We start from the raw sequence: 1,124,718 nt of genomic DNA, 5'->3' as shown, positions 1-1,124,718 counted from the left end.
TGGCCTTTTTCTCTATTGCATTTGTTACCGATGCTCTTTTTAATCTATTTCTTTTCTTTTTTATTTTGTACGTCTTTTTTCAGCTTTATGTACTATACATATATTCAAGCGTTTTTTAAATAAAATTTTAAATGGTAAAACTTCTCATTCTTTTCTTTTTTGTCGAACTACATTTATTTACAAACATCGAGCCGATGATACCTGCCTTAATGCTTGAACTTGACTTGACAATACTTTTATTGGATATTTAGTTATTGTTAATTGATTAATGAAATTCATTTAAGTTTTTTAGTCTATGTAAAGGTAGCTGCTTTGCTGTTGTGTGGTTATCATGCTGAACCTCATTGTGAAGATTTAGATTTAAACCCTGTTGGTAACATGGTCAGCTGGTGTTGGTTTTCTGTAGTTTTCCTACTTCTCAAAGCCCGAAGGTGGGTCGGTCTTCCATTTGAAGTCTCTCTACAGAGAGCAGACAGACCTTCAACATGATACATGCATGACATGAGAAATTCAGTCATTTACCATCTTCCCTTCAAAATACGGAAGACAGATCACAGCATCAGCAAGAACACAAAACAATCACAACTCTGACAACATAAATATGTCGGTACACTCATAACACTCATTCCAGCATGTACCGATTTGAAAGAAATTCTACAGAGTAATATGTATGAGGTGCATGTATGGTTAAGTAGTAGTAGTCTCTGTAAAGGTGTTTTAACCCCACTACATATATATATATATATATACACGTTTTTGTTTCTTACTAGGCAGTGCAGGCTGGTCTGGTGCTCTGGCAAGAATTCACTTTTTTCCATTTGAAATTACCATGGGGAGGGGCATGCCAAAATGGACACTGGCCCCAGGTGACAATAAAATTTCATTTCTATTGAAACGAAAAGAATGAGATTTCTTACAATGAAATTAGCAACACTATAAGCAACACCAGTGTTAGATGGCTTCTCTCCAGCGTGGCTCAATCCCTAGAGGTAATGTGCTTATATCCCCCATGGGACACAGCCTGGGCCATGTCTGGCACTACAGTGCTAGATAGTGAAAGAAACCACATCACAAGATACACTAGGAGGGAAAAACTAGCGAATTAATTTTGAAGTAATTTTTTGAGCAACGTATAAGAAAATGTTGTAGCAGTTGGCGAAACCTCTTCATGAAATATGTACTCCCTTTCCTACCGAGCACAACTCCAGTCTACCTACTACCTAATGAGTTGTGCCAGAAGTGAAGTGTATGTGTACTTATTGTTGCATCTGATTTTTCAGTGTTGCCATCTATATTCCAGAAGTGAAGTGTAATGATTGAACATTTTATACCATTGTAGGCCTGTTGGTCTCTGTGGCGAGACTTTTTAATGGGATATAGGCTCGCATCTTCACCTCAAAGTTGGGAACCACAAAAAACCAATTTCAGCCGACCATCACTGTCTGTGGGGGTTGAACTCTGGTCCTTGCAATGCGAGTCTGTCACTATAACCACTTGACCACCTCAGCAGAATAAAATCTGTACTCAGATGTTAAAATGCTATAGGTCACTTTTTCAAATTTTACGATGTAACAAAAATAACAATTTGCCATTTGAGCACAATGAATGAATGAACGCCAGGGGCTCCGCCACTGGACTTATCCCATTGCAGAGATCTTTTCCAGCCCAGCTTTTGTGGCAGAGTCTGAAACAAAGTGAGTGCACCTAACAGTCTGAATGTGCAGCTAGTGTTGTATCTGATATTTCAGTGCTGCCATCTATACTTCAAATTGTGAGTGAAGTGTAATGATTGAAGAATATTTGTAACGTTGTAGGACTATTGCTCTCTGTGGCGAGACTTTTTAACGGGGAGATCGGCTCGCATTCACGCCTTGAAGTTGGGAACCACAGAATACCAACTTCAGCCGACCACCACTGTGGTGCCGGTGGAGTTCGAACCCGGATCCTCGCGATGCAAGTCCGTCACTATGACCACCACAGCGGCCATTTGAGCACAGAAATGTTATAGGAAGATTTATTGCAGTAAATTGTATCGAGAGGAGTTTAATAGTGAATTCAAAATAATTTGAAAAATATCATTGAAGAGATAATTATCATTTTATAGGATGTATCGTTATAGTGAGGTTTTTCTGTATGTTTTTTATGAGAGGAGAGGAATCAAACGGGAATAACTATTTATTCTTCAGTCACTTTTTGCTGTGATTCATGAAATGTGCAATTTGACGATCAAACATTTTGTCTAAATTTTATTTTGTTCAACTATTTTTTAGAGAAATAACAGAAGCTGTTCTTTCAAAGAGTAGAAAAAGTTTTTAAAAGATGAAAAAATATGAAATTAAATTAAATTTCTATCCTGAGGGGCTGTAACCATCACCACCTCATGATTATTAATATAATGTTTGTCTCGAAACATATCCTAGTAGCACAACGATATCATTAGGATATTGTACCAGTCGGAATGTCGGATCAATATCGAATGTCTGAAAGAGGTCAGAAATTTTTACGTGTCCAGTATCAAATGATGTAGTAAAAATGTATTCACTTATAATAAACATCAAAATATCTTCTATTTTTCCCTAAATTAGTTTTATTCCCATATTCACAGCATTTTGTTTCGAAGGAGAATATCATGTACAATAATTAGTGTCTATTGGAAATATTCCAAATTTCTCTATGTTGAACTACTTCGACAATAGTATGCCATTTCTATGGTGAATGATATTGAAATCTCTACGTAGTTCTATATCTGTGTGCTATTGGGGTAGGGAATCAAGATTGAATAACTCTTTGTACATAATTAATACATATTTATTGCAAGCTCCAAAATAAAAGGTTGTATACAGCACTTTTGATTACACGAATAGTATCAACCCAACAATATAAAGGGTGTTTTGAAATATGCTGATGGCTTTTGAAAAGCAATATCAAGAAAATGCTTTATAAGTAACAGAATATAAACTTTTGATAACTACGATTATAAACTGAATAATTCATCTCGTCTATTTCTTATACTGAACTTTTTTACAGTGAAATGCATTTTATTTCACTGTAATTTGCAATAGCCCTTTATTTGCTGCAATTTTTAATTTTTTAAAGTGACTTTTGCGATGATTGCCATTTTTTTTTGCAACAAAAAATATGTCCATTTTCACATTAGGATAACGATTTTCTTGCAGCAAGTCATTCCACATATACAGTAGAAGTCTGTTATAATCGCATCTCGCAATCACAGGAAAATTGTCATAACAGACTTCTTGTTATCAGCGAATGTTTTTTGTAACATTTGGCTCTTTGACAATCACCTGCAAGTCACTAGTTATATTGAGATTCTCATTATAAACAGTACTTGTTATAGCAAACTTTTACAGTATATTAGATCACCTGCAAACATCTTTAATGATGGGAGGTTCCATGGCCTGCCCAAAATTTACGCCCATGCCAAAAAAGACAAATAATGGAAACACATAATTAGAAGGCATGATAAATAAATTAAAGGCGCAGGAATTTATCGAGAAATTGGAAATCTGTTATATAGAGGTTAAGATTGATTCTAATTAATTTTGAGGAATTGTCTGACAAATGTGTGTAGGCCTTTAAGCTTATGAAAATATTTCTTGTGCAGAGAAAGCATATGAAACACCCCCCCTTCCCCATCCACTGTAAGGATTGGTGTTGGTTCACTGTTGAATGTATGCTGTTTTTAATTTGAGGTCACTAAATTATGGCCCTACACTACATACACAAATTTCTTATCCCCTAAGTTCTTGAATATTAATTTAATGTCTATACATTGGGATTTTTAGTGTCATCTATCTAGGGCAAAGCTGCATTAAGAGTCTGCATCTTTCAAGCAGCTTTGATCTAGGGTTACCAGATCGGAAGACTAAGAAAGGATTACGTCTGCACACGCACCCTTGGTGACTTCACTTGTTCCAATTTTCCCAATAGATGGCTCCACTACACCGACCAATAAAACTGTCCACAACAATAATTTTTCCCAACTACAAAACAGAACCGCTAAAAAAAGCAGAAACAGAAAAAAATTGTGGGAAATTCAAAGGTTATTTAGTGAATGCGTGGGGAAAAAAACCACAAAAAAATATACCCATATCAATGAAGAAATGTTTCAAAGTGGAGAAAAAAAATTCTGTAAACATGAAAATGAGGATTAAAAAAAAAGGTGAATTTTCTGGAACGTAGGAGGACTCGCGCTTTAAATGACACGGAAAAAGGAGGACATGTCCTCCTGAAAAAGACGACGAAATGAATGAATGAACGCCAGGGTCTCTGCCACCGGACTTATCCCGTTGCCGAGATCTCTTCCATCCCAGCTTCGTGGCAGAGTCTGGAACAAAGTGAGTGTGTGTGTACACCTAGCAGTCTGAGTGTGTAGCTAGTGTTTTGTATGATATTTCAGTACTGCCATTTATACTTCAAATTGTGAGTGAAGTGTAATGATTGAATATTTGTAACGTTGTAGGCCTGTTGCTCTCTGTGGCGAGACTTTTTAACGGGGAGATCGGCTCGCATTTGCGCCTTGAAGTTGGGAACCACAGAAAACCAACTTCAGCCGACCACCACTGTGGGGATCCTCGCATCGCGAGTCCGTCACTATAATCACTCGAAAAAAAAAAAAAAGACGACGGTTGGTACCCTATCCACAGACTGGACATTATTGAAAGGAAACCAGTTGTGTGTGGAACAACTGCTGCCATCTAATTGATAGAAAAAAATAAAACTCTTACCCAGTATCTTTCTTGAAACTAGATGGCAGTAAACCTTTCGTCAGAGAAAATAATATAAAATTTTATTGGTCAAAGCCGTAAAGCTTCACAAAGAAACTACAGTAAGTCAAGACCGACAATATTTACACAAATAATAACGTAAATGACGATAATAGTGATAGATTACTTTGCACTTGTCGGTTATTAGGACAATCATATGAGTGGTTTTTTTTCCAACTGGTGCTTTTTTGGGAGAGTTTGTTACATCGATAGCATCTTTTATCGCCAATATTGTCAGGAATATTCGAACAGGGCCTGGCCACAAACAGAATGTGCGGGTCGCCATATTTATTGACATACAGAAATTGAAACGGCTTTGACATGAGGCAGAAAAAAAAAGTATCTCACACTATGAATTTGCTGCCATCTAGTTACAGAAATATTAATAGTTTATTGCTCTTTTTTTGTTTACTTTCTTAATAATAGATGACAGCATGCGTCCTATTTTTTTTCCTGTTCCTTAATGAAGTTCTCAAATTGTTGGTTAGATGGCAGCAAAAGCTGCATTATTTTAACATGGACTGCAAATTTTGCAAATTGGCCAAAAATAACTACAAACTGTGTATTATCATTGAAACGACGGAATGATGTCTCTGCAAGAATTTCGTGAATAACATCATACCATTAAAACAACTTAGTTTTATATCGTAACAGTTCACGTTGTTTCTGGGTAAAATGTGAAGGAACAACTACAAGCCCCTAGAATAGAGATGACCCTTGTAAAGAGATATTACTATGAAACTGCGAGTTTTTACCTTACGGAAGCACAAAATATACGAGGATGTTCATAGTATGGTGTAGTTTCTAACATCAGTTTAAAATTGTAAATACTTTACTAGAGGCCATTGCTGGGGCTGGTCCAATGTAAACAAGAAGTATGGTGAAGTCTTGCGCAGCTTTAAGATGTAAAGTTAGGTACAAGCGAAACAGCAACATATCTTTCCACTCGTAAGTTTAAATCTTCGTTTCCAATATTATCATTGATAATTATTATTAATTACGATTTTTACTTTTTCCATTTCACAACAAGTTATTCCAACTCTTAGAAAATAACACGTTTATATGAGTTCATTATTTCAAAGTGTTGAAAAATGCATAAAAAAAATACTTGTAAAGAAAATTTGTACAAAACATTGTCATTCAAACTGATACAAAATCTAAAGCAGTGTTTCTCAACCGGTTGCCCGCGGACACTTCTAGGATTTCCCCCAGGCACCTGTAGGTGTTTTTGCGAGGAAAGGAAATGAGTAGAGAGAGCAGTGGCGTAATGTGCAGCGATGTTATGTTCTGAGAGAACATTCCCCATGACCTGGGCATGTTTCTTGTAGGGGCAGACGCGACAGAGAGCCCCTGAAATCGGTTGCTTTTTGTACTAGGTATTGGGGGGGGGGGTCTTCTCTAGCCTCTATTATAAAGAACATTATGAAGAGTGTGAAACCTCTATTTTTCATAGACATTGGTGGAACAAAAAAATATTCGTCCATAAAAAGGGGGGGGGGAGTGACTGTTAATTGGGTGTGAAATGCATGCTTTTATTATGTAAGGGGGGGGGGAATTATTATCTTGCCATAAAAGAGGCAAGTGACTTCATCTGATAGTAGGGATAACTCCTCACTAACGTTGTCCATTAAGAGAGGTTTTACTGTATTGGGGGGGGGGGGCCCAAAAATCCATATTTGTTCTAAGTTATGAGAAACATTCTCTCTCTCTGCCCGCCTCAAAATCTTTCAGGCATGAATTTATGGGTGATGAAAAAATGGAGTCCCTTTTTTTTCCCCTTAAGGTGGCTTGAAGCCGCAAGCTTGAAAAAAATACATGTTCTATATTTTTGTAGAAGCATGCACAATTTCTTCTTCGCCATTACATTGTGCAAGTGTGCTTTTAGAAAAACCAGGGGTAAATTCCAAATACATTGTATACTACTACTACCATGTGTCTGACTCTGCTTCATTTGCAGTTGGAAATGTCTACCTTTGCTCCATTCAAATCTGAAGATGCCTGCCTTGGCTTCATTCACAACTGAAGATGCATGCCTCCTCTCCATTTATTGCTGGAAATGTCTGTCTTTCACTCAGTCGTGGATCCAGAAGAAGGAGGGGTGATGGGAATGACCTTCCTTCTCTCAAAAATGAATAATATAGAAAAATTTGTCTGTTCCATTAAATACAGGGCAGTCAAACGAACTTACACAATTTGCCTCTTCCATTTCTGCTTCTAGACTGATATGGATATGTGCATGGTATACACCTTCACCATGCATAATCAGAATTAATTCACTCTTTAGCTGCTTGTGCGATTAAAATGCTTGTGTAAAATTCTCATATAGATGCTCAAGCATGCATGTCAAACTTGCAGTCATGTGTGTAGGCCCCCTTTAGATGCAGCAGTCCCAATGAAACAGAGTATCACCACCAATTCAAAATTAAGATATATTTTTTTAGTTAGATGGGGGGAAGGACATGTAGAGACATAGTTTTGCACATGCGACAATAGCCAGGGGTCTGTCCAGCTAAAATTCTGGTTCATTTTTTGAACCCTTCACAAAATACAAATTAATGAAACCATAAACTTGGGCATTTTATTTCTTTTGTGATAAATTAACTAGATTATTTTGCTTCCCCCAGAAAAATTATTTTTGTGGCCAGTTTTTTACTGGTCAGAATAGTAGCGGCATCTGTTGTGAAAATTAGAAAAAGTGACCTAACTAAGGGTGTGCACATAGGCATCCTCCTTTCTTAGTTTTCAAATCTGGTAACCTTACGTGGAATACTTTACAAAAAAAATTGATTACATTTTCCAAAGTCCTGATTACTATAAACAAATTTTTTCCCATTCTATGCTATTGACATCCTTTCCATTCTTTGGAAAATTGTTACTAATAATATGCATTAAGACTGCACCGGTAGGTATTCCCAGAATGCTGGCGGCTAATGTGAGGGGGGGGGGGGATGTAGTAGCGTATTCCGTTTTATACATTGCATGTAATTGAGGTGTGTTATTTTTGAAGAGAATTTTTATATTGAAATGTATGGTATTCCAGCTTTTTTTCACGTGATGCTCATGGCAGCTAAAAACCTGTCAATCCTACCATAGTGTACTGCACTATAGTTGTATTTTCCCCTCAGGTTTCCTCGAAGGAATAAGGCTCTCTTGCTAAAATGGTTGTTGAATATAAGACGTGCCAATTTTTTTCCGACCAAACACCATGTTCTTTGCTCAACACATTTCACCAAAGACTGCTTTCTAAAAAACTATCGGATAGCAAAATTGAAAGATGATGCTGTTCCTACGATATTTGATTTACCAGCTATCCCAAGAACACTGAAGGTGAGTTATTTTTTTTTCATAGAGTGATATAAATTTCGCTGCAGATCATTTTGCTTGAGGTTGTAAAGATTATATTCAGGCTATACTATTGATTATATTCAATCAGCAAATAAATATTTCTTTTTAAATGAATGATTTTCAAAAACCTTTTTTTTTCCAGTCCTCATACCAAAAACGTTCTTCAACAGCGATTGAAAAACTAGATGTTTTCAGAGAGAGGCTCGCAGTTGATGTTGCGCGTCGTCTCGGTTATGGGAAAAGCTTACAGAAACAAGTTGTTGGTGAGAGTGATCATCCGCAACAAATGTGGTGTTCACCGACAGGTGTCGATGTGGAACATTCTTATTGTTACACTGGAACTCTTCCCGAATACGAAGGTGTCATCATCGAAGGGAAAGGTGTTCAGCTTAGGCTGAAGAAGAACCCGGCGCCAATCATTGTCCATATCGAACCTGAGCAGGTGATAGGGAACCTGTGAGATTGTGTTATGAACGAAACTTATCAACATGTCTGTGATGTATTTTCTGAGTTGACAGAGAGCGAAATTCGTCCTTGAAACTCAGAGGAAGAATGAATTTATTGATATTCAATACATTCTAATTAATGTTTCAATTGCTTAAAATTTATTCTGAAAAGAAATACGGTTTTGTTATTCTATGTGTTTATATGTAGTGGCTTCCCCAAGCAAGTCTTTTTTCTCTCCATTAAAAATGGTTATTTTAAAGAATGGTGATGCAAAACTTTATTTTTGTTTGAGGCGCTGCTTCATTCATGCAAGGCGGCAGCTATTTATCTCTCCCTCTCAGTCAGTTCTCATTTTATTCTAGTGCTTTTTTTGATTGATATTTTATAATATCTTCAATATGCTTCAGCATGTAGGCTGTGATAAACTTCAAAAATTGGGATGGGTGGCCACGATGATGATGTCTGTTCATATAGTGTGTCTAAACAAATATAAATTTCAAGAGAACAAGCGATTTTTATCATAGAAAGTATGGTCACATGTGCAATGGTTAGCTTTGACCTTTGAAGACCGGACACACCCCACTTCCCATCTCATAGAGAGCAATGGTTAGCTGCTAGATGGCGGGGACTTGCGAAAATTTAGGCAAAAAAACACCATATATTAAATATTGAAGGACCAGACACACCTCGCTCCACATCTTGGAGAGATATAAAATTGTTTCTGAAGAATGGGTGCATTTGGAAATTTATTTAATAGCAAAAGAGAAAGGTAGATGTATAAAATTGTTTAAAAAAGAAAATAATCATAATCAACTTCGCTATTAATAATAATAAATCATCTGGTCAATCTAGAAATCATGTGCTACATAGCATCCAAAGTATGTGATTGATGTACAAAAATCATAATTGTTGTCTTGATCATTGCAAACAAATTGACTTGATGTCATTGCCTACGAAATGGGCCATGTCTGGTTAGCTTGCATTTGATGTGATTTCAGACCTCCGCTGCTCTGGCATCTTGTAATGGTATGAACCCGCGGCAAGTGGAGAGGGACCACCTCATATAAAATAAGTGCTTTAAAATAATTTCGTTAATTGTTTCTCACCCAAATATCGCTATTTAGGTCATTGGTGCCGGTTCAAGGTCATCATCGATCCAGAGCAATCGGTAAACATCGCTCCCGAGACTCTCAACTGGCTGTAATGAAATTACGTCATTCCTACTGCCACTGCATCGCGATTCCGCTGATGGGGAAAATCCGGAATGTATACAAATCAGCAATGTGGTCGATGGTGATTGGTTGCCGCTTCAGTATAAAAGGCAGTGATAGTGTCGTCTCTATACACTTATAATCTTACTTCACTCATATCCACTTGTTAGTTAACTCCATCTGGGAAGTCTGTGCCATAGCTTGGAATGCCTCTGTAAATCCTCCATGTTCTTGAACTCTTATTAGGCCACTTCTCATCATGTAAGGCCTGTCGAGATAAAAGAACGGATGAGTTGACTTCTATATCCAGCTACGAGATGGACTTACTCCCAGTGATTGGAGGTGTGGACCGATGACTTGGTGATATTCACTTTTTTCAAAAATTGTAAAATATTCTGAATCAAATCCTTAAACATTCTATCTGAATTAACTTTAAATTGTTGAAGTTCTAATTCTCGACTTTAGTTGTGTTTACTTGTGATGTTCATTATTCTTGATCCGGTTGTGACAAAACAAATGTCACAGTCTGACCTCTATTACTCCAGCCTAATGATCACAAGTAGTAGGTCTTTCTTGATACAGTCTGATAATCTCTCGCCAGCTTATACTCTTCATCTGAAATGTGTCAATGCTTCCTGGAGCTGTTTCTCTTATCACGCAGCAGGTGTAGGTTGAATTGAAGAAACGTTATAAGCCTTTTAAGGCATAAGAAGTTCAATGGGCTATCTAGTATTCATTTTTTCCAGGCAGCCATCTGATTTTCTGTGACAGGTTAACAAAGTGATATATTGTCATTTGAGGGCATTGAGTTACATAGTGCCACAAAGAGAACCTACTACTAACCTGTATATACAGACATCATGAGAAGATAGTCTGAAGCATTCGAGATAAGTTGGGAAGGGATTTTGTTCAAGTTGCTGCAATTATCTTCTCTCTTAGCCACACTGTCAAAAGAGACTTGTCGTTGGATAGTGTAAGCGTCTTTGTGCACATTAGTATTCCAAATCGATTGCCATTGAACTAGCTTTTCTTTCAAAATATGGTGAGTGTTGCAGTGGTGAGTCCTGTCTTGTTAAGTTAATCGCTTCCTTTGCAAGCTTATCTGCCCCTCTCATTACTCCTGAATGCCTGTATGTGCTTTGACCCATTTCAGTCTGATATTTGCATTGGCACATAGAATCTGGCAAAAACATAGTCTGAAGTTTGAACTGAGGAGAGGCACGGAACATGGAAGAAAAACATCAATAACTGCTTGACACAACAAATATAATGATACATAAATTTAAGATTAATATAAAGAACAAAAAGTAGGAAAAAAGTGTACAAACATTTCACTATGTATAAAAGGCAAACACTTGCAAAAGCTGCTGGAAATTTTGACTGTTAGTGGTGATGCAGAGGCCTCACATCATCAACGTAGGACTTGTATGCTCTGGAAAATGCCTGGTATTTTCCAGAATTTTAAATTTATGCAAAAATTTTATTGCATTATTTTCTCATGTCAAGTTATTGATATGTCTTCATTATTGAATTTTTTCCATGTTTCATGCTTCCCCGTGCTGAACCCTGCTGGCGGCACAGTGGTGGTCGGCCGAAGTTGCAGTTTTCCCAACTTTATGGCGTGAAATGCCAGCTGGTCTTCCATTTAAAAAAGTCTCTTTGTATAGGGCAGGCAGATCTACAACCAGTGTTATCTGAAAATATGAATTGAAGAGTAATTTCTCTTCCCTCAAACTTGATGAGGTATTTCTTTTATCAGTGAGAATTATAAAAACCTAAAATTTGAGGCAGTACTTTCACCCCTCAATGAAATTTGGAGTAAAATTGAATTTTGATGTGTGAACGAAATGTGTGTTTTTTTTGTGCCACACATCTAGATGCGTACTGGCAAACATTATCTACAACAATACTTACATAATATGAAAATTTAAGCATTTTCACCAACTCTGACAACAGTGGATACACAGAAGAGCCAAAAAAACTGGTACACCTGCCTAATATCGTGTAGGGCCCCCGCAGAAGTGCCGCAACACGACGTGGCATGGACTCGACTAATGTCTGAAGTAGTGCTGGAGGTAATTGACACCATGAATCCTGCAGGGCTGTCCATAAATCCGTAGGAGTAAGAGGGGGGTGGAGATCTCTTCTGAACAGCACGTTGCAAGGCATCCCAGCAATGATTCTCGTCGTTGGTCCCGTTCTTGCATGATCTTTTTCCGGCCGCAGCGATGTCGTAGATTTAATTTTTTACCGGATTCTCGATATTCACGGTACACTCGTGAAATGGTCGTACGTGAAAATCCAAATTTCATCGCTACCTCAGAGATCCCATCTCTCGTGCGCCGACTATAACATCACGTTCAAACTCACTTAAATCTTGATAACCTGCCATTTTGTAGCAGCAATAACCGATCTAACAACTATGCCAGACACTTGTGTTATACAGGCGTTGCCGACCGCAGCGCCGTACTCTGATTGGTTCCATATCTCTTTATTTGCATACGCATGCCTGTACCAGTTTTTTTGGCTCTTCAGTTTATATGAGTTAAATAGACAAGAAACATGACACGTTTAATACAAACTGTTTTAAGAAAAGCAAACCTTACATACCTTAAATTTTCAGTTTCTCTCCCACTGAATATATGATAGAAATTGCAAGAAATATTAACACAACACCTTCGACAGAATTAAAGAACAATAATGGTAATGCTTCACATTATTTTATTCACGAATAAAGGCTAAAACATTTTGCATAAATTCATACCGTGCACAGGAAGAAAAGACAAAATAGACAAGATAATAACATACAAATACATGAATGATCCGATCAAAATATAAATATACACCCACACGCTATCATTTATATGAACACATTAAAATATATTGAGGAAAAAAAAAATCAAGCTTCTCCACAAAATTCCAAATGTTATAAACAAAACAAGAAAGGGTTTTCCCATTCCGATAAGTCTGATGGCTATGTGTAGATCCTGCATACAATTTCCTCTGATTATAAGCCAATATTTATATAACATCAATATAACGTTTCAATAGCTAATACATAACAAAATATTGTATATATTAACTTCATCAACATCAATAATTTTTAATTTGCACATTTGTTTTTCTCGTTTCAGATGCATTTAGAGCTATACAAAATAGGTGCTCTTTTCTCCTTGTGTGTACAGCATCACAACTAAACATTAAATGTAAAAATAATCGTTGTGAATAATATTCATATATAGAATAGAAAAAATTCATAGTTTCATTGATTTCTATAATATTCATATACTTATTAACAAATCAATAAAATTAATCACATTTTCAATAACACATTTCTTCCAATGGACTAAATGAAACTTTGAAATTGAACCGAGCGATATCTAGATCAAGCTATAGGTTTCGTGACACGATAGACATCTCACAGTTATAGTTTGTGCATAAGATGAATATGACTATTATGATATATATGATTTAGAACAGAACCTTATTCCTCGAAACATTCCTTCTGAGGTCAAGTTACAAGATTTTTCACTCACAAGACACCGTCACCCATTGCTATAATTGTATATCCCTGATACAAAAATGGGACATCCAGTCAAGCAAATGACCACTGCCACGTAACAAGTGGTTAAGTTACTTAATAAAAGTTGCTGATTCAGGAACAAAAATGGGACATCTTGCCAGTCTGAGTATGACAAAATGTCATAGCTTCTAATTACTTCTTATTGTTTTGCTTTGTATCATACAATGTTATAACTCTCATAATTTTTTTCTTTTTTTTGACATTTAAAACTGGCGTGCATGTGACATTCTAAAAAAAAATAGGCATTTCACTTACAAAAAGTACACAGTGATGCCCGAACTTATATCGTCAATCACTAACGTAAGTCAGGGTAAACTTCTCTAGTGGTAATACTCCTCTTTGTTCCAGAGGAGATGGTTAAGAGGAAAATGATTAAGAAAAATCTACAAATTTATCTTTTTAGATGCAACTCTATGGGGCAGTCAAAAGCATTTCCACAAATTATGTCTGAAACAATGATTTTAAGACGAGATGATGTAAATCTACGTCGAGGGGACTAAAATTTGGGGTGTATTAATGCAGAACAGATAAAGGTAGAGGATCTTGTTACCCTGCTCAAGGATAAGGTATTTTATAAAGTAATTCTTGGTACAGGCCTGCGATAAAATTTATGCGGCATGTCATCGATGTAGCCATAAATTTTTTAGGGAATAGGGTTAGTAAAATTCAATCAATGCAACTTTACCTGAAGCAGTCTCTTAGAAAATTTCAGGGAAGAACCAGTCCTTAAAATCACCCCTTCTCATCATTGCTACAACCCAGTGACATGCCACCAATGTCTGTTTTGTTTCAGAGTTCTGACAAGTGCACACATACAAAAACTTCATTCTGTCCAGCACAATATTGTTGCTGTCCTTTGTTTTATGTGTATGTTTGTAGAGGAGGTCTACAACACAAATTAAGGTAGACTCATTCTACATAACCACAAAGGAAAGTTTTTTATCATGCATGATAAATAGAAATTCAATGTTCTCAAAATTATAACAGCAACATCTATTCAGCATCCAATTTCATCATCTTTTTAAGCAAAGCAAGAATTGCACAGGAACATCATATTTTGCTTTAAGATATACATAATATATTATGTGGGATAGCCACATTTCGTTCTAGTAATGTTAGACCCCACACGCAGAGGGAAAAAAGAACTTCCTTTTCCCAACTTATAAAAAAAGTCAAAGACTACTGAAAAATGTAGGATCTGACTATTCTGGACTTGAACTGATAATGACTTCTTGAGCACATGGCGGTGACATGAAAAATTCGCTCGAATCCGCAGCTGACTGCAAAGGTGGAGAACTTCCAACCACATATTTCTTTTCGGAAATTGAAAAATCTCTTGAAAATGAAGGCGTTTCATCTGACATTGGATAATAAGATTTCTCGATTTGCTGGCCGGCAGCAAAACTCCATTCTGAGTGCTTTGGAGAAGAGCCAAGTTGAGGAGACTCGTAGAGATTCGAGACGTTTTCTTCTTTGTAGAATCCTTCGGTATGAATTTTTCCTGGAGTTTCTGAACGATCTGCCCATGATAGTGTTCGAGAAGGACCTGGAAATTATACATGAATGAGTATCTTACAATGAATACATATATCAGTGCTCACATCAAAATTTCTATAAATATATGTATATCACAGCGGGTGTTTATAGTAGGGAGAAGAGGGGAAAACACCCCCTCCCTTTGTATCATCAATAAAGGTAACTGATAACAACATGTTAACACATCATTAAAAAGCAGAGCTTGTCGACACAAAGTACCCGGGTAGCTCAGGGCTGACAAATCCTGAGCAAAGGTTGCCATGGCGACTAGAGAATTTGGTATCGATGCCTAAGTATGACTGATCACTGTGGGGGGGGGGGGAAGAGAAACTAAATTATATGATTTCATGACAGTGAATCTTTTAACATAGGAAGGAGTTATGTATCCAGTTAAAGTCTAAATACATCCTTGGCTCCATAGAAGTTTGGCCAGTGCCTAAATATTTTTTGACTTGTCAATCTCTGCACTAGGTGGAGTTTCAATATGAAGACAAAGGAATCATACAATATTAGCTCTTGTGACTACATATATCTTCATAGCCGAGATTTCAATGTGGACATCATTTTTGTGGAAAAACAAATACATTAGGGCCACACACACAACTCACAACACGTTCCAGCATGTACAGATTCATTAGAAATTCCGCAGAGAAATGTGTATGAGGTGCATGTATGGTTTAATAATAAATATGGTTAGTAGTTTAGCAGTTTGGGTTTGAACTCCACTGGCGTCACAGTGGTGGTCAGCTGTTGGGTTTCTGTGGTTCCCAACAGCTCTCCGAGACCGTCCATTTCTTTGGGAAAGAGCGCAAACCATCCCAAGATGGTCTCTCTAGGCGGTCAGCGGTCATGTCTGTCTATGGTTCCCAACATTGAGGCATGAATGCAAGCGATCTCCCCGTTAAAAAAGTCACCCAAAAGAGTAACAGGCCTACAAACGGTATAAATATTTAATCATAACACTTCATTCAATCCAAGAGGTGAAGAGAGGAAGTTGTCTTGCACAACAGCTCTGGGCATGAGCGGTCAACAATCAATCACTTCTGAAATATAGATGGCAGCACTGAAAAAATCAGACAGCACTTGATACACACTCAGACTGTTAGGTACTTACACTTCCGGCACAACTAACTAGGTAGTGAATTGCTCATGGCAATAGATCTGAGTTGTGCTTGATTGAAAAGAAAGGTTTGGTAGTAGTAGTGGTGGTCATCTTATCGCTGTCAGGAAAGATTCTGACAAGGTATGAATTGGATATTGAACTTGTGACACCTTTGATCATCTTTTGGTATGGTAGGCAAGTATCTTATTATTGACTTAGGCTACTATGCTCTCCAATATGAAGAGAAGAAACAAAAATTCTGTTTGAAACTGTAAATCTACTTTTTAGTTTTGGGTTCATACTCTTAGATTCAATTCTCACCCCACTCAATAATTCTCGAAATTAAAGATGGGTAACTAAAGAGACATGCTGAATAAAGCTCTTCACAATAAACATCATTGTACTTTGTCTGCAAGGTCAATCAACATATTAAAATCATAAATATGAAGTCGTCACGCATAACCAAGAAAACTTGTATTATGCAGTTTCCGATGTTCACAAAGTGATGCCACCTAGCATGCTACCATTTGTTTGTTAGCTAACAAACTAGTCTCAGAATTTTTCAATACACCAATGTTCAAATACATAAGCATCAAACAATAAATATGATTTTCTTTTTACCTCTTACAGATGTAAACTTCTGCTCACTTTTCTCACCATCAAAAAGATCCTTTGATTCCAAACCATTTGGTATAAGGTTTGGCAAGAGCAGCAACACAAACGAACACAATAACACCTGAAAATAAACATTATAAGAAAAACTTTTATAAAATATTTTATATACCTTGCAGAAAATGGTAATAGTCAAATTGGGATTTCTTAATGTTGACTAACTCGTGTCATAAAAACTAACTTAAAACACTTGTCCTGAACAAGTTATTGAGGGGTTTGTTTTAGCTGAATCAAGGTAAACTGTTTCAGCACAATTGAATCATTATCTGCATTCAGATTTTGCCCGTCTAGCATCTCAACAACATGATTCTTAGCCTTAATAACTTTTTACATTAGAAAATTAAGTAACTGCTAGATATAGATGTTAAATACATAGGAAAAAAATCTTTGCAAATTAAAAATTACAACATACCATGAGACAAGTACTTGACTGTACAGGTTTATTAGATGTATTCGCTAGAAGCTTCTGTAAACGACTCAGCTCTGTAACCAGCGTCCTAAAACAAGGAAAAATATCCTTAGATCAGACCAATTTTCCCACAATGAAGTCACAGCTACACTGATCTATTGAAATACAATAGCACTTGCTAATTCGACTACCTTGGCAACTCAACATTTATTATTCCCTTGGTTGGCTAACACAATACAAAATCCAATAGAAAAAAATCTCTGTACCTCGAAGCTAGATGGCTAAACCCCACTTACGTTGACTATGATGACTCTGTTATCACAAATAATTTTTCTGAATTGCTCATGTGTTGAGCAGTAATATATTTTCATGACATTTGTTCTTGATGGCATATTTTCAACAACATGTTACTTCATGACGAATATTTAAAAAAAATTTCAGTTTCAATTTTGTTTTTGGTTTGTCAAAGATTCTCCTTCACACTTTAGGATAACGTCACTTCCACTGCTATTTATTTTTTTTGTTAATTTATAGATGATGGGAATAGAATGTGACTTTTATGTGTGAAATTTTCATATTATTACTTATATACAGTAGAACCTTAATAATTTGACACCCCTGAAAGTATTGACGAACATGTCGACTTAAACAGATGGCAAGTTAGTGAGGTTTCATTTGATCTCTCCTTCACAACTTTTAAATATCATTTATGAATGTAAGTGCACTTATACCGGGTGAACATGACACATTCTGCCAAATGAAATGGTGTGATAGACGAGCCAAAGTGAAAAATGAAACACCCTACCAACCCTGTCCTATCTGAAACCGTTTGTGAGTTATAATGGATAATCGATTATAGAAAAAAATATGTGTCAAGTCTGAAAAACCCAAATTTGTAAAAAACTACACGCAAACTAACTACATATTTGGAAAGAACAGACACAATCAATTAACGTGACGACAATTCATCAAAGTATCTAGATTCAGTGGCGATCTACAAGCACTGAAAGATTAGCAAAGTTCTAAAACAAATTGTCACCAAAATTTTTAATTGCCAATTCCACAAACACCCTTGTAGCTACAATCAGTCAAATTTACTAAGAACTTGTCCATTGCAACTGCTTTTGAGAGAAACTAGCATATCGAAAAAGAATAAACCATGCCACTGATTTAGTGTAGGAGAAATATAGTCTTTCGTGTGCAATACATCACTAAAATCTGTACTTGTCGAAGTAATTTGAGTAGGTTTTGGCGACTACTTGATTTTTCAATTCACCAATTTCCCAGCACTTCAAGCTTGTCATTGATTACAGATAGTCTGTAGATAGAGGTAATGTCACCTAATACAAATTTTTTTTTGCAAAATCAAATTATAACTAAAATTTGGATCTACCAATTCTGAATTTCTGTCAAATATCTACTAAGACGAACACTCATTTCAGTAATGTATTACAAAGAAAAGGTTAAATTTTCTCTTCAACCAGAACACTGATATGGTTTATTGTAGGCTCTTTTGAAAGCTGGTGTGATGGACAAGTTTTTGGTAAATTTGAGTGATTGTTGCTACAAGGGTGTTTGTGGAATTGGCAACAATTCGGTTTTGAAATTTGCCAATCTTCTGGTACTTGTAGCTTGCCATTGGATCCAGATATTTCAATGAAATTAGTGTCACCTTATAGGATTTTTTCTGTCCTTTCTAAATATGTGCTTAGTTTGTGTGTAGGTCTTTCCAAAATCACACAATTTTTTTTTCAGAAGTGGCACATTTTTTCTCCCATAATTGATTATCCGCCATAACTCGAAAATGGTTTTGGGATAGGACAGGGTTGATAGGGTGTTTCATGTTCTACTTGAGCTTGTCTATCACCCCCGTTTCATTTGGCAGAATGTGTCATATTCACCCGGTATAAGTGTGCACTTACATTCATAAATGACATTTAAAAGTTGTGAGGGGAAGAACAAATTAAACCTCGTTAATTTGCCATTCGCTTAAGTCAATATGTTCATCAATGCTTTTGGGGATGTCAAGTTATCAAGGTTCTACAGTGTGTGTGTGTGTGTATGTATATATATATATGCAAATTTTTACTATGATAACAACCATTGAGTAAATTATTTAACTTTTATTTGCTCAAACAACTATAATGAGTAAGTAGAAAAGCTGAACTATTAATTAGTGAACACACTTGAAAGTATTATTGACAGAAGAAAAATCATACTTATTTTTTTCTTGCATTTGACGTACTGTTTGCTTCAGTGAATTATTTTCTAATGTACAACGTTTCACTCTAGAAAAAATGAATCAGGTATTGAGTAAAAAATATTCATCTATTAATACAAATAAAATGCCACAACAGGCTAGATGCCCAACGAGGTGGCTGATTGCATTAAACAAACAAACAATGCAAACAAATTGCTATAAACTGCCTCATTAAGGCGGCTTGTTTCAAGATTTCATTGATTATGATTTAATATAAGGATTCAATACACACTGGAGTGTAGATCCATGTTTCTCAACTTTTTTTTTGCCCTTGGGAAAAAAAATTTGGATGGGTTCACCATCCTGGTTCCCATCAATAAAAAGAGTTCTCTAGAAACCAGAACTAACATTGTCTGCAAATGAAGTGGATGATTATTTTTTAAATAGTGCAATATTAGAGATAAATTGATTGAATTTAATGATATAAGACACACGTGCTTCAGTTTTAGTTGGTTTTCACTTGCAGCCACAATGGTTGTCTTACAGACTGTAGGATAGCATCAAACAGCATGAAAGCGTTTGTTTTTAATTTTCTGTGAACAGACTGTTACAGAACAATTGTATCTGCACATGAAAAATTGGTTCAGGCTGCAGTAGGATACAAAGTGAGCACTTTATTTGTCAACAGGATGGTGTCCAGTTGAGAAACCCTGCTCTGAACACACATTAATTTACAAGAAAAATTTTCAGATATAAAATGAAAATTTAATCATCATCCATTGATAATGAAACTGATTTTTATATGCCAATACTTAGGACAGCAACTGGTTACTAGATGCTTGGTCAGTCAGGGCAAGCTCTCATTTCTGCACACCCTTGTAATGTTAAAGGGGTGAAATTTGTATCCCCCTCTGGTACTATGCCAGGACACCAGACTTGCTTGCTCCCCCTCCCCCAGTTGTGGTCCTCAAAATACTATACAAAACTTAGCGACATTTGGTGGAGAAAAAAATAAGGCCTCTACTTGATTTGTATTTACTTGAAGAAAATGCAGTACTTGAACATGCTTGAACCCATAGTGAATAATTATAAACCTTCACATATTTTTCTTTACCTCCAGGAACCATCACAGATTATTTTAAATGTGGTGATCATCTGATCAAACAAAATGGCTATTGGCATGAGCAAATTATTCTGCTCTTGGTGAAAAAGGGCAATAAAAATTGGTGGAATATTCCAATTGCATATGCAAATGGGTTAATATAATAAAATGTGTTTTTGGCTTATTGTTAATGTCAACAAGGATTTTTTGTTTTGTTTCATGTATGAAGAAAAAGCCAATTTGCAAATCATATAAATACCTCCTTTCTAAGCCATCAATGTATTCCTTTTTACGTTTCCTACTATTCTGGGCAGATGCCTGCAAACAATATTAACAAAGAACTAAGTTGAATTTAGAATCATCACCAGTTTTAATAAAAGATGCTATTAAAAGAAAATTTATATTTTTTAACATGCAATGCAATCAGAAAAATACAAATGAATTAAAATTATGTGCAAAAAAATATGTGGTAAATTTTATATATTTTGTTTGATATTTTTACAACATAAAAAAGACCTATGAAAAACTTAATAACTTAAGATTTATAACACACAAACAAGAGAATTCTGAAAAAATATTTTTGAGATTGAGATGTAACTTCAGAGACAAAAATGATTTCCATTGATCCATTTATAAACAGAAATTGATCCTTTGCTCCCATTGTCAGTGAGCAATTGACTGCATTGAGTATAACATCATATGCATTACATACTCTTTCATGATAATTCCCCTTAAATAATTGTTAAACTATTTATTTTTCTTTGAATTGAAAAAAATAAAAGCTATAAAAATATAAAACTTTTGATTTTGTGCTTGTACGAATTTCCGTTTCCAATTGTGCACCTAAACAAAACCCCTGACAAGTCAATGACAAAAATGTAACTCCTAGCAAGAACTAAAGCACATTTTTTAATCAAAGAAACAAATATTAAAAATATTTTTAAATGCATATTTATAGATATTTTATGTATAACAGCTATATATACAGTCAAATACCCTGTTATAATTAAGTTCAGGGGGGGGGGATGAAAATCAGCTTACTATATTAGATCAAATAAGAGAATTTCATATAGGATGGGATTGTACTGATTTTGTTTGTTATATTTAGAAGTCCCTTATAAGCAAGTATTTTCACTATAGTGGAGTCCTACTCCAGATATAGGATGCATAAATGTTTCTGAGTGAGAAATTCAAAAACCCAAAACTTAAATCATTAAAATACCGAAAATATAACTGGTATACAGTCAAACCTTTGTTTTACAGACGCTCTGAATTCAGGACACCTCTATTTAAGGGATGGAAAAACCTGTGATCTGTATCCCTTTGACTAAGAACTGCTCAACTGTACATGCACCTCATAAGCATTCCTCTGCAGAATTTCTAACAAATTCATTAATACAGAGATTTGTGTTCCGACTGATATGTGGCTTTAACATATTTATGATGTCAGAGTTGCACTTGTTTTGTGTTCTGCTGGTTTCTTGAATAAGAACTAATTTATCTCTAATAAAGGACAAAAAGTTTGGTTCCATGGGTGTCCCTTATAGAGGGGTTGCACTGTACATAAGTATACAAAAGGAAAGGGAGAAAAATATTTATACCTTGTTTCTTATCTTCCGACGAATCCGTTTAAGCTCCCTTTCTTCAGCCTGTGAAATAAATTACTCGGTATAAACGTTTCTATCACTGTGATAAGGAGGAAAAAAAAAGCATGAACATAAATACATTTTGCAATGTTATTCAAAAGATGGAATTCTGACATTTTAAAAGAGTTTGAGTACAAAGAAAGAAATAAAAAGGAGAGAAATCAGCAATCTTTTTTACAATATGCATGACATGAAAGTAAAAGAAATTATCAGTTCTTTTAGGATTGAAATTTTTTAACAACTTCAAAAAAACCCTACTGTGTTGAAGTATTCAAAATTCGAATTATAGAATCCTCGACAATTGCATTTATAAAACCTCTTGAATTCCTTTTTTTCCAACTATTGAAATCTAAGATGATCCCAACAACAAGCTATCATAGGAAATACCCCCCCCCCCTTTAAATTTGCAAAATGGATTTGCAATTAATAAGGAAGATCATGTTAATTTCTTTCAAGAGAAAAATATCCATGTTATTTAAAATACTATTTTTTATATATATTATTGCACTGATCATATTTTAAAGCAACAGAAAAATACTTATCTAATGAACTGATAATGTTTTACATATTTAGTGTGAAATATAACTATTTTAAGGCTTTTCTTCCTCCATTTTCATCCATATATTATACAAACAAAATTATTAATCATTACTCCTATCCAAAAATTTCATACAGTCGAATTCCATTATAACGAACTCCAAGAGACCAGAGAAATCACTTCGTTATAACGAAATTTTGTTATAAAGGAATTCCAGGTTTTAGCATTGTTCCTATGCAAACGTATCTAAAGGGGATCAGAAAATTGTTTGCTAAAACGAGATTTTCGCAATAACGGTATTTGTTGAAACAGGATTCGACTGTATTAATTATGAATGAAAGCAGGTTTTGAGATTGGATGTCCCTAGTTGTGTCTTATTTTTCACCTTCCCAGTTACAGGTTAAATTATCAGATTAAAAAAATTCAACTAAATGCATAAAATATGGAAAAACCACTGTGTGTATGATTGAAAGTGATTGTAATAAAATATAAAGGTGAATGTTCAGAAGTGCTTATATACCTTGGTCAGAGGAAGATACTTCGGGAGCACAACACCTTCTTTATCCATTAATCTTTTTTCCTCTTCAGATAGAACAAGAGGCTCCAAACCATTTTTCTAAAAATGACAAAAAAAAATCATCTACAAAAGTATACATAGTAATCATGCAAGAAAATAATATACTAGAATCTTCATAGTCCAAATTAAAACCCATTTCCAATGTGCACAGATATCTCTGTAAAACTGTGAAGAATTTTAAACATGAGAACTTTGAAACTAATAAGGAGGGGGGGAGGGTGAAATTCCTTGTTTTAATTCATTAATTTTACACAAATTTACCAAAATTAGATTGCAAATTATTTCTGCTACTTGTCTGTTTTATTGACCAAACCAAACCTTGGTAAACATACATCTCAGACCATAACTACTTATGAAAATGCACATTTAAAATATTATTTTGGTTGTTATGGACAGGAGGTTTGAATGTTGAAGGCTTCAGTGCATGTGAACTGATACATAAATTGATAAATACAATTAAAGGAACAGCATTTAGCCAAATGTCAAATAGAAACAAAAATAATGAACATCTTATATAGTTTCTGTGTAATAAAGAACCAACATTATGTACACACTAAAATTTGGTTCAAGATCGACTACAAAATCCAAAATGATAAAAAGAATGCAGTATGTTGCGTGAAGCTATGAATTTTTTCTTCTAATCATTAGGCTTTTGTCTTTCTTTGATGTCTCCTTCCATTTAATTTGATGACACGTTTAAAAGAATTTAAATGCCAGACGCATGACAATTGACACGTTTAAAAAGAAATACAATAAACATGTTAGGGTAAATCGCAAAGCTATCCATACTTAGAAGACAACCATAATATTCTTTATGGGCATTGTATAATATTTTATCATATGTATATAGGGTTTATCATTTTTGTGATTGTGTTTTTAATTGGGTTGCTGTATTTTTGAAATATATGACACCAATATTTGTTATGGCATCTTTTTTTCAGCCACCTCGTTGGGCATTTTGCCTGTTGCGGCGTTGTATTTGTATTAATTTTTACATCATCATCTGTGAAGTTATAGGAAATATTGAAAGAGCATAATAATAAGTTTGCAAATATGTAATCTGTACAAGTTATCAAAAAAGTAAAAAACAAAACTTCCAGAAGAGTTTGGAAAAGCATCATCTTAGAAGGACCATGAGCAACCAGCCTAATTTCTTAGAACATTTTCACTTGTATAAGAAATTGAGGGTAATATGTATAGTACAAGACAGTGTTTCTTAAAGAATGTTTCGCAACTTAACTCATTCATTTGCGTGCCTATTTATGCTTTGAAGTGGTTCTCTTATTTCTACTAACCTATTCTGGGGAGCGCTGATGAAACATGAATGGGCAAGGAAGCCACGAGTGATAAAAATTTGAGAACTACTGATATAAGAGAATGCATAGTATCATAATGTGCTATTAACGTAAATTAATATTTTATACTTTCAAAAAACAGTAGAAGAAAGTTACCTCAACGTCAATGCTGAATACCGGATCATTATCAATGCTGAATACAGGATCATTATCAGAATCTCCAGTTTCCTCCTCCTCCTCCTCTTCCTCTGCATACACCTCCGCTGAGGTAACAACAATGACATCTGCTCCTGGAATCAGTAGAAAGTAGTAAGAATCATAAAAAATTACATATCAAGACAAGTAGGAAAATCTTATATAGATAAATACAATATGCATATTCTGAAAATATTTTTCATTATATCTAGTCATAGCAAACCGAACAGTGAAATTTTAAAAAGCTTTTTCACAGCGTTGTTCGAGACAAAGCTTCTGTTCTAGACATGTAACATGAAATTCAAATTGGAGACAAAATTAAGAACATACTATTTAAAAATTAATAGCATATAAAGGATATGCTACTTAGATACATACCAATATCAATAGTGCTAACTGAAGAATCATAATTTGACAGAGTCGGAGATGAACTTTCATCCGACCTGTTCAACAGCTGCACAGAATTTTCATCCATTGAGATTGGACTGCTATCAGCTAGAGACAAGCTCATCTTGTCTGTTGAGATGTAATCTGGTGCAGATGTAACAGAAATTTCTGATGGATGAGAGGGAGAACTGCCGCTGTGATCACTCCCAGTGCTGCTGCTAGCATAGTTTTCTTTAAGTGCATAGCTATCATGTGACCACAGCATGGAATCATAGTTCGGCGGACTGTAAGCATTTGCTTTCTTCATTTCATCTTCTTTCAGGAAAGTTTTCCAGAACTGAGGGTCATTCATGAAATGATCAACCTAAGATCAAAAAAGAAAAATGATGTGCATAGATAAAAAACCAATTCATGCTTATATCAGGTTTCTGCTGACTCCTTATTAATTATAGCAATCCATCTAATCAGGCCAAAAACAAATTGCACCCAAAAGATGAGGAAGCGTAAACCAAATTGGTATGCTGTTTGGTGATATTAATGAATCGAAAAATTGAATTAAAAACTGCATATTACATGAATATAAAAGTAGTCTGAACTGTGATGACCAGGAGCCTGGATGTTGATGACATTTGCACTTTTTTTGCATATTTCTGTTTTTTCTAAACATTTTTTGCATATTTCTGTTTTTTCTAAACATTTTTTGGCATTTTCAAGATATTTTTTCACTTTTTAAATTTTTTTAACAATGGGAAAAGATTGAAAAAATTATATGAATACTGATTGCATTGCACATTTATGAAAAAATTTGCTTGAAATTTCTTGGAAAATATAAAAAAAGCCTTTTGGCTTCCTAACCATTGGAATACACAGTATTTTCTTTGAGAGGAAAGGGTTCATTTTTCGTTTTTTTTTGCAGCCCCCCCCCCACCCCAGTAGATTCCCAAATCTAGCAAATAGGGCCCAATATGCCATAATTTTTATGGCATTTTTTAAAGTCATTTTTAAAAATTTTTCAAGGCAACAACATCTGGATCTTGGTGATGACATTTTCTGGAGAACTTATGATTATAAGTTGAACAGAACCATTGATTTTTATGAATTTATGCTGCGTCCAGGGGCGGTCTTAGGGCGGCAAATGAGAAGGGGCGCCGAAACGCGTTAAATATACATTGCTAGAAAAATATCTTTAAGATACGTATTTATAAAAAATAACTATAAAATATACATGAAAAATGACAGAGATGAGAATTTTTTTTCAAAAAAAAAAAAAAAAAAGGTTTGAGTGTAACTAATATTATGGTTATTTTTCGAAAAGAAAGTAATTGATGGGCAGTGCACCTATATACATACAGTACATAGCCATTTTGGTCAGATAAAAATACACACTCTCTCTCTTGAGCTCTTTTCGTTTACCCCTGCAGGAGATTTTGGGGAAGAAAACGAAATTTCTTTCTTTTTTGTTGTGCTGTAAAAAATAAAAGTAATGGAGTAATCACCCTCGGCCACCCAATTTTTCTACTAATGAGAGCAAATGTGTACCTGTGTTGTAGGGAATTGTACAGGAATTGAAGGTGTCTTCTAATGTGGAAAAGACTTTGAGCCAGAGGCCTTTCATGCCCTTTTTTCCCCGACTTGTATTACTTTTATTAAAAACGTAGAATCGAATGGCCAACACAGTACAGTATTTTGAAAAAAACAAAAAAAATTGAATAAATAAAAACTATGATTATAGCTGACCATTTTAAATAGAGAACCTGCACTTGGGCCTCGTTCCTACTTGTCACATGAGAAGAAACAAAAATGTTCTCACACGAAAAAACCCATACACTTTAGCGCTCCCGATCACTGGCCAGTCTCCCGAATCGCCAGACTTTCCTATTAGTTCAACCAGTGGCAGCTCGGTGTGCTCTAGAAGGGCGTCAAATCTCTAGGACCACCTGGGGACCTACGACGCCTACTATAACATTGCTCGGGTGCCTAATACTACACCTCGCAATTCATGTACGCCTGGAAATGGGCACACAAGCAAAGCGTTGGTGCTTCACTCTGAACAACCCCTACGCACAGGACTACCGGGAGGGGGCTGGCTTGACGATTGCGAGAGTTTCATGTGCCAGGTTGTGCAAGGTGAGTCCGGTACCTTTTATTATCAAGGATATGCTATCTTCAATAGAAAAAAAAAGACTAAGCCAGCTTAAGACTATGCACACTGGGTGTCACCGGGAAGTGATGCGTGGAACGCATCAGACAACGTTTCTTACTGCTCCAAGGAAGAAACTAGCGTATCATCAGTTTACACACTGGGTGTTCCTGAAAAGTATAACACTATGATCGAAATACAGCAGTATTTAGTCCGGGTACACTCTCAAAGATATCTACGATACATTCTTTAGTGTAAGTGCTAGATTTCATACTTTCTTTCAAAGATATGCTATGCTATATGAAACCCCCCAGAGACTTCCAGACCACCTGTCTGGTATTCTGGGGACGCCCTGGTTCTGGGAAATCAGCACTCAACTATCCTGACGCCTATCACGAGATGAGCGATGACTGGAAAAACTACTTGGCCCAGGGGGGGGGGGGGGAAGGCATGATGCTCTTAAGACGGCCCTGCCCCTTCCCCAGGGCCGTAGCGTGCTTACTCGAGGGCAGTCTTTTCTTGGAGTCTCCTTGAAATGGTTATGCTCAGAAAAAGGAGTTACAAGCTCCTCCCCCCCATTCCGCTCGTTGCACCGCCCAAGTTGCCTCAGATTAGTTACGAGCCTGTCCAAGTTGCAGGGCCGTGTGCTTTAGCTGGTGTTTGCCTGCCCTATCTGTTTCTTAGTACAGGGTACGAAAGGGATAATTTCAAATGAAGTTCATGAGTTTTATAGATATGAAAGAAATCATACAGAAATATCACTTTAATTTAACCACTTTTATTATCATCTTAGCCCGTATGTGATGCGTGCTGCACTACACGAAATTCACCATGAAACTCAAAATAAGCATGAAGAAGATAGATCCTTTGTGATGAGTATCCTGCATAAGTGTGTGACGTTTTCCTTTTTTAAAGGAATCCCATTCTAGAAGTTTTCCGAATTCTTCGTTCCTTAATATCCATCCAAGAGGTGTGGGGGGATGGGGCGATCACCACACCAAGAGAGTCTAATAATATGGTAGAATGAATCTGAATTACGGAACAGTAATGACTAGCAAAAAATGCTTCCTCTGACACATCACTCTGGATTCGCGCCTGGGGGGGGGGCTGACTAATGTTTTTGCACCAGGCGCCACCAGGTCTAAGACCGGTCCTGGCTGCGTCTATTAGATATCAAAAGTTGTCATGATTTCATCAATGGTAGTGATGATGGTACTTATTTCCATGTAATCAAGTTTCATACCAATGGAGAGCGAGGGAGGAAGTAATGCCATTTCTCAATCAAACCAGAAGCAGAATAAACCAATAATGATGAGTTTCTCTTGCCACCAGGCTAAGAAAGAAAAGCCCATTTGATAGTGAAATGATAATGTCACTGGCAAAATAATCCAGACTGCAGAGAGGCTAAATATTGGTTATTTATCTGAACTTCATGGTCCAGTTCAATGCAATCAACACCAATAATTATTTGGCTCTGTCAGATTTTAATCTGTTTCTTTCTCTCAGCAGAACAAAATGAATTAAAAAATAAACAAAAGCATAAATTTGTAGGACTTTTAAACTTGGCTAAAAAAATTTCTAATACAGTACCAGAGATGAATCGCCAGGAACTTTTGACTCCTCGTCTTGGTTAATATCGAGATCTTGAATATCCTCTTTCTTCAAGAAATCCATCATTTCGTCAAACGGAAAGTCCTCCATTTTTCCCCTTCCAATTTTTTGGTTGTTGTGATTCGCTGTTGGGAAAGCTCACACACTCAACACAGAATGATGTCTCAAGTGAAACCTATATTAAAAAAATTAATGATAAAACTCACAAATGAGTTTTTTCTTTTTCAGTAAAGCTATGCGTACTTAAGAGAAGCTGTGAAAATGTAATGTGAATAAAGAAAATGGGTTGAGAGACTAGGGTCGGTACAGCATCTGTTAGCTATACATACTATTAGGTTAAAAAGTTCAGAGACATTTTATTATGGAAGAATGAATGCAGATAGAACCTGTTTATTTGGTGTTTCCTTCAAATTACCCAAGCAATTATGCATTTTTGTCATTGTTCATACAAAGATGTAAATGTGGATTGCACGACTTTTTTTATCACATACTCTCCAGTGTATGCCTTTGTTGCTGCTTTTCTTTGGAACCTTAGAATCATTGCCTCTTAAGCAAATTCTTTATCAGAGGGAAAAGAGAAAAGTCACATGGGACAAGATCAAGGGAATAAGCTGGTTGTGAAAGCATCAGAATGTGTTCTGATGATGATGATGACAGGTAATCTGACACCAGAAGGGACCTTAAACATCTGCATGATTCGGTGATATGCAAGCGACCAGATCGTTGGAAGGCTAAGTCACTAAAGCTCACAGTTTTAAATTCTGCGGTCTACTGACATGTACTGATTTTTTTTCCTTCACTCTACAGAACTTTTTTTTTCAACAGTTTCAAACATTGATACAATTGTTATTATAAAAGCTCTATTTTATTGTAATGAAATGAGATATTGTCTAATCAGGACTGACACCACGTTATCAGGATAGGAAATTTTTATTCGTGAGAACGGCATCAAAAATGATGACAGGGAAAAAATAATGACAATCTGCATGTTTACCATATCCCTCCTCTACAGGGATGGACATTATCAATGAAGAAATTGACCTCCACTTGAATCTTTTTTTCAACTTATGCCATTGACATTGGAATAAATTCTGATGTTAATCGGGGGTATTACTGTATTAGCTGTTTCAAGATGTTAAGAGTATCAATAATATCCTGCAGCAGTGTGCATCTGTCTATCCGTGAATGTTTACATAAATCAAAGTAAAAGCTTCATACTTCAACCACATGAACACAATAATTGGAAACATGGCACCACAAATGGTTTCTTCACTCATGTGAAACATAAGCTAAGATAGACTTGAAAGGCTTAGAGGTGGGGGGGGGGGGTGTTTATTTTGATACCTCACCTTTATATCTCTGCCCATGATGGTAAATAATCTTCCATAATTTCAAACAAGCAGTTCATAGCTTACCCAGGCCGGCACCCCATAATGAAGTGGTTCTCAACCTTTTCTAACATGCAGAGCTCTTTTCAGTGTATAATTTCTATGGGGGAGAATTGTTTGACTCGAGGAGCCCTTTTTAGTATATAATTAATGTGGCAGAACCCTTAAGGCAATTTTATTTTTATTTATCAAATTTACTGATTGATTTTATTTTCCTCAAATGGCTGTGGAACACCTGGGAAGTGCACAGAGCCCCGTAGAGCACTGCTACTCTAATGCATCTATGGCCTGCGGACCAGATGTAACCTGCAATGTCAAACCTAATTTTGTAAAAATGAACTAATTGGCACATTTTCAGTGACCCAGCAGTGCAGCTATATATCATTTGAGGGGCACATTTCCCAGATCACTCGAGTAACTAGCAGCTCATTTACAGGTCACTCAAGCAGCTTGCAGCATATTTCCACATCACTTAAGTAGCCTTTGGCATATTTACAGATCACTGGAGTGACCAAGTTAGGTACATTACTGGGTACCACAGTACATTCTCAGAGCCACTGTGGTGGTCAAGTGGTCATACAGTTCACTCACAGTTAGAAAAAACTGGTGGCAGATGGCAGCACTACACTTAACAAGCATTACACAGAAACAAACTTCACGTCAGGTTTCACTACACATACACGCACATTCCAACATGTATCAATTCGTTAGAGGTTACGTGCATAGGAATATGGATAAGGTACATGTACGGTTTAGTAGTAGTACATTCTCAGATCACTCGAGTGGCCCGTGACCTATTTTACAGATCATGTGAGTGACTTGGGGCACAGTTCCAGAACACATAAGTGGGTTGCAGCACATTTTCAGATCACTTAAGTGGTAAACAGCATAGTTACAGTACACTTATATAGACCCGAAGAATATTCTCAGGTATCCCAATCGACCCACGGCATATTTGCAAATCACTTATATGAACCGGACACCAGATGCGTAATTACAGGGGTCACTTGGACTGCAAATTTGTGGAATGAGTGGTAAAGAAAACTATTAGAATGGGAGGAAGCACAATAAAAAGTTTTATGGCCCACAAGCAGTAAAACTATGAGACAGATCAGAAAACTGCCTGCGTGAGCAGATATCAATGGTTCAGAAAAGGAAAAATCATCTCTGCCCTCACGGGAACTCGATCCCCGGTCTATCATTTGCGGGACGAGTGCTCTGACCGCTAAGCTATGAAGACAGACAATTTCCCCTCCTTGGAGTGTATGTATATGTTGAATGGCTCCGTCTAATGGACGGTGGTAACATTCTGGTAACAGCTCGCAAATGACATCAGGGTCACAGATGGCGGTTTATGATGAAAGACGTCACTCAGTCTTGTTAATATGACAGATACGGAAAACTGGCCGAGTGAAGAGATATCAGATGTTTCTGGAAAGGAAAATTCATCTCTGCCCTCACAGGGACTCAAACCCTAGTCTCTCGAAATGACGTCTTCCATCATATACCACCATCTGGTGGCCCTGATGTCATTTGTGAGCTATTAGTAGAATGTTGCCATCGTCAATTGCACAGAGCCATCAACATATACATACGCTCCAAGGAGGGGAAAGTCTATCTGCCTTCATAACTTAGTTGGTAGAGCACTCGTCTGGCAAACGAGAAATTGGGGTTCGAGTCAACGTGAGGGCAGAGATGAATTTTTCTTTCTTGAAACATCGATATCTCCTCACTCAGCCAGTTTTCTATATCTGTTGTATTAACAAAGGAGAGTGACATCTTTTGTCAAGTAAAACTATAGTCTGCCTCTGTCTAGAGAGCAAGGCAATAGGTCAGTGAGTGACTTACAGGGTTTGCAAACATGTAAGTGAACAAGAGTTTGTAAGCATGTGAGCAGAGGCAGATTTAACGGTGTGCGCTCTGGGCCCAGAGTTCTAAAGGGCCCGTAAAACACAAACTTCAAGTTATTTTTTTAATTTAAGGGGCCCAATATTTTGTTTTGCGCTCAGGGCCTCGACCGACTTTCATCCACCACTGCATGTGAGGGATCAAGAGAATGATCAAGATTACAAAGAGCCTGTCAGAGAGTGACCTAACGAGTGAAGGACGAGGTGAATGATTGAGTATGAGAGTGACCTTATAATTAAAGAGCCAAGGCAGTGAGTCACCAAAAGTGACATAGAGTGTGTCTACATGTGAGAGTGATCTAGCAATTGAAGGAACAAGTCAGTGATTGACCAAAACAGTGTGTAAGCATATGAATGACCAGAAGAGTGACCTAGAGAGCGGGGGGGGGGGGGGGACTTGGCCCAGGTCAATAAGTGACAAAGATATTAAGTGACCAGGTCAGTGAGTGATCAAAAGACTGACCTAGAATGTGCAAGCATGTATATAAATGACTTAAATAATGTGAGAGCATGTGAGTGACCTAGAGACAGATGTGTATTTACAGAAGCGGAGGCCAAGAGAGGGGTATGGCACAGTGCTGCAAATTTGGCTCAATTAGACGAATGAGAAGAGGGCCACAAAATTTGCACAGCCCATAGGTGGCAAAACCGTATTATTATACGCTTCCGTCCATGGCACATTTCTAGATCATTCAAGCCGCTCACTGCAATTCCCAGATCACTTAAATGTTCCGCAGCACATTGCTGTCCTGCCCAGATCAACGGAACAGGACACATTTCCAGATCACTTGAGTGACCCGCGGCACATTTACAGATCACTTAATTAAGTAGCCAGCGACATGTTTTCGAACCAACGACGTGGCCCACACTCTCCTAAAGGTTGAGCACCCTAATGTATAGCGATTGCACTGTCTCACAGAGATAATCAGAGATTTCCGCTGGTTGATTCAATCCCGGTGATCCGTTGTGCACAGCAACTATGAAATGACAGCGATGTATAGAAATATTAAAGTATGAATTACATTGTAGAGCACTAGAGATAATGGGAGAGGTATTTGGGAAATATTGGCAATTAATTACGGATTTAGTTGGTATCACCATGAACACGCGTGTTGTTAAAAGAGTTATTAATCATTTTTACCGATCTGGATTTCACAGCGGATTATGAACTCAGGGAGAAAACATATGTGAATATTTCGTAAACATATAAACAAACACGATATGACTCATGGCACATGCACATAGGAAATGACTGATTTACCGGTGACGAGATTACACGAGCTCCAACGTTACAAATATTACGTCATAGTATAAATACGTTCGTCGACTTCATTGGCTAGTCGGACATCCTGGTTTGGGATATCTTCTACGGATATCATTCGGTACTGTGTTGCCCAACTCGGTGAAATTTATGGGGACCCCCCCCCCCCCATGGAGAAAACTGACGGGGTTCTCACTCGGGCAGCAGTGCATTAACTCCCAGTGCCGTCTTAATGCATGGGCGTACCAGGCACGGCCAAGGGCATAAACAGAAAAGGGGGGCTTACAGAAATGAGAGCTGGTTGAAATTTTCGAGAATTTTCCGGGGAGGGGCTTCAGAAAAATCACTTGACCCGTGGGGTGGGGGGGAACCACTGTGCTCTTTAGACGGCCCTGCTCGGAGGCCTGGGAGGAATCTCATATATTTTTTTATTTTTCCTTTACACTATAAATTCACTAGAAAGGTTTCCGTTGAAAAGAAAACTCGTCTGAAGACATCCCAAAATATCTTAACCTAAGAATAGTCTTTGGCCGACTCAGCTCTCATTGACTCAAGTTGTCGCCTGACGTCTCAAGAGAGGAATTCTTGTAAGCTTCGGACCGCTCGAACCCACCTTAATCCCGCACCCGCATGTAACTCCCCAAAGGGGGAAAAGAAGGATAGAATGCCCAGCCAGCCACATTGGAAAAGAGGCAGATTGCCCCACCTGCATCCCATGTAAATTGTCCCCATTTGGTGCTGTGACACTGACTTTTGAATTTATATGTCTTCCATCGGCGCACGATTTTGGATTGTTTGTTCCGTCTGCACATGTTCATTGTATCTGCATTATATTTTAATGTGGCACACTTCTCTGCACATGAGTCTTGGCAAATTGCAACTATGACTGTCGCACCCGTATGTAACTCTCCAAGTGAAAAGAAGGACAAGAGACCAGACAGTTCGGAGGCGCAGGAAATAACAAGGAGAGAACGACAGATGTCGAAGAATCAAATAACTTCATAGATTTTCAAGAATAACGCGCCGATTGAGGCCCTTGTCGCAAGGCCTCCCATGTTTTCCTTGATGAAGAGCGATACTCCCGTCTTGTGCACAATAAAAGGTCTTGGGGGCGGGAATGACTGGGGTGGTCGTGGGAGGGCCTCCATTCGCGGGGAGCGGCTGGTTCCTTGGGCGCCGTGGGGCGACGGTGGCGGAGTCTTGTCACGGATGTCGAGACGGAAAAGGAGTTGCACTCGAAATACCACCCTGACTTTGTCGAGCGGTGATGTGCCCGGGGGTTGGGGATTTGGGTATGTGGTTGTGCTGCTTGGGGGTTGGCCCGACCCGGGTGTGCTTTCCCGGCCGGTTTACCGGTTCGAGTTCTCTCCGGTACTCCCACGATCAATGAGCTTATATCGCAAAAGCGACAGAGCCTGGGCGTGCTCGGTTCTAACCTGTCGTCTGACGGCAGTAAAAACTCTTTTGGAAGTCATAATATGTCCCGAAAAAAACGTGATAAAATTGTTATTATTTCCGTTTTGAAAATGTCAAAAACGACGTCAGAAAAATGACCATATGCAAACAGTTCAGTTTTTGAAAGATAGATGACACCATTTTACGAGAAAAATCAAAAACAGAAGCACTCCGCAGATGTGAACCGAGAGTGAATCAAAATGATCACTGAATCAAAACGCATTTCATGAACATTTATTTAGTCCTTTGTCGTAATGTAATGTGTAAAATAAAACTATTTCTAACAATTTCAAATTAAAGCCAGCTTCGTCGAAAACGCGAAACATTTCTATGTAAAAATTTAACCGTGGAAAATAAAAGTACGAAAATATCACGTGAAATATGGATCATAAGATCGCCCTAAGACTGTATAATCAGGGCCGCAACAAGGGCTCCCCCTTGTTGCGGGGCATGGCTCCCCCCCCCCCCGCAACAACTCCCCCAGGGCACGGCCCCCACATCCTGGAGCAGGGCCCTTAGGCTGGAATCTTTTGCGGGCCCGCGACCAGACTTTCACGCGTCCCCTTTATGATGAATTTACAGCATGTAAAAGCAAAAAATTGTGAAAATTGTTCCGGGCCCCAGGGCTGGGGCCATGGGGGAAGGGAGCAGTCGGCTCTACGCCCAGGTGCTGGACCAGAAAGGGAGAAAGTTTCACACTTTTACCTCTCTTCCTAAATTACAAGGGGTCGCCAAAATGCATGCTTGCACCTGCTGACCAAGCTTCTAGTTGTGGCTCTGCGTATATTGCTTTATTCTAGACGCTATAGATCACCATATTTAAGGGGTAACCAAACTCCAGAACAATATGGTCACCACATAGTTATCAATTATTATTTTACAAGACCATGATGGCAACACTTGAAATAATTTTCCTGACAATTTGAAACTTTCAAGGAAGAGAAAGTTGGGAACATAAACAAAAACCGAGCCGGCCGTGATGGTAGCGATTGACCTTTACTATGCTCCGCACTGCGCGGAATGCAGGGCCGTCATGATGACAGCTAGGCATATAGGTTTGGAGGTGAACCTCAAGTTGGTGGACCTCACGGAAGAAGAGCACTTGCTGATAGACTTCATGAAGAAGAACCCGCAGCACTGCGTTCCCATGATCGACGACCACGGGTTCTTGCTGTGGGAGAGTCGAGCCATCATGGCGTACTTCATGAACAAGTACGCCCCGGATAACCCGCTCTATCCCAAAGACCCGAGGGAACGGGCCGTCGTCGATCGCGTCATGTACTTCGACATCGGGATCTTGGGCAAGTCCGTCGAGGAATACCTGCATCCGCATCTACTCTACGGCAAGCCCTTGGAACCCGAGAAGGAAGAGAGCTTCAAGAAGGCCCTGGAGATGCTGGAAGAGTTCATCGAGCATTCGGCGGGATACGTGGCCGGGCACCACCTCACGATCGCCGATCTTTCCATCGTAGCCACCCTGAGCTTCATAGTTTTCCTCGACGACTACGACATCAGCGCTTATCCGGGCATCAACGCGTGGATGAAGAAGCTCGAAAACGAGCTGCCTTACTACAAGGAGATCAACGAAGATCCCGTCAGAGCCATCGTCAAGAAAAAGAAATGATGACAAGTTGGTTTTCTTTTTATTTTACGAGAGCTTATCATAAAAAAAGAAAAACTTTATTTCTCTGAATGTTCTTCAGTTTCGTTTTTATTCTTTTTCAATCCGGTAACTGTTTAGCACGTAGGCCTAAAATCTACTGAAAAAACAAAAGCCTTGTACAATAAATAAAAAACATTGAATATGATATTCCATTGGAAAATATTTTCATTCATGATGCACATGATTTGCACATTTCATTCATGATGCGGTGGGCGCCCCCCCCCCCCCCAGCGTCACAGGTGGAGTCGACTGGTGTAATATGTATTGACATCATCATCGTGCCCCCCCCCCAGACTTCCAAGTCTATCTCCGCCGGTTTCATTCATGATGCGGTGGGCGCTCCCCCCCCCCCCAGCGTCAAAGGTGGAGTCGACTGGTCTAATATGTATTGACATCATCATCGTGCCCCCCCCCCAGACTTCCAAGTCTATCTCCGCCTATTTCATTCATGATGCGGTGGGCGCCCCCCCCCCAGCGTCAAAGGTGGAGTCGACTGGTCTAATATGTATTGACATCATCATCGTGCCCCCCCCAGACTTCCAAGTCTATCTCCGCCTATTTCATTCATAATGCGGTGGGCGCCCCCCCCCCCAGCGTCAAAGGTGGAGTCGACTGGTCTAATATGTATTGACATCATCATCGTGCCCCCCCCCCAGACTTCCAAGTCTATCTCCGCCTATGTCGTGGACCCCCCCCCCCCCCGGGCCAAGTGATTCTTCTGAGACCTTAGATGGCAACTTTCGAAAATTTCAAGCCAGATCTAATTTTTGTCAGGCCCCTTCCTTTGAGGGGAGTCCTCCGGGCCGTGACCGTGTGGGCCCATGTGTTAAAACGGTACTTGACTGACCTGTAAATGTTCCGGCAGGTCACTCGGGTGATCAGAAGTGACCTTTTTTTTAAATATGCCGCGGGTTATTTTAAGTGATCTGGGAATTTGCGGGTCACTTAAGCAGGGCCGTCTTAAAAGAATCATGGAGGGGGGGGGTGGCCCGGGCGCCAAGTGATTTTTCCAAGGCCCTGCCACGCAAATTGTCGAAAATTTCACCTGATTCTCATTTTTGTGAGGCCCCTCTTCTGAAGGCTATCCGGGTGGGCCAATGCATTTAGGCGACACTGCGATTAAAGTGAAATAGGAATGTGCCGCGGGTCATTGAGTGGTCTAAAAATATGCCGCCGGCCTCTTAAATACTTGAATGATGACTAGTTCATCTTTACAAAATTAGGTTTGAGGTCGCGCTAAACGTGAGGTGCCTCGGAGGGCCACATTTGGCTCGAAGCATGGGCTGAGTATGTTTCATCTAAAAAAAAGCATGTTCAACCCATAAGCCACAGGTGGCCATAGAAGTCATCTGATGTCACCCGCGACCTCAACCCTAATTTTGAAAACATGAACTAAACAGCACATTTCTATATCACTTAAGTGGCCCGTGGTATATTTACAGATCACTCGAGTGACTCACGGCATGTTCCCAGATCACTTAAGTCTGGGGTTATACTTTTTTCGGTCGCGACCTAAAATGAACAGCAAGACCAGACCAGTTTTGCGACCCACGGGACTTTTTTTTGTTTTCGAAATTAGTGATACCAGTGATGCAATAAGTGCATTTATAACAGGACTGACCGTGGATTTGTCGCAAGCACCCCCCCCCCCCACCTCCGAGAATCAAGTTTGGGTCGTGACCCACAGGTCAAGAAACCCCGACCTTTTTTTTTTAAGTGGTTCACGGAATATTTACAGATCATTTGAGCGAACCGCGGCACTTTTGCAGATCACTTAAAAACCCGTGTCAGAGTTCCAGATTGCTCAAGTGGCCAGCGACACATTTGCAGATCACTGTCGCGACCCACAGTGGTTTCACTTCACTTAAGTGGGGCGCGGCGCATTCCTAGATCGCTTGAGTAACCTGCGGCAATAGATCACTGAATTGCCGGATCGGTGGAGTGGCCCCGCTTTCTTTTGAATGTTGAACACATTTTATCTAATCCAAATATGCTCAACCCATGGCCCGCAGGTCAAATGTGGGCCCTCGGGGTCATCTGATGTGCCCCTCGCGATCCCAAATCTAATTTTACTAAAACGAACTGAGCGGGCGCATTTACAGATCAGTTAAATGACCCGCGACACGTTCCCAGATCACTTCAGTGATCCGTGTCACAGTTATAGAGTAAGCTGCCCGTGAAACATTTGCAGATCTCTTAAGTGGCCCACGGTACATTTCCATTATCCACAAGTGGCCCGCATCCGAAGATCACTTAAGTGACGTGTGGTACAGTTCCAGGTTACTCAAGCCGCCCTCGAGACATTTTCAAACCAGTGAAGTGTGTGTTCCGCATTCTCCTAAGGGTTGAGGACCCTTGATGTAAACTTGGTCCTTAAATTGTCACAAATTCAATAATGAACATTTGAATTCCTTGCGAATAACGGTCTGAAGCAGGTGGGCTGCATCCCGTGCCCCCTCCCCCTCCGCGGCACAGCTGGGGCTGATAGGGGTTGCAGTCCAGGTCCCCGGGACAACTGTCGTCATTTTTTTCCCATGCTATATATTATACAGTCGATGCCCGATATAACGATCCCCCTTCGTCCCGTCGAAAACGGATGTTATATTGGGAGGGTCATTCTATGAAAACAATTGTGACTTATCCTACCGGTCGTGGTCATTAAATGGTGGCTGTAATGTGGGGTCGTTATAACGATCCTCGACTGTATTCACTATAGAAGGACCTGTGAAAAGCACCATAGGCCCCCCCAGGCCAAACGATGTTTTTGCGGCAAATTTAAATGCTTCTGGAAATTTCAACTATATCGCATTTTCCGAAGCCCCCCCCCCCCCCTTCTCTTGAGGCCCGTTGGGCCATGCTTGTAAAGACGGTACCGGTTTCAGATCCCAAATTTCCGTGTTTAAACTTCTAACCTGATCATGGCCCGCCGCTGAGATTTTTGTGGGTGGTCAAAGACCTGGGCTGTGCTGGAAGTTGTGCGTGTATGTGTTGTGAAGCTAACCTGAAGTTTGTTTCTGTGTAATGCTTGTTATGTGCAGTGCTGCCACCTGCCATCAATTGTGGCACCCATATGTACCATTGTAGTTATTCTCTGTGGCGGTATTTTTAACTGGGAGATAGGCTGGCATTCCCGCCTCGAAGTTGGAGACCACAGAAAACCAACTGCAGCTGACCACCTCTGCGTCGACGTTGGGGGGTTTGAATTCACTCGACTACCACAGCAGCAGTCATTCAGTGGTGGTCGGTGATTGCCTAGATAACCGAGAAGAACGAAATAGTCAAAAACACGTAATTTATATGCACTGCTGATGTAAATATGGCGGGTCTTGACTCACTGTAGTTTCTCCTATAAGCTGTGCGCAAAACTACTTGAAATGTGCAGCTTAAAAGCACCCACCAATCTTAATGCAACTTTGGCTGTACGGCTTTGATCTATATAATTTAATAGTGTGAAAAATATTTCCGCGATGAATTTACTGCCATCTAGTTTTCAAGAACAAAACAAGATGTGAGATTTTTATTTCCTTATCTTATAAATATCGGATGGCAGCAGTTGCTCCATGATACATGATACGAAATGCAAGGAGGTTATAAATGAGGCACGAACAAAGCTGTATTAAAGATCTTAAGCCGCTTTGGGCACGAATGAGACATAATGATGCTCCCTCCTCACGTCCTCCATCATCACCATCGCGTCCGCCATCACAAAAATCTATTTCCATCACTATCCGCCCTCTATCAGGACTTTGATCTGCTAAATCGAGCAGATGAGTGAACCGTAACCGCGACTAATATACAAAATAAACAGAAAAGAAAACCACCCAGCAGAAGAACAGCAGGCATCCCGTTGAAGTTGCTTATTAAACACTTGATAATAAGCAATCAGTCGAAGCATGGATGTGGATAATGTCGGGACGATGGTGGGATCCTTACCGCCTATCGTATCGGCCGTGTTGAAGCATGTGCCAGCGAGACAATTGAACAGCTGCTCTCAAGTCAATCGCCTCTGGTATCGGACTGCGCAAACCATCAAGAAACACCGAAAATCCTTGAGTTGGTTTTTCTTCGTGAGTCTCTTTTCCTTAATCCCTGAAAGAAATAATAATTAGATGTTTTCCTTGAAACTAGATTAAACAAAAAAAACGCTCGATCAATTGGCGTGTAAATGGCTCGCGTGCATCAGGGGGGGGGGGGGGGGGTTCTCGAATTTCCAATAGCCTCGGCTTCCGCATCAGAATAACAGTAGAAGGGCCGTAACTGGGCAGGTGCACCCACACAGGGCCCACTTGGGAAGGCCCCCCCCCCTCCCCCAGAAGGGTCCTGAATTCAAATTCTTGCACAGGAATGGCTAGCTACGGCCATGAACAGCTGTATTAATACTCACAACCATACATCTATATCCGAAGATGATGCCACTCTCCGCTATTACTATGAAGGTTTCGACAGCTGGCTGATGCTGAGATAAATCCAGGAAAGAAAATTCAACTTGCCTTGTGACGGCGAATTGAACCAGCTCCCTCTTACTTGCTGGGAGAACCTCTCTAGATCACTAGACTGCAAAGCCAATGAATTCTCTCAAGGGCAGTTGAATTTTCTTTTGTGGATTTATCTTTTCGTATGTTGGCTGTTGAAACTTTCGTAGTAAAAGTGGGGAGGGACATCATCTTCGGGTAAGTCACTCTCTGGTGGCAATTGAGAGAAGGCGGTGAAAAGCAATAAAGCACCCTTCTTGGCACCGTTGGCGCAAAGAAGTGCTGAGTCTAATGTAACCCCTCGAAAGTGAAATAAAAAGGCCTTTTTCACCGCTCACCTTTTTTTTTTCCCATCCTCTACCGCACAGCAATAATCCTATAGAAATCTGAATAATCCTCAAGGCACACACACGTAAAATAATCCTTACGGTGCACGCACGTCAAATAATCCAGAATGCACTTAATAAATTGAAATAATCCATGCATAATTGAATGCGCATTAAACTCGTACTACAGAATTTAAAAAAAATGACAATAAAAAATTAAAATCACTAGAAAAATAAATTCGGAAGAGCTTGAAGTTACTAGGCCTTGGCCCAACGGAAGCTATTTAACACCACCAAGAATTAAAAAAATCGGTGCTGAAACGCAACTGTGAGCAGAATATCCTGCAACAACTCGTGATGGAAGTGAAATGACACGTAGTGCAACAATGCATTAGCGTAGAAAACATTTCGTCCATTCGCTAACATAGGTGCATGCGAATATGCAAATCAGTAGCTATACATGTAGGCTGAACCTTGTTTGGCCCTCCTGCAAATGGCTTTGCCCCTGGCCGAATGTCGGGCTCTGCTGCTTCGCTACTCTTGGACGTCGCTTTGCTTCTCCGGCCGTTAAAGGGGGCACTGCCCCCGTACTGAAATTATCAACTGTGTTTTCATCACAACCAGAAACATGACAATATTATTTCATTAAGCAGGATTAAAGCCCTATCAGACCAAGAAGACAGTATAATCCAGTTGAAGCAGGCAAGCACAGGCAAAATAAACAAACGTTTCCGAGGTGCCACAGTTGGTGACTTTCTGAAGGGGGTCGAAAATGCATCCCACCCAGTAGCAGCTTTCTTCTTCAAAGGCTGCTGGTTCTGGAAACTTTTTTCAGTTCCATGGAATTGTTTAGCTAAACTATCGGGGTGATGCTCAGGCAACGAGAAACAACGGCAATACCACTGAACAAAAGAATAAAAATTATCAAGAGGTCACATGAGCGCGCCGTTGAAATCCGAGGCAATCGATGAAAAACGAGACAAAATTTTTGTATGGAAAAAATGGATGAAAACGGAGGTATTACTGTATTTAAATTGAAGGAGTAGGTTTTTTGCATCGGGTGCTATGTGAATTGACCAGCGCAACACGTAGTAATATGTCTTTTCCCCTACAGAGCTACTACTTAACTACACATGCACCTTGTCCACATTCCTCTGCAAAATTGGTACATGTTAGAATGTGCATGTTTTAAATCTAACGTGAAGTTTGTTTCTGTGCACTTATGTTTAGTGCTACCATCAATTTTTCGAACTATGGGTGAAGTGCAATGATTAAATTATTGTGCCGTTGTAGGCCTGTTGCTGTCTGTGGCAGAACTTTTTAATGGGGGAAGATCAGCTCACATTCGCGCCTCAAAGTTGGGAACCACAGAAAACCAACTTCAGCTGACCACCCACTGTTTCCTACAAAGTGCAATATGCCTCACATCCGTGCTTTATGTTAGGTGGTGATTGGTTGACTGTTTCTGTAGGAGGGAAATGCGGCGTGCGTTTTGCTGATTTTCTCTTCAGTCTTGTTGGAGGTTGCAAGCAACACAACAGCTGATGTGCCATGCTGAAAAAACAAAAATGCATAGCATGATAAAATTACACGTTTCTACCAACGGGAAAGGTTCTATTCGGTCCATGTGATGCAGAAAAACCTGCTTCTAGGAAAACTGGACTTAAATAAATGAATGGTTATTTTTTCTGCAAGGGTTTGCGACTCTGATAACTGCCTAGTGGGCCCTCCAAGTCTGCCCTTGCCAAGGATACTTGGCACACCCTGAGACCTACCGAGCACATGATAATTCAGTTGACTCGCAAATCCGCATAGTGCAGGTGGGAGCAGGACTGGACTTCAGCCCAGACATCAAGAGTGGCCCCTGTGTTTGAGACCAACGTGACTCTGATATACTATTTCCGTTAAATTAATGGAAGATTATTTTTCTGCAAGGGATGCTGACTGTTAACCCATTCAATATTTTCTATGTAATATTATGTTAGAAGTTCTATGGTAAAAATACAAAACACCATTCTTTCGCTTGCCAAGTGTGTGTGCCAGGGCTGGACAAATCACAAAAAATCTTGTGAAGAAAGTAACCCTAGGAATTTTTTGTGTGAGTAGACAAACATTATTTTCACTCAAAGTCCTTTAGTTTCCACTCATCTTCGCCTGAGCGGTTGTATATTAGAATAAGTATATTAATAATGTAGAACGAGATAATTTGAAACTGACCAGTGTGTTATCAGATTAGAAATTTTACAAAGTATGATATGCAAATGCGTGAAGTTATTGGAAATATTGGGGGGGGGGGCAACGGGAAAATCCAATATTTTTTAGTTATTATTGAGATGGGGTAAATATTGAGCGAGCATGACTCGAATATAAGTTTATGCCTATGGTAATTAGACATCACATAGTTCGGTAGCAGTTTATTAGGCATTATATAGTTATCTGTCCATTGTGTTATACCCAATAGTTCTTTTTTGTGATAAGGTTTTGTGACTTTTGTGACTTGAGAAAATTGATCCTCAATTTAATAATTTTTATTGGATACCTGTGTGTGTGTGTTTCATTCCACGTCGCTGATTTATGCATCGTACTAGAACCTAGATGCTCAATTTAAGTGAAGGGAATTAAATACAGGGCATTGGAAATGTTTTAATTTGGCCGTGCTCAGCTTGAGCTTCATGTAAAAATTCTGATTTTTAAATCCAAAAATTCCAAAGTTTGGTGTGCTCGGACGCATGCCAAAAAGTACCGGGGCTGCTAGAGCACCTATGTATCTGATGCAACAGTTTTACTTACAAAGTTATTTAAACAATTCCTAATGTTGGAAGTTTCAAAATTTCTCGTTTAAAGAAAAAAAATGAAACTAACAAGGTTTGTTTTAAAACAAGAAACAAATGACAAGAAATACTTGTTCTTTGGTTGAAAATCGGTACCTACTGTAATGACAAATATTTACTCCCCAAGATGTCTCTTAATCTACATATACCACATCGTCTATTGTTATTGAATCGCGAAAACCTGTTTGTGCAAGTAATCCTGTACTTTTGGTCATATAAAAAAATCTCACGAGAATGATCTATTTTCCTCCCCCCCCTTTTTGCTCCAAAACCTCAATTTTCCACTTTTGGTGCAAGTAACATTTCATTGAAAGGGGGGGGGGCAAGAAAAAGAAAAACATTGAATAGGTTAACTGCCTGGGGGGGGGGCATAGGCGGATACAGTATTTTCCAAAAAGTTTGTATTATTAGCATAGAGAAGGGAGGGATGGAGGTGGAAATCCTGATTCGGTTTCCTCCCTAAAGATGTGCCCTATACCATCCTACAGTCCTAGAGCTGCCCCAAACTTGTCTAAGATGAACACTTTATGGGCTGAAACCTGACCTGAACGGCATCAAAAGATAGTGCTGTTGATTATTAGTGCTTAGATGTGTATCTTTATGAAACAGAAACCTATTTAAAACAGGAAAATAATGTTGATCCTTTGACCTTATTCATGCAGGTTTCAAAGCATATATCATTATTTTCTTTGCAAATTCAGGTGAAAGAAAATGGAAATTGCGAAGCTCTCTTCCTCGAGTATATAGCGAATATGAGCAGTGAGCCGAAATTTGTCTTGATGTTTTGTACCAAGTCGATGGTGCTTCAGTCTGAGAGATTTTTTTCGTGGAGGTCCTTAAAAAGGAAGCAAAATGACACACAATCAGCAACTTATAACTTGTGTCGACCATCATTCAAGAACCCTGGTAAATATCACCCATTATAATTCACTTTTTTTGAAACATAGATAATCACAAGACATGAAAAGTTTTTAGCCTAATATTTATACCTTTTTATGCGTAAAAAAAAATGGTTGTGCTGGAATATAAAAAAAAAAGGGAAATCATCGACGTTTCAAATGAACAACTTCTGCTTCAAATTTCTGACTTTGCATCTGTGGTGTATAAGTATCTTTATGGAAAAAGTATCTTATGGTTTGAGCTAAAACCTAAAAAAACAAACAAACAAGGATTAGGCGGGGATTACACTATAAAGGTTTGATAAAAGATATTTTATAAACTTTTAAAAATTCAACCTATAAGAGCATCGGTTGCATTCGAGCAAAAGCAACCATGATCTTATTGGTTGAATTTTTCAATTTTTTTCAAAGAGCTTTTACAAAACTTATACAGTGTAATCCCAGCTTAAGTCACATCAGAATGTTCAGTTTCGGGCTGAAGTGGTTTGATGTCTGTTTCATTAGGACCATTTTTGAAATATTTTTCTTTCAATTTTTTTCTTTTATTTACAATTGCGATGACATTACCCCAGGCTTGACAAATCCTGTGCCAGATCGCCAAGGCAACCCAGAAATTGGTATTGGTGCCTAAAATTTTCTATATGTAGTTAATAAATTGCAATCTAAAGACACAAAATTTTTAGAATTTATATCTATATATCTATTGTTATATGTACTTATTTTAAATACTTTTATGTTTTCAATTAATTTACATTTATTAATTTGAGAATTCAGGTTTAGGAGGGAACCTATGAACCAAAAAAAAACAAACTTGCATGATGTCACGATGACTGCTTAGAACTGTAGTGACCTTTACTCAGCCCAGATTAAAGATAGCTATCGCTAGCTGATTCACTTCCAACTTTGGGTGAACACCTTAATATCGAATGCTGTGCGAATAGTATGATATTTCACTCGAACAAGGCTAGCATAGTCATAGCTGCACCTTACGAATTGGGAACACTAATTTTTATCTACACATCCACTTGAATAATTAATTAAAGGAACAAACTGTGAACAGAAAGAGATTAAATAAACAAATTTTCTGTTATTAACTGGCTCCCGAAGGAGCTACCTTTGCCATGACTACGTTTCACATGCTCACAAGTCCACGAGAGTTAGACAAAAAAAGGATGCTGCAGTTGTCAAATTGAGGGAGAAAAAAAGAGACTTCGTGCTGATTGGATAGAAAAGAGTACATATATCTGTATAGAAAAGTACACTGCCTAAAACGTGCTAAGGTTTGAAGTACAAGTCATACTGAGGAACACAGAGAAAGGCACCATAAGATGGCATTTATTATTGTTATACACGTCAGAAACAGTATTTTGAACATTACAGAAAATATTCTATTAATAGTGTACAAAGACGACATATATGCCATGATGAAGAAAATTAAAAGAGGAGAAAGAGAAAGCACATCATGACTTCTTACATGCGGGCTAGGTAGAAAAACCCATGCCGAAAATCTCGATTTTATATGCTAGAATACCATAACACATTAGAATAATAAAAAAAATTCAATTTTTCATTATGTCAATACTGAAGGCGGCCAACATGTCCTGGGAAAGTAAAAAAGAAACATTTTTCATCCATTTTTGTTGGAGAAAAAAATTGTTCTGGTGTTTAGATTGTTTTGGCATTTGTCAAGCCATAGTATTGGCAGTGTATTAAAAAATTTGTTTTGAACATTTGCTTTCTCGACAGCTTGGCAAGGTCAACAACAAAGTGTACCTGACACTAGTAATTCATGCCATTCACCAGAGCTTGACAAATTGAAAAGTTTTTGAGGCACCACCCAAGTTTTTAGCAGTGAAGCGTGGCATTTTGTTCAAGAAAAACGGTTCTAAATAATTTTTTGTTTTACTTTTCCCATGTTATAAGACTTAGCCTAATGAAATAAAAGAAATTTGTAACACCCTTAGACTCTGATTTAGAGATTTACTCTCCCATTTAGGAACAACGGTTTAAAAATTTTAGGTGCAAGCACCGATTTTCTAGTTGCCATGGCAACCTGGTGCCTGGGTTTTGTCCAGCCCTGCCATTCACCATCTCAAAAAGATATTTATTAGCAATCTCTGATTAGTGGAATTTTGGTGATTTTCCACCCTTTTAAAATTTCGGCCTTTGCCATGAGTTGTGGAACAAATTATTGATGAACAACAAGGAACTCCTGTAGATTAATTGGCATGTTTATTGAAGTTGCTATTGTGATTTCGCTCAAAGGGACATTTAACATTCCTGTAACAATGTCTAGAAACGGGTTTATTGTATTTTTATGAGTTTCAGAATTTCTTGTTTTCTGTCTTTTCAGTGATTGGACACATGATCCATAGTTTTCCATTTGATTGTGATGTTGGATTTTGCACCTCCAGTGGCGTGACTGGCACTTTCACTGACAATTCTCAAACTCTGGAATTTGAAAAAAGCCCAGCCTTGGGAATCATTTGTTTCCCTAAAATACCTGGTGTAGACATATACAGATTTCAGATGAGTGGAATTGAGTATTCCACTAACTTCGATGTGGATCAGCATACCGGCATTCCCCCAGATAAGCCTGTGAAATGCCTCCTTGTTTTCGTACATGACAGAATATACAGTCATCGTGGTATCTGCTCGAATACTATCATTCACCATTTCGTGCAGAAGCAGAGGCTGCAGATTGCCATCGGGGGAGCTTATGTCAACCATATGTACTTTCCGAAACACAAACCGAGACGTCGCAACCAGAGCTATGCTGTGGCATTCACCGGGGAAAATGTGGAGGCTGCATCGATTGTCATCGGTCCCCAGATAGAGACCAGGGAAAAAATTGAGAAAGAGCTTCAAGTATTCAGTAAGATGGATCTAATGAAAAACAGGTGCATAGCCTTCATGTTCACATGTGTTGCTCGTGGGACATCACTGTTTGGGGTGAGGAACATGGAAAGTAGCGTGTTTCGTCAGCTGTATCCAAGTGTTCCGCTTTTTGGCGTCTTTGGGAATGGTGAGATTGGCATCGATTACTGGCCCGGTCGTGTAAACAAACAGAAAGATCAAACTTCGTGGTATCACAGTTACTGCACAGTATTTGTCATGTTGTCCATCAAAGAGTGAATCTCTAAAACTACTACTTTTTTGTTGTTGTTGTTATAACAATGAATTCGGCTGAAATAATTTGGGAGAGGATTAAATTTCGCATGAGATTGTTGCTGAAAAAACCAGGAAATGAGCATTGAAGTGTTTTTGAATGCATCCTTTATTTACAATGTGTGAAAAAATTTTCTATAGTTCCATCTCAAATGAGTAAAATTTATTTTATGTGAATGAATTAGGAATGCATTTAAGGAGTGCTTATTTTCAAAAACGACTATTTCCACTATCACTAAACTTACATAAAAGTAAAAAACTTTTTTTTCTCAGAATGGACTGCTTTACAAAAGTAGAAAAAATAGCTCAACAGGTATCATAAGTGAGTGGTATAAGATTATAAGAATATTATGTTTCTTGATCAACATTAGGGAGTTCTTTACATTAAAATTTCTGAAATGTACCGTTTTGAAAGAAAATTACCAGAAAAGTGTTATCTTTTGATCAGAATTAGAGCTGGTTTAAGTCTGAAAAATTGTAAACCCATCACCCATTGATTTGAAAAGGTTTCACATAGCCAAGTTATTTGTAACTAAATACTCTAAAAACCCTAACACTCTCTTGCAAGTAAAATAAGAAACAATAATTCTGCATTGAAACCTCCCATAATGGATACTCCCATTAGCAGATACCTCCACCAACAAACACTTTTTAAATTACGTCAACAGGACTCAATATATTTTACTATCCATTAATGAACACTCCTCATTAGCGGACAAAATTTTCTGTCCCATGGGTGCCCATTATTGAGAAGTTTTACTGTAGAATGTGACGAAGTGCTTCTGAAAAATTTTCGGATTCGAAAAAATCCCATTTACACTAACAGAACAACCACTGCTTTGTAATGTTCCTTTTTAAATGAAAAAGTTAGATATGTTCCTTTTGATAGAAATGACCCACTTTGTGCATTATAATGTTTCTATTTGAATAAACCCCGTTTGGATAATCAAGCTCATCCCTGAGATTTATATACCATTAGAAAGTGCATTTCAAACAAATGGAAATGCTCCCTTTTGAAAATAAGCTCATTTATGGTTATACCATGTAGTAAAATTCTCGAATGAAATTTTCGAAATGATAAAACATTGACATGGTATAGTTAACTAATATCAATCAATAGTTGACCAATATGTAAAAAAATTATTTTACTATGTTTTTTCATCAGAATTCTGTTCAAGTTTTTTTTCTAGTCACTGTACGACTGACAATGGCACAAAAATAAAAAATTAGAGTTTAGTAGCTCTTGTTAGTTCGTTCATTGAAAATTCCAAAAAACATGTGCCAAATACGTTTTTTCGGAAAGAGTGGATGAATCAAAACTGTCAAGGCTGATTTCATTTGTGATTTCATAATTTTTTCCTTGCTAAAGCTTTTTTTTTATGGTCTGTATAGTATATGTAAAACATTTTATCGCTCATTGAATATGGGTAATACTTCAAAAAGAACCGGGAAACTAAAGATAATGTTTCTGAAAAAAAATCTTTGTGAATCTCTAGGTCTACATTATCCTAGTTTGTGTAAAAAAAGAGATTAATTATAGGTTTTTATTTCTGCAACAACTTATGGAACTAAATTGAGATGTGAAATGTGTCAAAAAAAAAATCTTGTGTGGCTGATTGGAATGAGAAAAATAGAGAGGAACATGTGCATGAATGCACTTGCTGTACAATGTATATCTCTCTTTTATTTTCTCTTCATTCTTTTCTTCCTTATCTTTGAAATTGACTTCTTTTATAATTTAATGATTTTATTTTTGTTGGGCTGTTGCCACTAAACTTTTTAATAGAATTTATTAATTTTTTTCTTTTTTTCATATCTGTACTTGCATAAAATTCTGGATGGTTCAAGAGTCCTGACCTGTTTTGGAAAAAAATTTAAAAAAGCAGTTGAAAATGAAGACAAACAGCATTTGAGAGAGAAGTTTTTTACTTCCATTGCTTGTAACACCCCATGATACAAATAGCATGGTAAGGAAAGCTATATAGACTTTTGACATCTTCTGTGTCACTAAAGGTGCATGTATAGAAATTTTTTAGTAAGTATAAAGAAAACAACCTTTTGAAATCTCTTTAAAATTCTTTAAGCGGTTTGTCTCCATCTTTAAGAGTTTTTTTTCCCCAAGTATTTTTTCAACACATGCCAAAATTTCTGGCACCCTGAACATTTCATGAATACAGCCAGATCTCATTAACACAACGAGGAACTTCACACAGAAATTAATCACCATGCGGTTCTAAATAAATAAAATGAGGCCACATTCATGGTGGTACAGAACTTTGACAACTGAACCCAACCTCAACATATCACTAAAGCGTGATTTCTGTCGTACTGGTTGGATATGGATTCTATTTACTAAAAATATTACCATGTAGAAAATACAAATATACATGCTCAAAAAATTGTTAAAATATGACACATTTGCTACATTATATCAGTATGTGAAATCCTAATTGAAAAAAATTCATTCTACCTAATTAAATTCAAAATATCCTTCATTTTGACAAGATAAATCCCATGTTTCCCAGTTGAGCAGTATTTCATATTATAGGATTTCAACAAAACTAGACATCCTAATATTGAATTAGATGATTCCATATGTTCAACACATTTTTAATAATGTCCATAGTGGGAAATTATTCAAATCAAATTTAATTCAAACTCACTTTATTCTTATCAGTTTGTTTTCCAATGCACATATCTATCTCATTCTCATTTGCATGATAAAGCCGAGTTATGCTTCTCTGACATTATCCATCAAACAAAACATCACATGCCATTGTTTCATATTTGGATGAAGTCTGGCTGTGGAAGAGATCTCGGCAACAGAATAAGTTCGGTGATAAATTTCTAGCACTTTTTCATTCATTCATGTTTGATATTTGGGAAGGCTTTTAAATTTTGAAATAAGTTTCATTTTAAACATTGAAATAAGTAGTAATTGTAACCTGTAAAAAAATAATTTCGTCTTGCTTGCTTTCGTCTATTCTGTAACATTCCCGATGAAAAGAGGAATAGTATTTTTGAAAACATGTTTTGGTTTTCCCATTGATGAATGAAATGTACAGCTAAGCAAATTAGAGCGGAAAAGTTTTTTTAGTGACATTTCAAAAATTTTTCTCAAAAGAGAATGAATGGGTTGTAGTTTCCTTATATTATACAGACTGTATATATTTTTGGATTTGAATTGTCGTGGATTATTAAAATTGAGTGCTTTTTCCTTTCCCTGCTATGCATTCCTTGTAATAAACAATTTCATCATTGTTTTTTTTTCTGTGATAAATATAAAATTAATATTCATATATAAGCTCTGAATGAGCTTGCAATTATTTGCATATTTACCTCGTGTTCTTCACTGGACGTTTCCATTGTATGTATATTTTGTTTTATTCATGTTAAAAAGTGTATGCTGGAAATAAAAATTTGCTGGTGTATTCTTGAACTTACTGCATAATATTTTTTTTTCTTGTACTTATTTCTTCTAACCAATAATATTATTTGGTGGAATTAACATACAGTAATTTACATAATTTCATGCATAACCTTCCTTTTTTTATAATTTATGGGATTAATAAGATGATTTTGACCATAATAATTTTGATGATTTTAAGATGATTTGACCCACTCTTTTTTTAATGTATGTGAATGGCGCTCTGATATAATTGTCTACATATAATTCTTGATATTCAAATTTAATTTCCACATTTTGTAGCAGTGTTGCGATTTTCAACACGATACTTACATAATGTGAAAATTTAGGCAGTTGCCCATTTTTATTTCAAAATATAAAAAACAGATGCCAGCACCTTTGCAACACAAAATACTCAGTACTCTGATAACAAACTGTAGGTCGGATGCAGACTAAAGCGGATACAGATTTCTCGAACGGGGGGATTTTCCAACTCCACCCTCCCGCCTATGCTAATTATTCAATTTTTTCGGGGAACATGGATGGCCCTCCACCCTTCTTGTATCTGCCTGTGAGTACGGCAAGGGCTAAACAGATTGCCTCCAGCATGAGCTAATTCGTAAGAAATTCCCCAGAGGAATTTTCGAGAGGTCGACGGACTCCTTGGGGGTTCTTGAAGAGGTTTGATGAAAGCGAGTAGACCAAAAGTTACAAGACTTTAAAAATTGAATAAATTGTCGTTGAGTATGTAGTTTGCATCGAAATACGTGTCAAGAATTCGGTTTGCTATTTCGAATACGTGTCAAGAATTCGGATTTTACTATTTCGAAAAACGTGTCGAGAATTCGAATTTTACTACAGTCAAACTTGGTTAATTCAAAGTCCAAAGTCACTAGGAAAACAATTCGAATTATCAAATTGATCTATCCTGGATAAGTAAAATGGCTACAAATTGCAACTTAATCATCAACATTAACGTAGGATAATAATGAACAATTATTAAACTTTTGTCATCAGTTACGAAATTTTTTTCCAAATTTTAATAATTTATAATAATTGATCTTAGCTGCTAAATTATTCAATTGTTCTGGAATCACATCACTGTAGGATTTCTTGACCATCTTCGAAGCCTGATTTACGAAACTATTTCCCAAAAATTTTGCTTATCATTCTCATGCTCTATCCAGGAAATATACTTTCATTAAGGTATTACGATCTGAACTTTCCGACGCTTTTCATACTCTTTAACGACGAAAAAAAGATTCAGATTAAGTAATACACATTCTCGATGACTCCAGATCAACAATGTTAAAACGGGCGTGAAATTGTCAAAGAAAGAGTAGAGAAAAACAGAATTTTCACACTTTGTTTTTGAAACCTTTTTGTTCAACAACTTGATTGAGAAAATCAAAACCTGACTTATAGAAATTTTGTAAACTAAATTTACTCATAAAAAAAAATCATGATTTTCCTCCAACTTCAAATTATCTAAAAAATTCGAATTAAACAAATAAATTTAGCATCAAATTAAATAGAAAATTCAAAATGGAGTTCGTAAAAGTTCAAATTATCCTAAATTCAAATTCTACTATATTTTGAAATTCATGTCAAGAATTCGAATTTCGCAATTTTTTTCCCGCCCAACAAGGAGCGCATTTCCGTAAGAGATCTTGAGAAATTATGCAGATGAAACTCGTTTTATGCCTGATCTAGTTCACGTTTTACACATTTTTAAGTTTGATTAATAAAACATTTGCTGGTTAAACAAAAGTCTACCTCTGTTAAATAGATGAAACGAGGGAAAGCACCTGCTTCAACTTTACGACTGTTTCTTACACGGGTCGAGATTAAAATGATATTCGGAGTATGGGATGACAGACAGTCAGGCCAGATATTGTCGAAATTTAGAAATAATTTTTTTGTTGTCAAATGAAATCCAGATTATTGCCATGAATCTCGGTCCAAACATCATAAACCAACAACAATCGGTTCGAATATTATGAATTTTTGATTAGTGCATTAACTTTCGGTTCACCCCCCAACAGGTAAATCGGAAATTTTTGATTAAATAATCGAATTTCAATCGAATATTTTTAATTGTTAATCACACATTCATAAAAAACGTAGAAATGTTAACTATATAATATTAACGGATGCCATTGCAATATATTTATTAATTTCATGCATCTATTCTTTAGCTGTAAATGAAAATAGAATTAGATTTATAAACTGTCCTTCCACTTGAAGCAATTTAGTATGGGGAAAATATTTATCAAATTCTGGAATTTTTTCATTTAGACCGTCATTTCTAGAATTTTAGTAACACGTTTGTCAACATCAAGTTGTTTGTATCTATCTTTAATAGCTTTATTATTTTTTTAAGTATTTTTTTTGAAAGGGATCAGGACTTCTGGACCACCCTGTACTTTCTTTCATACTATTTTTTGCTTTCCTTAGGCCGGGTTCACACTGCACCGATACGATAAGTGATACGACAACGACATTGGCACGGATTGGTTAAAAAACCTGAAAAATTCAGGTTTGTGACAATCCGTGTCGATGTCACTACCGTATCTCTCTTGTCGTATTGCTCCAGTGTGCCTTAGAATCTGTAGGAAATGTCTGAGTGGGTTTCGTTCTGAAATGATACTTCCCAAATACGAAAACTGCTGTTCCCCTTACAATACAAGGAGACAATAAATTTTAGCCTTGTCTCATAAGAATCCCATTGAGCCGAATTCGCAACTGAAATCATCACGTCTTCATTGAATGGACGTGCATTTCCTCCATGCCGAAAAATTTGATCAAAATATTGATCCAAGTACCGTTGTATTCTAAAATATGATCGCTTACCTAAAATGCTATATAAAGGAACATAAGCAGTGTTATCTGCAAAAAATAATTTTGAAGCGCAATTTCATTCCTCTCCAAAATTTTAAGAGATAGTTTCTTAGAAACGGGTATTTCATTTTATGAAAAACAAAGAAATGTATATATATATAGGTCTTTTAAAAAAATACTTAAAACTTGAAGAGTGTTTTCACTCCTCGACGAAATTTGGGGGAATAAAATTGAATTTTTATGCGTGAATCACGCATCTAGATGAGTATTGGCGAACACTGAACATAAGTTAAAACATCTAATCAATATTTCTTCGAATAAATCAAATTAATTCCCAACCTTTTAATTAAAATTTAATTGGATTGACACACACAATACTCGACTAAAATTTTTAACTGATGTTTTAAGTTGATCGAATAATTGGACCCATCCTTCGAAAAAACATCTACTTCGTACATATAAATATGACAGCTCCCAGAAAACAAACGGTGGGAAAATTAGTAGGAAAATCTAATATGAACCTAGAAAGAGAAAAGAAAAAACCTAGCATATGGACGTCGTTACATGTGTGATCAAGTAGTCAATTCTCTCTCACACAGCCCGTGGAAAAATAAGAAATAGGTAATTCGTCAGAAAAATGAAAGTATGGTATCGATATGCAGTTTTTAATAACTAATAGACTCATTAGTTACATGAAAAAACCATAAAATAAATCATGATGAATATCCATGAAATGATATCCATCGATAACTACTGCAATTGGAAGGAAAAAAAAAAATCAAAATCCATTTCACCATGGATATAAAAAAAAAAATTGAATCAAATGATTAAGAGAAGAGGAAAAGAAGAGATGTATCATGTGTTATCTCATCAAAACCCACTTTTCATTCACGAATCCATTCCTCATTCCTAAGAGAATCATTGCTTTTAAAAAAAGAATTAATTCTTTGATTTAATTTTATTACTTTTTCAAAGGGGAAAAAAAAATCGAGACCGAGTGCTTTTCAAGGAATTGAACTCCGACTTGTCAAATTAAGAAAAAAAAGTTTTTATAGAGGAAAAAAAATGGCGTCATTTTCGATTTTAGCCGTCATTAAATTTGAACTGGGCAAAACTAATGGCAGAAATTTCTTAGATTGTCATATTGAGATTTTTTTCCCTCCACTTTTTTTTCTTCTTTCATTATTATTACCAGCAGTTAATTTAATAAAAGCGTTGGAAAGAAAAAGAAAAAAATCCGAACGACTGTGGAATTTTCGAGAATTTCTCCTAATAAAAATCTTTAATTCGAAAATTGCTTTTCCTCTCATATAATACATTTCACCAGTTTCAAATACAGTCCAAAGTATTTTCTTGGTATCTAATACTATAATGAAATTCTGTTTAAGTGATCCAATTATTTAATTGAAGTACAGTGAAATCGTTGATATTTATTATACAGGGTGTCCTGAAGTTTTAATTCGGTCTTTATCTCATCAATCGTTCATCGTAGAGAGGTATGGTTTTGATTTAAAAAATGCTCAAAATGTGTTCAAAAATTACTCTGCACCAGTTTTGAGAATGAAAATACAGTGCTTCTCAAAATAAAATAATCTACAGTTTTATTCGGTCCTCCTGTCCCCTAACTTCCAATGTCGCCTGTTTCTTCTGAGGAGAAAGAAAAAAAAAAATCCATGTGTCTAAGTGCAACACTCGTTGAGGCATTTGAATTCAAAAATCCGAGAAAAGTGAGGAGAGAACAACATAAACTTACGGACAACGCTTCTTTTCTCTCATTTATGTGGTTCTGAAAATCTTTCAATTCAAATGTCTAGTCTATTTTGCACTTGAAAACATGGGATTTTTTGTTGGCTTCAGGAAAAGCAGGATAAAAATGTTCGAATTGGAAGTTAGAGAACCGGGATATGGGGGCATATAAAAATCTAAAAAACTTTTTATTTTGAGATACACTTTTTTTTTTTTTTTCAAACCGAGCAAAACTCAGGTCTATCACCATCAATAAATAATGGGCGAATAATAAACCATCTATGGACGATTTACTACCTTAGTGAGTTGTGCCGGAAGTGTAACTGTGTGTGTGTACCTAACCGTCTGAGTGCGTATGTAGTGTTGTTTGATTTTTCAGTGCCGCCATTTATATTTCAGAAGTGAAGTGAGTGATGTGTTATGATTGAATTACGTACATTTGTGCTGTTGCTCTTTGTGGCGAGACTTTTTAAAGGGGAGATCGCCTCGCATTCGCGCATTGAAATTGGGAACCACAGAAAATCAACTTCAGCCGACCACCACTGTGGTGACGGTGGGATTCGAACCCGGGATCTCGCAACACCGTCACTATGACCACTCGACCATCACAGCGGCTTTGTGATATACTATATTTTCACTCTCAAAACTGGTATGGGGTGATTTCCGAACACATTTTGAGCATTTTTTAAATTGCAATCATACCTCTACGACGAACGGTTCATGGCATAATTAGGAAGCGGACATCGGATAAAGTCCGAATTAAGACTTACAGTACACTTTGTATTGGTGTACTGTATATTGAATGCGCGTAATTAAAGTGATATGAAGTTATAGTATTCATTGAAGGGTTCATATATTATAATGAAAAGTTAATCATAAAAAATTAATTCTTATTTTTTACTTATAGTAAATATCGATCAACAATATAATTTTATATTAATAGTGTGTTTCCAGTTTGAATCAAATACTGTATATTTTATTCCACATAATTAATTCTTTGTGATTATCGCTTACGTAAATTTTCAACATCTTATTTATTCTCTTGAAAAAATAATTGAGATGAGCCGTGTCATCGACCTGGTGCAAGAATGGACATCAATACATTTATTTTGTCCCGTTAATATACGCACTGTTCATTATATTAATTCCTGTACAGTGAAGTTCTACTAGGTGGTTTCCTCTGCCCCATCCTTGGCGATCCTGGAAGCATACTTTCAATTAGAAAAATTATCAAAATAACGTGTAGAGCTCAGATACGTCATTCGCGTTGCAAGGGGTTGTATTGTTATTAAAAGAAAAGAAAAACTTTTTATAGAGACACCTTATGCTCAAAATTCCAATTAAAAAGTTCTTGCCTTGTCTCCCCTGCGGATAAAAAAAGACCACAACATGTTTTTAAGCGCAACACTGGCTGAGTGAATTCAAATTTGAATTCAAAAATCAGGGAAAAGTGGAGAAAAACAGCATAAACTTATGGACAACGCTTCTTTCCCAACTTATCTCCGATCATTGAACTCAGATATTTCAGTGAATATTGCACTTAGAAACGGAATTTTTTTTGGCCCGAAGAGAGGCAGGGCAAAAATTTTCAAATTGGGTTTTTGAGTACAGGGTGTCTATATCAAGTTAATTTTTAATAAATATATATTTTAATAACTATACAAACACAAATGCCACAACAGACAAAATGAGGTGGCTGAAAAAAAGACGCCCATAAAAAAACATGGATGTTGAATATATATCTAAACGATATTAAAAATACAGCAACCCAATAAGAGTAATAAAAAAAGCCAATAGTTATCATAAAATAAAAAATTACGCGGTTTTCTCATCTAAGTAAACCCCTTGAAATATGAATGACTTTGTCTGAGGTTCACACGTTATTTGGATACTTTCTCTAACTTATGCCTCTAGGTGATCAACGTTTTGCCAGTAAAATGCGGAAAGGTAAATTATGGAATCACCCTGTATGAAACGCCGAAAGATACGTATCCCCCCTAAGAGTACTTTCTTTGCAATAAGAGAAGCAATGCAAAACATTCTCTTCTGAGAATTTACAGGGGTACATCGTTTTTACAGATTTGATGTTTGTTTTCAGTGGGTTTGATAGTGAGTGCAACAGTGCCGTCTTAACTCATGGGCCCACTCTGGCACGGCCCGGGTGACCGAAGAGCTGGGTGAGAGGGGGGGGGGGGTCTCATAAAAATGAGATCTGGTTAAAACTTTCGAGGGCCAGCATGTAGATCGGGGGAAAAATGTATTTCTAGACCTCAGGAAAAATCACTTTACTCGGAGTCCCATGATGCTCTTAAGACGGCCCTGACGTGGTTATGTCAACAATTTATAACGAAAACTAGTAAGTACATAGAGTATTTACAAAATATGAAGCTGAGCTCATAATTGATAAAATTTTTGCGCGCTAACCGAGGAGTTTAATTGGTATAAATACTATGCATGTTGAAGTGGAATTTCCTTTACAATAAGTTTTTCGGATAAGTATTCTTCTCAACACTTTCGAGAAACAACAAAAAATAAATACATATCTAAAAAAATTCCGATATTTACTTCTAGAACTATTTCTTTCCCGAAACACATTTCTTATCTGTTGAATTTCTTAAACTCTTCTTTTTTTTTATGATATTTTCACCAAACTTGATTGAAGTTTTGAGAAAAAAGAAACCTCAAATTGTTGTAATAAAAATGTTTCAATAACCATTGAAGCGTAAAAAAACTTTTAAATTTATCCTCGAACAAGTTTAAAATAACTCTAGTTACATTTAACGGTAATAGAAGGCGCCACAAGTGGATGCTCCTCAGAAAAAAAAAAAGAAAAAAAAAGAAGAAAAACTTCATTTTCAGGAAGATTTTTCCTCAGGCGTTTTAAAGTTTATAAGAATTTTATTTTTTTGTCATCCTTCGGATAATGTCATTTGAAATTCTCATATTCTGTCTGATCAGTAGGGTTGTAGATTCCATGAAGACAGAAAACGTTTCACGCCAAATGAAGTAAACTTAGGAACGTCGGTAACGTCAAGAGAGCAAGGAGAAATAAAACTTGTTGAATTTTTTAAAAGAAAATCGTTAAATTTAGCCAACTCCTATTGCTGTAAATAATAGTTTTAATACGAAAAAGTTTCCGTTTTAAATGTAAAAAAAAATATTATGCTCTATGATTATGATAGTATTTAAGTATAATCGTTCAATGGGGATATAAACAAGAAATTTTATTAAATCATTCAACAATTATATAAAAAATAACGTAAAAATAGAATTGTAATAAAATTTAAACTGATTTTAATTTAAGTTGAAAGAATGTGCATGTATATAATTAAACTATTTCATATTCAACGAATGCTTCTTCGCTATAACATATAAAACAAACATTAATTCACAGTCCTGTATCTAGGACAGGGGTTCTCAACCTTTTCTGTTACCCCTTTGTGCAATAAGACGGCCAGGTACACCATTTCTCAGTAAGATGAAGGCAACGGACCCCCTTCAGAGAATAATATTCAGCACCTAATTAAATAAAAACAATAAATTGATTGTTGTCTTATCCAAGTACTCAGATCCTCTGAAAAAGGAAGGAGACCACGAACCCATGGACTCCCCAGGGCCGTCTTAAGAGCATCATGGGGCCCCCGAGCCAAATGGTTTTTCTGAGACCCTGCATGGTAAATTCTATGAAATTTCAACCAGATCTCATTGAGAGGCTCCTCTTCTCTTGAGGCCCCCGGGCTGTGCCCGGGTGAGCCCATGCGTTAAGACGGCACTGGGATCCTCAAGAGAGCCGTGGATTCCTGGTAAAAAAAACACTTATCTAAGGGAAACGTTTAAAGATTTTGTCTTTCTCTGAACGGGATTTTATGATTTATTTATAATGTAATTTTTTTTTCGAAAAAAAAAAAAGAAAAAAGAATGATTTTTTAGACCCTGGGCTGGTAAGAGATTTATGAACTTGTGGGAGTGATGTATTTATCTTCATTGCTATACGCTTCAAATGCACAACATATTGATTTGATTTTCCAATGGAGTAAATAAAACTTAAAAAAAATAGAGAGAGAAAAAAAACTAGATGGCAGAGAGAAAATTTTTTCATGAACATATGCACTCACTTAAGAATATTAGATACCTTTTAATTTAAGAATGGGGGGTTCTCAACATTTCAAACATTGCGGGCCTAATTCAAATTCCCATAAAGCCCGCGGGGCACCACACCGAATCATCCTGCAGTACTTGGAATTGTATGATGGAGTCTAGATTCTCTATTTATTCTGAAATTGTTTCTTTTATCAATTCTAAAATTACTTTTTGATTCTTTCTTTTATTAGTTCCGAAATTCCTTTAAATGATTCTGATATAGGCCTATATTATTTATCTCAGTAATTCTGTAATTCTTCCAATATTTCTCTATATTATCTTTTCAGTTATACTGGAAGTATTTTATCAGTTAAACTGAAATTATTCTTTCAGTTATACTGGAATTATTTCTTTCACTATTCTAAAATTATTATAAAATTATTTATATTAATTATAAAATTATTTCTTTCACCAATTCTAAAATTATTTCTTTCACCAATTCTAAAATTATTTCTTCCACCAATTCTAAAATTATTTCTTTCACCAATTCTAAAATTATTTCTTTCACCAATTCTAAAATTATTTCTTTCACTAATTCTAAAATTATACACTAATTCTGAAATTATTATTTTATTCATGGGGTTTCAAGCAATTATGTATGAGAACTTTCTGAGCCTGAGATAATGAAATTAAGGTCCCCAAAAGATGTCCAGCCCCCCCCCCCCTCCTCCCTCCACCAATTTGCTAAGACCATCCTAGTAATATATCAGATGCACAGCGTTATAATGGTAGTGGAATATGGTTTTTAATGATTTTTAAAAGATGGTCTAAAAATGGTTGGCGAGCCACAGCGGACAGCTCCGAAGGTCACATTTGGCTTATGGGTCATTTGTTGAAGATCACTGGCGTATACTGTACATATTTATTGCATCTATATTGCCCTTTTCAAAAAAACACTAGCCATCTCATAATCACTTTTTAAGTTCTTTAAGCCACTTAATCACTTTTAAGCCTTCATAAAGTCAGGCACACGCTTTCTGAAACTACTTTTTAAACACGTGCTTTCATTCAGACAAACAACAAAATTCTTTTCAAACAACTACTCAAAACAGCGAATACAGTAGCTGTCGTTTATAAGAATCACGTTTGGTTCTGCCATTTTGATTCTTTACATCCGGCGATTTTTTTTATACTTTTCTCTCACATAGTTGCCACTGGAGTACGCGGGGGGGGGGGGGTCTTAATCCGAGATTACGTTGTTTTTGGAATAAAAACGAAAAAAAAAACAAAACAGTGATTTCTTATTAAATATAAAATTTTGATTCTTTAAATTTTAAATTGGTTTGAATAACCATGGCACATCGTTACTCTTAGACATCATTCGTGGTCAATGAAGACTGACTAAAAATGTTACACAGTAACGGTGTTACTACTGTACCATTTTCCGAGTGCATAATTGAGTTTGAAAAATTGAATATGGGAGAAGGGGGCGATGTGGGAAAAAACTGGTTTCTGACCAGTTTTGTTTTTTTACTATAAACCTCTTATGAAGGTTTTAAACCTTTTACGAAGGTCCTCGCATAAACCTCTAGCTCATAGTTTCCAAAACTTTTTGTTCCATTGCCCCCTTCTTCAGACTTTTCTCTCATCGCCCCCCAACTCGAGCGAACCCATAGGATCCTATGTTATACCCGTAGCTTTTATCGCCCCTCCTGAAACACTCCATCTCCCACCAGGGGACGATATTGCCTACTTTGAGAAACACTGCTCTAGCTGATAAGTTATTATTCACGGAAGCTCACTTTACTACAAAGCTGTTTGAGCGGGGAGGCAATAGTCAGTATGGGATATGGGTAAGGTTATTAAAAAAGGTAAAAAAAAAACTGACAATAAGTGGTTCTCCAAATAACCTTCTGAATAACAAAAATGCTGTATTTAAGCTGTTTAAGTTTCTACCACTGAGATGAATGGTGGCCTTTTTTTTTTTGATTCTTATAAGCGGAAATCTAATTCTTATAACCGATGATTTTCCTACGTTAAAACAGCATTTGGTTTCCATTTTGCCGATTTGATTCCTATAAGTTGATTCTTATAACCAGCGATTCTTATAAGAGGTGGATGCTATATTTATTTTCACCATTTAAAAAATAAACCATGCACCGATCAAGTACACACGCATTAGGCAGCTTTTCACAAATTTGGCGAAACTCTTCTTAATGAAACGTTGCCAAGTAATAATTCCGACACTCTCCGTTCAATTTTCATTTTCCAACGGAAAGTCATCGAATAAAGAAGAAGAAAAAGAAGGAAAGAAGAGGAAAAAAAATCAATTTAAAGAAAAAAATTCCATTTTTTTTTTCACGAAGAAATTTTCTTACGTCATTTCGTATCTAAATCGGAAAGTAATTCTTTTTGCTCCGGGGTCAGATTCTCCTGTCCTTGGGTTGGGTTGGTAAAGAAATATACGAAATATAAAGAAAAAAAATTCCCAAGAAAATTACCAATCATTTCCGGATATGTGAAATTTAAAATGGTTTTGACAAGCGGGTAGTACTTTGCCAAAAATGTAAGATTTTTATTATTATTTTTCTTATGTTATGTATGTATCCCGTGTTATTATTATTATTATTATTTTACATAGTTCGTTTTCAAGGAGATTCAACAGTTTGATTGGTTACATATGTAGCGTTGATTTGATAATAAATGTCATATTCGGTGAGTTTGGGAGAGAAATGAATATTTTTTGCTTCCGACGAATCTTATTTCGGATGTCATACTAATGCGGAAAATTTTCTATCAATTTCGCATCGCAAAATGCGTGGAATTCTTCTCCTGATTTCTATTTTATATGTATGCGTCCTTAAAAAAAATAATATAAATAAATAAATATATATATATATATATATATATATATATACATATTTGTATATTAATATATGTATTTTTTCAACTTGAATTTAGATTCCGAAATTAAATGCATTTATTTGTAATGATAAATTTAAGACGAAATTTATTTTTATCTTATTGTCCGTACAGAGTAATTATAATTAATGTTCTCGTACTCTGAGTAGTTTTTCTCAAAAACTGCTAATCCGAATACAGCCAATTTTTTTAGGATATCTTTAGGATATGAGACCCTGGGAGAGAGATATACATTATATGAAATTTAAAAAAAAAGTTAATTTTTCGACCACCAGGTAAAAAAGTGGAGATCTCTGATTGCATTTTATATTTTACTATGGTCGGAATGGCGTATATATATATATATACCAAGTTTCAATGGAATACATATACCAAAACTAGCGCTTATATAGGTCTGAGTAGTTTTAATATACTGACACTGCTCAGACCAATGTAGCACCCGTCAGTATACTGATACCTGATACTACTCCGACCTACGTAGCGCCCGTTCTGAGGACGTATTCCATTGAAACTTGGTATATACATTATATGCTATATGGTCCATAGGAAAAGGAAAATTAATAAAAAAGCGCCACTTTTTCGCCTGTTGGTCGAAAATTGAACTTTTATTTATTTATTTCATGAATCTCTGGGAACTATGAACTCATAGAGCATGGTCTCATTAAGATATCCTAAAAATTTGGTTGTATTTGGGTAAGCAGTTTTTGAGAAAAACTACTCGGAGTACACGGGAACTTTGATTATAATACAAATACAAATACAACGCCACAACAGGCAAATTGCCCAACGAGGTGGCTGACTTAAGAACATCATGGATCCCCGAGCTCTACCTAATACTGCTACACCACACATGCACCACCAAAACTGGAAGATTACTATTGTGTGTGGCCACAAAAGAAGTCGGCTGTTTTAAATGTGTTTAAAAGGAATTAAAATTATGCTGTTGTTTATGAAACTAATGTAAAATTCATGGAAAACTGCAAGAATCGTAAGGAAATTAAACTGTTATAATGTATCTTCCTTACAGTGAAACGAAAATCGGGAGAATTTAAAAAAAAATTTTCTACTATATCTACTCTATAATATAAAATCACAAACTCGAAAAGGGCCCGTTTCTAAGCAACGAAAATTAGTAACGATTTTATGTAACGGAAGTCGGTGATGTTTTTGTGTAACGAAAATCTGTTACGTTTTTGTGTAACGAAAATCTGTTACGTTTTTGTGTATACTTGGGGATTACGAAGTTTTCATTTAACTCTTGCATATATCGGGACCCAGTTATGTTCATGTACCGAGAAGCTCCCACATCCTACAGCAGGGCCCCCAGGCTGGAATAGATGTCAAGCCCCCAAACCAGCTTTTTCACGGGCCCCTCTGTGGTTAATTTATAGTGTCAAAAAAATATCAAAGAGTGATAAGAAACGTTCCGGCCCCTGTCAGCCCCACCATTGGGGGGGGGGGTCATGCCGAGAGGTATGTATACGTATAATATGCATATATCACCAGTGCTCCCAACGCATAGGGTCGGGTACCCGGGGGGATTGCACATATACCTTCATAGGGAAGTTAAAAGGTTTCATTTCCAGGGGCCCTTGATGGATCTCATTGTTTTCTTGCTGTTTCAACATTAAAAAATTTGCGATAGCGGATGCCCAAGATATATCCGGTCTTCTTATCCGTCAAGATATATCCTTCTTTTTTAGGTGACAAAAAAGTAAAAATTTTTTAAATACCGATATCTTGATAAATTTTCATTAAAATACTATAGGGGAAATTTATTTTTATATAATGGAGAAGCGCTCAAATTTTATTTTGATATTTCTTCATTTGAAAGAGGGTGGTATAAAATTTTAGTTTTTCGATTTTCCCCAATTACAGTATTATTTTACGGAGGTTATCACATCTAAATTCTTCTATTTTCGTTGACAATTTTCAGAATTTTATTTTTATTTTAGAACCAACCGAAGAATTTATATTCCTTCCGGATAATTTTCGTAAAATACCCTCACCCTGTATATCATAATTTCGACTCGGTCCTTACCCCCCTTGCTCGTCTACCACCGTGAAGGTTGCCTTCAGATCCCAGGCGTGCACCAAGGGTGCTTTACCTTTTGGAGAGTGAGGGCCACTTCATTGTTTGAAAATGCGTCCCGGGCCTTTAATTTAGTGATTTGGAACAGCGACGCAGCTCATGTACCTGATCTGAAAATGTGCGGCGGATCACTTAAATGATCAGCGAATATGTCGCGGATCCATTAAGTGATCTGTAAATGTGCTGCGGGGGACTTGATTACCACGGGTCACTTAAGTGCTTTTTAAATGTGCCACTTGCCGCTCGAGTGTTTCGGAACTGTGTCGCGGACGACTTAAATGATGTGCAACTGCACCACAGGTCACTTACTTGAATCACAATGCATAAGTGATTATAAGAGTGACTAGACTCCCTTTAAATAGCCGCTGCTCACTTAAGTGATCGGGAAATGTGCCGCGGACCACTTGAGTGATGTGCAACTGCACCGCAAGCCACTTTGGTGAAACTGTGCCGCAGGTAACTTCAGTGATGTATAAATATGCCGTGGATCCCTTAAGTGATCCGAGAATGCGTCGCGCTTAGTTCATTTTTACAAATTTAGGTTTGAGGTCACGGGCCACATCAGACGACTCCGAAGGCCACATTTGACCCACGGGCCATGGGTTGAGCATGCATGCTGTATACGAAACGCTACATATCTCTCTAAGCAGATTCTCCTATTTCTTTCCGTTAATGATTAGAAACTCCTCAAAGGAAATAAGTCACAGTCGTGTTGAATTATTACAAAGTAATATAAATTCATTTTCTAACAAAAAACAAAATTCTTATGTTCAACCATTTTTTATTCAAACTACGCGAGTAAACTAAAATTTAAATAAAATCTTATCATTACCAAACCATTTATTTGTTTTTTTAACTGAATCAGATTTGTTTTGGGAAACGAAATTTTCCGACTCATTTCGATGCCACGAAGACTTTTAAGTCCTTAGAGTAATAATTTCACAACTTTTATCGTTAAAAAAAAAGTCGGATTCAACCACATTTAGTGATAAGAACCACCTTAACAAATGGCGATCATGTAGTCGGTATGGGAAATAATAATATTAATGGTAATCTATACATAAGAGAATTACCTTGATGACCAAAGAGATTTCTCATCTTTTTTAAACTGCAACTGGTTTTAAAAATTGAAAATCCCTTGGGAAAATCTAAATCTCACTATACAAAGATTATTCAAAAACAAATTTTTTTTATTATAAAAATAATATTTATTATCCAGAGAAGATAACAAAGAAAGGGGTGGAAGAAAATAAGAAAAAAAGAAAGATCTCAAACAAGACTTTTGTTTTGTAATCCTTCTAACATTATTTACTGATGTTTTGTAACCGTATGATCCCCATTCTTTTACAAAAATATGAATAAACACATTATTAAAAAAAAAAAAATAAACAAACAATAATAATATATATATTTTTAATTTCACACAAAATAAATAAATTCAAATCTACTCATAAATATCAAAATTGAAAAAAAAAAGGGACTTAAATAATATTTTTTTTCTTTCAAAAGCTAAAAGATTTAAAAGACAGAAAATTTTAATGACAAATATATTTGAATTGCAAACAGACGGGATTACAAATTCGATTTTTATCTAGAGTTTGGCTGTCAAATTATTCGCAAAAATGGGGAGGAAGAAAAAGAGAAAAATCGTAAAATAAAATAAAGTAAATTAAAATTCAAAAAAAAAAAAAAACCGTAATACGAGTAAAGTCTTTGGAAATATATGTGATTTTTTGAAGACATAATCACCATCGTTGCGTTAATTCTGAAGTTCTTATGATTTTTCCATCTTAATTGCGGATCCGTTAAATGATTTCTTCCCGTTTCCGACGGAAAAGGAATCATTTCCCCCCCCCCCCTCCATTCTACTTTTTTTATACATATATTCCTTGTTTCTTATCCTCCCTGCCTTATTTTAAACCTCTTTCTAACCTCCCTTTTCTCCATACATAGCCTCTTTTTTTTTCCCCTCCTTCTATCTATCTCAGAGAATGGCGGCCTTCATTAAAGAGAATTTAAAACCCGTTAAAGATTACTGTCTGAGATAGAAGAATGAAAAGGAGAAAACACACAGACAAGAGGAGGGAAGATGAGCTTTTGTTTTTTTAAGCTCCTCAGGTTTTCAGACTTTCACGTGGGTAAATGAAAAGACGGTGGAGGTTGACAAGAGGATATCGTTTTGTGTGTGTGTGTGTTTTATATATGTATAGAAGGTGGATGTGTGTGTTGTATCAGTGCGGATGTACATCACGCCAATAGGGATTTTCTATGGAAAATGGATGCGAGATTATTTTTGCTTGGTAAATGATTCCTTTAATGAGGTAACGCTTCTAGTTTTTAAGAGTCTCGGACGTATAAAATACTTTTAGCAAAAGGTGTTAAGGAATAATAAAGCACTGGTGCCAATGCGATGGAGGATTTTAAACCGGGAGGGGGGGGGGGGTTTGTCGAGGGTGTGGATTGAGGGCAGAAAAGGAGAACTTGAAGAAAAAGACGGTTTTCCGGAATTCTTTCGCAATAAATCGTCCCGGAGGGATTGGCTTTTGTGATGTTCGTGACTTAATCCTCAAAACTTACTCTTTTGTTTGGTTTGAGATCATTTGCAAAAAGCGAATTAAACTTTATTAATGAATCTTAAGAGAAAGAGAAAGGTTTTTCGGTTTCCACCTGATTGTGTGGTAAAGACAATAAGAGGCATTAAATGCCGTTCAAACCTAGTAGCAATCTGGATTTAAAATTGTAACGGAATTATATTGGTTGGATGGGCACGGTCTTGAATGACGTGATATCAATACAAGTTGGACATGAATAATCAGTTGTATATCATATTTTAGTTCCTGAGAAAAAAAATGTTGTTATGAACTAATCAGGTTTGTGTGTCAAGTCTTTAGGCAGTTTTTGGAAAAGCTTAATGATGATAAGATTAAGTTAAAATAATAGTATTGTTTATAACATTGATTGTAGTAAATTAAGGGCAAAAACACCAATGACCCAATGCATTTGACTTCAGATACATATCGATAAATTTAAGAACAACGTTGTTCATTTGCAAAGTACCATATTTACCAGATAAAATATACTCTTTACATCACAAGTAGCTCATATATTCGTACTTCCATGAGTTTCTGGTGCGCCTACAGAAGTTCGATTTGCACCTAAACAACTGCTATTACTTAATCGTGCATACAGCTCATAAAAATTCCTCCGAGGAATTTCTAACGAATTCGCGCGTGCCGAAATGTGCTTTGTTTTGTGTTGTGTATACAACGTGATTTGTTTATTTATTTATATAGATCTGGTTGCACTTATTCGTTTCCGAGAAATGCCTGTTATGTGTACAAGAAGAGCTGTCATCTGTCTTCAGAATTCGGAAGCACCGACTCGGCAGGTAATTTTGCCTGATTGTATTATTGTGTGTGAATTTTAAATGTTTGCTGGCCTGATTGCTCTCTGCGGGGCAGAAATTTTAACCTTTAAACTGCTTTTATATCACTTTTGGATGATGGCTTTAGTAGTTTGCTCAATCGTTCTCTGATGTTTTGAATTGCTTTTTTAGATGAAATTCTTAAAATGACGTATAGATGGCATACGAACATAGGTCTATTTTTTTTCCCTTCATTATATTTTTCGATTATATTGAATCTATGTAACGTCTGAGTTTGATTGCCATCTATCTTTCACAAAAGGAAATTGAAAAGGAGGGAATTTTTTTCTCGCTTCGGTAGAGAGAGAAGCATGTCTCTAACTATTTGCACAGATAAAGAGTTAAAAATAACCTAAAAGGCTCTCTGATAAAGGATAAATTGTAATGACCCGCGATTCTGAAATGTCCATCTCGGAAACGGTGAGCCTGATGCGTTGGTCATATACCGTAGATGTGATGACCTATCAGAGGTGAAATATTTATTGCAGATGTAGAACCAACAAATTTTTTGATGCCATTAAACGTCCGCAACGCAGTTGATGTCAGACAGTGGTGGGAAGCATTGATAGTCAGTAATTAGTGGTGCCCAACGTCCACCCCCCACCATCCCAGTGCTTTAAATCACCAGCAGCTAACACAGTGGCAATATGAACAGCATAGGCATTGGAACTTTGGGGTCCTCAGGTTTTGAGCTCGCCTACCCAATGAATCTCGTGAGGGTGATTTCATGAAAAAAATACCTTTACCTCCTGTGTATGAACATTAATCCCGTATTTACGGACGATGCCAACTTTATTTTGGAAACTTTTGTTTCCCTCCCCCGCCAATGCTTTCTTTCTTCATGACAGCGCCTCTGCTGAACAATGTATCGCAGCACACTGTGCAATTTTGCTTATTGGTTTAAATTCTAGATGCAGATCAGCGTGTTAGACGGGAAATGACAATGTAATTGCTTTTAGGTATACATTTAAGCAATAGTCTTGAACGGAAAATCTTCTCATCCACTCGATATTTTTTTTTGTCATTGTGAAATAATTGATATAGTTCTTAATTTCAAAGAAATCAAAATCTCAACAAAATATTGATAGTCATTTGAAAAGTTAAGCATTGCCTATAAAGCACTGAGATAGACAAAGGTACCGGATGAATAACAACAACACTTTTTTGATGACATTATCGAAAGTTCAAGCAGTAATATGTACTTGATGAGACCCTTCTCGCGATACATCGAAGAAGCACGACCCGTTCTCATCGATCCCTAAGTCCTAAATACTTTATGATACCTCTTAATCAAATTTAACATCCGATACGGTAAAAGCAGCTTCCAACGCAAGATCCAATTACGTTTAAAAATCACAATTGCTCTGAAAGGTTTCAGCAATTAAAGACGCCATATCGTAAACCCTAATGCGTTACTTATCCTATGTTTTTTTCATTCCGGTAGTAAACCTTGTATATGAGTAGAGGGCAGTCCACAAAATATACCCTTCAGTAACAGCTAATAATAATTATTAAGCTGTTTGTTTGTTTGGGCATCCTACACACATTTCTGCAGCATTATCACCTACGATCGAGAGAAAAACAAAATAACCGAAATCATAATTTCATTATCACTACATAAATCAACTAAGTGATAACGGGGGAAAATTCCTGGAAATAGAATTATTATTATCCCTAAAAAAACAAAAAAAAACTTGAAATGGGAGGAAAAATAAAAAATAATAATTAGAATTTTCAGATCAAAAACTCATTCCGTATTATACATTTACCCTTTCTTAATTCCTTAATTGCTAGTAGCTAAAGTGGTAGTTTTCTTTTCGCTAATTCTAATAATTAAAGAATAATTTCTTTATTAGTTCCAAAGGTCTCTTAATGTATTCAATTAAGGGGAATATGGAGGTTAGGGCTTATTTAGACGATGTAGGGGGGGGGGAAATAGGGATTTTTATTCAGTTCCCGCAGGAATTGGAAGTTTCCGCCGTGTACAAAATACACACAACAAAACATATCAGTGTTGCCACTGGAAATTAAACAAAAACATTTTCGATGTGTGTTTGTTCATTTTTCCTCCCCCACTTCAACTTTCCCTCCGATACTTACTTAGTTACTTCCATGATGAAGTTAGAAAGTTCAAACAAAAAAATAGTGTTATAAACTCATTAAATAGGATTATTTTCCAGCTTTAATTTGGAAAACTCGATGCGAAAATTTATGCAGACAGGAAAATGTTGATTACAACGAACTTGTTTGTTGTTGTTGTTGTGTTAACGTCAAGGGAAATGGCTAGAGAAGTTCACACACACATATACACAGAGAAAAGAATTAATAATAATGATTATAATAATAAAAAAAGACTTTAAATGACTTGTTGCTGTTTCCGTAGCCATGTTTGTTTCTCCAACGAATCGTCTACCCACCCCCCCTCCTCCTTAAGAGAGAGAGAGAGAGAGATAGAGAGTAAAACAATAAAAAAAGAAATATTTTTCCTCGCTCTTAATCTCTTCGTCATCTCCTAATTTTTAAAGTTGTTGATGAATTTTCTTAATTGAAGAAAATCATTTGGAAATTGAACTTTGATCCGCTGGTAGCCTTTTGTTGATTCGATTAGCCCTTGCTGCTTTGCTGCAAAATCAGCGAAAAGTGAATACGCGATTGAGAAAAGAGTAAGGTGGGAGTGTGTGTGAAGGAAGATGATCCTTTGAATTTTACACGAGTTTTATTGGAACGAAAGGGTTGAAAAGTAATTTAAGTTCACAACATGGAGAGCAAAAAAATAAAACAAAAGAAGAATAAAAACAGTTTTGAGAGGAAATTGGGTTTACGACAAAACTTTGTACTTCTCTCAGTTAAAACTACAAAGAGTTTCTCTCACACATATATATCCATACGGAGGAATATATGTCTGAAAAGAGACGAATTACGTCGTATCTGTAATCGAATTAATCGAGCAACTTTCTCGCTCTCCTATTCACGAAAACATCGAGACAAGAGGAGAGTTTTCAAGTTTAAACATTGAATATTGAGAGAGGTGTCGGGGTTAGAGAGGAGTGTATGGAACGGCGTTGTTAACTATTTTATTTCTCAAGGAAAATAATTTTTCTGCTGTAATTAGAAGTAATTGAAATGTTTGCCTTATGTCGGCACGCTATAAGGCTGACTCGCTCGCTCGTTCTCGCCTCGCGTGCATTTAATATTCTTTCTGCGAATATGAGCGATGTTGCAACAGGAAATGCTATAAAGTAAGGTGGGAATGGAGAAGATATAGATTGGTTCCCTTGGAGAAGTTGTAGGAACCGAAGAGGGACCCCCTTCCCTCCTTTTTCCTGTTACTTACTTGATTCGAGCTTTTCCATCAGGTATATAGATTAGAAAATAAATTATACACAAGAATTAACATTGTTATAAACTCAAAACTATTTGAAAAGTCTTCGCGATGAAGTTAAAGTTTTGCCTTTTGTGGCACGACGGGCGTATTTTTCCCGAAGAATTTCTCACTCTCGATAGATGCATGCATGTTTACTTCTCTTCGATGGAAGCTTAATAAATTAAAGTCATGAAATATGTATATATATAAATATGAGGAATAGTAATAGGGATTTTTAATTCCCTTGGATTATTTATTGTGCTGTGAAATGTTTGCTAGAAATTATGATATTTTTATGAAATAATCAAAGGAGAAGATACTAATCAGTTTGTTCTTGGTTTATATTTATCGAAAGCTTCTTTCTAACATGCTTGATATGTCTAGGGTAATATAAACTAGCGGATGGGAAATGATCGCTGCGCTCTGTACTATTAAAAGGATATTGTAACATAATACGCATAACACATTTTATTACAAATAACAAAGGCAAAAAAGCTCAACGAGGTGGCTGAAAAAGATGCTTATAAAAAATGTGGTTGTAAAATATATATGTATATATTACTAATGTTATTCAACTATATTATATTTGTACAGGGTGATTCTAAATTAATGGAACAAACTTGAAGAGGTGATATGAGACACTTAAATAAGCATTTTTTATCATAGAATGTGCGGTCTTATTTCACATCTTAAAATTTTCCCCATAAACTTAGAATCACCCTGCATACAAGGTGCAAAGCTTACTCTCCTTGCCGCATTTTACTGGCGAACCGTCGATCCTAGAGGAATACTTCCAATTAGAAAAAATATCCAAATAACGTAAATTTAAGTCGTCTTTCATATCACAAGGGGTTGTATAGTTATCAAAAAAAAAATTTACACTGCTACCCTGTGCCCGAAAACCCCAATTAAAAAGTTGTTACCCTTTTTCTCTTCAGACCAACGAAAAAAGTTCCACATTTCTACGTACAATATTCACTGAGATATTTCAATTCATAATGAAAATAAGAAAAGAACAGCATGTATGAGGAGAAGGAGTGTTTGTTCATTATTTTATGCTATTCTTTTCCAACTTTTCACTGATTTTTTCCCGATTCAAATATCTCAGCGAATATTGCATTTAGAAACGAGGATTTTTTTTCACACGAGAGACAGGGCAAAAATTTTCTTATTTGGTTGTTGGGGACATGATGTCCATATAAAAAGTTAAGTTTTTATTTTAATAATTATACAATCCCTTGCAATATGAATGATGTGTCTTAAATTTGCACGTTATTTGGATGCACATTATTTCTAATTGGAAGTATCAATCTGGAATTCCCTAGCCTTGGATTTTTACAGATCCATACTTTTAATTAAAAAAAAAACCAATTCCCTTTACCTCTGAACTCGTCAAAAACATCCAATAGGCACAATTTTATTTACTCGATGCCCTTTATTTCATAAAACTATTCTTAAAAAACATTTTAGCTTTCTCATTCCTAAATTTTTTGATAGCCTTCCAATTGATCTCATACAGTCCCCCTCATTTTCAATTTAAAAAAAAAATCTCAAACAACACTTGCTACAAATTGTCAATATTGAAAATTACTTTTGATTTCATCCTCAGATTCCCGATCTTTCCTTGCTACTGTCTTTCCACCTCCCCCGGTCGAACTCTTAATTAAAATGCCCTTGCTGTCAATTCTGCTCTGCCAGTCTAAATCATACGTAATCGTGTGTTGATTTATAGATTTTTTTTATAATCTCCAAAGAACCCCCCTGTGACCGTTGCATTATTATATTATATGTATATTATATATATATATTTTATGTATTGTATGTGTTTGTGTAATTTCATTCCCTCCCCCTTCCTATTTTGATTTTTTTTCATAATTTTTTTGTTTTCACTCTCAAAAATTACTACATAGTGCATTTTTATTTTACATTGTATGGCAACTGAAATACTGACTGAAGTTGGTTTTCTGTGGTTCCCAGCTTCGAGACACAAATGTGAGCCGATCTTCTTGTTAGAAAGTCTCGCCGCAGAGCGCAACAAGCCTACAACGATATACTATTCAATCATTACACTTCATGCATGGTCAGAAAAATTGGTGGCAGGTGGCAGCACTACACATAACAAACGTTACACCGAAACAAACTTCACGGAAGGTTCACAACACGGGCACGCACATTCCAACATGTACCAATTCGTTAGAAGTTCCACAGAGGAATATGGACGAGGTGCATGTCTTGGTTTAGTAGTGGTAAGTGAAATGCTATTGAATTAACTGCATTGTAACAACCAGTATGGGACCTTGGTGTCTTGAATCACTTCAGAACTGCATATGGAACATAATATGGAAACAAATATTAAAGCATGGGGCCCATCCGGACATTACCCGAGGGCCTCATGTCCACAGGGGGAAGTGGGTGCTACATGATGAGATCTGAAACTGATTTTCGAGAGTAAGTTTGTAAATATCTAAGTTGTTACTTCCAGCTAAATAAGGGGCTACCCCAGAACATTATTTGACCCGGTGCCACGATGATGAGATGACTCTGTGAAGCTCATATAAAAGAGAAGCCGAATGAATTATGCCCCAAGGGTCCGGGATCGACGTTATTTATAAAATTTTCGTTTACTCTAAATTCACTAAAAAAATCAACGAGTAGAAAAGATCTTGCTTCTGGGTGAGGGTGGAGATCCGAGTAGAAAGGAAAAGGAAGGAGGGCATGGGCTAAAAAAGGTTAAGAAACACTGTGATAGAGCAATGATTCCCAAACATGGTGCCATGAAATCGGCTGGAGACGTCGAAGCAGAATGCAGACCGATAAAATATGATATCAAGTTACACTATGTCTAAAAATCTTTGTTCTGCCACCCCTTCTCGAAATTTTTTTGTTCTCCTTCTCTCTCATCGCCCCTCCCAACTTGAGCTAACCCAAAAGATCCTATGTTATACTAATAACTTTCTCATTCCCCCCTCCCTCAACCATTCTATTGAGGCAATATTGCCACTTGGGAAACAATGCGCTATTCCAAGGTTACTCGAGCTTTTGGAGATAGCGGGCCACAAAAGTACTCCGGGAATGTACCACAAGCACCCGGAAAGTTTGACGCATTCTACTTAAGTGATCAAGAAATGTGTCACGGGTAACTCAAATGATCTGTAAATATTCTACGGACAGCTTAGGCGATCTAAACGTGTGCCACGGGGAACATTAATAATCTAGAAATGTGTCGCTGGCAGCTTAGGTAATTTTTGAAATGTGCCATGGGCTATTTAAGTGACCAGGAAATGTATACCACGAGCCACTTTAGCGATGTGAAAGTGTTCCACAGTCACACAGCTTAAGTGATCTGGAAATATACTATGATCCACATATGGGTCTGGATATATACTACGGTTCACTTATGTTGTTTGGAAATGTGCCGAGGACTGCTAAAGTGATTCTGTTATCTTTCTTGGGCCACTTGAGTGGTTTGGTAATTGTTCTGTGGTGGCGGTCGGATAAAATGTTTAAATTTCTTATAAATTTTTATGCTGCGGTACGGACGCATATTGTTTTTTCTTCACAACTTATCTTTAGTACCAATTTAATCACAGGCCCGTGGGTATCCACAGCGAAAGGGCACCACGTGAGCTAACAACTGAAATAGCAACCAAGAAATAACTCACATTAACGATGCTTTAGTTCATTAAAAGAAATTAGGTTTCAGGTCGTGGGCAACACCAGATGACTCCAAGGGCCCCATTTGCCCCACGTGCCATGTGTTGAGCATGTATGCGCTATACCAGCGATGACCAACCAGCGGAATGCGTGTCACAAGTGGCACGCCAGGGTATGAGGAGTGGCACGTAAACACTTTTCAAAAATCGAAGAAATTCTTTTCTATTCTTCAATCACAGAAATTCTCTCCAACTTTTAAACAATCACTTTCTTATGAATGATGGCCTTGTAGACTGTGATAACTGTGCGGTGACTCAATTTGATGCTTTTCTGTTCGGTTTTTCATCTTTGGGCACAGTTGCTGGACGTCCCATGTGATTGAGGATCATTCGCATCGGGGACATGCATTGTATAATACACAACAATAGCATTACACAATATGATTATTATATTATGTATCCATAAATTCTTCGCGGGAGGGACTAAGCTCGCTTACAAAGTTTTTGAGAAGGAGGGGGGGGGGGTTGCAAACACCCTGAGTCCTCAGGTTTCACCGTCTATGTCCAATATGGTATAGGTAAGATGAACTTCTACTGATATACATACATACATACAAAATCTGCATTGCTTTAATCGTATTTATCACAAAAAAAACTTGAAAACATTTAAAAACGCGACAAACTTAACATTTTTACGAAAATAAGGGTACAGCTGAACAACACTTTGCAGGAACGTAAAGAATGCTCGTATATCCTAAAACGGGAAGTATGGTCTGCATGTTAAAATTCTTTAAAGTGGCACGCGCATCAAAAGTAATTAATCTTGATTGTGACATGGGTTGGAAAAAGGTTGGCCATCCTTGCGCTTTTCGGACACACAAGACGATTTTCAATCAATCCAGTGAAGGGAAATACGCAAAATCGTATTTTATGAAATCAAGTAGAAATTAAAGTTTTAAAACTGTTCTCTTATTATTTATTTTATATTACTTCACTTTTTAGGGCTCTTGTTACTCACACACACACACATATATGTATTTTACTGTCGTATTTTCTCCTTCTTTCGGGAACTTATAACTTCTCCCCCCGTTTTCCTATAAACTCGGACTTTTATACTGTACGACAAAATGTGTCTTAGTAAGGACCTTTAGTCTTAGATAATTACCAAAGAGTTTTAAAGCCGTTATACACAAGTCAGTCGAAAGACTAGGGTTGGGAAGGTGGCCGTGGTGGCAACACGGCGAATACTGGCAAATGAGGGGTGGCAAAGGGTGGAAGTACTAAGTGTGTGAAGCGAGAAAACGAGGGTGCAATGAGAGTGTAGGGTGAGTGGTGTGTGTCATTAATTAATGTTATTACCACCCTACCCTCGCCAGAACTGTATGACGTCACGCCGTCAAACAAGCCGTGCCAGATACCATCTTGTTAGGAGAAGGTAAAGGATACGAGTGCGACACACACACACACACAATGCCTGGCATTATTTTCCAGGTCAGCCATAAAGCTGCTAACGGTGCTATCGAAAGCAACTGTGACCGCGCAGTAAAACGCTTGGATGTTAAGATGTTCTGAGGGGTGGCGTTGAGAGTAGAGAGAGAGAGAGGGAGTGTGTTCCAGGCTTTGGCACGGGCCAACCTGGCGGGACATAAAAACCATCCGCGGACAAGGAGCCATTGTTTAGTCCTGGATAACGGTCCTAAAACCTTCGCGGCTTGTGTGTATGTGTGGAGTATGGTGGTGGGTAAGGATGCAGTGGTTCCTGGAAAAGTTGTCCTTCCATTCTGCTCCTCCTTGAAATTCCTCATAGCACAATTTTTTTTTTAAATCTTTCCTTTGAACAGTAGCTTTTGGATGGTTCCCATTCTTTTTTCAAATTTCAGTAATAATCATATCAACTATGATAGCAGCAGAGTGGATTTATGGCATGGGGTTTTTTTTCCTGTTGCGACAATAGCAGAATTGATTCAGTTTTTGGACGAGAAAATAGCTTTCCAAGAGAATTAGTTTTCATCCTTAAATCTCTTCAGTTTTTATCACTCTTCGTAAAATTTTGACGACGGCCGGAAACTTTGGATCATTTAAGAGACCTTATATATGCATATATATACAGGGTGTATAGGTAATAGGAAGCATGGTATTTTACTGACGAACCATTGATCTTAGAGCAATACTTCCAATTAGAAAAAGTGCTCGAATAACGTGTAGTGCTCAGATATGTCATTTATGTTGCAAGGGAGTGTGTAGTTATCAAAATAAAATATTACATTTTTATACGGACACCCTGTGCTCAAGAACCCAATTAAAAAGTTCTAACCCTGTCTCTACACCGATGCCAACCAAAAAATTATTCACTGAGATATTTGAATTCGAAAAATGGAAAAAAGTTTAGGAAAAAACAGCGAGTAAAACGTGTTATCCTTATTTAACGCTGTTTTCTCCCACTTTTCCTCCGTTTTCGAATTCAACTATCTCAGTGAATATTGAATACAGAAAAGACTTGAATTTTTTTTTGTTGGCGTAGGGAAAGACAGGGAAAGAAAAAAACTTTGTATCTGGGTTCTTGAGCAGAGGGTGTCCGTATAAAGAGTTAACATTTTTATTTTGATAACTACACAATTCCTTGCAACATGAATGATTCATCTGAGTTCTACACGTCGTTTGGATACTTTTTCTAATTAGTATTCTTCTAAGATCAATAGTTCACCAGTAAAATATCATATGCTGCTACCTATGCACCTTGTATATATGTATGTATACGTATGGTCGTGTCATTTTGAGCCTGGTTTCATTTTTGCCAAGTTTTAATGGATATGTGGATATGATGTCTATATTTGGAACAAAACTGACCTTCTGCTGATAATTTCTAAAGCGAATGGATATTTTTTTATATATTTCAAAGATATATAATATATAATAAAGATATATTTTGAAAAAAACCTTCCAATTATAGAATTACCTTCTTTGGGTATTATTTATTAAAAATAATATTGCGATAAGTTTAATTTTTTAGCTTTTTGTTAGTTTATATGTACAGCTTGTTATAACGACCACCAGGGGTGTACGACAGGTGCACCTGGCCCCGTGCTTTTGGGAACTTGTATTTAACGTAATAATATTTTTTTTTCGTAAATTTCAAATTCTCATCAATCCTGGAAAAATTTGTTCATAAATTTAAAATTTTCACCCATTTTGAAATTCTGAATTTTCATGAATTTCGGAAATTTGCATTTTCATCTAGAAAGAAATAATAATGCAATTTTCCATTATCGTCTAGAAAGAAATAATTCTAGAATTATGCATCATCGTCTGGAAAGAAATACTTCTTGAATTCTTCATCATCGTCTAGAAAGAAATACTTTTTGAATTCTGCATCATCGTCTAGAAAGAAATACTTCTAGAACTATGCATCATCGTCTAGAAAGAAATACTTCTTGAATTCTGAATAATCGTATAGAAAGAAATAATTTTTAAATTCTGCATCATCGTCTAGAAAGAAATACTTGTGGAATTATGCATCATCGTCTAGAAAGAAATACTTGCGGAATTATGCATCATCGTCTAGAAAGAAATGCTTCTTGAATTCTGCATCATCGAGTACAAAAGAAGAATTCTGGAATTATGCATCATCGTCTAGAAAGAAATAACTTTGGTATTCTGCATCATCCTCTAGAAATAAATACTTCTTGAATTCTGCATCATCGTCTAGAAAGAAATAACTCTGAAATTCGGCATCATCGTGTAGAAAAGAAGAATTCTGGAATTATGCATCATCGTCTAGAAAGAAATAATTCCGGAAATCTGCATGATCGTCTAGAAGAAAATAATTCCTGAACTATGCATGATCGTCTAGAAATAAATACTTCCGGAAGTTTGAGTCATCGTTTGGAAAGAAATAATTCTGGTATTTTGCGTCATCGTCTAGAAATCCTTCTTGAATTTTGAGTCATAGTCTAGAAAGAAATACTTCTTGAATTCTGAATCATCGTCTAGAAAGAATACTTCTAGAATTCTGCATCTCCGCCTAGAAAGAAATACTTTTTGAATTCTGCATCATCGTCTAGAAAAAAATACTTCTTGAATTCTGCATCATCGTCTAGAAAGAAATACTTCTTGAATTTTGAATCATCGTCTACAAAGAAATAATTTTGGGGCAATTGGCCCTAAACAATAAATATTATTATTATTACAAAGAAATAATTTTGGTGTTCTGCATCATCGTCTAGAAAGAAATAACTCTAGAATTCTGCATCATCGTGTAGAAAAGAAGAATTTTGGAATTATGCATCATCGTCTAGAAAGAAATAATTCCGGAAACCTGCATCATCGTTTGGAAAGAAATAATTCTGGTATTCTGCATCACGTCTAGAAATCCTTCTTGAATTCTGAGTCATAGTCTAAAAAGAAATACTTATTGAATTCTGAGTCATAGTCGAGAAAGAAATACTTATTGAATTCTGAGTCATCGTGTAGAAAAGTAGAATTCTGGAATTATCCATCATCGTCTAGAAAAAATACTTCTTGAATTCAGCATCTTCGCCTAGAAAGAAATAATTCTGGAAATTTGCATCATCGTACAAAAATAAATAATTCTTGAATTCTGCATCATCGTCTTGAAATAAATAACTCTCGGATTCAGCGTCTTCGTGTAGAAAAGAAGAATTCTGGAATTCTGCATCATCGTCTAGAAGAAAATAATTCTTGAATTATGCTTCATCGTCTAGAAAGAAATACAAATTGAATTCCGCATCATCATCTTGAAAGAAATAACTCTTGATTTCTGCATCATCGTCTAGAAAGAAATTATTCCGGAAATCTGCGTCATCGTCTAGGAAGAAATAATTCTGGAATTCTGCATCATCGTTTAGAAAGAAATACTTCTTGTATTCTCTATCTTCTTCTGGAAAGAAATAATTCCGGAATTCTGCATCATCATCCTGAGGCCAACAGAAAAAATTCCAGTTTTTTAAATGCAATATTCTTTAAGATCTTTGAATTAAATAAACAGGTTATAGTTATGAAAGAACAGCAAAAACTAATTGACAACGCCCCATTCCCTCATTTATGCTGTCCTTCCCAACTTTTCTCTAATTTTTGAATTTGAATATGTCAGCGAATATCGCACTTAGAAACTTGGAATTGCTTTGTTGGCCTCAGGAAAGATAGGGCAAAAATTTTCTGATTGGAAGCTAGAGGTCGAACGAGACCGTATAAAAATATAGATTTTTTTATTCCGCTACACACTGTATTTTCACTCTCGAAACTGGTAGAGAGAATTCCTTTTGTGTATGTTTTAGATTAAAACTCTACCTCTACTTCGGACGGTTGATGAGATAAAAGCCGCATTAGCACTTACAGGACACCCTGTAGAATGGAATACTCATATCTGTGAATATGTTTTCACTGCATATGTTTCTACTTTGCAACGAAACCAACACAAATGAGATTGTTTCAAAAATCGATTAACCTCATTTTATGCCCACATTTAGTTAGTCATTTGTCCATATGCACTAACATTCTCATTTGCTTTCCCTCTTTTTTTCTTGCTCATTTTTCTTTTCTTTTAATTTTAAGCAATTTATTTGTACTGTAATTGTATTCCAGTAGTACGGTTCAGTTAGAATTACTTGATATATCTTGTCCTTATAGTTCCGTATTTATCACGCTTATCAACTTCACTCGGGAACTATGAATAAATTCCGACGAATGTGATAAATGTAGGAAAATCTATCAAACTTACCGAGATGATTGTGATGGTTATGCATAATCATCAATTATGTTATACTACTAACATATAGGGTGACTGTTATTAAAGTTCCCGTACTCTGAGCATTTTTCTCAAAAACTGCTTATCCGAATACAGCCAAATTTTTAGATTATTTTAATGAGACCATGAGGGAGAGTTTTATGAAATAAAAAAGTTGAGTTTTCTACCACCTGGTGAAAAGTGGCATTTTTTATTGCATTTTACATTTTTCCATGGTCCACATAGAGTATACACCAAGTTTCAATAGAATACGTCTACCAGAATGGGCGCTACATAAATCTCAGTACTTTCAGTCATTGACATTGCTCAGACCAATGTAGCACCCGTCAGTATACTGACACTACTCCGACTCATGTAGCGCCCGTTCTGAAAAACGTATTCCATTGAAACTTGGTATATATGATTTGGTATATTCAAAATATCGCAGTGAATATTGCATTTAGAAACGTGAAATATTTTTGTTGGCACCAGGAGAGACAGGGCAACAACTTTCTAATCGGTATGGTATATTCAAAATATCGCAGTGAATATTGCACTTAGAAACGTGAAATATTTTTGTTGGCACCAGGAGAGACAGGGCAACAACTTTCTAATCGGATCTTTGGGCACAGGGTGTCCATATAAAAAGTTACTTTTTTTAATTTTAATAACTATACAATCCCTTGCAACATGAAAAATATATCTGGGTTCTACACGTTATCTAGATACTTTTTCTAATTGGAAGCATGCCTCTAGGATCAATGGTTCGCCAGTAGTTTACGGTTCGAGAAGTTAGCTATGCACTCTGTATGGAAAAAATACCGAAAATTGAATATTGGTATTGCATTTGAAATCACTGTTTATACCAAAATTTTCTTTGATAATATTTCTCCGAAGATTCACAAAAAAAAGGAATAAATCAATGCCAAAATCGATTAAGAAAAATCTTGTTTCTCCTTTCTTCTGGTATCTTTTTTTTTAAAGAATTCGAGACGAGATTGTGTGGGAAGGAAGTGGAGGAGGAGGTCGTAGCAGTTTGTGCCACTCTCTTCTAATTATCTTGGTCGACGAGCTTCATTGACGCTTCCGCCACTTGAGGTAGTAGTCCCGTCCACATTTTACGAGATTATTCGCCCTCGCCCCTTCTTCCATTTTCCTCAGCTCTTTTCCCTTTACCGACTACCCTCAAACACCAAGAGACCCTTGACGTACACAAGACGCCATTCTGGACCAGCTGTTGCTATTTTACGTTCATGTTTATATGGACGGGAAGAGAAGGTGATTTTTAATGGGCGAAATATTTTCCTCTTCACTTCCATCGTAATATCTACTTTATAATAGGGGGCACTACCATCGAGTTTTTTTTTTCTTTCAACTTGTAACATGTATTCCGTTACGAGTATTTCTTTCAAGTCATATCTGAGATACGCATACTTCAATCATACTTCAAATACTTGAAACTAAATCAATTCAGATTCTTTTTTGACTAAAGTCAACATTACACTATTCTCATGTTATTATACCTGTAACATCGATATTATAACATTAATTTATGGAATATATTTTTGTGAACTGTAGGAACGTGTATAGAGTCTGGATATAAGCAGTCCATGCCACTTAATGTGATCATATTAGGGCTTAGGGTTTTTGATAACAATAACCAAATGATAATTATATTCAAAAACTCCCGTTTGCAAGTGCGGTTATCCCGTTTGGTTAAACGAGACACTTGATCAACTGTTATTGATAAAACGGGACAGTTCTGATTTTCTTTCCCACATAATTGGTTGCAAAAACGTTCAATCGTTCCCTTTTTTTAAAATTCAATTGTAAAACGGGACTTTTTTTCCATTTGAGCAAAATCTAGCATTTTTCTTATTCAGCAATTGTGAGGCGTTAGAATGGAACTTTCCAATGTATATCACTAATTACGGTATTTTTTAATGTTCAATATACTATATCTTTCATAGATCCTTTGAGAGAGTCATCGGAAAAAGAAATTTGAATCTGGTCAGCTGAAAAATACTGACTACGAACTGAAAGGCTTGATTACGACATTTTAGTGCGGAAATGTTGGTGAGATGACACGTTGTAGCCTAACGATAACATCCGGTAAGAAAATAAGTTTGGTTAAACTTTAGCATCAGAATGCGCAAAAAAAACACTTTCATCGGGGAAAAAAAAATTGATAAAAGTTGAAAAAAATCAACAAAAAATTGATCAACGGAAAAATATATAATGTTATCCGAAGTCCCGATAACTGTAAACGATTTTTCCCATGTTATAATATTGGCCGGTTCCGTTCTGTGCAAAAGCGACAATACCCGAATGATAACATTATTCAATAAGCGGCGTCGACTGTGGTATGTAATGCGTTTATTACAATTATAATAAAGAGGAGTTGTTTTTCCGAACACAAGGGGTGCTCAATATTTAGAGTATGGACAAACTGAAATTTTTTGTAGTCTGTACTGTTAAGGCTTTTGTCCAAACCTTTTCAACGTGGGCCAAATTAAAGCTTACCATGAAGCCCGCGGGCCACACAGTGATAAAATAGTATTTATAACTGCAAGATGGTATTCAGACCACACGGGCTTGATGAAATATAGTGAAATGATACAGTTGTACAGTTGCGCCTTAACAGATTGGCCAACTGACCTGAGTTAAGCAGGAGCCTCTTATTCAGGAGCCTTCAACCTTTTAGACATTGTGAGCCTAAAACATATTTCCATGAAGCCAGAGGGCCAAAAACGCATACTGCGGCATCTAGTGGTGTCTTAACGGGTGAGTCCAACGGGGACCCAGGGCTTCGAGTCAAACAGGGGTCCTATATTATTTTTTAATTTTATTTATTGTGAGATTTTCTTCATTTGATATGAATTTTCGTTTTTTATTCTGATTTATTTTTTCATTATATATACAAATACAAATACAATGCCACAACTGGCACAATACCCAACGAGGTGGCTGAGAATAAGATGCCCATAACAAATATGGATGTTTTATTTCTAAAATACAACCCAATTAAAAATGCAATTACAAAAATTAGAAACAATATATATACACATATACCATATATATCATACATATATCATATATATATATATATATATATCATATCATACATATATCATATCATACATATATCATATCATACATATATCATATTATACATATATCATATCATATATGAATTTCTTTCAATTCTGAAATTTTTTATAAAATGTGAATTTTAATGAATTTTGAAATTATTTTTCATTCGCTACGAATTTTCTTTGATCCTGAAATAATTTAAAAAAAATCAAATTTTCCTCATTTTATAAAATATTTCTTTAAATATTTTTCATTAATTATGAATTTTCAAGAATTGCGAAACTCTAGTGAAATTATTTCTCATTAATTCTTCAATTATCGTTTCTTTGTTTTTGAAATGTTTTCTCAAAGTGATTTTGAAATCGCCTCTTTCACCGATTCGGGAATAAATTTTTTCATCTATATTTTTTTTTGGTGGGCCACTGCAAGAAGTTTCGTGGGCCACACACGACCCGCGGGACATACGTTGAAGACCGCTGGTGTAAGGTAACGGTATGGTAGTAGAAATCAAATAAAACGTTTCATAATCCAACTTTTCAGCAGTTCAAAAAAACTTCAAGGATTAAGTTTTTTAAAATGGAAATCCTGTTTTCACTCGAGATTGATCGAATCTATTAGGATTTCAAAGCAGTTTTCACAGGGATCCGAAAATTTCACCCCCGGAAATTTCTCCTAGGGCATTTTGCTCCGGATATTTCACCCGGACACATTTCACCTGCCCTGACCACATGAGTGACCGAATAAGTAACCAAGTAAGTGACTGACTGTGTGAGTGATCAAATGATTGAGTGAGTGACCGTATATGCGTGACCATATAAATGGGTGAGTGATCGTATAAATGAGTAAGTGACCGTATGAGTGAGTGTGACCGTATAAGCGACCATGTAAGTGAGTGCCGTATGAGTAAGTTTGTGAGTGCCGTATGAGTAAGTTTGTGAGTGCCGTATGAGTAAGTTTGTGAGTGACTGTATGAATGAGTGAATGACCATATGAATGATCAAGTGATTGATCGTATGAATAACCAAGTGATTGATCGTATGAATAACCAAGTGATTGATCGTATGAATAACCAAGTGATTGACCGTTTTCCTGATCAAGTTAGAGACTGTATGAGTGATGAAGTTAGCGACCGTACGAGTGATCAAGATAGTGATAGTTGAGTGATCAAGTTAGTTACCGTATGAGTAACCACACTCATTTTGTCTCTCATACGGTCACTCACCCCTTCAATTGTTCATTCATGTGGTCGCTCACCCTTCAATTGGTTACTTATGTGGACACTCACCCACTCAAGGGGTCAGTCTTACGGTCATTCACTCACTCACTTCGTCACTCACACGGTCATCCAGCCCACCCAGCCCAATCTGGGTGACCGTGTGAATGAGTGACCGTATGAGTGAATCACTGTAAGACTGACCCCGTCCGTGAGTGAGTGACAAGGCAGGGCGCAATTTCCGGGGGCGAAATGTACCGGTAACGAAACGCGCCGGAACGAAATCTGTACGCTACTATTTGGTAAAAGTGATTAATTTAGGGAAATTTATGAAACTAACCAAAATGCTTGGTAAATATGCATAATAACCAGTTATTATAGTTATTATATATATAATAACCACATTCATCCCATTTTTTGTAACACATGCATAACCTGGCAGAAAAATAAGGATATTCAATTGCAATTTTTGGATTATCTCAGAAAGTTCTCTTGCAATTAGTCTTTATTTTTTCGTCCGAAATAACTGAGAAGTCATTTGGATCATTAGGAATTTCGTTCGATAATATGGAAATTGACGATTCGGTCACCTGTGCTAATTTTTCGCATATAAGCTTAATGTACTCCCCATTATGATCATAAAAGAAGTACGAAACGCTCTCGCATACCCTTGCTTCACAATATACTCGTCGTTAGCCATTGAACTCGCGTCGCTTTTTAACATAATTCCCAAAAATTTTCTCCTCATAACTACAAGGAGGAAAACTCATAGTTCAATCGTTTCCACGATAATCTCTCACTTTTACGAAGAGTTGAAAATTTCCTTTCGAGTGTGTGTGTGTGTATAGGAGAAGGGGGGGGGGGGTAAGAATATGATGATCGATTCTTAGTGGCCATATCCATTGGTAAGTGTTGACACAATACCCCATGCCTACTATTTGCATATCAAAGCTCGCGATTTACGCTAAAAGAGAGAGACATGGCCACCCTTTTCAGGAAAGTTACCACGAAACCCTCCGTAGTATTAGTGGTTGTTGTAACTCCTTCATTCCGATGACTAACATTCTTCTCTTTCGAATGTTCAAAACTACCTAAGGCTCGTATAAGCATTCAAAACGGTGAAGCAACTTTTCGGTAGTGGTCAGCACACAATTTACATATTTGTATGCAAATCAGCCTTTGATTCGAAGGGAAGATGGAAGGTCCGCAAGGGGGGTAGGAGAGTGAGCCACATACACAGAGAGAAAGGGGCTTAGTTACCCGCTTAAAATTGACTAATGATCTTAAGCGTTAGGGGCTACTACGATACAAGCATCGGGCACATGAAAGGAAGAGTTTTAAACGTTCCATGTCCACTTTGTGGTCAGAGAGAGGGAGAGAGAGAAAGAGGGGGGGGGGAACTCTTATTTGAGAAATTGTAATAACCCCGTTCGCCTGCAGTTTCGGTGTATTTGTTCCAACTTTTCGGAATAATTGGCACTGCACGTGTTCTGTTTAAACGATCCATTTCAAAGAATACAGAATGTTCGAGGTTGTTCCCTCTAATGCCCGCCGACACATCTCCTTGCCCACTTTTCCTTTTCGGCCATAGTTAGAGCGGAAAGTATGTCGGTCAGTTTAAGCATCAAAGGGAGGCCAGAGTTTCGATCTCTCTCACTCGCTCTCTTTTCTGACCAGTAGAAACTAATGGTCTGAAGTAGTGTTCCAACTATTCGCCAGCTTACATTACACACAAATGCCATCGGCAGAAATTCGCATTGAAATTCTGACCAAAATCGTTCTCTTCTCATCTGATCCTTCTTTGTCCGAGGGAAAAGTTACCTACTATGTCTGCTAAATGCAAATGAGTTGACGAAAATTAGTAAATGTGAGCTATATAGTTCATGCTGGGGAATTCTCTCTAGCATTCGACCAATTCGATACTTGGTTACGAAAAACTAGGCTTGGTTATTCACGGTGAGTGTTCGAGAGAAATACAAATTCCATACAGTAGTTAATTCTAAAATTAAAGAAAATAAGAAAAATTTTCAGAGTTGTGATGGTATCATTTCCGTAAAATAGTAATTGTAAAAGTAAAAAAACATTTTACACGATCCTCAATCAAATATATTTCAATTAAGGAAATTTTTGCTTTTCTCTCCATTACATCAAAATTCATTCTGTAAGCTTGAACAAATACTTCCCGAGATATTGATAGTTGAAATTCTCGATGTTCGCAATTAATTACGTGCTGATCCAGCTAAATAAGTTCAACAATTTCACTTATCGATATCTTTATGAATTTTTACTTTGAAAATTTGATTAAAAAATTTATGATAGAAAATTTGAGATGGATTTATTTTGGAATAATAGAGAGAGACAAAAATTTTACTGATTTAAATACAAAAAAAAAATTTAATTTTTTTTATCAGATGACGGAATTGAAACATCACACACAGTTCAAATTGATTTCTTTCTTTATACAAAACTCCTAAAACTATTTTTAAAATTTTTGATTTTCAGACATCCTTTCTTCCACAAAAATGAAATATTTTCATGAAAAAAAATTATTCTTTCTTCAATTTTTTTATTGTAAGCGTATAGTGCTGGCAGAACTTTCAAATACCAGGTTGATTAATTCGTTGTGTACTAAATAATTTTTTGAAATTTTTTTTTGTCTTTAGGCCTTAATTACAAATAAAATGACCTACCAAAAACATAACATGATAATTACTTCATTTTTTCATAATGTGGTATTGAAAGGATTAAAAGAAGGGAAAGATATTTTTCATGTTTTTGTATTGACTATTAACACACACATCAATCTAAAAATCTTTGAAAAATCATTTATTTTTTTACAAATTAAAGTCTGAAATAATAATTTTTATATGAATATCTCAGAAAAAAAGGTTTGAGAGAGATAATATGCAGCAGAATATTATCCGCAGTAAGAAATTACGATGATTTAATCATATAATCCGTGGATTATACACAGAAAAAAAATACGGTAGTTTCCTTCTTTTTACAGAAATCTTAAATATTTTTTTGTTTAAATAAATGCCTTAAAGTACATTTGCCACGATATTCCGCAGTTTTCAAATGAAAATAACTAATTTCAATAATTACTAAAAACATCTTTTATTTCAATATTTATCAATAACTTGAATGCAAAACACGGTTTAAATTTTATAAAAAATATTCCAATAATTCATGGAAAAACCCCCATATATTATTCCATCACTAATTTATACTTTATGGAATATATATATGTGTAAAACTAGTCAGCTTCGAAACAAGTTTTTCAAGGTAACAGCTCTATGGCAATCAATGCTGTATTTACGTTCCATTAAAATCATTCCACCGTAAATTCGGGCTAAAAGCAAATAATCCAGAGCCATCCAACTAAATCCTACCACGTGACCGTAAAATTTCAAGCAACATCGACTCTTTCTCTTAGAGTATGTTTGATGCACTTCTAAACTTTTAACAGTTTGATATTTTGTAGGTGCTGTGTGTATGCGAATAAGTCTTAGAGAGAGAGAGGAGGGGGTATAGAGAGAGAGAGAAAGAGATAGAGATAGAGAGCACTTTTGAAATTATCTCTGAAGGTGGGAGTGTGATAGTACACTATAGAAGGGAACCCCCGGTATCCATGCCATGGCAGAGTGTCATACAGAGTTTATCGCTGGTCGAGGCGCCGCACTATTTTATGTGTTCCCGAAGCTGCGCTTTATAAACTTTCCACTACAAGAGGGGACTTTGGGAAGATTAATTCTTAATTGCGAGCCCAGCAAAATCGGGTGGCTTTTCTCGTAATAGACGCCAGTTAATTTTACCACCTTCGGGTTTTCATGGATGGTGTAGCTGCTGCTGGCTTGTGTGATTTGAATATTAATGTCCGACTCCTTTTCTATATATCTCGGAACGCATTCGATCGCTCTTTCTCTTTCGTTCCGCTGCTTATGCACTCGGTCGTCACGGTGAGGAATAGTCCAAAACAACTATACATCGGTTTATGATTCGGAACTTGTTTCTTGTAGGTTTTCGAACCCCACCCCCCCATTTTGATCACAAATACACTGTGTACGTTTCGAGGCTAACGAGAACGGAACACCGAACTCATGAAATGTAGAATTTTCTAATAAATATGGGACTGCTCTCGAAATTTTGTTTTATTATTTGTTTCTTAATGTAATTGATAGTGATATGATTTTGTTGGGATATATCACTTTACCCTTTTAATTTACTGATTGAAATAATGTCCAGAGTAAGAGCGAGTGGAGAACATGAATTTCACCAACTGTCTAGCGTTTTATGAAATGACGTATCTTCTATGCACAGTCAATGAGAAAAATGAAACCTAGATTTTTTTAATTTCTGTAGCATAACTCCCCTCTATAAATAGAGTTTCTTAACCAAGGGTCCAGGACCCTTCGGAAGTCATTGGAAAGATTTCAGGGTATCCGTGAGCTTTTGAATCAGTAAAAAATCTCATTGTTTTTGCATTTCTTTATACTATTATAAAATATTATTTTCTAAGGGGGTCCACGTCTTCATTTTATAGGCACGTTGGGGGGGGGGGGATTCTACAGATTTCATGTTATTGTCACAAAGGGTCCATGGAACATATCAGGTTAAGGACCTCTGCTCCTATGATTATATAGTGTAGTACAGGCTCTTTATTATTGAAAAATTTCCAAATGACAACTTTGAAACTAATCTATCCGTGAAATAAGGAAGGTAGGGTCATGTCTCTCTAGTAGTGTAGATGGTGACATGCTCTCCCGGTTCGCCTGTATTCGATTACTTTTCGTTCCGAGTTCTCACACCACGGCATAAAAATAAGAAAATATCTATTTCCTTAAAATAAATGTTTCTTTTTTCTTCATAACTATAAATTACATAGGATCACAAATAGTGAAACACTACCACTCAATTCTACATGCACCTAGTACACACTCGAATTTCTAATGGATCGGTATTGTAATGGATCGTATATATATATATGCGTGGCGCTCGTTAGCATATTTATGTTTTCAGAATTGTGCTTGTTTTATATTCTTGTTGGTGCCGCCACCTTTTTCCCATAATTTGATGTAAGGATGACAAATACTTGAATTTTCATGTTCATCAATGTAAGTATTGTGTTGAAGATCTGCATAATAGTGGAACAGCAAAAATTGATAACGAAAAAATCGGTAATATGCTGTATATCAATTCTGAATAATTATTTCGAGCAATTTGTTTCATGAAAATTACCAAAAAAAAAGGCAAAACTGTTTATGACGTGTTTGGAAAATATTGAAATTTGTGTGTGACAAAACGTTTTTTTTTGTAAGACAATTTCAACTAACGGATTTAAGAGGGCGATATCTTTTTCTTTTCGTTTCAGATAAAGAGCCTTTAGAACCCAGTAGTATTAAGGACCATTAGCAAGTCGGATAATTCCAACAAGTTGGATCTCCAGTGGCACTCGGTCGATTGCCCTCTAGATCGAAGGGTTGAATTTTAAACGTGTTCCCGCAACAAGCCGATTGTCTTATTTTCTTAATTGTAGGTGATGGAATGGGGGGGGGGGAGGGTGGGATTTTTGAAAATTCTCAAACATGTTATTTTTTTACATGTTATACTCGTAATTATATGTAGAAGTAATGTGCAATTGATTAAGAAATCGAAAGAGGGATAAAAAAAAATGTGTTGATTCGCCTGCTAGAAAAAAAATATTTTTACTAGCGTCCTCTGCTGTTGACTTAAAACATTAAGTTCGGAATTAATAAATATTATAGAATGTTTATATATATCTCTTGTTTTAGAGCAATTCATGTTTTAAATTATCATTTTGATAAAATTTATGACAATTGAATTGAGTTGCAAAAAAATTTGATGCAGTAAAATATCAGTTAATGTAATTTTTATTTTTTTATTTAATCAGTGAACAAGTTTTGTTTCATTTAAGTTTCGGTTTTGTTCGCGTTTAAATAATTTTTTTTTTTTTAGAGACTTTGAATATTACTTTATAATTTCAAATTTTGGTCGCATTTTTTCATATTCCACCATTTTTTTTTATCTGAGAAATCAATTTCTCAGTAATTCACAGAATAATTGATTATTTTTGTCAGTTGTGCCCACTTATAAAATAATCAGATGCATCGAAATATCGGTTAATACGCTGTTTCTTCTGCTTTCATGAGCCTGAACCATTCAAATAACGTTGAAAAATTTGGTGTCTATTGCAATGTATTTCTAGTGTTTATTATGTTTTGAATGTGAAAAACAGGCTCTACAAATCGCCCGACATGCTCAGGGCATGCAAGACTTTTGACCGGCATATATTTGTTTTGGTCGCTTCGTTCGATGCATACATTTTCCATATACAACTGTATATTGTTTACAGTTGGATCACGCTTTATAACGTTCCCACTACGTTTTTCCGTTCAGTACGACTTATTTTCGTGGTCCCAAATTTCACTTATACTCATCGAAATTTCCCGTTTAGAATGTTTTCCCGCTCAAGTTTTTCATGGTTCTTGAAAAATGTTATAAGTCGAATCGACTGTATTATTTATCTCGAGATTATCTTCCAGCTCGTGCTAATGAACTAATTCCAAATTGTAAATTTCTTGTACCATTTTCATCGACGTGGAATTTCTATTTGTACTATTTTTCCATATATATTGCTATTTCAATACCATTTTTGTATTTCCAGGCCAATTAATATAATTCATTATTATATGAAACAGTAGATTCGGTGAGAGTGTAGACAGTTTTCAGCTAGTTTCGGATCCTTCGTATCGTAGCTTTTAGTTATTCATCCTTTTCTCCATTACTTATAAATGCCTTTTTTAAATGCCCATTTTATTCATTTTTAGTGCCTTTTTATCTGCCTATTTTGAACATTTTTAGTGCCTTTTTATCTGCCTATTTTGAACATTTTTAGTGCCTTTTTATCTGCCTATTTTGAACATTTTTAGTGGCTAAACTTCCGGGCTCTAGTTATCATGTATGAAGGGCCCCTATTATAATATCATAGCAATTAATATCATTTGTGACAGCCTTGCAGAAGGTCCACTGCATTTCTGTGCCCGAAAACCGATGATGCTATTGAGATGGCTCTGATTATATTTAAAATCGAACAAGAAAATAAAATTTAAAAGACAATGACGTCATACAAGTAATTAAAGAGAGTTTGTAGTATGATCACACTCACATACACACACACACACACACGCCATTTTCTCAGAATGTTTGAAAAAAAAATTTGTCAAATGTTCAAAAATTAAAAAAAAAATGAAATTATGTGTCCTATCATCAATTTCACTCTATAAAATTATTTAAGAGATTTATTGAAATTTCATATAGCATGTTCGAAGATACTTTACAAACGTGTAATATGTTATTATATCAGTATAGTAATATAATACTGCATATAAAAATTTTATAACATATTGAATTCAAAGGTTATACATTTTTTTAAGAAATTCGTACGAAAAACGAACGACGCTTTAAAGAATTTTTAAGATTCTATATCATAATAGGTAAAAAAAAAAAAGAATTAAAAGTAAAAAAAAATATCGGCCATACATGTATAATTTTTCTTCGGTTGCTAAATAAGGGGTTGTTGTAGCCAAAATGAAAATTTTCGGTGGTTTTTGGCCAGTATGAAAACATAAGAAAAAGAAAAATTGCCGTATCTCTTGCGTCTAGATACCCTTAAACTCGGATAACTGTAATTAATGCTAATTATACACCGAAGACGGTTTTCGAAGGGTGGTGATCATAGACTTTTACTTCATTTTTTTGTCTCCTCCTCTTTCTCCTCTATCCACCATATTCAGTTCTTCTTACAAGTCTCAATTAGTCAAAAACTATAATTTTTAAATTTTTGGTAACAAAAGAGTAAAAATTTCAAGACAAGAGGAATTAAAAAAAAATGTTTTCTTGTTATAATTGCTTTCAGTTTTCTCCATTGATAAATGCTTACTTTAACCGCTAATTATTAGAATCAAGACATCCATTAAATTTATCTTTTTTCCTCTTTTTTTTCCCCCCTTGTCTTTTGCGAATATAGAACGTTTTTCTCGCTGTTATTTATTTCATAAATTTCAGATGATGCGTGAAAATTCTTAACAAATTCTTCGTTGAGTAAAATACACAAAAATTTATGAAAGGCTCTTTTTAATACTTTTGTAATTAATTTTGTAGAAACTAAATAAAAAAAAAGAGATTCTTAAAGTCTCAATTTACCTCAAAGTTTTGCAAAAAGGATGTCATGTCACGTGTGAAAATTGCTTAAAATATTTCTGAAATATGTGAAATACATCATACATGTATTTCAAGACAAAACTCAAAACTTTTTTATTATTAAAGTTAAACTTTTTTCATCAATTAAAAAGCAAAAGTTTATAGTTTAGTACACGCTTTTCCGAGTTCTCATACATACTTTTCAATATATTTTAGTTGTATGTGGAGCTTTAATACAAATACAAATACCACGCCACAACAGGCAAATTGCCCAACGAGGTGGCTGACTTAAGAACATCATGGATCCCCGAGCCATTTTTTGGAGGCCCTACATACTACTGCTACACCACACATGTACCCCGCCCACACACACTGTCTAAAACTGTGCCACGTGTCGCTTAAGGGATCTCTGGATCTCTAAGTGTGCCGCGGACCACTTAACAGTTCTGGAACTGTGTCGCGGGTCACTCAAGTGATCTGTGAATGTGTCACGGGTAACTTAAGTGATTTGTAAATGTTCCGCTTAGTTCATTTTTACAAAATTAGGTTTGAGGTGGCCCCATCAGATAACTCCGAGGACCACATTTGGCGCGCGGGCTATGAATTTAGCATATATGGTTAGACCTCAGAGGGTTTGCCACAATGAATTTCTTAAAGAGAAATTTTGAGTTCATAGCCTTCAGATAGCATTGGAATTAACAGAAATTTATCATAACAATATATACAGGTATCTTCTTCCAAAATTTTAATTAAAAAAAAATTTTTTTTTTGCATGGAAAAATAAATTCTTTATTGTCTGGGGCCTGGGGAAGGGGGGGGGGGTGGTGCGTGCACGGCCCCTCGAATACATCTCTGATTCTAATATGCATCAGGAGGTGGGGGGGGGACAGAGCTGACAAAATTATCCTGACAAGGGGAGCAGAGGGTTAAAAATGGCTAAAAATTTGCTAACGTACTACTTGAACATCCCCTTATCGTTACATGATTGAATAAAAGCCAGAAGTTCACCACCGGACTTATCCCGTTGCCGAGATATCTTCTAGCCCAGATTCGTGGCAAAGTATGGAACAAAATATGTGTACATAACAGTCTGATTGCGTATCTAGTGTTGGGTCTGATTTTTCAGCTTTGCCATCCCGATTATCGTTGAGCGACAGGCAACATTATCAACACGAGTCATCAAATTTATGCTGTCATTGGTATCTTCTCTAAATCGGCATTGTTAGTGCCATCAAAAAATGCGCCTTTAAGCATTTATTTGCCGCAAAAAATTTCAACTGATTATTTGTAAACAAAATTTTGTCAGATGTATTGCCTCTGTAAAGTTATTTATCGCTATACATTTTTATGTATCACACAAAAAAGTAGTAATAACGAAAACTTCATCAACACTTTCGGTGATCAGGTAAAACAAAATACTAGAGCATTATTAGACGTCCTCGGAAGAACTAAAATATGTGATAAGTAAGTTAAAAATATACTATTAATCTTACAGTATAAGATTAAAAATATATAGAAGGATATTTTTCGAGTGAAATATAAAACAAGATATATGTGTAAAAAAAAACGGCTTCAAAATCTCTTCAAACAATATTGTTATGGGGAGGCGGGGGGGGGGTCATCGTTGGATACCATGTGTCGAAAGGAGTTCAACATTTTGGAAAATAGATAATTCCCAACAAGATTTGGAAAAATGGCGTTGTTGCGGGATATGTCGTTACATCGAGTACCGTTATTGCGAGGTTTTCACTTTATGTTTCTAAAAATTCACAGAAAAACAATTGACTCTTCAAAAAGAAATTAAACTTTTTTTTGTAATACTTATTATCTTTTTTGTTCCTATAATTATCATGTAAATTCGAACAATTTCCAGAGGTTCCATATCATCACCAAGTTGATATATCATTGTTTAAAGTGATATACAGTCGACGCTAGGAAAAACGACCACGCGCTTTAGCGAGCGTCATATTACACCGTTCTGCACGATCAATCCTGAATCTTTTCCTATTCATTCCATGTTGTTTTTTATTCAATATAACGATCTGAAAAAATCATTCAACCCACTAACGTCTCCATCACGATTATGTTCTTCCCCACCACTTTTCTTGGAGAAATAAACAAACTATTGGAAATATTCAATTGGAAAATTCTGTTTTTGAGGAAATCTCAATTTCACAGAAATGAACACGATTTATGATTATTTTACTGCAAGCATAGGTTAAAATAGGTAAAAATTATACTGGGGATACAGGATTATATGCGTTTTTCTTTATACTTGGATAAATAACTTGACTACAGGCTGCTATTATTTGTCCATGGTGAGATTACTAGACATCCCGATAGTCATTGTTGAAGCCAAGAAACCATTCTTGTCAGACTGGTTTTTCTATTATTTCCGAAGTGTGATTTTGTTTTGTACAAATGTAGAATCTGCAAGAGATTGGTGAAAAATTGTATACATGCCCATATTTTCATTGAAAACATACAGAAAGACTAATGTACGAAATGTGCAAAAACGTACGAAAATCAATTTAAATCAAAATAAGGTATATAGATCTTGTACAAAATTAGAATTTTATACAAAATATCAATTACTAGCGGTGAATGATCCACTTGTGAAAATTTCTTTCGTCAATAATGAAACATCATATGGAAGGAAAAGAGTAGTTGCTTGTCACGTTTTTGAAGAAAACAATAATTTTAATCTTTCTTTTTACATCCATATACGCCATCTATATATCCTTTATTAAATTTTTTTAAAGTAATTTTTTATGCATTTATTTATATTTTAACCTCATAAAATAAGAATCCTTAATAAAAAAAAGCTGCAGAAATAAGAAGCAGCACTATATAATCCTATTAAATCTAAATAAATTCCGATTTTTTTAAATGTATAATAAACGGATTATACGCAGAGGGAAAAAAGTTTTCAACTTATATTAATATTAATTTTCATCTTGAATAGAAGATATGAAAACAAAGTTTGACCTATACCCATTTCTTCAACTACCATTTAAGTACCTAATTTTACCGCAAAAATTTGTACTTAGTCTGAGTGAAATTAAATTTTAAATACCAAAACAATAAAATTAAGTTTCAAATATCAAAATAATAGTTAACTTAAAAAACTAGCAATAAATATCTAGATATTTCATTTTCGAAAAATTTCGCAAATTTCTCTAATAATTACTATTCAGTGTCATTCAATGGCCATTCCATGTTTCATTAAACATGACTAAAAATAAAAAAATTGTATTTCACATGTTATTAGATTAATAAGATATCGTGAATGATAAATAACAGATCATATATTCATTTTTTCCCCCTTTAAAAATCTCTTGAGTTGTATATTATCATCGCATCCGAATTTCAAACAAGACTATAATTAAATGATATAAATTTCCGAGAATGATGAATAAGAAAAAAAAAATCGGATTCTGCTCCAAATAATAATAAATAAATAAATAATCGTAAACTATATTCATCTTTCTTCCGATGAATTTTTCAAAAACTCAAAGCATACAAAAATGAAAATGTGTATTTTCTTGGATCAGGAAAAGGAGGGGGATAAAAAAAAAAACTGCACTAATAATAGGGAGATAGAAGAAAGACGAAATACAAGGGAAAAAATTCCAGGAAAATTTTCCCCCTACGCTTTCATTAGCTGTTGTAATTAATGATAATGGCGGTAATTAACTTCTCAGCCCCGGTTTTCGAAGGAAGTGGTGAGACAGAATAATTAGAAGCAATTGTTTAAGGGCCCCCTCTATAATTACGTAGGTTAATTGGGATCTCACGGAGTTCGGTTTTAGGTACTACATGCAGTTCCTTTGCCCCCCTGAGTCTCTGATTAAGATGATGTTATAGGAAGTGAAAATCCTTTAAAAATAAATGAGTAATGTTTTTGATCCGTGTTTCCGTATTTCCATCTCTTCCTCTCCCTTGAATATCCTCTTCCGCTTGAGTCACGTGTGTTTGGAAAATATTTTGATTTTTTTTTTCCCTTCGATTCTCTTTTTTTGGAAGGAGTTATTTATTATTCAGTCTGTGGAAGATTTTTTTTTTTAATTTACTAATACTTTTTCTTTGAATGAAATAAAAAAAAAATTATCAAGTTTGTAATTTACTGTGTAATTGGAGGGTTTTGTTCGTCTGCTAGAATGAACAATTTGAAAGTTTATTATAAATATGTTTTTTCCTCATTATTTAGGATTTTTAATTATTACCGGAAAGTTGGGAATTATCTTTAATTTCAGGGTGTTTTTTTGGAAGTTTGGAAGAAAAGTAAATGATCAATATCGTTCGTTTTGTTTTTGTGCTTTTAATAAATGATTTGCGGAAAAATATGAGACTATTTTCGTAGTTTTTTAACATGTTTATCATCTATGCCAGAGCTTTTCAAATTTATTTTCTCCTATCCTCTTGAATTTGTTTTTTTTATTCCCGTCCCCATCTTATACCAATGTGCGGTACAATGTTCTACTGTAATATCTCGTGACACTCTTAACTGCTGATGTTGTTAACCGTATGGGGGGTGTCACCATCATCTACCATCTGAAATATGAATTTATTTATAACTTGAATAAAATTTACCCTTAAAATATCTCAGTAAACAATTAATCGTTTAACATTGTGTCTTCCTTCTTGGCTAGTTGGGATCTCATGGAGTTTGTGGTTTTGTGTAATGCATGCAGTTCCTTTGCCCCCCCCCCCCGAGTCTCTGATTAAGATGATGTTATAGAGGAAGGTGAAAATCTTTAAAAACAAATGAGTACTGTTCTTGATCGGTATTTCCCTATCTTCCTCTCTCGCTTGAATATAACCTTCCGCTTGTGTGACGTACGTTTGGAAAATATTTTGAAAGTTTATTATACGTATCTTTTCCTCATTATTTAGGATTTTTAATTATTACCGGGAAGTTGGGAATTATTTTTAATTTCACGTTTTTTTTTTGGAAGTTTTGAAAAAAAGTAAATTATCAATATCACCCTTTTTCTCTTTGTCCTTTTCATAAATGATTCGCAGCAAAATGTGAGACTATTATTTTTTAGTTTTAGCATGTTTACTATCTAGATGCCAGAGCTATCCAAAGTATTTTTCTCAGCCTTAAATTTTTTATTGGTTCCGCCCCCATCTCAAACCAATGCGTAAAGTTCTACCCGAATATCTCGTGGCACCCTCAACTGCTGTAGTTCACTGGATGGGAATCAACATCATCTACCACCTGAGATATTATATATTATTTTTAATTTTAATAAAATTTACTCCCAAAATATCTCAGTGAACAAATGATTGTTTAATATTGTGTCCTCCTCAAGAAGGTACCTTTGTGTTCCACGGGTCCTTTGAGCCAATGAAACGAAAGGACATGGAAACACCCCCCCCCCCCCACTTTGTCAATAAAATGAAATAAGCTGATTCTTTTAGCAGAATGATATTTAGCACATAATAATGTAAAAACTAAAAGAGTTAATTGTTTTTTTATTCAAGTTCATGGACCCCTGGTTAAGAACCACGGTTTCGAGGCCATATCCTCAACACTGAAAAACTAGTTTTTGGTGTCAAATAACCTACAAATTGAATGATGGAATGCAATTTCGATATTTTGATTGGCCTGATAAAATTTGTTTTGATTAAATTTTTATTTGATCATAACCATAAAATTAAAATATCATAAAAACAATTTTTTGTGACACTCAAATAATTAAAAAATTTTTGTTTCCTTCAATTGTAATCGTATATTGAAAGGCTTTTTTGCCGCAATCAATAAAGATTTAATTTGATTTATACTCATATATTTCAAACTTAATCATTATTGTGAATTTTTGGATTTATTAATAATGAAATTTTCAAACTTTATAATTTTATTGAACTTAATCATTCATTAAACTTAATTTTTTTAAAATTAAAATTGTTTCATCTGTACGTGATTTTCGGTTAGATAATGGTTGATTACGTTCATGATATTTTTTTAAAATCGAATTTGACTTTTCCACTATTCTACTATTTTTGATGCTAAAGAATGGTATAAAAACTTCATAAAAAACAGCTGCATTTCCATTTAATTAAAGTTTATTATTTTTTAATATTTACTGAAACATGATGATGAATATGCAAAATATTTAGAACACACATTAATTAGTTAAAATGAGCCCTAGGCCGGGATCACACTATAAAAGTTTTATTGAAGTTCTTTTATAAAACTTGAAAATTGAAACCAATAAGCGTATCGTTATATCCGAGCAAATGTTACCAATAGGCTTATCGGTTGTTTTTTTTTTCAAGTTTTATAAAAGAACTTTAATAAAAGTTTTATAGTGCAATTCCGGCTTTATAAATTTATATTGATTGCTTTGAAAAGATTTTTATTAAGCAAATGAGAGTCCCTGAAACCCAATCGATTAATCCTATATTCTGAAAAAAATTTAATATTTTTTCGGGTCTTTATGTTGAATGTCCTGATAATTTTTTAATTAGAAGTTAGAGGACAGAGTGGGGGACCTTTTAAATATTTACAGTTTTTATTTTGTTACAGCTGTATTTTCACTCTTAAAACTGGTACAGGGAAATTTTTGAACGTCTTTTCAGCATTTTTTTAAATTGAAACTATACCTCAGTGGTTCTCAACCGGTGCTCCGCAGAGCCCTTGGCGCTTCGTGTGCACTCCACGGGGGTTCCGCGGCCACTCGAGGAAAATAGAATAAAAAACAGTGAATTTGAAAAAAAATATATATTTTTAAATAATAAAAATAAATCAATAAATTTTATAAATAAATAAAAATGTACATTCGCCATAGAAATTACATACCAAAAGGGGCTTCGCGAGTCAAAAAATGTTGAGAACTTTTTTGACTCGCGACTGCTATACCTCTGCTATGGACGGTTGGTGAGATAAAGGCCGCATTAGCATTTACGAGGCACCTCGTATAATACACTGCCCATAAAAAAAGATCATGATTGTCTTATCTTAATTATGGATAACTTTTCGATTTATCCCACTATGTCTATCGTACTTCTTTTTTAACGTGTCAATTGTGTTACAATACATGACCCCCCCCCCGGAGGGTAAGCTGTTCCATTTATTAACAACCCTATTAGTGAAAAACTCCAGGTGACACCACAACCCTGGAATTGTCCTTTACTAAACGATACTGGTGTCTTTTTGTTGAATCAACTGGTGTATCAACATTGTATATTGAATCAACATGTGTAACTAACCTTCTTTGCTTCTATGATCTCGTGACTAAGGCTTTGGGTAAGAGCAAAAATGTAGACGTTGTTTACCTTGATTTCCAGAAGGCATTCGATCGGGTCCAACATGGCAAACTCTTGCAGCGTTTACACGAGATTGGAATTGGGGGCAACTTGCTGAATTGGATAGAATCGTGGTTAAGAGATAGGTCGCAACGAGTTATGGTGAACAGGGAATTCTCTGGTTGGACAGACGTCACAAGTGGAGTTCCTCGAGGAAGTGTCCTTGGCCCCATACTTTTTTCACTTTTTACCGATAAACTCGATCAGGGTATCGATGGGATTACTAGCAAATTCGCAGATGATGTGAAGCTAATGGGGGTAATCGGGAATGAAAGCGATAGGGAGTTGCTCCAGACCAACTTAAACAGGATTGCAGCATGGGCAAATGAATGGAGCATGACGTTAGCGTTGATAAGTGCATGGTCGCTCATTTTGGTTCGAACAACCCACGGTTCTCTTACGAGTTGAGTGGTGTCACTATCCCGGATGCAACTAGGGTCACCGATTTGGGAATTCTCATTGACGAGTGACTTAGGTTTTCTGAACATTGTTCAGCGGTGGTCAAAAAAGCGAATAGAATGCTTGGTCTCATTTTCAAAAAGGTCTCTTCGCGTTCTCCTAAAGTCATTCTTCCGCTTTTTCGAGGAATAGTTCGTCCTGGACTGGAGTATGCTGTAAGGTTTTGGAGACCATACCTACAGAGGAACATAGAATTGGTTGAAGGGGTGCAGAGAAGAGCTACGCGTGTCCTTGATGGCACACAGGGCTTGAGTTATGAAGAGAGACTTCATTTTTTGAATATGTTTACATTGGATGAACGTAGGTGTCGAGGTGATATGATCGAAGTGTTCAAAATTTTCAATGGGATGGATAGGATGGACCATGAACTTTTAGTACACCGCCAATCGACTGCTTTTACAAGGGGACACCAGTATCGATTGGTGAGGGACAATGCAAGGTTATGGTGTCGCAGGGAATTTTTCTCTAATAGGGTTGTTAACAAATGGAATAGCTTACCCCCGGAGGTAGTAAATTGTAACACAATTGACACGTTTAAAAAGAAATACGATAAACATATTTGGGTAAATCGAGAAGCTATCCATTCTTAGAATAAGACAACCATAGGTATTCTTTATGGGCATTGTATAATATTTTATCATGTGTATATATTGTTTATAATTTGTGTTAATTGCATTTTTAATTGGGTTGCTTTTTTTTTTTTAAATATATGACATCCATATTTTTATGGGCATCTTTTATCAGCCACCTCGTTGGGCATTTTGCCTGTTGTGGCGTTGTATTTGTATTTGTGTCTTTTGTTTGACGGTGTATTAATAACTTATGGTCTATTCTATCTATCCTTTTGAAAATTTTAAACATTTTGATCATATATACCCCCCCCCCTACTCCTACGTTCCTCCAATGTAAACATATCCAAGAAATCAAGTCTTTCTTTATAGCTCAAGCTTTGTGTGCAAGAAGAGCAAGCGCAGCTCTTCTCTGCACCTTCCTGAACGAAGTATATGTCCCTCTGTAGGTATGGTCTCCAAAATCTTATGGCATACTCCAGTGCAGGACGAACTAAGCCTCGGAAAAGCGTAAGAATGATTTTAGAAGAACGTGAAGAGATCTTTTTCAAAAATGAAACCGTGCATTCTATTCGTTTTCTTTACCACCGTTGAACAATGTTCAGAAAACGTAAGCCACTCGTCAATTAGAATTCTTCCAATTTTCTACTACTTTCATTGCTAAAGAACGATGTAAAAGCTCAATTTTTACTTGTAATTGAAGTTTGATACTTTTAAATGTTACCTGAAATATGATGATTGAATATGTAAATATTCAGATTACATATTTATTAACTAAAATGAGCCCTACAAATTTATTAATAGATTTGAAAGATTTTTACTAGGCAAATGAAGTTTCTGAAACCCAATCGATTGATTTATATTACTTCTGAAAAAGATTTAATATTTTTGACGGTTCTTTATGTCGAACATCCTGATTTTTCCTTAACTCTTTTAGGTACATTATTGAAACCAGAATGACTTCTGTGAGTGAATATTTCCTCTTATACGAACAAATAAAAGTTCTCTCGACTGAAACCCCTTCACATTAATGTCATTCGAGCCACTACTTTATGAACACACTTTCCACGATTTATTGCGTTGGAATAAATTCCGGAAACAGGACAGTACACATACGCAAGATAATATTTGAAATTCCGTAATCAATTCATTTGCATGTAGCTAGGAATACTTCTGATACATGTGCTTGTAACTGTACTAATTTCCTTTCCCCCCATAACATTGTCCATGGCATGCATATATAGAGATACATGTTACTTCCCACGGGGATCATCGTGGTCAAAGTCATTGCAGGTTTGTTGAAAATGCGCGAGATGGGGGAAAAGACAGAGCATGAAGGGAAAATGGGCGACGAAAGCTTCATTGCGTAATGGAAATTTCTCGAACTCGCCAATTGTTAAAATAACAGTCGGCGGTGCTTGGAAAAATCTCTCTCTGTCTTTTTTTAAATACGGAAGGGTCGTGGTTAGGCAAAAGCGCTCTTCGTCCTAATTAGCAGCAACGTTTCCGTTGTCGGTTTCGTGCGTGAAGACGACGACATCGGTGGCATAACATCCTTCTCACACACGTACTCCGTTCTTAGACCACCCTAATCATCGCCAACATTATCTCTCCCTGTCCTCAATGCTCTTGGAGAACGACATCAATGGCAGTGGAGTAGTGCGGATAATTATTCCCAAGTGCGTAATGACCTGTTTGCGATGCCACTGGTTCAGCAACGAATGACCTCTTCGACAGCCGACACTGCCTCTCTCCCACCATTTCTCTACGCTTCGCAAAACACATTAAGAGTACAAAACCTTTAGTTTTAAGAGTTAAGAGGAGGCTCTTAGTCCAAACACTTCGAGTCACTCCTAATTTCATTTACTTTTTGAGTTATTGCTATTTTAAGGCCCCACTGATGGCTGGAAAGAAGGAATAATAGGCTAGCAGTGGTGGGTTCGCATTGCTGGCGACTTAGCTCGGTTCTGTTTCTTTTGGCAGGGGTCCTTTCTTTTTTAATTATAGCCCATTGACGAGAAAATACCCTAACAATATAAAAGCACTAGTAGCACCTCAAAATTTTTCTCCAAGTTTTCACGGGTGTTATTGGACAGAAATGTTTGCCTTTTTTTTCAAGTAACAAGTACAGAAAACAATTTCTTATAAACTTGACGTGTCAGTGAAATTAGAAGATGTTTCTTTCTGTTAATAATTTCTTTGATGACGTGAGGAAAAAAAGTGAAAAATTTATTTTATACAATAGAAATTGCATCGTTATTTTTAATTTGAAAAATATTGAAATTATCATGATGAGTTAAAATTGAGATCATAAACAAATACAATTTTGATATTTATTATGATGTCCAAAACTTCTCGGGGACTTTTTAGCAAGTTAGTAAACCAGAGAAATAAGCTTCAAATTTTATCTCTATCCCCTACGATGTATTCTCCATTTTTTTTCCAGAACTTTTAGCTATTTTTTATCAAGGCTAAAAAAAGCTATCAAAATTCTGTCCTTGCGAAATTTAATCTTTTGGAGGGGAAAAAGTCATTTATGTGGCATTTGCCAGATGCCACAGATAATCTTTCCGAATTGGAAAATTTTGAAAGAAGTGAGAGATTACAGTGAAAATGACAAAGTAGTGACTATAATGAATGTGGTGAAACATACGTGCTCAACTCGTGGCCAACGGACCGAACGTGGCAGAGGAAATTTAACACATTGACTATTTCAGATTCTCTGAAATTTTACTACAGTCAAATTGCACAACAACGGACAACAGACATTTTATATTCTAAGAACACCGTTGTAGATTAAAGATTGAATAACGTCCCGTCTTCCTCCACTGTGGATGCCACAAGGTCTCTATTGAAAGCTGCCTAAAACATCGAAGTCTAACGCAGGTAAATTACATAGGAAATTATGATCTAAATTGTTGTTCGAAAATTTCATTATGATATTCGATTATCATCTCTGAATCTTTTAGTTTCATTGTTAATTGTATGTGGCTAGCTAAGTGGTCCATGACCAATTAGAAAACTAAATGAATAATCTGCGCTCACAGAGACATTGAGTACCCCGTTGTAGAACATCTCAGCCTATCTCAAGCCATTTGTGATCGAAGAAATATTTGGTTTTGAAAAAAAGTTTCATGTTACACTGAATATTGATCCACGCTGTTTTTCTCCGATTAATTTCATAAAATGTTTTTCGATTATATACATTTGAAACAATTTTAGAATACCGAGGTTTCATGCTGTGTCAATGTTGTGTTTTTCTTAGATTTTCGCCTTTAAGACATCGACCTCTGCTTCGATCTTCATGTTCCTCAATAAAATGTCTTAATTTAAAATTTCACAAAAACATTCAACAGTTAAACATCTTATATAGACCATCGTCTTCTTAAAAAAATTATTTTAATTAAAAAAGTACGTCAACGGGTATTATATTCGTGTTTAATGGAAGTCAGTTGTATAATACTGAGAACGTGTAATTTTATTGCCTTGAACATAAAAATTGAAATAAATTTGAAAGCCAGACTGTACATTTAAGTACCAAATTCCAACTCTGGTTGGTCAATTTAATATAATTATTTAATAATAAATACACCACGCCTGTAGCAGAATCATACAAAATCCTAAAAATAGTTCTTCAAAAATACTTTTTGGGCAATCTAATCATTCCAAAGAACTGATGCGCCATACTTGTGGAACTCAATTTTTTCATCGTTGACATTGTTAGTGCCGCTGAATGCACCAATAAATTCAATCGTCTACACAAATTAATCTGACACTAATTCATAATATGACAAAATTATATCTATCATAATCACCCATAAATTACTAATGATCATATGATTCAATTTTTTTTAAACAAAAAAAAAAAAACACACACGTAAGTTTTTCCAAATACAAAAATTTTTTTGACACAGAAAAAAATACATGAAAAAACATATCGTATCTCAAAGCGTTAGAAGAACTTTTTCAGGTTGCGCTAATATGTTATTTATATCATTAAACATGCAATCTGTTGCTAAATATCAAAGATCTCATAACTTTCTTAATGCTGATGAACGTTCGCGTTTAAAAAAAAAAATCTCGAAAAAATTAAAACGTGTTAAAAAGTAAAAAAAAAAAAATTGTTTTTTTATTTTTTTTAAACAAAAACACTAATTACAAGAGTTTGTTTTCTTTAACAAAAAAAAAAAAAAACAAGAAAATAACATATACAAATAAATACATAAAAAATTCCCCATCATTTCTAAAAAAAACTACGAATTCAATGAAACCGCTGATGATGGGGAAACCGAAACCAAAAAGTTTTATTATTGAAAATACTTAGTACAGTCCTTAGTCTTCAATTTCTTATACCCATATTTTAATAGCTTTTCTTAACAGTTTTTTATACAAGTTTTTTTCCCCCCTTCTCTTTCTTGTTCTTAGAAACATTGTTCTTAGAAGATTTTTGTTTATCGTCTCTTTTTTTTCTTTCCTCCTACCTCCCTTTCAAAGGAATTTTTTCAATTGTGTGTTTTTTTAGTTTTTTTTTCAAACTTATTTTCCCTACCAGTGAAAATGCGACAGGTGTTCGATATTTGCAGCAGCAATTAGCTTATACCCAAAACCGATGTTGAGAATATCCTAAACGCTAATGTTATGTTATTATTGTTTTTTCTGCGGATGTTTTTTTTTCATTTTTATTTGGGGGCAATAAAAATCTTTTCTTGCTCTCTTAACGTCGTTGCAGCCGTTGCCACTCTTACAGAAACAATTCATGGAATTTTTTCTATTAGAAAAAATAAATCTATTTTTTTTATTAGGTTAGTTTGTTTTTTTTTGTATTTTTTGCTTGTACCGGAACGACTTTTAATTGTGGTTTTGCAACGTTATTGTATTCCCTGATAAGTTAAAGGGTATTTTTCCCTCCGTTCTGATAGTAGTTTTTTTTTCTACCCTGGAGCATTAGATTGTTTTTGATCACCCCTCGGTCCTATTTCTAATTTTTTTTTTCATATGTTCCTTAAGGAGGAGGAAACTAAGAAAAACAACAAAAGATCTAAAGAAAACACTGAATACTTTTATTTGTACTTTTTTTTTTTTGTACCCGGAACGTTTAATGCTTTCAATCGCCTCCACCATCAAGTTTTTCCCCCTCTAACAATTATGAGAAAAGCATAGAAATAGCGAATATGGCGTAGTTAATGGTATGGGAGGACTTGGAGATTTATGTGTTTGTTTTATTTGAAAGCCCAAATGAAATTAAAGACAATACTTCTTTATTTAATTACGTTATAAACCAAAAAAAAAGTAATAATAGATTTTTTTTTTGTTTTTTTACGTAAATATATGGTTTTTTTTTGGTCAAGAGATTATTCTTGTTTCATTTGCGTTTTAACTTATTCGGTTTTTTTTTCTTCTGCAACGGTGTAATTTTTTTATGATTTTTTTTGTGGATAAAAAATGAGCGGTGATTCAATTATGGGTCATAATATGTATGTTACGGAAAATTGTGATAAATCGGTTACTATACGTAATAACCGGTTATTATGCATACTTAACAATCGTCTTGGTAACTTTTTATGAATTCATCACTTTTTTACCGGAGATTATGCATAATACACAAGCGTTGTAGATAAATTTGATAAATACTTGAAATTTATCGCCTTTATTTGTGATTATGTATAACACCCTAGTGTAATAGGTGAATTTGATAAATATGAAAAAAAATATCCAAGTGATTCTAGTGTGTACGTGAGGACCCCCGATATAATGATAAAAATTTTACAATCGTACACTGATATAATGATACAATACATGTATAAATTATCATGTATAGTAAACCATTTAGTACGATTTATTCTGTTTACCAATGACGCGAAGCTCGGGGTATTATGTATAATCACCGGTAAAAGTGATAATTTTTTAGTGTACTTATTAAATTTACCAACGATGCTTGGGCACTATGCATAATAGACGGTAAAAGTGATTAATTTAGGAAAATTCACCAATCTTACCAAAATGATTGGTTAGTATGTTAATAACCGGTTTACCATGTATAATAGCCGCATTTTATCTCATTTACCGTCATATATTTTTAGGAGATATTAAAATGCATTATGAGTCATATATGAGTATTCATTATGTTTGCATTTGATCACTGTGGATTTTTTTTTATCGGAGGTTTTGATTTACTCGATTTTCGGCGTTACGTGCATGTGATTATTTTATTTCATCAAACAAAACTTGTTTCAAGTATACCACTGCTTTATCATTATTGTGCGTGAGGGACCGTTAGAGTATTACGTAAGCAAACTTTTAGCCATTTTTGACCCTCCCCCCCTTGTCAGAAAAATTTCGTCATCAGCTCTGCCCCTCTGAATCCTAACTCATATTTTCATAAAGGGGGGTTGATGACGTAAGCATTATCCAAACCCCCCTCCCCCCCTTGTCGTCAAAAGTCAACAAATCGGAACCCCCCCCTCCCCATCTATGATGACGTAATACTTGAACGGCCCCTAACTTTCGAGTGAGAAATACGATAATACTGATGGAAGTTTTTTTTCCCTCCACAATTATTGAAAAATATGCGTGTCATTCATGATACTTATAGCTATATAAAATTTGGAATAAATTTAATTCCTTCAAAACGTAAAAAAAAAAAAAAAAATAGAAATTTAGAATTGCTGAATCCTGCTATAAAAAAATTAACAATTTTTTTCAGAAACAATTTTTTGGACATCAATTTTTTCAGAAATTATAGTTGTGATTGCATTTTTTTCCTTTCTTGATCACTACAATAAAAGAAAACACTTTGTTTTAGTAATGCTGAAAAAATAATGAAAATTAAGAAACAAAATCTCTCTCTCTCTCTTTACAGGTAATTTAATAATAATAATTATATTACTCTGTTACCTCTATTTCAATAACTTTTTTATATATACGGTACATAAAATTTATTAAGTATACAAAATTTTTCAAAAATTAAGCATTTAAAATTTCCTCAACTAATTCCATAAAATTTCTCAATCACTATGCATTTAAAATTTCTATTAATTAAGTACTATATAAAATTTTCCAACAATTACGCATTAGAAATTTCTATCAACATTTCTCAAAATTGCACATTTAAAATTCCCATCAATTAAGTATATAAAAGTTTTGCAACAACCAGGTATAGAAAATTTCCATCGATTAAGTACATAATTTTTCTTTTAAAAATTAAAAATTAATCAACAATTACTAACATTTTTTCTGATAACATGAAACAATCCGTCTTTTAAAGAGACTAATTTTTAATTTTTATAGAAAGAAATATTGCGTATATAAGTATACAAAATTTGAAATTGATTCTACAAACTGATATATTTAAACCATGTTCAATAAATCTTATTTTTCAAAAGATATGTAGTGAAGAGAAAAGAAGACGGGCAATTACACTTTTATAGACTGATACGTAAAAGAAATAATATGCATATATAATGCAAAAGTTTTTTATGCTTGGATTTAATGTCATAAGGGGAACATTTCATCGTCAGCCATAAATGTTTGTCTTTCTAATTTCTTGTTTGATTAACAATCACCACTCTCCGGAAAACTTCTCGAAAACATGGTCATGAGCAAAACTCTTTAACTTTTCAACCGGGAAAATTTTTTTTGTGTGACATCTCTAGTGTGAAAATGTATCTGTGGTGGATAAGCCAAAAGCGCTAATAAGCTGATAAGCCTCTCGATCTTTCCACCGTTTTATATGTTTAACTTATGCATTCGTGATTTACTTCACCTCTACGAGCTTTGATGATAAGTGGAGATTTTTTGATAACTTTTGTTAATATCTTCCGCTTTTTGATTTTTAGTGCGTGCTTGTGTAACTTGCAAGGAAGTCATTTACACTAACCAAAGGACTATGGTGGCTGGGGGTTCGAGCTAGACAAATATCATATACTTGCTACTATATGTGCTTTAGTCGACCGTAATAAGTTTTCACGCAATCTTTGAGTTTGTTATCCTGAGATTTTTAAGATTTTCTACTTTTATTCTCTTTCTTCGCTTCAGTTAATGTTGAACTTTCTAATGATTTTAGTAACTCTTTTGTTTCATGCGTAACTAACCCATTACCACATTTCAATAACAGGATACAAGTTTTTCCCTTCATAAAAATTAAATATTTCAATTATTTCAGTGGATGTTAATTGAAATAGTTCGAGCTATGTGAATACATGTGTGTGTGCGTGTGAGAGAGAGAGAGAGATAGAGCTTAATTAATTAATTTTTCGTTCATGGGAATAGAAAATTAGAAGAGTGAAAATTTTATTAGTTATTATAAAATAATATTTTATGACAAGATCAAGCCTTCGCTGACATTATAGTTGATTTTGCTGTACCAGGGAATTATGGGAAAGCATGGAGAGTAAAAAGAAAAAGACGGATATTCGTTCTATATGATCATTTAAAAAGCGCTCAGAAGTTTTTCAACAAAAAAAAAATATTTGAGACTACCTTTGATGTTCAAATTGTTTTCATTTTTCTTTCCACAACTTTAAGAAATTTTACAGCTACTTTTCAAAGTTCGTAATTATAGAATTTAGCTTTTTAGAAGGTGATATAAATCCATCCATGCAGCTTTCGACAGTGCCCACATCAGGAAATGATTTCCTACATTTTTAGGATAGAAGGGAAAATCAAATGACGAATTTTTTGCGCAATGTCTTGTGAGTATAGTGAATGTGGTTGAATATATTCGAGCGTGCGTCTTTTTATGGAATTCGTTCTGGGTAATCAAAATAATAATAAGCAAATAATATAAGGCATTATCGGTGTTTTTTCAGAAGCATGCTTCACACTATATCGATCCATATAAAGTTGTCCTCAAACTGTTTTTATTTTTTTAAATTATTTGCGAAATATATACTTTTAGGAGTATTTTGAGGATCATTGAGATGAATTTTGAGGTTTCAACTTTAACTTTTCTTATGTTTCCACTTTTTCGTCTTCTGTTGTTACACGTCATCAACTTCGATCACCATCTTCTAAACTTGAATTCCTTGATTTAAAAATTCATGATGCATTTGAGTCAATGTTAATAGTCTGACTCCGATTTAACGAACTCGTATTCAATGAATTCCTTGATTTAACGAATTTCTTCTTAACTTCTGGTAAAAATAGAGGTAAAATCACTATTTAACGAATAAAAATCTCGATATAACGAAACTTTATCTAATTAACTACACTATATCTTAAAACTATACAATTTTTTTTATTTCTCGTCCCCCAAAAACACAATCCGAAGATTCGATTTATCAGGATTTGTGACCTTTAGCTCTTCTAGAGACCAACAAAAAAGTGGGAAACAGGAATTTGTTCCTTTTTCAGTAAAGGAGACAGTAAAGTCTGTTCCCAGAATGTACGTGGGAAAGTTTCACTGCCCAATTGGTGTTACACCAAAAAACGTAAAAAATTATGCTGATTTCAGTAAAATGACAATTTCCTTGATAAGTAAAGAACGGTGGGTCATCTGAAGCGAAAAAGTTTTTCGATTAGCGAAAAATGACATTTTCGGCAGAATTTGAAAAAAAATATATATTGGACAAACTTCGATGAATCAATTTTTTCATGTATCCTGACTTTGTTCATGCATGTATTTTTTTAAAATTGCTATCAGAAACAAGTTGTAACAGCAATCTCCGAACCTAGTAGCTTTTAAAATTTGCCTTTTCGAGTGTGTTTGTGCTCCTGATCAATGTGATCTCGATTTAATGAATAAAATTGTCGATTTCATCCAATTCTTTAAATGGGGGGGGGGTTCAACTGTAGCTTTTAATAGCGATGGCAATGTTTCTCAAGCTTTTATACTGTTCGTAAATATTAATGAAGTCAACGAGAATTTTATACTTAACATGAATCAACCCAGTTGCTCAAACAATTCAGCAATACAATTGAATAATCGGCGTCAGATTTACCCAAAATTCCAAAAAGAACGAGCAATACCCAAAATCCTACTTTTAGTCATCCTAACTCTATAAAAATATTCAAAATGTACAGATATGATGAAAAAAAAAAAAACCAGACACCTCACTAGACTTTCAATTATCTCGTTTTCACGAAATGTTTATTTCGGTATTTAAAAACACACAGCAACAGATGAAACACGCACCTATAAAAATACACCCAGAATTTTCTTGCATGACTTCAATATTTTGTTATATAACACCATGCTCTGCTTGTGATAGAGTTTGACACGGACATTAATACCTTATGTCGGATTTCTCACACCCCTAGAAAACGCCACTTGGTAAACCATACATTGAGAGAAAGGGATGAGTAGAGAAACATAACAGTGCCTCAACAACTTTACTCGCATTCGTCTCTCTCCCCCTACAGCCAACCAATATTCCTCTAGTATAAGTTCAACTACTCAAACAGTCAGATCGTGCAGGAAATCGCTTGATTCGGCCAGGATGTTGGCGAGAGGTATAAGAGTTGGATGGGGGATCGATCTCACACTGGGAAATTTGCATGAGCGATTAAGACGTATTCCGAATGTATGTGTATACGTGTGTGTGTGTGTTAGATCGCGCGTTCATTCATCAGGGGCTGATGAGCTTGGTAGCAATTAGTTGCAATTATCACATCGGAATGGCACTGCGGAACCGACCCCATGTGCGAAGGTTTTGGACTGTTGGGGAGCAGCGGGAGGGGGAATGAATGAGTGGGAAACGATCTTGGGATCACGTTCCTCATAGAAACTAACCTCTTTGTAGTTGGGAAGGAGGAAGGAATCGCGGGGCAGAGTAACGTTATAGGAAAGGATGACGAGAGGCAGTTGTTAGGGCCAAGAATTGAGATTTCGAAGGTAACTGCTAGTTTGACGTATGTTTGTGCACGATCGCCGTGAATGTGTTTGTAAATGAATCCATGCATGTGTGTGTGTGTGTGTGAGTGTGCACGCATGAATTTGCATGCACCGGACCAATTTTGAGAAAGGATATGTATATCTTTATCCATATACATATACGTATAGATTGTGGGTGATTCTAAGGAATGCCTTGTTTGGGGGTCACCAAGAACTCTGGAGATGTTTGCATAGCTGTTGTCCTTCATAGCTGAATGAATTTCTCTGTGTTTTATCGATAAGGGCGATAAATCTTAATTTGACGTCTCAATACTTTATAGTGATTAGTAGGGCTAGGATTTGTATGACCGAAAAAATAATAGCAAACGCTCTATGTAAAAAAATAAGTTTATGCTCTTAAACAGTTAAAAATATGCCTAAAAAACTAAAAAAAAACCCAGGTCCTATAGAGAAAAAACCCACCAAATACTTTTAAGATGATAATGTGCGAATGAATTGTGTTGATGCAATTGGCTACTATTTAAAAAAAAACTAGTTGTTGCATGCATCCAAATTATTCAGTTTACTAATTACCACACACGAACATCACAGAACCAGAATATAACAAAGTCGATGTTAATGGGGGAAGTGGGGGAAACGTGGGAAGGGACACTCTTCTACCGACTATGGCTTTGTTCGAAAACGCAAATAATGTTAAAATATTTGAGGCCTTGTTTATTATGCAACCAGGACGGAATCGATTGTATGATGAATCAATTTATAGCCATATTATTATTTAGAGGGTGAAAGGACAGTGAGAGGGAACCTTGAGCGACCACCAAGGCAATCTTGAAGACAAAACTGGTAACACACACACACACATCTACTCCGGAACCTACATTACTAGTAGCTTGAAGAAAAGGGAAAGGAAGAAAAGAATCGATGATGTATATAAGGATGTCCTGAACACTAAGATTCAACCTTTTTTTAATCTCAATTTTTATGACTTCCAATGATAGTTAGGAAAATAATATTTTTCGTGGTAGATGTTGAAATGTGCAAAATAATGCTCGAAAAATATGAAAAAATGCTCTATCACCAAAAAATAGTGAAATATGAAAAATCATGAAAAAAATAGAATTTTTTTTTTTCGAATCACGAAAAACCCAGCCTTAGTGATACAGGGTGATTACTTAATTTCACTTGCCACATTTTACAGGCGGATCGTTGTTCCTAGAGGCATACTTCCATTTAGAAGAATTATCCAAATAACGTGTAATACTCAGCTAATTCATTCATGATGCAAGAATTTTATTGTTATTGATAGACAAAAAATAATTTTTTATATGGACACCCCTGCCCTCATAAACTTACTTAGAAAGTTGTTGCTCTGTCTTTTTTTCCTGGAGGCCAACAGAAACACTCCCACGTTTTTAAGTGCAATATTCACTGAAATATTTGATTTCAAAAACAGAGGAAAGTTGGGAAAAGAGCAGGGAAAACTAACGGACATCGATTCTTTCTTTTATTTATACAGTTCTTTTCAATTTTTGAATTCAAATATCTCAGTGAATATTTCACTTACAAGGAAAGAGTCGGAAGGTGTCACCCTCAAAAAATTAAAAAGTGCATTCATTTCATCCACAAAACACAAAAACAAAAAAATTAGCGGGGGGGGGGGGGGAGTTAAATTATTAAATCCGCAAAAAATTATTAAAAACTACAACAGTTGGCTACTTATCGCCTCTCGAGCTTCTTGGCGTTATTTATTCCCCCCCCCTCCCCGTAGAAACTTTCTCCAGTAACAGTGGAACTGCGTTTATACGACGTTCAAGAGGCCGAGCCAAAACGTCCTATAAATGTGTCTTTTAAACTGAGACGTTTTAAAGAAAATGACTTCGCCCCCCCCCCCAACTCACACACAGGCTTTTATACAAAATATTATAAAATTCAAACTTTGGAATACGAAAAATTCTGAAAGGAAGTCAAAACAATTGCAACTCGTTTCGTTTGGACTCACCGCGTCTGCGTATTCTCTAAACGTGAAAGTGTCGTATAACCGTATAACGAGAGACGTATAAATGAGGTTACACCGTATTTCTTTTTTTTTCTTTATCTGTGCTGTTCCTAATCATATGTTGTTTGAATGACGTCACTCTGAGACTCTAGGGTTGTGCCATTTCGGGATTTCTAATTTTATTCTTGGCCTGTATCGACGTTCGAAGTATTAATATTTACAATTTTTTTTGAGTGACCCATAATATTTCCGCCGGATATTTTTATATTTTTATGCATATTTCAATGAGTAGAATTAGTGGTAATTTTTTCGAGGCTTTTTGAGGATGACACCTTCCAACCCTTTCCTTGTTAGAAACGTATAAGGTTTTTTTTTGTTGGCATCAGGAAGAACAGGGCAAAACTTTCTAATTGGATTTTTTTTAAAAACCGGACAACCAAATAAAAAGTTAATTTTTTTATTTTAATAATTATACAACCACTTGAAACATGAATGACACATGTGAGTACTCACGTTATTTGGATGCTTTTCTAATTGTATGCCTCTAGGATCAACAATTCACTAGTAAAATGCCATACGCCCTGTTACCTATGCATCCTGTAGGTTTCCAAGGACCCTAGGCTAGAGCTCGGAGCTTTTTCCCTCTTTTCCTGGTTCTATTCGATACTATGTCAGTATCATTGGGCCAAGGGTAATCTGATTTTCTGAGAAACTGTACTTGGTTAGAAGTAAGATCTTCAATATTTAAATACTTACTCTCAAAAATCATAGCACCAGATCTCATGATTCAAGCCCTCTATGAACATCTGGTTTACAGGAAATTCCCGAACGGGCACGAGCGTTAAACTGGCTCTACATCTCTTGACAGTTTTCTGAAAATCGTTCAGGCTTCCCTTCCTTGATTTTCACCCATTAGACCAGAAACTTCAACCTTTCAGGCACTGCTGGCCAAATGGCCAAAATTTCAGGCATTGCGGGCAAGTGTTTGGGGCCCCGAGCCCCCTGAAATTTGTTGAGACATCAATCTTACTGTATAAAAAGCATCTACCTCACAGTTGAAATATCACAGAACAGCTTTCAGAGGTCAACGGTATTTAATGAAATTATATTTTTAATTTAATCCTCCCGTAAAGTAGCTATTTTTTCTCAAAAATGGTCGGCGAACCATGGCGAATAGCTTCGAGAGTCACATTTGGCTCACGGTTCATGCGTTGAAGACCCCTGCATTAGACTATCTCAGAATTACGCGGTGACCATATATGGCTTCAGGTTGAGAACCACTACTCTAAGACAGTGTTTCTCAACCGCCGGGCCTTGCCATGAGTCGAACACGGCTCCGAGTGACTCAGTTTCATTTCTCCTCATTTATTTTCTATTAGTCGTGAGTATGACTGCGCCTTCCACTTCATTTCAGAAAAGAAATCAACCGGGTCGCAGTCTTCCTAAAGTTGCGAACCACTGCTCTAAGACACTCACTCAGCTAGGAAAAAGATGCTAGATTTTCCCTTTCAATGACTCAGGGCTTGTTTGGTCACTGTGGGTGAAATAGGATACTAGTATATCATACATAATTCTACATATCGAACTCCTGTAAAAATATTTTAGTGGAGCCGTCCTGATAACTTTGGACGAAGCTCCTGATTGATTCACGGATAAAATTCGATGAATCTGATCCATTTTCATCCTAAATAACCATTCTAACAAAATAGTAAATATTTATATGTTTTCGATCACAGGATAAAATGTTTCCCAAAGAATAATTTCGTGAGTGAGTATTACGAACTTTGCCCACAGCCCGAACCATTTTCCTCCCCACACTTTAATTACGCCATCTCTCCTGCCCTCCACAATGGCCGCTCTTACGCTTCCTAATATCATCAATAATGGCTTGTACACAATGAAATACTGATCTCGAACCCAGGAAGATGCCTTGAATTTGATTGATGGTTCGCTTGCTAATGTCTTTGTGTGTGGGGTATGGCAGGGACGATGGAATTGAAGGAGAGTGCCAAAGACAGTATAGCGTGTACTAATAGTAGTGGCAGTACACGGACGGAATAAAGAGGGTGGGGAGCGGCAAATGGGAGTGGAAGCTGATTTCTCCCAGATAATGCAATTATAAACCAGAATCTCTCCGAAAGACGAATTTAGATGAATTAGTGAGTTTCTTCCCAAAGTGATGGCATATTTCTCTTGTCTCATATGTACTATATGTAGATTCATATATCGAATTTTCTCTTGTTGTAACATTCTTTTTTTTCCTTGATGTAAATGATTCTGATAACGGTACTATTCCCCTAATCTTTAATAGATGTTTTGAGTGGGTGTGTATCGGTCACTTGCCGCATCAATCAACGCTTTTCAAAGGAGGAGGAGCTGATTCTTTATCAAAGAAAACCAAACCAATGAGTTTCTGTCTTCAGTGGGAGAAGATAACTAAACTTGTAGGTAGGGTTGAAAAATGTATCTTTTTTTGTCCGAAGTTTTGCGAATTCGTAACTTTTCCCGCTAAAACAAAATAAAACTATTTATAGTATTATCACTACGAAACTGTTAACTAAAGTGGTTTCCTTTGTGCCTTGATAGTCATACGTTTTCGAGTTGCAGTTCCTTTAACCTTTTCTGGTTCTATGTCGAGGTGCACTCGGCATATAACAGCATCAGGAAATAACGGTACTTCATTGTTATAACGGCCCGTTACGATAATAGGAAATATAATGCATACCGGTTTTAAACCAAAAACAGAATTTTAATTCTAGAATTACAATATATAGTTTTTTTACCTTGATAGGCAGTAGCACGAGTCCTCTCTGTTTCTCGAATTTATAATAACAGAATGTAAATATGAAGTATTCAGAAAACTGGATTGGGATGAGAAAGGAATTAAAATAAATGGAGAATTTTTCAACCATTTGCGTTTTGCAGACGACATTGTTGTTATCAGCAGTAATCCAGACGAACTAGAAGAAATGATACAAGAACTGGCGAAGGCAAGTATTCAGGTGGGTTTGAAAATGAATTTTCAAAAGATTAAACTTATGTTCAACTCCTTTGCTTTGCAGAAGAAAATCTTGCTGAACTACACAGAAATAGAAGTAAGAAAGTCATGTATACCTGGGACAAGAAATTACCATAGACGACAGAATCATCGATGAAATAAACAGAAGAATCAGGATCGGATGGAGCACTTTTGGCAAAAAACTGTGAAATTCTGACGATCCACATGCCATTGTGCTTAAAAAGAAAAGTTTTTAACCAATGTGTGATACCAGCACTGACTTACGGAGCTGAAACATGAACACTCACAAGCAAGACGGTACAAAGGCTACAGAAAACACAAAAGAGGATGGAAAAATGTATATTAGGCATCACAATGAGAAACAGAAAACGAATCACTTGGATAAGGAACCACACAAAGGTATATGATATCATGGAAAGAATTAAACGTCTAAAATGAAAATGGGCTGGACATATTGTAAGAAGACAGGGCAACAGATGGACCACAAGTATTCTAGATTGGTACCTCCGGTGGTGTTAAACGTACGTCCTCGAAGAAGATGGATTGACGAGATCCGAAAAGTGGCGGGAGTCAACTGCATGGCAAAAGCACCTGGCAGAGTGAAATGGAAAAATTAGAGGAGACTTCCATCGAGCAGTGGATTGAAAATGGTCGATGATAATGATGATGAAATAAGGAGTATATTAAATCAGTGCATTGAAAAATTTCCCCCCTATTGTTAGTTTTATTAATTTTTTTTCCAAATCATTTCTCATATTAATGACGGTTCGCGAAATCGTTCACCTAATTCTACCATTCCACAAAGATTTTTCTGTGGTTCCCAATTTCAAGGCGCAAATGCGAACCTATCTACCCGTTAAAAAGTCTTGCCGCAGAGAGCAACGGGTCTATAGCAGTACAATTATTCAATCATTATACTCCACTCATAGTTAGAAAAACTGATGGCAGATGGCAGCACTACACATAACAAACACTAACGGAAACAAACTTTGCCTTAGATTCACAACATGTACATGGTTAGTACAAGTATATAGTACACGCACATTTCGGCATGTGCCAGTTCGTTAAAAATTCCGTAGAGGAATGTGTACGAGGTTCATGTACGGTTAAGTAGTATTAAAAGGTTGAAGAACATTGATCTAAGTTGTTAAATAACCGATCGCTGTCCAACAACAATAAGGATCAATAATTTCTCTGGGATCACGCACTTCACTGGATGACCCTGGAATGTCCCAAGAAGGATAGCATTTATAGTCAAAAATGTGAAGGAAAAAAAGTTGTTGATTTTGTATATGTTACGGTAAATGCGATAAATCGGGTATATATAATAACCGGTTATTATGCATACTTATCAATCGTCTTGGTAAGTTTGATAAATTTATCGCTTTTACTGGCGAATGTGGTTGTAAAATTTGTAGTATTATCTGCTGGTAAATTTGATGTGATGTAAACATAACTTTACCGTCGATTGTGCATAATAACCAAGTGACGTTGGTGAAGTTGACAGATATGAAAAAAATTCCAAATGAGTCTACAGTGTGTGATGAATATAGTCGGACCCCGATATAATGATAACAAATTTAATGATTGTACCCGGATATAATGATACAATACATGTATGAATTATCATATATATACAGTACGATTTATTGTGTTTACCAATGACGCGATGCTTGGGTATTATACATAATAACCGGTAAAAGTGATAAATTTTTAGTGTACTTATTAAATTTATCAACGACGCTTGTGTGTGGGTACCATGAATAATCGCCGGTAAAAGTGATTAATTTTGGGAAATTCATCAAACATATATCAAAATGCTTGGTAAATATGCATATTTACTGGTTAATATGTATAATAACCGCATTTATCACACATTTACCGTAACATATACATACCTTCCTGCCCCCCTCATTGAGTGCAGCCTTTAAGCTAGGACTTTATTACGGGGCCCTTTATACTGGTTTTTTTACTAAATTTAGTGCTGAAAGAATTGGAAATATATCCCCTTGAAATTCTTGAATTTAGTTTTACTAATCCCCTTTCCCCTGTACATATAATCGGTTCGAATTTCAATTTACGCGCATGATTGCGATAAAAATGAGAAAATCATAAACTAAAATGCAAACTATCAATGTTCATGCTTTGTTTTAAATTCGATAATGTTTAAAAATCCTGTAATAATTTGAGGAATATAAAATAACGAATTTGTAAGAAAAAAATTAATGATTGGTCAAAATAAATAAAATAATAATTTCAAAGGAAGTTTTCAAATAACTTTTGTATGTATAAATTTTGTGTGATACATAAATTCATTTTACCTTAACATGAAAATGTAAATTATTTTTTTAGATTACATTTTACGATATAAATTTAAAGGAATTTTTCAATCATTTTTGAATCAAATAAATTTCGAGAAATTTTTCATTCATTGGATTGGATTAGATTTTGGTTTTTTTTTTTGGCGCAAAGACCAATTAGGTGAAACTGCGCCAAAATATATGACCATATAAAAATAGGATAAAATTTTCTATCGTTTTTAAAAGAATAAAGGATTTTTTCAAAGGAAATTCAAAAGAATTTTTTCAATCACTTTTGAAAAAAAATAAATTTAAAACAATTGTCTCAACCGTTTTTGAAAGAAATAAATTTGAAAAAATTTTTCAATCTTTTTTGAAGAAATTAAATTTAATAGTTTTGAAAAAAATAAATTTCACAGAAATTGTTTAATCGTTTCTGAAAACAAACATTTCAAAGAATTTTCTCAATCGCTTATGAAAGAAATAAATTTCAAAGAATTTTCTCAATCGCTTATGAAAGAAATAAATTTCAAAGAATTTTTTCGTCGTTTTTGAACAATTTTTTTCAGTCGTCTTTGAAAGAAATAAATTTCGAAGAAATTTTTACATAATGTTCGCATGTACAAATAAAAAAAAAAAGATAATTTTTGTGATATAAATTGCTAGTAAGATGCCCAGATAATTTTTTATGTGATATAAATTTCAAAAATTTATTTGAAAATATTTCAGTTTTATAAATCACAGATAAGGGTTCCAAATTGATGTAATATTTATATGCTTTTGTAAATATTGAATAGCTTTTAGAAGATTCTAAATAGGACTGACCGAAATGAGTTGTTCTTCAGAATAAAATGCAATATCAGTATATCGAACTTCAAATTGGAATAAACCTTCCGAAATGATTAATTAGCTAATTAATAAACAGAACAATTTTTTTCGAAAGAGGTGGTACTGCTGGTCATCTAAAACAAACTCCGGACAGCATCTGTTCTCAAGTAACTCACACAAGTTGTTCAATCAAAATTTTCCCATCAAACAAAAAATAAGATAAAGCAGCAGCAGCAGAGAAGTAGGAGTAGAATGGCGGGATAGAAAATTAATGAACCGGGTAACCACAATAGCCAGTAGCAATCATGATAGCCGAGATGAGTTTACATTTTATAATGCCCATCGCTGATATATAAAAGACCACCCCTCCTTTTCCCAAACAAATGTAAAGTACACGCACATACACACACACACACACCCGTAACCTAACATAGGCAAAAGTTTATAATAACCTATCCATTCAATCTCGATCCATCTCATCACTGCTGATTACATCTTCAGCATCCCACAAGAATAAAAAAAAAAAAAATGAATAATAATGTATTGTAACAAAACTCATCGTGGACATAAATGGAGAAATTTAATGCACACACCAGATTCTCTCCCTTCACCTGGAAAGGACGGAAATCGTACTTGAAACGGATTCTGTTATTACGAATCTTTGCAACTAATCAGTTTATTAATGTCTCGATCGTCAATCAAGTTTCGTAAATTAAACATCCCTCCCCCTCCTCCTATCTTTCTATATACGTGAATTATATTTACCGAAATACCATCACTTCTTCTCATCTCCACGTTATCATCCCCATGGTCATCATCAGTATGTTTCTGCTGCTGTTGCTTCTTATGCTCTTGGGCATCTTCTATGAGAGGTTCGTTAAAGAACTCACTCTTCTCTGTGTTTTTTTTTTGTGATATTTTATTTTAAGAGTTGGGAGATCTAATTTATCTTGGACAATCTCTCTGAGAAATGTGCAGGTGAAAAACATTCTCATCTAATTTTCTTCTCTTATTATTTTCCATTGGTTTTCTTCTTGTGAGAGGAGAAAAAAGAATATGTATCAGGTTAAAATTTCCATCAAAAGACTTAAATGATATATGACATCGATGAATTATAAAATCCTCCAATGAAATAAGAAATTTCAGTTTCTTTCGTGAAAAAAAAATTCTAAAAAAAAGTGATTTGAAAGAGAAGTAAATTAGCTGGATAAATAGATTTTTTTTCTTTTCCTCTTGTACGTTTAATAGATATGTAATCAGGTGTATTGATACTGCCGGGTAAATTACATGTGCTCGATATTGAAGGTATTGTATTGCACGGTACTGTATTGTGTAAGTGAATGATAATGCGTAACATAACATATATGTTTTTCAACGAAAAATATGAGTTTTCTAAATTGATATAAAAAATTTAGAGGCATTCTTCTAAATAATTTTTAATGATACAAATTTCGAATAAACTTTTTAGATAACTTGTGAATGATATAAATTTGAGTAAATTTTCCAGGAAATTTTTGAATGATACGAATTTAGAATAAATTTTTTAGATAACTTTTTTTGTTTAATACATCAGTTTTGAAATAAAAGTTTTGTGGATCATTTGATATTGTTAGATCGCTGAATAATTTATTTCTGTATTATATCAATTAAAAAAATATTAGACAATTTTATATGATATAAATTATAAAAAAATTTGACCACTTTGGTTGATATAAATTTTATACAAATAATGTTTGGATCATTTTTGTATGAAATAAATTTCAAAAATGAAGTTCTTATACAATTTTTCCCTCATATAAATTAAAAAAATTAAATAGTTTTTATGATTTATAATTTTCTGTCAACAAATTTCAAATACCCAATTTTCAAAATATTTTTGTGATAGAAATAAAAAAAATTGCATGCCATTTGTATATGATGTAAATTTCAAACTAAGTTTTTAGATAATTAAAAAAAAAAATTAAAATTAAATTTATATATTATTATTTTCTTCAAATAATGTTTTTAGATTGTTTTTGAAAATTGTTAAGAGTATTTTTAGAAATATCAAATGAAATATTTCCATCGTTATTGTATTATATAAATTTAATAACGTTATTTAAAGTTATTTTAAAGGTTATTAAAAAATATTTTTACCATTATCGACCGAAAATAGTCTAAAAATAAACGGATAACATTTCACATTAGATTACCAGAAAAGATGAATAAATTAAAAATAATCAACTATTATCTAATTACACGATGGAAATAATATTATCACGATAATTAAGTTCACGCGTATCGTAACCTTTGACAGCAAAAATCGTAAATGATTAAGAGAAAATTCGGATGAAAGACAATAAGGAAAACAAAGGTGTATCCTTAGGGACGAAAGTGGATAAATATAAAATAAAAATACAATGGTAAAAATGGATGGAAAATATGAGATAAGTGACGCCAAAGCACGCCATAAGCCTGGCGACAATCTTGTTATTTTTCCTTTCGAAGAGGTGGGGGAAAAAGATTTTGACTTTTCTCTTCTCCGACATTGTTTTTGGCGAGAAGTAGAAAAGGTAGATTTACCCCGTGTTTAACGTTTATTAGCTTTTCCAGAATCGGAGCTGATGGTTTTCACCGCCTTAATTAATCTAATTAATTGTTTGGCTGCTTAGTTTCATTAATTAGCTCACTACCTCTCTCTTTCACTTCCTTAAGTAACTTTTACTTTTCGGCTACTTAATGCACGGCTAATTATTATTTACGTTTAGCTCTATCAGGACTAAATAAAGATGGTTAATTCCTCTCTTTCTTCCCTCACCTACTAATTTTTTATCCCTTCAGAGAGGAAAAAAATTGTTTTTTTCCCTCTTTTTCGAGGAAAAAAAGGGAAAATAAAGGGGAATATAATTTCCCTTCTTATTATTTTTTTTCTTTCCTCTTTTATATTTGCTTTCTTTTTATAAGAAAGGAGGAATTAGATGGAAAAAGAGGTCCATTTTTCCTACTTACGTTTCATCGGGCTTACTGACGAGTGGCCATCTTTTATTAGGTCCCTGGTGAGACGTATCTACTGTGTGTGGAGGGGTGAGAAAAAAATTATATAGTAAATGATGGAAGAATACCCCAGAAATGTTGGGTGTTGTAATGAGTATTAGTTTCAGTCATACAGAGATCTATAAAATAGTTCACATCTTATCTGATTGTTTTCAGTCTTTTTTTTTTCTTTGCTAGAAGTGTCTAAAAAAAATGTAAATTATGTAGAACGAGAAATTCAGGTCAATACATACGAGTATAATACTGAAGACCGCATTTTTCAAATATGGACTAGTGAATAACTGTTGTAAAATCTCACTTCTCTATGAATGAAAATGTGCAATTCTATTATAGCGTTAGTTGCTGTCTTTTCAATATACAGGGTGTCTCAAAATCGAATGACGGTTTCCGAAATTTGATAGCAAGAAAACGGTGACAGATATTGGAGTCGTTCTTGTGAAATATAAATGTGCTATGTCAGGAATTTCTTTTGGTCCGATTTCTTTAGGTTGGTATAAAATTCCACTGACAGATGGAACTTTGCTTACAGTCATTATTGTCAATTATTGGAGTACTCATGGAAATCACATCACGATGTTCTCGAAATGTCCACTGTCACCTGCAGCCACGTGTCTCAATCGAAGTACAAAATTAGCGGCGACATTCTCCAAAGTCTTTATGGGATCGGTTTCACATTTGTCACGGACGATCTACACCAGGTTTACAATCGTGGTAGGGTTTCGTCGGTACATTGCATCCATCCAGTGGCCCTACAGGAAGCAATCGCATGGATCGCGATCCGGCGAATACGGTGGCCAATCCATACCCTTGCCCATTTTTGTTGGGGTAGTTTTGATGGGCAAAATTTTTCTTGGAGTGGGGCCAGAAAAACTAAAAGAAAGAATTTTGGTACTATATTTTGGTACTTGTAGAAGACATACTCGGACATTGATTCATAATGGTTATTTTTATGTTCAGAAGGGAAATGCCGTAAATTTTGCGATGGGCCGGATAGAACCTAGAAGCGGACCGCATATAGTCCGTTGGCTCGCACTATCCCTCATGAATCGAATCAAGTGGTTTCGTGTGATTCGTTCAAGGCATTAAGGATGGACACAAATTTGTGCAAGATATTTCGATGCCATGACACGTATTCACTGTTTCTTGCTGCAGCGTCATCTGGCGATGAAAAATGTACCACTCAAAAGAAAGCGAACTAAAAAAAATTCCTGACTTCGCACATAGTATATTACGCAAGAATTACTTTAATATCCGTCATCATTTTCTTGTTATCCTATTTTGAAAGTTTTCAGTCGATTTTGGGACACTTTCATATAATTGGTTGAACACACAGTTTCTTAATCTTTTTTCGACCAATCAAACCCTTTGGAAATGATGTTTTCTTATGAGCTCCCTCATCTCAAATAAAGCCCACCCCCCGACGAAGGTTTGAAACAGGTGGCTTGTGCGGAGATATATTCAGGAACGAGAAAAAATTCAACTGCCCTCGTGGGGAATCGAACTCACGTCCTCTAGTGAGAGTACGTCTCTTCTTTTTTCGCAGGATTATGTGTTCCTCCGTAATCATCAGCTAGGGCTCCTATTTTACTTGAGCTTTAACCCCCTGCCTCCTTAGGATAACCCAGGGCCACAAAGGGGGCTGTGGTTGAGAACTAGTGAACTAGATATTTTGGGCCAAACTGAAAGCATTAATAAAAAATTGCTAAGCAATAATTAAGATTTCTAACAGTTTATGATAGTATAAAGTGTTAAGAAAATTCTTGGGAATCTAGAAATGTTAAACCCGTTACCAAAGGCAGCATGAATATAAAAAGTTTAGAAATCCATGGCATATAAACAAATTAATTATTTTCGCTTATTATTATCTTACGATAGACATGAAACTCCTAAAACAAGTAAATCACTGTAAAACTTTTTGATAAGTTACTTTTGTGAAATATCCATTTATTTTCCAAAAGGGTCATTCTCTTTCCTCTGGTCCGGAATATTATCCTGCACACTAACTTACCTCTATTATGAAACCATCTCCACATCTTTTCCTGATGAACGAAAGATGGACCCCCTCCTTCTACTGAGAAGTATTTATTATATAATTGCATGCAAATTTATCAGTCAAACTGTAAAGCTTTATCATGTAGTTTTCTATCTTGAACTCTCCCAACAACCAGCAAGAACATCGTCCATTGAAATATTTCCTACCTTTCAAAAAAAAAAACCAAAAAAAAACCAAAACAAGAAGATAATAATTCAGTCTCACCATGTATTAGATTATCACAAAAAAACATAGAAATGAACACGAAAGAACCTAAGAGGTGTAAAAACCACGACTTAAAACACCTCGACAAAAATTATTCCTTTTTTTTGTTACTTTCACAGTTCCATCTCATAAAATTATCAAATTCTCGAGGTACTTTAGCATGTCATAAAATGCTCTTACAGTTAATGACCCATTGAAGTTAGAACACAAAAAAATAAGTATAAATAAAATAATAATGTACAAAAAAAAACCCAGAAAAGGACCAGGTACGTATGAAATCCGAAAATTACTGTTGGATTCCGTGCCACAAAAACATCGAGCTAGACATGCTCGTGTACTGGCACGCGATAATAGCACAGAGGGACCAAAAAAAAAATTAGGGGGAAAAACTGTTGAAAAAAAAATCATATAAATATAAGAACATCATATAAGTTTTTTGTAAGAATTAAATGTTGTTATAAAAAAAAAAACATGGCCGCACACGGAAAGTTCCGAGTCCCTGTTCTTCTTAGAATTAAACTTAATACGTTATGTCGTTAATCCTTTTGACCAAGTGATCACTAAGAACATCATTCGTTGTTGTTGTTTTTTGTTTTACAAGGAATGTTTTTCTCACGGAATTATTATTATTATTATTTTTTTTTTTTTACAGACTTTTTTGTTTAGTTTTCCCCACCAAAAAGTGTTTAGCAAAGAATTGTTTTTGTTAATGAAACCTCGCGTGATGTTGACCATCCGTACGGTAAAACATGTGGTGGTCTTATTCTGTTTGTTTTTTTATTAAAAAAAGTTTCTTTTGGTTTTTTTTTTTTTGAGATATACGGAGTTTTTTTCTTCCTTCTTCTGTCTTAAACATCATGTCGGTCATTTTCAGTTTTTTTTTATGTGTAATGTTGAAAAAAAAGGGAAATCTTCAAGACAAATTAAGGTAAGAAATATTAAGAAAAGCGAAAAAAATATATATAAGGTACAGCAATTTTCCGGTCATTAAAAGTACTTTTTCCCTTGAGATAATTTTGTCTGTGGTAGTTATAAGTCCTTATTTTTGGTCATGCAACAAATATAAAGGTTTAAAGTAATTTCTTAATAGCACACGAATGTTGTGGGTTGAATTAAAGAAAACGAATTTTTTTCTACAATATTTTGGGTTTCTCGATGATTAGATATTTTATAGCAATGAAGAGTAATTAGATTATCGTACGTAGAAGAAGAAATCGTAGTTCTTTTATTATTAATTGTCTAAAAGAAGGAGCAAACGGGGCCTGGCTCAGTGCCTACAAGAAAATATGACCTCATAAATTATTGAGTGGCATCATTATTCATTTAAAATATTTATATGTATTTCTATAATTACTTTAAATTATATTTGTAGATGTATTTGAAGATTATTTCGAATATTGTTTTATGTCTTTCTAGAATTTTTTAAAATTTTACTATTAAAATTATTTTTAAATTATATTTCTCTGTACGTATTTTAAATTATATTTTTATGTGTATTTTCAATTATACAGGGTAGTCGAGAAGTCCTAGACACTGAAAATTAATAACAAATCAACCAATCGACATTAAAAGGTGCGGTTTGCTCTAAGATATTTATCATGGCCTAGAGTTTTTTCTGATGAATTAAAAAAAAAAGAAGTTCAAATTTCACTCACAGGTGACGCTGGAAAACCAAAATCTCGACATTACACAAAATGCAACACAAACAGTGCATAATTAACTTTTTGACAATTTGCATCTCATAAAACTAACATATTTCAACATGAGCGCTTTTTCACCCGTGTAGCCCGAACTACATAGGGCATTCAAATTGAAACATTACAGTTTTATGTAACGCAAAATGTCATAAGCATTAAATATGCACTGTTTTTTTTTATTGTGTTTTATGTGTTATGTCGTGTTTTCCGCTTTACAGCACTACCTGTGAGTGAAATTTGACCTTTTTTTTTTAATTTATCAAAAAAAAAAGTCTAGGTCATGGTAATGTATTTTAGTGCTAATCGCACCTTTTTTATGTTAATAAGCTGATTTGTTATTAATTTTTTAAATGCGTCCAGAACTTTTCATTCACGCAGTATTTTTATACGTATTTTTAATAACCTTTTTATGCACAGCATATTACGAATTTTTTTTTTATCAAATCCTTGAGTATTATAACTTTTTTATTTCGAATTCTATATACGTAAATATATTTCCAAAATTCTTTTTAAATCATCTTTTTATAAATATTTCTAAAATTGTTTTAAATCATATTTTTATAAATATTTCTAAAATTGTTTTAAATCACATTTTTATATTCATTTAAAAAATTAATTTAAATTACATTTTTATTCTGTTCCTGAATTTTTTTTAATTATATTTTTATATGTATTTCTAATTTTTTTAAAATTAAATTTTTATGTGTATTTCAGTCACACTTTTATAAATATTTTACGGCGTTTTTTACTTGTGTATTTCTTCTGTATTTTAACCGCTTTATGATCAAGAACGTAATATTGCGTACAAACGCTAGTGGAATAAATTCAAACAAGTCTATCTATTTTCTTTCCTCTCTCTATTCATCACCACAAAACTTTGTTGCAACCCTGTAAAAAAACCGAGTTCTTTTCATCTCCGTGACGAGGAGGAAAAACTTCTCAGGTGAAACAGATTGTACTATATACATATACATAAGAGGGGAAGGAAAACAGGTAAGTGGGAGTGAAAAGCGAAATATACTTCATATCTATACTATCTCTTATCTGTAAGTATAACAAACGAGCGATATTATAGTAATATACTGTTATTCTTTCACTTGTTTTTTTCTTCTTACTTTTCTATTCCAACCCCCCTCCCCCCTCCACCTTTTTCTAACACGCCATTACGTTAGAACAAGGTTATCAAAATTTGTATCGTATTTATCGCTGATTCGTCAAGCAGAGATCATCCGAATTTCTTGCTAATCGCTTGTGAGCGAAGCAGTAAAGTAGAGCCTAAAAAAAATTGGAGCGCCCGTTTCCCCCCTTTATCCGAACTCACCAGTATATATATATGACCCTGATTATCACCATTATTTTCAATTTATAAGCAAATTTCGATGAATGAAAATTATTTATTTAAATTGACTATTAGTATTTCCGGTATACTTGTTATTATTGTTAATGATTTAAATTTAATTTTGAATTCATTCGATTCGCATGTAAAATATTGAATAATTATCTCACAATTCATTATTATTGCTCTTTTAAATCTATATCGTAACTTATTTTCAAGAATTTGTATTCCTAAATTAATCTTATTTTGTTCTTCTTCTAAATTAATTGAATTAATAAAAATCCAATAAACATATTTGTATTCATTAAGTCCCTGAAATAGGAGCTTACAACAACAAAATGCACATCAGAAATTTTGTAATTGGATTTTATCAAGACGACTTTAAGTAGTTAATTATTTTGTTTGTTGTAATTGTAACAATGCGTGGGATAATCCGCTTGAAATGCATCTTAATATAGGTTCGAGAGTATGGCTATAGGGTAGTGCTGTTGTTTGCCACGTGTTTGGAAGTCGAAATCGAAAACATGTCAAATCTTTCACTTGAAAAGGCTAGAGAAGAGAAAACGAAATCCACTTATAAAGAGCGTAGTGATTAAAAAAAACAACTATTAATTAAACATTCCCCGAAAGATGGCGCTACCGGGTCATAAATCGGACTAATTCTCGTTTCTTTATTTCACGTTTTATTTCCGTCATCTAACTTTCTGAATGGATTTACTTTTGGAGAGAGAGAAAGGTGTCTTTATATACAGAAATTTTACGTTCTAAATTTTGAAGAAAATGCAGTAGATACGTTTCTATATAACGTCGCAGTAGGGCAAATGCATTTTCCAAAAAATTTCCACGTGCATTATTTCACTTTTATTAAAGGGGCAACCTCTCCGAAGGGGGCAGTTTTTTTTAAGAGGAACGGACAATGTATGTGGGCCGATTTTTACAGATATGTACTGTACATATAAACTTGAAGTTCTTTTACACGGAATTCCTTAAAATTTACAAAAAAAAAAGGATATTTGTTATAACGTGTTGCTGCCGATGACCGAAGTTGGCCACTTCGCGAATTGTCCAGCCCAGTTGACTCGACCAATGTCCAAAATTCGGGATTTCACCGGCCCCTATATATATATATCGATCGCTATATATCCCTATAATTCGGGGTTATCACCGCGTTGGTGTATTTTTTTTTTTGTGATAATTATGGCCGTTTATAATTATAACCATAATAATTATGGTTAACTATAACAACCTGAACGGTCAAGGGAATCTGAATATTGATATCTTAGAGTGATCCATATATATAGGGATGCATAGGGACAGACATATAGGACCGGCCAAAGCTTGGCCCGGCGAAAGCGTGAATTTAGGACATTGGCCGTATCAACTGGGCCGGCCAGTTCACGAAGTAGCCACCTTCGTGCTTTGACAGCAACATATATTATGTGAAATTTCTCCACATTTATTCCTCCCTATTAAGGGGTTAACATCTGATAATACTAATTTTTTCCGTTTCCAAAATGCTTCCTTAAGAATTAGTTCATCTTTATTTATGATCCAACTTAGCGAAAGACTAATTTTCAAAGCGTGGTCCTCATAAAGTACTTTGTATTCATTTCATCACGTAAGAATTGTGGGACACCTTGTAGGAACTTTTATCCGTCCAAATTATAGAAATTAGCAAATCTCATTCAACTTTTTAAGGTGATCCCAAGCTATACTATCTCAAGAATAGTAGCCAGTGCTGTGATTTTTATCGGTAATTCGGTAACAAATTCTGCACCCATGAAAACAAATGTACACTGTGCACACACACACATGCTGTGTTTATATCTGTTGGGCGTAATTATAAGTGTAGAGGAAGATGTCTTCTCTTCACTTGTTATTATAAGATGTTTTAAAAGCTGGCTGTTATGTAGAAATGCTGATTTTTAGAAAGAAATATTTTATCTGCTTCTTTAGCGTAGTGGTAGAGCACTTGTCTGGAATGTGAGAGGCTTTGGGTTCGATTCACCGTAGAGGCAGAGGTGAATTACTCTTTCCAAAAATCAACATCTCTACATAGCACAAACAGCCAGTTTTCTGTATATGTTTTAATTATAAGTATAACTGAACGCGAGAACTTGACTCCTTCATTCATTAATTTTAATAAGTTTAAATTTACTAAATTAAATTTGCAACCTCTTTGAATATATTATTGTCAGTTTTGTTACCACAATACCTGCAAACCTACGCATTTCGAAATTCTAAAGAATATCAAAACTGACACAGCTTCTATCAAATCGTTTCTTCAATGGTGCAATAAACTTGTCTATTAGCTCTGACATAAAATTGACATGACTATTCAACAAGGAGTCGTCGGTGGTAATCAATGCTGTTTGACTTGCAGATCACACTCACACAAACAAGGATTTCTCAAACAATTTTCAGCACATTCCACACTCTGTTCAAGACGGTAAGAGAAGAAGGTAAGTGTGTGTGGGAGTACTGGAAGAGAATTCATCAATTCCCATACCTTCTGGCAACAAGACGGTGAAATACAGTCTTTAACCCTTTTCTCTACTACCAACATTGAAACTAACTCTGCTGAACAAATTTTCGTTCCCTTGCTCCAGAGAGAAAACGAATATAACCAGGCATTGGAAACCCTCCCCCTCTTGCCGAAACCCTAGCTACCAAAACGTATTAATCGTTCGACTAGCAAGCCTTCAAAATCTTCGCCATAGCTAGAGACAGAGAGTGAGAGAGTCCAAACATAGCTTCTCCACCCACACACCTTCTCTCTGGAAACTTCCATCTAGTTGATGCACCACCATCATCTCTCACTCCTTCTCTGTCCGTGCAACCCACCGTTAAGTTAGCTCGGGTGGAAGCTCAATTATTCTGACTGCCACTAATTACAATTAACTGCGCAAATTAACGGCTGAAACCGAAAGAGCTCTAATTAGTCTAGTAGCCTCCGGCTGGAAACTCGAAGCCCTTGCTTTGGCGAAACTGGAAACCCTTCTCTTCCCTTCGTGCACCACAACACGATCCTCCAAACGTCCTTTTGCCTTCTCCTCCTCCTCCTCTGCCGAGCGAAGTCGGATTCATCGGAGTTTATTAAATTCCGTCTCAGATATTTGAATAAGGGATTCATCTCACCCGTCTATTTCCCATTCACTTTCAGCCTTCGTACGTATGCAACACCACCACGACCCGTTTATCCGTTGGCTGTCCACGGATACCCTCTCCCCCTTCGCAATTGCCACCACTACCAGATCCGACAATCTCTCGGTGTTTGAACTGTGAAAGTGCCAAATGCATACATCAAAGCAAGAGGGGGGAAAAGCTTCGAAAAGCCATACAAACATCACAATAAAAATGACAAATGTGCTTTCGCATAGAGAAGAGAAGACATGTAAATATGTTGGTTTGAGGAATAGTTTTGCCCTCTCTCTCAATCTCTCTCCCAGATAACTCTCGAGTTTACCAGAGTTCCTCTTATACCTTTAAACATTTGATTGGGAGCATCACCTCATCAATATATCTATTTATCCGTACTACCCGAAAATTCACCCGGCAAATTAGACCAACATCATGAGAAAGTCAGGAAGCCCTGTTTGATTAAAATAGGATGGAGATATGCAGTTGATAACCTCAATGGTGAAAGCATCATACAGTGCGAGACATAATTATAAGATTCCACGAATATTCACGAAAAAAAAACGGAAAGAATATTTCCACAATAATGGGAACCTAATTACATATATTGGTTATTTTGGTCACAATGGGGAGTGAAATCACAAAGACGTCCGGGAAACAGTTTTTGACATTTTAATATTTTTGTGAATTTCAGTAAGAAATCAGGACAGAAAAGTAAGACATTTTCATTTGCACTATTTTACATTGCATTAATACAACACTGGACAGCAATTCTGCAGAAAAACAACGCATAAATTAGTGAACAATTTGTAGATTTTTTTGTCACTAACTCGTTAGAAGTTACGCAGATGAAACAGGGATTTTTTTTTTGCTTAGGGTTCATGTTTGAACCCCGTTGGCTGCATTGTGGGTGGTCAGTTGAAGTTAGTTTTCTGCAGTTTTCTAACTTAAAAAAGGGAGCAGTGCGAGTCGCTCCACAGAGAGCAGGCAGACCATCAACACGATACTTACATAACGTGAAAAATTCAAGCATTTACCGTATTCACTTCAGAACACGGAAGGTAGATGGCAGCACCAGCGAGAATACGAAACAATCGCAACTCTAACAATATAAATGGGTCATTCTCACGAAATTGGACAAAAAATGAAACAAAAATCATCAAAAATAAATGTCGACCAAAAAATCAAAAAAAATTCTTAGGGACACTTCTTTTTACCTGCTGATAAATAAAATATAATCAGCAGCGAGGTTTATTCGAAATTAATGGTGAAAAAAAAATCAATTCAACTCTGACCATGTTAAGAGATGGGCAAATTCGTCGTGGCAGTTTGCCTATTTCGGCACTTAACTTGATGTTCATGCTTGACACTCGTAACATGTTCCATATATTTTGGTTGTTTATTTTCAACCCGAACCAGCACTGATATAAGTAATTTTTTTTTTGTCACTCGTTCTTTATCTGTGGTTTCTCGCTCTTTTCTTCGTCAATGCTATGGAGTTTCGGAAACTGGAATATAAATAGAAAGTGATGGGGGAAAAAAAAGCCAGTAGTAAAGTAGTTCTAGTAGTAAATTTTTTGTCAAAAAAAAATAATATTTCAAAAAAAATTCTATAGTTGTTGTATCTTTACTTTCCAAACACCCTCGTATTTAGAATTCACTGGAAAAAAAATTGCTGTTTAAAAATTTTTTTAAAAATAAAATATTCGGTTTTTAGTTGAAGACTCTTCATTTTATTGTAAAATTCTATACAATAATGAAGTTATAACTAAAAACTTGCTCTCAGTTATCATACAAGAGAAAAACATTTATGATAAATAACTTACTATAATATACATATCATTTTGGTAAATTTGAAGGAAGAAAAAATATAAAGGATATTTTTGTATTATATTGCATATATGAGATCATTTCTTTTATATATATATATATATATATATTTTTTTTTTTTTTTGGTCGTATACATACTGTAGTCCCTTCTGTGTGTCAGTTATTACCGCATTGCGTGATTCCGAACATCAAGAGCAAACGGATGATGATATTGACTACTCTGAAGCAAAAATAAAGGAAAATTACGTTTTCCTCTTGTTAAATGACCCATCCCGTGATTTGTCTTTTTTATTCCAACTTCATGGATTCCGTTTTTTTTTCTCCTGCTATTAAATTTTCCTATTGGCCCTTGCTCTTTCTTGTATTATCATCGGTTCTGTAACTTATTATTTCTTTGGCTACTGGTTTGAGTCGTGGTCGAAATTGACTTTTCTTATTAGGACCATTCGTGATATTCTCACCATAAATATTGGGGAGTTTTGTGCTAACAAGAAAATATTCCTCCCGTATATATCGGGTTGGGCTAACCTTTTGGGGGTGTGCACAGCTTTTTTAGTCCGCGGGCTAGATGTGCGGTCTACAACCTGCGAGCCAATAAATTTGTATGCATATGACCATATTACCCGTGCTTTACGGGATATTCCCGTAATTTTTGTTGTCCCAACATTTTATAAAATGCGAAACTTATTTCCAGAATGATTTAGTTGAATTTTTGAAATCAAGAATTAAGATTATTTTCATGACTTATAAATTATATTATGTAATCATGACTCTATCATACTTTGTTATTATTGCCACATAAAAATATTTATCTCGTATGTGAAACGTCTACGTTTTTTCTTTTATGAATTATATTTTTATTCATTGCGACTTGCAGTAACCCCTCTATTTCCCGTCATTAGCGATTTTTCAGCTATTTTAGCGATAGTTTGCAACTTTATTTGCCTTTGGCAATTCTTTACAGCTGTCATTGGCAACTTTACTTGTCTTTGTCTTTTTTTTTTTGAGTGCCATTGGCAACGTTACTTGCCTTTGGCTTTTTTTTGGCTGCCATTGACAACGTTAACTTGCCTTTGACAAAATTTTTTTGAAATGTAGTTGGCAACTTTATTTGCAATTGACATTTTTTGGTGTAAATTGTCGAGGTCCTGTATGGATCTCAATTTCCCGTATTTTTATGAAGGAAATACGGTCATTCTAGGCATTTATGGTGTTGAATGTGTATTGATATTTTTCTATATATACTATTTATATATATACTAGGGGTACAAAACCTCCGGCTCACGAAAGGTGTTGTGTGTGATATCACTAGTGTATTGATATTTTAGAAAAATATCAATACACTCAGCACCTTTCGTGGGCCGGAAGTTTTGTACCCCCTAGTATATATTAAATAATTATTTCGTATACATCGGGGGGTAATTATAATTAGTTATTTGTCTACGGCAGTATTTCTCGAAGAAGAAATCGAAATTTCCTACGAGGTGTAAACCACTTCCGTCACGACGCTGTGTAATTCATTTTTTTGATTAAAGTTGACTAAGTTATATTTGCCCATTGCTACGTTTAAAAATTTATTTTATTTATTTGTAATTTTCATAAATTTTTTAGGAAATAATCATTTTTAAAAATTAAATGTCTAATGAATAACTTGGTGTATATATTTTTTAAAATTAACTTACAAAAAATTTAATTTTTTATAGTTTTCCGAAAATTAAATTTTCAGAACTTTTTCATCTTGATTTTCGACAGAAATTTTCATTTTTTTGTCCTGACCGGAAATACAGGGTTTCCCATAAATTTATGAATAGTTTAAAAATTTAGAAAAATTGGAGAAGTTGGGACATTTGCGCAAAAGTTATCCTTATGGAGGGGGATTTTTTATAGTAAAGAAAAAAAAATCAGATTTTTGTCACTAGAGGGCGCATTGCAAAAGTAAATCATTAGAAATATGTAAACTAATGAGTCCAATAAAATGCGGATTGTACGATTAACAGCTCATATCTGAATTTTCTTGTTACTGGCGCTTACGTAAGGTTTTCATTGGATGTTGACATTGGTGGGTAAACCACTATTGGTGAAGTTGTTTTACCTCAGCCACGAATCCCCGGCCAACTTTTCGGACATAGAAGAGATTGAAGAAAGGTTCAGGTACAGAGTTCTGTGATTTGCTTTCATACAGCACCCTTTATCGACGAAAATTCAACCTGAATTTTTTTTATGTACAAAAAATAAAAATAAATAATAAATAAATTGACAGAACAAATACGTAAGACACTACAAGAACTACCTTTCTTAGCACTTTTCTATAAAATGGTACTGAACTTTAACACCATTTCACCATTTTTGATAGAAAGTATCTCAAAATGGTGAAAACAATAATACATTTTGAATTACCTACCGGTAGTCGGATGCCTCAAATACTTAAATCATATCTCCACGACACTTACGTTGTTCCAAAGAAAACATATTACAATGGAACAAATCTCTATCAAGAATGACAAGAATTCATAACATTATATTATTCAACAAAAATAAAAAATATTTCTAACCACAAAACGAATTATTAACATATACTATGCATTAAAAAGAAAAAGAAAAGAACTAACCACAATAATAATTTTAGCGCATAAAGAAAAAGTTCAAAGACGCAGTTGAAGCCATCAGTTATCGGTTTTTAACAACGTTTTGTATTTGTCAAATCGATTTCATATAATTTATATATATATATACACTTTTTTTTAATGCTATTATCATTTTCACTTTTTCCCAGAGCTTATAATAAAATTAAAGAGAAAAAAAATAGAAGGAAAAAAAGAATTAGAGACAGAGCCAGGCGTTTGAAAAATTAGTCGAGGGCCTCAGAATGGCAATTAGAAACCATCCGTAATACTTTTCTCTGGAAGAAAACCCGATTCGAATACTACCCCTAGTATTTTGGAATACTTAATTACTACCTTTGAGGAGCGGTCACGACCATGTCGGTAGATTCTTTTCCACTCTCTCTCTTTTTTATGTATGTGATTTTTTTTATTACTTTTAATTCAACTTGGGGGCCCCTTCTACTTTTCCACATCTCTATCCCTTCACACATCGTTTTTAAGTCTGAACCGCAATAAATTATTAACCTTCTCTTACGATCGTTTTATGCTTTCGCTTTGCTTTTTTTTTTTGGTATATATACCCTCCCTGTTTTCTTTTTTTACCTTTCAAACTATCGACTCATCATGGACCGTACCCGTTGCCAAACAAAGAAACAGAAATATAGATTGGTATGAAAATAGAAAAGAAAAGAAAAAAAATATATATATATACAATATATATCTACGTATTTTACTCGGGGTGAGAAAATAGGCGTGTGCTTTTAGTAGGATAGTTAAGTATATATGGAAAAAAAAAATGATGAAATAAAATAATAATAAGTAACAGTACTGCTTGGTTATTGCTCACGCTGTTGGCTCGACTTAATTATGGGTTTTGGTGCTCGTTTGGTTCTCAAGGCTATCGGTTTAGACTTTCTTGTGTTCTTATTATCTGTTTTTTGTTTTTTTAAATAATATTTTTGCAAATAGTCTTGCCTTGACTGTTTGATTGTTGAAGGGGGAGAGTTTTGCGATTCCTAAATATTAAATATGTGTTTTTTTTTTATATTATATATTAGTTCCTGAACTTTGTCGGTTTTCGGAAACTTTTTAGAAATTTTTGTAATTTATTTTGGTGTGTGTGTGTGTGTAATTAATTTTACTGTTGTTGTTTTTGGATTTGGAGGAAAAATGTAGAAGTTGTAGATTAATTATTATCATTATTTTTTTGGGAAAGTAAAAACTGATAGTTTTGAAAGTTGAGGAAATGTTTTCGGTTTTTCGGATTGGGACTATATAGTTGTTGTGTAATTAATTGGTGTTTTATCCAAAAATGTGCGGAGTATAATTTTCTATCTTGTATTATGTATCTTGATTTTTATATTTCATTCGCTTAAAAATATATGTACTCGAAATAAGAAGAAAAAAGAAGTCTAGCAAAAATTTCATCTAAACACTCCAACAAAAATAATCGTCTCTCTAGGAGCTGCACTGCGGGTCTAGGAACCGTGGTGAATGTACTTTCATCAATGGTAATTTGCTCTTCTATTGAATGCCACTTTCGGTACAAAATTGGACCTGATTACCACTCTGTGATATTCTACCGTGTAAGTGAGTGGTTCTCAGACAGTGCGTCATGGCTCCTAAGGACGTCGGAAGTCGAGGTGAATCCTCTCTCTTCGTCCCAGAACGGAGTTTCCTATGCCAGAATCATTGGTTGGCTTGATTTTATCTTTCTTAAATTCGGCCTTAAAAGTTTTTCATGTTAATTCATAATTTCGGTGGAATTTAGTTCATTGTTTGTTATTACTGTTAGTTTTTTACTGATAACCATTGTCTCTGTGGATTAGTTCATAGATGATAGTAAAGTATTACAGAAAAAAAATTATATTATATTAGTGTAATCGTTATGGAGTGAAAGGCATTGATCCGGAAATTTAGGTACAAAAAGTGTTTTGAAACCCCATCCATAAATTTTGAGGATGAGGGGAAAAATATTAAAATCAACCATATGCACACGAGGAGGGAAGTGTGATAGAAATAACCCCTAAAGGTGGAGTTACAAGCCTGTGTTTTCAGTGGGCAAGTGCGGATTCCCTTCGGAGATCTTTGGAAGCAGTTGTGAGCAATTAGCTCTCTGATACATGTTTTGTGTTCATATTCTTAAATAAACTCCTCAAAATTCAATCGTTATCACCACTGCTAGTATCCAAGAAACTTCAAATATTTCCATCATTGTGCCACCGGTACATGATATACATCACTTTTGATATTGGCGATTTTTGCCACTTGGTACGGTCAAAGACCATTTTGCACAACAGGATCATTTAGGTCCTCCATACTAAAAAGAAATGGAACGAAATACTGTATTATAACTGGAGAAAGTTACTGAATCATATTTATCAAAAATAAAATAAATACCAATTGATGTGCGGCCTGCTTGCTATGAATAAAAGTTGTATTTAGGTATATACTCAGATGATTACATCATCAGAAATGATTATTTATCTATACTTAGATCATAGTTTCCCAAACTTTTCGTTCCATCGCCCCCTTCTTCAGAAATTTTTTTTCTCTCATCGCCCCCCCCAACTCAACCGAACCCATAGGATCCTATGTTAAATCCGTAACTTCTATCGCCCCCCTGGATCATTCCATCGCCCACCAGGGGGCGATATTGCCCACTTTGGGAAACACTGACTTAGATGAAAACAAAAATAATTTCTTATGTACAGGTTCAAATTAAAAAAAAAACTAAAAAATTTATCGAATTGAAATTAAATTTACAAAAATTATTTTTAAAAAAATTCATTGTTAAATTTCCAAGAGAAATAATTTCTTTAAAATTTCTTTGAAAAAAATATATATATAAGGAACCTCTCTTTCAAATTAAACCAATCTTTTTTACAATTTTAAATATTTGAATCCTCCCCAACGTAAAAAAACGATTCCTGTCACATTCCATCACCTCCTACCCTTCTTCATTTATTTATTTATTATTTTTTTTCACGGATTCAAAAAGTAATGTATAACAATTATACCAGGAGGGTCATCAGAGATAAAGCTGAGAGCAAAAAGAATATGGCGGTTATAACTATTCTTTCTTTTTTTAATAGTATTATTATTATTATTATTGGTATGGGGGGGGGGGGGTTCATTCATTAATTACTTTTTGTTCTTTTTTTCCCCATCGTTCTTCTAATTCTTTTTTTTTCCTTATATTTTAAGAGATAACATCCCTGTAAATAAATGAAAAAGAAGAAAAGAAATAAGACAAGGAGAAAGAGAGGTTAAGGACTGATTGCTAGCTGCGAGATCCGGTCCGGTATTGTAATAAGATACTTCAATTTCCCCTACTTTTTTGGCTGATAATTGTTAGTTTTGCAGGTTCTAGGGAACCTCCTACTTGTAGCCTTAGGCAGTCACACACATATAAGTAAAAGAAAAAAAAAAAAGAAGAATATATAAGATTCTTTCCTTTTGAGTAGTATTTTCATGCTGTCTAATTTCATAGTGTGATCACGATTATAAAGGCGTGCACCATTTTCTAGTTCTAACCTGAAACTTCGGCCCCTCTCTCTCTCACTCACTCACTCTCTTTCGTCTAATCACGTGATTATATTTCTTCTGTTATATTAAGATTATCGTTACCATTCTCTATCCCCCCCCCCCTCCTATGAAGAACGTCTAATTTGTAAGTGATGTGGGAAGGTGAAATCATTGCACTTTTTATTTTATTGTTATTATTATTATTTTTTTTAAACGTGATTTCGTTGTCGTCTAGATTCATCAAGTTCTTGGATATTATATGGCGGAGGTGCCTCGCCTTTATACGGATTCGTGATGTAGAGGTGGTATTATTTTATTTTTCTGGTGTGATCAGGAGATGGAATGGTTTTTTTGTTGTTGTTTTATTTTGTTGATAATTGTTGATATTAGACAGAGTACGTGATGCAATATGGCCGATGTCAAATGGAAATTATTTTACTTCGAACACTAGCAGGTGAGAATAATCATTTGAAATGAAATTCTCTAGAATTTAGCAGAACTGATTAGAATTTTAGGGTCGGTATGGCTTTTTACAGGGTTTTAATTGCCGAAGTACAGTCGGTCCCGCTAAGTCGGGTGACAACGGTTCCAGCTCAAAATATCCAATCAAGCAGGGTGTCACCTCAAGCGGTGAACAATTCAACGTCCGTTTAACAACGTTAGTATAGTTTGTATATTGAAAACTGGTGAAAAGAGGATCAATATTAATGACTTCCCAAATAAATCGAACATCAAAAATGAAATTAAAAATTATATTTAATTACAGTGATCACACAATACATAAGATTTTTATTTTCATTAGGAAAGTCAGTGCCCTCTAGTGGCACAACAGAGAACAAACATAAAATGACTAAACTTACGTATTGAAGATAACTTGAATACTTGGAGGCCAATATCTACTCCCAAAAATGTGCTTACCTTAATTTGGTAACATATTTCCTATCAATTCCAAATGTTTCATTCAATAAAAACATTATTTGTATAATTTATTTGTTAATGTGTGTATTAACAGTTGACGTGGGAAGCATAACATTCGATTAAGCGGGGACAAGTCGTTGAAATTATCATATTAAGCGGGGAACTTTAGCATTGTTTCTACGGGAGAAATGTTGGTGTCGGAGGATTTTATCCGTTTAAGCGGGGTATTCATTTATCCGATTAAGTGGGGACGACAGTATTTATGCAGTAATTAACTGTATACAGTGCACGCTGCTTAATGTGATCACATCGCAACTTGGAGTTTTGATAACAATAATCCATAATCGGTTTTGATAATAGATACAATAACCGATGCAATTGATAACAATAAGCGATGGATAAATAAATCGAAAAAATATCGCGGTTGTAAATACGATTACCATAAGTCATAGTATGCCTTATTTCTACCATCCCCCTCCCCCACCATTCTTACCAACCCGTGATTTTGTTTCATAAAATGAACTTAAAAAAAAAGTGATGTGGGAAGGTGAAAGAGAGCGTTGGACATTTTTATTTTATTTTAAACGTGATTTCGTTGTTGTTCAGATTCATCAAGTTCTTTGATATTATATGGCGGAGATGCCTCACCTCTAAATGGATTCGTGATGAAGAGGTCGTGTTATTTTATTTTTTGTCTGGTGGGAACAGGTAAGAATAATCTACTGAAATAAATTCTCTAGAATTTATCACCACTGATTAGAATTTTAGGTTCGATATGTCCTTTTAAAGAATTTTAATTGTCGAAATATCTATTTGAAGTCGACCAAATGAAAAAAGTTGGCAAGGACTGAAGGAAAAACACATCATTTCATTTTACTATAGCCAAATGTGCTATTTTGCACCGTACAACGTGGATGGTGGTACTTGCGTGATGACTGGACGTCCGGTTCATGGTCAAAGTTTCAGCTTGGGTATCTTCTTTTGATCACAAAAGAGCTGAATCTGCTGACGGTGGACAGTTAAAAAATATTGTGATGAAATCTTCATTTACACTGTCTTCCAAAAGGTAAGCGTGCAACGCCTTATATAACACAACGAGACCACTTGCCCTTCTAGATTGCACGGTTAGTGGGACACAAACACGTGGTACTCGGGCAATCCCTATTCGTGGAGCCTTTTACACACACAGTACTGGCAACACCTTCTATAGCAGAAAGCTTCCGCGCGAAGTTCGTGACGTCACTGAAGTTGTCCAATAGTCATTGAATATACAGGAAAAAAGGGAAAGATTTCGCATACGTCGGACTGCTATGTCCAGTGGTTACAGGTGAAATGGACGACTTCAGTGACGTCAAAGCTTAGCGCGGAGGCTTTCTGCTGTAGGTGTTGGTACTGCTGGCAGATCTTGTGAAACTGCAACCATGGATATAAGAGTTGTGGAGGTCGTTCGTCGATTCCGCTTGGCTACTATAGCAATTTATTGATCATCAGAAGTAGTGATCCTTGGTCGACCGGACACAATGGACAACTGTTTGGAATTGTTTTTATAATCGATATATTGCTATGGTAGCCAAGTGCAATCGACGAGCAACCTACACAACTGTTACATTAATGGTTGCAGGATTTGAGCATTATAATTGGCAAGACAAGATTTGCCAGTAGAGTGTCAAAGACTCCACGAGTAGGGACTGTACGCCCGAGTGCCACGTGTTTGTGTTCCACTAACCGGCCAATCCAGAGGAGCAAGGCAAGATGGGTGTCGCAAAAAGTAGTGTCGTTATGTTATATATGCCGTCACGTGTTTAAGTTTTGGAAGACGGTGTATTTTAAATTGTAATTGTTGGTGTTACAATGCTCTCTGTCGGTTATATTTCATTCTAACGATATATAAATTCATTCTAAAATTAATTTTCACGCGAAGCGTTTCCCTGATACATCACAGGGCTCCCAAGGGTCATTTAATAAGCCACATGATGGCCAGTCCAGGAAACGCAAAGACTCATATCCTGGTGCAGTTCTCTCTCATATATTTCTCTTAAGAAATTTCAATCCAGTTCAGGAAAGCTATATATATACTCGTGTATAAATTGAACCACACCTCTCCATCCCACTTGAGGACCACCAAAACAACAACGCAGATTAAGGTTTCTCGCCGCCAAAACTTACTGGTAGAAAACCGATCCGTTGATCCTCCAATTTTTGATTAAAAAAAACTCGACTTATACACGAAGTATATACCATTTATTATATTTAATAAATGTCAAAAAAATCATCAGTAATGATATCTGAGCAATTGGTAAGTTGATAATTTTAGGTACTGCGGATGTTCGCGCGTTACCCATCTCTTCGTGAAACTTAAGCCGCTTAAAGCGAGCTCCAGTTATAGGACCAAATATTTCTGAACTAGTATGTATGTTTCAAAATTTATGAGTACTGAAATTTCTCTAAGTAAAGCGATTTACAGTAAATCTCTGACAAATCTATGCCTTAACTAGGGACACAGCTGCCGTGTTCGAGAGTCCACTAGAAACTCGCCAGGAGGCGAGGAAAACAAGGGCAGAGAAGGCAAAAAGGATGGAGGGTAAGGGGGCGAGCCCTTAAATGAATTAAATTTTCGCAACACCACCCTCTCCTGTCCACCTCCCCTTCCTTCCTCCTCCCTCCCTTCATCGTAATTAAATCGCGAAAGCGCGTAATTATTAATTACTAACCCAGAGTAATAAGCGAATCGTAAATAATGCCTCCTGCACTCGAAATTAACGGCAAATTCGATTACGTGAAAGAGGGGCGACACACACATATACAGAATGGGTAAAGGATTGGGGGGAGGGAGGGGGTGGTGAGAGGCTTCGCTTTGCTCCAAAACTGATCCAATGTACGTATTGGAGAGGTACTACAGTACTATACGTGCAAACAAACGCAATGCTTGCATGCATGCATACACGTCATTTTCGAACCATTTGCTCTCTCTCTCTCGCTCTCTCTCTCTCTCTCTGGAGCTGGTGTCCGTTTGCTATTCAACACTCATCATAATTTGGCGATAATATTAATTATCGCAGTTTGTTAACGATTTTCGGAAAAGCCAGTGATTACTTTGTTTTCGCTGAAGAGATTTTTCCGGCGTCAAATGGACGCTTTTCGGGAATGTCATTCAACTGTGATTTTCTCCGGAGAGAGAGTATGTGTGTGGGGTTCTCCGTACTCATATAGATGAAATCTACATGAAAAGAAAGTCCATTATAGAATATAAAGCTATTAAATGCCCATCAATGATTATTGAATTGCAATTCACAATTGTGTGGTCAGTTTAGAGTGCAGAGTTTCCTCAAACTTTTTGCGTTCGTGTGAAATTCCGGCAATAACATTCACATTCAAGGACGGGTGTCTTCAGCCTTTCAGAGACGGCGGCCCACATTAAAACTTCCAACGAAGCTCGCGGGCCACCAATTCATGTAATTTATAGAAAATCTTAACAGAAGGAGGTCAATGGGGTCCCGAGTTAAATTAGGACAAAAATAATTGAAGACTTTTATTTATTCTGGAATAATTTCTTTTATTAATCATCCGTTTTGATTAGTTCTGAAACAATTTTTTCACTAATTCTGAAATTTTTTTTGATTATATAGTGATTAAATTATCAAATTCTGAGATTAATTTTAATTTTAAACCACTTTAAATTAATTATTTATTTCCGTAGTTCTGAAAAATTATTTGCCTTCTCAATATATCTTAAATATCTTAAATAATTTCTTTCAATAATTACGCAATATCTCTTTTATTGATTGTGAAATAATTTCTATTAGAAATTATGAAATTATTTCTCTCATTGATTTATGTTATTTTTTTCAATATATAATTCTGAAATTATTATTTTTTCAAAAATTCTGGAATAATTTCTATTATTTCCGCGTTTTCATCAATTTGTTCCGGAATTTCTTTCATTATTTCCGCGTTTTCATCAATTTGTTTCAAAATTTCTTTCATTTATTCTAGAACTATTTCTTTCACAACAATTCCGAAATTATTTCATCCATTAATTCTAGAATAATTAATTTTTCAATGTTTCCAACTATTTTCCGAAAGTGATCGGTGAGCCACAACAAAAAGCTCCGAGGGCCATGCGATGAAGACCCCTGTTCTGGGACAAGTGTCCAATGTTTCAGTTCGTGTGGTATGCCTGGCGGTTACGAGACAGCTCCACGCATGACTCAAACAAAGATGACTAATTGTATCTGCAACATTTTCATTACTCCCCATTGAAGAATTTCACATCTTTCGGCACTGGAACCTCGGGACTCGACGCAACACCGGTCGGGGACTTGTGTTCGTTTGAGTCAAGGGTACTCAACATTTAGGAGAGTGCGGCCACTTCATTAGTTCAAAAATGTGTTGCGGCCCATTTGAGTGATCCGGAACAGCACCGCACGACACTTACGTGATCTGACAATATGCCGCGTATCATTTAAATGATTTGGAAATGTCCCACGTGTTGCTTAAGTGATATGGAGCTGTGCTATGGATAACATAAGTGATGTGAATTGCACGTAAGGCCGCTTAAATGCGCTGAAACTGTGCCGCAGGTTGCCTAAGTAATCTGTAAATACGTCGCAGGTCACTCAAGTGATCGGAAATTAAGTGCTATGAGGTCATTTAAGTGATCTGTAAATTTTCGCCAGCTGCTTGAGTGATCTGGTACTTGAATGATGTGGAGCTGTACTACGGGCCGTTCATGTGCTCTGTTACCGGGCCACTTAATTAATTCGGGAATTTTCTGCGGGCCACTTGAGTGATGTGAAACTGAGCCGCGAGTTTCTTAAGTGAGCTGTAAGTAAATGTGTCACGGGCCGCTTCAGGGATCTAGAACTGTGCCGAGGGTCACTTAAGTGATGTAGAAATGAGCTGCGGGAACTTGAGCGATTTGGAACTGAACCGCGGGTCACTCAAGTGGTCTGTAAATGTCCAGCTTAGTCCATTTTTACAAAATAAGGTTTGGAATTGCGGGCCACATTTGGCCTGCTGGTCGCGGGTTGATCATGTATGCTTTAAGTTATATTCGTGTTATACGGTAGCGCTTCCCAACCTTTTTGATGCCTGTATTGGTCAATGCACCGCGGAAACCACGCAGGTAGGTAAATGCTCCACGCACCCGCTGTTGCGAAGGTCAATTTCGAACTGCCCCCCCCCGCATAAAATTCAAAATGTATTATTCATATTCATTAATATATTGCATATCATGAAAAATTGCAGTAGTAAAGTATACCATTTTTCACTTTATTAAATGTGTCATTCAAGCAATAGTAGTAAATGAAAATTATTCCGTGGATCCCCTTACAAAGTACTCATGGACCCCTAGGGGCCTCGGACTACAGGATTAAAAACCTCGTTCTCTAAGAGACATTGTTTTTCGAACTATCACTTCTCCGAGAGCCCCTTGGTCAATCTGCCCCTGGGCAATGCCATATCCTTTTGCTAATTTTATTTCCACTCTCACATTTCTGCTTTGTTCTGAAACACATCCCGCCGTGTTCTTGGCAACATCTTTCGGACCATATTTTGGGAACCCTTCAAGTAATAGTCATATTCTAGGACAGCGTATTTCAAACTGTGGTCCGCAGACCTCTGGGGTGAGTACCCCTGCGTGAGTATTTTATAAGGCAAGGGTCTTCAATCTTTCAGACCCCGCGGGCCAGATTGAATTTTTCCAAGAAGCCCGCGGGCCACCAACTCATACTGAGGTAATTATAATTATAAGGAGTATCCAGATTTTTAGAAGTGCTTACTCATGTGATTTACAGTGAAATCTTAATAGAAGGGGGCAATGGAGCCCAGAGTTGTATTGGGGCAAAGAATTTTTATTAATTATAAATTTTAATTGATTCTGAAATAATTTTTTTTACAAATTCTGGAAAGTTTTTTGATTAATTACTGATTAATTAAATTCATAAAATAATATTGGGAAATGTATAAATTTGTATCCCGTATATGCAGTTTTAGGCTTTTTCATGCTTCTGAAAAAAATTGGTACTTCAAATTTTTATTATTCGTATCAGATATGAAGAAAAATAAAGTTTACACTCTGTACGCGCATGCGTAACATCCTCATAAACAAATGCAGTAACCGTCACTCGTCTCAGATTCTCATCCTGCGCTGTTGCTATGTACTTTATTGTACATATGCTTGCCTAGGCGCTTACTTCCACTGGGCCAGCCCACAGAATCGTTTAAAGTGGATTTTAAAATATGAAATCCTTTGGGTGGGGAAGGAAAAATGCATTTTGTGTGGTAGTGCTGTGAATAAATGTTTTTTATAACAAAAAACACAGATGTCCGCAGTGGAAATTCCTCTTGTCCGCTCTCTCGGAAAGCGTATTTCGATTTTTAATCGTATACGTAGAACCGAAACTACCGCTTTATAAGAGAAAGGAATCATTTAAAAGAGAAGGAAATTCTCTTTTCTTTTTTGAAATTCACACCAAAAAGTACACGAGGCAGGTGCCAAAATCGGCGCTTGTGCATGGTTTTGGCTACTAGTTTCGACTACGATTGTTACTACGCAGTTATTAAGTAATAACTCTGAGACTAGATTGCTTGTATTCTTTCTACAATATCAAGGATTACATCATCCAAAACACTGAATAAAAAAATTAGATTGAAATTGAATGCCTTAATTTTTTAATTAATTGTAGGCTGTATGGGCTTAATCAGCCTGAGTTATGGTAAATTTTCTTTCAACGAATATGTACAGATAACCTAAGGTCAAGTCCGAAGTCTGCACGTCGACCTAGTTGATAGCTACTTCACGAAGTATCTAGACTTTCAACATTCACAGTAACGCTTACACAGGGTGTCCCATAAATCTATAAATAGTTTAGAAATTCATAAAAGTTGAAGGATTGATATATTTGAATGTGGTTTGCGAAAAAGTTTTTGAAGAGAGATTTTTTTTCTTTTGTATATAAAAAAAATTTAGTTGAAATTTTTGTCGATAGACGGCAAAAGCTTATCTTTGGAAATAGTATACAAATCAGAGTCCTATAAAATGCGTGTGCGATTAACACAGCTGATTTCTAAATTTTCCTGTTGCTGCTACTTCCTTAGGTTTTCATTGTGATGTTGACATTGGCTGACACTGAACTATTGGTGAAGTTCTTTTACGTCAGCCACGAACCATCGTACGAAGCTTTACGAATATTTCGGAAACAGAAGAGATTGAAGAAAGGTTCGGGCAATATCACTCTTGCCGAACTAGCGTGCACTGCCCTCTATCGAGAAAAATTTGAACTGAATTTTTCTTGTACCAAAAAAAATCTTTTTTCGTGAGGATACCTTTTTTCGGAAAAACCCATTCAAAAAATATACCGATCCTTCAATTTTTATGAATTTCTAAACTATTTACAGATTTATGGGATTCTTAAACCTTGCACTAATGAAATAACCAGTTAAGCATTAATCAGAGAGGTTTCAATAAGTGGCTTATATTTATTTCGAAGTAATTTTTAAATGAACCTCTCAAGAGTTGAAAGACTCACAAAAATCTTTTACAAAGTACCGTAATTTCTGAACGAAATGCCGCATTAATGTAAGCTCCGCACCTGCGAAAAATTGCCTGATAAAATCTGAAACTGGTCAGAAGATTTGTTCATGTAAAATATACCCATCAGGATGGAATCTGGAGAAAAGTCTGAGAAATAGTAGTGACTATTGCGGAAGTGATTTTTGTGATATTTTAGTATGTTGGACTGTAGAGAGAACATCTCCAAACAGCACTCACATAGAATATTGTTTCTTAACCTATGGCTCGCGGACCAGAGGGATCCGTGAAGATGGGATAGGTCTGCAAGCAGACTTGAAATCTAATTCTAACACAAAAGTTTTTAAAATTGTATGCCATGAATATTATATTCACACACGCATAAGCGGATTAAAGCTCCTCGAGCGGGAGTACGTGAAGGGGGGATCCGTTTATGCACATAGGTCTAAATAAAAACACACACATGGTAAATTGGTGGTCAGTTGAATCGTTTCAGATATGGCGTTCCGTTACTGGTCCATTGGTTCATAAAGGTTGAGAAACGCTGTCATAGAACATTTCAAGAAAAAAAAAACACTCGTAAACATCGCTTAAAATTAGAACTTCTAAGCTGAACACTGCAGTGGTTTTCTTAAAAATTACTACAATTAGAATACAACTCCCTAATTAGTAAAAATTTCTTCAAATCACTAAAGAAAGAATATTTTGTTTCCGGGGAAAACACGTAAATGAGACAAACTTTCTTAAATGAATTTGTTCGCTCGTCCCACCGCCAAATTTGGCGGTATTTATGAGATGAACAACCCCGACTTTCTCGGAGAAGAGTGAGAGTTTTGGAAGAGATTTTACCAAGTACAAAAAATATGCCTAGTGAATAGTCAATGGCTCCCTCGCGGATTGGACAGTCACAGTAAAGCAGCTTGCTTAAGAGGTAAAAGAAAATGCGGTTTCGTGAATTATGGATTTAAACTGTTTTAAAGTTTAAAAAACCACCAATCCACCAACATTTCTCTCCTTTTGTGTATGTGTGTGTGTTTGGAGAAGAAAAAAAAAAACATCCTAACAAACTCAAGCTGCGAGAAGGACGGAACTGTTTTACTTGAGGAAATAAAATATATTTTCATAAAATAAATAAAATTTATCAAAAAATATATATATTGAAGGAAATTTTGCGATATGTGCATCAGAATACAACCCATTTACTCTGAATTTTTTTTTCCTTTTTTATGTATAAAAAGGCATTTTGTTCACGACTGGACTTTCGTTTACTGTGTTTAGCGCGAGCGCGTGTTTTGAGGAGAAGGAAACGACACACAGAAGAAAAAAAACAAAAATTATGTGAAATACCGAGGTTTCAAAAAGAGATTTAAATTCGTTTCCCGACTCTATCTCTCGAGAAAACATGATGCGAGTGATTTGAAAAACACGTTTCGATTCCCGCGAGTTGTGAGCTTTTCGTAAAAGAGTTGTGTGTGTGTGTGTATATATGCGCTTTATTTGTTTTGGCTAAAAAAATTATTTTGTTTTTACTTTTTTTTTTGTGGTGTTCATAAACAGATGGTATTTGTATTTTTTTTTGGGGGGCTATAATTTACATTATTCATAAATGGAACATGCGTCTCGAATGAATGCCCAGCCTGTAGATCGTATATAAAAATTCAACAAGTTTAGAATGGATAAATATGAAATATAAATACATAAAAGGGAAATTTGTAATTCGTAAGTTTCGGTTTTCCGCAAAACGCATATCATATACGTTTTCTTTTATATATATTCTTGTACGTAATATATATATTTTAAAATAAATATATTTTATAACATTTTAACTTTTTTTTTACTCCATTTTTTTAAATATTTGTCTCCTTGACAGCAGTATAACACTATTGCAATATCTGTATGAGAGTGTGATATTCATTTTTTTTTGCATGATATGTATAATAATGTCTTGGAAAACTACGGGAATTAAATTTTGACTTTTCGGCTATTTCCGCACGTTCAACGAATGTACAGTATAACTATACAGGGTGCATAGAAAAATACCTTTATCCTGGATAAGCTCGCAAACCGTTGATCCTAGAAGCATCTTTCTAACTGGAAAAAAGTATCCAAATAAACGTGTAGACATCAGATACGCCGCCATTCATGTTGCAAAGAATTGAGGATTGGAAAATTATTGAAATAAAAAAAATTAACTACCCACTTGGTCTCCTTGTCCTAAAAAACCCATATAGAGAAATTTGTCGCTCTGTCTCACCTGAACCCCCTCAAAAAACCCTTTTTTTTTCAAAGTTCAATATTCGCTTAGATATCTGAATTTTAAAATCGTTCAAAATGAAGGAAAGAGTCGCATAAACTAACGGACAATTTTATTATACGGTTTTTCCCCTTCATTTTTAGCCATTTTCGAATTCAAATATCTAAGCGAATATCGCACTTAAAATTATGGGATGTGTTTTTGCTGGTCTCAGGAAAGACAGCGCAACATCTTTTCGGACAGGGGGTAACCAAATATACAATCCCTCCCAATATGACTGACGTATCTGAAGTTTATGTACACGCTATTTGAATCCTTTTTCCAATTGGAAGTATGCTTCTACGATCAACGGCTTGTGAGTTATTCCAGATTGAAGGGACCTTCCTATGCATTCTATGTACAAGCTTCCTACTCTTTTAGCTTGGAGCGAACAGGGTACACATTTGTTACGGTTTTAAATGGTTTTTAAAAATTGTTTTTTCCCTCAAATTAAGACCTTAGGTACACATGTGTACAAAACTCAAGTGGTCATAATAAAGATATCAACCCAAATTAATTAATTAATTGGATAGTTAATCAAATAAAAGAACATTCTGACATACAATAAATACAAATCAATGAAAAAATTTTTTTTTAGTACTAGTCATTTTGGCTCAAGTGTGAAGAGGTTATAAAGGATGTTTGTATGACAGTGGTTTTTCCCGTAAGCTTTCGCTTACAGGGACAGGATAGTATAAGATTAATATAGGATCATGCATTTTTTAATGCAGTAAACTTCTCTGGTCATTGATCACTTTTATTGCACCACGGCCATTTTCTGCACCCGAGGGTTAATTAGACCGGGATCTACAATTTATGGACGATTCTGAACGGCAGCCTTGTTTTATACTCACCGGGAGGTGCGGTAAACCCTCGTTGTGGGATTCCCTGCGGTAGCAATATTTTTCTGTGGTCATGCCAAACTTCTCTGAAAACCCAATTAACTACAAGAGCCAATTTTGTTATCCTATAGTAGTAGTTTCTCAAAGTGTGCACCGCGGCTCCTAGGAGCGTCGCCAACTTTTGTCAGAGGCGTCTTGGTGAGCTGGATATATTGATGTATGTACCTATTTATGCTTTAAAGTGGTTCTTTTGTGAATGCACAATATCTAATAAACTATTCAGGGAAGCCGCAGATGAACCATGACTAGGGCAAGGGAGCCGTGGGGGATAAAAGTTTGAGAACCACTGTCCTATAGGGTCAATATTTACAGATCTTAAACTCTTCCTGTATACTACCTACACTTCATCTGGTTTGAGGGGCCAACTCCAACGGGAAAAAACCTGTTCCCTCTCTTATTGAGCTGCAATTTAATCCTCGTATTCGTTTCTTAAAACGAATATCTTTTCTTAAAAAAAATATCTGGATTATTTTCCATAGTTTCTTTAACTATTATATTTTCTTAATGAGTTACAAGCCGCGGAGGGCGAGGAGATCTTGAAGACGGTTCACATTCCCCCACATATACATATCAGAAAACTTTTTGCATTTTAAAATTTTCCCACGGCTCTTTTGCCCTATTCCTCCAGTTTTCAAACAACATTGATTTTTGAATTTATCAAAATATTATATATTTAACTAATTTATTACAATCTTCAAAATAGTAGAATTTCAGTCGATTTTATTTTTACAAACTGAATTTTGGCAGAAAATTCAACTAATGTTAACATTAAAACTTTATGCACATTCAAATTCTTCTTTATAAGAAGTATAAAGATAAATTAATCAACACACAAAACACAATAAACGCACAGATGAAATTGCAAAAATTATCTTCACAATACCCTGAAATCTAAATCTAAATTTTGTATATAATTTTTTTTTGCTTGTTGTTTATCACTTACTATACAGAGCCCTGGTCGGATAAGGGGCGGGGGTGAAAGGAGGCAATCACATCTCCTCCCCATTCAGTTAAAAAGTTGTATTATTGGCATAGGTGGAAGGAGGACGTAGATCATAGACTAAGGATATAAATAAATAGTATTATTACTCTGTGACGTAGACATTCACCCGCGTTCACTATACACATCTTAGGTATTTCGTCGCTCCCCTCCCCAGTTCAAGGGAGCCTGCATTCACTTATGTGGACAGAGTAAGATTTATCATACTTATTCATCTCATCGCTCTCCTTCCCAAAACAAATTATTTAGCAAATCCCCTTTTTCAATTGCTACGCCAACCCATAGGATCCCATATTGTGTTCTGCAACCCTCTCCCCCGTGTTGGTTCCAGTGGCCTCTAAGTGGCAATATTGTCCACTTCGGGAAACACTAGTACAGAAAATGAAACGTGTATTTCTTTAGCTAATTTGAGAGTTACACCACTCAAATCCATCAAACACGTACAAAAAAATGGTAAACGCTAATAAAATTTACATAAATTCACAAAAAACCAATTCCAAAAGAATAATCATAAATAAATGAATACATACGTACAAAAAAATAATGAAAAAAAAATAAGTGATTAAATCATTAAATCTCCCCTTCCCAATCACACAAATGAGATATTTCCATTTTACAAAACAGCAAATTAGTTCAAAATATTGAAATTAATGAATACACATACGCAACATAATCTAAATAAGGGATGGAAAAAAACCACTATACATATCCAAAAAAGGGGAGCATTTCTATTTTTTTAAAATCTAATAATACTCTGAAAAATCTCCATTTTGTTTTTTCATCACTAAATTACCCATCAAAAAATATATGTATTTTTTCCCTGTCAAAATCTAATCACCAACGTATTCTAAACGAGCTCTCCAATTAATTTTCATTAAGAATTTCGATATGCGGACACTAAGAAAAAAAAATTACACATTAAAAGCATAAAAAAAATTAAAATTTTTAATAAGATTACTAAAAAAAATAATTTTTTTTTTTACTTAAAAAAATTTTTTTTTCCTAATTTTAAAAAATTCCCTTAATTTTGATTTGTCGACTTTTCAAATATATAATATTATTATTATTTTTTCTATTCTAGCCGGTGTAAAGGCTATAAATGACCTTGCAAAGCTAATTTGCCAATCCATTAGTCATGCGTATTTATTAATTTTCATAATTCAGTATAAAAAAAAAGAAATTAAAAAAAAATTAGGGGGGAAGGGAAGAACCTCTTTCTAATTCTTGTTTTGCTATATTAATCAGTATTTGCTTTTCCCTTCCTTCTCTAGTATTCCTGATTAAATAGTGTTAAAAAAAATATATATATATATATATATATATATATATATATATATATATATATATATATATATATATATAGGAGCTTTATCCATGAAATTTCAGCAATTAGTCCAGTAAATGGATTAATAAGAAAGATGAAAGAAAGAAAGAAAATGGAGGGGGAAAAAAATAAGGGAAGAGAAAAGAAAATTTCCTCTCAGCGGTTCTCCTTTTAATAGTGATAAAGTATCTATGTGTGTGCTGTTTTAATCTTATTTCTGAATATTAATTACAAGCCGAAGAGAGATTTTAGGTTAGCGTAGGGAGGTTAGTGTTATGTCAATTAAGGACAAGCAGCCATGGTAACGGGTTCAATTAATCCACCAATAAGTATTAGCGACAACCGATTTGGTCGATTTATTTTTATGGCCGCTAAAAAGACCGTCGTGATGTGTATGTTTAATGAATTCATCAAGGAAGGCACTCTAGTTTTTTTTTAATTATTATTTCTATAGAGAGACCCAGTTAAGACATTCTTGATGAAGAGGGGAAAAAATAATTTGTGGTCAGAAATTTTTTTTTTTTTGCGACGAGAATAGTTTCAGAATGGACGAATTTAAGAAGAAAAAGAAGAGATTAAATTTTGTTTTATTTTTTTCTGAATATAAGCGGTTTTTTTCTCCATCTCTATTTTGAAATTGGTATAAGAATGCTTGAAATTTTTTCAAGAAACTGAAAATACGTGGCACTTGTTGAAGATTCATTTTCGAGATTTTCTTTCGACCAACTCGAATCTCGTAACTGGCTGGATATCTTGTGAAAGCTTATTCGTAACTTATTGGCCATTTTAATTAAGTACCCTTCAATTAGTACTTATCCAAGAACCCCTTTGGTCGAATATAGAGATATCGAAGGTGCCCCATACCTATGCTGCGCCGTAGTGACCGGATATTTCTTGTATTGAAGTGATTTAAGTAGGAAGCATACGAGTAAGACTTACATATAATTTATGAATTTTGTATCATTCATTGCATTGTTTCGCTCATGGGCTCCCTTTAACCTCTTCATGTACAGGCTTTTGGTTAAGAATTTGGATGATGTTTCTTTAAAGTATATAAAGGCGATGTAATTGGTTTCCTTGTTCACATGCTAAAAATAGAAAGGGGAAAAAGATAAGTGTGTACACACAGTGGATTTCATTCTCGCATTATTTTTTTATCACCCTCCTCTATTTCTTTCCCTCTCTTATAAATATATAATATAAAGATACGTTGATACATTATATAAGGGGGATCACTAAACAGGAATATAGAATGAACGGGGAGAAAAAAAAACAACTTCCGTTCATAGGGTCATAATGAAGCTTCGTCATGATGAGAACAGAGGTAAAATGAATGAGGAAATGCTGGACTGAATTTTTCCATTTGCGTATGGACGGTACATCTCCTCGTCCATGATCGTTAGCGAGGTTATTATCATTTTTCTGGACCCCTGGGTACGAATTTAGTGAAATTCATTCTATATATACTGTATATAGAATGAATTTATATATATATAAATAAATTCATTCAAATTCAAATGAATCTCTCTCTCTCTTTCTTTCTCTCTCTCTCTATATATATATATGAAGTACTCATGAGCTTGAAGTACCCATATCATAGCTTGCACATGATAACATATTTTAGAAAACCATAGCACCAGATCTCATCATGGGGACACGAGGTTTACGGGCTATGCCCGGATGGGCCCATGCGTTAAGATAGAACGGGTTTTATAAATAGTGTTACGGTAACCTCTCCGAAAATACTAATCACAATTTTCCCACCATAGTCAGCTCTATTTCTCCACATCTCAATTAATTTCGAAGCTCTCCCCTTAACCACCTACCATTACTTTTCCCTTCCATTTGATTTCCAATCGTGGCCCCTGTGAGGAGTAAAAGGCCACTAGAGGCTTGTTTCCGCGAAAGGGGGGGGGCGACTATATAGCCCAAGGTGGAGAATCAAATCACTGGTTTACTGTACTGTACATAAATTTTGTATCATTCTGATTTCGGTTTTCTTCAGAAACATACTTTATCTTAGCTACCCCTTGCGGACCCCCAGGGTTTCACTAATCACCTTATGGGAATACTAGGAAAATTTCAATTTCTTTTGTAATGAATATTTTGGTCTTGGAAATGCTGTCTGAAAAATAATTATGAAGTCTAATTTAAAAATAGAATGGAAGTCACTATTCATCTTCAGTAATTGAGAAATTGATGCAAAATCTATTATATATGAAATTGATTTTCCGTATGTTTCTCTGTGTGTGTGTTCTCTGAGACCTTCCATCCCTTTGGGAAAGAGCGCAAGCCATCTCTCAAGATGGTCTCTCTAGGTGGTCAGCAGTCATGTATATTTGTCTGTGTGTGCGTATGTATGTTCTCTATTCAAATCTACAACTTTATACCGATTGTTGCCAAATTATTTACGTACGTGAAACTAGGTCTGACTTGAACGAAAGGTTATTTTAAAAGTTTATTCAGAACTCGGAAACTGCCCGAAATGGGAGAGAAACTGTCGGGCAGCAATGGTTTTTGGGCCCCAACAATGACGTTTGGAATGTTTACTTTGGTTAGCGTGGTTCCTACACAATGCGTTTCAGACATGCGTATTCCTTTTTAATGGTTTGTAAGTCTTTCAATGCATCCAGCATACAGAGAATATTCGGGCAGCTCCGGGTATTATACATAGCTAGTGAATAGAGAATATAGAGAAATGATGCTCAAACAGTATGGCACGGAACTTTTGAGCTCCACGAGAACAGCTAGAGTAAAAATTTTTTACTTTTTGTGTTCCATGGACACTTTGTAACAATGAGACCGAGGCAAGTGACCTCTTTTGCCAATAAGATAAAGGCCATGGGTCCCTTTACAGCACATAGTAATGTAGAAACAATACGTCTCAAAAGTTTTCCCATCAAAGCTTGTGGAACCGCTGAAACATCTCTAAGGACCCCTGGTTAAGAACAACCGAATTTTAGAGGTTCGTTTACATAGTATCATATCAGATGCATTTATTAGGACCGTGATTCATAAACGGTACCTCACGGTATCTTATGGTGCCTTAAAACAGATTGAGTCGAGGTGGCACGAGATGGTTGAAATTCATATCTCTCATTCTCAGGAGGTGCCGTAAACGTGAAAAGCCTTGAAAATCTCTGGCATAAGGACTATGCTTTGTGTAAATTCTCTATTGAATTATTCATTTCATTTATCATTTCAAAAAGGTTATCAGAATAACCCAGGCATCTTTCGAATTTTTTCTTGGCATGTTAGTTTCAATTACCTAATATTCACATTAAGATAAACGTTAGAAATATTTTGTCTATCAAAAAAAAAAAAATCTTAAATCCATAACAAATGATTATATCATACGAGAAAAGCGTATTAATGAAAAGTGTCATAATAAATGAATAATGACCTTGAAAATATGATTGACAATACGCATAAAATGATTAATCGGCGTTGTGAGGCCGTTAAGACATTTTTTTTTATATATATTTTCATCTTAGATAAAACATTTAAACCATAACGATCACAGTTGGTAACCAATCGTCATGTAAAGGTCATAGAACTGTTTTTTTTCCCTTCTTCTTTAGAACTCGAAGAATTCCATAACCTACAAGACCCGAACGTGGGTAGGTTATAGGATGGAGGACTGCAACCCGGACCTCCCTTGACGTAAGTCCGGTCCAAGTCGTAAAAAATGTGCAAAAAAAAAAAGACTCTAATACGGTTGGGCCCAATGCGCATACACACGCATTTAAAACCATCCACTTGTCTCCTGAAGAAGAGAATTATAATTCGTCACTTCGCCGTTCCCTTTACTTCTTCCATGAAGAAAATAGCTGCTCTTAGAACTTGATCTTTATCTCGTGGAAAAATGAAAATGGCTATTAATCAGAAGAAATCTGGTTTTTCTACTTCATTTCTTTTCTTCTTCTTCAATATATTTTTCTTCTATTGCATTGTAAATAATACGAAAAAAAAAAAGACGAGTTCTCTTCTTAAGCGCGTGAAAATTGTCCACTTCTACCAAAACTCCCACTGCTTCGAAATCCTTAATCTTGTCATGTTGGCCTTTGAAATGGCTGCTACCATAAACTAAATAGGATGAAGTAGGTATCGAGGCGTGGCATCACGAGGAAGGGAGAAGACGTTGTTCGGTTGATTCACATTTGATGTCTAATGAACATATTTTTCATTCGAGGGGTCCCTACATGTCCCTGCTTTGAACTGGTATCTGATGTATCTAGTTCCATTTTGTTTTTCTGGCTTTTCTTGATCTCACCGAAACAGATGATTCAGGACAGTCATGTCACAGGAAAAGACATGTCTACTCATTTAATTTTGATGACCCTCAAAATTATGGATATTTGACTTATAGATATCCTGCTGTTCACGCATTAATATAAAAATTATCATGGGCTAATGAAAAAATCTGATATTACGTGTTATCAAATGAGAGGAGGGCTACAGAAAAATAATATATACTCCGCATATCCTGCAGAAGCCAAATATTATGGTGTTTTGGACAGTACAATATGAAAAATTATACGTGAGCATAACATCAGCATGTCTTTACGCGTTAGGAGAAAGGAGTCCTTGTTAAGATGAAGTGAGAGTAGGTTGGTAGTCCAGTTAAGTCTCAAAGCTCCAACTTGGTCATATTCAATCAGCAGCTTGGTCATCTTCAATGAATGTTCGACGATGGCTCAATGCTAGAAACTCAATTAGCAGCTGCCTTATGGTCAGCTCAATAGTCAGCTTCAACAATTGTTGACGGTGGCTTCATGTTCAAGGATCTGAATCACCCGCAGTCCTTGATCATGTGCGACGGTTGACTGTGCGTGTGTGTGGCTCCGTTTTCAAAAACTCTATCAGCAGCCGTCCTTGGCCATCAATGACTGTTGACGGTGACTTCATGTCCAAGGAACTGAATCAACAGCAGTCCTTGATCACCCGTGACGGTTGACTGTGGCTCCGTGTTGAAAGAACTTGATCAGCAGTCATCCTTGGTCATCTGCAATGACTGCTGACAGTGGCTCTGTATTCGAGGAACTTTAACTGCAGTCTTTGATCATCTGCTACAGTTGACGGCGTCTCCGTGTTCAAAGAGCTCGATCAGCAGGTTCATCTTAACAGGTCATCATAGGCCCCCCGAGCAAAAGTGATTTTTCTGTGACCATATCTAGCTCGAAATACTTGCCTACAACTTTACGTACTTACTATCAAAAAATAACCAGATCTCAGGTACCTTTTGCACTTGAGCCGCCCCCCCCCGTCCTTAAAAACGTGAATTGTTTTTGTCAGCATCAGGGAAGAAAGGGCAACAACTTTCTAATCGGGTTTTTGGGTACACGCGGATTGAATAAAAAGTAAATTTGTAACTTTTTTTTATTTTGATACACCCTCTTGCAAAATGAACGACATATCTTATTACTATGCGTTATTTGGAAACTTTTTCTACTTGGAAGTTATGCCTCTAGAATCAACGGTTCACCATTAAAATACCATACGCCCCGTTACCTATGCAGCCTGTATACAAGGTGGTAACAATCAACCGCCCAATAATTATACACGTGGTTCCTTGTGAAAAACTAATATGGAAAAGTGTTTTGAGTTTTTTTTTTTGATCTGACCCATAATTAATGAGTAATAACGCTTTAAAAATTGATGACGTCACTTCAAAATCCTGCCAAATTCACCAATCGTACACCAAACGTATAAAAAAACTTGACGTTCTTGGAAATGCTAAAAATATACTAATCTCCCACACAGAAATCCAGAAAAAACGAAAGAAAAACGATTTTTTTTCCCTCACACTTTTCAGGAAAGAAAAACTTTTTTTGCAAGTCAATCAGAACATGTGTGTGTGTGTTCTTTGCATGTCACAACGCCAACTTTACAGAAATTATAGATAAGGTTGTTATTTTGTTTCGTTCTCCAGAAAGTATATATACCGAGTCTATTTTATTTCTCTTTTTAGTTATAATTTCTAACTTGATGGCATTCAGTATACAAGAATATTGTATGATGAACTACCCCTTAAAAATTTTTGAGAGGGATGATGGTTACTCTTCAAAATTATTTTTTCGAATAATACACTGGCTCTAATAACTACCATAAAACTAAACGTTTGTGAATAGGTTAAAATAGCCAAATTTTAGGCCAGGAAAAAAGGGGAAAAAAATTTTCATGTTCCCGAAGGAAATTTTAATGATTTTAGGGTATATTGGTGCTGCTGATTTCAAAACTGGTGTTGGTTTTGCCGAATCGGCTTTAGTTTGTCAGATGATGCATAATATCAAATACTTCAATATAGTCAGCAGCCAGTAATTTTTGCGTGGAAATTTTTCTTTCAATTTTTTATTTTTAGTTTTCTATTTTATTCAACACTTCATTACCAAACATCACTGATCCTTATGTATTGATATTAAGTTTATTAATGATTTACATTTCGCACACTTTCAATGTGATTTGTATGCTGCTTATAGAATAGGCGGATCTAGAGCTCGCTGTTGGAAGGCGTGATTTTATAAGGGCGACCATACATCCTTCATTTTGTTCCGTATCGTTCGGAATAGTCTCGATTTTCAATGTTTTTTTCTCCGTCCCAAATTTTATAAAAAAATGTACTGGTACTGGTATTTTTTAGTCGAAGCTTTCTTGAATTTCTTATTTAATCAAAAACGTATATACAGGTAATTTTCGACGGATTGATTGAATGCAATAATATTATATAAAAGGTCCGAAAATTTCATGAATTATTGCGCTTTGCTTGGGGGGGAGGGGAGGAAGTGACACACCGATCAAACCTCCCCCCTCCCCCAGATCCGCTCCTGGGGCTTATGGCATTACCATTGAAATTCAACTTTCACTTCATCCCAAAAACTGATAAAACCAATGTCAGATTCGGAATCACTGCCCCAGAAGCACCCTAAAATAACTGAAATTTTTTTAGAACAAAATCAACACTGAGCAGTGTAATCAGTAGAAAAAATCCGAAACCAAAAAATTCTTTGCATAAGTCAATTCGTAACATAACAAGTTTGATTAAAAGTTTCCGATTGAATTGTTGTTATTATTTTACTGTTTCCATTAATCACACATTCGTCAAGCTATAATTTTTACATCCTTCATTGAAGCCTTTTACACGTAACCGTTTCGATGAAAATCCAAAGAAATATTGCCGTTTTATTGATCAACATGTAATCTGATCAAAACGGCAACGTAAAATAACGATCGCGCAGTAAACACGTACGCACTGTATGCACCTTCCCTCAAAAAAGTTGACTTGATATTGAAGATAAACAAATTTCCACATTTTGGCAAAAAAGTGTTGATTTGGCTAAAAAAAATTTCAAACATCTCATTTAACTAGGATTTTACAAATCTGGTGATAAGTTTGCCAACATAGGGGACGAAGCTAATACGTAAGTTATACGTAATAACAAGGTTATAATATCACACTGCATGGAGAGAGAAAACGCCAATCGTGAAGGAAGAGGACAGAAAAAACGTGGCTTCTCTCTCTATATATAAATGAGATTGAATATTTCAGTTAATTTTCATGAAGTGACAACCCGCTGCTGGCAGAGAAATGTACTTTCGTTCGGAGTTTGGCACATAACTGACCATTAGAAAAATGACACGTCACAAAATTTCAAAACCTTATAACTCACTTAATATTCGGCCGATCCAAAAACGGAAAACACTTTTCCATATTAGTTTTTCACAAGGAATCACGTGTGAAATTATTGGGCGGTCGATAGTTACCGCCCTGTATATTACCAATATTCTTTCCAAATTTAATCAGAAATTACTGGAACTTTTGTCCTACTGTCCGGATCTGTCATCCCATTAGTTTTTCTTTTGTTAGCTCATTTCATGCCCTTCTCCTCCCCGACAGGATGGTGCTGACTGGGCTTCAGCCCGGGGTCCCGAGATGATTCTTATCATTTTCTTTGTTTCTTCATACCGCAAATTCACTATAATGGTGGGCCCGATAAAAATTTTAACCTGGGGTCCCACCAAAGATCTCAACCTGGAGACTGCTGTAGGATGCGGGGGCCATGAACCTTTCCTTTCATAATAAGCGCCTCTTTTAAGGTAACGGAAATAAGGTGCTTTGCATCAGTCCGGGGTTGTGAGCGGTTCTATCTATCTATCTTTCATAATAAGCATCTGAATGGACGGAGGGTAGTAAGTACAGACCTCGCTCGTTCTTGAGGAAGTTGAAGAACATTGATGATGATTACAGTTTTAGCTCTCATAACCCATAGGACATTCTTCAAGGAGGGCATACAGGGGCAGGCAAAACCCCAAAACATAGGCGGGAGGGCCAAGATAGATATTCACCCCACCCTCGTTCACTAATCATACTTTCGGGATTCACCCCCCCCCCCCCATCCCACAGGGAGCGTGTATCCGCTTATGCACCACGATCTCTTCTACCTTTCGGTTCAAGTGACTAACTACTAGTTCGTATACATGATCGTCAGAGACCCTTGTCAAATTTCCATTTGATCAACCCTAATACTTTCGTATTTACCGAAATTTTCTATTTCAATCTGAAAAAAAAATGCTGAAAATGTTATTTCAATCTAAGATACAACTGTAATGATGCATTATTACTTTATTATTGCTATTAACAAAAGAAGCTCAGATCACGATTTTTTTTCTCTCATTTCCGTTTATGTATTAATATATGCGGAGATCCCTGAACAATAGTCAAGCAAATCAATACGAGATGTCTCATTTTTCCTGCCATTAACACAGTATAGAACGAGTATGATTATGTCATCTCGCTGGGCATAACACACAAAAATATAAAAAAAGGAAAAGAAATAATAATCGTCATGGACACACACAATCTGTGTTATTATCTTCGATGACAATAGGTGCTCACGATACACCCTCTACTGGTCGAACTTGCCACCAGCGATAATAAAATAAAGAGTCGAACTCATTCCTATTGAAAAGCAGCAGCGGCACAACATCCTATGTCTATTGTGTCGAAGTCAATGAAATGATCCACACACTTCGAAACAAAGCTCCCGAAACACATAATACACGGAAACCGAACACTCATTATACACGTCGTACAAAAGACATCAAGAGAGAGAGGATATAATGTATAGCTTTTTCTCTCTCTCTCTCCTTTCTAGTGGCTCGAGAGGCGTGAGAAATAGCGGCATATTACTACTCCCAATAGAGGCTCAAATAACAACCGGACTGGGAAGTACTAAATACCAATTACAGCTATTACCGAATGCCTGCGTTATTATATGACCTTACCAAGGCGTACGGTCGAGATGACGGACGGCACACGTATGTGGTACAAGGAGTACTGGAATCATCCATTCAGACAGCAAGCATGTTCAAGTACAAGCTTAGCCAAGCGGGAACTGAACATTCCCTGGTTCATCTAATGCTCTGTTCATCTAATTTAACAACTAACAGCGAGAAATTAATAAACTTAATTAGCAAAAAAAATTACATATCTCTTCAGATCATTGGATTAAAAGCCAATATTAGCCAACTTTACTTGAGTCATATTAAATCAATTTGAATTTTTTTTCATAAAATTAAATATTTTCAATTTATTTGATAAAATGCAAGGTATTCCATAAATTTGTAAATATGAAGGGATTTGTATATTTGAATGCGGTTTGCGGAAAAATTATTCTCACGAAAGTGGACTTTTTGGCACAGAGAAAAAAGTTCGAATTTTCGTCGATAGAGGGAGCTGCATGCCAAATAGGCAAGAGTGATTGCACCTGAACCTTTATTCGATCTCTTCTGTGTCCCACACGTTTGTAAAGCTTCAGCCGGTGATTCGTGGCTGATGTAAGACTACTTCACCAATAGTGCTTTTCCACCAATGTCAACACCACAATGAAAACCTTATGTAAGCACCAGTAACTAAAAAAAATCAATCCGTTAATCGTACATAGATATAATAAAGTATAACCATATATCGAGCACGCAGGGTTGCTTTTTGTTTCCTGCACCTAAACACGTGACGAGTGGGTATTTTCACGAGTGGTGAGAAGAAATCCCTTGTTATTCCAAAATGGCCACTCCATGGGTGGACACCGTGAGCGTTTAAGAAATCGCTCGATATGCCGAAATCCTGCTGTGCTTTTGGTTGCAATGTATCATTTATTAAAGATGACAAGAATACCTTTCACAGGCGATTTACTTTTCCTTTTTGTATTAATATTTATTAATTGGATATTTTGTTCCGTGGTGTCCCACCGATAGAGGATTGGCGTATAATTTCATTTCCGATTAAGCTTTTTTTTTGTTCTGTTACGCATTAAAGTACATTATTTAGATAAATAAGAATGTTTATTGTCGTTGTATATTAATTTAAAATGAATATATATTATGATTAACATTTTTTAATATTGATAATTTTGTCTTCGAATGTTGGCGCTCAAAGTTGGCGAGATTTGATCATTAATCTATTTTTGTCGCACCACGGTCATTTTCTGCATACGAGGGCTAATTAAACCGGGACCTACAATTTACTGCCGATTCCGAACGGTAGGCTTGTTTTTTTACACACGTTGAGAGGTTGGTACGCTAACCCCTCGATGGGGGACTTCCTGCGGTAGTAAGTTTTTCTGGGGTCATGTCGCCGTTTTTTTTTTTTTTTTTTGTACCCCTGCGTCAGGAAAGTTTTCTGACAAGGACGAACCGGGTATAGAACTCGCAACATCTCTAAACATCCTCTGGTACTTTAGGCGAGTATCTTATCGACCTGGGCTACCACGCCCCTTGGCGAGATTTCGACGGTTTGTCAGATGTGTATGTTCTGTGTATGAAATGCCCATTAAAATTAAAATTTCAGTTAATTAGAATTTTTACCTTAGTTCAGCTAACTGCCGCTAGTGCTTTTAGTGAAGAAAAAGAAAATTTTGGACTCATTTTCCTAAACTGTAGGGAGGTACTTTAATGGCTATTCAAACTAGGCTAGTGAGTTCTCTGTTATTTGTAAGACGTGTGATACAAATTATGTACAGTTTTGTGTTTAATATCGCTGTTTGCTCCCATGGTTACCACATATTGCTCCTATGAGTCTGATACTACTTTTTTTCGTAAATACAAATACAAATACAAATACAAATACAACACCACAACAGGCAAAATGCCCAACGAGGTGGCTGATAAAAAGATGCCCATAAAAATATGGTTGTCATATGTTTCAAAAATACAGCAACCCAATTAAAAATGCAATTAACACAAATTACAAACAATATATACACATGATAAAATATTATACAATGCCCATAAAGAATACTTAAATCCGAAAAATCCGAAAAATCAGTTATCCGAACCCCCCCAATCACCAATTGTTTTGGATAATCGATGCTCTACTGTATATCTAAAGGTGACTACGGCTATGTGACTCGTGTGGCCTCATAAAGTGCCATTATAGACAGAGTGACAAATTTGGGGTAAAGAGGCGAAAAAAGTGCAGAAAAATTCAGAATGATGTGACCTACATGGTGAAACAATGATTTTCACGAGTAACAATGAATATCATTGATAAATATTCAAGAGTAGGTACCACACAGGGCCGTAACTAGAGGGGGGGGGGGCAACTGCCCCGGGCGGCGAAATTTAGGGGGCGGCGGTTTTAGATGGGAACAAAGAACACCATTACAAAATTATCGAATTTTAAAGTTGTGAGGGCGGCAAAAATCCTAGTTACGGCCCTGGTACTTCTAGCTAAGTACGGGGCTTCCAGAATTCATTATGTCTTGTGATACTGAGATGGCCCCGGATGGAACTAGGTGAAGAGGGACGTTCACTGATCTTTAGGTGTCCGGCGATTGACCTTATTTATGAAACTTTTTGTTCACTGAAAATATTCTGATAAATTATTATTCAAAAAGTAGAAAAGGAAAATTTCAATTGGCTGATGCGAAGATTAATTCAGGATAGAAAATTCAACTGTGCCTCCGCGGGAAAACGAATCCACGTCCTCTCACTTACCGGATAAGCGCACCGGTCAACTACGATACAAAGACAACTAACCTCTCTTTAAAGACCGTGTGCGGTTAATGGGACTGTACGTGGACAGTCAGTCCCAACTCAGGCCACAGCTCACAATTGCTGACACTCTTACCGGATGGCGACTTGAATGGGCAGTTGAATTTTCTTTCCTGAATTCATCTTCGCATCAGCCAGTTTGTTGAAACTTTCGTATGATCGAATATGACAGGGTGACATTATCTTCAGATAAGTAGAAAGGTTCTTGTTTCTGGATGGGGGAGGGGGGGGGCACATGGGATTAAAATATTCTCCGGGAAGGGCAGTGTTCAAAAAAGTTTAATAAAGACTAGAACAATGGGCCGGGGAGCTGTTGAAATTGGACGTTTTTCCAGGGGACTCGCGGAAGCTCTAAGACAGGCATCTTCAATCCGTTGCTCGCAAGTACCACGGTGTTCCCTAAAGCATCCAGAATGTTCGATGCTCGTGTCTTATTTCATGCTCGCGAGCACTTCAACAACGTCCCAAGTAAATGCCTTGTACGAATGGCATTGAATGATTGAAATCATCCTGATTTCATGCACTTGTATGTCAAACTTGCCGTAAGGAGTGCTCTTTTTGATTAAAGGCACAGACAGTGCTCACACATACGACTAGAAGAAGGTTGAAGATCTCTGCTCTAGGAAAAGAAAATAAATCGGTAAATTTAGTAAATGAAAGAATAAAACAAGAAGCCTAAAGGCTTCAACCCACCATAGAAATTGAGATTAAAAGCAAGCCAAAATGGTTGGGAGCCACTCCTCTTGAGCAAGGGTTCTTAAAACTATATAGACGGACCAGTTCGAAGTCTTCGAAAAAAACAACAAAAAAACCAAGGTACCCATGAGCTAGACAGAAAAATAACTTTCTTTCAAACCGAGCACAACTCAGGTCTATCACCATCTATGGGTGATTTACTACCTAGTGTGAGTTGTGCCGGAAGTGTAAGTAACACACAGTCTGAGCGGTTATGTAGCGTTGCGCTTGATTTTTCAGTGCTGCCATCTTTATTTCAGAAGTGAAGTGAGTGATGCGTATGATTGAATTATATTTATAGGACTGTTGCTCTGTGGCGAGACTTTTTTAAAGGGAGATCGGCTCGCAATCGCTCCTTGAAGTTGGGAACCACTGTGGGGTTCGAACCCGGGACCTCGCGACGTGAGTCCGTCACTGTGACCACTCGACCACCACAGCGGCAGAAAAACTAGATATTAGAAATATTTATTCATTTTTGACATTATTTTACTGATTTTCACAGGTGTTTGAAATGAAATTTTTGGCGGCCCACATTTTGAACAGTAAAAATATTCAAAATTCATTCATCTCCATAGATGCTCGAATTACTAGTGTTGCCACAAAATGTTTATTTTCAAATAGAAAAAAAAAGACAATTGTAAGACTCGTACCGTTTGGACTCGAGACAATCGGCAGTATCATTACGATTCGGCTTGCAAGCGTCGGTGAGCTGCTTCTGCGTAATTATTTATGAGGGCTTCGTCATGTACTCTGTGCGCTTATAACAGGACCACATTGCTGCCTCAAAAAGTGGCCGACTGTGACGGTTGTTACGACATAATCTTCCGATGTAATTGTCTTCGAAGTACTTTAAACTTGTATCAAATATAATAATTGTGTCACGAAAATTGAAGAAATCAATTAATAAAATAACGGATATCATAGATCTCCGTTATAAATATTTTATTGTAAACGTCTTCGGTGTAGCATCTTTTGATTTCAGTAACATTGACTTCAATTAATTCGTAGATGGATTATGGTAATTATCGGCAACAGGACCCCCATCACCAGGGCTGGGCTTAGGCAGGTGCGAAGGATGCAGGCACACAAGACCATCAAATACTTGGGGCGCGAAATTGGGATGAAAATACACACAATCTATATAGTACTGTATTTAATTTTTACTTCGACTACAAATCATAAAATCCTATGAATTTATAGATATGTAATATGAAAAATATAATTCGAAAAGCTTTCGTGAGAACACAAACGGCCCTCTCTTTAGGGCAGGTTTTTCACCAGTCCTCCGGGCAGAACTTTTAGTGAGTCCTCCTGAAAACAAAAGTTAAATAAAATTTAACCCTTTTATATATCCGACATTGTGAAAAATAGAATAAGAAGAAAATTACAATAAATTAACATAAAACTATAAATGTAATGATAATAATAAATAGTTATCATGTAAATTATTTGGTAAGTCATTTTAGTTCTAATTAAAAAAACAATGTCTTTGAAACAATTAAATCAAAACAAGTTATCTAACCTGGTACTCTAACGTACCGCCAGGATATAAAATGCTTAGTCGCGGGCCTCTAGGCTAGCGCTCTGTTATCTTCTCTCTTTTGTGGGGTGGGGGGGAGGGAGGCAGAGAGGTTAGAGAGCAAGGGTGCTCAACCTTCTGAAGAGTGCGGGCCACTTAGGCCGTTCGAAAACGTGTCGTGGGACAAACAAGCGATCTGGGAATGTGACGCGGGCCACTTATTCGACCCAAAGCAGTGCCTCCAGATCATACTTACTTGGCGCTGGAGATGCCGTGATCAAGAAAGAAAGTGCTCCAGGTCAATTAAGTTATCTTTAAATGTGCCGCGGGTAACTTGAGTGGCGTGGGAATGTACCTTCGTAAATTAAGTGATCTGTAAATGTACCGCCGGTTACTTAAAGAATCTGGTTATGTGCTCAATTTTACAAAATGAAGTTTGAGGTTGCGGGCCGCATTAGATGACTACGAAGGCCACATTTAGCCCGCTGGCTTTGGGTTGAGCATGTATGTTATAGAGGGTAGCAAAATGGTTTTTGTACTCTGGGCCGCGAAATGTCTAGTCATGGATTTTCTATTCATGCTTGTAAACCTGTGTACATGCCCAAATAAACAATATGCGTTTACATATAAATATATTGCAGATTGAGCCCGCAAACTTATTTTCACACCAGGAAGAAAACCTTATTACACCGAATTATTCGCGGATACAGGGGGTAGGTGAAGGGTGTGATAGCCCCCCCCCCATTCAGTGGAAAAAACAATGTAAATTGCCATAGGCGGGAGGGTGGACCCGCTATAGATAAATTAAAAAAAAAGATAATTCTGAAAAATGTAAGGTCTATACAGGGCGTCCTGTAAGTTCTTATGCGGCCTATGTCTATCTCATCAACCGTTCGGCGCAGAGGTATGTTTTCAATTTGAAAAAATGATCAGAATTTGTTCAAAAATTACCCTGTACCTGCTTTGAGAGTGGAAATACAGTGTGTCACAATATGAAAAAATCAAAATTTTTATATGATCCCTCTGTCCTCTAACTTCCAATTGGAGAATGTTTTTCCTCTGTCTCTTCTGAGACTTGGGAAAAATCCCTTGTTTTTAACTGCAACATTCGCTGAGGCATTTTAATTCAAAAATTGGGGAAAAGTTGAGAAAGACCAGCATAAAAGAGGGGGAAGGAGCGTTGTCCGTTAGTTTGTGCTGTTCTTCGCGAACTTTTCTCCGATTTTTTAATTCGAATATCTCAACGGATATTGTACTTAGGGGCGTGGAATTTTCTTTGTTGGTCTCAGAAGAGATAGGGCAACAACTTTCGAATGGGAAGTTAGAGGACAGGAGGGAAACAGTATGAAAATTTATATTTTTATTATTTTGTGATACACTGTATTTCCATTCTCAAAAGTGGTGCAGGGTAATTTTTGAACGAATTTTGAGCATTTTCTAAATCGGAATTCTAAATCGGAATCATACCTTTACGGTGAACGGTTGATGCGATAAAGGCCGCATTAACACTTGCAGGGCACCCTGTATATAAAAACTACACAGTTGGTATTGTATTTAGAACCGTCTTAAACAAGGAGAGTAATCTTGATTGATCTTGTGGCACACAAGGAATCTCTACGTAAAAACAGGGGTTCTTAACTGAGGGTCCACGAATATCTTTGAATCCTTGGAGAGATTTCAGAGGGTCAGTGAGCTTGTATAAGAAAACAATTGACTAATTTTTATGTAATTCTATACTGGTGATCACACTGTTAAGGGGTGTGGGAGCCTTATTTTATTGGAAGAGGGAGTGCCATGGCCCCATCATCTTATAGTCATAAAAGGTCCATCAACACCAAAGGTTAAGAACCCTGTTCTCGCGGAATTTTGAGGGAATAAACTTCAAAAACATTTTGAATTAACAGGAATTGTAAAAGATAGCATATAAAGGTGTTTGATTTTGACTCCAAAATATTTTTAAGTTTTGGTCGTCTTGAGCAGGGTAGGGGAAATGGGTCCCTATGAGTCCATGCGTACGTCTTTGTTCTTGACGAGTTTCGTTAAAAACAGACTGGGCTCAACTGGTAGCCCAGTTCGATAAGATACTCGCCTAAAGTAACAAAGGATGTTTAGAGGTGCCGCGAGTTCGATAGCCGGTTTGTCCTTGTCAGAAAACTTTCCTGACACAGGGGTACAACAGAAACGGTGACAGGACCACAGAGAAAGATGATTACCGCAGGGAGTCCCACATCGAGATGTTAGCGCACTAACCTCTCGGTAGCCCTCGTGTGCAGGAAATGACCGTGGTGCGACAAAAATTATCAAAACGGGTTTACAGAGCCCTCGTCATCCTAACAAAATCATGGCCCACCGCTTTGTCTCAATGAAGTTTTGAGAGCCTGGGCCGGAGCATTTTTTTTTCTTGGTCTTCTGAACTGAATTTACGGATCAAATTTTGGAGGTCGTGAAAATTTTAATAATTTGGGGTCCAATATATAGACTCCCTCCCCAATCAATGAAATAAATCCGGTCATTGGGTATAATAACCGGTTTTTGTGCATAATTACCGACCATTTTGGTAAATGTGATAAATTTATTTAAATTCATCAATATTACCGGCAATTACGCATAATACCCAAACGCCGTTGTTAAACATGAAAAATCATACTAAATTCATTACATTTGCCGGTTATAAAGCATAATCACCATTTCGTATTGGTAAGTAGGGTAAATAAGTCTCATTGCCTTGATGAGCTTTATTATTTTTATTATCGTGCTTGTGAGCAAGGGATATATTGAACTCTGATTTGAAAAATTTCTCCGAACATCCCCGAAATAGTTTGTATTTGAAAATTCTGAAATCAGACCTCGATATAACGAACTCATATATAACAAATTTTACGATTGTCCGCCGATATAACGTATCATTATATCAAATCGTACGCCATTGCGTATAATTTTTTTAGTATTTATCAAATTTACCACAACGACGTTTGGGCATTACGCATAATCACCTTTAGAAGTGATATTTTTTAGTATTTACCAAATTTACCAACGATCCTTGGGCATTATGTATAATCACCGGTAGAAGTGATTAATTATTTTTTTAGTATTTATCACATACGATCCTTGGGTATTATGCATAATCGCGGGTAGAAGTGATAATTTTTTTAGTATTTATCAAATTTACCAACGATGCTTGAGTATTATGGATAATTGACGGTAAAAAGAATAAATATACCAAACTTACCGAGACGGTTGGTAAATAAACGGTTAATTGGCAACAATTGGTTATTATGCATAATAACCTATTTTTAACATTTACCGTCACATATTACATAACATTAGAAATAACGATGCTCGAAACGAACTTTTACACCGTTATCAGAAGTTATTTTTCCCTTCAAACTCTGCGGGGATTTCAGTCTTCCCTCTGTTGGGAAAAAAAGGAATCTATTACGGATTTTCGATGTGCATTATGGGAATCAGTTTAGTTTGTGTTTCAGCAGTAGCCTAAAAGATGGCGCTCTTATCATCCTTCAATCAAATGCTAATTAGGAGAAGAGCGTGCGTGTGGAGAGATTTTTCATGGATGAGGGGGGAAAATGTCTTTAGTGTTTACAAACGAAGCCAGTTGTTAAAAGGACGTGCTCTCGATGAGTGTCGTGCAAGATTTCATCCTGGTTTTTTTCGTGGGAAATGCATTTGTTTTCGACATGACTTTTGCACATTAAAATCTAGAAAAAACTGTAAAAAGACTTTTTCCCCCTCCCTCTTTAATTAAACTAATTTCATGACAAAGAAGAAGAACATTTTTGAAAATTATTAATAGAAACTTTGAAGTGAAAATAAACGTTGACAGTTATATATCAAATAATTCGTATACGACGATATCAAAAAAACCATAGTGTTGTACTGTTTGTGATGTGCGTGTGTTATCAAAACTGACTTATAAGAAGAATATGTGACATTACATAAACAGGACTTACTCGAAACGACGGTATACAGCCAAGATACAGTCATCAGCTGATTATCCCGAGTGAAATGTTTTTGGAGGTAGGATTATTATTATATATGAAATTTACATACGCATATTTAAAAAGACCTGGTTTTGATTATTTGTTTGCTACTTCAATGGCATCAAATAATCGTATAAAAAATTTTCTTTCAGTGGTGTAAAGCAAGTTTAACACACCGGTGACGATTCCCGAGTGATCTCGTGGTTCTACCGCGAGCGGCTGCTGACGGATCCCGAGAAATCTCTGTTTATTCACGACGTAATTTTCGATGTTCCTATAGGGCAGGGGTTCTTAACCTATGGGTCGCGACCCAAATTTGTGTCACAAGGGGCTTCCGAGTTGGTTCGTTCAAATCCACTCACAGCCAGGTATTCTTGAGGCATGGGACACAACCCATTCTTAATTTTCAGGGGGCTTCCCAGATGAGTTGTACAAATCCACTCACAGTCTTTTCTTGAATGCACTTATTGCTTCACTGGTTTCGCTAATTTCGATGGTCCCGTGGGTTGCGAAGCTGATCTTGTTGTTGATTTTGGGTCGCGGCTGAAGAAGGTTAAGAAACCCCTGCTGTAGGGGTCTCTAGACCACGTATTGAACTACGGACTGGCACAATAACTAGAATATTTGTAGGTTTACATTAGCTATTAAAAGTGTCTTTCGAACAATATTTGGTCCGCAGGAGATATGACATGTTCAGACACTCGGTCAACAACGTGTTACAATATTTCCCGTTCACTCGTTGTTTCTGAAACGTAAATTTCTATGGCAATTTTTTAAATTTTAAATATTTTTAAATATTTGCGATAGCTTGATAACTGTATTGAGAATAAGAATTTTTACAGTATATAGTGTAGTGTTTCTCTCAATTTTTTATTTTCAGCCCATAGCCTTCCTTTGGACAATATTTTCTTCTCGTGACTCCCTTGCTTTATCCAGGTCCTCCTATCCGCATCCAAGATTGAGTCCCTTTCTATTTATCGCATTGAATTTTATCTGAATTTAATTTGATAATAGACAAAATTTTTATAAATGAGATCGAACTTTGAACCTTGGGCCAGGCACGGATCCAGAGAAAGTGGGTGATCATCCCTTTTAAGAGCTGAATTAAACAGGGAAAAACCGTCTGGCGTAAAATATGAGACGATCTGCAATGAACCTGCGATCGACTCTCCCGACAAATCACCCTGGGTACGCGCCTACCCTGGTCAAGAGAGCTCTCTCTCCCTCTCAGTGAGCTTTCTTCTAGTATGAATTTTATGCATGGCCGTCTCAACAGCATGGGTCTCCGGGCAAAGTGATGTTCTGGAGGCCATATTTAGATGGAAGTAATAGCTTACATGCTTACATTCGAAAATCATACTACCAGATTTCATCATCATTCTCTCATTAATTCTGATTTTTCATCAACTCTAGGATTTTGTAATTAACTGTAATTAATTCTGGATTTTCATCAATTTTGGGATTTTTCCTTTCATTAATTCTGGGACTTTTCCTTTGAATTTTCATTGGTGAGTAGATATTTTTCACCATTTCAGTATATTCTGTGGTAATGCATGAATCTTTGGATGCTCGATTCCCCTCCCCTCACGAAATATATAAAATCGGGGCTAAGTAACCCCGAAATTATTTCGCACCGGGCCATTCGTAGAATAAGGGCTGCTCTGCTTTATATATATAATACCCGAGAGTTTTTGTTACTTTTTCCTTTTTTTCCCCATTAATAATAAATGCCTTTTTTAATGCCTATTTTAGGCATTTTTATATAGTGCCTTTTTGCCTGCCCATTTTTATAATTTTTAGTGTCTAAACTTCCTGTCTCTAGTTATCAGTCACTGCTAAGGTTTTAATAAAAATAAATAAAAAAAGTAATCACTTCATAATACAATGAGTAATACATAATGAAGATAATTTTGACTAGAATAGAGATGATGATGGAAACATGGCGTAACTTACATGACATCTGGCCCATGTTTTAATCGAATAGCGTGTTTATGTTTTTGTGTTACCGAAAACAAAAAGAGAAGCGTTGAAATTTTGCATTAAGAATGTATTGGAAAATACATTATAATTTATGAACGTATTCATAGCTGTTTTAGGAACTTAATTTTTTGATACATGACAAATAACTTTTCTATGAAGTTTTTAATTAACATACTGCACCAATATTACCTGGCAGAAGGGCCAGTCAACGACTAAGATCTAGTTGGAGATGGACGCTTTTTACAAATTATCATAACGGCAAATTAAAGATCTAATGTGATGATCATATTAAGATTCTGTAGCGGCAATACAGATTCACAACTTGATTTCAAGAAAATTAACTTATTTTTATTGTGTTCAATCTTTATCACTAAAAACAGATCTTGAGATTACAGATTGAAGATTGCCGGTTTTTCTTTTATGTTTCTGTCACCGTATTGCTTTTGTTATTTATATAACGTAATAAATAATAAGTTTCCGGATACACCATAATTCGGGAACGCTTTGAAATCTCTGTCTGAGATGTGAAGCGGGATGTTTCCGGTCTTCCAATGCTCAATGTTAAAATAATACGTGAAATATGTATTTTTAAGATGTAAAAAATGTTCTCAAGAATTTCATAAAAAATTTAAATAAAAAAAAATAACAAAAGGTTCTCTTACAGTGCAGTTAAAAATTATTTAGCAGTCGCCAATAACCACTTCCCTTTATGCATAATGAAAGTTTGATCATTTAATTGAAGGAAATTATAAATTGTTTTCATCATTATCATTTGTTTAAACAAATAAATTAATTGACACTGTGATACTTTTTATATATGAAGGTGAGAAATTCTCTCTCTGATAGCGTTGAATGCACGTTGAAAACATTATTAGACTGAAATAGTTTATTTATTGATATATATATTATATACACAGAATACTTATAAAAAATATATCTATTTAAAATAATTTGTTTGGAAAAAATAGTGAGGAATTTTCGCATCTTTTATCTGATACGTAGGACGATTTGGTTCTTCGCAGAAATATCTTTCGACGTTGCATCTCTTGCGTTAATTATCCAGCCAGGTCAGGTCGACCATCAATCCTCAACAATAATCTGGCTCATTGCAGGATATTATTTTACCCATTGATTTATGAACTTCTGAGAATTAATTAAACAATTTACGCATTCGAAGAATATGAAGCGCTTGAAGCCAGACTGACATAAATACGGCCACTTCAGCGCGCTCAAGAGTCCGGAGCCAAATCATTTCTTGGATCTCTTGATTACAATTTATGTTTTAAAAACTTTAAATGCTGTAAAGCTACGAAAGATTTTTAAAGCTTCAAAAGTTAATTTTTGGCTCATGCGACGAATTTAATTCCCCATCCTATTGAAAATATATTCGTATTTTTTTTCAGACCTTATGATTTCGTGGGATTCCAGTGAATTTTCATCAACATTTTTTGATGTGCTTCCATTCGAGAGGTTTTGCACGATATTGGCTTTTTATGGAAAAAAGTCACCTGCTTTTAAGGAATCTTTCAAAATTTTCCATTCACTTTTGGTATTCAATTTTTGTTTTTAAATTCTGTATATATAAATATATATATTGCAGACCATTTTTTTTATTTCAACTTCAACGACAGGCACATTTTTCAAAAATGACTGAAATTTATTATAAAATTGCTCTCGTTAAAGCGTGTAACATCTCAGAGCGCCAAGAGACATTAAAAGTTTCGACATATAAATGAGTTGTTTGAAAAAATGCTGCTCATGGTACAAAAGCATAGTTTTTAGAAAAGAACATTTTAACGGAAAATGGCAGTGAACAATACTTGCCAGTAGGTTATAATAAAAAATACTTCTATATCCCAGTAGAACTAAAATTAGAACTCAGTAAGACTCAGAAAAGTTTACAGCATTTAAAAATTATTTTATTTGGCTAATTTAAATGCAGTTGGGAAATTTAGTTTTATTTAGATAATATCTAATATCTGTGTATGTTTATTCGTAAGTAGATACAGTATTCTCAAGTACAAATAAAATCCTTAGTATAGTATTCTTAAAGATAATCTATATAAAATTGATTTTCTGTATGTACGTTCTCTATAAAAATCTACAATTTTAGACCAACCTTCGTAAAGTCTTGCATATATACAAAACGGGACCCGACTTCAACGACAGGCTACTTTAAAAGTACATCAGAGCTTTGTAAATGCCTGAAACGGGCAAAAATCTGTCGGGCAACAATGGTTTCTGAGCTCGACAATGACATTTAAAATGTTTACTTTTGGTTACCGTGGTTCCCTAGCAATGCGTTTCAGACATACATATGTGTTTACAATGGTTTGTCAATCACTTGTTTAATGCTCCCAGTACTGTGTATAATAGTTCATTCCTTTACAATGGTTTGTCACTTTTTCAATCCTCCTAATAATTGAAGAAATCCCGGGCAGCGCTGGATATTATAGCTAGTTACTAATGAAATTAATAATTTAAATATGCGAACTATATGGAAGTTAGTTTAAATTTTATATTATTTCTTTCTTTTTTTTTCAGTTCTTTCAAAGAAAACTATTTTTTTTGCTCATTCTTGTAAGTGTGATCTTGAATATTTTAGGGTGTTATTAACCTGAAATTACAGTATAATCGTTATCATTTCGGGGGCCTTTATACAAGGGCCAGTAAGTATTTTTTTAGCCGATCGGTGAGTTACAATTAAAAAAATTTGAAATTTCTTATTTAATTAAATTTATAAACTATATTAACCTAACAGTAAAACTAAAAAAAACTTGAACAAAATTTTCAATCACACTAATATTTTTAATGTTTATTTAAAAAGAGGGAGAAAATAAAGAAATGCAGTATATATATAATTTACGTAAAAAATTTGTTTCTCAAGATTACAGCTATAGTTTCTTTTATATATACTAGATGGCGCTCTAAATCGTTGATCATGAAGATAAGAGATTTCTTATCTACTTTTCAAAAATCGTAGTGTGTGACGCTCTATCCATCTTCAATTTTTTTTATCGTCTAGGGCGGTATTAGACTGTGATTATACACCATAAAAGTATGATAAAAGATCTTTTACGGAACTTGGAAAAAAAAAACCAATAAGTCGCGAATGTAACCGATACGCTTACTGGTTGCATGTTTCAAGTCTTACAAAAGAGCTTTTTTCAAAACATAGGCCGCAATTACACTATAGAAATTCGATAAAAGATCTTATTTTGGGGCCCTGAATAATCATGGGCCCTGGGCATGTGCCGTGGGGAAACAGGCCTTGCAAAAATGAAAAATTCTTATAATGTCTAATAAAACAGAATCATATATAGGATGAAAGGTTCTTCAAAATAAGAAGGAAAAAAAAAGAAACCAATCTTGCTTGCTGTTTGAACAGCGTAATTTTCAATTCCATGATTCACTAAAAGTAAATTTCCTTCATTAAAAAAACCATCACCAACTTACAAGGGTTCATCCAACATATTTCATAAGAGACCATTATGGATTGAGTGCTTCGGCGCTAAGACTAACTTTGTTATGATTAAAACTCATGTTTACAGAATTTATGAGATCTGATCGAGAAGGAAGGAATATGGACCTAGCCTATAAATGAGGAGTCAGAGGGGCGTAAGTTGAGTTTTCAACAATACTCAAGTCCATAAATGGAATCTAGAAGTGCTAAACCAGTAGTTCTCAACTTTTTTCCACCCCGCACCCCCAGTGCGACCCTCTCCCTCTCTCTCGTGATTTACCTTCCCACATTTCCATGAATAATATGTTGTCTATTCATTGAAAATTTAACTTTTTGCAACATATTAGTGTTAAATTAATTTTCCACTAATTTATTTTTATAAAAGTTCTAAGCTTGAAAGATATTGGAAAATTAATTTATTTAATAAAAAATTGCGCACATGTGCGTGTGAACGGCACAAAATTAAAATTACTGTACGTGCCAGTTTTTAGTGGTTAATTTATCATTGTTTTTTTTTGTTTTTTTTCCGTAATAATATTTTAAAATAGCGATTCTTTCTTTGAAAAGAGGGTGGCTAACCACATACTGTCACTTACATTCAAGTGATTTGTGGTTTTTGTTTTCATCGGCGAAAGTGATAAAAACCTTATTTCGCAAAAGTAAGTGGCATCGAATGAAAGAAGTGTTTGCAAAGCTGCCTGCGCTATTTTTGGAAATGGTTCCAGCTGGGAACACACATAAAAATTGTTCTAAATTACAATTTTGAAATTCAGTTTGAATGCATACGCTCGTCCGCATTTCAATCATTTTTTACTAAATTACAATCATTCGAACGATTATGATCGAAAAGAGATGACTCTAGTATCGGTAACAGAAAAAAAAAATCTCCAAGAGCATCTGAAAATTGCATTAAGAATGTGTCCTCTAAATTCCTTCGAGCTGGGAACATTCAAATTTGCGCAACACATATCTGATAGAAAAAAAAAATGAATTTTCAAAAAACGTATGATTTTTTTAAATTGAAGAATTCGATTTTTCGCATCATTTAAATTTTCCCTGAATAATCAGTCAGCATGCTAATTTTTTTTTTTCATCTCGCACCCCCAAAAATGCTTTCCCAATTTTTGTCTCCCCTCCAGACGAAAAAAAATTTTTTTAATGTAAAAACATTTAAAAAAAATTAAAATTTTGTGTGAAAGAAAATACTTTTATATGTGTGAGTGTGTTATTATAATGAATTTCTGTTGATTTCAATGTTATTTGAAGGCTATGAACTCAAAATTTATCTTTGATAAATTCATTGTGACCCCCCCTTTAAACCATATAATGATAGATCGCATAAAGGCCCGCGAACCAAATATGGCCCTAGGGGGGTTATCTGATGCGGCCTGCCCTCCTCAAACCTAACTTTGTAAAAATGAATTAAGCGGCACATTTGCAGATCGCTTAAGTATCCCGTGGTACAATTCCAAAGCATTAAAGTGACCCGTGGCACATTTTCAGATCACTTAAACGACTTGGGATACAGTTCCAGAACACTTAAACGACTCGGGATACAGTTCCAGAACACTTAAGCGACCCGTGACACATTTAGAGATCCATTGAGTGACATGTGACGTAGTTTTAGAGCACTTAAGTGGCCCCCAGTGCGGTTCTACATCACTCAAGTTACTCGCGGCGCATTCTCATATTATTTAAGTGATCCGCGGCATATAATTATTGATCACTTGAGTGATGCAGTTCCAGAGCACTTAAGCGGCCCGGTCACATTTCCAGATCACTTGGATCCGCGAAACATTTAGAGATCACTAAAGGGGCTCTGTAGGGCAGTTATCAATAGGGGGGAATGTTACTTCAAGTGCCCACAAACTATCGAAAGGTTTTTCTCGTTTTCTCTCGTCGGAGCACCGAGGAAGATGCCATTACGAATATTTCATATTTTCATAAAAGATGGATGATGACGTAAGCATTATTTAAACCCCCCCTCCCTCCTTGTCATCAAAAGTCAGCGAATCAGAACCCCCCCCCCCATCGATGCCGACGTAATACTTGAATAGCCCCAAATGGATCCGAGAAAAATATTCTCAGTGGAATTAGCAAAATGCAAAATTTCATAAGTTATAAGCAAATTTGCTTGTAAATCCTCATAAGCAAATGCAAAATTTCTTAATCGAAATTTTTAAATAGTTCCCGGAAATTTTTAAATCGAGAAGATTATTGAAATAATATGAATAATGATTATGACTTAAATAAATAATAACTTAATTACAAAAATTATTAATTTCATTAATGATTATGAAAATAACTCAGTGGTATGGGCAGTGCAGTGATCGCAAACGATCGTAATTGACAGGGTAGCAAAGCGATAACACTCGGTTCTGTTTAAACAATGACGTCAGCTGGTCATGACTCCGGGTCCGATTCCGGCGAGTCATGAAACAGCCCTTATCATATAGCCCTGATTTCAGTCTGTCAGAGCCTTTTTAGCCGTTAATAATAGTCTGAGACTCGCGCTCGGCGTTAAAATTTTTGTATTCGGTACGTACTCAGTATTCACATTAGAAACAAAAAATTCGTTGATTTCCCGAACTGTGAGGCGTACTCTGCGGGAGACCCGCTGAAGTTTTTCTGTGGATGGACGCCACTTCTAAACATAGACATCTCGTGTTCCACGATATTATGGCAGAATAAAGTTGAAACACTCCAATTAAGAACAATGTCGAACAAGGCCGCCTTTACGAGAGACGGAGCCCGGTGCAAAAGTAATCGCGGGACTCTTTATAGTACGAATAATTTTATTTGCCTTATAAGGAGTGAAATATTGTAACTTGATGCTCCAGGGGACTCGTAACAGTATCCGCTAACGGGGAATGTCCGTCATGGAAAGTTCCACTTTTTATTCGTCAGGGCTTGAAAAATTGGGAAAAAATAGTTATGTTTTTCCCGCAATTTTTCAAGCCCTTTTTGTCAGGCCAAAAAAAGCCCATTTTTCAAGTCAAGAAAAATATATCAAGAAAAAGTGCCCATTCGGACACGGTCCAGGGGCACCACCATCTATAGCAGAAGGCCTACGCGCGAAGCTCGTGACGTCACTGAAAAAGTTACTTCAGCTGCTATAGCCATTGGGTATAGCAGGCCCACGCATACGATATCTTTTTTTTGCAGAGCATCCAATGACTATAGGTGAAATAACTTCTTCAGTGACGACACGAGCTTCGCGCGGAAGGCTTCTGCTATAGATGATGTTGCCAGGGGGCTCACACACACACACACACACACACACATAGATACTTATATCTGGCTAGAATTTGCCTGAGTAAGTATGAAAATCACTTTGCTTGAGGCCTGTGATTATTTTAAGACTACTTCTTCTAAACTATACGTGCACCTTGTACATATTCCTCTACGGGAATTTCTAACGGATTGTTACATGCCGAAATACTTCACCTAACGTGAAGTTTTTTTTCTCTGTAATGCTTGTTACGTGTAGTGCTGCCATCTGCCATCAATTTCTCTAACTATGAGTGAAGTGTAATGATTCAATAACTGTGCCGTTGTAGGCCTGATGCTTTCTTTGGCGATACTTTTAACGGGGAGATATCGGCTCGCATTTTCACCGATTTTTAAGGTAGAGAGATAGAACCACTCAAAACCCCTGACGGATGCAATTTTTTGCCGAATTTTAAGACTGCCCTGGATTTTTTGACCCCTTTCCCCTTTTGCGTGTTAGTAGCCATAAACTCTGAAAACTTTTCTAGTCCTTGGACCGTAATTTACTGACTGCACATGAAAAATTTTAGATATTTTAAGATTTTGTTTTTGGCTGACGCTATCTCGTATACGGACAAAATTTTCAGTGTTGTGGGTATATCTGATAGAGGGAGATCTTACGTAGGCCTGTATTGGTTTTTTGTGATCATTGTCATTGTTGGATATAATCCAGAACTATCAACTATTCAGAATCCACTTTGTTTTGTTTTTCACAAAAAATTAAGTTTTCATTCCTATTCTGAGAGTGCGGGGTCCGGTGTGGCCGCAACTGTGATTGCGTTCTCCTCCAAGGGCGGCTCTGATGCTGGGATTAAACATTTTGGAGATGAGTAAAATAATATTTTGCGACCGTCTGCATCTCAGTGTTTGCCAAATTTTTTTGTCCTGTAGTCCACTTCTGCAGAAATTTTTTTCTCCCATCGCAATCTAACCCAAAGGATTCTGTGTTATATCCGTAACTTCTATCGCCCCCCAGGTGGCGTTAACACCCACGTTGCGAATCCCTGCTCTACATTATTTTTTCCTTCAACCAAGGTTATAAAAATCGGCCTCACGAAAAGAAAACCTTACTAACCGTTTGATATTAGATGAGTATTATAATTTAGATTTCGTTGACTTTTCAATAACCGAGTTTTTGCAGAGCACCAGATCATTTAAGTAGGACCTACGTCTCCTTGATCTCCTACATCCTCCTGGTCTTAAACCAGTGATTCCTAGCGTGGGCGTTAACGCCCCCTGGGGAGGGGGGCGGTAGAAGCTACGGGTATAACATAGGAACCTATAGGTTAGATTGAGTTGGGGGCGATGGGAGAAAAAAATTTCTGCAGAAGTGGATGATAGGAAAAAAAAAGTTGGGAAACTGTATTAAATGAATGATCCACGGAACGCATGTGGTCCTCGGAGCTATTTGTCACGTGGCCTCCCAGGACCGTAACTAGGATTTTTGCCTCCCGGGCATACATAATTTCACCGCCCCCCCCCTCCCATAACCTTAAAATTCGATAGTTTTCCAGCGGTATTCTTTGTTCCCACCTAGACTGCTCCCCCTAAATTCTTGCGCCCTAGGCATTTTCAGGGTCGGAACTAGAGGGGGGGAAAGGGGGGGGGGCAACCGCCCATGGAGGAAAAATTTTGGGAGGTGGCAGTTTTAGGTAAGAACGAAGAACACCATTACAAAATTACCAAATTTTAAATTTGTGGGGGCGGCAAAATAATGTTTGCCCAGGGTGACACAAATCCTTGTTATGGCCCTACTATTTTACCAATACACGTTTACCATACATCCCATTCAACCAAACGGTATGTGTGGCCACTAAACTTGCAAACGGGACTTTCTCGCGCGCGGATATAGTTATCATTCAGTTATTGTTATCAGAAACCCCCGAGTCCCGATGTGATTGCATTAGGTGGCATGGACTACATAATAAATCAGAATGGCCGTAGGAAATTTTCCTCAATTGGTTTTCCCACAAGTTCGGAAATTATTTTCCCCCGTTTATGCCGGTCCGGGGCAATCAACCCCTAAAATTAAATTTCCACTTAATTTCAGGGGTCAACAATGAGAAAAAGGTTGACTGAACTAATTTGTGCAAGACCAGTGATATGAAGGCCTTTCCAGCACTGTCAAAAAGACTACGTCGGCTTTTTGGTTATGATCACGTGGCAGACAAGGTTCGAAGGTAGGCCTCGAGTAATCGAGGTCTCATATAGACTAGTGCTAATCTAGGAGTGTTTGTTATGTACCCTTCCTATTGCGTGGAATATCTCGTTTATCAAGTCAAAATCGGTTTGAAAATAAATTCTGAAATTTTTGCTGGTCTTGGAAACACTCGCGATTCGAATTATTGCTGTCTGTTTTTTGAATTTGTTAGTTATGCCACATGCTGACCATGCATCGAATCTTGACCTTAAGTGGCATGAGATTGGGTAAAAGTGTTACGAGGCATGTTAAATAATAATCGCATTCCCAAGAGTGCCACGGATGAAAAAAATTTGATATTTCTTACACAGTCTACCACGTACGAATCTGGGGAAGGGGGTGATTGGGGCGAACGATAATCCCCAGATCCAAATAACATGGGGAAAATTTTTCTGTCCGTAAAATACGGGACAATCCGATGCACTTACACAAAAAAGCACATACTGGGTACATACTGGACCGAATCTATTCGCAGCTAAAGATATCCGCCTCGGCTCATTCGCAGCTGAAGATATCCGCCTCGGCTCATTAGCAGCTGAAGATATCCGCCTCGGCTCATTCGCAGCTGAAGATATCCGCCTCGGCTCATTCGCAGCTGAAGATATCCGCCTCGGCTCATTCGCAGCGGAAAATATCTTAGTAAGCTTCATTCACAGATAAAGATGCAGTATATGCCTTCGCTCCATTCGCAGCTGAAGATATCTGCCCCTACTCACTCGCAGCTGTGAAGATGCCTGCCTCCACTCCATTCGCAGCTGAAGATATATGCCTCCACTCCATTAGGCCTTCAATCAGGTGCGTGAACGAATCAGCCCCTTTCCAAGAGCTAAATAAAATGGGAAAATTTGTCTGAACTTACACAATACGTCCCTCCCGTTACATCGTCCGTATATTGGGATATACGATATATATATATATATATATATGGATCAATATCAACCTGAAAATATCATGTTGAGACAAGTTAATCTCATACTCTAACCATGTCGTAAGAAGTCTTCAACGTTTTCCAATTCATGCGCACCGTATGCACCCAAAATCAGAAGTAGGGCCCGTGACGATTTACATTCATATGCTCACACATCAAATCCGCATAATGCTAATCCTCGAACGCAACAACTTTAGTGAGGGTGTTCAATACTTCGCAAACACAAAATCGGATCTTTTTCTTCTTGAGGATATTAAAGTTTTAAAACTTTATACACTCCTATATACAATAATTTAGTTTTTTTTTTAAAACGTGAAAATTTCTATCATTAAAGACTTCCGTTGTATCGTCCATTGAGACTTTTTACAGTTACAAATAGTAGCCATGATTTCTATTCAAACATTCCATTCAATTAGTGTGTTCCGTTTATGACAGCGGTTCTTAACCAGGGGTCCGGGAAAGCATTTTTGAGGATGAGAGATGAAGAAAACAGAAAATTGTAACATGCTGATTGATTAATCGGAGAAATTGAAATGATGTGGATAAACTTAATTTCCAAATTCAAAAATGCGAATCCTACCTGCATTATGACACCTCATTTTCAGCTTTTGCTTGCAGAAGTGTGTTGCGTGATACTATGAATGTTTCCGGCTTAGAGGGATGTAAAGTGCACTCTCATATATGCAATTTTCACATGCTTTTTCCTGTTGTGTGACACTGGATTCATTTTTTTCAACCTTAATTCTATGAATGATAGTAATTTAGTGCACGATGGTTTCATTGAAATGTGAGCCAGAGCCATGTATTCAAATGCACATTCAAAATTCTTATTTCGAACAATTTTTGTGTGCTCAGTTGAAACCATTTCTAAAACTAGGGAAGACCGCTTCCCAAACACTTTTACCACTACCACCTACCTCTGCAGAATGGGGGTTTGAATAACGTTTGCGAATGAAAACAAAAACCATGAACCGCTGGAATGTAAGTGATTATATGCGGGTAGGTATCCCCTCAAAGGAGAAAAAAAAACACTTAAATTTCAATATTATTAGGAAAAACCGCAACAATTATGTCACTAAAAATCTACATTTAGTGTATTTTAGTTTTCTTGCGTTGATACCTGTGTGTGCTCTTTTTCTTCAACACATTAGTTATGCAATTATCTTATATGCTTAGAATTTTCAAACTATTATTTAGTGGATAATTAATGTAGTTAATTGAGATACCTAATTTTTAACAAATAGTCAGCACATTATTCGAGGGGGTGCGGGAAGGTAATTTGAACTGCACTGAGGGTGCAGGGTGAAAAAAAAGGTTAAGAACCACCAGTTTACAATATTCGTGCCTTTCTGAGCAATTATTACCATCATTCCCGGTAAATAAGTTATTAGGATGTATTTTAGTCGCTAAGAAAACTAGCAAACGAAAAAAAAATTCCTGTGTAGAGGAAAAACGCCGGGTTTTTACACACAGAAATTTCATATGAACTGCAAGTAATTCAAAAGCTAAAGGGGGAAAAAAAGAAAACACTGATATATTGAGGTAAAATGAAATTTTTCGCATTTAAAACTTAACTTTGATTTCTTCTTTGAGAATTTTTACAATATGAAATGACATTAGACATTATTCTGGAGTAAGTACTTGGTTTTTGACTGGATTAAAAAGAAATATATTTAAAATATTGATCATTGGAATAAATTAAAATCTCTCGAAATGACAACATCAGATAAAAAAGTTATTGGATAAGCAACGGGTTTTAATTAGCATGAGCTAAAAATTAACGTTTAAAGCTATACAGTAGAGCAACGGTTCTCAACCGGTGCTCCTCGGAGCCCTTGGGGCTCCTTGTGCCGCTCGAGGAAAAAAACCAGTAAAATTTAAAAAAATAACTATAAATATTTTTAAATAGTAAAAATAAATCAGTAGCTTTGATGAATAATTAAAAACATTGGCCTACAGGGCTCCGCCATAGAATTTTTTTTACTAAAAAGGGCTCCGCGAGTCAAAAAAGGTTGAGAACCGCTGCAGTAGAGCATCGATAATCCGAGGTAAACGGGACTAAGGCCACCTCGGATTATCCGGAAAAAAACAATGGAAATCGAGTTTCACTGGGAGAGGAGCTTAGACCTACTTATTCGTACTTACTGTTTTACCTTTATTATTCTTAATTCATTCCAAACTATTAAGGTTAGGGGCTGCCAAAACTGATGGCCTCTTCATAACTAAGGATCACAGGGGCTCCCATATTCCTGGAGCTCCGAAATGAATTTTATCATTTTTTCACACTATAAATTTACTATAGCCTGTGAAAAATTTTAGCGAGGGGGTCCACCGAAGACCCTAGCCTAGGAATCAAGACACCCTTAAAACCGAAATTATTCGCATTTCGTTGGAAGAATCAAACAAAATAAAATAACGCGCTGTCTTGGCGAAAAACAGAAAGAAAGAGGTTTGAGAAGTAAACAAATTGAAAAATTCCAGCACCTAGGATTACACGGGACATCGAATTTTCGGGAATCTACTGTCTACAGTAAGTCAGTGGTTCTGAAAATTTTGTCACCCGCTGCCCCCTTGACCATTTCATGGTACATCTGCACTGCGTAGACTAGTTCAAAAGATATTTTCACTTATGAACGAACCACTTCAAAGCATAGATAGGCACACAAATCTTCAGCTCGTCGCTTCGCCCCTGACAAAGGTTGGCGACGTCCCTAGGAGCCGCGACGCATACTTTGAGATACACTGTTGAAAGCCACAGCTTTGCCACGAGAAATTGCTGTAATGATTTTTTTGTTTTTTTTCACAGGCAGTAATATGTGAAAAAAGATTTTCTTAACTGAATATTATTATCAAATACAAATACAATTCCACAACAGGCAAAATGTCCAACAAGGTGGCTGACAAAAAGATGCCAATAACAAATATGGATGCCATATATTTATAAAATACAACAACCCAATTAAAAATTCAATTATAAAAACTAAAAATTATGTATACATGATAAAATATTATAAAATACCCATACAAATATTTATGGGTGTCTCATTCTGAGTATGGGTAGCTTCTCGATTTACCCCAACATGTTTATCGTATTTCTTTTTAAACGTGTCAATTGTGTTTGAATTTACTACCTCTGGGGATAAGCTATTCCACTTATTCACAAGCTTATTAGAGAAAAATTCCCTGCGACTCAACAACCTAGAATTGTCCCTTATCAATCGATACTGGTGTCCCCTTGTCAAAAGCAGTTGAGTGACAGCGTATTAATAATTCATGGTTCATCCTATCCATCCCGTTAAAAATTTTGAACACTTCGATCATATTCCCCGACACCTGCGTTCATCCAATGTTTTTCTTCAGCCCCGTTATTTTTTTATACATATTATTTTTTTATTACTTGTTTTTTTCTTTCTATCATTTATTTATTTCTCTTATTTTATAATTATTATTTTATTCTTTTTTTTTATTATGATTTCTCTCTTTTTTCTTCTTTTTTTTTCTCTTACCCGGCCGGACTGCCAGCTAGAGTCTTCCCGGCACGACAGAGCCTGGTCGTGCTCGGTTCGTTTAGTTTAGTTTAGCCCCGTTTGCCAACAAGAACACGCGTAGCTCTTCTCTGCATACCTTCAAAGAAGTCTACGTCCCTCTGTAGGTATTGGTGTCTAAAACATCACAGTAAACTCCAGTCCAGGACGAACAAAGCCTCGGAAAAGCGGAAGAATGACTTTAGGAAAACGCGAAGAGACCTTTTTGAAAATGAAACGAAGTTTTCTAGTCGCTTTTTTGACCACCGCTGAACAATGATCAGAAAACCTAAGCCGATCGTCAATGAGAATTCCCAAAGCGGTGACCCTGGTTGCATCCGGAAAAAGCTGTAGCTTTCCTGTGGGTGGGTTTGAACCCAGGTCCCTGAAAACTTACCAACCCACCACTACATCAAACAACACGATATTTAGTACATGAAATGAAACCGATTGTTTACTGGCTATTATCTTCTATAACATTAAATAAAATTAGAAGCATTCAATAGGTATACTCTTACTTTGTTACATCAGTCAAGGGTCATTAAAAATTTTCAGCCGTAAGCTACTACCAAATCAACAACATCATCAACTTCACGACCTATGGTCCTATTTTGATTTTAAAAATATCTTTATTTAATATTTTTTTATTAGCAGAATGTTGTTTTTTGAAATTAGTGAAACCAGTGGCACTAAAAATTTATTTATAGAGCTAATTATAAAACTATTTACTATACTTTTAATTGGCTTTTCACGACTCATTTCGAAAGCCCCTGCGACCCAAGTTTGGGTGTTGGGTTATGTTAAGCAGATGAATCATTAAGACGAAACTTTTGCAATTCTGAGAGATCAAATTTTTGAATAGAAAATAAAGTCAGTGGAGTTGATGGCCGCTTATTACACCAAGCTGTTGAATATCTTAGCTTTCTTGTTAAAAAAAGAAAGAGTTAAAATATCTTAATTGCTGTAATTATTTTATTCGTGAATTGAAAAAAAAAAATATTCCTACGAGGAAAAAAATGTATATTTATATTTTTTTTATTGGAAATTAAAATTAAAAAAAATATTTTCAGTAATGATCATGATTTAAAAGAAAAAATAATAATTGCTTTTAATTGAGAATTTTAACTAAATCAAGAGGATAATTTATTTCTAAATTTAATTAAAAACAGTTGAAAACTTTCAGTATACATTTTGAAAGGAACTGCTCCTGTACGTTTCATCGCAGAATGTATACTACAAATGCATTTATACTACTAATTTTCAGTAATACGTCCTCTGGTAGCGATATTTGAACTATTTCTTTTTTCAACTATCCGCATCCCTTTATTAAGTCATCCACAAAATTTCACAATTTTATCATGACTGGTTTCACCTGTAAGCAGCTTTGTGAAATAGGTTTCTTTAATTATGAACACCCTGTATATGATATGTCGGAAAATTCAAATTCTATTGGAACCCTAGCTATTTACCTCGGAACCATCTTTTCATCATGACACTGGCCGTTAAAACGCATATTCGTCTAGCACAGTGTTTGTTAACCTTTTTCAGCTCATGGCCCCCCATGGATCACATTTTTTTCTCGTGGCCCCCCTGTCCTATCCAGGCCCCCCTCTACCCTCATTCAAGAGTGAGATACTTTCTATTTTTTCTTATGAATAGAATTTTAATAAATCAGATCAATCTCTGGAATCCTGGCTAGGCATGGATTCAAAAATGGTAGATTATCATCCCTCCCAGGAGTCAAATTATATGGTGAAAAATGGTCTGTGTAAAATACGGGACGATCCAACGAACCTGCACGATAAATCGACCCTCCCAGCACATCAAATGTTGTTCTGGTGGCCCTCCATACTTAGCTGGAAATAACAGCTTGCATATGAAAATCATAGTACCAAATCCCATATAGTGCAGTCCCCTCCCATTATAGACATGAAGACACGGATCATGCCCACATAGACCCAAGGGTTAAGAAAGAACCCCTGGTTCTATGGACGGATCTCATGAATTCTGAAAGTAGCAATATTTTCAACCATGTTTCACTTTTAAACCTTTTCTCATCCCAGTTCTCTATAACTCTCTTCACCACCTGTCATGGATCACCTTTCTTCTGATTTTCTCCCGTGGCCCCCCTAGAATATCCCAGGACCGCAAGGGGGCCATATGGCCCCAGGTTGAGAACCACTGGTCTAGCACGTTTCTTTCTGGCTTATTTATCAGGGTTCAGTTTCACGCACCCGAGAGAAAAAAGAAAACATGAAAAAATCAACATAGCAGCACAGTGAGTTACGACAATAATACAAAAATAAACTATTTCGGCGTGGGACATTTTAATGTGCACACTATACAAGCCTAAGAAAGTGTTGTGATTTAGTCCTTTCCGTTGTAAATTGAGGTAATTACAACAGCTATTTTAAAATGAAAGATTGATCCTAATTATCAAAGAATGATCAGAATTTACTTTTTTTTGGTCTTAATATAGTCTTGGTTTAATGTTGAAAACGTTGTGAGCCGAGAAGCATGCATAAACCATAGAAGAATCTGAAAATTATGCTATTAATTAGAATATTGTTAATTTCATCAATAAGTTTGGTTTTAACGGGGAAATAAAATTATATATAAAATTTCTACTACCAAGGAAATTCAAATTAAGTTAGATAACTAATATGCATGTTAACATAAGAAATTTTTTTTCTTATGTTAACATGCATTTTCTTTAGTTAAACAAAAATATTTCAAATATCGCCACCAGAGGATGTATTACTGAAAATTTGTAGTATACGTGTAATTTTTTTCGGCATCACGCAGCAGCTGTTATAAAACCTAGGAACATTCGCGGAGACTTTGCTTTCAATGTGCTTGCTATTCACAATGCCCTGAAGTTTACGAGATCGCACCTTCCGTTTCCAATCACATACTTCGCCCAACTGTGGAACATGCCATCTTGCGATCTCAGATGGTAGCTGAAAGTGATGGCTATCATGTGGAACAGGTTTTGCTGTAATGAAAACTGTACAAGTAAAAAGTGTGGCTAAACGTGTAATTTATTTATAAGACGCCCTCTAGTGACAATATTTGGAGCTATTTTTTTTTCTACTGAAAGAAATCCCCATAAAGACATCCACAAAATTTCATTATTTTCCTTTGAAATAGGGCCCTTTAATTATGGATACTTAGTACATCTGCGAGAGGACGTCTTTGGTGTAATGTCCAGAGACGACTCGTTGACTGTTAATCTGGTGGACATATCAATCACCTCTGAATAACTAAGACCACAATTACTCAGCTACTAATATCACTGAAAGATAACCCTTTGAGATTCAGACGAAAAGTCTAGAATGGGCTATGGCTTCTTAGCCCGGAACTACTTTTCCAGCTCGGTTATCGAAACTTCTTGGTGACGAGACAAATCCAATGGACCTGTCATCCCATCGCGAACGATTTCTAGGGTATCTCAAGGAGAAATTCTTTTGTTGAGGAAAAAGTATCAGATTCAATTCAATACATCCACCTAACTCTTACGATACCTTCAATACCCTCCTATTAAAAAATTTCAGAATTATACATGTAACGGACTTTTTTCTTTATACATTGTACTGTAGATTTGCACAGCTGCAAGGTCTTCTCGTATTTTTAAAAAATTCCAAATAACAGAAGCGTTACCCCAAAAAATCCTTCTGATATCTGGCAGTTACCGTCAACAACAAAACGTTTTTTTTTTGGAGGTGCGTTTATATGACAGAGAAAGAGGGAAGCGTGGGTTCGAACCCAGGTGGGACTCGTTCGCTTTTTTACTTCCGTAGGAGGCACGAGCCGTGCGCGAGCGACCTTGCACGTGAGACAGCGAATAATACATATATTTTTTTTCGGGATACCAAAAAAAAAATTTTTTTTTATATATCCACGTACCCCGTGCGTGCTTTTTTTCCCTTCCGCACTCCGCCCTTTATTCCGTGAAACGCGGAATAAAAAAATAGAATAAAACAACTGAAAAAAAAAAAAATTGTTATGTAGGTCGCACCAATGACGGAGACTTGCTTCACTTTCTCGTATAACGTGCGCGCGATATGAAATCGTAAACACAACATATACAGACACACGCGACGACGAGCGTCAAGACGACTCTCTACACGCGCCTTTTAAAAAAATGTTGGAGCTGAAACAGCAACGGCAAGAATCCGGCATCAACATGGATACTCCAACCGGTAATTGTACCCAGTATTTTTTTTCTTTTTAATAATTTATTTCTTTTCAGCTCCTTGTTTTTAAATATATGCGCGTGTATTTTATTTTTATTTTTTTATCCATCCCACCTCATTGTCTTTTTTTCTTTTAAATATCCTCTCCTCGAGCACATTATGCTAAATAATTCTCCCAGGCTGACGAAGGAGGTGGTGTTTTTGGGGTAATAATGCTAATTTGGCGCCTTTTGTCTTCATCCTCCTCTTCGGCATCCCTCTTTTTTCATCTTTCTTTTTTTTTTTACTCTCTCATGTTACTACCCTCCTGTGCATTCTTTACCATTAGATCTCACCGTCGCTCGTTAATAAGAGCGCAGGCGCTGAAACGTCAATTTTATCTATTTTTCTTGTTGTTTTTTTTTTTTTTGGCTCTCCTTGCAGATTTTAGCATTTTTCTCGTTTTTTTCCCCCTCCCATTAAAATATGAAAATCTTGGGAAAATTTTTGGAATGCATATTTTCTGTATATTGATAACCTTTTTTTTTTGTATTAGAATTTTATGAATATGTTTTGACTTGATTGACCTGCGTTGAGGTCATCACCTTTGAGGTGATCATCTTTAACCTCTACGTTCGATTATTGCATTAATTTAATATTTGTATTGATTTTGAAATGGAAGACTGATACGTAATTATCAAGAAATGATCATAATTTCAATTTTTATTTTCTCTTAACGTAGTCTTGATTTAATGTTGAAAAAACTATGATCTACATATGAGAGGGGAGATTTATGTATTAACCATGATGGGGAATCTAGAAATTATTCGATTGAATTTAATTTTGATTTTTGATTTAATCTTGTTATAAGGGGAGTCACGACCTGTGAAGTCGATTTTTCAACAATGATCTCAAAAAATATTTCATTTAATTGCAAATAAAAAGAAAAAATTTCGTGTCAATCGTTTAATTTGTTCTTTCAAAATAAAAGAAAGAAATAATGAATTATAATGTAAATGTAAATATGAAAAACACTTTAAACGCGATTTTCTCAGATTGCAGTTTTTGAGTTTGAAAAAAAAATTACTGCCCAAAAATTCAGAAATTTTGCCGAAACGTTATTCTACATGTGTTAGTAAAATGAACCTCTGATTTAGCAATTGACCAATGGGAAGTATTTTTTTTTTAAATGTTGAACTTCGATTTTTGAAATTTATATATATTTTTCAAATTTTAAAAACACACGTCGAATAAACATTTCTGCAAAATTTCTGAATTGTTGAGGCAGTGTATTTTTTTACTACACTATAATTCAGTGAGAAAGAACAAATCAACCGATTGGCACGAAATTTTCCGCATTTGATTTGCAATTGGTTGAAATGTTTTTTTAATACATTTTTGAAAAATTGACTTCAGGAGTGGTGAAATCCCCCTTAATTTCAACGATAATTTCCATTTTGATGGGAAAATAAACTGATTGGAAATTAATGGAGACCAATTTCTACCAGAAGAAAATTTAAATTTTGTAAGGTAATTAATATACATGTTTATAGCATTAATGTAATCTATATTAATCATTATTAACTTACTGAAAATATTTAATGAATATATACATCAAATTTTAAATATTTTTACATAGATCTAATCGAATTTCAGCAGTTAAATTTTTCAATGATCCATTTATTCTGGTGACGGAATTTTCCGTTAATGGTGAAAATGTATTTCATGTATTTTTAATAAAATATTATGCGTTTTTTAATTCATTAATTTTGATTTCATAAATTTGTTAATACGTACTGAAATTGTAAATTAAAATTATTTATTTTGAAATTAAAATTCCATTGTTTACCTAAATTTCAATCTTTTAGCTAAAAAAATTTCAATTTCAGTTTTTCTTTATTTAAATTAAAATTGCATTTTTTATTCGAATATTAATAAAAATTTCAATTTTTTAATTCAAATTTCAACTCCGATTTTTTATTCGAATTAGATTATCTTAATACGAATTAATTGAGTTGCAATTTTCAATCTGATATTTAAATTTAAAGTTTTTGTTCATATTCAATGTTAACTCTTCGTTTTTCTAATTAATGGCAATTACATGATACTACTTTTTATTCTTCAAAATACGCTGATAACACGGTACTATTTAAGAGAACTGGAAATATTATGATATTAATAGAGTTTGATATTTAAGATAAATAATAATTAACTTAAAGAATTTTCTAGCAATAAAACAAGGCCTTGGTGAAATAAATACAGAGTAAATTACTAATGACGTGATTTAAAAAAATAGTAGGGCTACTAATTGTCAATTACTTGTAAAAATAATAAATTAGTTTATCTCACATGAAAATCCATAATGAAGGATCAAAAGTCTGAGGCACAAAATATCTAACTTTCAGTTAATGATTGTAAAAAATTAGTTAATCGAATGAATTTTCTGAAAAAATTTTACTTTTGAATTTTTGATACTATCATATTGAAAACTGTTATTACGTTTGGCAATATCACTGAACTTTGATAACAATTCTTTTTGGAAAATTGGTGAGCAAACAAATTGAGCTGTTTGATGAGATTAAATTTAAAATGGTTTAGAACAAATAATTTTGCAACTAAATCTGATTAAGCACCTCAATGTGTTTACAAAAACAAATTACCAATCAAATATTAATATCATAGTTGAAAAGAAAGTAAAAAACTTTAGCCATCAACTACCTTTTCTTCAAATTGGAATTGAAAAAAAAAGTTCTTTTAAGCTGCAAACTTAGAAAAAAATACTACAAAATAATTGTTCTGCAACTACGTAAAGTCTATAATTACTTATAATTACTCTCATAACCCTCATAACGGATTAATGTTTGTGGAAAATTTTCATAAACACAATCAGTTGAGATTAAAAAAAAAATCAGGCAAACAACTGAATTAAATTATTTCTTATAAATTTAAATAATTAATTTTTTAAAAAAGTAGTTATTGCTGTTTTGGAAATTTATTTTAATTACATTTGTAGTTCTTAGAAAAGTTCTGTGTTTTTCTTAAAAGGTATTAATCAAACTTTGCAATATATTATCGCAAAACTCCTGATAATAACATGAAAGGATAAAAATGGAAGCATCAATAGGATGATATTAGAAGAGGGAGATGATTATTATTTGCTCTAAAGATGGAAAAATTTGAACTGGAGCAGATTTTCATTATTACCTCATGGCTGTTCATTCGACCTGGCTGGTAAAATTTTCCATGCTTATCGAAACATGCCAAAAAGAAATGAACATCAAGTACAAACTCAAAAATTTTAAAATAACCATTAGTTCCATAATGAAAATTTTTTTAATGTGATTACGTAAAAATTTTAATTTAAATAAAGTCAAAATCAACTCATTAATTCAAATTTAGCTTGCATATTAATTGGTAAATGAACAGTTTCCCATTGTCTTAATGAATATTTAAGGTGAATTTTTTTAATCTCCTACAAGAATAATAAAATCGAAAGAATTTATTCCTTTTGAATGAAGCTATAGAATAGAGATTTGCCATGATTATTACTTGAAATCTCTACTGGGGATTTAATATTTTTAATATTAAATACGATTATTAGACAGCGAATGTTTATATTTAGTGTACTGGCACATTTAACACTTACTAAAGAATATCACCTGAAGAAGTTACGTTTATGATTATAGTATTTCATGGTCAATTTTATAGTTACACAAAATTGTGGAACTCAATTGAATTTAATCGTTCGAAAAATCGACGGATATTTCTAACGTTTAAATGAGAAAATTGAATAACAGGTGAAGAGAGTTTTGAATAAATTTTTTGCTATTTGATTTTCACAGAAAATTTCAGTGAAATAAAAATTGTAATCAACAAGCTCAAAGTATTATCGACCAATAACGAAGTGGCATCTAAGCCTTTGTATATGATCAACTAGTGAAAATACAAATATTTAAAAAATCATATTCCATTTTATACGATTTAAAGATTTCAACGATGTAGAGTTTTTTTTTAGAAATCATCCACCTGTTTTATTGTATTTTGAAGACACACGTGCTGATATACGTAGTCAAAGTCAAATTATCTAGTAAATATTTACTCAAACTAAGTCATGTTTATTTTTGGGTGATTGGAATTCATTGAATGATTATGATTATTAAGAAAATGTAAAATAATTAATGGTACTTTGCGCAATGAATTCATTCAATATTTTAAGTAAAGAAATTAAGCTCAAACATAATCCATATAAGAAAATGTTTCATTGCAGATGAATAAATAAAAAAAAATTGTCGTTTTTAGAAGAATTATTGAGTTATGAATAACTGACTATTATATATTAATAGTAATTAACGATAATTAGTACCATTATTGTAGAAAAAATCAAGCAAGGTGGGATTTGTACCGCAAAAATAACTACAGTTCATTATATCGGAATTTCTCGTTAATAGCGTTGATAAAATTGTTAATATCTGAAGGAATTTAAAAATAAATCCGAAACATTTTTTCTGCACCGATTAGCTGATTTTAAAACATTTTCTTTTCTTAAATTATAAAATTACTTACTTTAAAACTTATTTCAAAACTTAATATTCTTTCTATTTCATATTCGAACTTTTAAAATAAAAACGCGTGAAATTTTTAGCGTTTGAACTTACAATGTTTCAAAATTGAATCAACTCAAGCTATTGATGGCGTAAACGTGAAATGTTATTCGTGGTGAATAAAATAGAAGAATGATCCCTAAAAGCAACGTAATAAGAATCATTAAAAAAAATAGTTTTCTTTCAATTCAAAATAAAATAATTGATTAAGATGTAAACCAATATTTGTTTTGTAATAAGAATGAGGTTCATAGACCTCATATTTGTTATATGAATTGTAAATTTCGAACTAATTCACAGTTGAGCAGATAAAATGGATCTCCAGTCAAAGAAAAAAATTAATCTATGTTAAATTGAAATATTTATATATTTTTTGAATTGTATTAATTATTCTTAAAAATATATAACACTTTGAAAAATGATATTAATAATTTAAGTAATGTTTTTTATACCAATATACAAAAATTACCGGTAATAAGTGTGTTTGTAGTTAAAATGTTCTTTAGTTACCTTAGATACTGAAATGTACGAAAACATTGAATATTTTTTCAATCAACATTCGATTGGCTGAATTCTGGAGTAAAAAAAATCATATATAATATCCATTTTTTTAAACCACATTAAAAAAAAAATGAAAATGAGCTCTAAGGCTATTAATTGATAGAACTAAAAATTAGATTGAACCATCTAAATAGCGGTTGCTTCACGATATTTATTGTACTGACAGATATAAACTTCAATTCTTCCAATCCATTTTAAATGCGTTTAATAAAAAAACCAAAACCTCTTTTTCTGATTAAAAATGAAAACAGCAAGACTAAGACATAACTAGCATTCTGAGAATAAGGGAAACATAATTGTTATGCATGCAAATTGTTAATTCACTTAACTGAAACAAAAGGTCAATGTTACTTAGAAAATATAGGATAAAATCAAATGGTTGGTTGTTATTGAAACAATACGGAAACGACATGGGAAAAATTCCATTACAAAAATGTTAATTAACATAACAACAATTCTTAATTTTTTATTAATAAAACAAATAAACATTAATATTCAAGAGTTATTCCTCGATTGAATATTGTAAAAGAATAAATCATCAAACTATTATTCTCATAGGTGTAAATGTAAAATATATTAATATATGTAAGCTAAAATGTACCAAAACGTTGTAATTGCAAAATTGATATCAACCTCATTAAAACACAAATTACAATAAATATTAACTACAATGTATATAAAATATATCAGTAATACATGAATATGAACGCGAATACATCAGCGATGATACTATTTCGTAGCAATGTCAAGTATTTTTGCAAATATACGTATATAATTTCATACAGTGTCATTTCAAATGAGATTTTTGATTTCCGGATTGAAACTCCTTTTCCGAAATGGTTTGCATTTGTGTTGAGCTAATAACAGTGGTGTCAAGTGTCATAGAAATAGCAATATGTGCATAAAAATCTACTAAATAAATATATGATACAAACTAAAGGAAAAAAATTGTAATATTTAATTTAAAAAATACATACATTCTGAGAATCAAGTTTAGTGATGAGTTTTTGGTTTCCCCAACAAGATGTTAATGCACACATTATTTTGAGGTTAATGAGTAAATTCTATTTGGAAAGTTTTATATAATTTTTTATGTAAAAAGTACTCGCGAAAAATGTTAAATTGAAATCAGTTCACTATCATTTCCAAATTAGATTGAAACAAAAGAACTCCAAACAAAAATTATATTCTTTAATTTTTTTTTTCTAAGCGTATTCTCATATGACATTAACGTATTTGCATCATCATCATTCACAAATATAATTTAAATTTAAATTTCAAATACAACTAATAATTCAACATTTTTAATGTTCACCTATTGAAAAAAATAATTTTATTAATTTTCCATAATATCGAAAGATTATTTTACAATTCTTAAAAAGAAAATAGTTCTTAATTTTTTTTTGGATAAAAATACTTGCTTTGAATTATTCAAAAATTTTTTAACGTAAATTTTTAAATGATTTAAAAAGAAATTCAATATTTAATGTAAATATTATTATTATTTTTTTTTATGAAAACGATGCAAACGAGAATATATGTACGATGCAAACGATACAAACGAGAACATATGTACGTGAAATTAAAATTGATATACTATAAACTGATTCTAATCATATTTGAATATTAAGGAGAATAATATAGAGTATATAAACGTACCTTCTTTAAAATGTCTCGTACTATTATAATCCCATTATTGTAGTAATCGGTAGTATTTTATATCCAATTATGGTCAATATTTACGCGGTGTAATGCTGAGAAACGGTCAGAGAGCTCTAATGACCTTTGCCGGTCAGTTGATACCGGTGATCTCTCTCTCTCTCTCTCTCTCTAACTGTCTCTTTGTCTCTCTTCCCATATCTCATAGAGTAGCGTTTGGCGTCCACTGCCGCTACTGACCATTGAAAGTGGCAAAGATTCACTTCCTCCCTTTGAAAAATTTGATCTCGTCCTTCTATTGGTTGAAGCACCTTACTCATCGTTTGGGGTGATAACTGTGTACAGCAAAAAAAATTAGGAAAAAAAAATTGGGGCAGGGGGGTATAGATAGAATTAGGTCAAGGCGGCTCGTGTACTGAGGGGAGTAAAGCAAGAGGGGGGGGCCCCTCTATCACTAATACCCAACATAGTACCTAGGGGGGCCCCACATTTTTTTTCTTTCCTGAACAATGCATTTTTTTCCTGTTTGGCCTTCGCCTGTTTTTTTTTAACATATTCGTTCCCAAATTTTCCCTCTATGCCACGAGGCTTCATTTTCCGCTTCCTGGTACAGTTCCCCAATTCCAAAAAAATCATGTCTCCCTGCCCCAGTATTTTTTGAGTGGGGGGAGGGCTACATTTTTTTTTTGTTGGTTTTGTTCGTGTTATATTATAATCTATATAACGTTTTTCCTCAAACATGACATCATGAAGGTCAAAAAGGTTATTTCATGAAATAGTGAATTTTGTTCCTGAAACGAATTTCACTCGTTCCATAAATTTTGATTTCAAAACTTTGAATGTTTTTCTTTTGCTCTTTCTCAATCTATAGCCGTAGACCAGAGCTAGGCTACGAAGATAAGACAGATGGCCACAGACAGGCTGGAAAATTTAACTATAATTAAATGAAAATTATATTCAATATAATTTAATAAATATTAATATTCAAATAGGTTGAAATTACAAAGGTTTTTTAACAGCTGTTAAAAAAAACTCTGTATGGATAGCGGAGAGTGGTATCATCTTCAGGTTGAAATTATACGATTAGACCCTCATACTGTAAGTTAGCGGTCTGAATTGTTTCAGATATTCCACTGGTCTTTGGGTTCAGAGAGAATGAAGAACACTGTCGTATAACATTCAAATATAAATTAATAAATATAAGAAAATAAAATATGGATTCAAATATAATCTAATTTAATGTAAACCAATCAGAATGGTTGATGTGCATTTGGCTACCATTTTTCTAAGAAAGTACTTGATTTTAAAATGCAAGAAGACAGTGGTTATATGAAAATTAGATTTTATCCAAAAAAGGTGTGGATGTTACTCATACATAGCCCTTACATTTTAACGAATTTTTTTAGTTTTTTTTCATTCACTTAAGAGATAAAATAAGATACGTATTTTTTTGTCTTTAGATCACATATTAATCTCATTTGGGTAAAAAAAACATTTAAAAATAATGTTACTATTAAATAAATTTGTCACCTGGCAGTCGAGTGGTTAGGGAGCTAGCTTCTGACTGTGCAAGTCTGGGTTCGGGAACGGATGTTTACTAACACTAACAAATTCCCTAGACAGATCGTAAAGATCTCTTGGAAATATGTGATGATCACATTATTAGAAAAAAAATACTTCATTTTGATGTGTTTTCGGATCATATAAAAATTTATATTAAAAATCTTGAATCGTTTCACAACATTTTTTATCGAAAAAATGACTAATTTTTCTTACAATAAATGTAAAATAATCTGTAAATGTTATAGAAAATTAATGAAACTATTTTGTCAATATGTGAATGCTAAATTTTTGAATTGTTAGTTCTGTTTAGGAATTTGAATTCAAATATAAAATTAGTGAATAATTATGCGCGCGCGCACACACAAGTTTTACGATAACTAATAAAAACAAGGGAATTTAATTTTTTTTGTGTTAAACAATGTGGCTGATGATTCATATTATAATCTTAATTATGATTCATAAGTCCTGATCCTGAACACCTGATTCAACAATGATTACATTCAACATTATTAGAACTGTACGTTTTGTTAACGGTGGATGTTCCGGAAATAACATCATAACTTGTGACAAGACCACAAGTATGATATATATATATATATATATATGTATATATATAATTAATATTCTTAAAAACAAAATATTTTTTTTATAAGTTTTTCAAAAAATATTCTGGTTTAAAAACTACAAAAGAAAATTAAAAAACTGGAAGAATTTCTACGCAAAACTTTCAATTTATTTGGTTTTTTGATATGATAATTTCAATTTTTCGTGATAATCTTAATTCATGAATTTCAAAAACAATTTTATGTGTCTAATTAATGCTATTAATAAATAAAATTAATTAATGTTGTAATTCGTTTGATTTTGATCATGTCTGGATATAAACTTGAAATTCAAGGTGAATTGACGGCGAAATATTTATCTCTGATTCACGTTTAAGATGCCTCCATTAAATTAGTCAAGTAATATTATAATTTTTTTTCTACCCATTGAATGAAAATTTCTGACAATTCAGTCATATCGGAAGTAAATTGATTTATTCAATTCAAGGAAAAGCTCAAAGTACCTTATACAGCATTTAGTATTTCCTTTGAAGCCACGAGTAGAGTGTATCAGATAAAAGAGCATTTATATTACTATCGCAAGACTTGTAATAATAGTTTGTAGTTTTCTCAAATGTAGGTATAAACATCGTCATGAGAACAGTTTCCACGGGAAGTGCATTAAAAAAAAACTTAATCAGAAAAACGTCTGAGTTCAGTGATGTGAAATGGTTGTTTTGGCAATACACTTTCTTCTGCAAAGAAACCAACATCAGTTATTGGGTACTGATACGTACCGTATTTTCGCTGTGAGTAAATCCTGTTACCTCAGTTAAGATCAGTAGGTCTATAGATGCAATATTTCATTAAATTGATTAGAAAAGGCGCTTATTTTTTTTTTGAATGATCACCATGTGACGTACCGAAATAAGTTCGATTTTCTATTTAACGAAGTAATTTCCTCTACATCCCATCAAAAAATTTATTGCATAAAAAATTCGTAATATAAAAGAACTAATTTTCCATGCGCATGAGTATATTAACAAAAATGTAGTCATTTTAGTAAAAATTTCGTTATTTTGAAATTCGTTAAGAGGCTTTACTCATTTCTCCGACAAGAGCGGAGCTGACAGGGCTTCAGCCCTGGGTCTGGGACGATTCCGTAATTTTTTTTCTTCCGCACTAAAATTTACTATAGAGGTGGCCGCGAAAGATGCTACAGTAGGTGGGTGGGGGCCCATGGTTTTACTGTTCGTATAAGGTTATCAAACAGTATTGCACGAGCTTGAATACCTATTAGAATGTGGTAGTGTATTAAAAATCTGTCAATTTTTCTGTCATCTCAGCAATATATAAATAAAGCCAAGAGATCTAAACATTTTGAGGATTTTTTTTAAAATCGGATCTTTTTTCTTTCTTTTTTTTGGGATAGATTGTTTTCTTGGAAACTCAAACTTTTTCTTCATCCTTTTCTGTCCAGCATTCCTATAAAAACTCATTTATCCTAAATACGTGCAACTCAGCACAATCTTTGGGGAGACTTCAGTTATGAAGTATTAAATATATATCATAATGGGTAATATACTCGAAAATATGAAATTACCAAATTCCCAAAGATAGGGTGTGTGTCAATCAAATTCAAACATCGTATTTCTGATACGATGCTATTGCATTTATTATGCATATGAAATCAAAGAAACTCATTCGAGTGGATTCAGACATCCGTTAAGACGGACAAAAAAGTATGTCTAGTGTTGCGACGGAATTTTAACGAAGCAATCTGCCAGGACACCAGAATATCTTTGTATTCCTTATATACAGAAGTCACTGTAGGCATAAGCTAATTATGGGGCACAGAGAACTGTGAGAAAAAATTCAGTTGTGAAGAAATAAAGCATCTAATTGGAATATGATGGAGAAAAAGTGTGAATACTTTCTAATCCAACAGAACTGCTTATGGAACCAGGGTCATTTTAACGCATGGGGCCCATTTGGGTGGTGCCTAAGGGATTACACAACGGGATCTGATACTATGACTTTTTGACAGTGAGTATGCAAATATGTAAGTTGCTACTTTCAGTTATAGTATGAGTCCGCCCAGGGCATCATTTTGATGGGGGAGGGGGGGGGGGAGGATCCATCGTGTTGAGATGGCTCTGAATAACCAGAAACAGAAAGAATTTCACAGCTCTAGCCCAGAGGTCCGCAATCGACTTTGCTAATAAAATATTTCCTCATCATGAATTTGCTAACCAAATCAAGTCAGCAAGTAAGGGTCTCGCTCCTGGACGAAGGAAGGTGGGGTCCTTGATAAGACGGGGGGTAGGGGGGTGAGAAGAAAATATGGCCCAAAGGAGGTCGCGTGAGAAAAAACTTGAGAATACCCTGATGAATTTAAGTCACACAGTGAAGGAAATCGGGGCTCTAGTATGATCAGTGAGAAAATTCAGTAGGTTATGTGTAAAATGTTCGCAATGTTTACAATAAGTATTTTTGTGCACCGAAATGCCAAATATGTCATTATACTAGTTCTCTACGGACGATATTTATCTCCTAAATGTCGTCTTGAATGCTTGTCTGAAAGCCTATATTGACTTTTTCTAATCACCATAAGAACATTCTGGCTTCCTCTTACAGCTAACTTTATATACTTTATTATGCCATCAGATAGAACTTTCTTTCTTAATTAATCCACTCGAACACCTTTCACTTGATTAACCAGTTCCTTGGGGTATAAAAACTCTAACACCCAGTATTTCTCAAACTTTTTGTCACCCGTGGCTCCCTTATCTAATTCAAGGTTTATGCGGCTCCCCAGAATAGTTTAGTGCTGTGATTCTCAACCTAGGCCACGTGGCCCCTTTGTCGTACCGAGATATTCACGAGAAGAAAATACTCGCCAAAGAGGGGCGGGCATGGGCTGAAAAAGGTTGAGGAAACATTGGTTTGGTAGATATATATTTTCACTTATAAAATAACCCCCTTCAAAGCATAGATAGGCACACGAATCAGTATCTCCAGCTCACTGCGACGCACACTTTGAGAAACACTGTTCTGGCCTATAGCTTTTCTCACAATGAGGCTTTGGGTATCTAAAACAGCTTTTCGTATCGGATGTTAACTCACCAACTTCGATTTCTCGTTGTCAATGACCTGAAAAGAAATAAAACACAAAAATGTCACACATCAGGGAGAAATATTTTGGAATTATCTAACGCATATATGCTCAACCTATGGTCCACGGGCCAAATGTGGCCCTTCGAGTCACCTGATGTGGCCCACGACCTATAACCTAATGTTGGAAAAAATGATTTTAGAGACATATTTGCAGATCAATTAATTGAGCCGCGGAACAATTCAAATGCACTTGAGCGGCCCGTGGATCACTTACGTGACCCACGGCCCATTTTCAGATAATTAGTGATTTGCGGCATATTTTCAGATAATTTAAGTGACCCGGGACAGTTACAGATCTCTCAAGTGGCTCGCGGCACATTTCCAGATCATTTAACTAACCCAAGTAACATTTACAGATCACTCAAGTGACTCACAATATATTTACAAACCAATGAATAACCCGCGATACAGTTCCAGGACAATAAAGGGGACCCAAGACACAATTCCAGAGCACTTAAGTGACCTGTGGGACAGTTCCACATCAATCAAGTGTCTCGCGCACATTTACAGATCATTGAGTGACCCACGGCACTGTTCCAGAACACTTGAGTGGCCCGTGGCACATTTACAGATCGCTTAAGTGGCTCTTGGCACATTTATAGATCACTCAAGTGTTCCGCGACAGATCACTCAAGTGGCCCGCGACTCGTTTTAAAACCAATGAAGTGGCCCGCACTCTCTTAAAGGTCGAGCACCCTTGATGCAACGGATCCGCGACGTCGGCCAACGTGGCGGGCGGATTTTTGTTTACCGATAACGGTTCGGATCTCGTGCCGCCTCGCCGTCTAGCCGTGGCAGTCAAACCCCATCCATATCTCGCTGTACAGTTTTCCTTTTTGTGGATTTGAGTGGATAGCAGCGCCGCTTTCTAGTCAAATTCTATCTTTCCCCCCCCCCCACCCTTTTTATTTCTGAATAACATGCGCGCGCGGGGGCGGCAATCACTGTGGATGCATACATATAATGCTTTAAAAAAAAAATCTGGTTTTTTTTTTTTTGGTGCCCAGAGAGGGAGGTTGGATAGAGAGCAGCACCCAAGATTAAAAAAAGGCGGAACTGACACCTACGCATTCCATGCTAATCAGAGACAACGGCCAATGGAGGGGCGCTAACGCCGAGAGCATTTCCATTTGACGCAGAAGCTCATTTGAATATGTTAATGAGGTCGTGCGTCACCGGCCGCGACTGCCAATCGGACCTGAGGGGGGAGAGGGGGAAGTAACGGTGGCCGTGGGTCCCGGGCATCCCTGGGATGGACTGGGAGGGGGGAAGGATGGCGGGCAGGATGGAATGTTAGGTGGGCAGAATTTTACGTGGTGGTAGCCTACAATATTTTTTCTCTATCTCTCTCTCTCTCTTCCCCTCCTCTTGTTGTTACTAGTATATTCCTTCCTTTTTTGGTATTGTACTCTGGAATCTGGATTGTTTTTTCGGGTGTGCGTGCGGTGGTTGTTTTGAAAAACTTCCGGAGTGTAAAATAGAATTTTACGGGATTTTTTAGAAAAAATTAATCTGAAATTTAATATTTAAAAAAAAAAAATCGTTTTCTTTCCTTTCTATCGAATATGGTTTACCTGTGCAGTGATGTTAAAACTATATAAAAGGCTTGGACTTGGGATGCCATTGGTCGGAAGAACAGGACAGGTAAGAGGACATATCGATTTTCTTCACTGGGGGAATAAAATTCGACCAAGATCTCACCCCTTTCAAAAATGCATCTATAAAATATATTCAAAGGCCTTTGTAACGTTTTCGAATGCTCTATAATATTAGGTGAATAAAATTTTTCAATGAATTAAAATTGTGCTCAAAGGGTTAACGGTCTCATTCTAGGTAGATCCGAATGCTATGACAGGAATCACGAATCTACAGGAAATAAAAAGTGAATATAAATCTCAATTTCTGAAACAAAATATACATCAATACTGAACTTAAATAATACTACTTTTAAAATATTCGGTATTAATATAATTTTTAACCCTTTATGGTTCACCCCTGTAAAAAAAATATCTTTTTTAACAAAAATGGATGTAAATTGGTTGTGTCATATTATTTTTAAATTATACATTTATATCGTTATACCAATTTAATTAAAGTGGATTTTTTAATTATCTGAAATGGTTAGTTAAGGATAAACTATACAATTTGCCTACATATTACTGTCATCTTCATTAGCAGATAAAATCTTGCTTAGCAAATTTGAATAGTAGTTGTTATCTTGAATTTTATTTCCGATTCCCCCTCCCCCCCAATTTAGTGGGATGGTTTTCTAAATCTCTGAACACGGAAAATTTCAGAAGCTCTCAAAAAAATGACACCGACAAGGAATCAACTTTTTCTAGATTAAAAAAGTATTGCACTAATTTAGCCGTATTTTGATTTGAAATAACACTAAATGATGAATGAACTTCGTGAAATACCAAAAAAATTGAGAAAGGAAATTTGCGTAACGGATTTTTTTTGGGCTATGTATTTACCGTGTATAATATTAAATTCTTGAAATGATATTTCTTGCTCTAGAAGAATTTTATTTTCTATATAAACACTAATATTATACGTACTTTCTGCATGGAAAAACTTATTGGGAAGATTCTTAAATGATTCGCCACCCTTTGAATACGCGGAAAATTTTTTATTGAGATGTTATTAGTAAAGGACGAAATTTGACGAATTACGGATATAATGCAAAATTTTTGTAATGAAGTTAATAACTTTTTATAATTTTTATACAAAATTTAATAGAAACATTCGTAGATAGGTATTTTATGGGTATTAACACTACGAACGATTTATGAGCATGCTGTGCTTGTAAAACTCAATGAGACAGAACGTTCCGGGGAAACTGCTATTTCAATGATTTTTTTTCACTGAAAATTAAAAAATTTTCAACATTCAATTTTATCTTCATTTTCAAGTAAAGCATTTAATTCGAAATTTTCAACCATAAGAACAGCAATTTTTGGAGATAGTTCTTTTCCCTATCTTTGTTTGCTTGAATTCATACATTAAATCTATTAAATTTTGAATGCTATACAAATACAAATAGAAACGCAAAGGCCACAACTGGCAAATTGCCCGGCAAGGGGCCTGAAAAAAGATGCCCATATAAAGTGTGGGTGCCAAATATAACCAAAATACAGCAATCAAATCTAACGGAATATATCACGAAAGAAAAGAAAAAAACTATAATACACAGCCCATAAAAAAAATTATGGTTGTCTTAACATATTGATGCTGCGAATCCTACAAGAAAGAAAAGAAAAAATTAAGAACGACTGAAAATAGAATCAGATAACATATAATCTTTAATATTAATAAAGAAAGAAAACAATTTACACAACGCAAAATTGATTTACGTTGTTGTGAGCATGAGCTTGGCATAACTCTGAAATTACCGAAACAATTTTCGGCAACAATGAATTGGTTTCATTAGTGATTTTTGGATTGTTTACTTTACCTATGGTTTCCCATTCACTGCATTTTTCGAAAATTTGAAAACATTCACTATATCTTTAAAATGGTTTGTTACTGCTCGAGAGAGAGAACCCTCTTTATTACCTCTTAATGCTACAAATATAGAGAAAATCAGAGTAGCATCGGACATTTCTTCTAGTATGTAAAATAATTTACTGTAATAGAACATAACTGCAGGTTCTATACGTTGCCATGGGAAGAGCTGAAATACGTTACTAGTAAAATATTCCTCAACAAATTACACTCGATCTATAACAAAGTGAAAGTACTATTTCAACAATTATTAATCTGCTCAGAACACAAAAGATCAAGGTATTTTTGAGGAACTGAATTTATCACATTACGTTCATTAATTTTAAAATTCCTCTTTTCCATTAATTTTTTCAATTTCGAGTTTGCTTATAAACCATATTATTATGTAAAAGAAATCAAACAAAAATAATCTGAAGGGTTAGTGTTGAAGGCTCATACTACTTCACCAAACACCAACTCTGGCCATATCGCTATATTGCAATTTGCTGCCATTAGTGAGATGGGTTGGAAGTGAAGGCGCTGTCTATCGGTGGTCGCCACGAGTTCGTTAGCTAAAATATCTTATCCATATCCTCCCTTGGGTTCGAACCCGGGACCCTGACAATAACCTTCACGATGGTAGACGAACATCTTACCACCATGCCATTCGGGCACTACAGTACTTGGGCACGTTAGTAATAATAATGGTAACTAATTACAAATTAGGAAAAAAAAAGGAAAAAAGGGCAAATTTATTTAATGCCGTGGATAACACTTTCCGTACAATCCTGAAGAATACTAATTTCATAAAATAAGAATTATGTACAAAGCAGAGATAACGTAAATGAGCAGCGGCACGAGTGAAACAGCGGCGTTACTATAAAACCCATATCCTTCCTGATAACTAAAAACTTTTATAATAGTAAAATATTTCCCGTGAAAAATTTCTTTTAAAAATTTATTTGTTCATTGAATCAATACTATTTATTGGAAAATAAAAATAATTTGATCATAAGGAACAATTCAGTTTGTCTTTGCCGAATCGAACATCCAAGAACACTTAGCCTTCTCTTAAAGAATGAAGAGTAATCTAAATTTACCTTTTTATTTATAAATGCAATCCATAAATAGATCCATTTACAGAGTGCAATAAAAGAGAAAACGTCTCGCGTAAGTGAGGAAACATAATTATGACGAGAAAAGTCATCGTTAAGTGAGAAAGGTCTCTCACGTTAAAAATGTCAATTCAATCTAAAGAGATATTAGCTTGTAATTTCGATAGATTACAAAAAAAAGTGCATGGATGAAAACGAATTATGAAATTTCACTAAAGCTATTTATAAAATACGGTTACTCGGGGGAAAAAAATTGCTTCAAAATTGTACTTTGCAAAAAGCTTTCTTCATGTTATAATTAATTCTATCATTAAGTATCTGTATATTTAGGGAAAGAAAATGAAAAAAATTTTAACTTTTCACTTTTTGAAACTAATTTAGGAATGTCATGTATGAAAATTGTTAGTTATTCAACGTTAGTTTTTTGATTATTCGAAAGAAATTATCGCTTCATATCCATTAAGATGCATCTACAGAAATTGAATTAATAGTGAATAAACATGTTTGTAGGATAAAAAATTCGTATTCGAAGCGGTTTTGAGACATTATATATATATTTACGTCAGTGTTTCTCAAAGTGTATGTCGAGGCTCTGAGGGACGTCACGGCGAGCTGGAGACATGGATTTGTGTGCCCATTCACGCTTTGAAGTGGTTCTTTTATAAGTGAAGATATCTACTAAACTATAACTGAGGAGCCGTAGATGAGCCATAAATTGGGCAAGGGAGACAAAAAGTTTGAAAACCACTGATTTACGGGTATATTTACGAAATGGAGATTTCTGGATTGGCATTGTAAACTAACATTTTCAAGTTAAGAGAGCATCGAAGAAATTTTTTTTTTATAGAGCTGGTGTCATATCGTGTTTCATATAAATATAGTTTTAAGAATAATAATTTTTATTTTTTGTACACACATTATAAGTATAATTATATTGAAATAGTTATTAATATTTTCCAAAAATGTTGGTAAAACTAATATTGACTTATTCGTTATAAGATAAGGATTAAAAAAAAAGTATCACTTATGAACACTCAGTGGAATTTATAGTGGCAATTACTGAAAAATTAAATTAAACTCGTTTTGTGTTCATACTTTTATATTCTGAGAAATATAAAGGGGGCAGAAATTATTTTTTTGGGGAAGAAATAAAGTATAAATTTTGGTTTTGTGCAGGTATAGTCAGTCGCACTAGTTCGTTAGACAGGCCTACTCATCAGAGGAATCTTTACAAGGTGCATATGTTACGGTAAATGTGATAAATCCGGATATTATACATAATCGCAGAGCATTTTGATAAGTTTGATAGATTTCCCTAACTTTATCACTTTTACCGGCGTTTATGCATAGTACCCAAGCGCCGCGTCGTTGGTAAACATGATAAATGGTACTATGTACATGATAATTCATACATGTATTGTATCATTATATCGGGGGGGGGGAGTCCAACTTTATTCATCACGATACTAGACTCATTTGGATTTTTTTTTCATATTTATCAAAATCACCAATTATACGAGGGCATTATTATTAATGCATAATCAGAGAAAAATGCCATAAATTTCAAGAATTTATCAAACTTACCATGACGACTGGTAAGTACATTTATGTATGTATGCACAATAACCGATTTATCAGATTTACCGTAATATATATACGATTAAGTAGGTATAACTCTCCTTATACTGGAGAATGGGAATAGAATCATTGGTTGAACGGATCAGTTGTTGACAGTGGCGTCGGAGTTAGGGCTGCAGTGAGTGCTAGAGCAACCACAGTATTTTATAGCACCGGTTTGAGTAACCTCCAGAATTATTTCAGAAACCAAAATCTCCGATATAATGATCAAGTCGAGCACCCACAGGTCTAAAACACTTCCTCTGGTTGTTGAAAACTAAGGTACTGGAGAGTTGTCATCTCAATCTACATTCTACGTGTATTCACGGCTGTGAATAGTCTTTATTTTACACTGTTTTTTAAGTTTTCCATGAAAACATTTTTGTTTTTTTTTTATTTATGTACTCTTGAAGAGCAGCTTTATGAATATGCAAAGGAAAATAAAAAAGACCTGCTTCTAATACTTTTATGATCACCTGCTGCTCTTGACTTTCACCTTTTCGTGGTAGGCGAGAGACGATTCACGGAATATTCACATGCTCGATGAATTGTCAACGTAACGTTATCTCACATCCGAATTTACACCTTTTGCTGAACTGTAAGTCTGTTGTAAAAGTACGAACTATATGGTATGTGCAGTATAGTATCAGAACATGAACTACGATCGGTCAATTTCTTAGGCCTGAGGTACGTGATATGTTTATCATGCTATTTCTATTAAAAAGCTATTTTCCCTCGATAAATTCTTTAAAAATAAAAATTCATATTTGACAGCAGCCTCAGAAAGTATCGACGTACAAACTGTGTTGAAGAAATTTACAATTTTATATAGAATTCCCTTCGTAATGACAGTGGTCATTGTAGAAGCATACGGTTTGATGAACTTCGGTTCGAATCTCGGTGAGCGTCATGACAACATGGCTATTTGAAATCGGCTATTATCTATCAGTACTGGTCTGGTGCCTTCGTGTATGCATGATACGACAAAATGGTAAAACCACAATCTGAAATTGTTGTCTTTCTACAATTAATATTTCTATGACATAAAGAACTCGAATTCCTGAATCACCATAATAAGTATTTGGAAATAATTACGAGATGAAGGAAAATGCAGTCTAACTTGGTTATAACTTTAATAAATTGTGGAGAATAATGTTACTTAATGAAACCGGGCTGTCAACGACAAAAATTAACATCGGATATAAAGTCACATTTTTTTCAGTACTTTTGCTGCGTGTACCAATTCGTGAGAAATTACTTTAAAAATGTGCACGAGGTGTGTGTGTGCGGATAAACTAGTAACAGCACTTTTGCTTCCGTTCTTGTTGTGTTTTTCCGACGCTTTCTCAAAATTTGAGATCCACACATTGATGAAAAATGTTTGCTTAATTCTTTTATCAATGACCGTGACAATAAAACGGGTTTCGTCGATCACTGACAAGTTTATATCCGTTGTACATAGAAACACTAGCAGAATTGTCAAAAGTTGTGGATCCTTCTGGCTTCTGGCTTATTGTCGTTTCTTTTATTTTTAATATCCATAGATTTGTGAGGGATTCAGGTCCGTAACTTTGTTTAAATCCATGTACTCGTTATCTCTTTAAAGAGTTGTCTTTTAGCTTGAGGGGACTTCTGGGAGGAAATACGTCTATTTGCCAGTCGTTTTTAACATCAATTCAGTTTCAAATGCGCATTTTGCATCACTGTGTATGAAAACTTCAATCACGGTGTTGTGCAAGTTTTTCTTATTCCTGTATTATTTATATTAGACAGAAATAACAATTTTCTTCATACACCACACACACACATTGATAGCTACTTATTAATTTTTAATACCTACTGCCAAAAACCTCATCCAGAGTTTAAACAACAGATTTCCCCACTGTCCCTTTAATATATTTTTATAACAGTATTCAACTGTATAATGATATACACAGGCAATAGAGCTACCCTGGGGAGGGGGGGGGGGTTGAGACAAATGCGTCTACACCGGACTCTGTGTTTGACGGAACTCGCACTCACCTTAAAAAAAAGTGGAAAGATCTGTAAACCAATTCAAAAACCTTTTTTAGTAAGTGAAGCAAGGGGTGTCTGAGCTTCAACTAAGAAAATAAATAATTTATATTTCCGAAACTTACACGTTTTTTGTGAAGGGGACTAAGCCTCCCAGGGTGAATTACTGCGTTTTTGTTTCTCTGGGACTAAGGGACCCAGAGCCGCAAATCAAACGGGGGGTTAAAAATATTTAATGCTCTCATCGATAATTCTTGAGTTATTTATTTCATTAAGTACGAATTTTTCGGCATTTTCATTAATTCTGGAATTTTCATTAATTATTTCTTGCATTAATTCTGGAATTTTGATTAATTATTTCTTGCATTAATTCTGGAATTATTTCTTTCATTAATTCTGAATTTCCATCGATTCTGAAATTATTTCTCTCATTAATTTGGAATTTTCGTTCATAAATTCTGAATTTTAATAGGTGCTATATATATATTTTTTGAAATTATTTTTTCTTTTAATCCCCATCAATTTTCTCAATTTTCATTAGTTGTCATATTATTTATTTCATTAGCTTCTTTCATTTGTTTTGAAATTACTTCTTTAATCCGTTTAAAATTTGCTTTCACTCCAAAATTTCATTCATTCAATTTTTGTGTTACTTTAAATTTAAGTTGTAGGTTCATATACCGGGTGTGTATATATATATATATATATATATATATATTGTACTTTGTACGAATATTTTTCAGCTTTCCTGTATATTCTGTAATAACGTATGAATTTTTGGATGAAACCCCTCCGTAAAATGTTTTGACGTCCCTGGCCCCGCGACTCGTAAGGGCAGCCCCGATAGGTAAGAGCAGAATAGAATTAATTTCAATGGAATCAGGAAATCCGTTCCCAACATACGAGTTATAATTGGTTAAATTTAATAAAAACCACGTAGAAGTTCTGTTATATTTAGTCGGCTATAGAATTAGAATTGAAAATTCCAGGTGAAAATAAGAAATACTTCTGAAATATTTCTTAAGTCATAATTTTACTTCAGCCTTCATTATGTATTATTAAATTCAGTGAAGAAAACTCAATAATACTTTCCCCCTTTGAACAGCAACTGATGAATAGGAATAGAAAAAAATTACTAAATAAATTGATTACTAGAACTAACCAGAAGTTGAATGAATATATTTCTTAGATATTGATTTATTTTTCAAAAATTTCGGAAAATATTCATAAAATTAAATTAATAATTTTTCGTGTATGAAAATTTTGATAATGGAATTCCGGACATAAAATTATTCAAATTTTCCCCCCGCGTCGTTTCCGTCCTAGAATTTGAAATATAATTTCACCAAAATAATTCGTGTTCATCAACACCGATCCGTTGATGATCCCTGATGGATTGTTTTTCCTCATTCTCATGTAATATTATATTATAATTGAATAAATTTTTCAAAAATAGAATTATTTTCCGCTTGAAAAGTTTTAAAATTTTGGGAGATTAAATTAAGAAATTACAGTCCTTTTCTGTAATGTGTGCGTATAATGCTCTAATTTCAGGAAGGAATTTCCAAGCGAAATTTAAAATTTTGAATAATATTGAATTGTAAAAGAAATTGATTTAATTTCTATGGGTTCATTTCTGTTCTAATATAAGAAGTGAAATGCAAATAGAAAAAAATTGCAATGTGTGGTGTCATTAAAAAGTATACAAAATGGTCATTGAATCGGAAAAAAAAGGAGAGAAGAGTAAATAAATGCTACTTCCTGGTCACCCTGTTTTACTTGGACCGTGACTTTATCATTAAATGCATTTAACACTCATTCGAACTTCATTAAACCGCAGCAAAACTGTTCTCACACTTTTTTTTTGTCATCGATGCTTCAATAAACTCATCATTTGTACAATGTCTATGTGAAAATCACTTACCATGCAAAGTTTTACGTGTGGTAAATACGAATTTGAGGCTTAATCATTTAAATTTTTTGCTTGATTAAAATGCTTCACATGAAGCCATCAAATTTTAGTTGTGTTACCTATCTGTGAATGTCTGCTGCTCGATATTCACCAGATTTCGCATTAATGCTATATCTGACTTGCCTTGAATCATAGGCACTTGTGAAGCTCAAGTAATAAATTAATGAATAAATAAATAATAAATATTTATATATATTATATATATTAAATAATAAATATTTGTTTATTTATTTTTATTTATTTTATATATATATATATATATATATATATATATATATATATATATATATATATATATATATATATATATATATATGTATAAAACAACAATTTATTGTTTTACTCTAACAATGAGTTTTAGAATATTTTTATGCATTTGTTTTCCCTAAAGAATATAGAAACTTCCCATTGCCTTCTAGAAAGGATTGTCAATTTACAAATATTAAAACCCATTTTACTTTAAATTAAAAGAAAAAAAATAATAGAAAGGAAACCGTAAAAAGTCTGGCAAAAAATTATTATATGGTAAAACGAAGAGTTGTGTTTCTGTTACTGGGTTTTACACAAAAATTTAATTTTGTACTGTGGAAATAATATACATAATAATAAGCTATGAAATGAAGGCTATATTTGCTCATGCTCATTTCGAAGAAAAATACTCATAGTCAATAATCAAATAAGTTGGAGAAATCATGGTTTCTAAATTTCAAAGAATAAAATAACCGATATCATTAATTTATATGGAAAAAATTATCATGCTGCATTATTAATTTAAAAATAAAGTAAAGCATCAAATGAAATATTCCAAACAGATGCGTAATGTTCTTGACATCTCAAGCGTAGTCTACGATTTCAAAAAAATCTAAAACCTCAAAAAACTATTGAAAAATATTTGCATACAGCAACATAAACCGCAAGTAAAATAAATTTAACTTTGATTAGAGAGAGAGAGAGAGAGAACGAAAAAAAAAAGGCCTGCAAATTAGATATGAAGTTCAGCGGAACACACAGACTGTTATTTGAGAATGTTGGTGATAGATGGAAAAATATTGCCATAATTGACTGACCGCGGATTCATTTAAATATTTATGTAGTTGATTAGGTTTTGAAAGCCGTGGTATGTTTGGTTAGTCGTCAACATTTCCTCAACAATAGTGATTGTCATCATCAGGAGAATTACTAAAAAACTGGAGAAACAACAGTCATAGACATTTTTGTCCATCCAAAATAGACCGTTTTTGTCCGTCCAAAATAGACAGTTTTTGTCCATCCAAAATAGACAGTTTTCTTCCAGTTTTAATAATTGGGCTGATGATGCCAACCAATGGAGTTGAGGAAACGTTGAGGACTAACTGAAATATGCGACGTCCTTCAAGCCCGAAAATTCACCTCTCATTACATGATTATTATTATTGAAAGAAATATCGATCTACTCCTAAGTTAAGAGAACCAAAAGATATAACATTTTTGTTCAAATTATGCAAAGAAGCATTCAGTAAAGGATTGCAGGTCATTTCATTCGCATCTCTCATAATGGATAATTAAAACTGAAAAAAATTGAAGAAGACAATGCATGCAAAAATCAGCTGTACATACTATTATCGAAGTAACATTATGATAAAAAAAAACAACAACTTATAAATGACTATTGATATTTAATTAAAGAAAATATTCCAAAACTTTAACCCCAATGTTCGTATCTATTGTGCCTTTGGAATTTTGAAACAAGCTCTTTTAACATTCCGAAATGCACTGTGGGAAAATTGTGCAGGAGGAATGAAAGGAAATTCCGTTTATGATTTTACAAAAAGTCCCAACACCAAAATAAAAAACAAATACAAATGAAGGCTGTCCCAAAAATTTATAGAACAATCACAAATACATTATAAGTTCTGATAAACACGTGCTAATTAACAACTGATAATTTTTCCATTATTTTGAACGGCATCAAACAAGCGATCATCTATTGAAAGAACTAAACTTTGTAGGGATTGTGGATCCAAAATATGCCATTCAGTTTTCATGGCATGTTTCAAGACATTCACCGAGTTGAGCTGCCACCCATTGGAGTATACGAGACATTATGCTCCACACACTTTCTGTCTGACTGAGGTCAAGACTCATTCGTGGCCAGTCCGGTAGAGTCACATTTTTTATTTTGCAATAGGTTTTCGCAACGCTTGACATATGCATGGGAACATTATCATGCTACTAGAACACTAGTTCTGTCCCCTTAAAATTTAACCAAAAAGAATAAAATGATTTTCTACTGTCTATGCATTTTTGTGCCTCCTGTCTTCTATTTAGAATTGCTAAAGATGCGTGTCCATCGAATGTTGAGGCCACCCATACCATCACATAACCTCCACCCTGATAACTGCTGAAGTATGAGGGTAGTTTTTACCTCAAATGCTGACAATGCCTTGTATATGTAACGGTGCCATCTAAGTTACCCTTCTTTTCGTCACTGAAAATAACACTGATATATTTGTCGTCATAAGGTACGTGGTTTCGAGTCCCCATTTAACCTCTCGCAATGTGTTGTATTGTGTGTCCGAATGTGGTGCTTTGAGAGGGCTGGTTGAAAGTAATGTTTCATATGAACCATAAAACCAGTTTTTTTAATTCTTCTCAAAGCCGTATCTGGCGATATATCCAAACCGAGGCAAGAACAATTACACAAAACAAACACCACTGAGTAAGCACCATTCTTTTTTATTAACCTATCATCGTGTGAGGACGTATATCGAGGTCTTCTAGAACGTGATTTTAGATGATAAGGCGTCTTACTGACTAAAACGTGATAAATTATTCTTTTGCGGTCATTTAAAGCTTTTGAAAAATATTCAATAGGCTTACTTTACAACTTCAGTCTCAAAATTTTGTTAATCTTGTCCACAGAAAGCTATGTTGCTTTTGTCTTGACAACAAAACAGAGGGCGAGATTCTCTCGAACTTTATTCCGTCTTACTGCATTTATAGATTTCAAGCCTTGCGTCAACACCTTTACGCGTTTCAAATTTGCCTATATTTAATAGCTTCTATAAACATTTGGGACACGTAATTTTAAAAAAGTCACGATTATATAAACACAGTTTTGGTTGTTTTATGGAAAATGCTCTTTATATTATCGAAAAAATAAATGCTTTTCCTCTTCTGTGAAAAAATTCAATTTTATTGCACCATGTGCTACAAAAGTTATACAGAAAAAAGAAGCGTCTGTAAACTTTTGGGACATGGTCTAATTTCATCTCTTTAAATAATGTGAAAACATTATTCAGATTTAGTTATATTCCGAATGGTTAGATTTGTTACAGTGAAAAAGAACATTAAAGATACTCGTACAGAAAAAATTTATATTAGAGTTTAGGAAAACGTAACTCTGTAAAGTGTTATGTTTTGAACTGAAATCTATAAGTGTTAATACAATATCAGCAATTTTTGACCTTTTTTGTCTTATGGCAAACCTTAACTATTGCTAAAATATTCGCTACACCTAGAAATATAAAATTTTACAGGCGCAAACGTGTTTTGCAGCATCGGTTGTTTCATTTCGCTTTTCAATTTTATACACTTCTTCAACCTATACCGAACACTTTTTGAAAATCATTGTATACGCAAGCTCAACTTGCAAGATTGGAGTCGGAAGCTTCTGTAGATTTTCATCCATTTCTAAACCATCCATTTCAACCTTACAATTAAAGACAGGAAGTTTAGGTAATAAAAATGGTAAAAATGGGCAAGCAAAAAGGTATCAAAAGTACTGGAAATAGGTACTAAAAAAGCATCTATAAAAAGGAATAATAGCTAAACCTTAAAGATATTATGGGTCTAAAAAACTCGTTAAGATATTGGCCGCACTTATGTTGTCTCTACTGTTTCACTACCATTTTATAATTACTGCATAACTAGTCAAGCTAAGTTGAGATTATCGTCCCAAAAAAAGTGTGGCCCTCAAGGTAAGGTGGTTAGAGGTGGTCTAATCTAAGACTAAGTATTAGTTAATACAAAATGATGCTAGAAAAAAAGTACTTATTTTAAAACTTTATATAGCTTTCCTATGAATTTGTTTCATATTTAACATATTTTCAAAATAACGACATATTTGTCAGAGTTTTCAAATGATAAGCTTTATATTCCGTCTGTCTGTATTCCTTTGGAAGAAGATCTCTTCAATTTATCTGAGTAAATTTTTTGCATAACGAAAAATTAATGAAATGGCATGGTTTTTTCAAGTGCCTTTATGATGTGAAAAAAAAGAAGCAAAATCAAAATAACGTGGATCACTAGACTAGAGCAGTATCACTTTCTTTACCCTGTGGGAGTCATGACGTTATCTGATGGACAGTGGGAAAACCCTTGGGACAGTCACTGATCAGCTATCCATTTGCAATCGTACGCAATGTGTGAGCAATGCATTTGTTTGAAACAAAAACCTTTATGTCCAACATCCGGCTAAAGAAAAGTTAGTGAATAATTGCATTTTTAAATCTGTGCTTTGATTAGAACGTCAATCTCGATGTGAGTGTGAAGGTATGTTGATTGCTGTTTGCAAACTGTGTATAGCAGAGATATCTCTCGGAGGCTGAATGAATGAACGCCAGAACTTTGCCACTGGACTTATCCCGTTGCTGACATCTCTTCAGTCTCAACATCCCATCAGTTTCGTGGCAGAGTCCAGAACTCTTTATTTTGAGTCAAAAAGTAGAAAAAATATAACAGACACAAAAGTTTTACAATATATTTTCCCCGGACAATTGGGTGATATCGCGATTAACAGATTTTGTGGTGGTAACAGACGAGATGGGGTTGGAAGTTGGACAAAAGTTCCGGGGTTTCGTTAAGAAGAATGAATGTACATATTGGAATGAAGGTATATCTTATAAGGAATTGGAGGGGATCCACATCATCTTATCTGTTATCTTACACTTGTTATATTACATACATAGAATACAACGAACAAAACGAAAAGACTCTCTCGGAGGCTGGGATGGGCATTTCTGATAAGAATTAATACTAAGAATGGTTTTAAAAAAAAAAAAAACAATTCTTTTGAAAATTTCAATGCTTGAAATATCTGAATTCTCGAGACGAATACAGAGGCGAATATTTGACCTCTAAAATTCCGGACAAATATTAAAAAATGTCCAAACAGGCATATACGACAGGAATTTAAAGAAAAAAAGAGGAGAAAACATTTATTTCATTTTACCTGAACTTCCGCACTCTAATTATGATATATTTTTCATAATACTCACATAATGCTGCAGTACTTTCTTTACCTCACACTATAGCAACGAAAATAGCATTAAAAAGCGTCAAAACAGTTCTTAAATCATTCTCATAATTTTCAAAAGCATACATGACAAAGCTGGGTTTCACAAAATGTATAGCTTTTAATGATAATAATATCTACAAAAATAATGTTTTTTCTACCGTAAACACAACTCTTTTTGAATCTTTTCCATGGAAATACGATCTAATTCTAAACATGCATCTTCAATATCTGAAATAATTTTATAATAAAAAAATTCGTGATTAAATATATGAGTATATAAAGAACTAAATATGTATTTTTTGTTCACCGCTACATATTAATTAGGAAAAATTCCCGCTAGAGGTGCTATAAAAACTATTAAAACATGAAGGCTTTATTTTCAATGAAAAAGTTAATTGATATTAAAAAAAATATTGAAGATATTTTAACTACTCGTGATATGACTATATGATGCAGTATGTTTCATTAGAAACAATTTAACAGCCAATGCTCCTGGTTGAGAACATCGGTTTTATTAATTAGAAAAAAAAAATTTTTTTTGTTCATGAAAGCACTTGATCTTTTTCCCTGAAATATGAAATTTCAAAGTTAATTTAAGAAACAAAAAATTCATTCATTTAAGCACTTATGTCATAAATTTAATTTTTTTATACAGTCTAATCTTGAGGAATAATGAAATTTAATTTTTCTGTTTTTTTAATTTTAATGTTGTTTCTATGGACATGGACAAGTTTAGAAATAATAAGGAAAACCTTTTTCCATGTTTTTCGATTGATATCTCTAAATTAAAGTATCCGAAGAGAAAATAAAAGTGAAAAAATTATTTAAAACAAATTAAAATTAATTTATTTATTTAATTATTAAAATCAATTCAAATCTATTTGAATTCAGCCTGTATAAGGTTAAAAGTATGATGAAAAATACGAAATATTTGATTTGTCGTTCAAAAACTGGACAAAAACGTACGTGGATATAACAGCAATGCCATTCTGTAATTCTAGAGATGAATTTTAAAGTTCGAGCGTTGCTAAATACATGTAATAAAAAATATATGAATTGCATTTTCGACGTTACAGCATCACCATTTTGAAGTAGAATATTACAAAATCGCTGTATAAATCCCGAATAAAAATTCTGTTAAAACATCACTGTATGAATTTCTGAATAAAAATTCAAAGGTACCACATCGCTGTATAAATCGCAGGATAAAAATTCTGTTACAACATCGTTTATATAATTTTTATTATATGATTTATGAGCAATATCACGTCGTATAAATCGCAAAACAAAAATCCTATGTTAACATCACTGTATAAATTGCTGACGACCAAAAATTAGCTGTTACAATATCACGTGTAAAAATCGTTTTAGGGATAAAATTATTATAAAATATTATAAAATTATTTAACGTATTTAGGGATAAAAGTTTGGCCTAGATCTCTCTCTCAAGTTTGATTTGCTCCAACACAAGCAGCACCTTCGGGAAAATGCTAAAAGCCCTTTATGGCAATGCAGCCTGACCTGTGGCTGGTCTTAACTATATATTTAAAAAAATTAAGTGTTTTGATGCACCTGAATGCTCTAAGAATATATAAATAGCCGAGAAAAATGAATTTACGTGTTTAGTTAATTACAAATTTAAAGTTTCACAATCAAAAATTTCTAGTATAACTATCTCGAAACCTCAAGACATAATTTCAGATAAAAATGAGATTTTTTTCAGGGACTTGTCAAGAAGTATCTTTATGAATTTGTCTTACTGCCTAATTTCTCTACAAATCATTTTATTTATAAAACCAATATATTCTATATTTACGTTTCATTGTACAAAAATATAAACTCATCTTTTTTTTACATTTCTCATTGTTTTCCTTAAATATATATTTTAGTTGGAAAGAACGTTGGATAAAAAAACAACTCCCTACATAAGCATACCCATCACCCCCGCTTTATCGTAATAGTCGCACCTAATGTCGTCTAGCCTATGCAGCTTCACGGTCAGGGTCAAATTTAGCCCAAGGAGACCTTCTCCCCTCACTTGTCTGAGTTTTGGTGCCCTAGTCAGCCTATTCCTCCCCTGCTACACCCGCACTCAGGAAGAGGAGCCTACGATTTTTTTTTTCACATTTACAAGGACCTATATGCTACCGTATTATCCCATTTCTCTCTCTCTCTCTCTCTCTATATTTTTTTTGGTGAGGACCTCTCTTCCCTTCCTTCTAGGGTTTAGTTACGTGGGGGGCCTATAGGCTTTATAATATTGTGAGCCAAATGACGTCACCTTTTTTTTTTTGCTTCATCCCAGGGGCCAGCTGTGAGGAGCAAAAAAAAAAACCACTCATTCATGTGTGCCCCAGATTTCAGATTATACATATCTGTGCCTATATTTGGCTATTTATTGCTGTTATTGATTATTTTTTGGAGTTGATTCATATGCTAATTAGTTTGTGTCAGTGGGAGGATTTTCATTTAGATAATTTGGAATGAATAAATATTAAAAATTAATATTTTTTAAAAACTGAAAATTCAAAATCAAATAATTTTTTTTTATTACAAGATATGTCGTGGAGTATTTTCTGAAATTTCGAAAGCTGAATAATTGCTTCCAAGACCGAATGAGTTTAATAAGCTTTTCAATTCCAGAAAAAAATGTTTAAAAGAAATATATTTTTTTAATATATTAACTTACATCAGAGAAATGGATGTAAAAACGGATGTTTTTTAAAACATGTATGCACATACTCTGGCCTATTATAGATTTTTATCCGGCGTACGAAATGATTGCAAACAAGTTCACATGTTATTAATCCTATATATGGATATGGAAGTAATCATTTTGCTCTTTCAGGCCCTATAAGGAGTTATTCATCTTTTATACGAATCAAGAAAAAGTGATTCGGTTTTTTATAAAGACAGTAAAAATGTATTTTAGCTCGTAGAAAAAAATAGCTTGTCTTTTTTTTAGGCCCTGGAAGATATTATTAAGCTTTAAAACAGTACTAAAAACGTCATAAAGTTTTTACAGAGTCCTCAAAAGAGTTATTCAGCTATTACATAACCCTTTACAAAAAATTATTTTATTTTTTTAGAAGACATTTTGCTTTTATTCAGCCCAGGCAGAAATTATTCAGTTTTCATATGGTTCTGGAAAATTTTCCAAACTTCCATAATGTATTCGAAACAGTGATTCAGCTTCAATATGTCCTGGTAAAAATTATCCACTTTTCAAGCGGACCTAGAAAAAACTATCTAGCTTCCATGAAGCCCCCCGAAAGAATAATTCATCTTTCATACGTTCCTGAAAAAAAAAAATATCAAGTTTTCATACGGTTCTCTGAAAGAAATTATACAGCTTTCATTCGGTCTTGGAAGAAATCATTCGGTCCTAAAAGAAATTATTATCTTTCATTCGGCCCTGGAAGAAATCGTTCGGATCTAAAAGAAATCATTCGGTCGTAAAAAAAATCATTCAGTTCTCATTCGGTCATGGTGAAAACTCAGCTTTAAATTGGTCATGGAAGAAATTATTCAGCTTTAATTCGACCATGTGAGAAATTATTCAGCTTTAATTCGGCCATGTGAGCAATTATTGAGCTTTCATACAGCTCTCAAAACAGCAATTCAGTCTTCATACGTCACTGAAAGAAATAATTTAGTTTTCATTCGGTCCAGGAAGAAATCATTCAACTTCAATTTGGTCTTGGAAAAATATTCCAGCTTCCATATAGAACTGAAACAATGAATCAGCATATATGATCCTAGAAAAATTATCCAGCTTTCATACGCCCCCCCCCCCGAAATAAAAATTCAGCTTTTATACGCCCGCAAAAGAAATAATTCAGCTCTCTTTCGGTCCTTGAAGAAATCCATGGGCAATAACAATTTAATTTTTTATTACATTATTAGTTTCTAATAATTATTGTATAATACTTTGAAAATCTAGAAAGTACAAAAATATTATCTCAATCACAGGTTTATTCAGTACTGACGGATACCTCAGCGTAATTCTTGATATATTTTGTTCTTAGTTAATATTAGATTAAAATTGCGATTTTTGTATCATAAGGAAACTAAAAATAGAAAATCAATATATTTTGGCGAAATATGGGTGCCACTAATAAAAAAAAAACCAGCCAAGCTCCACTTTATACGGAAGAGGGAATATAATAGAGCAAAAAAAAAAAAAAAAAAAAAAATGTAATAGGAGGGTAAAAAATAGGGAACTATCACAAAAAACACCCTCCACCCACTGAAAACGAGGACGCCCGTTTCAAGGTCACATCGTTCCTCCTAAAAATAGGGCCCCTACCCCACATAAGCGTCATCGGGTACCACTGTACAATATACAGTACAAGTAATAGGTACTACTACTACTACCACCACCACCTCCTCTGATCTTCCTGGTTCGATATCGAAAATCACACGTGGTCGGAATATCCCAATCCTATAATATATCACGAACATTATGGAGAGATTTAGCTAGAAAAAAAAAGTTTATACAGAATTTTCCTCGGGAACAAAAAAATAAATCATTAAGTATTTATTCGTAATCTAACTCAGTAGGCTACAGTACGCACCCAGAGAGACACACAAATGAACTTCTTTTAATGAAAAAAAAAAAAAATTAATGTAGGAGTTTTCTCATTGAAATCGATTTAGATTTCGTTATTTCGCCAAATCGTAAAATTAATTTTCCTTCATGGACAAAAATGGATAATGGCTTTTTTTTATATTTATTTATTAATTTTCTTTTATGTCTTGCTGCACACCACCTAGTACTTGGTACGGATTCCAGAGAGAGAGAGAGAGAAAAACCGAAATGGTGGTGGTGATGATGATGGTACGGGTACAGTTCGAGAGTAAAGAAAGTACAGGCACAACCACAAGGCACACACACACAAAATGTTCTTTTATAGTGGATTGGCTGCAGTTAGCAACGAGGCATATTGGCCGTCGACTACTAATTGCGTGAGGAGATGGGCTTGGGTTAGCTCGAATTCAATTAGCGTTTTCGGTCTCTACTCTCTCTCTCTCTCTGATGTACTATATCTTCTTGCTGGTTTCGTCTTCTTGTTCCTCTAAAAGCTGTTCGGGGCAATTATCCTTAATTAATGTCGCCCGAGCGTGGGAGGTGAAGACAACAACAAACCAGAGAAATCGGAAAAATCTGTGGAAAGAGCGCTGAGAGAGAGAGAGAAGAGTAAAAAATAAAAGAGTGTTCTCTCGACTTTGTGCATGGTCGTTGACTGTGCCGTTTTAGCTTGTAACGCGTCGTTACATTTTATCGACTGGTTGTTCGGTTGGTAAGAGAAGAGAATCATGTCGGAGACTCTCTCTCTCCATTCTTATGTCTCCTCTCCCTGTTCATCATGTTCTTGACGTATGTATGCATGCATCACGATGAACGAACGCCACTTGTTGGTAGCGTTCTAAAAAATTCTATAACAAGAAAAAAAACCAGTCTGCCCCGCTTAATCGGATATCAACGGTTCCAGCACGCAATATCCGATTAAGCGGATGTATCCGATTATGCGGGGAACAATGCATTTGTCATCTTATAACGCTAGTATAGTTTGTATATTGAAAACGGATGAAGGAATCAATATTATTAAAACTTCTTGAATAAATCAAACGTCAAAAATGAAATGAAAATTATATTTAATCACAATGATCACAATACCCAAGATTTTTATTTTTCATTGGAAAAGTTAGTGTCCTCTATTGGTACAACAGAAAACAAAAATAAAGTAATTAAATGTACGTATTCAAGACAACTTGAATACTTGGGGAGGCCAGTACTACTCGCAATTTTATTTATCTTGACTTAGTAACATATTTTTCATTAATTCAAAATGTTTCAATCAATAAAGGCATTAATTGTATAGTGGTTGATGTGTATTAACAGTTGGCGCGTGAAGCGTGATATTCGGTTAAACGACGAAAAGTGGAAATTATTGTATTAAGCGAGAACTTTTACATCTGTCTCTATAGGATAAATTTTGGTGCTGAAAGATTTTATCCGTTTAAGGGCTTATCTGTTTATCCGATATCCGATTGATCGGAGCTGATTTTTATAATAATTTTTCAAAAATAAAGTAATTATTTTCGGGGTTATAAGTAATTATCATTAAGGTTTATTCATATTTTTTTTAATGAAAATTTTAAAAATCGAAAAATGATTACATAATTATTTTATTTTACTCAAAGTATTTTATTTTTAAATATTTCGTATCAATTTCATATTGTAATCAAATGTTCAATTCAATTACTTTTATTAATATTTTTCATCAACACTTTAAACGTGTTTTTAAAAATATTACAAATTATTTCGTTATACTTTTATGGATGGAAATTTTGATTGTTTTGAAATATGTATAATTTGATACATATTTAAAAACTGAGAGAGAGAGAGAGAACTATGCATTAAATAATAAAGTATCTTAAGTGAACTCTGGACTTCTATTAGAATTATTACAAAAATATTCATTATTATTATTTTTATTTATTATTGATATTATTATACATTATATTACGTTTTGATAAATGTGAAATTTACGAATTCTAATTCAAGATTTCTATATAAGTTGATTTTTAATATTTTTTTACGTATTGCTAAGAATGTGTATATTTTCTTGTAAATTCCGTTTTTTCGACACAGTGACGTTTTAGTCTATAAACGCGTATCTCATTTCATAGACTGGTTTGGGAAAGGATTCATGTCAACTCTCTCCATTAAGGGTAAGTAGGTGAGTGGGGTGGGGGGGAGATGCTACCTAGTGAGTGAGCGTCATGGTGAGTGATCCAGTGGTAGACTGAGTGAGCGACCTAGTCAGCAAATGAATGACCTGGTGATTGAGTGCATCTGACACAATAAGCGACCTAGTCAGGGAGCAACATAGTGAACGATCTAGTTAGTGAGTAAGTGAGTGAGTGACTTAATTAATTAGTGAGTGGGTGAAAGATGGAGTGACTGGGTGAAAGATGGAGTTACTGGGTGAAAGATGGAGTGACTGGGTGATTGAGTGTATGACATAGTGAGCAGCCTAGTGAGTTGATGATAAAATGAGTGACCTAGTGAGTGAATGACAAAGTGCGTGACCTAGTGAGTAAGTGAGTGACCTAGAAAGTAAGTGGGTAACCTAGGGAGTGAAGTGAGCTATCTAGGAAGTAAGTGAATAACTAGTGAGTGAGTGACAGAGAGAGAGGGAGCAACCCAGTGAGTGAGTGTTAGAATGAGCTCCTTATTGATTGAATGAGTGAGCGAGAGAGAGCTAGCTCTATATAATGATATGCCGGTTTCGCTCATTTATTCACTCACTCATTCACTTGCTCACCCGATCATTCATTCACTCATGTCGAACGAACTGATGTCAGTGAATTGTTTGTCGGTGAATTTTCCCAGCGGTGAATTAATTGATGGTCGGTGAATTTTTCTGGCGGCGAATTGTTGTCGGTGAATTTTCTGGGCACGGTACATAACGATGAATGAATGCCCTTACTAGTAGCACATTCTAGAAAATTCTCTAGTACTAAAGAAAGCTAATAAATATTCTTCTGTATAATATTTCGCGAAATACAATTCGGTCACCCGGGAATAGATAAAAATAATTCTAAATCTATTAGATGCGTATTTATTTTAACAAATGATAGATGTGTATTTATTTTAACATACCGATTGTGAGGGATTTATTAAATGAAATTTTTTAAAATTCGGTAAATCATTATATAGTTCATTTATTTTTTGCACTCTATATTTTATTTTTAAATGTGTGTATATGTATGTGTATATATATATATCGTATCAAAAATTCATTACTTAAATTTAATTTTTAAATTTTGTTGCCCTTTTAATAGCAAGGAAATATATTTCTTCGATGAATAATTGATAAAAAATATTTAACTGTGCATCAAATCATCTTAAGTATAACGAAATGATGATCCTCTCCGCTAAATACGAAGTACAATTGCCTGAAGATGGATTTTGGAAAGAAAACTCACATTCCTCTCTGCGGAGAATCAAAGCCATCGACCTCTCACTGTCCAGTCGAGTGCTCTACCATTAAGCTATAGAGGACAGGCATTTTCTAACCTCAGAGCCATGTGTTCGCGCGGACAGCGAGAGGTTGCTGGTTCAATTTCACACACAGGAATGTGACACTTTCCTTTCCGAAATTCATTTTCGACTGGAATTCAGTCAGTTTATACTTTGAGTGAATACGTGGAGGGGACTATCTATTAAAATTTTTACGAAAATATGTTCATAATTTTTCAAATTTTATTTTCATTCATCTGTAACATTGACAAATGTTAAATTCACGAGTTATATTTCAAATTTTTTACAAGTTGATTTTAAATATTTTTGAACACACCAAAATTTTGTATATTTACTTAAAAAATTCATATTTTTACTGTAATCTGTGAAGCGTATTTCATTCTACCAACTAGTTGGAGAAGAGAATCATACCGGAGACTCTCACCCGATTCTTTGTGTCCTTCCTGATAATCATATTCTTGATGTACATGACAAGCAAGTACATGTACAAAGCACTTGCTGGTAGTAAAAATAATACGTAACACTACTACGAAACAAAATAATTCAAAATCAATTTAATCTATACTGAATTTTGTTCTAATATGACTTATTTAAAAAAACATCATTGAAAACGTTATAGGTGGAGAAACGATTTAAACAGGATAATTTTATGAGTATTAGTAAAAGTTGGGACCAATTGGGAAAGTCATACTAAATGGGCAAACGTTCTAAATGGGAACGTTATAAACAGGATGCACTCTATATTGTATTTTGATATACTGTTGTACGGATTTAATGAAATTATTCTTATTTTTTGTTAAATTTTTTTTTAAATTAAAAAAAAGACACATTGACATCAAGTATTAGTGTTTCTTCATTTTTTTTGCTTGAAATGTCGCATTTTGAGATGTCTCCGATCAGTTTCATTATTATTATTACTATTGTTATTGCTAAAAATGAATAAACAATTTATTTATCAAATTACTTTTGCTTATAATTTTTTTTCTACTTCAAAACTGTTTTTTTAAATCGCATTATAACTTATTACTTGATAATTTGATATTTTGAATATATTCGTTATTTTAATTATATTTTGTATTAAACTTTCAAAAAAAAAAAATCGAGTATGACACCCGATGATATTCTGGAATAAAATGTATGAGCAATGAGTGAATTTTCCATTAAAGTTATTGCAAAATTATTCATTACCTTTTTTTTTAATAGAGCGATAACATTAATGTATGTGAAATTCACAAAAAATCCAATTTAAAGTTGACTTCAGAAAATGTTTCTTTTAATAGTTTATTACTCAAAAAATTTCAAATTTTCAAGAAAACTTTGATTTTTAAAAAAATGAAATAAAATTTCACCATAAATTTGTTATTCAATGCTCCGTTGATCTCGGGTGATATTTCATGTCCAGATTCATAGCAAGAACGGGTAAATAGATTTCCTGCGATTTTAATATTAAATAAATTTACGAGATTAAAGATTATACGATTTTCATTCGGAGTCTAATTCCCACTCGCTATAAGACGATATGGCTACAACTGTATACATCCCACACTGATTAAATTATTCGATAAATGTTATAGTACATGCAATTTTAAAATGTCTGCCTTTGATGTTCACGCGTTATAAAAATTAGGAATCTGAATATTTAAATGAAATGGAAGCATCGGGAAGAATTTATTCTCTGATAAAATTATTTATAAGTTATAATGTGATTACTCGAAATATTTTTAAGATGATTTCGATGCAAATAAGGATATTTTATTCTTTAAATTAAATGAAAAAGAATGTATACAGGATGTGAATTAGTCATTCAGTTAGCCTCCCTTTTCCGTCTTAAAAAAAAAAGAGATCATGTGATAGGACTGAACCACATATGGAGGCGCCAGAATCTCATTCGGTTAATTCTGGAAATGCTATAAGGCTGTTCGCACTCGATGACAAACTTGCTGGAAATAAACGTGTTCCGGTTGATCCCTGTCTGGAAAAAAGAAACCAGTGAAAGAAATCGCGAAGAAAGTGGAGAATAGCGTGAGTGTACATGTTAGGATTGCGGATTGACATGAGAATTTTAGCGTTTGTTTACGTGAGAGGCAAGATTTACGAACCCCTATGGCGTCAGAATGAGCTGTAGAGCTTCGATAAACATTTTTACAATGATCTTGTATAGTTGGTTTTAGTGTTCTGTATTTCAATTATTCGTATGACCACACTCTAAAGCAGTGTTCCCCAAAGTGGGCAATATCGCCCTCTGGTAGGCGATGGAATGGTCCAGGGGAGCGATACGATTATAACATAGGATTCTATGGGCTTGTTTGAGTTGGGGGGCGATGAGAGGGACAAATTTCTGAAGAAGGGGGGGGGGGGCGATGGATCAATAAGTTTGAAAAACTATGCTCTAAAAAAAAAGCAAGGATCGCGAATATTTTTCGCATGAAGCTTTGCATCAAAAGAAGAGAACACATATTGTAATTCACAGTGATTAGGTAGGTTTAATTGAGGCTATCTATCAAGAGAATTAGAGCATATAATGGGGCACGTTCATAAGTGATAACGGGATAACATCCTCAGTGTTATCCCGAAGTCGCGAAATTTTGTAGGACCGACAATAATCACGTCGAATTGATATAAATAAGGGTGCAATTTTGCATGAAAATACGCTAAATATTGGTTAAATTGGACTAATATTTCCAAAAATGAGTATTTTCGAAAATAATTGGAATAAAAATGCAGATTTTCCTTTATCTATAATAGGAAAAACTATCATTAAAAATTTTAAATTACTCTAAAAAATTTATACAGTACAAAGAAATGTCATTCGTAGTGCGATATTTGATAACGCTTGGCCCATCGAAAAAAAAAAAAATTTCTTGTAAAGCGTGGGCAATTTTGTTATTACCCGCAGTTTTTGTTTCTTAGAAGTTTGTTTACTTATTCAAAGAATGTCAAAATTCAAGAGACAGGTGTGAGTAACCGGTAGCACTGTCAATAGGTATTAACCCCTTAAGCGGCAATTAGAAATCACTAAATCCCTATAAAATGTCATATCTTTTTTAATCAAGCAGTCTTTCTCCCAATTTCTGACAGGTGCAAAATTAAGGGGTGTAGGGAAAAGTTCTTTTTATTGAGAAACCAACTTTACAAAATATCTTAGCTTATCAATACTAAAATAAGAGGCTTTTATGAAGGCGAGATATCTCGTCACTGCCGCTTAAAGGGTTATACAGAATCAAGAAAATCTTAAGAAATTCTTCAAGACCGGCAATAAAGTTAGACTTCCTTAAAGTTTTAAATAGGGATCAAAGCATTCTTTCAAAATGGAAGCTTTGATTCCAAATGGTTTTAAAGCTTAAATTGATTTGCAAAATCTCTGGCAAAGTTTACATTTTCAATTTCTTCTGTGGTTCCTACTTTTAGCACCTTAAAAATCAACTCAGCTTGGTGCTCTGATTGAGGACAATATATTCTTGATAATCACATCATAATTAAAATATCTTTTCCATCTCAGTTCTAATCCCATAAAAGAAACGAATTACGCTGGATTCAAGAACCAGACATTTTTCTCACAAAATCGTGTAAGTCTGGATATGACTGTACTCCACTGATCATCACGGTGCATTTGAGCACCCGGGTGAAGATGCCTGTTCTGGAGTAGTGTTTCCGAAAATGGATAATATCGCCCCTTGGAAAAGAAACAGGAGGGGTAGAAGCCACAGATACAGCATAGGACCCTACGGGTTGTATTAGTAAGGGGGCAATGGGAAAAAAAATTCTGAGAAGGGGTTGCGATGAGATAAATAAGTTTGGAAGATTCTGGTTTAGATTATTGCAATCTCACATATGCGGTTGATGGTTTCAGTACTCCTTTCAACTGGAAAGGCCTATCATGAAATATTAATTATTTATTATTTCTGGAAAAAGAGAGGTAAATACTTCCGTAGGAGGACTAAAATGAAGGTTTTAAAGGTGATAAAGGACAAAAAATTGTACAATTTGTTATTTATAAAATTTTACATCAATTAAAAAAAAATTAGCTAAGCAATAATTTTTTTTTGTCATTCTCTGACCTGATATATACTATCCTCGAATATACGAATATGAAAAATTATTTTGGTCATCCAGGGTATATGGAAGCTACCAGTTTTGTTCCTTCTAGTGTGTTTAATAGCATATAAGTATTTTTCACTATCTACCCTCTCCAAAAGTGTTAATGAAGTTGCCATGAAGCTACTTTCGGTATAGTACACAAAAGTGTAATGTGTTAACTAACTACCATAATTTCATACAACTAGGGTCAGTAGATGACTAACTATCATTCACTAGATATGTGGATGTAATTAGTCACTGGATGACTAACATCCAGTGAACTACTTAATTACTAAATCAAAGAGCATAGATAGTATAATATGGAGATGTGGTTTGGAAGACGTTTTCTCTCCGATGCTTTTCCGCGATTCAGCTGTTGGTTGGGGGGTTATGTTTTTCACGCTATCTTGTTTAGCTACAAGCTTTCTCTTCTAAAAGTTACTACAGCAAGCTGTTCTGCACTATTGATGTTCTGTATTACAGGTAATTTAGTATTTACATATGTATAATAAACATTTTTACTGTTGCGTGCGTATGAAAATAATTACAGGAAAAATAATAGAAAATTCTACTTTGCTCTCAACTGTGGTCCAATCATTTTTATGGACCACAAGCTGTTACCCGCAGCAGCATCACTCGCGTGGATTTGGTAATTAGAAAATTCTACTTTGCTCTCAACTGTGGTCCAATCATTTTTATGGACCACAAGCTGTTACCCGCAGCAGCATCACTCGCGTGGATTTGGTAATCTGAAAATTATTCGTCGATGATTTCCCCCATGTAACATTTGACCCCCCTTGGGGGGATGAATTTTCGGAAATCTTGTCTTCATGCGTATTTACATTATAAAATACAATATTGACTAAATTTCATATTTAGTAGCTTAAGGTATCCGACTACGTTGAAAACGTCATTGTGGAAGAAAATATGGATTTTCATTTTTTTATTTTTTATAAAAGCCCTATTTGTTGTGATTCCAAAACGGGCCTTGTTTTGTTTATATAATGCTTAGAATCAAAGTTACGTTCACTTTAGTGTTGCGTTTTTACATACTAGTAATACGCGAATAAAGATTTTAAACGTGTTTTATGAAAAATGCTATTTTTTTGACATTTAACTTGACTTTGTGACATGATTTGTAAAAATTGATTCATTGCATCCTTACAAAATTTTAATGTGATATTTTTCTATATATTGTTGAGGTTATGAACCAAAATCTAAGGTTTATTACATATATTTTTTGAATTACAGTGTTTTATAGACAAAATGTAGGATGAAATTTCAAAAAATTCACATGAACTTAAACATATTTAGGTGTAACTTATGAACATATCATGCAATCCTTTAAATTTTAGTTTATTACCTGCAACATTACTAGCTAAATGCACTGTGAAAATCACAAAGCATTTCATTAATAAAATTTTTTGCAATCGTGTTTCGAATATCACATGAATTTTGCCTAAAATTTGACATAAAAACGACTTTTTCAGAACAATATAACAGATAGATCAAAATTTGTCACTGTTTTCACCATTTCGAGACACTTTCTATCAAAAAATGTATTTAAATTTCACCCCAGAACCATTTTAAAGAAAAGTGACAAGAAAGGTAGTTGGATACCTTAAGGATTTCGGCTCAGTGATGATTATGATGATTGCTCCATATAACCTTTGAAGCCCCCCCCCCCCCCAAGGGGGCTGAATTTTGGAAAATCCCTTCTCAGTGAATCTCTACATTACAATACAAAAAAATACTGACCAAATTAATACCACCTCCTCTCCCCAGTGGTCGAATTTCGAAAAACTCTCTCATAAACGAAACTTCTAACCAAATTTCATGATGAGCTTCAGCGGTTTTATCTTGGCGTGTTTTCTCTATGAACATCCCCTTTTTTGACTCCCTTAGGGGTCGAATTTAGAAAATCCCCTTCTTTATCTTGTTCTGGCGAAGAAGATAAAGGTGGGTATAGTGTTGAAGTAGATTCTCTCAACTATGGTTCGTAAGCGATTTATAACACGAAATATATGATGGGACTTCATAACACAACTATGGTCCAAAATGTAATTTTTAAAAAGTCCATATCTGAGAAACATAAGGAATAAAACAAATGTTTAATATTAATGCTTGATCTTTCTACAGGCAACATCAATAAAAAAATTTTTTTGAATAGCTTGAATACAGAAGTTATGATTAATCTAGAAAATTGTGTTACTTTGAACCATAGTTGTGTGAAATTATTGTACTTTAGAAAATTGAACAACTAACAGAATTTTATTGGTTAAATAATTAATTAGAATTTCATACTGCAAATAAATAATTTTTATACATTTTATGGCGGTCTTAACAATACCAATTCATAGTAGATGCCAACATGTAGATGTAACAAAAACATTTGAAATTCTATAGGTCAATTTTTTCTCGATTGCTTTGAAAACTTATTTTGAAATCGAATTTAAATTTTGATTTATATGATTTTTGAAACATACTTGAAATTTTGAATAGACATGATATTTGTGAAAATATCGATTGCTTTTTTACTCGAATACGTCACATGGAAAAGGCGTTTCCGGATTGATTATAGATTTATTTATCACACACATTTTGTTTTCGGAATTGAATTAAGTGGTAAAAACACACCAACACCCTTTGTTTTGTTTTTCCTTTAACCGTAAGAAATTGGGTGACTTCAAAGTTAACCTTCCCTTTGTTAACATATATTATATTCAATGTCGTATAATTCCACGGGTCAAAGACTAAGGTCATTCCATGGACGAACTCATCACCATCTCAGCCTTCCTTTTTTTTACACAAGATCGCCTTCCAGTGAATTCCGAGATCATAAGGATACTTTATGACCACTAATCTTCGCACCTTGTTAGTTGAAGATCATAATACAACAGGAACTTATTAGCTACTCGAACCTACCTTAAGCCAATGCATCCCCTGAGTATTTTTTTTATATTCTGCACATTGCTTCTTTCTGCTTTTTTTTATTAGCACGATTCGCACACCTACCTGACGCATTTATTTGAAGAGATTAAGAGTTATGTTTGCCAAACATGCGAGCCCACAACCGAGGATAGGCTGGGCCAAGTTTTAATCCCCCCTCAACACACGAAATGAAGCACGTACATCTGTAAGATGCTTGTAGAAATCAACCAATATCACTAGAGGTGCTATTCCAATTATAGTTTTATTTCTTGTATCCTTGTAGCCTCCTTCAGCTGAAGGTGCGTTCAAAGTCGTTAAAAACTGGAAGGGAGGAGTGCGAAATAGGTAAAACACCCAAAATACCCATCTACATTTTTTTTTCTGACGTGAAATCCTCACAACGGAATATTTGAGGCATTAACTTACTCGCGTCTATGACTTTTCACATACAGAATATAAATCACTGCCTTTTTAAGGGAAGAAAAAAAAAGCGTTTGCATTAACTTGACTTGGATTCCTTTCGCCTTTTTCTTCTATTATTTCTTTTAAGAAGCCGAAATTTTGAAATTTTACGTGTTAAACTCATCAGACAAACACGTCTAATTCTTACTTGAATGTCGGATAATTTAAAACAATCAATGAAAACGTTCGTCTTTTTTTTTTAAATTCATTTTCGATAGAAAATATTCATATCTATCGAATTTCAATTTTTTTTGTTGAAAAAATGAAATATAAGTATAATCAAATACTATTGATCCTTGACATCATTCTTAGATGATTTCCAAAAAGAGTAATTCGTCTCTTGTGCCTTCGGTTCGGTTTCTAGATCATAAATTGATTTCAGTATTTAATGATGCGCAAAAACTTATTAGTCAAGCTGAGGTGAATTATGCAGCAATATCCGTTTACGACTGTGGAATGGTTAAGATCATGGACGGTTCAGAATTGCGTTGGGCTTTTCTTTATCCAAAACCACTGGTGATTAGAAACAACACATTTTTTTTTTGTCTTAGAATGACGTAAAAAAAGTTATATAATTTGAATTGTTATTAAATTAATTTTTGAAATGCAAGGGCACCTTCAGCTGCCTAAAACTTTATTCATGAGAATAACCTCACCGTTTAATAATATAATCAGTTTTTTCCCCTTTTAACATATTTTCAATATCTATTTTTCGTGAATTTTCAAATATCGACAAAAAATGTATGGTTCAATATTACATTAATACTTTGCACGCATGATAAAACTGCATAACAGCAATATAACTGAATATGATTAAACATAATGATAATAATAACATTTTTCAGTTCATCAAGTGAGGCAAAATATTTGAGATTCATGAAAAAAAAAATTCAAATTTTTAATTTGAAGTAAGATTTAGTCAATGAAATTTCAGTCTTTGGCCTCATTTGATGAACTGGACAGTTTTCTTTACTCTGAATCAATTTTTATTTAGTAACATTCATGTCATGCAATTTTATCATGCTCGTAAGTTGTTGATGCAATACTGAATGATATATTTTTTTGTTGTTGAAAAATGAAAACGTTTTAGAATTCGAAAAAGTAAAAAAAAAAAAAAAAAAAAATAGAAAATATGTGTAAAACTGTTAGAATAACATTTACAATTGGAAATACGTGTAAAAAATTTGAAACAAATCAGCGAGTAAATGGTTATAAGAGTGATATTTTTAATGGTATTTCTGTACTTGGAGCATAATTTTTAGGGATTTATTCACCATGTTGAAGAGTATGAGACCTCTAAAAAAACTATTTTTTCGCATATCTATATATCTTTATAATTAGCCGTACCTATTCTCTGAACAAATCAGAAGACCTCTCAGCTGTAATGGATATATACATTTTTTGAATGATTACTGAGATTCATATCCAACCTAAAAAATAAACACAAGCCCATCAGAATCCAGAACTTACCCTCCTTGGGCATCAAATCAAAGCCCCTCTGGTTATCAGAGTTCTTTGCGCAACAATGTCAATTTCAACAGGACCAGACTTGATTTCCACATGGATAAGTATGGAATACGTCCAGAACCCCTTCTCCAAATTTAATACGTGAAACTACTCGTGGGGGCGTGAGGAACCTAATGTCTGGTAAGCTCTAAAGCTCTTTCACGACAAAGTCCAATCATATCTTTTAAGAAGGTTTTCTTAAAAACTTTTTTTATCAATTTAATGAGTAGTATTTTCCTAATTAACGTAATCATCAGTGCATGAAACAACCTCAGTACAGTTTTTCTGAAAAAGAGAGAGAAATGGTCCAAAAAATAGTATTTCAACCATAAACTTTAGTTTTAAAAAATGAATGATATATTAATGAGATGTCTGTCTTCTGATATTTTCCCCCCTAAAGTTCTCTTTAATAATAATAATATTTTTTGGATGTAAATTCCCAATTAAACCAGGTTTCTTCAGGTTGTCATTACGTATGTCAAGGCTTTTACATTTTTAAAAAAAAATAATAATAATAACAGAAAAGATAAATGCTGCTGCATTTTATTGCTCTCATCCTTATTTATTAAAACTTCAAACGTAAAGCTTTCTTACTCCAATTTTTTATTTTTTATTTTGGGGGAGGGGGGACCGAAAAACTGAACAAAAACCCGAGAAAGTTGGATAAAATATAAAAATAATCAGACGGACTTGAAGAAAAAAGCGGTTTATAAAACCGAGAATTTTTAATGTGAAGGAGAAGAGAGGCAGAAATTAAAGTTTTTTTTTTCTTTCATTTCGTTTTTAAGAAACGGTATCCTCTTCTCTCTCTCTAAAAAAGTCATAAAAAGGACGCAGACTCCAACAGCAAATTGTCTCTTCTTCTCAATTCTAAATGTATGAAGATTGTTCTGAGATAAATATATATATAAAATTGTGTGGAGTCTCTTTCCAGAATGATTTTTATAATTGAGAAATACGGTGTTCGACTTAAAGGGGGTGATGAAGTTCCACCATGTTTCTTAGACATTTTTTTTTTTTTAAATTTTCCTTATATATATATATATATATATATATATATCTTATCCTTAACGTTCCGTATATGCTACTGATGTGTCTAATTTCTTTGTGAAGAAAAGGGAGATTGTAGAGACACCGCTACTTTTTTTTTTTTAAAGCGAAAAAAAGGAGCAGTGGCGCTGTTAATCGTCATTTGCCACTTGCTAATTTTCACGCATCGTTGTATACGCCGCTTACTTCTTTTCTCTTACTTTGCCGTCATCTTTTTTCCAAAAAAAAAGCTGTTGGGAAAAACTTGAAGGATGAGGTGGTATTAAATCAGCTAAACTTAGAAAAAAAAAAAAGAGAAGAAAAAGCAGGTTCTTTTCTTCTTTGTAGCATTTCTTAAAACGTTCTTCTTCTCTTCTTTCATCATTCTTAAGGATACTATTTGGCCACGCTTGACGCCCCCGAGGATGGAACCAGTTCTTTGGCCGGTGTTTTTATATTATTGCTATGCTTATTATTATCATTTTTTTTTATTCGATTTTATTTGACCCCCACAATAAAAGTACATTAGTTTATTCACCATTGGTCGAAAAACTACCTTTCATATTCGCGTTTACTTTGAGTTTTTTTTGTACGATTTCTATCACAACGAAAGTCTTCGCTTCATAAGTCTCATAGGATAGAGATCTTCGATTAAATGTTAATTAGAAATGCAATTTTAAAGACAATTATATTGGTGTTATTAGACCAATGTTTCAGAATATTCAATTTAATCTGACAAGTATGGATATTAAATAATATACAGGGTGGAAGAGAAATTTTGTACACATTTTAAAAATTAATATCAAACCAACTACTTTATAACTTTCAGACCCTGGTGCCCACAAATGTGTGCACCAGGTTTTTTCTCACTGCAGAAGTTTTTCTTTTGACCTCGGGGCGTTAAGCTCTGACTTAAAGGATTGTGCAAGTTTGAGAAATGTGGTGAATATGAACTTTGGGGACTTTCATTAGAGGGCAGCATTTAAAGTTGAAATTAGGGGGAGGGTTTAAGATGGCTTCCAGGAGAAAGTGTGATTTACTGCATAAAATTTAGTAATAAAACTCTGGAATAAATTGTATGTGAAGATGAATACACCCTGTATTAACTTGATTGAAAAAATTTGAACAAAGTGGATTATTTCTTCATAAATAAATAAATAAATAAAAATAAATTGAAAATTTGAAAAAATAAAGATCAAAAAAACTAAAAATTTTTTTGAAAATTGTAAAAAAGGAATACTTGGGTCTGAAAGAGATAAAAAAGTTCATTTTTCACTAAAATGTTTTTCATGGCCTAGAGTTTTGTGATGAAAAAAATAAAAATAAAAATGCAAATTTCACTCACAGGTAGTGCTGTAAAACGACAAAAACCTGGCAAAACACATAAAATGAAGCACAAACTGTGCATAATATTAATGTTTATGACAACTTGCAATAAATACAAAAAACTACTATATATCAACACATGAGCATCCCTTTCATCTGTTTAGATGTAGTCCGAGCTAAAAAGGGCAAAAGGACACTGATATTAAAATGTAATAGTTTTATGTAACGCAAATTGCCATAAACATTAATATTATGCACACAGTTTGCGTTTCATTTTATGTGTTATGTCGAGTTTTTCGTTTTACAGTGGAGTGAATTTTGAGGTGTAATTTAGGTGTAAAATAAATTACTAGTTTCAAATTTACATTATGATAGTGTGTCTCAGCTGAAGTTTCTGCCTAGACCTTCATACGTAGGTTATTAACATAACTTCAGCATCAAAAGACGATTTAATTGGCAAAAAGAAGTTTCGCACAAAGAAGGCAAAAAGTAGTTTTTCCCGCATTATAAATTATGCAGCGTATTCTTCTGTGTGTGCAATATAGAGAAATAACATTTATGTATTTTATTATACATCTTTCACGAAGAAAGAACTGCGGGTATTGCGAAACTTTTTTTTTTTCATACAGTAATATATTTCTATGAAAATTTCGATGGAAAATGGGTGAATTAATTTTTTTAATATAAATGCATTCCATTAAGCCTTTGTAGATTTATCTAGTTACATTTGAAATATTTTACCAGAATTTTACATTTCAATTTTCAAATTAACTGTATTGGTAACTTCCAATGTTCAAATATCACCGACAATGTTTTTTTTGTAGTTGGATATTAATGTATGGGGCTTCATAAGGGTGAGTAACTCAATTAATGATTTATAGACTAGACTTATTCAAAATTTCTCAATTCCCAGCCTAAAACAAATAAATTAAAAAAAAAAAATTCAAGCATAAGTCATCAAGAGAGTATACTTGTTAATTCAAACTTAAGACATGAAATTTTAATTTAGACTCTCTGAAATATTATTTAGTGGCTACAAACTGAACGGATCAATAGGAGAAATGTCGTTTTAAAGTAATGGCAAAACGAATAACCACGATTATAACGTCGATGGAAATAAAGCAAATACTGTGTTTCATTTTTATGGGATATTGATAAAATTTTACTTCGTATTGCTTTTGTGGCTTAGTACATATTTCAAGACAAAATGCTTGTTTGATCGAATTTTTTCTAACGTCTCCTATTACGGGGTTGAAATTCCTTGATCACTTTCACATAGGCATTTGAAATTAAAAACTTGTTATAAGCAGAATGTGCATCTCAAATAAAATTAGCGATTGCTTTTGCACTAGAGCTTCCCATGTCCGAACATGTAAAATCATTTTTCACATTTGTATATCCAGAACTACGTGCGGGCTGGGCTGAGCGGATACAGTTACGCAAGTTCCCTTCCAGGTGCGTTATGTAAATCGAGATAGTACTTAGTGTAGTACTCTGTGACAGACACACTCGCATGAGAAATATTAACCCTTAAATGCGTAGCTTTGCATATGCGCAAATGGTTCTTTAAACGTTCATTACTGTAGCCAGTTTGAAGATAAAAATTCAGAATTGCTTTGCATATAAGGTGAGGTCATTTTCTTTCTATTTTATATTTTTAATTTGCTGGTAGATGCCCCAATTAACCACAATAACGTTTTGTCTGTTGCAAAGCTTGTGTGGCTGTGAAATGATTCGCTAATTTGTTAAAAAATGCTTTGTTTGCATTTCTTTCTTTTTTTTACCACGAAGTGCGTACATCCTATTTTTTTTCTTACTATAATATATCTATATCAATGAAACACAAAGGAAATAGTTATATATTTGAAAAGTAATATTACACTGCTGGCCACCGTAAATGCAACACCCTGAAGGAAGCATGCAAATAATATGAAATTTACAACATGCATTAGCGGAGGTGAGATATGCAAATGATTAGAATTTCAGCGCAGACGCACATCACGCGCGCCTGTGGCGCCACTCCAAAGCGCTATTTAAGGCTTGGAGATTTCGACGATTTGAAGTACGGCAATTGTGTTTTTCTTGTGGTTTTTTCAAAAAAACGATCAATTATGCCTCGTAGAAAACAGCGATCATCTTTTGATCAAGTATCCGAGTTCGACAGAGGAAGGATAGTGGCCTACCGAGATTGTGGATTATCTTTCAGGGAAATCGGTAGTCGTGTTGGACGAAACCAAACAACTGTAATGCGGATATGTGATCGTTGGATGCAGGAGGGTACGACGGACCGACGTGTTCGATCGCATCCACCTCAGTGCACCACTTCACGTGATGACAGGCGTATTGTGCGTATGGCAGTGACGGATCGCTCAGCCACATCACGAACCATAGCACAGCACATTCAGTCTGTACCGCATCATCCAGTGTCTGCGCGTACCGTTCGACGCCGTTTACAGCAGAGTGGTCTGTCCGCAAGACGTCCATTGCTTCGTCTACCCTTGACGCAGAACCACAGACGTCTCCGCCGCCAATGGTGCGATGAAAGAAGGATGTGGACGGCACAATGGAATGAAAATGTCTTTACTGACGAGTCACGCTTCTGTCTGCAACACCACGATGGTCGGATTCGAGTCTGGAGTCACCGTGGAGAGAGGATGCTTAACAGCTGCGTTATGCACCGCCACACTGGTCCTGCACCGGGTATTATGGTATGGGGCGGTATTGGATATCACTCTCGCACTCCTGTAGTACGCATTGCCGGTGCTTTAAAAAGCCAGCGCTACATCTCCGAGGTGTTGGAGCCAGTTGTCCTTCCTTACCTTCAGGGCTTGCCCACAGCCATATTTCAACAGGATAATGCGCGACCACACGTGGCACGCATTGTCCAAAGGTTCTTCGTCAATCGCCAGATTGAATTGCTTCCCTGGCCAGCTCGCTCTCCGGATCTTTCGCCGATAGAAAACATGTGCTCAACGATTGACCCCGATTACATCCCCAGCTGCCACACCAGATCAACTTTGGCAACGCGTGGAAGCTGCTTGGTCTGCTGTACCCCAAGAACACATCCAAAGTCTCTTTGAATCAATGCCGAGGCGTGTGGCAGCGGTGATCTATAACAATGGCGGCTACTCTGGCTACTGATTTTGGCAGGAACCACACTTCACAGAAGTCTATAAATTTAATCATTTGATGCTTGGTCAACATGTTATCTACAAAATAAATATTGTTGCGATATCTCTTGTCTTTCTTGGTGTTGCAATTTGGGTGGCCAGCAGTGTACTTCAATTCATTTATTTCGTGTGCGCTTTTTGAGGCTTTGCACGTCTTCAATACAATAAGGCCCAGTACAAGCAATACAATTCCAAATACAGTCGAATTTTTTAAACGATTTTTCGTGCCTTTCAATACATGACATTAACAATGAAAAAAAATTATCCGTTAAAAAAATTTAACATTAAGGAATTTTTCCGCTATAAATGCTAGCTGTGGAATTGATTTCAAAATTATAAAAAAAATATTTCAAGGTAAAAAAGCAATTTCATTAGGTGATCATGTACCAGCGCTTCCTAGGAGACATAATATAATGACAATAATTGTGTGAATTTTTTCCTATCCGTATAATTATCAGTTTGGCAAAATCATGAGTGTCAAGGAATTCATCAGCTTAAAAATATCTTATTTCAGTCTTTTTAAGGCTCAACGGACATATTTATTTACATCAGAAATTTTCTTATCCAAAATGGGTTCGGTACTCCTTTGTATTGAATATGAGAGGTTCTACAATACCATAAACATCAACACTGTGTTTCTCAGATGCAATATTTGAATACCAACTAGATCATACAACTTAGCGTTGAGCTGTAGGATCTCGGTCTCTAGTGAGCATATAATAAATACAATGTTATCCAAATCCGAAATTTCTGAATAATTCAAACTATACATAAAATATCGCAATATCACACGGAAAATTTCCAATATTCATAATGTGTTACCTGTAATGCATGAAAAGGAAAAATTCTAAGCTGTAAAAAAAATTAATTAAACAAGCATGGAATTATTCATGCAGCTTTCACCTTCTCTTTAAAAACTGCCTCATGATTACATGGCTATTTGCCGCCTTAATACAGTAGTAATAGTACGTATACTTGAGAAAAATAAATAAAAACAGGATAAGTACTAGTAATAAGCGATTCTAAATCAGTGCATTCAATTTTTTTTTTTTCCACCATCACCTAGAGAAGAAAAATTCGTCTCTAAGCACTCGCTCATATATAAAAAGCAAATAGAGAGAGAGAGAGAAGAAGAATCTGATCCAGACATCGTCTCTGGTTCAAGCAAGGCTTCCCAACAACGTTATAATAATAATAATAATGCGAAAAAAAAAACGCAAATTTTTGCTCTCCTCTCTCCGTATAACAGAGAGAAACGCGCTCCGGAAAAATCAATTCACACCCCGAAAAAAATGGCATAATGATTTTTTTTTCTTTTCTCCCGTTTTTTTTATTGCCAAAAAAAAAATCTCGCCATCATGCTGCTTTATACACATACAACAGTTTGCCATGATGTCGCCAAAATCGAATGTTTGTTGCCGGATCATGCTAAAAAAAAATCACTCTTTTGGCGGTAAACGGGTGGGGGAAAAAAAAAACAAAACATTAATGAAATCGTTCGGCGACTTTTCTAGGAAATCTCGCCTCTTTTCTCTTATGTAATTTTAAGGTAAAAAATAATAATAAATAAATAAAACAGAGTGAGATTTTTTTTTTTTTGTTTGTTTATGTGTTTTGGGAGGGTTGCCTTTTATATTCCCACGAAAGGAGAACCCTGATATTTAATTGTAAGTTCTAGCGTCAATGGCGTATCAAAAATTACAGGTTTTTGATGTTATACTATTGGCGCAACGGTCCAACAGTTTTTACTGTACACAGCAGTAGTGGTTAAGAAAATAAAAATAAGAAGTCATCGTCATCATCACCAACAGCAAGAAACAAACTCCTTTAGATTGTGTCATTTTTATAATTCCTTGTTTCTATATATACAGTATCTTTCTTTTCTCTTGTATTTTTTGTGTATTTTTGTCTGAAACAGTGGGAACGAAAAAATACACGCAGAAGCAAAAAAGCCTCAACGCTTTAAGACGTTCCAATGATATCACAGGGTAATAATTACCCACAAAAATACACTCTGAGACGTTTGAAAAGCGAGATTGTCCAGCCGAGGAGACTGTATATGTGTGTCTTTTACCAACTCCCACTTCTTAACGCTTCCTCTGACTGCTATTATTTGTTATGTCCATTTATTTTGTACCTGATACGTGTCTAGTACGTTGGTTGTTTAATCGTTGTCTTGGTGTTTTGCATATTTTTTTTTTTTCTCGCGAAGGAATTTCCGAATGTTTATTTTACTTCGGTTGATTGAACCGCCACCGTTTGTTCAAGCCGTGTTCTATTTAATAAGGCAGTTTATTCCCACGAGCAGCTGGTGTTATGAATGTCTCACTCTCTGATCACAGGCATTGTGACGGATGACACAAACATCGGCTGATCCCCTTCGAAGTCAGTCGTATCTTATTCATGGTTTCTCGTGGGAATGTTAATGGGCTGTTGCACCTGTAGAGAAATAACTCGTGTGTGTTAATGGAATTTTTCAATGAGATATTATTATAAAAAAATTAATCATCATCTTTCACGTGATTTTCTACTCTAACATGAAAAATTTTAACAATGTCATTTATTTTTCTGCTAAAAATAGCAGAATACACAGTGTATTGACATCTGAAGATGAATCTTCAATAATATTTCTTATGTGATAAAACTTTTTTACATTAATGATTCGATACCAACATTAATTGTGTTGTAGTTGAAAAAAACACAAAATTCCCACTAAAATTGCAGTTGAAAAGAATTGTTTTGTTCTAAAAATCTCAAATAGATGGAAAATCTATCAATAAAGTCCATAAAAAATACTAATTTTGAAATTAAAATAAAATGATATTGAATGAAACAACAAGCAAGCAAAGAAATAAAAATATAAAGAAAAATAACGTAAAACTAGTTTCATGGCTCATTGTCGCATTTCAAACCTAATATCATAGATATTGATGACTGTACTTAGCAATAATATTTAATATACAGTAATAATTGTTCATAAATCGAGTAATTAGGTATGGTATTTAATTTTTTGTCTGTTTCGACCGCACCTATGGGTTATCAGCGTGGGCAAATTTAGTCAATGTATGAACCTTGATTAATATTGTAGGAATAATTACCTAGAGCAGTGATGTTCAACCGACCTCTTCCGAGTTCGCACTAAGGCCACAAATACATTTCAGTTGCCACACTCTAACATGAAAAACTTTGGTCGGGTCACTTATTTTTCTTAATTTTTCTCATTTAGTGTTGCCAGACGTCCTGTATATACAGAAATGTCACATAGTTTAAATAAATCTTCCATTGCATCGAAAAATCTCAAATAATCAAAAAAATGGAACTATTTTATTTTCTCTTCGAAATTTTTTTTCCCTGTTCTAATATTTTGAAACTTTCAAAATCTCTCTACCCATTTTAAAGGCTTAATCTTTGAGAATCCGGAGTAATAGAAGAATACACAGTGCATTGACATCTTAAGATAAGTCTTCAGTTTTTTCTTACAGAGTTGCATGGGTTCACGAAAATTTCAAAAATTCAAATCTTCAAAAAATTTTCAAATTATGGGAAATTTTTGTGAAAACTTTCATATGTCGCACTTGGCAACCATTATGCACCACGGGTGACACGCGTGCCGCATGATTAGTTCTCATGCATATTTTAAAGTTTTGAAATATGCCTTTCAATTGCTGAAATTAGTGAAATTAATGACAAGTATGAAATTCCAGAATGTACGGAATTTGTGCAGAGGAAGGTCGTGAATAAATACATATACAGGGTGATTCTAAATTCGTGGGACAAACTTTAAGAGGTTGATATAAAACACCTAAACAAACATTTTTGTTCATAGAATGCACGGTCGAATTGCAATAGTAAAGCCGGTAGAGGGTGTTTTTAGAGTGTGCACAACAGCACTTCAACAAAGCAGAAGTGGTGTGTCATAATTTCCCGACGGATTTGCTGTGATATGTGCTATCAACCACTCAAGGGTACATATTCACCTTCGGATTGGATTGGAGTTCCTTTTCCATTGTTGCAAAAGGACCCAGGGCAGTAACTGGGATTTTTTCCAAATGGGGCAAACATTATTTTGCCGTCCCCACAACTTTTGTTCTCAAGTAAAACTGCCGTCCTGGACAGTTGCTTCACCGCCCCCCTGTCCCCCCTCTAGTTCCGGCCCTTCAAAGACTATCAAGATTGCACTGTGCCAAACAATGATCAAGCTGTATAATGACTTGTGGTAGAATTTGCGGTTGCACCAGGAGAAGGCCTAGCACAGTACAATACCCCGCATCTTCGAATTGTTAATTGCACTTATTGCGGTAAATACGTCAGAAAAACGTGATATTTACTTTTGGGGCAGTACTATTGTGCACTCTCGAAAAACACCCTCTACCGCCTTTGATATTGCGATTCGACCGCACATTCTACGACCAAAAACGCTTGTTTAGGAATCTCATATCACCTCTTGTCCCATGAATTTAGAATCACATTGTAGTATTGTCGATCGATATAATACATTTCACTGATATCATTATTTTTTTGTTCATTAAGTCTGCTGATGATTAAAGAGACTTCTTAATGAGCTCCGGGGGGGGGGGGGGTCTTTGAGCTCCGATTTTAACACATAAAAAAAGTTTCCACTAATTTTGGCTTGTTGACTTGAGACCCTGGGCCTAAGACCGACGACTCTATCCAAAAATGATTCTGTGCATGAATTTTCATATATTTTCCCCATAAACATGTTATCAAAATTGTTGTTTACTACTATTCTAGTCGCGCCATTCTATAAATACTCTGTCATAAAAAAATGTTTTCAAGTGCACACCAACGTAAACATTAGGATATAATCACGAAAATGTTCTCTTTTGTCATTAGCTCATGAAAAGCCTGCACATTATCCGGGTAAAATGACTCCTTTTAAAGGGGAATATATATATTTTTCCTTCCACAAAAAAGATCTTATTGTCCTCTATACAAAATATAAAATTATATCCAACAATATAATGTAAGTACAGAGGAAGGTTATTTGAACACGCCAGTCAGTCAGTTACAGCTGCTAAGTCCAGTAGATCCCACGCTCACCGCTAGAGGGAGAACAATAAAATGAAATAAAAACCTTCATTTACCAACACAGATGTCTATGACCAGAGGTCAGTTTCTTTCCCAGCGAGTGACCGCTCCAAATTAGATTCCGTTTAGTCCGATAGGGGCTGGTGGTATTCATTTCAAGTGACCTCCCGCAAATATTAAATAAACAATTGATGATTTTCCCTCGTCATAAAGAGTCTATTAAGTTTTCTTTTATGCGTATGTCATGTACATCCAACCGACCGACCCGTTCAGATTTTCGTTATTATCTGACTCGTACGTCCTACAGATCCGTATGTCTATATCGTCGCTCTCATTCATTTTTCTGATATTATGGGGGAAAAAGTACGTTTCTGTAAGAGGGAACTGGAGGAAACATTAGTTTGGTAGACAGGGTGGACGAGAAGTCTTCCCCACATTTTAAAAATTAATAACAAATCAACCAATTGATATAAAATGGTTTGCACTAAAATGCTTATGATGAACTTGAGGATTTTGTTTTTTGATAAATAACAAAAAGTTCAAATTTCACTCACAGGTGGCGCTGTAAAACGAAAAACTCACTCGACATACGCATGAAATGCTACACAAACAGTGGGCAATTAATGTTTTTGACAATTTGCATTACATAAAACTATTACATTTCAACATGACTAGTGAAGATATAGCTCGAGGTAAGAAAAAACAGCGCTCATATTGAAACGTGATAGATTTATGCAATTGTCATGGACATTAATTACGCATTGTTTGCATTTTATGTGTTATGTGAAGTTTTTCGTTTTACAGTGCCACCTCTGAGCGAAATTTGAACTTTTTTTTTTTTTTTTAATTTATCGAAAAAACTCTAGACCATAAAACGTAAGACCAATAATAATCGTCTCAGCGCAAACCGAATTTGCCAGATGGTTGATTTGCTATTAAATTTCAAAAATGTGTGTCCAGAACTTCTCGTCGACCCCTTTATATCTTCGATGCAGACATGCTCGAGGGGCTCAAGTTTGGATTGATTTTATGAAAAAATCAAGACGGTATCACGTGCAGTGTTTTTAAAAACCTGATGTTTCTAGAGAACGTTAGAAATTAATGTATATAAATAATACTAAAAATACATAAATAATACTAAAAATACATAAATAATACTAAAAATACATAAATAATACTAAAAATACATAAATAATACTAAAAATACATAAATAATACTAAAAATACATAAATAATACTAAAAATACATAAATAATACTAAAAATACATAAATAATACTAAAAATACATAAATAATACTGAATGAACGCCAGGGTCTCTGCCACCGGACTTATCCCGTTGCCGAGATCTCTTCCAGCCCAGCTTCGTGGCAGAGTCTGGAGCAAAGTGAGTGCACCTAACAGTCTGAGTGTGTAGCTAGTGTTGTGTCTGATATTTCAGTGCTGCCATCTATACTTCAAATTGTGAGTGAAGTGTAATGATTAAATATTTGTAACGTTGTAGGCCTGTTGCTCTCTGTGGCGAGACATTTTAACGGGGAGATCGGCTCGTATTCGCGCCTTGAAGTTGGGAACCACAGAAAACCAACTTTAGCCGACCACCACTGTGGCGCCGGTGGGGTTCGAACTCGGATCCTCGCCTGTCACTATGACCACTCGGTCACCACAGCGGCACATAAATAATGCTAAAAATACATAAATAATGCTAGATTTAAAGAGAATAATAATCGCCACTGGGTACTGCACCTCAGTACTATGCACAATATTGCATGTAAAAGTAATAAAAGTTTAGGAAATTCATTTTACCCTACAAAAATTATATAAATCATTAAATATATGCGTACATACCGTTACACCGGGGTTTTCAACGGATGATTATACAGTGAAAATTCTGCATAACGATTCCTTCTACAACGATATCACTCTCTGCTCCGAATGCAACTTTTATCGTGCTAATATATTCCATCTATAACGATGTAATAAGTTCTTTATAGCAAGACGTTTCTTCAGTCGACGCTCTCTGGAGTATCGTTATATAGGCGTTTTATTGTATTTAAAATCTTGTACACATGCTTTTCCAATTCAATGTCTTATACTAATGTTTAACAAAATGTTTTCCACGCATGATAAAATGTTATGACATCAGATATTCAGAATAAAATATTTGCCCCTATGCCCAGCCTCTAAGGGCTGATGGTAGGATTACAGACATTAATGTTTAAAAATTTGTATTAAAATAAGTATTAGATATATGTAAATAAATTGTGTTGACATAGTATATACAATTAAAAGTATGTGTATTAAATGTGAAATGTATCAATAATTAAATAATATTGTTTTAATGATATTTCTACTAGATCAAATAGTTTTTGAGGCTTTTCGTTCTTGCTAGAAGGTATGACACACCCTTCCCCTTATGTGTTACTTCGAAATACACATTTGTCTACGCAGTAGCTATAGATTAAAAACAGCTTCCGGGTACAGATTGAATGTAATCATGTGCTTAATTGCAGTTTCCAATGCCATGACTTTTGGTGAAAATTTCGAGTTCAACGAGGATTTGTCCCAAAAGAAAAAGTTAATTTTATTTGAAATTTCGATATTATGATCAAAAAAGTCAAATTTCACATTTTTTTATTTATTGTGGTCTGGGCCGTAAGTAGGAGGGAGGGGGGGGGGCAAAAAGGGCAACTGCTCCGTGCGACAAACTTTAAGAGGGTAGAACATTTTTGGAAAGAACAAAATTACACCGTTATAAAATCATCGAATTTTACAATGGTGCTAACATGATTTTGCCGATGAATGCGGAAAACCCACGTTAGCACTCCGTCACAAACATCCCAGTTACGAGGATTGATTGTGGTCTGCCCTGTCGCATTTTATGCACTGATTTACACTAGTGTGTTTGCAGAATCTTTTGAAGAATGCGCACCACAATCTGCCCTGATTGTGATGCGCATTCTTCAAAAGATTCTGCAAACACACTAGTCTAAATCAATGCCTAAAATGCGATCACCAAAACAGATTCCTTGAATTATATAGCCGATGTTCAAGCAAAGATCACTATATCCTCAAAAAACTTTTAACGGACTTACCGCAATTGATTAGAATTTTTAATTAATTATTTCATGACATGATCAGTTATGAACCGTGAATCAGTTGTCTAAACATCAGTAAAAGCTACCATAGGAGTTATAAAATATCTTGATATTGTTATATCTTGATATTTTTCATAATGAATCAAAAGTTTGAATTCACGAAATCTTTAAACTGGACTGGAACGCCGGACGATATGCAAGTTGTTTTTAAAGATTTAAAAAAAGGGAATGGATAAAGCATATTTTTGTCGGAATTTTTACGATTTTTCCCCCTCTCGAAGAATGTGTTCTTGAAGATGTTATTCAGTTTGGGTGACATGTTGTTTGTTTTTACACGCTTTCTCTCAGCTTATAATAAAATAGGTGAAGGCCCTCAATTTTGGGGCACGGCACTTATCCGAAGATAGCGTCCCTTCATCCGGAAGTCGAGTCAATGGGGGAAGTCGTTTTATCATTACCAGGCGTCGTCGTACGAATAGACAGCCATTTCTTATCAGGTCTAGGCTATAGGATCCATACTAGATAGATATGCTGTCTGGCTTGAAGGTTCGAGTACTGTTGACGCCCTATGCTGAGGGAGAAATATATCGTGTATACTCTTTATCCTACTTTCGCGATAAATCTCGCCATCTAAACACCAATTTCGATTGTTTTTAAATCGTAAACATTGGGATTAAATCTTACTACAATATTTTATTTTTAATGGTTTTCAAAAGTACAAATATTTTGTATTTAATTGAATTATTATTATTTTTTTTTGCTCTTATTGTAAGGATATTGATGTTCAATATCCTTATATAAAGACATACACGGTTTCCCATAAATTCGTAAATAGTTAAGAAATTCATAAAAATTGGAAGAATTGGTATATTTGTGTGCGGTTTTTGAGAAAAAGTAATTCTCCCGAAAGAGATTTTTTTTTTTGGTACAGGAAAAATTAGCACAAATTTTTATCGATAGAGGCAATGCACAAAAACAAATCAGTGGAAATATGTAGATCAGAGTCTTATAAGACGCAGGTTGTATGATTAGCAGCTTATTTCTGAATTTTTCTTGTTGCTTATATCAGGTTTTCATTGTGATGTTGAAATTGATGGACAAAGTACTATTGGTGAAGTTGTTTTACTTCAGCCACGAATCTTTACGAACCTTTCGGAAACAGAAGAGATTGCAAAAGGTTCAGGTACAATCACAATTACTCTTGGTTCTCGACAAAAATTTTAACCACATTTTTTTAATACCAAAAACAAACATCCCCGTCCCCCCACCTTCGGGAGAATACTTTTTCGCAAACCGCATATACCAATTCCTTTAATTTTTATGAATTTTTAAACTATTCACGAATTTATTAGAAATTAAATTCGATTTCGGATATTTTTGGACCATGTGCGATCATTTTAAAGATATTCATTAAATATACAATCGATTGTTCAAAAGTTAAAATATGACGATTTATTTTACTACTTTGGTTTCAAAACTAATTATTTCAAAAAACTTATCACCATTATATTATTTAGATCGAAATCATAATAATAAGCCTTTAGACATTTAACTCATTAAAAAGTCATTGATTGTTCATCATTCCCATCGACTCGTAACATTATAAACAATTGTTTTTTTTAAACAATATTTTGAAAATGTTGATGATTAATATTTTGAACAATATTTTAAGAAAATATTTATTGATATTTTGGCACTATAAGGAATTAATATTGGATTAACAGTACTTTCAAATATATATTTTTAGGAAAGACTTATGACTTGAATTTTGAGACAAAAATATTTTCGCAACAGTTAAGACAAAGTATTTTTCAACAATACTTTCAACACAGATCGGAGGCAGCAATAGCTTTAACCAAAGTTTGAGACAGCAACACTAAGATATTTGAAGGCACAATATTGTTGAAATTTTTGGATTTGAAACGAAAATATTTTACCTCGATGCTTCAACAGAAATTTGAGGCAACAATATTTTAGAAAAACCTGAGGTGACAATATTTTAGGAAAACTTGAGGCAAAAATATTGGGCTAAAATGTTTCAATAAAGACTTGAGGCAACAATTTTTGACTGCAATGTTTTCTACAAAGACTTGAGACAATAACATTTCCAACAAAGACTTGAGACAATAGCATTTTCAACAAAGACTTGAGGCAACAATACTCTACTAAAATGTTTTCAACAAAGATTTGAGGCAACAGTATTCGACTACAGTGCTTACAAGAAAGATTTAAGCCAACAATATTTTTATGAAATACTTGAGGCAACAATATTCGACTTCAATATTTTCAAGAAAGATTTGAGGAATCAATATTATTAACAATGTTTTAATAATATGGCAAAGAACATTGAAAAAATTTGCAAAAATCAGAGACAACATTTTCAACAAGATTTATGATACAACTGCGAATTTTCTTAGTATTTTAATCATATATGTAAATTTCAATGATTTCTGAATAAGTTTGCGAAATTACTTTTGCATGAAGACGTAACAATTCTGATTCAAAGCAATAAATAATAATAAATTAACAAAAAAAATTGTTTCAACAAATTTCAATCATGAAGTTCACGTATTTATGACAATATATACTAGTATCACATCATCTCTTTTATACAAATCTCCCCTATTCCCATAATTTATTTTAATCAACATCACTTACTATTCTCATTACCATCTAAGACAACAATCGATTATAAATTTTAATTCATCCGTATCCTCTCTTGGCTGTCATAGTTTACATCCCACGTGTCTTGCACATACATTGTTCAAAAAACCAATTACATATTTTAATTTAATTAATTTCCCCCCAAAAAAAATAATTAAATTATCTCAACACAGAAAACGAATTACGCCTCAATCAAAATAATAATTTCTTCCAGAACAAAAATATATTCCGATACCTGATTAATAAATTTCTTTTATCTTTATAATATTTTTCCTCAAAAAATAATGAATTTTCTTTTCTAATTTAAATCTCAATTAATTTAATTTTTTTTCCAAAATTTTTTTTCAATATAGTAATGTTTTTTTCTTTCTCATCCTATGTCACGGCATTAATAGTAACAACGCAATTATATCAATATGGATTAGGAATAAGAAAAAAAAATTAATTTTAATCAAAATGCGAAAATAAATTAAAATTATGACTATCAAAAAGGGATTCGACTTGATAAATGAATATAATATAGCTTTTGACTAAATAAATTAAAATTCAGAGATAAACACATTAAAAAAAAAATTACTATATTTTAGAAATCGCCTTAAGGTTAATGGCATCATAAAATATCTTTTAAGAAAAAATTTTAATGCTAAATGATGGACATTTTTATAATTTGAAAATTTTATTCTACATCATTATATTCAAATTTATATATATTTTTTTCTGGCCGGTAATGAACCTGGTTAACATTTGAGAAGGGTTTTTTTTTTATTATCTAAAGAGGAAAATTTAAATACGTAATTTGATTTGCATCCATTTCTCGTGACGTTTTTAGATAATAAAAAAAATATATAATTAATTTTTTTTTTAATTTTATTTAACGGTGAAACATTCCTTAATTATTCTCGCTCATCGTGTTCATCAAATTATAATTCAACGTGATCTTGTGTTGTGTGGCACTTAATTTTGAACGAAAGAGAGTAAAAAACTCTCTTTAATTTTTTTTTTAAACATTCTTCTTTTTAATTTTAAATCTTATTTTCTCAGGAAAAGAAATTCGTAAATTTTATGTATAATAGGGGGGGCTAAGGTTTTTTTTTCTTTTGCTCCTCTCTATCTCTTTCTTATCCAAAATGTCGGTTTGTGATTAAAAACTCATTTCGATCCTTAAGAATGAAGAGAGAGGAGACAAAGAGAGAGAGAAGGGGGGGGGGGGTATAAGCATGGCAACATTATGTAGACCTGATCCCTGTTTCTTATTTTCTTATTCACTTCACCTTTAGGCGATGGTTCGAGAATTGCCGTCGTGTGTCGCTCTTGTCGGTCTGTCCTGTCGTCGCTATTAATTTCTTAGAATTAAATTTTTGCTCGGTGTGTGCCTTGTCCTACTTCCCACCGTCTCCCCCTCTCTCTCTCTCTCTCAACGCTACTTTCCGCTTTCTAAATTAAACAATTTCAAGACGTTCCTAAGGAATTATAGCATAGCGATCGTAAATTACTTTTTTTTTTGCTATTCGCAGGTAGTAATAGCACGAAAGAGTGAGAGAAACCGTTTTTAACTGGTGATATGTGGCTGATGTGTGAGATGAATTTTTTTTTTACTGAAAAAAAGTGGTTTTTAGGAAAAAAACGAAGGATTTGGATTTTTTTTTTCTTTTTTTATGGACATCGCGTGGTTTAATAATATTTCTTCGGCCGGAAATTTTGTCCTCAAGGTGTATCAGATACGAATTAAATATGGCAATTAAGGCGAATGAATGATTTTTTTGCGGGCTATGATACGTCGATTTATGTTTTCGAAGTATTGAAGAGGAGAAATATCGAGTTTGCATCGTTCTTGTTACACTTGCGGCGGTTATAACTTATTACTAACTAACTTAAAAAAGTTATGATAAGTTTGATGACCGACTGAAATTTTTGGAAAATTTTGCCTTGAAAATTACATTATTGAATTTTTTCTTGGAAAAAGATAAATTTTGTTGTGATAAATAAACAAGAAAAATAATAATAAATAGTACGGAAATCGCGTAATTGATAAAAAAAAAAAGAAGTAAAATTCGTGAAATGTTACTCTCAAAATATTATGTTGTACTCAAAATAACGAAATGCTATTTTGAGTTTGAAACTTTCCCCATATGAATTTATATTAAATTTCGTAATTTTATTAATCTTTAATCCTGAATATTTGAGTCTTTACATGAAAAAATTGCACGATTAAATGTATTTATGGGAAATAAAATAAATGTGAAGAGTACTGATCTCGATATATATTAAAAGAATTAAAAAAAATTCCATTAATTATACATACACGTATCTCATGCATGGATACTACAGGAAGAAACGTCCAAACTCATACCAGTTATGGTTGCACGATGATAAAAGCTTTCTTTATAATTCAAATTTTAAACTGCGCTATAAATTTTGCGTGTTCACTGAAACTGAAAGAAACAAAAGGTATAAACAAATTACCCGTTTTATATATATTTATTGGTGGGAAATTTATTCAGCAGTATTTATTTATTTATTTTTAAGTATCGAGTCATATACATTTAACAAAAAAAATATTCACTTTGCTTCTATTATTTCTATTAATTTGTTGAAACATCTATTGAAAATATTTTTCTAAGTATAAAATCGATTTGAATCTTATTTTATTGATCAATTATCAATGATCTTATTGATTATTTCCAAATAAATTATATATATATATTTCAGCCCTTTATATATTTCATTTCAGCCCTTTACATATTTCATTTTAGCCCTTTTTTATACATACATTATACTGATTTCAACGTTAATTAAGATTTTTTTGAACGATACATGAATTAGTTACATTATTACAAGAATCGTATCAAACCATAATCGTATAATTCTATCAAATACTCGATTCTACCAAATATAAAAAAAATTGGAAATCCAGTGTGATTTTATAGATGTTTTTATACGTGGTCTAAACATTTTTCAATTTTCATACATGAATTTTTCTCTAATTTATTCAAGTAAATTGGTACACGACACAATGCTGACTTTGTTAAAATTTTTGGCGTTTACATTAGATTTTGGAACCAATTTCCCATCTCCAGATAAAGACTGAATAAAAACATAATAATGCCTTCATAATTAATAAATAACTACCATAGAGTAAACAAATAAATAATTATTATGAGGATAAAATTTTTGGCTTGTGTGTATGAGAGGATTTTAATAGTATGTGAATTATTTTTTTTATATTGATTTTGTTTATATTGATATTGATTTATAATTCTTTTGATTATTTGTTAAAAGAAAAAATATATTTGACTTAAAATGTTGAATTAAAATTTTTTTAATTCCATTGATGAAAATCGGGGCTCTTTTAAAACTGATTTTCTTCAAGCCGTACATTTGTATTTGATCAAAAATTATTATCAATGTGCATTGAAAGCATAATACCGATTTCGACCATAGACAATATTTAATATTTCCGTACACAGTATCCAAAGGCCAAACAGGAGAACCTTAAAAATTTCGCCTTTTTCTGTAAAATTTTTAATGAAAATTTGATTATCTAAGTAGATCACTTGAAAGTGATTTGCGGTGATCACTTGATCTTTTTTTATACCACTATCATTTTTATCCGCAAAAGAAGTAATTGGTTTACAGCCGATTCCGAAAACTATTCCCATCGCTTCTGGTAAGATTGGAACCTGTCGAATGCTAACTGCTCAGCTGACAAGCAGCTGATTTATAAAGGTACAAAAAATAGTCCAATAGGCTTTACTGATTGTATGAGATCTCGATTGAATAAACTTCAACACTATTGTGAAATGAGGAATAAATGTACAAGTTTACTTATTGGAGGTTTATACGAGTATTATATTAGATGCTTTGAGTAGATATAGGCTAGGAACTGTAATTTAGGTGATGAATGGAAAAAAATTACTAACATTAGATATTACACAAGAATTCTAGTTCTATATAGGATCAAACTCAGTTATAACGACATTTAAGGTTGGAATGTTTTTCGCTACATTGTCGTTTTAAAGACCTTTCATGTGTGAAAATGTGATCAGATAAATACAATCAAATACTACACACGAAATTATTTCATTATAACTGGTTTGACCATATTTTAGCCTAAAAAAATCAGGAAATTTGGTTTATAAATTAGAGACGTTGCCAATTCTCGCCCAAAAACGTTATCAAACGTTATCAAAACGTCAGCATTTTGCTCACACACCCCAACGCTGTGGTAATCTTCACGTCAACTGATGACATCTAGGGAGAACACACTAGAAATTGAAAACCTTGAATTTAGAGGGCAATAGACTGAACACCCTTGTTGTCACACCCACCGGTCAGCTATCTATCTATAATGCGGTGTAATGTGTGAGCTAGACGTTACGTGAATCATATGGAGAAACAGAACTCTCAATCTATTTTTTATAAGAATCAGTACCAAGAAATAACGGTTTTAAAAATCGAAAAGATATTCACGAAAACACTAATTCAACCGTCTAAATCTTTTAAAGGCTGCGAGCATTAAAAACGGACAAACGGATTCCTCCAAAAGATCTCAAAACCGTACAAGTGACTCCTTATCAACCTCAACTCTTCAGGTAATTTTTTTTAGTATATATATATATATCTTCTCTCCAAACCTAAAAAAGTACTTGGAAGATGGTGTTGTTTGTATAATTTTTTTTCCCTTAGCCCCTACTCAAAAATACAGTCAAAAAATTCCTTTGGAAGTCTCAATACACTTTTCAAAGTTGTCTTTTTTTGGTGTTCTTAAGGGGTGCTCTGGATTTCGTCAGTTGTTCAGGGCCACCCCTTGTGGGTCTAGGATCTGAACTAGTCTCTAATTGGTTCTTCTCCCTGCTTTTTCCTGAAGTATTTTTTTTAATGGTACCGTTTACCCCCCCCCCCCCCCCGTCTGTCGCTTATCTTTTTTTCGGTTTTACAAGTAATCTGTCCCTTTCCGTCCTCTTTAGAAGCGCGTATACATAGTAAAATGCAGCGTCATTCACGAGTGAGTCTCAAGTGCTGTGTATGAGTTCCGTGTTTGTTTGATGCATTGCAGAGACCCTTAGATGCCATTATCCTAAAATGGGAGGTATTGATTTCCCTGTGTGCGAGGCAGTTTTTTTTTCACTTATCTCAGTGTAATTTGAAGCAAACATATGAAAAAAGTGGATACTGTAAATTTTTAGCGTCTTTGTAGGTGCAGCGGTCCTCAGCCTTTCAGGACCAAAAGGAAATTTCTATGAAGCCCTGAAGGCCTACAAGTGATACTGCTGTATTTAGATGCACAATGTGACTTCTTAACGGGTCGGTCTAATGGGGCCCAGGGTTCAGTGAAACAGAGAAAGCAGTTCCTAATATCAATGGATAATTTTATTCACACACACACACACACACACACACACACACACACACACACACACACACACACACACACACACACACACACACACACACTAGTTTGAGGTTATTTTTCCATCAAGTATTAATTTCCATTAATTCTAAAACTATTTTTCACTAAATATAAATTTTCATTATTCTGAAATAATTTGTTCATTAAATATGAATTTTAATAAATTCTGATTTTCCATCAAATAGTGATTTCCATTAATTCTGAAAAATTTTCTCATTAAATATGAATGTTCATTAATTCTAAAAATATTTTTTTTCATAAAAAAATATTCACCAATATTCTGAAATTATTTTTTTAAATAAATATGAACCTTCATCAGTTCTGAAAATATTTGAAAATATTTTTCATTTATCCTAATATCATTAAATCGTTAAATTTTTATTTTTATTAATCATGTAATCTTTTCATTAAATATGAATTTTCTTAAATTCTGAAATTATTTTTTCATTTGTGATGAATCTTCATTAATTATGAAAATATTTCTCCCAAAAATTCTGGAAATATTTATTTCAATAATTTTAAATTTTTAAATTATTTCTTTCAATAATTCCAAAATTAATTCTCCCATTAATTATGAAATTGTCTCTCTCATTAATTATGAAATTGTCTCTCTCATTAATTATGAAATTGTCTCTCTCATTAATTATGAAATTGTCTCTCTCATTAGTTTTGAAATGTTTTCTAAAAGTGATAGTAAAAATTTACTTCTCTCTCTCTCTCTCTCTCTTTCCCCGATTCCGGAATATATTTTTTCATTGAGATTTTTTCCAGAATTTCTATAAATTCTATGAGTATTTTTGTGAGACACTGCAAAAAACCTTCGAGGGCTACACATGTTTTTGAAGACCATACTGCAGTATTATTTGTTCGTAACCAGAGCGGTCTCAAGGTTCCTTCAGCACGTTTTATCTGTTCCTCAAATATATTCAAAACAGCCAGAGCCGCGAATATTCTGCTCCATTTCAAACTCTTCAATTCAAGGGAAGTGCTTGAGAATAATTGTATTTGAGTGTTGAAAAAAATTACGTGTCGTTGCTGGGCGTGGCAATTCAGTCTAAAAAGAGAAGAGAGAGGAGCTTCCCCTTCATCACCAGAGGTTTCTTCTCATCAACTACTGCTGTCTTTTCCAAAATCTCTGATTGCTGTGATCTGGTTCGTTATTATTGAGGAAATGGTGAGGTCCCGGGCTGTAAGAAAAGAATAAAGGAGACACTTCTGTGAACCCCGTGCATTGCGGATCATCACCTCTTCTCCTTCTTCTTAGTCGCTAATCGTCTTCAATCCCGTCCCCTCCTTGTTTCCCAAAGTCTTGTCGTCGTCCCCCCGTACTACACCATGTCCTACAAAATCACGTGATTTTTCATCTTTCGCAGCTGCGTATAGGATAATGGTGTGTGTGTGTGTGTGTAGTGGGTGAATGCGTTTGTTAAAGGTTTTTTTTTTTTGCCCTTTTATTATAAGTTTAAGCACAAGCCTTGACTATAGATGCTTCAGTGATGAGGAGGGACCATGGAAGAAACAGCCATGGGTGTGGGTGATGGTAAGTAATGGGAGCAATCTCGGCGACATTCCACTACCACCACCACCACCATCTCGGTCCCCTCTAATTCCACCCAATGCCTTTCCCTGGTAGATTCCTTTTAAAGCTTGTATGTCTTAATCATTGATTAGCCAATTATGCCCTATTTTTCGCACTTCCTTTTGTCAGTTATGTCGATGGTGATGATGATGATGATGCTTCTTGGCGTAGAATCAGTTTATCAAAGAGATTATATTATGTCCTTGTGTTTAACTGTTTGACGTACTTTAGTGCATTTCTTCGCTTAAGCATCCCACCACTCCCTCTTTATATGTTTTTTTTTTCGTGTGTGCTTCTGTAACTTCAATGGCTACTAATCTTTTTTGCTCTTTTTTTTTTTTTGTGCAAGAGAGCCCTTGTTTTTCCCAATCATCATCATCGAGAAAAGAAATTACTCCTCTTTGGCTACCATATTGAGTTTGACAAAAGAGCAATTATGTGATATCTTCATCCGTCTTTGGTGGAAGTGACTTTTTTCGAACATCTTTCTTCGTTAGACCGTTTATCATCTTGTATAGCTTTTTTGAGAATTTTACTTTCCAGGCATTTTACTATTTTGATGGGTCTACGTCTGATTTTTGTTAGGATAAGCATTTTCGACTCATCTATCAAGAAACAATTCGATGAAAGAATTTTCACTTTGAGAAATGGGCCATGCCTCAAAAAAATTCCATAACTCCGGAGAGCTAAGAATTGTTTCAGTATTTAGGTAGCACTTGAAATTTTGAAATTATGATTGTCACTGAAAAAATGGTTATGCGTGCTTTTCATTATTTTTTAAAAAAGGAGAAAGTCTCTCTGCAGAGAGCCTACAGACCTACAACACAATACTTGCATAGCATGAAAATTCAAGCATTTATCATCTCCAATTTAAAATATTGAAGTAGATGGCAGCACATGTCAGAACATGGAACAAGAACACCTTCGACAACACAAATACGTTAAAACATGAAAATCGGACACACCTCCACGCTAAACATAAAAGAACACACATTTCGGCGTATATCGATTGGTCAGAAATTCCGCAGATGAATGTGTACTGAAGGTAGGATGGATGTAGGGTTAAGTAGCAGAGGGCTTTTAAAAAATGATGTTTAGCCAGGCCATTTTATAAGAAATTCCTACTGATGGGCTATGATGAAAAAAAGGGAGCATTCGAGGAGAAACTGGCTTTGAGGCAAGGATACTTTTTCAGTGGGTAAAGATCAAGGCTTAAGAGCACTGAAAGTAAAATATTTGTTAAAAATCTGACACAACACTAAATCCGCACTCAGACTGTTAGGTGAAAAGGTAAAAGAGGGGCGTTATATAAACTGAAGAGCCAAAAGAAGTGGTACAGGCATGCGTATGCAAATAAAGAGATATGGAACCAATCAGAGTACGGCGCTGCAGTCGGCAACGCCTATATAACACAACAAGTGTCTGGCGTAGTTGTTAGATCGGTTACTGCTGCTACAATGGCAGGTTATCAAGATTTAAGTGAGTTTGAACGTGGTGTTATAGTCGGCGCACGAGAGATGGGACATAGCACCTCCGAGGTAGCGATGAAATTTGGATTTTCACGTACGACCATTTCACGAGTGTACCGTGAATATCGGGAATCCGGTAAAAAATTAAATCTACGACATCGCTGCGGCCGGAAAAAGATCATGCAAGAACGGGACCAACGACGACTGACGAGAATCATTAAACGTGACAGACGTGCAACCCTTCCGCAAATTGCTGCAGATTTCAATGCTGGGCCATCAACATGCGAACCATTCAACGAAACATCATCGATATGGGCTTTCGGAGCCGAAGGCCCACTCGTGTACCCTTGATGACTGCACGACACAAAGCTTTACGCCTCGCCTGGGCCAGACATGGGCCCGACATTGGACTGATGAGGACTGGAAACACGTTGCCTGGTCTGACGAGTCTCGGTTCCAATTGCTTCGAGCTGATGGACGTGTACGGGTATGGAGACAACCTCATGAATCCATGGACCCTACATGTCAACAGGGGACTGTTCAAGCTGGTGGAGGCTCTGTGATGGTATGGGGCGTGTGCAGTTGGCGAGATTTGGGACCCCTGATACGTCTAGATACGACTCTGACAGGTGACAGGTACGTAAGCATCCTGTCTGATCACCTGCACCCATTCATGTCCATTGTGCATTCCGATGGACTTGGACAATTTCAGCAGGACAATGCAACACCCCACACGTCCAGAATTGCTACAAAGTGGGCGGCTCCAGGAACACTCTTCTGACTTTAGACACTTCCGCTGGCCACCAAAATCCCCAGACATGAACATTATTGAACATATCTGGGATGCCTTGCAACGTGCTGTTCAGAAGAAATCTCCACCCCCCTCTTACTCCTACGGATTTATGGACAGCCCTGCAGGATTTATGGTGTCAATTACCTCCAGCACTACTTCAGACATTAGTCGAGTCCATGCCACGTCGTGTTGCGGCACTTCTGCGGGTTCGCGGGGGCCCTACACGATATTAGGCAGGTGAACCAGTTTTTTTGGCTCTTCAGTGTATATACTAATGTCAGAGTGTAGAATGATGGCGAAAACATTGATGAATGAGTTCGAATTCTATTAGCTTTCCTGTTCCGATATTTTTGTATAGAAGACGCATAAATATTTATTGCTTGAAATATCGATTCTTTGCACTGGGACCTGTTGCCACCAATTAGATGAGAATTCTCCAAGAAAATAATTAACTGTTGGTTTTATACTGCTTGCAGCTTGAAAATGAATAGTACATGGTTGATATCAGATATTTCTTATTTTCATGGTGCACACCGATGTAAAATCTTGTGCACCATATTACCGGTTACTATGTTCTTATGTTTGCCTCAAAATTACTTTGTGGTTAATATAAAATCATAATAACCGGTATTATAGCGCATAAAATTTACACTAATATGAGGCATTCAGATTACAAGTGGTGCAAGTCCAAAAATTAAAAAAATCGTAAATATAGTTTTAGAATATTTTACAGTATGAGGTTCATTAAGAGCACTAGTGAAATAAGCCCACAGTTTAACTGTCTGAAAATAAAACTTAACTGAGTTTGAAAAATACGTACTGACTTAGTTAACTACATATTTTACTTTAACGCTAAATGTGTTATAAACAGTTTTTATGGACTTGCACCGCTTGCATTCTGAACGCCTCATATGTAGCATGAAAATAAAAAGTATATGGTAGCATACCATGCATACCTATTTATTTTCACGCTCCTCATATTTTGAACAGGGGTGGCCAACTTTTTTCCAAGCCGGGCCGGAATCAAGATTATTTCAATACGCGAGCCACTCAATGAACTTTAACACGCAGACCATGCGTCTCGTTTTTTTACGGGACACTAGCATTCTCTCCGTTCCAGAAAAGTATTCTTCGACTGTTCGCTTATTTTCGCAAAAATGTTCAGTTTGTCACTCATTTGAGCTCTAATTTTTTTTTCTGTTGTGAGCACGATACGATTTCGCCTTTTGTTTCCCTTGGATCATTTTTGTTTATTTTTTAATTTATTTTATTAAATAACAGATACATACTCAAAAATAACATTACCGAAGAGGCAAATGGCTGCCAATATACTGGGGTTATAATCATAAGAAAACTAAAAACTGATACAAACTTTTGATGGGGAAAAATATATAAATTCAAATCACACAAATAATCACAATACAAGATCTAGTTAATTAGTAGAACAAAGAGAGTATCATGAAATAAACTAGTAAAATGTGCCTAATTATGTTGAAGTAAAAAAATGGGGGGGGGGGAAGAAGGAAATGTATTTGCATATACACAGGGCCGTAACTAGGGGGAGAGCAACTGCCCCGGGCGGAAAAATTTAGAGGGAAACAGTTTTAGTTGGAAACAAAGAAAACCGTTACAAAATTTCAAGTTTTGGGGGCGGGAAAATAATACTTGTCCCCCCCCCCCCGGGCGCTGAATCATGTTTGCACAGGGCGGCAAAAATCATGGCGGCAGTTATGGCCCTGCATATACATGTACATATTACGGCTGGCTTTCGGAGTGTTCAGTTCAATTAGACATTAAAAGGTAGATTAATAAGTTTTGCAGTTACGGTATGTATACTATGTGAAAAAAAAATCAATACCATTTATTGTGTGAAGATATTCTTTAAGCTTTTGAAATGAAGTAGATTAGTAATTATTTGTATATCATATGCTATCGAATTGAAAAACCTTGGTGCTACAAAAATATTGTTATTAAAATTATTTTTATTTTTGGAGTCATAAATGTGATTATCGCAATACGGATTGTGTATGAAGCCTTCGTGTATCTGTAGAAGTTCATCTTACCTACACGAATTCATGGATATACAATGTAATTATACACGTCCCCCTGATGACAATCCTGAATCTTCTACAAATGGGATGTCCTGCCCAAAAATAAAAACCGAGAAGAAACACATTGAACAGAGAAATTCATCACACACTTATTATTTTAAGAGTGCCCACCATATTTAATACAGGTTTGTCAGCCTACGAGACCATCATCCATAAGAAAATGATAGTGGGTTGTGAATAAAAATATGGAATAGCTTACCTCCTGGGGTCGTGAATTTTAACACAATTGACACGGTTTTTTTGTACGATATACATACGGGGATAAAATAACCATAATCTTTTTTTATGGGCAGTGTATTAGTATGTAGTATTAATTATATTAGTTTTTCTTTCGTGATACACGCTTCTATTTAACAGCACACGCGTGATACATGCTGTATTTTGGTTACGTTAATTAATATCCATATTTGTTTTATGGGCATCGTTTTTCAGCCACCTCGTTCGACAATTAGTCTGTTGTGTCTTTGTGTTTGGTCTTTGTCGGGTTTAAAACTGGTGTTCCGGAACCCTTGGGTTCCGTAATAGTTTTTTGGGTTTTCGCATTATCAAACGCCACACAACCCGTAGAGCTTTCGAAGATGAAGCCACCATTTTCTTGTTGTTGATATTCGCAAAGCTGCTCTTTGTTTTGAATTTTAACGAGATAGTGTCGTTTAAAAAAAAAAATCCAGACCACTTGAAGGACTATCCTAGAGAATATGGAACCATGTGAGTGACCAAAAGAATGGCCTGATGAGCAAGGAACGAAAACTTTGACCTAAAGGGTGTGAAAGCATGTGAACGACCAAATGACAGTGACACAAGACATTTACGGTGGGGGGGGGGGGGGGGAATTAGCAGACTATATAGTCCAGGGTGGCTAATTTGTTGGAAAGAATAGTCAAGAAAACTAGACTAATATGGGTGAATGGCGGCAATATTTGTTTTTTTTAATCGCGCCCCACAGGCCAAAACATCATAGCACCTGATCCACAGCGGGTAAAAATAAAACATTTTATATGTCTTTCAGAAAACACACATTACAGGATGCATTATATTGAGGAACATCATTAAACTAAAATCCCTTCTGCCACCTATATCAAATAAAAATACAACCGTTAATGATTATTTCACAAATCTATGACTGGTTTTCAATTAAGGCACGCGTGAAAAACATCAATGTAGTATTATGTTAATAAATATTTTGTAACTAACATTATCAATTAGATTATTAAATTTTCTTAGAATTTTAACAGTTGATATTTACGTACATTAGCCTCTTTATGTGATTAAAATAAAAAATTATTAACCAAACAACAACAGTTTGATTCTTATTATATATACTTACTGATATTACAATCGCAAGAAGCAAATAAAAACGCCGTTTAAATAATAACGCCATCAATTAATATTATTGCTCAAAAAATATTTAGTAATATCGTGCTATATTGATTTCTTTTTATGCGGCGAATTAATCAAAAACTGGTCAGCAATTAATTGAATAATCATTAACGGTTGCGTTTTTTATTTGATAGATGGCAGAAGAGGTTTAATTATGTTCTGTATAGTTGTTTTCTGAAAGCCATATTTTGGCTGATAGAATTGTATTTTTTCCCGTTTCGTGGACCAAAGTAACTAAGAAAGGCACCATTTTTTCATGGTTAATAGGTTTACAAAATGTGGACGTTTAGAGTCTGTGGTCTGACTAAGAATGATAATGCTTCCGTATACATAGAGTTTTTTGCCGAGCAGAGAAAAATTCCCTATATTGTATAAGTAGCATGCTATTTTCGCATTCTGCACAGATATCGAAACTCTATGAGCAGAGAAATAGGTCAGTTGCAGGGGAAATAAAAGACATGCCTTCCCCCCCCCCCATCTGGAAGAAAACAAAGTTAGAGGGCACACATTTTATGTAGGAATAATATTTTTCCTAACCCCGCAAGCATCTCGGTGCTGATCATGCCCATCCTGAAGCCAGGGCCTCCAGACTGAGATCTTTAGTGGGGCCTTCTCTATAGTAAATTTATAGCGTAAAAATACGATAACTCTCTCAGATAAACACCCTGTGCTTCAATGATTAGCATCATTATATTTCAAGCATTTTCATGATTATTTAAAGCACTTGCCAGAGTTCTTGTACGGAGGCTCTGGGGATGGTTATAATCAAAAACTATTGATTCGGGAATATGCCTCCCAATAGGATGACTGGGTGCCAATCTCTTGAATCCTAACAAAGAATTCAATCAAGCACGGCATGGTGCCATACCCCCCCCCCTCACATCCTGCAGTTGGGCCCTCTAAGCTGAGATCGTTGGTGGGCTCCCAGGTCAGACTCTTCACGTATTATGAACTTATAGTGTGAAAACAAAAATGGTGAGAATTATCTCTGGCCCCGGGCTGGAGCCCTGCCAACCCCTTGAAGGAACCATGCAGAGGCCTGTGTGTGTATATTAAGAACAAAGACCTACGCATTTGACGGGGGGGGGGGAGGGAATAGGTGAACCGTGCCTCAAAAGCTGACCAAAAATTAAGAAAAAGCTAAATATTTCGGTTTAATAAAATTAAAATATTGGAAGAAAATATTTTATATGCTATTTTAACCAATTTCGGTAAATTTTAATGTTTTTTGGAGGGTGGTAACTTAAAATTCCTCGGGAAGACAATTTTTGTACTCCCAAGCCTTTTGTGCTCCGTTCAAAGATCGGCCCTTCGTATGTCCCTGATTGAGAGGTGGTGCGTAAGCCTTCTAGCCCTCTTTCCTTTTACCCTGGGGCTATGATGCTGTTGTAAACCCAGTTGTTAGGTAACCCAGCAGTGGGAACACACTTTCCATGGAACAGCCGCATTATCATCAACTGTTCCGCTGAACAGAATTATAACCATCAAGGGTTGGACTCTACGTTGGAAACCCCTGCTCCAAGGTACCTTTCACCATTTGGGATTCACTGTTCTACGGGTAGTAGTTTTTATTTATGGCACTCATTAAAGAACCCTCTTAAAACTTTTGGAATTTTCTGCACTGTGCCATAGCTACTTGCAATACAATATATTTCATTCTAATTTACGCTTTATTAAGGAACGCTTCCTTCGGACCCCGTAGGAACCTCTGCAGTGCTCCATCTCTGCAGTTGTTCCTTCCCAACCGACATTGATGTCCTCTTAATCGAAGGTGAATCACAAGATGCAGTGAAAACTGATTGTTTATATGGAGATACTGATTTTTGGAAAAATATCATATCTGTCTCTACCTGGACTCGAAACCGGGTCCCTCATTTGCCGAAAAGTTCTCTACCAACTAAGTTACAGAAACAGATAGAACACTGATGACGATATACATCAGTTTTTCCCAAAGTGGGCAATATCGCTGCCCAGGGGGGCGATGGAATGGTCCAAGAGGGCGATAGAAGCTAGATATAACATAGAATCTTATGAGTTCGCTCGAATTTGGGGGCGGTGAGAGGAAAAAAAATTCTGAAGCAGGGGGTGATGGAACAAAAAGTTTGGGAAACTATGATATACGTGTAGAAAAAAAGAAAAGAAAAATATACTCTCCACTTGTTACTACAAGATATGTAGTGAAAACTGGATTCTCCAATGGACGTACTCTCTTCATAGCTCAAAGCACTGAATCCGCCCCCCCCCCACAAGTACATTTTCTCTGCATCTTTTCAACCTATAGTACATGAACTTTCAGCTGGTATTCCGCGGAACCCTGGGGTTTCCTAGAATACTTTTTTTCGGGTTCCGCGTAAGCTAACGCCATGAATCCTTAAAATATCAGAACCCGGAGAGCGTTCAAAGAAGAAAACTTTCTTTTTAACTGATACTTCCAAAGCTGTTCTTTATTTTGAATTTTAAGAGATAGTGTCGATTATAAAAAAAAACACGTTACTATTTACAACTTAGAAACAGTAACACTACATTTTTCCACATCGTATGTTAACCAGAGGTTCATGAATGCCGTTTTCCATTTCATCAGAAAATTACAAGTTGTAAAAACGATGGAAAATTCTTAAATAAAATCTTTGGCAATTTTTTATCCGCTAGAAGTGAGGATCCTTGAATTTACGCGGGCTTAAGGGACGCGCAGGGCAATCTTAACACAAGTCCCACCAGAGCATGGCACGTAGATCTCAAAAAACCATTTGCACAGAGCTTCCAAGATAAGATTTGGCACAATGATTTAGGGCAGTGTTTCCCAAAGTGGGCGGTAGAAGCTTGGGGGTTTAGTACAGTATCCTATGGGTTGATTTGAGTTGGGGGCAATGAGAAGACAAACATTTTGAAGAAGGAAACGATGGAACGGAAAGTTTCGGAAACTATGATTTAGGGCAATAAATATGTAAATTAAGAGGTGGTGTCTAAGCCGTCTTTCATTTTGCCTTGGGGCTATGATACTCATGATACTCTTGAGGCTTCAGTAGGGGCACGCTTTTTCTGATAAATATTAAAAAAAAATTGAATTCTGTATAACAGCCTCATTATCATCAAGGGTTCCGCGGAATAGTCTTAGTTATAACTATCAAAGGTTCTCTGCTGTGCTAGCACTATTTCTACAGGGATGACCTAAAAAAAAAAAATCTCGTTTTGTACACCCATTATCATGAGATTTAATATTTAAAATTCAGGGAATTAGTAGTGATTGTTGTGAGGATATAAAAATTTTTTACCGTAACTAAAGTTAGTCAAAAAAATCTCAATTATATAATGTTAAAATATTATAAAATACGTTCAGATGCAGTAGGTTAATACTAGAAGCGAATAAATCTAGTATTTGCTCTCGTATATATATACAAATACAAATACAAATACAACGCCACAACAGGCAAAATGCCCAACGAGGTGGCTGATAAAAAGATGCCCATAAAAATATCATGATTATATATAATATCATTGATATTATAATAACGTGAAAAGTTTTTTGACAAAAGATAGCTCCAAATTTTGAAGGATTTTAGTTATACATTATATCATGCGCACAATCAAAATTTATTTTTATTAACGTAAGAAAAAAATACCTCTAAGCTTTTTAGCCTGAAATAACTGAAAATACTATCCAAAAAAATTGATTTTTACACTCCTAAATTTTACATGCAAACTTATTCATTTTCAATTTTTACAGAGGAAAAGAAATTAAGCATCAGGTATAAATTTTTATATTTTATTTTTTTTAAATTGAAATTTATTCACAAACATTTTGTAACACCTACAACACGCATAAAAACATAATTCACACAAAACACAAACACAAAATACAATCACACAATATCAATCACATAATTGCCCAATTGATTATTACAATCCGTCCTGGCCATATTAAAATTTATACATATTGATATATATTTATTCAAATTTTTCAAATTTATTTGAAATTTTAAATTTTAAAAAATTGAAATAATTTTCATGATCTATATGATTCAAAAAAAAAAGTATTGGATACAGTATCTAAATTTTTCATTTGATTCAAATTGGGGCTAGGAATCGATTAAAATTTTTAACTGGTTAATCAAAAAAACATTAATCAATAAATCGACCACAAAAATATTCGATTAATAATCGAATATTTTTGTGACCAAATAACATTAATAGATGCTATAAAAATATATTTTATTCATTTCACTCATCTATTCGGTAGGAATAGGTGAAAAAATTAAGGCTGCCCGCTTCAAGCAATTTTATATGCTGAACATAATTGCCTAAACCTGTAAGGTACTTACGAGAAGATGAGCTGTGATGCTCCCAAGAATACGGAAAAACTGTTCATAGTGGAGACAATAAATTTTGGTCGTCTTTTAAAACTCCTTTGATATAGAACTTTCACAGCGGCATCTACATTCCTATCAAACTCACTTTTAAATTAAAATCATCAGTTTTTATTGAATCTAAATTGATCAAAATATTGATTCAAATATTCTTAAATATGGTCAATTATCTGAAATGTTCTGTATATAGAACATGATTTTTATGGTATCTAATCAGTTTTTCAAAAAAAAAAAAAAAAATCCGAGTTAATTCCCAAACATTTATTAAAAATTTTAATCGAATTGATTAAGTCGATTAACTCAACTAAAATTTTTAACTGTGATTACCAATTGATCGATTAATCAGACCAGCCCTAATTGAAACGTTTAGATTCTTTTGATATCCTCCCGTAACTATTAGTTTAAATGAATCTCGAAAGATACTGGTCGATGTGTTTAATTATATTTGTCAAATATTTTTATACAATTCTAATGAATGGCCCTGTATATAATATTCTTGATTAATTACTTTAATTAATTACTGACCTTGTTGAAATATTCACTCATGGCCACTCATTTCTTCTACAAATTGAAAAAAAAATATTTCCACGTGCATTCGAAGGACGATAAAGAACTTTTCGGACATCCCGAACTTTCTTAAGATATCAAGAACTTACATTAAAAAAATAACAATGAGATGAGTTCATGTAAAGGGAAGAAAATCTGGTGAAAAATAGCTTATTTAGTCTTATTTTGTAACCGGACCCTTCAGCCATAGTAAATAAAGGGTTAAGTTGGATCTAGAGTTCGGGCTCATAACTTGTAGATTTGTTTTGGCCGAAAGTTTCGTAAAGAAAAAGAATCAGATTTTTTGGTAGAGAATGCGTACTAGTAGCACGTTGGAATGAATAAGAAAAGGAAAAAGTGACGAAAGAAATAGGAGTGTTAAAGAGAGGGAGGCCGAAACACACGCTCTGTAACAGCAATAAACCATCTGGGAGGTTCAAAGGCCATAGCAGTCATGTCCGCCCTAAAACTAAAATATAAAACAAAAAAATTATAAAAATAAAAAGCATCTCTGATGTTCCATTTCGTGTGTATGTGTGTGTCTTGAAGGCCTGAACTTCCCATCCCTTCTACAGATCTTATAATAAGATTAATTACACAATTCTGGGGTTTACTGGGCGTGGCAAGGGTCGGCAAACTAGGCACATACATACATCAGTCTTTTTCTAGCCGCTGCTGCTGTTGCTGGCGATTGTCTTTAATTCTTTTGTCCCTATTATAAGCGTTGGGCCCTTAAATGCCCAATGATTCTTTCTCTAATTCTTTTTCTTTTTTTTTTTTTGTGTTGTTACGCTTTATTCCTTTTTCTTTCGGCGAAGATTTCTTTGCTTCGAGAAGGCGAAAAGGCCAAAGCTCAGTCTTTGTCCCAAGCGTCCGCTCCTCCCCTTTGTTTGCTCAGCTGCCATTGCAGCGGTGATATTACATTCAATTGTACATAAGACTAGTCACAAGTCATATTTGCACGTGTCTCGGACGTGGTGCCTTTAATTGCCACTAATTCGTTTCCTCGACAATCTCGAAGAGCTGGTTCTGTTCTTTCATCTCTATGGAAGTTTTCTTTTATTTTCCGCGTTGATAATTTGTCAATGAGAGGCGCTTGGACTCCTTTATTATCGTTATTATTATTATTGCATTTTTTTATTTAGCTTATTTCTTTTCTAGTCATTTTGATGGATAGAGGAACCACTAGAAAGAAATATTATCCTAATTATTAATTAGTACTTCATTCATTCTAGGACGAGGTTTTCTCCTCGTTTTCCCTCCTATTGGTCTGAGTACAGCGGGTCAATTGAGCTCTCGAATTCAAACCTGTATATTGTGATTTTCTCCTCTTTTCTTCAGTCTCTAATATCGACGTGCTTCTATAGATGATGGAAAGGTTGCTTTTTTTTTTGGCAAACGACCTACTCAAATCTTCTATATCTAGTTAATTAATTTTTATATGTTGGTAACAACCTATTCGCATAAAACCAACTAGAACGCTTATAAGGGGAGCATAACTACCTCCTTTCGCCGCAAATTACTGGTGAACCGTTGGCCCTAAAGACATACTTCCAATTAAAAAAGGCATCTAAATAACGGTTAGACTTCAGATACGTCATTCATATTGCAAGGGGTTATTAAAATCAAGAAAGTAACTTTTTATGCAGACACCCTGTCCTCAAAACCCCCAATTAAAAAGAGATTGCACTTCTCTTCTGCACCAACAGACAGACAGACATGGCCGCCCAGACAGACCATCTTCGGATGGTTTGCGCTCTTTCCCAATGGAATGGCCGGTCTCTGAGAGCAAACCTGAGGCCAACAAAAAAGAAAATTCCATGTTTCTAAGTGCAATATTCGCAGAGATATTTGAATTGAAAAACTAGATAAAAGTTGGGAGAAAACAGCATAAACGAGGCTGAAGTTGGTTTTCTGTGGTTCCCAACATTGTGGCACGAATGCGAGCCGATCTTCTCGTTAAAAAGTCTTGCCACAGAGAGCAACAGGCCTGCAAGGGTAAAATTTTCAATAATTACACTTCATTAATACTTCGAAAAGTAGATGGCAGCACTAGAACAAGCATTACACAGTGACAAACTTCACGTTAGATTCACAACACGGTCACGCACATTCCAACATGTACCGATTCGTTAGAAGTTCCAGAGTAATGTCGACGAGTGCATGTGGGGTTTAGTAGCAGTAGTAGTAATATAAACGAGAGAAAGAAGCGTTGTCCATTACTACACGTCTACCACTATATACATAATGTTCTTATTGAATCAAAAATTTGGGGTAAATAAGAAATACGTTAGTAAGTTAAGATAATAATAAAAAAAATTGAGAGTAGGTACTCGCCTCCAAGTATTCAAGTTGCCTTCAATACGCACATTTAATTATTTTAATTTTGTTCCCTGTTGAGGGAACAGTAGAGGGCGCTAAATAAGCTAAAGAAAGGTAAAAATCATAGGTATTTTGTGTGATCATTGTAATTAAATACTATAATTTCCATTCCATTTTTTATGTCTGATTTATTCGAGAAGCTTCATTCTTTTTTTAATCAGTTTTCAAATATACAAACTATGCTAACGTTGTAAAATGGAATTATTATCTGCATAATCGGATACCCCGTTTAATCAGATATTGTGCGCTGCAATCGTTGATATCCGATTAAGCGGGGACGACTGTATTTCACATATTTCAGTCATTACTTATTAAGGATGAAATCAAGTTATTTCACTAGTTTTCACCATTCTTATAAGTTTGGTATGATGAAAGTGAAAACGGAAAGCATCAACATTCGAAAGCATAAGCATTTGAAAACATGCATATTACTGTATTCCAAAAATAAATTAGATTAAAAATAGACAGTAATTAAAGAGGAAGGTACAACCTGCAAAAACAATCAGGGAACGTCTTCTTAAAATTATATTTTCAAAAATCATTATAAAATGACTTGATAAGCGGTTTGGAATTGAAATATGATGCTAAACATGATACATTTTAATCGACAAATCCTATTGGTGGCAGGTATTTAAATTCTGAGGTTATATAAACAAAATAACATTAAATATAGAAGTTATGCTGAGGTCTGACTGTAGAACATTGTGAATGGATGATGATGAGGAGGAAAAGTTTCTAGAGAATAATCCCGGAAAAACATTTTTCTGCATTTTACAAAATACACAATGGGAAACTCATAATTGAGCATTGTTTTGTTAAAGATTCGCCATGTACATCCGAAATCATGTGAAACATTTGGTTTGAATTCCTTCTTGTAATCGAGGTTAGGTCCTCGTAATTTTCTTTTCGAAGATAAGATCAGTTGGTGTTTTTTAATTCCGATATTGGGATTTCAATGCGTGGTATACGGCTTAGATTTCATAACTATTTTTTGTGCAGTAATTTTTCGTAGTGTGGCTATAACGTCTTTTCTTTTAGAAATAATAGATATTTCGTATTCAATTAAGTTAGCACTTATTACAATTGTCATGTGTAATTGAAATACCACTGACATATATAACATATTTTCAGCGCTTACTTAATTTATACCGTAACTTATCTGTACTGATGGAAACCAGATTCTTTCACTAGTTTTCATCATTATCACCATTATCATAAGTTTGTACGAAGTACAGATGACTGGGTACAAAGCGAAGATAATTGGAGGAAATAGTCGCATACCTCTGTGGGGAATCGAACCACCAATTCGGTACCGTATTCAGTCATCTGTACTTCGTATAATTAGCGGAGAGGTTCATCGTTTCGTTCTATATCACCTTCTGGCGGCTAATTTCATCTCGAGCTGTTTCAGAGTTCAGGCAGTCTGTTGCGCATTCCCGTTCGCGGCAAAGAAACACAGTGTCCTTAGGAAAGAAAATGTCTGCCCTCTGTAGCTCAATTGTAGAGCACGCGCACAGAAAATGCAAGGTTGGTGGTTTGATTCCCCACAGAGGAATTTTCTTTCCAAATATCTTTGCTTGGTATCAAGTCATCTGTACTTCGTATAATTAGCGGAGAGGCTTATCGTTTTGTATAATAAAGTTATGAAAATGGAAAGAAACAAATAAGAACTTTACTCTATTTCAAAATTAAACTGATTTAGAAACATATACGTTGTAATTTTATATAAAAAAATAATTATAAAATAAATATTTTTATACATTGTAACATTCAAGGGTAGTCTGAGATTAATTTCAGTTCATAATAAATGTGTAAATGTCTTTAACCCTTTAATTGGCAAGCATTGAAATATCCAGAGGAGAAAAAATTTTGAGGGGTTATATTAAGTAAATGAGGTATCCTGAATACTAATTACATGAGAAAAAAAAATCATATTCACTAAAAAAAAACCCAGAAGAAGAGATATGCGACATTGCACTTCAGGGAACACTATATTTATATCATTCAAGTTGATTTGAATAGTTGAAAAATGCCATTCATTGATTGCCAACTTCTCCATCATTGTTGAAAAATTCACAGCATTTCCCACATACGACATTTTCCTTTAAAATGGAAGGGTTAAAAATCGTTCTTGCTTGGCTTGTCATGAAATAGGAGACGTGTACCTTTTAGCCATTTTCTCGCTCTGATGACAGTTTATAGAAACTTCATTAACAGCTCAATGCAAAAACGAGCTCAAAATATGAAATGTTTTCACTTGAAAAATCTACAAAAAGAAAACCATGTTGTGCTTGAGAGCAACATTGCAAATAAAGGGTTAAGATCAAATTTGTGCCCAGAAAGGGCCATTCTCAGTTCTTCAGCCTGTACTGCTACTCATAAATATGTAACGACCAATGTCGGGAGTCTAATTAGTTGGTGTTGTTAAAATGCACAGCCATTTTAGGTACTGACCCAATGTTCGAAGAAAATTATAAGCCAAATTATTTTTGAATTTCCCTCAATTCATTCACGAACTTCTGACGTTGGCCAATGCATATACGCCAAAAATTAATAATTATTTTTCACAATTTTTTTTCTTATTTTATCTAGAACCTGGAAAATTTTGATTATAGAAGTAAATAGAAAAATAGATTCATATTTTTTTTAATTTTATCAAAAAAAAAAAAAAATTCTCCAACTTGAAATTTTCATTACAAGAATTTTACATACTTCAATATTTTAATGAACAATAAATTAAAAAAGAAAAATTCCATGAAATTTACGGAGCAGAAATCCGGTAATAAATTAATCCTGGAAAGAAATTATTATGAAGTGTATTAAATATCTGAAAAAATTTGTCTCACGAAAAATAATATTTTTTAATGCTAAAAAAATAGAGAAAACTTTGGTGATTCTTTTTTAAATTACGAAGAGAGATAGAGAGAAGCTCAGACAGACCCCTTATAACTTACTTACCTATAAAATTTAAAATGGAATTTTATTTATTTTTTAAACTTATATATACAGAGACAAGGACGCTATTACGCATCACCACCACCACCAAAACCTTGAAATTTCTTCATTTAAAATCTGGTTAACGTTGAAAGCTAGAAGATAGAAGGGGGAAAAAAAATATTATTTTCATTTTCACACATAATGAAGCCACAAAGGCAAAAAAAAAAGTAATTTAAGTAATAGTAGGTAGCAAAAAAAAAAAAAAAAAAATTTTTTTTTCTTTTTTATAACGAACTCTCTGTTCTCTTTATACGAAAATTGGAAACCGGCGCCTCGTATTTTCTTGTTAGGAAAAATATTTAATTTTCGCTTGCAATACATGAGTAAGAAAAGAGTGAAGCTAAGTTTTTGAAATTGTTCATCCGTTGTTGATGGCGGGGCTCAAAGTGGATGCCGTCCCTGCTGTGGCCACCTTTCACACAAAACCCTACAATTTTTTTCTTTATGAAGTATAAAAACAAAAAAAAAACTCTGAATACTTTCTTTATTTTAATTTTATGCTTGTTTGGTATTTGTACCCCTTTAGTAACAAAAAAAAAAAAAAATCCGACATTTTCATAAACTCTTGCGTGTTACGATGATTCCGCGCATGCCAAAGGCACCTTTTGCGCGTTTTTATGCAAATGAATATTCAAAGAAAGGGTAATTTACTGTCGTTGTTTCCACCTCTCTCGTGGCTTCCTTCAACGAAAGCTGATTGGTCCGTTCCCTTGTTCTTTATGTAGAAATTTTTATTCATTTATTTATTATTTTTTTTTTCTTATCAAGCTTTTGTTCTTGATGCTATTCGGAAAAATTCCGCGTCTAATTTGTTCTTTCGCCGATTAATGTTTTTAAGGGGGGAAAAGTAAAAAAAAAAATAAATTCCACCATATTTTTTTGTGTGCCCCTTATCCAGGATTATAATCGGAGAGGAAAGGCCGCTCTCATTTGTGAGAGAGAAAAAAAAACTGAAATGATTAGCTGCATGAATTTTTTTTTCCTATCTCTCTCTCTCTCTCTCTTTGTTTAATCAGAAATTGGTTACATGATAATATCATGTACAACGGTATCCAAGCCACGTGACTTGTTTAATTTTCCATCTTCCTCTTTCCTATTTCCCCCAGTCCTGAAATTACTACCGTATATACGGTACAGTGAGGTACTGTACTACCACTACTTCTACATAAATCATTGAATCCCAATTTAGGAGAAGCAGAAGCAATTTGATTGTCTTTTTTTTTTTTTTTTCCTTATTATTACTTTCCCTTCTTGGAGCAGAATGATAATGATATTAATTCAGTTTTATTAATCTTCTTTGTTCTTTTCTTTTTTTGGGTTATCAACATGTCGCTAATCTTGTCCATTTTTCCTTTAATGACAATACGTACTAACATGTTCTTTGATACCGTTAGTTTTTACCTACAAATATGATCTAGTATTATGCAGATTTTTCTCGATATGTGCATAACATACGTGACATTCATCCATGAGGCTGATGGAATTTCTGTAAATATTTACGAAATATGCATTAATAGCGATTGGATCGAGAATTTTTTTACATGTTTATGGAGAATAATTTCATTTTAACCCGGGGAAATTAATTCTGAGAAAATTGAACTTTTTCTGAACAAAATGAATATAATTAAGGAAAAAGCCTCTGAATTTATATTCTTAAAATTTTAGATACATTTTCAAACATTTTATGGGATTTTTCTTGTAATTTGATTATCATTTTATGATTTTTGTTTTTAAATTCGAATTTTGTACTTTGATGAAGAATGGTAATTTAGATAATTGTGATTCGTTGATTTTTATGAATGATTTGTAGCATTTTACAAATTAGTAATTGATAATGTGAATGTGAATTACAATGAAAAGCGAAATATTAATATACATTTTATGCAAAAAATAATGTTTTTTCATGTATTTACGGATAGTTTCGCAATTACATTCTTTGAAATAACGCAAATTAAAAAAAAAAAAAACCTCCATAACTTTTCTTAAAAATATTAAAATTTTCGGAATTTTTTAAAATTAATATTTTACAAAAATTGCATGATATTGTATTGAATCTTCTTCATTCTTTTTTTTTTTTTTTTGGGGGGGTTATCAACATGTCGCTGATCTTGTCCATTTTTCCTTAATAGGTACTCATATGTTATTCGATACCCATGACTTTTTACCTTCACTATGAATCTAGTATCATGTAGATTTTTCTCGATATGTGCATGACATACATGACAGTCATACATGAGGCTGATGAAAGTCCTGTAAATAAGCATTAATAGTGATTGGATCAAGAAATTTTTTATACGCTGTGTTTATCGTGAATAATTTCATTTCATCTCGGGGAAATTAATTCTCAGATAATTTTTTTTCAAAGTTGAATTTTCTCTGAACAAAATGAATAAAGTGAATATAATTTGGGAAAAAGCCTCTAAATTTGTATCTGCAATTTTAAGAATTTTAGATAAGTTTTGAAACATTTCCTGGATTTTTTTTGTAACGTGTTTCGTTATTATTTTATGATTTTTTTTAATTGGAATTTTGTTTCTTTTGTATTTTGACGAAGAATGGTAATTTAGATAATTGTGATTCGTTGATTTTTATGAATGATTTGTAGCATTTCAACAAATTAATAACTGATAATGTGAATTCAAATTGCAATGAAACGAAAAATATTAATATACATTTTATGAAAAAATAAGATTTTTTTCATAAAAATTATGATTTTTTTACATTCACCGACATTTTTTGCAAATTACATATATTTTTTTTTAAATAATATAAATTTAAAAATTCTCCATAACTTTACTTAAAAATATGAAAATATTCTGGATTTTTTTTACTTTATTCTTTATTTTTAAATGTATGCAATACTTGAAAAACATCTAACAGAGCTAAATTTTTGGATTTTTAAACATTAATTAGAATTACTATTTGGATTTTAAGTTATTATTGTTAAAACTGCCTAAAACGGTAGTAGTTTCCTCCACGACAATGGTGCATCAAAAACCATTCAAGATCTAATTAATTACTGTGAATAGATAAACATGATTATATCATTTGAAAGACACATTTTTTTGAAAACCATGGTTATACTCGTAAAAGTAAATATTCCGAAAGTGATTATTGAAATCATTTTTTCGAATCGGCATCAGTATTTTTTTTTTGTGATTAAGGACATTTGTTAAGTTTTATACTAGCTTATCGTTCAAGTCCTGTCTTAAGCCTGGTTCTCCTAGAAGGTTTCTACAGCGCGTGCAGCGTGAAAACTCTGATTGGTCAAAAAAACCTGAATTTCAAGTTTTTAACCAATCAGCGTTTTCACGCTGCACACGGCGCAGAAGTTCTACTTCCAGGAAAACCCGGCTTTATCGGTGTTATGTTACGGGCAATGTCTGAAGTCTGACTATAGATGGTGAATCGATCAGCCAAATCTTACATAATAGAACATAGTTTCCCGTATACTTCGGACTTGGTTAAATGAATTGTCCAATAGACAGACTTCTGACATTGGCAGACTAATTTTAAAAAATTCGGCAGAGATTGGTCAATGATTGCCGATTTATGTGGGGAATATTCGTAGAATCTCGATTTAAGAAATAAAACTATCGGTCTCATCAAATTTGTCACTAGACGTTATTCAGTCAAGTTCCTATATAATGTTTCTTTGCATGAAAACATTCGTTACACAGAAAATTCGTAATTAGATAATTTTCAATGTAAATCAGCGAAAATTTTAGCATTTCGTAATACACTTGTATTTAGAAATTCGTTAAAGGGACTACTATGTATATAAACACACTAATAAATATAGAGGCTATAAAACCAATATGTATTAGTAAGATGGATATTAGTTGCCGTTTGGAAGTACTGTAGTCATAAATTGCCTACACCGTACAATCGTAAAAATTCTATGCAAATTGTAAAACTACCGTATTTTTCTTATAAAATTCTCGTTTAATTTTCGGATTATACGTCAAAAAAAAAAACATTGGAATTTCCCCCATTAACATATACACATTCATGTGGATTAATTATAAACCGATGCGTCTTATCTGCAGATTTTTATCTGAGAGGTTGGAATGGAAATAAATAATTTCAAAATTAATTTGTAAAAATAATTTTTTGAAAGTTTATAGATGGCATATTGACATGTGTGTAGTAGTAATTCATATTTTAAACAATAATGTGACAAAAAGTACCTCCCATGCCGTAAGATTTTACTATTGATGAAGGAAATTTACAGACATTGATTATACGCAGAGAATTACAGTAGTAGAAATTTAAGAAAATATTTGTATATATTCTCAAAAATAAATAATGCTATATATTTTTAAATAAATACAGTTATTAGCAAAAATCAGGTATCGTACTGTAATATCACACGCAAGTAAAATTCATGATTGCGTATTTAAAAAATGTGCTAATATTATAAATTATTATTATAATGCAAGCCTGTCAACAATTGTGTGTGTGTGTTTTCTTATTTAAAATTACATTTTCCGTAATTGAAGATAAATTATTCACAATTAACTTATGCCTACTTCAATCTATGCTAACCTAAACTGACTTATTAACAATATGAAAAATAAATCTTCTAATTTTTAAATTGTTGATTAATAATTAGTGTATGTGCACAAGGCTAAGCATTCAAATTATTTTGTAGCGGTCTCAACATTTACATATTCCATTCATATTCTGTGCACTCCGTTTAATGTGATAACACCGGGACTTGGGGATTTCAATAGTAATAACCGATTGATAACTATACCAGAAAGAAATCGAAAAGCGATTACTATGACCATATGTCTTGTTTGATCAAACGGGATGCAGGTGAAAACGGGATAATTTAGTGTCTGCTTTTCCTCATAAGTGGTTGCGAAATGTTCAACCGTGCCGTTTCCTTTTTTTTTCAAATGTTCTAAAACAGGACATTTTTGCTTTTAGCTAAAATATTGCGTTATTATTATTTTTCAGCCATTAATATAAATTTAAGAGTTTGACACTGTTTTTAATATGTTTTACCAGTTACTATATTTTTTTATATAGAGCCTACGGTACATTCCGTAATTATTAATCAATAATTTAAAAATTTCAAGATTTATTTTTCATACTGTTAATAAGCCAGTTTAGGTTAGCATAGATTGAAGTACGCATAAGTTAGTTGTGAATATTTTACCTTCAATTACGAAAAATATAATTTTAAGTGAGAAAACAATTGCAGTGAATGTTAATTTCATAGCAGGCTTGCATTATAATAATAATTTATAATAGAGGGTTATCAGCGAATAAGCCCTTATTTCAAAATTAAATATCTCTACAACAAAGATCAATAGAATTATGCAGTAAACGGTACATTTATTAGCAAAACTGTAAGAATGTTGTACAGAAATATCGAAAATTTAGTTTTTTTAAAATTTTTTGAAATTTAAAAAAAAAACTGGAGATTTTGGGGTTCCGAAAATCCTCATTTGTGTGAAGAGAAACCACTGCATTCGCCTAAAGTTACCGCATGGGCTGCGGTATGCGCCATGTGTGCTGACAAATTGTTCCAAAATTGTAACGTAACGTTCAGTAGTAATCATTTCTCGCACGAAGAAGGGGCCGATAATGCCTCTGGCGCATACCGCAGCCCATGCAGTAACTTTAGGCGAATGCAGTGGTTTCTCTTCACACAAATGAGGATTTTCGGAACCCTAAAATCTCCGGTTTTGTTTTTTTTTTTAAATTTTAAAAAATTAAAAAAAAAAACTAAATTTTCGAAATTTCTGTACAACATTCTTACAGTTTTGCTAATAAACGTACCATTTACCGCATAATTCTATTGATCTTTGTTGTAGAGATATTTAATTTTGAAATAAGAGCTTATTCGCTGATCACCCTGTATTAGCACATTTTAAATACACAATTATGGATTTTACTTGCGTTTCATATTACAGTACGATACCTGATTTTTGCGAATAACTATATTTATTTAAAAAGTCATAGCATTATTTATTTTTGAGAACATATAGATAAATTTTCTTAAATTTCTACTACTGTAATTCAGGTCCGTCATTTCGGGGGGGGGGGGCCGTTGCTCCCCCTGGCTTTCGATATACATACGTTGAGTACATGTGCTTTGCCCCCTCCGCCCCCTGCAAAAAGTTGAAATGATGGCCCGGCGCTGTAATTCCCTGCTTATAATCAATATGTGGAAATTTCGTTCATCAATAATAAAATTTCAAGGCATGGGAGGGCTTTTATTTTGTCATGTTATTGTTTAAAATATGAATTACTACTACTACACACACACAAACATCTATGCGTCATCTATAAGTTTTCACAAAATTATTTTTACAAATTAATTTTGAAATTATTTATGGTCCATTTCTAGTCATGGTCCGTCATTGGTCATTCATAGTCATAAGTCCATTTTGTACATCCCGTTGAAAATTCCAAACACTTCAATTATATCCCCCCGACATCTGCGATCTTCCAATGTACACATGTTCAAAAAATCGTCTCCATGTGTGTCTTGTCTCCGCAGCCTATCCATTAAGTCAATGTCTCTCTGTAAGTATGGTCCCCAAAACCTGACGGCATGCTCCAATCCAGGACGAACTAAGCCCTGGAAAAGTGTAAGGATTACTTTAGAAGAACGTGAAGAGACCTTTTTTTGAGAATGAAACCGATCAATCTATTCGATTTTTTGACCGAATGGAATGAATGTTTATTAACAACCTATTGGGAAAAAAATTGATCTAATTGAATCTTAGCTTCAAAATGAGAAAAAAAAAATGGACTACGAAAAAATTGATAACTTAAACCGATAACTATTCCGATGCCGTCACGATAACTATTTTTGCTTCCCTGTCCGTATCACTCTGCGGTAGTGATAACAATACCCGAATGATAACGTTATGCATGATTCAAATAAGCGACGTCTATTGCATCATTAATTCTCTTGCTTGGTGTTGGTGGGGGGACTACTCCAATGTCCATCCCTATGATTCATTTTAACCGTAATGCTGATTGCATTGGTATTTTGATTAAATTCTTTGATAGAGTATGAGTCATACATAAAATTTTGTGCTATTATTCTATTATGCACCGCATATTTCAGTCACATACCGGAAAAATGATTTACACAGGAAGGTTTCAGTTTTCAAAAACAACACACACACACACACACGCCGGATGATTCCATGAAGAATATAAAAGCCGAACGGGGTCGGTCATTTTGAAAAACTCTTATCAATGAACAAACGAAATCACGTGATTCACAAAGAACGATATTCGTGATTTTATATCCGTTCATTTTATTAGACACTGCCCAGGATATATCATATACTCCATACTACATACACACACACACGACAAACGCGGAATGCCTTTAATAACCCAATTAACAGTGGGTCTAATATCGCGAGCATAACCATGAATTATTGCCCATCCGGGTATTTGATCACGTAAACAATAATGGCAGTAATAATAAAGAGATGGATTATTTATTCGTCCATCCGTGCTGTCACGTGACATTTTTTTCCATATTTTATTGTTCCCGTTGTCCAACTATATTTCTGTTTTATTTCTGTGAGTATATCGTGTTTCTGCTCCCTTGCTACAATCTCGTACGTGTTACATTTGTTTCACCAGTTCAAAAAAAAAGAGTAATAATGTGTGTGTGTGTATTGTAGGGGGTCAGCGTTGGGTGTGTCGCCTCTGTCCAGTGTTCTTATTTCTCTGCCATTCATTCCAATTTTTTTTTTATATATATATCCATCCCTTTGATTTTATTTTTTTTGTCTGTGCGAATATTTCTCTCTTTTGTGTTATTACAAACAATCAGAACGCGGACTTGATCGTGTTTTTACTCCCACAAATGAGAGGCAATATTTGTAATTGTACATTGCGTGTCCAATAACATCCGTGGACTTTGTGTATTATAACGCATCATGGTAGATGATTTTTTTTTTTATATTTCCCTTGTAATATACGCTGTTCCGATATAATCACAGAAGGAATGAATCTCTTTTTTTTTTTTTGACGGGAATATCTATTTTACGGATTGGTTGAATCTCTCCTTCTTAGATATTTTATTTGGAAAGGTTTCGTGGAAATAATAAAGTTCGATGCAAGATCCTTTCCCTTTGTGGTTATTCGAACCGGTACGGTACATTATTTGGATTCACTTGAAATGAGTTTGAGTTCTTGTAAAAGTTTTGCCCGCAATAGACTTTTTTTTTGTTATTTGATATCACGATACTTTCTTCGATGCCGTCATTTTTTCATCCATTTACTTTGAATGATCAATCCCCGTTTGAAACATATTTTGCGTCTGGTTATATTAAACATAAAGTGCAATTATATGAATGTCTCGACTTGTGAGAAATGCAAGTTACGTGCGAGCAAAAATACGAATTCGCGAAAAATTCTTCACTTGGGATGAAATCGATTTGTATAAGAAAAGCCGCCTGGCAGTTGAATGGTTAGGGAACTAGCTTCTCACTGTGCAGGTCTGGGTTCGAATCCCGGTTTCGGCATGGATGTTTACTAACAAATTCCCTGGACGGATCATGCTGATCCCTTGAGAATACAAGAGGATCATATTATGAAAAAAAAAAGTTTGTTTGATGCACGGAAGATGGGGGGTGCTTTGAATAAGTCGAAGCCGACAATGTTTCTCTTACTGTAAACAGAGACGTATTTACAGCAGGAAAAGGTGGTCATAAGAATTTGAACGGAACGAGAGAAAGGTAGCAAATTTGTACAGCCCACAGACACTGAGCCGATTTAGGGTCGAGCTACAAGGGTGCAACAATTAATGCAACTTAATTAAAACAATTTTTTTTATTAAACAATGTGGTTCCTGTTCATCTACATTCCCGCTCAAAAGTTAAGCAACACACCAAATTAAACAACAAACAACAGAAATTGCTATTGGTGCCCGCATTGACCTGAACGTTCGGAGACGGTTGTACACTATCGAGATGACATCCCAGCACCATATGCTCACGCCATTTCTTTCTGTCACGGGATCTGATGCCATGTTTATGGACGATAATGCAAAAGTTAATACAGTTTGTGTTGTCCAGCATTAAAGTTCAATCTGGAACGCGGTCTCGTATGAAATAGCCACTCATTTCTTTTGACTTGCATCCAATAGAGAATATATTTGACATCTATAGAAAACAATCAACTGCTCTCCATGACCCTTTCTAAAGCCTCGGTGAGCTGCGAACAAGTCTTTCGCTTAAATGGACCCTGATACCTCAAAACGCCATTAATAATTTTATTATTGATATGGATTGGCGTTGTCGAGCCTGTGTATTCAGCATAGGTGCAGTAGCGGATTAAAGTCGGTTTAGAGCCGGGCGCAAAAGAAAATAATGGGTCCCTTAAATTGGAAAAAAAGCGTGAAGTTTGGGTTTTTCGGGGCCCTTTAGAAGTCGGGGGCCCGATGCGCCCGCCGTTAGATCCGCCTCTGCATAGATAGTAATAATCCCTTTGGTAATATTGGCCGACCTTTTTCATTGAACCTTTTGTGGCTCAATGTATTATTGTTCTTTCCTACGACATTTATTCGATTTTGGATGTTCTATTTTCTTTGTTATTTCATGTGACAGTGTCCTTTCCTTCATCTTATGATTTGTGTAAACTCAACTAAAAAGAATTTAAACATTATTAAGCATTCAGCCTTTATAAGCATTTTTGATTTTGTTGCTTAACTATTGAGTAACTAAAAATTCCCACGAAAAATGTCTGTAAGCTAGTATGTAGTGAAATGTTGTACAGTAATGCCTTAAATCCACGGGACTAAGAAAAATGTTCGTTAAAAAGAGGTGGTATCCACTGACGGGACACACATGTTCATTTTGGCAAATTCTCTAATAAAGGACTTACACAGAGCTATTTGTAACGTGAAGGAACAAAGCGGTTATTTTCGCACTGGTCTCCGCTTTTGGTAAGATCGGCCCTGCACAGACGGCAAAACCAAAAACTCTCCTCTGATTGTAAATATAAGTACTGTAATATAAAATACGTTTCATTTTCTTGAAAGAAAGCAGTATTGAAACGACAATAATTTGCCGCTCGATAATTGTCTCAAAATTGCTATGGGGCTTATGTTATTCTAATTTTGTCACTTTTACGTTCATGGCATCTGTGAAAATATTAGGATTTCAAATATTTTCCAACACTTTGGTGAAGCCCAAAATGGCAGGACACACAATGGCTGGGTATTACTGTCCAAGATTTAATCTCGAATAGACAGTGTCTCGACTTCCGAGTAATTCAAGTTCAGATATAAAAACTATTCCCCTAAAAATACCTCAACTTACGAACAATTATTCGACTTACGAACTCGGAATGCGGGAGCAAAATTATCATTCAAAAGTCTTCTCGGTTGCTTTGAACAAGTTCCAGACACCAGTGATTGTCATATTGTGTAGAATATTTGTATTGCAAGGCAAATATTTAATTAACAAAACAACAATTATACCACACTATTCTACCATGGTTTATGTACGATTGGGATGTGTATCCATTGTTATGGGCGTCTTTTTCTCAGCCACCTCGTTGGGCATTTTGCCTGTTGTGGCGTTATGTTTGTAACGAATGGATGTCCATTATTTTAATCTTCCAGTGCACGTGTTGTGTCTGTGAGACCCATGCACACGTGTTCTTGTCATTTACCAACAGGTGGAAGGAGAAATATTCTTGAGGTTCTTGCAAATTTCCTAATTTGAACTCGTTTATCTATTGTGCCAGCTTTGGTTGTGGTTGCTATTTTTTTTCGGAATTGCAAAAAAAAAGAAAAAATTTCTGTAGCTGGGTCTGTGTGAGACACAACCCGTGCAGACAAGCAACATTTTTTTAAAATGTTAATTGATATGGTTATTTTAAAATGAGTGTAAAAATGAGATATGGATGTTTATATTTTAATTATACAAGGTTCATTTCACATGCATGAAAAAAATCATTTCATTACATCCATCCTTGAGTTTCTGCTTTAGCATGATGTTATGAGTAATATAGAACTGTTAATTTGAAATTTACAATAAAATATTACAGAAATGGATAGTTACATTCATTTTATGTTCATATTGTAGCTAAACTGATGGAAAATGAGTATGAAAATGCACTAAGAAAACAAAGTGTATAAATATTTTATGTAATATACAGGGTGATTCTAAATTCATGGGTCGAGCCTTAAGAGATGATATGACTACTAAACAAACATTTTTGCTCATAGAATATCCGGTCGAATCACAATAGCAAAGGCGGTAGAGGATGTTTTTAGAGTGCTCAACAGCACCAAAATCAATTATAATATTTTTTCCGATGGATTTGTTGGGATATGGGCTGTCAGCCATTCGAGGATACATATGAAACCTTCGGATTGGATTGGAGTTTGTTTTTTATTGTTTCAACGTCCATCAAGGTTATGCTGCGCCAAACAATGACCAAGCGAAGAATGACTTGTGGTAGAATTTGCGTTACCCAGGTTGCATCATGAGAAGACTTAACACATTACAATACCCTGTACCCTAGAATGGTTGATTGCACTTATTGCAGTCGTATAAATATGATATTTAATTTTCGTGAAGTGCCGTTGGTATACGCTCTAAAAACATCCCCTACCACTTTGCTTCTTTCTAAGTAAAGTTGGTTGTTGGTTTCAAACCGATATGCACCATAAAAACGAACAAAGTGTGTTATGGCACTACACACTATACAATATGATTTGTTTTTATGCTGCATACCGGTGCCGGTTTAAGTTTCACGAGCCTTTGCTATTGCGATTCGACTGGACATTCTGTGATCAAAAATGCTTGTGTGTTTAGGAGTCATATCATCTCTCAAAGTTTGTCCCATGAGTTTTGAATCACCCTGTATAACTCAGTATGGGTCTGTGAGACCCAACCCGCGCACTCACGGAACATTTTCTCACCTATGCACTGGAGGGTTAAATTGGAAAGTTTATTTCGAAATACGAGTTTTCCATGATGCGAGTAACTGTCATATTATCAGAAGTTATCACCATTCACATATATAAAAAAATTTAAAAATTAACCTGCACCACTGCTCTAGAATATGATTTGTGTATTCAGGGGTTCAGAACACGTGTTCGAAATCTGAATTGATGGCAATAATAAGAGTTTTAGGCCCCTGACGTTGAAGCGGGATTTGAAGCAGATTCTTTCAGTGAAGGCCCTTCAAACAAACAACAGACAAATGTTAAAAACATAACAAATGCATGGATTAAATAGAGCTAATCATCCCGATTTCTGGAGCAATAGTTGTAGTTTTTGCTGCACATATATAAGTAGATGATATTTAAAAAATTGTCAGCCCTGTCATTAGAACATCTCTGTGTATGGGAACTGCGCCAGTGTTCACATGTGCAATGCCTAGAACCTGAACAATGATGGACAATCATGCGAAGCATCCGGTTTTTATTGTCATAATTATGAATAGAAAAGCCAGACAAACATTGTTACCGATGGGCTAAGCTTAAACTCACAATTTCTTAGAAAAACAGCACAAACTTGAAAAGACAAGTTTTAAAAATGCATCATTGAGTCCGGAGTCGTTGCATTTTCTTGACGTTAAAAGCAAGGCTCATTAACACTATTCTTTATAGCAGTGCTTTCTCCATCATCGTGTACTATTACTACTAAACCACACATGTACCTCGTCCGCATTCCTCAGCGGAATTTCTAACGAATTGGTACATGTCGGAATGTGTGTGTACGTGTTGTGAACCTGTGCATGAGATTTGTTACTGTGTAATGCTTGTAATGTGTAGTGCTGCCACCACACACAGCCATCAATTTTTCTTAACTATGAGTGAAGTACAATGATTGAATATTTGTACCGCTGTAGGCCTGTTGCTCTCTGTGACGAAAATCATCGTCTACTTGAAGTCCCTTTGGTCAAAAGCTGAGGGCATCGAGAATCAACTAAGCTATGCCGTAACAGAAATTAGAGTACGAATATATCGTGTGGCTATTTCCTGAAATACATTCCAAGCAGCAAGGATTCATAACGTATGGGACGTTATTCATACTTGGGTCGTAGGGCTTTGGAAACGGGTTGTTCGTCAAGGCTGTACAAAGCTATTGCTTGACATACCCCGGGCATGTAAAAATTTTGACCGAGCTTGTATTTTTTTCCACCACATACCAGATGTACACACATAATTAAATAAATAAATATATATATATTTGAACTTTTTTTTTTCTTTCTTTTTCTCATCGACGGTGATGCAAGTGTTCCTACGCACATGCGTTAAATTTTTCACAGAAATGCTTTCTTTGGCAGCCGTGATACAAATGTCAACGTATTTTGATTCATTTACACGATCCTAACATTTAACAGCCCGGTGCGGTCATTGGCTCTCATATATTGCAACCGGGCTCCAAATTGAATCATATATCACAATTGGGCAGTTCTGAAAAACGAAAAACCTCACTTCCAGTGAAATAGTATGTCCTGATGGATAACGGAATGAAGAAGAAAGGAAATGTCTTATTAGTTTGCAAAAGTATATAAATAATTACAATAAATGTAAAAAAATATTTTTTCAAAAACAATTATATTTTTTGTGACCCAGTTATACAATGTCCCCCCCCTCCCCAAGGGAGATAAAAATTCTAAGGTTGATTCTAAAATTGTAGAAAATGTTTATACTGTATATGTGTATATATTTTCTTTTCTCTACACAAAAATATCCATCACAATAGGCTGACCATATTTTTTCGAGAAAAATACGGCAATTGAGCTTTTAAATACGGGCAAATACGGGATATAGCCAATTACAGCCAAAAATGAGACAAAAAGTAAGCGAAGTCGCTAGCTCATTCTAAAATAACAGAAAAGTCACTAGTCACGGGAAATGAAGCGCCACTTCGGTCCATAAAATTTACAACGGCATGCAGAATAAAGAAAATTGTAGTTTCATACTACACGTTGCTCATTTTCATTCTGCACATCTGTTAAAGATAAACAAGCACTTCATTTTGAGAATTATAACAGATAGTTTTTTTTTTTTTAATCTTATATTCAATAGGTAACAGCAAGCTTTCTAGCTTGGACCGTTTTCTTGTATTTATAAGTACGCAAAGTATAAAAGTACGAAATATAATAAGTCGCTAGTTTATAGGAAATTTCCCTTATTTTTGCTTTCACCGGTTCGCAAATTTCCTCCAATTGTGCAGGTCCACGGAAATTTTCACTTAATTTCAGCGGCCTACGACGAGAAAGCCTCTGAACTAAACCGTCAGGCCCAGGCTTTTAGTGCCAACCGGTAATCTTATCAATTGCCTTAGAATTCGACACTGTAATGCCTTCTGAAAATATTTTTTCAAGCTGCCCGGCTTTTATTAGTGAATTCGGGTTTGTGTTCCAGTTTTTACCAGGTTTTCCAAAATCAGTCGCATGATCTGAATACCCTATCCTAGTCCCACGACTATTAAATTGCTGTATATGGACTTGAATTAAATTTCTGTATGGCGATATGACCGTAGTTGGTGTACTATGACTAAGTATTATTCAATAAGCATTTTTTCAATTTGACGATAGACCCATGGGGTATCGGGTAGCAAAGTTGATCGTGTTGCTGATTTTGAGTCGTGGCTAGAAAAGGTTAAGAACACCACCGGATTCGCGTGAGTTCGCGGAGAACATATTGAGAAAACCACTATTATAATTACATAAAACTATCACAATTCAATATAAGCACCTTTTCCAGCTCGGACTACATCTAAACGGGTGAGAGGGTGCTCATATTAAAATATGGTAGTTTCATGTAGCGCAAATTGTCATAAACAATTAATTATACATTGTTTGCGAATCGTTTTACATTTTGTCGAGTTTTTCCGTTTTCCAGTGCCATCTGTGAGGAAAATTTCAATTTTTTTTTCAATTTATCAAAACACCTTGGGCTATTATATATTTCTAGTGCAAATCAATTCTTTATATTTCTAGTGCAAACCTTTCAATAAAAATTTATGATTTATTATTAACTATTGAAATATGTCCAGGATCGTCAATCATGTATATCGAATTTTTAAAAAATACAGTATTATAATACAAAAATAAAATACGTGGAGGGAATAATACTTCCTACTGTAACTTCAATGTCACTTAATTGTAGAACCATAGCTTGCGTCTCAGGGGTGCTGCGACGAGCTATAGGTAATAATTTGTACGCGAATTTAGGGTTTGAAGTGTTTATCTTTTTTGACTCACAGAGCCCTTTTCAGTATATAATTTCTATGGCAGAGCCTTGTTTGACTCGAGGAAAATAAAATCACTAAATCTGATAAAAGAGACCTACATGGTTCCGACATAAAAATTTTACACAAAAAGAGGCTTCTCGAGTCAAACAGGGCTCCGCCATAGAAATTATATACTGAAAAGGGTTCCATGAGAGTCCAAAAAAGGTTGATCGCTGGTTTAGGACATGGGCGTAAAAAAAAAAAAAGTTTCCCAAATTTTCTGTTCTATCGCTCCCCTAAGTCGACGGACATACCATCCCCCCCCCCCCGGGAGTGATATTGCCCACTTTGGGAAACACTGGTTTAGGACGTGGGAAAATATTTACCAAACTACACGGGGAGGGCCGCTGGTGTGTCATGAATTGGGTAAGGGAGCCATGGGTGACAAAGTTTGAGAACCACTGGTCTAAGGTGTTATAAAAAGTCTGTTTCGTTGATTGACGAGATATCTTGCTTGTGCGAGTATGATTGAATGTTATTGTAATTCTGTTATTTCTGTTACAGGTGAGTTCTTCATGAAATATGTTGCTAGAACACGTAAGTAATAACGTATATAATTTATATGTAATTCATATATGTTGGCATGTACGTATCTATGTAGTTGCACGTATTTTTCTCGTGTAAAATTTATATACTGATTATCATGGCCAAACGAAATTCAAAAATTGCTCGGCTGTAAAATACTTGAACATACGGTACTTTCTTGCAAAGTGCTAAAGAACACTGTGGAAGTTGCTCTAGCACCTATACCTATCCCTGACTCCAACGCCACTACTCTGAAAAGTTTAAACTTTGCATGTGGTATTTTTCAATCAGCGCTCATCTAGAGACACTCCCTGGCTCCGATCAAACACCATAGACACTCACACGCTGCATTTTAACTTCTGCTTCGTTCTGAAATACATCTCACAGACCCCTTTGAAATCGTTTGCTAGACGTCGGAGCCCACTTTTTAAAATCATTCTTCTAACAGCAAATCTCTTCGGGGTTGATTATCTAATTTAGGCTGGGTTTAACTATAAAAGTTAAAAAAGTTCTTTTATAAAACTTTTATAGAGTGACTATAAAAGTTTTATAAAAACTCTTTCACAAAAATTAAAAAAAAAACAAAAAGCGACTCGGTTGGCTACGTTTGTTTTATTGTGTATTATACAAGGCTCTGGGACTGGAAGAGGTTGCTTGTTACGTTTTTGTGGAAGAAATGCTGATTTTTCTACTCACATCCAATTTTTAAAAAAAAATTATTCATTGCAAATTAATTTTTAGAATATTTATTTCTTTTCCAACCTCTCAGAAAAAAAGCTGCAGATAAGGCAGCAGCATTATATCAAGCACTAACACTTTCGAAAATTCAAATGTTCATTTACAAATTTACAATTCGCGGATTAAACACAGGAAAATATTTTCCCAATACCATATTTCCGAACAATTTTGTACACATTTCCAGGATTGGCTCGTTTTGTTGATAAAGAATTCATCCTTTCTCACTCGGGGTACATACATACACAAAGTCGGGAACAAATGCTGTCTTTTCGCTTATGAATAACTTATGAATCGCTTTCGTGAATCGTTTATGAATCGCTCTTATAATTTTTGACATTACTAAGCTATTGAAACGAACAGGGTGCCTCCGTGAAGAGGGAGAATGTGACAGATCTAAACAATACTTTTATGAAGTCCTAAGAGTCATAGAGTCTAAAACGACTCTATACAGGGTGCATGGCAAAAAAGGGGTAAGGCCTGACGACCGTTGATCCTAGAGGCATACTTTCAATTAGAAAAAGTTTTCAAATAACGCGTAGTTTCCAGGTATGCCATTCATATTTCAAGCGATTGCATAGTTATTAAAACAAAAAAAAAAAACTTTTTATACGGTTCCTCTTGTCCTCTAACTTAGAAAGTTGAACACTTAGAAAGAACAATTAGAAAAATGTTGCCAAAATAAAAACAAAATCCGTGTTCCTAAGTGCAATATTTACTGAGATATTATATAGAATTCGAAAAACGGAGGGAATTTTTGGGGAAAAACATCGTTAAATGTTAAAAAAAAAATAATTGGGTTTTGGGACACACGGGGAATGGATAAAAAGTAGAATTTTATATTTTAATAACTATACAACCCTCTTGAAACATGAATGACATATCTGAGTACTGCAGATTATTTGGGAACTTTTTCTAATTGGAAGTATACCCCTAGGATCGCCAGTAAAATGTTATAACCCCCCATCCCCTCTTCTTTGCTATGCACCTTGTAAAATCCGTCCCGTCCAGTAATCTGGCGTTTTTAGGCAGACTTTATGCGAGTTTATAATAAGAAAACATGTCTATGCGGGGAAGTTTATACTGCATATTTAGATGGGCTTTTTTCAATTACCTTCCAGTAACCGTGCAATTCCGGTAATTCGGCGCACCCTGGTCCGACATCGTCCCCCCTCATGATGGAAGCATAAATGTCCACTGTCTTAGCGGGGGGTGAAGGGAAACGTGGAAAATGGCGTTTGTTTTGTAACATACGTTTATATTCGTGTTTCAGGTAAACTTACATAGCAACATAAGATATACAACCAGCTGATGAAAAAAAGGAGTGAAAATTTGCATATTCATGCTTCTAGCATGAAGGGGGGGGGGGGACGATATGTGACGATTAGCCTACTGAAGGCCTAATGATCAATGTTGACCCCCCCCCCCTCTTTTTCTTTGTTTAAAACTGTGTTTCGATAATTTATGTCCGAACTTATGTGATTTGTCGGGGAGAAAAATCCATGTTCAGGATTTTGTGTGTGTCGTAAAATAACACCATTGAGCAAATAAAATGGATGTCTATGCTGAACATGGTGTAGGTAAGATGAACTTCTACCAATATTCTGTACATAAACAAACTGCATTACGATCATATTGGATTTATGACTCAAAAATAAAAACTATTCAGAACTTAAAAGAGTGACAAAATGAACATTTGTACGAAAATAAGAGGACAGTGCCAAACGTTATTTTACAGAAGCGGAGAGAATGCAATTGCCCCATAAAAACGGGACGCATGGTCTGCGTGTTGAATTTCGTAAAGTGGCACGCACATCGAAAATAATCTTGATTGTGGCACGACTTGGAAAAAGGCTAGCCACCTCCTGATCTAGTTGAACGTTCATTCCATTCATTATAATTAATTCTTTCCCCTAAAGTTTACTGTTACACAATCCGACATTCCCTTAATTTTTTTTTCTGACTTAAAACAGTAAGTTTGCCTTCAAAATAGTTTCATCTGCTATCAAGTATATCATCTATTCCATCTACTATCTATTTCAAGTTTTGCTCAAAAACATTATTTCTTTCTACCAACTTTGGGGCCACTAGAAAACCAAGCCTTGCTATAGAAATAGCCCTTGCTACAAAATCAAGAATCGGGTACCTATACCTGGAGATTCCAACGTAAAACGTCTCGCGTAACCCTAAGCCGTCAGCTTATGAAGCTCATAAGGCTTGTTCCCACGGAACCCTTGATGATAACGAGGCTGTTCTACGCAACTGAATCAAATTTGTTAATTTTTATCCGAAAAAAATACCCTACTGCCGTCTCAACAGCATCGTGGTTCCAGGGCAAAAAAGGCCTTAGGTACCATCTCCTGATTCACATATTTGTTGTCATAAATAATTGAGAGAAATCTTATCGTGAAAGCTCCTATGCAAATAAGATCTCCGTGCCCCGGGTGGGACGTGCTCCGTGTGTTTAGACGGCCCTGGGTGTCCCGTAAATTACACGTGAATTCTCACACTTCCTAGTAGACGAAATATTTCCAAATAAACATTGTTTATACAACTTAAAGTTTCCTGATGAAACGAAAAATTACATTCATGAGCTTCTGGCTCGGAAGTTTGATGTGTAAAAAATTTGATGTTACTGTTTCCTAAGCTGTTTTAGACACCTAAGTCAGGGCCATAATTGGGTGGGGGGGGGGGGAAACTGCCTCGTACGGCAAAATTTAGGGGGTGACGGTTTTAGGTGACCATTACAAAGGCATTGAATTTGAAAGTTGTGGGAGGTGGCAAAATAATGTTTGCTCCGGGCGGCTGAATCATTCTTACCCCGGGCGGCAAAAATCATAGTTACGGCCCTGTCCAAGTGGTCTGATGTTTCCTTAAACAACACTCATTAAAATTCAAAATAAGAAAAAAAAACAGTTTGTAGAGTAAACAATTTGCGAGTATTACTAACAAGAAATTTTTCCTGTTTGAAAGCTCTCCAGGTTTCGTGGCGTTTGATAGCATGCGGGACCCGAGAAAAGCTGTCACGGAACACCAGTTGGAAACCCATGGTCTACATAGCTGTGAGCGCGCATATACATCTCCATTGTGTACACACACGCGCATAAAAGACTCCTGAGAGTCGAGTCACCTTTCCATCAGGATGTCACAAACGAAAATGAAAGCGATCTCTTTCCGGCATTTTTCCACCGATCACAATTTTCACCGCTCTCCTGCTACAATAACCCAGAAGGTGGCGCTCGCCGACGATCTCGAGGGCCCGTTTCAGTTGTGACCCGAGTCGTACAGATGGCGCTGCGATGCCACTCTCCCATCTCGATCGCTCGTGTTTCTTTCCTCTGTCACCTTCCTCGCCCGCCGCAACACTTGGCATAGTACTGTCGATGCGTGCGTTTGTGTGTGATTTTCACAGCATAAAGCGCCTGTTGTGTGCGTGTGTGGGGAGGGAAGAGCGTGGAGATTGGAACCCCACACCTCGACGGTAACACCCCCATCACCCGTTCAGTGGAATGCATCAGATGAGCTTCGGCTTTCGTAGAAGACACAACGCCAGTGTTTTATGTGTGTGCTCGCGCCGTTGTTATTTTTATTTTTTCCTTTCTTTCTCGCTGTATTGTTGTTTCCTCTCCAACAATGAGAATTACTCGATGTAAACTGAATTCCGGCGATATGCAAATTGCGAGTGGAGATCGGCCGTAATATTAGTGATTGTGTGACACATCTTTGATTTTGAGCTTTTCTACTCTTGTCTCTATCTGGGAAAAAGAATAACAAAGAATTGTTTTGCACCGAAAATTTTTTTTCCCCCTTCCGGTACTGTTGGTTTATTGTATACATAACACGACGACACATAACTCTATTTATGGACGAGATTTTCGATGGAATATGCTCCTGGTATTGCTGCGGACTTGTACCAAACAAGGTTTGATTATTTCCTTATGCTAATTACTGTTATTAATTTCCTTTTCCCACGTATAGCTGTAGATGTTTTGAGGAAGTGATCGGCTTGTCGAGGGGGGAATTTTTCACGTTGCCGTGTTCGGACGGTGTCGTCGCGGCGTGCGTCTCGTCGGTGTGGCCGCCTTTGCCAGACGCGGGAGGCACTCTTTTCGGGACTTATGATCTTCGCTAATCCTTTATAAAATATTCTACAATTATACATGGTTTATGAATTGCAGGATTTCTCTTCCATAACTGCCAAAAAAAAAGCAGTCATGTCTATCACCGTGAATACGGGCTTGGATCCCGTGGACGAATCTCTCCTACGTGGTTCATTGTTGGAACTGAAACCGAGTAATTGTCGGAAAATTCTGTATTGTTTATTTTAACAATGAACTTTGGCAGCCACTTTGAAGTTTTGAGAGATATTTTTTTTTCTTAGATATTCATACAGATTACATGTTGTTGGACATGGATACGAAATAGTGACGTGACATTCTGTGATATGTGCTACAACAGACAAGTCAACATAGCATTTTTTTTTCTGTTAGGCGGATGTGTGTGTGTGTGTGTGATGTATTAGGCTCTGGTGTATTGTTGGAGCTGATGAAACTCCGTGCACGCAATTGTTGGAAACATTGCTTTGTTGAAGACGAACATCGATTTGAATTTTTGAGAGATCAGTTATTTTAGGTGGATTTTTTTCCCTTGAATAATCATTAGCTATTGTTTTTGATAATGTATCCAAAATATGAGACAATGGTGACATGGCATCATTTGACTATTTTTTCAAGAGTCACCATATTCTATAAAGTTTCATTTCCCATCATCATACTATACAGGCTATGATCCCATTGACGAATCTCTTATAGGATTGATTCATTGTGGGAACTGAAACCGAGTAATTTGCAAAAAATTCCGTATTGTTTATTGTGACAATGACCTATGGCAGCCATTATGAATTTTTGAGATATTTTTACCTGTTCTGAAATGGTGGTCCAAATTATGTATTGCTTTACATGGATGCAAAGTTAATGGTAACGCGACATGGTGTGACATGTGATGTACCAGACAAAATCAACATTGTATTTTTTCTGTTGATCCTGTTAACCGGAATTGTGTAGTGTGTTAGGGTCTGGTTTGTTGTTAGAGCTGGAACCGTGCATTGTTGGAAACATTTGTTAGCTTCAATGTTGACATCCATCAATCGCTGTGAATTTTCGAAAAATCATGTATTTTAGATGAGGTGAATTTTTCTTCTTTGAGTGGGGTCGTATACTCATTGGCTATTGTTTGATAATAAATCCATAGTATGAGGCAATAGTGACATGTCATCATTTTGGAAATATTCTTCAAGAGTCGCTATGTTCTGCTAAATTTTTATTTCCATCATTGTGAATACGAGCTCTGATCCACGTCGACGTATCTTTCCTATGTGGTTCATTGTTGGAACCGAAACCGAGCCATTATCGGAGAATTTAACTAGGAAATGAATTATACCTATTGCTTGACATGGGTACGAAATAAATGATGACGTGACGTATGTGATGTGCCAGACAAGTCAACATTCAATTTTTTCTTGTCGACCCTGTTAGCCTTGTGTGTGGTGCATATTAGACTCTGGTTCATTGCTGCAATTGAAACTAGTGCCGTCTTAACGCATTGGCGGACACGGCACGGGGGGGGGGGGCCTCAAAAGAAGAGGGGGCTCACAAAAATGAGATATAAATGCACATTCAAGGATTATGTATGTAAATTGTTTTAATTGAAACAGAGCCATTGACGGAAAATTCCGAATTGTTTACTTTTACAATGACTTATTTCACTGTGGATTCTTGAGATGGAAGTCCAAATTAGCTATTATTGGATGTGGATACGCAGTAAATGATGACGTGATATGTGATGTACCAGACAAGTCAACACATCATTTTTTATTTTTTGTCGATCTTGTTAGTTGGAGGTGTGGTGTATTAGGCCCTTGTTTATTGGTGGAACTAAAACTACTGTATGTTGTGTGTGTTTTTTCCTCCGGATGGCCATATCGTTATTCATCGACCATTGTTGAATATGGATTCCAACTGAAAGCAATAGTGACATGACATCATAAAATACTATTATTTAGTCGACATTGCATTTTGCTTTTTCCTATATATCCAGTGATTTAGTGAATAGTCTAGTACAGGGTTCTCGAAATTTTTCCACTAGTGGCGCCCCTTACCCTAATCAACGCTTATCTGGGGCATCCCAGAGCAGTTTAACAGATCTCTTCGAAAAACAATTGTCGGCCCGCCTCACAAAGGGTGCTGCGGCGTACAGTTTGAGAACCCCTGGTCTATTGAGTGTTTCTTGAATTTGTAATCCCACTACTGCGGCTATGGATAATCCGGTTTCAGTACACACCTTGACTTAACGGATGTAATTTACTTCGATCTTTTTCTAAAACAGTCAATTGGATGTATTCAAAATAAACAAATAATCCATGGAGACCCGTCATTCGCATCAAGTGTGATGTAATACAGGGCTTGACGAATCAAAAAAAAAAAAAAAAAAAATTAGGTGCCATCCAAATTTCTTAGGAACTCTAAGAATGATTTTAATCTAGAAAAACGGTCCTAAATAATGTTTTTTCGACTTTTCCAGAATTTTATATTATTTTCCTATGTTAAAAGACGCATGAAATCTGAAAATTTTGTGTCATTCATAGACTCCAATTTAGCAATCGTACACAAAGTTTTAGGCGCCAATACCGATTTTATATTCGCTGTGGCGACTGGGCATCTGGGATTCGTCCAGCCCTGATATAATAATACATTCAGTAAAACCTCGATAAGTCGTCACCTCATGTTATCGAAAAATTATGACTGCTTAAGCGGAGTGCCATCAGTTTCAATGTTGGGAAAATCGTATAAATTTAAAGTAATATGGCAGTTATTAAAGTATAAATAAAAATTACAATATTAATAAAATTTATGGATTGCAAAAGAAAAATGAATAGCACTTTTTTTACCTTTTTTTTTTTTATCTCTTAGTACTTAACTTATTGTGGTAAAATGTACTGGTACACTTTGATTTATACTAGTAATTTTTAATTTAGACTAACAGAACAACTGTTAAAATTGGTAGCTTTTCTTCATAACAGAGCTCTATATTGCTCATTAATGTTACATATATATCAAATTTAATTTTAGTGTTTTAATTCTTCATCAGTAGTTCATGATACAACTACAGGGTAATCTCTAACACTTTTGACGTGGGGGGGGGGGGGGAGTAAACAGAAGACCTGTGAAAGAATGCTTGATTTTTTTCAACAAAGATATTTTGTTTAAATTTGAAGCCCTAAATTAGTAAGGCCCATGCAGAGGAATGAGATATAGCTCGAACAGTCCCTAACGTTTCAAAAACCTTAGTCAGCAAATGAACTTCCCCAGAGTAACTTTCGTTTCCTAAACTGTTCCATTTGTATACATATAGGGGACTTTTAAGCATATGGTTAACAATGCTGTTAATAAACTCTTTTTATGGGAGCCATAAAAATAGTCTGTTCCTCTTTCTCAAACTTTTTCATAGTGACGAGTTAACCGAAATTATCGACCAGAAACGAAGGTTTAATAACATTATTGCCTATGTAAGCTGGAAGGGCCTGAAGACAAATGACGACTTATTAGGGTGACGACTTAACGGGGTTTTTTACTGTATATAAGTTCGTGTTTAAAGGAAAAGTGTCAAAAGGGCATTGTTACAACAGACACGGCTGGGCCGTCTTGACGTCTTCGGGGACGCAAACTTTGTCTAGTCCATCCCCCCACCCCCAATCCCTAGCGCTTAAAATTATTTATTCTTCGTAATACGATTCGTATTGCACATCATAACGACAGTCAAACTCGGTTATGGCGACATCTCTGCTGTAACGTCAATAGCATTCCCAGCCGAATTCTGCTGATTTTTTTTTCAGTTCTTCGCTTCAGCTGTTGTTTTTTTCCTTAAGAAATTTCTATATTTCGGTATTCACACAAAGTCTGCATTTTCTACCGATAACTATGACAATAAGACAGCCATATTTCCAGAATTGTAGAGCATTGCAATCATTGGAGTTCCTACAAGCCACGTATCTCTATGGGCAGGCCCCCCCCTCCTTTTCAGTTTTCAAAGAAAATTACTGCACAAGTATCGTTCCATGATTTCGAATCTATCCGTGTATTCTTCGTTGTTTTAAGCTTTATGGAATTGCTAGCTATAGTTCTCGGCGCTGACTGCGGTTTCTCTAGATACCGGGAGCATAAGCGAAATGACAAACCATTGTAAAGAAGTAAACATGCCTGAAACGCATTGTTTGGGAACCGCGATAGCTAAAATAAACATTCCAAAAGTCATTGTTGGTGTTTGCAAAGCATTGTTGCCCAATAATTTTTCGCCCGTTTCGGCCTTTAGACCAGCTTTGACAACTTTTAAATTAGTAGCCTATCGTTCAAGCCGGGTTGTGTTTAGTATGTATGCAAAATTTAGGAAAGATCGGTACAAAATTGTAGATGTGTATAGAGAACACGCATAGAAAATGAATTCTTTTTATATATCGTCGGCGTTAAAGCAAAAAGTCACCAAGTCCACAAAATTTTTTTCACGGACTACTGTAGTTGATTATAATTTCCAATGAATTATTTCATGATATGAACAGTTATGAACCACGAACCAGTTATCTAATTATCTTTATTTAAACATTAGTAAATCTACTGTAGGAGTTAGAAACCTTTAAAATAATTTTTACTATTTCTCATAACGACTTAAAAGTTTAAATTGACAAAACTGGACTCAGTGACTTCGGCTTGAAGGCCGACGATTCTCAACTGACTTCAAGGAAGCGTCACACACGAAGACCGTGGGCGAAATAACCACACTCCACGATAGTGCCATTGGAAAATATATTTCGCAGCACGAATTCTGAAAACACCAACCTTGGTTCAAACGACACCACAGTTATAATTTATTATCAAAAGCTTTCCGGTCCCTTGGATGTCGTAAAAGCTAATTTTCATTGCATAAGAAAATGGTATTGAACTCTAGTTCCTTCAAAAAAACATGAAACCTCGTGTAATGTCGCCATCTAGAGACACATACAGTGGGTCCCTCCTATAACGTTTCCACTATGAACATTTTCCCGCTTATAGTACGACTTATTTTTGTGGTCCCAACTTTTACTAATACTCGAGATTCCCCGTTTAAAACATTTTTCCGCTTACAACGCTTTTTCCCGACGGTTTGGAAAGAAAAAGTTACTAGCGGGATCCTCTGCACTTGGAACTTCTCTTATATGACTTGCAGAAGAAATTCAATGAAAAAATCCATCTGAAGATCGACTTTTTTTGGCCTATTGACATTTATAATTACTGGCACAAGACCAGAACATATGCTTTGTAGCATGGACAATAGCTCAAGATCAAAACAGTGGCGAAGATCTAATGCAAACAATCACCTTAACTACACACAACGTTAACCATAAAAACCGTGATCTCTCGAGGGACCTATGATAATAAGATATTAAGATTATTTACAACACTGTGATACGGTTTACACTTTTAATCATGGGTGCATTTGCTGCCCACGGAATAATTCACTCCATTTCGGAATTTTATTCCTCAAGTAAAGAAATATATATTTTATTAAAATATTAGATTAAATGCAGCATGTATAATCATTGAAAGAAGTATTAAAATTATTTTATTGATTCATATTTAGTTCCCAAACTTGAACCATACTGCCCAAAAAAATATCAATTTTGTTAAAAAATATGGCCCGAAAGCCACGAAAGATTGTGAACCTATGGGTTTTTTTAAACCTATTCTTAACATACGTGGGTCGTCCTCACGAAATTGGACAAGAAATACTAATAATTATCGAAAATAAATGCCACCCAAAAAATCCAAAAAAATTCTTAGGGACACTTTTTCACCTGTTGATAAATAAAATATAGTCAGCAGCGAAGTTTGTTCAAAATTAATGGTGAAATAAAAATTCAACTTTGACCATGTTAAGAGATGGGCAAATCCTACGTGGCATTTTCTATATTTCATCACTTGATATTTATGCTTGACACTCGCAACATGTTCCATATATTTTGGCAGTTTATTTTTTTCCACTTGGACAAGCACTCATGCTCTGAATAATTTTTTCTGTTAATTCAGTTTTATTCTTTTTTTATTTGCGTTTCTCGTCAGTTTTATAAGAACAGATTTCCAATTTGTCAGTTTTGCTGGACCACGAAATGCACTCTCAAAGCAAAGTCTTTACATGAAACATTGTTGAAGTATTGTTTCAGCCAAAAAAAATTTGGATTTTTTTACTGCTCCTGCTCCCTGTAACTTATTATATGAAACCTTTCTTCTGGTTACCTTATGCCTGGAGAAAGACATTTTTACATGTGTTGCAACTCTAATCAAAACCTAAGCATGTTGGAGAAACGTGCTTTTCAAAAATAAAATAAGTCTCAGCTGAAACATGAGGTTAAATTGAAAATAATTTGCATTTTATATTTTTCACAAAAAAAAATAGCCAGGAAAGGGACATTTAATAGACACTAGCCTCTTTTTTTCTTGAATAAATCTCATTTGTGAACTAATTTAAAATTGTAATTGACTTAAAAGGAGGTTCAAGTGATGGCTAGATTCTTTAACCTTCTCTCAACAGAAAATTTGATACGCCTGTGTGGTAACTGGTGGTGTAGGACTCAAACTAATGTTTTCCAACTGCCACGAATAGAAAAAAAAGCTGTAAAAAATTTTCATGTGGCTAGAAAAAGTTCTATTCATAAAAAATATTTAAAATGATAAAAGATGAAATTATAGTGTTCGTAAACATATATATTATTGATAATAAAAATGTATTTTTATTTTTGGATAGAAAGTTATTGTAAAATTGGAAAAATGGGCTGGGGAGGACAGAGCCAGGAGGACTTTTCCTTAACAACTGAAAATTTGTTCCAGAAAACCAATTGATGAAAAAATAAAAAGCACGAGTGGTGACTTCTCAGAAAATAGAATATAAATAGAAAGTGACGGAAAAAAAATTCTGTGCCATATATATTGAACGTAAACTGCTGGACACACAATTTAGGCCAATTTCTTGAGAATCACCCGTATACGAAATAAAATTGTTTTTCAAGAATATCGATTGACGTTTATAAAAACCTCTGCTGTAATTAAAAGAACTATTCAAATTATTTTATTAGGTCATACTTAGTTCCCAAATTAATGCCATACGGCCCGGACAATATCAATTCCGTTTAAAAATATGGCCCTAAAGCCACGCAAGTTTGTGAACCTATGAGTTTTAAAATCTATTCTTAATGTATATGCACGGTTGGCCCCTCATCCTCCAAGCCGGCATTCTGATAACTTTCCGGACATGTACATACACGATATGTAGCTGTTCAAGATATATTTTTCCTCACCAGTGAAAAAAAAAATTAATCGGGATGAAAATTCTACTAAAATGGAAAGTATCAGAATATGAAAAGTTAGTTTTATATTTTCGACTTTCTGTGTCCCATAATGACTCGCTTAAACCTAAGAATCTAACCCATCAATGTGCATGAGTCTATAATTCATTTTTTTAAACCATATTAATAATTTAAAACTATGCACCGTTATCTATAAAGGCCAGAACATAAAGTAATTGAAATTTCTTTCAGATATGAATTAAGCAGAATAATGGATTATTGATTGATTATAACTTATCAGCTGCATTATGCGTTGAAGAGCTGATTCAAAATATTTTTTGGCATAAGTTAAAATACGTATAATGTTTTTAACTTATGGTAATAATAATATAATTATTTAATATCACTTTTTAAAGATGGAAAGTTACATTTTGACCCAGAGTGAAAGACGCGAAATTTGAAATGCGATTTTCAACAGTGGATTTGCGACGTTTTTTTTAAAGATAATTATCGTTAATAACAATTTTAAACTTCAGCTTTAACTCTGGTTGGTTTATCAAATAGAAAAAATGTGATTACTTATTCGCGGAATTAATCTTAAAATAACAATAAATTACTTTTTAAATCGGGCTTAATTTACAAAAATAAAGTCTGTTGATGTTGGCATATTACAACTTGATTCCTAGTTGTAATTATGATTATAGTAAAGATTGCGGATTGCATGGAAAAAAAAGGACCGCTATTATGAATTTTTATTACAGTATTTCCCAGTTTCCGTAGTTTTTTGCTATGAAAATGTTTCGTATCGAGTTAATTTGATACCCTTTGAATATTTCTGCATTGAAATCGGGAATGTTGGCGAGATATTTGATTTTGAAGCAGTTGGAATAAAAAGACTTCAGTATTGCAAATTATAAGTATGCTATGGCTAAGAAATGACAATAAGATACTGATGTCTACCATATTCAATCCAAAATTTCTGCTTGTTTATTCATGCTTATCTCAACAAATAATTGCAGAAATGAAGACAGATACAAACAAAATACACAAACTTAATACGTACAAACAAAATAATCGACGTTCCAATGCAGTCGAGTCGGGCTCGCTTATAAGGAAGTCAGAAAAAACTGCGAAACTCTTCGTTATACGCGAACTTTATTACATCTGTACTGGTTTGAAAATGATGTATTTAAGAAAAATAAAACTTTTACATGCACGATACGCATTTTTCAATAGTCTTAGTGTTTTTAAAATGTGAATAAATTTAAATAATATATTTTAACAAAGATTAAAAATTGGAAATTTAGTCTTTTTACCTTGATATTTCGTGATAACGTTTTGCGTTTAAATCACTTTTGCGAAATAAGAATGCAAAATGGCTTTTTTAGTATAAGATCATTTTGACTTTCAACCAACTGTATAGCTACAGTTTTTGAAGCAAGTAGCGTTTTGCACTTGGGCATTTTCAAAATTAATTTGCACACGATGAAACCACCACAGCCAACGTTCAAATCTAGCTTGAAAATGGAAAATAAACTACAAAGGTGGTTTGGAGGGTAGATTCTTGGGCATAAATACCTCAATCCTTTCTTTCTAATTAGGTTTTCTGCGAACAAAGAATTTGACAGAGAAACGTATAAAAAAAAAGAACGAAAATAAGATTTTACAGAACTCAAAACAGCCCTACAAGAATGTCTCCCAAGGAAAGAAAGGAGATATTATCAATTTCAGAAAGGTAAATTTACACATAAAAAGATTTAGATAAGAGTCGAAACAAAAGTCCTAACAATTCCATCTTTGAAAATCGGCCGAAAATTCGTTATAGACGTTTGCTGAAATAGGTGTTCGTTATATAAGCAATCAAAATAGCATTGATAAGCCATACGAAATTCACGGGACATGGAAATATACGTGTTCGTTATAAGCGAGTCCGACTGTATATCCAAAAGTATAAATAAATTCAAGTTTTATGATTTTTCAAAAATGTAGGGCAAGCAAACTACTTTCGATAATTAAATAATTACGTTTATCATGTGCATTTTCTGCCTTTTTTTTTTTTTTTCAAAGGAAACAGCCAAAATCAAATTTAAATGTAAATCTGTAAGCATGAGATTTATCAAATGTTATTCTTGTTTAAAGATCCAAGTTTCAAGCAATATTTTAACGTATAGCGTATTTTATTCAGCTTTGAAGATTCATTTCCGTCGTACGATGGATACCGATAAATATTCGATCGGAAAAACTGGTAAATTATTCCTTAATTTCACGGGAAATTTTGTTTATCCATTTGGTTTACAATGTAATCATCCATTGTAAAATAAATTGGATATTAAGAAGACATACATTAATAATACATAAGATGTAACATGCAAAAACCAAAACCAAGCGAGAAATCACTCTTTTGATATAGTTTATATATATATGGGACATCCATCTTTTTATGGGCATCTTTTTTCAGCCACCTCGTTGGGCATTTTGTCTGTTGTGGCCTTTGTATTTTTGTACATGGCAATTTATATTAGAAATTTTCGAAACGTTGTTACCGTTCTTCGAATAAAGCTATCGCGGACAGTTGGCGTTCAAAATTACATAGGAAATTCACAGTATTTACGATTTTCGTCATCGTCCTCTGTGTGACACGAAATATCTGTAAGAAATTTTATTTGAGTGAGACATTCTTAGCGAAGAATAGGAATGGAGAAACTTATCAACTGAGAACACCCGATTTTTCTTGTCCATAATACAATCAATTTCTTTCCAAAATAATTCAATTTTCAATAAAATATCCCAAATCGTATCAGTAAAAATCTTATTGTGCAAGAAATGTACAGGAAAAATGCAGTTATCGGGGCGAGAAAAAGAAAATTTGCATTTTAAATGTAGGGAAAGAGACGCCGATGTTAAGGTGGAAGTGGGATGTTCTAGACACGGACAGGTGTATAAAGAAATCGGGGAGAAAAATCAAGGATAGGCATCTGTATGTAAAGAGCCGACGCTTCGTCAATATCCGATTCGTTTTTAAGGAAGTATCTCAAAGAAAAATACCTTTTTGACATACTTTTTTTTTTAAATAAAATAAGTAGTGTATGTTCTGATCGCGTTTTCCTGTTTGAGGCCGAGCCAAGGATATAGAGAAGACATATCAAAAAAGAACTAACGAATTCGATTGTGTGAGTCAGCTGAAAATTAACAGCAATTTATTTATCATTAACTGCGCATATAAAATACGAAATTGCGATGGTAATGCAATAATTAATTACAGTATACAAGTCTAACTAAAAGAAAAGAGGATCCACACTCTTTTGCTGGATTCTTCCTTGTGACATGTACTCTTATTCACTGAAAATTTTCTTGGTAATATTTTGCTGGAATTAGAAAGAAATATAAGAAAAAACAATTGAGAAAATGCGTGGGTTTTTTTTTTTTGTTAGAAACTTTTTACATAAATGTTTTCGAGTTTGTTTTGGAATTTTCAGCACTGAAAGTGTTCTGAGCAAAATCGAATGGAAATCGGTTAAAAAAAAAAGGTTTGAAGGGTAAAAAGTTTCATTTCGAAAGAATAACAAGTTATACTTTGAATTGGATCATTGAATTATAATTAATGTCTATATAAGTATGTAATTTTCAAGAAAAAAAAATTATCGCACAATAATACAGTATGTGCAAAATCTTATTATATAACTTTTTTAATTCACAAAAAAAGGGCTTGCAAGAAATATTTTCAATTTTAGCTCTTGATGGAAAATTATGGTGCGACTTGTTTTTCGAAATATACGAATAGGCTTAATTTTTTTGAAGCGCAAATCTTTCGTACATTTATGAATTCGATCTAGCCCAGAAATTTCCAATTTTTACATTCACGACACCCTGGCATCTTACGGAAAGAAGTTAGGATTTCAAATATCACACAGCACTTCTAAGACTGGGATTACACTAAAAGTTCGATAAAAGTTCTGCAAAAATGAAAAGTTCTTGAAAAATGCACCCAATAAGCGCGTCAGTTACATTGCAGCGAATGTAACCAACCATAGGCATATTGGTTGCTTTTTCAAGTTTTGCAATATATATATATATATTACCAAGCTTCTATAGCGTAATCTCGGCTTCACGATATTGAATCTGGTAATCTCAGTCCATAGATGGGATTACACTATAAATGTTTGATAAAAGTTATTTTATAGAACTCGAAAAAAAAAAAAAAAATAGAACCAATAAGCGCGTCGAGTACATTCGAGTGAATACAACGAATAGACTTATTGGTTGCTTTGAGCCCTGATTTGACACGTTCGGACCTGGTGGTTGAGAGAAAAACTAATTTAAATCACTATTTTTTGATATATTTCGCGGCACCCCTATCTGATCACAACCACAGCATTTAGGAATCACTGATCCAACGTGACGGCCGTAGAAAAAAAAAGTTCTTCCAAAACATTTAAAAAATTTTTTCTGTTGTTTTTATATAATATTTCCATAGTTTTTTGCTTGTGTTAATTTTCATTAGTTTTTTTTCTCTATTTTTATACTCTATTCCATAGAATTATTATTAATATTAACTCGACTTGTTAATAGAAATACAAGAGAGAAATTACGACCAAATCCTTCTAGATTATTACATATATAATCGGAAAAACGGCAGTTTTTTCTTTTCGTCGGCAATAGTTAATAAATTGAGGGAATCAGAATGTCTCTCTCTCTCTCGGTTACGTGGACCTTTATTATCATAGTTAATAATTATCCATAATAGCAAATAACTAGTTGTGTAAGTTTCAACCAAAATGTGTGCAGGCAGACATTTTAGTTGCCTTTTTGCAGAAAATTAATTTTTTTTTAATTACTGATTATTCTGTGGATTCTATAGTTAAAGTCAAATAAACAAGCGACTCAAATAATATATGAATTAAAATAAACCCAATGAAAACGTCGATGGGAAATCTGCTTTAAAAATATCCGAGACGACAACTTTTTATATAAAAATGTCTCGCACTATTTACTAAATATTTAACTGTGGGGATAAATCATTCGTCGTCTACTTTCGTGAAGGGTTTCTGAAATTGTTTTGATTTCCGTGTCAGGTATGCATTAGCTCCACTATACGTATTTAATACGAAACGCTTCCAATTGCATCCTTCTATTTCCACGATTCTTTAAAAGCGTGCCGCCAGATGTTTTGTGGACAACATCAGTCTCGTCGCAGAGAGCAACATGCTTACCAAAGTACAAATATTCAATCATTACACTTCACTCATAGTTCGAAAAATAAATGGCAGCACTAGACTATAACACGCATTATACAGAAACAAACTTCATGTAGGTTCAGAACACATACACCTAACATTTATCAATTCATTAGAGGTTCCAAAGGGGTAATATAGACTAGGTGCATGTGCGATTCAGTAGTAGGACGAAATTACAGTTGGATTTATATAATAACAAACTTTCTATATTACGACTTATTTTTTACCGTTAATTTACTCTGCAATGAAAATTATTTTTCTGTGAAGAATTAGTTATCAAACAAGCAATCGTTGTACTATAAACACATCTGACCAAATCGCTGTCTGTGGCGATTTTGATAATTTTCCAATCGAAATAGAAGTTTTTCTCAAATGATTCATGTGTTAATTTTTTTCTCGTTGTTTTGAACGAAACACTACATGCCAGTTTCGTCTTAAGGCATTGGCCCACACGGGCACGGCCCAGGGTCTCAAGAGAAAAGGGGGCCTCACAAAAATCGATCTGGTTGAGATTTTCAAAAATTCGACTGGTAGGGCCTCAGAAAAGTCATCTGGCCCGGGGGCCCATGATGCATTTAAGACGGCCCTGCTACACGCAGCTGAGTGGTTAGTGCACAAAACTTCAATTTTATGACCATCCAACGAACAAAATTTCGATCTTTTATATAGTGGATTTATCCAGATTGAAAATATATTTTCCTGTTCGTGGTAACAGTCCGGTAGGAGCTGCATAGGCTGATATCACTGCTCGGAAGGTCTGTTTTCCAATATGAGCATAATCGTTTGGAATCAATTCTAATTACTCCTCTTTTGTATAAATATTTCGAAATGTAACACATGAGTATAAAAGCAACGTGAGAAAACTATTCTGCAAACTCTATCTTTCACAGTGAAATGTTTTCTGGTGTTTACGCGCACTTTAGTGCTTCGATACATTCGACGGGTTTCGTGTTATGAAGTATCAAGTGTTTGATGTGCAAAATGAAATACAATTGAGATTGTCATTGAAAAAAGTTGGCTTCGAAAACGCACTTTTTTTTTTCTCCTTGAATTTCTATGAAGCACTTTCATTTCCTTTGTCCTTCCATTTGTTTAATGTCAGCTGCACAATTTCTTACGCGCTTGCTTCATTTAGGTATGTGGTGCACGAGGTGACAACAGTTTAGGAGGGGGGTAGAAGTTTTCCATTAACTGGGGTTTGTTCGGCAGGAAGTTGCCCGAGAGACCCCTAAATTTTGGGCTGACATGGCTCTAGCCTGGTAGTATTTTTATTTTGTGTTTTTACAAACATATAAATTCACTATACTTGGGCCCCCGTGGAAAATCTGACCAGGGGATCATCCTGGCAGGCCCATCAAGATCCTTGCCTATAAGGATTATTTGATACGAGCTATATGAATCTTGTGACTTGAAAAATGATGCGAAACCCGTTTAGTGAGGTAAGGTCTTGTACGCGATGTTGTTCAATTAGTTTTTTTTCTGCATTGTTTTGTGTTCGTATATGAGCTTGTTTCGCGATGGGTGTCTGAAAGGGGTAAATTTTCTACGGTTGATTCCAAAATTAAATAGAAAAATATATGGCCAAATAAAAACCAGCAAAAAAGAAAAAAAAAAAGAATTTAGCTGTGATGGCATATCCGTGAAATAGTAACCAGAGGAAATATCAAAATTGAATTTTTTTACGGCCTCAAATAAGAAAAAAAGTCAATTCGTCGTGATGTCGCAATTCTTTGTTTTTGCTGCTTTTTGAGTCTCAAAAGATTTTCGCTCACCGCTATCTTGGAGAAGTTTTATCTAATTGTTACAAGATGATTTTTATTTTCGATTTCAAAAAGTGAGCACATTTTACGTATTAATTTTCATTAAGCAATCGCAAGAAATTTAGTCGGTTTTTTCCCTTGTTGGTTAAAATTATCGCATCATAATTTCTTTCTCTCATGCTGATATTTTTCATATTTTTCCATATTCTACTTCAATTATATTAAAAATTTTATAAAAAAATATTTTATAAAACTGGAAAAAATGCAACCGATAATTTTATCGGTTACATTCGAGCAAATGCAACTGATCAGCTTATTGGTCGCATTTGTCATGTTTTACAAAAGAATTTTTATAAAACTTTTATAGTGTAATCCCGGCCTTACAGTACTTTCGGACTCTCTTCGTGAAATACACTGTACTTCAGGAATGCCGCGTGAAATCTCCAAGGTTTCGCAGAAAGGATCTTGTTACATTCTTGCAAAATTATTATACAGATTCTTTACAGGATGATGTAAGAATATTAGATTGTGGATGAGATTTTCCAAAACTCCTCTCGCAATCAAGTATTCTGTCCTAGTTCCATCGGCTGTTTCTGAGAGTGTAATAGTCAGCCACGTGGTTTCTTCGTGGCCTTTTCAGAAACACACTTTTCTTGACAACATGACGGATTCCCAGAGGAAAAATCTTCGGAAAAGAAAAAGGAAAGACCTTGTACATATATACGAAACCAAAAAAAAAAAAGATCGAGAGCAGCGCCCTGTGGCGAGACGGAGACGCTGATAATATAAAAGGGATGTGTATGCGGTTCTCTCTCTCTCCTCCCACACCCTCGAGGAAAACCCCCGTGGCAACGTTCTCTCTCTCCGCCGACGATGATGGGAAACTCGTTTATCTCGCTCGGACCTGCCGACAGATGGCGACAGTGACGTCGCTCTCGGCCAAGAGAGGAGAGCGAGAGAAAAAGAGCTGGTCCGGTCATTGTCTCTCACGCTCTCTATCCCCCTCTCTCCTCCCGATTTTTTTCCCTCTCCTCTTCTCCATTCATATACATACACACCGTGCGCCTCCGCCCACGCTCTCCCGCGGACACCCTTTCCCATGCATCTCCAATCAAGGTGGGGAGGCGCTCTCCTCTCTCTCTCTCTTTACGCCATCTCTTTTTATTATTATTTTTTTTTTTATCATCACACTCTCCCCCACCCGGTCGTCGCAAAAGAGAAGAAAATAATTGTAACCAATAAAAGGCGAGCCCCTGTTTGCGCGGCTCGCTCATTGGACGGACGCTGCCAATTCCGCTCGTGGAATTAATTATAGCCGAAGCTCATGGAGGAAATGGAAGAAATGGAAGGAGAGTGGGGAGAGGGAGGCGAACGATAAGGTGGGGGGGGGGTGATCGTTGGCCCGCTCTCTCTCCCTCTCCTCTCGGCGCTCGCCTTCGCGCAGCGACGGACTCGCTGGGCATGCAGATATCCTCGGGCTTTCTTCAGGTGACGATCTCTCTCATCTCATCTCGAGGCGCGAGTCCGGCCCCGGCGATTTTTTAACAGTTAATGAAAACAAAAGCCGTTTCCGCGGGATCGAAGTTTTCTGGACGGACGTTCGGAAGTGGATTTTTTTTTTTTGAGTGACGGATGTCAGGACTGGGCAATGATGCTTCTTCTTCGTCGCCTCCTCCTCAGCGTGACAACCTGGTAATAACTCTAGGAAGTGTGAAATGTTACAGGATTTGGTGTTTATTACAGGTCAGTTTTTTTTTGGTGTTATTTTAAATTTTTCTATGGGGTTTAACGTGGGGTATTCTTTTTCCTACATGGGGTGGATGTGTTTTAATGTGCCCATGTGCACCTGGGTTGTGTGTGTCATGTTGACGGCGAGGATGTGAGTGATCCCAACAACCCGCGTGTTTATGTTTGGTTTTGGGGTGTTCGAGGTTGGCTCTTCTTGCGCGTGTGCTGCCCTCTCCCATACACACGCTTGCTTGCTTTCTTTCTCCTTGTCGATTCTCTCACATGTTTCCCTGTTTTTCCTTGAGGCACACAATGCTGTGTGTGTGTATGTACTGTATAGTAGGTCGCCTGTGTGACAGTTCCTTCCACCTGGAGGAGGTTGGTGGGGGGGGGGGAGAAGATGGCACTGTAGAGTGTTGTTATTCGTCTCCCCCCCCCCTTCCCAGGTGGCTTTCTTGGAACTCGGAAAATAGGGGAAACTAAAGAAAAAAAAGAGACGGATGTTTTGGCTTGGAAACTGCCTCATGTTGAGAAACGAAATATTTTAGATTTCTATCATAAAAGGCGTATGGGAACTCGGTGTTTCATGACAAATGTGACACCGATTACGCGTGTTAATTAGGGATTCATTATTGATCAAAGAATTAGTAAATCCCAATGGCTTGTATCAATTGATAAATTGCCTGCGTTTAAGTCATAATGTGTATCAAACCGCTTCGACCCACAAATAATAAGCTACATTTGAAAATATAGTGTCAACAAAACACTTCGTAACTGTTGACCCCCCCCCCCACCCCCCCTCATGGCTTGTTTCTCACAAGTTCGGGCCCTGAGTTTTCCGGGGCTCCATTTGTGTAGCCTTTGAGGGAGAGATGTAAACGGGGGGAAGGGGCATGTGCATAACATGCGAAAGGCAGCAAATTTTGGGGCCTTGGGCACGTGTCCCAGTCGAGAATTCGCTCCTGTATTTTTGGTCAATCAAAAAGAAAGAAAAGAAATGCTTTTTTATGGGATCGAAAGTCATTAGAAAACGTGATAGTGTAAAATATAATGTACATACATATTTTGTTTTACATATAATTTTTGACACTATTTATACTAGAAATTTCCACTTCGAAGTAATTTGCCAAAAGTTAATTTGTGTTACGCCTGAATTACTATCAAGATGAGAAAATGCACTTTTGTTTTGCTGGTCGTTAAAAAGAGATATACGCATTGTTACAAAACTGATCAAAACTCATTGTTTAGGAGTCAAAAATCATTACAATTAACAAAAAATAACAATGTGTCATTGTTATTCGTTCTCGTATTGTTGCCTTTTATGTGATTTTTTTCTGAAAAAGGGGGTTGGGTGACTTTAGGGGGAATATTTGCAATTATTTTTTATATATTTCTAATGCATGTATTCTAGTATTTCACTAAAGAAACTTAATGAGAAACTAAGTGGAAATCGGTTCAAGCGTGTACGAAATTTCCTATTGTGGTTTCAAAGCTAAACACTCATATTACAAAGTTGAAACTAAGTTTTAATGAAGGTCTAATTTTCAAACACCGTATATTTGAGCAAAAATTAAACAGATGATGTTGAGAAACAGGATATATGAAAAAAATCATGTTGTTTTTTTTTGGTTGAAATGAACTGATTGCTCATTTATAAAAACAAATTTTGTTAATAAGAATGCATATTTTCATATCGCCAGTTTTTTTCACAATCAATACTTTAATTTAGCATTAATGAATAAACTACAAACGAACTACAAGCAAAAAAATATGAACACCAAATATCTCTGTGTAACGTGAAAGATAATTGAGCCCAAATTAATTTTATGGATTAACATTTTTCATGTAGAGAAAAGTGCTTTTATTCATGAGGAGACTCACCTTCTTCTCCCCCCCCCCCCATTAAAGTGAATGCCTGATTGCAACTCAGTGTCACACATGGTGCTGGTTTCTCGATTCACTCGATGTGCAACCATAGGACCATTTAGCATCAACTAAATTAAAGAAATTCTATTGACAAGATTTTTTTCTTGCACAAAATTGGTGGATGTGTTTCTGTCTTGCATGATGTTGTTTAATAGTTGACACATTTTTATTCTTTCACAGATTTAATGAGTTCAAAATTTTAATATCGAAAGCGCAATGATATTTATGTTAGTACAACATCTAGCAATTAGAGTATAGAATTCAAGGCTTTATACAAGAAATAATTCCTTTCACATTGTAATGCATTGAAAATACTTAGTGCAGTTTAGCTAAGAGTGCTAAGTTCAACTCCCTATATTTTTCTGCAATTTTTTCCATGCACGAGATCTAGAAATAGAGCAGCCTTCTTTGTGCACTGTATCTAGGGATTGAGTTCAACTCTATATTTACCACAAAGATCTTCTATACGTCTTTTAATCACGAAGTTGACCACATATCAATAACAAGCCTACCATGCCAGGTCATTTTTACTTCAATATCATTAAAGTTACGTAAAGAAAACACAATCTAAATTTCGTGATTTAAATCAGTCATTTAAAAAAATGATCAAGCTAATTTAAATCTTCTTACTCTGTGTTGAAGCATTGCTAAACAACTGTTGTCTCGAGGGCCAACAACTGAGAATTCTTTATTAAGATGTTCACTCCAGAAAGCGTTATTTTATTAATTAATTTTTTTTTTTTCCCCATATCAAGAATACATTGCTGGTCTGATTGCCTTTAAGTGCAGAGCACCCACTCAAATACTGGGCCCGAAAGGAAAGCATAGTACATTCGTTGACAAACCAAACATCTTCGAACCCCTAATAACTGCTTCGCTTGCCATCTCACAGGGCTAGCACATCCAAATCATGGGTCCAAAATCATGTGATTTACAGGTCTTAACTGACCTCTGGATTTCAATGTCGGTCCTGAATACATTGGAGAGATGTGTTTAGGATGTATCAAGCCAGTGCTCTAAAAGTCACATTGTCATCAATTCTGACTTAAGTACAGAAATGCAATCTACAGGTTCTGAACTGTTGAAAGAAAAAATGAACAGTCTCAGCTTCAATATTTCATTTCTAGATTGTGAAATCACAAAATTTTCAACATGGGCAACCTCATGGGCAACAACAATTCTAATAAAACCTTTTTCTTAAAATGAGGATTATACAACTTACACAACAAATTTGACTTTTAATCCCTCATTTTTTGATTACATTATCGAATGCACTGAACAATCAAATATTTTCATAACTGTGTGCCTATCACAGAGAATCTAAAGTGATTTGGATATTTGCTGTAATCGAGATCTTTATTTAGAATTATTCTTCAAACTGAATTAAAGATCATCTGACTTGAATTAAAGTCTATAATTCAGTTCTTAATGCGTGACTAAGGGCATCGAGTACCGATGAGCTATACCCAGAATCAATTCACGTCAATTGTTTCTGTACACTGCTTTCAACATACATGGCGCCTTCATTGCTGATGAATCATTGTTGTGTGTGTTCGAGAAACAATTGAAAAGTTTATTGATAAACACACAATATCTTAAAAGATATTTTTGAACCTGAAAACCCCGTATTTTTCCTTCAATGTTTATAATTTCGAATCTGTTTGCTATTTTCATTGTCTGCAGGGCCTGATTTCTGTATGGGTTCCAAAATTTCAAATTGGGTAAAATCTCTTTGAAAATCTAAGCGATTTTTATCCACTAAGAAACCATACATCTTTGGCCATGGCCCCTAGGCAGGAATCTATAATTAATTTATAGTGACAAAAACAAGTTGGAATTGCCCAGGGCTAAAGCCCTGTCAGCCCAACTCTTGTGGGGGAGTATGTCTGGCCAATGTTGACGGGCTCTCCTAAGCTATATTTTCCACCCCCCCCCCAATCAAGTCATATCTGGGCCCTCAAGCAGATACCGCCTCCTCTAACATGGTTTGGGGGGGGGGGCAATGCCTCTGTCGACGCATTCTTTCCACTGAACGGGGGAGGCACGCCTCTTTGTACCAGCCTATGGATGCACCCCCCCCTCCCCTCGATATATGTACAGTATGTGCTATTATTTCTGTGCTCATATGGAAAGATGTCAGAAGTCACTTTACCCAAAAAATTGATTTCGTATTCCGGAGTTTCGTTCGTGAAAATTTTGGAATGCGACAAAATTTCGTCTGTCAGTTTATGAGGAAACAACGGAGGTAAATTTGTCACATCGAAATCCAGGTGCTGAGAGCTCTTTGGTGGGGAAGGGGGGGGGGTTCCTTGACATCAAAAGCTGTAAAATTTTTCATTTGTTGAGCACGAAAATGGGAAATATTCGTGTTTTTGGTTTCTGCGCTAACTGCGAAAATCTTGGGAACTTCTGAAGATTGCAGGAACTACAGTTAGCATGAAGGAGATTCTTGGTAGTCGAGAAATTCTGATGAATGTGATGGACCCTCCCTGATGACCTTCTGGCCGCACATAATGTCACCGAGTTTCCGCCCCCCCCCCATGTCATTTTGTTTTCTCTTAAGAAGTGGGTTGAAAAGATCCCCCCCCCCCCCCCAAGAACCAGTTCTTTTTATGTCCCTTGGAGAAATACTGCATAGGGGACGACATTCCAATTAGTTCTTGTAGGAGTGTCTTTAAAATAATAAAAAAAGAGAAAGAATAGCATTCTATTCTTTTTCACTGATAAAGATGCTAGTCCCCTCTTTTTTCCCCTTAACCAGAAAGGAAAGGCACCTACGGGGGGTCCTGAGTGACTGATGGTTGTCCCGTTCAATGGTTTTTAGAGAAGACAATATAAATCTGTTGTCCAGTACCTGTCTTTATTGGGCACTTCACTTTGATTAAAGATAGTCCCCCCCCCCCGTCTTCCTATTCAACAAGAAAATAAGCTCTTGAATAGGGCCTATCCCTATGGGCACATGTAAAAAACCGTTAATTTCACTATAGTGTTTAGTTGGATTATGGCTCTATATTCCCCCCTCCCCCTATTCTTTTGAAAATGGTTTTTCTTTTCTTGAGGATTTTCTCGTTTTTTTTGTGCGGGAAATGCTTATTTCCATTCATTGTAGGCACCATGGAAGTTTGTCTTTGAGGCGTGTTGCAGAAGCTTGTCAATGGGTTTTCGCAATTACTAGGCTCTGGGAGGTGAAAATGGCTAAGTTGTGTTGCTTTTGCTCAAAGTAGGTTTTGCAGGTGTTCCTAAGAAGAAATGTTTTCCAGCTAATTAATCAAGTTATTCAACCATTGTGCCCTGCGTTGACAAGCAGTGATGCCAGTGATAGGCTCCGGGGCCCCGAATCAGTGAAAGATTAGAAATTATCTTTCTTACCTGAATATATTATTCGCTTTTTATCATTGCTGATTTGATTCGGTATTTAACCTGTAAAAGTCTCAAAAATATTCTGGTCCCATTCTCAGGGGTGGTTCGAGCTTACTTGCCTCCCGAAAAAGCAGACATATCTGCCACCCCTTTTTCGTAAGGTTTATAGGGCCTTGGGAGCTCTTGGTTAAACCTGGCTTTTTTAAAACAAAGCCGCACTTATTATTTTTTTTATACCAAGCAAAATGTTCGTCACCATACGTCCCGCTTTTAAAGAAACTGCTTTTCAATTCGTAATTATTTGATCGTTTTTAATTATGCCAGAACAACTTGGTTCACAAACCAGCACTCGTTGATGAGTCATCATTACTTACACTTATCCTGTGAAGATGATTTATAACAAGGTTAATTCTTATTAAAACATTTATTTGGGAAGCGTTTCTGATGTCCCAAGGACCAGAAAAGTGAATAGCCGAATTCTTCGTATGCCTTTATTTGACCGTTCCAGAAAGGTTACTGGGTGAGGGGCACCAAAATTGACTCTTGCCTCTTGTGGTAGAGTGCATTATTGTTTCGGATCCTATATACATAAGCGGATACAGGCTGTTTGAACGGGAATGGAGGGAACGGATTTTTTAGTGAACAAGGGGAGGAATTTTTCAACTCCACTTATACTAATAATAAAAATTTGTGTAGCGTGTGGTCGCACCCTCCGCCCTCTCCCTGCATCCGCCTATAGGGTAAGGTCTGTTCCCTCAGGTTTTCTAAAGGTCTTCGACACCAAGGAGATGGCTCAAAAGTGTCATGTGAATTTATACTCATCGAATTATAATACTTTTTTCTCTTTTAAAAATTTGGTGTCTAACTAAAGAATAAGCTGCCGCCGCCCGTGTGTACCTCACCCTTTACACCGTCACGTGAGCCTGCCCAGGCTAACGAAACTCATGAAGATAACTGTTGAATTTTCCTATTTTAAAAATATCCAGCGCTCTCAAAACATTCATTTTGAAGCTTCGACCGAACTTGTTCAGTGCCCTACATCCTGCAGCAGGGCGCCACGGGCAGCGAATTTTGGCGGGCCCGTAAAGGCAGATTTCCCATGGGGGAAATTATTTTTTATAGGGATTATTTTGACGGGGGCCATGAAAAGAAAATATGGTCGAATGCGGGGGCGATGTGCTGAAAAAGTTTGAGAAACACAGTAAACAACTATGGTTTTTGGAATTGTCGTCGTCTCCAAAATGTTATATTTTGTGAATTCTCTCTCATTTTTCCCAAGTAAAAGACGGCTTTTGATTTTAATGACTTGAATCACACACACATTGCCATTTGGAAAAATTTAACTTACGCATTTCAAACTTAGATGTTTTCTTTCAAGAGCGAAAAATAATTTCCCAGCAAGGATGGTCTGAATCGAAATGTGACCGTTTCCCGATTATAACATTGAGGTCATAAACGGTGGTAGCTTTTTCGAAGGAATGTATTTTCAGCGTTTGGCGTGTTTCTATCGCTTTCAGAATTTCGAAATGTAGTGGAAGCAAAATTTTTCTTGGGATGAAAATCGCTGTTTAGCGATTTTTAAAATTATGAACTGACAGTCGCTCCTACTTTCGACATTGTGGAGCTTCGTCAAGGTCGTAACGCAGCCATCAATGGGGAGAAAAAAAACGGTGCACATATACAGTAGTACTATATTCAGAAGAGAAATTCCGAGGACGTGAGGAAGCGTACGTACAGCGGTTTTTTTTCCCTAACTATTTCTCCTTGCTATTCCCTCTGCTTAAAGCTGCTAAACGGATGCCGGAAGTCGAACCTCAGACCCCATTTCACTCCCTCGCGGAACCTAATGCGGAACCCCATTCGGGAAATATGGGCCAGTTAAAATGAAAAAAAATATATGCACGTTACGAGGGCCTCCTTCTATGAAGGAGAAAAAGAGTACATACGCGAAAATATGTATATTCAAGGGCACGCGTCCAAACACCACAAGAAACGGGAGCACTTCTCTCTCTCGGTTATGATGATTCTGGGGGTCCTTGGAAAGGGGCCCAAACCTAAAAGAGAGTAGGGGAAAAAGGTCTCCCTCCCTTCTCTCTTTTGCTTGAAATGTTTGAATGACTGATAGGGTGGTGGGTGTACGTATTCATTTCTTTGTCGAATATTTTTCAAGGTTTTTTGCCCATTTTCGGCAGATGTTCCTTCAGGCATTTTTTTTCTTTTGGATCCTAGGTTCCGCTTATTTCGGATCACAATAGCGAAAAATCCGGAAATCATAAGACTTGGGTATTTTTTTTTTTTTTTGGGACAGATCGGCTTGCATTTCCTGTTCCTGTTTCTCCAAGATCTGTGCCAACTGCATTAAATGGAGAATATTTTAGCGTTTCCGAATTATTCCAGAAAAATAGTATCATTATAATGAAAACACTTCTACAGTGGCCATCGTTCGGTTATACGTGGCTAATGCTTGTAGCTATACATGCAAAAATACCTAGTTGAACGTTTTCTCTTTGGAGAGGTGAACTTTTTTTCAATTATCATGTACCTGAGACCTTTGGTTAAATATCAAGGGAGCAAGGAAACTTCTGTTTTTCCATATTCGCTCGCTCAAGAAAAGAAATAGACCTACTGATTTTCCTATGAAATTCGATTTTGTCTGTAGGCGAAAATATTCTTGGAGAATGAGAATATTCTCCTGCATGTTAAAAATCGGATAATATTCTTTTTCTATAAATTCTTTTAAATAATCACAAAAAATAACTCATTTTATTTATATTAGGAAATATAAGTCCCTTTTTATTTCCTGGAACATTTAAAACAAAACAATTTTGGCAATAACCACCTCATAATGACAACTTTTAGTTCGAGAGTATTCTCTCAGTTTTGGGTGGTTTCAGTTTGTTCCTGAAAGTTTTTGTTATGAAGAAACCTTTTGGAGATAACAATTCTTTTGTGGTAAATTTTTAGAAATTAATTCAAAGCAAGAAAATGAAATCAAAGATGGTTGTAAAATCACCTTTGAGGGAAGCCATTCTTTTGATCACATTCATTCTAAGGAGGAGGATACAGAAAACTGTTATTTTTTTTAATGAACATAACTCATATTCTGTATCACTCATATCGCTTTGCAAGCCATTCTATTCAAAGTTTTTGTGTTGATTTTATTTTCTTACTTTGAAGAATTGATATTGCGGGCTAAAACCGTTGTAATTTTCCTCTTCTCTTCAGTAGTGTACCAAAACTTCTAACTGTTGTAGTAATTTTAGAAGGTAACTTTTGTTAAACTCATCTCAATGCATGCTCCTTTCCAACTCAGCATTAGTTTTCTGCAGACTACAACATGGCTTTCCAAAAAAGTCCTTTTTTTCCTCGATATTCAGAAAGTTCTGATAGAATTTTTTCCTGTAATGTCATACCTTCCATGGTTTCAAAGTGGTGAATGAATTCTGAGACACTTTCGTCTTTGCTTAAATTCACACTTTAAAAAATTTAGAACCCGAATCATCTAAAGCAGCGGTTCTCAACCGGTGCTCCGCGGAGCCCTTGGGGCTCCTTGTGCACTCTCCAAGGGCTCCGCGGCCGCTTGAGGAAAAATAAAAAACAGTAAAATTAAAAAAATAATTATAAATATTTTCAAATAGTAAAAATAAATCAGTAACTTCGATGAATAATTAAGAAATTTGCCCTTCGGGGCTCCGCGATTCAAAAAAAAAAATTGAGAACCGCTGATCTAAAGCATGGTTTTAGTGTCATAGCTTTTCTTTCTTTCACACAGCTTCTTCAAGTATGATTTACTTTTCATTTTTCAGGAGTGAAGTTAATGGACGATTTTGCACGCTTTTGTTGATTTCAGAAAAAGAATGGATTGTCAGATTTTAATACGTTTCAGAATAAGACTCAACGAGTCAAATTTTTTAGATATGCAGTATTAAAATCAGAGTGCCCATTAAGAACAGTGCTGTCTATGCTTCATGAGAATGGCGATGTTCAACTTGAATGTTTTGTACAGTCACTTTTGCTTGCAGAAATGTCAAACAAAATATAGCATTTTTAACTAATGTAATCAGTTCACTATTAATTGCTGTTTTTTAAATTTATCCCTAAACATGTTGCATTTTGTAAAATTTTTTTAGATATTTTATCAAGTTGAAGTTGAGGTGAAGTTATTTATTATTTTAGAATTTAGCCCTTTTCGAAAATATTTTCCGAAATATTATCATTACCGAGAAGAAATACTGTATTATTAACATCTATTCGAAGATATAAAGATCTAAAATAGCATTACATCTCTAGTCTATAGCATGTGCGTGCTGATTGTTGAGTTTAAAGTGTGATTCTAATTTATTTTTTTTAAAGTAAATTATGAAATGTTCTGGGTGCAAACTCTTACTCTTCCCGGCAGATATCGATGTGATTATCCAGCTCTCATTAATCACTGGATCTGGCCTTTTTTAAACCTGTTAATTTGTGAGTTGGTAGACTTTCCATTTTGCTCACCCCCAAAGAGAAAAAAATTAATTTGTGATCTCGACACTACACAGATTTTTGTAAGTCACTGTTGAATAATGTGAATATTATATCGTCAACAAAAACATGACGATACGTATCTTCAATCCAAGAATCCCCCTTTTCTGAATTTCTGACTCATTTTTTCCTGTTCCTCCGTTTGTGAAGAAAAAGAGGTCTTTTATCTTGTGCATTGCAGATAATTTGTTTCGATTAATTCCGCATTTTATTGATTAATTTTTTTCAAAAGCTCTTGAGTTCAGAATAAATAACAAAAAACAACTAGGGTTTTATCTTCAAAACTTGAATTTTGGTTGGTTATTCACAATATTACGAATACTGTATAGTGGAGTTAATTTCGTCGCCATCTAGTTTAAATTTCCCATGAAATGGCCCGTTGTCCAGCGTATTATTATCAACATACAATCGTTGTTGCGGTTATCCTGTGTTTAAGCACTGTTTAACTCGGGTATATTCAACCAGTTGCTCGCGAGCACCATGGTCCTTCCTGAAGTACCCAGAGTGCTCGATGCTGGTGTCCGATTTCTTGCTCGTCGTTCATCAACGTTCCAATTCAACACTTTATAGAAATTGCGTGCAAGGATTGAAATTATCCTAATTTTATGCAACCATATGTAAAACTTGCCGTAAGGGGTGCTCTTCTTTTAACGATGAGTGTAAGCAGTGCTCGCGACTGGAGAAAGATTGAAGACCTCTGGTTTTTTACTGATAAGATTAAGACAAAACTCGGTAATCGATATAGGCTCGGAATTTAAAAGTCACGGCGGAAGTGTTCGGACTTCTTGGTGGCTAACTTGCCAAAGCCACATCTATTTCTGTTGAGTGGTCCAAGTCAGGGTCTTGAGTAGGATTTTTGTGGCCGGGGCAAAACATGATTTTGCCGCCCGACAACTTTAAAATTCGAAAATTTTATAACGGTTTTCGTCGAAGATGGTCCTTGTCACTGACGTTGAGGAATACGTGAATAATTGAATGAAAATCTTCCTCGGCATTGAATGACCAGACCCGGAACTGGGGAGGGGAAGAACAGGAGTGGGCGGCAGTTTTAGGTGGGAAACTGGTTATTTAAAAAGTTATTATTATTTATTAAAGTTAGGTTATAGGTTATTTATTAAAGTTATTCACTGCCAAGTATTTAAGTATTACTGAATGTCATTGACAAGGAGTCGCCATCTTCGACGAAAATGAAGTCGGCAGTGCCTTCGAAAATTTGTGTAGTGTCTATTTCTTTCACTAAAACACAGGATCAACATCAGCTGTGTACTGATTAATGGAAGGTAATATTCAGAGGGGTTTTTTAAAGCAAAAACTGGATTATTGCATTGATATGTACGGGATTTGCAACTCGATAATTTACAATTTCTTGTGTGAAATCTTGGACACATTACAATTAATTTGTATGTATCTGTAGTCAAAGCCTTAACTAGGATTTTTGCCGCACTGGGCAAACATGATTCAGCCGCCCCCACAACTTTAAAATCGATGATTTTGTAACGGTGCTCTTTGTTCCCACGTAAATTTCGCCTCCCGTGGCAGTTGCCCCCACCCTCTAGTTCCAGCCCTGTCTGTGATACCTGCTGTATTTTCCTGTGTATAATTTTCCTGTGTACAAATTTCTCCACTTTCAGCAAAAAAATCGTATACTCCAGGGGTTTCTCAACCTTTTTATGTTCCACTGATCCCCCTGTGGCAACAAGATGAAGTCCACGGAAATTCTTTACAAAATAATATTCAGTGTAAATATAGTAATGTAAAAACAATGAAATAATTGTTTTATAACAAAGCTCGGGGGATAGTTAAGAAACCCCGATGTAGCGAGTCCTAAACGTCGTATAATACGTAAATATGAATATCATCAGTAATGAAATCTTAAAAGTTTGTCACCTTTTTCTGTTGCAAAAAATGCAGACTATTTCACTTTCATCTATGCATCTTTAAAGCGGGGATGGACAAATCCCAGGCGTCAGGTCGCCATGGCGACTGAAAAATGGCACCTAATATATATACATACATACACATTTTCTGTGATGTCTGAAGGCAGCACAAAATTATCGAATTTACGTCTGTTAGCATGGGAAAAGTCAAGGAATACTGTTTTGGATTAATTATGAAAAGAAGAAATTGTTAGCACCTGTGAAATTTTTGCTGGCGAAATTCAATTTTCCGATTTGTCAAACCCTACTTTAAATTGTTATTTTTTGCAAATTGTTCAAAGAGAAATTGCGCAAATTAATTTATTCCTGATTAGGGACCGTTCAAGTATTACGTCAGCAAATTTTTAGCCATTTTTGACCCCCCCCCCCCTTGTCAGAAAAATTTCGTCAGCACTGCCCCCTGCCCCCACCTCCTAACGCAGTAGTCGGAAACGTACGCGGGAGGAGGGGCATAGGGGCTCGTGCGCCGCCCCCCCCCCCAGACGTAAATTTTTTTTTTTAATGTAAAAAAACATTTAATAAAAATCAATTTCGAAAGAAAATACCTTTTATATGTTGTTATAATTCGATTTATGTTAATTTCAATGTGTTCATATGTCAAATATTTACGCACTTGGCCGCTATGTAGAGTTCTTTAATCCGTATAAAAAAGTACCCACTTCAACATTTCCGCTTTACTTACCGGAACACACATCTCGTATCGTAAAATACGTGTTTAAAGTGTTTATTGAGAAATATCTGTATGGGAAACGCACGTCCAGTAAAACGTGTATAATTGTTCTTGGGCGGGTTCGGCCTTATAATTTTTCTCCAAATAATGCCCGTTTCCAGAAAAAAACAACAAAAAAATGTGCATTAAATTACATTAACGCCTTGTCTAATTGCTTCCCTTGTTATAATTTTTTTTTTTTTCCTCTATCTCCAAAATATTAGGTTAGGGCTTTTTTTTTATAGGGGAAAAAATTGGATAGGGAATAGTATATTATATCTGTATCATGATGGCTGCCATAGCAACTTACCAAACACAAGTTTTTTTTTTTTTAAATGTTTTTTTTTTCTTCTCTTTCCCTCTTTCACAGAAAATTTTTTTTCTCTTCTATATATTTCTTATTTCATCTGCAATATATATATATATATTTATTTTTTTTTTTCCCTCTTCCCCCATATATTTTATTCTCTATATAATATCTGATTTCTTCCATACGACCTTGACCAGATAATAATTATTAGTTAGCTTTTGTGGACTACATGTAACTCGAATCGGCCTGCTGCATACTGCGATCATGGTATACTTGTACGTCTCTCGGATATTTATTCTCGTGAAAAGACGACGTCATTCAAGACGTTGGTTAAGAATACTCTTTTCCTTCATATGAAGCCTATATACATATATATATATTGAAAAAAAAAAATTACTTTGTAAATACTAGAGGGAATCTCGTAATTATGTTCTTCTACATTGTAAATAGGCAATGAATATTCATATTATGCAATATTTGGACCTGTGTATGGGGAAATATAGATGGAGAAGACTTTTTGAACGACATCAAAATGAAGCTCATTTCTTATTTTCTTATTGATGGGTGCTCTTTGAGGATATGATTCTTTTTGAGTTCTTGAGTAAACTTGAAATCGGTGATATTATTTCCCTAGATTTGCTGATACTGATTTTTATTGTAGATTGGTCGTTTGTATGAGCTTTGTCAGTTCAGCAACTGATTTTTTTTATAAATATTTCCAGGGCTTAGGCAAGTGTGAGAAGTGCAGCCAGCAAAATATTCAGGGTCATAAAACCGGATTATATCACATTGACTGCTTCTACATTTCATTCTGGTGCTTTGTCAATTCTTCAGCGCTAAGTCTTTGCTTAAAACTTCATCTTACTGACAATATAGATTGGGATAAATCGAGGAGCTATCCATATGTTGATGGACTATACCTACTACTGTAATTTCTTATGAGCAGTGTATTAGATTTTACTTGAATTTTTCAGTTTTTTCATGAAAATTGCTCTGCATTTTCAGTTGCTGAATTTAATGCATTTGACATCCATATTTTTTGTAGGCATTTTTTTTATCCTCCTCATTGGGCACTACCTCATTGCCTATTTTGGCCTTTGCTTTTTTTTGTGTAGGCTGTTCATTTTTCATTAAACCTATTCTTTATCAGAACACACATAGGTAGAACATTTGCGTGCACCAACCCCCTTGAGCAGATTTTGCTTGGAATCCTAGAAAATTATTTATTCTCAGTAACAGTATCATCGAGTATCCGCGCAATGACTTTTTTCTTTTTTGGTTGGAGAGCACTTCCAATGGATTTTAGTACGTCGGTGGCCGAGAACTGTTAAGCAATGAAAGCGTTACATTATCTCGTGTTAATGATTCTTTTGTCGGTCGAGAGGTTTCAGCGAAGGTTCTCAGAAGATTTGTGACCCGCCAGGGATTTTCCCAAAATCTCCAGCAACCGTTTCGAAGTCATCCGGAGCGTTAACCTCTTCGGAAATCCTTAATTATTAGCATTATTATTACCATTACGCTTATTATTGTAGAAACACGCTGCAACAGCCCACGGTTCCCGCAAGACCACGGATTTCGGAAGTGGTGGGTAAGAAGAAGAGGAGGAGGCGTTATATATGTTTCATTGTGGTTTCAAGCGACTGTAATATATACTACACCAGCCTAGCTGGCCATTGGTAGATTCAGGACATTCCATGCAAGTAAGCAAGCTAGCTCTAGACCCAAATTATCACTCCGGCTCCTGATGACGGTGGTCAATAGTTTGCTCTGGCGCCTGCTCAGCTAATTGTTAGGTTAGGCTAAGAATAATCGAGGGGCTCAATGTCTCGTGTTTACACCAGCAGCAGCAGTTCCTTGTGTGTGTGTGTGTGTTTGCGCGCGTGTGTGGTGGTGGTGGTAGTAGTAGTAGCGGGGGTTTTGAGTAGTAATTCCGTTATAGCACTGGGGCTTTTAGAGTTTCTTCGAGGAAAATTAAAGAGAAGATTTGCGTGCGTGTCTTGCCGAGTGCATCTTCTCCACTTCCTGACCGACCAAAACAGAAGATTTAACACACACACACGTATACAGATAGACAGACCTTATGGCGCTTGTTGGTGGTGATGGTGAAGAGTCTCTCTGTTCGGCAGGAAAAGGTGGTGGTAGTGCTGGTTGGGAAATAGAAGTAAATGGTGTGGGGGGGGGGGGTGGTGATAGAGAGACATACACAGAGAATAGCGTCCACCACGTTTCGTTGGTGGTTGGTTGGTCGGTCGATGATTATATGGAATGAGTCATTCTCCCGGAGCCCCGAGTAATTAGCAGAGCCGTTGTTAATGAAGGTGCGGTCGCCCATGCTAATTGCAGGGCAAGAACGGAATACTACGTGGCGGTGGTGGTTTTCGGAAGAAGGGGTGGGGGGTTGCTCTAAAGAGAATGAAGGAGTATGAGACGTGAAGAGGTGGAGGGGAAATTGAGGAGGGCTCTTGCGATGCTTTTCCCTTTGCTTTTGGCCGGTTCCTCTGTGTTGTTGTTAAGCTGGACGGTGTCCGGGAATCGGTTGTGTTTGAAATGACTAGGTTTGTTGGAGGAAAGGGATATTATGTTGGATGGGTTAAGGTTGGTAGCGGTCTTTGGTGGGGTGGGAGGTGGACTGGCTTTACTACTGCGTGTAATAATTGCTGGCGGTCGCCAACGGTTGATTTTGGAGGGATTTGCAATTGTTGGGTATAAATTTTCTAAGATTAGAAGGATGCCTATTTTTAGAAGACCTCCTCGATTGCTCGTTCTGCTTTGTATTTCGAGTTATGAGTTATCGTGGACGCGTCATCCTGTATTTGGGCCGAATCGTGGTTTGGGTTTATCTTGTTTTTTGGTAGAATCACATCTAGTGCGCGTGTATGACTTCTATGTGGTTTTGGATCTTTTTAATTATTTGTTCGCGCGGTAAACAAATGATGCAACAGCAGCTGCCTGACTCATTTGTTTGTCCATTAGTATTTTTTTTTATCTTATCGTGAACCAAGTTTCTAGGAAGCTTTCTCCATGTCACATTTATCTGAGTTCATTGTACTGTACTTCGATTAAGAAACATTGCTCGAACACACTTGCCAATTCTAGAAAATTTATAAAATTGATTCTATAGTAATCAATGTTGTTTGACTCAAAGATTTAAATGGATTTACGTCAAAGATTGTTACAAAATGATTTGTTTGTCTTCGGCAAAGGATGGAACTTCAGATTTCATAAATAAGTACATAAACTATGTACAAACTTCAATGTTCATCAACGTGGCGCCACCTAGTAGCGACTAGTAAGATGTACACTGGTGGGTTTTTCATCGCAGATGAGCTAGCTGCCTTCTGTAGGTTTTTTATTTATTTATTATTATTCTCCCCGTATCTTACGGAGGTGGAATAAGGTGAGTTTTGGGAGGGCTTCAGTGTGACAGATGTGCGATTTTGTGGTGTGAGCAGTGCAGCATATAGGAGGGGCTGACTGCTGCTGTCTCAGCAGTACTAGCAGTAAGGCTCCACATAAACCTGTGATGGCTTCCCGTAAGTTCCCGCAGAAACTCCCTTTTCCTCATTTTTTTTCTTGTTCTCTTCCCATTCTCTCACAATCTTCTTCGTTCACAACTTGTGCTGACAGATTCCATCCCTCCTATCCTAACCGTAAGAACCTTCAACGATGGTGATGTGGCCGCGGGGGGGGGGGGAGGGGGGGGAAGACACTTGGGAAAAAGACAAAGAAAAATGTCGTTGTAATGAGCACAGTGACGTCTCAACAAGATATAAACTGATGAAAATAGAAAATCGTAAGTATTCGATAACGATCATAAATTCAACATTGGTATATCGATAACAAGAAAGAAATATCCCACACACCCTGTTGCAGTGATGGAGTGGACATGCACGCCCGTTATCATAACATGGCCAAATAAGTTTCTGTTCGAGTGTGAAATCTGATGCTAGTCTAGCTAACATTGGCCTCAATGCCTGTCGTATCATATCTAAATAAAAAAGAAAACTGGCCACCATTGATTGAGTTAATGCCTCATCTAACGTCTTGAAATTCCTCCTGGAAAGAGCTATCGGTGTTCGTGGAACAGTCCGTGTGGGCCCCGAGTTCAGTGAAATCCATTTCCTTTACTTTTATGTTTTAACCCATTAAATTCAATGTTTCCCATGGAGTATGAGATATGAACGACTTTTTTTTCTCCAGAAGACATTTTTTTTTTGATTGCTGATTTGAAAATCGCTGTCGATATTTTGACCTTTTTTTTCCCCGTATGTGTCACCCGTGAATTCACACAAGCTGCTTGGCATTTTATTGATGACATCACTTGTCAAACCCCTCCATCAGAAAATAAATAAAAAAAATTTTGAACTACCCATTTACTGGTTTGGTAAGAACATTGGATAAATATCGCATTACGTTGCTGTAATTTCTTTTATGCCTAGTTGGCTTAACTTATTGCTCATAATCATCGTCATATATATTTTTATTTTGAATTTATTCTTTCATAGGAAAATAGATTTCTTGATAAATATAATGCAATTCTTTTTTTTTTATGTGTGTGTTCGTAATGCTGGGTAGTAAACGGATCACCCATAGTGGTGATTTCGTGGAACAGAACTGCATTTTTTGTGTCTATTTTTCTCCGTTCAGGGTATGTTGAGACTTCTACGTACCATTCATATGGATAAAATGAAGCGATTTTTTTTCTATTAAATAAGTGAATGATGACTTCCGATTCGAATGAGGTCCCCCCCCCCCCTCTCTAGTTTTAGACCCCGTCAATTTTTTTTAAAATATGAATGATGACATGCATTTCTTATGATATATGGCTGATACAATTTAACACAGAATGATCACAAACTATTATAGTCTAAAAAGGGGAAATGGTCCATTTAAGTATTAAGATGAGTTGATTATATTGATATCTGGAGATTTCTTGACAAGGTTGTAATGAAACTAATTAGTTATTATTTATGCTCTGGGTTTAGGCCGTGTGTGTAGTTATTGTATAGTTTATTTTCTCTGGAATGTAGTCACTGAAAGCCAGTTCTTGTTTTCTACCATTTTTCTTTTTTTTTAGTCTTTGAAGTTTAATCGAACTTTGAGTATTTCCCCCCCCCCCTTTTTTTTTGCAAGGAGGGAAAAAACTTTTACTGGAAACATGAACATCGGTATATTTGCATATGTTATTATTATTATTATTCATACATCATATGCATTTCGGAAAACAAAATCACCAAGGGATCATACGATCCATACTGGTGATCATAGATAAAAATGTATGATTCATTTCGTCTAATATTATCACAAGTATATACATACAATTCACCGTGTATGAATGAAACGGTTTCTAATAATATTGTTATAATTCATTAGATTTATGATGACAATTTTTGAAGAAAAAAACATAAATAAATTAATATAGTATAGAATGTTAGTATCACATTATGTGGCAAACAGGAGTGTCAGTTTTAATAAAATATATCAGTCGTTATAGTGTAATCTCAGAATTAGAGTGAAAAAATAGATGACAAATAGGCACAAGACGTCAGATACGATATTTCAAAAATATTGTTCAATATCAGTAATGGAAAGTACGAATTTTTTTAAGCAATTTTTGTGTTGAAAACCACAAATATTCGATTAAAAAAAATCAAAATAACTGACGCGATTGCACCAATACGTTTCTGATGAATGCACAAATTCTTATTGGAGTATATGATGTTTGTACCCCCCAAGGGTATATGAAGAGATTAAACATGAACTATGTCTCTCTCTCTCTCTCTCTGTTGTACGCAAATGTTGTCAGGTCTCCATATAACGGAGTCGCTTCTATCTATAAAAAAAAAATAGGTGTAGAGAAATAATATTCAGTGCAGTGTGAATTAACAAAAATGTAAGAGTCCCAAAAGGTTCGTTTTACTGTACAGACCAGTGATTCTCAACCAGGGATCCCTGGAGATTTCAAAGGTTTTGTGAGACTGAAAGAAAAAACAACGTTGGCCTGTGCTTTTTTATTATCGCGGCGAGCTGGAGACAGTGCCGTAGCTACGCAGGTGCAGCAAGTGCATCCGCACAGGGCCCACTTGGAAGGGGGGGGGCGCCGAAAGGGGGCCTAAATGCAAATTCTTACACAAGAATGGCTAGCTACGGCACTGGCTGGAGATATTGATTTGTGTGCCTATTTATGCTTTGAAGTGTGAAAATATCTGGAAAGATAATTGAAATATAGTTAACCATGGATTTTACAAGGGACCGCGGATGACAAATGTTTGAGAACCATTGTGCTATGTAGGCTTACTGAGTATTGCTTTGTTAAGGGTTTCGTGGCCTTCATTTTGTTGGCACAGAAAAGACAGTGGACTACTTCTAATTTGCATAAAGGATTCGTGGAAGATAAACTATCTGGTGTCTTCAATCTACCAGTACCAGTTTGAAATCATAAAACTCCGACTTAAATAATTCCATCGTTATCGCCAATGTTTTACTTTTACGCGATAGATATTCAGGCTTACTGTCATTCATTCCAGTGTCAAATCCGATGGCCATTCATGTCCCATGAAATGGCCATCGTCGCTTAATGTCAGTCACTTGGCGATGGCCATTCCCATCCAACCTAGCAAGCAACCTCAAGCAAAAGTGACCACAATTTTTTTTATGCTTAATGCTCACAGGGTTTCTCAATAAGAGGACAAAAAACATTGCTCACCCCCGTACGAAAAACTGAATAAATTACGATATTCTCTCATGTATAAGTGATTATTTATCATTTATTTAACCAACAAGTTACCAGGGGCATCAACCATAGCAAAAAAATAAAAGAATTATACTCTCTCAACTCAACACCCCCTTTACGCTTTTAGTATTTTGTCAATTTCACTCACCTTTCTGTACGTACCCTAGTTGGTTTATTTTATTTTTACGTCTTCAAACGAATCGAGCCTAATATTAATTTGACGAGTGTCTTCAACCTACTAATTCCAATATGAAGTCATGAAACCCTGATTTAAATAATCCCATCATTCACACATATTTTCTACTTTTGACTCTTGTCGAGTATTTCATTCCAGTGTCAAATCCGATGTCAATTCATCGCAAAGTAACCTAGCGGTGGTAATTCCCATCCAACCCTGCAAGCAACACGTAAATGGTGAATGTAACCATAGTTTTTTTATGCTTAATGCTTATACGGTTTCCCTATGAGGGGGGAAAATGCGATTGCCCCCCCCCTTTTGTACAAAAAAAAATATATGACATTTTCTCGTGTATAAGTGGTTTATTATTATTATTATTTATTTAACCAATAAATTACCAGACGCATCAACCATAGGAAAAAAGAAAAAAAAAACTTATACTCTCGCTCTCTCTCACTCATCCCTTTACGTTTTTAGTATTTTGTCAATTTCACTCATCCTTGAGAATTTTTCTGTACATACCGTACTTGGTTTATTTTATATTATTTTTATTTATTTCTATGGACCGTTGGCATCAGTGGGTAGAAACACAGAAACATCTCACGCTATCGTATAATTTTTTTTTTGTGTCCTTTTTTCTCCCCTGAATATATATATATTTTTTTTTTCTACAACAACAATTGTTTGGGCCACAATAAGATCTATTCGAAAAACTCTCCTTTTTTTTTTTGTATATTATTTATTTTATTTTTCCCTTATTGCAAAAGTTCAACATTCTCTATCCGAGAAGACATCGCGTGAGCAAATAGCGACGATGACCTCCACCCTCACTTTTTCGTATGGCCTGTCCATGCCATGGGCTGGGCATTTGTTTTTTCTTTCCTGCCATTTTTATATGGAAGGATTTTTTTCTTTTTACTATTATTTTTTTTTTCCATCATTGCTAAAGCATATTATTTGACGCCTTTCAGAAAACGGAATTGTGAGGATACAAAAAAAAAAAAAAGACAGCAATGCCTATGTATAGTTAGGATTTATTGGATTTTTTCCCCCCTTTTTCATATTAGTACTATACAATTTTTTTTGACATTTTTTTCTCTCTCTCTCTGCCTGTGACATGTTGATTAAGTATTTATGTTCGTGCCGTTTCGCGTATGGATATATATCGGGTCGATGATTCTCAGGTGTGATTTTATTTTATATTTTTTTATTATGTATGTCTGGGTTTCGGATTTGCGAGTCGTGGGTTCGAATCCCGATGATCCGTGAATCGATATCTATCAATTTCCAATGGATATCAAATCGTGCAATTTTCCCTACATGTAAAATTGCCCTTGATTGTCCGAGATAATTCGAATCGTGTATATGTGTGTTTCGTGTGTCTCTCCCCCTCCTGCTCCTTCTCCCTGTTAAAATATTGAACTTTCTCGGAAAGTTTTTATATAGGCCTATAATGTTTGTGTGTGTGTGCGTCTTTTATCTCCATAATGACGTTATTTATAGTCTCATGCATCTTCATGCATCACCATTACCCCGTAGTAAATGATACGCGGGAGTTCCATCAAGCATAAAAGTTTTTGGTACGCGAGAAGAGACGCATGTGAATTGCAACAAAGTTATTTCGTAAGAAATGATAAAAAAATATATATATGTATAGTATATTAGTAGTCTTTTAAACGTTTTTTTTTTTAGTCTAGTGATTCAATGAAACCTGTAAAACCTGTGTTTCTCACCAATGATTGAAGAGTGGTGGATTTTTTGTCTGTTGTGTCTTAGATCCACTTATATACATGGTGAGAACGTTCACACTAAACGCTGATTGTTTTTCCCCCTCCTATATATTTTTGAAGAGATATCACTATTTTTCGTTACTGTTATCGTGATGTGTGTTTGTTTGACTAAATTTTGAGACATGATTGACGACATGCATGTGTGTTTCTTTGGAACTCATTTAAGCATTTACTGAAGTGTATCGATTCCTCGTATTTTTTTCTTATTTTCCTCTCGCGTTTGCATGTTACTGAGGGGCCTTAATTTTTTACTGGACTTGGCCATATTATTCTATTGTTGATATTGTGTGTTATCGATGGAGTCGGGAGTGTAACAGTATAAGTTTCGCGAATGATACAAAAAAAGGTAGTACAGTGGATCCCGCTTATAACGTCCACACGTAAAACATTCCCCGCTTATAAATGACTTATTTTCGTAGCCCCAATTCTTACTAATACTCATTTTAATTGATGTAATTCACACTTGAACTTCCTGTTGAAGCGTTTTCACGCTTACAACGGTTTTTTTTTCCAGGACGATTGTCTGAAAAACGTCCAACGCAGTAGGAGTATTTGTGATTGCTGTAATGGCCAAAAGAAATCAATTGCTGCGGTAATCAGACCTGCTTCTGTAATATAAATACTTTGGTGGGTAGTCACGCTAAAGTCTTCGTAGCTGAATCACCATCGCTGCATAGCACCACCAAAGGTGTTTTCGCGTGGATGAACAGCAGAGGATACTCAGTGATAATGTTATTGGACGTTGGAATAGAGTGGCGGTTCCCGCTTATAACTAACGTTTTCCCAAAAAAAACCGTTGTTAAAAACTTTGTAAGCCGAAAAACACTTTAAACGGGAAATATCGATAAGTGTTAGTAAAAGTTGAGCGTTGAGACCACGAATATAAGTTGTACTAAACGGGAACGTTATAAGCTTGATCCAATGTACACGAACTTAAGTATCAATCTAATTGGTGAAAACTGCAGAGTACTCTGAGGCGAACTTAATTTGTGCTCACCCTGTACAGGTAGTGCTATGATCGATGGAGTCGGTATAACAGCGTAGGTGTCGTTAATATCCGTAATAGTCATTTAAGATGCGAGTTTTCAATAATAGTCCTACAGAAATCAATTACCGTGATAATCCGACTTGTGTTTCTTTTTGTAAATCCTTTTTCGTCTCTCAATCCTTCGTAACTGGATTCTTTTTTTTCTCGGATTCCGTCGCCAAGATGTTTTGACGTGGATGAGCACCAGAGGATAGCCAAGTCGATGCTTACTTGTTAGCTGTTGACTCCCACACAAACGCGCAGACATTTGGCCGTATCGACTTCTCTCTCTCTCTCTGGCTTCTCCTTGTATATCTTCCTCATGGTCGGTGTTTACAAATCCGAATCCCAGCGCCAGGTTAACCGCAGCAAACGTGCGGCCTTAAATTAATTATTTGGAGCACGCTCTGAGGAAATGATCAGGAGGGATTCGGGAGCCATACATATATGTACGAGTATATACACACACTCACATACAATGGATTCTGGTCTGCGATACGGCTTTTCTAGCATTTTCTTGTCCTTACGTGGAAGCCGTCGTCTCCGATTTTCGGTCGCGTGATAATGAATTTGTTCTCCGCTTGTGCGTATTTTATAATTGTGTTGACTTTATTAGGGTTTGGCTTTTTTTTTATACGGACACGGCTGTATATAGGGTCTTTTGTGATCCTGTGCGGTCAAATATTTTGTAGCCCCACTCAACCTTGGAAAATAAATCATATTCATAAGTTGCCACCCTAAAATTTGCCGAACCATATGTCTGAAATGCCCCTGCGACCCATAGGTTAATAATCTCTAGTGTACTTTGATACCCGCTTAAGACGTTTTAGGTTTTCGTGTACTCAAAAAATGTCTTCAGTGGGTTTCCAGTATGAAATCGATTAAGGTTCCTCTATGTTTCATGTAAACGATGCGACGCATTTTTTCTTAGACGCAGAATGTGGGGCCTCATCTATGCAGTCAAAAACTTTTCGCTTGCCATGCCTGACTCAACCTGGAAAATAAGTCATATACATAAGTTTCCACCCTAACATTTGCCGAACCACCTTCCCGGGATTCTGTATGGGTTCCATCATAGTTCCTCATAAAAAGTACCCCATTCCTATATGGCTTATAAACTTCATTGACAGCCTATTAATTTAAGTTGAATTGAAGGCTTAGTTCAGGACCGTAACTTGTTTTCTATCAAGCTTTAGGCACTTGCGGCTCCCTGGCCATCTTTGGCCCCGCTCCGTTCCCCAATTTTCGTTCATTTGCTTGAGATTTAAAAGTCGAGATGCCACCACTTTTAAACTATCATCTTGTGGTACAAATAAAATATCGTCAATATGTTCAAAGGGGTCATTCAAGTATTACGTCAGCAGATTTTTTAGCCATTTTTGACCCCCCCCCCCTTGTCAGCAAAATTTCTTCAGAAACTTAGAATATCTCATATCTTCAAAAAAGGGTGGTTGATGACATTAAGCAACCTTCAACCCTCCCCCCCCCAGATGCTGACGTACTACTTGAATGACCCCCCCATGCGATCCCTTTCGCATATTTTTGAGAGAAGACCACTGATATATATATATAATAATAATAATGCGAGGGGTCTGTCAAAATCCACCATCACCGTTAGAAGATATTTTTGAACATTCTTCACTATCTTGGGATTGCTGTATTGGTGAGATCGCGAAACGTGTCGTTAACGAAAACTTAAAGAAGGATTTAAAACTTTTTGTTGTATTTTTCAAATATACCGATTGTTATTCAAAAGGAATTACACATTTTAGAATTCAAGGCAAGTCCTTGTGGGAAGAAAAAAAACCATTAAACCATTATTGCAGCTCATCAAATGAGAAAAAAAGTCTCCATCCGATATTCATGAGAGCGTTATTGAGCATTGTTTGTTGGAAAACAATTGTTTTTTGGTTTAATTTCATGAGAGAATATTTTTAATGAATTATTGTTTTGTACAGTGTTTCTCCCGCCCATGGTCACCTTTCTAAAATAATTACTTCCTGTGGTGGCATCCAGGATCGGAACCTCTTTTTACTCATTCGGTTGATTTCTTAGCAAAGAATGTGTTGAGTCCCCGAGGGCTAAAGCATTTTGTCAACTCTTTGTCTTGTTACTTAAATAATTCATACACTATAAAATAGTGGAAAATATTGCATGTGTTTTGAGTATTTTTCAATCCGTGATGTGCGGTCTATAGTGAAGGACAGGGCAAGACAAATCAAAGCCTCCATGTCGACTGAAATATTGGTATGGCACCTAAAATTTTCTTCGTGTAGTTAGTGAATTACAGGCTGATAGACACAAAATGTTTGGAATTCACAGCAGCGTATCTGCTAACATGAAAGAGGGTCACTATACCCCTTAAAAAAGTTGAAAAAAGTATTATTTTGGACCTTTTATTTCGGGTAAAGGCCCCCTCACACACGGATCGGGTGCGGACGCGGGCCCGCATCCGCGTGCCTTTTCACACGAGCACATATTTGCGGGCGTTTCACCAGCATCTTAAGACTAATTTTGTTTTCACCCAGTGAACGCTGTATGTGAAAAGCGTGTTGTTTTTTATAGTATTTGATTTTTTTTTTCAAGTTTTATTTTATTATTTAAGAATAAAATTGTGAAGTATGGACAAAAAGAAGGTTCTACCTGTACTAAAATATTCTTAAAATATTTCAATATAAATTGCTGGCAGGCAATAAAAAATGTAATGTTTTTCATCAAAATCCTTTTTTCTCAAACCAAGTTTTTTGTTACATAAAAAACATTTTTTTCAAACATCAGTCATTCAGATGCCTTGAGACCCTGTGTCTCTCTCAACAATGGTGTTACATACCGTAAACTGGGGTGACTTTGTGCAAAGTTCCGACTATTCACGAATTTTAGGACGCAAGCTCCTCCTGGGAACGTGTGGATGAACAATCGGTTCCAAAATTTTTCATGCCGATTCAGGAGCTGTAGGTGACTCACGGACAGCATTTATTGCATCATCTGCTGTCAGCTGTTGTCTAGAGCATTTTTTAGGTTATATTGTGATTTACACGAAATTTTTCAAGTTCGTGTCAATCTCTCCTGGTGAAGACAGTGTGTGTTTCTTGGACATTAGGTAATTTAATATCTCTGTAGAAGTTACGATAAGAAATACCCATTTGAATTGTAAAAATACTGCATTTTTTAGCAGAAATATGTCGCATTAGGAAAAAAATGGGGGATTCAGTTGGTGAGCTTGTACCACCTGTTTCTTCAGGGTTTTTGCCCTTTTTTTACTAGTTTATTATTGTCCCAGCAATGGTTCGCAAGTATGTGTGGAACCTACCGCAATTACTCAAATGAAACACTTGAAGAGGTTCAGATGCTCACTATTTTTGATCATATTGGGGAGGCGTGTGTAATGGCCATGAAGAAAGTTGGCAAATTTTACTAATAACCTGACTCAGCTGACGAACTTTGGTGTCCGAAGTGCCGAATCATAATGAAAATCAAGAAACCTTGACCATTAGCAGGGGCAACAACTTCGTAGTGGATTCGAAGATATCAATGTTATATTTATAGTGTTATTTCTCAAGAAAACCCTTATATTTTATGTGAGGCTACCTTTAGTAAAATCCCCAGCAGCCTACGCACAGCATAAGGGAAGATATCAAGGAAAGCCTCAAAAAGCGGCAAAAAGTCATCCCGGTATACGGTACTTTAACACGAGGTTTTAGGATTTTAATTGATGGTTATTTTTGATTCAATCTTAACTTTAACATTATGCAACTTTTTCAAAAATCACCAAAATTTACCCATATTTTGCGCCATGAAAATTTTTAAAACAATTTTAATACAAAATCATCGTGTTAAAGTATGTACCACACGTAGGCAGTTTATTTCAGAAGGAAACGGATGGATAGACGTATGTGGGTACATCCTTTTGATGAACAGACCTTCATATGGCGTTTTTAAGGGTATTTATGGTGTATAATTAACAAAATTTCATGCAAGATCGTCTTTAAAAGTAGCCAAAGATGCGGGCGAGTTCGACCCGGGCCCGAGTCGTGTGAATAGCTTCATATAACTTAATGTACAAAACCTGTATGTGCGGATGCGGAGCTCGCAATAGGTTTTGACATATGAGGATACGCACGAACACTTCCAAGTTGCGGGTGCATTCCGCATCGTCTGAAAGGCTCCGTATGTACCAATAGTTAAAACTTCTTCCGGATCCGCTCCGTGTGAAAGGGCCCTAAACGCTTTTTCTTTGGCGCCTAGGTTTCTTTGCGATTAATCCAGCTGAAGGCTAACTGAAGAGCAGCTTCCCTCATTTCCCGGTGGAGCTTTTCTTAGTTGATTTTCATTCTCCGTTACCGCTTAGAATGTGTATAATTAGAAATGTGTAAATTTGTATCCGGCCCATGGGTCCGGACTCCCCCCCCCCCTCAACATTTGCCACCATCTCCATAGTAACCTATGGAAATATTAGGTTCAATATTTTCAATAACTTTTCACCTGTACTTCTCATAAGGTACCAGATGTGGCTCGGGCAGAATGTAAGCCCTGCACCTTTTCAAGTTGGACCATGATGAAGAGATCTAAGGCTGCTGGACCTACTACATCAAACTCTGGCCATATCACTATATTGCAATTTACTGCCATTAATGAGATGGGTTGGAAATAAACGCGCTGTCTATCGGTAGTCGCCTGAAGTTCGTTAGTTAAAATATCTTGTCTATATCCTCCTTCGGGTTTGAAACTAGGACCGTGACGGCAACCTTCTTGGCGGTAGACGAGCATCTTACCACCACGCCACTCGGGCGCAGGCCGCTTTGCCTATAACTCGTTGAACCACTGACCCTTTGAGTGGCCCCGGCTTCTCTTGAGCCTGTCTCCTCGAGCGCGCTGCACCCGTATTGCAAGAGCACCGGGGTTCGTTTCTCGACTGAGAACAGTAGATTTTTTCTTTCCGAGTTCACCTCGGCATAATATCTAGGAAGAGAAATCTGTACCCTTCATAAATAATAATGCGTTTTGGAGCATTATATGCTCGCGTGAAAGCTTCTTTGGCCATGCGATAGCGTTAACCAAAATCTTTCTCAGAATAATCGGAATATCTCGAATGATACAACACTGTACTGGATTCACCTCAAGAGAAGAGAATATTTCCTCGAATTTTTTTTTTCGACTTCATTTCAGTAAATTCCGAACAGTTCCCTCACTATCATCCCTTTATTCTTTCCTTCCGTCAGTCAGTCACTGGACGTCGGCCGGCGGCAAGACGTCGTCGAAGGTCAGCGCCGTTCAAAACCACCTCACCACCACCAACTCCTTATATAATAGTTTATAGTCCGAATTTAGCCGCGGCTTTGCTGATGGATCTTATTGATCGAGAGCGAGAGAGAGAGCCAGCTAGCGGTTCGTGTGATGCACGTGTGTGTTGTGTGCGGTGTCCACTTTAGCTCGGTCAGTGAGAGACGGGTAATTGTTTTGTAGCGGAAAAGGCCGATTTTCTTGGACATTTAACCTCGGAGGGAAAAGATCCAATAAATACCGGACTTGTATAAAATATTAAATATCTTACGGTTCGAAGTTATGATAACGCGAAAGCCCTAACCACACTGTAACTAGAAAAACTTAAATTATTCACTATGCATGTTGCGCGTGCGTAAGCGGTTCTCAACCTACTTCACCGCACACAAACTCCGGCCTTATCGCCTGTTGTACTGCGATTTACTGCTGAAAGGAGTTGGGTTGGAAATGAAGGTGCCATCTCTCTCGTTGGTCGCATCAAGCTCATTAGGGAAAAATATCTTGTTATCCAATATTGTTCACTCGGATCGAACCTGGGACCTGACGGCAACCTTCACGGTGGTAGACGTGCATCGCATCACCACGCCACTCGGACGCTCAATCTGCGGCGCGCAGAAAATCGGGTGAAAGGGAGCCATGGCTGGAGATAAGCATCAAGTGGTGCCACTGTCTTATTTTGCTGCTTTATGGAACACATTTGCTGTGAAACATGGTGTCACTGGAAAGAAGTGTCGTAAAAAAAAGGGACACGTGCAATGTTGGTGCACGTTAGAGGTTCTCAACCTGTGGGTCACAGAAAATTGAGTGAAAAGGAGACAATGCTAGAGATAAGCATTGTTGGGGTGCTACTCTAATTTTGTTGCTTTGTGGAACGGATTTGCTTTTTAACATGTTGTCACAGGAAGGATTTATGGCCTAAAAGGGGCCATATGCAACGTTGGTTTACGCCAGTGGTTCTCAACCTGGGGGTCACAGACAATCATGTGAAAGAAACACGGCTGGATATGAACATTAAGAGATGCCGCTGTCCCATTTTGTTGCTTTGTGGAATATATTTACTATTTGAGATTGTGTGTGCTACAAGAAGACAGTTGCGGTCAAAAAAGGGGCCATGGGTGATGTTGAGAAACGTTAGGAGTTCTTGCCCCTTTTTTTTAGCTGCGACCCGAGATCAACATGATCAACCCATGGGGGGGGGGTGCTTGTTCTTCAAAATTAGTGTCGCGATAAATGAATTTTTAGCAGGAGTGTTAGTGGATTCATAATGAAGGTTCCTTCATTTCGAATGTAGAAAATATTGGAAGCAATGTTTGTTACAACTTCCCGACCTCCCGCCGGTACTGGGGGAGGGGGAACTTTTGGTTTCCTTTGTTATATATATTTTCATTGTCTCTAGCTGTCTGTCCCACCTGTTCTCACCACTATTCATTACGGATAGTTAACAGTTGGGGCATAGGATGGGGGGAAAAGATATTTTTCCGCGTCTTCAGGAAACACCTTTTATCTGAAGGGGGCCCCCCATTTTTTTTGTGTGTATGTGAATATATATATATATTTTATTGCTGCTCAGCGCATACACACGATTTTTACTCTCATTTACTGACATAAGTACGGAAAAAAAAAAAAACCTTCTTAATTGAAACCTCTGGTTTCTCCCTGTATATTTTTCTATTCCCCCTTTTATCTTATAACTTAAGCCACAGCCTGGTGTTATTATTTTTTCCCCTTTCTGGTTCTTATTCTAACACCATGAGCTTTCACGAGATGATAACAGCGAGATAACTGATGATAACCTTACCTCCCCTGCTAAGCGGGGGCCCACACAGACACAGACAGACATCCTGTTCCTTTCGAGATCTTCAAAAGATTCTCTTCTTATACATATTTTTTTTTCCCCCGTGGGATAACATTGGTTAAGAATAAAAGAAAACGAACATATGTGAAACATTAGAGGTATGAGGAATGAAAAAAAAAAAATTACATAATACACGCCAGAAATACAATTACGTATTTTAAAAAAAATGAGAACCAGGGAAAAAAGAAGTAATAAACACGAGGGCGAAAATCTGTGGCAATCCGTTTCTTTGCTTATTGACTAGTATGTGTTTGTTGTTGGTGTATTTAATTGCTCGGAAATTGCCGTAATTTGAAATTTACTTCTTTTTTTTTTTTCTTGTGTGTGTTTTGTTTCTTGTTCCGGATTCGGTCTGGCGTGAAGTTTGTCTTGGAAATACCGGTTCTTGTCCAATCGAATGCGTAGTTGTTTGAGATTTATCGTGAATTATTCTTGATTTATACGTTATTTACAGTAGAAGTAGACTCTTGCGTGGTCCTTCCTTCCTATATGGTTCGCTTCGTGAAAAACTGCCGATTTCGACGATATTTTTCTTTTCTGTGGGGTTATTTTTGCCTGGAATTGGACGGGATTTTTTGGGTGGCCCGTTTAGCCTTAGGTGCTGGGGTGGGAGGTACTCCCCAGCGCGACCCAACCCACAAGGGTAAAAGGCTTATATCCCTGGAGGGACAGAGCCTGGGCCGTGACTGGTTTGTCGGGGTGGGAGGTATTTTCAAGTACATTATACTGTAAAAAAAATGATTCTTCATCTTTATTGTGAGGACTGTCAGTTTCTCCAAGTTATGAATCCTTCATACGATATTTAAATCCAACTGATTTAGGTTTTGGAATAATTTAACAGAGCATTTCTTAACCTTAGCCCATTCACCCTTTCGACCATATTTTGTTGCTGTGGCCCACCGTCTTGATTGGAACCCCGAAATCCAAGAGATAGAAATCAATTTAATAAGTAGAAATAGTCTGAGTAAATTTATTGTGTCTTCTATAAAAATGTAGATCCTGGTGTGGTTTCTAGTACTATTTTCCCGTTCATGATGTACCTCGTGAACGTTCCTTTATGGGTGGAATTTCTAACGAATTTGCACATGTCGGAATGTGTGTTTTGAGTGTAATTGTTGACACCTTGAAGAATTCTAGGTGTCAGGTTTCCATGGCAACTAACTTGAGGGATACGCACCTCAAGTTTTTTCCATGTGGTTGCTAAATTAGAGCTAGAAGTACACAATTTTGGAATTCATATCAGCGTATCTGTCAACAATGGCTTGGTTCTTTTCTGAGGGGAAAAAAATTCAACACGCCTAATTTTTTTATTCTGGCACCTAGGTTTTCTGGCGATTTGTCAAACCCTGCCCTGGCTTATTTATGTTGGAGTTGTGCGTGTTTCATATTGTGTTCTTGCTGGTGCCGACCACCACTATGTCGTCAACTCGGTTTGAACCCTGATCCTTAGAGCCCAGTACGATGCCCACATGACCGTACAGAGCCAAAAAGATCAGCCCAGTGCTGCAAGACGGGGCCAGGTTGAGAAGCACTGGTACTTTCCAAACGAGAATGCTAAGGGATCATCCATGAATCGGGACATAAATTTAGAATGAAATATAGTGATCGGCGTTGTATTTAAGGGTTTTTTTGGCTCTCTCGGTAGTTGACCGAACGACCCTCGCTCGAGTGATTATTGAAAAATGACCTAGTGATTTTTTGGTTGTGATATGTGAGAAGGCGTAGATTTTTATTGAAGGAGCGACATGTACTTCGAAATTTGTACAGTATGGAATGGTAAGCATAATTTTAAGCATTAACTTGATGTAAAATGGACATGGATAGAGGCGGTGCTATATGCAATCCGACGTCTGAGAAACGTATTGAATGGACAGATTTTTATGTTCAGCCATTCGATTTTATAGGTTACCCGTATTGAAATAAAAGACAGTTTATTATTATACATGCGACAAAAGGAAGTGGATTTCTGAAAATCAAAGATGGCGTCGGGACCAGTATGGAAAACACAAAATAACAAAAGTAATAATCGAAACGCACACACACTTGAGACTTTGGCAACGTTTCTCTAATACAGTCACCTTATTTACCCCATAACCGGTAGCGTGGGCGGTTACCGAGTTTACACAGTGGATACGACATCTGTACAAACAAGAAAAATAAAAAAAAATGAAACTCTGAACGGTTCTTTAATGCCTATCGACAGGCGCCATAATGGAGAAGAGGTAGGTCGAAAAGACATGGGAAAGATTTTTTTTTTCCGACTTAACGAGCGGAATTCGGACGAACCATAGAATAAAAAAGAAAGAAAGAAATGGCCACCGTCAACATATAACACACATGCATACACGAACACGTGACACTCGATAAACGGTGAATAAATCCTTTTGCAGTGGCGGATATGATTCGAAATCCGACATCTTTGATCGAATTTTCGAACCAAGACAGTGGACGAATACGAGCCAAGTAAGTTCGACGTTTCCTCGCCAGAGGGCTACACGTCCGGAGATAGTCATCGTAAACGAACGTCTATTAATAATATATATACGCATCGAGAGTCTTGAGTTTCCTCTACATCTGATAAAGCTGTTCAAATATCACGGGAGAGGTAACTTCCGGATATTAACTAGAAATGATGGGTATATATGCGTTCATTTCGTGCATAACAACCATTTTTCTAACCGATACCTGTAATTTGCATCATATATGCTCAACCCATGGCCCGCGGGCCAAATGTGTCGCTTCCAGTTATCTTACGTGGCCCGCTACCTCGAACCTGTAAAAATAAACTCCGCGGCATACTTTTAGATCACTGGGTCCGTGCATATTTTCAAATCACTCAAGTGACCCACAGCATCTTCACAAATCACTCAAGTGACCCACAGCATCGTCACAAACCACTGCGGCACAGTTCCAGATCACTTAAGTGTAGTTAGGGCCGTTCAAGTATTACGTCAGCAAATTTTTAGCCATTTTTGACCCCCCCCCCCCTGTCTGCAATATTTCGTCAGCACTGCCTCCTACCTTCTAACGCATATTGGTGGGATCAGAAATGTACGTGGGAGGGGGCTCCTGTGCCTCCCTTCCCAGACGAGAATTATTTTTTAATGCAAAAAAAACTTCTAAAGAAAATATACCTTTATATGTTATTATAATCAATTTTTGTTAATTTCAATGCTATTTGAAGGGTGAGAATTCTAAATTTCTCTAAGAAATTCATTGCGACCCACCCTGTAAGCCATATGGTAAACACTAGATCCGTGGCACATTTAGAGATCCCTTGAGGGACATGTGGCACATCTTTAGAATACTTAAGCGGTCCCAGTGCAGTTTTACATCACTCAAGTTACCCGCGGAACATTCCCATATTACTTGAGTGATCCGTGGCATAATTATGGATCATTTGAGTGATACGTGGCACCATATGGGCCGAATTTTCTCGAGGGGGGGGGGGGGTTCTGATTTTTTTTCTTTCTGGGGGTTACGTCCCCCCCCCCCCCGTGTACGCCAATGCGTGGCACATTTCCAGAGCACTTGAAGGGTCCGTGAAACATTTAGAGTTCACTAAGTGGCTCTGTAGGGGTATTATCAATAGGGAGAATGTTAGTTGAGGTGCCCAATAACTATTGAAAGGTTTTTGTCCGTTTTTGGCGCACCGAATAAGGTGCCAATAAGAACATTTCATATCTTCATAAAGGGTGTTTGATGACTTAAGAATCATCCAACCCCCCTCCCCGTCATCAAAAGTATGACGTAATACTTGAATGAGCCCTTACAGACTCTCGGCGTAGTTACAGATCACCGCGGTACTACATTCACAGATCATTTGAATGATCCGCTCTATATTCACAGATCACTTAAGCGAGTCGCGGTGCATTTTCGTACCACTCAAGTGACCCGCAGCACATTCTTAGACCACTTAAAATGTTACTTGGCGCATTTCCATATCATTAAAGTGACCTGTGGCATATTTACAGATTACCGCGGCACATTTCCAGGCCACTTAAATGACCTGCGGTGCTATTTACTATATTCAGTGGTATTACTATATTCAGTGGTATCACTTAATTCAGTGGTCCGCAACACGTTTTCGAATAAGCGAAGTGACCTGCACTGTTAAGGTTGAACCCCAAAATGAATCTTTTGATTCTGGTAAATCGCATGCACTCGTGCAAAAGCAAGATTTACATGATTCTATCAACAGTAATAGGCAGATACTGGGAATTCAAACGCTTTTTTAAAATTGAATCTTATTGTTTTTTCACTCGTCATGGCTATCCGTAATGCATGCCCGAATGTAATGTGATTTTGTCGATAAGTGCTTTGATATATTGTGCTATTATTTTCCGAGTGGTCAGTCAGTCAGTCAGCATTTCCTGTAATTTCCATCTTCCTTCCCCCTCCCCCCATTTCTAGTAAGCCTATCTACTATAATATGTTTCCGGTTTTATGGTCATACGGTATCCATTGGTTTTTTTTTTTACCGTGATTTTCGGTTGTTATTTACCAATTATGTAAATCGAATTTTTTTTTTTTTTTTTTTTTGCGTTTCCGCTAGTCTTGCGAGGTCAATAAATGTACTATATCGGAGATAAAAATCGTGGGAAAATTTTTCCGTCGGTCATGGGGGGGGGGGGGGGGGAAATAGAAATAAAATTTGAATCGATATCGAAATTCATCGATTATAGTTAGTTATTCCACGAATTTATCTGGAAAAAGATGAGTGGGTAGATTTGTTTTTCGTCTATGAAAGATTGTATGGCATGGGTTCAGGATATGGGAAAAAAAATCAAATAAATCGGATTTTTCTCTTAATTTAATTAGCTGAGTGCTTATTAATTAAAACAAATCTTGATCATTGAGGACGCATATCACCTACCTGCTTTTTTTTTTAACCTAATGTCTCAAATTTAATTCAGCATTAATGAATAAGCTTAGCCAACGAACTGCAATCAAGAAATGTGAACACCAAAAATCTGTGTTTATGTAACATGAAAGGTCGTTGAGCCTAAATTAACTTCATGGATTAACGCTTTTCTTGTAGAGAAAAGTAGTGCTTTTATTCATGAGGGCTTCCCAACCCCCCTCTCCCCATTAAATTGAATGCGTGGTAGCAACTCAGTATCACAAACACATATGGTGCAGGTTTCTCGATTCCTCGATGTACAACCAAAGGGCCATTCAGCATCTCAACTAAATAAATAAATGCTATATTGACAAGATTGCTTTTTTGTGCAATTGATGGATGCATTTATTATGATGTGTTTCCAACTTGCATGATGTTGCTTAACAATCTACGCATTTTTATTCTTTCACCGATTTAATGAGTTTTAGTAAAAAAAAAAGCGAGCGAACTCGAAATTTTAATTCGAATAGTAAAGAAGTGTAAAGCTTAACAATATTCATGTTGGCACAATATCTAATTTTTTGGATTAGCAATTAGAGCATAGAATTCTAGGCTTTGCATAAAAACAATTTCGTTTTTTTTTAATATCAGGGAATTACACAGAGGATGACACATTGTAATACATTGAAAATACTTAGTGCAGTTATATATCTATATTTTTCTCTAGGGATTAAGTTTAAGTGTATATTTTATATTTACCCCAAAGATCTTCTATATTTCGTTTAATCAAGAACTTTACCATATATCAATAACGAGCCTACCATACCAGGTTACTTTTAATTAAATATCATTAAAGTTATGTAAAAGGAAATTTAAATTTTTTGTGACTTAAATCAATGGCTTTAAAAAAAATCAAATGATTTAAATCAAGCTGATTTAAATCGGCGTAGCCTGCATGGGTGAATGAAGTTTTCGGTTTGAGGGTGATATTATATTGTTAGGAGTTCGTTTGAGGGCCGTATAAAAGCTGAATAAATTCTTTTGAGAGCCAGAGCTGAGTATGAAAAAAAAAACCTGGAAACATTGTTGGAATTTTTTTTAGGAAACACAAGGAAGTGTAGGTGTCTAAATTTTTCAACTTTCGTGCCATATTTTTTCCCCTGGATTTCTTTTGCTGGCTGTGTAGAAGCTGAATCATTTCTTCGTAGAAGCTTTTTTTTTTTTTTAGGACTGTAGAAAAGCCGAATTGCTTCTTCGAAAGCAGTGTGGCAAGAGGAAGAGTCATTTGTGCGCAGATTTTCTGGCGTGCGGGACATTTTTTCCCGTAATACATTTGTGGGCTGTATGGAAACTTATGAAAGGATGACGTCACTCTCCGCTATACATACGAAGGTTTTTAACAACTGGTTGTTGTAAAGATGAATTTTTGAAAAGAGGAAATTCAACTGCCTTTGCGTGGAATCGAACCCACGTCCTTTCACTGGTGGCAGCGTCAGCAGTTGTGAGCTTTTCCCGAGTCAGGCCCGGCCGTCCATGTACGGTCCCTTTCAGTACACACGAGCTAAAAGGTAAGATTGATAGATTCGTTGCCTTTGTAGTCTAGTGGTCTAAGGCGTTCACCCGGAAAGTGAAAGGACGTGCGTTCGGCTCCCTACAAAGGCAGTTGAATTTTCTCTTTCCAAAAATTCATCTTCGCAACAGCCAGTTGTTGAAAACCTTCGTATATATAGAAACTTAATTATTTCTCTTAGGACCGAAGAAAAGCTGAATTATTTTTCTTACGGTCGAGGAAAAACTGAATTGCCATCGATTGCAAAATATAAATGAAAAACACTGATATATAATATAAATTTAAATGCACGGCAATGCTTCGATTTAACGAATGGGTGGGGGCATGGGGGACATTGCCCCCCAGCGTCCGTCAACGGTGGCGGTCGACTTATTTAATGTATATGTATATATATGAATTGACATTATCGTGCCCCCCTCAGCAATTGACCTTGCCCCCCCCCCCCCGGCTTTCAAGTCGATCTCTCCTATGTTTTAACGAGTGCGACTTACAACGAGAATCTCGTTGGAAATTAAAGGTTCTTATTGCTTAGAACGGAAAGTCCGTTTTCCACTGTACTTGTTGTAAATTGCTTTTGCGGGCAAGATAAAAGAAAAAAAATCTCGAATGGACGGGATTGGCCCGAGGGCCGGCGTTTTATGCACCTATGTCGTATAACGTCTTGAGCGGATTTCTTTGCAAGAAAACAAAAAAAAAAGTGAAATAAATTACGTTATGAATGACGCACGATTCATTCTTACGTATTTCTTAGTTTTCTTCTCTCATCGGTGCAAAATTTCGGCAATACGTGGCCAAATTAGCATGCGTATTATTGCGTTTTGCGCGTGCATTTCTAAACAAGGCTTTTCTATTGTGTTGGTATTTGGAAGTCTTGGAAGAGTTTGCAAAAAAAAGGCAGAAAGAAAGAAAAAATTGTATAAATAAATAAGAATAAGCATAGGCGGCTATCAAGCTGTCAAGATTTTTCACGCGTTGTGATTTCGTGCCTTTTTTTTTTTTGCTCTGCCTCTGGTTAATTTGGTTCTAGTGATTTTTATATAATCGCGCATGCGCGCAATTTGGCCAGAAAATTAGAATATTTTATTCCGGAATTTGCTCTTTATTATTTTTTTTTTTGTGTCCGTGTACACGTACATCGTCTTAGAAAGAAAAAGCGTATGAATGCTGCCTGGCGTAATTATTTCCAGCAGCCGAACGAAATGCTTATTACATGCATCATACATTGCCTTCTTGTTCATCCTTTTTTACACACTCGTGTATATATATTACATTATTATCTTGACATTTCTTGTCGGATGACTACCTTTTGGCGACTCTCTTTATATTTTACAGTTTTATGTGACTCGGACTCTCATCTTTTTTGTGTGTGTGTTCTGTGTTGTCTTAGGCGCACACTTATGACTATATTCGGTTAAATAATAGTTCATTGTTTCATTGTTAGTCCGTTTTCGCAGTTGCCGTATAATGATAATAAAAGAAGAAAAGAATCGGTTTGGCATCCAATTGCGAATTTGTAGATGTATTTTGCTTAAGGTACATCATTGGACTTTGACGTTATATATGATTATGGTTTCAGTTGATAGTGATTCCAGGTAAGACCTGCGGGGCATATCCGTAATTTAGGCATGTGCGGCTAAACAGGGCGGTAAAATTTCATAGGGATGTTACTTTCTGCTTTTCAATCCTCAAATCATATATGCTCAATCAATAGCCCTTTTTTTTCACTCGTTAGCCCTTTTTTTGAATCTAATTCGAAGCAATACCTTTCGAACCGAATGCCGCGGATGACGAGATGCAACGGGATCATATACAGTCAAACTCGGTTATAACTACATCGAAGATTCTACGAAATTTTGTCGTTACAACTGAGGTTCATGTTTTCATGACCTTTTTTTGTAAAAATTGAATTAGATGCAATGGAATTTTCATTTCTTTGTAATCGGGATGACCATCAGGGATGGACATATATCCCAGGCACCAGATCGCTATGGCGACTAAAAAATTGACATTGGCGCCTAAAATTTTCTTTGTGAAGTTTTCAAATTTGAAGGCTGAGAGCAGCACAAAATGTTTGGAATTTACAGCAGCATATTTGCCCTAAAAACGTCAAAATTATTTGTTTTGTCCAGCCCTGGTGGCCATATTCCACTGAAAAAAGAAGAGGAAATTGTAATAATCTGGACCACCAATTACTGACTACTTCACGGAGCACCAACTCTGGCCATATATCGCTGTATTGCAATTTATTCCCATTAATGAGTTGGGTTCGAAATGAAAGCGCCATGTATCGGTGGTCACCTCAAGTTCGTTAGGGAAAATATCTTAGCTATATTCTTTCTGCCAAAGTGTTGTTGCAACCGAGTTTGACTGTGTTGTCTTTAGTTGGGGGGAAAACTCGGTTATAATGGCATCGAAGATTCTACGAAGTTTTGTTATAACCAGAGGTGTCGTTACAACCGGGGTGATGTTTCCAAGATTTTTTTTGATAGCATAAACGAGTTTAGAAAACTGATCTTTAAATATGAATGTAATGCAATACAGAATGTAATTCTGTATTGCAGAGTTTCTAGTTAACCCTGTGAATATAACCACTAAAGATGTCGAAATCCTACTTTTTTTTGGTTCATTTATTTTCGCGTTGGAGCCCTTGTATGAATAATAATAATAAATATTTGAATATATGTATGGCAGTACGTTTTTTTTTAATGGTCTTGGGAGCAGGATATTTGTTTTCTTTACACAGATCGATTCCGTTTTGATGATTATCTCTCATCTTTCCTGTTACTTCTTCTTTCAACTGCCTTTTCTCTCTCTCTCTCTCCTTTTGTCTCGTGTATTCTCTGTAGAAGTAAATCAATGGTGATCGATATTTTTTTTGCTCATTGTACGAATATATATACGCTGCTTTTTTTTCTTCTTACTTGTATCGATTTTTTATATCCATAAATGAGAATGTAGCAGTGCTTTTTCTTTTTCGTTACTTTGTTTAAGTGTTTGGTAATGGACGTTATTTGAGTAATAATATTTTCGTTTTGGGCACATATCGGCACTGTTTCTCTGTGCATCTACAGCGTACATGCTCAATTCATGGCCCGTGTGGTAGATGTGGCCCCACTACCTCAAACTTAACGTTTTAAAAATGCACTAAGTGGCATGGGTGTGAACGGGTTTCCTCAAATGACCCGTGTTGCAGTTCCACATCACTTATGTGACCAGCGGCATATTTACGTATAACTTGAGTAACGTCCGGCACATTTTCAGATCACTTAAGTGACAATCAGTAAGTACATTTCCGGATCCCTTAAACGGCCTGCAGCACGTTTTAATATCATTAAAGTAACTCGCAGCATATCTTAGTATCATTTAAATGATCCACAGCAAATTTCCAGCGGCTTATTTAAAGATCGGCGGAGTGACCCATGGCACAGTTCCAGAGCACTAAAGTGGTCATCGGCGCATTTACTGATCACGTGAGTGATTCACGGCACAGTTTCAAATCGTTCAAGCGGCCTGCGACAAAATTTACAGATCACTTAAGTGACATGCGACACTGTTCGAGATCACTCAATTAAGAGGCCCCGGCTACCCGATTTCAAACCAATGAAGTGGCCCACACTCATTCGAAAGTTGATAGTGATAGGAACCGAGAGACACCCAGGTTCCGTCGCACTAGGTGATGTAAGGACATTGTAACAGGGAACTCAAAAAGGTTGAGCACCCTTGGCAAAAATTCTGTCGTTAAACTCCGAAAAAAATACAAAACGACTGGTATAGCTCCCCATATATTGACGTTATATCCGTAGTGCAGTTGTAACAGAGTTTGGCTGTACTCGCTTCTATCGATGCATATCCGCATTTCATTATCAATTGAAATCGGACCTTCTCGGCTTACGTACTTGTTTTTGAAGATGGCTGTAATATACTCGGTGGCAGATTTCTAAAATCATCTGTACATACAATGGTGTATCTGTATCCCGACACGAGCGATTAATGCACGGATCTGCTCTATTGTATGCGCAATCCTTTTATAGCACTGACTGACCAGTACGGAGTTCCTATTGAATCTCCTGTTCGGGGGGGATTTCAGAAGTTGTTGGTTCCGCTGTTGTGTTTGTTTGTCCGTTGGGGCCAAACATTTCGACCGACCAACTGACCAACCTATATCAGCTGGCCGTTATCCCTCCTAAACGCGTAAAAGCTGCCACCCTTCTTTTGTTTTGGGCGATACGAGTCCGGCTTGAATTTCGACTCCACTGACTGCCGGCAGCTATTTTCGGGCTGTTCACTGCGATTTCGTCGCGTTAAACTTATTTTCAAAATGCTCTGCAAAAGTTTTGAAAGTTCCCTTTTCATTGTACGGTATTACATGCACGTACAACAAACACCTATTTATTTGTCCTTTTGGTTCGGATCTGCTCCCCTTGCCCCTGCAAAAGATCGGAGGTGAATTCGCACGCGTTGTGTTAGTGGTCATTGTTTCGTTGAGAAGCGGAAGCTATCGGTTCGAAGCTGAACTGGCCGCCGAGGGGCCCTTTTAAATGATCCTAACGGGACTCGATCCCTTAGGAGTTTTACCGGGAACAAAAGCGGGTTTCATTTCATTCAAACTCGTGTCAGTTTACAGATTGTTCTAGATGGAAGGAAACAAACGTCATACATTTTATATAATTTCTTGGCGCACAACGGGTAATAGGAAGGATAAATGCTCATTCATTGTGAATTTGCCGATTTCGTATTGGCACGCATACTCAGCGTTATGTATTCTGACTTGGAGGTGACCAGATATTCGTGATATTCTCTCATGAGAATTGCATTTTTGCATTGCAATCTGCCGGCGACATTATCCTGTGATTGCGTTCCTCGTTTCGAAACGGGACAGAATTTTTTTTACATTTTTGCATTTTCTCCTGTAACAGCATTTTCTAGTTCGTATATATTTTGCCCATAACAACTCACGCATTTCCAACTTCGACTATATAACAAAGCTTTATTTAAAACACGGTAAGCCAGTTAGCGTGTTTGGGATTTCCTTAGCAGCAGTGATTCTCTAACCAGTTTTCTCAGCAAGTGATTCCATAAACCATTTCCTGAGCATTTGTGATTCATTAAATTAGTGGTGATCCATACGATTCCCCAGCAACAATGGTATCTTAAACAATAAGCGACAAGAAGAATCGTGAACAAGAAGGGATAGTGATTCTTCAAAAAACGCCCTAAGCAACAATAATACCTGCCGGTTTTTTTACAAAAAAAAAAAAAAAATCCTTCCTCGTACGGGTATGGCCTGATCCAGGGCAATGTATCGAAAGGGGCTGCTTATTGTGTGGGCTCTTTGGATGATCCCGTATTTCACGGGTTAGACCAACTTGTCTCATATTACTCAGCTCTTAGGATGGTTGATCGCCGGATTCTCTGGATCCGCGCCTGACTCAGTATGTTGCATGGGTTTTATCATCAACGGACATCGTTGTTATGAATCTTAAAATAGCTTTTTTGCCCTAAAAAGTTGCACCTTTTCAAGTTCTTCCACGGAATCGTTCAGTCTATCTTAAGATGCCATAATAATCCGAAGCACCTTGGATTTTTCTATTATATTTTTGCAATTAAAGCGAAACGGAACCGACCGAAATCGTCGGGTAAAATTAACCTTTCGTAAAATATGATTTGTCAATGGTGAAAGTGCTTTTGGTATTACATTTGTTATAAACACTCTTTGATGTTCTTTTTTTTGCTGTTGAAGGATCATTAAATTGTTGGTTTGGCGACTAATTGCAACATTACCGCCAATCATTACTCAGTAGGGGGGGGGGGGGAGGAATTGACCAAATTCCAGTTTTGTAGAATTGCGCAAGAAAAAGTTGTTTTCACACACAGGGTCAAACAATTTTTTTTTGGATCGCTTTTTATTTCCATATGGTTTGACGTCTAAAATGACTTGTTTCTAGATGCGCGTTGGTCATTGGTCGAGATTCAAATGGGGAGGAGGAGAGATTTAGTTTTTTTTCCCCCCTTTCCATTTTTTTCTACCTTTTGTCTCTTGTTATGTATGTTCAGGTAAAAATATATATGTAAAAAAATATATATATAGCCCTTCCTTTTTCCCACTTAGGATCGTTGACCCATTGGAGCATTACCTGCTCGTTGTCGCCGCCGCCGCTAGTATTTCACGTTATAGAGGTGGAAAAAAAAATTGGACAATTTGCTTCTCTTGTGTGCGCAGAGCCTCATTTTTTTGATTCCATTTGTTACCTTTCCTCTCGGTGTGTAAAAAACTCGCATTGGTCTTTTTTTTTTTGCAAGACTTGTTCATGATAAGGGCGGAATATTATCAAGACTTGAACTGGTTTGACCACAGCTGTCAAGATGGCGCGATAATTTCATCATGTTATTTCTCTTCATCCCCCCTCCCCCCCTTCTCGTAATCTCATTTTTGGCGTGAATTATTATTATTATTATCATACTTATGTGTATGAATGTATATGAATGTAGTGTTAATGTTAGGGTTTTTTTTTTAATGTGTTATAGAGGGTGGATAAAGCCATGATTGTTGTTGGCTTGAAAGAGGTTTTTTCTCCCCCCCTCCCCGTGCGTAAAGGTAATTATGGATTTCGTTGGGTGGATGAAATTTCAATTTTTTTTTTTGTTGACAGTTATGATTTTTTAATTTAATTTTTTTTTATGATTGGCTTTGAATGTGACTGATTATTTAACAGGTGTTCGTATTTTTGTGAGTCGTTTTGGGTTTTGGAAGGGAAGATCTTGGAAATTTTTCTGATTTCCCCCACCTTGTGGAGAAAACAATTTTCGACGCTCATGGAATATGAGAGGCATTTTCGTGTCCAACATTCTTCATGCAGTGTATATAGGATTTCCGTGAGTTTTCAAGTTGGAATTATCTGAATGTATAATCATTACCGGGCTTTATAGACATTTTGCGGCCCTTGAAAATGTCTGTCTGTTTTTTGCTCTATCGATAAATCATGTAGAAAGGTTTGTGAATAATCACATACCTATAAATTGTCATTGTTCGAAGTAACGAGCACACACAGTTCCTGGATATTCTCCGATTTTATACTACTCCGTCCATTGGCGTACGCAAAGGGAGGGGAGTGTTCAGGGGTTCTAACCCCCCCCCCCCAGCCTAGATTATAGTTATTTTGCAGGAAAAAACGTAACCCCCCCCCCCCTTGAGAAGGGAAAAATTGAAACCCCCCGAGAACATTCTGCGTACGCCTGTCTCCGTCATTGCAACTACTATGGGAGGAGTAGTTAATTCCAAAGAATGTTTACCTATACATTGCCGTTATTGCTAAGTACCAAGCACAAGGGCTTTATCTTCATCATTGCTTTTTCTATTAGGAAAAGTTTAAGTTCAAAGCACATGTAAAATATAATCTGTAAATGTAAATTGTAATTTTAAGTATACAATTTATTTTAAAGTAAACGGCATTCCATGAATTCATAAAGAACTTAAAAATATATAAAAATAAGGAATTTTGATATACAATACTTGTATGTGGTTTGGCAAAAAGTTATTCTCACGAAGAGGGATTCTTTTTTGGTGTAGAATAAATTAGTTCAAATTTTTACCTGTAGAGAATACTGCAAGAAAGTCCAGTAAGAATGATATGAAAGAATGTACCCGAACTACCCAGGGCCGTAAAGGGTTTTTTGCCACCCGGGGCAAACATGATTCATATATCAGTGCTTTATCCACCAAAACCTTATGTAAGCGCCAGGAAAATACAGAAATGATCTGTTAATTGCACGCACACCTTGCATTTTCTAAGACTCTCATTTGAATAGCACATTTCAATGATTTGTTCTATTTGAACTACTTCTATAAAAATTTGAACTATTTCTTTCTATACCAAAAAAAAAAAAAAATCCTTTCCGTGAGAACAACTTTTTCGCAAACCGCATTCAAATATACCAATTCCTTCTAATTTTTTTTGATGAATTTTCATACTATTTGTGAACTCATGGAACACCCTGTATGTACTCAGTGTGTTTCTGTTATGGATTCTAATATTTTGCATTCTTCGAATTTCGGCTCAAATGTACAGCTGACAGGGTTCACAGCGACCTGAAAAGTCACAAAAAATGAACAATATTTGGAAAAAATTCAATATCAAATATTTGATAAAAGCCCGGGGGTGAAACCGAAACTTGAAAAACATTTGGAAAGTTAATTGAATTATATTTTTTCACGTGCTTTGGTCAGGACAAATTTTGGATTTTGGTCAGGGAAATGATACAGATTTTTTTCTGAGAATCCTGAGTGAATAACTGATTTGTTTTTGAATCCTTACACGGTTCACCTTTACCACAACCGAATAGATAGCCATTTCTACCAGAGCCAGCTTAAACTAATCAAACTACGTTTGGATTTTTCCCTTTCTCTGAAAATTCTTGGTCGAATCCATAATTCTGCGGTGTTTGGTCAGAACACAACTCCACAATCACATTTTTGAGATATAAGCAAATCAGAAATAAAGCATATACACAAATAAAAATTAAAATATCGAGCATCAGCATGTTGTTTGGCCGTACGCACTTGTGCATTTGTCTCACTTCTATCTAGTTATAATTAGCAAGACTTACTTTTAGATCAAAAAGTAAGGGGGCGAAATTTAGGGGGTGGCAGTTTAAGGTGGGAACAAAGAACACCGTTATAAAATTATCGAATTTTGAATTTGCGGGGGCCGCAAAAATCCCAGTTGCGGCCCTGTACACATGAATTAGTAATGTTCATATTGCAATTCAAGAAGCAGTTCCCATGAGAGTGTTCCTCCTTCAGTACGGGTGGTGCTTGCGGCCCTCGTGAAAACATCCTTTATGTAAGTTGGTCGATACAGTGCTTCCGAAGGAGCGTCGTTTCCACGTATTACACGAGATTTTTTGGCATAAATATGTGCGATATCTTTGTTGTCAGAAATTATTGAAGATGAAGTACGTCGCATCATGATCTCGATGGAAATTTTCTTGAAAATCGAGCGGAATGGACGTCGAACGGAGGAGAAACACACTCTACAATAACAACTACTTTTAACAGCTCCATTTTTTTTTTCTCTTCTCTCCCAATGGTCTTTTTTTATTATTTTCTTGAGAGAGAGAGAGAGAAGCGAGGAAAAAGAAAATGGCGAAAGAGAAAATATAATAATGATAATAGGCTTCTAGAAAAACGCTGTAGGGGCGGTAAAATTACCTCTGAAGGTGATTTCACCAAGTGCTGCATATGCGCGCTCAGATAATTACTAAGTTCCGTTTAGCTAACTGCTGTGCCGTGTGATGAGGAAACTGGTTAGTAGGATTCTCTTTCTTTTTTTGTTTTCATTTTTTTGTTATTTTATTTTGGGGTGTGTTTGAGATTAGATGGACAGCGGTTTCGCCATGCCGCGGCGATTCGCCGAAGAGTTGGCGACGAAAATGGGGAAATTTGCATATCATCAGGGGTGATGGGAATCCGAGATCTTTTTCCGAGGCGTGTAAGTGTTTTTAGCTTCAAGTGTCTCTTGAAAAAGTTGAAATAAAGCTGAATATAATCTTTTTTTGCTTTTTTTTTTTTTTCCTAAGACAACTCGCTTCTCTTGTGTCACGTGATGGAGGTGTCATTGTACCAATCTTCTCTTCTCCCCCCCCCCCCCTCCTTTCTTGCGGTTGATCTGTTGGTCTTCGTCTTTGACAAGAGGAGGGCTTTTCTTATGTATTTTTCTTTTTTAAAAAAGAAAGTTTTTTTGATGTATTCGTGGTGGAGCGAGCGCTTCCTGTTTTGGTGTAGACAGACGCCCCGGGCCCCTAAAAATAACTCTGCTCTTGCTTATCCCCCTCGCGTCGATTTCTTTCTCTTTTCCTTCCCCCTTCCCCGCATCACGTGAAAGTACTTTCATCAGTTTCCTCCATCATCTCTTTCTTCCCCGTCAAACCGCGTGTCTTGCGACCACGTGACCTAGTTTGCCGTCTGTGTGTGTTTGCCGATGGATGGATGCTTGGATGGGATTTTTCGAGGTGGCGCTCGTAGTGCCATCTAGCTTCGGTTTTTCGTATTTTCCGGGAAAGGATTTTTTGCTTTAAGAATTGAGTTGCTTTTTTCTTTTTTCCTTTGGTTACGGATTCTCTTCTAAAAAAAATCTGAATTTCGTAGTTACTGATTCTATGAATGGGGGAAAAAAGTAATTTAGTTGAAGAGATATGAAAGGAGAAATTTACGTTTACCCCCCCCCCCCCCCCTCTTGCGTTTCTCGGCTAACCTTTGTGTATAAAAATTACATTAAAGATGATATACAAAAAAAAAATTGGTTTGTTTACAAAACTTCTGTCATAAATGCTGAATCAAATTAGATTTTTTTCAGTTTTCTAAATTAAGTTCGGAATTTCGCTTTTTTACTTAAAAAAAGAAACAAATGTAATTTTAATTGAACTAGAAAAAATATTTTTATTAACCAAGATCTATCATTAATTGGAACATTGGCAGTTAAGAAGGTGAGAAAAAACAAAGAATAAAATATCAGAAATATTTTTTTTATTTGAATTTTTCTGAATGATTTGTTCGATTTCAAATAATTATCTGCCTTTCTTGTATTTCAAAGATGACTTGAAAGTTTTTCACATGCAGGAATCGTACTCGTCTCTAATTACAAGAATTTTTAGATTCGGTGATGTTTTTCATAAGATAAACCGGTAGCATATGAGCGTAGAACGCCCTTAAAATCTGTAAAAAATGTAAGTCGGGACGCATCTAGTCTTATAAGAAGCATGTGTGTCTATCATATAATTAAAAAAAAAAAATTCTCAATGAATAAAATTGATATGAAATTTTCATTAAAGCAAGAAAATTGTTTTAAAGTTGTAATGATAACTGATAATTTATTTCGAGTTATTTCTGATCAGCATAGTGCGGAAGTAGAGTTATTATTATGTTTATACAAATACAAATACAACGCCACAACAGGCAAATTGCCCAACGAGGTGGCTGCATCATGGATCCCCGAGCCCCTACCTACTACTGCTACACCACACCCCCCAACGAATCGGTATTAACTCTATTTATTTATTATTTAAGTGTTATTTAAGTATTTAGTGTTATTTAACTCTATTATGTTATATTATTATTTGTTATGTTATTAGAGCGGAAATATGAATATTGGTAATATAATTCTGGGGAAAGGATGGTTCTTCGTGTGGAAAGTTTCGAATGGAGAAAGGAAATATATTCATTTAAAAATGCATCAAGCGACAAGCCAAATAATGTAACTTAATGTGAAACTCATTCCGAAATGCGACTCAATTGTCCAGATTGAAATCTAGAGTTTCAAAATAATAGTCTAAATTTTAAAATAGCAGGTACGCATATTTATTGTTTATCATTGGGTTATAATAACTATGAAAATATTTTCTTTATCGAAAACTCGAACGTTTATCAAAGTACTAAAAACTTGAATACCTTTTATACATCAAGAATTACCAGATTAAGTGAGATTATAAATAGAAATCAATAATCTATTCTATTATAATAGAAATCTATTCTGAAAATAATTTCCAATAATCTTTATTTTTTGGCTTAAACAAGCATACGAAATAAAAACCCTTCATTATAGAAACATGTAAAAATATTCGGTGCTGGCCGGTGTTTCCTCTGTTACTTGATCAGAGAAATGCGTAAGAAAAACAGTTGTGTGTGTTAAAAGAAGATAAATGTCTCCGTATCATTTAAAAATGTTTCTAACTCCATTGTTGACCATCTGAAACGTTTTTTAAGCTTTGGTGAAATTTTAATAGGAATCGAGAAAGAAGGGTTCTATTTGGCATACGAGAAATTGGGCAAAAATTGGTCAAAGGTTTTTATTGTGAATACACAGGCAGGCAGAAAACCAGTTTTATAGGTGAAAATTCCCATAGTGCGTGGCAGTACGGCATGTTTGCACCCATAAACACTAAAAAAAATCATCTATATTTAAGAAATTACTTTGGTTAGAGAAGACACGTAATTTTCTACTATAGAATTCGGACTCTTTAATGTTTTTTACATTCAAGATGGCTACTCTGTAGGAATTACCATTGAAATATATTTTTTTTCTCCCATGTTTCTACGAATGTGAATGAAAATACATCTGAATGGGGGTGAAAGAAAAATAAATTGAAGCACCCAACGTGAGAAAAAAAAAACAACAACGTCTACGGGACAGAAAAACAACAACTGTTCGCCTCAGTGAACATCAAAATACGGGAGGAGAGAAAAATAAAGACGTTAATTACCAAACGAACAATAGTCAAGTAAAGTAAAGCACCCAAACTAGAATAATGATAATAATAATAGTACGAATTCCATCTCCCAACCGATGGCGAAATATATTTTTCTTCTCTCGAGGAAACAATACGTCTAATAACTTTTTGACATACTTCTCCGAAAAAAGCAAAAATAAGATTAAAGCCGTTGATAACATTGACGAAAATTCGCCAAATTACCGTAATTAAGTCACCAAAATAATTGTTCAGAATCATTCGACCAAAAGGTTTTTTTTTTTGGCGGCGTAATTTGCCCAATATTATTATACGGAAATGATTTTTTTTTTTTTCGAATTTTTTTTTTATAAGAAATTAGTGTTAAAATTATACTCGAAAAGGGGAAAAAAAGCCTGAAAACTAGTAAGTAACTTTTCGACGTAAATAACAAAGGATATTCTATTAGTATTGTATGATACTAATAATTTGTATACGGAAAATTCTACCTCGCTAATAGTGTATGATAATAATTTTAGTTTTTTTTCCGGTCTATTTTTTTTTCTTCTCGCAATTTTGAGGAAAATCTGTGGTCACTTCATTAAATCGGTTCTTTTCCGTCTTAATGCGGTTATTTTTTAATGTGTTTTTTGTTTTCTAGAAATTTTCTAAATATATGTAGATGCCGTATAGCATATTCAAGTGAGATACTGTGCTGGGTATCTTTTGTAGTTTCATTGACAGGTCGCTGACCAACAACAATGATTATTTCGAGATTAAAAAAACTGACACGTAACATGTATTTCTTTACTGTTTCAGGAATTTTTTTCACGAAGTTTTCGTGCTCTTCAGTTATTAGTAATTCTAATTAGTAATCGAAAAAAAATTGTTTGTGTAGGAAAATGTCAAAAAAAAAAAAAAAATCTGATCAGGTAGTGATAAGTGATATTACACTTCCCGGGTGTCGCTGTCCATAACAATTTTTTCTGTGATGACAAAAGTATTTGATAGTGTGGTTTCGGCTCTAAAATAAAACCTCGTAAGTCAGGTAAAGGAAAAATAGTCATTTAAAATGTAAAATATTTGGCAAACGTTAGGTAATATATGCAAATACTTGATATAACTCAGAGAGGGAAAAAACTCGGAGAACCAAAACTTGAAATTTGTAAGGTTAAGATTTTGAATTATATTTCTTCTGAAATGATCAAGCAGATTTTGCTGGGAACCCTGAAATAGCATATCAGAGTATTATAATGACCGTGGTAAGGGCCGTAACTCGAAGAACATTTGGTAAAGGTTATGGTTTTGAATTATATTTATTTCTTTTCAGGAATTTCGGTGTTGGACTTACATAATTCCCAGTGGATTATTATTATTTTTGTTCATTAGTAGTCTTGTCTGCACCAGTTTTTTAAAAAGGCTTGAAATAACGTGATGTAATGTATCAAAAGTATCAGAATTTCGGTCGACCATTTAGATTTAATATTGTTCCTGACTTGGGGAAAAGTCAGGGAAATCAAAAATAGCTAGGGAAAATATAAAATATTTTACTAATGTCACAGGTAAAAATTCTGTGAAGGGAAACACAAACTCGAAAAATATCTGCAAGGTTAAGATTGTGAATTATATTTCTTTCTTCAGCAGATTTATCCAGGAAAAATAAGGGAAATTTTCGAGTTTTGGTGAGGGACATGATCAAGCAGATTCTGTTGGGAATCCTTAACTGATAAAATAATAATAAAATAAAAAATAAAAAAAATCTTTTATATAGTGGTTTGTTTTGACGGAGATCAAGTTAGAACGAATGTAACCAAAAATCCCGTATGTGTTTCCGATTTCGCTTCCATTAAAAATGAAAGACCTACACTCCTAGAACAGTCTTCCACATTTTTCAAGCCATGAGCACCATTTATGTCTATCAGGAGAACAACCCTATGACAACTGAAGTATCGTTCTTATCAGTGAAATGTTCGATTGAGGAGTCGAGTATCAAATCGGACATTTGGTGTCCGAGCATTCTGGGGTGCCTCAGTGAGCACCATAAAATAATGTGGTAGCGAGCGAAAGTTGCCTTAGATCGGAGCTAGTGAGTGTGTATATCCACTGTGAGCATCGTCCCTTTCCAACATAAAAAACCAATAGAGAGGGGGAAAAAATGAAATTCCAAAGCTTATTAATCGTATGATAATTTCCAAACACAGTATGTCAAATATATTCGAGTTTAAAATCCTCCGAGAATGTCCATAATCTTCAGGATACGATTATTCGTCAGTAATTCAAATCACAAGTCAATCGTAGCTCAAGATTGAAGACGACATGAATGATCATGGCATTTTTAATACGGATAGTGTTATATAGGGATTCATAAACTCCATTTGTAGATGACTAGAGGGAGGAATAAAAATGAGGCTAATTTTTTTTTTGTTCATCTCTGGTAAAATATGTTGTGTCCGCTCGATAGTGCGAGAAGAACTCGGATTATTGGAAATTTATACGCAAAAAAATAACTCCGATTAAAATATTTTTCTTTCACGATATCAGAATTTATAACCATGTTTTATAAAATAGCCTCGGAGCCTGGAAAAAAATAAGTCATCATCAGCCAGGTTTTTAAATATTCTGCTCAGTGACTACCAATACGCGATAAGCTCTCGATACCCCCGGTATGTGACAGGAAATCGGCATTTATACTCGGATATAGATTCGACTATATAATTACCGGCGTTCCAGAGTCACTAGTCCCTGAAATAAGAAAATACGCCCGGGAGAAAGACAAATTTCTCTCTTTACCCGGCTGGACTGTAGAATCTAATAATTCAGAAATAACCAACCTAATCAAAATCAAAAAAACCGTCACAGTAAATTAAGTCTAAAATATCCAAGCCCTCAAAGTATAATAACAACAACAACACTACAATGTCCATTGATCCACGTCGAATACATACATATATGAGGTACGTATATAACCAAGTGGAGATCATTCTTTGATGGTGGGTGTTGTGCGTGTTGGGGTAAAAAAAAAAGTACTTGCATAATCCTTTTGCAAGAAGAGAAATTACAGACTTAGATGTTCTTTTTTTTTATATTTCGGATCTTGATGGTATAATGGTGTACGGTTATTATCCTCGAAAAGGATAGGTAAAAGGACATCTACCTGAATGTTAATGAAGTTTTATAGCTTGAAAAGCTATGTCACCTGTTGAGTGTGTGGTGCGATCAGCAAAACTGATATATAATTTTTCCCCCCTTTCTCTTTATTCTCTTTCGAAATAACTCTTAAAAGTGCCCTTTAAATATAAGAGTTGGAGGGGGGGGGGGAGGACTAGCAATACACGGTCATTACTGGTGCTGCGGAATGGCTACTGGAACTAAAAACCTTCTTGGTGTCTACTCGAGATTGCCATACGCATTAAGATGTCGACAGATTTTTCATTCGGGCACGTACACCACGGACATCAGGTTGGCAGCGGATGAATGCTTTTTTAAACCACCCTCTCCTTCTATACCGACCACTTTTTATATATTTTTTTTTTAGCTGCAACGATGTTGCTAGAATGTCTTATTAATGTGTCAACGACACCATTTTCAGAATTCTTTCACCCCCCTATCTTCCAAGCGATAATATAGATTTAGCTTTTTTTTTTACCATGTGTGTAAATTTTATGTACTAATGACACCAATGTGCTTTAATGTTATAGACATGCATTTAGTATTTCGTATCGGAACGACCACAGCTTTTAGATTTGCGACAGCCTAAAAAGCAGGGGTTCTCGAACTTCTGTTCTCTGTAGCTTTACAGCACAAATGAATATCTCCAGCTCGCCACGACGCTCACTTTGAGAAACATTGCTGTAATTAATATACAGAAAGAACTACCATTGCTAAATTTCAGGTAGTTGATGAAGTATTCATTTAACTCTTTCAGACCCGAGCATTTATTTTTTAGGATTTTCAGAATATTTTTTGCATTTTTAATGCTGAAAAAACGTAATAAGCACATAAATGTCGGCAAATCCTTATTTTTTTAGAATTTTCAATTTTTTATTCATTTTTGTGAAGAAATAATTCACTTCGTTAAATTTTTTTTTTCAGTCAAGCTAATACAGGGACACATTCATCTTCACATTTTACTGCTAAATTTTATGTGATAAGTCACACTTTCCCGGGAGGCACTCTCTCCTGGAAGCTTTCTTATCATATAACCCCAAGATTAGATCCCTGGTAAAGTCGGGGAAAATGTAAAATATTTTTTCAAAAGTTTAATTTCCAAAAGTTAAATATTTTGAGGGGGGAGGGGGGACAAACTCGGGATATATTTTAGTTTGAGATTTTGAATTGTATTTCTTTCTTCAGGTAAGTTGGTCAGGGAAATGATTAAGCAGATTTTGTTGGGGAAAAAATTAATAATATGGGAAAATGTAAAAATATGTTCGGTGGGGAGAAGGCTTTTTTTTACTTATGGAAAATTTTTTTAGCGATAAAACTGAGTCCAATTACATAATACCTTAGTAAAAAATGTATAAAAAAATTCAAATTGAATGAATGTATAAGATATTTGGGACCTCCACCTTTGACTTATGTACGGTGTTTAGACGAAAAACTTTCATGAGATCGGATTTACCTTTTCTTGATTTTTTTTTTTTTTTTTTTTTTATAACTTTATCATTGAATTCCATATTACTTCCCAGGTTTGAAATAATAGTTTCAGCTGCACAAATTTGAAAAAAGTATGTGTTTTCTCCCACTTCTAATACAATTTAGTCCTACTGATGAATCATTCATCATTTTTGCCGCATCACGGTCATTTTCTGCATACAAGAGCTAATTAATGGGATCTACAATTTATTGCCGATTCCGAACGACAGCTTTTTTTTTTTAATATTCACCGAGAAGTTGGTGCGCTAACCCCTCGGTGTGGGACTCCTTGCGGGAGCAATATTTTTTCTGTGGTCATGTCACCGTTTCTGTCGTAGCCCCAGGAAAGTTTCTTGCAAGGACGAACGACACCTCTAAACATCCTTTGGTACTTTAGGCAAGTATCTTATCGAACTGGGCTACAGCGTCATCTAATGACTGCGGTTGTGTTTGTAATTCAGTGATTCGATCTCCAAACGGATCTCGTGTACCGCAACAAATTTTTAGGGTAGAGCTATGTAATTCAAAAATAGCAACAAAGATAGTGATTCCCAGCAGGTATTGTTTCACCGAACTTATTTATGTTATGTAAAATTTCAATCACGTTCGTGAAGTGGGTACAAGACAAAAAAAGGTTAGGAATGACGTTTTAATTGATACATGAAAAAAAATGTAGTCTCGCAATTGACTGGAATTTATACAAATTAATACTTGTCTCTTTTTTTTTTTTTTCAATATTTTACTCCTTTACCTGTTCTAAAAGATTAATTCACATTTCATAACAACAGTCAATCCGCGCTATAACGAAGTTCAAGAAATGAGAAATTCAGTTTACGGATGTATCATGTCATATGGATATATACTGGTTCACTATATTCAATCCCATAAGAGAACTTCCTATGAGAAGGGATCATACATTTTGTTCGTTGTATCCGGATATTCTCTATAGGAAAAATTCGCTATATCGAGGTTTCAATGTAGTTCCATTTATTTTTTATTGAAAGTTTGCTATATATATATATTATGTCTATTACATTGCTTGTGTATAATTTTTTTTCTTTCTTTTGTTTTCAGGTGAGTGTCTTATAGAATATCTGAATAATGCCAGTAAGTAAAAAATGCCATTTTTTATTCACTGGGTGGGGGGGGGGGGGGGGGTCTTCAACCTTTTTCGAGCCGCGAGCACATCTATGCCTATTATCAGAAAGGGGCATCATTGATGCCTCTTTCTGATAAATCCATGTGACATCATTGATGAATATTTAAACTCAAATCAGTATATGATAAGTATGATAAGTAAGTTCTTAAGTCGAATTAGAAAGTTCGCTTTTACTGAAAAGAATTTTTTTTCAAAATTTTATTGTCATATTTATTCACCTATGACACATAAGGTAAATTGTGACTCCAAGCTTCTTCATAGAAAATTCCAGATTTGCACAAACACTTTTTAACACTTTTACACTTTTTTAAGTTCAACACTTTTTTTTTATTTTCAAGCTTCAGCAGCCAGATTTTGAGGTCTTGCTACAAACAATCATTTTAAAAAATTAATTGGATACCATCTGAAACAAATTAAGAGATACCATATGTGAGAGAATTAAATAAACTAGAAAAAAATGTAAATTGTTACTATAGTGCTCTGAAATTTTCTAAAAGGAATTATATAGTCTCGGGAACGGTTTGTAACGGTTTTTTTTTGGGGGGGGGGGAAAGGATCAGCCGTATACGAAATTCATTGAGAGCCGTTTCACAAGTGTCCGTGAACGGGAGGTGTACGCTAAAAGCGAGTGTCAGTTATGGATACACTAATAATAATATCCACCTATGTTCATCAGCAACTGGACAAATGAGCAAAAAGAAAAATTAAATGTCCACCTTAAAACACAGTGAAACATCGCTACAACGATATCGATGTAATGATAAATACTGCTACAACAATATTTTTTTTAATCTTATGTGTAATCGCCTATAGTCTCATGTTTAACACCACTCCATACAACGATATACTTTTTTACTGTAAACCTTGGTACAACAAAGTATTTTTTTATTTCCCTCGAAAAATACCTTTCAATATATTTTTAATAATATCGATATTCGGAACCACCTGATCACCGCCTCCTCCTCCTCCTCCAAAACATGGCCTGCCGCTCTGTCTCACCGAAGAGATAATAGGTCCGCCTGATCACCGAAAGTGTTGAAAAGTTTTCGGTATCGCTACTTTATGTGAGATGCACCATGCTCGATGCATGTCTCGGGCAATAGATTGAATTTGTCCAGCCCTGGTTCATAGTAGTCCGTCGAATTGTTTCCTTGGGTCAGAAAGGTTTAGAAACAATGCCGTATTCCGTAAACGCGTGTTGCACGGGCCGCTAGGACCCGTTTGTTTCATAAGGGATACTTGACCGATACGAAAAGGGCATTTGCAGGGCCATTGAGGTTTCTCCCACCCCAACCTTCTTTTAACTATTCCTAATTTTCACTTTGCATGTGTGGCTCGAATTCTCGAGGGTTTTTTCCTCTCTCTCTCTCTCCAACTTCGCTGTTGCGAAAATTTCCATCAACGCTGTGCCTACTTTTTTTCTTCTCTACTAACGTACATGTGTGTGTGTTCTTTTCTCGTTGTTTCGTCCATTAAGAGCAGTAATATGCGTGTGCGCACGGTGAATCATTAACCGCTTCAAAAGCCCGGATTGTGCTGATGATGTGTTTTTCGGGTCTTTTCTTCTTGTCTACTAAGTACCTTCGAGTTCGAGACCGGTTGCGGCGGGGGCGTGTGTTAAGATTTCGGACGATGTTTTAGGATTGGTTGCTGATGTGTACCAGGGTAGAGAGAAAATCGGCAGTGCAACGCCTGGTGGAACCAAAAGGCCGTAGAACTCATATTAAGAATATATATATAAAATAAGCTTGCTTTTTGAAAATGTCATTATAAAAACGAATAAGAAAAAAGAAAAAGTTGATGATTTTTTTTCCCCCCTTCGACGAGCGTGGGAAAAAGGTTTTCTCAACGTTGAAGCTTATGGATGAGAAAATGTCCCTTGTCCTTCTTTGAAACTCACCGAGACTTGCTCGGCCTTCCTTCAAATAGGGACTCGGTCGTTTTCATGCATGCATGAAACGTGTATTACATCTAACTGCTCAATTATCTGACTTTAAAGAACGGGGTAAATTCTGTCTGTATTATGATTTGTCCATACTAATTAAGAACTGGTTTCTATAGTGGGCGAGACGTGAGAAGAAATGGGTCATAAATTTTATCGTTAAATATTGGATGTGAAAATTAGGAATTTTTAAAATGATTCGCGTTGTATAAAATAAAATTTTAACCCTTTTCTCTGAATTTTCCCCGTGGTAGGAACGTTTCCGATAAGGTGATCTCAATTACCACTAATTTCAATTTTTTTTCCCTCGTTTATATTGTAGATAAGGCTCTTCCATATTCTATGTATGATTTTCTCCATCCACTATTTCGTGATATTCAATTCGTTATTAGCCAAGTAGCCGTATATCTTTCAAATACGACGGCTAATTTACCCTTTCTGGATTTTATTTTACTCGTTTTCTGTAAGTTTGTTTTTCCAAATCGAGGAAATATATCATCCATACTTAAAAATCGTACATATAGTATTATATATTCGATAAGAATGCCGCCTGCTATAAAATAGGTACTGTCATGATGTGTTTTTACAAGTCATTTTAATGTAATGACTAGCGCCTGGAAATTTATGTACTAAAAATAGTCAGAATAGGCTTTAAAAATGACTAAAATTGGCATTTATAATGAATGAAAAAGGAAAAGTAACTAAAAGCTTCGACGTTAAGGGTCCGGAAACTGACTAAAAAGTGACTGCACTGACTGATAATCTATTGTTTTAATAATAGATTATAATAATTGGCGTGGAAATTGAAAAATGGTATAGAAAATAGATAGATAGTACAAATAGAAAGTCCACGCCGATGAAAATGGTACAAGAAATTTACAATTCGGAATAAATCACGAACCGGAAGATAATCTCGAGAATATAATACAGTAGATCCGTCTTATAATGTTTTTCAAAAACCATTGTGAAAAAACGTTGTAAGCTGGAAAACGTTTTTAGCCTCTAATTGTCAGGCATTGAAATATCCAGAAAAGAACATTTTTGAGGTGTTGTATTAAGCAATATGGTACTCTGAATTCTATTACATGACAAAAATAATAATAATATTGGATGCTTTATAATAAATTTGAATAGTATAGTATAAAAATGTCATTTGTTGTTTGTCAACTTTCCCTAGTTTCCTATCATTGTTGAAGGATGCACAGCAATATGTAAAAGTTTAAACGGGAAATTTAGATAAGTGTTTGTGAAGTTGGGTCGACGAAAATAAGTCGTACTAAGTGGAAAAACGTACAGCGGGAACGTTATTATAAAAGCGAGATCTACTGTATACAATGACACCAAAAGAAAAGCGGTGGGAAGTTTTCTCAGGAAAAAATCACCCAAGTAGAAATTGGTGAAAATATTGGCATTAGAGATTTGAAATATTCCGAAAATATTGGCATTAGAGATTTGAAATATTCCGAATATATTGGCATTAAAGATTAAGAGTATACAAAATATGGAGAACTTTTGTGTCTAACGAAGTGAACGTATAGGCGTATTTAAAAATGTTACCCTGTCAAAACTTTTACCTGCTCTGGACATGTGGGGCAATTTGTCCAGCCCAGTTTCCTACATTCAAAACAATAATTAAACGCTACACATCGTTTTTTAATATTAGGCTCGTGAAAGCAGAAGAGACATCGTATTAACCGATATTTCACTGTATCAGATTATTTTATAAGTGGACCAAAATACTCAATAATTTATCAAAAAAATCTCAATTATTCCTTCCGTAATTCGAAAGTAAAGACGAATAAGAAAAAACGATACAATGTGGAAAATTTGACCAAAATTTATACGTTTAAAATTGTAAAGTAATATTCAAAGATAGATGACGCTAAAAAACAGAACTAATTTATTCAGAGGCGCACGATATCGAAACCCGAACTGAGTCGAAATGGAACAAGGGACAGGAACAACAGAAAGCAAATTTGTACACTGACCAAAATAAAAATTCCATTAACCAGGGCTGCAACTAGGATTTTTGACGCCTCCCACAACTTTAAAATTCAATAATTTTGTCCCGGGTTTTCTTTGTTCCCACCTAAAACTGCCGCCGCCTAAATTTTGCCGCTCGGGGCAGTTGCAGCCCTCTAGTTCCGGCCCTGCATGAACCCATATTTGACTGCATCATATTTCTCTATAATCAAGTTCAACTGCAATACATTTTATCAAAATAACAACTGAAAACGTAATGTTCTCCAAGAAGAGAAATAAAAATAGTCCTGTGTAATATACATCAATTCAGAAATTAATGTTGTAAGTCAACAGCAGAGAGCGCTAGTAAATTTTTTTTTTCTGGCAGGTGAATCAAACACTTTTGACAGCTCTTTCAATTTCGTAACCAAATTGCACATGATTTTTACACATGGATTACCGGTTACTTAAATAAAATGCTTGAGAAGTGTCGAAATCCCCCTCCCCTCCTCCCTGTGTACGCTTCTGCCCAAGACCTGCCCTCGGTTAAGAACTCCTTCCTTAGACCGCGATATTTGGTTCCTTTCTAGTAATTTTATAGTGTGTGTGTGTAAGGAAAAAGACCAGATTCCATCCCGAGCTCCTGAGATGGGCTCATTCATGTTAGGGCCACATTTGTCATATTTTTTTTCTTATATCAGGGAAGAGCCGAATGTTCAACTTCGAGTCTTAAATCAAAAATAAATCGTGCAAGTAACCTACTGATCCCCACCCTCCATCCATAACTTTCTTCATTATTAGAGAGAGAAAAAAATATTTGAGGAAAGAATAAAATCTTAAAAGGAAATGGATGGAAAAAAAAGAAGATATGGTGGAGCACACACATTATTATATCGCGCCCCAAGTCGGCCATGTTGAGAGAGAGAGAGAGAGAGCCCGGCACATCTGTCTTTTTTTCCCACGACTCTTTTGATCATGAACAAACAGTAATGTACCTGGCTGAATGAAAATCAACTCAAGGAAAAGAAGAAAGAAAGAGGGTGAATGAATGAAAATGAATGAAGGGGAGGAAGGAAGGAACTAGGGTGGGAATAAAGGAGAAGGAATATCTCTCCGCAAATGAATGACTGACTGACTACCTGTTGAAGAAAGAAAAGACAATGAACATCTTACTTACGTCTGTGTCTTAATTGTGAGAAAAGAGGTTGGCTGATGCCTCTCCTCAAGATGCATCTGTAAAAATTCGTGTTCAGGGGAGGATAGATGCAAAGAAAATGTGGGTGAATGGTGAATGCGCAACCGGGTGTCCACACCAGACGTTATTATAGTCTAGAAAAATACGACGGCTTTTGGATTTAGGTGAACGAGTCGTCGGTTCTCGTTCGGAGATCACCGAGTACATTGATGGTGATGTCGTCGGAGGTCCTCGTGTCGTTTCTATTATTATTGAGATATATATTTTGATCCGGATCATATCACCGTGATGTCGTTGGTAATTGGGGCGATCTCCTTCCACTCTTGTGATCTGGATCGAAGTGGTAAGAGGAAAAAAAAAACTATAGAGAGATTCCCTATAAAGATTTGTTCGGTGACCGATGTGACGTCATGACCGTGTCTGAGCGTGGGAAAGATGAGATTGTGTGTCGGTGTCAAAGCTGTTGGCATTTTTGAGAGAGTAGGAGGAGGAGGAAGAAGATGGTTATGGTCATCCGTCGATGGTGATTCGGGTAGGACAATCACGGGGTGAACTCTGATAGATTGGACAATGATGGTTAGGCTAAGTATGATCCCAGACATTCCCATGCTATGGAGATGTAATTAATAATGAAGTTATTGTGATTGAATCGTAATGTCGGATTTCATCTGTTATCTTTTATGATGGTGGAGATTTTAAACTAAATTCTGGTAGTTGGGATTCATGAGGATAGCTGAATTGGCTTTTGGTTCATACCGTGGATCCCGTTAACAGCCACCCCCCCCCCACACCTATTTTTCTTTTATCTAAGCCTCTATACAATTTTGAAAAAAATATATATGGGGAGTAAAATATCAAGAGAGTAGACATTTCCCGCAGGGTTCGAAAACTTTCCATTGTGGGAAGTTCCACGATATAACTAACATTTAGAATTTTGTGTATTTAAATATTTAGAATATTGTAGAATTTTTTTTGAAGATCTATGATGTACAGGTAATCTCTGTTGACACAGATGGTTTCTAATGTTAATTATCACTTGTGTGTGTGCACCTCCGTAGGGCAGATCAACTGGAACACCAACTCGAAGTGGCTCTCGGTATTGATGGCTCATGCTAAATGGGGCACTTCATTTTGGACTATGATCTTTGCATATGATTATCAAGTATCGGGTTCTGTCAAGAGACTAGAATTTGCATAGGTGCCAATGCTTCCGATTTACCCGGAATCCTTCTGATTGTTCAGAATTATGAAAATCTTCCGGTCGGAAATCAGATTCTTCCAGTTTTTCTTATATCTTCATAGAAAAATCCTCAAAAGTCCTCAAATTGTGCTTCGTTTGAATGGAAAATATCTAAAGAAAATATTCTTTCAGTCCTTGCAATTCCAGGTTGAAAACGTTTTGTCAGGCAAAATATGGGAAATCACAGAATTTTTCAAATACGAAAACTCGGTAATTGTCGCCAAATATGCCAAAAGCAAGCAAAGTTGCCAATTAATGTAAAAAAAATCTGGACGGCAAAGAATGCGTCCCAGGAAAATGGGATTTATATATAGTCACCCGATGCAATCCCAAAAAAATCCCTGCGGTTTTTCCTTTTATTTGTGTGACACAGTGGCGGATTAAAGTCGGTCGAGGCCCCGGGTGCAAAAGAAAATATTGGGCCCCTTAAATTGGAAAAAAGTGTGGCGTTTTGGTTTTTCGGGCCCTTTAGAAGTCGGGGCCCAGTGCTCCCGCCGTTAAATCCGCCTCTGGTGTGAAATGTTTTCTTTGATGCGAAGTATATCATATGACGTAATAAACTACAAATTTTTCAAGTCTGATGAATTGGCGCCTATGAATTTGTATATTTTTCTGAGATGGCGTAGAGCTGTGAATCTCAAAACTTTTGTGACCCGCGGCTCCCTTACCCAACTCATGATGCATTTGCGGCTGGCTCCCTAGAATAGTTTAGTACAATAGAGTCTCGATAATCCGAGGAGGGGGGGGGTCTACGCATTCGTACGTACTCTTATCTGTTTTATTCTTAATGCAACAGTTTAGTTCATTAAGATTATGGCTGCCAAGTCCGAGGGCCTCTTTGTAAGGGAGGCTAACAAGGCTTCTCGTATCCCCGGAGTCCTATATGAATGTCATTTTCACACTAAATTTACTATAGAGAGGCCTGAGAAAAATTCTGAAGTGGGATCAAGATCCTTAAAACTAAAATTAATCGCATTCGTTTGAAGAATCAAATAATGTACGTTTTTGATGAAAAATGGCAAGAGGGATTTATATCTTCAGCTCGCTGCGACGCCTCTGACAAAGATTGGTGACGCACACTTTGAGAAACATTGGCATAGAGAGATGTGAGAATTGGCACCTGCACCGAATCTCGCCTTGACCATGTTTGTACTAGAGGGATCGCGACGTCAAGCTGGCTAATGTGACTTGCTAAGCTCGAAGGAATAACAAGTCACTGGACAAACAACATGCACCAGTTGAGTTTGTGGCGTATCTCAGAAAGAGTCCCGAGTGGAGTGGACGCATTTTTAGGGGAGGAATAGGAAGGGATGCCCTCTCTAGACATTATTGGCATCTGTTGCAATTGTTTATGGGCTAGACTAGCGAGAGTTTCGGAATTTTCCGGATTTTTTGCAGATCGATTCAGGGTTACTGTAAGCGCGATGTCTGGCCATTTCGCAAAAAAAAAAAAAAAAAAGAAGAGAGAGGAAGCACCGAGCTATTTATGTCTGATCGTTCTGAAATACCGAATAAATTTCGCCATTTGTGCTCGGGCCCCCTTTCGTTTATGTTACGCGCCATGCGAGTAGTGAGTAATATGAGGAGAAGCTCCCTTCCAGAGTCCGTTCATTCAAGAAAAGCCTCCTAGTGGTAGTAGTAGCAAGGAAAAGCCCCTTTCGTAAAGTTCTCGTGAATGGGAAAGAGTTAAGGCTATATCCAGCACTTACACACACACACACGCACCACTCACCCTACTGGGATGTTCCACTTGTAGGAGCATCATCGCAAATACAGTACACACAAGGGAGGCGAAAGTAAGAGAGATAGGATGGCCGGATGTCCTCCGCTGATTCTGCCGGTGCTTTAATTGACTGCTAATTACCTGTCCTCTTCGCCCTTCTTGTTCTGCACAGACCTTGTCGATAGTGTGTGTACACCTGGTGATGATTGTGGCCAGAGGTTGCACAGGAAGTGACCTTGAAAACGAGGGTGAATCTCGCGTGAGAGGGCGAGATGGAGATCGTTTTGTTTGATGAGTCTTTTTTTTTGTTTTTGTTTTTTTTTCTTTTCTCTCGTAGGAGACAAAAGGATCGGCTTAAGGGTCGTTAATTCGGGTGAATGGGTAATCTTTGCAAAGCATCTTGGGAAAAACAGAGATTGTGACGCTTGGGTGTTTAACCATAAAAGAGATACGGCACGGAGCGGGGATGTAATTGCTGTTTAATATCCCGCCCCTTTCCGTTATGGAAACTCATTTGAGAGCTCTGGTGCTCGCACACATGCACCAAAGGATTAGTTAGTTGTCTACTAGTTTCTGATCTGCCCTTCATTAATATATATCAGCTGGATCTAGTTTTTTACTGAATTTGATATTCTCATAAGATTGAAGCTGATTGGGAGAGGCTTTGATTGAGCTGCTCCTGTAATTTCAAGCGCTATTTATAGAAATTCAGAAATTTTATTTTTCTAAATGAAGTTATTTTAACAGAATTGAATAATCACGTCTCTATGTAAAGCAAGAAATGTTTCGAATCTTGAGCAATGTCCATCATTGGAAGAGCACCCACTTGTGAATTTTAACTCATTCTCAATCTGAAATCGTTATATCCACTTTCAGACCCTGGTGCCACAAATGTGTGGGTTGCCTTTTCTCTCTGTAGAATCTTTTCTTTTGACCTCAGGAAGTTAAACCCTGGCTTGAATGATTGTGTAAGTTTTGAGTTAAAAATGAAATGTTGGTGAATATGAACCTTGGGGGCCTTTCATCAGAGGACAACATTTTAAAGTTGAACTTTCGGAGGGTTTTTAAAATGGTTTCCAGGGGAAAGTGCCTTCGGGGAAAGTGCGATTTATGAAAACTTGAAAAAATAAAGATTTGCTGACATTTATGTTTTTAATGAATTTTTCTTTCGGATGAAAACTGCAAAAACATTTTGAAAATTCCAAAAAATGGATGCTCGAGTCTGAAAGGGTTAATGCTAATCAATGAATGCAACCTGAACGAGTGCTTTATTGAGGTGTCAAGCAAACACGACTACTAAAATCGGGCACAATGCTCGAGCACTTTTGGTAGCTGCAGTACACCATGGTGTTAGTGTCCGTCAGTTTTTTTTATCAAAGCTTTGTGTTACTTTATAAATTACATTTTCATCTTCGGATTAATTGCATTCTCATTCTGCGATATACCTATATCGCAGCAAGCTTACACTGTACGCATTATCACGGTAATCGACGGTGATAATGGAACATTACAGTCATGAAGAGAAAAGTTGTTGATTATAGATCATTTGATCGAGTTACGGTTAATCCAAATCAGACGGGGGTTATAAGAAATCTAGGAATGGTATTGAAAATAACTCGATGCATTATCGAAATGATGAAAGTAAATAATGTTGAAAAAATATCCTTGGCGGGGGGGAGAACACTATATATATAAATGATATGTAAAACGCAATTTCTGCGTGAAACGAACCATAACGTCGTGATTGCCGTTTACTGGTGTGCAATTAAATATATATCAAGTCCTGCTGCCCACGCCCTACGCCACTGTTAGTTCAAGCGAGTATTTATACACCGAGCCAGGGCTTTCGTCTCCCCCCACCCCCCTCTACCCCGGTTGCGGCTCGATTCAAAGGGATCGAACCTAGAAACCGGAGGATCAAAAATCCGGTTCGGCATTAGTTTGGGGCCTCTTAACCTGTAATTACTTGCAGTTGATGATTTGACGATGTTATTTCGTTGAAAAAGAAGTCTTACGGATGGGTCTTTTTGAAAGGGAAAAAAGGCCTTGCCTGCCTGCGTGGCCACTTTTTTATTCTTCCTAATACTAAAGGCCATTTTGAGTGGTATGAAGGCGGGCGGAATGTGGTCGTATCTTAAACCATATCATTTTCGGTTATATAAATATGGAAGTTTTTTTTTCTTCTATATAATATTATTTTAGGCATTGAAGGCGTTGATGTTATGGCTACTTTTACCCCTTTTCTCTGAATCTTCCCCCCCCCCCCGTAGGAACAATTTTCCGATATGGAGATCTCAATTACCACAAATTTCAATTTTTTTTTCGCGTTTATTTTGTAGATAAGGCTCTTCCATACTCTGCGTATGATTTCCTCCATCCACTCTTTCGTGATATTCAATTCGTTATTAGCCAAGTAACCGTAACATATCTTCCAAATACGGCGGCTAATTTACCCTTTCTTTATTTTATTTGGTTTTTAATCTTGGTTTTATTTTACTCATTTTCTGTGAGTTTGTTTTCCCAAGTCGGGGGGAACATATAACCCACACTTAAAATCGTACATGTAGTATTATATATTCGATAAGAACGCCTTCTTCTGGTTCGTTTGATGTCGGATAGTAATTAGAATTTTTTTTATTCTTGGTTTTTTTCCCCCCTTGTGGTATCCGCATACCTATCTAGGAAAATTACATGGGGTTTTTTGGAAATTCTTGGTAATGGGCGGGATTCTCAATAAAAACCTAGGAAATAAAATTGGATGTGTCTATATGGATGTGGAATTCTTGGCGTTGTGGCACAGTCTGGATTGGATTGAGGAATTCGATCGGTGGTTCTCGAATGGCATGCCGTGTCCAGAACCGTATTAACAGCATCATGCGTCCCCCGTACAGAAAGATGCTCCCGTGCTATAATACCTACCAACTTCAATTTAGAATTGTGTTAAAGGTTGTATATGTATAAAATCAACCATTTATATGTATCTCATTAACACGTGGCCTTTTATGCACTTGAGGCGTATGCGTTACGACAAGCTGAGAATGCCGTAAGATTAATGACGACGGCTGGATTCCAAAACAAAAATAACCACTCTTTGAGAAATTGAATTTTCTGGATGTTATGCCGAAACTAATATTTGGAAATAAAAGTGCTTTGTGTCTCCTCATCGAACGCGGGTGCCCTTGCATACCGGGCAAGTGCGCTAACCAATACACCAGAGCTAACCACACACACTTTTCAATTCCTTGTAATACGCATACTAATGTGGATCACAAAGAAAAGAACTGGGGTTCACGAAGAGGTAAAAAAACAACAGGTATATACTGCTGTTGAAGGGAGGGGGTAAGCTTGACTGTGGAAAAAGTGGGGCGAGTGGAATGCCAGCTTCTGGAAAGTTTGTCTTAGTGGAGACATAGCAGCATCCCTTAACTACAATAAATTTCGCCCCAGTTGGCGTTTAATACCATCTCTTAACCACTCTTTTCTCAGCATATTTCACTTTCTAGAAGTCTATGTGGCCCTTAATCACCTGCCGTAGCTTCCTCAAACTTGATTTTCGCCTATGCCCTCCCCCCGAATATTCCAGGACTACTACCAGAATCACTACTTTGCTTTGCCGAAAGAAACCTATAGATTTGTTTCTAAAAAGCATCTTATTAAATGGCGGATGTCTTCAGTGGGGATATATTGTATTATATTTTTTCTTTTGTGTGACATACTGGGATTTCGATTCCGTCGTTCAGTCCATTCATTGGTCACTCACTGCTGGGTATTGTTGGGGGGGGGGGGGTCGGAGATAGAGAAGATTGTGTTTTGAAAAGAGGGGCATATCGGATACCCGCTGTTACAAGATGAAGGGATTTTTTTTAGTGAATACTATCCTCTGCACACACGTATGCATTGGTCAGTCAGAGGAACCGTGGTCGGTCCATCATGTACTGACTGGGGTTCAGGAAAAGGGAGAAAACAACAGGTATATGCTGCTGTTGGGGTGGGGGGGGGGTAAGTTTGACTGTGGGAAAAGGTGGGGGCGAGAGGAATGTCAGCTTCTGGAAGGTCTGTCTTATCATCCTCCCTTTTGGAATCAAACACACCTGAAAGACATAAATTGCGAAATTCCAAACTCAGAAGGAGGTGATTTCTCTTTCCCTCCCCGTGCTTTTATAGAAATATGGGAGGTCCTCTAAAAAGAATATATAGCTTCTTAGCCTCCTTCCCAGCTCTATTTTTTCCCCCTCGTATAACCCCATAGAATTTCGACTGTTTTTATTAGTGTTATTGGCTAATAATTTTTTTTACCAAGTAAATTTATTTATGCGTTTCGAGACGGAATCGGTGTGAAACTGAATTACAAGGATTACCACTTCTGGGTGTGAAATGGTAGAAACTTGTGTTTGTCCCAAAAGGAGGGACCGAGGGATTTTTTCCAGAAATTTATTGTTGAATTCTATGTAATAAATCATACTTTTCCCGGAGTCACTTCCTCCCGGGAGCCATCGTATGAACTGTATGAACTTGTAAGGGTTTTTAAACCCTTACAAGTTCAACTTTACTATTTTTTGATGAAAGCCCCCAAAGTTCATATATTCTCCATATTTTCAACTCAAAACTTACACAATCCTTTAAGCGAGGGTTCAATTCACCGAAGTCAAATGCCCTGTCCTCTCCCCCCCCCCTCCCTTGTGGAGGAGGGCTCCAGGACGATTCTCATCAGTTTTTGTTTCTTAACGCTATAAATTAACTATAGATGTGGCCCTCAAAAAGTCTGGTCTAGAGGGCCCTCTGCAGCAGGATGTAAAAGCCATGTGTTCCTATCGACATATAAAATCAGGATAATAAAAAATGGTCAGGAAAAATGTAAAATAAAGTCGAAACCCACTTATAACATTTTTCAGAAAACCGTTATGAAAAACGTTTTGAACGGGAAGTCCCAATGAGAATTAGTAATATTTGGGACCACAAAAATGAGTCGTAGCAAACGAGAAAAAGTGAAAAATTTTAAGTGGGAACGTTATAAGTGGGGCTCCACTGTATTTGGCATAAATCAGGGGAAGGAAATACAAAAAATATTTGGCAGGTGTCAAGGGAAAATTCTGTGAAAGAAAAATACAAAGTCGAAAAACATTTGTTAGGTCAAGATTACAGGTGGGCGGGAAGGCCTGTAGACACATTTTACATTTTAATTTTAAAAAATCAACCAATTCGCATGAAAGAGTGGTTTGCACCAAAATATTTATCATTGCTTAGAGCTTTTTTAATAAATTTGAAAAAAAAAGTTGACATTTCACTGACTGGTGGCGCTGTAAAACGGAAAACTCGACATAAAAGATGAGATGCAACACAAAACAGCGCATAATTAATGTTTATGACAATTTACGTTACATAAAACCACCATATTTCAACATGAATACCCTTTCACCCGTTTAGGTGTAACCCGAGATAAAAAGAGCGCTTGTGTTGGAAATGTGATAGTTTTATGTAACGCAAATTGAAATAAACATTAATTATGCGCTGTTTTGTGTTGATTTTTCTTTTAAGTCGGGAGTTTTTTTCCCCGTTTTATAACGCCATCAGTGAGTAAAATATGAACTTTTTTGTAAAAAGGTGTCCAGGATTTTTTTTTCTCGTCCACCTTGTATCGTTCAATATTTTAAAACATGGTTTTTTCAGGTGCAGCCTGAGGCCCCTTCGTGAATTGGGGACCCCACGATAAGATTCGGTGCTATGATTTTTTAGAACAAGAATGTAAATTGGTATGATGTCTTGCAGTGTCTTCCAATGTTGTAGCCCTCCCCCCCCCCCCCCAGAACATAACTTTGCTTGGGACCCCATGATGCCAAGGGAATGCTTCTTTGTCTTCAACTGTTTTAACGAAGTACGAAAATTCGCACTATGTCAATGCTTAGCACAGTATTGTCGCTATTCTTAGACTATACCTATGAAAAAAGGCTGTATTGTTTCCTCCCTCCCTTCGGATATATTCTTCTCTGCCCAACACATTGCTTTTTTTCTTCTCTACTTATAATCTTAAAGAAAAGTCCTGAACAGATGTCCTTTGCAATTTTCATGGTCCAATGTACTTCGAAGGTAAAGCACCAGAAGAATAGAAAGGGGGGAGAAACACGGATTCATTGAAAATTCCGAAAACGGAACCAGAGCTCATCCCCCCCTCCCTTTACCTTTATTTCCCCCCATACCAAGGTATTGTCGCCAGAGTGTTGGGACAAAAGCAACAGTGCACTAGGTACTGTCACTGTACCTATTGTTGTCATTTTTTTATATTGAAAATAATCAATTTCCAGCTAGAAGTTCGAGCGGTTATACGAGGTAACACTCTGGGATTCATTAGAAATTTCGAATTTTCATACTTTGCTGGTCGTGAAAGCCGTATTATGAATAGGGATCGGTCCTGCTGCTGAGAAAATGGCTGTTATGGATGAACTCACAATGCTAAGCAGTCCGTTGTCCGAAATACAAGGGGGGGGGGGGGGTGTAAAACTCTTCTCATCCCAAGGTCGCATTAACAGCACCGTGTGCCCCCTGACGATGCGATACTTTGCTCCCCACCTTTGTTGTAAGTGCCTGCCCACTCCCAACCCCATGATCAGCCTCTTGACAATTTACACAGCCTCAGAAACTAATAATATCAAACTCTCATTATCATGAGCTCCCCCCCCCCCATGCCCTTGAGGTTCCCCGGATGGGCCTATGCTTTAAGATGGGTCTGTCCATCCTTAGGAGGCGCATAGAAACCCTTGCCATTTTCTCGGTTCGAAGTTGGAATCTGCTTGTGAAAGAATTAAAATTTATTTTTCGTCCTTTGTTAAGGACTAAAAATAAAAGAGGACTCGATTTTTGTTGAAGATGAGGATGTCGTACACCCATTCCCCCCCCCCCCCCACCAAATGCTCCAGCCAGGGCACCCGTGAAAAATCTCATCTTGTTCCCGACCCGAAATTCCAGCTGAGAGGACCCTGCTGCAGAAAACGTCATGGTTACATCCAGAGCCTGTTTCCTCATAAGTTCGGGCACGTTAAGGCCACAGTTTCGGCCATGGAATTGCCGGTTATTGTGTTCGTTTTTAAACAAAATTGTGATTTGAGTGCTTCATTACCCGATTTTGAATAGCTTTTATCTTGCCTGGAATTATAAATTGTGTTTATTTTTCAAACTCATGGAGCCCGGAGATCGATAAACCAAAGTTTTTCATACCGCTTTGCGGTTGTTTTGTTCTAAGAAAAATGTTAAGGCTAAGAAAATTTTGTTTTCTATAATTCTGGTATAGGTGCATTCAGAGATATGGGGGAGAGAGCACACATGATATCGCTCACTAGTATAATCAACATCACAGCCGTCCTAAGAGCATCATGGGCTTCTGGGCAAATCTATTTTTCTGAGGGCCTTCATGTGACAAGCAATACCTGCCTACCAATTCACGTGCTAAATCTCGACCATATCTCATTATCATGAGGGCCCATGCGTTTAGACGGCACTGTCCAACATGATTCCATAAATGAATTTTTAAGGACTGTGCCCTTTCTTGATTTTATTTACGGATTTTCTTTAACCAGAATGCCATTTTTAACATTTTTTTTTTGCTATTGTCGTTTTTTTTTCCCCAAACCCGAAATCTCCTAGTGGAATTAATGATAGTCTTTTCAGGTGCGATCAGGGGCAACAGACACATACACAAGGAGGAGGAGGAGGTTGCAAAGAAGAATATCCCTCCTTGTGAGTACGAATATGAAATGTACCTTATGCACATATGAATGGAACAAAGTAGAGAATTTAGGGGGAGGTGAAAATTCCCTTTCTTATTATTATGCTTTTTTTTGGAGGGTACCCTGCACTTCTCGTTGCCCAAACACACAAAAATCTAGAATAATAAGGGACTTCTGGAAAATCCCTGGTCAACTTTACAATTGGAATTCTCTTCTTTGTCCCCCCCCCCCCGAACCAACCCCTCCAATTTTTTTTTTATTCTTACGAGGGATCAACTCCCTTATAGGGTCGGTCATGCGACGACGACCTCCAAGTGTCTTTTTTCCCCCTTGGATTTAGAATGAGAAAAATTTCTTATGTTTCTCAAAGATTCTGTTTATTGAGTAAACATATTTTTTTTTGTACGGGGGGGGGGGGGGGGGTGGAATTCCTTTGTAATGTACGACATGTGCCGAGTTGTTTTTCGAAGAACGTTTTGTGAGAATGTTAACCAGGACGGAGGGAGGGCCCGAGTTTTTGCTGCCCGGGATCAAATAACATCTACTAGGGGAAAAAATCTTCATTTGTTATAATTTACTTTTTTTTTTTAATGAATGTCTATGAGACCGGTTGGCCCACCTTTTTAGGTTTTCTGGGCCGCATTGCAATAGGGGGGAGGGGACTGTTTTGATCAAGATTGGGAAACAGGATCCTTGAAAAATCCTATTGAATAATATCTATAATCGAGAGAATGTATATTTTTTAAACTCCTTTGAGCTGCATTGACGAGATATCTCGCCTCTTTCCTTATTCCAGCATTGTGACAAGCCCCGATATTTTTTAAACTTTATTTCTCAATGGGGAACTTTACCCTTGACTTTGTACCTTCTGGAAATCGGAAGAAAGCCTACTTCATTAAAAAGGAATGGCATTTTGAAGGGAGTTGATTGATTTCTGCTGTGCCGCTTAAGGGGGTTAATGAAAATCTGAAACGCGGAGGTTGTCCAACCTTTTATCTTTTCTAAGCCACATTCGGGAATTATAATAGCTTATTTCAGGCCGTGTTGTGAAAATAGTGGAATAAAAATTTATTTGCAAAAAAAGAATGAAAACATTTTTTTTTTTTTGTTAAAGTCTGGTGGCTTTTCTGGTCAAATATGGAGGGAAAACTGTTCGTTTTGTCAGTTCGGGTGTGCATGGCCAGGGCCATCTCGCGTGTTTTTTTTTTGACCCGTGGATGCTTGGCTTCGTCTTTAAAATTTGGGTTTCTGAATTAATTTAAAAGGCGGTTCCGTGCGCCCCTCCCCCTACACACACACACATTGTTTTTCTTATAAATTCGTGAAATAACCACAATAACAACACAAATAAATTTTCTTTTACTAAATTTGCTTCAACTTTTTTTTGCATGGTTCTCGGCGAGCTTAAAAATCAGGGCAATGAAAAATGGTCCGGAAAAATGTAAAATTATTTGGCAAATTAGTTAGGCAAATATTTGATTGGGGGGGGGGGGGGACTTAATTCAAAAAAAAAAGATTTGGAATGTTGCGATTTTGAATTACCGCATTTTAACGTGTATAAGGAACCACCTTATTTTTATTTTTTTTTGGGCTTAAAATTTGCAGAAAAGTTGAAAAGGTATATATATATATATATATATATATATATATATATAAAATAACTTTCCATGTATAGAACCTATCCTATTTTTAGGACCCAATTTTTGGCAAAAAGAGGGGGTTCCTTATACACGTTAAAATACGGCATATTTATTTCTTCAGGAATTTTGCATCAGTGCCGTTTTGACGCATGAACCCACCCGGGTCCCACAAGTGCAGAATGGAGCCTCATGAAAATGAGATACGGTAAAATATTTCGAGAGTAAGCTTGCAAATTAATAGGCAGACACATTTCTAGCCTATTGTGGGGGGGGGGGGGAATTAAAAAATATATCTTACGGGGGTCCACAAAGACGACCCTGATTTTAGACAGGGAAACGATCAAGCATAATTTGTTGGGAACATTGTATTAACGGGTCCTGGTATCATTAACATTTCGGTCTTCATCGATGTATCGGTAATCATTCAAAGAGTCACGTAATGGGTCTCGATCGCGAACACGATTGAGAAACAATTTCGGAATTCCTCTTAATGTCCATGTCAGAAGCTGTTAAAAAGGTCAAGGAAAGACACTAACGTCCAAAGGGGGTTCGATCCACTTCTATTTTTTATTTCCCAGAGATCTTCAAACAACCGCTTATGTTATTAGTATAACCCTTATGTCCATTAGTGACGTTTCACCAAGAAAAGAGACAGGGGAGAGCGAGAGAAAGAGCATTGCTAATTGCCGGTAATTAGGACGGAATTTCATTTCGAGCCTTTCCCTTTTTAGAAAAGTCTGCAAAGGTGTGTGTGTGTGTGATTAATTAAATCCTCTTTAATGAGACTAGCGAGACGGTTAATTATACTAATTGAGCTTCCTAATTAGGAATGCTGAATCATTGCACCCCTCGGCAAAAATTTTTGATCGCTTCAAGGAAAAGCGATACGTTCGTTTGTGCGTTTTTAGTGTGTGTGTGGCGTTTGGATAGAAAATATTCCATTCTTGTCTGTCACTCTCTGGTAAGCTATAAATCGCTTTATTTGATTCCTAATTATTATCAAATGCCGTTTTAATTGGTATAATAATAACGAGGATGTCACACCGTGAAATCTCGAGTCCCTTCAAGTATGTACTCGAGCTTCCCCTCCCCCGGGATTGTATATTTAGGGCATTTTTGTTCGGGTTCGATGAATTTTACATTTCGCCGTTAATCATGGCGAGCTAATTTTCCACTGTAATTAAAAGTCAATAAATTAGGGAGTGTTTAGGGATTTTTTTTGTACCCACGTGGAAGAAGCTGGGATGGGTATTATTACACTGTTTTCTTTCGGTGTGTATGTATATATGTGTGACCCTAACGTATTTTTGTTGTTAGAGTTGGGCCAGTTTCTTGTCCTTTCTTGTGCTGCCATCTTCTTTCCGTATTATGAGCTGAAGATTCTAAATGCTTGAATTTTTATATGATGTAAGTTTCATGTTGAAGGTCGGCCTGCTCTCTGCGGAGAGACTTTTTCAAATAAGAGACCGGCTTACATTCACTCCTTCGAAATAGGAAAATCCACAAAATTTGGAGGTTGCTGCTATTCATGCCCCCCCCCCCCCCACATCCTGCAGCAGCCCTACTCCTCCCAAGCCAGACCTTACATGGGCGTAAAGTTCATGCTTTAGTGAATTTATAGTGTGGGAGGGGGGGGGGATGATGAAAATCGCCCCGGGTCGGAGCCCATGCTGCTGCTATCAAAATAAATCTCAAAGAAGCCGATCACTTTTTTGCGCAACCTTACGAAGATAGTTCAGTATTGGATGAGAAATCTGCTTGCCTGACCAAACATCTTTGATTGTAGTTGTGGAGGCTTTCTAATGCGTGCTTTGTCCAGGGTCGCGCCTCCTGGAGTCTGTCAGGCGCTGCGAAACGTACCGTTCGGTTTACATCTCTGAGACCAGACTCATGGCCCTGACATCCTGGAGCGGAAAACCTTTGGCTCTCAGATTAGACAGGTCACGAGCTCCCGATATAGATAATTTACAACGTGAAAAAATAGAAAATGATGAGAATAGTCACGGGCTTCTGGACTGGACCCCTGTCAGCCCCACGCTTGTGGCGAGCCATGACCAGACCGCCTTCCAGGATTTGAGACACCCAAGCCATGATTCTTAACCGGGACCAAATGGGCCACCAGCGGCCCGATGATATTCTAAGGAGGCCTCATTGGCAGTTGATTAAGGGCGGTATTCACCGACATGGTTTAAACCTGTAGTTACAATTTTTGGATAAGAGATCAACATAGATTGGTTAAAACCCTGAATTTAACCAATCCGTGTCGATCTTTTGTCAAAAAATTGTGACTATAGCTTAAACCATGTCGGTGAATACCGCCCTAAAGGGCCCATAGAGACATCCGGAAAAAAAATGCATTTAAGCTAGGATATGGTGGGAAGTTTTGACTCCTGTAGATCCCAGACTATATATACCGAGTGGTAGAAGATTGGTGCCTGGACCATCCCAACACTATCATTGCTTACGGGCAAAGTGTTGTTTTGGGACCCTCTACGTGGCCAAGAGTACCAGCGTACCAATATAAATTGTCCTGCTGTCGAAAAGGTATAGCAGGAGATATCTGATTATAGCGGACCCCATATGACCTGGGACCCCGCTAAACTAGTGTCTTAAGACGGTTGATAGATATCTGTTGCTCAGGGGTCTCTACTGAAAAAAAATATTGTGCACAAAATGTATAAAGTAAAAATTGTTTCTCTTCAGGTGGGGTTGGGGGGGGGGGGGCAGCAGAAGAAAAAATTTAAATCTACAATGGGTTGCGAGTGGTATTATCCGGGAATATTTGGAAGAGTAATTTAACTGCTCTTTAAAAAATTTTAAGGGGCATTTTTGTACAACAAAGGGTATTTTATTTTTAATCAGTGAGTAAAAATTACCTAAAATTTGAAGATTTTCATTCTTCAACGAAATTGGGAGTAAAATTTAATTTTGGCACGTATTGGCGAACACTGGTTGCGGGTTAAATCGGATGAACTGGCATTCCGATTATCAGAAAACCCGGGTGTTGCAGATCTATTTACTGTGACACAAACATGCTCATTCCTCCAGGAATCCTCACGCCTCGTTTTTCAGTTTTTTTATATATATAGATATTCTGTTCCCTGTGATACACAACTCCGTTGCGGATGATCCGCATTATAAAACGGGTTGTTCCGATATATCGCGGTGTGAACTAATTGTTCTCTCTCACTCTCGGAAGCTTGTGTCGCCTTTTCAACAATAGACTAGACCCATTTTTTTTTTTTACCTCTTGCCGTTGTTGTTGAAACTGAAAAACACCATCTGCGGTGTGCGAAGTCCGCTTTTGCTGCAAAGGTTAGGGTGAATGAATATCTATTGTGTTTACGATCCTTATTAGAATATTTTATAACCTCACAGAGCATATACGCACCTCTCTATCTTTTTTATGGTGATTTTGCCTCCTGTTTTTTTTTTTTTTTTGTGTTCCTGTGGACGCTCCTTCCTCTGTTTTGTGTGTTATGGCTTATGTTTGAAGGTCCCCACGTCTTTTTTTTTTAAATATATTTACAGTATATCATCACTCACAGGACATTATTCTCGACGAAGCTTATTTTCAAGTCACAATTATACCTTGGTATGGCGTTATCACTTTTAACGTCGTTCGGCCTATAACGTCACTTTCCAATAAGTCTTTGCCAGCATACTTGGTGAATCGGGATGACTTGTTATCAAGCACCCGCTTATGACGTCATTTTTGTTCGGTCCCCAGGGGTGACGTTATATCGAAGTCTGGCAGTACTCTGGTCCTGGCTAGATTTCACCGTGTCAAACCTTGTAAGTTTGGCCTCAAATTTTCTCACGGGTGCCTGCTTAGCGAGAATTGTCACGACATAAATTGCAATGCTGTAAAGTTTCCTTTGACAAAAATCACATGAAACCCACTAAAACAGCGGTTCTCAACCTGTATTGTCTCGCTTTTCACTATACATTTGCTATGGCGATCCCCGCAGGCCTTTTTTTAAAATTTATCAGATTTACTGATTTATTCTATTATCCTGGAGCGGCCGCAGAGCCCCTGGGAAGCACACACGGAGACACAAGGGAACCGTTGCATTAAACGCCCCTTATTACATTGATTTTACAATTTATTGTGTTTAAAAATTAGAAGGAAAAAACATAATTAGGTTTATCTCACAACGTTGAAGCTTTTGCAGCCTCTTCCTCGTGTATGTGCGCTCCCGGGAAGGACGGGGGTGATAAGATCGTATCAAAAACGGGATCAGCAAATTATGAATTTTTCATGATATATGCGTGTGGTCTTAAGGGTTTTTTTTTATTATATTATATAATTTTATAGTCGAGAAAAAATTGTTGATTTTTAGTTGTGAAATTTTCTTATAACTGGTCGAATTTTCAAAAACGATTTTAGGAAGATGTTTTTTTTTTACTGAAATTTCGATTATATCAGCGATTGTGTTGATTTTATTTTTCGCAAATGCATATAAAAGTGCAATTTAAAAAAAAAGAAATACAATCTGATGAGACATTTATTCAGAAACACTTCGTTTGGTTTCTTGGAAAATGAGGAATAATTTGCATATCATTTGTTTTGACGCGGATGACATTTTTTGCTGAATTTGCAGCCAGACATTAGATAATACAATGAAAAAAAAAAAAAAATCTTTATTTTTTTCTCCCGCTTATTTATTTTCGATTTCTTGATCGCGTTTGGGAATTTAGTTTTTTCTTTTTTATTATCATTATTTTCTGTCTAGCTCTTATCTTGCCACTTTCACTTCTTTTTAGTTTTCGCTTACGCTTACGTAAGATTGCCAAGATTCTCTTGGCGTGCTTGGCGGTTACTCTTGGATAGAATTTGTCATCGGGAATTCTCTTTTTTTAATATATGGTTTATTTTTCCAACTTCAAGTCCCGTTTGAACCGTTCTAAAAAAAGATAAACAGTTCAGAATTTCGCAATTATAACTCAATTACTTGTATTGAAATTCGTTTTTTGAATGTGTTCAAAAAGTTGGTTTGATTTTTAAATCATCAGAACCTTTCTAAGAGGTCCATTCTCTGTCTTTGAAGAGGTTGTGCTCTGAAATGATGTGGGGAGAAAATTCCGGACAAGAAACTTGGTAGATGGTCCTTCGTAAAGGTTTTACTTTAGTTCAGATTTTGAAGTGTGATATTTTATGGCTGATTAATTTGGGATTTATGATGAAGGGGTTAATTTTTCAAGCGGCGAAGCAGAAATCATTAAACCTCCTTCAAAATGCCGTATTTTTTTTTTTAATGAAGTAGGCTTTCTTCCAAGTTTAAGTACCTGCAAACTAAGGGCTACAGTGTAAAATTTGACAAATCAACTTTAAAAAATATCTGGATGCATCAATGCTTTACAATAAGAAGCTTTTTAGGAGGCGAGATATCTTGTCAATGCCGCTGAAGAGTTAATATAGAATAACAATGTCCGTGTGTGTGTGCGTGTGAGAACCAACCAGGTTTTAATTTCATACATAATATGCAAGGTTGTTTGACATTTTCTCATATTTTGTCGTCTACAGTGGTGGCCCTAGAGCCCGCACGGGGTGCTGCTGAAGGAGGGACGCAAAATCAGTGATAAATAAATGGAATGGGAAACTTTTTCGGAAAAAAAAGTTTTTGTCTGAAATTTTAACTATAAATGATTACGTCAGTCTTTTCCAATGTCGGCAATATAGTCCTCTGCGGGGCGACGGAACGTACCGGATGGGGAAGGGCTATAGTAGTTACGGATACAATATAGAATCCTACGGGATCGCTCAACAAGAGGACGGGCGGTGAGAAAACAAAATGTCTGAGCAGAGGGGCAATAATCAAAAAATTTCGCGATGGAATGATTTCTTGAGGGAAACTGCAATTTTTTATGCATTATATCTAGCTGGGAACACAACTACGAGTCTTCGCGGTAGTTTTACTGCTGCGGCTTATACGCCGGAAGGGCACCGAGACTGTCTCCACAGGTAAAAATTTGGTCTCCAGCCGTCCGTGCTTGTCCATGTCGATTTTTGATGAATTTTATAATTGCATTACACAAATTAGATGAGAAATGCATCCTTTTTAACAACAGGTGTCTGCATCCTATTGTCCGTGAGCACCACGGTGCTCACCGAAGGACCCAAAACCGCTCGATGCTATATCGAATTTTCGCACTCGGTTAGTATCGATCGGCTTTGCGATTCAAGAATAATGTTGGTTCGAGTCAGAGCAAGTGGCCGTATGTTTTGATTGCGACTAGGAAAAAGATTGAATTTGCATAATAATTGCTCGGAATAACGGAAAACTTGAAGTTTTCCGTTATTCCGAGCTAAAGCATCGTAAGCTATCGCCAAATGAGGTATCGACGGCCAGTTTTGATATTAGTCTGCTAAAAGCTTATTATTTATTATTTTTCTTTTCCAATGCTTATCGACTAAAGAGATGCTAATAAGATATGATACCGTGTGTTATTGTACTACTACTAGTTAGTGATCCGATATTCCAACAGGGGAGAGAAAGCGGAGATTTACTCATTTGTGACCTTGTGCTTCGTCGAGCAGCATCAACTCCCTTTTTTTTATTTTATATTTTGAATTTTGTTTTGAGACTTTCACTTGCTTTTGAAATCGAGACCATCCAGGGAAAGCGATAAAAAAGAGCGTATGGAAAGACAGCTCTTGGGATCGAATCGGAAGCTATTACAACCCTTTTACCAGGTGAACCTATTTTTGACACTTTTGTGCTGTTTTCCGTAAAATGGCTTTTCATACAAATTCGTGAATATCCGCTAGCGTTGATGAACCATTTATAAATTTATAATTTTTGCTTGGTATTATAGGCAATGGAGCTTGTTAATTCAGATTTTATGAAATTCTCTTGCGTTTGATTTATTGTTGACTTTACCTGTTTATAATTCGATTTGTTTGAAATAATTATCAGTTGAAGGTAGAATTACCCAATTTAATACTTTAAGCGTCACTGCAGAAAATCACTAAACCTTCCTTCAAAATGCCATATCTCTATAATGAAGTAGACTTTCTTCCGATTTTCAGTGGATGAAAAGTAAGTGGGTATAGGGAAAAGTGTTTCTTTGAGATATCACTTGTACAAAATAGCTGGGCTTCCCAAGGCTAAAATGAAAGACTTATTTTTAAGGAGGCTAGAGTGTTTCGCGAATGCGACAAAAATGGTTAAATAAGAAGAGTGTACATTTGTAGATGGGGTGTGAAAAATCCTGCATAAGATATGTAAGAACGTACTGGATGCAATATACTTGTGCGGTCTAGCTGCGTTGACGAGATATCTCGCCGTATGAAGCCATTTTAGCATTGATAAGTCCAGATATTTAGTAAAGAAGATTTCTCAATGGGGCACTTATCCCTAAACCCCTCAGTTTACACCTACTGAAAATCGGAATGAAACTTACTTCATTAAAAAAACGATATCATTTTGAAGAGAGTTGAGCGATTCCTGCTGCGCCGCGTGAAAAGTTAAGTCATGATTGGTAGTCAATTTATGAAATCTTATTGAGGAATCTGTTATATTTTTTTCAATTTCTAAGCAACTAATTTCGATTGTTTATTGACTTGTATATTTACCATTAACTTGCTGGTTTTTTGGATTCACCAATCCTCTCGCTGACATTGACGAGATATCTCGCCTTCTTAAAACCCTTTTATCTTAGCGATGGCAAGCCCAGATATTTTGTAAAGCTCATTCCTCAATGGAACACATTTCTCTATTCCCTTTACTTTACGAAATTTTACTGGGCTTGAGTAATTTTTGTTATGCTGGTGAAAGCAGGGCCGTAACTAGGATTTTTCCCGCTCGGGGCAAACATTATTTTGCTGCCCCCACAACTTTCAAATTTGATAATTTTATAACGGTGTTATTTATTCCCTCCTGAAATTGCCACCCGGGGCAGTTGTCCCCCTTTAGTGCCGACCCTGGGTGAAAGGGTTAATACCCTATTCTCCCGCATCAGTTTTTAGAAAATGTGTTAATAAACGCGTTGTGACACATCGGAAGTACTATAATTTCGCTCGGTCATTTAGATCTGAAGATGCTAAATTTACAGGTTCGGTTTTTTTTTTTAAATTTTTCCCATGATCAAGAATTCTGAATTAAGAAGCTGGGCCACATAGGGTCTGAGATCTTTAGCGGGCCATCCTAGCCAGAATTTTTCACGGCCCGTTTATGGTAAATTAAATATTGGGTTCCAAGTGACCCGGAAAATTAGGAAACAAAAGTCAAGAAAAATTCTTTAAAGAAAAAAAGAACCAAACCTCGAACACACATTTCGAAGGTTAAGACTTTTGAGTATATTTTTATTCATGATTTTTGGTCAGGGAAATTTTACGGTCAAGAAAATGATCGAGCAGATTTTGTTTGAAACCTTATCTGAATATGTCGAATCCACCCTTGTTTGGCCTTTTTTTTTGTAAATTTTCCCCCATGTCCAGGGATTCCGCATCCCGGAACCGAGCTAAGACACAGACCTTCAAGCAGGCTTCTCAGGCTAGGATTTTTCACGAGCATGTCTCTATCTAAGTTCTATTATATAAATGAACAACAAAAAAATTGTCCCTTGGGTTCTTAGATGAAACCCTGTCAAACTCCTGGAGAGAAAGAATGGGAATACGTGTGAGAAAATAGTAGTGCTTATGAAGGTATAGTATATATCCCTGGTCTCCATTAATAACGCGATAGGTGCGAACACAAAACAGCTGCGTATAATTTTCTTTATCTTTTTTATATCTTCCGTGTTAATTCAGCAATTTTTTTTCTTTTTTAAAAAAGGCGCAATTTCTTTTTCCTATGTCTTGTGCAATACGCAAACCTTTTGTTTACTTAGTCGCATGGCCTATGCTGTCAATAGCTTATCACGTATTCAATTTTTCTCCTTTTTTTCAGTTATTGTGACATTTTTATGAGGAAACAAAAAAAAAAAATGAGGTCAAAACTCAGACTCAGCAATTATGAAAATTCTACTAAATTCAACGTCTAGGAATAAAAGAAAAAAAAAATTCACACTTTTTTTTCTTCTCTTTTATATAAGATAATTTTTCCTTAAATGACGTCTTTAAGTATTGAGAGAAATTTTATTTATTTTCGTATATATTCACACAAGATATTTCCCAAGAAATCTAATTTATCTAGGTCTAAAGTCTTACGTCCTTGAAACAGAATGGAGAGAAGAAAAAAAAAGCTAATAATGTATATATTAGTTTAATAGGTTTTTTAGTGTCTATGCATTGGCTAGTTGATTAGTGAGTTTTTTTGTAGTTAAAAAGGTCTTTTTTTGCGCAATTTTATTATCAGGTTTTTGTGTAGAAAATGGAGTTTGATTTGAGACGATTGATTAGGTTTCGTTCAAGGACAGAATTTTCGGTCTATTAAGGAAATTGATTATGATTTTTTTTTCCCAATTTATCAATTGATTTCTCTGATTTTTTTTTTCCCGAGTATCAGATTCGTATAATTAGTCATTACGTACTTGTTTTGTGTAATTTTTTTTTCCGGGTAGAATTTCGATTTATTCAATTGCTCAAAAAATATACATAAAATAATAATCGCTTTTGACATTTATTGTCTCAAAAGAAAGAAAAATGCAACTCGTTATGTTTTTTTATTATCTAAGTACTCTATGTAATTGGAAACGATGGGAGTATTAAAGTAAAAGATAATGTTTGTGTGAATTTTTGGGGCATCCGTCCCTGTTTGATATAATACTGTAATTTACTCCAGAGTTTCGGTTGGGGGGTTGGTGGGAAATGGACACCGGCCATTGCGTGAACTATTGATGTGCAAAATACGACTCGCTTATAGGTTCTATCGCACCCGCCGCAGAGTTTAAAATAATGGTATAAAATGTTAAATTTCGATGTTTTTTTAAAAGAAATTCATTTAAGGGTGTGTTCCAGTTTTTGCATGTGCGAAATATGGTTGTGAGAAATCAAATAGGAATTGATTTAACCCTTTTGAGCGGTTTTTAAAACTTTCCTGATCCGCATTATAACAGCATATTGGAAATAAAAACGTGTTAAGAACCTGAGATATTTCGGGGTGACCGAAATAAAGCACATCCGGTTTGTCGAGATATCTCGGGATTGCCACTGTAAGGGTTAAAAACTTTTTCTGAGTTGAAATTTTTTTTTTTGTCTTAGTAAATAGTATTGGCCCTAAACCAATATTTTTGGTCAGGGCGTACCGTGAGATTCTAAGTGTTGGATAATTTTTTAAAATTTGTTTTTAAGTTGGCATTTGTGGTTTTAATTTTTTTTTTTTTTTTTTGGCCCGCTCCTGAAGAAGTTTGCCTATCATTGCCATAAAGCAGGGATGAAAACCTACATCCTGAGGGCGAAATGGGGCCCTCCAAGCGGTTTCATCTGCCCGAAGGCTGCTAGGTTGACCTTATTTCCATCATAAAAATACTTCAATTCGCATCCATTTATCACTAGTAAAATTGTCAAAAGCATTAAGTATTCGGATTCTTAAATTAGTTAATAATAGCACGAATAAAATTTTCAAAGTATTTGCCCGAAAACATTTTCAATTATCGAGAAAAAATTATCAAAAGACAAGTAAAATTGCTAGTTAATGGTGGCTCGCCGCTGTGGTGGTCGAGTGGTTATAGTGCCGGACTCGTGATGCGAGGATCCGGGTTCGAACCCCACAGTGGTGGTCGGCTGAAGTTGGTTTTCTGTGGTTCCCAACTTCAAGGCGCAAATGCGAGCCGATCTCCCCGTTAAAAAGTCTCGCCACAGAGAGCAACAGTCCTACAACGATAAATCATTCAACCATAACACTTCACTCATAGTTAGTAAAACTGGGGGCAGATGACAGCACTACACATAACAAGCATTACACAGAAACAAACTTCACGTCAGGTTGCACTACACGTACACGCACATTCCCGCATGTACCGATTCGTTGGGGGGTTCCGCGGGGGGGGGGGTGCATGTGTGGTGTAGCAGTAGTAGGTAGGGGCTCGGGGATCCATGATGTTCTTAAGTCAGCCACCTCGTTGGGCAGTTTGCCTGTTGTGGCGTTGTATTTGTATTTGTATTTGTATTTGTAATTTAAGATAAAAAAAATTACCGATGGCCGACAGTCGAGGTAAGGTATACTCGCAAGTTGCATTAGATTAAAATTAAAATGTAACATCAAAAAAGAAAAGGTATATTTTGGACCGACCGATATGAGATGAATTTGGATGACTTTTATTATAATTTAGACTTTAGTGAATCTCATGTCATGAAAATAATCCTGATTCTGATTTCTCTCTCTCGGTAATTATTAAAAAGGAACATTTTATGAAAAATCTCAAAAATTACGCGAATGTCCAGTAAGATACGGGTCCCATGGTCAGCCTCTACATACCAGTTTCAGGCCCTCGGCGCACTAGAAGTACCGTATATCTGGCCCGCGGACTGAAAAGTTTGCCCATCACTGACGATTAAGTTTCTTTCAAGGGTAGAATTTTCGGTCTATATTGAGGAATTTTTTTTTTTTTTTTAAATTTATCGATTGATTTCTCGAATTTTCCCCCTTCCGAGTATCAGATTCGTATAATTAGTCAATATATACTTGATTTATGTACTTTTTTCCGGGTTGAATTTCGATTTATTTAATTGCCCAAAAAAAATATATATATATATATATATATATATATATATGAAATAATAATCGTTTTTGACTTTTATTGTCTCGAAAGAAAGAAAAATGTAACTCATTATGTTTTCTTATTATCTAGTACTCTATGTAATTGGAAACGACGGGAGGTGGGAAGTAAAAGATAATGTTTGTGTGGATATTCGGGGCGTCCGTCCCTTTTAGATATAATACTGTAATTTACTCCATTGAGTTTCGGTCGGGAGGTGGTGGGAAAATGGACACCGTCCATTGTGTAAACAGTCGTCGTCGCTATGGTATCGATGAATTTCATCGTCACAATCCCCAATGGGCTTTATTTTATTTTTTTTATTATTATTTCTTCAATGACTTGTCGACTTTTATGTGTGTTTTTCCCTTTTTTGGATCTATCGGTGAAGTCTACGTATTATTTCTTTAGTGGAAGGCTGTGATTTGATTTTTCGGACGTATCTAGCTAGTAACGTACGTACGTGTTGATGATGTTCGTTCTCTGGACGACAGGAATGAATAGCTCACCCGAGTTTTTTTCCTGTGATTTAGCGGAATATGTTCCGCTTTTTCAACCGTGAGATTTTAAGTGTCGGATAATTTTTTAAAATTTGTTTTAACACAGTTGGCATTTATGGTTTGAATTTTTTTTTCTTCTTGATTGGTTGCATTGCAGTTCTCTTACATGGGTTTCCTCTAACGAAAATCTCCTGAAATTTTTATTTTTCATGGATATTAACCTTTTCGCATGTCGGAAGATACTATCATCAAATTAAGTGTTTTTTTATGGTAAATCTTCAAACTTCAATTTATAAGTCATTATGGAAAAGGTTTTGGTGTCGATACCGATTTTCCAGTCGCCATTGTGACTTGGCGTCTGATATTTGTCAACCTTATGATAGACCAAGGGGTTTCTCAAGGAAATGCTGATTAAAAACACTGTTATAGATGACAATGGATGGAAAGTAAAGTTTTTTATTAAACAATAAACAAATCTAAACGTGGCTAGTCGTTATTTTCTGTATGCTCCTGTTTTAGCAGAGTATGGCCAGCTGAAAGTTTTCCACCGCAGGGCTATGGGGTTCTCTTACTTCATTAGGAACAGTGGTAAGGGGGTTACCAGTGTGAAGAATAACCTATTCTAGATAACAGTAAGCAATCGACCATTTATTCCTATTCATTCTTCACTTCCCTCTGTACCTTTTGTACGGATAGCATTCTTGTGTAAAAACGTTCGACCGAAAGCTTCTGTCACACAATCCTACCAGCCACAGAACAAAAAAATATCCCCAACACACACACACGAGTGTCCCTTGCCATTTTTTTCTCGTAATAAACTACGTACCTGGGCCGCAGAAAAGGTTTTTCTGGCGGGAGGGGGGGGGGAAAGGCTAAAAATGTCGTTGCAGCAGCGTATTGAAACCACTGGTAGGGTGAGGTATATCCCGTGAAACAAGAAAATGAAAAACTTCGGACGGAGGGTTGGAACAGTTTTAATTCTGGACCAACCCTCCATTTTTATGTTCGAACCCCCTTGTATTTTGAGGGGAGGGGAAAACGCCATTGTGATCTATGAAACCGCACGGATTTGGCCGGCATCTAGTCCGCCTTCATCTATTTTCTTGGGATTCCCCCTCCATTGGAACTCGGATCTTATTTTTCATATAATGTATACTTGAAGTTTTCGGTAGCAAACAGGGACTTTTTTTTTTTTTTTGTCCCGTAAAACACCTGGAAAAAGAAAAAGGGTCCCCCATTATATTGTTTCCCTTTTATGTGATCTGTTATAGCGGGGTTAGAGCATTGGTTATAGAGAAGAGAAGTGTCACCTTTCTTTTATATAGGTACGTATATTTCTTAAAGACTACAGGGAAGGGCATGAAAGGGAATTTTCGGTAGGGGTCTCAAGAAAATTCCCTCATTTTCTTTTTCCTCAATATTGGTTCCAGGGTTATTGGTAATAGTGGAAGTTTTTTGGTTAGTTGGAGGGGGGGAGGCTTATAACACTTGATGTTAATCATGCCCCTGTTTTCCCACGATTTCCTGAGACAATTTTTTTTTTTAAATCTTGATTCCTCTTACTTTTTGTACTTTTTCCCCCCCTCCTTATGTTTCGTTTTCTTCATTCTCTCTCCCTCTCTTCTCCATAGTCCTTGTTATCTTACCTGATTTTTCTGAAGATTCTTTTTTTTCCCCCATCGTTTTTTATTTTATTTTTCCCTATGCTCAAAACAAGAAAAAGGACAAAGCGGAATAATGTGTCCCTTTTATGAGTTCCTTTACGAAATATGTTTTTTTTTTTTGAAAAGCAGTCTAAATCCCCCATCTTCTGGATCTGGCTTTGTGGTGTGTCTTGGGAACAATACCTTTTCCGGACGAGTCTGTGCCCCCCCCCCGGGTTTTTTAATAGTAAGTGGGGGTTAGGAAAGGTATCATGAAGAATGGGAAATTCACTTAAGATAGGTTAAAGCCCCCCCCCCCCTGTTAATGCTCAGAACGAAGCCTTAGTCTGTCTCTTTATGATTCTTCTCACCCTCTTCATCCCTCTATGGGGGGGGGGGGGGTCTTCATTTCTTAATTTTTTTTATCCTCTTTTCATTTTACTTTTTCCTGCCATCTGCTGTGAATTAGCATTTACTGAGGTACGTCTACCATATTTCGGCATCATGGGAATATCTGCATTCTTTTTCTTCGATAATTTTGGGGAAGATATGAGTTTTTTTGCTACATGTCGATAGTTATGAGGATATGCGAATCAAACCTATGTTATCTCGTTATGATTGTCCTGGCCCAGCTGCTAACCTGATATTGTTAGTTGGTTGAAGAGTGTGTTAATGAGTTCGACGGCCTTGGGTCTCTGTCATTTTTTGTAGAGCGCGTTATTCCATCTATCTTACATTAAAGAATATTTGAGATCGGTCACGTCTGTAAATAGCTAAGTTAGTGCTACCTGTGTGTGGATTTTTTCCTTTATATCATAGTCTCCCAAACTTTTTGTTCTATCGACCCCTTCATCAGAAATTTTTTCCTCTCATCGCCCCCCCCCCATCTCAAGTAAACCCATAGGATCCTATGTTAAATCAGTAGGTTCTATCGCCCCCTTGGACCATTCCATCGCCCACCAGTGGGTGATATTGCCCACTTTGGGAAACGCTGCTTTAGATCGACGGCCCCAAAAATTTTCCACAGGTAATGATTTTAGTTTTGACTGGAAACATTTTGAAAATTAAACTGCCTAAAAAATTTAGACCTGCATTTTTAAATATTTTTCTAGGTAGTGTTTCTTAGTGAAGTTTTCTCATCGACCTGGAAAAAATTGTCAGTGAAAATTTTAAATATTTGACAAAAGCAGAGAAATATACAAATGTTTGATAAAAGTCGGTATCCGTTCCATCCACGTTTTTGTGTAATTCTTGATACCCAAGCTTGATACCAAGCTTTTTTCTAATTTCAAGACATTCTTTTCTAATTGCCATGGTGTATGTGCAGATTCTTTTAAAAGTTTTTATTTTTTTTTTATTTGAAAATTTAGCGCTCTCTATTGGCTAAACAAAAATGAAATAACTGTATGAACTGCACTTTGACATTACAGGGCACCATTTCATGATTTTTCATAAATTTCACCTGTTCACGTATTTTACTTAATTTCTGAATGCTTCATTCAATAAAAATATTAAAGCGGGCATAAATATTAAATCAGTTTACTGTTATCCAATTATGCGGGGGCTGACTATAGTTATTTCTTCAGAATGTTTGGTGCGGGAATTTAGTTGGGAATGTTGCCGTGACAAGTTATCAAATTACTTGTCATCAATTGTACTTAACCTGGGTAGCTCACACTATCCAGGTTATGTACTTTACATGTCACAGAAAAAAATGTCAGAGTTGTACATCTTACAACATTACATTGTTCCTTTAAAAAAAGGTGTAGAGAACTTTCGGTTCTCTAAAGGTGCCTGTCATGAAGTTTGTGGAATTTCTGGTTTGACTAGCCTTCGGGTAAGCGGAGACCGTAGTTCTGCGGAAATCACCCGTTAAAATCAGAATACGAGCAGTTTGTCGTATTCTGCATATTCTTGCATTTTATCTTACGTTTTTAGATGCATCGAGGTGAGTTCCCGATTTCTGTTAGGCATGTTGTCCACCAACGTTATATTACTGCCTGTGTGGGTTCATCACCTCGGCAGCATGCATCCGCCTGCCTCAAGGTGTCATGATATATTACATTTTGGTTGGTTCGTGCGTAGTGTGAAGAAGCCTAAACATGTCAAGGTATATCTTATCCATCCATAATCCTCAACAAACAGTAGCAGAGGCTGTTTTCTTGGGAAGAGAGGGGAAAAGAAGAGCCTTCCCATTTTTCACAGAAAAGGCATTTTTCCCTCCTCCTCTAGCAGTTCATTCTCCCTCGTAACTAGGGTTTTTTTTTAAAACCAAATGTATTTTATACGGAGAAAGGAATAGTATGTCGTCGTCTTCTCCGCCTTGTAAAACTTTCTCACCTTCTACACCATATAGTCCTCCTTCTCCTATGGGTTTTTTTTGTTCTCTCGTATACATCCAGAGTAGGGGCGCCCTCCTCGTATCTGGCACACAATACATTACTTCTTTTTTGTATATACCTATAATGTACACAACATTATTTAACCTTTCTTTAAGAATCATTTGGTGCGATTCTGTAATTTTCCTTGGCGAATAATCTTCTCTTTGGCTGGATATCGGAACTTGACCTGAATGAGTTGCTTTGTGTTTTTTTTTTTGTTTGTTTACCTTGATTGCTGGTATAGCCGAGCCCCCCCCCCCCCCTATAGTAGCAAATGAAATAAATAAGATACATCGTGGACCCTCGGGCTGAAGTAAATCTCCTCCTCCTCCTCACGGGGGACCATGGGTATGACATACTTATGTTGTCCAATTCACAAAGTTGTGATTTAATCTGTGGTTTTGGATGACCATTGGTTAACTGAAATTCAGTTTATTGGTTTGAATATGAGTAGGTGCTTGAAGTTGATGGGAGGTGTGCAAAATGAGCTGGTAGTACCTCTACAACAGGAGTTCTTATTGCTTGGTGTTTCCTAGCCCCATTGTGCCGATGAGATGGAGCCTCCTTCATAGAGTAATATTTAGTATGAAACAATATATTTTTTTATCCGAGCTCATGGATCCCTCACCACCAAAACCTGTCCAAGGAATCTCCGGTTTGTATGAAGCATAGACACCGGAACCTAGGCTGAGGCCATTTGAGTCGCCCCCCCCCCCAATAAATTTTGTGGAAGGGGGCAGTAATTTCTTAAAAAACGATCCAATGCACCTTCCTGCTTTTGCACACGTGCTTGAGTCCTGTATATACGGGACGACCAGCAACTTTCAGCCCCTCTCCTCAATGTTTTATTCATGCCGGCGCCTCTGGTAAGAAGGATCTAATATCTGTAGGCATGCCCCCCCCCACTAAGTGGAAGGAGGTGAGACCCCAAATAAAAATAAATATTTCTCTTATAGACATTTTTATCTCATCAAAGAACATTCTTTTCTTCAATGTTGATACCAAGGAAGTTCCCCAGAGAAGCCTTCGTGGAACCCCAGGGCTCTATATGCTCAGCCTCAGAGTCCAAGGCCTGTTCTCAATTTATTTTTCTGTGAAATTTCATTATGAAATTTGTGTGACCTTGGTAGGGCCCCCATCAAAAATTCTAGTCTAACGTAGGGCCCTGTCGGTGTTTACAAGGCACGAAAATTCATCAAATTTTTGGCTAGGACTATAGCGGTTGAAGCCAAAATTTAATTCGTAGTCGTTTCATTTTATTTGGCGCCCCCCCCCCCCTTAGTATTTAGGGATCCCGTGTTGCTGAATGAGTCCAGCCAGACCTCTTCGACGTTGATTGATATGCAGTTGAGTGAAATGTGTATCTTTAGATTGTGGAATCATGCGAATGACCGACTCGTTTTCCCCACCGCCCCACTTGTTCCGCGCCCGGGGTACCCTAGCATCCTGAGTGCATGGGCATTTCTTATTAGTGAGATCAAAATGGGGGGAAAGGCTTTTTGTGCAGCATTACAAGATTCTTCTTGGGGACCCTAGCTGCATGTTCTGTGGCCCTGTGATGCTGAGAAGACGGTACTGTGGTTGTGGCCGTTGAACTACTACTCATTTTGGTTCACTCAGGAGTAGCACCGAACATTTGGCTCTTCTAAAAAAAAAAGCGTTGGTTGGTTAGTTGAAGGAGAAGGGGACTGGGGGTCCTCTCACACTTTCTAACTGCTATCAGTAGTAGTAGTAGGGGTTAATTCTGTCCCAGGACTCATTGGCTGATGGGGTGAATCTCCCCTGAAGAAGAAGAAGAGTGTTGGGGGGGGGGGCAATTTTTTCGCTTTTCCATGGCAGTAGTTTTCGCAGTGAAGTTCTTGGTGGGAGGGAAGGAAATGGTAAACGCCAATGAGTCCCATGGGGTCGAATCTGCCAACCCAAGAGGTTGGGGAGAGTGTCGTTTCAACAAGAGCAGCTTAGGGTTTAGGTCGTAGTTATACATATAGTAGAGTGAGAGTGATGAGGGAATGGGATGGCTGTAGCTAGCAAGACAAAAGCCCTGCAGGCAGCTGCTAGGGCCCCCGTTTTTTTTTTATTCAATCCATGAAAGAAAAAGGACTATTCCCCCCCCCCTCTTTTTGTGTGTGTTTGCTGGTGTAGTTCCCAAGTAAAACTTTGATGCGTATGCGCGAGGACGTGTGCACTTTTTTTTTTGTTTGGTTGTGTGTGGTGTCCCGTCTTGTTGGTTGGCTGGCAGGGAAGGATTGTACTTTCGACTTATTCGAGAAGAGAAAGGGTAGTACGCAACACGTATGTATCCCATCGTCGTCGTCCTCCTCCTTCGAGAGCTTTGCCTGTGGCCTTCGGAAAGAATGTCCCTTGGATTGTTGTGATTTCTGTAATCTGTGGTGCATTTGGGAATTCGGTGATTACTTTGTGACTTGTTACTGAGTTTTCGATTTTGTGTACTGTGGAATTGTGGATGGACATGTGCGGTACCGTGACAGGATTCGAATACTTCCATCGGGGTTTTCAACTGCCGTTATTACGTCAGGATTATTAAGAGACGTTTGTGTATTGGTTTGTACTGCGAGCAAGTCTTTTTTTTTGGATTGATTATCGTTTCTTGGTGATTATTATTGGCTGTATCGAGTGCATGATTATTTCTCAGGTAAGTGGTTATCGTTAGCCTTTTTATAACTTTGTGACGGGCCCAATTTTTGAATAAAAATGATGAAGATTATGGTAAATATGGAGGGGTGGATATTTCGAGGTCCATGTTCCATAAAAAGGGTATACGTGTGGCTGGACTTGAGCGTTTAGCTGGCCGATGTGTAAAATATTTTTGCCCCACCCCCCCACTCCAATATACTATTTATTAGCATACAATATTTTGTTTGTATATGGTTAATAACTTCTGTTAATGGATTTCATTAAATATCTAGTGATGTATTTTATTCAAATTTTACGGCCCTAGTATTGTGCCGGCTATTTTCGCATCCGTTCGAGCCCGACCCTGAACAGTGAGCATCATTTATGTTCAACAAATTGAGCTAAAAACCCGTCAACTTTTTCCCCTTTTGAGAGCCGTGGCGATTAAGATCTTGGTGGAGCGAAATTGTTTGCAAGCATTGAGCACTTTTAGATGCTTGAGTGAACATTAGCAGGCCCTGTTTTTCACATGGTGAAAAACGGGACACGTGCCCAGGGGCCCCAAAATCGGCTGCCTTTTGTATTTTAGGCACAGTCCACGTCTTCTTTTCCCTGTGTACGGGACTATCAAAACATATTGGACTGTATAAACATATTCTTAAATTTCTTATGATTAAAGACATAATTATACGGATTTGTTTGAAGTTTGCCCGAGAAAAACAGTCGTCCACCCTGTTTGAATCACGTTCAATCCTACCATCCATCCGAAGAAGAGAGCACCTGACAACATCTAACGTAAATTAATTAAATAAACAGTCAGGAAACTTGAATTGGGTAGTTGAGAACCTCGCGAGCACCCTTAGATGTTTCAGTGATCACCGCGGTGCTCGCAAGCAACAGGTTGATGATACGAAAATGCGTCATGGTACGTGGAACTCATCCTTGGAATTTTTCTCGGAACAAAATATAAAGAGTCTAATCCCATCTTCTTGGGAATATAATAACTTAATTGCGTCACAGAGAGAAACACTCGACATGGCGTGTAATTCATTGCATCGCATTATTATTATTATCATAAATAAATTTATTTGTCTTTTTCTTCTATTTTTTGTGTGATGTACGACCCAAAAAAAAACCGCGTAATAAAAACGATGTCGAAATTTGGTGGAGCGGGTTTGACTCTCCAGTGTCTAATTTTCATCCATGCACGAAGATTTCCGGTCATAAACCAATCGGACGTCGAGTTTAAATTCCTGTAAATGCTCTGGAAATTGTTGCGCAATTGTTATTTGGGCATTGTTGTTTATTAACGATGGCTTTTTTTTTGTGTTTGTGTGTATATGCAACAACTAAACCATCAGCATCATCCTGTTATATGTGTGTAATATGAATAAATTGAAAAGGGCTATAATTTCTGAAGCGTCATCTTTATATATTTCTCATATATATATATATATAGAGAGAGAGAATCTCTCCGTAGGGCTTATTGTTTTTCTGATCGTAAATTCCGTATTTACGGGTATTGTACTTACTTGCTTGGCTCCTTGATGCACGTCATGATTAATATGTCTTTTTTATTGTGTCTTCTTTTCGTGCACTCATTGTTTCATAAACTCATTTCCCAGAGAAGGTTTTTTTTTTATAGTTATTATTAAGCCGGGATGGATCATTTCCAGGTGGGAGATGAGTAAAAAGAGAGTGGGGGGGGGGGTGAACCTTCGCTTTCTTAAGAGACCAGGTGCGGTTATTATTATTTTTTTTAAGTATTTCTTTCCCGTGTGGGTACCTTTCGTTTCTCACATCGAGATTTCTTAGGTGAATTTTGACTATTCCATGTTTTAGGAAGAGGACTGAATATCCGAACTGTGCATCTATTTACCTGTCTAATGCCATCGAGATTATTTACAATTGGTCAATTCTCAGAGTGTGCTCCGCAGCTCTTGAGATCGCCGTCAACCATTGCTAGAGCTGCCGCTGTGAGGTGATCTTTATTAATGTGCGCCTATTCATGAAACTGTTCTTTGGCTGTTCCGGGGAGCCCCCGGATGCATGTCCACTAGGGCGAAGGAGCCGCGAAAGACAAAAGCATGAGTACTTCTGCTGTAGGTGGAAGAACTGTGCTAAGGCTTCGGTACAGGATTGATAAAAGACAAATTCTAGTCTTGAGTGATTACGAATCACAGGTGTGATTGCAGTGTTTCGATGTAATTTTGTTCCCACAATGTCTCTTGCCAATCTTCTTTCTCTTCCCTCACCCTCCTCCTGAATCACTGTGATCAGTCTGAGAGCGATAATGAATGGCGAAAGCGTTTATTTGTACTATTGCACTCACGTTGTGCTACTGTCAATTTCGCTAATTAAAGGTTAAACTCATTGTTATATTTGGGTAATATCTAAACCAGTGATCTTTGGAGAAGTTTGTTTCAGCAAGTCCGTGAGCGTGACTAAGAAAACACGTTACTTATGTATAATTATTATTATTAATTATTATATGCTGAATTTTTTTTCTGTAAAGGTGTCCGTGGCCTTGATCTTATTATGATGGGGGGGGGGGGGGTTCCCTGACGACTCTTTTTACTGACAGAAAGGGCCCACAGAACACAGTGATTTAGGCTCTATAGCAGAGATTTGCAATGTTTTTGTTCATGTCGAGTGATGTCGTTTTGTCATGTTCATGTTTGACGTTTCCGACTGCCCCATCATACGTAGTAATACAGGGTCCCTCGGGAAGAGCGGTTGGAAATCTATGGTCTATAGCAGGGGTCTTCAACCTTTCTCGAGTCGCGAGCACTGCCGATACCCATCATCAAACAAAAAGCACCCTAACGACAACTTTGACCTACGTATGCCTGAAATATGCATAATTGTAATCGTCGAATGCAATTTTTCCAGAGTGTTTAATTGAAACGCTAATAAGGTGCTCATGAGCACGAAATCAGACATGAGCTTTTCGAATTCTTGGTGCTTTGGAGAGCTCCATGGTACTCGCGACAGGTTCAAGATGACTGGACTGGTCTATAGCATCAGCATAGTTTTCCAAGCTGTTTGCTTCACCGCTCCCTTCAAAATTTTTTTCTCTCTCATCGCCCCCCGCCCCTCCATCTCAAGCCAACCTCTAGGATCCTATAATAATTACATGACTTCTATTGTACTCCTGGACACTGTTCATCGTGGGAACGATGGAAATGGTGGAAAATATTGCCCACTTTGGGAGTAGTTTCTCAATTTTTATTCCGTCATCCCCTTTATCAGAATTTTTTTCTCTCATCGCCCCTCAACTAAGGATCCTGTGTTGAATCTGTAGCTTCTACCGCCTCCCTCCCCACTGGACCATTCCTTCGTCCACTTTGAGAAACACTGCTTTAGTGAGACGGCAGTAGTCGAAAGCAACAGGTTGAAGATGCCAGCAATAGTTTGACTTCCTGTTTTTTAACCAGTACGACTCGTCCAAATGATGATGCTGATCACGTGGACGCGTGTCTGGATTTAGGACTTATCGAGATTCGGCCTCACGGCTAGTCCATAATCGCCCATTTTTATCACATTTTAAGTTTGGGCAACTAACTTTTGGAAATGGTAAAGACGCCGTGGTGCTTTTAGCATGAAAAAAAAAAAAAAGTAAAGATTTGACTATCCTTTTACATACTGCCCCTATTATGCTGATTTATAATATCCAAAAATGAATATACGTGTGTCGCTGTGTGTTCACAAAAATATACAGTGAGAGTGTGTTTCGGAAATTTTTTTTTTGGTCTGTAGCGGGGGTTTATTCATGGTGCCTCTTTCTCTATGCAGTACAGCGTACCATCGTTCCCTTGCTGAAAGTCACACATCTGTTAGGTTTCCGACACAGTACGCGCTAACGAGTATCACACTGAGAATTAGGGAAAAATGGATTTCATCCGATGTGATGGGGGGAAAGTGGGGAGACTGAAGGGAAATTATTATGGGGGCCCCCTTCGTGGGGGGGGGGGGGGCTTGAGCACAACGAGATGTTTGAGTGCAATTTAACAACTCCCTGGTCCCCACTCTCTCTTAGTTTTGAGTAGAATTGAGCTCCGAGGAACCACCCAATCCCTGTCATTGCGAGGGATTTTCCGCACTGTTTGGCCCGGTAATTATTGAGCATAAAGGGTTCAGGCCTAGTTGATGAGCTGTGCTGCAAGCGCCAAAAGTATTATATGTATAAGGAGAGAAGAAGAAAAAAAAAGTCGAGCCGGCGGCACAGAACAGAACGCCCCCTTACGCTACTGCTGTCGTCTATTGTCTGGTTCAGCTTTTATTGGGTCGAAATGAAGGGTTGGTAGGGATGGATGGAAGGATTTTCATCGCCACACAGTTCTCACCTTTCTAGCTGTGATATTACACCGGAACGTTTCCAACCTCCACCCTTTGCATCATCCAAATCGATCGGCAGCTCAACCGCGATTATGGTATTGCCTTTCGAACATCTACTAAATCGGCTTGTCTCTCTCTTTTTATACATTCTACCTAATACTGCGGTTTAATACGCACAGAGCGTGGCCATTGGTGATACAAAGTATAGAAGATTATTTGTTTCTTTTAAGGCTGTTTCCCCCCCCCCCCCCTTCGCTTATTGACTTGATACTTCGCTTATTGGTTGATACACAATTTTTGAAAAACATATCTTTTCCTCTTTGGTTGATTCTGACTGATTGGAATATAGAAATTTCGTGCACTGGACTTGTTGGAATAGGTTTAAAATAATAACAGTGAATTTCATCGCAATAAAAGTTTTTGTTACATGGCTCCAAAAATAATGAACTTCATCTACTCAAGTAATCACACAAATAGTAATAGCAGATTATAATTCTTTAATATGGTCAAAAACACATATTAATGCAGTGATTTGAAACAAATTATTGCACCAATGCGTGTTGATAATAATATTTATATATAGTGAAATACGTCTAATAAATAAAACAGCTGTTGCCGAAGGGGGAAAAAAAAAAATAATGAAAATCTTATAGGCCTGCTGGAAGGACCTTGCAGCCCCTTGCGGCTACTTTATATGTGTGCATTTGGGTACTTTATGTTTGTATTTGTATATTATATTTTGTATCTTGTAATTGTGTGCTTCATTTTGTTCAGAATTTGATGCAAGGAAAATTGTGACTTTTAAAAAAATTTTAAGGGAAAATTCCACGTGACACTCACGTTACAATCAGACATTTTTCCCCTTTCAAATTGCATTGAATGTAAAGAAAAAGTCCATAAAGTTTAATGTTCCTTTTTTTTTTTAACACGGGGCATATTCTTGAGTGACTGATATCATAATACTATACCTTAATTTCAAACTCTTGAAAGAAAATAATAAATCAGTTTAGTAGCCATGTAAGGGGTCATTCAAGTATTACGTCATCATCGGGGGGGGGGGAGGTTTGGGATTTGCTGACTTTTGGTGACGGGGGTGGGGGGTTGAAGGTTGCTTACGTCATCAACCACCCCTTTTTTGAAGATATGAAATATTCTAAGCTGCTGACAGGAAGGTCGTCAGTGTTTTGCTGACAAGGGGGGGGGGGTCAAAAATGGCTGAAAATCTGCTTACGTAATACTCGAATGGCTCCTAATACAATAAAACCCCTTTTAACTGTCACCCGTTTTTTTACGGCCAAATAATTATCCCCTCGTCCGTACAATGAAAGTATGCCTTTCACATCTCTGATTGATGGTCGCTCCTCATTTACGGACGGATTTTTTGATCTTGTTGGTATCCGGAAATGACGGGTGTTTTACTGTATAAATCATTTTTAGGCGTGACTCGCGTTACATTGGTGAATTTGAATATTACGATTAAATGCAATACTAACAAAAAAATTATTTTATTTATTTATTTTTTGAGCGACTCTTAATCACTTTAAAGGGATCCACTTAGAGTCCAATTGATCGCATTTGACCAATTCCCCCCTCCCAATGTAAATATGCTGCGGGTTACTTAAATGATACAGGAATGTGCCACTTGGTCCATTTTTACAAAATTAAGTTTGAGGTCGCGGGCCACATCAGATTACTCCGGGGGGCCACGGGTTGAGCCTGTCTGCCTTATAGGAATCAATCGCAATGCGTATTATTAAGATGTATACCTGTCGAGACATTCATTGGCTTCTGCATTTGTCTCTGCCTTGTTTTGAACTATATGTATAGTCTAATCCCGTTATTACGAACTCCAAGAGAGACTTCGTTATAACTAAGTTATTTCTTATATATGTATGTGACTAATGTCTGGGTGTTGATGTTAAAGCCGGAAAAAAACCCTTGCAGCCAACGATTTCGTCATATATAGGGTTGTCATAATGGAAAGTCTGTAATATCTACTGCAGGGAGTATTTATTACAAGTGTGCATATACAGCGAAACCTGTATGAATGGAACGCCAACAGACTGGATAATATTCCGTTCGAGACAGGTTTCCGTTTCCTACTTTTCTTAGACCGGTTTCACTGTATTCACTGTCATATTGAATTTATATTAATGTAATTGACCGTTTGTATTCGTTTTTTTATATCGTAGGATCAGAGTGCGATGATGTTCCGGTAACTACGGCCGACCCATGGACGCCGTTCCGGGCACCGACACGGGCCAAACCAAACCAGTTGAGGAGCAAGGCCCGAGACTGGCCGAATCCATGATGACTGTTATCGGCGAGCCGCTCAGCAGCAGCAAGAAGACGACGACTCATTCGGAAGACAACACCATGGCCATGGAGGAAGATGACGATGACGAAGGTGCACTAACCATACAGGTCAACGGTGATGGTGACGACAGCGCCGACGATGACGATTGTAGTGCGCCACCACAACTGATGAGTTCTAAGGTGAATACATAGATTATTTGCTACTGAGATGCCAACCCTATTTATCCCAGTCAATTATTTGGTTGATGCCAAGTTTTCAAGAATAGTGATGTTTTGTTTTTTGTTGCTTTTAACAGGACGAGGAAATGAAGGCTGGCTTAATGAGCTCGTGGAAGACGAATGGTCCAGTCTCGACGAGGATGAACCACGAGTCGCTTGTCGACGAGTCGGCTGGGGACGAGGGCGACGCGTCCAACAACAGTTCAGCGAGTGACGTCGAGACGTTCAATGGCAAGATCGTCTACAACCCTGACGGTTCGGCGTACATTATCGAGGGCGTCGATTCAGAGCTTAGCGATGACGAGTACGGTGGCTTGGACCTGTTACCACTCCTCTCGTCCAACACGAAGAACAAGCAGCAATCCCACTGTTCCTCCTCTCCCCAACCGCCTCGTTCCTCCCCGGGACAAGCCGGAAAGCCAGTTCGACAGGTGGTCAACGCGCTACACATAGCCAGGCACCCGGCTTTCTACGGGGCCATATACGGCCAGGCCTACCACAACTTCCTTCGGGAAAACCGCAAAGTTCCTGAAATACCCGTCATGCACAGTTACCGGGTCTTCACCATTAGAGACAGGAAGGGTAGTGGGGACGACGTATCGTCGTCTTCGACACGCGGTGACGCGTCTTCGTCTGCCGCGGGTTCAGACGGTTCGTATCCTCTGTGGGACTGTGGCACGGTGCCAGTGAAGCCCATTCTAATGTGTTTTATCTGTAAACTGTCATTCGGTTTCACGAAATCGTTCGTGGCCCACGCGACCGGCGAACATTCTCTGACCTTGAACGACGAGGAAAGGGAGCTGGTATCGCGAAAGAACACTTCGGCTGTGATCCAAGGGGTCAACGCCGAACCCTTGTTATCGTTCCTAGAGCCCATCCCCGCCGACGGTACAGCGGCTGGGGAGGGCCACTATGAGTCGGCGGCGTCGCCTTCTCGCAACCATGGCTCAGCTTCAAGTTCCTCTTCTACTCATGTTGTCGTCCAGTCCGCAGCGGTGGCGCCACCTGCAGCAACAGCGTCACCATCAAACACGAATTGCGACGCCACGTCCACCACCACCATCACAACCAGCAACACCGCATCATCGACGTTGCCTTCTCCATCCCCGTCGGGCGCCGCCGTTACGACGCTGGTCTCGGCCAGTTCGTCGTGCCCGGTGACATCAGTTCCTGACCTTACCGTGTCCACCAGCAACACTCGGAATTCTTCCAGAGAAGAGCCATCGATAGTACCGGCGCCGACGAAATCTCCTAACAAGGAATCGTCTTTGCAAACCACCAGTTACAGCGACGATACGATGGCGCCGGAACTGATGGATCTCGCCAACATAGAGAAAATGGCAGAAGCTGCCGCTGCGGCCGCGGCAGCAGCAGCAAACGCGACCGTGGACAGTGAAATCATTTCTAATATCAGTAACAAAACTCGTGGCACCAATAACCTTTGTGCACGAACATTCTTGGGTAGTTTGACTCCAGAAGAAGCCCAGAGCAGTAGTAGTCAACAGCAGCAGCAGCAGCACCACTTGGTGTCAGACAGGAGATCGAATGTCGCCAATGCTTCGTCTTCCACCCCATCTGGTGGTTCGGAACTCCAGCAAAGTCCGAACTCCAGCGCTGATCGCCCCATCAGTCGCGAGAGCGCAGGCAGTATATCACCGAAAGGAATCGTCACTCACGTATCCCCCAATCAGAGTCTTTCACCCGTAGCGTCAATGGGACCAACCTCGCTATGCGTGCATCATCCCGAGGGAAAAGTGAACGGAGTCGAATGCCCTAAATGTGACATGGTCCTGGGGTCTTCGAGGTCGTTGGGAGGTCACATGACCATGATGCACTCCAGGAATTCGTGCAAGACCCTGAAGTGTCCCAAATGCAACTGGCACTACAAATATCAAGAGACGTTGGAAATACATATGAAGGAAAAGCACCCCGAGAACGAAATGACTTGCCTGTATTGCGTCACGAATCAACCTCATCCACGGCTGGCCCGAGGGGAGACCTACACCTGCGGTTACAAGCCATATCGATGCGAAGTGTGCAATTATTCCACCACCACCAAGGGCAATCTGAGCATCCACATGCAGTCCGACAAACACATCAACAACGTTCAAGAACTGCAGAACGGCAACCTGACAGCTGAGCACATGGCGGCCCTGCAGCAGCAGCAACAACAACAGCAGGCTCAGCAACAGCAGAGCTCGCAGCAGAACATGCCATCGAACGCGCAGCTTGGAGTTTCGTCGTCAGTTTCGAAAACGCCCACTGCCCCGAAACCCAAAGCTACTTGGCGTTGCGACGTCTGCAGCTACGAGACCAACGTCGCTCGAAATCTCAGGATACACATGACGAGCGAAAAACACACCCATAACATGATGGTCCTGCAACAGAACATGAAGCACATGCAGCATCTGTCTGCACTGCAACAAGCGCAAGCGATGGATCCGGTCTTTCAGTTCCATCCGGGTCTGCTAATGCCAGCCGATGCGCAACTGCAACCCGAAGCAGCTATTGCTGATCTTGCTTACAACCACGCACTGCTGATGATGGCTAGTCAACAACAACAGCAGCAGCAGCAACAACAACAACAGCAGCAGCAACAACAGCAACACCACCACCAGAGGGCGCTTGCCGCAGCAGCCAGCTTGTCCAAATCACCTAACTCGGCCACTAGTCCTATAAATCTGTCTTGTCAGCCTCCCGCAATCGACGTCGACCATCCGGATCCAACGCTGAGGCCCGATGTTCCTTACGAGGACACCTACAAGATGTTCCAGTGCTGCGTGTGCACGTTGTTTTCATCGGATTCGCTGGAAACGCTCGGGCAACACGTTCAGCTCGACCGAAGTAGGATACGTGAGGACGACGTCCTTACATCCGTGGCCGGCACCTACATATGTAAGCTGTGCACCTACAAGACCAACCTCAAAGCGAACTTTCAGCTCCACTGCAAGACGGACAAGCATCTTCAGAGGCTTCATCACGTCAACCACATAAAGGAAGGTGGCGCGAGGAACGAGTGGAAGCTCAAGTACGTCAACGTCAGCAATCCAGTGCAGGTCAGGTGCAACGCCTGCGAGTACTACACCAATTCCTTGCACAAGATGCAGCTCCACGCGACGAGTCCTCGGCACGAGGGCAACGGTCGCCTGTTCCTACACCTAGAGAGGTGCGAGTCGCTCTTGAGAAACGACAGCACCAAAAGCTATTGCTGCAAGCTCTGCAGTGCCAGCTTCGCCACCAAGGTCCAGCTGATCCAGCACGTCAACTCTCTGTCTCATCTGAGGAACGAAGGGATCCGTCATTTGCAGAGTGAGACGGAACCCGATATAAGAGACATCTTCGTGGTCAAAGAAGGCAAGCCGACATTGGTCGCTAACGATTCCTCCAGCCTCGAGTGGCACAAAGTGTGTGATGAGGAACGAGGTAAGATTGAAGCGTATTTAGCATTTGACTTCTGGCAATTTTGATTACACTTGAAATGAAATCTCTCTAGAGCAGTGGTTCTCAACCTTCGGAAGCGCGCGGCCTAGCGGAATTATTTTTGTTTTGAGTGAAGGGCCCGAACATAAACACCACTAAATAGTTTGGTGAAAAATGTAACGATCTATGGCATCAATTGAAACTAGGCCGTGAGCCAAGGCCCGGTGGTTGAGAAACACTCATACATGTTCTAGGGGGGGGTTCATCTTTCAGTGATGCCAGTTTTTTTTCCCCTAGTCGAAAAATTTCGTCTACATACCTGTGCTCACCTCTATCGGCAAGCAACCTTCCCAAGCGGCCGATTTCTGGAGAAACGTAAGCCGCCTTAGAAAAGGTTTACTACATTATAAAATTCACCCAGTGTCTTCAGAAACCTGAAATATACTCGCTTACTTCGTGAATCGCCCGTGGGATTAAATGTAGTTCTTGGAACCAGTGATCCGCAAAGCCAAACGCAATACCAAAACTGGTTTAAAGATCTTAAAGGAATTTACAAACCCTTTAAGCGGCATTGACGAGATATCTCGCCTCATTAAAAGTCTTTTATGGCAGCCCAGATATTTTGTGAAGCTGATTTCTCAAATGAAACACTTTACTCTTTCCTATATCCCTTACTTTGCACCTGCTGAAAATCGGGAAAGGAAGTATACTTAATTAAAAAAAGATATGACGTTTTATAAGGAGTTTAGTGATTTCTGCTACGCCGCTATTAAAGGGCTATTAGAAGTACGAAATTCTCTGAGTAAAGATCTCAAGAGAATGGGGTCATTTCAGTGGAATTATTGTGATCCCTTTATCAGGATCTTCTTGAGAATCTGGGGATTTTTGGCATGAATATTTTTATACGACTTCCTTCTAAACTTTTCCGTTCAAATCGGCCCTTGTTTTTCGTAAAAAATTCAGAATGAAAAACGTTCCGTGATAATTACGGGAACTCGCTTTGTTTATAGCCCTGGGGCCAAGCACTATTGGCCTTTTAAAAGGCGCCACTAAATTATCATTCTAAATTCCTATTATGATATTCAATTGGAAATTTTGTAATATTTTGTAGAAAAATGTAGAATTTTGGCATTGTAGTCCGCAAAGACTGTATTTAAAAATATCTATTCCAAGTGGTCCATGCTCATCAAGAGTTTGAGCACCTGTTATCTGAGATGCATATGAAGGAGAGCGGACTAGTCGTCCTCCATCTTTGAACAAAAACCTGGTTTAGCGCCCCAAGAGACGTCTAGTTGTTTAAAAAAAAAAGGGGGGGGGGAGCATAGGGATTAGCGATTGGCTACAGCGATAATACTACGTCATATTTTCTCTCAAACATGGTGGACAAGTAAGCCTAGTATTTCAAGGAGCTCTGTCTTGGACATCTAGTCAGGCAAGAGGCATCTTCAACAGACTCGCATTAATGATTAGTCTTGCTTACTACCTTCGATAAACATTGCCCTATAAATTCGTAAATAGTTTAAGAATTCGTGAAATTGAAGGAATTTGTATATTTGAATGCGTTTTATAAAAAACTTATTCTAACGAAATAGTGTTTTCTTTTTACAAAAAAAAAAAAATCAGTTCGAATTTAGGGCGCTGTACGAAAATTCGTCAGGTGGTTGGACTGGAAACTACCTTCAATCCTTTCTGTGTCCGAAACGTTCGTAAAACTACAGTCGGCTATTCGTGGCAGGGGTAAAATAACTTACAACTTCATCAATACTGCTTTATCCATCAATGCCAACATCACAATGAAAATCTTATGCGAGCGCCAGTAACAGGTAAATTCAGGAATGAGCCATTAATCGTACTTCCGGCATTTTATAGGAATCTTACTTGTGTTTTAACCAGGGATTTATTTTTGTTCAGCGCCCTCTGTGTACAAAAATTTTAACTATTTTGTTTTGTTTTTGTAATGGGGAAAAAAAATTTCTCTTTAAGAATGACTTTTTTGCAAACCGTTACATCATCTATCGCAGTGTTTCCCAAAGTGGGCAATATCGCTTCCCGGTGAGCGATGAAATGGTCCGGGAAGGGGGGCAATAGAAACTACGGGTATAACATAGGATCCTATGGGTTCACTTAAGTTGGGGGGGGGGCGGTGAGAGAAATATTTCTGAAGGCGGGGGCGATTCGAAGCTTTTGAACAAAAGGTTTGGGAAACTGGAAAAACTATGATCTACCGAAACATCACTTATTGCTTCAATTTTTTGAATTCTTAAACTATCCACGAATATATGGGACCCCCACTTCCTTCCCCTATTTTTATCATGTAATCTCTTCTTTCTGTGATTTGTGTATTTTATGTATTTAATCAATATTTTTTTTACCTTAGATGTCAAAGCTATTGACAATGGTGACATGGAGAGTCACCCTGCTTTGAACGCCAGCAATCGAAGCAAGGAAGAAAACAGTAAGAACCAGGATTCGTCTATGCTAAAGCAGGCCTTGTTAGACCGCGCTGGAAGTGCGATCAGCGGCGGCAGTAACCCATCAGAGAAGAGCAACCACCCACCCGAAAAAACTTCCCAACAGCAACATTCCTGCCCGTTCTGCAATTTCACCAGCAGCAGCGAGGTGAGCATTCAGATGCACGTCGTGTCGCAGCACTCGCAGAAAAATACAACCCTGTCGTGTCCGTTGTGCCAGGATAAGTTCTCTGACTGGTCGCCGCTTGAAAACCATTTGACCGATGTCCACCACGTGACCAAAGAAGGAATGCAGAGATTATTGGCTCTAGTCGACCAGACGGAATGGATAGCTACTGGCAGCAGCAACACCAACAATTCTAACGGTCAAAATGGTTCCAGTACCTCTACTACCACTACTGCCAGTGCGGGTAACGAGGATAAGAACAGTAGCAAAACCAATTCTAGTGGTACGAGCAATCTGAATTCTAGCAATTCATCGTCCAAGAACTATGACACCAACGGAAAAATTACAGCTGTATCTTCGAACAGCACTTTGTCGGCAACGTCTGAGAATAACCTGAATGCGGTAAACAATGTCGTGGATGTGAAATCTGAACTGATGGAGGTTGATGTTAAAAGTGACAGCAGTGACGACGGTGAGGAATACTCCTGTCACGATTGCGGTCGTGCTTACTTCGTTGTCGAAGACCTGTTCTGTCATCAGAATGAAATGGGTCATCTCAAGTGCAAGACTACCTCTGCCGGTACTGGTTTCTTCTGTTGGCAGAAAGGGTGCAGCCAATTTTTCGGCACGATTACCGCCGTTCAGGTGCACTTCAAAGAATCTCACGCCCAAAAGTCTGTCATCCCCATCTCCGAACGACACGTATACAAGTACAGATGCACACAATGCAGCTTGGCGTTCAAGACCGTCGAGAAGTTACACCTGCACATGCAGTACCATATAATCAGAGCTGCCACGAAATGCGTACTATGCGGTCGTAATTTCAGGACCGTGTTGGCCCTACAGAAGCACGTTGAAACGTTCCATTCTAACATGAGCAAGGAAGAGCTCGAGCAATACAAAACGAGCCTAGCTAATAACCCTCTGTTGACCGGAGCCGTTGCACACAATTCCGGAGTGCTGGACCCACAGACGTTGGATGTGCTCAAGAAAGAGAGCAACAAGGATGATTTCGAAGATGACGAAGATCCAGCCGTGATCACCGACGAGGACATGGACCACGTTCAACCTGCCGAAGACGTAATGGAAGAAGTAGGCGAAGCAAAAGAACAGCTAGTTCTGGAAGATTACATCAACAGCCAGGCAATGGCCGAGGACAGTTATAATGACCCCAACCGAAAATACAAGTGCCACAGGTGTAAAGTGGCATTCACGAAACAGAGTTACCTCACAAGTCACAATAAGACCTTACTTCACAGGAAAGGAGAAAAGATGAGCTACCCAATGGAGAAGTACCTCGACCCGAACAGACCATTCAAATGTGAGGTCTGCAAAGAGTCCTTCACCCAGAAAAACATTCTTCTTGTTCATTATAACTCGGTTTCCCATTTGCACAAGCTGAAGCTCAGCATGAAGGAAGGTAACGGTAGTCTCGCCAGTACGACAACCTCTTCGGTGTCTCTGCCAATCTCTTCAGCACCAGTGACACCATCTACCACTGCTGTTACTTCGAACACGAGCAATTCGAACGCCTCCCCGGCGGCATCGGCTTCCACCACCAACACCACAGACAATGAGAAGAAACCTTACAAATGTAACCTTTGTAAAGTTGCTTACAGTCAAGGGTCTACACTGGACATTCACATCAGGTCTGTTCTGCATCAGACTAGAGCTTCAAAGATTCGTGAATTGGCTCTCACAGAACAGATAGAACTCGCTACTCCACTCGTGGAGAGACCGGATTCAGACCAGACATCAGAGAGCAGCGCTACAGTAACGTCTTGTACTCAAGTTTCTACGACGACGACAACCACCACTAGTATGTCCGCAACAGCGACATCTGTTGCAGCGGTTGTGCCCACGACAGTCTCGAAGTCCCAGACGCAGAAACCCACTGAAACTTCATCTTTGGCAAGTTCGACCACTTCCAGTTCTACTGTGACAGCTACGTCGTCATCTACATCTTCGCCAGCAGCAGCATCTCAGCAGTTTCCTTATGCAATGCAATCCGAGCATGCATCCATGCTGCAGCAGTCTTTAGGTCTACCTCCAACTCTACCTCCTATACCGGGTCTCTCACAAATGCCTCAGTCGCAATCGACATTCAATTGTCAAAAATGTGGCACTGCCTTTGGAAATCAAGAGACTCTTATTCAGCACCAACAGCTGTACTGTTTCTTCTCGCAGCACCACTTACCGTCTTTGCTGAGTGCGGCACCAACAACGCCACAACCTCCGCTGCTGTCTTCTATGTCGCACAGTCAACACGCCGCCGCTCTTAGATCTCAACTTGTCGCGAATCAGCTTGATAAAGAAGATTCGATCGACAAGCACGCGAAATCGGCGGCCAATCAGATTGACTTGACTGCATCAACGGGTGGTCAGATGAATCAACCCATTCCTCACAGGAGTCCCACTCCTGGCCAACAGATGTTCAGATCGAAGTTTCCGTTCCTGAGACCAAAACCACTGATTTTCAGACATCTCTTGGAAAGTTTCGGTTTCGATGTCGTCATGCAGTTCAATGAGAACTTCCAGAAGAAGTCGAAACGTGATGTCGACAAGAAGGAGGGACAAGATGCCAAAGAGAATTCTCGAATCAGTGATAATAACAAGGACAAGGAGAACTCGAAAAACAAATTCGACTTGCCCGAAATAAACAGGTCGGTGTGCAACAAGTGTAATAAAGACTTTTCCAGCATCTGGGTGCTCAAAGCTCACCAGGAGGAAGCTCACAAAGATGTCGTTCCGATCAGTGAAGTAGAAAAATTCGCCGATGATTTCCGGCAAGACTACGAAAGGCGACACGCGGCTTCAGTTCCAGTAGTGGAAGAAGTTATGCCTCTCATTACCGAACCAGCTTCTCCATCGTCAAGTGGTGACATGAGCACTGGACCGTCGTCGACCCCAGCAACTCCATCTGGTCCTACACCACTGTCTGCTCCCAATGCCGCTACTCCACCCGCTACATCCATGGGCTCCCAAATGCCAGACGCTTCTTCTAATTCCGCCACAGCTAATCACATGGCAGCGCAGATGCAATTCAATCAGTTGCTGATGAGTATGAGTCTTGGTATGGGACTGCCGATGCCTATGAATATGGGAATGCCATTCGCTGCAGCCATGAACATGCATCCGCCTCTGATACCACTGATGATGCCCCCACCGATAGACCCTTTGATGGCTTCCGCCTTTAACCACCCAATGATGTCTGGGGCCCCTGTGGATCCCGCTTTCTTCGCTGCTCAACAGAAACTTCTTCAGCAGCAGCAGCTGGCCCAGGCTCAGCAACAAAAGAGGGCGAGAACCAGAATCAACGATGACCAGCTGAAGATACTCAGGGCTTATTTCGACATAAACAACTCTCCCACCGAAGAGCAGTTGATCGAAATGTCTGAGAAGTCGGGATTGCCTTTGAAGGTCATCAAACATTGGTTCCGAAACACTCTCTTCAAAGAGAGGCAACGAAACAAAGATTCTCCTTACAACTTCAACAACCCACCATCCACATACCTCAATCTCGAAGAATACGAGAAAACGGGAGAAGCCAAAGTCCTGCCAGTTTCTAGTGACCAGATACCTCAAAATACGCAACAACAACAGCAGCAGCAGCAATCGACACAGCAACGTAATAATCAGCCTCAAGAACAACAGAATACTGAGAGTCAGAGTAACGGTCAGAACAATAACAACACCAGTTCTAAGAAATACGAAGAGTCGTCATCTAAGGGGAACGAGAAACTCTCCGAATCATCTAAAATGGTCATCGACGACATCAAAGTCGAGAAAGACATCATGGAAGAATGTCAGAAATCATCCAGTTTCCAGAATAAGAGATTCGATCCATCCGGATCAGTTCTCATTCCATTCAGCTCGGCTGCCTCGGACTTTTTCGCAGCTGTGTCTTCGGCTTCCGCCAACATGCAATCAAATTCAGCTTTCGGTTCGCTGGACATGAGGACTTCGCTGGCCGAGTCTTTCGCGTGCAATCCTTTTGTTAGTTCGCCGTCCATGATGCCCATCATGCCCCCGACATCCTCATCTCCACCGACGTCAGAATCGCCCCACTCAACGGGAACACCGAGCGGAACCCCAACACCTTCATCTTGCTCCTCGTCGGGCAAGAGGGCGAACCGAACACGCTTCACGGACTATCAAATCAAAGTCTTGCAAGAATTCTTCGAGACTAACGCTTATCCCAAAGACGACGATTTGGAGTATCTGTCCAAATTGTTGAACCTCAGCCCTCGGGTGATCGTCGTTTGGTTCCAAAACGCTAGGCAGAAAGCTCGTAAAGTATATGAGAACCAACCACCTGTCTCGGAAGACGAGAGCTCTGGTCGGTTCCAGAGGACTCCCGGACTCAATTATCAGTGTAAGAAATGCCTGCAGGTATTTCAACGGTACTACGAACTGATAAAGCATCAGAAGAGTTCGTGCTTCAAAGACGAGAATCCATTGGCTGGCCAGATTAAGATTTTGGCCGTCGAAGATCGGTCTCAGCCTCCGACACCAACATTGCCTTCACCAGGCCAGGTGGCACCAGCTCGAACCCCAGAGAAGATGACTTCCAATCAAAACGGTACTTACCGTTGCGACAAATGCAGTTTAGCATTCCCGAGGTTCGATTTATGGCGTGAACATCAGCTGGTCCACATGATGAACCCAACGCTGTTTCCAAACTTCCAGCATTCCCCGTTCTCGATGCTGCAGTACGACAGTCCATCTTCAGCATCAGCTGGTGGAGGAGGTGGTGGTGGTAGTATGCAGTTGAATCAGATGAAGAGGAAATTATCGGACGATGAAGAGTCTCAAACTGATCAGCCCAGGGACAAGAGATTGCGAACCACCATCCTACCCGAGCAGTTGGACTACCTATACCAACAGTATCAGGTAGAAAGTAACCCGAGCAGGAAGATGTTGGAAAATATAGCGAAGGAAGTCGGCCTCAAGAAACGGGTAGTGCAGGTCTGGTTCCAGAATACCCGTGCTCGCGAGAGGAAGGGGCAATTCAGAGCCCACCAACAAGTCATACACAAACGCTGCCCGTTCTGTAGGGCTCTGTTCAAGGCCAGGTCAGCTTTGGAATCGCACTTGGCCACGAGACACGCTGACCAGTATACGAAAGGCGACATAAACATCGATGCTTTGCCGGATGGCGATGCCGACTCAAACGCGGAGGATTCAAACTCTCCTCCTGACGAAAAAATGTCTATCTCGGCCGCGTCACCACTTCCTGCCCTACCATGCTCTTCGACATCTGCTGACGCCATCAACACCACCATGAAGCGTTACTACGAGGACTCGCTGAGAAAATACTTAGATGAACTGTGCGGCAATCAATCGTCGCACGAGCAGAGGAAGGAATCTACTTCGCCAACGATGGGCGCTACCGATCTCAGCGTCAAGCAGATCAAAAAATCCGACGAGGAAGGCTGTAAGAAACACGAAGTCGGGGAGTCGCCCTTAGACCTCAGCAAGCCCCTAAACCTGAAGACCATCATGGAGAAGAGCAATGGCAACATCGCGGACAGACTGAACGAGGATTGTACGTCCAAAAGTGGCATTGACGATGCGCGTTCCGAGACGTACTCGGAGTCCACAGACAACATGGAAGGCGAAGAGGGTTCCTACGAAAGCAACCCGACCTCGCCGTCCGGCAGGTACAGCCAGAACTCAAGCAAGCGCTTTAGGACGCAGATGACAACCGTCCAGCTCAAAGTGATGAAGACCATCTTCGTGGACTACAAAACGCCCTCCATGTCTGAGTGCGAGTCCCTCGGAAAAGAAATTGGCCTGCCCAAGAGAGTTGTCCAGGTGTGGTTCCAGAACGCCAGAGCCAAAGAGAAGAAGGCCAAGTTGGCTTTCGTGAAAACATTCGGCCACGAGATGGAACCAAATAAACCCAGCGAAGAGTGCAACCTGTGCAACTTCAAGTACAACTCGAAATTTTCGACCTCTAGTCTACAGGAACATCTATTCTCCAAGAGCCATATCTACAACCTCAAGAACTACATCGACAACATGAAGAAGCTCACTGAAGGGCACGATTCGGATCCCGGCCAGGATCCAATCTCGAATCATTCGCCCGTCAATGCCACCACATCCAGCAGCAGCAGCAGCGGCGTAACAGGACCATCCGCCACGTCGACGATTGCAAACTCGCAGCAGCAGCATCCAGCATCCGCTCTCATGCAGATGATGGGTCTCCAGGGACTCTCAACGGAAAAGACCAAAGCCGACACGACATCTTCAAGGAAAGAACAACTCTCCAGCAACGGCGATTCTGGTGCAACCACCACCAACGACGTCAAACCATCATCCAAAACCGACGAAAACGGCCAACATCAACCACCTTCATCCTCATCCGGCAGTGCCGCCGCCGCCAGTAGCAGCAACACCACCACCACGTCATCCTCATCAGCAAATTCCGGTCAACAACAGAACCACATCTTAGGTGATTTCGGACTACCGGTCAGCGAATCGGCCAGTGCTGCCGCCGCAGCCGGACTCTTCCCGTACATGTATGCCGGCTTCCCAGGGTACTACGGAGGAATGCCCGGAGCCTTCCTACATCCTACTATGTATCCAGGTAGGACAAAACTCTGATGTCATTAAGTAGAGTTTTTAGCCATGTGATAATTATACAAATAGCATAAAAAATCGAGACATTTGTCCAATTTTTTTTTTTACACAAGTTCCTATAACTATGAGGACCAAAGTTTTTTTCCCCTCCTTATTATTATCATTATCATCATCATGTTCAGATTCTAGTGACGTATGTCCTTGGATCCACAATTGACTTATTTAATTAATAATAGGATTCTCTCATATTCCGGTAGAGGCGGGTTTTCAACATGGTTCGGGTTCTATGTAAATACACAAAACCAGTTTGTACATACATGATTAATACAATGTCGATGAATCCTTCAGCAAACCGTTATTATATGTCACTTGAATAGGTTTAGATACGTTATTGTGGTAATAATAATATGTAATATATATATTAGGGTTGTGTAAATATTTAGGAGATAAATATTGTCTCCTTTTCGATATCATCTCTTCTCAAGGATTATAGTCATAGCGGTCAGACTTTCCACTGAAGAAAAAAAAGCTTTAAAAAATAAACGTGGCCTTTTATATATTTATATATAAATATTAATATTGTATTAATATTATAATATCAAATTTCGGGACTTTGGATTTTTTTTTTAGTTAGTGAATTTTTTTTTTTTTTTTGTGTAATTTGTTTAATGTTGTCCGAGGATTTTGGACATTTTTCGTCGTGAATAATTTAAGATGCTCGTTGTTTTGTATAATTATTATAATTATTTGTATATATTATTATCATCACTTTTTAATACTCTTTATCTCTAGAGTCCATTTTTTTAAATTAATTTTTTTTTAACTTGAGATAAGTGAGAAAAGAGAATTGAAAAATTTTGTTAGAAGTTGAAAAGGAACATAGTAATAGAAATTAATTCGAAAAAATAATCAAATTTGTTTGAAATTTTGATTAAAATGAAAGTTTATTGAATTTTTCCCCAAAAATAATTTTTTTTCGAAGAAAATCAAATTTGTTTTAAAAAAAAAAAAATTTGAACAAAATTCACTTTTGTGTATCACAGGGGAAAAAAAAATTCAAAATTTTTTTGGGAATACAGTCGAATCCCGTTATAACGAACTCCAAAAGACCGGAGAAATCACTTCGTTATAGTGAAATATCGTTATAATTCCAGGTTTTTGCATTGTTCCTATGTAAACTTTCCTGGTGGATTAGAAAAGTGTTCGTTAAAACGAGATTTTCGCTATAACGGTATTCGTCTGTTATAATTGAAGGAAAATAATCAAATTTGTTTTTTTTCTCTCTCTCGAAATCAATGTTTTTACGGAAAATAACCGAATTTGTTCAAGTTATATTTAAAAAAAAATCTTTCTGAAAAAAAATTTCAATGGGATTTTTTCTGCCAAAAATAATCAACTTTGTTTATTTTTAAAAAAAAAAAAAAAAAACGTAATTTTTCTCTTTTTTTTGGAAAATAATCAAATTTGGTTCAAAATAATTTTTTCATTTAATTTTTTTGAAAAAAAAAATAATTGTTAATGTGCTCAGGCTCTAATTGGTTGTATAATTATAAATATTATTCAGTATTAATCAAAGGTTGCTGCTGCTGTGAATTATTATTTTTTAATTATGTAAATGTGTGTTGTTATAATTGGTTGTGTTTTGAGTTATATTATTATTTTGCATATCATAAGTCGCTGCTCATCCTCCTCTAATGCCCCCCCCACCCAACATGATGCATGTGTATTAAATTGTGCCTTGATGTATTATAGTGCGTGTTCGTGTATTAAGCGTAGTGTGTATAAAAAAAAGCATGTGTTTCTCCTTTTTTTTTTTTCATAAAACATCAATGAAAACATTTTCATTGGTTTCTTTTGTTTTTTGTCTGTATTAAATCGTGAAGGAAAAAAAAATTCATTGAAAAATTGTAAATATTATTATTATTATTTCAATTTTTTTTTCCTTTTTCCCCGAATGCCTTATTCATCAATTGTTTTTTCCCCCGTTTTTTCCTCCTTTTTGTGTAAAAAAAATAAAAATTTATTGTTAATTTTTGGTTTGCTTATTATTTTATTGAGTTGATTATATTGATTTTGATTATTATCATTATTATTCAAGGGAAAAACATTTGAGTTTTTATAGAATGATTTTTGAGTCGGGATTTCGATTTTAGATTATAATTTTAAGGGTAATGGGGATTGTAAAGATGTACAGGGTGTCTCATAAGTTTGTAAATACTTTTTAAAAACTCAAAGAATTTTTTAAAATTTGTATATTCTTAAATGCGGTTTGCGAACAAGTTCTCACAAGAGATTTCTTTTGGTACAGAAAAAAAAATTGGTTCAAATTTTTGTCCGGCAGGGAATGATTGTACCAGAACTTTTCTTGAATCGCTTTTTATTCTGAAAAGTAAAGCTTCAGCCGGTGGTTCCTGGCTGAGGTAGAACAACTTCACAAATAGTGCTTGAACCATCATTGTCAACATCACAATGAAAATCATGTGCAAGCGTCAGTAACAGGAAAATTCAGAAATGAGCTATTAATTGTACACCCTGGATTTTTTAGAACTCTGATTTGCATACTTGCTTTTTTTTCTATAGCGCTCTCTCTGCCGATAAAAAAATTTCATCTTAATTTTTTTGTATACCAAACAAATTCCCTCTTCGTGAGAATAAATTTTTCGCAAACCACGTTCAGTATACTAGTTGATTTGGTGTACTTAACGAATTTCCTATTGGTACGCCAAAGGTATTGAATTCCTTTAATTTTTAAGAATTTTTAAACTATTTACAAATTTATGGGATACCCTATACTTTGCGTTCCGTTTTTATACATAGAGTGATTCAACAAACTTTTGAGGGCTAAAATATGTTGTTTTTTTGATGGAATGCTTATTTGACCTTGGCTGTTATATAGAGCTCCAGATCAATATTATTCTAGATCTACATCTCTTTCATCCTGCGGATCACTAATGGCGTTATCACTATTGCAGTTTTACGTGACACGTTTAGTGTGCAGTGGGTCATTTAGGAGCCAATAATATTTTTCTGTTAAAGAAATTGGGATTTTTCGATAGAAATGTGAATTTATGGTGAAATATTACGATACTGTGACATTAGAGACTTGATGTAGTTCGCGTAGTATACAAATCGTTTCTGATAACGCACGGTCCAAAATTTAGGGAAAAATTTTTTTATGCTACTAATGTATGGGCTCTCTCATGTGAGGCGTTATTGAAGTGCTATGAGGTAAAAAAAACCAAATTCCACATTTTTGCAACATTCCCGAGTTTTTTTTTTCGTCGGTAGAGGGCACTTTTTGGCTTTAAATGCTTAAATAATTTAAAGCATGCCGGTTCTTCGATGGTTTTTTTTCCTAATTGGTCTATTGCAGTGGTTCATAATCTTTTGTTTTCCACGCACCCCTTTGCTCAATAAATGTTTCTGCACATAATAATGTAAAACCAATAAGCAGGGCTCCCCCCACTCGTCCTGTTTTCTCGGTTTTGTTGTTCTTTTTTTACCAAAACCTATCAACAAAATTTGTATGTGATTTTAATTGAGGAGGGAATCATCGATGTAATGCCAAATATTGCAGATTGTAATTAATGATTAAATTGTATAGTTTTTAAAGTTATTGTGGGGGGGGGGGGTGTATGTGGATCATTTGGTGGTTTATTAATTTTTCATTTGCTTAGTTTTAGGATTTAAAAAGTAGAGTAGTGATTAAAAACTGCTGCATGGTTGAAAAAAAGTAATTTTGTATATTACTATTTCATGGGGGTCTTGGGCAGTAACATTAATCATTCAAAATTATTGTATACAGGTGATACAACAGTATGAATAACAAAGCAGTTGGGTACAAAAGCCTATTCTAGGTTTTTGTGACTCTGATGATACCCAATAACATTCAATTATGTTCTGTGTTTTTAGGGCATGCAGAGGCATAAACAATATTTACAATGATCTAGAAGAGAATGATCAAACAGCTAGAAATGAAAGTGCTTCATTTGTCAAAAAACTCGTTGTCGTCCACCTCATTGGGCATTTTACCTCTGTTGTGGCGTTGTATTTGTGTAAGTCCTTCTAAAAAAGGGATGGACAACGCAGTAATACAATCTGGTCCACCTTGACTTATTTATATCGGACCTTCTTTAATTCGCACATTTTGCACTGTGCTTTTGGAAGTGGTCTCGAAAGAGCGTCATTCTTAAAAACTTAACATTTCTTCATAATTTGCTGTGTGCATTTTCGAAGAGAGTTGACAGACTGGACTGTGGAAGACTCCAAAAAAATAATATAATATATATTGTGGGGAGATGGAAAGAATTATCTGTGGTTGCTAATACCTTATTTTGGCCAAAAATTGTTTTTGTAACCGTACCGCCATTTCTGTCATTTTGCTTTGGCTCGAGTCAATCTTACAGGATACTGAAATAGTGCTATGAGGGAAAACTTAAATTTTCTAAAAAAAAAAAAAAATTTCGTTTGGGTATTTTTTTTATTATATATATATAAGCTATGATTGTTGTCTAATAGGGGGTACCGTCCCACTCCTAATTTTACGTACCCCTGGTTGAGAACCACTGCTTATGTAGGCGGAATGGGGGATTGCGCACAATGGGCATCCTCCTAACTCAAGCTAATATGTTCCGCTGACTCTTGCCACTAACACCAGGACTTCCCTTTGCCAGAATAAAATGAAGAGGCAATGAACTCGTTTACCGAATAAATTGTTATAATAAAAACTCTTTTGTCCTCCAGCATCACGAACCTCCATTGAAATCTCCAAGGGGTCCGTGAATTCTGTTTAAAAGCCATTGTTGTAGAATATTATTCAGCATATAAAAACAAACTGATTGTTTTGTCATCCAAGCTGAAGAACTTGGAAAAACTGAAAATTCTCTAAAGATCCCCGGCCACTGCTCTAGAGACTGAATGCTCGACTCATGCATCGCTATACAGAAAATATATCTTTCAATAAGTTTGATCAGCCCTCAGATTTCGTACCTATCACCGTGGATACACCCTGTACGGACGAAATAGTTTTTAATAACAATAAAGTATTGTTTCAACTAATGTCTCGGAATAGATCCGGCTCGAAATCTAGAAACTGAATAATTATTTATAAAAGTCACGGGGAAAACATCAAAAGGTGTTTTAATGCACTCCCTTACAGGCAAACACCTAACTGTCCTCAAAATTCTCCAGGTTATCCCGGCCGTAAATATTACCCTCCCGACCAGCTTATACACGTTCTCTAGGTTACTTTTACCAGATTATCATAAAACAGGAATATACACACGTGCGTATACGCTCTTCCGCCGTTCCGTTTATACTCGGGCACGAAAATTCCTGAAAATTTTCCGTCGTCCCCGGTAAAGCCCGGGCCTATTCCTCGGATCAAGATCTTATTTGCCAGACCAAGCGAAATAGCAAAGCCCGGCCGATACTATACACGCCAACCAACCAACCCACCATTTCTCCATACGGAGTCCACGCACACACACACACACCTGCTTTTAATGCATGCGTATCGTCGAGGAAACATCTAAATATTCAAAATATTACATATCTGAAAGTTCTATCACCGCGTGCCGACAAAAGCTTTATGCTTCAGACAAAAGCTAATATCAAAGAGGAAGAGTTCTCTCTCTTCGATAGAGTGTGATGCGAATGGGAGAGAGAGAGGAGAGAAAACGAGTCACAAATACATTTAAAATCTTCGGCAACGAATTTGCATGGACCCAAAACCATCGGGACCCTCAGGTTTTAAACCCACTAAACAGTAGCAGCCGTAATTCAATTGCTGAATTTCGAACATCCAGAAAGCATGGTTCAACGGTATTGAGCGCGTGTGTTAGTGAGAGAGAGAGAGGTATCTGTAATAAAAGACTTAGGTGCGGAGGATATATCCTCAACAAGTCCACGCGCTTGCTTGCTTGCTTGTATACATGCATACCACCGTACGTCGGGAAAAGCCCGTCATCCTTCCGGCCCTCTCGGCCCCACCAGAACTCTTTGGGCCCACGGTGATATTTGTAATAGCAACGAGAGGAATCTTTCGCAGCTCTTTCTCATCGAAAATAGTGGGGGGGGGGGGTAGAGCCACACACGGCGTAGAGCAGCGCTTGAGAACTCCTGGCGCCAATTTAATAAGCTTTTCAATTAGTACGCTAGAAAATCTCTTCTCTCTATGTGTGTGAGTGTGTTTCCAGTGTAACACATCGGCGGGCGCGCGACCTATTTGCATATACCCAAGACAAAGTTATGCTTTGGTAAAAGGAAGGAAGGAAGGACATTAAAACCAGAAGTTTCCAGTGTCGGGTGGTGGTGGTGGTTGCGGAATATGTGATGGAAAGATAGAGAGAGAGAGAGACACTAGTACAATGCTAATAACTTGAAACGGCGTCAGTGTGTGATACTGGGCTCAGTTTCCGGCATGGAATAATATACTGTACATATGTAGTATCCCCCTGGGAAACGCCACGGGAAAACGCGCGCACATACACACATTGGAAGAGCTCTTGATACCTTTTCCTGATCATGATTTTCCTGTCAGACAAGATGCGTTATTGGTGGAATGTATCGCATTCGGATGGACCGTGGCCTTTGGGGGATTCGTGGTGATGTCCGAAGAAAAGACTACATTGATCAAGTAATCCCACACTTTTGAAAAATTGGTATTTAATTTTTCCTCTACTCGAGGAAAGGACGCGAGGTCTGTGACTAGATACTTATTGGTCAGCCGGAGCAAGCATGCATTTCGGCACCTTTCCCACCATGATATAGAAGCAGGGACTTTGCGGCGCCTATATTTATAGGCAGAACTAGCCTATGGTCGGGAATTAACCTTACAAAGAAAATTTCTATAAATTCACTGGGAATAAATGTAAGAAGAGAGCGGTTAATTTATAAATCGTAAAATATATTTTTACACGGCATGAAAAAATTGATGGAATTTTAAGTTTTAGATTCCTCAGCAGATGATTGTTTAGTCCGTTTTAAGAGCCTAATAATTCACAACCCGATGCGGCTGTGCCCTGCTCAAGTCTGGCCTTGAGTCAAAGGGTGAATTCAGTTTGCCCCGATCCACAGCCGGCTTCCATTCCTCTTTTATTTGAGGTCCACGAAGGTTTATATTTTATATTGTGCCATGATCAGTCAAATAAATGAGGTCTTAAGACCAGCGCTCCTCCATCTTTTTTCGCCCGTTGTGAAATACTTGAAGACATCTTCATGTTTTTGGGAATCATTGGAATATATTTCATGTTCTAGAGAACTTTTGAAACATTCATCGATGACCATTGTGCATATGGACCCCTTGAAGTAATATTCACATTCTAGGAAACATATATATAAAAGCGAATAATTTAAATAATATTCCTGGTCACAAAAGAGAATCGTTGAGATAGTATCCATGGTCAAGAGGGAATCATTGAAATAATATCCATGGTCAAGAGGGAATCATTGAAATAATATCCATGGTCAAGAGGGAATCATTGAAATAATATCCATGGTCAAGAGTGTAGATGAACGCAACAACAAGGGAGGGAGTGGTTTGGGGTTCTAATCCTCCCCCCACCCCACACCTTTCTCGAGCTGAGATTAGAGTGTTATTTTGCAGGAAAAAACCCTTCAGAAGAAAAAAAATGATTACCTTCCGTCCCTTCACAGAGAAACCTGCGTACGCTTAGCCATAATCATTGACATTGTTATCCATGGTCAAAAGAGAATCAAAATAATATCCGTGGTCAAGAGAGAGAGAGAGAGAAAAAAAAACGAAATAAAATATCCATGGCCAAAAAGAGAGTCATTGAGATAATGTCCACGGTCAGGAGAGACAGTTTTTGACCCTTTCTATTGAACGGTAGTAACCTGCTAACCAGCTGGAGGCCGGGATTGGATTCTTTGTTTTGACTTGGTCAGGAGAGAATTATTAAGATATAATACATGGTAAAGAGAGAATCTTATTGAAATAATACCCAATCCATGTTGCGTAGCACTTTCTTATGACTATTTGCACACTGATAATAAATTACTATTCCTCTCGGAACTCCTACCCATGTCTCAGGGACTCATTACTCAAAACTGATCATTTCACTTTCCTGCACTAGAATAATCCTCTCCAGCAAAAACACCTGAAAAAATTCCAATTCAGAAACTGCACTTGCCCACACGGATTTCCCAAAATCCAAATCCTTTTATAAATTAAAAAAAATAATAATAATAAAATTTCATTTCGGCCACTGCCCGGGGTGCGTGCATGTATGGGAGGTTTCACACCAACATCGATATTTTTTTAGATAATGGTGGCAACGAACTGGATATGAAATAAATCTAAGCTCTGTACATCCTCCCCCCGATATGTATAAAAGGAAGAGTCTACAATTCTTCGTTATGCAGGGAATAGCGTTGAAGTCGGGGAAGGAAAGCACACGGGGGGAGAGAGATAGATATACGTATATGAAAGAGCACATCCATACAATTGATTGAAACCCTTGGCCATCTAGTGTAGAAGCTCTCTCTCTCTGTCTCCTCTATCCACAGCGGATTGTCTTGTAATTTCTTTGCCTCCATTCCACTGACCATCTCCCCATCACGAAAACTGCCCGCCATTGCACATCACATATACGGAGAGAGAGAGAAGTCCGCGCGTTTTGTTTATTTCGTAAATCAATATCAGCTTAGGAGGGATGGAGGAGAATTCCTCTGCATATGACCATTGCCCACCACTCTTCTTCTTCCGTGGCCACTGCCCATCATCATCCTCTCTGCAGTTGCTCCCAGTTGTTCGTGGACGGTTTTTTTTTTTTTTGCTCCCACCATTTTTGTATGGAGAGAGAGAGAGATGGACAGAGAGCGCAGTGTGTGAGTGGTCAAGCGAGCGAGAGCCATGGATGGACGACGGCATCGATCATCTTCCGTTGCCATCAGTCATAAGAATAAGAAATACAAAAAAAAAATGAATATAAGAAAAAATAAATTCCCGATGATGTTTCTCCTTGGATTTTTTCCTTATTATTTATTTTTTATTTTTTTTCATATTCACGTATACATTTAGGAATAATTCGAGACGTCATTTCTGTTATGAGAAAACATTTTTTCCCTTCTCTTTCTCTACCCCTGGAAAAAAAACGAAATAACAATGTATAAATTTTTTTGGTGAATTTTTTTATATTTTTTCTGCATTATCTGCATATAAATTTTTATATACTGTTTATATTTTTCATACAGTACAGTATTATAAAATACTTGAATTTGACAGTCTGTTGATACTTAAACCTAAAATATGGAAACAAAACCTTAAAAATGCTAGAAACAAAACCTTAAAAATGCTAGAAACAAAACCTTAAAAATGTTAGAAAAAAAATTGACTTAATTTTTTTTCTAAATTAATAATTTTTTTCATAATTAGTCGAACTTTGAAAAATGACACTTCAGCTACAGCGCAATAATCGGTAATTTCTACTGAGTTCTTTTTCGTTAATGACGTTAATTATTTTCGATTTTAACGACACAACGACCTTAGATATTACGATATACATATTTTTTAGCATTTTTGCTTTCGTTATATTTTCCCAAGACAATTTCACCAAACGTTTATCTGCCTTTTTTTTCATAATAATGATAATAAAAGCAGGTTTTCGTGAATGATTATTGATCCGTTTAACATAACAGAGTTCTTAGACCATAGATTTCTGTTAAAAATTTGCGTCAAATATAACAATTTATGATTTTTCAATATACACAGTAAATCTGCAAAAGTCACTCCAGTGATCTGGGTTTTTGAATTCAATTTAGAGCCTACTTTAATACATAAGGGTCAAAATAACGCACTTACTTTTCAATATTATCTTCAGTTCCTATCAGTCACAAGAATAAGAAATACACAAAAAACGTCCCGGGCTCCGAGGTTTCCAGAGGGCCTCAATTACATCAAACTGTTGTTTTTTGGAATTCAGTTCAGAACCTACTTTAATGGATACGAGGGGATCGAAAAACGCTTGATTTTCTATCATCAATTCAGATTTCTAAGGTGTGCTTGTCTCTCTTTCATGAAGAACTCACTCTAGGATGACGAAAATTTTATTTATACATTATGCACATCAGCCACTTTTGATAACATCTCTGATTATATTTCTTTTATATTAAGCTATTTTTGATTGCTCTCCAATTCGTGACCAAATTTTTGTATACAGTGTTTGAGAAAATTTTGAAAAAAAAAATCCAGCATTAATTTGGTACGTTTTTCTTTTTAATTAATGAAACTTTTCAATTAATTAACTTTTTAATAGTATAAATTATCAACTTTTTTAATTAATATATCTGATAATTGTGGTTACGGGAAACTTCATTTAACATGTGAGAAAAAGTTTGCAAAAAATATTTAACTTTTGAAGTATTCAAGACAAGATCTGAGAGAGTTAATTTCATTTTTGAAAAGTCATAAGAAAGTAAATTTCTTTGTAAACAAATTTTTAAAACATGTATGTTCTTCGTTAGACCTCTTAATTCCCAAATACAGTCAATGCTCGTTATAACTACCCCACGTTATAGCGACCATTCCATTACAACGACCGGTAGGATAAGCCTCAAATGTTTTCATAGAACGACTGAAAAATTTGAAAATCAAAAAAGAGGAAACAAATAGTTTCACCTCCTTGAATTGGTGATAAATACGGAATTAAACATTAATAAAAAAAACTCTCAAAAATATCAGTAAAATTTGCGCGCTCTGTTACATCAAAAAACAAAATTCACCGAGATATTACTTATTGAAATTCTTAATTTCTTCCACATTTTACTTGTTAAAATAATAATGATTAAAATTATAAATAATCGAATAAAAGGCGAAAATCAATAATTTCAATGGTCAATATCCCGACGAATTTTTCTTGACATTTTTCTAATTTAGAACCATAAAAAAAATTTAATATTTCTTATATTTCCTTCCAATTATTATAGTGTTTACAAGAAGAACATTACCTTATATAATGGTGATTTAACTTCTTTTCTCTGATCATTTTCTATGTTTTACTTGAATTTCATAATCAGCCATGGAATTTTTATTCCTTTTGGACAGATAGATCTTCGGGAAAAATATACAGTATATTTTTGAAAAGAAATCAGTGTTATATAAACCACGCGTTGTAACAGTTAGCGGAAACAAGACGTCTTACCGGAAATAAACTGAGAATTTATTTCGGTAGTAAACCATTTCCTATATTTTTTTTTCCTCCAGGATAAGTCGGATAAAAATAAAAACCCAGGAGAAATAAGATATAGCCTCGGGTAAGGGAAAAAAAAAGGAACAAGGAAATATCCAGTGGTTTTTGGCTGTGGTTATATCTATGCCTTTGAAATGTGGGTGTCATCAAAGTGGAACAAAATAAGTTCGGACATTAAATACAGCGGAATTCGGACATTTATCGAGCTGTAAAACTGACCAGTTGCCATTCTTTAATGGGTTTTCGATACAGCCTCGAGCTCAAGAAAAACCCGAACCTGTAATATATATATATATATATATATATATAGATAGATACAAGATCCGTTTTTTATACAGTCTATGCCTATAGGCTAAAAACGCCTAGAAAATTAACGGCTTGGTTGTAAAAGGTGAAGAGATAATGCCTTTTTTTTTTACTCGGACACCATTAGTTTCTTAGGAGTAAAAAGATCATAGAAAATTGAGTTTTTAGATAAAAAACTTTTTTTTTCACCCCGTCAAGTTTCTCTTATTTATTTGTAAGTATCCGGTTTTATCGGAATCATTTTTAAGAAATGTAAGGAAAAATTGCAGTGGAGGTTTTTCTATACTTGAATGTATCTATTAAAGAGGTTTTCGAATAGTTTTGGGATCGAAATTCTTTGTTTTGAGTTGAACGAAAACTGATGTATTCATTTTTAAATATTTGCTTCGAATCAAGCCGCTCGGTGTATAGTATTTTTATTCAAATTTCCGCTTTCCCCCCTGAAATATATTCCACGGGCCATCTTGTGAACCTCCAGGAGTCCTTGGACCATAATGGAAGCAGACTGATCGCTTATCTGTTATTCCGTAAAGTTTTGATGCCATCACGTGCTCAAAGATCCCTTTATTGAAAAAAAGTATTATTTGATATAAGCACCCAAGTTTTCTTCTAGATTTACACACATATGTATTATGCGGATTCACTTAAAGTCAGGCTTAAACAGATGCAAATGGTACAGCCACACATCAAGTTGATAAGCTATTATTGATTAACATTAAACATTATCATGTAGTAAAAATGTTTGAGAAAATTAATTGGAATCCCCTTAAATCTATCCTGTAATATTTGAATGAATATCAAGTATCGATTATAGAAATTCATGGTTTTAGTCACTTTTCACGTGTTAAATAGGAATCCGGATACATATAGCATAGCAGTACAGGCGTCTTTCTCTCCTTCCTCTCGATTCTCGAGTACGTACGGTGTAGAACAAAACAATGCAATCGTTTTTGTCACTAGTGTCTATTATACACTCCCGTACGTCTTGGTCGCCCCACTATGTGCACGGCCCAAGATGAAATCGCGTAAAGTGTGTCGAATTTACCACGGGAAAGATAGGGATAAGGGGGGCGTTTTCTTCACAGAAGGATTAAAAAAATTGAACTCAAACAACAAAAAACTTTTTTTTAATGAATTAATTATTCAAACTTATGAATAAATTCCCTGGAATTTAGGAAATATGAAAATATGAACGAATTAAATTATACTTTTAGCTGTTGCTTGGAAGCATGAATGCCCGAACGAGCTCAAAATATAAAATGCGTTTACTTGAAAAGAAAACCATGTGTTGCTTGAAAGCAACACGACCAAATAAAAGTTAATAAATAAATCATGGAATATTTATTCTTTTTGGACATTCCCTATGAAGCACCCTGTATAATACTCTCTACACTAGACTACTAAACGCCAGGCTTGCTTTTACTCGTTTATAAGCAACGAGAAAAAAACAGGAGGGTGATCTTTCACACATCCCATTCTCCATCAATATGGCTCTTACGATCGCTAACCCCTTCCTAGCTAAGAAATAGAAAAATAAGAAAAGTCTGAGAGATGATCGACTGTTCTCTTATATATCTTTTCTTATTTTATGTTGGCATGATCAGTAATCGTCGCGTTAGAGGGCTTATATTCTGTGGAGGATTTTTCCTCTAGTACGGAAAGGCTATAATTTAGGGAGTTCGCTAATTGCTTGGGGTCGCCTTCGTGTGACTTTGGCTGAGAAACCAAGAGGATACACACCTCCGCAGTTTTCGTGGTAAAAATGATAGGAGAGGAGAATGAAATAAGAAAAAAAATAAAATAAAACTCTCCCTTGATCATGATGATGATGTACGGAGAAGAGAGAAGAAAGATCTAGATTCTTCTAGTGTTTCACCTCGAAACCAGTAAACTATCATCCTGATAATTTCCCACACCTACCTCCTTCAATTATTATACAGTATGTATACTTTTCTCTTCTCTCTTTCTTAAGTTTCTTCTTCTTCAAGACGGACGCCATATTGGCTTTGTTTCCTTGGCTATAATGATTGGTTTGAGGATAAACAGGTGAAGACCCTAAAAATGTTTTTATTTTTTTTGTTTTTCCGTTTTAACTTTTTGAAAATAAGGATTATGTTTGATATTATGGATGGTGATGATGTTTTTGATCTGTTGATTATGTAAGAATTTCTTTTTTTATTGGAAATTAATTTTTTTTTTCATTGTTGTATTTCTTATTGGTTGGAAGTTCCGGGTTTTATTGTGATTGTTTTGGTTTCTTTCGGCTGTTCTGTTTTTGGATCGTGGTGGATAATTTGATTGGTCAGTTTTGATGATTTGGGTTTTTGTTGAGGAATAATCCTGAATTGATGAAAGCTTTCACGCGAGTTTCTGGAAAATATCAATTAATTGAGTGAAAAAAAAATTGAGTTATAAAATTTCAAAAAATATCTACTACAAAATTATCAAATTAAAAGTTTTAAAAAATACGCATAAAATAATTGCTAAAAATGTGATGAAAATAATTAATAAAAATGTTTTAAAAACCTCTGAGGTACATGCTAAATATTAAAAATATTAAAAATATGCAAAAATTAAAAAAAATATAAAATGTGAAAATACAGAAATGCTCAAAGGATAGAAATGTACACAAAGTAAAATAAAAAATATTATGTAATGAAAATATAAAAAAAATAGTATTTAAAATAATTATAAAATAATGAATATTTGAAGTGTAATTAGAAAAAAAACGAAGTGTAATTAGAAAATAAATATAAAAAAAACGTAAAATAATTTATACATATTTAAGAGTGAAAATTAAATAAATATATATATATATTAAATTTCAGATAATTATAAATATTCAATGTAGAAAACAAAAATATTCAAAATGTGGAACAAAAATATACATAATGTGGAACAAAAATATACATAATGTGAAACAAAAAATATTCAAAATATGAAACAAAAATGTTCCAAATATAAAATGGTAAATACTTATATTACTTTACACTATTTTCTGGTGATTAACAAAGGCTCTGCTGTGACACCACTGTTAGAAATCTGGATAGATTTTGCGATAGTAAAATTACATTGAACTAAGAACATTGACTATGACTACTGATCAATGTAACGGAACTTTCTGCTGGTGCCATAAAATTTACAGTAACTTGCTAATTATTAGAAATTTATCTGCAACTAATCACACGTGGATTTGCTCTCGTTGATAATTTAATAAAAGTTACAACAATGAACGTTAAAAAAAAAGATCCATAACATACATATTATAATTTATTCCCACACAACAAAAACTCATTTAAACATCCAAATAAAATCATGAATAAATTAATTAGAATTTCATTTCTTAGAAATTTATCTCCAATTCTATTAGATGGTACATATACCGACATTATGCATAGATGGGACAGCATATAATATGGCTATTTAAATTGAGGTTCTTGAGAAAAATTCACTTTATTCTATAACAGTAAATGTGGGAAAAACTTCCGAATTTTAATTAGTCTAAGAATATGGGTTTACAATAAGATTGAAATTCAAATTAATTAAAAAATCATAATTATAAACTTATATTTTCCAGAAAATAATATTAAATTTCAATATTAGTATCATTTTTAAGACATTTTAAAATTTCAAATTTAAGTTAAAATAATCCTACTTTCATTAAAAATAATCATATATTTTTTTTATCCATTGCGTGATTTTTGAAATAGTTATTCAAGAAATTTGAAAAAACAAAGTATAAAAAAATATATTTTTTTGAGCTTTCTTCTAATCATTTTGGCGATTGAGAAATTTTCAGAAATATTCAAATAATTACATTGCAAAAATATATATGTGTATAATTTTAAAGGGAGCTATTGAAGTTGTTTTTATGAAATATTGCTTAATAAACTAAAAAATTCACTTATTTTTGTGGGAAATTTGTTTTTAGCATCGTTTCCATTTTCTTTTTGATATTTGTAGGAGAAATGAATTTACAAAAAAAGTAAAAAAATATTTTTTCCCTTACATTAAGACGAATAAATAGACACATCATTAAAAATAATCGTATTCCCCGAAAAAAGGTACGATCTTATTTCGTAGAGTTTCCTAGAAAAGTCCGATCTCTCCTTCCCTCATTCCACGAATTCTGTCGTATATTTATGCATTCAAATTGATTTGATTCGGTTGATATTTCGACGTCAATTAAACAGCATTCAATTAATTTATTCAATTATGCGAAATACTTACTATTTCGAAATTTTTTAAGAGAACATAATTGATTTGATCGATCAAGATTTTTAAAGATTACTTTTTTTCAGAGAAATAATTTTTTTAGGAAGCTAAATTAATTGGAATGAAATTTTAGTGATATTATTAGGTTATTTGAATGACAAAAATATGGAAAATGCGGAAAGCATTATTCACGTTTATTGCTTGGAAGAAAGAGTGTTTATATTTGAAAAATAAATTGTAAACAGGACATATATTAATGAATCGATTATTATTTTTTAGAATTGTACTTTTTGGAATTGAAATTTTTGGTGCAAATTTCTAGCATTTGTTTGAATTATTTTTGCGATGTAATCGAAAAATTAACCGTATTTTGGAAATATAGTTATCTTAAAACATTATTTTTGAATTAAATTATATTTTCCATATTGTTTTAAATTATTACTTTTTTTGATACTCTCTAAATTAGCACGTTATATTCAATTATTCGGTTCTAAATCCATAAATAATTTTAATTATTCAATTTTTTTCTCTCATAAATTCTGATACTTCTTGAAGTGTTGATTTTATGAAATTTTTTTTGACAAATTTTGAAATTAATAGTTTTTTTCTAAACTTAAACATCTTTTCTTGGAATTTCTTTTTTTCTTCCAGATTTTACCACCAATTTCCGTTTTTCATATTTTGACACTATTTCAACTTAATACATGTTGCATTTTATATTTGTTTTCACCCCTTCATTATTAATTTATCGAATTTATTTTTCAGTTGATTTTTAATTAATTTTCGAATTCATTTTGGTTTTTCCTTTTATCAAATAAAATTTTTTAATGATTCGAATTTATTTTTAAAATTCAACTCTCAAATTTCAATACCTATGATACTGTAAAAATTTAAAAACGACCAGGCTGACCATATTTCCCCGAAAAAAAATACATGAGTTTGAGATCTGAAATACGAGGAATCGCTAATAGTTGCCAAAAATGATCTGAAATCATGAAAAATAGCTATATGGCGGGAAGTAAAATGCTACTGCAAATCACGAAGGACTGAAACGTAATTCATGGAAAAAAACAAGTATGACGAATATGTGTGATGAATATTCCTATTTATAGTCGTAATCATCAAAATATAATTTTGTAACTTAGAAAAATAATTTTTTAATCTTTGATTTCATTAAGGAATTAAAAAAAAGCTATGCTGGAAGTACGGGAAAAAACGGGACATTTTCTTAAAAAAGTCAGGACGGCTGAAATCATGGAAAAATACGGAAGTGATCATTTTTGACATATTTTGGAATAACTATTTTTGACATATTTTGGAATAATCATTTTTGACATATTTTGGAACAACCATTTAATATTAAATATCTAAAATATGTCCAAAATATGTAAATTTAATATTTAGGATAAACACAATTTGAGAGATAAATGATATCAATTAAAATAGACGATACTGTATTTTCAATGGGTTACTCGATAAAAAAAAAAAATCCAGAAAATGCAAAAAATAGCCAAGGAATACCCATTGAAGTGAATCTATCGATTCTAACAACTTTTTTTTTTTCATAACAATTTTTTTCTTAATGATCCTGAATTAGTTTAAAATTAAATTCTTCTATTTTAATCCCTCTGATACTGCGATAAATGTTGGAATGACCAATAAACAATTCATCTCTATGCTAAAAAAAATCTAAATAATCAGATAAACAAATTATATCAATTAAAATAGACGATGTATCGATGACGATATCTTTCAATTGGTTAATCGATAAAAAAAAATCCAGAAAAATGCAAAAAAAAAAAAAAAAAAATCGCCAATGGTCAAGGAAAAGCCATTGAAGTGAATCTGTCCGTGTTCTAAAAACTATCGAATGTTTTTGTCACTTGCCTGGCCATACATTTTCTTTTCTTTAAAGCTTTTGTTGTTCTTGAAACCCCTCTTAAAAACCAGGTGATATGTGTCAAGAAATATTTTGGGACGTTTTTCCATATAAAAGTACCCTTTTTACTCTAAAATAAGTAAAAAAAAAATATATTCTCCCCTTCCGTTTTTACTGGACTTCTTTTGGACCGCCTACTGTCCTCTAGAAGAGAAGCTTCTTGTCTTTTTTTTCCCCCTTGCTTTCTTATTCTATTTTCTTATAGAAATCAGGGTTGCTTTTACTATCCGATCTACTTTTTTTTCTTTTTTTAGTTTTTTTCCTGACCCTGTCCAGGTGTGTGACCTCTAATGTTGCCCTTGATAGGGCAAGAAATGAGAAAGAAAAAGGACCCTATCGGCCACCTTCATCATTTTCTTACCTTTTTTCCTTTAAAGAATAGGGGGAGAGAATCTTAAGAAATCTCTCCGACGAATTCTTTAAAAAAAAGAAGAAAAAGGACAATATGTACTCTCTTTATTTTGAGAGAATGTTGAGAAATGGGGGGCTTTTAGATCCTTTTTGTTCTCTTAAGAAGGGAGGGCATTTTTATGTGTAATGCAAGTAATCCATACCATTTTTATAGCGTCCATAACAGGACAGATGTCCGGGATACAATTATAATATAATATCGAATGAAAAATATCGATTGTCAGAAATATGCTCGGGTTATTAATCGCACTTATAGCGATATCATAGAGCAGAGGTTTTCAACCTTCTTCTAGTCGCGAGCACTTCCTGAACCCTCCATCAAAAGACAAGCACCCTTACGGCAAGTTCGACCTACGAATGCTTGCCTTGAATGGAATTTTCACAAGGTGTTTAATTGGAACGCTGAACAAGTGCTCGCCAGCACAAAATCAGACACGAGCATTGAGCACTCACTCTGAGTGTTTAGTTAGTGCTCACGAGCAACGGGTTGAAAATGCCTGTTTATAGATCGTTGTTTCTTAAAAGTTTTTTTTCGCTTATGGCCCCCTTTGTACCACATTTTCTTTTCATGGCCTCCCTGTTTTATCTACGACCGTTTCACCGTCGTTCAGAGCAAAGACGTATTTACGATTTTTTCCGCCTGTGCGCTACACGAATTTTGCCGTCTTTTTTCCTTCCTAGTCTAATTTCCTTGACTAGAAAGGAACTTGACCTCAAATTTGTAAATACAGTATATGTAAGCTTTTAAACCATGCGCAGACCCGGGAAGGGGGCGAACAATCCTTATAAGATCCGAAAAATGAGGGGAAAATTTATCTGTAAATTTGTCGTAAAATAAGGGACGATTTAACGGACCTAATAATGCCAGCCTCCACTCAATTCGAAGCTGAATATGTCTGCCTCACATATATCTGTTTCGGCTTTATTCGCAGCTGATGGTGTCTGCCTGAACCTCATTCTTACCTGAAGGTGTTTGCCTTTGTTTCATTTGCAGATAATGTTTGCCTCCGCTCCATTCGAAGCTGAAGATGTCTGCTCGATTTTATTGGAGCTAATAGTGCCTTTGACCTTTGAAAACCAAACACACCCCGCTTCCCATTGAGATATTGAAGCGTTCCCGGAGGATGGGTGTGTCTGGAAATTTTTTTAAATATCTTCAGAATAATAAATAAAAATAGTACATATAGATTGCACATATAAATTCACATATAATCAATGTTCGTATCATAATATACGGAGGTAGAAATTAAAAATCAACTGTAAAATCTACATATGCAATCAGACTGTTAGGTACACAGCTCTCCGAGACCGTCCATCCCTTTGGGAAAGAGCGCAAACCATCCCAAGATGGTCTCTCTGAGCGGTCAGCGGCCATGTCTGTCTGTCTGTAAAATCTACATCATAATCTACTGAAAGTTCTTGATTCCATCCGAAGTATGAACATTCTAGCGTCCGTGCGCTCTAAACAGCGTATGTTGAAATACATTCTTGAAGAGTCCGTTGGTTCGTAAAATCTCATCGAGATAGTGCTAATAGTGCCTGCTCTATTTCATTCGGAGCCGATAGTGTCGGCTCGATTTCATTCGCAGCTGCCTCCGCTTCATTCTAGCCTGAAGATGTCTGCTTCTACTCCATTCACTGCCGAAGGTGTCCGCTTTCGCTTCATTTGTAGCAGGAGACATCGCCTCGTCTCTATTCGAAGCGTAAAATATCTGCCGGGGCTTTATTCGAAGCTAAAGATGTCTGCCTCGGCTCATGCGTAGATCCGGGGGAGGGGGTGATAATGGAGGGCAATCTTCCTTCCCAAAAGCCAAAAATGAGGGAAAAATTCCTTTGTTCCGTAAAATACGGGACAATTCAACGAACTTAATAGGTCGCCCCTCCCAACACATCACCCTAGATCCGCGTCATACACACACTGAGTGGACACTTTCTTACAACACCTGACAGTTTTAAGCAAATGTGCTATAGCGTCACACTGTTGACCCTAGAAGGCTAGACTAGCACTAAAAAAAGTATAGGCGAATTGTTTGTGAAGATATGTCGAAAACACGGGATTCGACGGACTTTTACGAACATGGGAATGATCGTAGGAGCTCTGAGCCATGGAGCGAATATCAGCGACACGTCGCATTTGTGAAATGTTCAAGAGCAGCTGTAGTTAAAGTGTATGAAGACTGGACTGTCAGGCAAAAACTTTTCTTCAACGTGCACTGAGTGGTGAATGCTTGTGCGGAATGGGGAGTCTCCAGACTCGTAAAAGACAACAAAACGATAACAGTGCAGCCAATTGCAGCATACACGTCCTATTAACATCTCGTAGAGTTCATGCCAAGAGGAATCAACGCTACATTGAAGGCAGAAAGTGTCCCATCGAAATATTGACGAGATGGTATTCTTTCTTTCTTTCAAACCGAACACAACTCTGGTCTATCTAAATGGCAATTTACTACCGATTGAGTTGTGCCGGAAGTGTGTGAGTGTGCGTGTACCTAACAGTCTGAGCGGGTATATGGTAATGTGTATGAATGTTTAGCGCTGCCATATCTATATTTCAAGTTGTGAGTGAAGTGTAAAGATTGAATATTTGTAGCGTTTGTAGGGCTGTTATTCTCTGTGGCGAGACTTTGTAACGACGAAATTGGATCATATTCGCGCGTCGAAGTTGGGACTCACAGAAAGCCAACTTCGGCCGACCAACACTGTGGTGACCCCAAAATATCCACTCCGCTAAGTTGGGGCCTCCGAATATCACTTCGCCCAGGGCCACAAGATATTGAGACGGCCCTGCATAAGATCTCCACAAAACGGGAGCTCACTGAACTCTGGGCTAGGAGAAGACGAACTTATTTTTTTTCTCTATAAATTAACTCAAGAAGCAGAAAATCTCAATTAATAGCAAGTGTCTTTTTCCTAGATGGTGCCCTGGATAAGACGGGGGCCACAACGAGAAAATATGTTGTTCCAAAAGGGGCTACAGGCGAAAAAAAGGTTAAGAAACACTGGTTTGGGTGACGAATTCTAGTGGTCATCGTCGCAAACTGACCAGAGATCTCGGCTGATGATGAGAGGGAAAAATACATATATATACTGTAATAATAATAATAATAATAATCGCTGGGTAAAGTGGGCATGGGTAAAGAGAGAGGGGAGACTCACATACACATTTTGAGATGTTGTCATGGCAACCGTCGGGCCATCCGTCATATTGTACGGTTCATTTGAGCCCGTGGCCCGTTAATGAGTCTGTGAAAGTAAGTGATGGGGAGTGGATAGGCTGGTGGGAGGTAACCGTTCCTATATAGTGGAAGACGTGAGGGGCAATGGGCGGAAGAGAAGGGGGGTGGGAGGGAGAAAGAGGAAAGTGGAGAAGGTAGATGAGTTGACCAGTTGTTATGGACAGTCTCAGATTATCGACCGAAAAATGACCGGATGAAAGGTTTGTCTTCTCATTGCCTCTCGACTGCCCCTCCCCTCTAGTCACCCCCTCCTTTTTCCCCATCATCATCATCACTATCATCAAAAAAGCATCCCTTATAAGCAAACTGATTTTTTTTACCATATTTACCCAAAAATGATAATGTGAGAGACATTCTTAAAGTGAAGATAGTTTGCGCGATATATTTTTGTTTATAAAAAATCGAACCATTTGTAATTTTGAACACTCTTACAATGTCTTCCGATATCTCTAACGCACAACCAGACGCCATTTTGAATCAAGTCGATTAAAAAAAAATAGTATTAACCGCTTCCTGACAGCAGGAAACGTGGCAATAGTAGGGATTAATCGTCAAATCTGTGTCAAATGTGCTCCCCATGTACTATAATAAGCTCGCGCACTGGTGAAGCGGTTTGAGGAAGGCCGGAGAAAAACTATTGATTGTATTGTCTATGCATTTTTATTTGTACCTGATGAAATAAATGCATGGCTTCCGCACGAAGCTTGTGACGTCAGTGAAGAAGGCCATTTTTCCTATTGCCATTGGATATATTGCAAAAAATGGTAAAGATATCGCATGCGTCTGCCTGCTATATACAATGGCAATAGGCGAAATGGCCTTCTTCGGTGACGTCACGAGTTTCGTGTGGAGGCCTTGTCCTATTGGTAGTGTTGACAAAATCGGCCAAGTACACCACTCGTGTTGCTTTTCAACCTTGTTGTTTAAAGCGTTCAAGGAAGACTATTTTGTGAGTTATGTAGGAAGCATCGGACTTGAAGCTATTTTACTCTACTGCAATTTATATAGATCCCCACTCTGATTTGCATATTTCCAAATGCTTTCTTGCAGCATCCTCCATCGACAAAAACTTGTACCAAAACAAAAAGTTTCCTTTTGTCACAATAACTTTTTCGCAAACCACATTCAAATATAATAGTTTTTATTAATTTTTAAACTATTTACTAAAGTTAGGGACACCTTGTATACAAATAAACGTCTTAAACGAAGAAATATGATTTATTCGGATAAGACGAACACTCGTTTTATGGAAAGGTATTTCCGAACCATCCTTATATAAAAAATATACTTCGTAATAATAACAATTGCTTTTGAGAAATTCTTTAACAAACCATCATCGAAGGTGCGAATATCTATCTGCGATTATATATTGCAACAATCACATACTATAATTTACACACTTCGTGCTTTCATCATAGAAACCCGCATTTTTTTTTTTTACGATCAAGTATCAATTACCTTCTTATAACGTCGATACCATATAGTACGATCAAAAATCGATCGAATAACTACAATCGTAAAAACTCTTTGATTGTTGTCATACCGGATTGTTATACATTAACCTAGTTAAAACAGAGAGGATATACATATAGGAAAAAACTAATGACATTTTTTAGCTATTACGATAAGCGATTGAAATAGCCAATGGCCGTGTATGGTCATTCTGGTAATTCATATTTACAGCCCTGTATGCTTTAAAACGTGAGATAATGGCGTAAACACAGGCACTACATATAATATTACGCCTATGTTTTCTTCCCGATTATGGTAAAACCACGAAATATGTGTAACGTGTAAATTTTTTTTCTTCCCTTTTTTTTTCTTTTTCTTTGAGCACGATTTTTGCGCATGGAAACGGAACTATGTGCTTAAATGGATATACCATAGCGTATAAGTATATACACACATACAATATAATGATATCACTATCTCAATAAGCTGTTTGGTGGTGGTCATTATCTGATGAAACGAACCAGGAACTAGCATAGGTATCCCACAGAGGAACTTCGATAGCGTCTTTTCGGAATTCTTTTTACTTTTCGGTGCATTTTGTGAGAAGTTGGCGTTGAACTATATGGTTACGTAGCCTAATTTCAGGCTAGGCCAACTTGAGCCCACTCTTTAGTTTTCATTGTAAATTTTGCTTAATTTTTCGATTTATGTTGATATCGCGAGGATTCGTAAATCCTTAGAATTAGACAAAGACCGACCTATAGTTTGAAGAGGCTTATTCTGAACGGAACATAATAGACTGAGTGCGACCAGACTCTGTCCCTTACGCGATATAGGCTCATTTCTCCGGAGGGCGTGGTTGTGCCGGAGACAATTCTGAGTTACAAGGGAAATTGGAGGTCCTTATCGTGGGATCTAAATGACCCTAAGCATTCAGATACAATTTCAAATAACATGTACAAGGTCAGGCACGAAAATTATCAGATTGAATATGGAATTCAAGGGACCCTCTATTGTAAGGTACCGGAGGACCCTTTGACAATATGAATTCAAATATTCTTATTCCTTACAGAGAATTGCTATTTCGGCTAGCAAAACCATTTATCTGATGGAAAAAAAACTCCCGTTGAACACCGAGAGAGAACCGAACAACCCCCCCCCCCTCCCTGGCAAAATCATTAATTGTCACTATTATTGCTAAAAAAAATCTGTAAGGAGTTAAAGGAAGGGCTATTGAGAAATCACGGTGAAGTGAAATCCCAGAATTCCCAGAAAAAACATGATGTGAGGTAGACATTTATATTTCTAGTTATAATTATCACATAACATAGTTTATAAGCTATCAAAATTATCTTCGTTTAAAATTTCGGCAAATGTAGCAGATTAAAAATTAAAAAAAAACGGGACAATTGTACGCGAAAAAGTCTGTCCGACTGAAAATAAAGGAATGTCCCGTGTAATACGGATTATATGATCACTCACTCATAGTGGGTCCGTCAAAATATCTCATTTTACAGGTCCTTGGATACGAAAAGATAGAGAAACGCTGGCCTAATCCATTACGAGAATCCAGTTCGATGTGAATCCCACCACATAATAAATCTTAAACTAATATCAATGAAATTTTAAGTGTTAATAAATTATCCTTAAAAAAACAAAATAAGAAAGAATGACCGAAATATATCTAAAAATAAGAACCAACGTTAATCTTTTGAATGGCAGCTCAAATATCAGCTTTAATCGCAGTAAAACAAGAGACAGAGGGAGGGATATTGTATATTTTTATATCCCCCAATCGTTTTATCAAAATAAAGGTAAATACGCAAAAAAAAAAAAGTACAAAAATTGGGAAATTACTGCGAATATCACGTTTTTCGTCACAGCTCGCTGCTAACACGATGGGGATAATTACAGGTTTGCTTGTGCCGAATGGGGTATAGTTTTTTTTTTTCTATTTTTTGTGAGAAAATACAGAAAAAATACGTATATGTGTAGAGAAAGAGAGGAAAAAAAATCTTATTTTTCTGTGCAAAATAATAATATATTATTGTCCGGCTTCATTTGTAATAATAGAGAAGGTTGTATATGAGTGTATCGAGCTGGTGGTAGAAGTGTCACTAAGGCGACAGTATAGTAGTAAAAAGAAGGGGGGTATGAATTGTACTATCGACTATCGTATATAGATACTATTTTATTATATATATATATACTTCTATTTTATGTCCGGCTGAGTCCGAGGCTATTATTTGTATTCCTAACGATTCATTCCGATTCGAGGTGATAATGACCACGTTTTCCCGTACGAAATTACTTTTCACTTTGTGCACAGCTATAGCGCATTAAAACACTGTTCCATGTTAGACTAAAAAAAATGTTATTTTTGATCTTTTCTTTTTTTACGTCTTTTTCGCTAAAATAGGGATTTTTCCATCATTAGAGTTGGGTTTTTTTTTTAGAATTGTGGAATTTGGACAGAAATAAAAGTTTGTTTCCTCTTGAATAAAAATATGAAAATTTTTGAATTTAACTTTTTACAACTGTGAAAAAAGTTAAGGAAACAAAAAAATTAATTTAGATTTTAGAAGAAAAATTAAAAAATTTTAATCAATAATCAAAAAGAGTAAAGATAATTTTGAAAATAAATAATGAAAACTATGAGAGAATATTTGTGAAATTTTTGTGATTAATCAAAAAAATATGTAATTTTTTTGTAAAAATTTATTTTGTGATTTTTTTTTATGAAACTAAATTCCTCATTTTTTCTAAAAAACATTAAAAATTTCACAAATTTTTCTTCTAATATAAGAAACTTTTGTTTTCAAAATTTTAGAAATTATTATGATTTTCTTGATTTTATAACACTTAGAGAATTAGAAAAAATAAAATTTTTATGCCTTTGAAAATTAAAAAAAATGAAATTTTTGAAAAACAAGCACAAAAACTTTTTGATAAAATTTCGAAAAAAATTGCAAAAAAATCTAAAATTTTTTTCTTAGTCCAGGATTACACTATAAAAGTTTGATAAAAGGTCTTTTACAAGACGAAACAAAACAACAACCGATACCACTATTGATACTCCGATGCGTTTATTGGTTACATTTTTGAAGTTTTATAAAAGAACTCTGAAATTTTTATAGTGTAATCCCGGCCTTGATCTAAACAAAAGAAAAAATAAATAAATTTGTGGTTTTGAACGTGATTCGTATGCATAGAAAAACAATTTTTATCACGAAAAAATTCAATATTTCAAAAATTGAAAATTCAATAAATTTATATTCCTTGCTAAAATTATAAAAACATTTTAAAGGTATATTTATATATTTTAGTGGGACAGGATACAATGAGCTCACATGCTTGTGATTTTGTATTGTTACGACTCATGTAAAATCACCAATTTTTCGGAACTGTCGACCCCTTCAAGGGAGGAGAAGTACGTAGGTAATAAATTAACATCAAGCACATATTAGATTTTTTTTTTCTCCCCCATCCTCCATCCCGAGAAGTTTTCGGGATGCTGCCATATTTTTCTCTTGCTCATTTATCTTAGCCCTGGTGCGAGTAAAACCTATTTATCTTGTTTGCCTTGGGTATCCTCCCTTCCACCATTTCTGACCATGCCTTCAATAATATCATTCCTCTCTCTCTCTCTCTCTCTCTCCCCTATGTCCATCACACTACCTGCTGGTCCACCCCGTGCGTTTTTATATAGATTTTTTTGTTTTGTTTTGTTGTTTTTTGCTCCCACCGTCCACACTTCATGCCGGTCATCCTCACATTTCTTCATATATCCATCCTTATATGAGAAAGAGAGAAAGAAGTCTGACTCTCACTCTTGGATGAATGGATCGGTAGAGATTCGGAGAGGCTGCGTGCGTTGCCATGGTTACAACAACATGTGATTTGCTGTTGCCATCACGGGAATGCCTAATTCCTCTAGTCCACTTCATTTTTTTGCTTATTTTTATGTATTAATACTTGGGTGCTGTGAGATTGTGGGAAGAGACGGAGAGAGAGAGAGATTGCTCTAGGAGTAATGGACATCTTTGAAAATTGTTGATAAGGGTTTGGAAAGGAGGGAGAAAAATTGACGAAAATAAGGGGAAACAAGAAAATTTGTTTTCTTTATTTATACAGTATATATAAAATAAATATTATTTATTTGTTTATGCAATATATAAAACTGTATTGGTATAAATATTTTCCTTTAGAAATAGATTTTCCTATTTCTAAGCTATAATGATAACGGTTGTAATCACTACTGGAATAATATACATTTGTAATTATGTGATTTAACTTAAATTTTTTCAGTTTTGTGATGGATATAAACACTTACACCTTGAGCCAGAACTAGCTGTAATTTTTTTTTTCATTTTGATTGATTTGTGTTCATTGTGTGTCAAAATCACTTTAAAAATAATTTTTTAATTGATTGATTGATTAATTGATTGATTGGGTTGATATATTCACTAGGATCATTTGAATTGCATACACATATGTATGCCTCAGTTGTTAACTTGAAAAAGGAATCATTAAGACCAATTAAAACCATTTAAAACCGTTAAAAATCAACGTACACACGTATACCTCTGGAGCGAAGAGGATACATTAGATATCGGCTGTAGAAGAAAAAATATTATAATGTGATAATAAAATTAATTTGCCGTTGCCATCACGGGTATGCCAAATTTCTCTAGTCAACTTCATTATCTTTCTTTCTTTGTTTTGCTTACATTTATGTATTAATACTTGGGTGCTGAATTGGTACAACGAATCGTGCAACTAGCTTGTACTATTCGGTCGATTCAAGCCTGAAATTCCTGCAAATAAGTTTGTCATGAACAGTTATGTCCGCAAAATTTAAAAAAAGTTCTAATTATTTGTTGAAATCAATGTCTAAAGTTTGATCTATTCCCGAATAGAACTGAGACTAGATTTAATCACAAAATAAAATGAAAATTGGACTTATTTGAACATCAATACGAACCAAAAAATTCCACCAAAACTAATCAGAAATGTGAGATTTTTAAAATATATTTAAAGTTAAAATTTTATCATTGGATTCGATTTTCATAGCTTGTGCATTTGAAAGCCAAATTAATTTAAATATAGACGTAAGGTAGTTGCATGGGTATCAGGGGCGACTCTTTGGCCGTGCGACCCGTGCTGCCGCAAGAGGTTCCAAATTCAAGTAAAAAATGCCAAAAAAAAAACAAAAAACAAACGTGTCAGGGGTACCAAAAATAAACCCCTGCTCATATGAGTAGACATCCCCCTTACCTGGTAGTTATATTTGAGAAATACAAAATATTTTCGCGTAATCGTTCTAAATTAGAAGACCTAAGTATAAGTTAGCACACACACACACACATAAGGTTTTCAAAATTATGATTAGAATCTGCTTAAATCCCAGACATAAACAGCCCGACGAAAAACAACTAACGGGACGCAAACAACTTCGATATTTTATGCATGAAACAATAAATACATCAAAGATATCGGAAAGAAAAATTAAATTGAGCAGCCTTCCTAGTATTTCAATCAACATTGATGTATCATATACATATACAATATCTCAGCAATTTCCTGGTTCAAGTTTATATCATCTTCAATGAAAAAAATAAATAAATAAAAGAGACATCCATTCACATTGAGGCAAAGAATAAATGGACAATACATTTATTTTTTTATTACTATTAATGCTACAAACAACCATTCCGAAGGCGGATTTCTCGACCCCGACAACCAATGGATATATTGAAAGAAAAGATCGTGAACGTTATATCCCATAGATAGAAAATTATCGGCCGATTTCTTCCACGTAAAGTCAATTGTGGCCAACGATTTTCATAGCGACCGATTGAGTAATTTTTTTTGGCTTATTTTTATTATTATTTTTTCGGAGTTTAGGTAAAGGTCAACAAACTTAAAAAAAAAAAGCGCCAAGATATTTTCATAAGAAAAAGTCCCATATTATGATATGATAGTACAGAATCGTGTTATACAGATCGTTAACCCTTTCCAGTTGTGTAGCATATATAAGTAAGTACAATCACAAGAAGAAGTTGAAAAAAGAACAGTAAACAACGTATATGCGCAAGTAAACACACGCACACGTTTTCTTTTTTTTTATTATTATTATATACAACGAACAAACGCTAAAGAAGAATGATAATAAAAGCCGCGATATAACGAAAATTATGCTGCCGGAACAGATGACCGTGTTTTTTTTTTTGTTTCGCCTTATAAGAGAAAAAGCCTTTTGTTTTTAATTTTTTTTGTTTCTTCAACCTTCGGTTATTACATGTTACCGAACATGAATTTTCCTTTTTCTTATCCCGTAGACTTCACGTTTTATTTTAAAATTCGATCTGATTTAGTTTGTTATCTCTTACATACAAGCTCGTTTTATGCTTTCACGCAGCGTGGGTGGCTGTGTTGTTCGATTCATAAAGCATTAAAAAAAAAAAAAAAACGTGAATGACGATCTCATGTTCGAGTCATCATCGATGAACTGTTAAAATAAAATTCGTCTACAGCGATAATTTTGAATGATATCGCTGTAAATGTGAAAAAGAATTGATGTGATTGGATTGTTGGCATACTAACCTTTAGGATTCTTGAGGTGAGGGACCTCTAACGTCGTTTCATGTGTTTTTATATGGTTCGCGTAATCTGAGAGAGTTGAAATTTAAAGAAGAAAATTTGCCATGTGTGTGGTGAAATAAGATACCAGATACAAATTGCTTTAGGGCAAAAGCAATTTATAATTCTCTAGTAATTCAATTAAACGAGTGTTTCTCAATAAAGAAAGAGCTGTTCACGCAATAGGCCACGAAAACATCGTAATAACCTGCGTCGAATGAACTCTTATATCACGGATAACAAATAAAGTCACTATTCAATTAAGCAGTTATACAACCCCCCCCCCCCCACAACTCAATGTTCGGTGTCACGGGTCATTCTCGGGATCATTTGATTGCGACCTTTAATCTCTTGGCCACTTGGAGAATATATAATGCCTCTCATTATCATGGAAAATATATAAAGTTGTTCGAATACTTCCAAATTAGCATTATAATCATTCACGATGATAATCAATTTTGCATTTTGCTTTTTTTGGAAATTTATTTTCTTATTGAAATACTGCATTGAAATTTTATGACTAATTTTTAAAAATTATTGTTAGAGACTGGAAGTTTAGACAATAATAGCCTGACAGAAAGACACTAAAACGCTTTAAATAGGCACTATAAAAAGGTATTTTTGTAATTAATGGACAAAACAAAAACCTCCAAGTTATTAAGGGTCTAAAAATTGGCTGCCGTTACATCGTCTATTATTCCTCCCTATTAGTTTATAACAAGGGTTTACAACCTACGGCCTGTCAAGGGATTCCATCCGGCCTGCGAAATATTTTTGCATATAAAAGTATCAATATACATGCAATACGATAAATACCTATGGTGACCATATTTCCTAAATCAAAAATATGGGAAATCACCAAAAAAAAAAAAAAAAAAATTGTCAAATGCCTGAAAGTTGCCAGTTACAGCCTAAAAATTCATTAAAGGCTAGTAAATTTTCTAATTACCACAAAAATTTGTTAAAAATCCCTGACAGCAAGAATTAGAGAGCCACTGCAAGTCGCAGTAAATTAAAATGAAATTCATAAAAAAAGAACTCCGTATGTAAGATGAATATATTTATATGGTTATAATTATGAGAGAGTCGTAATTATTATAATATAATTTGTAAGTCATGAAAATAATCTTAATTCTTGATTTCAAAATTTCAATCATGCCTCGATAAAATTGGAAAAACGGGACACTTTATAGAAAAGTTTAGACGACCAAACTTATTGGAGCGTTCCGTGAAACAGGGGTCATATGGTCACCCTATACACATAAATTTCTAGCCCGCAAGATACAGAAGTGCCGTCTATCTGGTCTGCAGACTGGAAAGGTTGTGCATTCTTGGTTTATAATAACTGTTATCAGTCAAGCAATGTCACCAACAAAATGTTGCCTCTGTGCCAAAAAAGAAGTGTTTGCGGTCTTTCAAGCGTAGGCGAGGTGTTTTAATCCAATGCTAAATATGCAATTAGCTGACATGAAAAATATTGGTAGCAAAACTTAAAAAAATAATTAATGAACAATAGAATTATGTTTGAATTAGAACTCTTACAATGACAGTGTGAGTTTGATGATATCTTGATTGCTATCTGAAAACAACGAAACACAGAGACGAAAAATCGTTGTCACTTCTATACCCTGCCTGCCAGAGAGGTGAGGCTTTCTGATAAGAATTTATACTAAGAATCGCAATTTTTAAAATGAGCAATAATTGTTTTGAAGTTTTTAATGTCTAAGATATCCGAGTGTGTAATACAGAATATGGCCTCTGAAATCCATTTATTAACTTTAGGGGGGGGGGCGTCTCGTACCTTTTAACATGGTGAAAAAAACTATGCTCTCTAATAGAAATACCATTAAAAATACTATTTAACCATTGATTTATTTCAAATGTTATACACATGTTTTTGATTATGTGGGCTATCCTATGCCACACACACACACACACACACAGTATATAGCTTTACATATTTCTGACACTTAATTTTTTTGTAAATTTTTAAAAACATCCATTAAAAACCGTTTGTGCGCATGATAAAATACCATGGCGTCAGTGTAATTGAATAAAAATTGATTCAAAACTTTTTAGTTCATGAAATGAAGCAAAAGTTTGAAATTTCATTAACTCAATCTCATTGAGAATTAAATTTTGAATTAAAAAATGTCTGAAGTTCGAAATTTAAATTTTGAAATTTTATTTTAAATAAGAATGAGTCAATGAAATTGATGTCATGGTAATATTATCATGCACGCAAGCTGTTTTTAAAGCATTTTTTTTTTAAATTTACAAAAAAATTAAGTATCAAAGATATGTTAAACTTTATACTGGCATAGGATATCACAATCAAGAACATGTTTCAAATAAATCAATGGTTAAATATTATTTTTAATGGTATTTGTATTAAGGCATAGTTTTCCACCATGTTTAAAAGTATGAGATCCCTTAAAACATTGCCGAAATAGGCATTTACGGCAGGAAAAATAAAAAAAAAAAGGCATTTTTGCAAAAAAAAGTTTGAAAATAGGCAACAAAGCATTTATAATATTTCCTCCTGAACTTTTGGGCTCTAATTAATATATAAAATTAAATTTTAATTTTTTTATCTTTGAGCAAAATCTTTAAGGAGTTTCCCGTATGGAAAAACACTTTTTCTTCTTTTGGGACAAATTTCGAGCCGGTCTTTGAACTCACGTCTTGACAATTTATTACTCCATCGCATTTTTGCATTGTGTATTTGCGCGCGCGCGCGTCTCTCAGGAAAGGAAAAACAAAACCAAATTATAGCGTCGTGCAATCGTTTCGGAAAAAGAAGCTAAATAAGTCTGAACGGGATTCCGAACAATACGGTACAATAATTTAAGTCCCGGCCATATTACAAGATTTATTCAATGACCACGATCTTGATCACATTTTCCCGCGAAGGTATTCATCGGATGAACGGATAGAGAGAATAATATTGAACACAAAACAAAAAAAATTATAGGGTAAAGTAATTGACCTTATAGTGACGTAATCACCATTGTAAATTTATTATAAAAACACTATAATGCGCAGCTTTTGTTTTTTGAGGAAAACAAAGGTTCAACTGAGTTCGAAGAAATTTGCATGAAATGATCGATGCGTTAAAGGCCTAGCGACTAAGGCCTAGAGTTCGGATCATTTTCTTATTTGGCCGCGGCTATTTTCTGCTTGAGAAGATTAATTAGGTCACATGATACTGCATTTGAAGTGATTCTGGACGTTTTAATATATCCCTGTGACCTGGATGAAGAGTCGAACTCGATGGTTTACGGAAATTTCGCCTAGACCATTTCACCCCCGACGTTTTGTCCCCGACATTTCGCTCCTGGCATTTCGTCCTCCGTACGTTTCGCTCCCGGAAATCTCGCCCCCGTCATTTCGCCAGAGACATTTTGATCCGGACATTTTACACCGTCCATATCGCGTGATCTGACCGTGTGAGTGACGAAATGAGTGGGTGAGTTACCATGTAAGTGACTGTATGAGTGACCAAGTGAATGCGTGAGTGACCAAGTGAATGCGTGAGTGACCAATTGAAGAGGGGAGTGACCAAGTGAATGGGTGAGTGACCAAGTGAATGCGTGGGCGTGGGTGACCAATTGAAGAGGGGAGTGACCAGATGAGTGGACAAGTGAGTGGGTAAATGACCATACGAGTAGACAAATGAGTGGGTGAGTGGTATGATAGTATGTGACCGTATGAAAGAACTAGTGTTTAGTGTCATTCATGCGGTCACCAAGTTGATCAATCATATGGTCATTCCCTTGGTTACTCGTACGGTGACCAACTTGGTCACAAAAACGGTCGCTAACTTATACAGTCACTTTCTTGGTCATGCACACAGTCAGTCATTTACTTGGGTCACGAAAACAGTTACTAACGTGGTCACTTATACAGTCACTCACTTGGTCACTTATACAGTCACTCACTTGGTCACTTATACAGTCACTCACTTGGTCACTTATACAGTCACTCACTTGGTCACTTATACAGTCACTCACTCACTCATACGGTCACTCACCCACTTATATGGTTTCTCACTCACTCTGGTCCCTCGCCCAATCACTTGGTCATTTACACAGTCAGTCACTTACTTGGTCACTCACTCGGTCACTCATACATTCAGAGAAGGCGAAATGTCAGCAGCGAAATTTCCGGAGGCGAAATGTACACTTCAAAGTACTAAATAGGCAATCATCAATGTAAATTGCTCGCCAGGACACGCTTGAAAAAGGTTGCCGACACTCCTAGGAGTCGCGACACACACTTTGAGAAATATTGAGTAAGATGAAAGACAGTTTTTAAATAGCTGCGAACACTAAAGTTATAGTACTGGAATCCAATGGAAAATATTTCCACCAAGAAACAAAGACCACGATACAACTGATTACAAACGTCCGAAGCAACCTGCATTCTACTTCATCAAGCCAATGACACGAGGTACATGAAGGCTAACTTCTAAATGGTACATGAAAGCTTACTTTCAACCGTTCAGCTCCTCCACGTCTCCTACGAGACAATTCGAAAGAATATACTTCTTAATGGTGACGACACCACTCTGTACCAATATCATCGGAAAACAAATCGTTTTAGATTCCACATGAAGCATAACAAAAAAAAAAAGCATTCCCCTTCAACGACGACTACCATACTTTGGACAAACGAGAGACAATCACAAAAAGTGTGAGAAATAAAAACAGCAAGCGAACCAATCACCGAAACTTTCAATCCTCATTTCTCCAACAACTTTCATCCAATCATTAGTCTTCAGCAGAAAACAAACTAAAAATAAATAGAAACTTTAACAGTATATAAAATTACAAGAATTAAATGCCATCCTCTCTTAAAAAACAAGGAAGTCATTCATTAAATTTATCTATCTCATCCGATTAAAAGCAACATAGCACCCTCCCTCCTAACCATGTCTTAAATGTCGTTAGTTTTTGTTTTTTTGTTTGAAGATTTCTTGAAAAGGACAACACTATTGGTCCAGGAGAACCAAGGAGCAATCCCTTAGGATAAAAAAAAAAATGGTCGACAGTGAGATAGAGGATAACAGTAAAGTCTCTATCTCTCTCTCAGTCCTCTCTAATACTGTCTATTTGCCGTAGCTGTGATTGTCCACCAGATTTGGACGCCACTTAACACTTACTGAAAATCCCCACTTCTTTTATTTTATTTTATTTATTATTTTATTTTTTTTTGTCCTTATATTTTTAGTTTTCATCTCCTTCGCCCCCCTTTATTTTGGAAATTGTTCCACCAGTGCTTCTAATCCGATTTTCGAACAAGGCTTCTTCCTCAATCTATCCCTTGTCTGTTAGCAGCGAAATTAACGGAGTGCCCGGCGACGTCCCTAAAACTAGCTTTTGGGTCCCTTTATTATTTTATTTTATTTTGCTGTTCCCTTGTCCAGTTTATACCTTCTTATATATATATTTGTCGACTTTTATTTCTATCGAGTTTGGTCGGAGTCGAATGTGTATCCTGTTTCCGGATACTTCCCGGAAAAAAAAGTAAAATAGTATCCTATCTTTTCTTTAAGGGATAGGATAGGAAAATAAAAAACACTTCTGATGAAAGGTAATTACCGACGTACAAAAGTGGACTATAGCACCTTTAAGTTAATGGACATTTAAGGACATGGAAAAGGCTATGGACCTTTGGAAATTGATAAAAGCAATAACGCCGTTAATATTACTTTTTTTTTAGTTTCCCGTGAAAAAAGTCAATTGTGAAAATTAGTAGGATAGGTGAGCAATCGATGGGCGAATTCGTACTAGTTTTAATGGAAATAATTTGGGACAATCATGAATTTGAAAATTGGGGATTCTAAAAAAATTATTTAGTTTTAAGGATTAAAATTTCTATACATTGGAATTTAATGGTTATTCTGGAACAATAAATTGATTCAAATTGTGTGAAAAAATATTTCTCATGGATTTCACTGAGTAAAAATTTTTTCCCAAGGAATTTGCTATTTTAAGTACATTAAATTTTTTAATTACCAGAGAATTTTTGAATAATGGCATTCAGATGTTGTTTTTGTTCTGAAATATTATGAAAGAATGAGTCATTACCGAATATAATTTCTTTTGCAATAGAAATTAATTAAAAATTATCATTATGGGCAAAAAATTTTGAATTTGAATTTTTTTTAATTTCGGTTAAAAGGTAAAAACATTATAATTTTTTTTGGATGAATTAGTGTAACAAAATTTAATTCTCTTTGAGCGAGATTATGAAATTATGATTAATGGAATACTATAGAAAAATCATGAAAATGATAACTCATAATTTATATATAATTTTTAACTATTTAGAAATAAACTTGATTTTAATTGTATTTGATCTTAATTTCAATTAAATTATAACTTTATTTTTAATTTTAGCTGATTTAATTATTTTAAAGGATTACAAGAGAAAAATTTCTATCATTTCAAATTTATTTATGTTTTATTTTAAAGCGCAAATTGGGTTTTTTGAATTTCTTAAATTTCGAAATTTAAAAAAATAATTGAATTTTAATTGATTGAAGTAAAAATTCAAAACTGGGAAATGTGCCATTGGGATTCAAACCTAATTAAAGAACCTAAAACCACAACAATTATATCGTAGGTGTTAGTCAGATTACCTTTCAAGCTCATATCTTAATCATAAAAATATTAAAATCACGTTAATTACTACTTAATTATTCAAGAGACGTGAAAAAAAAAAAAAAAATTTTCAGTAGGACTGACTCACACGGACGTAATAAACCTTATCATTATTTTTTTCAGTTGTTAATGACTTTTTTCCTCTCCGATTTACATAATTTTTTTCTTCCATTTTCACTATAGCGGCTGCCGTGTATTTTTTTTTCCTTTTCCACTACTCTATTTTTTGTGTGTGTGTATGTGAGTAAAGTTTTCGCTATTTTCGCTATTACTAAAAAATTTTGTTTTTCCAAAACTTTCCTAACATCATGGTTGTTATTTTATTATTATTTTTTCTTTAATTCTGTGATGTCGGGCTTGAAGAAAAGAATTCGAGAGAGTATGTGTGGTGCCCGAACCCTTATTCATCCAATTAGCGGAGAGTCGGAAACAATTTGCATGTCGTCTTTCTATTCTCCGCAATATAGGAAGAAAATTTATAAGAAAAAAGAAATAGAAGCCCCCCCCCACCCCCCAAGTTCCTTTTCTTATACCTTCTTCCAAGTACAATTTTTGCCGCCAGAAAATTTAATTATACTTCGCGAAAATGCAACTGTAAGAAGACGAAGACGGGCTGTGTATGTGAGTTCAATTCCCAGTTTTCTTCATATAAAATAAGAAAAAAAAATTTTTTTTTCTTCACTATTTTCTTAGAATTTTCTAAGAATTTTTTCCGTTGTTGTTAATGTATTTTTTTGCTTATTTTTTTTTCTTGATGGGTTAGGTATTATGCAGTTTGGAATGTGTGTAATATTAGAGGCAGACTCTTGTGTGTTACTCTTTATTAACTTAATACCAATTCTTTTCTCTTCCCCTATTTTTCGGTGTAATTTGAAAATTTTTTTTTGATATTAGAATCAAAATTTGAAAAATTTTTCTAATAAATATTTTTATATAAATGTAATATAAATTTTCGGAGAATGATTTTTTTTAAGTTTGAATTAATTTAATAATTTATTTGAGTTAAATAAATAAGTTAATTAAATTAATTTTGTTGGATATTGATAAAATTTTATTTTATATGGAGAAATGATAAAAGCAATAGAAATTAGTTATTAAAATTATTTTTTACGGTATACACTTCATTAATTGGATTTGATTAAATTTTATTTAGAATAGAGACTTTTGTTAAAATTTTATAAAAAAAAGGTATTTAATTAGTTGAATTGTTGTTTTTGTATTTGTATTTGTATTGTATTTACAATTATACTGTGATTAAATTTTTTCTAGTTTGAAATTTCTAGTTTCTAGTTTGTATTTTATGGCAGTTTTACGGTAAATTTTTTTTTCACTTTTTCCTTAGAATTTTTTGAGAATTTTTCCCTCGTTTTTAATGTATTTTTTTAAATTCTTTTTCCTTGACTGGTTACTTATTAGGCAGTTTGGAATGTGTGTAATATTAGAGACAGACTCTTGCTTTTTACTCTTTATTAACTTAAAACCAATTCTTTTCTCTTTTCTTATATTTCGGTGTAATTTGAATTTTTTTTTGATATTAGAATCAAAATTTGAATTTTTTTTTCAAATAAATGTTTTTGTATAAATGTAATCTAAATTTTTTCAGATAATGGTTTTTTTAAAATTTAAATTAATTTCGAAGTTTCTGATATTATTATAGTTATGAAAATTTCACTTTGTATGGTTAAAAGGAATATAGAAATCAGTGTTATTTTATAAAATTATTTTTTACGATATATATATATATTTCATATATTTGATTTGATTTAATTTTATACACAATAAAAATTTCTGTTAAAACTTTATAAATCGTGACCATTATACAGAGCGTCACGCTCACTAGAGATTTATTGTCCTTCATCTTGCATGTTCATTATGCCGAAATGTAAGTAATTGAGGTATTCAATATATTTAAATTTTTAATTACTGTGATTAGATTTTCTCTAGTTCTAAATTTCGATATATTTTTAATTAAATAACATTAGTTATAGTGAATTAAAAAAACCTTCAATATTGAAATTAATAAATTAATAACGAAATTTTATTTTATATGGATGGATGCCAAAAACAATATAAATTATTTATTAAAATTCTTATCTATGATAGATAAGAATTTTCTGTTATAATTTCATAAATTAAGGTATTCAATGTGTATAAATTTTATGAACTCTGTGATTAAATTTTTTCTAGTTTGAAAGTTGGATGTATTTTATGATAAATAATTTTAATTATATAAAAAAATATAAAAAAGGAATAAAAAAACACGAGATTATTTTTGAAATGGCTCACTAGATGCCCTAAATTATTAAACTATATGGAAAATTTACACTAATTCTCTATTCGGTTTCCGTCTACCGAAATATAAAAATAAATTAATAACTAATTAAATTTTTTGTTGGTAAAATTTAATTTTAAATACATTTTGAAAATAATTTTTGGAAATATCTTGAATAATTCTAGTTAAATGTTAGGCATTTTAAAAAGTTATAAAAAAACTAAATTATGAAATGGTTAGGGTTGGTTTTGAAAATTACCACGAGGGGTCCCAAATTACTTTATCAAATTCTTCCCCTCGCGATTATTGTATTAATTATTTCTTCCTAAATTACACTGAATGCACATGGATCATCTCGGCATTGATTCCATGTCATAACAACCGGCTCATATATATATATATATATATATAGAGAGAGAGAGGCTTTATATATACCTTCTCTCTCTCCCATCAACATCATCGATTGCGTTCGGTTGGTTCATCTGTCAGCGAACAACTGTTGGGCCTGACGCCTAGGCCTGCCCGCTTGCCGCCTGACAGCAGTTGGGCAGACAGCTACCTACCTTTAGCGGTTAAAGGTTAAATTGAGAGAGAGTATAGAAAAAAAATATCACACTGGAAAAATACGGGGAGAAAACAGTTATATGCGGACTCTTTTCCACTAGTACAAGTACTACTAGTAGGGAACTGGTTCCTCTTCTTAATTACTCAACCGCTGGACTGGAACCTATCATTAAAAGGCGGGAAGCCTTAATTACTGTAGACAGCCGGAACTGTGCCCCCCCTCCTCCTCCCTTTCATGATGCTTCGATTTCTTTTCCATCTTGTTTGTATGCCAACGCCATCTTGTTTAAAGTTAACGGTGGTGGTCTTTTCTACACGAGACAAATATAGGCCTAAGTCTAGAACGACTCGGCACTCTTTATTTTTTCACCGCGGTCTGGGTGTTCTTTCTGTTTGATTTTTTAGAATTTTCAAGCTATAAGTTTCCAATTTCGTCGATTGATAACATTTGAACGTCCGGATTATCATTGTATTGTGATCATGACCTTGACGCTAATGGACAATTTGAATAATATTTGATCGTTTGCAGGGCCGAAACTGAGGAGGGGGGGGGGGAGCAGACCGTGTTGCCCTGGGAACCGGAGTGGGGGGGGGGCGCTATTTCTCTTTCAACATTACAAAGGGCTGCCAGAATGCGAGCTTGCCTGGCTGACAAAGCATATAGTTGCGGCCCTGGTCGTTTGTTTTAATTCTGGTCTACTTATCTTGACCACTTATTACTGAAATATGCGACCCTGGGCTATAGTTCGATCAGGTCCCCTCTCCGTAAATATGCCTTCAGTTAGAGGCAAGTTACTAAGTTACTCTTTTGGTCGCTAACATAATTTCACACACACTTTCTAGTTCACAATTTTTGTGTCCCTCGCTCACTGGTTCACTCTTTCACTCTTTTGGTCACTCATACGTAAACACACTTTCTGAGTCATTTTTATTTGGTCACTCCCAACTTGAACACTCTCTAGGTCCCTCCCATGCTCTATATTTTAGCCACTGCATGCTTACACTCACTCTCTACTAGGTCACTCATTGACCTAGGCCCTCGCTCCATGTTCACTGTTTTCGTCACTCATGTGCTTGCACACCCTCTAGGTTATTCTAGGATTCGCTCCCATGCTTACACAGACTGGCTGACATGCTTAAACACTCTCTAGATCACTCCCATGCTTAAACACTCTCTAGATCACTCCCATGCTTAAACACTCTCTAGATCACTGCTATGCTTAAACACTCTCTAGATCACTCCCCTGCTTACACACTCTCTAGGTCACTCCCATGCTTACACACTCTCTAGGTATGTATTCTAGTCATTGCCATGCTTACACACATTCTCTAATAGGTCACTCACTAACCTATTCCCTAGCTCTATAGTTCACTGTTTTCTGGCCTCAAGGCTGTAACCCTTTCAATCCTTCACCCTTGTGAGGGCCATGCTCAGAGCCCTTATGGAGGGGGGGGGGGACCTAATGACGAAACAATATGATTTTTGAATGTATGCAAATATATAAGGTGTTTAATAGACCTAATTGTGGGGCACCCAGAATATTACTTACCCTGGGACACATGATGTTGAGGCAGCCCTAAACCCTCCCCCGTAAGTGTGAACCTCTCTGAACTTATGCCCAGGAGCACCGGAAATCAACCACATCCATAAAATATTTGTTCACTATAAAATTACGTCCTCCAGGAAACTATTCATGGAGCAAACAGGGTCTTGTTGCTTCTGGATGACGATGGGAGGTCCTGGATAAGTCTGGGGGGGAGGGGGGGGGAAGAGGCTGCACAGGAAGAAAACATGGGTTGAAGGGGGAGGGGAAGGTTAAGAAACACTGCTTTCCGTGGTAAACAACTATGAAACCGTCCCTATATAAAAATAGTATCGCAGTTTATGACCAACCCCCTTGCTACTCTCTCGGAGCCCATTTAGGTGATGAAAATTTCTAATAGCATTTGCTACGGGGAAGGTTATGACAAAAAAGCTCATTGGCCCTACTACCTCGTCATCCTCTACTTCCATCATACCTCGTTACTGTACCTTGTTTTTTTTTCTCTCTTCAACCCCCCCCCCCCCGTTCCCCCCATCTCCCGTCCGTCTCTTCTCTTTTGTTAATTGATGTAATAAAGATTAATTATTCTTCAGACCCATTTTGAAGGTCGACGGAATCGTTCATTTGGAAACGAAACGATGACGACGTCGACGGTAAATCAATGATTTGGATTTTCGGACTTGCGAAAGATTAGATCATATATGCTCATTGCTCAACACATGGCCCGCGGGCCAAATGTGGCGCTCGGAGTCATCTGATGTGGCACGGGACCGCAAAACTAATTTTGTAAAAATTAAATAAGCTGCTCATTTACCAGATTATTTGAATGGTCCGTGCCACATTTGTAGATCACTTGAGTAACCCACCACACAGTTACAGAGCACTCAAGTGACCCACAGCCCATTCAAGCGGTTCACGGTACCGGTTTAAAGATCACTTGGGTGACTCCCGACATAGTTCTAGAATACTTGAGTGACCCCCGACACAGTTCCAGATCAAACAAGTGGCCCGCGGCGCATTTCCAGAACACTTTAGTGATCCGCAACACATTTGCTGATCACTCAAGTGACCTGTGGCAATGTGCCAGTTCACTTGAATGGCCCGCCACACGCTTTCAAATCAATAAAGAGCGGCCCGCATTCTTCAAAAAGTTGAGTATATTTGGATAAGATATTCCAAGAATCACATTGATGATTCAGGACTGGCCAGTATTAATCACTGGAAAAATGATCAGCTAACGATGATTTTCATTGAATTAGGTGTTATACACATAGGCGTACGCAGAATTTTCTCGCGGGGGGGGGGGGTGGGGTTATGTTTTTTCCTGCAAAATAACACTATAATCTCGGCTTGAGAGGGGTTAGAACCCCAAAACCCCCTCCCCCTTGCGTACGCCAATGGTTATACGAATCGATGATTCTTCACGAAATTATGTTCCATATAAAAAATCTAACGTCCGGCCGTGTGATGACCACAAATGTAAGAAACCCAACGAAAGAATGTGTTCGAAAATAGAGTAAATAAATAAATTGCTTGGAAGGAAGAAGCTCTAAGAAATCAGAAGATTACCGCGTTGCCGATCAGCGAGGGTAGCTTTTAGTGGTCAGCTTTGAGGCCGAAGCGACCGAAGAAACAATCACCACATCGAATTAGGACGATTAGCAGGCTCCCTAATTCCATGTGGAATGGCTACTGGACCGATTAATTGCCCATCTGGGGCTCCCAGCCCGATTTCCACTTCCATCATCCCTCCAGTATTCTTCTCTTCCCCCCTCGCGGCTCTCCAGCCAACACCCACTTGACCAGCGTGCTTTGTTTCTTTCCTCTCCCCCACTGGCAACCCTCTTTTTATTACTATTTTTACTGCCGCCCCCTTTCGCTTTTTTTTTTCTTGACCAGGAGATGGAAGTGGAAGGAAGGGTTGTTGGTCAGCAGCAGGGAAGTGATAAGCAGCATTCCTTCGACGTAAGGAACGCAGAGCCATCTAGTGGTCAATGATTCAACTGTCCAGTCAATTAAATCCCCCGGAACGACTAATCAAAGTGAAGGTTCCGGAATCGAAATACTGGCGAGAGGGGCGAGAAGAATAATTACAAGCAAGATGGTCAAGATCATTCTTTCCCGCTTTTGTTTTCCCTGTGAGAAAATCCATTGAGAGGTGGGCGATCGATGCCCACCCTCTCCCCCCCCCCCCCACCTCCCCACGACGACATTTTTAGGCTCTATAAACCCCAGTGTTTCCCAAAGTGGGCAATACCGCTCCCTTGGGAGTAATGAATGGTCCAGGGTCAGTAGAAACTCTGGGTTTAGTACAGGATCTTATGAGCGAGCTTCAGCTGGGGGGGGGGGGGGCAATGTGAAATTTTTTTTTAAGAAGGGGGCGATGGAACAAAAAGTTTGGGAAACCATGGTATAGCCGGAATAAACACTTTGCGTTGGAGCCGCGGGTGCTGTGGGTACTTGAGCATCCATGGCAAATTGTGACACTGCTCGAAGTACCTTCCCCTCAGAATCGATTTAGAAATCGAAACACTTCCTAAGCACCTGACACCTTGAAGTGGAAATCAGGGTGGTGTTGACAGCGCTCCAGCCCTGGGACCCAGGACAATTATCATGATTTTTTTGTTTTTTCATGCTATAAATTCAATTTAGAAGGGCCCGTGAAAAGTCTGGCTTGTGGGGGGGGGGGCACTTAAGATCCCAGCCTAGGGACCCTGCTCCAGGATGTAGGAAGCCACATGGTGGGAATAATAATAATTAATTATTATTATTAGAGACAGAGCGGCGGGCTATGATCTGGTTAGGATGAAAGCGCTTGTAAATTAAAAGCAGTCTTGTCCAATATTGAAACGTCTTTGTTACCTGACCATCAGTTGAATTCAGTTACACGCAACCGTAACCAGGTGATTGCCGTAACCGTACACGACAGAACAACGACGTCTCCGCAAGCTCACGAGGGAATATTTACTAATCTCTGTAAGCTCACGACATTAAAGTGACCACCGTAAGCTCACGACTGAATAGTGACAATTTTCCGCAAACTCATGACAGAATCGTAGCAATTCCACTGGCCAATGAGCTGTGTGGAAACCCACTCTTCAAACTATCCGTCAGTTGATGGCATTTATATTCAATACCGTCCAGAATACCGTGCGTGAGCTCAAGACAGAATAGTGTCTAGTCTAGAATAGACATGGTCTAGACACAGAATAGTGTGTGTCCGGAGCCTTGTATACTATTACTTTTTTTTGTATTATCCTGTCTCCGTGCTTTGGCCGTCACTTGAAGAGAGTCATATCCATATGCATATGCTGGGGTGGGGTTAGTTCTTTGTATTGATCTCTATAACATATATGCTCAACACATGGTCCACGTGCCGAATGTGGCTCAAGACCTCAAACCTAATTTTGCAAAACGCAATTCATTTACAGACCTTTACAGACCACGTAACTGATCTGCGCCACATATCCAGATCGCTCAAGCAACCCGCGGCATACTTACACATTACTTGAGTGCCCCGCGGCACGATTCCAGAGCACTTAAGTGACCAAAGACACAGTGCCAAAGTGCTGAAATGGCTCACGGCACATTTTTATGTCACACAAGCTGCTCGTGTTACATTTACAGATCATTTTAGTGATCCACAATACATTTACAGATTACTTAAGTGACCTGTGGCACTGCTTCAGATCACTTAGGTGACCCATGACACAGTCCCAAAGTGCTCAAGTGACTAATGGCACATTTCCATATCACTCAAGCGGCCCGTGGCACATTTATAGATAACTTGAGTGACCACTAAACAGTCCCAGAACACTTAACGGATCCGCGGCATATTTCCAAATCACTCAAGGGGTCTAAGGCATATTTCCAAATCACTCAAGGGGTCTAAGGCATATTTCCAAATCACTCAAGGGGTCTAAGGCATATTTCCAAATCACTCAAGGGGTCTAAGGCATATTTCCAGAACACTTTAGTGATCCGCAACCCATTTACAGATCACTTAAATGAACTGTGGCACGGTTTCAAATCACTTAAGTGGCCTGCGGTACTGTTTCAGATCACTCAAGTTTCCCACGACACAGTTCCAGAGTGCTCAAGTGAGCCACGACACAGTTCTAGAGTGCTCAAGTGAGCCACGACACAGTTCTAGAGTGCTCAAGTGAGCCACGACACAGTTCTAGAGTGCTCAAGTGACTCATGGAACATTTCCACATCACTCAAGCGACCCGCGGCACATTTATAGATAACTTGAGTGACTGCCGAACAGTCCCAAAACACTTAACGGACCCGCGGCACATTCCCAAATCACTTAACGGATCTGCGGAATATTCCCAAATCACTCAAGAGGCCAAGGCGGCATATTTCTAGAACACTTTACTGATTCGCAACACATTTACAGAACACTTCAGTGATCCGCAACACATTTACAGATCATTTAAATGAACTATGGCACGGTTTCAAATCACTTAAGTGACCTGCGGCACTGTTTCAAATCACTTAAGTGACCTGCGGCACTGTTTCAGATCACTCAAGTTACCCACGACAAAGTTCCAGAGTGCTCAAGTGACCTACGACACAGTTCTAGAGTGCTCAAGTGACCTACGACATAGTTCTAGAGTGCTCAAGTGACTAATGGCACATTTCCACATCACTCAAGCGACCCGCGGCACATTTATAGATAACCTGAGTGACCGCTGAGCAGTCCGAGAACACTTAACGGACCCGCGGCATATTCCCAAATCACTCAAGCGACCCAAGGTATATTTCACACTTTACTGATCCGCAACACATTTACCGATCACTTAAACGAACTGCGGCACTGTTTCCGATCACTTAAGTGGCCTGCGCCTCGTTTTCAAACCAATGAAGTGGCCCGCATTCTTGAAAAGGTTGAGATCCACCCTTGCTATCCACTAGCGACGGATAACCAACCACTTGACCGCTTCCACAATTCCCACATTTTATTTATTTTTTCAAAAAAGATTTAAAAAAAACATGATATGATGAAAAAGTTCAAGATTAATTCATATTTAATTAAACTGTTCAACTTAAAAAGAAGAACCAAATTTAATTGAATTAAGTGCACATCTTTCCTTGGAATTACGAATCGCGTGTAAATATCTTCCGAATCGGGATCAAAACCGATTCCGAGAAATCAAAACCCACTCTCGAAAAGACTAATGAATTTTAATTATGATGGCAAAAATTTAATTACCAAGAAAAATGCTTTTTTTTTAATTACTCGGACATGATTTTAAGTATTTGTCGTCATTTTTTCCCTGGCTTTCTACTCGTATGTAATAAGATCCCATGTTTTCGCCCCGGAAAAATAGCTAACAAATGCTTTTTGATGAGAACATAATGAAATAAGTTAATTGCCTCTCGGAATTATCTTTGGAAATTAAGAGTATATCGAGAATCGCTTAATTAATAGAAATATATATTCGCGTATAAGAAGGATGGGGAACGGGGGAAGAAAGCAAATTTTATACCCTCTTTCGATTGTCAATTAGTATTTGTTTATTAATTTTCATTGTTTGTTAATGATTATGACTTTTGTGACCAAATTAATTTCTTCTCTTCAAGGAGAAATTCCACCCTTCGGATAGTATTCAAAGAAAAGAAGGGGGAAAAAAAGAGGGAATTTTTTTTATCCCCTTTTTATCAGTTTTTCCCTTTTTTGTGACCGGAAGCGGTATATTTTTTTCCCTAATTTTGATGAGGTCAGCATTTTTTTTTTAAATTTTATTCTAAAAAAATAATTAAAATTAAAAAGAAATATTTTTTTTTTGTTTGAAATTCAGATCTGGTAGATGTTATTCTGATTGTGGCATGTAATAGATAAGATCGTATTATTTAAAAATACAATTTTCTCTTTTTAAATTCTTAATTTAAGAATCGGAAATTAATTTAAAAACAATTTTTTTTTTAAATATTTGTGTGTTGTTAGATGGAAGAGAATTTTGATTTGAGCTGGAATTTCGCGTTTTTTAATGAGCAAAATAATTTTTTTTTTGGAGGAAAAAAATCACGTTTTTGAAAATTTTTTCCTGAAATAGAAACATTTAAATTTTTTTTTTTTCATATATATTGAAGCTGAGATTAAATGAGATTAAACCTCTCCGACAGGCCATAACACCCTCAGTGCATTCTTAAAAAAATATTTTCTGGAATTTTCCCTTAATTTTCTTTTAGAACTTCCAAGTGTTTTCCCGTAATATAGAATTCAATCATTTTATTTATTTTTCTTGCGATTGACATACACTAAAACCATCTATGAAAGCAAAATCTTTCTTTGGGAAGTTTCTCTTGTTCCAATATTTATTATACGTGCATACTGTTCACCCATAGCCTACACCACAGCCGTATTCGCTTATGGTGGAGGCATACGCCTACGCAAAAAATTGTATTACTATCATAGGCGGAAGGGTGGAGGCGGAAAATCCGTCTCACCGTTCACTATACATCCTGTATCCGCTTACGGCCTCCACATCCTGCAACAGGGCTCTCTGCATTCTGGTGAACCCCCAGGCCAGACTTTTCACAAGCCTATGTAGTAAATTTATAATGTAAAAAAAAAACGAAGAAGAATCATTTCGGGCCCTCATGCTGCAGCCCAGTCATATAGGGCCATGAGTTCAACTCTGAGCTACGCGGGCCCGTGTTAACGCATTCCAGAGTCTTCTAGTACATAGTAAACCTTAATATGGGTTTTTTATCATTTTGTAGTGTGAATACTCGGAAGTAAATTATTAGGCACGTTTGGATAGATAAGGCCTCAGAACATCACTTTGAAAGGAGCCCATGATGCTGTTAAGACGGCTCTGTGGCTACCTTTCTGATGGTCCAGTTTTGGGAAGCGGTTCTGCTTTGTTAGGAAGTTTTCACTGTGATTTGTAAAATATAGATATAAAAGTTTCTACTACACATTTTGTTAATATGCATAGAGGAATATGAAGAAAGAGGAGAGAAGAAAGAAAGCAGAGAAAACTTTTTTGAATTTATTCCACTGGCATTTGGACGCAATATTACGTCCTTGATCGTAAAGTGGTTAAAATTGTAAATCCGAATCTGACTAAAACGCTCATGTGTCATGAACATCATTGAATATTGACAAAAAAAAAGATTAAAGAAAACCCATTACATCTATTCTGATAAGTTGATGTAAAATGGTGAGAATGAAGAGCCTACACCAAGGGTGCGCAGCTCTTTTTTGGGGAGTGTGGGCCACTTCATTAGTTTCAAAAGTGTCGCAGGCTGCTTAGGTGATCTAAAAATGTGCCGCGGGTCAATTTAGTGACCTGGTAATGTGTCATGGACCACTTGAGTGATATGGAAATGTGCCACAGACCACTTAATTGATATGAGAATGTTCCGCGGACCCCACTTAAGTGATCTGGAAAGTCATCCCTTGTTGCTTAATTCATCTGTAAATGTGCCCCTTGTAACTTGAGTGATCTGGAAAATGTGTAACTTAATTCATCATTACAAAATAAGGTTTGAGATCATGGGCCGCGTCAGATGAATCCAAGGGTCAAATTTGGCCCGAACGGCCATGGATTGATCATGTATGGCTTAGTTCTTGCTGAAGTCTCAGAATTCGAAACCTATAAATAACCCACACAAACTGATCGTCATACCCTTAATGGAGTCAGACGCTTAAATTTTCAGACACTATGACGATCACACCAAACATTGCATTACCGTCTCATGGAACTTCCTTGACGTGATTGAATAGGTTTTTTGGGAATTGCATACCCTTAGTACCGCTATGCAATCATCAAACTCAATTTCAACTTTACCTAGAGGTCCCTCATGAACGTTTGAAATTTTCGACGCCCCCGAACCAGACATCTACGTATAAGAACCCGGATCTTGATACATGGATTGTCCTGAATCACATCTAAGATCTATCAAAGAGAAAAAAGCTTCACGTTTTTTCCCTAAGGGCGAAAAAACGGGTAAAAAAAAATAAAAAAATAGGGAATTAACACTTTAATGCGATCGAGTTACAAAAGACAAAAGATGTGAATGTTTAAAAGGTAAAAAAAAAAAAAAAAATATCACACGTTTATATAAAAGGGGAAAAAACGATATTTTTTAGGGACTTTTCGAATTTGTTTTCATTAAATCAAATGAATATCGATCATCACCCATTAGTATCCATTTGCAACTAACTTATATAAATGAGAAGACACGAAGATCCTTTCTAGAAGATACTGTCACAACCTTCTGGATAAGAAAGAAGGAGGGGGAAAAAAAAATATTTTTTTTATCCCTAAAAAAAATTTAGGGGAAAAAAAATGAGTTCCGTGGGCCCCCTGTCCGGTAATAAAGTAAAAATAATAATTAGGAAAAATTATGACAAGCAGCTGGAAAAAAATATATAAAATTTATTACTGAGTATCATTTGAAACCGTGGATTAAAATTGAGCGGTTAAATACATTAGTTTTCCATCTCAAAAATTATTTTTTGATTGCGGAAGGGGGAAAAAAAATTGGAAAAAAAATATATTTTCCCCCTGGAAATTAGAACTTTTTTTTTTTTAATGAACTCGGAAATTTTTTTTCCGGGTAAATCATCATGAATTTTAATTTACGATTGTTATTTTTCTCACTTAAAATCGTCTTCGGAGTTATTATCATCATCATCATCATTTCAAAGCGGATCGGAAATTTTCAGAATTTTTTTTTTAGGAAATTAGTAATAATTTCGAAATTATTCGGGCTTAAGATAGCAAATGTTATTTTTTTATTAAAACTTTTTTTTTTCCTCTCTCTTTTCTAAATATATATATATATTTTCAACCATTAGTTAACCGGGAAACTTACAAATTAATTCACGAAATGAAAATTGATGAAAATTTTTTTTGTGGGATTTTTTTCTCTGAACTTTTTCCCTAAATATGGAAAAAAAAAAATTTCCCCTCCAAGAAAAATATCTTTTCATTTTTCTCAGATATTTCACTAATATATGAAGTTACAGTGGAGAGAAACGGGAGGAAAAAATATGCTAGTAATCTATCGAGTTATGATATCGATATCAATTAGAGCGAAATTTAATTGATTTACCTTTCCTTTAGGATTTATTTATTGAATGTTCTTGATATATTTGATTTATGAGTATTTTTGCGAATATATATTTAAAATAATAGCTCTGATTATAGAAAAAATTTGATAATAAGATAATTATGGAAAATAGTTATCAGATATATATTTTTTATAGATCATAAATTCAATATCTTTATGCGGTAGGACTACGTACTTTGCTATAATTAGGAGATTAAATATTTTGAAAATTTCAAAAAGAACATGATTATCACCATTTTTTTTGAATTACAATTAAAAATTATAAGCATTTGGGTCTTTTGTTTTAAGCCAGTGTTGTTTAACCCTTACAGTGGCAATCCCGAGATATCTCGTCAAAATGGATCTGCTTCATTCCAGTCTCCCTAAAATATCTCGGGTCCTTAAAACACTTTTATTTCCAATGGGGCAGTCATAATGCAGATCAGGAAAATTTTAAAACAGCTTAAGGGATTAATAAGGTACTTTTCTACACATTGAAAAAATTGATCTCTTTAAGTAAATTCACAGTGAAAGAAAAAAAATTTTGATCAGGTTAAAAAGGGTTCAGGTTAATTCTCTTGGTTAGAAATGACTGAGCTTCCGTGTTGTGGGGGTTCTATGCAGGACTGCCTAAACACGATGGGCCCCCTCAGGCAGTGATTTATTTGGGCGACATATTTAGCTGGAAATAAATCCTGCATATTATATTCTGCAATGTTTTTGAACCGCTGGGCTGTGACACCAATCGGGAACAAAAGATAATAGCCCATACGATAACAAATATTGCGAACAAAGTTGTCTGTAAAAATTGGTTGGCCTTTTTAAATTAGTCAATTAATGTGTTTGTCAGGGGGCGTACGCAGGATAGACCTTTGGGAGGCACAAAAGACTAGGGATGGGGCACAAAAAATGTTTTTCCGAGATATTTTGAGTTATCACCCTCCGAAAAGAGTTTAAAATTACAGAAATTGCTTATTATAGCATATAAAGAGTATTTTCTTTCAACGTTTCAATATTTTCATCGAAATATTAAATTTTTTTTTAAATTTTTGGTCGGTTGGGTGGCACTGCCCCTGAGAAGATATAAATAAGTAATTATATCCAGCAACACTCTATCTCTAGGAGGAGCTGGTATATCCCAGCACCACAAGGGATGTCACTTTAGCCCCAGATTGATGAACTTTGAATTACACAACAATTTCTTCTTAAAATGAATATTTTTTTTTTCTTTATGGTCAATGCCCAGTTACTTTCATTGTCCATGGCATATATAGGAATATATTCCCTTCTCCTAAATAAATCATGACTCCAAAAGAAAAAGCGTTATTAACTTGATTAATCTAATTTGGACATAGACATACAGACCTGTAAGTGCTAATGTGGCCTTTATCTTATCAATCGTCCGTCATAGAGGTATAATTCTAATTGAAAAAATGCTCAAAAAACGCTAAAAAACTAACCGGTATCAGTTATGAGAGTGAAAACACGGTGGGTCACAAAATAAAAAAAATCTAAAATTTTTAGTAAAATTTGTTTTCAAAGAAATTTTTGATTGCAAAAATCGAAGAAAAAGTTGTGAAACAACAGCAAACACTAACGGACAACGCTCCTTTCCCTCATTCATACTGTTCTTTCCAAGCTCTTCTCCGATTTTTGAGTTCGAATATGTCAGCGAATGTTGCATTTAGAAACTCAAAAATTTTTTTTGTTTGCTTCAAGAGAGACAGAGAAACAACTTTTTAAGTTCGAGGACCGTGGGGGGGGGGGGGGGGGAGGACCGTATAAAAAATTTAGATTTTTTTAAATTTTGTTATACAGTGTATTTTAAATTTCAAAACTGGTACAGGGTAATTTTTGAACGCCTTTTAAGCATTTTTTAAATTGAAACCTTTCCTCAACGACGGACGGTTGATGAGATAATGGCAACGTTACCACTTACAGGACACCCTGTGTATAGCCAAATGCCTTTCACATTATGCATGTAATACCTTTTATTCGATATAACATGCACAAAAAAGTAACCAAGTTTGACATTAGTACATGATGTTATAAAGATTTATCGTTTTAGTGAGAGAGAGAGAGAGAGTCGTTATAAGCGAGAATTTACGTTATTGCTAAATTTCATATTTACTAAAAAAATACATAAAAAAACAGGGACGAGGGAGAAAAAAAAAAAATTAGACAGCATCTCATGTAATTAGTCAAGCGCTCGTTGTTATGGTAACGGGCGACCCGTAGGGTGGTGGGAATAAAAAAACATGGCGTCTGACTCACCAGCCCCTGGGTGTAGGGAGCAAAGTAGGGACAAAAAAAAAAATCCCGTTTTTTTCACACGCACACAATGTCGGATTAGAAGCTATGGGAGAGAGGGGCAAAAAAAAAAAAAAACAAGATGGCGTCTTTGTAAATTAATGCCGCATAGCTACTGACGTGTCATCCTGTCAGGGCTTCTAAAAACAGAAATTCTATTAATTTATATTTAACGTGCATTTGTCCGTCCCCACCAACTTCCATGACATTTCCTCGCTCTCTCTCTCTCTCTCTCTCTTCTATGTGATTGTCAAAAAAAGTTTTTTTTTCCTTGTGTGTGTGTGTGTGTGTCCCCACTTTTTAAATTTTTTTCCCTATTTTAGTTTAAAATTAAGATTAATATTTTCCCCTACTTATCCTTGTGTAAAATGGCTGTCAGGATAACGTTCTGCTATTTATATACATTTATTTTTTTTGAATTTGAAAATGATTTTTTCTTTTTGTGCCGAGGAAATTAATTTTGATTTGGATGAGCGATGTTATCTTTGAGTTTGAGTTATATGTATTTAATATAATTAAGGCATGAATAAACGCCTTAGCAGTAAATCCTTAAAGCCAGTTTTTTATTCTATATCTTGGTCCATATAAATCGACTCGATTTGTTTTTTTCACTGATATTTTGGTTCATAAATTAGGGATTAGGCACTGAGGTGAGATGGCCTATGCGTGACAAACAACGGGTATCCGACGTGTTAATGAGTCACCGTTTATCTCTCCCCAGTGCCATCTAGCGCTGGGATTATACAACATGGGGACCTATGAATTTACCGTTATGGGGGGTAGTGTTGGAGAGCCATTTTTTGTGAAATTTTATTGCGCAATGAAATTTGTTTGTATGAAATATATACGTGGAGGCCTTTTAAAATGTAATTGGAATACTCAAGAATACCGTAGACCAGTGTCGCCACCTTTCCCCCTCGCGGTCCTAGGATATTTTTTTTTTGGGGGGGGGCGTCTCGGTTGGAATTTAAGTGAAAGGTGAGCCATGATAGGTTGTTGGGTTTGGCCACAGAGAGCTTTGAAAGAAATTCAGATACGAAGAAGTAAATTTTCCCATAAAATATGGTTGGGGGGGGGGGGTGGGATAAGTGCAAATATTTTCAGAATAAGCAGGACTGCGAATTGATGATCATTTTAACGGTGGAGCCAGGGACCGTTACTTCCAGCGAGGTATACTGAGCTCTAGAATATCACTTGCCCGAGGGGCATCAAGTTTTAACATTTCTTTTTCAATAACATCATCGAAATATCGGTTGTGTACACACACACAATCAACATTATATTGGAAAAAATTTACATAAAAGAAACATCAATAAATCAATTTGAAATATTCAAAAGGCATTTATCATGATCATGCAAAGCCATTAACATGGACATGGTCCTATATGATGAAAAAGAATCCTGACCTAAGGGGCTCCCCTTTCATGTAATACAGTCGTTGCAGGACATACGTCTTCTGAGAACTTAATTTTCCACAAAAATTATCACAAATATATTTTTGTTACTGCGCATGTGCAAAATATTTCAAATAAAAAAATCCATTCAATATTTCAAATAAAAAAAATCCATTCAATATTTCAATGTATTTTTATCAAAACTTATATGAATATGAAGAAAATCACAATGATAATTATTAATAGTCATCTTAACTCTTTAAAGGGCCATTTTTTTTAGTAATGGTATGTAAAAATATTTTTGGGATTGAGATTAATTAAAGAAAATAAAGTTCCTTAGTTTATCAGATAAAATTAATTTAAAAAAATTAATTAGTTATTCAATCAATTTTTTTAGAATATTTAGATAAATTATAATTTATCTAAATAATTTTATTACAAAAAAAAAAAGTAAAAAAATTGATGAATTTGGTGAGAAGTATATTTCCCACGGCGTTAGAAAGGGTTAAATTACGAAAAGCGATATTGAAATAAATTTAAATCAAGCGCCACCTACCGATCAAAAACAACTCAGAACGTTTTCTTTTTAGAAATATCGATTGTATATTCATATCAAACGCCATGTTAATTTATTTTTTCATTCCTTAAAAAAAGCAAAATTATATCGAAAAAGAAATTTAAATTTAAAAAAAAAAAGCAATTTGAAATATTCAACAGACATCGATCGTAATAATGGAAAGTCATTAACATAAATGTTGTCACACACAAACGCAGCGATATGATTGGCTGCTCCGAAAAGTGGAAATGATTTTTTTTCTTTGGTATGTACGTACATCTTTTTTTTTCCGTCAAAAACATTTTTTTAAACATTCTTCTATGGCAACATGAGATGCGAAAACTTATTCATTTGCTCTCGGGCATCTTTTAAAAGATGCTGAGGATGATGCGCTCACTCATTCTCTCTCTCTCTCTCTCTCGCTCTTTTTCACAAATCTCTATTACTTCCCTCCATTTTCTGTTTTATTTCTCTCAGCTCCTCCTTTGCCTGTTTCATATTCCTGTTTTTTTTATCCAGGACATTTTCCTGGGAGGAGTGTCTAGTTGCCACGACAACCGGACAACTGATTTTTTTTACTGACTGTACTTACAAAAGAACATTCAAAGTAAAGTAAAAAAAAAAATTAATGGGGACATTATCTCTATGCAGCAAAATCCGCCAATGACAGCTTCTGTTAAAATCCCCTCCTTTTACTGATCCCCTCCTCTCTCTCTCTCTCATCAAAAAGCTCCACATCCAGCGATTCCAACCCACCATGTTTTTTTTTTTTTAGTTCATTCACTCAGTATTTTCCATTTTTGAGATCATCAGTATTGGTCTGAGATTGGTTCAGATGATGCATTTTAATTTTCAGATACGAATATATATTTTATAGATCAGTGTTCCTCACCCTATGGTCCCCGACGATGGCATAAGTGGTCCGCAGGCAGACTTGATAAAATTATTCAGCCGTTGTAATTGATATAAATAATATCCATGTGGGTTCAAATATATAATTATACCTTCATACTTAGGCTCACCATACATCATCGAAAAGAATGCAGGAAATTTCGATCCCAAACAGGATATCACTAAATTTTGCCACAAGATTCAATTTATTGCTTTAGGTGCAATTTGCTTATTACTGTTTCAGTTGCTGAAGGGTGTGAAAATAAAGGACTGCTACAAATCGCAGTGTATGCAGAACGTGTTTCACGAACAAAATATTCAAATGGTCTGATGACCATATTTCATTGAACAAAATAATATTCCGTAAAATATGGGACATCTCTAATTGTAATCAAAAACATTCACCGATAGTAATTAAAATTGTTGAAAAATTGCGGACAAAACGTTAAACTTGACAAATATGTGAGATGAATATTTATAATTTTCGCCATAATTATCATAATATAATTTATACTATGAAACCCCGTGTATTTACGACTTTAGTGAATATTACAAATTCAAATTAGTATCGTTGAAAAAACGGGCCAAATGTCTAATAAAAATCGGAACAACACAAAAAATGTTACAGGAATGCCTCGATAAGGGACATAAGTGGTCCATCAAAATTTTCAGGCATTTTACTGCTCCTTGTTTTCAGAAAAATTGGGAATCACTGTTTTAGACTGATTGATTATTTTTGAGCACAGGTCGACTGTAATTAAAGAGAATGCACTCAGAAGAGTCTGTAACTGATAACTTGTACTGATTGGAGAAAGGGTACGATAGTTCAAATTTATAATTAAGTAAAGTTGTGAGTAAATTTGACGACGAGGTGAAAAATGGTGAAAAACTAATTCTAGATGGCAAATTCAAAACTACAAAGCTTGTGTTCACTATCGAAAGCCTCTTGTATGGTATGCTATTGTTATCTTCGCAGTACCACATTTACATCTAGTGTTGGAAAAAAATTTAAACCATTTTTTTTTCTTCTATCTCTCCCGTGTCTTCTAAATCAGTGGTTCTCAATCTGGGGCCATAAGAACCCCCTCTCGTGGTCTTGGGATACTCTAGAGGGCCATGGGTAGAAAAATAGTTGGAGAGAGCCATGACAGGTGGTTAGGGGGCTATCCTTCGGTCGGAAAATGGCGAATTGACAGAATTGAAGAACAAAGTGACCAGGGGGGAAAAAAACAAATACCTAAATAAAACATCTATGTAATTATACTTGAAAACTATCAATATTCTAAGGGAAGGGGCATACAGATGGAAATTTAGTGGAAGAGAAGAAACGACAGGTTGATAAGGGAGCCCACAGAGAGCTGTTACGATAAATTCAGATGTGAAGGAAGGAAGCTTTCGAGTGAAATATGGTAGAAAAAAGTGTTATTAATTTTAGAATCCAGCTGAACTGCTTATAAAACCAGGACAATCTTAACATATGGGGCCCATTTAGGCATAGCCCGGGGGAGGGGGGGAGCTATGTCCGTTGGTGAATTTACATCATGAGTTCTGGTACTATGATTTTCGAGAGTACGTTTGTAAGTACAGTATCTTAGCCTTTACTTTCAGATACGGACGGGCACCCCCTCCCTCTCCTCAGAGCACTAATTTGCGTAGGACCTATGACTTTGAGACTACCCTGCGTAAAAAGATGCCCACTGAACTCTAGTCCAGGAGGTCTAGAGATCAATCTTATTCATGAAGTTTTATTTGTAAATTTGCTCAAAAAATACATCCAATAATTAGAAAGTGTCTCGCTCCTCGGTAAAGAAGGGAGCCCCGTATAAGATTGAAAGGAAGGCACGAGAAGATAATATAGCCAAACGAGGCCACGAAGGTTAAGAAACACTGCTGTGGAAAGCCAGTTATGCTTATTTCAAAGATACCTACACACATCCGTGAACGTCATATATTATACATAATAAGTACAGCCAGTTCGATTATAATTTTCCTGTACCAATGTACCATAATTTATATGCATGGACATTATAGAATGCGTTTATCATTGTTTTTTTAAGGTGATGATTTTTCTATTGCAGGTGGTCCACCAGGAAGTATGATGTATGATTCCAACATGTACAGCACGCCACTCTCACTTCTGCAGCTACCACCGTCAGCTCTGCCAGAAGTCACCAGCAAAATGACGCAACCTGGTAACTCAGTGGCGCGTTTTTCCCAGGACGGTAAGGGTATACAAGACCTCAAAGGTGTAGTGCCTGACGCAGACTTTCAACAAGCCACGGAGGTTACAGTGGACATTGGCTTCGTCTGTAAGAAATGCCACATGGTCTACCCCGCGGAAGTCTTGTGCCTAAATCATCAGAGAGCGTCGTGCTTTAATGCCAAGCCTATCGGTGAAATTAAAGCGACGCTAAAACTGGTCCAGAGCCACGTAGAGTGCAGGGCCTGCAGAGAACGTTTTACCACGATAGTTGACTTCAAATTCCACTGTGACATGGACCGTCACGTTAAAAGAGTTCAGAAAATACAGCGGGAGAACAACGTCGCGAGCGCGGCCATCAGCAGTAATAACAATAATAATAATAATAATAACAACAACAACAACAACAGCAGCAACAACAACAACGTCTGCAACAATCCTACCAACTCGAGTGCCGCTCAAAACAATAATAACAACAACAACAACAACATGATGCCGAAGATCGACTTCAACTCCAAGTCGCCAGTCCTGTCCAACATGCCGACAATGAACGTAGCCAACAACGTCAACAAGAACATGGCTGCAGCTGCAGCGGCTGCGGCCGCCGCGGCAGCCAACCACTTCGACATGATGTCTGCGTCACCGAACACTATGCTGGCGGCTTTAGCAAGCCAGCATCCGATGGGCAATCAAATGCCCTCGATGAATCCATCTTCCCAGGCCAACCCCATGTTTTTCGCAAACCCTAATCTCGCGAAAAACCAGTTCGCCAATAACGCACACGCGGCCGCTCGCGGCATGATGCGCAACGGAATGCCCGACTTGAACCAGTTCTTTTTCGGTAACATGGGTCTCGACGCCCAGAGGATGGGCATGACACTCGACACCGAAAACATGGACCCAAAAAACAACCCCATAACGGCAGTAGGCTGTGGTCTGAACGACTCTGATTCCGGCGTGCCTATATCTTAGGTACCTGTTAACATTATTCTTTCAGGGTAGGCCTCATAAATTCAAAATACAAGCTGTTTAGACAGCCGGCGGGCTCTAACCGGCAGAGAACATCATAATATATATACATATATATATATGCATATGAATATTAAAAAAAAAAACCGGATCCATTAGATAACTGTGGATGAATCTCGCGAATCGTGGGGTGATTCCACCAGGAGTCTGAGGGTTATGCACCAAATGGATCAACGCCAGTACCTGCAGCTTCGAGATGGTGATCTTAAATATTTTTCCACTACATCCTTCTTATTGCAAGGCTTGTAGGTATATATACTGCCCATTACAATCAGAAAGTTTTATGGGTTATTTGGGGGTAAGAAGTCGAATTTCAAAACACACAGGGTTCCTTTCATTAGATGTAAATATGATAATTAATATACCATCAAAAACGACGGATCCTAGAAACCAATTCGAGAGCTGCAGGAACTTTGATGAATGTTTCATTTGGCGGCAATTGTCGATCGTCATAATTTTAGAACAAAAAGAGAGTGAGAAATCCATGTTGAAAAAACCTCACACATATAAAAATGTGGATTTTTCCTATATTTTTACCCAGAGATTGACATTTTAACCGTTTAGTCATGGAGAAATAGTACGCGGGGAAAAAAAATAATCCACACATGCACATGCACATTTATATCGATTGTTACTCGATGATATATTTCTGGACCAACATGAGTATCGTACTCTTGTCGATTTATGAGGAAATGATTTTCGTTTAGCGTTGATATTAACGTGTATGCGCAAATAATGATGCTCATTCCTAAGATACGTATTTAAAGATGCAAATCCGATTGAAATGGTAATGATGAGTAGAATTTAGCAAAACAAAAACAGTAGATTTTGTGTGTTTAGGGTTATTTTGCGATAGAGCTAAAGCTATAAATAAGCTTAACGAATGGGGAAGAATATCGCCTAAACAAAAATTCTAGGAAAAATTCGGAGATATATCGAGTAGAGGCTGCGATCAGGTTTCTTGATCGACTCAGAATGTAAATTAATTGTTTTTTGTGTAATTAAATTTCAGTAAGTTCTTTGAATATTTCAAAATTTTTGAATATTGGTTATTTTAAATTTTTTCGAATTTTATAACTTTTATATTTTAAATCTGTTATTTTCAAATTTTTAATTTCAAATTTATTATTATTAATTAGTTTAATATTTTTGCTGATTTTTAATGTTGATTATTTTTAAAATTTTGGTTACTCTTAAATATTTGATTATTATTTTTTTTTAATTTTAATTTTTATTAATTGTTTAAAATTTGATTACCATTGTCGTTTTGATAATAATTAATTGTTAAAATTTTCAAATTGAAATGTTAAAAAATTTTAAATTCTAAAATTTCATAATTTTCAATTTTTTAAATGGTTATTTTTGATATGATTTTTAATGATGTATAATTTTTAATTTTTTTGAAGTTCTAAAAATTTGTTTTCAATATTTTCTAATTTTTAATTAATTTTTATTATAAAATTTAGTTTTTAATTTTTTAAGTTTTTATTTTTCGTATTTTTCAAATTATAAAATTTTAAACTTTCCTGATTTTCTTAATATAAAAATTTTTGTTTTTTAATTTTAAACGTTTTTAATTTTTCAAAAAATTTAAACTTTTTCGATATCCAAATTTTAAATATTTTCTTTAAATTTTAATCACTTTTATTTCTTTTATCTCCTGAAATTTTTTTATTTTTAAACCTTTTGAGAATTTTTATTTCTTTTACCTTTTAAAACATTTATTCATAATTTATAAGACTGAGAAGATTATGAAATCTGATGATTAGAAACATTTAAACGATAACGATATGGAAATTTTTAAACTGGAAAATATTTAAAAAAGCCATATCTTAATAATTTGAAAATCTGTATGACATAGATATCATTTTTTTTTCAAAATGATAAAAAATAATAGCTGCTCAAAACAATGAGGAAATACCGAAAGATTCTATAAGTCACGTGATCTGTTCTGGAGATAACAATGGGAGGAAAATCTCGAAGATGAGATGAGAGATGAAAAATAATGTTCCTATTTAAAATATAAATGATAATAAATTGTAAAATAAAAGTTACGAAAAACTTGTCAAGTTCCTGAATTTTTTTCTACATCGAAAAAATTAGTTATTTGAAAGAAAAAAAAAACATTGAAAAAAATTTTTTTCCCATGAAAAGTGTGGATGTGTGTTATATGTGACTGTTGATACAAGATAAAAAAAAAATCCAAAAAAATATTATTAATATATCCGTTTGTTTGTTCGTTCGTGTGTTGTGTGAAAGTCAATTTAGATGAAAAAAAATTTCTAGAATATTAAAATAAAAATAATTTAGTTGTTAAATGCGACTATTAAGAGTCACTGAAAGTGACGATTTTTGCCGGGTTGGGGGATAGAGGGACATTATATATATGTATACATATTTTTCCTATTGATTTAGTAAACACCTCAAATGAACATGTAACACGCATGCGTTAACATCAATTAAAAATGAAATGAATTTTCTTTTTTACAGAAATAAAAACTAATTTTTTTTTTCATAAATATTACATTATTTTTAAATTTCTTTTATTTGGATTAAAATTTTTGAAATCCAATCACGATAGTGCTGTTTACAAAATTTATATTTGATTGTAAACTTATTTATTGAATTTTAATGACATTAAATATTCTTTCTCTTCTATTTTAAAGTATAAATGATACGTATAAAAATTTAACATACGATAAATAAATTGACAAAAATTTCGTGATACAAATTTTTCGATTCAATTGGTGAACTCATGTAGAAAAATTTCGTTTCATTGAACGCTTGTTCGCGCATGCGTGTTCATGGTCAGAATCAATTTCCCACGCGCTTATTTATTTCTCAGGTCTTTCTGCTATAAGCCCACTGCCGTTATGAACACCACTAAGTGTTTTGATAAGTTTTTTCTGCCCTATAAAAAATATCGAATTCAATTCCCGAAGTACGACACACAGTACAGACCTTGTATATAGTACACACACAACACGAATACATTTTTTTTCTTAATTTATTCTCACAAAACATACATTTCACATGACACAACATTTCACGAAACAAAAAAGAAGCGTATGGCAGTGCATGTTTAATATTGTATCTATCTCTCATTATCTCTAAAATCACAAATATTGGCAATGAAATTCTTTAGTATGGTGCTATCATCCCTAGAGGGCGGCAGTTGCTTTATAGTACCCTGTATTCGTACCCCACGGGATATACAACAGAAATGGGGGGCCATCCCTGGCATCGAAAAAAATCCTTTTCCGACAATGGATCGAAACCCAACGAATATTGGATGAGCGTTACCTAATCTGAAGGGATTTTCATACACTTCAAATCTCAGTTAAATCAATCTAATATAACGATATTTGATCGATTATTTTATATTAAAAAAAGTTTAAATAATAAAATATGTTAATTTTTTTTTTTTTGATTTAAAGAGTAATATAATACCAACACCTTAAGGCAAGGGTGCTAGAAATTTTGAAGAGCGTAGGCCACTTAAATTATTTTTCAATTATTCACGGACCACAATGGAACTAACTCATAAAAATTTCTAATTGAACACCATTACACAGAAATATAGACTGATAAGAGTTAGTGGCGTCTTAAGGGGTGGACAACGCGCATGGGGCCCACTGGAGCACACACACACTGGAGCAGGGCTCTTAGGCTGAAATATTTGGTTGGCCCCTGAGCTAGATTTTTCTCTGGCTTCTCTATATAGTGGAATTTACACCATGAAAAAAAAATGTTGTTAATTGTTTCGGAACCAGCAAGATTGAAGCCCTATCAGCCCCCCATCTTTGTGGAGGGCCATGCCAACTGGGCCTGGAACAGGGCTCCAGACCAATTGGAGACCCCCTCCCCCCACTCATTTACGAACTTTTTTCATTCTGAATATTTTATGCTGCCTTAAACATTTTAATATAGTAACTGGCCATTCCCGTTCTGGGTTTTACCCCAAAAGTAATTCTTGAGGAAGAGTTAAGCAGAAAGCAACAAAAATCAGTTCTGTCTTAACGCATGGGGCCCGGAGGCCTAGAGTGCAGATGAGAGGGGGGGGGCCTCATAGGAATGACATATGGTTAACATTTACTCGCGTATGCATATAAATCAGTAGATGGAGAGAAGCCTCAGAAAAAATTAATCTGCTGGGAAGACCCCCTGATATTCTAAATTCGGTCCTGCCAAAAAGTAATCATATCCTGAAAAAAACCCCTTCCGTCCGCCAACTCGTCGAGTAGATCCTGATTAAGATTACCACTGAAATGACCTCCTCCCGTAAGATGTTTGACTCGTAATCTGAAATAACCATTTCGTCACTATTTGGAATTTTCATACTTTTATTAATAAATTTCATTATGGTCTGTAATTCAAATGTGATGTTATGTTTGGCTTCGAAGGCCGCCATTTGCCCCAGTGCAAGGGTGTAGTGGGGGGGGGGGAAGGATTTGGGGGCCTGTTCCCCCCCGAAATGTGAGAAAATGACGAAAAAATTGAAAAAGATGGCCAAATCTATTGTTCTATCACTTTGGTCCACCCCGCCCCGAACGAAATTTCTGGCTACGCCGCTACCCCAGTGGGCCATGGGTTAAGAATGTGTGCATTATGAGTTATTAATATTTTAACAACAGTAAAAAAGGTTGTCTACTTCATTGGCATTCATGCAATCAACGTTTGGAGTAACTAGTGTATGAATTCATCAAAACAAAAAGAAAAACAGAAAATGTACTACAAAATTACGTAAATAATGTTACGGATGATCCCTAATCCCTAACTCGTAATCTGATATTTCCCCGCTTTTCCTGAAAACCAAGTGCCCCAGTATCACTTTATAAGCGCCATCTAGAGTACACGACGGGAACTGAGAAGAACAGAATATACAGACAGTACTAAATACCTCAAATAGTACCAGAAAATAATAAAAAATCTCTGCTTATACGGAAAAATTATAATTTTTAGAAGTATTTCGGATATTTACACGGAAAACGTTTTGAGTTAATACGGGTTATCCTCACAGTACAAAAACCTGGTACCTATAGACAAAAATTTTCCTAATTTATCTTTATTATTAAATAATGATTCTGCAAAATTAATATGCTGCCATAATCTCTTTTTTACTGAACAATAATTTTTTTTTTGTTTCGGGATCATGCACACATGAACATACACGTACATGCATACCAAACATAAAATCATACACATTGCTGCACACCCGTCCCGAGCGAACAAACTGATCCTCGTTCGTCGAATATTCCTCTTCTCAGTACTACAAAATAACTGAGAAGGTATTACAGTTCCTATGTTCGACGGGATGGGACCATCTTGTAATATATGATACATATATTATATATACATATATATATATATACATACCCTCGTACCTCGCAAAGAAAAACACAAGGTGGAAAAAAATTGTAAGAATATTTTTGGATCATGTTTCATATAATATTTTACAGTTTTAATTCACTTCAACCATTTTCTTTTAGCAGTGGACTCCTGAAAATTGCATTATCTACTCACCAGCAAAATATAATCGTAACTATTCATTTATGTAATTAATATTTAATTAATTCATTGTATTCATTTAATAAATTATCTAATATAATGTATTAAAATTTTAAAATTTAGAAATAAATATATATAAAAATTTAGAAAAAAAATAAATGTGCTAAAATATTTAGAAAGAAAATAAAAAAATATGTTCAAAAATCTAGAAAATAAGCAAATAAAAAATGTGTTGAAAATTTTAAAATAATAATATTATTTATAAACGAATATAAAATGCCGAAATTTTTTTCAATGGAAAGAGAAATTTAATTTTTTTTGATTCTAAATATTGTGAACATTTTAGTTGAATTTTAAAACGTTTTTTAAAAGTTTAATAATTAGAAATAATATCTTTCCAATTACAATTATATTGATTTTGGAAAAATAAAAGTAAAAATAACGATATCTTCTTATTAAATTTATAAATTTCCAGACTTATTTTAAATATTTAAATATTTCCAATTTATTCTTGTTTCATTGCTTTTTAAAAAATTTTGAAATCAAATGAACTAGTTACATCAGTACTCTGAAATGAAATAAATTATTATTAATCTGTGAATACTCAAAAATATATCATATAGGAATTTAAAATATATAACAATATAACTTATAAGTTTATGATATAAAATTAATAATTTCATAAATAAACTAAACAACTTTAATAATAAACTAAAAGTAGTTTTAGACGAAAAATTTTTCCGAAACACACTTATTTTTGTATTATTATTAATAAATAAAATCAAAACTTCCGATTTTCAAATTTGAAAATTCTAATAATTATACGATACTATACTTTGTTATTTAATTTTAAATATTTAACAAATTTTCAAAACAGAATATCGATGATAAAATTATTACATATTGAATGCGATAATGCAATTTCCAGGTAATTTAGCGTATCTTAAAAACAAAATATCCCTTGATTATGTTTTTCTTTGATATTTTATATATATATATATATATACGTATTTAAATAATTATCCTTTCCTCATTGACAATATATTTATTATTGCAATAATGTTTGTATAAGTGTTCAATAAAAATTAATTACACTCACTCTACATTAACGTCTGGTAACCTGTGGTTTTTACTATGGCAGACGGCGGCGAGAGAGAGTGAGGAGAAAAATACATTTTTTGCACATATAAAAATTACAAAAAAAAAATATTGTAATAACATTGGCGATTTTTTGTGTACGTGTTACGTGTCAAATTTCATCGTATTTAGTATATATATATATATAATATAATGACGGGGTTGGCCTGGCTTCGTCGGTAACATGAAAAAAATCCCGCCAAAAAAAGGAACTTAGCGTTCATATTTATAAGAAGCAGTATCGTATACTGCAGTACACTACGTATTGAAAAAAAAGAATCTAAAAAATATTGACAATGAATAGTGTAAAATCGTTCCTCCGAAGAAACAATTACAAACCCACTGTGTAATAAATAATAATAATGGAAAAAACTAAAAATTTACCGTAGCCATTTCAGAATTTTTCTAAGAAGACTGCAAATTGTTTCGATATAAATTTGCATTAAAAAAAAAGATTATAATATATTGTGAATTATATATAATATACTGCTTGATTTATGAGTATATACGATTTATGATTTATTATTATAAATTACTGGCGAGAATTGTACTAGAACAAAATACTGAGTGTTTGAGATGCCAGTTTTATTCCCGATTATTACCCAGTTTCTTCCCCCAAAAAATGTGTCGAAATCTGGTGTTATTGTCAGAGTGTGGTTTGTTACTAATTAATTGATTATTAATTAATTATAGTTCACAGTGCAATAGAAGATATTGTTAGTTGTTTGTTTAATAAGTTTGAAATATGAAAAAGAAGTTTTTCATAATCTTTGCAAAATGAAGGAAAAACCGAAAAGATTTAGAAACAAATTTTAGTGAAAAAAAGAATTTAAGAGAAATTGTAGATCTCTGAATTTTTGTCTAAAGAAGAAAAAAAAAACACCATGTATTTAAAATGTTCCCGGAATTTCCCATATTGTGTTGTTTTTTTTTGAATTTTAATTTAGAGGAAAATTGATTGAAATAACAATATAATAAACACACATGTGCTATAATTTTATGAATATAATGTGAAAAAACATGATAAAAAAACAAAAAAAAAATATTTCAAATGTTTGCAATGGCTGAGAGTTCCTACACTATATGTGATTTACGTATCCCTCTGTATCATCACCTTATGTATAATTTGAGTAATGTTTGAAATTTAATGAATTCAACACAGAAAAAAAAAACTTGTGTATTATCTTTAAATTTGTATAATAAATTTTTAATCAACTAAAACTTATGTGTGATTTTTTATGTTCTTTCTTGTGTATACCCTATATTTAGTATTTTATATCGATATAATCAGATATCTTACCAAGAGAAAATCTCGCTTCATTTCAATATTAATGTTTGTTTTCTATATAAAGCGACGAAATTCTGAAAACGATCTATGATCACGTGACCTTCGGTACACCGCCGTTACTATCAAGTCTTTCCTAAAGTCTGAGCACATTTAGTGCGATTGGGCAAAAGAAATTCATATTAATACTTTACCTTCATTCTTCCACACAGATAGTCTTTATTTTTTTCTCAACAATTTCACGCTATTTTTCAAGGATTCCCCAAATTTGAAGAATTTGAAGAATTTAGCTGGTTTGGAGGCTCAAATTCATTTATGCGGCTTTTGACTGCATTTTTTCATCAGCAAATGATTTTCTACATAAAAACTTTTGAGAGGAACGAAAAAAAAAAGCATTGAAGTCAGATAGCTTCAATGCTTTTGAATTGGATGACCAATGGATATGAAAAATTTCCTTCGTGTTCTGTGGTATTTATATAAGGCATGTATTGAACACACGACTCGCGGGCCACACATAGCCCTCGAAGCTTTTCGCAGTACCCACAGATGAAAAGTCTGAAAAAGTTACCAAAGTTATAGAAATGATGAAAAAAAACCAAATGAAGAGATGTATTCCGGAATTTGTGTGAAAGAAGAAATTTTACAATAACTTTCAGAAAACAATCAAGAACTAATGATAGAAATAATCCCAGATTTAATGAGAAATAATTTCAGATTTAATGAGAAATAATCTCAGATTTAATGAGAAATAATCTCAGATTTAATGAGAAATAATCTCGATTTAATTAAAAAATAATTTCATAATTATTGAAGGAAATTATTTCATAATTATTGAAGGAAATTATTGAAGGAAATAATTTCATAATTATTGAAGGAAATTATTTCATAATTATTGAAGGAAATTATTGAAGGAAATTATTTCATAATTATTGAAGGAAATTATTGAAGGAAATAATTTCATAATTATTGAAGGAAATTATTTCATAATTATTGAAGGAAATTATTTCATAATTATTGAAGGAAATTATTTCATAATTATTGAAGGAAATTATTTCATAATTATTGAAGGAAATTATTGAAGGAAATAATTTCATAATTATTGAAGGAAATTATTGAAGGAAATAGTTTCATAATTATTGAAGGAAATAATTTCAGACTATTTTCCAGAAATATAGAAAGGAATATTTAAACAATTAAAATGTATCTCATATTTAGTGAAAAGTAATTTCAGCATTGATAGAAATTTATATTTGATAACATATTTGATGATTAATTAAAATTCATATTTAACGGAAATATAATCTTAGCATCGATAAAATTCTCCAATAATATAGAGACTCCATCCCTCCTTTAATTCTGAGTCCTGATCTGCAGGGCATTTCAAGATTACTCAAATAACCTGTGGCACATTTCCAGATTACTTAAGTGACCCACGGCACAGTTCTAGATCACTTAAGTGACCCGCGGCACATTTATAAATCACTTGAGTGACCCACGGCACATTTCCAGATCTTTTAAATGAACCGTTGCAAATTTAGAGATCACCACAGCACAGTTACAGAGCACTTAAGAGATCCGTGGCACATTTACGCATGACTTAGGTGACTAGCAACGCATTCCAAGAACACTCAAGTGATCACCGTGGTACATTTTAGATCACCTTAATTGACCCGTTTCACAGTTACAAATCACTCGTGCGAACCCCGGAAAGTGATCCGCGGCGCTGTTTAGTACCACATAATTAAGTAGCATGGGACATGTTTTCAAACGATTGAAGTGGCCTGCACTTTCCTAAATGTTGAGCACCCTTGTGGGGGGGGGGGGCACGGATAAGTTGGGGAAAGTTACGAGAAAAAAAATATGGTCTGAAATTGACCATTGGATGAAAAGAATTAAGAAACACTGCCCTAATCTGCTAAGCTACGGAACGGCTAACAAGTTATTATGTCAAAGTTAAAGCAGGGTCGTAGCTAGGATTTTTGCCACCCGGGGCAAACATTATTGTGCCACCCCACAACTATAAAATTCGATAATTTTATAATGGTGGTCTTTGTTCCCACCTAACTGCCGCCCCCTAAATTTTTCCGCCGGCGCTGTTGCCCCTGCACCCATCTAGTTACGGCCCTGGTTAAAGAAATAAAAGTTTTCGATAACTAATTTCGACTACCGTGCTCGCTGACTTCATGAAAAATTATCACACACGTGCCTCTCTCCAGATATACAAGGATTGAGGGATCACTATTCCATACAGAGAGCTCTAAACCAGAATTCTTAGCTTATGGGTCGCGACCCGGGCGAGTTATTCCATCCTATACATAGGATTTTAACATGGGGTTACGCTCACTGGCTGAGATCACTATTACGACTCTGAAAAGGGAAGGCGAAACTAAAGAGGGGCAAGAGGCACGAAATTCTTAGTATACATATTACAGTAAATGTAATAAATTGGTTATATATATATTGTGCATAATTAAAAGATTTATTTGCTGATCGTCTCCTTTAGTTTGATAATTTTTTCCCACTTTTACCGGCGATTATGCATAATACCCAAATATTGTTGGCAAATTTGATAAATACTAAAAAAAATTCCATCATTTTTACCGGCGATACATACTGCCCAAGCGTATTTCGTTAATTTGATAGATTTGTACTTGAAATTTATCAAATGTGATATATTTATCAAGGACGGTAAATTATGCATAACTGCCGGAAAAAGTGATATATTTAGGGAAATTCATGAAACTTATCAAAATTGTTGGCGGTTGTGCATAATAACAAACGTATTTATCTCATTTTGTTTGCCGTAATATATACAGTGCAGTGTATTACGGTAAAACGTGATAAATCCAGTGATTATGCACAATCGTTTTATATTGGCGATTATTAACAGCAAAGAAGATTCGCTCTGGGCAAGTTTTAAATCTTTATTTTGAATGTAACAGTCGGAACCCATATTTTAAGAATTTTCACGCTATATTAGTATAAGCAGGTTTTGGGTGAGCGCCAACCCGGATGGCACTATAATCTTAAACAAAAACCACAGATTACTTCGCTTTTATTGACATAATTATGATCTTAACCAATGAGCGTAACCCCGTGTTAAAATCCTATGTATAGAATGAAATAACGCGACCCGGGAACAGGAGCTTTTGTGATGGGTCGAACCAATCCACATAGAAGGCGGTTATCAATCTATTTGTCGTGTCACTAGTTTCAGGGGCATCTTATGGAATCGACGACTTTTGCGGCATCCCAGCCATTTTCAGGGGATCTCTCTTGAACGATATTGTATAATTTTTTTGGGGGGGGGGGAGGAAATTAGGCATTCAAATAAAATCATAATATAATATAACAATATAAAAGTATAATATAAAGTATAATATAACATTATTACTGAATGCACAGCAAGAATGCTGAAATATCATCTATATACAAAAATATTAATACACCCAAAAGAAAAACTAATGAAGATTTATTTGACGAGAATTTGAAATTAAGACATACTGTGCATAATTCCAAAAGAAATGAAAACATTTTTAGAACTAATGGAAAAAATAGTGCCATAATTGGTGAAAAATACAGTGACGCCATAATTGAAGAAATAAATAATTGAAAATAATCGAGAGGAATAATTGAAAATAATCGAGAGGAATAATTGAAAATAATCGAGAGGAATAATTGAAAATAATCGAGAGGAATAATTGAAAACTAATGAGAGAAATAATTCCAGAATTAGTGCTGCTCATAATAATTTGGGGGCTCCTTGTTAGATTCGGCAACTCGGTTTAAACCCCGTTGGCCAATCCGTCAAGACATCCCTGACTGGTTTCAAAAATTCAAAACCCAAAAATTTTGTTATTTAGGAATATTCAAAGCATTTTTGAAACCTAAATAGACCCATGAGCCACGAAGTTGATCGCATTGGTGATTTTAGGACGCGGCCGGAAAAAGATTAGTTAAACAATGCTATACATAATAATATATTATAACACTGCTCTAAACAATGTTTCTGACTAAAGTTCCGTAGAACCCTGACGTTCCGAAAGAGCCTTTTGGGGGGTTCCACGGTATCGAAAGCTGTAAAAATTTTCATTGGTGTCGTATAATACACAAATATAGCAGGACTTTTCAAATCCGGACGCCCATAATCCGGACACTTCAGAGAACGCGGAACACCAGCTCGAATATTGTTTGAAGGCTAAGAAATTGGGAAATCTGCCGCTTAGATTTTCTAATTTCATAACATTCAAACAATATTGGAAAATCTGCCGTTTAGATCAGGGGGGTCTTTAACGCATGGTACGTGGGCCACATTTGGCCCTCCGAGCTTTTTATCGTGGCCCTCCGATCATTTTTAGAAAGTGGTTAAAAACACGGAAAAAACGATTAATTCTAGAGTAAATGAAAGAAATCAGGGCCGTAACTAGGATTTTCGCCGCCCAGGGAAAACATTTTCCCGCACCCACAACTTTAAAATTCGATAATTTTGTAACGGCTTTCTTTGTACCCACCTTAAACTGACACCCCCTAAATTTTGCCACCCGGGGCATTGCCCCCCCCCCCTGCCCCGCTAGTTTTGGCCCAAGAAATAATTCCAGAATAAATTGATGAAAACTCAGAACTTATGACTCCAGAATTCATGAAAATTCAGGATTACTGAAAAAAAATAATTTTTTGACAAATAATTTCAGAATTAGTAAAAAAAAAAAAAAATTATAAATCAATGAGAGAAACAATTTCTTAATTTCTAATAGAAAAAAATATTCCACAATCAATAAAAGAGAAATCGAATAATTATTGAAAGAAATTATTTCAAGATATATGGAGAGGGGAAATAATACCAGAAATATTACCGAAATAAATAATTAAAATATCATTTTGACCGATTTCAGATTCAAATTTACCATTAAATTTGTTATTATTAATCATTTTAACCGATTTCAGTCAATTTAATCAGTACTTAATCAAAAACTTTTTCAGAATTAGTGAAGAAAACTATTTAAGAACTAATTGAAGTTAATAATTAATAAAAGAAGTGATTTCAGAATAAATAAGTCTTCAATTATTTTTTGTCCCTGTTTAATTTTGCCAACCTGCACTGGCCCCTTCTATTAAGATGTCGCTAAATTACATCAGTTGGTGGTACGCGGGCTCCGTGGGAAGTTTCGATTCAGCCCGCCGTGTGTGAAAAGTTGAAGACTCATGGGTTAGATCAGTGTTTCTTAACCTTTTTTTGCCCGTGGCCCCCTTTGAACCATATTTTTTTCTCGTGGCTTCCCTGTCCTACCCAGAGTTTTCAACTCTCATCTAGAAGCAAGACACTTTATACGTATTGAAATGATTTTTATCAGTGAATTTGTACTGAAGGAAAATTTTGCAAAGAAAATTGGCCTCCAGACCACTAGCCTAGAATTTATTGATCTCCCCGCTAGTCCGAGTTCTATCAGAACCGTCTCAACACCATCGGGCCCCCTCCTTAGGCAAAGTGATGCTATGGTAGTCCCATACTTCAGCTGGAAATAAACAGCATACATATTTCCTACTTATTTTCAAATTAATTAATTAATTTAATTAATTTTAAAATTAATATTGTACTATACAAAATATCATAAGGTGGGGTCACTTATGGGCATGAGGCCCCTGGACATGAGCCAGAGTGGGACAAGAGTGGGACTCACAGAGCTACAGCCCGGGGCCTAATATGGTTTTCATCATTTTTTTTGTTTTTCATACAATAAATTTCATATAAAGAAGGGAGTCTAAAAAATTTAGCCGGGGACTTGAGAAAAACCCCATCCTAGGGAACTTGTAGCAAAATGTAGGCGGTGAGGCCTGGGTGGGTCCATGCCCTAAAGAAGGCCCCGGTTTTATGGGTGGTTATGTTGGATTCTCTCTCTCACTGAAAGTGCTAGTCACTAATATAAAATCTTTATTTCTTCACACCTTAATTTTTCTTCTCAGTTCTCCAAACCACCTGTCATGGCCCCCTTTTCCATTTTCTTCCGTGGCCCACTTGAAGTAACCCAGTACCACAAGGGGGCCATATGGCCCCCGGTTGAGAACCACTGGGTTAGATCTTCAGAGAAAGAGAAACAAAGTACTGTATTTTTCTTTTCTTTTTCGGATCCGAGCAATGGCTACACATTTTTTTAAAGAATAAGGATTTTTTTCATAGATAACTAATAACGGACTGCAAATGAAATTTATGGTTTTAATTAAATTATCTGTTATCATACGCATGCATATTAATTAATTAATTTTTTTTTCAAAGGAAAACATGAATGAAATCAAAGTGCTCAAAGAGTTACATAATATGAAAACTCTTGGGAAATGAACAAATATGGATCAATAATCCGAAAGGTTCTAAGGAGTCGAGATTTCAGAGTTCTTATTGTATCCCCCATGTTATAGAAATAGTCAAGTCAGTTTTTGTCTTGTAGAACAGTCTTGTGAATATCTAGGGTTTCGTGGAAAAGTTTGAAGGGTTCAGCGTGAAGTAAAACGTTGAAGACTTCCCTGCTCTAAACCAAACCATAGAACACAATGTGAGGAGTGAAAATTCAAAATTCAAATTGATATCTCTAAAAGAACAATAGTTTTTTTTTATAGTATTGTACAAAAATATTGGTGAGAAAGAAACATATGCTGTGTCTGTGAACGTGTGAAAAATCAAAGGTGGGAAATAGCAATGATCATCACCGATTTCCGCCGAATTTGTATCTTGTACTCAGAACCAGTTCATTGACATTTTAGAGGCCCTCAAATATCTATATATAAATACCACACCTTAACCTTTAAGGCGTCCTTAAAGATGCCTCCGTATATTGTATATATAAAAAAAGGTCTTATATTATTTTTTCCCCCACGATCCTATTGTTATGCACCTGTTTTCTGTAGAACACTCCCGTTTTTTTTTTAGGATCCCTCCTAATGTATATATACACATGTATTACTCCCGTTCCCTCTTCACGGGAAAGACGTCTGGGGGGCACTTTTCGGGATCTAGTTCATGCACCGAATGCCCTCGATTCTGGATTGACTTCTATTCTGCGGTAGCTGAGCTAATATTTATATGTATATACGGAGTTAAATAAAAATGGAGAAGTCATTTCTCGAGGAATCTTATTTAAATTCTTATTTCTATAAGACCAAGACAAGATGAATATCGAAACTATTTTCTTTTACCGATGGCAATTAATAAAGTTTATTTTTATACTTTGAATTATTGAAGATAAATTTAATTAGAATATTATGATAAAATAAATATTATAAATAAATTTATTATAAGAGTAAATTAATTGAAATAAATTTTAAAATATTTAATTTTTTAGCATTTCGCATACAAAGTACCGCATGCTTGATTTTGCAAGAGTTACACGTATAATTCCGTTTAGCGATGGCTGAGAGTCGAAAGAACCTGAAAGAACCTTTCTTTCCAAGAAATAGAGTGAATGAATGTACTACGTATAAGATATAAAATTAAATGTGAGAAAATGCTAAGAAAACAGAATCGTTTTAAAGCAAAGGCACAGCCTGGGTCTTGAAATGGAGAGAAAAACATTAAAAAAAATTTGCCCGAGTCATTAAATGGTTTCAAAGTGGCTAGAACGAATTTTCCTCAAATTTCATCCCAAAATATTGCCATCCTGAGATCCCACACCTCAAGTGAATATTTATTAAGGGTGTTCCCCATCTTTTAACATGGTAAGCAACTATGCTGTAGTGGAAAAATATTATTTTACCATTGATATATTTCATATTTGGTGCACATATTTTTGATTGTGTATGCCAACCTATGCCTTTGCGAAATTTTGCATATCTCTATCACTTAATTTTCCACAGTCTTAAAAAAAAAATTCAATTTTTTTCCTTGCGTGCATCATAAAATAGCATGACATCAATATAATTGAATAATTGAATAAAAATTGATTCAAAATAAAGAAAACGCTGAAGTTTATATAAGATGATGAAGAAAATTGACTCAATCTTGTTTAAAATTGAATTTTAAATTTTAAAATTAAAAGAAAAAATATTATAACCTAAATATTTATGAATGCACTCAAATCTTTCATGAACTGACAACATGTGTGTCATGAATGATTTGAGTCTGTTCATAAACAGTTGGGTTACATAAAAAAAATACTTTTCTAATTTTAAAGTTTTAAATTTCAACTTTAAATAAGATTGAGTCAATGAAATCTTTCAACTTTCTTCATCATTTTATAAATTTAACAATTTTCTTTATTTTGAATCAATTTTTATTCAGTTATGTATGCGCGATATCCTCGTGCGCGATATCATGCGCACGAGGTGTTAAAAATAGTTTTGAAAATTTGCAAAAAATTAAGTGGTGGAGATATTTAAAATTTCGCACTGCATAAGTATGTTGGCATATATGATCGAAAACATTTGTAATGACCTTGAAATAAATCAATGGTTATATACATATATAGCATACATAGTATGTGTAGTATAGTATTATATATAAATATGTATATATATACATATTTATGAGTGAAGTTATATATAAGTGAGTTTTTTTCTCACTTTACCTCTTACTGGGTATCCTTCTCACTACAATAAGCATCAATTGTTGTAGTATTGTAGTTTGATGGGGGGGCACATTGCCACACTTGAGATCTCTATTGCATTTCTCACAAGTATAACTTTCTGCAAAGAAATGCAATGGAGCCCATGGCAGAAGATGGCCCAACGCATAGAGTGGGTACTATATGACATTCTTGTTTTGCGCTTTTTTTCAATGAAGTTTTGAATTAACGAATTCGAATTATGGTGCCGTGGTTTTTAAGCTTGGGCCACACGGCCCCTTTGTGGTCCAGGGATATTTTTAGGAGGTTCACGAATGAAAATAAAGTGGAAGAGGAGGCGGTGATAAGCTTGAAAGGGCGCTCCAGAATGCATCGGTTATGCCAGCTAATAAAATTCACGGTTGATTCAAGATTATGGCGTATTTCTTCAGTAAAAAATGGGAAGGAAAGAAAAAAAAACGTGAGCCCCACCCCCGGGAAAATCGGTATTTTTTTTCAGTAAAAAACACCCCGTCCCCCGAGAAGAAAAGAATGTCAGCCTGTCCCATCCCTAATAAAATATTATGTAACATGTATACGTAGTGGTTAATTCATATATACAGTTGTCATGTGAATTTCAATATTCGATTAAACGGAGAAAAGTTGTTAAAATTACTGTATTAGCGGAGGAATGTTGTGTGTCTCTATGGGAAAAATTTTGAATCCAGAGGATTTTTTACTTTTTCAAAAGATATCCGTTTATTCGTTACATGATCCACTGTAAGTGTCAGTAGCAGTGCTTGACAAATTGAATTGTCTTTACAACGAATATGAATAGGTGAACGCTAATCAAGTTCTAGCATAAAGATACCAATATTTTTTCTTATTCCGCATCAAAAGAAGTTTTTAGAGATGTTTAACACCAATTAACTAAACTCAGATAAACGAGACACTTACTCATCTACTCATTAGTTTTGTTTTCTTCTGATGCATTTGGGGAGAAAAAAATGATCTCAAATTATCAAAGTCATAGTATTGATAGGTTCAGTGAATTCTTTCGTCACACTATGAATCGTCCATCGGAATCTCCTGACAGTAATTGAAACTCAACTGATGGCAGTAGATACCGGAAAGGATTTAGTGTTCTAGAGAAGACATAGTTCTTCATATAATTTTTAACAAATGGTATTTTCAATAAAAATTTAAACACTTGATGGAAAATAAATTCTAATAATTGAGACTAAATCCATTTATTAATTATATAGGCTTCATGCATGGGCAAAATTGAAGATGACATCACAAACTGTTGAAAACAATAACAATTTATAAAATTTTGCCTTGATTTAGTATATCAACGTGTCTGCCAAGAGTAGGAGCGTAAAAAATGCGTTTGGAACCTGTGGGGTGCTTCGCTTAATTTTTTTTCTGATTTTTGGGAAAATTTTGGGGCAGGAAGGTGTTTGCACCCATGGCTCTGACGACGGGCACAACACAAATGACATGACATTTATTGTTTTATATTTATATACGATTTGAGAAAATCGAGTTATATATTATCTTCCATATACGTGAGATACAGAAGATAATATATGTATATATATAATTTTGCAACTCTAAAACCTGTTTGAAAAATGAAACAAGTAATTTATTAATTTATATTAGTAATTATCATTAGACTATTTTTTTTCGATTTGGAATTTTTATAAGGATTTTTATAAGCATTTATCAACGTTCTACTGTGAAAGAAAACAAGAGAAATAATATTCTAGAACGGTTTTTCTTAACCTTTTTTTGCCCGTGGCCCCCTTTGAACCATATTTTTTTCTCGTGGCCCCCCTGTCTTACCCAGAGTCTACGACCCTCATCTAGAAGCAAGATCCTTTATACGTATTGAATTGATTTTTTCACTGAATTTATACTGAACCAAAATTTTGCAAATAAGATTGGCCTCCAGACCACTGGCCTATAATTTATTGAGCTCCCCGTTAGTCCGAGTTCTATTCAGGGCCGTCTCAACATCATGCCCCCCCCCCCCCCCCACTGTCCCAGGCAAAGTGATGCTATGGTAGTCTCATAGTTAGCTGGAAATAAGCAGCCTACATATTTCCTACTTATTTTCAAAATTTATTGTACTAAGGTGGGATCATAAGGTGGGATCCACTTGTAGACATGAGACCTCCGGGCATGACCCCTCACAAGAGTGGGACTGACAGAACTGAAGCCCAGGGGCTGATATGGTTTTCATAATTTTTTGTTTTTCACACTATAATTTAATATAGAAGAGGGGTCTGTGCAAAATGTAGCCGAGGGCCTGCAAAAAAACCCCATCCTAGGGATCTTGCTAGGATCCTGCTGCAAAATGTAGGCGTGAGGCATGGGTGGGTCCATACCCTAAGACGGCCCTGGGTTTTATGGGTGGTTTTGTTAGATTCTGTAAGTGAATTGTCACCATAATTTTTCTTCTCAGTTCTCTGCATCCCTCCAAACCACCTGTCATGGCCCCTTTCTACATTTTCTTCTGTGGCCCCCCTGAAGTATCCCAGTACCACTAGGGGGGCCATATGGCCCCCGGTTGAGAACCACTGTTCTAGAAGAATGGTTACTTGAAATGAATTTAAAGAAGAATTTTACAACAAATTTTAAGCTTCTCTTCGAAAAGAATGAAAATTTCTAAAATGAATCTTATCATTTTGAAATGAAATTTGTTTGTATTAAGTAAAGTATATGAATATTTTTCTGAATATAAAGTATAAATGTATCACATTGCATATATTTTTTCCGGCTTTAAAATTAACAATATTTTAGATAAGGTCTAAATATCACACATTTTCGGACGAAGGAAAAGAAAACTAAATGCATAAAATTTTTATTAAAATTGCATGAGCATTTTTGATGTGCTTTATTTGAATATTTTATTGATGAATTGAATTTAAAAAATTTGACATCCATCACTTTTTGATTGTTGTTGCGCAGATGCAATCATAAAAATAAAATTTTAAAATTTAACACAGTATAATTCGAATTTCGGATTGAGTGTAATCAAATTCGGGAAATTAGAAAAAATATTTCGTTTTTTCATTTCTGTAAAAATAACAAATTATCAAATTTTTTAATTTCTTTAAAAATAGGCTTATTCGTATCGATAACTAATGACTGATAAACCCCATTATGTTACACTTAGTTGGTTTAAAACGTTACAATAAATTAGAGCTTAGGTACCGGATCTACCGATGTGTAAGCAGGGCCACAAGTAAGGGAGAGCCAGCGGGTCTGTTCCCCGCTTATATCCCTCTTTGGGACAGAGTGGGAGCCATGTTCTGGTCTGGTGGTCTGTTGCCCTGGGTGCCGGATCAGAGAGGGCGCAAATTTCAACCTTTAACCTCTCCGTCAACATTTCTAGAAGGTGCCAAAATTCGTGCTTGCCGCGCCTGACCAAGTAAACAACAACTTATAGTAAACAAGGTGTCTGAGCTTCAACCTTCAACTGATTTGATCCTGGAAAATTTTCACCAATTCTGGAGTTATTTCTTTCATCAAGCTATCCATACTTAGATAAGACAATCATACATATTTTTTATCATGTATATATAGTTTTTAGTTTTTTAATTTATAGTTTTTAGTTTTTTTAATTCATACAGCATTCATATTTGTTATGGGCACCCTTTTTCAGCCACCTCGTTTGACATTCCGCTTGTTGTTGCCTTGTATTTTTATAAATTCTGAATTTCCATCAATTCCAGAATTATTTCTCTTATCAATTCTGAATTATTTTTCTCATCAATTCTAAATTATTTCTCTCATCAATTCTGAATTATTTCTTTAATCAATTCTGAATTATTTCTTTAATCAATTCTGAATTATTTCTCTCATCAATTCTGAATTATTTCTTTAATCAATTCTGAATTATTTCTTTAATCAATTCTGAATTATTTCTTTAATCAATTCTGAATTATTTCTTTAATCAATTCTGAATTATTTCTTTAATCAATTCTGAATTATTTCTTTAATCAATTCTGAATTATTTCTCTTATCAATCCAGAATTTTCTTTCATTAATTCTGAATTTTCATTAGTTCTCAGATCATTTGGCCATTAATTTAATTTTGAAATTATTTCTTTCATCTATTAAATTTAAAAAAAGTCCCGAAATTATTTTTGCACCGAGCCTCGGATCTGATACGGGCTGCTCTGATTATAGTTAGGTTTAGACACTGATATAACGTATTACTATTTGACATTTTCCCGTTAATTAATTAATTTTCTTTTTGAATTTTCAAAACGAACACTGATGATGGATCCTTGAACACTGTGTAGTTTTAAACAAATGTAATTAATAATTTCACACGCATTAAAATACTAAAGGAATACGTTTCACAAGACATCTCCTCACTTTATTTTCGATAATTTTAGTTTTTTAATTTCACAACTTTTTAAAGCTATCATAAAAAATTTGGATGTCTAAAACTTTCCAGCAGAATTAGCAAATACCTAAATCAGGTTAAAGTATTGAAGGGAGTTGTAAAAAAATTGTGAAGAATTCAAATAAAATAAAACCGATATCTTTATTGAGGAAAAAATAAAATAAAATGCATAGGCATTTTTTATTTCCTGTTTTATACAGTTCATACAGCACAAGTAGATAACACACAAGTTGATCGATACGAACGATATCTTATATATTGATGAAGTATTTTTTTTGAGTTCATGCCATCTTTTTCCTCTTGCATTTTATCCTATTCTTCTTTACTTTTCCGTTTGCTTCCCGTATATCCCCCGGAGCTGGAACGAAAATAAAATAAAAATATCGAATTGATATAAGCGAGTGGTTGAAGGTTCAACCAAAAAACTTGAACGCAAAAAAATACACCATAAAAATTCGAATATTGAACTCGATACACAGCAACTGGAAAAAAAACCCAGCAAAGAATAAAAATATAAAAGAGAAGACTAGAGTAATAAATACAATGGAAATCAATACACCTTGAAGTAGATATAGTACATATTACTTTTCCTAAAAGTGTACAGCGTGTATGTACGTATGTATGTTTACTAAAAGCTTTTACTGTAAAAACTTGCGGAAAAGATTTTTTCTATATATACTTATTTCATCGTATAAAACAACTTTATTTGTTTCTAAACTGCTGAGGATGTAACGCAAACGGATAAAAATACTTTTTACAACACCTGTGTCTAAAAATATCATTTACCTATCGATTCAGATTGTTTTTCCTATTTTTCCAATCAATACTTTTAGGGAGAAATTTTGAAAATAAAATTAAAATAAACTTTTATACTTATGCTTTGGATTCTAATGATTTTCTTATATTTATGCATAAGTGTAATTTAGTGAAAAAAAAGTGGTAATAAAAAAAAAGTAATTTTTAAGTTTAATCAAACTGTTAATGCGATCGAGTTTCAACGTATATTAAACCTGAATAAATTTTTGTAATTGTTGTGCGATGGTGCGAATGTAGTTTATTCGAAGATTTGAAGAAAATGGATTCCAATTATTTCAACGTTAAACAAAATAGGATCCAGTTATTAACGCATGTATTTTTCAGGAGCATAAAAACATAGAAACAATAATAATTACAGTTTGATAGTTTGCTACTATAATTCCTAGCAATATTTAATTTTGGCTGTTTTTAATATGATTGTCTTATGAATGTAATTCATTCCAATTGCTTCAATATTACTGAAAAATTTAATTTGAAAATTTTTGTCATAATGTGATTGAGCTATAAAATGTTTTTTTTTTCTATTTTCTTTAGTTTTATTACCATCGAAAAATGAGTATTATAATGATTCATCATACCACATTATTCCTACGAAATATTTTAGTTCCATTTGTTTAATTAAAAAAAATTGTTAATGGGAAGTATTATTCAAATTATTATATTAAATAATTTATTATGAAGTATTATTCAGGGTGAACGAAAATTATTCACAGGGAATAATTTTATAGTTTAGGGAAACTATTCTTTCTGAAAACATGAGAAATGTTCGTAAATCAGGAATCGCGGTTGGTTACACTACGTAACTTATGCAAATTTTTTTTCTCTTTGTTCCAGGATAGAAGTTGTAATTTCTGCGTTGGCTTAGCTCGAATACTCATGAAAATGATGATTATTTCCATCAGACTTTTGTGGTGAGGAGATGGATATTTGTGAACTGGTCATTTACCATTAGCTGATAGGGTGACTGGAATATTGAAAATGACAAAAAAAGTACTCGTCGCACTGATAATAATTTGAAAATCTGCAAGTCACATATTTTGATGATGATGTGATATATTTTATATATTCACAGATGTTTCAAGAAAATAAAATTAGAATTAAATAATATTTTAAAATTAAAAAATTAATGAGACTTATTCCATTTTCATTTCCACATGCACTTTATCTTCACGTTTTAATTCCCAAAAATAGTTTCCATGATACTTTCGATGTTCTCACCGTTATACAGATAGTCAAGTCGAAAACTCCTTGGTGAAGGTGTTCTTTTGGGTAAGCACCTATGCTTTCTTTGAATTTTTCGAGATGAGAAATAAGAATGCGATGTGTTTTTGACGAAACATTGGATATACTGTTTTTCCATAGATCTTAATGTTTTTCCACAGCTCAAGATGGGTTTTGTTGGTCAAGGGATTAGCTGAGAACCCGTTAAGAATGCGAATAGATATATCCTAAGCTTGTTTATCTGTCTTTGACTTTTTTGGGCAGTTCTTTATATTCCACATACTTTACTGTAATTACAGTGCACATAACACATTGCATCACCTCCAGGCTCATCTCAAAAAATTCAAAGAAAGTATGGGTGCTTACTCAAAAGAGCATTTTCATCAAAGACTTCTCTACCTGGAGCATCTATATAAGAGAGAGCACATTGAAAATATCGGCAATTATTTTTGGAGCAAAAAAAGAAGAATATGAAGTGTATATGGGAACAAAGATGGAAAATGTCCCAATATTTTTTCATTTAAAATTTTATTTTAATTCAAATTTTATTTTCTGTTAAATGTTTAGAAACGTGACACATTCTGAAAGTTATTTAGTTTTTAAAATTATTATATCCGTGCAAAAAATATATACTCTCTCCAATATAGACAAATTAGAATCTATTCAAAATTAATCCGTTTCTTTCTTAACGGTTGGTCATCCTCTGCCTCCGTCACTGAGCTCAACTAACTCCGGCATCATACTTTTCAAAAAGAATTAACCATTCACAAAAATTGAAACCCATCTTTGCATCCACAGATTGTTTCAAATTTAGTTTCTTTCCTCGAACAATAACCGACTGGAACAACCTCCCCTCAAACATTATTGATTGTGAAACAATTTCCGATTTTCTTTGTGACATCAATCATCTCCGTCTAACTTCATCACCGCATTCCCTTGTATAGGCCTCGGCCAACCAATATTGAATAAATAAATGAATAAATAAGTTTTTTTTTAGTCGTTTTTAATACTCCAATCACCCAATCAACCAATGGTGAATGACAATTCACAAATATCGATTCCCCTCACCACAAAAACAAAGTGTAAAGCAAAAAAAAAAAAAAAATTGTTTTCAGTCTATTTTAGTCGTAAACCATTGGAAAATGTGGTTTGCTCACCAAGAACAAAAATCGCGTTACATAGTGCTAATTTTAAATGATTAGAGATGGTTAGAATTCCAATAACATATTCCTAAACTCACTATATCTAACTGAATGAGAAATACATAATTATACTATTGAATATTGAAAAAATGAAATTCTGAATATTGCCAAGAATTGGGATATTCTCTCCTTCACAAATTTACCTCATGCATTAGTTTACGATAAAACATTGCCGTCTTTCTCATATTTTCATTAAGCGTATTTTGCATTAAGTTAGAGAGAGTAACATCATTGATATCAATTTTAGTAATTTCAATATGAATGATATTGAATATACTAACATAAAAAAATAATAATATAAATCGTTAATTTAATTTTACATATTCAATTGATCTGAAACAGTTCAATATTACATATCGATTCAAATAATATAGGAAATTATTATTGTTCGTAAATAATTCAGTACATATAGTATTAATTATTGGTAGTTTTGTTTGGTGATATATGCTTTTATATTGGGTTGCTGTGTTTTGGTTATATTTGACATCCATATTTTTATGGGTATCTTTTTTTCAGCCAATTCGTTGGGCATTTCGCCTGTTTTGGCCTTTGTGTTTGTATTTGTATTTGTATAACGTACCTTCATATTTCATATTCATATAACTTATCTAATTTATTGTTACATTTACTTAATATGCATTTTTTAAAGTAGAAAATTTAATGATAGAAAGTAGAGCAGTACTTAGTACTATATGCGGGTTATATCGTGGTGAATTGTATAACGATGTTCTAAAATATATTCAAGATTATGTTTTGCACGAAATCATACTGTTTATGAAATACATTTCCAGGCACAGCATATGTAATTATAATACTAATAATGCCATTAAGCGCAAATCTCTTAGAGCTCAGAATTCATTTTCCAATTTTATTAAAATCAACCCTCGTACGGAAAGGAAAAAAAAAAGAAGAAGGAAACCCTTAAAATAATATCCACGCTGCTATACATGCATATATAAATTTTTCAAACTCATCACCAAGTTCATCATGGAAGAGAAAAAAAAAATTTCTGCAAAAAAATCCGTTATTTAAAAAGGAAAAAAAAAACATTTTTAATGGAAAACCCTCTCGGATATTTTTGACTGTTTCATTCATCATTAAATCTCATCCCATGAATTTCAATTTTTGAGAGAGAAAGAGGGGGGAGCGAAAAAAAATAATTTAATGTTCAATTTTAGATTAACAAATTTCCCGCTCTCGTGTCTTATAAACTGCAAGCAACTCTTCCATTCCAAGATTCTTAACCCGTTGCTTCCAGTAGAGCGCGCGTGCACAGTACTTATATATGCAAAAAGGTAGGGATGTACGAGTGGGAAGTAGATGGAAACGGGAGGCAAATCCACTTTCTTGTAAGAGTATACACGAATATATATATACACACACACATACTTTTGCTGCTCCCGAAATCTTTTCCCAGGATTACTCCTTCTCCCGTTAACGCAGAACTCCCTCTCACTTCATCAAGAGTATGTAAAGTATAACAGGTTCTTACAGAGAAGAAGCAAAAATACATACATATATATATATATATCTTGTAAAACACCGTGCCATGCTATGACGGGTCTTTGCAAAAGGAGAAAACGAAAATATAAAATTCTTTAAGGATTAAGCATCCAACGGTAGTAGTAGTACATAGCACTACCTATCGCAATGGCCATTGGATAAGACTCTTCCAGGAGGTAAGAAGAGCAGAGAGGAGAGGAAAAGAGTGGAAATCTTTTAAAAACTCCCGTTAGAAATCCTATCACTTCAATACCTCTCGACATAGATGAGAAAGTACGTATATGTGAGAATAAGAGATGGATGAAATGGCCGAGGGGAGAGAGAGAGAGACAGAAAAGAGCCGTACATGTATTGTGTGTATAAAGAGAATATATAATGAATCTATCTCGTATACGCATTCTGTGATTATGCATTCAGTCATTAAGATGTTGTCAGAATTTCATTCACCGTTTTGCCGTTGGTCAAGTTTTCAATAGATTTCTCAATGTCTTCAGTAAATGGTTTTAAATGTAAAACAAAAGATTTATCAACACGGAAACTGTTTTAAACATTTGAAATTTAATTCTGAAAAGATATTAAGTCTTTACGAGATGGTGTACCGGGCACACAAACTACAATAACCCTTAAAACACGTTTTCCATGCATTTGCAGATCATTCTCTCTCAATGATGTAGTCTTTGATCATTTTCACTATTTATGTATTTAGAGATTATGTTCATTAGCAACTCATTTTCAGATCATTTCCTCCTCCCCCTCCATATATTTTCAGATAACTTTATCTTCACAATGGAGGTTTTTAAATCATTTTTACTATCGACCAATTTTAAAAATTGAATTTGTTTAAACTGCATTTCCCCTCACCATTTACTTTCAGATATTTTTTCATTATTCACGAATTTTCAAATAATTTTCACTGTCCCTGTTTTTTAAATAACTTTCACTATCCATCAGAATGACCATCAGATAAAACCCTTCCAAGAAGAGTAGCGAGGGAGAAAAGAAATGGAAATCTTTAAAAAAAAAATCCAGATATAATTCTATCACTTCAATATCTCTCAACATAGATGGGTAAATAAGTATTGTTTACATATGTGAGAATAAGAGATGGATAAAATGGGATTGAGGGGGAGAGAGAAAAGATATGTATGAGACATGTAATATACATGTAATAAGAGTATTTTGTACAAAGAAAATAAATATAATGAATCTTTTTCATATATTCTTTGATTATGCATGCGGCCATTAAGATTGTTTGTCAACATTTTGCCGTTGTTCGAAATGGTTGATCAGTACATTTCTCGATAAGTTCAATAAATGGTTTTAATTTTACAAAAAAAAGTTTTGTCAACTTGGAAACACTTCGAAGCTTTCGAAATTTATTTCAGAAAAGGCATTTTCAAGTCTTCACGATGATGTACCAAATACACAAACAACAATAGCTTTTCAAACATGTTTTGCATGTATTTTCAGTTAACCAGTTAACACGCCCCCCTTAAATAATAAACTATGTTCTTAACCTCATGTTTACCCCCCCCCCCCCCTCTTCTTTTACCATGTATTTTCACTATTTGATCATGTTCACTATTTATGTATGTAGAGATCATATATGCTCATCAACAATGCATTTTAAGATAATTTTAACTTTACAAAGGAGTTTTTCGAATCATTTTTACTATCCACGCATTTATAAAATTGTATTTGTTTTAATTGAATTTCTACTCACCATTTAATTTTAGATATTTTCATAATCCTTGCATTTTCGAATAATTTTCACTCTATCCTAATTTTCGAATAATTTTCACTCTTTCACTATTCTTGTTTTCAAATAATTTTCACTATCCTACTACCACCAATCGCAATAGCTATTGGATAAGACTCTTCCGGAAAGTAAGAAGAGCAGTATTCGAGGAAGATAACAGAAATTGTTTAAAAACTCCAGTTAGAAATCCCATCCTGTCACTTTAATATCTCTTGACAGGTAAGAAAGTACTTATGTGTGAGAATAGGAGATGGATGAAAAAACGGCTTTTTCACACAGCAACGACGTTTCATCTTTAGGGGCATAAAAATCCAAGCCCTACTGATGAGTTAGTTTTATTTAAAATTTTGATAATACACTAACTCGGCATTTATGAGGTTTTTTAGACGTAAGGGAAAGTTTGGTTAGATAATTTTATATTAAAATCATAATTAATTTTGATACCAATAGAACCAATAATTTTATTCCATCGGAATTAATAATTTTTTTCCCCAATAGAATTATAATTTCAAGTCTGCCTACGGACCGCAGGTTGAGAAACGCCGCAGTAACTGATTTCTAATCTGGTTCGTATGGGCTTATTATTCTGCTCGGTAAGAAAAACTGAAATATCCAATCGGTTTATTTATTGCCAAATAAAACCACCATATTCAATTATGAAAAAAATAATAATAACAACAAGGATTCGTGAATTGACAATCGCAGCCAACGAATATAAATTACCGTAAAAATTTTTTCATATCATGCGCATGGATGGCCTTTTATAAAGGTGGTAGGTTAAGTTTTAGGCTATTGCCACCGCTTCAGAGAAGAATGTTATAGAAAAAAATAATAATAATGAAAGATATATATATATATATTAAGGAAAAAAAATGAAAAAAAGGAATCGGACACGAATGCCCATGCCCAACTATTTAGATAATTGTCGGTAATTTTATTTTTTTTTCTGCAAAAGTCAGAGAAGAGAAGAACACGACCGGTTTCGGCCGTCCAAAGGTGACTTACCGTAACGTGTTATTATCATACTTTGAGTTCGAGTAACGAGCTTCAATTCCATGTTAGGGTAAATCACATGTTGTTAGTCTTTAATCGGCTTCGGTGTATGGTGGAAGACGAATGAGAGAAAAAGTTAATTTGAGTTCATTTCCAGGTTGCGATGCATGAGCGATTATCGCACAGACATGAACGGTGTTTTCAGTTTACGGTGATTACAATTTCTGTTCTTCTACACCCCTGGTACCGTCTCCAAGGACGAAACCTGTATACTAATTGGCCTTTTTCGCAGGAGGAGTAGGGTTCGGAACCGGTATGTTAAGGGTAGTCTTAATTCCTCTTATTCCCCCCCCCCCTTTCTTTTTATTATTGTTTTTACTCCCCCTGTTTCATGTGTATGTCCATATGCACGCACGCGTGTGTAATTTTTTTTTTTTAAACTTTCTTTTTTTTTTTTCATAAAGCTCCCAAGAGTTTTCGAAGTTACACGAGCCAGCGTTGGTCATTTGCTCTTTGGTCATCATTATACAGAGAGCTGTTCCGAGTTGGTGATTACTGTAATTAGTGAGTGGCTGCATCCTGGATTTCTCTGAACTTACTACCACAGCTGCACAAGAAGTACCGGATGCAAAAAAGAGTCAATGTATTTAGATGCAACATAGGCAAATGTATTCGTGAAATCAACCACAAATAAATGTGTTTTAAGTTTATTCGACCAGTTTCGGAAATATGTTTCGATTTCAGAAAAAGCTCATACATTTTTGGACCTAAATAAAACATACAAAAACACAATGTGAGGTTCTTTTTATACAGTAAAACTTGGTTAATTCGAACTTTTACGAACTCCAATTGATTTTTCTATCTAATTTAATGGTAAAATTTCTTGTTTAATTCGAACTTTTCCTTATTTTTACGAATGTTTTGGGTAATTCGAAGTTGGAAGGGAAAAAATTATGATTTTTGTATGAACAAATTTAGTTTGGAAAAATTCCTACAAAAACTCACGACTTTTTTTTCCAGACCAAGTTGTTAGATAACAAAATTTTAAAACTAAAAAGTTTGAAAATCCTGTTTTTCTCTACTCTTTTTTCATATAATTTAATGCGCATTTTAACATTTTTCAGCTGGAGTGCATAGCGACCGTACTTAATACCGATTAAGCCTTTCAACCTATAGGATCAAGGTGTACTTAAAATCTGAATCTTTTTGTCGTCATTAAGAGTATGGAAAGTGTCGGAGAGTTCAGATTGTGGAATATGTTCATGAAAGCATATTTCCTTGATAGCATAAGAATGATAAGCAAAATTTTGGAAAACAGTTTTGTAAAGAAGGGTCATGAAATCTCGCTTTGAACATGACCAAGAATTCTGCAGTGATTCTGATTCTAGAACAGCGGAATAAATTAGCAGCTAAGATCAATTATACAGGGTGCCCTGTAGGTGCTAGTGCGGCCTTTATCTTATCAACCATCCGACGTAAAGGTATAATTTCAATTTAAAAATGCTCAAAAGAAGTTCAAAAATTACCCTGTATACCAGTTCTGAGAGTGAAAATAGAGTGTACCACAAAATAAAAAAATTATTAAAATTTATTGTAATCATACCTCTAGACGGATGGTTGATGAGATAAAGACCGAATTAGCACCTACAGGGCACTCTCTATATTATAAATCATTAAAATTTGGGAAACAATTTCGTAACTGATGATAAATTTTAGTAATTGATAAATGTTATCTCTCTCTCTCTCTTCTACGTGAATATTGATGATTAAGTTGCAATTTTTATAGTCATTTTACAGATTCAGGATAGATTAATTGGATAATTTTCCCATTGACTTTGGACTTCGAATTTACCAAGTTTGACTGTAGTTGCCGTAGAGAAATTTAAACTGTTTGAATTTGAATTGGTTTGAAAATACAGTAATTAAAATAGCTTTGAACTATTAAAAAAATGAAAAAAAAGTCGAATTTTTATTTAGTTCAAAATTGAAAATATCCTTTAAAGACCTGATTTGAAAATAGTTTTAAATTAATCAAAATATTTGATCCTATGACTGTGTGAAATTTAAATATCAAATAAGCATCGATGGTAGAATCCAGAAAAAAATGCATGATTATTTACTGACTTCCACACGCTAAAATTGCAATTTTATTTGTCGGAATTTTCTGTAAAAATTTAGGCTTCAATGGGATAATCTAAAATAAAACTCATTATTGTTTTAATGACTTCACGTGCTGAATTTCAATTTTTTTTGTCCAAATGTTCTGTAAAAATGCAAGCAATTGACCGCATGTGTAAAAATTTAGGCATTTGACTAAGTGTCAGTCAATGTAACCAAAGCCATCTTAAGAGCATTACGGGTCTCCGGGCAAAGAGATTTTTCTTAAGCCCTTACCCCTGGCTTGTCTGCTTACCAGTTTACATGCTTACTCTCGAAAGTTTTCACTAGATATCATTTCATGTTGCTCCGAGTACCGTGCCCTGGTGGACCATATTAAGACTCCACTGAGTGTAACCTAATAATCTTATAATATAGCAAAATGGCTATCGTTTGAAAGAAAGAAATATTATCTTAGGCACAATACGAAAATTAACTCTGAACGATTTGTTTAAAACTACATCTAAGAAAAGCATCGGAAAGAAAAAACCAATATATATACATATATATGTATATATTTTTCAGTGATTTAGTTAAAAAAATTGTTTTTTCTGCAAATGTTACAAATCACATTGCAGAATCAGATGAAGAGCTCCCTTGATAACCTTCCAATGCCAATCATCGGATTTGCTTCTATCTCTAGGCTTTAGGCAAAGAATTTTACAGCCTACTTGGCCTTGGCAACCAGAGTGACATTTTTTGAATTATTTGGTTGCTCTGCTATCATAAAATACACCTACCTTCATCGTTTGTAAAACTCATTTTTCTTATTGTTCCCAATTGCATTATGGTTCGATTGAAAATCTTAAAAAAGCATTATCGAATTTGGTGATTTTTACTGATCTTTTATAAGTACATTCTTGTGCTTTTCGAATCTGACTTGAAGCAAAACAATGCAGAAAGTAACGTAGTGATATATACCACAAAATATATTCTTTCTAGTGGTAAATTTTCCGGTGGTGATTTGCGTCTGTAACATGACATGCACATTTGAAGAAATATTATAATTCAAATAGAAGTTCGCAACAATCTTTAACGGATTCAAATATGAAAATATATAGACTGTGTATGAAGAATTTACTATGTACATACAATCACAAAACTTCGCTCGATCTTATAAAAAGATTTATTTACAACTACGAATTGAATTTTTTCCTACATTCGCGGTCAGTATCTGACAAATCATTGATCTCAGTGAGTTACTGAATGCCTAAGGCAGGGGTGGCCAACCCGCGGAACGCGTGCCACAAATGGCACGCCATGCTATCAAGGATGGAAGGCGAAGCTTTTCAAATATTAAAGAAATTCTATTCCATTTTACAATCGAAGAAATTCTCTGCAAAAAATACTTTACTCATGAATGATGGCCTTGTATGCTGCCAAACCTATATTTAGTACGGTACAGGTATTCTTAAAATAATAATTATGTTACGACTTTCTATTCAATGCGTTTCTGCTCGGTTTTTCATCTTTGCTGGACGTCCCATGTGTACGAGATTTATGATGGGAGGACATTCATTGTATTTGATGCATATCCATGAATTCCATGAATTCTTTGGGGGGGGGGGGCATGCTCTCTTACAAAATTTACTGGAAGGGAGGGGGGCGGAACCAAGCATTGAGTCAGTTTCTCGTGTCTATGCCTAACATGGTGTAGGTAAGAAGACATTTCCTACCAATATACGTACATTACACAATCTGCGTTGAAATAATTGAATTTATGACTCAAAAACAAAAACAATTTAGAACTCAAGTGACAAACTGAAAATTTTTATGAAAATAAGGGACATCCGAACAATATTTTGCAGGAACGGAGAGAATGCTCGTGTACCGTAAAATGGCACATTCGTAGAGTGGCACAAGCATTGAAAATAATCTTGATTGTGGCACGGCGGGAAAAAAGGTTGTCCATCCCTGGCCTAAAGGAAATGCGACTTCCAAACGTCATAGAAGCAAACCTACAATTTTCACTTGAGAGAACCAAAGTTTCAATTCATACGCCATGAAGGAAATGTGTGAAATACTGTTCAGATGCATAAATGAAAGAAAATCTTGGGACGGAGAAAAAAAAATTAATGAGCATAATTAGTACCCATCATTTAGTAAACTCTGACGTTTTCATAGAAAAAAGCTAATATACACATGTCAGAGTAGGAGATGGAATTACCAATAAGCCCATCGATCGAACTTCAATTCCGATATGAAGTAATCCTCATCAAGCTATTATTAATTCTAACTTAATCATGTCATTATTGATCAATAATGACAAATGACCTTGAATATTTCATTCACAGTTCTTAGAAAATGTGGATGTTTTCCCCCTTCCAAATTGGACACACGTCATAACTAATAGAAGGTCTGGGTCGGTATTACACACCCGTTCATCTGGAGAATTTGAATTTATAAAACCTTTCGGGAATTAATGAAGGTCGGATGCATATACAAAAACAAATACACCTAAAAGTTGAAGCGGTTAGGTATCTAATAATCCTACACATTAATTAAACTGTCAGCATCAATTGGATTCGTTTCTTGAAATAAAGCTTCAATTATATTCAAGGGAAGCAAAGAAGTTCAAGGTAGTGTTATTAGGGTAATTATTGGAATTTTACGTGTATATTCGATTGTCAGTATTGATGGATTATTTGAGTTTTTAATGAGGAAAACATGACTCACATTCTCTATTTGCACGTGATTTCCATAAAGATTATCATAAATTAAATTTTTTTTATGAGAATTTTGTTTTAGAGAAGTTTAATAATTTCTTTTTATTTTAAATGAGCAAAAATGATTAAATATAATTAGCTCAATATATTTTTAAATTTTATTTTAAATTTTGTTTTTAAACCAATGTATAAGAAATATTGAAAACTCCATGATGACTGTTAACATATTTTGTGTATTGCATTTATTGATTGTTGAAATAATTGATTTGAAATAACCATTGTGGAATCAAGTTATTTCGTCTGTGTCTCTGTCTTATGGTCTTAATACTAATTTACAATTTTGACCGATTTTTTGTTAAATTTTGTGAACACACCAGAGAAAACTCAACTTGAACGTTTGGCTATTTAAAACCCTCTTATTTTGGCCGGAGACAATCGTCCAAAATATGCAGTGAGGAAAATGAGGAAGGGTGGAATATTCAGCAAAATGTTTAACACTAGAAGGGCCCGACTATACGTTGTTATACCTAAAAGGGCCGCTGGCAGTCCTTTTGACTGCTACTTCTTTTTAATACAATACATTTAATCACACTAAATTTTTACAATAAAAAATAACAGGCTATATCCCACATGGTTAATTTGTGAATTTTGAAGAAATTTGCGTTTTCTTAAGCATACAGGGTGTCCATAAAAATGACTTTCCAACTATAAATATCTATAAATATGAAAAATCAGAGGGCAACTGTGTACAAGATTTACCATGAAAAAGGTAGATAAACATTGTATTCACATCACATCATGCATTGCTCCATTTTGATGATGTACAATTTTATATGCATATCATGGTATTTTTTATTCGCTTTATTTAGTTGCTCACTCACGCTATGGATAACATATACTATTATGCCACTGTAAATTTGCACTATCAAGGAAAAACTAGGGCACGATTAAAATTTCATACTACAAATGAGCTTGCATAGAATATACAATTAAAAAAAAATCCATCTTTGTCTTTCTTTTTTGTCAAAATTGAGTCAGAATGTCTTGTCAAAATTCACACCAGTCACTACTTTCTGTTTCGGGTAGATATAGCAGAAAATCATGATCTTCGTTGTCTGAGTTTGAATCGTGTCTCCTCAGTCTCAGATTTCTTGTCCGAAATATCATTCAGAACTGATAAAATTAGACTATTTTGTTCTAATACATCCTTTTTTTAAGAGCCATTTCTACACACTGTGAGTGAACGTCTGTTTCCCAGAAAGCTTTCAAAGCAGATGGTGGCATGAAGAGTTATAAAATGCCAAACCAAAACAAAAAACTGAGATTGCCGGGTGAACGATCAGAAAAAAACCCCGATTTCCTTGACTTTGAGACTGTAATAGAGGCTCAATGAGATATAGGGTTTTGGTTGTGGATACATAGATTCTTTAGATTGCAGTAACATGACGCAATCAATAGCATCATTTTATTTATTTTTTCTTATTGGTATGTTACTCGTGAATATATATTTTGTTGTGGGTACCATCACGGAATGATAGGGAATAAACCTAAAGGCAAAAGTATACATCAACGCCCACCACAAGGAGGAAACGTATACAATTTGCATATAGCAGCCAAAATGACTGCTCTTGACCGTTCTAGGTATGAACGTCGATGTCTCCTGACCAAAACCTTCAATATCTTCAAATTTTTTGTACACAGATAAGTACAGAAATAATTTTTTGAAAACAACAAAAAATGGAATTGTGCATGTTTAATACTGCCTAGATTTTAGCGTTGAAACGACTTTCGGAATGCATATTTTATTTACCATGGTTCCCCAAACAATTTGAATCAACAATACAGGGACATATGTATCTCTTCAAGAGATGACAATTTAATTTTTTTTTCAATACTCCAAGAATAGAATAGATCCCGGTGAGTCATGGGTATGTCTGTTAGTAACGCATACACGCGAAATGAATTATACTGCATGTCTTAGGATATAGCAATTTTAGCTTTTTTAAATTTAGAAATAATTGATAAAATAGTATATTTCTGCAGATATTTGCATTTCCCCGAATTCCGTTGAATACAGAAATATTCTGTCCCAAAGAGGTCAAATCTCTCTATGTTGCATGTGTAGAGAGAAATACATAAGTTTGGAAATTTGGGAAATCTTATGATATTAAGATCTTGAAGATTTTTTGTCATTTTTTAGGTAATCTTTCTATTACATATTTTTTTTCATAAAATCACGGATTTTGAGAAAATTTTCATTGCATCATCAGCATTTCATGGTGGCGTGTTTCGGCCTATATGTTCACATCATTATAATTTTATTTTATTTCTGCGTACAATAAATGTTTGGGAAAAAATTTATACTTTTTGGCATCAATTTGAATAAGAATGAAAGACATTTGAATATGAAGAACGGGATATAAAAATTATAGCAAATTTTATGTCTACTGTTTTACTAATGAATAATTAAAATATTTGTAGGCACGTATTAATTCTTCGTTTAAATTTGGTATTTTAATATATTTAATTATCATATTCCTTAACAAAACATCCGAAGAGATAGGTTAAAATTATTAGTCTGAGAAACTGCGGGAAGAAAGAACTTTTTATTATACAATTGTTGAAATACATGTACATCATCGTTCTCATTTAATATACGCTTGCAAACATGCAATCGTGTCCGTACAATGACTTCACTTTACGTATGGACATCGCTGTCAGTCAAACCTATGAAAAAAAAGATAAATTAATGGAAACAAATAAAAATCAAAAAACTGGTACAACATTTCTGATCACTATCATAAATGAATATGCTGTTTCCTTGATTATGCTCAAAGTACAACAAAATTATCATTTTTTAATTATGAAGTTTTTAAATTGTAGTTTTTTGAATTTAAATTCAAAACTAATTTAATAATTTTTTGTTAATACAGTAATTAACACTAAGTTATGATCATTTTCAATTAACAGTCATCTAATCTGCATAAACCGATCTAACTAGCCTAACAATTCTTATAATATAATTAGTGCATGTATCCTTCGTTATTAAATTAACTTTAAATGATGAAAGAGTGTTAAGATCACTGATCTTTCACGTGGAAAAGGGAATTAGACTTAAATGGAAAAGGATGAAATTTATATTCAAACCAATATATACCAATACATATGAAATATATTTAAATTGGAAAAAGATGAAACTATATATTGTAACGCTACAAACTATCATGAAAAAATAAATTACGAAAAAAATTATGAATAATAATTATTAATTAAATTATGAATCGGGTGTTGAAATCAAAAGAACCGGTAGAAATGTATTCTTGGCCCAGAAATGCATCTAGAATCAATTAATATTCATCGCAATATTCACCAGTGATGGAAAATTTGATTTAATGATAATTTAAGGTGATTTAAAATTATGGTCAAATAAGAACAATATCGTATTCTTTTTATAAATGATAAATAACAATAATAATTAGCATGTATACTGGGTGATAATGGGAAATTCTCATTATATGATTATTATATCAATTTTAATTTTATTTGAAAATTATGACGGATCTATTGATTAATTACCATGTAGGCCCTATAATACGTGGTAATGAAAAATATTATTTTTTGATTATTATGTATCAATTTAAATTTTATTCGGAAATTAGAACAAATCTATTGATTAATTTGTCAAAAATTGTTAGTAATTTTGGGGAATAATCGCTTATCTCATAATCTTGTTGAAAAATTAAATATCTTGTATCCTGTTCTAAAACTGAATTCGAATTTAAAAATTTCACATTGTAATTTCGTAGAAAAATTCTATAAATGAATCTACTTTGAAGGATTGATAATACATTAAAAAATGAATCGAAAATTTTCATATCATAATCGAGGCAACGAGTTATGAGATATCGTTTAAATATGTCTTTCCTTTCTGAAGAATTATTAAAGAATAGTAATTTCCCCACAAATCTTTCTTTTTCTTCTATTTCATTGAAATAGAATAGTAGCAAAAACTACGAAAATGATCATCGCAGCAGAATCGAAAATTATTTTTCCATTCGAACGGAATATATATATAAATGGAAAATATTTTGCGTATATCTATGCAAATGACGTCATTGAAATTCGGTTGTCTCAGATATTCACTTCTCTTAACTTATATTTCAATTAAACTTAAATTAAAAACCAATTTAATAGCTATTTGTTGATACAATAAAATGGTAGAGGTGATGAAAACTTTTAATTAACTGTCAAGTGTTCAAAATTCACTTTCATTATTTAAAGACATTATTTTTTCACATTGGAATTCAATATAGAAAAGCAACATATTTAAATTTAAAAACGTGAAATTACGACACTGAAACATCTTAAAAAATTTCCCTACAAATTAAAAAAAAAAAACCACCAATAATTATTATTTTAGAGCTAGGTGTTGGAATCAGAAGAACCAGTAGAAAACTTGTAATCATAGATAGAAATGCAGTTAAAATCAATAAATATTCATTGGTATCTTGACAAGTGAAAAAAAATCTGATTTAATGATAATTTGTCATTTCAGATGATGGTTAAACACAAAAAATATCGTATTCTTGGACTGTATAATCGATTAAAAGGAATTATTAACAGATATGACATGTGATAATCAAAAACTATTATTTTTGATTTTCGTGTCAATTTTAATTTGATCGGAAAATTTTAAGAAATCTTTTGAGTAATTGTCGAAAATTGTTAGTAATTTTGAGGAGTAATAGTTTTTCCTAATATCTTGTCGAAAACAAACATCTTGTATCTTATTCGAATTTTTCATTTCTTGAATTTGAATTTGAAAATTTCATACTATAATTTTGTAGAAAAATTGCACAAAAGAATCTACCTTGAAAGATTGATAACATATTAAAATAAAACGAAAATTTCCATATCTTAAATCGAGGCAACGAGTTATCAGATATCGTTTAAACGCCTCTCCTTTCTCAAGAATATATTAAAGAATAGTAATTTCCACAAATTTTTCTTTCTTCCGTTACATCGAAATAGAATATTAGCGAAAACTACGAAAATGATCATCGCAGCAGCATCGAAAATTATTTTTCCATTCGAACGGAATATATATATAAATGGGAAAATAATTTATGTTTATCTATGCAAATGACGTCATTGAAATTCGGTTGTCTCAGATATTCAGATTTCTTCAGGAAAAATTTAAATTTTTGCAATATCTGCGATTCGAATTTTTTTTTTTTTCATATTTTTCCAAACGCTCATCTTTTCACATTGCTTCGTGTCCGGCTAAGGTGGATGTTACTACAGCTACTGATTGGACATCCGAAACAACTGCCGTCACTCCCGCCAACCCTTTATGCCCGCCGTTGTTGCATTCATCACATTGGCTGCTTCATCTTGAAGAGGTCCCCTTACGCCTCTTCTCATCCCAGAGCGGCCATCCAATCCACCCTCACTCTCCTCTCTCTCTCTCTTTATCCATCTCCATCTCATCCACAGCATCTCTCTCTCTCTCTCTCTCTCTTTCTACTGCTCTTTGCTCTTGGGCATCCCTTCATCCTTCGCTCGACCAATGAGGGACGAGTGCATCATCCCCCTCCTTTCCTTGCCGTCTCCTGATGCGCTCTCATCAACAGTGGTATCCGAGAGAGATGATGTCACGGGAGGAATTAGCCAATGAGAGGGTTAAAATCCCCGATTCAACACGCTCCACCCTTGAACGATCTCTTGATGATGGTAGTGGTGTTATTTTTTTTTTTTTTCAATATGTATATTCCCTACCTTGACGGAAAGCCTACCTACCCTTCTCATCATCCCTATTTAGAACCATGGATGGGTATAGGGATCGCTCTCTCTCTGTGGGCCGATGCACTTTGACCTAGTTTTTGATCCTTGTGCTCCGGATGTCTATGCATTCCTGTTTCCGGTGGCTTTTTAATCCAGGATACCGTAAGGTACACTGCCGCTGTGCTCTATTTGCATCCTCGGCAGGAAGTTTCTTTTTTTTTTTTTGTCTTGGAAATTTCTTCGAGAAAACATATTTCGATAGCATATGCTATAAGAGCTCCTAAAATTTTCTTAAATTCTCTGTTGAAGCTTAAATAGCTTCTAACAAGCCAAAGGAAACCAAGAAAATCTACTGAACAATTAGAATTACTCTAAAATTTATGAAGTATTTTTTTTTACCCATTTTTGACCGCTCTTGCAGTTCGTGACCGAATCGCAAATTTTTTATATATATATTATGGCTTGGAAAATATGTTATTTCGAATAACATATTTTCGAAGTTACAAATCAATTTTTCTTTGTAACTAATGTAAATTAATTATCTTATAATTTAATCAAAATAATTGATAATTATAATTTTGGGAAACCTCATGTACTGTGTGACAAAAAAAAAAATTTAGGGGAAAAATTATTTTTTTCATTAAAAAAAAATTATTTCTGTTCATGGTCAGGAAAAAAAAAATCAGAAAATCGGAATAAAATTTCTGATAATTTCCTTTTTTAAAAATCATAAAAAACTAAATTTCATTGTACACAAATTTTAAAAAATACTATCACACTCATTAGATATTTTAGTTCCCAAATGTTCATTTCATTAAAAAATTTGAATGAAGAATATTTGAAAAATTTTTTTAACGCAGCACATTATGTAAATGCAACATCAGTCAAAAATTTGTGAAGTTTTTTTTTTTGATTGAAAATTTCGTTGAAGAAACTTATTCCGAAATCATATGCTGTGAGTGGACAAAAATCTCACAATCTGTCTATTGGAGCCTGCATAGGTTCTAACTGGCCAAAAAGAAGCCTAGAAACACCTACAGAACAATTTTATCAATTATTCTATATTATCTTTTTTTTGGATTGAAAATTATGTTGTGTCTGCCTTTTATTATAATTTTGTTTGAAAATGTTGCCAAGAATTCATACCCCAAAAGCATATGCTATAAGACCTGTGGTCCGCAGGCACACTTTTATTTATGTTTAACAAAACGTGATCATCACGTATTCCCAAGAGATCTTTACGATCTGTCCAGGGAATCTGTTAGTGTGCATCCATGCCCGAACCACGATTCGAACCCAGACCTGCACAGTCAGAAGCAAGCTCTCTATAACCACTGGACTTCCTACTAATCACCCATTGTAATTCATATTAGTAATATCCATATGGGTTCAAATAAAACTATATATACCTTTATACTTAGGTTCAAAATATATCAAGGAGAATGCAGGAAATTGCTATCTTAAGTACGGGATATCACTAAATTTCGCTCAGAATTGCAATTTATTGTTTTAAATGCAATGCGTTAATTACTGCTAACATTGCTGAAGGGCGTGGAAATAAAAGACTGCTACAAATTGCAGTTAACAAAATGTACAGTATTTTACGGAAAAAATATTCAAATGATTTGATAACCATATTCCATTTCATATCAGAAAAATACGGTGAACTTATTTCATATGTCATTGAGAAAAATACCGTAGACTGGGATCTTAAATAATAATCCGTAAAATAATGGATATCACTAGTCGTCATCAAAAGACATTGCCAAAAGTAGGCACAATTACTAATCGTAATTAAAATTGATGAGAAATCGTGGGGGAAACATTAAACCTGATAAATTTGCGAGATGAATATCTATAATTTTTGCAATAATTATCATAATATAATTTATATTATTAAAACGCTGTGTGTGTGTGTGCGTGTATTACAACTTTGGTAATTATTACAAATTCAAATAAGCATCGTTGAAAAAAACGGGACAAATGTATAAAAAAAATCGGGACAACGAAAATAACAGGTGCGTCCAGTAATACGGGACAGTGCGCCAGAGTGACATGGTAGTAAGATCCTCATCTACCACCGTGAAAGTTAATGTCACGGTCCTAGGTTCAAACCCAAGGGATGATATAGATAAGCTGTGTTCCCTAACGAACTTGAGGAGACCACGATAGACAGCGCCTTCATTTCCAACCCATCTCATTAATGGCAGCAAATTGCAATATAGCGATATGGCCAGAGTTTATGCAGTAGTAATATGGGACACAAGTGGTCCGTCAAATTGTTTTAGACATTATACTGGTCATTGTTTTCAAAAAGCTTGCTATAAGAGGTCCTAAAATTTTCTTAACTTCTCTATAGAAGCAAGAATAGCTTCTAACAGGCCTAAAGAAAGCCAAGAAAAGCATACTGAACAATTGAAAAATAAATCTAAAAAAATTGATAATTATTCTATATAATATAATTTTTTTGGCGTAAAAACTTTGTTGAGAAAACACATGCTAGAAGAGAGCTCATAAAAATTTCTCTCTTGAAGCCTGTATAGCAGGGATCATTACGCATTTCCCACTAATCAATTCCATGTGGTCCTCAAGAGCTTTCTGCCATGGTCCGCTGATCATTTTTAGAAAATGATTGTCAACAACGTGTTTGTGTGTTGTGAAAGACGTACAAATTATAAAAATAGTCTCGTTAAGCCCGCAGGGTCACCCAAGAGTTATACTGCGCTATTGAGAATTATGAAATACTTTCCGGATTCAACCAATAACGCATGTGATGATTACCAGGACCATCTTATTTGGGACCCTGAGGTCCAATCATTATTATTTTTTTTCCCGGATTTTATGTATTTCAAGACGGAAAAGTCGGCATCCAAAAAAAAGCAGAACTTACAGAAATGCTGAAAAACACCCTAATGAGAAAATGCTTTTCAACACTTCTCAAAGAAAAAAATTATAAATTAACAGGATAAATATTTCCAGAATCACTAATACATATACAAATGCAAATACAAAGGCCACGACAGGCGAAATGCCCAACGAGGTGACTAAAAAAAGATGCCCATGAAAGATATGGATGTTGGTGGCCCGCGGTCAGTTTCAATTTGGTCCGCGGTGTCTGAAAGGAGATAACCACCCTTCTGTATAGCTTCTAACAGGCCAAGAAACACCTACTGAACGATTGAAATTACTCTAAATTTTATGAAACATTATTTGTCGTTTTTTCGAATATGTGTGTCCATATTTGTAAAGTCAAGGAGCATGGTATTTTTCAGGTTGTTTTTTTTTGTTTAAAACTAGGTTGTAATTCATTTAGATATCAAACGATGTTGGATACGTGGATAAATTACTTTAAGAAAAAAAATTTCAGCTCGAATTTCCCAGAATACAATTTAACTTTCAGATTATTTTCTGGTATAATTGCTTACTCTTGAAAATTGCTTACGAAATGCTCGGAGCCGATTCTGAATAGTTAAACTGAAATTTAATCAATTGATATATCTGAACGATATATATACCATAGTTTCCCAACCTTTTTTTCCCATCGCCCCCTTCTTCAGATATTTTTTCTCCCATTGCCCCACCACAGTCTAACTCCTAGAATCCTATGTTATACTCGTAGCTTCTACAGCCCCTTGGAACATTCTATTACCCCCTAGAGGACGTTGAGAATCACTGCTCCAGACTATATGCGAATGGCGTCCATAGTTAATTTTTGTTTTATAAAAATTAACACGATAACCGCAAATAAAGTAAGCCCCCACCCCGAATCTCTTTTCTATATGGTAAGTGACGTTAAGGGTAAACCAAGAAATCCGGTATATAATGCTAGTATATTCGAGAAATACTGTGATGAGATTTCTATTAATTTTCTATCACAAAGCAATCTCTTGAGGCTTTCAAAGACCAACTTATGAATGCATGCAATGCTAAGAAATTAAATGCAAAGATGCAAAATCATGTAATCGTATTCTGAACACGTGGCCTTAATTTGAAGTCTCGCACCTGATGCACGGCGAGATATATCGATAACTAATTGATATATTAGTGACCACCATAACGTGTCATGCATTTAGCTACCATGCGTAGTGTTGGTTAAATGAGCGATTCAGATGTTGAGTATTGACAATCATGTGGTGTTAAAACGGGGCGCCCTAGAAGATCATTTCATTCCATGTCCGATTGCGTCCTGCAGGTTCTGAATTGAAGAGAAATCTGATCAAAACGTTGCGTGTCTGTGAAGTCTGGTCTGAGTCGTGCTGGGAGGCTTGTTTGAGGTGGGGGGGGGGGAGAGTTTACGTATTTTCTTGTTGAAAATGGTCCTTGGCACGCTTCGTAGACAGGAGAGTATATATAAGGTTATATCACGTCATCAGTCTCGGCGTGCTGTCATTACGGGAATGATTGCAGTGGTGTTAACCGGAGCTACTTCTAGCAAAGCATGACAATGTCCAGGGTTCAGTGATAAAATTCGATTCTGCATTAACAACACTGCTCAAAAAAAGTAAAAAAAAAAATGCATGTTCTTTTCAAGAGTATTTTAATGGTTTTAGGTATATTGGGGACGCTGATTTCAAAACTGGTGCTGGTTCTTCCGAATTGGCTCTAGTTTTCAGATAACGTATGCTCTCAACAATGTGATTTGTATGCTGCCTATGGTGTTACCATTGAGAAATTTAATTTTCAGTTTATCCCAAAAACTAGAGCCAATCTGACGAAACCAATGCGAGATTCCAATTAATGCCCTAAAATCATCCTAAAGTCACTGAAATAGCTTTGAGAAAATAATCGGCTTTGAGCAGTGTAATAATAGTCACAATCGCCGATTAAAAGCATTTAAATACCTGAGTGTGACTTTCCTGTGCTTCTTGTGAGCAATCCAAGACACCAGAAAAAAAAATTACTACTGAAAAAATATCGCTTACTTGCAGGCCCGTAGCTAAGATGGGGCAACCAGAGCAATGAATGCCCTAGGGCCTCCGAGTTGAACAGGGGGTCCCACAAAAGAATTCACACTTATTTTTCTTAATATCTCACAGAAATTTTGAATTTCTTCTTTGAAATAATCTGCAATAGACTCGCTTCCAAAACTAACTGTTGAAATCAAAAATGAGTCATTGAAAAAAAATGAGGAGGGAAGGTGTGCCATTCTTTGAGCATAACCCTATCCAGGGGCCCCAAGAAAAAAATCTGCCCCGGGCCCCAAGAAAGTATGCTAGGCCCTGCTTACTTGCTAGCAATTATTGAACTAAAGAGCGTGGAACGTACAGGAAAAAAAAAATCTCTTTCAGCACCCGAAAGTTCGAATGATTTGAACAAGTCCTAACTGACACATTTGCCCGAGTGATGTACTATAATTTGTTTTGCAAGCAAAATACACTTATATTGCACATAAGATGCCCAGTTCAGTATGATGTTTACTGATTTATATAGAACAGTTGATATTGTAGTGATGTGGAACAAATTCGAGGTACAAGGAAAAAATTCGGGATGTGAGTTTCTCATGATACAGGAGTGACGTTCTGGAATTCATCTCTGTATGGGCAGTATATATTCCAATCAAGGTGAATAGATTGATTATCAAGGTGTTCTGAGATTGACACTAAGAAATATCTAGGAAAGTTTATAGTAATTATTCACAAGCAGTTTATGACAAACAAATTACTCTGCTGCTTTTTATATTATAATTATTTAAAAAAGAAATTACAAAAAAGAAAAGAAAAAAAAAAGAATTAAGAATAAAAATGAAAAAAGTTCCACTTATTTGCTGAGTTTGTTTTCCTTGGCATCAGGAAAGGCAGCGCAACAACAATTTCCTAATTGGGTTTTCGGGCACACGGAAGCTGTATAAAAGTTAATTTTTTTGCTTTAATAACTATATAACTCCTTGCAACATGAATGACATATCTGAGTGCTACACGTAATTTGGAAACTTTCTCTAATTGGAAGCATACCTCTAGGATCGACGGTTCGCCATTAAATACCATATGCCCTGTTTGCTATGCACCCTGTATATACAGTGTGTATATTGTTTTTACATAATCATTTCACAATGTTTACTTTAATCTCGATTTTTCACGCAACTTCTTTGTTTGTGTCATTTTTTTCAGTTTCAAAATCACAATTTCAAATTACGCATAATAATATACGTACAATTAATCATTGTGGAAATATATTCATTTGGTTGGCTCATATTTGTAATTCTAATTCAGTATAACGTTTGAATCATTTTATTCATTAGTTCATTTTATCAGCCACCTCGTTGGGCATTTTGTCTGTTGTGGCGTTGTATTTGTATTTGTATTATGCCCATTTTCTGTTTATTTTGTGGAATTCTTATCCGAATTCTTCTCAGGCCCATTTTTCCAAATAATTCATGAAATAGCATGGACCAATTATCTGACCAACTCATTATCACGTGATATTTTTATAATTAGAGATAAATATAAATTAAAAATTATAACGAATAGTATTTATTAATCGATATTTAAGAAATAAACATACAACTTCTTATTCGGTTTATATATGAAAAGCGCTAAATTAAAATCACGACCAAGGTTTCTGGGATTTCTTTCAAATTTATTTCTTTATTGGTCATCTTATTAGTTGCAACTTAAATAGCATTATCATGTCATTGGCTCTGAGACACTTTTGCCACTCTTGGTTTAATTTCATTCATTGTTAAAAAGACGGAAAACACCGATTGACGTTCGATCATCGTGTTAGTATGTGCATGATGGTTACATAGAAATGATATTTGTAATTTCAAATTCCCAAATCTTAACCCTCAGTGTGTGGTTCCGTATAACTTTGAATACACATGGAAAATACATGGTCCAAAAAAAAAGCAAAACACCCTCCATTATGCCGATTTCTTTTCTCAATTTCTTTCGTATTTTAAAAATACATCTAATGTCATTTAAATTTCAAAATACGGCTATATGAGCATAATACTTTTTTAATCTATAGAAAGAGTTGGTTTCTTGTTGATACCATTTTTCGATAGCCGCTGAAATTTTACCTGTTCAGAGATTTATAAAGATTTTTTCTGTTTATAGATAACATTAGCCTCAAAGCATACTGTTTATTTAACACTTAATTAGTGATTTTATATAATTAAAAATACGATTCAATTAATTAAATTGCTGTGTTAATGTATTGTTTCAATTAAAATATGCTAACAACACCAATTTACATCCGGTTTCGTAAAAAAATAGTAATTTTCAATACGTTTTTATGGGGTTGAATCATAGAGAGTTAAAAAAAAAGCTCTCAAGTAGTGTGAAAAGTTAATTGCATTCATCTAGTTGAATACTAAAATAAACATGAAATATTATATTTAAGCTTAACAGACATGTTTCAATAGTTCAGAATATAACTATATTTATATAGTTTCAGATTTCCCAAACTTTTCGTCCTCAAGCAGTTACCTCTATTCGGAGCCGATGTGATGCTTCTTAAAATCGCATCTAAATTTAATCAAGATAAAATGAACTCCGTTGTACTGAAGATGTGTACTGCAGTTGTTGAACAAAATATTTGGGAATAAAATTTCCTCTTGTTTGTGCCCACGGCTATAGCCCAAAAATCTACTAACATTCTTCGGAAAGACCACATTCTTTCAAAACGAAGTCCCCCAGGTCAAGAAATTTAAGATTTTACAATCATAATGATTACTTGGTGATCATTAATATCGTGACCTATTTCCAACATGATCATTTTGGTGAGAGAGAAAAGCTGGCTGTGTTAAAAATATCATTATGGGATGTTTACCTGCTTATGAACACTTGTGTGCTACGCTAAAGTTCAAAAAAAGTTTATTTAATTACCTGGAGTCATAATGATAATTTAACGTCAATCATAATCGATGTATAATTATTAGTCATGTTTGTCAACCAGTTCAACTGTTTGTGAGCTGTGTTATCACAAAACAAATAAACTTTTTAAATTCATATCGCCATCAGAAAAAGATTAGATTCGCCCCCAGAATTAATTAAAAAACATTTTCGGGATTTCTATGCTGGTTTCTTCCGATGATCATAAAACTTTATTCTTGACAGTGGTGAAAAAAATTGCAGTTCAATTGCATTCACAAGCTTAAAAATTTATTTCTAACAGTTTCTTGTTCAAATTTCACTTAAATGAGAAATTGTTATAACAACACAAAAATTTCTCGTTATGTGTTCCTTCAAATTCTGAAGTCTGCATCATTGATGAGTGTATTAACCGGAAGTTATGCATATTTAGTGATTATTATTATGCATAATCATTAATCACCTCAAAAAGTTTGATAAATGTCACACCATTTATCATTTTTACCGGTGATTAAGCATAAATTACGAGTGAAATTAATAAGCTTAATAAATATAGAAGAAATCGTATGGGGGAGATATATAAATTTACTAAAAACCATTTAACATTTTTGCCCATACGTGATGCGTCCACTAACGTATTTTGCCATAAAAATTAAATGGAAATATATGTGAAGATAGAGACATGAGAAATATATATATATATATATATATATATATATATATATATATATTTTATCAGTGTTGTAATATTGTCTTTCTTCACACTTAACATGTGCAAACATAAGCAACATTACGGATCAAATTCATCATTCTAGACCGAAGCTCTTGTAACATTTCCAGTAAATATAAGTGATTCATTGATGATTTATCATACTTACCAATACGAACTGGAGGGTCACACATAATTACCGGTAAATGCGATAAATTCGTAATATGTGAACAAAATTAATTAAACTTACCAAAATGGTTGATCACGATAGTCAACATTCATTAAAATACAACTAGATTATTAATTTCATCAAGACTTGTGACACATATAGTCCCATAATATAATAAGCATATGCATATATTAATCATGTGAATAATTGCAGTCCTTCACAATAGGCTATCATCTTCTATGTCATCCGAAATTTCATCTCATTCTACCACTTGGTGATTTGTATTGCTCATTTAAAAAATAAAAAATGTCTCACTAAAAATTCATGAATACAAAAAGGCTTTAAATACATAAATGCGCTAAAAATACAAACCGAACCAAAACTATTGAAATGTATAAAACTCCGAATTCCTATCGGCTGATAGTATTGCAGATGAAGTCCAAAGAAAGGTCTACCCTCAGTCACATTACTGGAAGGATTAAAATTATGTTTTTATGATCACGTTCAAATTAGATTTGTTGCAAAAAAAAGTGGAATTCACAAATCTGTAAAACATTCCGACAACTCGATGATTATTCTGGGCTGTCACGTCATATTTAAAATTAAGAATAGAACCAAATGTTTCTCTGCAATTGATGACATGCATATTCTGAAGATAGCAATTTATCATTGCACAAATCTGAATAAAATAATTTTTCCTGGAAATTTGAATGCCTCAATTGTTTTCTTCTGATTTCTCGCACAGCAATGAACGCCAGATTTTTGTTTATTCAGCCTGAAGCTTTCTTTCTACGAAAAATTTCGATATTTGTGTATTTCTACGTAGTTGTAGTTCAGTGCATTTGGTTTTTAATAAATATAGTGCCTTGGAAATCACTACGGTAAATTGTTTCCATTTGTTAATTCACAAAAAAGAGCCTCAGTATTTTTGACTAACAACAGCCATTGAAGATACAGTCGCATCTGCAGACAAAATTACAGATTTTATTCTCAATTATTGATAACAGCTTAGCACACCAAAAGAATTATCCAGTATGGCACAAAAATGTCACATCTAATATTCTTCATATCATGATTTATACCACCTCTAATCTATAATGTGGCCATTAAAGACTTACAGAATTCATCCATACCTTATTGTATTTTTTAAAATAATACTTTTCTCTGGAAAGATAATAAATTTATTCATACTTAACTTTTGCCGGAAATACGCAGAAGTTTTTTTCAACCCTTTGGAGCCATAAAAGAAAAGAAAGTTTCTTAGAGAGAAATGTTGATATTTTAGAGATATTTGGCTAATCCCCATGGTGAAATACTCGAAAGAAAATATATTTTCTTGCTTTATTTTATTTTATTTACTTCATCTTCTTTGTCCAAAGATTTTCTTTGGTCCGTCCTCCCAACTCTTCTCCTGTTGCTTTACCTTTCATCCTGAACTCTTCTCACACATTTCACAAAAACCCTATTTCTTCAAGAAGAACATCTATAAAGCAGTGAGATTGCAATGAAATGCGATTCGCATATAGAGTTTCTTTGTCTTTCGCAAAAAAAAAGAAAAACGTTTTTTTTTGTGGTTGAATGTAGTCACATACTAAAAAAATCGCAATATTTTTGATTAACAATGGCCATTGAAGATATAGCCGCGAAGCCGCAGACAGAAAACTCCTCCAGTTGTCAGAAGGACACAAAAATGTCATATCTAATATTCATCATTATCATACCGTGATTTATAGCACATCTAATCTATAATGTGATCATTCCAGACTTACAGGATTTATTATCGTATTTTATTTTTTAAAAATACATTTCTGGAGAGAAAATAAATTTATTCATTCTAAACTTTTGCCGGAAACACACAAAAAGAAAAAGAAAATTCTTTTATGATTTTTAACCCTTTGGAGCCATAAAATAAAATAAAAAAATATTTTTTTAAAGAGAAAATGTTGATACTTTCGAGATATTTGGTTAATCCTCATGATGAAATACTCGAAAGAAAATTTTCTTGTTTTATTATTTTATTTTTTTTGCTGCATCTTCTTCTTTGTCCAAAGATTTTCTTTGGTCCATCCTCCCAACTCATCTCCTCCTCCTTTACCATCCATCCTCAACTCTTCTCGCACGTTCCACACCAACCCTATCTCTTCAAGAAGAACATCCATAGAGCAGTAAGAAAGCAATGGGATGCGATTCGCATCTAGAGTTTCTTTGTCTTTCGCAAAAAAATAAAAAGAACAGAAGAAAAGCAAAAGAAAGAGGCTTTTCGCTAACATTCTCTGCATTCTAAATGCTCTGATTCGCTCTGTTTTTCATCTTGCTCTTCCTCTCTCTCACAAATTCTTAGCCCCCCCCCCCCCCATACTATTTTTTTGCTGTTTCACTCTTTCTTCTCCTTATCTTCTGCTCAAGAAATTCAATCCAATCGGGAAAATCTTTGAGCCTATATTTACATTTGCAGGGTAAAAGGAAATTTTGTATGCAGAGAAGCAAGGGGACATGTCGGAAGAAGGCAAGAAAAGTAGTAGAAAGAAAAAAAATAAAAGTAAAAGGAGCAAGAAAAGCAAGCAAGCAAGCCAGGGACATTGAGGAACTGGATAGGAAGACATATGATCATACTGTACTACTAACGGAACATCAAGACTTCCATAAGAGAGAACTTCTAAAAGTCTGCGTAAAGAGATGACACAGCAAAGAATTCGAAAAAAAAAGAAGAAAGAATTGAAAAACACTCGAATTCTGTATCATCAAGTCCATGCCTGTCACTGGTATCGACTTCAGCTTGACATTTATAGCGTGTCCTCTGACTTCAATGGCTACAGATTAATTTCTCTACGAGGCGAAATGATTATGGAACACTAAATAGGAGTGTTTGAAGTTTATAAAGAGATAAAAGTAGCTTTGAAAAAGCATTGCATTTATCCAACATATTTAAATATTTTCCTACGTATATCGCAATTGATTTGCAACATTACTTTGGCAATTTGATAATTTATGATTTGTCCAATGAATCAATTTTAAATAATCATATATTCAAATTATTGTGTCCATATCCTAATGGAGGTATTGAGAATTAACGGTTATAAAACAAGTTATTAACAAACCAAGTTTTGACCAACAGACCGTTCCGCAGACACATTTGAGACACGAACTTCAAACTTCAATTATGTACAATCTGTATATTCATTGATGCATATGTATGAATAATTATATAGAAGCTTTCAGAAAAGTCAGAATATCTACATCTCTCTCGAGATTAATCAGTTCAGAGGCTGTCATTAGCAAGATTCTATAGACATTTTTTTTACTTGTGCGTCTATCGGTGCATCTATAATCAATGGATCAACACATCAAACATAGAAAAATAATTTTAAAAAATAACATTCATCTTTTTCTTTTTTAATTGACCAGGAGGGCTACAGTGTAGCATTCGGCGCACTGTTCCCCATTTTCTCGCTGCATACTGCTGCAATTGCAAAACTACAATTTTTGTTATTCTGGATCGAGTCATTATTAAAAGAAATACAGTGAAACCTTCCTACAGCGATACTCAATATAACAATAAATCCCTCTACAACGATATCTTTTGAAAAGATTTTAAAATTGCTGCAACGGTAATTCATCTTCAATATGTTTTTAAATTCCTCACCAGTTTTTGTTCTTTAGAGGATGATCAACATGGGTATTTTACGCTATCTACCCTCCAAAAGTGATGAAGTTACCTTGAAGCTACTTTCTGTATACTACACGAAATGATTGTGAAAGAAGCTACTTTACAGTGTTAAAAAACCAACTGAATTTTATTCATCAAATATTAAATTAAAAATTTTTGCTGCCGAATAAATGCTAAAAAATCATTTTATATGGTTGTACTGAGATGATCTGCTAAGAACAGCATAAATTTGGCGGTGCCTGATGTGTGAATGCTAGCTCTCGATAAAGCGATAATCCTTCTACAACAATATATATATTTTTTTCTTGGTCAGCAGAGAGTATCGTGGTATCGAATATTCACTGTACTATATTATGGTTCAAAGTGTGAAAGTAAATTCCGTTTTGAGTTCTAAAAGACAAACTACATAGGCTGGTATACCTCAAGGATCAGTACTTGGACCTATTTTATTCCTAATATATATAAATGACCTGTGTAACTTTAATTTGAAAGGAAAAATCACTGCTTTTGCTGATGATTTAGCTCTTTGTTACTCTGAAAGCTCTTCAATCAGCTTGAGGAATAACATGCAAAATGATCTTAACTCAATAAATATCTGGTTTAGAAATAATAATTTGAAATTAAATACAGATAAAACTAAATATATGTTATTTGGTTCTGGTACTTTCGATGATTTTGGTGTCCTAAAATATCATAGTATGACAGATGGCTGTATCTCGGATTGTATGTGCACAGTTGTAAATAGAGTAGACACCTTTAAGTATTTAGGGATTTTTTTAGATTCAAAACTATCCTGGAAAACACATATTAATTATTTGAGTGTAGAATTAAATCTGAACATTAGGAAATTTTATTTTATCAGGAATAAATGCTCCCAATCTATTTTAAAACTTCTTTATTTTACGTTAGTAGAATCTAGATGGAGTTACGGCATTACATGTTGGAGTGGGACATACTTCACCAATCTTTCTTCACCTTTTGTCACACAGAAGTCCTTCATCCGTATCATTCTGAGTAAAAATAGACTCACGCATACATTTCCACTTTTCAATCAATTAAAGCTACTCCCTCTACAACACTTGTACGTTTATAAAAGTTTTAAAATGTTTTATAAAAGAAGTGGCCACCTCAATCTGAAATTACATGTCTGGAATGCAATTTAGACGCCATACTATACAGGTACCAAGGCCAAATAAAACTCGTTTCCAAAAATTTTTCCTTTATTTAGCTCCCAAAATATTTAATTTACGTCCTCAGTTAATAAAAGAACAATCTTCATGTGCATCTTTTTTTATTAATTTAAAATCTTGGTTGTTAACTCAAGAGGATTTGAATTATCTGTTTGATATTGTAATGTAATCTTCTTTTATCTTGCATACGCTGCTAAATGCCAAATTTTTTTGTTTATCAATTCCATTCCTGTCGCCACTTATTTCTTGGTGTTATATATATGTGTGTTTTTTCTTTCTTTTTTTTGTCGTTATTATTTAAGCCGACAGATAGGTATTGGATATTATTTTGTGGGCTCACAAGCTTGCTTAGCCCCTAAATGTTTTGTAACTGTGAAAAAACCTTAAATAAAGGAAATTTGAATTTGAATTTATGGATATGACGCATAAAATTACAAGATTTCTTACTTGTTCGAAACGTTTCCAGTTGTTTCTCACTCGAATTTAAAGTATTCCACTTTTTTGGATGAGATATATTTCTTTGATTTTAATAAACTCCATGCAGATTTACAGCCGAATGGTTAGCTCATCAGACTGGCTTTAAGCTTTAGTTAGTTTCTGGTTCAATATGAATTCATTACTTTCGTGTGTGTGCAGGAAATTGTTTTAGTGCAACAACGCTATGATAATATCAGCTTTAAGAGCATTTAAACCAAGTTCTGACCAACAGATTGTTTCACAGACACATTTGAAGCATAAACTTCAATTATATACAATCTGTACATACATATGCATAATTATATAGAAGCTTTTTGAAGGAAATCAGACTATCTAGATTGAGATTAATCAGTTCCGAAGCTGTCATTAGCAAGATTCTATAGACAGTCTTTTTTTTACTTGAGCGTCTGTCGGTGCATCCAGAATCAATGGGTCAACACATCAAATACAATCAAACATAGAAAAATAATTAGACGAAAAAAAAAAAATAACATTGATTTTTTTGACGATTTTCACACAAAGACGTATCGGTTACGGTTGATGGCCGCGTTTGAAAGCCGGTCTTCCTGTCAACTAGATGACACCTTTTCATCAAGCGACACCGACACTATAAAAGAGAGCGAATGAGAAAAAAGACCGCGACATAACATGTTCGTGTTGACCGGTGTGATGTTTTTTTAATCACAAGGCGCCTCGAGCCGACTCAAAACCAGACATAGACAGTGCGGAATACTTCGATCAGATTTTTACCTTTGATAAAAAGAAAGAGGATAAATAACTAAATATAATGATTCAACACCAAATGCTAGTTGAATGTGTTCCCTCATCATGTTCGTTTTTTCTTACCGCATTTATGAGTTGAAATGAATCGGTATTTCAACATCGATTTCGTTTTGAATCCCACTGTCACTGTACAAGATGTATATGAATAATTGTATTCGAGGAAATGGATGGCACATTCAATAACTTAACTTTCCTCAAGCAACCAAAGCCATACGGAAAATCGACTTTTGGAGGGACACACAGGGTTTTGGGAAGAGGCCGCAATAATCTCATCCAGAGAAATTTTCAGTTACTAACCGTCAATAAACCTTTTAAATGAACAGATATTGATCAATGTAGCATGTAAAGATGTTTCTTTTGGTATTTGAAATTTTTTTTACAAAAATATTTAAAAATATTTTCAATTTTTGATCGTTTTGACGGAAAGGGAAGTGGGCACGGGTTATGCCCACCCTATGTATTACGCCTCTGAAAGTAGCTCGCTAAAGGCATAGAGAAATGTAAATGTTAGAATTGTTTTGAGACGACTGACTACCTTTAGTACAATGATATCCACGCAGTAAAATCACTACAGTGATATACTAGTTAACGAAGATAATTCGTTCCGGAATTATGATCTTCAGCCGGAATCTTCGTTGACTGAAATACGATTTCCCATAAGTTTCTATGGAAAATTCTTTAACTCGTCCCAGGTATTGCCCAAAATAAAGCCGAAGATTAATTTTTAAAACACTAAAGGGCACTAAAAAATAGAGCAAAAAAAAAATGAACAACCTCAAAATTGGATAAATAAGAATTTACAGCAAGATGAGATATAGAGGATCTTTTTAACACACACTAGGAACAAAACCAACACCAGCTTTAGTCTATTAAAAGCTGGTGTTGATACAACCCAGTCAAGTTCGTAGGTGTCTCCATTCATTTGTGATTTGGTCAGTTCATTGGCTCATTAGTGTGTCTGACATGATTTTTTTTAATACGTTAAAAGTTAACCGGAGACGTTTTTGGCCCACCAGTAAAAGAGAAAAAATATTCACTCGTGTGCTATGAACAATTGTTTTTCAGTCAATGATTTTGACTTGTGCCTCACTGTTGGATGCCCTTTCTCTAGAATGGCCCATCGGTTTGAATCTGTTATGAAATAGCCTGGTGTCTGATATATGCAGATGGAAAAGATAATCTCCTAGTATATCCAGACTGTTCAGTTTGATGCTGAGTCTTCCACCGAAAGAATTCGTGCTCTCAAAACACAATCACTTTTTTTTTTCTCAATGCATTTCCTATTAGCTGAATCTTGCATTTTCATTTTACATGAAATGGTTCAAAAAGTTCATAAAAAGAACTGCTGGTACATCTGGAAAAAGATTCAGAGGAGACGAGTTAATCGGACTCGAGTGATGGTAATTCTGATGATGATTGGAGCTAAAATTCAGCTCACGACGCGGCTGTTTTATGTTAGCGCGTGCATTTATATCAACGGAAATGTTCGTTTTTTTATCCGATGCAGTAAAATCACTAAGAAAATCTTCGTAAGCCGAGGTGTCAATGTAAAAAAATTCCGTGAAAATTGCCAAAATAGGTTTTTTTAATTTAATTGAAAGTGCCTTCCCACCCAAACTGCTCAGGTTTTGTACATAAAATAAGTAGAACAAAGTTATGTGTAAGTGTAAGTACACCAGGAGTACTGGTAATGATTTTACAGGCAATAAATAATTTCAAAATTCGTTTTTTTAAAGACATGTTTCTTTTTGTCTCCTTAATTTAACCCGATTTCTCAAAAAATGTCCAAGGTACCCTCGTGAAGTTTTCTCACGTCAGATAACACTGGCTGTGCAATGAACTAAGAATTTAAATACATGTGTACACTTTATAATTCACAGATGATTAGATATAAATAATGAAATATTTTGTAAACAAATCACTTATTATTATTGAATTAATAAGTTAAAGCACCTTAAAACTTTTAATTCGATATACAGCTATTTGTCACAGAAATGTACAATATGAAAGGTGTTTGGAGTATGTGTAAATGCAGTAGTTTCCAAGAGTATAACATCTAGCGTAAATATTGAAACTGGACTGATTTCATGAACAAAATTTACATTGTTTCAAAAAGTTAACAAAATATTTTTAAATGCTAATGGATTTTCTTATTTTATATACTATATCAGTGTTTTTTTTTCCCAAAAGTGGCCAATATCGCCCCCTGGTGGGCGTTGGAATAGTCGGAGGGGGGAGATGAGACCTACTGGTTTAACATAGGACCTTATAGGTTCGCTTGAGTAGGGGGGGGGGGCAATGAAATAAAAAGTTTGAGAAACTATGTACTACATCATTTAATTCAAAATTAACATGGCTTTTGTGTGTGTGTGTTATTTTTCAAAGAAAACTAACTCGAAGGCAGTCATTGGCTTTAAATTGTAAAAGACTGCCTTCGAATAATTCAAAATTTGAGGATTCTGCCTTCAAAATTCAAGGATAAATTTGAGTTCTTTCAACATCTAATAATTTACATTATAGCAGGCAAATATGGGATTTACGGATATGATAAATTATATATATATTTCAACTCCACTTTATTAAGTTGCTGTACACTACATAGGTGCACTCTGTCTCACATTGTATAAAACCGAGCTCGGTAGACTCTCTATGAAATTTAGTTTTGAACAGAACTTTGTTGCAGCTAATTAAAATCCGAAAACTTGGGATACTACAATTTTGGACACCTAAAAATAGTCTTTGATACTTTTGGTTTTTATACAAAAACGCCGATATTATAAAACGTGATGATAATTTTCCCAGAGAATGTCCTAGATCTTCAAGAGTTGAAAACGTTCTTGTGAAAGGTTTTCGGGAAAATTGTCAATAGAGAATCTAGCCCTAGAACTTAATTTAGAAAGTTAGGCAAATAATAAAGCGTTTCAATACGTTTTCAAGGATAAACAAACAACCTAAAACAACCTAGTTCATGGGGGGATTTATTTGCTGAATGAATACGATAATTTTTTTATCATTTGTGTATCTTAAATGTCTTGGGACTTATATTAGATATACGGTAGAGCGGGGGTGCTCACTGCTCAACCTTAAGGAGAATGCAGGCCACTTCATTGCTTTGAAACGTGTCACGGACTATTTTTGTGATTTGAAGGAGCATCACAAATCATTTACGCGATCTGTAAATGTGTCGCGGATCACTTAAATGATTTGGAAAAGTGATCTAGAACTGTGACACGGGTAACATAAGTGATGTCGAAATGTGGAACTGCAACAAGGGCCGCTCAAATGCTCTGAAACTGTGCTGCCGAGGATCGCTTAAGTGATTTGTAAATATGTGGCGAGTCACTTAAGTGACCTCTAAATGTGTCGCCAGCTGCTTGAGTGATGTTGAACTGTACCACGGGCCGCTTAGGTGCTATGTAATTGTGTCGCGGGTTACTCAAGTGATCTGTAAATATACCGCAGGTTGATCTGGAAATTTGCCGCGGGTCACTAAAGGGATGTGAAACTGCACTGAGGGTTACTTAAATGATTTTTAAATATGCCACGGCCACTCAAGTGCTCTAAAATTATGCCACGGTCAGTCAAGTAATCCTTAAGTATTCCGCGGGTTTCATAAATGATATGGATATGTGCCGTTTACACTTTTACAAGATTAGATTTGAGCCTGCGGACCACATCAGATGACTCCGAGGGCCACATTTGGCCCCCAGGCTTTGTCACGTTATCCGTAAAAAGGAAAAACTGAACCTATATCTAACAAGAAAAAAAATTCAGACACCAATTAATATTACCGTATAAAGTTGTAAAAAAGCTAAAACTAGTCATTTTGAAACTAATAAATGGCAAAAAATTGTAAACAATTCTCGTTTTACTTGTACTATTTTATTTAAAATGTATATAAAATAAGTTCATAAATTACTTCACTATTTTCTTTGGCCACTGACTTCGCTTACATACTTCTAAGCTCTCTCGCATATTTGAATATGAATGTATAAAAATAACGTTTTTTTGTCGTTTCGAGTATAGAATTTCTTTTGTATGAGATGATAAACACACATATACACACACACACACGCACACACAGGCACGTAAAAAAAAATAACCATTCAATAATGAATGGAGCTAAGAGCGTAATTTCAGTTCAAGAAATCAATGAGTCATGATTGCATTTAAAAAAATCATCATTAAGTTCATAATGGAATCTGTATTCCAAAATGTACCATTTGACCACTTTTTTTTACCACGGTCATTTTCTGAACACTAGGGATAATTAGACCGGGACCTACAGTTTACTGCCAATTCCTTAACGGCAGCCTCCCATTTTTTATACTCACCGAGAGGTTGGTGCGCTAATCCCTTGATGTGGGACTCCTTGCGGTAGCAATCTTTTTGTGGTCATGTCGCCGTTTCTGTTGTACCCCAGCATCAGGGAAGTTTCTGATAAACACGAATCGGGTATCGAACTCGCAACACCTCTAAACATCCTTTGGTACTTAGGCGAGTATCTTATTGTCCTGGGCTATTGCGCCCGCCATAACATACCTGAATAAAGTGATATCACGACCCCTAAAGTCGATTTTTTGCAAATGCGAAAAATTCGAAAAAAAGACAGAATTACCAATGCGTCCATTTATTTTTCTAAAATGGAAAATAAAAGAAATGAGTTACAGGGTGATCAGCGAATAAGCCCTTATTTCAAAATTAAATATCTCTACAACAAAGATCAATAGAATTATGCGGTAAACGGTACGTTTATTAGCAAAACTGTAAGAATGTTGTACTGAAATTTCAAAAATTTAGTTTTTTTTAAAATTTTTTTTAATTAAAAAAAACAAAACAAAACTGGAGATTTTGGGGTTCCGAAAATCCTCATTTGTGTGAAGAGAAACCACTGCATTCGCCTAAAGCACTGCAGCGACTAACGCATGTTGGATGAACATTCCTAATAAAAATTTTCGAAATTTTTTTGGTGTAGTAGTTTTTTTTTTCATATTATAGATGGGTTGCAAAAACTTCAGACAGATATTCGATCTGAGGAAAAACACATTCAGAGATTGTTACTTGGATACTTCTACACACATCGGCATCCATTATTTCTTTACTTTATTTCAAAAACCAATCAAACTAATTTACACGAAATGTTTTTGCACTTGATTTGCGATCGAATGCAAAATATTTTTAGACATTTTTGAAAAATCAGAATTTCGGAATCTCAGAGGGGTCGTGACACTCCCCTTAATATAATTTATATTCCGTCGTTTCTAAAACACCTCTACGTACCAGATTAAAATCAAGATTAGTCTCGAAATAGAATCACTTCATTTGTGAGGCGTTCTCAAACAAGCTGACGTTGACAACTCATGTTCCGTAATGGACTAAAAAGAACATTGATAAACCTACTGAAAGTGACTGAACATTAATGCCTATGACGATCCAGATCGCGATACAAATTTCAAATTGTTATACTTCTGATTGGACGATTTCAATTCGCAAGCGCTGAATGGACGCTCATGACTGTGGTGTTTGGTCAGAATTCTGTGGTGTTTGGTCAGAACATAACTCCAAAATCACATTTTTGAGATATAAGCATTTATTTGTCATTTAAAAATCAAAAATAAAGAATACACACACAAATACAAATGAAAATATCATACATCAGCATGTTGTTTAGCCGTACGCACGTATATTTCTGCATTTATCTAACTTCTAACTATTTATAGTTAGCAAGACTTACATGGCTTTAGATCAAAAAGCCATTTTTTGGAGATATCATGTTCCGACTAAACACCACTGAATTTATCGATTCATGATTACGATATCTTTTAATTTATTTCATATTTTCACCTATTGATAATGTTAAAGCCTTTTTGCTGGTGTTTTCTGTTTTAAGGAATTGTTGAGATAATTCAAATTTCAAAATAAAGGAACCCAGATTCGCTCATTCTTAGGGAACACACTTCGGTATCTAACAAAATATGTGAAGCAGGGGGAATCATGTCATGTCATGTTCATAAAAGTTGATTTCATACACGATTTTTCTATACGGTCTTTCTAACATGAGTATTTTAAAGCAATTTTCCAAAAAAAAAAAGGAAATCAATAAATAAAATTGAATTCAAATTACTCAATTGATAGCAATCAATACCGATGTAATAGGACAAAACAATCAAACTCAAGGACAGAGATGCGTATTTACAAGCTATTTATAATGCATCGTATGTAAATGACATCATTTAAACACGACGGGGAAGAATATAGAAGTGGAATCGGCTCAGTTCAAACATCACTAGCAATATCATCAAATCTTTAAATCTCGTATTTTTGTGTCTTAAAACAGTGTTGATTGACAGAAAAATCCGAGTAACAATGGCGATAGTAATGGCGATAAAATTTAAGAATATCTATATCCTGAAGGGTTTTAAAACAGCAATTGTTGTTTGCAATAGAGGGATTTCAATGGAGAGAGAAGGAGAGCAATTGCTCTCTCTCTCTCTCTTTCACAGAGACTCTCGACCTCCCTCCATCACCATTTACAGGAAAGAACCTTAATGAATGGTGTAATTACAGTATTTAGTCGTGCCGGCGACTTGTTAATGGCAGAGCGAAGGCGAAATGCATGAGTTTAGCCGTCAGTGTTGGTAGGCAATAGACAAGGGAGAGGAGAGAAAAAGAGAGAGCTCCGTTCTCGGATTTCTAGTAATTGCCAAAGCTTTAATTGCACGCTTCCAGGATCCACGCACGTTTTGACAAAGGCAGATGGGATACGATTCAAAGATATATTTATGTACAAAAAAAAAGGCATTATGGGGGGTGTGTTAGTGGCCATGAAACACATAGACTTGTTAATTTCTGCAAACGCAACATGTCGGGGGGCCTGCGATCTTTCTTATTATCGCCAATACTATCACGTTTGTGAAGATGAAAGATGATGAAACACACACATTTATATATCTAAGGCAAGCCCCTTTATTAAATCCATTGAAACATGTTTCTATAGTCGTGGATGCATCCACACGTAATATTTCGATTGATTAGATCAGAACTTATGACGACTACTAATCGCTGTTTCATGATTTATTTTATAGGACAGTATATTTTCCGTATTTTGGGTTTTTATTTTTTATCATGGTAATGATGGGCAGCGCCATCATGAATTACGAATGAACGAAGCATTAACAAATTACAGCGAAGCATCACTACAACAATAAATCCCCTTACAACGATATTTTTCCAAATCTTCTTTGGAATTGCGTGTATTCTAATGTAAAACCTCTCTCGATATAACGATATCCTCTACTACGATAAATGCCTCTGTAATGATATTTTTTAAGACTATTTAAAATGGCTACAACGATATTTTTTATATTTCGCTGAAAATCATTTTTAATACTAGAACGATAGAAGCGGTCATTTTGATCACAAAGTTACTTTGACATTATACCCAAACGGTTTATCTCAGATTGTTGAAATTTCGTGACTTTTCTCATCTTGCTAAGGCTTTTTAAATTCCCATAATCTAAATGTGTTGTAGGTTTCTTAGTTCAGTGGCGAAATGAATTTCTATCTAGAACGACTGTAGTGGTCATTTTGATCGCTATGGAGATATTTAACTAATATGATCGCAAAACATGCTGAAATAGACAGCCTTCTTATGCGAACATTAATATTGAGAGAATACATATTTTATAATAGCATTAGCTTTTCTCTAGTACTCATTTTACATTCATTCAAAGGTGTACTTTTGAAAAAGCTCGTCGTAGTACATTATTTAATTCATTTAGCGTTTCTGTGGATCATTGCGCTTTCAAAGCATTCCATTCGCACGACGAAAAAAACCTTCATTTTTCACAATTATACTCATTGACATGGCTCCAGCGGGCAGTCAGAGACGATTCTTATCACTTTTCTGTTTCGACACTATAAATTCATTATATTGCCCCCACCAAATATCTCAGCATAGGGGTGATCCCTGCTGGATGGAGAGCCATTATTTTACTATGTATCATTATGTTCGACTAAGAAGAGAAAATTCTGCAGTTGGTAGAAGCGGAGAAAATCTAGGCCTTGAGTACATTATGTGTACACACAAAATTTAAATCATGGACAAAGGTAATTTCTGCCAGAAATTATGAAATTCTATCACTATCAATGTTTGTCTTTAGTGTTTTCGACAAAATGAATTCATTCAGTTCATAATGCGATCGGCACCGGAAAGCTACCTTAGGTATGTATTTTACATTGCTCATGATTTCACGGCTATTCGCGGTTTTTCTCATTCCACACATGTAAATCACATCGCAAATTTCCCAAGAGTTATTATACATCGAACCTTATCAGTGGACTGCCAAGGGAAAATGATGCAACGGTATACAAGAGCTCAAAAAATCATTGTCAGACATCGTTTTAAAATAACAAAACACGGGATTAGTCTTCGTCCAAACAAGCCCCTTTGTCCAAAATTCCAAAAAAAAATGTGTATATAACAAGGATATATTGGAAAAGTAAATCAAAGAGGACGAATGGATGCTGTTTTAGGAAGTTTCGATGAAGAAAAATAATTTATGTTGATTTTTTCCTATTGCGGTCCAAAATCACCGCTATTCGTCGTTCTAGGTAGTTCGAAATTCCTGTCGCTCATTCTAGTGTTGCTATATGTCGATTCCTTTTTGTTCTTTTGAGGTTGTCTAATAACGTCGGTATCTTGAAATATCTACCCCTTGAAAGTGTGAATGATGTTGCCGTGAAGCGACTTTATGTGTGGTGCACAAAAGTAGTGCACAATAAACTACTTCACAGGGTGATTTTTTTTTTTCATCAACTAATCGATTAGAATATTTTGCTGCGAATTCATTGTTACAAATGCATTCTGTGGTGGCACTAACAACGCTAATTGGAAAGAGATGCCAACAACTATAACTTTGGTGATGCTTGATTATAATGCAACATCTCGATATAACGATAACTCCACTATAACGATATTTTTTCTTGGTCGCATAGTATCGTTTATAGAAGTTTGGCTGTATGTGCATTGTTTCGCATGCCATCAAGAGATTTTCATATTATCTATATAAGTTATTATATCAAAAATTTCAATTTAGTTATTGCCAATCGTAAAATTTCATGATTTTGATTAATATATGATGATATGATATGATTAATTTCATGATTTTATGATTAATTTCATGATTTTATGATTACATTTTTTGGCATGAGAAAATTTATGATGCTTTCAAAACCATTCATGAACGTTATCTCTGCATTCGCGTAACTTCTGCGCATGTTTGGGAAAAACTATACCAAACATTATGATATGGGAAGGGGAAGACAATTTGAAAATGAAAGAAAAACAAATTCATGTCTTAGATATTAAAACTTCATTATTTCATAAACTTGATGAAAATTAGCGTATTTTCTCAGATATTTTCCTCAACATTTTTTTACAGATTATTTTTGTTTCAAAGAATTAGTCAGTACATTTCAATGCAGTTTGCAAAAGAAATTAGTCACAAAAAGGGGGGATTGATATTATTTTGGAATCAATAATCTAAAAATTTCCAAGGAAAAAAAACCCAATGTTTTTATTTAATTTACTTATTCAAATAGAAAGATAAACGCAACCACATCGAACGATTCATTAAAGCTCCAGTGTTGAGACATGGTAATATGCAAATAAGTTCAGGGGTGTGAGAAAAATAGACCTGCTTTCATATTTCTCTGAACTTTATTGCAATGCTAATCGAAAATAAATTATTTGCTAAAAGAACGTTGGAAATTTCCAGTTATTTTTTCACACACACACACACAGCTGATGTTTCTCATCAGATCTCTCTGAGAAACGGTTCGCAAAAAATTCTAAGTTTCAATTTTTTTTTTCTTCAAATCCCCATTTTTTTCAAATTCCCCATTTGGCCTAAACGTTTTTCCCAACAACTTGGGTATATCTCCTTGGTGCAATTAGCTGTCCCCCATTGTAGTGAATGCGATGTACTTTTTGGAGCAAATCAGAGTGAATCAATATAATGGTGAATATCAATAAAACATAAGTACAATGTAAAATAAACTCAAGTGGAAGCTACTTCTCTGAATCTGACAAAATTCCAAAAAAAGAACTAAAGAAAATTTTACCCATAAATGCTTAATTTTTTTCTTCGAGCTGATAATTTTTTTCATAGTTAATGACACGGATAGGGTAAGCCTGATCCTAAAAAAATCATTAAAAAATTCCATCCCGAATTGTACTGTTTATACAGAACCTTAAGGAGGTCGTACAGAGCCTCAAAAATCGCCCACAAAATAAATATATTGAAGTTAATATATAGAAGATAATAAATATATAGAAGTATATATAATATTCATATATATATACAGTATATATAACTACTTTCTTCGTGATGAAAAGTATGGTAAGAAAAAAAAATTTTGGGTTGCAAACATCAAGGAAGAAAAAACGAAATACAAACGAAACCTTTTAACAAATTAGCGAAATCACAGACACACACATGCCTCGCACTAAACAAAGAGTTGGTATTAATTACGACAACTACCACAACAAATTCAAAACATTAAATGGGAAGGAAATGGCCTCAACTTATGTGAAAAGTCAATTCTGAATTTTTATCCTCAAACTGGCTGCAGTAATGAAGGTCTAAAGAACCCTTTGCACATGCAGTATGCAATATGGCGCATTAAAGGATTAATTTTTACGAGTGAAATGTATTTTCATAATCTTCGTACGCTTGTCAGTCCTTTCGATCTTCATTTGCGCATGACACCAATTTTATATGTTTGATAGAGAACTTTTCTCTGCCCTTCACATCCCCCCCCCCAGGGCCAATTTCCATTGAGTATGACATGACACCGGGGCCGAAATCGGGGGGGGGGGTAAACTGCCCAGGGTGTCAAAATTTGGGGGGGGGGGAAGCGGCAAAACAAAGAAAATCATGATAAAATTAATTGTGGAATTTCAAAGTTGGGGAGGGCTACAAAATAATGTTTGCAAAATCATTACGACCCTGACTGACACTAAACAACATTACACAGTATGCAGTCACTTTCTTGAATTAGGAGTTCAAAAATTATACTTGCTTGGTCAGAGCCCTTGAATTTAATCTCATTGAACATCTTTTGACTGGAACTGGGACCTTGGCTTTGAGTCAGAAAACAATGGCTGAAATCTGCACCGGAACTAGTCTCACAAAGAATGACGTGTTATACCGACCCTGACAATACAAAACCGTGAATATCCTTCCTGATGGCTAGGAAGCGTATGCAAGATTGACGTTTGGAGGGGGCTCATCGGATTTGGTAGGGGCAAAATGGATTCTTTCCAGACAATTCTCGGTTACCAATTTTCAAAAAGCGTTTTGAATAAACAGATATAGATTAAGATAGTATACAGGGTGGTCCGGAACTCACCGACAAACTTCTAAGGGTGATCGTACGAATAACTTTTGCGGTGGAACCTTGGGTCTCGAAATACATTTATTCAATTGGAAAACCAAGTATAGAAACAGCCACAGGTCTCGGATATCAGAGAAAATAAAACACACTAATAGGCTATGCGAGCACTCACAGTAGGTGCTCAAAGTGGCATCCGAGGGTACCGTTGCATAACTGACACCGGCGAATAAAAGCATGGTACACCCGCTCGCAGAGGCACGGTGTCGAATTAATTTTGTCAGCAGCAACAAGAATTCCGGTAACAAGTTCTTCCGCTGATGTGTCGTAGACTAATGAATTCAGGGTGCCCAGAACAAGTAGCCCTGTGGATTCAGGTCCGGGGAGCGTGTAGGCCATACGACAGGTCCACTACGTTCAATCCATCACACTGGATTTATAGTTGCTTGCTTGACGGTCCTCCCGTTGCCAACGTCGTTCCCGACTAAATAATCTTGTTTCGATTGTTTAGACCCAAGGTTCCATTGCATAAGTTATTTGTTTTGGCGAGTACGATCACCCCTAGAAGTTTTTCGGTAGAGTTCCGGACTATCCTGTATTATCCTTCAATTTTACAACGAAATTTAAAAATACCGTTGATTTCGGTTATAACATACCCCCTTGGTTATTTGAGAAGTGTATGTTATAATATAACAGACGTGTATGTTATAAGCAAAATCTTGAAATTAGTTTACGTAGCAGTTGTATGTATGAATAAAGTGCATTATTGGCATTGTTGTCCCGGACAAAATAAGCTTATGCAGCATATAATTAAATGTGATACAGAATGTATATCGTTTTGTTTGATATCTCCTGAGAAATTTTGAAAATTTATACCGGATACGTAGAACATGCATACATTCCTTTTTTAATTTGATTTCACCGATATCATTCGAGTTTACGCTATTGGTTTTTATTCAGCATTAATACAAAAAATAAAAAAAAACCAATAACATTCATGAATTTTACTTGTCATCAATCGACATGCCTTTATCGTCTTTCATAGGATGCTATTTGCGGGGTTTTCTGCTTTTACCGATTACAACAATCGTTTATCACCGCCATCTATCGATAGGTGATTGAAAAGTTACAGAAAAGTAAACATTCAATAATTTGAAGAGCATATCCCGTGAAGTTTTTTCACAGAAATGCATAGAAAGACATAGAATCTCTCTCTCTCTCTCTCTCTAAATAACCACATAATTTTATATTTTAAGAATCATTTTTCCTTTTCTTTTCTTGTAAATCATCTACATACAATGCATGTTGCCCAAATAGATCCGCGAGTGTTGGGCTTCTTTTTTTCTAGCTTTTTGTTTGCAGTATGTTAAATCTGAATCATTTTCGAGGTTATGAGATTGGTTTAGGCATGTTATATATACAGTGTATCTTTTAAGCAGGGTATGCAATAACAGAGGTAACAATACATATAGTAGTGAAAGGGCCAAACATATATCGGGGATTGCAAAATCGTACGTTATATCCACAGTGTATGTCATAAGTGTATATCTAGGGTATGTTATTAGTGTATTAGACTACATTTTTAATTTTTTATTGTCTTTAAGCGGGGGTGGTGGTGGAAGGAACGCGGGCCTTGTCCTTTCGCCTCTGCGTAAGCCTCTGCTGATGTCAGTTGTGATTGCAGTGAAAACCGGACTCACCCATTATTAGATTGTCCTATATGGGCAGATAAACTGAAACATCCTAGTGTCCAGATACTTATGACTGGATACTTTATACATACCACCCAATATTATCCCTTTTCAATCAAATAGTTAATTTATCAACAACCCCCTCCCTCGTAAAAAAAAGTCAAAAATTCTCATTTCAGCTTACACACTTTACTAAGAACTTGTGCGTGTTCTCCGAGGAAGTATACAGACGGAACTCTTAATAGAACGGCATTCACGAAAACGATATATATATATAGAAAGATAGAAAGAACTAGAAAAGAAAAAAATAATAAAAAACCATATAAAAGAGAAAATTAAAGGAAAGAGAGAAAGAAAAAGTCTTAACCGTAACCACTAGTCCTTGAAAAGCCACTAATTGACGTTGCCACCACGCAAAACTACAATTCGCGAAAACGGTCAAACAGTAATTAGTGAAGAAATCACCCTCTCACAAAGTTTTCTCCCTCTCCTCGCAATACGACTTAATTGCAATAATTAGACAGCCATGCCTCTCTCTCCTCTCCATCATCATCATCATTTTTCTCCTCTATATATCCTCGTATTTTTATTACGCCGCCGCTGTTTTGCTTTATATATGCCTCTGTCTCTCTCTCTCTCTCTCTTCTTGCATCCAGTGTAAATGTATAAGTAATGACTGATAATTATAAAGTGAGATGTGTGTGTGTGAGAGCTCCAGACCCTCTCGTACCTTTACCCCACGCATGACCCATAGCCTCTTTCCACTAGGCAATAATTGGCACAATAGTCAGAAGGAGGCACCACAACAAAGAATACGATCAAAAGTCTGTCTCTATTTATATATATATATATCTTTAGCTAGATCGCGATCTCTCTTAAAAGAACTCCAAGGAGAATAATAATAATAAATGAATGGGAAAAAAAAAGAAGTATAGGCATATAATATTGAGTTTCCAGACACTGAATCCAACCTCACTGAAAAGGTAATTACGAGAAAAGTTGTTATGTTTGCGAGAAGAAGAGGAGTAATTTCGTTTTGGCCCCGCCGGGAGGATTTTTGCTAATTACTGGTAATTGACTAGTAATGAGTTATTCCCGTGACGTACCAGGTGTGATTATTGATGATCTCCGTTAAGGTAAAAATTAGTCTTATACGCGGAATGAGAGAGAGACGAACAAATGATGATCCCTAGAGAGGGGAAAAATAACTTTTTGAGGGAATAGATGAGAGAAAAATTGTTGAAATTATAGGTATCAAACATACACACACACACACACACACACACTGCGAACAAAAGTTGAATGTTTAAAGATTATGATCTTTTTGCGTTTTGCTACGAAATTATTCTCTGTATTGTTTGTGTGAGTTTTCACGGAATATTCTCCTCGTTAGATTTTGTTTACTACTCTTTTATCGTTTTTTTTCGATAGAAAAGTCTGTCTTGGAGTTAATCGGAAAATGTTGGAAGAATAATAATACAAGTGGTTAATGAGGGGGCGAAAGAAGCTGAAATCCAGGAATTCGAATCCAACGGGGGGCCCCCTCAAATATTTAGAACTCCCATTAAACTCTAATTTTTTTTAAAGCCATATTGAATGAAGTGAATGTGGTTTTGGTTTGCATATGGTATAAAAAATTAAAAAAATAAATGTCACTTCCTGAATAGTTTGGCGAAAAACAACACAAATCTCTTCGTAAAAATGCAAAATTTAATTTTCAGACTAAGAGAGCATTCAATTCGTTTTACTTTATTGGTAATAACTCCATTTGTAATTATTGTAGAGATGAAAATGAAACATTGTGTGTGTCGAGGAGATATGATCAAAGTGTCCAAAATTTCAATGGGATGGATAGGATGGACCATGAACTTTTAGTACACCGCCAATCGACTGCTTTTACAAGGGGACACCAGTATCGATTGGTGAGGTACAATGCAAGGTTATGGTGTCGCAGGGAATTTTTCTCTAATAGGGTTGTTAATAAACGGAATAGCTTACCCCCGGAGGGGGTAAATTGTAACACAATTGACACGTTTAAAAAGAAATACGATAAACATGTTGGGGTAAATCGAGAAGCTATCCATTCTTAGAATAAGACAACCATAAGTATTCTTTATGGGCGTTGTATAATATTTTATCATGTGTATATATTGTTTATAATTTGTGTTAATTGCATTTTTAATTGAGTTGCTGTATTTTTGAAATATATGACATCCATATTTTTATCAGCCACCTCGTTGGGCATTTTGTCTGTTGTGGCGTTGTATTTGTATTTGTATGTTATTTATTTATTTATTCAATATTGCTTGGCTGAAGCCTATACAAAGGAATGCGGTGGTAAAGTTTGACAGAGACGATTGATGCTACAAAGGAAATCAGAAACTGTTGTACAATCAATAATTTTTGACGGGAGGTTGTTCCGGTGGAATATTGTTCGAGGAAAGAAACTAAATTTGAACAATCTGTGGATGCAAAGACGGGTTTCAATTTTTGTGAATGGTTAATTATGTATGTGTTTTGGTTTCTAGAATAATTGCACTTGCAAATGAATACAAATAAACAATTTCAGAAATTTTCGTGAAATTCGTCAATTTGAAGGCAAGTCGTGCCTTAATGAGGAATTTTCACTGTTTCTGGAACTAGTTCTTTCTTTAATCGAGGATTTGGACCGATTCCTAAGTTATTACTTTTCTTTACTTGTAAATAATATTTTGATGACAATAAGAATCTATTTACGAAGGTTTTTAACAACTGGCTGTTGCGAAGATATATTTTGGAAAGAGAGAAAATTCAACTGCCTCTGCGGGGAATCGAACCCATGTCCGTTCAAACGCCCTAGACCACTAGACTACAGAGACACCGAATCTCTCGCTCTTTCCTTGGAGCTCGTGTACACTGAAAGGGACCGTACATGGAGGAACCGTATATTCACCCGGAAAGTGAAAGGACGTGAGTTTGTTTCCCCGCAGGCAAAATTGAATTTTCTCTCTTTCCAAAATATATCTTTCCAACAGCCAGTTGTTAAAAACCTTCGCATGGTAGCAGAGAGTGAAGTCATCCTTGCATAAGAATCCATTTCACTCTCCCCCTCCCCCCATTACAATAGCATTATATTACAGGCTGCATATCGAGGCATCTTAGAAGCACACACATAGAAAAAGTATTTTCCCATAAATAACTTTCAATACATTGAAATACAAGTATAGAAGAACCTCGATTAACTGGGAGACTAGATTCGCGTTGATCTCGTATAACGAGACCTGCGGTTAATAGAGACGATCCCTCAAAAAATTAGTCTTATACGTGGAATGAGAGAGAGAGACGAACAAAAATGACGATCCCTGGAGAGGAGGGAAAATAACTTTTTGAGGGAATAGAGATGAAAGAAAAATTGTTGAAATTATAGGTATCTCTCTTTCTCTCTCACACACACACTACGAACAATAACAAAAGCTAAATGTCAGAAGATTATGATCTTTTACGTTTGTATGTTACGAAATTATTCTCTGTGTTGTTTATGAGTTTCCTCGGAATATTCTCTCTCGTCAGATTTTGCTTATTTATCCTTTTATTCTCTGATTTTTAGAAATTAAGTTTTTTTTTCTAGAAAATATTTCTTCGATTGGATCAGAAATTTTTAGAATGATAATGTAATAGTGTTGTCTTAATGGGTGGCCGTGTCCAGGAACAAGAGTAAAACGGGGCTCCTCAAATACTATGCAAAACTTTTATTAATATGGAATGTTCGTTGCTTTCTTTAATTGAGAATTTTGATTCATTTCATATTTCCTTGTTTTTTCCTTTAATTAAGAATTTCAGTTAATTCTGGAGTCGTTTCTCTTCCTAATTAAGAACTTTGACTAGTTCTGGATTCGTGTTTTTACTTAATCAAGAATTTAGACTAATTCTGTAATCGTTTGTTTCGAATTTTGGATGATATTTTAATAATTTATAATTATTATCCTATGCAACAACCCCTTCAATTTCACCTGCATGGACCTATTGTTTCTCTCCGCAAAGAATTTCGCATTTGTGCGAAATGACAAAATAAAATGCTAGCTTAGCCTATACATTATACGGAATTTTTCTCTGCTCAGCAAAAATCTCTGCGTACTCGGAAGCATTCTTAGTCGTTCTCAGATTCTAAACGGATATACCTTGCAAAGTTATTTACCATGAAAAAGTGGTGTCTTTCTGAATCACTTTTATCTATAACCAATAAACGGGTAAAACTAAAATTTCATTAATAAAAATTTGCCTTCTAGAAAATACTGAAGATAACTGTACCTTACAGTTGGTATTAAATTACGTGCAAGAAACATCATTAAACTGGAACCACTGCTGTCACCTATCAAATAAAAAAATACAACTGTTGCGATTTTTTGATTGAAGCTTGTGACCGGTTTATGATTGATGTGCTGCATGGGAAAAGTCGATATAGCATGATATTGATGAATATTTTATGAGCAATAATATTAGTTAAATTGTCCAGTTTGCTTCGAACTTTTAACAGTTGTAGTTTGTGTACGGTGAACTAACGTTAGACAAACGAGCAGAACGTAGCCCATGACTTTCAGTAATTGTAATCACTAAGAATATAGATCAAAATTAGTTCGATTCTGGTCCTTTTCGATTGCAATTACTATACAAATGGTTATGGACAGATTCTCCTCGTTTTGCTAACGTTAGTTTACTGTACACAAACAACAACAACTAAGTGTGAAGCAAACGACAATTTAACTATAAGTAATACCATTGTTCATAAAATATTCATTGATATCATATTATATCCACTTTTCCATGAGGCACATCAATCATGAACAGGTCATCAATTTTAATCGACGAATCACAACAATTGTATTTTTTATTTGATAGGTGACAGCAGTGATTCCAGTTAAATGATGCTTCTTACACGTGGCAAAATATTATACTGTCTAGTTATTTTAAGTATTTTCTAGAAGGCGAAATTTTATTTTTATCTGTTTATTGATTATGGACAAAAGTAACTGAGAAAGGCACCACTTTTTCATGGTGAATAAGTTTGCAATGCATGGCCGTTTAGAGTCTCGGAATGATTAAGAATCCTTCCGAGTACACATTTTTTTTTGTTGCGCAGAAAACAATCCCTTATATTGTATTAGGTCGTATGCCATTTTATCATTCCAAACATATATCGAAATTCTTTGTGCAAAGAAACAACAGGTTTGCGGAGGTGAAAAAAAAATAGAATGCGCCCTCTATTTGAAAAAAAAGTTAGAAGGTACATTTCATTATATAAAATAAAATTTTTCCTTTCCTCACCAGTATCTCGGTGCTCACCAAAGCCTCCATATCCTGGAGTCAGGTCCCATTAAACTGAGGTCTTTGGTGGAGCTCCTCTGTAGTGAATTGATCGTGCAAAAAAAGAAAGAAAAAGAAAAGGGGTCCTGGGCCCCCGTGCTAAAGCTCTGCTAGTCCTCTTATCCTTGCGGGGTTTATGTGCCAAGGATCACTTAGGACATTGAGGATGGATGCTGCATTTCGTTCTCAGGAAATTATCAAAGACAACTCAGATGAACACAAAGATTCAATGATGAGCATGATTGATTTATTCAGTTAAAGCAAGCATATGTCAGAGTTAGTTTCCCCCGTCCGTATTAAAAGTTAATTTTTTTTTATTTTAATAACTATAGATAAAACTCCTCGCTACATGAATGATGTATCTGAGTTCTACACGTTATTTGGATAATTTTTCTGATTGGAAGGATCAATTGTTCGACAGTAAAATGCGTCAGGGGAATCAAGTAATCTCCTGTATATAAAATAAAATAGCTCCCAAATGCCAACATGGACAATGAAACATTCAATACATAAATTTACGAAACACGGTTCACCGATGAATGCTGATATGTTTCGCCTCCGAAAATTTTCTTTTCTTAATTACAATACATGTTATATCAAAGAAAGCACATAAATACCGGAAAAGACATATGGCGTGCAAGTTGAGGAATGCAATGTTAGCATGCATGCCACAGTGAATTACTGATCGCGTTTCATTTGTTTCGGTGCCTGAACCGTTCCGGCAGGTGTTTCAGGATCATATAGGATCCGGAAGGATGCAAACACGGACATGATGCTCAGTTCGTGCGTGAAACATGAGTTGGCGTGAAAACAACTGTTGTACACTAAAATTATATACGTGTTATTTTCTTCGCGAAAAATACGTACATACTACAAAATGCATGATTTTAGAACTCATACGCACATCGTAAATTACATGAATGTTTGAAATTTACATTTTATCTGCAGAGTACAATAAATCGGCACATTTAGCTGAGAACAATACGAAATTCCTCATAATCTATATTTCCATAAATTTCAAATTAGCAATTACTTAATTATAACACACGTTCGAGGAAAAAAAAAAAACCCCAAAAAACAACACTAAAGATACATTTTTATATATAATTATTATCCTAAATTACGGGGAACAGAATTTTTGATATATTGTCGTAAGCAACACAATGGATAAGTACCAAAGAGACATTTTATCATTAAGTCTTAAAGGAAGAAAATTTGCAAAATATGAATAAAAATAAAATAAAAACAAGGATTTTTAAAAAATAATTTCGAACAAAATGCTTATCCTTAGAAATGACGAAATTTTTATTCTTAAATTGGTTATTTAGAATGTCTAGAATAATGATAATGATGATAATAATAAAGAAAATATAACTTTAATGAGGTATTTATTGCCACGTGGGGAATTTTTTTTCCCTGAAATTGCGTAAATTCAAGGTTGATTTGTAACAATTACACGCATTTCTCGATGAGGAAAAAAAATGTTTCACGAGTCTGGTAAATGTCACGGCGATTCTCATTCACATGAAGTAAGTTTGATGAATACTTGTTAGTACACTATGTGACAAAAGTTTATAGATTCTTGTTTTTTCTGTATAACTTTGTAGCACGTGGTGGGATGTGAAACGCAATTTTTTAACACACAAAAACATTTTTTCAGTAATATAAAATATAATTTTTTATAAAGTGATAAAAATTGTATTTATATGAATTAATTTGTTAAAATTACGTGTCCCGAAAGTTTATGGAAACTATTGAATATATATGAAAATTTGAAAAGCATGACGTGACGCAAGGCAACCTATAAATGCAGTAACACAGAATAGGGTGCGGGAGAATCTTTTGTTTACAAGACGACAAAAGCGGCATAGCTTTCTGTGGACGAGATTAACAAAATTTTGAGATTGAAGATGCAAAGTAAGCCTATTCAATACGTTTGAAGGGATTTAAATCGCTGCAAAGGCATAATTTACAGCGTTTTAGCTGATAAGACGCCTTACCATCCAAAATCACCTCCCGGAAGATCTCGATATGCGACTTCACATGATGATAGGTTGATAAAAAGAATGGTATCCACCCGAGTGGTGTTTGTTTGTGGAATTGCTCTCAGGTTTGAATACATAGCCAGATACGACTTTGAGAAGAATGAAATAAAATGGTTTTATGTGGTTCATATGAAATTGTTCGTCAACTAAGCTGTCTCAAAGCACTACGTTCAAACACGCAACGCACCACATTTCGAGAAGTTAGAGTGGACTCAAAACAGCGTAAATTATGGAGACAAATGGATCAGTGTTACTTTCAGTGACGAAAAGACTATTAATTTAGATGGGTTCCGATGTATATACAAAGTATTGCCATCATTTGAGGGAAAAATGTACGCTTATACTGTAGTAGACATAAGGGGTAGAGGTTCTGTGAGGGCATGGGTGGCTTTCACATTCAATGGACACGCATATTTAGCAATCCTAGATAGGAGACAGGACGTACAAAAATACATTGAGACACTAGAAAATCATTTCATTCCCTTTAGTTAAATTTTAGCAGGGCAGAACTGGTGTTTTTCAGCATGATAATGTCCCCATGCATATGTCTAATGTTGCGAAATCTTACTTCAAAAATGTGTCTACTCGACTGGGCCACGGATGAGTCTTGATCTCAGCCAGATAGAAAGTATGTGGATCATAATGACTCATAATCGGCAACAGTTCAGATAAAGAACGCCTTGTTGAAACATGGCATAAAAACTGAATGGCATAATTTGGACTCACAACTCCTACAAAGTTTAGTTCTTTAAATAGAAGATCGCTTGTTAGATGTCGTTCAAAATAATAGAAAAATTATTAGTTATTAATTAAAACGTGTTTGTCAGAAATTATAATATATTTGTGATTGTTCTACAAACTTTTGGAACAGCCTTCATTTGTTCTGTGTGAAATAATTTTCATGTTCAAGGGACCGTTGAGCCTCTATATTATATTGGTACCTTCGAAGTTACATATATTTTCTAGGAATCCTCTTATACATATATCTAATCCTCCCATTACATATATATATTTAAGGGAAATATCTACGGTCCAGAGCAGAGATATCAATGTTCTAGCTCACTAAGACCTCTTGATGGTTACAAAGTGAAACCACGGAACTCAAATGAATGCATGTAATTAACTATAAGTTCATAATCTTGATAATTTCAACATTAATTTTTGCTACTGTTTTTTTCTAAATAGTACTGTTTGTAGTCGCACTTTATCCACCATATTTCACTTAAATGCTCTTTTTTTTTAAAGGTATCTGCGGCCCTTTGATTGCTATGGTTCACCTTCTACTTTTTTTTCACCCGTGCTCCTTTTAGAATATCCCCGGGTCACAATGTTGATCAAACGCCCTTGTAAAAATTACTCATTAAAGCGCTTTTGAAATAATACAGCAAAACTCGGTTATAACGGCATCGAAGATTCAACGAAATTTTGTCGTTATAACCAAAGTTGAATTTTTTTGAATTTTATTCAGATGAAAAATATAATCAGAGAGAGAGAGAGAGAGAGAGAGAGAGAAGCAATCGAATACTGTGCATGAAGTGCGTATTTTATTTATTTATGATTATTAGGGTGACCATATTGATCGAGGAAAAATACAAGTAAATTGTGATAATTAATACGGGACATCGCTTATTCTCGAAAAAAATGTTGCCAAATGTCAGCGCAGCTGCCAAATATTGCTCATAAATAATCCTTGCGAGAGAAATGCAATGCTACAGCAAGTCTGCTAAAATGTATTTCATGGGAAAAAAATGAACTTGGTAAATAAGTTGTGAAATGAGAATATTTGCAATTATATTCATTATAACACAATTTATAAATTATGCAAATTATCTGCATTCCTGCTTCTGTGAAGATTAGAAATCAAAGAGAGTTTCGTGGAAAAAAACTAGACATTTCATAAGAAAAAATCGGGAAGGGCAAAATACAAAGGAATGAATTAGGCCTATAAGTAATCATGTCAATGGCGAAGTCGGACCGTCAAACGTGCAATAAATCTTCTTCTCCAACGTTTAGTATAAATAGAATAACAGGCGAACGTTCCCTGGATGTTATCAGTTTTAATATCAGGAATTTCTTGGAAAAACGTGATCGAAACGGAAACGAAAGTGTTGAAACCCTTTTCATTATATCCAATATCGTTGCTTTTCATCAACGTCATAAGCAATAGTCATTAACATTATTCTCTATGGGAATCAGTTCCCCTTGGATAATTATTGACTTTATGGCCAAGGTATCATCACAACAGAGTTTGACTGTATATCTACGTTTCCTTCAACAGTACTATAACTAATTCCACTGTCATTCATCAATATTTTTCACATAATCCCTGAATATTTCTCGGGGAGATGCCGATATAAAAAATATAACAACAGCATTAATTTGATCACGCGTAAGAATTTCAGCAGGTGCGAAGGGTGCGGCCGCACCGGGCCGCTAAACTTTAGGGGTCGCAAAATGAGATAAAAATACTATATATTACTTTTGACCTACTACTTATTTTCTTAGCAAAGAACACGTAATAGCTTGCAACTGTCCGAGGCAGGAAACTCTCTTGATAATTCAGGCATCGAACCCTAAATACCAGGGTTTCAACACTCCCCTCCCCAGCATATTGTGGTGGGGGGGGGTGGTAGCAGTTGGCTCTGACGCCCCAAGGCGCTGAATTTCTCTTTTAATCAATTTTAAAATTACACGGGGGAGGCAAAATGTGCGCTTTCTTCGAACTGAAAGAATATCTAGTTGCGGCGCTGGGTAGATGAACGGTTCTGTAGTCCAGAAAGCGCTTTCTCTGTGGTTCCCTACATAGATATTGTAGAGCAGTGGGGTAGGGGCGCACTTTTTTTTTCACTGGGCAGCGGGCACTATTGTCCAAATTTATTGCTGAATGGCTTTCTTATTACCATGAAATATTAGTTTGATAATCCTTCTAGAGTGCCAGTAAAAACTTGGCATGCACCAGGGTGCTCACGGACACTGGGAGAATGGAAAAACCAGTTTTAGAGGGTCACAAAATACAGTGAAACCTCGATATAACGATATTCTACGGACCAAGAAAAAATATCGTTGTAGAGGGATTATTTTTTGTATCGAGAGAAAATATTATCCACACATGTGATAAAATTTATGCTGTTTGGTCCTTATAGTGCAAAATATCGATGTTATTAGAAGACTTCCGAAGAAAGAAAACGAGCGACGTGGTTAAAATTCAATTCAAAACGGTTTTTAGAAAAATATTAAAAAATATCGTATTCTGAGTGATTCCAAGAATTTCTTAAAAAATATCGTTATGGGGGGTTATCACAGTGAATGACATCGTTGTATCGAGAGGGGCTTAACATTAGACTATAGGAAATTCCAAACAAGATTTGAAAAAAAAAATGTCGTTGTCGATGGATTTATCGTTATATCGAGTATCGTTGTAGTGAGGTTTCACCGTACTTAGACTCATCACTGGTAGGGTTCCACGGAACCCCATTCGAGAAACGCTGATCTGAATGGATGTATCATTTTTGAAGCTAGGATTGCCTACGGAGCTCCTTGTACAAAATCTTATTATCTCAGGGAAATGACTATGATGTACCGATAGAAGAGTGATTCCAACCAACTAATTAGTATACATGAAGTATATAGTCCGTAATATCCGAAAAGAGAGGGAGTTCGTTGGTACGTAACCCACGTACAGTTCATGGGAACTTTTTGTTGTTGTTGCTGCTTTGTTTAATCCTCTGATCATAACAGTAGAGCAATGTCATTTAGTGCATCAAGATAACGCCACAATTTCTCAGATGATGGTTCATTCATTCATTAAAACTCATTGGTTGAGAGATGGGGAGTGACCGGATGGATGTCCAGTGGTGCGTCGCGACTACGGACGGACCATATTTACCAGTATATCACACAGGGTTATGTTATCGACGACCGGAAATGCGTATATGTACGTGTGTGTGTGACCCTTTGGATCTGTTCTGCGGCCGCCATATATACGGTATGCGTCCATAATCTCTCTCTCTTACGTTTCTTTTTGTCTACGTCACGCAAAATCACCTGTTGGTTGGTCGTTGTTGGTGGCGGTATAGTGGTCATCGACGTTATATAGCGCAGGTAGAAATAATAATAATGACCCGGAATTATTTTTTAATCGCCGGAAATGAGTTCGAGGCTCAGATACTTTTTTTTTTTTGTTTCATTATTATTATTATTATTGTGATTTTTTTTTGTCTATTACAAAAGTGCAAGGGTGCGTTTGACTCATGCGACAGTATGATCATGAGCCAACAAGTGGCGTAGGTACGTACTTATGCCAGCGAAGCGTGGTAAAGAACGAATGACAGACATATTTTTCACCCACCAATGTCATAAAAAAAAAGATATGGAATGGAATATCAAGTCTGTTTTTTTTATATACAAGGCAATTGTTTTTCATGATCATAATAATTATTCTTATTCATCCATTCAATTCTGCGTTATTCAGAAATGCATTATCCCATAAAAAATATATTTATACACTTCCGGAGAAATTTTTTCGATCAAAATTCTATTTTTTTGCTATCGCCGGATATTGTGTGAGATTTTTTTTTATTATATATGCATAATATTACATAAATAAATATATACAGTAAGACTTCGATTAACCGTAACTTGTAATTTTCATATATTGCTGTCAAATTCCAATTCTTATCATCAATTTTGTTTCCAGCTTCTGGAAATCGATTAAAATTTTTAACTGGTTAATCAAAAATTTTTTATCGATATTCTACTGATTATAATCGAATTTTAATCAAATTTTTTTCATAAATATATAATATTAACTGTGCTATAAAACTATTTTTTATTCATTTCATACATCTGTTCTTTAGTTTTAAACAAATATGAGGATAAATTAAGGATTCAAGACTGTGCCAGCATGAAACAATTTAAGATGCTGAACGCTATTTGTCAAATCTTGGAATTCAAATTAGTAATTTTAGGTTAATCACTATTTCAAAACTACTTCCAATCTTCATACTATTGCTTATTTTCCTAGAAACACTTGTCAGATAATATTTGTTGGGAGAGGAGTTAATGCTTCCCAGATACAAAGACCACAACAGGCAAATTGCCCAACGAAGTGGATAAAAAAAAAACTGTCTGCGAAAATATTGATATCAGAAATATATATGGAATACATGGAAATTGCTGTTTTCACTGTAGAGACAACAAATTTTTGTTTTGTTTTCTGAAACACCTATCAAACTCAACTTGAAACTTAAATTTCTGTATCACCAATTTTCATTAAATCGACACGTATTTCCCAATGCAGAGAAATTTGATTCATACATTGATTCTCAAATATTGACTGACTGAAAGGGGATTTTGTGGGAGGTAACGGACGTCTTATAAATGTGCGCCTTTGTTCGTTCCGTAAAAGTTGGATGTGAGGTGAAAAAGTGTATGCGTGTAAGTGGAAAAGAGTGTGTGGAAAAATATGGTGTATACGAACATAATTTAGGCCATCAAAAATTAAGTAAATTTTCGTCAAGTAAATCAAGCTAAAAATTACAAACTTTTCCTGCAAGCTTTAATCGAACTTTAACAGGCTTGATCGAGTCAATTAACTCAACTAAAATTTGTTACTGCGATTAACCGATCCGATCAATCGATTAATCAGACCACTCCTAATATATATGTACATGTATCATAAAAATAAATAAATAAATATTATATATTACTTTTATGATGCGGAAATTGAGGAATTTTTTTGAAAATCCGGGTAATAAGCATGATATGAAGAGTGTCCAAAAGGAATGAAAATTTCAAGGTTACTTTAAATAAAGTTAATGTAAAGTATGAAAAATATCAGCTGGAAATGAAAAGTTAGCGATGATTATTTAAATCTTCTAAATCGATAATTGAGGAAAAAAATTGAAATTTGTATAATATTTTCAATATTGTACAATTCATATCAAATCGAAGAATAATTGGTAAAATTTGCTCTATACCAAAAGAAAATTATCCTTTAAGATTTGAATAGAAAACTTACTAATAGAATACCAACAAATCTATTTGATATAAATTCTTTAGGTATAATTGATTGTTGGTATCGACTGTTTTACACCGGTGTGCAGCATGGAAACGAATAGCGCATTGGTATTATATTAATAATACCATATATTTCTAATTCTCACCTACATGTTAGTGCAAATCCTATGAACCATATTATCGGTTGATATATTTTTATTTTTAAATAACCACAATGTAATTTGACGGCGAACATGAAAATATAGTAACCGATAACATGGTGCATAAAATTTATATGAATATGTAGCATGAAAATAAGAAAATATGTAGTATCAAATGATGTACTATTCATTTTGAGGCTGCACACCGGTTTAAGGCCAACAATCCATTTTATTTGAAGAATTTACAACAAATAGTTTGTTTTTATTGAATAGGTGGCAGCAGGGGTCACAGTCCAATTGTTTTTTCGCTATGTGTGCATAAGTGTGCTAAAAATGTCTATATAAAAGCATCGCAACCTGTATTATGATATGGAAAATTTATACCGTTTTGCATCGTAAAAATTATACACACGCACGCACTATTCATTTTTATGCTGCACACCAGTTTAAAACCAGAAACCAATTTCACTTGAAAAAATTATAACAGAATTCGTTTTTATTCGATAGGAGGGAGCACGGATTTCACGCGGCCAGAGTGCGTGGAATAAGGAAGGCCGGGTGGTGTCTCCAGTGGTGTAGATGGTAGCATGCTTCCATGGTAAGCAAGAGGGACCTGGGTTCGAGTCCCATCGGAGACAAGATGTCTTTTCATCCTGAGTTCACCTCAGCATAATATCCAGAAAATATCTGTTTCCTTGGGCTAAGAAAAAGTCACCTATCACTAACCCTGCATACATGAAAAGTTTGAAACTTTTCTGCAAGGAGTTTCGAAACTAATATTTTAACAAAAAATATTCTTTTATGAGATGAAATAATGTTAAATAAGAATCACATGAGTTGTAGCATCAGATTTTTTCGTTTATTTAAATGAGATTATTTATTTATCCAATATTGCTTGGCCAGGGCCTATACAACGGAATGCGGTAGTGAAGTTTGACAGAGACGATTGATGTTCAAAGGAAATCAGAAACTGTTGTACAATCAATAATTTTTGACGGGAGGTTGTTCCAATCGGTTATTGTTCGAGGAAAGAAACTAAATTTGAAACAATCTGTGGATGCAAAGATGGGTTTCAATTTTTGTGAATGGTTAATTCTTTTTGAAAAATATGAAGCTGGAGAAAATTGGAAGTATCGATATTAAAAAATAAAAAAATTTTAAATTTAAAATAAAACTTTGTATTTATCTTCAGGGATCGAAGAATAAAATTGAAAAATCAAAAATCAAAAAATAATAATTCATTCGAAATTCAAAATAAAAAATTAAAGATCAAAATTCCAAATTAGAGGTTAGAATTTAATAAAATGTAATATTGAAGATTAAAATTTAATATTTCAGAAAAAAATTCAATATTGAACAGTAAAATTCAATACTAAAGACTAAAATTTCGAAGCACCATTTAAGATTAAAATTAAAAGTCACAATTTTAGCTTGACGTTCGAAACTAAAATTTTAAATTACATTCTATAATTAAAAAAAAGGTTAAACTTGAAATTTGAGTGATCATTAAATGCAATCAGCCATGTCAAAAATTTATCGTATATGCATGAAGATAAGCGCTCAGACTGTTAGGTACACACACACACTCACATTTCGGGCAAACTCATTCGGTGGTAAATTGCTCATTGCGAGAAACCAGAGTTATGCTCAGTTTAAGAGCAAGAAAGTATTCACACCGCCGTTACTATATTTATAAAATGAGTTGAGATAATATAAATTAAAATGCACTGAGCCAAACATTATATGCAAGCAAAGCGAGATTCCAACCTACTGTAGTTGTAGTATCTTTCAAAGATAGCACATTATTTTCGAGATGAACACTTCAGTACTATACATATACAACTGATCAAATATGATCACTGTATACCTCAGATACGAAGACATATATACAGGGTGATTAATGATATTCGATATACGGGTGTTGCATGGGGTAATAAAACGCTCAACGATATTCAAGTTGAAGACGTGGAGGTCCTAAATCTTCTAAGAAATGTATGTGCAAGCAAAGCACCAGGACCAGATGATATCTATCCCAGGGTTCTCAGGGAAGGTGCTAATGAATTGTTGGGGCCAGTCGCACAGATATACAGGAGTAGTGTTGCTGAGGGTATCGTCCCGAGAGATTGGAAACTGGCTAACGTTGTTCCGATATTTAAGAAGGGTAGTAGAGAAGTGGTGTCTAATTATCGTCCAGTGAGTTTGACGAGCTCCCTCTCGAAAATTTTGGAAATTATCATCAAAAGGCAGTTTGTGAAGTGGATAGACGAGAATAATGTATTGTCGGATAATCAGCATGGGTTCAGGAAGGGGAAGTCATGTGTAACTAACCTCCTTTGCTTCTATGATTACGTGACTAAGGCTTTGGGTAAGAGCAAAAATGTCGACGTTGTTTATCTTGATTTCCAGAAGGCATTCGATCGGGTCCAACATGGCAAACTCTTGAAGCGTTTACACGAGATTGGAATAGGGGGCAACTTGCTGAATTGGATAGAATCGTGGTTAAGAGATAGGTCGCAACGAGTTATGGTGAACGGGGAATTCTCTGGTTGGACAGACGTCACAAGTGGAGTTCCTCAGGGAAGTGTCCTTGGCCCCATACTTTTTTCACTTTTTATCGACAAACTCGATCAGGGTATCGATGGAATTACTAGCAAATTCGCAGATGATGTGAAGCTAATGGGGGTAATCGGAAATGAAAGCGATAGGGAGTTGCTCCAGACCAACTTAAACAAGATTGCAGCATGGGCAAATGAATGGAGCATGACGTTTAGCGTAGATAAGTGCATGGTCGCTCATTTTGGTTCGAACAACCCACGGTTCTCTTACGAGTTGAATGGTGTCACTATCCCGGATGCAACTAGAGTCACCGATTTGGGAATTCTCATTGACGAGCGACTTAAGTTTTCTGAACATTGTTCAGCGGTTGTCAAAAAATCGAATAGAATGCTTGGTCTCATTTTCAAAAAGGTCTCTTCGCGTTCTCCTAAAGTCATTCTTCCGCTTTTTCGAGGCTTAGTTCGTCCTGGACTGGAGTATGCTGTAAGGTTTTGGAGACCATACCTACAGAGGGACATAGACTTGGTTGAAGGGGTGCAGAGAAGAGCTACGCGTGTCCTTATTGGCACACGGGGCTTGAGGTATGAAGAGAGACTTCATTTTTTGAATATGTTTACACTGGATGAACGCAGGTGTCGAGGAGATATGATCGAAGTGTTCAAAATTTTCAATGGGATGGATAGGATGGACCATGAACTTTTAGTACACCGCCAATCGACTGCTTTTACAAGGGGACACCAGTATCGATTGGTGAGGGACAATGCAAGGTTATGGTGTCGCAGGGAATTTTTCTCCAATAGGGTTGTTAATAAATGGAATAGCTTACCCCCGGAGGTAGTAAATTGTAACACAATTGACACGTTTAAAAAGAAATACGATAAACATGTTGGGGTAAATCGAGAAGCTATCCATTCTTAGAATAAGACAACCATAAGTATTCTTTATGGGCATTGTATAATATTTTATCATGTGTATATATTGTTTGTAATTTGTGTTAATTGCATTTTTAATTGGGTTGCTGTATTTTTGAAACATATGACAACCATATTTTTATGGGCATCTTTTTATCAGCCACCTCGTTGGGCATTTTGCCTGTTGTGGCGTTGTATTTGTATTTGTATTACTAAATTCTCCTCGCCGCATTTTACTGGCGAACCATTGATCCTAGACGCATACTTCATATTACTAAAAATTACTGAAATAACATGTGGACTTCCGATACGTCATTCGTGTTGCCAGGGGGTGCATAATTATTGAATTTGAACTTTTTACACGGATATTCTGTACTCAAAAACCCAGTTAGAAAGTTGTTTCCCTCACTTTCCTGAGGGCAACAATAGAAATTCTAAATTTCCAAGTGCAATATTGGCTGAGATATTTAAATTAAAAATCGGAGAAAAGTTGGGAAAGAAGAGCATAAACGAAGGAAAGAAGCGTTGTGCATTAGTTTTTGCTGTTCTTTCCAAACTTTTCTCCGATTTTTAATTCAAATATCTCAGCCAATATTGCAGTTAAAATGTTGAAGTTTTTTGTTGGCCTCAGGGCAACAATTTTCTAATTGGATTTTTGAGAACAGGATGTCCGTATAAAAAGTTATTTTACTTTATTTTGATAACTATACAACCCCTTGCAACATGAATGACGTACCTGAATTCTACATGATATTTGGATAATTTCTCTCATTGGAAGTAGGTATGCTTCTAGGTTCAACGGTTCGCCAGTAAATCCGACAAGGGGAGTAAAGTAATCACCACGTATATAAGTATATTTTTCAAAAACTGATATTGCATCGAGAGATTTTTAGCACATAAGAAAACCTCTTAAAAACAAATCCATCCATCTGATCAATACTAAATTGCTTAAACACAACGCATATCGGCGTATGAACATCACCTTAAAAAAAAAAAATAAAAAAAGTGGATCACACACACAACACAGTATCACACACAGGCGATAACTTTATTTTAATTTTAAACTAGCTATAATACCCGGCGCTGCCCAGGTTTTCTATAATGAGGCTTTTTGGATCACGTGATATATCTCTTTCTTTAATGCAAACCGTGTATAAGTTAACCAATATGGCGCCTTGCGTGACTCCTGAAATAAACAAATCTAGATTTAGGGAAACGTAGAAATGAATATTTTTTTCCCCTTTTTTAAGGGGCGCTAGGTATTTCAATTCTCGCCCCCCCCCCCCAATTTCAAGTTATCCATCTGCCTGTTCCAGCTTCCAAAAATACTTAATTAACGCTGTGGAATTTTGTTGATGTTCATTTCACGGGCTCATAATTAATTTTAAAATATCCTAACCCACATGAATTTATGCAGTTGAATATGAAAAGACAATAATTAATTAAGAGACATTAATTTTGATGGTTGAGAGGATATAAATAAAAAGTTGAAATCAATGTTATTGCATGAATATCCAACTCAAAAGTAGGTCCGGCCAATTACTTCACATTTCATCTCCTGAGCTTCGTATATGTCTAAGCGAACTCAATATTTCAAAAATTGAGAATTTAATACAATTTTTAAAATTATTGATGTGACAGAAAACCCCACTCTAAATTTCCGCATTTCTACAGTTTTAAAATCGGCAATTTTAACACTGATCTCTATGATTATCACCCTTTTCCTGACCCTCAAAGCCATGCTGATGATGATTATGTAGTAGTCAGTCAGCACCCAGTAATGAAGCTTTTCAAAAAGCTTCATTACTGGGAGGACTGAAAAAGTGGAAACCATTACAAAGGCATAAACAGTTACACATTAGTAACAGGATTAGAGATGTGACAAACCATTGTAAAGGCATATATACGTCTGAAATATGCCTTAAAAAAGATCTCTTCGCGTTCTCCTAAAGTCATTCTTCCGCTTTTTCGAGGCTTAGTTCGTCCTGGACTGGAGTATGCGGTAAGGTTTTGGAGACCATACCTACAGAGGGACATAGACTTGATTGAAGGGGTGCAGAGAAGAGCTACGCGTGTCCTTATTGGCACACAGGGCTTGAGTTATGAAGAGAGACTTCATTTTTTGAATATGTTTACATTGGATGAACGCAGGTGTCGAGGAGATATGATCGAAGTGTTCAAAATTTTCAATGGGATGGATAGGATGGACCATGAACTTTTAGTACACCGCCAATCAACCGCTTTTACAAGGGGACACCAGTATCGATTGGTGAGGGACAATGCAAGGTTATGGTGTCGCAGGGAATTTTTCTCTAATAGGGTTGTTAATAAATGGAATAGCTTACCCCCGGAGGTAGTAAATTGTAACACAATTGACACGTTTAAAAAGAAATACGATAAACATGTTGGGGTAAATCGAGAAGCTATCCATTCTTAGAATAAGACAACCATAAGTATTCTTTATGGGCATTGTATAATATTTTATCATGTGTATATATTGTTTATAATTTGTGTTAATTGCATTTTTAATGGGGTTGCTGTATTTTTGAAACATATGACATCCATATTTTTATGGGCATCTTTTTATCAGCCACCTCGTTGGGCATTTTGCCTGTTGTGGCGTTGTATTTGTATTTGTATTTGAAATGCATTGCTAGGGAACCATGGTAACCAAAGTAAACGTTCCGAAAGTGTTTGTTGAGGCTCAAAAACCATTTTTGTCCGACAGTTTTTTGCCCATTTGAGGTATTTGCCCTGCTCTGACGAAATTTTAAAGTAGCCTATAGTTCAAGTCGGGTCCCATTTGATATATATGCAAAATTTAGTGACGATCGATCTAAAATTGTAGATTTGTATAGAGAACATACACACACAGACACAGAAAAGAAATTTTATATATATAGATAACACTTCAGACGACAAAAATCACTTTTTAAAGAAAAGAACGCTTTCGGCAATAATAAATATTTTTCGAACATCCTCCCCCGTCTTCTCTTTAATAACTTCTCCCATGTAACGCTCAAGGAAGCAATACATTTCATTTCTTAACACATTGGAAGTTCCATTATATTCTCACAATAATTTTAGAGATGCATGTTAGACAATAGGGAGAGACAATGTTCAATTTACCAAAAAGCTTAAAAGAATAGGATCCTCAATTATTCAGTTCAGTTAAAGAAACGTTCAATACCTCTTAAAAATTATCTATTTCATTTTTGAGATTTATCATACGTTTCTGAAATATTCAGCCATATTCAACATATTGCTCACGAGCACAATGGTGTATTCACTGAAACATAAAAGTGTCTTCGGTGCTTTTGGCATGGTGCGTTAATTAAAACACAATTGCATAGATATAAGATCTCATATAATCAACTATGTGAATGAAGGATGATAGGAGATCCCTCTCATTACGCAACATCGTGCAATACACCAAAAAACTCCATTTCAACACTGCAAGTGCAAGCAATTTACTGCTCTGAAGCACGCAAAAATGCTGCAAAAAGATTGCTGACCACTTAGAAAACATGAACAAACTTAAAAATTAAAAAAAAAAAGTCAAATTGTTTTAACTCCTCCTTCTTCCTATTTTTGGGCTTCCCCATTGTACACATATGATTTTGATGACTTTGTTCAACTTTTGTCTTTTTCAGACAACTTTGTCTAAAAGACCACAGGACCAAAAGTTGCAGTTTCAAGTCGCTTCCGAGTGACTGAAAAAACAGTGCGAAAAAAACCTTTTCGATTAGCGGGAAAATGTCGACGAGTACGTAAATGAGTACAACTATATAAATGTATATCTATGAAGTGAGAAGTTATGTAACAATTGAGACTTTTAATTGTTCAATAGATCAACTAAACCGTTTTGATGATACGAAGTTTTATGCAAAAATATTTCTTATAGAATTTAGTGCTGTGAAACAGAAAACCAATTTTATGACTAAAGTTCTATCCATTCGTTAATGTTAGAACGAAATGATCTGAAAAGACGTTTTAATGCATACAAAGTTGCAATTTTCTACAATTTTACAACCTGACAAAGCAAAATGTAGAAAATCGCTTATAACGAGAAGTCTGTTGCAACGAAAATTTTTCTCATGATTGTGAACTTGTCATTATATTACGAACTTTTACTGTAGTTCATATATCAAGTCAGTCACTAACGATTTGGATACATTCCCGATGCGTAGAACAATGACGGTGACAAAATTGGTTAAAACAATCGCATTTTCTTAACCGTAACCTGTAGATGATCAGCTCAGTCAAGTGATTTTGAAATTTCACTTTTCCTATAATGTACAGGTTAAAAACCTCTCGCGTATGTGTACAAGAGGATATGTCTTATAACCAGTGAAAGAGAAATATCCCTGTACATACATAATAAACACCTATCATAAAGGACCAGTCAATTTCCGTTTGGCGAAATGACTATTTTTTTTTTGTCTTTTAAGACATTGGTGCCTATTGTTTTTTTTCTTTTACTTCTATTTTACCAGAATTAAATCGTGATTACCGGGCGAATAATTTTACAGTAGAGTGCATTTCGTGTGGGAGTTATTAGACTGGACTCGCGTATTATTAGTTCCAGCAAGACTTTTCTCCATATAATGCTATCGGTGTAGTGGCCTCTTTAAAATGTGACCGCCGCTACTGCGACAATAACAATCGGACTCTTGCTTTTTTTTTATATTATTATTATTATTATTATCATTTTTTATATTCTTCTTCTCTTGGCTTATTATTCTTCATTTGGCGCAATTAAGTTTCAAAAAAATATATATAATAAGATTGAACTCGAAAACTTAATTTTAGATTTCCTGTATACATATATAATGTTCATGAGAGAGAGAGAGACCGCTGGGAATCAGGTTGACAAAAGAATTCTAGACTCTTTTATTTATTTATTATTATAATAATTTCTGTTTTGTCATTTGGTGCGGGAAAGGAAACACAAAAAAGTGAGCCAAAATTGGCTCGTTATGATTAACGTTAATGTAAAGTTTTGAGAAAGAGATGGATTATGTTCATTTCGGACGTGATTCGATTATGAATTTTTCGGCTGTGAGACAATTTTATAGTGGCGATTAGTCAATTGTTCGTTATAAAGGAAGGTAAAAAAAACAACTTATTATTATATGATTTCTTTTGTTTTGCGCTTCGGTGATCAGTCAGGGGTTTCATTATTTGTTCCTACGGGAAAAAAATAAAATAAAATACTGCGGTATTTGCGTGTAATGATTTCCCTTGTGCTAGAAATTATGATAATTTACTGGAATATATTGTTCGAGAAGTTTATCTTTAATCGGATTAGAAACCAATGTGTCACGGATCTCATACTAATATAACGTCGTCTTTTTTGACACAGACAGATAAAAATTACAATAGAAAACATCGGTCATTTGTAGGGCGAGACATGGCCACTTTTTTTAAGGATTAGATTTCGCATCCAATTTAGCTGATGCTTATGGGGAAAACTCAAATTCTTACAAATCAGTTCGGTAATTTTTAATGAAGGATGAATACGGATCCTGTTCAGCAAAGCATTAAAGAATTTCATATTTTTCCTAATATAAGGGGACGGAACGTGTCTGTGACATACATTCTTGGAAACAGACGTTCTTAACCTCTTTTGTTCCACCGACACATAGTACCAATAAAACTAAGGCCAAGGATAGATACCCTTTGCCAATAAAGATGAAGGCCACGGACGACCCCTTTGCAGAAAAGTATTAAACATATAATGTAAAAACAATAAGTTAATTGTTTTCTTATCGAAGCACACGGACCCTGTAAGAACTCTCCAAGGACTCCTAGTCAAGAATCACAGCTCTCTAACAAACTATTATAAGAAATATATTCGGTGATTTATTGTATAATGACACAGAGAAATCTGGTGATTCCTCGTATTGGCAGTCTTTGACAATACTTGAAAAAAATGAAATATATCAAAATTTAAGACTGGTTTGTGAAAGTGAACTGTCGGTTTACATATTTACTGGAGAAAAAGTGACCCAAAATTTCTGATATTATTCTGCAAACTTCTGGTAATGTATTATTTTAATTAATAAATTTTACAAGACACTGTAATTTTTTCTCAGTACTTTTGGGTGAGACAATATACTAAGGAAAAAAAAACGTGTGTAGACCCAAAATTTGAAAGAAAAAAAACAAGGATAGACGCGTTTCGGAACTGTATGAAGTTCATTCTTCAATAGCAAAGAAAAGAATCGGAAGATAGTGAAAATACTCCTTTTAGCTGGAGTTACTCGCTTTTCCATACAGAGTCGAATTCAAATGACTATTAATTGATAGTTAATTGCATAAGTAGTATTAATGTTGTCTTCAGATGAAAAACTGGTGTCTTTGCCTAATATAGTCTCTAGATTAAGCACAAAAGGGGGAAAAATAGGCTTTTATTAATTTAGTTCTGATAAAAATTGTGTTTAGAAAAACCATTGGTGCAGTAAAATATTTGTTGAAAATTAACAATCCTTACTGAAAGCATTCCGAATAATTGGGAAAAATAACGTCCAAAATTTTCATAAATTATTATATACCAAATCATGAAATAAAATTTGGTTACCAAAAGCTACGTAGTTCTCAACGTTTGACGGATATTATAATGACCAATATTAAATGCACTAGCACTATTATTTGCACAATTTCCAATTTTTCTTTCTCTGCCTTTTTCTATTATTAGACCTAATATTTTTATGTTAATTATTATTATTTTTATTTATCTACTATTCTTATCTTTTGTAAAATTTCCAGCTATTTTAAAAATTTGCATGTGATTTTAAGTTTCTAAATTTCCTCTAATTTTTTGTTCAACAATTTTTTTTCACATATTTTTTGGCTCATTTTTCATTTTCAAATACTTTTGTCTTATTTTTTATTTTTCAAATACTTTTCTTACTTTTTATTTTTTAAATACTTTTTTACTTTTTATTTTTTAAATACTTTTTTTATTTATTATTTTTCAAATACTTTTGTCTTATTTGTTATTTTTCAAATACAGTATTTTTGTTAATTTACTGTATATTGATTTTAATGGTGTGTCTAATTTTAGGTTTTTTGACCTGTTTATTTTTTAATAATTAATGTTTTTTATCTAAATCAACTCATATTTTGATACTTAGATTTCAATTTTATTGTTCGGAAGCTAATTGTTAATTTATATTTGTTTCTTTGAATGGAGTGATTGCTCCAAAAAATTAAGATTGTATTAAGATTGTAATTATGTAAAACAACATAATTTCTCAAAGCTTGATTGATAAGCCACGTAGTGGTGATTTCGAGAATCCGTTCCTCATTTGAAAAAATTAATTTCATGAGTTTCTGTTATACAATTTTGATAATGGTGGTCTTTATTTTCGAAACAACTAAACAATATTTGGAAGATAAGAAATAATTAGAAAAACAATTCGAATGATTGACAACTGCTAATAAAATCAGATATAATTACAAAAAAATTCATCATTCACCGAGTAAAGTTCGAAACCTGGAATCGATACTGATTGATGTTAGTCAATTTCATCGGGGGGAAAAAATGTAGACTCTTAACATCAAATTTTTTGCATTTTCCATTCCACTCGGAGACATGTTAAAAAGTCCCTAAATTGAATGCATAAAAAATTTCGGAAATTTCTTTCCACCATCAAGGGAGCAAAAAATCACTAGAAAAATTTAGTATATAAACCCTTGTATAAGAGAAGGGAGGAAGAAAAGGATAGAAATTAATGCAAACCAGTCAGTATTGATTGAAACACGAGGAAATAGGAGAAGAAACAACGAGAAAGAAACTCAGGAGAGAAATTCCTAACATTTTTTTTTTTGATTAACATGTCGTTAAGGTCACCCCCATCCTTACTTATATGCTAAATTCTCTTTTGTACGAGAATTTTAGTTTTTTTTCCCCTTTCTCTCTCAATATTAAAGGTAGGGAAAAATGAGAACATGCATCGAAGAACACGAAGACACAAAAAATTCCCTAAAAAAAAATTGTAAAAAATTCCCTAATGATCATCCCATCAATATGCTAATGAGATGCTAGAGATAACGGAAGCCATATTCCTTATTCTTTCACTCCCGTTTTTCCTTGGAGAAAGATATATGTTAAAAAGGTAAGAAAAGGAGAGGAAAAAACTTTCTTTTGTTTTTCTCCTTTATACTTTCTTCTATCAAATACCTTTCTGGGATAAAAATAAGGATATATATAAAGATATTTTTTGCTATTTTTTGCTCTTTTTTTTGTGTGTGAGTGGCAGTTCTAGAAGGTTTTAAAATTCCATCTGGGTTGACCCGTCTTCTTGGAGAAGTCAACCCCTCAACCCTCAACTGCTCTTTTGCGCCATCTGGCGTGTCTAACGACTCTGAAAGTTTTTTTTTTGAAGTTTTATCCATTTTTTGAAAATTTTTACCATTTTTTTCTCTTATTATTGTTTCTGAAGTTTTTCTTCCCTTGAATTTTTTTTTTACTATTTTACCTTCAAGTTTTCTGTTCTCCTTCGCGATTTTTCTCCCTTTTGCGGAAATTGTGCACCAAGAGCACACAGAAGATTTTCATTTTTTTTTTCCATGCATAAGGTAAATGATTTCAACACGCTATAGTAGGTACATTGTTCTTTCTAAAAAAAGATTTTTTAAAATATATTTTCAACCTCCGATTTCACGTTACTAGAATTTTCTTCTCTAAAAATGCTGAACATAAAAAAATAAAAGACATAAGTAAACAATGACGAATTTTAATGTTGATGTGCTCTGGGTATATTCGAGTATTTTTGGTAAATTCGAAATACTAGGAGTCGAAATTATTTTTCTGGAATAGGACTACTTCATATTTAAGTAACTGGGGCAATTTCTGAGGTGGAGATGAAATGTGAACTCAAGATTGCCCGAAATTACAATTTGATATTGCATTCAAAAATATTGGAAAAGTTTAAAAATAATGATTGAAAATGCTGAAAAATAGCTGGAGTATTTTGAGCATTTAACATAAAATTTCTTGTATTTGAAGTTCTAGATTGTTTTATACGATTTTGTATTTAAGTTTGTAAATTTTGGTGGTTTCAGAATTACTGTGTTTGATGGTAAATAAGACAGTATACCCTTGAAGCAAGACCAAGTGGAAGGATTCAGGGATCAAAATCAGCTGTTTCTTGTTTGGAAATTGTGCACCAAGAGTACACAGAAGTTTTTAATATTTAGCACGCTACAGTAGGTGAATTTTTTTTTAAGAATTAAAAAAACATTTTTTAATACTTTTGTGTTTTCCGATTTCACGTTATTAGAATTTTTTTTTCGAAAATTCTGCATAAAAACATTAAAAAGGAACTACGACGAGTTTTAATGCTGATGTGATCTATGTTTATTCAAGTGTTTTTAGTGATTTCGAAATAACAGATGCTGGAATTATTTTTATGGAATGTTTCATGTTCAAGTAGTATTTGGTCTGTTTTGTAAAAATTAAAATTCTAAACTATTGTGAATATTTGAGGGCTCAAAAATTGTAGTGTCTGATGATAAATAAGACTTTGCTCATAAAGCAAAGAAGAGACCAGGTTATTGATTCAGGGATTAAAATCAACGATTCTATTTTAAGATTTTTCCCCTTTTATGAAAATTGTACACCAAGAGCACACAGAAGATTTTCATTTTTTTCCCATGCATAAGGTGAACGATTTCAACAAGCTATAGTAATATTTAGGTAGAATACTTTGTTTTAGATAGAACACATTGTTTTATATACATACATATATATTTTTTAACCTGCGATTTGGCGTCACTAGAATTTTTTTACTGATATTCCGAATAAAAACGAAATAAACTATAATGAATCTTAATGTTGGTGTTCTCTGGGTACTATATATATTCAAGATTTTTAGGAGAATTCAAAATACTAGATGTTGAAATTATTTTTTTGGAATATTGCATATAAGTATCTGGTTGTTTTTTCTCGGTATAAATATAAATATTTTTCAAAAATTAAAATTTTTGATCCTTTTCTGGTATATAACTTCTACGACGGATCCCCGTAAGCCTATTTTTTTATTTATATATCAAAGTTGCTGATTTATTTTTATTATTTAAAAATATTTATAACTATTCTTTTCCAATTTACTGGGGTTTTTTTTATTTTCCTCGATCGGCCGCGGAGCACAGGTTGAGAACCAAAGTATTTCGGATTCAAATGTGTCGGAGAGTTTTGGAATTAATTTTTTTTTGTCGTATGTCCATGGATTGGTCTGTTTTTTAACACACTGATTTAAAGATCAAAATCAGTCATTTTTTTCGTTTTTGTAGAAATTATGTAGAAAAAGAATATGCAAATTTCTTTTTTATCGTTCATATATAAGGTAAATGATTTCAACACGCTATAATATATTGGTGTTCTAGTATGTAACATTGTTATTCTTTAAAAAAAGAAAATGTTTTGCTTATTTTTTAACCTCCGATTTCACGTTACTGGAACTTTTTAAATCAAAAATTCTAAAAATAAATAAACTGTAATGAGTTTTAGTGCCTGTGCGTTCTTATTATATTCAAGTTTTGTTTTTTGTAAATTCGTAATAAGAGATGTTGAAATTATTTTTTCTTGAATATTGTATATTCACGTATCTGGGTTGATTGATTGAGGTGGAAATGTTCGAAAGTCTGACTTTGTATTTAGAAAAAAATGTAATGACAAAAGTTTGATGGAGTTGGTTAAATACGGAAATAGCTGGAGTATTTTTTTTTTGGAGGGGGGATTAAGTTTTAAATTACATGATTTTGGATTTAAGTTTTCCAAATTTTGAACATTTAAGAATTTGTGCTCATTCGCAAATAATAAGACTGTACAATAATATGTCCTTTAAACAAATTCAAGTGATTGATTTATGGATCAAAATCAGTAATTTTTTCCTCTATTTTTACAGAAACTATGCACCAAGAACACAAAGATTTTGTTTTTCATGCTTAAAGTAAATGATTTCAACACGTTATACTAAATACACATTGCTTTTTTTAAATAACGAAAATTTTATGTATAAATTTTTTCCTCTTGTATATTTTTATAACTTCTTACACGTGACCGGAAAAATTTTTTTCTCTAAAATTGCTGAATATAAAAATAAAATAAATAAATAAACTATAACGTATTTTAATGCTAGTGTGTTCTGGGCATATTCAAGTAGTTTTGGTGAAACCGAAGTATGTACTAGATATTAAAATGATGTTTTTCTTGAATATTATATATTTAAGTATCTGGGCTGTTTTGAGGTGGAGATGAGATGGGAACCGAAGGTTATCTGAAAATACGGTCTGATTTTGTATTAAAAAAAATTGTTAGAGAAAATTTATTTGTTGGTGTAAATTTTCGAAAAAATTAAAACTTTAGATTATTTTATAAGGATTTCGGATTTAAGTCCGTTATTAGTTCCGTTTTAAGTTGAGTTTAAGCGTGGTTGTGCTTAGTAGTGAATAAAACTATATGCCCTTTAATCAAGACCAAGTGACTAATTTAGGAATAAAAGCTAGAGGTGCGTTTAAAACAATTGCAAATGCACGGTTGCTCATAATTTTGTAAGATGGATTTTTATGCTCTACGTCAGTGGTTCCCAAAGTGTAGGTCGTGACCCCTTGGGGGCAGCGCGAATAAAATAGGGTTGAGGGGGGAGCCGCGAGAGATTTTCCAAAATAAAAGCGTCCAATCAAGAAATTTGTTTCAATTTTTCCAACGTAAGTATGCCAAAATAAAAAAAAATACCTTTACACAACTGAACTACTTAAAATGTATATATCATACACTCTAATTTTATTAAATTATATTGTGTAATCAATGTATCAAGTTAATACTTAAACAAGGTGACTTAGAAAGAATTATCTGATTTTAAAATTATACAGGTATTTTTCAAAATTAAAAACAAAGTATATGTGTGAGAGTAATATGAAAAAAACGGGGAAATGTGTGTGTGTCTATGTAAGATGAATAATGTTATTGATGGTCAATTTCAAGCGAAGAATCATTTTGAAATTAGATGATTCTTTCTAAATCACATTGCATATAAAAATCGGGGAGTACATAATGTCTCCCACAACACTTCCAATTTCATAATAAAACAGCACTATCAACTAAATATTAAAAAATAATTTCTGTCACTAATTACGCAAACAGGAACCGAGTTAAAAAAAGGTGTTACGAACCCCCCCCCTCCCCCACTTTCGGTACAGTATATTTATTAACAAAAAAATCTGGAATGCCTGCAGAAACCGGGACATATGGTCATGTTATGTGGAGGGGGTAGCTGATAAACATCTTGTCAAAAGGGGGGGAGGGTCGAAAAGTTTGGGAACCACTGCTCCATGTTATATTGTTCATGAGCGCCATCTATTAAGCAGCGCGATCAATCCCCTATAATAAATGTTGCTTCGAGGGAAAAAAAAGGAATACGGTCAGATTCTCTAATAAAGAGCGGAGGATTTGCATTTTTTCTAAACAATTTCGCAACATATTCACACATATCTATTGAGAACGCGTTACATATAAAAACAACTTTTGAGATTATACTTATATAGAAGTTTTTTTAGGTTAAATTATGGGAAAAATTATAATTGTCTTAGATATATTTATTTTCTACGAATGTGAAAAAATAATCAGAACTGTTAACTTATTCAGCTGCTCTTTATAATTGTTTTAACACCTTTAACATTAAAAAAAAATATTTAAATGCATTTCGAACCGTTTTGTGAAACCATCACCATACTAGTTATATATATGATTTTAATTTTAGATATGTGTGTCAAAATTTCCGTAACCTCAATTTCAGATCTGTATTTTCCAAAAATTAATTGTTCTTTTATTCTATGGATTGACTATCAAAGCATTCAGTAAAATTAGAACTATGAAACCGAATTCAGATCTTTTTTGTATTCAAAAATTATGCATTGAAATAAAATTTTAACGAAATATTGTCTTAGACTTAAATTTCGGCTATATTTTTCTATAGTTTTTGAAAATATAGGATTTGGTGAAATGACACAATTATTTAAATTAAAACCAATGTATATAATCTTGGAATTTTTATACTTACCAAGAAGGAACTGTATATAAATCGAAAAAACTCATTTTAACGAACACTTTCTAATTAATCCCCCAGATAAGTTTACATAGAAACGAAGCATAAACCTGGAATTCCTTTATAACGAAATTTTGTTGTAACGAAGTTATTTCTCCGGTCTCTTGGAGTTCGTTATAATGGGATTCGACTAGACATATATATATTTTTCCCATAATTTATATAGGTGCCACACATTTTAACTTTGAAAAATCCTATAAATGATCCTCACTTTTCATCTAAAATACCATAATTTTAAAAATTTTAGTTTTAAATATCTTATAGCATTTCATGAAGTTTAAGTAATTGATAAGATGTCACTTGAATATGTAAAAACAGCATCCAATGTTGGAAATTTCATACCGAAACTGTTGTTCTTTTGATTGACTGATTTGAATTGATTTTCTATAGTGAATTACAGTCCAATTCAGTCATAGTTATGATAAATTTTAACTAAACTTGAAATTAAATCTATCAATTGTTTCAAAGAAAAAAGTCGAAGTTCTTAATTAACTGTTTATTTTTAGTTTTTGATAATAATTTATTTTATGCATTCATCGGGTGGAAGAAGTGTCCATATATTCCTGCCGAGAAAATTTATAAAAATTTCAAATTAAATAAATTAGGCTTTTATGTATTTTAAATCATAATTATAATTAATTTTTCTTTAAATATACTCTATTATAGCGTTTATCAACCTATGGTCTGCGTACCATACGTCGTTCATCGGCAAGCTTAATAAAGTTATTCAACCGTTGCAACTGATATTAGTAATATCCATGTAGAAAACTATACACTCATACTTAGGTAATATCCCTATAGAAAAGTATACATTCATAATTAGGTAATATCCATATAGAAAAGCATACATTCATACTCAGGTTCACCATGCATCGTCGAGGAGAATTTAGGAAATTGCGATCTTAAATAAAGTACGAGATATCACTAAACTTTGCCAAAAGTTGAAATTTATTGTTTTAAAGGTAATTTGCTAATTACCGCTAAAATTGCAATTTATTGCTTTAAGACAATTTGCTGATTACTGCTAAAATTGCTGAAGGGTGTGGGAAATAAAGGGCTGTCAAAAATCGCAGTTATCCACAAATCTTATCAACAAAAATGTATGGTACCTCTCGAAGAAAATATTAAAATGGTCTGATGGCCATATTTCATTGAAAAAATGCAGTATACTGGGAATAATAATTCCTAATTGAATGAATAATAATCCGAATAATACGGATTGCCACTGAAATAACAACCCGTAACCAATGACAACCACAATTGTCATAAAAAAACATTGCCAAAAGTAGGCACAATCACCGATCTTAAGTAAAATTACTTAAAAATTACTTAGAAACGTTTATATTTTTTTCTATAATTATCATAAAATAATTTATATTATGAAAACGTTGTGTATGTATGCGTGTATTACATATACCAAGACTTTAATAAGAATTACAAATTCAAATAAGTATCGTTAAAAAAACGGGACAAATGTGTAAATAAAATCCGAACAACGAAAATTACAGGTATGCCACGTAATACGAGATACAAGTGGTCAGTAAAATTTTTTAACCGGTTTTCCTAGAAATTTTACTGGTCGTTGTTTTCAGAAAGGTTGAGAAACACTGAATCACTGAAGATCATGAGAAAATGCAGCGAGAGTTTCATGAAACAACATGTTTTTGCCGACAGTTTGCTGTCCAAATGAACAAGGGAACTACCATTTTTGTTTTTTGTAAAAGTCAGTCTACAAAAACATGTTGGGTATAGCAGATGAAGAGTCGCTGCTCCCATGTTAACTATGTTGTGCTTCGTACAAAAACGGTTTCAATTTGCAAGGAGATATGAAACTGGACCTCTTTCGATTTTCAAAGCTTCCTCCTTGGATGAGTTCAATTCTTATTTGCGTGGAATATAAGTCTGTTGTTGTATTAGGAAACAAATATTCGAGAAAACAAGACTCTGGCCCATTGCTGCATTGCTGGCAGAATACAAGCTGGTGATATCGTGTTATTGTCTGAGAAATAGTACTGTAGCATTGTTTAGCTTCACTGGACATAGTTTTCTGGACTTGTTAAAAAAGTGTTGACAAAACAAATGACCATTAATATTATGAATTTATCCTTGTAGATTATGTGCACCAGTGTTTGTTTCTGAAAGTGTGTATCACGGCTCCTAGGATTGACACCAATATCTGTTATCGGCGTCCCCTTGAGCTGGTTACATTAATGTGTGCCTGTTTGGTGCTTTGAAGTTGTACTTTTCTAGACCGTTCTGGGGAGCCACGGATAAACAGTGGCTGAGGGAAGGAGAGGAGACACGGATCGTAATAGTTTGAGAATAGCTGATATACCTCAATAAATGCTTATTATTGCTTTTTCTGGGGCGAATGGGATCTCAAAACAATGAAATAACGTGGCCTTGAAATTTCTGAATATTGAATAAAAGAAATGACGAAAATTTCTAAGCACTTTTCTGACTGATTGATTTTCACGACTTGAATCCGTCCAACTAAGAACACTTTGATTAAACTCGATCTTCATTTTTCTCTTCTGCCGTAATGCACTTTCCAGCAGTTATAAAAATGACTAAACTACTTGACCACACATGCACCTCACAAATGCTCCTCCCTCTGGGGATTTTCTATGTAAATAAGATCAGCTTGATAAATGTAACAAGTTACCTGCATCTTATGGTGTCATTTCAAGACAATTTTGGTTCGACCCGGGTGGCACAAAACGGTTCTCCTAGATATAAGCTGGTAGCCACATTAATGCGACTGGATTATGTAACATACCAGTGGTTCTCAATCTGGGGCCATACGGCTCCATTGCCGTCCTGAAATATTCTAAGGGAGAAACGACAAGTGCTGAAAGGTGCTACAGAGTACAGAGATGGATGTGGAGAGAGAGAGAGAGAGAGAGAGAGAGAGAGATAAAACTCTTTCAAGAGTAACATATATATGTTGGGGAAAAATGTGACTCCTCTCGGGAATCCAGCAGCGCATGGAATCAGGGTCATCTTAACCTATGTGGGCTTGGCTTGGAAGTCCTCGTGTCCATAAGGAGCCTACATGATGAGATCTGTTTCTCAAATTTTCGTTTGTTAATTAAATGTAAACTGTTACGGGTACTTCCATCTCAGTGTAGGACCCCAGAACATTAATTTGCCCGGGAACCTCATTAATTGACGGTGAGACAGCCATACATAGACCCCCCCCCCCCTCCCATGAAGGAAGCACATTGAGATCTCCAGGTAAGTGCGGACCCATGGTGATATGTCGGGAGGATGATTTATTAAATAAGTTCGTTGGATCTTCCCGAATTTCACACAGACCTATTTTTCTCATATAATTGTACACACCCTCCCGTCCTTCTGGATCCGTGCCTGGGCCAAGGGTTGTAAAGATTAATCTTATTTATAAAAAAATTTTGTTCATTATAAATTTAGTTTTTAATAAATTCAATTGAATAAGTAGAAAGGGTCTCGCTCCTGAATGAGGGTAGGGTCCTTGGGTGAAACGTGGGAAGCCACAAGAACAAAGTATGGTTCAAAGGGACCCATGGGCAAAAAAGGATTGAGAATCACTGTAATATACGATTGCAAAACGAGAAATGACTCGTAGCATTTAGCAAGTCAAGCCTTATAAAAAAATCCATGTGATGGTGTTTCTAATGAAGGTAATAGTAACATTCTGTGAATACCTTTTTCGTTCAACGATAAGGGGATTGTCTTTTAAAGGCACTCCCAAAGGGAAAACCTGAATATCTAAGTAGAAAACATGTAGGAAAATCATGAGTGAAGAGTGACACGTCAGAGAGGAGAGATTCTTAAATGTCTCTGGCGAAAAACATTAGGCATAATATTGTGTGATTGGCTATAATAAAAGATTAATTATTTACTAATCTTTTGGTGCATTTGGTGCACTTTCCAGCATCTTATGGTGTCATTTCCAGATCATCTTGATTAGATCCTGGCTGCACAAAACAGTTTTCCTAATTATGAGCCGGTAGCCACATAATGCGACTCGATTTTGTAACATGCGAAACTAGAAATTATTTCAAGCTAGTCAAGAATTATAAAAAAATCGATGTCAGGGGTTTTTTGTGATGAAGATAATAGTAACATTCTGTAAATACCTTTTTTGTGCAATGATAAGAGATTGTCTACTTCAGGCACTTCCAAAGGAATAACCCGAATATCTAAGGAACACATCGAGTGAGGAAACATAAGAAAATCTCAAGTGATGAGAGACGTCTCGAGAGGAGCGGTTCTTAAATGCCTGTGGCGAAAAATATCAGGTATAAAATTACGTGATGACTATTAAAAGACAAATTGTTCCAGTAATGATCATTAGTTTCATTAAGTTAAAGTTGAAATCGAATGTACTGTCGGTTTTTTCTAATTAATAGTCGAAGTCTTCGATTAACAGTTCATTTTTTTTGTTTGATAATAATTTCATTTATATATTTATCAGGTGAACAAAAAAAGTTCATATATTGTTACTGAAAATGTATAAAAATTGGAAATTAAATACATTAGGTTTTATGTATCTCAAATTACAATTAATTTTCTCCCCCCAAAATATACAAATACAAGAATAAGGCTCTGACTGTATATCTGGAAGAATACGAGCTGGCTTTATCAAGTGTTACTGTCAATAATAAAAACGTTATCGGTCCTAAAAAATGTCATCAGGCATTTTTTAGGTTCAGTGATATTTTCGAAAAACCTTTATGATTATGAATTCGTTTCTTGATAGAAGATACAGATTATGCACATCAATAAATGTTTATTTCCTTTTCCTTGGGCATACGGGATCTTTAAGAACGGTAACACGACATACCACTTGGCTCTGAAATGTTAAATTTTCAGAAACGGTATGATCAAGACTTCCAAGCATTTCTCTGGTGTCACAATCCTCAAGACTTGAATCCAATCGAGCACATTTGGATCACACTCGATCATCAGGTTTTCTCTATAGATCTTCCACTTTCAGGCAGTACTTTCCGGCAGCTATTGAATGGAAAAAATGTAACAATGTCAGCATCTCACGTTGTCATTTCTAGACTTTCTTGATTTGAACCGGGCTGCACAAAATCATGTTCCTGGATCTAAGCTAGTAGCCGTATCAATGCGACTAGATTGTGTAATGTACGATTACAAAATGGTTCCTGGCATTAGCAAGTCGAGTCTTATAAAAAAAATCAATGTCAAGGTGTTTCTGATGAACATAATAGTAGCATTCCGTGAATACCTTTTTCATACAACGATAAGGGATTGTCTTCCAAAGGCACTCCCAGAGGAAAAACCCGAATACATATATCTAAGAACGCATTAAGTGGGGGAAACATATAGGAAAATCATAAGTGAAGAGTGACACGTCTCCAGAGGAGAGATTCTTAAATGTCTCTGGCGAAAAATATCAGGTATAATATTACGTGATGGCTATTAAAAGATAAATTATTTAATAATGATCATTAGTTTCATCTACAAAGTAATCAAATACGAATGCCACGTCGATGGATAATATAAGGGACCTATAGGTAGAAAAAAATAGGAACAAGTTTGGGCGAGTGATAAGTTTCAAGGCCGGAGCTGAGGTTATAAAAGAATAACCCGCACTCACACACGATTTTCCGTGTGTGAGACACGATTGATTTCTATAACGTCGCCAGGTAAAAGAGAAGGCGAAATCCCAATAATTATATTTCATTTTTTTTCTCGGTCGTAATTAGTATAATTACTACTTTTTTTTATACCATCACGTCCGGTTCACGTGATCTGGTGTGATTATGCGCAATTAGTGGCGTGATGAGTGTCTACCACGTTGTAATTTGGTGAAGTTGCATGTGGAAAGGAATAAAAAAAAACATGAAAATGAAAGAAATATTAGAGATAGAGATGATAACTAATCAAACCAATTACCTGTTTTCTTCTCTTTCTATTTATTTATGTATTCATTATCATTATTTTTAAAATTTTTTTTTCCTGTTTTGGTTTCGTCATGTCATGACAAACTAAATGCGTTGAAACAAACGCAAGTGATATTAATGCGTGTTTTCGTGAATAGATTTTTCGCTTTCAGGCACGCATAACATGAATTAAATATATATTTTGAGCATTATTTTTTTCACAAAAATGACTTGAAATTGTAATCGGCATTCTTGTGTTGATATTGATGTTACTAATCGTAAAACGTTTGAATACTTGAACAGCTAATCACTAAAAACTGGTTCGGATAATTACGAACGGTTTTTTTCTTCCCCCTTATGTCACGTTTCCCTAAAATCTCAGGATACTGGATGTCTATTTTCCTATGATTTTCAAAGAAAATATCGATTTACCATTGAGAAATATTTTGCGAGATTTGCACAGTGGTACCTCAAGTTACGAGTTTAATTCATTCCTGAAAATCACTCGTGCCACGTAATACTCATATCTCACAGCTCATTTTTCCATTTGAAATAATGTCATGTTTTTAGTTCGTTACACATTCCAACGATAGTAATATTAGAATGAGAATCAGTTAGCACATGATAAGTACATAGAAGTACATGATAGTACAAGAATTTAAAATTAAAATTTTTTTTTTAGTTTCTTGATATGAAATATACATGTAGTTGAACACTGATTTTGAGGTAAAAATAGGAAAAGTTTGCACTAGAACTAAAAAAATGAACTTTTTGTAAAGAATTTAACTGATATTACTCGGTGTGATAAATTATTTTTAATAAATTAAGGAAATGCAAAACTAGATTACGGAAAGACTGCATGATTGGATCTATCAATCGAAATCTATCAATCTGAGAAAAAAAATCCCGTTATTCACTTGTAGTATTTCATGAAAATAGTTTATTCGGTTCTCGAGTGGTACCTCAATCGGGGTGTTTGTACTAGATACTTACTGATGAGTTCTCTTTCCAAGCTTTACCCAAGCAGTTCAATTGTTTGGATATACCACCGCTTCAACAGAATGATACAACCTATATAGGATAAGAAGAAGAATTTATTAAAAGTCGACATCCTGTAAAATCATAACATCCCAAGAATTATTTGATTTTAATTTGAGTTTCTATTAAAGGAAAAAGATTACTTGACTTATATTTCGATGCATATAACTATTCATATAGTAAACATATAGTAAGATATATTAAGCTTCTATTTTTGATTTTTACAGAAACTACGTATAGATTATTTTTAGTTGAACAGTTCTAAAATATGGACATAATTTACTGAAAATGTGGACTATATATAGGCCCATTTTAGAACATAATTTAATTTCAATGAACATAATGACATAATTTACTGAAAATAGGAATTGAGAGAAGCATGAACGGACACATGAAGTACAGTATATGATTGTTGTTTTAAACGAATGATTAGCACATTTTGCATCACGCATATATTATACAAATACAACGCCACAACAGGCAAATTGCCCAACGAGGTGGCTGACTTAAGAACATCATGGATCCCCTACCTACTACTTCTACCCCACACATGCACCCCCCCCCCCCCAACGAATCGGTAAATGCGGGAATGTGCGTGTAGTGCAACCTGACGTATAGTTTGTTTCTGTGTAATGCTTGTTATGTGTAATGCTGTCATCTGCCCCCAGTTTTACTAACTATGAGTGAAGTGTTATGGTTGAATGATTTACCGTTGTAGGACTGTTGCTCTCTGTGGCGAGACTTTTTAACGGGGAGATCGGCTCGCATTTGCGCCTTGAAATTGGGAACCACAGAAAACCAACTTCAGCCGACCACCACTGTGGGGTTCGAACCCGGATCCTCGCATCACGAGTCCGGCACTATAACCACTCGACCACCACAGCGGCTATTAATTTTTATTAAATGTTATATTTGTCATCATCATACTTAATTGCTTCGACAGCTGGCATATATACTGTATATAGTGCTCAAGTCTTAACTGAATGTGGTGGTCGAGTGGTTATAGTGCCGGACTCGTGATGCGAGGATCCGGGTTCGAACCCCACAGTGGTGGTCGGCTGAAGTTGGTTTTCTGTGGTTCCCAACGTCAAGGCGCAAATGCGAGCCGATCTCCCCGTTAAAAAGTCTCGCCACAGAGAGCAACAGTCCTACAACGATAAATCATTCAACCATAACACTTCACTCATAGTTCGTAAAACTGGGGGCAGATGACAGCACTACGCATAACAAGTATTACACAGAAACAAACTTTACGTCAGGGTGCACTACACGTACACGCACATTCCCGCATGTACCGATTCGTTGGGGGGTTCCGCGGGGGGGGGTGCATGTGTGGTGTAGCAGTAGTAGGTAGGGGCTCGGGGATCCATGATGTTCTTAAGTCAGCCACCTCGTTGGGCAATTTTTGCCTGTTGTGGCGTTGTATTTGTATTTGTTTTTGTATTTGTATGAATTACACGTGACTGGCTCGTTGAACATATTAGAATTAAAATCTCAAAATATTTAAAATATATCAGTGTTTTCCAAAATTTTTTCGTCATTCCCCCACCTAAAAAACTTGTTAAATTCTGACGCCCCCCCCCCCCCATAAAAAGCCCAAACAAAAGCACACGTACCCGGGGGGGGGGAAATCTGGCTGGCCCAAGATGATAAAAAAAAAAAGTAAAAAAAGTTGAAATATTGAAAAGAAAGAATTCACGCGGAGAAAATCAAATACCAAAACATGAAAGCCCTATCACCTGAAGCCCAAAGCCATATAACCTGGTCGAAAGCACGAGGTTTCAACCTTTAAGGGAGTGCGAAAAAAAAAATCATGAATCCCAATGACCAAAAAGTCATATGTGGTATGATATATGTGGTATCTACTATATTATCGCAGTAGCGTCTTAACGGGTGAACCCCAACGGGGCCCAGGGCTCCGAGACAAATAGGGAGCCCTACATTATTGGATTATCTTTCTGGGATCACTTCTTCATTAAACATGTATTTTCATTGCTACTTAAAGCATTTGTTCATGAAATATAAAATTTCATTAATTCGGAATCATTTTTTTTTCAATGGATTACCTTAACCTTTGAATTATTTCTTTAATTCAGAAGTTATTTCTTCATTAAATTTGGCTATTAATCAATTCTGGAATTATTTTCCCCACAAAATATTAATTTTTTGTTAATTCTAAGAGAAATTATTTTTCCATTAAATATGAATTTTATAAATCATGATTGCTCGCTTAAAAAATCAAATAGCTCTCTCCCTGAAAAATCACACTGCCCCCCGTGGAGCATAGGCCCCACGTTGGGAATCACGGCTCTATATTCAATTGAATGAAGGAGTATGAGAAGATGGTGTTGGGGGATCAATGAGAGAGACCTAACAATGTTTTCTGCAATGCACATACTCTGCAACAATATTTTTTAATCAATGCATTATTTTGCAGCACTATTTTTCCAAATAATGCATGCACATTGAAACAATATATGTACATATATATGTATACAATGTATATGTATACAATGTATATGTATACAATGTATATGTATACAATGTATATGTATACAATGTAATTGCATTTTTAATTGGGTTGCTGTATTTTAGTAATATGACATCCATACTTGTTATGGGCATCTTTTTCTCAGCTACCTCGTTGGGCGTTTTGCCTATTGTGCCCTTGTATTTGTAAAATTATTTTAAGAAATGCATATACACACTGTAACAATCAGTGCTCTATTTGAAGGGCCCTCATAGTTAATTATTTTTCCAAAATTCGAAAAAAAAGATATAGTAGTAGTAGTTTTCAAAAAAGGAAACACACTGCAAGAATCGTTTTCAAAAAATGCATGAAAATTTCACTACTTTGAGAATGAAATATCGTCACGTAATCCGCAGCGGTGTATCTTTCACATGCGAGAATTTCAATTACCAATGCAATCTTAAAGAATTGAAGAGGTTTTTCTATACATATTTATACGCTATCTATAAATTTGAAATTTTTTTTATAAATTAATTTTTAAGATATATATTTCTATTACTTCTCAAGAAGTAAGAAAAATTGCAGAGACAGTACGTAGCGGTATATAATCTGCACAAAGAAATTCAGATGTTTTTTGACGCATAATATGAGATTATACGCAGGAAAATGCGGTAATTTATTATTAGAAAAATTTAATAGTTTTCAATAGTTTAATCAAGAAAGAAAAAATTTCAATCTGTCTCATAGAAATCCCCAGGAAAAATTACGCATATCGATTAATTTAAAATTATTCTCCTAAAATCAACGTTGATATGATTTACAGAGGTAGATTTTACTTTTCTTATTCAATTTAAATTTTATTTTACTAACCATATATTTGCCATAAATTATTCGCTGTTAATTTTCCAAGTACCAAAGATTTTTCCATACTATTATAAATTTATTTTAAACACTATTTTCAGAAGATTATATTGAAATGGGTAATTCTCTCTCTATAGCATAGCATAACTCACAGAATAAAATAACAAATACGTGTAAAGGAAAAACAGTACATTCCAATAATAGAAAATAATGTTAAAATTTGGATATTCATTGTGTGTATTGGAATAACCCTAATTTTTCGTTCACGTTCATACACCAACCAAAAATAACGTTCTAAAGAGGAAGAAGAAGATACAGCAATATTCCAGAAATGAGAATAAACTTCACAATACAAATGAACAGAGACAAGTGTTTACGCCACTGGAATTTAATTTCGCGCGTATAGAAAGAAAAAAAAAATATTGTAAGAATACATCTGTTTTGTATTCAAACAGAAGAAGAAAGAAACTAAAGTTTTAGGTTAACTATTTTTTCCCAAATTTATCTCAAAATTGCTGGGGGAGGGGAACAATTAGTGTTTTCCAGTTTATACAAGTTTTTTAAACGACCCAGATTTTCCCTGGACAGACCCCTGTGTGGTGTGAAAACCAAATACGGAAACCCAGTGCTGGAGCCCTGACAGAAACAATGGTGGGTTGGGAGGGGCATGATCTATGAAATTTCTAGCGGAATTTCAATTCCGTAGGGAACTAAATATTCATTTCAATCGCCGTATTTTTTTCGAACGCATTTTCAGTACACACATCCTTGGTTTTTGAGTTGCTGTATTTTAGAGGCATATGGCAGCCATATTTGTTATAGGTATCTTTTTCTCAGCCACCTCGTTGGGTATTTTCCCTTTGTGACCTTGTATTTGTATTTTCACAAATTTTTCCTTATCAATTTCCAAGAAAACTATTATAAATTTATTTTAAATAAACTTTTCAGAGGATTAATACTAAAATGAGTAATTCGTTTCTATATCGATCCTCGACGACATAACTCATGGAATGAAATAACAAATACCTTTTATCCATGAAAAATACTACATTCCAAACAGAAAATAATCTTAAAAATTGGATATTCGTTCTGTGTATTGGAATAATACTAATTTTTCGTTCCCGTTCATACACCAACGAGAAGTAACGTTCCAAAGAGGAAGAAGAAGAGCATACAGCAATATTCCGGAAATGAGAATAAACTTCACAATACAAATACACACAAACAAGTGTTTACGCCACTGGAATTTAATTTCGCGTGTATAGAAAGAAAAAAAGAAATCTTGTATGAAAACATCTGTTTTGTATCTAAACAAGAAAGGCGATGAGCAGAAGAAAGAAACGAAATTTTTAGTTTAACTATTCTTCTCGTACTTATCACCAATGAACAAAAAACGTTGGGAGAAAATTTTTTTATTTTGGTTATTCTCCAGCTTATCCAATTTTTTTTTCATCTCTTTTGTTATTCCCTATATTCAAAAAAAAAAAGAAAAAATAAAATAAAAATAAAAGTTCCATAGAAATCAAAATAGATTGAATTTCTCATCTCCTAACAACAAAAGTTTTGAGAAAAAAAAAAATTAAGAATTTTCTTTAGAAAAAAAAAAAAGTAAAAAAAAAAAATGTGGAAATACCCCTTTCTCTACTTTTCTACACCCCATAGCATTTAGAATACTTTTTATTTTTATTTTTCTCCCCTCACTAACTTATCCTTCCTTACATTCACTTTTTAATATTAATTTCGAGGGCATAGTGAAACTATTTTCTTTGAAATGTTCTTTCCATTTTTTCTTTAAAGATAAGACTTTTTTTTCTCGCCATTTTTTACTATCGCCTTATTAAAAACGTAAATAAAGGGACTGTAGCACGAACTCACATACAAATACATACTCTAAAATACTCCAGTCACTCCCCAGGACCCTATCCCTGTTTTTTTGCCTCTCCGGATACTGGCTTCGGGAAAATTAGGTGTCAGAATACCATCTTCAGAAAACTTTAATTTTAAACTTAAGGAGGATACCCGTCAACTCTTATATATATATATATATATATATATTTTTTTTTTCTTATCAAGTAAAGCTTTAAGATCATTGGTCTTCTTTTTGTATGTGTGTGTGTGTGTGTATATATATATCGTTTCTTTCCAGTCTCCTACAGCCCCGTTTCTCCTTCAGGATCGGTTCCCCGGAAATTAGAAAACTTGTGCCAGGACATTATACAGAAACACGAGCGCCGAAGGGAACAGGAAAAAAAAAATTTTTTTTCTCGTATTTTTTTTTTATTTTGTAACTTGTTTACTAAAAGCTTTGGGTTGTCTGTAGTTAATCTTGCTAAGTGTTGCTGTGATGACTGTGACTTCACAGTAGTTTTAAGGTTTTTTTTAAAGTCTCCTTTTTCTTACTTTTCATCGTTAATATTATATCACTTTCTCCGGGGCCCCTTGAAAGATATATTGAAAGCATGAAGGGGTAAAAAATACAAAAAAAAAAAAAAAAAGAGAGAGAATTTCATCAACGGAAGATGCTGAAACTTTGTTTTCCAGTTTCACACACAGTCTTCTTTTTCCATGTTCATCCCTCCTGTCTTGTTTCATAATGAGACTAGTTCTCTTTTTGAAGGGAAAGATACATTAAAACATAGCCTGATTGGATGGGCGATGGATATATGCATATATCCTTCGAACATTGGAAAGCTCTTCTTTTTTTTCTTCTGCCGCAAGGTTCTCTCCCATCAGGAATTTTCCTCGAACATCTCGCTGGAGGCATCATCAACTCCTAGTTGCCTTTTATACTATGGGAGTTGACGTTAACACTTATGGATGTTGTTCGGTTTTCGAGCCCTTTGGGATTAGACATGCTTCAATTCTTTTACTTAATACGAGTTCAGACAAGACGGGCGTCTTATAAAAGCTTCTCGGAACGAAGCTGAAAAAAAATTCATTAAAGAGTGGATTTTTCACACTGAACTATGAGGATCCTGATTATTTATATAATGTTGCGTGAATTCTCGGTTTTCATGGATAGTCACCGGGTTTTCCATCTTTTGCAGATATTTAGTGACGTATTTTTTCTGTGTATAATCGGTGGATTATACGTTAAAAACATCGAGATTTCTTATCTCCCATTTTTTTTGAGGGGGGGGGGTGGGACTGGAATAGAAAAAAATATATAAAAATATTAATATGCACAAATATTTTTTAATGATTTATAGATCATGGGATTCCCACTAGTGTTCCGAGGAACTCTACGATTCCGTGACAGCTTTTTGGGGATGGATGCGACGGAACCTACAGAGCTTTCAAAGAAGAAATCATTCTTGTTGCTACTCGCAAAACTTGTTTATTTTGAATTTTAACGAGATAGTGTCTTTTAAAAGAAATCAGCAGATTGAAAGAACAGCATAAATCAGAAAAAGAAGCGTTGACTGTTAGTTTTTATGCTGTTTTTTCCTCCAATTTTCCACTGATTTTTTGAATTCGAATATCTCTGCAAATATTGCACTTGGAATCGTGAAAATGTTTTTTTTGTTCTCCTCAGGAGAGACAGATCAACGATTTCTTGATTGGGTTTTGGACAGGGTGTCCGTATAGAAAGTTAATTTTTTATTTTGATAAATATAATAACCTTTGCAACACGAATGACGCTCTACAGATAACTTGGATACTTTTTTTTTCTAATTGGAAGTATGTCTCTAGAATAAACGATTCGCCATTAAAATGCGGCAAGAGAAATTCAGTAATCACCGTGTATATATTAGATGTAAGAAACATCACTGAACTGGAACTACTGCTGTCACCTATCAAATAAAAAATAAACCTTTTGTGATCATCTTTGTTGAAATTGATGACCGGTTTTTGATTAATGCGCCACGTAGAAGAAGTCAATATAGTGTGATATTAACAAATATTTTATGAACAATAATATTACTTGAATTGTATAATTAACTCGAAAATTTCAACATTTGTTGTTTGTGCGTGGTAAATTAGCATTAGCAAAAAGACTTTCAGTGATTGTAATCGAAAAAGATATAAATCGAAATCGAACAAAGCCTGCGATTACAATTTTGAATAAACAAGAAGGATGTTTTGGACTACTCTTGCGCATTTTACTAACATTAATATTTCATACAGCCTGATGCCAATAAAAAAAAATTCCACGTTTCCAATATCTTGAACTGAGATTTACTGAAATTCACTAAAGAATTCAGTGATATTTGAATTCGAAAAACGGAGAAAATTTGGGAAAGAACAGCGTTAAATGTGAGCAAAACGTTTTTCCGTATTTAACGTTGTTTTTCCCAACTTTCCACCGATTTCCGAATTCAAATATCTCAGTGAATATTTCAAAAAGAAAAAGTTTTTTTTAATAGTAAATATATGCAGATATCTATGACTATCAAAATTCTGCAGAATATAGAAATAAATGAGAGGAATGTTTGTTTAATTTAATGTAGCATTAAGTATTCGCATGTGAAACTTTAAAAACATAATTACCTGAATAAAATATAACTTTATGAAATTCATCAACACAGCCTTTTCCCAACAGGACAAGTTTTCTAAAATAAAATAATAATAATTTATTATATTTGTACACTAAATACTACATAGATTAAATGCTTATAAAAGTGACAGTAACGAAGATTTTAGGAAGAAAAGATTATAATCAAAGAGAGGTAATCATCATGTAAAAAAGTACAAGAATCGAAAAAATCAAAAAGTACAGTAAGTGGTACGGCTCATTGTGCTTAGCTTAGAATGTAGATTTTGAAACTCGAGTATATTGAAATTGTGATTTATTAGTTGAAGTACAGTATTGATTTTCAGTTTTTTGCTTGATGGTGGTGAGAAATCGTAATGCATATAAACCTTTAATAGTTACGACGACATAAAATATGCATTAGGAATTCGTCAAATTAATTATGTTTTTCAAATAAATCATGATCCACAATGATAGCCTAAAAGGACTCCGATAAACCCTCAGCACTTAAAAACTATAAACTGCTATCAGTGATAATATAATCTTTGTAGTCAATGTTTTGTATTTTGATCTTATATTTCACGGTTATCTTCACAAAAGTTATATTAGAATTATTAGTCTACAATCTGTGAAAACTAAACTCTGTTTGTTTCAAGAAATCATTTACACATATCTGTTCACTTTATCATAGCGAAATGATTTCACAGTACATATCATTACCTTTGGTAGCAATTTTTTATGTATGAATATAAAAATATAATTTCATATGGACAACAAACATAAGACAAAGTTATAAGTATAAAAATCATAAGTATGCAGATAAAATTATAAGTTATAATACACAGCATATACAAAATTCACGGGGCAACAGGGTAGAGCAATTTAAAATTCGTACAATATTTACACATTGCATAAATATAATTTTTTAAACATTCAGTGTGTTAGAATAAAAATTAACAAGCTGCAAACAAGTAAATAAAATTCCTGTATAAGCTATTTCGAAAAATAAATGGGCAACAGGAAAACTCTAAAACTAATTTCCTATAACAGCGTTTCTCAACCTTTCGATGCCCAAGGACCAGTGATATGTCTGAAATGATTCGGTGGAACACTTATTTACAGTATGCGGAGTAGTGGGGGGGGGGGGCATATGTTCCTATTTCACGATACATTTTCATATTATTAACCGTTTTGAGTTCCTTCATACAATTGCCCAGTTTCTCAACAGAGCTGATTTGAATTTCACTAAAATCCGGAATAGAAATAATTTTCATGACTTATAAAATTATATTGCGATAATTATGATTATAATGAATAATTTCTGTATTTTTATTTTTTTTTTCAATTTTAGCAGCAATGTCCTTTTTTTTGTTTTTTTTTAAGATTTAAAATTCCTATTTTCAGTATTTTTTTCAATGAAACATGGCCACCTTGTCATAATGAATTTTTCCCATAAAAAAACCTTTTTGTTTATTGAAGTCCGTAGTTTCCTTCATTTCTCCGTGCTTTAGATATTTTTGCAATAATTAGCAAACATTTAAAACGTTTAATTTTTAGCTAAAATTAATATTTAGGATCATAATTTCTCCAATTTTTCTCGATGAGATCCGGTTAACCTAAGTATAAAGGTCTAATTTTATACTACTTCGATATAGTACAAATACCCAAACCCCCTGTAAAATGCCGTATCTTTAATGAAGAAAGGTTTCTTCCTTCTTAAGCAGGCGCAAAGTTAAAGGGTATAGTGAAAAGTTATGCATCGCAAAATAGTCTGTAAAAATATCTGAGCTTGTCAAGGGTAAAATAAAAAAAACTTCGAAGGAGGCGAGATATCTCGTCAATGTCGTTGAAAGGATTAAAAGTTTATGTATTCATACAGTACTGTATACGCTATTTTATGCTCCCTGCAATTAAGCCAGACATCATAAAACTTATCTTGAAATATGTAGGCCTATAATATTTTTACACTTGGACTTTTTCTGTAATACATTTTTAACACGTACAGTACAGTACATATCAGACGTTTGTGAAGTACTGGGAAGAGGTCAGAAAATACGAATAAGACTGGGTTTTGATATTAAAAGGGTGTTTTTAATTGTATGGGTGTGGTAGGAAGTGAGCATTTATATAGAACTCCGGCCCATCCGGATGTTTAGTTAGTTTACTTGCCCTTCAGCCACATTAGGCCGGGTAGTTGGGACTAATGTATATTTACGATTCCCATTTTATCAACATTTCACGAAATAAGAGAGAAATATTAAAATAAAAAAATACAATTTTGAGAGGCCAGGACGCATGCCCCGTTTGCCCATTACGAGAAATAAGTACTGGTCAAAGCCAATTATATCTTGCAACCCTTCTTCGAAGTGACTCAACGACAGCTTGGATAATTTTTATGAGATTTTGAAAAGCTAATCCGATAAGCAACAACCAAACACCAGAGTTTGTAAATATGCCCTCCATGCAGACAAAAAAGAAAACGGGCATATGTCTAAAACTATATCTATTTATCTCCGTTGTGACGTGCACACAAATTCTGTACCCACGCCTAAATTCTTAGAATAACAGGATTACGGATTGGAAACTTCCCTTTTATGATCTTCCAGTTCCATTCTAGGTGGAGAGAATCACCCCTTTCATCCAGAATAAAAAAGAAAACATATCAGCGGTCTATAAAGGGTTAATAATGGAAAAAAGGGGTAGCAGCAATGGAAATGGATAAGTACAGTACAGTACTCGCAGATTTGTCTCCCACACACGTACTGTACATAACTCACCAAAAAGAGAAGAACGGCACCATTACTTTGTACCTTAGGAGTATTTTAACTCGGATTTGTAGTATGGTAATTGGTGTACTCACTCTTCCTATATATCCCGTACCCTATCTACATATAACAGTAGCGCATATATTTCCCCCAGTCTCACAATTTTTTTTTTTATATAAATTAGGTGTGCGAATGCTGATATCGGAAAGGTATCAGGATCAGAGAGAAATTTTTTTTTTTCATTATCTATACTCTTAAATTCTATTTTTTTTTTCTCTAAGTCGGATAGCATCAGCAGCAGCATCCGCCAACCGAATTTTCTTTAATTTCCCAGCACCACTACCATTCCTTTTCATTCTGAAGCCCCCCTCACCAAAAGTAGTAGTAGTGGTAGTAGCCACATCTACTCTGTTCCCCTTCCATTTCTCCCCCCACCTATCTCTGGTATGCATATATTAAAAAAAACCCTTTGATTTCATACCTGCCCCCTACTCCAAATAATCAGCCAATCATGGGCCGTTCTACGGGTTCATTAAAATATGCAGAAAGCCCTTGCGCCTAGAGAATAATTTTGAAAGAGAGAGAGAGAGAGAGAGAGAGAGATCCCTCCACTCTCTCTCTCTCTCTCTATCTCTCTCCAATTCCATACCCATGCCTATCTCCTACCCATTAAGCACACAAGCTTATATTTAACCCCCCCCCCCCCGCGAATGAAAAAAAAAATTAAGAAAAAAAGGAATTTTTTTCCGATTTTTTTTCCTTGGCAAAGCTATAAATCTTTTCCCTTAATTACATCTGAAAGAAATTTTCTTTTTATATATTTTTGTTCTCTCTCTTCCTTCATCTCCTGAGATCAAGGAGAAATTTTTCTCTGAGAAATAATGAAAAAAAAAAAATATATATATATATTAAGAAATAACAAAAAAAAAATGTAGAAAAGAAGAGAACCCTTTACTTCCAGATTCGAAATTACATTTATAATTGCATGCGTGTGGTTCAATATATTTATATATATATATATATATTTCTTTTTTTTTTTGCCGTCTTTCTCCTTAAATTATACGTTCATCCGCCTTCGCGAGAAATATATTGCAATCGCTGATATGAACTCATCTTAGTGCCTTACATTTCAAATGATTATGAAAATCACGTTCGGATATTTTTTTTTTTTAAAAAAGGGAAAAAATATCTTTAATATCTTTTTGATCCGAAATAATAATTCCATGGAATCTATTCCCGATGAATAGAGTAAAGGAATGGGGAATGATATAGAAATAAAACAAAAAATATATATATTTCTTCTTTTTCCCCAAGAATTCTAAATTTTTACATTTTTTTTTCTTTTTTTTGGGTGAAAAAATATATCTGAAGAGTTTCGATCTTTTCGTGCAGGAAATATCTAATTAGGCTTTCGAATTTTCAATTCCGATATATATCTGAATATGAAGGGCTACGAATGAATGAATTCCAATATCTTTAGAGTGGATTTTTTCTTTAATATTTATGTATATTATGAATTTTTTTTTTTACTCTTGAAGTAAGATCAAATTTTATCACTTCATATATTTTTGTGTATATATCAACCCTTTTTTAAATACCGCTTTCGATATCTTCAATCTTCCGCTAAGATAGGTATTTTCAAAGAAACTATATTATATGTAAGGGAAATGCATTAACTTGAATGAATTTTTAAACAGGAATTTGGAAGCCATGTTTGGGTAGTAGATTTCCGCACACTAGGAAAAATTTGTTTTTAAATTAATGGTCATTACTCTGGGGAGTTTCAGAAGACTGAATTCCATCGCTGTTAAAGAGCCTTGCTTACTATGGGTTAATTAGCATTTTCACCGGTGTATAAGACCGGCAAAAAAACTTTTTACGAAATTTCTTACTCAAATAAATTCTTATATTGTTTTATAAAAAGCACCCAAAAATGACAAAATATTATTAATCTCAGAAATACCTTTGAAATATGTGATTGCAGATAGCGATGGTAGTTTCCATACGTGCTTTTGATAGCAATGATTCGGAAAATCAACCCAGACGACAATGATTTATTTTATTAACATTAAACAAAAGAGATTAAATTTTTTCAGTGCTCATAGAATACCGTAAAGGGATAGAAAATGATAGATAGAAATAAAACAAAAATGCATATTTCTTTTTTTCCAAGAAGTTTGAAGTTTTAAATTTTTTTTTGGGGGGGGGGTTCATTAAATATATCTGGAAAGTTTCGATCTCTTCGTGCAGGAAATATCTAATTAGGCTTTTGAATTTTCAGTTCCGATATACTGTATATCTGAATATGAAGGGCTACGTATGAATGGATTCCAATATCTTTTGAGTGGATTTTTTCTTTAATATTTATGTATACAGTGTTATGATTTTTTCTCTGTCTTGAAGTACAATCAAATTTTATCTCTTCACATATTTTTGTGTATATATCAACCATTTTTCAAAATTGATGACAATTAAGTTTTCTTAATGCTTAGAATAGAGTAAAGGAATGGAATGATACATAGAAAAATAACGCAAAAATATCTATTTCTTTTTTCCCCCAGGAATTCTGATTTTTTTTTTTTGCTAAAAAATGTAAGTATCTGAAAAGTTTCGATCTTTTTGTGCGGTAAATATCTAATCATGCTTTTTAATTTTTAATTTTAATATACCTGAATATGAAGGGCTACGAATGAATGAATTCCAATACGTTTAGACTGGATTGTTTTAAAAATATTTATGCTTATTATGTATATGATTTTTTTCCCTTTACGTAAGATCAAATTTTATCACTTCGTATATTTTTGTAGGCTATATATCAACACTCACCGTTTTCGATATATTTCAATTTTCTGCTTAAATAGGTATTTCCAAGAAAACTACATGAAGGGAAATTACATTAAGTTTTAACGAACTGGAATCGGGAATGAATTTTTAACAGGAATTTGCGTAGCATAAGCCATAGCATTGGTAGCATAAGTCCACAGAGTAAGAATAATAATTATATCTTTAGTCTATGCATAGGTCATACTGAATAAGCCATATTTGGGAAGTGAGTTTTCGTACATTAGTAAAAATTAGTTTTTAAATGAATGCTCGTTTCTTTGAGGAAATTCAAAAGACTGAATTCCATCACTAGAGACTTATTAAGTGTCAATTAGTGTTTCTACCGGTGTATAAAAATGACAAAGTATTTTCTACAAAATTTCTCGCGTGATTGCAAGTTGTGATGATTGCTTTCATACGCGCATTCAATAGCAATGATTCGGAAAGTCAATCCAGATGACACAATGATTTATTTTATTAATAGTGATCTTAACAACAGAAGAAATTAAATTTTCTTAGTGCTTAGAATAAACGGATGGAATGATACAGAAATAGAACAAAGAAAATATATGATAATATTGAAAAATAAAAATAAAGCAAAAAAAACAAAAAAAAACTATATGCGTTTACTTCAAATCACCCATTTCTAAATTATTATACTGTCTTACCCAATATTGAAACATATTACAAGTCTTAGAAATAAATTTGAATAGTATGATTACAAGTAGCGATGATTTCTTACATACGTGCTTTGAATAGCATTGATTCGGAAAACTCATTCAAATGACAAAGATTTATTTCTTAACGCTTTTTTTCAATATTATTTCTTCACAATTATATGCTTATATACATATATATTTATATTTTCTTATATTTTCTAATTTTTTACATTTATTTTCTACATTTATTTTTTACATTTTTTTCTTTGCCTTTTTGGACAATTTGCCTGCTTTGACTTAAGATTCTGTATTTGTATTTATTAAAATAATAATATTGAGAACCACACACGTTGTATTCCTCAAAGCAGGTGATATAGCAACTCTCTGAAGTCCTAAAACAGACTAGGAGATTGGTAAATACAAAAACAAAATTCCTTGAATTATCTTATGAATGGGGAGAAGCACTAAAGAAAATTTAATTTCTTTTTTACTCTTCTTACATAAGATTTTTGTTAATAAAATTATATGGTCGTCATAGCTTAAACACAGCGACCCAAAGTCAGGAATTAGTTAGAAAAATAAACTAGCGTAACTAAAAGGGTAGTAAGGCTACGTAATAAGCCCTGTCACCAATGCTAAATTTTCTCTACGCACCTGCAAATGGGGACCCTCAATTTGGGAAACGTTAGAAGTGGAGAAAAGTTATTTCAAACTGTATAATTTAAGTCATATATTTATCATACAAATAATCTTTTTCTCAATACAATATCAGAAGTGCAAGAGAGAGAGAACTGGGACTATATTTATCATCAAAAACCCTATATTTAACCCTTACAACGGAAATTCCGAGTTATCTCATCAAACTTGATCTGCTTTATTTCGGTCACCCCGACAGGTTCCTAACACTTTTATTTCCAATGTGGCAGTTATAATGTGGATCAGAAAAATTTAAAAACTACTTAATATCATTTAACCACGGTTAATATCAATGGGGCATGAGGTATCACGAGGCATAAAAACTCATGAGGGGTAGAAAAAATATTAGTAACAATGGGACTGCTTTTGATTGAATTTGACTTTCATTATGCAGAGACGTGGTGAAGTTTTATTTTGATAACAACTGAGTTGTATTCGAAATAATTTAGTAATCCTTTAGTAATCCTTAGAGACCTTTGTAAATACCGAAGTAAGTCTGTTGCAATATTTGGATTGATTATGGACCAAACCAGCTAAATATCTATCTAGTGAGTTTATATCTTCACGAAATAATAAAAATGTTTAATTCTGATATTTTTCAAGCTTCACGAAAAGAGAAAAAAAAAAGAGACACCATCCCAGAAAGATCAATACATCATCTTCATCAGCGAGAGAGAGAGAGAGACTCTAGACCAAAAAAAATTTTTTGGATCGATTTCAAAGGGTTAAAAATTTCGTTGAGGAGAAGAAAAAGCAGAAAAAAAAAAACCTCTTCAATTACTTCAGCCGAATAAGTCACATTGAACACAATTCCTACATTATTAAGAAGGGAAATGAAATATCATAAGCTACGCCCATTGGTGTTGCATGCCTTAAATTTTATTTTATTTTTATTTATAAATATAAACGTACATATACATATTATTCTTCTCAGCCTCTTTTCGTAGAATAAATTGCATAAACTCTCATCCATAAACTGAACTTGAAACATAAAATATTGCTCCAGAGGCAGAAATGCCACCACCCTCTGTGTGTGCCCTTTTCCCCTACCCTTAGATATTATGGGGCGAAAAAAAAAAATCCTTAGCCCGAAATCCAGAATTTTGGAGAGGGTGGGGAAAGGGGGGTGTCTATTCTGCCCTCTTCACCCCCCGAAAAAAGATTGGCTGCCACCCATTTTGGGCCAATAAAGTTCTTCGCATTACTTCCACGAGACTTACTATTCTCTGCGGTCAACATAAATAATAAAGTTATTTTTACGAGGGAGAATCATCATCATCATCATCAACAACGGGGCAAGGGGGGGAAAAATATTTCTTATATTTTTGTATCTTGAACTTCAGCCAAAGAATAAAAATGTATATATAAAAGAAAAAAAAAAATAAGGACCCATCTAAATTACTTTCCACTGAATAAAATTCAGTGAGGGAAGAGGATGAGAGAGAAAAATATATATAAAAATGCAATGGGATTCATTTTTGATCAATGTTTTCAAGATTAGCTGCGTAGCCACACGGCATCACTTGAAGAGGACAGACAATACGATGAGAAGCTGGAGGTGGAAAAAGAGGGACCCCCTCGGAAAAATAAAGATGAAGGACCCCCTACAGTTTAGGGCCTCGTTGCGGACCATTTCCTGTCGTTATCCGGGATACAGATTGTTGAAGACCGTATTTCGGTATAAGAGGGAGAGAGAGAGAGAGAGAGAGAAATATCCTAGTTTTCGAAGTAACTTCTTTGCATAAAACCAAACAAACAATAAAATAAGATCATTTCTCTTCTATTTTTTTTTCCCATCGGGATTTTTTTTCCCGATTTCTTTTTTTCTGTTTCCATATTCTATTTCTGTTGTAAAATCCTCTAGGGAGTCTTTTTTTTTAAGATGTAAAGAAAATGATGTCCTGGTTTGTCGCAAAATCTAGAAAAAAAATAAGTATGAAGCAAAAAAAATTCTACAGCTATCTTAAAAAATAAACCTGGATAGGAAAAGGGTTCATGGCGCCCGAATAATTGTGAACCGTATTACGAACTAAAATTTTTTTTTTGGCATTCCTTACTGATCTGCGGTTCTTGAAATTCTGTTCGATTTTTCTTTCACCTGTATCGTCATATTTGCAAATATGCAGCAATGCCACTTTCAAATGCATGTATTGAAAGAGCAAGGGTATTGGTAAATGAAGCTAACGTGTAAATGAGATTTCGATGTTTTCAAGCATGTGTAATCAAACATAATGTTACATAGCTCTTAGATCTAATTAAGGCGTTATTTGGGTGTAAGAAACAAATACTTTTAGCTCAACTTGGCAATATAAATCTCAACTGAACTGTCTTTACCTCTTTAGATGTCAAAATATTTGGTGATACCTTTCCATACTAAGTACAGATAAGCACGGTAAAACCTCTCTTTTGCGGACAGAGTGGTGGGACAAAAAAATTCGCCTGTTAATACTATGTTAAAAATTAATGTCTGTTAAAAATTATGTTTTAGCCCTAAAAGAGGGGTGGCAGCATCTGAGGGGTGTCCGTTAAGAGAGAGGGGTTTTACTGTACTTACAATTCCACCTTTGGGAATATTTGAGGAAAAGACTAAAAAACACTGATCATTACGAGCATTGGTCGAAGCCTGTTATGTTTTGCAAACACCTTCTCCGAAGTAAGTCATTGATAGCTCAGATTTTTATGAGATTTTTAAAAATATATAATCCTATAAATCACTTATCACCCGTAGATATTCCCTAAATACAGAAACAGAAATAAGAAAACAGGCATATGCCTAAGCAAATCTGCACTCGAACTTGGTTAATTCGAATCTCAAAGAGACAGCAAAAAAGTTCTAATCATCCAAAGAATTTGAATTACCCAATTCATCAAAACAAAAAGATGACTATACTTCCATTTAAAAAAAATCAACAACTCTTAATAATTATGAAAAATTTATCAAATACTATCATTAAAATGATAATTTCCTCCTTTTTGCAACTAGTTTTTGTATACAACGTAAATATTTTTTTGATAAATTATTAATTAATATTTAAAAAATTAAATATTTTTTGATCACGAAAATTTTTTTCATTCATAAATTTATAATTTTCTTCTGGATGTTCTTAAAAATCTTCAATTTGATTTCAAGCAAAGAGATGTGATTTTTGAGCTTCAACAGCCCTATTTCTTTTAAATACGTCCGTAGTTTCTGTAGGTGCTGGAATAGGGAGATCTGCTGCTTTCTTAATTTCCGACCTCTGTGAGAAATTCAATGAGACTTCACGTCCACATCCGTAAGTTAACATCATTTTTTTTCCAAAGTTTTGAACAAGCGTATGAAGCTCGTTTCGAATTGGTGAAAAATGTTACATTGATATTATAAAATAAACAAACTAATAATAGAGAGACGTGAATCTTCAAAACGTTTTATCAGAAAAAATCACTAGGATTTTAACACACCAGCTTTTAAAAATTATGTCTGAGGAGAAAATTATCACAGACTCACACAACCGTACTTCCTGAGTTGCAGCATTTGCATGTGCAATTGTCACGTGGTAATGGAGTCATCCGCAGTTCTATCGCCATTGGCAATTTACTACCTAGTTAGTTGTGCCGGAAGTGCGAAGTGTAAGTGTGTGTACCTAACAGTCTGAGTGCGTATCTAGTGTTGTGTATGATTTTTTTATTTTTTTATAGCTGGGAATTGTGGGAAAAGTGCCATTTTGCAAATTACATATTGAAATCAAACTTTGAATTGGAGATGGGTCAGCTGGAATGGAAGGTAGGCGTGGCTATCAAATCGCATTGCATCACTCTTGTCATCTATGTCCGAATTGCACTGGGGACCCCCTTTTTCCTACTGATACCGATTGTTGATAGATAAATTTTTTTCCCTCCCCCCGCATTAATTTTCCTTCACACTTCATCTATGATAAGGACGGCAGTGTCATATAGTCACTGGCGAGAAAATTAAATTTTTTTAATTAATTGAATTAATTATCCAATAATTAATTGTTATAAAAATTTCAAACTTAAAATTCTTACCCTCTAAATTGCTATACTAATTTATTGAAAAAAAAATACACACGGGTGTCAATGCAACAAAATCGAAATTACTGTAAGTCGACTTTTAGTGGTTAACTTATTGTTTCTTTTTCATAAAAATGAAATTTTGAAAATTCTTTTTATGAGAAGACTACCGGCATATCAAGCGATTTGTGGTTACTGTTTTGACAAGCATAACGGTTGAAAACCCCATTTCACAAAGGAGTAGCTTCTAGTAGAAGTGTTTGCAAAGCTGTCTTCCGTAGCTTTGGAAATGGTTCCTACTGAGCACACGGAAATAGTTCTAAATAAGAGTTTTGAAATTCTATTTAAATATACGTGCGCCGACTCGCATTTCAATGAAATACTTTTTTTATTAAATTACCATCATTCATTATAAGTGTAAAAAATAAATGGATCTGAAGTCGCTAACAGAAAAATAAACATTAAGCAAAATCATCTGAAAACTGCATATAAATAGAGGCATATTTAACGGTGGGTACAACGGACTCCGAATTGCTGGACTCGGAACCTCAACCGACCTCAAGCCACCTCTGCATATAAGTGTGTATTTTCTAAATCCTTTAAAATTCCATACTGTACACTTTTCTGAGAGAGAAAGTTAAAAAAATGAGGTGTTAAAATGATAGGTTTGATTCGAATTTTGGAAATGAAAAATACAATATTTTGCATCATTTCAATTTTCAGTAATATAATCAGCCATCATGTTACATTCTAATTCTACATCTCGCATACCGAAAAATACTTTCCTGGGGCACCCCCGGTTAAGAACCACTGGTCTAGTACATACTTCTTCCAACACAATCTACTATAGATAAGATAATGAGATAAAATAAGGTTCGGTGAATCTTATCTACCCTCCTCCCGTGCAACTACATATCTGATAAGAGGGAAGCTCAGAGCAATTGACCCTCGGATTTGATTGATAGGTTTAACGAGCAGTGCAACTGACTCTCGTCCTTTGAATTATCCAAGACATTAGGTAAAAAATCGAATTAATTAATTTCAAGATTACAATGCATAAGAAACTCACGGGAGAAATTCGTTTTTATATTGGAATTATCCCAAAATTTTAACTAACCAAGTTAGCTTGTATCTATCTCCGTTGTGATGTACGCATAAATTCTGTATCTACGATATAAAACTCATTTCGCTTCCATTTTTTTCTTTTCATCGGGATTTTTCCTTCCCATTTGTTTTTTTCTGTTTCCATATTCTATTTCTCTTGTAAAATCCTCTAGGGAGTCGTTTTTTTTAAAGATGTTGTAAAGAAAATGAGGTACATGTCTTGGTTTGTCGCAAAATCTAGAAAAGAAATGTAGAAAAAAATATACGCATAAAAAAAATTCTGCAGCTATTTTGGAAAAAAAAACCTGGACAGGAAAAGGGGTTCATGGCACCCGAATAATTGTGAACCGTAATACAAACTAAAACTATTTTTTTTGGCATTCCTTGCTGATCTGCGGTTCTTGAAATTCTGTTCGATTTCTTTTTTATACGTGTATCTAGATTTTTCTTCTCCTATATATCCGAACCTTTAAATGCTAAAAAATCCCCTATTCCCATCTGATAAAAAGAAAGAGAAGTATTCCATGGCAATAAAGGATTGAGAACCTAACTCTTGTAATTTTGGCTCTTCTACGAGCGATACGTACTACTACTACTACTATTTTTTTTCCCCCAAGAATATCAGGAAAACCGGAGCTATCTCAAGAAAACGGTGTATCCCTGGGAAAAGAAATATAAATAAGTATAAAAAGAAAATGGTGACTGCTAAAGGCTATCTTGGAACCAATAAGACAGGATTGGCAAAGACTAATTCCCAATTCGACTTTTGAATTGGTCTTGATAGGGTGGGGCTTTACAAGAATTTTTGGAATAAGGTAAAAAAAAGGTGGGGGGGGGGGAGTTACACGCCTCTTGTTCAGTGGGAAAAAAAGTTTTCCCCGGAGAGATTCCGTGTCGAAGGAAACGTTCCGTGGAAGTTCCAAATGTCTAAAAGGCACGAAAGAGACAGCGAATTTAAAGAAGATATCAGAAACTGCTACTGAAAAATACTTTACCCTGTATAAATTCCTATAGGAAGGGTTAATACGGTGACAATATTTGTTACCGTATTCCATATAAAATCACAACCTCGTTTATGTGGGCTTCCGATACTATTCAACTTTCTCATCGGCATGGACGAGATATCTCGCCTGCTCAAAAGCCTTTAATTTTAGCAATTACAAGGTAAGCCATTAGATTTCAGTAAGCTTCTCAAAGGAGGGGGGGGGGCATTTTCATCAAAATTATAGACTCCCACGCACATATAGATATTCTGGGTTTTCGTACTCAGCTGGATGTAAATGCTTACATATCTACACACTGCCTTTCGCGAATCATAGTACCAGAACTCATCAAGTAAATTCATCAACGGACATGAGATCCGCCCCCCCCCCACTACAAACCCATTCCCGGATGGGTCCACGTGTTAAGATGGTCCAGGTTTTATAGCTACTATGGATTCTCTGATATATGAATAGCTATTTTCTTACGATGCTCCGCCCCCAGTATATGATTCTGTTCATAGTAGTGAATATAGTAATGAGTAGTGATATATTATTGAATATATTTGTAGTATACAATGTATTAGTGAAACAGAAGTGGAACTTGAGTGAAACAGCTGCTTAAGATAAATTTTTAAGCAAAACTGTACTTTTAGAATTTTGGCATGTTCGAAACCTTAGAGAATCTAATTTATAGCATTCGGGAATTCTAAAAGACCTAGTTTATCACGACAGAGACATTTGATTTGATAGTGTTCAGGTGTAAATGATATATTCATATTTTCTATAAGTATTGTCATGTATTTTTTTTGACCATGTTGCAGTTCAATTTGCTAGTTGTGGCCAATTTGCATCCGTGATCGACCGAAGGAGATTATATTGCAACAAGTGAGTGAAAGTATATCGACTGCACTCGACTGTCGAATGCGTATTTTGCAGATTCCAGATGGTTGGTCGGCCATGATGATTAGCCAATGACGATCATAACGTTGAGCATGTTTTGCTACAATTAACTGCTTGACCGTACATGCATCTCGTAAACATTCCTCTGCAGAACGTCTAAAGAATTGGCACAGGCCAAAACACGTGCTCTGAGTGCATATGCGACTCCTACGTGTTTATGTTGTGAGAGCTGTGTTTGTTTCCTGTTATGCTGGTGCTGCTATCTGTCTTCCATATTTTGAAGTGAAGATAATAAATGCTTGAATTTGTCATGTTATATTAGTATCGTGGTGAAGGCCTGCCTGCTCTCTGCCGAGAGACTTTTTCAAATGCGAGAACGGCCTACATTTGCACACGTAAGTTTAAAAACTGCAGAAAACCAACTTCCGCCGATCGCCACTGCGTCGCGAACAGGGTTTGAAATTGGATTCTCACGAGAGTTCAGCCAGATGCCCACACGACCGCACAATGGTGAAGATGTCTTACTATGTTACAGAAAGTGAGAATAGTTAAAGTGTTACGTTCGGAATAAAGCAATAATGGCTCCCTATAAGCAGTCCCTTATGATGCAGAATTTTAGAACTAATTTTTTTTTCTTGCTATAAATTCCTTAGATATCCCTTTATTAAGACATTTGCTACATTTAATTGCTTTCTGACAGATATGTATAGCCTCAGACGTCTCAGAAAAAGCATACTTCATATACAGAAACCCTGTATAATATATTTATATCAATTTTTATTCCTATTCAAATGAATGATGAAGTCTTATTTCTTATAAACTCTTTAGAAAACAGATGAAATGACTAAAAACACATTTTACCAAAATTTGAAAAAACTGAAAAAATTTCCCGAGAAGAAATCTCTGAGGGGGGAAAAACCACAAAAGAAATGATAATCTCTCCAAAGTATAAAATATCATCAAAAATATTCGTCATGAATAGTATTTTTTTCTGCGTGCATACAAATATGTAGAAAAACTTTCATAAAATTTTAAGTTGCATTTATATTTTTACATTTGTATCCAACTGAAAGAGGGTGCATTACACTCTAATTATCTTATATTATTTATAGTATAAACCAATTATTTATAGTATTTGATAGCATGTATACTGCCGTAACTAGGCAGGTGAAACAGGCGCATCCGCACAGGGCCCACTTTTAGGGGAGGGAGCCCAAGAATGGGCCAAAAGGGCCCTAAATGCAAATTCTTGCACAGGCACAGGAATGGCTAGTTATGACATTGCATATACTACCCTGACTGTCAAATACACTATTCTAAGATCCCAGATGGTAGCCGACAACACAATAATGACTATCATGTTTAAGCATGTTTTAGTTCTGTTACAGAAATGAGACTACAGAAACAGAATAAAGAAGGAATGGGCCCTCTATAGAGTGCAGAATTCTGGAGCTAATTTCTTCTTTCATGCAATAAACGCCTTTCGTATTTCTTTATTAAGACATTTCCAAAATTTCGTTGCTTTCTGACGAATATTTATGGCTGCAGACATCTCGGAAAAAGCATACTTTATTATATAAACTCTATATAATTATACATTTATATCGATTTTTGCTCCTATTTAAATCAATGTTGAAGTTTTATTTCTTACAGACCCCTTAGAAAAAACAGCTGAAATGAAAAGATGTTTTTTTTCCCAAAAATTAAAAAAAAAAAAATTTCCCTCACAATTTCCCGAGAAAAAATTTCTAAGAAAAAAAAAAACCATAAAAGACGTAACAATAATTTTTTCCCTGGTCAAAAATATTCATCATGAATAATTATCTTTTTTCATACATACAAATACATAGGAAAAAATTTCATAAAATTTTTAATGTCAAAGAGAACTTTTGCCTTGTTACTGTTTTTATAAATGACTTTTCACAAGGAAAATAATTTGAGTAGAAAGAGATGTAAAAAAGAAATCTAGAGAAGGAAAAAAAAAGAAATACCATCATTTTATACACATATATAAAAACAGTAAGAGACGGCATAAAGGAATATAAAAAAAAATGAAAAAAAACCCCAAAAATTTAACGGAGACAAGAAACAAGGAGAAAAAGGGTAAAAAAAAAAAAAAAATCCCTCTCTTTCAATATTTTCCCTCCCTTTATAAAAAACACACACCAAAGGTTGTATGATCTAAAGAGATCCATTACATTATTCAGCACCCTTTCTGTTCTCAACAAGACAAAACTACCCTCTAACAAAAACAAAAAAAAAAATTGGAAAAAGAATAGGAACCTATCGTATTTAAAAATTCCGACTCCATTTTAACATTACTTCCCTTATGTACTTGGACAAAAAAAAAAGAAAAAAATTTCGAGACATAAGATCGAAAGAAAATATAAAAAAAAAGAGTTTTTTCCCAGAAAGAACGAAATTAAGAGAGAATGCCGAACAAAATAAATGAACAAGGAAAAAAAAAACGACATATTCCAAACAACTACAGGGACTCGAACCTCCATCCACCACCTACATTTCATTCAGCATTGAATGAAGCTGGCCATCCACTCAGGTCTTTTTTCATCTCTCTCTCTTTTAACATGGATGCTTCGTTAAAGGAAAGCTTTTGGAAGGATGGATGCTGAAGAGTAAAGGATGAAGAGGAGAGAGAGAGAGAAGAGAAAAAAGCATGTGTGTGTGTGTCTGTGTGGGTTTAAAGAGTGCAAGAAGAATAGGCAAGGAAAACCATTAGTCCGACCTCTTGCATTCCGAAAGATGTTGGAGAAGAGTCTTGTTCTCTTGTTTTTTGCTTTTTTTTTTATAGTATTATTATTATGCACAAACCTGTGTTAGAGGCTATGAGAGGGTATACAGTGTAGTATGAGAGAGAGAGAGATAGAGAGAGCAAGAGAGAGATTCTCGTGTGGAGTGCCAAACATAATGCCGTTATCATTTACACTTGGCGCCAAGTTGACGGAAATCTCTGAAAGTTACTAGCTTTTATGATGATGGACACGGTATGGTACGCAGAAAAGAATCTATCTAGAGAAGAATTATAATCGTCGTTTTTTATTTGTTGAAGTTTTCCGAAAATATCTATAGATGTGTATGTTTTAAATATGCATTTAGAGAGATACTGATGTAAACGTTATCTGAATAATGAAAGTATTATGAACATCGTGACGATTAGAATAATAATCTAAGTGGCAAATGTTTTGAAATCCGTAAAATGGGTGAATAGGAACAAAACTTTGTAAAAGAACAAACACATGTATTCCCCCTATTATATTCACAAAAGAATTTTCCGTACCTAGTTTTTTTTTTCAGTTGGCTAACATGTTAGGAAATAAAGTTTTGTGTTGTTGGGAATCAGTGCTTTCATGTTTATAAGAGTGTAAATAACGCCATTAAAAACGACGCATATTTTGATGTAGCCAAAACTTCTTCTGAGATACTAATGTAAACGTTAAAAACATAGTCTTAAACATAGGTTTAAGACTATGAGAGAGTATACAGCACAGTATGAGAGAGAGAGAGAGATTCTCGTGTGTAGTGCCAAACATAATACAAATACAAATACATTATGCCGTTATCCTTTATACTTGGCGCCAAGTTGACAGAAATCTTTGAAAATAAATAGCTTTGATGATGGACCGGTATGGCACGCAGAAAATAATCTACCTAAAGAAGAGTTATAATCGTTGTTTTTTATTTTTTGTTGAAAAGTATTATTTTCTGAAAATATCAATAGATGTGTATGTTTTAAATACATATAATGAAAGTCTTATGAACACATCGTAACGATTAGAATAATAATCAAAATGGCTAATGTTTTGTATTCCGTAAAACGGGGTGAATAGGAACAGTGAGTTGGATAGGAACAAAACTTTGTAAAAGCTCAAGCACATACAGGGTGCCCTGTAAGTGCTAATGCGTCCTTTATCTCATCAACCGTCCGTCGTAGAGGTATGATTCTAATTTAAAAAGGAAATGCTCAAAGACGTTCAAAATTACCCTGTACCAGTTTTGAGAGTGAAAATTCAATGTAACAAAATAAAAAAAAATCTAAATTTTTATAAGGTCTCCCCGTCCTCTGGCTTACAATTAGAAAATTTCTGTCATATCTATCTTGAGCAGAACAAAAAAAATTACATGTTTCCAAGTGCAATATTCACTGAGATATTCGAATTCAAAAATCGGAGAAATGTTGGGAAAGGACAGCATAAGTAAGGGAGAAGAGCGGGGCCGTAGTGTACCTTTTCTGGACACAGGGCAGAATTTTGCCTTGGAGACCCTTCTTGAAAGGGAAAAAAACCCTTAAAAAGGGCTTATTATGAAAAATAAGTGTACATTTTTTGGAGCCCTTGGTCAGTGCCCCGGCTGCTCAAGCTTAGTTACGGCCGTGGAAAGGAGAGTTGTCCGTTAGTTTTGTTGTTCTTTCGTAACTATTCTACGATTTTTAATTCAAATATATTAGTGAATATAGAAACACTTAGAAACACGGAATTTTTTCGGTTGACCACAGGAGAAACAATGCAGCAACTTTCTGATTGGAAGTTAGAGGACAAGGGGACTGTATAAAAATTTAGATTTTTTTTATAATTTGGTTACACACTTCAAAAATGTTACAGGGTAATTTTTGAATGTTTTTCAGCATTTTTTAAACTGAAACTATAACTCTACAAAGGACGGTTGATGAGACAAAGGCCGCATTAGCACTTACAGGACAACCTGTATATTCCCCCCCCCCATTATATTCACAAAACAATTTTCCGTAACCAATTTTTTATTGCAGTTGGCCAACATGATAATACGTTAGGAAATGAAGTATAGTATTCATATAAATTAAGTTTTTTGTATAGTTAACTTTACAACTTTCTGTTTTCTTGATATATATATGTTAGTCGATGTGAAAACCGTTCCCTTTTTCACCATGTTTTACGATACCAATACTACCTAACAGTATATGCACCTCGTATACATTCTTCTGCGGTATTTTTTATGAGTCGGAACGAGCAGGAACGTGTTGTGTGTATGCATACATGCATGACGCTAACGCATTTATGTTGTCTGAGTTGTGCTTGTGTTGCGTTCTTGTTTTGGTGCTGTCATCAGAATTTCATACTTCGAAAAGAAGATGGTGAAAACTTAAATTTTTCATGCTATGTGAGTGTCACGTTGGAGGACTGCCTACTCTCTGCGGAGAGACTTTTCAAGTGTTTCAAAAATTTTTGAAGTTTGAAAGCCACAGAAAAACAACTTCAGCCGACCACCAATGTGCCGTCTACGAGGTTCAACCCTGGATCCTCACGGTGAGAGGATGGATGATGGCCACTCGACCGCACAGAGGTTAAGTGGCTAGCATATTAAGTTATAATTTTTGATTTTAAAAAATGAATTTCGTAGCACGCGTAAGACATAAATCGTTCTAACTATGATCCAAGCAATACGATACAATACAGGAAAAAATACCTTATATGATAACGAGTGAAATTCCCTGTAATATGTGAAATACAGTGAAACCTCACGATAAGAAACACCCTAACAACAACTAGACTTTCATCCCTTAAAGAGAGGTAAAAGAGTTATTATTCACAGTCCTTATAGTTAGACACAGATAAGGACATTCGTTTCCTAAATATACGGAATGTCTCCTTATAAGGAATGTCCCTTGAATAAAGGTTCCAGTGTATATACCAATACCAATTCCATTTTACCTGGTTATCAAGGTATGAAATCTCATACAAAAAATTTATAAAAAAATTTTTCTCTTCACTATCTTAATAATTACTTCGCATTGTTCAACCTTAATTGGAAAAATTCTTAATTTACGATATTTTAATAGTATTTTTCGGAATTAAATGTAAAAATTCTAACTTCAATATGCGTATATTCAAAAATAGCGACTGATTCGGAGTGAAACTAACTTATAGTGTGTAATTTAGTAGTGTGTTCATAGGAGAATCATAATTGATGTTTTATAGAATTTGTGTTGAAAAAATATTGATTAATTTGACAACATATAATGTAGAGTTAATGCAACTTCATGACATTAAATTCTCAAAAAAATTCTGAATAAAATATAATTTATTCTGAATAAATAGTAATTAATATAATCTATATAATTAATATTAATATAATTTATATAATTAATATTAATATAATCTTAATACGGTATATATATATATATATATATATATATATATATCCGAAAAACATAATTTAATCTTTCAATAAATGCAATGGTTTGAAAAGTGCTAATGTAATGGACAAATTTGCTAAAACAAATGGATAATACGTCTTTATGGGCGTTCTTCTCAGCCACCTTTTTGAAAAATTTATGAGTTGTGGCTTTCGCGTTTGTATTAGAAACTTTAGCGTTATTGCATAGCATAATGTACTGCATTATTATTAGTACAATATATATACACCCTCGTAACAGAGCATTTTGATTTATTATGCTTTGGTATTTTCAACAATAAAAGTTTTTCCTCTGATTACAGAGAAACAATTAAGAATTTTATTTTTATATTTTATATTTTCAGCATTCTCGGATGCATTAAGCACGATTGTCCGACGAAAAAAGAGAAAGAACGGATCAGAGTTAATACATACATGAATTATACACTAGATAAAAGTCCAATGTGTGTCCTTAGTTTTATTTTTCATCGTGAAAAAAAGCTATTGCCTGATGTTTAGGAGCTATTCTACGAATCGAAACAAATGTGAACAGTTTTATTTTTATGGTAATACAGTCGATGCTCATTCTAACGACCTCACGTTGCAGCGACCATTCCATTACAACGACCGGTAGGATAAGTCCCAAATGTTTTCACTGAAAGACTATCATATACGTTCTACTTTCGATATAACGACCCTTAAATATAACGTCCGTTTTCGATGGGACAAAAGGGGTCGTTATATCGAGTGCGTCTTGACTGTATATTTCTTCACATAAATTAATAATGGATTATATTTATATAATTAATAAAGATCAATTCATAAAGATTTAATGTACATAAAGTTGGATAAAAAATCTTTTTAATACGACTGATTTTTTAGCGTAGCATGAAATGCCCAAACTTTATTGCACTAAGAAAATTATATATGTTATAGTATGAGAATTGAAAATTTCTTGTTCAGTTAAATTGTTGCAAAATAATTTGGCTTTTGTTTGAGAGATTTTTCAGAGTTCTTGACTGGGGAACATGTACAACATCAGTGATGATTTGCAGCTGGCGTTTATTTGTCCCCCGCATGCCAGAAGCAAGAACGTGCAAATTTTAACTTTTTTCTAATAAGCTGGTTCGGTGTATTAACTTATTTTTCTATCTAAGGTTTGCCTGAAACACGAATGTGTGTACCTATTCAAACACATGTTACGAAACATTTTAGGAAAGCAACTTCCTTGGAGTTACATGGGTAGAATAAACATTCAAACGAAATTTTTCACTTTTTTTACCAAGACATTGCAAACTCATGCTTCTGACATGAGAGGGAAGATATCACTCAAAATATTAATTTAAATTATATGCGGTAGTCTAAAAACGGATTTTTATGTACAATGAATTCAGAAATAACATATAATCTGACGTATGCTTTCAGTCTTTCACGTAAATGTTTTGAAAACTACGCCTCAAAAATTCCATCACTGTAATTTTTGATTTTACGACTCTTTAATGCACCAATATATACAGACGTATTTGACACCAAAAGTGAAAACTAATTTTAACATATGAATCAGCAAATTTCTTATTTGAATTTTGAATTGATCAAAAATATTCAGTGAATGAAAAATACCACAAGACTTTTGTTGAGATAAATCAATAAATCACACTAAAAATTCTGTCAAAAATAAAATGTTTCAAACAAATAAAAAAAAGACACTGAAAAATTCATTCTTAGAAATTTAGAATCAAACTCGAATTGGTTCAAAACTTCTTATTGAAATGAATTTTTCCACTATTTTATTAGAGTCTGTACAAATCTAATATCTGTTATTTATAAAAATGTTTTTTTTTATTTATCTAAAAACAACTTATAAATTATCGCAACCGTAATTTATATTCTCAGAAAAAATGCAATAAATTTTATTTGTTCATTTTCTGATGGCTTATACTAGTTTTCCACAAACGAAGCCCGATGCAGATCTAGATACACATTAGATTTTCGCAATCGTAATTAATGTGCATAAATAAAACTATAAAACACGTATTCTTGAATTTTTATGAGAAAAATAATATGATGTAGCAAAAGTAAATTATAAATGCATATTTATATGTATCTATGATATTATTATGATGATAATAAATATCATTGTTTGGAAAAGCTGAATCATTTACGAATGGAAATGCCGACCTGTAATTAAATATCGTGAAGTACAATGCAGGTATGAGCAGTTACGGTGTATGATACATGCACTGTAAATTTTATTTTCATTTACTCATAAATTCACAACAAACGTATGACACAAACAGTGACCTCTCAAACCATCGGGAGATGAGAGAAATTCTTTTAAAATTTTTCACACATACATACATTGTGTATAGCTAACAGCACTCACCGCAAATTACTGGCGCACAGTTGATCCTAGAGGCATACTTCCAATTAGAAAAATAATTCAAATAACGCGTAATACTCAGACATATTTTTCATGTTGCAAGGGATTGTATAGTTATTAAATTAAAATAAAAAGTAACTTTTTATACGCGGACACCCTCTGCTCAAAATTCCAATTAAAAAGTTTTTACCCTGTATTTACTGAGGTCAACAGAAGAAATTCCACGTTTCCAAGTACAATATTTGCTGCACAACAACTTTTTAACTTTGTTTCTAAAGAGACTGGGTGTCCGTATAAAAAGTTATTTTAAAAAAAAAATTTAATCACTATGAATTTTACTATAACTTCTTGCAATATGACTTATCTCAGGTCTTATCAGACGCTATTTAGATACTTTTTCTAATTATACCTCTAGAGTCGACGAAATATATTTTTTTATTACGCTTAATGAAATGCTTACGCTTATTATGCTTAATGAAAGAAAATCAAGATCACCGGCAATATTTTGTACGATACAATCTTATCTTGTGTTTATGTATTTTTGTATAATGGTAAAAGAAAATACAAAACGTATAAATCTGGAATTAACACAGGAAAATTGATAGTATTAAGTGGTATATAGTAGTATATATAATTAAGTAGTATATAATCATTATACAAAACAATAATTAAAAAATGAATAAAATATCTTATAATTCAAATCAGACTTAAAATCATAGATTATCATGAACTTAAAATTATTCTTATTTCAATAGTTTTATAATTTAAAAATGATTATAATTATTATTATTTAATAAGTAGATTCTTTGAATTACATTTCCGTCATCAAGTGTCTCATGTGTTTGTATTTTTAATGTATAGTTGATTCTCTCTTTCAACTTCTTTTCATATGTTCTTTACATATTATCAGATATTTATATATATACTATTCGCATATTTTTTTTAATTGATATAAATACTTAAATTAATAAATTATGTGAATTATTATTCTTGCTTAACATAATATTGTATAAAAAAGGTAGCTAATTTAGGATTACTTTTGAAATACAATTAATTATTAGATGATACAAAGTTGGAAGTAAATGAACACTGTTTCCAACAATGAATCCACTGTGAGTTAAATGCCTCATTAAAATAAGCAAAAATAGAGGAATGACATATTTAATGAAAATTACATCCATTAGATACATTAACTATAATATTTATAACATTGTTATTAAATTTATCTTTATTCACTGCTATTAAATTTATTTTTATCATTTTTTAAAAGTTATTTTTATCATTATTAGTGAATTTATCATTTATAATAAATTTATCTTTATCATTTGTAATAAATTTATCTTTATCATTTGTAATAAATTTATCTTTATCATTTGTAATAAATTTATCTTTATCATTTGTAATAAATTTATCTTTATCATTTGTAATAAATTTATCTTTATCATTTGTAATAAATTTATCTTTATCATTGATAATAAATTTACCCTTATCATTATTATTAAATTTATTTTAATCATTATTATAAAATTTTGCACTGGGAACAAACTGAAAATATATATCTCAGTGCACCTTTCTAAATTTTAAATGCAGATAGCTACAATTATGAGCCTAAAATATTAGTGTGACTAAATTCAGTAAGAGATACCCTCCCCCAATCCCCAATATCGGTGTCATTTAAAATTAATTAATATTCTTCAAAATCATCTCAAAAGCTAGTTGAAATACCAGGGGGGGGGGGGGAAGAGGTTGAACAACGAGAAAATTTCAGAGCACCATCAATAGGGTGAAAAATGAATATTCGGTTTAAATATCGTGAAATGCTAATTTTTTGGTATTCAATTTCCACCGATGCAGCATCAAGTACAAGCAGAAAATTGCAAACAATAGATAAAACTGGGAAGTGTGTTCGTGATCCACATACACTAGACAAATAGCATTAGTTCAGTGAAGACATCATATACATAGGAAATAAGAGATATGCTATTTTACTGTTCATTCTCACAAAAATGTCCGTACGTTGCATCGGCCCCAATTCATATTTGTAAATAAGGTGTTCAACGCCACACACACATTTGCATATAATATAGATATGCGTGATATTACATTTTAGACGTACAAGTAAAATATTCGGTGCTCTGTAACATGACTAGATGCTTGAAGTTGACGGAAAATTAGTTCAGAAGAGAGAATTAGCATTTCCCGCCATTTCGTCAACGCAAAACTCGATTCCGTAACTAAATTGGTGAGGCTTTACACTTTAAAATATACTTTTTTTAGATATTACTTTTATTTCTCGAGATATAACCGTGCTGAGCTATAAAATTGAACCATCAATGAATGTATAAAAAAATTTAAATGCTCAAATTTTCTACGATGACAATTTCTTTAAATTTTAAGGGTTAAAAGAGGAATTTATAGCAATTTTTTTATATAAAAGTGTATAAATGTGTAAATGCTCTGCAATGCTTCCTTTTACTCTCATTTTCTTTTCAAAATATGTGCGTAAAATTATAAATTTGTTCTCGCAGCATAAGCAGAGTTTAAAAAATGATTTGCTCGTATGTAAAGCTACGTATTTGAGGGCAAATGTTTTATACAGAAAGTTCTATTTTTGAAAATTGTCGTGCGGATATCTCGGTAATAATATTTTTCCAATAGCTCTTCAACTCAAAAATGGTGAGTATACTTATGTATTGGACATGGAAGAAAATGTATTGAAAACTTAATTTGAAAATATTTAAATTAATTTAATATTGCTATTCAAAGCATTGTAAAATAAAAGCAATTTTCATGGCAATTCATCTGCGATTTTGAATTGAAAATGTATTTGAATGAAATTTCAGATATAATCTGTGTTCAGTTCAAAATGCGTTACCCTGTTTATTGAAATATCTATATGAACAGAATACCATTTAAGTATTGGCTTATTACAATGCCATATAAATAGTTTTCTGAAATAGCAGAATATGACTTCGTATAATAGATTCACATTTCATAGATATGTAAGAATTACATTTCATAGATATTTAAAAATGACATTTCTCATAGCTATATATTTAAGAATATTTTTCATTGATGTTTAAGAACTTCATTCGATATAAATAATTGAGAACTTCATTCGATATAAATAATTGAGAACTTCATTCGATATAAATAATTGAGAACTTCATTCGATATAAATAATTGAGAACTTTATTTTATAGATATGAGAACCTAATTTTATAGATATGAGAACCTAATTTTATAGATATGAGAACTTAATTTTATAGATATATGAGAACTTCATTTTATAGATATCTGAGAACTTCATTTTATAGATATCTGAGAACTTCATTTTATAGATATCTGAGAACTTCATTTTATAGATATTTGAGAACTTCATTTTATAGATAATTGAGAATTTCATTTCATACATATTCAATAATTTCATTTCATACATATTTAATAATTTTATTTCATCGATATTTGATAACTACATTTCATCGATACTTGATAACTGCATTTCATAAATATTTGATAACTGCATTTCATAAATATTTGATAACTGCATTTCATAAATATTTGATGACTGCATTTTATAGATATTTAAAAATTAAAAAGTATATACACTTAGAAATAACATTCCATAGACATTTTTAAAAACAACATTTCATAGATATTTTAAAAATGACATTTCATAGATATTTTAAAAATGACATTTCATACATATTTTAAAAATGACATTTCATAGATATTTGAAAACAATATTTTATAGATATTTGAGAATCACTTCTCATAGATATTCAAGAACTTCACATATATTTCAGAATTACATTTCATACACATTTAAAATTACACTTACGAAAATGTGTTAACATCTTTATCTCGTATAAACTAATATTAATTATATAAATAAATAAATAAATAAATAAATATATATATATATAAGTATACAAATTAAAAAAAATATAAGTATATAAATTAAAAAAAATATAAGTATATAAATTAAAAAAATATATAAATTAAAAAAAAAATATGTATATATATAAGTATATAAATTTAAAATATATAAATAAAAAAAAGTCATCCACATTCTATTTACGCACATTGAAAAATTAACAATTTTCTTTTTAAACTAAGCAACTATTATTATGACGTCATTAACTATCATCATTCATTCGAATAAAATGATAGAAATAATGACATTTATGACTTGACAATTTTCAAAATAAAAATTTTATTTTTTCTTACTGAAACGACACATCATTTCTAATGTTGGTGGCAATTTATGTATCTATTAATTTCTTGCAAAATTTCATAAAATATAATCATAATTATCAATTATTATCTACGTCCATTGCAAAAATTCAATTTTTTTTATATTTCCATCAACGATTTTAGAATATTTACACTCGGCAATTATTATTATAATGTTATGGATTGTCATAATTAATTTAAATAAATGATACAAATATTGGTATATTTGTTGGCCGTGGTCGGCTGAAGTTGGTTTTCTGTGGTTCCCAACTTCAAGGCGCAAATACGAGCCGATCTCCCCGTTAAAAAGTCTCGCCACAGAGAGCAACAGTCCTACAACGGTAAATCATTCAACCATAACACTTCACTCATAGTTAGAAAAACTGGGGACAGCACTACACATAACAAGCATTACACAGAAACAAAACTTTACGTCAGGTTGCACTACACGTACACGCACATTCCCGCATGTACCGATTCGTTGGGGGGTTCCGCGGGGGGGGGGAAGCATTTGGGGTGTAGCAGTAGTAAGTAGGGCCTCCAAAAAATGGCTCGGGGATCCATGATGTTCTTAAGTCAGCCACCTCGTTGGGCAATTTGCCTGTTGTGGCGTCGTATTTGTATTTGTATTGATATTTATGACTCAAAAGTTTCAAAAATGTGAATTTTTTTGTTTATGGGGGGGGGGGGGGGAAAGAACAAAAAAAAAAAAAAAAAACATTCGTGCCGTTTTGGTCACGGAAATTTTTCAAGGAAAGTCATGTTTGTTTTTCATTTTTCAATTTCCATTACGTAAGATGTTGGGGGGAAAAACTACAGGAAGAAACGGAAATATACCATGCAATCCAACATAAAAAATATTTAAGATAACACGAAGAAAAAATAAAAATACTTCCCGTTCCTGAAACAGGATACAACTATATGACCCACAACTCATGTTACATTACTTCGTGTTAGAGTAATGGGCAAAATTTGCCTGAGATATTTGCACATGGGTTATGTGAATGAATTATAATGATGACGATGATAAGAATTACATTCCAAAAATATTTAATTTAACAATTGCATTCCAAAAATATTTAATTTAACAATTGCATTCCAAAAATATTTAATTTAACAATTACATTCCAAAAATATTTAATTTAACAATTACATTCCATAGATATTTAAGAGCATAGGTGTATTTAAGAATTACATTTCATAGACATGCATGAATTACATTTCACGACAACTAAGTTTGAGAAAATGGGTGCATCTCAGCAATTATTATCATAATTTTATTAATTGTCATAATTAATTCAAATAAAACGATAGAAATATTGAAATTTATGGCTTGAGAATTTCTGACATATAAATTTTATTTTTGTTTGTGAAAAAATAAATGAATAAAAAACATTCACGTCATTTTTGATGTCGGCAATTTTTCAAAGGATGCCATGTTGTAGTTTTTTTTTTCTCCAATTTTCCATTAGGTGAGATATTGGAAAAAGAAAATAAAAAAACCGCAGGAAGAAACGGAAATATACCATGCAATCCAACAAAAAATATTCAAGATAACAGGAAAAATAAAAAATTCAGATATTTCCCGTTCCTGAAACAGGATAACGAAAACGAAGGGATCCGTACATCATGGAACAAATGAAAAAAAAAAAAAAAAACACGCACACACACACACAGTCAAAATTTCCCGATAGCCACAGCATTTTTAATAACTCCCACCTTCATATTCAAGTAGGAAGGGAGGACATATTGAATATTGCACATCCTCTGAGAGATATCTTAGAACAAAAAAAAAAAGTAAAAATCCTATTCTAGAACATATTCTATTTCCCCACCTCCAACGTGTTACGTGCGAGCGGCTCTGCCCACTCACCGTCAGCGAATCAAAACGGATTCCGGAAACTTTTAGAAGCAAAATATGTTATTGCTTGGAAGATACGCGGATATCGGCTTTTTTTACCCAAAAAACTACCCTTTCTCACACTACCTAAAATTTTCAAGGAAAAATTCTCCTCCTCCTTTACCTTTTTATATTCCTCTTGGTACCGCCACGTAAATTTTTAATTATATGAAAGGAGTATTATACCATTTTTTTTTTTGCGGGAGAAAAAAAGTCCCGGAATTTAATCAAAATGGATAAAAAGGATAAGGTACCGCCGAAAAAATAACGTAAAACTTATAAAAAAACACAACAGATAGGTAATATATTCAAGAGATTTTTCTTAATACTTTGTTATAAGGACGAGTTTTCTCTTTGAAGAGGTTGGTCGGTCCCTGGACGGAAACTAATAATCCGTACACGGAATGTAATAACGCAATTCTCAATCATGTATCTTTTTTTTCCCCTTTGCTTCCGCGTATGATAATTATTTCGGTAGAAAATACAATTACATTCTCAGTCGAGCGAAGATATTTTAAAATTTATGGAAAATAATATCGAATTTCTCTTGAATATTAAATTTCTTGTAATAACCTATGACGTTAGACGACACTAATGATTAAGTTTGGAGTCTAGAATTCATTTCGTTTTCTACATAAAAGAGGAGAAAATAATATGCAAATGAAAAAAAAGGAGGGGGGTTAACTTCAAAAATTGTTAATATTTATTATTTTTTGAATTTTTTTGTATTTAATAATGAACCCGAATGCTGAAAATTTTCTTCAGAAATGAGAAATAAGAAGTAAATAATTATCTATAAACTTCTTTTACATTTCAATATCATATGATAATAAAAATACCTTTTGAAATTTTTCTATTTAAACAATGAACTAAGATTAATGAAAATTCCATACAAGAATCAGAATAAATAATAAATAATTAGAATAAATCTACCCTTTTAAATTTTAATAACATACAGTGAGGCTATTAAAACTAAAAACATTTTAAATAGTATGGAAAACGTTCTGCACAAAGGAAGAATTTATTTTACATAAAATTTCAAGTCTTAACAACTGTTTTTTTTAAAGAAAATCGTGCAAAATTTCGGAAATAAATCGAAATGTTCAGTTAAGGCATTCATCATTCACTAATTTGAAATATTTTTCAAAAGCACAATTTTCACGACATTTAAATTCCAGAATTGAATTTGTTTTATTTTTATCTCGTAATCCCTTTGATGAAAAATTCTAAATTGTTTCGAAATTCATATGATCCTAAGAAAATCCGAGATTTTCTCGAAATTAAATTGCTATGAAGATGTTAGTACTAAATTTTGCTATCCAATTTAGTACTAACCATTTTTCATTCGTCTCTCATCATGTTTTCTCATATATGTATATATATAATGCCTACATTTACAATGAATATTACAATAATAAATTCAACAAACACACTCTTCTTAATTCGTTTTCTCTCAAATAGTAATTTGGATAAAATATCTGAAAAAAAATGCATACTCAAAGTGTTTCAGTATATGCATTTTTATGCATTCCATTTAAGTATAATCATGTATGAATTTTTTAACAGCATATGGTGTCTCTTTTCCTAGGTCTTATTACTTTCCGTAAGCTTTTTCCATTTATAAATTTGAAAATTCAAAATTTATTCTTATTTTATATGACATGCCATTTTCAAATTTTCGTAAGTAATAATTGAGACGGCAAGAGGAAAGAAAAATGAAATCTGAAAAAAGAAATCTGAATACATATAATTTTCTTAATAATTTAAAATGTTTTGCAGAGTCCTCTTCTCCGCGCATGCTCAGTAATTTCCACACAGTTTATCTAGTGTTTTATAATAAACAAATCCTCCTATCGATTGACAACGATTACATGAGTAGAAAGGCGTCAAATAATACGGTATGAAATTCCCTGGAAATGAGAAATATTTTTTTGCTTCTTCCGAATAAATAATCCCAGAGCATTAAGAGATGAAAAATCAGACATCTATTACCTTCAGTATTTGCTTTCATTTCATTTTTTTTTTTTAGATTTTATTTTTTGAATTAGAAATTCCCGAATTCGAATTGAGGGATCTCAATATATATCAATACACATGTGAATATATATCTATATGTATTAAAAATAAAAGGCGAAATATCGCTCCCTATTTTCATATCCATCCCCTCAACAAGGAGCAAATACTACAAGATAATTATTAAGACCGAGAGAGCGAGAACTATTGAAAAACATGCCCGAATAAGATTTCTATAAGGAATAGAGGGATTCCCTTGTAGAATAAAAACGAGAAAAAAAAAATGTTTAATTTTCCCTTCTTTTTCATCCAGAAATTTCTCAATTTTTCTTCTTTTAATTTTTTCTATTCTCCTCTTCTTGGATATACACTTCCTTAAAGATTAAGCGCTATAACGTGTAAAGCCCCCCCCCCCCCACTATCTCCTTATTATTTAAATTCCTGCTTAAAATCTAGAAGGCGCCTATTCGAAGAGTGCCTCCTTCTATTAGTTGGAGTTTTTACCCTACGACAACTACTACTAGACTCAGCTCCTCCTCCTTCCTCTTATTCTTAGATTCTTTTCCCAACATTCCACATTCCTCTCTTCATCCGGGGCATCTTTTCATCCTCAACAACATCCTTATAGGTATAAGAAATGGGGGGGGGGATGACCGGGATAGGGAGAAGGGAAGGGGCAAGCGAGAAGCCCACTCTCAGGAGCTTGGAAGTTTAATTCGCATTTGCTTATGCACCAATATTTCCTAAAGATCAGTGCTTCGTATTGGAAATGAAAGAAAACTGAAGGAAGAGAGAGAGAGAGAGAGAGAGAGAGAGAGAGAAAATAAAATATAAGAAAAGAATTATATATATATATTTCCGATATTTTTGCTTTAGGAAAATATTATCGCAAGTCTGCGTGAAAGAAAGTTTTTATTCTCTTAAATATTTTTTTTTGTCGTACTATTCACTTGAATACTCTTATCTCTTGTCGTATCCCTTCCCCGAGTACACGCTTCATTCTATAGCTCCTCTTTATCCAGCAAACAACAACACGTTGTTAAACAAATAAGAGATATATATAAAATATATTTTTTTATATTTTTTTATTTCTATTTCTCCTATGGAATAGTGGAAAAAGGCTTTGGGAGTTTGTGGACTTTTCAACAATCTTAGAGAGAATTTAAGTTTTTTTTTTCTTTTTATTATTATTATTTTCTTTTTCGCTGAGATATTTTTGAGTGATGCTGTTGAACAAGAACTGTTCAAGGATAAATACATTCTATAGTAAGCGAATGATTAGTTACGCGTACGATCAAAACATTCATGTACCGTGAACTCTGTGGTTTGTTCGGGGTCTATGTATATTTCAATACTCACTTGAAAAAAAAAATATTGTGGTTAAACTTGTTCAAGGAATAAATAATGGAAAAGAATTAAATAAATAATTTTTGCTGATTTATACGCATTTTTAATATTTAAAAAAATTGTATTTTCAAACATTTATTCGAATCGATGTCACAGCAAAATAATTTTTGATGAACAAAATCTTATTATTTAAATAAGATGTACATGGATATTTCTGGAATTTTTATCCAAAAATAATTTGGTGGGATGATTGGTAAAATATTTTATTGGGGGGGGGGGAAGAGAGCTGATTGAGACGTATAATATTATGTATATACAATCTATAGCTCCTCTTTATCCAGCAGTACAACAAACAACAACACGTTGTTAAACAAATAAGAGATAGATCTACTGTATATATAAATTTTTTTCTATCTTTCTTTATTCCTATTTTTCCTATAGAATAGTGGGAAAACTGGGTGTTGTTTGTAGATTTTTCAACAATCTTAGAGAGAAGTTTTATTATATATAAGTAAAAAAATCAGAACAAAGAAGGAGGAAATAAATAAATAAATGGAACAATGAGGAGGTCGTTCTCGAGGCACTATATACTGTGGCTTTAATACTTGTATTTTGAATTTTGTTTTCAATTTTTCTTTTTCAACATTTATTATTTTGAATTTTTTTTTCAATTTTTCTTTTTCAAAATTTATTATTTTGAATCTTCAATTCAGTATTTCTTTCAGAATGTGTGTGTGTGTGTGTGTGTGTGTGTGTGTATTGTTAAAGTAACGTTGTTTATATATGAAAAACTGAAAACCAAAAAATTATGTTGTGAAAAACTGGAAATTGAAATCATTATAATAATGATTTCAATTTCCAGTTGTTCACAACATATTTTTTTTTGTTTTCCGGTTTTCGTATGTAAACAATGTTTTCACACTTTAACAATGTTGTTCACTACACTGCATATTAACAGCTGTCAATGGCGCTGGTATTGGGGAGTTTCGACAGAAGTTAATTTTAACATTTTGTATATTTTTCTATATATATATATATATATATTAAAGTTTTATTGTTTATATATGAAAAACTGAAAAATTAAGAACATTGGAAATTTCAAAAATTTTAGAATGAAATTAATCGAAGAATTCAAAAAAGAATTCAAAAATGAAAAAAGTTGTATCAAATATCTAGGTCTCTTATCGGGAACACCTTGACATTTGCTTAATGCAGAACGCTTCTGAGAGCATTCCTTTGCCTCCAAAACCTAAATAGATGTTTGATTCCCCCGACCGACGTTCTGATGTATTATAGTACCATTGAATTCAAAAATATAGAAAAATCAAAAGAAAATAGCGAAAAAACGAATATTTTTTGTCAAATTGAAAATAAAAGCAAAGTTGCTTTATATATAGTAGAACATCGATATTATTCAAAACCATTGGGGACTGGGGGTGTTCGGATAAATGATTTTTTGGATAACAGATCATTAGCTTAGTTTGACAAGTTCAAAAATGGTCATTAAAGTCGGCCTACAGCTTAGGAAAAGAAATCCAAAATTTTCTTTGGCTTTACCAAAAGCACTAACGGCCGCTATCGGAACTTCTAAATAGCGCACAAATTTGAATTTGACAACTGGAACGCTTTCGGTTGATCGGTATTCGGAAAATTAATGCTCTACTGTATTATGTTTTGCTGAGATATTTCCGAGTGATGCTGTTAAACAATATCTGTTGGATTATAAATACATTCTATAGTAACCGCATGATTAGTTACGCGCACGATCAAAATATTCACTTACCGTGAAATATTGTTTGTTAAATTTCTTTGAGCAATATATAATGAAAATAATTAAATTCTTTTTTGCTGATTTACAGGCATTCATAATATGAAAAAAGTATATTTTTCAAGTATTTATTTAAACGATTTCCCAGCAAAATAATTTTTGATGAAAGAAATCTTATTATTTAAATAAGATGTACATGAATATTGCTGGAATTTTTATCCAAAAATAATTTTGTAGGATGATCGGTAAAATATTTTTTAATAGAGGTAAAAAAAAGCTGATTGACGTATAATTATAAAAGTACATAAATATGTTGAAACGTGGAAATTGTTTCTTTTAATGGAAAAAAAGAAATAAAATCTGCATCCCATTTCTTGATGCTTTTTAGAATATACCGAGATAATGGAATTGTAATCTTAATTGAAAAACTGCTTCTTCAGAGAAGACATTTCGTATGATTATCAGTTGGATTGGAACAAGTGAAGGAAAATATAATGAGCAATTTTAGGGAGCTCTGAATTCGGATGGGAAAATACATGTTATTTTCACCTGACAACAGCTGCTGGTCGGTGATCGTAGAACGATGATTATTTTCCAAACGATAATGATTGCAGTATTTTGAACTGCAATGATTTTGCAATACTGAAAAATCAGTATGTATATATATATATATATATATATATATATATATATATTAATTTTAGGATTTTGAATGGCAAAACTTCCATCACATTTGAGAAATTGCGGATTAGGATAACTCTGAAGGAGGGAAATACAGTGAAATAGTAAAATCTCGCTACAATGATACTCGATATAACGATAAATCCCTCTGAAACGATATTTTTTTCGAATCTTGATTGGAATTGCCTATAGTCTAAAATGTAAAATTCCTCTCGATACAACGATATCCTTTACTACGATAAATCTCTCTATAACGATATTTTCGTTGATATTTCGAGGCAGCTGCAACGATATTTTTTAATTTATATTTCACTCAAAACCAGCTTTAAAATATATTCAAATTCCTCGATGAATTTGCTCTTTCGAGGATGTTTAATAACATCAGTATTTTGCACCATTGTATCCTTTAAAAGTGTTAATGGAAATGCCATGAAGCTACTTTCTTTGTAGTACACAAAAGTGTTACGCGGAGAAACGTTTTTACGGGGTGAAAGAATTAACTGAATTTCATCCATCAATTAAAATGAATTAGAGTTTTATGCTGCGAATAAATTCTCATAAATGCATTTCATGGTGGTATTAACAACGCCAATTTGGAATAGACGCCAAAAGTAGAATAAATTTGGTGGTGCCTTATGATAGTGTTACCTCTGAATATAACAATAACCCCTCTCTCTACGACGCTATTTTTTCTTGGTCCGTAGAATATCGAGGCTTCACTGTACATCTCTTAATCCAAAACGTTTCTCGAAACAAGAAAATAAATTTATGAAGTAAAATGTGTGATCAATGTATATTTTTAGAAAAATAAAAAAAAAATCTATATAATGATGATATATTATGCTACATCAATTTGTCACAAAACCAATCAGAATGTTAAATATTCAAATACTCGGATTCTGATTATTTATTTTCAGAAATTAAAGTTTTGCAATTTTGTAGCTATATAAAGTATTTAAGACTGCTTGAGACCATAAATATTGCGTTTTGTTGTAGGATCAGTATTTCAGAAACATGAAACAGACATAAAGGAGCAGATTTGATCACTTAACATTACCATAGTTAATTAAATGAATAAGTAAATTAGACACGAGAAAACTTATGAAATAGTTTGCGTGAAAAATCATTGACAGGTAATATCATGTTTAGCCCAATTAGAAATTATATTTTTGATCAATCACAAATAAATACCCGCAAGTTTTTGGTAAAAAATAAAATTTTAACAAATCATGTATTTTTTAAATACATTGTAATCAAAACGGTAGTTAAAAACCATCTGCTATGAGATAAAAAAATCATCTAACTATAAAAAATAAATATGAGTTCTGTTCATCTTAGCTCCCCTCCCACATTTGATGGTGGAGTTTTCATAATGATTAGGAGTAGGGAAAAGAAAGTTTAAATTGATCTGGAATACGAATTGATTAAAACACATATACAAGGTGCATAGCTAACAGCTGGCATCACAATTTTGTGGCAAAGCATTGATCCAAATAGAGTTGTACTTCCAGTTAGAAAGAGTATTAAAATAAAGTGTAGATCTGAAATACGCCATTTATATTGCAAGAAGTTGCATAGTTATTAAAATAAACACAAATTAACTATTTATACGAACACCCTATGCTCAAAACACCCAATTAGAAAGTTATTGCTCTGTTTCTCTTGAGGCAAAAAAAGAAATTCTAAATTTCCAAGTACAATATTCACTGAGATATTTGAATTTATAAATTAGAGAAAAATTGGAAAAACAGCATAAACTAGCAGAAAATTTTCTTTATTTTTTTTCTCATTTATCTGGTTTTTTTTTCAACTTTTTCTCCCATTTTTGAATTTAAATTTCTCAGCGAATATTGCACGTAAAAACATGGATTTCTTTTGTTGGCCTCAGAAGATACAAGGCAACAACTTTTTCATTGGGTTTTTGATGATAGGGTGTCCATATAAAAAGTTTTTTATTTTTTTATTTTGATAACTGTACAACCCCTTGCCATATGAATAACGTATCTGAGGTCCAACCGTTATTTGAATACTTTTTCTTATTGGAAGTACGTCTCTATGATAAACGGTTCGCCAGTAAATTGTGGTGCCAGCTGATAGCTATTCACCTTTTATTTATATGTACACTACGATGAATTGGAACACATTTTTTTTTTCAGTTCTATTAATTTTTTTCCGGTATTGATATATGAGAAATTTGAGTGACTTTACATATTAATATCGAAACTAGTTGAATTTGTGCGAACTATATAAATATTATCATGGCTTACATAGATGATATCTATTAATATGGTATAAATTTCGAAACGAATGCAAATTTATTTGAATAATTACCTATTTAGTATAACAGATGATTTAAGAAGCAAATATATAAATAATAACAAGACGTTTTTCTCTTTTTTCAAGTTGGTGTGATACCACTTATAATCCCTAATATGTATTACGCTATTACTGTTGTGTATGCAATGAACAAAGTGCTTGCCTATAAAGGTATCGTCTGATATTATTTAAATAGAAGAAATCAATCAGAAAATTGAGATCGAAAAGGTTTGAAATAAATAATTGAAATGAAAAAACAAAAAATTTGGATTGAAATTTGCAAAAAACAACAACAACAACATTGAAATAGAAACCATTGCAATAATCTTCAAAATCCATCTTTGTATTCTGTATATCCTCAAACAGATTTTAACGGTCTCACAGTTTTCTTCACACATTTTTAAGACCGTTAAAAGGGTGTTTTTAAACCAACATTGAATTGCAATTGATTGATAAATATCACTATTGTCAATTAGTGGTTGAAAAACATTATCATGGTTTAATTATTAAAAGTTATATACACTGAAGTAATCGTTTGAGAAGCATTGGCATACAATATTTGACGAAAAGTATTGAAATTAACTAATTGTAGTTGGAGCTCAAATTGTTTAAAATTTATTAATAAAATAAGATATCGTGTAATGTCCTGCTTGTCGTTCTCTGATTTGGTGGTTGAAATTTATTATTTGTCTTCAAAATGTTTTTTAAAATACAGTAGCATAAAAATTTCCCATATTCACCTCCAGATGGCAGGTCAACAAGTATCATTACCTTGCGTGTACAAAGATATACCACCATATAATGCGTACAATGAAATTATATAACTTTGATGACTGTGTGATGTTTTTATAGATTATTTATCATTATTATTATATTTATTATTTTTGTTCTAAGGCCTGTCATAATAAAGTATGTCATAATAAAGGATATATTGAAATGCTTATAAGTCATGAACGGAAAAATAAAGAGCGACGGAAGAACGTTTCAATTGTATCAAATAAGGTGAATCCTACGAGATGATATCAATGCACTTCTTCTGGCGGCGAATTATTGAACTTTCTTATGTTCTTTCGACATCTAAGCAAACTTTGAACAAAATTCTGCTCAATTTTTTGGAAGTTTGCAGTCAGGTGATAGGTTAATTAGAACGTGTAAGTTGAACGGCTTTTAATATTCCTACAAAAACAATTATTTATACAAAGCTATAAAGCATGGTATACCTAAAAATTTCCAATTTAATTATTTTAGGAATTCGGAGACAAATTTTTTCACTATGGTTCATTTGCGGTTTTTTTTTGGGGGGGAGGGTTTAAAAGATCCCTGACATTAAATTATTTGTAAAGAAACAATAATGTAAAATTATTGCTTGAAAAATATCGACAGGGAAATCGTTATCCAAAAGCATTGCTATGGAATTAATTTTAAAATATTATTGCTAATCCAAGTATGCACTGACATAAAATAAAAATTGCTATGGCAACCCGAAGCTAAGTGATTCTTTGAAGGGCTTATACATGCGATTTGTAGATGGAGCAGATTGTCATGATGCTGTTTGTAAAGCGTTGGCATGAAATTTATTTTTGAAAAAAAAAAATTGTAATAGAGTAATTCATTATAAATTGAGTTAATCAATAAATCAGTGAACAATCAGAGTCACTTCTTTGAGTAAATCAGTGTCTCATTATACACTGAATTTATAATGAACTATTTATGAACAATAAAACCGAACATATTCTTTAGGAAAACTATCATCACACAATAAACATAACTGAAATCACATAACTATCTAAATACATTGATATCTCTCTTTGTTCGAAAAAAAAAATCTGAAAGAGAAGGCCTTCTCAACAATAAATTAAAAATTACTTCCTAAAATGAATAAAAAAACATCAGTATCGCACGAAATCATGATATTTGAAAGCATTCAATACCAACTCAATATATTTTGAAAAGCATCATTAAAAAAAATGTATTTAACTGAAATATATGTAACAATACATGTTTAGCGTAAGCACAACAGCTCAAAAATCTCATAGTTCCACCAAGGTGCATACATCTTATTATATTTCACAATTAAATTCTTAATATAGGTAAGTAAGGTGAAAAATACCTTAAAACAATTCGAAAGAAATATTTTAATATAAATTTTTCTAAAATTTTATAGTTAACACCCCAAATTGAAAAAGAAATTGAAAAAACTCTCGAAATTTCAATATCTTATATTCATTAGAGAAAAGAATTTCAGAGAAACTCACAGAAAAAAAATAAAAATAAGTAGAAAGACTCCACCTGCATATAATCAAAATTAAAATCCCCCCTCAAAAAATATTAGCTAATCCATCAACGATAATCGAAAACGTGAGGAAAATTTAATCAAAAAACTTTAATGCAAGAAATTTTCAGTTTTTTTTTCATTAAAAATATTAAGAGAGGGAAAAAATATTTATAAGAAAAGAGAGACCGTATTTATTTTTGATACATTAAATAAATATATTAAAATAATGAACAAACCATAATATATATATATATATTATATTATATTTTTTATGCATCTCCCGGATTTAATCTCTTGATGAAAGCTGTTGCCTAATGACGTAAGATTTTTAAACGTGGGGGGGGGGGGGAGAGAAAAAAATCAATTTTAAATTCTTTAAATTTTTTCTCTCTTGCTCTAAAGAAGAAATCAATAATCAACCTTAAGGAGGGGCTAGAGCTGATTGGGAAAAAAATAATAATACAAACGAGTGCGTGTACGTGAGTTATTTACGCGAACAGGGAGAAAAAAAATTACTAAAAACCGTAAAATCAAATAAAAAATATTTTTTTTGAGAGATATACCGCTTCTTCCTCTTTCTCTTCCCTACCCCCCCCCCCCCACCAATGCATGTAATTTTTTTTTCCCCCTCTAAATTTTCGCCTTGATATTACATGAACTTCGATATTTATACCAACGAATGCAGCTAACGAAACGAATGCCTTAGGGGAAAGAACATGGAAGAAATCCAAATAAATAGAAAATTCTGGAATCGGAAATTACGAGAATGTATAAGAGAAATAAAAGAAAAAATAATAAATTTACTTATATATGTTTTTTTTTAATTTTTCCTAATTCTCTCTCTCTCTCTCTCATGGAATTCATAAGTTAATGAATTTGTTTGAAGGAGGAAAAAATAAATAAAAAAGGGAGAAAATTCTTTGGAAGGTTTAATTCACTAGAGAATTTAAAAAAAAAAATTAGGAAATCGCGCAAATGCAAAAACAAAATTGATTAGAGCGCGTGGGGTGCTTATAGATGCATAGGTGTGTGTGTATATATATATATATATATATATTTATTTATTTATTTATTTATTTGGAGCTATGGTTTCGGGCGTCAGGAAAAATCTGAATACGTAATTTCGAAATAGTGAAATAGAAGCAAATTAATCTTAATGCATATGACTCATAAGCGTGTCCCATTTGCGGAATTTCAGGAATTTCTCAAGATTTGTATTGATTTTCCCCCGTTTCAAAAAACCGGGTTCGTTCTTATTGAAGTGCTATCTCTACGATGAGATGTCTGGAGAGGGTACATTCATTATTGTGCCTAAAGTAGCACTAAACTCTGCTGATATGAATTTAAAAACTCAGAAATATAATTTGATTTTTGCGAAATATTTTTTAAAGTAAATGAATGGGCAAATATATGACGTTGCACACACTTATTTATTGCATGTAACTGCATATAATTAATTATGTGTGATTTAAAAGTCATCAAAGAATGGTCAGTTTCATTATTCAGCGATCGCGGTGGTGCTGTCGTTGCCTGAGCGGACATTATAGCTGTATTCATTTTACACGAAATGTGAAAATCCTGTATTGGAGTAATATAATTTGCATTCTATAGTTTATGTTTAGAAAATTGGTTACGTACTGTTTCATACCCATTTTTGTCACTCTTCACTTTTCGCAGTGTTTTTATTTTCCCCTAGATGTTTTTATTGGAACTGAACGCTTTTACACTGAATTGTTTTTAAATGCTGTGATATCAACTAAGTTTGGTGGTATTTCGTCAACTAGTTATTTCTTCAGAAAGCTTTGGAATATTAATACCCATCGATACATATGCGACTCTAATTATATATTTTTGAGGAATTATGAACAAATACGTCATACTATTTTTACACTTAAGAACATCAACTACCGAGTCACTTCTGATTAGAAATGTGTCTAAGATTAAGACACATTTTTTTCTTGAAGAATACAGACATTGAAAACATCTTACGTTTTTGCACTTAAGGGATATTATATATTTAGATGTAAAATTATGCAGTATTTGTTTAATAACTATGTATTTATTTTAATAATTATGAATCTATTTATTTTAACAGCTCTGAAGATGCGGAAAAACTGTTTTTTTTTTACCTACTTTTAGTTACCTCCTACTTTCTAATTGAGTTTCGGAGCATAAGGGTATTGTATTAAAAATGATTTTTTTAATTTCAATAACTAAACAACCCCTTGAGAAAAGAACACCTTAATTAGTGACATCATGTGCACTTTTAACTCGTCAAAGGAATCTTCTCAAGAATCTTTCTGGCTTCTTGCTCTTTGTATTTTTAAAGTTTATCAAACTTACCAAGACGATTCGTGACTATGATTAATAAGCTATTTATCGCATTTACTGTAACATAGACATTAAAACACATTTCACAATGTTTGCATCATTGTACATTTGATATATACGTAGTTTTGTTTCAAAATACATCTAGAGCTATAGTTTAATATCGTATTGAAGAATATAGACATCGGATTTTTTCTGACTTACAGATATTACGTACTAGCTGTAATACCCGACGCTTGCACGGGGGGTTTTCTTCCATTACTGAGAGGATTGAAAAAGTGGCAAACCATTAAAAAGGCTTGAACTATCATGCATAATACGGGCAGCATTAAAGAAGTGGCAAACCATTTTAAAGGCATGCACAATTGCACATGCCTGATACGGATTGTTAAGGATCCACAGTAACCAAAATTAACATTCCGAAAGTCATTGTTAAGGCCGAGAAACCATTGTTGCCCGTCAGTTTTTCGCCCATTTCGGGCACTTGTCCAGCTCTGATGAACTTTTAAAGTAGCCTACGGTTCTATCCCGGTTCTGTTTTGCATATACACTGAAGTGCCAAAAGTCATGGGATACCTCTTAATATTGTTGCACTTCGCCGGGTAAAAGGAGGTCCCACACGATATTAAGAGGTATCCCATGACTTCAGCGCTGAAGTGCCAAAAGTCATGGGATACCTCTTAATATCGTGTGGGGCCTCCTTTTACGTGGCGAAGTGCAGAATATTAAAAGGTATCCCATGACTTTTTTGGCACCTCAGTGTATTCAAAATTTGGCGACGATCGGTCTAAAATTGTAGATTTGTATAAAGAACAACAGACACTAACGACTTTCAGTAACTTTTCTGTTACTGAAACTTACATAAGGTTCTCACGATTTTCGAGATGTTGACATCGGTGGGTAAAGCACTATTGGTTAAGTTGTTTTACCTCAGCCACGGATCGCCGGCTGAACAAATGTTCCGGAAGCAGAAGCGATCGAAGAACGGTTTAGGTCCAACATTTCTTCCGTACTGGTTTTCCTGGCCCTCTATCGACAAATATTTGAACTATTTTTTCTGTAACCCCCCCCCCCCTCTCCCCTTCCCGTGAAAATAACTTTTTCGCAGACCGCATTCAAATATACGAATTCCTCGGTTTTCACGAATTTCTAAACTATTCACAAATTTATGGGGCACGCAGGATGTACGTACATATTGATCGTATGCAATCTCAGTGTGAAATTCTTGACATTCTTATACGAGCATAACTAGCGATTCCATGATAATTCGTCTGTATAAAAATACACTTTCACATTGTATGTATAAGATTGATTCATAAATCGACATTTTGGAATATATATCTAGAAATCATTTGTGATTTTTTTTTTCTTTTTGAGAAACAGAGACACTAAAGTTATTTTTTGCTCTTTTAGACACTGAAAAATATCGCATGATATAAAATATTCAGAAAGTTAAAATTTCACTCTGAATTGAAATAGATAACTATTGCCTTTAAAATTCGATCGAAGAAGAACGGAGGAAGGAAAAATAAAATAACGGGATCGAAAAAAATCACTTTTCACTGACAGTGGCACCTTAATTAGTGACGTCATGTGCACTTAGAACTCGTCAAAGGATATTTCCAAGAATCTTTCTGGCTTCTTGCTCTTTGTATCTTTAAAGTGATAGCTTTCCTGTTAGCTTTTTGTTATTTTTTTAAAATCTTCTCCCCTCTCTCTCTCTCTCTCTCTCTCTCTCTCTCTCTCTCTCTCTCACACTCCATTTCCAGAACCTTCTAAAGTTCTTATAATATTATTCCCGAAGGAACTTTTTTTCCTCCCCGTCTCTTTCTTCATCTTGTAACTTTTTCCCCCTTTTTTACGATTTCTAGCAAAGAATTTCCCCGATCATGTTAAGGGGCGGTGCAATTCATAGAGGAGTAGTAGCACATTGTACGGAGCGAAATCTCAATGGTAAGTTGAAATGTCAAAAAAGTAAACCGGAAATTGAAACGGTACGTTGTCGGATCGCATAGACTTGCCTAAAGGTTTCAGAGGATGATTTGCACAGAAATATCCTCCAAGAATATATATATATATATATGTATATTGGAAGAATCTTCTTTTTTACTATGACTTTGAATGACGGTCCCCGATGAATATTTTTTTTTTTTATGTATGTATTTGCCAATTGAAATGCCGTGTCTTCTCCGATTAACGCTCATTGAAGGCATGTTCTGGATACAAGACAAATATTTTCGATGCGATTAGAATTAGAGGGTACTCACGGATAAAAGGGATGTCAAATGTGTGTGTGATAGCTTTTTTTTTCCATTGATTAATAGAAGATTGACATTTTGAATATTGATTTGCAATTATGATATCTTTGTGGGTTTATAAAATGATGTTTTAGAGACGGAAGAGATGAATTTGAAAATAAAATAAGTGAAACCTTGCTACAACCATAAATCCCTCTACAACGGTATTTTTTTAAATCTTGTCTTGTTTGGAATTGCCTTTAGTGTAATGTTAAACTCTCGATACAACGGCATCCTTTGCTACGATTAATTCCTCTATTCCGATATTTTTCGAAGGGATTTCGAAACTGCTTCAACGATATTTTTTATATATTTCGCTCATAATCCCTTTGAATATATTTTTAAATCAATCTCCGGTTTTTGTTCTTTTGAGGGCGTTTACTAACATCGTTATTTTGCACCATTTTGCCCTTTAAAATCACTAATGAAGTTGCCTTGGAGCCGTTTTATGTGTAGTATACAAAATTACTAGTAAAGTAATGCAGTTAACTACTTTACTGGGTGAAAAAATTTGACTTTACTTTGGATGGAGATTTTTTGCTATTCCAAGATCAGAACTACTCGGTAAGTCACGCTACTGTGTGTGTGTTTCAAGGGGAAGAAATGGGTCGTCTCCCTGTGGTATCAAACTAAAGGCAGTCTCTCTGGGCGGTCAGCGGTCATGTCTGCCTGTCTATGGTATAAAACTTTTATAGTTTAACCCCTGCCTATAAGTCCGGTATTACACTATAAAATTTTTCTAAAAGTTCTTTTATAAAATTTTAAAAATCAACCAGTAAGATTATTTGTTGCATTTGTTCGAATGCAACCTATGAGCTTTATTGGGTGCATTTTTCAAGTTTTACAAAATTTATCAAACTTTTATAGCGTAATCTCGGATTTAAATACATTCGTATTTAAAGTATTGGCAATATATATATATATATATATATATATATATATATGTATATGTGTGTAAGGTATTCGTATTAAAGTATATTAAAGTGGTACCCCCACCATAACAAGTATTATTTTACTCAATTTTATTATGATATACCTACACGTTCTTTTAAACAATAGATAATTTAGTTTTATTTTCCTAACAGCAAAAACTATTGAGCTATTATTGAAAATGTTCACAAAATATACAGACATTAAAAGAATTTCGTTAAACAAAGATTTTCAAGGAAAGAAAGCATGAAACAATGCAACAAACGAATCTTTAGTTTGCAGCATCAACACTTTAGAATATTGTAAATGACAAAAATTGCTGCTATTGTCTAGCAAATACTGGAATATTGTTCGAAATTATTTTTTGTTTAAAGTATTTTTTGAAATCATTGTTATATTCTATATAAATTCTGTTTGAAATAATTTCTATTTTGAATGCTGTTTGAAATAATTTCTATTTTGAATGCTGTTTGAAATAATTTCTATTTTGAATGCTGTTTGAAATAATTTCTATTTTGAATGCTGTTTGAAATCCTTTCTATTTTGAATGCTGTTTGAAATCCTTTCTATTTTGAATGCTGTTTGAAATCCTTTCTATTTTGAATGCTGTTTGAAATCCTTTCTATTTTGAATGCTGTTTGAAATCCTTTCTATTTTGAATGCTGTTTGAAATCATTTTTTCTTCGAGTACTATTCTGTAAAGAATGAATATTTTTCTGAAAATATTGTGTTTTGAGCGTTTTCTGAAAAAGCATTCTTGCTTTGAATACTTAACTATCACCAAGACATCGCATGTTTGTTGTCTTATATACTTAGCGTTGCTGTTATTCCTTTGATGATTTGGATGTTCGACTTAGCAGAAGTGAAGAAAATTAGATCATTATTCGGTAAAATTTTTCTTTCCTGAGTATTCTCCGTTAGGTATAATTGTTTTGAATATTTGTCGGAATCTGACCATTGTTCAGAAAACATTGTTGTTTTTTTAAATTTTACAGAAGACATTCGTGTAATAAAGAATTGTGTTGACTAGAAAATTTCTTTTCTACACACGAATAAGATTTTCGGAGAAGCTTTCTGAATACAAACATAAATCCTTTTGTGTCAAATTTATATCAGTGTGTAATTAACATTTCTCATTTCTACAGTCACCAAATATTTCATGTGCTACTTCTTTTATGATTTTAAACCATTTTTTGAGAGCATATATATTTCACGCAAATTTAAAATAAATACAGTACAACAAAATGCATTCAGAAACTATTTTTGTAAATGGTGAATTTCACATTTATTCCGTGATTATATTGAATCCGCATGCAAAAGTAATCGGTGTTGACTAAAATTACGTCATTACGTTTGAAGAAATGATCCCGTTTTAGATAGCATGGATTTGATCTTGGTGAAATTATAATTGTGAAAATCACATGCAATCGGAAACCGTATCGAACAGATAAATATCCTTAATATCCTTTTCTTTTAGTGTTATTAATTTTTTGGGTTTTAATTTTCTAGTATTAAGAAAATATAAATTAAATTATGAATTGAAACGTAAAAAAAACCATTTCTGAAATTCAATAGATAAAAAAAATGTAAAATCATTAAGTGACAATGACAATTAACACAGAAATTCAATTTTTAAAATTCATATTTCGTTCGAAACTATACTGTGAAATATTTTTGTTTATGGTTGGTATAAATTCAATCTTTTAAGATATAACTCGTATCATTAAGAACTAATTCCATAAATTTTCAGCTATTTTCCCTTAATGGCACAGCGCCTATTTTCTCTCAATATCTATATTCACTTGCGAACATACATTTTTCTTAATATCCGAACTGACAAAATAGTGAATAAATACACGAAATTATTACGGTGGAATGAATAGTTAATAACAAGCCACACACGAGGGAAAAAAAAACAGCAATAAGAAAACCACATAAATGACTCACGCGTCCATATTTTATTAGAAAAAAGCCCCCCGGACGGTAAGATATCATTTAAAATGGTAATATATTAATAATAAAATACCAAACTCTCTCAATTAAAGCCCTTATAAACATAGGTGAGTTCTCCAAAATGGCCTCAGAGGTATTAAAACTCGACGGTACACTATAGAGACTAAGCCTATTTATATTGAGACTCCATTGTAATACTTTTTTTACTCTTCATTGGAATTTTTTTTTATATCCTCCCATTACCATGAATAACCATTAATTTAGTGTATTGTGCTGCAGCTCTTTCTCCTCCCGAAATTTCGTTTACCCTCTCCCCAATTTCCATCCCCCCTCCTCCTACAATATATACTGTACCAGTGGTCCAATAAGCGAGCAGCAGCACTAAACATCCCCGGTGAATAGGCAATCCTAAGGCCCACCATACCCCCCCGAACACACAACAACTCTTCCAATGGCTCGAAATTGCTGCCACGGAAGACAAAGTGTACTCTTTTAATCCTAGAACTTGGGGACAGTAGTGTTAGTAGTAGTAGTGTAGTCTCCGGTGGAGGCTGCCTTAAAACTTTTTTTTTTCATTCTTGCAACCCCCCCGCATCTCCCTATTCCTTCTTATTTTCCTTTTACTAAAAATAAAGTGGGGCGATCAATTTTAGTCTAAGAATAAAAACCGAAGTAGTAGATAGGACCAAGGAGCTCGCGCGCGTGTGTGTGTGGAGTGGAGCGGATGGAAAGAAAGAAGCAGGAAGGGATTGAGCAAAATAAGAGAAAAGAGGAGTTTCTTCACCTTCATTCTTCCTCCACATCCAAGGCATCCACTCTCATCCACATCCGCATCCTCTACGGACAACGTCGGAGGCGTTTAATAGCCACTGGCATCGATCAGAATGAGTATAGTAGATGGTGGAGTGAGTGTGTGTGTGGTCCTATATATATGAAGAGAACGCGATCGGGGGTGGGGGAGGGTGAAGGAGAATGGTATGTGGAAGATTTAGGCATTTTGGGCATAAGGGGAGGGGGGGGGGGAGGGAAGTGGTTAATATGGCTGGCCATCAAGTAGCTGCTTCTGCGTAAAAGGGCGCCTATATCTTTGCCAATAGCCATTGGACAGGAGTACCATCGCCTAGTGAAATGCCGCTCAAGATAGTTTTCAATGCGTTTTTACTTTCTCTCTTTTCTCCTCTGTCTCTCCTTTCTATCTGTATATCACGTGACAGAAGGAAGATGCTAATTTGACTCTCGGAGAAGTCCCAAAGAATGAATTTTTATCTTAGTTTCTGTCGCTTTTTTGTTGAGATGAGGAATTTTTTTTCCCTTCGTTAAATTTAAAATACTATTTAATTTGAATTTTGAACTGATTTAACTAATTGAAATTCTATTTAATTTTGAATAAATTCAATTTATTAAAACCTAATTTAAAATTTAAATGTATTATCATTTAATTGAAAAGTTTTAAAATTTTGTTTAATCAAATTTATTAAAGTTTTATTCCATTTGAACATATTAAAATCGAAGTTATTACAATCAAAATCATTGAAAAAGTTTGAACTTATTAAATTCATTAACGTTTTGTTATCTTTGGACTAAAATTTGAATTAAAATTTTATTCAATTTGAACTTGTCAAGTTAATTAAAGTTTTATTTAAATTAAATTTATTAAACTTTTATCATATTAGAACTTATTAAATTTATTAAAATTTCATTAAATCGAAATGTATCGAAATTTCATTCAATTAAAATTTTTTAAAGTTTTGCTCAATTTTTTCCAATTTATTCAACGAAATTACAAATTTATTTGAACAAAAATAGATTGAATAATTAGAAATCGTTTGAAAATCTTATATGACGATACTCAAGGAACCTGAGAAACGTATGGTTTTAAGGATTTATGATTGTAAATATAATATACAGGGTATCCTGTAAGTATATAAAAAATATAAACAATGCTCAAAAAACGTTCAGAAATTACCCTGTATCCGTTTTAAGAGAGAAACTAGTGTGCAACAAAGAAAGAATCGAAATTTTTACAGTATCGTCCCCTTGTCCTCGAATTTCCAATTAAAAATTTCCATGTTTCTAAGCACAACATTCGATGAGATATTCGAACTCAAAAATTGAAGAAAAATTTCAGTAAGGACAGCATAAATGAGGAGAAAGAGCGTTATCCGTTAGTTTCTGCTGTTCTTTCATAATTTTTCTCAGATTTTTGAATTCCAATATTTTAGCGAATATGGCATTTAGAAACATGGAATTTTTCTGCTGGTCTCAAGAGATACAGGGCAACAACTTTCTAACTGGTAGTTAGAGGACAAAGTGATCGTATAAAAATTTAGATCTTTTATTTCGGTACACACTGTATTTTCACTCTCAAAACTGGTGCAGGATAATTTTGAACATCTTTTGAGCATTTTTTACATTTAAACTATACTTCTGCGACGGACGGTTGATGAGATAAAGGCCGCACTAGCACTTGCAGGACGCCCTGTATAGTAATAATGACATAATAACAATGCTCATTCTGAATACCGTATTCCGACAGGGATCGGATCAAGTTTCTTCGGGAATGTACATTTTTTGAGACCAATCATTTTAGTTCTAATTAAAGAATGAAACAAAATTTGTACTCAACGAACTACCATTGAATCGCTAGTTATGCTCGTATAAGAATTAGTCAAGGATTTCCACACTGAGATTACATATGATGGATATGCATATATATATATATATATATATATATATATATATATGTATATATGTATATACATACATACAGCGTCTCCCATAAATTTGTAAACAGTGTAGAAATTCGTGAGAACCGAGGAATGCGATTTTATTTGAATGCGGTACGCGAAAAAGTTATTTTCACGGGAGGGGGGTGGAATTTTTTTAAAGAAAAAAAAAAGAATAGTTCAATTTTTTTTCGATAGAGGGCCAGGGAAACCAGTCGGGCAAGAGTGTCGGACCTGAAGCTTTCTTCGATCTCTTCTGCGTCCGGAACGTTCGTTCAACCTTCGATTCGTTGCTGGGGTAAAACCCGGAAGTTGAAAGACTGAATATGTTCGAAATAGGTCGGAAAAAGACACCTTAAACAGGCACTAAAAAGAGGCATTTATAATTTATGGAAGGAAGGAAATATAAATAAAAACTAGTTATTAAGGGGGTCCAAAAACTAGCTGAAAAACTGGTCGTACTTAATCCGTCTACTGCTTCAACTAGAAGTTTATAATAACTGCATTATTTTATCCGAGTTAATAATTAATTTCAAGCCCAACATAAAGTATTTGAGGTCCCTCATGTCAATTCCACGGCCACCATTGGCAGACGCGTAGCCCGAAGAGAAAATGATATGAGGGGCTCCTTCGAGTTGCGAATAAGTTTATTTGATGTATTATTTGGAATAACCACTATCATTTCTATAGTTGAAACATAGCATCTTGTTCTTTTGTAAAAAAAGACTTCCTAAAACTTCCTAGACTAATTTTTTTTATATTTCCACATATGGGTGACTCCTCCAGACGCGATGCCCTGTGTGGCCACATCTGCCACACACCCACTGAAAGTAACTCTGGTCAATTTAAACGAATACCAAAAATATGTATGTAAAATAATTATCTATGGTTGTTTGCAGTGCATTTTATGATGTAAAAACAAAATCAAAACAACATGGGGGGAAGGCTCAGAGCTTTGTGTTTTCTCCTATTCCACCTTGGTTCAGTCATGACGTCAACTGATTCTTGGGACAGTCATCGGTCAGCTATGCATACGAAATGAAGTCCAATGCCTGAGCGAGACATGTTATGTAAAGCATGTGGAGAAACAAATTTCTAATTTTTCTCTACTTTTCTAACATGAGTTGCGTTCATCTGAAACACCACGTCTAACACCATACGTCATCAAAGCTAAGTTTACTCATGGCAACACCAAGTTCCCCATTTCTCAGTTCATTTAATCGCGTGTTTAAATGAAGCTTAGTGGGGGGAGGGGGATTGCTGATGAAAATTAATACTGAGAGTAGAGTTGGAAATTTTTTAACAAAGCATTTCTTTTTGTTCCCAATGCTCAAAACATCCAAGCTTTGCATATTACGGCTTCTGAAATGCACCAATAAACTTAAAACTATTTTCAAATAGGCATTTATAGCAGAAAAGGGCAAAAAAAAAACCATTCTTACAGGAAAGCTTGAGAACAGACAAAAAAGTCATTTACGGTATTTTGCCAGGACTTCTGGGCTCTAATTATCACATATAATTAGTTAGCATCAATTATCATCAACATATGATATAAATTAGTTCCTGTGGAGGTGGTTGGTAACTCCCGTGGTAAATATGTACTTCCAGCCACATTTCTAAATATTTTGTCATCTTAGAGATGGTCTGAGATGACTTAAATTGTAATCATCCTATTGTCTTATATCAACTATGGCTTCAATGCACTACTGCATTTAATTGGCACAGCGATGATGGAGGAGGTATGAGCTACGGCAACTCGATATGCAAGTGAAGGTACAGGGTTACAGGGTTGGTATACGAATATGAATGACTACAGATACCAATGCAATATTCCAGTTGTTACTAAATAGGATGTGAGAGTACCATCAATACTCTCCACAGTTTGATTCATGTTTCAAGTTGAGCATAAAAGAAACAGACATGGATTGGTTGGGTCTTCACAAGTTAGCTATCAAGGAATCTGAACCTTTCCCCTGAGAATTTCAGTTCTTAAATCAAAGACAGAACGCCGCTGACCTTTCTCTTTCTGCTAATTCAGTTGAACTGAAATATGGAATCACACCCGATTTTACGAAAACCGATTAGGCTACAATCGAGTGTATTTGACAAGAACTGGAGAATATCATCGGTATCTGCAGGGTGACTATTTAGCGTCAGTATTTGTTTTTAATTCTCTCCAAAAATTTTGGAAATAGTTGGTACGAGTACAAGCTCATGTCTGTGATATAACGCCAACATTGCGACGAAATAAAATAAATTTCCTTAAAACTATTGAATGCTGATCTGGTTTTAAATTAATTTATTGACAGGATATTGCGAAGCGATAATTTTTGACAAATAGGCTGTACTTTTTTTTTTCTGAAAATGATTTCTCACACTTCGAACCAGGGTATGTTGAGGTGCATAATGAAGTAATAAAATTCGATCAAAAAATCCAGTTGCAAGAAATGTACTGTTCTGGGAAAAGAACAACACACAAAAAGTACGACCTATGCAATGGAAATTACTGAAATTTGCAATTTTTTATCGTAATTCATCACTTGATTCAATTGTAATAAGAAATTAATTAGATTATAGTAAGATTATCGAATATTTTTACATCATAATATAAATTTGTTTTGAAATGTCAGAATTTGGATTAGCTGGAAATGATCAAAAACAGTTTTTGCTGTGCTCTTTCCCAATTTTCCTCCGTTTTTCTAATTCAAATATTTCTGCGAATATTGCACTTAGAAACGTGAATTATTTTGTTGGCATCAGGAGGGACAGGCCAACTTTTTGACTGGGTCGTTGGGCACAGGGTGTCCGTATAAAAGTATTTTTATTTTTATTTTAGAAACTATATATATCCCTTGCTTCCTGAATGACGTATCTGAAATTCCTTACTTCGCACATTTACCTTCCGCAAGAATGACTTTGATATCGGCCACCATTTTCTTGCTATCCCGCTTTGAAAACCATACCGTCAGTCGATTGTGGGGCACTGTGGGCATATACAGGGTGTCCTGTAAGTATTAGCACTTGCTAATGCGGCCTTTATCTCATCAACCGTCCGCGGTAGAGATATAGTTTGAGTTAAAAAAATGCTCACAAAAGTCGTTCAAAAATTACCCTGTACCAGTTTTGAAAGTGAAAATACAGTGTTTCACAAAATGAAATAAAAACCAAATTTTTATAAGGTCTCCCTGTCCTCTAACTTCCAGTTAAAAAAGTCGTTGCCTTGTATCTCCTGAGGCCAACAAAAAAGTTCCAAGTTTTAAGTGCAGTATTCGCTGAGATATTTAAATTCAAAAATGAAGAAAAGTTGTGAAAGAACAGCTTAAACTAACAGACACAGGCAACGCTTCCTTTTCCTCATTTATGCTGTCTTTTCCCAACTCCTCTCCGAATTTTTGAATTCGAATATCTCAGCGAATATTGCACTTGGAAATTTGGAATTTTTTTTTGTTGGAACTGAAGAGAGACAAGACAACAACTTTCTAATTGAAAGTTAAAAGACAGGAGGACCGTATAAAAATTTAGATATTTTGCTACACGTTGTCTTTTCACTCTCAAAACTAGTACATGATAATTTTGAATACCTTTTGATCATTTTTAAAAATGAAACTATTCGTCTACTATGGACGGTTGAGATGAGATGAAGGCTGCATTAGCATATGGAGGACACATTGTATACCTAAGGATAAGATCAGTAATATTGTGATAGAAGTTACGTAAAGTATGTAGTAAGTTTATTCAGTATTTTTACACCATCATTTGTTTCGAAATGTTCGAGTTTCGGTTTTACGGGAATGTTATGACCAGAATCGATCTGCAACATCATTTTGCTACCATAAAATGTCGAAAGTATTCTTTTCTTTTTTGGCCATCCAATATATTAGACTAAGTATGAAAATTGAGCAATTCTTCACATTTTAAGCATTATAGGATATTATCGATTTCTAGATTCAATCTGGAATTTTCACATGAAAAACAAACGTGTTTTTTATCTCAAACAAAAATAGATTTGCGAAAAATAAATCCATCAACTTAATAAACTTTAAATTTAAAAATTTTCTCAAATAAAAATGATAAAAATTCGAGTCCAGAAATAAAAAAAACAAATATCTTAAATTAGGGGTCGCCTAGTGATGGTGCAGATTATGAACTAAAATTTAAACATTATATTAAAATTTCGTAATGATACAATCAATCAATTTTTACAAATCATGTTTCAAACTCAAGTAAAATGTTACAAATAGCATTCTTAGTAAAACACGTCTTAAGTTTTCATTCAAGCATTACTTTAAAGTGAACGTAACTTCAATTCTTAGCGTCGTAAAAACAAAACAAGTCCTGTTTTGAAATGAAAACAGTGATTTCATAAAGCATAAAAATATATATCTTCTTCCAAAATGATGTTTTCAACGTAGTCGGATACCTTAATAAAATTACTTGATTTTTTTAATTTAATAAATTTTTCCAATAATAATAAATGATAAAAATTCCGAGTCAAGAAAGGAGAAAAAAAATCAGATTCCATAGATTCCATAAGGGATCACAGAGAGATAATTTCTAAGAAAAATCTATGAAACATCGTGAAGAAAACCATAAATTTATAAGGGAAGGATAAGAAACCATTTAAACGTAACACATACAACACCAATTTTTTTTCTTCAAAACAGCTTTAACGAAAAAAAAAAAATTATGAATTTTTATGATAGTAGGATGAAAAAAAAAAAAAATTACGCGCTAGTTTTTCACTCGAAATTGCAAAACGCTTCCGGTATTATACTGCATTTAGATCAGATCAGTAATGTAGTGTTAAAGGTACGTAAAGAAAAATAGGATAAAAAAAAGTAAATTCCGATAAATATATCGATACTGAAACGAAACGGTTGCGGTTACGGACTAAAAAAAAAAAATCGGAAAAAGAGAGAGGAGTGAGAGTGGAACCGGAACGGTAAAGTCGGAACAGGCCGATGTTCCATCTTGTGCGTATATGTGCGCTTGTCAGTGAGAAAGCTGTTATTTTTTCCTGCCTTTTCGATAAAATACGACGTCAATCACTTCTCGTCGTAGGAGGAAGGTAGTAGTTGTACACGTCACACATAAAAAGCATCGGAATTCGAACAGATACTGGGGGAAAGTGTACGATGGAAAATTCTACAGTAAGAAGAAGAAAAAAAAAATGACTAAAGTATCGGTAAGGTCTGGAAAGGGTACAGTGTTAATAATATATATATGTATATATATATATATATATATATATATAAACCGATTCTGTGCTCCACAGTACAGAGATAAGCGACCAATGGGAATGATGCGGAATCAATGCTCGGTAATTGTGAAAAAGGCGCGAGGGGCTATAAAAATGACTGCGTCCGAAAAAAAAAAAAATTTAATAACTTACAAAAAACCATTAGCTGCTGCCGCTTCTTTGGAATTCGATTGGAGAAAATGCGTTTTTCCTCAGAGAGAGAAGAAAAAAAAATTTTTTTTCTTTAAAAATTAATTTTTTTTTTATGATTTTCTTTTTTCTCTTTTTCTCCCTAAAGTTTCTCTTATATTCGGATGCGTTTCGACCACACCTTTTCCCCTATACTCTTATCTATTCTTAATATAATAAAGAAAGAAAAAACTTGAGAAAATCTCGGATATAAAGGAGAAATGAAGTAAGAAAGAAAAGAATTTTGAAGTATATACGTAAGGGGAAAAAGAAAGAAAGAAAAAAAAAAAAAACCTCTAAAATATCCCTTTGGGATTTTTAATCCAATGGTGGCATCGATTGGGAATTAAAATTGCATAGCGGGAGCAAAGGGGTTAGAAAGTCTTTTTCTTTTCCTTAAGATTTTTTCATTTTTTTTCATTTTTTTTTTCTTATGGAGAGGCGGTACCAAATGCGTAGAGGTTACTTGGCAAATTGTATCGGAACTTGAAACTTCACGGAGTTCTCGCATCAATTATTTTTTATATGCATCAGTTTTTTTTTTCTTTCCCAGAAATTTTTCTTTCAAAAAAAATAATAAAGAAAGAAGAAAATTTTAAATTTAATGATCGGCAAAAGCATATTCTGCAAGAAGAAGAAAGTTCCAATATGGCGGCTTTCTTTGTGTCTCAAGTCAATGACTTACAGAAGATGTTAACGAGTTCTGGGTCAATATGGAGATCGTTCATCATCAGAAGGGATAATGAAAACCTTTATGTGGACGCGAGACGGATAACGGATATACAGTATATATGCACATATAAATACTTTCGTATGTTACTTTATAACAAGAAAAATACTCTCAGAAAATATCTTTTCAAAAATATTTTAAGGGTTTAAATTTTAAAATTGGAAGACTTGAAAATTAAACCGAAACTTTCTATGCTGGATTTTGGATAGGCTAGAGGTTATGGAGGGATGTAAAAATTCGTTTTTCCTCAAATTTTCAACATTATTCGAAATTCTTGAATTTTGAATTCTCGTTCAGTTCATATCCTATTAGTTAAACTATTTATAATTGGTAATTATAGTAAAATTCGAATAACTCATTAGCACATGATAATTATTCCATAACGATATATCGATATTTCCGCCTTCTCTTCCGTGTGGAATTTTTGAATTTAGGTAACTTTTATTGTATAAGTTAATTTTTATTTTTTAATTTAATTTTAATTTTTATTTTTCAATTTAATTTTTATTTTTATTTTTCAATTTAATTTTAATTTTTATTTTTCAATTTAATTTTTATTTTTATTTTTCAATTTAATTTTTATTTTTATTTTTCAATTTAATTTTTATTTTTATTTTTCAATTTAATTTTTATTTTTATTTTTCAATTTAATTTTAATTTTAATTTTTCAATTTAATTTTTATTTTTATTTTTCAATTTAATTTTAATTTTTGTTTTATGTATTATTTTTTTTTTAATTTCTATTCTTTAATTTTACTTTTTAATTTAATTTTACTTTTTAATTTAATTTTACTTTTTAATTTAATTTTACTTTTTAATTTAATTTTACTTTTTAATTTAATTTTACTTTTTAATTTAATTTTTTATTTTCCTTTCAAATTCCATTTTTTTCAATTTGATTTCAGAAATTTTAAGGATAATTAATAAATTACAAATTAAATTTTTAACCAACGAATTTTTAATGTAGTTTAAACTTTTTTAAATATGATTTCAAATGATTTAAATTTTATTTTGAGTTTTTGAACTGGAGTTTTAATATTTTAGAAATAAAGTGCTTATCATCCAGTGTGACAATCATGTTCACTTTGGATGACCAGTTCTCCCCATTTTTGTGTATGGATATTTCTTTTGTTACATAAATAAGAAAAAGTAATTTTTATTTCTTTCAAAAATTAGTATCTGTTTTTACAACTTAAAATTTATAAGTATTCATTATTAGAAGTTCAGATCGGGGAGAAAGCTGCATGTAGGAAATCAAATAAGTAATTAACGGGAAGTAATGCTATTTTTGTTTACGTTAACCACGCCATAAAGGCGTTTGCTATATTCTGTACTAAATGAACAGGGAAAACTATATGAACTATATGAATACGTATAGGATGAGATCACCATTTTTTACCATTTGAGAAGAATAATTAATGTTTGACAAAAGTTATTGTTCCATATCACAACTTCGGTTCACGTTTTAGTTATTTGTGTTAGATCATATTTTAAAAATTCTCGATAAACAACGTTTTTGGCAATGACGAAAATTTCAATTTAATCGAGGATTATTAATTTTTATAGAGGATTGACGAATAATCATAGATTTCAATATGGTAAATCTTATGGTTTTATGACATTTCACTTGAATTCCAGAATGGCTCGGCTAAATAGGTAAGAAAAATATATTTCCCATTAGTTAGTCAAAAACCATAGTAATTCTTATATCATTGTAGGACATAATATCTATTTTATGCATGTTGAGCGTAATAACACAAGTACCGAAATATTATTTTAGAAAGAACGTCTGTAATCTAGATCACTGGAAATTCTCAAGTGCGAAAAAGTTCATTTAATTTAAATAAACACGAAGAAAATTTATTCTACACGCATGGAATCTGCATCCTGGTCCCGAAGATGATATTTACAACGGATAAGTAAAAGGATACAAAAGAAAGGGGCGAAAAAAAAAATCAGTGTTTTCTTTCATAGTTATGTGAATTTCGCTCGTACCTACGAGTATTCTTCGTTATCGGTTATAGATCTTTTTCACCGTAAGAAATTTTTCAATGGAAAAAATTTTTTTTTTTTGTTATAGGTATCAAGGGGGAAAACATAATAATTTTTTTTTAAATATATGTATTTGTTATTCTCTCAGATCCATGTTCCGACATTCCGTGCAAAAAAGATAAAGGATAGGGAGGGGAAAAATCCCAAAGGAATCAGAGGAGTAAGGAGATCTAAAAGGATTATTAATAAGAAGATGCACAGGTATACGTTAGGGGGTCCTTTGATGCATAGCGAAGAATGGTCTGTGAAATATCCAATATTTTGTTACAATGCTTTTTCGTTTCTACCCGGAAAATCGAAATTTTGTTGGAATTTTTCAAAGAAAATATTTTTTTTTTAAAATAAAATTTCAGTTTTTTTTGAAAAGCATAAATTTTATTGAGTTATGTTAATAATTTCTATATTGATTATTGATATTTGTGATTATTTTAGTATTATAAATAACTAGCATATATTCCTGGTGCTGTCCAGATTTCCTCTGCACTCGGAAAATTTAAGAAGTGACATTATTGTAAAGGGATAAACATGTTGAAAAAGTGATTGGTAGAACAATTTTAAAAGTTACTGCTCAAGCCGAAGAACTATTTTTACCGGATAATTTTTTGACCATTTTGGACATGATTTGCTGGGACATTGTTTAGCTGTGACAAACTATTAAGGTAGATAGCCATAATAGTTTGTCACGTCGTGTCCTGTTTGGTATGCATACAAAGTTTAGACGAGATTTGTCCAAAACATTTCAAAAATTTATAGTTACATCATTTAAAAAATTTAAATTTACAAAATTTTCTGTGGGATTAAAACTCAAACTAATACTTTAGTTTTAAAATTTTAATGTAATTTTCATAAAAGAATTTAGGAATTTAATTACTTACATTATAACTATTAAAATTTTAGCCAAGTTTTACCTATATTATTTTTACAACATTTTGTTATTCATAGTTTTAGTAACATTTATTCATAATTTTTATGATTTTTAAAATTTTTACTGATAATTCTTTATAAATTTTTAGACTTGGTTTAACATAAATTTAAATTTAAAAAACACAACAAATTTTCGATTTGTTTCTCAAAACTGAAATTTGCTTTCAATTAATCTGTGTGCAATTTCTATGTTTAAAATTGCAGTGATAATTTCATTAAGATCGACACAGATATATATATATATATATATCAAGAGGTTCCTACCAAAACTTATAAACTTATTACATCTCATGTGTAATTCGAGAATTTTCTTACAAATTCATTACAACCAAAAGAAATAAAGTGTTCATAATTTTATTGATTTAAATTATATTTACAAATCGCGTTACACATAGATAAATAATCAATATTTTATATACTACAAATATTTTGTTGATGAGTTTTCCATATCGAAAAATTTTAATGCAAATATATTAATTATTACTTTAAAAAGTATGCATTGATTTGTGACTCGGACAAAGTTCTCTGTAAATGAGTGTTAAAAATATTCGAAAAAATAGCAGAAATCGGAAAAATATTAGTAATTAGCATAAATGATAAATAAAATAATCATTAAAAATTATCAATATAAATGAATATAAGACCTGAGTTGGGATATAATTTTTAACTTCCGATAAATTTAATAATATTGTTTGGATGATATCTAGACAAGCAAAATGTTATGTGCGCGTTGAAACGGGTATGTATAATGCAGTATTTTCTATGTACGTATAACGATTAAAGTTTTATGCGGATATTTTTCTGTAAGAAACTTAGGCAATTTAAAACAATTAATGAAATAGTATTTATTAAAATTTAATAAAATGTTACTTATTAAAGTTTGATATTTATTATTTATTAAAAAAATTAGCAAAATATTTATTAAAATTTGATAAAATGTTATTTATTAAATATTAATAAAGTATCTTTTATTAGAAAATATTCTTTTAAATTAATAGAGCATTATTAATCAAACTTATTTACTCAGTATAATAAAGTTTCTCTCATCACCACCATTATTCATTTAAATTTAATAAAATATTATTTATCAGAAGTATTCATTCAAAACTGGTATCATTTAAATGATACATCATAAATGATGAAAACTATTTATTTCAAACTTTTAGATTGTAATTTATTTCAAATTATTTATATTAATTTATAAAAGTATTAATTATCAAAATTGTTTATATTAATTTATAAAAGTATTAATTATCAAAATTGTTTATATTAATTTATAAAAGTATTAATTATCAAAATTGTTTATATTAATTTATAAAAGTATTAATTATCAAAATTGTTTATATTAATTTATAAAAGTATTAATTATCAAAATTGTTTATATTAATTTATAAAAGTATTAATTATCAAAATTGTTTATATTAATTTATAAAAGTATTAATTATCAAAATTGTTTATATTAATTTATAAAAGTATTAATTATCAAAATTATTTATTCCAAATTAATATATTGTGATTTACTAAATACGGCTTATTTAAAATAGAGTATTATTTGTAAAAATCCTACGTCTGTGTGCACGGTGAAACTTCAGCATATTTGAAAACAATAAAGTAATATTTACTCAATTGACCGTCTTTTTGGGAAAGTCTAAGAATAAATTTAAGCATGGGAAAAGTATATTTCGATTAGAACTCGCGTCCTGTCCTTGAGGGTACATTGACATCACGAGCTTGCCTACTGGTAAAGGTACAGACAGTACTGTGCAGTTAGAATGGGTTCTGTGACCCAGATTTCTAAGATTACGAACTTAACTATAAGAAGGTTTCGAGAAGATTCGGTCCTTATACCGTTCTTTTTATATTTGCGAAAAAAGAGTCCTTAAAAAAAACCGGAGGAAGTGGGGTCGAACCCGGTTTTACGTCTTAAAGAAACTTCCGGATGATGACCTATTTCTTTATATAACATAAGATTTTTCTTCTCCCTCTTGCATATCGCGTGTTGGTGACATTGACCTTGCCATTCCCATACTGCTACTAGTATTACCACTTCTATACAGAACGGAAGGTATATTTATTTTTTTACGGTTCCAAGTACCGTACCTACCGTGAGCTTGCGCCTCATTTACTAGTTCCGGTGCTCTAGATTTTATGTTACAGGATCCTGGAATAAAACTGAAAACTCCAGACATAACGCGCCAATTTTACCAAAAGCTCAGGATCAGTTTTCATGAAGTAAAACATTTTCAAGTGACTATTAAAGTGAAAACAATGATGTGAAGGTGATAGAGATTTACTTTTGGGTGAAACACTCTTTCTTGTATTCTTATTATCAGCTTTCAATCATTTGAAGCAAAGCAGCCAAATAAACAGTTCGTAATTCTGAAAAGTCTTTAACACTATGAATAGTAGTAAGGGTAACATAATATCTTTTCCGGAAAACATAGTATCCTTACCTAGCAATCAAAAAGTTTTCGGACTCGATAAAGAATAGCAGAAATTCTTACATACTCGAAGCATTAAGAAGCACTAAAAAAACAACAAACTTAAACTCAGCTAAACATGTTTACTGTTGAAAAACGTATTGCTTGGGAACCATGGTGAAGAAAATAAAAATTCTAAAAATTAATTTTCGCAATCAAGAAACTATTGCTGCTGCACAGTTCTAAGTAATTTCTGATAAGCGTTAACCCATTTTTTACCGCTCTTAGAATTCGTGACCAAATTGCACAATGTTTTATATATGATTGGCTACTTAAACAACATATTTTCGAGGTTTCAAAAAATTGGACATCAACTTAGCATGTTTTTTTTTTTGTAATTAATGTAAATTTCCAATTAATTAACTTTCTAATAAATGCAAATTAATTATCTTATTTTAATCAAAATAATTATTTATGATTTTTGGAAAACTCATGTATCATGTGACAAAAAAATTTGGGAAAAATTATTTTTCCCTAAAAATTATTATTAAAAAAATTATTTCTGCTCATGTTCAGGGATAAGAAAATTTTCTGGTAGAAAATCGGAATGAAATTTCTGATAATTTCATTTTTTAAAAATTATAAAAAATCGAGTTTTATATTGCAAAAAAATTAGAAAAATAATATGACACTCATTTGACTTACAAGTTCCCAAAAACGTTCATTTCATACAAAAATTTGAATAAAAAGTATATGAAAAAATTCTTTATAAACAAAGCGTTGTGTAAATGCAACGTCCGTAAAAAATGGGGGTTATCTAAGTTTTAATGTTTCTTATTATTCGATTAAGGTTCTGTTTGAAATGTGCATGTGTGACATTTAACGGTATATTTCAATAAGTAAAAGAATGTTGATTTGTTTAAAGAACATCAGCACAGACAGAAGGAAAATAGAACCAATTCTTGTGAGAGGTTCTCCAACACACCGAGTTGATAATTTTGTTTCATGGGATGCACGTGCGGAAGTTATACGTTAAGGCGCTTTCTGCATCCTGTAGTATCTTACAGTTTCTCACTTCCGACCATTGGTCTCATGACAAAAAAGGGACTGCCTTACTAGGTTCTCATGCTTCTAAAAATTTGAATTTTTTTTTAATCAACCTGTATCCGCATATGACAATGATGACAGCAAGAACTGACCACTTCGAATATAGATTAAAATGAACGCAGAACACTGGGAGGGCACAAATAGCCTCAAAATATTCCAAGACATATTATAAAGACACAAATTCAAATTTGTGCCTTGATTAATATATTGATATTTGATTTTTGAGATTATGGATGATCACCAAATGATTGCAACCACAGGGAAAAAAAGTTATTTTTAGTCAAGTAAAAAAAAAACCTCCATAATTCCGTGAAATAAAATTATGAAATTTTTTGTAGCAGAAATTTTATCGCGAAAAAATCATAAATCAACCACCTATAAGTCCACCATCAACTGATCGGTGAGAACAATGCCGTAATCCATACTAAGCGAGTAATAGATTATGACGCAACTAATAAATCTGATCAATCTGTTAACAATTGTATCTAAAGTTGATAAATTTTTGATAACTAATATTTTGATGCTGATTTCACTTCAAAAACTGTGGGTATTGATAGTTCATGTAAACACGTTTTTTTTATTGTTTTTATTTATTTATTTTCAATTTCACTTGAAAAATATTATCATACAATTTAAATAATTTAAAATTCAAAAAATATTTTTATCATTCAGAAAAGGTAGTTTGGCAATAATTGTTTTATCGCCTTTTTTAACTTCAAAATTACTCAGTTTCTTGAATAGTTGTTAGTTGAGCTTTCAAAATTTACGATACCTACAGAAATGCATATTTTTTCCATCGATGGAATCTGTGTTTAATTCAAGTACTAATTTAAATAGAGAATTGCAATGCATTGTCATAATTTTATAAGTAAATAATCCCACGTCTATTACGTATTAATTAATTCAAATATTTTCATTTTATAAGCAGATAATCTCAGTAGTTTCAGAATTCTCTCGTTTGGACTTTGATTTCACGTTCTGCTATTCACATCAAAATGTTACTTGTTCAAGCTCGTGCATACAAATGCACAGAAACGTTTTTAATGAAGATTTACATCGTTATATACAATAGTTTTGTTGATACATGTTACAGTAAACGTCATAAATCGGTAACTATGCACCTAAATCACAAATTGTCCTGATAAGTTTCATAAATATGAAAGAAATTATGTGAAAATATCACTCAGTTTACTTTTATAACTTATCAGTTTGTCCAAACGGAATGCGTGAGCAACACGTATTTTCTCCTTAAAACTGAATTAAATTAAAATAAAGGATAGCAACATAAAAAATATTTATCAGTCTTGTTAATGTTGGACATTCTTCATATTTATCAACATTTTAAACTGTCAACATCACCGATCGAATCCATCATCGTAGACTGAAGTTCGTGTAAACTGTTCTGCAGATTTAAGTACAGTACTTCATCAACTCTCTCTACTTCAGATTAAGTAATTCATTCTAGATTTATCATAATTACCAATACAAAGTGGAGATTAATGTACATTATCACTAGTAAAAATGATTCGCAAAATATTGACAAAATTTATCAAGATTACTGTAATGGTCGATGATTTTGCATAACTACCGGATTTATCACATTTGCCGTAACATATACAGTCGGACGTATATGGATATAACGAATAATTACATGTTACGAAGTTTTCCCATATCTCGTGAATTTCGAAAGCTCATTAGCCGGTACGGATATCATGAAGTTCGTGTGAAACGAATAATTTCGGTTTTTTCCGGACAGTTATAAGTGGGTTAATTGTATTTAGATAATTATTACAGATATGATTTAATTTTCATTGAAAAATTGAATCGTTAAGCGTATAGAAATGTATAATTCACTTACATCCACCTGCAAAAAAAATATTTCTTTCACTTATAGCAGGTGAAAGTATTTATTTTTTCTCACCCCTTTCACTTACACCTGAAGAAAAAAAATTTAAAGGGAGAAAAATTCAACAAAATTGTTTGAAAAAATATTTTTTCTATGTATTGTATTCGGAGAAAACGGGTGACTAAAGGCTTCAAAACGAAGGGGGCAGAAAGGGGTAACATGGGGAAAAAAAGTGAAAGAATTCAAGAAAGAAAAATCACTAAAAAAAAGGTGAGAGGGAAAATACACTTTGCGAATGGGAGAGAGGATTGATGATAGTAAACGGGGGCCTAAAGGGTTGCGCGCGCGCGCCTCAGTCGTCTCTTCTATTGTTCGCAAGTGATGGCATTTTTACGGGAAACCGTATTTCACGATTCAAATATTCGAGACATCTTTACGAGGCGCAATACATAGAAGAAGAAAAAACAGAAAAGAAAAGAAAGGTGCAGGAGATGCGTCGGCAACCCCTTCCCTGTGTTATGTATTGAATGGTGGAAAATATCTTTATATCATAGGCGTAAGAAGGGTTACGCATATTACCTAAACTCTTGTTGAAACAGGTGTTGACTATGACCTTCATCCATTTTTATATGTATATCTATATTACGTACTTAGCCGTGAATATTGGTTTGTTTTCTCTCGGTGCGTACCTTAACTATATATGTGTTTACAGGGCTGTTTATGGAACAGTGTTATGTATAAATGCTGCGTATATTACTTTCTAGCACTCGTCTTGCTACCGGGTAAATTAAGTCTTTTACACTGATTACTCTATTTATCAATTGGAATACCCTGCAAATACAGTATAGCCTAATTGTCTATAGAAGTAATATAATACAATCGGCGCTCGTTATAAGTACCCCCATGTTATTGCAACGATTCCATTACAACGACCGGTAGGATAAGTCCCAAATGTTTTCATAGAACGACTATCATATACGTTTTACTTTCGATATAACGTCCATTTCTGATTGGACGAAGGGGTCGTTATATAGAGCGTCGACTATATAACGACCCCTTATATAGTCGACCTCTTATAGTCTTAACGAGTCCATTAGCACTAAAGTTAGTTCATTCATACCGAATTTGGTTTAATTTACAGAATAATGATTTGGTTTAGAAACGGGACTTGAAGCATTATACGTGTGTATGGAATGATGCTTATATTTTAAAAATGTTTTTAGCTGTATATAATTTAATGTGAACAGGGAATTTCTTTTTATGAAAACAATAATATATTTAGTATACTATTTACATCACTTTACGACCATGATTATTACAAACTTCTTTATTCATAGAACATTAAAATAATTAATTCAACGGCACGCATGCAGGGTCCAAATGAAGTTTTGTACCCACGCTCTTTTTACTGGTAAAGAATATGTTTAAAAAATACTGAAGCTGTGTACGCCTAGCCGCGCTATAACAGTGATCATGGTACACGTGAATAATAGATACCTAAGTGAAGAAGCACACACATATCCGATCTACAGAAAACCATTAGCACCTCGTGGTGTCAAAATAAGAAAATAGACGAATTCGACAAGGTAATGAAGGAAGAAACAAATTTGATTATAAAACTGTAGATCATTATCGAATTATGAACAGTAGTGGAAAGAAGGATAGAGGAATAATTTCTATGGACGCACTGGACTTGTTTCTAGAGAGATTTTCAAGAGTAAAACTTCATTCTTCTTATTTCAGATGAAATTATTATTTCGCATTAATAAACGAAGATTATATAATTAGCGAGATGACATTTCATTTGTATTTAGTGAAAAATTCTTTTGAAAAAAGGTTCGTTTGATGAGGTTTGACTAAATTTGAAACATCAGTTTTTAAAATGTTTCATGTGCGAAAATAAAGTAATTATATAATAATCGATATAGGAAACATGAAATTTTTTTTTTACAAATGTGTACCATCAGAAATTCTCTGTCCTGCAATGTTTCATCACATATTTACCGAAAAAAAAATATTGAACGAGACACCAAATATTGTAACATTATGAAATGCATTATAAACTTTTTCCTGCATGATTGAAAATTCATTGTTTTAGACGAACTTTAAAAAAACTTTTGGTTTGAGAAATCACAATTAGATTCATATTTTGATATAATTTGATACTTATGAAGTTTTATCGAAATTTTCAGTTACTTGATTACCCTTGTTGCTAGTTCTTTCATGTGTACGGAAATTGAAACGCTTCTAAACCTGTATGCATATCATAAGATGCATACAAATATTATAAATACTTATGACTATGCTTATATATTCTCTGGAGTGACTTGATTTAAAAGCAGAGAACTTCATTGAGTTAAGTTTAAGAGGTAAGAACATGGACAGTTTCCAATGAACAATATTTTATACATGTAATCAAGATGATAGTCGACAAAATTCAAAACCTTTTGAACATCACATTTGAAGCCAAACTGCATTGCTACGCTCTATATTAAATGCCACCGTTGGTTGTAAAGAGAAAATGATTATATTAAAACTACATGTAAATGTATTAAATACATGTGATGCTCATTATAACGACTCCCCCATCATTCCGTTAAAACGGACATTGTATAGGGTAGTCGTTATATTGAAAGCAAAACACATAGGATAGTCATTACACGTATGAAAACATTTGGGACAGCCACCTCGTTGGGCATTTTGCCTGTTGTGGCGTTGTATTTGTATTTGTATATCTTACTGGTCGTTGTAATCACTTCTCGGCCTTTTGGCTAAGATCAAAGTGTAGGTCGTTGTAATGCAATTGTCGCTATAACGAAGCGTCGTTATTACGAGCGCGACTGCATTCAAGAATATTTGGCATTTTCACGTCACATATAAATAGTGTAATTTTATTTTAATCATTTTTCTTCTGACGGTACTTTACCAGGTGAGATAATTTTTCATGCATCAAACTAATTGTTTGAAAAATCGTATTCATTTTTTTATTTAATTAGAACTAAAATGATCTACTAAATAATTCACAAATTAATTATTTATCATTATCATGGTATTTATATTTTTATAATTTATATATTTTTCCGTCTGTAAAAAATTGTGTAACTTTCCATTTGTAAAAATTACTTGGTTTTCATGTTAAATTACTTTATCTTATTTCCCATTTTATTTTAAATATTTATTTGTCTAATTGTTTTTTTTATTTTCCTTGATGATTTTTTCTGAGGAAACTTTTCGTATACATAATTTGTTTGTTTTTAACAATTAATGCTTTTTGTTGAACCCATATTCTCATGCAAAACCTTTAATCTTTTTTTGATATTTCAATATTTCATTGTATAAAACTAATTATTCACCCATACTTTCTTTGTAACGGCACATTTGACAATGAAAATTGATTGATTGGTATTGATATTTTCATTTATTATCATTTTCTTCTATATAATTCCACTTTTCATAATGTCATAGAACAGGGGTGGTCAACCCACGGCACGCATGCCAAAAGTGGCACGCCAACACTTTTCAGAAATTAAAGAAATTCTACTCGATTTTTCACAATCAAATAAACAATGCTTTTCTTGTGAATGATGGTCTTGTATGGGCTGCCAAATCTATATGTTTAGTATGGTAAAACTCTTGAAATAATAACTACGTGAGGGAGATCATTTTCTATTTAATTAAAGCGTTTCTGTTAGGTTTTTCATCTTTGGGTGTAGTTGCTGCACGTCCCATGTGTATGAAATTCATGACCGTCCGCATGGGGAGCCATTGTATAACCATGAATTCTTGGAGAAGGGGAGGGTTCTACGTCCTTTTGCAAAGTTTATTGGGGAGAGGGGGAACAAGCACCCGGTGTCCTCAGGTTCCGGTGTCTCTGTCCAACATAGTGTAGGTAAGATGAACTTTCTTTCCCTACAGATATATCCGTCGATACACAATATACAATCAGCATTGCGATAATCGAATCTATGACTTAAAAATAAAAGCAGTTTAGAACTCAAAAATAGTGACAAACTGAATATTTTTACGAAAATAAGAGGACAGCCGAAAAATATTTTGCAGAAACCGAGAGAATGTTCGTGTCCTGTAAAACAGGATGTATGGTCTCAGTTTTAAAATTCGTATAGAGTGACAAAGAAAATAATCTCAACTTTGACACGGCTTGGAGAAAGGTTGGCCACTCTTTTGATGGGTAAAGGGTTAATAATGGAATTTTTATAGTTACAAGGCAACTATTGAGTGTTTGGTTAAATTAAATGCTCTATTGTTTAATAAATTCTCATGATAATTGATTTAATCAATTGAATTCATTTTCCTCACTTACATTTCGTATTGTATAGGGAAACCTTGTGCACAGTTTTAATTTTTTTTTCTGCTCACTGCTTCTGTGAAATCTTCTTACAAAATAAAAGACATAAAACTTTATTGGGCAAGAGTTTCTTGTTCAAGAAAATAGGAAAATTCTCGGAACTGGAAACAGCATCAGCAGCAGCATCGAAGTCAAACCACTCAAAATGGTCAACTCGAGTGTTAGAGAGAAGTGGGCTTTAAGTTTTACAAAACTTCTGAAAAGCTTGATAACTGGTCAAGCGTTAACGCTACCAGATGAAAGAGAGAGGTAAAAGAAAAAAAAAAGTATATAAGAAAGAACAAGACGTAGAAAAAAAGAATAAGAAGTTGAAGTAGCTAAAGAGGGAATCGCTGTAAAAGTTTAAATCGAGTTTCAATGTTCCTGAGCACGAGGACATCATCTCGAAGATGGTTCTGGACTTTTCAATCAATTGTCACTTTGAAGTGGACTTTGCCGTAAGCCATTGACCGGCCTCCCCCTCCTTCTTCTTGGAACCCTGTTGTGAGTTTCACTACACGCTCAAGTTTTAATCCCTGTTTCCCAATGACCAAACTTTTCTCGTGTGCCCAATGAAGCATCTTCTCTCTCCTTTTTTGCTATTTTTTGTTTCATTTTATTTCGAGGAAGAATGACCACTATTCCATTCGATGCCCAAAGGCCAGCATGTTCTCGAACAGAATGCAGTGAACAACATATGGTACAATGGTTGCAAAACTATCGAAAAAATAAAGAAACAGAACGTATGAAGTACATCAAATTAAGAACTTTGGTGACACTTTTTGACGCAGAGTGATCTAGAAAGTTTGAAGCAGAAAGTGTGTTCAATTATAAAAGTATGAAGCTTTTTTATTTGTCAAGCTTGCCTATGATGCGTACAAGATAACTGTAAAATATTTTTCACGTAGTTATTTAAGGAGAAAACAGAATTTATATAAAATTTATTATTTTTAGCTCTAAAGTCATTTCTCGAGTATAATTTAAACAGTTGGAATTTTGTAAATTTACGATTCAAAGTTTTTAACTCAAACCTTTTAACGGTCGATGTTCCCATTTGGAATATCAGTTTCATTAATTATAAAAAATATTTTTCGTTTATGAAAGCTCCTTAATTTTTTTCTCCAGAAAGTATGACACTCAAACAAAACAAAAATTTCATAGATTTCACAGCATTTATGCCATAACTTAATTTTTTAAAATCATCTATTTTTAAGGAGATTAAAATTCGTTTTTTGTTGTTTCTGTAGACATGTGCAAGTCCAGAACACACACATGAATGTTTTTTATTGTGAATTCTTAGTTGATATCTCTAAAAAGAAAAAAAATTATGAAAATCAATTCAAATCTTAATTTGGCCTTCAAAATCATCATGGGAATAATGGTGACACTAATAAAAGAGTAATATTACATAGTCCCTATATAGGATTCAATTGTATGTATATTTTTCTTTATTTCTTTCTTTCGTACAGTCTATATTGTATTTATTTTAGTATATATATATATATATATATATATATGTCGATTTGTTTTTTTATAAATTATCTCCTAAATCTCTCCTAATAAGGTCATCTTTCTGCATAAAAATAAAGATTTATTTCCTCCTGAAAAAAAAGTTATCTTTCAGGAGGCCCTATGAATTCAATACAATTTTTGGCGTAGTAAATATAAAATGCGCAAACATTTCTTCTAATTGCCACGTGAAATCTATAATACGAGTTGCTTCATGATTAACAAATAAGACGTCATATTGTTGGACTCCATATATAAAAGGCAATTATTTGAATACACTTTGTACCAACCATTTCAAATAATGAAATTTATTTTTAGATGCGGATTTATCAAGTGCTCAAATTATATTTCTTTTAAAATTTTCGCTTGCAGTCATATTGAGGTACGTATTCAAATTCTGTTTTTTAAACACCACACTATAAAACCCGCTAAGAAATTCAGATGTTTCAGAATTCAATTAGTGAAAGAAATAACATTTTCATTCATTGCCCAAATAGGTGCATGAAAAATATTGTCTCATCATTCGAGTTCTATGTGGAATATATTTCAAGTTAGATTTTAAGTATCACGTACTTGAATTTTAATTTTATATAATTCTTTTTATTTCCTATAATTTTTTAGTTTTTTGTCATTATTATTGAATTTTACCACGGTAATTTTTCACGTTAGGTTTTTATTCTACCAATCATTTAGAAATGTTGGAAATGTAAAAAAAATATTAGATTTTATTAAATTAGATTTGGGAAGTAGTTATTGATATTCAGGAACAATAATTAATATCCAAAAGAATAAATTTAATTGCCAAAATATTTATAAAAATCGAGGGACAAAATGTATCTTTAAAAAATAATTTTTAACTAAAAATCGTATAGATCAATTAAAATTTTAATTTTTTTTTTATACCGTATGTACTAATTTTCAATAATCAAAAGATCAAACGAAAATTATTAATTATTGTCCGCCCAAATAGTTTGCACGAAAAATAATGTCGAATTCTTCAGGCGATGGAATTTAAAATTACTCAATTTTAATTACACTTAATATTCACACTTCAATATTTTTTATTTATTATAATTTTTACATTTTTTTCCTATAATTATCAAATTTCACCACACCAGGCTATAACTTTTCTAATACTGTAAAGTTTAAGGATTTGATTTAAATAATTATATTATAGATATCCAGAGAGAAATTACTACAAAAACTAATATGTAAAAGAATAAATTTAATTGAAAAATTATTTATGCAAATCGGGGTATAAAATTTACAATTTTATATATATATATATATATATATATATATATATATATATATATATATATATATATAAATAATTTTTTTTTTGATTGCTCAAATATTTGTGAAAAATATAACGTGATAAAATTGTCTGATTAAATTTCTTCATGCAATGCGAGATTTTTAAAATACTTCAATTTAATCTCATACCAATATTTTTTATTTATTTTAAATTTTTATTGTTTTTCTAGTATTATCGAAAATTTTATCATACTAATTTTTGGTACCATACTAATGTCAGGTTATAGTTTTACCAATGCTATAAAGTTTCAGGATTTGGTTTAAAAAATGCTGGTGGTGATGTCCAGAAACGGAAAAAAAGCAAACAAAAATAAACACAAATATCCAAAAGAATAAATTCAATTGCAACATTATTTATGAAAATTGTGGGAAAAATTAACAAATCTCGAAAAAAATTATTTTCAACTAAAAATTACATTCATTATTTATAACAATGTTATGAGTCAGTCAACTTAAATTGGGAAAAAACAAGGAAGACACCCTAGAAATGTTTTGTTTAGACGCAGTTTTAGCCGAAGCTTAGGGGGGAAAAACACGTATTCAAAAGTTATCGCCTACTTTATAAAACATGGCACTAAAATAAAACTTTCATCTCCCACGTGGATTTTTTTTCCTTACTTTTACTTTCAGGAGAGAGAGAGAGAGAGAAAAGATGCAAAAATAACAGCAGCAGCACGAAACACGGTCTGTGTCGTCGATTACTACTACTACTACAACTACAACGACCAAAGTTCCTTAGGGACCACATACAAGCTGAACATCGTCTACCTTAATACAAACTTACCAAGTAAGAATCCTTCGCCCTTCACCTCTCTATGTCTCCTAAACTTTCTTTTCAGGATTGCTAAGAAGAAGAGACTCAAAAACGTTAAACAGGATGCAAATATATAAGAAGCCAAGTATCCCCTCTTGGATACCATCTCCTGGTCAAAGTTAAGTGATTTGGAAAAGCAGTAAAAAAAACAGCCACTGGGGCTGTAAACTCGCTCTTATATGTATATATATATATACTCACATGCGAGCATATACTGTATTTATAAAAGATAAAAAAAAAGAGAAGCTTCGAGAAGTTTAAACCAGTAAGAAGAGTAACTCTTGAGAGAAGAAAATTTGTGTAACGGGGCAATTGTAACAGCCCACACGGGACTCGACTAGTGATGCATTATCCTAATGAGACCTGAGTGATTCTAATCAAGGCTCTTTTTTTGAGAACGGGATGAAATAATGAGCCTGATCACTTGAAATTCTCCAGGAAAAAAGAGAGACGTGAATCTCCCAAGTTTAAATAAATTTAAGTTAGTTTAACTTTTGAATATTGAAATTCCTCTTGAGGTTTTCGAATAGTCTTGAGTTTTTCTCAACAAGCTAATCTTGTTTTTTTTTTTTTTACATTAACATGCTATAGATTCTCTTATATTTACCCAAGGATGTCTTTTCAATTTTTGAAAGAATTCATTTCTGTATTTTTTGTAGATATGGAACGTAGGCTTGAGCTTGCATCAATTATTTCGAGTTTACGCAGCAATTTTTGTGCTGCTTCAGTTATTATCATTACTAGAATTAAATTAAAAGAAACCTCGCTACACCGATATTGGATATAACGATATATCCCTCTAAAACGACATTATTTTTTTCAAATTTCGTTTGGGATTGCCTGTAGTCTAAAGTCAAATTCTCGTAAAAGGCTCTGTTAGCTTCCTCTCTATACAACGATATCTTTTACTATGATAAACCCCTCTATAAGGATATTTTTTATAATTTTTTAAATGTCTACAAGGATATTTTTGAATATATTTTCATACATTTTAATAGTATTGAGAGGAACAAAACATTAGACTATAGGCAATACCAGATACGATTCAGAAAAAAAATCGTTATAATGATTTATTTTTGTATCCAGTATCATCGTAGCAAGGTTTCACTGTATTTTATATTTTTCACTGAAAATCCCCTTCGATAAATTTTTAAATTCTTAACCTGTTTTTTTACTTTTGAGGGTGCTTAAAAACATTGATAATTTTTACAGTCTACCCTTTGAAAGCGTTAATGAAGTTGCTTTGAAGCTACTTTCTGGGGAGTGCAAGAAAGTGTTGTGCAGTAAACTATGTTACAAAGCGATACATTTAACTAAATTTTATTCATCAACTAATCTATTACAGTTTTTTGCTATGAACAAAGTCATAAACTTCATTTCATGGTGGTAATAACAATGCCAATTACGAAGAGATGTAAAAAACAGTATAAATTTTTGATGGCACACAATGATAATGTTATCTCTGGATATAGAGTATATTTATACATCGAGGTATCACTGCATTCAAACGTGATGGTTACTATTCCTAAATGGTAACGAAGGACCAGTGGTATCGGACGTCAGTATAGTATTCAAGAAGTTCAATTAAAATAATGATCATTCAGTATTTTAGTAATTAATTACCGAACTACGCATTTAAGTCTTTTCATCCGATATTTGTTCCATTTTATTGCTGTTCCTAAGACTGTGACAGTAATCTTAACCTGCACTAAGATGAAAAAGTGTTATTCAATCGCAAAACTACTTCCCTTTAGAAAAATTAGATTACATGTATCACATTTTACAATTTATAATTTTATAGCTTTGCAAAATACGTGTAAAATCAAAGAGTAAAAAATTGAAGGGCCCTCAATTTGATATCATTGATACATGGTACATTTTTGATCAGTCAGAAATTGTATTTTGTTTTTAATTAGACTTTTAATATTCGAGAATTATTTTGAGTTTTTGATTGTATGAGCTGCTTTGAAGGGTCTATGAAGAGAATTTTGATGAAGCAGTAAAAGTTCAAACAACCCCCTCTAAAGTATTTTGCTTCAGAGCTGTCGGGGGGATATCTTGTTCACCACATGATTTGTATGGGTTTCAAGTAAAACTTTCTCATAGCGCTTTAACTTGGAACGTTTTGAGAATCACAACCATTATGCAGTATTTATCGCATCAGAATTTTAGCACTCGATAGGTATTTTGAATCTTAGGCAGTGATACCTAGTTGATGTGCATAGTAGAGTATATAGTGTTTCAAGTTTACTCTAAGTTAATTATTCGTGCTTCTAAATCCTAGTTTCCCAAATTTTGCATTTCATCGCCCCCTGGACCATTCCATCGCCCACTAGAAGGCGATATTGCATACACTGTTCTAGAAGTTTCGAATAATCTTGGATTTTTTTTGGGTCAAATTGTATGGATTTTTATATTTACCCACACAAGGATGTCTTATCAGTTTTTTTGAAGAATTCATTACTGTATGTTTTGCAGAAGTGGGATGAGAGATAAGATTTGAGCTTCGTCAATTGTTTCGAGTTTACGCAGCAATTTTAGCTCTGCGTCAGTTATTATCGTTACTAGAAATAAATTACTCGAACATGATGGTTATTATTGCAGAATGTAAATGAAAGACCAGTGGTACTTGAAGTCAGTATGATATTTAAGAGGTGGGGTTTCATTAAATTGATATTCAGTATTTTAATCATTGATTACCAAGCTACGCAAACTACAATGATTAGTTTTTTTTTTCAAAGTACAGTGAAACCTCAATATAACGACATTGGAGACAAAGAAAAAATATTGTTGTAGAGAGTTTATCGAAAAAATAGAGCGGTAGTCGCCACCAAATTTATGTTGTTGTGGGCATCTCTTCTAAATATTAATGTCATTAGTACCACATAAAATACATTTATAAGTATTTATTCGGAACAAAAATTTTTTTTGATTAGATGAATAATAAAATTCAGTTATTTGTTCCGCACTGTGTGTGAAGTTGTTTAGCGCACAACAATTTTGTTCAAAAGTGTTGTGCGGTAAAGTAAGGCTTGAAGGCAACTTAATTAAACTCTTTCGGGGGGGGGGGGGGGGGAGGGGGGTAGATAGCGAAAAATTCTGGCGTTATTTAACACCCTTGAAAGAACAACTAGCGAGGAATGTAAAAATATATTGAAGGGGTTTCTAGCGAAATATAAATATCATTCGAGCAGTTTCAAAATCTCCTAAAAAAAATATCATTGTAGAGGGATTCGTCGTAGTAAAAGACATCGTTGTATCGAGAGGAGTTTAACATTAGACTATTCGGAATTCCAAACAAGATTTGAAAAATATTGTTGTAGAGTGATATATGTAGTATCGAGTACCATTACAGCGAGGTTTCACTGTATTATTATTTAGTTTCAATCCTGTTCCTCAGACAGAGCTAAGATAAAACCTATTACTCCAGGATAAACCACTTTCCCTGAGAAGAAAGTGAATTAGTGCATGTGGCATTGTGGTCACACAACATACGTGTAGAACCAGGAGGAAGTTTTTAATCAGTCAATAATGTATTCAATTTCTATAATTAGGCTTTTAACCTTTTAAACGGCATTGACAAGATATATATCTCACCTCCTTAGAAGCTTCTTATTTTAGTATTGACAAGCCCAGATATTTTGTAAAGTTAATTTCATGAATGGAATATTTTTTTCTATACTCCTTAGTTTTCACTTGCTGAAAATCAGAAAAAATATATAAAAAGAAAAAAGATATGGTATTTTATAGGAAGTTTAGTGATTGCTGTGACTCAAAGGGTTAATATTTGAGAACTTGATTGCATGTGGTGTTATATGGAGGGTCTATGAAGAGAATTTTGATCAAGCAGCAAAAGTTATTTTGCTTTAGAGTTACGGTAAATATGTTTTGTTCATCACATGAGGAGTATGGGTTTCAAGTAATATTTTCTCGTAACGTTTTAATTCAAAAAATATTTTGAATCCCTACCAACATACAGTATTTATCATATCACAATTTTAACATTCGATAGGTATTTTGGATCTAAAAGGCAGTGATACCTGGTTTTCTATATCCTTGCAAAAAGAAGGGTGGAAAAGAGCCGAATTTGGACGTTGTAATAGATTGAAGAATCTTTTCAGGTCGTTATATTGGATGAAAAATAACAACAGACGAATGAGAAATCATCCGTGACCGATAGTTACAATGGAAATGCCGCTATAAAGCACGGTCGTTGTAGCGGGTGTCTATTGCGACACTGTAGAGATATGATAAATACACTGTGAACCCTCACTACAACGATATTCAATAAAACGATAAATCCCTCTATAACGATATTTTTTTTTTCAAATCGTATTTGGAAAATTGCTTACATTCTATTGTCAAACTCCTCTCGATACAATGGTATCCTTTGCTACGATAAACCCGTCTATAATGATATTTTTTGAGGAAATTTCGAAAAACTCTCTCTCTACTAAAATTATATTTTTTATATTTCACTCAGAATAATCTACAATATAATTTTAAATTCCTCGCCAGTGTTTGTTCTTTCTAGGGTTTTTGACATCTGTATTTTGCATTATCTACCTTCCGAAAGTGTTGATGAAGTTTCCGTGAAGCAACTTTTTGTCTAGTAGACTTGTGTTGTGCTTATTTAACAAAATGAATTATATCTATCAACTAATCACAATTATATTTTTTTGCCGTGAATAAATGTCCAAAAATGGCATTTTCTGCTCCTAACAACGTCAATTCAGAAGAGATGCCAACAACAACTCATTTTAGGTGGCGCACCTGATGATAATGTCACCTCTCGATATAACGATAAGATCCCTGCAACCATATTTTTCCTTGGTCCGCAGAGTGTCATTATATTGAGGTTTCATTGTATCATCAAATGAAATAACTACATTGAAGTTATTCAAATGAAAACAGCAGGAGCTACTAGAGTTCTTTGTATTGTTTTGAATTATAAGAAATACCATAAACAACACACACACACAACAAAAACAAACACACACGCAACGCACACAAAAAAAAACAAACTGCATAAGTAATTTAGAATTACACTCATCCATTAATCGATTTAATAAACATAATAAATAGATGCCACTATAAATTCTTTGTGTATTTGTTTATAAATAAATGTCGCTAAATAAACGTTATGTTTACGTTTAATGTGTTATTGATGAATTCGTTTGATTTTAAAAAAACCGATGTCAACAATTTTAAAAACAGAATTTTATTTCAATAATTTGAATGTGGAAATAAAAGAATCAATTGAACTCATTATGTTAATAAATTTGTAGACTTATTAAAACTTGTATGGCCCTACCATTAACATTACTAGCAGCACCATTATTTTGTTACTGCAGAAGATTGCAAACTACGCTAAGTTTGTTTTCAATTTTTTTCATAATAAAAACTATCAAGAATAATTTTCTTTAAACAGTTGTTAAAAAGTATATTTTGGAGTGGAGTCTGTTTTGTAGTATTTTATATAAAATTTTAAACATTTAAAGTACTTTTTTGTGTTTATAAAATAAATCTAAGTGAATCATTGAGCACGAAGCGAAAACAGTTTTGATGACGTTCATCACCGACAGATGGCGGTACTCAAGTTTATAGTGAATGGCGATGAGGAGAGCGATATACGTATTATTTACTATCACCGTATATATCCCACATACACACATAGACGCACATACAATAGCATTTTTCTCCATCCCAGGGACTATTTTTGAGAGGAAAAAGAAGAAAAAAAAACTACGATAAGAATAAAGTAACAGAAAGAAAAAGGAGATATATATATCGAAAAAAGACAGGAAAACTTCGAGGACATAGGAAAGTTTTGAATAAAACTTATGTGGTTACCTTTACACATACTTATAGAGTACAGTATAAGATACGTTAAATGTGTATGAATTACTTAAATTTACCGGACATCATGTTACTTCAATGCAGTATGATAAATTTTATCGGTAACGTCGAATTTGTTTGCACGTTAATTATATGTGAAGGAAATCAACGTTACTAGGCTAATAATTACTTTATGTTTCTAATTTATTTACCGTTATTTATAATTTACAATGGACTCGGTAATCCTGTTTCGAAAGTTCAAGGTTTCGGATAATCCGAGGCGTGCTCTCAATCCTGAATCTTACGGCTTTTCGAAAAGAACGCATTTTGTTTCATTATTACTAACACTAACAAATTCCCTGGACGGATCATGCACATCCCTTGGGAATACGCATAGCCCACTAAACAATTAATTGAAACAATTAACAAACAATTGAATATCTAGTCGGCCGTGGAATACGTGAGGATCACGTTATTATTGTTATTATATTATTATTATCCTTACAAATGTGAGTAATTTTATTTTGAAGAAGACTTTCCAGGAAGAGAGACTGAAGGGGGGCCTTGATTTCATTCGGGCCAGAATTTCTCACACTCAATTCTGTAGTAAATTTATAATATGGAAATCAAATCATATTCTCATAGTGTGTCCCCAAGGGCTAGATCACCTGTCAGTCTTCCTGATAAAGATATCATGTGTCTTGTTAGCCCTTATCTATAATGAATTAAGCTTTTTTTTCAAGAAAAAAAAGGACAAGAGAGTAAGTATACAAATACGTAGACATACCTTTCATCTTCTTAATTTTTCACTCCACATTATGTGCAGTACATTTACTATTGGATAAATATACGGAGGTTCCCCTCTTCTTCCAAAATTTGTTTGTATTTTTTTTTTCGGAAAATCCGAGACTTCGATAACTTGAGGTAATATCAGTCCCGTTTACCTCAAATTAGCGACACTCACTGTAATTTAATTTTTATGGCAAACTGCGTGTAGTGCACCCATCACGTACGATACAAACTGCGATAAATGGTAGAATTTAAGTGATACTTCGGCATGATTTATCAAACTTATTAATTCGATTTGGAAATTATTCATAATAGGCAAAAGTGATAAATGTTGTGAAATTTATCAAACCGAAACGATTGATTATTATGTATTAAAACCAGTGATTTAGCATAACCACTGGATTTATCACATATACCGCAACTTATATATATTTTCTATCGTTTCATATTCAATCAAAAAAAAATTCTTGAAAGATACGTATCAAAACATTATTTTCAAAAGTTTCAGGTAGAGCAATGAAGCCTTAAAAACAATGAATAGATGTATAAGATATATAACATATAGTTAGAGTCTCAAATGAACAGATAGCCGCAAAAAAAATTCAGCGGAGAGTATTTCGCAAGTTGAGATTGTATGGAATGGAATTATGTAACAATTATTGCAATAAAAACAGTCAATTTTGGAGACATCAGCAAAATATATAATTTTATGCTTTCATAAATTTATTCTGTGAGGAAACGATTTTTAGAGGATCAAAAATAAATTTAGTGCATAACTAACCTATTTAAAATTTCAGTTATACGCATGTATAACCGAATTACTGTATATCTGTCTGGCTAAAAAAATGTTGCATACTTGTGAATTTGTGTATCGTCTTAAACAAAAATTAAGCACGCATTCGTCATGGTGTTAATATTTTGAGATTATGCAATATCTCAACACGCTTATTTTCAGTTCAATTTTCATTCACGAAGATTGGAATGACTCCTCAGAGACGTGTGTTATAATTTTCACAGGCTCTTGATTGGATTTAGATGGGAACTTAGTGAATGACAATCTGAGTGTCTGAATGATATAACTCGTACTCTTTCAACCGCTTTAATCACTGACGATTTTTTCGGAATTAAATGTAATATTCGAATTTGTTTCGAGAAATAATTGGGCAATTTTCGGGAAAAATGTCAAAATTTGGCTTTGAATGCGCATATTTTTAAAAATCTGCATTAAAATCGGTTCCAGGTGATCTTTGCTTGCTGACAAACATGAACGAAGGAAACGAAAACAATATTGAAATATGCTTCATTTTCAAAAAATAATTCCAACTTGATATTCGTTTTTGAACGCCTGTGCTTGATTGAATCTTTTTTTAAATAACTATCTTGTAAAACAATTTTATGGCCATAAATAGTTATTTCGAATAAGTTTATTTTATCTTAAACACTGGCTACCCGGAGGATCTTTTTTTGTTATTTGACAAAAACACAAGCACAAACTAATCCAAAAGACAAAAACAGAAACAAAACACGCATATAAATACATAGATTAGGAATATATTCACCCTGTGACTCCAATGGACTAGGGTGTCCTTCCAGTAGGTCTACCAAAAGTAATCTATTGTCTGTTGGTCCATAGCAATTGTCATTCATTTTTTAAGGATTTTCTTTTTTAATTTAAGTCATTATTGGAATAGTATTTTATCTTTTTTTTTTTGATATAAAGTAGCGCAATGTGAATTAGTTAATACCAAGCTATTTATTTACACTCTATTTTATTAGTTTATTAGTGCTATTACACGTGTACATTTCCCTTTCCCCCCCCTCTTTTTGATCAGTATACAAAGTTTAGAAATACAGTCGAATCCTGTTTTTTAACGAGTACCGTTATAGCGAAAATCTCGTTTCAACGAACATTTTTCTAATCCTCCTGATAAGTTTACATAGGAACAATGCAAAAACCTGGAATTCTTCATAACGAAATTTCGTTATAACGAAGTGATTTTTCTCCGGTCTCTTGGATTTCCTTATAACGGGATTCGATTGCATATTCATGCAACAGCATACAGAAGAGGAAGGAAAAAAACAAACAGGCAACATGTTTATATTTTCACTGCGCAGTTTTTATAAAGATCAATTTCAGTATATATAAGTAAAATGATGAAATTCCATAAAGTCAGTTCCGTGCAATATACTATGAGAAAAATTATCAATAATATTCAGAAAGAACAGAAAACATTTTTGAAAATAACCAAAAGTATATTCATCAATATCATAAAAAAAATTACATCATCTTTTGTTACGGTTTTCTATCATCTGTATTACACGATTTCTTCGTAGTTTATATCTTTTGCAAATGGTCAAATGTTGAAATTTTAGCTCATATTGCATATTCGTATGGTTCATTGTATGGAAAAGACTTGATATTTCCATTTATTTAGGGGCAATGTAATAGAAATTCTCTTTAAATATGATGTTTTATTGACTCCTGGCACTTGATAAATATTCCTCTATCGAGTAGATATTCTATTGCTTTTCAATGTTAGCCCTGTATTATTTACTGTTTCAAATTTTATAATTCTACATTCAAGGTGATTCAGAAAAGATGCGAAAAACTTTAAGAGGTGGTATACTGAATCTGTATACATAACAGAAGGGGGTATCTGTTATGTATACAGATTTGTCTCATGTTTAATGTGTGACATTCTGTTCTATTTTTTTTAGAGTTAGTACTTAATTTTAATATAAGTGCGTTCTTATTTTAATATAAGTGCTATTTAATTCTGGCACAATGTTATTATTGAATAAATCCATGCATAAAATATGTCCTTTAGAAAGCTTTTATCAATCGTGTTTTCGAGTTTATATAGGATTTACATATATATAGATTCTAATTTTTTTTAACTATTTTTTCACACTGAAGATTCCATTTAAGATCATCCTATATTAAAATTTCTAAAAAATTATAGTCATAAATTTTCGATTTGTTGACAATTGCATTGCAACTGGCACAAGCAGTGATTATCTATTTTTGTGTATATCAACATTGATAGTTTGGCTGATAGTTTTTAGTTTTTAAGCAAATATATTTTGTTTTTCGAGTATTTAGTTTTAGTTTGGTAATATTTAGCTTATATTCATCTTATATATAAATGGGTTCTCTTCAACTTGTTTTTTAAGACTCATCGTTTCTGAATCTTCAACATAAAGGATAGTATCATCTGCGAATAAAATTAATTTACCATTTTAACTAATTTTACACATTTTGATATGAACAAGAAATAATGATGGCCCTAGGGCCGATAATTTCGGGACTCTTCTTTCATTACGTCTTGGAATGTGCTAATTTCACCATTTATTATAACAGCTCTTGTTGCCTATAATAATGCAGTAGTATGTTTTGAACCAGTTTAACACATTTCCTCTTATGCCTCATGAAAATGTTCTTTTTGTTAGAGTATCCAAATGAACATCATCGAATACACGTTATAAATCCAAGAAAAATGCAATGGGGAGTATTTATTGTTACTAAATCCATTGTTCAAAGGATTACTGAATTTAAAAATAGCCATTTGAGTGTTTTTTGGGGTTTTTTTAAAAGCCATATTGGTTAAATGCAATTTTTTTTGTTTAAAAAGCTGATTAGTTGTTTCTTAATACAGTTCTCTATTATTTTTGAAAAACTGGAAGAATTGATATTTTCTGGTCTATAGTTTATTAAATCATTAATGTTTCCTGTTTTATATAAATTGGGTTTACAATAGAATAATTGTAATAATAGTTATAATAGAATAATAGAACTCATTGTAAAAATAAAAATACCCATTTGATAATGATGTATCAACTATATTTTTTCAAAATATCAAAATGATATTAAGAGATGATTTTAACCATATTTGGAATTATATTAATTTATTTTATGTCCGCTTGCTTTATTATTTTTTTATTCTGTTATTATTCCTTTTAATGTTTCATTAGAAATTTCTGAACAAAACAAAGTGTTACTGGTATTACTGAAAACATTTGCTTGTATTGTACAAGTACAGTCTGTAGTTTCTTCTATATCGTCTATATCGATTTCTTCTAATAAAGTCATTATTGAAATTTTTAGTCATATCTCTAGGTTTTTAAAATTCTGGTAAGGTATTTTGTTTCGTATTTTTATTCCCTACGTGTTCATTGATGCACTTCCATTGTAGTCTTTTGCTATTTTCACACGTATCAAACATTTCTTTAATGTGTTTTTGCTGGTTTTTTTAAAATATTTTTTTTAAATTTCTGTCATAATCATATATGATATATACCACTTGTATGAGATATCCAATCCCTTAGGATAACATGTATAGGTGTTGCTTATGGTTTCTGCATAATCTTTCTTTGCCCAAAACGATAAAATATTAGAATTTACTAATCTAATTACTGTAGATAACCATTTTCATAACCAGTTTCTGTAGTTTCGACTAGGTATTATGGGAAACTAGTTTCGCGCGCGCGAAAAAGGTTTTATACAGCAATTAGAAAACGTTTTATTATTTTATCGTTTTAGGACAAAGAAAGACAGGTTTAAGCCTGTGTTTAAGGTAACTAAATTATTTCCTTCTTGAATAATTTAAATAATTACTGAAAATGCATTTGATTATTGAACTACTTAAATGCAATTAAATTATATTATGATAATAAAAGAAAAATATTTTTGAAAATATCTTTTAGAAACGAAAAAATTTTTGCAATTTTCCTAACAAACATACATGATGACATTCACTGACTGAACAGTATCAAATTATGTTATAAAGCAAAGCATTTTCAGAAAAGAAGATTTAGCAGCACATTATTCATTATTCAGTTCATCTATGATCTATAAAATTATGCATTAAATCCCTGATTATGAAATCCTTCATAGAATTATTATTTAGAATTATTATCGACAAAAACGACGTATTGCATAATACTTCTCAGTGTTATATATCTAAAGCCAATGTGTGTTTACAATTCGGGATGGTTCGATTAATCGAATAGTCGGGTCAGTTAATCGATCAACTGTTAATCGCAGTTAAAAATGTTAGTTGAGTTAGTCAACTCAACCAATCGGATTAAATTTTGGTTAAAATTTTTACCAAAAGTTTGTAAACTAATTTGCTTTGTTTGACTGAACCAATTAGATATCTTATGCTCCTATATATAATGTTTTGAATACGTGACCGTACTTTAAAATATTTGAATAGATATTTTTGATCAGGTTTTTGACATGAGGAAATACAAGTCGACTTGATGAAAACTGATAATTTGAGTTTCAAATCGAGTTAGACGGGGATTTAGAAGGCAGTACCAAAATTTATTCTCTTCACCGTGAATTGCAGTTTTCGTATTTCAGAAGCATCAACTCCCCGCCTCCTCCCCCAAAATACCACATTTAGGAGGAATTCATTTTTTCAATAAAAGAACAGAATTAAAAAAATTGTTTTGAAATGAATGACTAACTTAAAATAACCAATTTTCTAAAAAAAACAAGAAAATAAAGACAAGATCCAAGTAAAGAAATGCCAGGATTAGACAAATATGCTCAGCATATTAAATTGCTTCAGCTTTAATTTCTCAATCTTAATTTTTAATCCAGATATTTGTTTATATCTGGCAGATAGGTGCATGAAAAAGTAATAAAATATATTTTATAACATAAATTAATGTTAAAATATAATACATAGTTAAGAAAAACCTTCGATTAATATTCAGTCGATTAATCGATTTTAAATCATTTGATTAAACCTAACAATTTCAATCGATTCCAAGCCCTACTTACAATGGAGAGCATTAGAATATAAAATGTTAAAATTGTGGCTATTTTTCCGATGCAAAAATGGCGGACGTCGAAAAATTTTAAAATACTCCTCTTTGGTTGGGTTCCTTCTTGTTCAATTTCTCTCTCATCCTCAAGCTGACCACCCCTATTTTAGGGAAGTGACCAGCTCTTCTCCCTTTTTCTCGCTTCACATCTCAATTTTTTTTTTCGTTCTTCTTTGTATTCACCCACCTCTTTAAAGAGCCGCCCTTTTGCAGATGAGCGCCAGCAGGGATGAGGAGGCATCTTCTTGCATCCCGTTACCTAGCAACCTGCTGTTTGATGGACGGCTAGCTGTGACGTCACATAATGTAGTCGCCGGTGCCCGGAGTGACCGGACGCTGATTACACGAGTGTTAAAAATGAGTGGAAGAAGAATACAAAAACTGAAGCAAGTACAGTTATAATACGAGATATGCAATGTGCACGAAATACAGTGAAATCAACTTCAATTACAGTGAAACCTCAGTACAATCATACTCGATATAATGTTAAAACCCCCTCTAAAGGGATATTTTACTTTAAAAAAAATTGTTTAATTTTCTTTAGTCTAATGTTGAACTCATCTCGATACAACGATATATTTTACTGTGATAGACTTCCCCCATAACGATATTTTTCGAGGTTATTTTGAAACCGTTAAAGCAATATACAGTGAAACCTCGATATAGAGATACTCTACGGAGGAAGAAAAAATTTTGTAGAGAGGATATTTTTTTATTGAAAGGAAGCATATTATCATCAGGCACCGCCAAAATTTATGCCGTTGTTCGCATCTCTGCTGAATTGGCGTTGTTAGCACCATCATAAAATGCCTTCTTTTGTGTTATTCACATTTAATATATTGAAAGACCGGGCACACCCCGCTTCACATCTCAAAGAGACATCGAAGCAGTCCGAAAGATGGGTATATCCGGAAATTTTATTGTTTAATTTTATGGTGTTTATTCCCGGAAAAAAAATTGGAATTGGCTAGTTACTGAATAGAATTCTGTTGGTTCTAACACCCTGAAAGTAGTTTATTGTACAACATCGTTGTGTTATACACACGGCCCCCCCCAATTGCCTCATGGCAACTTTATTTACACTTTTGGAGGGTAGATAGTTAAGTACCAATGTTATTAACAAAAAAAAAAAAAAAAAACTGGTGAAGAATTTAAAAATATATTAAACGTGATTTTGAGTAAAATATGAAAAATATCGTTGTGGCGGTTTCGAAAAATCGTCGAAAAATATCGTTATAGAGGGATATCGTTGGGTCGAGAGGAGCCCAACGTTAGGCTACACGCAATTCCAAATATATGATTAAAAAAATTATCGCTGTATAGTGATTTATCGTTGTATCTATCGAGTATCGTTGTAGCGATACTTCACTGTATTTTATACATCGCTCAAAAATCACCTTCAATATATTTTTTAAATTCCTCACCAGTTTTTTTTCTTTCGGGGGTGTTTAATAACATCAATATTTTGCACTATCTACCCTACGAAACTATTCATGAAATTCTGGTGAAGCTACTTAGTGTAGTATACACAAGTGCTATGTGGTAAACTACTTTACAGGGTGTCACAATCAACTGATCAACTTGACTACCAACAACGCAAATTCAAGAAAGATGCCAATGATAGTGCTACTTCTCGTTACAGCTATAATCCCTCTACAAAGATATTTTTCTTTGGTCCTCACATTATCACTACATCGAGGATTTATTGCAGATTTAAACGACAATTTACTTTTCTTTTAAACAGTTGTTTTTCTCCAGTGTATTAAAAAATGCACATTACCTACCACTGATTCCCAAAATAGTTCTGAAGAAGCATTTTGTTTACCTTACCAAGAGAGATTTTGCAACACTTTACCACCCGATATTCTTAACTTTACTGATTTGCTATCCTTCCAAAAATATATACAGATCATGCACACATACGTGGTATTTAAAAAGTATTATTCGAATTATTCATTTCAATAACGATGTAGACTATTGTTTTTTCATTGTTTTGTTTATTTATGTATATATTAAGTATTACATAATTAAGTATTTTTAACATCATCAAGTAATATATATATATATATATATATATATATATATATATTACTTGACGATGTTAAAAATACTTAATTTTTATTATCGTCTGTACAGGTATTTATTTGCCTCGAGATGGTGAATACGCGTTTCTGCGAAATTGATTTCGGCTTTTTTCTATATAGAGCAAATGAAGCTGATTTTACTTGATAATTAAAGCTGAACATGATTCCTTCAATTTTTTCTACATTTCTTGTTCAGTTAAATTATGGATTAAATCGATTTCACATATTTTTGACATTTTTTTTGAATGTATTAATACTCATTTTTATTATTTGTGTCAATTTGAAAATAACGTCATATGCGTTGTGCATGTGATTGCACTCCTTCCTGTTGTCAGAACATTTGGAAGTCATTTATGACTATGATTTATGGGCATTCGATTTTATTCTAAATCTATAGTCAACAATGCTTTTTCCCTGCAAAATTTGTTTTAGTTTTGCTTTGATGACTATAAATAGGGTATTTTTGTTTGTTAATATCGATTATATTTTTATATTGTATGGGTTTTTCTTTTCTCATCATGCATATTTTGAAAGCAATAAATGAAATAAATTGTAGTTTTAAAAAAATTATTATAAAACGATATAACGAAAATATCACGACATCATATTGTACAGCAGTTGAATAAAATCTAATTCAAAGTATAGAAAATTGTTGAAAACCATAAAATGAGCCAAAAGTGTGAGATTTCTTCCTCTGAATCTTATTTAAAATTAAATTTGAAGTTTAAAATTTAAAAAATTGAAATGAAATGAATTTATTAAATAAATAAATATAAATATATACAGCATAAAATCTCTCTTTTGCGGATACCAGTGGGACAAAAAAATTCGTCCGTAAAAGAGGAATGACAGTTAATCAGGGGGATTGAAAAATATGTTTATTATTCACGGGGAAATTACTGTTTGGCAGTAAAAGAGGGGTACCCTTTAAGAGGTTTTTCTTGTATTTTTATATACCATGTATTTATGTGAATGGTTCTCAAATATTTTTCTCATTTTTAGAACAGAACAATGCTCTTTATTTTGAATTTATTTTATTTAACTACATCGGTGCCATGCTATTTGATTATGCGCATAAGGTGTTAGTAACCTCATCGTTCCGGGAGGTATACATATATGTACCTCATTTCTAATTGTTTTAAATAGTTTTAAATCAGGGGTGCACAAGCTCCATCCCGAGGTCCAAATGCTGCTACCTGTCAAGGGGGTTCCATTTGGCCGACGAAAATTTTTCCGGTAGAAAAGTATCAATGCACACAATATGATAAATACCTAGGCTGACTATATTCTTCTCATAAAAATACGGGATATCGCTAAAGAAATTGTCAGTGGCAAGTAAAGTTGGCAATTACAGCCAAAAAAACTGTCACAAGTAATGCTATTTGCAATTGACAGCCCAAAAAATTGTCAAAGAAAGTAAAGTTACCAATTAGAGCTAAAGAAATTGTCAAAGCCAAGTAAAGTTGCCAGCTATAACTCAAATTGCTGAAAAATCGATAATTGTAGAAAATGATGGGTACTGTAGAATATAAAATGTAATTCGCCAAAGAAACCTTTATGTTGAACAAATATGCGAGGTATATTTATAATAACAAATATATTTATATGACTATAATTAATTATGATAGAGTTATAATTTTCACGATATAATTCATAATCCATGGAAAAAATCGTAATTCTTTTTTCCAAAAATTCAACTAAGCCTCGCTGAAAATAGGGGAAAAAAGGAACTTTTTAAAGAAAGGTTGAACGGCCAAAATTGCGAGATTATCTCGTAAAATGCAAGTCACATGGCCACTCTTTTTCTTTTCACATGGCCACACTTAAGTTTCTGGTCCGCGGGTAGGAGGAAATACCTCATATCTATCCCGCGGATGAAAAGGGTTGTGCAGAATGTGCACCTCTGTTTCAAATGATTCTTTTTTCAAGTTAGGACCTGAAACACACACATTTGTGCACTTAACTCATTATCCTACTAAAGATGTGGATCTGAATTAATTAATTAACAAATTGATTAATTTATTTTCTTTTTAAAGGATATTTTGCTGTACAATAAATCCAAATCAGTGAATTTTCTTTTAATAGTCAGTTTTGGCTAGGATATGAAGCATGTATCATATGAATATGGATATAGATGTTTTGAAAAATCGCAAAAAAATAATAAATATTGCAGATAAGTAACACATTATACTAGCAAAAGATAGCGCATACAATCAAAATATGAGTACTAAACTAGAAATATATATAAATAATTGGCTAAATAATATTTTTAATAATATTTCTACTAAAACATTGTTTTTGACCATACTAAGAAGTATGGAATCCAAGGTCACAAACGGGGAGCGGACGGGTCTGTTGCAATGGGCGCGGTATCGGGGGGGGGGGGTGCTAATTTCACCTTTTCATCTCTCTTCCAACATTAAAAGTCGGCGCTAAAATATGTGCTTGTCCCAGCTGGCCAAGCATCTAATTGCGACCCTGATGAGACCCCCCCCCCAAGCCACTTCACTTATGAGAGGTTATTTTGATTACAGTCATTTTCACATATTTTTTGAATATCAAATTAAAATAATGGATTAAAATAATCAATGCACCTAATGCACATTTATAACGAATGTGACAAGTTCAGCAATATGTTTTAATTGATGACCCTTCCCCCTGGACTGAAATACGAGTAATTAGAAAATATACGTGTGATCGAAATATCCACTTGAAAAAGTAGATTACACTATTATTTAAGTGAAAATCGTTATCTCTACTTGATTAAGTGGAAACATTTTGTGGTTTCCATTGCTCCCCATCTCATAAAACAACAATTAAAAAAATATCCGAACATGCTAATAAAAAGTTGAGTTCCAGGAATAGAAAAAATAGCAAAACATAAAATTAAAATTGTGTGTGTATAAGGATTTCATTCGTTATTTTTCCTACAATCGATATTATTCAAGATTTATCAGTAAAATTATCCTTTTGATTAAATTAAATATGAAGGTATTTTAAAGTGTGATTTCGATTGTGTTTTTAATTGGGTTGCTGTATTTTTGAAATACGTATATGACATCCATATTTGTTATGGGCATCTTTTTCTCAGCCGCCTCGTTGGGCATTTTGCCTGTTGTGGCGTTGTATTTGTATTTGTATTAAGGATAAAAGTCTATCATAAGTATTTATTTACATATGGCTTTATTAAAACTCTGGCTATATTTTTTCACATTCCAATGCATATTATGTAATTATATCACTGTATTTGACGTGTGAATAGCATGCAGTTTAATGGGAAAAAAATTTCAAATTCGTATATTATAATCGCATTCATTTCTGAATTTTTATGCTGTTATGGTGGAGACTGTTCGGTAACTCTTGCATATCATGAATCCTACCGTAAAATACTATTAAAAAGTAATTATAAAAACTTTTCTCATGAAAGAACGTGTCAGATATGAATAAATAGTTTCCATTCTTCGGAAAAACTCAGGAGTTAAAACTAAAATACTGCATGTGATTTCCATATACAATTTATATATGAATCAATCTAATTTAACACATTGATATGTGGAGGAATTTTTGTCTGCATATATTCGTAATTTTATTCATCATTATTGTTATATTCGAATTTTCTGGTAATTTTAAGAACATATATTAAGCAAATATATACAGAGATTATTTTTATTTCTGAAAATTAGGTTCAAATAAGATAATATAATAATATTCAATGAGATAATTTCTGAAAATTTAAACACAATCTGTTAACACACAATATTCTGAATTATTCAACTTTTATTATTTATGCATATTTGTTTTATATTCAGTATGAATTTTATATTTTATCTCAAACTACACTACACGAAAATTCCCAATTTAATTATTATGAGCCACATCAAAACTGAAATTGCATTAGTTGAATAATATTAATGCACAGAGCGAACTGAAATAAATCAAAAAAAAAAAAAAAAAACACGGGAGGAACAAAATTAAACTGAAATTTAATCATCTAAAAATCTTAAACATCTTATTTATATTGTTTGAAATTGGAATATTTGTTTACATCTGCTGTGTCTTACTATATTAATTAATATAATTTACTTATGCTTTACTTATTATATATAAGTAATAATACTTCGTTAGTTAAATTCCTTCAATAGTTTCTATGAGCTTTCATATTTTTCTGTGAAAATGAACCTATTAAATTCAGTAGAATTAAAAAATTATAAAATACAATTTAATAAAAAGAAACCTAACATTAACTTAAATTTCAACAATGGGGAAATCAAGTGATATACTAAAGCTTAAGTATAAAGTAAAACTAATGAATCAAAAAATATATTTTTTTTTCATGTGAATCGATTTATATAAAACTTACTAGGGAACGTAAAAATGCAAATGAAATTATTTATTAATATACTTATCATATTTTAATATTTTATATTTATTACTGTATTATCTAGGAAGACAGTGAAAAATTAACAATGCGGTAAATAAATTTTCGTCTTGGATGGTCAATCTCAAAACATTAAAAACATTTAAGTCATTAAAATTGATTAAAATTTTTTTAGAAGTTTAATTAATTGGTTTTGAATATGCGGTTATATTTGGATAACCATAAATAATTTGCATATTTATATTTTCATAATTTTGAATATGCCTCATAGAATAGGATAATTACTTCTTTTATTGTTTTGGAATATTTCTCATAAGTTTATTTAGTATACTTCTAGGTATGAGAGTGGCTTTTTCTAATAGCAAAAAGGAAAGGTAACAAAAATATGGATCAATTTTTGGAGCAATAAATTCATATTTAACATTAAATTTTTAGCGATATGAATGTGGTAGCTATTGAATATATTATAAAAATACTCTAATTTACTTGCAGAAAACCAGCCTAGTTTTTTTTCTCTGTTTTTATCTGGTTATGTTATAATTTATAACTTTAACTCTTAAATGCATTGCTTTGCATATTTGCAAAGGTTTCTTTAAACGTTCATTACTGAAGACAGTTTAAAAATAAAAATCCATAGTCACCTTTGCATACAAGGTGAGGTCATTCTTTTAAATTTTTTATTTTAAATTTGCTGATAGATGTTCCAATTAACGACAAAAACTATATGTTTGTTGCAGAGCATGTGGGGTTGTGAAATGATTCGCTAATTTGTTAAAATGTTTTGTTTACATTTCTTTCTTTTTTTTACTTTGAAGTTTGAAATCCAAAATTTTTTCTTATCACAGTTTGAATCACAAAGAAGGTGGTAGTTATATAGGGTGGTCACTATCGACCGCCCAATAATCACATACCTGATTCCTTGGGAAAAACTAATATGAAAAAGTGTTTCCCATTTTAGGATCAGCCGAATATTTAGTTTTGTAGCGATTTGAAATTTTGTGATGTGTGAGTTTTCTAACGGTCAATCAAGCCAAACACCCAACGAAAAAAAATTCCCCATGCACCGGGTTGCCAGTAATTGAAAATGAACTGAAAAAAAAATCAGTTATAACTATAAGTTTATTAACTATACTCGTTCAGTTATTCTCTTTCTTCGTGTAGGCTGATGTTAACCATGTTATTCCCCATATACCATATACCGTCAACCCACTATAATGGAAAATTTATCACTAGAATTATAAAGCTTTAGTCAAACGAGATCTATTGGGAAAGTTGTTTTCCCAAAATCCACACTTTTTTGCCAAAATATGGTAATTGTTTTTCCTTCACTGTCAAATGAATTCTTTTCAACACTAGTGGTTGTAGCAATGCTCTCAGCTTAAAAACATGTGTATAGCTCACGTTGTTTGAATTTGGCAGGATTCGAAAGTGACGTGATCAATTTTTCATAACCATTTTATAACTCCATGATTATTGGTGAAATCAAAACACTGAAAACACATTATTTCTATTAGTTTTTCACAAGGAATCACGTATGTAATTATTAGGCGGTCGATAGTATCCAACCTGTATATATTTGGAAAGTAATATTACTTCAATACATTTATTTGATTTTTGAGGATTTGCACGTCTTCAATAAGGCCCTGTATAAGCAGTACATTTAAAAATGGGTCTTTTTAATGATTATTCCGGCTTCCATTACGTGTCATTAACTAAGAAAAAAAATTAAGCATTAATTAATAAAATGTATACTACCCCGAATATTCATGACTCTACTGACAAAAGACTCTCCAGCATATGACAACCTGAACTATCCTTAAACAAATGAAACTGGTGTCTCCTAGTTGGGCACTTGACGTTAAATTGAATTTATAATTTGTGGTATACTCTATCCACCAAATTGGCATTGTTAACACTTCAATAAAAATATATCGGAAGAGTTTAGTCTCTTCCAAATGTAATAAGTATATAGTCAGTTCAACAACACACTATTTGTAAAAGCCAATGCAACTTTGTACCTTTAATCATCCATTTCTGATATTAATTGAGGTTAACATTCATTTTGTTTTTATAATAATTGGCCCACAATGAACAATGAATGCAAGAATAATTTCAGATCATATGGGAAGTGAATTGAATTATGTAATTGAGTATTTGGAATTGATAAGGATTTCCAGTAAATAATTTATTTAAAAGAAAGACTTGGTGGGCTTGTTTTTTGCTTGTTCGAATAACAAATCAATACTGTAGGATATTCAATTATTTTATTTAGAATGTGCTACAGTATTGATAAAAAAAATTCTGGTAAAATGATGCCAGGGTAATTTTAAAGTTCATAAAACATCATCATACAAACTAAGATTACATATCTTTCATGAAAAGTGGTAGAATCGGAGCTGAATCGATAAATTTACCAAGTACGTGAGCTTTTCTCAGTTTCCACAATCAATCTTTACTAAAGACTATTGAAATATTGTAGCATATTGTTTCCAATGTATGTTTATGGAAATGATTTAATGTAATTAAAAAATACGTTTCATTTGTTGATAATCGAAAAATCAGCGAATAAACAATCCCATCTTAATTATTTCACATTCAATTATGTCTACTCATTATACAGCTTATCAAGAAGAGATGAAGTAATTACATGAGAAATTATGCGAAATATTACAAAAAAAACTGCTTCTATTTTCTAGTAAAAAATATGTGTGCTACACATATTTTAAGTTGATGTTTTAAGATGAAATTAAAACTGCTTTATTCACAATATTATAATTTTTTTATACATAAATTTCTTTTATTTTAAATTTTGGGATTATTTTACCAAAATTCTATATGCATGAAAACTGTAGTATGCATAATGATTTCCGATTATTCATATTAATTTGATTTAGTGTAATGTTCTTGTATAGATTATATATAACCCCATACGTTGATTTGAATTCAAATTTGATGACACTGTAATTATGTATATTATCTATTTGACATTGAAAAATTAATGATGAAAATTTTCAAAAAGCCTGGTTTCTCAAATTTTCACTTCAGATCATCATGATTGAGAAATTGTTGAAAGACTCGTTTAAGTTAGTATTGTTTCTTTGCTAGAAAATTATGAATGTGTTTTACTAGGAGATGAAAAAAAAATATGTGTTCAACATTACAAAAATGTTCTTACAGGAAAACGTTGATAACATTACATATATTTAGTTGGGTCAATATATTCCATAAATGCTTTTGAAATTGTTAGCATATAATTCAATCAGTTTCGTGATATTCTGAAAAAAATATTTGTATGTTAATTGATATCAAATACGAATATAAATATAAAAGTCACACGGCAAAATGCCCAACGATGTGGCGACAAAAAGATGACCATCAAAAATATGGATGACATGTATGTATTTTATCTAAAATAAACTTGATAAAATTTCCATAAAACCATCTTTGCAATTTTTTATATTCATTACTTAATTTCATGATTTAATTTCATAATTTACTTTCATAATTTACTTTCATGTGATTTAATTTCATAACTTACTTTCATGTGATTTAATTTCATAACTTACTTTCATGTGATTTAATTTCATAATTTACTTTCATAATTTACTTTCATAATTTACTTTCATAATTTACTTTCATAATTTACTTTCATAATTTACTTTCATAATTTACTTTCATAATTTACTTTCATAATTTACTTTCATAATTTACTTTCATAATTTACTTTCTTAATTTACTTTCATAATTTACTTTCATAATTTACTTTCATAATTTACTTTCATAATTAAATATGACTGATATTATATTTTACTCAAACTGACACTTGTTTGCATATAATAATATTAACATGTGTGTTACGCCAACTTTTTTTTGTTTATTTGTTTTGTTTTTTAAATTACCATCTTTATATATCTATTAAATTTTAACAATATTAATGAAAAACATTTCATTTATAGATGATGAATTGCATTTATATATTTGTGTGAATTATGCACATCGAATTAATTATATCACTTTCATTTATGATCACCAGTATGGATCGTATGATCCCTTGGTGATTTAATTTCATCTCCGAAATGCATATTATGCATATAAATGATAATAATATTAAAAAATAAATTTAAAAAAATGAAGAAAACAAAAAAAAATTCTATAATTCTATAACTATTTAATTCCGAAATCGAAAACATTCTATAAAGTTTTATCATATTTAACATTTAAATTTGATAATATTTATACATATTTATTTAATTTTTATACATTCTAATGATTATTATTTTACTTACCTCAGACTTTAAACAATGAGTTTTTGTTGCTACAAAAATATTTTTTCAAAAATATATTATTTAAAAATATTTTTAAAATAAAAAATTGACAAATTTGTTATTTCATGTCAGAAAACTGAATTTTTTATTTGATATTTTTATCGTTTAAATAAAATGAATGAATAAAACTTCCTCCACAGATAATGCAAAAATATATATATATTGCATGTTTAAATTCTGAAAAAATATATTGAATGAAAGATAATTTTCACTTTTGATATTAAAAAAAAACCTTTTATACATATGTACGTGCAATATATATATTTATATAATAGAAAATATCTACATTACAGTACTAACGACTTTCTAAATTACACTGATATCGGAAACAGTATATGACCATAGTAAAAGTTCGACTTTAGCACTTTTTAAATTATATCTATAAATTTCTTACTACATCGGCATAATAGATGGCCTCGCTCTGAAGATTTATTGTATGGGACGGTGGAAGTTATCTTTCAAAAATGGAAAGTTGAGCAGTCTTAATCACGAGAGGCCACTAATTTTCTTGTTCTTCTGCTGCTTAAAACTGAGATAAATGTGAAATACGGTCAAAGATTGTAGTAAGAAAAGAAAAGAATGTATAAAGAAACGGTAACTTTGGGTCCTTTATAATCCTCTCCTCATCATTCGTTTAAAGCGGCTTAAGAGAAATGGACGGTGCGGACAGCACGACATCAATCATCTCTTCCTAATGAGCTCTTTTCTTTTGAACAGTGTAAAAGTGATCCGAAAGTAATGACGCCGTTCAATCCGTCTCTCATTATAACGGAACAGAGAAAGATCACGAAGAAAAATATAAAAAAAATATCGTGTTATAAAAGCTTCTCGAAAAACTTCCTTTTTTCAGTGAAAATTTTCAGTGAGAGTCTTGAATTTTAATGTAAAAGAATATATCAGGGATCTTATAGGTCTTTAATATATGCATTATTAGAGGAGATTATATCGAGTATATACCATGAAATATTAGCTTTGTTTTTTTACTTCCATCATCATTACCACAAAATGCTGAAAAAAATTCAAATTTTACATTTTTTTAATATAGAAAATAAACATCTTCATAAATAAATTTATGAGCACGAAAAATGTGTGAATTTGATATAAATAATAAGGTCGGGGCATTGTATCTATATTTTTAGTGCTAGATTGTCTAACTATATTGATTATCCCGAGAAAACTATGTAGAGTAAAGCTGTTGTACCTTGAAGATAGTAAACATTGAAACACTTGAAATAGTTTTATTAGTATTGCGTTCCAATTAATGTTTTTGGAGCGCAAGAGGTCAGCAATGCATAACCTTACAACTCTCTGTATTTCAGATCTTTACCTGTTACCTTGGGGGAGATTTTCCTATTAAGCAAATTTGAGTAACAAAATTGTGTGCTTATTTTTGCTGTGTTTCTCCTCATTATTGCAAGTTTAGTGAACTATATTTAGCAATTACAATCTATGCAATCACTGATAAATTATATTAATTGGTCAATCATACCAGCACTGTAAATGAAATTGTTGATATTTTTCAGAAGTAGTGGAACACGTGTCTCTTGGAGCAGTATAAAACTTGGTTTTTACATTTTAACTCAGAATACTCAATTTACACTAACTTTTAATTCTTCTTTTACGTTGGAATAAAATTTATATTTTAAATTTTATTTCCATACGTCTCTCCAACAAAAACTTCAGCTATCCCCTATTTCATCTCTTCCGTTATTTATGGGATAAATCATAACGTTTACCCAGAATGCATGAGTACAAAAAAAAAGAACTATGTCTACTCGAATTTCCTTAGGAGGAGAAGTGAGAAAATATTCTATTACCAACCACACCAGATATAGCAAATGTTGACATCAATGATGTATCTCTAATGCACAATCTCCTAGCATCATAAGAACTGGCAGAACTAAAGGTTTGAAAACGTTCAATTTTTCTTCTTTCTACAAGTATATTGCAGAACAATTATGAATTTTATATGCGCATAAATATGTTTCTACTTCCATTATTGTTACTTTTGTGTGCATATATTAATACTCACATCTGTGTGTCATTATTTATATATTTTTCATTTAAACACACTTGTATGATTTATATTTAAAAATATTTACATTTTTTTTTTAGTAATATTTTTAGTTTATTTTCTTTGTAATTTCCCCTTGTTCCACGGTACAACACTACATATTTCAAGATACAAGACCCATGTTGCACCTTGGAACATTGCTACCTTCTATAAAAATCCGTATTTCACGACCACCGTAAGAAATAGAGGTAATTTAAATTTTATAGATATTTCATATAGTATACAAATGCTAAAAATTAATTTAGTGATATTTTACGGTGAAAATTCAGTAAAAAAAGTTCGAATAACAATGTTCCAAGGCATAGCAATCTCTCCTATATTTTACAGGAAAAATATCGTCTCTGGGAATAGAAAAAAAATTTCCAGAGAATTATTCTTCAAAGTCCCATAGTTTTCGAGTAAAACCGAAACAAAACTTATGACGTCACATCCGCAGCACGGGAAATGATTTTTATTTGAGACGTCAATGTGTGGTGGGGGAACGCAATGCATGCTTGCCCCATTTTTTGCATGGAAAACTGCTCGATTCCCCACCGTGCATATAAAAGTATGCTTGCGTACTCCTAGAATGTTTTTTTTGGAACTTTTTATCTACTTCGAGCGTAAAGAGCTTTATTCTGTATATTTAATGTAGTCTTTATGAAGCATCATGTATGAGAAATTCATCTTTTAGCAATAAGGTATTTTATAATTATTTTAAAAAATTTCCCGTGAAAATCCGTTAATAATGCATGTTGCAATGATTTCATCTAATGTGAATTTTTTTCTTCAAATCAAAATCAATCAAACGTAATAAAATCTAAAACCACATAAAAAAACACTTTTTTTTATAAGAATGGAAATCTTTTTTTCCACTTTTTTTCTCTCTCTCTCTCTGTCTCTTTCTGGAAATCTTCTTTCTTTAATGTACAATGTGATTCATAAATAATTATCCGATTTCAAAATTGTACATACTTTAAATGATAAGTGATATATGGATATATAAATATGGAAATACCTAAGTCTTTAATCATGCGCAATTAATGATGCTATTACGTCGTGAATGAAGCTCTTTTGGGGAAATAAAATGATGTCTAAATACAAAAAGCGTTCTGTTTTCTTTTGTTTTTGGATGGTGTGCCAGCAGTGTTCAGAGTGATCTCAAGAGCCCTTGTTTTGGTATATGTTGAGAAAAGAAAAGTGATGCAGACCATAGAAATTCTATTTCCACGTGCACAAGGCTATGTAGCTGTACAATACCTTGCATCTACTACTCCACCAACTCTGGTCATATCACTATATTGCAATTTACTGCCATTAATGAGTTGGGTTGGAAACGAAGGCACCATTTACCGGTGCTCGCCTCAAGCTTGTTAGGAAAATATCTTATTTACATTCTTCCCCGGGGTTTGAACCTGGGACCGTGACGGCAGCCTTCACGATGGTAGACGAGCATCTTACCACCACGCCACTCGGTCGTAATACCTTGCAGCCGTCTTCCATTGGAACATGTTCAGCAAAATTTTTCATTTTTGTTTGAAGTCATGTTGGACATTTGGTAAGAACTTCTTGTAAAAAACATTTTCCCAAAATATTCATGCATTAATTATGATTCTGCATCGCTCGTCAACTCAAAAGATAAATAAATAAATAAAATAAAATAAAAAGAAAAAACACAGGTCACATTTAAAATTTTTTTGAGGCTAATAATGAAGTATTATTGTTAAGGAGTTGATTAGGCAGAGATTCTAGAGTTTAGGGACAAGATATGAAAAATGTTTCTTATCTATCTTTTTATAGATTCTTGGAAGTAAATAGGTGGAGTTGATTCTTGCAGAAGAAGGAAAGGTGTTCAGAGGTAAAGAATGTTGCCTTTCCTAAATAAAATAACTATTGATTTGAAGAAGTAGAGATGTCGAAGTGGTAATATATTTAAGGAATGGAAAAGTTCTAGTGAAGGAGTACTATAAGCGTTAGATATCAGTCAAATTATTCTTTCGTGCAAAGTGATCAAAAGATATAAGTTAGTAATGTAGTCACTGCCCCAGACAATTAAACACCATAAAGTAGTTGAGAGTGAAAAAATGATTAATGCAAAATTAAAAGGAAAGACGAATTGACATAAAATTTGAGGTAAAAAAATTTTACAAAAAATAACAAAGTATGCTGTGACGTTTTGTGATATGAGAATTCCATGTTAAGGTTACACATTTAACATTCCACATTTAAGGTTAGTGTCAACATAAACACCAAGATATTTGATAGAATTTACTTGTTCACAAGAGGATTAACGCTCATTAACGCAGAGTACTTTTGTTTATTATGGTAACATATGCTATACAAAAAAAATTCGGCTTATGAAACGCCATAAAAAGTGGAATTACGACACAAAAACAACATTTTTATGTTCAAAAAAAGCATTTTTTGCAAAAAAATCTTTTTTTTTCAAATTTAATTAAGAATGTAATTAAGAATTAAATTCTTAATTAATCTTAATTATTTTTAGAACTTCTGCTTACGGTAATTTTGAAGGTATTGAATGCCAGGTTTTGTAACTATAATCAGTATTAGAGCTGTAACTAAGATTTTTTGCCGCCCGGAGTAAACATAACTGTGCCATCCCCGCAACTTTAAAATTCGATAATTTTACAACTGTGTTATTTGATCTCACCTAAAACCGGTGCCCGGGGCAGTTGTCCCCTCCTCTGCTCCAATCTGGTTCAGACCCTGATCAGTATACACTATATAAATAACTTTTCATATAATTAATTTTCATAATTTTTATAATTAATGAATGCATTAAGTATAATACAACACTTTCTTGGTGACAACAATACATATTTTTCCACATTTCTTCGTGTTCTCATGTTTGGGTTATCCATTGAAATTACACGTTTGAAAATATAAATACGTACATATAGGGGAAGAACGGTAACGGGAAGTAGAAAAATAGGAGGAAGCCAGATGTAGGTCGGAAGAGGGTTTAAGAGACGGGGACGGATATATCTGTTTCCCCCTCTCCTCTCACTCCAGGATACAAATAGAACTATCTGCTCCAATGCTACTTTGTACATACATAAATATCATGAATGAAGGATGTTTTGAAGTCACAAAAGCATCAAATATTCATAGCTCCATACTTTCGATTTTTTTTTTTCATTTTTGGAAAAATTAAACACACAAAATTGCATGTATTTTGAATTAAAAATTAATTAAGTTCAAAACTTAATTAAAAATTGAATAATTTCAGTGCAACACATCTTTACAGCACCGAGTGTTTTCCAGATGCCTCCACACTTGAGCCCAAAAGGTGATTTTCTATTTTTAGAAATAATTGTATCAAGACATGTGGTTTTTTAAGAGATTTTGGAGAGGCAAAAGAAAATAAGTGACAAAATCCGGAATTCCGATTATGTTTTTTTTTTACACCTCCCTAATCATTGGATCTGTCGCTGTGGGTTTCGCGACAAAGTGGTTTTTAGACTGGTTGACATCTTGATCTGCTGACATTATATGACATTTCTTGTTACTACTTACTATGTTGATATGTGAAAGTCCATGTTTGGGTCACATTTATACGTATCTTCTAGTCATGTACTCACATAACATAGTTGAAGAATGGTAAATACTTTCAGTCTAAAAAAATCAGCATTTTTCTGATATTATTTATTTATTTATTTATTTAAATACAAACTACAGGCAAAAGCCCAGTTGCAGTTTGCATATATGAATACCAGAAAAACATGTATATACAAAATTCAAAGTTTAAAAATATACATCATCAGTATTACTGCATCTCAGAAATCGGTACAATGGAGAATTTTTCAAAACATCAGAACGATATAGATGAACATAAAAAAGATTACGGCATCTAAGATTGATTCGTGGGCAATAAAAAGTAATAAGGTTTAGAATATCAGGTGCATCAATATCAGAGTGAAAATTTTTTACAAGAAACCTAGTAAGGGCCCTGAGACGGCGAGTTTCAAGGGAATCATAACAGAGCGATGAGCGAAGTAGCATATTTCGTTTGGTAAGTAATGATTACATGACTGATGTTTCTTAAAATATACACAGCGTAAAAACCTGTTTTGAACACGTTTAATTTTAACTATATTAAATAAGCAATGTGGATTCCAAATTATGCTTCAGTACTCCAAAACAGATCGAACATAGGAATTGAAAAGTAACAAAATTACGACGTATAAACATATTGGTATCTATTGTGTGGTACAACTTCAGTCAAAACTCAATCACGAGAAAAACAAACAGTAAAGCATTTAAATACATATTCCAAATTTATTTTGGCTATTTTTTTTCATAAAGACCATTCTATAAAACTCACGCATTCATAATTTGGAAAAAAATTAATGCTCAAATTTGCCATGTTCATAATGTAGAAGAAAAAAAACCCATGTTCTATTTTATGAAAGAAATATCGGCTTTTGTCGGTGGCTAAAAAACTCTCGTGGTCAAATGCATTGAAACGCTTTATGCATTCATTGCTTTATTCTATGACAGTTGAATACAGAAATTTTAGTTTAAAAAAAAAATCATAATTTCGATATATCCAAGAAATTCAGATCTCCAGAAATGAATGAATGAATGAATTCTTGATCAAAGAAAATTTCTTCCATGGAAATTAACTGACATTAGAAGACATCAAAAGACCGAACTGACAAATAAATTTCTGAATAAACTCCCATTGTATCATAGTTAGGTATACATATTCGGAATCCCCCCTCACTAACAAAAGAGAGCCATTTTTATCGGAAGGAGAAATAATTTAAATAGCCTTAAAACAAATTTCGAGATTCTCTCTCTCTCATTTTAAGATATATTTTTCGCCATTCATTTCAGCCCACCCCCTATTTCATAAATATATATAGATATATTTCTGAAGAAGAATAACAAAGCATTATTAGTGTTCGGACTCAATTGTAATATTATTTATATATTTTTTATTTTGTCCCAGTTTCTTTACTCCAAAAGCATCCAACAAAGCGATTATCTCAAGGAAATGATAAAAAAAAAATACAGTGAAGGAGTCCAGTGTTGCGTAAACAAAAGGAGGCCTGTTCTAAAAACCCAAGGAGCAAAACAAGCATTGAGAGAAGAACCAAAAAAAAAAAAAACCCTCTCTTTCTTCCACGCAAACTCTTCTTCTGCTTCCCATTTGCCCATTGTTACAAGTCCTGTCATTACGACTCCAGACGCCAAATTTTCCAGATTCTCAAAGAAAAAAGGAGTAAAAGGAGTAAAAAAAAAAAAATACTTGAAATAGAAGTAGAAAAAATGATCTAGAAATCGACACTGGAGAAGAAATTACTGCGCGAGAAAATGGCAGAGTGTGTGTGTTTTTTTGGATTTCTTTCTTTGCCAGAATTGGTATATATACAGATATCCAGATGGAAATGTCCCATTTTTTTTGTTCCCGGCTGCCTTATTTTTTTTTTTAAAGAAACCCCCCAATGAGTTATTTCACTGAAGTCACTAGAGGGCGCTGTCGTATGTCCCCCTTTTTCCATGAAAAAAATAATAAATACATTTTATTATTTATTTCCCACCTCCTCTCCGTGGTCCCTTCGTCATCTTTAGTTTTTGCTTTTTCCACAGCAATTATTATTATTTTTTTTCCTCTTCTTTTATCCATCTTCTCTCTCTCTCTGAGATATCTTTGGTAGATATCTACCATACCATAGATAATGAAAAACTTTAATTGAGTTTATTGATTTCTTTTCTGCTGGCATTCTCTCCCAATGCTAGAGTTAAGGGCACCATCCTCCAGGCACCAGCGATCTTCGAGATGAGGAAAGGAGCAGAAAAAAATGATAACTTGGTTTTTTTTTTTTTTTTTTAAAAAGAAGAAATCTTTGTTTTTGCCGATAATCGGAAACGGCTGGAATTATTGGTTTCTTATGCATTTTATGGGAGGAATGGGAAAGAAAAGATGGAGAATAGAAGATAGATACGTGGAAGGAAAGAACTGGAAAATCATGAGGGGACCCCTGATAGCCTCTTCTTAACGTTTAATCTCGCTCATATATTTCTTCACACGCACACATATACATAAAGTCATTTATGAGGAAAAAAAATATATGAGGTTTTTCTCATCTTTTTTTATGTATTTGCCTTTGATTACAGTCGAGTTTCCGTTCACTGGTATCGGGGATGGGAAAAAATATGGAGGAAAAACCATTAATTAGAAACCGATATCAGATATAATTATATGTAAATTGAAGATCCTCTCTATACTTTGGATCATCTTTTTAGAGTGAAATGTATTTTTTAAAAAAATGAGAAAGAAGAGAAGATCATTTTTGTATCATTGCGCTGCTGGGAATCGCTCAGCCGTTGTGATTGCCTACTCAGTTATTGACATCAAGATGGGAGATTTACCTGGATATTATTATATGCTTGGTTCGATATAATAAAGATTTTCTCATTCTTCCCCTGCTTTGACCGGTTTTAAGTGTGGGTTTCATATACTTGGGTTGTCGTGATGAGAGTGCAGTGAAAATATTCATTTGGGAACCGTCTTTCTGTAACGAGTTTGAAATAGATCTGGAAAGCATCGAGGTTTTGGAATATTAATCTCATCAAAATGTAAAAAAATGAGCCAACTATTGCATTGCATTGAATTATTTGTACTGAAATATATTGAATTTTTAAAACAAGTTTCTGATTAAATTAACTATTCTGTTTAAAAAAAAATATTCGAAACCAATGTCAATAAGCATCAAATGCTTTAAAACACGATTTTTTTTATCAAAGAGGTTTTTGAAAATTTAGTGAATTTTAATACATAATTTAGAGCAGTTAACGCTCGATGCTACGACTATTTCATTATAACGACCGTTACGATAAGTCCCAGTTTTTTTCTATTTATCTCATGTTACTCGAATTATTCAATCAATATAAAAACCACCAAAGACCAATTCAATCCGATGGCCTAACTCAGATTTTTTCCGCCTATTTTTCACAAAGAAATGTGCAAAGCAATGTTTTTTTATTTGCCAAAATCACCCTTGGTATTGGAGCATTCGGTATACGGGTGCGAGCTTTTAATTATTATTATTTCATTGTTATTTTGCTAAGCTTATGCCTTTTCACTTCAATAGCTTACATTATAACAAAATAAATAATAACATTTTTTATTTCGTCCAAATATGAATTCCCTCTTAACAAGTTATTTCCTTCTTCAAACTTTCGATATAATGACTTTCCGGTATAACGTTTGTTTTCTGAGGAACGAAGAGTGTCGCTATAATGCATGTCGACTGTATTATTATTATGTTTACAAACACGTAAAATTTGTATATATGTTACTGTGGAGCCCGAAGTTGGCCATTTTGCGAACTGGCCGGCCCAGTTGATCCGGCCGATGTCCGAAATACAGGCTTTTGACATTCTTCGGCCACCCCTCGTATATTGATCGATCCCTATATATCTTTATATGTCGATACCTAGGATTCGGGGTCATCACCACGTTGGCGTATTTTTTGTGATAATTATAGTTATTCGTAATTAGCCATAGCTAACCATAATTATTATGATCAGGTATGGCAACCCTAACGATCAAAGGAATCTGATATCGACATCTTTGTGATCCATTTAATAAGATGTATAGAGATCGACATATGGAGGAGTCGGTGAAAGCATGGATTTCGGACATTAGCCGGGTCAAGTGGGCCAGCCATTTCTCGAAATGGCCAACTTCGGGCTTTGGCAGTAACATATACACACGTTTTGAATTGGAGACCTGGGAAACAGGTTGTCATGAAAAGAATTACTTTCCTACAACGCCGTTTAAAAATTTGGAATGCCAGAAACTTTAATGAGACTTACTAAAAAAATAGTTAAAATTAAAAATGACCAATAATTAATGCTTTTAAATTATTAGTTACCATTTTAATTACAAGATGATAAAATTCACAAAATCATTATAATCAAGAAATACATGCAATTTTTCATAAATGTTGGAAAAAAATTTAAGTATTTCTGATACTCTTGAATATTTGTGTAAGAAGGGAGTTTTTTTAGGATTAAGGATAAACTAATTTCGTCCATTCCATTCTGATATAGGCATGAATATATATATGCTATCGGTAAATATTCATATATTCTCTCATTCAAAATAGTTATAACAAGAGGGAAAAGGGAGTGTATTGACATGCTATTATATTGCATTGATATAACAAGTATAGTTTACGATTCACAAAATAAGAAAAAATTATAAGAAATTTTCAGTAATTAAAATTTATTTTCGAAAGAGTGAAGTTTAACTAAAATTAATTCATCATCAACAGTTATTAATCATCAAAGTCATGCCATATAAAGACATGAATTGAATTTTGTTTCCATAACATATTTCATCGACCCTCTATGTTCCGTAGTGTATTTGAATATACATGGCAGATGCCGTGTAAAATAAATCCATTATACGAATTTCTGTCCTGAATTTGTATCAGTGTTTTAGAAATTAAATCTTGTTTTAGTACAAAATGCAGCTTAATAAGTACAATACTTTTTTTTTATCTAGGAAGAGTATATTTTTTGTCGGTCGGTGTCATTTTCTGAGAGCTGCTGAAATTTTATGTGTTCAGAGATTTATGGAATCACACCAAATTGAAGAAACTGGGAATAACATTGAAGGTAAAAACTATTCTATTTTTGCTAAACAAGATTTTATTAGCAATAACAGTAAAAAATAAAGGAAAACTATATTTTATCCTTAATTGGGGTTACTAATCGAATTGCATTATAACTAATTATTTCCATTATAACTAATTAAAAAATGCAATCTGTTATTGTTACTCATTAAATTACTGTGTTGATGTATTGTTTCAATTAAAAATATGCAAACAGAACCCATTTATATTCGTATTTGTTTAACAAAGAATGCCAATACATTTTATATGGGTGAACCATTAAGGGTTAAATGCATTTCCTGTGCATAATATTGAGAAAATCGGTGAATTTTTCATGTGGGAAAAATCATTTCTTGAAGCCCAAAAATTTCACGTCTTTTTTCCACTTTTTTTTATAAAAACAAAAATTCTACTAACCTTGTATAAAAAATTAAGTAATATGTAAGAACTAATTTTTTTACCAAATTTTCCAGTTACTTTTTTAGATGCCTACCTACATTAACAACAATTCAACTTAAAAATTAAAATTTTATAAATTATGAATATATATATTACACTTTCCATTTTCATATTCAAAAGACAAAAAAAGTTCATCAAATATTTTCTAGTATAAATTATTACAGCTATAAAATAGAAGGAAATGTAATTCAAAAATGCATTACATATTACACTACGAATGTTTGATACCATTAATTTTATATAGGAGTAATTATCCATTGTAATACTTCGTAAATAAAACATTCAAAGAAATTCACTATCGTACGTAGGGGTCACGTAATCAACGAAATTATGTTTGGCATAATATCAAAAAAAAATTATTATAAAAAAAATTAATAACAATGATACATTTGATAAATCACCAAAAGAAGCAATCTCGATAATAATCCTTAAGGCAATAATACTTTCCGGTAAATTGTGTTTCTGTAATTACATATCTAAAGAGGAGAAAAAATATTCGAATTCCCCGTATTGTAATAATAATCTTTTTTTTTTTTCTTATTCCAATGGCATGTAAAGATCACGTGAACAGCACATTTTCCAAAGTATCAAGAAATTATACTTCCATATTAATGGAAGAAAGACCTGGAAAGAGAGAAAGCTAATAGGTTGGAGATATTTCTCCTTTCATTTTTCATACAGAGGAGGGAAGAGTTAATTGAAGTTTAGCTACGAGGCGTACGACCAACTGTAATTACAGAAATAATTTTGCTTTTGAAGTACAAAAAAAAGTTATTATTATTAACAAAAAAAAATAGAGCATACAATCATACTAAGCGAATATGGCGAGCAATTTCATTTTTTTTCTCCCATAAGAAAGAAGAGAGACTAGGGGGAAGAGCTGAGCTGAAAGAGAGAAGACTCATTAAATATTTAATTTTATATGAGCGGGAATCTCATTAAGAATGCAATTAATCTTAGCACAAAGCAATTATGATTATGGGGGCGAGAACCTTAGATGAAAGATAAAATTTCATTTATGGGAGGAAAGAGCAAAACGACTCATAAATTAAACAGCCTCCCTCATCTCGCTCATCGTCTCTCATCATCATCCTTTTCTCATCTTATCCTCCCACTGCATTAATGCATTAATTTTCAAGTCGGATATTACGTGAGTCCCATGAAGTGAAAAAAAAGAGAATTATTTCGTTTATGAATAATTAATTTTTTTTCAGTATTAAGGTTGTTGGAATGTGCTTCAAGTGCAAATAGAACGAGTGAAGAGACATTAATTTTTTTCCCCTAATATTTTTTTTTTGCAAAGATTTGAGATAGAAAAGTATATTACTGTTTTTTAATTGCAGAGATTTTTCGAGAGAGATGTTTGAGATTAATATTTTAAAGTGTAGTGATTGAAGATTTTTTTCTAAGATTCTCATATATAACGTATGTTTTCTTTTATGTCTACTGTTAGGTACTTGCTACATGTGTGACACGAGCATGTTTAGGCTTATCAAATCTAATTCTAACGGGAATTTAACATAAAATGATGAGAAATGAAAAACACCCGAGGCATATGATCCTTATTTTTGAATCATATTGTTGATTTTATGTTTTCCAATTTCAAATAAGTTTCGAAAATACTGACTGGCATAAATCATTCATGAGTTCTGAGTTTGATTTTGATTTGAAGAGGGCTAAAAAGAAAAGGAAGCGTTAGGCTCAGTGACTAGGGAAAAATGGTTTAGTCAGTGAGTATATATTAATCAAATTTTAAGCCCTAGGCGAGTGCCCCACTTCCTCACTTATACAAATACAAAGGCCAGAACAGGCAAATTACCCACCGAGGTGGCTGAAAAAATCATACCCATAAAAAATATACAGGTAGTAGATGGCAAATATAACCAAAACATAGTAACTCAATATAAAAGCAAAATAATCACAATAGTTAATAATATATAAATTCACTGTCCATAAAAAAGATTATGGTTGCCTTATCTAAGTATGGGTAGCTTCTCGATTCATCCCATTATATCTATCACACTGGTTTTAAAATTGTGTTACAATTCACGACCCTATGGAGATAAGCTTTTCCATTCATTAACAACCCTTTAGAGAAAAACTCCCTCCGACACCACAACCTGGAATTGTCTCTCTTACTAAACGATACTGGAGCCCGCCCCTTGTCGAAGCAGTCGGTTGTCGATGTAATAATAATTCATGGTCCATCCTATCCATCCGATTGAAAATTTTAAACACTTCAAGCAAACACCCCCCCCCCCCCAACATCCGCGTTCCTCTAATATAAAAATTTGCAAGAAATCAAGTCATTCTTCATATTCTAGTCTTCTATCAAGTCTTTCTACATATTTCAAGCTTTGTCTGTCAACAATAGCACGTGTAGCTCTTCTCTGAACCTTTCAACCAAGTCTGTGTCTCTCGGTAGGAATGGTCTCCAAAACCTTACAGCATACTCCAGTGCAGGACGAACTAAGAAGCCTCGGACTATCCCTCTACAACGATATTTTTTTTCCTTGGTCCGCTGAGTATCGTTATATCGAGGTTTCACTGTATTTTATAAGCAGCGCTAAATAAAAAAACACACACTTCTGAACACCTTTTCAAAACCAATGAACATAAAAGCATAATCATTCGCCCTTCATTTGTATATAAGGATCCATCAAACCCCCCTTTGAACATTTTGTTCAGATATATACTTTTCACTCAACTTTATGGAAGATTAAGTGGTTACAGTGACTCGTTTCTCCAAAAATAAAGCAACACAAAAACATCAATGTATATGCATTAACGATGTTTTTCATCAGACTTCGAAAACTATATTCCGCCGGTAACGATAAAAACAACGAAAGTAAAAAAGAAAAAAAGAAGATAAAAGAAAAAGAATAAAATGGAAAAGATCTCAGTCGAAACGACTGACAGTTTTCTGGAGTCGTTTATTTCTTATCTCTTAAAGGCGATTGCTCTTTCCTCCATTGATTTGCATTTTTTTTTATATCTTTTATATATTTTTATCTATGTATTTTTCTTCTTTTTCTTCTCTTTTTAGTACCATTTAAGGAACAGCGCTCGGCACTCATCCCGGGGCTTTTGCTATGTACACCAAAGAAGCACCCTAATCCTTCCAAAATGGCCAACGTGACAAGTTTTTAAGACTCAGGGAAGGGATTCCGATACTTGTACGCGTACTGGTGCAGAATATCTTCTCCCTTTTAGGATGTAGTACTCAAAAGCAAATGGTCGATGTCTATGTGCTCTCATTCCTGGATTAGGCTCGATCGTAATATGTATCGTTTTCTTTCTCTCTCTCTCTCTCTCGCTTTTTTTCTTTCCACTTTTTTCCCCCTTGCTTTCCTTTCAAACTGGTTTTTTTTTCTCTATTTTATTTCATTTTTTTCCCCTTTTAGGGAAAAACTTTTTATTTTCCCTTAAGAAATATTTTTCTCAACAAAAGTTTTCAAAAAAAATAATTTTTTTTTTTTTGTTCGCACTTTTCTTGATTAGTTTTTATTTATTTACTTATTTTTTTGTTTATTATTATTATTTGGTACAACTCAAGTATTTTGTTACGATGAATTTTTCTCTGTGGAAACAAAAATGTAAAAAAAAATAATAATTTACAGAAAAATTGTTATTACTGTTATTTTTCCTTCTGAAAAATTGTTTGTTTCTAAGGGAATTTAAAAAAAAAAAATTGAAATTAGTGTGCGGTGAAAATTTGTAATTTCTTTCACAAAGTTAACAAATATACTAGAAGGATGAAAGTAAAAAAACGTAAATGACTCTCTTTGTGTACTTTTGGTTTGAATTGAATTCCTTTTTTTAATTTAAAAAAATGGTCACATTTTTCGTTCGAAAAATAATTTTTTAACAGGAAAATGAATCAAGATGAAGAAAATAGATTAAAATTCCGAACTAAATATCGATAAAAATTACATGTAAACACCATAGATCAAAAGAAATTAACGTCTACAATACTGCTAACTACCGTTGGATATTTATTCCTACATAAAATTTTTCTGAAATATATTTTATTTCCAGCATAACTGAAACTTCAATGAAATGAGTAACACGATTTTACATGATCGTCATTTTAAAACAGAATGAAAATTTTGAAAAATTAATCACCATGTCTATCAAATTACCTTGGAATATTAATGAATTTCAATTTTCATATTTCAATTTTACTTTATTAATTCAATTTGTTGCATAAATACAACATGAGGAAGAATAATCAAACAATACGTCTAAAGACCCATACCGGTTGATACATTGCAAGTTTATAACGAATAACAACTAACATAAGTACATATTAATGAACGAAACAAACGGGAAAAATAATGAAAAACCCATAATGTTTGCGAGGAAGAAAAAAGTTAATGTAGTGGATAACATGAGAACAAAGTCAAATGCCTATATGTCACTGCCAAAGCCCACTTCGCGAGCGGGAGAGTAAGCCCAAAGTTAGCCACTTCGCGAATTGACCGGCCTCATATGTCCATCCCTAATTCAAATATATCGATCCCTATGATTCGGGGTGATCGCCGTGTTGACGTATTTTTTGTGATAATTATGGTCATTCATAATTAGCCATAGCTCACCGTAATAATTATGGTTAGCTATGGCAACCCTAACGGTCAAAGGGGGTCTGAATATCGGTATCTTAGTGATTCATATATAGGGATGTACAGGGTGATTCAGAAAAGATGGTAAAAACTTTAAGAGGCGATAGTACACACCAATACAAACAATTGTCATGGTTTCTTCGAAGAATGCAGGGCCTAACATGAAATGCAAACTCACTAGCGCGTTTCGAAACGGCCACTCCAAAAATATTAAAACGACATTCCTGAGAAAAATAACACCATGCATGCAAATGTAACCTGGGGAAATACGCTACATATTTTCATACTGAAATGCATGTCTGCTTTTTCAGTATTACTGAAGTGCGCTATTATCCCGTACGTTACAACTGTTAGATCGATTGCACCCTGGAATAACTTCACAGGACTGCCATCCGCACCTTTAATTCACTGTGACGCAGATTTGCATACGGTTTCTTCTTCTTCCCCAGGGTACATAGCATGATGTTCTTTTCTCCCAATAAATTTCAAAGGAATGCCGTTTTAACGTTTGCGGAGCGGCCGTTTCTAAACGCGCTAGTGCGGTTGCGTTTCGTGTCAGACCCATGCATTCTTTGATTACAATTGTTTGTATTGGTGTGTACTGTCCCCTCTTAAAGTTTTTCCATCTTTTCTGAATCGCCCTGCATATAGATCGATATATAGAGGCCGGCCAAAGATCGGTGAAAGCCCGAATTTCGGACATTGGCTGAGTAGACTGGGCTGGCCAGTTCAAGAAGTAGCCATTTTCGGGCATTGACAGTGACATATACAATACTTTCACGTGATTCATAGCATTTTCGCACCAGGAGGAAGCGCAATGCATTGCATGAGTTTCAGATTAATGAGAATAATAAAAATCAGTTTGGTACTGCAATGTATAAAATCGAATTGTTTCATAATTTAACTTAATGGGAACGTAGAAAAAATCAAAAGGAACTCTCGGTGCCACTGATGGAAAATACACAGGGGCGGGGGGCAAAAAGTCCGTAAAAACTTTAAAAAATCGGAAAAATAATCGAAATAAAAAATGGTTGCAGGGTTAACATCGCTAGTTCACGGGAATTTTCTTGACAGGGAAAAAAAATTCAAAAAACAGCCAATAGGTGGCACTGACGTGCAGAAGTCAAAGGAAAGCTACACAAATAATGAACAGAATGCCTCTAAATCATTTATTACAACAGTATGTGTTCCGCATGACCACCACCACAGGGGATAAACAAATTGCAGGCGAGTCACAAATCCAGCAACGGCAGAGTGCAGCAGGTTCACATATAAATACAACGCCACAACAGACAAAATGCCCAACGAGGTGGCTGAGAAAAAGATGCCCATACACGATTTACAACGGTGAACTGTAGATTAGGAATGAAAGTTCTTATAACCGTCTCATTTGCATATTTCCACCGAAGTCACTCGTACCAGCGCCACCTATCAGCAGTTTTTGAGGTGTTTTTTCGGTGTTAAAAAATTCCCGTGACCTAGTGATGCTAACCCTGCAGACCTTTTTTATTTCGGTTATATTTTTCCGGTTTTTTTCCATTTTTAATTTCTACTAACGTTTTCCGCCCACCCTGTAGTAAAAATATTTAGGAAATTGCTTTTATTTTGGGTTGCTGAATTTTTAATGTTTATTACATCCGTAATTTTTACTGCCAGCGGTGGTTTTTATATTTGTATAAAAATAACATGGCTATAAGTACGTATCGAAAATAAATTTGAAGAATTTTCAGAATACTCAACTGTTTCCAAAAATTCCTCACTATAAAAATAATTTTAAATTTTTACCAAGAATATTCTATTATAAATACCGTATTCCCCGCATTAGCCAGCATGCTAGGAAATAGCAAGAGAGAGAGACCAGCAGGCGTGGAAATTCGAATCATTAATGCCGGATAATTCTTAAATATCTAGGTTCTAAGAATCGATTGAATTGGCTGATTTGAATCATGTTTGCTTTGTGCATTTTATTCTAATATTTGTTTAAGGAACTAGTGCGTTCAAGTAGTCCTAGCTTTATGTTTGTTTTTCCTACCTTACATCTTGATTTACTAAAAATTTCGGATACCAAACATATTTTTCTCGCGTAGACTAATTGAGTTGAATGGAGACATAAGAGAACATGTTTCTCTTTAATCTCTAAACATGGAGAAAAACGTACAGAATGGAGAATCTGCATTTAGTATTTAGCTAACAATAATTAACTGTACCAATAAATAAATGCTGTATTTTCATAATCATTATCAAATTCCTGAACAGAGCACGTTTAATACAGTGATTATTTATCGCTTATTTATTCAGTATTTAATACAAATTCATATCGGGTTTTTATGTATTCTGTTTCTTATGTATTCCTAAGATTTCACACTTTTCACAGCATGCCGGGAATGGACCAGACTTCAACATTTATAAATCCGGTGTCCCTGAGTTTTTCCCTCATGCCGGCTAGTTGAAGGAGGGATATGGAATAAATTATTGATCTCAACCCGATATCACATTGAGAAAGGTTCGAGCATTACACGCACGTCTTAATGCTATACTAACGATCGACATAACATTGAAGCCCACATGATCCCGCTCATTTATGACATCAATATCAATTCGTTAAAAATTAACAAATTGCTCCAGTGAAAACAACGCCATAGATTTTAGCATTCCACCGATACTTGAAATGATACCTCATAAGTACTTTATGCAAATTTTCTCCCCTTTTTTTTTGCTCACGGAAAAGAAGTCAGGTGATGATGTAGAAAATAGTGAGTGAGAGAGACTGAAAGGGAGGACGGAAATGTCAGGGACTAAAGGATAACATAAACAAACTGTCTCGAAACTTGGTAGCACCACACAGTGAAGTAGAATTATGTTGTCAGAGCTTCAAGAGAAGAAAGAAGTACTAAAAAATATGGGAGTACTCCTATTCTTGTGTGTGTATGTGTGTGTGTGTGTACGTAAGGAGCACATCCCTAAGAAAGTGAACCGTAAGCTCGTAAGGAGAAAGCGAACTGCGAAGAGAGGGAGAGAGACTCTGAGACAGGAGAAAAATAATAAAAAAATAGGAAAATAAGGAAAAGTAAAAGTAAAAATGCCCGAGTTGACAGGGATCGTTGAAGGATGATGAAGAAGGAAAAAATGTGAATATGAGGCAGGTCAGACGTTCCCTTGATGGATGCGAACCTCAAAAACCGACGACCTCTTGCTTTTCTTTCTTTTCATTTTAATACTTTTTCCCCCCCACCTATTTCCTTTTATTTTTCATATCTTTAGCATGCTTTATAAGAAAAACACACACCGTACTTTCCCGAATTCACGGTGAAGACGTGGATGGATACCTTGATAGAACTTGCTACCGTATATGCGTTTGTGCTCCTAGTGTGACGATGTCAGTGAAAAGTTTAATGAAGTCTTTCTCTTGATGTTCCTTTTTTACTGTTAAATATGAATAATTTTCTGTGATGTATTTATAATTTTTTTTATTTATTTTCCCGGAAAATATATCGGCCGTAACAGGAGTGGTAGGTCTTTGAAAGGGTTGCAGGAAAATAATAAGAATTAAAGAAATAAAAATGTGATGGAGTGTCACACAGTTTCTCTGTGATATTGGCTTCACTGCTGCATGTGTTGCGATGCAAAGAAGTTACCTTACGTGAATTCGAATATTGTTTACTGTGGATAAATACGTTCAAGTATAGCAAACAAGAAACGTTTGTTGTTTTCAAATCAATCTAAGGATATTCATGAAATTTATGAATTATAAATAAATAAATGATAAATTACAAAAATTTGCATACTGTAATGAATGATGCCACTTGAAAATAACACGTAAATGACTACCATATATTTATAGGCAGCCTATTATACCTTTTGTTATTTTGGTTAATTTTTCTGAATTACTTCTAACTTGTGGTTAAATTGTTTAGGCAATAACAACCGTATTTTTATACGGTTTTTTATACTGTATCTTTATTATATACGTGTATATTCTTTCATCTTTCTCAATTTTTTAACTCTTTCCTCATTTTTTTCTCAGCTACACTGTTGTGTATTTTGTCTATTATGACTTTAAATTTTGCATTTGTTATTGTATTTGAAGTGAATTTATGGATATTTAGAAACATGATAGTGAGAAAAAAGTCCAAGATATATATATATATATATATATATATATATGGCTCAAAATGAGTTGCGCACAAACACTATGTTTATCACCACATCAAGTTCTAATTTGCAACAGTTATTATAACACAAAAAAATGTATTTATATTTTAATAAAATCACTAATAATGATGAAATTCACCAAATGACAAACTTAATCTACTTTTATATGAATTATAATTTAAAAAAAAATAGTTCGTAAGGCAGAACTTAGCGGAAAAGGAATTTACAAAAATAATTGTTTTGAGGTGTAAAATTTTAATATTAAAACTTTTGGTTCTTTTTCATCCTTAAAATTTTCAAATACCAAAAATTTGTGTTTTTCAACAACATAAAAATGTATATAATTCGTATTTATGTATTAAAAGTGATCTAAAAAAATACCACGAGGATTAAAAATTTGAATTTGAACTTAAAATGTGTGTTTTTGTGGAATAAACGGGGGAAAAATGGCTCATTTCCAAAATAAAGAGCCTTATTTACGTCATGCTATTAATCGCTAACAAAAGGAATTTGCATTTCTTTGTTAGTATTGACCTAATATATATATTCATATTTACATCATTGTTTGTGAGTATGTACGTATTATGTATTGCTCCATTGTTCCTCCCTTTGTTCAGCCACGAAACAAATCACCCAAAAAAAACCAAACTAATGCGGTATTTCACTATTTTACTTATGGAAAAACTAGCTACTTTTCCCCATCTTTTTGAAGAAAAAATAGGAAATTCTGTTAAATATTTTTTTCTTTCCACAACAAAAGAGATTCGAAAAACATGAAAAAGGAAATAGTAAAAGCCAAAGAACAATGAGTAGGCAAACAATAAGCAACAATGTTGTATATGACCCTCACTGTACATTTCCACAAGCTTTTTTCTTTCATCTTTCTCTTTACATTAGCTTATGCATTTCCAGCAAACAAAGAACTAATCTCAACTTCGAAGAATATTTTCTTTCTTCGATTTTTACAGAACAAAAACCTTGGGGAATTGGTTAAAATGACATTTTTTCTCCAAAATAAAAGTTATACGTATTAGTAAGTAAATGGAGCATAAAGCAAGGGAATGTATAGGGTTGGTATGGGAATGAAAAAAAAATGCAAACAAAAGTTGTTATTCTTCGTATGTATCAAAAACTAGCTTTTACATCCTCTATGAATTTAATGCTAAAAATATATTTAGATAATGCTAAGACAAAATTACAAAAATATTTTTCTAAGAGATAATTTATTCGAAATGTCATAAAAAAATTGAAAATTGAGATTTTTTTGAGTTTATAGGAAAAAGTTGGATAAATTTTAGATAATTTTATAGGAATTTAGATTATAAATTAAATAAATTTTGATAAAAATATTTTTTACAATTTATATTATGAATTCAGAATTTTGGTTCACACTTTCATAGGCAAAATACTTTAATTGCAAAAATAAGAATTTTGTTTAAATGCTTATGTACATATTTATGAAAATATTTATGTACTTCGAGATATTTTTCCAAAGTATCATAAATTGTATCCAAAACATCAAGTACATAAGTAAAAATATCCCCCATTAATTATCGAGATTTTTCGTTTATGTTGGATCAGGAAGAACGTGACAAATTTTAGATAATTTCAAATAATTTAAATATTATAAATCTGCTAAAAAATATATTTAAATAGCTCCAAGTGAATTGGATGCTATGGATCTATGAATTAAATATCCAAGTTTAAACTTTTCCTGAAAAATGGATTTTTTTCTGTTGTAGTTATAGAAATATTTTTGCATCATGAGATTTTTTTTCAAAATGTCATAAAAAATTTATAATTGAGATTTTTTGGAGTTTACGTTGAATCAGGATAGATAATATTAAACAATTTAAGTGTTATAAATCAGATATTCAGAGTATATATCAATCGGCTGCGGCAGCGTAAGTTTATCAGATAAATATTAAATATATTTCATTTCAATGGGAAGTGCAAAATATTCGTAAGGCGCATAATTTTTAAAAAATTCATGGAAATGGATTACAGGAAAAATGATCAAGTTTTATGTAAAATAAGGAATTTTCACTGAATGTCTTGAAAAATTAAAATTACAATTTTTTTGCCCTTACGCTCCTCTTTTCTGGATTAGAACAATTGTATTTACTTTTACTTTGTAATAAATTACTTTTTATTGAAATAATTTTATAACAACCGTGTTTTTATGATTATCTAATTCGTCTTATAAGCTTAATCAATTTCAAGAAATTTATCCCTAAATTTTCAATCGCATGCAAGAGCAAGTACTTCAACAACAAAATTTGCTCAACGTCTGAAATGCAAGATACGTATAGAGTTAAATCGTTTTAAAAGTTAATGATTAGGATTTTTTGAGTTTATGTTGTATAAGAATAGATAAAGAAACAATTCATCATCTATTATAAATTATATGTTCAGAGTGCATAGTGTCATATCAACCGTCAACATTTATATATATATACGTCAAATTTTGCATATATACCAAACGGGACCCGACTTGAACGATAGACTACTTTAAAAGTTTGTTAGAGCTGAGCAAATGCCCGAAATGTGTGGAAACTTTCGAGCAACAATGGTTTCTCGGCCTCAACAATCATTTTCGGAATGGTTACTTTGCTTACTACTTTTGATGGTTTTTCATTTTTTCGATCCTCCCAGCAATTAAAGAAAATCCGGGCAGCGCCGGGTATTATAGCTCGAAGGTTTTTAAAAAGAATATATTAAAAATATTTAACTGCTCTGTAGGTATAAAAAAATATGTATTGTATATAATTTTTAAAAATTCATGAAAAAATTTCCAATTGCAATGATAATATTTATGCACCAAAAGCATTTTCATTAACTATCTTGAAAAATCAAAATCAAGATTTTTTTGAGCCTTCACTGGATTTAGAAACAATGGATTTACGTTTAAATTTGATTAATAATTTTTATTCAAATACTTTTATAGCAACAGTGCTCTCATGATAATCCAGTTCAAACTCTAACATTTATAATCGTTTCCAAGAAAAGTTTAATCAACATCAAGAATTAAAGCCTTAAATTGTCAATCGCGTGTATAGTAGAGTAATTCAACAACAAAATTTGTGCATCATTTGAAATGTAAGTCACGTAAAGCATTAAAAAGCGTCAAATCGCTCGTAAACTTAGTGACTGATATTTTTTTTTAGTTTATGTTGAATCAGGATAGATAATAGTGAATAATTCAGATATGATAAATTATATATTCAGAGTACATTCGTATCAACCGTCTACATAGGTTTATCACAGGAATATTACAGATTTTTCATTTCAGTTGGGGTGTAAAGTATCTATTACCTCTAGTTTTTAAAAATTCATAAAAATTGTTCCAATTGAAATGAAAAATATTCACAAACCATAGACATTTTCACTAAAAATCTTGAAAGATCAAAATAAAAATTTTTTTGGACCTTCACCGGATTAAAAACAATGGATTTACTTTTAATTTTTTGTTAATAGTTTTCATTCAAATAAATTTATAACAACAGTGTTCCCATTATTATCCGGTTTGACTTATAAAACATTTCTAATCTTCTTCGAGAGAATCCTGATCAACTTCAAGAATTTAAACCTTAAATTGTCAATCGCGTGCATAGTAGAGTAAGTACTTCAACAACAAAATTTGAGCATCATCTGAAATGTAAGACACGTAAAGCGTTAAAGCTAATGCGGGAGGAAAAGATGTTTATTTTCAAGTTTTAACTTGACTCTAAATTCTAGTTCGATTCCTGAATTCTAATCAGCCTCTATCTCTATCTCACAAATTCTAATCTTTCCCTATTTTATTATTCTTGAGATTACATTTGATCCCCGCATGCTGATTAGAGGAGACGAGGAATTCACTCTTTTATTTAAAATCCCGGAATTCTAATTGGCATAGATAACTAATTTTTTATTGTTCCTCTTAATTCACTTACTGATAAAAATACCAACCAGTAGTGACATTATTAGAGAAATAAAACTCAGACGCGGAAGTACACCAGCAACACCAGCAGTATCTCTCTACTCCCACACCTACATTTCTACCCTTTCTGGGACCTCTCAAGGCCATATAGGCACGTGGCTGGCTTACTTCCGCCTACTATGAAGCCTAACCTTGTATATAGGCCTTAAAAAAATCCCCCTACCAGTACTTAAATTTTTTTTTTCAACTACAAAAAAAATTGCTACAACTTGCTCACATACAAAAAGGGTGCTGCAACTATCCGTATTGCGGGGGAGAAAGAAGACCCTCCATATGTATACGTAGTCTAGTGAACGAGAGGCCCCTGCGTAGGGAGACTACTTCTTCCATGCTTTTTTTTCTCCTCCACCACTGTACAGTAAAGCACAGGGCTGTACTGTTCTATACCCTGCCCCAAAGCCCCAGTTTTTATTTTCTTTCCCTTGTTTCCCCTACCGGTGCCTCATTTTTTTTTTCCTGATTCCGTGACCTACTTTTTTTATGAATAATTAGATGATATTACGTTGGTCTGATTCATCCGTCCCAAGGTCAGCTGAGTAATATGGGCCAGCAAATATTATGTGAAGAGTTGGTAGGTGTATGAGTGGGTGTTGTGGGATCGAATCCACCCTCACATTCAGGGTGACCTTGAGACTCTCAGGGACAGGAAAAACAGGACTGTTTTTTTTTTTACCTTATGTCGAATTTGGTTCCTACTCCTCCGCTTCCGCATTCGCCAGTTTGGTCAACAGAACAGACATTGGAACAGGTTTTTTTTTTCCTGCCAAATGTTCAAGGTTGAACATGATTGATTTTTCATAACATTATATATGAGTTGGACGAGTATCGACAAACTAAAATTCAAATATATCCCGTTTGAACCAACTAATAAACAATATAACATTTGAATATTTTTACAATTTACATCGTCTAATTAACAAAAGCATTTTAATTTTAGCATTGTAAATTCAAATTTTCTCATTTTTTAAATGAATATACTGCAAGAAAAATTTCATATATATATATTTTTTTTGTATAATTTGTTGAGAAAAAAGTCTTATTTTTGATTTAGCTTATGAAATGGTAAATGCCGTCCAGTGGTTCCGGAGGTAGCCTCTGACTATGCATGTCTGGGTTCGAATCCTGTTTCCGGCATAGATGTCTACTGACACTAACGAATTCCCTGGTCAGATCTTACGGATATCTTGGAAATACGTGATGGTCACATTATTTATTTTAGAAAAAAATACAAGATTTAAGATTTTTATAGTTTGCATTTTCTAATGCACCATTATAATTTAAGCATTGACAATACCAATTTTATAATTTTTGAAACGAATGCACCGAAAAAAGAAGAATTTCGTACATAATTTAGATATCTTCTGACCTCTAAAAAACCTCTTATTTTTTAATTATCTTACGAGCAATATAGTATTTTAAATTTTTATATTTTTTATCTTTTAATCAAAAAATTATTTTTTTCTGATTTTTGGATTGCAAATTTGAGTCTTCTAGTTTTTCAAACGAATCTATTAAAAAAAATTCACTCGTTTGTTGGCATTTTTTTGTACAGAAAACTTTAAACAAATACTCTTATTTTTAGTTCAGCTTATAAACAATATAATATTTGTGTACTTTTATGGTTTGAATTTTGCAATTAACAACAGAATGTCTAATTTTTGGATTATGAATTAGCATTTTTTTAAGTTTTAGAAACGAATGTACTGGAAAAACAAAGAATTTCATTATTGAAATGTGTTTAATTGATAAAGATGTTGCTTGAATTTTTTTTATTTTCAGTTATCTATGAACGCTATTATATTTATGCATACTTTTTGCATATTTTTGTATGCATTTTTCCATTAATTTTTCCATTCATATTTTGTCAAGGCGTGTGCTGAGCATTTGCTGTATCCACTTTTATTAATTTTTAATATGTCTGTTAAAAATGGGATCTTTCCGGATGAATGGAAGAAAGCAAGAATCGTTCCAATTCTTAAAAAAGGGGATAGACATAAAATTGAAAATTATAGAGGTGTGGCCATTCTGTCACCTTTCGCTAAAATATTTGAGTCTATTTTATATGATAAAATCTATGCGCAAATTAACACCTGTATCTCCCCAAATCAGCATGGTTTTGTTAGAAATAGATCTACGGTTACCAATCTTCTTTCCCTCAATACTCATATTGTTGAAGCCATAGCTAATAAAATCCAGCTCGATGTAATTTACACAGATTTCGCTAAAGCATTTGATTGTGTTAACCACTCTATATTGATGTACAAATTAAAAAAAATTGGTTTCTGCGATGATACATGTAAATTTTTTGCTTCGTATCTAAAAAACAGATTGATTTTTGTATCTTTTGGCTCGTCTCTTAGTGATGGATTTTGTGCAACATCTGGAGTCCCTCAGGGGTCTGTCCTTGGACCGCTATTGTTTCTTATTTTTATTAATGACCTTGCCGCTGCTTTTCATAATTGTTTATTATTTGCTGATGATTTTAAAATATTTGACTTTATTGTAAATTTTGAATCTTGTTCTATTGTTCAAGATAAATTAACCCACATTTACCACTGGTGTATCGAAAATCATCTACACTTGAATATTAACAAATGCTTTGTTATGTCTTACACCCGTAGGAAAAATCCTATCACATACTCTTATTATATTGGAACTGATATTTTACAGAGAAGATATTCTGCTACCGACTTGGGTGTAATTTACACCTCTGATTTTTCCTTTCGTGACCATATTAACGATATTTGTAGTAATTCGTATCGCAAACTCGGTTGCCTTAAAAGAATAACTAAAGATTTCACCAATTTGGATACAATGATTGTTCTTTTCAATTCTATAATACGATCTAAACTTGAATATGCATCTGTTGTTTGGAATCCTCATTACAGTAATGCTATTGATGATATTGAAATTATACAAAACTCATTTATGCGATATTTGTATTTTAAGAAATTTAGAGCATATGACATTACAATTTCGACAACTTTTCTCCGACAAATTTTTTTAATTACCAGTCTCCAAAAGAGAAGAAATTTCATACTTTTGAAATTTTTCTGGAAGTTGGTTAATGGTAATGTCGATTGTTCTTTTCTGTTATCAAAAATTGGATTCTTGGTCACACGGTACAACACAAGGTCAAATAAATTATTCTATGTAGCTCACTTTAGGACATTGATTGGTATGTCTTGTGCTATTAACAGATTTTGTATTTTGTATAATAGCTTACCTGATGAATTTGATATATTTGCGACTCCTATTGGTAAATTCAAAGAGCTTCTTCTCTCCGATTGATCAGCAATTTTTTTTTTTTTTTATATATATTTAAATAGTGATTTCTTGTATTTGACTGTTAAATATTTACTTTTCTTTGTTTATTCATTTTTCATTTTTTTTAATCGTCTCGTGTGTTTTTATTTATTTTCATTTTTAATTGATCCGGTGATTTTATACTGACCTTTATTTTACTTATTTGGTGTTGACTAGTGTTTGTGTTTTTTTTTATATGTTTCATATCTGTGTATTGCATTCTATTCTGTTTGATTTTATTATATTTACAATGTTTCGGTCATACCTTGCTGTAATTGGATTGTTTTCTGTAGCGTGGTATTAAATAAATAAATAAATAAATAAATAAATGAATAAATAATATAACTTGATAAACTCGTATTTCTAAGAGATTCTTATGAAAACAACATTTTTAATTTTAGTATTACAAATATTAGTATGAATTTTGTAATTTTTCAAATGTACTAAAAAAAAATTTCTATATTGCTTAAAATTGTGTTTTTGATAAAAACCTTCTTTGAAAATATCTTATTTTCAATTTAGCTCATGAAAAATATAATATTAACGTATTTTTATATTTCGCATTTTATGCTTTATACATTCAGTTAGCGCAGTTCTTACCACACTCTTGTTACAGCTAATATGTTATGTTTTTTAACATAACTGCAATTAATTTTTAACACCATTTTGTAATTTTAGTAGCATTGTTTATTATAATTTTCAAACTTTTTAAATGAATGTACTGGAAAGAAGAATTTCATATATTTTTCAGAAAAAATCTTTTTTATGAACAGCATAGTATTTGTGTATTTTTACAGTGTGTATTTTTCAATAGTTTACAAAAATTACTTGATCCCCACGTATTTATAGGAGAACTTTATGAAAAAATCATTTCTAATTTTAGCATTACAAATGTGAATTATATAAATTTTTCAAACTGTATAGAAAAAAGAAAATTTTACACATTTTTACAAAAAAGTTTCGTAAAAAGATTTTTTTTTCAAAAAATTCCGTATGTTTAAATTTAGCTTATGGATAATATATTATTTGTATTTTAGTTCCCCTTTCTCTAACAATAAACAACGCTTCTAATTTCTGGAGCATTGTAAATTTTCAATTTTCTAGTTTTTCAAAGAAATCCACTAAAAAATATTTTCACATAATTTTTAGAATTTTTTTGATATAAAAACTTTTTTATTTTTTTTTAAATTTTCAAATAAATTTAGCTTATGAGCTATGTAATATTAGTGTGTTTTATAGTTTTTAATTATTAGCGTTTTATAGTTTTTAATTATTAGCGTTTTATAGTTTTTAATTATTAGCGTTTTATAGTTTTTAATTATTAGCATTTTATAGTTTTTGATTATTAGCGTTTTATAGTTTTAGTATTATTGTAAATTTTAACTTTGTTATTACTACAATTAATTGTAATTTTTGAATCGAATTTATTTAAAAAATATAGAATTTTATATATTTTATAAAATTTCTGTGCAAAAAACTACTTTAAAAAAATCTCTTGTTTTTAGTTCATTTTAAAGAATTTATAATACGATAAGCATGAGTATTTATAGGGTAATAGAAAACTTATATTTGCATTGAACTTTCAATCTCCAAAACATTTTAATATAATTTACAATATCAGAAATTGAAAAAAAAAAGTTTTTCAAAAATATTTAATACGGGACATCTTATGTAAGTGTATATATATATATATTGGTGAGTTCCGACAAAAATTAAATTTTCCTGATGTACATTTTTCTATATAGATAGATACAGATATAAATACGCATTTATTTATTTACTGTAAAACTGAATTAAGTAAATATTCACAAACCAATTTTTCTATAGTTTTTGAGAAATTCTCTGTTATCATCCATATCTACAAATCTGACGAAGATTATGATGCTTCATTCAAATAGTTCCAGTTCCTGCAATGATGAAACCCTTTGCAAATATCCATGGGTGAATAAATGACAGTGTATTTTTCTCCAATGGGTAGTGTATTTTTCATTTCATAAAACTCTTTAGTTCCTTCTTATAATTCTTAATTTTGGGATACCGTATTTTGGTTACAGTTCCAATTTATTATAGGCATTTTTATTTGTCTTTTTTTTTATTATTTTTCTTGGCAAGATTGTTGCCGAGTGTCTGTTTTTGTTCATATACATTCTGAACATGTATTCTTATTTGCATTTTATTTAAAAGATATTTCCATAGATAGTGTTACATAGATTTACAACTTAATGATTTAGATTAGTTAGTAAATTAGCTAGGACTCACGATTTATATTTATTGCATCTCCCATTTATAAATATATTTTATATATATATCTTCAAAGGAAATTGTGTATCCTCGCTTTGAAAGAGTTGAAATTCATTAAGTTACCACTACAAAAAATTGTAAATGCAACCGAAATTTTGTTAACGTTAATACGCTTTTTGACTCATAACGTATATTTTCATATGCATTTTTTCCTTTTTTTAGATAACACTTTAGGTTCAATTTTTCTATTCAATGCATTTCAATAATTCATATTGTTGTATAATTTCAGTGTTTCAATGTTAGTTACAAGAACGGAATTATCTTGTCTTTTAGAGCTTTTAATTTTCTCAATTTTTCAAGGTATTCACTCTGCGATTTTTGTTCCGAAACATTTTCATCACACATCCGTAATTTGTTGCATAACAATTGATATAATTTTATGAAATAAGCCTAATAACATCCTAATCTCCAAGCATGGTAGCCAGAACTTCTGTTCAATTACAGTTACATACAAAATTTTAATTTCTGTTGTATATCTTTTACTATCAGCTAAATTTTTCAACTGAGTTGATTAGCTCCGACATGAAAACATGCAGAATTAAACTCAACTCGAGATGATGTTAGTCAATGTACCATTGTTCAGTTTTATTTATCAACTACGGCAACCAATACTGTAGATGTGGATTATAAAATTTTAGACACTTATTGACATTTCTGGAAAACTTTGGAAAAAAAAATATATATATATTTATATAGGACGTTCACCTTAAAAAATTTATTTTGAGTTTCCGTAATGTTTCTAATTAGATACAAATATATTTTGTTGTACATATATTTTGTTTCATGCATTAGTCGTTTCTGTAACAAAAAGTTAAATTAAAATAAAGTTTAAATTAAAATATCTCTAAATTTAAGTTTCATGCTTAATATGAGTTTATCTCAATGTAAGTTTATAAAAAAAGCTTTGTTTAATTTTATTTTTTTGCTCTAAAATATCGAAACTTACACAAAACCAGAAAAAATATTTAACACTATTTTTTTCAGTTATTATTAAAAGGAATAAAAAAACAAAAAAAAATTGATTGATGTGTTTGATAATTGTATGTCAACGACGAAGAAAATCAGAATGTCCGAAAACAAAGAAAATTTAGATTCAAAAATTTACAGAACCTTTATCAATGACACCGTATTACTTAATTCATTTTCATTTGCTTATTAATTATTCATTTATTTTTTTTATTTTATAAATTAAATTTAAAAATGCGGAATGTCATCTGCTGCCTGACAACAGCACTTAGAAATGAATTTATATATTCGAAATTAAAATTTTAATATTAAATTTTACATTTACATGACATAATACTGGCTAACATCAGTGTCAGTATGTTTTTATTTTTTCTTTCTCTCACTGAATTTAATATTTTTGATACTAGATATAATTAATCAGTAGAGGATTTCATCAGTGTCTTCATATTTTACATTGTGATATATTATGTGTGATTTTATATTCACCTAGAACTTGTGAATAATTCGCAATTAATTGGTAATTAATTTAGTTATTAAATGACTAAAAATGTTGATGGAGATTTATATTATTATCTCTTTAGGTATTAAATACCATTTCATTAATAAAATATAAAAAAATGTATCGGAATCGTTATGAAATTGATGCGATACTATTTTTTTTTTCATTTTTATGTTGAGTTTTCTTTTATCACACGTTTTTTTATATTGTGTTATTAATTTTAGTTTTATTGCATATACATCTAGTTTACACGTAAAAAAATAAATATACTCAAAACATACTCTTGTTAAAATATATATAAGTTTTATTGAAATTATTAATATTTTTAATTGTAATAAATTGGCCTAAAGAAAACTAAAAATGTTTTAAAAATAAATACGAAAAATGTAATTTAATATCTTTCGCCGTTCTTAAATTAATTTTGTCGTGCATTTGAATCTACATACTAAAAGTAATATATAATATATATATTGCATTTTTTTTTTTCATTTCTCATAACTGAAGTCAGTCAGAGCAATATTGCGATTCATTTTTTTTCGTATTTTTATTGCACTTTACATAATCGTGTCTTATGTAAGACTTTTCTTATTCTCATAAAATTACTCAAAATATGTTTAATATTGTATGATTTTATTAATGATAACACAACTGATGTTATTAAATTCCAATTCTAAGTATTGTTCACATTTTGATTATTTTTCATGGTTTTTTTTTTTTGCCATAATGTTAAATGATGTGCAATTGTACGATCATTCAGATCTTTTATATAATTAGTTGTACCCTGCAATTGGACTACGTAAAAATTTGTTAATTCATATAAAGTGATCCAAAATCTTGACGATTCATTTTACATGGATTTACTGTACTTATTCAATATTTTTAAGTTTATACTCTAACAGTTTTTGGTTCATTAAACCTCATCAATTCAAAAATAAATCTTATATTGCATAATTTAAATTCATTAAAACTACAATCCTGTTTGACTAAAATAAAATTAAGTAGGTATTATTTGATGTTTATTAATTGTAGGAATTGTTTTACTTGACGCTTCGCAAGAGTATAATAACCTTAGTTTTTTTGCGATGAAATATTTAGTTTGTTACTTACTTTACTTTGTGTTTTTACTTTGACAAATTTTCAAATGTCTGATTATATGAGGAATTTTATGAGTATATATTTATTTTAAAATAAAAATAAAATGAGTGTGTACATTGTGTCGAGGTACTATTTTATGTAAAAATTATATTTATCGGTATTTGCTAGTGAATTCTTTTTATGTTATCTGTTGTCAGTATTTTCAAATCACAACTGGAAAGTCCTAACCAATTAAAAAATAATAATCAATTCAATGAAATTTGAATAACGTTAAAAAATTCAATGTAACCATTTGAAATGTTTAGGTGTTTTCGGTTGATAACCAGATGAACGTGATTTTTATAAACAGGAGCTAATATGTTTATTTATTACAGAATTTATTCAAGAAAAACATGCTGGAATTCGAAAATGGATTAAATCAATGAATAAAGTTATGGGTAGTAATCAATCTCTTTGTTGAAAAGGTTTTATATATTCTGAAGATGTATTGACAATATGTTTCTTGACTGTACATAGACATTTATTAAATACCTTCATCCCAATTTACAATTTTAATATCAATTTTTGAGAATTAAAGTAAATAATAATACGAAAAAAGTAATTTAGAATTTAAAAAAACAAAAATTTCCTTGAACTAAATTTTTTTTAATGTAAATATAATTTAAATTTTTATTAGTACTACAACCTCATTACTTCAGTTGTATTAATTGCTTTCTTTCCCAATTAGATCAAGAAATTAAAATTTACTGAAACACTTGAATTATCAAACTTTATTGAATCTTATACCTAATGTAAAAACAATAAAACAATCAAACGTTAGTTTCATTATTTTCCTATTCATCAATTATATTTTTTTGTCTTACGTTTCACAATTATATATATTTTTTAATTAATCTTTTTTTTACTTTAAGTATCCCCAGTTTCGATTTTCTGTTGAAGGAAATATTACATTTAAAATAAAAACAAAATAAGCAACAAAAGTAAACAATATCCATGTTATCAGCTGATGATCGAATGAATCTCATCGGCGAAGCGCTGATTACAAGATGTTTATCAACGCCGAAGAAGGCGCATTTGAATCAGCGTCTTCATCGGCGATATTTTAACGAAGAATTTCTACTCGTTAGGCATAGCCGCTAATGCCTCCGATAGATATTCAGTAGACCGGAATCAATTTCATCATTACGTAGAATTTATTTGTCAATAAAAAAATGTATTTTTCCCATCTACATTTAACACTTCTTTCATATTCTGAGAATCATGTGTTTCGTTCCATGTACATATATGCGGATATCGATTTAAAGAAGTCTCTGGGAAAAAATATTGATTTTTTTTCGGCATGTTTGTTTACATTCTTGCTGTGTGGCTGTGGAAATTTGTCAATATTATTGGTGGGTTTTCAGTACTTCCAAATATGCACATGATGTAAAAATAATGTTTATATAGACATTTATCAAATGTATGTATGTTTACTGATATGTTATACTTAACATTAACATTAGAATTTTCTGTTTATACTTGTAGAGCCATTATAATTTTTTTTCGAAATATTATGTGAATGTTTTTTTTTTCAAATTATACATCGATGCATTTTGTATGAAATGAGTGAAAATTTATGAATCAAATTATACTTTCATAGTTACAAATTGCATTATTAACGATTAATGAAACAATATTTAAATCGGATTATTACATTTAATGAGATGATTAGTATCAAAATGGCTGAAAACGACAGATTCCCTCTCACTTTTAATTATATTTAACGAAGATTAATTAATTAATTAATTTCATTATTTTTTTTAATACTGTATAATTCTCACACTTTCATATTATTTTCTTCTTATTGCATAGCTGAAATGAATGAAATAATATATTTTGTCTTCAAAACCACTGTGACAATAAAAGATTTATATTATTATATAGTTACACGAAAATTAGTGTAGATAAAAATTGAAGTAGCTTACTCATTGCAAGAAGTAGCTTCGATTGAGAAGTTTTGAATTAATATTTCCACTATAAAACAAGTATTTGAACAAAATATAATTTGTTTTTCAAATATTAAATATAATTTAACAAATTATAATTTATAATTTTAAACTCGTTATTTACTTTTCAATGAAGAAAAAAACAGAAAAATATCTACTAATTTAGTCTTATTGGGTTTCTGTATTTTTGTTATAGTTTAGATATGTAATTGGCATCAATATCTTTTACGGGCATCTTTTTTCAGCCGCCTCGTTGGGCATTTTGTCTGCTGTGGCCTTTTTATTTGTATTTGTGTAATTAAGTCTTACAATAATTTTTGCATTTTTAAAGGGAAAATATTAGCGTATTTAAGAGGAAAAATTCATTGCTACGTATTTTTTATGTATCAGTTATGTCTTGCCAATTTTGTATTTTTCCCTAATGATAATTTAAAAGCATGCTATGTTAGTCAACTGAAATTTACAGTGTTTATTATCAAGTATAATTAAAAAAATATGAGATAAATTAAAAAATAATAAACTCGTATGTATAATGAAAAAAATATTAAGTTGGTTAAGTCATCAAATTGCTACTTACGATCTGTTAGCATAAAGCGATAAGTGATATGTATATAATTAATTTTGTTTTATTGCACCTTCAAATTTTTTCAGCAGCAATGGATGAATATAAATTATAAAGAAAGACTCCTCTCTAACCCTGCATAATATATTCATTTTATAAATGTTATCTATCAACCCCCCCTCACTGTTTCAAATGTATTTCATAATTTTATGTAGTTTCGAAATTAATACAAACTTTTGTATTTGTATGTGAGAAAAAAATATCTTATGAACCTGAATAAAATTTGCGAACTCCTTTCCTGTTGTCGAAAATATATTTTAACAACTGGTTTGAACGAAACAAATTCAAGTATTGGACATAAACATTCTGCGAATAAATTTAAAAAGAATACATGAATCACGATAAATAAAGTTAGCAATTAGCATTTATCAGGTGGACTAAAATCCAAGATTTTTGTTGGACTTATTTTGTTTCATCGAAATAAATTCCAGAAATTATGAAACATACCTTGTAAACCTTAAAATTATATCAGGTATATACGTAGGTGGAAAAATAAATTCGGATAGAAAAAATTTCAATAAAAACCCATATGTTTGGAAATTGTTTGGAATTTTAAATGAATATCGATTCATTTCAAGTACGAAGACAGAAAATTCTTCCTGTATCATGTAAAGATGAATTAAACCTATTGAAAAACATTCAGTGTATTATTTGTTTACAATTGACTATACGGAAGTTGCAATCAATTACTAAGTTGGTCCATGTCTATGTTATAGTTATTTGTTGACTGAAATCAAGACATACGACTCCATGTGTTTCACACGGGCTCACATGAAAATTTTAACACGCGCTGCATTGTTGAGGCACCACTTCCGTGTTTCATCATCGCAAATGTTATAAACAAATCACAACTCACCTCTATGTCTCATCCTCAATGTGTACATGTAGTATTCCACAGAAATCGTTTTCTTTCACACACAATTAGCATAAAATGTTTTTCTTCCTGTAAAAACTTCCGGGATCCAAAAAATCCATAGTTCCATCATCATTGCATCGTACCACTGGTGCTATCAACAACAGGGATTCTAGTGACAACCTGGTTAAAAAAGAAGCATCACTAGATCCCGTGGAGGTGCTCTACTACCCCAGTGGCCTCCAAGAGTGGGGTGGGGCTCCCAGATAAATTTGAAAAAAAAATCCCCAATATCCCTCCTGTTAAAAAATATAGACAGGCAAAAAACGTGGTATCGGGTGGGTGGTTTTGGGATTAAGCGGACCCCTTGAGTAAAAAAAGGGGGCCTCTACCAAGTTTTCATATGAAAAAAAGGGGGAGAGAAAACACATAGACTGGTGCACTGAAGGTCAGTTGCGTCACAGAAAGGCGGAGGGGATCGTAAAAAAATAGGGAAGTGAAAACTGGTTCAAGGTCTAATGTTTTTTATAAAGGGTTTTCCCCCCGGTATTGATTATTTTCAAAAGAGACCACTACACCCCCTAAAAACTGGCCTCAAACTAGGAAATGAAAATTTCAATCTGCACTTGAATATACATTTCAGGTGACCTTGAACATAGTATGGACAGTACGATATGCGTAGGGGGAGTAAGCGTTGTACCTTCTGTACTTCCTGGACAGTAGTGCCTAACAATACAACTTGCTTTATTTTTTTTTGTATCATATGCATTGCAACATCCAAATATGAATATTATTTTTTGAAAAAAAAATCCGCATCATATTTTTCCGAGTTTAAACAATAAATGCCATTTTAATAAATCTAGTCTATATGATCTTTTTTCTTACAAAATAGCCAGAAAAAATCAGTATCGCTTTGCTATAAGGATCAATAACTGCACTGTATAGGGACTTTATTAGGATTAATTATTTGAGACTAGTTACTATTATTATTTCTGCTCCACGCCTAGTATTTGTTATTTAACTTTTTTTCTGACACAATACTCAAAAAATTATCGCATGGAAAAAAAATTATTTTGATTGACCAATGAAAACAACCAGAATGAATTAACGATATCAGTGACACCCTCCCTTTCCCCGATTGGATCCAAATTTTACTTTTAATTTCCAAATTACAGTTTCGTTAACAGTCACTGAGGAAATGCTAATTAATTGCACACGTGTGTGTGTGCGGTTATAGTTGCATAGTAAACCTACGATATTTTTCAAGTCAGAGGCATTGTTTGCCACAATGTGGTCGTGTAGGCATTAGCGTTAGACAAATCTATTGAGGCCCGGGAGCTATGAAAATTTTGACCCGGCATGTAATTTTCAATAATGTGTCTGACGCTAGCATATACAAAAAAATTGATTCCGGCATGTAGCATTTCAAGTTGGGCATGTAAATTTTTAGGGATTTGTTCAGCCGTGGTGGGTATCGTCATGAACTCGAATCTAGGTTCCAAGCCACAGAAACGACATAGTAGTGTTCGGCTGAAGTTGGTTGTCTGTGATTCCCTACTTTGAGGCGAGCCGATCTTTTCCTTAAAAAGTCTCGCTACAGAGTGCAACAGGCCTACAATAGTACAAATATTCAATTTTCCCGCTTCGCTCACAATTTTAAATATAGATGGCAGTGCACACAGGATACTAGCTACCCACTCAGACTGTTAGGTAAATATGCACATTTCAGGCACAACTCACTAGGTAGTAAATTATATCCAGTGGCGCTTTTACAAGGGAGCTAAGCGGGCTATATCGCAGGGCGGCAAGTTTGAAGGAGGGACAAATTTTAGTCTTTGGCCCTCACGAACATAAAATCATAACGTAATAAGGGCGACAAAATTTGAATAGCTCACAGGTGGCAAAGGCATAAATCCTTCTCTGCCTATGAACATAGTTCTTCGGGTACATATGAACATAGCCTCGGGGTACTTCAAAGAGCACAGAAGTGCTCAGACGCAACCGGATGAAAATAAGTCGCGGAAAGTCATTTATAAATAATAAAAATAATAATTTTGGAATTATTTGTATGATTAATTAAAATTATTTTCAACATTAACCATGAGCTAGTATGAAAAAAAAAAACCAAACTGTGTATAATATCAAATGTAAATCCTTTTTTATCACCCTGTATACAAGCATGACTATATTCAAACATTCACAACCATCAAACCCCATAAATGAGAAGAAGAAATGAAAAATTAAACATGGCGGCGAAAAAGATGCTATCTATCTCTCTAAACCGCATCGATCGGCCATCTTAATTAATAATCGATGTGATGACGTTAGTAATTTTGCATACCGGGAACGAAAGGAAAAAAAAAAACCAAACACGCATGCGAAGTAGAATAAGTAATAATAAAAATAAATGAATAAATAAATTAAAGAAATCATTCCGATATTATTATTATTATTTTTTTATTATTAAGCCATCGTTGCCATCAAAAAGATTCTTGGAAACGAAAAATTTTGAAAAATAAATAAAAATCACGCATAATTTTTTTTTTTCTCATCCGCATCCGGTAATTATTTTATTTCCACTGCTGCTGCTGATGATGATGATGATTCCCATCTTTAGAAACATATTTTTCCCATCTTATTGATCCGAAAAAACAGGGCAACACTGACGACATCTGGGGGCTTAATTGCGACTGCAATTTATTTCATTTTTTTTTTTACATATTTATTTATTTTTTTATTCATAATTCCCTCCCCCACCCCCTCGTTCTTTCTCTCTACATCCACAGGGAAGGAAATTTATCCACCCACCCCCCTCCATTATTATTATATATATTTTATTTTTTTTTACTTTTTCTACCATCCGCATGCAAATAACGAATAGATAAAAAATAAAATCGGAAAAAACAGTTCGCATATAATTACGGAGACCGTAAAAAAATAAAATGATCGATCCACGGAAATGAACCAATGAGGAAACCGTTTCCAAGGAAATGAAGGTGGGGGGGATTGGGGGATTTAGAGAAGGGGTGGGGGGAAGAAAAAAATACTTAATTGATTTCTACGCATTTGGTTGTCACTCCCCCCTCCCCTCCTGTAGCAACGATTCCTTCCCGCCCCGCACCCCCCTCCCCACCCCACCCGCTCTTAAAGATACTGCGTCATAATTAATTATGCGGGCTTAAGAAATTCCCCGACGTGACGTCACGGCGGAAGTAACGTGTTTTCATTGGTGGGAAGAGGAGTTAAAGACAAAAATAAATTTTAATATATTTCCTTTTTTTTTTGTTTACGCGGTGGTCGGACGTTATTGCTTTATTACTAGCTCTTTTCTTCTACTCATCTCTCTCTCTCTTTCTTTATATGTAGAGAGAGAAAAGTATCTCCCTTGAGGATCATTTGGTGCTACGCTTTTCGGAGTTTTTCCACCTTCTTCATGACAACCATGACACACCTTGAAACTCAAATCACTGAAATGTCAAACGATCCCTAAATGCTACTTCTTAATCAAATTATGGATCAGGAAGTCGATCAATACGGAATATTTCATGTACAGGGTGTTAAAAATTGAAGAACCCTATTTTGAGGTTGCTTACAGCCAAAACCAGTCATCAGAAAATTGTGAAATTTTGTGGATGACTTAATAAATGACTTGTTAATAATGACTTCTTAATTTTGAAGGATGGGAATTTCAGCGAAAAGAAAATAAGTTCCAGTTATCACCACCGGAGGGTGTTTTATTAATAAATTACACATTTTTTACCGCACTTATCACTTTTGCAATTTTTATTTCAGCAAAACAATTTACACACGATGGCCATCATTATTAGCTACGATCTGAAATTGCGAATGGGATATTGCACAGTAGTTCTGTACTGCCTCTGCAAAAACTTGTTTTCTTCCAGGACGAGTAGATAACAATTTTGTGTTTATTCAAAATTCGTTATCATCTTTCGAAGGTTTTCAATATTGATTAGACCTTTTCGTAGAGCAGCTATTGCGCAATCGGCGTTTTGGTACAACAGTTTCACTAACAAACCGCGATCTCCTAAACTTACGGTCATCATTGTGAGTAGCAACCACATTGAAAAGATCTCCGCGAATTTTTGTAGGTTGTAGTAGAGCCCCTTTATACACGGAATGTATATGAAGGCGTCTTAGGTTGTACAACAGCTGCTGCGTGAAGTCGAAAAATATGCACATGTATATCACAGGTTTTGAAAGTAATACGCCCTCTGGTGGCGATATTTGGAACTATTTTTTTTTTTTTTGGCTGAAAAAAATTTCTATCCCTTCGTTAAGTCATCCGCAAAATTTCACAATATCCTGATGACGTTTTCGGCTGTAGGCAACTTTGGAGCAGGGTTTTTTAGTTACAGACACCCTGTATATCAAGCAATGGAAGCAGAGGCGCTGACATGAGGATAGCTTCGGGTGGGGAGGTGGAACTTGCCAATTGTCCCGTAAATATGGGACTCATGAAATGACACAAAAGTTGGGAGAATGTGATGCGTTTATAGTCATGAACAAATAGTGGGGGGGGGGGGGAGAAGCTCAAATAGCCAGAGCACCCCCCACCCCTGGTTCCGGTGCTTATGATCTCAGGGATTTTTTAAGACCACCACGTTGCTCACAAGTGGATGAAAATAAGTGACATCGAAAATCATTTATGAATAAAAAAAATTAATTTCGGAATTTTTTGGATTGAAATTATTTCCAAAATGAATTATAATATAGTCCGAGAAACTATAACCCTCTTAGATGAGGCCGTAACTAGGATTTTTGCCGCCCCCACAACTTTTAAAATTCAATAGTTTTACAAAAAAGTGGTCTTTGCTTCCACCTAAAACTGCCGCCCCTTAAATCTTGCTACCCGGGGTGGTTCCAGCCCTGCTCTCAGACACTGGTGCCACAAAAATGTGGGTTTGCTTTTTGTCGCTGTAGATTTTTTTCTTTTCACCTCAGGGAGTTAAGCCCTAACTTAAAGGACTCTGTAAATTTTGAGTCAGTGATATGGTAAATATGAACTTTCGGGGCTATCATCAGAGGGCAGCACTTAAAGTTAAACTTTCAGCTATCTTTTTAAGATGGCTTCCATGAGAAAGTGCCTCCGGGAAAAGTGTGATTTATTACATAAAATTTAGCAATAAAAAATCTGGAAAAAATTGTATGTAAAGATGAATATACCCTGCATCATCCTAGTTGATAAATTTGAATTAAGTGATAAATTTCTTCACAAACAAAATTGAAAAAATTAATATTTGCTGACATTTGTTTGTAATGCATTTTTGAAGAAAAAAATGAATGCTCGAGTCAGAAATGGGTAAACAAGATATGAAATGTTAATCTTTTTTTATCACCCTGTATATAAATCTATATTCAAACATTCCCTACCATCAAATCCCATGAATGGGAAAAAAATGCGACAAAAAAAATTGATTTCAACGCATTTGGTTGTTACTCTCCTCTTGATGATATTGCGCCGTAATTAATTATGCAGGCTTAAGATATTTTTCGACGTGACGTCACAGCGGAAGGTGTTTTCATTGGTGGGAAGAAGAGTTAAAGAAAAAAAATAAATTTAAACATGTTTTATTTTTTGTCTATTCGGTCGGCCGTTATTACTTTATTACTGGCTTTTTTTCTTCTGCTCATCTCTCTCTCTCTCTCTCTCTCTCTTTTTTTTTCAATTATCAATAATTTATAATAATATGCATAGAGCAAGAATGCTCAACCTTTAAGAGAGTGCGGGCCACTTCATTGGTTTGAAAACATGTTGCGGGCCACTTACGTTACGTGTAAATGTGCCACTTGAGTGATCTGGAACTGTGCCACTGGTAACTCAATGGATGTGAATCTGCACCGCGGGCCACTAACGTGATCTGTAAATGCGCCGCGGGCCGCTTGAGTGATTTGAAACTTTACCATGGGCCGATTATGTGTTCTGAGCTATGTCTTGGGCCTGGACAAGTGATCTGGACATCTGTCGCGGGCCACTTAAGTGATTTGTAAATGAACCGCGAATCATATAAGTGTGCCGCTATTTTACTTGTATAAAATTAGGCTTGAAGTTGTAGGCCGCATCTAATGATTCTGAAGACCACATTCGGCGTGGTCTTCAGAACCACACAAAGCGGGTCGTGGGTGGAACACACATGGTATAGAGAGGGAAGTATCCTCTGAGGATCATTGCACTTGAGCTTCTAGAAATTTATGTCAGCAGCATTGAAAGCATTAGGGGGGGGGGGAATAAATTTGCCGGTTGTCCTGTAAATACGGGACTCATGAAGTGACACAAGAATTTGGGGAAAGGGGTGAAGTGCGATGCATACAATATTCATGAATAATTGGGGAAAGCTCAAAACTCATGCATTTGGTTGTCCCTCCCTCCCTCCCCTCTCCTCCCTCTCCAGACCCTTTTCCTCACTCCCACACCCCCTTCCCTGCTTTTTAAGATACTGCGTCGTAATTAATTATGCGGGCTTTAAGAAATTCTTCGACGTGACGTCACGGCGGAAGTAACGTGTTTTCATTGGTGGGAAGAGGAGTTGAAGAAAAAAATTTTGTTTACGCGGTCGGCCATTATTGCTTTATTACTAGCTCTTTTCTTCTACTCATCTCTCTCTCTCTTTCTTTATATGTAGAGAGAGAGAAATAGAGAGAAAAGTATCCTCTGAGGATCATTTGCTCTTGCGCTTCTTCTAGGAATGCTTCACATTCTCTCTTTGATTCTTTTTTATTTATTTATTTTTCTCTTTTTCCCGTTTTTTTTTTTCTCCTCTTTTACCCCGTTCATCCCATAATTTTTTTCATCTTTTTCTCTCTTATCTGTCAGGTAGAGTTCGTTTATACCTAATCATGAGCATCAATAAATGGTGAACGAACGCTCTGTTCCCTTCGTCTTTGAACATTTACATCATCCCGTATGATAAAGAGACCTGTAGTAAAAAAGGAGAAAAATAAAATAGAAGAAATGACATACGGGAGCCTTGCAAACGGGGAAAAATAACGATGCAAGAATTTTTTTTTTTTGGATGGATGGATGAAAATTATTTAAAAATCCCCAACAGCTCAACGCGAATGTTATAGGGAAAACGTTGGGGGGGGGGGGAATATATACTGAGATCCTTATATAGGAGTGTATACAGGAGAAGAAGGTGGTGAGAGAAGATACCATGGAAGACACCTTTTTTTTCTCTCGCTCTTCTCATATGTTTTAAGTGCCTTGCGTACAAAATATATTTTGCGTGAAATCTGAGCTACAAAAACTAGGGAAGAGAAATACTATAGCAAATGGTGTTGGTGTCTGTCCGTTAAGTGTTATGTATTGCTAAAGACGTGAGGAAAAATTACGGGGGGCTTAATCTTGCACTCCATTTTTACTTACGCATATTATCGTCCATCAACTGCTATGGCTGTAAAAAAAATATATAGAGAGAAAACGGATAAGGACCCGTAGATCATATGGTATCTGAAACGACTCTTCGCACATCATCCTTAATGGATACTGAGATACTGTTTGTGAGAGAGGTGTTTGTATAAATTTTTTTTCTCTTCTCTCTCTCTCTCTTCGTTGATTATAAGTAGAGTAGAAAGAAGTAGCATCGGTAGCAGCTTGTAAGCTGAACCCTTTCCAACCCATATACAGTTTAATATATACATATGCATATAAATTAACTGTCATTTTTAGGAAGGGGGTGATATCTCATTTAAATTGATCCTTTAAATGCGTATAAGTCATCTTCATCGAATTGTAAATCACCGTGAAGATTCTGGCATCACCGTTTCCGGAAATTTCTATATGAGATATCTATGGATGTTGAACATTAGATGATGAAATATTGAAGTGGATGTTCAACCTGATAAAAATTGAAGCTGAGATTAATTATTGATAAATATATGTAGGAAGAAAAACTTATGCAAATATTTTTTTAAATAAAATTTTTTAACATCATCTTATTTAAAAATATTTGTCAATACTCTTTGAGACAAATGTAACCTTGCGAATCTAGTTTGAAAAATTCTAATTCAATTTATGTGTGTTATTAATAAAAAATACTGTTCGAAATTTAACTATTGAAAATTATTTCACTTCAAAATAAAAAGTGCTAAATGTTTTGAAAAGGTGTCCACGCGATGTCGTAACGAGAAAAGGGAGCAGGGATTACTGTCCTCCCAGAAATTTTACAAAATGACTGTTATATGTGTGGAATAACATATAGTTAAGTCTTTGTTCTATCTGTTTGGTCCCTATCCCCGAAGCAGGGCCGTAACTAAGATTTTTGCGGGGGGGGGGGGGGGGGGTAGGATTTTGCCCTTTCCACACGCTTCAAAAAAATAACCTTCCCCCTCCTCCCCCCCCCGAAAAGTTTGCCACCCAGTTGCACCATTTGTCCCCCTTTAATTCTGGCCCTGCCTGAAGAACTAGTTTTACAACCCTTTGAAATAAATATCTGGCAACGGCCCTTTGTCTATGGACTCCCGCTATGAGTCCGTAACACAGAGTAAGAATAATATTTATATCTTTAGTCTATGGTCCGTAAGATGCTTTTCAGTACAAAGTCAGAAATAAAAATAAATTATAGAAAATCCATTTTATTTAAACTCGTCTCCCGAGCGGTTATCGCATATCGCAGGAGTTCCTTGGTACCCATCCCTGAGATAGACCTAAAGGTCCTCGTGTAAGTTCTCACTGAAAAAAGCTGCTGTAAAAGCAATATATATATTTAAATTTTCCCTTCTTCCCTTTCTCTTTTTTTTTAAGATGAGCGCCAGTTTCAGATAAATGCCACAAGGTGGCGTTCGGTAAGGGATCGCGTCCTCTATCCATTGCCAAGGCTTTATCATCCGACCTAGATATAGTCGGATGTATTCACCGCACAATGAGCGGAACTAGCGATTTTTTTTATAAGTATATTCATACAGAGACGTGTATGTGGATCAACATTTGGAAATTTTATCTTTAGACTCACAAAATTCTACGGATAGTGTATTTTTTTTTTCACTTATGAATAATTAACACGATGATTCGAACTTTTGTTGTTTCAAAAAAAATTTTTTTTTTCGAACAAACCTCAAAAACACTACCGTGTTTCCCAGAAAATAAGAACCGGTCTTATATTAATTTTTTCTCCAAAAAATGCACTAGGGCTTATTTTCGGGGTAGGGCTTATATTAGGAACATCTTGAAAAACCACGTTGTTCACTTATGACAACTGAATCCATTGGCTTGCCAAACTACGTGATATATTGCTTTTTTATTTATTGATAGAAACGCCGTGGCAGTAAATCACTGTTAGGAAACGATTATCGGGATGAATCCGAAGTCTAATGAAACCGTAAAGAAATGTTCAAGATCTTCAACAGTGCTCAAAAGTGAATTAGCCTGTGTGGATTGAACTGTCCGAGCGGAATGGGGTGCTCCTCCTTTCTGTAATACAATCCTTGATCGATCTAACTTTTGATTTTGGCTTTTGCGATGTGATTTTCTACAACTTTCTATGATTGCTTATTATTGGTGCCCGTTGCACACACACGCACGCACGCATTGATTCTTCGATTTACATAATTTTAATTACGATGCACTATATGCAGTCTTTGCCATATCAATAAATTCTGGTTTTCCCAGAGATGTATGGGTTCCCCTGGAAAATTGCTTTGGTCCCGCCGGTGTCCACAAAAGAGAGGATTTACTGTATTAATTTGAATGAAATCGTTCATTAACATTTTTGTTTGATAATAAATAACAGTAAAGTTATTTTTTATGGTCCAATACATCCATCGTGTGTTGCAGCGACAACGACGTACTAAATGCGTCTGATTGACGATTTTAACTAGTAATTATTTTTGTGGTAGGGCTTATATTAGGAGAATCTTGTAAAATCATGTCAGGGCTTATTTTCGGGGAAACACGATAAATGCAAGTAGTTCAGAATTTTTCAAAACTTGGGATGGATTTGTTAAAATATGTACCAATAATAAGCAGGGTTTTTCTTGGTTAATTAATTTATATCGTTTCTCCTCTGCGTAATTATTATTTTTAAAATTACTATTTAAACTACTGCTTATTTTAAGCTGGAGATGAGACGCAGAGGAATGTGAAAATTTTTACTATTTATTTATTGTAACCTCTCTGTAAGTTGTTGATTCTCAATCTGTGGGGCATGACCACTTGAGGAAGCGGGAAGACGGGGAAAAGAGGGGATCAAAAATAAAAAATTCAATTATCGAATCGAAAATAAAAAAAGTAGTCTACATTCTAATGATACCAAAATAGAATTCTACCCTCATAGATGCTCATGAGAAAAATTATTAGAAATATATTTATCATTAGAAATTTACTTATTAGTTACTGAGAATATATTTATTAGTTATTCAAAATTTACCAAAGAATCACCACCTGCTTTGCGAAAGGGAGTCGGGGTTGAGCCAAACTGATGTAGAAAATAGGGTCATGGGTACTCAAAAGTTGAAAAACACTGTCAAAGTAATTTTTGTATTTTTAAAAAAATATCAGATATTGGTATTAGTACTAGTATGAAAGTATCTGAGATTCTCAGAAAACAGGGTAAAAAAATATATATATATATCAAGTAGTACTGTGATAATGTTGTGTATAGATAATAAATATGTGACAAGTTCTGTTATTGTACAATTTTCCTTATATTTACACACTATTAAGTTTTAACAAACATTTCCCTTAATTTTAGTTTATAAATAACAGATTTATTCATGATTACGCTCATCACGTATTGTAATATCTCAGAAACTAGCTTTCCTTTAGATATAGATCATCAATACCGAAATTTTAATGCGAAATTTTCTTCAAGATCCAAAATGTAAAATCAAGTTCATATGTACAGCTCTATCATCAACCAGATACGCAGAAAAAACTTATTCATCTGTATTTGTTTGAATTTGTATTTTCATTATTTAGCTAAACTTAGCGTTTTATTTCCAAGAATTTTGCGAATACATTTCATTCAAAGAAAAAACAAAACAATTTGGGAGGAAAAAAAAACAAAACTTCATTTTTTTACACCAATATGTACTTTAGAAACTACAGCAAGAATAGAATTTAAATGAGATAATTTTACTTTTTTCCTCCTAACTTTTAACATCATTGTTTTAAAAAACAAAACAAACGAATATAAATCTCCATATGCTCACATTGATATTCCTTTATGTTAGAAAAGTCTGAGAAGCTTGCTCTTTAAATCCATAATATGTGTTAGAAATCACGTACGTCTTCGGTCGATTAAGAAAAATCAGGTTTGTATTGAAAACGTTGTGAACGTTTCGGATTTTAAAAAAATTCATAATAATAATGTCTTTTTTTGCATATAGTAATATTTGAAATCTTGTAAAATTTTATTTGGTTTACTGGTGACGAAATCTTCTATCTGGACTTGTGAAATGGCAGTACGCCTATTGCTTCTGCAATACGAGGAAAAGCATTTATATCGACAAGACTGATGTCAGGAATCAAAGATTGTTATATATTCTTTTCCTGAGTAAATTTTCTCTGTTACACTCTGCATAGCTATTTCCTTACAGAGATCTGTGAAGTTTCCCATATAATTTTTCCTCTTTCTTTCTCTCCTATCTTTAATCTTGACAGTATATTCCTCGGTGACAGTCAGAAGCCTATCTCCTGGGAAAAAACCACCGAAGACCTACCGACAAATCTATTTTCTTCTTATAATTTCTTTCAACACAAGCTATATCATATTTTTTTTTATCTTTCATGACTTCCTCATTAGTGTGATTTCTCCATCCACAAATTGAATCTTTTTTCATGTACAGGGTGTTGTCTTCAATTGGCGACAAACTCAGAGGGGTGATATTAGGCACCAAGAGGAATAAAAATTGCCATAGAACATGTTATGGCAAGCCACGTTTAGTAAGTGAAAATCGCAAAAATATTTATTGAGAGTGTGACGTCGAGTGGGACAAAATGGCCAATAATAATAAATACAAAAAACATTTATTTGACAGCATGATTACAACACAGCCTGTGGTGTCAACAACTCCTGTAATCATTTCCCTTCGTCTATTTTCTGACATTGAACTGTGCTCCACAGTTCTGAGTCTGTCGCTATTTCAAGGCAACACCCTGTATATGTTACGGTATATGCGATAAATCGGTTATCATGCATAATTGCCAAACATGTCGGTAAGTTTTATAAATTTACAACTTTAACCAGCGATTATTCATAATAACCCAGGGTCGTTGGTAAATTTTTATTACACTTACAGGTGAGTATAACCAAGTGTCGTTGGTAAATTTGATAAACGCTAAATAAATTCTGTGCGATGATAATGTGATAAAATAATATGTAATATTTCAGGGTACAACCGCTAAAATTGTTCAAATAGGAGTTCAGTATATCGAGGCTCGATTGTAGGATTCGTTAAATAGGTGTTTGTTATATTATGTGTACTCAAAAAAAAAAAAGAAAAAAAAAACTTGCAGAAATTTGGTAAATATAAAAAACTTTTAAATTATAATTCGATATATCTGGATAGAAAAATTTGAAAAATGTAAATTCGTTACATTGAGGTACTATTTCAGAATTCACTGATTTGGAGTTATTGCGGCGGTTTTCGGAAACATTCGTTAAATCAGAGTTTATTATATTTGGTTCAGACTCTGGCTCATAAGACGGCCATCTAAATCAGTGATTATCAATCTTTTTGTAGTCATGACCCCCCTTTGGACTATATTTTCTTTTCATGTCCCCCCCCCCGTCTTATCCCGCTTCCCCCTTCCCTATCCTCATCCAAGAGTGAGACGCTTTCTTTTTTTACGAACTGAATTCAACAACCACTAAATTTATAATAAACAAAAATTTTATAGACAAGATTCTTCTCTGGAACCCTGAAACCCTGAACCAGGCACAAATCCAGAAGGTGTGTGATCAACCCCCCCCCCCCTTCCCCCCAGAGCCGAATTATACCGGAATCCAATGAGCCTACATAATACATCAAAATTTCTGACACATTACCCTTGGTCCAGCCTATCCTGGGCTAGAGTTCAGTGAGCTTTTTTCTTGTGGCGGCTTTATGCATGGCTGTCTCAACATCATGAGTGCCTGGGCAAAATGATGTTCTGGGGGCAAACTTAGTTGAAGATTAGTATAAAAGCTTACATGTTTTTATACTCACATTCGAAAATCACACTACCAGATCTCATCGTGTAGGTAGGTCCCTATATGAGGCCTCGGGGTCATGGGTTCATGGGTTGAGATGGCTCTAGTGAGAACGGCTCTGCTCGATCGTGAAACAAACTTATCCATTACAGTAGTCACATTTTTCCCAAAATATATATATCTCACTAAAAAGCTGTGAAGAAATAAACTTTTTAGTGAAATATATTGGGGAAAATGTGACTACTGTAACGGATAAGTTTGTTTTACGGTCCTCCTTCACCGATGGTCGGGGTTCTCCCTTCGCCTAATTTTCACTCTTAGTCCACCCCCCACCCCCAGAATATCCCAGGACCACAAGAGTTGAGAACCACTGAGCTACGTGATAAATCATATCAAAGCGATGAGACCGATTTATCATATTTAACAATACAAAATGGTGATTATGCACAATAACCGGCTAATGTGGTGAATTTAGTACTATTTAGCAATGACGCTTGGGTATTATATATAATCACAGTTGAAAGTGATAAATTTTTAGTATTTATTAAATTCATCAACGACTCTTCGGTATTATATATAATCGCCGGTAAAAGCGATAAATTTAGGGAAGTTTATCATACTTCACTAAACACCCTATAGCAGTGTTTCTCAACCCTCCGGGCTCTGACAACATTCATACCGGGCCGCGAGTGATTAGCATTTCATTTTCCTTTATTCATTTTCCGTTGGTCATGTATTTGCTCGAGCCTTCGACTCACAGAAATCAATGAAACCGGGCTGCGGGCTCAAAAAGGTTGAGAAACACTGCCCTATAGGAATACGTCACCAAAATGGTCTAGTTCCACACTACAATATACATATAATACTACACTGTAAAATTGCATTACACTATAAAACTTTTGTGAAAGCTCTTTGACAAAACTTGAAAAATGCAACAAATAAACTAACATGTATGTAATACGTAAAATGTACGTCCAGCAAATACAGCCAATAAGCTTACTATAAGATTCCTCAAAGGACTGGTTATATTTAGAAGATGATGACTTTAGAAAGAAAATTCAACTTTTAATCAACGGGGGCTCGAGGCCCGGTCCCTCGTTCGCCGGACGAGTGCTCTACCCCCTAAGCTATAGAAACAAATAGAATTTTTCTCCCTTGTATATGTATGTTACTGCCAAAGCCCGAAGTGACGACGGACCTGGCCACTTGGCGAATTAGCCAAGAGTTTTGATCAAAATCCGAATTGCGGAAATAATTCAAACTTTGACCGGCTATTTCGCGAAGTAGCCGGAGATCCCTGGCCAAAACTCGATGCGCTGAAGTAAGACGGCCTGGTAGGAGCCAAATATATATTTTTAATCACCAACGTGTAATTCCGATTCCTTTGATCCTCAGGGTTGTCATAGTTAATCGTAATTATCACAAAAAGATACTCCAACGTGGTAATGACCCCAGATCATAGGGATCGATTTATAGGGATATATAGGGATCGATGTACAGGGGCCGGTGAAACCCTGAATTTCGGACATTGGCCGGGTCAACTGGGCCAGTCAATTGTTGAACTGGTCGATTTCGGGCTTTGGCATAGTAAAAAAAAAGTAGTGGCATAGTTAAAAGTAACATATATGCACCCGAAACCACTGGATTGGTAATCTTCTGTCCTCATCATCACAAATATATCAAGCATTTCGCATACATCAGCTATTGCTGTTGTCACCAAATCATTTTTCAAAATGTTTTCTACATCCGTGTCCCAGGTGTCAACACAGCAGATATAACTGGCATATCACTTTGACTAACTAGTAAGAACTATTCGAAGAGTGTAAGGAAAACACGCACACAGAATATAAACAATTCAACTCAAACACAAAACGTCCGGTCTATAATCTCATATTCAGAAGCGCATTTATAGTTTTGCCGCCTGTGGGATAAATGAATTTTGCCTCCCTTCTCCCATTCCAGTCTAATTTTCTCGACTACTCTTTCTTAAAAGTCGCTACCATGTGCTAGAACCCGCTTAGCCTTCCACTTCCCATTCCAGCAAGTACACCTGCGTCTCTAACTCACTATTTTGTTCACTCCCATGTTCATCACACTCTCCAAGTCACTCTTTTAGTCATTCACACTCTCCAAGTCACTCTTTTAGTCATTCACATGCTTGCACACCGTTTCGGTCACTCACATGTTCGCTCGCTGTTCTGTTTTGATCACTCACATGCTTGAATATGCTCTAGCAGGAGCGGATCTAGAGCTCGCTGTCGGTAGGGTGATTCTCCGCTCCCCCACCCCCAGCTACCACATTTTATGTATATGGTGACCATATGTCCCGTATTTTCCAGGATATTATTGGTTCTTTTCTCTGTTCCGACTTTTTTGAAAGAAATTCCCCGGTTTTCTTGAATTTATTATTTAATGACAAACATTGATACCAGTAATTGTCAACGGATTTATTGAATGTAATATTATCATATTCACTCGAAGTCACTCTTTTGGTCACTCACTAACCTTTTGTTGTCTGGACAGAGGCAGGTTTATTGAGATTTATACAAATTGTTCTACCCCCCCCCTTTCCCATTTTACAAACTTTCTTGGCCACTCATTCATCAAATTTTTCTCCTCTATGAACTTTCCGCTCTGGGCTATAGCCCACTAAGCCTCCCATCTTCCCTGTAAATACACCACTGCTCATATTACCCAGAATTCACCCAATTGCACGTGATGACTTCAGATAAATAAACAGCACTTCAAACAAGAATACCAAAGTGGCCAACACGCTTCAGATACTGGCCGCGAATCCTACTCTCTTGAAACGCTAATGTGACATGCATTTTCGAACGCACGTAGTATGTCCATGTGTAACAGTACAAAGAAATTAATGGCTTTACTTCGATTGATACACTACCCCAGCACTCAAAAATTTCTGAATCACACCTTCCGTTGTTGCCATTATTTATTTTAATACTAATACTAATTATATTTGCTTCATTTATAATTTATTTTATTTATATTAATAAAACAAATCACTAATCTTAATTTAAATCAATGTAATATTTTGTGTCTGCGTATATGTGTGTGTATGTATGTCATATCCATTAGATGATTTCTCTGTCTTGCGTTTTTTCATTGCTTTGTTTGTTACTTATTTATTTATTTTTTTAAATTATGATTAGTTTGTTATTAATATTTACTATTCGTGTCTGAAAATTAACTCAATTATAATGGTGCCCACCAGTATGGATCGACAACGATCCCTTGGATGGATTTTTTTCGTTTTGCCAATGTAATTTTTATGATGTGATGAATAAAATTGAAATTGAAATTGAAAATTGATATATTCAGTAGTAAAGATAACACAGAACAATCCTCAATTTGATTCAAAATTAAAATTTTGGGAAATTTTAATCAAAATGCGAAGAAAATGGCATATAAAAGTTGTCAAATTTCAAACACACTGTCAAAAAAAGTTTATATTAACTTAAAGTTTCCGAACTTACTTGAGAAAAAATACGTGAATTCTTTTTTCTATGTACTATAAAAAACCCGTAAAATTTTCGATCATTTTTTATATGATAATTTTGAGAATGAAAAATATGTTCCACGTTGGTGGTTAAACGGTTGAATAAAAAATTTTCCCCAACCCGGAAAAAGATTTCCCCCATTACCACTATTCCCTCGAATCAATGAAAATATCGAATATACGCAGGAACGTATGCAGGGTAAAAACGCGTATGCGTATCTATAATCGCCACTGCCGCCATCTATTGACGAGAATGAGAATCGAGAAGGGCGTCAAAGAATTTGCTTTTTCTGTCACGTTTCAATCACAAGATAAATAACAGCTGAATTTCACTTATAAAAAATGACAAATTTTAGGCAATTAAATATCTCAACTATCCTCATTTACCCCTCTTATTGAATAGTGTATTTTAGACATATATTACAGTAAATGGATAAAACCGGTTATTATGCATAATCACTAACAATTTAGGTAAGTTTGATAAATTTTGCAGATTTAACACAAATCACCGGTTCTTGTGTTATGATTCCCCCAGCTCGTATTGGCAGATATGATAAATTACCTATGATTTACTTAAATTCACCGGACATTTTGCTCAAACTCCGGTCTAGGATGATGGATTCGATTAGTGCTCTTTATTATGTTTGAAAATGTTGGCAAATGTGAAGAAAGCTAACACATTACACGAAAGACGTGATAGTTTATACGTTTTTTTAATCCTTAAAACACTCATTTTCATTTAATTTTGTTTTTATCGCAAAATGCAGTAGTGCACACATCACCATGAGCGCCGGAACCTAGGGGCTGAGGCTATTTAAGCCCCACCGCACCCCCAACAGATTTCGAAAGGAAGCTGAGTCCTCCCCCTCCCACCCAATAATTTCTGATAAAGCAATGTAATGCACTCCCCCTCTTCTGCGTACGGGATTGAGTCCCGTTTATACGGGACGACCAGCAACTTTAGTCCCCCTCCCCACCGAATGTTTTCTTCCTGTCGGTGCCTCTGCCCATCACGTACGGAAGAAACTGATAAACAGTTGAATTGAAGTTATATTCTGCATGGTTTCTTCCATATTTATCATACTTACCAACTTTATTCTGGATTTATGCTTGATCACCGGTAAACGTGATAAATGTAGCGAAATTTATTAAACTTACCGAGACGATTAGTGATTATGGATAATCATCGATTTATTACTTACCGCAACACATACATGGCAAATACATGGTCAAATACCAATTTCTTTTCTATATTCTCAATTTCTTTACTTTCTGTATTCCAGAAAATGACATGTCTAGGATTCGTTTCAGTGCAAAATACGGCTATATCTTCTTCACATCTGAGCCAAAACTGACTATTAAACTTTCTTTTAATTTATTTGTGTTAATTTCATGTCAAAAAATAATTTTATTAGTTTTATTGAAACAATTAATAATTGTTGGAACAATTAATAATTGTTCCAATTTATGACAAAACTGCCAAATATTGGGCCCATTTGGTATTGATAACTAGTTTCTTAAATCATTGTATTTGAGAAGTCTAAAAATATTGCACAATAATTAAGCATGACTTTTCTTTGTAATTAATGCAAATTTACAATTAATTATTTTTAATTAAAATAAATTAACTTTATTCAAAAATAAGCAGTGGTTATGATTTTGAAAAATCTCATATGCCAAATGACAAAATGAATTAAGAAAAAACTATTTATTTTTATTTTTAAAAAAATTATTTCTCTTCGTGGTCATGAAAAAAAAAATTCAGATCCAAAATTAGGATATCATTTCTGAAAATTTCATTTTTGAAAATCATAAATTATCAAGTCCTAAAAAATCAAATTTCTTGGCAAACATATTTAAAAAAATACTATGGCAGTCATGGGACATTCTAATTTTCAAAAATGTTCGTCTCATACAAAAATGTATACGAAAATTAATTGAAAAAAAATTTAAGTAAAGCATTGCGCAAATGTAAGTTATAAATGGGTTAAAAAGAAAAAAAAATTAATTTAGTGATTCAGGTCGATATACCTAGGACCATTTCAATAAGGTACATATATGTGTACCTCGGGTCTTGACAAAATAGACATGAAAAACAATTTAAACTGGTTAAAAATGAACTGAATAAAGTGCAGTACTTTTTATCTACTCAGGGTTGATTCTTTATCGATGTCATATTTTTCGAGAGCTATCGAAATTTTACGTGTTCAGAGATTAATAAAATCACACCAAATTGAGAGAATCGGAAATAAAATGCAGAGGGAACCAAGTATTCAACTTTGCTAAGCAAAATTTAATTTTTTTATGTTTAATAGTAAAAAATAAATGAAAACAGTATATTTCTCCCTTTAAATAACCATTTTAGCTAACTAAAAAATAACTAATTGATTAAATTGCTGTTTTGATGTATTATTTCAACTAAAAATACGTTAACAGCACCCATTTACATCCGTATTTGTGAAGAAGAAAAAAAATCAATACATTTTCTTGGGGGTGAACATGAAGATTTTCCATTAAGCTGAATTTGTTTTGAAATTAATTCCATTATAGAAGACCAAATTTACATTAAAAGAGTTTTTTAAAATATAATTTTGATCAGAATTGTAATTTTTGATCAAAATTGTAATACTATTATTACTATTAGTATTATTATTTGAGAGTACTTGAGAGCCTGTGACCTAAATTTCACGATGGGGAAAAAAAGAAGGATAAAAAAAAAACGAACAAGGGCTGACATGGGCCCCCTTAGGAGTGGGGATGATGTACAAGGCAGTAGTGCTGTGTAGTACTGACAGTGGCCTATTTTTTAACCCGCCACACGCTCTGCATGTGGGTCGCGTGTCCCCCTTTTTTTTCACTGCACATCATTCAATAGTGTACTAGCAGTTGTACTAACTTAAAAAGTACTAGATCTAAAAAAAATTGCAAAAAAGATAAAATGTTCTAAGAAAGAGACTCAGATACTCCGAGGAGTAGTAGTACTTCACCGGCTGTGGGGGTTAGACGGGTAAATAGCATACGCTCGCGTGCCTGGTTTAGATGGTTTGCAAAAGGTATACGATTTTTTGTAATACCTGAAAAAGAGGGAAAAAAAATTCGAGAATCACTTTTTTTTCCGTAAAAAAATAGGATAGAAGTACATTCACTTTTCATGATTCCCTACTATATGGTGACCTACATTAGAAATTGAATTCAAGATTTTTCTTTTCAATATAATATCCTGCTGTTGAAATGTTTTTTCATCCTGTAAAGGCTCGTGTTGTCCCGTGTACATAGTCCCATGTAGAATCGGGTTGATATCAGAACTGAAAATACTATTGAATGAGAAAATTTAGAGTTTTTCCTTTTTTTTTCAACCTATCATTTTCACATCAATTAAAAAAAAAACAGAAACCCTTGAATTCTGCAATTTTGTAAAAATTTGAAAAAAATTCAATTACATTTCAGTTTATTAATAGTATAATATTAATAGTAATATTCAGTTTATTAAGTCTAGTATAAAATAAATTATAATATTTGAATTCAAAAATATACTTTTTTTTTCTAGATAAAGCAATAAAATATAAAAGGAAAAAAAACTGTATTCGAGTTTGGTTTTCTTGTAAATTCAAATCTATTAGAAAAACTGTACAATTAATTTGAATACACGAGTATTCAAATTAAATGTATAGTTTTTTGAATTAATTTAAATATGCAAGAACTCAAATTTTATATAGTTTTTAAATTAATTTGAATATCCTCTTTAAACCTGAGACAAAACTAATCATTAACATTTTTTTTTTCGATTTATTTGTGTTTATTAAGTCAAAATGTCATTAAAACAATTAATTAATTAATTGTTTCAATATAGATATATTTACTATTACCATTTGAGTTGGGTACCCTTTTACGCATACCTTAAATCTTAACTTGAAAAAAGAATCATTAAAACCATTTAAAAATCATTAAAAACCGTTAAAAATGAAGGAACACCTGTGTATCCCTGGAACGAAGAGGATAAACTAGAAAATCGAACTCCACTTATAAAAGTATAAATATTTATCCCTACATTTTAACATTAAAATTGAAATATTTTAATCTGTGACCACTGTCTTTTTTTTATTATAGCATAATTACTCGCAGAATTTCTTGCATTTAAAAACTTTTCGTTCTCATAATTTGTTTAAAAAAAACTTTTCTCAAAATCTTTTTAAATTTCATTTGATTAGTTTTTGTTAGCTTTCTTATGAAATCATCATTTATAAATATATGGATTTCGCAAATTAGTAGAATACATTTTATACTTCTCTCCAGGTCATCTATGTGCTACGGTTAGTGTGATAAATTTGTGATTATGCATAATCGCTAATCATCTCGATTCCTTTTAATTTAGGTAAAATAATAAATATAGATAAATTTATCACTTTTACAGATGATTATGAATAATAATCAAGCTTCGTTGGTAAATTTGCTAAAAAAATAATTTTGCCGCTGATTATACATAATATCCAAGCGTATAGGGTTAATTTGATAAATACTGTATGAAGAAAAATCGCGAATGAGTCTAGTATGTTTGATAAATATAGTCGGACAACGATATATAAAGAAATTTGTTAAATTGAAGCTCGTTATATTGGGGTTAGACTGTAAAATTTGGTGAGTGGGAGTTCATTATATCGGGGTTCAATTTCAGAAGTCGTCAAATAGTTGTCGAATATAGGAGTTATTTCGGGGAAGTTCAAAAAATTCGTTAATTAGAGTTCATTATATCCATTTCAGATACTGGCTCACAAGACGGCCAACTAAATAATAAAATGCCCCGTGGCAATGGCGCCGATTGATCCCATTTACAAATACGAAATGGCGGTTATGCATAATAACCGACGAATGTGATGAATTTAGTACGATTTAATCATGCTTACTAACGGTGCTTGGGTATTATACATAATCGTCGGTAAAGGTGATAAATTTAGGGAAATTACCGAACTTACCGAAATGGTAGGTGATTATGACCAGTATTATGCGTAATGACCAGTTTTTAGGCATAATAATTGGATTTATCACATTTACACACCGTAACATATGGAAGACTAGAATCAATCAATCTTAAAATACCGGTGCGAAAAATGACATTTTTGCAGGCATAAAACAACGCATAATTATATACGAGGACAAGTAAAAAATTACGGACAATTCTTTTTTTTTTTTTTTTTTTTGCAATTTATACACAAAAATGTTTGGTTTAGGCAGCAGAACCATGAGTAGAATACAAGTTGTCCATTGTAACGAATCGGTTTTAGCAGTACCATATCTCGAGCTTGCTGAAACTTCTTGTCCAGTGGTCGATGTTGGACAACGTCCTGCAATGTCTAGTCGTGCATCACACTTGTCCGGATACTTTTAAACTTCGCGATCCACTCACATTTCTATGTATAAGAGCATAGGTTTCCAACTGTGTTTCGCGGAACTCTGCGGGGTTTGTGAGTTTTTTTGTTTTTTTTTGGGAGGGGGGGAGAGTTTCGTGGAATCATACCATAGGAATAATAGGTTTTGGGTTATCCGCGTGGCGAGTTATCGAGGTTCAACTGTATTTTTTCAGAATTGATAAAAAATATTTCTAGAATTATTGAAAGAAATGTGTTCAGAGTGTTTAATGAGCAATCGCTTCATTTTTGGATAACCAAGCACATTGAAAACAGTAATTCCAGTAATTTTTCCCTACCGACCTCATCGGGCTGCGGACAGTTGGACAACGGGACAAATTTAACTAAAGCATTACAGTGATATATATATATTATATATTTTTACTACAAATTATTATTTTGTTCAATGTTAAAAACTAAGCATATAGAAAATTTCCAACGAGTGACCATTACTATATTTAAGCGCACTGAAATTTTTAAGACCCAGCAACCCGAGATGACTCACTGGCAAACTCATTTTTATGTTATTGAAATTGCCACAAGGCCGGGAGCGATCATTTTGAGACTCAACACAATAACTTGTGTTGAGTGTTTGGCATATAAATACGACTTGTCCAAGAAGTTTACTAGGGATCCCCTAGTAAAATAATAAGTATGTAAAATGAACAATTTATTTGGATACTTCTTTCCAATTGAAATAAGGTTCCATAACCGGTTGAGAAGAAAAAGGCTTGAGTAAGAACATCCGAGACGGACTGCGTAGTAAGGTTTGCAGACGGTAATTCCTAAATAAGAATTTTTTAAGCAGCACTTGGTCATTATTTAATTTCTAGCTAGAATTTTTTTAGACAATTGAGATGGAATTATGTCAACGCTTTTTTTATGTCTGTTTTACTTTTCTTAATATTTTGCAGCCTAGTTCTGCTGCGGCCTTCGCACTTGTCAATGTCCGGTCTTGGAACGTGAATAGGCTATGATTCCACATGTGAGAAGACAACAGTAAATTACCGATTTCTTTTCAGGCACCAACAGCGCGGAAAAATATAATTTTCTCGTATGTATAATAACTATAAAATAAGTGTAAAATCTAATACTTAGATTTCTAACTAGTGACCGCAATAATTGTATGACGACCAGTATCAATAATACAAAAATTGATCAATTTCACCCTGAATCTAATGTGATGTCTTGCAATGGGGTGATGGAAAAAAATTCTGATAAATGGCGGTAAGGCAAGTAGGGTTGGGAAAACTCTGTGATGGTTTTGATCATATCAACAGTGACAATAGTAATAAAGCAGATTCAGATGATTTATATTAAAAATTTACGAATCCTATATGAATTATTTTGTTGAAGTGGAAAAAAATTATGTGAATGAAACAACACGACGCTATTTTGTGCCTTCTTTTCAACAGTGAGAACTGGTTTTCCTAATGAAATAAGTAAATCCAGTAATAATATTTAGTAATGTTTTTCGGGCAATTATCTTAAGTCACATGACCGACCGGGCATGTAAATTTTTGCAGATTTGGCCAGCCCTGCTCTGTAGTAGAGCAATGTCCTCCTATTGTGTTGTAAGCATTCGATATGTTTTAGCTCCTGCCACACCGTCCAACCAGAGAAATTCGAGTAATCATCGTTCTCTCCTCGGTACACACTGCCAGTGGAGCGATCGTGTTTACGTCGAAGCAGAAGCAAGAAAAATGACGTTTACAAGGTCGAACTTCGATAACGTGTGATCACAGGAGTATCAACTCCAAGCATACATGTGCAAAATGGAGTGTGAAAATGTAGTGAAAGTGCGATTTATTTACGACTTGCCTACGTGCATGTGTTTCAACATGGGAAGCCAAAGTGCAAGTGTCATCAGAATACTCTGTAGCAGTTGTTCTCAATCTGGGGTCGTATGGGCCCGCTTTGTGGTCCCATGGGGGGGGGGTTGGGTAAAAAACATGAAGCAGCGCCACGACAAGTGGAAAAGAGGGCCCACAGAAAGCTGTTGAGAAATTAATCTTTCCAGTAATGTAGTGGGAAAAAATGTGACCATTAAGAATAAAGCAGAGCTGTTCATAGAACTAAGACCATCACCATAAACCTATATGGACATGACCCGCGGGCGTCATGTCTATAGGTAGCCTACATGATAAAATCTGGTACTATGACTTTCGTCTGTAAGTACGTAAATACAGCGAAACCTCGCTGCAACGACACTTGATATAACTGTAAATCTCGCTGCAATGATATTTTTCTTGGTTCGCAGAACATCGTTGTATTGAGATTTCGCTGTATGCAATCTGTTACTTTCAGCCAAGTATGGGGTGCAAGAACATCACTTTACCCGTTGACCCATGATGTTGAGAAGGCCATGAATAGAAACCCCTACAAGAAAGAAGCTCACTGAACTCTCGCCCAGGGTAGGCTCGGACAGAGGGCAATGTACCGGGAGGGATAATTTATTCCGTATGTTAGTTGGATTTTCTCGTGTTGTACACGGACGTATTTTTCCCTCATAATTCGGCTCTTGGGAGGGATGATCACATGCCTCACCTCTTCGAAATCCGTGTATGGGTTATAGTTCCAAATATCGTTCTTACGTATAAAATTTATGTTAATTATAAATTTAGTTTTTACTAAATTGAATTCAGTAAGTAGAAAGTGTCTCGCTCCTGGATGAGAATAGGGGGGCCGTAGCTATGATAGGGGCACCACGAGAAGAAACCATGGTCCAAAGGGGACTATAGAAAGGTTAAGAAACACTGCTCTGTAGCATAGCCATCTCTTCATTATTTAAAATAATCTTGATTCGATCATGGATTTTATGCATCATGGTATCAAATCATAATGTTTCTGGCATACATCGCAATAGAGCAGCTAATTTCGACCTTGACTCTCATAGTTGGAATTTTAAACCGTAGATATAGTAATTCGCTTGCTTTGGGCTCGCTTTTTTTTTAGCATGACAACACAACTTATGGTTACAACACAACATATACGAATATATAATTACAGTAGAAGTATAATATAAATGAAATTATACATAGACGTACCTTAATCAAATAACACGATACCGCGGAAACACTGATGCAGCTTCACGGGCATGGTGTAAACGTATCGTAGCAGGAAATATTGACAATGCTGTTAATCAATTACCTACATGTTAGTTGGATAAACCACTCCTGTTGGGAATGATTTATGAAAGTTATGATATATTGGATGTCGAAATAATTTGTGTATGTTTGTGCGTAAAGAATGAATTCTAAAAGTTATTTTAAGCAGAAATTAAATTACTAGCTTGGCACATTGGAAGAAATGCATTTCCAAAAACTGCAAAAAATTTTATTTCCGTTTATATGACCATTATTCCCTTATTTATGTTTGGAATAAGTTTACTTCCTCAAATGAATAGAATACAGTGAATCCCCGCTTATAATGCTCCCACTTTGAACATTTTGCTCTTAGTACGACTTATTTTAGTGGTCCCGTCTCTAAATACTCGCCAAGATATCTCGTTTTAAACGCCCACTACGTTTTTAGGACGAAAATTTACATAAAAATGAACATGATAAATTTTTTTTTCCAGTACGATTTATCAATATCCCCAACGACGCTTGAGTATTATGCATAATCACCGGTAAAAGTGGTAATTTTTTTTCAATATTCATTAAATTTAGCAACGACGCTTGTGTGTATTATGCACGATAACTGAATTTATCACATTTACCGTAATCTCCCATGAAAAAAGCCAACTGTCACGCAACTCAAAGGTCATAGATGATAGTTCCAGTGAGTAAATCTTTCTCAATGGCAGAAAAAAAATGTGCTAGAGATAGACACTCGCTGAGAAATTCCTGCAACAGGTTTTCGAAAAAGCTTTAAGAATTCCAAACGGAAAAAAAAAGAGAAAAGTTCCATGAGATCTGATAAACAGGGAGAAAAATATTACACACTTTTTTTTCATGAATAACTGAAAAGAAGCACAAATAAAATTCTGAAAAAAAATCATGGTTCAGATTTTTTTTCTTTTTTTTTTTTCAAATTTTTATTTTGCAAAGAAGCGGGAAATTGAGATATGTGAAATCAACAGGCTCTCTGTCAGTGTTGTAGAGTTGTAAACTTCACGAAGGAGCGTCTCTCTCTCTCTCTTTTTCTTCGGAATAGTACGTTTTCTGCCACATCAATCATCTTTTTGCTCCCGCCAGTAGTTCGAGGAATTCTATTTTCCCAAGTTTTTTTTTTTTTTTGCTCTTCAATGGCTCGTAGCTGTGATATTTGTGGCTGTTTTCCTCCCTCTCCATCGAAAAGAGAGAGAGAATATATATATACGGAATAAAAGGGATGTCTACGAGGTTCCCAACAAATTATACGAGAAATATTCATTCGGTCTCGACAAGAACTTCCTTAAAGCTATAGTCATGGAAGAATTTCGTTTTTAGGCCTTTCCTTACAGGAGAACAAAAAAAAAAAAAAAATTCCCACAGTGATCATTGGGAATCGGCTCAGATTTCTTTATTGAGAAAATTCTCTTCACATAAAATCGATCGGTTAAAAATAGAAATGCTATGCATGTCAATGGATGAAGGTTGAAGCTCGACGACAAAGCGTCGATGTAAGAAAAATACTTGTATAATGGAAGTTCTTTTATTCGGAATAGATCACCTTTTTGGTGAGAAAAACCAACTTTCTAATGATTTAGTTTCAAAGTGAAGAGCTTATTTCCGAAGCGTTTTCTATGAAATATCAAACTGCACGCATCGTGTTTTTCATTTTCATACACAACAGCTATTGTTATTTATTCATTATGGTCTATGTATAACTGAGTCATTGCCAATATTGGCACTGCTCAGCAAAATGCTTTACTATTTGAATTGTCAGTGAAAGTGTATCATAAATTGGCGCTAGACATTTTGGAGATAAGGAAATGAGGTGTGAGGATGGTTTTGAAACCCTGGTAATAATATACTTGGCGTCCATCATCCAGTCTTCATCACTGTGATGTGATTCAGGTTCGAACCCCCAAACGACATATTTGTACATACACAGGGTGTCTTGTAAGTGCTAATGCGACCTTTATCCCATCAACCGTTTGTTGTAGAGGTATGGTTTCAATGTAAAAAAAAGCTCAAAACGTGATACAAAAATCACCCTGTACCAGTTTCGAGAGTGTGCTTCACAGAATAAAAAAAAATCTAAATTTTTATACGGTACCTCCTTCTCTCTAACTTACAGCAAAGACAGCATAAATGAGGGGAAAGAAGCGTTGTCCATTAGTTCTTGCTGTTCTTTCATAACATTTCCCCGGTTTTTAATTCCAATATCTTAGGGAATATTGCATTTGCATACATGGACTTTGTCTGTTGGCATTCCGGAGAGACCGGGAAACAACTTTCTAACTGGAAGTTAGAGTACATGGTATTGGGGGGGGGGGCTCAGGGGCGTAGCCAGAAATTTCGTTCGGGAGGGGACCACTTTCATTTCTGTCCACGGTGTCGGGAACAGCATTTAAAATTCGAGATGTATTGATGAATCAGATCCTTGACGTAATTGCAAGAGACATTGAACATGTTTGACAGCTCATCGTAAAAAATTGGCCAAATCTATGTAAGGCGTATTGGAAATACAGTCTACTATAAAGTGTATGGCTTACAACAATCTCGCTATTACGAGCTGTTTTCGGAAAGTCAATATCAGAGATTCAAAAGTTTTTCATTCATAGCGAGTTGCGAAAATAGGAAGCTTTCGATGTAACGTCAAAATAAATAAATAAAATACAATATCCTCGAAAACGAAGGTTTTTCTTTATTTCCCTTCAAGAATTAAACCAAACATGGATTACTACTGCACATGCGAAAAAGATAATTTTACCTCTTTTTCCCTTTTCTTATTCTTGGACTTTCCCCAATACAGTACATATGATGACCTAATTTGACTTTTGCCAAGTTCCGCTCTCCAGTGTAACTTGTCTTTTAAACTGCACCCACCCAGGCACTGACGGCATCCAGGCACCTACCTTCCAGTGACTGACAGACCCAGGACCGCAACTAGGTACTTTGTCATCCGGGCAAGCCGGCATTTTGGCGTCCCTTGTAATATAGAAGAAGCAGTTAAAGGATAAATTCAGCGCCCGGGGCATCAGACCCGCCTAGTTGCGGTCCTGGACAGACCACGGTGATTGTTCATTCCAAGACCATATTTGACCGGTACTTACAGTTTGATGTCATTTTCGAATGACCGGACAGGGATTAGTGGAAAGATGTGATGTCCATAAAGCCATGAAATTGAGTGGTGAGATAATAATTGGGAATTTTAGATAAGTTGGTCGCGTGTAGTAGTTGGTTGTATTTTATAGTAGGTTGATTGGCTAAATTATTTTGAAAATTCAAAATTCTGAACAATAGCATTAACTGGAATGAGCCAAAAATTAGTTCTAAGATTGCACTTCTGTTCATTCACTAACATCTGAACGAAATTGTCTAAAATACTAATAGAGAAGACCAAGCAAGAATGCTGTGCAACAGCGTTTCTAAACCGCCGGGCCCTGCCCCGGTACTGGACACTGACATCAGTCAAACCAGGCCATGAGTTGTTCACCTTTTCATTTTTAACCATCTATTTCCGATTAGTCGTGTATATGACCGGGCCTTCCGTTCACAAAAAGAAATAAACTGACCCACGGGCTTCCATAGGTTGAATACTACTGCTCCACAATTTATTACTCCTGACAGCAAAACCTGAAGATCTCTTACAACGAGAAGTCCGTTGGAACTGAAATCATATCGCCGATTGTGAGTGCTCGTTATAAGAGATGTTTACTATATAGTTGGGATATAAGACGCTTAGAAAGAACTCTATTTTTGAAACCTTTTTAACATGAGATGAAAGGCGTTCATAAAAATTTAGACGTCACATGACAAAAAAATCTTTAAGAAACTTTTTTCGTAAAAGAATCGAAAATTCGTGATTTTGGATATGCTTACCAAAACCTGTGGTCTAGATGCATAAGCGGATACAGGCTCCTCGAACGGGGGGGGGGGGGGAGACGGATCACTGAGGATGTGTACAGTGAGTCTGGGGATGAATGCCATTCTCCGCCCTCCCGCCTATGCTAATAGTACATTTTTTTCTAGTGAACAAGGGAGGGATATCCCTGATCATCCTTCTCCCTCCCCCCCCTCCCGCTTTATTTGCGTAATTTCTGAGGGTACAAAGTAGTAGTGATTTTGGTTATGGAAAACTGAAAATAAGATTTTCAATTAAAGCCTACCTTATAGTGAGTTTTCTTCCTGATATGTGCGGTAAATTGGCTTAGCGCTTGCTTGTAGTAAACTCATGTTACTTGCATTATAACGTAAAGTGCCCTAAAAATTTAAAATAATAGGTTTGCATTTCCCCCTACAAAGCATTAAACATTATCTAAAAAATTGTTCAATTCAATCAATCGCAAAAACAGTTTTCTTAAAAAGTAACAATTTTAGTAACAGGACAATATCGATAAATAACTAATAACTATGCAGATTTGAAGAAAATAAATAATTAAAAATGAATACCTTCTCTGTTCTGAATTTCTTCTCAGAAAGTAAGTGATTTTATGGAAAGTTATGAACCTAAAATGGAAAAATAAAACCAGGGTGAGGTTTTTCCCACAAATAACAGCATAAATGGAACCGGATAAATCCAGTTCAGATAACCAGTTAAAAGTTAAATAAATATTTCGGATCATTGGAAAAAAATTTATTTTTAACACAAAAAAAAAAATCTTGGATAAATATTTACAAACTATTAGATTCTGCTATAAATGAGAAATGTTGCAATTTATCTCAAAATATACCTTATTTAATTTCACTAAGCCCAGAAATTCAGCCACTAAAAATGATCGAAATAGGCAGACAAAAAAATTCCTAAAATCGGCACTAAAAACAAAACATTTGTATAATGAATGAAAAAAAAAAGTAACTAAAAGATATTAAGGGTAAGAAAACCGGCTAAAAAATTGACTACACTCACTGAAACTATTATTTGATCAATAGATTATAATAACTGCATTATTAGCTACGTTAATACTATTATTCTTAAGAGAGAAAGTGTTTGCAATATTTAAAATTTAAGTCAGAGTTAAATTTAATTGAGTAATTAATATGTAATTTTCTTACATTCAAAATAGTGCTACCTGAAATTAAAGAATATTATATAAAAGCTGTAACATTTTCATATGGAACTACTTGACAAATATTTTCTCACTAACGGCTCATTTCTCTCAAAATTTTCCAAGTATTGAGCTTTGTATTCGATCGGTTTGCATCGATCCGAAAGAAGAAAAAAAATGTTTCTAATTCCATAGTATCTTAATAACTAGCCACATGGTTAGCCACGATAGCGCATTTATTTATGGTGTAAAGAAAAATCAAATCAAATCAAAACAGCGTAGGGTACTCAATACTTTCTGGAGCCCTATCAGTTCCCATCCTGCCCTGTTGGAACAATGAAATCAAATGATGGGACACTGGGACAGCAGTAGTATAGATTTGAACGGCATTGTAGATGGACAGTCATTGGTCCGCGATTCATCTAGAATGCTGTGTGATACCTGAGCTAGACATTTTATGTGAAGCCTGTGGAAATACAAACTTTCTAATATATTCACACCTTTTCTGAATACATGGGTTGCTTTCGTCTACAGCTTTTTCTATTTTGGTGCAAATTCGACGGTATGTTGAAGCTACCTGAAAGTTATGTATACCACAGATATGAGAAATCTGTAACTTCTATGCCTAACAACAATTTCCCTACCTCTCAGGCACTTATGGCTATTTGCGTTTAAATTGGTAAGAATTCTGATAAGAATTAATACTAAAGATTGAAGATTAAAAAAAAAAATGTTTTGAGGTCCTCAATGCTGCAAAGTATCTAAACTCTACATAAAACCCTCTAAAACTAATGAATAAACACATAAAAATGTCAAAATAGGCAAGAAAAATTCAGAAAAGGAATTTTTACAAAAAATGGCATTTATGGTATTTTGCCTAAACTTCCGGTCTCTATTACTATACGTATCAGTTGGTGTGTCCGCTCTAGGATTTCACGAATACGATGGATATGATGAAATCAATGAATTTATGGTTTCTATAATGACTTTAGTTTTAAAAATGTCTTGTTCTGAAGTTATTCACCAAAATACTACACAAAATTCAGCTTGAAAATACTACCGAAACAACTGATCAAAATACAGATTGAGACTTGAATATATCTTTCAATGTTTGCTACTTGTAATGAACAACTATTCGGGAATGCCCTTTGATGTGAAAGGGAGCATTTTCACATACCTTATTATAAGAAATATATTCTGTATTACGCATATATATAGTTTAGAATTTTCATTTTTTAACATATAATTTTATTTTGTTCATCCATTTCTCATGAAATTTGCATTTCCAGAAATATTTTCAAAACATACAAATACTTACTTCACCTTCCTTTCTTACTTTTCATTCTTTCTTTAATAGATTTTTTGAATATTTTATATTTTGAAATGCGATTTGTTGCAATCTCGTTTAGCTGCATTTTGAAGAATTCAATGTTTTTTTTTTGACGAACGGTTCAGCAAAAGAATGACAAGAAAAAGTTTTGTAACATGTTTGTGTATTTACAGATTGTTAATGCATTATTTTGCAAAAAAAATGTTATAACGAGCATGTTTCTTTGAGGAACGGCATTTCAGCTTTTTTCGAAAATACTGTTTGATAAATAAAAGTTATAGTTGAAATATAAGCATAAACTTAATATTGGTAGTAATGATTCTAAGCATAATGAAAAATACATATATATTTATTTATTGTTTTATAGTCAACCAAGTCACGACTTTAGTTTCAAACTTATTATGAACGAAGCGGGTAAACAATTATTGTTAATGAATTTTCCAACATCTCCTGATGGCAATAGTTTTCAAATATTCTTTCATTATCAATAGTTTCTCACCCGATGACTTTAGATTGATCTTTTTATCATTAAGAGTTCGTTTATCTATTTTTCTAATACTTTTATTAATAGTGTCTTCAAAAAACACTTTCTTTACAAGTTGTTTTCAAACAATACTTTCTTTACTAGTTGTTTTCAAACAATATTTTCTTATTGGTTGTTTTTAAACAATACCTTCTTCACTAGTTGTTTTTAAACAATACCTTCTTTACTAGTTATTTTTAAACAATACCTTCTGCACTAGTTGTTTTTAAACAATACCTTCTTTACTCTCTCTCTCTCTCTCTAGTTGTTTTCAAACAATAATTTCTATACTAGTTTCTTTCAAAAAGCGTTAGTCCTCATTGGGTTTCGAGAAATGTTGAATTCTTCAGTGTCTTCGAGCAAATACTTCCGCGTGCTTTCTCCTTCTGTGGTTTCACACAATATTTTCTTCATCAGTAGTTTCAAACAGTTCTTTCCTCGTCAATTTATTTTGAACAATAGTTTTTTTCATCAGTGGTTTCAAAAATTTTTTTCTTCATTACCGATTTCGAATAATAATTTCTTTATGAATTTTTTATGTGTGCAATGTGTTACCTTTATTAGTGATTTCATACCATACAATTTATCGGTGGTTTAAAACAATGCCAACGTCATCAGTGGATTAAGAAAAATGATAATTTCTCCAAAAATGGGTTTCAAACAATAATTGCTTCAACAATTAGTTTCGAACAACAATTACTTCTGCTGTGGTTCCACACAATTCTTTCTTCATCACTCATTTTAACCAATGTCTTACCTTCAACAATGGTTCCATACAATACTTTCTTTAACGATGGTGTCATATAATATTTTTTTAACAGTTATAATTGTAACAACACTTCCTTCCTCCGAGGTTCTAAACAATACTTTCATTGACAGTTACATTATAACACGTCCTTCCTCTGTGGCTTCAAACAGTTATTTTTTTTACCGATCATTGTGAACAATGTTTTTAAACAATGCTTCCTCAACAATGACTTCAAACAATGCCTTCTTCAACAATGGTTTCAAACAATACTTTCTTCAACAATGGTTTCAAACAATACTTTCTTCAACAATGGTTTCAAACAATACTTTCTTCAACAATGGTTTCAAACAACACTTTCTTCAACAATGGTTTCAAACAACGGTTTCAAACAATACTTTCTCCACTGCCGGTTTCAAACAATACTTTCTTCACTGCTGGTTTCAAACAACACTTTCTTCAACAATGGTTTCAAACAATACTTTCTTCAACAATGGTTTCAAACAACAACGGTTTCAAACAATACTTTCCCCACTGCTGGTTTCAAACAATACTTTCTCCACTGCTGGTTTCAAACAATACTTTCTTCAACAATGGTTTCAAACAATACTTTCTTCAACAATGGTTTCAAACAATACTTTCTTCAACAATGGTTTCAAACAATACTTTCTTCAACAATGGTTTCAAACAATACTTTTCTCAACAGCGGACCGAAACGGTACTTTCTTCCTCTGTGGTTCCAAACAATACTTTCTTCGATAATGGTTTCAAACAACACTATCTTTCTCTGTGGATCCAAATAACTCTTTCTTTGATGCCCATTTTGGAAAATAGTTTTTTTTATCGTCTGCTAGTTTAAAACAATAATTTCTTCCTGAGTGGTTCCAAACATTACCGTCTTTAAAAATTAGTGATTCGAAACAATACTTTCTTCAACAATGGTTTCAAAGAACATTTTCCCAATCAGCGATGTTTCAAACAATAATTTCTTCATCAGTGGATTTCAAAATAAATAAATTGCTGTCTCTCTGGGACTTCCAAACAGTAATTTCAGAAATAAAATATTACATCTTGATGGTACATACTGTTTTACGTCTGACGAAAGCATCATCTTACTTACTATTGTTAGAAATAGAACTTCAGTTCTCGCATTAAGGGAGTTCCATATTCTCATTGCATATAACATTTTTGAGAGATTTCCATCACATACGGCTCTTTATTTGAAAAATCGGTATCTTTGGATAAAGATGGAAAGCTCCATTATATACTGTTAAATGACAAACTTCAAATAATTATTCGATTGCGATATGAGATCTAATGTTGTAATAACTTACTGCAAAGTATTTCCCAATGTTTCTACTAATCCCTCTTTATTTCGAAATCGAGAAGATTCTATTGTTAAACTCTCGCATATGATGCAATATTTCAAAATTCCAAAATAGTTTTCTGCTCAAGAGGAGATCTCTCTTGAATCTGTATCGATTCAAGAAAATTTAGATGTTCTGAATCTGTTTACTTAAATGAGATGTTTTGGGAAATTTAAGGCTTTCTGAATTTTTTGATACCAAGAAGGTTTCAATAATAATTATAATTATTTATCTCTCAGATAAATATGCAATATAACTTTGCGATATTTTACTGATTGACCAATAACCGAAGAGCATATCTTAAAGAACCATTTGTAACTCTTTAACTGTAAATGACATTTTTCAATCTATCGCCTTTATTATGATGATTTTTTATAGTGATTTTGTTTTTCGAATGATGTTAGTAGCAAAGCATCAATAGCTCTCTCATTACGGTTTAATAAAGAAAAATCATTGAAAGAAAAAAATATCAGTGGATTACATAATTGAACCTTTTTATGAGTTTTCTTATGTTGAGAAGCAGTTAACAAGTGTTAAATACGTCTTCCATGTATAAATAATACAATGAAAGCTCGTTATAGCGAGTGCGGCTTATAACGGGAGTTCCGCTATAAAGAGTGATTTGCAAGTGATTGTCAAATAGCTAATGTTAACCATATAAAAAATATCGATTATAGCGAGTTTAAAATTAGGAAGCATTCGCTATAACATCAAAGAATTATCGAAAATGCCAGTGTTTCCTTAAATTTCTTCAAGAATTTAACACGATGGCTATTATCATGTGGCACATGCTCCTCATAATAGTTACTCAGAGGTGCTTCTAAGAAATAATGGATATACAGGAAAGCCAAATTTTTCGCCCCCCCCCCCACCACTACAGACATTGTATCCGTGATGATTTCATTCGACTTTTTTGCCTCTCCCATTGACCAAGAGACCACGGAACCTGAAGTTTAATGCAATTTCCGAATGACTGAAAAAAACGTGCTAAAAACATTTGTGATTAGCGAAAAACTGTTAACGAGTTCATGGAGCTATGAAATTGAGCAGCGATATGATGTCTGAGAATTTAAATTACTATGTTTATCGACTAAATGACTTCAATAGTACGAAACTCTATCCAAAACAGAATCAACAGCTGCGAGAAATGAAAAAAAAACCAACAATTTCACATAACCAAAGCTCTGCTTATTCGTTAAGATTGGAACGAAATGATCGATATAAAGCAGTGTCCTTTCTAGTTATCGAATTGAATTTAATCAAAACTAAATTTTTAATTTTTTTCAATTTTTTTTTTTTCAGATATACCTCTGGAACCATTGGCCACGCACGGATCCAGAACGTGGGAGATCAACCCCCCCCCCCCACCGCCAAGAGGCGAATAGAATTGAGAATACAGGCAAGCGTAAAATATGAGACAATTCAATGAATCTAATATCGAACCTCCCGACACATTGCCCTGGCTCCACGCCTACCCTGGGCTAGAGTTCACTGAGCTTCGTTCTTGTGGAGGTTTTATGCATAATCGTCTAAACGGCATGGGTCCTCAAACAAAGGGATTTTCTGGAGCCCATACTTAGCTGGAAGTAACAGTTTACATACGTATTTACATACATTCGAAAAACTTAGTTCCAGATTTCACCATTTAGCCCCTTCCACCCCATGGATATAAAGGCACGGTCATGCTCACATAGGTCCGCGCGTTAAGATTGCCCTGGTTCTATTAACAGCTCTGCTGGGTCCTGAAAGTAGTAATTTTTTCCCCCACTAGACTGTATTACACTTGAAATCTCGAATTCTTCACAGCTCTCCGTGGCCCCCTTCATCTGATTTACAATCGCGGCACCCCTAGAAAACCCTAGGGTCGCAAGGAGGCTGAATGGGCCTTGGTTGAGAACCACTAATCTAAATGACGTTTTAATACAGGTAAAGCAGCAATTTTCCACAATTTTTATCCCTTTCAGACAGTGGTGCCACAAATATGTGAGTTGCTTTTTCTCACTGTAAAAATTTTTCTTTTGACCCCATGGAATTAATCCCCTTAACTTAAAGGATTGCATACGTTTTGAGTTAGAAACATGGTGAATATGAACTTTTAGTTTTCGTCAGAGGGTAGCACTTAAAGTTGAACATTCAGGGGGGTTTTTAAGATGGCATCCAGGAGAATGTGCCTCATTGAAAGGAGCTATTTATTATATAAAATTTATAGCAATAAAATTCTGGAAAAATATTGTATGTGAAGATGAATATACCCTGTATCATCTTGGCTGAAAAAAATATGAATTACTTCTTCCCAAAAAAATTTAAATTTAAAAAAAAATTGAAGAAATAAAGATTTGCTTTCATTTATGTTTTTAATGAAATTTTTGAGAATCAAAAATGTAAAAGCATTTTGAAAATTCCAAAAAACGAATGCTCTTGTCTGAAAGGGTTGTAACCTGACAGAGCAAAAATTGGAAATTCGCTTATAACGTCAAATCCGTAAATGACAATTTTCTTCGTGATTGTGAAATGTCGTTATAACGAACTTTATTGTAATTGAAGAACTCTTCAAAAATATAGATCCTTCTTTCTTACTTTAAAAGTAGCAGAGAATAACGAGGCCGATATGAAATTCATGGAAGAGGTTTTTCACCCCATTCCTTGAGAGGACGTCTCCAGAATCTTGAAGAATGGAAATGTGAACCATAAAAGAGAGAGAGAGAGAGAGAGAGGAAGAGCAGATGTCTTGGTAACTTAACAAAGACCTAGACCTAGAATTATTTCCCTTTCACTCATATCCGTACTCTAAACCAAAGAAAAGAGACGACACTAAAGTTGAAGAAACTCGAGTGCCCCCAATATTTTACACACATTTACCTTTTCAGCTGATGAATCTCCTCCACTTCGATTCGATTTATACTTTCGTTGAAAATCGGAAAAATAAAACCTGGCAAACGAGGTACATAATAGAACCAACTTTTCTTTTAAACATATTCCTAATGTCATATTGAATAGTTATTTTCAAAATTTTTTATAATTCTTGTTGTCTCTTGATACCTTCTAGTTACTTAACATAGAAATGGTGAATATAATTGACTTTTGACATATCGACTGAGGATTCTCAAAGATACTATAAATACAGTGAAACTTTGATATAACGATAACCTGTGGATCAAAAAAAATATCTTTGTAGAGAGGTTATAGTTATATCGAGAGGTAGAATTATCATTGGGAACCTTCAAATTTATGTGCATCTCTTCTGAATTGGAGTTGTTAATACCACACTATAAAGTGCGTTTATGAGTGTTTATTCACAACATAAATTGTAATTAATTAGTTGAATAAACTTCATCATTTGTTCCACCCTGGAAAATAGTTTATTGTGCAATACATTCTTGTACTACACAGAAAGTATCTCCAAAGCACAACTTCATTAGACTTCCAAGAGCAAAAAATTGAATTTTTCTGTTTATAAGCCGAAGATTTTTTTATACGTTCAAAAATTTAGAGAAATTCAAAGATGTTATCAGACATTCGCGAAGGCATTTGAAAATATATTGAAGGTGGTTTTGTGCGAAATATGAGAAATATCTTTGTAGCAGAGAGTTTTCGAAATCTCAAAAAATATCGTTATAGGAGGGTTTTATGGTAGTAAAGGATATTGTGTCGAGATGAGTTTAACATAAGACTATAAGCAATTCCAAATACAATTTGAACAAATATCATTGTATCGAGTATCGTTGTAACGAGGTTTCACTGTATTCATTGACATCGATATGAGTAAAATCATCATTGTTACATCGATGATATATTGATATGATCAGTATTGTGGAAACATGGCTTCTGTTGACGGATGCTGAAATCCAACAAGATCGACCACTTTATGGGTGAAAAAAAGTTGTTAGGATTCTTAATATCTTACAAAGAAACCATCCACGGACTGAAATCCGTATTCAGGGTCTCTTACGCCCCCTGTGCAGCCGAATATTCACCCCTTTTTTTCCCAGCGTAACATCAAAAACATTCATGAAAAAATTGTCGACCCTCCAATTTTGCAGCCCTGTGTGTTGTGTATACAGTGGAATACACTTATAACGTTCAAGCTAGGTACGACCAATTTTCGTGATCTCCATTTTTTTCCCTATATTGATGTATTTTCCTGCATACAATGTTTAATTATTCTATTTTTACATTCTCACTCACAATTACAAAGTTTGGAAAATTCACATCTCTCTCTCGGATTTCTTTCCCCCTTGAAATCAGGTACATTTTCACCTTTTTTTCCAAAATAAATGATTATTTGTGTGCTAGTGATTTATTTGTATAAAAACTGGACCTGGGGGGGGGGGCTTTTTTTGTGATTATTTCAAGGCCAGATATTTTTCAGCTTAAAGAATCCACTGAACTAGGATCACCAATCTTGGATCGGTGGTATTAACAACTCCATCACCGATCATCTGGATATTCTTATTGACGAGCGGCTTAGTTTTTCGGAAAACTGTTCAACGGCTGTCAAAACAGCGAATATAATGTTAGGTTTCTTATACAATACAATACTTAAGTAGGTATCATCGCTTTCGCCGAAAGCAGTGGTTCTCAACCGGGGGTGCGAGAGAGAATTTTTGTGGATGCGAGATGGGGAAAAAATTACATGTTGACTGGTTTGTCAGGAAAATTAAAATGATGATAAATATTGAATTTTTTAATTTCTAAAAAAATATAAATCGTACCAATATTTTGATTTCTGTTCACAGAAATATGTCATACAAATTTTGCAATGTAAAAGTTTCTTTTTCTATTAGTGATTGCACTTGTTTTCCATTTTCGGTTTGGAAAAAATACCGTTATTTACTTAAACTATTTCGTGGTTTGTTTTACATTGGTACCTCGTGTTATTAGCACGTTGTTCTTAGATTTAATACCGAGTCGTGAACATACATGACTCAAGAGAAACGTAATATTACGTAATATGAATTTATAGTTATTATGGCTGGAATCAATAAGGGAAGAATATGTTAAAAAATAGTAACTTTCCTTCGAGATTTCGTTTTTGAATTAATTTTCGAAAATATGAAGCCAAAATTAAACATTAGCCATAGCCGAACAGATATTGAACAATAATTAAAAGAATTCATAGGAATTAATTGTTGGACATAATTAATGTAATCAATTACAGAAAAAACCCTGAATTTTCCAACAGATAAAAACGTATTATCCAAGAGGATGCGGGAAGGTAAGTCGCAATGATGAGGAGGTGCGGAAGAAAAAAGGGTTGGGAACCACTGACCTCTAAAGTGATTCTTCCACTTTTCCTGGGCTTAGTTCGCCCTGGACTGGAGTATGCCGTAAAGGTTTGGAGACCTTACCCACATAGGGATATAGACTTGGTTGTGGGCGGAGGGGGAGGGACGGCGAGAAAGGCTACGCGAGCTCTTGTAGATACACGAGGCTTGAGCTATGAAGAGAGACTGGATTTCTTGAATGTGTTTACATTGGAAGAAAGCAGGTGTCGAGGGGGAGAAATTTTCAACGGGTTGGATATGGTGGACTATATGAATTATTAATACACCGTCAATCCACTGATTCGACAAGGGGACACCAGTATCGATTGGTAAGGGACAAGTCCAGGTTGTGGTGTCGCAGGGAATTTTTCTCTAATAGGCTTGTAAATAAATAGAATTGCTTACCCCCGGAGGTTGTAAATTGTAACACAATTGACACTTTTAGAAAGGAATACGATGAATATATTACGGTAAACCGAGAAGCTACCCAAATCTGGATAAGACAATCGATGACTCCCAACGTCCCACAAGGGTCCAATTTGATTTTTCAGGAGGGAGCAATTTGAGTTTTTCCATGAAGGCTTGGATTCCCTTCCGAACTGCCTTCATTTTTTCTTCCCGTTCAAATTTTTAAACAATTATTTTTTGATGATTTCCTTCTTTTATTTTTCGCTTTCAGTGAAGGAAATTTGCCTAAGGGTTCTTCTTAATGTTTTGTGTTTCATCGAAAATTTGTGCCAGTAAGATGTAGTCCACAGACCCCCCTTCCCAATAAAATGAAGAAAAATGAAAGCCGCATCCTTTAAAAAATGATATTCTCTGTATAGCAATGTAAAACCCCAATCAGTTAATTATTTTCTCATCTAAGCTCACGGACTCCCCTTGAAGTCTCTCCAAGGAGGACCCCGGATTAAGAACAACTGCTTTTCACCAAATAAAAGTAGGTAGAAATGGGGGGGGGGAAACAAAGACCTCTAGTTTTAAAATTTTAAGATTTAAGGAGACCTAACAAAAAATAACGGTCATCTGACAGTCTAGTGGTTAGGGAGCTTGCTTTTGACTGTTCAAGTCTGGGTTCGAATCCCGGTTCGGGCATGGATGTTTACTAACACACGAACAAATTCCCTGTAACGATCTCTTGGGAATACGTGATGATCACGTTATTATTATTAAAAAAAAACTTTGAAAAAGAACTATGAAGTTTCTCATCGAAGGAGAGGTACCCTCTGACCAAAGTACGCGGGGAACATCAGGATTTCAGAGATGCTTTGCTGTGCATGGACTAAAAAACGTTGGGAACCACTGGTCTACACGTTATTTGGATTATTTTTCTAATTTGAATTATGTCTCTAGGATCAACGGTTCGGCAGCAAAATGTGGCCTGGAAACTTTCCTAACTACCCTGTATATGTAACGTGATGTTTGTTGTTGAATCAAAAACTACATATGAGTAAACTACGTCAGTGTAAAAATCTCTACCTCAAAATTCTCATAGGCATTTCTCGTTTAAAACGTTTTCCCGCTTATAACCTTATGCAGTTACGGTTTCTTGAAAGAACGTCACATAAGCGGCATCCACTGTATTGTGCTATCAGTTATTAGATAGTTTTTAAAAGAAAACGGAATTTTCCGAGTACATTTTACGAAAATTCTACTTTTTTTCTCAACATAATTCTCAAAAATTCTTTTTGAATGCCATTACCCTAAAATCCCTTTAGAATTGATCGATCGGAAATTGATGGTTTCAACATTCTTTTTTACGAACTTGATCCTCTTTTGCGTACGTAGTTCTTTTAGCATGCGTCCGTGGGGTATTTCACGTATGCGTATATGATTATAAACTTGTATCTTTTTTTTTTTACTTTCCATGCGCATATATTCTGAGATTGGTTCCTAGAAAGAGAAAGAGGCAGAGAAACTCCTAAGATTAGCCAGGAGCTCCGGACAAGGTCCATTCTAATGTCCATCCTACCCTTCGGATTACCTAGCCATGCACATCAGCGAGTCTCTCGGATGCATGAATGATGGAAATGATCCGTTGCCTAGTAACCAAGGGACTACTTCATCCTACAGTCATTGCAGTGAAAGAAGTTAGGGGAATAAAAAATGCATAATACACATAAAATGTAACCTCGTTTATACGTCGCTCATTTATACGACTTTTGCACGGATACGACGGTCAAAATAGGTTCCTATACACATTTTAATGTCAAAATAACTCATTTATTCGACATGTAAGATGGAAAGTTTTCCTAAGTGAAGGTAATATTCCGCTTTTTTTTATTTCTGTGAGAGATTTCAAAAATGTGATTTTAAAATTCAATTTTCTTCCTTCAAGTGTGAATGAAATCAGTGATCTCCACATTCTGCAGAATGGTCCCTATCTCCCCGCAGAAAGCAGACAGACTTTCCACATACTTACATTGTCGTGAACCCCGTTTTCCTCATCTAAGTATTTGAACTGCTGAAATCGCATGGGTGGAATTATTCTTATTTTAATAATAGAGGAAACGCTCACTTTTCTTCGCTTTCACATGCTTACCACTTTCTCACTTACATGATTAAAACTGATGCACCACGACTTTAGTTTACACTGATTGGCACCCAGACATTAAAACATATACATCATTCCATTCCCACGCTTCAATTAACCAATCAAATTGGATCTCTTTTTGTAGCTTAGAAGTATCTCTTAGATACACTCACTTTCTTTGTGTGCGTGTGTAAGGGTTAGCGTTCGCATACCAGGTAATTCCTGGGGGGCTGCTCACAATTATAGAAAAGGGGAACCCCCTTTAAAATATTCGAAATGTAGTAGTTAGTGCAGGATGGCCGTCCCTTGGCCGCAAGGGAGCCAGTGGAGATGAACAGTACCTCTGTAAGTCCAATTTATTTCTGTGTGTGTGAGGCAGGGCTGCAGAATGTAGGGGGCGGAAATTTTAGGTGGAGACAAAGAGAATCGTAATAAAATTATCGAATTTTAAAGTTATAGGGGTGACAAAATAGTGTTTGCTCCGTTGGGCTGAAATCGTAGTTACGGCCCTGGGGTGAGACGCATGTAATGTAATGTTTCCTTTTATTTTTGTGAACATGTATTGATTAATTTATTTATTCACGAATAATATCGCAATTAAATATGTATTCAATTTTTTAATTTTAATTATCTCTGTATAAATTTTTGAATCCTGTGAAATTGATAAAAAACTTATATTCCTGTCCACGCAATGTTTCAGTTTTTTCAATTGATAGAGTCTATTAATTTTAATTTGAAGTATGTTGCAAACTGACCTCGCGACAACAAGGCAAAATTCAAGCATTTGCTAGATCACAGCACCAGCAGCAACACAAAACAAGCACAGCTCTAACAACGTACATACGTTAGGACCATGCATTTACACACACTAAGAGCACACGTTCCGACATTCACCGGGTCGTTGGAAATTCTGCAGAGGAATGTGTACTAGATGCATGAGCGGTCAAGTAGTAGCAGTAATAGTGGCAGGGGCCCTAGGCTGGATGTTTGACACTCTAGGTAAGGCTTTTCACGCAGCAATATGTGACTATTGGGAAAAACATTAATAGCGTGAAAACACGCTAAAAAAAAAACAAAAAAAAAACACGCCATAAATTATTTTCAACAAAAAAGAATGATGGGAATCGTCCCGGGCCCTGTCAGCCCCACTTTTGGGGGGGAAAGGTCACGATGAAACGATTTTATTTTTATAAGAGAATTAAAGATTCAATCAAACACATTGAATTTAATAATTATATTATATGTCAGTGGGGGGGGGGGGGTCATTTTTGTCAAAGTGTCTCAGTTGCGCGAATTACGCATTCGTCCGACACGTTTTGGCTCGGCCTCTTGAATGAACGTCGTATATACGAGGTTTATACGACGTTCACTGGTAAAAGTATTTTGGACGAAGAGTAAGGGTGTCGTATGGAAAAAAAGGAAAAGCAAGAGGAATACTAAGAAATGATGGGGGAAGGAGGGGTTACCTCTCATTTTTTTCTTATCTGCTCTTTCTTCTCGTACTTTCTTTCTTCATCATACTTTCTAGAGGAACCATTTGACCAAACATCGTTACCAGGACTTCTCCACAAACCAAAAACCACCTCGACTTCCTTTTTTTTCCCCCCCATCCACCTTAACTCCGTGCAACTGGAAAATGTCCTTAAAAAAGATTAAATTTTCCCAACTTCCACGCACAAAAAAAAAAATTTTTTTTTTGGGGAAAAATTTCGAGTTTGGTGATGTTTATATAGACACACTTCCAAAGGGAAAACTTGGGAAGTCTCCTGTAAAAGAAAAAAAAAAAAAATGAAGAAAAAAATATTTTTGTAGGTAGAGCAATGGGGGAAAAAACTCAAGAACCATCAAACTTGGGTTCATTTAGCGTAAAACAAAAATGTGTCCTGGATAAAAACCCAAGAGAAAGTAGGAAAAAGAAAGATGAAGTAGACTCTTGTGGGAGGGCTCTTTCTCTAGAACGCGTCCTTTATTCAGAGTGGAACTCTCGTTTATACGTCGATCAGTTATACGACTTTATCATTTGCACGACGTTTGGCTTCGGTCGCAATTGGTTCCTGTTAACCATTTTGCCTGATGGGTTTTCAATTTATTTCTGTGAAGAAAAAAATGTCAGTTCATTTCATTCTACTCATATGTATAGGACTAGAAATAACAGACAATTACAGAAAATTATAATTGTTTTATTTAATATTCTTAAAATTTTGATTCACTTATTACGTTTTTTTTGAGAAATTAATTATTTTTATTCAAAAGTTCTTATTTGATTTTTTTTTTGTATGGGATATAAATACAGTAGACTCTCGCTAATACGGCACATGCAGACAAGGGTGTGCCGGATTATTGAAATCACCCGGATTAATGGAAGATAGTTGGAAAAGCCCATTTGAAAAATACGGTAGATGTCGCTTATTAGAATCATGAATAACGTTATCATTCGAATATTGCTGTGACTTTTGCAAAGTACGGAACTGATCAATATCATAACATGGGAAAAATTCGTTTATAGTTATCAGGATTTCGGTTTATGAGATCTTTTTTTCCGTTAAAAGTTTTTTGTGTGTTTGGACACTTAGGTTGAACCAGCCTTTTTTTCCCCCCCCCAATAAGTTATCGCTATCAACCTGCAAGACCATATAATAGGTGAGAAGGTGTACCCGTTCCGTAACCAGGGGAGCAATCATTTCTCTACTCGGTTCACAATGCCCTATGGACAATAGCAACAGCTATAATCAATGTACACTGAAGTTTCTTTTGTAATTGTCTACCTATAGTAGAGACTAATGTATAAACAAAAGCCCTTTCCTTCAGTTCTTGGTCAGTTTCTTTCAATTTCACAGTTACTCGGCCGAAAAACTTTCTCAAGGGATCTATGGAACGTACCGTAGGCATTAAAAATATCATAATTCGTAAAACACGTCAGACAGTTCCATTCAAACTCCTCATAATAGCTGAATAATGAATTATATAAAATACGCAGGATTTTAGAGTAAAAACATCCTGTTTTTTACAACAACGTGGAAAAAGAAAACGGTGGATTGCGAACATTTTGCAACCAGTTGTGTGAAAAAGAAAAATGGAGTCGCCCCGTTTTTTCATGCGACCCGTTCAATTAAATTGAAAGTATAGTCATCGTATTTGTTTTTATTTTTCTCGGATATAGTTATCAATTGGTTATTGTTATCAGAAACTCCTAGTCCCGATATGAACACATTAAGTGGCGTGTATAAACTTCTGCGCTCAGGCATGTACTGGCATGTTTTCCTCTCTTGTTGACGAAAAAACGCCGGATTACTTACTGGACGAGACGGATTAGCGTACGACCGGATAATCGAGAGTCTACTGTAATCTATTTTTTATTATGCAACTGAATCAGATTACGTATCTACGTTATTAGCAATAATCTATCTAGATATCATTATTGCTATTGCATGAAGCCATGGTGTTTGTGCAAATTTAGTTAAATTTGTAACTTTTCTTTAGCGCCCTCTAGAGGGGCAAAGATTAAGATTCCCGTGCTACATTCGGGCAAATCAATTTGGGACGGAACGGATGCTCGTGTCTGGCATGGGCATATTCGGCAAGTGGTTAATTTTAAAATAATTCATTCATTCGACGTAAAATCTCAATTATTCAACGTTTTCACTTATACGAAAATAGCCATTGAGTTGGCTGATGATATCCATTTCAAATAGACACTTGAGTGAAAAAATTTAGATATCGGTAAACATGCCGGGGTCACTCAAGTGCTCTGGAACTGTACTGCGCTGATCAGCAACTATCCCGCGGGTCGCTTAAGTGATCTGGAACCTGATGCAAGTCACTTAAGTGATTTGGAGCTGTGATGCTGGTAACTTATGTGATTTTTAAATGTGCCGCGGGCCACTTAAGTGATCTGGAACCGTAATGCAAGTCACTTAAGTGATTTGGAGCTGTGATGCTGGTAACTTAAGTTATTTTTAAATGTGCCACGGGTCACTGAAGTGAATTTTAAATGTGCCACGAGTCACTGAAGTGATTTTTAAATGTGCCGCAGGTCACTTAAGTGATCTTTAATTGTACCGTGGCTCACTTGAATAATCTGGAAATGTGCCGCGGGTCACTTAAATGATCAGGAAATGTACCACTTACTTCATTTTTACAAAATTATGTTTGAGGTCGTGAGCAGATGATTCCGAAGACCACATTTGGTCCACGGGCCATGGGTTCAGCGTGTATGATTTAGAGAGCACAGGTCTGTCAGTAGCCTAATAGACACACACGGTTCACACTCACATTGGCGGGGGAGGGGGGAGGGGAAGCAGTCACTATTCAAAAATAAGTCTCAGTTGTTCGTCATTCGCATTTATACCATGTTTTTATCTTGCATCTTTTGAACGTCGTATAAACGAGGTATTTTTTGTGTGTGTGTAGAAATAAAAGATGGAAAGCAAGAAGAATTAGTGATTCAGCATCGATCCATTCATCCCCCCCTCCCCACCACCACATTTCTTGCTCAACATCCTCCCTCCATCCTCATTAGTGGTGCAGAAAATTCCATCTTCATTGCCCTCCCCCCCTCGGGGTTGGTTCTATGATTGGCTGGGCGTCGGGGGGACGAGGAAAAAGAGTGGGAGGAGTTAGCATCCGAGGAGTCAATCAGAAGCCAAGATTCATTAAGAATTCAGGTGAAATGTGTTTTTTATTTATTTTGCTTTTATTTTTTCCTCATCTATGCTTTCTTTTCTTTAGTTTTTTTTTTCCACCATTTCATCTTCTTTTCTCTTTTAGCGTCCATGCGTGAACAGTGCTTTTGGGAGCAAAGATATTAACAGGAGACATAGAAGAGAGGGGAAAAAAAACTGGAAAAAATTATATGGAGAGGAATAAAATAAAAAAAAAACCTGGGAGAGAGAATCAGGAAATGCCGAGGATAAAAGTGAGAGCGAGAGCTCATGGGCTCTGATTTCACGTGTGTTGTTCGAGAGCGGGAATTGATGGTAGTAGTAGGAGGATGGTGTAGGCGCTCGGTAAAATTAAGAGAATTTTCAGGGGTGCTTCCATAATTGCATGGAAGAATTCGTTATATGCATGTACGCACTTATATATATATATATATTTTCTTCATGCTCGTGATCGCCAGTGTTTTTGCTAGAATAAGTTTCGTGAGCATGTGAAAATTTAAATTTTGTATATTCAAAAGAAGTAAGCACAGTTGTTGGCTAGTTTATCAGAATAGTCTTGTGCCTAAAAATAGGCGGTAACATCGGCGAAATCGGAGATCAAAGAATGAAATTTACATCAATTTGGACCATCTGCAAGCTAAGAATCGCGTATCAACTTGTTGGCAAAAGCTCACTGTGTGGCATCCAGATCTCCTCTGAATATCTTTTCACACTTTACACGAAACGTATGAGGCCAATATTTTTTCCTGTTCCCATTCAACTCTACTCCATATAAAATTGTCACTTCTCATCTAAAAAAAGCCGCAAAAAAATAGTGAAATTTACGAATGCAAAAAATTCTGAGCTCTCTGATAATATGCCGGCTATGGCCTCTTGTATATACATGGATATACATGGTAAATGCATGGTAAAAAATACCCATTATAGGCTACCTATTTCTTTCCTCAATTTTTTGGTATTTTAAAAAGTTTCAAAATGTTTTAGTGTTATTTCAATGCAAAATGCAGCTATTTAAATACAATTTTTTTTTATCTAGAAAGAGTTGATTCCATGTTGGTGTCTTTGTCAAGAGCTGCTGAAATTTTACGGGTTCACATATTATAAAATCCCCGAAATTTAGGGCAATTGGAAATAAAGGTTAAGGTTAAAAACTATTCAGCTTTGCTGAGAAATATTTAAACTGATAATAGATTACATTAAAATAAAGGCAAACTGTATTTACTCTTAATTCACCCATTTTAGTTAATTAAAAATATACTCTAATTAATTAACTATCAAATTTTTGTCACCCGTGGTTCCTTTGCTCATCTGCGACTTCCCAGAGCAGTTTAGTAGAATAACACCAATAAATAGCAACTTGAATGGGTAAATAGGAACATAAATTAATACCTCTAGCACGTAGCGACACCCCTAGGAGCCGCGACGCACACTTTGAGAAACACTTCTCTAATTAATTGAAATGTTGTGTTGGTGTATTTTTTCAGTTGAAAATATGCTTACACAGGGTGTTCTGTTAATGGACCGACAAAATCAGAGGGTTGTTGGTAAGCATCAGGAGGAACAAAAATCGCAATGGAACATGGTGTCGCAAGCCACGTTGAGAGGTTGAGAATCGCGAAAAACACGTGCCGGCTCTGAGTCCAGAAGATACGAAAGGTGGATGTCAGTTGATCGCTGAATGCGTTCGTGGGTCCGCTCACCATATCTGACGTAAGCTTTAGGTTGAGTGTGAATGTGTGGACACGAACCCTCGGTGATTATCTCTTGGGGGGCCGTACTTGCTGCCCTAAAGCCTGAATGGAGCAACGTACCTTGTTTTTCTGCAACATGTTCCCCCGCAGTGCAACGATGCATGTGGGTGTTCATGTATGGTGGTACATTTTTCCCGCGAGGTACGTAATCACCTCGATATTACATACCCAAGGAGGTGGATTGATTGATCTTGACCCGTTGTTTGGCCTCCACCTTCACCGGATCTCAATCAGTGTGAATTTTTCCTATGGGGTCACCTTAAATCAGGGGCTCTCAACTGGTACTCTGCGGAGCCCCAAGGTGCCATAAAAATTATGTACAAAAAGGGCTCCTCGAAACAAACAGGGCTCCGCCATAGAAATTATATACTGAAAAGGGCTCCGCGAGTCAAAAAAGGTTGAGAACCGCTGCCTTAAATCATACGTTTATGCGACACCTGTGATGACACCTACGTTATGCACACCACACCACACCACATCGGAAGATCTCATAGCGCGAATTTTCGTCGCTGCTGCAGACATCAAAATCATAGCTGGTATCTTCGAGCGCGTCCGGGAACCGTTTTTATGTCGTTGTAGACTGTGCAATGACGTCAGCGGCAGCCACTTCCAACAAATCTTGCAATTATTAATCAAATAAATCTTTTTTGTTGTCACTATTGTACTTTTTTGTCGTTCTAACGTGGCGTCGAAACCTGCATGCGTTTTTTGCGATTTTCACCCTCTCAACGTGGTTTGCGACACCATCTGTTCCATTGCAATTTTTATTCCTCTTGATGTCTACTAATCACCCTCTGAGTTTGTCGGTCCACTTACAGAACACCCTGTATATAGTACCACCTTACATCTGTTTTTGTAAAAAAGGAAAAGAAAGAAATTCAATATGTGTGTTTTTATGGAGGGTGAACCAAAGAGGATTAAGATGTTCGAGTGAAAAAAAATGGATCTGAAAATTTATTGAATAATCAACAGTTATTAGTGTGTATTTGGTTTCTAATCCAGTTTACCATGATCTCTTATATACGAACCCTTCCCTTTCCCATATAAATAAATTAAAATTTTGAATTGATAAATGCGTGTGAATAAAAATAACAATGCAATTAAAATTTTTTGCAGAGTGAATAAATTTTTTTATTAAATAGATGTTTAAAAAAAACAGTATTATATACATGTAATTAATGCATTTTGGTGTAAATGGATTTGTGTGTCATCCAGTATCAGCCGAACTTCAACGGAAAATGTCAGGGATTTCTTTAACCAGTAACGCATTGTTTGATACATGTTAATTGCTGAGATATCTGGCGCTGGCTAGTTTCTAGTGCAAGTCCATCTATTTGCTGTTAGCTTAGTTTTTAGAGTAGTGGATTGTAATTTATATACATCTATCTGAAAATTTGAGAAGAATAACCTAAAAAACAAATGTTAAGGACAAGATAACTTTACACATACTATGTATATTGATGTAACACATTTGGGAGATATTTAACCCTTAAATGCTTAGATTTACATACATGCAAACGGTCATTTAGACATTCATTACTACAGCCAGTTTGAAGATAAAAATTCAGAATTGACTTCGCACATAAGCTGAGAACATTTTCTTTCCATTTTATATCTTGAATTTTCTGGTGAATATCACAATTAACGACAACAACCCTTTGTTTGTAGCAGAGCATGTGAAGCTGTGATTTCGCCTAATTGTTTGAAATGTTTTATTTGCAGATTTTTTTTTACCGTCAAGTTTTTGCAACCCGAATTTTTTTTCTTGCTATAGTTTGAATCACAAAGAATGTAGTTATGCATTTGGAATGTAATATTACTTCAATACAATTATTTTGTGGGCAATTTTTGAGGAATTTCCCGTCTTTAATAAGGCCCAGAATAAGCAGTAACATTGGACATGGACTCTTTTAAATGATTTGTCAGGCTTTCTATACGTGTCCAGTAAGTATGAAAAAAATCATCACCTCGGAAAAAAAATGAGCATTTAAATGTTAACCAATAAAACATCCTAAAAGTCATGGTTTTGAGCAATTTTTGATGATTTCTGACATTTGTAACGTTTAGACGGGATTTTTAAGTAGTCAAACATTCAAGTCGAACCCTATTCGAAAATGTATGCAATTTGGCTAAGATGGTAGATTTTTATTGAGAACTTGTGAGGGTTCACAGAGATATTTCAGAAAATCAATTTTTTATGCACGTACTTTTTATATCGATTCAGGCTAGCAGAAATACCTGGCCTGTCCGTTTGTTTTCTATACATAAAGCTTTTAGATGTATTGGGGGAAATAACAAATATTGTTTTAAGGGATGAACGTATCTTATCATTTTTGAGTGATGCATTGCCTGGGAAACCCAATGTGACCAGCGGTTGCAAACCGAAAATACTTGTAGAATGCAAGATACCATTGATGCCTAACAACTCTTTTGATGTGATTTCTAACGTTCATCGGGCTTTGAAATTTTTTTTGATGTAGCCTATAGTGTAAGTCGGATCATGTTTGACACACACACATGTGTGGTTGAGTATGCAAAACTTTGCAAAGATCAATCAAATATTTTTATTGAGAATACAGGCACACATAGATAGAACGGGACAGAACAGAAATAGATGGCCAGTCTCAGTCGCTTTAGCGATTTTAGCTCATTGCCCTGGAGGGCGTTGTCGTTCCGGAGAACATTCTGAAAGACAAGGAGAAAAAAAATATTGGTGTCCTCATCATGGAGGAATGCATCAAATGACCCCTAGTCATATAGGTGCATTCATAAGGCCTATAGACAGGAAAACATATCTAGTGCTATATTCCGATGAGAAGAAAAGCTTGTACATAATATACGAGTATATAATATCTTTCGTAAAATCGTTTACTGCGAAATGCAATAATAGACCAAATACATTATTGACTGCAACACTATTGCTGAAATGTTATCATTGCGATGGCATAATGATACAAAGAGGAGATGAAAAATAAAATAAATTTTTGAAAATAATATTAAGAAATGTTTTAATTTTATTTCGACATTAACATTGGCATGTGCCAACGAAAGAACCCCGAATTCCTTTCGAAAGGTAAAAGCATTACGTATCCACCATTAACGTTACACACACACACTTTATTGGTTATTCGGAAAAAAAACCCCACAAAACTGAAGAAACAAAAACAGATGATAATAATAATAATAACCAAGGAGCTAAGTTGCTCTTACTGGCTATCACAACTTCGAATGAGAAAATAAAAATTACACACAAGAGGAAAGCAAAAACGAAAACAAAAAAAATTTCATCAAATATAAGTCAATAAAAACTATTTATGTGTAACATTAGACAATAAATCATGGTGCCAGGCAGGCAGGCATGTGGTGAATAAATTCCAATATTGACAGAGAAATAGTATTTTAAATTTATGTATGTGTGTCAAAACGTGCAAAGGAGAAATGGGGACGCAAAGGTATAGAAGAAAGTTATGCAACCAGTTCAAAAATTAGAAAAAATCTTCTATATTAGTGATTGAAAAAAGGTATAATTTCAGGGTTTTTTTTGAACGATAGAAATGAATTTCTGTTGTCAAGGAGTTGAATTGGAAGAGAGTTATGAAACTTACAGGGACAAGATAGGAAAAGTGTTTTTGACCAATCCATTGCTTCTCCTAAAGACAAAGCTGCGGTAATTCTATACTTAGCGACTAAATGGGGACTAAATCTCTCAAATAGAAATACAGATAGATAGAAATACAGATAATTTGAAACTATAACCAATATATTTAACTCTTTCCGACCGACTTAGTGTGCCCAGTCTGGACACACCTAAAAATTTCTTTTTTAAACACTGAAAATAAATGATAAATGAAATGAAAATTAGTTTAGGGATTACTTTGAACCTTTTTTATCGACACTAGATAACAGCACCACCACATAAGCCGATCCATACTTTTGGCCTGTGTTTATTTCTGGAAAATCCATATTGTTCAAAGAAATGGATTCAAATTTTAAAGTTTTTTTTTTTTATATATATAAAGGGATTTCTGTTATTTTGTTGGCTGCACACTAATCTCTTAATTGTGTATAAATTTTAACTTTTTACATTGAAAGCTAGCCTAAAATTGTGAATTCGAAGTGTGCCCTCTTTGGGCACAACCACAAAATTGCAATGGTATAATTAATCTTTAAATCTTTACAAAATTATACATGCGTACTGCTCTATGCCTGAATAGACTGCTTACAAATTTGTTTTTTTTTAAATTCCAACTTTAAAGGGTGGCGTGCCGGAAAGGGTTAAAAGAAGCGGCATGGTTTCAACCCAAATATTTCCAGCTAGGTTGAATGTTTGGCCTTTTTTAAAGGAATGTGGTCAACTACTGCAATATTTCAATTAGAAATCCTGACAAGATAATTAAGAGCAATTTAGTACCTATTTGAGCTCTAAATTAAAGCTGTATTTCCCATTTATTTTTTTTTTAAGGTTATCAGGTCTAAAACCTGTTTGTATTCACAAAGTTGTAAAGTTTCGTGTTAATATTCAGTAAACACAAAATAAGTTAATTATTTAAATTAGAATCATTCATAGTCTTCAAACATAGTCTGTCAAGTATCTTCTGCATCTAGTTTTTGTCAGAACTGAAAATGTACTTTCAGGCTCTCATTCGTAATAAAATGAATACCTTGAAGCTGGAAAGTGATTTTTTTCCCTCTATTTCCAAATAGGTCTCATGCCCATGCAGGGGCTCACTTCAGCCAGGTATTTTTCTATCGAGGACCCAGACACCGTTATAAGTCCCGCCCCATCGCCACGTGGCGACCTACTTACACAACTTAAAAGATCCCCATAATGCTTTTTTCAGCTCATCTTTTCCCCATATCTTTCCAAAAGCCTGGTAGGTAAATCATAAAAATGGTATCCTCAGTACCATGAAATCATGAAATTTGAAGCAACATAAAAATATCGTTTTTTTTTCGCAATCGTTGTCTAACGATAACAATAATTATTGCATGATGATTAAAAAAAAACAGAGCTTAATGTGATCGCATTGGGACTCGGAATTTGTAACAATATTCGATTGATAATTATATCAGAAAAAAATCGCGTTTGTAACCACGATGACCATACATCCCGTTTCGTCGAACAGAATATATGGAAACGAGAAAACTGCGTTTTTCTTTTCCCACACATAACTGGTTTCAAAAAAATGCTAAAATCATGCATTTTTTTTCCAATTGTTCTATAAAAAAGGATATTTTTCCCCCTTCAAGCTAAAATCCTTTTTTAATTCAAAAATTGTGAGTAGTTGAAATGAAACTGTCTAGTGTTTGTGTGTATAGTGTAGTGCAAAGATGAGCAAACTTTTTATTAGCCGGGCCAAAAAAACAAAAATTAATAATTTTGGTGGAACAGACATGGATTCGTACTTCGAAGTTTTATGCTTAGAAATGAAGTGGGGGAATGTGTTATATACTTTGAAGACTGCCATGGTTTGAATGAAAATGAAAGACAATATCGTTCATCCTGCACAACTGTAAAAAAATATATAAGTATATTTTGATAACTTTATGCATATTTATTGCATACGTGTTCCGTTTTTTGCATATGCATTTTAAATCAATTTATATTCAAATTCTCACAACTATATTTTCCATACCAAAAAAAAAAAAGGAACACCCCACCCTTAAATGAATTTTTTTTAAAAACTGAAATTGAAAATTTCTATATTATTATTTTGAAATCTGCGGCAGGCAGAATAGAACCTCTAATCGGACCGCGTCTGGCCTGTGGTCATGCACAAAATGCTCATCTGGCCATGCCCATCACTAGTGTAGTATACGAATTGCAATAACTTCTTTTAATGCATACTGCTCCATAGATACCCAGAAAAAATCTTTCCGCCGAAAATTGTGAAACTGTCACCTGAAAGAACCTTACCAAAAGCGGAAGAAAGTGACTTTTTTTTTTACTTTATACGTTCCTTCTCACTATAGGAAAGATATTATAAAAGAAGCCCCACACGTACATGGGTAGATGGATCATAGCGGCTGTTACGGCCCGATTAGGACATGGTGAACTCAGTTCAATAAGTGAGCCTTTGGATCTCATACATAGTCGTGGAAATTGATAACAAAAACCAAAATCCTGATAACTATAAACGTATTTTTTACCGTGTTATGATATTGATCTGTTCCCTACTTAGCAAAAGTGACAGCAATACCCGAATGATAACATTATCTGTGATTCTAATAAACAGTGTCTACTGTATTTAACATAATTTAGGTTCATCATCATTATATTAATCCATCATTATTTAAATTTATATGCTAATTTTCAATCTCATCAGAGAGAAAGCAGTTATCGATTCTCTCTCGAAAGAGTGGGAAAATACATGATTCAATTGTGTATTCAATATGGCTCGATCCATCGAACCAAAAAAAGAGGACATTTAAATTTCCAAGTGTATTCCACTGAAGTACACAGATATGAAAAATGAATTTTATTTTATTTATTCATAAAAAAAATGTTTTTTCATGATTGAAAACTTTTAGTTGTTCCTTCGTTGAGCATGAAGTTAACTTGAAGTAGCTCTGCATGGAAAATTTATTATTTAAATCGATCCATGCAAACAATTATGAATTTTGAAATTGTATATTAATAATTAGATTATTTCCACTGAATCACAGCCATATACAATAACTAATTAGATCAGGACTATTGCACTGAAACCTCACTTACGGTACTAGATATAACGATAAATCTCTCTACAGCAATATTTTCTTCAAACCTTGTTTGGAATTGCCTTTTGTCTGATATTAAACTCTACAAATCCTTTACTACTACTACTAATAATAATAATAATTATTATTCCTCTGTAACGATATTTTCTGAAGAGATTGTGGTACCATTACAACGATATTTCATTATATTTCTTGTTCAAAATTACACATCTTAATCAGTGCCGTCTTAACGCATGGGCCCACCTGGGCACTGCCTGGGGGCCTGAAGAGAAGAGGGGCCTCATAAAAATGAGAACCTACCTGTTCAAATTTTCGAGAATTCGCCAGGTAGAGCCTCAGAAAAATCACTTGGCCCGGGGCCCGTGATGCTATTAAGACCGCCCTGATCCTAATATATTTTTAAATATCTCGCTAGTTTTTGTTCTTTCCAAGGCTTTTGGTGTTATCGGTATTTCGTACCAAAATTATTGAGTTTGGAAAATCAACTCATTGATTTGAATTTTTTCACGGTGAATAGATTCATTATGTGCATTTTCTGGTAGTAATGCCAATTTAGAAGAAATTTCAGCAACGGCATAACTTTGGTGGCACGAAACGATAATGCTGCTCGCCCCCCCCCCCAATAACAATTATCCCTTTAAAACAGTGGTTCTTAACTTTGTGCTCTGCGGACCCCTTGTGCCAATAATATAAAGGCTTTAGAACCCCCGTGCCAATAAAAATGAAATCCACGGAACTACTTCGCAGAATAATATTTAGTGTATAATAATCGAAAGGAAAGAGTTGTTTTCACATCCACACTCAAAAGACCTGAAATCTCTCCAAAGATATCACAGGGGTTCATGAGCACCCGATTAATAAATTAAAAACCCCCGTTCTGCAACGATGTTTTTCTTAGTCCCGAGAATATTTTTATATCGTTATTTCACTGTAGTTTTTATAGGCATTTCTGCAGTACCTCCCAAACGCTCACGAACCCTAACTGCTATTATAACCCAGGTCTGACGAATCGGTGGTTGACGGCGCATTTACCATTACTGTCAAGGAAGACTGAAATATTTGTGGTAAAAATATTCAAACAGAGTTATTATGGTCGAAGGATTTCGGGAGTATTTAGCTGTTGTAATGTTTATGTTCTCTTTCACGATGGATAAACAACTCGAAATTCTTGCGCCGTAATATATGTCATAGCAACGAACTCTGTAATAGCGTCAGAATAAACTTTTAAAAATTATTTGTGTGACGCACTGTATTCCAATTGTGCCTAGAATAAATTCGAAATATTTCATAGTAAAATGTAAGAAACTTATGTGAAAAAACTCAAGTTGAAATTAAATGATGTTTTTTGTATTCCGAAAGTGTTCAGAACTCACTGAATATTTGCTAAATTTCTGCCATAAAAAAATAAAATAATGACTCATGTTTTCTAATGAGTTCACGATAACTGAAATAATTAATACTCAACACATTGATCAATGCTAATTGCTATTTTTAAGCTCTCCTTCTCAAATCAAACAATACATGTCACATTATTTGAGACCTACTAAACATTTACGTTACAAAATCCTGTACTTATACACTTGTATTTCTCTCTCATGACATTATTTTGAAACTACGCCCATTTTTTTGAACTATTAATTGAGAAAAAATACCATTAATTCTTTGTAAATATTAGTGATGGTAGACTGAAACAAACTGAATATTTTGACTACTCTACAAACTTTGATATGGTATGATCAGGTTTCTAATTTAAATGCAAAAGCCATGTGGTTATTTTTTTATTTTATTGAAGGTTGTCGAAGAATTCGTAAATAAAAACCGTCCTCGTGTCCATCATCAGTGAGGAAATCGGATTAAGAATGGTTGATTATAGGCTGTTGCTTAAAAAGTTCATTTAAACAGTGAAACTTCGATATTACGATGCTTTGCAGACCAACAAAAAATATCGTTGTAGAGAGATTATCGTTATAACGAGGGGCAACACTGTCATCACGCGACGTTTACTTCAGGCTGCGTTTGACATCTTCTCTAAATCTGAATCATTAGTACCATCAGAAAATATGAAAAGCTGAAAGTATTTATTCACCTCGAAAAACTGTAAGTGATTGGTTTGTTATAATGAAATTCATTATAGAAGCATCGCCTCTGTAAAGATATTTACTGCACTGCACTTTTGACGCCTTAAACAAAAAGTGGCAATACCAGCAACTTCATAAATAGTATTGGTGATCATGTGGTGCAAAACACCAATGTTATCAGACTCAATCGGAAGAACGAGATCTTATGACGAAGTTAAAACTAAATTCAAGACAGTTTTCAGTGAAATATAAAACAATATCGTTGTAATGATTTCAAAATCTCTTAAAAATATAGTTATAGAGGGATTTATCGTAGTAGAGGACATCGTTGTATCGAGAGGATTTTAACATTAGACAAGATTATAGACAATTCCAAACAATATTTGAAAAAATATCGTTGTATAAAGGCATCGTTGTAGTGAGGTTCGACCGTAATACCATTTTCAGGGGAAAAAAACTAGAATAATGATCACGGCCTAGAAATAAATCAATGAAAACCAAAGCAATCTCCCCCGTGGTGCACTTTGGAAAAGTTATTACTAGGAAACGCCGGCAGATGGCGCTGAGATGTGTAAGATTACCTGAAACAGCTCCCGGAAATATGACAGGATCACGCAACAAGAGCAGGAATTACACGTAAGAAATACTAAACGAGTGCAAGGAGAAGAGGAGAAGAAGAAGAAGAATCATTTAAATGGCTGAACACATTTGAATCGAATTTCATTCTAGGCAGCACCAAAAAAGAAGATTGTATATATATATATATGCACGCCCTTTTTATGCATAAAAAATATTTTCTTATTGGAATTGATGATTATATGTAGAGATAAATTTTTTCTGAGATTATTCTTATACTTTATAATGCGATTATAACCATTAAAATGTATGAGAATTAAGAGAAAACATGATATATTTTTTTAGTGAGAATTTATAAGCCGTGTTTACTCGCGTACAAGGCGCAATTTTTATTAAATTTTCACACATTCATATACCTAGGCCGTAGTATATGCACGAGCTAATACCTGTACAAAACATTTCGCTAAAAGACAAAATTGGGATAATTTAAAAGATAACTTCAGAATTGATGACTTTTGATTTAATTGAAAATGATAATTCGGGATTTTTGTTGAGAATATAATTATTAATTACTAATATTAATTAAAAATTAAAGTCAGAATCAGGGAGTAAAATAATTGAAAGTTAATTTATGAAATGATCGAAAATGAGAGAAATAGTTTCAGAATTAACGACGATTCAGAATTTATGAAAGACCTTATTTTGTGAAAACTTTCAATACTTTTGGGGATCCCCTGTTTGCTTCAGGGCCCTGAGCCAGACCCCGGAATCTTAATAGTAGCGTCAGAGCCGGGAGCGCAGTGGGTGACCTACAGTATCTTGTAACACCATTCTCCGAGCGCTCTCCAGAATTTATTCAGTGTCCCCTATACCATATATGCTCGACCTATGGCCCGTGGGACCAAATTTGACACATGATGTGGGCCGTGACCTTTGGTTTTAAAACTGAGACATAATTTTGAAAAAATGCATCAAGTGGCACATTTAAAAATTACTTGAATAATCCGTGGCACATTTAGATAATTTAAGCCAACTGTAGCTCAGATCCACATCAGTTGATTGATTCTCGACACAGTTCCAGAGCACGGCATATTTATAGATCACTCACGTGACTCGTGCCACATTTTCTGGTCACTCAAGTGACTGACGACATAATTGCAGGTCATTTAGTGACCAGTAATATAGCTCCGGAGCATTTGGGCGACCCGTGGTAGAGTTCCACAACACTCAAGTTACCAGTGGCTCAATGACAGATTAGTTAAGTGACCTGCGGCACATTCCCAGATTACTTGAGTGACCGGGAACATAATTCCAGATCATCACGTGACCCGCGGCACGTTTCCAAACCAATGAAGTGGCTACAATTCTCTTAATGGTCAAGCACCTTTGCTCTATACGGTAATATTTAATTACGGTAATTACAATTTGTCACTAATAAAGTATTGTAATTGAATTTAAAAATACCCTGATTTACGTCCTAAAAATCGTATTACTGTATTTGTGAATAACCGAAATATAAGGAGATGAATAACAATTAATTATTAATGACTCTGGTTTTTCTTATTTTGATCAGCAAAATCATACATCATCTTATATTCGAGTAAATACGGTATTTATTTTCATTATATCGTTCGAGTATAAGCGAAATTACTCATAATTTTAGCATGAATAGTGAATGAAATGATCAATGAGGAAATGTTGTATATATTGTTTTTCTTGGCTTATCTGCCACGGTGATTACGCTTTTTAAAACAAAACATTTTGAAGGTTTGTGGCACTTACAATGTCATGATGCCATTAATTTCAGTTTCGTAGAAGCTTAATTTCCCAGAAATTGACAATGAAAATTATCATTTGATATTAAAATATCAACTAATTACAACGAAACCTCGCTACAACGATGCTCGACGATATAACGATAAATCCCTTTGGAACGATATTTTTTCTTAGTTCGCAAAGTATGATTATATCGAGGTTTCACTTTAAATCATATTCTATTTATTCCAAGTTGGTGGCTCTGTGCATTCAGCAACAATAATCAGAAAATATATTCTTCTGCGTATAATCCGCGGATTATACGTTAAAAACATTGGATTCGAAATCTGAAATTATTTCTTTCATTAATTCTAGAATTTATCATCTTTCAACGTTTTCTACCATTTTCTAAAAATGTTTGGTGGGCCACGACAATTTGCTCCGAAGGCCAAATGTGGCCAGCCCGCGGGCTGTACGTTGAAGACCCTTGGCTTAGATTTTAACAAAATGAATTATATAACTTTTTGTACCATTCAAAATGAGTTCTCTTACGAAAACTTTTTGTTTTCAAATGTTCGATATAACACTCTATCAATATGATGTTCGTTTTCCGTGGAACGAGGATGGTCGTGATAACGAACGTCGACTGTACAGTCGAAACTCGTTATAACGAACTCCAAGAAACCGGAGAAATCATTTCGTTTTAATGAAATTTCGTTACAAAGGAATTCCAGTTTTTACATTGCCCCTATATAAACGTATCTGGGGGATTAGGATAGAGTTCGTTAAATCAGATTTTCGCTATAATGATATTCGTTAAAACGGAATTCGACTGTATTTCATTATTGCTGAATGAAATGAATTTGCGTATGCGAATCACACGATGACATTTCTTCTTCAAGTTAGTAAAATTTGCATCTGCAGACTATACGCTAATCCGGATTATACGCAGGAAACTACGGCAAGTATTTGTTTGGGGACATAAGAAAATAGAAATTACACGGAAGTTACATTTCATTCTGGAAAAGTCTGGAACTTAGTTTTTTTCGATGTATCAATTTTTTGTGTATTTTTCACCTGCTGTGCTTACGCGAAGAAATATTGTACAAACTATTTAAACAAATTATACAGTAGACGCTCGTTATAACGACACCCACACGGTTCCGTCGAAAATAGACATTATTGTTGGTGAGCGTTACATCGAAAGGAAAACACATATTACGGTCGTAACTATATAACATTCTATATTTATCCTACCAGTCGTATTAATGGAATTGCCACTATAAAGGGGGATCGTTATAACGAGCGTCGACGCTATTAGTTTTATGAGCTGAATTTGTATGTGAAGCTTCGTGTTTGGAAAACGAATGAGAAGCATGACACAACGAAAAATATTATTATGTGATTTGAAGTATATTAATTCATCATTATATGAACACAATTTTCGAATTTCCCCCCTATGGATAGTTTTTATTATATTCCAAACTAAAACTGTAAGAAATAAATATATAAATTCCCCCCTTTTAGTTTTCCCGACCCTCACAGGATTTTCTTTCCTTTGTAACCCCAGTGGTCGGGCAGTGAACCCTAAGATTGTACTCTAAAGACTGCTCCGTACGGAAGGAACCCTTCAAGGAAATCGCTTTGGGTACAAAAAAAATGTAGGGGTGAAAGAAACCCCTTAATATTTGGGGTAGGAGGTCTATGCCCCTGGGTCAAAGACCCCCCCCCCCTAAATGTCTGCCAAAAGAGAACCTTGAAGATGGTTGAACTCGTCTGGATTAAGAACTGGAATTTTTACGAACATCAACAAGAAGTTTTCTCGGAAAATATTACATGCAAGGATATATATTCGGAATATTTCTAGGAAGTATCCAAACAAAAATATGGAGTATTTAATGGGAATATTTCCGTGTGAATTAGTAATGCCTTTCTCTCGAATTTATGTGTTTTTCTGATGATGATTTTCTTGAAAGAACGTGAATGTAAGTAAAATTGCATTTTTTATTATTATATTTTTATCTATTTTCTATCATTAAAATTGACTTATGTTCTCAGTAAAATATTGCAATTTATATACGACTAATGTTTCATTCGAATTTCGCATGCACAGAATAAATTCCCTTATCCTCCCAAAAAAAAAGAAGCTGAACGCATTTGAGGTACGAATGAATATTACCTGTGGTAGCTGTAAAATTAAATTTCATTTTTTAAATACGAGACTTTTTTTGAAGGTAATAGAAAGGTAATAATCATTGTACACATTATTACAATTATCTAATCCGCTAATCCGAGAAAATGTACCCACCAATTATTTATTTCATTTATTTGGTTACTGACCTGGCTTGTACCTTATCAGTGCGCGTATCTTTGGATGTTATCAAATTAATTATTGTTAGAAAAGAAATTATTTTGGTTATGGGAAGTTTTTTCTTTTCTATTCAAAACAATACCCAATTTAAAACCAAAGATTAGGCTGTTTTGAATCTCCTCCAAAGTTTAGCATTCGTCCAAAAAGCCTGAAAACATTGTCCTACAACAGGCTTTTCAACCTTTCAGACACCGCGGGCCAAATTGAAATCGCCCACGAAGTCCGTGGACCACCAATTCATACTGACGTACATGTAATTGTGAGAAAAATTCAGATTTACTAGGGTTTAAAAACTCACATACTTTAAAGTGACGTATTAATAGAAGGGGCCAATGGGGCCCATGTCGTATAGGGACAAAAATAATTGAAGACATTCATTTATTCTGAAATTATTTTTCTTATTAATTATCAATATTGTGTGATAATAATTATGGAAAAATTTCTCTCTCCCTCTCTCTAATTATTTACTAATTAATTTAGTTAATTCTGATTAATTTTAATCCATCACTTCCAATCATTCTGTAAATACTTATTTCTGTAATTCTGAAATTATTTTAATACTCAACATACCTTGAAATAATTTCTTCTAATAATTATACAATTATTCATTTATTTAGTTATAAAATAATTTCTAACACAAATTACAAAATTATTTCTCTCAATATTTTGTTATTTTTTTCACTAATTCTGACCTTTCATCAATTGCTGAACTATTCGTTTCATTAATTTGAATTTTCACCAATTTATTCTGAAATTAGTTCTCTCGTGAATTTTACAGTACTTTTTCATTAATTCCAAAGTTATTTCTTTCACTAATTTTAAAATTAATCATCCTTCAATATTTTCAACCATTTCCTAAAAATGGTTACGGGCCACGACAAAAGCTCCGAGGGCCAAATGTGGCCCACGGGCCATGCGTTGAACAACTCTGTCCTACAACAACGTTGCTCAGCGTCGAAAATGATTTCATAATTTATGGTTCACAAATAATACATTTTTCCACAATACTGTATATCAACATGAGTTTGGCATTTACATTGATTTGTTTGATTTTTGGTTTGTTTGATATTTTTTATCGTTATTCCAATTCATGGCTAAATTGCTCAATTTCTTTATACATGTTAACAGTATATATTACTTAAATAACATATTTGAAAAGTTTCAAAAAATTAGACGATAATTTAGTACGTTTTTATTTGTAATTAATGTAAGTTTACAATTAACTGTGACTTTAATCAAGATAAAGTAATAAACTTAATTAAAGCAATTGGTATTTATGGCTTTAGGAAATTTCATATACCATTTAACAAAAAAAAGTTGAACTTTTTCCTATTTTTAAAAAATTATTTCTGTTCATGGTCATGGGAAAAAAAATTCAAATTGAACTTTTGATAAAATTTCCGAAAAATTCAGTTTTCAAGTCATAAAAATCCAGTTTTCAAGTCATAAAAATCCAGTTTTCAAGTCATAAAAATCCAGTTTTTTTGCGAGCAAATTTTAAAAAATACAGAAGCTTTCACTAAAGCTTTTAATTTTAAAAAATTCGTTCGTTTCATACAAAAAGTTCTATGAATATCAAATGAAAAAACAAAATTAAACAAAACGTTGCGTAAATGTAACGTCAGTCTAAAATGGGTAAACGCAGAGAACTATACAACCCCTTGCAACCTGAATGACATATTTGAGTTCTGCACGTTATTTGGATACGTTTTCCAATTCAAAGTATGCTTCTAGGATCAACGGTTCGCCAGTACACTATCAGACACCCTGTTACCTATATACCCTGTGTAGTTCAGTTCTGTAGATTGTAGGAACATAATTTTTAACAACTAATACGTAATTATTCCTAACAACATGACTTTTCCAGAAAAATCTTACCACTACACCACTCGGGTGTCAAATTTAATTACTAGAGCTCGGATTATATGTAAATTCATTATGTGTATATACATTTGCATATATTGCCTTTTTTTGTCATTAATGCATATAAATGTATAAAATCAAAGAATTTCCAAAACTGCATATTTTGGAAGATATATTTGAGCTCACTTTTGTGATAGTTTTTCATAACGGGGGGGGGGGGAATGTTCCCGCATGTAGGATTTAGTGAATTCATAGAGATGTTTGTAATACTGTATTTTGTAAATATCAACCGTTTTATAGTGTAACGCTATTGTTATAGCAAAAAAGAACACTGTCCCATGGGACCACCAAGTCCTTCCATGGAACCAAAAAAGGATTTTTATTATTTGTGAAGATATATAATTTGAGATGGAATGTTTCTGAAAAGGGTCAGAAGTGTTCAATTTTTTTTTTTTTTTTAGAAATCGAGCCGGAATATTTTTGTTGCTGGAATTTCCTTACTGAGCAGCTACAACGAACTAAAAATACCTAAATAAAAAATATGTAGAATTCATCTTAGTTCATAAATATATTTGGGGATATTTTTTTTGTAAATGAGTCTATTTACTAAGAAATAGAAAATATATATTTTAAAAATCATGTGTTTTTTTTTTTTTTTGCATAATGATTTTTTAATGTATATTTTCTAATATTTGGTACATATTTCGGAATTTAATTTCAGGGTTTTCAGTGTATATTTTGGGTTGATATATATATATATATATATATATATATATATATATATATACGCATATTTTGGCATTTTTAAGTGCATATTTGCATATATTTAAGTACATATTTCCCCACTTTTGTAGTGCATATTATCCAGGCTCTACTAACAACAATGAGTAAAACAATACATTGAATAAAAAAAATTTAACTTCAAGCCGTCTGTTGAGTAAACCTTGATCGCAACTACACAACGGAATCCAATTCATGAAACAATGAGGAGTATGCAATTCTTGCGAGACTTTAAAGCAACTGTTAGAAAGTTATAAAAAAACCAACTCCAGCACAAAGCGATATATAAGAAGACGAAAAATAGTGCAAGTAGCAAGAGGATGGAAACTTAAGACTTTCAAACTACTAACGTCTAAATATTTGTGCCCTATAAATGGCTAAAGTTCTAAATTCCACGAATATAATTATATTAACCGAATTAACCAACTCCTCCTTGTAATCGTATTTCCGATGAATATAGCTTTGAAAATTGACATTTCGGACAACGTAACGAAATTTAAAATCAACATGTTGCGAATTTCATTTGCTTTTTCCGTTCGAGGTAGCATTTAATGATGATTTTAACTATCTTGTAGAGTGAAACTCTCTTCCCTAGAACGCAAATAATGGAAGATCCATGAACATAATGTCCAAATAATTTTTCTTATACATTGAGTGGTGGTAGGGTGTATATAATACCAAATTAATAGTTATTAAATGGGTAGAAATATATTAATTTAATGCTTAGGTGGAATTGGGTGCAAGCAACTTTTATCTGTTGTTGGAAAGGATGTGGGAGGAAGTAACGTAGTTACGCACAGAGGAGTTGTGAGGCTACACGCATTGAGTCGAATCTCTGATCACGCTTCCGCATCCAATTCATTAACTATTAGTTTTCACAAATTATTCAAGGGTGATTAGTAAGTTTTATAAAACTTCCGAAATAAAAATATGTTTAGGATAATATTTGGGTGCAACCAGCTCTTCTCTGTAAAGGGGACGACAAAATTTAGAGAGTAGAGTTGTGAAGCAGCGCTCGTGAAGTCGGATCTCTGATGAAGCTTCCACGTCCAATCAACAGTTTGGCCGGTCGTCCACTGGAAGCTAGCACGAGCGATAACATGTCGCATGTATGCGCAAGACAACTATATAGTAGTTCTGCGCATGCACGGAACTTGTTTTTGCTCGTGATCAGTGGTCGACCGACCTAAGTCTTGTAAATCAACGTTTATTAAGTCATATCAGTCAAAGCTATTGTTTTGTATTAATAGCCTGAAACTTATAAAAGAGTAGTATAAATTAGAAAACTTCGCATTTGAGGAATGTATATTGATTAACATAAACAATAAAACTGCATAGATTGAAATGAACAGCAACAAATATATTTCTACCATTCTTCACGAAATAATGAAAAACGATTAAATTATCTTAATATATCTAGCTAATTTTAATTTTTTTATATAAAATATCCGTTTTTACTTTACCCACTACGTATACGTGTTGTTTTATATTGATGGTATTCAATAAATCTGGTAAATAAGTCTAAATTCTAATAGTATCTTAAAACCTTACACTTTATATAAATCAAGGCTGGACAAATATCAGGCACCAAATCGTCATGGCGACTAAAAAATCAATATTGATTCCTAAATTTTTTTTTCTGTATTTACTAAATTGCAGGCTGAGAGCAGCACAAATGTTTGGAAATTATAGCAGCATATATACCAACATGCATGAGGGCAGGGCAACTATTGCCCTGAAAAAGATGAAAGCAGCGTTATTTTGGACCTTTTCCTTCGTTTAAAAATTTTTTGCCGCCAAAAGTTTTTTCTGGTTCCCAAATTTTTTTTCCGATTTTTCCAGCCCGGATGTAAATTATTAAATAAAATTAATGTAATAGAAACTTTCTTGCGGTTGCCAAAAATTGCAATTTCGTTTAATATAGCTATTGGATTCTAATTACTGTACATATTTTATCAATTTCTAGGTTTTCCCAATGATATTAATTGGTTAATAATCAATTAAATTGTTATTTATTATCCTTGTTTCATAATTAATTTTCTGCTCATCATGGGGCGAAGAATTTGAAAATATATTGCCACAGCTTTTTCCTACTTATCTTCTGATTGATTAATATTTATGATTTTATACCCAGTTTTGACTCTTAAAAGTAATAAGCTCTAGTATAATATTCCATTTTAATTCATACTAAAAATGTACATCTTATTGGATTTTTTTTCTTGAATTTTCTGACATTCAGCTTATTTTATCAAGTGAAAAATAAATTATAACAGTTCTGGATTTTGAAAATGCAATAACATTGATCTGCAATAACATGCAATAACAAGATCTTTGGAAACAGAAAAATAAATGACGACGTACTTCTCTCTCATTGGCAATCTTATTTACTTACATTAATTTATCTCATGTAGGAAAAATTAATTCATTTTAGTATACTAGGTATACACACACACACACACAGTAAGTAAAATACGTACGTAATATACAGGCTGAGATCAAAGGTGTTCAACCTGTAGGAGAACGGGCCATTTCATTGGTTTGAAAACATGTCGCGGGCCACTTAAGTGATCTGTTAATGTTTCGAGGTCAGCTTGAGTAATCTGGAACAGTGCCGCGGGTCACGTAATAGATGCATAAATATGTAGTGGGTCATTTCAGTGATTTGGAAATGGATGTGGAATATCCTGTAGAACTGTGCCGCGAGTCACTCAAGTAAATATATCACGCGTGTCAAGTGATCTGGAGTTCACTCAAGTAACCTGGAAATGTGCCGTGGGTCACTCAAATGATCTGTAAATCATTGTGTCGGGGGGGGGGGGGTTATTTAGGTGATATGGAAATGTGCCGTGGGTTAATTAAGTGATATGGAAATGTAGTACGGTCACTTAAGTGTTCTAGAACTGTGTCGTGAGTCACTCAAGTGATCTGAAAATGTACCGCGTGCCACTTAGTTACTCTGAAACTGCAGTGTGCTACTCAAAAGAATTGTAAATGTGCCGTGGCTCATTTAAGTGATCTGGGGATGTGCCGCGTGTGTTTAAGTGATGTGGAACTCCACAGCGGGTCACTTTTTTAAGTGATCTGTTCAATTTTCCACTAAGTTCATTTTCACAAGTTTTGGTTTCAGATCACGGGCCACATCAAATGATCCCGAGGCACACATTTGGTTCGCCGGCCGTGGGTTGCGCATATATACTGTATAAAAAATGTCCAAATATCTTTGGACTTACAGATTAGAATTTTAAATATTACCTTCTGATAATGTTATTTTAAATACACGTTAATTTTAAATTTTCTCAGGTTTGTGATGAGCTAACCTCTTTTATTAATTTCACTTTCTGTTAATGCTTCCATTTTTTATGCGTCGTCTTAATTTGTAATGGTGAACTATATAGTTTAGAAGAAAAAAAAACAAGAAACTACTGAGAGAATTCATAGACATTCTCTGGATTCATAATAAAGTTAAGAATTATTTGGTTATTCTTATTCTGTTGATTGAAAATGAATTTTTATATACATCATTTTCTCATTCATTTGGTGAAAAACAAAACATCATTCAAGTCATATCATTAAATCATGGTTTTTGAAATAAAATTTTTAAGATAAAAAATTTTCTTATTGATTGATAAAGATTTGAATCATCATCGTACCAAAATGTCCCTTTCAAATATGTGGAGATAACATTTGAAAATAAAAATTAATCATTGAAATTAAACCACAAGCATTATTTGAAAAATTCTTCAATTTGGCAATTTTCATAATGTAATGATAGTAATCTGATATGCAACAGATTTAATTAAAAATCCTAAAAGAACGATGCGATGAAAAGATAAAATTTGTTTAAAAGTAGAAACGTTCAGAATGATGAAAAGATAAAAGTAGAAAAATTTGTAAAGAGATGGAATTGCCGAAATTTAAAAAGGTGGGTCTTAGTGAAGAAGAATGTATGTTTCTCATGCTGTGAACTATGAACACTAGATATGTCCAAAAATACAATATCAATTTCCAAAGACAGGAAAGATAATAATCGTACTGTAAATGCAATGTAAGTAAATTAATCTTTTTTTTTCTGAAAGACAATTTATTATCATTTTTTACACGTATGAATACAATACAAAGACATAACACAAAAAACAACGCAACACGTAAACTACACACAACTGAATACAAGGGTATGATCTCTTAAGCGACTTATATCCGTCCAGGTCAGATCCATGAAAATCATACTAACGTTTTCTCGTATCAGCACATCGTTTTATGTATACATGTATAACACATATATATACAACACATACACCCATATAGTATATTGGTTTGTGTCCACGGGCTTTTAGTGTGGTTATGTGGGTTTTCTTATAACTTTATATACTATTAATAATATTCGAATTTCCTACGTATTTTTTTATTCATAGTTTTATATTTTTCTAAGCATTTTTTATTTTTTTTATTTTATTTTTTAATTAGCCTCTTCTAGTCAAATACGTTACCGTTGTCACTTCCATGGTTTTCCATTTTAACTCGTCAATTATAAAAATTATATGGACTAAAATAAAGAATGTATATCGATGTTTATACAACTCAGTCTCTCTTTCTCTCCGCATGAGCTCACGATATTTTCAAATAGAACAGCATGTAGTAACATAAGCTATGTGAGTTTACTGAACTTGACTAGGTGAGTTCTCCAATCTTTCACGAATTTTCCGCAGTAGTTTAATATTATCTGTTGGATTGTGCAGACTCAATTAGATGTTTTTAGTTGGTTTCGGGTTCATAAGTATGTTGTAGTCATTATTCACATCAGGGAAAAAGCCTCGTTTTTTGGCGCAATCCAAGTCATACAATGTTTATCAAGTAAGAATATTTAACAAACTAAGATTGATAAAAATGAGCAAAAATTTAGTTTGTGAGAAGTTTAAATGCTATACGTTTTTCCTCCAAATTCAAGTAACGAAACAGAGGGCACAACTACTGCAAACCCCAAACATCACAGTTTTCTTTCTACTTTTCTTTCTCTACTATTTTCTTTCATTCATTATTTATTATGCATTACAAATAAGCAATTTAAATTTTGATCAATTATTAAATCAGATGCAGCTTCATAGTTAATAAGTTAGATTACTTACTTTTGTATTTCAGTAGCTATTAATTTTAAAGTCACTCGGGCGAAATTTAGTTATCAGCTGGTGGAGAAAAGCTCGTTTTCAAAATAATTTACATAACAGACTGGTATGCAATCGTATCGAATTATTTTTTTATAAATCGTTGTTTTTCGATTTTCCGATTTTTCACAACCTCACATTCCAGGGATAATAATATGATTCAAAATTTATTTCCACATATTGTTTTTATCCATGAATTAATGTATTTTTTAAATGTAAATTTTGAATGCTGAATTCAAAGCTGCATTGGAAATATTTCGCATTATAAATGTCTGTAAAAATGACGGAATTTTTTTCAATGCATCCTTAACCCATTTTGGCGTTTAGAGTTTATGTTAAAAACTGAATAGATTTTCAGTGCTAACGAATTTAAAAATTCTTCCAAAAATTTTTAATTCATGGTTATTCGCATAAGAAAAAACGAAAGAAAAAAATTTTAATGAAGAGTATGGGAACTATATATAACTATAAACTTACGTTTATTGCACGAATTAAAATTTTTGGTATAAATGAATTTTAAAAGTTTAAAATTTTTCAATGTTATTGATTGGATATGAACATCTATTAATTTGATCTGAAATTTCTTTTTTTAAATAAATGATAGTAGAGAGGCAAAAAAATAATATGCATTTAATGTGTTTTTGTTTGTTTTGTAACACGGTAATTGATGGAGAAGTAACTGGAAAATTCACAAATTATGATGATGTCATTTATTCCTGGTATTTGTTGCATATTTATTTTAAATGCTCAAATTATTTCATGATTTAGTTTATAGTTATCATCACACATATAGCGAAAACATAAATTAAGAAAAAATAATCATTCCAATGCATTCAACAGCTCATTTGAGAAAATAATTCTCAGCTCTTCTCAATATAACTCCCATTTCTAATCTAAATCATCATACCCTAGAAATTTCGCTTTTTTTAGACATTAATTACACAGTTCAGTTAATTAACTAAACAAGTGAAAGTATTCAAAACAATATGCATCATCAGTTTCAGAGGTAAGAAAAAAACTTCAAAGAAATGGAATAGAAAAAAAACCCATCAAATCATTTAATGATGTTATCTATTTTTTTTCTTCTCATTCTTCGATTCTCATTCTCCATGAAAGAATAAATTAGAATGCATAATGAACGAAACAAGAGATACTCGCGCAGTATAAATTCCCACGCAAATGCAAATTACTTCCCTCCTTCTACTCTGATCCCTTTTTTCCTATTCTCACAAATGATCAAAGCGTAAGAAAAAATAAATAAAATCATAGTAGGAGGAGAAATAAAGGCATCATTAACATAAATGACATCCGGTTCATTGCGCAGTTTCAAACTCATTAACGGAAGTAGGCGTTGAATATCCCAACATCAATTACACCGACGTCACTGCCGCTCATGCGCTCTCAAATGAGACCTGAACAAGCATTAGTAAATAACAGAAATTTATTATCAATTACCGAAACAGACATACCTCGTATGAAATTGATTAATCAAAGATTTATTATCGGCGTATTTTTAGGCTGCGAGAATGCATCGTGTTATCGATCGGATGATGCAAGCGGAAGCTTTGGCTTCAAAATTTGAACAAAAAAAAAAATTAAAACGTCTTACCTTTATAGTAACTTACCTGTGATAATATGTCGATCTTATTGATGAAAAGCGTGTGTTGGAAATTAATTGTGACCATTCAAAATTTAGGAGTTGTTGTCATTTGTTGAACCGAGCATCCTTTTCCACGAAGCCTAAAACCGGGACATATTTTACATTCCACGCATAAAAATAGGAGTAGCATGAGAGAGCGGAGCGAAGAGAGACAAAATCGATAAAAAAAATCAATAAAATAGCTTTAAATTTAAAAAATAAAAAGAGGACTTTAATCTTCAGGTGTTTCAAGTTTGATTCGAAAATCTGCAATTATTTCTTTTATTACTGCATCATACAATGCGCCGTGAATTATCAATTTTATTCATTAAAATAATGTTTTAATTAATTTGCATTTTTAATAATATCATACGTTCAATTTTTTTTTTTTAAAATACGTTTATGCAAGAAGAAAATTCAATTATTTTAGAATCAATTTTTATTCTGTGATTTTTTATTCGCCTCTTTATTATTTGCACCCGACAAATTAAAAGATCATCAAAATTCATTAAGTTTGTATTTTAGCCGATAGATGGCAGAAGCGTTGATAGACAAATGAGGGCAAACTCTGATAAAAAAAAAAACATACGGTATCTAATTTGGTTACTTATCTCCATTTCATTCGCGCCAATAATGATTTATTCTCTTTTCCTCTCCCTCTTTTTGAAAATTAGCCAAAATTTCAATTTCTAGTTCCTCGAATGTCAACAGAAAAAAATCATTTTGTTACATAAAAAATAATTAAAATTTCAGTAATTTTTTTAAATTTAGGGGAAAAACTCAGTTTTTGTAGAAAAACACGACAATTGACGAAAAAAAAAAAACCCAATTAAATATTAAAATGCGAGCATGGAAATAAAAATACTCTTCAAGGATATATGTATATACTTTTGACTGAAAATTAAAATTTCATGATGTAGTCAGCGTTAAAAAACAATTTTTACAATTTCAGGATTTTTTCAGGGTTTAGATTCAAAAACAATTTTTTTTAATTATTTCGTATGAAAATTAAAAACTACATTTTTATCGTCACATTTTTGCGGTATCCAACAGCAGAAAAAAAAATCTGGATAAGAAATTACATAAATTTCTGACCAAAACAATTTTTTTAAAGAGAAATGAATTTCTATAATATCTGGCGATATTTTTGGCATCGTTTCCAACTCCCTCGATCGATTTGGCGACAAAACGTAACCCCGATTTCCCATGTCGCCGATGGATTTTTGGTGTCATCTGGCTGCTCTCCGGTAAGCTTCAGCGATTGTTTTGCTGGACAAGACTGTTTCATTAGGGTTGTTTTAAATATTCACTCCCCTCCGTGTACTGTTGTTTCTTTAATAGTACTTTCAATACTGCTGTTATGGCATTGTCGCCGGTCTGAATTCCCAGATCAAAATGTCAGCCGCAGTAGCATTGAATTGTGGGAGAATTTAGGCCTATTTCGGCCAAACATTCGCGACCACGTGCAGATCCTAATGTTTATATAACATTAAAGATCCCATATACCCTTTAAAATCTTGAAATAGATCAATTATATCATTGAATTTGAATTTAATTTCTAACAAAATATGAAAATCAAATATCTATAATATTTATTAAAGAAATTTATTTTAAACCATACAAAAATACAAATGTTCTCTCAAAACAAAAAATTAAATATGAATTTTTATATGGCTGTGATATCCTACTCTTATTTCACATTGTGTTCAGTTTTGCTGAGACAGCTTGTAATTGAAGGCTGAAAAATTACAGAAATTATATACGAATATATATAGAATGAAATGGTCTATTTTGTATTGCTCTAGAGTTAATTTTATTAACTTGTATTTTTTTTTTAAAAAAAAAGGTTTTCCTCTTGAAATCTTTAGTGTAAAAAAATTTGCATCTGACCATGTGAATATATATGGTATAATTATGATGAATGGCCTATACACCATGTATAAAGTGATATTTTATGTATCACTTTATACAAATACGAAGACCACAACATACAAATTGTACAACGACGTGGCTGCAAAAGAGCTTTAATTATAATTGTTAGTAGCACATATTGATATTGAAATATTAGCCTACACAGTTCTGTGAAATTCTTATCTACATGCAGTTCAGATACATCTCTATTTCAAGTCCCTTGTGCACGTACTAAATTCATATGTGAACTATTTCAACAAATTTTATTGAAAGCTGCGATTATTAGTTCTTGTTAATCCCACGAATACTTTTTCAACTGTTGTTCACTAAATACTTCTTTCATATATCGTAACCATGGTTTTGCTTTCTTTGTCCCATGATTGTCCAAAAAGTTTTATAATGTGTGTCGAGAACATGTTATGACAACATTGCAAATTGAAATTACAACATAGTAAATGATGCATCATCAATCAGGCTATTGTGAAGAGCTACAGGCCTAAGTAATCAAGAGCAAGATCATATGTACTTGAAAATAGATAAACCTCATTTTCAATATTGAAATGAAATGGGAAAACTTAATTTATATAAGTTTGGATCTGACTAAATTAGAAGAGCCAAAGCAAACATTAGGATGCCCCATGTTTACGTTAAAAGGCATTTGGTGGGGCAGAAGATATATATCAAGTTTTGGGGCCCCATATGAGAGATCATGGAGCTCCATCTCTTACCAGTAAAAACTGTTCACCCATGGGCTATGACCTTTTCTGTTTTTCTACCAATGGTTATAATTCCTGTAACACTGAATGTCTTTTCTTTAACGTGACCCACCAGTTTGAATTTCTCATAAAATGGTCTGGCGAATATCCTATTTTCCTAAATGCAATTCTGTCCCAGATACCCCCCCATACATATTTCTAAGCATTCATAAAAATGAATAGTAGTAATTGAAATTATCAGAACTATTTATATCAGCAGTGGTTGTTGATTTGGTGTAGATGCTACATTGAGTCTCCTTCATACATAGAAAACAATCGAAAAATGTTCTCAAAGAAGTATCAAGTTTCCTTCAAACAGACAAGTAAACACTAATTTTTAATAAAAAAAATTAAATGCAATAAGGAATCAAAAAGCATGAAATTCAGACATCAAATACATAATATTTGGCTTCTCAAGAAGGCTTCAGCTACTAAATTACACCAAGATCGACATATTGGATATTTGGTATTATTTGCAATTATATGGATCAAATGTGGTTTCATAAAAAGCACACACGTGCATGATAAACTTTTTTATTTGATTCTATAATATTCATTTTCTATGATTAGTTGCTGATAACCAAATGGTTCAACAAATATGATGGACGAAGTGACTTCAAATAAGCAATGGATGTGTCAGTTCATCACCCTGTAAAAATTCTGATGTTTTATTTTCAGATGCTGATTATAGTATGTGATAGGCCTATACAACACAGTCAATCTTGTTCACGAAAACACATATGCACAATATGTTTATTTTCAATATGAAAGAGACATGTTCATATCCTCGATTCATTAATATCAGTTACAATAAAATGATGTATCATTTATAACACTCACATTAATTAAAAAAGTGGATATTTTTTGAATTTTCCTTATCATAATTCAGTTCTAATTGCTCATATAGTTTTAATGGTGATCTATTTTCAAATAATGTTCATGATGTATTCATATTTTATATATTAATAACTTAATATTCAAATATACATAATAATAATAATAAATTAATTTTCAAAGAGTATTCAGCAAAATTCATCATGAATATCTAGGTTTTTTGTGTGAAATAATTCATCTGTTTTTTGAAAAATAAATTTTTTATTCATTTTTTATTCATATTATTTTAAATGAATTTTATATTAACATATAAATAATAAAACTAAATTAATTTCCAACAAAATATCATAATGCATTTTTATGAATTTATTTTTCCCTTAATATCATAGATGATATTCTAATATTTATATCTTTTATATTTATACATAATATTTATATAATATCTTAGTATTTATATCTTGACATTAAGCAGTCATATCATAGGTATATAATCAATCATGTTAATTATTAATATCTTGAAAAACATAGCATGAGATATCTATGTACTTACATTACATAATAATACTAGGGTAAAATATCAAATATAGAGCATTATATTTAGACGGCTTTAGCTTATATTATAGAATAGCTTTATATCATAGCATTTGCTTTATATATAAGCAATGATAGTCCCCATTTTAAAACCACAAATTGTGATATCTATACGTTACACAAGCATATGCAGTGCCATATTGTTATCAAACATTAATAGACTATAAAGAAATTATTTAGACTCAAATTTCACACACAACAAATCTTTATCTTAATTATTTTTAATAAATTAATAATTACAATTGAGTCATACAATTATAATATTGATAGGAGTTCAGAATGTATGCTTATACTGCTTGTGTCTTGATCTTATCGCTTAATAGGAAAATGCTTTAAGTAAATTAAAAAACATAGATCAAAGTTTCTAACAAGATTATTTAAAACACTAAAAATTTGAAAAAATCTCATGTTAGTAAATAATAATAATAATTATGCAATTTAGTCATATGAATTACTAATTCAATATATTTCTTTTGCTATGTCTTTGTATACTATTTACTTCAATTAATTAATCTAATAAAATAATGCCTGCATTATATGTTTCACACCCCCATAAGTGCACACATATAATTATGATAAGAATACTTGCTTAAAATAAAATATATGTCCCATTTAATTAAATCTGGGATCTGATTTCAAAAACATGCAGCCAGAAATTTCATTCGGGGGAGGGGGAAGCAAAGTGATAGAACAATAGCTTAGGCCATCTTTGTCCCTTTTTTCGGTCATTTTCTCACATTTGGGGACCAGATCCCCCAAGTCTCTCCCCCCCCCCCCCCCCCCCCGCTACGGCCTTGATATCAGACATGTTTCAAAAATCATATTTGCGAATGTAGATGATTTTAATTTGAATATTTCCGCCATAAGCATATTCTGCCTTATAGCATAACAATGGCCTTTCTTTGAAATGCTTCTTTCAGTTTGCCAAGCCCTTGTATGGTACAAAAATACAATAATAAAAGCTACTAAAACAGTATAGACTACATAACATTAATATAAAAGATAGATTAATAATGTAGAAAATAAATGCATAATAGTAATATCTTTTGACACAGGAACACACAGAATAATATTGTAAGCAGAGGCGCCGACATAGAGAAAATATTTGGGGGGGGGGGGCATGTACGTGACTCGAGCACGTACTCAAGAGAGGGAATCTGCATTGCGTTGTTTTTTCAGAAATTATTGGTGGGGGGGGGGGGGCGCTCAGCCCCTAGGTTCTGGTGCCTATGATTGTAGGATCTATAATTACTAATATGTAGGTTATACAATTGCTTGGAACAAAATTGCTATATTTGAGATTCCAACAACTTGGCTATTAATTTGATTACACTTTCTGTTTTGAACGATAATTGTGTGAAAAAAAATTGAAAGTAATATTAATTATATGATTGTTTCCTTCTTTTTCAATGTCTTTCAAAGTAGTTAACATAGTTTAAGTATTACTAGACCTTAATCAATGATGAAATTTTTTTCATATTTTTCTAATTGCTGAGAATATTTAAGAATATTGAACAAGTGTGTCAAAACCAAATATATAAAAAGAATTAATATATATATATATATATATATATATATAAATCAATTACTTTTCCACTTTTTTTTTCTATGGCTCTGGGATAAGTTGACACTAATATGGGTTGTTTCTAAGATTATTATAATAATATGAGACATCGAAAAAATCTATAAGAATTTAATTTTTACAAAATTCATCTGCATAAAATGGGATACGTGTTATACATCTTCAGCCTTTCATACTTAATCTTTGATAGTTTAAATGAGTGATTCCCAACGCCTCCTGGGGAGCGATGGAATGTTCCAAGGGGGCGGTAGAAGCTACTGGTATAAAATAGGATCCTATGGATGGGACAAAATGGATGCGATGGGACAAAAAAGGTTGGGAAACTGGTTTAAATCCATCTCATACTGTTTATTCGGAAATTTGGGGGAAAGAGAAAAGCATTGAACGTGAATTTCACATTAATTCATATTAACTCATCAATTTACTCACAAAACAATTATTTTTGCACCAACTTTTTATTTCTGGACTCGCTACAGAAAAACGATGTTTCCATAATGCCAAATATTCCACTCATGGGAAGTTACTGGCAAGATTAAAAATATTCGTAAAAAAAAATAACATCATATTCAGCTCGTAGCCTAAATTATTTTTTCCAGTCTTTCTACAGAGACCATAGCCACGCTCAAAAGAACAAATCAAGCAATATACAAGCAAGAATAACCTGCCACGTTGTGGCTTTCGAATTCAGAAGGCAGATGGCAGCACTTTTAGAGCACATAATAGTCATTTCTCAAAAACAAACATCACATTAGGTACACACCATATACATTCTGAAATGTACCAATTCATCGGAAGTTCCTCAGTGGGATGTTTACGAGTTGCATGTGTTCAAGTGGAAGCAGCCAAAAGTTTTGTCAGCATTCACTTTGTGTGGAATTTGTTGAAGTGATTTTGCTTATGTACTTAGTTAACTACAAAAACTTGCATTTATAAACAATAAAATTGTAATATTCATACACAAAAAACAAACAAATAAATAAAGAGTTTTAGTTATACTATAATTTTATAAATATAAACTGAAGAGCCGAAAAAACTGCTACGGGCATGCGTATGCAAATAAAGAGATATGGAACCAATCAGAGTACGGCGCTGCGGTCGGTAACGCCTATATAACACTACAAGTGTCTGGCATAGTTGTTAGATCGGTTACTGCTGCTACAATGGCAGGTTATCGAGATTTAAGTGAGTTTGAACGTGGTGTTATAGTCGGCGCACGAGAGATGGGTCATAGCATCTCCGAGGTAGCGATGAAATTTGGATTTTCACGTACGACCATTTCACGAGTGTACCGTGAATATCGGGAATCTGGTAAAAAATTAAATCTACGACATCGCTGCGGCCGGAAAAAGATCATGCAAGAACGGGACTGACGAGAATCATTAAACGTGACAGACGTGCAACCCTTCCGCAAATTAATGCAGATTTCAATGCTGGGCCATCGACAAGTGTCAGCGTGCGAACCATTCAACGAAACATCATCGATATGGGCTTTCGGAGCCGAAGGCCCACTCGTGTGCCCTTGATGACTGCACGACACAAAGCTTTACGCCTCGCCTGGGCCACGACAACACCGACATTGGACTGTTGAGGACTGGAAACACGTTGCCTGGTCTGACGAGTCTCGGTTCCAATTGCTTCGAGCTGATGGACGTGCACGGGTATGGAGACAACCTTATGAATCCATGGACCCTACATGTTAACAGGGGACTGTTCAAGCTGGTGGAGGCTCTGTGATGGTATGGGGCGTGTGCAGTTGGCGTGATATGGGACCCCTGATACGTCTAGATACGACTCTGACAGGTGGCAGGTACGTAAGCATCCTGCCTGATCACCTGCACCCATTCATGTCCATTGTGCATTCCGACGGACTTGGACAATTTCAGCAGGACAATGCGACACCCCACACGTCCAGAATTGCTACAAAGTGGCTCCAGGAACACTCTTCTGACTTTAAGCACTTCCGCTGGCCACCAAAATCCCCAGATATGAACATTATTGAATAACATATCTGGGATGCCTTGCAACGTGCTGTTCAGAAGAGATCTCCACCCGCTCTTACTCCTACGGATTTATGGACAGCCCTGCAGGATTCATGGTGTCAATTACCTCCAGCACTACTTCAGACATTAGTCGAGTCCATGCCACGTCGTGTTGCGGCACTTCTGCGTGCTCGCGGGGGCCCTACACGATATTAGGCAGGTGTACTAGTTTTTTTGGCTCTTCAGTGTATTTTATATAGCAGCAGTGGTTCTTAATCTTTTATGTCTAAAGCACTGGTTTTTAACCAGGGATCCGCGAACCCATTGCATCATTGCAAAGGTTCCAGGGAGTCCTTCAGCTTGGATGAGAAGGGAATTTGATAAATTTTCCAAAGTGAATCACTTTTACTAGCAATTATGCATAGTTCCCAAGCGTCGCTGGTAAATTTAATAAGTACCAAAAATGTATCACTTTTATCGGTCATTATACGTAGTACCCAAGCGTCACATCATTGGTAAACGTAATAAATCGTACCGTATGTTATACTATACCTCACAATTCATACATGTATTGTATCATTATATCGGGGTACGATTATAAAATTTGTTATCATTACAATGGGAGATCCAACTATATTCATCACACATACTAGACTCATTTGGATTTTTTGTCCATACGTATCAAATTCCCCAATTACGCTTGGATAGTATGCATAATCACAAATAAAGGCGATAAATTTCCAGTATTTATAGCATTTACCAACGACAATTGATTATTATGCATAATCGCCGGTAAAAGTCATAATGTTTTCAGTATTTATCAAGCTTACAAAGAAGATTAGTAAGTATGCATAATAACCGGTTATTATGTATAACAACCGATTTACCGCGCTTACCTTAACATATGCACGGATAATTGCGGTACTACAAAAATGAACAACATGTAACAGTTATAAATTCTTCATGCAATGTTAATCTATAGAGAAGCTCAACAACCGCAATCAGCAGACCTGGATCTAATTGAAATTTAGACAAGATTAAAATTTATCATCAGTTGATAATTGGGGGATTTGTTTGCTTTGCGGAAGTCCACGAAATCAACTTCCGTGACTCTTTTTCCACTCTCCTTTATTATTATTATTTTCAATTTCCTCAAGTAAGTTCTTTTCTAAGAAAGGAAGTGAGCGGTTTCACACATTTTGAACTCTGTGGATTACGCTCAACCTCAATCTCTATTCCTAGAACATTGAACTATACGGAGCATTTATTGGGGTGGAGGGATCTCTATAAAAATGTAGGACAGATCCCCTATACCGATGTACTGTTGGGGGAACGTTCCAAGAGGATGTTGGGGGAACTTTTGGCACAACAGAATATTAACTAGATTCCTACTGTCGCCGCTTCTTACATACGGTACCGCGGCAAGTACAGGATGTCCAGTTATAATGGAAAATAAGGCCCGGAACTCTCGTAGAGGGCGCTGAAATACCTTATACGTAATCGAGAGCTACATTCTCCAATGGATTATGAAATGAACTTTGAACGCCGAGACGAAGATAACGCAAAAGCGAAATTATAGTTTCCCTAAATTATCAACCATTCATATTAAAATTTCTGGTTTACAAAAATATACTGCATGCCAAGGGTTCTTGAAAATTTTCAGCCAACAAATCAACAACTATTAGTTTCGCAACCTATGAGACTATTTATTTTTCGAAACTGGTAAAATCAGTGATGCGATAAGTGCATTTCTAACAGGACTGTAAGTAAGTTTGTACGACTCATCCAGGAAACCCCTGCAAATCGAGTCTAGGTTGTGACCCATGGCTCAATAATCCCTGTCTGTAAGTGGACTTGTACGACTCATCTCGGAAGTCCTTGCGGATCAAGTTTAAATTGGTACCCATTGCTCGAGTCTCTGGCTGTAAGTGCACTTGTACTACCCGTCTCGGAAGCCCCTGCGAATCAAGTTTCAGTCGTGGCCCATAACTCAAGAAGCCCTTTCTGTTGGTTGATCTAAACGACCCATCTTGGAAGCTCCGGCGTCCCAAGTGTGGGTCGTGACAAATAGGTAGAACCCCCGTTAAAGTGAACTTGCAGCGACCGGAAGTTTTGTTCGCTATATCCGATCTGATAAGAGAAAAACAACATGTGGAACGCGATCGAAAATTTCGTTCGTTATAAGCCTAATTTGCTATAGCGGTGTTCGACTGCATCTATTTCGCTCAATTAGGCGTCCCCTCCCTCCAGCCTTCAGGAGAAAATTGAAATCCGTTGCCATTTTTTTTCACGATGGATAATTCAAAATCCTCTACAAAAATTCATTTGGTGTCGAAAATAAAATTTTTCAATCAGAACAATTCACTCCTTATTCCATTCCATTTCGATACATCCCTAATACACAGCATTAATTTCAAATACGAGGGGAGTTACGAGGAGTTATTGTCTGTGATAGGAGGAGGTTCTCCTTATACTCTCTCCAGTTTGGACCGCTTAACCATGGGAGCCAAGTCCCTAAATGCAGTGGCGTCGGTGCCGTGGATGCTCGAGCACCCACAGTATTTTGTAGCACGGACCCGAGTATCCCCAGGATTAATTTAAAAATCAAAATTTCGCACGTGATTCTCAAGTTTGGTAACCACAGGTCTAAAACACTTCCAACGCCCCTGCCTAGAAGTAACGAGATGCCCATGGAAACGAGATCTTGTACTCTCCATAGTAAGTAGTCTGTGTAAATTGCTATGCTCGTACTTCCAATGTATGGGAAGCCTTCAGTATGACACTTTCATAACATGAAAATTTAGATGTTTGCCAATTTTACTTCAAAATATGGAAGGAAGATAGCAGCAACAAAACACGAAACAAGCATAACTCTGACAACATCAATAAGTTAAGGCAACACACACGCACACACGACACGTTTCGGCTTGTACCAATTCTATAGAAATCCCTTGGAATGGATGTTTACGAAGTGCATGTATGGTTAAGAAGTATGTGGTGGGGGTGGATAAAACTAAGGACCCTACACACTAGAGCTGTTCATGGGCTCGGATCTCAGTAAACTAACCCTGCCTTTTGTTTATTCATTGTGGAAAAACAAAATGATCCCGGATGCCTCCCCCCCCCCCCAGGCTGCAGCTCTGTCACCCTCCCTCTTGTAACCTTTGAGAAGCCCATGATGCCTTTGAGATGGCTTCTCGATCTTGATTTCAAATAGAAACTTCATCGAAATATAGGGGGTGTGTTAGTATACCGAGAAAGAAAAAGTGTTATAATATGATTGTCATTATTTATTTAATAATTTTGACGCATTATCTTACTGATTTAAATTGAAATTGTGACAATTATTTGTTATATATTAATGTTAAAAAAATTGTCAATGTAATAAAAATGAATAAATAATGCATGGAACACATAAAATATGAATGAAATTCACACATTCCACTATCAAATTCTTCTATAGCGAACCCTACTTGTAACGAACTACTCGTATACAATACAAATACAACGCCACAACAGGCAAAATGCCCAACGAGGTGGCTGAAAAAAAGATGCCATAACAAATATTGGTGTCATATATTTCAAAAATACAGCAACCCAATTAAAAACACAATCACAAAAATGATAAACCCTATATACATATGATAAAACATTATACAATGCCCATAAAGAATACTTATGGTTGTCTTATTCTAAGAACGGACAGAGCTTCCCGATTTACTCCAACATGTTTATCGTATTTCTTTTTAAACGTGTCAATTGTGTTACAATTTACTACCTCCGGGGGTAAGCTATTCCATTTATTAACAACTCTATTAGAGAAAAATTCCCTGCGACACCATAACCTTACATTGTCCCTCACCAATCGATACTGGTGTCCCCTTGTAAAAGCAGTCGATTGGCGGTGTACTAAAAGTTCATGGTCCATCCTATCCATCCCATTGAAAATTTTGAACACTTCGATCATATCTCCTCGACCTCTGCGTTCATCCAATGTAAACATATTCAAAAAATGAAGTCTCTCTTCATAACTCAAGCCCTGTGTGCCAATAAGGACACGCGTAGCTCTTCTCTGCACCCCTTCAACCAAGTCTATGTCCCTCTGTAGGTATGGTCTCCAAAACCTTACAGCATACTCCAGTCCAGGACGAACTAAGCCTCGAAAAAGCGGAAGAATGACTTTAGGAGAACGCGAAGAGACCTTTTTGAAAATGAGACCAAGCATTCTATTCGCTTTTTTGACAACCGCTGAACAATGTTCAGAAAACTTAAGGTTAATGAAGTTGTCCATTTCCACAAAATCTGAAAATGAAATTTCTAGCTTCTAGTGGTTTTTTTTAGTAATGCCCTAATGTTTCTGATCTTCAACATTGTTCTGAAATTGGTGTGAACACATCAGGTCTGATCCTTCATCACTGCACATGGCTGGTTCCAAAAACGCAGTTTTCTGCTTTCTTGAAGCAATTTTGAATTGCCTGTTGGCTGACATCTTGTCATGCTGAACCATGGCTGAACATGGCATCTACCCCTTGTCAATCAGTATCCGTCTACGATTGACAATATCCATCAACACAATGGGCTGTAATATACCAGAAATCCTTTCTTATCAGTTTCTTTCACCTTCAGAGAAAAGCTAGATTTACGCGAAAGAAAAGGAATTTCCTGTGTTTTCTTTTTACTATCATTATGCTTGGCCTTCGAGATGGAAAGTTTTTCGAAAATTACTTCGAGATAGAGAGGTGAGAACACACTGATTTAGTACAGTAAATGCAAAGATTTTTTTTCCTTCTTTTCGAGACAAGAGTTTTTCGAGAGGTTTAACTGAATCTCTAAACCAGTGGTTTCCAACCTACTTTTCATCATGCCCCAAGCATCTTGTAAAATCCTGATACCCCCCCCCCCCCCCACTTCAAGAGACATGCTGGGTGAAGGGGGGGGGGGAGACGATCAAATATTTGGAAACAATTGTAAAAAAAGTAAAAATATTTTAAAAAATTCTTTAAGTATTGTTTTAATCTATTTCTGTGAATTTGAAACGCATATTAAATGCTAAAAACCCAGAAGTTTCCAATGAAAACTCTAAATAAAGTTTTCCTTGGAAACTTGGAGAGATTCTTGGTGCTCCCCCTCAAATTAACCTGTGTGTGCACTACCCCCCAAAAAAGTAGGTCCTATTTATGCCTCTATCCTCTTTCCGTGACATATACAGTAGAACCTCTTGATAACGGACACCCATGGAACCGAAAATCTTGTCCGTTAGTGGATAGAAAAATACAATGAGGCTCGCTCGTCCATGTAATTTTAATAAAAAGCTAGAGGGGAGGTATTACTGTTGTTTTGTGAATATTTTGTCGCCCTACGGTCATTTTCTGCACACTAGGGCTAATTAGATCTGGACCTACAATTTATTGCCGATTCCGAACTGCGGCTTTGTTTTAATACTCACTGAGAGGTTTGTGCGCTAATCCTTTGATATGGGACTCCCTGCTTTAGAATCTTTCTTTTACTGTAGTTCTAATTATTTGGAAAAGGGATCTCCTATCCACGTGGAGAAAGTCCAAAAGGGGCTGTAAACTTTATCTAAAGCAGGGCTGTTCAACTTTTGAGAGTGCGGGCCAAAAAAAATTTTCATGAAGCCCAATTGCCAACAATTCATACATTGTGGTGCCTATATCCACACAGTGACGTCTCAACTGATGGACCCAACAAGACCCCAAGGCTTCGAGTTGAATTTGGATCCCTGTTATATAAAAGAATTTTATTCATTCCGAGATAATTTTTTCATTAACTGTGAATTTCCATTCATCTTGAAACTTTTTCATTAAATGTAAGTTTTCATTAATTCTTCAAATATTTACTTATGCAATATGAAATCTCATCAATTCTGAAATTCGTTTCCCGCTGAATATGAATTTTCATTAATTCTGAAAAATTCTTTCTCATTAAATAAAAATTTCCACAAATCTCCTGATTGTTCCCACTAATAAATCAAATTACCCACTCAAAAATCATATTGTTCCCTTGTGGAGCGTGGGCCCCACCTTGGGAAGCAGGGCTCTGAACGTAATTTTGGTACAGTATAAGAAAAATCATGATCCTCACATACCTTCATTTTCGAAAAAAATTGTCATTAAAATAATTAGTAATTATTGAGACATTTCTCTCCTATTTTTTTGCATTGTTATTATAGTTAGTGACATGTGATCAAAAAATATAGGCCTATACATGATTTTATGTTATGTTCTATCTAGAAATTATTGATGGAATCCGCACCTTACTTCCGAAGCCCGTTGGCAAGGTCCATCTACGAGAGGCTGATCAGTGACCAGCACTTACGATCACTGGACAAGTCAAAGGTAAATCTTATTTATTTCTATAACTACTTGGTCATTATTCGATTACAAAATGATCCGGTGATTGTAAGAAGAGAAAACAATAAAAGTCCGTTACAGAGAGCAACAGGCCAACAACGGTACAATTATTCAGCCATTTCCCTTCACTCATAGTTAGAGAACTTGATGGCAGATGGCAGCATTACACAGAAACAAACTTCACGGTAGGTTCACATTACGGACGTGCACATTCCAACGTGTACCAATTCATTGCTAGTTCCGCCGAGGAATATGGATGAACTGCACGTCTGGTTTAGTAGTACAGTACAGTAGTAAAAGTCCGTTATAAATAGTACGGCTTAAAACAAGAATACGAAGGTTTTAACAACTGGATGTTGAGAAGAGATATATTTCGGAAAGAGAGAAAATTCAACTGCCCCTGCGGGGAATCGAACCCACGTCCCGGGTGAATGCCATAGACCACTAGACTACAGAGGCACCGAATCTCTCAATCTTTCTTTGGAGCTCGTGTACACTGAAAGGGACCGTACATGGACGGCCGGACCAGACTCAGGCCAAGCTCACAACTGCTGACGCTGCCATTGTGATTTCAGTGTACACGAGCTCCAAGGAAAGATTGTGAGATTCGGTGCCTCTGTAGTCTAGTGTTCTAGGGCGTTCACCCGGAAAGTGAAAGGACGTGGGTTCGATTCCCCGCAGGGGCAATTGAATTTTCTCTCTTTCCAAAATATATCTTCGCAACAGCCAGTTATTAAACCTTCGTATGGTAGCGGAGAGTGACGTCATCCTTGTATAAAACAAGAATCCCCCGCTATAACGAAGTGATTGTCAAATAGCTGATTTTAGTTAAAGATACAAAAATATCCGGTTATAGCGAATTGAAAAATAGGAAGTATTCGCTGTAACGTCGAAGACTTCTAAAAAAAATACTATTCTTTCCTTCTTTCTCTTACAGAATTGAATTTAATGATTCTTATCATGGCACATGCTCCTCAAGTCAAATTCAACCACTTCCTATTTTTGGGGGTTCCTCACTATAGACATGATTTATGTGTGTGTGATGTTTTTATTCGAATTTAGTCTCTCCCAATGACTATGACACCGTGGAACCAGAACTGCAGTTTTAAGTCGTGGAAAAAAAATGAAAATGAAAATCGTTCTCTCTCTCTCTCTGCTTGAGGTGTTCAAATTCCTTGCCTCGAAGCTTGAACAATTTAGTCACATGTTTACAAGAGAACTAATATGTGCACACCACGGCTTGAAGTGTATGCCTTCTAGAGGTAGATGTTCGAACTGATTTTTTGCTGTTAATTTCTGTCTCACCACATCAAGACCTTCCAAAAGTTTCATCTTTCTTTTTAGGCAGTTCAGAATACGCCAACGTCAAGTATAGGTAATCTGTATATCACCATATGTTACGTATATTATATGTTATGTAGTGGCTATTTTACTTTTTCATAAATAATCTCGAAATAAACGGAGTTTGCATCACCTCCAGAAGACAGTCTTCGTACTCAGAGACGCAGAACAAGCCTTTGAAGTAGAGTCTGAATTGATGACAAAAATGACAATTTTATCGTGATTATTTTAACTTTTCCCTCACAGTGAACTCTGAAATGAATTCCAGAACACACTTAGAAGAGGATAAGCTGTAACGAATGATGGATTATACGTAGTTGAAGATCTCTATCCCTGGAGTGATATTCATAGTCTGTTATGGTGCAGTTGCTCGGTTTCGCCGACCGACACGTTTTTAAGAATTTTTTTTGCGGCCCAAACAATACATCACTTATTTGAACATCTCTCCAATTTACGCACCAATTATTCAAGTCCGAAGGAGTTCGTAGCAATGACCGTTAATTGTAATAAAAACCCGGCTGCGCTGGAACTCTTCTGATTTTCCTATGTACATACAGTAGAACCTCCCACCTTTAGTGGACACTTTTCGTTAATTACTCGATGGGCATCAATGTATTTTGCTATGCATTGACGGACACTCCTCATCAGCGAGTCCGTTATCGAGAGGTTCTGCAGTTGGAAACCGAACAATGATCAATAACTATTAATCGAATCCTGTCTTTATTGATTTGAATATCGTTACCAGTGGACAAATATTCCATGAACTTGAGCTCAAACTCAAAGAGTTTATTGGAAAATGTGCTGCTCTATCAGAAGTCATCCACGTTGAAAGCGAGGCTCATCAAGGGATTGGGAAATATTCTGTATGAGAATAAAATATATTTACGTTACATATACAAAGTTTACTGTACCTTCATAATTATCAGAACTCTTCACTGAAGTCTCAAAAAACCTCAAAGACAAATTTCTCTTGACTATATAAGGTCAACTTTATTTCACACATTTCCTATCGGTACTCTATCTTCCTAAAAAGAAGAAAAGTTATTTTTTTGACAAAAAAATGAGGAAATTTATTAAATTAAGGCGAGAGCGAAAAAAGAAAAAAAAAAAAACCAACAACCACGAAAACTGAAACTTCTTAGCCGTGTAACATACCTTCATACTTTATCCTAGTTTTTTGAGAAACAAGAAGAAGCCAATATATATATATATCTTCGATACGTAGCCCAGTTAAGCCCAGTAACTCATTTAGCTTCGGAAGAAGGGAATAAGAAGGGGGGCTTCGTTTTCGTCGCTGAGCTCGTCTATCATGGCCCGTTGCATATTTTCTGTCCACATGGCTTGTACTAAATGAAATTATCTCGGTGTTTCTTCCACGCCACCATCACTCTCTCCATCTATGTATGGAAGCATAGATAACACGACTCTCTCTCTCTCTCTCTCTTGAATTACCGTACTGGAGGGAAAGGGTTGAGAATGGGCTAACATGCTCACAAGACAGCCGGGTCCTCAGAACCCACCACGGCGACTACATTCAAGGCGCTTGTGATGTCATTAATATTCATATAAGGAATCCCTACTGGTGTCTTCCGATAGTATAGCGTTGCGGAAAATTTTTGAGTTTTTTTTTTTTGGTGAAGCTAAATATGCTACATATTCCCCATTCCCTCGACAACACACGTATTTCCCTAAAATTTCCTCAATTTTTTTTTCTCCTGTTTTGAACAATTCACTCTCCTCCTCTCTATGTATATCTTTTTTTTTTGGGAGATGTGTCTCTTATAAGGACGCTTAAGTAGGCAGATGGAATTGCTGGAAAGTAGAGGACAAAATTAGGGAATATGGACACGGATGTGCTCTTGTCAGCAAGTTTATTCCTCCGAAACTCTCTCTTATCATCCTTTCCTAGACCTAATAGACGTACGAGGGAAATATATCTCCTCTTATAACTTCCAATTTTTTTCTCAGAATTTAATTTTTTTTTTTTTCGTAAGGAGTTTTATTTTAAAAAACTAAAAGTAGATAAAATTTTTCAATCTTTTTTTCTGTTGGTTATTGAATTTCGTTTCTAAATTTTGCTGCTAAATTTTTCTAAAAGTTTGTGGATATATAATATTATAAATTTAAAAATCCATATAATATTATAAATTTCTCTAATGAAAATTTCTTCATTTTTCTTCTGGCATGTTAGTTTTTAATTTCGAGAGTAATAATCGCAATTTTATAGGGATTTTTATTGCAGTTGGTCCCGTTTATAACGTTCCCATTTCGAACATTTTACTTATTTTCGTAATTCCATTTTTTACAAATGCTCATTGAGATTTTCCCATTCGAAGCGTTTTCTCAACATTGGCTCACAACATTTTAGCATGAGGTTTTTGTTTTTTTTTTTGAAAATCGTTACAAGCGGGATCCACCGTATTATTAAAGTTGTATTTGTGAGTAATTAATGTAAGTTTTATGATAAATACGAGCGTGGGGCCAATGAATCATTGACACTGACTGGCCAAAAAAAAGGAAACATATTGTAAGGTTTTACTAGATCTGATTCAGCATAATTGAGCTTGTTTTCGTCGTAATAATAAATTTGTGAGGTCGTGAATTCATTTGGAGCCAGCACTTATTTTGTACCAGAGTAGGGATAATATTTCAATTATAATCTTATGATTCAATGTAGACTGTAAGAGACAGAGCGGCGGCCCATGTTATGGTTAGAAGGAAGAAAAGGTAGAGAATGTAACGATTCTTCAGATTACTCTCTTACGATGTTCAAATTCCTTTTTTTACAATGTTGAAATTCCTCTTTTACAATGTTGAAATTCCTCTCTAATAATGTACAGATTCTTCTCTAATAATGTACAGATTCCTCTCTAATAATGTACAGATTACTCTCTAATAATGTACAGATTCCTCTAATATTGTACAGATTCTTCCTCTTAATGTGATGGCATGTTCAGATATGATCTGAATGATTCCTTGTTCTCTTTCAGCTAATGCTCTCATGTTCGAAAACAATAAATCTATTTTGGGCAGAATTTTTTGATGATGGCACAAGTAATGATTTTGAACATTACATTGAAAGAAGCAGATATCTATTAAATAGATAAAATTGATAATTAAATATATATTGAGGTACTCAGCTAACTAATTACTTGATTTTGTTGTTAAATAATGTGGTGAGCTTAAATTCTTCGCTTAGTTTTGGAAAAAATACCGGGGAAATGAAAAACTCTACATATTATTCTAGTCCGCAGATATTCACTTTGAAAATTATTTAAAAATGTGCTGTTACATGGTCGTGGCATTGTGGAAGTTGAAAGTGAAATTCGTTAACATTATTCTCTACAGAAATTGCCTTGACAGACACTGGCGCTATAGCTGAGGTCTCATGAAAACCCAGGCCAATATAGTTACAAGTTTAACTATCATTGTTGAACTCCGAATCCAAATTATTATGTGCAGGGTGGTTGTAAATAAACTGACGTTACTCAGACGTATGCAGCGTCCATTCTGATGAGGAATTTTGATGAAACTTGGTATATAGGATATATATGGATCATGTGGGAAAAGAAAGATCCTATTTAAAGAAAAAGTTAAATTTTTGACCACCAGGTAAAAAAATTAGAATTTCTTTTATCTCAGTGATCTTTTCCCCATGGTCCAAATAGCGTATGTGTCAAATTTCAATGAAATACGTCCACCACAACGGGCTCTATATAGGTCGGTGTATAATTAAGCTGAGTAGTGTCAGTTGAATTATACTGACACTACAGTAGTATTACAAAAACTATTAGTTGAATTATACTACACTAATTATACATATGTAGTCCCCATTGTGGTGGACGAGTTGTTAAAGTCTCATCTACACGGCACCCTGATATAGGAGTGAACGTTCGAGGTATTTTACTGAACCTCGGTAAATACGTTATTTGGACTATGGGAAGAAGATCACTGCGATAAATAGCTCTATTTTTTCACATGGTGGTCAAAAATGTATCAATTTTTTATTGAATCTTTCTTTTTTCCATGGTCCATATACCCTATATATAATATATTGTACCAAGTTTCATCGAAATTCCTCCATCGGAATGGGCAACATACGGCTGAAAAGTGTCAGTTTATTTACAACCACCCTGTGCATTTATATCAAAATTTAAAAAAATAATGTGTTCGAAATAAAAGGCCATAGAAAACGAAAAGCTCAACGGTCGGATTCAATTTTAGTAGAAAAAAATATTAACAATTAACTGTTCAAAAATTATACGAACATCATTTCAAAATTTAAATTCACATTGAATTTACCCTTATCAATTTTTTATCGGATGAAGTCCTATGTTAAAATGTCACTTGAAATTTTCATGTGGGAAAATCTCCGAATCGCTATATTTTCTTAATTTTAATATGTTTTATCTCTAAATATTCCATTAAATAAATAAATAAATATATATATTAATATTCAAGCAAACAAAAATTGTTTTCCTTCAGAAACAATTACAGTTTATTTCAATGTTCGGTCGTGGGCTAAAAAAAAGAAGCATCAAACATGTATAGAATATAAAAGTGGGAGGGAAACAAAATGGTGCAATGCCTTGAATCTTTTCCAAAGGCACCATTTGGTTTTTACATTTCAAGTTCGTTCACGTCACTCGACCGGATATTGAAAAGTTTCTCGTAAAAACGTCACCGTTCTCATATTATATTCTCCTAAAAAAAAGAATGAAAATAAATATATGTATAAAAATGTCCCGGAAAGGAGATGTTCCCGTTCCAGGGCAGAAAAAGAGAGCTATATTAGGAAGAACGTGAAACAACGGGATTGGGAGAAGTCGGAGAGAAAAGACAAAAAATGCGATACTTTTCCGAAGGTTTAATAAAAACTTAGGAAATTTATTGTTGGTTCTTAAAGTGTTAATTTTGTAGCTCTTTATGATATCAGTTTTTCTTCCTTCCTTGAAACAAAATAAAAATATATATATAAATACTTTATATATAAAACATCAGTGTGTCTATGTAGAATTCTCCTAAATTTATGGGTTAGAGATCGATCGGTTTCTTATATATGGGTGATTCTTTCGTAAGCTGTTACCCTAGAAATATTAATATTCTGTTCAGATTGAATTTTTTTTTCTCGCTAATATGTATAGTCATGAGTATAACAAAATATTTTTAGATTTTGACCATGTATAATATTGGACCTTGATAATATGATTTATTCGATCAATAATCTATTTCACGTGATTTTCAATTGAAAAATCGATCGTGAAGCTCAATGGAACTCTATGCTTGAATTTTTAAATTGTCGAATTACACTATATTTGATAATGAAAAATAGGAATTATATTTTATGTTACACTGTGAAAAATTTGAATTATTAGATTATTTTAAATTATGTTGCAATCTATGATAAACTGTTAAAAAATTGAGTTATTAAATTGTTTTAAATCATGTTGCAATTTGTGATAAACTGTTAAAAATTTAAATTACTAAATTATTATCAATATGTCACATTTTATTTTCCACTGTTAAAAAATTCAGTAATTGAATTATTTGAAATTAGTTTGAATTGTTAAATTATTTAGAATTACGTTACACTTAAAAATGTTAATTATTAACTTATTTAAATTTTTTTTATGCTGAAAATTTGAATTAACAAATTATTTAAAATAATTACATTGCTGAAAATTTGAATAACTCAAACATTCGAAATCACATATTCTATATACAGTGGAACTTCGGTTAACGAGCTTAATTTGTTCTGCCAATGCGCTCGTTATCTGAATCGCTCGTATATCGAATCAAACTCTCCCATAGGAAATGATGTGAACTCGACTAATTCGTTCCACATTTATTCACTCCTGTGAAAATAAATAATAAAAATTGCATTGGATCATTAATAAGTCAGTAATAAAATATGGTAATTATATGGTAATTATAAAACACAGTAATAAAATAAATATACAATACATATATATATTTTATCCATAAATAAGTATACAAAAAATACGGTAATGTTTACAAATTAACTTACTCTAAACTACGAGAAAGAGGAGGACTACCGTTTAGGACGATTCACGGACTCACTATCGTCTATAAAATTATTTCTGTGTCACTTTGAAAAAAAAACCTATCAATGGCATATGCCTTTGCCTCCATTTTAGGATTTCTCGGAAATAGAAAAGTGCATTGTCATTGGACAGATTCATTGCTCGCTTTGGTGCAGCTTTATTTAATTGGTTCTTTTCCACAAAATTTTCGATAGATTCCCACATTCTATACACATCTATATATACATATACCACATTCTATCTATACCTGTTCCTAATAAGTCCGGGCTCTAAGCAAACGTGAACTTTCGGCTTCTTCCTCTTTGTGTTACATGGTGTTATGTAAGTGCTAAAATGTTCAAAAGACGTTCAAAAATTAGCCTATACCAGTTTTGAAAGTGAAAATACAGTGTGTAGCAAAATAAAAAATCCAATCTAAATTTTTATACGGTCCTCCTATCCTCCAACTTCCAATTATAAAAATGTTGCCCTTTTTTTCCTGAGACAGGAAAAAAAAACCTTCTTGTTCGGAGGTTACCTGTAATAAATTCACATACCTTACCTAAAATCACATTGACCGAGGATACCACTTGGATTGGTTACCCAATCTTAACTCTCAGCGGAAGAAAAAATATACCTCTGTTCATGACCAGAATGAGAAAGAAGCGTTAAGTTTAACCCAAAGTAAAGTCCACGGCTGATTTAGACTTTTACGACTTCACATATATTCGGGCCTTCAAAAATAAATTAGTAAACGGCAATCGATCAACACCACCGATCGCAGAACCATGACTCGCGTTCGTTACGAGCAGGAATTGTAAGAAAATTCGAATAGACCAATCAGATAGCTCCATTTCACAAGCAGTCAATCAGGGCGTTATAGAAGTCTATGGGACGCGTTCGGTTCCAACGGAATGTGGCCGTTATTCGGAGATGGCCGTTAGAAGAGTTTTTACTGTATTTAAAATTATACTTTCAATAAAATGCATTCATTTTTATTCTTTTTAAATCCAATCTCTAAAAGGAATTTAATTTCCGGGGGCAATTCAAGCAATGAAACAACGCATGTCATATTCTGCATGCAAGGAATTTCATTATTATTTTATATAGGCAGCACACTCGTGTATGCACTCACATAGTAATATTATACTTATTTATAAGAAAGGGAAAAAAAAAATTCTTATGTAAGTTTTCCGGAGATTTGACTATACCATGTCTGCAACATTGTTAGCTTTGATTCGGGATTCCGAGATTTCATCAAAGAAAATTGAAGAAAGAAAAAAGGATGAAATTCCGTAGGAGTGCTATCGTCCTAGATGTAATTGCAAATTCTGTCTTCTTTCTTGCCCTGGAATGACGTCGTCTTTTTCTACCGGATATTGAATACACGGACGGATTGGGAGCCGAGGAACTTGTGAAGATCCGGGACGGAAAAAAAACGGGGAAAAATGGTATAGTAACTCTACGTGAAAGAGGGAAAGATGAAGGGGGGAAATGTTAAGACCTGTAAAAGAAGTATAAAGTAAGACGATGGATGCCGTTGGCCTTCTTGTTGCATTCCTCATTGCGAGTGGCTGTTGCACGTAGATCTGTGAACTCACCTTAATTTTTTACATTCAGTAAAAGTTTGGAAGAGTAGGAAAACTTCACCTAATAATACTCAGAAAAGTCACCAACGAAAAAGACAAATACAAGAGGAATATACAAAACTCCTAATGCATTTAAACACTATATGTGTGTCGTCTTCAGAGAATAGAAAAGAAAGGAACAAAAATCACATTGACCGAGGATACCACTTGGATTGCTTACCAAATCTCAACCCTCGGTTGCTCAGTGGAAATAAAAAATATAGGTATGTCCAAGTCAAACGTCACGACGAGAATGAAAAACAAGCGGAACAAAGTAAAGTCCACGGCGGATTCAGACATCTAAGAAGCCACATATATTCGGGCCTTCAAAAATAAATTATTAAATGACAATAGATCAGCACCACCGATCGCAGAACCATAGCTTATGTTCGTTACGAGCAGGAATTGTAAGAAAATAGCTCTGTTTCACAAGCAGCCAACCAGGGCGTCATAGAACTTCGCGCTCAGCTTCATTCTGGTCACGACGTTTGACTTGGACAGACGTATATTTTTTCTACTAAGCAACCGAGAGTTAATATTTTGTTACCAGTCCAAGTGGGATCCTCGGTCAATGTGATTATTTTTATTATTATTTTTGTCCTTCGAAGATGACACACATATATAGCGTGTCGAAATGCGCATTAGAAGTTCTGCATATTCCTTGTATTTTCTTTTTACTTCGGTGATTTTTTGTGTACAGTAAAAGTCCGTTATAACGACAGTTGTCAATTACAATGGAAATTGTCGTTATAACGGACTTCTTATTATAAGCGAATTTCTATTTTTTGCTCTGTTGGGTTATACAATTTTAAAAAACTTAAATTGCTGCTATATTTCATTGAAACGTCTTTAAGTTCATTTCGTTCTAATATTAACGAATGAACAGAACTCTAGTCCAGTGTCGTCTTAACCCTTTGAGCAGCACCGCAGAAATCACTAAACTCCCTCCGCAGTGCCGTAATTTGTTTTTAATGAAGTAGGCTTTCTTCCAATTTTAAGCAGATGCAAACTATATGAAAAAGTGTTTCATTAAGAAATCAATATTACAAAATATTTTGGCTTGTCTAAATATAGAGACTTTCAAGAAAGCGGGATATCTCGTCAGTGCCGCTTGAAGGGTTAAGAGCGTCATGGAACCCCTAGCCAAATCGATTTTTCCTGAGGCCCCTGTTCTAACAATGAATGTCTGCTTACCTATTTGCATACTTAACCTCGAAAATCTTCACCAGGTCTCATTATTATGAGCCCCCCCCCCCACTCCTGCATTTGAGACAAACGGACCGTGCCCGGGTGGGCCCACGTGAGGACCCATTTTTGATCGCTTCTCCAATTCATGACCGAATTGCATAACATTTTACACATGATAACCGGTTACTTTTGAGAAGTTTCTAAAAATTAGATACTTGTTTACCATGTTTTCCTTTGGAATTACTTAAACATCCAGTTAAATAACTTTTTAAATAATATAAATTAATTAACTTCATTTAATTGAAATAATTGATAATTATGATTTTGGTAAATCTCATATATCACGTGACAAAAGATATTCAAGAAAAATCTACTTTTTTCCCATGAAATTTCCAAAAATTTCATTTTTGAAAAAAGTCATATATAATTAAATTTCCTTGTAATCACATTTTTTAATATACCATGTCCTTCTCTCTTTCAAATTGGACCTTTTAACTTCCAAAAATACTAATTTCATTCAAAAATTTTAAAGAAAGCATTAATCAAATGCAATGTTAGTCAAAAATGGGTTAAGACGGTATTGTTCTATGCCGCTGTGGTGGTTGAGTGGTTATAGTGACGGACTCGCGATGCGAGGATCCGGGTTCGAATTCCACAATGGTGGTCGGCTGAAGTTGGTTTTCTGTGGTTCCCAACTTCAAGGCGCAAATGCGAGCCGATCTCCCCGTTAAAAAGTCTCACCACAGAGAGCAACAGTCCTACAAACAGTACAAATATTCAGTCACTACACATCACTCACTTCACTTCTGAGATATAGATGGCAGCACTGAAAAATCATACACAACACTAGATACACACTCAGACTGTTAGGTACACACACACTTACACTTCCGGCACAACTCACTAGGTAGTAAATTGCCTATGGTGATAGACCTGAGTTGTGCTCGGTTTGAAAAAAAAAAACTACGCATAACAAGCATTACAGAGAAACAAAAACTTCACGTCAGGTTTCACTACACGTACACGCACGTACCGATTCGTTGGGGGTTGTGTGGGCGGGGTGCATGTGTGGTGTAGCAGTAGTAGGTAGGGCCTCCAAAAAATGGCTCGGGGATCCATGATGTTCTTAAGTCAGCCACCTCGTTGGGCAATTTGTCTGTTGTGGCGTTGTATTTGTATTCATGAAATTTTTTGTGGTCGCCCAGCAGTTAAGTCTCCAAGATATATAACACTGCGCCATACTGATTTTGGGGCCGGGGTTTTTTTTTTTAACTGACTTTATGTGTATCTCATGCGTTGAAAACGAATAGTTTTCGCCCATCAGCTCTTGTTTGTGAGATATGGAAATAGCGTTATTCACACATTAACACATTAAATTAGGCGTAGGGTATAGGCGTTAAATTGAGGGAAAAAAATGTTTAATTAATTTTCATCATTTCACATTGATTGAAAAAGACACAGCAACACTTCTGTAAATCTTAATAGCTTAATTAAAAATCAGATAAAAACAACAGGAAAAATTATTTTTTTCCACTCCGAAAGCTTCTTTTGTTTCAAATTCTCAAGTGAACTTTGTGGGCTGTCTGATTTGAGGACCATCAAAAATTCCGGCTTTAGGTTTTTCTGTACTTATTTCATGAATTTTTTGTCCTATGTACACAAAGCAAGGGCTGTCCTGTGATCAAGAGCTTTCATGAACTATTCCATTAACCCTAGCTTTATTCGCAACGGAAGCGATATGATTTCGTCTCGTTTGGTTAGTTCAAATTTCTTTCTCCAACAACCATGTTCTTTCTCGTAGGCCACTCTTTTTCTATCCAGTGGTATTGTTAGGCTCTGCTATCTCATAGACACAAGAAGCAAGGATATTTCGTGTAGGCCCCTTGCTGACCAAGAAGAAAGTTAATCATTTTCAAGTCCACACAAATTACTCATTGATGTTTGTGAAACTATCTTCTCTATGACCAAAGTGATAGTATCGTATTCCTCTTTCATTTTGGTTGAGTGAGCAATGGATATAGACCCCATTTTCTTTCCATTAGTTCACTGCCATAGATGATATGTACAAGTTTTACACACTGTGTGTGGAGTCCAAACTTGATCTTGGTCACCAAGCTCAACGCCAAAATACCCAAGGTAAGCTCTTTTAACAAAATCAGAAAAATAGCTTTACCGTTCAGAACGGTAAAGCTATTTTTCTGCAACTCTCCGGATTTAGGCGGGAGACTCCGGATTTTTCATCCTTCCTCCCGCTCTCCGGACTTTTTAAAATTACTCCGGATTTTCGCAGAAAATTAGATTTTAGCGAGCTTTCACGTTGTCGTGACGTCAATGGAAGTAGTCGTCGTTAAGGAAAACACCCATAGAGGACAGCCGTGGTCATTTCCATCGAGCAGCCGTATAAAAAAGTCTTGGTGACCGCATTTAAGCAACTGGCAAAGACGTGACTGTTTATGTAGCGTTTATCGGCAATCATTTATCAGGGGCATGGCCTTGGTTGCCGAAATTCCTGTATAATCGTTATTGTATTTCATTAACAGCCGTGCGGTAAACACACGTTTTTTCGTCAGCAGCTTTGTATTTTGAAGTTTTGTAATTGTTTCCTCCGATTAAATATGTCTTCAGAAAGAAAATATAAAACTTTAAGCTAAATAAAGCTAGATATAAACCTTTTGAGAGTTCATATACTCAAGATTATCAATCACTGATAGCAACCACGAAAGGAAACTTATGTTTTATGAACAGTATATGTAAGATGTGATTTCTCTATTCTGCATAGAAAGACTGACATGGAATTATATTCTGCTCGGGTAGGGGGGCAATGCAGAACCTGCCTTGGGGGGGGGGAGGAATGGAACTTTTTCTGAATTGATAAAAAAAAATAATGTTTTCGAAAATTTTCTTTTGTGATTTTTTTAATCGAGTCTATTAGTGTCGGGGGGGGGGGGGTACCCCCTTGGGAAGAATCTCCGGATTCTTGGCACGTCTGCGTTCTCTTTTAGGGTGTGCTCACCACGTATGTAGCAATATACATCAGGATAATTATTACAACTTCTTTTACTGGATGCCATTTTTTTCTCTTCATCACCCTCAAAACAGAGAACTTAATAATTTATATAGTTGTTCGTGATTTGCGGAATAAAAGTCGTAGAACAGATTAAAAAAAACTTAAAACTTTAATTAGATCCGGATTGTCCCACGAGCATGCTTGACGAAAGTCGGAGAATACGCATTTAACTTGGACACACGGAACAGGAGGGAAAAAAATCAGTAGGAAAACGAATCCACATAAAAAAATTTGCTACTCAATAAATCTTTGCTACACAGTTAAAATATTCCACAATTGAACTATGCTGAATCTCAAAAACTAGAGCTGAGAGAGAAAAACCAACACACCCAATATAGTCAAAACCAGTTTAAAAAATTCCAGCCACCAAAAAAAAAAAAAAAATTTTTTTTTGTAACGCTGTGTAGTTATTAAATCTTAATATCTTAGTCTCTTCATTATTATATCATTGCTCTCTTGCATAACTGTACGGACTCGTCAGCATTTCCCCGCTATTCGGAAAGCTTCTCTAGCGCAATATTGTCATTCATTCGGAAACAACTTTAAACTGCAAGTTCTGGTCTCGTGGTCTCCTAGTCACTGAGAGACATAAAAGCCTAATGAAATCATCAAATAATCCATGTGTGTACAGAGGAGAAGCCCAAAAAAAGGAATAAGTTGTTAAAACAATTTGAATTTTCTGCGTCTATTTTTTGTTAGAAGTACGTCAGAGTAATTTTTACGAGAAGTATGTGCTATCACATAAAAGAGTCATCGTGTGCAATCCTTTAAGAAAGAAAAGAAAAAGAAACTAGCATTTTTGAGAATTGTTTTAACGTTATAGCGCAGTTGTGGCCAACTTATCACCATTTAAGGGTCGACATAATGGTCATCATCACTGGCCACACCAGGGACTCTCATTCACTTATCATTCCGACGTATAAGCCGCATCCTTAAATTTACCCTGGAAACTCGCAGATCTGTGTCCGCCATAAGTAACATGGTGAAAAACGGACAATTTATTCATTAAAATTTTACCCTTGGCTCCACTTCTTCGTAAACTCATACATATCCATTGTTTTTCTGGTTGCCAGCTAGCAGATGCAATGCATCAAAAATATACTCTGTTTCTTTTGCAAATTTTAGTCCATTCAATTACATACATAGTTTGAATTTTTACGCAAACAAAACTTTTTTTTTTTACATTTTTCTGAAATTATTTTTATCCCATATTTCTGATTTAGCAACCCCGTCGGGCCACAGGGGTCAAATAAACGCAGTATCAAGGAATTCATTCACTCACTGGTAGACTTCCAAGGGAGTTTTATTATTGGGATGAAAGCGTGCCAATTTTTTTTAAATTCCATAATTGATTATTTATTGATTATATAATTAATTATAGATAAAACCAATCGAATTGCACAAAAACCTTGTAGTGTAGAATTTATTCTCTTAATATGATTGGTAAAAAAAATTGTTTCGGTTTTTAATTAGTGGAAAATTTTATCTTTTTTGTTTATTTATTATTTTTAAGCTGAACGTGGATTGTTTTTATCATTGTTAACTGATTCGATGCAGTTTAGATTTGATGTGATGCCGAGTTCGATTTGGCTAAACTAGTGCATATCTTTTGGAGTGACTTCGGATTAGCATTGACTTTTTTTTATCTTAGTACCAAAAATATTAACGCTAAAATAATTGGAAAAAATCTAGTCTAATTGAAGAATGTGTGTGTGTGTGTAGAAGATGAGTTTGTGTTGGCAATTTGACTTTTTTTTCTGCCTTGGAATCAGAAATAATTTTACTCAGTTATAGAAATGCTAGAATTTTCCATAAATTATATTGAGATTACGGGGGAAAAAAAGGTAAAAATTTGTAGGGCTTTTAGCGCCAAAGAAAGAATCTGACGAAGTTATAGCCCGAGAGGTGTATTTTCTTCTTCTTTCTTTCAAAACAAGCACAGCTCCGGTCTATCGCCATGGACAATTTACTATCGATTGAGTTGTGCCGGAAGTGTGTTTGTGTATGGGTACCCGTGAGTCTGAGGTGTGTGTGTGTGTGTGTGTGTGTTGTTTCTGATTTTTCAGTGCTGCCATCTACATTTCAGAAGTGAAGTGAGTGAGTGTTATGATTGAATATTTGTCTGTGGCGGGACTTTTTACTGGGAGGTTGGATCGCATTCGCGTCTCGAGGTTGGGAACGACATAAAACCTGCTTCAGCCGACTACCACTATGGCACCAGTGGGGTTCGCAACCGGACAGCCTGGGAGGCCTTTTTCTTTTGAACCAAGCACAACTCCGGTCTACCGCCTCGGGCAATTTACTACCGAATGAGTTGTGCCGGAAGTGTGAATGTGTGTACCTAACAGTTTAAGTGTTGTGTCTGATTTTCAGTGCTGCCATCTATGTATGAAAAGTGAAGTTAGTGAAGTGTGGTGATTGAATATTTGTACCATTTGTAGTCCTATTGCTCTCTGTGGCGAGAGTTTTTAAAGGGGAGATCGGCTCGCATTCGCAACTTGAAGGTGGGAACAACTGAAAATCAACTTTAAGCCTGGGAGGCCTATTGCTCGACCTTATATTTTTTGGGTTTTTTTTTTTTTTCATTCGCTAGAAAGTCAATAACGGCCACTGTTAAATCAGTTGTTTGCTGTGGCCCTCGAGTTTGTATTCCAAGTATAGTAGGTCTACTAAATGTCCTAACCACCCACTCCAGGGTGCAATGGGAGTGACGTTAATTTTTTAGGTAATCTACCAAGGTCCTGTAATCTTTTTTTTGTTTAATCGTAAACAAATACACACGCATACACATTACGCAAATACTGGACAATAACATTCGAAAAGGGATACAAAAGAAAAAAAAAGGCATACACATAATAACGAATATACACTATGTGGCCACAAGGGACACTAAGTCCTTCCAGGAAGCCAAAAAGACATTGTATTACATTTTTTTCGCCGCCATTGTGAGCCGCCAAGTATTGTTGTTGTAGTCAGTCGTCAAATTATTTCAATGTTTTGTGTAGTTGTGTTAAAAGTGAAATGCTTATTGATGAACCTGCGTTTAATTTCATAAACGGCAATACCATTTAATAAATTTAAATGTATTGATGACAGTTTTTTTAATCTTATAATGATGGAAATAAGCCTACACTAGTAGGTTCGATAGAGATGGTTAAAACTTGTGTGATATTTAGTAAAGTATCCACCTTATGAATGTCAAACCAAGATAAATAATCATTGTTGAATACAGCGTGAATGCTTCATAACTTATATAATCCGATTCTGTCAAAATGTTCCGCGCAAGAATGATTTTTATAGTGAAATTCTATCACTATTCTGTGAAGAAAAAATGCATGAAAGACCTGTAAATTCCAACTAGTCTAAAAAAAATCACAATAATCTGTTTAACGTGATTTTCACATATAATACACAAATACAGTATACAAATATGCTGTATGAAGAAACAATTAAACTCAAAGCAAGACAAAATCCCTATATCTTAATTTTATCAACGATAGTTGTAACATAAATTGATTCCAGCACGTCTCTCTCAGTGTAGTCTGTATATTCATCCCAACAAGAAAATCATTTTCATACATTTTTCAAATTTCACTATCATATCGATCCTAGTCAGTGAACACCTACCTCACTGAAAAACAAAACTACAAAAATTAAAACGGGAAAAGGAGAAAAGAAAGAGGAAAACAAACTACACCGAGCAAAATCTTGTTTCCAGAGCAAAAATTCCCAAGAGAATAAGAATAAAAAATGGGAGAACCCATTATTATTTAGTTTCGCGCGCGTATACGAGAGACAAAACTCTAAAAAAAAAAAAATGAATAAACACAAAAAAAATTTAAAAATCCTCATTTATTCAGGAAGCAATTTTTAATACGCATACTCTTATTTTTAAGGAACATAATCCTTCACGGTATACTATTCTATTTTTACGGAGGAGCTTTTGTTTTCTTCCTCATCTCTTCCGTACCTTCACGTGCATTAGGTGTTTAGTATAAAATTAAATGACGCCCCCCTCCCTTTTTTTTTTCCTCTTATCTGTTACTTTCTCGGAGTAATTCAGCGCGCATTGTGTAAAATTCACTGCATCCTCTCCCCCCAACCGTATGTAGCCTACATACCATCACATACCCCCCGTTCCTTTCTAGTATTTATGCAGGGAGAGAGGATCTTTTCCAAGAGTAAAAACTCTGACCTTAATAATAGCATTTACTCGGTTGAGTTCAGTTCTCGGACCCCTGGAAGAGTAAGATGAGAGAAAGAAAATAGGAGTTGGGGGGGGGGGGTGGAGGTGGGGGCGAGTATGCACACCTTTATACATGTATTTTTCTTTAAGATTCTCGTCCTGTACTGTTCCTACTACTACCCGACCTCTACGGTTTTCATACTTTCGCATATTCAGACGCAATCAGGCAACTACCCACAACCCGACCCCGTTCCTTCTATGCAACTCCTTACGTTGGAAGTGAAAACACACCCCATTTTTTTTTTCTTTAATTTTAGTTTTGGATGTACCTTCGCCCCCCCCCCTCCCCCAACCATTGCTTCTCGGTTACTAAGCAACAAAGAAGGCGATGTTTAAAGATGGCCTGGATCTCTCTCTTTTCTCCACCTCCTCCGACTCAGACTCATTTCTTCATTGCTCTTTTCCCTAAGAATCTTCCCTTTTTCTTGAAATTACTGAAAGAGGCGTAAAAGATGCTATGGAAGAGGGGCAAAAGCAGTAGTGGGAGTGACTTTTAAATTAATGGCAAAGATTTTTTTTTTTTTCATTTATTTCTCTTTTTTTTTTATGTTAGAAACAAAAGCCTTATCTCCTCGCTGCTCCCGTGCTTTAATACTACTTTTTTTTTTGTATTTTTTCTCGTTTTTTCCTGTAAATAAGTGATTTTTTTTTCTTCGTTCATCCTGATTCTTTCCTTCACATGCTAACGTCTTAGCTACCAGAGTGAGAGGATTGTTAGATTGTAAAGAAAGAGAGAGAGAGAGGAATGATGTGGGTGGAATGAAAGAGAAGAGGTCTCGAAAGAGAAGAGGGTGCAACGTAGAAAATAATTATAATTTATGCGGGGAAAAACGGGAATTTCGGATTTTTTTCTCTCCTTTTTTATGATTATTATTCGCTTTGAAAGTTTTTTTATCTTCTCTGTAGATGATGTTTTTTTTTTCTTTCAATTTTTGTTTTTTGAGGAATAGCCCCATGAGAGAAAGGAAGGTGGTAGGATCAAATGCTATTGCGATAGCTTCTGCCTACTCTCTTAATTTCCTTCTCAAGATATTATTTATTCCAAGTCATTTTTTTTTTTCTGAAAAAAAAAATGTTCGTGTTGGTTCTTGGAAATTTGATGGTCTTTCAATCTAGCATCAGCATTGCAGCTGTTTCAGAAATACAAGTGTGTGTGTGTGTTTTGAGATCAGAAAATTTAAATTAAACGAGGGTTTCTTTGAGATTTCCTTTTGTTATTGTTTGTTTGGAAACTAACTATGCTGCGAGAAAATCATATCGTGAAATATATTTTAATTTTCTAGAGAAAAATGTATAGTGGAGGTTTTTTTTTTTTTACTTACGTGTATACTTTTTATTTAATTTTGCAAATGCAAACATATAATACACAAATACGAATATATAATACACAAATACGAATATATAATACACAAATACGAATATATAATACACAAATACGAATATATAATACACAAATACGAATATATAATACACAAATACGAATATATAATACACAAATACGAATATATAATACACAAATACGAATATATAATACACAAATACGAATATATAATACACAAATACGAATATATAATACACAAATACGAATATATAATACACAAATACGAATATATAATACACAAATACGAATATATATATAATACACAAATACGAATATATATATAATACACAAATACGAATATATAATACACAAATACGAATATATAATACACAAATACGAATATATATATAATACACAAATACATGCATACACAATACAAACAAAAACTTTGCATCCTCAAAGGACTGAAAAGTCCTTCCAGTTGGCCAAAAGAAATTTAGTATGTGTAATACTTTTAGCAATATTGTTATTGCATTTATTAGATATGTTTCAATGTATTTTCGTTTGTATATCTTTGAATAAAAGTTCAGAATTTAATTAGTTATTGTGGAGCTCAACATAATATATATCATGAATCATTTCATTTTTTTTTTATTATTGCACTCATGTACGCTGTTTAACATTGTTTTTATTATCTATTACAATATATTCATCAAAATGATTTCGTACTATATGCTTCTAACGAAGTCAAATATATTATATGATTTATTTTTATTATTATAATTAAGTTGGATTTTTGGTGTGAAAAATGTTTGATATCTTAGGGGCAATGCAGGGAAAGCTGTTGTTACATAATGTTTTATACTATGTATATTTCACTTATTATTTTATTCTGCATTCGGTGAGAAGGGCAATGTATTTTCTATCATTCCCCGAACGGAATACTGAAAAATGTTTACCCAAATTTGCTCTAACCAACATTTATGCTTATGGCTGTTGAGTTGTTTATTTGCTCTTCCTGGGTTCTAATCTCAGTTCTGTCATGAACGTCTTTTTGACACATGAATTTCTTTGAAATGAGTTTTTTCCCCGTTTTTTCCGGTAAATAACTGTTTATTTATTTATTTATTTTTTGTTCACCCTTATTCTTTCCTTCACATGTTAACGTTTTAGCTACCAGAGTGAGAGGATGGTTACATTAGAAGAAAAAGAGCGAGAATGGCTTGGGTGGAATGAAAAAGAAAAGGTCTCGAAAGAAAAGAGGGTGCAACCTAGAAAATAATTATAATTTATGCATAGAAAAAAAAACACAAATTTTTGATTTTTTTCCCTTTTTTATGATTATTATTCGCTTTTTGAGTTTTTTTCTCTGTAGTTTATATGATTTTTTTTTCTTTTTTTTTTCAAAATTTTTTGAAAAAATAGTACCATGAGAGAAAGAGGAGAAAGGAAAGTGGTAGGATCAAATGCAAATGCTATGGCTTCTTCCTGCTCTCTTAATTTCACATTCTCAATATTTTATTTATTTCGTCTTTTTTTTTCTATAAGATGTTTGGTGGATCTAGGGAATTCGATGGCCTTTCAATCTATTATGGTCTTTAATCAGGATTGCAGCAGTTTCAGAAGTGTAAGGGCGTGTGTACGTGTTTTGAGATCAGAAAATTTTAATTGAACGTGGTATTGTCTTTTGAGATTTTCATTTGTTATTGTTGGTTAAAAACTAACTATGCTGCGAGAAAATCATGTCGCGAAATATAATTTAGTTTTCTCGCGAAAGAAGGATTTTTTTTTTTTGGTTTACGTGTACACTATCTATATTTTACTATTATTTTATTCTACATTCGGTGAGAAGACAATATAGTTTCTATCATTCCCCGAAAGGAATACTGAAAAATGTTAACTCAAATTTGATCTAACGTATTCAATGATTTATGCTTATGGCTGTTGAGTTGTTAGTCTACCAGGGCTGGACAAATCTATTGGCCAACAGACATGGCCAGGGCATGTAGAAATTTCAACCGGGCATGTACTTCTCTCGACAACATGCCCAACGCGAGTACGCGCAAAAAAAAAAAAAAAAAGAATCAGAAAATTTAGAGCATTTTCGTTCCTCTCATTTTTTTCATCAACGATAATGCATGTGCATTGGCGTACGCAAGGAAGGGAGGGGTGGGGTTGGGGTTCTAACTTCTCCCTTCCTTGAGTAGAGATTATAATGTTCCTCACCCTTCAGAATGAAAAAAAATAATAATTAACCCCCCCCCCCCCTCGAGAAAATCCTTCGTATGCCTATGTGCATGTGTGCCTACGCACATGTGTAAAATTCCACAGAAATGGAATTTCGCAGAATTTCTTTAGAAGACATGATGCAAATGTGTAGCCAACGTATTTTGATTAATTTTCACGGTCTTAATATTTAGCAGCCCGGTGCGGTCATTAGCCCTCATATACTGCAACTAGGCAGTTTTGGAAAACGGAAAACCCAACTTCCAACGAAATAGTATATCCGATTGTATTCGTGTAAGAAGGAAAAAATACTTCATAGTTTGCACAAAAACGTAAAAATATATTTTTCCAAAAAACTAATCATGGCCGTATTATTTGGCCCTAGTATACACTATATAAAGTGTTCAAAAGGTATCAGAAAGCTGCCACCTGTCAAATAAAAACTAAAGTATGTGTTATAATTTTCCCAAGTAAAGTTGGTTGTTAGTTTCATACCAGTACGCAGCTTGAAAACGAAACAAAATATGTTATAATACGATACATATTGTTTGTTTTTATGCTGCATACCGATATAAATTTTATGCGTCAAAATATCGATTAACATGTTTTTATGTTTGCCTCTAGATCACTTTCGCAAACAAAAATGCATATTAACCGGTATTTTAACACGTAGAATTAAACCGGTATGTAGCATAAGAATAAAAAATTATTATAGTTTCATACCACATCGTTAAATGCCACACCATACATATAGTTTATTTTTATTTTGCACATTTGTTCAAAACAAACAATCATTTTGTTTCAAGAATTACAACAGATAGTTTTGTTTTTACTCAATAGGTGACAGCAGGAGTACTAACTTAAAGTGGTTTTTCGTTTTTTCGTATTTATATTAGCAAAGTATAAATATGAAATATAAAAAGTAAGAAGGTTGGGAAATTTTCCTTCTAATACTTTTTTCATTATCGGTTCGCGAATTATTCGTTCTCCCATTTATGCGAACATTTTCCTCCTCATTTCAACGGCAAAAAAAGAACACTCAACTTACCGTACAAAGCCCATATTTTTAGTGGCCAATATCTAATTTTATCCATTGCCTCACGATTACACACTATAATGCCTCCTGAAAAATATTTTTCGCGATGTCCCGGTTTTTATCAGTGAATATGTGTTATTCTCGGTTTCTATCAGCATTTTTCCCGGTGTCTCAGTCGCATGATCTGTATACCCTACCATAGCCGGCACCTGCCCAAGTTTGGTCCTGTACTTTAAACCGGCTATGATAAAGTGAGGTGAATTGTAACCGGCTGACTTCTTTTCGGATACTAACAATTTGGAAAATTACATGTAATTAGTGTTATCACAAATTTTAGATTTTTAATCGGGGACAACATTTTTTTCCTTTGAATTTTTGTATTTCTTTCAAAATTTCGATTATTTAAAAAAAATTATATCACTTTCGAAATTTTTTAAGCTAATAAATCAATTTGCTTAAAAAAATTAATTAAGTAAGTAATAATAGTAAGTGATAATATTTTTCGGTGATGCAAAATATTGATTCGGGCATATTATTTTAAGTTACATGCCCGACTGGGCATGCAAATTTTTGGAGATTTCTACCCTTCCTGGTGTCGAATCTCATTTCTGTCATGGATGTCTTTGTGGCTTGTTTCAAATATTTCTTTAATACATAGTTTCTCAAACTTTTTGTTCCATCGCCCCCCTTCTTCAACGTTCTTTTGTTCTCATCGCCCCCTACTCAAGCCAACCCATAGGATCCTATACTAATTCTATTTCTTCTATCACCCCCCACCCAAAGGGGCGACATTGCCCACTTTGGGAAGCCCTGTTTTAATACTCTTTGGTTTACATATTTTTTAAAAATGTTATTTTTCTTTCATATGTTTAGTAAGTTAAAATTAGCGTATAATTTATAGATCAGGTTCGTATGCATTTACTATATGCAACAGCTTCGATTTTTTTAATTTTATCTATTGCACAGGTTAGTTCAAAATAAATGGTTAAAAAAATACATGTCTCTGACTGTTATAATTAATTTATTTCACGTGCGCCAATATAATTTGAAAGAGTTTGGCAATACTGAAAAGCAGTCACTTCCTGCACGTTCACTAGAAATGCTATTTTTCAGGAATGTTATTGCCTGTGCCAGCATAGCCTCTGATCTAGAACTCCCTGAGATACCGGATCGATTAAGCAATTGTGCGTCGAATCGAGTTGACCGCATCACCTATGCACTACTTTAACTACTAACTCCTACGAGAATAGAATTTCGTCTCACGATCCCAAATTTGTAAGAAAAATTACAGAGCATTGATGTTCTGGCATATTCTAGCACACCGTAACCTTTGTTTATGCGAAGTACAAAGGTAGCGGAAAGATCGTTTCGGTTCTTTGCTTATGCCTTCATTTTAGGAGCATTTTTAGTGCACATGCAGGAGATTTCAGTTTTTCAGTATTGCCAAATGAAACTTGGAGAGTTCATCTTCCATGTTACGTTGATGCACGTGTAATAAATTAATTACAACAGTCACCACATGTGGGTACAGAGGGGGAAAAATTTATATGAAGATGAATATACTCTGTATCATCTTAGCTGAAAAATATTTGAACGAAGTTAATTATTTGTTTCACAAAAAAATTGTGAAAAAATGAAGATGTGCTAACATTGATGTTTTCAATGCATTTTTTTTAAAATAAAAAATGCAAAAGCATTTTGAAAATTTCAAAAAATGAATGATCGGGTCTGAAAAGGCTATGTAAGTTATTTTCCTAAAATTTTTTGTAACATGGGTTTCAATAGTGATACACATTCGCTTTTCAGGTAAAATTTACATAGCAAAATAAGGCATTCAACCAGCTGATAAAACAAAAGTGAAAACTTGCTCATTTGTGCATTATACGGACGCTATGTAACGGATATAAGGAATTAAGGCACGGATATGCCCTCTTTTTTGTAAGAATTGGGTCCCAAAAATAGTTGTTTTATGGATAGAATTGTAGATATATCTTTTACAACTTCTTCCAGAGTTCCTGCCTGATTTACACGTTAAAGTACGGTAATTCATTCTCACTCATACATAGTTTTTTTAGATCTGTTTTGAATTGTATCAATTATATTCAAGATTTGTCTTGATTTAAAAAAGACATGCAACCTATAAGAATTGACTGACTGTGCGCAAATTGCTATCTTCTGACTCACGAATAAACTACGAAAGCTTAGAAATTCATCGGGCCCTTCTGGAACTAAGTTTTTCTTGGCCTTTCAGTTACTTTCCAGTGTATGCTGGTGATTTTTCTTTAAACATATGCATTATGGGACGTTGGAAGAATAAAGAGAAAAAATGAATGGTTTCCAACCAGGCTTTTGACAGGGTAGAACAGGGGGTCTTCAAATCCTTCAGACATTGCGTTCGATTTCAATCAAACATTTCTTTCAATAATTCTGAAAATACTTTTCATGTATTTCTTTCAATAATTCTGAAAATACTTTTCATGTATTTCTTTCAATAATTCTGAAAATACTTTTCATGTATTTCTTTCAATAATTCTGAAAATACTTTTCATGTATTTCTTTCAATAATTCTGAAAATACTTTTCATGTATTTCTTTCAATAATTCTGAAAATACTTTTCATGTATTTCTTTCAATAATTCTGAAAATACTTTTCATTTATTTCTTCCAATAACTCTGAAAATATTTTTTCAATAAAATTCTAGAAATAATTTTTTCAATAAAATTCTAGAAATAATTTTTTCAATAATTCTGGAAATATTTTTCTCCAATTATTTTTTCAATAATTATGAAATCATTTTTATTACTTCAGAAATGTTTTTAAAAAGTTGTAAATTACTTTCTTCACCAATTCCAAAATATATTTTTTTCTTCCAGCTTTTCTATAGTTTCTGTAACTACTGCATATAATCTTTTTCGTCAGATGGCCACTATAAATAGCTTCGTGCGTTGAAAACCCATGGGCTGAGCAGTGTGATGGGCAAACCTTTTTAGGAGAGGGCCAAAAAAAAGAAAAAAAAATTGACAGGCCAATATAATCAATCAATCTATTATAAAACTAATTATAATACAAGCACTACATAACAAGCATTACACAGAAACAAACTTTACGCCAGGTTGCACTACACGTACACGCACATTCCCGCATATACCGATTCGTTGGGGGGTTCCGCGGGGGGGAGGGGGGTGCATGTGTGGTGTAGCAGTAGTAGGTAGGGGCTCGGGGATCCATGATGTTCTTAAGTCAGCCGCCTCGTTGGGCAATTTGCCTGTTGTGGCGTTGTATTTGTATTTGTATTTGTATAAATAAGGGATCAAAATATATTATACTACTAGTATTAGAAAATCTGCGGCGGTCTAGATACAAGTTCTAAGCGAGCTGCATATGGCATACGGTTCGTAATTTATCTATCACTAGACTAGGTCGTGATCATTCACAGCTGTAACCAATTCCAGTCAATTCTAATAATTCCATGTGCTAATAATTCTAATAATTCCATGTGCTTATAATTCTAATAATTCCATGTGCTTATAATTCTAATAATTCCATGTGCTTATAATTCTAATAATTCCATGTGCTTATAATTCTAATAATTCCATGTGCTATTAATTCTAATAATTCCATGTGCTAATAATTCTAATAACTCCATTTCGTCAAGCAACATCAATTCTATGCAATCAAGGTGGGCAGTTAGAAAAGGATCAACTATAGTGATGTCTCCTTTTTTCACGTCCGTATTAAAGACATATTTTTGAGGTGAATACAAGGTGTCTTTCCGAAAAAGAACAAGTACGGAAAAAATTTCACAGTCTACAGATGCCTCTTCAAACCCTCAAAGTAGCTGCGCTCTGTGAAAATGATTTCCAGATCGATACATATTTATTATTTACGGATTCATCTGCAGTAAGACATTAAGAATAAGAAAAGAAACTCCAAAGAAAAGAACTATTTTGGCTACACATATACGCGCAAAAAGAAAAATATAGCTCATAACAGCAATTTGAAGCCAACTTTGAGAAGAAAAAAAAATCATAAAAACGTTTTATATCTTCAATTCTCCTTACTTAATGACAAAAGCCAATTGAGTCCAGCAAAGTCCACCTGAAACAGCATCAGATTATTAGAAATATAATTATTTTATCATCATCCATTTAGTCCACTCCAGTCCACTTTAGAGGAGATGAGGTCTCCTCTAAATTGTTTCGTTTTACTCTGTCTGATGCTTTAGCCATCCTGTCGACTCCAGCCACTTTTCTGATTTCGTCGATCCATCTTGCATCTGGATGCCTTCTCAGACGTTTATTATACGGGGACACCAATCCAGAATACTTGTGGTCCATGTGATGTCCTGTACTGTCTTCTTGCAATATGCCCACCCAATTTCCGTTTTAAACGTTTAATTCTTTCCATGATATCATATACCTTTATGTGGCTTCTTAGCCAAGTGATTCTTTTTCCTTCTCTCCTTGCGATGCCTAACATACATCTTTCCATGCTTCTTTGTGATGTCTGTAGCCTTTGTATCGTCTTGCTTGTGAGTGTCCATGTTTTAGCTCCGTTGTCAGTGCCGATACATTGAACATCGAAGGACCGGACACATCCCGCTTCCCATCTGAAGAAGATATCGAAGCGGTCCCGAAAGATGGGTGCATCCGGAATTTTATTAAATGAGTATATGTATATAAAGACCTTTACAAATTTGTGCAACAGAATAACGAGTCCGACTACAAGCGTCTAAATCAGTATTTCCCAACCTTTGTTGTCCCATTGCCCCCTAACGCAACCTAACCCATATGACCCTGTGTTACACCCGTAACTTCTGTCACCCCACTAGAACTTTCAATCTACCCCCCCCCCCAGGGGGCGTTAACTCTCACGTCGGAAATCACTGGTCTAAATCAACAAAATATAATAAATAATTGATAATATATGATAATAATTGATATTGTAGCGTCCTTAGCACGTGCGGACTCGAATCAGTGCCGATAGCACACATATGTTAAACACTTTTCTTTTCAGGCATAATGGCATGTGGCTCTTCAGAATTACAATTTTTTGCCAAAAGTGATCCACTCGATCCTGATCCTTCTGTTTAATTCATTAATGATTCCGTTGTCCATTGCAATTTCTTGTCGCAGTTATACGTAGCTTTCTACTTGTTCTATCTCTGTGATTTTGAGCGGGATCTTCTTCTTCAAAGCAAAGGAGTAGAACAAATTTTAGTGTTTTGCAGATTATTTTCAAACCTATCTGATTACTTGCCTTCACCAGTTCTTGTATCATTTCTTCTAGTTCGCCTGTATTACTGCTTATATTAACAATGTCGTCGGCAAAACGAAATGGTTGAGAAATTCTTCATTTATTTTATACTTATTTAGGTCTAATGGAATTGCTTGTTGGACAGTATAAATATCTGCTTTTTGGCCGGATATAGCCCATGGGTTTCGGAATCCTTGAAAGCCTTCAAAGCATCACTGAGTCTTCCTGATATGCAGAGGAACGTCCCATAACGATCATCTTCGAACAACGGCAACCTCTGAGCAACGGCCACATTTTCTTGAAACAGAACGCATCCCACTGGATAAACATTAAGGTGAATCTCCGAACATAAGGATTTCCGAATAACTGCCACTTTCGGCCATGAAAATAACAGAAAAGTGATGCACATCACAGAAAAGTAGTCCTCAATATTTGCTCTGAAGGAGTTTTCCGTCCTTGAACCCTACGAACATAAAAATATGTATAGGTTCTTCCCTATGTCACAGAGGCGGCTCAAGACAGATTTTTCACTCGTGCGTGGCATCGTTTCGGCACCCCTCCGACGTATAAGTGAAAATGAACACAAAATTTCTTACCAAGATGAGTGTATCAAAAATTCCAGTTTTCTCTACGAATCATTCCATCAGAAAAGCATTCATAATTTGAACTTGCTATGACTTTTATATTTTTGAACTTCATGACTGATTTAGCGCCCTTTTACATATATGGTTTCCTAAATGCGGTCCGCGTCCCGCGAAGTTTCAGTAGTTGCTAATGGGTGCACACGGTTTACTATGCAAAATTCACGCATATCCAAAGCAAAATAAATGTCGTACTGCATAGTATAGATTGTTTAATTTCACATGATATCGTAAGTTGTAATTCTATTTAGTATTTTTTCAGAAGTACTAAATCTCTTAACAACGGCACATTTTCTCGGTCCCATTAGTGACCGTTGTTGGGTTTTACTCTATATGAAAATTTTCCTAGAAGATTGGTCAAAGCATGTGATACTCCGAGCAGAACATATAGACATACGAAGATGAATAACCAGGTAGGTATATAGCAGTGTTTCTCAACCACCGAGCCGTGGCCCAGTGCCGGGCCCTAACACTAGTCACACGGGGCCGTGAGTGATTCGCAGTTTAATTTTTCCTATTAATTTCTCGTTAGTTGTGTGTATGACCTGGCCTTTCACGCAAAAGAGATTTCCGGGCCGCGGGCTTCCAAAGGTTGTGAACCACTGGTATATATTACGATTGAGAGTTTGGAGATGGAGAATTGGGAACTTTAAAATGACTAGAGCCTCTATCTTCTTTCATAAAAGATCAAGTACGGTCTACGTAATTTTTTTTTTCATCCGTTCATTTTTAAAGAGTGGCCTGTCTGTCAGAAATTACGCTGCTATTTCAGGAAATTAAGAAGCAGACCAAACGTGCTTGAACATTCAAATGTGAAAAGAAAGGAATTTCCACAGAAATACTGTGAAAAGAAGGGAAGCTCTGTTTTCATAGAATTGTTATTATAGTGATATTTTTAGCTGTTCCAGGCTATAGGTTGGAAATGCTTCCGTCTTTCGCAAAAATAAATTGCATGATTAAATTAATCAAATCACAAAATTGAAACTACCTCCTGTTTGCAGCGAACCCTTCGATTATATTATCATAATTATTTTGTAAATCACTTAAAATTATGATAGGATCTTTCCCTTTAAAATGTGTGGATTTTTAATAATTAACAATAATTAACAAACAATAACTAACAAACTTTCACTACTTGATATGTACGAAAAAATATATTTATATAATATCTAGGGTGAGGAGTGCTTTTGGGTAGTGAATTCTACTCTTTTGAAGAAAGAAATGAAATTAATTTTCTTATTTTCTAAAGTACATTGGAATATAGTATATAATTAGCCAGTCATCTATCCAATTAATTTCTCATTATTCCCCCCTTTTTTAAATGTGATGCTAATAAAATATATTTTCCTGATTAAAACTTTTTATGAATATTGATTGAAACTGACTCTCTTACAAACACCATGTTCTTAATTGTGCTTTTAAATGAACAAAAAAAAAATAATTGAAATAATTAGACCAAAAATTGTTATGACGGTATACACTTTTGTAGCCATATGACTGATTAAGTCAAATGGAAGAGTTTTTGTTATTTAAAAATTTTTCTACTTCATGGTTATTATAATAAATTTTCTAATTCATGGTTATTATATTAACTTTTCCACCTCGTGGTGATTATATTAACTTTCAACTTCATGGTCATTATTTAAAATTTTCATGCATACATATTTTTTTACGTTTACTTTTATTACATAATTTTTTCCTCGAAATATTTTCGATATTATATTTAAAAAATAAAACGAACATATTTTGAATTATGGATGTATCCATTCGAAAATCAATGGAGCATATTGAGTGAAAAGAAAAATATATGTTCGATGTATGGAAATTTCCATTCGTTTTTAAGCTGAATTTTCAGTAAAGCGATGTATATAGAATTCTCTTTTAATTTTTTTCAAACTCCACGCAAATTTATAATTGATATAAATTGAAGTTTCGAGAGTTTATTTCATGGTATAGAAGAGATAAGCCATCAATAAATAAATAGCAATCTATCTTACACGGTACATGAAAGGAGCATTTTTCCCTTCATAACAAAAACTGCTTGAATCACTGAGCACGATTTTTCCCTTAAATTTAGGCCACTTTGTACAAGAAGGGGGGAAAAATTGATCTTTTCCTAACAATAGAGGACTCAAGCTTCCCTAATGAAATAAATGCCTTTACAAGGACTCTTACATATGCAGATACAAAACTCTCTGCTCAAGATGGAGAGTTCCAGGATTAAGGTTTCGGGTTGGGTTCCACCCTCCATAACGCTCTATGTATAAGCAGTGGGAAGATGATCTCCCGTCTCTTGGGGTGTAACAACCTGCGTTTGAGTTCCCTGGGCACAGAGAGAGTCATAAATTGTATGAAATAAGTGTTTGCACACACACACACACACGTACATAGGATGCCTCCAACCATATCCATCCAGCTGCTAAACAAGAGCCTATTCCTAAATACAACCCTCTCTCTCTTATACACATGTGCACAGACACAAATGAACCAATAGCTTGAAACTAAGAGGAGAAATGAAAGGATGAGGGAGGAAAGAATGATCCTTTACCGGATTCCCCTGCATATTAAATGCAGGGGGGGGGGGTCTCAAACGAGGGGTAAAAAAAAAGAAGGGCAGTAACAGCTTGGAGAATTACAATTCGAGTTTTGTACCTGAAATTCCGCATAGATTATCATTATCCTTTCCCCAGTATACCGTGCCTTTCCCTTGTTTCTCGTTTTTGGAATTCCCCCAACTGGTGAGAATGAAGTACTTGTTCTCTATACTGGTTATATAGCGGAGAAATAACGAGAAAGGTCTCTAAAACAAATAAATAAATAAATGAAGTAAAATAACAGCTAAGGGGAGGAAAACGAGAGCAAATAAATAAATAAGTAAACAAACGATAATATTTTTGTGCTTCATTCGTAGCGGTTTCGTGGAAAAATACCGAAGGAACAAGACGATAATAAATAAGAAACACAAGAACGGAATGGTGCAAGATGGAATTAAGAACCCATATAGGAAAAAAAATACATATATAATGGAAAGATCCTGGGATGAAAGAGTTAGAATGAGAAAGGGATGTGTGGGATAACACTAGAGGGAAAACGTTTTCTCTAAAAAATAAAAGGAGGGGGAAATAATCTAATGTCTCTATCTAAATTTTTGCTCGAGAAAAAGATTTGGGCATTATTCAAGGTGCTCAAGGGAGTTTGTGTATAAGGGGGGAAGAGTGTACACACACAAAGCACAAAGATGGTGCTTTATGCTCTTAAAGTACCTGAAAACATTCATTTTATTTCGAGAATACTTCTTGCTGTATGTCATTATCATATATCTTATACTACAATCGTAAAATCGCACTTCATGAGTCTGAAACACGTAAAAAATTACAATTTATATCTTAAAATAAATCAAATGAGGAAAAATATTTTTCGTTTTTGTTAATTATGGTATACAAGTCTCATGTAATCGAATATATGATTTTATCATGTTCGATCCAAATAATAAATTTGATTCGCAAGAGTTAAACAGACTAATTTTCTAAAACAAAAAGCAGATAAAACGATTTTTATTGCATGATTTCTTAAATTATTATTATTAATTTTTCTACAAAATTTTATCTCGTAAAATGTTCAATTTTTTGAATTAAGGACATCGATATTTCAAACTTATATATACTAACTTCGTAAATATTAATGTTTTACCGTTTTCGATGTGATAATTAGATTTCTCCAAACTAGAATCTGAAATGAATTGACGAAATAGAAAAAAAACTAAAATTACACCATTTTCAACCCATCGTGGAAAATCTATTAAAAAACTTGTCTAAGAATACTATAAACCTTCGCAATACCATATCACGTAGATACATTTTGCCTACATAAGTTTACCGAGCAACTTTCTAATTGAAAGAATGAAAAAATCTTGCTTAACTTCTTCATATTTTTTTCTCACTTCCTTCAATATTAGAAAAAAGAACTGAACTGAAAGAACTTTCTTTTCGTATTTATATTTTTCTGAGTTACTGATAAAACATATTTTGTCAAAAATCGTGTAGACAGAAACTTAAATAGTTATATAAAATTTTAATATCGATACTAAGTAGACTACGATAGATTTTTTTTTTGTTCCATAAGAAAAAATATTTAATTATTTTGCACTGTATGCTACATTTTCTTAAACATTGCATGACATTCACGGTCAGTTAAGTAAGGTACATAACAATACATATACCGTTTCCACAAACTTCAAATTTTCTTCGGGTGTGTAGTCTCCATTATGTGAACGATTAATCAAAACTTTGAAAAATAATTAATTTTCATCCTATAAGTGAGAAAGAAACATTTTGGGAAATCGAAAGTTTTTTTTCAGCAAGAAAGATATATGAAATAGAACTCCTAGTCATATCTAATATATAGGCTTTTGAATCTTTCGTTGGGAACAAAATTCAGGCAAATGAATTTTCAGACATGCTTGAGAATTTTTCAATTTTTTCAACGGACAACTTCATTTTGGCAAAACCGAACATTAATCTCTTCAGAGTGATATGAAAAATGTTTTTTTTTTTGACCTCCTATTTGATTATTACTTTAATACGTATAATTGATGTAAAAATTTTTTTAATATTTGAGGATAATTTTTCCATTAATTTTCGTTCTCAATTTTTGATATTTTCTCATCTGTCGGGTTCTCACTCGTTATGAGTCTATATAATTTGATTGTTTCCTGATAAATATCCAATGATCCTGAAATAAGTTATGTGTTGTCTTTCTTTATCGCTTTAAACCATGCAAGACATAAAATTAGCATAGTATTTAAAATTTCGGAGATGGTTGGGTTTATTTTCTTATAAGTTGTCACAATAGGCTTTACGAGAAAGGTATAAGGCACCCAGAAAAACATGCGGCAATTACGTGGAATAGCCAGGAATAAATAGTTGTTAATGTTAATGAAATCGTCAGTTACTGATTATAGGAAAATGTCGTTTGGTTTCACCACAAAGTTATTCTTCATTGTTTTATCCCATACGGAATATCATATTCTACAAGAGCATCCTATTCGAAAGAGGGAACAGAATGTAAAAAAATATATATATTTAACACAACTAGTATATACATGATCATGTAGCAGGAGGGTCTCCTAGAGATATCCATATATATAATCCATACAAGCTACCTTTTCTTCCATAATTTCGTTCAAATAAAATATTTGTAAGCTCTCCTAAACCATTTTCTCTTACGTCCAACATACATCTTAGAAAAAAACATGAGAATATTAAAGGATCAAAATATAATTGTGTTTGTACAGACTCCATGTATCATTTTTTCAGTAGGTCTAAAAGGGATGATAATGAACAAATGAGGGCATAGATATGATCATTATCATATCTGAGGGCCCTCTACTACATGATCACATCTGAGCCTCGTGGGCCCAGTTATGATCATGTATACTGATTATATGACACATTTTGAATCTAGGTTGACCAGACATATGTAAAAAAATGTTTTGCTAAAAGTCGTGTGAATTATTCTTTATGATACATCGTGAGATTTATTTTGTTTTTCAAATTGGTAGGCTAATTATTTCAACCGTCGAGTGTGAATACCGAAATGAATAGAACTAGAGATTCAGACCTTAACCAATGAAATGTTGAGATTCCTATTTTCCTAAGCAATTTCTGATACAGTTGCTGTGCAAAGTCTCCCAAGAATTCAAGAATACCCAACTCTGGCGTATAGGATTTCCCAAATTTCTCAATCCATCTCAATATATTTTTGTTTTTAAGTTGAAGTTTCAAAGAATGATTATCTTCTCGTGAAATCCTATAGATTAGTAAATATATTCTATAATTAAATCTGAAGAAGAAAAAATTGATTCTAAAATAAGCAAGTTCGCAAGTTTTTCAACCGTTCAGATATAGAATTCTGAAAATCGTTTTGCCAAAATGAGTAGAAATGTACAAACCGTATAATGAGCAGGTTTAATTAGTGAATATCACAGAAAATCATTATGAGCAGTTGAATTAAAAAAATATATCATTTTCCACATTTTCGAAACAAATATTTTTATTGATGTGTATAGCTATTTACATATTTTTTTATATCCATGGAAGGATCTCTAAAAATTGGATAAAATCACACCACCATTGACGTTAAAGTTTCTTTTAAAAGTATCAGAGGAACCATCATATTTCAAACTCTACAAACAAAATTTTTGAACACAAAATATAAATACAAGTAAATATAATAAGTAGAAAATTCCTAAACACACCATGCACGACAAGCTTAATCGGTGAAGATTATAAGAAATCCTTATGAATACCTTAAATACAAAACATTTCATTTTCACAAAATTTTCAAAACAAATTCATATTTTTATTGATATCTATAGATATCTATATATACATTGTAAGATTCATGGAAACGTCTCTCAAAACTAATATTAGACAAACTTTAAAGTAAACTTTTAAGGAGAAAATCCCCTCCTTATATAAAAATGCCGTATCAGAGGAACCATCATATTTCGAATTCCATCGGACAAAATGCAAAACTCCTGAAACACATTTTCAACACCCAATATGAATACTAATCCTTAAAAAAAAAACAGACGCATATCCTCATTATTGCTTTTTTAATAACGTTTTCGAAAAAAATATCTCAAACTTACATTTTTCTCTACAAAGTTCATTCCCCCGTAGAACTTAAATTATGCATATCTCAGCATTTTAATTGAAAAAAAAAAATCTTTCCACGTATAAAAGAAAAATCTTTGAATCTCTAGAATTTCTGTCTCATCATGAAAAACCTGGAACAAAAAAAAAGGCAGAAACCATCTTCAAAGCCACGGTTTATACTCGTTTTTTCATCCACGTTATTATTATCATTTTCTTTCAACGAGTAACAAGAAACTGGAAGAAGGAAAAAAAAATAACACTAAGATATCAAAATTTTAGAGGAAAAAAAACGTAAAAAAAAATCAACTCTGGTATATAACACCAAAGAAAGAGAGAGTCTTGAAACTTTTATTTCCTATTGATGCGGCGACATTTTCGTCCCAAGATTAAGATGAAAAAAGATGAAAAAAAAAGAAAGAAAAAATATAAGAAAGATGTAGAGGAAATATGGGACTCATAATTGAAGGCACAGAGAGGACTTGCCTTCTTCCACATGTGTTATAGGAGAAACACACATACACATGCTAGAAAACACATGCCATACAGCAACCGAACTTTTACATCACTGTTTCATTCGCTAAATGATGTACCACGAAGAAACATATATATATATATATATATATATAGAAAAAAAAACGAGGCAAAAAATTTTTTTTTCCAGTTCTCCAAGTGCTCTCCACAATATATCTACATCCTTGACTCCATCCCATCGCACCCCAAGACTAGTAACTGCACCAACATGGAGAAGCTAAAAAGCGTCTTCGGATTTAAAATTAATGAAGCACCGATACTAAGAAAAGCGAAGGAGAGGGAGCACAGAAGAAGAACCTTCTGGAAATTTCACTCGAGGATTCTGGTGAGAGGTCCACGGGAGAAAAACAGAATGGCAATAAAAATTTTCTTCTGCCATGAAAAGCAAACATTGAGAGGGAGATGGAGAGTAAGAGAGAGAGAGAGAGAGAGAGAGAGACCGAGGGTGAGATTGTTGTGTGTGCGTGTGTGAGTATACAGTGCCTATACTACCACAAAGATTCCTTTTTTTTTCCCATAGAGTCGCTGCTGCTGCTGCTGTTGGAGTCAATCCAGTCTCTTTTGAAACCAACCCTCCTCTACATCTTGATTTTTTTTTTCTTAAACTTCTCTTGCTGTAAGTAAAGTACTAAGACTGGATGTTTCCGACAAGAGCAAACAAGGACTTGAATTTCATGAAATGAATGATTTTTTCTTTTTGATTTTTTTTTTGTTGAGGAAAAAGTGGAGAGGGGGGGGGCGGTTGTGTTCTTCTAGAACCTCTTAACTATGAAGAAGCTCGTGCTCTATTCTCATGTATCTTGTGCAAGAATTCACCATGTCGTGATCATCGGAGGCGTGTCTTATTGTACATTTTCCAAGGGAAGAAGTATTTCCTATTTATGAATATTATGGTTTATGTGATGAGAATCTTTGGGATTGGACTCTTTTGTTTGTGCAACGGATGCTTTCCAATCACTTTTTTCGTAGTCCTTGGTCGCTTGGTGCTTTATATATGTGTGTGTAAGTCGTTAAGGAGAGGTTTTTGGGCTTGAAACTGTGCTGAGAGAGAAGATACCGAGAGAACCAAGAGACACCAAGGCTCTATCACACAAGGTGATTTTAGCACATTGTCCTATGGGAACTCGGGAGATTTATTGAAACATGAAATGACATCGCCGGTCAACGGGTAATCACTGGCAGAATGTACATGTTTTCATATATGAGCAGGTGCCATCGTGCACATCGCCAGTGAGTTCCAGCTAATATAATTTAAACAAATATGTCAAATTAAACCGATCACATGTAAAAGTCAGTAATATATCAATAAAAATCCGTAGTAAATCAACAAAAATCAGTAATAATTCAATAAATTAATACAAACCCAAGTTCGTAATTTCGTAACAGCTGCAAATCTTTGTGATACACACATGATATGTAAATGATTTTGGTTCCCACTCGGTCATAGTTTTCTCACAAGTATGCGTATGTGTATACAAATGACTCTCGGCCATTGGCTTCCTTACTGAGATATTTTAAGGAGGCTATATAGGTGAGAATCACATAAAATGGGAGTCATGACAGGTGATTGAGCACAGATATGGAACATAAGTGAAATATATGGCCATTCAAATGTGTGATCAATTTTGAAATAAAGTGAATTTTTGTGAGCCAGTAATTTTAGAATACCTGTAGAACCCCCACAAGACGGAGGCTGACGGGTATATATACCCGGGGGGTGACGAAGGTAAACTTTATTTATATAATTTTTTTACGCTATCAATTTATTTGGAAATCAATCCAACTAGTAGGTAGTCTTGATTTTTGAGGCTGAGGGCTTTGGTTGAGACAGGGAGCCACAAGGAAAGAATATGGTCTAAAGAGAGATTTGTTTCTTAAACTTCTCTTGTTGTGAGTACTAAAACTGGATGTTTCCAACGAGAGCAAAGACTTGAATTTCATGAAATGTGTGAATGATTTTTTTTCTTTTTTGTGAAAAAAGTGGGGAGGGGGGGGGTTGCTCTAAAACCTCATGAAGAAGCTCGTGCTCTATTCTTAAGTATCTAAAGGATTCTAATGTAGTTACTTTTTTTAGCGCAATGTCTTTTTGCAATCATTTGAAAGCCAACGATTGCTGATGTTACTTTCAGGGTACAAAGGGTTAGTTTGCAGTGAAGCGCATTTCTTTTCGAACGGAGTATGATAACTAAAACGGGTCTTCTTATTGAAAAATCACACTATACAGTAAAGATAATTCTCCCAAATCGTTGAATGAAGATAATATAAATTCACTTTAAATGCTTTGATTCAATTAATCGAAGTATTTTATTTTTCTAGGCCTACCCCACGCAGCACTTGCGTTTTTTAAAACATGAATTTGGATGCTTGCCGAATTCAAACACTGATGCTGTTATTACGTCAATTTCTGTTTAACCACTTATTGTGTCCCTTTGTTAAAAAGGAAATTTTGTTTTATTTGTTCAACATATTTTTATTTGTTCACAAAAAAAAAAAACATGCTTTTTTTTGATAAACAATTTTGTATTCAAATCGATTATGTATAAATTCAAATCAGCAGTTAAGACTGTTACAAGTATTCAATTTAATAACTTATGATAATTTTTGATTACATCGAAAAAATGGCATTTAGCTTTCGCAGCACCAGAACGGTTTTCTGTCAAGTGGTTAAACAAAACACTATCTCGCAAGAATTGACTGTGAACATGTTAATAATCTAAATTAATATTATCTAATTTTATATTATCTTATTTTATATTACCTAATTTAATATTATCTAATTTAATATTATCTAATTTAATATTATCTAATTTAATATTATCTAATTTAATATTATTCAAATATTAATCAATTGAGTTGCATTTCAATTATATTCGTTTGTTTGATAATTAAGCCTGTTCTTAATGTTATAATTATATATATTAATAATTATAACATTAAGAACAGACTTAATTATCAAACAAACGAATATATACTAATAATTTTATAAGTATATATACTAATAATTTTATAAGTATGTTTGCTAGCTAATAATAAGTTGTTTTGCTAATAATAATAACATTTTTGCTAATCAGTAATAAGATTTTTGCTAATCAATAATAAGATTTTTGCTAATCAATAATAAGATTTTTGCTAATCAATAATAAGATTTTTGCTAATCAATAATAAGATTTTTGCTAATCAATAATAACATTTTTGATAATCAATAATAACATTTTTGATAATCAACGATAAGTTTGTTCGCTAATCGATAATATAAGTTGGTTTTTTCCGAATTAATACTAAGTTTGTTCCATAATTATACTAGAAAATATAATTGCATGAAATTTCATTATCTTCTTAAAAAGATACGTTATTTATTTTAAACATTTATTTTCGATATTTCTCCAAAACTGCCGAGCTTTCATGAAAAAATTATAGTATTATAAATTAATTATGATTAGGTTCATTAGCGATTTAGGCTGTCCTTAAATTTTTGTTAGAAATTTCAAACAGTGATGTATCATTCTTTCATTTATTTATTCTAGTATACATGAAAGGAAAAAAAAGTTGAGATATATGCGAAGGAAATTTTTAGTTTCTCACAATTAGGAATTCTCGCAATATAAATTCATAGCATCATACGAACTTCAAGGAACAACCAATTGTAGGTCATATGTGTACTAGACCAGGGGTTTCCAATGTAAAACTTCCAACGGGCCAGAGACTTGTATGTGTGTATTATGTATTAAGTGACCATATTACCTGTATTTTACGGAACTTTTCGGTAATTTTGGACGTTCCAACATTTTTTTAAAACTTTCCGTGAAACCCTTGATGGTAATAAGACTGTTTTACCGAATTCCACAGCCGTGAGTAACCATTGTGTTGTTGTGAGTAACCACTACCTTCATTGTGAACTGCAATGATTTTATAACGGTATTTTTGTTCTTTGAGAATTTGCCGCTCCCCAAAGTTTTCAGCCGGAGAAAATGCCTCCTTTGCCCCACCCCACACTAGTTACAACCTTTTATCCAAAAAAGTGTCCCTGCTGCCGTCTGAACAGCATCATAGCCCCCAGGGCAAAATGGAGAAAGAGGCATATTCCCGTAATTTACATATTTATTGTAACAAATCATTAACAAAGATCTTGTATTGGAAGTCCCTATACGCCCGGGTGGGACTCGTGTTAAGATGGTCCTGAGTATCCCGTGAAGTACACGAAAATGCTGATTTATCCCGTGTTGATCTCGATATTTTTGTTTCCCGTATTTTATGAATGAAATATGGTCAGCCCAGATCGATGATGTGTGTATCGATACTTTTCTACCGGAATATGCTCGGCGGGCCGGATGGAACCTCTTGCAGGGCCGTAGTGTTCCCATCACTATACCAAACAATCATGAACAAAATAGCCCGATAAGTAACTGGTGTGCAATTTGTTTCGGGTCCCCCGAATCATTGTCCGTGGAGAAGATAACTGGTTCCGTGATTGGATGGATGATGTTGAGCTCTCGGGCATCCCTATTCTCCCATTCGCTCATCCATCCATAAGACACTGATCTTTCGCCTCTTTGTTTGTTAAGTGCCAAATCAGGGGCCCAGTCGAAATGAATTCAAACAACAACATTGCACGAATCTAATGAAATCCCGGATGTTATTTTGCATATGATAACGGGATTTTTCGATCTCCTCGAATCCTACGCAAAATGGAATTCTAACTATTTTTTGTTTCTGACTCATTTTTTATTCATCAGATATTTCTTTCTGGGAAAAAAGAAAACTGTAATATTAATTGAATATTATCTTCTGGCCTGTATTATAATAAAAGAATGGTCTTCAGTACGAACTTTTTGGTACAAAATAACATTCATTTGAATTGAATAAATACATTATTCAATGTATAGGTGAAAGTATAAAATATATACAATCGAAAAGCCCTATTTAACGAATCAGATATAATCGACATTTTTATTTGCTGAATCGAGGAAAAATCTTTATATCGGGGCTGAGGTAATACAAATATACGTATAGAAACTTCTTAAAAAATTCACGAAATTGAAGAAATCAATAAATGGGAGTTCGTTATATCGGGATTCGTCTGCATATCTGTTATTTTGATCATTCAATGATTTAACCCTTTCACGATAAGGGAAACATTTTTCCCCATTTTGAAATTGGCGATTGTCGTATTTAATTATAACCTTATCTGCATTTTTCTTATACAAAATGTCAAAATAGAACGTATACCGAACGCAATTACGTAAACGGGAACGTTTAGAAGAAAAAAGAACTGTCAAATCAATAATTATCTAAAATAAACGGTTACATACTAATATTTACTCTTAGCAGTCTTATGGTTCTGTAAGGGTTAAACATTTGATTTTTGAGTTAATTATTGATGTGCAATAACATATAGAATTCGATTACATTTATGAGCCCAGCTGTTGTAGTTTTTAATTTAAAATTAAGATTCTAATATATTGTGACACGTGTGTCACAATATGTTCATCATCCAGATTGTGAGTATTGGTTCATAAACTGTTAATCATATTGTCGTCAATTATTCTGATAATGTATATATAACAAAAAACCCTGAATAGATTCAAGTTTGTAGATGAGGTTAATATACGTCATGCGTTTTCATTACTCTTCGAATGCTACAAGTTACGGTGAAACTATCCATTAAAATATGAACATATTCTTTAAACAACGTTTCGCTTTTCTGATACTGGCGTATTCATTCATAATCAGTGTTCGTAATATGGTCCTGAAGAAAATTCTCTTTCTATTTATTGAATAGATTAGACTTCTGTGACTGTGATTCACGAACATTTGCCGTTTTTGGCAGGGTACGCCGATTTAAATCGGCTTAATTTTTAAAAAAGAAATTACTGATTTGAATTACGAAATTTAAATTTAATTTTTCTTTTGTATTTACTTCAATGATATTTTTTTACGCTAATAGCAAGGAAACGGGGACAGATATTAAAGTCATTCTTGCGGAGTATTAATGTGCGAAGAGTCATTAATTTAAGATACGTCATTCATGTTGCAATTGGGTTGTATAGTTGTTAAAATAAAAATAAAAACTTTTTATACGGATACCCTGTGTCTAAAAAAACCCAAATAGAAAGTTGTTTACCTGTCTCTCTCCCGATGGCAACAATTTTTTTTTCACGTTTTTAAGTGCAACATTCGCAGAGATACCTGAGTTCAAAAATCGGAGAGAAAAGTTTGGAAAGAAGCGTTGTGTCCGTTAGCTTTTGCTGTGTTCTTCCCCAACTTTCCTCCATCTCAGAGAATATTGCACTTGAAAACGTGGAAATTTTTTTGTTGGCATCAGGAGAGATAGAGAAACATGACTTTGCAATGAATGGATTGGATTAGACTGATTCTGACGTACGTATTCTTTCTGTGCATTCTTGTTTTTCCAAAGAATAAGATATGAATATTTTTCCAACAGATACTGTGCTGGTGGAAGGAGAGATATTTGACTCCCCTGTCATTTTCGAAGAGGTCATATCCTCCGGATAAAAGCTGGCTGTTATACTTCGAATGGCATTCATATTAAAATAAATTCAAAATTTGTTCGGACGCATCCATTCATTAGTTATTAGCCAGTAGTTATTAGACTTTACCAATAAATGCATCAATGAAAAGTATAAGCTTAAATTACTGAGATTAAATACATAATTTTTTTTCGATATAAATGTCATAAATGCCGATATTCACCATAAATGTCAATTAGTTAAGGGGGGTTGGTGCACGCAAATTTTCCAAAAAACCTTTTGAATTTTTCAATATTCAAATACTATAAACTTTTCTGCATTTAACTGTGTTCAAGTTTTTATTCTACCCTGTACTAGAAATATTTTTTTTAAATATTTTAATATAAACTGTTGACAGACATATATGCTAATGTTTTTCACTAAAATTCCCTTTTCTCAAAAGTTTTTTGTTAGATATGGAACATTTTTTTCGGACACCACCCATTGAAATGTCTTGAAATTTTGTGTCTGAAAACTATGATGCTACATACTTTAACACGAGGATTTTTTATTAAAGTTATTTAAACACTTTTTATGGCACAAGATATGGGTAAATTTTGGTGATTTTCGAAATAGTTGAATATCGTCGAGATTAAAATTCGAGAAAAAAAATGCACAACAATTAAAATCCTAAATGCTCGTGTTAAATTGTATAAAAATATCCATAGCATTTGAGGGAAAAAAATTGAGTGCCTGAAGTGAATAGAAAAGTTTTAAATGTTCATTAGAGGAAAAAGATTTTTTCCCTTAGGAAAGCTAAGATCGTGCATCAACCCCATTAAGTCGTATTGAAATTGGAAATTTGTTTATTGTGTGTTAAAACAGCTGCGAATTTCAGAAAAAAAAAAACCCACACAGATGCTTAATATATGCACAAAAAATATACATACACAAATGAAAAAATTAATTAAAACACAGAAATTTGAACAAATGCAAAGGTTTCAGCACTTATACTACTTATGTGAATCATATGTTTTATCCATGTTCGAAATTAAAGAATACACATGCAAGATCTCTTCTCGCTATTCACTTATCATGTCAAGCAAAATACAGTAAAATTACTGTGTTGAATTTTTCCTATACATATAAAATTCTGCAAATTTCTAGGGTTTTTAAATGTAAATTTTTACTACTTGAATGATTTATGCAATTTTTATGCGAACAGGTTGGCAAGAAAAATAATTCAAAGCATTCAGTACCGTATATTTAAAATTTGTCTAAAGACTAGACTGAAAATGTGCTTGCGGTAAGCGGTTTCGTGCTCGAAGTCCTTGGTGTATTCGACTTTCCTTCTATAAATGAATACGGGGTGCATATATATATATATATATATATATATACGGGACGAAATGAAAAAAATAAATGAATAAAAGACATTTAACCAGCATATTATTTTATCTGGTATCCACTTACAGAGTGTATTTACATTTATGACCATTAATTGGAAATATTGAATCTCTACGGCAGTGGTTCTCAACCGGTGCTCCACGGCCACTCGATGAAAATTAAATAAATCAGTAAATTTGATTTTACAAAAGGGCCTATGGGGCTCCACCATAGAAATATTATAAACAAAAAAAGAGCTCTGCGAGTAAATAAAGATTGAGAACCGCTGCTATCTTGATTATTCACTTGCTTGCACAGTTTCTTGGACACTCCTTTGGCCGCTCGCTTACCCAGTCCTTCGCTCTTTAGGTCACTCCCCTGCTCACACATTTTATACATCATTCTTTTGGTTGGTCACTGACAACTTCCTCTGTTCTCCAAGTCACTCTTTTGGTCGCATGTTTGCGCACTTTCTTGGTCACTCTTTAGGTGACTCCCTTGCTTATACACTATCTAGGTCAGTCACGTGTTTGCACACTTTCTTGGTCATACTTTTGGTTGGTCACTGACATGTTCCTTTGTTATCATGCTTATACCTTATACACTCTCTAGGTCACTATTTTGGCCACTCCCATGCTTATACACTCTCTAAGTCAATCTTTTAGTTAGTCGTATGCTTGCATACTTTCTTGTTCAATCACCGAATCGGTCACACTTGCACACTGTTTTTGTCACTCACATGCTTACAAACTTTCTAGGTCAGGAGTTCTCAACCCGTGTTCCTCGTGCTTTACCAAGGGGCTCTGCGGCAGCTCCGGGACAATAAAATAAATCAGTAGATCTGATAAATAAATTTAAAGAAAAAGCCTACGGGGCTCTCCGCCATTGAAATTATAGAGTAAAAAAAAAGTTTAAGAACCGCTGCTGTGTGGATTAATCGAATATTTTTAAAGACACGTATATTATTCGTATCAAAATTTTTCTTGCTTAGTGCTAGCCAGTAAATAAAAACATACCTGTTGCAACGAATCTTACCTGGTGTGAATAAGCATCTTAAACATGCCGTACATGTCCGACTTTCCCCCCAACAAAAAGAGAGCGAATTCACATATTTTCACACGTATTTTCCCTCGTTTTTCTTTATCGTTTGCATCTCTTTCCTGTTTTTCTCTCCTTCGTCTTCGATGATTCAGTTTGATAATATCTCTACCGTTTTTCCTACTTTTTTTTTTTCCCAACATTGTTATTATTACTATTATAGAACTAAAAGTAGCTTTCTTTTTGGCATTTCAGATGCGATTCCGACCACAAAATGCGATTATGACACGTTGGTTTTTCTTTCATTCACACGTGTCCAAAAATAGTACAGTCACCCCCTATTATATTTCCTTCCTATTTTTTTTTCCCAGAAGTTGTGGATATAAATTTAGTATCGTTCTATACGGATCCGATTTGTTGCTATTATGTGATTTCGTTTGTTCGTGATACTAGCTTTTTGCCACATTTTGGATAGAGTGAAAAAATGTGAAAGTCATTCGGTGACTATTCTGTGTCGTGCATACGAATATTTTTCGGTTGTGTGAATGTTTTATCGCGATGTCCCGTGTCCAGTATTTTTGTGTTCGTTTCAGTAAGTCGAATTATGTCTTTTTTTTGTTTGTGCGTGTGTATGGAGCATCTTTATCTCCTTATATATACAGTGGAACCTGCTTATAACGTTTTTAAAAAACCATCATGAAAAAATATTGTAAGCGAGAAACTTTGTGTTAAACGAGTAATCTCGGTGAGAATTAGTAAGAGTTGGAATCCTGAAAATAAGTTGTACTAAACGTGAAAACATTTTAAGTGGAAACGTTATAAGTGGGATCCACTTTATTATAATAATTGACAGCAAGTCCGAATTTTGGGTTTTTCCCCCTCTGCCATTAATATTTTTGATTTACCCCCCCCCCCCCTTATGCACCTAAAAATTTTGTGCTTTTCTGCCTAACTCAACCTCGAAATATTTTTTAAAATATCTTCGCTGCCCGAAAATTTGATGCTATTCAGATGTTGCCTCTGTATGCAGCTGAACGTGTTGCACGTGCCCAAATACAGCTGAAAAGTAATTGCCTTTTTTTAAAATTCAATTCATTTTAGATACCTTTGTATTTCTGAAACTTTTCTAAATTATAACTCAGTTGATCACATTTCAATTATTGCGTTTTAATGATGTTTAAGTGACCGAAAATGATGATTCAACATATTTAAATGGTTTTATTTTTATAATAAACTCATTCAGATACAGAGATATCTATATATGAATGGGTTTTTTTATTACAGTTTGGCTGAGTATCAAATTATAAAAGTGAATTTGTTCTTATTTTTAAATATTGAATGATTGTCTTGTTTATGCATAGATTGAAATTAGCATTGTCATAACCATGCACCATATGATGACCAGAATAATCATTCACTTCGTACAAAGCACATGGTTTTGCAAATACATGAATGACTATATTTCACTTGTCTAATGCTTAATACATAGTATTTACTATGAAATTATACCAAGATGCGCTACAAGGTTTATAAACGATTATTTATTACCACACGCTGTGAACAGGAAAAGAACCCCATTTAATCATCAAAAATATTGTCTTAAATTCAGTATTTTTTGGAGTTTTGTCTAAATTTTAGAAATATGTTACGATAATATATGTAGTTACTATGTTGTCGAGTAATCAAGAGTTTCATAAATAATATATTTGATAAACTAGAATATTAACTGTGTTACAGCCGTACATAACATGAATAATTTCACGGGGTCTTGAAACTTTTAATCTTGAAAATATAAATGAGTACAATTGCGTAAAAAAAATTTTTTTTTTGATAAAAATGTGAAAATAATGTGAATTTCCGCTTATCAGCTGCAAGATATTGTTATGTACAATAATGTTGTTTTGCAGTAAAGCAACAATAAGGAAGACTACTTTTTTTAATTTCCAGTGGTATGAATGCAATTTCAGCAACGTTCCTCCTGAAGTTGCTGAAAAGTTCATCCTGAATCACAGCGATGAAGAAACGGAAAGTTTTCTTGAGATGTGCTTCCAGAAATCTGATTGGCTAGTCACGCAAATTTTTCACGCCATCGCTAAAGCATTCCTGTGCTGGTTCATGACGAAAACGTCAGTAAATGGGTGAGTTTTTCATTTTCATTTGACAGAAGAACATGTTATGTATTATATTTTTCCAGCCACGAACTACTGTTGCGAGATTCATCTGATTAATGGAAGAATATATCATTCAAGTATGATGTCACTTTTTGCTATCCGTACAAAGGTTTTCAACAGCTGGCTGATGCGAAGATGAATATACTTTTATTCATATCCTTGGATAAGTCACCATCTGAATCAGTGCCAGCAATTATGCATTTTTTTCCTGAGTTAGGTCCGACCGTCCATGAACGATCCCGTTCAGCGCACACAAGCTCTTCAAGTCAGAGGACGTGGGTTCGATTCCCCTGCAAGAGCAGTTGAGGTTTTTAATTTCCTAAATTCATCTTCGCATCAGCCAGCTGTTAGAAACCTGCTAATATATTATTGCCTGCTAGAAATCCGGATGTGCCGTCATCAATTAGTTAGAACGAAAATAATTGAGATTCAGATTTTTCGAGTTAATTCCCAGGTCCTTGGTAACCAAGCAAAATTTACATGTGTTTTTACAAACTTTGAAGTGGTTCATGTCTTCGGAAGCCACCCAAGTCGGAAAAATAAAATCTGCTGCAGTTTCAAATTTTATGTAAGGATCGATCTAGTCAAACTTGTGGATAGGTGGACGAAAAGTATGTCTAACGATGTGACAAAATGTAACATAGTCTGAATGAATGAACGGCAGAACTTATCTCGTTGTCGAGATGTCTTCCAGCCTAGCTTCGTGGCAGAGTCTGGAACACTTTATTTTGAGTAAAAAAACACACACATACAAAATTTTTACAACACATTTTTCCCCGGACAATGAATTGGGTACTATCCCGATTAACAAATTTTGTGGTGATAACAGACGAGATGAGGTTAGGAGTTGGAGAAAAAAGTCCCTGGGTTTCGTTAAGAAGAATGAATGTATATATTTGAATGAAGGTATAGTTTAGAAGCAACTGAGGGGGGGGGGGCATATGCCATCTCATCTTTTATATTGCACTCGCCATATTATATACATGGGATGCAACAAACAAACAAAACGAAAATATTATTCTATAATATAATATATCCATCGAACGAGTCATCTCGCTAAACACCTTGTTGGTGAGAAAATGGGTTTGATTGGCCTTGTTAACTTGTAGGCTAGAAGCCAGTATCAGTTTTATTGGATTGAGTTCACTCGCTCCGGTGGACATCCATAATCCAACCAGGAAGCACTTGTATTTTTGTGAGCACTTTGAGTGGGACTTGAAAGGCGTCATCATAGGCCAGGAGGGTTTTTTTAGTAGCGACCAAAAATCAACACCATCATCAACATCGTATCCCATGGATCTAGGTTTTCGAAATAATGAAACCAGTGGCACAATAAGTGCATTATAACGTGGATCAGATGAGTGTACGACACTGATCTGGGGAACTCCTGCGACTCAGGTTTGGTGTCGCCACCCATAGGTTAAAATACTGAGTTATAAGCATTCCATTAATCCCGAGGGTCAACAAGTCATACAGTGGCATCTAGATTCACTCAGTGGTACCTTAACGAATGGGCCCAACTGGGTTCACAGTTCTATATATAATTTGCGAGTTTTATTTTTTCAGAATTTTTTTTCATTGATTTATCTTAATTATTTCTGAAATTATTTTCCCTTCAAAAATATGACTCTTCACTATACTTCTGAAATTATTTTTCCAGTAAATATGAATAGTCATTAATTTTGAAAATATTTCTTTCAATAGCAATTTAAATATTTCGTTTTAATATTTCTTCGTTAATTATGAATTTTCTTGAATTCCCTCTCATCTTTCCCGTTTTAAAAAAGTATTTCAGATTAGAGGAGGATAGGAGATTGTCATTTATGATTCAAATTACATAAATTTACCATTTATATAATTTCTGTAACAATGTAATCTTTTTCATCTGTGGGCCAGCGTGGCAACTAGAAACGAAAATTTACGGAGTCGCTCGGGACTAATGTTCCTTTTGGTGCCCCCCCCTCCCAGTTTTCTTGAAAGGAAAACCAGTAAACTGAGCTTTCTTTCTGATCCAGCTTCTGGGGTACCAGATCCACTGACCTCCCTAATTGTGACCCTGTGGCAGACCTTTGAAAAAAATTTCGAGAGCCAAATATGTGGTTCACGGGCTATGCGTTTCAACCCCCCCCCCCACGCCTACGGTGATTTCTACCACTACCGAACATCAGCGCTTTCCGGCTTCGTTATATATAGCTTCGTTTAAATTTTGCTATACCATCAGATACTCCTTTTCATCGGTCTTAATAAATCCATTCGAACGTGTTTCATTTTATCGACCCATAAAAACACGGAGATGCCCATGGAAAATTCAATACATTCCCATGAATTCACGTCTCGCTCACTAAACAAAAAAAAAATTCAAAGACAATTCCATTCTTAATAATTTTTTTTCTGGAAAAATCCATGAACAGGAAATAACATAATCCTGACAATTTCCATCCGAAAACATTCCAGGGAAAAGAAAAAAAAAATCTTGATTTACGATATTGGTATAAGTCTCTCATTCGAATGAAACTCCTTGCGGAATATAATGAAATACATGCACATATATATATACAGTATATGTGGAAAAAAAAAAATGTGGTTGAAACTAGCGAAATACTCTCGATCCCAATCGATGCCAATTTCCTTTTGTCCTCTCATCTTTCCCGTTTAAAACTAAAAAAAACAAGATATTTCAGAGTAGAGGAGGGTAGGAAATTGCCATTTATATTTCAGATTACTTTATCAGCATTCGCTTCTAAGAAAAATCGAGTTCCCACGAGATTATGGCGGCACTTTGGAATCTCTCTCTCTCTCTCTCTCTCTCTTCTATATCCTTTTCTTCTCTTAATGCTAATAACCTGCCAAAGAAATGAAACACAAAAATAAAATTTTTTTTTATATAAAAATAGTATAATTTTTAGCTTTTCCCATTTCGATTTATTCTTTAGGAAAAAGAAAAATTACAGAATCCTAAAGCAAATGGCAAAGCTCCAATATATATATATTTTTTTCTTAAGTCTTTAGGGACCTTCATGCTTATTGGCTATTGCAAATGCATTAAATTCTAGTTCGGATACTCCCGTTTTTCCTATTTCTCTTTTTTTTTTTTTTACCCCCAAAGGAATTTTTGTGAATTTTTTTTTTCACCCACCAACCATCGTCACAATTTTTTTTTTTTATTCTTGAGGAGCATTTCTGTAACTTTTGCCCTATGATGATATCGTCGATACACACAAATATATATGTGAAAAAAAAAAAAATTTCTCACTCCCTCATTTCCAATTTTTATTTTTTCATTCTTATATATATTATTCTTGTTTTCTTTCTCATCTTGAATTGAAATGCTAATATGTCATTTCCATATTGTCCTTTTTTTCCCCAGGAAAATATATACATAATGAGGAAAAAATCGGAGTTTTTGCCATTTTTTAACAGGTGAAGGAAGGGTAAAGGAGGGGCCTTTTTCTGCTTTTTTTCCTGACTCCTCTCTTTCTCTCCCATCATACTAAAGGGTAAAAGAAAAATTTATATATAAATTACAGTGTGTTAGCCTTAGGGATGAGTAAGAATAATAATAATAATATATAAAAAAATAGAATTTTCTCGATGAAGGGGGGAGAAGAAAGAGAGAAAGGTTTGAAATATGGAATTATTGAAAAAAAAAGAGAGAGAAAAAAATGTATGAAGGAACATCTCGAGTGGAAGCTTTTCTCCTTCTTTTAGTTTTCAATCTAAATTTGCGCCCCGGTATTTCTTTTCTTAGAAAAAAAGAAGGAAAAAGGTAATAATGATACCCAGTGTATAAGAAAAAAAAATGTATAAGAAAGAGAAGTTGGTGCTTCTTCTTTGAAAATTGAGCTTTTGAACAGTTTCTCATCCTTTGATGTTGAATGACAATATGGACTCCAGTGCTTCCTTGATTAGTTGAGATCTATTTGTCGAACGACATCTTTTCTTCTCTTATAATATTTTCTGGAAATTTTTTTTTTTCTTACCTCTCTCTCTTTCTTAAAAAAATGACGTGAATTTTCTAAGAAATGAGTTTTCCGATTCAGTTTGATGGTTTCTATTAAATATCGAAATGATTATTTTTCGGGAGAATATAGTTTAGGAATCACATCAAAGAGGATTTATTTATGTCAGTCGTAAAAATATTATCATGACACTAAGCTCATATGAGAAGCGTTTTTTTTTTTCTGTGTGTTGATGCTATTGAAAGGAAAGTGAAGGAATTGAAATTATTCGAAAATAAGTTTTTTTTTTGAATTGTTGCATATTTCTGTTTTTATCTTTGGAAAAAAAAAATGTTTGAAGTATGAGATTTGAAATGAGTTTATTTGTATTGGAACTAAATGTGTTTAACTTATTTCAATTCTATTTAAAGTTCTGAATATGATGGTGACATTTTCGATGTAATTTGGAATGGTAGCTAGAAGCTACCTGAGTATGTTGGTAAAAAAAACAACAATACATTAAAAATTGCGCATGCTACGGAAAATTTCTGAAGTTTTCGTGAACTGGTCAGTGTGTATACGGCGAATTATTCCGCTCCCGTGGCAATAAGGGACACTATTATTTGAGGGGTTTTACATTTATAAATGTAAATGGGTAAAAACAAGGGTTCTTAACCATGTGCTCTTTTTTTAAAGATGATGAAATAATAAGATGCAGTCCGCGAACCCCTTGTGCCAATAAATAGCATTCAGTACACAGGAATGTGAAAACAATAAGTAAATATTTTTTCTTATTCACGCTTACGGACCTACCCTAAAATATCTACAAAGACCCTTGGTTGTCCCTGTGTTAAAATAATGACTGAAAATTATAATAATCCATATTTGTGAAAGGATAGCTGAAAAATGATTACAAGTCAAATTTATGGAAGAATCACCGAATGTTATTAAAACACTAATTTATGAATGACTGAAAATGATGATAATCCTAATTTATGAAATGATCGCTATTAATAATCGCAATCCTAATGCATAAAAGAATGACTAAATGTTCAATATGTAAGAATTTGCGTATGTTACGGCCAGTTACCGAAGTCTCCGTTAACTGGCTAATATGTGTATAGCAAATTATTCCGTTTCGGTAATGAGGGACACTCACATTTTACATTTTTCTCCAGTTATGGATGTAAATGGGTTTAAACAGAAGTTAATCATTTAAGCTGTACAAGCCCTTTGTGCATAACAAAATGAAAGCCACGGATGCCTTCATGAAATAATTTTACAACATAATAACATAAATCGATGTAGAAACAATGAGTTAATTCATCCAATGTCACGGACCCCCTATTAAAAAGGACTTTTAACCTCTTCAAGGACCCCCATGGTGATCTGTGGATGCCTTATTAAGAACCTCCCAAGTTAAATGAGTGACTAAAAATGATTATAATCCTTATTTATGAAAGCATGAATACAAATGATCATGATTCTAATTTATGAAAGAATGACTAAAGTAAAAAATGACTTACGTAATCATAATTTATGAAAAAATGACCGAAAATGATCATAATCCTAACTTGCAAAAGAATAAATGCAAATAATGGTTATCCTAATTTATAAAAGAATCACTAAAAATAATCATAATCTGAATTTATAAATGAACGAAATTTCGAAATACACAAAATTCTCAAACATGTCCCAGCTATGTATATCAGCATGCATTATTATGGTAATTTCATGCTATCTCAACTACACACACACACACACAGTTTTGAACAGCTGGGCTGTTTTTTACTCAACAGTATGTTATGGTCTTACTATGGGAAGTTTCTAAATGAAGTTGCACGCCATTTATTTTAAACTTTTAAACGTTATTTTATATTTATAATTCAGTTTTAAAAAAAATAAAATAAACCTCACACGCGTGAATATCGAGGTTTTCGGTTGGTACAAAGCGCCACATTCTTTTAAAAAATCAACAGTTTCTATTAATTAAAAACTCCATCAATACGAAAAGTTTGATGATGCCTTTGGGAAGCAACGCATAATTTGAGAACCACTATCAAGCTGGTATTTTTTGAATGAAGACACTATTAAGGCCTATCCTGTTCAATGGAAACTTTATAATTAACGTCATTGAAAGCAATTTATTTTTGTTAATATTTAATCTGAAAAAATTCGTATAGTGGTCCAACGCGGTGGATACGTTACATTCCGAAAATTCTTTTCATGCCTTGGAAATTCGTTCCAAACTTTTCTCTTAGCCATCTTCCGAGAGCGTATATATATATTATTATCTATATACTTTCTTCAATATTCATGTGTTCTGTCGTTTATGAAGAAAAGCATCTAACGACTTTCTCTGAAGCATTTCTCCTTTTCCTCTTCCTCTCAACTGTTAAAAATTATTTGCATAATGTAATGTGCTTCTTCTTTTTCTTTCTTTTACCCTCTCCATCCGTCGATTCTTTATGCTGTTCTCTTTTCTTGATCTCCATCTTATCTCGTCACTGCATTCCGTTTTTTTTTTATTTTGCTTTACCCCTTTTGCCTCCTTTTTCCATTCCACATCCCTTAATATCTCTTTCTTCGAAGATCTATATCTGTTACTGTGTTCGTCGCCTCTCTTTTGAGACCTTCCATATTTTTGTGGCAATGTTCTTGGTTGCCAGAAGAATATCTTTCACCGTTATTTTGGCTGGGATAGTTTGGCTCAAATTTTCATAAAAGAGACATAGTGCAAGAGATATCATGGGCATTCTCAAGAGGTTCACTTTTGTTCGAGTAAATTTTTGTGGTTCATATACACAAAATTAATAACTTTCCACTTTTTTTTCAATCAGTTAATCAACATATTTTATATTCATATAGAAAGAAATTACAATAGCGTACAAGGATGAAAATCAAAATCACCAAGATGACCACATCCCGCTCAAGTCGACTATAATTTTATGCTGTGTTATTACAATCTCATTTTCAGAAATTGCCCATAATAATCATCGGATCTTTATCGTAGGAAAATTATCTCTTTTACCGGTGATTATGCATAGTATCTAAGCGTTGTTGGTAAATTTATCAAGTATCAAGAAAGTTATCACTTTTACCGGTGATTATGCATACTACCCAAGCGACGCGCTGCTAGTAAACATGATAAATCTATGTATAGTACATATCATATACTATACATGATAATTCATGCATGTATTTTACCATTGCATTGTGGTACGATCGTAAAATTTGTTATCATTATATCGGGGTCCGGCTATATTTATCATACATACCAGTCTCATTTGGAATTATTTTTTTCATATTTATCAACTTCATCAATTGCACTTTAGTATATGCATAATCACAGAAAAAAGCAATAAATTTCAAGAATTTATCAAATTTACCAACCACACTTGATTATGCAGAATCACCGGGAAAAGCTATAATGTTTTGAGTGTTTATCAAATTTACCAATGACACTTGGGTATTATGAATATTCGCTCTTAAAAGCGATCAATTTATAAAACTTACCAAGACAATTGGTAAGTGTGAATAATAACAGGTTATTACGCATAATATATATATATATAATGGATTTATCACACTTACCATAACATGTACATCCCCATACAGCATTCAGAATCTATACATATAAATTACGTGAAATTGATGCATGTGAATTAAAATTTATTAATTTTATTCATATTAATTCCTATCTGTAAAGCTTAAAAAAAATATTTTACTTAATAATATAAATATATCTCCATACTTTAAACACATTACTTTATAAAAAAAATTGTTTACTAAAAACTATTGAATCACTTATAAAACATGAAAAACTTGTATTTAATACAGCAGCAATAATTTCCACCAATTTAATTCATTTTGGCTTCATCTTGGCGAGCAAATTACGACAGCAACCCCTTTCTCTCGAAATGGATAGAGAGCCATTAGCAACATATCCCTTAACGAATGCATAAAGCTAGTAAAAATATAAAAAAAAATAAAATAAAAATCGCCAAAAAGAGAGCTTGGTAGTAGTAGTATTATGCATATCACCCTGACATCTTTAATGTATGCTAGTAATACGTAAGCTTGGCGACAGACACTAGGCTTAGGGACACTATTTCTGCCCATCGAGCGAAAAACTAAAGCAAAAAAAAAAAAAAGCAAAAAATACCTCCTCAAGATTTTTTTTTTTTTTTCATTTTATGCTAATGTTTACTGCTCTCAGGGTCCTTTCCCGCCTTTAATAGGACGTCGCTTGGGCTCTTTTGCCTCGAGATAGTAAAAAAAAAAAAAAAAAAACTCTCTTAAATTTTTAGTTTTTACATTCCTTAAGCCCCCCCTCCCCCCACACTCTTTCCACATCCTTCTTAGGCTCCGCCTCCGTTGGATTGTGTCAAGTAGGAATTTGGTGGTGGTGTAGGTGGTAGAAGCACGTAGTAAGGTTTGAGTAAAGGAATAAGAAAGAATGGGGGGGGGGGAGTATTCCTAAGAAAATAAGGGAACGCAAAAAAGAGGAAATGGGGGGGGGGGAGGGCTTTAAAAGAAAAGAAGTTCTTTAATAACGATTTTTCCTCGATGTCTCCAAAGTTCCCAGAACTCGTTAAGTTTTCCCAAGTTTGAAGAGAAATTAGGATCTGGGGCTTCCCGGACCGGAAAAGAAAATTTGGAGAAAAGAGTGCTTTTGCCTTCGTTTCTTATACACAAGGAGGCCTTTTCCTCTAGGATCTAAATTGTGTGCCTTGTTTGTGCAGTGAACTGGAAATCGTCTCTTATTTTTCCTGTTTTTTTATTCTATTTGCTTCTTTTAATGGTTTTTTGTTTTCTTTTTTTTTTACCTTATCAATGTTGTCTCATTTGTTTTTTTGTTTTTTTTGGTGTTTTTTCGGTTAAAACTTGGAATTTTCTTTGTCGAATTTCTAGGTTTGTAGTCATTTCGATACGTGTAGGACTTAATGAACAAGGGTTGAAATGATTATAACTGAAGGAAAAAAAAATTGTTCAATTTCTTTTTCGGAATTTTTATTGAAATCTGGGAAATGAGATTCAAAAGAATCGTTCGATAAATTATTCATTTGCATTCTGTGGCTTTTAGTTATTTTTGTATTTTTCAAGTACATTGTGATTCATAATATTGAAATTCATACCTTTTCCGATGGCATTCTAATGGATAAGACAATGGGATCCAGAACGGAACTTCCAAAAATCATAAAAAGTTTACATTCGCAATGAATATATTGTTTTTCAATTCATTATCTCATTTCATTATGTTATACAGTCGACGCTCTATATAGCGACCCCGTTCGTTCCGTTGAAAACGGATGTTATATTGGGAGAGTCGTAATATCGAAAGTAAAACATATATGACAGTTGATCTGTGAAAACATTTAAGGCTCCTACTGGTCGTTGCAATATAATGGTCGCTGTAACGTAAGATATCGTTATAACGAGAGTCTACTATAATCAGTTACAATCAGTAAAGCGGATTATAACAAAATAGTATAAGATCGGAATCGGATCCAAATTGTGTCTTGTTTATGCAGTCTGCAATTATTTATAGTCTTATTTTTCTATTTACTTCTTTTAATGGTTTTTTTGTTGTTTTTTATCTTATCAATGTCGTCTCATTTGTTTCTTTGTTTTCCGGATAAAACTTGGAATTTCCTTTGTTAAATTTCTAGGTTCCTAGTCATTTCTATCCGCTTAGGACTTAATGAACGAGTGTCGAAATGAGTATAACTAAAGTATAAAATATGTCCGATTTATTTTTTGGAAATTTTAATGCATCCTGGGAAATGAGATTCAAAAATGAATGTACGAAAGGTTGTTAATTTAAATTCTGTGTCTCTTAGTTATTTTTATGTTTCTTAAATGCATTAAGTCATTCATTCATAGCATTGCAAATTATGCCTTTTTTGATGGCGTTTTAATATTTGGGACAACTGGGCATAAATCACAAACAGCGCTTCCAAAAATCATGGAAATTTTTTATTCATAATAAATTAATTATTTTTTCTCAATATCTCATTTTATTATTTTATAACCTGCGGATTATAACAAACTAAAATGAGATCGGAATCGGATCTAAATTGTGTGCCTAGTTTGTGCTAAAAGTTTTCTATTTACTTCTTTTAACTGTTTTTGTTTTCTTTTTACCGTATCAATGTTGCCTCATTTCTGTTTTTTTCTTCCGATTAAAACTTGGAATTATCTTTCTTCATTTTTTAGGTTTTTCTAAACATTTAGATCTGTGTAGTAGTTAATGAACGAGGATCGAAACGATTATAACTAAAAAAAAACAAAATATGTCCAATTTATATTTAGGGAATTTTATTAAATTCCTGAAAATGAGATCCAAAATGAATGAGTGAAAAATTATTCATTTAAATTCTGTGTCTCTCAGTTATGTATGTACATTAAGTCCTGAAATTCGTGCCTTTTTCGATGACGTTATAATTTATTGGGCAACAGAATCCAGATTGCAAACAACGCTTCCGTAAATCATCGGAAGCCTTTATTCATTATAAATTTACTACTTTTTACTCCAGTATTTATTTTTATTTCGTTATAATCAAATAGATTTAGTATTTTACAACTACAATCACTTCTTTACAGCAAAATTAAAAAAAAAATTTCTTCACGAGGCCTTTAAAAAAATATTTTTCAATAATTTTGTATCCCTGAGGAATGTTTTAATAACGACATGAAAATACTTTTAACATTTGAAAATACCTTATGAGCATTTCACTTTCATTACGAGTGACATTTTATTTTCATTATCCTTCAAACTATACACTTGTCTGAAACAAATTTTTCACTATTGTGAAAAAAGATAATAAGAAATCCATAAAATGGTATTATTCATTCAAATGTTCTTCAGAAAGATGATGCTGCTTACAGTCTAGCACCTACGTCTTTTCAAAAGCTGAGAAGAATATTGAAGAATATAAGTCTGATTCCTACAATGTTTGTGTCATATAGATGGGATTCGAAACATAACTTGCCGTTACCAGTCGTTAATCCGACCCCAAAAAACTATTAAAAGACTTACGCATGTTCTGTTAACGCATGTTCTGTTACGCATGTTCTCTGTTCATTAAGCATGTTCTGTTTCTTGGGGCCTCATGAATGCCTTCTTTATCCATTCTTGTCAAATTCAAATCTGGCCTTGTCCTTTTTATTCTATATTTCATAAGTAGTTCTTTGAAAACATATTCCGGACTACGGTACGCATAAATTTTGTGCATTTTGTACATGTACGTCACTATTCACTGCTGACATCATTTTGCATCTTCGCTCGTATAAATTACTCATTTCCTCGATGATTTTTCTTTTTTATATTTTCTGATGTGAAATAGAGTTCAGACATCAATTTTGGATTTGTGTGTGGTTAGGGCACTAAACTTACATTTCTTGTTCGTTTTCTTATTTACTTATTACTATAGGATTTTGTAAAGAGGTATTAGAATCACTGGTATTTTTAACGTGAAATACCTCTGAAAACCGAATAAAGGATAATGCAGATTGTGAAAAAAAGAGCACTTTTAACACCGACAGCAAAAAAAAAATATTTTTTCTGGTCTTCGATTTAGATTAAAATCGTCCGGTTTTTCAATAGCCATTTTACTGTTGGTGATCCCTTGCAACATCTTACAGTAATAACATTGATTTAATTCAATAATTTTAACTTACAGCAGTCCCATGTATAATGATATTTAAAAATCTTATCACTCTTACGAGATAGATTTTGGTAACCTCTCTCGAAACGTGAAAATCGCATTGTAATTTTTGGAGAAACTTTGCTCGTGCTTCTCTTGCACTAACGTAAAATTAATGTATGAATTTTAATATTTGTGAGACACTCTAGACTTCATACAACGTCAGCCGGTCGTCATAACGTAATTTAGTACAGTACTTCCAATTTCTATAGATGAAAATAGAAGTGTATGCTAATCGTCTTCATTACAAAAATGGGGTGAGCAACTGCAATGCTGGTCGTGCTCATGGTGGGATTCCCGTTTTCTGTATGATACATTTTAAAATATTTGAAAATGCCTCAAAGGTTTTAAACCACAGAATTACATTTTCAGCTGGGTAAATCTGTGAGGCTTTCTGCAAAGACATCTTACACACGGCAATAGGATTGAATAAATTTTTGGTTTTCTTATGAAAAAAAATTAATAAAATAGGAAAATGCATCATTAAAATTCATTGCTTCTTAATATATAGAAGAGAATTTATATAAGAGAAGATATAATATATATAAGAGAATTTATATAAGAGAAGATATAATATATATAAGAGAATTTATATAAGAGAAGATATAATATATATAAGAGAATTTATATAAGAGAAGATATAATATATATAAGAGAATTTATATAAGAGAAGATATAATATATATAAGAGAAGATATAATATATATAAGAGAAGATATAATATATATAAGAGAAGATATAATATATATAAGAGAATTTATATAAGAGAAGATATAATTTATATAAGAGAAGATATAATATATATAAGAGAAGATATAATATATATAAGAGAAGATATAATATATATAAGAGAATTTATATAAGAGAAGATATAATTTATATAAGAGAAGATATAATTTATATAAGAGAAGATATAATTTATATAAGAGAAGATATAATTTATATAAGAGAAGATATAATATATATAAGAGAATTTATTTTGATTTATAGACTGATAAAACAATCCCCGGAGGAAAGTAAATGAACATCACAGCAAGTATAATTTCTCATTGTGGATACTTCAAGATGGTGTACCAATGGTATGTGCTATCCCCTTAACAGTAGATACCACGCTGTTATATCAACACATACCACCGGATAAAATAATTATAGAAAAAAAAAGTGGGGAGTTGAAAAATGTAAAGTCAGTTTTGAGGAGGAGAAGGAATGACTCGATTTTTTCCTCTTGAAGGTCTGCACCTGTGCTCGAACCTCATCAAGTTGTACCCCTTTCGCGAGCCCCAACTCACACATACATTTGTTGTCGAAGCAGTTGTAAGCCACGGTTGTTACAACGCAAGGTGCTACTGCTACACCCCTTCTTTTCCTTTATATTATAATGCACAACCCTTCCGGGAGGGGAAGGGTTTATATTGGGGTTATAAACCCTTTCTTCCGCCAGGGGTTTAACTTTTTTTACGACTCTACAACCCGAACTCTTCCCCACTTTCTTCTCTTAGTGGGTCTTTGGTACAAGGTCATGACTTCGCTTTTCTGTTCAACAACATACTCTGCTTGCACATTCTTATGGATTTCCTCTTGCATTGCAATTTCAGTTGAGCCTTAAAATAAGTGTAATTAAATACAGTATAATTAACAGCTGTTATTTTTTTTCACTTATTCACACTTTTGAGAGCACTAATTAAGTATATAAAATGAATTACTACTATTATATGTTTGGATAGTGAAAATTACTACTAATAAATCACGCTACTTATGCAGCATATTTTGAATAGGGTATGTATTAGTGTCACCTCTGATTTCTAACTAATTTCCCATTATAAAATACTATGAAAGCTTGAGTCGATTTTTGTCGTTTCAGTTATTTCTTAAACACTACTAATAACATACTAATACAAAAAAACAGAAAATATAATAGTTCGGCAAGACAGTATAGTTTCCGCTTTTTTCTCAAAGAATTTCATATAATAAATCGACCTCTGTCGTCAATATCTTTCAAAATATTGTCGATAAACGAAAATGAAGCAAAAGTATCATTTTCATGACTTTGACGAAGATTTCATGAATGGAAAATGACAAAATTCAAGCAGATTAATCCAATTCTAACGCATGCCGTCATCGCATATTTCGGCGCTTCATAAAGCATAAAAGGTTGAGAAACATGGTATTACGATATTCAAAAATGTGTGCAATTAATAATGACTGTGCAGTAAAATATTGAAGTCATATAGCCATGTTTGGAGAACAATTAGTCCATTTTTACATACATCATTTATTATTTTTTATCACAATGAGGTCATTTATTTTTGAAACGAACTTCGTAACTGGTTAAATGCCAAAATTTCATCATCAGTGCGTTTAGTGCGCACATTACTCCAATAAGCATTGTATGAATGTGTGGCGCTGCTTGTCTTGCGCAATTTTTATATTTTTATTATGTTTTTTATGCCACTCACTAGCTAGGCATTATCTAGTGTCTACTTGTATTGCAGTTCTGTCTAGCTCCAACTGTCGACCGAACATGTTGTAAAAATCTCTCTCTTCTATTTCTTCTATTAAATAATGAGTCATGACTCAGTATGTTTCCAAAATAACGGGACATCCACCAGCACTAGCATCACCACAAATGCATCACTGGCTACTATATAACGTACCCCTTATATTAGAAACGTGAATGTGCAAATCTCAGGAAACGTTGGAAATGACGTTTGTATGTTTACTCATATTTGTTCTATGGATTTCATTTTCCTAAAATATTTTGTGACATGTTTTGCAATAAGGGATACACATAAAAAAACTTGGGTAGCAAAATGCGGTATCCAATCAGCTTATAAACTCAAAATGTGAAAACTTGCACATTGATGTCTCTGGAATAAAGGGGGATGTGATAGTTATTATTCAAATTAAATGGAAAGTTATACTCCAAAAAAGCATAGCATTTGATAATTCATTCTCAATTTTGAATCCACTGGCGAATCAATCACAACTTACTAGACCAATCAACATTCATGTAACGTTAGTGGACAAATTACGAGGGACTATATCAGTTTATAGCTTGACACAGCAGCTATCCGATATCTCAGTGGTAATAATTTTCTTCTCCTGGAATCTTGCCGATATAGTCTTATGAAAAATCCGTAAAAGCACCCATCAAGGCGGCCTTTTCTCCCCCGCCACCAAAGAAAAAAACCACCATAATTTTAAGGTTTATGATAACAAACAGTGGTACATTCGTAACTGTGATTCCGTTTACGGCCCCTCTAATAGCATCGGTAGATAGGGGACCAGGGTACTTTTAGTTCTATATTTTTTTTACCTCCCTCTCTTGTATCTTTATATTTTTTTGGACGCCTCTTCGGGTAGCATGAGGGAAAAATTTCATTAGCTCGTAGTAGAAAGCTTAAAAGATTGATGAAATCGATCGATCGAGTGATATCCCACAGCCTTAAATTTAGAGGGGGGAAAGATAGAGGAGCCTTGCAGGATACTGAAAGCGTGAATGGCCTTCTCTGCTTCAAAGATAAAATTAGGCGGAGACTCCTGTTAAGAAATGGGTGGGAGAAAAAAAAAAAATAAGAAGTAAAAAAAGAAGAAATAAATGAAAAACTAGCATAATGGGAATGATCCCCCTCCCCCTCCCTCCATCTACCCTGAGCATTACCTTCCACCCATCTTCCATTCCCAAACTGCCCAAGTTCAATTCAAACCTCCTCCGTGGCGATCGATGGTAATGGGCAGCGGACTAACGATGATACCGTTAAAGGGGGTAGGCGGTATTGCGGTATACTCCATTCCGGCAACTTCACCACCATACACCGCCACTACCACCAGAAGCCAATGCTCTGCCTATTTTTCTTACTGGTTCTTCTACCCACCCCCAGAGGGCCATCGGACGGAAGTGTTCGTCACGTGATTTCCCGGATGACCACCCCGACTTCCTCTAGGCTTTTTTTTTTTAATATATATATATATATATATTTTGCCTTTCTCCATGTCCTGGAATGGATGCGGTTTCCATGGTGATCATCGCCTGATTGGTGAGCGCCGTTAGTAAAAGGGCGTTCGAAGCCTCTGCCTCCCTCTCTCTCTCTCTCTCTCTCTCTCTCTCTCTCCGAATCATTCGCATCCTCTCACTTCTCCCGTCTTCAATGCCCACTGTCCAGTGGATCTTTTTTTTGGTACAGAGGAGAAGGAAAGCGAAAAAAAAAAGAGAGTTGTTATGGTCAGTTCGTCGCCAAAAACCACTTGCACAGTAGAATCAGCGTTTTTATACTCCTTATTTTCTTCTTTTTTTTTCCTGTAATGCCTCCTCCTGCCCGACCAGGCTCTTTCTGTGCTTCCACAACCCAGTTAACGAAGTCCCCCAGCAAAACAGCGGCTATGTACGGCCACTGGCCATTAGTCCAGCCCGTTCCGCGTCCATTATTCCACTGATGAGAAGGCGAGAAAGTGCTTCTTCTTCTCCTTTTAAGGAACAGAACGCGGGGGTGGCGAAAGATTCGCTGATGGTCCCTGGATTGATGTTAGTGGTTAGCAGCTTCGACAATAGCCTGAAAAGACTCTCAAACTTCTCATGGCCTTAAGGGGAAAGATGAAGAGGGAGGGAGGAGAAAGATCTTGTGTGTAAAAGGGCCGCGGCACCCGAAAACGATCCCCGCAATGTTCGGCTCTTACACAGACATTTCCTCCATTTCGAGATTCTATTGTGAGAAATCGTGTGACCATGTTTTTACATCGTCATACGGTCATACAACACGTGTAGAAAATAAGGATGCGAATTGATTGTGATGATGCATCAAACTTACATGATGGGATCTCCATTGAACTGTTATCATAATGAAATATCTAACTTAAACATTCGGAATTATCTGGCTGTTTGTGACGTTCTATGCACACATTGCTTATAAAAATTATGGGAGCATTAGCAATATTTTATGAAATGTGTATTGAGAAATATTTTAATTGCCGAAATTTTAATTACGTAGAAAGAGAAAAGACTGATTTACACTTGTCTTTAATTGAATTTTTATGAATATTACCACACTATATGGTGTTCATAAAATGTTATACCGTAATATTATTTGGATATTATTGAAAGGTTTTATTCTTCAGGAAAAACACCCTACTTCTATTCGCACCCTAAGGTCCATGAAGGCGATAGCTTCATTATTCTACCGTGACCGGAAGAGTGCACAGAAAAACCGTACTTGAAACTTCGGGAGCGAGTCATTTACTCAACGAATAGCTCCATTTACATGAAAACAATACAGTTGCATAAAATATACATCAATTTGGTAACATTCATGTAATCTGGATCACATATTCACAAATATTCAGATACAAATACAATGAAATTCACTACAATATAGATTTTTGTTACATATATGAACTCATATAATATAGAAAAAGATTCACCATTTCAATAAATGTCTGAAATTCTATTTTTCTTAAATAACTTTAAACAAACTGCAAAGTGTCAATAATGAGAAAAAAGTAATTATAAATTACAAAATAGTTTATCTCCAGGTCTCAGAAAAATATGTATTGTGCGTTGTGACAATGAGAGTATTATTATATTGATTGAGAGATAAGGTAATATATAATTTCATGTAGTCCGTTGAAACACAGACACAAAACATTTAGGAGCTAAGCGAGCTTGTAAGCCCACAAAAATAATAACTGACACATGTTTGTCGGTGCAAGTAATTACGAAAGGGAAAAAAATCACATATTTATAATACTAAGAAACAAGTGGCAACCGAAATGGAATTGATAGGCAAAAAATATCGTCATTTAGCGGCGTATGCAAGATGTCAAATAAATAGTTTAAACTTTCTTGAGCTAGCAACCATGACTTTAAATTTATGAAATAAGATGTACACATGAAGATTGTTAAATTATTTACTGAGGAAATAAATAAAATATTTTGGGAGCTGAATAGAGGGAAAATTTTTTGGAAACGAGTATTCTTTGGCCTTGTTACCTGTATAGTATGACGTCTAAATTGTATTCCAAATTAACGTAATTTCAGATTGAAATGGCCACTTTCTTGTATAAAACATTTTCAAACTTTTATAAACATACAAATGTTGTAGAGGGAGTATTTTTAATGATTGAAAAGTGTGGAAATGTATGCGTGAATCTATTTCTACTCAGATTGATACGAATGAAGGACTTCTGTGTGACGAAAAGTGTAAAAAGTTTGCTAAAGTATGCCCTCCACATGTAATGCCATAATTCAATCTAGATTCCACTAACACAAAATAAAGCAGTTTTAAAATTGATTGGGAACATTTATTCCTGATAAAATATTTTTTTTTCAATTTTGCGATTTAATTCAATATCAAGTCAATATGTGTTTTCCAGGATATAGTTTTGAATCTAAAAATATCCCCAAATACTTGAAGGTGTCTACTGTGACACATATACTATTGACAACTGTGCACATACATACAATCCGAGATACAACCATCTGTCATACTATGGCATTTTAAGACACCAAAATCATTGATTTTTTTGAATGCACCAGAACCACAGACACACAAATAACATAAATTTAGTTTTATCTACATTTATTTTTAATTTATTGTTTTTAAACCATATATTTATTGAATTAAGATCACTCTGCATGTTATTCCTCAAGTCAATTGATTTTATTGAGTTTTCTCTTAAAATTCTTGTTTGAAAGCAATAATATTTTTTCCCGTAACATATTGCAGCTTATGTAATTTAATAGTATGTCAGAAATATAACTAATATTCAAATGCGTTCAAAAAAAAAAAGATTACACCCAAACACTTGGCAATCCATCAAATTTAAAAAAAATAATTAGTGATCGTTTGGTTGAGATAGGTTGAGAAACGCTGGTTTATACGAATTTCATCATGTTGGTCGAACAATAAGTCCCTCATCGCAGAAGAAAGCAGAGATTTGAAATCGGTCGAGCAGCACTGTTGGTCGGTACCTCTATCATAGGTAAAACTATGAAATATCTCATCAAGATTTGAGCACATTGCTCTTTTAGCAGTGTAAAGATTACATCCTTAGATTATTTCAGTCTCTTTCGACAAGACCGCACTGATCATAATGCTCCATACACATTGAGCGCATATCGAGTATATTTAGGTCATGTTGGAGAAGAAATGATTGCTTATCACTTTCATAGCGTTATTTTGCTGCTACAGTACAATTGTATGATCTTCATTTAGAATTCAAATCTATTGCTTCACCGCATATCGTATCTTTCGAACCATTAAGTTGAGAAACGCTGAAAGACTATTCTGGTATAATAAATGACATTAGTGACGGCATTTTAGTATGTCAAATTCATGTTGATGTACAGGCGTTTTTTCAACTTATTTGAAGCATGTGGAAATTTTCCGTTAAAATAAAAGAAAGTAAGAAAGAATTTATAGTTTAGAATTTTCCCCTAATCTGAATTACAGTATGTTATCCAAAAAAAAAAAAAAAAACACCAACTATATATCATATCTAAAATATCCGTTGAATATCTTGTAAATTTCTAAAGGTGACACATGCCATATCTAATAAAAAAATTATTTCGTTTCCATATGCTTTTTTGAATCGACGTGAGATAAAAATCCATAAAATTTCCTTATCGTTCTGATTAGGAAACATTTAGAGAAAGTAATTATGTCATTACTGAGTGTGTAATGAGATTTAGGTGCGGTGTCAAGTATTGTGTGTAAATGGTTTCGACATAAGTGTCATTTTAGGCACTATGATTTCATATTAAATTATTTATTGTCTTCCTGTTATGCATGTTTCAATTTGATACTATGTTGGGCTTCTCTATTTCTCATCCAACATAGTAATTTATAGTTTTTCCTGTTTGCGTTTTACGAGAAACGCTAGAACACTATTCTGGTATGAAAACAAATTTCCAACTTTTTTATAAAAAAAAAAAAATATTTCCCGTTTTCCCTCTATTTTTTTTTAATAAGGTTTACTTGAACTTTTGAAATCAAGAATCAAACATTTTTTTTCATGAATTAGTATTTAGTCAAAAAAATTATCCTGTTTAGACATATTCACCTCACATATTTGTTAAACATATACGTTTTTTGTGAGGAATTATAAATTTACACTCATTGCGTCTTGTCGAAGCTCCCTACTTCCAACCATTGGCAATTTTTCAGCAATTTTAGCGATAGTTGGCAACTTTATTTGCCTTTGACAATTTTGTTTTCTGGCTCGAGTAGCAATAATGCACTCGACTTGCGTTTGATTTGTGATATCCCGTATGGGTACCGATTTTCTGTTTCCCGCGTTCTTATAAAGGAACTATGGTCAGCCTAGATATTTATTGTATTGTGTGTATTGATACTTTTCTGTCGGAACACGTTTTGCGGGCCAGATGGAACCCCTTGGCGGGCCGTAGTTAGCCCATCACTACCTTAAGGCATGGCAAATCATCAATCACGATTGTGCAGCTTGTTAAGCCTATCATAAATAAGCAATACCATCGGTTTTTAACTTTTCATCACACATCAAATAACTCAGTATTGAGAGAATTTAGATTTGCGTTGATTATCCTTTACATTATATGTCCCTATTATTATGAATAGGAATGGAAAGAGCGTGTATTTATTTAAATACCCTCTGAAATCAATATACAGTATTTATAATGCACGTAATAAAACATGAATGATATTTGCAAACAATGTCAACCGTTTTGACAGCATCATAAGCAATCGCTTCATAATTTTCTAAACTAAAAATTACCCTTTTAATTACAGATTTAACTCCAAAAGTTTTCTGAAATATTTGTTCTACACTATGTATTATGTCACAATATCTTGCGTTTCGATGTGTTTTCGCTGCTGCGTTATGTTGGGCGCGCTTTAAAGTGAAAACTTGATGTGAATACATGGTGTGCTATGAATTCGCAAATAGTTCAAAAATTATTAAAAATTGAAGGCATTGGTTCTTGTGAATGCGGTTTGCGAAAAGTTATTTTCACGAATAGGGTTTTTTTAGTACCAAAAGAAAATGTAGTTCAAATTTTTGTCGAGAGATGTCGCTGTACGATGACCCGTCAAGAATGATTAGGCCGAAACCTTTCTTCAATCCCTTCTGTGTCAGAAACGTTCGTAAAGTTTCAGCCAGCGATTTGTAGTTGACGTAAAACAATTTCACCACTACTGCTTCATTCACCAATGTCAGCATTACAATGAAAACCTTATGTGAGCGCCAGTAACAGGGAAATTCAGAAAGCAGCTATAAATTTATTACACACCCTGCATTTTACAGGACTGCTTTACTTATTTCCTGTGATTTGCTTTTATCCATTAAGATAAGTCGCATTCTATCGACAAAAGTTGGAACTCATTTTTTTTACGCACGTGAAATACTCCCCTTCGTGAGAATAACTTTTTCGCAAACGGAATTCACTTTACCGATTCCTTCAATGAATTTTTTTATGAATTATTTACGAATTTATGAGACACCGTCGGCATAAACTAAGCCCGTTCTTCAGATTTTCTAGACAACTGTAAATAAACACTATAAGATTTCAATATCTAGCTGAGATTGCTCCTTATGACAGCAGAGAGAGAGAGAGAGAGACGTGCTGGTTTTTTTTAGACCAAAGAACTTTTTACACATGCCAAGACCAGCTATACCCGGCTTGTGAGGGAGTTTCAATGTCTCAACTCATCTAAAAAAAAAAGAAGTTTTGAGTAGAGTGCTGCATTCTTGAGGTTGATTTGATTCGACATGGCTGTTCACATTTAAGGCTGTTATATAATTGTTTCGCACAAGACTGTGAATACTTTGTCCACTATCGGCCCTGAGAAGATTCCAATTTTTCTTGATGAAAAAAAAATCCACCTGCTATAGCTTTTTTTCGGTTTTTGATACCTGTGGATGTTTAGTGATGAGTGCTGGTTTAATTAATGTACTGTGTGATTGAAATTAAAGTTCCCGTACTCTGAGTAGTTTTTTCCAAATACTGCACATCCGAATACAGTCACATTTTTAGGATATCTTGATGATACCATGGGAAAGAGATTTATAAAATAAAATATAGTTGAAATTTTGACCACCAGGTGAAAAAGTGACACATTTTTATTGAATTTTCCTTTTTCCCCATGGACCATATAGGTTTATATACCTTCAGTGGATTACGTCCTCCAGAACGGGCGCTACATAAGTCGCAGTAGTGTTAGTATACTGGCAGGTTCTACATTGGTCTGAGTAGGGTAGAATACTGAAACTGCTCAGACCTATATAGTGCCCGTTCTGGTAGACGTATTCGATTGAAACTTGGTAAATACGCTATAAGGATCATGGGGAAATGTAAAATGCAATAAAAAGCACCACTTTTTCACCTGGTGGTCGGAAATTGAACGTTTCTTTTTATTTCATAAATCTCTCTTCCATGGTCTCATTAAGTTATCGTAAACATTTTCTGTATCCGGATCAGCAGTTTTTGAGCAAAAACTACCCAGAGTAAGCGAACTTTAATTAAAATCACCATGTACATATAAATTTTTAATCGCATTTTTTCATACGAATCGCATTATTTGAAATACTACAGCATATGATATTTTCTTATGGGATTAAGTTACTATTATTTTCAGTTATCCATGAGACTTTGGTTAGACACTTGTTGATTACTGGTGTTTCTTTTGAAGGAAAAAAAGCCCTATAGGGTATTAAGTGAACCTAAGGATTCACCCACTTAATGCTTACTGTTCCTTATGGTAAAACACACTACTGCTCTTGAGTCGGCAGAGTAATGATGACGGGGGTTTGATGGGCTACGAGTGCTCATTGGAACCCTAATATCGCTAATTCTGTGGTGTTTGGTCAGAACGTGATAACTTCAAAATTACATTTTTGAGATATAAGCATTTTCATTATCGTTTAAAAATAAAAAATAAAGCGTACACACCAATACAAATGAAAATATCATACATCAGCATGTTGTTTAGCCGTACACACGTATTTGTGCATTTATCTCACTTCTAATTAGTTATAATTAGCAAGACTTGCTTTTAGACCAAAAAGCCATTTTGTGGAGACATCATGTTCTGACCAAACGCCACAGAATTTTGGTTTCATGTCTTCAAACGCTATAAATGGTATGATATATACGAACAAGTTATCCAAATAATTTCGCGACATCGTTGCCTTCATGCGATAGTATCCGAACGAGCGTACGGAAGTTTAAATTCCCCGTTGACTGGCGTTGACGGAAGTGGCGCCATCTCTCCACCGTTGGAAACACTTTCAGACATTCATGCTGTTCATGCATTCTATTTTTTTAGTTCAGATAAAAACTCGCGAATGAAATGTTATAAAATTCTGAACAAATAAGTTACAACGTCCCGAGTAACTATCGCAAAACCAAGATTTTCGAGACCCCGAAGCATCGAACTCCATTCATTGACCCGATCATATGGATAAACGGTGTCTCTCGTCATTGTTTCTACATGGAATAAGGCGAGAAAGTCTTCACGTAAGAAACCACAACCAACACTTTTATAGAAACTTTCTCCATGCCTTTTTTTTTATATATAACACTCCCTTGTTACCTGCGTGAACATCTGTTGCCATCGTCGTAGACTTCTCCTAGACTCTGATTTCTTTATATATATATAGTTATATATATATATTTCTTTTTCTGGAGTTCGAGGTTCAAGGCCGTTCGGGACGACAAGGAGCTTTGAGACTGACGCTGAGACGTTCGCCCTACTTTCTTAAGGAAAAAAATATATATAAGGAAAAAAAAAGAAGCTAACGGAAGCTACAAACTATACGATCATATATATATGTTCCTTCTTAGCTTCGTCTTCACCCACCGACTACGGACGGAAGTACATAACGTAGTACCAACCAAAAGCAAGAGAAGGAAAATAAAATACAGGGGGCGAAGCGAAAAAAGTATAAAAAAAAAATAGCATAACGGTAAGAAAAGGCGGGCGTCTTTGCTACTGCCGCTGACTCCGCGTATTTTTTCTCTTTTCTAAGACATTTTTTTCAATTTTTTTTTTCATTCTTTATATATATATATATATATATATTTCTTTCACCAATCGGGATGGCTTTTGCGGAGCGTGCAAGCCAAACCACTTCCTTTATGTTACGTTATAAGAAGAAAATTCCGCCAACTATATATATATGTGTGTGTAATTTTTTTTTCCCGTTTTATCCCATTTTTCAACAAAAAAAAAATCTGAGAATATTTTTTTTAAGGTTTTTTTTCGGGGGGGGGGGGCTTTTTTCCTTGAGGGCAATGCCCCGTGGGGTCAGGGGACTCTGATTTTTTTTTTTTTCATCCCCCGTCTTATAAGATGTCGTGCGGGAAAATCTCCGTTTTCTTTTGTGTGGTGTTTTTTAAGGGCATATGTTTTTACATATACATTCTTTTCTTATTTTTTAAGAAGAGGGAAGAAATAATGCATCGGTTTTTTCTTTACGTGTGTGTGTGTGTGTGTGTGTGTGTGTGTGTGTGTGTGTGTGTGTGTGTGTAGTTTTTTGATCTATTATGCAATAATAATATATTTTTGATCGTTTCTTTTTTGTGTGTGGACGAACTTCCTTTGGATTCTGTGACTGGGTTATTGTGAGAAAATTGTCCCGAGGCAATAGTTTCTTTTTTTTTCATCGGTTATTATTGTTATATATTTTGACTTTTATATTTTATATTAGTGTACATTTTGAATGTTGCTTCTATGTATAATGGAATGGTATTTCCTGCGATAGAAATTTTTGAGTAATTGCGCCAAGTCTTCAACTTGCTGCTGATTGAAGCACCTAGGATTTTTCAATTTCCATCCTCAATGTTTCACTTGCGTGGTCTTGGCTGGCATTTAGGTCAACCTGCATAGATTAATTCACATTATTTTGTTATTTTTATGTTTATATTATAAATTGTTATAATGCATTATTTTTTATAAAAAAAATAGCAGCATTTTTTATAGCTGGAGAAAGGTGAAAATGACGAAATCGCAAAAAACACACAAGAACGAATTAACCCTTCAAGCGGGGTTTTTTTATTCGCATTATAACTGCCACAGTGTAAATCACTAAACCTTCTAAAATTGTCACTGATTATTTTTTTACGATTGTGTGAGCTGATAAATGCTTTTCCCTCAACCCAAAATAATAATAAAATGCAAGGAAGAGGGAGGGGCACAGTATTCTCTTATTTATGCTGCATGCACAGCATACTACCTCGAAGAGAAAGAAGGAGGGTATAGAGGAAAACGTGTTATTGGGCAAAGCTCTCCCTCTACAGAGCTTGCTTAGCTCGGGATTGCCAAAATCAGAAGGTTTTAAGAAAACGAGGGATCTCTCTCTCTCTCTCGGGGTAAAAATGAATACAAAATGAATTTGCTACCTGGCGGTCGAGGGATTAGCGTACTAGGCTTTGACTGTGGCGTCTGGTTTCGAATCCCTATTAGGTCGTAATGATTGTTATCATTATATTAAATAACAGCATAAAAACGGAAACACTAAAAATGAATAGGATGTCTCTTAAGTTCGTAAATAATTTAAAAATCCATAAAAAGTGGTGGTAATTGGAAAACGTGTTTGAATGCGGTTGGCAAAAAAGTTATTTTCACGAACAGAAATTTTTTATTATTATTATCATATTTTTTTTGGTACAGAAAATTAGTTTAATTTTTTGTCAATAGATGGCGTCGCATGAAAGTCCGATAGCAGTCGTTGGGCCTGAACCTTTCTTCAATCTCTTGTGTGTCAGAAACGTTCGTAAAGTTTCAGTCAGTGATTCGTGGTTGAGCTAAACCAATCTCACTACTACTGCTTCATTTACTTATTTCCATTGATTTGCTTTTATCCAGCGCACACCATCGACAAAAGTTGGAAATAATTTTTTTCTGTACTTAGATTATCCTCCTAAATATAGGGAATAACTTTTTTGCAAATGAAATTGTACCGATTCTTTCAATTTTTTTATGAATTTTTAAGCTATTTACGAATTTATGGGATACCCCATATGTTAAAAAGAATATGGGAAAACATGTCTATAAAATAAATCAATACAAAAACACATAGAATTAAACACAGCTTGCAAATTCGGAGTCCAATAGCTTTATCCGAGATGAACAACATGCCTTTCGTAGCGAACCTTCTTGTGTAACACAACTGGTCCGTGTTGTAGAATATATACAAGTTGCTTTTATCCACAAGGACTATTTAGCATGTTTTTATTTATGGCATTATTAATGGCATGAGGTTAAACACTCATTGCCATTATGATTCTAAGATTTCCTTCCGACTTTATACATACAGTTCACAGCTACCTGAAGTATAGGACATTTCAAGTCCGTATTAGTAGGCGTGGAGTAGAGAGGGCGTTTTTAATATGTATATTTAAGGTATATGTATATACACTACATATGTCTATGTAAAGGAAATATATATATTTCCTTTGTTTTGTGCTAGACGATGGTAACTCTAGCAGTTAGTTCCTGTGCTTCTGAATAGATAGAGCTAATGCCATCGTAGTATTTAGGGCAATAAAGGGACATAAATAAAAATGGGGAGGGAGCTCACTCCTTCTCGTCCTATGGCTCTTTGCTAACTTTTTATACTGACACCCACGTCCTCAAAAACCCAGTTATAAAGTTGTTGCTCTGTCTTTCCTGAGGCCAATATAAGCACTTCCACGTTTTTAAGTGCAACATTCACTGAGATATTTCATTAAAAAAAATGGGGGAAAATATTGTGAAAGAACAGCAAAAACTAACGGACAACGCTTCTTTCTCTTATTTATGCTGATCTTTCACAACTACTCACCGATTTTTCAATTCTAATATCTCCGTGAATATTGCACGTAGAAACGTAAAAGTTATTTTGTTGTACCCAGCAGAGACTTTCTTATTGGGTTTTGAGGACAGGGTGCCTGTATAAAAAGTTAATTATTTTATTTTAATAACTATGCAACCTGTTGCAACATGAATGACGTATCTGAGCTCTACATATTATTTGGATACTATTTTTGCTCATTGGAAGTATGCCTCTAGGATAAACGGTTTGCCAGTAAAATGCGGCAAGGGGAATTCAGTAATCACCCTGTAGACAGTCTTCGTCTGATGATAGACATGGAATTTTTAGCCAGATATAATTTTTGTCAGTACAGCGCCACCTTTGTCGCTGTTCGGTCGTGTGGGCATCGTGCTGGACTCTCGTCGTGAGGATCTAGGTTGGAATAGCGTTAGTGGCACAGTGTTTTCCAATTTCAAGGTGCAATGCGAGCCTACCCCCCCCCCCCTATTTTATAAAAATTATTCTTACGCAACATGAGAATTCAATCATTTACCATATCTCCAGCTCAATTATCCAGCGAATTATTTAGTCTGTCATTTTAGGACTAATTAACAACAAAAATCTGTTGCTCAAACAAAATAGTATATGATAAAGTTATATAACCTGATAATTTAAAGCTGTGTTTCCCAAAATGGGCAATATCGCAATATCTGATGGATGATTGGAATGGTCCAAGGGTGGGGGAGGGGCGATAAATGCTACTTGTTTAGCATGGGATCCCATGGGTCCGCTTTTAGTAAAGAGGCGATGATAGAAAAAAAATTCTGAAGAATGGGGCGATGAAAAAAATGTTTGGGAAACTGTTTTTAAGTATTGTGAGAATATATCAATAGAATGTTAATGAGAGTTGTAAATGATGAAAATAGTTATTCCTTTTCTTCATTTAATTTACTTAACTTACACATACACTGGAACTGTTTGCAAGAATTTCTAAATTAAAAATGATTTAACAACCAAAATTCCAATGGAAAATGCAATATCTTGAATATTAAACCGCAACAAAGGCTGTAAAAAAAAGCTAAATAAGTTAAAAAAAACACTAAAAAATATGTACAATCTGAATAGAAATCATGGTAAAATGAGGAACTCTTCGTGCGAAGGCATATCACGATCCTAATGGTCAATCAAATTAAATCAAAAGTTATACGGTTATATGATTACTTTACATTCTTCAACCTAAGTCTACTCAGCAATTCCTGGATTATGGAATCTCATTTTTCTGAGAAAAGCATACCCTCGGATCAGGTTCTCCTCGCACCGGACGTAGGACCCGGTGCGAAAGTAACAACGAGGCCGGAGACGTGTTAATAATTTCAGTGCCAATTAGCGCCGATTTTTTTTATATTCTCTGGGAGAGGAGAATCGAAAGATCAGAAAATGAAAACCATGAAAATTCAGAATAAATGAGAGAAATAATTTCAGAATATTGATTGAAATTCAAAATAAATGAAAGAAACAATTTCGAAATTGAAGAAAATTGAAAAATGAATAAAACTGGAAAAAAATAGATAAATGAAAGAAATAATTTAGAAATTGATGTAAATTCATAATGAGTATAAAAATAATAATTTCAAAATAATATAAAAGAATAAATAAAATAAATCATTTCAGAATAAATGAAAGAAATAATTTAAATATTCCAGAAAATGTTGAAAATTCAAAATTCTAATATTGATGGAGAAATGCAGAATTCCAATACTGATGAAAATTCTAAAATTTATTTTTTAAAAAATGGCAGAATCGGTGAAATTCAGAATATATGAAATTTCTTTCATAATTCCAAAAATTATTTATAGATGAAAATGCGGAATTCCAAAATATATGAAAATTCAGAAATAATGGAAAGAATTATTGCTAGTGTAAGTATGCCCCCCCCCCCCAAAAAAAAAGGGATGGTCTGGTGTGGCCCTGCTTCGAAGCTCCTGAGCAGTTATGGAGAAGAAAATTTATGGTCCTCAGACTCAGTAGCAAAGACTATCTTAAATATTTTGAATCAAATTGGAATCGAGTGAATCAACTGTCTAGTTAATTGATACACGTTATGCAGTCGAGTCCCGTTTCAACGAATACCGTTATAGCCAAAATCTCGTTTTAACGAACACTTTTCTAATCCCTCACGTGAGTTTACATAGGAACAATGCAAAAACCTGTAATTCCTTTATAACGAAGTTTCGTTATAACGAAGTGATTTCTCCGGTTTCTTGGAGTTCGTTATAACGGGATTCGACTGCATATTCTTTGATTCCTATTTTCGATTCTTGACTCGTGAAAGGCCCATGCTTTATCGTGTATCAACGCAAATTCTCGACTGGTCAAGAAACTTCAATAGATGGGGCATATTGTTTCAAAAATTAGCATGTGCTTCACGCATTTGCATAATAAAATGCCCTCTAGTGGTGAACATCGGAACTGGCTTTTTTTTTGCTTTGATATTCTTCCCCGTCCCTTCATTGAGGCTTTTTCAGTTTTTTTTTCAGAACTCTATAACGTCGGTGGTTCAACAAATTGGCTGCGAGGTAGTGAACTTTGTCTTTGATTAGAAATAATTTCTCTGAACAATAAATTTTGCAATTAATAAATATGCGCATTTCAAGATAACTGATCTTTCAAAGGCTATGCCGCAGCGTTTCCTTAGGGCCTCTAGGGTGGTGCTACTTATCCGCTCGCCGGGCCGCGGTCTGGTCGGGTGCTGCCATCATGCAGTGGGCCGTCAGTGATTCCCTGTTTAATTTTTCCTCATTTGTTTTCCATTAGTCGTGTGTATGACCGGACATTCTACTCTTAACCAGAACCGGGCCATGTTCTGGTTAAGAGGGCCTTCTACTCACAAAAAAATATATCAACCGGGCCGAGTTTCTAAAGGTTGAGAACCACTACTGCTTTAGAGAAATCCAGACATCATTGTCTTGAATGATTTGTCTTAATGATTTTCGAAATTGTATGGGTCGAGAATAGTTCATAGTAACCATTCATTTCAGCGGTTCTCAACCTATGTTCCGCGTACCACAGAGGTAGTCCAAAACGATGGCAAAGGATCTCCGATTGCAAAAATATTCAAATGATCTGATGACCATATTTCATTGAGAAAAATATGGTATACTGGAATCTTAATAATAAGATCCGTAAAATACGGGGGAACACCGCCGATCGTCATCAAAAATCATTGTCAAAGTGAGCACAATCACTAATCGGAACTGAAATTGCGGAAAAAAAAAAACATTTGAACTGACAAAAATATGTGAGATGAATATAATTTTTTGCCATAATTACCATAATATAATTTATACTATGAAAACGCTGTGTATATTACGACTTCATACAAATTCAAATAACCAGTTATCTTTTACAAGGACAATCATGCGGGGGGACCCGACACAATTGCGAACCGGTTACTTATCGGACTATAATGTTCATTATAGTACAATGATTGTATAGTACAGTGGTGCGCAAAAATTTCAGTCCGCTTTCCAGATATGCGATATTTCTATCACTCGTGGGTCAGAAACTTATAAAGAGTGACCACATAACCCGTATTTTACGAATATTCGCGACTTCAAATAGTTTCGATCAGTGTGTAGGCCTATTAAGTAATTTTTTATGAACAAAAAAAAACACCAATCTATATTTAGATGCAAAACATTACAACTAAAGCATTGCTGGAAACAAAGATGTTTCAACTTTCAAATCCATTGCATCATTTGAAAAATTACACCATATCTCCAACATACGTATTGTGATTATATTAAATGTTACTGATTTTTGAAGATGGTTTTATTAGCCTATAATTTTTTCCACAGAAGCTAAAATTATTTTCTAGGTATTACGCATATTGTAATACTTAACGTAAACGATTGAACATCTTAATGCATAAAACTTTTTTCAACTTTGTATATAAATTTCTGCCGTTTAAACATGTTTTATTATGTTCTTATGACAATACGTAATTATAATATCAATGACAAACATTTTTCTGGTTGTTTAATTCTAGTTTTTTTAATTATTAGTTGTGTCATTTTTGTACCGTTGACAAACTGAATGAGAACGCTTTCTAGAGGCTTCCGGGTAGAATTCCTATTTTATAACCATTTTTTCGATGTTCAAATACGTAATTTATGTGTAATTGAATTTTTATGCATCGGACTTTATATGTTTAAATGTGATAAATCTGGTTATTTTACACAAAACTTACTATGTATAACTGCCAAGAATTTTAATAAGATTAATAAATTTCCCTAAATTTATCACTTTGACCGGCGATTATGCATAGTACCCAAGCGTCGTTGGTAAAAAGGATAGGCCTATTATATATGATAATGTATACATGTATTTTATCCTTATATGGGGGGGGGGTAGGATTGTAAAACGTGTTATCATTATATCGAGGTCCGAGACATACTTGACTCATTTGGATTTTTTTTTTTCATATTTATCAGATTTATCTATTACACTAGGTATTATGCGTAATCACAGATTAAGGCACAGAAAAATATACCAATGACGCTTGGGTTATCTCCGGTACGCCATTATCTCCGGTAAAAAGTGATTTTGGATGATTCTTTTAGTACTTATAAAACTTACCAACGACACTCGAGTATTATCAAAGCCTCCTAGAAGTACTAGGAGGCTTTGGTATTGTGCATATTCGCCGGCAAAGGTGATAAATTTATCAAACTTACCAATACGATTGGTAAGTATGAAAAATAACCATAAATCGATTAGTTATATGTATATAATAACCGATTTATCACACTCACTGTAACATATGCACCGATGTGCAGGTGCATAAAAAAATCACATAGATAATCAAACAACATTAATTTAGTGAGTTTTAGTGCTTCATACCTAGTTTAATGATATAAAACCATATTAATTTAATAACTTTTTTTATTCTTTCCGCTACATAAACCGCAATTTTTTTCCCTCTGAAATATTTTTCCATTATTTCTTTCTGGATCTTTCCAAATATATATATTTTTAATACAAAAACCACACGTACCATATTTTCGCGGAACTTCTATCTCACTAATGAGAAAATGGACTTTGAGGCTTCTAACTAGACACACTCACATGGTAGAAAGAGGAAAAAGGAGGAGCAACAAGAAGATGGAAAAAAAAATTACTGTACTTGGTAGCTTTAATAATTTGATTTCTGTTCAACTGTAATAATATCGACGAAAATATAGCCGACAGCACCACCACCACCACCAACCATCACCGCCATTCTCTTCTTTCTTCTCTTACCAACGCTGTCCATCTTAATAAACTCCAGAAGCCGAGACCCAACCATTTATATATATACGTAGCGTACACATACTGGCGAGCACGTCAAGGATGTACGAGAAAAGGAGGAGTGGCCATCGGGCCCCCGGTTTGGTCCATTCTGTACTTTGCCAGCGGTTTTGATCAAATTATCTTCCAGATAAAAATTTAATTTTCCCTGGAGAAGGAAAAGTTGTTCTTAATCGAAAAGGAAAAGTAGGGATAATAATAAAGGGAGAAAAAAAAATTGTACGGGGAAAAATTTCGCAAGGCTTAAAAAAGCTTGTTGTTGCTGTATCAACATCTCTTATGTATTTATAATCACTAGATATACGTAAATTTCGAAAATAGAAAAATTACGGCTGGTCCGATTAATCGAGTCGGTTAATCGATCAATTGTTAATCGCAGTTAAAAATTTTAGTTGAGTTAATCGACTCGATCAATCTGATCAAAAGTTTTATTAAAAGTTTATAATATAACTTGATTCATTTGACTAAACCGACAGGACGCCTTAAATTAGGTTCCTATGCATTTCGGATAAGTGACCGTATTTAATAATATTTTGATCAAGTTTTTCGACATGAGGAAACACAAGTCGATTCAACTAAAAGTGTTGATGATTTCTAAAATTACCGATTTAAAAAAAAAAGAGATCCAAGTTAATAAATTCCAAGATATGACATGCATGTTCAGCATATCGGCACCACCCCTTATGCCAAGAAATGGACGTGCAAATTTTCACTTTTGGGTTCATCAGCTGGTTGAAATCACTCATTTTGCTGAGTTTTGCCAGAAACGCAAATGGGCATCCTCTATATATACACATTTTATAAAACATTTGAGGAGAACAACTTTCATAGAGTGATATTCAAAAGTCGTTTTCCATGTTCGGAAAATTTGCACATTCATGTTTCTGATAAAGGAGGATGATATAAAAATCCCTTCGAACTGGCGGCCTTTATTTCCTTAATCTATTTCTATATCTATTTACAGCCATTCAGTGGAAAAATGCGTGAAATGAATAGAATATATTTTTATAGCATCAATTAATGTTATGTAGTTACCTATGTTTTATATGAATGAATAACATTCGAGAATATTAGATTAAAATTCGATTAATCATTAAATTTTTTCATTAACCACGATTAATCTATTTCCAGCCCTAAAAATAAAATCTAAATTTCAAAAAAAAAAAATTTCAAGTATAATTACGGCTGCTTTTTGATTATGGCATGGTTTTTAATTTAAATTAATAGCTACCTTTGAAAATGTAACTAACATTTTTTTTTTTTAACTCTGTTACTGCTACTTAATCGTACATGCAACTAGTAAACATTTCTCTGGGTAATTTCTAACGAATTGGTATGCGCAGGAAAACTTAGTGTGTGTGTGCATATACAGGGTGTCTTGAAAGTGCTAATGTGGCTTTCATCTCATCAACCGTCCGTCGTAGAGGTATGATTCCAATTTAAGAGATACTAACCCCCGGCCCGGCAAACATAGTTCACCATACGGGGTTCCCCGAAGGGAGCATTTATTTATGATTCCAATTTAAAAAATGCTCAAAAGGCGTTAAGAAATTACCTGTGCCAGTTTCGAGAGTGAAAATAAAGTGTGTAACAAAATAAAAAATCTAAATTTTTATGCCCATCCCCAGTGGCGAATGAAAAAGTCGGTCGAGGCCCCGGGTGCAAAAGAAAATATTTGACTCCGTAAATTAGAAAAAAGTGTGAAGTTTGGGTTTTTCGGGGTCTTTTAGAAGTTGGGACTTGCTGTTAAGTCCGCCTCTGCCCATCCCCCGTCCACTAACTTCTAATTAGAAAATTGTAACTGTATCTCCTGAGGCCAAGAGAAAAGTTCCATGTTTCTAAGTGCAATATTCGCTAAAAAATTCTAATTCAAAAATCGAGGATAAGTTATGAAAGAACTGCTAAAACTAACGGTCTTTTAACATTCCCTCATTTATGCTATCTTTTTTAAACTTTTCTCCGATTTTTGAATTCGGGCGAATATTGCACCTGGAAACTTGAAAAAATATTGTTGGTCTCAGGAGAAACAGTGCAACAACTTTCTAATTGAAAGTTGGGAAGAGGGGAGAGTTGAGAAGAGGGGAAGCGTATAAAAATTTAGATTTTTTATTTTGTGACACACTGTATTTCCCCTCTTAAAATTGGCACAAGGTAATATTTGGGCGCATTTTGAGCATTCTTTAATTTGAAACTGTACCTTTACGACGGATAGTTGATGAGATATAAGTCGCATTAACATACAGGGCACCCTGTATATGCATTACTCCTAACATATTCATGCTGCCGAAGTTATGTTTCGGGTTATTCTGGTCACATTTAAAATCTGCATGACCTCCCAAAAATCTGTTGGTTTACCACTAGAGGTAACTGTGTGTGAAGCCGGGGTGTGCCTGGTCCTTCAATATTCAATGTCTGTTAACATGATCGCTTCCCCGATCCCACGTCACATCTTGAAAAAAAAAAAAAATTTTTAGAAAAGGCTTCCAACATTAAATACAGTACAATTAACGTAAAACAATAATCAAAGATCAGTGATCCTCCTTCCATATTGTTTTATTTATGAACCACATTCAATTTTATTTTTGTAATAAACCCTGAAGAATGAGGTGAAATAAGTTTTGGCAACTCGGAGTTATAACTTACTTTCAAGAAACTGAAAAATTATGTCATTGTAATCGTGGTTTAGATTTATTTAGATACTAATATGAAATATATATCTTCAGATTCTTTAATGAAGCGGCCAGTTTCACATTTATATAAAGAATACAAAAATTAACAAAACTTGCACCACTTTGAAACGATGTCTTCAATTGCAGAGATACACTTCTGAAACCTGAAAAGATGATTAAAAAACGTCACATAAGAGTTTGTCCTGTCCCAGGGCCGGACTTGGTGCGGACCAGTACGAAGACAGTTTTGCCGTCCTCTTTTATTATTTATATGCATGCCACTTTCCTCCGTATACGAGAGATATAATAGCCATTGCATGCTAAGAGAGATTAACTCATTTCTTTCTATGCATTCACCGAAAAGATTTGGTATTCTGGTCCACATCAAAGAAACCTTCCGAGGTTCCAGTGTACAGGGCCACGGCCGACTAGACATTTATTCATTAATTGTTTAGTGGGCTATGACAGGGTCGTCTTAACGCATAGGCTCACTGAGGTAGTCGGTGAATAGAGAGCCTCGTGTTAACGAGACATATGTTAAACAAAATACAGTAATGTCTAATAGATGAAAAATATATTTTAATTGTAGGGGGGCTGGCACCTCAGGTCTGTTATGGAGATGTGCCCAGAGAATATGTTTTCCGAGGGCTGATGCTGTTGAGACCATGGGCCCCCACATCAGAAAGGCTGGGGGGGGGGCCTTAAATATTAGTCTTATATTTTTCCAATATTTGTATAACTATAAGTTTTCTTTAAAATTTATATAAGGATACAGCTAAAAATCCTAGTCTAGGGTCCTATCAAAATCATAGGCACATGTATATCTGTTAATATATTGACATATTTTTCGTCAATAATTCGACCGAACTTCAAGTTCTGGCTTTTTAATACAGTCGAATGTAATGCGCAATCAATGTGATAAAATTCGGTTATACGGCCTTAACATTTTGCTGTCCGGTGCAATCGCACTCTTCGGGTTTGCCTACGTCCAGCACTGCCTGTCACTGACGTATCCCTTGAAGTTGACTGTATATAGAAGTCTCTCTCTCTCTCTTTTAAAAGCTCAAAAAATATTATAAATGCATGGATTATAACTAAATTGAAGAATCAGAATCCCAGGAGAGATGCTTTCATGCATGATACGGATCTTGACGAAAATACATGTGCACATTTACAGCGATCCCGTGTGAACTCTCAAAGTGAACAAGGATCTACAGCCATGAAACCAACCTTGTTTCTATTACTATTGTGATAGTTATCAACACATAAAGACAAAACAATACAAATATTTTATCAACTTGAAATTCTATGAATTTCTTAAAAAATGTTAAAACAAAATTGCTTCACAAAGTGATCAGCTTCATTGGTATTATTCTGAACGAGAATTAGCCAAAACCGAAGCTTATTGATATGAGTTATCGTAGCAGCCACGATCTTCATGACCACGTTTGACTGCATTTAACTACTATATTGATTTTCTAGTCATGATTTTATATGAAATATTGATGTTTCCATCAAAAACATTGAATAATTTTAACTTCCAATTTATAAACGTCCCATCTTCTAATACTGCCTGTTTTCGGGAAGAGAAATACAGTATACGTACTCCTGTACAGCGTCCCTACCGTATACATTTCTATATAAATAAATTCATTCTACTTACTTGAAGTAGAAATTCATCAAAATATTTACACAATTCTCTCAATATCGTTCGCTGATTACCAAGTATTTAATAACCGCATACTTTTTCGAGCAACATAACTTTACTTGTTGCAAAGTCAATTGAATAAAGCACTGAAAAAGGCTTTTTCAAGGAAAAAAAAACTGATCGATCTAGTTACTAATCAAATTGATTAAATCGTGAAAACAATGACTGATGAAAAAATAACTCGCTTAATTTTCCTTAGATTCAACGGCAGATTGAAAAAATTAAGCCCGCAGCCAATTTTCCGCCTATTTCATTTCTTTTTCGACAGTAATGGTCATATATATTAGTGATATCAATTTATTATTAATGAAGGGATTACATCAAGCTGAAACGTAAAATATTGTTAAATAAATAATATTAAAAGTTATTCAGGAGAAAGCAATCATCAAATTACATGCCGGAGTTCTTTCTTTCCCCTCTTAATTTTGAGTTTCGTCAATATTTCGATTCGTAAGAGAATAAGTTGATAATTCTCAAGCATCAATTTTTTTATTACATTAATCCACTATTCCTAAACCGTACATGTACCTCGTACACATTCGTCTACGGAATTTCTAACGAATAGGCATGTGCCAGAATTTGCATGTACGTGTTGTGAACCTGAAGTTCTGTGTAATAATTGTGTGCTGTCATCTGCCATCAATCTTTCTAACTGTGAGCGAAGTGTAATGATTGAATAATTGGGCATTTTAGGCATGTTGACGGGACGATGACAGACACCTCTGTGGCGAAACTTTTTATTTGAGCCTCGAAGTTGGGAGCTACAAAAACCAACTTCAGCCTACCACCACTGTGGCAACGGTGGGGTTCGAACCCGAGTCCTCAGGATGCGAGTCCGTCTTTCGACCACCACAATGGCTGTTCCATTAATCTGCAATATAATATTGAGGATTAATATAATTAAATGTAATTTATATATTACGAGGATTCTACCAACATAAATTTTGTGATTTATGCACGTGCAAATGCAACGTGTTTGTTTGCAACAAATAATGTGAATAGTCGCATTTCAGAAATGAAAATAAATTGTGTAGAATTACTCAAACCGACTAGTCTCTTCTTATGTTTTCTATATTGATATCACATTCAAATATTAAATTCATCAAATTAAAACATTCGGAAAACTGACATACATTGCTGAATCAAGTGTAGTTTATGGCTAAAACATCTTTTGAATGTTCACCACGAGTGACGCTTTAATAAATTCATAGATTTAGACAAATAAGTGAAGACAAAACTCAACTAATTAAAAAGCAAATTACCTAAAGGTTCTTTCAACTTGAAAACAATTAATTACGTTGATTTGTTTTGAACGAATATTTTACTAACTTTTTCGAAATACAAATAAAAAAATTAAAGTTTTAAAGTCCATAATTATCATTTCTTTTTTTAGTTTTTTAAGATAATTAAGCTGTAATTTATTGATTAGAGTTGATTATACAGTCGAATCCCGTGATAACGAACTCAAAGCGACCAGAGAAATCACCTCGTTAAAACGAAATTTCTTTATAAAGCGATTATTATAAGTTTATGCATTGTTTCTATGTAAACTAACCTGGGGGGGGGGATTAGAAAAGCGCTCATTAAAACGAGATTTTTTCGCTATAACGGTATCGGTTAAAATGGGATTCGACTGGATTTACAAAAGGTACATACTCATAGCTGTAGTTGAGCTGGAAATTATTTTCTCTAACGTTAAATCACTACTCATAATATTTCAACCGATAAGTAGGCCCTGACACAAAATTAAAAAAAAAACCGTACTAGTTTTAATTAGTGGCTAAAATTTTATGACGGAAAAAATTAATATATCCAATTCAATTCATCCCAACACACATTTTGACCAATGGTCATACGGACGAATCTACTGTACCGATAATTATTAATTTCTCACATGAAAAGTAAATAATTACAATGTCGATAAGATCCACACAATAAACGGACTAATTAATAATAATGTTGAAATCACACCCGAGAAACGCGTGAGATATCAGTAGATTATCTAAAATTCAAAATGACGTCACGAAGAACCCAGCCAATCATCACATGCATAAATTTTCAAAAAAAAAAATTCAACGATCAACGACACGGGTTGTAACGATATAGCTCGAATGTAAACGACATCCAACTCCCACCTACTGTACGGTACATCCACCTTCATTTTAATACCGGCACGCACAAAGAGAGAGAGAGAGAGCATAAATTACCTGGAACCCGTATGCAAATGTAATACGGTGCACAATTCCAGAAAATTATGCAGAGAACAGTAGATTGAGAGAGAGAGGAGTGGGGGAGTAGTGTAGACGGCTAGATAAGTACGGGTTGGTTCTTAACGCCTTTTCTTCAACCCACCCACCAACACACATGCTAACTTCTATGGAAAAGTGGGGGAGGGGGGGGTTGCCGATAATTTTTGCTCGCCCAAATTATCAGACACTGCTCTGGGAAAAAAAAGGGGGTAGGGGGTGATAAGCCAGGCGCAGTGCGGAATCGATAAATAACGCGTGCTGCCGCATAATGCCGAGATTCCATTCGTCCTGCTTCCCCCCCCCCCCCCATGCTCTCCGAGTCATTTTCGACTTCGACCTGCGTGATCATCTAAGCGCCTAGAATGAGGGGGGAATCGACTCTCTCTCTCTCTCTCTCTCTCTAGCGACTCTCGATCGTGGGTGGGTTTCAACGCCAGTGTCGCCATCTGGTGCGTAGACGTGTAACTAAATTCAAACTCGGTTATAACGAGCTCGCTTGTAACGACACCCCGGCTATCACGTCAATAACTAGCGGTGCGGACTGATTTCCAATGAAGTTTTGCACATGCATGACTTCCCGGTAGCACCAAAAGGAATTACCGCTACTTTGTTTATGCTGCTATAGTGCCATAATTTGTACAGACGAAAAGGCCAAGGAAGATTTATCAAATCTTTTCAAGAGATGGTCCAAAAAGTTGAAAAGTGGTGTCATCGGAGTCGGGCCCAATTGAATGCTGGAAAAACTATTTTCATGTGGGCGACTGGAAAAATTGAGCTTTCCCCTAAATTCATTTATAAGCCTGGAAGGAAACATTATTCATCCATCTGATACACATAAATAGCTTGGTTAATTTTCGATATACGTTAATTTTCGATATACGTCTTTCGTTCACCCATCACTATTCTGAAGTTATTAAAAAACCAAACAAACCATAGGGGCCCCCTTATCAAAATTTGCGGGCGTAATACGGATCTTTCTATCAACAACAAACTAATTTTGTATAAATTGATCATACGTCCTACATGACTTTACGCAGCTCCTGTCTGGATATATGCTAAAAATCCTAATATTATTGCTGTTGAACGTTTCCAAATCGTAACATTCCGAAATTTTACCAGGCCCCCCTGGTTCATCAGAAACTACATTTTCCCTCTCAAAACTGGTACAGGGTAGTTTTTGAACGCCTTTATTCGAATTAAAAAATCAGAAAAGTTGGAAAAGAACAGCATAAATGAGAGAAAAGAGCGTTGTCCGTTAGCGTTTTTGCTGTTCTTTCACAACTTTTCGTTGATTTTTGAATTCAAATTTCTTAAAGAATATTGCACTTAGGAACATGGGTTTTTTTTGTTGGCATCAGGAGATACAGGGCAATTACTTTCTAATAGGAAGTTAGAGAACAAATGGATCATATAAACATTTATATTTTTTATTTTGTTACACACTGCATTTTCACTCTCTGGTACAGGGTAATTTCTTAACGCCTTCCTATCATTTTTTTAAACTGGAATCATACCACTACGACGGACAGTTGATGAGATAAAGGCCGCATTAGCACTTACAAAAACATCCTGTATATGCGTATAGTAGCAGATAATTTAATTAGAAGAATATAATTTCTCTAATGTACATACCGTTACTAATAGTTATTCGCAGAAAAAACATCTTATTTATTATCTGTAGTCATTGCTCGGATCCGGAATATGAATGCAGAAATATTTTTTGTTGCTGAAGTTCGTAAACGGTAAGTTTTCCGATTCCATCTTTCCCACACAATATTCGTACTGGTGTTCTACGTTCTGGCTTTTCCAAATGTTCAACTCTCGGATGTATACAGAAAGCATCATGTATCTGCCACATCACTTGACGTTTTTGGTATGTTCGGAAATTCACTTTGATAAGGTTAAAACACTAAGGGTAACCATACAGTGCTTAGAATGAAGAGAAGAAGAAGAAATGAAGAAACTTTAATGAAAATTTCTTTTCATTAAAGCTGACTTTCTTACTAATCACATTCATTGAGACACGCAGTTGCCATCATTCTTTCCCAGAATCCCGAAAATCGCAGTGGGCATCAACAATATGTTGTACAAAAAAGAAATAAAATGGCGAATGTATTAGACAAGGCCGAAAAAGAATTTGGGTAAAGAAAACAAGTTCCTGACTGAAAAAAAAAAAATCGGTTGAAGTGTCCGGATTATGGAAGGTACCACTGTTCATTCATAAATTGTGTTATAATGAGTATGACAAAAATATTCAAAAGTTAACTTTTTTCCAGTGAAATACATTTTAGCAGAATTCCTGTAGCATTTTGTTTTCTCGCCAAGGGCTATTTATAAACAGTTTGGTAATTTCATCGACATTTTGCGACGTGTTTGGTGAGAATCGAAAATATCCCGTATTTATATTATCCCGATTTCTTTATCAAATTGGTCACCCTAATAATAAAGAAATAAAAATTTCATGCAAGGTATTTGATTAACTCTGATCACATTTTTTGGTAAAAAAAAAGAAAACGCCTATCTCGATTTTGTAGTGACATCTTGATTATTTAAGCAAAATTGCGTGGAATCTCCGATGTGGAGACCGGCGTGGGCCGTCGATGCCGCTATAACCGGGTTTGACTGTATTTCGGTAATCCCTCGCGCGTTCGACCCCATTTTTTTCTACCTACGAGATTTCAGGCCCATTCTCCCTGTCCTGTTTTTTTACCTGGTATGGCCGATAATCTCGGGGTAGGAGGAGGAGAAAAAAAATCCTAGGGCTGTTATGGCCTCATTTCTGTATATAACGGCCGGCCTCATTTTTTTTTTCCTTTTTGTACCGAACCATACGCTAACATTAACACATCTGTGTGCTATATACGTGCCAACTTTTTTGTATGTGTATTGTATATAGTATTTAAATATGTCATTTTTCTAGAAATGAATTTCACACTTTTGTAATTCCATATACGTATGTATCAAATTACTCATGGTAATGTATATCAGACCTCGAAATCATGTTTTGTTAAGCGTATGATACCGGAATATCTACGTATGGATTGTACTAAATTTTGTATTTTGGGAACCCCAAACTATTTATATTCAAATTTTCTGATTATTTAAAACGAAAAATCATTCGAATCGTTAATTTCAGGTTTTTAAACTTGACCTTTCACCGGCCGAGTTGAGATTTGAATTGATGTTTTTAGTTTTTTCAAATACAAATACAACGCCACAACAGACAAAATGCCCAACGAGGTGCTGAGAAAAAGATGCCCATAACAAATTTTCCTGTTGTTCTCCTCTTCTGATCATTTAATATTATTAATATTATTAAAGGATCAGAGGAGGGGATTTGTATTTGAAAAAATTTAGAGATATCAACCGTAAAATTCGTGAACAAATTTTCCTGTTAGTTTTCTGGACCTATCCACGTCCATAGTAAGAGCATTAAAATTAAATTTTATTCTTCCTAAAAAAATGATTGATTTAAAAAAAATTAAATTCATGGCTTAAGTGCTGAAATGAGTGAAATTTTTGTTACCTGGATGATACGGGAATATTTCGATTCGGTCTGGGTTGTACCAAATTTTTGATTTTGTGAATCCCGAACTACTCATATTCAAATTTTCTGATTATTTAAAACGGAAAATTATTCGAATTGTTGATTCCAGGTGTTTTAAGATTAAAAATGTGTATAAATATTTCAGACACGGCTGGAAAAAAGTATCAAGCTATGGAGAAATTTCTTAAACAAAATAACAACATATACTTTGCTAATTATTTTCAAACTCATGAATTTTAAAATATCAAGGAAAAATAAGAATTTCTGAGTTAATCACATATTTTTTCAAAAAAATTCAGAAGATGCTATTCTGGTGGGAGAAAATTACTTTTACAGTATTTTGTTTCGTATGAATATTACAGTATAATTTTCTTTCTTTTTTTTTTGAAAATTCAAGCATAATCAAAATTAAATTAAATAAAAATTATTAGTAGTGTATTAGAAATAATAATGATATTCACATAGGTTCGAACAAGCTATTAGACCCGTGATTCCCAACGTGGGGCCCCTACCTCACATGGAGGCAATATGATTTTAAGGAAAGCAATTAGATTTTTTAAGGAAACAATCATTATTTATGAAATTCATATTTGATGAAAAAACAACTCAGAAATAATGTAAATTAATATTTGATTAGGAAATGGTTCAAGAATTAATGAGAATTGATATTTAATAAATATAATAAATGATACGGAAGTAATTTCTGAATTAAAGAAATTCATATCCAATGAAAAAAAAAATATTCACAAACTAATGAAATGCCATATTTAATGAGGAAATAATTTAAATACCGATGAAAATTCATATTTGATGAAAAAATTATCCCAGAGTAAGTAAAATTCTCTAATAATGTAGGGCGCCCTATTTAAGCATAAAGCTCTGGGCCCCATTGGGTTTAGCCGTTAAAACGCTACTGCGAAAATCACGATACCACAGTATGATTTATTGGCCATTGGGCTTCATAAAATTATTATTATTTTTTTTTTTTTTTGGCTAGCACTGTCTTAAATGTTGAAAACTCATGCTTTAGTCTTTAATAGTCTCATTAATAGTCTTTTGGATTTCATCACGTGGATTATGAGGTGTGGGGGGCGGGGGCGGAGCACATTGGCTAATTTAAGGTTTTAAAAGGACACACACAGGAAAATCGCGCGCTCCAAAGACATTTTTAAAACGTTTTTAACCTTCGAAAAAAGTTTCTAATTCACAGAAATAAATTAAAACAACATTTAAATATTTTTTTCAATATTTTAACTTCTTTTACAATTTTTTTTTCGATTTTTGGGGGTGCATTGGTCTCATATCCCCCCGCCCCCTGTCTTTTATAGGGGAGGAGGGATTAATCGTCAGGATTTTACAAGATTCTTAGGGGGGCTATTTCGAAAAAACTATTGAGAAACTCTGGATTAGACCCATGTACTTCGAATTAATGGTTTATCGAGCTGTTTTAGGTATTTTACTCAACTCAACTGAACAAACCGCACAGGGCCCAAGCTCTATCGCCAAGACATTTTAATGATCCTCCGATTAAGAAAAGTGTAAAAAGCCTAACTTGAGGATGAACTAGTAAAATACAGGGTGGAACCGATAAGGAACGACATTGTTTTCCCATATCTCTCTTGAAGTTGATACGCTAACCAGTCGATATGACATAATTGAGGTAGCCATATATGCCTGTGGACTCTTGCATTAGAGCCATCTCTCGGCTATAAGTGGAAATAGTACCTGTGTGTGTCCGGAAAAATTCAGGAAAAAGACTGAGCAGGTTTCTTAGATTCCTGAAATCTCTGAACATCTTCTGATGAGCCTAAAAAAATCGATTATTTAAATACTAATAATTTATGGAAACACGTACACTTCTAATCCACGAACACGTGGGTTTGTTATCAGAGTCACGCATGTTGAACTTAGATACATAATCCTGTAATATATTAACCATTTTAATCTATTTTTCTCTAATCCTCTTATTCGTTCGACGGAAGAAAAGGACTGCTGGAAATTCCTTAGAACTTTCCAAGGCATTTAAGCCAGTTTGAATGGATAGATGGTGCTTATATATGGCGGGTAGTCGATACTAGGTCTTCAAGAACGTGATGTTATGGATTGTTCGAACTTAATCTATGATGAAACGATTCTAAATGGGTTAATCGATCGCATTCCATCTTGCATATCATCAGGGAGAAGTGTTTTACCCTTTTTCCTCGACTTATATATATTCCACGCTCAAACATGCTCTCAAAAAAAGTTTTTATTTTATATATATATATACACCCGCTCCAGAATTTATGATGCAGTGTTACGATATGCATCAACCAGCCGCGAAACGAACTGTCTAGTTTGGCGACTCGGATCTTCCGTTCATAAATCACCAATCGATTCGTTTTGCATCAGCTAGTCATTTCAAAATAAAAAACAAAAAATATCATGAAACTTAACATCTCGTCACGGGATGGACAAATGGTTCACGGTACATTTTTTCCCCCCATGAAGTCTTAGGTTTAAATTCTGAGAAAAATTGATGACAGAAAACGACATCGACACTCATGATTTCTGAAAGATATTTGCATAAATTTCATTTGATTAAATCAAAATTTCACTCAAATTAATTAATCAATTGCATTTTTTAAGAAATTATGTATCGGACATGGTTTTCCAACTGGTGTTGTGGTCTGTGTTTAGGGTTCTACGGTATCAACAACTGTAAAATTTTGAATTAGTGGTACATTGAAAGTACCTGTACAAGAAAAATATTACCATTGTTTGTGGGGGGGGGGGGGTTCGGTGTGAACTAAAATAAATTAAATCTCTTCCTTAATGTATTGGTCGCAAAACGAAACGCAGCAAGTATCAGACGCATGCAATATTGAATAATATTATGTGCGTACCCGAACTGTATTATGCGAGACAAAGCGTGTGTTTAAGTAGCTGACCCAATAACAGGAAGTGAAGTCCAGTGAAACCAAGTAGGTCTAAAAATGGCAGTGTGTTTCCGTAAATAAGTTAGCCAAGGCCGACACTGACAATAATAGTCTTGGTTTTGTTCTGTTCGTTGTTGTCAGTTTCATCTAAAATATTCGGAATAAGCCATTCATTCCCTGGTGCTGAAGAAACGTCGACGGCCCCCTTGGTCCGAGAAAATGTTATTCATCAAAGATCCTTTTGTTACCGACCCTCTGGACCAATGTTTTTCCAGCTTTTTTTATTCCCCCTTCAAGCTTGAATTTACAGTTGAACTTCCACGGCACACTTAAATTTAGATTTTAAAAATTACACATTCAATTATTTAACTATTAGGGAAGATAATTGGTGCTCCGTGGAGCATAGGTTGTGAACCACTGCCTCAAACAATGGAATTTCTCACCCAATCCGGAGAAAATATTTGTATATGAAGGGTCTTAAGTAACCAAATAACGTGTAGAACTTAGATATGTCATTCATGTTGTAAGAGGGTGATGCATGAGTGACCAAGAGCGTGTGCAAGCATATGAATAACCAAGAGAGTGATCTAGAGCACGTGCAATTATGAGATGACCAAAAGAATGACCTAGAGCATGTGTAAACGTGTAAATTATCAAAAGAGTGAACCAGCAAGAAACCGTGCCAGTAAGCAACCAAAAGATTGGCCTAGAGCTTGTGTAAGCATGTGAGCGACCAAAACAGCGTGTGTAAGCATGTGAGTGACCAAAACAGCGTGCGTAAGCATGTGATTGACCCAAAACAGCGTGTGCAAGCATGTGATTGGCCAAAACAGTGTGCAAGCATGTGAGTGACCAAAACAGTGTGCAAGCATGTGAGTGACTAAAAGAGTGGCTTTAGAATGTGTTAGCAGTGACCATAAGGAGTGACTCAGACACACGGGTATACTTGCAGGAGTGGAGAGAGGCCAAGCTGGTTAGCACAGGGTGGCCGACTCGAGAAAGAGTAGCCAAGAAAATTAGACTAGAATAAGAGAAAGGCACCGAAATTCGTATAGCCCCACAGGCAGCGAAACCATAAATGCGCCTTTGGTTATATCGCTTAGCGTTGTAGAAGAACTCGTCGTTATATCGAGTATCGTTTGCAGAGGGATTTATCGTTATACCAAGTATCGTTGTAGAGTGATTTATCGTTATACCAAGTATCGTTGTAGAGGGATTTATCGTTATACCAAGTATCGTTGTAGAGGGATTTATCGTTATACCAAGTATCGTTGTAGAGGGATTTATCATTATATCGAGTATCGTTTGCAAAGTAGCTGTTCTCAACCGGTGCTCCGTTGTCACTCCACAGGGGCTCCGCGGCCGCTGGAAGAAAGCAAAAAAAAAACCCAGTAAATTTGAAGGAAAAAAAATAATTATAAATATTGTAAATAACATAAATAAATCAGTTACTTTGATGAATAAATAAAAAATAGGCCTACGGAGCCCCGCCATAGAAATTATAGACCAGATAGGTATCCACGAATAAAAAAAGGTTGGGAACCGCTGTTGTAGAGGGATTCATCGTTATATCGAGTATCGTTATAGTGAGGATTTACTTTATTACTAAGGTCACCAGGATTTTATTCAAAAAAATATTTTATCTTGTAGTTCCTTAAGTTTCCGCGTCACAACCTTTGGGAATCACCGACTTAATCAATGATAACCTTTTATATCATATTCAGCAAAGAGAGAAAAGGCACTTTAAATATTTTTTTTTTTCCGTAAAATTTACAAAAAATATATATATTCAATATTTATGTACAAAATTGAATACTATCTCAGTGCGTTGAAATCTCAGTATCTGAATTAAAAGCATAATATGCAGATAATTCATTCTTCCCCCCCCCCTTTTTATATTCGTTTATGATTTATTTCGCTTTTACCCTCGTTGTGAAATCTACTGGCTACGCCTTATATTTCATGTGTTATATATATATATATATATATATATATGCATGCACATACGTATATAATAAATTTATTTTTTCTCCCCGGTTTGGGAGAGATTTATCGTTTTTAATACACGGTGTGGAGGAATGGGTTGAATTACTGCTTTTGTGCAGCCGCATTCCTTTAGTTGTGCATCAGAAATCGTAGATTACGCAGATAAGCAGGCTATATGCTTGCAGAAAAAAAAAATATATATAAATATATAATAACCTACTGCTAAAGGGCTGTTAATATAATGCACTGAGTGTAATGGATGTATTTTAAGGTGCTGTGGAAGCGAATATCAGATGAATCCGCGGAAGCACCGACTCCCTCTACATTCATGCGAGGAAAATGAAATTTAAAAAAATAAATCATAGGCATGTTGAGACATCCACCATGTTAATAACCGGTAGGCACGTGATGGTTGCGTAATGGTATCTAGGGAATTGAAGATTTAATAATGATAATGGCTCATGTGTGCTTGTATGCTCTATTGTTCATTCATATGAATTATACGTTATTTTTGTATCATAAATAGTTTGTTCTTTTTTTTTTAACTCTGGGGGCCTAGAGGTTAAGGCAGCAATGTCCAAGTCATCGGTGTTGACTTGGAATACCCGTTAGACATTGAGGTTTCAGGGCATACATGTTCAACGCGTGGCCCGCAGTCCGAATGTGGCCCTTGGTGTCTCAAACCTAAGTTGGCATTGGCCCGCGCCACATTCCCAGATCAATCAAGTGACCCTCGACATATTTACAGACCACTTGAGTTGCCCGCGGCACATTTATAAATCTCTTAAGTGAACCACGTCACATTTACAGGTCACTCAAATGACCCATGGCATATTTACAGGTCACTCAAATGACCCATGACATATTTACAGATCACTCAATTTACCCACGGCATATTTACAAATCACTTAAGCGACCCGCAACGCGTTTTGAAACCAGTGATGTGTCCCGCACTCTCCTTAAGGTTGAGCATTTTTTTTTAGAGGAACTGATTGGATAGATCGATCATATGCATTCAAAAAAAAATTGGCATAACTGAGTAAAAGAAAAATAATTTACATCTAATATTTCAAGTACATTATCATTCCTAGGTACATTATTCAATATTATCTTCAAAAATAAAATCTATCGATAATTCAAGCAATAATAAGCTAATAATGGCAAAAATATTGTCAGTTGTCAGTGTATAATATATATATATATATATTCTTTTGTTGTGAAACTCTTCATATAATAATTTTACACGTTACATACCTCACATATTTTAATGCAAATTGCCAAATAAATTACCTAAGTTATGATAGATTAGAGTTGCGTACGTTTATTGGAGTGTAATTACACGAAGAGAAAAATATGACCAAATTCATCTGTATATAATTAATATTGCTAAAAACGAAATTTTTACCGGAAAATGCTCATATTTCCATTTATTTAATCTACATCGAAAATTATTCTAGAAAAACTCAATGTAATATGAATTTTTTTCCATATTAATGAATATATTATTTAAAATTCAGTATTTTCATATAGCAAAGTCACTTCTTTCCAACAATAAATTAGTTGTATAGAAAATTCATTACTAATTAAACGAACATTCAATAGTTCCACTAAAAAATCTCGTTTTTTGGTAAAAAATTTCGTCGAGTAAGAAATTCGTTATCTTATAAACTCTATTGTATTTTAGTGATTTTGACTCATGTTAAATACCAGTAAATAGAAATTAATCAATTTTGGGAATCATGGTTTCATGTATTTTTAAATTCTGAATATATTTTTCATTCTTTTCTCAATTAATCACGAATCTATAGTTAATTTTTATAGATTTGCCTCGAAAAATCCCACATTGAAATAAGCAATAATTATCTCAATCGAACTAATTAGATTATCTTTATATAAAATTTAGCAACAACTTAAATCAGTTTCTTTGCTCTGAATATATATACTACTAAATATTTCAAGAATGCCTACTGTATGGTATGATCGTCATAAATATTATACTCTTCAATATCAATTCAAAGAAAAAGGTCTTAATTTCTACAACTTGTCTTTTAGCCACTTTACTTTTTTAAAGTAATTTCTATATATTAAAGTTATTAGGTGTTGTTTTTATCCGTTCAAAATAATTGATTATACTATTTTCCCATCAGTTATTTAGAAATGAATATAGGCTATATATATATGCAAATAGACGATTTTTATGAGTTTTTTTGATTTTTATTAAAAAAATTGAACAGTAATTACAAATTCTGAAGCAAAAATTGCTATCCTCCTAATAAATCGTGATTATGAAATCAGGAAATGAAAAATCATCAGGATCTTTTGTTTAATTTTCTTGAAACAAAGTGAAATCTGAAGGACGTTGGAATGTGGTGTTTAAATATTTTCCTATTCATTTACAGTTCATTAACTTTTGGTACTGTTTGGGAAATCTATGAGTGTCTGATATAAGAAACTGTCTTATGTAAGGAAAAGAAATAATTATTATTTTCCCCCATAAAACAATATATAGAAAACATGAGAAGTAAAAAAATGGTTTAAAGTACCTCAGAGCATTGTGGAAGCATTAAAAGTGATCATGATGTACTGAAGATAAATATATGTGTATATATATAGCCTATATATATTTTTTTTTCAAAAACATTCGCTGTTTTATTATAAACAAATAGTCTTATTTCCATTTTATAGTGTCTGATGTTCTTGAACTGGCTGATGCTTATCTCCGTATCTACGATACACATTCATAACATTCTCTGGTTAGTTTTGAATGTTGACTGCATGAAACTAGGAAATACTTTGAGCACTTACGATTATTGAAGTTTGATATACAGTCATATATAATCTTTGAAAAAATGATCGAATGTGTAATAAGATCTTTATACAAGAAACCCCCAATTCTTGAATATGTCTACTCTCAGATCGAGATATCCTAGTGGGAAAATGCTAACTTACTTTTGTGCCATGTGTTCTGTGCGAGAGAACTTCTAACACGAGGTCTGTTCACTAAAGTGAAACCTTTTCAAGTCATATCTCGAAAAACGACAGTTTGTCGCGATATTTTTTGACGTATTTTTTTGTATTACTCTTAGAGTTGCTAAACCAAATATCAAACAGGTTTAGTATGTTTTCTCTCTCTCTACAAGTATTTCTGAATGTCGGTAGTGAGAGAACTATTTCGAATGGGTTCTAATCCTATATTATATTTACATGTCGAATTTCTGGACGATGTGACTCTGGCATTTTTCTCATGGGATTAGTGAACTGGAGGCGGTGTAAAAAAAACTTCTAAATTTATTTGTTTTTCAAATTTGCATAGTCAGGAAAATTTAGTTTCTTGAACGCTAAGACTTACTGCCTAATTTTTACGAGCGTATGACAAACGTAAATTAAACAAAACATTCTTCAAAATATCTCTGATATGTTTGTTACGCGCCTCCAAATTTGGCTTGTTTCATGCCTGATTCTTAGACCAGCTCGCACTTCATATAGGATTATTTAAAAAAAAGAAAAATTCCCCTTAAGAAAGTAATGCACTTTTCACTATCGGTGAATCACTATCAGAAATTGAAGATAGAACAATACCGAAAGAAAATAAATGATAATAAAATCGGAATGCTTAGCAAAACAATTTGATGTAGTTGTTTCACAAATATATTTCATATGTTACAATCAAAATTTTTCTTGAAGCTACCTTTATACATTTTAATACTTGTATGACCAAAATTTGTACACTCATTGTATGACATTTTTTTTAAAATTCATCCTAAAATCCATTCAAAGTATTCCTTCACTTAAACTTTTTTCTCATTTGCATAAGTCCTTTTTTCTATTGTGACAGTGCATCTGTACAACCACTCACTCTCATGACACTCTCATAAAATTGATGGCTGAGATACAGGGAATTTCTTTCTCAATCAAAATGCCAACATCATGCCAACAGCTGCTGTCTCTTTTTGTAGAAAGAACAACTCAAAATTCAAAAGATCCTATTATCTTTTAAATTCTTTGAAAAGTTAGTCTTGGGCTCGTAAGGGTTTCTAACACATGTTTGCTTCCGTAATTTACTTTCGCATGTACCGCGGGATATCCAGTATACATGGTATATTTTTCTTCAACTTATGTTTTGACGTTCGAATGGCTATTAAATCATTGTGTAGCTAATATTTTTTCCATTCATCCGAAGAATTCACTCAGAGAAGCACGGCGTATTTGAGCTTTTCCTCATTTGCGAAAAGAAAAACCTCATCATGTATCAATAAATCCATAATTCCATAAAATTAATGAATACAGAGAATACCTAACTTAAAGACCTGGCCGGCAACTGCTGTCTATTTTCGTAGCAAGAATAACTAAAATACACGAACTTCAAGATTCTACCACCCAAGTTTAGTCCAACCATCCTGGGAATCGGATGTTAATCTTTCTTTGAAAAATTTAGTCTTGGTCACATAAGAATTTCTTACAAGTTAAAGTTTAACTTTTCTGATTCACTTTCGCATATACTTTAATCATGTTATCTGATTTATTACTTCATGATCAGAAATAAAATTATATCTTTGATAAAATCGATGTCAATAAACGTAAGAATTTATTCATTCATCGCTGAAAAATTCATTCAGGAACATAATGACGGTATCCTTGAGCTTTTCTTCACTTGCACACAAGAGAGGAATGTGTTACTACCAAATTTTTATGCATCAACACAGCTTTTATAAAATTAATGGTTAAAATACAGAGAACTCTAACTCAAGATCATGCCAACAGCTGCTGTCTGTTTTCGTAGGAAGAATGACTAAACCACACAAAAACTCAATATCTTGCCACAAATTCTAGTGCCAAATTTCATGTACCTTTCTTTGGAAAGTTAGTCTTGGTCATAAGGATTGCGAACAATTATGCTCATCCCTTTAGTAATTTAATTTCGCATACATCTTAATTATGTTATCTGATTTTAACTTGATTCACCAGCTTCATGACCACCAACTTCTTCTTCAGTAACTTATATTTTCGATGAAATCGTATAAAATAAATCTAAGAATTCATGCATTCATCGCACGGACATCCTTATGTCCCGTCGAGACGTGAGTAACCACGCATGAGAAATCTTCACCAATGGCTATTTTGGAATTCATAGAATGGGTGTGGTCGGTCCAAGCTGGCGGCCATCGGCATCGTTATTCCGTTATAGTTACGTCGGATGGATACTTAAAGCGTTCATTTCCGAATTTTTCTCTCTTTCTTTGTCGAAATTCCAGCTTTTATATTCGTAGATATTTTTGTTGAAGTATCGTGTTTGCTGTAAGAAGAAGCCGAGAGCCAAGGGAAGATGTGCAGCGTTGAAATAAGGGTACACTAACCCCCCGAAACAAGCTTCTTCTTCTCTTCGTCTTCTCCTAGAATCTTTTCTTTTTCTTTGAATTCAAAGCGCTAGTTGCCCTATTTAAGGAACCATCTGATCCTTGAACCGTTTTTTTTTTCTTCTTTTTCTGCTCCGGGTTCGATCCCACCTTTGAGAGCACAGCCGGAGTTTTTCCTCCTTTTTTTTTCCTTATTATTCTGTGATCTTTTCTTTTTCTTCTTTCACCCAAACTCTTTAGAGAAGAACAGCACCTTCTCCTCGTCTCTCTCTCTATCTATCTGTGATGGTGGAGGTGCCCTGTGCTACTACTGCTGCTGTTCTTGCAGGGGAGCCCTATCCACATGCACCCCCCTCCGTGCAATGTTTTTTTAAAGGAGGGCATGCTCGGTCTCCCCCCCTTCTTTGCCCTCCCTCGCGTCAAGTCTCTTCGAGAAGAGGGGAGAAGGGAGCACCAGGAGAATTTTGCCCTCACCTTTCTACTGCCAACCGGTGTGAAGATTCTGTCGCGTGGCACTGCTGTCGTAAGGAGAATAGGGTATGCCAGGGGTTGAAATATATATATATATATATATACATGCATGTATGTGTGAGTTGGGGAGTGCTCAGCCTCCCCTCCTTTAGGATACAGCTCCCCGCTAAAGATCTTTACCCTTCACACAACAAGGGACACGTGCCGCGATCAATACACGTCGGCACGCGATTGGCTCGTGTCACCGAAACGGGGCGTGTCGTAAGCAAATTCCAATTGGACTGCGGGGGAAGAGGACATTTGCATATGCATCTTCTGGGAGGGATCTGCATATCATTGACTGGCCCCACTCCTCCCTCAAGTTGCGCTTTGAGTTATGCGGGGCTCTCTCTCTCTCTCGTGGGTGAGGAAAGAGGGCGTGTGTGTGTGTGTGGTAACGCTATGGTATTATAGACAGAGACATTCCATTCTATGCTGATGGGGCTTCCCAATGCGATTTTTTTGCGTACATATTCTTGTGTGTTTCGTATGGGAGTGAAAAGAGTAGGAGAGAATGGGATGTCGCATTCCTATTGGGTCTCCCTATTATCCTGCACTGACTAACCTCTCCACGATTTAAGACCTGCTATCCTTCCAAAAAAGGTGGGAGGATGGATGGATGGATAGGATGGAGAGAATGGAAGAGAAAGGAGGGGAATGGTGGTTGTGGAATCTGAGAAACCGTCATGTGGATTTCTACACGGGAGGATTCTCTCTCTCTTCTCTTGCATACTTCGTGGACGTCAGCTTTTTAGGCCTTGGGTAGAGAGAAGGGAGTACTTGTAAATTGCCTTTAGGGAAAGGGGTTAGAAAGGAAAAATAGTGATATGTACCGTGTACGGCATTATCGGTATATCCTGATTTCATTAGACGTGCAGGAATATCCCTTGAAAATATCCGTCTGGGGGGGGGGGGGGAGAGAAGGAGAGATAGAAACTGGGAGGAGTATCTGCTATAAGTTCCGTACTTTATTCCATACACTTGGGTCTTATATGAACACAACCAATTAAATTTACTTACTCTCCAAAGTCGTCGTACTCTGGCCTGTATAACATTTCCTCTAACACGATATATATATTTTCTATGCTGATGGTCTCTCTTACTCTTCAGTGTGCCCATCATCTTTCCTTGCACTGGGAGAAACACGAACCATTTGCATATGATTATTCTCAAAGGGATCGATCACTGGACCATGTAGAATTGAATTTTGTTTCAAGGGATGACGCTTATTTTCTGAGAGATTTTTCTTCTCACGGTGGAGTGAAATTAAGTTACCACTATTCTATAATGTGATTACTTCTTTTCGGAGCTTATCATTCGTTGGTGACTTTTTTTTTTGTACGATGGAGGGTTTGGATAACTTTATAAACGTGATTTTTTTTTCACACATAAATAAGTTTTGTCTTCAAATTTTATTTGTTATCCATATCCTATCCCGAGATGAATTGCAGCCATCTATAGTTGTTAGAAATGAAATTAATTGTTATGAAGAAAATTTAAACTTTTAATTTTATTTGACTTCTAATTTCTGGAAATTCTAGAGAATTTAAATGTAGTTTAACAGTTACATGAACTTATGTTCGGTAAAGCCTCCTTTAACTAGCCTTACTGAAACCAACTATTAGCCAGTTTATAGAGCAGCCAGTGTTAAACAAGGGAGAGTAGAACGAGTGCTACATTTTTCAGAATGCATTGAATATTGAAGGACCGGACACATCCCGATTCACATCTCAGGGAGATATTGAAGCTTTTCCTGAATTCTGGGTGTATCTAGAAATTTTATTAAATAATTACAAAACAAGCGAAAAAAATCAAACACAACGGCACATGATCATCATTCAACAGCACACACGTCCTTATACAAGTAATAAATTATTGAAACCTCGTAAATCATAATCAGTATGTATTGCATACATCACCGGTCGAGTATGAAATCCAGCATGATTTATAATTCCGTGCTGATGGTTTCCAGGTACCAGGAGAGCCAGTTATACAGTTACTTTTCAAACTTCTTTTTCTCAATCAGTTTTTACCGTAAAATTTCACTACATTAATTTCTAGTATCTGTAGTATATAGTGTATGAAGCATGAAAAAAAAAGCATGGTATAAAAAATTTAATTATTTTTCTCTCCTGTACTCATAAAATATGATTTTTAGAGAAGGCAAAATTTAACGACGTACAACATGGGTCTTGCACCTTAAATCATGTAATGTTGTACCTTGAAACAGGATGAAATGACCAAAAAAAGAAAACTGCAAATTTCACTGGAAAAATATATAATCAGTATTTTTAATATAAATCATATACTGAAATAAAAGAATATGAAGATAATGACACAAAAAATTATTATTAACGTATACACACATAAATTAATAATGGAGGTAGGAACGTATTTATTTATTGATGAAATGCATTATATTACATATATATCTATATTACATACAGTATGAATCTGCATTATACTTGTAGAAAGGAAAATGAAATGTTTTAAATTTATAGTTCTGTCAGTATCTTTGATGATAGGTAAGAAAAACGCTAAACTAAAAACTTTCATTAAAGATAAAACATCCGTGATGCCAACTTTTGCTATAGCTGGTGCTGGTGAACGATAAAATATTTTATCACGTCTCCTCTTAAGGAAATTCACTTGATAAAAGTTTTTGGTGGACGCGTTCCACACTGTAAACTTTATGTTTTTTCCAAAAAATTTGATTAGGAAATAACGAAAGGTAGATAGAAGAAAAGAAATTGGGGGAGCATTTTTTTTAAGAGAAGTATGGAACTGAAATTTTAAATATAAATTGTGTTCAAATGCAAAAAAAAAAATAAGTTGTAAAAATTAGAGTAAGCTAAATATCCCAAGGTAAACTATGAAAATTTTCAAGTTTTATACTCGTCCAAGGTACACACACTTTTTTTTTTTTTTGCAATTTACACGATGTCCCACCATTTGTGAAAAATATTAATAACTTTATTCACAGTGCCGTGGTATAATTGAGCACTTAGTATGGTTCATCAAGTGAATAAATAGATTATAATTATATACTGATATAGTTCACAAAACTTGCAATTATGAGAAGAAACACGTCAAAACAAGCGAAGAATTTCGTTACTAAAACGTGCCTACTTGAAAAATATATCTCAACGTCACGGGCAAAAAAAGCTGAAACAACACTTATTCGTTAAATTATGCATTTCTAAATTTTTGCACTCCACATATGAAAAAATTTAAGTTACTTTTCTTTCCTAGTATTATCATAAAATATTTTCATGATGGATTTTTTTAAAGAACAGGTAAAAATTTCCCGAAGTACAACATTGGATCTTGTACCTTGAAACAGGGTTAAATTACAATAAAAAAAATTTAAACTATGAATGTAAACATAACGCAATACCAATAAAACTATTTCAAATAGTTCCAAGGTGGTTCAACGTACACAACAGTTTTCCCTTTATGAAATTCGACAAAATACACCATGTGATATACATTATAACCACCGCACATATTAACAAACAACATGCAACTTTACACACGTCAGTATTAACATACGCACAAAATAACGTAAAATTGCGTAACGTTATTTTACCTATTACGCGTAATAGGTAGTCTGTTATACGTTGATTATACCTGTAATCAACGCTACAAACCAGTATTTCGTACTTTACCTAAAAACAGGATTTTCACTGCCATATTTCATACTTCGTTGGTAACATATACGCACATCGAATCTTTTGGGTACTTTGTGAACAAAATATTGCACTACATGAGTATTATTCAAAAATTGGACTAGTTAAATTGAAATTGAAACCAATGTGATTCCATTCCAATGAGTCCATATAAATTTACATTCAACGAATCGGTATGCCCTACATAGCATATTAAGGTCAATTACAACATGGAGAATGAAACGAGTTGTTTTTGCAAACGGTATAGGGGCTGTATATGGAAATACACTTAAATGGGATTAGTTACTAAATATACAAAAAGGAGTATAAAAATCTATCTGTTTTCAAACCTAAAAGATGAAAGCATTACCCATATTGCATTAAAAAAAAGAGAAGAAAATAATGTTTTTCAAAATACTGTTTGGTTAATCATAAATATTCAAGAAATTAAATTTTTATGTATCTAACAAATGTGAAGTAAAAAGTTTGTGGACTGAGATCACTATTCGAAGCGTAAGTTATTAAGAAATTTGTTGTGCTTATGTAAATAAGTTGACCGCTTCCAAAGAATGCACTAGCTAGCTTTTCTACCACATGTTGCCGATCATTTTTTGAAAGTCAGTGGAAAGAAGTTGACATTGCAGCTTTTTACTTCCTGGTCCGTGCTAAAATTCATCCTTACCTCTTTCCTCACATATTGGGAAGAATCCAAAAATATCAATTGTCTTCAAAGCTTCATTTCCAGTACCACATGCGAAATAACGTAAACACCTCAAAAAATAATCATTCTTCATGACGCATGCTGAACTGTTTTCTTTTTTTACGTGTGTGTGAGTTACTTCAGAAGAAATTACAAACGTTTAATTTAATAATTTCTATTTGCAGTTAATTTCACCGAATTCTGATTCTGTAGTAAAATTACATGAATAATCAAATCTCATATTTAATATTAAGTACTGTGAACTAATTTGAAACTAAATTACCAGTTTGCGGTGTTTGTTCTGTTCAAAAATTCAGGATCTCTTTCTCTCGTTGGAGAAATGTCTGGCTATATTTATTATTGACTTTACTCTTTTACTTTTACTCACATAAACAAAGCATTCTACAGGTTTTAACTTCTTTGATCATATCATACTCTATCGCTAACTCAGAATCGTCGCAATCTTCTTACCAGTCTATGAGGTTTCGAACCAGCCTACTTAATCACTAATCACTTACTGCAAAAGCTTTAATTTGGTACTGGCATGTATAGCACACGTTTAAATGAGATTAATATTTATTTCCGAATACTTTAGCTCATATCACATCAAATATTCACATTTGGAGCTTTGAATATCGATATTTTGAAGAAAATATCAAGCATAGAATCAATGAAAGTAGTATGACCAAATGTAATCATATAGGCCTAGCTTCAAGTTTGGTAAATCTAAAAGCACAAAAAATTCGAACGTTTTCTCTTTTACGATTGCTTAAATTGATATTTTATTTATTGGGCCAATTTTTCTTGCTAGATCTACGAGTTTTTCCACGAAAACCTTCTTTAGTTTACGGTGAATCCGCATAAAAATTAATATGAAATTATCTTCCTTTTCTTTTCTAAACTATTTACCAGTGGCGCATATTTACAATGGAGAACTCAATAAATCCGCTTCAGCCCAGACTACAAGGGACTAGGTCACCGAGGGACCAAAAGAGTGACCTAGAGGAATTGCAGGCACGTGATTGAGCAAAAGAGTGACAGAGCGTGAGCAAGCATGTGAATGATCACTCGAGTGACCTAAAGAGCGAGGGATCAGGTCAGTGAGTGACCCAGAGCGTGTGCTGTATGTGAGTGACCAAGTGATCAAAATAGCGTGCAAGCATGAGGGTGACCCAAACAGGGTGCAAGCAAGTAAATAATTAAAAGAGTGACTTTAGAGACACAGATGTACTTGCAGGAGTGGAGGAGGGGCAAGCTGGTTATTGCACAGGGTAGTGAATTCGAGGAAAGAGTAGTCAAGAAAATTAGACTATAATGGGAGAAGAGCGACAAAATTCGTGTATCCCAAAAAAAACGCGGCAAAACCATAAATCCGCGTCTGCTTATACAGTTTTTCATTTTCCATTTCTCGTACAAATCACTTGGATTTAAAAAAATTATCTTTTCAAGAAATTTCGAATGATTACATTTGATTCTTCAATGACCGCTGATCACACAATCACCAATCTAGTTTTAATATATCGTATTCAAGTGTTCATTCTGAGGTTTGTATAATATATTTTCGATTTTATTAATGTATTTAATCAAAGGTTACTGGAAGTCAAAGAACTGAAACATTTACACTTAAAGGTAAGTACAATATTATAGAGTAACGTGATTTCCTAAAATTCATAAGAAAAGTTTTGCTGCTGTCATACACTTTCAAAAATATATAGTATTCTGAATATGAAACATGCCTGAAATTATTTCAGAATGGTAAAATTCGAGAACGAAGAGAACGGTCGAATACACAAATAATGGCGGAATATTCAACTTGTTGAGACAATTCTGTGGCCATTGATTGTACCATATTAAAATGGAAAATCATTAGTAAGCCACACTGATATATATCTTTTTCTTTTGTCCAAACTAGTTTGCACGGACAAAATTTTGAAAATATTCTAAAAATAGCTTCATGTTCTAGGACAATAAAGGAATATAAATTTGACAGTAGTTCTCAAACTTTCGTCACCCGCGCGGCTTCCTTGCTCAATTCATAGTTCATCAGTGGCTCCCCAGAATAGTTTGGTGGGTGTTTTCGCATATAAAAGAACCATTTCAAAATGCATAAATAGGCGCACAAATTAATATCTCCAGCTCTTCACAACGCCCCTGAGGTTTTGTTTTTGCAGTTTGCAAAAATGGACTTTAATTTGCAATCAACAATGTCTAATTGCCTCTGACAATTTTTTTGCACGCAGATGGCAACACTTTACTTGCTTTCGGCAATTTCTTTGATATTCTTGTATTTTAATGCACAAAACATTTAAGGTATTCTTTGTCGGTGACAAACTTGGCATAAAAATAGTGTCAACATTTCTGGCTATATTTTTGGTTGTCAAAATACAATAAATAAATAAGTCGGGTCAAAACAAGCCAATTATAATATTATTTTTGGAGCATCATGAACTTCACTGCAGAAAAATTACATGAAACTAAAAGTTCGCGACGCCCCTAGGAGTCGTGACGCGCACTTTGAGAAACACTGAAATAGGAAGGATAAAGGTAAATTTTTTTTTATCTTCCCCCCCCCCCCCCCCCTCTGCTCAATAAGTTACGGGAAAAACTTTCTTGGCGACCCAGTATATATTGGATGAAAACAGTGAGATAAGTTGGCAACGTTATCTGCCTTGATGAAGGTAAAGATATTGATTGGTCATCCGAAACAGTCACCCCATCCTTTTTAAAAAAACAAAAAACTTTGTATCCCGTTATTTAATTACTGGAAGAAGAAGAAGCTAAGGGCCAAGAAACTCGGGCTTCTCCAACATATAGTCCACCATCACCATCAGTCAGCTAGTTATTTATCATTGCTAGGCTGTTTAGGCCAATTACAATTTATTAGAAGAAAAAAGAATGTTGAAATTTTCTTAAAGGATTATTATGGAGTAATCAGCTCTGATGTCTTCGTAAAAATCCAATTTTTTGTCGAAACTTTTCTAAGGATAAAGTAAAGTAATTGGCTTTGTGATTCCTTCCTTTCCGACCAACTGAAACTCAACTATGAATGATATACTGTACAGTATACTTACTTGTACATTATAGTTCATACTATCTCGTTAAAGGAATTTTAAATCTTTTTTTTTATTAGGTAATGTGATATTGTTTTAAATCGCCCCTATTAGCTGCGTGCATACTAATGAATCCAAATAGATGCGTTAAAATCCCAAGAAGTATGAATTTCTGAAATATTTAAATATTTGTTAAAGTGAGCGAGTTTGCATTAAAACCAATCATAGAGTAAAGGATAAAATTCAGATTTTTGGCAATTTATATCCATAGATTTTTTGGATTACTGACTGAAATATGAATTAAAAATATATTGTGTGTGTCGCCTGGCAGTCCAGTGGTTAGGGTGCTAGTTTCTGACTGTGCAGGTCTGGGTTCGGGCATGGATGTACAATAACAAATTCCCTGGACAGATCGTAAAGATCTCTTGGGAATACGTTCTAAAAACAAAACAAAAAACCAATAATTTATAAGTCATCATTCAGTTAAAAAATAATCTAAATAAATGTCGTGATTTTTTTAAAGCATGCACATGATTCTCATCTCTCTTATCTGAAATGAGTTCACTTTCTAATTGCTTACTTGCATGAGATTGGTTATAAATTTGTTCGGATGGAAGGGTCGAGTGATCAATGACAAAGGAATGTTGAGATAGACATGATTGGTAAGAACATTAATTAATTTACTTTATTTTTTTGGCTTACTATCTCTCATTATTTCCAAACCACAGGTTAGTGCCATATTAATGGTGTATTGCCACGTGACGCAATACATTAATTACTTCACCGGGTTTCTTATTCGTTCTCACATGATCATAAAACAAAACTTAGAGTTGAATGAATGCAATTTATGGATTTCATAACATATTTTTGATACATGAATCTTTTTTGTTCAAGACACAGAAAAAATACAGTAATTTGATAAATTTTTGTAATAATAAAAACCAATCAACATAAAGTAAAAATTGAGCGCTCAAGGATATAGCCACGTCATAACTCAATGAACTTTTCACTTAACGTTTGAGACTTTAAATGATTTTTTGATCAATTTTATGAACAGTTCTTTTATGCATTTTTTATGCAGTTAAAAAAATTGAATTTTCTTCCAATGTTTAACGTAGTTAAACGGCTATTTTAAGTGATATTATAAAATTCTAAATGAAAATATAAAAGTAAGTGCAACGTACCAAAATTTAGTCGCATTCAATAATTTTTTTTATCGTTTTTGAATTAAAATTACTTATGGATTGGCCTGCTCTGTTTCTAAGATTTTTACTTTCTCCGGGCATTTTTCAGGATGCAGCCTGTACATACCAGTTGCTTATTTACAAAAAAAAAAAAAAAGTACGGTAATGCCTGGGAAGTTTAAGACTTTTCTGTAAAATACATTAATTGATTCGATACAATTTGTTTAATATTTTCTCGTTTTGGGTTACATAAAAAATTCAAAAGTATTAACAAAATTTTACAAGAAATTTATATGTTTCACATAAAAAATTCCAGAAAATATAATTCTCAAAAAGTTTTGTTGCACTTCATTATAAGATTCATCATTTATTAAAATTTCTTTATAGTGGTAACAACTACTACCTTTTTAGTTCGCCATTTCCGATTTGATAAGAAAATTATTAAGATGTCAACGAAATTCTATGAAGCTCGATATTTTTCATACAAAAATCCTATTATATATTTCTAAAAACTTTTCATTCAACTTCATTATAAGATTCAGAATTTATTGAAATTTCTGTAAAGGCACTTGACATGAAGTGATGGTAATAAGTTACCCTTTTCAATAAGCTGATAACCTTCAATAAGCCTTCCCTGAAAAGCTGATAGTTCATATATATCTTATATGCATTTCTTTTATTTTCTTTCAACTTCATTGAAACTTTTATAGTGATTTTCGAAATGTTTTTGCTTCAAGTTTCAAGTTGTTTTTTTTTTAAGTCCATTTCATTTACTAGAAATTACAGTATAACTGGGACGGCTAAGACTTATCTATGAAATACATTGTTGATTTGATACATTTTTTCCCCATATTCTGTGATTTTAGATTTGATAAAAAAATTTCTAAGATATTCAAATTTTATAAGAACTTGATATTTTTCATGCAAATTCCATTATATATTTCTGTAAACTTTTCACTCGACCTTATTGTAATATTCAGATTTTATTAAAATATCTTAAAGGCACCTTGACATCAAGTGATGGTAATAAGTAGTCTTTTCAGGAGAATTAACCCGATAGTTTACAGACTCTATTTTTTTATTATTTTCTCTTAACTTCATTGAAAGCGAGAGAAAATAATAAAAAATCAAATAGAGAAATAATAAAAATCACCTTTATAGCGGTGGCTCTCGAACTTTTGTCACCCCACCGCTCCCTTACCCAATACATGGTTAATCCGCCGTTTCCCAGAATAGTCTGGTAGATATTTTCCCATATACAACAACCACTTCAAAGCATAAATAGGCTCACAAATGTAATATCTTCCGCTCACCGCGACGCCAATGGGAGCCTCGAGTCACGCTTTGAGAAACACTGCTTTATAGTGTTTTTAAAACGTTTCTTTTTTTCTGCATACACTAAGAACTCCATCACATTTATTAAAAGCCATTGATACATACTAGTTTTTTATCTACAAGAAATTACGGTATAAATGGAAAGTCCAAGACTTTTACGTAAAATATATCAATTGATTTGACAACTTTTTTTTAATTCTCATTTTCGATTTCATAAAAAATTTATGAAGCATCAACGAAATTTGATGTTAATAAACTTGATATTTTTCATACGAAGTCCGTTATATACAGTGCACGCCGCTAAATGTGATCACATCGGGACTCAGGTTCCTGATAACAATAACAGATTGATATCTATATCCGAAACCCCCGGTATCAAGAACCATGACCGTATGTCCTGTTTGAGCGAACGGGACGTATGAAAACGGGACAATTCCTTTTTTCTTTCCCACATACCTGGTTTCAGAATGTTGAATAATGCCATTTTTTTTTCTTTTTCATATTGTTCTAAAACGGGATTTTTTTTCTTAGGCTGGCATTTACACTACAAAAATTTAATATAATTATTAATTAAATTTTTATAAATTTAAGATATTTTACAAAACTTGAGAAAAACAACCAAAAAGCCTATCGGAACTAGCCAAACCTTCTCTCTGAATTTCATTGAAACCTTTATAGTGTTTTTCAAAATGTTGTTTTGCTTGATACTAAGAACGCCATTTCATTTATTAAAAAGCGTGTATACATATCAGCTTTTTATTTACTAGAAATTACAATAGGTTATACCTGGGAATTTAAGGCTGGGAAGACTTTCATATAAAATACATTAACCGCTTTGACACAATTTTTTTATATATATTCTCTCGTTTTCGATTCGATAAAAAAATTCTAAGATTTTATAAGAACTTGACATTTTTCATACAAATTCACTCATATATTTGTGAAAACTTTTCATTGAACTTCATTATAACATTCCAAATTTATTAAAATTTTTTTGAAAGCGCCTGACATCAAATGATTGTAATAAGCACCCTTTTCAGTACTTAAGTTGATAGTTCTTACACTATATATTTTTTTTATCTTCTCAACTTCATTGAAACCCTTATAGTGTTTTGTAAAATGTTTTTTGCTTCATACTAAGAACTCCATTTCATTTATTAAAAACTTTTTTTGTTCGTGAACAACAACAACAACAGTAACAAAAGGTGTTTTTTTTTAGCATCAACAAACGTTTTTCCACCGTTATCCAAAACCCCTTCCCACACACAATCTCCGTCATTCCAAAGTTGATTCCATCTACCAGCAGAACAATTACGTGTGGATACGTCTACCACCGCATTTTTCACACCCACCCATTGGCGTTTCCAGAACACAACGGCCATATATAGGTAATTGAGAACACCTTCTCTCTCACACACACCCCCACAGTCGCTCACTCACTTTGTGAAGCCACTATAAAACGCCTAGAGGATTGGTAATGGAAAAAAAAAAAATTTCTTTTCCCCGGTTACTCCATCGGGTTTCAAAGGCTTCTCTTTCAGACTTGACTTTGTAAGGTTTCATCAAGACTTCCCCCAGTATTCAATGCAACTATTACCGGTTAATGCCTTCAGGGGAATATATATGTATATATATCCACACACATACATACACACACACAGATATACTGTATATACCTTTCCTAATTTTTTTTCCTATGCCCCCTCCCTCCTTCTCTACACATTCCTATGCCAAGTGAATGAGGGGGGGGGGGAAATAAGAAATGACTTTTTTCCCCAAGAAATTATCTATAGTTTGAATATGTAAATGACCTGGCATTAAAATCCCATTTTCCTGTAGATGGTTGACTATGCCAGTAATTGGATGGACCCGAGGCATTAAAAACGGTGAAAAGAGAGAGAGAAACGGAATTCCCTTTCATTGTTATATATTTTTGAGGTTTTTTTTCTTCTTTTTCCTTGGATACCCATTAGGCCTAGATCTTCAAATAGTTTCGAATTCAGTGAATTTGAAATATATATATGTGTATGTGGGTATATGGTTTATATAGGCTCTATATATTTTTAGAGATCCTATCTCCTCAATTGACGTGCAGATTCGTGGTGAAGAAATAATTTTTATCTTTTTTTTTTTTTTATTCCCGTATTGTGTGCGTTTGGGTAAGAATTATTTCCTGTTTGGAATATATACTGGACCTTTTCAACTTGTGTTCCTTGGAACCCCAGTGTTAACAACCGTCACGGAACCCTTGAAAATTGCGGAAGCCGGAGAGCTTTAAAAAAAATATTTTTTTCGTTAGTAATAATTGTTTTATTTTGTTTTGAATTTTTAGGAATGAGTGACGTTTGAGGGGGGGGAGGGGTCTCCTATCTTTTATACATGGAAAAACACTTTTATATAGGGAAGAAAAAAATTTATTTAATAATATTTAGAAGAGTTGGAAAAAAAAAACCAGCTCTGAATGCGGGAAAAATCGTTTCACCCGGATTTAACACTGTTCTTCCCCAAATTTTCTCCGATTTCAAATTTGCATATCTCAGTGAATATTTCACTTAGAAGCATGGAATTTATTTTGTTATGGGTACTGGGGCACACGGAGAATGTTTAATTTTTTTTTTTAAATTTTAATAATTATACAACCCCTTGCAACGTGAATGGCATATCTGAGCATTACACGTTACTTGGACAGTTTTTCTAATCGGAAGAATACCTGTAGAATCAATGGTTCGCTAGTAAAATGTAATACTTCCTGTTTGCTACGCACCCTGTATACAGTCACAAAGGTTGTGTCCAATAAATATCCATGAAATTGGTTATTTCATTGACTTAAACGAAATAAGGAGAAGTTGACGCCGCCCGACAAAAAAAAAAATAGGCAATTCGATAAATTTAAATTTTTTTTAAAACGATTCTAATCAAACTCGACCATTTTACCGATCTTAATAAAACTTGAGTATGGGTGGAATTCACGGATTGTTGAAATCATTGACTCGAATCGATGTGAAAATTTTTAAATTAGAAATTTTTCAAATGTCTATTAAAATTAAGTATCTCGACTTTTTAATGGATTTCAACTATACACATAATGAGATGGTTCTAGATGCTCACTATGGCCCATAAAAAAATTAAATTCATAACGCGTTATATCAAATACAAATACAAATACAAATACAACGCCACAACAGGCAAAATGCCCAACGAGGTGGCTGATAAAAAAGATGCCCATAAAAATATGGTTGTCATATGTTTCAAAAATACAGCAACCCAATTAAAAATGCAATTAACACAAATTACAATGGCAATTAACACAAATTACAATGGCAATTAACACAAATTACAATTACAATGGGGATGGTTCACGATCTTGGCTTCCCATGCTTTCCTATGGGAAAGCTATATAAATCTTTTTACTTTAAGGAACATTCAAAAGTTTTCTGTCCACTTTAGACAATTTTTTTCCCTCAAATACTATGAATATTTTCATATAGTTTAGCACGAGCTTTTAGGATTTCACTTGTTGGTTATTTTTGTTTATTGAATTATAAACTCAACAACTTTCAACTTTTTCAAAAATCACCAAAAGTTTCCCATATTTTGTGCCATAATTTTTTTTTTAAATGACTAATAAAAAATCATCGTGTTGAAGTATTCAACATCATAGTGTAGATGCACAAAGTTAACGACATTTGAATGAGTGGTGTTCGAAAAAATGTTCCTTATCTAACAAAAAATTTAGTTTTAAGAGAAGAGCATTTTATTGGAAAACATTAGCATATGTGCCTGCCAGCAGTTTATAATAAAATTTTTTAAAAATATTTTAAAACTTGAACACAGTTGGACGCAGAAAATTTTTCAATTGAATATTGAAAAATTCGAAAACGTGTTTTTTTTGGAAAATTTGCGTGCACCTACCCCCTCAATTGAAGATTTTGTTGCTATGGCGATTCTGTAGTCATTCGGCCTGCTTTAAAAAATTCTAATTAATAACTTTTAATTATTAATGCTAGATGTACTTGGTAACTATGTTGCAGTGAAGAGGATTAATTTTTTTAAAAATCGTAGGCGCTGTGTCATAGACACGGCCGCAAGTTCTGACGTGAATACGTTTTTTATTGTGCCTTGAATCGCGTGTTAGGTACTGACATAATGACATTATGCCATTATCATAGGCTTCGCCTTTGGAATAGCTAACAAACGACACCAATGTCATCGCCTATTTTCATTTTGAACTGCTCGAGATATAGCGGTAAACAATTTTTTACGAACTAGGGCCGCGGGCCTGGTGCCCAGACGGGAAGCGATATTGAAACCGGAGTGATATTGGGTACACCTTTACCATGTGCATCTGACGATACCATTGCTTTTGACTTTCGTTAGGTACTTCCTAAGATATCAGCGTTTAAAAAATGTCGTCACACAACTTTTTGCAAATGCTCCCAGTATAGCCAGGCGATTTAAAAGACGTATTCACGTCAAATAACTTTTGAAGGGTCTGTTAAATATTTGGAACTTCAAATTAGAAATCATTTAGTGCTGTCATTTCAATGTCAATAAACGTTATTTGAAATTGAAATTCATGTTTAAAATTAAATTTATATTAAAAATTTAAATTAAAACTCAGAACCTAACGGTTCTCCTTAATAAATGTCGATATTATAATTTTTCAAATTCATTCTAGACTTCTTAAAACTATTTCATTGATTTAAGGATCTCATTTATGGAGTTTTGCCTAAAAGTCTAACAAAATAAGTTGGAAAGTTATTTATTTAATTTTTTTGTTTTGAATTCCGTGGATACTTGAATAAAATTTAATGAAAGCTTTTAGAATTTGAATCGTCGATAGTGTTAAATTTTAACTTTAACTACATGCAGCTTCCATAAAATACATAAAAATTTAACCATTTTTTTATACCATAAAAGTGCTGTAAACAAGTTTTTTGAAAACAAGAAATCCTCTCCTTGAAGCATGGAACACCTCAGTGATGAAAGAAACATAATGTATTAAGGAATTTGAACGAGTAGTACTTGAAACAAACGCCACTTGTCTAACAAAAAAATCATAGCTTTGGATTACAACATTTTAATAAAAATACTTTCACATAAATAATGTTTACCAGCAGCTTATATTGAAATATTTTAAAAATAGTTCTGTTTCTCAGGTAGAACAAAAATTCGCACGCAGTTAGACGCAGAAAAATTATTTCGCAGCATCACAAAAGTTATTCAGAACTTTATGCTGTAAGTTATAAATTTATCAGTAAGTTATAAATTTACTTAAAAATTCAATTTAATTAGTAGGGGAGGTTCACTCCTGTATGAAGGGTGGGGGCCCTGATTAATGACGAGAGAGCTAGGAGAAAGAAAATATGGTACAAAGGGGGCCATGGAGGGAAAGGTTTCGAAACACTGTACTAAACTATGGGTTTCCAACTGGTAACTCGCGGGACTCCCAAAAATTACGGAACCCATAGAATTTCAGAGGACAAAAAAAAAAAACACTTTCTTGTTACTTATAATTGTAAAATTGCTGTTTTTTTGAAATTTTCAGGAGGAAGAAATTCAAAAACAGCATGGAGATATGCAGGGTACATTTAAAAAATAAAAATAAAAAATCCCACATTGACATACATAATTGATTTGCACTAAAAAATTTACATGGCCTAGATTTTTTTTCCTGATAAATTAAAAAAATATTCGCCCATAGGTGGCGCTGTAAAACGAAAAACTCGAACCAAAAACTTCGTTTCATAAAATGAAACACAAGCAGTTTATAATTAAGATTTGTGACAATTTTACGTCACATAATTATATCACATTTCAATATGAGCGCCCGTTTTTAACTGGTGAAAAGGTGCTCATGTCGAAATGTGATAGTTTTATGAAGATTATCAAAAACAATGATTAGACAATGTCTGTGTTGCATTTTATGTGTTATGTCGGGTTTTTCGTTTCAGAGTAATGAAATTTGAACTTTTTTTTAATTCATCAAAAAAATAACTGCTTGTAAAATACATCAGTATTTTAGTGCACCTTTTTATGTCACTCGTTTGATTTGTTATTAATTATTAAAATGTGTCCAGGACTGCTCGTCCACCCTGGGGACGAGCAGTCCTGGGACGTCTGAGACGTCTGAAATTGCCCATGGACTCTAGAAACGGAACTTGGCATTTCGAAGCATTAAAAATTCCAGTCATGCGAACTAAATTCACACCGTGGGCACCGCAAAAAAAATTGCTATGAGGTCATTCTTATCTACCAATTTTTTCTTCCCCAATCTGACCGTTTTTACTCCCCATTTATGACCTAAATTTTTACACTGTTAATTTTCTCCCTACGGAAAAGGTAGTGGATAAATCCGAAATACAAACATGTACAACCAATGACCCTTTCTTCTCTCTCTCTCGGGGGATTTCGAACCGGCTACTTCATCCAACTAATCCACTGCTGTATGAACCAACATAGTCAAGTCATTGTCGTAGTAAGAAGCATTAAAAAAAAAAAAAAATTAAAGTCGTATTAAATACTCATATAAACCGCGAACAATTTTCATGACAATGCAAAATAGGAAAGAAGAAAAGATATTTTTTCCTGTGAAATCTAGAATTTCAGTCCTATATAGAAATACAGAAAAAAAGGCAGTCGGCAGTCCTAGGAAAAGTGACATACATTTGTGTAAGGGTGTAGAAAGTATGTCACCGTCCACATCCAACATCGACAGATGGCATTAAATAGTTATAAAAACGTACTGTGTAGGACATAAAAAAAGGCGTCGGAATGATCAAAAAAATATGGAACGTTAAGTTGAAAAATATAACAGCGAAAAAAAATATTTTATATTCCGGGTTAACCCCTGGTACAACGACCTGGCATAACCCCACTAAAAAAACTAGGATGGTTGAGCTGTTCAACTATTTTTTTAAACCCCATCTACTATATAAAAAAAATTCCCAAAATCTTTAGAATTTAAGGGGGGGGGGCAAAACTAATTTTTTTTATATATATAATATTATATGAAAAAAAAAATTGAGAGGTGGTTGGGTGAAAGCCTTTGGGTTTGAAGATAAATACACAAAAGATGGTTCTATGGTATAGATGTGGGGGGGGGGGGGGAAATTGCGCAACACAATAGTGGATGAATAGAAGAATCCCATTCCCGACCCCCGTATAGAAAAAAAAATACATAGAAAAGTGGTGAAACGCTTACATGAGGATGCCACGCGTCCATTGTCATGATGGTTTTCTTGTTGAAGAACTGCAAGATGGGTTCAAGAGAAAAAAAAAAGGTGTTTTTTTTTTATCTCCTCCTCTTTTCTTAGAAAACCCCGGGACAAGCGTAGGACCGGTGTATTCTTCCGACCTATTCTTTGATCAAAATCACTTGAAGATCCATTTACTTCAACTTCGATTAAGTACTCCACTATGAAGGAAGGGACTTGGGACGAGACTACTATTACTATATACTACTACTTCGCCCACTCGTACGGAAGTTTGCCCGAATCTTTGATCGACCTTTCCTTTTTTTTTTTTTTAACGTTATATCGGATTATCATGAAACAGCACCTGCTCTGTTTTGGGTATATTGTAAACTTCTCGTGTACAGTTCGTATGATATTTAATTGTCTAATAATGAAATCGCTGAGATATATTTGCTAATTAATTAACCGTCGAACCGAAAGATACCCAGGCCACATCGCCATATGGCAATATCGGCTCATTGTCCTCATGGACTGGATACCTCTGGTAATTTTCATTTATAAAACATACACCACATTACAAAATGCATCATCATAACAAGTATGAAATCCTAATCTATGTATGAAATCAGTCACGAGATCACAATCTACGTATGCAATCGGAAATCAAACATATAATCCTATATCGCATATCAAATCATAATTAGAATATAAAATCCTAAATCACGTATTGAAATCAATAATGAATCAGAAATAAAATTCATAATCGGTTTCGTGTTCAATTCAAATCGTTCGATTTCCACGGCATTATACACTATTCTTGTGTCTCTCATCAGTCAGTCTTCTTTATAGTTGATCACTTTCTTTTTTCTTTGTGATCGTTGAAATGATGCAGTCTAGTCTGTACTTGTACTATTGGATGAAATGGCGTCTGTGGGATCACTTGTTTTCATTGGCTTCTATCCGTCTAACTATTTTCTTGACTTTATTCACTCTACTTTTAAAAATCTCTGTGATGCAGAGTGTGACACATTTAGATGTTGTTAAATAGTGGATGGGAGTGTAAATTTCACCACAAAGCTAATTAATTAACCAATCACTTTTGAATAATCGAAATGTAGTCACAGTGAATTATTAAGACATCCAAGAAACCGGGTAAATATGTCTCTACAGCTGAATAGTATTTGTTTATTTTATTTATTTTTGACATGACATGAATGTCGCTCTCCACTTGTTAATACAAGATATACAGAAGACTGGATGTTGTGAAGATATTTATTATTTGAGATGTTAATTTTTTTTCAGGAAGGAAAAAACTCATCTCTGCCTCTACCGGGAGTCGAACCCGGGTCCCTCGATTCGACTCCCGGTAGAGGCAGAGATGAGTTTTTTCCTTCCTTAAAAAAAAATTAACATCTCAAATAATAAATATCTTCACAACATCCAGTCTTCTGTATATCTTGTATTATTTATTTTTATTTGTACAATATTGTTGGCCATTATTAGGCCTAGACAAGAGAATGCTGTTGAATGTGGCATAGAGATTGTTTCATATCGTACAAAAAAGAACTAGTGTTCGGGAAAGACTCGACAATAGAGCTGGGGAATTTGTTCTAGTCACCAATAATATAAGGAAAGAAGCTGTAAAACAGACAGTAGAAGCAAAAATACTGTAGGTTGCTTTTTTGGGGATGGTCGAGTCTATTGGACATGTAGGATGGTTTGGCTAGAATACCAGAAATATCAAAGTTGAGATGACCATGGAGGATCTTACGTAACAGGGTTAATCAAGAAATAAATAGAAAAGTGGGGGGTGGGGGTGGATATTAAGTTTGTTTGTTCATTTTCAAGATCGGACAAGGAAACAAAATGTGACTAACAGTCGTGGAGGAAGCTGGTAAATTTATTTTGGATTGTGATCCGAGTTTGTCTATATTACTGGAGGGGTAGAAGTCCCAGATTTCAGCTGCGTAGGAAAGTACGGGAGAGACAAGTTTGGTGGCAGAGCAGTTTGACATCTCCTGAGAGAGTGTTGAAGGTAGCGGTGGAGGAAGGAAAGTTTGTTGAAACATTTCGGAAATGCGTAATCAACATGTTTGTTCCAACGTAGGTCAACTAAGATTATGACGCCGAGATATTTCATTTGGGAAACCTGGGATATAGTTGAATTATTTATCGAGTATGAGGAATTCAAGAAGAATTAATTTACGGGAAACTCGTATGAGTATTGTTTTTGACATGTTGATAAGCATCTGCCATAATGAACACCAGTCAGGGAGATGGAAGCCAAATTATTTTGGATAGGATCTTGATCGGACTCATGATTAATGATGCGGTAAATTACGCAGTAATCTGCGTATTCACCACATCATCATCTTTGAAATAGAGAGGTTGAAGTTTTTACTGAAGTACATCATTAGACGCTATGAAGAAGTTGCCACTTTTACCCTTACAAACATGCACAAAAGGGAAGTTTCATACATTTTGTGAGATTTTTAGTTTTTTTGTTTTTTTTTAATTTTCACTCACGGTCGGAAAGCCTCGAAAACCTATGCTACAGTAGAAATGTCATTAGCAATACAGTCGAATCCCGGATACAAGAGACCGGAGGAATCACTTCGTTAAAACGAAATTTCGTTATAAAGGAATTCCAGGTTACCTAGCATTGTTCCTATGTAAACTTATTTGGGGGATTAGAAAAGTCTTCGTTAAAACGAGATTTTCGTTATAACGGTATTCGTTAAAACGGGATTCGACTGTATTATTGAACTACTGACTTATTTCAAACGTTTTGAATGTTTTCGATCGTATTTCCTATGCTATACCGATAATTTTTTTACCTATGTCAAATATCTATTTTTTGCAAATTTTCAAACATCAAAGGGGGAATTATTATTAACTTTTTGTACGCATGATAAAATAGCATGACATCAATTTAAGTCAATAAAAGTTGATTCAAAATACAGAAAAATGTTTAGTTCACAGAATGAGGCAAAACATTTGGAGATCCATTCATTAATGCTTTACTCACAATATATATATACATATATATATATATATATATATATATATATATATATATATATATATATATATATATATATATATGTATTTAATTTTTAAAAATTTGAATTTTAAATTTAATTTATCCATGAGATTAAGCCAATGTTTTAATAAATCGTTATATCCGAATTCGACAGCATTTGAGTACGAGTACAACCGACTAGTGATTGAACCATCTGGTGTATTTCAGTAATTTAGAGTGCAATCCCAGTTTCTCAGTCAGTCATGCGAGAGAGAGATATTTGAAATTGTACTCTTCCCTCTTTAGGACAGCATATAAAAAGATTGGTGATCTATGCACTTGACCTGCGATTCCGACATTTCTGATTTGCAGATCCATCTTTAGAATCAATTTCTTTGGTGGAGCCTCTTAGACCTCTTTCTATTTTCATTGAGGTTACTGATTCACTTTGTTTTTCTGAAGCTGTCGTGAAGAACAGGTTAGGAACCTCTGCAATTGATCAAGATCCGGGTTACCATTTCATCCTTGAGTGACTAGGAAAGAAAATAATTATTATCTGAAGGAATACACTGAACCACACGAACTTCAACAGATGGCTCAGTTCGTAAAATCACATAGAGCCAGCAAAAGAGAGACATGCAGGATTGTTGTAACGAAGTCGAAACAAGCCGCAAAAATATTCGTTATACGTGAAGTTTTTTTCTTATTTTTGCAAAGGATGGGCTTAGTCGAAATCGAATATAATTAGCGTATAAGAATACACAATTTCCGTATACAAATTGCAATTATTTGCGCCCCACTTATATTGAATTAGGACAGCGTTTCTCAATCATTCTGAACTCAAGGACCAGTGAGATGCTTGAAACGATTCGACGGACCCTTTTTTGCCCGTATTACTCTCTATTACTACCTCTCTTTCTTTCCAACCAAGCACAACTCAGCTCCAATGACAATTTACTATCTAGTGTGGGCATTCCTGTATTTTTAGTTCCGAATTTTTTATACATTTATCTCGTATTGCCAATTACAGATTCAAATGCTTATTAAAATTTGCAATATTTACTAAAAACAACACTTTCATAACTTATTACGATAAATACAAATATGCATGTCATATTTGTCAGGTTCAACGATTTCTCTTCAATTTTTCAAATATTATAAATACCATTGGAGGATTTTACCAAATTATGACAATATTTTGATGACAATTGGCGACGTGCTGTATTTCACCGTAATTAACATCCCAGTTTCCTGTATTTTCCCTGGATGACATCGAGACATCTGGTCATTTGAGTGTTTTTTCCGTCAAATGAATTTTTGTCCACTGCGATATATACAAACCTTTTCTTTCCCCCCTCCCTACCCCTCACCCATTTTAGCAAAAATTAGCAAATTTATCTTAAATTGCATTTTTTTTTATTGCAGTTATTGATATTCCGTATTTACGACCGCCATTTTTCGCATTTTCCTTGACGAAGTACCGTTAACCCAAGTATGATTGTATAATTGCATTCGAACCCATAGAGATATTGCTAATATCAATCACAACAATTGAATAATTTTTCAGTTAGAATCAAATTACCAATCTGCCTGTGGGCCATAGGTTGAGAAACGCTGAGTTATAATATTCGATTTGTTTCCACCTCCTAATTATCAATCCAAGACCAGATCTCAAACTGGCTCCACTCGGTCTTCTTTCTCTTGGTAGATTGATCGATCCAGTTAACACATCCATATATACGTAGCGTACTACGTACCCCTCCCAAGTAACACTTTAAAGAGGGTTAATTCATCACGGAAGCATTGTACCAGGTATTAAGAGAAAGATGGTGGGAGATGAAGAGGAAAGGATGTATAAAATATGAGAGAGAACAGAAAGGAAATACTACTGCATCCTCCTCTAACTCAGCCAATGAGAATATCCTCCGTCACATCCTAAAGATATAAATTAGAATAGGATATATATATATATATAAAAAATGGCAACATTTTATTTTATTTTTTGTGCATCTTTCTCTTCACGTTTGTAACAATTCATTCATTCATCTGAGGGTGTTGCGTTAGACGTGCGCCGATGCATGATCCACCATCCGCCGCACATTTCGTCCAAACCAACCTTACTCTTCCACAGAACCAGCAAGCAAAGAAGATGAGTTTGCGACTCAGGATGTCGTCATTCATCAATGACAACAAGACTCCATCTTTCAAAAGTTGTTCTTTTTTGCTGTTTCTGCTCCTGGAAACGTCACGAACAGACATTCCTCTCTCTATATATATACTGTTGCTCTTCATCATCTTATTGGTTGACGCTTTATTAATGATGTCACCTAATATCAGTTTCCACCCTCTTGGTCTCTGCGGTGTTCGTGATGGCGGATGAAGATGAAGGTGGTTTGTCCCTTGGAACTATTCCTAGCCATTGACGATGCATGAAATCGGAGCTCTTTTTTATTTTTCCCCCCGTCTTCTTTCTTATTTTGTATGATATTACATCGAAATGCCACTATATCAGATAATTTCACTCTCGAATCGAATCCAGAAATCCATGAATTTAAAGTGAAACTCTTTTTAAAAAGCCACGACACTTTCATGAGATTTGTCTCTGATTTAAATGGAGTCAGACAATTTGATCACTTTGGTCGCACCATTGTCGTTTTCTGCACAATGACCGGATTGCTGATTAGACCGGAACCGACAATTTATTGCCGATTCCTAACGGCAGCTTTTTTTTATACCTGCCGAGGTGTTGGTGTGCTAACCCCTGAAGGTCTCCATGCTGTAGCAATCTCTTTTTTTGTGTGTGGCGTGGAATCAGAAGACAAAGTACAGTAATTTTTGGAAGAAGCGCGATGGTGTTTACTCTGAGTTCTAGTGTGAGGAATGCGTTTACGCAGCTTTTTTGCCGAAAATTGTTTCCAAAACTTTTGGCAATAAAATTTTGACAGTAGTTTTTAAGAAATCTTTCCCTCGCTTTACTGTTCAACAGTGAAAAGAAATACTTTCCACCGAATTGATCAGTTCCAAATTTCATCAGGAATTACTTCATATGGAATTACTCAAATGTGTCGTCGTTTCTCTGACCAATTTCAGATGTTAAGCAAATTTTCTCTCGGAGGCGTTACTTCTGGGAAAAAATATGTTAATCACACAAGTTATTCGATAATGACATAATGACCCTTCGGTACAACATATTACGTTTAGTACTTCAAATTACTTTGCGTATAGAATTAAAAACTCATCGAAAATTTTCGTTCTTACCATGTTACGACCATTAGTGACACTGAGAATGAAGTAATACGAGATCTGTCCTGTGATTAGTCAGACGATGTGAGAATCTGATAAAAATAGACGCAGTCTTTCTCTCTTGAAGATCATGCCTTACATTTGACAGGAAAAACGTCAAGTACGTAATATCCTAGACTACAGGTTTCTAAAAATAGTCCGTGGATTCTTGTTGGCTTGAGTCAGCAGTTTTCAAACTTTCAGACACGGATGGCCAAATTGAAACTTCCCATGAAGCTCGCGGGCCATCAACTCATGAAATTTAGTGGCATCTTAAACCTTAATGGAAGGGGTCAATGGGGTCCCGAGTTGAATAGGAGCAAAAATAATTGAAGACAATTATTGGTAATTCTGAAATTATTTTCCTTCTCAACATGTCTTGAAATAATTTCTTTCAATAATTTTGCAATTACTCTTTTATTATTGTGAAATATTTTTTCCACTAATTTTGAAATTATTTGTTTGGAAAATTATTTTTTTCAAAAAATCGAAAATTAGTTCTTTCACTACTTCTGAGTTTTCACCAATTTGTTTCGGAATTATTTCCTTCATTAATTTCAAAATCATTTCCTTCATTAATTTCAAAATAATTTCCTTCATTAATTCCGAAATTATTTCTTTCATTAATTATGAAATTATTTCTTTCATTAATTCCAGAATTGATAATTTTTCAATGTTTTCAACCATTTTCTGAAAATTATCTGTGGGCCATGACAAAAAGCTTCAAGGGCCAAATGTGACCCCTCCGGGTAATGCGTTCATGACCCCGCCCCTACTCCGAGTGATTGTTATGGTGAGGATGCTCGCAGGCTGAATTCTAAAACTCTTTAATGGATTTAGCAATTATAAATGATTTTATTTAGCATAAATTACATAGCATAAATGTCATGAATTTAAATTTCATTACGAAGATTAAAAGATAAATTATAGGGTTATACACATGCATGCAGGAGTTATTTTACGTGAAGAAAACTATGAAAAGTGAATAACTAAAAACATACATTTTTCATTTAGTATTAAGTATTTAATGTATCTTGCAGGGTTGACAACATTTTGATAGAATCACAAGAATATTACAGAAAAATACAAAATATTTCAGTCTAAGAAAACTACATACAGTCTAAAGCTTGTTATAACCACTTTTCATACTTCAATAGGGTCGTTATAGACGCATAACTTAATTTATGCTTGCATTTATTGCTACGAAATAGAATTATTCTCAACTCTGTTAGCGAAGAATTCCCTATGACAGCGTAACCTGCAATTGCCCCATAGCCAACCGATACTGATGTTCCCTTGCCGCAGCACAGAATTGACGGTGTATAAATTACTCATAATTCATCTTAACCGCCAGTTCGAAATTTTGAAGATTTCAATTCTATTCCAACATGCCCACATTCCTCTAACGAAAACGTATTTCCAAAGAATCAGGATCCGTTCTTTTATTTCTTAATAAGAGCGAAATTATACGTCATACGTAGTTTTACAAAACTGAAGTATTATCAGGTGTGAATATTGGAAGACAAATGCAATTCAGATGCATTGATACAGTAAATTTATGTTGTAAAAAAATATATTACTGACATGTAGATACTGTACAGATCTAGACAGAAAAATAAACTCACAATGGGGCCTCAAAATACCTGGACCCTACATAAAATTGATGAAGGCTGCCTATGAACCACAAGTTTTAAAACCAAGATATTTCCAAAAAAATTAATAATTCACTTTAAATAATTTTGCATTTTTGACGTGCCCCCAACAAAATTTGGACAGTAGAATATGTATGTGCCATGTTTCAACCGCTGGTTGTGATTACGTATTCTTCAAACGTTAATTTTGAGGATTTAAAGGTTTACATGATAGTTATTTATAATCAGATGGTTATTGAACAATGGGCGATCTCGAATAAATTATTAGTGTCCCGGTAAACCACACGTGATACATCTCATGCGATGGAGGCAAGTTTTAGCTATAATTTTGTAAAAAAATACGTTTTTTTCCTCGTCATAAAAAAACCGTCATAGATCGGACGATTCCTTAAGGGCCGTATGACAGCGCTTCCATAATACCCAAAAGTTCCAGAGGGAAATGTAACATAAAATATTCATATGTGGTGCATTCAAAAATTTTTATTTTTAACTGTGTTCTATTCTAATCTTGTTAACTTGACAAGTCTTCAAGAACTAAAGAGCTATGACGTAATCCACTGATATTCTTTATGCATATTTTATGTTTACCCTACATAAAATGGAAACTTCTTCCAGGAAAAAAAAAACCATTCTAGGAAATGGGGAGCATTTAAGTAAAAATGAATATTAACCAGAATAAAATAATTGTCCTAAAAAATTGGGATCTTAATACATTCTCGAATGAAAAGTAGATATTCTTAATAATTGATCAACACTATTTTTCGCCTTTTTTCAAAATACCTGGTAAAAACCGTATTATAATTACAATATTAATAGTTTACAAATAAATATATCAAAACAACAGCACGTATTTTTGAAAATTGTGATCGCCCAAGGACTTATCGTCCATATAGGTCAGATCCAAAAATTTGTATTTTGTATTCATTTCCTATGGTGACGCAGCCATTTGTTTGATGAATATGTTATGGTAAATATTATAAATTTTCAGTTATGCATAATCTCCTGTTATTTTCCACAATCATCAATCGTTTCGTTTGTCCGATAAATTTCATTACATTTATCACGTTTACCGGCGGTTATGATAATTTCCAAATGAAGTTGGTGAAGTTTGATGAATATAAAAAATGAGGAAGTTATCAGTTAAAAATTCATCTTCTTATCAACTTTTCCTGTACACGAAGAGTACTCCACACGTATTTTGCCATAAAAATTTAACTAAATTGAAACAAGTGTGAATAAATTTAAAAAAACAAATTAACCAGTCTTGCAATATGCTGGCTTTCTTCACATCTATAAACATAACCATTACCGATGGAATTCATCATTTTAGTCCGAATTTAAATCATAATGTCCTGTAAATTTGAGTAATTTAATTGATGATTTATCATATTTGAGAATTCCCGCTAAGGAGTTGTACGTAAACATTGGCAAATCAGATAAATTCGCAAAGTTTATCAGACTAGTTTACAGTAACAAATATATTTTTCGATTTTTTTTATTTTTACCGAATGATTAAAAACTTCAAATTTTGGTAATGATTATCTTCCATAAATGTCTTAAAAGCATAAAATCTCTATGTAATGAACTTTTTTGAGTTATAAATAAAAAATTCTCTATACCCCGTAACTTTATTTTCTATCAAATTGTTTTGCATTGACAAACATTTATTTTTAACGAATTTTCTATGCAGTGAATTTTTTAATCGAAGAAAATGTGACTTCATTTTGTATATAGGCCTATAGTATATATGTGAAGAGTTTAGTGTATTTGAGTTTTTATATAAACTAATAAATCACATAAAATAAATAAATGCTTAAAAAAATCTAAAAAGCATGCGATGTTTGTTTCTATTGCAGTAAAGCCTGTCAAGTTGGACATATTCTTAAATCTGGTGATTGTGATAGGAAATGGTGAAAACCCAACTATTCTGCATAGTTACTGTTCTGTGTATTGGACACTTTTCTGTTGGAGGGAAGCTTTCCGTCTAAAGTCCAGCCAAAGCAGGCTTCACCATATAAGAGAATAAGATATGTGTAGTCACTTTGCTCCGTATTATAGTAGAGTCTCGAAACTTAGAGGTTCCAGATAATCCGAAGTGGTGGAACTTTTTGAAAATCCTTCTCAAAATCTCTGTTTTCTCCAAGAACGAGTTTTATTTCATTTTGTTTCATTTTCCCTACGAATGCGAGTAATTTCAAGGGTCACTAGCAAGGACTATAGAAGTATTGATCCCTAGACTTCGGTTGATCCCCAGACCAGGATTTTTCATAGGCCCTTCTATAGTAAATTTAAAGTGTGAAAAAAGAAATAACTCATATCAAAAGCCTGTGTCAGCCTGCATTAACCAGATTCTATGGGTCTTGGCAGTTGTGTAATGAATTAAGCCATTGAATTGAGAACAGAACAGATAAGAGTAGGCAACCCCACCCTCACACACTTAAAATGCCATTTTCTATTACTTTTCTAATAATCCGAGTTTTTAATAATCTGAGGGGGCCTCGATCCACTCCCCGTCGGGGACTTTACTGTATATATTTGTACCCACCACATTCCTTTTTGAAATACACAATTCCGAAAATAAAACTAATTTCAAACGAAAAAAGAAAGGATCATGATAACAATTTTTTTAAGTGAGATACTGTGGGGTCTGTGTATATCCTATTACACGTGATTTAGTGTTTGGAAATAATTTTTCTTTTCCTTGGGACTCTAATAAATAATATCATCTTGTTAAAATTTCTCCTTCTGTCTAATCATCTGAACTTTATGAGCACACATTGCGTCTTCTCTGAAGTCTAGAGAACGACAAATAATTGGGCTTTATTTCAGACTTATTAGAAAATACAAATGAGGTCTTACAATACATATTTTCATGAATGGCCTGTTCATCTCTATGCATTAAAGTTTCAAATTTTTTGGTTGAAACTATGCTACTGAAATGTATACAACAGAAAATATTCGAATATACATATATATTTTTTTCATTAATCCAAGTCGTGAAACTGGATTAAAATACATTGGCTAAGCTATTCACTTACGCTTCTTGACGAAGTCCTAGCTTGAAATTTTATCAATGTATGCAAATGTCATATCAAAAGTATGAGCCCTACACTCATAGCTCCCCCCTCCCCCCGCCCTTCAGATTTCTAGAGTTTAACCCCTAGATCAGGATTTTAGTGGCTCTATGATTTTCAAATTTTCCAGTAAATTTATGTTGAAAAAAAACCCTAAATACGTTTTATATGAATATGTCCGGAAAATATTCTCATACCGGGCCCCAAAATGACTTAGTTTTATACATAAAATTGATAAATGCTGCCCATCAATCACAAGTTTTGAAATCAAGAATTTTTCCAGAATGATATTTTACAGAAATGGCAATGCATTTGTCCTAGGGCTGGTCCGATGGATCGATTAATTGTTTCAGTTAATCGATCCATTGTTATTCGCAGTTAAAAAGTTTAGTTGGGGTAATCGACTTTCAGAGAAGTGAGCGTATTTAAAAATATTTGAATCAATATTTTCATCACATTTTTCGAAATGAGGTCGAAAAACACAAGTCGATTCGACGAAAACTAGTGATGATTTCTAAAAAATTGCTTGTAAAACAAAAAGACACGATTCAAGTTAAGAAATTCCAGGATATGACAAGCATGTTCAGCGTATCGCCCTTCTTATAATAGAGACATGAATGTGAAAATTTTCACTTTTGTGTTTATCAGCTGGTTGGATCACTTTTTTTGCTGTCTAGATTTTGCTAGAAACGCAAATGTTTAACCCCGATCGAAACACATTTTACAAAACATTTTAGGAGAACAACTTATATAAAGTAGCATGGTTAGAATGAACATTTTCAAAAGTCATTTTAGTTCTAGAAATTTGCACATTCAGTTTCAATTATTTATTAATCTATATCTATATTTGTTTACAACCATTCAGTGGATAGATGCGTAAAATGAATAAGATATATTTTTATAGCATCAATTAAAATATTGTACAGTTCCCACAGTACTACGTTTGCTATGGACGAATAGTATTTGAAAATATTCGATCAAAATTTTTCGATTAGCCAGTTAAAAATTTTAATCGATTCCCAGCGTTAATTTATACTATGATGAAAGTATAAGGAATTTTGTAGTTTCTAGCGGACTTCTACACTGTTATACAGTGGAACCTAAATAAGTCGATACTTCAAAAATATCGACGGACATGTCAACGTAAGCGGATATCAAGTTGGTGAGTCATTTGACCTCTTCCTCACAACTTTTAAATGTCATTTACGAATATGCGTGTTACTTATATATAGTTAAACAATTCCTTTGAAACACATCATTGACAAAAAAAATTATATATGCAGTTTTCTATGTTTCTCCAAATAATCTCTAATTAGAGTTTAAAAAATAGCAAACTGTCTAGATATCCGTTACTTGTGAATAAGCAGTGTACAATTTCCAAAAATAAGGAAAACTCATTTTTCTAACTTAGAAATTTCGATCTAACTAACTCAACCGCCACAATCTCAAAAATTACAGACATCATTCATACAGATTTATTAGCGGATCATTCAAACTTATCTGTGATTTTTGTAGTCGAATTCTTTGGTTCCATACAGTGGGAAGTGACCCTATATTAAGGTTTGAGGGGAGAGAGGAGAATCTTTTTCCACAAAAAATGTTAAAATACATGTCATTGTGAACAGTGTGGTGAAAATTTACCAACTGGCCAATGCCTGAGAAATTTCGAAAAATTAGCTGTAGTAACACAATACGAACCCTTTGAACTTAAGGGGGTTTAGCCATCTTGTGTTGAGTTAGAGAGAGAGGTTTCTTCTTATGGAATTTAGTAATATGCCAACCACTTAAATTCGAGTTATCTGTATGTCGAGTTATTGAGGTTTTACTGTATACAATTATGTAGCCATTTTAGTTCGGGTTAAGTTCCATATACAAAATATTTCGTTCCAACTCTCAATGGCTCTCACACTGATACGAGAAATTTTTCTCATTTTTCAAAATAATATAAAATATTTCTTTGACTCTCGAGGAACTGCTCTGAATATTTTACAGTATTTCATTGAAATTAAATGAGCTTCATGTATTCTCCATAAAGACTACTATTATGCTAAACATTTTTATGATCATATCATTCACGGCATGAAAATAACATGAATATCAAGTACTTTTCTAATTTAAAAAATTCTAAAAGCATAGTCTATTTTGTTGGGAAAAATAGGAAGATGGATGCCAATATTCACTATAGATGGATCGAACCCCAACCCCCTTATCGAATGTCATCGATACATCATCACAGCCGAAGAGGAACATGACGTTATCATGGAGAAAAATTTTAAATCATTCGTTCGGCATAATAAATGTCTGAATATCGTTTTTTGAACTGTTATCATCCATATTTATCCATCATGGAAGCCGTCAACTCATGAATAGTCTCATGGAAAAGTTCACGATGTCTAACTTTCTTCTCCCAGCATTCATTGGGAAAATGATGGTGATGGTGATGATGATGTCAGCTTTCCATCATGGAGATTCGTTCCTCTCAGAAGCTATTCCATCATCTTTATGTCAACATGCCAAACCACAAAGCCGTTCTATATCTTCGGGAGAACTTCAGCTGTTTGAAGTCAATTTTTTTTTTTTCATGCATGTAAAATTTATACTGGAAATAGCAAAAAAAATTGTAACTCCATGTTGGAAGAAAGTTAGTGATTTCACAATCCTCAATCCTGTGTATCAAAAGAGGAGCCACGTGGTAGAATATAAAAAAGGGGGGATCCCGGGGTCCCATAACCATGCAAAAACCGTCAAGCGGGGTCGGCCTCCATTTTTTCTGTTACCTTATCTCAATAGGAACTCGTGCTCCCACTTTTCTTTCAAGTTTGATCTCCTCCAAATTTTTTTTATACCTATCTCGATTTGAACTGTTGGGGTTATTGGTCTTACCCCAAAAATAACCTCTGGTAACCTTACCAGACATCTGTAAGGTATAAAAAAAAGGGGCGAAGAACCCCCATCTCTATAAGAAATACATAGAGCGAAAAAAAAACTATGTATAGAGATTTTTCTTATATGCATATAAAAAAAGGTATAGGAGAGTTCCCTAGATGTGAGGAGCATGTTTAAATCCATTCCTTGGGCCATTCACATCACTATTTTTTTTTTCTTAAACTATACAGTGAGTTCCTTATCCTTTTTGGAGGCCCATACTCTGAGGTCTAAAAACTCTCTAGGTATTTTCGGGAGGAAAATTCTAGAGACTAGAGTAAGTTCTAGATCTAAATGATGGTTTTATATAACAGGGGGGTGTGGGTTGAGTTTTTACGAGCGTTTGGATCTTGGACTGCCGAAGTAGGTGAAGGCCTTTTTTTTCTCTTCTATAGCTTAAGATATGCACTAAAATTTTAGATCCTATAGGTTTTTTTTTTTTTTATTTCGTTCTACCAATGACGGTAGAAAAAAATTGGGCGAATGTTTGAGTAGTTTTTGATAGGTCATTACTAGATGTGGTTGAGATTTATTACCCAACGGTTTTAGGGTAGCTTCTCTTTTTTTTTTTTATCGCTAGGCTTCCATTTTTTGAGTTTGTTTTTGCTTTCCTGTAATTTAGCTGTAACGGTGCCTAAATGAGTATTTCGTAAATTTTTATGAGAAGTTTCCACAGCTTTGATGGCACTCATACAGATTCAGTATGTCCTCGTATTATTAGAAAGCGAAATTCGTTTTCAGAATATTTTTTTCCTTATGTATAAATACAAATACAGCGCCACAACAGGGAAAATGTCCAACGAGGTGGTTGAGAAAAAGTTGCCCAAAAGAAATATGGATGTTATATATCTCAAAATTACAGCAACCCAATTAAAAAGGGAATTACAAAAACTAGAAGCAATTTAGGCCCTATATACATGATAAAATATTATGCCAAAATGCAGCTTTGCTGAGGGCGGGTTGGTATTGTACCCAGGCCTCCTGAACACTTTTTCCAACTCTGACTTCACGACTTACCGACCCGCCAGGATATCACTCAAAACTCATCATCTTTTATATTTGTAATTATTTACAATAATATACAAGTCAAATAGTCTCAGCATTATCCAAACAATATACTTATCTAGGTGTGCCATTTTCTTTCTCTGGTTCTTTCCATAGCTGCTTCTTTAATTTTTTGTTAATAAAAGAATGCGTTATTCGCACGAGATCTAGTTTAATCTTTTTGAGTGATAATTGTGAAATTACATTCTGTTATAATTGCAAAGATACCTGTACGCTTTGTAATTTTGGACTCAATCGTATATAGGATATGGAATATTATGCTTTCATTGGATTTCCCTGTTTATAATGGTCCGTGTAACGTATATAAAAAGTTTCCATAGAATACTTCCACCAGAACGAGAGTTACATTAGTCTGAGTGGTGCCAGAATTTTTTATTGCATAAATCTCTTTGCCATAGTCTCATTAAGATATCTTGAAAATTTGGCTATATTCCAATGCCAATTGGAATATAGCCTATATTGGAATATAATAGGATTAGTTTTTGAGAAAAACTAATCAAAAAGTGCACGGGAACTTAATTACGATTAATTGTGTAGTATGATGTTGTTGCCAATTTTTGTAAACAGCCAATGGCCTGTATCCAAATAAAATAATAATAATTATTATTATTATATTATAAATGAAAAAGACTTAAATAAGTAGAAAGGATGTCTAAATTGAGATGGTTTAGCAAAATGTGGAAAATATTGCCACTATATTCAAAACACTAATAATATTTGAGAATCCTTGCTGTGTTGTGTTCAGATTTATGAATTATTCAAAATTTTATTTGAAATGCGTTTGCATTGTGCATGATATTAGAGTAATTTCCCATCAACATTTAATGTTCACAGATATGAAATTTCAACATAGATTGCAATGCTATTACAGCTACTGTTTTTTTTTTTACACAGACTTCCAAATCGTTTCAGAGTTTTCTTTCTTGATTATAAGAAAACAATATAAAACTCATTCGCATCTCAACTTATTGACTTATTCTTATGATATCTTGAAATTATAAAAATATTGTTTTTAAGATTACCTCATTCACCTCTTACTACGGTCCCGATTAAGGTAAAAGAACCCCAACACACTGATGGCAAACTTCCTCTCATAAAGACCACAAATAAATAATCCACCTCCACAATAAAGACCACAATAAAGCCTCCACATAAAAAGCAAGTGTGTTTAACCTTTAGGAGAGTGGGAGCCACTTGTCGCGGGCCAGTTAATTAATGGGTCTGTGAATGTGCTGCGGGTGACTTAAGTGATCTGTAAATATACTGCCGTCACATATGGGGTCTGGGATGTGCCGCGATTCACTTAAGTGACCTGAAACAGCACCACAGGTCATTTAAGTGATCTGCGAATGTGCCGCGAGACACAAGTGGTTTTGAACCATGCAGCGGGTGACTTTAGTAATCTAGGAATGTGCCGAGGGTGGCCAATACATGTCTAATTTTCAACACCATCATAGCTCCAGGGCAAAATGAAAGAAGACTTAGGCACCAATTTTTAATTTACATATTTATTGTCATAAATCATTGTGCCAGTTCTTATATGTGGTTATTAACCTTTTTCAGCCGCGATCCAAAGTCAACAAAGTGATCAGCTTCGCGACCCATGAGACTATGGTTTTCGAAATTAAAGGACATTTATAACAAAACTATTAGTGGATTGGTACGACTCATCTCAAAAGCCCCTGCGAATCAAGTTAGACCCATAGCTCAGGAATCCGTGCATGTAAGTGCATTTTCACGACCCATCTCGGAAGCCCTGCGAATTTAATTTGTGAAGTGACCCATGGGTTAAAAACCCCTGGCCGTAAATGTAGTCGTACGACCCTTCCCGAAAGACCCCCCACGAATTAAGTTTAGTTTGTGATCCATAGATCAAGGATCCCTGGCTGTAAATAGATTCATACGACCCTTCTCGAAAGACCCCACTACCTATAGATTAAGCTAGTAGTAACCAAAAATCCATGAATGTAAGTATATATATAGATTTGTCCGACTTATGTCGGAAGCCCATATGATTCAAGTTTGGGTCGTTACCCATAGCTCAAGAATCCCTGCTGTAAATGGATTTTTAAGACCCTTCCTGGAAGACCTAGCGAATCAAGTTTGGGCCGTGACCCCTTGCACAAGAAAAACTGATTGTTAGCAGATTTCAACGACCCATCTCGGAAGACCTGGCGACCCACGTTTGGGTTGCAAGCCATAGGTTAAGAACCCCTGTTGTAGTGGAAGCTCCTATGCAAATGACGACCCCGTGCCATGTCAACACTTTCAACAGCAGAAAGCCTACGCGCGGAGTTCGTGACGTCACTGAAGTCGTACATTTCGCCTACAGTCACTGAATATACTGCAAAAAAAAAGGTAAATATTTCGCACACGTCGGCCGGCTATACCCAATGGCTACAGGTGAAATGGACGGCTCCAGTGACGTTAAAGCGTCACACGGAGGCTTTCTACTATAGAAGGTGTTGGTCGTGTCCGGGTGGGACTCGTGTGTTAAGATGGACCTGGGTGTCCAGTAAAGTACACGTATATTGTGCAATTCAAGAATCCTTACTTTTAATGGATAAAAGTTCCCAAAAAAACACCATTATTGCAACTTATAAGTTTCTGATGCAACGGAAAATGACATTCGTGAACTTCTGGAGCTTCTGGTTCGAAAATTAGGTGAGAAAAACATGTAATGTTACCTTTTCCAAGTTGTTTAGTCATCCAAAAAGAGGGTCATCTGGATTTTTTTTTTTTTCAAACCCGACACTATTTCGACAAAATTCAAAATAAAGAACAGATTTGCAAGTATTAATAACAAGAAAGTTCTCTTCTCTGAAATCTCTCTGTCCTCCGAGATTTCTTAAGGCTCCGTGGCGTTTGATCATGCGGTACCGCAGAGTTCCGCGGAATACCAGTTGGAAACCCATGTTTTAGACTAGTAGGTCTTAACCGGGACTGCGAGAGAGCATTTTTGGGGGTGCGGGATGGAAAAAATAATTACAACATGTTGACTGATTATTCAGGAAAATTGAAACGCTGATGAAAATTAAATTGTCCAATTCTTGAAAAAATATGAATCATACCAATATTTTGACGCCTATCTTCTGGCTTCTGCTCGCGATAACGTATCATACGCAGTTTGCGTTGTGAAAGTTTCTTTTTCGATTAGCGATCGGATTTTTTTCCCATTTTGGTTGGGAAAAGATACCGATAATTACCTTAACCCAGGGCCGTAACTAGAGGGGGGCAGGGGAAACTGACTGCTCCGGCGACAAATTTTAGGGGGGCGGCAGTTTTATGTGGGAACAATGAACAACATTACAAAATTATTGAATTTTAAAGTTGTGGGGTGGCAAAACAATGTTTGCTTCGGGCGGCAAAAATCCTAGTTACGGCCCTGCCTAAACTATTTCGTAGTTTGTTTACTTACATTAGTACCTCGTGTTATTCCGCACGTTGTTCGTGATGTTATTCGCACTGTCGTGAACACACACGACTCAAGAAAAGCGTCAAACAATTTAGTCAAGTGTGAAAGAAATATTAATTTATAGTTGTTGCAGCTGGAATCAATAAGTGAAGAATTATTCAATGATTTTTTTTTTCCAAATCTCAAGCATATGTTAAAAAATGGTAACTTTTTTTTCCTAGTTTCGTTTTTGAGAATTAATTTTCTTAAAAAAATGAAGCCGAAATTAAATGTTAGCCATAATCGAAAAGGCATTAAAATAAAAGCAAAAAAAAAAAAAAAAAAATTCACAGAAATTAATTAATGGGTAATTAATGAATTAATTACAGGAGAAAAAACTGAATTTTCTAACATTAAAAATGCATTATCGAACGGAGTGCGGGGAGGAAAACAGTTAAGAACCACTGTTTTAGACGCATGATGAGCAAAAACTTTCACCATAGTATTTTTTGAATTCCCGATAAAAAATGTATATTATTAAGTTAATTTTATTTCTTACCATATATATATATATGTTTTTGTTTCCATTCGTTTCTAAGAAACTTCTCAAATACCTTGGATAAAAAAAATAAACGCTCTCCAATTAATATCAATAATTCCTTTTGCTGGGAAATTTAATATAATATAATAACACTTATTTTATACAAAATTTAAAATTGTGATTGTTTAGGATGATTTACATATGCACGGAAAACCCCGATCATGATGTCATCAGTTTAATGTCTACTGAATTTACAGAAAACATACATAAATTGTAACATTTAGGATCAGGGGATTCTAATCCCATAGCTTCATGTAAAATATGAACGTGGAAAAAAAAAGATTATTTTCGTCACGCTGAATAACCGCAGAGAAATAAAATTTAATTTAAAGGCATGGATTGCGATAATGCTTATGGTATGCAAATCAGGCCCCCTCGGCTCCTGTTGTATTAGTGGTCGAGATACTTGAATATTGATCATAAGGGGGCGTTATATTATTGGCTACAGTGGACGCGTGGAGGCCCCCCGCTTGAATATCGGATAGGCTGGGCCTTTAGGCGTATAAATGAACAGAAGGCCAGACACACTGAAGGAGGGGGTCCTTTCCTCCCTCACACTATTTTTTTATGTATACACACATACATATATATATTTCTCCAAAGAGGTGACTGTACGCATATCGTACCTCAGCAGTGAAAGTAGGTTATGCTGATGGACCAATGGGGGTTCTCGAATACGACGCCTGCCTTCCTACGGGGTCAAGGGGTCAGACCCAGGAGGGGGAGGTTCTACCAGTTCCTCACGTGTTTGACCTCTAAGGTTACGTCACTGGTGGATAAAATCTATCTATTTTTTATTTCTCCCTAGTCCTTTTTTATATTCCGTCTCGGCAATTTTTGTGTGTAGAGGGGTTCTGTTTGTCCATTCCGGGAGGAGGGGCCGTAAAAAACTGAAAGGATAGAATCTGTCACCACGAGTTTCACACCACCATCCCCCTTTTCTGTAAGAATTGCTACCACCAATGTGGACACTTCAAGGAGAGAGAGAGAGAGAGAGAAGAGAAGCCCTATCTACAGACACAATTGAAATTTTTTTTTTGTCTGTCCTTTTAGTATGCTAGAGCCCAGTATGGTGGACTTACTCACTCCCTGGTCTTCTGTTGTCAGGGAAATAGTAATAGTCTTCTCCTAATTCGCCATGAAATATTTGGAATTTTTCATTTACCGTAAATGGATATTTTTCATTTCGTACAAGATTCCCCACCGCCTCTTGATTGGTAAGCCACGACTATTCATTAAGTTGCTCATATTGAAAATATTTATGGCCATTTTATTTCTCCACCGTGAGCAGAGGAGTAGGGATAAGTTGTCCATGAATTTCGGGGGGAATTAGAAAATATTATGATGAGGATTTATAAGGGGAAAAAATAATGTTATATTATTTATGGGGTAAAAATTATATAGAAAATGTACTTTTAGCCCCACAAATATTATTATAAAACTCTCTTAAAGGATAATAGTTCGCCTCTCTCAAAACCATGAGAAATGTTCGTTTAACGAGAAGAATTCGCGTGTAATTCAGAGATGCGCTATCGGATAGAAAACAATAGAACGTTTGAAGAAATTTAGTTTACTTATATTTAACCAATAGGGCATAAACACTTATTTTATGTTTGTAAAATTTTTTCGAAAAATTTAACTAATGAAGGAAAATAGTGGCTCATATCTAGACAGTTTTCTCTGTAGAAAGAAGAGACAGACCCTTGGCGATATTTTTCACCATTTTTAATAATAATTATTCGAAATTGATAGTAATTTCAAGTAATTACTATAAAAAATGGTGTAATTCATAGTAATTGTTTTTCGTTTGTCACCATAAATTTTCAATATAAAATATATTTATTTGTGTGATTGGAATGGTGTTCAATAATATTTATTTCTTTCAGCTTAGTTTTGGTATGTGCTGCTTTTTATAAAATGGGGCATTTTTTCCTCTCTTGAAATTTCATTTTTTTTTATTATGTTGTCCATGAAGAGGGATTTGCAACCCTTGGTTTCTTTTAGGTATTGTACTTTTTTGGAGAAATTTCCATGGTCAGTTCCACATTACTTCGTCGTGGTGACGCAGTTTTATTGCTATAGGGGTGAATTAGGTTTATTGAAGACGGTATGGATAGGTTCCCATATTTCGGCACATTTCGTATACTCTAGAGTTATGATTAATGTTATAAGTGGCACGATTGTTTTTTTTACCGAGTAATTATTATTACCGAGCAAATGGCTATTCTCACCCGTCTTCAATATACTTTGTACCCCCTCCCCCCCCCCTGAGATATGATTTCCACTTATACCCCAAAGGGATGGTTCTATTTGGGTAAATAGAATGCAGTGTACTTTTCATCACTTTTGTGTCTCGAACTGAAATATTTCTTCTTGTATCCAAGCGCGAGATCAATCATTTTCACTGTCATTTGACGTATTTAATAATTAATATTTTCAATGATTTCTATAGAATGATAAATACAATGTTTCGGTTTTCTTCAACGGTTTTTTTAAGGCTATTCTTCAATACCATTGTGTTTTACAAAGAGTATTTTATCAAATTATTGTGCCATGTAGCCAACGATTTTTTTTAAACGGAACAGGAATGATTCCTAAATTCAGTGAAAATTCAGAGATGATTCAGGTGGACGTTATAATGATGGAACTCCAATGAAAAAACAAAACTTTGTGAGCTATATAAAGTATGAGTGTAATTTTAGGATTCCAATCACTGAGTAGGATTGTTATCTACGCGTGATAAAATATACAGCATTAGCTGCAAGGCTGAAATATTACACAAAGCCAAATCCTCGCTGTCCTAAATCAACAAAAACTGGTTAGGGTTATTGGATCTATTTGATTCATCAGCTATTGAATCAAAAAAAAAATTTTATTTATTGGAAATACATTCTATTAACTTCATCTTTCCTATTATAACAGAATCGTCTCAACATAACGAAGTAATATTGGAATAAATCACTACAGAATCGCTTTTCTAAATTTATACCTAAAAAAATCATGATTCACAAAACTTGAACGTCATGATTTTCCGTCATTTTCTTAAGAAAGTTTTTGGACTGTGTACATAAATATAATATGAGAAACACTGTATGCTGTGAATACTAATTTTTACAGTACTTATCTTAGAATTTAAATCTAAATTCTAAGTTCTAGTTCATTAAAAAAAAAAATTATGAATCTGCATTACAGTATAAAAAGAAATGCACAAGTATATTCAGGCAGCTTTGAAAGAATCTGTTAGAAATCATTTCATTCTGAATTATGAGGATATTTTTATTTTATTTTATGGAGATAAGAAATTTCATCTTTTATTATTATTATTTTTCCCTTTTATTTATTTATTTCTGTTTCTTCATCTTCTCCAAAAAATATGTGTATGTGTTGTGTATGTTTTTTTTTTCTCCTCTATTTCATTCGAATCTTTCCTGACATTTGACTGTGATGAAAAATGCATTTTTGACGTGCTGAGGGAAGAAGAGGGATGAAAGGGTTAGAGAGAGGATATAGAGACGGAATGACATGGGGATATAAGGGGGGGCTTGGGATATTTATTTTAAAAATTTACCTACTCCAGATTCTTGGCATACCGTACACGCAGCTGTTTGTGAAAATAATTGATTTTTGTATAAATATATATTTATTTTATTTTATGAAAATTTAATTCCGCTCTCTCTCTCTCTCTCTCTCTTCTCTCTTCTTATGCTGTCACTAGTATATGTGGGAAAATTTTTTGGAAACTCTAGAAAAACTTCAGAGATTCCTGTGATTCCTTCAGTTTAATTTCATTTCATCCACTTCTGCGTTTTAAAAAATTTATTAAAAAAACTTTTTGGTGTGTATATGTGAATTTTTTCAAAAGCTTCAGGCTTCTTCTATTTATTTTGGAGCTTCAAATAATAATAATTTTCCATATGCTCTCTCTCTCTCTCTGTCTCTTCTTTTTCTTTCTTTCTATTTTTTTATCCTTCTTTCTTTAAAATAAATAAAATATTGGAATTAAAGTTTGAGAAACTATTTGAATATGATTTTTTTTGTTATGTGAAACTTCATGGGTGGAATATGTTTATGGTTTTTCGAAAACTCGGTGTGTAGTTTGATGTCTTAGGCGGGTGATAGCCATATCAATCTTTGTAAAAGTTTGATGTCTTAAATTAATATATTATAGATTATGCGAGTATACCAGTTATTTCTTTTCTCTTTTATCCGTCTTAAAATGAAAACAAGTATATTAATATTTTAGAAAAACTTTGATTAAAATACTTTGCTTTGGAAAAATTTTTTTACTCTCCTCTTTTCTAGCCACTCCACGTTTTTAATAAAACTAATTGTCTAATAGATAGTTTTTGAATTTTCATTGTTAAGTTCACGTTGAACTACCGTTATCACGCAGACAATTGTATGGTAATCACTATGATGCTATATGGGTGAAAGATAATTTATTGCTGACGTGTATCATAGTGTTCAACCTTTCTTCAAAATACATTGAAAATTAAAGTTTCTGAAACCGAACTTTTTGATAATCTATAATCTGTTTTTTTATCTATAAATTTTATTAAATTACCATAGAATTTGTCTCAATCATCTCAAATGGGAGCGTGGTTCAGATAGTTGATAGAAGTCAAGTTAAACGATGGATGACACCGTTAAAAAATTATCATGTGTGATCAATATAGTGCATTTGATCTGTTACGTACTTTGTGGACAAATATCGCAATACACCCGGATACCATTTATAGATCAGGCTACACAAATAGAAATTAAAGTATTAGGAAATTATGTTTTATAGAGTGAGTGAGGACTTACGAAATAAAACCCAATAACTACACACATATTTTAATAATACAAAAAAAATCACAAGACGTAAGAAATGGAATTTTTCGATGTCTTTGTATGAGTGAAAAAAAAATCAGATTAAAAAAGAGAGAAGTGGCCACAGGAAAGGTTCGGAATCGATTGAAAATTCTAATAATCGATGGAAAATTCTAATAACCGATGGAAAATAAAAAAATCTATTTATGAATTCGATAATTATTCTGGAAAAATTTGATTGAAATTGGGCCGGTTAAAGAGTTTCTGTTGTGCGGCATATAATCAGAGAATCTGAATTTATTTAATTTAGACGGACCAATTTTATACGCTGTGCTTATATTAATAAAAAGAACGGCAAAAAAAAAAATTGGATAATGAGTAGTTGATAATAGTAGTAAAAAGAAATACGATAAACATGTTGGGGTAAATCGAGAAGCTATCCATTCTTAGAATACCATAAGTATTCTTTATGGGCATTGTATAATATTTTATCATGTGTATATATTGTTTGTAATTTGTGTTAATTGCATTTTTAATTGGGTTGCTGTATTTTTGAAACATATGACAACCATATTTTTATGGGCATCTTTTTATCAGCCACCTCGTTGGGCATTTTGCCTGTTGTGGCGTTGTATTTGTATTTGTATTTGTATTTGTATAATATATTATTATTCATTATTCGTGTGTTTATGAAGTAGGTTGGTGATAGTGGTCACGTTTTTAAATAATTGGAAAAGAGTTATTAAAAATGGAAAATGCTGATAATATGTTCATCATACTGGAGTTATAAATTCCTGCATAAAATACTAAATAGTATATTAACACTATTTTTAATAATTTTGTTCCAGAGAAATCTCGGATATTTTTAATAACGGCATTCCTTGAAGATTCCAGATCTGTTGCGAATGAAATACATTACTGTGTATATTTCTCATATTTAGAAAACTCATATCTACCATATAACGTATCAACTTTAGTTGATTATCTACTACAATATCTGCATTCTGATCAAATCAATTAATATTTACAATAATGAATTTTTTTACTTCTTTTTAAAGAGAATTCTAATATAAAGTTTACACAGTTTTCTTTTAAATCAAAAATCACTTTCAGTAAATAATTGTAAGTTTAGAAAAACTAATATTTAAATAATTAAAGATAACAAAGGTAATACTTATATTTAAAATGTCATTAAAATTTTAATATTGGAGAAGACTTATGACTACTTTGATGGAATATATGTTAAAAAAATAGATTCTTCTCTTAGGTTAGAAAATTATATTTAAAATATTTTTTGTTCAATAAGATTTGCATCAAAATCTGAAACTCTCTAAATATAGCTGAAGAAATTACTCGCTTTTAGAAATAAATTTATCGCATTTCTTTGGACGAAAATTGCCCAAATTTTTTTTCGCAAATTTAAAAAATCATATATACACTCTATATACAATAAATATCCAGTAGTTGGTACCACTGGAAAATTTTTTAAATTTTTCTCCCACATCTCAGTAACTGTTTTATCACGGCCATTACACAAGTTGAGCTTTTATAAAACTCTCCTTATATCTTGGTAGCACTCCTCATTTTCATTATGTAAGATGTTTTTCTTCTTCTTATGCAGGTATACTCTATTAATATACCCTGGAAACAATTTTCTTCAGAGAAATAGATTGGAACGCGATTTTATCATTTGCTAGATTCGTGTAAAAAACAAGTTATTACCTAAACTAAAATGTAAGATATTCCATGAATTAACAGACCATTTTGAATGAAATAATGCATATTTCTCGTATTTAAATACGTATCTGTTATATATCAAATTTATCATACGAAAAATTCAATTCTGTTATAAAATATCATTATTACTATGTCATATCACAATATTATTATGTCATATTATCTCTTTAAAATATATCTCCTGTTGATTATATAATATGTGCATTGTGTTGAAATCATGCAGCCATGCACTTTTGAGAAAGAGTTCAAATATATTTTACAACTGTCTTTTCTAAATTTGAAATAACTTACATTAAATCATTTTAGTTCTAGAAAGAGTAAAACGGGATATAAATTATAAAAGAAAGAAATAATAATAATAATAAATTTGCTTCACTTTTAAATCCCGATAATTATTCAACATAATATATGAATCATTAGAAAAATATTCATGTTTAAGCAGTCATTGAAATTCAAATATTGGTGTGGAATTACGACTTCTTTGATGAAACATGCGTTACATATTTGATTCTTGTTACGTATATTATTTAGAAAATTCTGTTTTAACGGCCAATGTTGTCAATTGGCAACATTGGTTTTATTAATTGGAAAAAATTATTTCTTTTACATCAAAACACGAGTTTTTTTCCCTTAAATGCATGAGATTCCAAACTTAATTTACAAAACAAAAATTTTTTTTCATGAATTTTATGATTGATATGTCTAAAGTAAAGGATCAGAAGAGGAATTAAAAAAAATTAGTTATAAATCAATTCAAATCTTAATTCGGCCGTTAAAAGGTTAAAACTGAAATCAAAACATAAAAAAGTGTCTAAATTTCGCCCTAGAAATTACTCGCTTTTAGAAATAAATTTGTCTCATTTCTACGGAGAAAATCCATAAAAAAATTTGTTTTCGTGAATTTAAAATTCTTGTGTCTTTCTAAAAATATATGCATGCTATATACTGAAATATCCAGTCGTTGGTACCACAGGAGACTTTTTGGAGATTTTTCTCCCACCTCTTAGTAACTGTTTTATCACGGCCATTACACGCGTTGGGCTTTTATAACACTCTCCTTATATCGTGGAAGCACTCCTCATTTTCGCCATATAAGGTGTTTTTCTTCTTCTTCTTCTTATGCAGGTATACTATATTAATATTCCCTGGGAACATTTTTCATTCAGAAAAATAGATTGGAACACGATTTTCTCATTTGCTGGATTCGTGAGGAAAACCCCCCTCCGCTGTTGAAATATGGCGTTGTGTGACTCGATCCCGGTCTTCACAGTTCCAGGACACTAAGGAACCAAAAAAAGTAAAATCTCTCTCTCTCTCCAGGACGTAAAAAAGATAAAAACTGGATCCTAGTCCTCAGGAATGGTACCCGTGGGATTCTCCAAAGGATTTTCGAGATGGGGATTGGGTGGAAAGCGTGGGGAATTTCTCTGGGTTTTTTTGCCTATCCTTTTCACGAAATGATCTTTGGTTTTTGTATCGGTTTAAGTATCCTAGATGCATGTATATCTTTGGGAATTTATATATATATATATATATATATATATATATATATGTACCGAAATTTTCGGTCTGGAACCCCGAAATTAATATCACTTTTCCAAGTTTTTTTCCTTAAAGTTTGAAGTAGTTTTATGGTTCGCTGGGCCTTTGGGATTATCTTACCAATCAGAGGTAAGGGTATGATGTACCGAAAATCCAGGGTTTATGAATGTTTTATCTCCCTTAACATGTTCAGAGTCCGTACTTCGTGACATTTTGCTTGGTTGTATGGGGGATTGCGTGTTTTAAGATAAAGATTACGGAATAAGAAAAAAAATGTTGTTTTTAATATTTTGCATACACGAATTCTACTAGGATTGATGCATTTTTGAGAGCTGAAAAATGGCTGATTCATAAGTAGATTAGGGCTGGAAACCAATTAAAATTTTTGACTCATTAACCCTTTAAGCGGCAATTAGAAATAACTGAATCCGCCCTTCATAATGTCATATCGGTTTTAAAGAAGTAGGTTTCCTTCCGATTTTCATTCAGTAGATACAAACTGAGTGTTTTAGGGGAAATTTTTCCATTGAGAAATCACACTTTTACAAAATGTTTGTGCTTGTCGATGCTAAAAAATGAGACTTTTATGGAGGCGAGATATTTCACCATTTCCTTTCAAAGGGTTAATCAAAAATTTCAATCGATTGATCAACTGATTAATCGAATTGCAATCGAACATTTTTCGGTAATTATATCGTATTTTAATATACTCATCTAAAATTTTCAACTGCGATTGGCAATTGATCACTTAAGCAACCCGATAAATCTATCAAGCGGACCAGCCCTAAATTAGATGCTTTAATTCAGGAAGTGATTGATTCAGAAATTGATTATTAAAAAAAAAAACTTAATGGGTGAGGTTTCACAGATTGCGTGATTGAACTCTTATTCAAAAATCTACCTTATTTCAAACGGGTATAGTCAATTCCCAAAAAAATGCTTTGAGATTTACTGCACTCAAGTAGCTAAAATTGCGTTTACTACCTTGTAGTCTCCCAAACTTATTTATTCCATAGCGAGCGCTCACCCCCTCAGAAAAATGTTTTCGTTATTCCCCCCCCCCCTTACACTTTCCGATACATCTCATATTGTGTGTGTAGCTTCTACACCCCATGGCCCGTCCTATCGCCCACTTTGGGAAACACGCACTGTTTTAGCTCATAAAATTTCTGATGAGGATCCAGGCATGAATCTTGACGTCTGTTCTGAACCATTGCAGGTCAGTTTGAGGGTGTAATCACATGTACAGACACCTCACCGTGTCGTTCAGACAAGGCAATATTATTTAACATAAAAATAATATCTGTCTGCGCCTGTGCATCCACGGTAAGATAGATACGAATAATTTTATTGTTTTTAGGTTAAAGGTCTGACGCGACACGGCGAGTGTCTGTAGATTCTGTAGATGTGATTCCACGGTAAATCTTTCATTAGAACATGAATGCCTGGACAAGATTGTAAATCATGATGCACAAACTCAAGTGTACTCACCAATCTTGGTGAGCCTTTCCACTCTAGAGCAGCTGCCAGACTAATATCTAGTGGATTCGAGATTTCTATCCGGCCCGCAATATATACAGATAAAAAAAAATAACATAATTTTAAAACACGATATTGGACATGAAGCCATGAATTTGAGTTGACATTCGTAAAGACCTTAGCATGATTTAATAACACATTTTTACATTTAGCAACAGAATCATTCAACAGTATTCAAACGGTAAAAAAAATAGGTCTGCATCCCATGTCAGCGGCCCAATCAATCTTTTCTTTGGCGAAAAATCGACTTACAAACTACGATGCTACAGTTGAAGGAATAGCCGTTTTTCACAACGAATTCGTATATAGTGAAACCTCGCTACAACGATACTTGATATAACCATGAATCCCTGTACAATATTTTTTCTTGTTTGGAAATGCCTACAGTAAATTAAACTAGTGCATCTCCATATAACGACAATTCCTCCACAGCGACATATTTTCTTGGTTCGCAGAGTATCGTTATATCGAGATTTCACTGTATATATGAATTGTCCACAGTCAAAAAAATTACTTCTCTCTCTCTTTAAAGATTATTAGCCTCTAAAGGTTATTAAAATTGCTATCAGCCCAGAGGATCTTAAACCGGGGGGTCCACACAGACTCCTTTGAGTGTTCTTGGAAAGATTGCAGGTTGTCAGTGAACTCGGATGAGAAAAAAAATTAACTTATTTTCTCATTGCTATATACCGAATATTATTTTAAAAGGGGTCCGTGGATGTCTCCTGAGCCAATAAATGAGCCTTCAATTATTCGCTTAGGGCATGGGTGCACTACCTCCGGCCCGCGGGCCAAATGTGACCCCACGAAAGGTATTCTGGTACAAAAGAACGATATGATCTATAGCTATGCCGAGCATATCGCCTTAATAAAAATACGGGAAATCAGAATCCATTATTAATTTGATGTCTAAATTCTCTGGAAAAAGTTCGAATTATCCAATCAATCTATCCTGGATTTGAAAAGAACTACGAATCGCGACTTAATCATCAACATTCACGTAGGATGATAATTATCAATTATTAAAATTTTATGATCAAACTATTTCCCAAATAATAAAAAAATAAAAAATTTAATGGGGATTTTAATAATTTATAATTATAATAAGTGATTTTAACTGCTTCATTATTCCGCTGTTCTTTCTGGAATCAGCATCGCATCAGAATTTATTGACTATGTTCAAAGCCTGATTTACGGAATCAATTTGTGATAATCAGTTACGAAATTTTTTTTTCAAAATTTGCTTATCATTCTTATGCTATCAAGGAAATGCACTCTCATTATCGTATTATAATATCTGAACTTTCCAATAATTTCCATACTCTTAATGACAACAATAGGGTTCAGATTTTGAATGGTACAACTTGATCCAAATCAACATAATCGGCAGTAAGTGGTGCCCAGTCTCTTGATGCACTCCAACTGAACAATGTTTGTAAATTATCAAAACAAAAGTGAAAAACAGAATTTTTAAACTTTTGTTAGTCTTCAAAAATTTGTGTTTAACAACCTGATCGAGAAGAGCAAAGTCTCGCTTCTCGTAGAAATTTCCAAACTAAATTTGCTCATACAAAAAAAATTATGATTTTTTTCCCTCCAACTTCGGATTATTAAAAATTCTTCGAAAAAAAATTCGTATTAAAAATAAATTGTAATATTAAATTAGGCAGAAAGCTCTAGAAGAGTTCGTAAAAGTTCAAATTATCCAAAATTCGAATTAACCAGGTTCTACTGTAACCAAGTTCTCTTTCAAGAAACTCGGTTATTCTGTGGGCTATATAACGATAGCAATAGTGCTACGACAGTGTTGAAGAGGTTTTTCCACGGACTAAACAAGAGTCGATAATACACTGGACGAAAGAAGACGCAGACTTAAGCAGACATGGAAAGATAATAAAAGAAGGAGAAGAAGCACAGAGCAGCAAAACACACACACACACAACAACTAATCCAATTTCTTCTCTGGTAAGTCAGGTCGGGCGTAGGAAAAAATAGTAAGAAGTGACAAGGCGTAACTGCATTTCGTGAGGATGATCAGGTTTTCGTGTAGCACGAGAAAAAGACACAAGATATATATATATAAAACTATTATCAAGAAGTGGATCTTCCAAGAAAAAGACACACATTCTCTCTCTCTTTCTCTCATGAAATTTCTTGGACGTGGAAGAATGAAATAAAAACACACATAAGGGCCCAACGAAGTTAGTGGGTGAAGAGAGACTCGGAGGCCCGAGCCTCAAAAACCATCGGCTTCCCGGTACAAAAAAACACACACAAATGAAATTTTCCGGAATTTGTTAAAACTGTTGTAAAACCAGCAACGACCACGAGTCTTTGCTCTTAAAGGAAAAATGTCAAGTTGTGGGCTAAAGTACTTCTTTTTCTCCTCCCTTCGTGTTCTCTTTTGCTGCTCAAAGACGTCGTTTAAGTATTCCCTTCAACTATAACTCGTTGTCTCTTAAAATTGCGGAAAATGGTTATTTCAATTATCGTATTTTTTGTAGCTTTCGATTTTAAACACGTAAACGTGGGAGCTAGAGGTTAACCTATGTTTCGAAAAACATATGAAATTGACCGAGAACACGACTTTTTTAAGCATCAACCAATCAAATTCCATTTCGACTCTTCTTAATTACTTCTACTCATTTGGTGGCAAATATTTGTTTGTAGGATACGTAAGACCAGGCAACGGGAAAAATGAATTTCCTCTTAGCTGCTGCGTCTACTTTGAACCGTTTTTGTAATTCTCTTCGAGTTGGTTCTTTTGCATCATTTACACATAGGAAGTGCGGGTATTATGAAAGTCATTTTTATTTTAAATTTTAATTATTATAACCACTCCATTGTACCACGGAAAATGAACGTTATATTGAAATTTTAAAGAAAAAAAATGGCTTCTTAAGATAATTACATTTGGACGTCATAAAAATTTGTTGTTAATTTTAAATTATAAAAGGTCTATAACAAACACAATTTTAACAAAGGGAAAAACACAGGTTTTGTTTATCTCTTTACAAAAAACAGTCGAAGCAGAGCTGAATATTGGATGAAAAATAACATGGGATGAATAGGAAAACATTTGGGACTTTTCGTTCCGGTTATTATAATGGAGCAGTCGCAATAATGCGCGGTCGTTATAACGAGCGTTAACTAAATTGGGAAATTTTTTGATAATTAATAAAGACTTTCGAAAACTTGTCTGAATAAATTTATGAAACAGGAAAAACAATCCTATAACACACGTAATAATTGTGGCAATCAAGTTACACTGACTTTAAAGAATATTGGGGGCCATTTGGGTATAGTTAATGACTGCTCCACTTAACAGCTATACCTGAAGGTGGAATGAACCCGATATTCCATAATACCCGATTATTCGATAAACCTCGCACTTCCTATAAATGTTTTTTTTTGTATAAATAAAAGTTAATCAGATGTGAGAGTTACTCATAATATTCCATCAAGGGTTTGAACTCGTGATTAAAAAAAGACAGTTTCATGGTAATGATAGTGGGGCATGTCATCATGAATCACTTTAGGAATAAGAACGTAACTTGATTTCAATTTAGCATCTAACGATATTCTGCCGTTGATCAGTGATAACTTCTTTTCGTATCAAGCTATCATCTACTTCCTGAAAACTTCTCGGTGTATTCGTCATTTTTTACTTATAATTTATGGTATATAAACGTGGACTGTTATATCCTGGCACATTATTTTTCAATTCTTTTTCCTGTCAATTTTTACCCTAAAATTTCATTAAATTCATTTTTAATACCTGTATACTCTGTATGAAACGTCATATAAATTTTAAACTGCTTTTCTTCCGTACTGTAATCACGAAATATGGATTTTTGAAAAGGAAAAAATTTATCAAGGTGCAACAAGAGGTCTTCTATTTTGAAACATGCATTGTTATACCTTGAAACAGGGTAAAATTATATAGACAAAATAAGAAACAAATATTACTGGAAAAAATAATATACTGAGCATTGTTTTAATACAAATCATGTGTTGAAATTAAAATATCAAACTAATGACACAAATATGATTATAAATGTATATATACACAAAAGTAACAATAATGGAGGTAAGAATGTATGTGTGTATGTGAATTAAATGCATAATTATTCTACATTATATCTTACTTGTAGAAAGGTAAATTAAATGTTTCTAAATATTTAGTTCTGTCAGTTCTTTTGATCCTAGGTTATTTCATTAGAGTTACAGCATCCATAATGTCAACATCGCATCTGCTATATCTGGCACTGATGAACAACAAAGTATTGCCCCACCTCTACTTCTAAGGAACGTGCTTGGTGAAAAGTTTTGTTGGACGCATCCCGCACCTTAAACTTTTTTTTCCCAACAAATTTGATCAGGAAATCAAGGGGAGGGAGTAGCTAGAAGTATGGATTTGAAATATAAAATGTGAATTGTATGTAAAGCAAAAGAAGAAGAGTTAAAAATTGGATTTTAACTTTCTAAAATCAAAAATTGATTTTTAATTGGAAATTTATTCCAAGATAAACTAGGAAAGTTTGAAGCTTTATGCTGTTCCAAGATACACGATTTTTTTTTTGTTTCAAGCTATACGTTTTATTCACAGAGCTTGGTATGATTTAGCACTTCGTATGGTTAGGTTAATCAGATGATTGCATAGATTATACTTACTAAATGTAGTTCACTAAACTTGCAATTTAAGGGGGAAACAGCAAAAATAAGCGCTCAAATTTTTTTAGAAAAATGTACAAATGGCAAAATCTCGTCAAGGTGACAGTCGAAATTCTGAAACAACATTCAGTTGTGAGCCGATGCATTAAAAATAGATGCATAATCTCTTGCGCTTCAAAAACATCAGCTAGAATGCAATGGTATTGAAACCATTTCAAGTGTTTCACAGTTTTATTATGGTCAAGGCACAACAGCCTTCCCTATACACAATGGACACCTGATGTTAATCATATTTATAACTTCCAATAACTATAAAGACTATCAGATCAATAGCATTGAAATTCAAGAACGATCAAACACTTACCTTTCTTAATATCAAACGGAATTCAATCATAAGTAATCTCTGATGGAGTACAATTCGTAAATGACTAAAATACAGTATCAGTTCTGGATGACGCATAAAAGTATAATGTTAATGCGCTCTCTTCAATCAATCAATATATTTTATTCTTTAAGAAAGCAATGTTGTACACAAGAAATAGGGAAAAAAAATTGCCAAGAAGCCGACTTTGCTCATACTGGCAATCACAACATTGTAGAGTAGATATTTATAGAAAATTGATCACAATTATAACAAATAATAATAATGGTTATATATAATAAAAGAAATGACTGGGTGAGAACACAAAATACTGCACATATTGTTGACGGTGGCAGTTGGGGTGGGAACAATATCAATGGGTTACACACACACATTAATTCTTAATATAAATTTTTACAAGAATGGAGAAAAAAGGTAATAATAATTTTGAATCGAAAAAAGAGGCTTAAAGAAATTAAAAATGAATTTGTTATGAAATCTTCTTATTGCATTATTAGCGTATTTTCATGAATGATGAAAATATTATTCATTAATAGATAAATGACTTCTTTCACGGCCATGACAATTTCTAACTAAGGAGCCATGGTCCAGTTATCACATTTTTCCGCGGATATAGGCAAAGTTCAGATTGTACTGAATCACCTAAACCTAGAACTTCTTTTAAAATAAATTTCATTTCGTATAATGACATTCATTTAAAATATTTCTGTTTGTGCACGATGACCGTAGAGTGTATGTATTTTCAATCAAGACATCGCAGTTTTCAAAATTAGAGACATCTGTATAATCTTACAATTATTTTCTTCAACAATAAACCTTGTTCATTTCATAGTTAACGTAATTGTTGTATTCTCTATTCAGGCTAAAATTATGACTTCTCGTGGTATTAAAGATCTGTTGTGATCAAGAGCTACTTTATTTTCAATCATCCTGAAATTGAAGAAATGCGATCGAAATTCATTAAACTCTATTTATTTAGTTAATACCTAATGCACAGCACAAAGTATTGATTAATGCTCGGATGTTAACGAAATCTCTGTGTAAAAATCGATTTCGATGTCACTAGCAATAACCTTCTTAATAGTTTTCTTTTCCTATTTAATGTTCGAATACACCGGTTATTCAACATTTCTAATCCTGACGGAACACTTAAACTTATTTTTAAAGCTTCGGTTATAATTTTATATAGAATTACATTAAGCATATTTTTCATGTTATACCAGTATTAATACCCTAATTACAATTTGAAATTTCAATTTATTCATGCAAATATAAGTTAATATAAAAATGCATTGTTCTTGATGGAATGGAAACTACCAAAAAGACACCAAGGTCCCATTCTGGTTGTTACAATGAATAAATTCAAAATACTACGGTTACATCTAGTATTTTTCATTTTTGTGCCTCAACTTACACGGCACACCATGAAACTCAAAATTTTAGATTCCACTCGATCACAATGTGCTATAAAATATCTTGGCATTTGGAGCTTCTGCACTAGACTTCATGGCTGTATGTGGGAGGCTACTATTTGTATTTTATATTTTATATGAACAAACCTGTACGCTATTAACTGGTAGAAAAAACAAAACTTTAATCCGGATGGCAATTTATACTTCCAGAAGCGTAGAAATGCCTAGCACACCAATGTGTGAACCGTGCAATAATTAAAATATTTATAATCAAGGATATGGAAGAATGTTTTCGAGATTTTATGCAATACAAATACACACACAAAAGTCACAACAGGTAAATCGCCCAACGAGGTGAATGAAAAAAATATTTTACATCCATAAAAAATATAGATGTTAAATATTACTACAATACAGCAACCCAAAGCATATATAAAAGCCTATATAACGAAGTTCACCTTGTTGGGAATTTTGCCTGTTGTGCCCTTGTATTTGTATTTGCATTTGAAAGAAAAACTAATAATTAATAATTTATAGTGCACTGTCCATAAAAAATATTATGGTTGTATTATCTCAGTATATGGATAGCTTCTCCATTTATCTTACTATGTTTATCGTACTTAGCATAAATATTTCCATGCCTTTTAAACGTGTCAATTGTGTTAGAGAATATGGATACATGGATTTCTTCAAATTGTTTTTTAATTACTATTACGTTACTTATGATCGGTGCCAATGAGCATTTTCATGTTTGACGATATAAATACATCTTATAGTTTTATTTCTAATGATTACTGTGCATAATTACTACGACATGCAACGACACAATTTCACAGAACCTTGCTCCAATGTCAGTCAAAATCTGATTCATGTCATAAATTGAAAATCTGCCTGCTTTAAGCGAAAATTTTGTGACTTGAATAACTCATTTTAAGGAATCAAGTGTAGTCAATATTTTTTACGTTCCTAGCAACCTTAAACATTAGATTGAAATTTGAAATATCCATAATGTCCAGCTCGAGGTTCGGTGAGCACTCATTCGGGAATCACTGTCCGAATTAATACTTATTTATCTACAAAATATCTCCCTGTAAATCTGATTCATAATATGGATCCTAAAGTAAAACTTTGCATTTGGAAACTATTCAAATGAATAATAATTGCGAATATCATTATAGTTTATACCTAATATTTACACAATCCATCGGCTCTCCATTGAAGAGCCGAAACGCGTCGACCATTCGACCAGTGTGATTTATTTGTCTTAAAAACGTGGCAATTTTTGTGTAAATTAAAACCAGGCAAAGTTACTCATTTTTTTGTGATAATATACCTAATAGTAATCATTTACATTTTATGAAAAATTATTGAATTTGAATAGGTTTCTTTAGCACGTATTCAAATTGAGCAAGGTTACGAAATAAATTGTTTTTTACAAGTGTGACCAAAAATAAAATGAGCATAAATTTAAATCTATTTGAGAAGTATTTGAAATTAATTTTCACCTAATCTGTAAGATTCACTACTTTGTAGTTTCCAGTAAGAACTCGGACGTAGTACGTTATTTTATTTAAAAAGTTATTCTCTTATTAATTTAGTATTCAGTACTTTTTTAACATAAATATATTTTCATTTAGTGTGATCTCACCTTAACTTATCTATACATATTAGAAAAATAATTCGTGTAAAACGTAGCAATACAATTGTAACATGGATGTCAGTGATGGATATGTTTTAATTACCTCAACAAAATTCTTAGACATGTACATCAACGACATTTGATGAAATTTAGATCAGATGTGATGGTGAGTTCCATTGGTCAGGCTAGTGCACATCCTTTTGAATGACAAGATTAACGCTCACATTTCAATCTTGGTACTTGTAATATTAACGTTAAGATATTCGGAAAAAAATCCGATCTAATTGGAAAATTTGGAAGATGAACTTGTGTGTGTGGTCATTCGCTTATTTTTCCCCGCCTCAGATTATCAAGAAAACTAAATTACTATTAGCAATATAGGTCTTCGTAATGGCAAGCGCACAACAAACACAAACTACTGGATAATGCTTACCTGAATATCTCATCTTGGCAATTTCTTAGATGTAGAACATGTTCTAGTTTAATTCTTGAAAAACTAAGTACACAACACTATACTCACGCATACAAACTGTTTACACGTTGGAAATGAAGTACGAGAAACATAAGGAATAAATCGAAAAGCTACCCATTACTTACAATAAGATCACCATAATCTTTTTATGGGCCGTGTATTATATAATATTAATTATTTCTTTTTTTCGTAAAACATGCTCTTATATTTTGTTGCCGTATTTTAGTTGCATTTGACAAGTATATGTTTCATGGGATCTTTTTCAGCCATCACGTTGGGCAATTTGCCTGTTGTGGCCTTTGTGTTTGTATGTGTACAAAAGTTCAGTGGAAAATTTTTAGCAACAATAAATATATATTGGGTAAACTGTTATAGATAGATAGGTTCATAGTTTTGAACTAACCAGGACACTTTTCTTATGTGCAAGCACTGGTTTTTTGAAACGTTTAAAACTGTTTTCATTGAGAATCAAGATAATAAGTGAAATCAAATCAGGTGATGATCTCAAATTTTCTACAAATTCAACTAACACCAATTTGTAAAGAAACTAATTAAAAAAAAGAAATGAAAAATCGCTAAATTTCAAAGAGTATGGAATTGATCTAAATAAAATCTAGTGTGTTTTTTTTCAGCAAATACATTTCTTCATTCTCTTTAGTTAGATGTCATAAAAACAATGTGATAATATTGTGATGATAATTTGTGAAAACATACCTAGCATTTGCACATTAGGCTTCATTAAATCAATAAATTCTCCTAAAATAATCGGTAAATAAGTTCCAAAATTCATTTTTATTTTTTATGTATATAAAACGAATAAAATTAATTTGAAACGAATTTATTCGTGTGTGAGTGTCCATATTTGGGAATTAATGGCAGTCTTTTTTTTATACTAGAAAATACATTAAACAGATGTATTTTACAATAAAAAAATTTTAGTCCATTTTATTTTGTAATCAATCTATTTACTTAATATCCTATGTTGCATATTGAGTTAAAACTGCAAAATTGAGTGCTTTATAGATAATATTGGTATTGTTCGAGAAAATAACTAGATCAAGGGTTTTTGACCGTTTGTTTCATGGACCCCTTGTGTCAATAAGAGGAAAACCAGTGGCCCGCTTTTCTGTAAAACATTCATTATTTGGAAGGGAGAAATACTTATTTGATTATTTTCTCATTCGAGCTCATGCTTCCGTCTGAATTCTTTACATAGACATCTAAGAACTAGACTATTGAACCAATTGGCAAATTTATGAAACTCCCATCGAAAATAATTAAAAACACGATGATTCCTTTTTTTTTGGCTAATTAAAAAAAAATCACCATTATAACTCCTTTTTTTTAAATATATCTGTTAGTAAAGAGAAAGAAATCAAAATATTTTCACAAAATTCAAGGAATTTCCCCGACATGATGCAAACATTTTTTGGAAATAGACATCAAAAGAGGATTTTTCATTATGAGATACGTTATCACCATCGGTTGATAGCTCATATTTTATTCATTCTGAAATTATTTTAATTTGTGATCTTGACGCAAATTCTACTGTTTGAAAAAGATTTACCAAAGAGGCTAAACAGTAATATTATATCTCATACATTCGGAATGACTGCTTTGTGTAGTATTTTTCCTATTGCTTTATAGTCTTAAATATAGATTATTGTCTATATCAGGCTAAAATCTTGAAAAAAAAATTATACTAGGGACTTCTTGGTAATTATCGATTATATCGATGATTCGAATTTTCCCAGACTTTCGACTGAATTCAGTTTCGGTGATCTTCTCATTGGCTGTCACATGTGTGTGTCCTTTATCTCTCTCCACTTTTAATAGGAAATTTCTTTTCGATTTGGTCGTTCCATGTCACAGGAGCTTAAGTTGGTATTGGAAGAAAGATAAAAGACGCTGATGAGAATCCGATATCGTTTCGATGACTTTTCCTGAGTTCTTCTGGATGGGCATCTTCTGTGCCTTTCTCTTCTCTATTCCTCCACCATCCACCAGTGTTCAATACAGTAACGACAGTCTTCGTCTTCTCTCTTGCTTGGCTTGCTTGATGGAAACGAGCTACGACTTTTAATGATCTTTATTCGCTGTCAATTATTTTTGACATTTAGAGCTTTCCAAGGATCCATTTTAGTTTAGTTCGATATTCTACTGTCTTTCTTTTGATCTTCTTTTCTTTTTTTTGGCGTCAAAGTTAATTCTGCTGCACGAAGACATGGAGACATGCCGAGTATGAGACCCACGTCTCGAAATGAAAATTTCATATTATTCCAATTCTTGAAAAAAAAAAGGCTGTTAACGTGTAGTTGGATAAAAGTTACATTTGATCAAGTGTAGTGAAACTTGGTTATGAAGACATCGAAGATTCCACAAAGTTTTGTCATTATATCCGAGATGTCGTTACTACCAAGGTTGACGTTTTGGTTTTTTCCAGATAAATGAAGTATGGAAAATATAACCACATGCAATCTAATATTTTATAATGTAATTATTTTATTATGATTAGGATGGGGCTATATTTGATCATAAATAATGCGGGACATCGCTGATTCTCAATAAAAATGTTGCCGATTGCTGGCGATTTTGCTAATTATTCCTTAAGAATAACTCTTCACGAGAAATAGTGTTGCAAGCAAGTCTGCAGTGATCTAAAATGTATTTCGAAGGGGAAAAGTTTTTTAACTTGGCAAATATGAGATTAATAATCATTTATGCATGTATATACAGTCACAATTACCATATTGTATTTTATGAATAATGAATATTACCTTCATCCTTGTAAGGTTATGAATTGAAGTAAACTCCGGACAAAATTACGAAATGTTTCGTATATGTGTCATATTATTTCTCTAATTATGCTAAATAATACGGAATTACGACTAAAATTCTGCCGTTATGACCGATTTCGTTGCTTTTCCTTTCATATTATAAGTAAGGTTTATTGACATGGGAATCATCTAAGGGAATTGGCCGAAACCGCCAATTGATGACGCTTTAAACCGGGTTTCATCACAACCAAGGTCTTTATAACCGAGTTCAACTGTATTTTCAGGGTTGAAAAGGTGTTTTTAGTTGTTGAAAATGGGCTATTAACCATTGCTGGTTTTGAAATGATTTGCTTCATTATACAGTCAACATCAGTTATAACGACCCTGCATTATTGCGATCATTTCAGTATAACCGCCGGTACGTTGAGTGCCTAATGTTTTCCCGATCATCCTGTAAAATTTTTTACCAATATAACTTCCCACAAAGACCATTCAATCCAATACAAGGTCCAAATCCAATTCTGTCCCTTCATTCCAAATATAGAATTTTATTAAGAAATTATTTGTTTTTCAAACTTTCGGTATAACAACCTCCCAATATAAGGTCTGTTTTCCTTGGAAAGATAAGCGTCGTTATAACGAACATCGACTGTATTTAGCTATTTATTATACATATATTAAATCAATGAATAAATAGTTGCAATGAGAATTTAACGTGAATATTCTTAATTCAAAAAAGCATCATTCCACAAACTTTTCTCAGAGAGACCTGAATATTCTAAACCGAAAAATCTATTATATCAGAAATGTTTTAAATTATTATTTTTTCCTTTATTGTGAACCTAATTGAAATATGTTTGTTACCATACTAAAAAAATCAGAAATACTTTTATCCATTAAAAGTGTGTAACGTATTTTTTAAATATACTACAGATTTTTTAGTACAGTGTTATCTCCGCAACTGGATACCAGATAAAAGGGGTGGGCCGGTTACGTGGATGCGAATCCGTGTCGTTTTCATACGATATCATATACTTGGGTACGTTTTTTGTGCATAATAACCATTCAAATCGATTCCCATTATAGTGAAATCTTCAAACACAAAATGCAAATAATATTCAATCCGAAATAACGTAACCAGCAGAACCCATGACGATTGTGAGAATGCTCCATGGAACTTAAATAACCGTGGATTAATATTTCTACACCATAGATCATTTTAATGTACCAGGCTCTGTGTTAAAGCCCAGCTGGAAGTGATCTCAGCAACGAGATAAGTCCAGTGGCAGAGTTCTGGCATTCATGCCATATACCATTAATGAATATTTTTCACAGCTGTTCAGACTACTACACTCCAGTTGGTAACCTATGCTCGAAATTATAATTGAATTTTTCCGTTCATTTTCCTGTCCATTTTTTTGCATAAAACGGATAAAAAAACTCGTTTTTACTAGAAAATATTCCGTTATTATTATAATTATCACAGCTATATTTGCATAATTTTGTGATAATGTACATATTAAACATATTGTGTTTATTAATTTTACTGCTTTTTGAATAAGTGGGTGAATGTGGATATTACGCTTTCTATCCTAACGGGTATAGAATTTGAGAAGTTTGACTGTACTCGAACTATACAACGAATACGAATGAATTCAACAGCTTGCTCTGATGTTTCATGAACTATTTTTAAACTAAAATTGAATAGAGCTTTAACTTATGACCAATCGTGGCATTTTGAGCAAGGAAAACAAATATAATCAGCATTATATTTGCCAGGTGAATCAAACTTTTGTCCGGATACAAATGACAACCACATTCTACACACACACATTGAAAAAAAAACGTCATTCACGGTTCAGAAAAAAGTTCATAGTTCCGTTTGGATATTTTACAGTTGTTTTGACATCTCTGCTGTAGTGGCATTCCTCATTCCATGCTTAACATTTTGAAGCATGTCTCTAGTCATGCACATCTTCAGCCATACGTTTTTGTAGGCATACTAACAATGAACACATGGTCATTCAGATATCCCAGAAAAAGGAGGAATAAGAAATGATGTAGAGATTTAGCTGGAAACTTGCAAAAAACCTTGATATCAAGTCCACAAATTACTGATTCTGTGGTTGAGAAGGTGTCAAAAAATATATTTTTCATATTCCAAACTTTGATCTTTGTCGTGTTACTCCTTGAACTGCATATCGGTCTTTTAAATAGTCATTTGTGATCGGTTTTCAGTCACAAATAAATATAAAAATTGAATCTTTTTGCGAAATTAACCTCTGACAAACGCTATGAATGAACAATCATTACGAGTTTTAAGGAAAACTGAAATAAACACCCCGAAATATACTGAGAAATAAGAGTTTCTGGACTTTATGCCGAAACGATTCAGAATAACATCCAGAAAATCTTATTTTTCATTACGAGTTTTACTTCAAAGTGTCGGGTAAAGCTAGTCACAAAGTTGCCCATTGATATCTACGAATAAATCATTGCACTGATGATTCCAATGTCATGCATCATGAGATCCCAGTGTACATATTCTAATTCAAAAACATCATTCAATGTAAAAACTTTTCCTGAGAAACCTTGATTATTTCAGAAATTATTCTTTTTTTTAAAGCAATTTGAAAACAAATTGTGCTCGTGACGTTGTCCTGAATGAAGTGCTCGCAAGTACATATACTTAAAGTGATCAAAAGAATGATATTATCGATGATATCACCAGTAGATAGATTTTTCTTTGAAGATGTATAAAATGAACTCACGCAAAAAAGTGTGATTATCACAAATGTGTTAAATACCCATAATTTTCTGCAGTGATGGAGGTAGGAAAAACACGCTAAGACCAAAAGTATAATTATTCATGTTTAGAAATGATTGTCAAGTTTCCAAGTACAATTGGTCTGGTACCAGAATATAAAAGGCGCTCATAATGAGATACATTTATACCGTTCTACATTCATACACCGAGTATCTTTATTATTTAATGGTTTGATTTTAAATCAATGTAATCTTTTAAGAAAAGCAATTTTTAACATTTGTATCATGATTACATTACTAACCATTGAATAATAAGCATTGAATTTTGATCATATATTACTAATTGTAAGTGTATTTTCTGTCAATATTGAAGGAAAAAATCTCCAATTGCTAAAAATAAAAGCACCGCAAAACATTTCTGATACCGCTTTAAAACGAAGATCTTCAAGAAGATTATAAAGAAATGATGATTCACCGAAATCAATGTTGACGTAAAATAGAAGTTCTTTGTAGCTTTTGTATTAATTTTTTAATTCATAAAGAAGCAAGAAAACATTCGTGATTTCCAAAATATAAATTTCGGAACAAAAACAGGGTGTGACATAAAATTAAGATTCCACATAATTTTGCGATTGAACAGCAGTTGAGAGTATTTATCGTTTCTATAATGACTAAATAAAACCTGTTTATAAAACATATTTGAAATTAGTTCAACGAAGTAGTAGAGAACAAACAGATTTCTCCAAAGTTTAAAATTCGTAATTGGAGTGAATAATGAAAATAATGTAATGTAAATAATTCGTATATGATGTAAATGGAGGTATAATTTCAAAGCTGTATTTTTATCTATCTTTCAACGAATCTTATTACATAGCTGCAGTTTCTGCAAGTATTAAAATGCATTTATAAGCTTGAAGTACTAATTTTTTATTTCCGAATTCCATCTTCCACCGATTTGAGTCTTTTTCAATGCAAAAAATTTCAAACTATCGAACGTTTTCCGGAAAAAGTTGGGAAAGAAAGTTGTAGTTACGTATTATATAATTGCGAAGTTTTTATCCACTGCAACGTTTTCCAACTTTTCTGAACCAAAGGACCATTTCAATGTCTGAAAAATTTTGACGAACTACTAGTTTAAAGTTTACTTAAATTTTTGTTTGAACCATGCGTAAATTTCACTAATATTAGTTACACGAAATTGAGCAATTTTCTTTTATTTTGTATTCCATTTTCACGTCTGCCTGTGTACTACCTGTCTCATTTTCGTGAGTTACTTTTCGTTCGTTGACCATAGATTGAGAAACGCTGATCTTTCGAATATTCAGACACACACAATGAACACTTCCATTAGTAAATCACTTAGAAAAATACAATTAGTAGACTTGATAACTCTTTAGACAAAAATAACTGCAGTAAACTAAAGGTGAAAGTCTCCAGCATAATGTATATTTTAATCTCTTACAATTTACATAATTTTCTTTCGATTTCTATGTGTGTTTACAAGTTATCGAATTAGCATTTTATGTAATAAGCAAATGATTTTCCATAGCTTTAGGACCCGCAAGCTAATAATACTGAATATTTTCATCGTAAATTACAATTTCATTATCTGAACATACCTATATGAGTAATCTTTGAATTCTTCGTGAGAATTTATAATTTACTTCAAGTGGATAGTATTAAAGTATTAAATTAAATGCCGAGAAACCTAATTACTTAATTCAATGTTGATTTTAGTGTGAATATGTAGAATTATTTAGTACTATGAATCATTTTTCTTAGTTATCGTCAAATTATTTACACTCGAAAGTCGGAATGTAAATTGGTGCTTTTAGCAATTGAATTGAAACAATACATCAACATAGTAATTTAATCAATTATAGGGATATTTTTGATTACGTAAACTGGTTAATTAAGGGTAAAGTATACAGTTTGCATACATTTTATTGTCATATATAAACAGATAAAATCTTGTTTAGTAAAGTTAAATAGCTGTTATCTTGAATTTTATTCGCAACTCTTTCAATTTAGTGCAATTTTATGGTTGTCTGAAAACACAAAATTATAACAGCTTTCAAAAAATCACACTGACAACGAATCAACTTCTAAATAAAAAAGTATTGTAGTCATATAGCCGTATTTTGGACTGAAATAACGTTAAAATATTTACTTTCTAAAATACCACAAAAAATGAGAAAAGAAATTGGTATAATGGATTTTTTGACTATGTATTTTCCCTATGTGTTCAAATATGAACGGAACCGTAGAGGATTAAATTTTAATAATCATTAAATTCAATCTCTACATCAGTAAATGACAGTTCCTTAGTACCGTGTACCTATGTGATAATTTGCAATTAACTTTGAGAATTTGCAGACAAATACAATTAAATACCGAAAAGCCTAATGGGTACCTATTTTAAAATTTAACATACTAATTTTAGAGTGAATATGTACTACTGTAATATGAATGATTTTTCTTTTAGTTGCCGTCAGATTATAATAACCGTAAGTCAGAATGCGGAAAGTAAAAAAAAAAACGTTCGTGAGAGGTTAAAACAAAACTGTTAAATTTTAATAATCATTGAATTCGATGTTTGCATGATCTACTTCGGTAAATAATAAAGTCTTGGTATCGTATCCATGAATTCCATCGATCAAAATGGATACGTTTGTAAGACAGCGAGCTTTTAAATTCCGTAGAAATTTCTTTAAAAATTACAAAAGCCGGTGTCCTTCATAAACCTAAAAATAACTCACAGGAAAAAAACTCGAGAAATGTTTTTTGATAGAAAATAAACTAGCTTCATCAATGTAGCGTATGTCAGAGCCTTTGAACTGATCGCTTTGCCTTTTGTTACCGAAGGAATTTGCGGCCCTTCTCCTCCTATTGAGTGGAAAAATCCTTCCTTCCCACAGTGTTTGGTTTACCGGCAGCCAGCCATCGCAGGTCGGTCGGTGTTCGGTCGGGTCGGTATTTCCACGTGTCGGGTTCGCCGGCCGTTCTTTTTCCTCCAACCGGTGGGACCGACTTCTCTTATCATTATTCTATCCCAGGGTTGGGTTCAATTCCCGACGACGAGCTCCAGACGGTGCTTGCTACCTACGTAGTTACCTACCTACGGGGGGAAAAGGTAACCCGACTCTGCCCTCAATCTTACCAGGAGGCCCTACTGTAGGCCTTCTCGGGGTAAAGAAGAAAACTGTCTTCAATGAATTGAAGTGGTTTGAGTTTGAAGAAAATAAAATATATCTATATATGTTGCCTGAATATATCTGGTCTGTTATACGCTGGGTCCATCCTACGCCAGCTCATGTTACTCGAGGACATGCTCAGTCTCTCAAGATCTCTCTCTTTTCTTATTTTGGGCTCAGCCTCTCGCAATCCTTTTCTTTTGCTCTTCAGCGTCCCTTGTTCAAACCAACTTCAGGTATCTTCAGTACCGAATATTCGAATCATATGTTCTCTGTAACCTATGGAATTTTTTTTTCCTATAACCATTTGTAAGAATATATGCATATGCAAATCCAAAATTTGATTTTATTTCATTCTTTCTGGGGTTTTTTTTTCTTTGAATGGAAGCAACGTTGGAAATTTTGGATTTATTTCTCTCTTCGAAGTTTTTTTGAGTTGACTTTGTTGAGTGGTGCAGAAGCATGATATTTGTATGACACGCATGCATGCGAACACATTGCGTATACATTCCTGTACATACACCATCTCCGGGTTATCGTGTTATGTATATTTATGTATGTACGCGAATAGGAGTTTTTTTTTCTCTTTAAGGACATCCCATTCTATAACTAGGCCCGTATTGATTCTGAATATTTCAGATTTCGAGATTCTTTTGAGCAGGTAAAATTATAAAAGTGTTTAGATATGCAGTATATACCTATATTATAGTTTCTGGATTGTTGACTTGAGTTTTTTTTTTTTTTTGGACAAACTACGGTGTATGTATTTGCCTATACTCCATAGGAATCGGATTCTTGTCCATTGATGCATATACATTTTTTTTAGTAATGACTCAATAATATTTTGTGTGCTTTCTTATACATTCTTATTTCTTTGATATTTACAGGGAAAATGATGGATTCGAGATTTCCAAAATTTTTTTTATCTAAAAAGAAAAGATGAATCTAATGTATGCAATTCAATTTTCATGATATATAAATTTGCATGAGTGTCGTGTTTCATGTCAATACATGAATTAGCGTCGTATTAAATGGATTTGATGATTGGATACGCCCCCATGCTGCCGTCTTTATACATGTATTTGAAATTAACCTTATCGGTATAGGGTTCATAATGGGGTACTAATGACAAACTAAATTCTAAGGAAATATATAAGGAAATATATAACATATATATTCACAGGAAATATATAACAAACTTTTATTCATTAGTATGTAAGAAAATGGTGCATTTCCAATTTTTCACATAAAATTATTTAAGATTCGTGCATTATAAACTCATCAGAAAATGTTTCTTTTCGTTTGAAAATGTTTTTATCAAACTTTCGTATTTAGTTTTTTATATTCTATGAGGAAAATTGTTAATTTGTTGCAGTAAAAGTCGGATTGGTAATGTTCAATCAAACTTATTCATTCAAAAATTAATTATTTATCCGGTTTTATCTTGTGAGGTGTTTAATCAAATATTTCATAGGTATTTGAAGGATTTCATCTGTTGTAGAATGCGAACTAAGAATTTTTCTACTATTCTGATTTATAATCGAAATTTCAGGTTTTGTTAGTTATTTTTTGAACTTTTCATGAGTTAAATGTAGCATCCTCTTGCATGGAAGACATTTTTGTACTTGTAAGGGGATTTTCCTCTCTCTTCTCTTTTTATTCAAGTGAAAAAGTATTAATTCGAAGCAACAGATTTTCATTAATATAGCTGAGAATCACCCGAAAGTCTTCAACATTAAAACTTTAGAAAAATTTAGAATTGCATTGAGCATATTCATTCCTTGATAATCAGAATAATAGAGGTTTAATTTGTTATTAAGAGGAGTTGATACCTTTAACATGGTGAAGAATTGTGCTCTAATAGAAATGCCAACAAAAGTACTATTTAACCATTGATTTATTTTGCATTTTTTTGCACATGTTCTTGATTGTACGTGCTACCTTATGCCAGTATAAAAATTTGCATATCTCCGATACTCAAGTTTTTGTAAACTTAAAAAAAAATTCATTAATAACAGTTTGCGTGCATGATGAAATACTATGACATCAATGTAATTGAATAAAAATCAAATCATTCAAAATAAAAGAAACGTTCAGTATATGAAATGAAGCAAAACGTATATATTTCATCGACTTAATCTTATTAAAAATTAAATTTTAAATTCAAAAATATTTAATTCAAAATAAGATTGAATCAATAAAATCTCAACCTTTTGCTTCATTTCATGAACTTAACATTGGTTTCCATTATGTTTAACTGGTTTTTATTCGATTACATTGATGTCACTGTATTTTATTATGCACGCAAGCTGTTTTTAATGAAGTTTTTTGAAAATTTGCAATGAATTAAGCATCCAAGATAGGTAAAACTTTATACCAGCATAAGATAGCATATACAATCAAGAACATGTGCGAAAATTTGAAATAAAGCAATGGTCAAATAGTGTGTTTAATGATATTTCTATTAGAGTAGTTTTTCACCACGTTAGAGGTATAAATTCCTCTTAACGTAATCGCAAAATTTCGATAACTTCACAAAAACCCAAATACTATTGCATTTAATACTAGTGTTCTCTGTATAAAATAAATCTCAAGTCAATAAAAATGTTTTCACTTGAAACTAAAAGTGAAATTGAAAAGGACTCTTCTGCAAATTTTAACAGTAATATACTGATAATTATTCAGTCTATTTCACTGATTTTTTTGCAGAACACGATTTTTGTACTTTTCACACTTGATTTTGCTTAACCATTTAACATATTTCGTCCAGAATTGCTTAGAAATTTTTAGTGATGAAATTTGATTTCATGTTTATTATGATGCATATTATGCGGTACATCTCTCTACGATAAAATTCTTTCAGTTACTCTACGCATTGATTTACAGATCTGCAGTTTTCGATTACCATATTCTCAACTATTGATGTCGCTCATAAAGATCAACGACATAAGATTTTTTTTACCATAACACTTCTTTCTTAATAGATATCCAAACGAAATGTTTCAATAATTGAATTTTTCTTATATCCTAACATGTTTCAAAATAATATATTCTGTAAAAAGTAAAATTTCCATTCTATGATAAATATTTAAAATTTAAAGTCTATAATTTCTTTGATGCTCCAAGTGAAGTTATCAACTATCAGAATATGATCAGAAATTCAAAAATCGGATTTAAATTACTGTAAGGAAGAGTGGAATGTTTTCCTCTTGAAGTAACTTACAAAAGTTCTTTTTAATTCAATTTTGTTCATATACATATAATAATAAGAAGAAATAGTTTTAAAAGGAAATTCAGCATTTTGCTCATTGATTACAGCACGATATCTGCCTCATAAGATTTCCAACATTTTTCTGTTTTATTTATGTTTCGAAAATAGCTGAATATGTTTTCAATCAACTCCATACAACGTGAGTGATTATAAACAATATCTTACGTGCGCAAACACTAGTTATCGAAAAACAACAATAAAAATCACTTCATAATCGAACATATATATATATAAGAGAAACTTCATAAGAAATATTAAAATATTATCTCATCATTCATAGAATGTATATCAAAAGTCGGTTATGTATCGGATATTACCTGAGACAGTGAATACCTTCATTTCTCAATTGTTTCATTATACGCATTTAACTGTTTCCTATTTGCATATTAATCGAAATTAAGATGCATAATAGTATCTATAAATAATGTTAGAAATCAAAAGATTAAGACGCAGTTCACATATAATGCACATTTATATTTTTTACTTGGATATTGCGAGAACCAATCACATTTTATAACATGCACCTAATCATTACGCAGAATTATTTTGGAAAAAATAAATTAATTAAAACGTAAATATATGTCAAATTTATAAACTTTTAAGTCTAAAATTTAATGTTATCCCAATACTTTCGTGTTTTTTATTCGTTACCTTTAATGAAACATAAAAAATTATGTAAAATTACGTTGTTGTATCATTCATATTCACGTTATGGAAATATATAGAAAGTAACAAATATTTCGTATGATGAAGTAAGTATGAAAAAACCGGGAACATAAGATTCATTGATTAAAAAAATAATGCAGTGTCTAAAACTAGCACTAAAATACAGTAGAGTGTCTATAACGAGTTTATAACGAGATTCCGTGCAACGAATATTTATATATAATGGAATTTCTATTATAACTCTCATACTTATTTTTAAACTTGCACTCACGTTGAAAATTTACAAAAAATCTTTTATATAGCTAGTATTTTGATAGAAAGAAGATTTTTTTTTGATTCATTATATACTTGACTGGATAATCTTTGCGATACATTATTCGATTTTCAACTATACATTTAATCGTCATCCTATATGTGATTTCGTTATATACTACAAATAGTTCAGATTGCAATTTCGTAATCAAAGGTTTTGAAGTTGCACAATCAAACACATATATTATATATTCTGACTAAACAAATTACAAAATAGTCTATGTTTTTATAACTGAAGCTGTTATTTTTAATTTAGCAGCTTCCATTTGAAGCTAAATCAAATAGGATTTTCACTGAATCTACTCATCTGGCAATACGCGGAAAGTCGTACACAAAATCAACTATATTGATTTCTTTTACGAATTTCCAGATATTTTGTCATACTTGATCATTTCTAGTTTTCAGATGATACATAAAACAAAATTTATCCTCTCTCTTCTTATCTTTATATTGAGGCCGTTCTCTTAAGTTTCTCAAGGGGTTATGAATTCCGGAACTGACATACAAAGTTACATTCTGCACTTCTAGTTTAGTTAACTTTCATTAAATACTTTTTTTTAATTAGAGATATAAAAAAGCCTATTTTTTTTCAATGAATTTAACATTGAAATGTGTAGGCTTTCTTACTTTCACTATTGAAATTCTCTACATTTTCATTGCTTCTTTTTTTTAGTTATAACTTATTAAACTCATTTAAATGAATTCTACAATCATTCTAACAATAATAACAATTCTAATTGATTCTAACAGCTTTGATGAGACACCTAATATTATCCTTGACTATCTAGCAATGAAAAGTTGAGGTAATCTGTAGCCAAAACATCCAGGTATTGATCTGAAACCTGATTTTGGACATGGATTTCATCTTGTATTTCGTTTGGAAAAAGTATTAGCTACTTGCACTGATTTAGTCTAAACTATTTAAACTCGAACTCGCATGGTACGAAATTTCATTCAATGCGACTTAAATAGTTTTTATACATTCGGAACTTGTTAAGACGAATCCACTTAATAAGAATTTTCACTTGCTGGGAATTAAATATTTTTCTTTTTTGACATAATCTAATCGCTGTTTTGTCGGTCAGTATGAAATTCGGTTAGTACGAAGCATTTTTTCTTGTTTTACGAATTCGCCTTGACAAGAATTGACTGTAAAAAATGTTCTGTTCTATCAGTCAATACGAAATTCGGTTAGTACGAAATAGTTTGAAGTTTTTTTCGGCCTCTTCTTAACTAGAATCGACTATAACAAATTCGCTTTTCCGCCGGTCAATACGAAATAAGGTTAGTACGAAATAACTTTATATTTTAAAATATTTTACATACATGAATATGATCTCTTGAATTTAAATAGCATCGAACACCAAAGATCAGATTCAAATACCGTTTAGATCGCCGTATAAAGCGCTGATGTGCTAATATATATTTGACCCTGGTTAAGGCGAATCAAAGAGACACCTGAAGTAATTCCTACGAACCGAATTTAGTATTAACCGACGAAACATCGATTTGGCCAATTTTAAAAATATTCGATTCGTATGAAATAGGAATTCGTATCAAATGTGTTTGTCCTAACAAAGTTACTTCTGTATAACGGCTTTGTTTTTATGACAGCCAAGATTTGTTGGACTGATATGAATTATAACGATTTTCATGAGAAAATCTGATTGATATGCTGTATACAAATTTACAAACGGGAAATTCCGACCATAAAAATCACATCAAAGGTTATCGATACCTCGATCGGTCTATATGAAATTCGGTTAGTACGAAATATTTTGAAGTTTTTTTCCGGTCTCTTCTAAAATAAAGCCAGTGTCTGCATTGACCTTCATGCATATGAATGACTTTAGTACTGGAAGATTATCCGCATAGGGCATTGCTCTCTCAAAAAACCTCCAACAGGTGAAAAAAAAAGTATCCACCTAAGATACCTTCTTCCCAAGAAGTGCTCAAAAAAAAAGTCCCGGGTCCTATAAGAGGTACTAAAAATAGTTCTATTTTTATACACTTGTGCTTCTCTTCCGGTTTCTTTAGAATACATTCATCCTAAGAGATAGATGGGACCCTACAAAAAAATGGGATACACAAGAAGGAAAAACACTATGGGATAAGAAAATGTAGAATTCACGGTCCCCCATCGAACAATAAAATTTTTTTGTGTGCGGTTTTTTTTAGGGGTCCCCCACTATAACGGAAAAGGATCGTTCAACCCAAGGAAGAGGGGAATCCCCTATATAAGAAAAAGGGGTCCTAAAAAAACCCGGAGGAATTTTTTTTCTGGGGTATAGAAGGTCAAAAAACTCTGAACAATACGGTACGTTATAACCGAGAGGATAAGGATAAGAAGTATCCCACCGTCTTATAAGGAGTGCTCTTTCTTGCACCTCTCTGTACATAAGAAAAAAAAAACCTTGACTGCAAGGTGTGATATCGGATAAAAAAAACGGATCTCTCCAGTTCATTTTTTTTCTATCAATTCCGTTCAATAAAAAATTTTCTTGGGGGTGAACGTACCTCAAAAGTCACAGAGGATATTTATTGCCTATCATTACGGTCATGAACCTGTACATTTCTAGATCCGGTAATATCACTGTGAAAATGTGTCAAAATCGTTATTTTATTTTATATGCTTTTGTTAAATCTCATATGTTATTTGACTTGGCTTTTGATTACATATAGATGACGTTTTTTTCAGGATATCCTGTTTCTATTACATCCTGTGAAATGTAATATGTTTGTATTCTCTCTTGCATTGTAAGTAAACCAGGATACGATTTGCCCTCAAATAAACAGATAGTCTGAGTATTATCTGTCTCGTCAGATTTAGAGTTCAAATATCAGCATCTGACTTTTCAAACAACTTAGACCGAGTTTGTACTTATATGAGTTGATGGTAATGTGAGCTTACCTATTCATTATTGGTAGACCTTTTCTGTTATACTTTCAATAGTTCTGTTGAAAATATTTATATACTGAGAGTTTATCTGTGTGTAATATGCAAGTATGAAGAGTAAAGGGATAAGAATGTGTCAAAATTTAAAAATCTGTTTTTGTTATCGTAGTTTCCAGCGCAGAGGCAAATTTCGAATTTCGCTACTTTCAACAAAAGATAATCGTCTAGACCAGTAGTTTTCAAACTACTTTAATATCCCGTGGCGTCCTTGCTCTAGTCAACCTGTATTCATGGCTCCCCAGAATAGTCTAACATAGAATTCACTTTCCAAACCTAGCAGGTACAAATCAGTACCGCAGCTCCCCGCGGCGACAAAGGTTGGCTACGCCCACTTTGAGAAGCACTGGTATAGGAGTAGAAGCGTGTAATCCGCATGCGAAAACTATATTCGTTAATATTGAAATTTTAAGGAATGGAATAACTTGATTTTCCCGTTTTTGTAGAAAAAATTTCCACTTTTTTATTCACATTCTCATAAGCTATTTATAAATTTTTTAAAAAATTATTTTTTTCACACATTTTAAATATATTTGCATATTTATATTCCAACCTCTCGGAGAAAAAAATTGGGAGATGAGACGCAGCGGTACATAATCCACACGATCAAATTCCAATGGATTTTTTTTTCATTGTATAATCCGCTGATTATGCGTAAGAAAATACGGTATGTATAGAATAATTATAGATAGGTTTTTTTTTAACCAAATTGTACAAGAAATTCTCAGCAGAAGCAGCGTGATCTTGTCATGTCTGCCAACAAAAGATATCATCGCCTAGTCCAATGGTTCTCAAACTTCAAACTTTTGTATCCCGTGGCTTCCCGTATATAGCTTGTAGGGTATCAACTGAAATTTTAGGGCTAACTATTTTTGGCTGTCAGACTTCAATGCAATCGGTGAAATGGCTGAATTATCATTAGTCACCCTGGCGTTTCAAGAATGATTTTCATCTTACTAACATGTAGGATCCTTCTTGCGTCTATAAAATTTTATAATTTTATTAAATTTAATTTCTAAACAAGTTAGAGTTTCGTCAGCATTTTTGTCTCGTCTGATTGTTTTTGGTGATTCCTTGCTTCGATCTAAAAACTGCAGTTTATAAGTTGGATTTTCCGTTATCAGTAATGACAGTAGCCATAGTTGCTTGTTTATGATATAACAACAATAGCTAAATTTGGTTTTGGCAATACGTTATAAAAACACGAAAAAGTACAGCATGAAGCACACCAGATGAACATTATTTTCTGTTGGGACCGGGATGCAATTTGTGTATCCGAGTCTTAACTCGGATACACAAATTATTACACATAAAGTAGATGGAATTATTACAAGCTTAACTTGTCATGTAATAATTCCATCTACTTTCCTGTGGTGAAAATTCAAGTCTGAACTTCAGAACGGAGTTTGATATTTAGCATTTCGTAAGGCACTCTAAATTATGTATTTTGGCCACACGAAGTGAATAAAAAGACCGTAATGAACCGAGTTTCTAAAAGCATCCGACTCATAAGTCCTTGATTCAAGCTCCATCAAAACTAAAATAAGTTTCATCAAAATCATTTCATACTTATCAGAAACGTGGTCAGATCAAATATTGCGCAGGTTTTCGAATCTCCATATCCATAGATATACGAAATTTGAATTTAAATCTTAAGAAATAAGAAAAAAAATTAAGTATATTTTTAAGAAAACTAGTATAAAGCCAATGTCCTAATAAATTAACTTTTTTTTTTAAATCCAATGAATATAAGATTACATGAAAATAAGGAATTTTCTTCTCCTTCTTCGAAACTTTCATACAAAATTCCTTTGAAATGCCTAATGGTCATTTAAATATACATACAGGAGGAGAACAAAATAAAACTTCTGTTCGGTATTTACCGAAATAAATGGAAATGCGATTCAAAAACGAGGTCGAGATAAAAGCATTAAAATAAAAATAAAGAATCCTTTAGAAAAAGGGATTCTTTTTCCTCTCGAATTCCTTTCTCATCATTACTGATTGAATTTAAATATATATAGCCAAAAATGCTCTCTATTCTGAGCTATAACGGATCGAACTTATAGATTGTGTGTGTATGTCGATCTCTCTCTCTCTCTTCTTATTGGTTTATTACGACAATTCTATCTTGTTTTATTCTCATGCTGTATCAGCAAATACTCCTGTTATCTTGGAAAATTTTCCTTTCGATATATACGTACCTACATACAAATATCCCTTAATCCCTTTGGCGGAATACGTTTCTTGATTATGATGACGATTTTGGCATCGAACGATTATAAGATATTTCTTTTTTTTTTTACATTTCTTATTATTCGGTAGTATAAACCAATCATTTGCTATTCATTGATCTAGTTTTCCAATTATTCAGGTTCTTTATTATTATTATTATTATATCTGCTATTGATTTTGATAGTGCTTCCTTTTTTTTCCCCCTTCTGAATTTCTTATGTGCTGTAGGGCTTTTTAATGGTCGCTTCCAATTTTATTCGATGTCGGATATTTATGTCGTTAAATTTCGATCAATTTTTGTTTATAAATACTATTAGCAATTATAAGATTCGTACAACTAATACTATTTTTGGTCAAAAACGATGTTTTAAAAAATATATGCAGCATATTTTTCTAAATAAGTTCTTACTATTAAATATTATTCGATGTCCAATATTCATGTCGTTAAATTGCAATACCTTTTGATATATAAATACTGTCCCGCTTAAAAATCACTGTCTATAAAAAAATCTTCAGTAAGCAGCACTTTTGCAAAAAACGATATCTTAAAAAATATATGTTGCATATTTGAATAAACTCTCGTGTTTTTAAGTACTTAATTTTCAATATTGCAGTGCTTACTTTTTTTCCAATATAATTTTTAAAAATTTATGCAATAAATTGCAAGGTTGTGAATATACAAGAACATTTTTCACAAAATTACATGACTTACTTCAAAATTGAACTAACAAAAAAATTTTCAAAATGTTTTATACTTATCCGACAAGAAATTCAACTTATATATTTGAAATAAATCTCATGATAAATTTAATAAAAATCTGGCAACAAATTTAATAAAAAATTCTTACAATCAATTTAATAAAAAATTCTTACAATCAATTTAATAAAAATTTCACAATAAATTTAATGAAATTCTCATAATAAATTGAATATGAATCTTACAATAAATTGAATATGAATCTTACAATAAATTGAATATGAATCTTACAATAAATTGAATATGAATCTTACAATAAATTTAATACGAATCTCACAATACATTTTGAATAAATTTTATACTTTTCAAATGAAATAAAAACGTAATTATTGAATTTATAATGCATTTTTTATGGATTTTTTTATGGATCAAAATAAATTTTATTGAAAGATATATTTTATACAATCTCTCTGAATATGAATTGCATTCATCATAGAATAGATCGTAAAGGGTTTAAAATACTAAAAACTTTCAGATATAGTTTCAATATGTTCGATTAGCATTTTATTTTTTCTGAAGGAAAGCATCAGTTTGAATTGGTTATATCCTTTAAAATAACAAACATATTTGTTTTGAACTTTCCAAAATGCTTTAAGATTTTTTTGGATTAATTTCATCAATTCTTAAACTTTTTTTGAATTTCTAAGAAATTATTGAAAAGTCGAAGCCTGATATGTTTGAATAAATCGAACTAATTTATCAATTAACTAAATCTCAGTTACGTAAGTCTAGTTTATCTTGTTCAAATGTAAACCATATTACATATTCTTACGAAGCCTTGACTGGGCTTTTATATGATCTACTGGTTCAGAACTTCCGGATAACTTCTTGCATAAATCAATTACTTGACTGAAAACCGCATGTTTGAAATAATATTATGTTATTTGCTTTTATGTTGCATCTGATGCCGACATTCCCTGAACTATAGAAAAATCATGGTTATACAAAATTGAGATCAATCGCAATTTAAGAGAAAAATTGATGTTTAAGGAAGAATTTGAGTGAAAGAAATCCGTCAGAATTCGAGTGAAAGAAATCCATCATAATTGAAAGAAATCCATCAGAACGCCATTAAAAAAAATTAATCAAGGTTTCATCGAAAGAAATCTATCATATCCCATGGAAAGAAATCAATCAGAATTGAAAGAAATCTGTCATATCCCATGGAAAGAAAATCAATCAAAATTGAAAGAAATCTGTCATATCCCATGGAAAGAAAATCAATCAAAATTGAAAGAAATCTGTCATATCCCATGGAAAGAAATCAATCAAAATTGAAAGAAATCTATCAGAATTGAAAGAAATCTATCAGAATTGAAAGAAATCTATCAGAATTGAAAGAAATCTATCAGAATTGAAAGAAATCTATCAGAATTGAAAGAAATCAATCAGAATTGAAAGAAAACAATCGGGACATTTGATTCAAAAAAAAAATTAATCAGAATTCACCGAAGAATTTAATAGAAAGAAATCAACCAGAATTTCATTGAAAAATATAAAAAAATTTTATTGAAAAAAAAATCAACCAGAATTTGAATGAAAAAAATTGAATCAGAATTTGAATGAAAAAAATTGAATCAGAATTTGAATGAAAAAAATTGAATCAGAATTTGAATGAAAAAAATTGAATCAGAATTTGAATGAAAAAAATTGAATCAGAATTTGAATGAAAAAAATTGAATCAGAATTTGAATGAAAAAAATTAAATCAGAATTTGAATGAAAAAAATTGAATCAGAATTTCATTGAAGCAATGAATCAGAGTTTCATAGAAAAAAAAAACTATCAGAATTCTCAAATCAATAGAATTTCGTGGAAAGAAACCAATCGGAAAACATTTCATTGAAAGAACTCAATCAGAAAACATTTCATTGAAAGAAATCAATCATAAAACATTTCATTGGAAGAAATCAATCATAAAACATTTCATTAAAAGAAATCAATCATAAAACATTTCATTGAAAGAAAATTATTAGAATTCATTCACTTGCTACAGTGAGTTGAGATTTTCTATTAAAATCGAGTTGTAAGTAAAAGGGATTTTCAGTCCAGACACTACAGCCAGGATCATCCAAATTTAAATTCAGGTTCAAATGCGTAGATACTTCTACATCCCGTTTAACAAGATAGACGAATATACGTTGGTATGTTTCATAAACGCAAAAATTACCCTGAAATTTTGTTGCGAACATGCTAAAAAGAGTTCACAGAACTTTGAAATCTAAGACTCGCTTCTCATTTATTTTGACTTTTGAATAAAAAATACAGAAACGGAAACAACTTGTCAGACGTATTATTGTTTCAAATACAGTGTCTCACAATATGTATATAAAATTCATAACAAGTATTATGCTAATCTGATTCAAACTTTTCACGAAAATCATAACTTTTCTCCACTCAAATTTTCAACTTCTACGGCATCTGAAAGCCATTGGAATCTTCTCAACTTCCAAAACAAACAGTATTGGTCCTCGTTATTATTATTTTTTTTTTCCATAGAGTTTTCTTTTTCTTCTTCTCAGAATGATGCTGTATCAATTACCATGGCTCGATCCTAAAAAAATGAAAGAAAAAAAGAGAAATTGAATATACCCATGTCATTATAAATATACATTCGTGATATCCTTGAAGTTCTAAATTTTGCAGTCCTTTTGCTTTCCTTTGAAAATGATCTTATATACGAAAAAAAAAACTTTAAAATAGAAACTTTGTTTACTTTAAGAAAGATGATAGCGTTTTCAATGGTATGCAATAGCTTACGGGGGAGGGTGCGAGGCATGCATGCAATAATAAGAAAATAAAAAAAAAAACGGAAGCAGTATAACAATCTACAATATCAGCAATAAGGAGGATATACAAAGTCACGTTGTTATTAAGAAGAGCACCAGAGTGAAATCTCAAAGTTCCTTGTCTTTTTTTTTTCTCTCTCTTACTATTTGCTCTTTCCAATTTCCAGTTTTATACACTAGCAAACAAGTATTCGTAAATTGGTGCGAGAGAAGTTCTAGAATACTTTTTTTTCCCTCAAAATGTAACACACGTATCTTTGCTCCCCGTTTCCGACAAGAAAATAAAAGTACATCGCCCCTAATAAATTCACAAAATATAGAATTATTTTTTTTTTTCTTCTGGATTTTTGATCCGGATTAAATGTGTGTGGAATATGCAGTACGCTTTAGTTATGCATGACTTTGGAAATGGTTCCTTTTCTGTGACTCGGACAAAATAGGCACGGTGTTTGATTCGAATTCGTCTTATAATGGTCACTTGTATGCCATATAATGAGAGTTTTATAAGACCAACGTTCTCTTTCTTCATTCATTCGAATTCATCTTATAATAGTCCCTTGTACACCACATAAAATCAGAGTTTTATTAGACTTCATTTTCATTCTTCATTCAGCTGCCTTAATAGCTGCCTTCAGCTATTAACCTCCTCAGTCCTATCGTCACCTGTGAGATGCAGTAGACAGCACTTCCTACTTAAAAATTCCACTTAGCTTGATGAAATGCTCACAGGGACCTCAAAATTAGACCTAGATGTGACACACGCTTCATCTTTGCTCTTCGTTTCCGACATGAAAATGAAAGTACATTACCCCTAAAAAATTCACAAAATATAGAATTATTTTTTTCCTTCTCGATTTTTGATCCGGATTAAATGTGTGTGCAATATGCAATATGCTTTAGTTGATGCATGACTTTGAACATGGTTCATTTCATGGGGCTTGGACTAAATATGCACGGCCTATTTAGAATTACCCGAATTCTAATTTTTACCCGAAATCGTTTTATAGCGATCACTTGTGCATCATTAAAATGAGAGTTTTATATAATATTAGGCTACTTTCTCACTCTCTCTTCATTCATGCTGCGTTGAGTTATTAATCTTCTCAGTCCTGTCTTCACCTGTGAGAGACAGTAGATAGCGCTTAAAAAACTTCCACCTAGCTAGATGAAATCTCAGAGACCTCAAAATTAGTTTTAGATATTGTGAATAACTTTTAGTAAATTATTCATACTTATCTGTTGAAGTTTCAGTCCGTTCCCACTGATAAAATTTCCTTCAAGACTGATGAGTGAAGGTTAATTGAAGAAAGATGAGGAACTAAATTCATTATATTATAAAACTTGATTATTTTTTTTAAAAGAACTTTCATATTCATATTGAAAATATACCAGTCATATTAGTTAAAATTCATATTTTCCAGATTTGGTGCATAATGATCATTTGTGCAGGTTTTTATAAGGCTTCATTTTTTCAGAGGCAAGGAAGTGAGACTGAATGAAGTCTGAAGAAAATTAGGATTAAATATTTTATACCGCTAAACTTCATAATTTCTATTTTTCGAAACATTGGTGTAATTAGTTCCTGAAAAGATCAATTTGAAATCAATATCCTTCATATTGACGTATTCCATCGTCGCCATTTGACGCTTCCATTTGACGTACAAATCATCAGTACGAATTTTTTTAAGGCATCATTTGTGCTTGGTCAAGGAATTGAGTCTGAATGAAGTTTCCTTGAGAAATACAGAATTAACTTTTTCAGTATTGTTAGATCTCATAAATTCTATTTTTTATATATGTCCGAATAATTGGCGCAAATTTCTCTGAAGGGAAACTTTGAATATTAATCCAAAATCATTACCATTCAGGTTCGGTATATTTGCCATATAATAGTAATTTGTTCACAATAATGTTAGATTGCTATCGCCCTCTATTTTTGTCAGTGCACGGAATAAAGACTGAATTAACAAGGTTGCTAAAAAAATGAGGACCTAAATTCATAGTACAATTAACGATCGTAGAATTGGTCCGAATTCTTTCAAAGAGGAACTTTGGAAATCGACACCAAATCAATATCTACCATGGTTCCATCGGTCCGAGTATAATGGTCATTTATACGCATAAATCAAATTTTCATCGGGCTTTAATCGCCATTCACGCTAGGTTAAGGAATCGGGACTGAATTTATGTTACTTAATGAAATGCAGGTATAAATTTACAATTATTTTGTGACCTCATGATTTCCATTTTAATCTCTGTTTGGAGATCGATTCGGTTCCATTTGTCTTATAATGGTTATTTTCATTAAGGTTAGATTTTATCACGTTTTTTTCTCACCGATTTAAAAAATTAAGACTGAATTAAGGTTACTTGAAACAAAAAAGAGGAGCTAAATTTGTATTATCGTGGAACTTCATAATTTCAATTGGTAATCGTAAAATTGTTCGAAAATCTTCCAAAGAGAAAAACTTTAGAAATCGGCATCAAATCAATATCTACCAGATTTGGTTTTATTTTTCCGGGGCAAGATGGTCGTTTGTGCATAAGAAATCAGATTTTTATAGGGCTTTATTGTTATTCCCACTAGGTTTAGAAATTAAGACAATTTAGATTACTTCAAGAAATTAAAGAATAAATTTTTAATATGAATTTCGTTTGAAAATCGATTTGGTTCCCATTTTTTTTTTGTGCAATGGTCATTTTTACATAATAAGATCATATTCTTATGGGCTTCATTTACGCTGTATCAAGGAGTTAGAGCTGAACGAAGCCTATTTGAAGAAATACAGGATGTTTATTATATCATGAATCTTCATAATATATATTATTTATATATATGTTCGATAAAATGGTGCAAGTTCTTCCAAAGAGAAACTTTTGAGATCGAATCAAAGTCAGTATCATTCAGATTGAGTTGTATTTGTAGTGTAATGGTAATTTATTCTCAATAAGGTTATAAGTCTTGCTGATTTAATAAATTAGGTTTGAATAATATTACTTGGGAAAATGCAGAGCTATATATATATATATATAAATTTAGTTTAAGTAGTCGTGAAATTGATGCGAATTCTTCCGAAGAGAAACTTTGGAAATCGACACCTAATCAATATCCACTATATTTGGTTACAATGATCACTTATACCCATAAATCAGATTCTTGTTGCACTTCATTCCTCATTTATATTAAATGAAGGAATTAGAACTAAGTTTAGCTTATTTATAACCTAATACTACTTGGTTATTATAAATAAATGCTGGGATATAAATTTATTATATTTTGTGAGCTTATAATTTTCAAGAAAAGAAACTCTGGAGATCAGTTTAGTCCGTCCACCTTGACGTATGATGGTCATTTTTTACACAATCAGATCCGATTCTTATTCATGCTAGGTTCAGAAATTAGATGTTATTTTAAATAATGTGGAATTGAATTTATAATGTCATGATACTTTGCAACTGGCAATGAAAGAGGAACTTTTATCAAAGATCTATACTGAATCAATATCTTTCGAATTGAATATTAAATCAGAAAAAAGTGCAAACTTGGCACCACTTTTTTTCTCCAATGTAATCTTCATCATTCGGAAGTCACTCTAAGCTCCTCATCCTACAATTCAGTGCGAAAATGAATATTTTCATATATAACCCTCTTCAAGACCAGCACAAAAAAACTCATTTCATAGGCTACTGTATGACTCAGCTATTTGAGTATGCTAATGCAGCAAGCACCACACGGTACAAGAGAGCAAGAAAAAAAAAGGAGAGAAGCTATACCAAAAAAAAACTTGAATCATGGAACCCAAATTTGAATTCTGCCCAATCAGAAAGAATAAAACGTACGACCAATGAAACGAGAGGAAACCCTTTTGCATAGGATCTGCCAAACGTATCTCGCAAATTTCACCATTATCTTCTTCTTGCTCTTCTTCCATCTCCTCCTCTTCCTCCTACTCTTCATCCAGACCATCGTACAAAATTAGAATCGACAAGCCAGCATAGATAATCGACGTTGAGGCAAAAAAGCACCAACCATCCCATTTCTCTCTCTCTCTCTCTTCTCTTGTATAGTCTATATCTATCTCTTGCTTCCACCCAAAAAGCTAAAAAAAAAAACTTATAGCTCCACCAATCCCTCCATCTAGATCATTAAGGGGTTGTGGGAGGTATGTGAGAGTAGATGGATGAAATTAGGGGGAACTTTCCAATGGAATAACCAACGGCAGTAGTGCCCTTTTCCCTCCTATATTCCCCTTATGTTTTCCAACTGCAATTATGCGCCGGAATAAGCATTAAGGTGGATACGCAGACACAATAAGGCATCACGTAAAAATAGAAAAGAGCCAACCAAAGAGGGATGCAGATTCAGCCCATCCCTGGCATCCCACCTCTCTCTCTCTCTCTCTCTCAATAGGTATACACAATGTACATAAAAAAAATAAAATTCCAAAAGATTTCATAAATCAGAAAAGAACGTCATGTCAAAAAAACAAGAAACAAGAAGAAAAAAAAATCTAGAAACTGAATACCATTGGTGGCATGTGATGGAGTTCTTATATAGTACCCTAGAAACTGGCTTTAATGAGATATGGCTCATGCAAAAAAGATGCTGCATGATTTACCCGCACAAGAAAAAGTAGCTTAGGGGATTAAAAGCACAAGGGAAATGGGAAAACACGTTTAGAATGATATTGATAATGGTTCTTCTCTTGGTATATTTTGTGAGAAAGGAGGTGGATGTGGATTGATATAAGAAAGGTTTTTGGTATGTATGCAATTTCCTGTAGCCATCAGGACACTTAATACATTTTCTGACTCATCTGGATATGAAGGATGGATGGCAAATGGGATGACTCAAGTGCGATAGCACATGCTGAGGTTGTGTGAAGAGGAATCCAGTTGATGTAGATTCTCATCAATTTCTCGTCGGCATCATCTTCAACTGACGATGAGAGAGTTTCCTACGCACCTATATTCCTCTACTAGGGTATAACAGAGTCAGAGATTACGGACCTGTAGTGGAAATGATTTTTAATATTGAAAGGTTCTTTGTAATGGAAAAAAGAATTGGAAAATTTGATGATTCATCAGAACTGCTGATGGCATTCCTGTTCCTTAATTGATCTATTGTACAGTTATACATTTCTCCAACAGCAATCACAACAAACCTCTTACTGAATACCATTGGTGGTACCATATCAGAAACTGAATACCATTGGTGGCAGGCGATGGGGGAATTCTTCTAGAAACTAGCTTTAATGAGATATAGCTCATGCAAAAAAGATGCTGCATGATTTACCCGCCCACAAAAAAAGTAGCTTAGGGGATTAAAAGCACCCGGGAAATGGGAAAACACGTTTGAAATGAGATTGATAATGGTTCTCTCTCTCTTTTTTTTAAATGTTCTGTGAGAATGTGGTGAGTGAAAATTTTGTGGATGTTGATTGATATAAGAAAGATTTTTGGTAGCCCTATGCATGCAATTTCCTGTAGCCATCGGCATACTTAATAAATATTCTGAATCATCTGGATATGAAGGATGGATAGCAGATGGGATGACTCAAGTGTCATAACGCATGCTGAGGTTGTTTGAAGAGGAATCCGGTTGATACAGATTCTCATCAATTTCTCGTCGACATCACCTTCAACTGACGATAAGAGAGTTCCCTACGCTTCTAGGTTCTTAACAGATGAAGGATCTGTAGTTGAAATGATTTTTAATAATGGAAAAGTTCTTTCTAGCGCAAAAAAGAAAAATTAATGATTCATCCGGACTGCTTATGGCATTCCTGTGGCTGGTAACCCTACGATATATTAATTAATATATCGTAGAGTTACCCGTTTCTCAAACGGCAATCCCAGCAAACCTTTTAAGAAAATAGCAACGTTTTGAAAAGATCCCTAGTAGTTATTAGTATGTATAACAATATTTTTTAATTCGGCCAAAGTTCCTTCAAATTATTTTGCATAGAAAATAACCGATGTGCATCATCTTCAAGGCAATTATGAACAAAGTAAAGCAAACAAAGTAGCGAAATATTGGATGAAAAATAATGTATCAATAACAAATGTTAGCCATACATAGAACGCAGTGTAAGCTGACGTTGTTAAATGTTTTTTATAACACTTGCAATTTACAATAGTGAGACGATTTTTTTTTCTCTCATCCCAATAAATCAAGGAAACAAACTTTTTCCTGGATGTCATGCAGAGGTGAACTCGGAAAGAAAAGTCATTGTGGTCTCTGCCGGTATTTGAACCTCGGTCCATAGTAATAATCAGTTATTAAGGTACAAAATTTGTGTAGAATGACAAAAAAAAGTGCTTACGATACAGTGAACTTATTTTGTACGGCGAAAATAAAAGTCTGCATGCCAGGACATGCACGCATGCGACATAGAGGAAACGCTAATGTTAACTTTTCACTGATAGTGCAACTTTTTTGCAGTAGAAAATATTTCTGAGCATTTGTGGCAGTGCACATTTTTTGCTTCTTATAATGTTGAAAATTTGAAATTTTCCTCTAAAGGAAGATGTGACACTTTTCATTGGAAACGGGTATTCTTACAACTCAACATATTGGCAACAACTGTCGCAAGATAATACAGTAATTAGGTTTAGAAAAACGTGAGGAAGATACAATGACTACAGACTATTGCAGTAGAGAAGACCTGCATGTTGGTACTTGGTTTCAGTTCTTGGAAACTCCATCATCTCCATACTCTCGATGAGAGTGTTTCCTTCATTCCCAAAATCTTAACAGAGTCAGAGATGATGGATCTGTAGTTGGAATGATTTTTAATATTGGAAATGTTCTTTTTCAGTGCAGAAAAAATTAATGATTCATCAGAACTGCTTATGACATTCCTGGGGCTTAATTGATGTGTTGTAGAGTTGCGCATTTCACAAACAGCAATCACAGCAAATTTCTTGGAAAAATAACCACATTTTAAAAAGATACTAAGCATAACAATTAGATAACATTATATGATTTAATAACCAACACAACAATTTTATTCGGCCAAAGATCTTCCAAATTATTTTTTACAGAAAATATCTGATATACATTATTTTGAAGGTAATTATGAACAAAGTGAAGCAAATAAAGTAACAATATCTAGTGTGCAAAAATAATATATCAATAACAAATGTTAGTAATACAATATTACGCAGCATGAAAATTTAGCTACCGCTAAATAATAGTTTTGGGCCAACTATTGTTTTAGAAAATGTTTAATAGGGCTCTGAATAACAAAACTAACCATTAATTAAAATAAATTATTACACACACACACACACTCAATTTCTAAATAAATATCACTTTATAAAAAATTTTCTTATGACGATTTTTGACCTAACTTCAAATTTCGAAAATTTAATTGCCAAATTATTCACAAAGATTTAAAAGTAGATAACATTAGAATTAGACATTTAATTTTTTGTTAGGGAGTTGTTGAAAAAAATAAACTATCTTGTAAATTGTAAAATATTAAAAACAGTGGAAGCGATGCTTCTCTCTCGTCTAGACATGTTTGTTTGGAAAGTACGTGAATTCGTATTTTCATATAAAAATTTTTTAAAATCTGTCCTCTTCTTTGGTTCGGCGGAATTCGATTGCATTACTATTATTATTTTTCAATCAGAGAAATTTCTTTCTATTTTTGAGAAAGAGGGAGAAAAAGTTCAAAAGAAATATATATATAATCTCTCCCCTTTTTTGGCCACGTTGATGCTAAAATCATGCACTTTACCCACATGTGCAATTTAAAATTCGAAACACATACATCCAGCCAGGATTCGGAAGAAGTCACAATTGACCTGACTTTAAGACTTCTAAAATTTCGGATACCAGGTTTTCGATTGTAGTCCTCCAATGATATATGTGTAATAAGAAATTAGGATATGTACACAGTCCGAAACTAGAGAGGGGAAAGGGGTAACTACCCCGAACGGAAAAATTTAGGTGATAGGTGGATGGAAAATTTTGATTGGAAACAAAGAATGAGGCCTTTACGTACATATATCTCATAAACCATCCGTCGTAGATGTAAGATTCCAATTTAGAAAATGTTCAAAAATTACCTTGTACCAGTTTTGACACCAGAAATACAGTGTGTCACAAAATAAAAAATAAAAAACTTATATGGCCCCCGGTTCTCTAATTTTTAATTAGAAAGTTGGCGCCCTGTCTCTTTTGAGCCCAAAAAAAAAAAATAATAAATAAATAAAAAATATATTTTTAACTGCAATATTCACTGAGATGTCATAGTTGAAAAATCGGAGAAAAGTTGGGAAAGGATATCAAAAACCAAAAGTCAACGCTTCTTTCCCTCAATCATGCTGTTATTTCCCAAATTTTCTTCGATTTTGGAATTCGAATATCTCAGCGAATACTGCACTTAGGAACATGAAATTTCTTTTGTTGGTCTCGAGAAAGAGAAAGACAGGGCAACAACTTTCTAATTGGTAGTTAGAGAACGGAGGACCGTATAACAATTTGGATTTTTTATTTTGTGACACACTGTATTTCCAGCCTCAAAACTGGTATGGGTGATTTTAGAACATATTTTGAGTACTTTTAAAATTTAAATTATACATTTACGATGAATGGTTGATGAGATAAATGTCGTATTAACACTTGGACACTTTGAATACAGGACACTTTGTGTAATGTATAAAAAGAGATGGTTTTAACATTGACTGAAGATAAAAAGATTTGGAAGAAGATTTACAGAAATTTCGCTCATCATTTCCTTATTTTTTTATATCCAGAACAAACTATAGGCTGATTTGAAAGACGAAATAGAGATAAGTATGATTTAATTATTAGGCCGTGATTACATTATGAAAGATTGATAAAATATTTTTTACAAAACTTGAAAAAACAACCATTAAGCGTATCGGTTACATTTGAGTGAATGTAACCGATACGCTTATTTATTACATTTTTAAAGTTTTATAAAAGAACTTTTATAGTCTAATCCTGGCCTTAAAACGATAGCTACGACTACGTACATATATCACAACATGCTGTCATGATAAGATGGAAGCAAAATAATTCTTACGGTTCAGAAGGTGAGCGAGCCATTCAGTAACATTTATAAAAACAATGATAAAATACGTATAATCTATTGTTCGGTCCAGTGACGATATTTATGTCTCTGATATGGAATGAAACTATGTATCACGTAAGTATAATGCTGCCTAAATTTTATTCATTCCGTGAAATTTCAACTTGGAAATTGGAATCTTTTAGAGCGTTTTCTGTAATATTTCTGGATCATCCGCTTCAGTCACGGTTTTCACTTTTATAAAATTTAGATAATGTTATTTTTGTCCTCTCTGATAGTCCGAACGTGGCCAGAATTTTGTGCGGTTTCAAAATATTTTGACTTTTTTGTCTATCTTGTGTCTTTTCTTTACATAATGCATTGTTTATTTTTATCGTTGTTGTTCTATTTATTTATTTACGATATCCATTAACGATTCGATTATGTTTATCCTTTATGATCATTAATATGTTCAGAAAAAGTGACGAACTTCCCAGAATTGAAAATCATTTGAACCAGTTCAAATCAGATGTCATGTCGAATTCCATTAGCTAAGCTAGTGTATATAGGTATATTGAATAGCTGCAAATTAACATTCCCCTTATAATATTGGTACTAAAAATTTTCAACTATTTAACTCTTGAAGAGAGAGAGAAGGAAAAATTGAAATATTTTTTTGAGAATTTTTGGGTCATTACAGCAAATGCTTCCTAATCTTCAACTCGCCATAACCGAATAATTTTTCTACCTTTATAGTTTTTTCATTATCTATTTGACAATCATTTGCAAATCACTCGTTATAGTGAGATCCTTGTTATAAACCGTACTCGTTATATCGGACTGCTACTGTATTCTACGTCCTCTGATGTATCTCTTTAGAGACCTACAGTAGGATTCTCGAGAAATTCTTACGCTATTTCGCTTCAGAACGGTTCCGTTCGCATCGAAATAAATCATTTCTTCCGCCAAGGATTCACGTCATCATATTTTCCCCGGAAAAAAAGACAAAAAAACTCAGCTGGTAATGTTCGACGCGTGACATATTTCTCACTGAGATAACTTTGTTTTGCTCAAAACAAATCCGATGCATGAGCACGAGAGAAAAAAAAACCCAGATTCGGACACATTAAATATTTTTGCCCGTTCATATATAAAAATCCCTAAACGCCTTTGCCAAATGCTTAGTGATGCAAATACTCAAAAACATTCATGTATAAACTTGAGGAAAAAAACATATTTTTTGGGTGTGATGTATGTACGTGTACCGTGCTTTTGATTTTTTTTTTCTTTTTGAATTCACATGACACATTGTATTCACAAACTACAATATGGAGGACGAAAAAAAAAACAAAAAAAACATTACATTAAGAAATATCGTTTCAGGACCAGAATAATAATAGAAAAATAAAATAAAATTCCAAGTACGCCACTGGATACGACACTGTATAGAATACATATATATATATACGTGCAGTATCGAAAACAGAGACCGTGAAAGCGTCATCAAAGACAAGAAGCACCACACGGTCGACTTACTTCACGGAAATTACAGTTTTGCGAGGAAACAATGTCACAGCGACGCCATTCGACCATAAACAATGTCCTGGAAAGACTTAAAATCCTTTTTGACGGAGGAGAAATCAGGAGAAATCTTGGAATGCTCCTTGAGTTAAAAAAAAAAAAAAAAGAAAAATCGCAAGGGCCAAGGGCCTATATTGCCTCCTCCTCTTACTCCTTCCATTCTTGGGGGGGGGGGGGTAGAGGGGGCCCTATTCCGCCCTCTACTAACAAATACGGGGCACGATCACATTAACGAAAAGGAGTAAGAACAAAAGAGCGGCGAGAAGGCAAGTTGGGTGGCCAGAAAAATAACACCCTGTCTTACTTTTCCAGAGCAGCGATATTATAGTTAAGGAATTCTATCAGATACTGCAGGTTTTTACCACCTCCCCCCCATCCCTGTACTCTCTCTCCTTCTCATACTACCAACCTCTCGTCCCGGATAGGCCGAAGTCATGTCTCTAACAAGCTGAAGGCATCTATGTATACGTACGTACGAACAGAGAAGAAGAGAGATATATATCTATATGTGTTCTTAAGTTGAATAGGCTAATACGAGCCCAGAAGCGCCATGGATACAGATAACAGCTTAATGGAACAAATAAAATACAGCGGGACAGGAAAAAAATAGGAGAACGAACAGCAAAATGCGCTCTCATCACGGCAGGCAATCACACACACTTCCCTCCATCTTGTGCTTATATATATATATATACACACACACACACATTTTTTTGTGCTTTCTTTTCTCTTAGGCATCTTACCCAATGTCCTCTGCCTCCTCACAAACCATTACGTTTGAGTTGCTCTCTGTGCTAACGTCCTCTTTCCGCGCGACATAACATGCTCATCCATAGAGACATCCCATTTTCTTTATATTTGGCCCGTCTTCTTACTGAAGGAGCTTTGGCAAGAGGTGTGTATGTGTGTGCGTTGAAGGTGGCTAGGATGGAAGGATTTAGAACAAGAAAGACATAGGGTGGAAGATGTTACAGTGGCGGCTATGACACCCCCTCCTTCTCTAGCCTAGCACACGCATACATTGTCGCATACCCCCCTCACTGTCCATGATGGAGGACACACACACACACACACCCGAAAAAAAAAAAATTGGAAAAAATCGAGAAAATGGGAACTTTTAATGCGCAGTGCTGTTAAGCATGCCTCCGCCCTGTATATCCGTAGGAGGTGGTATCTTTTCAGATGAGTCTTCTTATTTTTTTTTTTTTTTTTTTTTCGTGCTAGTGTCTCATCCCATTCCCCCCTGGACTCCCCCTTTTTTTACATTTTCCACAAAGGAATAGGCATCGAAATTTCTGTGCGGCAAGAAAAAATACATATAAATTTCTTTAAACAAAAATTCTTAAAAGAAGATGGAAAAAGAGTAGAAAAGATTAAAAAAAAAATTGAAAGAATTTTTAGGGGTGGGGAGGAGGGGGAGCCCGCTGTCAGCTTTAAGAAGGCGCGAGTGGCCACGTTGAAATCGACAATAAAATGATGGAAGAAGGGACCCCACTAGTGTATCTTGGGAAGATGACTACTATACAGACTTATACTGTGTATGTGTGGGATGTAGGGTATAAAGGCATCGGAATCCTCTTGTGAGACGGAGCGGGGAGAGGTTACAGATAGATAAAAAAAAATTCCCTTCAAAGTATGAATATTTCCAATTCTTTGAAGAAATGAAGTAAATGTGGTTCCAGTGTTATATACATATGTAATAAATCAAGTTACATCCTCGAACAGCTTCGATATGGATATTGAGGTTGTTTGTGTGGGTTGGGAGTAGAAGAAGAAAAATTATGGTATGGTTATTTATCTGTGTGTGTGTGTATATATATAAAGGGGTGGGGGAGGTGTGATTTATAACAGAGAGTTGTAAAACTCGACGAGCATAAATACCGTTCCTTATTCAGTCGAGTACAATTCGTGGTAAATTATGGTAACACCACTGATACAAACTTTCAAGGACGTCTCGTAGAAAGAGAAGGAGAAATGCAGTTAATTTATCTTCTAGCTTAATTCTACTTTTTTTCTTCAGATTTTGTGTTTATACACTGAAATATTAATCGCTTGTACTGTTTAAAAAATTTAACTCTGTAAAACCACTTTATGTGTTTATGGTGTGGGTGCTATGGGAAGTCCAATCAATCTTGCAGTCATCGGTACTTGTGAACTGCCTGTCATAAAAGGTCATAAAAGTTGGAACCACATACTTCTCGAGTTTTATTGTGTCTCATGTTAATTCTGAATCTTATTACTGTCCAACTAGACTGGTCTCAGACGTGATAATGAAGAATGTCCAGTATTTATGTGCTTCTATGTAAGGTTTAAATCAAATTCAATTTATTTCCAAATTTAATTTATTTCCAAAGTTAATAACACATAAAACAGTCAAATCTCAATGTTTGTCGAGGATAAGATTTGTTTTTGTAACTTAAACTTGAACCTTCAACCTTCTCTTTTATATCGAGATGCCGTAGACCAAACTGTAGCAGATCTTACTCCCTGCCTCATTGATCTGACAATTAAATGCAGTAGTGCATCAAAGCTATGGTTGGTATGAGAGAATAGAGATGAGGACAATAAGAGTTATTTCACACCGTCTCAAAGATGGCGGAAACATAAATTAGTGATTATTTATATTCATTTGCACTAATTATGTCTTATAGAACTATTAATTTCCAACAACATTTTTATAATTGCATTTCCATTAGCTATTTGACATCTACAGACGGCAACAGCAATTTGAAAATAACTAGCAAAAATATATGTTAGATTCAGTTTTTGTGCCGAAAAGTTTTTCTATCATGTAATTTCATTTCGGAAAATTCCAAAAAAGAAAAAAACTGAAAACATGTCGGTTTATTCAATTAGTTTGTATCTTTGATCGTTTCCTTCCACCAAAAAACAAAATAAGAATGCTTTTTCTTCTAGTTGAAATGTGAAACTTCAATTTTGATAGCAGATTTTTCACCCTTTTTCTGTCTTCATTGTTCATCTCTAAACACTCAAATCCCTTAAATTTTATTCTTATAAGAAAAAAAAGAAAACCAATTTAAAAAATGATAATAATAAACAAAAAAATCAATAAATAAACTATTTTTGTTTTATTTTTATTTATTTTTTTTGTCTCTTGATTTCTTTTAGGTCTGGATAGAAAAGTTGGCATCCAAAATGCCCTCTTCAGTTTCAAAATTTACATAAATTCTGAAAAACACTGCTTGCTGAAAGAAATAATTTCAGCCTTTTAAAAAAAATAATTTTAGAATTTAAAAAAAAAATTTGGAATTAAAAAAAAATAACTTCAGAATTTAAAAAATAATAATAAATTCAGAATTGTTATAAATTGATGAAATTTATTGATGAAATGATTCCAAGAACTAAAGAAAGAAACAATTTCATTAAAAATGCAAAAAATCATATCAAAGTAACCGAAAGAAATAATTTGACAATCATCTTAAAGTGATTTCAGAATAAATGAAAGAATTAATTCATTAATCAAACACTGTTTCAGAATCAGTGAAAGAAGTGATTTCGGAATTGATCAAAATTAAAAATAATGAAATAATTGCAGAATAAATAAAAGTTTTAAATCATTTGGGGCTCCCTGTTCAAACCGCGGCACCGTTGCTCATCCTGTCAAGACGCACTGTAAATTACGTTAAGCCCGTTTGCAGTTAAATTCCATCTTAGAATTCTAAATACAATGGTTGGTGGTCCGCGTGCTCCATGAAAAGAAAAAAATCACCTATGTCTGAAAGATAAAAAAAAGCTACACTACACACATCAACTAATTAAATTTTTTTTTCTACAGTAACTTAGCCTTGAACCTTCGTTTGATCATTCTTGTCACCTCATTTGCTTGATATAGTCCCCGCCCCAAATTTTTCTGCTCTGCATATTTCAATGCTTGTCAATTGAAGAGTTAAATTAGCGAGATTATTTGTTCAATTGCACTAATTATGTTTCGTAGAATATAATCGATAAAAACAATTTACAATTGCATTTCCAGTAGCCATTTGACATCAACAGACTGCAACAGCGATTTAAAAACAACTAGCCAAAATATATATTAGATTCAGTTCCTCTGCCGAAACGTTTTTCTATCATGGAATTTCATTTCGAAAAATTCCAAAAAAAAAACCTGAAAATATGTCGGTTTATTCAATTAGTTTGTTTCTTTGTTCGTTTTCTTACCAAAAATAAATAAATAAATAAATAAAATAAAAATACTTTTCCACAAAGTTCAAAAGTAAAACTTCAATTTTGATAGCAGATTTTCCACCCTTTTCTGTCTTCACCATTCATCTCAAAACACTGAAATGCCTTAAATTTCATTCTTATAAGAAAAAACAAATGTAAAAAAAAAATACACATTTTTTTTTGTCTCTTTTGAAATTGTCAATTTCATTTCTTTTTTACTATTAATATTTTTCTTGTATTTTCTTGTAAAAAAAAAGAAAAATGTATTAATTTTTTTTTTCATCGTAGATTTCAATTTTGCATGTTGTTCCAAAATCCGGATGAAATTTCCGGAATTCACCCTGTGTCCAAGAAATGACGATCCCGTTCTCATTTCCGGAGTGATTTCTCCTGTTCGTTCCCCACACCCCCCCCCCTTTACATCCACACGACTCCACATATCTCACTATTGCGGAGTGCTCCACATTCTACTCCACACACTCTCTCCTTTACCTGTTTCTATCTCAGTATTTCTTGTTTATATATATATATATATCTCCTAGCCTTATTTTTCTTGGAATTTTTGCAATTTTTTTTTCGTACTCTCCTCTATCCTGCTAGATATTTCTTCTCTTGTCAGAAACATATGGGAACGACAACAAGGATCTCTTTCTGCTCTCTCTCTCTCTCTCTCTCTTGTTGAAAACTAGAGAGAGACCTGAACTTGGAGATAAATTGTGAATTTAATATCGAAGTTTCTTGGATGTCTCTAGCTCTCTCTCTCTCTACTATACCTACCATAGCAGTTTGTATGTGTGTGTCTGTCTGTGCAGCAGTCCAAGCACTCTCCTATATGTGTGTGTGTGAGAGATGCTTTTTTTTTCACTTTTCCCTTCACCCAGCATTCGTTTATACTTTAGATACTGCTTGCAACGTGGGTTGCTGCTATGAGATTTGAGTTCTGAAGGATTACGAAAAAAAATTCAGGTTCCGTTCTGTAGAGAGAGATAGATAGATTTTACTGTTACTTTCTGGTACTATAGTAACCTACCAGCTGGTGAAATTTTTGTCCCTCCTGAAGTTTTGGCAATCAGTAAACATCTCCATATGTCAGTACGGAATAGAAAAGAAAATCCCCGTGGATCGACTGAGGGTCATCTAGACTCCAGGAAAGGCATGTTTTTTACAGGAATCAAGGGGAGTCATGTATAGTGTGCATCACGAAGAGCGTCAGCAACTGATAAAAAATTTTATGAATGATTCTATGAAAAATGATCAGCGTTAAGGGAGAATCAATTTCAGATATTTTAATCAGAGCCGTAATTAGCCATTCCTATGCGTTGTGCAAGAATTTGTATTTAGGCCCCTTCTGCCTATTCTCGGGCCCAAAATGGCCCATTAAAGGCCCATTCAGCCCCCCCCCCTTCTGGGCCTTGTGCGGGTGCACCTGTTAATAGCCTACTAAACAATTATGTCAACATTGGGTATAAACAAACATGAATGTCTAGTCGGCCGTGACCTGTTGCACCTGCCTAGTTACGGCACTGATTTTAATTACCGTAAAATAAAAATTAGGAAAAATAATAGGTCCGTAAAAAATTTTTACATTTATACGACCTCATTATTCATCTCATTTTTATTAATTTTTAAATGTAACTTATTAAAATTTGCGATTTTTTTCAACGCAAGTTTCCCAGTGACCTGGAATGTCGATGAAAATCGGAGAAAGTCAGGAAAAATGTAAAATATTTGACAAAAGTTAGGGAAATATATGTACAAATACAGTAAAAACTCCTATTTTGCGGACACCAGTGGGACAAAAAAAATCGTCCATTAAATAGGGGTGACAATTAAGGGGTTTTGAAAATGCATACTTTTATTATACAAGGGAAATTATTATATGGCCGTGTTTGGTTTTTTACTGTATTTGATACAAGTCGGAGGAAAAATTGACTTTCATTTTGATCGTTAAGATTTTGAGTTATATTTCTTTGTTCGGGAGTTTTGATCAGAGACCGTCATGGAAATTATTGAGATTTGGTGATGCAAGTTTTTAGTTTAAGTGGAGAAATAACAATCAAATTTTTGAGTTTTGGTGAGTGAAAGTGATTGAAATTTTTCAGTTTTAGTGTGGGAAAGGCAGAAACATTTTTGAGCTTTTTGTGAAGAAAAAGTTGGGAAATTACCAAAAGAAATTTATCTTGATAACGTAAACTGCCCTAATCCTTGCATAAAAAATTCGACGGGAGTACGATTATTGAAATCCTTAATTTTAACTCTTTTACAACTATCTCACACTCTTATCCTTGATCATTTCACCACGTCGGAAGAGGCAAAAGTCGAGAATTTTAATCATAGATATTTTTCTACAATTTTTTTTTTCATATTATATTCATATATTCATATTTATTCCTTCCGTTTTTTCGGTGTAATAGAAAAATCCACAAATTATAGAAATTATTTTTTTTTCTTGTTTTAAAGTCGCATAAAATTTCGAAATTTTATATTTCCCAAGATTTTTTATTTTAACTGAGGTTCACTCCCTTAATCAATTTTCTAGTTTTTTGTGATAATTTTTGTATGTTTTACTATAATTTTAGAATCACATGGAGAGTTTGTATTAATTTCAGACACTAAAAATTAACACTAAATTAAAAGACGCGTATGTGATTTCTCAAACATTAATTTAATAAAAGAAGTTATTGTCACATTCGAATCCGGTTATATTTGAAAATATTATGTTTAAAGGTATTTAAAGAATATAATAATAGTCAAAACTGCTAGATTCAAATTAAAAAAATTCGAAAAACATGGTCATTCTTGCCCATTCCTTGGAAAATAGCATCATTATTTTCCTCCCGATGTTCCAAACAACTTCTACAAACTTGGTTTAAGTAGTTTCCGAAATACCCATTTCCAGAATTTTATTCAATTTATTAGATCCTTCCAAACGTTCTATGTGCTTTTGGTAGATGTATGTTGATGTGTCTTTTTTTCATACATCGAAACTTAAATTTCGTGGGTGCACGAGAAAGTTGTTAGTTTTTTCAGTAGTTCATTTACTAGATGTTCATTTTGTGATTGGTTCATAAACAGTCATATGCGGAGTGAATAAAGTTGCTTATTAAATAGCACATCTTCTTTATTTATTTATTTTTTCAGCTCCAAATCAGCTAAATTCTATACATATATAAAAAGACGGAATTTTTAAAATTCCCGGAAAATATCTCAAATATGTGAGAAAAAAATAAGATAGGCTATATATATATATACACACCTCTCGGAAAATAGAGATAACGAATTGTTGAATAATGAGGAAAAACGCTCAAACTTTTAAGTTGGCACAATAACCTCAGTTATATCATGTCAATAACAATGTGGGGATACTCCCTCAAACATCTGTTTTCCTTTTATGCCAAGAACCTTAGGATTTTTTTTTTGTTTTTTATAAATTTCTGTTAAATTCCTTTTTTTTAAACGAAATTCATACTGCAAATGTAAAATTGTTTTATTGAATTCATAAAAAAATTTCAAATACACATTTAGAAATTGTTTTTTAATTATATAATCAATATTAAAATTTCCGAATTCAAATGAACCAATTGCATTATGAAATTTGCTTTAGATAATAATGTATAAGTAATCAGACAAATATATACGATTTATTTCAAATATATTCATTAAATAATTAGTTGACATAGTATTTTTTATCCCAATAGAAGATCGTTTTTCAACATATGGTCCTTGAAAATAAGACAAACGCCGACAGGCTTGAAAATTTAATTTTGATTAGGTGAAAATTAATCAAATGTATGCAACTAATGTTAATGATATTCATATAAGGTTTTATAAAAAAATTAAGCCCATATTCAGAAAATTAGTGGTTCGTTGAAGTCGTTTCAAACATTTTAGTGGTTCTTAGGTTTAGAAAGGTTGAGAAACACTGCAATAGAACAAACAAATTCGATTATTTCAGTGTTCAATAAAATAAAGCAATCCATTATTCAATACAATGCATCTACCAAATAATTATTTTGATATCAATTTCCTCAAAAAACACGTCAACCATTTTTCCCAAGAAATAGAATAACTTCTAGAAATTCCTCGTGTGGCAGCTTAAAAAGGAATTTTACAAAAAAACGTACATATAAAAATACCTATTTTAAATAATCTTGCAACAAAAGTTATTTCTTCAAACGTAAAATCTCGAATTTCACTCTATTTTTTTCTTTATTTCTCTTACATTTAGAATTTCTCAAGCAAACGCAACATAATCCTAATCCCAAACGCTGTGAAATCTGAGTCACACATGTAGGAATTTCACACTTTTTTTCTAGAATTTTTTCTTCTTCCAATGCTTCCAGTCGATAAGACACATTCCTCTCTCTCTCTCTTACTCCTCCTCGGAAACAGAAGAAAGCAATTATAATAATGATATGCAGAATGGAATTTTACCCCTACCTCCCAAAAAAAAAAAAAAAAAAAATGTTGAGAGCCAGAGGGAGTTGAAAAAAAGAAATCCCTACGCTATGTAGTTTTCATTCTAATAGTGACGGACAACTTGCGAGTCCCTACGGCTTGAGGATTCTTATAGGGAAGAAAAAGTGGGGAGAAATTTTTAGAAAGCAAGGCTGGGGTATGTAGATATAATGCAGATGCCCCTGTGGAGGCGTCGTAGCATTATGTTAAAGAGGTCTCATCCTTCCCCGGGGTTCGAACCCTCTCCCTCTCTCTCTAGTAATTAATGGGCCGAGCGACTAAAAACCTCCCGCAACTGGCGTGAGTTTGCGGAAGAGCTGCTTCTATTTTTTTTTTTTCTTCTTCTTATTCTTACGGAGGGTGTAACGAGTGAACGTGTATGGTATGGAATGCATGTGTGTGTGTGTGTTTTGCATTATGCAGTCAAGAGGACGCAGTTCCCGGATGTTGAGGACTCAACGATCCGAAGAGGAGAGAAGAAAAGGGGAAACATCTCTGCTCTTAGGCATCCTTCTCTTCTTCTTCTTCATCTTGCCATTTCTTTCACCCATCAACCTGTACTCTCCGTCGCGGTCTGGATCACTTTTTTTGGCGACTTATTTTACCATGTGAGGCTTCGATATCGGCGATGGAATTATTTGGTTAATATTGATAGAAGAAACATTTATTTAAAGGGTTTTATTAAAGGGTTTTATTTTATTTATGACCCTTGAGAGCTTCAAAAGGGTCAACTTTTGACAAATTACTGAAAAAATACTTCACTTTATTAGGAATGGAACGCAAAAAATGCGTGATGGTTGTATATCTATGATTTCTGACTTATTAATTTCAACTACACTTTCCAATTTTTAATTTACTTCTACCTTCAATTTCAATTATTGATTGCGACTATTAACTATTAATTCGACTTTTAATTTTTTCAACTATAAATTCCGATTGTTATGAAAATAATTATGAATTTTTCCAAATACAAATACACAAGCCACAACAGGTAAATCGCCCAACGAGATGACTGAAAAAAAAACCTATTATAATAAAGTTAAAGTGATTTGCTTAATTTATAAAGTGAAAGCACCATAAAATATTTTGATTTATTTACCTTAAAAATTTCACAAATGGTTTAATTTTCAATTTTTTCAATCGCTACTAATAAAAATTTATTAAAAAATGACTTATGGATACCCAGATTATCATCAATAATATATAAAATATTTAAAATAATTGCAGTAGATTTAATATGTAAAAATATTCGATATATATATATATATATATATATATATATATATAAGTTTCTTTTTCTTTTTCAACCTCAAGTCGTCGTGGGACCTTTTAAAAGATTTTTTTCATCTCATATTGCAAATTATTATGCACGTCAAATGCAAATTATATCAGAATATAAAAGAGAAAGTGAAGTGTTTTATTTATGGATTAGAAACTGGTTTTCTCCAATGACACAAGAAAAAGTTCAAATTTGCATAATATTTTTAATTTTTAGAAATTTCACAAACTTTTAGTCATTTTTCAAGTAATTAAAAAAGCCTTTTATATATTCAGTAATTGAAAGGTAAATGCTTTTATAATATTTGTTTTTAATAAATTCACATAAAACCAATATTTTGATCAAATTTTCACTATTGATCTCAATCAACGTACACTCCTCATAAATACTTGGATGACTTCGGTAACGTGTATAGAAATGAATGCACCATATTCCAACTATGCAAATTAGTTGATAAAGACTGATGAATCCTATAAATATGTTTCTATATATGTCTACTTCGTCAGAGTAACAAGAGAAGCTTATGCGAAAGTGTGCCAGTTGCACTTGTTATAGGATGGGACACAAATGATTAAAGTGTGTTGCAAAATAAAGTAATTGCTTTTTGATCATTCAAGTGAATGAACTGAATGAGAATTTTTATATGTTATACGTTAAAGCACTTCAAACGGTTATGGATACTTGCGCATTGATCATAAAACACATGTGGAAATTATGATCAACAAATTCTCCAATGGCATTAAGAGCCTTTGAATGTATTTCTAATAACACTTAATCTTTCATAACTAACATATTTAAAGAAAAATCAAAGAGTTAGTAAAAATGACTTGTTACGTAATTGATTAAAAGCAGTATCATAAAATGTCATCAAAATGTTCTCTCATTTTGGTCTAGTATTGAGAATCAGTTTTTTCTCATTTTACTTATTTACTTATAATTGTTATTTGAATACCGTGATGGTTACTGGCCGTTTCAGTTTGTAGACTGACATATCCAACTCGAAGTGGCTCAGAGTCATGGCTGAATGAAAAATATCCGAAGATCATGTCGGCATGATTCAAATCCATGCTCGGGGGGGGGGGGGTTGGGAGGAGACATCATATATCGTAAGTTTTTTCTTTGGCGATTTCTTGGCACTGTTTTGATGGCTGAGGTTGTAGGAATAAAGAGTCCTCGCAGGCATCTGTCTTTCTTAAGGTGGAGGGGTTTTTTTTCCTTCCAGAGTGATAGGTTGGCTGTTAGAGAAGCTCCAAGGGAAGTTGGAGAAGGGAATATAGATGGCAGATCGAGGTAGGAGGAAAAAGAAAGGGCTCCAGAGATGGGGCGGAGAAAGAAGAGGATAGTTACACCAGCTGTTACACAACCGAGCCATCGAACAGGCGCTCATCATTAGAACTGAGTGAGGAGACCATCCAAGAAGCAAGGGGCCGTGACTTCGCCTTGGCGAACATTTCCCTCATGTGTTTCTTTTTTCTTATTCCAAAACTCCAAGAAAATTTTCTTTCTTTGATTTTTCTTTATACAGTATGAATCTTATATTTCTCCATTCGCGGAGGAATACAGATCCTAGTTTCGATTTCTCGGTGTAGTGCGCCGTAATTGCTAAAAATTGTATTGTGTCGCGTAAAAAACATGTCTTAAGAGTTGCAGCGCTATTGATTGCCCTATAAAAATGGAAAAGTTTCGTCAATCAATTTTTTTTTTATTCCTTCTTTTGAAAACTGAAATGAATGGAAAAGCGAAAGTTTTTGTCAATATAGCGAATTTGCAAGATTTGGTTTTTCACATGCACTACATGCCTTCACCGATTGTCTTTATGTACGCATGTTCACTTTTCAACGGGAGAGCCAAATGTCTTTTGGCTATACCTAGATCGAAAGTATATGATTTTTTGTACAGGGGAGACTATTATACTTGGAACAATATCTTTCAAACTATTTGCTTTTTCCAGTTAGTTTTTACCGTAAAAATTTCATTAAATTCATTTTTACTATCTGTATAACTGTATGAAATATCCGTTGATATTTAAACTACTTTTCTGTTCTACTATAATCATGATATATGGATTTAAGAGCGAGCTAAAATGTTCTAAGGTACAACATTGGGTACGTACCTTGAAACATTGTAAAATTACTCTGACAAAACATCAAAATATTGCTGTAAAAACAATTAAGGGTGATTTAAATATAAAGCATATATTGAAATAAAATATATAAATATAATGACACAAATATTATTATTAATATATTCTACCAGAGTTACTGCCATGTGTTACTGCCAAAGCAAAGCACGTTCGTAAAGCACTTTCTAACTGTTAGCAGGGCAATATCGCAAAATCAAGAACCAATAAAACTTATTCATTGTGATATTCGTGTTCAACGACTTAAAACCATTCGGAATTGCATATTTTTATGTCGGACGCAATTTCATTGTTGCCCGGTGTTACACATAAAATTTTCTCTCCTCTCTAAAGTCACATAAGCTCCCTTAAAATAGCAATCCTTGTGCCGTCACTGACAGTAAATCCGTATTTAGTGCTCAAGTGTATAGACCCTATATGATAATTACTTTTAGAACTGGCACTGTTATCACCTGATGGATGTCGTCATTTCTTTGAAATGTATGGGTTTTATCAAAATTAAACTAACTATATGTAAAGTCTATCATCTATGACCTTTAACCAAGCCGAGAAAAAACTTAGTTCTTAACGTCATTGATGGTGAAAGACAGAGAAAATATATGAACATCATGGTTATTCTGAACATTTCCTGGCCCATAGATCTCTCTTCATTCTTCAGGATGGAATGATGTTTCTCCCTATATATGGCCATTCGTGCATACCTGATGAGGTTTCTGATCTCATGGTGTAGCACAAGTGGGAGACCAATACTTAATCATGTCTTTCCCATTTTCTTTGAAGAACATTCAAAGGCTCAATATATGTGAGCTAGTGTTCAACAGATCTTCTTTTTCTTCAACACCGTAACTTAAAATATCGGTTTCATTTGGAATATGGAGGAAATCGAGCAGCTTGCTTAAGATTGCTGATGGAACTGCGTTTAGTAAGTCATAGGTTCCTGGAATATGAGTCGATTTATTGATCCACGTGTGTACTTTCTTTCATATCGATTTTCATCAACTTCGTGGTCAAAACCCGTGGGTCATTTCCTTTTTGATTGCACAAAAAAAGTTGGATTCCAAGTTCTTCAATATTTTGTGCTGTTATATTATGAATATGCTTAAAATTCGTTGAAAAATTACCCTGTACTAGTTTTGAGAGTGAAAATACAGTGTGTCACAAAATAAAAAAATTCAAAATTTTGTATGGTTCTTTTGTCTTCTAACTTCCAATTAGAAAATTGTAGCACCGTATCTCTTGAGTATCCTGAAGCCAACAGGAAAATTTCCATGCTTCTAAGTGCAATATTCGCTAAAATATTTAAATTAAAAAATTGGAGAAAAGTTGTGAAATAACAATAAAAACTAACGGACCTTTAACGGAACTCCTTTCCCTCATTTATGTTGTTTTTTCGCAACCTTTCTCCGATTTTTAAATTCGAATATCTCAGCTAATATTGCAGTTAGAAACTTGGATTTTTTTTTGTTGTTTTTTGCCTCAGGGGATAGGAAAACAACTTTCTAATTTGAAGTTGCGGGACAAGGGGACTGTATAAAAATTTATATTTTGTATTTTACAAGATATACAGAAGACTGGATGTTGTGAAGATATTTATTATTTGAGATGTTAATTTTTTAAGGAAGGAAAAAACTCATCTCTGCCTCTACTGGGAGTCGAACCCGGGTCCCTCGACTGCCGGACGAGTGCTCTGACCACTAAGCTACAGAGGAGGTAGAGATTTTCCTTCGCTAGAGCGTATATATGCCGGGTTCAACTCCCGGTAGAGGCAGAGATGAGTTTTTTCCTTCCTTAAAAAATTAACATCTCAAATAATAAATATCTTCACAACATCCAGTCTTCTGTATATCTTGTATTAACAAGTGGAGAGTGACATTCATGTCATATTTTGTATTTTGTTACACACTGTATTTTCACTCTGCAAACTGGTGCAGGGTAATTTTTAAACGAATTTTGAGCATTTTTTAAATTGAAACTATACTTCTACGACGGACGGCGGTTGATGAGATAAAGGCAGCATTAGAACTTACAGGGCACCCTGTATACACCATGAAAATCTTAAATATGATATGAAAATAAGAATAAACAGGCTATCATGGCTTTTGTGGTTCTTGAAAAAAATTAAAAATGCAATTCATATATATCATTTTTTTATAATGTATTTATTTACTTATGCGATATTGTTGGCCTTTTCAAAGACCTATACAAGAGGACGCGGTAGATTTACACGAATATATTTAGTAATATCTGACAAGAAATCAGAGATCGGGGGGATTTAACAACAGCGGTGGGGAGTTTGTTCCATTCAACTATTTCATTAGGAAAGAAAGTGTATTTAAAACAGTCTGTAGAGGCAAAAATAGGTTTTAATTTTTGGGGTTTTCACGTCTATTGGAATCATAGGAAGGTATAGTCAGAATACCGGACGTATCGAAATTTAGATGACTATGACTAACCTTATAAAGCGTGGCTAAGCCAGAGATAAGTCGGTGAGTAACGAGTGGGGTGGAGGTTAAGTTCAAGTTTAAGATCGGAAACGGAACTAGAAGAGGACCAGCAGTCGTGAATAAAGCGGACGGATATATTTTGGATAGATTAAAGTTTACCGATATTACTAGAGGTGTGGGTTCCCAGACCTCACCTGCATAAGAAATAACGGGAGAAATTTAAGTTTGGTATCAGAGAAGTCGGACGTTGGAGTAGAATGTTGGAGGTTGCGGCAAAGAAAGAATAGTTTATTGAGGCAATTTTTCTGGTACACATAACCGATATGATTATTCCAACGTAGGTCAGCCGGGAGGGGGGGGGGATTATGACATCCATGTATTTAAATTGAGAAACTTGGGATATGGTTATGGTATTGATCGAGTATGAGAATTCGAGGGGGAGAGTTTTACGAGGAGCTCTCATAAAAACTGTTTTAGATAGGTTGATAGTGCCAAAACGAACGAGTACCAGTCTGAGATGGAAACATGATCACGTTGCAGAATTTCTTGATCGGACTTGTGATTAATTATGCGGTAAATTACACTCAATTCAATTTTCTTACATTTACACTAGCTGTTTTACCCCCATTTTCACCCTGTCTTTTCCCACCTTTCCTCGAGTTTTGAATTCAAATTCCTCAGCAAATAGAAACATGGATTTTTTTGGGCGTCAGGAGAGACGTTGACAACAACGTTCTAATTGGGTTTTTGCTGTCAGAGTATCCGTATAAAAACTTCATTTCTTTATTTCAATAGCTATACAACCCCCTTTGCAACATGAATCACATATCTGAATACTGCACGTTATTTCGTACTTTTTCTAACTGGAAGTATGCCTCTAGGATCAATGGTTTGCCACTAAATTGTGGTTCGTGCTGTTAGCTATGCACCCTGTACATTTATTATGTAGGAGCTATTGACTCCCAAATAAACATTTCCGAGGTTATTAAAGCTGAAAAGTATTTGTTGTGGGTCCAATTTTTTTCAATATTTCTGCAATAATTTCAGTATTGCCAATTTTCTTAAAATTGGTACGTACCGTGTTCATATCCGGTGGCAGTACTTTCTGAAGTTTTACGAAAACTAGATTTCTTATCAAAATACGTAGGCAGATTTGAAAAGCAATTTCATAAATTTACTGATTTGAAATATTCAAAGCTGTACATCAATTCAAATAAAATAAATTATCAGAATAATATAAGTGTTTCAAACTCTGACTTACAAAAATATTTACAGTAAAATGCTGTCTCGATCTTGAAGCCAGGAACAATAATAAGAATAATAAAAAAAATCCTGACATATTTCAATTTAAGGGCCATCTTGACTTTTTTGTTAAAATATAACGCTTTTCATTCCAACGTTAATATCGACAGTTGTATAAGAATTTATGTTGTACAAAGCCGTGATTTTCTTTGCTTTAAAAGGTGAAATTTTATCGCGTTTCAAATTACTTACGCAATCACAAGCAGTTCGTAAATTTGAGAAAATTATCCAGTTTATCGTATCAAACGACCATGAGATTGAATCTTCCCTATAAACATTCAAAAAATACGAATCTGTGTATCTCAACATGGAAGAAAATTTTTGAAGAAAAAAAGCAATTTTCTGTAAACCACTTGATAATTTATCTCGAGCATGCTCTGGGCTTTTAATTTTCAAATAATTTGTTCATTGCATTCACCTTTCATTATTCTAACGTACTTTTTGATTAGATGTTGTTTCTTAACTTTATGGTATAAAAATTAATTTAATCTTTTAGTTGCCGTACTCCGAGTAGTTTTTCTCAAAAACTGCTTAACCGAATACAGCCAGATTTTTAGGATATCTTAATGACACCTCACTTTTTATTGCATTTTACATTTTCCCATTGCCCATATAGTGTATATACCAAGTTTCAAAGTAATATGTCTACCAGAACGGGCGCTACATAGGTCTGAGTAGTTTCGGTATACTGACACTGCTCAGACCTATGTAGCGCCCGTACTTGAGGACGTATTCCATTGAAACTTAATATATACGTTATACCTGGGAGAATGTAAAATAAAATAAAAAACTTCACTTTTTTATCTGGTGGTTGAAAATTGAACTTTTGTTTCATTATTGAAAATTGAGCTTTTGTTTCATTATTGAAAATTGAGCTTTTGTTTCATTATTGAAAATTGAGCTTTTGTTTCATTATTGAAAATTGAGCTTTTGTTTCATTATTGAACATTGAGTTTTTGTTTCATTATTGAACATTGAGTTTTTTTTTTATTAGTGGCAAGCATTGAAATATCCAGAGGAAAATATTTCTGAGGGGTTATATTAAGCAAATGAGGTGCCTTGATTACTATTACGTCAAAAAAAAAGAGTCTATTTAAAAAAAGTTCTAGGATGTTGCATTTCTCAGAGGACACACTGCATTTATATAATTTACACAGATTTTGAATAGTATAAACTTGCCATTTATTGTTTGCAAAATTACTTTTCTATCATTTTTCAAGAATGCGCAGCAATAAGTCTCCTCACACATGGTATTTCCCTCCAAAATGCAAGGATCAAAAATCGTTCTCGTTTGACTTGTCAAGAAATCTGACATGTGTAATGGTGAGCCATTCTTCTAGTAGTTGTAGAGACTTACGGACGTATTCACCGACAGAGTTTAAACTTCAATCGCAGGGTAAAGGATTACCGATCGACACGGATTGGTTAAAATTCTCAATTTAACCAATCCGTTTCGATCTTCAATCCTTTCCCCTGGACAATTCACAAGTAAAACATCGAATGTTTAGGAGTTGCTTAGAAACATCAATGCCGAAACGAGCTCAAATTATAAAATGTCTTTATTTGCAAAAATATAATAAAACCTTGAAAACAACATTGCCAAACAAAGGGTTAATCACTTCTTAGCTCAATTAATATCAATGCAAAAGTGCGAATGCAAGTCCCCCCCCCCTACTTCAGAAATAATAAAAGGAAATTTAATTCTTATACAGAAATACAGTCGACTCTCCCTAATTAGGCACTTATTAGACGAGGATGTGCTGGGCACGATTGCCTAGAAATTCGCCCAATGTACCAAAGAATGTATGGAGGTGTTGCGAGTTCGATAACCGATTCGTCCTTGTCAGAAACTTTCCAGACGCGGAGGTACAACAGAAATGACGATAACATGCCAACAACAAAAAATTGCTACTGCAAGGAATCCCACACCGAGGGGTTAGCGCATCAACTTCTCGGTGCATATATAAAAGGTTGCTTTCCAATACCTTCTATAGCAGATAGCCTCCTCACGAAGCTCGTGCCGTCACCGAAGTTGCTTATTTCACCTATAGCCATTGGATACACTGCGAAAAAAAAGCAAAGATTTCGCATACGTCGGACTACTATATCCAATACCTACAGGTGAAATGGACAACAGTGACGTCCTGAAACTCGAGAGCGTAAATTGAACGTCGATATTTTCTCGATTTACTGTAGTTACTACAACAGTTTAGTATGTGACTTTCTGAGTTAAGAGGATACGTTTGCACGGTGAAAAATCTGAGTATACACAGAGAATGTTCCTTCAACCGAACGGCGTTTTATACTTGTAAATGAACATCCATTTTATAAAGAGACTGAAGAAAGAACCTTATTTTCTCTAAAGATTCGTGAGAAAATTAAAGAAAATAGCTCGTTTGTGTGTTTGCATATATAAAGAGTCTGCGAGAAGAATCCGTGTTTGCTTTGCCATCAATTCCAGCTATTTAACGAGTAATTTGAAAAAAATTTAATTAATCAAAAAATATTTTAAATCATGATAATTATGGTACAGCAAACCACGCATTTTTATGTAAATCAGTTCAATTTGTTATTAATTTTTAAAATGTATCTATAGGACTTCTCGTCCACCCTGTACATTCCAACACGTAAATCCGTTTCAGTTGTCGTCTCAGTGTTTCGAAACATCTCATATTTTCCGACTAGGTGGCGCTACCGCAAAAAACTAGCTCTGTTTATCATTTATTTATTTATTTATTTTTTAGCTCTTATAGTTATTTTATGTCGGGCTTCCTTTTCTAGAATAGAGAACCCTGAAAAAAAAGGAGAAAGGAGAAAAATTTATAGAAATGGAGAAGAAAAGGTTTATCGCGCTGTGGAATTTGAAGGAAAAACCGAAGGAAACGTCTGCTTGGAGTGCGAAAGTGATGTATTAGTCCGCGGATCTTGTATATCCAGTTTAGATGGAGGATCTTCTACAAGAGAAAATATATAAGAAAAATCTAAGAAATTGAAAAAAAAAACGAAAAAAACGGCAATAGAAAGAAAACTATTTCCTCAAAAAAAAAAAGGCCTTAGCACCTCTTTCTCCCTACACGGGACGATTTTTATATAGTGTTGGAACTTATAAGGAAAGGAGAAGTACAAAAAAAACTTTTCCCTAACCTTGACATTGCCCTATATATATATATATTTCTTTTTCCTGCAGTATCACGCGAACTACGGAAAAATCCCTCTTTTTTGCAGGAAGTTAGTATTGAGCGCGTGCCTGTCTATGGCATAACAAAAGGGTTACACACACACGCGCGCGCGCGACTATGGGGCCAAAAGGGATTTTTCAATAGGTAACCCCACTGTAAGAGAAGAAAAAAAAGGGGTATTTTAAGGGACTCGGCAACAGGTTCTCCATTTTAATAGGGTGGAAAAGGGGTTTGGTTTTCCCCCTTTTATGTATAGCATACGCACCTGTTGACTTTTAGACTTTTTTATGTGTGTAAAGCCTTTGAATGGGTTAAAAAAGCACCTGTTGGATAAATGTGGAGATATTGCGTAACTACGCAGCTTTACTCTATAGCAGTTTGACTACTGAAATAAATAAAAAAAAATCTCGTTATATATACATCGGAAAATGTCTTGTGTAGTGCTTCAGTAATGTTTGATAAATATTTGAACGGCTGCATGTCATCATTGGTTTCATTGAAATTGACGAATACACAGGGTGTATAGCAAACAGGCGAACCGTTGACCGTAGAGGTATGCTTCCAATTAAAAAAGTTTCCAAATAACGTGCAGCATTCAGATATGTTATTCATGTTGCAAAAGGTTGTGTAGTTATTGAAATTTTAAAAAAATTACTTTTTATATGGACACAATATCTTCAAAAATACAGTTGGAGAGAAAGTTGTTGCTCTGCCTCTTCTCTGATGCCAACTAAAAAAATTTCACGTTTCTAAGTGCAATATTCATTGTGATATTCGAATTTGAAAAACGGAGAAGAGTTGAGAAAGACAGCTCGAAATGCGAAAAAAACATTTTACCCGTATTTTTAACGCTGTTTTATCCCCAACTTTCCTCCGTTTTTTCGAATTTGAATACCTCAGTGAATATTGCACTTAGAAACGTGGAATTTTTTTGTGATTCGGTTTTGGGGCACATACGAACTGTATGAAAACTTAATTATTTTATTTTAATAACTTTATAACTTTTAATTACCGCTTGAAACATGAATGACATATCTGAGTGCAACACGTTATTTGAAAACTTTTTCTAATTGGAGTTGTACCTATAAGATCAACGTTTCGCCAGTAAAATGTCATATCCCCATTTGATATACACCCTGTATACAGTCATGGCCCGATTTATGTGGGTTTTTTGTGAAAAATTCTTGGTTTTTGAATTAAGCGGAGAACTCTTCCCCGTTGCCGAGATCTCTTCCAACGGGATAAGTCCAGTGGCAAAGTTCTGGCGTTCATTCATTCAGGTCCTCAAAAAGTATTATCTCCCCACCCCTCTGGAGAAGACGGCCCAAGTAACAATATGTTCCCACCTGATTTTTCCGTTATAATTCAAACTTTATTCCCATCCCGGCTATAACCCACAAAACTTTGAGGACCTTAACTTGATTAACCATTATCTCTGGAGGAAAAGTCGGCTTACATAATCATGCAATTTGCAGAGATGTTTAAAGAAACCCTTAATGGAAAATATAATTTCAAGATTTTTGAAAGAAATCACTTCAGAGAATTAGAATTTCTGAATAATTAAAATAATAATAATTTTCTGATACAAACTGAAAGAAATTGTTTCAGAATTAAAGATAGATATATAATAGCAGAATTGTTTAAAGTAATTTCATAATCCGTGAATAAAATAATTAATCAAAAAATAATTTCAGAAATACTCAAAAGATGATTTCAGAACAAATAAAAATCTTCAATTATTTCGGGCCCTTGTTTTTACTCAGGGCTGTGTTTGGCCAGTGCGTTCAGACGCCATGGCGCATTACATTAAGGCTTTGTGAATCTGGATTCTTGAAATTATGAATACTGCAGCATGACTTTCTATGGTGGCCCGCGGACTCCATGGGGAAGTTTGAATTGAAGTAGTTTTGTGATCTTTTATGGGAGTATTACAGGTATGGATTGAGTTTTATGTTCAAGTTTTACAATAGAATCTCTTTTATCCACAGCTTCTTATAAACTAGCCTTACAAATAATCATATTCTTCTTTCTTTCTCGATGTTGAGTGTGATATTATTTTGTTTATGTATGTACTGTAATTCGTAGTATTTATGTGTTCATACTCACACTACAAAACACCATGTTCTTATTTGTTAATGCATTTTATTTGCCTTATCTATAAAAAGTCTTTGTGCAATGCAATATTTTTCAATGAACTACTTAACGAATTTTAAATATGTACAATATTGTACACACGATTTTGTTTCACTCTGATTTCACTATTTCCATCGTTTTTCTGGATTTTCTCTAATATTTTTCAATAAAATTTTCTCCAATTCAGTCATTATTAGCCATTGATCCTAATTAGAGCGGATAAGGTTAGTTCCACCGTATAATTTTTGCTTGTGGCCGGTGTAGCCTGGTGAGAAGATGTCAAAAGCTAGGAAACGTTTTGCTCTATAGGACTACTACTACCACTACTTAGCTCTCATTCAAACCGAACACAACTCAGGTCTATCGCCATAGGCAATTTACTATCTAGTGAGTTGTGTCGGAAGTGTGAGTGTGTGTATCTAACAGTCTTAGTGCGTATCTAGTGTTGTGTCTAATTTTTCAGTGCTTCCATCTATTTGATGGTGGGGTTCAAACCCACCTGCGTGGGGATAGGCCCGACATGTGGCCGCCCTGTGAGTGCAGCAAAATACCTCTTTCATTGGGTGCAGGTTTTTTTTTTCAAGATATTAAATTATAATTTATGAAGAAATGGAAATGCTATCATCATTAGCTACAATGTTGAACTCAGTAGAGTAAAATCATTATTCTAAAACTTTAGCATTGTAATAGCAAATAATTTCGAAAAGCAGGAAAACTTTCATTAATATTATTTCTTAAAATGTGAACATAGAAACCCCTCCCATCCTAACAGAATCATGATGAGCCCCCCCCCTTCACCCCCCAGGCAAAGAAATGCACTGGGACTCCAACAAGTACAGGTATCCCTCGCTTTATGCGATTTCGCAACTCTAAAAATCGGGCCTATATCTATATCAGAGTGTAACTGATTCTAAAAATTTGCTTGCGAATTTTTTTTTTTTTTTAGAATAGAATAGAATTTATTGGTACAAACCATACAAAACGAGGGGGGGGGGAAGACAAAACATATTACAATGGGATGGGGGGGGGGAATCAAAAGCAAATATCCATAATAGGCCCGAAAGATCTATATATGATCTGTCCAGGATCAAACCACAAATAATTTTATCGTTGGCAAACACAGGCTATTGAAACACGATTCACAGCATTATAAATATACATAAATAATACAAGAATTGAAGATAATAATATAGTTAAATCCTTCGATAACAAAATCCGTTGAATTTCATGATGTAGCTGAAACAAAATAACATGAGAGAAATTCTCATGAAATTCTCTTCATCTCAATGATGAATAACATTTGGTAACACATTAACAATCAATTCTATGAGGATTCTAATCGAAAAAAAAAACAAAAACAGAACGGTTTTCCTGTGAAACTAGAATTTTAATACTTGCTAGGAATATTCGTAATTCTCTTACTTTGCTGCTCGAGTTTTTACAAATAGAAGCAAAATGCTGTTTGGCAGCATAAAGGTTATCGCGCACACACAATACAGCCTATAATATCAGGCTCTTCAGGAAAGAAACCATCCACACTCATACTGGAATCAATCAGAAGTAGTGAAGACAGAAGTAAAAAGTATTCTTATTGCCAAAATTAACGGGATTTATTCATAAATACGAATAATTAGTTAATTTACAAAAACGTTCCTTTGCTTTTAAGTCAATTTTTTTATATTTCTGAGAAGTAAACCAGCCTCCCATCTTTATCTTGTCAATGTCAAATTCAACTCGCTTTTCACGATTTCGTTCTACGCGGCTATTTTGCAGAACCAATTAATCACGTAAAGCGAGGGACGCCTGTATGCCACAACTGCTGTGAATTGCAGTGCAATGTTGTCATGGGGAACCCTCAAGCAACAGGATCTTAGAACGAAACGATGAGCTTCTCATCTAATTGTACTTCTCATCTAAAAGTCACATTCCTCTGTGGGGAATCGAACCACCAACCTCTCACTTTCCACAGACGAAAATGTCTATCCTCTGTAGTTAAATGGTAGAACACGCGCCCGAAAAGTGCGAGGTTGGAGGTTCGATTCCCTACAGAGGAATGTAGCTTTTCTTTCCAATTAGCTTCGTTTGGTATCCAGTCATTTCTGTACTTCGAACAAGATCTTATCCCCTCCCACACTGTTCATTTATGCCAATTCATTTAGAAGCTCCCTTCATCAGTGTGATCAGACACTCAATTTATTTTTCTACATAAATGTGTTTCCCCTCCCCCCCCCCTCCTCTAGATAATAAAACAAATAATTTGATTCATATAGCTATATACAGTGGAATTTCGTTTATACGTCGCTCCGTTATACGACTTTCACGTTTGTACGACGTCTGGCTTCGGTCGCAATTGGTTCCTACACATTTTAATGTCAAAATAATTTATTTATTGGACGTAAAAAAAAAATTATTCGACGTTTTTACTTCGACTCGAACTCCGAATCTTTTGAAAAAACCGTCATTTTTATCCATCGCACAATTTTTGTATGCAGTGAAAACGCGTTGCTACAACAGCTTCTCTTGCATATTGTCACCTCAAAAGCCATAAATTTTACGTTGATTGCTGACCTATACGAAAATAGCCAGTGATGTGGCTGATAGCCATTTAGAGTGAATACGTAAGTGATTTGTTGATTGTTTGTTTCTGAAAATACGCAGAAGCGGTAAGGCCCAAAGAAACGGGTTTCAGTTGTTTCGACGTGAAGTTGGTTTTCTGCGGTTCCCAACTTCGAGGAACAAATGCTAGCCCATCTCCCGTTAAAAAGTCTTGCCACAGAGAGCAACAGGCCTACAAACAGTACAAATATTCAGTCATTACACATCATTCACTTCATTTCTGAAATATTTAGATGGCAGCACTGAAAAATCATACACAACACTAGATACGCACTCTCTCAGACTGCTAGGTACACACACACTTCTTTCCGGCACAACTCACTTAGTAGTAAATTGCCTATGGCGATAGACCTGAGTTGTGCTCGGTTTGAAAGAAAGAAATATGTTTCTACGGCTATGTGTCCTTCCAGAATTCCCCCCCCCTCAATGTTTTCAGCGCTACCCCCCACCAAAGGGTAAGAAAGTCCATTGTAATCATTTGAAGGGTATTCTGATAAGGAACACATTCACAGTAAGCTCTTTCGATCACTTCCTGTAGAATTTTCGTTCGTTGTAGTGCTTTGCTTGCTGCCTGTGTCAAATCCGCCATTCGCAATGTCGAGGAAACGAAAAACACTTTCTCTAAAAAAGCTGGGAATTTCGAAAGAATTCGTCAAAAATTTTAAATTAATGACGAAAAGTTGATCTTGCAAAGCTGTTGAATATCCTCTTTTGCTAACTTTGGAAACGGTTATGAAGAAGAGAAACAAAATGAAAGACCAAGCTGTTGGTCACAAATCATCTACAATACTGCCAAAAAAAAATTCGAATCCAAAGTGAGAAATTTTCCCAAATATGAAGGGGATTTTCTTGCAATCTTTTACCCAATTGTTGTGTCCCAAAGTTAATGTTCTACTAAATTTTGTTTCTTTTAGGTATAATTTGATAAATTCTATTGAATTTTTTTCCACTCAAGTGCGGTTGAAGTTATATAAATATATATTTTAGTGACATAATTGGAGATGCAATAAAACATTGAATTATATCATATATTATATGTCTGTGTGTGGTGGGGAGTGGGGGGGGGGGAAAGAAGTAATTTTCTTCAAAAATTCTTAGTTATTCGACTTACACATTTATACGACGTTTTGACGCGGCTTTTTGAATTTCGTATATATAAACGAGGTCCCACTGTAATTATTATTCTCTCTCACTTTTCAAAGTAAAGCACTTAAATTATAAAACACTTCATCTAAAATTCGTCTATAATATCAAAATATTCCACGCAAACAAGAGAAGAAAAGGTCTAGTATATAAAATGTATTGATTAGAAAGAATATATAAAAAAAAATTTTATGGAAACGAAATCAGTTTGCTTGCTGTGTGAGATAAACGTGGCGGCCATGCTTTTATCTTTCTTGGTCCTTTTCCTTCCTGCTCAAAATGGCGAGTGAGTCCTGTTGACCGCTGCCATTTTTGTACTTTCGCCTCCGGCCAAGGCGTCCACATCGTCTTTATTCCATCAGGTTATTAGGCAAATATCGATCCGAAAGGAATTCCTTTCCCCCCTTATCTTTTCTTTTTTACGGTCCGTGGCTCCTACTAAGCCCACTCCATCTCTCTCCCTTTTTGGATGTGCCTAGCCCGTGCATGTCCTTTCCGCTTCCGTCCGTCCGAGTTTGACCGACGAAGAGCAGCAGCTCTGAAATTGTAAAATATTGTCCGGGGATTGTATGGAAATTAAACATGCGTTTATTTCTGGAATGGGTTCCTTGGTATAGCGCGAAGAAATGCCATATCTACAGTAGTGGTCAAAAGTCTTTTGGTAAATGCAATAATGTTTGTAAACCCAACTCTCATTTGTATGCAGTCTTGACATGTAGAGCAGGAGGAAGATATTTGTCGACACCTATAGCTGAAATTTTTTTCTTCGGGGTTAGTGAGCTTTTATTGTCCAATTATTGTTTTCGCACGGATCGGGAGTATTTTATAACAAATATAATGTAGTTTAATCAAATACGGAATTAATTAATTCTTATTAACTATAAATTTATAGTAGGATTATGCAGAGCACATAATGAAAACTAAAACAGGTCTCGGCAACCTATATGACTCGCGGATCACCCCGATTGACTTATTTCATAATTTCAAGTAACCCACTTAAGTTCCGAAAATAAAGTATAATTATTTACGTCTTCTTAATTCACACATTTTGGTGTATTTTGACCCGCAGCCAGAAAAAGGTGACCGACCGCTGCTCTAAAACAAAAACTATTCGGTTGATTTTTTTTTCGGGAAAGCATAATCAAGACTTAAAGTGAGGGCTGAAGTCAAGCCCAAGCAGCAAGTAATTTCGGTATTTCAAGACATTCCAAATTTTTGGAAACATATTTAATAATCTCGGAAAAACCTGTGGAAAGTAATTTTCTTTCAATACGATCAAAGAAGACAACAGATAGAATCGATAGAAGAATCAAAATGTAAGTTAAGAGAGAACCTGGAAATGTCTACTAAGCAAACAGCCTGATGAATTTGATTCGAAACACGAACTGAATTTGAGTGTATCACTTGCAAAACATTGGCTGAACATCATGGGCTTGTTTGCTTGTCTGCCAAATGTAAAAAATAAATAATTCGGTATTGCTTAGTTACATAAGCATAAGGGGAGAGAGAGAATTATGTCAATCTTGACTAGAAAAACAATCCAAGATGCAAATAGGTAATATATAATATACATATGAGGTTTCTATTGGTAGTTGAATTATAAGAAAATTATCAAGAGGTGTTACAGGTTCTTGGTCTGAAACATCAAAGTGGGGATGCTTTTCGGCTGAATGTGTCACTTTAACCTTTTAAAAGAAAAAAACACGAGGGACAGGTTTCATTACAATAATGAACCACATTACAATTTTATAACCACATTCAATAATCATCCTTAACGGCTTGAAACCTGCCACTATTACTGATGTTCCAGCAAGACAAAATCCGTAAATATTGCTCAAAAGTTGTTAAACATTACTAGAAAGGCAACAAAATGTAAGTTTTATGGGTGGTGAAGTCAGAGCCATAACTTCAATATTGCCGAGCATTTATGGATTGAGTTCAACAGACGAGTCTGAGCCAGGAATTATCTGAATTCAATGGGGTTTTTTTTCAATTGTGTAAAAAAAAGAACGGGAAAAAATATCCACTGACCTTGGGACAAGCACATTGTATCCATGCCAAAGACATGCCAAGTACTTTTACGATCCAACGATTTCCCAATAATTTTACAAAGCGTAGATAAGCAGTTTTTTGGTCATAATAGTTCTTAAAGAAAACAGTGTTTGTGTGTTTCATGGGACAGATATAATTTAAAAATTCAAATACGAAATTTTTAGACAAATTTATCGTTGTCGAAAGATTTTTGAGCGCTACTGTACATGCTCCATCATTTGTGCTGGTGCTATGTTTCTGGAATTTCTATTTTACCTCTACTAATAAATGCCGCGTATTGAATAAATCTAACATGGTCATCTGAGTTGTGATCTACATTTATATAGGCACAATACAAAAATTCAATTTGATCTCTCCCCCCAAGAAATTTTACTATTCTCATAAAGCAAAATTTAGCAATGTAGAATGTTTTAAGCTAGCCCCAGTGGTTTTGGTTTGAATTCTTTTGTTCTTGTTTTTTTTTTCAGAAACCACCAAGAAAACAGTGGATTCTTCATCTGATTAACTCTTTCAATAACGTAAAATTATAGTTATGAGAAAAAAATTAATGAATATCAGTCTTTATAAGATGTATTAGTTTTAATCAAATAGCGATTTACGAAAAATATTGCACACTAGTTTTTCTAACACTTTTCCTACCACATTATGAAAAAATGAAGTAATTACAGGCCTATCATGTGAACTTTTGGTAGGTCATTTTAGTTCTAATGAAGACCTGAAAACAAATACATACATATATATTTGTTTTCAGGCCTTAATTAGAACTAAAATGACCTACCAAAAGTTTGCATGATAGGCATGTCATTATTTCATTTTTTCATAATGTGTGGTAGGAAAAGTAGTGTGCAATACTTTTTCGTAAATTGATATTTATGTTTGAAACTAATACATCTTAAGACTGATATTCATTTTTTTTTTCTCATAACTATAATTTTATGTTATTGAAAGAGTTAATCAGATGAAGACTCCACTGTTTTTTGGTAGTTTTTGAAAGAAAAACAAGAACAACAGAATTCAAATCAAAACCAATTGAGCTGGCTTAAAACATTCTAGTTTGATAAATTTTGCCTTATGAAAATAGTAAAATTTCTTGGTGGGGGGGGGGGGAGGCGATCAAATTGAAAACATGAAAACAATACAGAATCACATGGGAATGGAAACCCCAACCTGATCAGACGGAGGATGAACGTAGAGGCAGAAATGAGCTGGTGAACAGCGCCCTCCAGCGTGAATAACAGTGGGTAAGGACTTCGAGCATTCGTTTTGAAATATTATCATGTACTCGTACGGTTCTCGTGTAAAGTATCGCTAAATAAAGAGTTTTTCCACCCATTATTGGCTTGTTGTTTCTGCATCTTCGTTATTATCCAGCCGATCAGGTTCGGGTTTCCGATCGTACAATCCTACGGGGTTGCGTTGTTTCCGTGTTTCCTACATCCCCTAAGTGTTTGTACGTTGAGTTTTGAATCACACTGTATATATATATATATAGTCATCATCATCAACCATTTTGAATCCACTGCTGGATAAAGGTCTCCTTTAAATTTTTCCATTTTACTTTGTCTGATGCTTTCGTCACCCAGTTGGCTCCAGCCACTTTTCGGATCTCGTCGATCTATCTTGTGTGGGGACGCCTTCTTGGACGTTTAACACCACGGGAGGTAGCAATCCAGAAATACTTGTGGTCCATCTGTTGTCCTGTCTTCTTGTAATATGTCCAGCCCATTACCAGCACCGTCAGTAGTCGGAGGGTTAAGATACTGCCATAAAAAATCGTATTTATATGCGTACTAAATAAGTACATAAATTAGTTTATGTGAAAAATCATTGATATTTTTAGAAAGCGTATTTGACTTTTGTATATTGGATTTGAATCAGAGCTACTCTACACATACTTGAAATCGTTTCTGCTATATCTATCTAGACATTTTAGAGCAAAGGGTGTTCAACCATTAGGAGAGTGCAGGCCGCAAGTTTAGTTTAGGCCACTTTAAGTGGCCCGCTTAAGTGATCTGGAACTGTGCCGCGCATCATTTAAGTGATTTGTAATTATGCCGTGGGTAACTTAAATGATGTTGAAATGCACCGCGGGCCATTCAAGCACTCCGGAACTGTGCCACATGCCACTTAAGTGATCTGTAAATATGCCCCGACACTCGTGAACTGTAAATGTGCCGCTTAGTTCATTTTTACAAAATTTGTGTGGTCGCGGGCAAACTTCTGATAACTCCGAGAGGGCCACATTTGGCCTTCGGGCCGTAAATTGAACACATACGTTCTAGAGCATAATATTAAAGAGCATACTTCAATAAATTCAATCCTATAGCTGATGATGGCTGTATTTTTAAACAGAAAAAAATATTAAAATAATATTAATGATTCTTATTTTGAATTCGGGCAAAAAGTATAAGCTAAGCACTGAATCAACTTGAGGGTTTCATCGAGTTATACGGAATTCATGAAACATAATACTGTATTGAGAATTAGTAAATTTATTAAGTACAAGCAAACCTGAGCACAATAACATTTTTATTCACATATTTGAGGAAAACGTTATTTGTTTATAACTGCATACGAAAGGCTATTTATTCTAGGCTCTTACTTAAAACGACCCCCCTCCCCAAAAAAATACAAAACAAGAACTCCAGAACAAAGGAATTACAGTCAAACCTCGTTAATGAGTCACTCTTGGGAGAGCAAAAATATGACTTGATAAGCGGAGTGACTCGTTAAACGGAGTAAGCCATAGCTGTTCCATTTCCTGCATGAGGATAATTGGGAATTCTAAAAAGTGATCCGGTAGGCGGAGTGACGTGTTAGCCGGGTGACGCATTAACGAGGTTTGACTGTATAAAGTAAAAGAGAAAAAAAAAAACAGATCGTAATGAAAAAGAAAATAATTAAAAAGACGTTGATAATTTAAAATTCGTTGAAAAGGGTAGACATAAAAATGAGGACAGTCATGGTTTAAAATTTTTCAACAGACATTGGTTTTCATAGAGATATTTGCAGTATAATGTCACATCAATTAAGCGAAATCATTCAATGATCAAGTCTTAGTCGGAATGAAAATAATTAGTAAATATAACGTCGCATTGGAATATTTATTAAATATTTTTTATACGGGATAATTGCTATTACTATCATTTGAAGGAGAAAAAAGTGCAATTCACTGAGGAATGGGGATTCATTTTCCAAAGTCGTCAGTTATGTTCAGGAAAGGCACCACTAATCGTACGTATCATTTTGTCGGTATTATATAACAATTAGCGTTTCAAACTTTTCCCATATTTCAATATTCTACCAAATGTAATGAAATTAAATGTTTTGAAATTGTTAAACAGAGAAAAAACAAATTCATATGTAAATTTCAAGACAAAAATTACTTAAGTGGGGAATCATTGTGTAATGTAAGGAAAGGCAGCTGTCTAGGGGCTTTTTCACTATGACTTAATTTTAATGTGACTTTTTTAATAATCAAATTGATCTTTGATCATTTTTGTCACAGCATGTTCATTTTCTGCACACGAGGGCTAATTAGACCGAGACCAACAATTTATTTCAGATTCCGAACGGCAGCTTTTTTTTTAATGCTCACCGAGAGTTTGGTGCGCTAACCCCTCAATGTATAAGTCCCTGTGGTAGCAATCTTTTTCTGTGGTCATCTCTGTTGTACCCCTGTTAAACAGGAAAATTTCTAACAACGACGAACCGGGTATCGAACTCGTGACACCTCTAAACAGCCTTTGGTACTTTAGACGAGTGTCTTATCAACCTGGGCTACCACGCCCCACTAATCAAAAATCAATCCCGATGATATTATTGGGTGATGCTGTTCTTTACCCCCATATAAATTCGTTGATTATTACCACCCCATGTACTTTTAAAAATATACGTTACTTTTTTGATGGAATTCACAAATTTCATGGGAATTTAAACTTTCGATAATCATGTTTCTATATTTTCTAATATTGAGTTACTGAGACGTCATTTAACTATTATTATTAAGTTATTATTTCAAAAATCTTTAATAAGATCAGCTATTATTAATGTAATTATACGAAAACATACACCTACCGATACCAAAGCATTGTCGAGAGTCCTTGCCGAAATTTTGTCGGTGTCAGTATTTTAATCAGTGCTTTTGAAAAGATTTAATAAATTTATTTGATGTATTCGTTATAATAAAATTCGAAATTTACTTGGAGTAGGTAACAAATTTCTGTGTTTAAAAGGCATTATACCCAGATTACTTCAGATGTGATGTTTGCTGACTGCCATTGCCTAATCTAACGCATATTTGGAATGGCTTCAAATTAACATTCATTTTTGATCTTGACACTGGATTACGAACATTAAAATAACTGTAAAAATCAAATCTAAATAGTCTGATTGTAGAATGCGGAAGATGAGCTCTTGGTTGGTATTGCGTATCCTTTACCTATTAATACACTAAGATGAAAATTAATGAAAGAAGCCATTTTGCTTAAACATTGTAATTTTAAAAATGCCTGTTAAAGAGAAGATTCAAGGCATTAGTGAAGAAAACGAACATGCAACAACCTACATAGCACACCCGTGGAAAACAATGTCACAAACCAAAAAGCCTAACATTACAGTATAAGTTTTAAAAAAGACCGTTGCTGCACAATACTTAACTTTATTGGTTAGGGACAGAAGTGTAATTATTCCAGACTTTTAGAGAAAAAAAATGTTGTTTCGAATAATCACATTAACTCAAATTCATGAATTTTTTAGTTGTGACGTTATTCTTGCCATGGTGCGATATATGCTTCCGTCACGTGCTAAATAAATTAAAATTTAAAATATTTATCCCAAAGATCCTTTGATGATTTCTCTCTTGTTATAAAAAACTGTTACACGAAATATATGGTAATACGCTATACGATCCAACTACAGAAATCATAATACTGGCAAGTACTGCTGTATGACGCATCAGACAAAAGGCAAGAAAAATCGATAAATTTATCTTTTTTCATGCTAATAAAATATAAATATAATTTTTATGTAAATTAGGGTGTTTCCCTTTTTCCAGGTCCCTGGGTGATTTCCCCCCTTTTGCAACGTTCTGCATATTCCTCATTACATACTTACGCAGTCCTCGTACCTATGAAAAAGAAAAAAGGAAAAAAAAGTTTAATGTTAAAAGAATGAAAAATTTATGGTAAGTTTTTCTGTAAATATGGTCGTACATAATCATCAGTTTTGATACGTCTCTCTCTCCCGAAAAAGTCTGTGCGAATCGATCTCGAATACTAAGAGTACCTTATGATATTCGTGCTTCCATATACACCTACCGACAGCAATGCCAATTTCAGAACCCCCTTTTTGACTGAAAATTTTTCCGTCTTCGTATAAATTTTACAGTTTCCTTTTGATATGCACGTGTTATACGTGTGCAGTGTTCTACTTTGAAAAAGGAGAGGAAAATTAGAAAAGAGAAGAAAAGAGTATTGGTTCCTAGTAATTTACGGAACTCAGCTTTCGGTACTTTCTTTGTACTCGCGTTTACTTGTACGCTTCCGATAGCTTACGCAAGGGAGCAGTGATGTGGGGGAAAAGGGGGGGAGGCTATATACGTAATATACGATACATACATGGGCAAAGGAATGCGTCCGTCTCTTTGAACTCAAATTCCAATTTCCGCTTTCTTCCTTTGTGCAATGTTGTCGAATTCATATGCAGTATTGTTACAGATCTGGGCATCAAGAGTCTTGTATAAATAATGTAACAAGCTACTGCAGCGCTGGCTTGTTACAATATTGAAAAGAAACAGACACTTTACAAATAACATTTCAAAAAAAAAGGAGAAGCATATACTTGATTTATTTCAAGCTTCCGTCGATTCAGGTGTATAATATGCATTATTTCTGTTAGGTTTCAATGTGTAGGTTATAAGCATCAATGAAATTGTATATTCAATGATTTTATAATTGAAGAGCTTATATTCGAAAGGGAACGTTTTGAAAATATGAAAAAAACATTTGAACTTTTTTTCTGAAATTCACTTTTTAACAGTTTATGAATCTTTCAGATGAGCTCTGTCGGATCATGCAGCCAGGATCATTCAAACGGTGTTAATTTTGATACATATTACAGTGTGGCATTGGTCGTTTCTATCAAAAGGGAACATATCCACTTTTTTCATACACTCCCGTATTTTTCAGCTCATGACAACGGACCTCTCGATTAACGGACACGCATGGTTGTCATTAGTAGGAAATTTTGTCCGCTAATGAGGAGTGTCCGTTAATGGATAGTAAGATATATTGAGTCCCGCCGACGAATTCGAAATTGTGTCCGTCAGTAGAGGTGTCCCATTAAAGGGAGTGTCCACTGTAGACTGGTCGTGTTTCTTATGTTAATGTCGATATGGCATTTAGAGTACCTTCCTGGGCTAGTTAAAACCTGAAATCAACAGGTGGCGTAGAGACTTTCAATTTTTCTTGACTTGATCAGCTCAAATTTTAATCAAACCGTAACATTTTCATAATTAAAATGGAGATAATTCTCTTGAATGTTGATCAAGAAACAGTATATTAAATATTCTTCAAACATTCATGCATGCTGCTTGTTGGGCTATTTGTTGTTACTTCTTCTACTGTAAATTTAGCAGAAATGGCAATTTTCCCTTTTGAAAATAAGTTCCTCAATTTATAATGAGGAAAAAACAATTATTTTTTGAGATCATGTAATCATATTCAAGTAGAAGAAACAGACTTAAATAGAGCTTATCGATAAAATATTCATTGAATTTGTTGCAATCGGTTCATTCCAGGGGCGGGGGTACGAAGGACTGAATTTTGGAGGGGACACAAAAGGCTGGGGGAATTTTTCACTGAAATATTATATTTTTCTTTTTCTAATTTTTGGTCGACTTGGGGGGCGCACAGGCCTTCCGAGCAACCCCGTCCTGCGTACGCTTCTGGTTCATTCCATAAGCTTTATTAACTTAAAAACTAACTTTCCCCATGCTCCGGTGTATATTTGAATATACATGGCAAATACATTGTCAAAAAACCCATTTATCAATTTCTCAATTTTTTTGGTTAAAAAAAATAAGTCAACAAATTAAATAAATGAAAATATGTAAATCCAAACTTCGGCTTTATAAAAGTACAATACTTTTTTACCTAAAAAGAGTTTGTTCCTTGTTAGTGTCATTTTTTGAGAACTGATGAAATTTTCCAGAAAGAAATATAAATTCTCACAAAATTTAGGAAATAGGAAATAAAATTCAAAGGTAATAATTATCCAACTTTGCTGGGAAAGATTTCATCTGTTTTTAGAAACCCGTAAAACGAAGGAAACATATTTTACCTTTAGTTGTCCATCGTAAATAATCAAAAAATCCAGTCTAACTGACTAATGCAGTCAAAGAAGTTGGTGTATTGATGCATTGTTTCCAATCAAATTTAAATCCGTTTTTGGGAAAAATAATAATAATAATTTTCTCAATACGTTTCTATAGGGCAGCGGTTCTCAACCGGTGCCCTATTTTCTCAAGAAAAATAAAAGAACCAGTAAATTTGAAAAAAAAGAAAATGATTATAAATATTTTTGAACGACAAAAATAAATCAATAACTTTGATGAATAAATAGAAAATTGGCGTATGGGCTTCGCCATAGAAATTATGTACCAAAAAGGGCTCCGCGAGTCAAAATATGTTGAGAACCGCTGCTATAGGGGTTAAAAGAAGAGTTTAAAAAAGTTATTTTGAAAGGAATGAAATTTTTCGTCAACTCTCTCAACTTTATTTTTTACTGTCATTATTTTGTTATTCATGACGCTACCACAATTTTTTAATAATTAAAAGAATTCGCATGATCAATCCCTCCCCATTCAATTCATATTTAGATGCTGATCTCTTCAGATAATCATCCTTTAATAGTTCACATTCCCGTGTGACATTTCTCGACGTTTCGCGCCATCTCTTAGCAACTACGAGAACTATATAGAAGTATTGTGTAACAAAGTTTTTTCCGTCTATTTACAATTTTACAAAGGCAATTGTACGAGATAAGTATTTGTTTACAATTTTGATACAAATTCATTAGTTTAGATAATTTAAAAAAAACTAAATATTTATTCGTAAGGAATATTTAATCATAACTTTTTTTATTATATATATAAATTATGATTTTAATATTTCTTCTTTTTTTTGGACTAGACGCGTGACTTCGTGCATGGACGGACTTTTCCCGATCAATTTCAATGTCCAGTATCGAATTATTCTTCCGATAAATAAATATATATAATCATGAATTAGTAAATAATTCTTCAATTATTTCTCGCATTAATTCTGAAATTATTTCTCGCATAAATTTTGAAATTCTGTTTTTCAGAATTTATTTAAACTGTTTTATAATAGGTAGGGTTTTTTGGATGCCGATTCTTCTGTCCTGTAATATCTGAAATCAGTGGAGTCGAAAAAATGTTTGGAGTCAGGGTCCTCAAACTTGTTAATGTCCTGGTAATTTATACAAATACGCAGTGTTACTGATGAATCCGTAAATTCTGAAAAATCGAATTTCAAAATTTATAAACATATTTGCCATTAATTCTAAATTTTTTATCCAATAAAAATATTATATACATACTGGCTAATGTGTATTAACAGTTGTCGTGTGAATCACAATATTTGATTAATGGGGAAAGTACAAATAAACATTGGTTTCAATAATTTTAAAAAACTAAACGATTTGATCATAAGGATAAGCATTTTAAAATTTGAAATAGATCCATCGGTCTTGAGTCGTTGATCGTGTTGTAGATTTTGGGTAGCGGCTGGAAAAGGTTAAGAACCAGCCATCTCTATAGACATTTGTCGATAAACATCAGAGTTGAACACAAGCTTGAGATTTCTTTGTTGGTAAGAAATTCGACAAGCGCATCAGTGATGAATCCATTTAAATACATTCTAGGTAACAAAATTTGGGGAAAGTATTATTCTCAATTCGGTCTGAAAAGTGGTAGAATCAATGATGATCGATATTGTAGAATATCAATGATGATTAAGATTTTGGTATATCAATGATTAGGATGAGTGAATCAATGATGATTAAGATTTTGGTATATCAATGATTAGGATGAGTGAATCAATGATGATTAAGATTTTGGTATATCAATGATTAGGATGAGTGAATCAATGATGATTAAGGTTTTGGTATATCAATGATTAGGATGAGTGAATCAATGATGATTAAGATTTTGGTATATCAATGATTAGGATGAGTGAATCAATGATGATTAGATTGGGTGAATCAATGATGATTAGGATGGGTGAGTCAATGGTGATGAAGATTGTAGCATTGATGATGATCAAGATTGTAGAATCAATTATGATCATGAGAGTGGAATCAATGATGATCAAGATGGTGGAATCAGTAATGATCAAGATGGTGGAATCAGTAATGATCATGATGGTGGAATCAATGATGATTAACATGGTGAAATTATCAATGATGATCAATATGGTAGAATAATTGATGATCTAGATAGTACAATCAATGAATAATGATTATGGTAGAATAATTGCTGATCTAGACAGTATAATCAATCAATGATGATTATGGTAGAAGCAATGAATAATCAAAATGGTGGAAAATATCAATGATGGACTAGAAAAAAAAAAGTTACCTTCAACACGTAGTTCATGGATGTATTTAATATTTATATAAGCATGTGAAACATATGTAGCTGCACAGTCCAGATGTGAGGGAACACTGCAGCATTTAAAAAAAAAATGTCTTCGGAGATTAGCAAGAAAAATGGGATTTGAAAATGTAAGAGACCCTAATTATGTGGGACCCTGATATCAAAGCAGCCAAATTCCATTAAAGAAAGGTGCACAACACAACGAAATATCTTGGATTTGAATTTGATTTCCATTGCTATACAGTAGAACTTCGATAACTGAACATGCGGGATTACTCGACTACCCGGATAACTTGACAGTTATTAATCTCATGATTGGCATAATACTAAATTTAATGGCGCGAAACCTCTTTAACTCGACAAAAGAAAGATAAATCCCGATTAAGTCGACTGCGATTTGCAATCACAAATAATTTTTTGAAATTTCGCATAGATTGGCCAGTTCATAAATTTTCTCGACATCTCTCTCGTATATTTGAACAATTCTTCCTCTCACTGTTTCTTTTCGTTTGCTGGCCGAAAATATTTCCTCATACCTTGGGGGTAAGGTCATTTTCCACTTTTTGGAGCCTGTAAACGACCTTTAGACTGCGAAAGTCCCAAACAAGCGCAGATGATATCTGAAATTTGTGGGCTAGAGATGGTTGAGTTAAAAAAAAGTATTTTTTAGATCTAAATTTCAAAGTTTAAAAAAAAAGTTTCCTAATTTTCGGTAATTACACTTCTCATTCGCAAACAACAGACATTTCGATACATTTATGCTTTTTTTTCACCATGATTTGGGATTGTACGGAAACTTTTCATAGAAAATTACAGATAAGTTTTTTATTAATTTATGGATGAATGGAAGTGTTCTGCAATGTATAAGCACGGGCAAATGGCATAAATGATGTTTAAAAATTGGGATCAAATGCTGGACAAACCAGAAAAAGTCTAGGCTCTAGAAAAAAGTTTTAGGTGCCAAAAAATTTTTACTTGCAGAAAAAGGTCCAAAATAATGCTTCTTTTGACTTTTTAAAGGCATAGTGACTCTCTTTCATGTTGGTAGCTATAAATTTCAAACATTTTGTGTTGCTCTCAGCCTGCGCAATTTAGTAACTACACAAAGAAAATGTTAGACACCAGTACCAATTTTTAGTGGCCATGGTGATCTGGCGTCTGAGATTTCTCCAGCCATCATCAAATGAAGTCTCGCTAACTTGACATCCGCTTAAGTCGACACGCTCATCGATACTTTTGGGGTGTCGAGTTAACGAGGTTCTACTGTATTCCAAAAAAAACATTTCAGATAGTGCGGAAAAAAAATCAATGATTTAATTTTAGGTACCCACTTCATAAATCATTGCATATCCTTTAATACTAAAGACATATCCATTCAATAAGTACCATAGTCACATCAAGACAAGAAAAATGAATTTTCACACAATATTTGAACTCCATTTTCGTATTTCTGTGAAAAATTTTGAAAGTTGTACATGTACATGTATATACATATATATTTAAATGTGATAGAGAGAGATTAAACTTCAAAATTTCACGGCTTTCAAGTTAACAAGATATAATACATGCATACATTTTTTGTTTTCTTATTCCTTGTAAAGGCACCTCCATCTTGAAGGAAATTTCTCTTCATAAGACGACCTCCTTTGCCTCGTACTTTCTTCAATTTCTGTTTGACATTCAACTTTTTTTAAAGTTACTGATGCAATTGTTATTTCACTCTCTACTCTACTGAGTGGCATTTCACATACGCCACTGCCTTTTTTCTTCTCTTTTCCTATAGGTTCTTATTATTACGTGTTCCATTTTTTTTTAAGGTCTTGAGAGAAAGGTGGTGGCTGTGGCTGCCATTTCGATAATCTCTATCTTTACTCAAGACCTCCCACAACCCCTTTTTTTCGTTGTATAGGTATGACATTTTTTTTTCTTTTTTCCTATACTCCACTGCCTGTAGTCGTTTCTCTGTGATTAGAAAATAATGAGAAATGTGACAAAAATCAGACTGAATCCTTTTTTTCTTCTTCTTTCCGTTCTTTCTTATATATATATATATTATTATTATAATTTCTATGTTCTCTACTTTCTAGAAATATTTGATTGAAAAAGTTTATATCGAACAGAAGATTATCGAACACGTAGTTATATGGGTGTATTTAGACAAGTAAAACATGTACAGCTGCAGAGGCTAACAAATGTGAGAAATAGCAGTATTTAAAAAGACGTCTTCGGAGATTACCAAGAAGAATGAGATTTGAAACTGTGAGACCCTAATTACGAGACCCTGATAACAAGGCATAGCCAAATTCCATTGAAAAAAGTTGCACAACACAATGAAATATCCTATTCGATTTGAATTCAATTCGTATTCCTATATTACAAAAAATGTTTCGGACAGTGAAAAAAATTCAGTTGAGTTTTAGATATACACTTAAAATATATACATTGTATGTCCTTGAATATTGAAGACATATCCTTTCAGTGAACGCCGTAAACTCATATCTAAAGACAAAAAAAAAGGAGTTTTTTTCACGTATATTTGAATTTCATCTTCATATTTCACTGAAAAATTTAGAATGTTACACGTATATGTGAATGTGATAGAGATTAAACTTCAAAATTTCACGACTTTCAAGTTAACAAGATATATACATACGTACATATATGTGTATATCTTTCGTTTTCTTATTCCTTGTAAACTGCACCTTCATCTTAAAGGAAATTTCTCTTCTTAAGACGCCCTCCTTTTTTTTTCCTTTTCCTACTTTCTTCAATTTCCGTTTGACACACAACTTTTTTTCAAGTTATTGATGCAATTGTTATTTCACCCTCTACTCCACTGAGTGACATTTCATACGCCACTGCCTTTTTTTTTTTTCTTTCCTTCTCGTATGGGTTCTTATTATTGCATGTTCTATTTTTTCAAGATCTTGAGAAAAAGGTGGTGGCTGTCATTTCGATAATCTCTATCTTCACTCAAGACCTCCTACAACCCCCCCCTCCATTTTTTTCTTTGTCGTTATCATACCGAAATGTCGGTATGATATATTTTTTTCTTATTTTTTCCTCTACTACTCCACTGCCTCTTGTCGTTTCTCCGTGATTAGAAAATAATGAGAAATGCGACAAAAATCAGACTCGAAATCTTTTTTTTTTTCCTTCCCCCCTCGTTCTTTCTTATATATGTTATTATTATTATTATTTCCTACACTTTCTAGAAATATTTGAGAAAAAGGTTATATATCGAATAGAAGATGAAGATTTTTTTTGGTCTAAAAAAAAAGAAGAGTTATAGGAATATATGCATCTACAACTGCGCGTGTAAATGTATTCTCTGATACACGCATGTAGGTAGGTAGATGTTCTATGCAGGAATAAGGAAAAATAATAATATATAAGGCTAAAAAAACAAAAAAATAACATCGAGAAGAGTGGTGTGAGGATGAAGGGGTCCATCAGATGTCGTAGTTGCATCCTTTCCAGTGAAACTCTTAAAAAAAATCCTCTCAACTCTTCGCAAAATGGATTTTCAAATGCTGTTTTTTGTGCTTTTTTTTTATATTTTCGACTCGGATGTGATGGAAAAGAGAGCGAGAAGAGAACTGATGAGAAAAAATTTAGGGACACATCTTCTCTTAGCCCTCCCCTCCTCTATTTCTTTCTCTCTGAATTTATTTTATTTTTATTTTTTCATGTTTTTTAGTTTGCTGAGCATTCAGCCAATGATGGCTAACTACTTTCTTTTGCTCATACTGACGTGCTTGTGTGTATGTGTCACACCTTACCTCTTGCACTGATGACGTGCTCTGTTCACCCATCACCATCACCTACCACTTGCACCTTGTCTTCTCATTCGGGCTCCTTCAAAGCCTTGTGCTGCTACAAATCCTCGATTTTATATATATATATTTCTCTTTTTTTTTTCTCACTCTTCGAAATGTATATGTGTCCGGAAGGGATCTTTCACAAACTTACATGATTTTTTTTTTTTTATTTTTATGTGCGAATGCATGTTTTCAACTGATAGACGTTGAATAGTATGGTGCAGTTCTATACCGGGTGAATAGCTAACAGGGGGTTATGGCATTTTACTGGCGAACCGTTGATCCTAGAAGTGTACTTTCAATTAGAAAAAGTTTTCAAATAACATGTAGTATTCAGATATGGCATTCATGTTTCAAGGGGTTGTATAGTTATTAAAATAAAATAAAAAACACTTTTTATGCAATCCCCGTATGTACCGAAACCTAATAACAAAGTTATTGCTCTGTCTTCCCTGATGCCAACTAAAAAAATTCCACGTTCTTAAGTGGAATACTCAATGAATTCGAATATACTTAATTTTTCGAATACTCAATAATTCGAATTCCAGCCACCACGTAGGGCATTTTCCCTATCTGACCTTGTATTTGTATTTATTTGTATAATTCGGAATCATGCAGAAAAGCCGTTTTAACCACATTTTGACGCTGTTTTTCCCAAAATTTCTCCCATTTTTCGAAGGAAGAAGGGACAACACCTTTCTCATTGGGTTTTGGGGCACACGGAGACTATAAAAATTTAATTTTTTATTTTAATAGCTATACAACCCCTTGAAAAGTGAATGACATATTTGAGTACTTGACGATATTTGGAAACTTTTTTCTGATTGGAAGTATACCTCTAGGATCAACGGTTCACCAGTAGAATGCAATACTCCCCTGTTTGCTCTATGCACCCTACATATTACTTAGGTATGCATTCCCCCATAGCTATGCATTCTATTTCATAATGATATGAACGCGTCTGCTTTTGCTGCGATTAAAGAAATAATTATCTAAAACAGTGACGCACAATCTCGACTCTACTGGCCAAATGCGGTCCGCCAAGGGGTTACTTCCTGCCCACAAAAGGTCTTCCGTTAGAAAAATATCAATACGCACAACACAATGTCCAGTCGATGGCTAGCGGGTCACCCAAATATCGCGTCACTGCCCTCATCGGGCCACTTTTTAGTAAATCAAATTGTCCTCTATGGTGCAGTAGTGTAATTGAACTCCTGATAATGCGCCTTTGGACTCTGCTTAAGAAGTCACTTTTGTGTAAGGAACCCTCCAATTTTTTTACATATTTTGAGTTTGCTGAGTATTCAGCCAATGGTGGCTAACTACTTTCTTTTGCTCGTACAACATGCTTGTGCGTATGTATCACACCTTACCTCTCGCACTGAAGACGTCCTCTGTTCACCCATCACCATCACCCATCACTTTCACCTTGAGCCTTGTGCTGCTACAAATCCTCGATTTTACATATATATATATATATTTGTCTTTTCCAGTTCTAAATGTATATGTGTCCGGAAGGGATCTTTCACAAACTAACACGATCTTCTTTTTATTTTGGCTTCATGAACGAGTGCATGTTTTTAACTCAACTGACAAGCGTTCCAAAGTATGGTTAGTCTACATCATATTACTCAGTTATGCATTCAGACTATAAATTCGAATTTATGGTGCTTTGGGCAAAGCAGGTATTGGGGGGGGGGGGGGAGTCCCTCGACTACTGTCGAAGATACAATGTATGTCAGAAAAATGCCTGTTGTTTGTGAAGATATTACAAAAGATAGGCCCACAATAAATTTTGAATTAATATTTTACATGAATTCTTCATTATAAAAAATTAATCTTTAAATATACCTTTTCATAAATTCTTAAAAATAATTTTTTTTTCGTACTTTAATACTACCAAAAGAATTTATAATATCGAAAGAAAGTTTTTGAGTTGGCTTAGCAAGACAAAGCTAAAGAGATGACACTTTTTCCTTGCATAAGATTTGTGCTAGCTGATAATTTTATCCTTTTCAAATAAGGAGAAGGATCTTTCTTCAGAAAAGTTATATGGGTGATGTTAAAAAAGTTCCTAACGTTATGACTCCTCTCAACTTTTAACCATATTTAATATTTTAAAATAATCTGATCTAAGGATGAAAATTTTCGTAGTTCATCTGTAAAAGTGTCCACAAGACATGGGTGGTAATACGGGGGGGGGGGGGATCGTTTCCCCCCCCCCCCTCCCAGCGTCAAAGGGGAAGTCGACAGATCTAATGCATATGCGTACACACTCACGAATTGACATCATCATCATCATCGTGCCCTCCCAGCAATAATGACCGTGCTCCCCCCAGACTTCCATGTCTATCTCCGCCTATGCCACAAGATCAAATGCATAAATCAAATATTTGCAAATATGTAGGATTTTCATGTAGATTTAAAGACTTCCATGCTGATTAAACATGCTAACTTCCTTGTTACTGTTTCATAAATCATTCTACGCTCAGAAAGATATGAAATTGAAGAATCGAACAAAAAATGGAAACACATACTGTTCTCGAGTTGTTAATAGCTTTTGATGTTTCGGTCTTTTTACTCTTCGGTGTTTCATTTACTCGAATAGTATCATAATCTTAGTTTTTCCTCTCACAATACCTCTGTCAATTTTTCATACATGTCACAAACATGCTCTGTAAAATCTATTAATGACTGATACAAAGAAACAACATGAGCTTCACTCAGAAAATCACCACCAACAAGGCAAATACAAGGAAAATACAGAACTCCTAATGGATTTCGACAGGCTATGGGTGTCGTCTTCAGAGGATAAAAATATCACGCTGACGGAGGATCACGGCCTCCACAAGAGTGGGGCTGACAGGACTCCAGCCCTGGGGTTCGGGATGATTCTCATCATTTTTTGTTTTTTCACGCTATAAATTCATTATAAAGGGGCCCGTGAAAATCTGATGGAGGGAAGCCCGCAAAAGATCCCATCCTAGGGACCCTACTCCGGGATGTGATCCTCCATGCCGAGAATCACACTTGTACTGGTTACCAAATCTTAACTCTCTGTTACTCAGCTGAAAGAAAAATATACGTCTGTCCAAGTCAAACATCATGTTCAGCTTTATTCTGGTCACGACATAATCAAGATAATAATACATTTGTAATCAAGTTCATTCCACACATTTTGCAGTTTTTCACAGTTAACGATTTAAAAAATGATTCAAAATGCAGCACTAAGGCGTTCTATAGGTTCATTGAGTGTTTTTTGGCAATGAAGGGTTCTAAACAAAAAAACTTTTAAAAAAATCGCGTCATTCATTTATGCTAACCCTGTATTTTGAAATTAGCGTTCAAATTATTTCATGATTACAGGTGTCACTGTTATGTACTTTGTTAAAAATGGGCAAACAAAATAGTGCACATAAAGACCGTTTCTTTCTTTTACCTTTCTAATTTTGGTCACCTAACGTTATAGGGCCCCGTGGCCTACCGACCATTTTTTAGGAAATAGTGGAAAAACATTAGGAGACATTTAAATAAAAAACAATAGTAATAAATCAATGTAGCCCACATTCCTTTATCATCAAGGCTGTGAATTTGATATATTATTAGGACCGTCTTAACAAGTTGAGGGAGACACTTTTTTGGGATCCTTAATTTCAAATTTTTTGAAAGAATCAATTTGAGAAGAAATTACGTAAATAATTTCGGAATCAGTGACAGGAATAATTTCAGAATTTCTAAAAAATCTAATTTCTAAATTTGTAGCAGCTATACTCTATTTTAAGATGCGGTGCGAAAAATAATTTCGAAATCAACAGAAATAATTTCAAAGTTAATGATAGAAATTACTTCAGAAATGACACAGAAAATTTCAGAATCGATAGAAATATTTCCAGCTCTGCATGTTTAATGGAAACTGAAACACTGTCGTGTTGTGTGGCAGCTCAATTCTTTTCGAAAACCGTAAATGAAAATTAAATATTCTTTATGAGTTCAAAAAAAAATTGCTTATTTTTACTAAAAAAAATATTGCTTTTTTTGTTTTGTTTGTGTGGAACTGATTTTTGAGGAAGCAATGTTTTTCTCGATAGAAAATAGAAATTGAAGGTTTCTGTCTGCAGTGCTGTCTTAACGTATGGTCCCACCCGGGCACGGCCTGGGGCCTCACAGAAATGAGAACCGATTAAAATTTTCGTGAATTCACCATTTAGGGCCTCAGAAAAATCGCTTGTCCCGGGGGGCCCACGATGATCTTAAGACGGACGGCCCTGTCTGTCTGTTGTGCAAATTTTCGATGCAAATTTTCTTAATAGGTCGATTTTTCATGTTACTCCACTGTAACGCTGCTTTGTCTTCAAAAGTGAACGAACTTTTTTTTCGAATTTGAAGAACATTATGACAGTAAGATGATCACGCAATGTTACAGATGCTTGACAATCGTCCTGCTAGGATTTGTTTAAAACGTTAAAAAGCCGCAAAAGTATTGGGGAGCTTTAACTAAACGGTTTTTTCCCTCTCTGAAAAGGAAAAAAAAACTGCGAATTCTTGCCATGGACACTTTTTCAGCTAAAGCTAACCAAGATCTGCAACTAGCCAAGAAAAAAAAAATTCCCGCTGAACAATTCCCAAATAAGATGTAGCCCAGTGTTGAAAGAATCTCTCAACAAGCCTGCAGTGAAAGATGGAAGTGGGGACATTAAAAATAGAGGATTCACTGTCGTCCGCTTGAACTGTCAGGTAAACCTCTGACGTGGTAAGAGTGAACGTTGAACTTATCGTGTATAGACTATTGTACGAAGAGTTTCGGATTTGAATGGTGATTTTTAAAAGAGTGCACGTACAGAAGTGACTCTTTAAGTGGAGTTGGGTAGCATTAGCAGGAGTTTAAAAACATTCGAACCCCCCCCCCCCCGCCCCATAGAGGACAATTGGGATTTTCAAAAAGTGACCCGGTAAGCGGAGTGACGCACTTACGAGGTTTGACTGTACTTGTAATTATAATTCTAAAATTTTCATGTCGTCCTTGAACTTTTTTCCAGCATCTTATTTCCTTGATTCTGAGCTTTTTGCGCTGAAATAACTTAATACAGTAAAACCCCACTCAACAGACATCTCCTCAGGTGCGGTCACCCCTCTTTTACGGCCAAATAATAATTTCCCCTTCTATAATAAATATATGGATTACAAACCCGGTCACCCTTCTTTTACGGACGATTTTTTTTTTTGTCCCGTCGGTGTCCGCTGTAACTTCAATTAATGAGTACATTTTTCTTTGTGCAGGTATTTTTCAGCATCGCTGTACATTCCCTTAAAAGCCTTTTGTCTGAGGGGGCCGACTTCCCTCCCTCCCCCCCCCCCCCCCACACACACACACACAAAAATAAATAAAATAGGGTTTCTCGTTGTGTCATTCTGTTGAACGACAATGCTTGTCTTTATTCATGTGTCTTAGTTCTTTTCCCAAAATGTGAAACCGTGTTTTCCAAAATTTACGATATTGCACCTTGGGAACAGCCTCGGATTCAGGGGACGGGGTGGTGATTCCGAGCTGGATAACAAAGGGAAGGACTAGTCAATACGGGAATGATTGCAAGGCATAAATTTTGAATACTTGTTTAAATGAATGAAACTCTCAAATGGTACAGAACTTCATACCATTCGTGCTGAAGCATCCCGCAGAACGACAAGCACTATTATACAACCAATCACATCATGGGAGGAAATCATGTTAGACCTTGAAACGTGATGGCTTTGTTCAACCTCATACGATTTATGAAGTCCACTATAGCGGGGTCAACTAGGCTTTCCTCCCGCCTACAACTACAGAATTTATATTTCAAAACTGTTCTTTGGCCCCGAACCTTTCTTCAATCTCTTCTGCGTCCAGAACGTTCGTAAAGCTTCATCCAGCGATTCATAGCTAAGATAAAAAACAACTTCACCAATATTGTTTTATCCACCAATGTCAGCATCACAATGACAACCTGAAGAAGCGCCAGTGCCAGGAAAAATTTTGAAATGAGCTTTTAATTGCAAAATCCCTGCATTTCATAGGACTCTGATTCGCATATTTTCAGTGATTTTCTTTCGTGCAGCTCTCTCTATTGGGAAAATAAATTTTGAACAAAATTTTTGTTTCTGTACCAAAAATATATCCCCTTTTTTGAGAAAAGCTTTTTAGCAAAACCGCATCCAAGTATGTCAATTCTTTCAATTCTTATGAATTTTTAAACTAGTAGTTTATTTTCAAACAGCAGACTATCGCCTATCTGTCCTAGTTAAATAATGAATTCTCTGTGAGAAAATGAATTCATTATTTAACTAGGAACCATGAACCGAATTCTGTTCGGTTTTCGTCATTGAGCGTAGTTGCTGAACGTCGCATGTTCCCGAGATGAGACAAGCTCTCTTAGAAAGTTTATTGGGAGTAGTGGGGGAGGGGTGATGCCAAGCACCCTGAGTGCACAGGTTCCTATTGTGTCCTCAGATGTCTATGTCCAACATGGTCTAAGTCAGATGGACCTCCGAATTTTTTCAACAGCTGGCTGATGCGACGATTGAAAACCTGCGTATGGATAGCGGAAACTGACATCATCCTCGGATAAGATGGACATCTACCGATATACGTACGTACACAATCTGCATTGCGATAATCAAATTTTTGACTCAATAATAAAAACAATTTAGAAGTAAAGGTTGACCAACGTAGCATTTTTACGAAAATAAGAAGACAGTCGAGCAATATTTTGCAGGATTGGCAAGAATGCTCGTGTCCCGTAAATCTGGACGTATCTTCGTGAAAAAATACGTAGAGTGGCATGCGCATCGAAAATTATCTTGATTATAGTGCGGCTGGGAAAAACATTGGCCACTCCGATTCTATACGTCAATGTACGCCAGGTGCATAAGTAAATATAGGCTGCTGGCTGTGTGTGCGTGCGTGAGAGAGAGAATTGATTATCCCTGCGGGTATGAGTACACTAAACCCTTTACAGATAAATCCCCATTTTCTTTAAAGAAAAGTTAATATGGAAATACAATGATGATATGCACACATATTTATAGCATCAATTCATGCAAAATCACATATAATATCCTATAAACATCATCAAATACAAAAACAACGCCACAACAGGAAAAATGCCCAACGAGGTGGCTCATAGACACCAAATAAAAAAAAAGAGCACATAAAAAATATTCAGAGGCCGGTATTTTGAATTTCCACTCTTACTGTAATAGGGAAAATCTGCGGTGGCCTCATATCCAAAATTAAATCTTTATATATGTAGTATATGTGCCCCAAGTTGTGTGTAGGCCTATACTTCTATCACTAAAGGCACAATTCTCGCAAATTATTTCACCTATCTGCCGTACTATTTAACCTTCCAGATCATCCATTGAAGAAGAAGAATATATATAGGCCTACATATTAGGGCAGGTCCGATTAATCGGATTGGTTAGTCGATCAATTGTTAATCACAGTTACAATTTTTAGTTCAATTAATCGGCTCGATCAATCCGATTAAATTTCTCTTTAAATTTGACTAAAAAGTTAGTAATTTGACTTGATTTATTTAACGAAACCGATTAAATATGTGCTAAATTATTACACCGATATACAAACTTTTTCTATGAGTGGTCGTATATTTAAAAACATTTGAATCAATATTTTGATCTAATTTTTCGTCATTGGGAAATGCAAGTCCATTCAACGACAAATTGTGATCATTTCAGTTTGAAATTGAGTTTGATGTGGGTTTTAGAAGTCAAGACAAAATTTGTTGTCTCCACTATAACAGTAGTTGTTCGTATTCTTGGAAGTTTCAGTTCCTCTCCTCACAAGCACAATTTGGGAGGAGTTTGAAGGAAAACATGTAACGGTATGATCAAAAGTAGTTTCGAAATCAGTGACTAACCTAAAACAAATCGATCAAAAAAACCCCACAAGATCCAAATGAAGAAATTCCAGGTTTTAAACAAAATATGCTCGGCATACGAGTATTAAATTGCTTCAAATGGCAACCTTAATTTCTTAGTCTATTCTTATACTTGTTTACATCTAACGAATAGGTGCGTGAAATTAATAAATTACATTTTTTTAGCATCGTCAATTAATATTGTATAGTTACGAAAAATATTCGATTAAAATTCGATTAATTGATTAAAAAATTTTGATTAACCAGTTGAAAAAATTTTAATCGATTCCCAGCCCTAATTTACATATACAGTGAAACCTCGGTGTAACGATACTCAATATAACGATAAATCCATCGATATCCAACCAAGTCTTGTTTGGCAGTTTCTGTACTCTAATAGGGAAAATCTGATATACATATAAACTGTTGCCTCTCGATATAACGATAATATTTCTACAACGATATTTTTCTTTGGTCTGCAGAGTATCTTTATATCGAGATTTCACTGGATAAGAAAAAAGGGGAATAAATAAATGAAAAGGGGGAATCTTTTCCTTTCCTGATTGGCTACTTTCCCTTGTAAGATGGACGGAGATAAGGTATTCCCGATTCCACCCGTCATGCATCCACCCTCCCTCCGGTGCACACATATGTTACACGGTAAATGTGATAAACCCAGTTACAATGCATAATAACTTATTATGCATAATCGCCGTCTATTTTGGTAAGTTTGACAAATTTCCCTAAATTTAGCACCTTTACTTTCGTCTATGCATAATATCCAAGCGTCGTTCTAAACATGTTAAATCGTACTAAATTCAACACATTTTCTGGTTATTATGCCTAATCAACATTTCATATTGATAAACATGATAAATTGGCCCCATTGCCGTGATAAGATTTATTATTTAAATCACCGCACTGGTGAGCCACAGTCTGAACAGAATATAATGAACTCTCATTTAACGCTATCAACAGTTCTGGGCGTTAGCGGTCATCAATCAATCAATCTCATTTAACGAATTTTTCCGAACATCCCCAAAAAAACTGGTATTTGACTAATTCTGAAATCGTACCTCGATGTAATGAACTCTTATTTTACAAATTTTATGATCGTACCCTGATAAAACAAACTCCCATTCAACAAATTTTACGATTGTACCTCGATATAACGGACTTTCATTCAACAAATCCTTTGATTTAACGAATCTTTACTAATTTCTATACGCGTGCAATCAGACCCCAATATTATAAACGCCTATTTAACGAATTCTAAAATCGAACCTTGATATAAAAAACTCTTATTTATCAAATTTTGATATTTTACTTCGATATAACGAACTCTTATTTATCAAATTTTACAGTTGTACCCCGATGTAAGTGTAACTCCCACTCAACAACCTTAACTATAACTCAACAATAACCCACGATGCTTGGATATTATGTATGATCGCCGGTAAAAGTGCTAACATTATTTAGTATCTAACAAATTTACCAACGACACTTGGGTATTTTACATAATCGCCGGTAATTTATCAAACTTACCGAGACGGTTGGCGATTATGCATAATTAGCTACAATATCTAACGTTGCCCGGGTGTTCTTAATATACTAGGAGCATTGAAGAAGAGGCAAACCTAAAGGGGAACTTTTAAAGCAGCCTGTCGGTCAAGTTGGGTGCTGATTGATATTTATGCATAATTAGGCGCCAATCGGTCCAAAATTGTAGATTTGTTTTGAGAACTTACACACATACAGACAGGAAATCAACTTTATAAATGTAGGTAACCGATTATTATGCGTAATAAATTATATATTATGGATAATGCTTATACATAATTACATATTATGCATAATAACCGATTTATCACATTTACCGTAACATAAAAAGCTAGAGGAGATGCAATCCGCCATCTTGGAAACATTTTGTCGGACCAAGTGCCGGACACCGTTCATTATCGGTTGAGGGACGGACACCCCAAGAGAAGGACGGACCAAAAAAAAAAAAAAGAAGAGGAAGAAAAAATTTAAAAAAATATTTTTTTTTAAATGTACCTTTACAATGTACTATCAGGTCCTTCCCCCCCCCCCTCCCTCCCAAGCTACACCCATGTCCGAACCTTATCCTTAACCTTCCAAAATCATCGATTGAAGAATAATAATATATATTTATACATATATATATAAGAAAAAAAGGGGGGAATAAATAAATGAAAAGGGGGGGGGGAGAGATCTTTTCCTTTCCTGATTGGCTACTTTCCCTTCTAAGATAGAGGCGGAGGAGGTATTCTCATCCCCCCCCCCCCTCTAGTGCTCGGGCGCGAATGAAATTCCTATCCAATTCCATGGACTTGTGAGTCTCTGGTGCTCTCTGTCGGCTTGCTTACTAAGGACCTGCTGGATGGAAAAGCGCGCTTTAAAGAAAAGGGTTGGGAGGGTGGTGGGAAAAATTCTAATGGAAAGAGAAGACTTGGAAATGGAGAAGAGAAAATCCTTCTCCGACCCCCCCCCCCGCTCCCCCTCCATCACCGTCTTCGTTGTCATGGTAACGGGATGCTGCCTGGCGAGTATTGAGAGGAGGACATTATGCTTTGCTTGTTTCGGCGGCTGGACGGTCCTCTTCGGCCATTATATAAAATACAAAATGGCCGACATCGATTCCAGCTTTTCACCATTTTTGTTTTTTTAAATAGCATTTTATTTTCATTTATTTATTTATTTTTTCCTCATTCCCATTATTATTTCATCAATTCAAATGTGTTTACATGATTTGGGAATCGTGGGAATAGTGCACGTTATTCAACTGATTTGAATAATAATTATGAAAGACGTAAATATTTTTAGTAGTTTTAAATCTCAAAGTTTAATGACTTTTTCCCCGTCCTCGCGCAAAATTTCGTGAATAAATTACCATAACTAAATAATTTTGTGTTTCTGTGAATATTCTCTTATGACTAATAGTATTTACATAGTATTAAAAAATATGTGTGTCTTGCCTGGGATTGCACCCGGTTTCGAATCCCAGGGAAGCAACATCCGAAGTTCACCTTGGGCCTTGGCATAACATCCAAAAAGTATTTTTCCTATAGGTGTTCTATAAGCTGGTAGAAAAGCATCTCTCTTGCGTCATTGTTGTGTCTTTTTTTAGATTACAGATATCCTTGTACAACGGGGATGTGTCGAACCAGTAAGCCGCTTCTCTTAGAACTGTGGATGTTCAAATGAGATACCGTGGGTCGCATGGTTCAGAACAAAGTGGCCCAACAACTAATTTTAATAATTTTTTTTTATATTTTAATATCGTTTGGGGTAAATTTCACTTGTCTTTTGCAACACCAAATAGATAAGTGAACAGCTTCTTCGTTGTTATTTTTTTTACTAAAAACCATATTTACTCGCGTATAAGACTAGGTATGATTTTAGAGATCAAAATAAAGTAAACTAGTTCTATTAATTCAAATTCTTATTACGTTTATTCACAGATAATAGCATAATATTTTACGGTCGCGACGACGTAAATGCAGTGGGTCGTATTGTATATATGGGATTTCTGAATGAATTCTGGGATGTGTGCTCAGAATGATGTTACAAAATACTGTGGGTGCTGAGCACTCCGAAATCGGGCGCCATTGTCTGGATCCCTGGCCCAGGTTCCCGTTTCATACGGGGAGCCTCAAAAGTATTGAAATCTTTCAAAAATTCTGAAAATTGTCTTTCATACATTCTAAATTTTCATTAAATTCTAGAACTATTTCTCTCATCAGTTTCCAATTGCTTTATTCTCATCAATTTTCGGTTATTTTTACTTCTTGTTTTCATCAATATTGAATTTCCAATGAATCCAAAATTATCATATTCAATCAGTCAAAATTATCATTAGTTCTGGAGTTGCTTCTTAAATTTCGTCTTTTAATGAAATTTTTTGTTCAGATATTCGCATGCGTATATAGGATGACCTAGGTTTTTAAAGCAGTGATAATTGAATAAAACCCTCGTCATATATGCGAGTAAATACGGTAAGGCCTCTTATCGGCTGTTTTTAGTTTTCAGTGCCCCCCACAAAAAAGAAAAGAATTTTTATTTTTCCGATGTGGCCCTAACATCGTAAGCCTGAAACACTGTCTTCTGGCATAGCTCAGAAAAGCCACAAGATTGTCACCCGTGCTCTAGAATGAATATGTCATATCTTCCTGTGTATTATTCGTAGACTATACTAGACTGTATATATATATATGATCCATTTTGGCTCGTCTATCACCCCCTTTCGTTTGGCAGAATAGGTCGGATTCAAACTGTAAAATAGTGTGAATTATATGGCACTGTGTCTTATTTTTACGGCTTTCTTTTGTTCTGAGAGGTTTTAAATATGCATTAATATTTTTTCGAAACAAATTTGCAAAAAAATAATAGTATTTTAAAGATTTATAGATAGCGTATATAGCTCTCTGTGAGTAGAAAAATCGAAACTTTTTATGCAAGATGTGACCCACAACCTCTTTTATTTCTTATAAAATATCAATTATTGGTGAATGAAATTTTTGCATGCGGATTATACGCTGCAGCGGACCATACGATGATAGTTTTTCTTAAAAGCAACGAAATTGGCATATGCGAACTGTACGCGGAAAATTACGGTAATTTAAATGATCTATATACATTTATTCTCGTGAATTTCAGGAGTGTGATTTGACAAGAAAAATTGATCACTAAAAAATTCAACTTTTAATACTTCAAAGCATTAAATATCTCCGTTTAGATATTGTTCATAATGTACTCTGGTTAGAAATAGGAAAGTGTTTTGGAAAATGCGAGAAGATTTAATCAAAGACATCAATAAAGTTCGTTGTATCCGATTTTAATGATTTCAGTGGATTGTTGTAACCGGAAAGCAACATTTTTATGTACGAGAAATTGGACGGGAGTCCAATTTCATTCATTTCATTTTATGCATTCGTTTTATTCCGAGGTTGTTGTAAGAGAACTTGCTTTATATAACAGGGTTCGAAATCATTTTCGCTATACAGGAAAAACAATTAAATATAATAATATATAATCGAATGTAAGAAATTACTAATATTATATTACATTATGTTTAGAGTAGTAATTAAAGAATGAGATAATTAATAGTTAAAAATAATTAATAACTATAGAAAGATAATTATTTGAAGAAGATATATTTATTCCATATGATGGACATGAAAAAATACCTTTCAATTTTTTGCTGTGATACGTGTTTGAATGGAGGAGAAGGAAAAACTATCTTTTTTGTTGCTTTTTTCAATAAATTTAAAAAGATTCGTTCGGAGAACGTTTTCTCCAGACACATGCAATAGTTGTTGATGTAACGCCATCTTCTGTATAATTTTATAACTACATAGAAGCATGGTATGAACTTTTGCCGAAAGATGACAGCACTATTCTGCGTGATACGAGAGAGAGAGAGAGAGAAGGGTGCTTCGAATTCTAGAGTGATTATTGCACGTAAAGCCGAGAATTACACAATAAAGTTTAATAAAAATTCTTTTATGAAACATGACAAATGCGACCAATAATTTCATCTGTTCCATTTGTTTGAATGTAACAGATAAATTTATTGGTTTGAATTTTTCAAGTTTTAGGAAAGAACTTTAGAGTGTAGGCTAATTCCGACCTCAGGACGGGATTACACTTTAAAAGTTTGATAAATGATCTTATGCAAAACTTCAATAAATAACCAATGAGCCTATTCGTTACATTCTCTCTAAAGCGACATTATACTACAAAAGTGCACATTACATTAAAAAGCCGGTATTACGCTATAAAAGTTTTTTAAAAATTATTTTACAAAACTTTACAAAAGCAACCAATAATTTTATCGGTTGCATTTGCTCGAATGTAATGGATAAGCTTTATAAAAGAACTTTTACAAAACTTTTATAGTATAATTTTGGCGTTACGGTGAGTTTGTTAAATCCGGTTAATAATGCATAATCAATCACCGATTGTCAGGCCGGTAATACATTGCAGAAATTTTATAAACGTTCTTTTATAAAACTTGAAAAATGTAATCAATAAGTGTTCGGTCAGGCCGGGATTATAAAACAGTTTGATAAAACAGGGCTTCAACTAGAGAGTGGCAGTTGCGCCGTTCGGTAAAATTTAGGGGGGCTGGAATTTTAGGTGGGTACAAAGAACACCGTTGTAGAATTATCGAGTTTTAAAGTTGTGCTGCGGCTGAATCATGTTTGCCTCGGGCCTAAAAAAATCCTAGTTATGTGGCTCTGGATGAAAGATCTTAACAAGTGGAACATGATTCAGAGTTTCAACTGCTTCACCGGCTCTCTCAGTCACACGATTGAAACCCAATAGAGTATTTGTAGGATTGAAACTTATGTTAAAATATCCGAAACACCACCTTATAATCTGAGGGAATTAAGAGCTGCACATTTCGTTAGCTTGGGCAAATATTCCTCCTCGATGGTTTCAGCAACTTGTCCATGCCTAGAAGAATATCTGTTGTCATCAAAACCCCACGAGGTCCCACACGATATTAGTGGTGAGTAGCAGGGTGTTTCAAATTTTTTGGCCACTGGATGTATTCGTGAGAGAAACGTGGTCCTTTTAGCCCTCAGTTGTAGCCCACGAAGCACAATACAAACCTCCTACATGACTACAACATCTCTTTAATATTCCAATTAGTGACAAATTGAAAAATTCCGAGTTCTCTAAGGGTCAATATCCAACGAGCTGGGGGGTCGTCTCAGTGAAAAAAATGTGATTCTAATCAAGGCCACCTTGACGAGTTCGGTTTTTTGGCCTCTTTTCATTTTTTTACCCATGCTGCAAAAATTTACTTTCAATGGAAAAAACGCAAAATGGGAATGACATGTTGGAGAAAACAGCAAAAATTTAATAAAAATTCGAAATTTAAAACGAAAATTCCTTCATGAAAACCTTTTTGGAGCTTTCGACCCAAGCCTCGTTTAGTTACCAGTTAACCCTTTCAGACCCTGGTGCCGCAAATGTGTGGGGTTGTTTTTTTCCGCACTGTAGAATTTTTTTCTTTCGACCTCAGGGAGTAAAGCCCTGACTTGAAGAAGAGTGTGTAAGTTTTGAGTTAGAAATATGGTGAATATGAGCTTCGGGATCTTTCATCAAAGGGTAGCACTCAAAGTTGAACTTTTTAAAGCTTCCGGGAGAAAGTGGCTTCGGAAAAGTGTGGTTTATTACATAAAATTTAGCAATAATAAAATTCCATGAAAAAAATTTGTGAAGATGAACATACCCTGCATTATCTAGGCTGAAAAAATTTGAACGAAATGAATTATTTCTTCACAAAAACAACTGGAAATTTGAAAAATAAATTTTAAAATATAAATATTTGTTGATATTTAGGTTTTTTATGCATTTTTTTGAGTAACAAAAATGCAAAACATTTTAAAAATTCCAATGAATGCTCGTTTCTGAAAGGGTAAGACGACAGTTATTTTTATTGTAATTTTTTTTTCCGGCACAACTCACTAGGTAGTAAATCGCCCATAGATTCATTCATTTGTGAAAACCCTGTAATATTAATTAGAAAACTTAATTTCTTTTCTCGTGTTTATAGGTTGCTCGGTCGCGGCTCGATGTTTGTTTTTTCGAAATCTCAATTCCACTCGATGTTCGACGTCAACATCGAGAATTCCACGACTTTGTTGGATATCGGCGCCGGTGATGGGCACGTGACTTCGTTCATGGCTGAATATTTTTCCGATGTTTACGTCACTGAAATATCACCCGTTATGAGAAAGATCCTTTCTTCCAAGGGATACAAGTAATATTTTTTTTTTCGAAATTGAAATCAACATTTGTAAAAAATTTGGACAAAAATTTACATTGATTGTTTTCATATTAAATAACGTACTAGTATAAGAATTTAAATTACTGCATGTGATTACTAGAGCCCGGATTATCTGTACTAAAAGAAGTGGCGAAATATTCTCTAAAAATATGAAAATAGGCACTTAAAAATGCCAAAATATGCATAAATACCCTCGAAATATGCACTAAAAATCCTGAAAAGGTTAAAGATTTCGATATATGTGCGAAAAATGAGAAAATGTGCATAAAAAAAACCGTGTAAAAAAAAGTGGATGTGTTTTTAAAATGCATACTTTCTCTTTCTTAGTGCATATTCATTTACAAAACAATATCCTCATGCATATATATATGCAATAAACCGGTTGATATTTGCAAAATACTATATCACAAATATCTCTATCGATTCACTATTAATTCCCAACTCTGGAAGAAAAACAATGTTATGAAAATATTATGAGCAATATTAATTTGGAAAATTATAAAAAAAAGTGATTGAGCTGAAATGAACCTTCAAAAATATAATATTTACTTATAATATTATTATAAAAAAAAAAGTAAACTTATTCTGAAGTATTGATATTAGCTGTATATATATACATATACAGCGAAACCTCGATATAACGTTATTCTGTGAACCAAGAAAACATATCGTTGTAGAGAGGTTATCGTTATATCGAGAGGACGCATATTATTAACCGGCACCGCTTAATTTATGCTGTTGTTGGCATCTTTTTCGAACTGGCGTTGTTTTTCTCCCAATAAATGCACATCTTTATGAATGTTGATTCTCAGCGAAACATTATGAGAGATTAGTTGATGAATAAAATCTCCAAAATTTTCTCAGCCACCGTGTGTTGGGCATTTTATCTGTTATGGATTATGTATTTGTATAACTTCAAAAACTTATTTTGTCCCTATAAAGTAGTTTACTGCCCGACAGTTTTGTGTTCTGCATAAAAAAGTAGCTTTGAGGCAATTTCATATACATTTTTAAAGGTGCAAAATTCCAATGCTGTTAGCAGGGCTGCAACTGGGGAGGGGGGGGGGGAGCTTGCGTGGATTGGTCATCTGAAAATTGTTCTGCAATGATTTTCCCCATATAACATTTGCACCCTGTTGCAGGTTAAATTTTTGAAATCCCGTCCTAGTGATTCTCTGTATTATAAAATACAATACTCACCAAATTTCATATTTATAGCTTCTGCTGTTTGGACTCAGTGAACCCCCCCCCCCCCCTTAGATGTTGAATTTTGAAATATCCCTTTTTTTACTGAGTCTCTACATTATAAACTAAAACTACTAACCAAATTTCATAATTACAGCTTCAGCGGTATCGGCTCATCATGATTTCTGTGTTACTTTCGAACCCACTTATGACCCCCGTAGGGTTCGAATTTGGAGAAAAAAAAACCCTTCTCACTGAGTCCTTACATGATAAAAAGTATCGACTAAATTTTATATTTATAGTTTCAGCGGTTCCGGCTCTGCATGATTTGATTTCTCTATGTAACCTGAAAATATTTACGTAAATAACCGTCAAACAATATTTATAACAGCAGGAACGAAGGGTATGCTGGTGTCCCGTAAAAACGGGACGTATGATCTGTTGTAGAGGGATCATGTTATAGAGGGATTCATCGTGTTAAAGGATATCGTTGTATCGAGAGGAGTTTTACATCAGAGAATAGGCGATTCCAAACTAGATATGAAAAAAATATTGTTGTAGAGGGATTTTTTTGTCGTTACATCTAGTGTCGTTGTAATGATGTTTCACTGGACTAAGGTGCAATCTCCATTAGCGGGCAAAAACTTCGGTCCAGTAGTGTCCGTTACCGAGAGGTTCCACTGTGTTTTCTTTGTAAGGAACCCTGTGTAAAAAAAAAACCTCATTTTTTATCTTAGCCATAAAATAAAAAGAATAATGAAAAGAATTTTCACACACACACATACATACATACATAGTTTTTTTTTCAATCTTTAAAATAATATTATAATCAGAAAAGTTTCTATTATTTGAAATACTTAAAATCATTAAATATTTATTGAGGGAAAAAGAGGTCACACACACATATACGTTAAAAAATTACATGTCGAAATCCCAGATTGTTACATTAGTGCTGCCCACTTTTAAAGAAATAATAAGATAAAACTTTAGTTGTTCAAATGAAATACGCTAGATGGCAGCCTTACAACATCTATAATCTGAATTTCGCTTAATTATTGAATATTTTTTAAATTAATTTTTCAAAATTTTTTATAATTGTTTTTATTTTTTATGTCCAATCGTAGCTGTTGAATACGTTCACCGGACGTCCTCCTTTTTGATGTCATTTCATGATTTCAGCATGACCCCCCCCCCCCCACAAGGGGTGGACTGACAAGATTCCAGCCCTGGGGCCCGGGAGGATTTTAATCATTTTTTGTTTTTTCACGCTATAAATTCATCATGAAGGGGGGCCTGTAAAAGATCCCAGCCTTGGGGCCCTGCTTCAGGATGTGGGGGCCATGCATTTCAGCGTCCTACGTTTCGGAAAATTCGCCTTTTTTGTCCTCCTTTTCCTGTTTACGAAATTATTATTACTGTTTCGGGGATTTTTTCCCCTCTTTGAAACCATACATATCTCCATTGATATGAGTATTTCTGAGTACCCCCCCCCCCACACACACACACACACACACGCGCATTGAGCAATAATAGTCCAAATTCCCAGGTTTTTTGCTGAAAATTTGAAAATTTCGTCAGGTGGAACAAAATTCCCGTTGTTACCGGTTTTATTGATCAGAATAGTGGCGTCATCTATTGCGAAAATTAGGAAAAACTACGTAACTAAGTAAACGTGCAGGCGTCCTCCTTTCTCAGTTTCCGAATACAGTAACCCTGTTGATCCCATAGCCTCACATCTGATGGTGTGGCGGGTGTTCCTCTATAACAATGTTTTTCCCACCACCGGGCCCTCGCATCAGTCAAGCCGGGCGTGAGTCATTTATCGTTTCATTTTCCCCCATTTATTTACTATTAGTGATGTTTGCGACCGGGCAAGGTTGAGAATCACTGCTCTGCAGCATAGTCTCCCAAACTTTTTGTTCCATAACAAAAAGTTTGGGAGACTATGAAGCCCCCCCCCCTCCAAAAATGTTTTCTCTCATCGCCCCAACTGAACGAACCAATAAGATCCTTTGGGAAACCCTGATCTATAGTAAATTTATACCATAATGTAAAAAACGAAAAATGATAAGGGTCATCCCGGGCTGAAGCCCTATCAGCCCACCATTCTGAGGGCCATATTTGAACCCACTAGATGTTTCTCGCTAAGTCAAATGCAACATCAAACGCATGGCTCCCTACAAGAATAAGGCTGACAGGGCTCCAGCGCGGGAGCCTGAGACGAGAGAAATTCTCACTATTTTTTTTTTTTCACACTATAAATTCATCATAGTGGGACCGTGATAAGTGGCCTGGGGCCCACCAAAGATCTCAGCCTAGGGTGTGCACCAACTGCGGCGGGGGGGGGAGGGGGTGGGATTTGTCAACGCATAGGCGGACATAGACTTGGAAGTCTCGGGGGGCACGATAATGATGTCAATTCATATATACATTATAGATCAGTCGACTCCACCTTTGACACTGGGGGACATTGCCCCCCCCCCCCCCGTATATTCGCCCATGTGTCAACTTTTACCCAGATAACCGACGAGTACAAAATAATCAATAAATCTTCCAATATTTTCATTACTGATGTAAATATGGTCGGTCTTGACTTACGGTAGTTTCTCCCGAAAGCTGTACGGCGTTGACCAATATAGTTTCATGGTATGAAAAATATACTTTTGATGTGAGGTTTACTGCCATGTAGTTTTCAACGATGATACTAGATGTGTTTTTTTTAATTATTAAATATCAGATGGCAACAGATGTTCTACAATCGGTTCCAATTTCCCTATTGTATTTTATAATCTGTCGATAGATGGCACTACAGCCCCAGAGGTTTAGACGTCAATATTCGTGAACTGAGGGGAAAGAAACTGGTATTTTAGTGTGTCCTCAAATTTTTTAGCATATATTCAAGAGTGACAAACCAAACATCTTGAACTTTCTTGTGTGTGTGTGTGTGGGGGGGGGGGGGGGGGGGTTATGCTTTCTTTTTGCAAAAAAGATTTTCACAACCCTCAAAGGTCTACACCAGTGTTTTCCAACCTGTAGTCCGCGGGTCCCGGGGGTGGGTATCCATATTATTTTCATTAACTAACTACCATAACGAAAGACACATTTTGTGCTGTAAAATTGCAATTTTATTTATTTAGTTATAAATTTCTATATGCAAATTACACAAAATGGTACAATTGATCTTCTGACAGGCCTTCGAAATTGATCATCTCACGCTTGGGGGCAAGGAGGACTCGCGTAGCATTCACCGGAACCACAGAGCATCCGCGGTGCATTGACCTTCACTAAGGAGGAGGAGGGGAGGGGTTCGTGATATCAAAATGGTTGGGGGAACACTGGTTTACACACCGGAGTCAGACCAGGCCTCTAAAATTATTTAGAATATTTCTGAACCTCTTCTACAAAAGATTTTCAATTTTTCCAATATATTCCTTATGCCTTTAATTCATTTTTATAATGCTTTTTTCTTTGGCCTATTTGCTTTTAATTTATTATGCCTTCTAATTATTCCTTTCCACTATTTTATGCTTTAAGTGGAGATACCGCTCAATATCAAAGATGTATGCGAGTGATCTAATATACGTATGTTATGTGTGTGTTTTTGTATTGGCATCATCATGTGCCCCGCTCGTTTACCTGCTTATATCTCTTCTTCGAGGCACAGCGGTGAGCCATGATCTGGTAAATTGTAGCCCCCCCCCCCCAAAAAAAAACCGCATTATAGTTCTAGTATATCTCTGCCTATAACCCCCGTGTTAAGGGAAAGGCGTGTTTTCTCGAAATTAAATGTGTTTTCTTTCCAGATTGCTAGAAGTCGACGAGTGGGCCCTCGAGGATAAAGAACCTCATTTGTTTGACGTCATCTCGTGCCTTAACGTCCTCGACCGCTGTAACTCACCACTGACCATGCTCAGGCAGATGGGACACAAACTGAAATCGGATAACGGACGACTGGTGGTCGCTGTGGTGTTACCCTTGCGTCAGTACGTTGAGGCTGGTGAGTGTGTTTCTGACGTGATGGCGGTAATGAACGAAGTTAATGAGCATTTTGAGTCTAAAAAAAAAAAAACCACATACGTATTATACAGGGTGTCCTGTAAGTGCTAATGCGGCCTTTATCTCACCAACCGTCCGTCGTAGAGGTAGAGTTTCAATTTAAAAAATGCTCAAAAGGAGTTCGAAAATCACCATGTACAAATTTTCACTGTTCTGAAACTACAGTGCGTAACAAAATAAAAAAAAAATCTAAATTTTTATACGGTGCCCCCCCCCCCCCCTTCTAACATCCAATCGGAAAGTTGAGGCCAACAGAAAAAAATCATGTTTCCATGTGCAATATTCGCTAAGATATTTGAATTTAAAAATCGGAGAAAAGTTATGAAAGAACAGTGAAATCTAAAGGACAACGCTCCTTTCCCTCATTTATATTGTTTTTCCCTGAACTTTTCTCCGATTTTTGAATTCGGATATTGCTCTTAGAAACTTGGAATTTCTTTTTGTGGGCCTCAAGAGAGGGAAGTTAGAGGACGGGGGACCTTATAAAAATTTAGATTTTTTTTATTTTGTCACACACTGTATTTTCACTCTGAAAACTGGTGCAATGATAATTTTTGAACGCCTTTTGAGCACATTTCTAAATTGAAATTATACTTCTACGACAGACGATTGATGAGATAAAGGGCGCATTAGCACTTACGGGACACCCTGTATTTATGGGGGTGGGTGAATTAATTAATTACGATCATCTCGAATTTCAATTTTTCCAGGCACAGATGACGGTCATCAACCAGCCGAGAGAATATGTGTACACGGTGAAACGTTCGAGGAACAAGTGACCAGCCTCGTGACGCTCGTCTTTCCAGAAAATGGTTTGGAGGTAGTTCGTTGGACGAGACTGCCTTACCTTTGCGAGGGAGACCTCAACCAGTCTTTCTATTGGTTGAACGACGCAGTGTTCCTGCTCAAAGCTAAACGGGATTGTCTCGAACCGGGCCCATCGAATGTCTCTTGATGAAAATGTGATGAAATTTCCAATGAACAAATCTCTGAGTTTCCGTTATGCATTTGAAAAATAAAAATATCTTTTTTTTGTTACATAAACGCGTATCGAAGACATACAACTTCCATACAAGTTGTGCTTCTTGTAAGCAATCATCTACCGAGTCAAAGTATATTTTCGTTTTTTCGTGTTAAAGAGTCAATCATTTCCAAACTGAAATAACCTGCGTGAATGAAACTTAATGCTGATCCAGTAACTTGACAAATATAACATCTCAAATAGGGCCTGTTCCTCATGAGTTCGAGCCTTCAGCAAACAGAACTTTTTGGAGCTCTTTATAAACAGTCAATTCGAGATGAGTCGAACTCCGATAACTCGAATATCTGTTTTAGTCGAAGTTTTCACTCCGCCCCTGAACTTTTTTTTCGTAGTTTAGTGTTGATATTTCCCCCTAACTCGAAGTTTTCTTCCTTTAAGTGGAAGTTTTGGAGAATGAGAGAAATTTGAAAAATAGCATTTAGTAATAGAATTTAGCGTTTAGAAATGGAATTTAATATTCAACAATATAGTTTAACAGACAGAGGAAGGGGTTTGTGCTTTTTAACATTTATCTCATGACCGATCAAATTTCGAGAGGATTTAATAACACTAAAGAATACTTATAGTACCCATCGGAGAGATCCTAAATCCAACACATCTGGACAATGCGGACAGAACTAATCGTACCAGACGGAGCTGCCCTTAGGAGTGTGCGACAGGTGCGGTCGCAATGAACCCCGCACTTAGGGCACTAATAATTTCTTTCATAAATTATGAATTTTAATTGATTCTGTTTTGCTTCTTTTTCAGTTATTTCGAATTTTCATGGGTGCTGGAATTATCTCTGTCAATTATTTTTTTTCATATTTTCAATTGATAGATTCTGAATTTTCATTACTTCTTAGACAATTTTCATTAGGTCCTAATTTTAATTGGTTTGGATTTGTTTCTTTCATCAACTTAAAATTTCCTTCAGTTCATTAGCAAAAAATTTTTTTTTGTTAATTTACATTGAATTTTTTTTTTGTATATGTATATATTTTAAAACATTCCTGTATATTTTGTAGTAATTTATAAATGCCGAAATTATTAAGACGCCTTGATCCCACTGTTATTATCGCACTACGCCCCGCGTCTGGTAAGGACGGCTCTGGTGCCTGGACTGCATGCTTCTACAGTAGCATTTCTAGCTGTCAGAAAGTCCCATAACTGAAAACATGTGAATCCGCTTCCTCCCAATTGCATCAAGAAGCGTCGATACGGCATAACATTTCAAATTCCTCTCAAATCGGCCCTCAAAAAGTATCTAACCAGAGAGACCGTGGATCGACGTGTTTTCTTTTTTTCCTGATTTTTATACCAATTATTCTCAAAATGTTCGTCGCGGCTCGCAGATTCTTGAAGCATCACTGGGAGTCTAAGATATCAATGTCCGAGCCTACACTTATCTACCCATTAGTAAGACCTGAGTTTAGCTAATTCATTCATTACCACCATTATTTGCAACCTCATACCTGGGCCACAGGTATGTGATATATATATATATACAGGATGTCCTGTATGTCCTAATTGAGCTTCGGCCCCTATCTCATCAACCGCTTGTCGTAGAGACGTATGGTTCTCATTTAAAAAAAAAAAAAAATTCTCAAAATATGTTTTGAAATCACGCTGTACCGGTTCCGAGAGGGGAAAATACAGTGTGTCGTAAAATAAAAAAATCTAAATTTTCATAGTTACCCCGTCTTCCAACTTCCAAGTGAAAAATTGTTGCCCTTGTTTCTGCGAAGAGACAAAAAAATGTGCACTTTCTACGTGCAATATTCGCTGAGAGATTTTAAAAGTTGGGAAAGAACAACATGAACGAGGGAAAGAAGCGTTGGCCGAATGTTTATATGTTGTTTCTTTCCGAACGACCTTCCCAACAATTTTTGAATTAAAATAACTCAGCGAATGTTGCACTTGGAAACAGGGAATTTTTTTTTTTTTTTGCTCGCCTCAGGGAAGACAGTGCAACAACTTTTTTTTTATTGGAAGTTACAGGACGGGCTACCGTGTAAAAATTTAGATTTTTTTTTCATTTAGATTTTGTGACACACCGTCATTTTCACTCTTAAAAGTAGTACAGGGTGATATTTGAACACATTTCGAGCACTTTTGTGTAAACTGTGACCATATCTTTACGACAAACTGTTGATGAGATAGAGAACGAATTAGCACTTACGGGGCACCCCCGTATATATATACAGTATAAGTGAAGCTCAAGTATATGCATGCATATCCGCAGTTTAAAGGAGCAAATATACGCATGTATATCCGCTAAAGTGTACCAGACTCTGCCACGAAGCTGGGCCGGAAGAGATCTCGGCAACGGGATAAGTCCAGTGGCAAAGTTCTGGCGTTCACTCATGCATGTATATCCGCGCATATAATGCATCAGACTTAAAACTCTAATAATGATGTAAACAATAATTGGAACATTCTTTCAAACAACAATTTATACGATACTACACACAACATTCAGCTACAAATACATTCAGTAACTTTGTGTGTGGAAACTAACTAAGCAAAAAATGCAGCTAAATAATGGTTTCCTATAAAAAAAAAAATACATCTCGCCGAACTAAATAACTTCACGAGACAGATTGTGAGCAAAATGAAATTTCGAGGTTAGAGTGGCGTTAAGTAACAATTCATATATACAGACAGACCCATCGCTATAACAGAAATCCACCTTGAAGCAACTGAACCTTGGCGCTTCCCATGCCGGGACCAATCTCGCAAACTTTCGGTTTCGGAGCCAGGGGTCTGTTTTTGGCCAACAGCTGGCGGATCGTGCTTCCACCTCCACCTACCGACTGGGCGGTACCGCAGTAAAAAGGCGCGTTCCTCCTCAGATAATTCTTGAAGCTAGTCTTCTTGTAGCAAGCGGTGGTGTCGGCGTAAACGTAGCGGCTATTGACCAGCAGAAACTTGCCCTTGTTCGATTTGGGCACGACGATGAACTTGCAGTTTTTGAGCTTGTTGTTGCTGCTGTTCTTGTGACCGACCAACCTCTTCCCGATCATGACTTCCGGATCCGGTCGCCAAACCTTCTGTTTGGTGACGATCCCGACGAGCTTCTTGTCGCGATTGTTGAGCATGGCCGCAGCTTTCTTCTCCTCCATGACTTCCGGATCTGGTCGCCATATCTTCTTACCTTTGGCTTGAGATTCGGCGGCGATCTCGTTCCTCTTTTTCTGATGACTTCTCCTTCGGGCGGAACGTGTAGGATTTGACAGGTGCAAGGACTGGAGCGAATCTGCCGCACGGAGCTGGTGGCCCTTCAACGACGAGGCTCGTCTTTCATTCGAAGTACACGAACCATACTCGCTCATGAAGTTCATCGGATAACCGCTGTCTTGAATCCCAGTCAGTGTAAGACCATCGTGTCTCGTTACGGCGGTGACAGCATCTTTATATTTCATAACGTCAGCTATATTTTCGACAGAGGTCAAGATATCCGGTAATATGTAAACGTCTTCGCCGGGGTTCCGAGGAAAGGACGGATGTTGAGCTGCCCAGGAGGAGGTAACGGCAAGCTCGTGCTCAGCCTCGGCATCCAGCGTCATCCTGGCAGTCGAAGACAGGCTAGCGTAACCGGGGCCGACGTACAAGCCGGTGGGGAACACGAGGTTGCTGGTCGCCACTGAGGTCGTCGGTGTCAGGCAATACGCGAACTCTTCTGGGGCGGCCGTCATTTCGGGGTGAGGAAAGATATGCCGATTCGGTGAAACATCGCGAGAGACGGCCTCGAGATTCCGATATCGAAGCTCGTTGGGAACCCGTACATCCGGAATAATGAGTTCGGGAGATGCGTTGAGAGTCATCCCACCAGAATCTTCGTGGTCTTGGCTTTCGGTCAGGAAAAGATTCCTGCGCACATTCTCTCTCTGTTCTCGCCAGATTTCATCATCGACGCCATCTAGAAGTAAAATTTAGAAGATGAACACCTACAGCCATTTAGAATTGTTCCTAATAAAAACCTCAATAACTCTACTAAGTGAATTATTGAAACTGGTACAGACCATGCTTCAGATTACACCAGGGGGGGTGTTCAACCTTTAAGAGAGTGTGGGCCCTGTTCATTGACTTGGAAATGTATCAAGGGCCACTTAAGTGATTTGGAACAGCACCGCAGATTACTTGTTTTAATCTGTAAATGCACCACGAGTCACTAAAGTGATATGGAACGGCATCTCAAGTATTTCGAGCGATCTATAAATCTGATGCGAGTCGCTCAAGTGGTCTGTAACTATGCTGTTGTTCACTTAAGTGATTGGTGAATGTGCCGTTGGATACTAAAATGATATTAAAATACATCGCGGGCCTCTTAAGGGATCTGTAACTGTGCCGTAGATCGCTTAACTCAACTGTAAATACGCGCGGTTTACTCAAGTGATCTTGGAATATGCCGCGGGTCACTTAATTGATCCGAAAATGGCCTACGGGCCACTTGTGTGTTTTGAAACTGTGTTGCAGATCGCAAGAGATCTGGAAATGTGCCACGGGTCACTTGAATGATCTGAGAATATGTCACGTCCACTCCTGTGAAAATGCAACGCGGGTCACTTAAGTGATCTAGAAATGTGCGTCTTAGTTCTGATAGAGGGAAATAATTTGTGATAATTTTCCCGCTCAATTTAAACGTAACTGCAAGTGATAATGTGGGAACACTACGCTGTTTTGGCGCACAAGAGGGTGTTTGGTGAGATAGAATGAGACCTCCAGGAAGAAGCCGTAACACAGAGACAGAGTGACAAGAAACACCAGCGAGCGAAGACCCCTCTGCCTGGCGGCGGTAAGTTAATTACTGACTCTTCCCTCTTCACCACTTGCCACCTCGCGTAATTAAATGATTATGTAAATTTTAAGAAGTGTGATGAATGCTGGAATAAACGAGATGGTAAATGAACCTGGAGTTAAGTACTTTATTCGAATCGTACTTTTGTCTAATTTTAATTGATACAACCGGCCTTCGTATCAGTTCATTTTTACAAAATTGGGTTTGATGTCGAGGGCCACGTTTGACCCACGGGCCACAGGTTTAGCAGGTATGGATTACACATTACACCATATTTATATCCTGACGAATGAATGGATCATTCCGGAATGAAGTAGAAAAATGGGTGCTCGACGAGGATAGGGGGGGGGGAGTGATCTTGGTTGCCCTCAGGAGACCCAAAACCACATCGTCCCTCTTGTAGACGGGGCCAGAAGAGAGCCGAAGATGGGAGGGGAGGGGGATGTTTATTGTATAAAATTTGTTTTTGTCGCAAACATCAATCATTATAGAATGTAAGCGAGTATACTTTGTGCAGTCTTTAACCGCCTACGCGTTAAGACAGCCCAGACAAGTTCTTATCCTGACACTGCCGAAGGGCTTCATGATAATAAGATCTAGTTAAAAATTTTCAAGAGTGAGCATGTGAACTGGTGGGTATATAACGACACTTCTATTCAGGTTAGGTGCCGTAGAAAAATAATTTTGCCCAGGGTTAAGAGTGATCTATTATAATAAGATCTCGTACCTTTATTTTTGCGCGTTTTGCAATTTTTTTTCAATTAGCACATACCCGAGGATTCCATTCGCCCCTTGGTTGAACACCCCCCCCCCCCTTCACTTCCTCTATGTCAGTCACTATATCATTATCATTCTAATTACATTTTCTTTCTGAAGGCATTCACCTTTTGGAAAACTTCTATGTTAGTGAGTACACTATACGTATGTTAGGCTGGTTGTTTTGGTAAGCAATAAAATACTTGGTAAAAGATTTTACTTTGGGCATTTACCATGCCCAAAGTAAAATCTTTTACTTTTTAGAGGGTCTTATATAGCATCAGTTTTTAAAGGAAGAGAAGGGGATGATATTTCGAGGAAACTACTATTCAAAATAATAATAATAATAAAACCGTACACGCACCTCGAACACATTCCTCCGCGGAATTTCTAACGAATCGGTGCATGGCAGAATGTGTGTTCCGACGAGTCTATGTGTGGACCTTAACGTATTTGTGTTGTCAGAGTTGTGCTTGTTTCGTGTTCTTGCCGGTGCTGTCATCTGTCTTCCATTCTTTGAAGTAGAGATGGTAAATGCTTGAGTTTTCATGTTATGTAAAATGAGTGGAGACTGACCACCGGGAACTAAGTATAACAACTGGAAGATTAAAATTCAGTAATAGACATACCTTGTTCAGATTCAGCGTCGTCAAGTGACGCAAGCTCTTTCGCAGCATCCGCGGCTTCTTGCTTCGCACCCGAGGAAGGGTGTGGTGGTCTTTTCGCCTTCGACGAATACGTCTTCCGACTGGTTTTCTCTACTTCCTTGACAAACTTCAGCCTAAGATTCGCCAAGAATTCAGCTCTGGGACTCGGCATGTAATTAGAAGACGGATCTCCATCGTTCTGTTGCAGCGTGTCCGACTCCTCCTTTTTGTCACCGACATTGCCCTCCGTCTCCTCCTTCTCGCGCTCAGAAACTTCTTTGATCTCCGTGGCCATCGAATCTCCTTGGGATGATGTATAACCTGCTTCATCCTCATCTTGATCGTCGAAGTAGTCTCCTCCTCCTCCTTCTTCGTTCTCTGCGACGTCGGATGAGAATTCGGCGTCAGCTTTGCTCTTGAAAAGTTTCGTTGTTGTCGCTGAATCATCCGGCAGAAACAACTGCTCCCCGGCTAAGACACCTGGAACAGTGAGATATGCGTGTACACACTTCAACACAATTTTAAAGGGGATGCAATTATATTAAGTGCACTTGAATTCGAATATTTTGCACTTTAAACACTGATACTTTCAAATACATATCATAACGCAGTGCTTCCCAACCTGGGGTTCCGTGAGTACTTTTTAAGGGGTCCGCGGTGACATTTTCATTCACTACCATTGCGCGAATGACACATTTAGTATTGTGAAATTATAATTTATTGCATCAATTTTTTCATAATAAATTACACAAAACAATACTTATTTGTGAGGGGGAGGAGGTAGTAGTTAAACTGACCTTCGCTGCAAGGGGCCCGTGGAGAATTGACCTTCGGGGGTCCATGATGCACTGAATTTCACTAAACGGAATCTGCGTCGTCAAAAAATATGGTGGTGGGGGGGGGGGGAAGCACTGTTATAACGCATCTTTAATCCAAACAAACGAATTAAGAAATTAATTTAAATAGGGCAAAGTTATTTAATAATTATTGAATTAACAAATTAATTAAGTCATGGAAGGGAATTCATGATTCGTGACACACGGGTATCATACTCAAAATGTAAACACAGAAATACATATTCACGACGTGACACGAGAATGCCCATACAACAAAAGACACAAAAATTACCACTCATAACTCAATTTTTCCGAGCATTTAGAACTACTCACTTTGGGCGTACATCCTTGTTTGCATGACCGTAGGCCTGTAAAGCCTATCGTGCAAATTCGAAAGGCAGGGCGGTCTGTTACAGATGAGGCTGAGCGTGGAGCATATGATGTACCAATCCATGCCAAAGTTTTTCCTGCTCCATGTATACCGCTTCTGAATCTGAAAATAGCCATAACGGAGCACGTGAAAAACATGAAAAAAAAATTATTCAGGTACATTTTCACATTCGTTCGAGTCGGAATGGAGGCGAGGGGGGGGGGGGGGTTCCAATCCTTTTCCACTCACCACGAGCACAGTCTTTGTCCGTCGTTAAAAAAAAAAGGGTGCTCACACGTAATAGGCGTACGCAGAATGTTCTCGAGGGGCGGGGTTCAAAAATGATTTTCTTTTGAAGGGGGGATTTTTACGTTTTTTCCTACAAAATAACACTTTAATCTCGTCTTTGCCCCCCCCCAATGTGTACGCCAATTCTCACACACATATCTTACGGCAACTTTATGCTCAAACTCAAATCGACGTATCGTGCTGATCGTGATACAAATCGAATTTAGTTTGAATATTCATGCACAAGAAGAAATCGATCACAGGCTTGAGCACTCTTATATGAGCACCGTGAACACCAGGTTGAAGAATTGATTTACCACATTTATTTCTTTATTATTTTATGCATACATATATTTTTTTCAGATAGCAAGGACGTGAAGAAAAATACATCCGTAAAATTTTACGTAACTAATAGTATGCCCCCCCCTTCCCCGGAAAGGGTTGTGCCAACAGGGCTCCAGCTCAGGGTGCCCGGAACGATTCTCATAATTTTTTTATTTTTTCACGCTACAAATTCACAGTGGAGGAGCTTTGAAAAGTCTGGTTTGAGGGACCCATCAAAAATTCAAGTCCAGGGGCCACGCTGCGGGAAGTGGGGTCTTGATTAATAGAAGGACTACCGAAACCAATTGAGCATTAGGTTAAGATAAACGGTTGGGGTTGTCGGACGTTCCGTAATTAGTGGGTTCAATGCCATGAGCAGAAGGGAAGGTAAATGCATTAGATTGCATATTCTAGAGCTATGGGGGAAGGGATTATCGGACTCCGGATTATCTAGAGACTTAATCTTAACACGTGGGCCCACCTGGACACGTGAGGCCTTCAGTTGCAAAAAGGGCCCTTGTGCAAACGAGATCAGGTACAATCATTCTTTAGAACAAGTATGAAAATTGGTAGGCAGGTAATTCCAACCAGAGGGCTCGAGAGTATCAATTTTTCCGAGAGCTCATGATGCTGTTACGGCTCGGCCCTACCCCTGCTTGGCTCGTCCCACCCCCACCCAGGTTAGGACACCTATGATTATAATTACAGGTGCTCAACTTGCTCCCTCAGTTGCACCAGAACCGCACTCAGATCTCGAGCTAATATAGGCATACATATAATCAATACCAAATAATTTGGCGGTTTTTTGGCAATATTATCCATATTTCCTTTTCAGGTCGAGCATAGCGATACACGGATCTCAAGCATTAACTTTCCTGAAGTTATTGGACTGATTTTCACTCCGCAATGCACCTACCTACACAGGGCCGTAACTAGAATTTTTGCCGCCCCACAACTTTAGAATTCGAAAATTTTGTAACGGTGTTCTTTGTTCGCACCTAAAAACTGCCACCCCCCTAAATTTCGCCACCCGGGCCAGTTGCCCCCCCCGCCCCTCCTCTAGTTCCGGCCCTGCACCAACACAAACGGCCCAGCCTACCTTTACTAGCCGTATACTAGAAATCATACATTAATGTCCGACTCACTATAACGGCTGACTGTCTCATTATAATGGCTCTCGTTATAATGAGTCCACGTTATAACGATTATTTCATTACTACGACTAGCAGGATAAGTCTTAAAGTTTTCATTTATTGAACATCCTATGTTCAGTGCCCTCTCAACGCATGGGCCCACCCGGGCGCCCCTCTTGTCTTGAGGCCCCCGGGACTCCTCAAAAAAATCAGATACAGTAGAAATTTTCGAGGAGCATAGACATAAATTTGTCTGGTAAGGACTCAGAAAAATCTTTTGGCGCGGGGGCCCATGGTGCTCTTAAGACGGCCTTGGTAGGAACCACGGAAAACATCAACATCCGAGGTTCAGCGTAATCTTAACGGTTTCATGGGGTTAAAGGCCGATCGTAATTCATGATTTTTTTAGTTCTCGTGTACATGTACAGACGAATTTGTGGTTTTGCCGCCTGTCGGCTTTAAAAATTTTGCTGCGATTTCCTTGACTCACTCATTTTTCAAATTTTCCGCCCTGGGCTAGACGCCTGCTTAGCCTCTGCCCCTGGAAATGAGACTGTCTCCAAGTCATTCTTTTGGTCACTTCCAAAACTGAAGCCTGAACACTTTTTATGTCATTTTTCGGCCACTCTTTTAGTCGTTCACTGACCTGGTTCTTTGTTCTCTAGGTCACTCCCATGCGTACACACTCTATAGATCACTCTCTTGGTTTCTCACTGATCTGGTCGTACTCTTTCTTCAAGACCAGACACTTTAAAGACACTCTTTTGATTATTCACATGCTTCCACACTGTTTGGATTGAACACACACTTGTACACTGTTTTGGTCGCTCACACAGTGCTTGCCCACTCACTTTCTTGGTCACTCATTTGGTCGTTCACTGATTTTTTTCGCTCTCTATGTCACTCCTATGCTTACACATTCACCAAGTAACCCTTCTGGTCGTTCACTGACCTGGTGCCTCGCTCCAGTTCATTCTTTTGGTCACTCACATGATCGCACACTGTTGTGGTCGCTCGCATGCAGTGTCATCGGAGCCGGTGTCGCTGTGAATACTGGAACATACTCATAATATGTGGATGGGTCCAAGCACCTCCTAGAACCGAATCATAAATCAAAATTTCCTGTATAAAACATAATGCGAGCGCCAACAGGTTCGAAACACTTCCGATGCCTATGCTCACATACTTGCAAACTGTTTTCATCGCTCACAACATGTTTGCACATGCCCTTCCGGTCACTCATTGGCCTGGTCCCTCACTCTATAGATCAATCTGCAAGTCACTCACATGCTTTCACGCTGTTGTGGTCATTCCCATGCTTGTACCATTAGTCACGCTTTTAGTTACACACCGTCTGCACTTCTCCCGTTCCACTAATTTTCTTGACCACTCATTCCTGAAATTTACCGCCCTCCATACTTGCCGCCCAGGCCTATAGCCCACTGAGTCCCCCACCCGTAAATACGCTTCTGTGTACATGAAATGACCGCTCGATAAAAATGACCAATGTATGTAACAATGCTAACTTCGTAGGTATCTATTAGTTAAGACACTAATTAACTAGCACTAGAAATCGAAACTCGGTCGAAGACATCATCAACTTACCTCGGTCACAACTTCGTCGACGGAGCAATGCCTCTCCGGGTTCATAAAATGGAAGGCAGCCACGATGGCCTCGCAGCTCTCCCTGGGTACTATGATCTTGCCGTTGCTCGCGAGCACGAGCCTTCCCTCTACGAGTGCCATCCTCTTGGCCCAGCTCTTGAACTTGCTCTGCAGGGCCCGGCGATCCGTCTTGGCGCCGCTTTGGAACGTCGGCGACAGCTCTTCGATATCCTTCGCCGGGGGTGCTCGGATCCTGCCTTCTTGGAGGTACCTCACGAACACGGCGTACAAGTTGGTACTTAGCATTATGAATCCCGACCCGTAAGCTTTTGTGCTCGAGTGAAGTCTCTCGACCTCACATTCCATCATATTGGCGACACTCGCGTAATGTCCGTTGCCTCGATAATAAGGAGGTTCGTTCGAAGTTAACAACCTTTAGATGCAACGACTTCAACGAACAACACCCTGTATTAACTCACCGTTAATGACGCAGCCCTTGGAATGAAACAAGCATTTACCTCGCTTAGCAACGGGCCATTAATTTGAGGGGCGCGTGCATTAGAACTTGCCGCGAGCGTCATCAGTTCCAATATATACGGTGATGTTATAACGTGTCTCCTTGTTACTGATAGAGCTCGTGCCCGCAACAGAGAACCACATCCCTTAGCCTTTGGATGCTTCCTTGACAACCATGAAACGGTATCCAAGTATCCCGAATGAAAACAATTAGCCCATCCCCGTCCAGGAATAAAGAGCTATAAACTGACGGTCATCCTTACCGTAAAGAGGTGAAGCGGGGTTGTGTCCAGTCCTTCAGTATCCACTGGTCATCCTTACCTCCAAACGAAGACTGTAAGCACTGGAGTTGAATGATGTATCATGTCTTGGCGGGCACTCTTGAGAAACGAAATAACTCGTCTGGTTTCTTTCCTTGTGTTTCTTGACCAAAAGTATCCAAATATCTTATTCAGCTTAAATGCTAGCCTATCGGAATCTAAAGAGTGATCTTCAGACGACATCATGCACCAAGTGAACCTAGGAAAATCATCAGTGATGTCGTTTGGTACGACTACGGATTCTAGAAGGATTGAGAAACTTAAACCAATCAAATGGCGGTGACGAATTCCGTGTTGCGATCGAAGTCTGTAGAGAACTGCCGCAAGAGTTTGATTTGATTTTTCCCCCGAAAATATGCTGACCATATAATAAAGATATGAATGCGGGAAACCAGGTTTCAAACACGGAAAAATACTCCAAAAAAAGGCACAATTTTTTTGGTTTTTTTTTGCCAGTTATCGCTGAAACATTTTCTGGGACGAGAATCGAAGGACAAATGCAAATTGCAGTGAGTTCAAATGTATTTTACGAAAGAAAGCTTAAAAACGATGAAATAAATAAGATAAATATTTTCATTTATACCATAATTGTGGTGTTATTCTTTCCAGGGGTGGCTCTACCTAACACTACACTAAAGATAATGTGGTGTTGCTCTACCTCACCTGCCACTCGGTTGCAAAACCTCTTGTGCCGCCCGTAAAGCCGATCCAAATGGAAGGCTGAAAGGGCTTTGGGGTCATTCAAGTATTACGTCAGCATCGATGGGTGGGTTCAATTTGCTCACTTCTGGTGACAGGGGGGTGAGGGGGGGGATACTGCTTACGTCATCAACCACCCTTTATGAAAATATGAAATAGTCTTAATGACATCTTACTCGGTGAGCCAAAAACGACAGAAACCTTTCGATAGTTTGAGGGCACCTGAAGTAACATTCCCCATATGGATAAGTTCCCTACAGAGCTATTTTAGTGATCTCTAAAAGTTTCGCGGATCCAAGTGCTCTGGAACTGTGCCCCCGCATCACTCAAGTGATCCGTAATTATGTCGCGGATCACTTAAATAATCTGAGAAAGTGCCGCGGATAACTTGGGTGATGTAAAACCGCACTGGGAGGCCGCTTAAGCGCTCCAAAATTTGATGTCACCACACGTCACTCAAGGCAGGGCCGTAGCTAATCATTCCTGTGCCCTGTGCAAGAATTTGAATTTAGGCCCATTCTGGGCCCTCCTTCCAAGAGGGGGGCCTTGTGCGGGTGCACCTGCCTAGTTACGGCCCTTACTCAAGGGATATCTAAATCTGCCACGGATCGCTAAAGTGTTCTGGAACTGTCGCGGGTCACTCAAGTGATCTGTGAATGTGCCACGCGTCTACTTCGGTGGTCTAAAAATGTGCCACTAGCCACTTAAATGCTCTGGAATTGTGCCACAGGTCACTTAAGCGATCTATAAATGTATCGCTTAATTCATTTTTACACAATTAGGTGTGAGGGGGCAGGCCACATCAGATAACCCCAGGGCCATATTTGGTCCGCGGGTCAAGGGTTTACCATATATAATTAAAGGGTGGATCACAATGAATTTCTTAAAGAGAAATTTTGAGTTCATTGCCTTTAAATAGCATTGAAAGCTGCATATAAAAGTGTTTTCTTCCGAAATTTTAATTTAAAAAAACATTTGCATAAAAAAAATCATTTTTTTTGTAAGAAATGGGAAGAGCTCCACTCTCCCTTGTGCGTACGTCTCTGATCCCACAAATATGCAATATGCGTTAAGATTCATGGGGGCAGAGCTAATGACGAATTTTGATGACAAGGGGAAGAAGGGGTCAGAGTTTTTCTGACTTTTACTGACCTGGGGGGAAATTATGTCAAAAATAGCTAAAAATTTGCTGGCATAATACTTGAACGGCCTTATTGTCCAAACGGACTCAGCGTCCGACACTACACACCATTATTTAGTCTAAAAAATGTTCTTGACCATACGACCCGCTTTTAAAGGAACTGTCCTGTATAGCAGTGGTTCTCAACCTGGGGCCATATGGCCCCCCTTGCGGTCCTAGGATATTCTAGGGGGGCAACGGGAGAAAATCAGAAGAAAGGTGATCCACGACAGGTGGTGAAGGGAGTCGTAGAGAGCTGTGAAAAGAAAAGCTTTAAAAGTGAAACAGGATTGAAAAATATTACTACTTTCAGAATTCATCAGATCCGTCCATACAACCAGGAGCATCTTAACCCTTGGGTCTATGTGGGGCATGACCCTGGTCTTCATGTCTATAATGAAGGGAGGGGGACTGCACTATAGGATCTGGTACATGTAAGCTGTTACTTCCAGCTAAGTATGGAGGGCCGCCAGAGCAACGGTTGATGTGTTGAGAGGGTCGATTTATCGTGCATGTTCATTGGATCGCCCCGTATTTTACACAGACCGTTTTTTGCAATATAATTTGGCTCCTGGGAGAGATGATAATCCACCATTTGAATCCCTGCCTAGCCAGGATTCCAGAGATTGATCTGATTTATTAAAATTTCATTCATAATAAAAAAAGTAGAAAGTACATCACTCTTGGATGAGGGTAGAGGGGGGGCCCTGGATAGGACAGGGGAGCCACGAGAGAAAAATGTGATCCATAGGGGGCCATGAGATGAAAAAGGTTAAGAAACACTGCTGTATAGGATTATCTTATCGCTCTTAATTACGCCAGATAACTTTTTCCACGTTACAGCTCTTCCTGATGAGTCACCTTCCTTTTGGGATTGAATTTTTAACTAATTTAATTTTCTTTAAACAAACAGTTGAACCTCGTTAACACCAAAATACAGTACCTACTTCAATGTTCGTAGGGTGAAAACCAGGAAAAAATATGAGGGGTTTTCTTTGTACAAGCAAGAACTCAAATTCTTTCTTTGCCTTTTTTTTTTACCGATCCCAAAAATTACTGCAGGGGAGGGGGGCAGTGACGTAATTACATGGGGGTGTGGATCATAGTAGCCTACAGCTCAGGGCGGAAAGTTCGTAGGACTGAATAGGAATCAGCATTGCGTTGTTTGTTCATCTTATTATTATTGTAATTTTTTTTCAATGTCTTAATGAAAAGACGTGATGGGATATCCCCTTCCCCTCTTCACTTCAGTGTACGGGAAAACTTGAAAAAGGAGGACAAAGGGCAAATTTTCTAAAAAATAGGAGGGCGCTTGAAATGAAATCAAAAGGGAAGATTTCCCCTTTCCCCACATCCTGGAGCAGAGGCCCCTATACTGGGATCTTTGGCGGGCCTCCAAACCAGACATTTCATGGGCTTTCCTATAGTGAATTTAGTGAGGTTAAAGAAAAAAAAAATTATGAGCATCGTCCAGGACTGGAGCCCCGCTAGCCCCACTGTTGTGGGGACCATGAGGCGGCATGTTTTCAGTGCAGCAATAAGTTAGGGCAGCTTCGTCACCCGGGGCAAAGAAGCATTTCTGCGCCCCCGGGTAATGTAGAAGGAGCAATTATAAAGGGTGTATTTAGCACCCCCTCTAGTCCAGTGCCCAGGGTAATAGACCTACCTGCGGCCCTCACATGGGTGAGGCTGACAGGGCTCCAGCCTTAGGGCCCGGGACGATTCTCATTTTTTTTGTTTTTCACGCTATAAATTAATCACAAAGGGGGGCCCCGTGAAAGTATGTTCAGGAGGCCCGCAAATGATCCCTGCCTGGGGGCCTCTGCTCCAAGATGTAGGGGCAATTCCCACTAGTTGCAGCCAGGGCTGTTTTTAAACCATCATGTGCCCCAGTAATTTTTAAGTAATTTTTCTGAGGCCCTGCCTGGCTAATTGTCGGAAATTTCAACCGGTTCTCGTTTTCGTGAGGCCCCTTTTCCCTTGAGGCCCCGGACCGTGCCAATTGTCGGAAATTTCAACCGGTTCTCGTTTTCGTGAGGCCCCTTTTCCCTTGAGGCCCCGGGCCGTACCCATGCTTTAAGACAGCACTTGTCCCCCCACTAGAAGAGGACGTCTGATTTGATCCTATTTGAACTGGATTACATTACCGTTAAACTGTAGATCGTGGGGTGTTTTCTAGATGGCAGCACAAATCATATATTTTAGGTTACTTTTTTGGCTACTTTTGAAGAGGATTTCTTCTGGGAAATTTTTTTTTAAAGAAAGGATCTGGCAACTCTCCCCTTGCAAATGTTGATGTTGACATACAAACATTGGACACAAAATGTTTGTTTGAATCTTGACTATCAAAATCCAAGTTGAATACTTGAATAGACAAGGATGAACGTGCGTGTAAAGGGTAGGAAGGGGCAATAAATGTATCGCAATTATCGCAGCCTTGAGGTGAGACGCAATTATGTATCAGTTATAATCGATATGAAGTTGCTACCCTAATGCAGAGAATGCGGGCTACTTCATTGGTTTGAAAACGTGTCGCGGGCCGTTCAAGTGGTCTGGGAATGTGTCGCGGGTCACATGAGGAAATCTGTATATGCGCCACGAGTCACTTAAATGATCTGTGAATGTGCCACGGGCCACTCAAGGGATGTGTAAATATACTTCACTGTGTCGTGGACCGTTCAAGTGATCTGGGAATGTGTCGCGGGTCACTTGAGGAAATCTGTATATGCGCCATCCGTCACTTCAGTGACCTGTGAATGTGCCACGGGCCACTTTAGTGGTGTGTTATTATGCAGCAGGTCACTTAAGTTATCTGTGAATGTGGCGTTGGTCACTCAGTTGATTTGTAAGTACTGCTGGTCACTTGGGTTGCCACGGGCCACTTTAGGGATGTGTAACTATACAGCAGGTCACTTAAATGATCTGTAGATGTGCTGCGAGTCGCTTAAGTTATCTATGAATGTACTCTGGGTCCAGGGCTGGATCTTGAGTCCTGCAAACTATGCGGTTGCAGGGGGCTCCAACTGAAGGGAAGGGGAGCGATTTTTTTTTTTAGGTTTTGTTTCAAAAGGGAATTTTTTCAGAGAAAATATTACTAGGCCTGTACAATACAGCCACAAGGACAACAAGGTTGAATCTTCATGAATTGGCAATGGCAATATTGATCTATTGACAACAAATATGGTGAACTGATTCGAGAGCAATAGAACATATTGAACGGACACCACCTTTCCCACAAAAATAAACTCGTCCATCAACCGATGGACTGACACTAACGCCACAGCCACAATTGCTCCCTACTAGGTTTCTTTCCTGAGATTTCTATGGCGCCTAGACAGGGTTTTCTTTAGGAAAGTACAGGGGGAATAAAACGATGTATGACCGAAAATTTCAGAAAAAGAGAGATGAGTGGATCATCTAAAAAAACTTACTCTAAATACCCTGATAAAAGAGTGGGGCGAAGGAACATCTGTATTCATACATATATGAGAAATTATTCTGTAGATTTCCGACAATAAAAAGAGAGAAATATAGTTGAGGAAAGACGGTCAAGCCTCACTATCCTGAGAAAATTTATGATGCTGTGTATGAAGCTTCTCAAGATCAAAAAATTGATGCTTTTGGCAAAAAAAAACCACTGCTTTCGGAATTGCTCGAAAACTACAGAGTTTCAAGTTAGTTCCTTTGCTGTTTATTCACATGGCATGAGATAATTTTTAAAATAAATGCAGTAACAGGGCCATAACTATGCTGAGGCAACCAGGGCACTGCCCCGGGCCCCTGAGCCAAATGGGGCCTCACAAAAATATGCACTTATTTCTTCTTTATTTTGCATAGTTTTTTCCTTTGTAAGGGGCCTCTCAAGAACATATCTGCCCCGAGAAAGTATGCTACGTCCTTGGTTACTAAAATGTTACAGAAAGTCATCTGCGATCTACAAAGTTCAATGAATCTCATTAAAAGTGTCCAATGGTTTCTTGAAAACATCAGATCTGATGATGGACTCAATGGTGTTGCAGATGCAACAGTACTTGCAGACAAAGAAGTGCGCCCAAGGAATATAAAAAAGCAATTCTCTTATGAAAGTGAGGAATTTATTAAGTCTGGGAAACAATCTTTCAAAGGAAACTATTTATTTGCACTTGACAAAGCGATCACATCACTGAAAGACAGGTTCCAGCTTATGGAAAACAACAGCAAAAGTTTCGAATTTCTATATCAAATGGACAATCTGCGAACATGGGGTAAAGAGGATTTGAGGAAAGCATGTTCAAATCTTGAAATTTTGTGTTGAGTGATGAAGAGGAACATGGCATTGATGGAAATGATTCCCTTCATTCCTTCCCCTTATTGCTGCTCTGCAAAATGTTGGCTTAAATTCAAAATTTCATTCTTTTTGTCCAAAGTACTCACAGCGAAACATACTCATATACCGTGGATAAGTCTTTCCCCCTTCCACAGAACCATGAGTAATACAGACTATTAATACCTCATTTTCATACACCCCCTCCCTCCCTCCCACTTGGGGTGCAACTTGTGCATTATGTTTTTAGTTATGCAAAAGCAGATTATTTTACAGTGTTTGTCACTAATTCAAATGTTACTTTCTCCATAGATGGTTTTGTTGCTGCTATTTTCCCACCTGAAATGTGATGGTCCTCTATCCAAAGTACAAAGCTGTTCACGAAACAGATCTCATATCGTTCGTTTGGTTATACAGAAAGTGAGTTGTGCTCAACCAATAACGTGATGTTTCATTTCACAAAGTGAGAAAGTTATATATAATAAGCTGAACAACAAATATTGACAAAGTTACTGCTTCTGAAACAAAAATAGTAATTTCTTAAGTAATTTGGTGTGCTGAACATGAATTCGACAATGAGAAAAGCTGGATCATCTACATATGGTTTTCTCCGAAATTACACATTTAATACATGTATGATACAATACATTGAAATACAACATGAGTAGGTTTATGTACGAAACAAAATGAATATAGGCTTATATAAAAACACAACACAAATACATAGAAACGCATATGTATTACAGCATAATAGTTCATTTGTTGTTGCTGTTTGGCATGTTGGCTTTCTTTCAAACTGAGCACTCCAGTCTATTGCCATGGGCAATTTACTAATGATTGAGTTGTGCCGGAAGTGTATGTGTGTGTGTGTACCTAACAGTCCGAGAGTATATATAGTGTCTGTTGCTCTTTGTGGTGAGACTTTTTTAACAGGAGATCGGCTTGCATTCACGCCTCGAAGTTGGGAACCACGAAAAACAAACTTCAGCCGACCATTGACGTATAGGCTGCTTTGCTTTTCTGTGCTCTTGTACTGCACATAAGGAGCATCTCTTTATGATTGTCCAACTGTAGTCAGCCAGCATCAATGTGTACCATTTTCCCGTGGAACATTTTTCTATTTTTCTTATCACTTTTTCACCGTACAGTAATGCTCATACACACTTTTTAACCATTAAAGTGAGGTAATATCTAAAAAAAAAAGAGCAAATAAAAGTTTTTCATTGTGATATTCCTGTCCAGCAGGTCAAAACCATTCAGAATTGTATATTTTAACATTGGACACAATCACATTGCTGTCAGTGATAATTTACAGTATTTTATCTACTACTTACTAATATCTTTTTTATGGTAGGCTATCTTGATATGTTTTTTCAAAAAAAAAAAATATATATAAGTATTTGAAAGAAGTGTGAGTAAATTTACTGCCAAGTAATTATTGTATTTCTATTTCATTGCAGAAGATTTTACCCATTTTCCATCAGTACAAGATATCTGTTCCTTTAAATTGCCCTTTTCATAGTGCTAGAGATGTTTTGTGGTGGCCAGATGCTCAGAAGCATTATCATGACAAGCAATGGGTTTGCCCTGCATGTGAGAAGGCATTTCTCGAGGAAGATCATCTTATACAGCATTGGGATGAAACACATGTGCAATATATGACTAGTCAGGTAAGATTGATGATTTATAAAGTAATTTTTATAAAGTCCTATATCCAGTCTTAATTATTTTTCTTGCATCCAGAAATTCCCATTTACATTTCCATTTTTTTTTTATAAAAAGAAAATGATTTAACCATTGAGTCTGTTGCCTATGCACCAAGATACTTTATTTATTATAAACATTTGCTACTCAAATTTATAAAATTCTCCAAAGATAGGTTATGCCAGACAGGTGTGGCTCAAGAAAAAATCTTTACCCGTGTGGCACCTATTTTTGGTCTCATGTGACCACTTTTTTTTGCCTTTAAACTCAGAGATTTGGTGCTTCTCCTAGAGTGTCATCAAATGCATATTTAATAAAGGTACCATACATTCAATAAAAATCAGGCGGCAACTTGAAATGGGTAAATTTGCATCTTTTAAATTCAGATAATAAGTGGATTATATGCTGAGAAATGTTGATAATACAGATGATAGATTTTTCTTTTTTTGGGTGATGAATATTAATATGCTTTGTGTAAATATATGCTAATATATTTTGGATTTATATTAATATGCTTTGTTCAGATCTAATTTTTTTTTCTTGCATGGATTTCAGAAAGAGGATTCTGTCTGCCTTGAATCTATGTGTGATATTTTTCGTTGTAATGTTCTAAGTGCGAGCTTCGATTCAGCAAAAAACAATCATTCATCGGCTAGTCGCTTAGGTCGTAGTCTGAGGATTGGTGAGAATCCTATATGTAACGAGAATGATCTGATATCTGTTCAGAAAAAATGCAAGGTATGACTTATGACCTGTTCATTCTTAATGAATAAAACAAATTATATTTCATTTTAATTATTTTCCCTTTCAGTGCATTACAGTGTGGTAACTTTCCTGAGCATAAAATAATTGTGTATTTGTTTTCTGAATCAGATTAATTACTAATGGAAAAAGAAACAATGTCACTCTCTGCTGTTCATGCAATGAGTGAAGGACTGGATACCAAGCAAAGATGAGTTTCAGAAAGAAAATTCACATACTTCTATGGCATAGTTTCCCAACCTTTTTTGTCCTATCTCCCCATTCCTCAGAAATATTTTTCTCCCAATACCCCCCCCCCCCCAACGCAATCTAACCAATAGGATTCTATGTTATACCTGTAGCTTTTACTGCTCCTCTTGGAACTTTCCATCGCCCTCAAGGGGACATTAACGCCCATGTTGGGAATCACTGCTCTACAGGAATTAACCCCCGCAGTCCACGCACAGTGGTCCGATTTTCCACAGAGGCATGTGAATTTTCTTTCCGAAATTTCATCACTGATATCCAGATCTGGTGTGCTCTGCTCCTGATTTTTCAGCTGCAAAAATTAATTTTTTCCCCCTCAAAAATTGCCACGATTCTAATATTCATACAAAAACAGGTTCCGTTTCTGTGGGGGGGGGGGGGGGGCTTCTTGACACAGAGAGTAACGCCTACAATGGTACAAATATTCAACCATTACATTTCACTCTCAGTATAAAATATAGATGGCTGTACTAAAAATTCGCGCACAAGACTAGATACATGCTCAGACTGTTAGGTGAACATGCATAATCCTGGTATAACTCATTCAATAGTGAACTGTCTATGGGGATAGATTGGAGGTGTGTGCTTGGTTTGAAAGAAAGGAAAAGAAAATAGTTACTAGGCATATAAAGGTTAGGAATTACTATCATAGTCAATTGCACAGCATATGGTTGTTTCATAGTTATGCTTCAAATTTAAGAAAAAGAAATAAAAATGTGTGATAAAATTTTAAGGAAGTACAGTGATACCTCATCTCACAAATTTTTGGGTTACAACAATGTTTTTTTCCTTGGCTAAAGAATACAGATTTAGCTAACAAACATTTTTGTTGATATGGTCTCACTGGCTAACATAAAACACCCGCATAGTGAGCTGAATTTTAGTGCCAATCCTCATCAAAATTACTGTTACCCGAGTCCGATTAACTCATGACTAACTTCAAAATCTTTTTACAGTTGTACCTCCACTTCTCTTTCTGAAAGTTTTTGAACCATTGTATATAAAATGGAAGATTGAGCTAATAGAAAATGCGTTTAAAAAAGGACCCTATATTTTTGGAGCATACTTTCTTTTAGTGCAAGACTCTTAGCATCAAACTGAACAGTCTGGACATTCTAGGAGCTTATCTCTTCCATCTGCATAAATGTGAGACATAGAAATGAGCTGACCAGATCACAAAGGAATGGGGACACCTACAGACTCGTCTGGGTTGTGTCAACACCAGCTTTTATAGAATAAAGTCGGTTATGTACATAGGATAAAATAGAAGGATCTTCAGTATCTCATATTTTCCTGTTAATTCTCATTTATCAAATTTTGAAGCTGTTAATTTTTGCCTTTTCTGTGGCACTCCTTGATGTTTTTAAAAACTTATTTTTAAATTTTGGGCCACACACATATCTGGAACAAAGTGAACAATTTTTCATAGAGACCTATGGCAAATCTTGTTTTGGCTGACAAACACAATTCCAGAACTGGAATGAAATATCTTTGTTACCCAAGGTCTCACTGTAAAATGAATTCAATTAAGGAAATAATTCAAAATTAGTTCTAAATGTTAAATTTTTTATTTAAATATTACTTTTGATATTATCATATGTTAGGAATCACAAAACTGGTCCTGGTTGATCTTATAGCTTTGGTGTTTTTACAAATAGATTTACCTTTTTTTCTATTCAGTAGCATACAGGCAGGATTTGCTATTATTAAAAAGCAATATGTGTATTGTTATTTCTATTTACAGAATGTGATAACACAGTGCTTGGTAGGAGTTTTGGCAGCCTTTTCTGCAAAAGACTTCCATGATATGGAAGGTAAACAAATTATTTTTCTATTTTTATCATTGATGCATCATAGGAAGATGTCACTCTTCAAGACATAAATAACTGGATATGATGCAGGGATGAAATTTTTGGAAGGAAAATTTCACTAGCCTTTGTAGGGGTAAAGAACCATCCTTTCCCCTCCCAATCTGGGGAAGTGCGCTTGCCAATATGTTGCAGAGGGCTGATAATTTCCTTCCTTTGACCATACATGAATGCTGAATGGGATTGGGCAATGGACAGCTTCCTATGTTTCAGCTTATAGCTTATGACAATGATAGTCCCGAGATGGTGACATACAAAGAAAGATGTTCTTCGCTGTTTATACAAGGCATAGATGACAGGATACAATGCAGACATGAAATTTTTGTCTTGCACTGATATATCAGTTGATACTGATTTTCAGATGAAGTTATTCCCTTGTTTAAATTGCAACTATTAGTTTATCAATTTGATTTCATTTGGCATTTGTGTTTTCTAGATGAAAGTGATTAACTTACAATTTCTTACTTTTTTATTTTTGTACCAGGAGAATTGGATGCAGTGCTTTGCTCTTATTTAACTTGTCAAAGATACTGGGATGGATCATTCACTGAGGTAAAAATTGCACAACAACGTTTCTTACGTAAAACAGAACTTGCGATGTTGCTTTTGAAGTTCACTGTTTTGTGTAGTGCCCGTGTGGGGCAGTGGTAAGATTTCTCGTTTTCCACCACAAAGGTTGCTGTCAACGTTCACAGGTTTGAATCCGGGGGAAGAACATCAGAAATAAGTTTTTTACCTACCAAACCTATGGCGACAAAAGATAGATGACACCATCTTCCACCCAACTTCACTGGTTGGAAATTTCTGTATAGCGATATATAACTAGAGATGGTGTGCGGACAAGTAATAAGTTATTGTGTCAAATACCTGAACCTACTTAGAACACTTGAATGTGTATGCTTAAAAAAAGTTAGGCAAAAAAAACGTGCATAACTCTGACAACATATATACATTACGCCCATATATTGATGAATGTGTGTGGCACCATTGTTGCTATTCCAAGATGATTCATTAGCTCCACATTGTTATATTTTCTAGAATTTGGCTCCCATAAACTAAGACAATTTCTTTGTGGGTATCCGCTGGGAGTTCACATTCGAGGAAACATATGACATAGCACACTTCACAATTGGCAGAAATCTGAATTGACGCCACCATTGTAATCTCTTGTTACTCGAGCCAGACTTAGCGAAAACAAAAGGTCATAAAGGAAAGCTAAAGCAGTGGCTCTTAACCTTTTTTTCCTTCCGGTATCACCAATGCTGTATGATTAACTTTCCCTCAACCCCCCCCCCCCCCATACAATGTGATTCCTATTGGTTAGAAAAATTGGTTTCCGCAACTAATTACATTAGCCATCCATTAATTAATTTTTATAAATTCTTTTATTTGTTGTTAAGTTATATTTTTGGCTATAGATGATAGGTAGTCTCAGTTTTTTTGAAGATTAATTCAGAAAATAAACTTTAAAAAGTTTAAGTTTTAATTTTTAAAATTTTTTAAAGATTTTTTGAAATTTTAAAGAACAAGATTCAATGAATGAATTGTTTTTCACTTATTAATTCATGTCAAAAAGTAATATACATATGTTATTTGTCACTTGATTAAATTTTTTGACGTTTTTCTTAAGGAATGCTCACGAGAGTATCAAATCCAAGAGCAGCATGTTAATAACACAAGGTATGAAAGTAAACAAAACACGAAGTATTTTAGTATTTATGGTATTTTTTCCCTCAATCAAAATCAAAAACAAGTACGATTATTTACCGGAAAAGAAACTTTGGCAGTATTATTCATATTTTTTTAACAAATTAAAAAAAAATTAATTTCTCATCATCTCAATTTTCCTAAATAATAAGTTCATATGTTATAATTTTTTTCCCCATTTCATACACCCCCAAAAATGGAAACCGGGTGCCTCCCCCCCATTCCTCTTTAAGAACCACTGAGCTAAAAGAATCAAAAGTCAGCATTGCCAACTTACACATGACTTTTCTGCATATATATATGTTAAGCATTGTTACTTTCCAAACAACTCTTGTAGTATGTTGTATGTAAGTAGTGGTCTTGGTGGAAAACTTAGAATGATCCTTTATCAGCAGTACTTTTGTAACTAACCATGTGTGGTGTCTCTTAGTTAAGTCATTACTTTTGAATACATTTAGCCCAGACACCCTGTAGTTACTGGACAAATTTATAATAATTCTAGATTCATCATGTTCCTGTATTGCTGTGCTTCATTCTCATACTTCTCCTAAGTGGAGTATTTTTCATATGTTATCAAACTGTTTGGCTGTTGCTCAAGTAAGCATTTCATGAAATTCTTAGAGTTATGAATTCAACTGTAGTGCAATGCATAGATCGAGATTGAAATGCCTTAATTTTGTTCATATTTTTATCATGATATTATGGAATTTATAGTTTTTCATGATTTGGGGATTGTGGGAGGGGTATACTTTTAATACAGGGTTCTCAAACTGGGCATCGTGGCACCCTAGTAAACCTATAAACTTTTTCAGGGGTGCCACAAAATGTTGACCCTAAAAAAAGTTTTTCAAAAATATTTTTTGTTAAAAAACTCTAAGGAGTCGGCAGAACTTGCGGATAAGCATTGAATAGGGGAAAGGGGCACCTTTGGGTGGGAAAAGTTTGAGAACCCCTGTTCTAATACATAGAAGTATGAAATAGTAGATAAACTTTGCCCTAGAATACTAAAAAATCGCCTACAAAGAAGTCAAATGTACAGAAAAATTCCTAATGTATTTCGACACACAGTTTATTAGTAAATGACAATAAATAAACACCACTGATCATAATGCCATGGCTTAGGTTCATTACGAGTAGGAATTTTAAGAAAATTTGAATAGACCAATCGGGTAGCTTCATTTCATATGCAGTCAATCGAGGTGCTGCATTTGTTTTGCATGCAGGCTCTCAGCTTCATTGCGACCATGATGTTTGAAGTGAACAGACATAATTTTTTCCACTGAGCAACCGAGAGTTAAGATTTGGTATTCAACCCAAGTGGGATCCTCAATCAACATGACTAGAGGTTATATATTTTTCCTTTGAAGACAATTTCTACTGTGTGTTGCAATTCCTTAGGAGTTATATGTATTTTTTCATATATTTGCTTTATTCGTTGGCGATTTCTTAGAAATACCATTGAATCAATGTGTTGATATATATGGACTGACAACATATTTTAATGATTGAGAAAGGCTTGAAGTTTGTTAATGTCAGTTAAAATAAAATGTTTTACATAATTAAACACTAATTCAGATTTAGATAAAATTAACATTTACTATCTTGCGAGAAACATCATGTCATTTTCATTGAAAAAAATATATATAAGCCAACATTCACTAAAAATTACTGATACTCTAACAAAATAATTTTAACAAAAAATGAAATCACTCACCACTATCTTATCCTCTGCATCTTTATTTTGCTTTCAAGTCATAATGAATTCACTCTACTCTAATCAACACAATAGTAAACACCTTAGTGCTCCCACAAAAACCAATTACCTTACATTTCGGAAGCCCTAGTGCAAGTGTGTGTGTGTGTGTGTGTGTGTGAACCTCTCACTTAAACAAAAAACTTTCGGTTTCTTTGTTTAGAGAAAAACTCCGTTTTATTCTCTAGAGAAACCACATGATTGGAATTCGATTTATGATAGGTCCAAGAATTGAAAACAAAAATGTTGTTAGATTATCTTCACATCCCTGTCTCTGTGTGTTGGTAAGCGCTGAGCAATGTGAGATGTCTCAAAAACAAAAACTGTTGTAGCTCATGGTAATTTAATGTCTCATGTAAGCAAAAATTATTGTGCTATATAACTCATAGCATCATTTTAATGTAAGAACTGTGCTCACAACATATGTGTGCATTTATAGTTTACAGACAATGTAGAGAAATCAGTAATTTTGATGACAATTGGCAAGAAAACTCTGATCACACAGTGGCAGTGTTAGGTTAATTTGTGAATCCACCTCAATGAAAGCATTTGTTAGCAAAATCCATATTCTTTAGCCAATGCTTGAAAATCATGAAATCTAGTAGAAAAAGTTTTTAAACTGAGGCAAACATTCATTACAATTCATTGAAAGACTGGTTATTTGTGGGGATAAAGATTACAAGGAAGAAAATTCATCACTGTCCCCCAGGGACTGAATTTTTTTCCTTGTAATCTTCATCTCTACAAATAAGTCTTTCAATGAATCTTGTATTGACAAGTAGAGAGGACATTTCTATATGCAAACATTCATTAGCTTCACTGTTAGCTGATTACATATAACAAAAACATTATGCACTCTGATACACTAAATATATTGGTGTTCCAAAAATTCTTATTGGTGTTTTCTTCCTTTTACTTTTTTTTATGTAGGCATTCACCCTCTGTCATAGAAAACACATTTTGTAACGGATATTCATATCCTGAAATGAATCGACTCAAGTTTCGCTCAAAGTCAAGGACTGGTCCGAGACATCAGCGAACTTATTTGTTCAATAACATCAGATGACTTCATGCTGCTCAATCCACTGGCTGCTCAGTGGCTGTGGTTTTAAATTATTATTATTTTTCTTCTTTCACAATATACTTAATGCTTAGCAATACATAATGCTGTAAATTGTGCATAGCTATTGCAGATTCTGTATTTTTGGCATTTTATATCAATATTTTTTGGCTGTTAACTTGCAAGTGCAATAACTAATTGTGCTAAATTTTGAAAATTTTCAAATTTATCCTATTGACATATTTTACCAGAAAACATTTTCCAAATTCATCAAAATAAAATTTTAAAAATAGACTGATTGATGCTGGTATCAAATTTTGAATTATTATCCAAATAATTTAGAATGTTAGAATTTCAAAATTCGATCTGGCATCATGAGATAAATCATAAAACTTGTTCTCCAATGACAAGTATAAAAAATGAACTTCTATGAGATTAGCATATGATAATGTTTTTTCTCATAATTTTGTGATATGGCACAATTTTTTTTTTGCATATTTATTATTCACTTTCCCCAGTGCTAATCCTTGTGCCTTGTGGTGCTTAAAATGCAAAAATATATATGTTATCAAATAATTTTACTTTTCTCATGATTCTTCACAAATATTTTTGAACTGGCGAAATTGCAAGATTATGAATATCCGGAAAAATCCTGTTTACAATGATAGTCACGTTTTAGTCAAATGGGACGTACGGTAAAATGGATAATGGTGAAATGTGACTACTCTTTTTCTTTCCTACATAATTGATTGCAAAATGTTTAATTGTTTTTTTTGTAATTCTAAAAGGGACTTTTTTTCGTTTAAGCTAAAATCCTACATTTTTTTTTTATTCAGTCAGTGAGGTGTTCAAATGAAACTGTCTAATGTATGTCATGAATTACTGAATTACATTTTTTAATGTACAATACATTTGAGAACGCCTCTCAGAAAAAAGAAATTTGAATTTCTACTGAAATAATCAGATCAAGTACTGAAGGAAAGGGCTTTATTTTTTTTCACACATTTGCCTTTATTATAGGAGAGGCCATTGCAAAAGAAACTCCACATGTACGTAGATCACAGCAAATACTATGGAGTATGAACTGATTGTGGAGTACGGAAATGTTTGTCAATAAGGGAGGGAGAGAGAACATCTTCTAGCGTGATAACAATAACTTACAAGGGAAAGAAATAAGTTTGGATAAATCTTTGCTTCAGAATACACAAAAAAAAAAAAAAAAACATTCAACAGAAATTTTTTTTTATACCAATATCCAAAGTCCCAATAACTATAAACAAATTTTTCCCATGTTATGATATTGGTCCATTCCATTCTTTGTTAAAATGATAACAATACCCAAATGATAACATTGATATGAGTATTTTAATAAGCGGGGTTGAGACTGTATTTTGGATATTTAACTGAAAAAACGCATAGAGAGACAGAAAAGTCAGTTATGTGTTCCCATTGTAGATAAAAGATGTCTCAAATGATACATGCGTTTGTAAAATAGGCTATGATGTTTGTGAAGTATAAATATCATCTTAAAATAGAAGATATAGCGCAATAATGATTTGCAATAAAAATACAGCCACTCCTTGACTTATGAACGTGCTACGTATGGATTTTTTGAGCTAGGAACTTAAATATTCAGTGATACTGGAAAATTATTCATTAACCTTTGCAGTATGTGGCAGCAAAAAAAATTGAATTGGTATGATTTTAACGTACAAATAATTTGGCTTATGGATGATGCCCAGAATGATTCCTGTTTGTAAGTTGAGGAGTCGCTGTAACTGATTTTCAACAAAAATTGCAAAAATCAGTGAAGACTCTGCAATGGAAAGATGAGCTTTGGTTATTTTAGAATCAATTTTCATCTAGCAATTACATTTTATAGTCGCATAAAGAACAAGATCCAGATGTTTGCAAAAATTTCAACTGTTATTCCAAACTTGAATTTTACTATATATGAGTATTAAATAATATCGAATGAATATTTTGTAATAATTCAATAATTTTAACTTCATTCTAGCACAGCTGAATAGATTGATATGCTATACTATGAATTTTCGTGGTTGAGGAGTTGTCAAACAAAGATCAAAATAATGGTGTATTGAACTGGTGATTTAGATGTTTGACAAAACAAAAGAAGTATAGACAGGTGCTGTGGTCAGGTATATCATAAAGAATGGGAAAAGGTAGTCTCTCAATACTTTATCCTATATTTGACACAGATTTGTTTTAGTTCTGTGAATTCTTGGCACTTTCAATCAATTCAAATGTTGTCTTTTCCATTAACATTGTTCTTTTAATATATCCCTAAGAATAAATTTACAAACAAGAGTCTTGAGAAGAAAAAAGTAATCAGAAATGTTATTTGTACATTAATTAAAAAAACACCCAAATTTTTCTCGTCTTACTTTAGTATTCCTAAAACTTTGAATTATTCCACTTACTCCATTGCCTACCTCATTTGATATTGACGCAATGTTTTGTTACATTGCTGTGTAAACTGTGAATGTTGAGGTCCTGACAAAATTCGCACCATAAAAAATAAAGTTCATTAAAAATATCTAAAATTCTGAACTTCTGTGTTGAAATTGAGATCTGTATCATGGCCTTTCATTACTTTTGACCATCTATATATATAAAAACGAATGTATGTCTGTTTGCCCTTTATGCATTACTACACCATTCATCCGATCGCCATGAAACTTTGTAAAGTTGAGTACACTCCTGCAAAGGTTTCTGGCATAGTTTTTTTTTTTAATTTTTTTTCCTTTCCTTCATTTCCTTGAATTTCCTTTCTTCTGAGATCGCTGCAACGCGCAAGCTAGTAAAATATATAACACAATGCTTTTTGAATGTTAATGGATTCCTATGCTATGCATATGATATTGAATACAGAGAGCCAACATAATTAAACATCCAAAGTAGTTTTCTGGAGTAGCAATAAAATGTGAATTGCATAACCGTAGATTCTTTGAAACATATTAGGCTTTCGCAGTCATTCTTTGTGGTGTGATAGAAAATTTCAGGCTATTTGGCTATAGTGAGTGAATGGGCAAATAATATTGAGTGATGCGCAAAATCAACGAATGATTTGAATACAATTTCATCATAGTATAGATTCCTTTTTAATATTTCCATAATTTTTTAATTTCAATAATTTACTTTTTCTGGTATCATCATTGGAAACTTGAATTTGATTTATAGCCTGAGAAGTTTTGAAAGGATAATGTGTGAGAACCAGAAAAAAGTTTATAAGGGTTTAAAACTCTTTTGTGACAAAAACAAAGTTGCCAAATTTATAAATTATTATTATTTTTTAAACTTTATTGATAGATACAGATCTGAAAATGCTCAACACATAAGTTGGTGTAAATATATAACTTATGTTGCTTTGTCAATGGAATTGTTTTCTTTTAACAGCTACTTGGGTATAGCTTTTTTTTAGCGACCACACTGTGAATGAACCCATTTTATCAATTACAATAATTAGTGTAACGCATGCCTTACAAATTCCAGGCGCAGAGTTACTTAAGTGTCGGAACATGATATGTATGCGTGATTACACTAAATTGAAATCTGAGAACAATGCAAAATTTTTTAAATTCATGCCAGCATGTCAACCAACGTAGACAGAGGTCACTATGTTTGGGAGAAAGATTATTTTGAACCATTTTATTTGAGGGGAAAATAGAAATTTATCGTGTGCCTAAATTTTTTTTTTCGATTTGTCAAGTCCTGTTGCAAGGTAAAATTTTTGCTTATGGTTAGTATAGGCTATATGTTTCAGATTTAAATAATATTTTTCGAATGTAAGTTCAGAAACTATTCAGCCAATTTTTAGTTTATAAACATTTAGGTGATGTGCCAAATGTTTGATAATCAAATTATTGTTTTTACAAGTTGATTTTCATAGTTTGAGGCATGCATGTAGCACTTCAGCTTTGAAGAATTGCTTCATCATTTAGTGTCTGTTATAAGCTTTGTATCACAGTTGTTCAGAAACCCTGCTCTAAGATATTGAAGTTCTCTGTGATTATTTAATCATTTTAAATCAAGCACTGCAATCTATTTCACGTGATACATTTTGATCAATAATAAAAATAGCTGTATATTTGTTCCTCATTATTTCACCTAACCACTTAACTGTTTCTTTTTCAACCAAATTTGAGCAAAAAATGTCACTTTCTTGCATTGTCAAAATTTAGCTTGTAAACACGTTATCTTCAACTTTAATATGAAACTGATAAAAAGAATAATCCTGCGTTATTGGATTGTTAGCACCAACTCTTTGTTGCATCATATAAACTTCTTATTAGAAAGAACAATATGGGCAAAACAATGATGGATCACACACACATCCTTCTTGCACATATAATGTGCACAAAATTCATGCAAGTACCAAGAGAGTAGTTTACAGCAAATCAGTTAAGTGGTTAAAAAATTCAAATCCATATAATTTAGAGAGAATATTTTTTTTTACTTTATGTGTATGTATATTATGCTTACCTATATTTTGTGCTGTTTACATGGTCTTTTCACCATTGTAATCACATCTGCAAACTCCTTAAGGTTCTTGAAATAATCTAGTGGCTTTTTTTTTTCAAACAATTATTGGTTTTTTTTTACGTCATGATTTGTGAATTCAGTTTGTCACAATTAAGTGTTTTGTCCTAGTCAGTTATGTATATCTTATGAGATCTTAAATTTCAAATTATATTAGATGTGTGTGTATATACATATATCAATTGAAACTGTGATTGATCAGAGCTTTTTTTCATGTAATTTATTGTTATTTTGTGTCACATGCTTCAAATATGAAGTTAAGTGCATTTCATATAATTCTTACAATCATATTTTTTTAGTTCATAAATATAGTGTACGTAAATTTTTTATTTTATGTTATTTATTTTCATTGCTTGTGAATGTCTAAATGCCTTTCCTTGTGTCTTGTATTGTACAAAACATTATTATCTTCATGTAAGATATAGAATTTTGAACCTGAGAACCCTTTTGACTTTGTACCTTTAGTATCAGGAAACACAGGAGTGATTTCCAGCTTTTTATGGCTACTACCTGAATGCTTCATTTAGTTTTCATTTGCAACCGAAAAAGTAAAGCAATTATCTTTCTAGTTATTTTTTTTCCCCATAGTAGATTAGATCACGTCAAACAATGAGGAAAATGTTTGCTTCTCTTTTTTTCCCTTCTTCTAACAAATGTTTACTGGACATAAATATTGGAAAAGTTGGTAAATTTGCTCATGTCAAAGTTGGAAATGACAAGTGTGGACATTTCCATTGCAATGAAGTCTTAACAGCATATTTTTAAATACATGTATCTGTTGTGTTAGTAATGATTAGAGCCCAAATTATATGCAAAAAAAGTGGCAATATATTCACTAAAAAGACAAATATGCATTAAAAATTAAGATAAATCTCCGCTTGAAAATGCTGTGATATGACATGAAATAAAAAATATGTACAAGAAATAAAAACAAATTCATCAAATAATCTAAGTAGGAGACTAAAAATGAAAAATATATGCAAAAATGAAAAATATATGCAAAAATGAAAAATATATGCAAAAATGAAAAATATATATGCAAAATGAAAATATATGCATTTAAGATGAAAATGTACGCATTTAAGATGAAAAGCTACGCATTTAAGATGAAAAGCTACGCATTTAAGATGAAAAGCTACGCATTTGAAATGTCAAAATATGCATTTAAAATACTGAAATATGCATTTAAAAATGTTGATATATTCATAAAATAAATATGCTTTAAAAATTGTTCAATATGCTTCCCCCCCCCATAGAAATATTAAAAAATATACGTAAAATATGCATGCAAAAATGCTGAAATTTCCCCAGAAAGAAAAAATGTGCAAAAAAAACTTGAATTTGAAAATGCAGAAGTATGACCTAAAAATGAAAAATTATTGACACAAAATAAAAATATGCATGAATACAAAAATATGCAGGGGCGGGGTAGCCTGGTCGATAAGATACTCGCCTAAAGTACTGAAGGATGTTTAGAGGTGTCGCGAGTTCGATACTCAGTTCGACCTTGTCCGAAAACTTTCCTGACACAGGGGTACAACAACAAACGGCGACTTAACCGCAGCAAAAAATTGCTACCGCAGAGAGTCCCCCATCTAGGGGTTAGCGCACCAACGTCTCGATGAGTATAAAAAACATGTCTGCCGTTTGGAGTCGGCAATAAATTGTAGGTCCCAGTCTAATTAGCCCTCGTGTACAGAAAATGACCGTGGTGCGACAAAAAATGATCAAATTATAAAAAATATGCATATCAGAAGCACTGAAATATGTCATAGTATACTGTAGAGCTGAAAAATAAGAAAACAGATTTAGAAATGCTAAAATACGCATTTCAGAAAAAAATGCTAAAAATATGCACTTATTTAAAAATTTTGGAGACTTTATGATATATATATATATATATATATATATATATAAAAAACTATAAAAAGTGCTAAAATATGCATATGCACTTGCATATTATCTGGGCTCTAGTAATGGTGAACAAATGCTTTTATGGGGCTTCTATAAAACCCAATTCTACCCCCTATAAGTACACCAAAAAAATTATGGTAAATTTCACAAAACTGGAAACCACTCCAGTAATTTGTAGGCACCATGCTAGTTAGTTTAATAAACATTATGAGAGCTAATATATGCTCATATAACAAGTTATGATTTGTGTTCATTCAATGTATGCGATGATATACCTCAATGCTTATTCTGAAATGCTCAGTAGTTCTGAATCCACAAATTCGTTTTAAAAAAACGGAAATGAAAAGATTTCTTTAATAAAATTTTTTGATGTAGAGAATATGCAGTTATGCATTCAAAGTGCAATATTATGTGGGGAATCTGATTAAATATATATGCCTGTAAAGTGCAAAGTTGTTAATCTATAAGTATGAAAACTTTATAAAAAGAATCAAAATAATGCTGTTTGACTTGTTTTTTAGCTTTATACTTCAAGTTTCTACATTCACACGTTTATTCGTAATATATATGACATTCATTCCAAAAGAATTTTAAGATGTTAATTCACATTTGTTTTTATTGCATGTTATAGTTTTCCAAAGAATTAGATTTTTTTGCTTTTAAATCTACGCGTATGTTATTATTTTGTACACCCTGTATTATGGGAGTATTTCTGAGAGCACATGTGTATAATTACTCTGATGTACAGCAATCGTTTGATAACTGTATCGATTGTTTCTTTCCTCAAGGAAAATACAAATTCTCAAGCTCCCCTTGTTGTCAATTGTTAATGTTATACTGTTCGCATATTCTTGATATACGACAAGCTTTTCAAAATCTCAAATACTCACACCTCAGTGCTCAAATTGTTGAAAATTTCATGATCAAATTCACTTTGTGCCAATGTTTATCCTGTTTGGCTTTTTTAATGCTTATTGCTAAATCATCATTTTTGTGATGCTTGATATATACACGTATATAATTATACCCACATGAAATCAACCTGTGCAATCAGTTACTGCATCTGCATAACACAATATATTTATTTATTCCATTCATTTATTTTTTAAAGTTTAAAAATTCAGATATTGTAGCTTTAAAGAATGTTTGAGGCAATTTTGAATTTTATTTAGTGGAGCGATTAAAATTGAAATGCATACAAGTTTCACATTTAAACATGAGTTGGAATGAACTTGTATCTGGGTCATTTCAACATCTACTTATAAAAGATTATTTTTTTTTAAATTTATAGTGAAAATATATATAATTATGGTTTATGGCAGGGGTGCACAACCCTTTCAGTCCATAGGCCAGATATGTGGCGATTCTCTCGCTCGCAGACCTGAAACTTGTATATATGGGATGATCTGTACTTTACTGAGCATTCCCGTAATTTTGTCTTGTCCCAACTTTTTTATTAAAAATGTCCTGTTTCCTTTACTTTCAACAAGACTTGCTTGAATTTTTAAGATAAAGAATTTAAATTATTTTCGTGACATAAATTATTGATTTTGAAAATTTATTGGCTGTAATTGCCGACTTTACTTGCCTTTGAAGATAAATATTGGCTGTGATTGGCAATTTTACTTGCCCTGGACAATTTTTTTTACTGTGGTTGGCAACTTATTTGCCTTTGAAAATATATTGGCTTCTTGATTTTAACAATTTCTTGAGCTGTAATTTTACTTTACTTGCCTTTGAAAATTTGGCTGTGATTAGCAATATTACTTGCTTTTGAAAATACATTGGCTGTAATTAAGAACTTTACATGTTTTTGACAATTTTTTGGCAGTGATTGGCACTTTATTTGCTTTTGAAAATCTATTGGCTTTAATTAGTAACTTTACTTGCATTTGACCATTTTTTCGGTAATTATTGGTGATAACCCTTATGGATTTTCTGTATTTTTATAATAGAAATATGGTTAGCCTTACGCATTTATCGTGCTGAGTGTATTGATACTTTTCTACCAAAATACCTTTCATTGGCCTGGAGGGGGGGGGGGACTTTTTGGTGTGTTGCATTTGATCTGCGGGCCGGAGGTTGTGCACCCCTGATTTATAGCTTTATGCATTTTTGTTTCATCTATCAATATATATCATAAAATGTATTTCTCATTTGCAAACAGAGTTGTTAGTATGATAGCTGTTCATTAGTCAATATTAAAACGTAATTGCTTGTTCTGTTAGATGACTCTTAGAGTCACTTTAGCTCCAAAGAAACCTGAACTTGATGTTTTTTCCATCTGCCTTATCGTGTAATTCCTATCAGACTAAATATGATGTAACTTATATTAGTTAGTGATTTTCATAAATGGAGCTGATATAAAACACAGTTATTTTAAACCCTCAAATGGATGTGGGAAGTGACATAGCGTATTTAGCATAAATATACTGTGATCATAATATAATAAATGTATGTTGACCCAGCAACGAATACTTATTGAGGAAAAAAAAAAGCTTGTGTAAAGCGATGAAAATAATCAATCATTTTAATGATGTTTTATATGCACTTTTACTGTAGCCGGTCATGAAATAAAGTGCTTTAAGTAACTCCCTCTCTATGTTTGCTTGTATTCACATTGTTTTACATTTTGGTTTTTCTTGTACACATACTCACATATGTATGATCTGAGTCTATATGTGCTGAGACTTCACATTAGAACCTATTAAACAGCTTCCCTTTAATCCAGTGGCTCTTTTTCGAGAGTTCTTGGAGAGGTCATGAGAAAACATTTAATTGTTCTTACATTCTTATGCATTGAATACGTAATAATGCAGTTCTAGACAAAAAAATTAAGATAAAGTTTCTGCATCTCTGAAACAAAAAGCAGCCACATCTCATGTGATTTGGTGCGCTGAACACAAATTTTACCATGAAAAAGCTGAATTGACTATGACTTTCTCTCAAATTGCTCTTAATTCTTGTACAATAACAAAACACCAATTCTATATAGAAGAGAATTGTGCATAAATATTACTCGAAATATAAAAGCTTTGTGTTACCATCCCTGCTACCACCTACCAAATAAGAGCAAAAATATTTGTTATAAATTCTTGAAGTAAAATTAACTGTTGATTTTATACGGATGTGCAGCATAAATAATGAATAATATGTTGGTAGGATATCATATATTTTTCCAATTTTCATGCTGCATATTGATGTAATGTGCATAAAATGGGTTATTCTATTTTTATATTTGGAGTAAACATAAAATTTAGTGACACATACCATGGCACATAAAATTTAAACCAATATGTACCATAAAAAGAAAAATGTATGGTATCATACCACATATTCTTCATTTTCATGAACCACACCAGTTTAAAACCAACAGCCAATTTTTTCTTGAAGAATTATAAACCGTTTTGTTTTAATTTGATAGATGGCAGCATGGGTTTATCAGCTCATCCTCGCATGATAAAACATAGGGTCTATAATAAGTTAGAAGGTTAAGAAATTTCCCCTCATTATTTTTTCCCTAGACAATTATCAAATTATTTCCCCCATTTATGCTTGCCTGGGAAATTGTTCGCTTAATCTCACTGGTGCACAAAACACTACATCATAGCACTATATTAATGACTAATGAGTAGAGCCCACATCATATAAGCTAAAAAGGAGCGGGGGCAAAATAATCACTAAAAATAACTGAAATATGCAATAAAAATAAGATAAATCTGCATTAAAAAATGTCGAAATATGACATGAAATCAAAAATGTGTGTGAAAAAAGAAAACATTGATAATTATATATTATTAATATTATAGCCGGAATATTATTAGATTATCACATATTAGTATTTGAGTGATATAATAATTAGTATGGGACTAAAAATATACATTTTAAAAATTAAAAATTGATGAAAGTTTCAAAAAATGTATCTAAAAATAATGAAATATGCATTTAAATATGTCGATATATACATAAAATAATAAGTATGCTTTAAAAATTCTTTAATATTCCTCCATGGGAATATTGAAAAATATACGTAAAATGAAAAGATATGCATTTAAAAGTGTTGAATTCTCCCTTAAGAGAAAAAATATGCACAAAAAAAAACCCAATAAAAACACACATTTAGAAATGCAGAAATATTATTCTGACAAAATGGAAAAATGTTTACAAAAAATAAAAATATGCACACAAAATTCAAAAATTATGCACGAAAATGAAAAAAAAAAGAATATTATAAGCCCTGAAGTATGCTCGAGACAAGAAAAATAATCAGCAAAACTGAAAAATGTGCTCGGAAAATAATAGAAACGCATTTAGAGAAGTGCAAAAATATACATTTTAGAATGACTATAAAAATATATCCTAAAATTAGCATTACTCAATGCTGAAATATTTTCTTGAAAAATTTAAAGGAATTTGATTGAAAAAATTTGAGGAATAAAAATATATATTAAAATACATATAATCTTGAAAACAATTAGTACAATGTTATTAATAGAAAAAAAATATGAAAATGTTAAATATATGCACTAATATTATTTTAAAAGCACAGCACTTTTTATTAAAAAACTTCGAGGATTTTATGCATTTATATGCAGTAATTATAGAAAGTGCTAAAATATACACTTTTTAACAGCTGGCTGATGTGAAGATATATTAAGGAAAGAGAACATTTTCAACTGCCTTTTTGCGGGGAATCGAACCCACGTCCTTTCACTTTCCGGGTGAACGCACTAGACTACAAAGGCAACGAATATCTAAATCTTTCCTTGGAGCTCGTGTGCACTGAACGAGACCATACATGGACGGTCGGACCTGAGTCAGGCCAAAGCTCAATTGCTGACACTGCCACCAGAGTCTAGTAATCTAGAGCGTTCAGTTCGTTCCTCACCTGAGGCAATTGATTGTTATAGCCCGCAATGGTCTAGGAGGGCGTTCACTACGGAAAGTGAAAGGACGTGGGCTCGATTCCCCACAAAAAAGGCCAGTTGAATTTTCTCTCTTTCCTAAATATATCTTCATATCAGTTAGCTGTTAAATAACCTACGTATGGATAGCGGAGAGTGACATCATTCTCGGACTTATGCATTTGCATATGAGTAGTAACATAATAGTGAGATATATCTCAAAAGCCAATAAAACTTTTTCATGGTGATATTCGCGTTTAGCAGGAGAAAATCATTCAGAGATTGATGAAGTTTCGTGTCAGACGCAGTTTCACTGTTGTTCCAGTGACAGTATTCGTTAAAAAGGGTCTGGTACAAAGAGTCAGTAAAACACAAATCGTTAAAAACCTCCGCTTTTATCGGAACTTTCTCTGAACTGTCTAATGTCATCTACTCTGTTCAGCATAATTGAAATTTATTAACCGAATCTTTGAATATATATAGTGTATATCTCTTTGAAGTGACGAACAGATTCGAAGTACATGCATGGCAAAAGTCCTTGACATATTTTAAAAATTAACTTCAAAAACAACCATTAAACACCAAAATGTGCTTTTTTACAATATAAGGTGCTGAAATACTTATGGCGTAGAGTAATTTGCCCCTTCATAAATTGAAAAACTCAATATTTCGCTCGGACATGGTGCTGAATCACAGAATACTCTACTGAACGCATAAAATTTAGCACTATCAGTGTAATAATTAATGTTTATCACAGGGACGTAACCAGACTGGGGCCCGAGCCGAATGGGGAGCCTCACAAAAAATTTACACTTATTTTGCATAGTTTTTTTGTTTTTAAGGAGTCCCCAAGAAAATATCTATCCCGGGGCCCCTAGAAGGTACGCTACGGCCCTGGTTTATCACTATTTGGGTTGCATTTTAATATGAGTCTCCCTCTGTAGGACCACATCCAAAAGATACTCCAACTCACGTATCTGCTAGCAACTGATGCGAAAGAGTCTCGATCACTCCCATGATTCTTTTCTTCAGTTCCTCGATCGTTGGTTTTACACTTGCGGTGCCAACTTTGTCTTTCCTCCACAAGGGTGGGTTTACAGTGGGTTTTTCAGGGCCCTGAAGCCGGAGACAACTACAAGCATTTTTTTTTTCCTTTTTTTCAATGTTATAAATTCACCATATAAGGAAACGGGAAAAGTCAAAGACCTCAGTCTAAAAACCCCGTTCCAGGATTGGAAGGAGGCGGGCCATTTGTGAGCGAAACTCGTATAATTTTTTCCCAATATGGAGGAGCACCGTCTTGCTGTCACAAGGTGTTTTGGCTGCTAAATTCGTGAAACAGCAAAAATCGAAATTATGTCCGAAAAAATCTTTTGCTGCAGTAACAAGTTTTACGTGACGCAAATCATAACAAACATGAATTACAATGTTTACAACGCATTTTATGCGTTGTGTCAAATTTTCGTGATACACCGCTATCTGTGAGTGAAATTTTAAACTATTTTTGTGAATTTAATCCGAAAACATCTACTCTATGATAGGTCTTTTCTTGCAATCTACACTCTCTCATGACAATTAATTAGTTTTTATTAATTTTTGAAATGTGTCAAAAACATTTTGTCCACCTTAAACACAAAACATAACTAATTATAGTAAATTGTTTCTCCTAAAACGTTTTACCATTTAATTCAGTGCATAGCAAAGCTAGGGCCGCCTCAAGATTCTAATGAGGGGCTCACCACAATGCACATGGTTAATCTCAACCACGTCTCATTATCATGAGGTCCCTTCTGCACCCGAGTCCCTTGAACCGTGCCGTATATTTTTAGGCAGCACTGGATAGAGCTGGACAAATTCATTGCCCGAAGCATCTAAAAATATTAACTGGACATCAGGGCTGTAGCATGAAATTCGTTTCGGAGGGAAACCAAAGTGGCAAAACAAGAGACTATGCATTGCGATGTGAAACCCGATATGTGTTCAATTCAAGTATATAAGAGAATTTCTTAAAAGTTGTGTGTGAGTATTGAATATTCATGTTGTTATGCTTTTCCGTATGTATTTCTATTGTTCCACTCGTTTTTTTGTTTTTTTTTTGTAGTTTGTTGTATTTGTGTTTTTGTATTTTTCTTCTCTTGTCCATGTCTGTAATTGGGCAATCCTTGCCTGTTGAGACGTGAATAAATAAATAAATGTTATTTCTTCCATACATATCAACGATTTTCTAACATTTCGAGTGAGGGGGACCGGACTCCATAGTCCTCCACCCTTTAGCCCGGCAAGGCCGTAGCATGTATTTTCCCCCTACTGTAACATGAAGCATTGATTAAGGCATGCATAATGTTAAGTCGGGCATATAAAATGTTTGGAATTTTTTCCAGCCCTGATTGATAGAGGTTTTAAATTTGTTTGGAAATATTTCCGAAACTCTCTCTCATAACTACACTGTAAAATAATTTGCAAAAATGTGTATTTCGCTATGCGATGTCCAATGAAGTTTTTTTTTTTCGTGTTTATGCACACTATTATTCTTTTGTGATAATACCTTATATATTTCTGCGACAGCCTTTTTTTCCCTCTATATTATCCATCGTATGCTTTGTGTATTTTCTGGGAGTAAAGGTCAATTCAACCCTGGTGGCCGTTACAAACATTGACCGAGCGCCCAATGGAACGGTAACCGATCTGATAAATTTTCCGGGGCCTTTTCCATTCAACGAGGATGGCTCCCTCGAGTATTTCCAAGTTGCAAGGGCTCTTTGGTATAAAAGGGGGATAGATAGTGGGAGAGAAAGAGAGATACACATGAAGAGAGGTCTCGCGAGTTGGTTCCCATTTTATTCTTAGGGGAGGCTCTCCCGTTCATTTGCAATAACGCCTGGCTACAGATAAACTAGAGCATTGCCCATTTGTGTGCTCTACGAAACTCCGCGTCCCGCTTCTATACTACCCTTTACTAGCTGAAATTTTCCGGAGCTGAATGTAGCCATCCTCTCCAGAGAAATTCGAGATGTTTCGCCCTATATAGTCGAAACGGCAATTCCAGTGGAGTAGCCCAAAGTTTCCGCCGAGCGACCATTTCACAAGTTGCGGCTGAAATTTCACGAAATTAGTTGGTGGTATTTATGTACGCTGCATTGACGTTGCTGATGGGTATCCGGAGTCTGTGCTCTTGAGGAGGATGGAAGATTCCAGACCCAATAATTGCTGTGCATTCTGGAGTAGAAGTAAAGCACCTTTTCCAACAGGTTTCTCGAACCTATCTCCGATCACAAAAATTTCTTATAAACAGTACAGAGCAATAATGGGAAAACTTCGTGTTATTGAAAAATTGAGTTTTGGACATTGCCTGTATTTGATTTTGGAAAATAATATGTAGTAATAGTGCGTTACATCACTACTTGCTAATGAAATCCAATAATTGTACCTTGATTAGTGATACTGAGGCTCCAATGAGTAGTTATATCTCCCCAAACCCTGCCGATCTTACGAGCAGCAGTGCAAGAGGCCATAGCTAATAGGTACGTGACAGCTTAGGTTCATCTGACGCCATTAAGGCCGCAAGAGGAATGGTAACGTACATCAACTGGGTCCAACCAGGATTAGCCAAAATAATAAAACAAACGGAAAACTTTGATACTATAATCCAATATCACGGGATTAGAATGATTAAATGCGGTTAAATGTGATAATAACTATGTACATACAGTAAAACTTCTTCTAACGGCCACCCCGAACAACACGGTAATCTCCGAACAACGGCAACATTTTGTTGGAACCGAACGCGTCCCATAGACTTGACATTACAAGAAACCTCGGAACAACGATTTCCGAACAACTACCACTTTGGACATGGAATCGAGAAAAAACATGCATCTGGCGATGAGAAGAAATTGTTTGTTTTTTTTTCTGTTCCAAAAAACGAAAAAAAAAAACTCTTCGTGAGAATAACTTTTTCGCAAACTGCATTAAAATTATTACCAATGCCATCAATTTTTAAGAATTTTTAAAAAATTTACGAATTTATAGGACATCCTATAGTTTCAAGAGTTTATCAATTTACAGCGAGAGCGCTCAACTTTTTCATGAACGCAAAGTGCTTAAATGGCTTTGCAACGCGCCGCGGAACACTTAAATGACTCTTGAAGGGTAAACCAATGGTTCTCAGTCTAGGGCCCGAGTCGAATTCGGAGGGCCCTAATCATTGATGATTTTTTATTCCTCCTGAATTTTTCTTCAATGTTTTCAGTTCTTTTCTTAAAAAAATTTCATTTAGTTACGAAATTTCATTTCGTTATTGGCAGTTCAATGACTTTCAACGGCAAAAAGACAGTATTTACTGAAGTGGGAAGTTATAGAAAGATGCTCCAAAAATGTTCCGAGTCCGGAGCCTCCGAACTCATATATATTCCCTTTCACACTCGAAAATTCATTTTTTTTTGGAATTTTCAAAATGTTTTTACATTTTCGATACTCCAAAAATGCATTAAAATCATCAATGCCAGCAAATCTTTATTTTCAATTTTTCTTCTTCAAATTTTCAAGTTTATACAAATACAAATACAACCCTGCTTTATTTATTTATTTATTTTTTTGTGAAGAAATAATTCACTTCGTTCAAATTTTTCCAGCCAAGATGATGTAGGATATATTCATCTTTACGTACTTTTTTTCCAGAATTTTATTGCTAAATTTTATATAATAAGTCACACTTTTCCCGGTGACACTTTCTCCCCTTGTAGCCATCTTAAAAACCCACCCCTTAAGGTTCAACTTTAAGGGCCGTCCTCTGATCAAATCCTCCAAAGTTCATATCCACCATATTCGTAACTCAAAATCGGTACAATCCTTTAAGCTAAAGTCCTTGACGTGAAAAGATAAAAAAAGTTACTGTGAGAAAAAGCAACCCACACATTTGTGCGCCACAAGGTCCGAAAGTGTTAAGATACCCTTCTAATGCTCGCGGAAATAGCGCCATCCACAACAGATTTCGACTAACAGACAATCTGGAATTGACTATTCTTCACACGTTGGAGATATTCATGCTTTTCATTAAGATCTTACATTCAGTTTGGTTTCGCGGGTTACATAAGGTGACTTGGCTTCAAGAGCCAAGTTTAGCTCGCGGGATACGGGTTGAGTAGATATGAATATATGATACACAGTGAACTCTGGCTAAAGCTTTGGCCATCCGATAAGAAGAATAGAAAGAAATTTTGATCCGAACATTGTGAGGTGATTAATTTAAGTGCACGGGACGAACAGTGGCTTATTTACAGGAGGTGGCTACATAAGTGGGCTATAGTCCACGGTGGCAAGTTCAGTGGGGCCGCAAATTTGAGGAATGAGTTGTCAAGAAAACTAGTAGAATGGGAGAAGGGCGGCGAAATTTCCATAACTCCCCAAGAAATCCGCCTCTGCCCAGACAACAAGGGATTAGGTCAATGTGTGATCAAAACAATGCCCTAGAGTAGCGGTTCTCAACCTTTTTTGACTCATGGAGCCCTTTCTGGTACATAATTTCTATGGCAGAGCACTGTGTAGGTCTATTTTTTATTTTTGTTATCGAAGTTACTGACTTTATTTTTATTATTCAAAAATATTTACAATTATTTTTTTCAAATTTATTGGTTTTTTTTTTGTTTTCCTAGAGCGGCCGCGGAGCCCCTGGGAGTTCACTCGGGGCACCGGTTGAGGACCGCTGACCTAGAAAGTTTTCAAACACGTAAGTGAGCAAAAGAGTGACTTGGAGCGTGAGCAAGCATGTGAATGGCCAAACGAGTGACCTGCAGAGCAAGGGACCAGGTCAGTGAGTGACCTAGGCCGTGCGCAAGTATGTGTGACCAAAACAGTGTGCAAACATGTGAGCAGAGGCACCAACATGAAGAAAACATTAAGCCATTAATTAAATTAATCGCCATTCGTCCCGTATATACGGGGCTAAAGCCACGATGTCCAACACAAAATTTATTGAGGGAGGGGGGCTCAGATAGCTTCATTACTCGCACCCGAGTTCGAGCCCCACTGTCGCCACAGTGTTGGCCGGCTGAAGTTGGTTTTCTGTGGTTCCCAACTTCGAGGCGCAAATGCGAGCCGATCTCCCCGTTAAAAAGTCTCGCCACAGAGAGCAGCAGGCCTACAAACAGTACAAATAACCAGTCACTACACATCACTCACTTCACTTCTGAGATATAGATGGCAGCACTGAAAAATCATACACAACACAAGATACGCACTCAGACTGTTAGGTACACACACGTACAATTCTGGCACGCCTCGCTAGGTAGTAAATTACCTATGGCGATAGACCTGAGCTGTGGTTGCGGTCGGTGTGGAAAAAAAATGAAAAAAAAGGTTCCGTCGTCGCTTATGAACGTGAGTGACCAAAACAGTGTACAATCATGTGAATGACTAAAAGAGCGCCTTAGAGACACGCGTACTTGCTGGAGGGGGAGCCAAGTGGGTTATAGAGGGTGGCAAATTAAAGGAAAGAGTAGTCAAGAAAATTAAGATTAATTTGGGAGAATGGCGGAAAAATTCATGTGGCCCACAGTCGGCAAAAACCATAAATGTACCTGTGGGGACGAAAGAATTAGTATCGATGAGTTTTTTTTCATACGACGGGAAACACTATTTTCACATATGCATTATCCATAGGCTACGGTCAATGTACGTCATCTGGACGTTTCGTGAAGTGGCCAGCAACTGGTTGGTTAAAAGTGTATTTCGCTTCTAAAGATGTCTTTCGTTTCCGTCTCCACGGGTCAGTGTCCGAATACCGCTCCAGGCTCAGTTGCACAGGGTGGCCGGTTCAAATATCCCTGTCACTGAGAAGCTCCCACACTTTACGAGAAGTCGCAGAGGAGAAAAGTAAATAAAAAGAGCAACGGTCAAAAAGTTTTTGCAAACAAATCATCGCGCTTCCACGTGTGTTCCTTCCGTTGCTCGGAAGGATATCCTAGTGGTGTTTAAGTCATGTTCGCTGCAGTGTTGCCGGAATAACAATACGTCAGTTATTCTGGAACGAAGGTGTTGAAAATCATGAATCATCACGGAGTCAGGGTCTTTTAACATATCTGATCTCTGCTGCTACATATCAAATGAAAACAAAACTACTTGTTATAAGTCTTCAAGTAAAATTGGTTGTTCGTTTTAAACCAGTGTGCAGCATGAAAATGTATAGTGTGATACCATACATCTTTCATTTTTATGATACACACTGGTGCAAATTTTCTGCGTCATAATACTATGCTTTTATGCAGAATTTTTTCACACTTTTCGCAAAATAAACGATAAAAAAAAAACAATCGCGCTTTTCCTGCTGCCATCTATGAAATAAAAAAAGAAACTGCTGCAACTCTTCAAATAAAATTGATTGTTGTTCTTAAACCGGTGTGCAGCAAAGAACTAAATAATACAAAATAATACATGGTACAATATTTATTTTTCGTTTTTACGCGATGTATTGGTGTAAGTTTTATGGTCCATAACAGCGGTTACTATGTTTTTATGTTTTATTTTTTGGTAAACATAAAAACATGGTAACCAGTAATATTTTTCATAAGGTTTTACATCGGTATATGCAGCATGAAAATATACAATACATTTCATAATATCACATATTGTTCATTTGTGACTGGAATTTTGCAGCTTTTCATGCTGCACACCCGTATAACGCAAACAGTCGATTGAAGGTCGCGGTAGGGGGTCCTATCGCGAAGCTTCTCTATTTAAAGTAATATTAATGCGTATTTCTCTTCTATACAGAAATATCGGAACGAGAAAGGTAATAGAATTATAACTCATTCATCAATGTTCCACACAACATAATTTGTCATTCTATCGTCAGTATTTTATTTTATAGCATCAATACATGTATCACGTTTTTAACTCAGTTCCCGAGGAGGTAGGTACAGTATCTCCCGGGGTTGAAATTTACTTCCAGCCAGAATTCTCATTTCTTAACTTTTGCCATCATTGGTGGTGTGAGATGACTCTTAAATTGTCATCATCCCTATAATTTTCATACCAACTACGATTTTCTTTTTAAAATTAGACTGTATTGATGTCTTCAGCGCTGTTTTTGAGATATAAATCGCTGTAACAACTTCTATTCGATTCTTCTCCCTATTCTGTCTTCATTACTAACATGACTGGACATTTTTGCTTCACATGAATGGAAATTTCACAAAAGCATCTTTCTCACCTCTCAATAATACAGCTTCCTTATACAAATACAAAGGCCACAACAGACAAAATGCCCAACGAGGTTTTGGCTGAAAAAAGATGCCCATAACAAATATGGATGTCGAATACATAATTATGGTGTGACAAAAATTGTACTTGTGACCATCTCTCGATAGGAGTATGAAACGTTGTTTTAGTTCTTTTGCAGTCGAGTAGATTGCATTGCTATATCGCATCACATCCTCTCGTTCTGGATAGAATGCCTTCCATTGTTAAAGAACATTCTCTCTACTACTAAACCACACATGCACCTCGTCCACATTCCTCTGCGGAACTTCTAATGAATTGGTACACGTTGGAGCGTGTGTGAATACGTGTTGTGAACCTAACGGGAAGTTTGTATCCGCGTAATGCTTGTTATGTGTATTGCTGCCATCATGGCCCCCACATCCTGAAGCAGGGCCCCTAGGCTGGGATCTTTTACGCCCCCCGACCAAACTTTCACGGGCCCCTTTATGATGAATTTATGGTTGAAAAAACAAAAAAAATGATGAAAATCAGGCAAGGCCCCAGGGCTGGAGCCTTGTCAGGCCCACCCCTTGTAGGGGGCCACGGCTGCCATCTATTTTTTAAACTATGAGTGAAGTGTAATGATTGGGTAATTGTACCGTTGTAGGCTTGTTTCTCTCTTTGCTCTGTGGCAGGACTTTTTAACAAGGAGATCGGCATGCATGAGAACATTCTACCTTATAGATGGCTCTGGTTTCTTCTGCTATAAATGTGGGGGGGGGGGAGGGCATGGGAGACACTAAGATTTCCAGGAGAGGGAGGCTCTACGACTACAAGTGTTTGGGAACTGCTGAAACAGACAGCCAGGACAAGGAGTGAGTTATTGTTCATGTGCAACACATTTTTTTTGGAATTGCGAGCACACTGGGGGTAAAAAAAAGTGCAATTAAGTCTTAGTTCACACTCTATTTAAGAAGTTCCAAATGTATTACGATTTTACAATAATTTTCTGTGTGAAGAAAAACTAATAATAAGAAAATATAAATATTATATACAGTATAAATATAAAACACATACAAATATGAATATAAAATTTAAAATACATAAATATGAAACACATAAATATGAATATTTTTCTAATAGGGTTGTTAGTAAATGTAACAGAATACCTTCGGGGTCGTGAATTCTAACGCAATTGACACGTTTAAAAAGATAAACATATTGGGATAAATCGATTAAGCTATAGCTATTCATACTTAGATTAAGACAATCACAATCCTTTTTACGGGCAGTGTATATTATAGAGTATTAATTATTTATTTTTTTTCGTGCTTTTTTTACTGGGTTCCTGTATTTTGGTTATGTATTTGACATCCATATTTTTTATGGGCATCTTTTTTTTTTTCAGCTACCTCGTAGGGTAATTTGCTTGTTGTGGCTTTTGTGTTTGCATTTGTATACAAATGAAAATTTTCAAAACATTTATTTGGTTTCCATTCGAATACCTGAAAAAAAATATATTTTCCAGATCGGCTCACTAAACAATTCCCAGATCATTCCTAAGGTGTATCATAGAAAACAAGGGGAATAAGATCAATTCCCAATGCAAAATTATAGTTTTTATTCTGTTTCGGCAGTAGAAAAAAAAAAATTCTCAATGCATGTTTTTCGGGTTATCATCATCTCATCAGCATCTGCTGAATTTATGTAGTATTTATTTATTTATTAATGTATGTATATGCTGTATCTCTGATCTCGATTCATCTCCCTTGTTTTGCAAGAATCTTGTTGTTTATTTATCTATTGTCAGGTTCTTATTTGAAACAGAGAGAAAATTCGTTTCAGTTCCCATTTTTCATTTATTCCTGTTTCCCGTGCCTGTTCTCTCTCTCTCTCTCTCTCTCCTTTTTTTTATACTCCGGTTCTGTTCTCATTCTTATGTCTCTCAGGACCAACAGGATACGAGAGAGACAAGAGAAAGAGCAAGCACGCGCACGCGCAACGACGACGAAGCAATAGAAAATAACGAGAAAAATATGGCCTTCGGGACCACAGTTTAATGAGCTCTGGGGCCCTGGAGGACCCCCTACGCACACACACACGCGCGCACGCACATGCACGGAGCAGTGCCGGGCCTGAGCCTGGCCCGCTTCCCCCACATCCCCGTATTCCTACTTTTTCCCTATCTTTCGATGCTGCTCGCTCTCACGCACGCACCCCATATCCACCTAACCCTGGAGTATTAGTTTGCATGAATTAGTCCGCAGCAATGAAGGGCTTTGAATCCAGTGCCACCGTCAATAAGAAGCCGCCCAAGAAAGACATCGAAAAAGAGGAGACGTTTGGGGGAGGAGGGCGTCGGGGAAAGAGTGGGGGGGGGGTCTTAAGGGGTCTCCTGTGAGGGCAGAGAAAGAAGAGAGGGGAGTAGGGGATGAGATAGTTTGAGGGGGTGGGGGAGAAGGATAATCTTGAGGGAGAATATGCAAATGACGATCCAAATGCCGTAGGTTACGTCACTGTTGCTGCCAATGTGTGATCTCGATCACGTATTTCCTCAAAAGTTGTGCTCGATATTTACAAAAAAAAAAAGGAACAAATATTTAAGAATATAAAATTTATTTTTTGCTGACATGAGAAATTGGTTTGTCAACTTTTACAGATGAAGGGAGCACTGTCTTCAATTTAAGTACTAAGAGAACTTACGTATGAGATGTGTATCGTCCAGAAGTTTTAGTTGATAGGAGACTGGGGTGTGGTTGGAGGCCGGGCTAAGCAAATCTATAGCCCGACATGCCCGGGAATTCAAAAATTCCGACCAGGCGTGTATTTTTTTTCGACCTCATGTCAGATACGTGGGCATATAAGGGCATATAAATAACACTTTTTTTTTTATCGGGGATGATGAAAGTGCTCTTAGGAAGGGATTATTTCACTATAAAAGTTTTGTAAAAATGCTTTTATAAAATTTTAGGAATACAGCTAATAAACTGATCGGTTGCATTTGCTCGAATGTAACCGATCAGTTTATTGGTTGTATTTTTCAAGTTTTATAAAGCACTTTTACAAAACTTTTATTGTGTAATCCCGGCCTTACACACATGCTTGAAATTTCACAGAAATGCTTTCTTTGGCAGCTATGATGCAAATGTGTAGTCAACGTATTTTGGATCTATTTTCACGGTCCTATTATTTATCAGCCCGGTGCGGTCATGGGCGCTCATATACAGTGAAACCCCTCAGATGCTGTCACCCCTCTTCTACGGCCAATTAATATTTTCCCCTTGTGTAATAAAATTACGTATTTCAAACCCCCTGATTAAAGGTCACCCCTCTTTTACGGTCCCGTTGGTGTTTGTAAAAGGGAGGTTTCACTGTACTACAACTGGACTCTGAATCATATACTACTTTCACCAAACACCAACTCTGGCCATATCGCTGTATTGCAATTTACTGCCATTAGTGAGATGGGTTGGAAGTGAAGGCACTGTCTATCGGTGGTCGCCTCGAGTTCGTTAGGGAAAGTATCTTATCTATATCCTCCTTTGTGTTCGAACCCGGGACCATGACAACAACCTTCACGATGGTAGACGAGCATCTTACCACCATGCCACTCGGGCACCTGAATCATACACTGCAGTAGGGGTTGTTCTGGAAATCCTCACTTCCAGCAAACTAGTATATCGTGATGGTGGTATTCACGGAAGAAGAGAAAAGACTTCTTTGGGGTTGCAACAAAAAGCAAAAATATTTTTTCCCAAAAAATTATACAGTAGAATCCCGTTATAACGAACTCCAAGAGACCGGATAAATCGCTTCGTTACAACGAAATTTCGTTATAAAGGAATTTCAGGTTTTTGCATTGTTTCTATGAAAACTTATCTGAGGAATTAGGAAAGTGTTCGTTAAAACGAGATTTTTGCTATAACGGTATTCGTTGAAACGTGATACGACTGTAAATCGTATGACCGATAATTCTTTCCTATTACACAGTAAATGAAGAGCCTGAAAGTGATAAATCTGTGATTGATTCTAAAATTGTAATAAATGCGTATTATGCACATTTCCCTTTACACAGAAATATCGAAAAAAATAACCGTCCCAGAAATATGGAATCTCTGCCGCCATCTATCAAATAAAAACTAAACTATTTGATATTATTTTTTCAATGAACTCAGTTGCATTGGTTTCAAACTGGTATGTAGCATGAAAACGAACAATATATATATATTACTACATATATGTGTGTGTTACCACGTATTATTTGTTATATGCTGCTTGCAGGTGTAAATTTTATACGCCAAAATATCTGTTGAAATGTTTTTATGTTTGCCGCCAAATCACTAAATAACTTTTCTGAACATTGTAACCGGTATTTTGTAGCATAAAACTTACACTGGTATGCAGCATCAAAATAAAATAATAACAATAATAAAGTTTTATACCACATGTTGTTCGTTTTTATCATGCTCATCCGTTCAAAATGAACAACCAGTTTATTTCGAGAATTATAACAGATAGTTTTCTTTTTATTGAATAGATGACAGCAGCGGTCTCATCTCGACGCGGTGTCTCGTATAGTAAAATGTAAACATGAAATATAATAGGTGAGAAAATTGAAAAATGTTCGGGTAAGTAAAATATTGATTCGGACATCCATTACTTTTTAGTTACATGCCCGACCGGGCATGTATATGTTTGTAAATTTGTCCATTCCTGATTGAAGGGTTGGATGTGCCATCGTTAGTTTTTCCAACGCGAAATCTGTATCGTAGTCGTTGTACTAGGATTTCCTCGGAATCTGATTGAAATAATATTTTTTGGGCTTAAATTACATATTCAAAATTCCAGGAGGAATGAAAACTTACGAGCGTACCTCGGAAACTACTGGAATGCCTTAACTGGACTCTCATCTTAAAGTGCTGGCCAATCGCATCGGAAATCTTAAAAACCATTTATAGGTGGTGGGGAATTTTTTTGGCTTCCCCGGATTACACCAGTGCTCTCCAAAGTGGGGAATATCACCCCCTAGGGGTCGATGGAATGGTCTAGGGGGCGATAGAAGCTATGGGTTTAGTACAGGAAACTATGAGTTGGTTTGAGTTGGGTGAGAAAATGTTTTTTGAAGAGGGTGATATGTGGAACAAAAGGTTTGGGAACTATGGTTTACAGCATTACACGATGGCCGTTTTAATTCTATTCGACTCATTGTATATTGCCTCGAACTTGCGAAAAGAACTGTTCTAGAGTTTGGACTTGCATCTAAATTTACGATGGATGTCGCCGGTACTATGAGCTGAATCTTTAGAGATCATAAATTTTTTACTTTATTTTTTCCTCATTGAACATTGAAGTTTTGACTTTCTTCTTTCCGCGTAAGGTGATGCTGGCATTTCATTAGATATGAAAACAGCAAAAACCCTTTAAAATATCACATAAGGATTCTAAAATTCGCTATTACGACACCCGAATCTTTGTTGACAAATTATTCATTTATTTCGTCTATATTGAGTGCAGGCCTCGGAGATCTATAAGTGCTCGTTTTAACCTTCATGTAGAAAATTTTCATTTCATTATTAATTCTTGGGTTGCTCAAGCACCCACAGCACCTCCGGCTCCGACTTCACTGATAAAATTCATGCAGTTGTGTCCAATGAAATTTTTGCAATAGCATTGCTCATTTGGACGACTTGGAATCTACTTGAGAGTGTGCGTAAAATTATGGATCACAATCAACTGATATGTAAAATATCCCGAACTCCACTAAATTAATTCATTACATTCTGGGGATCCCGGATTCAAACCCCAGCGACGCCACAGTTGTGGTCGGCTGAACCTGGTTTTCTGTGGTTCCCAACTTCGAGGGACGAATGTGAGCCCCACCCACCACTTCCTTTACAATGGCGAGTTAACTCGTCTTAAAGTAGATGGAAAAAATGCATCAGAGTTCCTCTCTTCTTTTCATAATCACGAAGCTTTATTGGTGACTCAATGAGTGGAAGCTGATTTTTTCGTTTCCCTCATTATCATTATTTTTTATATTTTCCTCCCCTTCGCTCTATTCTTTAGCATTAGTGATATGTAAATATTTTTTTTAAATGGAGATTATGTGAGTAGGGATCAGAGAGAAGAGTGGATACGGGAAAAGATAATATGAATGTGATTGATAACGGACGGAAAGATAATCTACTCCACTCATGTTTCTTTCCTTTCATTTTTTAAATGGTAAGACGAAACAAAAATACCGGAGAATTGCTACTTTCTTCAACTATACGATATCGTCCAAATTAGTTGCAAAAAATATATTAAATAAAGTGATTTATACAAGGATATTTCAAGCACAAAAAAATCAGAATCTTAACCTCTTAATTTCATGGAAATCTTACACGAACCGCTCCCCAGTGTCACCCCTTTTCGATCACAAAGAGTTGAGGCATATTTATTTTATTTATTTATTCAATATTGCTTGGCCGAGGCCTATACAAGAGGATGCGGTGGTTAAGTATGACAAAAATGACGATTGATATTACGAGAAAATTCGGAAATCGTAGTACAATCTACAATAGAAGATAGTTAAGGGGTTGGTAGTATGAGTATAAAAGCAAACTTTTAGTGGGAAAGGGAATGCTAAAAAACAACAAGGGAAGGAAGAGAGCAGTGTCCACCAATACGCATCTAAATGTCTAAATCTTCACGCTTCAAATTTTGTTTTTACTCTTCCAAATTTTGTTGAAGGAGTGGAAGTACTCCTTCAGATTTTAAGGTAATTTTTTAATAGTTATTTCTCCACTGATTAAAAATTACCCTCATTTTACAAAAATATCTCTTAAAATTTTGGAGGAGTGAAATTACTTTTCAAAATTATATTTCCGGCTAACACTGTAAGGGAGTGAGAAGAAGGCAAACAAACAACAACAACAACAAAAAAGGGATTCTACGCAGATAAGAGATAGATAGAGAGAGAAGATATAAAGAAGATAAAGAGATAAGATGTAAAGAAGATAAAGAGATAAGATGTAAAGAAGATAAAGAGATAAGATGTAAAGAAGATAAAGAGATAAGATGTAAAGAAGATAAAGAGATAAGATGTAAAGAAGATAAAGAGATAAGATGTAAAGAAGATAAAGAGATAAGATGTAAAGAAGATAAAGAGATAAGATGTAAAGAAGATAAAGAGATAAGATGTAAAGAAGATAAAGAGATAAGATGTAAAGAAGATAAAGAGAAAGAGAGAGAAGATAGAAGGAAGCGATAAAGAGACGGAGAGAGAAAGAGAAGATAGAAGGAAGTTAAAGAGACAGCCAGAAACAACAGAGGTAAAGAAGAAACAAGAGGAAATTTACCACAGATAAAAGAGAAGATGGAAGTGAAATAAAGAAACCGAGTGAAAGGAAAGGGGGGGGGGCAAAAAAGCAGAGTGGAAATGGGGAAGATAAAAAAAAAAATAACGAGTGTAAAAAGGCAGATAAATTAACAATTGGGGATCCGTGGCAGACGTAAAAGCGAGAGAGATTGGGGGAAGGATAGAAGGAAGATAAAGAAACAGAATAGAAATTGAGACAATAAAAATCAGAGTGGCAATGGGGAAGACAAAGAAACAGAGAGGAAATGAAGAAGATAAAGAAACACTATGGGTGGGTTTGGGTGGAAAAAGCAGTAACAAGAGGGGATTCACCACAGATAAGAGAGAGAGAAGATAGAAGGAAGATCAAAAGAGAAACAAAGTAGAAATGCGGGAAAATAACGAAACAATAAAGGTGGAATTTTATTAATGTACATACTAGCCATGGCTTTTCAGCACATCGCACTAGTAGATGGTGCAAGTCGGATAAGGAAGGTATGCAATACGACAGCCGTATTGTGGTACCTCAACAAACCAGGGATGGCGATTCCGATTCAAAGGTGGAATACGTCAGATAAAAGAAGTATGAAAGATAGTAAGATAAATTATAGCAGACGTGTGGGAGGGTGTTGAAGGCAGATGAGAAGCGGACATAGAGAAGAAGATGAATAAACAAAGAGAGAGAGAGAGAGATGGAAACATGCAGGCACAAGACCAGACTCCATTGAGGCAGATTGGTATGAGGGATGAAGGCAGAGGAAGAAACAAAGATGAAATCCGGATCAGAGAAGGAGAAAATGAAAGAAACAAAGGTGAAAATACACAGAAATACACATAACAAAGGGCGAGGGGGGAAAAGGTAGAAATGGTTAGAGGGGAGGGTGATATATACCAGGAGAGGAAAGGAATAAAACTTTTTATAAATCGTGTGTACGATTAGTTTTTACAAGAAATAACTTGGGGAATGAATATCTGATGAATATGATCCTCTTATTCACTGCGATTTCATCACTTTTGACACATTTAGAGGTACACTCTAGCACGTTCCGATTATTATCACATGTGAAAGAGCGTTGTTGAAGTGTTAAACTTCGCTGGAGAAAATTACTAACAAGAAAAGAATTCTTCGTCTTGGGATGAGAAAAAAAAAGAAATAGAGGTATTTTCCCTAATTTGGATTTTTTTATTTGTCTTTTTCCCCAAGTTCCAAAAAAGTAGGGAGGGGGGAATAACTTTCTCGCATTCATCTTCGTTTCCTTCTTTTCTCTCATAAACTTTTAACGTTAGGTTTTATGTGGATTTTTAAGTCAAGTATTTTTTTTTCTTCTTCTATGGTTAAAGTATTTTTTCCCCTCTTGCCGTTTTTAATTAGCAAACCACCTGAAATGGAACGTGTTTATCTTATCCTCAGCTAACTATAACCAACCGGGATGCTTAAAGATGTAGGGGGAAAAAATTATAGAAGCAAAAAAATGTATTCCCCATCCAATCCACACACACAGTCAAAAATATGCGTATTTTTGGGGAAACCCCTTAGGGTGAAAACCGAAGATTTTTGTAAGAGGAGAGAGAGAGAAGAGAAAGAGAGAGAGAGAGACTGGATATGAGGAAGTTAGGGTGAAGATGGTGGGATACAGAGTGGTACATTCGGGAATTCACCGGCGACAGGGCTTTACTGGATAGGAGGTAGTGGGTGTCGCAGTTGGAGAGGATGCACAACGGATGAAAATGAAGGAAAACGGTAGGCTAGGGTAAAGGTATAAGAAAAGAGTACGTAGCAAAGCGCGTGTTCCTGATGCAAGAGCGCCTAGCGAGAAAAGAGAAAATGCAAAATGAGCTTCTGGTCTCCCGGGAGTATATCCTCTGCCAGGATTAAAGGGGAATGGGAGGTTTGGGGTAGAGACCCGGCGGGTTGGTCGGACGGAATAGGAGACGGAATGGTGGCGTGGAAAAAGGAGCAGAAAGTCCCTTCAGTCAGTCCTGGAAAAGCGCGCGTGATGCTAAAGCTGTCCTGACGAAGGTAGAAGAAGAAGAGGTGCAGAGAGACTTCTTGGCCAAAGAAAATAACGAGCTGGGAGGTACTGGGGTATGGAGGGGCATATAAGATGCCGATGTGAAAGAGGGAGTGGGGGGGAGGTAAGGAGAGATGTCACATTGCTTACGTCGGTGAAGAAGGTGGGAAAAAGGATGGTCCGGGAGTCTGGGGGGCCGGGGAAAGAGAGAAGAGATGAGGGTCCCTGAAATGCAAATGAAAAGTATTCCCTTTGGGGACCGACACCAGCATGAAAGATTTATGCCTGGCGGTGGCAACAAGACCATCGATTTCGAGGAGAAGGTCTCAAGGTTTTAAAAGAGGGCTCCTTCTTCTTCTTTCTCTAAAGGAAAACGAAGGATTGCAAAAGACGTGTGTATGATGATGATGGGTTGAAGGGAAAAATCTGTAGGAGTGAAGGAGTTAGTGGGAAATGTGCGAGGGAGGACTCACCTGGCTTTAGTGAAGAAAATCTCCAATGGATGATGATGATGGTGATGACTTTCCAATAGGAAGAGAGAGAGAGAGAAAGAAAGAGAGAGATATCCCAAGTATTCCAATATACACTCAGAGAAGCTTAAGTTTTTCCCTTCTTCCAATTTTCATTAGAGGATGTAAAATCTTAAGAAGAAAGAAACATTCAATTTTTTTTCCCCGCTTAGAGAGGGATTCGTCTAAAATTATATCGTTGTGTACTACTACACAAACCACAAGGGTTGTTTCTTCTCTCCCCCCCCCCCCCGATCTCCGTTGCAGAAGAAACACTAATGAAAATGAATGTAAAATTTGTTTATTTCATTAAAAATGTAAGTACAACTCTCGGCTACTTTTCTATAAAGTGTCGTTTAAACTATCATACATTGGCTCTACTAAACCACACATGTACCTCGTCCATATTCCTCTGCGGAACTTCTAACAAATCGGTACACGTTGGGATATGCGTGTCCGCGTTGTGAACCTAACGTGAAGCTTGTTTCTGCGTAATGATTGTCTAGCGCTGCCATCTGCCACATATTTTGCGAACTATGAGTGAAGTGTGATGTTTGAAGATTTCACCTTTGTAGGCCCATACATTGGCACTAGTTTACCTGTGTGCTCGCCGAGGAAGACAGAAAAAAAGGCGAACGTTGACCTTTTTCGGGACAACGTTGTCTCCACATGCTGTAGCACAGACACGGGAATTCTGGACTTCTCCACAAGTTTTTCGAACAATTAACCTAACCACTGGTTTTCACCTCTTCAGACGAGTGAAACTATAGTGTTCTTCACTCAACCCCTTTCTTGCCGGTCCACAAAACGTTTAGTCCACCTCATGTAGTTCCTACATAATTTAGGATTCAATGAATGAAATACAGTCTGTACTTGTATTAATTTTTATTTGCTATAGCCGTCAGAAGGTTCGTAAATTATTTATTCCGCTTCTGCTGGATCGTGGAATTGTTCAAAAATTTTCACCGGCCTGCAGATGTGAAAAGGTTGGACTGCCTCATAACTCATCTAATAGCTTTTGGTAATGATAGTTCCCAGATAGAGAGCGACGAACATAGATGATGATGTGATTCTCTACTAATCATACGCAGTCCCGTTCAGCGTTCATGTGTTTGCTCTAAAGAAGTAAAATGCCGGTGCTTCTGTAGCGTAGTGGTCTAGCACACACGCCCGAATCATGAGGGGACGATGGTTCGATTTTCTGCAGAGGCCTATAGAATTTTCCTTCCAAAATTTCACCTCCGCATCGTATTCAGCCCTATATACCTTGCATGAATAGTGGAGATTAACATCGTCATTTATCTCAGTGGGACTGTACTTCCTTGAAATACCAGGCTGAACTATGCGCCATCAGTGAAAAAAGACTGGCTTTTCGTGAAAACTATATGTACAGCCCATTTATGTTCCCTATCCTGCTTTTTTTTAACGATTTCCAAGGCATCAATGGGAACGGTAAACTTGTTATCAGATCAAAGATGGAAGACGAGTCCGCTCTCTCCTTTATAGGTGCCTTGAGTAGAGCTAAAGGTCTTTGCTATACTGTGATGGATGTTTCCGCTACTCTCATTTGAACTTGAGGACAAACTCTTGGTGTCCGTGATGATTTGTAGGAATAAACGTTGTCGTGGAGAAGGACAACAATCCTTCTTACTCGATTCGATGCTATCGACATTTTCAGCATCAGTTATTTTAACATCTCAGGATGTTAAAATTTCATAACTTTTCTCATCTTGTTAGCCTTTTAAATTCCTAAAATATAAATAATATAAAATACAAAATATATATAAAGGTTTTTCCTAGTTTAGTGGCAAAATGAAGTTCGAACTAGAACGACGGTGCCGATCATTTTGACCGCTAAGACACTTTTGCAACGCAAAGTTCGTATGGCACATAGCAAGGGAAAGCTAAAAGGTGCCAAAATATCAGTATGAATCATATTTTCCACTAATTATCAATTTTTATCACTTCAATTTCCCTGAATAATGAGTCCACATGTTGGGATTTTGTTTTTCATCTTACACCCTCTCCCGGGGGTGCGGTTAACACTAGAACAACGTCGTTTTGACCGCAAAGCTACTTTAATATGCGATTATATCCAAACGATTTATCTCGGGTTGTTGAAGTTTCTTGACTTTTTTCTCATGTTTGATGAGGTTCTTAATTTCCCAAAATATAAATGTTTCAGGTTTTTCAGTTTAGTAGTAACAGGAAGTTCTATCTAGAACGGCGGTAGCGGTCACAATGACCGCTATAGAGATATCTATTAATATGATTGCAAAATATGCACAAATGGACAGTCTTCTTATCAGAGGTCTTAGGGCGGTGCGACCTGGGCAACTGTACAGGGCGCCAAATAATAGGAAATTCCGAAACAGGGTGAGAAAGTTACATACCCTGACTTCTTTGGAGTACAGCATGACCCACCTACAAGGGTGGGCTGATAGTACTCCAGCCTCGGGACGATTCTTGAATTTTTTTTCTTTTTCACAGTATAAATTAACTATAGAAGGGCCCATGCAAGTCTGTTCTGAGGATCTGCTAGGGACCATGGGGGTACCAGCGGTTTTAGGGCAATGTAACGAGCATGCACAGGGTACCGAGTGATGGTGTATCTAAACCGCGTTGAAAATTTCAAAATAATTTTTATTGTTTAATGATCATGAAGAAAAATAAGAGGTGAATCAAAGGAAAAAGAGAAAGGAAGGAATTAAATGTATTCGCGAGAATTTTACATGCATATTAAAACAGAATTTTCTCCCCTTTTTGCGCATGCCATTGATCGCGAATCCCGGTAGCTGTAAGGTTAATTCAACGAGACCTTGCATGAAGTTTGAAATTAATAAAAGAACAACATTATTCCAAAATTATAATGCAAAACATTTCCATAATTAATGGAAAGTGATTTGAGTATAGATGAAAAACAATTCTAAAATAACGCAAAATAAAACGGTAATTAATGATAGAAATAATTCGAAAATTAATTAAAATTCAGACTTTATGAACGAAATGTTTTCAGAATTGATGAAAAATTTCAACAATTTAGGAGTCTGTTTGATTCGGGCGTCTTGGCTCATGCCCGGCCGCCCCACCTGTTAAAAAGCCATGGACTGGTTCTACTAATGTCGAAAACTAACATTTTTTAAATTGAAAAGGGACAAATGGGTCACAAAGTTGATCGTGGTGTTTGTTTTGGGTCTATGTGGTGCATAATGAAATATTTTTATGATTTTTGATGTCGGACATCCAAATGAACGGCAACAAAACATTTGGGAATCACCACAATAAAAAAAAACAAAAAACAAAGGAGGGTATAGGGAGCCAAGTTTTTATCTTGCACAGGGCACCACTTCGTCAAAGACCGGCCCTGCTTCTTATGTGACCTTTAGTATCGAGAGAACAGATATAAATACAAATACAACGCAACAACAGGCAAAATGCCCAACGAGGTGGCTGAGAAATGTTCTGTCATGGCGTTTGCTTTTCTCCAGTGCCCATTTTATACCAATCAGAGGTACACTTTTGAAGAAGCTCGTCGTCGTACGTTATTCAATTCATTTAGCGTTTCTATGGATCTGTGCGTTTTTACTGCATTTTATTCGCTGGTATAATGTCGCACGAAAAAAAGAATCATCATTTTTTTTACGATTTTATTCATAGACAGGGCTCCAGTCCGGGGGGGGGGGCAGACAATACTTATTCTTTTTTGTTTCTTCACACTATACATTCGCTATAGAGGGGTCCCGGAGACCCCACCAAATATCCCAGCCTGGGGTTTCTACTGAATGATGTGAGAAGAAATTGCTACATATGCTTTCGCATGTGCAAAAAAAGTAATTCTACAGTTGGTAAGCAGAAAGACCTTGAGTACCATGCGCGCACAAAATTTAAATTGCAATCTTGTCACAAATTTCTCGAGCGTATTATAATTCAAACCCTGTCAGTGAACTGCAAAGTGAAAATGAAGCCTCGTATTACAAGAGCTCAAAAAATCAGTCAAACTTCTTTTTGTAAAGTAACAAAACACGGGAGTAGTCTTTGTCTTAACGAGTCCTTTTGTCCAAAACTTCAAAAAAATTGGTACATAAACATGTGTTTATTGCAAGAATAAGTCGAAGAGACTGAATAGATACTGTTTTAAGAAGTTTCGGAAAGGAAAACTATTTTTTTTTTCTATTGCGCTTAAAATGACCGCCAATCGTCATTCTAGGAGGTTCCCCAAAGTAGGCAATATCGTCCCCCCTGATGTGCGATGGAATGGTCCAGGGGTGCGATAGAAATTACAGTTAAAACATAAGATTTTATGGTTTTTTTTGAGTTGTGGGCGATGAGAGAAAAAAACTCTGAAGAAGGGGGAATGCAACAAAAAAGGAAAACCATGTTCAAGGTGGTTCGAAATGTCTGTCGTTACAGTGTTGACGTGCGCAAGGGATCTCTTTCAGTGAAATTTTGAGTTACTGATCTCCAAGACGCATTTTAAATTTACCGAAATTTATTAAAATAACATAAGGTATTTTTTCTATATTTTAATTTTTTTTTACAAAACAATTCAAAAGTAATTTTAATTTTTCATCGTCTTGGAAGAAGGAAATCTCTTCTGCCCCCCCCCCCCATCCCTGTTACGCCTCTATAAACAACGACTAAAACCAATTGAAGATGTTAGTTGGTTTTAATTAATCAATAAACTGACCCCACAGTAGTTAAAGGCCATGGATAATTCTCAAGAAATTCAAATTCTCTTCCCAAATGTCAAACAGAATTTTAATGTCAAATTACAGCACAGTTTTTCTTTTCTTTTTTTTTTTTATTAATTAAGCAATAAACTCGATCGATTTCATTGATTGATTGATTGCTTACAACCTATTAAAATGCCCCTTAAACTATATAAACTCAATTGGCTCAAGCCAATCAAAACAAATTGAGAGAAAAAAAATATTAATATTAAAAAACTTCATGAAAGTAATTAAACGTCCAATCATAATCACCATATCCACAATCAATCTCCGCTAAAGTTGACTGAATGATTAAGTACTTCATGTTCAGTCGGACATTGATTTATCGCCTAGATGGCGTTGTTGTCAATTCAAACTCTTGTCATCTAGAAAGAAAAATCACTTTGATGTAAAACAAACATAATTTTAAGAATGAAAAAAGATTAATTAAAAAAAAAATTAAAACCCCACGCATTTGACAAATTATTAATTGACTTTATTTCAGAAAAAAAAAAATTAACAATTTTTAGTTTTGAAAAGCAATTTACTTCTATTTCGAAATTTTTCTAATTCATTTTATTTCGAAAGTTTCCAAAAGCTTTTAAAAATTTGCCGTCCGAGGGTTTGATTTATTCATTTATAAAACTGGTCAATTTATTTTTCTTTTCTTTTCTCTTTGAATGAACAAAAACAATATTCAAAAACAAGGCCTGTTGCTCCCAAAGTTATTTAAAATTCGCATTAATCTTATTCCGGATGGTAATTTGTGTCTATCGTCTTTGGGAAACACGGATCCCTACGATGATATACTGCTGTTGACAACGTAATTACTGGTGGAGTATTGCCTTATCTTGTTCATCAAATCGATATATGTGCGAATTCTTTTAATATAACTTTCTTTTTTGTTATGGATACCTTTGTATTCTTGTCGTACTGGATAGCGGTCTTCTCATACTGGATAAATGTTGAGATATATGGTCAGCTAAAGCAATTAGGAGGGTTAATTTTGGAATTTTCCATACAAAATGATACGATTTGTGAATAGTTAAGAAGAGTTTTACAACAGGCATCATCAACCTGATGCTCGTGAGCACCGAAACACACAAAACTGCTTTGCACTTAAACCAGATTTTTTACTCGTGATGTATTTAATCAGAGAGCCCTAATTGAATACATCAAGAAGGGGTGAAAATGCGCGACCTTAGCTTCCCATGCTTTCCACTGGGATTTTAATTGTTGGTTAATTTTTTTTTCGAACTTTAACTTCAACAATGTGCAACTTTTTCACATACCACCTATATCTGTCCACATTTCATGCCATAAAATATCTCTATATCATGTTAATAAGTGGGGGCTAGGATTTTTATGCCCTAAAAACTTATATGTAAAAAATGCGTTTATGCCCTATAAAACGAAAAATATGTCCTAAATTTTTTTTTTTCATTCCTATCTCATATAACATTAGTTTTAGCAAAATAATATTATAATGAGAAGTATTGATGCGGTCGAAACTATTTTGAACCATTACTTAATGTATATAAACAAAAATTCTTCGTTTTACTAAAACCACGAGTATCAAAAAACCAATGACAGCTTTCAATTTTTTTTTTCTGTAGTTAATGTACCGAATACACATAATTTTTTAATGTAAAAACTGAAAAAAACATGATTTTTTCGCGTCGTCTAGTAATTAAAGACCTCGTATGTGTTTTTCGTTGTAGTGCTCAACGTTTACAACTTTTACGCACAACAACCTTTAGTATCGCACTGTTTGCGAAAACAACATTGTTTCATATGTAAGAACACTCTTCCTCACATGCAAACGAATTTTTTCAGTTTCTATGAGTTTCTGTAAAGTCCTTCGCTTCACTTTAGGCATGTTGAAAATTTGATTTCACAATACACGAATCATTCACAATCGATACAAAAATAATTTACAGTTTATGGAAGGATAACTTCCGAACAATTTGGAAATATTGAGGCCCTATGGCTTTTACCTGCATCTGCTCGAACTTGATCAGATGCAGTGATGGTAATCTCATCGAGCCCCAAGCCTTCAAGATTTAAGGGAGGGGAGCAGGTATAATAGCCCGAGCTAAAAAGGGCGCTTATATTGAAATGATGTGATGCATATGCGTGCATGTGCACGCATATTAATTGAATTTATGTAACGCATATTGTCATAAACATTAATTATGCACTTTTTGTGTTGCATTTCATGTGTTTTGCTGAGTTTTCAGTTTCATAGCGCCACCCGTGAGTGATATTTAATATATTTTAATTCCAAAAAAAAAATTCTATTTCAATGCAAAACAGCACCTTTTTGTGTCAATTGGTTGATTTGTTATTAATTTTTAAATTGTCCCAGGACTTCTCCCTATATTTCACATTACATTTTGAAAAGAAATAAAATTGGACTCTGGGAACTTCCGCCTTATTTAAAGGATAACGACCTCCCTTCCAGAAAATTTAGTACTAAACTGTTTTAGATCTAAATTTCTTCATCTTTCTTTCTTTTTTAAACGGCTCGAAGACGACAATCTTTTTTTCCAAAACACTCAATTCAATGACTTTCTTTTGACCAATGTCTTCAACTGAAAAGAAATGAACTCTCTCTCTCTCTCTTCACGGCACAGATATGTACACACTCACACATGAAATGGGTGCTTTATGCCCCCATCAACACTTTAAAAAGAGAATTTCACTTACAGTAAATACGTTCTAGAACCAACATTCATTTTGGTCAAGAGGGGTCAAGTGTTCAAATTACTCGGAAATGGCTCAAATTCGAGATATTGGTCTCGAAAGTATAGGCCTCCTACTGAGCACCTCTACTTGTTCCCAGAATTATACCATTTCGTGCAGAGCTGTTTGCTCTTATCACAAAGTACGCGACTTCCACCTACACTTTTGAGATGCGTGCAGTGCAGTTCCGCAATTCGTCAAACTATTGCTATTTAACAAAATGTCGTGATTTAAGGGACCAGTAGTGTTATTCTAACATCAACCTCGTAGCCCTTTAAGGTATTATTTATTTATTTATTTTATGGTTGTGGGCGAAAATAATTCTAAATTAGAAAATTTTGACGTCCTTAGGCTCTCAGACCAAGTCAGTTCTAAAGTTGTTTGCTATGTAGAGGAAAAAGTCATCCTAAACGTTTTTACTTGAACTCCAGCAAATATTTTTCAACGTATCTGCAAGTTGTCCTCATAAACTCTCTCAAAAATAAAAATGTTAACTCGGAGTAGATAAAAATACATGAGAACTTGGTTAATTCGAAGCTTAAGGGGACAGAAAAAAAGTGCGAAATCTCCAAAATCCGAATTTTGCAATTTCACTATATACTGGATCCATAAAATGACAACAAATTGCAACTTAATCACCAATATTCAAATGGGACGCGACAAGATACGTAAAGACAAGATTCTTAGTGATAAGTGGAGTCGCGCAAACAAATTTTTCAAAAAAAAAAAAAAAAATGAAATCCAAGTAGCGCTAAATCTTGAGACCATGGTGGCCATGTAAGGGTAATCACTACTGAAAAAAAAATTTCAGAATAGGTGGAAGAAATGATTTCGGAATTAATCGAAATTGACAATTAATGACAGAAGTAGTTTTAGAACAAATAAGCCTTCAGTTAACCGTTGAACCACCTTTTAAGGCACCACTGTACGTTAAGCCCTTGTGAATGTGAATCCCATCTTAGAATTCTAAATACCGCACTATGAGTTGATGGCCCACGGGTTTCGTAAAAATCCCAATTTGGCCCGCAATGTCTGCGTGAAATGTTGAAGACACCTGGTTTATTCGGACTTTACGGGTCATCCATTATAATGATATGCGTGTTTTAAAAATATAATTCATGTGTGAGCTAAAATAGTCGGAATCGGTTTCCAGATATCACGTAATCGCCATAATTTATTAATTCAAAGATGAATTAAATGCATGTTAGTGATGCACGTAAAAAGGCTTTCACGACCTTTAAAGAGACCATTTTCGTGGTATTGGGAGATTGCATTCATATATATATATATATATATATATATATATATATATATATATATATATTGCGTATATTTTTAGTATATTTTTTCTCAAGGGACTGGAAACGTCTCGAAAAACGGGCCTTCATCGAATAACACACACGCCCCTTTTATTACCGTTCCGCAATACTCACAGTACCGCGGTGAGATGAAACAACGACCCTATTGTTCAATGGACTTTTTATCGACCGACGCATCGCCGCTGCAGGAATCGCTCTTCATCAAAGAGCTAATTAATAATCAGGACAGCGATCTGCAAAAAAATAATAACAACACTGATCTATGGGAGTATAATTATCATTGTTTTTTTTTTTTATAACCTGCTTCAAACCACGCGCTGTATATTTCCAGCCAATTATGACACTCTTTATCAGTGTGAAGCGTCACCGAAGTCCCGCAATGTTCTTTTAACGGCGATCAATCAGTCAGAAAAAATGAATGTGTGCGAGTCTTCTTTATTCAATTAGGAAATTTGCATTAGGAAGAGGATCACGTGATCTCTTCAAGACACGGTCAGATCTTTTTTGCTGTCTTATCTCAATCTCTCCTTTGTTTTAATTCATTCTGTCGGTATGCAAATTACTTACTTGATCACACGTACCGTTTCCGTGTTAAATGGTAGGAACAAGCGTGGCGTTCGCTGACACAGTAATCACACCGAGGATTCCCACTGACAGTCGTCACCATAAAATCTGCATACGCTTTGCACAAATGGTCACTAATCTCTTCGAAATGTCTCTCTTAGACATGACGCGATGTGTCGGCTGTCGTCAATTAACAACAACAGAAATAACCTTCTAGTCTCGAACCTGGGGAATATTCAAATGAAAATTGAAGGTCATGAGAGCATTTTTGAAGAATAGTTCTCGTACAAAAAAGCCATTAGAATAAGAAAAATAAATAAATACAAATAATAAATTCTCACACGTTACTAATTAAATTTGGATATTTTTGCTTAATTTAAATTTAAATGTTTGTGAAGTTTTCCGATTAAATTTTTCTTATTGTTCAGTGAAATGTAACTGAGAATTTTGTGTCACGTCGGAAAAAAAACTGATTGAATTTTTTCTATTAGGAACAAGATCACGTTGATCTCTTCAAAACACAGAGAGAGAGAGAGAGAGAGACAGAGAAGTGAGGTCTCTCTCTTTTATTTTTACTTTATCTCTATCTCTTCAGTTTCGATTACACATACCGTTCCCGCTTAAATGCCAGGAACAAATGTGGTGTTTGCTACCACAGCAATTACACTGAGGATTCCCACTGCCAGTCGTCAACATAAAATCTGCATATGCTTTGCACGAATGGTCGCTAATCTCTCCTCTATTGGACCTGACACGATGTGCCGACTATCGTCAAACGACAACAACAGCAACCCTTCAACCTGGAACCTCAGCAATATTTAAAAAAACATTAAAGACCATGAGAGTATTTATGAAGAATGGTTCTCCCGCCACCGTACAAACAAGTCATTAAAATTAAAAATGCAAGTAATGAATGCTCATCTGCTAGTAATTTATTTTTTTAAATTTAAATTTGAAAATTAAGCGGGGTTGGTGCACGATCTTGGCTTATTATCTTCATATTAAAAAAAATAGAGAAAAATTTGGCAAAAACAGCATAAATAGGGAAGCATTTTCCCGAACAAGATATCAAGAGAACAGAAATTTTCAGGATATTATTCTGAGGTGAACTGGGAAAGGAAAGTCACCCCGGAGGAGACAGGGTGACTTTTCTTTCTGAGTCAGCATAATATCCAGAAAATATTTGTTTCCTTGATTTTCCCGTTAGTTTATGCTATTCACCCCCCCCCCCCCAATTTTTTTTCTATTTTTTTGAATGCAAATATCGCATTTACAAACGTGAAATCTCTTTTGTTGGCCTTGGAAGAGACAGCGCAACGACTTTTTAATTGGGTTTTTGAGCACAGGGTTTTCGTATAGAAAGTTATTTCTTTTAATTTTATTAACTACCCAACCCTTTTCAATATGAATGACGTATCTGAGGTCCACACGTTATTTGGAACCTTTTTCTAATTGGAAGTATGCCTCCAGGATCAACGGTTCGCCAGTAATTTCAGGTTTGAGGAGTTAACTATGCCCCTGTATAAATTTTTGTTTGGCACTTGATTAAATTTCTTGACATTTTTCTTGAGTCCTGCTCACGGCAGTATCAAGTCTAAGCAAGTCAAATATTTCGTGGTTTGCTAACATTTGTACCTCGTGTTATTAGGTACAAATGTTAGTAATCCACGAAATATTTTAGGTATTTATGGTTGTTTTTTTTTCAATCGAAATGGAAAAGGAATATAATCACGTAATATTAAGAAAAAGAAACTTTTTTGCAACGCAAATTTTGTATGACACATAGCAAGAGAAAGCTACAGGAAGGTGTCAAAATATCGGTATGATTCATATTCTTTTAATACAATACAAATACAACGCCACAACAGGCAAAATGCCTAACGAGGTGGCTGAGTTTACATGACGAACGTATTGTTTCAAATTTGATTCATGACACCACAGAAAAGAAAGCGAAACTAAATTCTTGGCATAGTGAAAAATTGGATTAGTAAATTATATTTACAATTCCATTTTTCATTATAAAAAGACTTCTTACCAAATAACTAAGCAAAGTAAAACACTATAAACGATCCATTATTATTATTAGCACTTATACAGGGTGTCCCGTCAGTCCTAATACGGCCTTTATCTATCTCATCAACCACTCGTCTTAGTAGTATGGTTCCAATTTAAAAAAGACCCAAAATATGTTCAGGAATCACCCATTGCCAGCTTTGAGAGTGAAAATACAGTGTGTCACGAAGCTTCTGTGGTGGTCGCGTTGTGAGGTACCGGGTTCAAACCCCACCGTCGCCACAGTGGTGGTCGGCTGAAGTTGGTTTTCTGTGATTCCCAGCTTCAAAGAGCGAATGTGAGCCGATCTCCCCTTGAAATTGTGAATTGAAAAAAAATTCATTTTTATCATTTCAATTTCCCTGGATAATCAGTTCACATGTTGTTATTTTGTTTTCCATCTCGAACCCCTGGGGCTGCGGTCACCCCCGATTAACGCTAGAACGACGGAAGTGGTAATTTTGACTGCAAAGCTTCTTTGATATGCAATTACACCAAAACGATTTATCTCAGGTTGATGAAGTTTCATGACAATT

At 34.5% G+C, this 1,124,718-nt stretch overlaps 6 protein-coding genes, 1 long non-coding RNA gene and 1 pseudogene across 12 annotated transcripts; 6 read left to right on the top strand and 2 right to left on the bottom strand.

Moving 5' to 3' along the window:
• Positions 1–4,869: 4,869 nt before the first annotated feature.
• On the top strand, positions 4,870–8,841 carry LOC149089895 (THAP domain-containing protein 1 B-like). The gene is made up of 3 exons (XM_089255542.1): positions 4,870–5,732; positions 7,910–8,111; positions 8,272–8,841. The coding sequence occupies exons 1-3, from the start codon at positions 5,662–5,664 to the stop codon at positions 8,587–8,589; spliced, it is 591 nt and encodes a 196-aa protein (XP_089111668.1). The 5' UTR covers positions 4,870–5,661; the 3' UTR covers positions 8,590–8,841.
• Positions 8,842–12,491: 3,650 nt separating this feature from the next.
• LOC149089894 (uncharacterized) lies at positions 12,492–33,353 on the bottom strand. Its single transcript, XM_089255530.1, has 11 exons — positions 33,217–33,353; positions 28,760–28,955; positions 25,021–25,393; positions 24,604–24,737; positions 23,096–23,191; positions 21,993–22,040; positions 20,651–20,709; positions 19,309–19,377; positions 17,093–17,177; positions 16,630–16,744; positions 12,492–14,916 (listed from the first exon to the last, which is right to left on the bottom strand). Exons 2-11 carry the CDS (start codon positions 28,868–28,870, stop codon positions 14,573–14,575), a joined length of 1,434 nt encoding a protein of 477 aa, XP_089111656.1. The 5' UTR covers positions 28,871–28,955; positions 33,217–33,353; the 3' UTR covers positions 12,492–14,572.
• Positions 33,354–35,818: 2,465 nt separating this feature from the next.
• On the top strand, positions 35,819–36,415 carry LOC149089893 (glutathione S-transferase 1 pseudogene; annotated as a pseudogene).
• Positions 36,416–40,249: 3,834 nt separating this feature from the next.
• On the top strand, positions 40,250–51,587 carry LOC149089892 (F-box only protein 22-like). Its single transcript, XM_089255475.1, has 3 exons — positions 40,250–40,521; positions 44,785–44,989; positions 47,336–51,587. The coding sequence occupies exons 1-3, from the start codon at positions 40,348–40,350 to the stop codon at positions 48,115–48,117; spliced, it is 1,161 nt and encodes a 386-aa protein (XP_089111601.1). The 5' UTR covers positions 40,250–40,347; the 3' UTR covers positions 48,118–51,587.
• A 121,302-nt stretch (positions 51,588–172,889) lies between these two features.
• On the top strand, positions 172,890–481,793 carry LOC149089891 (zinc finger homeobox protein 4-like). Of its 3 annotated transcripts, none has more exons than XM_089255358.1 (5): positions 172,890–172,990; positions 409,879–410,182; positions 410,299–413,644; positions 416,019–422,870; positions 479,627–481,793. In XM_089255358.1, exons 2-5 carry the CDS (start codon positions 409,919–409,921, stop codon positions 480,718–480,720), a joined length of 11,556 nt encoding a protein of 3,851 aa, XP_089111484.1. In that variant the 5' UTR covers positions 172,890–172,990; positions 409,879–409,918; the 3' UTR covers positions 480,721–481,793. The 3 variants fall into 3 exon arrangements, with proteins under 3 accessions (XP_089111484.1, XP_089111361.1, XP_089111437.1); XM_089255235.1 differs by lacking the exon at positions 172,890–172,990 and adding an exon at positions 296,371–296,907; XM_089255311.1 differs by lacking the exon at positions 172,890–172,990 and adding an exon at positions 312,807–313,090.
• A 34,780-nt stretch (positions 481,794–516,573) lies between these two features.
• On the bottom strand, positions 516,574–794,495 carry LOC149089890 (uncharacterized). Of its 2 annotated transcripts, none has more exons than XR_016195731.1 (6): positions 794,367–794,495; positions 752,670–752,726; positions 752,387–752,480; positions 592,533–592,594; positions 584,666–584,743; positions 516,574–516,699 (listed from the first exon to the last, which is right to left on the bottom strand). It is a non-coding gene; the product is annotated as an uncharacterized LOC149089890 (long non-coding RNA). The 2 variants fall into 2 exon arrangements; XR_016195734.1 differs by lacking the exon at positions 516,574–516,699 and adding an exon at positions 582,618–582,773.
• LOC149089889 (protein-L-histidine N-pros-methyltransferase) lies at positions 784,256–1,057,215 on the top strand. Of its 3 annotated transcripts, none has more exons than XM_089254835.1 (6): positions 784,256–784,553; positions 808,284–808,388; positions 854,426–854,616; positions 1,049,986–1,050,192; positions 1,055,208–1,055,401; positions 1,056,171–1,057,215. In XM_089254835.1, the coding sequence occupies exons 2-6, from the start codon at positions 808,293–808,295 to the stop codon at positions 1,056,413–1,056,415; spliced, it is 933 nt and encodes a 310-aa protein (XP_089110961.1). In that variant the 5' UTR covers positions 784,256–784,553; positions 808,284–808,292; the 3' UTR covers positions 1,056,416–1,057,215. The 3 variants fall into 3 exon arrangements, with proteins under 3 accessions (XP_089110961.1, XP_089111036.1, XP_089111117.1); XM_089254991.1 differs by lacking the exon at positions 784,256–784,553 and adding an exon at positions 795,580–795,627; XM_089254910.1 differs by lacking the exons at positions 784,256–784,553; positions 1,049,986–1,050,192 and adding an exon at positions 795,563–795,627.
• Positions 1,057,216–1,072,236: 15,021 nt separating this feature from the next.
• Positions 1,072,237–1,084,565, top strand: LOC149089888 (uncharacterized). The gene is made up of 8 exons (XM_089254729.1): positions 1,072,237–1,072,398; positions 1,074,572–1,074,679; positions 1,075,720–1,075,929; positions 1,076,519–1,076,701; positions 1,078,716–1,078,785; positions 1,079,324–1,079,391; positions 1,081,049–1,081,143; positions 1,083,230–1,084,565. The coding sequence occupies exons 1-8, from the start codon at positions 1,072,372–1,072,374 to the stop codon at positions 1,083,363–1,083,365; spliced, it is 897 nt and encodes a 298-aa protein (XP_089110855.1). The 5' UTR covers positions 1,072,237–1,072,371; the 3' UTR covers positions 1,083,366–1,084,565.
• Positions 1,084,566–1,124,718: the final 40,153 nt, after the last annotated feature.

The sequence above is a fragment of the Pholcus phalangioides genome, unplaced genomic scaffold (genome assembly GCF_987345545.1).
Source record: "Pholcus phalangioides strain wild (caught in Gottingen) unplaced genomic scaffold, Ppha-v1.0 ptg000001l_1, whole genome shotgun sequence".
NCBI lineage: Eukaryota > Metazoa > Arthropoda > Arachnida > Araneae > Pholcidae > Pholcus > Pholcus phalangioides.
This window is presented reverse-complemented; position numbering and strand designations above follow the sequence as displayed.

What these genes read in the sequence shown, in the direction of transcription:
- LOC149089895 (XM_089255542.1), top strand. Translation starts at nt 5,662, where the DNA reads ATGGTGAAGTCTTGCGCAGCTTTAAGATGTAAAGTTAGGTACAAGCGA. An exon ending in AGCAACATATCTTTCCACTC is followed by an intron (nt 5,733 to 7,909) that starts GTAAGTTTAAAT and finishes TTTTCCCCTCAG; the next exon opens with GTTTCCTCGAAGGAATAAGG. An exon ending in CTATCCCAAGAACACTGAAG is followed by an intron (nt 8,112 to 8,271) that starts GTGAGTTATTTT and finishes TTTTTTTTCCAG; the next exon opens with TCCTCATACCAAAAACGTTC.
- LOC149089894 (XM_089255530.1), bottom strand. Translation starts at nt 28,870, where the DNA reads ATGGAGGACTTTCCGTTTGACGAAATGATGGATTTCTTGAAGAAAGAG. An exon ending in AGTTAGCACTATTGATATTG is followed by an intron (nt 24,738 to 25,020) that starts GTATGTATCTAA and finishes TACTGATTCCAG; the next exon opens with GAGCAGATGTCATTGTTGTT. An exon ending in ATTGATGGCTTAGAAAGGAG is followed by an intron (nt 19,378 to 20,650) that starts GTATTTATATGA and finishes CATTTTTTCTAG; the next exon opens with AGTGAAACGTTGTACATTAG.
- LOC149089892 (XM_089255475.1), top strand. Translation starts at nt 40,348, where the DNA reads ATGGATGTGGATAATGTCGGGACGATGGTGGGATCCTTACCGCCTATC. An exon ending in CCTTGAGTTGGTTTTTCTTC is followed by an intron (nt 40,522 to 44,784) that starts GTGAGTCTCTTT and finishes TTGCAAATTCAG; the next exon opens with GTGAAAGAAAATGGAAATTG. An exon ending in ACCATCATTCAAGAACCCTG is followed by an intron (nt 44,990 to 47,335) that starts GTAAATATCACC and finishes CTGTCTTTTCAG; the next exon opens with TGATTGGACACATGATCCAT.
- LOC149089891 (XM_089255358.1), top strand. Translation starts at nt 409,919, where the DNA reads ATGGACGCCGTTCCGGGCACCGACACGGGCCAAACCAAACCAGTTGAG. An exon ending in AGTGTGTGATGAGGAACGAG is followed by an intron (nt 413,645 to 416,018) that starts GTAAGATTGAAG and finishes TTTTTACCTTAG; the next exon opens with ATGTCAAAGCTATTGACAAT. An exon ending in ACATCCTACTATGTATCCAG is followed by an intron (nt 422,871 to 479,626) that starts GTAGGACAAAAC and finishes TTTCTATTGCAG; the next exon opens with GTGGTCCACCAGGAAGTATG.
- LOC149089889 (XM_089254835.1), top strand. Translation starts at nt 808,293, where the DNA reads ATGGAATCCGCACCTTACTTCCGAAGCCCGTTGGCAAGGTCCATCTAC. An exon ending in GATCACTGGACAAGTCAAAG is followed by an intron (nt 808,389 to 854,425) that starts GTAAATCTTATT and finishes TTTAATTTCCAG; the next exon opens with TGGTATGAATGCAATTTCAG. An exon ending in ACGAAAACGTCAGTAAATGG is followed by an intron (nt 854,617 to 1,049,985) that starts GTGAGTTTTTCA and finishes TCGTGTTTATAG; the next exon opens with GTTGCTCGGTCGCGGCTCGA.
- LOC149089888 (XM_089254729.1), top strand. Translation starts at nt 1,072,372, where the DNA reads ATGTATCGCAATTATCGCAGCCTTGAG. An exon ending in TGCAATATATGACTAGTCAG is followed by an intron (nt 1,075,930 to 1,076,518) that starts GTAAGATTGATG and finishes CATGGATTTCAG; the next exon opens with AAAGAGGATTCTGTCTGCCT. An exon ending in CTGTTCAGAAAAAATGCAAG is followed by an intron (nt 1,076,702 to 1,078,715) that starts GTATGACTTATG and finishes TTCTATTTACAG; the next exon opens with AATGTGATAACACAGTGCTT.